We start from the raw sequence: 1,153,433 nt of genomic DNA, 5'->3' as shown, positions 1-1,153,433 counted from the left end.
TACATGTCTACTTATATGACATCTGAGGACATGAATGAAGGTGGTACTCACCCTTAAACGATTCTCTGCACTCAATATCCAGTGGGTTCTGTAAAGTGTATGAGGAACATTGACATTAAAAAGGTATTCTTTCATTTTTTCAAGTTTTTACCCTAACTGTAGATGGATCAAAACTGATAGATTGGTAGAGTTTGACCACTGGGATGCCCACTGATCCTGCAAATGGGGTCCTATTTGTCCTGTTCTTCTCACTGCAGCCCCCACAGTGAGGAGAAGATTGAATGGAGAGGCAATCATCCATGCGCAGGGCTGCTCTATTCATTTTCAGTGGGACTGCAAGAGATAGCAGAATACAAAGGGGTTGGCCATGCATGTGCAGCTCGCGCGTCATTCAATGATGTCACTGTTGCTGGCAGGAGCCACCTCAGGCCGCTTTTACTTGACCGAGACAATCGAACCCCATTCTTTGAATGGGTCATATACATGAACGGCATGTTCTACTTTTGGGCATTCCCTCGGAACTCATTGGCCATTGTTTTCCATGGGGCCAGAAAACAAATCACATGGTGTGCGATGTGAAGTTTTCCCATTGCTTTCAGCCTTGCTGGAGGTTCATAACTGGACGGAAGTGATGGGAGGCATTTTGACACAAAAACGCCTTGCATCTGCGTGGACATCACACGTGCATGAGCGTGATATCAGGCCACGTTTCACAGCCTAATATCATGCTTGGCTGTGTGAAACTAGTCTGAAAGTGAGAAACAATGGGGAAATGGGACCTCCTGGTCTTGGGATAGTTGGGGATCACAGTGGTTAGACCCCCAGCAATCTATCAGTTTTGACCCATCCAGTGAGTGGGTGAAAACTTTAAAAATATCCAGTCTCCAGTATATCCCTTTAATTCTTGTTCTTTCACTGGAATCTACCATTTACAGTCAAGTTTTGTCATATATGAGGAACCAAAAGCTCATCATCCATCTTCAGGTGCCAACAAATGTCATCTCAAGCCAAGACCTTTGACTTCCAATGTAAATTTTCCATTGGCAGCCAGGAATAGGTTTGTTCAATAGCAATGGAAAGGTCAAATTGCATAGAAGCTTGTCATTCACTGTACTTTTTTCTGATGTATATATGAAAAAGAACAAAAATACAAAAAATATTAAAAACTGCAGAAACAAGGAGGAGATTGAGGAAAGTTGAGGATAATGACTGTCCAGACCTTTGATATAGGACACGCTTAGTCAGCTACAAGACCAAATGACATCTGACCCCATAAATTCAGTAAATTGAAACTGTCTGACATAGGTAGGATCAATCCATATGAAATGCTTGTCACCGAATCTATCATTGGTATCTACAGTAGCTCTCAACAAGATGGAAAATCAGCTCTTCTCGTGCAGTTTATAACCCAGGACATGGGATGAAGAAGTTGAGCGTGACTGTAATTGTAGGGTGACGGATGAGGAGCTCATCCTGACTAAAGTGTAAAACACACAGGCACTGGCGTATATCAGAGACACCATAAAAGAGTTCTACACAATCATTTCCCTACAGAGGCCAACAAAGGAAGTGTAGCATTACATGGCAACCACTGAAATTAATATCCATCCATGTAATGTATAGACATAATAAGTCCCTCAAAGTGGGAATCATTCTTTTATTCTAGCTCATAAATGTAGAAACCAAGAGGGACTGATGATTGCTTTTCTTGCCTTTAAATTTGGGCACCGTCAGCACCCAGCAAACCTGGGTGAGTCCAAGGGTCCACTGAGCCTGGGGGAACGACCACTGAAGGGTGGGATCAATTCAGTCCTCATTCTTTGAAATAAACTATATCCATGTCTTTTAGACATGGATACAATTGACTATGACAGCTTTGCTCTACTCCCAATGATCAAGAGCTGCTTACTCCATTGCTAACAGCTGATTACTGGGAGTACAACAAAGCCGGACGAAATTATGATTGGCTGCTGGACGCACTAGCCACTTTTAAAAAATAAGTTGTCTTCAGGAGAGATTCCTTTAACCCTTTGCAATCCAATTTTGGATTCAGGGTTTCCTTTGGGGCTTTCTCTTTCAGCCATTTTACAATGGCACCATCTGCTGGCTAGAGCCAGTACCGCAGTATGTGACATGCCGGAGAGGTCCCCGACAGCAGAGCAGCCAGTAATATACAGTAAGAATACCCTGCCGGACGTCTTCTGACATCGGAGCTCTACAGCCTTCAATTTAGAATGTTGGAAGAAGTCAGACAGTGGATTGGAAAGGGTTAAAGGAATGGTCAAGCTCTGAATGATTGATGACCTATCCTCAGGATAGTTCATCAATAGCTGATTGGTAGGCGTCTGGTGCCCAGGACCTCTGCCAATCAGCTGTTTGCCAGACTGTTGTATTAACGTATTGAGCGGAAAGCACGCAGCTTACATACACACTGCAATGGTCTGGCATGGTATTGCAGGCACAGTTCCAATGGAAGTGAATGGGAATTATGCTTGCAATACCATTCCAGGCTGTTGTAGTGTATGCATAGCTGTGTGCTTCCCGCACACCAGGCCCCAGCAAACAGCTAATTAGCAGACAGCCAAGTCTAATACATATAGTCTCTGAATCGCTGTCACACTGTCCCCATCTCCACCATCATTCACACTGTGTATGCTCATCTCTGCATACATTACATTGAGCTGCAAAGACTCGTTTAGACATGCATCCTAATTAATTAATTATTCCAGAGTAAAAATGTTCCCATTTCTAATCAACTCAATGTGACGAGGATTTATCATGGAAATGTTAATGAATTCTCCCTATTCATTGAAGTGGGTCTACAAAACCATATACAGTGCTAAAGAAGGAAGGTTATAACTAATGCAGACCGTCGTTTCAATTAAATAAAGTGTCCTAATCAAGAAGGTTTCAAGAAAAGACCAAGAGACCAAAAAGTGATTAAAGAAACTATTCAACGGACCAAAATTCTTCATGTCTACATAATTTTAGTAGAAATTGATCTAGTGGTTAAAAATAACATCTTTCCTGGTTTCCTTAACGAAATGGCTGTCACTACTGCCCTCTATGTAAAAGAACATAACTACATATACCGCAATACTATGTACAAGAACACGGGGTTATTGCAAATGATCTTACTGATTTGAAACGCTCACAACTCATGTTTAATGACCTTCAGATACATACATTTTACATCAATGGACACAGAAACTCAAAATGTTTTGTTGCACAGCATCAAAAATGTTTTGCACATCACAGGTGTTCAATTTGACCACCCTTCGTCACACCTCAAGATCCTGCCATACACGCTATAATGTATCACGATTGCCATGGCTTCCATGATTCATCCTAACAGATCATGTATTGGGGTGGCAATGGTGGCATGTAGACTCTAATACTCCCCCAGAGAAATAAATCACAAGGTGTGAAGTCCGGGGAACGTGGAGGGCAAGTAGGAAGTTCACCATCATCACAACCTGCTCAGCCAATCCACCTCTTTGGTGGTCGCCTATTGAATGGACTTCTGACTTCATTGTGAAAATGGGGGTTGGAAGATCAAATCTGAGATTTCTTGTTCTAGCTGCAGCAGAAGCCATACATGTAGGCTGGGCTCACACAGGGCGGATTTGTTGTGGTTTTGCTGCGTTTTTTCCATTGCGGTTTTGCCGCAGAAGAACTGCTTCTGCGGCAAAACCGCTTCAAAGGTTATTTTTGTCTTGCGGAAAAATCCACAAGCGTTTTTTTCCGCAGAGCTTTTCAACTTTTGCAGCAGATTTTGGTGCGGATTTTGCTGCGTCCATAGAGGTCTATGGACAAAAAAGCACTGCGGAAAAGACAAAAGAATTGACATGCTGCGTCTTCAAAAACCGCACCGCAGCTGCATTTCCGCACTGTAGCAATGCGGAGAAAATCGTCCTGTGAGAACAGCTTTTTGCCTAAACACATTTGTACTGCATTGCACTGCAAACGCAGCGGTTTTGCCGCAGTGCGGATATGCAACGGCAAACCGCGGCAGAACCGCAGCAAATCCGCCCTGTGTGAACCCAGGCGTAACGTTTCCTGATGCAAACCCCCTGTGATTATTTTCTCATGGAAAAAGAAGGGGCCATATACTATCTTACAGGATAGTGGGTTTCCCGCCCCCACGTTTGATAACTATGTGATAACACTAAAGATTTCACCAAACTATTGCTTTCCACCAGAGTTTGCATACTCTCGCAGAAAAAAAGGTCACCTCTCTTCAGGCCACGGTCACACAGGGCGGATTCCCGAAGGAAATGTCGCGGTTTGGTTGCAGCGGAAAAACTGCAACATTTCCGCCGGGAGAACCGCTGCTTCAAAATCTGCAGTGGTTTTGAAGTGGCCCGGCAGCTCGCTCTTCCGCTGCGGCCGGCGTTCCCATAGAGGAGAGAGCGTCCGCAGCGGAAAAAAAAAACATGAACATGCTGCGGTTAGCAAATCCGGGCCGCAGCGGCGGTTTCTGCCGGATAAGCCGCAGCAGATTTGCCGTCCCGTGTGGATGAGATTTCTGAGAAATCTCGTCCACATGGCTGGCTAATCCCGGGATTAGTGGCCGCATGTGGATTTGCCGCGGCGACATTCCGCACGGAATTTATGGTTACTAGGTCATGTGTGCGGGATGTAGCCACTCTCTCCTTCCTATATAATGGTGATTGTTTTAAACCTTGATATTATTTCTCTCTTTACTGTCCTATATTTCAGTCCTACATCAGTTTTTCCCTGGCGTCTATATATTACGGCTTGGGTCCGGTTGGATATGGGGCGGCTCTTCTTGCCCGCTCTCTTCTCTCTGTTGTATTGGCTTCTGGTTTATTTTTATCTGCAGACTGTTGTTCTATAAGGTTCTGGCACATTTCTTTGTCGGAGTTAAGTGGAATGGATGAATGGTATCCTGAAATAAATGTTTTAGACTCAACAAGTCTCACGTCTGAGAATTTACTGAGGCTCAAACCTTTCTTTCCTTTATTTCTGTTCTTGTCAGGAAAGAAAAAAGTCAATGTCCAGTTTAAAGATTTTGTGCTTGGGAGGGAACAGGATATTTTTACTCACAACCAGAGCTGAAAGTAACAGGTCTGTCCATACACTTATGGCACGGCTATGCTCAATAGCCGTAGCATAACTACACTGACTATTGGAATCTGAGATAATCAGGAGTCAAATATTTTTCTCCCCCCCCCCTGCATGCTTTATACTGCAGTTTTGCTTTATGATTTCCAATAGACTAAATTATTATACATGACAAGTAACTTCAGTAAGAATAGGAAGATTAAGACATACATAACAACATATGTATGCAATCCCATTGACATTAATAAGCAATTTCAGTCCATAGCACATACTGCAATTTTTTTCACACACTTAAAATACAAGCATGAAAAACCCATATCTGAATACCCTAATGGAGAGCAAATACACCAGTATGAATGAGCCCTTTATAAAAGGCCCTTTGAAGGTGACCAGAATGCTGATGTTACCCTCTGAGAAAATGAGTTGGACACCTCTACCTCACAGTATTCTGTTGTAATATTGTAAAAGCAAACTGAGGACAGATCCTCGTGGGAGGGACATCTCCAGGGTCTATTGTTCCTTCAGAAATCAACATCTAATCATTACATAGACCCGTGTTTCCCAACTCCAGTCCTCATGGACCCCCAACAGGTCATATTTTCAGGATTTCCTCACTGTTGCAGAGGTGATGCATTTATTGTCAGTGCCTCAGACATTGCCACAGGTGTTCTTACTATAGGATATCCTAAAATCATGACCTGTGGGAGTCCCTGAGGACTGGAGTTAAGAAACACTGACATAGACAACCCAATAATCTCGGATATGCAACAGGAAGGGTAAACACTTTTGTGCGCATAATACGCAGAAAATAGAACTAATTTTTCTCAATAGTTTTGTTCACAAGTGCATATTTTTCATGCGCGATTACATTGTCCAAAAACAGCAACATCCTCTATTTTCCTGCGCATTTGTGCACGAAAAGAACACATCTTGAGCTCATTAAACTCATTGGCCATTACAATGGCTGAGAGCATTCTTTCGACCAAGGACATCCACCACAATACACTTGTAGACCTAATTAACAGATACACTGAAGTGTCATCTAAGGGTTTAATATCAGGAGTCAGATAGGTACAGGGAGATCTGCTCTGCGACACGTTTCGGGAGGGTAACAGCAATAAAAAAACCCTTGATCAAGGATGCAGACATTTATAAATAAAAATAATTGCAATTAATTCCAATAATTACCCTAATTGACGGCAGTGGTAGGTAACGCTAAAGATTCGTAGAGTGTGCCAAAAAAACCTGACGCATTCACTGGAAGTATACGCTGGACTAGAAGTCACAATGTGAATTTACCGGTCTGCAGTCCACAGTCCAGGAATGATGGGTATGCGTTGGTCCAGAAGTCACAGAGCCATTCTGAAATGTGTTGCAGAACGCCAGGCAAGTTTGTTCCACATTATCTATCTTTCTGGGAGGTCTGTCCTTTTATGATACTTGATATTTGTTTAGTTAGACTTGGGTCTCCCCACGCCATTCAACGCTTTAGATGACAAAATATTGCCATCATTGGCGATCAAAGGCAGCAGTTTCAGCATCATCCCATGAAATGTCCTCTAAGATGTACATCGCTTCCCATTTTTTTGGATTCCAACAGCCAACACTTTTAACGGACACATTGTAGAACCATAACGACTGATAAAAGGGTGTAAGTGATACATATTTAGAGATTAGATACTGATATAAACTCATCGCCAGCATTTACTGTGACTTGGCAAGTGATGGTCTAGATTTGAAAAGAAAATTCTGCTGACCTAAGTATTTTTGCTGATTTTACCCAAATGAAAGGTGCTGATTCCACATATGAAGGTCAGATTTTACGATACGTCAATTTTTTCACAAACAGCAACTGTTTGATTAGAGGTTATAGAGGCAGATATCAGGGATAATAGGAAGTTCTGCAGAAGCGATGACACGTAATATATACAATTTAAGCAAAAAACGAGGCTGTCGTCTAACCAAGAGAACAATAGTTGTGTAAATTTTAACTGTTATGGGAAAATTTTCTCTTTTTGGATGCTCTGGAATAGTTATGTCCAGGATTGTCACGCTGTAAACACCAGCAGTAGTCTGCCATCATGTTTGTGCTCCATGGTTTGGTGTCTTAGTGAAAGCCTTCTCCTTGTTCCTCACTCATAGATCCAAGATTTGAGGGGAAGTAGCTCAGGTGGCTATGAAGGTGCTAGGAAATGCAATTTTACACTGGTGTTTGCTCCCAGTCTTTGAAAAGCAATCAACAAATGTTGAACTATACGGCTATAATTTTTGGCCCTAAAGTTGCCAAGGAAATCTGTAACCACATCATAAAAAAGCAGACCAAGCATCCTTTTCTATGGTTTTCATGGTATTAGGGAATTCCCTGTCTGATTAGAAGCCTTGTTTGAGGGACATCAAATATGCCAGTTTTTAACTTCTCATGTGAAAGAGCAAAAAATCTGGTACAGATGTACTTGAAGCCCTCACCATCTTGATCCAAAGCCCTAACGAACTGTTTCATAAGTCCCAATTATATATGCATCCCTTATGAGGATTAACAGGTGGTTCATTCGTGATATTCTTTTCACCAATTGTAAAATTTTCTCTAGCTGGCCATTCTGTCCTTGTATAATGTTCTGCCTTTGCTCGGCTATCCCAAAGACACAAGAAGCAAGGAAATTTTGTGTATCCACTTGGCTGTCCTAGAAGAATCGACAACTTTCAGGTCTCCACATAAAATCCAGCAATGATCATTTTATTTGATTCTTTGGAGAATGGTTCTCATGGATTCATAAGTTTCTCTCATATTTACCGAGTGAGCAATAGGAATGGAAGTTAATATATTGCTATTGTGAAGCAACATACACTTTAGACTTCTCTTTGAACTGTCAATAAAAAGCTTCCATTCTGCAGGTAGATAACTATCACATCCCATTGACTCAATAAGGCCTTTAACGTCCATGTAGTATATAAGCTCCTCGTCCAAATGGAAATATTTCAGAAGAGCTTTCTCTCTGGTACAATACATAAATGTGACAACGGGAGCCAACAGGTTCTTCTCCTTTAGGCTTTAGTCAGACGGGCGTTTTTTCGCGCGATTTGCGGATCGCATGACTGATGCGCATCCGCAAATCGCGTGACCGGTGCCCGAAAATCGCCCGAAAATCTGCTCCTAGCCGCGTTTCATTAGAAACGGGCCAGAGCTGTCCAGCGCATTGCATTCAATGGAGCCGGCAATACAGCCGGCTCCATTGAAAGCAATGCGCTGCGGGCGAGTGTGGGATGAATTGTCAGGAAGGGCTTAAATATATAAGCCCTTCCCTGCAATTCATCCAGAAAAGTGTTAAAATAAAAAAAATATATATACTTACCTTGTCCCGGCAGCCGGAGTTCAGCGCGGCCGGCCTGCAGTGGGTGTGAAGGGGGTGTGAGTCAGACCTGCCCCCTGATTGGCTCAGCCTGAGCCAATCAGAGGCAGGACTCACTCACACCCATTCATGAATCCATTGAGCGCATATAGAGAAGAGAAAAGGGATCGCAGATCGCAGATAGGTGCGATCTGCGATTTCTGTTCTCTAATTTATCGGACGAGCGCATAAAAAGCGCTCATGTGTCCGATACCATTGCAAAGCAATTGTTTTAAAAAATCGCCAGACGCATGCGCATGCGCAAATCGCGCAAAAAAACGCCCGTCTGACTAAGGCTTTAGCCTTGAACCAAGTAACTCTGCTGATGACTTTGGCAGATCAAGATCTCTTCCCAGGTCATTCAACTCAGCTTGAATGAATGGCTGGCACATTCTGCCATCAGCTTCTAAGGCCACAAAATCTTCGTCATCAATGACTTTAGAAATTGGAATGACAAAATTCATGTTCGTCGGAAATTTCCAAAGTAGTGTAGATAGTAACAGGAACTTCGTCACAGTGAGCAACCGGTCTTAGAACTGAGGAGAGATTTAGGTAGTGGATGGAAGACTTTGTCTTTGTGTTCATGCCTGTAATTAGAGATGAGCGAGCACTAGAGATGAGCGAACACCAAAATGTTCGGGTGTTCGTTATTCGAAACGAACTTCCCGCGATGTTCGAGGGTTCGTTTCGAATAACGAACCCCATTGAAGTCAATGGGCGACCAGAACATTTTTGTATTTCGCCGATGCTCGCTAAGGTTTTCATGTGTGAAAATCTTCGCAATTCAAGAAAGTGATGGGAACGACACAGCAACGGATAGGGCAGGCGAGGGGCTACATGTTGGGCTGCATCTCAAGTTCACAGGTCCCACTATTAAGCCAGAATACCGGCAAGAGTGGGCCCCCCCCCCCTCCCAACAACTTTTACTTCTGAAAAGTTATCAGTAGCATGGCATACCTTTGCTAAGCACCACACTACCTCCAACAAAGCACAATCACCGCCTGCATGACACTCCACTGCCACTTCTACTGGGTTACATGCTGCCCAACCGCCCCCCCCTCCCCCCACAGCGCACACCAAAGTGTCCCTGCGCAGCCTTCAGCTGCCCTCATGCCACACCACCCTCATGTCTATTTAGAAGTGCGTCTGCCATGACGAGGGACCGCAGGCACACACTGCACAGGGTTGGCACCGCTAGGCAGCGACCCTCTTTAAAAGGGGCGGGGCGATAGCCCACAATGCTGTACAGAAGCAATGAGAAATAGAATCCTGTGCCACCGCCATCAGGAGCTGCACACGTGGGCATAGCAATGGGGAACCTATGTGCCACACACTATTCATTCTGTCAAGGTGTCTGCATGCCCCAGTTAGACCGGGCTTTTTAATTCATAGACACAGGCAGGTACAACTCCCTATTGTGAAGTCCCTGTCGACCGACAGCATGGGTGGCTCCCTGGAACCCACCGGCGGTACACAAAAATATCCCATTGCATTGCCCAACACAGCTGAGGTAGTAATGTCGTGCTTAATGCAGGTGGGCTTCGGCCCACACTGCATGCCCCAGTCAGACTGGGGTTCTTTACAAGTGGAAACAGATGCATTTATAATTCCCTGTGGACCCACTGCCTGGGTGGGTGCCAGGAAGACACCGGCGGCACATAGAAATATCCCATTGCATTGCCCAACACAGCTGAGGTAGTAATGTCGTGCGTAATACAGGTGGGCTTCGGCCCACACTGCATGCCCCAGTCTGACTGGGGTTCTTTAGAAGTGGACACATGTAGGGTACACTCCGTGTGCACCTACAGCATGGGTGGCTCCCTGGAACCCACCGGCGGTACACAAAAATATCCCATTGCATTGCCCAACACAGCTGAGGTAGTAATGTCGTGCGTAATACAGGTGGGCTTCGGCCCACACTGCATGCCCCAGTCTGACTGGGGTTCTTTACAAGTGGAAACAGATGCATTTATAATTCCCTGTGGACCCACTGCCTGGGTGGGTGCCAGGAAGCCACCGGCGGTACATAGAAATATCCCATTGCATTGCCCAACACAGCTGAGATAGTAATGTCGTGCGTAATACAGGTGGGCTTCGGCCCACACTGCATGCCCCAGTCTGACTGGGGTTCTTTAGAAGTGGACACATGTAGGTTAAACTCCCTGTGGACCCACTGCCTGGGTGGGTGCCAGGAAGCCACCGGCGGTACATAGAAATATCCCATTGCATTGCCCAACACAGCTGAGGTAGTAATGTCGTGCGTAATACAGGTGGGCTTCGGCCCACACTGCATGCCCCAGTCAGACTGGGGTTCTTTACAAGTGGACACATGTAGGTTACACTCCGTGTGCACCTACAGCATGGGTGGCTCCCTGGAACCCACCGGCGGTACACAAAAATATCCCATTGCATTGCCCAACACAGCTGAGGTAGTAATGTCGTGCGTAATACAGGTGGGCTTCGGCCCACACTGCATGCCCCAGTCTGACTGGGGTTCTTTAGAAGTGGACACATGTAGGTTAAACTCCCTGTGGACCCACTGCCTGGGTGGGTGCCAGGAAGCCACCGGCGGTACATAGAAATATCCCATTGCATTGCCCAACACAGCTGAGGTAACGTCAGCTGGAATGCAGGTGGGCTAAAAATTAATTTGATTACACTGTAGGCGAGGGCCCACAAAAATTGCTGTATCAACAGTACTAATGTACATCCCAAAAATTGGCCATGGCCAGCCAAGAGGGCAGGTGAAACCCATTAATCGCTTTGGTTAATGTGGCTTAAGTGGTAACTAGGCCTGGAGGCAGCCCAGTGTAACGAAAAATTGGTTCAAGTTACAGTTCCAACGCTTTTAAGCGCATTGAAACTTATAAAAATTGTTCAGAAAAATTATTTGAGTGAGCCTTGTGGCCCTAAGAAAAATTGCCCATTCAGCGTGATTACGTGAGGTTTCAGGAGGAGGAGCAGGAGGAGGAGGAGGAATATTAGACACAGATTGATGAAGCAGAAATGTCCCCGTTTTGGATGGTGAGAGAGAACGTAGCTTCCATCCGCGGGTGCAGCCTACGTATTGCTTACGTATCGCTGCTGTCCGCTGGTGGAGAACAGAAGTCTGGGGAAATCCAGCCTTTGTTCATCTTGATGAGTGTTAGCCTGTCGGCACTGTCGGTTGACAAGCGGCTACGCTTATCTGTGATGATTCCCCCAGCCGCACTAAACACCCTCTCCGACAAGACGCTAGCCGCAGGACAAGCAAGCACCTCCAGGGCATACAGCGCTAGTTCAGGCCATATGTCCAGCTTCGACACCCAGTAGTTGTAGGGGGCAGAGGCGTCACCGAGGATGGTCGTGCGATCGGCTACGTACTCCCTCACCATCCTTTTACAGTGCTCCCGCCGACTCAGCCTTGACTGGGGAGCGGTGACACAGTCTTGGTGGGGAGCCATAAAGCTGGCCAGGCCCTTAAAGACTGTTGCACTGCCTGGGATGTACATGCTGCTCGATCTCCGCACCTCCCCTGCTACCTTGCCCTCGGTACTGCGCCTTCTGCCACTAGCGCTGTCGGCTGGGAATTTTACCATCAGCTTGTCCGCAAGGGTCCTGTGGTATAGCAACACTCTCGAACCCCTTTCCTCTTCGGGAATGAGAGTGGGCAGGTTCTCCTTATAGCGTGGGTCGAGCAGTGTGTACACCCAGTAATCCGTTGTGGCCAGAATGCGTGCAACGCGAGGGTCACGAGAAAGGCATCCTAACATGAAGTCAGCCATGTGTGCCAGGGTACCAGTACGCAACACATGGCTGTCTTCACTAGGAAGATCACTTTCAGGATCCTCTTCCTCCTCCTCCTCCTCCTCCTCAGGCCATACACGCTGAAAGGATGACAGGCAATCAGCCGGTGTACCGTCAGCAGCGGGCCAAGCTGTCTCTTCCCCCTCCTCCTCATCCTCCTCATGCTCCTCCTCCTGTACGCGCTGAGAAATAGACAGGAGGGTGCCCTGACTATCCAGCGGCATACTGTCTTCCCCCGCCCCCGTTTCCGAGCGCAAAGCAGCTGCCTTTATGGTTTGCAGGGAATTTCTCAAGATGCATAGCAGAGGAATGGTGACGCTAATGATTGTAGCATCGCTGCTCACCACCTGGGTAGACTCCTCAAAATTACCATGGACATGGCAGATGTCTGCCAACCAGGCCCACTCTTCTGAAAGGAATTGAGGAGGCTGACTCCCACTGCGCCGCCCATGTTGGAGTTGGTATTCGACTATAGCTCTACATTGTTCATAGAGCCTGGCCAACATGTGGAGCGTAGAGTTCCACCGTGTGGGCACGTCGCACAGCAGTCGGTGCACTGGCAGCTTAAAGTGATGTTGCAGGGTGCGCAGGGTGGCAGCGTCTGTGTGGGACTTGCGGAAATGTGCGCAGAGCCGGCGCGCCTTTACGAGCAGGTCTGACAAGCGTGGGTAGCTTTTCAGAAAGCGCTGAACCACCAAATTAAAGACGTGGGCCAGGCATGGCACGTGCGTGAGGCTGCCGAGCTGCAGAGCCGCCACCAGGTTACGGCCGTTGTCACACACGACCATGCCCGGTTGGAGGCTCAGCGGCGCAAGCCAGCGGTCGGTCTGCTGTGTCAGACCCTGTAGCAGTTCGTGGGCCGTGTGCCTCTTATCGCCTAAGCTGAGTAGTTTCAGCACGGCCTGCTGACGTTTGCCCACCGCTGTGCTGCCGCACCGCGCGACACCGACTGCTGGCGACATGCTGCTGCTAACACATCTTGATTGCGAGACAGAGGAGGAGGAGGAGGGTGCTTTAGTGGAGGAAGCATACACCTCCGCAGATACCACCACCGAGCTGGGGCCCGCAATTCTGGGGGTGGGTAGGACGTGAGCGGTCCCAGGCTCTGACTCTGTCCCAGCCTCCACTAAATTCACCCAATGTGCCGTCAGGGAGATGTAGTGGCCCTGCCCGCCTGTGCTTGTCCACGTGTCCGTTGTTAAGTGGACCGTGGCAGTAACCGCGTTGGTGAGGGCGCGTACAATGTTGCGGGAGACGTGGTCGTGCAGGGCTGGGACGGCACATCGGGAAAAGTAGTGGCGACTGGGAACTGAGTAGCGCGGGGCCGCCGCCTCCATGATACTTTTGAAGGACTCCGTTTCCACAACCCTATACGGCAGCATCTCAAGGCTGATGAATTTTGCTATGCGGACGGTTAACGTTTGAGCGTGCGGGTGCGTGGCGGCGTACTTGCGCTCCAACAGTTGCGCAAGCGACGGCTGGACGGTGCGCTGAACTACACTGCTGGATGGGGCCAAGGACAGCGGAGATGAGGGTGTGGGTGCAGGCCATGAGGCGGTAGTGCCTGTGTCCTCAGAGCGGGGTTGGATCTCAGTGGCAGGTTGGGGCACAGGGGGAGAGGCAGCGGTGCAAACCGGAGGCGGTGAACGGCCTTCGTCCCACCTTGTGGGGTGCTTGGCCATCATATGTCTGCGCATGCTGGTGGTGGTGAGGCTGGTGCTGGTGGCTCCCCGGCTGATCTTGGCGCGACAAAGGTTGCACACCACTGTTCGTCGGTCGTCTGCACTCTCAGTGAAAAACTGCCAGACCTTTGAGCACCTCGGCCTCTGCAGGGTGGCATGGCGCGAGGGGGCGCTTTGGGAAACAGTTGGTGGATTATTCGGTCTGGCCCTGCCTCTACCCCTGGACACCGCACTGCCTCTTCCAACCTGCCCTGCTGCTGCCCTTGCCTCCCCCTCTGAAGACCTGTCCTCAGTAGGCGTAGCAAACCAGGTGGGGTCAGTCACCTCATTGTCCTGCTGCTCTTCCTCTGAATCCTCTGTGCGCTCCTCCCTCGGACTTACTGCCCTTACCACTACCTCACCGATAGACAACTGTGTCTCATCGTCATCGGCCTCCTCACCCACTGAAAGGTCTTGAGACAGTTGCCAGAAGTCCCCAGCCTCATCCCCCGGACCCCGGGAACTTTCCAATGGTTGGGCATCAGTCACGATAAACTCCTCTGGTGGGAGAGGAACCACTGCTGCCCAATCTGAGCAGGGGCCCGAGAACAGTTCCTGGGAGTCTGCCCGCTCCTCAGAATGTCTCATTTTCATGGAGTGAGGAGGCTGGGAGGAAGGAGGAGCAGCAGCCACAGGATTCTGAGTTGCAGCAGTGGACGGCGCAGAACTCTGGGTGGACGATAGGTTGCTGGAAGCACTTTCTGCCATCCACGACAGGACCTGCTCACACTGCTCATTTTCTAATAAAGGTCTACCGCGTGGACCCATTAAATGTGCGATGAATGTGGGGACGCCGGAAACGTGCCTCTCTCCTAATCCCGCAGCAGTCGGCTGCGATACACCCGGATCAGGAGCTCGGCCTGTGCCCACACCCGGACTAGGGCCTCCGCGTCCTCGGCCGCGCCCACGTCCTCTAGGTCTACCCCTACCCCTCAGCATGCTGTATTACCAGTAATGCAGAAACAGAACGCTGTAATTAAATGTGCCGCTTATTGGCCTGTGGTTGGAGGCTGACTTCGCTTACGGAACGCCAGGAAATTATTTGGCGCAAGCCTGCTGTAACACTTAGCTGGCTGCATATGATTTTGTAGAACTACTACACCCAGCACACACAGACCCAGAACACTGAGCACAGTGACAGGCAGGCCAAATAGATTTTTTGCCCAATATTTTTTAGAAAAGGCCCACTGCCTATATTCAATCAATAATATGTCTTCTGTCCCTGCCCCCACACTTCTGTCCCTGGACTATGTCACAGAACTGCAGAGTGTTGCACTGTTAACTGCAACACAGCGGTGATTTCAGAGCCCAGACAGAGCCAGGAAATTATTTGGCGCAAGCCTGCTGTAACACTTAGCTCGCTGCGTATGATTTTGTAGAACTACTGCACCCAGCACACACAGACCCAGAACAGTGAGCACAGTGACAGGCAGGCCAAATAGATTTTTTGCCCAATATTTTTTAGAAAAGGCCCACTGCCTATATTCAATCAATAGTATGTCTTCTGTCCCTGCCTCCACACTTCTGTCCCTGGAGTATTACTGCAGGGCGCAATGCTCTGCACGGCCGATATACCAAAAAAAAAAAAAATGTGCAACACTGCAAAAAGCAGCCTCCACAGTACTGCACACGGTTAGATGTGGCCCTAAGAAGGACCGTTGGGGTTCTTGAAGCCTACAATAACTCCTAACACTCTCCCTATAGCAGCTCCAACACGATACCACTGTCCCTCAGCTATCTCACAATGCATCTGTGGCGGGCCGTGGGAGGGGCCGATTTTTATACTCGGGTGACACCTGATCTCGCCAGCCACTCACTGCAGGGGGGTGGTATAGGGCTTGAACGTCACAGGGGGAAGTTGTAATGCATTCCCTGTCTTTCAATTGGCCAGAAAAGCACGCTAACGTCTCAGAGAGGAAACTGAAAGTAACCCGAACATCTCGTGGTACTCGTTACGAGTAACGAGCATCTCGAACACGCTAATACTCGAACGAGTATCAAGCTCGGACGAGTACGTTCGCTCATCTCTACCTGTAATATTTACCATGCAGAAGTAGCAGTCATCAACATGGTTTTGCGATTCTCGCCACACCATTGGAACTCCAAAGCTTATTCTTTTTCTCTGACCCTTAGTCCACTGTCTCAGATTTACAATTCATGTCCTGCACACTTTATGTGGTGCCCGAGGCTTTTCCTGATCACCCAGTTTAACCCGAAATATGCGTGATAAGCTTTACGCACAAAGACAGATATATATTGTCCTCTGTTTTGGTGTTGTAAAACAACCACAAATGTAACAGAATTAGAGATGAGCGAGTATACTCTCTAAGGCACATTACTCGAGCGAGTAGTGCTTTAGCCGAGTATCTCCCCGCTCGTCTCTAAAGATTCGGGGGCCTGCAGGGGGCGGGGAGAGCGGGGAGGAACGGAGGGGAGATCTCTCTCTCCCTCTCTCCCCCCCGACCCCTCCCCCCCCCTCCGCAACTCACCTGTCACCCGCGCCGACCCCCAAATCTTTAGAGGCGAGCGGGGAGATACTCGGCTAGGGCACTACTCGCTCGAGTATAGCGAGTATACTCGCTCATCTCTAAACAGAATATATCAGGATCATTTCTGCACCGTCCATGAACTGTTCGAGTGTTGGATGACATATTCAACATATATAATGTTACTGATAGTGCTAAAGCTAGCCTTTTACAACATATATTCTGTTGATCAGATTATTTGAATAATGAATGAACCAGTTCAGCTTATGAAACACACAACAGCCTATGCAGTTCCAAAAAAAGCGTTTCTATCAATTCAGACAGTTCTATAGTATTTTGAACAAAAGGGGTTGGAACATCTTGCATATTATAATTTCATTGATTACCGAATTTTTGTGGGCAGGAACCTCTTTCTAGCCAGCACATTTTAGTCATGGTGTAACATGTGCTCTTGAAGGACATCCCATATACATTCCAGAGACCACATATGTACCAATACAACAATAAATTATAATTTCGCTCACATTATGTTTTTACTGTAACAGTTTATTAGTAAACAGCTTTTTGCGGAAAAAACAGACATGACTGGAGGAAATTATTGTGATTTTTGGATTCAGCACACCAAAATACATAAAGATCACATGTTATCTTGTAGTCAGCAAAATTGATATAAACCACTGTGATGATAATTGCACATGTACCACCAGTCTCAGAATATTCATGGACGTGTCTATTTTATTTTTCATGGACACTGATAAATGTGCCCTATTTTTACAAATTGTCCAGGAACTCCTGGATGGTTGCCAACCTTCATTCAAGGTCATGGATGGCCTTTTGTATGAAACTTCAGTGGGTAGCAGAGAATCCTTAACCAATGTGGAAATCCACCATGGAGAGCACCAGTTGCAGTCATCTGATCCAGTCCATTGGTCCGCAATAGCAGATAGAGTAGATAAACGCAAAAAGAAGGCTGAAGGACAATCCTCCATAGAATAGAACAATCTGTAGGTGAAAAGACTAAAAGATGGTTGACTTACTGCACCAGAGAGGTGCATAGGCCCGTGGGGAACTCCGTCAACTCCCTGCATCCAGAACCACAGTCATCCAAGTGAGGTGGTTTGAAGAAACAGGACCCGACACTTCAAGAGGTGAAGTACTAACATTGTGTTTATTGGAGGTTAGGACCAATAAAAACACAATCAAATCATAAAACACGGATTTAAAAATGATATAAAATAAAAAAATATTAAATATTAAAATAATCTATATATATAAAATTGAATGTATGCGTGTGTGTCTGTGTGTCTGTCTGTTTGTCCTTTATGCGCTACTACACCATTCATCCGCTCGCCATGAAACCTTGGGAAGTTGTTGAGTACACTCCTGGGAAGATTACTGCCATAGTACATCTATCCTATGATAAATGGCGTGCCTGCGAGCGTCGGCGACAGTTACGCCCCCCACGTAGATCGTTCGATTTCCAACATTGCCACTAATTCTCTCACTTCCCGATGTCGTAGAAACATGAAATTTGGCACGGGCATTGACTATGTCATAAATAGGAAAAGTTAATGGGTCCCAACTCGATTATTCAATTCTAAGCGCAAAAGAATTAGCATCCAAATTTTACGTACGGAATCTAATTCTCTCACTTACTGATGTCATCTATATATATATATATATAAATGAATGTCTGTCTGTCTGTCCTTTATGCATTACTACACCATTCATCCAATCGCCATAAAACTTTGGGAAGTTGTTAAGTACACTCCTGGGAAGATTACTGGCATAGTACATCTATCCTACGATAGGTGGCGTGCATGCGAGCATCGTCGACAGTTATGCCCTCCAGACAAAGATCGTTTGATTTCCATCTCAAGCACGAAAGCAGAAGGCATTACGAGCAACGGGATGAGTGTTCAACTACAAAATGATGCATCCGCCGAACGTTTCGCTTGACAATTGCTGGATATTCAGAATGCTGAGGTAAAATGAAAGCTGTGATGTGATTGGTTGTTATATATTATACTGCTGAGGCAACATGAAAGCTGTGCTGTGATTGGTTGCTACTTCTTATACTACTGAGGTTATATGAAAGCTGTGCTGTGATTGGTTGCTATATATTATACCGCTGAGGTAAAATGAATGCTGCGCTGTGATTGGTTGCTATTTTTTATATTGCTGAGGCAGAATAAAAGTTGCGCTGTGATTGGTTGTTATTTCTCTTACTGCTGAGGTAACATGAAAGCTGCGCTGTGATTGGTTGCTATATATTATACTGCTGAGGTAACATGAAAGCTGCTCTGTGATTGGTTGTTATATATTATACCACTGAGGTAACATGAAAGCTGCGCTGTAATTGTTTGTTATCTAGATATATAAAAACTAATGTATGTATGTCTGTCTGTCTGTCTTCGCATGACGCGCGATGGGTAAGCTAGTCATAAAATAAAATACAAATAAATAAATAAAAAGGGTAGATTAAAATCAAGGGGAATTGTGCAACGCGTTTCAGAGGTTAAAGCTAAGCCAGTGCTTAGGAGGGATACTTTAGCTTTAAAACGTGTAGCAGAATTCTCTTTGTTTTCATGTTACCCTTTTCATTAATTTATATATATTTCTTGATTATTTAATTTTTTTTACATTTTTTCATAATGTATCTGTCAGTATTTTATTATTTTATTGTGTTTTTATTGGTCCTAACCTCCAATAACCACGTTGTTACTTCACAGGGCTATGCACCTCCCTGTAAAGGTAAGTAACCCATCTTTTAGTCTTTCACCTACTGATCGTTCTATTCCATGAAGGATTGTCCTTGAGTGCTGTATGCATCTTTTTTTTGCTTATCTACTCCATACTGATGTAGCAGTGCTAACACATAATGCATTAGCTCGCAACTGAGAAAATGAGTCATGCTGAGCCACGATTCTGCATGGCTACGTTAATTATATAGTATGGCTACCGTTCAAAGTGAATGGCAGCGGTCGCACTATGCAATTAGCATAGCGTGACTTAAAGATGCTGGGCGGTCTGTGCTTCAGATGCAGCGGGCAATCCTTCAAGACTGTTACATCTGTATGGGGACACTTTAGATATCTTGGGGCTGTCACTGCTATGGGGCCACCACAGCTCTTACTGTTATGGGGGCACTGTGACAGTTATGGGATCTTCTGGTAGAACGTTTCCTCCCCTTGCCCATAAATTTATCAGGTCTCTTGTATGTCTTACCCACCTTGTATACAGGACGTTATCCTCTGATGCACTGTTCTCGCAGGAGAGAGCAGCACATGCAACAATGAGTACAATCAGACCTAGCATTGTGTTTGTCTCTGTGAGAGCCATCGCTCCCGTCTCCCGGTGCTTCCATCCCTTCCCGTATCAGGCTTGTCACACTCCCCATGTCCTGTCTTCTTCATGACAGATGTTATTATACCTATAATGGTTCCTTTCATATCTGCTGCCACTGTGACATGTGTCACTGTCCACAACGCAGATCGTCCTTATCAGTCACCAGCAGAGAGACTGGAGTGTGAGCAGCCGCTGATTGTCATCTGTCACTTACTAGTCTCATATACCGCACCAGAGCTGCCAGTGTCTATGCCAAGACATATTACACTTCAAAGACGGTCTGTACATCTACACAAGCTCATGCACCGCCACAAGATCACCATAGGGAAGGCAGGTCCTAGAGCCCTGTGTACAAGTGTTGACCAATATATAAAAGGAAGAGATATAGCAGACCATGACAGATTCTCCTTAGACATTAAGATGTATTGGAGGGCTGCAGGAATATGCTGTGTGTTTGCTTGTCCATGCAACTTCATGTAGCCTTCGTGAAGTCTATAAATGTGCTGCATATATTGAAGAAGATGCAAAGATCATTTCAGCATCATAAGGGCTTCGTCACATGAGTGTTTTATCGTGGCTATTTTGCCGCGGTAAAACGCCGTCCAAAAATCCTGACCATTTAAAGCATTGGATTCCAATGCATTTGTTCAGATGGGCGATTTTCTTGGTGCGTAAAATTGGCCAGTTGGAAAACAGCGAATGGGAGCCTATGAGAGCTGTCGGAAAATGGAAGTGAGAGGGAATTTAGCAGTGGCTCTCTTTGTTAAATTCCCTCCCCACCACCCCACCCACTTGCCAGCAGCTCCCATAGGCTGGGGAGTGAGAGCTTTGCAAAGTAGCTCTGCTAAGTTTCCACCCCATCCCGCCTCGTTCCGCCCCTCCCCCTGCCGGCAAGGGGCGGAGAGAGAGAGGAAAGGAAGAGGGAGTTTAGCAGAGCTGAACTCTCTCCCCCTGGTGTTCTGTATATATACGCCGCGGCCCGGCCATCTGAATGAGTGTGAAAACGACTTGGTCACAGCTGCCTCCCGTTCATGCGATTTTCGGTTGCGATGCGAGCGTCCGAAAAAACCCAGCGCCTGTGTGAAGGAGCTCTAAGGTTGGCAGCCACAGTACCGAGATACCAGGGACAGCTGCAGTCAACTGAAGACTGACTACTAAGATTTTTACTAGTCAAGGAATGAGGGAGTGGCCATACTCACTGGAGTGTTTCGGACTCATTATTCCTTTAAGACACACTTCTTCTATAATCTAGCAGATATATCGAAGAAAACTAATAGATGGGCAATTACAGAGCCACACTGCAAGTCTATGTCACTAAAGTAATATTCCCTAAGACCGCTAAAAACTCCCAAGGTCAAAATGTCCTTTAGGCCTCATGTCCACGGGGAAAATCAGATCCTGTAGAATCTGCAGCGGGTCCCTCCTGCCCCGCGGACATGAGCGCTGAAAATAGCAATTTAAAAGCATTTACCTATCCGTAGCGGGCGGCGAAGCTCTGCTCTTCCTCACGGCCGGATCTTCATTTTCGGCCGGCGGATGAATTCCTGACGCCGGCGGCACGTCGCCGGCACGTCGTCGACGTGCTGCGCGCATGCGCCGGGCACATCCGCCGAGCCGAAGCAAGGGAGATGCGGCCGTGAGGAAGAGCAGAGCTTCGCGGCCCGCTGCGGGTGAGTAAATGCTTTAAATTCCTATTTTAGGTCTCCCGCGGATCCGGACGGCTTCCATAGGCTGCAATAGAAGCCCGCGGGAGCCGTCCCCGCGGGAGACCCGCATGAAAATGGAGCATGGTCCAGATTTTTTCATGCTCCATTTTTTTTTAAATCACTTTTATTGACGATCCGCGGGTATTTATCTACCCGCGGGTGGTCAATGCATCCCTATGGGGTGCGGATCCGCGCGCGGGAGATCCGCTGCGGATTTTAAATCTCATTTTGCCCGTGGACATGAGCCCTTAAAGATGGACTTTTGAAAAGCTTTTGACATTTCAGAGTGACATGTCAAAGATTTGATGAGTGAGGGGTTCACATGCTGAGACCGCTAGTAATTGCTGAAATAAAGGGGCTACAGCGTTCATGCATAGATATCTATAGAAGTACATGCGTCTGTCTTAGGTGCCAAGAGGAGCCAACAAACAATGATAACAGAAGAAGGGGACAGCACTTGGGTGAGAGCTGCCGTGCCTTCACTTCAGCAATTAGCAGGAGTCTCAGCACTCGGACTCCAGCTGATCAAAACTTTTGACATGTCAAAAGTTTTTTTAAAGTGCAGTTACTCTTTGACAAGGATGAGCTCTACAACTTAGTAAATGCAGAGAATAATAGGGACCACCAAGGAGCAAACCTATGAAAAGAAACAACGGGCCTTTCATAAAGCCTTGCTCTAAGGAATGGTACAGATGTAGCAAATATTGACTAGACATTTAATGTATTATGGTGGCTTAATACAATGTTCTTCAATTCTGTAAATCTATATATATAAAGATGAAAGCCCTCACTGACTGACTCACTGGCTCACTGGCTGACTCACTGACTGGCTCGCCACTAATTCTCCAACTTCCCAATGTTGTAGAAACATGAAATTTGGCACAAGCATAGGTTATGTCCAAAATAGGAGAAGTAAAGGGGTCCCAACTCGATTATTCAATTCTAGCGCAAAAGAATTAGCGTCCAAATTTTACGTACATAATCTAATTTTCTCACTTCCTGATGTCATAGAAACTTGAAATTTGGCATGAGCATTGATTATGTCCAAAATAGAAAAAGTAAAGAGGCCCCAACTCGATTATTCAATTCTAAGCGCAAAATAATTAGTGTCCAAATTTTACATACGTAATCTAATTCTCTCACTTCCTGATGTCATTTTATATAAAGGAAACGTCGCAGGGTTACCTCCACGTGGTGTTTTCTGGGTAACGCAAAGAACCATGCAAAATGGCGAACATATTTTTTTCCTTGGTATCTCTAAAGTAACCACGACTTCATAAGATTTTCCGTGTGAACAACAGATAAACATCAGTACCAAATTAACTCGAGCGAAGCCGGGTATATCAGCTAGTAGACTTATAAAGTTAATAATTGCTACATCTGTACTTAGAACAGTACCGCTGTGCTCACTGGTATATGGCAGGTTTGACTGGCTCTACTCTCCTACAAGAACATCTTACTATGGAACAGAAGTGCCTATGAAATGTATCATTTAAATAAATTATCCAAAACCCGCTTCCTTAAAAGTAACAACTCAGTGGTGTGCTGAGTGCTTGGAATCGTTGGAGGAGAGTCTTGTTCCCGTGTTTGAGCCACCAATTTCCGGTCTAAGTATAATCTAGCCACTGCCGATTGTGTACATTCTGAAGAGGTCAAATCTTCCACATACCAGAGAATACATACATAAGGTATTAAAGGGACACTTTTTGATTTTTTTCATTTGATATTTTTCTAATATGTGTGATATAATACGATGATAAAATACCTGCAGATAATATAACAGAACGCTTCACCAGCAGTGAAGCAATTACATATAATATAAAGACCTGGAGTGTCTTACTGGGTATCAGCAATATATTTGTTTCATAGAATCCTCATCTCTGGCTGCAATCTATCTGAATTACATCACATTACTCTCACATGTATATCAATATCGCGCCTTTCTCTAGATAATGAAGTCACTCCCCAGACACCAGTGATGATCTCCCGCTTGCAACCACCATGAGCTCAGCATTTGTCATTATGTGCCGAGCAGAGGGCGCAAAGTGAAAGTACTATTGGATAATATGGTGTCTGGGAATAAACATCTATCGACCCAGAGAGCGGCAGAAAACATGAGGAGTTGAGCAGATACAATGTATCATTACTGGAATCAATTCATATTGGATTAGGTACATGACATCATTCACAAGCTGACTCACCGGCAGATCCACCTTAAGAACATATCCTTAAAGGGGTATTCTGGTTAGGGTGCATTTGCACGGGCGAGTGCAATATCAGTTAGAGAAACTGGAATCAATATCATACTGGCAAGTACATAATGGTTATGCGAGTGCAATGTATTTTGTGAGAATTCTGCATAGCTGAACATGTGATTTTCACACGTGTGAAAATCGCATTTTTTTCAATAGGAAATCATTGAAAATTGCAGCACATTCGCATGAAACGCGCATGTACATACAAGCGCGATGTGATTTTTTTTTTTTCTCACTCATTTGAAATAATGGGCAAGTTTTCTGCATTCTCGAAGAAAAATAGGACATGCTGCCTTTTTTTCCATCTCACTGCATCGCTGCAAGAGGAAAGTCACACAGGTAAAAAGACTTGGTCACGGCTGCCTCTCATGCATGCGACTTTCGGCCCCACTGCGGGCCGACCGAAAATTGCAGCGCCCATGTGAAGGAGCCCTCATGCCAAGCTGCTGTTAAATGAATGCTGATCAGATGTTATTGAAATCTGCAATGTGGTTCTGCTTTGGATTTTGTCTCTGTAGATCTTGAAAGCATCACCTTCTCCACCCAAACACCTTTTATATTTGGAATTTTTGGAATTTCACTTAAAAAATGGAATACCCCTTTAATATCATCACTGATGGCGAAAAATATAATCATTATTAGCATAGCCATCAGCAATTTTTTTTTTGTTCGTTTTAACGCCATCAATTCAGAAATATATAGCACCTTAGGGCTCTTTCACACAAGCATATATTAGCCCGCCGTTTGCACGGTCGGCCGATATACGGTATGATCTGATGCATTGGATTCCAATGCATCAGATCACATGGCTGTAAAAGCCAATATAGCGCAGGGCGCTTTTACGTCGGGCTCAAAAGATAGTCCTAGAACAATCTTTGGGGCCGGAATATGTCAGCCGCTGCATGGGCTCCAATGGGAGCCAATGACAATGGCTGTAGAAGGGAGGTGGGAGGGAGTTTAGCAGCATTACTGCTAAACTCCCTCCCTCTTCTCTCTTCCCCTCCGGCTGATTGCAATTGGTGGGGCGCCCCGTCCTGCCTCCTTCCTTTGCTGGCTGTGGACAAGAGGTGGGAGGGGGTGGGAGGTAAGCTCCGCCACCACCCCCTCCCATTGCAAACAGCCAGAGAGGAGGGGAGAGGAGGTGAGCTGGCAAGGCGGAGGGAAGGGGCAATGGCATTGTGGCCTCGGCATATATGCTCCGGGGCCCATGCCATCTAAACAGGTGCACAAATGTTAGATTTGTGCGTCCGTTCAAGAGTTTTTACGCCTTGGATGGTAGCGTATATCAGCCAGCCATGAAAACGGTGGCCAATATATGCTCATGTGAAAGAGCCCTTAAGGTGGCGTTACACGGGACAACTATCATCCAAATAGTCGCTTGACTAAGCAAATATAAGTGATGGTAGTTCCATGTAAACATGGCCACCAACCAGGTGATTAGTGATTAGCCACCCTCGCAGTGCCCAAATAATGCCAACATACCATGTCCAACTAACAACTCCATAATCTAATCAGTTCTAACTATGTCTGTGAACCTCTCTTACACAAGGGCTACACCACCAATGCTCATCCTGGTGAGGGCGCATCCTAGCAATCCAGCTCTGCTCCTCCGTTTAGTCCTAGTGGTGCTCAGCTTCTGCTTTCTGGTTGAGTCACCTTGCCATGAATCTCAGGAGTCCCCACCATCATTCTGCAATCACGTTTGACTATGGTGATGAAAAGGTTAAATGGCTGGTAATCCCAACAGCTGGGGCAGAACCCGAACTGTGGCAATGTCTGTGGCATTGACAATAATGACATCACCCGTGCAATCCTGAAAACATGACCTATGGATCATGAGGACTGTAGATTGGGAAACACCGCTGTAAAACACGATCCCTTAACGGGCACCATAAAAAAGGTGTATTGTCAGTTATTAAGGGGTTAAATGTCCTTATGTTAGAGGAATCATAAATGTTGCGACCCAGATGAATAGTAAATGATTACTATGTCAATGTCTATCAGCAAAATTTAAAAGCATCATTCCATTTTACCTCCCTCCCACCCTCCGCTGTGGTTCGCACTTCCTGCTGCTTGTTGCGTGTTCAAATCCAAATTCTGATTTATGTTACTGAGCTGTATACTCATTTTGCAACGTAATTACCGCGACGCTGTGCTGGAAGTTACCACTCGATGCTTAGAATTGTTATCTGTAAAGAATATTACCGATTTCCTTTGCAGGTAGATTCATCACTGGGGAGCACTTTCTGGTTTTATGTCTGGAAAAGCCGAACGGAGCTGAGGAAAAGTGTTAGTAATTTAGCACATTGTGGGGGTCATACTCTTTGGTTCCTCTGCTGCATAATGTGCATTATATAGGACCCCTGAAACCTCACAATGGCTGGATTTATGATTAAATGTCTTTACTACTTCAATGTGTTAGTTTTCATATTTTTTATCCTTTTTGGTATTTAGTTTTATTCTGTTTTTTGTCTGTTCTGAGATTGACTGCATATGTTATAGTTTTTGCTACAGCAGGGTGAGGCGCTCACCCCTAGGTCTACAGACATGAACAGGCTTTGACCTCCGCCCCTGATCACATGATTTTGATGTCATAACAGGTCCTTCACTTTAATAAAAACCTGTTGTCAAAGCTGTGCGTGAGACAGAGGAGTAGGGCCATGCATATGTGAGACAGAGGAGCAAAGCCATGTGTGCATCAGACGGAGCAGCAGAGCCGTGCATGCGTGAGACAGAGAAGCAGGGACGTGCATACGAGAGACAGAGGAGAGAAGCCATGCGTGCGAGAAACAGAGGAGCAGAGACGTGCGTGTGAGAGACGGAGGAGTGGAGCCATGCATGTGTGAGACGGAGGAACATGTGATCAGTCGCCTGTGTGGGGAGAGTCCAGGGAGTGATCAGTGTGTGCAGGACTCTGCTGTATCAGTTGTGCTCTCTGTAGTATAAGATGAAGAATTTATGTAGCAGAGCTCTGTGTGTGACATGCATGTAGCAGAGCTGTGTGTGACACATGCATATAGCAGAGCTGTGTGTGTGACACGCGCATGTAGTAGAGTTGTGTGTGTGATGTACACATAGCAGAGAGGTGTGTGTGTGACACATTCATATAGCAGTACTGTGTGTGACATACATAGAGCAGAACTGTGTGTGACATTCATGTAGCAGAGCTGTGTGACAGTGTGTGACATGTGTGTAGCAGAACTCTGTGTGTGACATGCATGTAGCAGAGCTGTGTGTGTGTGATGTGCATGCAGCAGAGCTGTGTGTGTGTGACGTGCAAGTAGCAGAGCTGTGTGTGTCATGTGTGTAGCAGAACTGTGTGTGGTTATGATGTGCATGTAGCAGAGCTGTGTTCGACATGCATGTAGCAGAGCTGTATGTGACGTACATGTAGCAGAGCTGTGTGTGTGACATGCATGTAACAAAGCTGTGTGTGTATGTGACATGCACGTGGGAAAGCTGTGTGTGTGTTATGCAAGAAACAAAGCTGTGTGTGTGACGTGAATGTAGCAGAGCTGTTTAGTGCATTGCACCACCAGAAACACTGGTACTATAATTTCCTAATAATTACTAATATTTCCAAACAGTTGTGGTCATTGAGAGTTGCCACCTACCAATGTTTGTGCACATTGCTATGTACCACGAGTACTTCAGATCCTGACTGCCAAAGTGAGGAGAATAGGTATCCAAAGCTGGATCATAGATTTATCTGCATTTATTTATTAATGGTTCATTATAGATGGGGCCGGATTTAAACCAGGAGAGATTTATAATGATGATGCACCAGAGGGCAGAAAAGTCTTCAGAATTGTCAGTGTAGCATATATATACTTATCACCCCTATCTCATAGGGTGATAAGTTCTTGAGAGTAATTAAAGATAATTATCTGAACCAACTAGTGCAGGAACCAACAAGAGGGAGGGCCATTCTGGACCTAGTACTAACTAACAAACTGGACCGAATAAAGGGGGTGCAGGTTGAGGGGCACTCGGGGAACAGTGACCACAATATAATCAACTTCCAGCTGTCATTCAATAGAAAGCCTTATCAGGGAGCAACAAAACTCAACTTTAGTAAAGCAAAATTTGATCAGCTCAGAGCTGCTATCGGCAAGATTAATTGGGACAACACCCTCAAAAATATCAGTACAGAGGACAAATGGGAAAAGTTTAAAAGGATCCTAATCACCTCATGTGAGCAGTTCATTCCTTTTAAAAATAAAATAATCTCAACTAAAAGGAAACCAATGTGGCTGGACAAGACAGTAAGGGAGGCAATAAATGAAAAAAAGAAAGCGTTCAAACTACTAAAGCAAGAAGGCAGCGAAGAAGCGCTAAAATCGTACAGGGAAAAAAACAAAATATGCAAAGATACGATCAAAATTGCCAAGGAGGAGGCGGAAAGACTGATCGCCAAAGAGAGCAAAAACAACACGAAACTATTTTTCAACTATATTAACAGCAAAAGGATTTGCAGGGAGAGCACTGGCCCTTTAACAACTGATGCAGGAGAAGTCATTGAAGATGATGGAGGGAAGGCAAATCTATTAAACAGTTTCTTTTCAAGTGTATTCACAAACGAAAAGGAAATGCCACATGAGATGCAGGGGAATAAAATGAAGCCCTCACAAAATATGTCATACTTAACACAAGAGGAAGTGCGGAAGCGATTAAAGAAGACTAAAATCGACAAATCACCAGGCCCAGATGGAATACACCCAATGATACTAAGGGAACGAAGTGACGAGATAGCAAGGCCGCTATATCTAATATTTCTAGACACTATCAATACCGGGGTTGTACCATTGGATTGGCGCATTGCCAACGTGGTTCCAATTTACAAAAAGGGGAGCAAAAGTGAGCCTGGTAACTACAGGCCAGTAAGTCTCACTTCCATAACGGGAAAACTTTTCGAGGGGATTCTGAGAGACGCCATCGATGAGTACCTCAAGGAGAACAAGGGAATAACTCCTCACCAGCATGGATTCATGAAGGGTCGCTCATGTCAGACAAATCTGATCCGTTTCTACGATGAAGTAAGCTCTAAGCTGGACCTGGGAGAATCTATTGATCTCGTATATCTGGACTTCTCTAAAGCCTTTGACACCGTGCCACATAATAGGCTAATATACAAAATGAGGCAGCTCGGATTGCGTGAAAACGTGTGTAATTGGGTAAAGAATTGGCTCAGTGATAGAAAGCAGAGGGTGGTAATAAATGGTTCGTACTCTGATTGGACCACAGTCACTAGTGGGGTGCCACAGGGTTCCGTATTAGGCCCCATTCTGTTCAATATATTTATCAAAAACCTGATAGAGGGGCTGCACAGCAAAATATCAATATTTGCAGATGACACAAAATTATACAATATAATTAATGCAACGGAGGACAATGTGCGGCTACAAACGGACCTGGATAAGCTGGGGGCTTGGGCAGAAAAATGGCAAATGAAGTTCAATATTGAAAAATGTACGATTATGCACATGGGCATCACCAATATACACTTAATGGGGTACCGCTAGGGAAAAGTGATATGGAAAAGGACCTGGGGGTATTAGTGGATAGTAGACTAAACTGGAGTAACCAATACCAGTCAGCTGCTGCAAAGGCAAATAAAGTATTGGGGTGTATTAAAAGAGGTATAGGGGTGAGGGATGAGAACATTATCCTTCCATTATATAAGGCACTTGTCAGGCCTCACATGGAATACTGCGCACAGTTCTGGTCCCCGGTGCGCAAGAAAGATGCTACAGTACTGGAAGGGGTTCAAAGAAGAGCAACTAAACTGATACATGAAAGGACGGGACTGGAATACCCAGAGAGGCTATCCAAATTGGGATTATTTACTCTAGAAAAAAGATGGCTAAGGGGTGATCAAATAACTATGTATAAGTACATTAGGGGACGATACAAGAATCTCCCCCATGATCTGTTTACACCCAGGACTACGACAGTAACAAGAGGGCATCCGCTACGTCTAGAGGAAAGCAGGTTTCATCACTAACATAGAAAAGACATGGAATGACGGGACTGGAATACCCAGAGAGGCTATCCAAATTGGGACTACTCTAGAAAAAAAAAAGGCTAAGGGGCGACCAAATAACTATATATAAATACATGAGGGGACAATACAAGGATCTCTCCCATGATCTGTTTATACCCAGGACTACGACGGTAACAAGAGGGCATCCGCTACGTTTAGAGGAAAGCAGGTTTCATCACCAACATAGAAAGGGATTCTTTACTGTAAGAGCAGTTAGACTGTGGAACTCTCTGCCGGAGGAAGTGGTGATGGCAAAATCAATAGAGGAGTTTAAAAGGGGACTTGATGTCTTTCTGGAGAGGAAGGATATTATAGATTATAAATCTTAGGTTACTTGTTAATCCGGGTATACAGGCAGGTAGGAACTATTAGAGGTTGATCCAGGGAACAGTCTGATTGCCATTAGGGAGTCGGGAAGGAATTTTTTCCTCCTTGCTTCTAGCCTTCTAGCTTGTTAGCTTTTTCCTCTCTTGTCTTGCTTCTAGTTCAGTTCTACGCACCGTTGTTGTTTTTTTTTTTTGCTTCTGGGTCCAAATGCCCTCTTGTGGTTTCCCAAGGACGATGTTTCAGACAAGGGTGCCATTAGGGATATCATAAGGTTAGTCAGGGACAGAGGTGGCTGGTGTTAGGGTCACCATCATAAACAGATTAGGAGAAGAATGAGGAAGAGCTAACATTACCACTACGTTTGTCAGAGTGTTTTCATTTACCTTTAGCTCCATTATATGTCGTCATCATCATCAGACAATTACCATGACCAATCTCTATCTCTCAATGAGTTTACAATCTTGCATTTCTGTTTCTGCTAAAAAGGTAACTGCTATAGATGAAGTCAAATTCTATCCTTTATTGTCCAGCCGGCATTGTTGCAGTACTTTAAATCTGTCGTGATTATTACTACCTGAAAGTTGAATCATAGTGACGTTACTGCTCTGTTCTGGGATTGGTCATCACAGTCACCTGAAGTGTGCGGACGTGATGTTACCATGATATAATGAAGTTTTACAAGAAATGTTGAAGAAGTAGCTGGAGATGTACAATAGCTTTGACTTGTTCTTTCACTATATGTCATTCTTAACTACAAGTGACTCATTTTTGCTGCCCTTTTAACATTAGACATTAATTAAGAAATCTAGTATTGACAGTCTCACTTGTTTCTGTCTTAAGCTTCTTTCTGCTATAAAGGGTCAGTAAAGTCACTAAGATGATGTTGAATGCCTATTAGGAGTAGAAAAATATTCAAAATACATTACATGATGTACTAGGGGCACTTTCTTTGTCACTGATAGACACTAAACACAGAAATGTGAATACCTTTTCATGGCCCTAGTGGTGAGTACTGATAACTGTGTGTATATGTTATCAGTTGTGTAATATTTTGGGTTTTGGGTAACATAAAATATGTTACATTTATGTTTTGTAACCAAAATTCTAATAGCTGCATTAAATTTTCCTATCACTAGATGGGGCTAAAGTATATCATCATGCACTTTCTGAAATGGAAGTGCATTGATATCCCTGCTGCTTGTCTGTATAACCTCCTTAACAGCAAACCTTGTGGCCAGGCAAGGTATTACAATAAATCGTTTCGTTAAATCACAGACAGAATATCTTAAAGGTGTTTTCCAGTACTACTACTATTCGGGAGCCCCAATGATCAGCTGATTGGAAAGGCAGCTGCGTTTTGGTGAGCATTGTGGCCTCTATGCAGGCATGTGAGGTCGTGTTCATCAGTCACATGGCCTGAAAGCAGCTCAGTTCTATTTAAGTGAATAGGACTGAGCTGCAATACCAGGCACAGCCACTATATGATGTACGGCTCTGTGCCTGGTACGGACTGCAGTGAAGCAGCAATCACCTGAGGGTTTCTGTCACTTCCATCAGCTGATCGGTGGGGATTCTGAGCAGCAGCAGAGAATAGATAGGTCATCAATATTGTAGTACCGGAAAACCTTTTGATTGAAATTCATAGAACAAAGACTGGAGAATAATAAATTGTTTGTATTATGCATCTAAATTCTATCATTCAGTTAAGCCTGTATTTACTGTATTATGAATCCTTACTCATACTTAAAAACTTTTTTAGTTTCCAATAAAACATGGATACGTCCTAAAATAAAAGTTTGTGCTCTATAAAAAAAACTGCAGGCAGTTTCACAACTTTCTTACATAATTTCTGGTATATTTACATACTGCTTAAAGGGAAACTGTCAGCAGTTTTTTTTTTTCATATGAACTAATAACAGCATTATAAATATGAAGCATCCTTCTTTCCAACTGTGTGTTATGACCGTGACCAAAAGCATAGCTGAGTTTTGAAACTTTGAAAACTCTCACGTCATGTAAATAATGCAAAGTAGTGCGTTGGGCGGGCCGATTTGTCTCTGCTAGCTCCATGTTAAGCTGGAAATCCCACCCCGCTAGCTCCTCAGGCATGGATGACGCCTAATACGTCATCCACTCATGTCTCCGAAATACCACACATGCGCCCTGAGATCAGCACATGCGCAGAAACACTCTGCTATTCTGCCCACAGAAGGTGTTTCTGAGCTCAGGGCAACGGCGCAGGATTTCGGAGAGATGTGTGGAAGATGTATTAGACATCATTCACATCTGAGGAGGTTGGCTGGGTGGGATTTCCGACTCTACATGGAGCTAGCAGAGATGGTTCGGCCTGCCCACTGGACCGCACTGCATCATTTACTCAGCTGAGTTACTCATTAACTCAGGTATACTTTTGTCCATGGTCATAACACATACAGTATTGGAAAGAGGGATGCTTCATACTTGGAATGCTGTTATTAGTTTATATGCAAAATTTGTGACCAGGATCAAATTTAGGGAAAGTTAGACTGGGACAGAAAGTTAAAGGGGTTCTGTCATTAAAAAAAAAATTCTATACTCACCTGTTCTTCCCCCATCAGTCTACTTACCAGATCTTCTCATCACTGATCTTCTCCTGTCTTCTGCAGTACTGGTGGGTCACCTCACCTCTAGCTGGCTGATTCTTCTGCTTCCTGTGAAGTTACTTACATTCACAGGCAGTCTCCTTCCTGCCCGGGAATGTATGATACGTCACTAGTTCACAGCCTAGCAGGGAGTGCTGAGCTATTGCAGAGACTGATCATGCCCGCTGTCTCAGCAATAGATCAGCATTCCTTCCTAGCCAGTGAGCGCTACATCACTGGGATGTGATCTTCACTGACCTGCCGGAAGGAGAATATGAGGAATGCAGGCTTCATAACAAGGAGAAGAGAATCCAGGCGCCTTGCGGTGAGCTGACCCAGGGGACTGGTTAAGATCAGTGAGGAGAGGATGTGCTAAGGAGTGTGCCAGTGAAGGAATAGGTGAGTATAGAATTTTTTTTAATGACAAAATCCCTTTAAGGAGAGCCCTCTAGCTGCCATATTTATACATTGTATCTTGTCATTCAAAAAGATATTGTATCTAAAAAACACACACATATACAATATATATATAATACACCTACACTGAGTCCTCATAATGTTACCATGAACAGCCCACATAATAACATCATACAATAGCAAAATAATGCTGCCATACAGTACCAACATAATTTCATCATATAGTGAATAAATACAGCTATAATTTCTAAATAATGCTCTTATATTGTGTTCTCATAATACTCCTGTACCATGTGGAGCCCACAATATACCATTAAATAAAAGCAAAATAATACTGCCATACAATGCCAAAATACCAGACAGCACAATATAGCATCCGAATTGTATGCATAATACAAATAATACTTCCAACTAACATGTAAAAGTAATTGTCTTATACAGCTACTCAAAGGTAGATGGATCTTTCCTTTAAGGACCCCTTTAAGAAGGACTTCTGCAAGAAAAGTACGTGTCATCTCCAGGTCCAGCCGTCCATTCAGTTTCAGGATGAGAGTATTTCAGGATATATTGCATCTTGTAACTTGCATAAAGCTTAAGCATCACACTGGGTAATCAATTGTGGGATATAACGCTCCAGGCTATTACAGCCTTAGACATATTGAAGGGGAACTTTGCAGCGTTTTGCTTCACCTAATCAACAATGTGTCTGCTGATGCGCCACTAAACTGTGATTAGATTACATGCAGGCAGCAGGATCACCGCTCGGCCTCTGTCAATATTTCACACTCAGCATCTAGGAGTCTCGGAAGTGGAGCCTGCCCTGCCAATTGTGCCTGCCCGCTTAAATATTCCAGGCACGTCCACCCTAATAGCACCTCACTATGCCCACAACGGTACCATTAGGAATCGTTCGGTCACTCGTGTGACATTTACACCGGAAATGTAACAGAAAATACTGCATGTTTCTCATAAGTCATTCCTTCACATTACCCTGCATATGGTGCCTCAGTGATGCCTCCGATTCATAGTGACTACTAGTGAGAAGTTCAGTTCACTGAGTGGAGGGGAAATTACATAAAAAGGATATGTTCAAATGTAGCGCAAATACTGCAGATTTTTCGTAGCGGAATTGGCTACAGAAAACTGTGGCGTTTTTCAGTACTAGCAATGCGGATGAGATTTTGAAGAAATGGAAATGGAAATGGAAAATATCTGCCGTGTCAATTGACCTGCAGTGTGGATTTTGAATCTGAAGAATGTTAATTAATGTTACATCCATATCATTTATGTGAATCTGCAGTGGATTTTTTGCAGCCGAATCTCTTCCACATGTGAATATAGCCTAAGGCCTCATGTCCACTGGGCACGCAGAAAAAAAACCAAAAAAACATTATACTCACCTGCCCAGACGTTGCAGAGCTCTCCTCTGTCACAGCCAAGTCTTCTTTCTCCTGCACAGAGTCCTGCTACAGAGGCAGAAACATCAACAATCTCCGTTAGGGCTAACACCCACTGGCGATACGACTTCTGCCTCTGATTGGCTGAACGCTCAGCCAATCATAGGAGCACTCAACTGTCATTCAATGACTCAGTACGAACTATACTTAAAGGGGTTAGGCCATTAAAAAAAAAATTAAATTCTATACTTATTCTTCCCCAAGCAATTTTCTTACCGCATCTTCACCTCACCTATCTTCTTCTGGCTCTTCCAGTCCCCCATGTCACGTCACCTCCTGACGGCTGGATTCTCTTCTTTCTGTTTTGGAGCGTGCATTAGCTGCAGTTCACTTCCTAACAGGGAATGCTAAATCCTCAGCAGCCTGCTTTAGCTCGCATGCGCGATATTTCACCACTAGTGTTTCATATGGTATATGAAACACTAGCAGCGAGACATTGTGTATGTGTGGTTGCACTAAAGCAGGCTGGCGAGGATTCAACATTCTCTGCTAGGCAGTGAACACTACGTCACTAGTGACATAGCATACATTGCCCTGCAGGAATCAGAATGCAGGATCCAGCCGGCTGGAGGTGATGTGACCCCGGGGACTGGAGGAGCCAGAAGAAGATGTAAGAAGACTGCCTGGGGAGGAATAAGTAAGTATAGAATATATATATATTTTTTTTTATTTTTTTTAATGGCCTAACCCCTTAAGTATAGTTCATACTGAGTAGAGGGCTAATAAAATGTGTACCTCTATTACTTTCTATGACTTCTAGTACATTATACACTATATAGACAAAAGTATTTGGACACTGCAGAAAATCAGTAAATATTCAAATACTGAGTCTGCCGAACGGTATGCTGGGAGGGGCATAGGTAAAATAAAAAGCCGCTCATTTTGTAATAGCTATGCATTCATCCGATCGAGCACTAGTGGGAAGAACTGGAGCGTCGGGTACGACACCGCCACCCACGTCCACCTTCACAAAAATCTCTTCTCACAGCACAAGGAATGGCAAGCAATTTCTGCCCAGACTTAGAGAGAACTTGTGGAAAGTATGCCTCGACGTGTTGCCGCTGTAATACAAGCAAAAGGAGGGCCGACACATTACTAAATAAAATAATAAAGCACTTTCCTTGAAAAACATGCAGTGTCCAAATACTTGTATCCATATAGTGTATGTACAAATTACTTCTTTCAACAGTTTCTTGCCCGTAGTCATGGCGTTGGCATTTAACCTGAGAAACCAAAACAAATCCCAAACACCTAGCTTAAGTAGCTGTAAGTAGTCAATCTGCAGTTGCTGGAAATGGTATTGGAGTAATTGTAAAGAGGTACTTTAACAACTTTTCCTGGGTTTGTCAGGTGCAAGCTATGCATCCCTGTACAAACCTTGTTGCAGAACTGTTGACCCCTTGAGCAATCCAAGCAGAATACACTCTGTGGCACAAATGGGACATCATGGAGTAGAGCATTTGAGGGAGACACAGGTGTTTACCTTTCCTCCAGACTCCATTTAATCTGACTCCACACTCTTCCAGTCCCACTCCTCCTTTTCAACTCTAGGGGCTGGTTCCTGTAAAAGGGACCACAAAGAGATATCCACATGTGATTCAGTTGCAATCAGATGAATACTTGACATGTCCAGTGGAAGTTTTGCGCCTTGGCTGCTGCATCCGTCCTACGATTGCCTATGGCCTTTGAAGTCATTTCTTTGGTATGAGCCTGGACCTTGATAATGGCTACCTGTTTGGGAAGAACTAAAACCTGATTTCCAAAGCATACCTCAAGTCTGTGTAGATATTAGTAGTATTACTTTCAGCTAGTTTACATGCTTTAGCGAGTGCCATCAGCTCGGCCTCCTGAGCAGACTTCCCATGAGGGAGTGGTTTTTGCACAATTACTTCACTGTTGGTTACCACTGTATAACCTGTTTTGCTTGTCCATTTTCATAGTACCTGGAACCATCTATGACATATTCAAAATCTGCATTAGCAATGTGAGTTTCAACAACTTTTACAAGACCCTTGGTCTTGTTTTTCTTTAGCTCTACACAATCATACATTTGCTTTTGATGTTCCACATTTTCTCCCCCTGTTTTTTGAATTTAGTAGTGGGCTCCCTCTTCTAGGGGTACATTGAAGAAGTGTTTGCGAGATCCACCACTGTGGAGAAGATGGAGATGGCCAGTACTTGTAACAACAACATATAAGGATTTGGCACCAATTATGACAGTATTAACTGCTTGTAAATTGTGGACTAGTTTAATGTTGCCCTTCGCTGGAAATAATGAAGTGTTGTAAGGGGAATGACATTCTTTATAATTCCATCAGGAACCAACCACTCTAAGAAGAAGCCCTTCTAATTGAGCCATCCAGCCTGTGGACACTTTCCCTGCATAACTCTCAGCCTTGTTCTTTGATCCCAGTTATCTAGTCCCTGCCTCCTGGTTCTGACCCCACCTCTATCCTTGATTGTACTTCTTATAAAGCCTGGCCTTACCTCTCCCTCAGTGCATGATTATTCTGCTCCACAGCATTTGATCCAGCTTCTCTTCTGCCTGCTATTGCTACAAGACTTCTCGATACCGACTTCTGGCTTCCCTCCTGACTATGTTACCTGCCTCATCCCTCTGCACTGCAAACAGAGACTTCCTGATACCAACTACTGGCTTCCCTCCTGACTACGTTACCCTCCTCTTCCATCTACACTGCGACCCGATACTTCTTGATAATGACTCCTGGCTATTCTGACTACTAATCAGTGACCTGCACAGCTACTACAACTGCAGCTACTATCCAGAACGAGAAAGCCTCTCCATTCCCTTTCCAAGATAGGCCTGTAACTGCTCATCAATACTGTATTCCTGAGCAGCACTGCCTGATGTTTGAATTTAACATCCACCGGAGTGACAGGCAGTCATCTAACATGCATTATGTCTTTGGTCCATAGTATCTCTGGTACCATTGCAAAGGCTTGTCACATGTAGAGAGATACATTTTCCTGAGAATCTGTAACAATAAGTACAGCCCAAATGGTAGTTAACTGTTGGTCACTTAGGAGCTGGCAACCTTAATACCATTTGGGGTATACGCAATTGTTGCTTGTATCGCTGTAATCATGTCTGTCTCTAATAAGTTTACTGGGCAGGTCTCTGACACCAAAAATCTATCCATAGTGTAAACCTAATACACTTTAAGTAAACCCTTATTCCCTTATTATTTATTTGATTCTGTTTGCAATGTACTTATCAGGCTCATTAAGTACACGCATCAAATAAATATATATATATATATATATATATATATATATATATATATATATTTATATTCCAGACTTAAATGGAGATACTCTTCTTTTCTGCTAGGTTGGCCTGTGTTAAATCAGTGAATTCTGGCTTATTTTCCCTCCTTTCCCTTACATCACCTAACTGCACCCCTTGTGGTCTGGCTAAATGTTGAGGCACGTTTCTTTGTCTGTGTTCAGCCATCCAATGATATATTCATCATGTAACTTATACAGGTAAGACACAAATACATATATATGGGCTCATGCTATCAGTATCCTCATTGGACTACATATGCGGGACACTACAGATATATACTCACACATTTCAGACCTTAGACCGTTCCACATGTCTGCATTTTCCACCAACTTGTTGAAGTTATAACCTAATTTAGGTGATACTCAAGAGGTATCATAGCCTTATCAAATCAGATATGCCTAATTATTATCTAATGCATTGAAGAAGAAAACAATGAGAAACACTCAAGTGATGTTTCCAAGCTCTACTGTTTTATTGTTTCAATGCAAAAGGTTGCATAGTGTGGCATCCTCACAAAATCAACATTTCAAAGTCTACAACATGTGTGATATTTCTCTCTTAGTAAAACATTACTAAGGTTAATTATGGCAAAGATGCATGCTCAGCATCACAGATCCTGTTAGTAAACATTTCAGTACAATGCCCATCTTTTGCACACATACGTTTTGCTATGCAGACAGCACAAATATTATGCACACAACACTGCTGCATAAAATGTAATTCAAAACTTTCACAATAATTTTTGAAATAAAAGAAAAAGTGAGTGAAGTGACCTACAAAGTCTATCAGCCAGGTAAACAGAAATCAGATGATATTTACCACATGAATCTGATAAAACCCTGGAAAGACTGGTTTGTTCTGTCTGCAGAACTGGCTCCCCCTATCCCTATCCTGGAGGTGAAGATAGCCAAGCCTTTGCCTGACATACAAAAGAAAGAGGCTAAACAGTTAGTTATTTGTAACAAAGAGTTCTTTTCTGAGAAATCGGGGTAGACAATGCCCATAAAGCATGACTTTATAATGGACCCTGGGGTAAAAGGTGCATGTCAAACCCAATAGGATTCCTGGGGCCCAATGAGAGGCCATCTAAAAAGAAATAAAAGTTATGTTGGAATTGAGTGTGATCGGAGAGTCTCATAGTGAATGGTCAAGCCCTATTGTCTTAATCCCAAAACCAAATCATATGATAAGGTTTTGCAATGACTTTAGAAAGTTAAATTCAGTGCCTAAGTTTGAGACATATATGATGCCATGAGTTGACAAACCGATAGAAAGACTTGGAGCTACTCGTTACATTAAGATGTTAAATTTGACCGAGGTATACTGGCAGATACCCCTTACTGATTCTGCTAAAGAGAAGACAACAACATTTTCCACACTAGAAGATTTATTCCAATATGTGAACATGCCATTTGGACTAGATAGGGCCCCTGCAACTTTCCAAAGACTAAGGGACAAAGTCTTAAGACTACACTGACAATACACTTCTGCCTACCTGAATGACAAAGTGATATTTAGTTCGGATTGGGGACACACAAGCAGTGATTGACGATCTGAGGACAGCAGGGTTGTCGCTAACCCCAAGAAATATCACATGGGGTTAGAGAAAGTTAAATATCTGGGTTGCATAGTCGGGAAAGACAGCGAGTCAAGCCTCAAATTGACAAGATAAAAGCAATCCAAAAATGGTCACCAACCATAAAAAACAAGTGAGAACATTTTTAGAAATCATTGGCTACTATAGATGATTTCACCCCAATTTTGCAAATAAAGTGGTCCCCTCACTGAAGGAAAGGAGTGAGTTATGATAAAATGTAGTCCAGAATCTGAGAAAGTGTTCCAAATATTGAACTGAGCTTTTTGTTCTTAACTGGTGTTAGTAACCCCATGACTTTAAAAAAAAGAGGAATGGCAGCATCCAGGGAGTGGTATAATATAATAATTTATTCCTCCAAAGTCCTGCTACGTTTCGACCCTCTTGGGGTCTTTGTCAAGATATGTGCCCTTTAACTCAAGTAAAGTTGATGCCAAACTAATCGCCTCACAGTAAATAAGTAGAAATGAGTATGATCTATCTATCTATCTGGACAAAGTTTACAAATGGTTAAAGAGCTCCTATTGTTTTCCATCGTAGAAGAACATTAACATAGCATATATTCACACGGAGCTCATTGATACTCATTTTATTGCCTTCTCCTGGTCTGATGAGCAAGGTTTGTGGTCACCCTGCACTCCACATACTATCGATCAGAGCTGTGCTCTTGACACCTACTGTGCATTGCTAGATGCAATTTGTTCTAGAACCTTTTACTTTAAGTATAGATAAAAGCAGGGCAGAAACCACAAGGAAGTTGTATTATCTTGTGGTAAATGTCACAAAGAATCACACAAATAATCCCAGGACTGCAGAAGAGCCAAGAAGCTGCAGGAGCGCTCATTGTGTCTAAGCACAAAGTATGAACTCTGGGATTCCGACATTGTAGAGCCCTTTCTGTGCTGGAGCAGCAGACCTTCCATGTGACTATATTTACAAAGAGGCATGGAGACTAAAGAATCTCCTGGACTTTATCATTAACTCCCACTAAGAATTTTGCTTCAATTTAATTCTTGTGTCGGATGATGTTTCCTGTGCAGTTGCTCTAGGAGTCTAATAAAAGTCATAATAAAAGTGCTACATAAACGTTAATATGGACATACAGTGACCGAATAACAGCTCCATATAGTGAGGGATCTAATAATAGTGCTACAAAATAAGCATTTACTTCTATATGGTGCTTAAATAATACCAATATACAGCAATCAAAAAGGAGCTCTATACAAAAAGAAGTCTAATGAAAAATCTGCCTAAAAGCTTAGGAAATACTACTGTACAGTGCTCAAATACTTCTATACAGTGACCAAATAATACCACTATGTAGTGACCAAATTACGCTACCTTACAGTGTTCAAATAATCCCACCATACAGTGAGGGCCAGCTCCTGGTTCCTGTGGGCCCTCAGGTTATAAATAGAGATGAGCGAGCACCAAAATGCTCGGGTGCTCGTTACTCGGGACGAACTTTTCGCGATGCTCGAGGGTTCGTTTTGAGTAACGAACCCCATTGAAGTCAATGGGCGACCCGAGCATTTTTGTATTTCGCCGATGCTCGCTAAGGTTTTCATGTGTGAAAATCTGGGGAATTCAAGAAAGTGATGGGAACGACACAGCAACGGATAGGGCAGGCGAGGGGCTACATGTTGGGCTGCATCTCAAGTTCACAGGTCCCACTATTAAGCCACAATAGCGGCAAGAGTGGGCCCCCCCCCTCCCAAAAACTTTTACTTCTGAAAAGCCCTCATTAGCATGGCATACCTTTGCTAAGCACCACACTACCTCCAACAAAGCACAATCACTGCCTGCATGACACTCCGCTGCCACTTCTCCTGGGTTACATGCTGCCCAACCGCCCCCCCTCCCCCCACAGCGCACACCATAGTAACATAGTAACATAGTATGTAAGGCCGAATGAAGACATTGTCCATCTAGTCCAGCCTGCCTATCCTACTGTGTTGATCCAGAGGAAGGCAAAAAACCCCAAGGCCAGAAGCCAATTAGCCCTTTTGGGGGAAAAATTCCTTCCCGACTCCCTAATGGCAATCAGACTGTTCCCTGGATCAACCCCTAATAGTTCCTACCTGCGTATATACCAGGATTGACACCAAAGTGTCCCTGCGCAGCCTTCAGCTGCCCTCATGCCACACCACCCTCATGTCTATTTAGAAGTGCGTCTGCCATGACGAGGAACCGCAGGCACACACTGCAGAGGGTTGGCACGGCTAGGCAGCGACCCTCTTTAAAAAGGGGCGGGGCGATAGCCCACAATGCTGTACAGAAGCAATGAGAAATAGAATCCTGTGCCACCGCCATCAGGAGCTGCACACGTGGGCATAGCAATGGGGAACCTATGTGCCACACACTATTCATTCTGTTAAGGTGTCTGCACGCCCCAGTCAGACCGCGTTTTTTTAATTCATAGACACAGGCAGGTACAACTCCCTATTGTGAAGTCCCTGTCGACCGACAGCATGGGTGGCTCCCTGGAACCCACCGGCGATACACAAAAATATCCCATTGCATTGCCCAACACAGCTGAGGTAGTAATGTCGTGCTTAATGCAGGTGGGCTTCGGCCCACACTGCATGCCCCAGTCTGACTGGGGTTCTTTACAAGTGGACACATGTAGGTTAAACTCCGTGTGCACCTACAGCATGGGTGGCTCCCTGGAACCCACCGGCGATACACAAAAATATCCCATTGCATTGCCCAACACAGCTGAGGTAGTAATGTCGTGCTTAATGCAGGTGGGCTTCGGCCCACACTGCATGCCCCAGTCAGACTGGGGTTCTTTACAAGTGGAAACAGATGCATTTATAATTCCCTGTGGACCCACAGCATGGGTGGGTGCCAGGAAGCCACCGGCGGTACATAGAAATATCCCACTGCATTGCCCAACACAGCTGAGGTAGTAATGTTGTGCTTAATGCAGGTGGGCTTCGGCCCACACTGCATGCGCCAGTCTGACTGGGGTTCTTTACAAGTGGACAGATGTAGGTTAAACTCTGTGTGCACATACAGCATGGGTGGCTCCCTGGAACCCACCGGCGGTACATAAAAATATCCCATTGCATTGCCCAACACAGCTGAGGTAGTAATGTCGTGCTTAATGCAGGTGGGCTTCGGCCCACACTGCATGCCCCAGTCTGACTGGGGTTCTTTACAAGTGGAATCAGATGCATTTATAATTCCCTGTGGACCCACAGCATGGGTGGGTGCCAGGAAGCCACCGGCGGTACACAGAAATATCACATTGCATTGCCCAACACAGCGGATGTAACGTCAGCTGTAATGCAGGTGGGCTAAAAATTCATTTGATTACACTGTAGGCGAGGGCCTCAAAAAATTGCTGTATCAACAGTACTAATGTACATCAAAAAAATTGGCCATGGCCAACCAAGAGGGCAGGTGAAACCCATTAATCGCTTTGGTTAATGTGGCTTAAGTGGTAACTAGGCCTGGAGGCAGCCCAGTTTAACTAAAAATTGGTTCAAGTTAAAGTTTCAACGCTTTTAAGAGCATTGAAACATATAAAAATTGTTTAGAAAAATTATGAGTGAGCCTTGTGGCCCTAAGAAAAATTGCCCGTTCAGCGTGATTACGTGAGGTTTCAGGAGGAGGAGCAGGAGGAGGAGGAGGAATATTAGACACAGATTGATGAAGCAGAAATGTCCCCGTTTTGGATGGTGAGAGAGAACGTAGCTTCCATCCGCGGGTGCAGCCTACGTATTGCTTACGTATCGCTGCTGTCCGCTGGTGGAAAAGAGAAGTCTGGGGAAATCCAGGCTTTGTTCATCTTGATGAGTGTTAGCCTGTCGGCACTGTCGGTTGACAGGCGGGTACGCTTATCTGTGATGATTCCCCCAGCCGCACTAAACACCCTTTCCGACAAGACGCTAGCCGCAGGACAAGCAAGCACCTCCAGGGCATACAGCGCTAGTTCAGGCCACGTGTCCAGCTTCGACACCCAGTAGTTGTAGGGGGCAGAGGCGTCACCGAGGATGGTTGTGCGATCGGCTATGTACTCCCTCACCATCCTTTTACAGTGCTCCCGCCGACTCAGCCTTGACTGGGGAACGGTGACACAGTCTTGCTGGGGAGCCATAAAGCTGGCCAGGCCCTTAAAGACTGTTGCACTGCCTGGGCTGTACATGCTGCTCAATCTCCGCACCTCCCCTGCTACCTGGCCCTCGGAACTGCGCCTTCTGCCACTACCGCTGTCGGATGGGAATTTTACCATCAGCTTGTCCGCCAGGGTCCTGTGGTATAGCAACACTCTCGAACCCCTTTCCTCTTCGGGAATGAGAGTGGGAAGGTTCTCCTTATAGCGTGGGTCGAGCAGTGTGTACACCCAGTAATCCATAGTGGCCAGAATGCGTTGAATGCGAGGGTAACGAGAAAGGCATCCTAACATGAAGTCAGCCATGTGTGCCAGGGTACCTGTACGCAACACATGGCTGTCCGCACTAGGAAGATCACTTTCAGGATCCTCCTCCTCCTCCTCCTCCTCCTCAGGCCATACACGCTGAAATGATGACAGGCAAGCAGCATGGGTACCGTCAGCAGTGGGCCAAGCTGTCTCTTCCCCCTCCTCCTCATCCTCCTCATGCTCCTCCTCCTCCTCCTGAACGCGCTGAGATATAGACAGGAGGGTGCTCTGACTATCCAGCGACATACTGTCTTCCCCCGGCTCTGTTTCCGAGCGCAAAGCGGCTGCCTTTATGGTTTGCAGGGAACTTCTCAAGATGCATATTAGAGGAATGGTGACGCTAATGATTGCAGCATCGCCGCTCACCACCTGGGTAGACTGCTCAAAGTTTCGAAGGACCTGGCAGATGTCTGCCAACCAGGCCCACTCTTCTGAAAAGAATTGAGGAGGCTGACTCCCACTGCGCCGCCCATGTTGGAGTTGGTATTCCACTATAGCTCTACGCTGCTCATAGAGCCTAGCCAACATGTGGAGCGTAGAGTTCCACCATGTGGGCACGTCACACAGCAGTCGGTGCACTGGCAGATTAAACCGATGTTGCAGGGTGCGCAGGGTGGCAGCGTCCGTGTGGGACTTGCGGAAATGTGCGCAGAGCCGGTGCACCTTTACGAGCAGGTCTGACAAGTGTGGGTAGCTTTTCAGAAAGCGCTGAACCACCAAATTAAAGACGTGGGCCAGGCATGGCACGTGCGTGAGGCTGCCAAGCTGCAGAGCCGCCACCAGGTTACGGCCGTTGTCACACACGACCATGCCCGGTTGGAGGCTCAGTGGCGCAAGCCAACGGTCGGTCTGCTCTGTCAGACCCTGCAGCAGTTCGTGGGCCGTGTGCCTCCTATCTCCTAAGCTGAGTAGTTTCAGCACGGCCTGCTGACGCTTGCCCACCGCTGTGCTGCCACGCCGCGCGACACCGACTGCTGGCGACGTCCTGCTGCTGCTGACACATCTAGATTGCGAGACAGAGGTTGAGGAGGAGGAGGAGGAGGAGGGTGCTTTAGTGGAAGAAGCATACACCGCCGAACATACCACCACCGAGCTGGGGCCCGCAATTCTGGGGGTGGGTAGGACGTGAGCGGTCCCAGGCTCTGACTCTGTCCCAGCCTCCACTAAATTCACCCAATGTGCCGTCAGGGAGATGTAGTGGCCCTGCCCGCCTGTGCTTGTCCACGTGTCCGTAGTTAAGTGGACCTTGCCACTAACCGCATTGGTGAGGGCGCGTACAATGTTGCGGGAGACGTGGTCGTGCAGGGCTGGGACGGCACATCGGGAAAAGTAGTGGCGACTGGGAACTGAGTAGCGCGGGGCCGCCGCCGCCATCATAGCTTTGAAGGACTCCATTTCCACAACCCTATACGGCAGCATCTCAAGGCTGATAAATTTGGCTATGTGGACGGTTAACGATTGAGCGTGCGGGTGCGTGGTGGCGTACTTGCGCTTGCGCTCCAACAGTTGCGCTAGCGACGGCTGGACTGTGCGGTGCGAGACATTGGTGGATGGGGCCGAGGACAGCGGAGGTGAGGGTGTGGGTGCAGGCCATGAGACGGTCATGCCTGTGTCCTGAGAGGGGGGTTGGATCTCAGTGGCAGGTTGGGGCACAGGGGGAGAGGCAGCGGTGCAAACCGGAGGCGGTGAACGGCCTTCGTCCCACCTTGTGGGGTGCTTGGCCATCATATGTCTGCGCATGCTGGTGGTGGTCAGGCTGTTGGTGGTGGCTCCCCGGCTGATCTTGGCGCGACAAAGGTTGCACACCACTGTTCGTCGGTCGTCAGGCGTCTCGGTGAAAAACTGCCAGACCTTAGAGCACCTCGGCCTCTGCAGGGTGGCATGGCGCGAGGGGGCGCTTTGGGAAACACTTGGTGGATTATTCGGTCTGGCCTTGCCTCTACCCCTGGCCACCGCACTGCCTCTTGCAACCTGCCCTGCTGCTGCCCGTGCCTCCCCCTCTGAAGACCTGTCCTGTGTAGGCGTTGCACACCAGGTGGGGTCAGTCACCTCATCGTCCTGCTGCTCTTCCTCATAATCCTCTGTGCGCTGCTCCCTCGGACTTACTGCCCTACTACTACCTCACTGCAAGACAACTGTGTCTCATCGTCATCGTCCTCCTCACCCACTGAAAGGTCTTGAGACAGTTGCTGGAAGTCCCCATCCTCATCCCCCGGACCCCGGGAACTTTCCAATGGTTGGGCATCAGTGACGATAAACTCCTCTGGTGGTAGAGGAACCACTGCTGCCCAATCTGAGCAGGGGCCCGAGAAAAGTTCCTGGGAGTGTTCCCGCTCCTGAGCATGTGTCATTGTAGTGGAGTGAGGAGGCTGGGAGGAAGGAGGAGCAGCAGACAGAGGATTCGGATTTGCAGCAGTGGACGGCGCAGAACTGTGGCTGGACGATAGGTTGCTCGAAGCACTTTCTGCCATCCAGGACAGGACCTGCTCACACTGCTCATTTTCTAATAAAGGTCTCCCGCGTGGACCCATTAATTGGGCGATGAATGTGGGGACGCCAGAAACGTGCCTCTCTCCTAATCGCGCAGCAGTCGGCTGCGACACACCTGGATCAGGAGCTCGGCCTGTGCCCACACCCTCACTTGGCCCTCCGCGTCCTCGGCCGCGTCCACGTCCTCTAGGCCTACCCCTACCCCTCAGCATGCTGTATTACCAGTGATTTGATTTCCCAGGCAGGAAATAAATTGGCGCAAGCCTGCAGGTCAAATATAATTTTTTCGCTTTTTTGCAAAGGGAAGGCCCCACTGCGTATATTCAATGAACAATACGTTTAATAACTGTGGTGTGGCCCTGAAAAAGTGTCACACAACTTTAGTGTAGCAGAGTTATTAACTCTGGCAGAGCAGGTATTTGCCAGTCAGGAAAGACAATGGCGCAAGCCTGCAGTAAACCGTAGCTGGTTGCGTCTGATTTTTGTACGTTCTCCACGCAGCACACACGTACACGGAGACCTTAGGACTGACACAGGCAGGCCAAATATAATTTTTTCGCTTTTTTGCAAAGGGAAGGCCCCACTGCGTATATTCAATGAACAATACGTTTAATAACTGTGGTGTGGCCCTGAAAAAGTGTCACACAACTTTAGTGTAGCAGAGTTATTAACTCTGGCAGAGCAGGTATTTGCCAGTCAGGAAAGACAATGGCGCAAGCCTGCAGTAAACCGTAGCTGGTTGTGTCTGATTTTTGTACGTTCTCCACGCAGCACACACGTACACGGAGACCTTAGGACTGACACAGGCAGGCCAAATATAATTTTTTCGCTTTTTTGCAAAGGGAAGGCCCCACTGCGTATATTCAATGAACAATAACTGTGTTGTGGCCCTGCCTACACAATTCTGTCCCTGTAGTATCAATGGAGGGTGCAATGCTCTGCACAGACGATTTTTAGAAGAAAAAAAAAATGCAACACTGCTAACAGCAGCCTGCACAGTACTCCACACAGTTAAATGTGGCCCTAGAAAGGACCGTTGAGGTTCTTGAAGGCTACACTCACTCCTAACACTCTCCCTGCCTAAGCACCACTTCTGTCCCTAATGCCGGGTGCAATGCTCTGCACTGCCGATTTTGAGGGAAAAAAAACACTGCTAGCAGCAGCCTGCACACAGGTAGATGTGGCCCTAAGAAGGACCTTTGGGGTTCTTGAAGCCTACACTAACTCCTAACGCTCTCCCTACAGCAGCTCAGGCACCAGCAGCACTGTCCCTCACTAACTCACAAGACATCTGAGGCGAGCCGCGGGAGGGGCCGACTTTTATACTCGGGTGACATCTGATCGCCCCAGCCACTCACAGCAGGGGGGTGGTATAGGGCTTGAACGTCACAGGGGGAAGTTGTAATGCCTTCCCTGTCTTTCAATTGGCCAGAAAAGCGCGCTAACGTCTCAGAGAGGAAACTGAAAGTAACCAGAACACCGCGTGGTACTCGTTACGAGTAACAAGCATCCCGAACACCCTAATATTCGCACGAATATCAAGCTCGGACGAGTACGTGCGCTCATCTCTAGTTATAAAGTCTCTGTGGGCCCATGTGTGGTATGCCATAACAAGAGGCAGTAGAGCAGCACCAGTGTTTTTAATTATCTTTATTAATGTCATTTACATCAGTACCATGCCCGTACCCAACTTGATTGGTATCTTCAATTAGGTAATATAAATATTTACATATGCCATCTTTTGTCCACCTTTTAGATATGCCACATTTTTCCCCTTTTTAGATGTAACGGAGGAGGGAATTGGTGGGAAACTGAACAAATTTGCCGATGACGCAAAGCTAGGGGGGATAACTAACACTAGGCAAGAGAGAGGGTATTCAAAAAGATCTAGAAAACCTTGAACAGTGTGCAGCGACTTAAAGAATGGTATTCAACAAAGAGAAATGCAAAGTCCTACATCTGGGCAAGAAAAAATTTAAAAGCACATACAGAATTGGAGGAATTGAGCTAAGCAGCAGCACATGTGAAAAAGACTTGGGTATACTAATAGATCATAGACTGAACATGAGTCAACAATGTGATGGAACAGCCCAAAAGGCAAACACAATGCTGGAATGTATTAGGAGAAGCATAGAGTCTAGATCACGTGAGGTAATTATCCCCCCTACTCTTCCTTAGTCAGACCTCATCTGGAATATTGTGTCCAGTTCTGGGCAATCATCTTTAAAAAGATTTAGACAAACTGGAGCAAGTTCAGAGAAGAGTTACCAAGATGGTGAGCATTCTGCAAATCATGTCCTATGAGGAACGGTTAAAGGATCTGGGAATGTTTAGCTTGTAAAAAAGAAGGCGGAGAGGAGACTTAATAGCTGTCTACAAATATGTGAAGGGCTGTCACAGTGCAGGGATCAGGCCTATTCTCATTCGTACATGGAAAGACCAGAAACAATGGGATGAAACTGAAAGGGAGGAGACACAGATTAGATTGGAAAAAACTTTCTGTCAGTGAGGGTGATCAATGAGTGGAACAGGTTACCACAGGAGGTGGTGAGTTCTCCTTCAATGAAAGTATTCAAACAAAGTCTGGACAAATATCTGTCTGGGATGATTTACTGATCCTGCATTTAGCATGGGGTTGGACCAGATGACTCTGGAGGTCCCTTCCAACTGATCCTATGAAATTCCCCCTCCCTGTGCTGCGTCACATGATCTTATGTGGCATCACAGGCCCTGTTTTGCTAAACACAGGGAGTCTTTCCCCAGGTCTTCGAACAATTATTTTACAGTGAAATGACCAAGCTACATTAACTATTTAGTTCCCTATCCTGACTCCATCTTCTTATTAAACAAAATCCAGCATAACCACCCTTTACTAAATGTGCTGTAGTTAGGACAGTTGCTTTTGACTTGCAAATAAGTTCTTTTATACTGTAGTGCCAGGACTTCAAGGCACTATAATAAAAAAGTGAAATTGTGGCCATGGTTTCTTAGGAAAATTAAAACTGTAGTGATAAGTGTGGCTGGAAGCTGAAGACAGACTCACCGGATAGGCTAGGGTTTGCCAGATTGGCATGCAGCACAATAATAAGATGGTTTGGTAATTGTACAGCTTTAATGAAATTGTACTAGTCATGGTTGATGCTTCAAGGGGTCAAACAGAGTTGTTCAACATTAAATAAGTAAAGCCTCACTTTGCTCAAACAGTTTTTAACAGGAGACAAACTGGAATAGTTGTATATTTGTATTGACTGTCTAGGTAAAACAGTGGACTGGGTTTACTGGCTCCGCTCCTGTTTGGCACTTACTCTGGTTGTCTCACTTGGCATTTACTGTCTCAGCGCCTTTACTCCCTTGGTATACAACATTTCTAGTGGACATGGGTGGCTCTAGGTAATGGTTGGCACTCTTAAGTGGGTATTCCAGAGATTGGATGTTTTTTTCAAGTTTTCACCCAGTCACTGGATGGTTGAAAACTGATAGATCAGTATGAGGCCCAACCACTGGGACCCCCATCAATCCTAAGAACTGGGATCCCATTTGTCGTAAATGAATTGAGTGCTGCCCATGCATGCGTAGCCACTAGAGATGAGCGTACGTGCTCGTTTAGGACAATTACTCGATCGAGCATCGCTTTTTTCGAGTAACTGCCTACTCGGGCAAAAAGATTCGGAGGGCGCCGGGGGGGTGGCGGGTGAAGCGAGGGGTAGCAGGGGGGAGCTCTCTCACTCTCTCTTCCCCCTCCCCCCACCCCCCTCGCAAACCCCCACTCACCCCCAGCGCCCCCCGAATCTTTTCACCCGATTAGGCAGTTACTCGAAAAAAGCGATGTTCGATCGAGTAATTCCTCTAAACGAGCACGTTCCCTCATCTCTAGTAGCCACCACTCCATTCGTTTCAACGGGCCTGAGAGAAATAGCTGAGCCTTTTGTATTCGACTATCTCCCATTGAAAATTAATAGAGCGGCACTAGTCATGCACAACCGCTGCTCCATTTAATATTCTCCTCAATGTGAGCCCACAGAGGCGAAAAAAGGGAAATGCAATCCCATATGGCGTGGGAAGTTTTAAAACAGTACTTCTGCAGTTATGCAATTTTCAATAGAAAAAAAAAACAAAGTAAGTTCTGGTAGCCAATGTATATCAGTATTCTGTCGCTTAATAGGCTGGAAATTGATGACAAGTTCCCTTTAAGGGGATCCACATTTTGTACCTTGTCAACTAGTTGGTGCAGGTTCTGATGATCTGAACTACTCAGACCCAGGATTCCCATAGGCCACATCACATGATGTAAAAAAGTATAAACCCTTTCTATCTAGAACATTTTAACCCTTGCCTTTCTGAATTCCAGCATGCAACATTCCTGCAAAAAGCATCAGTGTCAGAAGCAGAAGCACAATGTCATGGTGGGGGATCCACACCAGAACCTGTAAATCCATTCATGATGTCTGGCAGCTGGTAGAGGTCCATGAATCACCATGTGATGTTGTATCCCAGCATGTGTTGGAAGAAACATTTAGCCATTTTGATGACTGACCCCGGGCCACCATGAATCTGCTCCCAGATAGCATCAGGCTGTAACGTTATTTAGTGTGACTCGCATGGGACTTCGCAATATTTATACCCATCATTAATCAGATGGTTAGGGCAATGGCTTCTGATCTGTCAGATAAGATCTGCGTTGTGTCCAGGCGTTTGCTAAAATTTATCAATCCCCTGAGCCTCATAAAAGAGCAATTAACTAACTGCTCTGTTACAGGAAAACTGTAGTGAAGAACCAGGCGTCCTGACTGCTGGTGCCACATCTGTGGAACTGAAAAGGGGCTTCTAATATAGTTCTCACAAATGTTTGTCATCCAGCTTTCCCAGAGCTCTGAGAGACATGTCTGCAGCAGTATGGGAACTGGGTTTGTAATCACTGTGTACAGTACTGTGCAAAACGTTTAGGCAGGTTTGGTAAAAATGCTGTAAAGTAAGAATGCTTGCAAAAATAAAAGTGTTAATAGTTTATTTTTGTCAATTAACAAAATGCAAAGTCACTGAACAAAAGAGAAATCTATTTCACATCAATTTTTGGTGTGACCGCCCTTTGCCTTCAAAACAGCATCAATTCTTCTAGGTACACTTGCACACAGTTTTTGAACTTGGCAGGGAGTTTTTTTTCCAAACATCTTGAAGAACTTGTATGGGGATAGCACTGCTGCACCTAGGAAATCACTGAGGAGGGAGAGGGGTGACAGCGGGACAGTGCATGCAGGAGTGCCGGGCATCACAGTTAGGGCACCAGGAGGAAGCTCTGACCCTTTCTATTACTGCAACAGTGACCCGGCAAGTGATAGAGATGAATAGGGACTGTTGGCTTTGGCTTCCTTTCAGAATGAGCGTGAATGTCTTGAAGGGGCACAAAAGGAGGATTACTGTGCCACAGCCTGGGAGTGTGTGACATGTAGAACAGGAGCTGGGTGCTGTAGGAGCAGCTCAAAGGTCACAAGCAGGACAAAGACTGCGGTGCAGGGGAGCCATAGTAATGTGCAGAGCTTAAGAAGATGCCAGCAATCCAGCTGGTGTTGCTGTTTGTGTAAAGGGGTAATACTACAGCCGCTGTCAGCACGTTCAACAGTCTCTAGTTCAAATTCCGCCCCCTCTGGTCTGGGACCTGGCCAGGAGGGGAACAGGGAGCAGACAGTACTGCCAGCGCAGGTCTACCTAGTGCTTTAGCAGCGGTTCCCCTATACCGGCCAGAGCCATAGCCAGGGAGGGCAAGCAGAAGAAGTGCAAGTGCCATGTTGTAGCATGCTGGGTGGCGCCATTTATGTGTGCATGAGGCTGAAGAGAGAAGGCTCCACCCCTGCTTTGAAATCTCGGCCCCCAAGATAAGGAAATGAACGACACTGAGCCTGCACATCTTCCAAAGCCCCAGAAAATGTTTTGGCACCCTACAGGAACACCATAGAAACAAGAGAAGCTGCGTCACAGCTCCAAGGAGATGCAGCAGGCTCAGCCGAGCTGGGGAAACATTGTAATCCTTTAGGGCAGACCTGGGCAAAGCACTGCCCGCGGGCCACATCCGGCCCGCTGAATAGCTCGGACCGGCCCGCAAAGAGTGTCCTGAATGAACTTAAGGGTGCATTCACACGAACGTATATCGGCTCGGTTTTCACGCCGAGCCGATATACGTTGTCCTCGTGTGCAGAGGGGGGAGGATGGAAGAGCCAAGTGCAGGAACTGAGCTCCCGGCCCCCTCTCTGCCTCCTCTCCGCCCCTCTGCACTATTTGCAATGGGGAGAGGCGGGACAGGGGCGGGGCTAATTCCCGGACCTTAGCCCCGCCCCTGAGCTGCCTCCTCTCATTGCAAATAGTGCAGAGGGGCGGAGAGGAGGCAGAGAGGGGGCGGAAGCTCAGTTCCTGGCCCTGGCTCTTCCATCCTCCCCCCTCTGTACACGAGGACAACGTATATCGGCTCGGCGTGAAAACCGAGCCGATATACGTTCGTGTGAATGCACCCTAAGGGCTCATGCACACTGCTGTAGTTTCGCCCGGCCCGTAACCCAGGCGAAACTACGGCGTGCTGCTGCGGAGAGGAGATAGGAGTGCTCCTTACCGCTCCCCTCTCCATTGGCAGACACGGGGGCCGCGCCGTGAAACGGGGTGAAACACCGGGTGTTCACCGCGCCGTATTACAGCGCCATTCATTTTCAATGGCGGCCGTATTCTGGCCGCAAATCGGGCGGCTGGAATACGGCCCCATTAACCCTTTCCAATCCATTTATTTTTTCTCACCCATTCTCCCCAGCTCCAAATAAATTGGAGCTGGGGAGAATGGGTGAGAAAAAATACATTTTCTCTGCACCCTCCTGATCTGAAAGTGTTCAGGAGGGTGCAGGTGCTCACTGCACCATGGGGGGTCCTGCTTACTTGTCCGGCGTCTTCCGTATTCTCCTTCTGCCTCCCAGCTCGGCGATCATGTGACCACTGGGGTCAGGTGACACCTGGAGGTCACATGATCGCCGGGCCGGGAGACAGAAGGAGAATGCACAAGACGCCGGTCAGGTAAGCAGGTCCTTCCACGGTGCAGGCTCCCGGCTCGGCGTTCATGTGACTGCCGGGAGTCAAGTAACACCGGCGGTCACATGATCGCCGGCCGGAATCACTGCATTACATAGCGCTAATTGAGCGCTATGTAATGTGTAAAGGAGAAGGCAGAAAGGGTTAAAAACCCTTTCTGCCTTCTCCTCGGGGGTCCTCGATGAGGACCAGTGCAGGAGTGCATCTGCACCCGATGTGCCTGACGATCGGGTGCAGATCCACTCCTGCACTGCAGTGTCGGGCCTGCCCCGACATCGGAGCTGTGGAGGGAAATTATGATGTCGGGGCAGGCCCGACATTGGACTGGAAAGGGTTAAGGCAATGTGCATGGAGCCTTCTTATGTTGGTCTGGCCCTCTAAAACCATTCCAATTTCTCATGTGGCCCCATGGGAAAATTAATTGCCAACCCCTGCTTTAGGGTATACTCTTCAGGAGACTTCACACATGGGAGCGTACCAACGGGACAGCTGAAAGGGAAACAGGAGTACTCCTGCATGGGTGCAGTAAGTGAGGGAGGCTTTGTAAAACACCAAACCATACACGCACTGAAAGCAGCATTGTATAGACTTAACAGTCCTACTAATAGAGACTCAGGACTGGTGCTTTGACTACAGGAATTGTACCACTCTCTACCATGCTTCACTGCTACCTGCAGACACTCATTATTGTACCACTCTCCACCATGCTTCACTGCTGTCTGCAGACACTCATTATTATACCGCTCTACAACAAGTTTCACTGCTACCTGCAGACACTCATTATTGTACTGCTCTCCACCATGCTTCACTGCTGCCTTGCAGACACTCATTATTGTACCACTCTCCACCATGCTTCACTGCTGCCTGCAGACACTCATTATTGTACCGCTCTACACCAAGCTTCACTGCTACCTGCAGACACTCATTATTGTACAGCTCTCCACCATGCTTCACTGCTGCCTGCAGACACTCATTATTGTACCGCTCTACACCAAGCTTCACTGCTACCTGCAGACACTCATTATTGTACTGCTCTCCACCATGCTTCACTGCTGCCTGCAGACACTCATTATTGTACTGCTCTCCACCATGCTTCACTGCTGCCTGCAGACACTCATTATTGTACCGCTCTCCACCATGCTTCACTGCTACCTGCAGACACTTATTATCCCATGCTTTACTTCTGCCTGCTGACACTCATTATTGTACCGCTCTCCAGCCTGTCAACAAACAGTCTTCTATAACAGTGAAATGCTCTGTCCAGAGCACCTGCTTCCATTTTTCTGCACCCCAGTATCGGTTTTTGTTCATAGATGAGTCGCTTGGCCTTGTTTCTAAATTGAAGGTAAGTTTTGTGGGGTTTTTGCTACAATTCTTCCATGAAGACCACTTCTGGCCAGACTTCTCTGAACAGTAAGTGGGTGTATGTGAGTCCCACTGGTTTCTGCGAGTTCTGAGCTGATGGCACTGCTGGATATCTTCCAATTTGTAAGGGGAGTAAGCATGATTTGTCTTTCATCTGCTGCACTGTGTTTTGGCCCACCACTGCATCTACAGTCCTCAAAGTTGCCCATTGCTTTGTGCTTTATCAAAAGATCTTGAACAGCACATCTTGAAATCCTGGTCTGCTTAGAAAGCTTTGAAGATGAAAGAAAAGGTTGGAGCAAATCCAAAAGGTCCTAGGCATTAGCTCAGGACCCAAAAATCATCATTTCAGGGAATGGCAGGGACACAGTTTTATCTGTGCGCACATCATATAAATGGAGACACAGAGGCAGTAGAGTACAGTGCATCATTTATAAGGACACAGGGATACAGTATTATATTTGATGTACCTACATCATTTATAAAGAGAGAGGGTAGCAGTACTATATGTAACTAGTGTACAGAGAGAGAGAGACAGGGAGGTAATACTATCAGTGCTTACATCATTAACAGGGAGAGACAGGAAGGAAGTAGTACAATATGATGTATTATTACAGGTAAACTGTATAAACTCACCTACACTATGATTCTTTATATTGTATACAATTACAGAAATGAACAGCAAGCAGAGATCTTAAAAATGGAGATGAACTGAAGTACACATATATTAACAGGATCCACCAAAGGAACACCACAACACCGTATCTAACTCTGCTACATCTATACATGAGTACTAAGCAAGCTGAGGCTCTTCAACTCTTCAGGGAAGCTACAGGCCATGGTAGCAGGATCTATACCACCAGCTATGGGGTTTAGAGGTAGCAGTCACACCTGGGCTCTGGTGCCAAAGAAGACCCAAAAGGTCCCTCTGTCCCATGTGAGGACACCAGTATTATAAATGGTACAGAGATTTTGCATTAGGGATCAGGAGCTGTGAGTTACACCTCTATGGACAATTGCCCACTAAAGACCCCCATTGCTCTTTGCAGTCTGTATGGCCTTGTTTGCATGGTGTGGGCTTACAATAGCCTCTTAGGATTGACGTGTAATAAGTCTGGGAGGTTGAAAGGCTGCTGTCAGCAGTACACACACCAGAGAAGAGTGCATATGTTTTCTATCATGTGGAAGCTTCAAATTTTGTTTTCCAGTAAACAGTGAGTCATGCCGAGCAGTTTCTGCCTTGCAATGATTCATGGGTTCACAATTGACAATATTCCCAGCAAATCTCGCTTTATTCCAGGTGGAACTGTCAGAAAACAAAAGCATCTTCTGTGAAGGCAACAGAAATGTCACCCAAGATGCTTCAGAGGGGGCTGAGACACAGAGCGCAAGAAACAATGGAAAATCATCATACGAGAAGACAGAGCCCCGTCCACCGCCACCTTCGACCTGCCACCTCTAACACTGTGTAATGTACCTCTTCCTGCACCCCTCAGGAGCACGACCTTAACTCCAACATTAACCCTTTTAACACAGTGATCCACAATAGGAGGGGATGTCCAATGATGCCGGGTTTTTTTGCCAACACTGATTAACTTCTTACCCCCTTGGACCACAGCCAGTATGGAGCTGTTCGTTTTTGTTTTTGCATCCCTGACTTCAGAGAGAGATAAAGTTTTTATTTTTTCATCGAGGTGGCCATATGAGGACTTGTTTTATGTAGCATATAGCAGTTAGATTTTTCAATTGCACAATAATGTTATACCTACCCTGTTTCCCTAAAAATAAGACATACCCTGAAAATAAGACATAGCATGTCTTTTCAGAATTTTTGAGGATGCAAAATGATTTTTCCGGCTTTTTGAGGATGCTTGAAATATAAGCCCTGCTCCAAAATTAAGCCCTGCTAACAGTTAATTAAAAAAGTCAATTTAAATAGTGTCCAGACAGCTATGCATGTAAAAAAGTTAAACCTTTTTGAACAAAAATTAATATAAGACACTGTCTTATTTTTGGGGAAACACGGTATAAGTGCAGCAGGGAGGACATCGTCGTTGGGGTCAGAGCAGGACATGTAATCAACGGCTTAGCTCTCATCGATTTCAAGTGTGACATGCAGTGATGGTATTTTGTGGGAACGTCTTTCCGCTGATGGCATACATGTACATCAAATATCAGGAAAGGGTTCAAATATATTTCTAGTGGAGTGGAGTTCTGTTTATCTGACAGAGCATTAAATTGCCTGCACAGACCTAGCAATATGCTATCGCTTCCTGTGAATCCATACTGGAGCTTCACTTTAATAATTAGCAACAAATGTTTCTAGATTTCCCTTTCCTGCAGCACACAATGGATACAATTTTCTACAACTGTTTTGTAAAGAATAGAATAGTCAAAATATTTTCGGTTCCTCGCTCTTCAGCATTTGCCCTGTTAAGCCTTATACCTTAAACACCTTATTAATCCATTTCGTAAATACCAGGCAGCGTATCACCGCGAAGACCTCCATTGCACTTCTGAGAGGATGTTTACAAAACAACAGCCTGCGATGTTCTCATCCCCATAGAAGACAAGAGACGGGGGCGTAAAACAGCAAATACCAGAACAAATTTTAATTAGATTTGTATTCCATAGGGAAAGACTGGGAGACAATGAAGGATTTAATGGAGTCACATGATCGCACAGAGCGCGAGTGTCTTATGAGAGGAAGCGTCTCATGTTTACAGCAAAGTTACTGATTCACAATCCGATTTCTAGACTATAGAGGGTAATATGGAGGTGAGAGGATACTAACACAGGATTCACTGGCACGTGGGATTTTTTAATCAGCATTCCGTAGCTTCTTCCAATGCATCCTGTAGGCTACAGGAATGGGGAAAACTCTAAACAGACAGAACTGAATCCCTAAAAAGTGTGTTACCATTGCATACAGTGAGGAAATAATGTAGGGTCCCATTAAATTTCAAAATGGGCCCTTCTCTTGAGGTGACGGTCATAGTGGCTATTATTGCAATGTAGATTCAGGATACAATGCAGATGAAGGAGTTACAAAATTAAGCAATATTTATTTACGAACAAAGGAAAATCAGAAGATAATGTGCTAATGGCCAATAAATGAATAAAGAATTACTGTAAAAACACCACCTTCTAATTAAGGTTAACAGGCTCTAAGAATTACAATCATTTTAGTCACATTATGAAATAACAGCAATCACCAGAAAACTAATTTAAAAATGTTCCTTTTGACACGCTTAGAACTCTATTAGCTTCAAAACGTAACAACCATACTACTTCAATACTACATCACACAATCAACTCTGCCATTTAGTATAGTAGTTTTATTCTTCTACATGGGGGGCAGTATTATAGTAGTTATATTCTTGTACATTGGGGCAGTGTTATAGTAGTTATATTCTTGTATATAGGGGGCAGTATTATAGTACTTATATTCTTGTACATTGGGGCAGTGTTATAGTAGTTATATTCTTGTATATAGGGGGCAGTATTATAGTAGTTATATTCTTGTACATAGGGGGCAGTATTATAGTAGTTATATTCTTGTACATAGGGGACAGTATTATAGTAGTTATATTCTTGTACATAGGGGGCAGTATTATAGTAGTTATATTCTTGTAAATAGGAGCAGTATTATAGTAGTTATATTCTTGTACATAGGAGGCAGTATTATAGTAGTTATATTCTTGTACATAGGAGGCAGTATTATAGTAGGTATATTCCTGTAAATAGGAGCAGTATTACAGTAGTTATATTCTTGTACATAGGAGGCAGTATTATAGTAGTTATATTCTTGTACATAGGAGGCAGTATTATAGTAGGTATATTCTTGTAAATAGGAGCAGTATTATAGTAGTTATATTCTTCTACATAGGGGGCAGTATTAAAGTAGTTATATTCTTGTACATAGGATACAGTATTATAGTAGTTATATTCTTGTACATAGGGGCAGTATTATAGTAGTTATATTCTTGTACATAAGAGCAGTATTATAGTAGTTATATTCTTGTACATAGGGGGCAGTATTATAGCAGTTATATTCTTGTACATAGGAGGCAGTATTATAGTAGGTATATTCTTGTAAATAAGAGCAGTATTATAGTAGTTATATTCTTGTACATAGGGGGCAGTATTATAGTAGTTATATTCTTGTACATAGGATACAGTATTATAGTAGTTATATTCTTGTACATACGGGCAGTATTATAGTAGTTATATTCTTGTATATAGGGGCAGTATTATAGTAGTTATAATCTTGTACATAGGATGCAGTATTATAGTAGTTATATTCTTGTACATAGGAGGCAGTATTATAGTAGTTATATTCTTGTACATAGGGGCAGTATTATACTAGTTATATTCTTGAACATAGGAGGCAGTATTATAGTAGTTATATTCTTGCACATAGAGGGCAGTATTATAGTAGTTATATTCTTGTACATAGGGGACAGTATTAAAGTAGTTATATTCTTCTACATAGGGGCAGTATTATAGTAGTTATATTCTTGTACATAGGGGCAGTATTATAGTAGTTATATTATTGTATATAGGATGCAGTATTATGGTAGTTATATTCTTGTACATAGGAGGCAGTATTATAGTAGTTATATTCTTGTACATAGGGGCAGTATTATAGTAGCTATATTCTTGTACATAGGAGCAGTATTATAGTAGCTATATTCTTGTACATAGGAGCAGTATTATAGTAGTTATATTCTTGTACATAGGAGGCAGTATTATAGTAGTTATATTCTTGTACATAGGATGCAGTATTATAGTAGTTATATTCTTGTACATAGGAGGCAGTATTATAGTAGTTATATTCTTGTACATAGGGGCAGTATTATAGTAGTTATATTCTTGTACATAGGAGACAGTATTATAGTAGTTATATTCTTGTGCATAGGCAGCAGTATTATAGTAGAGATATTCTTGTACATAGAGGTGGTATTATAGTAGTTATGTTCTTGTACACATTGGGCAGTATTATAGTAGTTATATTCTTATATATAGGAGGCAGTATTATAGTAATTATATTCTCGTACATAGAGGGCAGTATTATAGTAGTTATATTCTTGTACATAGAGGGCAGTATTATAGTAGTTATATTCTTGTACATAGGGGGCAGTATTATTGTAGTTATATTCTTGTTAATAGGGCGACAGTATTATAGTAGTTGTATTCTTGTACATAGGAGGCAGTATTATAGTAGTTGTATTCTTGTACATAGGGGCAGTATTATAGTAGTTATATTCTTGTACACTGGGGACAGTATTATAGTAGTTATATTCTTGTACATAGAGGGCAGTATTATAGTAGTTATATTCTTGTACATAGAGGGCAGTATTATAGTAGTTATATTCTTGTACACAAGGGGCAGTATTATAGTAGTTATATTCTTGTACACAAGGGGCAGTATTATACTAGAAATATTCTTGTACATAGGGGACAGTATTATAGTAGTTGTATTCTTGTACATAGCAGGCAGTATTATAGTAGTTGTGTTCTTGTACATAGGGGCAGTATTATAGTAGTTGTGTTCTTGTACATAGGGGGCAGTATTATTGTAGTTACATTCTTGTAAATAGGAGCAGTATTATAGTAGTTACATTCTTGTATATAGGGGGCAGTATTATAGTAGCTACATTCTTGTACATAGGAGCAGTATTATAGTAGTTATATTCTTGTACATAGGGGGCAGTATTATAGTAATTATATTCTTGTACATAGGGGGCAGTATTATAGCAGATGTGTTCTTGTATATAGGGGGCAGTATTATAGTAGTTATATTCTTGTACATAGGGGCAGGATTATAGTAGTTATATTCTTGTACATAGGGGCAGTATTATAGTAGCTATATTCTTGTACATAGGAGCAGTATTATAGTAGTTATATTCTTGTACATAGGAGACAGTATTATAGTAGTTATATTCTTGTACACAGGGGCAGTATTATAGTAGTTGTGTTCTTGTACACAGGGGGCAGTATTATAGTAGTTATATTCTTGAACATAGAAGACAGTATTATAGTAGTTATATTCTTCTACATAATGGGCAGTATTATAGTAGTTCTATTCTTGTACATAGAGGTGATATTATAGTAGTTATATTCTTGTACACATTGGGCACTATTATAGTAGTTATATTCTTATATATAGGAGGCAGTATTATAGTAGTTATATTCTCGTACATAGAGGACAGTATTATAGTGGTTATACTCTTCTACATAGGGGCAGTATTATAGTAGTTATATTCTTGTACATTGGGGACAGTATTGTAGTTGTTGTATTCTTGTACATAGGGGACAGTATTATAGTAGTTGTATTCTTGTACATAGCAGGCAGTATTATAGTAGTTGTATTAATGTTCATAGGGGCAGTATTATACTAGTTATATTCTTATACATAGGGGACAGTATTATAGTAGTTATATTCTTGTACATAGGGGGCAGTATTATAGTAGTTGTGTTCTTGTACATAGGGGCAATATTATAGTAGTTATATTCTTGTACATAGGGGGCAGTATTATTGTCGTTACATACTTGTAAATAGGAGCAGTATTATAGTAGTTACATTCTTGTACATAGGGGGCAGTATTATAGTAGTTGTGTTCTTGTAAATAGGGGGCAGTATTATAGTAGTTACATTCTTGCACATAGGAGCAGTATTATATTAGTTATATTCTTGTACATAGGGGGCAGTATTATAGTAATTATATTCTTGTACATAGGGGGCAGTATTATAGTAGATGTGTTCTTGTATATAGGGGGCATTATTATAGTAGTTATATTCTTGTACATAGGGGCAGTATTATAGTAGTTATATTCTTGTACATAGGGGCAGTATTATAGTAGCTATATTATTGTACATAGGAGCAGAATTATAGTAGTTATATTCTTGTACATAGGAGACAGTATTATAGTAGTTATATTCTTGTACACAGGGGCAGTATTAGAGTAGTTGTGTTCTTGTATATAGGGGGCAGTTTTATAGTAGTTGTGTTCTTGAACATAGAAGACAGTATTATAGTAGTTATATTCTTGTACATAATGGGCAGTATTATAGTATTTATATTCTTGTACATAGAGGTGGTATTATAGTAGTTATATTCTTGTACACATTGGGCAGTATTATAGTAGTTATATTCTTATATATAGGAGGCAGTATTATAGTAGTTATTTTCTCGTACATAGAGGGCAGTATTATAGTAGTTATATTCTTGTACATAGGGGCAGTATTATAGTAGTTATATTCTTGTACATTGGGGCAGTATTATAATAGTTATATTCTTGTACACAGGGGGCAGTATTATAGTAGTTATCTTCTTGAACATAGAAGTCAGTATTATAGTAGTTATATTCTTGTACATAGTGGGCAGTATTATAGTAGTTATATTCTTGTACACATTGGGCAGTATTATAGTAGTTATATTCCTATATATAGGAGGCAGTATTATAGTAGTTATATTCTCATACATAGAGGGCAGTATTATAGTAAATATTTTCTTGTACATAGAGGGCAGTATTATAGTAGTTATATTCTTGTACACAGGGGGCAGTATTATAGTGGTTATATTCTTGTACACAGGGGGCAGTATTATAGTAGTTATATTCTTGTACACAGGGGGCAGTATTATAGTAGTTATATTCTTGTAAATAGGGGACAGTATTATAGTAGTTATATTCTTGTACATAGGAGGCAGTATTATAGTAATTGTATTCTTGTACATAGGGGCAGTATTATAGTAGCTATATTCTTGTACACGGGGGACAGTATTATAGTAGTTATATTCTTGTACATAGGGGGCAGTATTATTATAGTTACATTCTTGTAAATCGGAGCAGTATTATAGTAGTTAAATTCTTGTACATAGGGGGCAGTATTATAATAGTTGTGTTCTTGTATATAGGGGGCAGTATTATAGTAGTTATATTCTTGTACATAGGGGGCAGTATTATATTAGTTATATTCTAATACATAGGAGCAGAATTATAGTAGTCACATTCTTGTACACATGGGGCAGTATTATAGTAGTTATATTCTTGTATATAGGAGGCAGTACTATAGTGGTTATATTCTTGTACATAGAGGGCAGTATTATAGTAGTTATATTCTTGTACACGGGGCAGTATTATAGTAGTTATATTCTTGTACATAGGGGACAGTATTATAGTAGTTGTATTCTTGTACATAGCAGGCAGTATTATAGTAGTATTCTTGTACAAAGGGGCAGTATTATACTAGAAATATTCTTGTACATAGGGGCAGTATTATAGTAGTTATATTCTTGTACATAGGGGGCAGTATTATTGTAGTTACATTCTTGTAAATAGGAGCAGTATTATAGTAGTTACATTCTTGTACATAGGGGGCAGTATTATAGTAGTTGTGTACTTGTATATAGGGGGCAGTATTATAGTAGTTACATTCTTGTACATAGGAGCAGTATTATAGTAGTTATATTCTTGTACATAGGGGGCAGTATTATAGTAATTATATTCTTGTACATAGGGGGCAGTATTATAGTAGTTGTGTTCTTGTATATAGGGGGCAGTATTATAGTCGTTATATTCTTGTACGTAGTGGCAGTATTATAGTAGTGATATTCTTGTACATAGGGGACAGTATTATAGTAGTTGTATTCTTGTACATAGGAGGCAGTATTATAGTAGTTGTATTCTTGTACATAAGGGCAGTATTATAGTAGTTATTTTCTTGTATATAGGGGACCGTATTATAGTAGTTATATTCTTGTACATAGGGGGCAGTATTATAGTAGTTGTGTACTTGTACATAGGTGGCAGTATTATAGTAGTTATATTCTTGTACATAGGGGGCAGTATTATTGTAGTTACATTCTTGTACATAGGAGCAGTATTATAGTAGTTATATTCTTGTACATAGGAGGTAGTATTATAGTAGTTATATTCTTGGACATAGAGCGCAGTATTATAGTAGTTATATTCTTGTACATATAGGGCAGTATTATAGTAGTTATATTCTTGTATATAGGGGCAGTATTATAGTAGTTATATTCTTGGACATAGGGTGCAGTATTAGGCCTTAGTCACACGGGCGTTTTTTCACGCGATTTGCGGATAGCATGACGGATGCGAATCCGCAAATCGCGTGACCGCTGCGCGCAAGACGCCCGCAAATCGCCCGAAAATCTGCTCCTAGCCGCGTTTCATTAGAAACGGGCCGGAGCTGTCCAGCGCATTGCATTCAATGGAGACGGCAATAGAGCCGGCTCCATTTAAAGCAATGCGCTGCGGGCGAGCCCGGGATGAATTGTCAGGAAGGGCTTAAATATATAAGCCCTTCCCTGCAATTCATCCTAAAATGTGTAAAAATAAAAAATATATATATACTCACCTTCTCCCGGCAGCCGGAGCTCCATGCGGCCTTCCTGCAGTGGGTGTGAAGGGGGTGTGAGTCAGACCTGCCCCCTGATTGGCTCAGCGCTGAGCCAATCAGAGGCATGTCTCACTCACACCCATTCATGAATTCATGAATGGATGTGAGTCAGACCTGCCCCTGATTGGCTCAGCGCTGAGAGGCAGCAGTCACTCTCCCATTCATGAATTCATGAATGGGTGTGTGAGTGAAACCTGCCTCTGATTGGTCAGGGCTGTGACCAATCAGAGGCAGATCATTCAGCAGGCGGGGATTTTAAAGCCCCGCCGGCTGAATAGTGCCGAGAAGCTGTTCAGGAGAACTGACAGCGGCCGCGGCTGGACTCCGGCTGCAGCGGAAACGTGAGTATACAATTTTTTTTTATTTTAACACATTTTAGGATGAATTGCAGGGAAGGGCTTATATATTTAAGCCCTTCCCGACAATTCAGCCCGCGCACGCCGGCAGCCCATTGCTTTCAATGGAGCGGCTGTATTGCCGGCTCCATTGAATTCAATGGGCAAACATCGTTCTTCTCTGTCACAGCTGTTACAGCTGTGGCAGAGAAGAATGATTTGTCTTCTATATGTTCTCAATGGGGTCGGCGCTGCTGCCGCCGGCCCCATTGAGCGCATATAGAGAAGAGAACAGGAATCGCAGATCGCAGATAGGTGCGATCTGCGATTTCTGTTCTATAATTTATCGGACGAATGCATTAAAAGTGCCCATGTGTCCGATACCATTGCAAAGCAATGGTTTTATAAAATCGCCGGACACATGCGCATGCGCAAATCGCGGCTAAAAACGCCCGTCTGACTAAGGCCTTATAGTAGTTACATTCTTGTACATAGCAGCTGTATTATAGTAGTTATATTCTTGTACATAGGGGGCAGTATTATAGTAATTATATTCTTGTACATAGGGGGCAGTATTATAGTAATTATATTCTTGTACATAGGGGGCAGTATTATAGTAGCTGTATTCTTGTACATAGGGGCAGTATTATAGTAGTTATATTCTTGTACATAGGGGGCAGTATTATAGTAGTTATATTCTTGTACATAGGAGGTAGTATTATAGTAGTTATATTCTTGGACATATAGGGCAGTATTATAGTAGTTATATTCTTGTACATAGGGGGCAGTATTATAGTAGTTATACTCTTGTACATAGAGGGCAGTATTATAGTAGTTACATTCTTGTACATAGGAGCAGTATTATAGTAGTTATTTTCTTGTACATAGGGGGCATTATTATAGTAGTTACATTCTTGTAAATAGGAGCAGTATTATAGTAGTTATATTCTTGTACATAGAAGGCAGTATTATAGTAGTTTATTTCTTGTACATAGGGGGCAGTATTATAGTAGTTATATTCTTGTTCATAGGGGGCAGTATTATAGTAGTTACATTCTTGTAAATAGGAGCAGTATTATAGTAATTATATTCTTGTATATTGGGTGCAGTATTATAGTAATTATATTCTTGTACATAGGAGGCAGTATTATAGTAGTTATATTCTTGTACATAGGGGGCAGTATTATAGTAGTTATATTCTTGTACATAGGGCGCAGTATTATAGTTGTTATATTCTTGTACATAGGAAGCAGTATTATAGTAGTTTATGTTCTTGTACATAGTGGACAGTATTATAGTAGTTATATTCTTGTACATAGGAGGCAGTATTATAGTAGTTATATTCTTGTACATAGAGGATAGTATTATACTAGTTATATTTTTGTACATAGGGGGCAGCTTTATAGTAGTTATATTCTTGTACATTGCGGGCAGTATTATAGTAGTTATATTCTTGTACATAGGGTGCAGTATTATAGTAGTTATATTCTTGTACATAGGAGGCAGTATTATAGTAGTTATATTCTTGTATATAGAGGATAGTATTATACTAGTTATATTCTTGTACATAGGGGGCAGCATTATAGTAGTTATATTATTGTACATAGGGGGCAGTATTATAGTAGTTATATTCTTGTACAGAGAGGTAGTATTATAGTAGTTATATTCTTGTATATTGTGCGCAGTATTAATAGTTTTTACAGTATATTCTTGTAAATAAGCAACAGAAAAAGTTAATTCTGATACATTGTCTTTAGAGACTCATTCACACAACCATATGCAATTTTGGTCTGTGAAAAAATGCTGCCCTTTTATTGCGTGGGTATGTGCATTCTTGTTGTGTATTTGATACATTTTGGATGCATATGCGGCTTTTTTTACATCCATGTTCCATCTGTGTTCTTATGTTTTTTTTTCGCATGTAAAAAAAAGCAGTGAAGTCCCTGGCAACATCTGTAAAAAAAATACAGTGAATATGCATGCAAGATCCATTATCACTGGAGGGTTTTTTTACACTCTCATAGACTTTCATGCAACCGAATGGAATGCGAAAGTCACTAGTCAGACATTGGAGCCTGCAATCTAATGGCAACTGCTCACTTTCAAACTTTCACGTACAATCATTGATTTGCTTAGACTTACATTCTATGGAGAAATTTGCAGAACATTATAATTGTTTTTGCCATGAGTACTTTTTCTTCTCTAAAGTCTTTTTTGATGACTCACGCTGAGTCCTGGCTTTCTGTATAGTCGAGGTGAGCAGGGTTTCGATCACCTGTCGTCATCCACTTCTCCCTCCTACGGTTTCCCGTGTCCACCCCCTCCTTCCTCTCCATCTCTTTCTTTACTCCACCCCCACTAATTGTGTGTGCATGAATGTCAGTGCGTGGGTGGTCATGTCTATCGCTGAGGGTCGTGGTCGAAAAGGACTAAGTCACAAAACACTTTGTCCTTTTTTGCAATAAATTATTCTGATCCTTTAAGTCAAGAGCAAATGAGAAGATGTGATACATAATATCCCTGTCTGACTCATCATGCCTCGAGGATTGCGCCCTTTTTCTCTTGTGTTCCTCTCGTTTTGTGTACACAGTCACATCAGCAGATCCAGATAAAATGTAACAGCCTTGAAACAGCTCAGTCATCGCAACAAAGCAGGCAGCTCGTAAAATGATACTATATGATACATTTTTCCTCTTCCTCCAAAAGGCTTGGATGCGGTTGCCATGGTTTCGCTACCTATGAGTCAGGACCATTAAGAGTCACTATGGCAACAAGTGCCTTACTCACCACTTACAGAAAGTAGCACGGAGTTTAATCAACGATGCTTGTAACATAAAGTAACGGGGTGTGTACAGTGAGGCGCGCCATTTTCCCACCAGTCTGAGTGATTTTTGCAGGATCTAACAGGATTAACCCTACGAGGCCAGCCTGAAGATCAATATATATTTATATCAATGCAAACCATACAATACAATGCAATGTTTTACACAACAGAGATACTAATTCTGGGTGCGATACAATAAATCGAGGTTGCATACACTACAAGCTTTAACACACGCTCTGCCGCACAATGGATAGCCAAAAAAAAGGTGATGAGCGTGCAAAAGCCTCAATAAAAAGAACTTTTACATTTTATTGAATGTATCCAAAAAAGGAAGGCATTAAAGGGGTTGTCTCACGCCGAAACGGGTTTTTTTTTTATTCAATAGGCCCCCCGTTCGGCGCGAGACAAACCCGATGCATGTGTTAAAAAAAAAAAAACGGGTAGTACTTACCCGAATCCCCGCGCTGCGGCGACTTCTTCCTTCTTCTTACTTACATTAGTAAGATGGCCGCCGGGATCTTCACTGTGCAGTCCATTGCCGATTCCAGCCTCCTGATTGGCTGGAATCGGCACACATGATGGGGCGGAGCTACGAGGAGCCGCTCTCCGGCACGAGCGGCCCCATTCAGAAGACAGAAGACCGCACAGCGCAAGCGCGTCTAAAATCGCCAGAAGAGGCGATTTTAGACGGATCCATGGAGACGAGGACGCTAGCAACGGAGCAGGTAAGTGAATAACTTCTGTATGGCTCATAATTAATGCACAATGTATATTACAAAGTGCATTAATATGGCCATACAGAAGTATATAACCCCACATGCTTTCATGAGACAACCCCTTTAAGCATGTCCTGTACATAAAGACATGGATACGCAATGAATATCCAGTGCTACCCTCATGTTTACAATCATGACAATTCTAAATGCTACATATTCAATAATAAGTGCATGAAGCCATCAATAGTGCCAACCTTATAACCTGCGCCCCCACGCGCGTTTCGCTCCAGATTCCTCAGAGGGTGTGGCTTGTCTCTGTAATATGATGTTTTCATATTTATTTATTCAAGAAAATGGAAAAGTTCTTGTTTTTGAGGCTTTTTTCGTTCTGACCTCTTCTTTTTTTGTCTAATTCTGGGTGTGGTAAAGTATGGCTCTACAGGTCCTGAATGTAAAATATATGATTTCCTGATTCCAAGAAAGCATTAAACCAAATTTCAGATGCAGAATTAACCCATTTAGTGATAAACCACCAGAGAATTTTACAAAAAAATGTTTTTCTCTTCCCTAGGCCACCAGGGATTTTGGAATTAAAGGGGTTGCTCGAAAATCGACTTTTATCATCTATGCATAAGGATAAAAGTCTGATTGGTGGAGATCTCATTGCTGAGACCCCCATCAAACCTGAGAATAGGGCGTCCGGTATCCCCCTCTCCTTTTCACTGTGAGCACACTGCACCCCCTGTAGCGAAGAGAAGACTGAAGGGAGCGGCGGTCATGCATTGATTTTTTAATGGGACTGCTGGTGATAGTGAGTTTAACCACTTGGCTATGTCCATCAGCCCCATTGAAATGAGTGAAGCAGTAGCCGTACATTCATGACCATCGCCAGAGGATGCGGTTGCACCCGTGCCCAGGAGCTTTAGGGGGCCCGTCCGGCCTCTCTTCTCCATATAGGGGGCCCAGTACTATGAATAAGGCATTCTAATTGAGAGGCCCTGTTACAGATTTTGCACTGGGGCCCAGGACTTTCAAGTTACACCTCTGGTCATTGCCACATTCGAGCTGACATCGCTGAGGGTGGGAGAAGCATCCCCATAGTGAGAAGAAGGAGGGGTCACAGGACCCACATTCTCAGGATTGGTGGGGCTGTCAGTGGTGAGATCTCTCGGTCAGACTTTTCGCACTTATCCTATGAACAGGTGATAAAGGTAAATTATGATACAACTCCTTTAAGGTCTTATTCACACGGGCATATGCAATTGTGATCTGTGAACAATGCTCCACTATTATTGCGCGGGTATGTGCCTTTTTGGTGCCTATGTTTTTTTTTTTACATCCACATTGCATTCTTATTCACTTCATTTTTCACGTGCAAAAAAAAAACGTAGGAAAGTCCACTTGATGTCACTTTTTTTCTATTGTCTCCTGGCAACATGTTTAAAAAACACAGTGAATACGCATACAACATCCATTTTCACTTTATACTCCCATAGACTTTCATAGGGGTGATACAACCAAAATAGAAAATACTACGATTTTTTTTATGCGTGTATCCCAGTCATTGTTACAAGGCTTGTATAAAGAATCTAACTTTGACTTAAAGGAATGCTGCCTTCCAATAGGTGGCACTGTGGAGGTATTATTGCATCTGCCTTATTTGCGTATTACGCAGAGGGGCATGACTGGCCTTTTAAGTCTCCTCCCTCACCGTCTAGGTGCTCTCCCTAAGGAGAAAAGATAGCGTTTCTGATATGCATCAAAGGCCCAAGATATTGCTAGCGCTCCATGCTAATAGGTTGCTATTTTACCTCCCTAAGCAAAACTAATGAATTAAAGTTCTTCGATATAATATATGTACCCCAAAATGTTGTAATTTAAAATACAACTGTTCCTACAAAAAAAAGCGTCATACGGCAGCATTAACACGAAACTTTAAAAGTTATGGCTCTCATTACGCAGTTCTGAAAAAAAATTGCTGTGTCCTTAAGGGGTTAATTATAGCCGCTAGTATAAAATTTGTAGGCTAATTCAGTTAAAATGTTCCAGATCAACAAATAATATCACTTTAACCTTCATTATATCACAAAGTGTTCAATAAAAACCATCAGGTAATAAATATTGAACTCTCCTGAAAGTGCCAACTCAGGCAACAAAACCCGACCCCTCATTAAAGTGCGTCTGCAATAATTTCCCTGAGGATGAACCGTCAAACGAAACTCCAGGTATGAGATGAATTAGAAACTGGAAGAACATAATATAAAGATCAGACGCAATAATGGATTACAAATGGGGTTGTGTGAGAAGAAAAAGACTGCTTGTTTCCCAAAACCAGCGCCATTCTTGTTCCAATCGCTGCCCAGTCTCTTTATGGGCACCACAGTGATAGGAGATGGCACTGGGACAGTATCAGGGTTCTGTAGAGAATCATGCCCGTTTTTAGAGGCAGCTGTAATTCACCCAATTACCAGTACATTGCCTATTTTGCATACAGGTTGCCAAAACAAATGGCATCTATAACAGACAAGTGGCATAGCAGAAAATGCATTAGATTTAAGGCTAAATGCTAAAATTCTGCAATCTGAGTGACTTCCCACAAAGCCTGCTCATCCGTGCTAGACTGGCTAGGATTTCATACACCGCCAACCTTGTGGGGTTTTCTCATGCAGAGTATATATGAGAGTATACTGAGAATGGTGTGATCAAGGAAATACGTCCAGCGAAAGGGAATCCTGTGGATGTAAAGAATGAAAGGGGTCATAGGAGGATGTCAAAAATCATTCTGACAAACAGGTGGTGCACAGTCCGAGCAAATTTCAGCCAAATACAATGCTGGTGCTCCAACAAACACAACTTGTCATTCCTTAGCACAGATGGGATATGCACGTAACAGCAGATGACCAGCCCTGGTACCACTGCTATCTAAGGCCTTATTCACACAATTAGATTTCATTGAGGCAATTAAGCTGCGATAAAACGTCAGCTAAAAATCGCAACCATCTGAAGAATTGAATTCCAATGCATTCATTCAGATGGGCGATTTTCGGGCGCGTAAAATCGGCCGAACGGAAAAGATAGCACATACGCTGCGGATTCCGGCTGGCCGCTTTTACGCGCGGCCGGAAAAGATAGGTCTTGCCCTGTCTTGTGGCTGAGATCAGCCAGCAGCTTCCAAAGGAGCTGCCGGCAAAAGGAGGGGGAGGGACTTTAGCAGCGGCTCACGCTAAACTCCCTCTCACCTACCTCCCCCTTCCTTTGCCGGCAGCTCCCATAGGCTTCTACGTGACCTTCTATTGCTGCGATCGGCCAGCAAAGGGAGGTAGAGACAGTGGGAGAGATTTTAGCATCCAGCAGTGTATATACGCCACACCCAGCCGCGTGAATGAGCGAGAAAACACGAGATTTAGCTGTGACTTGATCATGGCTTTCTATCATTCATGCGATTTTCTGCCACAATGCGGGCAGCTGAAAATCACAATGCCTGTGTGAATAGGCCTTACGAGAAATAGAAAGACAAGCCTCCAGGGGGCAAAAGAACACATATTTGGATCTCTAAACTGTGGAAAAATATCATCTGGTCATATTGATGAGCCTTTCCTGTCAGTTTTTCAGACCATGTCAGTACCTCCATCTAATTTTCAGCACCTGCAAGAAAGGAGTCAGAGGAGGATGTCAAGAATTGTTCTGATTAAACAGGCAATCCACAATGCAGCAAATTGGAGCGGAATACAATGCTGTTGCTCCAACTAATGTGTCCGAATGTACAACTCATCAGTCTTTAGCATGGATGGACTCAATGTTGGACTTGGGTGCTAGGGCTAGTGAAAATCCTTCTGGCGACCCACTGTACAGCTGCATGCAAATCTGATCCCCGTTTGCAAATACTCTGCCACCGCACCCTCCATACACATCAGTGGAAAGGTGACTATGTTTCTGTGTGGCTCAGTTTCCACTAAAGTATAAGGAGAACAGGGAAGGTAAGAATTAGCGGAACTCCAATCAACCTGCTGGTGAGGATTCCAAAGGTGGCATTCATGGCACATCTTGTAAAAGGTGGGATCACACGTAACCACCACATCATGGCAGAAAAATGCACCAACATGCAGTTTTATTGCAAAACAGAAGTTTCCAAGCTGACTTAATGTCTACCTACAAAACTATGTGGCCATTAACAACCAATTTGAAAAGCTTGCCGGCAATTGTACGCACAGGTACAATTATTGCTGGGACAACCTGTCGGGCATCCAAACCTGATAGCTTGTACCATGTAAAGGAACCCTAAGGGCTGTTCACACGAGCATAAAAATTACACACATTCTAGCTGCGCAAAAAAAATGCATCTAGCGCTATAGAAAAGCGTCTGAACGGACGATTTTTTGCAGCGCTAATTGCGAGCACACAGCCAAGCCTGGCCAAAAAGATAGGCTGCTGGAGAAAGAGATGGAGGGAGTCCCCAGGGGAACCCCCTTCATGTCCATGGTGGGGCTTCCCTTCATCTCTCTCTCCAGTGAAGAGAAGCCCCACTGTGGAGATGAAGGTGGTTCCCCCAGGGCTTCCCTTCATCGCCGGAGGCTCTCAGCACGGATGCGGGGGTTCCCCTGCAGGGGAAATGGAGGGATTCCCCCCCCCTGCTGGGGAATCCCTTAATCTCCCTTTGCCTACGGCCTCACGTAGTCAAATTATTTTGTTTGAATGATTCCATAGGAAGCCATTGGTTCTAATAGTCGCAGTTTTTTTGTGCGTGTAAGTTATCTGTGCAAATTCCACCATGTGAATAAGCCCTAATGTACGAAGGAGGTGATGTAAGAAAAATGTGCACTACCTCTAACCCTGGATAACCCCTTTTTAATTACAGGTGTTTGTAAAGTGCAAACACACATGCTAGAATTGTGCTATTGACTTTATGTGTAAATTAGACCTCATTATCCCGGCTGTGTTCACCAGTCAATCCTCCGAAGACCTCACCCAGCCTTATGAGATGACCCCAACTCTAAAGATCTCTCATCATCCGCTGCCTCCAGATCCTACAACCCAGACAGGAATGATTGCCTCCTGTATCTTCCCGTTCTGCTGCATCGTTATCACCCCCTCATTAATTAGAGGAACAATTATCTCCTTCAGCCACCCACGTGTCTCCCAATGCAGAAGATGACTGGCGCTGGTTCCAGGAATCCGCCAGTTGACAACTTCGGCAGCGATGAAATACAGACAGCAGATCAGATCTGCTGTATCTTCCCTAGCAAATATCACAGAACCTAATGATTTGACCCGTAGCCTGACAGGTGTCTTCTGCTTCTGTGGAGTGTGACTGAGATCTCTGAGCAGAGGCTGTATGTACATTGCACACACGTCGCACCCCTCCCTTCTACCTCTGTGTCTATAGATTGATGACTTTATTCGGAGTACAGGTGCCCCCGACAGCTTGTTAGAAATCCCTATTAACCTTGCAATGTTTCAAAGTTTGCAATCAATTCGCAGATCAAGTCCCGGGAGAAGCTTCCTTCCTAAACATGGTGGGATTTCATTTCTTGGTGGAGGCGTAAAATAAAATGTTACGAACACAATGTTAAGGTCATTCTCAGAGGGAATAACGCATCTCCGCATCTGTGGTTCTTCTCTAGCAAAGCGGAGCGGAGCGCTCTCTTAATTGCTGACAGCGCCCCTTGTGAAGAAGAGAACCTAAAATTCTGGAAACATCGGTGATGCTGTTGCATCAGGGCAAACTTTTAATGCAGATGTAGCAGAGCCAAAGTACACGTAGTATAGCAGAATTTGTCTTGCCCTCCGTAGGGTTGCACGGTTAGTGCCTTTTGATGGATATTTCAGTTAAAATAATGCATAACTTGAAGCTTCTGGGCCCCGATGCAAAATCTGTAACAGTTCCCCCAACTATAATGCTTTTTTCATAGTACTGGGTTCCCTATATGGAGAAGAGAGGCCTTAGGGGCCCCCTAAGGCTCCTGGGCCCGGGTGCAACCGCATCTCCTGCACCCCCTATAGTTACGCCCCTGCAATAGGCTTATAAGCAGTACTGAGTACAGAAGTAGGCAGAGTAGACAACTGCCTAGGGTGGCATTTAGGAGGGGTTGGGCAATGTATAGTTTAAAAATAAAAATCCTATATATATATATATTGGATTCCAATGCATCAGATCACACAGGCGTATTTCCGCGCCATAAAAGCACCCGGCCAGGCGCTTTTACGCCGGGCAGGAAAAATAGTCCCGAACTATCTTCCTGGCTGGACTACGGCCGCTGCCATAGAGTCCTATGGGAGCCAATGACAGCCACCGGAGAAGGGAAGTGGGACAGAGTTTAGCAGCGTGACTGCTTAACTCCCTCCCCTTCTCTCCTCCCCTCCCATTGCGGGCAAGGGGCGGGGAGGAGAGCTTAGCTCTTCACCTGTCCCGTCCCTTCCCATTGCAAACAGCCGGAGCGAAGGAGAGAGGGGGAGCCGGTGAGGGGGAGTAAAAAAGGAGACAGTTTAGCAGAGCTAAGCTGTCTCTCCTCTGCTGACAGCATATATGCCGAGCCCGTGCATCAGATAATAGCGTATATACGCTCCTGTGAATAAGCCCTAAAATAGGACATGCTGCTTCATTTTTCTTTATTGGACTGTTCGTCGGAGTAAAATAAAGCCCATGTGAATATTCAGACTCAGAAGAACAGGAGCTCGGCTGCAGGTTTCATCTGCCACATACAAGCACTGTTTCTTGTGGTTTAAAGGAAAACGGCAACACTTGAGTTTGCTGAGTTTGAATCCATTGTGGCAGTGAGCACATAGAATAAGTAATATTGTCACAACTGCTATTGCTTTCTGTTATCAGCCATTTCTGCTATTCGTAAATGTTTCTATGCACATAGGATGTAGCTACTGCATACTAACTTACCTTATTAACTACTTTTCCTCTTATGTAGAATGTAACTAACTTAAAATGTTTTCTTCTAAAAATACGATATACTAACATTAGACTGTATCTAACTGACACTATTGTAATCTGCACCTAATTTACATTCTCCCCCCCTGTCTCTCTATTGAAAGTGGAAGTAGGTTTTCTCTTCCTGGTCTTTGTTTAAAGTGTTAACCAATAGTTATGAAGCTGTGAATAAGCCAGCCTACTTGGTATAAAGCTGTGGGAATGTCTTTGTTTAGTGACTCAGAGATTTGGACTGAAGTCTCTCAGGGTCTGTGCGCACACAAATAAACGTACCCACTTCTTAAAGAGAGATCCTGGTGTCAGTCTAATCTAGTACTACAGCAGGAAATGCAACTTACTGGTGCAGCGAGCAGGAGTTGGTAGGCTTAGTTTGAGTGGGTGCGCCAGCTCTGGCCTAGTCACACTGGTGCCTAAAATGGTAGCCCGTGCGGCAGGTGGGATTGCAAAGGGGTTCTTGGCGATAGCCTTTGGTATGTAGTACATGACAGGACATGCCGCAATTTGATTCCTGCATCGCGCTGCCATATAGGAAAAAATTGCTCATGTGTATGACCACATTCAAAAGAATGGAGTACATATCTGTGCGTCTCGCACTGCACAAATCTTGCGCAATTTGCTCGCCTGTGTGAAGCCTAAATGTAATGGTGGTCTTATTACTTGTCACCCAGCTTTCCAAGAGTCCTAAATGCCATGTTTGACTAGTTATAGCAATGTATGGGGTATAAATGCTTCTATAACTGTGCAGTTGTCAGGATCCTGGGAAAGCTGAATGACAATGTAATGGTGGCTATATTAACTGTCACCCAACTTTCCAGGAACCCTGTGGGCACATCTTATTATAGTGAGGGATGAAGTGTGCCTTTCCAAGCTTATATAATAAAAAGGAGTAAGCTGATTGGTGTAGGCGGGCGAGCAGTTGATGTTCCCACTGGCGCTCACCAACAATCAGAGGTACGTACGGGCGGCAGTGCAGAGGAGAAAGAGAACTGCTTTCCTCCCCTACTATGGAACGGGCCCAGCTAGCAGCTGTGTGATAAGGACGTGCAATCCTCTTCACATAGTTGCTACCCAGGTTCAAATTTCGGCACATTGCTTTATAAGATGCACTGACTATCCCCCCCTCCCCCCACTTTGGTGGGAAAAAACGTGCGTCTTATAGAGGGAAAAATACTGTATATATTCTATGACTGACTAAAATTGAGATATTCTAGTCTGGTATTGCAGTTTTGAGCAGGAAAACTTCAGAATTTGGCTCCTATACATAAAAGCGAAGAATATAGAATTATTTTATAGACTCTTAAGTGGACAATCATATTACCCCATAGGGACACATTAGCCACTCGTCCTGCCAAGATATCAATCAGTCGTCTCACCTATTTTGCATTTACGAAGCCAAACTGATTAGACCTCCAGAATGTGCATTTCTCTGCATGAAACAAGAATTTTTAGTGATTTTTAATGTATATTTATTGGAGAGAAAGAGTTGGGCTGTAATTATCTCCCCACTCCTCGGTCCTTGAGAGTCCTGTGACTGACAGATAATTGGAAAGTGGGAACACGTAGTTAAGGGCTCGGGCCATGACGAAGTGTTGAAAGTATCCATTTAATAAACTGAACTCCCTCGGTGTGCTCCATACAATGCTGAGGGGCCATTAAATCTTACATATGAGCTCGAATACATCTGACATTAAAGCACACATAGGAATAATAGCCGGGCTGCCCATGGACTTTTGTTCCTTCTTTTCCTTTATGCATTTGCCTGCACTCAGCTGACCCCAGGATCTCCAACACAAAGTCTCTGAACTCATTCGTACCTGTTCGACATACAAAGAGGAAGATCCAGATCCGAACCAAGATCATGCACAGAGCTGGATGGCTAATAGGGCAGATAAGGGCCACTTTCAGAGGTCTTAGGGTCCATAGCAGAGGCACATCTATCAGGAGGGAAGCTGCTAGGATATGTGCCCTGGGTGCCAGTGGTGGTGCCACTCTGCTTGACTAGGATTTTTAAGTACAGGCCTAGGGTAGATAACTGGATCGTTTTCTCCAGGTCCCCTGCTTTCCTTTGCACAGCGATAAACTTGTATGCAGAAACTCTGGTTGCCTAAAGTCATCACTAGGGGGAGCTCAATGTATATGGATGTATACAACTCCCATTGGGAAATCATGCAGTAAGTTTCTTGTTCTGGCATTAGCCAGTAACTAGAATTTTATTTCTTTTAGGAACCATTCACATGAACATAAATACGGAGAGAATAGAGCCCATGGTTTTCAATGGGTTTGTTCACATCTGCATATTATGCACGCATTATGTCCTATTTTGGTGCACATTATGCAGCAAAATAACCCTTTGAAATCAATGGGCTTGCATAAATATGCAGGAAACGTGTATTCGCTACGTATTTTTGCAAAAAATCCATTGAATTCATTGTGTTTTTTACGTGTCAAAACGCTGCGTATTTATGTGCTTAAAAAAATGCTAATAGACAGAAATATGCTGGGAATCTGCATAATTCGGTCTGTTAATACACTTTGTATTTAGTGACAGAAATACCCAATATACCTGATTGAATGAGCTCTTGGGCTGCCTGCACACGGCTGGGTCGGATTCTAAATGCGAGATCCAGCAGCAGAATCCAACCCTGCACCCGGCCGGTGACCCCAGCGTACCTGTCTGCCGTCTTCATATCTGTGCTGCAGAAGTGCCAGCCGGTGTGCCAGCACACAAATGCAGTACAGAATATGCTGCGCCAATTGCAGAAGGGTCGCGGGACGGACAGCTTTCATTGACTTTATTGGAAGCGGCCCACACGGACACTGCAGAGAATCGAAGCATGCTGTGATTTCTCTCCGCGAGTGGAAAATCGCAATTGATTTCCGCTCATGTAGAGGAAAACGCGTTTTGCCATAGCATGCTATAGGCAGCATTTGCTGCGGAATTCGGAATTTGCTCCAGATTCCACAATGCAAATCCGTGTGCAGGCGGCCTACTCTGACTGTGAGCCTGCTTCTTTTGACGCTGTGGCAGAGGATAGCGGGGCCGTTTTGCTGAAAACGCTGCTAGGTGCAGATTTTTCAGCGAATCGTCGGCCCCGGTCACGCGATTTGCGGATGTGCATCCGTTATGCGATCCGCAAATCGCGCGAAAAAACGCCCGTGTGACTGAGGCCTTACTATGTGTGCAGTCTATGGAGACATAATAGCAGCTAGTCTACACCCACCAGCTCAGGGAAGACTTGGAATTAGAGATACAATCTGCAGATGGAGAAACTGGTGATAAATATAGGATACAAGTCATATAATGGCCAGATATAGTTTTTTTCCCTACACACACATACCTGGCAGCTTATTCTGAAATGTCACCAGAAAATGTGGGTATGTTTTAAATACAAGTTCTCTCGATCCCTGGCCATCAAAGGTTGGGTATGTGACAGGTGTAAAGTTATTAAAGTGAATTTGCCTTGGTTGGAAATTGCTTTACTCCCATATTCCATTGTAGTCTTGTCTAAGACGGCCATCATTCTAGGCAGCTTACTGATCGCTTCTCCACTGATCACTTATCTACTTTCCATTGTCTCTATTATCCATCATCTGAATTTTTAATAAAATGTGATTGATTAACATTTAGATGTGAACGCAAAAGCCTCATCGATCGGCACTTACTGTGATCGATGTCTTCTACGAATCCCCAGTAACTCTCTCTCAACTCCTGGAGAACAATCCTGATGGGTCAGCGAGGTCTCCTCCAGCGTTGTAGACAGATTCATCTCAGTATAACTTCACCACTTGTTTCAGCCTTCCAGCTGTTTCCAGAAGACCTGTATAAACTTCACTGCAAACAACTTTTAAGAAGAGTATAATAAAAGTAATTATAGGCATCTAGCATATGGCACTCGCACAAGTAGCACATCTTCTGCCCACCTGATTGTTTAGGGGATGGAGCCCCATTCACATTAACGGAGCAGAGCTGCAATACCATGCACAACCTGTGGGCAGGTGTGGCGCTGTTTCTGGAACAAAGTAGACTAGGTTTTCTAATCCTGCACAATTGCTTTGAAGTAATACTGAAGGCAAATCTTATACACTGTGTTATGCCACATGCAGAGCCTAATGGGGTGGAGCATGGACAAAAGGATTTAAAGGGGTGGTATCAAGGTTACAAGTTCTGCTACCCACTAGATAGGGTGTAACTTATTGATTGATCGGGGTTTCAGCACTTAAACCTCCACCGATTTCGAGAAGAGGACTACCCCTATAGTGACAACAGAATGAATGGAGCATGCATGATCAGCTCTCCATTCATTTCAATGGGGCTGATAGAAATACCTGAGCGTGCGCAACTCTGCCATCACCGCAGTCCCACATTCCTGTTTGTACCTAAAGGCTGAAAACCTGTTCATGTAGGGCAAATATCATCAGCTGAGTGTTTGCCACAATTACCTCCCTTCTAGACAATCCTTCCTATCTGACCTATACAGACTACTTATTCTATCTGCATTGAAACATTGTAACAAACTATCAGGACAGAAGAGAGATTTGTGCTGCTGATGTATTAAACTCACAATGGATTGCCTAGACCTGATAAAATTGTAACAAACCCTCAGCTATTAGAAGTATTATGTAACTTTTTCAGCCCCAGGATATAAACAGGGATGATTCCATTCATTGAAAGCAATCAGAGATCGGAAAAATGGCAAGGAACTGAAAAACAAAGTACCGGGTGCCTCAAAAATGTGGAAACGCCCATATGGAAGGAAAATAGTTTGGCAGACCCTGTTGTACACTAGCCATCATAGAAGATTTCAATCAACGCCACCCAACCAGACCTCCCATTACCCACAGTGCAGTGGCCAAACGTCTTTTGCTGATGAACCAAAGTCTGGAAGACCAAAAACCATTAATGATAAAGTATCAGCAACCGCTGTTCTGGCCTCATTTAGTGGGTGCTGGTTTATCAGCGACAGAACCTGTTTCTCAGAATTTGGAAAGACGTTTGGCCACAGCACTATGGGTAACGGGATGTCTGGCTGGTCGACATTGATTAAAGTCTGCAGTGAATAGAAACCATTGATTTTAATGGGTACGTTCACATCTGCATATTTTCTGCGCACATTTTCAGCTATGCAAAAAAAGACATAGAATATGTTCTCTTTCTGCGCACCAAAGTTCCCCATAGACGCCAATGGAGGGTGCACACTGCGTAATTCTCCTTTGAAAAGAAGACATCTGGAACTAATTAGTGATGTCAGCTGGTGCATTTGTTTGTCACGTGCAAATGAACATGCCCTGCAGCAGAAAAAGTACAGTTAAATAAGCGCAAAAAAACCTCATTTGCAACACAAAAAAGTTGTGCTAAGGCTTGAGCAATTACACTTATGCCCATGTAAAGCCGTCTTTAACATGAGAATGAATAGAGTTAGGTTAAAATGAACTACAACATTGTTTTTCTGGTGAAATTCTCAGCCAGTCTGATATATCACACACCTACCTTCCTACTGAAACAATTAGAGTTGAATCCAAGATGGCGGCCTTCAAAATGGCCGTCATGTTGGTGACAAAGCCTAACAGGTTTCCCCATTCCCCTGCAGTTCATATGCAACATTGGATCACTATCTGCCAAACCGTTTTCACTCTATATGGATGTTTCCACACTTTTCAGGCACGCTATATAATAAAGTTCATTATAGGAGGATTGTGCCTTATTTACATAAAAGCAGGTAACCCAGTTAACAAATGCAGGCATGACATGCTGAAACTTTTAATTCTTCCACCACTGGTGAGAAGCAAGCTGGAAGAACTCCAAGTAGAAGATTTCCTAAAAGACTTCTTCAGCTTGCCCCATGCTCCTGGAGGGGATGAAGACATTGGACTTGCTGAAGCAATGCATTATGATATACTTCCATGTGACTTGTGATTTCCCTCCATACCTCCGCCGGTCCGTGGTCTCAGCATTTAGCACAGGACATTTCAGGGCATCTGCTGGTAACTATATGTCTGCGCTGACAATGGAGAGTCCTGGCCGCCCGCCAGCTGGCACTCAGTGCAGATGATAATCAAACATTCCTTGTTCTTTGGACCCCGGGGCAGCATCTGACACCCTTGGAGAAACAGCAGAGCTTACAGTCAGCAGTACAAGTAATGTAATTCCCAGTGCCGGCTGTGATGAAGGAGAAGTGATGGATAATGGGATCATTTATTTACCAGTCATCCATATTTAATGACACATTTATATAATAATATAAAGGGGAGGAGTCCTGCGCATTAATAATCACCGCATACTGCGCTCATGTACAGGTCCCAGCCACAGCTTCACACCATAAGTCAGCAGTGAATTATTAAAAGGGTTGTGTCAAGATGGCATCCCTGTTCATACGTCCTATTAGAGCGTATAAACATCACAGAGAGGCATCCCCGACTGAAGGCCCCCTTTATAGCCCAGGCCCAACCTCTTTCAGGGCTCCTTCACACGAGCGTTTTATTGCGGCTATTTTGCCACCAGCCGAAAATCGCCACCATCTGAAGCATTGGATTCTAAAACACTTGTTCAGATGGGCAATTTTTTGGGTGCATAAAAAAGGAAAAGATAGCACACATGGTGCGCCTTCTGGACGGCCACTTTTGCGCTGACTGGAAAAGATAGGAGATATCTTTTGCCAGAATATGCTGACCGGTTCCATAGACTTCAATGGTAGCCTATGTGAGCTACCGGAAAAGGGAGGTGGGAGGGAGTTTAGCAGCAGCTCCACTAAACTCCCCTTCCCCTCTCCGCCCCTTGCCGGCAAAGGGATGGGGCGGGACATTAGCACACTAGCCCTGCTAAGCTCATGCCCCATCCCGCTCCCTCCCTTTGCCACGGTCGGCAAGGGGCAGAGAGAGGGAGGGAAGGGAGAGGGAGTTTAGCAGACCTAAACTTTCTCCCCCCACCCGATGGTATTACGGGCTGTGACATACACACACCGCAGCCTGCACGTCTGAATGGGGGTTAAAACAAGAGAAACAGCGGCGACTTGTTCATGGCTGCCTCTCATCCATGTGATTTTCGGCCGCAATGCAACTGCGACGCAGGTGGCCATAAATCGCAGCGTCCGTGTGAAGGAGCACTAAGGCAGCATTTAGATGTATGATGAAAATATTATAGTCATTTGGGTCTATAAGGCGCTGCTTGTGTTGCTCATGTCAGAGATTCAAGACTTTTGTGATTTTTATCGTTCTGCTCCTCTGACGAAGCGTAACAATGAAAATAACGCAGATGTGAATGCAGCCTTACAGATGATGTTCTACACTGATAGAAATAACGTATCAAGTCAGAACAGGTTTTCAGACTTCTGGATATAAACATTTTCTCAGCAGAGATCTTGAAAATAGTGAATTTAAACACAAATGGGTACAAGTCCTGTGCTTCATACCCTGGTCGTAGATCAGTGCCGCTGGAGTAAGATACAATCAATGATTTAAGGGCTCTTTCACACACTGGAATATTCCACGAAATGCTGCAGAATATTCCGTTGTCAAAATCTGCATGTTTAAATGAAATAAGTGAAATCTGCTGCAGATCTGCATTAAAATCCTCCTTAAAAAAAAATACAGATTTCAGTGCGGATCTGCACTAAAATGTGCTGCACAGCGTCTGCTATGTGTGAACATACCCTTCAGGGGGGCATGTTCAGAGTTAGTGCGTAATACAGCATGAGGTGTAAATAAAGTTCAGCAGATATGAGATGATAGATAGATGGATACCATGTTTCCCTTAAAATAAGACCTATCCCAAAAATAAGCCCTAGATTGATTTTTCTGGCTTTTCGAGGAGACTTGAAATATAAGCCCTACCCCGAAAATAAGCCCATGTAATTAAAAAAAGGAATACATTATCTAGCAGGCTTGGTACAGGTACCTCCTGCTGCTCTCCTGAGCTCCGCATGGTTCCCGCAGTGCTCGGCCACCCACACAATTTTCCTTCTTGGTTACAGGATTCATAAATCCCACCTCAAGGAAGCAAAGGCTGTGATTGGTTCCTCAACTGCTGCTCAGCCAATCAATGCAGTGCTGGATGAACCAATATGTTGGCAATGATTAATTCATGGAGCGCTTCATTAATTGGCTAAGCAACGCTTGAAGAACCAATCACAGCCATCGCTTTCTGGAGACGGGATTTATGAATCCTGTAACCAGGAAGTGATGTTGTATGAGCGGCCGAGGACTGCAAGAACCGCGCTGGAACTCTGGAAAACAGAGGGAGGGACCTGGCCCGAGCCTGCTAGGTAGGTAAAATAATATATTCCCCGAAAATAAGGTCTAGCGCCTCTTTTGGGGCAAAAATTAATATAAGACTGGGAAAACATGATATGATATATGATATGATATGATATGATATGATATGATAAGAGATAGATAGGAGATAGATGGATAGATAGCAACATTTTTTAAATCCATTGATAACAAAGCAGAAAAAAACTAAAATATATATTTCTGTTTTAATTTTTTTTCTGCTATAAAAATGGACCTATTAGACAGAATTCTAACTGATAGCCCTAACAGAAGTGTTAATGCACCCTCCATTGTTATTTACTTGTATCTTCTTCAGGCCTTAGTCACACGGGCGTTTTTTCACGCGATTTGCGCATCGCATGACGGATGCGCATGCGCAAATCGCGTGACCGGCGCCGAAAAATCGGCCCAAAAATCGCCCGAAAATCTGCTCCTAGCCGCGTTTCATTAGAAACGGGCCGGAGCTGTCCAGCGAATTGCATTCGATGGAGCCGGCAATACAGCGGCTCCATTGAATGCAAGCGCTGCGGGCGTGCGCGGGGTTAATTGTCGGGAAGGGGTTAAATATATAACCCCTTACCTGCAATGCATCCTTAAATGTGAAAAAATAAAAAAAAAGGATGTTCTCACCTGCTCCCGGCAGCTGGAGATCCCGGCGGTCGGCCTGCAGTGGGTGTGAAGGAGGTGTGACTCAGGCTTGCCCCTGATTGGCTCAGCGCTGAGCCAATCAGAAGCAAGTCTCAGTCACACCCATTCATGAATTCATGAATGGGTGTGACTGAGCTCAGCCTCTGATTGGCTCAGGCTGAGCCAATCAGGGGCAAGCCTGAGTCACACCTCCTTCACACCCACTGCAGGCCGACCGCCGGGATCTCCAGCTGCCGGGAGCAGGTGAGAACATCCTTTTTTTTTATTTTTTCACATTTAAGGATGCATTGCAGGTAAGGGGTTATATATTTAACCCCTTCCCGACAATTAACCCCGCGCACGCCGGCAGCCCATTGCTTTCAATGGAGCGGCTGTATTGCCGCTCCATTGAATTCAATGGGCAAACATCGTTCTTCTCTGCCACAGCTGTTCCAGCTGTGGCAGAGAAGAATGATTTGTCTTCTATATGTTCTCAATGGGGTCGGCGCTGCTGCCGCCGGCCCCGTTGAGCGCATATAGAGAAGAGAACAGGAATCGCAGATCGCAGATAGGTGCGATCTGCGATTTCTGTTCTCTAATTTATCGGACGAGCGCATAAAAAGCGCTCATGTGTCCGATACCATTGCAAAGCAATGGTTTTAAAAAGTCGCCGGACGCATGCGCATGCGCAAATCGCGGCAATAAACGCCCGTGTGACTAAGCCCTCAATCTGCTAATGGGTTTGTTACAATGTATTCTCTGAGAATCAACAACAGCAGTAAAAACGTCTCTCCTGGACTCCCAGCTAATAGCTCTTTCCAATACTGATACTTTATAACAAACCCTTCAGTTGTGAGCAGGACTCATTTTCAGGCCCTTAATGTAAATATTAATGTTCACTTTCACTAACAGGAAACAGATCTGGAAAATGGGAAAGAATTTAAAAACAAAGTATATTAGAAATTTGCAATGATTATATAATCATCTGATTATGCTTTATTTCCAGCAGATTAGATGATCCGTCAAGCTACTATTCTGGTCCTATGGCACAGGCAATTTGACATATGGGACTGAATCACCCGAATACTGAATATCGTGCCCATACTGTACCGCTGTTTGCCAATATTAGTCAGTAGAAGGTCCAAATACAGTGAACCTCCTGGTGATTTTCTATAGGGGTGGTCATCACAAGAAGTGGTCAAATTGAGAAGTTTCGTTGTACTCTAAAGTTTCTTTAATTCAGTGCTTGATAGTTTGGAAATTCCAGTAGTTTGGCACCTGAGGACACCTCTGTAATACAGCATGCAATGAAGTATACCACAACTTTTGTGGATCTTGCATAAGAAAAAAACATACAAAACCAGAGGTACCTAGGGGTAGAGTATAGGCCTACTGTAGTCTATAGGTGCTGTAGAACACACACTTTTAATATGGCTGTGTTAAGGACCGTTACACATGACCGGTCACATTAACCTTTCAAGCCTTGGGTTCCAAATTAGTTCATACCTGGATGCATCAGAGAGGCCGAAAACTATATGATTTATAGTAATTAGCTCTCACAGATATGTAGAGATGAGCCGCGGCAAGTATTCAGCCCACTCTGCTTAAGGCGCGTACACTCAATCTTTATTGACTGACTATAGTTCTAATACAGGAAAAGAATACGTCATTAGTCACGAGGTTAATCTTATTGGGTTAGAAAAACATCAAGAATTGTGCTTTGTTGAACAATCAGCGCAGTGAGAATAAATATGTGAAATGTCCTTCAAATGATTATTCTCTCTTGTGAGTTTGGATGATCGCAGCGTCTTATCAGCACAATTTGCTCTTTTCCCAAAGCTCAGGACATGGGGGAGTCTTTTCTGATAGCGGCTGTACCAGGCAAATGTTCTCGGAGGAATAGAAAGAAAAAAAAACAAAAAACAAATCATTAGACATTGCACCGAATACCCTGCTGTAAAGTTATTTCTGCTTTAATTATTGTTTCACTACGCACAAGCTTATTTACATCTTATAATGCTGCATTTTGTATCTAGTGGCCATTTTGAGACAGATTCTTCCATTTTATGGACCTGTACTTTCTCAAATCCCCCTAGAAACTGTCTCAAAATAAACAATACCTTATAACTTCTACTGGGCGGGGTAAGGTTTGCTTTCCCTATCTCTAGTTTATTATCTATGCCCTACCTATCATTGTTGGTCAGCTGTCCAAGGGCTAATCCCTTCCCCGACAACTAATCCTAACTAACTAAACACGAAGACCTAGTAGACACAGAAGGGATCTACAACACACATGCTACTCTAGTCTAATGGCTGGGAGACTAGAGTGGTCACCCCTGCTTCTGCTGAGACAGATCCATAAGGGGACAAATCGCTCTGTTGTATCATAGGCATATAGCCATTGCCTGGGGTCTCTACATCTACGTATATGGGGGCGACAGCTACCATCTGGTCTGTAAGCTTAGCACAGGAGCGTCTTATGCAGGGTACAATACAGACAGAAAGTAGCAGGAGTATGATAAGAGTAACCAGAATCCCTATTCCTATCTGCATCAAGAATTGTTTCCATTGTCCGGTCCATACAAACCACTCATCCCAGGGGTTAGTTATCCCAGAATTACGCTTCAGCTCTTCTGACAATGTGGCCAATTTCTTTATTGCGATAGTCACTTTACCTGACGGCCCTGTGTTATCTGGAATATATGTACAGCAAGTTTTCACCAATCATTTTACAAACACCACCTTTCTCGGCTAGCATCATATCCAGAGCCACTCGGTTCCGGAAAGCCATGGTGGCCGTGGGGCCCAACTGATCAGCAAGCCCCTAAAGTGCATCTCTTGTATATCTCACGAACCCCTGCTGGTTGTAATATATATACAAACATTCTTATTGATGGTTACTATTCCAAACAGGGACTCAAATCCGGCCTTAACTTGATCACTGGCTTTAAACTCATCTGGCACCCCCCCTTGGCACTCTGATTGCATCTATATATATACACATGTGGATCAAACCTGCCACCTGGTTTCAGATTGTGACGCTCGTCTGTAGGACCTGAGAGAGAAGCAGAGACCACAGAATGCGTTATTGACAATTCCTTGGAGAGACCTATGACAAAATTAACAAGAGAATCATTTCCCAAACTTGGCTACTGTGGCATGTATCCTCCGGAGAAAAAGAAAAACTAATGGAAGACACTCAATTCAAGATTTACCCGTTTCCTTCATTGCCCATGGATCTACTTTCCCACTACTCCGTAGACGGTAGGGTGTGTGAAAAGCCTGGAATATACCCAAAGCAGACATAATGTATTGCATTATTTCACCTGTGACATTTGTACCTTTGTTTGACTCAATCACTTCCGGTACCCCATATCTGCGGATTATCTCATTCATGAGCTTCTGTATGGTTACCTGCTTATTTACTTTGGTAACAGGGTAGGTCTCCAACCTGAAAAGAAATCAACAACAAGCACATATTCATACTTCCCAACAAGTGGGAGCTGAATGTAGCCAATTTGCAATCCCTGAAATGGGTAGAGTGGTCTAGGCAAGCGTTATGTGGCAAATTTACTTCTGCCCTGTTGCTTACGGCAAAGGTCATGCAAAATTGGACAAATGATGCAGCAGCTACAGAAAACCCAGGAGCCACCCGTCCTTGTTCAAGCGCCGAAATCATTGCTGCTTTGAACGGGGTGTTGGATGAGGCGAGCATCGCCACCATGCTGAAGGAGGTGCTGGAAGGCCTGGAGTACCTGCATAAGAACGGCCAGATCCACAGGGATGTTAAGGCTGGAAACATCCCCCTGGGTGAAGACGGCTCAGTGCAGATCGCAGATTTTGGCGTCAGCGCGTTTCTAGCCACAGGAGGCGACATCACCAGGAATAAAGTCAGAAAGACCTTTGTGGGCACGCCATGTCGGACGGCACCGGAGGCGACGGAGCAGGCCAGAGGACACGACCTCAAGGCGGACATCTAGACCCCCGGTAGGTGTGTCTTTCCGTGTATCAGCTGGGCCATCATGGGGCACAGGGACCGTGGTAGGCAAGTTCTGTTGACTGTCCGCCATACGCCGTCCCATTTCTGCTGCTCCCATATTTAGTCCATTTGTCTTTTTCTTGCTTGCTGGCTTGTAACTGTAAAGTCTTTAGCATATCAAAGTCCAAAGTTTGTATCAAAGTCCAAGTTCATATCAAAGTAGTCAAAGTCCAAGGTTTATATCAAAGTCCAAAGTTATTGTCAAAGTCCAAAGTTATTGTCAAATTCTTCTTTTCTTCTTTTCTTCCACGGCTTCAGGGCCACTGCCTTCGCTGTGTGGTTTGTGATGGCGTTGCCTCTTGCTTCTCCGGTGTAGGAATTGGTGTGAGCTTTCCACTTTGTCAGGTAGCAGTAGGGCTTCCATGAGACTTTGCACCGCTGCACCATTCTTAATTGGCTGTCCTGCTGAGGTAACAAGCTGTCTGGCCTTCCATGTTGGGCCGTAGTCATGAGCTATGCCAAATGCATACCGGGAGTCAGTGTTAAAGGTTGCCATCTTACCTTCTACCACTCTACACGCCCCAGTGAGGGCCTTCAGTACCGCTTCTTGTCCTGAAACATGCGGAGGCAGAGCTTCTGCTTTTTAGGACATCTTGTTGTGTGACCACTGCATATCCAGTGTGGAGTCGTCCATCACCTTGGTACCATCTATAAAAAACAACTCAAAATATGCATTGTTAACAGGGGCTTCAGTAACCTCTTAAAACTTACATTTTCTTGTTGCATCACTGCTAGACAATCATGCTGATATTCTATTTCAAATAGATCAGAACCTTGTTGCAAACAATTTAAAAATAGCTGATCTGCAATACCTAGATCACCTATGCCTTCTCCCCCTGTGAACCAGGATACTCAATTAAAAGAAGAGTAGCCAGGTTCAAAAGAGCACATTGTAGCCGGATCTGACAGGCCAGAGATAAGTGCTTGGGTTGCACTTGCGTGAGTATGGTCCGAATGACATGAGGGGTGAGGACCACTAAGGAATGGGGGGGCGGGGGGGGGGGGGTGTAGTCCAATACCAACTCAGAAGGTTTGTCAATTATTGCCTGTACTGCTGCCACCGCACAAACACATGAGGGAGCTCCTCGAGCCACTGGATCCACCCTCATTGAGTAGTATCCAAGTGGCCGTGGTTGTCCTCCGTGCTTTTGTGTCAACACTGCCGTCACATGGCTAGAAAGTTCAGTACAGAAAAGAGTAAAGGGTAAAGAGTAGTTGGGAATACCCAAGACTAGAGAGCTGCTTCAGAGGTGAGAGAGAAAAGAATAATTGAAAGACAGTCATAGAGTGGTTGCATAAGAGAGGAAACCGAGTGGATTCATGGGCAGCAGTATGAAACAAGGCCCAGAAAGGTGCGGAGTTTGGCAACACATATAGGTACAGGTATGGCCTGGAGAACAGCCTTTTGTTCCTCTGTCAGATGTCCAGTTCCTTGGCCTAAACAATGACCCAGGAGAACAACCTTTATTTTGCAGGACTGGAGTTTGTCATTTCTGCAAGAAAAATTAACAGTGAAATTGTGGCCTGTTGGCAGGCTTCCAAATTATCAGCACACAGCACCGACATGCCGTAGGTGTCTGACTGACACCTCATCAGCACAGAGTGCCTACATCACACAGCGCCGACAGCACACAGCGCCTACATGTGGTAGGCGCCTGGCCGACCCTTCAGCGTTTTTTCTGGACTGGAAAAAAGAGGGGTGTTTGTTGGAGCAGTTAGTTTACAAGACTCTTCTGAACTGGCACCTGAGGTCTCAACCCGTACCGATCTATCCGGTGGGAATTTGGTGGATGCAGATAAGGCCTGTAAGATATCAGTACCAATAACAGAGACATGAATTACATTAGGGTAGAATATTCTACAAACATCTATCCACATTGAAAATTTACAGTCTGCATATGCAGGGGGGAGGAGGGGAAATTGTATCCCCAGTCAATATCTGCATCGTCTGAACACGGGTCATTAACTCTCATCCATCCATGCGGTCAAGTCTGTCTCTCTCATTCAAATGCCTATGATTCACCACACACACAATGTTTGTGCCGTTACAGAGTTCAGGAAATTGTGGATACATTGCACTAGGATGCACACCGTTCACACCAGGAGATAACGCGTATGATGCAACTGTCCTCATCTTGCAAACAAATGCATTCAATCACTACCACCTCTCCCTGGAAACAGTCAAACTTTAACTGTCTGTAATACTAGAGATGTACAACAGATTCCACAACACTAATATTTCCCATAAAAGGAACACACATCTAGCAATTATGCACACGTCCGACCAGTTACAGAACTGACATTTACACAAAGAACTGCAAAAACAGTAAGATTCACTGGATTCATTACGGGTTCTATTCTAGTCAAGCAAACTTCTCTAATCTTTGGCCTTGAGAGTTAGATGAAGAAAACCAAAGGGAAGGGGGGGAGATTGGAGACAAGGGGGAGGACCTGCTCCGAACTAGCTGCGGCTTCTAATAGATCAAGCATTAACCCTCTATGTACTCCTATATATATATATACTGTATATATATATTATCACATATTGACCCCCCCCTTCCGACCTTTCTTCTCAGCAGTATCTGACTTATGAGGAATGGACAACATGTACAGCAATGACACAATGTTATGACATTAAAACATACAGGACAGACAGCACGGTGGTTAATTGTCACATAATTGTCTGCAGACTCTGCATGAACTTGCTTCATGTCATAGGGGGACACAGACTAGAGGATTCCCTTTCTCCTCCATTTTTCCCCCTTGAAAAGTAGAAAAGATTTTTCCAGCAACAACTACATTCATGGGCAATTTTAAGCACAAACCTACTTGGGATGGGGGTGCTAAACACAGACTGCAGAACAGATAATCGGGAGGAGGCTATTTGCAGGCGGGATGAGGGGACTTGAATGTTTCTATGCAAAATTCAGAAAAGGCACTCGTCATTGCAGTTCAAAGAATTGGTATGCCGGGTAAAAACATACATAGATGGGAGATGAGAAGCCAGCTCATTTCTGCTGCGGAGCTAAGATGACGTCTGAGCGGCAGCTGAAGGTATTGTTGCAACAGATGCTAAAATGGCCGCTGGGCCATGGCTGGCACTGAAATGGCCACCGAAGGCGTGGCCTAACTGCGCGATGGTGACGGGAGGGTCCAGGAATACTACATACTAGACACGTATCAAGATATATCGACTGGTATTGGCCCCAATAACAACACGGCCATCTAGGGGCAGGACAAAAGGGAGAAAAACATCGTCCATGACACGGCCGGGGCGGTGCCCTCAGATGGTGAAGAAGGACTGCCTTCCTTTGTCTTCAACTCAAAGCATATGAATAATCGCCATCTTGAATCTGCAACTTTCTTACTTCAACTTTACGTTACTTACTGAAACATCTTTCTCTGCAAACTTGAGCAATCGTCTATTAACTACAATTCCTTCATTATCATCTAACACACTTTTCAACCCTTTTCCGACAGCCCCCACCTTTGTAAAACAGCTGTCCGCTCTCTGTGAATAAGAACTATTCCCTGCATTTAGACTCATAAATAACACATATGCTGGCACCTTCTGATAACGCCGCATGTTCTGCATTTTTCAACTCCTCTCTATATACTACCAACTGGACAGGATCCAAAAGACCATAACAATTTAAACATCGTATATCACAACGGCCTAATTATAAGTATATATAACTGCCTGAGACCCTGGTATGCCTGTAGCCTTATGCTCAATCATGTAATGTAAGAACTCTAACGTCTGACACCCTTTCACATAACTTCTTAACTTTTTGCCTGCTCTACATGACACCAAGTGGACAGAATCCAGGAGACTCTGATCAGTAGTCTTCTTAAAGAACTTCAACATGTTATTACGTACGATACAACAAGACGTAGTGTTCAAAGACTTCCACGCCAAATGCCCTGTCCTCGATGACGTAGTGTTCACAGACTTCTACGTTCGATACAGTTAAACAGCCCAAATGCCCGATACAGTTAAACAGCCAAAACGCCCTGCACCGTTAAACAGCCAGTCCTAATGGACCCACAAAATGCCATGTACAGTTAAACAGCCAAAACGCCCTGTACAATTAAACAGCCAGTCCTACTGGACCCACAATGAAAACACATATATATGCATATAGTCAAATTACAGATTCTGTCCCTCGGTGTCACTTAAGAGTACCCAAGACCTGAGGTAACAACATCTATTGATGACAGCTTAACAATTGTACATTGAAATAACGACTGACCGCAGGACAGACTACAATCAAACGTGCCAAAACAGACCATGGTAGACATCATATATATGTATATATGTGACTTACCGCGCTGTATGGGGTTGATCAGTCCCCGGCCTTTGGCACGGCCGATATCATCAATCCAGGTCTGTGTCGCAGTCCAATGGTTATCATCAGCGTCAATCAATAAATCCTCCTGCCGACTATGCCAGTTGTTAAGGACCGTTACACATGACCGGTCACATTAACCTTTCAAGCCTTGGGTTCCAAATTAGTTCATACCTGGATGCATCAGAGAGGCCGAAAACTATATGATTTATAGTAATTAGCTCTCACAGATATGTAGAGATGAGCCGCGGCAAGTATTCAGCCCACTCTGCTTAAGGCGCGTACACTCAATCTTTATTGACTGACTATAGTTCTAATACAGGAAAAGAATACGTCATTAGTCACGAGGTTAATCTTATTGGGTTAGAAAAACATCAAGAATTGTGCTTTGTTGAACAATCAGCGCAGTGAGAATAAATATGTGAAATGTCCTTCAAATGATTATTCTCTCTTGTGAGTTTGGATGATCGCAGCATCTTATCAGCACGATTTGCTCTTTTCCCAAAGCTCAGGACATGGGGGAGTCTTTTCTGATAGCGGCTGTACCAGGCAAATGTTCTCGGATGAATAGAAAGAAAAAAAAACAAAAAACAAATCATTAGACATTGCACCGAATACCCTGCTGTAAAGTTATTTCTGCTTTAATTATTGTTTCACTACGCACAAGCTTATTTACATCTTATAATGCTGCATTTTGTATCTAGCGGCCATTTTGAGACAGATTCTTCCATTTTATGGACCTGTACTTTCTCAGCTGTGTGCATGATGCCCTTCCAAGCAAGTAGTAGTCCAGCAATCTGGAACATGTGATCATCTGCCACCCATCAAGTCCAATCATCCACCCATGCAGTCCCTTTGCCATTCTGCTTGGCTTGTGTATCAGTTTTACTACAATTCTAGCATTCTATTCATGAACTAGGAAGAGCTGGGATGAATATGATTTTAGTGGCCATTTAAGTTATTTTGCTGTGCCTTCCATCATGTCATGTTCATTATGAGCTGATATGTATCAGTCATGAATCTTGCTGCATCTTTCAGGAGCCTCATTACCTGTTGTGTCTCTTCTTCGCTCAACCTCCCATCTGGATGGGCCACACATTAGTGCCACCGCGCGGCAGCTAAACACTTTCTTTCCTTTGAAAGGCTGGGTCTTAATCAAATTTACAGCATGATAAAAGGCATTTGGCTCATCAGATAATTAAAGGTTGTGGCACGGGGTCACCTCACTCCTTGTTGTAATGGGAAGCTCCACAGAGCAGATGCAGCATCAGATTAATCGCTGTCTGCCCTCCGCCACCAGCTTTCTACCTGAATAGGCATCTCTTTCCATCTCGTTAGCCTGATTGGACGAGCATCATTTTAATGGAGGCGTCCAACGGTGTCTGACAAACGTTACATTCTAGAGACAATCATCTTAAGGAAAAGACAAGACGGCTTTGTTATCTTTAGAGTCCTGAATGACATCCTTTACATTTTTCAAAACAAAAGTATTTCTACAAATATTCCCATCCTGCCCAAAAAATGCATTTGTCCGTCTCTAGAAAAGCTGGGTGACAACTATCATAACCACCTTTACAACCGCCATATATTGGATGTCAGTCAACTTTCTCAGGCTTCTGAAAGGCAAATCTGCACTTTTTTGAGTTCTATATCCATAGCTCCTAAATCTTGTTTTAAAGGGGTTGTCGGGATTTAAAGGATAGATCATCAATACTTGATCATTGGGGGTCTACCACTAGGAATCCCCACCATTCAGTTGTCCACTAGGCTTACTGTCATAGGGGACAGAGATGGAAGCAAACAGCTCTGTCCGTAGTGCAGCAGCCCGATTGGTATTGAAGGCGCAGCTCCCATTGAATGGGTGTGATCAAGGAAAAACAATAAAAGGGGATCCTGTTGATGTAAAAAAAATCATTAACAAAAGGGATCATGGGAGGCTGTCAAGATAAGTGCTGACGAACAGGCGGTGCACAGTCAAGCAAACTGCAGCCAAATACAACACTGCAGCTCCAAATAACATGTCCAAATGCACACCTCGCCATTGCTTAGTATGGATGTGCTAGAATAGAAGACAACCAGTTTGAGGACAGGAAGGCGATACTCCAGTGGAGTTTATGTCTTGGAATGCCATGGCCTCTGTAAACCTGAAACGGTGCCTGGAAACAAAGTCCTAATAGAATGGAGGCCTCAAAATACACAAGGTGCTTCTTCACTTCTAAGGCCTGCGATTAAGTCATGTTGCACACTGTGGAATATTTCTAAAAACTGCAGATTCAGGATAATAAATATTGAGTTATGTTTATCTGCTAACTCCTGCTGTTTTTACAGAAAAAAATTATAAAAATCAATAATCTGCAAAAAAAAACTTTCAACTTTCTCCTCTACTTTGCTTTAATTCTTGTGAAACACTTGAAGAGTTAACAGAATTTGTAAATGCTGGTCTGAAAACTTTGAGGGTTGCCGTTTTTAAAACGGGGGGGGGGGGGGGATATGTGTTGGTTTTCTGATACATAGGCTCCTCAAACCCATGGCAGAACAGAAATGGTTCCTAAAAAAACTGATTTCTGGAGAGGTTCTTCAAAATTTGAAAAATTGCTGCTATACTATACTTATCGGTTTTATAAGGATCTGGAAAAAAAACTAATTTTCAAAAAAAATAAACATAAACATAAAGTAGACATATGGCAAATGTAATCTATCAACTATTTTGTATGTTATCCCTATTTGTCTTAAAGGGGTTGTCCCGCGGCAGCAAGTGGGTCTATACACTTCTGTATGGCCATATTAATGCACTTTGTAATGTACATTGTGCATTAATTATGAGCCATACAGAAGTTATCAAAAGTTATTCACTTACCTGCTCCGTTGCTGGCGTCCTCGTCTCCATGGTTGCCGTCTAATTTTCGCCGTCTAATGCCAAATTAGACGCGCTTGCGCAGTCCGGGTCTTCTGCTTTTCTCAATGGGGCTCCGTGTAGCTCCGTGTAGCTCCGCCCCGTCACGTGCCGATTCCAGCCAATCAGGAGGCTGGAATCGGCAATGGACCGCACAGAAGCCCTGCGGTCCACCGAGGGAGAAGATGCCGGCGGCCATCTTCAGCAGGTAAGTAAGAAGTCACCGGAGCGCGGGGATTCAGGTAAGCGCTGTCCGGTGATCTTTTTTAACCCCTGCATCGGGGTTGTCTCGCGCCGAACGGGGGGGGGGGGGGGGTTGAAAAAAAAAAAAAAAACGTTTCGGCGCGGGACAACCCCTATAAGACCCTTTTACATGGGACCATTCCGAGAGATCATTCCGGCCCGCCCACCTCCATTCACGGTAAACAGGCAGTCTTGTATAGATAAACGACCTCCTGTTTACACAGGCAGATGCAGTAGCAGACCAAGGACAATTTGTTGCTGATCATTCTTTCACTGCATGTGTTTGCACTGCACAATTATTGTGCAAGCTGCTCGATCTAACAAGCGATTTGCGCGGTAATTGCGTTGTATAAAGGAGGTTTTACAAGCACAAATTTTCAACTCTTAAAAAATGCAAATTTTGGGAATTTTTTTTAATGAATAAAACAAAAAAACACATTGACCAAAATGTAGCACAAACATAAAGTACAATGTGTCATGATAAAGAACAAGCTCAGAATGACTTTGCGTAAAAGCATTCCAAAGTTATTGCCGAATGAAGTCACATATTTCAGAATTGAAAAATTGTAAAAAGGCAAAAAGCGCGGCATGGGGCAGATACACGTAGGGGTGTTATTACTACAAGCTACAGCGGGTTGTCTCTTGCCCGATTGTGGTGTTGTGCAAGCGGCATGATACACTAACATCTGACAGCTGCAGCCCTCTCCTGGATGGGTCACAGGTAGGTAGATCCATAGGAATCCACACTGGGAGAAACGGATAGAAGGTGATTGGTGCTGCTGTTCATCCAAGTGAGGGACCAAGGTCCTTGGTTTGAATAAGGTCAACACTTGTTGGCAATGTGTTTCTGATTTGGACTGGCTTCTTCTTCAGGCCTGGCATGGTCCAAAGAAGACGCTGATCTGGCTCAGAAGTGCGTTGCAAATAAAGTGTTAGCCTTAATCAGCCCAGGAACCTTAGTCCCTTGTTTGGATGAACAGCAGCAGCAATCACCTTCTATTTGTTTCTCCCAGTTACGATTAAAAAATTGGGCTGTGTCCACAAGGCTACTGGCTGCAATTCCAAGGGGTTAAATAATACCACAGCAAACACTTTGATTTACATTTAGACCATTTGCCTATGCCCTAATCTGGTCCAGCTTGTGTGATTGCTAATGACTTCCCTGGCTCTGGATAAACTCAGTGCATATAATATCTATAGGATTACAGGTTAGTATGGTACTACTAGTAATTATTAGGAAATTATAGTTCCAGTGTTTCTGGTGGTGCAACGCGCCACACAGCTCTGCTACATGGTACATCCATTATGATCCCCACAGATCACACACACAGCTCTACTACATCCATCCTTACCCAACACATTACATACACAGCTCTACTACATCCATCTTGATTCCCACACATTACACACACAGCTCTACTACGTGCATGCTGACCCAACACATCACACACACAGCACATGATACAAACAGCTCTGCTACATCCTAATTCACACACATCACAGACACATACCTCTGCTATTCCACACATCACCAGACTCCTGGATACAGTGATCACCCCATGTCATGTGATTCCTGGCTCCACCCACACAGGTGATCACATGACGGTGACATCATCACAAGTCCTGGTAGTAGCCGCTGTCGGTTTATCCAGTATACACTACTTTCTCCTAAACTGCACACTGGCCCCTCCAAAAGCAGTGACATCACCGCAGGTCCTTCAACCCACTAGATCTCTTTTACCAAACTGCAGAATGGCTCCTCTCACAGCAGGGACATCACCGCAGGTCATTTAGCCCAGCGGATTTCTGTGGTGGCGGTAGGTCAGTGTCTCCTGTCAGGACTGCTGAGTTGTGTCTGAGATAATAACGGCTTAGTTGTATTCTCATTTTGTTATTTTTGCCCTCCCCTTTTCAAGAGCCCTAACTGTGTTGTTCTTCTGTCGGTCAGGTTCTGTGTTTTATATATGTTGTAGGATATTTGATGACGTGACCAGGGGGTGGCGCAATGACATCACCAGGGGTGGGGCATAAGAAGCACTCACATACTAACTGACAAGTGGTCGTTAGTAGTTTGGTAATGTAACACATCACTGCATTAGCAGCATGTTGTGCAGATATTGCATATGGAAAGGATTCAGCTCCAGCACCATGGACAGGGATATCTCATCATGAGCTGTAACAGCGGAGCTGCAGCCTGTTCAATGGGTATAAGTTTGCTTTATGTCTGTGTCCCAGAATATGGTGCATTGATCCTGTGTGTGTAGAGGGGGGGGGGGGGCACAGACTAAGGCCCAATGACCACATGTGGAATTGAATTGCGGAATCCCACGCAGATGATCTGCAGTTCAAGCCGCCCATAGGGAGACATGGGCGTCCGCAGCTTAATTTAGGCATGCGGATTTGATTTGCAGACCTTTTGGCTTGGAAGACAAATTGCAGCATGCTCCATTTTGCTGCGGGTCTCTCACGGATGGCTTCCATTGAAGTCAATGCAAGCCGTCCGATCCGCGGCCCGCTCGCAGCTGACACTGCAGACGGGCTGCAGATCCTGTGGGAAAACAGGAGATTTAAAAAATAATGTCCTGTACATGCGTGCGGCGCGACCACACGCATCCACCGTGCAGAAGAAAGAAGATCCAGCCAGGATGGAGAAGACCTGCAGGGGACCCAGGCAGGTAGGAAAATGTCCATGGCCGCGGGCAGGGTCGGATCCTGCTGTATTCTCCTGCGGGCGGAATTCGAACCGACCCATGGACATGAGGCCTAAGAATTATATTTTGGAAGTAGTTGAGCCCCAGCAGCACAGAGTATTTCAGAAGAGGAGTGTGCTGATCTTGCATTTGACTTGCATAGGCAGGAGCATTTCCATTAGTCAGCTAGTCACAACCGTTGTCTTTTTAGATACATTTTATAACCCTGATCACAGTTGGTTAGACATAGCATTCTGGCCGCCTCTAGAACTCGTCAGGGTTAAACTTTTGTCGTTTTCCTCCTATTGTTTAGAATAATAATAAGCCAATTTTTCATGCCATAATGTGCCGTTCTATTAAACCATTAGTACCGCACCCCGCTGTGCCCACTGAAAGGTAATTGGCCACGGGTACAGAGCACCCCGCCTAATCACATTGTGAGAGCTCGGCACTGAGCCCCAGCATCCAATATAGGAAAATAATAATTCGCTGGTCCGATAAACTGTAAAACAATGGATGTCACCGCCGCGTCCTCTATATTGTCCAGGAGATTCTCCTGCAATGTACATTTCTGTTTGATATATCCAAAGTACATTGTCTAGTATCTCCTATAAATCCATGTACTTTGATGATCATCAACTACATTCATCCTCACACACCCGGGGTGCAGTAAAGGAATAGCATTTCAAGAATTTACAGAAACCAGATTCCCCATGTACACATATTGTACTCTACTAACCGCTCCCTCAAAAAGCCAGAATGATGCTATGTACTACAGTCAGGGCTGCAGGGCTTTAAATTCCTCATCACTGCCCTGTGAATAGGAAAAGGGGGAAAGCAAACAGCTCTCTGGAGACCCCTGAACTTGTGTGTCAATATTCAGTATGTAGACAGCGCACAATACCACTTCCCCTATCCTGTATACTGGGTGTAAGGGCGGGCTAATACGAGTGCATTGTAATACGCTGCATAGAAATCGCTGCATTTTACCTGCTTAGGGAATTACGTATTCCTGCGCATTGTCGCATATGTGTGCATTATTAACCGCATATGCTGCGTATGTAAAACTTATTTTATGCACCCAAAAACAAAAGAAAGCAGGGAATGATGTCATAAAGTTGCCCAACCCCCTGGAAATACCCTTCTAGCGCTCATGCGACTGCGCAAACATAATTTTCTGGTGCTTTGGTGTATTGGTGAGCTTTATTAGCTGTGCTCTGAGAACCATGTTTTCACAAGAGGATGATTTTTCCCTTGGCTGCTTCTTATCACTTTTGTGCAGCCACGTCCAATGCTGGAGGAAGAGCCTAGATGAAAGAAGCGGAGGTTCTGGGTTCACCCTCTGGTGTCGCAGCGAGCCTGTAAGGGCAACTTCACCAGCCTTTAGGATGACTTGAGATGGCACCTGGAGAAGTTTACTGCCTTCTGCCGTATCATCATTTGACAAGCTGCTGGCAGGACTGCGTTCCGGATTGAGCTACGCTGACACAAACATGCGCCAGTGTATCTTCCCTGAAGAGCGTCTGCTGGTCACCCTGAACCAATAACAAGCAGGTTTGAGATTTTTTTCCCCTAGATTGTATTTCATTTTTAGTTTTAATATTTGTATCTCTCTTATCTTTTTAGATTCATTGCCACTGGGGCTTATTTGCATAATTGGATTTTGAGTTCCTATTGGGCCCCTCCACCATCCGTGGGATCATCAGGAGGACCTGCAATGTGATTTGGGAGCAGCTGAAGCCATCAGTGATGTTACCCCCCTTTCTGCAAACCTGACTGGACATTGCAGAAGATCTTCAAGCTGCTGCACAGTTTTTGAACTGCATCGGAGCCGCAGAAGGCAAGCACATTCACGTAAAGAAGCTGACGCACTCAGGGTCCCGATATTACAGTTATAAACAGTACTTTTCGGCTGTAGCTGATAGTAACTACTGGTTTATACTTGCTGATATCCTATGGAAGCACTGCAGATGCACGCATTTTCAGGGCTTCCTGAATGGGGCAACGGCTTCTTTCCAACCAGTTGGCCCTGCCAGAGCCACGGCTGCTACCTAGTTCTTCAGGTCCTCCAGCTCCATTCAATATTGTGGTGGATAAGGGCTTTGGCCTGACAATCCACACTCTGTGACCATTTCCTCGCAGAGTGTTGGACATCAGAAGATGGGTTTTGTCGAATGTGCATTTCGGATTCTGATCAGTAAGTGGTGGGTTTTCCTGGGCACCATTTAGATGGAACCCAAAAAGGTGTGTGCGGTAATTCAAGCCACTGTGGTCCTGCACAATTTTTGCAGGACTCACAAGAGAATGAAGACCCTTGACGTGGGTAGTGAGTTGATGGGGCCTAATTATTCAAAGCTTTTCTTAATAATTCTCATTAAAATGGTATTATTTTAATTATTTTTCCCTTTGGTCAAATTATAATCTAATATCTCATTACCTGGGACTGGATCATGTTGCATATGATGCTGTGCACTTTGAGGATTGCAGTACCCCATCATATGGTGTTCAGGGTACCCATGTGTGAATCTGGGGCCATAAATTAGAGTACTTTGGGGGAGGGTGGTGTTGGTGGGGCCTGGGGTGCTGCTTGTTGGTGGCGAGCATGTCGTCACGGGTCAATTAGGGCATGCAAGTCCTCTGTGGATGCTGGTGGTACTGAGGCCTCTGCAATACACATCAAGTATGTTTGTGTTTAGACCTGCTTGTCCTCAGGGACACACTGTAGGAAGGAGGCTATTGTGCGCCCAAAAACATCAGCCTAGTCCTCTGACCGCCTTAGTTTCAGCAAGTGCACCACTCTTCACTGCAGAAGAGAATTGGCTCGTGCTGCTTCATCAATGGCAGTGCACCATGCAACAAGCAGGTAGAGGAATGCACTCTCTAAGCAGTTTTTTAAGAGGTGGCTGAGGAGCTGTGTCACGGTGTAGATGAGTGTAGCGTGCTCTATGTAATCTTGTGCACAGATGAAGGTGAACAGCAGAATATAGATGACTAATAGAAGTAGGTGACCGTGACGCGAGTGCCTGGTTTGATAGCTCTTGGTAGCGAAATAAGTTAACACACGTATGTAAGTAAACTGCAGGCACATCATTTATTTATTGAACGTGGCAGTCTGCAAACATCTTAGACAGTAAAACTTGTGCTAAAACAGTACTCACTCATTAGGTCTTATGGAGATTCTCTGCTGTCTGCAGCATGTAGATCAGTGACTTCTCTTGCTGTTCGTTGCAAGCATAGAGGAAAGGTATGGCTTGCAAAGGTTTCTGATATTTCCTCTCAGCATCCTGGATGATTGATTAGCAACTGCACACTGGGTTGCTTGACAGTTGGAAGTGAACTTCTCCAGTTACAGTGCAGGTAGGGGGAAGCCTGGCTGTGGACATTATTCCCCCTGCGTGTCCGTCTCTCTCCACTCTGACTGAACTGCTCTGATCATGTGACTTCTTCCTTCTGCTGGGTCATGTGATCTATGACATGATCCCAGGTTCTTCAGCAACTGCATTACAGTAAAAATACTAAGTTACATTAACTATTTAGTTCCCTATCCTGACTCCATCTTCTTATTAAGCGAAATACAGCATCACTATCCTCTGCTATCTAAGCTATAGCTAGGACAGTTGCTCCTACTTTTATTCTGTCACACCAGGTCACTACAGCAGCAGAGATCTGAGAAGCTGTCCTCTGCCTGTTCTCCTGGGTAATGGCTGGCCTTGTTCCTCAGCACCCTCTTTGCTGGCATGGCTGCAGCTTGGGCCTTCTTCTGTTACCACTAAAGTGTTTTCAGCCACATGTGAAGGAGAACTTTCCACTGCTGGCCCACCATGTAAGCCTCCTTCTGTTCCTCCTATAGAGTCTCCATGTTGTCTCTAGTTCTGTGTGCAATGAGAAAAAATCTGTGTTTAAATTTTGCACACTCAACACTATCTGCATGGCAAACTGCTGACCTGTACTATAGTCCTGACAAAAGTTTTAAACAGTGGTGGTACCAATGTTGAGAAACACGCTGTTCACTACAAGACATCGGCAGCAACACGGACCCAAGCAATGTTCCCCCACAACCATCTTTTAGCTGGTGATCAGCTTATTTTCTCCACTGGTCCCACCCTATGATAACATGTTTTGAACCATCAACCACTGATGCAAGCATCTTGAAAAGCCAAGGGATGGACATTATTGTATTGCACTGCAGAACCCTCACTGCTTTTGAACATGTCTGTATTGAAGACGTACATTTTTTTGAAACTGCAGTTAGACATTACTGGCATGTTTTTATTTATGTTAAAAAATCATACTTATGGATGAAGTGCAACGTGCGACAAGCGAGAAGATTCTAAGCGAGAAGATTCTAAGATGTGGCTGAGAAGCCGTGTCACAGTGGCAATGAGTGTAGCACGCTCTTTGTAATCTTGCGCAGCATTTAAGGTATACAACAGGATCTGGACGACTAATAGAATTAGGTGATCGTGATGCCAGTGCCTGGATTAAAAGTGCTTGATGAAAAATAAGACTAACACACGTATGTAAGTAAACGATAGGCACAGCATTTAATTTCAGGCACGTAGCTGTCTGCATTAATGTTAAGCACCAGAAATTGTATATACAACTTGCATATACACAGTTTAACACTTTATACATGGATAAACAAGCTCTGAGGAGGCAGCATCTGAGCTAAGGGGGAGGTATAGAGAGACTGACAAAATCTAAACATTAACCTCTTATCAGCCCCACTAACAATTCTGCCAACCTGAAACACTAGCTAATATATCTTCAGTACTCACGACATTCCTATAAAGATTCTCTACTGCTTGTCCGAAGCTTGTGTCTGTGTTGCTGTCTAATAGAAAGCAGAGCTGGCTTGAATGGATTTCAGGTTTGGAAAAATGTGATTGTTCTCAGTTAGAGAAACCAAGTAATCTTCTAGATATGATGCCTTTTAATGGCTAACAAAAATACACGATCTTTTTGCAAGCTTTCGAATCCTCTCAGAATCCTTCCTCAGGTTAAATGAAACAGATTTGGATAAGGCATACATAAATACAAATGTACACTCATGAAAAAGCACAGAAATCTTAGACTAATTTGTACCAGACAAAATGATCAGAGGAGTAAACACTTAATCAATCCACGGGCAAGGAATGTGACAGTTTAATGATCTCTACATTGGTGCTAGAAGTTTACGAGTCTGTTTGGAAAACAAACAGTTCCTCTCAGCATCAGAGTGATTTATAAGCATCTGTACACAGGAATCCCTGAAAGTTTACATAACACGTCTCTAATTACAGCAGGACAGAGGAGAGGGCAGCAAGGTGGTGGCCATTCTTACCCCCTGCTTCTTGCTCTGTCTCTCTACTTTGACTGCCCTCTTCACTGGAAACCCCCTCCTTTTTCCTCACTCTAGGGGCTTATCACAGCTCAGCAGCTGCATGATTTATGTAGATGAATTGCCTAAACAACCTTAACTTTTTAGTTCCCTATTCTGACTTCCTCTTCTTATTAAATGAAGTCCAGCAGAACTAACCTTTGTTAATGAAGCTAGTAGTTAGAACAGTTGCTTTTAACTTGCAGCTGAAGTACCTTTATACTGTAGTCAGGTCACTACAGAAGGTCCATGCTTGGCGCTAAAAACATGAGCTGCTGCAGATAAACATAGGGCCTTTTGCCTTCCTTTGCATGTTTCCTAGCAACATGCATAAAAAACGTAGCAAGTATGCTAATAATTTTGTATGTACAGCATTTTGCACTCACCCATAAAGAACAATAAGGCTCCTTTGGCACAATATGTACTTAAAAAAATGCTGCAATCTTTTTTACACGCGTAATATACACAATGAATATATGCAAGTGTGATATAAGTGTGAGCAGCACAGCGAAAATCAATATATTTGAATTGCCGTGATGTACCGCATATTATACGCATGTAACATTCAATTTAAAGCCTCTCAGGTGAGCCAGACCTAATTCTTAGTATCTGCTCTAAGGGCTCTCACACATGAGCATGGCAGAGCGCCGCTATTTAAATTGTGGCTTTCTGCCGCGCTTTTACTTTTGCTTTAGCACACCCCATCATTGATGAGGTGCACAAAATAGAACAGACAGCGCTTGAAAATGGCAGCGCTGGAAAGTGCTGTCCAGCGCCGCGATCGAGCGCATGTCTGAGAGGCCCCTTTGAAAACAATGGGAGCCTCTGACAGCGCGTGACTGTGTTAAACACTTAAAAAGAATGGCTGTGTGAGAGGGGCCTGTATATATACGCTGCAACTCTTATTATAAAAGCAGAAAATATAACAAAATCATCAAAACTGTAAAAAAATAACAATAATGTCATAACTAACGATGAGCGATTATACTCGCTGAGGCACTACTCGTTCGAGTAATGTGCTTTAGACGAGTATCTCTCTGCTCGTTCTTAAAGATTCGGGGACCGCTGCGGAGCGGGGAGCTGCGGGGGAGAGCGGGGAGGAACGGAGGGGAGATCTCTCTGTCCCTCTCTCCCGCCCGCTCTCCCCTGCTCCCCGCCGCAACTCACCTGTCAGCCGCAGCGGTCCCTGAATCTTTATGGACGAGCAGAGAGATACTCAGCTAAAGCACATTACTCGGACGAGTAGTGCTTTAGCGAGTATACTAGCTCATCCTTAGTCATAACCAAACACAGCCAAATAAGGCCCTAAATCCCCGAGCCATGATCCACACACAAAAGTATTTTATAAAATCAGTTCATGTCCAGATTATTTTCATATTACCATATACACAAACATGTAACACAATAAACCTAAAGAAAATAACGATAAAAACTAAAGTTTACAGATCCAGTCGCATCTTACTGAAACCACACAGATCAAGTTAAACCACAGCATAAATGCCAACATAAATGAATACACAAATGGGAGCATACATACTAAGGCCACTCTCACACAGCATCAGGTTACCGCGTTTGACAGCGTTTTTTAACGCACCCAATCATTCTGATGAGTGATGAGACGTGTTGAAAAGCACGAAAACGTGCCAAAATAGAGCAGACAGTGACCAAAAATCATGAGGTTGAAAAATGCTGTGTTCAAACGCAGGTCTGCGGGGCCTCATGGAACTGCATTAGACCGCAATTAGTGCGGCATTCAAAATGCGGCAGTAATCGCAGTAAAAAGCTTGTCTGGGGGTGGCCCAAGTCAAACAGTAAACAATAAAACTACCTAAAAATGTTCTTTTGTTTGGTTTCCCTAGTGCAGCCTGGGGGTCATGCCTGCTCCACAAGTCTGTGCCCAGAGGTCAATGTTCAGAATATGCCACGCCACACCAGGGTTTTTTTTAATTTTATTTCTTTTTTTAAAAAACTACACTTTGCCTACCACAGCCTGGGGTCCACACCTGCTCCACTAGTCCATACCCAGAGTTCAGTGTTCAGGACGTGCCAGGTTACAGCTCAAGGCATGAATACCACTCCTCGCAACTCCCTACCCAACCTACTGTTACATTCAAGTGGTCAAGTGAGCACCGGGCCCAAACACACTTCACCAAGGATAGAGAACACTAGGTGAAACAACCACCGAACAACACCTTTCCTTATCTTCTACAAAGGAAAATGACCAAGGACCTACCTGAGCGGGGACATCGTCCCAATAAAGGGCGGCCAGCGGTCTTCAGATCTGGGCCCTTGCTGCCCCTAGGAATGCACACACCCAGGCTAGGACACATACACATGCCACTACCGACAGGGACAACTGGATAGGATAAGACGACACACAGAGCCATTATAACACCATACAGCAGCCTATACACAAACATTAGTAGCAGATATTAATGCTATAAATGGCAGGTATTAGTTAACATTTTGGCCAAAATATGGAAGCTAGCGGGCCACGTCACAGCTCCTGGCTATGCCGCTAGTCCCTACACTAACCAGGAGTCCAGCGACATAACTAAACAAAACACAAACCTTTCTTGCAGCCACCACACATAGAACCTGCTCACACAACACAGAGAGAAAATGAGAAAAGAGAAAGCTGACGACACCCACACCTGGGAAGACAGCTCTTATGTGTACTGACCTGGAGTGATTGGCTGACTGGAGACACACACACGTCCAGCCAGCACAATCCCCCACACCTGAACAGGAGAACTCCAGAGCACCTGTAGTACCACAGGTCTCAGGAGACAGACATGACCCCCCCCCCCCTGTCCTTTAAAAAAGGGGCCTCTGGACCCTTAAGACATAAATAACAAAATGTGTGCAATTCTCCCAAACCACGCACATGTACGGAATTTATCAAAAAAGGCCCTGACACCAAGGCAAAGATGAAAAATAGGAAGGAGTAACAAATTGTTTACCCCCAACTAGTACCTCTGTACCTTAAATAACCTGCCTCAGTCACAGAAGCCTGCAAAAAATGTGCACAGCCCAGAGGGGAAAAGATGGAAATTCCTATTGCTGACATAGTGTGCACAGGACTTATCTGTACAAGTCTAGTGTGAATGCTAGGCAGTCAGCAGGAGAAGGGAATACTAATACTGATAGGGTCATACTCAGGAGAACATCAGTACAACATAAAGACAACATAGTGCATAAGATATGAACACCACTCAGAAGTCATGCATGCCACCAATACAACAGAGGCTGTATGGAGCCACCACACGCGCCGTACAATAGAAAGGAGTGCCAGGCATCACCCAGCTGGCATGCAAGGAACACCATGGCCAGCATCACAAACCTGCACCACTAACAAGAAGATCCGATGTTTGAAAGCTGCACCTGCCAAGGAATAAGGAGGAACCTGCGGATGTATGCACCTGTGCAGTCACCGTACCACACACTACTCGATGCATGCACAACAGAATGCAAGGAAGGGAGGTATCCAAACTATCTTCAGGGAAGACAGGGGAATACGCTCCAACAAATGTATGCAAAGGCACCACATTCCGAGCAAACACCAGAAACAAATGCAACAGTTATGATACTAGCAGACACCCCTGACCACCCGAAACAGACGTGTCACTGACACAATGCCCTTTTTTAAAAGAGGGAAATTATGTTACATTCATTTGGGCAAGTGAGCAATTTGGGCCCACACAAACATCACCAAACATAGGGAACACCAGGTGAAACAACCACCACCTAACACCTCTACCTATCCTATACAAAGGAAGATGACCAAGGACCTACCTGAGCGGGAACATCACCCCAATAAGGGACGGCCCAGAGGTCTTTGGATCTGGCCCTTTGCTGCCCCTAGGAACCTACGCATCCCGGCTAGGATGCATACACATGCCACCACCGACAGGGATAACTGGACAGGATAAGGAGACACACCGAGCCATAATCACACCATACAGCAGTCAATACGCAAACACGAGTAGCAGATGTTAATGCTATAAATGCCAGGTATTTTTTGACATTTTGGACAAAATATGGAAGCAAGCAGGCCACATCACAGCTCCTGGCTATACTGCTAGTCCCTACACTAACCAGGAGTCCAGCGACATAACCAAACAAAACACAGCCACCACACATAGAAACTGCTCACACAACACAGAGAGAGAAATGAGAACAGAGAAACAATGACCACACCCACAAAGCTGACCACACCCACACCTGGGAAGACAGCTTTATGTGTACTGACCTACAATGATTGGCTGACTGGAGACACACTCACCCAGCCGACACAATTCCCCACACCTGAGCAAGAGAGCTCCAGAGCACCTGTAGAACCACAGGTCTCAGGAGACAGATGTGACACCTACCTATCACCCAAAACATGAATACAGACATATGAATACATAAACTCCAATAAACCAACATATGTATCATACATTATATACTATTCACTGTAACCCAAAGGCTTACAGTTGGTTCACTCGCAGCCCTATTTCTTTCCATTTTGCCCAAACCAAAACAAAAATCTTCATGGTGCACTCGCAGCACTCCCCCGCCCCCGCCCCCCCGGATTGGAAATGATAAGCTGGGCACAAACATGACAATGTACTCTGTCTCTCTTTTGAAAGGTCTACCTGATCTTTTCCTAATTTGCCCTAGACTGTTTTTAATTTGCCCCTTCATAGAAACTGCCCTTATTCTCTCCCACCTCTATCTATCCTGTCCCTACTCTATCCCTACTCTGACCCTAGAAATATAAGAAAAGACTCTCCCTAACGAAAAACAAACCCTCTACGTGGGAGAGAAACCTTAGATGTGCCCAGACTCTCAAACGTCAAAGAGCGCACCTGCACCAGGTCACCCAAAATGTTCCACCATACCTTACCCGTGGCAAGGATTTTCTGCTCCATCAAGAGTAAGCACTATGCACTCCAGACGTGGAACCTAACCACTAGGATACCTAGAAATAAAGTACAGCAGTTCCTGCCACCAAGAGCTCTGAAGGCTCCATAAGCCCATTCCACATAGGAGATGTTTTCTAGACGAGGCCAACCGATGGAAACCCCTGCCCATTGGCATACCTCTGTATTAAGAGGGTAGTGAAGCAGGAAATTCTCCATGCTTTCCAACACGTTGCTGCATTCTTGACAGGTGCAAATCCTATCAATGGGAAGGTTGTACTTCAGATCACCACTTACATACAGTCTCTCATGAAAGCAGCGCCAAGCAAAGTCCCAAAACTTCAAGGGAACTCAGGTTGAATTCAGTAAATGTAACTCCCCTTCCAGGAATACCAGGGTCTTCTGGAAATAGGTCAACAGGACTCTTTTATCAATGAGCCTCCTTGTCGCAGTCCTGATCTCACACATCCCCAGACCTGACCGGCGTCTGGGGATGTAGGAGAAAGAACTGCGTTCAAAGGTCCTTCACTCCCCCTCCTGTTTCCTATTGTGGGAGGAAGGGCCAAAACCATCTCTAGAGGAGAATGCCAAGGGAGTAATATAGTATGTAGGGCTGAAAAAAGGCATATGCCCATCCATTTCGGACTCACCCCCACTCCAATGCTGATCCAGAGGAAGGCAAAAAAACTGTGAGGTAGAAGACAATTTTCCCATTAAAGGGAAAAAAATCCTTTCTGACTCCAATCTAGCAATCAGAATAATCCCTGGGTCAACAACCCTTCTGAATTCATTAGTGATTATAACATATAATAATGTATCACTCAAGAAAGGTGTTCAGACCCCTCTTGAACTCTAAGTAAGTTCGCCATCACCATGTCCTCAGCCAGAGAGTGCCATAGTCTTACTGCTCTTACAGTAAAGAATCCCCTTCTATATCGGTTTAAAAATCTTCTTTCCTTCTATACGTAGAGGGCGCCCCCTTGTTATAGTCTTTGGTATAAACAGATCATGGGAAAGATCTCTGTATTGTGGCCTGATGTATCCATTCAGAGTAATTAGATCGCCCCTCAGTCATCTTTTTTCAAAACTGAGTAACATAGTATGTTACCTCAAGCACAGAGGGGAATAATACCTCTAGAGTCTAATAGAGCCATCCGGCTCCATTTTACTTTTTTCATCAGCCCTTATTTTAATTTTAGATAATTTAATAAAAGTCATGAGGCTGCCAGCATGAAGTTTGAAAATAAGTTTATAAAGTATATCCCGTCCATTTCTTTGCATGAACATTGTATCATTTACAACACGATCACTTTTTTTTTAACGTTTCATGATCTGCTTCTATATGTTTATGGCCGGGACGTATTTACACCTCATGCTGTCCTAGGTACTAACCTTGAACACACACCCCATTAAGGGTATGTGGTTTTAGTGCAGTTCCACACTTAAATCCAATTCTGTACCTTGGTGATGAGGATTGTGATGCAGATCCGCAGCAGATTTCACCCTTTCAATTGAAGGTGTGAAGTCTGTTGTGGACCCATGTCAAAATCCGTGTCTAAATATGGCTGCGTCAGTACTGTCCTGCTATTAGTGGCACAAAACTAGTGGGCAGAGGTCCCCCCCCCCCCCCCCCCCACCTACAGACCGGGGTCCAGAAGGGTAAGGGGACCCAAAAATGTAAAAAAAAATGTTTACTGCCCCCGGGGTTGTCCCCCTGCCCCCTTCCTAGACACCCTAGTCACTGAACCCACAGTGCCTAGTTGCAAATACCGGCCTGTTTATGGCTGAAGTAGGCACTTTGGCTTTCCCCAGGATAATTCCTATCACGTCCTGCAATGTCTCCTGGTAGAAAAGGCATCACTGCCACACCCAGTAATCATCTCCACAATGGAGGATCCTCTCTGACCATCCTGCTATGAGCACTTATATAATATACCTTGTGGTCACTTATACATAATTCTCTCAATCATTCTCGGTGGAAACTACAGTTGATGAAGTGGCTTTAAATCTATGTGATCAGCACAAGGAGATTATAAGGTGTAGACATCTTCCATAGAAAAACCTAAGGAGATGACCAAAGTGAGTAGCAGGCTCCCCCTTCTGGCCAGAGGGTGTTATACAGCAGCCTTTATATGAAATGACATGGAGTCCACACCCAATCTTAGTGCTAATCCTACAAGCAACACCTTAAGGACCAACCACACCGTCTTCTGATGCATCCGTTTTATCTACAGACTTCAGAAGTGTGTCCTGGTCTGACCGATGGGCCTCAAGGCCCGAACTTGGAGCATCATACTTGGAACATTTGCAGCAAAGATGCTTTGCTGCACTTGCTATTTTCACACAAAGCATTTACAGGAAAGCGAAATCCCGGGCGCAAGTATGAAACTGTCCTTTGGGCTCTCTCTCAGGAGATTTGCGCGCTTAATATACGGTAATAAACTTGCAACGGTGCCTCTCGCAAACAGCGTGCAGAATCCGAGAGCAAAAAGAAAGCAACATACTCTATCTTGGCGCATATCACGCACGCATATATGCAAAGATAGTGTATGGGGATTTGTCGTCATGCAGCAGTATGCAATGCATTAGATCCTCGCGGAAGATACGCCTGCGGCGTAAACGAGAAAACCTCCCGTGTGAGAGAGCCCTTACTGTGATGACTGTCAGGGAAGACAAAGAAAGGGAAATCAGGTCCTCTCTGTGTCTGGGTGACAAGAAAATCAGCTCCATGACAGCCAATAGGACTGAAAATAGCTTATTTTATCGTCCACCCCCCCCCCCCCCCCCCAAGACAACAATGTTTCTTTAGCGCTCATGCCCACGGAATACCGCATCAGAGTCCGTCACGGTGCCCCTCCAAAGTCCCCATACTCACCTCTGGGTCCGCGGCGTACCTCACACATGATGCGCAGTACAGTGCATGACGCGCTAGCAGCGTCATATGATGCGGCCGGTGATGGGCGGGGCGGGCATTCACGCTATACTTCCGCTGTGCTACAGCAGAAGTACAGCGTGACGGGCAGCTTGCATTGACTACAATGGAAGCCGTCCGCGCGTATTCCCGCGGCAAATAGGACATGCTGTGGGTAATTTCGCAATGCGGAATTCCGCGGTGGAATTCTGCAGCATGAACATTGAGCTATTAGGTTCAATAGAAACAAATAGCCGCGGTGAAACGCCACGGATTTCCAACCGTAGGCATTAGCCCTTAGTAGAAGAGCTGCTTGGTGGATTTCCTTTAAGGGAGTTTCCATGATTCAAAAACTTAATTTGCTTTCTTTATCAGAAACAGCACCAATCTTGTCCAATGGCCGTGTCTTGTATTGCAGCTATTCTTATTGAAATGAATAGTATTTAAGGAATTTTGCCGGAATTTACTATTGAAGACCTATCCTCAGCATATCAATACTTGAGTGGCGGGGGCCATCGCTTGGGATGGCTGCCAATCAGCTAATCCTGAGGCCTGCTGTCCGTGTAGCTGAGCCAAGGTCCGCATTGGGATTGAAGCAGGAAGTGTAACAGAAGGCATCACCTCCACTGAAATTAATGAGGGTGATGCCTTCTATTGCACTTCCGGATCCAAAGCCACTGTGAACATCCGACTCCGTTGCACAGACAGGGAGCTCGAGGATCAGCTGACCAGCAGGAACCTAGGGATTGGTCATCAATACTAAATTCCTGGAAAACCCTTTAAGCTGCAACACCAGACAAAGCTTATGGACGACAGTGTCTCTGTTTCTGAAAAAACACATTCCTCTTTCTAATCGTGGAGAACCCCGTAAGGACGAGAAGTATCCAGTGAGAGGGATCATTTTCATGTAATAATTGAATGACCTTCCCCTGTGGCATACTGCAAAGAAGAACTATGAACAACGGCATCGCCAGAAATAAGAGATAAAGGGTGAAAACCTCAATCCTTCCTCACACATCGCCAGCTTCTGATGTGAGTGTGACCTATAACTTACCTACCACACACAGAGACATATGACTCTTCATGACACAGTTATCTGCTCATCAGTGCTGAGCTCCTACATTGCATCCCTTCTACTGATCTGTGGAGAAACATTGATCCTCAGACTATAAGAAACTTCTGCTACATCAGTAACAACGGGAAACTGCAAACCTGCACTACCTCACCAGAGCCGTATACTCATCAGTACAGTATAAGTATTATACAGAAAAAAACGTACTAGAGCTACATTCTTGTACGTAGAAGGCAGTATTATAGTAGTTATATTCTCGTACATAGTAGCAGTATTATAGTAGTTATATTCTTGTACATAGAGGTAGTATTATAGTAGCTATATTCTTGTACATAGTAGCAGTATTATAGTAGTTATATTCTTGTACATAGGAGGCAGTATTATAGTAGTTATATTCTTGTACATAGAAGGCAGTATTATAGTACTTATATTCTTGTAGCTAGGAGGCAGTATTATAGTAGTTATATTCTTGTACATAGGGGGCAGTATTATAGTAGTTATATTCTTGTACTTAGGAGCAGTAGTATAGTAGTTATATTCTTCTACATAGGGGCAGTATTATAGTAGTTATATTCTTGTACATAGGAGGCAGTATTATAGTAGTTATATTCTTGTACATAGGAGGCAGTATTATAGTAGTTATATTCTTGTACATAGGGGACAGTATTATAGTAGTTATATTCTTGTACATAGGGGGCAGTATTATAGTAGTTATATTCATGTATATAGGGGGCAGTATTATAGTAGTTATATTCTTGTACATAGGAAGCAGTATTATAGTAGTTATATTCTTGTACATAGGAGCAGTATTATAGTAGATATATTCTTGTACATAGGAGCAGTATTATAGTAGTTATATTCTTGTACATTGGGGTACAGTATTATAGTGGTTATATTCTTGTACATAGGAGGCAGTATTATAGTAGTTATATTCTTGTACATTGGGGTAAAGTATTATAGCAGTTATATTCTTGTACATAGGAGGCAGTATTATAGTAGTTATATTCTTGTACATAGGGGCAGTATTATAGTTGTTATATTCTTGTACATAGGAGGCAGTATTATAGTAGTTATATTCTTGTACATAGGAGGCAGTATTATAGTAGTTATATTCTTGTACATAGGAGCAGTATTATACTAGTTATATTCTTGTACATTGGGGTAAAGTATTATAGTAGTTATATTCTTGTACATAGAGGGCAGTATTATAGTAGTTATATTCTTGTACATAGGAAGCAGTATTATAGTAGTTATATTCTTGTACATAGGGAGCAGTATTATAGTAGTTACATTCTTGTACATAGGGGGCAGTATTATAGTAGTTATATTCTTGTACATAGGGAGCAGTATTATAGTAGTTACATTCTTGTACATAGGGAGCAGTATTATAGTAGTTACATTCTTGTACATATGAGGCAGTATTATAGTAGTTATATTCTTGTACATAGGGAGCAGTATTATAGTAGTTACATTCTTGTACATAGGGGGCAGTATTATAGTAGTTATATTCTTGTACATATGGGGCAGTATTACAGTAGTTATATTCTTGTACATAGGGGGCAGTATTATAGTAGTTATATTCTCGTACATAGGGGGCAGTATTATAGTGGTTATATTCTTGTACGTAGGAGGCAGTATTATAGTAGTTATATTCTTGTACATAAGGGCAGTATTATAGTAGTTGTAGTCTTGTACATAGGACGCAGTATTATAGTAGCTATATTCTTGTACATGGGGGTAGTATTATAGTAGTTATATTCTTGTACATTTGGGGTAGTATTATAGTAGTTATATTCTTGCACATAGGGGCCAGTATTATAATAGTTATATTCTCATACATAGGGGGCAGTATTATAGTAGTTATATTCTTGTACGTAGGAGGGCAGTATTATAGTAGTTATATTCTTGTACATAGGGGGCAGTATTATACTAGCTATATTCTCGTCCATAGGGGGGCAGTATTACAGTAGTTATATTCTTGTACATAGGGGGCAGCATTAGAAGTAGTTATATTCTTGTACATTGAAGGTAGTATTATAGTAGTTATATTCTAGTACATAGAAGCAGTATTATAGTAGTTATATTCTTGTACATAGGGGGCAGTATTATAGTAGTTATATTCTTGTACATATGAGGCAGTATTATAGTAGTTATATTCTTGTACATAGGGGGCAGTTTTATAGTAGCTATATTCTTGTACATGGGGGGCAGTATTATAGTAGCTATATTCTTGTACATAGGAGACGTATTATAGTAGTTATATTCTTCTACATAGCGGGCAGTTTTATAGTAGCTATATTCTTGTACATAGGGGGCAGTATTATAGTAGCTATATTCTTGTACATAGGAGGAAGTATTATAGTAGTTATATTCTTCTACATAGGGGGCAGTATTATAGTAGTTATATTCTTGTACATAGAAGCAGTATTATAGTAGTTATATTCTTGTACATAGGGGGCAGTATTATAGTAGTTATATTCTTGTACATAGAAGCAGTATTATAGTAGGTATATTCTTGTACATAGGAGTCGGTATTATAGTAGTTATATTCTTGTACATAGGGGGCAGTATTATAGTAGTTATATTCTTGTACATAGGGGGCAGTATTATAGTAGTTATATTCTTGTACATAGGGGGCAGTATTATAGTAGTTATATTCTTGTACATAGGGGGCAGTATTATAGTAGTTATATTCTTGTACATAGGAGGCAGTATTGTAATAGTTATATTCTTGTTCATAGGTGCAGTATTGTAGTAGTTATTTTCTTGTAGATAGGGGCAGTATTATAGCAATTATATTTTTCACATAAGAAAAATAATCTTTATTCATATAGCTCCAACATATTCCACAGCGCTTACAATACAGGAAAATTTAAAAAAGACAACAGTTCCATGAAGTAATGAATTGATGGAAACAGTAGGGGTGAGGGTCCTGCTTCAATGAGCTTACATACTACAGATAATGGGGTAATACAGAAGATAAAGGGGCTGGAGATGTGCACGGTATGGTGAGGTGGAGAGTGAGGGATGCTATACACACAGACAATGCTCAGGCCATAAAGTGGCAGGATCAGGATGACTGCAGGTGCCGGATGATTACGGTTAGCAGGGATTGTAGTCTGTGGGACAGGTAGCATGTTATCAGGCGGAGTACAGAGGGGTTTGGTTTAGGGGATATGGTATGCCTCCCTGAAGAGGTGTGATTTTAGATCACGCCTGAAGTTTAGCGTGTCAGTGATTGTCTGGATATTTTTTGGCAGCATGTTCCAGAGTACAGGTGCTGCTCTTGAGAAGTCTTGGAGGCAGGAATGAGAGGTTTGAATTAAAGAGGCACTCAGTCTAATTTCAATAGCAGAGCGGAGGGCGCTGGCTGGGTGGTGAATTGAGATGAGGGAAGCAGTGTAGGGCGGGACAGTGCTGTGGAGGGCTTTGTGTTAAAACATTCAAACCCCACTAAATTTCTAGACACTTTTTTTAAAGGAATGAAAGGTGGAACATCTGTTATTTATGGCACAAATCAATAGTAAGTTTATTTGCACCAAAACATGTGCAACTTACTCCAGAACTCTAGTGGAACACAAGTAATTAATATGTCCCTATCTGTACACTGTAAGCACTAAATGACAGTGCTTGGAATGCTCTTGAAATATGTGCACTATTTATCTGGGTAGTGTACAGCACTATTTTTGAAAAAGTGGCATGCTTTTTTGCATGTCTTTTAACATACACACCGTAACTTTGTAAGAGACAAGAAATAAATATCATCGACAGCTCAGATGGTAGCGTATGTCGGCTGGCCGTGAAAAAACAGCGGCCAATATACGCTCCTGTGAATAAGCCCGAAGACACATCTTAACCTAATTTTGCTCATACAGTTGATGACCTTGTTACAATGTGCCAGTGCAAGGCTGAAATTACACTTGTAGTTTTTTTGTGCAGCTATTTTGAGCCAAAGGGTACATTCACACTGGCGAGAAAATGGCACGATCCAAGAGTGTGAGAAAATGCAGAATTATGAAACCCATGCTTTTCAATGACTTAATTCCCCTCCGATTTATTGCATCTCAATGCATGAACTTGCGATGTTTGTGCGATATGATGCAATTTTAGAAATTCCTATTATCGACTATCATGTGAGAAAATCACAAGCGGCAGCGATACGAGATTATTTTCCAGAGAAAAGCATCGCTGACACTCAGACATTGCATGTGCACATATGCGATATTGCGGCGATATCGCGCTAGCCAGTGTGAAGCAGCCCTAACAGAGAAGTTGATACAAAACAGAGGCAACATACATATATTTTTCTTTATTAATTTATTTCCTAATAGAGCCACTCCTTCCTTTGGCTCAGAAAAACTGCACCAAAAGCTGCATTGTGAGTTCAGCCTAAAGTCCAGATTTGCATCCTTGTTATTTTCTGGAGTGACTTGAAACATGCAAAACTATCTTTCTCAATAACTCTTATGTCTCTCTAATACATAATATCTATTATCTACCCTTCTTTGTTTCTCAGATCTGTGTCAAGCCTCTGAATTGGAGGAATATCCGTGATGGGATGTGGTACTGTGGTAGACAAGTTTGAGTACACAGTGTAAGTACAGTTGCAACCACTAGGTGTCACTCTTTGCAAAGTTACTGCATTACCATGCAGTATTAATTCTTACACATAGTATCTATCTATCTATCTATCTATCTATCTATCTATCTATCTATCTATCACATATCTATCTATCTATCTTTCTATCTCTCTATCTATCTATCTATCTATCTATCTATCTATCTATCTATCTATCTATCTATCTTTCTTTCTATCTATCTATCTATCTATCTATCTATCTATCACATATCTATCTATCTATCTCCTATCTATCTATCTATCTATCTATCTATCTATCTATCTATCTATCTATCTATCTATCTATCACATATCTATCTATCTATCTATTTCACATCTGCGTTGGAATCTTTGGTTGGAGGTTCTGTCACAGATCTGGCTCAAAATACTGAAAGAAAAAGTGCAGCAATTTTTCCTCTTTCTAAAGGCTGGTCAGCTGAGCGGAAACTGAATGGACACCATTATAGTCAATGCAGTTCGCTTAGTGATCTTCGGTTGCATCCTGAGACGGAGCCTTTCGATGATCATCTCTGAACGAAGCAGAAGTGGAATTCCGGGCGCAGGTGTGAAACCACCGACTGTCTGCCTGTTTGTCCATTCAGCTATCTATCTACTAATGTAATCTATTTATCTGCAAAGACAGATCACTGAGGGTTCCTGTGTACAAACAGCGTGTGGGTCATAGCAATATGATACATAACACAAAGTACTTAGCCAAATGTACAAGCTTTCAGCTGTTTGCAATAAAACAAACAAATTAAATAATTCAACACAACTAATATAATAAGTGGCTCCTCCAAATTCAACACAAAATATCACTTTTACTGACTCCATAACAAGCATCTTTAGTACTTAGTAAAGCTTTTGCTGCTATGACTTGCTTAAAACGTGATGTATAGCCAGATACCAGCTTCTGACAGCGTTCCGGAGGGATCTTAGCCCATTCGTCATGGGCAATGGCCTCCAGTTCATGAATATTCTTGGGTCTCTGTGCTGCAAACAGCTTCTTCAAATCCCACCACAGATCTTCTATGGGGTTCAAGTCAGGTGACTGGGACAGCCACTCGAGAATCTTCTAAGACTTCTGAAACTAAGCCTTGGTGGACTTTGAGGTGTGCTTGGGATTGAATGTCCTGTTGGAAGGTCCAATGACTCCCAAGTTTCATCTTCCTCACAGAAGGCATGATGTTTCCTCCTAAGATTCCCTAATACTTGACTGAATCCATCTTGTCCTCTACATACTGCAGGTTTCCGGTTTCAAAGGTAGCAAATCTGCCCCAGAGCATCACCAAGCCACTGCCATGCTTCACTACAGGCAAGGTTTTCAGTGTATGCTTCATTCTTCCTCCTCCAGACATATTGCTGATCCATAGACCTAAAAACTTCCAGGTTTGTTTTATTGCTCCACAGAAAAGAATCCCAAAACTTCTGTGGTTTATTTATATAGTTAAGACTATGTTGGAGTTCACTTTTCTTGTGCTTTTGGGTCAATAGAAGTGTGCGTCTTGGACTTCTGACATGAAGAACTTCAGCGTTTAGTATGAGTCTTAAGGCCTCATGCCCACGGCCGTGGCGGACTCCACTAGCAGAATATCGCAGTGAAGTCCGCCACGGCACCCCCCAAAACCCTCATACTCCCCTCCCGGATTCGCCACACTGTTCTACAGCGGAAATATAGCGTGAGATCCAGCCGTGGGCATTAGCCCCTACTGTACAAATAGAAACCTCAGTGCCCGCTGCCACCAAATCTTGCTGCAGGTCTTTTGCAGTCACTATAGGGTTTTGACAACCTTCCTCCTCAGAAATCTGATGGCAGACGGTGATAGCTTCCTCTTTCTGCCATATGCAGGTAGTGCAGCCACTGTTCCTTTAACTTTGAACTTGCAAACTGCTTCCAACTGTATCTCTAGAAACATTCAGAGTCTTCGCTATATTTTTGCATCCTTTTCCTTGTTTGTTCAAGGCAATGATTGCTACTCTTAACTTTTTGGACCACTTTCCTGACTTAGAGTGCTTTCACACATGCAGTTTTTCTTCACTTTTTTATGTAGTTTTTGAAGCCAAAACAAGGAGTGAATAAAAAAAAAAAAAAAGCAGCAGTTTCATCCTTTATTCTTTCTCTGCATTTATGATTCTCAACTTGTTTTGGTTTCAAAAACCACAAAAAAAACCCTGAATAAAACCTGTACATGTGAACGCCTTAGGCCGGCTTTACACGTTCGTGACGGGCTCCGCAAGCGGAATACAGCAGCAGGGCCCGTCACGGCGCCCCCCCCAGAGACCCTATACTTACCTCTGGATCCGCCGCCCGACGTCCGGCATGACGCTTCAGTGCGCATGCGCAATAGAGCGCGTGACGCGCCGGCAGCGTCATATGACACGCCCACAGTGTCACATGACGCGTCAGCCGTGTCATATTGCGCGGCTGGCGGGGAAGCGGTTTGATGCTATCTTCCGCTGTGCTACAGCGGATAATAGCGTGACGGACGGCTTCCGTTGACTGCAATGTAAGCCGTCCGCACGTACACCCGCGGCAAATAGAGCAAGCCACGGGTGAGGACAGGTGATTTTACGGTGTGGAATTCCGCGGTCGAATTCCGCACCGTGAGCCCTGAGCTATTAGGTTCAATAGAACCTAATAGCTGCGGGCAACGCGGCGGATTTCTAACATACAAACGTCGCATGCAACAAAGCTCTAGCCAGGTCAGGTATTTCATGTGTTTTATGTCAAGCACACCTGATGAAACTAATGAAGCCCTTGATTAGTTGTATCAGGTGTGCTTGAGACAATACCTGATTTGCAAAAGTGTGCTCTTACGGCTCCCACACACTTGCGATTGCGTTTTTTGTTAACGCGATTGTCAATGGGACTTTCTAATGTTAAAAACGCAACACAATGCACCAAAAACGCAGTTGCATTGCGTTGCATTGCGTTTTTTCCATTAGAAAGTCCCATTGACAATCGCGTTAACAAAAAACACAAACGCAAGTGTGTGGGAGCCCTTATGAGGGATTCTATTCAGGGGGTTGAATAATTCTGAGTCTGCAGTAGTCATTAAAAGTGGCTTTTTTTATTTTGTTTTTTCGTTGCCAATAACACAAAGTTTGTAAATTTAGCAAATAAACCTAATTTGCAATTAGGGTTAAATAAGTTTGATTTCATTTGTATGTGCATCCCTCACTCCCAAGTCTTATGTCAGTCAATTAAACAAAGAAGTGAGTGCAGAAGACCACAGCTTCAAAAATACAGGCACTTAACTTGTTTCTAAACCCAACATATCCGAGCTCTAGGGCGAGAGGTATTAATCAAACATGAAAAAGTACATTTTATATTTGAAAGATGCCTCAACAGATGCCCTCTGTCAGCCACCCATCACCCATAGACTTCATTTGCAAAAAAAACCTATATATGAGGTTGCATTGAATTGGTATTATGACAAATTTTAAAACGTAACGCAACTAGAGATGAGCGAGCATACTTGCTAAGGACAATTACTTGATCGAGCATTGTCCTTAGCGAGTATCTCCCCGCTCGGAAGAAAAGGTTCGGCTGCCGGCGCGGGTGACAGGTGAGTTGCGGCCATGAGCAGGGGTGAGCGGAGGGGAGAGAGAGATCTCCCCTCCGTTCCTCTCCGCTCTCCCCCGCCGCTCCCAGCCCGCCGCCGGCAGCCGAATCTTTGCTCCCGAGCGGGCAGGTACTCGCTAAGGGCAATGCTCGATCGAGCAATTGCCCTTAGCGAGTATGCTCGCTCATCTCTAAGCGCAACTCAAAGAAAAGGTTTAGGGTGGACAGATCTGAAGATACAAACTTTTTAATTAATGTAGAAAGGCTGATTTGTAACACAGTTTGGGACCTGGTGGATCTTTGCTCCATTGTGATTGTCTACTCTGCGTCATAAAGCGCATTGCTGCAGATCAAATGTTTGTGGTGTTTTAAGGATATCTCTTGGGTGGCATGAGTTTTTCCAAATCCCCCTTCTCCAGTGCTTCCCCAAAAGTCACAGTATCCTCATAAATTTATCATAGTTTCATAGTATGTAAGGCCAAAAAAAGACATATATCCATCTAGTTCAGCCTATTAACCCCCAATGTTGATCCAGAGGAAGGCAAAAAAAATAAATCAGGTAGAAGACAATTTTCCCCATTTAAGAGAAAAAAATTTTTTTCCTGGTTCCAATCTGGCAATCGGAATAATCCCCGGATCACCGACCCTTCTGAAGTTATTAATGATTATAACATATAATATTGTATCGCCCAAGACAGGCACCTCTTGAACTCTTTTATCAAATTTGCCATCACCACATCCTCAGAAAGAAAGTTTCATAGTCTCACTGCTCTTATAGTAAAGAACCCCCTTCTATGTCGGTGTAGGAACCTTCTTTCCTCTATATGTAGAGGATGCCCTCTTATTAGTCTCATTCCTGGGCATAAACAGATCATGGGAGAGATCTCTGTATTGTCCCCTGGAGGCCAGAATTCTGGCATCCAAAAGTTGTAATTTTGGTGCACGTCCTAAAACTGCGACTTTTCAGGCTTTTACACCGTGCCCCAACATGTTTTGAAAACATAGATGGCTCGAGCCCAGCTTAAGGGGCAGGGCTACACACAGCCAATCACATGTACTAAAATATACTCCAGAAACGGACATAGATTATAGCAAAAACCTACCCCAACTCGAAGCTGGCATAGGATTTCATTTTATGCACGGAGGTACCTCCAGAAGTGGCAAATGTATTACAAGGCTGTGCCACTTAATACATTTGTCACTTGCAGTCAGTGCAGAGTTTACTTAAGGTAGCTTCATATGGGATGACTATTGGGCACATAAGTGCCCAACAGCCATCCTACGGACTACCACCCAACCATCATTGCTTCAGCGCTTCACACAAGAGTGATAGTTGTTGGAGTGAATGGAGGAGGAGCAGCGGGGATCGTTCCAAGCCTCCCGCCTCCATTCACAGAAAATAGGAGTTCCTCAAAGATTGAGCGACTTCTGTATAAATGGCCCAACAGCTCTACTAAAAACCAAGCAACTCCAATAGGTGAGCGATTTCTCGCTCAGTGCCCTGCCGGCAATCTCGTGTCCACGGGCCGATTATCCTTCATATTTGCTGTTTCCAGCAATAATTCAGGTGATAATCGCCCCATGTTAAGGTACCTTTAGATCAATGTGTGGAACACCAGCCTAAGTACATAGGCCACAGAGTCCCTATATGTATCAGCCATAATGTCTCTATAAGTGCCGGACCGTGTCAGATTGTAGCACTGATAATTATAGTAATTTCTATGCAAAACCATTTTTTTTGCCTTGTTTCCAACTACAAACCAGCAGAAAAAAACATAATTAACCATGTTTGCAAATCAGTTCATTCTTATTCCTAACAACATGCATTGAAAATAAAGTACAACACATAAAGGGCACGGCAAGAAGCCAGCAGGTAGGTATAAGGCATAAAAGCGACCCGTCACAGAAATCTAAATTCACCTCTATAACTCTATGCAAAGCAGATGCTGCTGCTCCATGAATAAATAAAGCGCGCATTACTTTATTAAAGCGACTCAGGCCCGTAATTAAATGTATATTCCCTTCTCCACCAAGCCTTTTTTATTACGTCCACTTTCCTGCCAACTATTATCATCGATCCATTATTTTACATAAATGTATAATAATAAAGGCCCAGGGCCCCAGTGTCAGACTATATTATAGAGCACAGAGAAAAGTGTAGTCTGGATCCTTGTACAGGGGTTGTCTGCTTTTTACAAACCCTTCCAGATTTGGGGTCCCAGTGGTCCTAAACTGATAGTGAGTGGGGGATGGTATCTTGCTGTTGGGATACTATATATTGTATAATGGCATTGTCTATTTTTCCTGTGGCTATAAACATAACGAGGCACTCAATGGGTATCCATGCAGTTCATTTTACCAATTGGACACCTGAGAAGAAACAAAAGTAGCATTTATTTCAATATGTTAATAATTAGTGGGGCTCCTTTGGCCCTAATGATATTGGATATTCTCCGTGGCATACTTTCTACTAACGCCTGATACACTTCAGCTGGTATTTCCCTCCATTCATCCTGCAAATGTCTGGTAAATTCTCTTTGGACCCTGTTTATATTTCCTGATCCAACCCAAAGATATTAAGTTGGGTTTAAGTCAGGACTCCGTGTAGGCTGGTCCAATTGTCGAACATTTTCAAACCAATTGGATTTTGTGACAGGGTACATCGTCTTTTTGAAAGTTCGGCTGACCATTCGCAGAGTATTGTCAGATTGTCAGCAGTACATTATTATGTAGCATGTCAAGGTACGTCTCCGGGTTCATGGTTCTTGCCACTACAACAAATGGGCCAAGAACCAGATGTATAAAACATCTCCAGACCATAACTCTCCATACTTAACAGTTGGCACAACACACTCAGGTAAAACGTGTTCCTTAGGCATCTTCCTCACCTGGGTACATCCATCTGATGTGAAGATGAAGTAGTGTGATTCGTCACTCCGTATATGTAATAACATGCAGTTCTTGTCACAAACAATGGCTGACACCTCTAAGGGTCTGCATCTTATGTAGCATGGTTTAGGACACATGACATGCTAATAGGACATCCTCCATTCTAGTCATAGGGGTTTCCAAATACTTTTAATAACATTGTGTACTCTGTGACCCTGCAGTACCTCAGTACCCACAGTCACACCAAACATGGCTCTGTATTTTAGAAAGCAGAAAGGTTTTCTAGTAAGTACAAGACATCCTCTATGACTTAAATAGTAACATAGGATGTAAGGCTGAAAAACGACATATGTCCAGCCATTTCAGCCTGTTACACCCTAATGTTGACCCAGAAGAAGGCAAAAAAAAACCAATGGGGTAGAAAACAATTTTCCCCATTTAAGAGAAAAAATTCCTTCTAGACTTTAGTCTGGTAATCAGAATAATCCCCGGATCACTGACCCTTCTGAAGCTATTAATGACTATAACATATAATATTGTATTACTCAGGAAAAGTGTCCATGGCCCTTTTGAACTCTTTGAATTTTCCATCACCACATCCTCAGGCGGAAGAATTCCATAGTCTCGCTACTCTTACAGTAAAGAACCCCCTTCTATGTTGGTGTAGAAACCTTTTTTTCTCTAGACGTAGAGGGTGCCCCCTTGTTACAGTCACAATATTGGGTATAAATAGATGATGGGAGAGATCTCTGTATTGTCCCCTAATACATTTTTACATAGTTATTAGGTCCCCCTTCAACCAACTTTTTCCTAAACTAAATAATCCCAATTTTGATAGCCTCTCTGGGTATTGTAGTCTGCCCATTCCATTTATTACTTTAGTTGCCCGCCTTTGCACCCGCTCAAGCTCTGATATGTCCTTTTTGAGTACCGATGCCCAAAACTGTTCACAATATTCCATTTATGATCCAACCAATGACTTGTAAAGAGGAAGAACAATGTTCTCATCATGTGCTTCTAGATGTTTGATGCACTCCATGATCCTATTTGCCTTGGCAGTAGCTACCTGACACTGGTTGCTCCAGTTAAGCTTACAGTTAACTAAAGTCCTCAAGTATTTTTTTAAGTCAGTTTTTTCCAGTGGTTTCCCATTTAGTGTGTAATGGTGACATGTATTTCCTCTGCCCATGTGCAGAACCTTACATTTATTAGTGTTAAACCTCATTTGCCACTTTTCTGCCCCCAACTTATCCAGATCCATTTCCTCGCATCCTCTCTTGTGTTAATTTCTTTACATAGTTTTGTGTCAACTGCAAATATTTATATTTTACTGTACAATCCTTCTACCAGGTCATTAATAAATATATAAAAAAGAATAGGGCCCAATATTGCCCCCTGTGGTACCCCACTAGTAATGTTGGCCCAATCAGAATATGTACCATTTATAACCCCCCTCTGCTTTCTATCACTGAGCCAGTTACTTACCTACTTACACACATTCTAACCCAGACCAAGCATTCTCATTTTATATGCCAACCTTCCAAGTGCTTTGGAAAAGTCCAGATACACAAGATCCAGTGACTCTCTACGGTCAGTCTAGAACTTACCTCTACGTAGAAGCTGATCAGATTGGGTTGACAGGAGTTACCCCTCATAAACCCATGCTGATATAGAGGTATACAGCTATCTTCCTTGAGGTACTCCAGGATAGCATCTCCTAGAAACCCCTCAAATATTTTTCCAAATATTGAAGTGAGACTTACCGGCTTGTAGTTACCAGGCTCTCTTCTTGACCCCTTTTTGAATATTGGCACCACATTGGCTATGTGCCAATCCAGTGGAACAGACTCCATCACTATAGAATCCTTAAATATAAGAAACAAGGGTCTGTGTATCCCATTTCTTAATTGCCTTAAAACCTGGGGGTGTATGCCATCGGGACATGGTGATTTGTCTATTTTAATCTTTTTAAGACTGCTGTGCACTTCTTCCTGGGTTAGACTAGTGACATTTAGTGGAGAGTTTACTTTATCACTCTGCATCTCATCTGACATTTCATTTTCCTTTGTGAATAAACTGGAGAAAAAACTATTTAATAGATTTGCGTTCTCCTCATCAGCCTTTACAATTTCTCCTACATTATTTATTAAAGGGCCAACACTTTCAGTATTAATCTTTTTACTTCAAAATGTTTTTATTAACTTTATCGTAAATAGGGTAGCGTATAGATGCATGTTATACAGTAACATAGGTACAATAGAATATTAGAATCTTAGGAGTCATTTTTAAGTATTATGGTGCATACTCCTGGTTCTGAGGATTCAATCTTAGTTTACAACAGATGAATATAACATATTGTCCCATTTTAATAAAAGAAAGGTCTTTAGTGAAAGATGGAAGAGAGGGCAGGGAGGAGAAGGAAAGAAAAAAAGGGGGGAGGGGTGGTAAGGGGTGGGGGGTGAGGTCTTGTAACTAAACCCCTATAACAAATACAAACTGAACAGCAAACTTTGTTGGCTTCTTAAGTGCTTTGAAGTTAGTTTTTCAGGATCTCTCTCCTCCTGTATGGCACCACCAGGGTCCACACAGCGTTTGGAAGTTTTGTGCAGCAGCAGTGCACGCAGCGTCCCCTGCAGCCCCAGAATCACGTCAACTACAATTCTATCATGGGGGCTCCTCCCATGATTTTCTCTTTGTACCAAGGTATTAGTTTAAAGGATTCGTTAATAGTCTCCTTCACCCGGCGGAGCAATATGTTAATAAAGCTTTCCCAGCTTTCGAAAAATCTCTGTACCCGGATTTCTTTTGCTGATGAGGCCTCCAACCAGTTCATCTGCATGAGAAAAGTGAGTTTCTCTAAAAAAAAAATTTAAAGGGAGGTGGGTTTGTGTCAATCCATGTCTGCAGGATTGTTTTGACCCCGGCCATGGCTACCATATGTAGGAGTTTTTGACTTCCTGGTGTACATATGTATTGCCCATACTGTGAGGGAAACTGGAAGTCTCTGAAATACCCACAACCCCTGTCCCTTCCTACTTGCCCCCCTGGGCTAGGCCCTAGGGCGATAACTAGGCGACAGTCCCTAGCCTCGCTAGGGATGAGGGGCAGAAGTCAGACTTACAGACAAAGCAAGGTACACACAAACACAAAGGCAAGTTGGGCAATCCGGGTCGGCAACTGGAGAATACGCAGAACAAAATGGGGTCAGGCAAGGCAAAGTCAGGTCCGAAGCAAGAGTGTCAAAAGTCGGGAATACAATCCAAATATGTGGGTGTAGCTGGAGATAAACATACACTAGCAACCACTGATAGGAACAGAGAGGTTTAAATGCTGTCAGAATTCCCACCCCAGCAGCTGATTGGGTCAGGAGCCTGACAGCCGCAGGAGCTAGTCAAGAGCGCAAGAAAACCCGCCTCCAGCACTAACTGGCTGGGCGGAGATAGAGGACGCGTGCCCGGCTTCCATGACAACAGAGACGTGGCACCGGGCGGCGCCCGACGCATCCCTAGCAACCCGGCGGAAAAAAGGGCTACGGCGGCCAGGGGAGGTCACCAGCACGGCCACACCCCAGCCACCCGGTAGATAGGACCAGCGTTGCGGGCACGGAGGCCCCGGGAACCGATGGTCCTGACACATACATGATTGAGGAAGCCAGCCGAGGTCAGATGTGTGGTGGTGAACCTGAACTACAGAAATTCTGAACTACATGGCAGTCCCACAGACAATGGAGAAGACCCGCCCCCAACTCTGGGGATATTTATCATTTGTGTATATTCCCATTTTGAATGCTCTTTGAGGGGTGATGTATGCCCTATGGTTGAGTTGTAGAGTCATTTCAACATAGCGACTCAGCGGAAGGAAGCGCCAACTGTATTTTAGGGCCTTCAGTAGGTGCAGGATGGTTAGCTCGGGAATATTAGTGGTCTATTTCACGAGAACTGTTCGGGACATAGCACAGTCTAGTGGAGTATGTAGATGTTGGTAGGCTCTAGTTGTATGACCTCGCATACTAGGGGGTGTGTCATGAATGCGTGGTTGAGTTTTGATCATTCATGTGGGGACATGTTGACCAAGGCTCTGTCTATGTAAAGTATTAATCTTTTTACTATTTATATAGTTAAAGAACAGTTTAGGGTTAGTTTTACTCTCTTTGGCAATAAGTCTCTCTCTCCATCTTTACTGTTTTTATCTGATTTTTACATAATTTATTTGTTTCCTTATAGGTTTTTAGTGCATCTTTGCTGCTTTCTTGTTTTAGTAGTTTAAACTCTGTTGTTTATTGCCCACTTTACATCTTTATTAAGCTACATTGGTTTTCTCCTATTTTATTACTATAAGGTATGAACCTCTCACAGTAAGTAGTTATGATGTTTTTAAATGTTTCCCATCTATTGCTTTTACTCTTATTTTTGAGGACGTTGTCCCAGTCAATAAGGTTAAGGGCATCTCAGTGCTGATCAAATTTTGCTTCTAAAGTTTTGTATTTTTGTAGCTTCCCTATAAACATCTCTCTTGAAGGACAAGTTGAAATGCATTATATTATGGTCACTATTTCCCAGGTGCCCCCCAACCTGCACTCTTGTTATTTTGTCAGGTCTATTGGTTAGTATTAAGTCCAAAATGGCCATCCCCTTAGTCAGGTGCTGTACAAGTTGGGTTAGGTAATTGACAGAAAGTTTTTACATTTATGAGATCCACAGGTTTCGTCTTCCCAGTTTATATCCGGATAGTTAAAGTTCCCCCTAAAAATTACTTCATTGTGATTTGCTGCTTCATCTATTTCCTTCAATAATACATTTTCCATAGTTTCTGTTATTTTTGGTGGTCTACAGAAAACCCCTATGAGAATTTTATTGTTTTTCCCTCCATGTATTTCCACCCATGGAGACTCCACATGTTCATCTCCATCCCATATATATTCCCATAATGTGGCCTTTAAGCAGGATTTCACATAAAGACAACCCCCCTTTTCGTTTTTTACAATCCCTTCTGAATTGACTGTAACCCTGTAAATTCGCCACCCAGTCACAGCTTTCATCCAACCAGGTCTCTGTGATTCCCACTATGTTGTAGTTTTCCTCAGATATTATTACTTCTAATAGTATACGCCTTTGCGCACTGTAAATGTATGCCATGCAAATGATGCCAAATGTTTGCAGAACTGAATCTAATATACTTTCTTAATGTACTCATATGATTGTCAAGGACTCTCATAGTAGAGAGACCCTAGTATTATAAATCTCACATGATGATTGGGGGGGGGGTGCTTTTGGTGACAGGATCTTTAAACTACTGCTTAGTCTTGGCATATTCTGATCATGACGAGTTATGACCAAAATACCATACTGTATACAGTAGTTGAGAACAAAAGAACACGTTTTGACAATCCCCTTCATTGAAGGTCTACTGTACCTATTGGAACATGGTCTTGGGATGAAGGCTAATGTTACTCACTTGGATTAGTTACAAAGCCGCATCCCAGAGAGCGGCCATGGCTTCTGCCTGCTTGGCAACTGGACACTTCTTCCTCTGATGCTCCGGCTCCTATCTTCTACATTAGATCTGCTGGATGGGACCGCAGTTCCCCTGTTGCATGGTAGCACTGGGTTGCTAAGGCAATGGGTGCCCAAAATTGACATCAAACGTATCAGCCTATTTAATGTGGAATCATCCTGCCAGGGCATTGCCTGTTCATTGTGATTCATTCCTGGCCTCTGTTCCTGTGCTATTTGATCATAATAATAACTCCTGTTTGACTAATCCTAATCTTGTCCTTCATTTCCGCCTCGTTCCTGAGATTGTTCACCTGGTAGTTGTTGTCCTGCTTTTGGCTCTGACCATTGGCTATGTGTCTGACTTTTCTCCCGTCTTATCCTTTGGCCTGTCGTATCCCGGCTGCTCCTCTGGCTACAATATTTAGCTACATGCATGCATCTTCAATGGGGCTAATGAAGAGAGCTGAATGCTTGAACTCTACTATTTCCAATAGCCCAATTGAAATGAATGGATTGGCACTGTGCATGCTCGGCCGCCGCTCTATTCAATTTCCTCCCCACTGCAGGGGTTGCAGAAAGCTCACAGTAAGGAGAGGGGCACTCAAAACTCATGTTTTTGGAATTGGTGGAGGTCTCAGTGATGAGACCCCCACTAATCAAACTTTTGTCACTTACTCTATGGATGAGTGATAAAAGTCAATTTTAGGAATACCCTTTAAGGGTGCAGACTAAGAGCTTCCTTAGACTCCATATCTCACTCTATCAAGCACCAAACATTTTGCAGATTAATTAAAGGACCCACATCTCTGGTACATGACCATAACATTGAACTCTGCAGGGTGTCAATAAATTACTTACAGCCTGAGGATGCAAGCACAACAAGACTTTTCTTATTGCCAATGTCAAGAGCGGAACTTGACTTAACTCTTGGATTAAGCCCTATATGTTGAAATGATCCATAGCTTGCAACCTGCAACTCCCAGCAAAGTCACTGTCAGGATATGGTGGGAGTTTTAGCTTTCTCCAAAACTGAGAGTCAATATGGGAAAAAAATGAAGCATGAACTATCCAAAATTTCTTGCATTTTGGACAATCCATAGTTTGTGATTCCATCGACTTATAGTCACACTTTCATCCATGTACGAAAATCTCCATTCTGCTGCAGCACTGAAATTCTTGTCTGTTGGGTCATCTGCTTTTAGTTGGCAGAACTTAGAGGTATTGTCTAATTCAGCTTACTCTTGGCATCTTCTAATCATTACCAGGCCTGCCCACAACAATCTATAGAGAAGGAAATGAGCATATGGTACACAGGCCAGGGCTGCCATGTCTGGATACTTCACTGTCATGTGTTAGCTTTTATATACAATGTATCTGGAAAAATATCATTTTGTATCAAGGTATGTGTAACGTGCACCATCCTGACCTCCAGAAAAATCACCATCACCCGCTCTTGTCAGACGCTTCATTATTTCGAAAACCCTAAATGCCCTTGGAAAACAAGCACAACATAAGTCGTCTAATTAAATTATCTGGATGGGAGCTCTTGGTATGTATTACAGAATTGTTGCTTGTTGGTTGGCAGTGGAACTCAAATTGTGTGTTCTACCTTCTGTCACAAATCTCTTCACATCCAAGAACGACACTGTACATTATTGGCTCAACATATGGTAGAATTGCACTGGCAACGGTAAATCCAAATCAATTAAACATAAAAGTATTGTATATGTAATAAACACCTCGGATACGTACCGCTTTACTTGTAGCCATAAATTAATAGGCGGTGACCTCCATACTGAGAAGAGGTGACGAGGATACGGCGGGCTCTTATATCAGCGCCACTTGCAGCTTTTAAGCAGCTGTTCGTGTATAGAGATATGTAAAAGAAACAGAGGGCGGGTAGCAGATGGCACAAGCAGCAATAAAATTAGAGAAAATCTGCATATAGATACAACATAGTATATACATATATCATTAAAGGAATTCAATATATATATATTTTTAAATACTAGGCATTAAGATATCCGTGCGACTTGTTTGATATTCATAATGTCACTAATCCAAAAACTGAAAACAGAATTTGATTTGTTACTAAAACTAATATTACTGTAGGCCTATAAAGATAGATAGATAGATAGATAGATAGATAGATAGATAGATAGATAGATAGATAGATAGATAGATAGATAGTGGGGTATGGGGTTTAGATCTGTCAAAATAAACAAAAATATTGTCACCAGGGGCATATGTGGCGCTGTTGAAGTTTAAGATAAAGGGGCACACCACAATTAAGAGTTATCCAGTTGTAAACTACTGATGGCCAATCCTCAGGATAGGTCACTAATGGTAGATTAGTGAGGGTTTGCTCAGGACCCCCACCAATTAACTGTTCACCAGGCTGGTGTGCTCGGGCACTGAGCTGATTTTTGCAGGAAGCAGACTGCTCTGTTCCCACTGCAGTGGGCAGACTTGGTTTTGCAGGCCAAGTTTCCATTCATTTTAATGGGAAATTTGCCTCCAATATCAAGTCGGGCCACTGCAGTCAGAACAGAGCTGTCCAATGAGGCCTGGATATCAGTGCTAGACTAGCTGGGGCCAGAATTTTATGCACTTGTGGGGTTTCTTGTATAACAGTATGGAGAGTATACCAAGAATGATGTGACTGAGGAAAAACATCCAGTGAAGAAGGTCCTTTAAGTAAATAATATTAATCTTTATTTGTATAGCGCCAATTTATTCCGCAGCGCTTTCAAGCTTGGGATAAATGCAAAACAATACAACAATTACAATGTGAGGTACATTCGGTTTGAAACAAATGGGTTGGGGGTGGTACAGGCGGTGCAAGGTGGGGGGGCGAGGCAGGGGAAACACAAGCAGTAACGGATTTTATGTGAAAATCACTTATTAGTAAGCAAACGGGGTGGAGTGGTAAGGAGGTGCAGGGCGAAAGGTGTGAGGAGCCATAGGGAGGGGCGGGGCACTAGGTCAGGAGATTTGGTATGCTTCCCTGAAGAGGTATGTTTTTAAGGCACGTCTGAAATTTCGTGCATCGGGAATTATCCGGATGCCTTGGGGTAGATGACTTGGAAAGCAAACAGTAAGGAAAGGGTCAGAGGAGGATGTTAAGAATCATTCTGATGAACAGGCGTTGCACAGACAAACATAGTGAGACATCAACAGGCTAAAAAGCGCAAACATTGGGTTAGTGAGTATAAAGAGGATCATCCTTATGATCCTCCTTACAGTGAAGAGCAGCATACAGCCGATGTCAGAGCAAGTCATAAAGTTAGGGATCACCGTGTGGAGGTACTCTTATTCAAGTTTGTCTTAATGCCTGCACTTAGAACATTGTTTATTCTGCTTTGCATTGTTGAAGTTTTATTCAAATACATTTTTGCCAGGCCCTGAGCTTCCCAGGGACTCGAGGTACGTTATTTATGCCTACGGCTCATTTATTCTCCGCTGAAAGTCATTCCGATGTGTAGCAGAATGGTGGCATCACCCATGACAACTACTATCCCTGTTCTACCGTTTATTGGGCATCCCTCTCCTAGGGGTGTCCGGAAGAGGCCCAGCACTGCCCTGGCTGAGGCTACGTGCATCTCTCTGGGAGGGAGAGTGGTAAGTGCTGTTGTGACAAGCCAGCATCTTACCATCCCCGCTCCTCAATGTATTCCCTGTGTCCGAGATCACCCTACAAGACGCTGCAGGACCCTACTTCTCCTTGGCGTCACGAACAGGATAGAATCCTCTGTGCCACATTATCCTGCTTGCGTTACCGCAGAAGTACCATCCAAGAGAAGGAGAACAGATCATGGGCCAATATTCTTTCAAAATGATTTTATTACCTAGTAAAATAGATATCAAGATGACTTGCTGTGGTTTTGGTTCGGAAGGCCATAGGAGGCGCAACCCACTACTAGTTGGGTGTCTCCAGTAAAGTGGCTATTCAATGTGGAAAGACTGAAAGATCGATATGAGATACCATATTTTCCTGAAAATAAGACCCTGTCTTATATTAATTTTTGCCCCAAAAGAGGCACTAGGTTTTATTTTAGGGGAATGTCTTATTTTACTTACCTAGCCGACGCAGTCTGGGTCCCTCCCTCTGGTTTTCAGGGTTCTGTAGCTCCACCATGTGTCCTGCATTCTTCGCCTGCCGACAGAACGTCACTTTCTGGTTGCGAGATTCATAAATTTCGCCTCCAGGAAGCAATGACTCTGATTGGTTCAGCAAGCCAATCACAGCTATCATGTTGGTTCAGTGAGCGAGCCGACCAGCGGGAGAGACCCAGACCACGAATGCTAGGTAATGTATTCATTTTTTTTATTATGTAGTATAGCTAGGGCTTATTTTCGGGGTAGGGCTTATATTTCACGCCTCCCCGAAAATAGCCCAAATCAGGGAAGGGAAACACAGTGGATAGATAAATAGATATGAGATAGATGAATGATAATCCTTTGCATATTTCACTTTCCTATAAGCACTTATGCATATCTCCAGGGTAGAGGACATGTTTAGTGGAAGACAATCACTGCACTAAATATCAGGAGAACCTGAGCGGGATACAAAGTGTTCTAAAGCAGCATCTTACGTAAGCAGAGGACATTCTGTCCTGAACTCCACCTGTTTATTTGTGAATTATATCCAGTTGTACTTAGTGATTACAAATATTCTCCTCATCTTTGTTTAATTAATATATTCACAGCAGGGGCTAAGAGAAAGGAAACCTAAAAAATATGAATTGATGTTTTTGGTCTGCATATGGTTACGAGGACAATATGTGTAATTCTATCCAAACTTAATATATTCTGTTCGGCTCATTTATTCTTCATTTCTCTAATGTTCAACATGAAAAAATGATTTACCAAGGATATATCTAGTTTGTACAGGAGCGCAATGATCATCTTTCCAAAAATTTAAGATATTGTGTCTATCTCAAGGTGGACAATAAAACTGCTACATGTGCTATACATCCTAGACCTTACCTTTACTTTCCTGCTTGGATGACACAACAGCTAGATTGATTTCTAATAAAACCTATAGGGGTATTCCATGCATTTACTATTGATGGCCTATCCTGCCACTCGGCATCCACACCAATCAGCTAATCCTCCAGCCCGCTGTCAGTGCAGCAGGGCCATACCTCCACATTGGTGGTCATGGCCAGAAGTGTATTAGAAGACTTCACTCCTACTGAATAATGGGAGTGATACCTTCTATTACACTTCAGGCTTTTACCACAATGAGGAGCTGGAAGTGTAATAAAAGGCATCACTCCCATTGTAGTGGAGCTACCCATTACACTTCTGTCTCTGACCACCGATGCAGACATCCAGGCCTGCTGCACTGAGAGGCCCGTAGGATCAGCTCATCAGCGAGGACCCCAAGCTGTGGATCCCCACAGATCAACTATTGATGACCTATACTGAGCATTGGTCATCAATAGCAAATGGCCGGAATACCCATTTAAGCAGAAGTTAGCTACTTCCTCTATCACTGTGATTGGCTTTGAGGGAGAGCCGAGAGAGAGTGCCGGAAAAAGTAGCCTAATTAGAACAACAGAACACTATATAGAAAGATGTATAAGTTATACATCTCCCTGTATTTATGATATGGACCATGCTGGTATAACCTGGGCATCTTCTGTATATAACTATATATTCACAGCTGGTATAAGTTATACATCTCTGGTATATAGTGATATGGCTCATGCTGGTATAACCTGGGCATCTTCTTTGTACAATTATATGCAAACCCCAAATTCCCAAAAAGTTGGGACACGTGTAAAATGTAAATAAATGTAAAGAAAAAAAAGAATGCAATCATTTGAAAATCTCATATAGCCATATTCTATTCACAATAGAACATAGAATACATATCTGAAGTTGAAAGTGAGACATTTATCATTTACATTTCATTTAAAAACATTAACTCGTTCAGAAATTGATGGCAGCAACACATCTCACAATAGTAGGGCCAGCACCATGTCTACCATTAAGCAGCATCCCCTCGTCTTTTTACAACAGTCTGTAAATGTCTGGGAAGTGAGGAGACCAATTGCTGGAGCTTTGGGAGAGGAATGTTGGCCCCTTCTTGTCCAATGTAGGATTCTAGCTGCTCCACAATCCGGGTTCGTCTTGGCCAGATTTTTCATTTCATAATGGGCCAAATGTTTCCTACCGGTGGAAGGCCTGGACTGCAGGCGGCTGGTTCAGCCCCCGGACTCTTCTTCTGGGAAGCCATGCTGTTGTGATGGATGCAGTATGTGGTTTAGCATTGTCTTGCTGAAATATACAAGGTCTTCCCTGAGAGAGATGCTGTCTGGATGGAGCCTATGTTGTTCTAAAACCTCAATATACTGCTCAGCAGTGATAGTGCCTTTCATGATGTGTACGCTGCCCATGACATAGGCACTAATAGAACCCCATACCATCAGAGATGAAGGCTGTTGAACTGTGCGCTGATAACAAGTTGGATGGTTCCTCTCTTCTCGAGTCCGCAGGACTCGGTTTCCGTGGTTTCCAAAAAGAATATCAAATTTTGTTCATCTGACCACAGAACAGTTTACCATTTTGCCTCAGTCCATATTAAATGAGTTTTGGCCCAGAGAAGATGTTGGCGTTTCTGGATTGTGTTGATATTTGGATACTTCTTTGCATGATATAGATTTAACTTGCGTTTGGGGATTGCACAGCAGTAGTCCACATGTCAAATGCAGTGCAGTGTTCCATACTGGCTATGATAGGTGTCTGGAAGTCTCACGGGCGCATGCGCGAAGTTCCGTAACTCTTATGGAGTCCTATACCTCATACTAGGCATCGCCGTAATCACATCCTTACTGCGCATGCGCAAGACCATTTGTCATCTCGCAAGATCACGCTGCTGCCCTTTGAGGAACGTCATTGTCAAGGCAACCTATGGAGGCATCTAACTCTCTCTGAAAACAACGGCATTCAGTAACTGGCCGCGCATAGGCGGAAATCTCTGTCGCGCGAAACCAACAAACGGAATAGTAACAAGAATAGTAGGAGCGCAATCTGAATGGCACCCTGGTAACTCCAATTGTCAAATCAGACACTGTAGAGACAAAAATCAACAACAAAGAATAAACTTACCCCCGAAGGGGTTGCAGGTATATCAAATACCATCTATCTAGTACATCTATAAGATAATTCCATAAGATAACCCTAGGCCTAATGCCCACGGCCGTGACAGGCTCCGCAAGCGGAATACCGCAGCGGAGCCCGTCACGGCGCCCCCCCAGAGACCCCATACTTACCTCCGGACCCGCTGCCCGACGTCCCGTATGACGCTCCGGCACGCATGCGCAGTAGAGCGCATGACGTGCCAGCAGTGTCATGTGATGCGGCCAGCAGTAGGCGGAGAAGTGTTTTCAGCGGACGATAGCGTGATGGACGGCTTTCATCGACTGCAATGGAATTTGCCGCGTATACGCCCGTGGCAAATAGAACATGCCGCGGGTGGAATTCCGCACCGTAAGTGTTGCGCTTTTAGGTTCAATAGAACCTAATAGCTGCGGGGCAACGCCGTGGATTTCCGCCGCGTATCACGCCCGTGGGAGTTACTTGTATGGAACACGGTTAATAGTATGCAACACTGCACTGCATTTAACATGTGGACTTTGGTCCTGATTTTTCACCGCCATGATAGCATCGAGCGCAGGTGGGATTAATCATGGGGGACTACTTTGGGGTTTGTCACCAATACTCTGCTGTGTCCTTCCTTCTATACAATCACTATAAAGGTATACATGTTGATTTTAGTGTTTATACTTGACAAAGACTCACAGAGCCGAAACGTTGTATGTATTGATCTGTCATTTGGGAGGAATAAAAGGAACTTCTTACCTGCATCACGTATGCTGTCACACCTACTCTCTTTAGTACCTGAAATAGGCTCATAATATAAATACAGCCCCAGAACCGAGTGCATAACGTAAATGTGGCACCAGAACCAAGAACTATATTCTTTCGCTATATGACCAGTTGAGTGTCCCAGCCTGACTACAAGTCTACTAACCCAAACTCATAGCTTCATAGGGAGTGAGTGTGCTGAGAGTAGAAGTAAGGATGTAGCTGAAGCTCCCCTCATAATATTATATATATATATATATATATATATATATATATATATATATATATATATATATATATATTACACAGCTCTTATAAGATAACAGAAGCTCAACTATAGTATACCTCTTTATAATGCCATCGCCACATAATGGTCAGATACCAGTTCTTCACAGTACTAGCGATTACAGTACAATTACCTCGGGTAATGTGATGTCTCCTCTGATTGATGATGTCTGATTTTGTATTTCTTCTCTATATGGACCCAGACTGCCATAACAACTTCTCCATACAAGTCATTGGCACATTCTCTGCATTCTGCTTGCTGCAACCCCTAATGAACCTTTCAATGACCCCCATAGTAATAGGTATCCCACAAAGTAATAGTGTCAATGCTCTAGGGCTCCACTAAATATAAATGGCCCCACTAGGACCCTTCTGTGGCCTTATTATATAATAATGACCCCTCTGTAGCTCTACTTTGTAAATGTGCCCTCTCCATGACTCCACTTTGTAATAGTGATCCTTCTGTGCCCTAGTTAGTAGTAAGACCCTCTCTGGGCTGTCTGTATGCTATATCTGTGTGTGCCCAAGCTTTCTGTAACAAAGTATGCTTGCTGGGTGTTAGCTGACAGTATGGGTACGTGAGGAACGTGTGGGGGGGGGGCGGTAATTTCTGTGCAAGATAAAGACCCCCACAGCTGTTACATTGTAGCAGTACAGATAGGTAAGTGGAATGTTTTCGGTTGCTTTTTACCATTATTGAATGTTGCACTTCATCATCCTGTCAGTAGATGGAGCACTATCCCTACCCATAGTGTGAATATAGCTGAATCTACAAGCTTCCTTGGACTGTCTGGGACTTCTGACATTAATTGAAATCTGCACCTGTGTTCACTGAACTTTTCATTCCACAACTTCTCAACCTTCCATAAATTAATGTCACAGCGATTTATAGGTAATAAACATAAAATTGTCTAATTGTATTGTTTGCATTGCTTCCAGTAATGTATAAGGGACCACTAGAGCTAGCATTCTAAAGTGCTGCAAGGGCAGACAGAAATAGCATGCTACCTTGTGGACCACTAGCGACACTTCCTCCAAAACTAAAATTTCACAGAGAAGCTAGAAACAGCATTCTTCCTCTTCCAAAAAAGACTCTCCCTACTATTGTCAGTGGTGTTACCCTGCCTGTCTAGTTTTCAGCAGTACAACACTATAGATGTGTCTTTCAGTCACTATGACCCTGCTCTCTAGTGACAATACTTTGTGGTTCTAGGATAGGTCATCAATAGTTGGTCGGCTGGGGCCCGCCGCTCAGGACCCCGACTGATCAGCGGATCAGGCATCCGCTGACAGCGCCACAATACATAGGGGTTGGAGTGGAAACTGCTGCCCCCATACCTGTGTAGTGGCCGGCACTTGTAACTGCAGCTGAGGTGATGATTAAAATTAATGAGTGTTGGGCTTGGAATTATAAGTGCCGCATACTACACAGGGGTCAAAGCAGCGGCATCTGCTCCAACCCCAGTGTATGCCAGAGCGGTCAGCTAATCCTACGTATAAACATAGAGTCAGCCTAGCATTTTTTCGGCAGATCCTATTTTACAAAAAACAGAACTGTACAAAGCGGAAGTGAAAGAGAAATGAAATAAAAGCATTCTTCCATTTTTTTAGAGGGGATCCATCAAACTGATCCTTAAAAAAACTGGAAGTAAGCTTTCCATTCATTTCCGATTCACTTCCTTTTTTCACTATTTCAAACATCCGTTTTTTTGTAGTGCTTGGCTTGTTTAGCTTCCACTCCTCTCCCATTATTCCTGCCCCTGTGCATGCTCAGAAAGTACAAAAATACAAAAAGATACAAAACTGGAAAGGAAAAACGGATGAAAATAGATTGCTTTCCATTTTTTGCAGTCTCTCGTTGACTACAATATAAAAAAGTATCAGTTTTGTTCTGTTTCTTGAACTGGAAAAATGGAGCGGAGACGCAAAACTGATAAACTGATTTAAACTTAATTTCAATGCATTTCTATGGGAATTTCTGAACATTTTCTTTTTGTTGTTCCCACAATGGAACAGCTAGATGGAAACTAAAAATCCTAGTATGGAAGGGCCCTCAGGTTGTATTCACACGGACGTGTGTGATTTTGGTCAGTGAAAAACTGACCATTTTCTATGTGATTTTTATGCTATTTTTATACATTTTTTGCTGCTCTGCACTTTCTAGTTCTTCAGCTCTCTTTTGTCCTGACCTAAATATCTAATACTCTTATCTTATCTCCTCCCTATTTCTAGTTGGGAGAGTCAGGTCAGGTTCCAATGTGGGGTTGCCCTTTTCAGGGCTGTTACTCTGCTTATTCTTCTAAATATTATAGTTTTGGGCCTTAGGCCTTAGTCACACGGGCGTTTTTTCACGCGATTTGCGCATCGCATAACGGATGCGCATGTGCAAATCGCGTGACCGGCGCCGAAAAATCGCCCGAAAATCTGCTCCTAGCCGCGTTTCATTAGAAATGGGCCGGAGCTGTCCAGCGCATTGCATTCAATGGAGCCGGCAATACAGCCGGCTCCATTGAAAGCAATGCGCTGCGGGGCGACCCCCGGGATGAATTGTCGGGAAGGGCTTAAAGGGGTTGTCCCGCGGCAGCAAGTGGGTCTATACACTTCTGTATGGCCATATTAATGCACTTTGTAATATACATTGTGCATTAATTATGAGCCATACAGAAGTTATCAAAAGTTTTATACTTACCTGCTCCGTTGCTGGCGTCCTCGTCTCCATGGTGCCGACTAATTTTCGGCCTCCGATGGCCAAATTAGCCGCGCTTGCGCAGTCCGGGTCTTCTGCTTTCTTCAATGAAGCCTCTCGTGCAGGATGCCGGCTCCGTGTAGCTCCGCCCCGTCACGTGCCGATTCCAGCCAATCAGGAGGCTGGATTCGGCAATGGACCGCACAGAAGAGCTGCGGTCCACGAAGGAAGAAGATCCCGGCGGCCATCTTCACCGGTAAGTATAGAAGTCACCGGAGCGCGGGGATTCAGGTAAGCGCTGTGCTGTTTTTTTTTTAAGTCCCTGCATCGGGGTTGTCTCGCGCCGAACGGGGGGGGGGTTGAAAAAAAAAAAAAACCCGTTTCGGCGCGGGACAACCCCTTTAAATATATAAGCCCTTACCTGCAATTCATCCTAAAATGTGTTAAAATAAAAAAAAATTTGTATACTCACCTTTCCGCTGCAGCCGGAGTTCTGCTGCGGCCGCTGTCAGTTCTCCTGAACTGCTTCTCGGCACTATTCAGCCGGCGGGGCTTTAAAATCCCCGCCTGCTGAATGATCTGCCTCTGATTGGTCACAGCCTGACCAATCAGAGGCAGGGCTCACTCACACACCCATTCATGAATTCATGAATGGGTGAGTGACTGCTGCCTCTCATTGGCTCAGCGGGAGCTGCTGGTTCCGCTGAGCCAATGAGAGGCAGCAGTCACTCACCCATTCATGAATTCATGAATGGGTGTGTGAGTGAGCCCTGCCTCTGATTGGTCAGGCTGTGACCAATCAGAGGCAGATCATTCAGCAGGCGGGGATTTTAAAGCCCCGCTGGCTGAATAGTGCCGAGAAGCAGTTCAGGAGAACTGACAGCAGCCGCGGCTGGACTCCGGCTGCAGCGGAAAGGTGAGTATACAATTTTTTTTTATTTTAACACATTTTAGGATGAATTGCAGGGAAGGGCTTATATATTTAAGCCCTTCCCGACAATTCATCCCGCGCACGCCGGCAGCCCATTGCCTTCAATGGAGTCGGTTGTATTGCCGGCTCCATTGAATTCAATGGGCAAACATCGTTCTTCTCTGTCACAGCTGTTACAGCTGTGGCAGAGAAGAATGATTTGTCTTCTATATGTTCTCAATGGGGTCGGCGCTGCTGCCGCCGGTCCCATTGAGCGCATATACAGAAGAGAACAGGAATCGCAGATCGCAGATAGGTGCGATCTGCGATTTCTGTTCTATAATTTATCGGACGAGCGCATAAAAAGCGCTCATGTGTCCGATACCATTGCAAAGCAATGGTTTTATAAAATCGCCGGACGCATGCGCATGCGCAAATCGCGGCTAAAAACGCCCGTGTGACTAAGGCCTTATATTGTACATTCAGGATTTTTTATATAATCTGATTACTGATAAAATTGAAATTTTAATCAAAGGATGCAGTACACTTTTCTGTGAATTTCTAAAAACTATATATTTTGGCCTATGGGGTGCATTTATTCCTGATATTCTGTGAACTATCTTCAAATCAGACAGAACTCAGGCAGGAAATCACCTGTGAGATTTCCTATCTACATAATTGGTAAACCTTAAAACGGTTTTCCAATTATGTTTAAGAAAGGGGATAAATGTGTGATCACTGGGGGTTGACCACTGGGAATCCCAGCAATCAAGAGACTGCTGCATCCAAATGCTCCATTAAAATGAAGCAACGGTATACATGCTCAACCACTACTCCATTCATTTCAATGGACAGGCAAAGACCGCACTATAGAAATTAATAGAAATGTGGTCAAGCATGCGCACCGCCGATCCATTCACAGACAGCATTCAGGTGCACCGGTCCCGGGATCACTTGGGATCTCTGTGGTCTGACTCCCCCAGCCATCAGAGATTTATACACTATCCTGTATATAGGGTATAAATGTCTTTAGTGGTAAAAACACTTTAATTGAGAAAAATCTAGCTACCTGCAGCCATTGCTTGAGGGAAATTAGGAACTTATTATATACTGTGTTATTATTAAGTGCAATGTATACTCCATATGCAGTGACCTCCTTAACTCCCCCAAATGGTGCTTAAAAGCAGACAGATATAAATCAGCAGAGAATGTATTACGTTGGAGCCACATGCCAAAACACCTCTTCCAGACCAGAAAAAATGGCAAAGGGAAAGCTCACCCTATCATACTAGTATGGGAAGACCCTGCCTAACAGGGGAGTGATCGCCCTGACAAATGCAGCGCCACATCTGGGAAGTGGGGGCTACCTAGACTATCCCTAGGTGGTCAGAGAAGGTAAAAAGTTTCAGATGTTAATAACAATAGTCACAGCAACACTTCAGGCCCATTTATACGGAGCGATGATCGGTCAAAAATCACTCAAGCGACAGTTTTGAGCGATCATTGCATAAACTATTAAGTAGCTACTCAGCTACTTAATAGCTTATTAGCATGCAAATGAAGCCTTTAGCTGAATGCAGTTAATAGCCTGAGGGCTCTTATCTCCATTCAGCTCCTTTGTTCTCCGGCAGGTTAAATAGCTGAAACAATGCTATCAGCACTATCCACGGAAAACTCAGCATGCAGTCCTGTTAAGACCGCACAAAGATTTTTAGGCTGGCTTGAATTTAACGATAAGCTTGCAGTTCACGAAAAGTGCACGATGGCCGTGCGTTTAGACGCAACGATTATCGTTCAAACAATCGCTTTTTAGTGATTTTTGAGCGATCATCACTCCGTGTAAATGGGCCTTAAGAAGCAGATGTATAAATATTAAGAAATCAGTATAAAGACCAAGAACTTATCTGACAAAGAGGAGCAAGTGGATCTACAACTCCATCATGCAGAGGAATGAACAGCTCCCTCTGAGAGGAGGGGCCAGAGTATATATACACTTCAATGACAGATTGGGAGCCTAGCTAACCACCTCCTTCCTAACTAATCAAACCCCACGCCAGCAGATGGCTGTTCACTCATCTACGTCCAGCTTCAAATGACAGGGCAAAGACGCTGACACCGCAGTCACTTGGTCCGAACTGACCTTGTGACAGAATGATGGCCCTAAAAACTACATAGTATTAAATGATGCCCTAAAAATGACATAGGCTGGTTTAGATACAACGATTATCGCTCAAATGATGTCTTTTGAGCGATTTTTGAGCAATAATCGTTGTGTGCCTTTTAAGCGCAAGTTGAGCGATCACTTTGCTCTCCGAGCGGAGGATACAGAAGACAAGCAGGGCTGCTTGTCTTCTGCATCCAGCTGTTCTCTGCTCAGAGTGCCCGGCTGTTATACAGCTGAGCGCTCCGAGCAGGGTATATAGAAGACAAGTGGGCGCTTGTCTTCTGCATCTAGCTGTTCTCTGCTTAGAGTGCCCGGCTGTTATACAGCTGAGCGCTCCGAGCAGGGTATATAGAAGACAAGTGGGCGCTTGTCTTCTGCATCCAGCTGTTCTCTGCTCGGAGCGCCCGGCTGTTATACAACCGAGCGCTCCGAGCGGGGTATGAAAAACACAGCTGGATCACTGTGTTCTTCATACCCCATCTGTTCACAGAGGGCTCAGCTAGTATACAGCTGTGCACTTCATGTGGACTATGAAGAACACATCTGGACCGCTATGTTCTTCATTCCCCGCCTGTGTTCAGGGTGCGGGATACAGCTGAAACAATAGTATAAGCTGTATCCCGCTGTGAACTCCTGATAAGGCTGATCATTGTCTTACACCATGCTAAAAAACCACAATCAGCGACTGCTTAACGAAAACTGCACGATGTCAGTGCAGTCACACACAACGATTATTGCTCAAAAGATGGCTTTTGAGCGAATTTTGAGCAATAATCATTGTGTCTAAATGGGCCTTAAGAAGGTGGAAATTCGCCTCTTTTATCTCCATCCACAATGTGTTTCTTTCCATTTACATTGTATCTACATTTTTCTTCATGGTCACGTTGAATGCGCCACGAGATTCAAGGCTGTTAAAGCTTGTTTCTTGATGGCTTGTTGTTACTAAACAATGGCTGCTAACATATTTCTTTGTGCGGCTGTTATATAAATATTATGCTATGCAAACAAGAAGCACACTGTATGCAAAGTGTATACAACAAGCTACATAAACCTTAAAGGGCGGTATTAACATAGTATTAGTGATCTGGTCTGACCGACTTTAAATCTACACCTTAATTAAGAGAGTCTTCAGCTAATCCGCCCCAGTATATTTAGATTATTTCTTTATATACTGTATAAATACCCCAGGTATTAGTGACAGAGGAACAGGGCGTGTGCGGGACAATAAAATCTTCGTCTTTGTATTCATGAACATGAGTTAATTTCGTTCCTCCTCAAACCGTTTTCAGGTTAAATCTCTCTTGTAAACATTAGCAAGCTGCTTTGTGAAAATACATCCTACACAAAACACGTTCCTCCTCTATATGCAGAAGCACATAGAATCGGAGAGCGCTCACCTCTGGCTGCACTCCAAGGTTTTATGAGATTTAAAGAGGAATAAACTTTATTTAAAGTGTATTTATCGCTATAACTTTTTTGCATGCATGAATATTAGTACATGAAATATATGTTATGAGTACAGTGTAGAGATGAGTGAGCACTGTCCTTAGCGAGTACCTGCCCGCTCGGAAGAAAAGGTTCGGGTGGCGGTGTGGGTGAGCGGTGAGTTGTGGGGGAGAGCGAGGGGAGAGAGGGAGAGAGAGATCTCCCCTCCGTTCCCCCCTGCTCTCCCCCGCCGCTCCCCGCCCCCCGCCGGCACCCGAACCTTTTCTTCTGAGCCGGCAGGTACTCGCTAAGGACAATGCTCACTCGAGCAATTGTCCTTAGCGAGTATGCTCGCTCATCTCTAGTACAGTGTCATATTTTTCACCTTCTAACAGCTTGTAGTTGTATTGTGATGGCCTCTAGGCTTTCCATAAATGTACAGAAATGTCCAACCAGTGTAAACATTGTAAATATCAGACAGGTTAGACAGGGAGAAGGAAGATACATCTGCAACTTCTCTCTCTGTGCTGCATATTGTTGGAGAGAACAGAAGAGGAGAGACAACTTAGAGCACATCATAGCTGTGACATCACACAAGAAAGAGACAGCGACCCCCCCTTCAAAAAAAAAATTACATTGCAACATTTGTAGTATAAATATATGGCCTTGGCCGCCTGCAGACGGCCGGATCGGATCCTGCTTCGGGATGCGGACCCGTTGCCCTGCAGAGACCTGCGGCTCACCAGCTCCCGGCGTCTTCCGTCTCTGCTATGCACCGACCAACCGGTGCATGCGCAGGGAGGAGCCGGCCCGTTACTACTGACATTTCTGTGCGGGCATCTGCAAATCGCGGCTGTGTGCATAGCATTGCATTTTGTAATGGAATCCTATGCAGGCGGACACGGGCGGAAATTCTGCAAGAAATCCCGCCGCGGATTTTCTGCCGTGTACAGGGGGCCATACAGTTGCATACATTTGAACTTTATGTTCAGTATATGCAGCGGACGATTTTCACAAAATACAGATGTGGCAAAGTTTAACTTAACTATGATATCGTTGTCTGCCAAGTTAACTCAGGCCATTGCAAAGCTATCTTTTATCTCAGCACAAATAAAAGCCATTGAGAAGCTATTGAAATGACAAATAAACTGTAGCACAGGACATTTTCTTAATGTGTTAAAAGGGCTGTTTCAGATGTACAAGTGATATTAGTGTATCTTGACACCACCGGAAGCTAGGGGTTTGGCTTGCCCTTGGTTCCCTGGCTTCTGAGCTGCTGTGAGTGGTGAGCTAGTACTTCCTGACCCCAACTTGCAGTGCTCACCCGCGGCCCGCCGGCAGCTCCTCTCCCTGTTGCTCAGCACCGTGACTGATGGGGTCTGCTGTCCCTCTGGCTGAGCCGCCGCCTCTGCCGGCGCTGCAGCTCCCACATGTTTGCAGCCATCTCTGCCGGCAGTGGCTGTGCTCCTGCTGCCATGTCCCTACGCCACTTGAGGGATTGTAGAGGGCGGCGCTGTGAGGGTTGTCGCTTTCCTCCGGCACCTGTGCCAGCGTCACTGCGCTCCTGCGGTGTGGCCTCCCTGCTGCCGACCCCACTCTGTGCTTTAGCACTGACGGGGGGGTGCCTTCCGCCGGTAATGAAGCCCCTTGCACCTGCAGCTGCAGCGGGGGCTGCTCTTTCCTATAGAAATCCATGGAGTTGTAGCCTAACCTTAGTGGGCTGCCAGGACCTGCAACCCAGCCACCTCTCCAGCCTATCACGTTCAGGGGGCGTCACCACCTGTCAATCTTGACTCCACCAGCACTTGCTGCTGAACAGTGGGGGTCTCACTGATGAGACCCTCACTGATCCCAAGAATGGGAATCCCACACTCTCCATTCTCTTCACTGCAGGCTTATTTCAGGAAGGAATTTTTTTCCCCCAAATGGGCTAATTGGCTTCTACCTCATTGTTGTTTTTTTTTGCCTTCCTCTGGATCAACAAGGAGGGGTGGGGATGGGGGTTGAAACAGGCTGAACTAGATGGACATTGTCTTCATTCAGCCTAATATACTATGTTACTGCACCCCCCACTGTGAGGAAGAGACTAATGGCCCTTTTACATGGGCCGACAGTTGTTTAAACAACTGCATGAGCGCTGATGTCACCGCTAACGTCACCAACACTCCTGCAGAGCATTTACACAGCAAGATTTCACTGCTGGACCGCAGGCTTCTCACTCAGCGCTTCACCTCCTATATGAGGCACTGAGCGGGGACCATTTACACAGGACAAGAAGCCAATTTTGAGTGATAACTGTTACGTGTAAATGGGCCATTATTGAAACACTAGTCGTACAAGCATTCTAACGCTTCACTCACTTTCAATAAGACTGCGGAGATAGCTGAGCAAGCATTTGGGTATTTCCTTCAGCCCTATTGAAATCAAAGGAGCGTCAGCCTCGCATACTCGGCTAGCGTACCATTCATTCTGACATCACTGTGGGAGTAGAAGTGACCCCGCAATGACATGCAGATGGGAATATGGGACCTCCGTCCTCAAGATCAGTGGGTGTCGCAGTGGTTAGTGGGGGTCTCAAAATGCCCCACATGTGGTGAGACTAAAGCCTGTTACAAACAGGGAGATGAATTGAACCTAATAAAAAATGAATACTAAATACTATACCAAACCGCTAAATTAACTTAGACCCTCGCCCCAAACCTGACCTCTAGATCAACCAGTCCCCAGACTAAATCCCCAAAATGGAGCCCCAGACCAAAATAGTTTTATGATTTCTCACCAAAACCCAAAATTAATTAAGAGACAAGAAAAAAATCTTTGCATCTATCAGGCCCTTAACTTAAACCCCAAAATTAATCCAACCACAGATTGCATATATCTATATTACACTCAAGTTCGGCACTATGGAGCAATTCCAGAAATCTCATTGGTTCTGAGTCACAATTCCAGCAATCTCATTGGTTGTTTGGCTTGTCTGATTCAACCTCATTGGTTGTTTGGGTTCCCTGATTCAACCTGATTGGTTGTTAGTGCCGAACTTCAGTGTAATATAGATATATGCCCCCCAGATCAGCTGAGAAAACAGCAGGTATTTATTCACCTTTCCTCACTCCCGGCTCCTCTCGTCATCAAGCTTCTCCACACAAATCCTAATACCAGCCAGTGTCAGGACATTGTATGCAATGCAGCACATAGCATCCTCATGTTGTTTAGTGTTGAGATCTTGAATTTCAGCGCTGAACACAACATCCCAATGCTAGCCATTATCGGGACCGTGTATGCTGGGATCTCAAGGGCCTAATGTAGTTATTCCACTACCTAATGCCTAACCATAGCAACATCTATGTGGAGTTTCTACCCATGTGGTTTCTCTAAATTCAACAGTGTCCCACACAATTGGGACATAGGCCAGGTGTTAGGGCTTGAGAGTTGGAGATTAGATTGCTAGTCCCAGTGGAACAAGAGGCACTGTGGATTTCTGTACAGTGCCATGTAAAGAATAACAAGAAATAAATATTAAAAGTAGAAATTTATTTAGATTTAAAGCATATTCCCCTTTGTTATAGTTTTACTTATTGCATATTCTCAAGAGAAAACTTCCAAAAACTTTATATACTGTAAGAGCTGCTTTATTACAGTGTTAAAGCAGATACTTCAATCATTCAAGGAGCCTGATGCACTCAGCTGCTTGGCTCCAGTGTCCCCATGACAACACTTCCTTTCAGAGACATCAATGTTAATATCTTAAGAGATAGACAGATAGATAGATAGATAGATAGATAGATAGATAGATAGATAGATATGAGATAGATAGATAGGAGATAGATAGATAGGAGATAGATAGAAAGATAGATAGATAGATAGATAGATAGATAGATATGAGATAGATAGAGATGTGGGATAGATAGATAGATAGATAGATAGATAGATAGATAGATAGATAGATAGATAGGAGATAGATAGATATGAGATAGATAGGTAGATAGATAGATAGATAGAATAGTGATTTAAATTTGTGTATGTTTGCCTGTCTTCCTGGCCTCATGTACACAATTCTTAAAGGGTCAAGACTCATTTTTCTCTAATTTCCTGCCAACTAACTGCACCTTGATTGGAAAAGCTATTTATTGCTGTTTTCTATTTCAATATTTGCCAAAGTAAAGTTTACTCCATCGTTTCTTATTTGTTCTGCTTCTTTTCTTGTTAATGACCTCAGCCTGTTTGATTTGAAGTTTGGTCCTACAGTACATTATGTTTTTCCACTGCCGAAGGGGCAAAATTGGAGGATATGACCTGGGAATTTTCTTGGTGTCTGTCCCATACCTCTATCTGGAGTTAAGATTGAAGACTAGAGACAAACTGATTACACTAAGAATATTAGTGTAACTCTAAATACGTACAATTACTCCCATCGAACAGTCCGTCCAATAGGCCACACTAGGGCCTGAATAAAAAACACTTGTGTAAAAGATCATGTAATGTGGGGGAGACTTAGTGTGCCCGTATACTTGAGATGGCAATTGGATGAAAAGTCAATCACATCAGTTATTTTTTCTGAATTTCCCATAGACATGCTTAGCTTTTGAATGTGTTTTCAATGGGGAGAGGGGAACAATTCACAGTTAGATACCTCCAGTAGCAGTTGATTTGCTGAAGAAATAGAAGATTGGCCATGCCCAAACCTTTTTTCTTTGATATCTGCCAATGGGGAAGAATCACATGAACCCCATGCATAGTAGATAGTTGGTTGCTCCAAATGGCCAGGTCCACATTTGGCATAAACAGCATGAAACCATATCCCATGAGTGTATCATAAGGGTTCAACAGGCCAATGGTGGCAGTGTCATGGTCTGGGGTATAATTTCCTGGCCTAGGACCGTTGGTCATCATATCACAATCCTTGAATGGTGAATGCTACGGTGACCTGTTAGCTGACCATCAGCACCTATATCTTCAGGATGTCCCCCACAAGCACAGTTCAATCTTTCAAAAGAACAACACTCTGTGTCATTGAGTTCAGATCACTAGAGAGTGGTTGGAGGAACATGACAATGAATTCTCTGCACTACCTTGGCCACCAAACTCACTGGACTGTAACCCCATTGAACATGTTTGGGATGTCCTGGATAGAGCTGTGAGATCTGCTTCCACTTATCTGTAAAATGTACATCAATTGACAGAGCTGCTGCAACAGGTATGTGTTGAGCTGAGTATGAACAATGTTCCCTACCTTTATCAATCAGTTCCTTGATGTCTGAAAGCTATGATCAGCCAAAAAGATGGACCAACCCATTATCAATATGTGCTCGAAATACAGTGATCATTCGGTGTAAATTAACCCAAGGGCGGAGCGATAGTCCTACTTTGAAGAGCCCATGTGGAGAAGAGCATGGGGGCTGGTAAGACAACATGGTTGCACACCAGGAGCAACGTTTTGGAGGGACTTACTTGTTCTTTAGGCTGCTTGAGCAAAGAGGAAGTCCAATCTCCAAGCTTCTCTGCATGCGGTCTATTAATCAGCATTTTGGTGAATATATCCAATAAAATGTTGTCATTATGCAAATGATCTATTGGGAGGAATTGGGCTAAGAAGAAGCACATGTGAAAAATACTTGGGTATACTAATAGACAATAGACTGAACATGAGTCAACAATGTGATGCAGCAGCCACAAAGGCAAACACAATTCTGGGATGTATTAAGAGAAGCATAGAGTCTAGATCACATGAGGTCATTATCCCCCTCTACCCTTCCTTCGTCAGACCTCATCTGGAATACTATGTCCAGTTCTGGGCACCCCACTTTCAAAAAAGACATAGACAAACTGGAGCAAGTTCAGAGAAGAGTTACCAAGATGGTGAGCGGTCTGCAAATCATGTCCTATGAGGAATGGTTACAGGATCTGGGAATGTTTAGCTTGCAAAAAAGAAGGCTGAGAGGACACTTAATAGCTGTCTACAAATATCTGAAGGGCTGTCACAATGCAGAGGGATCAGCCCTATTCTCATTTGCACAAGGGAAGACTAGAAGCAATGGGATGAAACTGAAAGGGAGGAGACACAGATTAGATATTAGACAGTGAGGGGGATCAATGAGTGGAACAGGTTACCACGGGAGGTGGTGAGTTCTCCTTCAAAGGAAGTCTTCAAACAAAGGCTGGACAGACATCTGTCTGGGATGATTTAGTAATTCTTGCATTGAGCAGAGGATTGGACCGATGACCCTGGAGGTCCCTTCCAGCCCTACCATTCTAGGATTCTATACAAAAAAAAGCTATCTGAAAAACTATTAAAGCTTATTGCACATGCATTTTTTCTGACAATAATCAATCATTCCCCTACAGCAGATAATCTGCCTGTGCGAACAGTATGAACGACCACTGACTGCCATGCTTATTGCCATTCTGCCCATATAAAAGTGCCCCTAAAATGCACCAAGTTCCCTAAAAACATCCACCCTTTTTCTTTTTTTCAGCAGTCATGAAGTGGCTTTCAAACATTGTCTCACTGCGATACAAAGAGGTACTAACAAACAGCTGCTCTCACTCCGGCGGACTGACTCCTACAATAATTTAGATGATAGAAATTAAATATTACGTTAGACTTGTAGTGATCACTGTAAGAAAAATGTATGACCAGTCGCTGCATCCCCCAGTAATATCAACTCTTCATTAGAGGTTTAAAAAACAATAATCCTCAGTGTTTAGAAATGTGTAAAACGTTTTAGAGTTATTTCCAATATTCTCTAGACAGTTTCACAAAACTTATTACAATGTAAGAGACATAAAATAGCAACAAAAAAAAAGAAATAGTCAAGAAAATAAAACCCATCTTCCAATGTCTTCTGTTTAGCCCAAGCTCTCTGTAATATTTCCTATCTACAAAGTTTTATATCTAATGTAACATTTTAGTAAGTTACAATAATGATACAACATTTCAGATCGGATCATCTCTACATGACAAGCCAGATATGTATGTTAGTGCAGATCCAGAAAAGTCCTAGTTGAATTAGAAAAACATCCATGACCATATTAACAGAAGTGTAAAAATTATCCAACTTTGCCGCCACAACTATAACAGGTGGCGGTTTTCATTATTTTCTTCTTTTTACTTGTTTACATTCTTTTTTTTTTTCTACATTTTTGATATTTCCTGGCACACTAATGATACGTATGCACTTAAATCAAAATGATATCATGATCATCACTGGGTGTTTGTACTCAAGTTTTATTTACACCTTATGTACGAAGCCTATTTTTCCCACAGACAAGTCTCTATATCATAGCTTGCGTATATCCTACTGACAGTGAAAAGGCTGTAGGCGGATTCATTCGACACATCTGCTTGTTGTGTGTAGAAGCGTCTCTTAAGTGTAAACTGTAAAGGGGTTTTGAGTGCGTGGGTGTTCTATATATTTTCTGCAATGTATGCCTCGAGAATTTACTGGCAAGAAGAGTATTTTGCAGCACAAGACTTTGTTCATTTAGTGCAGACACATTTCATTCTATACTCTGAAATTTCTTTAACTCTGTATCAATTTGACTACACATGGGCCCACATACTTTGATCAAAATATGTGCTAAGAACCTTACATTTTTATGCAGCGAGTATAAACAATAGTTGTGCAATTTTATTCAGATATGGAATAATAAGTGCTGAAGCGTGTGTTTCTGTTACTGTAATTGTCGCAGCCATTGTTAAGTGCACCTTCACATTTAATTTAATTGTTGGAAGTGCTAAATTCAGTTTTTTGTATGCATAACAGACAGTCCAATGGGATGCCAGAAAAATCAGGAATACAGGAAGTAAAGACAAATGTTGTAGGTTTAAATAGTCCAGCAATCAGCATGATTCACCACAGAGCTGGTGAAATCATTGACCAATTACCGGATGCAGGAAACACAAGGCTCAGCAAAACCAGAGTGGTCAAAAATATAAAACATGACAGGTAAGTCAAGAGTTCAAATCCAAATGAACACAGTTCATAACATAGAAATTCTCTTTACTTCTCATTGTTTTTATTATTTTTTTATATCAAAAGATAATAGATAGATTATAATAACCCAAATAATGCAGAAGTTGTTTCTATGATAGATAGATAGATAGACAGACAGACACTTGGATAGATATGAGACAGATAGATAGATAGATAGATAGATAGATAGATAGATATGAGACAGACAGATAGATAGATACTTAGATAGATAGATAGATAGATAGATAGATAGATATGAGACAGATAGATAGATAGATAGATAGATAGATAGATAGATAGATAGATAGATATTAGATAGATAGATATTAGATAGATAGATATGAGACAGATAGATAGATTGATAGATATGAGACAGATAGATAGATAGATATTAGATAGATAGATAGATAGATAGATATTAGATAGATAGATATGAGACAGATAGATAGATATGGAGATATGAGATAGAAGATAGATATGAGATAGATAGATAGATAGATAGATATGAGATAGATAGATAGATAGATAGGAGATGGATAGATATGAGATAGATAGATAGATATGAGATAGATAGATAGATAGATAGATATGAGACAGATAGATACTTAGATAGATAGATAGATAGATAGATATGAGACAGATAGATAGATATGAGACAGATAGATAGATAGATAGATAGATAGATAGATAGATAGATAGATATTAGATAGATAGATATTAGATAGATAGATATGAGACAGATAGATAGATTGATAGATATGAGACAGATAGATATTAGATAGATAGATAGATAGATATTAGATAGATAGATATGAGACAGATAGATAGATATGGAGATATGAGATAGATAGATAGATATGAGATAGATAGATAGATAGGAGATGGATAGATATGAGATAGATAGATAGATAGATAGATAGATAGATAGGAGATAGATAGATAGATAGATAGATATGAGATAGATAGATAGATAGATAGATAGATAGATATGAGATAGATAGATAGATATGAGATAGATAGATAGATAGATAGATAGATATGAGATAGATAGATAGATATGAGATGGATAGATATGAGATAGATAGATAGATATGAGATAGATAGATATGAGATAGATAGATAGATATGAGATAGATAGATAGATATGAGACAGATAGATAGATAGATATGAGATAGATAGATAGATATGAGATAGATAGATAGATATGAGACAGACAGATAGATAGATAGATATGGGATACATAGATAGATATGAGATAGATAGATAGATAGATAGATAAATGATAGATAATATATAGATTATAATGGAGCAGAAATTGTATCAAAACCAATTATCTTGGCTGAAATAGGCCGCCTGCACTCGGGCAAATGTGCATTGCGGAATCTGGGGCGGACGTCCGCCCCCGGATTCCACAGCAAATACCACCCTCAGCATGGCAAAACGCGATTTCCTCTACACGAACAGAAATCGATTGCGACTTTCCACTCACGGAAGAGAAATTTACTGGCAAGAAGAGTATTTTGCAGCACAAGACTTTGTTCATTTAGTGCAGACACATTTCATTCTATACTCTGAAATTTCTTTAACTCTGTATCAATTTGACTACACATGGGCCCACATACTTTGATCAAAATATGTGCTAAGAACCTTACATTTTTATGCAGCGAGTATAAACAATAGTTGTGCAATTTTATTCAGATATGGAATAATAAGTGCTGAAGCGTGTGTTTCTGTTACTGTAATTGTCGCAGCCATTGTTAAGTGCACCTTCACATTTAATTTAATTGTTGGAAGTGCTAAATTCAGTTTTTTGTATGCATAACAGACAGTCCAATGGGATGCCAGAAAAATCAGGAATACAGGAAGTAAAGACAAATGTTGTAGGTTTAAATAGTCCAGCAATCAGCATGATTCACCACAGAGCTGGTGAAATCATTGACCAATTACCGGATGCAGGAAACACAAGGCTCAGCAAAACCAGAGTGGTCAAAAATATAAAACATGACAGGTAAGTCAAGAGTTCAAATCCAAATGAACACAGTTCATAACATAGAAATTCTCTTTACTTCTCATTGTTTTTATTATTTTTTTATATCAAAAGATAATAGATAGATTATAATAACCCAAATAATGCAGAAGTTGTTTCTATGATAGATAGATAGATAGACAGACAGACACTTGGATAGATATGAGACAGATAGATAGATAGATAGATAGATAGATAGATAGATAGATAGATAGATATGAGACAGACAGATAGATAGATACTTAGATAGATAGATAGATAGATAGATAGATAGATAGATAGATAGATAGATAGATATGAGACAGATAGATAGATAGATAGATAGATAGATAGATAGATAGATAGATAGATAGATATTAGATAGATAGATATTAGATAGATAGATATGAGACAGATAGATAGATTGATAGATATGAGACAGATAGATAGATAGATATTAGATAGATAGATAGATAGATAGATATTAGATAGATAGATATGAGACAGATAGATAGATATGGAGATATGAGATAGAAGATAGATATGAGATAGATAGATAGATAGATAGATAGATAGATAGATATGAGATAGATAGATAGATAGATAGGAGATGGATAGATATGAGATAGATAGATAGATATGAGATAGATAGATAGATAGATAGATAGATATGAGACAGATAGATACTTAGATAGATAGATAGATAGATAGATATGAGACAGATAGATAGATATGAGACAGATAGATAGATAGATAGATAGATATTAGATAGATATTAGATAGATAGATATGAGACAGATAGATAGATTGATAGATATGAGACAGATAGATATTAGATAGATAGATAGATAGATATTAGATAGATAGATATGAGACAGATAGATAGATATGGAGATATGAGATAGATAGATAGATAGATATGAGATAGATAGATAGATAGGAGATGGATAGATATGAGATAGATAGATAGATAGATAGATAGATAGGAGATAGATAGATAGATAGATAGATAGATAGATAGATAGATAGATAGATATGAGATAGATAGATAGATAGATAGATAGATAGATAGATAGATAGATAGATATGAGATAGATAGATAGATAGATATGAGATAGATAGATAGATAGATAGATATGAGATAGATAGATAGATATGAGATGGATAGATATGAGATAGATAGATAGATATGAGATAGATAGATATGAGATAGATAGATAGATAGATAGATATGAGACAGATAGATAGATAGATATGAGATAGATAGATAGATATGAGATAGATAGATAGATATGAGACAGACAGATAGATAGATAGATATGGGATACATAGATAGATATGAGATAGATAGATAGATAGATAGATAGATAAATGATAGATAATATATAGATTATAATGGAGCAGAAATTGTATCAAAACCAATTATCTTGGCTGAAATAGGCCGCCTGCACTCGGGCAAATGTGCATTGCGGAATCTGGGGCGGACGTCCGCCCCCGGATTCCACAGCAAATACCACCCTCAGCATGGCAAAACGCGATTTCCTCTACACGAACAGAAATCGATTGCGACTTTCCACTCACGGAAGAGAAATCGCAGCGCGCTGCGATTCTGCGCGGACTCCGCACTGACAGCTTCCATTGAAGTCAATAGGAGCCATCCAACCCACGGCCCTACCGCAACCATCATTACGGGAAGGTTGCAGGATCAGCGTCATCGCTTATCGACAGTGCGACATAATTCATTCCGCGCATGTGCGCCAGCACGCTGACCAGGACATTCACAGCAAGGATTATGAAGACTGTGGACAAGTACATGGGGGGTCACTGGCCAGGCACAGTGTCGGGATCCTGCATGCGGAATCCGACCCGGCCATGTGAAGGCGGCCATAATGGAGTAGAAATAGTTTGTACTCCAGCCTAGCAATAGATCATGTATCAGGATGCAGTATAACATTATCTATAATTTTTATCTTGTGTGGATTTAATGTCAGAATATTCAACTTACATAGTACAGATCGGCCTTAGTTAGCCTTTAGATCTTATGTGTCATCCAGTATTATTTGTCTATGTAGCAATTGCACAGTTCCTATGAAAGCATGATTGCATTGCAGTCATTAATGGACACAATTTGTCCCACTGGTGCATAATATAAATGTCATATACAGCAATAGTATATAATGCACCAACAATATGTCTACACAATGCTTCACCTATCGATATGAGACACTGTAGCACACATTTCTCCAAGTATTAAAGGTTCAATATCTTGTACTGTATAGCGTATATAGCTTTTATAGACACTGATGTGCACCAAGTTGATGCAGCTGATGCGCCAAGGCTACTCTATGACTACACATCTGTAGTCTGATCCTGCTTGCATGTATTACTTCCCTGCTTCTTATGGGTGAATGCACACGGGCGAGATTTCCCGCAGAATTTCCGCCTGTGAACGCTGCCATAGGATTGCATTGGTTTATGCAATCCTATGCAGATAGCCGCGATTTGACCGCGTGAAAGCACGCGCGGTAAACAAATTACAGCATGTCACAGAGGCCCGCACAGTAACTTCACCGCCGACGCGCCGGCTCTGGTCTGCGGGTCACTGCAGGAGCATAGGTTGCATGCCGCTGCAAGAATTCTCGCAGCGGGATCCGACCCGGCCGTCTGCATTCACCCTTGAAGGTGATCAATATTTACAGTTTTGTTTGATGCAATATTGTTTTTGTTGCTTGAAGTTTTCTAACTTTAGGTGCTGGGGAGCAGATACCAGTGATTCACAGCGGAGGTCTCGCAAGAGTTAGACCTAATATATTGAGCAGCCAAAGATTGATTGTCCGTAGAGAGGACTCCTAACCTGCTGAAATCTTCTATCAGGCCTTAATTATGGAGAGCCTGAAGGTTTGTTGCCAGACTCTTGTTATCAGAATGTGCTTTGGCAACTGCAGCCCTGGCCGCGTACACGCAAGAAGATACGATGTCTGAAAAGGTTGAATCCTATCAAACACCATTGCTAGTATCCCCAATATCAGACAGCTATACCTAAGTGCTGGAGAAGGACTTGTTAAGTCTAATAAAGATGTTCAAAGCAAGGAACTTAGTTGCCATCCAGGATGTATTGCCAGGAAGTTTACTCTGGGTCATGTGACTAGGTCCATTTCGTAAATCAGAGAGGGCATCCAACGTGACTGCTATCAGATGCCAATGAGGAGGTGAGCAGTAACCACTATACGGTCAATCGGTTGACCCCCTGCACCCATTCCTGAACCTTGGTTTCCCCCTCCTGACATCCCTGGGTACTATAGTACTAACTGCCTCTTAAGAACTGTAAAAATATCTGGTCACAGCGGCTTAATATTATATATCAAGGACATTTTTATACATCAATGGCAACATGTAAAGCCATGTCAATGCGTGAGAGGGAGGGAGGAGGAGGCACAGGAAGACAGGCTAGACTCTACCATGGCTACAGCGATGAGACAAGGAAGGAAGGGGCAGAGGGAGCATGCTTCACAGGGTATGCCCACTATGCGTCAGAGCTTGCACCACTATGAGCAGACATGCCAGAGAAAGCAGGTGTTGAAAATAAAAGAAGCAATATGAAAATGGGTCCGGCACATACAGTATCTAAACCTCTGTAGATACATTATTTTTGAAAATACCCTTTAATATGATCCCTCGAGACTCCTACAATAATTTACTATGAATTTTCTAAATGTTCGGTTGCTCTTGTATAAAGTCAAGAAATATTCTATTCAACTATTTCCGAGTTTTTTTAGGTAAGAGATCCCAAGCGGCATCTACTAATGGATGCCAACACAGTGCCCATAGAGAACTACATAATCTAAGAACTACATAATCTGAATCTAATGATTACATATTCTATTTGCTTCTGCATGCCTACCGTGCGGTTTGTATAAATGTTAGTCTTCTTCACAGTATTTCTAAATTCTAAGCTCTTGTAAGCAGGGCCGTGACTAGTCATGTCTAGATTGTGTATTAGTTTGCCACTATGTAATGTCTCGTTTTGTCTGTACATGTAACCTTTGAGTTGTGAAGTGCAGTGCAATATGTTAGGTTATATGAATAAAGATTATTATTGTTTTTAATAGGGTGCATTCACACGAGCGTGTGCGTACCAAAACCGTGCACCCACATACGTGCACAAATACGTGTGAATGCAGGTCCGTGCCCATTGCCTTCAATAGGGCCGCAGTTGCTGCCAGCAGCACCTGCAGGGATTTTTGGGGAAGGGCTTTAAATATAAGCCCTTTCCTGAAAATCATCCCTAGAATGTGTTAAAAATAAAAAAATATATACTCACCTCTCCGCAGATGCCGGGGCTTAGCCGCGTCTTCTCCCTGCACTGCTCTGAATCTCTTTCAGCAGTCGGGGATTTAAAATCCCTGCCTGCTGAAAGGGCTGTATTGAATTCAATGAATGGCTGAACACTGCCTGTGATTGTCTGAGCACTGTGACCAATCACAGGCAGCACTCAGCAGTCATTCAATGAATGGCTGAGTGTTGCCTGTGATTGGCTGAGCTCTCAGCCAATCAGATACAGCCCTTGCAGCAGGCAGGGATTTTAAATCCTTGTCTGCTGAAAGAGATTCAGAACAATGCAGGGAGAAAACTCGGCTGGACACTCCTGAGCCCCGACAGCTGCAGAGAGGTGAGTATTAGAGATGAGCGAGTATACTCGCTAAGGCACTACTCGCTCGAGTAGTTAGCCTTAGCGAGTATACTCGCTCATCTCTAAGGCTAACTACTCGAGCGAGTAGTGCCTTAGCCAAGTATCCTCCCGCTCGTCTGTAAAGATTCGGCTGCTGGCGCGGGTGACAGGTGAGTTGCGGTGAGCAGGGGGGAGCAGGGGGAGAGAGGGCGAGAGAGATCTCCCCTCCGTTCCTCCCCGCTCTCCCCTGTCGCTCCCCGCCCCCCACCGGCCCCCGAATCTTTACAGACGAGCAGGAGGATACCCGGCTAAGGCACTACTCGCTTGAGTATTAAGCATTAGCGAGTATACTCGCTCATCTCTAGTGAGTATACATTTTTTTTATTTTTAACACATTCTAGGGATGATTATTTTTCCTGAAGGGCTTGCCGGCAGCCCATTGCTTTCAATGGGGCTGCAGAAGCGCCAGTCCCATTGAAACCAATGGGAATAGATCATGATCCTCTGCCACAGCTGTTACACAGCTGTTCAGTGATGAGGGGACTCCCCGCGGAGATGAAGAAATCCTCAGCCACACCTTTGGCAGGGGAGTCCCCTTGTCACTGGACACTGTGACAGTGCTGTGAGTGTTCAGTGACAAGTAAACTTCCTGCTGGAGAATATTTACACGCAGCACAGACCTATGGTGCATGCATGTCCTATGTATTGCAGATACGTGCGTTTGCATGCCTGAAAAACACGAACATGTGAACACACCATAGGGAACCAATGGTGGTTTTGTGTGCATTTATGTACGCACACGCTCGTCTGAATGCACCCTTAATGATAGGTCTATTTTAGATCCTAATGACCAATCAATTTTCAATTTTTTTCATCATAGCATTCCTAGAGTAATCATTTTTTAAGCTATAATAGTGCTTGTTTTTTGCAGTACAGGTTGTATTTTTAAGGCATCATGTTGGGGTTATACATAACTTTTTTTGGGGGGGGGAGGTGGGATAGGAGAAAAAAGAAATTCCAACATTATTTTTGTATTTCAATTTTATAGCATTAAGTGTGCGAAATAAGAATAAATACTGTGCTAACATTATTCTGGGGGTCAGCATGATTCTGGCAATGCCAAGTTTATACATTCTTTTTATATTTTGCTATTTTTGTATACTAAAAAGCTTTGCTTTTGTGTTACTGCATTCCAAGAGCTAGAACATTTTGTTTTTACATTGATGGAGCTCTCTCATCACTTGTTTTTCGCAGAATAAGCCCTAGTCTTCATTGATCCCATTTTTGACAACATATAACATTTTGTTAATTTTTATTCCATATTTTTCTAGAGGCAAGATCAGCAATCTGCAATAATGGCATTGCTTTTCCTTTTTTATGGCGTATAAAAAGCATGTTAAACCAAGGGCTCATTTACACAGCCGTAAGTGTTTTTACGTGCGCCAACCCGCTCCATAAAAATGTGTGAACGGGCACACAAATCTAACATTTGTGCGCCCAACAGCTCTGCTAAGCTGTTCTTCCCCTTACCTCCCCCTCATCGGCTCTCTGCAAGGAGAGAGGTGGGACGGGGGTGGAGCTAGTGTACTAAGCTCCCACCCCTTGTCGGCAGCCAGCAATGGGAGGGGCCACCTCCCATTGCAAACAACGGAGAGGTGGAGAGAGGAGGAGTGAAGGGGGTGGGAGTTTAGCAGTCACGCTGCTAAACTCCCTCCCACCTGCCTTCTCCGGCAGCTTTCATAGGCTCCTATAGGAGTCTATGCAGCCACTGGCAGCGTAAAAGCGCTTGGCCAAAATGCACTATCTTGGCCGGCCAGGGGCTTTTACGCCATGGAAATACGCCCCTTTGTAAACCAATGCATCAGAGGGGCAGTGTATATCGGCCGGGCGTGAAAACATGGCCGATATACACTCGTGTGAATCCAGCCTAAGGGCTCCCACCCACTGGCGATTTTTTTTCCTTTGCGTTTTGCGTTTTTTCTCAAGAGCAATTAGAATTGAATGTGTTCCTGTCCACTTGCGTTTTTTTTTTCAGTCCGTTGCAATTTTTAACATAGGAACTGTCAGTTGCATATGTGTCCTTATTTTTCTCTTAATGCACCCATGAATGTCAATGGAAATTAACGGAAAAGGCGCGAAAAAGCCGCGAAAAACGCGCGGAAAACGCTGCGTTTTTCACGCACGAAAATCGCAAACGCCAGTTGGTGGGCGCCCTAATACTGCATGTCAGTACTAGTATGTTGATAATAAATTTATATAGTTTTTTTAATGCTATTGTAAACCTTTTTTTTGTGTGAGGGTTCATTTTTTTGCAGGACAAGTTGCACATTTTGATGCTACTGTTTCACGATTCATACAGTATGGTAAAAGATATGCAAAATTAGTCACTTGTCCATGTTTTTTCTGTGTTTTTTTCAGTGTACACTGTGAAGGTTATATGGTTACATAATGTGCTAAGTTTTTTACGTCTGTTTTTGCAAATGCAGCAATACCAATTATATAGTAAGAGAGGAAGGCTTTTGAATTTTGAATTTTTATATATTTTTACTATTTTTTTATAAATTTTAATAAAACCTAGTTTTTGTCCTACTAGGGGACTTGAATGTGATTAGGAACAATTGTTCATATAATACACTGTAATACTTCAGCATTGCAGTTTATTATATTGGCCTATAAGACTGTGCCTCTGGATGTACCTTATGGGCCACCATAAATGGTAGACTGGAAAGGCCATTGTCAAGCCTCCAGGTGCCATAGCAACCCACTGGCATCCCGAGATCACATCATGCTGATCCAATAGGTAACAGAGGGAGCCTTCTCCCTTTGTCAGCCTTGTACATGCTGCGGTTGCATTGACTGCTACATGTATGGGGTTAAATGGCTGGAAATGGAAGTTTCTCTGCTCCTAACTGCTAGAGTTGGAGCATCACACAGCCTAGCCCCTACTCCACCTGGCACTGGAAACCTGTGCCGGCCTTTGTCTAATGTGCCATAAAAGGCCTTTTAGTGACCTCCATAAAAAGGCATATCGGCAAACAGTCACTAAGGGTGGCTTCACACGAGCATGTGTCAGTGAGTACATATGTGCGCACCCCTGTAAGCGCAAAAAGACGCGTGTATGGAGGTGTGCATTGCCTTCAATGGAGCCTCGGGTGCTGCTGGCGGCTCCATTGAAGGCAATGGTCTGCCGGCACCCCGTAATTGTTTTTCAGGTAAGGGCTTTAAATATAAACCCGTCCCTGAAAAACTAGCCAAAAAAGTGGAAAAAAAACCCATACTCACCTTTCTTCAGCTGCCGGGGCTCAGCCGCATCCTGTCTGTGCTGTGCCCGACTCTGCAGTGAAGTTCTTTCAGCAGCCAGGAAAATAAAATCCCCGCCTGCTAAAAGAGCTGCTTCTAATTGGCTGAGGCGCTCAGCCAATCACAGGCAGCTCTCACCTGTCATTCATTCAACGAGAGCTGCCTGTGATTGGCTGAGCGCCTCAGCCAATCAGAAGCAGCTCTTTTAGCAGGCAGGGATTCTAATTCCCCGGCTGCTCAAAGAACTGCATTGCAGAGTCGGGGACAGTGGAGACAGGACGCAGCTGAGCCCCGGCAGCTGAAGAAAGGTGAGTATGTGTTGTTTTTTTTAACACTAGCTTGCCTTGTTTTTTAGGGAAGGTCTTATATTTAAAGCTCTTCCCTAAAAAACAATTCAGGGGTGCCAGCAGACCATTGTCTTCAATAGAGCCACTGGCAGCAGCCGTGGCTCTATTGAAGGCAATGCTTGCATTCCCTATGGTGCATGCATGTCCTATCTTTACAGGCGCACGCCTGTAAAACACAGACATGTGAACACACCATAGGAAATGCATTGGTCGTAATAGACGCGTGTTTTTGTGCGCGCCTATGCAGGCACAAAAACACGATCGTGGGAAGCCACCCTAACCGGTTGATGAGCCACAAAGCTGTACCTACCTAGATAGGAGAGTGTTAAAAATATGGTACTTTTAATAAAACATGTAATCATCAATAAGCAATGTGAAATGTGGTTACTAAATGACACTTTATGCATCAATCAATATATAACCTTTTATGTTTAAGCACAGGTTAGTAGGGGTATTTGGCTGGTATAATAGTCCTCCTTAATCCACATTGTTTGGCTTTTTTCTACAGACTTCAGAAGCCGAGAAAAACGACTCCGAATCTTCTCCCCACAAGATAAATTTACAATAGTCAAGATAACAAATGAAGGCTACTTTCTTCTGCCCTGCAGGGTTCATGAGACCAAGATCTAAATAGATTTGTAAGAGACAGAAATCAGCATAGGACAACAATTTTGTGATTCTATTTTGGCAGAGAGCGATGACATAGATTTGTTAGAACCGGTGGTAATCAGAGCACTGCTCAGATACGGCCTGTCGGATGGAGCGACATGGGCGATCTTTGGTATTTCACACAATGGACCTTACTTAAAAAACACTGTGGACACTATATAGGATTGATCTGTCTTATGGCAACCTCATATTTGAGTAGGGGTTTATAGAACCTTACCAAATGACAGCAAGACTCTGTGGTTAGCAGTGTTCTATAGGAGTGGGGCTCCTGGGTTCAAGGTGACATTAGCATACCACTTGGCATATCTTACCTAGGTAAACACAGGAACCATTGAATAGAATTTTACAAGACGTTACACTTTGTGTTTAGCCTGTAATTGCATGGGCTTCCTCCAGATTTTCATCACACCGGAAACATAAATGGTTTTCTGAGCGTAGTTCTCCAGTACAGGCAGGTCCTAATAGTGTAGGCTAGTGCAGAATATATTAGAAAGAGAACAAAATGAGTGCATACTGATGCAGCAAAGCTTAACTTGACACTTAAAGGGGTTGTACCGAGAGTAGATGTTATCCTTATTTACAGGATAGGAGATAACTTGTTGATCGGTTGCGGTCTAATTTCCAAGACCCCCACTGATCTCCAGAATGGAGATCCCGCTCTGCCTGTCACTGTGGGGTTGCTTCACAGTGAGGTTAGAATGAATGGAGCACTTGCCAAGCATGTGTGCTCAGCACTCCATTTTTTTCAATGGGGCTCACGGAAATACCCCAGCGGGTCCATTTGGCCATATCCACAGTCCCATTAAAAGTGAATACAGCACTACATTCAGTCTCCTCCTTACTGCAGGGGAGCAGTAACCCCGCAGTGAAGAGGGCACAGTTGTTTGACCTCAGGGGCCTCCACGGTGACACCATCAATCATCAAGTTATTCTTTTTCCTATGGACAGGGGATAGCTTCTAATCTTGATAAAACTTCTTTAAAGGCATTGTGCCAAGTTATAAAGTTATCCCCTATTCATGGGATAAGGGATAACTTTATGATCAGTGGGGCCCGACCAGTGGGACCCCCAGTGAATCTGAGAACAGAGGTCTAGTCGATCCTGGTGTGGACGGAATAGAGATGACACAGGCTTGCCGCTGCTCTATTCACTTGAATGACAGTTGGCTTCAGCAATCTCAACCTATGTCATTCAAGTGAATGGAGCAGCAGTGTGCCTGTGCGACCTTTACGTCCTTCAATGGAGGACTGACCTTACCATTCTCAGGATCGTGGTTCACATCCTTGTGTTTTTTATTGTCATACTTATTGGAATATGAGTTAATATTAAATATTGTATCATTATGATCTTAGGCTGTGTTCTTATGCCAGTTGTGTAAGGACAGTTTTTAATGCACATAGCATTTTGCCATCCAGCACAGTGAGACATCTGGCATGACAACTGATTCCCCAGACAAAACTTTTGACCAGCTTTATATGGTGAAAAGTTAGAGAGGTTTGTCCAGTTGGGAGCGGGGTAGGTAAAATGCGTGATCATTGCTCCATGGTTGTATGTTTGTTATTATAGTAAACTGGACTCTGAGCGGGAAGTGGCCCGTAGTGGTGGTGTGTGGTGCAGAAAAGAGGAGTCTTTCTTGATTTGGACTTCAGGCGTTGCAATACTTGTCCTATGGACAGACTCTCCTTCGGGGAATGAAAAAAGAGGAAAACTGGACAGTGGACTTGGAGTCAACTGTTCTTCTGCTCCCATCTTTCCAACCATGTTAGCTTATCTCCGTTGCAGTTAAAACCAATAACTTGGTATTGACGTTTTGCTATACCACTACTAACACAGATCTTCCAGGACTGTGCCAATTCTTGTACTTGAGTGACTGAGTTATTCCGATGATCGGGATCCAGGTTCTATTTTATTAAAGTTACCGTTTAGTGCAGCAATAATGTATCCAGAGTTCTACATAAGTCACCCACAAAGCCTCCACGCAGCGGCTGCTAACAGAGCCTATTTTAAGACCCAGCCCTCTCTCAAACCAGTATGGCCATGAATTTCTAATGTCCCCTCTGCCCACAGGATAAGGGGACCATGACTTCCCTCTAGCAGCTAGGTGTAGCGCTCCTAGTCACAAAGTCAGTTGTTACCTGTCAGGCCAACACCCAGCACAAGGCCTGTGGAAGCCCTAACCCTGATGACGCCCTAACCCTGAGGAAGCCCTAACCCTGCCTCCCAGGCCCTCTCACACAGGAATAGAAAAAAAGGCTCTTCAGTTTTTCCAGAAACAGCACCCAGTCTGTCTATGGGCTACATCTTGTATTGTATCTCAATACCATTCAAGCAAATGAAGCTACTGTAAACTGCAATACCAAACACACCCCCAAAGCCAGATGTGGCGCTGCTGTCTTTGAAAAAACAGCAGAATCTTTTTCTAGTTCTGGACCAACCCCTTCAATTATTTTATAACTATTTTCCCAACTTTTAATTACACTTCATGTTTTAATTCTTCACACCTTTTAAAGATCTATGCTTATAGACAATTAACCCTTTCCAATCCACTGTCTGACGTCTCCAGACATTCTGATTGAAGGCTGTACAGCTCCGATGTCAGAGAACGTCCAGCAGGGTATTCTTACTGTACATTACTGGCCGCTCTGTTGTCGTGGGGCTCTCCGGCATGTCACACACAGCAGTACTGGCTCTAGCCAGCAGACGGCGCCATTGTATAATGGCAGAAAGAGAAAGCACCCTAGGGAACCCTGAATCCAAAATTGGATTTTAAAGGGTTAATGTATATATTTTTGAATAGTCCTAGAGGCTGAAAAACCATACTGATCATACAGGTGCATGCTTTATACAAGACATAGCACTAATACACTTATACAAGATAAGTAATAAATGTTGAATCACTGGGGCTTTCCCACAGGATCATTATTGCAAGCATGGCAAGGTATTAATATGGAGCAGCAGTTGGACATATAACTCTATGGTAGTTACAGAAACAGCCAAGTCCTATTCAGAAAGTTCTTTGCAACCTTTTCCTTGACGCATTACTTTTTAACAAGAGTCTACACAAATAGAGTTCTGCAGCTGAATCAGATCCATTGACATTATCTAATTATACATGGCGTAAAGTCTATGCCAAATCTCTCTGGGTCTTCAAGCTTCTCAATAACATGTTCATAATTTCTTTGTCTTCATTTATCATATGGCTCCTCATCTTGTTTCCTACATCTCTTCTAAACAAAGTTGATAGTTGCAATGCTTTGGCTTGTCATAGTTCAGCTACTGGCAAGAATCGCGAAAGGCAAAAGCTCACCTGCCGACATACATTTATAGAGGACTTCCATACTGTTGACCTGCTGCCTTGGATTGCCAACTTTTATGGCCCGATATGCCAAAAGGCATGGGAGGACCTAATTCTAAGTCTAGGTAAGTATGTCCATAAAAATCGATCCTATGAAACTGCATTCGCTAATACAGTGTACAATTTCTTACTGCTAGAGGTACACTAGAACCTCAATAATCAAAACATAGTTGTCAACAAAACAGCCAAACTAAATTGTAACAATAGCAGTAAGGGAAAACAGACATATAGGAGGGATGAGCTGATAAGTATTGAGCCTTAGCAAGAAAAAATTGAGTTAGAAAGCTGAAACTGCCCCACTATTCTACATATCCCTCCAAGATGTCAATGCACATGTTACATCTCTCCTGCATCTTTCTAAGTCCCTGCAAATAGAATTCTTCCGACTGCTGGTCAAACCACTCATTTGCAGCATTAGTTGCCTCCTAAACATTCCCAAACCATTTTCCCTTTAGGTGCTTTTTGAGATTGGGGAATAAATGGTAGTCAGACGGAACCAGGTCGTGTGAATAGGGTGGATGGGGCATCGGTTGAGAACCTAAGGAGGTCATTTTTGGCATACTAGGAAAAGAATTATATATTGTATCCGCACTCAAAAAAGGAGGTTTTTACCGAATATAAATGTCGCATATGGGGTGATTTATTATTGTTAAATAGTGCAAACGATATGCAATATGGACTCACCTGGTATGGAGCCTGTCTAAATAGGCATGACTCCACACCTATGGTCCCATGATGGCAGTATGTAATCCTCGTGAATAATCCCGCTTAGATGCTGTACTTCGGGAGAGCAGCAGCCGCTGCAGTCAGTGTATGTACTGCATATGTATATGTACTGCTATACACTGTTGAATAAATCTGTTGGACCAAGATCCGTGACAAGACCCTCTTTTTCTATTTCCTGGCGAACCTGGATCTGAGGAGGGGTTGGCTGTAGTCCAAAGCCCCTCAGTGAAGTAAGTTCCAATACAGCTTTCTTCTCTGTATGTGACTTTCCTATGTATCAATAATGCAAGGATAGCTTTTGTTCTGGTCTTTCTTTTTTTGACCCCTACTATATTTTTGCAATACTCGCAACTGCAGTGTGTGACGGGGCATTGTCACGCAACAGGATGCCACCTTTGGAGGACTTTTCTTGACATTTTTCCTTAATATTTTGCCTCAGCTTTCTCGATGGTTGACCCCTTTGGGAGGTCCGCAAGCAGGACTCCCTTCTTATCCCAAAAAATGGTTGCCATTTGCTTCTATGCTGACCTGTGCACACAGAACTTCTTTGGCCCGGGGGAACCACTGCGCCTCCATTCTTCAAACTGTTCCTTTGTCTCTGGATCATAGCAGTGGATCCAAGTCTCATCACCAGTTACAAGTTTGTCCAGGAAACCTGACTCTGGTCTTGCAAAATGCTCCAAAACCCCCACCGATGTCTCCACACGTCTCCTCTTCTGTTCAGTTGTCAAATGTTTCGGGATCCACTTGGCTATAAGCTCTCTCATTCCCAAGTTGTTGTGGATAATGGCACCAACTCGCTCACATGATATCCCCTGATATGTAGCAATACTTTTGGCTGATATTCGGCGGTCCGCCATGATTATGCCATGGATGGCTTTCACATTTGCAGGCAAGGAGACGGAGACAGGCCTTCCACTGGGTTTCTCACTTTCAACATCGAAATGGCCTGTTTTAAAATTTACAACCCAACATTAAACTCTTGCATATGAAGGGCCGCTGTCACCCAAAGCTTGTGATATTTCATCATGGATCTACTTTGCACATTTTCCTTGGAGAAACAGGAACTTGATTATGGTCCTATGCTCTTCCACACTGAATGATTTTGGAGATGCTGCCATGTTCACTTTGGAATAGAAAAAAAAAGTTTAAATCATTGGTAGCTGATATTTGCATCAATAAATATAGACAAATATAGACAAATAGACAAGTACAGCTTCCTAGGTCAATTTTGTTCTGGGTAAGTCTCAATACTTATCAGCACCTCATTCGTATATATTGTATGTGATACCATGCACTCAAAGCTCAAGGAAGGTGTCCCTGGAACGATCAAGGAAGACATTTTTCCTACCCTGCCCCTCATAGCACTCCCACCCTTAAAAGGGTGATCCTCTAGAATCATACTCCATTGATCCTTGAAACACTACCTTAAAGGGCACCTGTAACATCCACACAGCATCATAAATTAAATTATGGTGCTGTTAGGGGACGTGACAAGGAGCCAGGAGATGTATTTTTATACTCGCCTGCTCTTGAGATCCAACAGTGTTCTCTCTGAAGTTGCGCACAGTAGGAAAATCGGACTCTTCTTAGAGTTATGTTTGTGGGCTTTCAGATAGACTTGAATAGGAGAGTGAGTGCTCGGGACTCTGAGAAGAGTCAGATTTTTGTGCCATGCATTGGCTTCAGAGGGGACACCGTTGAATCGTTGGAGCATATAAAAAATAACTCTCTTGGCTGTGTGTCACATTCCTTAACAGCACCATAACTTAGTTTATGGTGATGTGGGAATATGACTGATTCCCTTTAAGTTTTATTCCAAACGTGTTTCAACCATTGAGCATGTCAGCATCAACAGTGAGTTCAATTAGAAAACGTTATAAATAAAAATAAATCTGGTCACTAGAATGGCTAGGTAGCCAGGTGTCACGTACTGAATGGTGACCCAAGGAGTAGTGGTAGGTTTAATAACCTGTGTGATCTAACCTCCTAACCTCGAATACACAGTACCAATTGGAAAACATAAAAGGTAGGGGAGGGATAAACATAAGGTTAGGTGTGCTAATCAAAAGTAGGTGGACCCATAAGGCAACCACTGAGGTTTACACCAGTATATTCTGGCTAAATTTATGTGTCAGTAATTCGGACATGTGTCCTGGTCCAAACGCCGTGCATCACAGGAGTCAGGCCAGGACATATATCCATATTACGGATGCAGGATACGCTGGTGTTTCACCAGCAAACGGGATTTTCTGGTAAAGGATATTCACAACATCCAAAGTTGATTTCAGTGGTTTCTCTCAAGATGCTTTAATGTGCCTCACACTTGGGAAGGTTGTTGGAGGCGAAGTTTCTACAGAACTCATTTAAGATATTCTTCTTGTGAAGTCAACGCTCTCTAAGCTGAGATGCTTTAGTCTGTAAGAAACATGGAAACCCATTGACTGACACAGATTCTACAGATACTCATTGAGCATTTGGAAGAACCAGCTTGAATTGGTCAAGGATCCACTTGTTTGTTTTCTCTTCCGTTCTTGAGGTTCTCAAAAATCTTTGCCAACGCCAAAGTTCAAAGACTTGTACTTTTTATTGTCCAGACCTTACAAACCATAGCCAGAACTTATTGTAATCTTTTGTTTTTAGAGACACATCATTACATCTGAAGGTCTTGTACTGGTTTTTGATCTCACCAGTGCTGTATTCTGGAGATAACTGCCTCTTCTGCCAATTCATGAGCCTGGTCCGAGACATGTGCGAAATTCAATCTTTTTTCACTTTGAAGCCTTACAAATACGTGACATGTAAGCTGTACATGATATTTTATACCAGCCACTTAAAACGCAACGACTAACAGTTCCCATCGTTCTAAGCGATGTTTTGTGTCAAGTCCTTGTTTCAATAAACATATTTGTTTGTTTTATTTAATACAAGCGTCTTTTGTTATTGTACTTTGATGTCAGAGCCCATTTCTGGCTTGGCTTATAAGTGGTTTGGCATTTTTGCTGCATCTGGACCTAGATTTTGGTGTTTATGTATTGTGAATTGCAAAAAAAAAAAAAAAAGCGGGCAAACATTTCAACTTCCTCAGAGCCATTCGATTCTAATGCTAGATGTTGTGTTTTTAATTAGATCTAGAAGAGAAATCTGAAAAATTAAATTGTATTTGGTCAAAAGATCAAACGGTACAGTAAATGCTGCTAGAAAAAAAGGGGAAAAAGTTATTAATTATGGCAGCTACTAAATACTACTGGTAATATCGAATTATCTCCCCTTAAAGGGGTTTACCCATACAGTAACGGCACATTACTAGACAAGCCATCACTTAAAAGAACAACCTATCAGTGGGGTCTGATCTCTTGGACTTCCATCAGCCCTGAGAAACAAGGGGGCAAAGCACTGGTGTAGTGCTGCATACCCTTTACAGCAGCACTCCTGACCACCAAGCTATGCAAGGAAGTGCAGTACAATCTCACTCAAGTGAATGGAAGATCAGTGGCCACTTAAAAGGGGTTGACCCACTTCTAGCTGTTCTGCTGCAGGAAGCAGATGGCTCCGTACACTGTGCACTGGCCCAGGTTGGTACTGCAGGCTGAGTCCTATTCACTTTAATAGGACTCAGCCTACAGTATCAACTCGGGCCATGCACAATTATAGAAGCCTCCTATGCAGCCTTTTGATTTCATATGTTACAATTACAATTTTGCAACTGTTCTGATCTCTGCACTTTCGTGAAAAGTGGGCAGGTCTTGTTGAGAGGGGGCATGCTCGTCTCAGACCAACAGATTTAGGCATAATTTGCACCAAAAACTGGCATAAATTATACCAGACATCTATGTCAGCTGGCATAGATTTCTGTGTGGCTGCACAGAGGAGTGAAGATCGACTTAATATATGCTCCTCTTCATATAGTAGGTGCATCATGCGCTGAGGGAAATTATACTAAGTCCGGTGCTGGAAATGCAGATCTTGGTAAATTTATCACAGGCTGACATATGCAAACTTGGACTTTCACCCGTCTTCCTTTGACCAGTACCACGCATCGAACAGAAATGGGTCGAAGAATGTATATATATACAGTATATATATTGTAGAATCATTCATACTACTGTAAACTCTCTGAAACATGAAAAGAAATGGAAAACTATACCGTAAAAGCGTATTTTATTATAGCAACTGCCCCTGTAATTACTGAGACAGGACCGTCCAGCTCTGAGGCGGCAGTGAGCGTTTAAAGCCCACTTGGTATAGAGGCCCGGCTACACAATAGCTATGCCACTGCCTCTATATAATGCATAGCTTCTAGATTTCAAAGTATGGACACGTTTAGTCAATTTTTTTTATTTTTCTTTCTTGAATGAGTGAAGCTGCACTTTCTATAACTCAAAGACTGTCGTTACGAGTGTGACCTGCTGCAGGAAGTCACAGAGAAACCCTTTTTCATCTGAAGAACACCAATTAGACCAATATCCTTACTGAGGCTCAAAGAACATCCCTTCTCTTTCTTTCTGACACACAATTATCTCTCAAATGTATGATTATCTTCTGATAGAAAACCCAGAAATCCTCCAGATGAAGACTCAGACTGGCTAACCGAACTGCTTAAAAGTTTAAAGGTCCTTTTCTAAGAAAAAAAAAACTGCATAAAGCAACAGCATAGAATACAAATCTGAAAAGATTTCTAATGAAGGAAAAACCTGGATGAAAAAAAAAAAAAGGACTGAAGTGAATCGCCGTACATTTAGATTTCACTAGAATGCAGTAAAGAGTGAACAAAGAAATAAAAAATAATAATGTACGCTTCGGCTTTGGAAAGTTTTGACTGAAGGATATAAACAAAAGTCTATTGACTGGGTATATCAGGATGCTGTAACCAATATGTTTTTGACTGTCACTTACACACAATGTGGATTGTTTTACTCGTCTTAATGATGAGGCATTTGTTTTTCTTTTTTACATTATGTTCCAAGAGCCATAGCATTTTTATTTTTCCGTCGACAACGCCTGATGAGAACTTGTTTTTCGCGCGATGAATTGTATCTTCTAATGGTTCCACTTCGGGGGACATAGAATGTATTGTGTTACTTTTTTTTTGGAGAAGATGGAACCCTCCCCCCTCAGAAATTCCATAATTTGTTTTTAGGTTTTCTTTGACATGGTTCGCTATTAGAGATGAGCGAACGTACTCGTCCGAGCTTGATGCTCGTTCGAGTATTAGCGTGTTCGAGATGCTCGTTACTCATGACGAGTACCACGCGATGTTCGGGTTACTTTCACTTTCATCTCTGAGACGTTAGCGCGCTTTTCTGGCCAATAGAAAGACAGGGAAGGCATTACAACTTTCCCCTGCGACGTTCAAGCCCTATACCACCCCCCTGCAGTGAGTGGCTGGCGAGATCAGGTGTCACCCGAGTATATAAATCGGCCCCTCCCGCGGCTCGCCACAGATGCGTTCTGACAGAGATCAGGGAAAGTGCTGTCTTGCTGGAGTTGCTATAGGGAGAGTGTTAGGAGTATTTTAGGCTTCAAGAACCCCAACGGTCCTTCTTAGGGCCACATCTAACCGTGTGCAGTAGTGTTGAGGCTGCTTTTTGCAGTGTTGCACTTTTTTTTTTTTTGTATATCGGCCGTGCAGAGCATTGCGCCCTGCAGTAATTCTACATAGCCCAGGGCCAGTAGTGGTGGTGAGGCAGGGACAGAAGACATATCTTGTGAGGCAGGGACAGAAGACATACATTGTGAGGCAGGGACAGAAGACATATATTTATTGAATATAGGCAGTGGGCCTTTCCAAAAACATTTGGGAAAAAAAATCTATTTGGGCTGCCTGTGACTGTCCTCAGTGTACTGGGTCTGTGCTGGGGATAGTTGTCCTAATTCATACGCAGCCAGCTAAGTGTTACAGCAGGCTTGCGCAAAATTAATTCCTGGCTCTGCTGTGCGTTCCGTAAGCGAAGTCCACCTCCAACCACAGGCCAATAAGTGGCACATTTAATTACAGCGTTCTGTTTCTGCACTACTGGTAATACAGCATGCTGAGGGGTAGGGGTAGGCCTAGAGGACGTGGACGCGGGCGAGGACACGGAGGCCCAAGTCAGGATGTGGGCACAGGCCGAGCCAGTGCGGTGGCCAGGGGTAGAGGCAGGGCCAGACCGAATAATCCACCAACTGTTTCCCAAAGCGCCCCCTCGCGCCATGCCACCCTGCAGAGGTCAAGGTGCTCTACGGTGTGGCAGTTTTTCACAGAGACGCCTGACGACCGACGAACAGTGGTGTGCAACCTTTGTCGTGCCAAGTTCAGCTGGGGAGCCACCACCACCAGCATGCGCAGCATATGATGGCCAAGCACCCCACAAGGTGGGACGAAGGCCGTTCACCGCCTCCGGTTTGCACCACTGCCTCTCCCCCTGTGCCCCAACCTGCCACTGAGATCCAACCCCCCTCTGAGGACACAGGCACTACCGTCTCCTGGCCTGCACCCACACCCTCACCTCCGCTGTCCTCGGCCCCATCCAGCAATGTCTCTCAGCGCAGCGTCCAGGCGTCACTAGCGCCACTGTTTGAGCACAAGCGCAAGTACGCCGCCACGCACCCGCACGCTCAAGCGTTAAACGTGCACATTGCCAAATTGATCAGCCTGGAGATGCTGCCGTATAGGCTTGTGGAAACGGAGGCTTTCAAAAGCATGATGGCGGCGGTGGCCCTGCGCTACTCGGTTCCCAGTTGCCACTACTTTTCCCGATGTGCCGTCCCAGCCCTGCATGACCACGTCTCCCGCAACATTGTACGCGCCCTCACCAACGCGGTTACTGCCAAGGTCCACTTAACAACGGACACGTGGACAAGCACAGGCGGGCAGGGCCACTATATCTCCCTGACGGCACATTGGGTGAATTTAGTGGAGGCTGGGACAGAGTCAGAGCCTGGGACCGCTCACGTCCTACCCACCCCCAGAATTGCGGGCCCCAGCTCGGTGCTGGTATCTGCGCGGTGTATGCTTCCTCCACTAAACCACCCTCCTCCAACGCAACCTCTGTCTCGCAATCAAGATGTGTCAGCAGCAGCACGTCGCCAGCAGTCGGTGTCGCGCGGTGTGGCAGCACAGCGGTGGGCAAGCGTCAGCAGGCCGTGCTGAAACTACTCAGCTTAGGAGAGAAGAGGCACACGGCCCACGAACTGCTGCAGAGTCTGACAGAGCAGACCGACCGCTGGCTTGCGCCGCTGAGCCTCCAACCGGGCATGGTCGTGTGTGACAACGGCCGTAACCTGGTGGAGGCTCTGCAGCTCGGCAGCCTCACGCACGTGCCATGCCTGGCCCATGTCTTTAATTTGGTGGTTCAGCGCTTTCTGAAAAGCTACCCACACTTGTCATACCTGCTCGGAAAGGTGCGCCGGGTCAGCGCACATTTCCGCAACTCCAAGACGGACGCTGCCACCCTACGGACCCTGCAACATCGGTTTAATCTGCCAGTGCACCGACTGCTGTGCGACGTGCCCACACGGTGGAACTCTACGCTCCACATGTTGGCCAGGCTCTATGAGCAGCGTAGAGCTATAGTGGAATACCAACTTCAACATGGGCGGTGCAGTGGGAGTCAGCCTCCTCAATTCTTTACAGAAGAGTGGGCCTGGTTGGCAGACATCTGCCAGGTCCTTGGAAACTTTGAGGAGTCTACCCAGATGGTGAGCGGGGATGCTGCAATCATTAGCGTCACCATTCCTCTGCTATGCCTCTTGAGAAGTTCCCTGCAAAGCATAAAGGCAGACGCTTTGCACTCGGAAACGGAGGCGTGGGAAGACAGTATGTCGCTGGATAGTCAGAGCACCCTCATGTCTATATCTCAGCGCGTTGAGGAGGAGGAGGAGGGGGAGGAGCATGAGGAGGAGGGGGAAGAGACAGCTTGGCCCACTGCTGAGGGTACCCATGCTGCTTGCCTGTCATCCTTTCAGCGTGTATGGCCGGAGGAGGAGGAGGAGGAGGATCCTGAAAGTGATCTTCCTAGTGAGGACAGCCATGTGTTGCGTAGAGGTACCCTGGCACACATGGCTGACTTCATGTTAGGATGCCTTTCTCGAGACCCTTGCGTTACATGCATTCTGGCCACTACGGATTACTGGGTGTACACACTGCTCGACCCACGGTATAAGAAGAACCTTTCCACTCTCATTCCCGAAGAGGAAAGGGGTTCGAGAATGATGCTATACCACAGGGCGCTGGTGGACAAACTGATGGTAAACTTCCCATCCGACAGCGCTAGTGGCAGAAGGCGCAGTTCCGAGGGCCAGGTAGCAGGGGAGGCGCAGAGATCAGGCAGCATGTACAGCGCAGGCAGGGGAACATTCTCCAAGGCCTTTGACAGCTTTATGGCTCCCCAGCAAGACTGTGTCACCGCTCCCCAGTCAAGGCTGAGTTGGCGGGAGCACTGTAAAAGGATGGTGAGGGAGTACGTAGCCGATCGCACGACCGTCCTCGGTGACGCCTCTGCCCCCTACAACTACTGGGTGTCGAAGCTGGACACGTGGCCTGAACTCGCGCTGTATGCCCTGGAGGTGCTTGCTTGTCCTGCGGCTAGCGTCTTGTCGGAAAGGGTGTTTAGTGCAGCTGGGGGAATCATCACAGATAAGCGTACCCGCCTGTCAACCGACAGTGCCGACAGGCTTACACTCATCAAGATGAACGAAGCCTGGATTTCCCCAGACTTCTCTTCTCCACCAGCGGACAGCAGCGATACCTAAGCAATACGTAGGCTGCACCCACGGATGGAAGCATCGTTCTCTATCACCATCAAAAACGGGGACATTTTTGCTTCATCAATCTGTGTATAATATTCCTCCTCCTCCTCTTCCTGCTCCTCCTCCTGAAACCTCACGTAATCACGCCGAACGGGCAATTTTTCTTAGGCCCACAAGGCTCAGTCATATAATTTTTCTAAACAATTTTTATACGTTTCAATGCTCATTAAAGCGTTGAAACTTTCACCTGAACCAATTTTTATTTTAACTGGGCTGCCTCCAGGCCTAGTTACCAATTAAGCCACATTAACCAAAGCGATTAATGGGTTTCACCTGCCCTCTTGGTTGGGCATGGGCAATTTTTCTGAGGTACATTAGTACTGTTGGTACACCAATTTTTTGGGGCCCTTGCCTACAGTGTAATCCAATTAATTTTTTGCCCACCTGCATTACAGCTGACGTTACATCAGCTGTGCTGGGCACTGCAATGGGATATATTTATGTACCACCGGTGGGTTCCAGGGAGCCACCCATGCTGTCGGTCCACATGGAGTTGTAACTACATGTGCCCACTTCTAAAGAACCCCAGTCTGACTGGGGCATGCAGTGTGGGCCGAAGCCCACCTGCATTAAACATGACATTATTACCTCAGCTGTGATGGGCAATGCAATGGGATATTTTTATGTGCCGCCGGTGGCTTCCTGGCACCCACCCATGCTGTCGGTCCACAGGGACTTCACAATAGGGAGTTGTACCTGCCTGTGTCTATGAATTAAAAAGCCCGGTCAGGTTGGGGCATGCAGTGTGGGCCGAAGCCCACCTGCATTTAATCGGACATTACCTCAGCTGTGATGGGCACTGCAATGGGATACATTTATGTACAGCCGGTGGGTTCCAGGGAGCCACCCATGCTGTGGGTGCACACGGAATTCCCATTGCGGAGTTGTACCTGCCTGTGACTATTTATAAAAAAAACGTGGTCTGACTGGGGCATGCAGACACCTTGACAGAATGAATAGTGTGTGGCACATAGGTTCCCCATTGCTATGCCCACGTGTGCAGCTCCTGATGGCGGTGGCACAGGATTATATTTCTCATTGCTTCTGTACAGCATTGTGGGCTATCGCCCCGCCCCTTTTAAAGAGGGTCGCTGCCTAGCCGTGCCAACCCTCTGCAGTGTGTGCCTGCGGTTCCTCCTCATGGCAGACGCACTTATAAATAGACATGAGTGTGGCGTGGCATGAGGGCAGCTGAAGGCTGCGCAGGGACAATTTGGTGTGCGCTGTGGACACTGGGTCATGCAGGGGGGGGGGGTTGGGCAGCATGTAACCCAGGAGAAGTGGCAGCGGAGTGTCATGCAGGCAGTGATTGTGCTTTGTTGGAGGTAGTGTGGTGCTTAGCTAAGGTATGCATTGCTAATGAGGGCTTTTCAGAAGTAAAAATTGTTGGGAGGGGGGCCCACTCTTGCCGCTATTGTGGCTTAATAGTGGGACCTGTGAACTTGAGATGCAGCCCAACATGTAGCCCCTCGCCTGCCCTATCTGTTGCTGTGTCGTTTCCATCACTTTCTTGAATTGTCCCGATTTTCACAAATGAAAACCTTAGCGAGCATCGGCGATATACAAAAATGCTTGGGTCGCCCATTGACTTCAATGGGGTTCGTTACTCGAAACGAACCCTCGAGCATCGCGAAAATTTCGTCCCGAGTAACGAGCACCCGAGCATTTTGGTGCTCGCTCATCTCTATTCGCTATATTGTAAGAGTGAGATGTTACTTTTACTGTTCCGTGGATCCACACGATTATATCAGTACCAAATTTATATGGCTTTTTGTATGTTACTATTTTTCTACACTAAAAAAAGCTTTGAAAAAAAAAATTGGTTTTATTCCAAAATCTGTAACATTTTTAATTTTCCACCAATGGAGCTATGTGAGGTATTGATTTTTGCAAGGGGAATTGTGGTTTTTATTAGTACCATTTTTGGGGTAACTGACTTGTTGATCAGTTTTTATTGTATTTTTTTTTTTGCAAGACACACAGATGGGTAACAAAAAAGCAATTTCGGATTTTTTTCAATTGTGTGCTATAAATAATACGCTAACTTTATTTTTGGGGTTAATACTATTCTGGAAATACCCCTTTATATATATATATTTTTTTTTTTTTACATTTTGGCAGAATAAAGGCCTGTTTTTAAAAAAATTAATAATTGTATTTGCATCGCCATTTTCCACAACCCATAACATTTTTATTGTTTTACTAAATAAGCGGTCGGTGGGGGGGGGGGGGCTGTCTTTTTTAGACGTGCTGTAGTTTCCTTTCGTACCATTTTGGGGTACATGTGACTTTTAGATCAGCTTTTATTGTATATTTTGGAGATGGATGCATGAAAAATATCAGTTTTGCACTTTTTTTACCGTTTACTGTGTGGGATAACGGACATAAAGTTTTATATTACTGATTATTACGAATGCGGCGGTATGTGATATGCTTATTTTTTTTAATCTTTTTTTTTTATTACACACATTTTTTGTCTGTGAAAAGGGACTTAAAGATGCGATCAAAGGATTGCTGGAGCACTTCACTGCTCTGCTTAAGTAATACAGAATAGTGTGCTTTTCATCGGCAGCAGCGGCGGCCCCATTGAAAGCAATGAGGGAACATCACGATGCTCTGCCACAGCTGTCACAGCCGTGGCAGGGGATTCTTTACTGTCACAGTGTTCAGTGACAAGGGGACTCCCTGCAGGGAAAATTGACGTGCACCACGGACCTATGGTGCACGCATGTCCTCTGTTTTGCAGGTAGGCACGTTTGCCTGCGAGTAAAACACGGACATGTGAACACACCATAGGAAAACAACCGTTCTAAATAGACGCTCAGTTTTTTTGCGCACGTAAACACGCTCGTCTAAATGAGGCCTAATAATGCATCTCTCTTGGGACTAAGCCTACAAATAAAACCAGGGAGCGTAGGATACCATTTATATGGTCCAATAGGAGGGACAGAAGGTAAATGGGCGTCTGGGTACCCGCGTCATCGCTATGCTGCAGCGCAGGTAATGTAAACAGAAAAGAGGTGTACTGCGCATGACCGCCCGTGTGAGCACACAGTTAGGCGCAGTACATTACGCAGCTGTACGCAGGGCCATGGCTGGGTTCACAGCTCGGATCTGTGCGGGTCTCAACAAGCGGATTCCATGTACGGCCACGTGAGCCCGGCGTTATTCAGATCGCCACCTGTAATGCGTAATTTACAAAGAGTTTCCGGGAACGCTACTGCAGTTCCAGGAGCAGCTTGTTGAGCGTCTTCTGTGTGAGACCGCCGCACCTCAGCGAGCTTACGAAGCCTCACAGAGCGCCACTTTTTACACCCCATCCCCGCCACTGAGGTCAAAAAATACCGCCAAATAGTGTTGGGTTTGCAGCAAGCATGGGAGGAGGAGGAGGGATACCCGGTTTTATTTCCCCATGTGCCCATCCCAACCAGGTCTTCGTAATTACCGGTTTTCAGACGTACCACACAGTTTATATTATTACTTTTATCTAAGATTTAGGAAACGCCAAAAAGGGCGTGGAGGGGGGGGGGATTATTTTTAGGGAGTGAATTTTTTTTCTGCATGAGTGAACAATGGGGCCTGGAATTTATTCAGTTGTGCCCTGAAATCCGACGGGTGTTCCCTTCGTTATAGGCCTAGCCATGGGTCCTGTAAGCAGATTGGGGCTACAATGGGTATGTCTCTGAACACGGGACAAACAGGGGGATCCATTTAGGGGTAAAGGTCTTCATTCTTATGTGTGCTGTACAAAAAAACAACAGTTTTTTAAATGACACATTTGCCAAAAAAATGAAAATCTTTAATTTTTTCCTTCTGCTTTGCTTAAATTCATTAAAAAACTGTGGAGTCAAAATACGCAGCACACCCCTAGAGGAATTCGTTAAGGGTCCCTTTGTGGGGGTTTTCTGTCGTTTCGGTGGCTCAAGGACTCTACAAGTGGGCAATGGGTCCTAAATCACCTTCAAGCAAAATGTCTGTTCTGGAAGCCACCGGCTGCTCCTTTCGGTTTGGGCCCTGTTGTGCAGCCAGACATAAGATTAGGGCCACAAGGGGTATGCTTCTGAACACAGGACAAACAAGGGTTTTGGGGTACAACTCCTCATTTTCATGTGCACTATAGAAAAGAAAAACTTTAAAATGACATATTTACCAAAATATGAAATTTTATTTTTTCTCCTCGAAATTGCATTAGCTCCTGGAAAAAAAACTGTGGGGTCAAAATACTAATGACGCCCTTAGTGAATATATTAAGGGGTGTAGTTTTTAAAATGGGGTCATTTGCTGGGGTATCTATCATTCTGGCGCCTATGAGCCTTTGCAATCTTGGCTTGGTGCAGGAAAACAAAGTGTTCTTCAAAATGATAACAATTAGAGATGAGCGAGCATACTCGCTAAGGGCAATTACTCAAGTGAGTATTGCCCTTAGCGAGTATCTTCCCGCTCGGAAGAAAAGATTCGGGTGCCGGCGCGGGTGAGCGGTGAGTTGCGGGAGTCAGCGGGGGGGGGGGGGGGGGGGGGGAGAGGGAGAGAGAGATCTCCCCTCGATTGCCCCCTGCTCTCCCCCGCTGCTCCCTGCTCCCTGCTCCCTGCTGGCACCCGAATCTTTTCTTCCGAGCGGGCAGGTACTCGCTAAGGGCAATGCTCACTCATCTCTATTAATAATTAATGTTAAATTTGTACATCCCCTAAATGGTTAAAAAAAACTAAAGTTTTTACAATGTGGGGCCACAATAAAGTAAACAGATGGAAATATAAATCTTATCAAAACTTGGTAAAGTGTTTGCACATATTTAAGATATTGCAGTTGAAAATGTGGAAAAGAGGACTTTTAAAAAAAAATTTCCCAATTTTGGCGCTTTTAATAAATTTACACAAATTCCATTGGTCTCTTTTTACTGGCTAAATGAAGTACAACATCTGGTGAAAAAACAATGTCAGAATCACTTGGATAAGCAAACACGTTTACGGAGTTATTCTATGTTAATGTGACACGTCAGATTTCCAGAATTTGGCTCCGTCACTAAGGGGTTAAATTGTATTTAGTGTTTCATCACATACTATATATATAATGTATGCTGGTCAGTCAGGGTGTGATGCCTGTAAAAGCGCGGGAAATCCTATACTGTACTGTGTGACTATTACAGCGCTTAGCCTGTGTCCTCCCAGCCCGGACAGTAGGGGGAGCTGTCCTCTGTTTCTCTCATCTCAGCTCTCCTGACCTCATCCACCTGCCGCGAATCCCGGCGCCAGACGGCCTCTCCCACCTCCCCGCTGCTCCTGTCAGTCGTCCTTTCCCATAGGCTGACCTACTGCGTTACGTCACTGCCATCCTAGACCCCCCATTGGTCAGATCAGCTGCCAGTCACCTCCAGGGGTCATTTAAGTTTACGAGCAAGAAATAAATAAATAAGTCGCCGAAAATTAGAAATGCGTAGAGCAAAATAAAAAAAAACACAGGAGCAGTCTGAGACACACTAACTTGCTAGCTACGTAAAGAGGGCGGGCTTTAGGATGACTGACGTGTAAATAAACCAATGAAGAAGCAGAAAGCGTTAAAGCCGGCTCGTGACGCAGTTCGGAGACACGGGTCTGGCCACGTGATGTCGCTGTATGTAAATGAGCCATTAGCGGGACCTCTGTCACACGAACAACAAAAAAAAGGAAGTGTCACTCCCAACCAATCCAGAAGAGACGCTTCAGGTCCCGCCCATTCAAGACTTAGCGGCGTCCTCACTAACCAATCACAGCATTTCCTAAACATAAACGTGCTGTGAGACAACCAATGAGGAAGGAGGATTTTACACAAAGAGGCGTGGCTCCGGTGAGGAGTACTCGATTTGTTTTTGGGCGTCTCCTGGACGCGCGTGTCGCTCGGCGCCACTCCCTGATTGCCAAGCCCCGCGACCAATGGCGGCGTGAGGTAACGGCTGAGCGACCAATGGACGGCAGGAGCGGGCCGGCGGTGGGCGGGACTGGCCGAGGGAATTTCGGGTGACAGTTGACAGAGGAATGGAGGATTTGGTGAGCGGGGCAGAGGAGGAGGACACTGCGGGAGCCGAGCGCAGGTAATTACCTCACAAGTAGCCGTATGACGAGAGGTGTGAGGGGAGCGCGGGAAGGAAGCGCTGAGGGGAGGGGAGTGCAGCCTGCAGACCCCTCCTCTCCGTCCTCCCCTCCTCCCGAGCCCACTCCCCCCGTGTCCCTACATGACTCCACTGCCCTCAGCCCCGTCACATCCCTGTACGGCGGCCGCCAGCTGGGGCTGCTCTATGGGAGCTGTGGGTTACCTGCACATCGTCACTAATGCTGGTATCTGCAGGGCACAATATTATTACATTACCCTGTGCAGGTTATTAGTACACTCATATAATATCCAGTGCACAATATTATTACATTACCCTGTGCATGTTACTAGTACACTCATATAACCCTGTGCATATTATTAGTACACTCATATAACCCTGTGCATATTATTAGTACACTCATATAATATCCAGTGCACAATATTATTACATTACCCTGTGCATATTATTAGTACACTCATATAATATCCAGTGCACAATATTATTACATTACCCTGTGCATCTTACTAGTACACTCATATTAACCTGTGCATATTATTAGTACACTCATATAATATCCAGTGCACAATATTATTACATTACCCTGTGCAGGTTATTAGTACACTCATATAATATCCAGTGCACAATATTATTACATTACCCTGTGCATGTTACTAGTACACTCATATTAACCTGTGCATATTATTAGTACACTCATATAATATCCAGTGCACAATATTATTACATTACCCTGTGCATATTATTAGTACACTCATATAATATCCAATGCTCATTATCACTAATACTGGTATCTGCAGGACACAATATTATTACATTACCCTGTGCAGGTTATTAGTACACTCCTATAACCCTGTGCATGATATTATTACACTCATATAATATCTAATGCACAATATTATTACATTACCCTGTGCATCTTACTAGTACACTCATATTACCCTGTGCATATTATTAGTACACTCATATAATATCCAGTGCACAATATTATTACATTATCCTGTGTATATTATTAGTACACTCATATAATATCCACTACACAATATTATTACATTACCCTCTGCATGTTATTAGTACACTCATATAATATCCAGTGCACATTATCACTAATACTGGTATCTGCAGGACACAATATTATTACATTACCCTGTGCATATTATTAGTACACTCTTATTACCTTGTGCATGTTATTTGTACACTCTTATTACCCTATGCATATTATTAGTATACTGCTATATCCAGTGCACAATATTATTACATCACCTTGTGCATATTATTACTACTCATATAATATCTAGTGCACATTATCACTAATGCTGGTATCTACAGGTCGCAACATTATTATATTACCCCGTACATATTATTAGTACACTCTTAACATTTCCAATGCACAATATTATACCGTTATTATATTACCCTGTGTACATTATTACACTCATATTATCCAATGCACAATATTATACCATTATTACATTACCCTGTGCATGTCATTACACTCTTATTACCCTGTGCATGTCATTAGTATACTCTTACAATATCCACTGCACATTATCACTAATACTATTATCTCCAATGCACAATATTATATTACCCTGTGCATATTATTAGTACACTCTTATAATATCGAATGCGCAATATTATTTCATTCTTATATTACCATGTTCATGTTATTACACTTCTATTACCCTGTGCATGTTATTAGTGCACTCTTATAATATCCACTGCACTATATTATACTATTATTACATTACCCAGTGCATATTATTACTCATATTATGCAATTCACAATATTATACCATTATTACATTACCCTGTGCATGTTATTACACTCCTATTACCCTGTGCATGTTATTAGTATACTCTTATAATATCTACTGCACATAATCACTAATACTATTATCTGCAATGTCCAAGATTATTATTATATTACCCTGTGCATGTTATTAGTACACTCGTATAATGTCCAATGCATATTATTACACCTTTATATTCTCCAGTGAAATAACAGTATTGTATTCCCTCTACTGTTATAATCACTGGTGCACATTATTGCACTTATATTCTCCATATTATCCAGTGCACATTGTTAGTAGACTGTTATAATCTCCAATACATTTTACTATACTGTTATAATCATCTGTGCACATTATTACTCTTCTATTATCCAGTACATATTATTATTACACTATTATAATCTCTGGTGCATGTTATTACACTTATATTATCCAGTTCACATTTTCAGTACACTGCTGTAATTTCCAGTGCACATTATTACAGTGTTTTAATCTGCAGTGCATATTATTACACTTATATTATCCAGTGCACATTTTTAGTATATTCTCCAGTGCATACTATTACACTCTTATAATCTCCAGAGAATGCTACTGTACCGTTATCATTACCGGTCTAAGTTATTACACTTATATTATTTAGTACACGTTATTAGTACACTGTTACAATCTCCAGTGCGTATTATTACACTGTTATAATCTCTAATGCACAATATTATAATCTCCGGTGCATATTATTACATGTGTATTATCAAGTACACATTATTAGTACACTGGGGGTTATATTAATCTGATAATGTGCAATGAAAACTACAGTATAATACCGTAATAATGTATGCTGAGTAATATAACATTAGTACATTATTGTTACACTACAATAAACTGCGCTGTGCATTATTACACTAATTTACTCTCCACTGCACATACTGCACTACTGTAGTATTATCCACTGCCATACTCTCCAGTGCACATTTACACTATTCTTACATTATCCAGCACACATTATAATCTCCAGTGCACATTATTATTACACTATTATTAAATTATCTAGTGCGCATTAATGGTACACTATTATAATCTCCAATGCACATTATTATTGCGCTAGTGTCATACTATTCAGTGCTCATTATTATTACACTACTAAAATCTGAGATTCACATTATAAGGCTCTGTTCTCTTGGGCGAGTGCGATGAAGGTTAGTGAAAATCTGATCGACATCGCCCTGCTTTACCAGCTATTTTTGTGCGATTTTTAAGGCATGTACGATGGATACGTGCGATACGTAAAACATGGGATTGGCATTGATTTACAAGCGTTTTTCACACGCGTGAAAGAAATCCTATGTGGTTCCCGTAGTTGAATTGTTAAACATATTGCGCTCACATGCAAATCACATTGGCACGTGAGTGTGATGTTTTTCTTTTTTATTGCCATAGCAAATAATCGACGATTCCTAAACAAGAATTGCCCAAAAATAGGACATGCTGCGATTTTTTTTTTTTTTTTTAAATTGTGGATTATTACTCCAAGAGAAAAATCACGTGTGTGTATTAACCCATTGCATTGCATGGCTTCTCTTCATATACAAGTTCTGTTCTCCTAGTCGGACAGATCGCCTATGTGAATACTCCCTTAGGGTGCGGGCAGACGAGCGTAGGCGTATTTACGTTCGCACGAGCGCAACGTATAATCGCCCGAGCGATCGTTTTTCACCGATCACGACCAGAGCTAGAAAGCGTATTTTCGTTTGTTCCTACTTTGCAAACGGTCTTTTCGGCGATCGAATATGCGTTGGCGCGTATTTCGGTCGCATATGTTCCGTTTTTTTTCGAATTTCCGTTTTTACGCGCCGTAAAATCGCCCATGTGAACGAATACATTCGAAACCATTGCCTCAGATGGTCACGTATATACGTTTGGTCGCAAAAACGCGCCGTTTATGCGCTCGTCTGCCCGCACCCTTACACTGATATTCTCTCCAGTACACATTATTATAACACTAATGCTATATTATCCAGTACACATTATTATAACACTAATGTTATTCTATCCAGTGCACATTGTTATTACACTTATGCTATATTATCCAGCGCACATTATTATTTCACTATTATACTTTCCAGCGCGCCTTATTATTAGACTTCTAGTCTGCAGTGCACAATACTATTAGACTATTATTATATTATCCAGTGCACAGTACTATAATCTCCACTGCACATTATTATGTTGTCAGTACACATGACTATTCTCCCATGTACTACGGTATATAACCTACACAGACCATTATTACTACATTATTCCGTATATTATTATTACACTATTAGTTTCTAGCCAATACAGGATCTCCAGTATTCTCCAATGTACTATAATCTACACGGCACATTGTTATTACACTATTATTATAATATCCTATGCCTATTATTAGTTGAATATTCTTATTCATGCACATTATTTACATGATTATGTGATTATTAGTTATAGTATTATCATTTATCACGTTCAGTCCGTGCATAGAGTTATTGTTTTATCATTGTTAGTCGGCTCTTCGACACACATTTTATTATTATCGTTATTATCGGTGTAAGGTAAGTTTCACAGAAGCGTATTTGTAGATGTCCGAAATACGGGCGTATTCTGAAACAAGATGCATCGGTACTTGCACTCGTATTTCAATTCAATGGTATTACTGGATTAGTCTTCTGCGCAATAGACGATGATACCAACGAATGCAAATACTGATGGACTGCATCTGTGTTTTAATCACTTTCCATAGACTTCAGTGGGAGAATGACATGAGTAATACACAGATTAAAGGCTGCTTCACACCAACATATGGGTTCTTACGGTCGTCCGCATGTGCCGTAAAATCGCGTGAATGAAGAAAAGATGCGATCAAGGCCCGAGCTTAATTAGCATTTTCTCATCCATTCACACGACCGGTTGTGACTAGTGATGAGCGAGCATACTCACTAAGGGTAATTGCTCGAGCGAGCATTGCCCTTAGCGAGTACCTGCCCGCTCGAGAGAAAAGGTTCGGGTAGCGGCGGCGGTGGGCAGGGAGCTGCATGGGAGAGCGGGAAGGAACAGGGGGGAGATCTCTCTTTCCCTCTCTCCCCCCGCTGACTGCCGCAACTTACCGCTCCATCGCACTGGCACTCGAACCTTTCCTCTCGAGCGTGCAGGTACTCGCTAAGGGTAATGCTCGCTCAAGCGATTGCCCTTAGTGAGTATGCTCGCTCATCTCTAGTTGTGACGTATTAATGAGAAAATACGCCGCAGCCCGGAAATCCCTCGCTCGGCATGAATCCTGGGAATGACTTCTAATGCCTAAATAAAGGCACCTGTAAGCTTTCCCTGCGCTGCCCGCTGCTAAGCTCCCTTCCCCTCCCTGTTTTTCCAGCTCCTATAGGTGTCTATGGGAACCGCCAGCGTATATCGGTCAAAAGATGGGGCAAGACCTATAGTTTTCAGCAGCACATAATTTCGCTCGCCGATTTCGGTCACGTATGTCCTGTTTTTTTTTCCTGGCACTACACTTTTATGCGACTAAAAACCGCTCATCTGAACGAATACATTGGAAGCCAATGCCGCTGATAGTCGCAGTTTTTGGTTCGACGTAAAAATGCAGCTAAATAGGCAAGTAAAAACGCTCGTGTGAATGCACTAAACTAGTTCTGCCTTTTTAAAAGTCGTGCGTGTTTTATGCGCAAATGTAAATAGATTATCCTTACGGGCATAAAAACACGGATGGACTACTGACGACAGATCTGCGCGGCCAAGTCGCTTGCGTTGGTCATTTTACATGGGATTCCTCTAGATTTTATTATTGTTGTGCTGCCTTTTATCAGGTCTTGTTCACACTCGGGCTGAAGGATTCATTCAGAGTCGCCAATTCTGGCAGATTTGATGGGAGGGGTAACACAACATGCAGCGCTATTCTTGCGGCCACAACCCCAACCGACCCCCTTTATAAGTCAGCGGGGTCTGTTTGGTTCCGATAGAGAGAAACCATATATGAAGAGAGTGTAAGTTTATCCCAAAGTTTGCGGTTCTTCTTCGGATTGTACCGTAGGTGTACATTCTCCTCATTAGTGATATGACGCCCCGCGTACGGTATAATTACTATTATCATCATGCAGCGCGGTGACTGTCAGCGGGTGAAGCCCAGTATATGGTCGCTGACCCCACTACCTCGTATCATTGTTTATTATTAATGGATTAATAAAGCGCAGTGATCTGATCATTACGCTAATAACACCCTGCGGAAGGAAGGACACCATGCTGCCTGACGATAATAGTAATTATAATGTAGACGGGAGGACCCGCAGGATAATAATGATGATATTAGGATGATCAGCGCGGCCTCCAATGCACATTACTCAGATCGCTTACATGGACACGTATTATCCTGCGTGATCACGTCCCCGACCCAGATACACTTTATTATTGCTATGACCATGCTATACGGGCCCCCGTACAGGATTGCTACTATTATTATTTAATGCATGGCTCTTCGGGACAATTAGTATTCTGGACCATCAAGTCATTGATCCCGCATCACTATTATTAGCACTAAGCATGCCGCACATCCTTCACTTCATATTCTGATTCTTCTATTATTATTATTATGCCCATTGCGTGTCATGTATACTTGTGTCCGGCATATGCCTGTATATCTTTTGCCTCAGCTATGCTTTTTAATAAAACTATATGAAAAAAAATGTATTGTGGACATGTCTGTTTTTTTAAATTTTTTTTTTATTTTTTAATACGTGCTAGTCAGGGGTTCACATATATAAATGTGTAGGCATATGTAGCAAGTATCTGCGCTTTTAACACACGTAGCTTTGCGCATGAGTCTAAATCAAATCCTCAAGTCACTTACAAGGACACTTAGTATTCTGTACGATGAAGTCATTGACTCCATCATTGTTATTATTATTATCCATTATGGCTTTTATTATAATTAAAGGGCCATTTCACTGATTTTTTTTTTTAAATTCGTTCATTATGTAGCTTGCTTAGTTCTTTTATTTGAATCCCCAACCTTTTTCCTCAGATGGTTATGCGATCTCAGTTTTGACCAGCTGAGATCTATTTGGGGTTATGGATTCGTGTTCTAGTCAGGGTAACTGTTCTAGCTGTTATATGGAGCTACCACAGAAGCTCTTTAGAGGGACGGAAAGGCACTCCCATCACTGTTTCTGATGATGATCACACCACTCCTGTCACACAGTTATAATAAAGGAGATCACAGCTCATCCTCCTGACTTTATACTTATGGTCTGTAGACTATTTGGGTCAATATAGAAGCTAATGATAATTGAACAGTACCCAGCTGTCAGCAAAAATGGTATAACCTTAGCTAATACAGCGCTAATGCATCATGGGATTGTTTGAAAGTGAAAGTAAAAAAAGTTATCGAAGCCTGAAGATGGTGCTGGACAGGGAGGCTGCACGGCAGGGAAGTGTCTGGAATACACAGAGGAGACCTCCAGAGTGTGACAGGCAATCTGGTGACGGGGATGGAAAAATGTGTGGCCCTTTGACATTGTGTAGCGCATTGAGGACTCTTCCCTGCACCATGTATCTTCTTCTTCTGACCACTATTATTCTATGGTCCCTGTCTCCATGCTGCTTTCTGCTTTGGAGACTCCTCTTTATGTATGTAATAAACACTTTTGTGTCTTAAAGGGGTTTTCCAGGACTAAAAAAGAGACTAATACACGAGCGATATAATAAAATAGAAAAACAAGGCATATTCACCTCCCTAAATGGCCCCAAAGTGCAGAAGCCCCAGCCCTGGCTGCTCTGATCCGCAGGGGTTATGTGCCATTCGTTGTGGATGCGACCACAACAAAAGATGCTGCATGTGGTTTTGGTTCACTTCTGCGCACCTGCGGTCATGCACCAACATGTAGGCTGATACTGCCTGCAGTTCTTCAACAGCGATGCTGAGGATAGTGCTTGTGATGCTTTCCTTGAGTTCATCCGTGGTTTGTGGATTGTTGGAGTACACGTTCTGACTTAACTTTCTCCACAGATAAAAATTGCATGTGGACAAGTCCGGGCAACGTGGTGGCCGAAACCCCTTATTCATGCTTTCTGAAACAGTGCACCAACCTGTGCCAGTGATGCCCAGGAGGTGCGGCATGTTGCCCCATTTTATTGGAAAAAGTAATACTTTCTTTCATCTGGTGTTAGTTGGTGTAAACTGTTCCAACGTGTCCAGATAAACCACTGTATTCATAATCGATTCATTGAGGATTGGGCCCGCTATTCATCTTCATGACACTGCGCACCAAACGCCCATTTTCTGGTCGTGCAGTTGTGTTTCGTGAGTCAGATGGGGATTTTCAGTCGTCCAGTACCTCGTATTCTGTTAATTCACGTGACCTGATAAATGAAACCAAACTTCGTCCGTCATAGAGTTCAGCAGCGGGTCCAATCCTAGTCAGCCACCACGTACAATAAGCTACGTTCTTAACTTTGTCGCGCTCTTTCAGTTCTTGCACACCTTGTTCGGCATCTTTCCGGTTCAGAGATTTCGGCACTCGCCAACTCGTCGTTCATGATGCACCATCTTGCTGGGACGGTCTCCGAGTTTATTTTTGAAGGCTACTTGCAATCCGCAGCTGAATGTCACAAACTACTTCAGATTGACGGAGGTCTTGTTTCTTAATGTTTGCGACAGACGCGGTTTGGCTCTATTTCTAAACCAGGCTCTGAATACAACGTTTAGCGGGCGCTTGATGGTGAAGTCATTATTTGCTTAATTAATCCAATTTGCGCATAGACTTCACCATAACCATTCACAGTTGCAGGAGGACCATTTTCTGACAAGACGGGAAGGACTAAATAGCAGGGTAAAATAAAGAAGGCACCCGGGACAACACGACTGCACCATGCAGGATGCAAGCGGTACGGCCTCGTGTGTTGCTGGGATCGGAAGTGGGCTACTTTTCCATGGCCCACCCTGTAGTTTGAAGCATAGGAGCACAATCCATTGACCGGGGTAAATGATGGCACCCAACTGTTTATTTATAAATTTCCAGGAAGAGTAACAGAGGAACAGCACAACACACAGTTATAAGTAAAGATGCTCCCAGAATTGCATTCTCATGAGAAATCCAAGTATTTGGTAAAGTGCAGCAGCTGAGGAGTAGTGACAGCTCCTTCACGTCTCCTCCCCATCGTGTGTATTGATAGAGTTCAGTGCCATACATTCACACACTACGCTAATGGCGAGAAGTGCCAGGTTAATGAATGATAATTGTCCCTGTAATAAGCCTCTTCTCGTCAGCTCACATTATACATCATCTATATTTATATCAGCGGTTGCACGTGGTGGAAGGAGGGAAGGTTTCTTCTACTAACACTTTGCTGTTTTGGTAACTGCTGCTCTCCGTTTACTGTTCCGATCGCTGCTGCTTATTACTGTTTTCTCCCACAATTGTTGGGTTTTCGGTCATCCTCCCATCTGAGCCGCTGGATTAAGAAATGACGGTTTACTGTAAATCACTCGCGCTTCTTGGAAACCACGGGAACAGTAAAGCATCAGTACGTATCTCGTTCGCGCGTCTTATAGTATTTTCCAGCGTATAGCAGAGTAAACGGATTTTGAACCAGATTTTTCAGATGGCGTCATTATACAGGGATTTTCTGTACATTCCCTCATCTGAAAGGTTTTGGGGATTCTACTGCGATGTACAGATGAATAATCCCAGAGTTGGTATAGAGTAGCTACTGTATGCCGCATTTCTCACCCTGACCGGGCAGGGAATTTGGACTAGAACTGTTACTAATACTGCAATTCATTTCTGAAAACATGCATGTGATTTTTTTTTTTTTTTTTTTTTTTCCAGAATGTTCTGCACTCTCGGGCTAGTTTCACACAAGCTTTTTATCAAGGCTATTTTGCCGCCATAAAATGAGGCCCATTGGATTCCAATGCATCCGTTCAGATGGGCGATTTTCCGACTTGTCCTATCTTTTGCGGGAATAGCCCGGCTGTTCCTATAGACTCTTATGGGAGCCTATGACAGACGTCCGAAAAGGGAAGGGGAATGAAGTTTAGCAGCAGCTTTCCTTGTTAAAGTCCCTCCCCCTCTTTTTACCGGCAGTTCCCATAGGCTGGGGCGGAGAGGGAGTTTAGCTCACTAGCTCTGCTAAGTATCCGCCCCCTCTCTTTGCCAGCAGCCAGCAAGGGGTGGAGAGGAGAGGGAGTTTAGCAGAGCTGAGCTCTCCTCCCTGGCCGACGGTATGCTGGGCTGCGGCATATATGCGCCATCTGAATGGGCGAGAAAACGGAAGATACAGCTACAACCTGGTCGAGGCTGCCTCTTGTTCATGCGATTTTTTTTTTTTTTTTTTTTCTCCCGGCCCTGATGCAGGCGGCTGAAAATTGCTGCAGCCATGTGAAAAGCCCGGAGGCTGCCTTCACATGTAGAGTATTTTGGTGCAGATCTGTACCAAAGTCCACTTTAAAATCTGCACCATTTGATGCGGTTTGTGACCCGAATCTGCTGCAGATTTCAACCTTTCAATTGAAGGGGTGATACTTGATCCACATTAAAATCCGCACCAATGATGCATTTTTTGGTGGGGATTTTCTGCTGTGGCTGATCAGCAGTAATTCCTCAACATGTGACCGTACCCTAAGAATGCCTTCATACGGGCGGGATTTGTGCATCGCGAGACGCACAAATATGAGCTCCACTCCTTTTGAATGGGATCATATACCTGAGCGATGGTTTTTCTGCAGGGCACCGCAATGTGATGCAGGAAACAAATTGCGCCATGTTCTATCTTGCATCGCAGCGCCCATTGTTTTCAATAGGGCTGGTGGCAGCATCACACCACGTGCTAGGTGCACATGATGCGAGGTCTCACATTGAAAATAAGAGGAGAAATTCCAAAATCCTCTGCGGCGGAGAATCGCTACATCCTCAAAGTGATGCAAAGCTGTTTTTACATGAAAACGCCTCGCATTCCCTGGGGAGCACGATATGGGGGCGGGATTCACAGCCCCATATAGTGCTCGCCAGTGTGAGGGTAGCCTAAGGCTGTAGTAACTTGGGTGATTCCTCACATAAGTTCTGTTCAAGATGCCCTAATTCTTGTCCATAATACTGACAAGAATAGGACATGCAATGAATTAACACAGACCGCACATGGACCTAAATACGCCTGTGTGCCAGAGGCCTTATACTTCCGAAAAAGGATTCTAGGACAAGACATGTAACTTGCATCCAATGTATGTACATATGGGCCCTGCAGGTGAACATACGTATTCCACATACAGATGTAGGAAACGTTAACCGGACATTGAACACATTATGATGACCTGACTACCCTGTGCTACGGTGCTGTAAACTGAGTTATTACAATGGACCAGTCATGTTAACGGTGGCTACATCTGTCACCCATGCACCTATTTGTGGTATTTAGGATGTCTCAGTCCTGAGATTGGCTTTCGCCACCCATTATAGCAGCTACGAACAACTAGAGCCATTTTGGCAGATTCGGAGAAATGCGAGGAGGTTACACAATGCAAGCTGTTCACAGCTCTCAATATGTGATTATTTGCAGAAATTTGGGAGGATCAAATATAAAAGGATCACATGTTGTCTTTCAACTATTTTTCTTCTCTCTTATATGTGTTCTTTATGAACCTCCTCGGCACCATCCAGAGCGTTCAGGCCGCACGCTACGTGGCAGAAATTCTAGCTGTACTGAACCCATTTTTAAGGCCGTATTTACATGGCTGATAGCAGGTTGGCCTGATATTGTCCCCGTCCGTGCGGTATGCTGGACGCTGCACAAAAATGGGACATGCTGCGGGAGAAAAATCCCCATGTAAATAGACCCATTGCAAATTTATAATATCTTCATATCCGTTTTGTACATCAAGCAATTCACAACATTTTCTGGATACAATTGGCCTAATGGCTACATTGTCATATTGGCAAGTTACAATTGTTACATTGTTTTATTAGTAACAGTAATATTTATGAATGCTACTAAAGGCCACACTGGCGGTTTTACTTTCCGTCTAGCTGTTCCATCGTAGGAGGAGAAAAGGTTTTCCTTCCCATAGAAATGTATTGAAACAGAAGATGAAATAATGCTTTTCGTTCATTTCATTTCCGTTTTGTGCATTCCTTTTTTTTTTCCAGAAAAAACCGCTGGTGTGAATGCAGTCTAGGGGCTCATTCACACAGGCGTATGCTATTTCGGTTAATGAAATAGGCAGTGTTTTTACAGTGCGTATATATGAATATTTTGCTGCCCATGCGATTTCTTTACACGTGTTCACTGCAAATATTTTATTGGGGTGTAACATGGACCACAAATACACCATGTGACTGAGCCGTAAGACAGTATGACTTACATACATATTGTGAAATGTCATTTCAGTGATAAGGTTTTACACCGCAGGGAGCAGGAGGTGAGGGGAAATACTTGTAACCTCCCATTAAGAGCAGACGATAGGGCCTACTGTGTTTCCCCCAAAATAAGACACTGTCTTATATTAATTTTTGCCCCAAAAGAGGCACTAGGACTTATTTTCAGGGAATGTCTTATTTTACTTCCCTAGCAGGCTCGGTCCAGATCCCTCCCGCTGCTCTCCAGAGCCCTGACGAGGTTCCTCGGCCGGTCACGCAGGATCATTCCCTGGTTACGTGGCTTAGCCAATACATAAATCCCGCATCCTCAAAGCAATGGCTCTGATTGGCTGAACAGCGCTCAAAGAACCAATCACAGCCATCGCTTTGTGGAGACGGGATTTATGACTCCTGTAACCAGGAAGTGATCTTGTGTACGCGGCCGAGGAGGAAACAGGGTAGTTACTATCCAATATACAGCAGTTTTCTGGTGCAAAGCACACCAGCAAACTGTTTTTCTGACTTGTCCAAAAAAGGGGCGTGACCTAAGTTGTGCTAAAACTTCTGCGCAATTTTTGACTTTTACTAAGCCAATTAATAGGTGGCCTAAGCTTTGAATGATGAATCTGTTACATTTTAAGACTTCCTGTTCTGATTTTTACACTGTCCTCAGTGCCTTCACATTTGCGATCGTGATGTCGCTGTGCATTTTTTAACGCAAATGTCAATAAGACTTTCTAATGTTACAAACGCATCACACAAAAATCGTAAAGCACAAACTTGCTATTTTTGTGCGATGCGTTTTTAACAATAGAAAGTCCTATTGACATTTTGCGGGGAAAAGAAATGCAGCGATTGCAAGTGTGAAGGCTCTCTAACGTTTAGACAGTATTAGTAAATACGAGGTGTATCCAACCTTTTATTCATAAAGAATATTTGCATTCAGATGCAACAATCTTCCACTAATCTCCTTCAGTCCCCTTGGGCAGCCACACACTTCTCCCAAGGCTTCTGACACTGTCGGAAGAAATGCGGAAACGCCTCTTTTGAGACGGCCCACAGCTGGTCCGCCGCATTCTGCAGGATGTCTTCTCTGGACTGAAATCTGGTTCCTTTCAGGGGTATTTTCAGCTTGGGGAAAAGCTTGAAGTCACATGGAGCCACCGAGAGAGTAGGGATCCTGACTCTCCACTGATGCGGGTGTCTTTGAAGCGGTTGTACCACCCCGTTATCTGTGTGGTGCCCATTGCTTCGTCCCTGAAGGCCTTTTGAATCTTTTGGATCGTTTCCACTTGGGAATCGCCAAGGTTTACACAAAATTTAATGCAGTAGAGTTCACGTTTTTCTGTCATTCCGTCAAAAAAGAAAATCAGACGGCGCTCACTTACACTTCCTCACGGATTGGCTGTCTGCCGGCGACTGGCAGCTTCTGCAGGCAGGAAAAAATCCAAGCATGTACATTAGGGTCGCCTTAATATGTGCACCAAACCACGCCACCTTAGCTTAGTTTCTTTATACACAAAAAATTAAGGTTGGATACTTTTTGAACACTCGGTAAGCCCCGGTGTATGCTGCAATGTTCTACAGAAATGAACTTTTATGAGTGGAATACAGTTCCCATGGTGGGTCTATAGTACTGAATAGTGATTGCTTCTATTTGTCTTCACCTCCATGGAGTGATTTATTTAGGTTTCAGTTGTCATTGTAATTTACTGTGATTTTTCACCGTAACGGATACCTCACGTTGTGGCACAAACTATGTGTCTCATCTGAAGTTTCAAAGTATGAGAAGGGGATCTGGTTGCCCAGACTTCCATATGATGCCAAAATCCTGTCCTGCAAAGGAGCTTTACAAGGGAGGCTGAAACAACAATTATGGAACTTTGTAATATATTTACTAAAAGTAGCTGCCCTCCCCTTCACCTTCCAGCTGCCTGTAGTTCACTTTTCTTTGCCGCCAGGATGCTTGTAAATGTTTAGAAACCTCTTCGGCTACCAAAAGATCAATCTAGAAGGAGGGGGGGGGGGGGGGGGGAATCCGCTGCAGGATTTGTCCTTTATTTTGTTTGTTTATATATAAGGATTCTTTAACACGGGACGCTTGTTGCACGTTGTGGCTTCTGATAGTCATCGCAGCGATAATCACTCAGTAATTGAGGCAGAGCGGGCCGTAGATCGCTCTGCCCGCTCACCCCCATTCACAGTAAACAGGCAGTTGCTCATGGATGAATGACTGCCTGTTTTCGCACAGCGCTCATCGATGGATTTTTATGCCTGGAGAAACTGAATGATGAACAAATTATCGTTTATCAGACAGTCTCTGCTGCCATGTATACTGAACGATTATCGTTCAGTGTGAACGGGCCCTAAGGTAGAAGATAAAGTGGAGGGGAGTGGGGCATCTACCGTAATGGGCTTCACAGCTGTGATATCACATAAAGTGGAGAGGAGTGGGGCATCTAATGGGCTTCACAGCTGTGATATCACACCAAGAAGAGTCTTCAGCAAACATGGAGAGAGCAGGTGTACATCTACAGAAGCCAGCAAAGTAAAGGAGAAAGTGCAGCCATAAATGTGGGATCTGCAAAGTTTGGGACAAAGTCTTATACATACTGCAACTTTGAAGCACATTGCCAAGTAAGATTACCCGGGTGCTATACAATATAGTCAGTAACCTCAGCACCCTTGGTTATTTGGATGGGACCGCCTAAAGCTATTACTGACCTTCGATTATAGCAAAGGATACTGAGGTTGTAGCTATCCAAAGCCTTAGGGCTCATTCAGACCAGTGTTACATTGCCATTGCGTATTTCCGTTTTTGGACAGAGAAAATTGAGTTAAAATGGAGTTAAGCAATTTCATTGGGTTCCAGTTTTTTTAAATGGAACAAATGGCGCAGTCTGCAGTGCCTTAAAAAATGAAAACCAGATGGAACGGAAGCAAATAGAAACCTTTCCGTTTTTTGAAATCCTGTTGAACGGAATGGGGAAAAAAATCGTAAATGTTTAATTCCTTACATGGGTTATTGTTAACAATTGATACGGATGTGTTCCAAAGCAGCGTTTATTTCATATCTCATGAGTTGCACAGTCAAGAACTGGACCAACTCCGAATGTCAGGTAGCAATTTGTATAAAATGTATACATAAAATTACAGGAGCTACATTGTAGCGGCCATGTCTGTTGATGGATTCAATTTTGCCTAAATGTTCAGAAGGCACTTAGATCAAAGAACTGATCAGTAATTGACTTGTTCAGCTGTAATATAGTGTTTGTATAATGCTGATGACTCGCTGAGTTATCCTAATACCACACAAGCCACTGAAAAGCTATTGAAAAGGCATGAAAAAGTTCTGTGCTGTTATTTAATGTGTCAAGGCTCTGTTCCCATCAGTGTTTGTGGCTCCATTCGTTGCTGAATTCCGTTTAGATCCCTAATGAAATATCGCAGCAAGTTGCGCTACTTAGTGCAGGGAAATGCTGATAGCATGATGGAAACTGAATGAATCCCTTGTAGTCAATGAGATCAGTTCAGTTCCATCATAAAGCAAATGAATTCGGAGAATGGATTCTGTTTTCCTTTTTCCATTAGGCTACTTGCACACTGATGCTGTCCGAAAATCAGACAGCAATAGGACCCATTCATTTCAATGGGTATATACACATAGGGTTTGTTTTTCTCTACTCCGATTGATAGTTCAAGTAAAATAAATTGCAGCCAGCCCAATTCTTGTCCGATTTTTGACAAAATAGCATGTCAATGTGCGGTGTTCAGTACATCAGACCGCACACGGAAATGGATGTTGGAATGCTGTCTGATGCGAGTTGCGCACAAGAATTTCAGGTGCAGCTTTTAAATCACCCCTTTGCAAGTAGCCTAACGGAGCAGAAGCACAGAAAGCACAGTAATGTAAATTTAGCCATTTAGTGCCATGGTAAAGTTTGCTACATCTGTACATATATTATCACTTGTTTCTATTTTTAATTATTTTACCTTTATTTTAAAAGCTATTTATTAATGTCCTACATTACATTATTTTCAGCCCAATTAACCTATTAGCTGTACAGTATGTGACTTTGGTGCAAGCACTGTATATTGCAGCAGCACACTAGAAACTAAGAAACTGCACAGAATTTTGCAAAATTAATAAAATATTAGTTCCAAGACTTTGCTTTTCTACAAACTCATGTATTATGTACGTCCGGTCAGATTTAGTTTAGGTAGCCCATATATGGAGCCCTCATTCTCGTACCATTATATTTTACATTTAATCAGTAGAAGTAGAAAACTTTTTATTGAGGAGTAATTCTACATTCCTTCTCCAATAATGGTCTTTATTTCATTAAGCCTAAACTAGATCCGCCCTCTATGGCTTCGCCACCAAGAACACATCTCCCAGGCTTGGATTAGGATTATGCATCAACCATCCTCATTGTAAAAACCTCCTTTGCATCATTTAACAAGTTCAAGTCATCGTTGTGTCTGTGCGGATCATTTACTGTGACGGCCCGCTGACCGCTCTTTATATTTCAGGTACTGGTGATTTTTATTTCATTTATTTTAGTTTTATTTGCTGTATATTAGTAAAGCATTTTAATGTTACATTTGCATGAATTGTTTTAATAAAGGGGAAATCCATTCGCAATGAACTTCTGATAGATCCATGTGCGGAGATGACATTGTTACTGCTGAGAGATTTCTGTTACTGGAATTTTATGAGCAGTGCCCAACAAGGTCGAACTTTCCATGGAGACCATTTATCCCAATAGTCACAGGCTTCACAAATGACATTCTCATGTTCATCTTTGAGATATCAGAAAGTCATTCTGAATCTTTTCCCTCTTTATATGTGGTTATCTCAATGTTTGAACTTCCCCCATCCTCAAGGTCCCCCCCCCCCCCCCCCTTCCAATATGAATGGAGCAGCGGTTGAGCATGTGCTTTGCTGGTAATTCTATAGACAAAGGAATGAATTAAGCGGCAGTGCACATGCTCAATCGCTGTTCCATTCATATGGGGTACAGATACCACTGTTCTCAAAATCAGAGCTCCGCAAGCAGTTGAACCACAGGCGTAACTATGGGGGATGCAGTTGCACCCAGAGCCTTAGGGGGCCATAAGGCCTCCTCCATATAGGGAGCCTAGTGAAAAAAGCATTATAAATGGAGGCCCTGTTACAGGTTTTGTATTTGAGCGCAGGAGCTTCAAGTTACGCCTCTGCGTTAAGGGAAGTTGGGGGGGCCCCAAGATAAACTTTTGCACCCGGGCCTATGAGACTTTAGCTACACCCCTGATAGTTGAAGCTTCATCAATCCGACACCTAAAGGGGGTGTCTGGTTACCAGACAACCACACTTAAATAGCAGTGCACTAAAACATTAAACTGAAGTATACATACCACCCCGTGGCCACTGGGATCCAGCTCTGCAGCCCACTGTGGTCCTGGTGATTGTTGTGACATATGATGTCACAGGAAATCAGGTGACCGCTGCAGCCTCTCATTGTCACATTCCTGGACTCCTTTCATCATGGTGCTCAGGATGTGAGCAACGATGCTAAGAGGACGGTCACCTGATTACCTATAACATCATATCATAACAGTCATCGGGACTGCAGCGGGCTGCATTGCTGGATCCCAGTGGCTCCTGAGTGGTACGTATACTTCAGTTTATTGCTTTAATGCAGGAGGTGCTATTAAAGCAGGGTCGGCCAGTAATCGGACAACCTCTTTAGCCCCTATCTTGTTCATACGGAATAAGTTCATATCTTGGGATAACTCCTTTACACTCCATCACATTGGCTTCAACTCCTGGTGAAGATTGTTTTCCAGAATGTCCAATTTTCAGGTTTTTTTAGGCTTTTCAATGTCTTGATGAATTCTGTGATTGTTTCTATTTACTTTGTTGGTAGCCATCCTGCTCCTCTCTTCCACTCAACTCTTTCATGAATAATCGTCTTTTCCAATGAATTTATTGTTTTTGATAATGTACAGTAAATAAGATAAATCTTCAGCCTCTCAAGTGTAAGATTAGGTGGGTCCGGTGAAGTATCCACTTGAAGTCTGTTCTTGGACTGTAATATACTCTGGTGTTTAAAGAAGATAAAAAGTGAAAGTCCTCAGCTTTTGATGCCACTTAATGGCTAACTGAAAAGATGATGCAAACTTCAAGCTTTGTAGCCTAATGCAGAGTCACAAGTAATAAGTAGTATATTATAATCTATATAACTTTTAACTACTTTTTCACATTTTGAAACCCAACTGCAAACCTTTACAGTGTACAAAATATGAGGAACGAGACCTATTTTGTATCCGGTTTGATATCACCATAGAAGTTTTCATTGAACGACATCCTACTATTGGGACCTTCAGCGGTCTCAAGAAGGAGTAGATTGCTATATCTGTATTCACCATGCATTTCAGTTGGGTGAATGCACAAGTTTAAGAACAAGAAATCAAAACCACTTATTCTTGGAGCCGTATAGCATTAAACTTCCTTAATAGAGATGAGCGAGTATACTCGCTAAGGCACATTACTCGAGCGAGTAGTGCCTTAGCCGAGTATCTCTCCGATCGTCTCTAAAGATTCGGGGGGCGGGGAGCGGCGGGGGAGAGCGGGGAGGAACGGAGGGGAGATCTCTCTCTCCCTCTCTCCCCCCCGCTCCCCACCGCAACTCACCTGTCACCCGCGCCGGCCCCCGAATCTTTAGAGACGAGCGGGGAGATACTCGGCTAAGGCACTGCTCACTCGAGTAATGTGCCTTAGCGAGTATACTCGCTCATCTCTATTCCTTAACCCCTTAGTATCAAAGCCTGTTTCCGCATTAATGACCAAATCATTTTTTACAGTTTTTTTTTTTTTTCATTGTTGCATACCCAGAGCCATAACGTTTTGATTTTTCCATTGACAAGTTGCATTCTTTTAATGCTATCATTTTGTGGTACATATAATGTATTGCATGGCTTTATTTTATTTTTGGGGGGAAGAGGGGAGAGGTTAGGGTAAAACAAAAGAAATTCCGCCATTGTTTTTGGATTTCAGCATTCGACATGCAGAATGGATAAAAGTGATGACGTTATTCTCTGGATCCGCAGGATTATGGCGATACAACATTTATACTTTTTACTTATGTTTTGCTATTTTTGTACACTAACAACACTTTTTTTTCTAAGGCCAGGCTCACACAAGTGTATTTGAATTGCGTCTTACACTCCCAATAGCGTTTTTTCATTGTATATAATGCACGAGTAAAAAGGAACGCAACGTATTCTATTTTACCGCGTATTACGAGGCCTAAGAGAATTATAAAAATGAGATTTCAGTGGGGAAAAGACTGAGTAGTGGAAAACTATTCCCAGGTCTCTATTACACCATGCTGAGGAGTGTCGACGTTTTAGTCTGATGGAGGTGGAGTCATGGTGCGGGGAATGTTTTGATACCCATGGATGAATGATTGAACAGTATGGCTTACCTTATATTGCTTGGCAATTAAGTACAGTTATTTCTCTATGGCAGAAGGATACTTTTGACAGGGTCGTATGGTCTAAGGACACAGGAGGTGTAACACATTACTAGATGGGTGTCTCCCTTTAAAGTGATCATCCTGAATATGTCAGATTCAGCAAGACAGCCAGCTTACGTGAACTACTTGGCTCCACTATTGTCCACAGGCTGTGTCCGGTATAGCAGCTCTGCCAAATTCGCTTGAGTTGACAAGAGTGACATCTTGCTCATCTTCTTTTTTTCTCATAGACCTTTATGCTGTCCTCACTGAGGGCAGCATGAAGTAGTGACAGGCATGTTGATTTCATCAGTGGTTCCCTTATGAGGAAATATTCAGTGGTTTTTAAGAACTTACAGCATGCCCCTTCAGCTCCCAGCAAGGGATGAGTCCAGTTTATTTATGAGGTGCTGCAAGCTTCAGCCACCCACTTAACCTGATTGGCAATCGGGGTAGGTAAGTGGGGCTAGCAGCAGCTCATGAATAAACTGGACTCCTCTTTTGCTGGGAGTTGCAGAAACATGCTAGAAGTTCTTAAAAAAACACTTTGCATTATCCCATAAGCGAATGACTGCTGAAATCAACATGTGTTTAACTACTTTATGCCGCCCTCAGTGAGGATACAATAAAGGAGAAGATGGGTTCCTTTTAAAGGGTTTTATAAGAATAGAAAAAAAGATACCGTAAATCAACTCTTATCTGGGAGCTGCAGGAACAAGCTGTAAGTTCTTAAAAATCACCTCGCCCATTATTACTCTATGGCCGCCTGCAGACGAGCGGAAATCCCGCCGCGGGATTTCCCGCGGGATTTCCGCCGCTGAAAGTCTGCATAGGAGTGCATTACAATACGCACTCCTATGCAGACGGCCGCGGTTTGGCCGCGCGAAATCTCGCGCGGCAAACAAACCGCGGCATGTTCTAATTTTGTGCGGAGCACGCACTCACCTGGCCGCCGGCTCCGGTCTGCGCATGCGCCGGCTGCGCGGCAGCCGGCACATCAAAGAGCCGGGGCCGCCAGGCGCGGGTGAGTACGCGCTCGCCCCTGCAGGCTCTGGGGTCGGATCGCGCGGCGAGATTTCTCGCTGCCGGATCCGACCCGCTCGTCTGCAGGCGGCCTATAAGTGGCAGGCTGCTGAAATCATCATGTCCCACACTAGTCTATGCTGCTCTCCGTAAGGACAGTATAGAGGACAAAACAGGTTTCATTTAAAGAGCTTGTCACACATTGTAACATCTCGGGACAACCCCTTTCTTGTGCACTAACATAAAATCTCACTATATCTTGCACCAGCGCTTGGTCCCCTGCAATACTGGATCGATTGCTGAATTCTGTTATTGGCGGTAGTGCCTGTAACATTCGGTAAGGACTGCAGCGGTAAACACAGACAAGGGTAGGGGACTGAGCAGCAACGCGGGGCACAGCAGGAGAGGTAAGTATATCACTAGTTGTTGTGTAAGTACACAGGAAAGGGGTTGTCCCAAGATGTTACACCTTGGACAACACCTTTAGGCCTCATGTCTACGGGGAAAATCAGGCCCGCTACGGATTCTTCATGTAGAATCCGTAGCGGGTCCCTCCTGTCCCGCGGACATGAGGCCTAAAAATCAGAATTAACTCACCTGCTCCGGATGATGCGGATCTTCCTTCCTTCGCGGCTGGATCTTCTTTCTGCAGCCCGGCGGATGTGCTCGGCACGCCGGCAGCGTGCCGCGTGCATGCGCTGGGCACATCCACCGGGCCGAAGAAAGAAAATCCGTCCGTGAAGGAAGGAAGATCCGCATCGTCCGGAGCAGGTGAGTTTAATTCTGTTACGGGTCTCCCGCGGATCCGGACGGCTTCCATAGGCTTCAATAGAAGCCTGCGGGAGCCGTCCCCGCGGGAGACCCGCACGAAAATGGAGCATGTCCATTTTTTTTTCCCCTCACGCGGATCTGCGCCTGATGGGGAAAAATGACATCCGCAGGTATTTAACTACGTGCGGGTGTACAATGCATCCCTATGGCGTGCGGATCTGCATGCGGGAGAAACACTGCAGATTTAAAGCCCATGGACATGAGGCCTTAAGAATGCGACATTGCAGACATAGGATAGAATCCAACCCGGTCTACATCTGTATGGAGTTGGAGTCTTCTTCACCGTGTCCATGAGGGTTTATTTTGGGTGTTCTGCGTCCTTTCTACACGTTTTTCGAGTCTTCTATTTAAATGAATTTTACTGCTTCTGTAACAGTAGAGACAGAGGAAGATGGAGAGATGATTCGCTGGAAGTGCAAAAGGAAGTTAAGGACACAGTCAGCATTTGGAGTGAAGACTCAACAAGAAAACTTTACCGGAGGGAAAGTTTCAGAGTAATTTATAAATAGGCAAAAGGTCAGCGATAGAATCACAAACGGCAGGAAGTTGAGAACAAGATGAAACATATTTCACAATGTCCAGTGAAGAACATTATATAGCTAGTGTATACTCTGTTGCCAACTGATTCAATACTGTTTGAGTCATAAGCAGCCAATATGCACACATATAAGCAGATGAAGCCTGAAGGGCTTTTACATGTTCAGCATATGCTTTGTGACATAGGGGAAATGCACTTATTCTTGGAAGTGATCTACTCTGCACATCAGACAAGGTCTTTTCATCGTCTATATGCAAATGAAGGCATTGTAGAGGTCCTGTAGGGAACTTGTCATCCGGTATCCCTTTTCTAAACTATTTGTAGAACAATATCAATCATGATGAAAGTCTTCTAAACGTGTCTGTATGTCTGCCTGTTACCACTTAACACATGCACAAATGCAATTCTTCAAACTCCTTCGCCATATGCTAATTGCATCCAAACAGTCTGGTAGGCATATCCAGACCGTTCAAGCCACCCAGAGTCTTCTGTGCAACCCAGCCCTTTTCTTCTACATCATCCACAGGCCAGTTAGGGTACTTCGAAATCAGAATGCGTGTAAGGGGGTACCCTAAAGGGTTAAAATGTTGCCATGTTGATGAGCAGACAAAGGCATCAAAAATGTCACGAAAATTACCTCGTACAAGAAGGATCACCAGGGAATGTGATTGAGGAGTGTTCCTGACACCGAAATAGTCTGGGTCAGGTAAAGTGAGTATTCCTATGCAACATATTGTAAGTGAGGCCAGCCTTAAATGAACTGTAGGTGTGCACACAGTCAGGGATAACAATACTTAATTAGCAGGGCTACTATTTAGGAATTAACAGGACTACTATATAGGATTGGAACCATTCAACCGCTTGACTCTACAAACTGTGGCAGGGCCATGAGTACATGAGCCACTACACTAGTAAAACCTAGGCTGAGGTTCAGACGCTGTGGACTGTGTTGCTAGTAATAGCGCGTCAGCCCCTTAACGTACGGACTGTTTGTGTGATCTGCATTGTTAGTTAACAAGACTGATTTAATTGCAGAAATATTGATACAGTTTCCCTTTTACTTTCATTTCGTATTGTGCATAAAGAATGAATCCTAAGAATTAGTTAACTGTAACCACTGCCAGGTGACTCTACAGCGAAGATGAACCTGCTGACTCCTTATAAAATGACTTGTTTGCATTATTCTGTTGTAAAATAAATATTGCAAATTTTTGTTTGCTACATCGTATCCTGAATCTGCATCGCAATACCCGTGACACAGGCCTGGCGAACGTGTAGAGGAGCCTGACGTCTTGTGGACACACGCATCGGGCTCCTCTGCACATGCTCAGCCCTGCGCTGACCTTCCGGGATCAGTAGAAGTTGGTTCTGTTGTATAAAGCTTCTACTATTGCTACATTGTTTAAAAGCCTCAGGAGCGACCAGTTGTTACAATAAATGTGCATCGTTTTTTTCTTGCAACTTCTTGCAACATTTTCTCTGTTTGGCCCTTGCAATAAGCAGGCCTTGTATACAGCAATACATTACTCTGAGGCCTATTTTGGGATATTGGAACAGAGTCTAAGCCCAGAATAAATTTACGGCCTACCGAGCCGCTAACCTCTACAAGGTAAATAAAGAAAGTGGCCGATTTTTCTACAACTGCCATAGGATTGAATCAACACATCACACCAAGCATTACTTCAACTCGGAAATGTTTATCCGAGACAAGTAAAAAAATGTTCCCGTCAGCATGCAGATTATTTCCAGCCTCGCCGTTTTGTCGTACCCCTGCCTCGCTAGGTAAAATACTTCATTAAAACTGAATTACGGTTTACTTTCGGAGGAGACACATGGTAAATATTTCAGGATATTGAGCATCAAACCACTGTTAATCTTTAAGCAATGCATTTACTTAGCTGACATTTAACCTCCGATGGGACATCCAGTCCCATCACATGCCGATCCGAGAACCGTACGAAGACCGGGTTGTACTATATACAATGCCTCTACAGGACATTCGGCTCTCTGGCTGGCGGTGCCAGGGTTAAAGTCCTTTGACGTGTGTATGTGTGTGTGTGTGCGCTTCAGAAAATCCTCTCAGATAAGTGAATCTTTGTTAATGTATGTATTTCCTCTGGTAATTCAGGTCAGCGTTTTAGAGTCCTCATGTAACCTTTTAAGTGCCTTACGTACATACAGCAAAGCACTTCACTTCAGAAGCATGCGGAGATCTCACATATATTGTTTCTGACGCTTCCCTGTCAATTGCCGCTTCGCTCACGAGCCGTTCGTATAATGGAGTCATCCCTTAAACAGTCAAGATGATTGTTTTAAAAGCAGTAGAGAGAGGGATTGTTTTAGCCCCTGATCTGCATAGGAGAGAACGATTCAACACTTTCCTCTTGTAAAAACGGTGTTTAAAGGTATTCTGCGGATGGGCGAGATGATTGCACCTGTATTAGGACTACACGGGTGAGACCTTGGGGTAGTGAAAGGCGGTTTCGCGCACGTGGAAGATTTTTTTATTTATTTTTCTGCCAGTTGTCCTTGACCGCGTTAGCAGGTTCCCGGGAGGAAACTTTAAGGGGATATTCACACAAATTATTTTTCTGATTGATTTTCTGTCCGTAAAAATCGGACGGAAATTAAGCATATTATTTTAAATGATTATATTCACACGGGCAATTAAAAAAAACAAAAAACATGTCTCGTTTTATTTCAAACTCCGAAGAAAATCGCCTCTTTCAGTTTATGCTTAAAAAAAGGATGGAACTCTTTCGAAAAAATATCGATCCGCTTTTATCGCATGTAACCATGGTAACCGGGGGAAAAAAAGTTTGTAGTAGCAAGTAAGTGTGCAGAATACATCATGCATTTTTTGTTGCATAGGGTGCGATTTTAAGAATGATTTTCCGTCGGAAAATCAGTTGGAAATGGAACCCATTCATTTGAATGGATGTATTCACCTAGGTTTTTTTTTTTACTAGGACGAATAGTCCCAGGGGAAAGAAGTGTCCTATTCTTGTCTGATTCCCGCAATGCCAGTTACGACGAAGAATCTCAGGTGCAACATTTAAATCGTCCGCACACCTGTAGCCTAAAGTAGTACATAGTGATAATGAAAATAGGTGCAAGTGTTTTAAGAGGACAGTAATACTGTAAACATGCTCTACATTCTCACACAAGCATGTGCTGGTGTGTACATAGGTGCGCACAAAACCGTTGCGCCCATGTACATGCACAGACACACGTGAATGCAGGTCTATGCTGCATTGCTTTCAATGGGGCCGCGGCTGCTGCTGGCAGCCCCGTTGAAACAATGGTCTGCTGGCAACCCCAGCAGTGATTTTTCAGGGAAGGGCTTTAAATATAAGCCTTTCCCTGAAAAATCAATCCTATATTGTGTAAAAAATCAAAAAATATATATACTCGCCTCTCCAGCTCAGGTGCATCTAGCTGCTTGAGTCCCATCACGGTAATGAAGTTCTTTCAGTAGACGGGGATCTAAAATCCCCGCCTGCTGAAAGGGCCACGTCTGATTGGCTGAGCGCTCAGCCATTCACAGGCCGCACTCGGCCATTCATTGAATTCCATGCCTGCTGAAATAACTTAATTACAGTGCAGAGAAGCCAAGCAGCTGGACGCGCCTGAGTCCCAGCAGCAGCGGAGAGGTGGGTATATATATTTTTCATACCAAATAGGAATGATTTTCAGGGAAGGGCTTATATTTAAAGCCCTTCCCCGAAAATCACTGCTGGGGTGCCAGCAGCGGCTGCCACATTGAAATTAATCGAAGAGCTTCGCGATTCTCTGCCACAGCTGTGGCAGGGAATTCTTTACTCCCCGCGGGGTGTCCCCTTATCATTGAACACTGTGACAGTGCTGTCACAGTATTCAGTGATAAGGGGACTCCCTGCGGGGAATATTGACACGCACCACGGACCTATGGTGCACGCATGTCCCATCTATTACAGGTGCACACGTTTGCACGCCTGTAAAACACGGACGCGTAAACACACCATAGGGAATCAATGGTTCTAATAGATGCGTTGTTATGTGCGCACGTATGTACGCACATAAACACGTTCGTCTGAATGCACCCTTAGGCCTTAGTCAGACGGGCGTTTTTTCACGCGATTTGTGGATCGCATGACGGATGCGCATCCGCAAATCGCGTGACCGGTGCGCGCAAGTCGCCCGCAAATCGCCCGAAAATCTGCTTCTAGCCGCGTTTCATTAGAAACGGGCCGGAGCTGTCCAGCGCATTGCATTCAATGGAGACAGCAATAGAGCCGCCTCCATTTAAAGCAATGCGCTGCCGGCGAGCCCGGGATGAATTGTCGGTAAGGGCTTAAATATATAAGCCCTTCCCTGCAATTCATCCCAAAATGTGTTAAAATAAAAAAAAATTGTATACTCACCTTCTCCCGGCAGCCGGAGCTCCGCGCGGCCGTCCTGCAGTGGGTGTGAAGGGGGTGTGAGTCAGACCTGCCCCCTAATTGGCTCAGCGCTGAGCCAATCAGAGGCATGCCTCACTCACACCCATTCATGAATTCATGAATGGATGTGAGTCAGACCTGCCCCTGATTGGCTCAGCGCTGAGAGGCAGCAGTCACTCACCCATTCATGAATTCATGAATGGGTGTGTGAGTGAAACCTGCCTCTGATTGGTCAGGGCTGTGACCAATCAGAGGCAGATCATTCAGCAGGCGGGGATTTTAAAGCCCCGCCGGCTGATAGTGCCGAGAAGCAGTTCAGGAGAACTGACAGCGGCCACGGCTGGACTCCGGCTGCAGCGGAAAGGTGAGTATACAATTTTTTTTTATTTTAACACATTTTAGGATGAATTGCAGGGAAGGGCTTATATATTTAAGCCCTTCCCGACAATTAACCCCGCGCACGCCGGCAGCCCATTGCTTTCAATGGAGCGGCTGTATTGTCGGCTCCATTGAATTCAATGGGCAAACATCGTTCTTCTCTGTCACAGCTGTTACAGCTGTGGCAGAGAAGAATGATTTGTCTTCTATATGTTCTCAATGGGGTCGGCGCTGCTGCCGCTGGCCCCATTGAGCGCATATAGAGAAGAGAACAGGAATCGCAGATAGGTGCGATCTGCGATTTTTTGTTCTATAATTTATCGGACGAGCGCATAAAAAGTGCTCATGTGTCCGATACCATTGCAAAGCAATGGTTTTATAAAATCGCCGGACGCATGCGCAAATCGCGGCTAAAAACGCCCGTCTGAATGCACCCTTACTGTATTTACCCTCTTATGGCAGGGCTCATATATTTTAGATTTAAACCATTCTTCTTTTTTTCTATTGGATGATATAAATTAGAGGGAAAGAGTTGAACTTGTTGGACCCTCCAAATTAATATATTTCCGGGTTAGAATTTGTCCTTAAATACCTCTGAGCAGGAATCTGTCCATATACAGAGAAGAAGCAGCCTACATACAGTCCATATCTGTCCATATACAGAGAAGAAGCAGCCTATATACAGTCCATATCTGTCCATATACAGAGAAGAAGCAGCTTATATACAGTCCATATCTGTCCATATACAGAGAAGAAGCAGCCTATATACAGTCCATATCTGTCCATATACAGAGAAGAAGCAGCCTATATACAGTCCATATCTGTCCATATACAGAGAAGAAGCAGCCTATATACAGTCCATATCTGTCCATATACAGAGAAGAAGTAGCCTATATTTGCAGGTCAGTATGATTTGACTACACATATACAGGCAGTACTGTATATACCTTCAGTATATAATGCTGTTCTTCAGGACACCATAGCTGAACGGTCACTTTATTAGAGACATCAGCCCTTTCATGATTGGAATTTCCCTATATGGAAATTTAGACAGGTGATCCTGGAGTGCAGAATAACATGAAGTCACAAGTTTTCCGTGGATCAATTCCAGTGTGAATCCACATTGGATGTGAAAATCCAGAGATCTGAGAGACTTCCTTCAAGGCCGGGTCATCGGTGCTAGACTAGCCGGGGCATCCTTGGTATGATCAAGGAAAAACAACCAGCGAACACTTCCTGCTGCACAATCTCGCTGGATTGACTAAATACCCTCTGCTGCAGCGAGTGTTCATTTGAAGACCATCGGGACTGTTTGGCCAAGGATCACTCGCACGTATTTATGTGTTTCCGGGAACCAACGAGCATTAAACAGCGGGGGGCAAAATGTTCAAAAAAGGCGGTAGCCCGTCAGCGTTTGGCAAGAGGCGCACGCCGAACAAGCACACACCTCCCTGCAAAATTGTTGGTTAGTCGTTGAAAACCAATCAGTGCCCATTTACATCAGATGAGAACTAATCAGCCGATGACTATTTTATTGTTGGATGAGCTAAAACAAATCAACTAGTGAATGAATTCTCGCTGTTCGCCCCTCTCAGAGCCCCGTATAGCGGTATAGTCACAGTGCCAGTTTGGGTACAGAAATTTATGCAAGAGAAAATCGGATCCATTCATCTGAATTATGGTTGTTTTCGGGGGAAGCACATGGATTTCCACAAGCACTATTTCAATAAATGGAAATTTCTGCAACAAATCTGGCGTGCGTGAATAAACCCTGATACACCGGAGGTGTCACGGGGCAGACAATGGGGTATCTCCGTAAATACCTGCAGTTCTTATTATCAGGTGTTTTTTGTCTACTTCTCCAAGCCTGTCCTAAGTTGAGAATTGATGGGCCCTCCATAACTGATTTTTGTAAGAGCCTCCTTTTTCTATATTAAATTTCCATAATTTAATTTGTTTTGCTGGGATTAACATGCCTTCAAAATATTTGTCAAAACATTCTGTGTATGTTTCATACATCAAGCCTCGTCTGACTCACAAGCACGCAGCTTTTAAACCCAAATGAGATTTCCAATGCTCTGACTGAGTTTAGAGAGCAAGTAAATTATACACATCTGCTGTTATTTGTTTCTGATGTCGAAGACCAGCAAAATAAACATTCAACAAGCCTTAATCATCTTCATCGGAACGTGCAGATCTGGCCCTGGCAACGCTAGGGTTAAAGTGGAACCCTGCTCGCCGAAGAGACCTTTTTAACAGATCGTATTATTTCACAAGTGGCAACCACCTGTCAGCCATCCATTTAACTTGCGTATTATGCAAATAGAAAAGCCATCTCTGAGATTCCGAGTCTTCATACTGATAGTTTCTGATGTGCATTGTTGGGTTAGGGCTTAACAGCTGATTGTGCCTCAACACCGCATGTTGGGGGCAGTAGTGAGCTCTGTTGCAGCACTGAGGTCCTGGGTTCAAATCGAACCTAAACCAACATCTGCACAGAGTTTGTAATTTCCTCCCACCATCTAAATTAGTATTGGTATGTTAGGAATTTTTAAATGTGAGCCCCAATCGGCATTGGCACCCATGCAAGGGATGACGATCTCTGTACAGTGTTGCGAAATATGGGTGCAGTCCCATGATGGGGCAAACCACATGTGGCTGGAACTCCAATCATCCACTATGCCAATGGCCACAGATTTTGCTGTTAAGAGTGCCCTTTTTTTCGGCAAACTCTTCCAGCTATTGGCCACCGCTGCATAGGGTTTACCACATTGTGGGGCGGTACTCTGAAAATTAGTAAAATAAATACGGTAGCGTGTCATGCCCATTGGCTCCAATATCGTGGGATTGTCGCAGGAAAGGTCGCACTCAGGAGCGTTTCTTTCCAGCTGCGTATCGTATTGTGAGACTCAATACTTTTTTAGCATCATGTGTTTAATAGATGGAGTAAAAATTGAGGTAAGACGTGGCATGCTTTTTTTAAGCTGATGGGTCATATGGAATAAGCTAACTTTTTTGTACACCGTATGGTATAGAGCAGAAGCTGAGCAGATTGATATGGAGTTTTGAGTATAAATATTTAGTTGAAGGCCACTCTCACACAGGCGTTTTTTCACAGCTTTTAGCGGGCATTTGTAACACCCACTGAAAACGCTGTACTGAGCCTCCATTCATTTTAATGGGGCTTCTCAGACAAGCATTTCTAATCCACATTAAAACGAACGCTATATGTTCTATTTTTGTGAATTCAGCGTGTTTTTTGACGCACTACCTTAACCATTGCAATGATGGGGTGTGTTAAAAATGCTGTCAAATACACCATTCTAAAATGCTGAAAAACGTGGCGCTTTTACAAATCCCTTTGTGGGAGTGGCTTAATTTGTAATCTGTTGCAGTAAATTATAACGCACTCTGAGCTAGGAGTCTAGAGGGTGGAGTCACTCTGTGATTGACAGCCCAAAATGAGCATTGATTTATATCAATAAACTACTGAGCTACTCTTTAAAAACATATGAAACGGCCCCAAAGAACTTACTGTAGCACGTACGGCCGAAGGCCTAGTTTTGTCACAAGGATGCCAATACTCAAACTTGACCCTCGGGATCGTATGCCCAAGAAATAACAGAGTCGAGTCCAGCAATAGTTTAGAAATCTGGGAGTGTACAGATTTACTAACTTTGATATTTGAAATACAAATAGAATTCACAGTTCTCTGTAAAAGTATTTGCAATAGGTACACGAAGATGCAGCACTAAGCAGGCAATGGAACACGATGAGAAATACAGTGATATTAATTTGATTAAGACCTGACTTCAATGCTCTCTCTTTTCTTTTCCTGTAAGACGATTTCCACACTAGCTACTATAGATGAAGGATTGATTTAGATTTTAGTGAAGTATATATGAAGTAGAGGGACAAGTGGTTAGAAGGCTAATCCTGGCTATGAATTCACTGGGTAGCTATGATTCACTATTTGTAGAAGGCCAACCTCTGAAAGGTTCTTCTCTCCTCCTCCTCCTGTGGGGTGCCAAGGGAACAGGTTTACACCACGTTCTACCTTGGAAGAAGACGTGCTGTACCGCTGGCTTGCTCTCGTACGGGTACTTCCTCCTCTCCGACACGACTCAGCTGCTCCTATCTCCACCTCCTCTGATTATTCTTTCCTCTAACTGCTCACTGCCTCTTGCTTATATAAACTCTCCCAGTTCTCGCACTTTCTGGACTCCTCCTCCTCCTGCATAGGGACTAGTGAAGCTGCTTCCCCACTCTTGGGCTATGCACCAGTAAAATTTGAACCTGACGGTCAGCCAATGGGAGGCCAGCTGACATCAATGTTAAGCTCTAGGCTTAGAGAAGAAGGGGAGACACAAGGTCTCTCCTACAGACCACACCTTCTATACCCATGGACTGCATATAGACAGGTGTGACAGGACAAGTGTGCTGTGAGTGTTCTGTAGGACCCGCAGGGCCACTACACATAGATTACCCCAGCAGTCGGGTTCAACAGTGTTCTGGTCAAAGGCAAGTCCAAAGTTTATTATTTTTCAGTATAGTGGGCCTTCAAAGAGTTATCTAATTTTTTGAAAACCCAATTAGAGAAAACCACTTTCATAATGTGGACACGGCTTCATACAGATGATTTTTTCCAGGGACACGCAGGCAAATGTAGTATTACATAGTGGCCATTTAGATGAATGCTTCTCCTCGTAATACTGTACAAGCACGGCTCGAGTCCACGAAGACGGAACCACCTGTTGATAGTGGCTCAAGGAGTCCTGAACGGGCATATGGACAACCCTTTTAATGACTGTTTTTCAATTAATTTTGACTGAGAAGATGGCAGACCAGATCATTACCAGCTACCCGTCAGGCTATATTCACACGGGCACGAGTTTTGTGCGTTGCGAGATGCAAAGAGCTCACGCAAATATGAACTTTATTGGAATAAATGGAAAGCACTTGCCGATCCTCCGACTCATAATTCCGTCTCTCTGTTCCATTTTTGCTTTTTCTGCAATTTGTTTGACTTCCTCTAACTCGTACAGCTGCTTGTTGTTTAGCTTTTATCGCAGAATAAGTTTAATTAGGAGTCTAAATAAACTGTAAACTCAATCAAGGTCCGGTGAAATATGTTTACATTCATGATCAGGCTTCTCAACAGATAACCACTAACAAGTTATGCACTAACAAGCTGGAAAATTATTTTTTTGACACTTCTATTTGACTGCGCTGTAAGTAAGTCCACATTTTTATGGAAATTTTAGAAACTGTGAAAAGAAGTCTTATGAAAGAAAATCTAGAAAAAAACAAAACTTTTCCCAGTTTTGAGCCGTACTAGTTAAAAATACAGTAGAGGTTCCATAAATATTATAGGGGGAGATTTATGAAGCTAAATGTGTCAGCATTCTGGCTCAATTTGCACCAAAAAAAAACTGGCTTACATGCCTTGCACCAGATGTATTATAAGTTTTAGACACTTTCTGGGCCTGATTTGATGAAGAGCAAAAGCAGTGTGGCGTCAAGAGAGTGGACATGGCCTAAATGTGACACAATGTACTGAAATTGTGCCCAAATTTTGACGAAAACTAAGCCAACCAATAGGTGGTGTAAACTTTGAGGGACAGCCTAAAGATGCACCATATTTATCATTCAGCATGAGCCATTGTATTTCATTTGGGGCACCTTTTGACTGCCTGCTCTGCGTTTACACTGTGTATCTATTATGCAGGTTTAGTAAATCTTCTCTTGTGTTTTTTTTCTTCTTTTCTTGTTTTCTGGAGTAATTGCATTGAACAGAATTGCATCATATTTATCATGCACCTTGCACTTAGAATCATAGAGGTGGAAGGGACCTCCAGAGTTATCGGGCCAACCCCTTGCTCAATGCAGGATCACTAAATCATCCCAGACTGATGTCTGTAAGGCCTCTGTTTGAACACTTCCATTGAAGGAGAACTCACCACCTCCCGTGGCAACCTGTTCCACTCATTGATCACCCTCATTGTCAGAAAGGTTTTTTCTAATATCTAATCTGTGTCTCCTCCCTTTCAGTTTCATCCCATTGCTTCTAGTCTTTCCTTGTGCAGATGAGAATAGGGCTGATCCCTCTGTAGTGTGACAGCCCTTCAAATATTTGTAGACAGCTATTAAGTCTCCTCTCAGCCTTCTTTTTTCAAGCTAAACATTCCCAGATCCTTTAATTGTTCCTCATAGGACATAATTTGTAGACCGCTCACCATCTTGGTAACTCTTTCCTGAACTTGCTCCAGTTTGTCTGTTTTTTTTTTGTTTTTTTTTTAATTGTGGTGTCCAATCCACACTCAGTGGAATAGAACCATGGCATGATTGGCCAGAATCTTCCCTCAACTCGGACAAATGCTGGAGATGTGACGGCGACTTTGGCACTTTTATACATATTTGGTGGTCATGTCCATTGATTTCAGACTTTTTGGGAGGAGGTGAACGTCCTATATAATGAGGTCAGTAGGAACATGATCCAGTTCTTTCCGGAGATGGCACTCTTTTCAGTGATGCCAGTCTCAACTTCCAAGACAAAGCATTCCCTCTTAAACTTTTTCCTAATAGCTATGAGACAAATTATCCCCAGAAAGTGGAGACCTCCCACACCCCCCACAAGGTTGATGTGGTTGAAGACTATAGATAATCTTAAATATATGGAAGAGCTATGTGCTAGCGACGACAAGAAATTCTCAAAGCACCACAGTATTTGGTCAACCTGGATCCAGTTTCGCTCTTCCACCTAAGGTGGAGTGCTGGCTTCACAGAGGTGTTGTATCTTCATAGCTGGCGGTCTTGGATTCAAAGTATCATTTAAGATTGAAGTTTGATGACAGGTTCACACTGGGTATTCCCCTCCCCCTCCTTCCCTCCCTCCCTCCCTTACACCTTGGAGTAACTATCCTCTTTCTAACCTTTGAGTTTTCTTTCTCTTTCCTAATAACCTCCTACCACTTGGTAGGTCTTTTACTTTATTTGGTCCTTGTCCGCCTTGGCGAGAGACAAGGCTCAAAATTAATGTGCCACTTTGTTTATACGTTATTGACTAGGATAAGACTGGATTTTTTGGGGGGTAATATTTGGCACTCTGCCTTAGGCCTCCTGCAGACGGGCGGAAATTCCGCGGCAGGATACCCTGCAGAATTTTCGCCCGTACACGTCTGCATAGGATTGCATTACAATACGTAATCCTATGCAGACGGCCGCGGTTTGTCTGCGCGAAATCACGTGCAGAAAACAAACCGCAGCACGCTCTATTTCATGAAAGAGCCGGAGCTGCGGGAGCGGGTGAGTTCCGCGCTGCTCTCTGTAGGCGCTCGAGTCGGGTCCCGCTGCGAGAATTCTCGCAGCCAGATCTGACACGGCCATCTGCAGGCGGCCTTATGGTGATGTTTATTGTAACATTCTAGTACAATATGGGCACAACAGTTTATGATTGTTCCAGTGCACTATGGCATTTGTAATAATCTAATAACAAAATAAAATATTTTTGAACCATAAATTGGGGTGTCCAGATCTGTACATAATATTCCAGATGAGGTCTGACCAAGGAAGAGTAGAGGGGGATAATGACCTCACGTGATCTTGACTCTATGCTTCTCTTAATACATCCCGGAATTGTGTTTGCCTTTTTTGCTGCTGCATCACATTGTTGACTCATGTTCAGTCTATGATCTATTAGTATACCCAAGTCTTTTTCAATTGTGCCGCTGCTTAGCCTAATTCCTCCCATTCTGTATGTGCTTTTTTCATTTTTCTTGCCCAGATGTAGGACTTTGCATTTCTTGGTAAATACGATTCTGTTAGTTGCCGCGTACTCTTCAAGCTTTTCTCGCGGCAACATTATGATCTTGTGTACATTAGTACTCTTAAATATCCCTCAATGTATTCTTGACATTTTTTTGTTCATTTATTTACTTATTAATTTGCCAAATTGACTCCAAGAGTTGAAATGTTGGCTTCCAATGTCTACATGATAAATATGTTGAACTCTAAGTTATTCTTGAATTTAGAATTGTTGTAGTTTATCATTACTCATAGGACAGATTTCCTGCTTCTGGTTGTAAATACTGCTTTTCCATTTACTGACAGCAATTGGAGACCTTGAAAACTGGAAGGCATTCGCACAGGATATATTACAACTTTTTATACTGATTCCGTTACATAGCACTAAAAAATTCCCTTTAATTTCTTCCTGTAATTATTTTCAAAGGTATCCATGGTTAGGCTTTAGAGTATAGGGCGGCTTCAGACAACTGTATTTGCGCACAAAAGAGAATAGAATCCATTGTTTCAATGTGTTCATTCACACTTTTACGCACCTAATCCCCAAGAAATTGCGCAACGAACTGTGCCATTTTGCAGTGAAATCGATAACACCGGGGACTAATTGGGCTGTTATTAGTCCAATCACAGAGCGGGCATGTCCCGCGCCAATGTGAACAGTCCCCAGCAGCGCAGAAAGTACAGTAAAATGTGCTAAATCGCACTAAATATATATATATCGTAGCATGTCCCATTGTGGTCCAATTCTCAGATGAAACATGAAGGCATGGACTAAAATCGGTCCTTTTCTCACAAACCAAAATCGTACTTGCTCACGTGAATAAGGCCGTAGGCAACCTGTGCGTTAGGAGCTGATTTATATTACAGCACGGGCATAATGATTATAAAGTGCAGATTATAAACCACCAGGAAGAAAAAGATGATTATCAGGCCATTGCCTCACGTACACTGAGTGCAATGCGTCTTAGACAGGGGAGCCTGGAGGGTTGCTTTAAGCCAAATCGGTAAGACAAGTAGGAAGTGCCTATATTCTGGGAAAAGGGACATAAATGTGTCCACATGTTCTTGTAAAAGGTTCAGCCACCTTGCCACATAGCAGCAATTATATTGCCTTATTACAAGTGTCACTCACAGTGTCCTCTTAACAAAAGGCAGTCTGCCACAGTAGTTCCCTCTTAAGCTGGGTTCACACAGGATGGAATTGCCGCGGAAATTCTGTGCGGCAAATCCGCCCGCAGCTCCTACCCCCGAGATTAGCCAGTCATGCGGACGAGATTTTGCAAAAATCTCATCCACACGGGGCGGCCAATCCGTCACAGCAAAGCCAGGCGGAATCTGCTATGCGGCATGGAATTGACAGCCGCAGCATATCAATTCTTTTTTTTTTCCATTGCGGCCTCACTCCTCTCTATGGGGAGAGAAAGCCGCAAGAGAAAGCTGGTGGCCGAACCGCACCAAAATCTCCGGCGAATTGCCGCGGGTTTTAAAGCTGCAGCTCTCCTGCAGTTCTCGATGTGGCCAAGCCACGTGATTTCCACGAGATTTCCTTCCCGTCGGACCCAGCCTTAAGGGTCCGTTCACACGTTGCTGGTTTGCTGCTGAATTTGTTGGTGGAGATCAACACCCGATTTCATCTTTTTACATTGAATTCAATTTGAAAGGGGAAAATTTACTGCAGATCGGTGAAGTATGAAGGCATGGCATAACTGTGGCCCATGGATTAGTCTGCAGCGAATGCGCTAATGTGTTAAAATGCATATTTTGATCTGGATCTGCTGCAGACTTGCTGCGGATTCCATACTTTGGAATGCAAAGCGCAAAATCGGCACCAAGTCTGCAGCTAAATCTATATCAAAATTTACGTGTAGCACATGCGGATCTTGTGATTGATTTGCTGTGTGTAGATCCGTGAATCTAGCCTAACAGAGGCAGTCTGTCAATAGTGTCTTCTTATGACACTAAAAGCTGGTTTACACGGGCCAATGATCGCTCAAATGACCGTTTGAGTGACAGCTTTGAGCGATCATTTTGCATAAACTATTAAGTAGCTACTCAGCTACTTAAGAACAATTAAGTGTGCAAATGAAGCCTTAGCTGAAAGCCGTTAATAGGCCAGAGGGCTCTTATCTGCATTCAGATTCTTTGTTCTGCATTGGTAAACAATGCTCTCAGCACTCCCCATGGAAAACTGCTGATAAGGCTGAAGGACGATTTTTAGGTTGGACTGAACTTAACGATCAGCTAACAGTGCCCGAAAAGTGCACGATGGTCGCATATTTAGACGCAACGATTATCGCTAAAACGATCACCTTTTAGCAACCATGGCAGGAGGAGTCAGCGTTAGTACCCCCAGGACCTGTAGGGCGTGCCGCCTAGGTTATCGTACAAACCAAGAAACTAAGGTGGAGAGCTTTTCTGGTAGTATACAGCATGTGCCAAAAATAAAGCACAATCAAAGACATGTAAAGACGTAGAAATGTACAATAAATCACATGCAAAAACATACCTGAAAGTCCTTTAAATCCAGTGCAGGACTTTAAATTCTTAAAAAATATATTTGTGGAAAACCTCAGAATTAATAAATACATATATTAGAGAGCCACACTAGGCGTCACGTCTTATGTCTTATATTAGAGAGCCACATGAGGCTCCACGTCTTATATCTTATATTAGAGAGCCACACGAGGCTCCACGTCTTATGTCTTATATTAGAGAGCCACACGAGGCTCCACGTCTTATGTCTTATATTAGAGAGCCACACGAGGCTCCACGTCTTATGTCTTATATTAGAGAGCTACACGAGGCTCCACGTCTTATGTCTTATATTAGAGAGCCACACAAGGCTCCACATCTTATGTCTTATATTAGAGAGCTACACGAGGCTCCACGTCTTATGTCTTATATTAGAGAGCCACACAAGGCTCCACGTCTTATGTCTTATATTAGAGAGCCACAGGAGGCTCCACGTCTTATGTCTTATATTAGAGAGCCACACGAGGGTCCACGTCTTATGTCTTATATTAGAGAGCCACAGGAGGCTCCACGTCTTATGTCTTATATTAGAGAGCCACACGAGGCTCCACGTCTTATGTCTTTTATATTAGAGAGCCACACGAGGCTCCACGTGTTATGTCTTATATTAGAGAGCCACACGAGGCTCCACGTCTTATGTCTTATATTAGAGAGCTACACGAGGCTCCACGTCTTATGTCTTATATAAGAGAGCCACAGGAGGCTCCACGTCTTATGTCTTATATTAGAAAGCCACACGAGGCTCCACGTCTTATGTCTTATATTAGAGAGCCACACGAGGCTCCACGTCTTATGTCTTATATTAGAGAGCCACACGAGGCTCCACGTCTTATGTCTTATATTAGAGAGCCACACGAGGCTCCTCGTCTTATGTCTTATATTAGAGAGCCACACGAGGCTCCACGTCTTATGTCTTATATTAGAGAGCCACACGAGGCTCCACGTCTTATGTCTTATATTAGAGAGCCACACGAGGCTCCACGTCTTATGTCTTATATTAGAGAGCCACACGAGGCTCCACGTCTTATGTCTTATATTAGAGAGCCACACGAGGCTCCACGTCTTATGTCTTATATTAGAGAGCCACACGAGGCTCCACGTCTTATGTCTTATATTAGAGAGCCACACGAGGCTCCACGTCTTATGTCTTATATTAGAGAGCCACACGAGGCTCCACGTCTTATGTCTTATATTAGAGAGCCACACGAGGCTCCACGTCTTATGTCTTATATTAGAGAGCCACACGAGGCTCCACGTCTTATGTCTTCTGGGGAATTTATTTCCATTTCTTTGGATCCGGAATATTTAAGAGAAAAAGTTAAATGTTATTACAACGAGAAAGGTAAATCAACGCTATAAAAAGTTGTGTTTACCCTCCCTTGTCCCCGCTCACTAAACAAGTTGTCACCAGATATCATAATAGAAAGGGAATACAAAAAAATGGAAGTGTGAAAAGCACCTCGCTTTAAGAGAGAGTTTCATGGAAATCCGGAGAAATGCTGTTTTTCTATTGGCTGCCTTCACTCGTGGACAGATTGCTTTGTCAAGGCAGACACTAAATCCTCTCTTCTCTCTTTTTTTTCTTTTTTTTACCTCCCCCCCCCCCCCATCCTCTTTGTTTTTGTGCCATGATATTAATGTACAAAAGTTTGAAAATTTGGAAAGGTTCCACCTATCCAAGAATACGCAGTGACAGCTATAAAAACACAAACCCCGCTCTACGTCAGTTAACCGGTCAACTTTGGAATAACGCATTTCGGCATAGTTGACATTTTAGCAAAAGCAAATGTATTTCCATCTGTCTTACAGAAAACATAACAGAATACATTGATCGTTTCCTTCTATCACATATCGGGAGTGAAGATTTGAGGAGGGGGGGAGAGGAAAAAAAAAAAAGAGGAAAAAAAAAAAAGTTTACAAAGCCGAGCAGTCTTAAAGTGCCTCACCCGTACCTTCCCAGGCAACAGATGGCATTGCAGATGGAATACCAAGTTGGAAAGCTAACAGATATTTATTTGGCTTTGTGTGGACATCTGTAATTGATATTGTATGTAACACTGAATGGATATACACTTTAATACATATTCAATTGGAAGTTTGGCTATTTTATATACACTGGCAGTCTTCTACCCTGCCACTGAATCCCAACGCAGCGTTTGAAACAGATATACATTATTTTAAAGGATAATAAGTTCTGCTTTATTTGGAAGCCGCCTCAGCCATCTGCTGCGCACCAATTGTGCCGACTTCTCTTATTCCATATGCATTTAGGGAAAAAAAGTTCTGTCTTCAAGGGGGGAAGCTACTCTCCACTGCTTTCTTGAACAATGGTGCCCGGAGCTTGCCCCACACATTGTACAGCACATGACCGCGCCATGCTTTAGAACAAAAATGTCATAGACCGCTGCCTGCCTTTATTATTTTGCAGGTGAATATTAGCACCTATTTGATTTTTTTTTTTTTTTTTTGTAATTGCAGTGAAACAACTCCATGAAATACAAGACTTTCTTTGTTGTATCAGCAGCCGTGGCAATATAATTATTTTTGCTAAATGCACAGGCTTGGATGTAATCATCTTCTAGATGCAGAAATGCTAAACACTCCCCAGCATGGTACGCTAGCAAATTAGCCCGATGATAAATAAGTGATTGTGGTCTACGTACAGAATAAGGAAGAATACGGGTGGAGATCTCCACAATGTAAGGCCATACAGTATGTTAAAGAAATGTATGCGACTTATCAACCCCATTCATCTGAATGGCATCTAGCAAGGACATGGATTTCATTCATTCAAATGGGACAGTCGTAGAAATTTCTGTAACCGAGCTGCCAAGTGTGAATATAGACTAATACAACGGCATATCGGGAGCGTGCAGACTGCAGCGTGGGTTGCTGGAATAGTTATTGCTATCAAGCAAGAGAGGACATAAGCAGACCATGTGGGTTTTGGGATCCTCTGGGTAATGCACACACAAAAAAAACATGCACTGTGTTTATAAAGGTTTGCTTACCGTAAGTGCAGATGGGATATCAATTAGATATGATCAACCCTAGAGGTTTACACAGAAGCTTAGAACAGAAGTAACGCGGCCATCTGTAGAGCACCGCGGTCCCACAACAGCTCCACTCGGAAACTGATGCTGTGGCGGAAGCACTTGATTCGAGCTGTGTGGTGATTTGGGTCCAGAACTTGTACCGTCTCGGAGGTGCCACGCTCCTCTTGTTGTTCTTGTTTTAGGGATGTGTTGGAGATTCCAGTGGTTGGACCTTCACCAGTTGGACACTGAAGCTAATCTCTTTAAAGGCCATCTGTCATCAACTTTGAGTCTTTTAAAATACGTTATAAGGCTCAAACGTGAGGGAACGGGGAGTCTAGGGAGGTATGTTTCATACTCACCTGGTGTCCCGTTCCTATGCTCTGCCCTAACGAAGTTGGTCCTTGCCATAGAGATAATTGAGAGAGCATGCGCACAGTCATGTAAAAGAGTTACCCTGAGAGTGCCAGCTTCGTGGGGACACCGCACAGGAACAAGGCACCCAGTGAGTATAAAACAAAGCTCCCGGACACCCTGTTTCCTCACCTTTGAGCCCCATCTTTAGGATAGATTATCCATATCGGATAGGTAGGGGGCCAAATCCCAGCGTCGCCAGGAAAAAGTTCCCATTCACTTGTGTCAGGGACAACAGACATAGGTCTACCAAACCACTGACTGATTTGGCTTTGGGCCAAATGCTTAGGTGACACTTGAGGTGCCCCGATCTTCACCCTTTAACCCTACCAGTCAGGATGTGGGCTTCGCTGTGGGGTCCCTGATCGTTACTCAGGGAGTGGTCCCATTCCTGTGGCAGCTAACGCTACTTTTAGCCTAGACACAATATCTGAGGGAGTGAACAGACCCATAGTCAGACTGTCGGTCGGAGCAGGCGGTAGACATCAGCACAGAGAGCAAGACAGAGTCGCAGGCAGCAGTTTCAGCACTTTAGATCAAGCCAAACGTCAGGGCCGGCAGCAGACAAGTCATAAAACCAGAGAATCAGAATAAATTTGCTAGCCCCTTGAGCAGACCGGAATGACCACAATACTCCGGCATCTTGGAGGGGAGGATGTCTGTTATATCCATGGGTGACAGGCTATATTGTAGGGAAAGTGCAGGCTGCATTCACTGCTGAAACAGACGCTGGACCGTGCGTCTTAGAAGGAGAGGAGTCTGTGTGCCGCAGCCGCAAGGAGGGCTGAGTTGGCGGCAACAACCACAGATTGTAACAACTTGAATGGGACTCAGTTGCACATAAGACATGACCAATGGATGTGGGGGACATCACAGACCATTGCAGAAGCGCTCAGGCAAGTGTCCCAGCCCTTTCAAACAGCTGACTGAAGAGGTTGCTGGACATCAGTCCGCATCAATCTCATACTGATGACCTATCCTAGTTGTAAGTTATCAATATCTAAGTCCTGGGAAATCCCTTTAAAATTGATGGCTTATTCTTGGCTATCCCATCAAGATTAGATTGGGGGGTCCAATTCTCAGCACCTCTGTTGTTTAGCGGTGGCATGGGTCTTTGCGAGCGTCTTGTTGCCTTCTTTAGTTACACAGTTGTGTATTTTTGTAGGAGCTGTACCTGGTATTAAAGCTCAGTTGTATTTGTTTGAATGGGACGAAGCTCTAGTAAACTGTGATACCAGGACAGCCGCTACCAAAACAGACAATATGAAGACAATATGGAGCTTGCATGAGTGCTGGGGCCCCTTAAAACGGCTGTTCGATGGGGGTCCTGAGAGTCCGACTCAGGATAACCTCTTTACTATGTGAAGCAATCCAAAAATATTAAGACCAGCATTTTAAATACCAGCCTTAATAGGATTTCCCCAGTGCAGAACACGCCAAATACATGAAGGCACCTAAGTGCCCCTACACTATAATGTATGCCAGGTCTGCTATAATTTATGCCAGTTTCTGGAGTATACTACACATACATGTGTCGGTTCAGGGCACCTCTTCCAATTTTTGTTTGTACAATTGTGGGAAGTGTTGACCTGAAAAGTCTAAAATGTTTGCGCAAATCCCTACTTATAAGAATATCCCCCTATGTTCCTTGCTGGAATTTGTTAGGCCGCTTTTAGATTAGTGTATTTTAGCTCTATATATGGTCCCTGTTTGGGGGATCATAATACGATGCTAATGTAAATCTATGTATCCAATCACATGGCCCTATTTATCATGGCCATCTCTTTGCCTCCATGTTGGTATTTCTTTCTATTGGGGCGAATACAGATCAGTATATGCCCAGCAGAAAATAAAATACACAGAAGCAAAAACGGATGTGTGTTACGGACGTGTTACAATACGCTCGGCTGACTGGCCTTATCCTGTGAGAACCGGGACCACCCTAGGCGTCCTACGTGGGCCTGTACGGGGAGGCACAGTGATCTAGGGATTCATCGACATGCAGTTTGGGCATGCCGTCTTTAAGACTCCTATAGATAGATCTGGTGTGCCTACCGAGTTCAAGTGTTTCCTGTGTAACATTGTACAGATGCAAGTAAGATGCTGAGGTAGACGGGGCGTGATTAAGGTATAAAGAAAAAAAAAAGTGATGTAGTTGGGCAGACAGATTGGAGTCTAGGTTGCATACACCAGCTGTGCCGTATAGGGCAGGTGGTGTTTTTCTTGGCAGTGTCACAGCTTATTTTATAACAGGACAGAAACCCTGGTAACCTTCACAAAGACTTTCCTGACGACATCTCCTCAGCCGCGGTATATCAGCATATAACATGTGCTCTCCTTTGGATCACACAGGTTAACAGTTTAGAGAAGTTGAGCATTGCAAACGGCTTTTCCATTATTACCGCTATGATTATACGTAACATTTCATGTGAGGCTTTATGTATGTATTTCTTATAAACATGCTGGATATGATGTATTATCGCACCATGCAGTCATTTTTTATTTTATTTTTTACTTGTTCTATTTGGTGCCCATCCAATATAAAGTATTCTAAGCCATTATGTAAATAAATACCAATATAATATTTATTCTTCACCAGCGATTATTGTGTATACATACCCGGGACGCTCTTCTAACTCTGGTGCGTCTTCATCCTTCTGTTAATTTTTGGATCGGTTGGGTTTGTAGCTTGTCACATGGGCGCTACTTTTTCTTTCAGGCGTTTATATAGTCAATCAAACAGTGGATATAATGGCGAAGGTAGAGTTCAGCGGCATTAAATGGCTAAGATGTAAACAGAGGCAAGAGTCAAGAGCATTATAAAGAAGCTGTAGTCATTTAGCACAGAATATATCCTACTATTCACAGTATGTTTGGTAGATTTTATATATATATAGCTTGCAATGCCTCGACCAGCTACATGTGCAAACCAGTATGAGTTATAATGTCATCTACTATACATATACAGTCTTTAGTCACTATGTTATGATTAGTGCTGCATGCAATGTCTACCATGTTGGTTATTGGCACAGTATATATTCTTTCTCACATATTTAGTGGCCAATGAAATACAATTATCTCAGTGGAAACGTTAACTATATCGATTCCTGATGGTCAACGGTTGCAGTCAGTACATGATGATCAGTAGAACATTCAGCATCTAGATCTTGTTGAACATTTGTGTGGATGATGGTCAGTAGATGGTTCATTAGCTGGTGGTCAGGAATACATTCTTCAGCATAGTCCCTGGTGGTCTAGAGGAAGATAGCAAGTGAATCTTCCATGTTTGTGCATGTCCACTTACTGAGCTCAGTGCTGATAGACACATATATTCAGTCCCCTCTGAGGCACAACAGTCAACCCACTGGTGTCCCTGTAACACTGTCACTTAATTCTGCTACCGTAATTATGTTATAGGCTTGGTTTGGGGACTGTATGTATGTTCCAGAGGAAACCAGTTTAAAATAGGGGTTAAAAACCCTTTAAAACATTTTCTATGAATTTATTTCATGGGCAAGCCAGAAATAATTGTTAACCGTGGTACAGTTGATTAAGAACATTCTGGGGGAATCTACATTGCATAAGAAAGACATTACCGCACAAGGTTTACCTTTTCAGTGCCTTCTTTTAGAGTCTTTAAAATTGCAGCTGCTTTTCTCAGCCCGTAGGAGGGTCAGCTTGTTTATATAACTATATCTAATGCTCTCCATAGAACCCTGTACAAGCTGTCATCTAACCATGGACAGGGTGTCCTTGATTACATACTGTCACTGGGCTGCCACTTGGGCTACAAGTTAAGTGAAGGTAGATGTGCTATATCTATAATGGCTGAATAAGGATGTTACTGGGGTAGGAAGGAGGAGGAACCTGCAGCACCTTTAGCTGACATATCACTCATACCGAATTATGGAGGAGGGACCTGCAGCATCTGTAGCTGACATATCACTCATGCCAAATTAGGATTGGCTGAGTCGGCATAAATCACCATAGCTTGTGGTGACATTTCTTCCATGGTGATGCCAAAAAGCATTCCTAAAACTTATTCTGTATGTTACTGAGCCAGGCTGCAGGTATTAACCTGTTAATAATTAGACACACAGCCCAATCACAGCAGGACACCTTTGTGCACTGGATATACTAAACATACACAAAACAAAAATTACAGATCCATTAGCAGCAGCTTGATGACAGCTTTCTGGTAGCAGGAGGAGTTTGGGCTTTGTTTTTAATTTGTTTAGCAAAAATAATGAAAAAGGTCATGATGATTACAGAGATACTGTAGATAATCTGATAAACCAGTCAGTACAGTAAGGAACCAAAACCTTACAGGCGAGGGTGTGGACTCAGTAAACCGGACTTTGACTCCAACTCCTATATTTTCTACACTCCGACTCCAGATTCAACTTGGACTCCTTCATAAATGTCACATGTATAATAAGTAGTAATAAAACATTTAATGCAGGTTTAAAGGGGGTTATGCAACTTCTATGAATAATTAACCTATCCTTTGATTAAGTCACAAATAGCTGATCGGCAAGAAATCACCTGGGATCCTTGCCGAGCAGCTCATTGCCGGGGCTGGTGTACAGATGTATGGAGCCGTGTGTTTGCCGGAAGCAGGCGGCTCCGTACATTGCGCAGTTGACCAGAGTGGTACTATAGTCTTAGTCCCATTGAAGTGAATGGGGCTGAGCCTGTACTGCCACATCGGGCAATTGTGTAATCTATGGAACTGTCTGCTTCTGGCAACATAGTAGCTCGGTATATTAGAACATCAATCCCAGCAATTAGCTAATTGCTAATCAGCTACTGATGAGCTATCCTGAGGATCAATCTTAGAAGTGGGGCCACCCCTTAAATATATTATATAATTTACGTATAATATTATATTTTGAACTTGGAGTTGAAGTTGGTACATCTTCACTGGTTTAGTCTCTACCCAAAATTGACTCTGATTCTCTGTCTCCGCTTCCTGCTTACAGGATACACTTTTTAAAGGGGAGAATTCACAGGATAGGAGATAAATGTCTGACTGCTGGAACCCCAGCAATCCCGAAAACAGCACATCCCAAATGCCCCATGTGATGGGAGCGATGGTGCACATTTGGGACCACTGCATCATTCACTTCTATGGAATGGAAGTAAATCGAAATGCTCAGCTACTTGCTTCCGCTCATGGAAGTAAATGAAGCAGTAGTCTCATTGAGCATGTATACCGCCACTCCATTCAGGATGTGCCTTCCTTGGGATCGCTTGGGGTCCCAGCAGTCAGATACCTAGCAATCATTTATTCCCTGTCCTGTGGAAAGGGGGAAAATATTTTCGATGGGAAACCCCCTTTAACAACTGTACAATAACCTGTAACTTGTTTGGGTCATTTTTTCCCTTTAATTCTTTAACTGATAACACTACCCCAACCCTCAGATGATCAATATCACACGGTGTTTGGAGCTTATCCAAGTGCTTCATAGAGTTCTTACTGTGACAAGAAACTTGTTGCTCCAGAACGTTGTCCCCACTTCAAAGAGCGAGCAGCATCCTCTGTGGACACTTTTCCCATGAGAACTCTAAAGTCTGATTCTGACGCTCCATTATGAGGACCCCGTCCTCATAACATGGAAATAATGTCCAATTGTATCCTACAACGGTTCAGTAATATTAGTGAACGTACATCTTTGGCGGTTCAGTAATATTAGTGTTTTTAAGTCTTTTCTTTGACATTTAGACTCTTTGGTAACCGGCGTGGAGCCTTCCAAGGTCCTGTATAATGTTACTGGATAGATAAGAGAAGAAAGGGCAAAGTGATTGGCTTTACAGAAGACAAAAATCACACATTTTTGTAACTATACATAAAATGTAATACTTTTTAAAAAATTCTTTGGATATAATTAACTTTTATTTTTTTTGAGATTATCGTCTCTTTTTGTTTTTCGTTTGGTGATTGCTCGCAATAATTATCATTCAGACGAACAAATGTGAGCGATAATCGTTCAGGGTGAATGTGAAATAAATCGCTTTCCTGTCGTTCACAGTTTCTTAAGCTGACTTTTCAGTCAGTTTAAAAAACATCGTTGGATCGCAGGCCTCACATCCTGTGTAAACGCTCCCTGCTCAGCACTTCCCATAGGAGGTGCAGCGCTGAACCAGACGCGGACGAGAAGCCAGAGATCCTGCGGAAAATGGTGACATCAGCGCTCGTACAGTCGTTTAAAATACTCTCGGCCCAAGCATATACGGTTGATGTCATATAACCATAAGACTTGACAATTTTGTGCAGGTCTAGCTTTATAAACCCCCAGCAATAACAACTTATCACCCTGAAACAGCTGTCTGTGCATGGTTATTCTAGCTTTGGCTCACAATTCCCAGTCATAGTTAGAAGGCTTGTTTAAAAAGTCTGACATTGACTTGCAGGAATGCTGCCTTCCAATAGGTGGTGCTGCAGAGGTATTGTTCCATCTTCCCATTTCAAGAGGAAAACGGAAATGGCACAAGATAGAGTACTTAGAGAAAATGATCCAGTAGTAATGCTGGCTGGACACTAAAGAGCAGAAGTTGACTGAACCTTTAGCAGTCACCTTTCCTGGGTATAACCGTGTCTAACAGTACTCGGATACCCTCAGGAATTATAGTAGAAGCGAATGGTTTAAGAACCTGACAGTCACAAGAATAATAGATATGAATCATATACACAATAAAAAACACAACATAAAACTAGGGACTCTTTATTAGATGAAAACTGCAAAAGGTAGTGGTCAGCAGATGATGAAACTGACAGTAGAGACTAGAACAAGTGGTATGGAAAAGAAATAACAACTATAGAAATCCTTTCCCTAAACATGGCTCTGTCCATCCATCCTTTCCTAATGTCTTACTGACCCTAACATCAGACACCACTGTCCATAAATAGCCCTCAGTTATCCCTACTTTGTATCCTGTCTGAAATTCTGTCCTTGAGAATAGGAGGGCGCTAAGACAAAAAACCAAGCAAGCTGAATAATGAACCAAGGCTAGGAAGGTACAAACAAGGAATGAGCAGACAAAACCAGAGCCTAAGAAACAAGACTAGACAAATTATAATAATAGTACTGGACCGCTTTGGCAAGAACTAACTAGACTAGAACAAGTTAGTAGAACTTAAACAAGGAATACTGGATTAAATGTACATTGTTACTGCTATCACCAGCAACCACACTGCAGAAAGCAGGGATACTTAAAGGGAGGCTAACCAAGCAGTGAAGTCAGCTCATCCACTCCAAAGGATTAGCATAGTGACTGCTCCAATAGCAGGTTAGAAGGCAGGAGATTATGATCCATTGGAATGGTCGCCCATGTATTGTATAGATTGATTGAGTCCATTAGATGGAGTCTTGAGTTGGGGACCCACTTTAAATTTCCCTGTAAATTTATTTTGTATTATATCTTAAAGTTCTTTCATTTTTGGCAAAAGTTTTCTTTAAATGTACTTACCCCTCACCTGTAAGACTGCATTCACATGGGTGAGCGCATTATCAGTCCGAGAAACTCTGACCGATTGCCGCGCTTGTAAAATGGCAACACTGGATGCAAGCATGATGCATCTTTGCTTAAAAAAAGCAAACCCCCTGCACCTATGTACTTGCAATTTTCATGTGTGTGAAAAAATCACAAGCGTTTCCAATAGATGTTAATGTTAAAAATTGTACACTCGAATGCAAATCGCATGGCATGCGAGTACGATTTTTTTTTTTTTTTTTAAAGATCCCATAAGAAGTTATAGGTGATTCCTTAAGAGGAATTACCCCAAAAATAAGACATGCAGCAATTTTTTCAATCTCGCAGCATCGCCACGAGTGAAAAATTGCTCATGTGAATAAACACATTTAAATCAGTGTGTTATTACCCCCCGCGAGTTCCATCTGCTTCGCTATTGGATGGAAGTCGCTCATGAAACACGCCCGAGTGATGGCTCCCTAAATATGACAGTATTGGCACCAGCTCTGGCTGTACATCCATGACGTTGTATCCGGGAGGATGTTGGTCTAAATGACTACTGGATGTTTCAGTTGTACTTCCTGATTTCTTTCGACAGGTTCTTCTGCGCGCCGCCACCTTATTGTAACTTCTTCTTTAGACTGGGAAGTGTTTGATGTAGTAAACGTTTTGAACATTTGTATCTGGTGGTTTGTATTTCTGGTAATGTTAGGAATTCCTTTGTTCTTTTGTCGATCTCATCAATCCCTGATGTTTATATGTCGGATTGTGTTCCCCCTATAGTTGGATCTGTTCATCTCTGCCCCCCCGGCTGCCAGATATCGACTGGTGGTTGGGAGTTCCTCACTCACTGTCATCGTTCACTTCTAGGTGGACGTGTTAAGTGTTGGTATCGCTTCCTTCACCACCAGTCAGTAGCATGCTTGCTCCTTGCCTTCTTCACTTGCTCTATTGAATCTTCCTTTAAGGCCTCCTTCACACACACACTTTTTTTCAGTGTTTTAAAACATATATGTTTAAAAAAATAAAAAGGCAAGTATTTCATGCGTTTTAATTTAATTTTACGCATGGTCGAACTTTTTTAACATTTTATAGGGTGATTTGAAGTCCATCAGAGGCCTATGGAGAACGAGCATCTGACCCAAAGCATGTTGTATTTTGAAAGAAAAATGCACTGACAACAAAAATAAAATAATGTTATGTCTGTAACATCTGGCCGCAACGTGGAAAAAAAACAACCAGCTTTGAAAAACTACAATGAATACGCATTAAAATGCTGTGCGTGAATCCTGCCTAAGGCCAGCTCACACGAGCGTAAGCTTACTGCGTATTACATGTGCGATGTACGTACGTGTGATACTCTGTAATTCGTGAGCAATCAAATATATTCTGGTTCGCTCGCATTTGCGTGTAAAAATTGCGTAATACACTAGCGAAAAAAATAACACAAAATGTTCTATTTTGCCACGTAGTACGTGCGAGAGAGCCCATTGTTCTCTTTGGGCGCGTAATTAATGCCGCCCAAGCACAATTACATTGCACATGGGTGGCGTCTATATGCGCCGTTGCGAAGCAACAGCGTGGGAAATTTAAAAAAAGTCTAACTGGAAGACTGTCGTGTGCAGTATAATTTCGCGTCCATACGCGGTGATAGACCGGCTCCCCACCAGCTCCACCGCAGATCCCCAGGTTACATTATGCATAAATGGGAGAACACTTTCCATGTTTGGTGATATCATCCTGGTTCTACTGCTCGGTTCCAGATAGAAGTATAGAGAATGGGCAGGGATCAATGGAGATGGACACAAGGGAGGAGCTTGTGGTGACACCTGCCTGTAGAATCGGGAAAAAAGCAGGCAGTGGATAAAACTAAAAGCTATAAAACATTGCTTGGTAGTAAGTAATTGTAAAAAAAAATGAATAAATAATAGATTTAAAAAAAAAACAACTTTTTATCCAATAACATTTTGCAAAAAGTGAACTGAACGTCAGCCCTAACCTGTAGAGGACCTTCCTCGGGTGGTCTGATGACTTGTTGACCTCGAAGCTCACAGGAGTAACTTGAAGCTTCTAAGTGGCAATGCAAAATCTATAAGAGGGTCCCTACCTACTATTTGCCAATTGGGCCAACGTAGATACCAGTGTCTGGCTGTGACTGCTACCTCCTCACCCACTATAGCTACACCCCAGTCTAAGCTGCCACACATGGAGGAATCTTCTGTCGTCCCACAGTATAAAATAATCCCAAATATTTTTCTTTTTCCCCTTTGCTATAATACTAGTACCGGTGTGCGCTGTGGTTGATCCGCTGTAATCTCATGTGGAACATCCTTGATTACCGGGCTGCTCCTGGATTTCCAATCTTAGTGTAGGTACAACCAAGAAATTAGCGAGGATCCACATGTAGTTACAGCTGATCACTGCAGCATGTACGAGCGCCCTAAGGGTGCTGTCACATGAGCGGAACATTTCCGCAACCGCACCTAAAGACGCAGCCTAATCTGCTATGCCAATTTTCTCCCCATAACTCGCATGTACACTCGCCGATTTTGGTGCCGAATTTTCTGCGCCTTTTCATGCAGATTGCAGAAATATTCCACTTGTGTGAAAGCACTCTAAAGGCATATTAGAAAATGATTACTAGGGCTGTAGTGTACTACCACATCACAAAGTGCTTCCGGGGGATATATATATATATATATTTTTTTTACTTTTTGAACTTTTCCTTATATTCCTCTATATGAAATACTAATAACACAGGTGACCGGTCAGATTACATTTTGTATTTTATATAACTGCTGTTGGAAGAGCGGAATCATCCGCAGCTTCCTGTCATTGTAGCGAATTTATCATCTAGGAAAAAAAAAACCATGTCAGTAAAGAAAAAGTAGGTTTTGCTAATGCATTGATGAAAATAAATAGCAGCATGCAGTAATTAAGCATAACTCAATTTTGATTGCTGTGATTTAGTGCAATGCCTCTTTAATAAATATGTCTAAGGTATAATTTGCCAGGCTGCAAGATGAGAGAAGCGTTGGCACCTTGTAAGTCATTTCAGTCTTGCTCATTTTCCAAAGGAGTCGGCACATACGATGCTTTCATCTATGCAGAGTATAAGTTTTTCTTGCTTATGCACACAAAGAGTTGCCTTGTTTTTGCCACCTGTTGGAACAATAGGGCGATGCCATCAGCGGTGCCCTGCGGTTGGGGCAGCATCTCTTGCCATATTGTATATTGCATAATAAACCTTGTTTTCATACATCATGTTCTGACGCCGCTGCGTTGGATCTACTAGGATGCAGCTACACTTCTATGCATACTTTTTGTGTTGAGCTTATCATAAAGTTGTATATAGGCGAAGGGAACGTATATCCTTTAGCATCGGATACAGGCGGAGAGAGCGTATGTCTTTTACCGTTGATGTTTTTGTGATTAACCCCTTCCAATTCAATCATAACACACCGGTATGTGCAGCCAGGTTCATATCATACGGCTTGGATTTTAAGCAAAAAAAACTTTCCCTTAAAGTTTTAGCACCTTCGGCAAGGCTGGATTTAATTTATCTATTTTTGGAATTTTTTTTTATTTTTCTTTTCGCCGGCAAGGATGTTATTTTATGCACGAAATGCGCGAGTTGCTTCCATTTAAAATAACCTTGGCCCGAGTTTTAATTGGGCGAAGGTTCTGTGTGTATCGTTTATTTCTGTCCTGGTAACACTATGTACTATATGCATTGCACCTGTTCAGACATAAGTACTGCATATTATTATAACTGTAAGAGCAGGCACTCCTTCTCCCCTCCGGGTGCTGGCATGGACCAGGGTAAAAGATTACATGCTTTTTTTATTATTATTATATAAATCTATATATTTCAGTACTTTACCAAAAAAAAAAAAAAAGAGAGTTTTCTGGTTGCCTTGCAGTGGACGGCGAGCTTTGTGCCTGTGTATTCTGTGCAGCCCACATGATTGTGCAGCTTAAAAAAAAAATTATAATATTAGGAAAGCAATTATGCATGTCACCATTTTTTGTGACTGAATAGGCTGTACAAGCAGTGACAAAACGAGTGACATTAATATATAATCAGTGCTGAAAAACAATGCTGGAGCAGCGGAGGGAAGGTGGGGCTGCTCCTTCCTAACTGTCTGTGTCCCTGGTCCTTTTGGCTGCTATCTCTCCCAGTGTGTTAGTCAAGCAGTGTTGAACCTGTTGCTGCAGTAGGCGAGTGAGTATTTTGCTTGCTAGATAGAGGAAGGAGGGCTGTCTGCTGTCTGGTAGGAGGGCATTGTCTGTGTCTTTCTCCCTCTATCACACACACACATACTCTTGCTCGCTCTTTCTCTCTCTCTCCCTCTCTCTCTCTTTCTCTTTTCCACTCTCTCTCGTCTCTGTGGTTTGTAAGGTAGGTTGCAGTGTGTGTATATACACAACATCAAGCGCAGGAAAATGGACTCATTAGACAGGCAGGCAGTCATTACCACTCACACTGTAGTTCCAGGGAGACTCCGATTATAAGAAGACAAACTCAGCTCTGGGGGACAAGGTAGGCCAGTCAACTTTAAAAGAAAAAAAAATGTATCCAATTCTTTTTTTTTTTGTTTCTTTTCTGTTTCTTTTTTTTTTTTTTTTTTTACAGCTCTGTTCACATTTTGTTATTATGTGTTTCTTTTCCCAAAATGAATCGAGCAAGTTTAACAGTTCTCCTGCCAGCCTGAATTGCTGAACATGTTACATGGGCCTACTACCCAAAAGCTATTTTATTTTAATCCTTCTTCAACAGTTATTTGTGTATTTATGGGTGTGACTGCTCAGAGACTCGGCGTTTACTTTTTTTTTTTTGGTCAAATTTTACCAAGCTCTCCAAAAATATATATCTTTTTTTTATTTCCTCTGTTTTGAGCTTTCCTCCTCAAATCAATATCAGTCACTCGTTTAAGAACTCCCCCCTGTATCTTTTCAGTCTTTCTGTATGTTTATGTAGCTCAGGATGCCGACTCCTATATTCTATGCATCTTTCAGTTTGTGTCGAGATGTCTTGGATGATATTTACTAGCTGTTTTGCAGCTTTTTAGAATGTTAACTCCGACACCTACTTGCTTGTTTTTATCCTTCCTGCATTATTAAAAGTTGGCAAAAATAAAAGAAGGGAGAAAAAAAAAAAAAAGCAGTAGGTTGTTGTACGTTAAACTTTGGACTGAATTTTATGCTCTTTTTTTCTTATTTATTTTGGACTGCAGCTGGGATTGCACGTCTCCCTCCCTTTTTTTTTTAGATTTTTTTTTTCTTTTAAGATCTTGTTTATTTTTGAAAACTGATGGGAGAATAAAAAGGGTCGAGTGTTTGTGTGTCTCAAGTTTTCAAGTTTTGGAAGCTAACGTTCCTTATTGTGAATATAAAACTTTGGAACAGGTAGTCTTGGAAAGAGAAGTGCCTGCTGTTAGGTGTGTCTGCCTAGGAGAGGGGCGGGTGTCATTGTCCCTGCTCGAGACATTTCTTATCATGTAGAGCCATTTTGTATTTGGGGGGGGGAAAAAGTAAAATAATGCATATTGTAAAATGAAGAATTGTAAATCCCACAGAATATCCGGCTTGTTTTCCTGGGTCTTCGGCCATTGTTTGGAAGGCTTTTCGGCAGTTGTTTCAGTTTTGCAGCATGGGGAAGGAGATCTGCTAGAAATGAGCTTTTTGTGTTGTGAGTGTGTATGTGTGCCTAATCTGCCTCTTCTCATCTCAGATCTTTTTTTTTTTCTTCTTCTTCCACGAGTAAAACTGTTGCTTTGCTTCTTATAGACATGAGCACGGGCAGCGAGAGCCCCTGTTACAGAAAGAGTTCACAAGAATCACTAAGCTGCTCTTTATTTTCATTTTTTTTTCAGGGGGGGGGGGGGGGAGATTGTCATTAGAAATTAGGATGATGACTCCCTTGTTGGAAGCAATTGTTTATGGCTCAGTTAATGTCACTGTTGTGTTTTTATGTTTTTGTGTATTTTTTTTTGTCTTTTTGGGGGGTCTCTAGGCCTTTTGCTTTCGAGAGTGGGCTCTTAAAGTAGTGCAATATCAGTTGTACCTTAATTACTCATTATGATCATCGCTTGCTTGTTGCTGCCCACTTTTTAGTGACTGCAAAGGACTTTTTGTGTATCTCCAACAGGTATAACATGTCCAGTATCTTGTTCACTATGATATTACACTGTTGCACCTGGGTACTGTGACACCCGTCTTGGTATGACCACGTATATACCCGTCACATATTTTGCATATCCATGCGTATTTTTTTTTTCCCTCAAAAAAGTATATTATTTCTTAAACTGCACTCCAAAGTATTTCAAGGGTTTATATGTGTGTGCAATATGTGTGTATATATATATATATATATATATATATATATACACACACGCACACACACATACACACACGTATATGTTTGCGTATGTATATGTGTGTATATATATATATATATTTTTTTGCTTGCTTCTCTTGATCCACAAACTGTGCTGTTAACTGTTCAGGCGTAGGATACATTATGTAAATAGAGACTGGACAAATGAGAGCAATGGAAAACTACAGCCTTTGGCAATTTTGATCACAAGCAAAACAACAACAACTGGATTTTCAGTTTAGAGGGAAATGTAACTTGACTATCTGATGCAGCATGTATGCACTGTGAATTATGTATGGAAATAGATGGCCATAGAAAAGGGCACTCTGCAGTACTTGTAAGGGTTACAGTAACTTATTCCGCACTTTGCATTTCTTTTGGCTAAGATTTGCATTTTTATGTCTTAAAAAAAAACAAACTTGGGCACCAGCTACCCCGTCTGTTTAATCTCCTGATAAAATGCAATCATTAACACTTTTGATTCTAGAAAAAAATTAAGTACATGTGATTTGAGCTTTATATAAATAGCTGATTTGGAAAACTATTTGGTTACTATGAAAAAAAAAAATTAAAAATTAACTACCTGCATCCCATATTCTGTTTTAGAGTGTGGCCTCTACTATCCAGAGAAACCGGCCTTAGTAGTGGCGTCTGCTTACGATACTATTGGCCATAATAACATTATAACGCAGTGATTAATAGACTTCAGTTTACTTTTTTGAGCCTCGGTGACTTTTAACTCTACATCCATATATTATATCACCCATAGAGCATATTGTTATGTGAGGGTGGATGTTGAGTGTTGACCATTATAGATGTCAATCAGAAATAATGCTAACTACTATTTTGCATATTTAAAGACAGAGGCCAATTTTGGACCCCCGCCCATTACTTGTGTCTAACTTAGTAGAGTGTTTAGTATAACCCCCATTCCCAATTGTAATTAACACACCCATGTTTTTCCACCCTATGGACAGTGCAATCAATCAATTAAGAGGACAGGGAATTAACAGGTATTCATATTATTTATATCTTTCCTCCCTGATTTTTTTTTTATTATTACGTGCATTTTTTGTTTTATGCATTCAGTGTTATTTTTCTTTTTTTTTTTTAAACTTTATTGAAACTTTGGGAGTTTTGGGCCTGCATGCTTTTACCAAATGTATATCCTTTATGTGCCTGATAGAAGGCCTTAACATTTAACCTTAAAATAAATTGGCTATAGATGTGAACACTTTGGGTCATTGGAAAGTAACTGTGTGTGTGGGGGGGGGGGGTGGGGGGGGAGGGGGTCCCTGAAATGAAGTTGGCACTGGACCCATAGAGGCATAATAATAAATCCATTTACTATATTACGAAAGCCTGTATAAAGGGATTTCGTGAACTAAAAGTTCATTTGTAGATAACGCAGATGGATGTTTAAAAAAAAAAATATCTAAATTTGCTTTAACTGTCGCTTTTCCTGACCTTTCCGTACCATAAACGGGTTACACTTGTCCATGGTTGATTTAGATGATGTATTCAAATTGGCAGAGATATATCAAAGAATGTGACTGGCATCATGTATTCACATGACTGTATGAAAAGTTATATATTAGCAGCACAGCATACAAGGATTATTTTATCTCGCTTTTATTGTTTATCTCAAAGTTCTTGGGCCGAAATGAATGAATTACGTGCCAAGATTGAACTGGTTTTCTGCAGCTCACTAGCTCGTCTGTACCTTTTTATATAAGACTGTTTTTAAAAAAAACACATTTTTTTCTTGATTCTGCTTAGATTAAGATATTTGAAACCGCTACATCTGAATCTCGAAGACGTTCCGTTTTTTTATTGATGTTTTTAAACTTTTGGTGCTTGAATTAAATTTTTAATTTTTATTTTTTAATTCCGTATGATTCCCTTGTGCGATGAGATCACACGTGCTCCTTCAGTCCTCGCTCGGTGCTTGCTTTACACTTAATATCCCAAATTGAAAGGAACAGATTTTTAACTCTTTTTGCCTTTTACAGTTGCAGGCTACATATTATACCGTAATTGTCACGCATCGAGAAAAGTGGGATTTAATGTGTTTTTAAAGTCTTATGACATAGCATATAAAAAAAAAAAGAACAAAAAAAGACATGCATTTTTTTTCTAGCTCCTTGACGTTGGTTTTAGCATTTTTTGGGAAATGTTGGGTCCGTGTACCCATCTTGAAACGGGCATTATGTAGAAACATGTTTACTGTATTTCCTTATTAAATTGGCTCCCCTCATTAACAGGTACATTCAAGTCAGCGGATTTACTAAAGCCCATCCTCCTATACATAATGATAAGAAGGACAATAATAACCATTGTATTTTGAAAAAATGATCAAGTTCGCACCGAAATCTGGACACGGTGTAGATTGACTTAAACCGTGCCTATTTTTTCATTCTATTATCTATAAATATAGTATAGTGTCTATTTATGTTCCTACTTTAGCCCCTAGTATCTATCTATCTATCTATCTATCTATCTATCTATCTATCTATCTATCTATCTATCTCATATCTATCTATCTATCTCATATCTATCTATCTCACATCTATCTATCCATCTCATATCTATCTATCTATCCATCTCATATCTATCTATCTATCTCCTATCTATCTATCTATCTATCTATCTATCTATCTATCTATCTATCTATCTATCTATCTATCTATCTATCTATCTATCTATCTCATATCTCTCTATCTATCTATTTCATATCTATTATCTATCTCACTCATATATCTATATTGAACAATGATCTCTTGGTTAAAAATTTATTTCTGCCCAAAGTAACCTGACATTTTGTGTCCACGCTGATATTGGGTCCCTGTATGTTTACTGGTTTTACAAGAAACCGTAATACATAAGCTATACAGGTCTGAGACCCTACAGTACCTCCGTATGTCTACAATTTTCTTTGAGGCACATAGAGCTTTATTTGTTGGATTCCTACGAAGGCCCTTCACATCAAATGCACATGACAGAGGTTTAAGGAATCGTTGCTTTTTGGAAAAAATAGTTCTGTAGAATTTGGATGTACGGTGACACCATATTGTGCACTCAAAGTGCCTTACCGCTTTTGGACTGCCACCTTACAGGCTCCATGCCAGCCTTTTGCTGTCATCATAAAGTGTTTTGAATGGGCCATCGGGTTTACCGTATATCATGGCATTATAATTTCTAATGAGTATTTTCAGTAATATCATTTCATACCAATGAAATGCATCGTTTCTTATAGGACTAGTGGTATATGGTATAATATATTCACTGCCCGTGTCCGTAATCACCATGCTTTTAGAAGCACGTAAGATGGAACATTTTATCAATAGGTTCAATAAATACATCTTATGGAAAGTCTTGTCTGTTCTAAATGCCATCAATGCTCCAATTCGAGCGGTTACCCCAAATGGATCCGTTACGTTGATGTACAAAGTAGGTAATGTAATTGTAGCCTTTTAACTTTTATTATCGTCGCTCTGCTGAGCTAGGGTGGAATTCACTGATTAGCGCTTATTTGGGGAGATGATTGAGTATAAGTGACAAACTTACATAATCCTATATACAAATGGCTTACCTTCAGGTGTAGTCAAACAGGCAGGCTAGTGATCAATACTAGAACATCACCCACTTGTACCTAGGATAAGATATTCAGTCCAATGGCAATATGAACACATTTTTGTAGCTCCTCCTCTTTCATCTGCTTCCTCTTATAAGATGGAAGAGAATAACACATGACTGCCGGGCCTGACGGCACACGGATTGTGGAGACACATACGTGTATAAATAAATAAATTATATATATAATTGAATTGATGAAGACTTGTGTAATAATAGTGCTCTAGCTGTGATAGAATAATGCAACTACTGTATTCTTTTTCCTTCATCTTGGTCATTTCTAATTTTTTTCCTACTGACCCATCTCCATAACAAGATGATGGGCATTTTGCTTTGTGTCATGTAGCAGAAACGATAAAGAAGAATATAAGTAATTTGCATCGTCAATAAGACAATATACGATTGTCGCAATATCACAATACTCTGGTGGTTTTAGTCTTAACCCTTTGCAATCCAATTTTGGATTTAGGGTTTCCTAAGGGGCTTTCACTTTCTGCCATTATACAACGCCGCCATGTGTTGGCTAGAGCCAGTACTGCGGTATGTGACATGCTGGAGAGGCCTCCCACAACAGAGCGGCCAGTAATCTACAGTAAGACTACCCTGCCGGACGTCTTCCGACGTCGGAGCTGTACAGCCTTCAATCAGAATGTCTTTAGACATCAGACAGTGGATTGGAAAGGGCTAAGCTCATGATGCCAAGCTGATACTCTATCATTGGTATTCCTATTTCTTCCCCAAAAGTCGTTTGGATACCGCCAGTATTCCAGCCCGCTCAATTCAGAAGGTCAACATTACAGAAAGTTACGTGATGTCATTGGATATGAGACTTTTGACCCATGAGCCTATAGGATAAGCTGAGATTGTAGTTGCTCAATTTATAACAGTTGATTTCCAATCTACTGTAATGATGCAAGACTATGGCCTGATAATATGTGGTTAATGTTACAGGACTCCTTAAAGGGGTTTTCCAAATTAAAATTAGTGGTGGCAGTGGGAAGACAAATTATGTGAAAATAGGCATACATACCTGCCGCTGCCGTGCTGCTCCCCCACCACCACTTCGGTTTTCTGTTTACTTCAGCGGCAGCAGTCACATGGCTTGTTTACCCACGTGACCAATTCGGCCAATAGGAGGAGGCCTGACAGTGACATTATCTGTGACAACCTGTAAGCCTACTGGAGGCTCTACATTAAAAGCCAAGGTGCCATGTTTACAGGATGTCAACAGGTCTTCTGGCCCAGTGATGACACCTGTCAGATGGCATGGCACCGGAGCGCTGAAGCGGAGTATATTGATTTTATATTGTTTGGCACATAAAGGAAGGGGAGGCAAAACTACATAAAAAATTAACTTGGAAAGCCTCTTCAGTGATCATATTACTACAGGTGACATCTATATTAAAGGAATTGTCTGAGATTACAAATATAGATTCTATTTCTCCAAAAACAGTACCGCTCATATCTTTGGGCTGTGTCTGGTATTGCAACAGAATATTTTTTTTCTAATCTCGGACAACCCCTTTAAGGTGAGGTCCATATTGTTTGGATGACACTGCTGCAATATTCTGAAAATGCATACATTTTAATGTTGAGCCCACAATCTTGCATTGTAATGGCATTTTTTTCTAATTTGCCTTTGGCAGTTGGAAGAATAGTTACATCGATATCGGTGTTGTCGTCCTTAGCAACCGCTCACCATCTAATGCCGTTAATGAATCAAAATGTTTGAGCATCAACTTCAGGAACCTTTTCTTCACGGTTGTCTTTATGAACGGCCTTCATTAAATCATAGAACGCTTGGGCCGCTTTCCATATATCTTTTGCAAACAATTTCATGTTTTTTTCCAATGCATTACATGAAATAATTGATTGGAAAGGCAAGAGCTGCTATGAGGCCTAAAAGATGTAAAGAATGGGATTCTATTAACTATTCTTTTGGTAAATGTCACATAATAAAGCATAAAAAGTGATGCCAGCGCGATCCATGATACTTACTGATAATTTCATGAAATGCGTACAATATCTAATCACTGAAGGTTCTCCTTCATACTATTGTTGGCATGTATAATATATATTTTTTGTAACTGTCATATTATGTTTATTTTAGCTGAAAATTAATAAATTAAAAAGATATATTTTTTCATATATTCTTTAGCCCATCTAATATAGGATTAGATGTGACGCTGCGTTCGCACCACGTTTTTTACATACAGTTGGCGTTATATGTTTGGAACCGGGAAAAAAAAACATTATCCAGATGTATATGGTACAGTCCTTAGACTAATATGGGGCATATATAGTACAGTCATGTATCCAGTTGGCATACAGTGTATCTAGACGTTAACATCTCGATACATTTTTTCAGCTACATGGGAAAATGGACTGTAGAACTTTTCAAGACACCGACAAAAAAAATATACATTATTGTATAATGGCAGTCAAACGTATACCGTAGGTATTAGGGTATGGGTTTGTTCTGTTGAATGGATGTAAACTTTATGGAAAGTTTTTTTTTTTGTTTTTTTTTGTTCCTTATTGCCAAACAAAGAAGTGTTAAACTGCACAACTTTATTGAAAAAGACTTAACGGTGAAATACGTAATATGTCATTTTTATGTAAGAACGGACACAAACCTAATGAAGCATGTGGCTTTATGTTTACCATATACACTAAAAAAAAGTGGGCCTTGTCTTAAAATTGTATACAATGTTTCATGTGCATTTGATGTATATGCTAATCATACACGAAGGACAGCCCCTTACATGATCAAATATACTGCTCCCGAATATTCACAAGATTGGGGGGGCCCATGTCCGGCTTTCCTACTCACTGCTCTCCCATAATATTCATCTTCTCCTTGGCACTCCTATAGAGCCGAATGGAGGAAAGGGGGGACACGGAATTCCCATTCTGATGAATAGCGGGGGTCGCAGCAGTCAGACATTCATCACCATCCATGAAGCAGTCGTCTAATTTTATAGATGTCGGCACAGTCTAAGTGAATGTAATGGAGGGGTACAGCTGGTGACGGTATTCATCATCAGCCCATCAACTTCATTCTGCAGCTAATGAAGACAGCTTATATGGGAACCAATAATGACCGTCCAAGCAGGTGACCGGGCTGTTGCTTCGGGGTGGTTTCACGCATGTTTTATTGGAAAAGGCCCAATTTTTTGTGGCAAACTTTGTCACCACTAGTGTTGGGCTGTAGGTCAATAAAAAGCTATGAAACACATCACACAGATTTTACTTTTGTGGCATTTTATCTCACTTTGGGTGTGGTGGGTGTTTTTTTTGTTTTAACTGCAATATGCCTTAAGTATGGCATTTTATTTTCCAGGCATTTTTCCATAGACTTCGCATATAGGGGGGAAAAAAATCCTTAAAAATACACGTGTGTGTATATAAGAAAAAAAAAACAACAAAAAGTGCTAACAAAATTTCAGATAATTACGTTTAATAATAGCCATAAAAAAAACGCAAAAAAACTTTCTAAAGAAGATTTAAAGTGGTTGACCAAAAATGTTTTTTAGTTTAAAAAATGCTGGGAATACTTTCAAAAAAATAAAAGAAATAATGCTGACTTTCCCTTTTCTCCACCTCTCCTGTTCCAGCACTTGCTGGTCTCTATACCCCGGTCCCTCTCTACATGTAAGGCTGTAGTCAGTCACTGGCCTTCATGGTGACCTGCTGCAGCCAGCATCTCCTTGTTGAGATCAAATGTCCAGTGGGAAGCCGAGCAATATTAGAATAGGAGCTGAAGAAGATCGGCGAGGTATTGCCATATTGCTGTTTTTAATTTTTTTTTAGCATTTTTCACCTTTTTTTTATGCAAATGGCCCTTTAATTAGTATTAAGTGTCTTTGCAAAATTTGTGTTCAGATATACTTGCAGCTCCACCCACTGGGGATGTTTATTCAGAAACCTGCATGCAAAATACACCCAGTATAAACCTGGACCTCATTTATATGGCTATATGGAAAGTGTGCACCACACGGCACTCTGTATGGGCGCAAGAACTGCAAAGTTCTGTATGGTATGGTATTTTTTCTGTTTTTACGGTGCACTGTACAGTCCCCATATGAGTTTGAATTTACCATATATACTCGAGTATAAGCCTAGTTTTTCAGCACATTTTTTGTGTGCTTAAAAAGCCCCCCTTGGCTTATACTCGAGTCAGGAAAGGGTTAATTAAAGAAAAATCCTCCATGCTCACCTCCTAGCCGGCATCTGTGTCCCCGGCGGTGGTGCCGCAAGCTGCTTGAATTCCTGCGTTCCCGGAAGTGGTGCGGCAAGCTGCTTGAATTCTCCCAGCTGTCCACCCACCTCTGTCTTCTCTGCTCGGCTCTTCCATCCTCCGCCATCAATGCTGTGATTGGATCGAGCGCCAGCCAATCACAGCCAGGCTCGATCATTAACAGCCAATCAGTGAATGACTGGCGCTCGATCCAATCACAGCGCTTACTTACACAGAACTGATGGCAGGGGGTTTGAAAACCGAGCAGGGAGATGACAGCGGGGAGAATTCTAAAGCAGCTTGCCTCACAGACACAGACGCCGACTGGGAGGTGAGTATGGAGGGCTTTTTTTTTACCTAGTATATACTCGAGTATAGCTCGGCTTATACTCGAGTCAATAAGTTTTTTACCAATTTTTTGTGGTAAAACTTATTGACTCGGCTTATACTCGGGTCGGCTAATACTCCACTATATACGGTACTTATTATACAATATGGATATATGGGTATGGAAACCACCATAGAATAACCTTACTACTATGTATTACAGCACTTTACAGCTCGGAATTTGCCCAGAATTGTAATGTGTTTGTGTGCATTAGCTTTTAGTGTATTCTACAGGGTGAGAGCTACTTGGCAACCACTTATGACCTACAGTACGTGACTACCATATGAGCATGTATAGTAGCTACCAAAGCTATAGTTGTTCTATCTGCCATAGAGGGGTTGTGCTAAATTCTAGAGTTATCCCATATCCACAGGATTGGGAAAACTTTATGGTTAATGGAGGTCTGACTCCTGAAAACTTTACCAATCCCAAGAATGGGGGCATTTATATCAATGGGAGTGTCAGAAATTGCAGAGTAAAAACGCTTGACAATCTCTGTTTCACTCATGGAAATGAATGGAGTGGCAACTTGCATACGCAACGCCCACTCCATTCATGCGGGCACCTTCTGACCATTGTTCTCAGGATCAGTAGGGGCCCCAGTGGTCAGACCCCCCCCTAATCATAGTTACCTATTATCCTGTTGATAGGGGATAACTTTGTAACTTGGAACAACCCCTTTAAAGGCCTGTGATCTAGAAGTATGTATTAGACGTAATAGTAAGTTATTGCCATTATTTGCAATTTTGCTGAATAGTTCCAACACCTATGAATAAGAAAACATCAGAAAAAGGTACAAAATAGCAATACCGATTCATGTTGGCTCATTGCTTTCGCATATGAGCTGCACGTGTTTTACGAACTTCAGCAGCTCGCTGAGGAGACATGTTGGCTCGTTGCCTTCGCATATGAGCTGCATGTGATTTACGAACTACACAGTGACTCCACCAGCAGAATAGTGAGTGCAGCTCTGGAGTATCATACTCAGAATCAGTGTTAAAAAAAGAAGCTCAGCACACTTGCGCTACTCGAACACCCAAGAGTACAGGTTTAGAAGGAGTCTGCAATACCCCATACTCCTTCCAGTGCTGCTCTCCTGATATGATTGGGAATATACACTTGACAGATACAAGCTGAAGTGGACCCTTTGGTGTGGAGTTTGGTCTTATGAAATTTTTCTGGATTTCCACTTTTGATATAGCTGCATTGCCATCTGTAGATTTATGCTATTCTCCATCTCTGGAGCGCAGATACACCATCTTAAGGTTGTTTGTCTTCAGAATAAGTATAGGATAATTAATGTATGAACACAGTGGCTCCACTATAAGAATAGTGAGTGCAGCTCTGGAGTATAATACAGGATGTACCTTGGGATCAGTACAGGATAAGTAATGTAATGTATGTACACAGTGACTGCACCAGCAGAATAGTGAGCGCAGCTCTGGAGTATAATACAGGCTATAACTCAGTACATGATAGGTAATGACTTGCATCTACACATTGATTCAAACTTTTGTATAGATTAATTCAATATACAAGCTATAAACTGATGTTCAGGCATTGATTTGCTTTATGTTTTAAGCTTTATGCCGCACGCGGTTTACTTAAATGTATATTTCATCACAATGTGTTTCTCAGAATACCCGTAAAAGATGTCATTAATATACGGTTATAACACCTATTTGCTTCATTTGCATTCTTGTTTTCGGAGACTGTTTACTGTATGTAACTGTACTAACCCAACTAACCTTAAAACATCGAATCAACTTGCCTAAAACAACAAATGCTTAATTCAAGTGTCAGAAATATGCCAATGGGCACGGATTGCAATGTATGCAAAAGCTAGCCAGGATCTTATGGTTCACATGTGACTTTTTAAAAGTCAGTAGCGCCAGGAGGTACACCAAGCAGGCCCATCGCTGAGACACAGCTCAAACTATCAGCAGTTAACCCTTTCCAATCCACTGTCTGACGTCTGAAGACATTATGATTTAGAGCTGTACAGCTCCGATGTTGGAAGACGTCCGTCGGGGTTCTCTTACTGTATATTGCCAGCCCCTCTGCTGTCGGAGCCTATCCAGCGTGTCACCTCATGCAGTACTGGCTTCAGCCAGCATATAGCGCTGTTGTACAATGACAGAAAAAGAGTAAGCCCCCTAGGAAAACCAGAATAGAAATTGGATTGGAAAGGGTTAATATGGGAATCTTAATAGCAGTCGTCTCAAAATGTAGCTTTCCAATTGCTGTGAAACTACAACACACTACTCCCAAAAGGCTGGTGACCCACAACAGCTAATTACTTATGTATGTAATTATTTTTTTACCATCTATGTCCTCCATGATGTTCTATAAGACCTCTGGGGGTCAGTCACATGTTTTTTTTTTTTTTTTATTTGACACTTTTCCACTGTAGCTGGGGCATCTTTAGGAGCCCCAGTTACAGAAGAAAACATCCCCTGTAGTGACAATAGTCATGGCAGAGCTGATCAGGATCTACAAAGTTATACTTCCACTTTCACTTTTTAGTACATAGCGCTCATTGAGCGCTGTGTACTCAGGAAAGGAGAAGGCAGAAAGGATTAAAACCCCCTCCTGCCTCCTCCTCCTGGTTATCAGCTGTGACTAACAGCTGACAACCGGACATGCTCCTGCTTGATTGCAGAAGCAGGGGGTTTAAACCTATGCCGTACTTTTACAATCGGCTGGGTTTAAATCCCAGGACCAAGTGCCGTCAATTTACAGTGCTTGGTCCTAAATGGGCTACTTAAATCTGCCCCAATAGGTGTGTTTGTACGCATACATTTTTTCTGCACTTTTGACATTAATCTTTGTATAAAGTTAAACTTTTAATAAGACCAAATCTTAGATCCAAGCACTGATATATACTGAAATTCATAATAATAAAGAAGAATTGTTTCTTTATGTTTGCCTTGAACTGAAAATTCAATCTATTCCCTTTAAGCAGGATAGAGTTTTATTTTTGGAAGGTTGTATATTAACTTTCTGAAGTCTCAAGTTGCATGCCAGCGCACTGAGCGTCCAAGTAATGTCCTAAGTAATTTACAAAGTCTCAAAATGAGAGTTAGAGGGTGACTGAGTGGTCAAGATGAAATTGTTAAGACAATGAGCACCACCAGGCTTCCTTTTAATTCAGCTCAGCGGGGTACACACTTACATGCTCCACTAATTGTTGACTAATAATAATTTGTAATAAACTAGCAAAATATTCTCCATTGCCACACTTAGCCTCTACTTCTTCACACAAGAGCTGAGGTGATATGTTATGGCTGGTAAATGAAGATGCTCTTATTATTCTCAGTATGTTAGATCATATTAAATATGCTGCTTTTGGCGACCGTTTCTGTTTGCTAGTTCTTCTATATGTTGATATTAGGAACCGTCTTTCCATCATAACGAAGCAATGGTAAATATGCTGTAATACTGTATTTTTCCCATTATTAGACACAAACCACTTCAGATAACTGAGAGTAAGGAAAATAATTGACTCATACGTCCCTGGTAGAGATGAGCGAGCATACTCGATAAGGCAAACTACTCGAGCGAGTAGTGCCTTATTCGAGTACCTGCCCGCTCGTCTCTAAAGATCCGGCTGCCGGCGCGGGTGACAGGTGAGTTGCGGCGGTGACCAGGGGGGAGCGGGGGAGAGACAGAGGGAGAGAGAGATCTCCCCTCCTCTATTCCTCCCCGCTCCCCCCCCCCCCCCCGCCGGCACCTGAATCTTTAGAGACGAGCGGGCAGGTACTCGAATAAGGCACTACTCGCTCGAGTAGTTTGCCTTATCAAGTATGCTCGCTCATCTCTAGTCCCTGGTAATCTAGGTAGTGGAGATGGTTACCTATGCTTGTGGTGTAGAGCAGGGAAAGGATCATTTTTGCTTAGTAGGTGATCTTAGGTAAGTGAAATGTTAAAGGGGTTGTTCTAAAAAAAACTACTTATATCACCTCTTCACAGGATAGGTGATAAAAGTCTGATCGATGGTGGTCTCCCAACCAATCCCAAGAACAGAGGTCCCATGTCCCCTCTGCAAATGTTTGGCTATCTCTGGTAATCCCATTGAAGTGAATGGAGCGACTCCCTGCATGCTCGACCGTTGCTCCATTCAATCTAACGTTACTGTGGGTGAATGCAGTGGTAAGATGAGAGGACACAGAATCCCCGATCTCGGAATTGGTGGGGGTCTCAGTCACTGATCCGAGACTTTTAGCACCTATCCCGTGGAGAGGTGATAAGTCGTTTTTATACAACCCCTTAAATATCTCTTTTTCCACCAGTCTTGGGTAGAGAATAGGATAAAATAATATTCCCTCGTGGTCTAGGGGAATGGAACAGTCAATGTTTTCTTCCTTGGTGGTGTAGGGTATAAGAGGGGTTTTACCTGGTTGTCTACTGGTTTACTCTTGTTCCCTGGGTCTGGCGAGGAGTACTGCTTTGTTTAGGAGGCTGAATACCCAGTGATCATAGCATTCAGTGCTCCTGATCATACAAATTAATGCAGGACAGACACAAAGGACTGTGAGAGGACGATGTGCCTGCTGTATGGGGCATCTGTGAGCAATGCTTCTTGGGGGAATACATAAGTAATAACGCATGCCGACTCTGTCTATCTCCATTTACAACTGGAGGCACATGGAGATACAACACAGGCCAATAACAAGCTGTGTGCAGCATATTAGAGATCCATAGAAAACAGCCATATGCATGTGCATTGTAGTGAGTGCCCGTCATGTCATTCTTAAGTCAAATATTTTGCTTTGATTTATCTCTTATTATATCTCTATGGTAACTGGGGTTCCTTTTTTTCTGATATAAAGCTAAACATCCCCTGCATAAACATAAATATTAAAGATAACATGCCGCTTATAACATGATCTTAGTGTATATTGTGTTATTATTGAGTTTAAAGGGGTTCTGTCACTAAAACCGAAAAATGCTATACTTATCTATTCCTCCCCCATCAGTCTACTTACCACATCTTCACCTCCCTTATGTTCTCCTGTCTCCTGCAGTCCAGGGGGTCACTTCACCTCCAGCTGCCTGATTCTTCGCCTTCCTGTGAGGTTACGTACATGTTGTTGGCAGTCTTCCAATGTACATTACGTCACAGCTCACAGGCCAGCAGGAGGACTGCCTATCTTCTTCAGAGATTGCTCATGCGAGCTGTCTCTGAAATAGATTACAATTCCTTTCTAGGCAGTGAAGCTACAGCACAGGGATGTGACCTTCACTGACCCAGCCGGAAGGTATTTGTGATAAGCAGCCCTCATAACAAGCGGGGCCCAGCCTGCAGTGAGCTGACCTGGGGCACTGGAGAAGCTCAACCAGGAGGAGATGTGATAAGGAGACAGACAGGGAAGGAATAGGTAAGTTTATATAATTTTTTTTTTATGACAAAACCTCTTTAATGTATAATCAGTATACAGTGAGCTCCCTCTAGTGGCGGCTGCAGTAAGATAGAATGCTATTATTTAAGTTTGTCTATGCAGGGGATTTGGAATGATGAAGACTAGAGCTCCAACTGCAGTAGGGATATATTATATATGCTTTGCATACAGACATAGAAATATATAAAAGCCAATACCTCAAGGTTCATTGCGACGTTCTAGCAAGGCGTGCCATAGGACAGGACTCGAGCACCTATTACAATAGTCCTCCCTCCCTGCAGATTTCTGTAGTAGCAGCTGTCTGCCCGAGCGTATGTTCACACAAGGCAGATTTTCTGCAGAAATTTCTACAACTGAAAATCTGTTGCGGACATCTGAGTGGGTTATTTTCTGCAGCGTACACATGGATTCCTACAAGCCCTATTCACATGAATGGGGCAGTCATGGAAATTTCATAACAAATCTGCTGCGTGTGAATAATCCCTGACAGTGAGAAATGTGCTTTTTCCTGGAGAAAGTTCTCTAAGTACCTGGAAAGCCTTTTTCCCGTTCTTCTCTGTACACAAGATATGAAGTCCTGAACACTGACGCTTGCGTTTATAGTAGGTCTTCCTAGCACTTCATAGCAGAATCATCGTCGGCACGTATCTTATAAGTGTCGTTGTCACCGTGACGGGATCCTACTGCTATGTCATGGAAAGCTATATTCATACATGGCAGATTTGTTGTATATTTGTTCTCCAATGGGGTTTGCAGAAATCCACGCGCCTGCTGCAGAAACAACTCTATTCATGTGGATGAAATATACATTTAAGTAAACCGTGTGCGGCGTAAAGCATAAAAGCATAAAACATAAAGCAAATCAATGCCTAAACATCGGTTTATAACTTGTATATTGAATTAATCTATATAAAAGTTTGAATCAATGTATAGATGCCAGTCATTACCTATCCTGTACTGATCCTGAGTTATAGCCTGTATTATACTCCAGAGCTGCATTCACCGTTCTGCTGGTGGAGTGACTGTGTACATACATTACATTACTTATCCTGTACTGAGCCTGAGTTACATCCTGTATTATACTCCAGAGCTGCACTCACTATTCTGCTGGTGGAGTCACTGTGTACATACATTACATTACTTATCCTGTACTAATCCTGAGTTACATCCTGTATTATACTCCAGAGCTGCACTCACTATTCTGCTGGTGGAGTCACTGTGTACATACATTACTTATCCTGTACTGATCCGGAGTTACATCCTGTATTATACTCCAGAGCTGCACTCACTATTCTGCTGGTGGAGTTACTGTGTACATATATTACTTATCCTGTACTGACCCTGAGTTACATCCTGTATTATACTCCAGAGCTGCACTCACTATTCTGCTGGTGGAGTTACTGTGTACATACATTACATTACTTATCCTGCACTGATCCTGAGTTGAATCCTGTATTATACTCCAGAGCTGCACTCAAAAAAAGCAGCTTGTGCTGCGTGCTAAGGTACAAAAACGCTCATTCTTGCCCATGGGTGTGTTTTTAAAAAGCACACAGTATATACGGATGTTACTTGCGTATTTATTGTGTTTTTTTACTCATTAAGTCAGCAGACAGTGTAAAAAAAAATCACATAATTTGGTCATTATTGCATATTTTTTGCGCACAGTCAATGCGCTTGCAAAAAGCACATATACACGTGGGGAAAACAGTGCGATTTTCACACACCGAAACGGCAAACACCGGTGTGAATGAGCCCAAATAGTGACTATATAGAGGTGAAACCCTTACCGTGGGCAGGTAGAGAGCGCCAGGTGAGGGGCGGTCTGTCATTTTGGGCGGCATGTTTCTGGTGTTTACGGTACTGCTGTATTCATCCAGTCTATCCACTACCTCAATGACTAGAAGTGTAACCTCATCGAGTCATATGACACCTGCTTTGCATCGCATCCAGGGGAGATGATATTTCTGCGCATTGCTGTTTTTACTAAGCAGTATCTTTATGATTAATATAATGTGTGCTTTGTGCGCCGGCAGCTTTCAGGGTGCATAGGTTCAGGCATGTAAATGGGACTAAATTGTCTGCTCTTGGTTTTCTTCGCGCGTCGGAGCTGATTTATGAATTTATAGTGGCATTATATTATATCCAGTGACCACGCCGGTGTGCGGGAGCCGAGAGCAAGGTGCCTCTTCAGCGTTTAACTCCGTGATGTAAATATCAGTCTAGATGGCTTCATCTCCGGAGACATTGCTAAAGTGAATGTAAAGTGTCCTCTAGGAACATCTCCCCCTCAGACCGCCTACCCTCTCCGTCGTCAGCAGAACACTTTATAGGGACGGAAGCCTGGCTGGAGCCATGGAGGCCAACGTGTCCACCTTGGTCTCCTTTTCACTACATTTCCGTTCCTTTCGGTCTTTTTAGCTAGTGAAACTTAGACCAAAGTGGTCATCCGCCGCGTTAAACCTTGAGGCTTTGTCCAGGTTTTGGACCCTATGTCATCCTATGCAAAGCAGCTGGAACCCCAAGATGGATAGGGTGGCAGAGGCGAAGGCAAGATCTGAAAGGGGCCTAAAGTGGGCTGATTATATGATTGTCCAAATTAAAAAAAAAAAGCCAGAAAAGTCACTTTTTGTATGATGCCTTTTTCTTACTGGTGGTTTATTTTGCGCCTTATTTTTAGTCACACATGTATTTTCTCTTTTGCGTTTTTTTTTCCCCCCTGCATGGAAACCTGTGGGAAGACGCCAGAAAAAAATGCAGCCGCGGAGCATGCTGGGATTTTGAATAAAAAAAACATGAATCTAAGCAAACACAGCAAAAGTGAGAATAGAAAGGCCACATAAAAAATTGCAATGTTTGTAGGGCATTTCATATTTCACTGTTGACCAACAGCAAACATCTGGACACAGTGGGGTTATTTTTATAATAAGACGCAATAGTGCCAAAACCCACAAAAGCATGTTTTTTGGGGGGTTTTTTTGCAAAAGAAATCGGTGAAACCAAACTAACCCCGGGAACTTCAGCTGTGAGCGGAGTTACAGAAGTTGGAGTTCCTAAAACTCACCATAATAGGTCCATAATATTGTTTGTCCAACGACAAGTTGTGTAAGATGGCTTATGGGTAACGCTGGAGAAGTTGCTGGTTTACATTATATTCTGGGTGACGCATAAAGTCATCTCTGGTAGTTTGCAGTAGTTATCGCTTGGTAATTAAAGTCTGTTTGATGGGTCTGTAAGAGCCGCTGAGATCTTTGCACATTATTACAATGAGTGGGGTTGGAACCCGTCCGAGCCTGTTGGACCGCGGGACTGGCGGCCATTATTGCTCCACCCCGTTTTCTTCTTTGTTAAGGGACTTTTAGTTTTGTGAAGTAAATGGTATTCTTTGTAAAATGAAAGGTGGTAGAATTTACCGATGCCGTACCTCTCATCAGTTCTTCTGTAAAATCTGCAATCTACCGTCCCTATTGATGCTGCGGATGCCTTGGAGTAGAATGAAGATGGCTACCAGTTTGTACAATAGTCCAGCTGAAAAATTATTAGAGCCTGGGTTAGTGTTTTAGCAAAATCCATAATGGAGTAAAGACATAATTGGTCATTTAACCCCCTAAGGACCAGACACTTTTAGTGAATTTATACTTGATTGGTTTTATGGCTCTATTTTTTGGTTTTTCTTTAGCTAACAAAATTATTTTTGCAGTTTTTTTCCCCCCTGTGACATAGTTATTTTAATCTCTTTTTTTCACTGAATGTTTTCTCATTTTTTTTTAATTAGTGGTAATGTGTACAATTAGCTAAAAAATATATTTTTTAAGTTTATAGTTATTTTCGATATTCGTATGTTAAAATAAAGTCCAGGAATGAGTTCTCCATTTTCTTTCGAACATTTTAATATATAGTCTTGGATTACAGGGCGTATATAGCGACAGTTTAGGTTGGCGTCGGTGGTGGGTTGTTTTCTTTTTTTTCATACATATTTTTATTTTGTTCTGTAATTTTTAAACTTATTTTTGTATCTATTTTTTAATATGTCCCCCGTGATGTCATCTAGAAGACGTACACAATGTCATTTTTTTTAATGTCACACTTTTCCACTATAACTGGAACGTCTATAGGAGCCCCATCCATAGGAGCAACGTCCATAGTAACACCAGTTACAGGAGAAATCATACTCCTATGGTGACAGCAGTCACTGGCAGAGCTGATTTGACTCTAGGTATTATTGTACCTTGACGCCACGGGAAGCTAGGGGTTTAACAGCAGGAACGCCCCTCTCACACCCCTATCTCCCGATTGGCTGCATTCGTCAAGATGCTGGAAGGTCCTTTACGAGCGTGTAGATACAGTCCAGCTTCCCAGTCAGCAGCCCTCTGCCTCCACTCCCTCAAAGCTACTTGCAGCTCCCCTGCCAGCGGCCCTCTGCCTTTGCTACCTCACAGCTCCCTCCTCACCTCTACCCAAAGGTAGTGCGGACAAGATGATCGTGAGAGGGGAAATGTGTACAGCACATGGGAGCCCACATGCCAGTACTGTGGCGACCGCACAGTTGAAGCAGCGGGGACCGGGGAGTCCCGACAGCCGCACTTAGCTGAACTCTGCGGACGGGAGTCCAGGGTCTCGTCACATCCGACAGGCGCACAGGGCACAACTGCAGGGAACGGTCAGTTAAAGCAGCGGGGTCCGACTCCACCCCACAGCCAAACATGTGACAACAGCGAGCACTGGAGACTTCCATTGATGCCCTCCAGGGACAAAGGGGTGGAGATCCCCAATCCTGAGAGTACAGTCGGCTGACAGCAAAGTCCTGCCATGTAGCAGTGAGCGAGCAGAGGCAGAGGGCTGCTGCCAGGGGACCTGCAAGGCGGACTGTATCCAGATGCTGGTAAAGGACCTTCCAGCACCATGAGGAATGTAGCCAATCGGGAGCTAGGGGTGTGACAGGCGCGTTCCTGCATCCATGCCCTGTCAAACTCCTAGCTTCCTGGTGGCGTCAAGGTACAATAATACCTTGGGTCTACTAGGACGCAGGAGCTCTGCCAAGCCAGAGGGCACCCAGCGATCACTTTCTCTATATAGCACTCATTGAGCGCTATGTAGCCTGTAAAAGAGAAGTTAGAACTGGTTAAAAACGTCCTCCGTCTCCTGCTGGATTGCAGGAGCTTTAATTCCACTTCATATTTTACACATAGTGTAAGATTAAATTCCAGGACCAAATGCCCCCCACCAATCAGCAAACTAAAGGGTTGTGATGCTACTACACTGTGTTCCCCGTCATTGTTTATCCAGGCACAGTGCTGCACAGATGGTTGTGGCTGTGTGTGGTACTGCATTCACACACATATATGATGCTGTGCCTCAGAAATAAATGAGGGGACCGTCGAAGCCCCTTTATTCTGTTTATCGCTGGGGGTGCAGACAAAGTCTTGAAAAGCCCCTCTAGCAGTGTCTTGTTTTAGATTTATATTGTAGGATAAGGCTGACTAGTGATTTTTAATATCACATGTAATGATTTTTGTAGATGATGAAACGTGATTGCATTTGATCAGTATTTAGCTTGCCCATAACATTCCCATACATAGCGTGAGCCGTGATCCTACACATATAAGTGTTCACAAACCCCACTGATATGTGTGTGTTCAATCAGTGAAGAACAGAACCGTTCTCTGACCATTTAGTTCTTTCTACAGCCGCTCCACCATTGTGAATTAATAGATCGATGTTCTTATAGTTAAGTCTTAGTCCGGACCTGCCGACACTTGTGATTAGAAATCATCTTGTATTGGTGAATACGGTGACAATATATTCCCCAAACCCACGCAGCACTCCTTGCCCAGCGCGGCAATGACAGATCATGGAGCGTTATACATGCAGTATCAAAGAAAAATCAATTTCCATTTCTCAAAAATGAGACACATACAGTACTTTTCCAGATCGTTGCCAAAATGTAGAAAACAACCCCATTATTCTATATTCCTTTTTGCTGTAATTGGCTATTTCTGCTTTTCTTTTCATAATAAATTGTGATTTTATTCCAGCGCTCTTCATCCATGCCTCCATATCTGCATGATGGGCGAAGGTCTAGAACAGTGTCTCCCAAACTCCGGTCCTCATGACCCGACAGCAGGTTATGGTTTAAGGAGATCACTTGTGACCATGTCTGAGGCACTAACAATAGTTACATCGCCTGTGTAATACTAGCCTGAAAACCTGACCTGTTGGGGGTCATGAGGACTGGAGTTTGGGAAACACTGGTCTAGAGGGAGGCAAAGCCCTTAAAGGGGTTGTCTTGTCTCATTTTAACTGATGACATATCCTCTGATGCATTTCCGGCACAGGACAGGATGTTTGTAACAGGAGTAGGAAGTGCAAGAACAGCGCTGATCTCTCATTGATTTCAATGGGATTAAAGCCGGCGCCCGCACTTCATACCCTGGCTGTTGATGACCACTCCCAACCCACTGTGCTGGACAGCGAGCCGGACGATCAGCTGATGGATGGGAGTCCTATGTGGCAGACCTATGTCCATCAACTACCGGTGACCTATTCAATAGATAAATTGAAACAAGCCCAGAACACCCCTTTAAGTGGCACTTAGCAGGGGCGCACCATTCATTCATCCATACAACATGGCAAGGACTTTCCCTTCCAGAAATGAAGGAAGGGGGCGGCTGCATTTTAGTAGGTATACAGTCCTTCCATACTAATTCCTATCTCTCAATTAAACTCCGCCCTTCTTCCATCCTCCGTTTTTGGCTAGGGCAACAACAACGTTTTAGAGTACGCCTAAAACTTAGAGTGGAACTCTTGGATATAGTTGCCGTCAAGTATAGGAGGCATCTGAACACAGCCCCCTTTTATTTAGGATCACGGTGCCGTGTTATAGCACCAAAATGCCAAAAATGCTTGTTAACGCAGAGCAACCACTTCACCTTATCTGCATATATCAGTCTTTCAGCTGCTCCCTCCGGATCTCCGGATCTCCTCCAAGGCAACAGCTATAATTATTGGGACACATAATCATGTGCCAGTGCTATCGTCTCTTCTTAATCAAGGATATACAGAAGTAATATAAAGAAACAGAACAATATATTATCTCACCAGTCATGTGATGACGCTCTGCACCATACAGGCTTCCTGCAAAACCTCTCCATCTTTTCTGAGCACCCTTGTAACTAGCGCAGCGGATGCATTTTCTACTTGCTACTGTACTACAAGGATGTCGGAATCTTAAAGGGGTTCTTTCATCGGGAACAACCCCTTTCAGGTTAAAGCCACAGCAGCGATTAGCCGATCTCTGTGTATTCAACTTCCGACACCCTCGGCAAACAGCTATTCATGCTGCAAGAAACTGTAGACCACTCGACATATTACCTCTGTGCAATATTACATGGTGGCCGTGCCGATGCTAGACTGTGGTTCTCAATACTGGTTGCTAGAAGGAGGTACTGAGAGGTGGAACCCCACTATGACTTTCATATACCCTAAAAAGGGCATATGCGAAGGGGTTCTCTTCATGACTCAGCCCTTTTTAAAGGCGTACCTATAAGGACAACCGCTTTTCATATACCTCATAGTGGTTTCTGTTCTGGGAAACTCAGAGGTCTCATCTGAATCTAATAGTACATTAGCACTGTAGAGGCCACTATTTAGGAAAATCATGTGTCTGGTGACTGTCCTTGGCTTCCCTCAGAAATCGGTTGATCACCGGCTTTAGAAAAGGAAACCGTATACATGGCCACAATGCAAGGTATACCGCCATCTAAAGCCTTCTACCTTACAGTAGAAATCCCGGTACACCATTGTTGTAGAGCTCAAGGCCTAGTTGTATCATTATTAGGTTAAGTGTGTATATGAGCAATTCTAAGCTGATCTCCAAAAGTTTGCCCCATGGTCACACATTGACTGCACAGAACAAGGGTACGCCATGACCGTTCTGTCTGATGTGTGAAGTAGATGAAGGTGAGAAGTGGGATCGTCCTACAATCTATGCCAGGGATTAACCCTTTCCAATCTAATTTGTATCCTGGTTTTCCTAGGGGGCTTACTCTTTTTCTGCTGTTATATTATACAACGGCGCTATATGCTGGTTAAAGCCAGTACTGCATGAGATGACACATTGGATAGGCTCCGACAGCAAAGAGGCTGGCAATATACAGTAAGAGAACCCTGTCTTCCAACATCGGAGCTGTACAGCCTTAAATCATAATGTCGTCAGAGGTCAGACAGTGGATTGGAAAGGGTTAAACCGCCCTAAGTGGGCCGCATCTTTCAGCAGAACGCTTTTTTACCTCACTGCTGTTTATTTGTAACATATTGTATTTTTTACTTTAAGTAGCAGTAAAAGGCGCAATATTAGGCAGCGTAACTCGAAATACTCATAATGATCTTAGCTGCAAGTGGTGCCGTATCCGATCACGAAGACACTTTAATGAGCCATATGCGTTGTAACTAGCGCTAGCTTCCTGTGTGCAGGTACAAATCCACTCCAAGACCTTTCGTTTTATTATTTTTTCACGTACAGGAAAGAACTGTGATTAGTTAAAATTGTTGCTTTTACCACTTATTTTTCCAGTCTAATTGCTTTGTTATATTTAAGATTATATGTAACTGGTACCATACTGCTTAATTTCTAGGGAAATGCCTCTACTTTATACTTTACTAATGCTTCCTGTCAGTTCCGCTTTTTTATATTGTAAAATACCGAGATGTAGCGCTGAATGGTGCATATTTTTTCCTTCATGTTGGTAACATTAGTGTAAACAGTGTTTTTGAACACCCGTTGGCTTTTCCTCAGACTTTCAGCCCGCGCTCCGCGTCTTTTGTAAGAGCCGTGGCGAAGGTAACAGTGGAGCGGTGAAATCAATGTCACAGACCCATCAACATGACCTCTTCTACCCAGTGCAAAATGCTTTTTCCAGCGCGCATTTCCCTATTAATTTCCTACAGCTGCTACCTGCATAGAATTCATTACCTGCAGTTTTATAAACATCCTTGTCGTCCAGATCAAGTGCCAGGTACAATAACTAACAACAGTGTTATTTTACTGGAAAAACTAGTAGGTGTCTGGAGAAAGGTCCTCCGAAAACAACAGCGGAGAAAAACAACACTACGGCCGTGATCAGACGACAGGGTCAGTCCTGAAACGCGTTGCGCATGCAGAGGAAAGATAATCATTTCGTTTCAAGTCTTGTAGGGGCTCCAAAAAGGCCCAGTTTCTTGCAAAAATAATAAAGGTTTCTTTATAGCAATGAAAGAAGTGGCGTAGCTACGGGTGACACAGGAGTTGCCACCAGGACCCATCTGTCAACAGACTATGTACTAACTGGAGCTATATAGTTTCTATTAGGTGAAACTTTAGTCCGTCTGTTCCCCCCACTCTTGAGTTGTGTCCTGTATAGTGATTGGCAGCTTGCAGGTTCTCTTACTAATTGCCTACTGTATACAGTGCAACATCATATCCATAATCTACAAAGCCTTGTCAATTATACCCACTGTCACCTGTCAGAGGTGTCCAATGCCTTCGTGTCTGACCTATTAGTGAGTGAGCGTTTTAAAGTGACTGTCTCCCTTTTAACAAAATATATAGTTTTTAAAGAGGACCTATCGCTTCTCCTGACCGTTTTAGTAAATACTTGTATTCCTATCAAGGTACAGAACTAGTATAGTTTTACTTGACGCTTAATGCATTAACCCTTTGCAATCCAATTTTGGATTCAGGGGTTCCTAGGTGGCTTTCTCTTTCTGCCATTTTACAATGGCGCCATCTGCTGGCTAGAGCCAGTACTGTGGTATGGGACATGCTGGAGAGGCCCCCGACAATAGAGCGGCCAGTAATATACAGTAAGAATACCCTGCCGGACGTCTTCCAACATCGGAGCTGTACAGCCTTCAATCAGAATGTCTTCAGACGTCAGACAGTGGATTTGAAAAGGTTAAATTAACTGTGATACATAACCTTTTCTTGCCTTTTCAATTTGTAGCTCATGTTGGGTGGAAGGGGTTGTCCAGTTGTAAACTATTGATGGCATTTCCTTAGGATACGCCATCAATAGAAAACCAGTGAGGGTCTGGTGCCAAGGAGCCTTGCAGATCAGCTGTTTGATGGGCCAATATTGATGTGCTCATGCACTGAGCTGATTTCTGCAAGAAGCAGACAGCTCCGTTTCCTTTACAGTGGCTCAGATTGACATCACAGGCAAAGTTCCAATTCACTTTAATGGCAACTGTGCCTGTATTCCCAAGACAGGCCACTGAAGTAGGAACAGAGCTGTCTATTTCCTGCAGAAATTTGCTCAGAGCACAAACACATCAGCCCAGTGTACAGCTGATCGTCAGGGCTCCCGGACAGCGGACTGTACTACTAATGGCATATCCTAAGGAAAGGTCATCTGGAGTTGACAAATAGACAACCCCTTTAAGATAAAATAGCTTGTTGGAGAAAATTATCAGCGTTGGATTAAACTTTCATACATTTAAACAATTCTGGAACAAGCATTCTTAGAACTTTGTGCCGTTACTCTGTTATTCCTCCTGAATATTTAGGAATAGATTGACAATTGGGTGTTACTATTCCCCTTACCAGAGAGGGGTGTCCTTACGTAGTCTGATAATATCTGATTGAGCAATCAATGTCAGAGTGTGGAGACAACCATTGCCCCCAAACTGATAACAACCAGTTGTAAAATTTTCATCAATTTCTAGGAGGAATAACAGAGGAATGGCACAATGCAGAGTTCTAAGATAAGATGCTTCAGAATTGTTACTTCATCGAGAATGCAAATATCTTTTAAAACAGACATGTGAGAAGAGATGACTGGTCCTCTTAAAGTGCTGAGCGCTTTATTTCAGAATATATCTTTACAGATTTCCGATTTCCTCATGCAGACCTCCAAAATTCCTGTACAGCTAAATTCTCAAATTCTGTCCGCTTGCAGCCACCACTAGATGGAGCTAACTGTTTATTGCAGGATAGATGACTGATAGACACGGGACCAATCTCTTGGACCCTCACCAAAATAGAGGACCTCAGCCCCATCCTGACTCCCTTTCCCAGCCTCCAGTTGGCCAGGGTTATGGAAAGGGCTGAACTGACTCTTGTACACATTTTCTATGAGTCGAGCAGAAGTGAATATGCATTACCAAAACCGCATAGCTCAACTAGTTTGTCTGTTTCCGTAACCTCCAGTAACTGCGACATTAGGATGGTTAATCTCATCTCAACCATGATTAGCGGAGAAGAGAATGCTCTCGTAAGCGGAGAAAACTTTATTTCTCTCTGATACATTATAATAGCTCTTTTATTTACTTGTGTTATTTATTTATGCAGTTTATTGAAATAATACTATCTAGGATATTTAGGTGAAAATATTTAGAAAAATCTAAATGCTGAACGTCTGTCGCTTCAACCCTCCGTGCGGAGTAGCTGACAGGGTTCACAGACTGGAGGTGCATTTGCAGCAAACAACTCTTCAAATGGAACTCCCTAAACTAATTAGTTAGTACACCTTCAGTCTTCTGCAACTGCATCATTCAGTACTCATCAGCTTTTACAGTGGCACTCTTCATTTTTTTTGCAACCGCGCCCTCTGGTTTTTGCAACATCACCAGCACTCTCCAGTTTTTGCATCGATCTCCAGTTTTTGCAACTGCACCCTTCAGTTCAATGCAGTCTAATCAGAGGGGCTTGTCCTTGCTGAGTGGAAACCACACCACCTCTACTGTTACTTTAGTACGTCGCCAACCATTGCAAAGCTCTACGCTTCCTTTCCCACAATGCATCCTAAAATCTTTTTGTTCTCACACAGTCATCTTCTGTATTTTTGAGGCCCACTCGGCTGTTTTACTGTACTGACACTTGTTCCTCTGGCCGTTGCTGCTGTAAATAAATGCTGTGGCAGGGAACCTTTCTAATTTAATATTGAACCCCTTTGGCAGTATTAAGGGCACGTCTTTGATAGTGATTTAAATCAATCCGTTTGGATTAGGAAAAAAAACCCAGGCAGGCTTTTATCCCAATACTCCGTTCACCTTTAGAGTCGCTGAATCTCTACAGTTTACAACAGATTTAAAAATAGTTCATTGAGTAAAAAAAAAAAAAAAAAAACCTCAACATTCAAAGACCAAAACTGCCTGTAGGCGATGTAATTTCCCCCACTGTGAACGTCACAATAGACACGATCCAGAATTATAGGGATTGCCGTCCTCTCTTTCAGGTTTGCCTATCCCCCAAATTTGCATCCTTCACAAGAAGCAGAGCAAATAGGTTCTACATTTAATAAATGCTGTTCCTCTCAGTTGGCGCACAGAAAAACATGTCTCATGTAACCTCTAAGCTGATTTTCTAGTCTGTTTTAAAGTGAAACCGTGGAGATAAAAGACACTTTGTGAAAATCACACTGTCTGCCGCTCCATGCCTTCCTCTCATACAGAGACAAACATATACCAGCAGGCCACAGTCCTGTTTATTAAATGCACCATTGAAACGGGTATATAAAATAGCATATTATTGTTACTAATGACAATAGGAAAAAAAAGTTTACAATTCTTTCAAAATTATGTCAGCGCAACAGATGCTAAAATATCTATTAGCACGGATGCACCGTGTTCAGGGGGCAATCAAAAAATGCATCAAAGGAGATTTTGCAATCCTCGATTTGCATATAAAGTAGAAGGGATGTGACTTATCCATCTTGCAACCTGGTGTGCCCGCTACCCTTGTAAAGCATCATTCTGCTTAATTCCACCCCAGCCACTTATCTCACGCATGGCAATAAACGTGTATGCTCAGCCGATCCTCACGAGGGAATCCGGTTAGGCTTCATGCACATTTGCATTGGAGGTTCCATTCGGAAACTCTATGGAAGATTTCCTTTAAAGTACAAGACGAAATATAGTCGTGTGCTGCGCTCTTTTGTCCTGCGAAATGCTGGAGGGCACCATGAAAGCCGAACGGACCCAATTAAAGCCAATGGGGTACTTTATAGGATGGATCCATTTGGACAGGAATTCCAGTTTTTTACTGTTGCCATGATGGCATAGGAAAATGGAATCCATGGCACAGATGTGAACAAGCCCTTAGACTGCTATTTGGTTAACAGTTAGTGTACATTATATATATGGCTGGCTATAGACCTTGCTGTGAGCAGAGAACATGCAACAGGGTCAGCCGGGCTGAAAATATAGCGCACACCTATACAAGAAATATTAGCAAAAAAATCATTAACAATACCAAGACAGAATAATAAAAAACACTAAAAACCCCAAAAATACATGGAAGGCCGGAAATGTCTGGACCAACCTACCACAGTGCTCCTTAGGTCAATCTGGCGGCTCAAGTGATGCACCTTTGTATAATATGTAATAAGATAATAACAATCCTAATACAAATTAATTTAGAGGCTCAATTCTGGTATTAGGAATATAGTCTGAAAAATGCCATAAGGTGCAATAATAGTATATAGAAAAAATAATAACGGCACAAGTGAAGAAAGCGAAATTATGGAAAATCGGTAATCTCATCTGAAGATATTAGCTGAAAAATGGCAGTGCCAGAATCGAAAACTATCTGCATAATTATATGAGATCCAGCCTCGGACAGGGAGAAGGTATATAATCCGCAGCACAAATAACACCAACGGGGCGCTGTCACTCAGCCAAAATATTGCAAATAATTGCTGTGGAAGACGACAACTAACCCCCTCCCCTCCACCCTCAGTTCAGCAGGGCCGCGGCTACTAAGCTATGCAGCCAGCCACACCGCCCCAAGGCCACGATGAGTCCTCCTTAAAGGGACATGGTCATCCCGAATTTGAAAACTGCCAAGTAACAATATTCTCCCCGTCCTCCTTCCTGCCTGCTGATCGTTTCTAAGGAGATTTAGAGATATGTGACATTTTTGTAATAAATTGACCCGTGACATTCGATCATTACCTATGAAATAGCAGAAGATCGTCCGTCAGTTCAGGCGTTATTTTCCCCATAAATACAATCTTGCGCAATGTTTCCAGCGAGCGTATGCAAGTAACCTCTGAAATAGTTCTCGTCTCCCAGGACAGGTCCTCACTGTTCAGCAGCAAATACATTTCCTCCCCACACAAATCTGTATGCAAGTTATGGTAATTTCATTATGATTAATTACATGCAAAACAGTTTTAATCATTGAATATAGAAATGCCTTTAATTTTGCATTAATGCTAAACGGCAGGACTACTAGGAAGCAGAGCTAATCTTAGTTTATGCAACCTATGTGAACCACAAGATCTTTCCATAAGTCACTACATAAGGTCGGGCTCACACGACCGTATTTCGCAGTCTGTGAGAGATACGTGCGCGGTACGAAGCAAGTACATGATGATATTGCATACTGGCTGTGTGCCGTCCGTTGCCATGTATTATCTAGGGGTGCCTACGTGCCAAAATAGAGCGTGCTACGATTTTTATTGCGCGTCTATATCACGCAAGTCGTGTGAGTGGCAACATGGCTGCCTATTAGAGATGAGCGAGCGTACTCATTAAGGACAAATACTCGAGCGAGGATCGTCCTTTTCAAGTATCTGCCTGCTTGTCTGCAAAGATTCGGGGGGGGGGGGGGTCTCTCTTGGGCGCTGGCGTGCATTTAGACGGAACAGTTATCATTAAAAAAAATCGTTCAAACAAGCGAAGGTAAACGATAATCGTTCAGTCTAAACGCAGTCAACACCCCAATGTCGAACAATATCGTTCACTTTTCGTTCGTCATTCATTTTATGCAGGTAGAATAATCATCGTGGGCTCATTCACTTATCATTCAGTGTAAATACAGATCGGTCAGTCGTTCTCATTCTCTTATATATGGTGAATGTGAACGACTAAACGATTCCTCGTTATAACGAGCCAACAATGTATCTGCCTACATAAACAGGCTGCAAGAACGAACGTGCGAACATGACATCATTAACTCATCGAACAATAATGGTTTGGCGTAAATGGACTCTAGCGGAGGCACTGTAGTTATAACTATGCTGCTGGCAGTACGATTTATATATATTTTTTGGAGGGGAACTTTGACTCTATTTTGGAGACATTGTGACACTTCAAAAATTGCAGCGTTATTTACAACAGGCAGTGTTTATAAGTCTCATCTCCAGAAGTTGGGGATTTGGCCTAGTCCCTTTCCACACTCCATTGCTGGACCAAACACATGAGCTGTTAGCCAATGTGTCTTGTTGTCTTCTGTAGTCTAGGAAGTTCCTACTACTCGGTCACTAAATGCCTGAAGGGGTATTCCTATCATCTAACATTATGATAGATCCTAATTATACACATGTAACATAATAATCAGTGGATACTACCGATCCAGGGAACAAAGGAACGGGTCCTTTAGACAGTTCTCTTGCGTGTTGGCTCTCTTACTGAATGATGTGGTTTTCCTCGAACACCATATGACTGTCAGTGTAGTTGCATAAGGAAAATCACTGACAGAGCCATAGTTCTTAAACAGGCACTGCATTTTCAAGAAATGTATGCTCATGTGGTAGCCAGTGTGATTGCTAGCAAAAGTATAAATCACTTTATTTACCTAAAATGACATTTTTGTCCTGAAAAATCGCTCTAACGTGCTGCCACCAGGGGTCTAACTTTCTCCTAACTTTCTGTCAACTGCTTGCTATCACATGAACCAAGGTGGATTACAGCAAGTTGGTCTTTGCTTGCTGCTGTCTCATTCTGCTCATAGACTAAAGCAGAGAGACTCACACAGAGATGCTGCTGCAAGGAACAGTAAGTGTTTGCTGCCTCATTGCTACTAAACTCAAACCTACACTGCTCATTACTGCTGTATAATGTCATCCATACTGCTGCCGATTCTGAGAGTGTTTTACAGAGAGATAGTGGAGCAGGATGGGAGATGTCATAGCAACTAGTCACTACCCTGTAGCTCAGAGAAAACTGAGAATTAGAGATACAACCTGCAAAGTGGGAACACTGGGCACCTTATTCCAAAAGCTCACCTGAAACGTGGGTGCACTGCTCTGCCTTCAGTCTAATGGATATGTAGGGTCTCAGCAGTTGTCACCCTCAGCGACTACTAAGTGATAGTATACAATGTCTTATTGACGATGTGCCATCACTTCCATCAGTGGGAATACCCCTTTATTATAGCCTTGGGAGTATATGGGACAAATGTTTTGACTACGGCAGTAATCTTCTAACTTGGTCTCTCCCGCTGTGCGATCATACCCTTAAAGCTCCCGCTGCGGGATCATGTTGGAAGTTGTAGTTTTGTGAGGGTTGGGGGGGGGGGGGCACATTTGGAGATTAGTACGCTAGGCTGTAAGAAGTTGGGTGTTCGTTGCTCACCAATGTTGAGATAAAATGTCTTGCATGGTGAGAAGATGACAAAGCTTGTTCCCTGTAAATGTATCTTTCTCCTGCTTTTTCATGAATTGCCAGATATTGATTGTTTTCCCCGTATCGCGCTACGGAAGAAATTGCTTTGCCGCATAAACCTAAAATAGTGTTGTGCCATTTTGTATTAATTGAATGGCTCCTTTCCAGATTTACACACGACCTGTTGGTCTTTTCTGCTGTTTATCCCAGCAATGTTTGCATCGTCGCCTCACCTGTATGCAGTACCTATGATTTTGTTTTCCGCATTTCATGTGATTTCTCACTTCCTTCTGTCTACAACGTGAGGCATGAGACACATGTAGCAGATATCTACGGAGTGTAAAGAGAGCTGATCGTTTTTTCCTCTTTAGTTTGGCATGGTAACAATTCAAAAAGACTTTTCTAGATCCTTCTTTACCCGGAGACCTTGAAGAGCTATTATGCAAAAATTGTAAATGCAGTGAAACTTCTTTGTGATGACCACTCAAAACGGCATTGAAAGGTGGTCTTCTATAGGTAGGAAGGAAGATGATTAGTATGCCTATAATATGATGGAACTGAAAGCCAGTCATTGGAAATCTGGTCTGCATAAAGGGATTATCTTCTCAAAGAGGTGGTTTTATGGAGATTTTTGTGTAAATACATCATTACCTTATAAAGTAAATAGCACAAGAGAGGACAGTATACGGTTACAAATTGGTACGGATAAGCTGGAGGCTTGGGCAGAAAAGTGGCAAATAAGGTCTAACACTGATAAACGTAAGGTTCTACACATGATCCAGTGAGTTACTCTGACTACCAGATTTGAGGTCGGGAAGGAATTTTTTTCCCCTAAAATGAGGAAAATTGACTTCTACCTCATATCATGATCATATAATTACAGTCATGCCAAAGTTAGTAATGTTTAGCCAGGTCCTTATCAATGGTGGAAGAATATCAGTGCTTCAAGCCACCTCTATTATATTGACATTGTTTTTGGCTGACTATCTTATTGGAGCTACTGTAGTTTTCTCCTGTGGCCTCTGTTGCTCTATTTATGGCTGCACTGTTGTAGGTTGGCTCTATTAGAAGACCCTTGTTACAGAGGTTTATAAAACAAGAAGGCAGCAAAGAAGGACTAAAAAGAATCAGGAAATTATGTAAGGAAAAGATCAAAACTGCCAAGGAGGAGGCAGATAGACTGATTGCTAAAGAGAGCACAAATAACCCTAAACTATTCTTCAGTTATATAAATGGTAAAAAGGATTTGTACTGAAAGCATTGGCCCCTTAAGAAATAATGCAGGAGAACCATAGAAGACGATGGGGGGAAGGCAAATTAATTAAATAGCTTTTTCTCAATTATATTAACGAATAAAAAAGAAATGCCACATGAGATGCAGGGGAATAAAATGAACCCCCTGCTAAGTATTGCATGCCTAACACAGGAGGAAGTGCAGAGCCGGTTAAGAAGGATTCAGATTGATAAATCGCCGGGTCCAGGTGGAATACACCCAAGGGTTCTAAGGGAACTAAGTTCCGTAATAGATGGACCGCTATTTCTTATATTTAGGGACACCATTCAGACCAGGTTGCACCACTAGTTTGGCGCATTGCCAGTGTGGTCCCAATATACAAAAAGGGGTCTAAAAGAGAACCTGGTAACTACAGGCCGGTCAGTCTTACTTCAATAATTGGAGAAATATTCTAGGGATTTCTGAAAGACGCCATACTAGAATACCTTAGGGAAAACAACAGTATAACTCCTCATCAGCATGAGTTCATGAGGGGTCGATTATGTCAGACCAATTTGATCAGCTTCTACAATGAAGTAAGATTTAGGCTGGACCTGGGAGAGTCTATTGATCTTGTGTATCTGAATTTTCTAAAGCATTTAACACTGTTCCACATAATAGACTGATATATAAAATGAGGCAGCTCGGACTTGCCGAAAACGTGTGTAACTGGGTAAAGAACTGGCTCAGAGATAGAAAGCAGAGGGTGGTAATAAATGGTTCATACTCTGATTGGACCACTGTTGCTAGTGGGGTACCACAGGGTTTCAGTATTAGGCCCCGTTCTGTTCAATATATTTATCAATGACCTGATAGAGGAACTGCATAGTAAAATATCAATATTTGCAGATGATACGAAATTACACAAGGTAATTAATACAAAGGAGGACAATATGCGGACCTAGATAAGTTGGGGGTTTGAGTTGAAAAATGGCAAATGAAGTTCAATATTGATTAATGTAAGGTTATGCACATGGGCAGGAGAAACGGATGTCACCAATATACACTAAATGGGGTACTGCTGGGGAAAAGTGAGATGGAAAAGGACCTGGGGGTACTAGTTGACTGTAGACTTAATTGGAGCAACCAATGCCAGTCAGCTGCTGCAAAAGCAAATAAAGTCTTGGGGTGCATTAAAAGAGGTATAGGGGCGAGGGGTGAGAACATTATCCTCCCACTATATAAAGGACTTGTTAGGTTCCACATGGAATACTGCGCACAGTTCTGGTCACCGGTGCTCAGGAAAGATGTTACAGTGCTGGAGGGGATTCAAAGAAGGGCAACTAAATTAATAAATGGAATGGGAGGACTGAAATACCCAAAGTGGCCATCAAAATTAGGATTGTTCACCCTGAAAATAAAGACAGTTAAGGGGCGATCAAATAACTATGTATAAATACATGAGGGGACAATACAAGGAATTCCCCCACGATCTGTTTATACCAAGGACTGCAACTATAACAAGAGGGCATCCGCTACATCTAGAGGAAATCAGGTTTCATCACCAACATAGAAGAGGGTTCTTTACCATAAAGTCAGTGAGACTGTGAAAATCTCTGCCTGAGGACGTGGCCCTGGCCAAATAGGGAGAGGAGTTTAAGAGGGGACGTCTTTTAAGAGCGCTATGATATTACAGGATTTAGACATTAGGTGACCAGTGGGGTTGTTGATCCGGGTCTTGGAGTTAGGTTGAACTCAAACGTTGATCCAAGGATTATTTTGACTGCCATTGGGTTTTTTTTTTGCCTTCCTGTGGATCAACAAGGGAAGGAGGAGGGGGGGGGGGTGTTGAAACAGGCTGAACTAGATGGACATTGCCTTCATTCAGGGGTATTATGGGGCCTTCTTTTTCTCTTGATTATGTTATGGGGGCACCAAACTGAGGTTCACATGACCAGACCAATGGTTTTCTTACTCTGGACATATTATGAGAAGACTCTGGTCATTGGAGAAGATAACTTTTAGGAATCAGAAATAGAACATCAAGAAGCCTGAAGACCTAACAAAAAATTCTGGAGAAGCATTTGTGTTCTGGTCATCAGAAGATGAGTGTTTTTGACAATACGTAATAATATGTTACTATAATAATACATATACAGAGGAAAGCTATGAAAACGTTAATACATTCAAAGACCATTTATACGTGCAAGGGATTTTTGTTTTTACTTAAACATTTTTTTCCAAAGGCGTGCATGACGGGATACACGCCTGCCTTAGATAATCAAAACTGATGTGATGTTTATTGTAAAGAAGAGCAAAAATGGCAACGAGTTTTGCTTATTAAAAAAATGGGGGTTATTTTGCTAAATTGTGTATTATAAAAACTTTGATGCAGATTTCCTAATCCCTTTTAATCCCCAACAGTCACATTAAAATTGAAAAAGCCCTCCCAAATATGTTACTTTTTGTATTGTAGATTTTGAATTTATGTCTCATGTAAATATACTTGAAGCAGAACTTGGGATTCCTGCAAAACATTCTTAACCCCTTAGTGACGCAACTAATTGTAGCCTTAAGAGCCAGTAAATCGTTTCCCCTTTTGTGTTCTAGCTGTCGTAACGTTTTTATTGGTTTGTCGCTGTAGCTATATGACCAGTTCGGGTACATATGATGTATTGGATATCTGTTATTAGTTTTACTTTGCTGGGGTCATTGGAAAAAAAAAGCTATTTCACTAGTGTTCTTTGCTATTTATTTTTATGGCATTCACATTGTGGTATAAATATGATGTTTCCTTTATTCTATGAGTCATTCTGAGTATGACACCAAATTAATAGAGATTTTATAATCAGCGCAAGCACATACATTCACATTATTTATTTATATATTATACACCCAGCACTGTTGCATGCACATTGTATGTGCGCACAACACACACATACACAACACACACATAGCTCCGCAGCATACACAGGGGACTGCTCCTGCTCTGCACTGATCGGGCAGGGAGAGGGAGGACTGTGCAGCCGGCTGTATGTACGGCTGCAAAACTCTCCTGATGATCGGGCAGCGTGCTCTATCAGTGCACTGCCAAATCATTAAGGAAGTGGTCAGGGGGCTCTGGATCTATCAGACCCCCTTGTCTCTGAATGATAGGGTGCAGACGCTTTTCAGCAAGATTTTATCCTGCAGAAAACTACATATTATAGTCAGAAAATACAGTATATATGATTTTTTTTTAATTATTTTTTATTCCTGTTTAAAGGAAGTGAGATGATCAGAAAACGACTATTTTTGGATTTTTCTTTTTTTAAACTTAATAGAATTTTCCGTGCGTGATAAAAAATATAATATTTCACAGTATGGATTGCATGGATGTGGCCATACCAATTATATTTAGCCATTTTTTATTCTTTTTATTCTTTCCCTATTTAAAGCCTTGTGTAAGAGGAAAAAAAGTTTAATTTTTTTTTTCTGTAAAAGCATTTAGATGCCAAGGTCAGCAATGACTGCATCATCTACGGGATAAAACAGTGTAGAGGAGTGATTAAATGAGCAAATCCTAAACATTTCACTCTTTTGCTGGGAAAAACCCCATATGTGACAATCAGTGAGCAAATATTTTGTCTGATTGATGGGGCGGTGATAACAGGAATGGGAAATCATGTCACTCCTCCCCTGGGATGGGGGATCCACAGTAGAATTTTAGCATTCCCGACTCCAGTTCAAACAGTTGTACCCCCCGTTGTGTATGGGCTATGAACATGTCTTTGGTGACATTTTAAAGCCAAAAATCTTAACTTTAAACTGACACCAAAACCGTATTGGAGCCACAGCTGTGTAAATAGAATGAGCCCTCTTTGTCCAATGTCCTTTCCCTTAGAACTGTTTGGGGATTATTACAGGCTGTGTAACGCTCTGGAGGCCTAGAAAAAACACCTATGACCAAAACATGTTAATGATATTTAGTAAAATCATGCCCTAGCCACTGAAAATTAGGACCCCTCATAACACGTGCTGGAAGTGTCTTCCGTTTGTGGTCAAGCACGCCCGACGCTCCGTATGGCTGAGCATTGTGGTAAGCTTGGCCATCGTTACTACAGCAATTTCCTGTGTAATGTTCCTTTTTAAGTCCTGAACAGCTTCTGGTTTATTCCAGTAAACTTTACCCTCCAGGGGGCAGCACAGGTTCCATTGACTACACAACTGAAGCAAAACGTGGTTGCCGGGGTGGTATCTCGCCCAGGCTAGTCGTCAGACTCCTTTGCCGGTGACTGCCACAGTGTGGACAGTGACAGTCATGTAAAGGTCTGCTCAACAAACGTTATGAGGGGTCCTTGGTTCCTATAAAGTAAGGTATGCTTTGACTAAATTTCATTAAAACGTGTTCATTAGTTTTGGAGTTAAAGATGATTTTTCCGGGCCTCCAGCCTGCGTAAACTTAATTCGGGCAGTCTGAAGATGTGCCAAGTGTATCATACTGGTTCACAGTGTAGGATGAACTCCTCGCATCTTGCTAGGCACGTAGACCCTTTCTTGTTTAACCATACACTACCTAATAGCTGGCTTGCATATCATAGAATGAAGCCGCTTTCAGACTACCGTGTGCTAATATAAATCTATAGAGCTAATCACAAGGCTGTATTCTTTGCGGCCATTTTTTCAAAAATGCCACAGTCTTTATCTTTTGCGTATTTGCCTCCATATTGGTATTCTTTTCTGTTGGGAAAACACAGATCAGTATTTGCCCAATAATATACGGAAGCAAATATGGATTCAAAATCCCTGAATTACGGATGCAATGTCTTTTAAAACACATTCGTTGCATGGATCCGTATTACGGACATGTTTTTATACCCTCTTTGAAGCTAATCTAAAGGGACAAATGTATTAAAAAACCACAGAGAACGGCCATACTTACTGATACAGAGAAGCAGCGATACCCAGCAGCATGCAGGGCAGGCAAAATACTATATAGGGAGGGGCACAGGTACAGCATAATGGAAAGGAACGGCCACTCACGCGCCTACCATACAACGGGGGCTGCTTAGTACTGTACTTGCACATACATAAGGCTTGCATTAAAAAACATCTGCAAAAACAGTACAAGTCAACACGAGGGTGCACAGAGCCTGATGTAACCGCCGGCCCCGTTACTGTGCCATCCTTGTCTTACCATACGCACATTATGAAGCAGGAGGCGAGACTTCATCATCCTCTTGTTATTTAGCCCTGGATCCTGTACTTTCCGTTCTTGCTATCAGCAGACAGAGCTATTGTCTTGCAGGATGTGGAGAACGAGTCTGGTGACTGTTTGTATTTGTTTCTTATTAGCTTCTGCAATCAGTTTATTATTTTCCGTATGCGAGATTAGTTAATTTGTGTTGCCAGCAATGTTTTCACATGTTTTCTAAGCAAAACGCAAGGATATAATAACGTAGCTACTCTCCAGCAGCACAGCCGCATCAGCACGCATGTCTGTCACTGCTCATGCATAGATGCTCCAAAGTAATTAATGCTAATAACATCTTAATGTGCTCATGAGATCGTAATGAGCAGAAATGAAGGCTCTGATTACAGATAGGAAGCTCTGTGTATGTTTTGGCTTCCAACAATTTTTCAGTTTTTACAGACAACAGTTTTAGAACTTGCCTGTGATTACATCAGACGCTTCGCTTTCGTCGAGGTTGGGTGTTTTTTTCCTATACGGTTAAACCATTCTGTTACTTTCTATCTCGTTTTCCCCGGTTGCCGTCTCTGCAGCTTTTTTTGCTACCAGATACTTATATTTTTTTTTAACTTAGAAGTGAAATCTTTCTTGACTCGATAGAAAATTTAGGAAAAAAACTGTAAGAAAGAAAGTCGAGGCGTCACCGATGTATCCGGGAGCTTCTCGATGTTTCATTGTCTGGCTTATAAAATGCATGCAGCGATGCAGAACTAGAAGTAACAAAAACATTTTAATTAGTTATCTTCAATACCTCCCAATTTAGTCTTTTTCTTCTCCCAGAAGATAAATAATGGCTAGTTGTTGCGCTAGTTTACGAGCCATTTCAAGGCCAAGTGTTGGCGTTTCCATCTTGGTGATTGAGTTGGTTGGTGTTTATTAAGGGTACGTCCACACGGATCGCAACTTGCTGCATAAGGTCCGCAGCAGATATTCTGCAGCAGATCTGAAGCAGAAGGTCCGTATTTGCTACAGATTTTGACACAATTCCTGACATGGCATTTGCTGCTGAATTCTCCCCTTCATTTGAAGAACCTGAATCCGCATTGAAATTCCAGTGCTAGAACCGACGCGATGCAGATTTACATTCCGCACCGTGTGTCAACTTCCGCAGTGGATTTTTTTTTCCCGCAACGTGTAGATGAGACTTTGATAATATCATCCACTTTGCTGCTATTGTACATGCTGCACGGATAGTCCACATGGTAGATACGCCCCATGGCGACATACCCTAAGGGTGAAACCGCAGTATGTGTATTTCTGCAATTAAAAATGCAGCAAAACCCGTACCATTTGGGTCTGAATTTGGCCACCTTGGATTTCCGATGGAATTGCTGTGGGTTTTCCGTTGCAGAATGCCCACATGGCCGATTCTGCCATGTGAGAAGGCGGCCTAAATCAAATCCATGTATACTACTTATGCTCTTTCTTTAATCCACTCCGGGTTTTGGTTTCAAGAACTGATTCAAAAAACCTGAACAAAACCTGCACTTGTGAGCGCACCCTAATAGTCGGAGGAATTGTCAAATATACCGACACTGGTATAGATAAAAGAGTTGGCAGCTGTGCTATGGCTATGTGTCCTTGCTCTATTCTGCTCCTCCATTAGTGGTTTGTTCGTTGAAAGTAGTGTATACTAGCTCAGCAGCTCCCGTACGGCATATATATACTGGCTGCCTGCTTGTTGAGGAATGTGGCGTTTATGCCTGCCCTCAGTAAGTATATGGACGCTTTCTGTGATTTTTTTTTTTCCCCTCACATCTATCACTTTACTTAGGCTGCCTTCACACTGGCGCAAAAATCTCGCACAATATGCGATGCGCCAGATCCAGTGAAAGCAACGGGAGAACTCCGCAATCATCTGCCGCAGGCGTGCAAACCGCGACGGGGATTCCTTTCATCCCCGAAGTGATGCAAAGCTGTTTTCACATGAAAACGCCTCGTATCCATAGGGCTTTCACATGTTGGCAAGTGCGATATCGGGCCGTGATTCAAGGAGAATAGTGAGTACAGCTCTGGAGTATAATATAGGATGTAACTCAGCTTCAGTACAGGATAAGTAATGTAATGTATGTACACAGTGACTCCACCAGCAAAATAGTGAGTGCAGCTCCGGAGTATAATACAGGATATAACTCAGGATCAGTACAGGATAAGTAATGTAATGTATGTACACAGGGACTCCACCAGCAGAATAGTGAGTGCAGCTCCGGAGTATAGTACGGGATATAACTCAGGATCAGTACAGGATAAGTAATGTAATGTATGTACACAGTGACTCCACCAGCAGAATAGTGAGTACAGCTCTGGAGTATAATACAGGATGTAACACAGGACCAGTGCAGGATGAGTAATGTAATGTATGTACACAGGGACTCCACCAGCAGAATAGTGAGTGCAGCTCTGGAGTATAATACAGGATGTAACTCAGGATCAGTACAGGATAAGTAATGTAATGTATGCACACAGTGACTCCACCAGCAGAATAGTGAGTGCAGCTCCGGAGTATAATACAAGATGTAACTCAGCATCAGTACAGGATAAGTAATGTAATGTATGTACACAGTGACTCCACCAGCAGAATAGTGAGTGCAGCTCTGGAGTATAATACAGGATGTAACTCAGGATCAGTACAGGATAAGTAATGTAATGTATGCACACAGTGACTCCACCAGCAGAATAGTGAGTGCAGCTCCGGAGTATAATACAAGATGTAACTCAGCATCAGTACAGGATAAGTAATGTAATGTATGTACACAGGGACTCCACCAGCAGAATAGTGAGTGCAGCTCCGGAGTATAGTACAGGATATAACTCAGGATCAGTACAAGATAAGTAATGTAATGTATGTACACAGTGACTCCACCAGCAGAATAGTGAGTGCAGCTCTGGAGTATAATACAGGATGTAACTCAGGATCAGTACAGGATAAGTAATGTAATGTATGTACACAGTGACTCCACCAGCAGAATAGTGAGTACAGCTCTGGAGTATAATACAGGATGTAACACAGGACCAGTGCAGGATGAGTAATGTAATGTATGTACACAGGGACTCCACCAGCAGAATAGTGAGTGCAGCTCTGGAGTATAATACAGGATGTAACTCAGGATCAGTACAGGATAAGTAATGTAATGTATGCACACAGTGACTCCACCAGCAGAATAGTGAGTGCAGCTCCGGAGTATAATACAAGATGTAACTCAGCATCAGTACAGGATAAGTAATGTAATGTATGTACACAGTGACTCCACCAGCAGAATAGTGAGTACAGCTCTGGAGTATAATACAGGATGTAACTCAGGATCATTATGCAATAAGTTTTGTGATATATGTACAACGGAACGGCTTATGTAGATTTATTCCATATATAAACTGGAAAATTATGTGCAAACCTGAAACTACACTGTAACTGACCAACCTAGACCCAGGCCTGGCCAGTTTGTATAGTCCATCCTGAGGCCAAGCTTTTCCTCTCCATCCATCGATATTGCTGAGGAGTGATGAACATTTTCTGGGGCAGTCTTCTGTTGAAAAGTTTATTTGGAAATTTCCAACTGTCCGTTTCCTGTAATGTTTTTACTGCAGGTACCGAAATTTTAGGAGCTCTTTTTACGGATGATAATTCATGCATCTCTCCAATTCCTAAAAATATTCACGTTGGCGCTTAGATTTGGTTGACTGGCTCTTGCATTATACATGACCTTTCTCCACCCTTCAGGTGCCAGTTTATTCATTCAAAACGAGGGCTGCACTTTACTGACCAGATGTATTCTGACATTTTTATAGTACGCCCTTCCGGACAGATGCGGTTTAAATTGCGGTTTTGGGTCTTCTATTAATGGTGTTTTGATATATATACCTGATTTTTAAACATTTGGAAAAGTAAAAACCACATTAAGTTGTAAAAATACAGTATTTGCTTCTTCATATGTAAAGCATAAGTACTTAAATTATGCCAGTGCCACATATGTGTAACCGGACGATGAGTTGAGGATGTTATAGGAACATGTTTGCACAGTTTGTAGCTGCCGTAGGTGAGGCCTGTGTCAATTGTTTTTTTCTTTCTATAATGTATGGCCATTTTGTGGCTTTGGGTATCATTACACGTCCTTTTACAATTGCTGTATTGATGCTGCTTGATCACTAAATGGCATAACTTGTTTCTACCCATAATACTCGCCTTTCCTGGGTGTTAAAAAGTGTCTCCCAATACTCAGATATCCCCAGGTCTTAATATTTTAAGAGTCATAAGAATTGATATGAAACCCACAATAGGAAACACTATATAAATTAGGGACTCGCCATTACATGACAGGGGTGAAGATGATGATGATGATGATGATGATGATGAAACTGACAGTTGTGACTAGATCAAATGGTGTGAAACAGAATCCTATACCTAATGCTAGCTTTCCCTACGTCTTTCTTTAAGTTGTCCCTGACACTGACCCTAACACCAACCACCTCTGTCCCTATGTAATCCGCTGTTATCCCTATTGCCAACCCAATCCTGAAATATTGTTCCTAGGAGCAAGAGAACAATAGGACTCACAGAAAAACTAGTATGCTAAATAATGAATCAAAGCAAGGCAGATACAAACAAGGAATGAGCAGAGAAAAATAAGAGGCTTAAAAGCAAGACTGGACTATAAAACAAGACCTCACTGACAGGAACAAATTAGATTAGAATAAGGTACTGGAACCTGAGCAAGGAGTTCAAGAGCGTGAGAGGCAGCAGTGGTCACCTGATTTCCTGTGACATCATTTGTCATAACAATCACCTGGACCACAGCGGGCCCCAGCCCTGGATCCCAGCTGCCGCAGTGGATAAATATATTTCAATCTTTTATGTTCCCTCTACAACTCTATTAACCCCTTCAGTGGCAGGTTTATTATTACCATGTCAGCGCAGCAAGCCCAGAGATTTTCCTGAGATAATTCGAAGTGACAAACATGTACAGTGGCACAATAACTGTGTGTCATAGCCAGCATTTCAGCACTAGAGCTGTCCACGAAAATCTTCCGGGGTTTAACTGCATGGTCAGTGCAGCAAGCCCCAAAGATTTTCCGGGCGTGCCACTGAAGAGGTTAAAGCATGGTTATGTTGTAACTAGTTTTGACAACTTTCCTTCTAAATCATTGATGCCCCTTTTTTTTTTTGGTTGCCTTTCCTTAAACTCTCTCCAGCTGTCTCTTCCTTTTTATGAACTGGTTTCCAAAACTGCATTATATACGTACAATTCAACTGCATAATACATCCTTTTCTGGAAGCCGTGGTCTTTCTAGTACAATACAATATTTTTTTTACCTTTTGACGCAGCAGCTTGACATTGAGTGCTATCATTTAGTTATGATCAGTAAATTAGGTAGACAGTGGTCATCCATTCAGGGAATGAATAACCTTGACCATTGAACCTCATTTGCTGCCACTTAACCCAGTTTATCCAGGTCCCTAATGTAGGGATCGAGTGTTCTGTATGCATTTACAGCAGCACAGAGCTTTGCGTCACCGGCAGACTTTTTATACAATAATAGGGCTCTGATTTTATTTCCACATCTTATCTGGCTGATTACGAAAACAATTATGCACAGGATGTTATATACGCGACCTGCACCAGGGATGTTCTAGAAACTATTGTTTATGATATGAAATCGCAGTTTTTCCAGTATTTATTAGAACGCCGGCTCCTCTTTTATTTAGTGTATTTACATTTCCTTCTTATGGTGGAACTTAGAGAAGTAACATCACAATAATAATAATACTAATTTTCTTTCTTCTTCAGCTATAGAACTGATTATGTGTTCGCACGTCTATCAAGCAGCGAGGTTATTACACTGAGATATTGTTCTGTTTGTTAGTAATGGCGAATCTTTAGCGTAATGACAATTACTAATGAATCTTTCCATTTTTTAATAATCATTAAAAATGCAAGCTCGTTTTATGGCCTGAATTCTTAATTGCTCAAAAGTGAAAATTGACAAAGTGCATCACTTCATGGGCTCCATGGCAAGGCATTGTTTGTTTGAAGGCTTTTTTTTTTTTTTATCCTTCTTTCGAAATGACAAGAACATTCAGTCATATCATAGGGTCCTGGTCTAGACGAAGATTGTGTAAAAAGTCAGATTTCGTATCACTTAATTGAGTTCGCTGATCTAGTAGATGTTGGGAAAAATTAACTTTAATTTTAGTATCATTAAATAAATGAAAATTTCCAGGGAAAAAAATAATGAGGGGGATTTAGTAAGCTAAATGTTCAGGATCTCAGGCTCTTGTTTTCACCCAAACTGACAGGAATGCCTTGTGCCACATTTATTACTTGTTTTATGCATACTTTGTGCTTTTGTCAATAAGTGGGTGTGGCTTAGCAGGAAAGGGTGTGGCTCACAATACAACAATTTGTGCCTAAATTTTGATACTAAATACGGGTGCAAAGTAAGCCAAACCAGTAGGTGGTATGAAGTTGGACAAAATTCTCTGCAACGTATCAGATTTATTATGCATCATGATCCACTGTGATAAATATGTGCATCTTTAGACTGCCTGGTTAAAGCCCCATTTACATGCAACAGTTATCACTCAAAATTCGCAATAATCATTGCATGTAAATGCTTCCATCTTTCACTCTTCGGCTGAACTATGATTTTTAGGTGAGCTTAAAATCCATTGTTCAGCCGGAGAGAGATAGCAGGGACAGCAAGCTGTGTTCTTTACAGGAGCAGCTGACTAGATTGTATTCAGCTGACAGCCTGTGAAAGACAATGCAGCTGAGTGGAAAGTACAGACCATATGTTGGGATTTGCAAACAGCTGCTGGAGGTTCGTTTACATGGAAATGAAGGTAATAAACTGCTAATGGACATTAGTGTTCATTAGCATGATCGCTAGAACTGTCAATCTTTCAGTCACTTTAAAGATTGTCTTTGCGTGTAAATGAGCCTTTAGTCTGCACTGTCTAACTAGACAGGATTAGTAAAGCTGTGTTTTTATTAATTTTTGTTTTTTATTTATCAACGTTGAAGCTATTGATTTTGTGTCTTTAAAAACTTCTTTAAAAATTTTTCAAGTAATTCCGTTTGGTACCGTGATAGCCAGTAGAACAAAATGTTATTTCTATTAGTAATAGTAATCTTGTAGATAAGATACCTCTTAATGGCTAACAAAAATACATGATGTTACAATAAACTTTTGTAATGACTTAGGTTACTTCACCAGGCTCGCTCCCAGCAGCTTATATCCTTTTAGAAGCCTGATGAAGATACCTGAGTAGTTTCGGAAGCTAGCTGTAACTTCCAATCTTTTTGTTAGCCATTGAAAGGTATCAAATCTACAAGATTATTTAGTTTATCCTACTGAGAGCAATAACATTCTGACATAAAATATCAGGAGGTGATGGACTACAGAGAGCGGCAGGAGATGATGGCAGGTGAGGGTGGGCGCTGCTCATATGGTGGTGGGGAGGCAGCAGGGTTACTGTAGTTTGCAGACTTATCTGAAAAGGTGGGTTTTCGGGGACGATTTGAAGGTTGGGGATCGTTCAGGGTAGTGAGTTCCAAAGGATGAGGGATGAACGGGAGACATCTTGGAGATGGTTGTTGAGATGCAGAGAAAAGGAGAACGGCGGAGGAGGTCGTGTGGGAAAGTATCGGGATATTAAATTAGATATACATGGCAAGACAATTTGTAGGCCGGAGATTATGTGCAGGGAGATATTGGGATATTAGGTCAGAGATGTACAATATGAAGGGGACAGGTTGTGGACTGGATGTTGCATGTGGGGAGGTATCTGGATATTAGGACAATGATGAATGGAATGGACAAGTTGTGTATAGGAGATTATGTGTGTGGATGTATCGGGATATCAGGACAGAGATGTATGGAGGCAACAGGGTGGGGGCTGGGTATTAAGTATAGGGAGGTATCAGTATAGAGATGTATGGAGGCAACAGGTTTGGGACTAGATATTACGTATAGGGAGGTATCAGTATAGAGATGTATGGAGGCAACAGGTTTGGGACTAGATATTACGTATAGGGAGGTATCAGTATAGAGATGTATGGAGGCAACAGGTTTGGGACTAGATATTACGTATAGGGAGGTATCAGGACAGACATGTATGGAGGCAACAGGTTGGTGGCTAAATATTACATGTAGGGAGGTATCTGGATAGATATGTATGGAGGCAACAGGTTGGGGGCTAGATATTACATGTAGGGAGGTATCAGGATAGATATGTATGGAGGCAACAGGTTGGTGGCTAGATATTACATGTAGGGAGGTATCTGGATAGATATGTATGGAGGCAACAGGTTGGTGGCTTGATATTACATGTAGGGAGGTATCAGGATATCAGGACAGAGCTGTATAGAGGGGACAGGTTGTATACAGGAGATTACGTGTGTAGATGTATCAGGATATCATAACATGGCTCTATGGAGGCGACAGGTTGCTGGCGGTCTTTCTTTGTCATTGACAATATTTTGAACTGATTTCCCTGGACAATGAGCGGCCAGTCAAGGGATTGGCGGAGGGAGATTTCTATTCCATAATTACTTGTTGATATTCCATGATGGTATGGTTTATGAGCGATTGTAGATTATAGGTTTTTAGAGTCATTTGCACACATTGTTGAGGGTCTTTTTTTTCGTCGTACCTTTTTGTTCTTGAATTCCAGCACATCGCTCTCGTCTGTTCTCCGTCGCCGTGCTCTTATGTATGCCATTATATTTGCTTTACTATGAAAATGATCAACCTCCCGAGCTCTGTCTAAATCATATTGCTGCTATTAGGTGTTTTCTTTCAGAGCATAGAAAAAGCATGATCACATGATAGTGATTGTGCTCATAGCCTTCTATTCAGTCGCTTAAATGCTGGAGCAGTGATGCAAGCTGTCTTTGTATACATATATACATTCTTTTGTTTCATTCAGACACCTGGAACATAATCACATTTCTTGTTGATGTTCATAATATCAAAGCTGCTGGGGAAGCACTCTCAAGGAGTTTATTATATATATATCACAGATCTCATTTAGAAACTAGCACTGCTTCAGAAGTCGGAGGACTCAAGATACTCGGGGCCTCATTGTCTCTATAGGCGGCATGCTATAGGCAAGGTTAAGGAGTTCTCTTATGAAACTATGACTAAGCATGATGTTAAAGGGATTAGGGTGGTCTCACATCTGCATCGGACCCTCCAGCCAGAGGTTTCATCACAGATGCGGCTGAAAATCCAACGCTTTTTCTTCTCTCCAAATGCCAGAAAATGGACAAACCGCATTTTAGTCAATGGGCTCCGCCCGGCCGGGGGCTGTTCCATTCTTTTCAGAGACTGTTCTGTCCTGCCTCGGGGATTCCCCCTTTCCTGCTCCCCGGACGGAGCAGAAAAGCGGAATCCCCAGCGCACATGTGAAACCACCCGTATCCAGTTTTGGGAAATTAATTACCTATCTTTGGGATAGGCCATCAATATCTAATTGTTTGGGCTCTGACATTCAGGACCCTGTCAATAAGCTAAATGAATGGGACAAGCCTGTAGTACTCAGAATGGCCGCTATTAATAATATAGCATTTGTAGTACTAACAGGACCGTGCTCTGATGCAAACATTGAAGAGGCCGCCGCACTTGCAAGAGTGCCGCAGCCCCTTTAGTCGGAGGATTGGAAGGGGGTACTGAGAGGTAGACCTCCACCAATCAGATATTAATTGTCTAGAATGAGGACAAGCCGTCTATATTTAAAAGCCAATACCCCCTTTAAAGGGTTTGTCTATCAGAGCATATGTATAGAGGGGGTCCACCACATTGGACCTTCCTCTATGGGACAGAGAGGAGAGCAGCTAAAGTGCAATTGCTCTGACTTCTGAAAACAAGGTCTGTCTATGTATTACATGGTTGTCATTCATTTGAATGGTAGCCTGTAAAAATGTCCCCTGCATCGTCCACCACAGGAAGAATGGTCAACCACAGTTCTCCTTTTTTGAGCCAGAACAAAGTGTTGGTCCGTATGACCGGCTACCCCTCTGGCTGCCCAGCCTGGCAGCTGCAAGTGGAATGAGTGACTAGATTCCTGTAGTGATAACAGCGGATTGCTGTGACTTACAGATGTTCAGTTTTAATAGGGGGTTGTCTTGTGAAACAACCCCTTTACCTGTTGGCTGCTTCTTTTCCTTCATATTTGCTCATCACAGCCTATTGTTGTGTGAGACCTGTCTCTAGTAATGGAAATAAGAAGACTGATAACAGGAGTTGTATGTGGGGGTAGAGGGGGTATGACTCATTTTGCCAAAATACATCTATGGAGAAGGTGAAAGGAGAGAGCTTCATACACGCTGCAGCAGCTAGCTGGTAAAATTGCACTGCATCTAACAGCTGCTGAAATCACATCCACACTGCTCAGTAGTGCTGTATAGTTTTCTGCATGATACTTTTTATTACGAGGGCGCGCTGCAGAAAAAGTGAGAAGATATCCTGCTTTTCTATGTCCCTAGAATCTGGAGACATCATAGCAGCTAGTCCCCACCCACCAACTCAGAGATAACTGAGAATTAGAGATACAGGCTGCAGAGAGAAAAGCTGGTGAAGAATGCAGGATACAAGTCATACAATGGCCAGAAATGGTTCAATGCATCATGTACACACACAGCTTATTCTGAAAATTCACCTGAAAAGTTAGGCACGCTTTCGCTTTTCCTAATTTGTGAAGCTAGGAAATTACTTATGCAGATTCCCTGGTGGTCTTCTAACAGACACAGTATGTTTTACATCAGCCTCAGTCTGCTGCACCATAGACAACATACCAGCAGCTGACAGACTCTGTGGGCAATATGATTTGGCCTCCTTTGGCCTTTTGTGATATTCTATTATTCCTAATTATAAATAGAATGATTCCGGATTCTGTATAATAGTATGTTAGGGAATGGCCCTATGTGCAACCAGCTAATACGTATATAGGTGTATACTGCAGCTTCACCTACACATGACCGTAGGGATCAGTTAGCTGGAATGCACAGAAGACTTTCATACGGGAACAAATTCCTGTTGGTGTTTACTGTACCTTCCAAAAACTGCGACGTGAGGAGGAACAGGAATAATGCAGGCCGAGCAGCTGAAATTGCTTTTATCCTGTGCTACAAAAGACAAATTCAATAAGTTGCTAAGCAGATAAACAAGAACGCTTTCAGGGCAATCCTGACATGTAACGTACTGCACAAACCTCCTGCCAAAATTTCACATGGGCACACTATCACATCTCTGGCACTGCCAGATGCAAACTCTAACTACTCCACTGCTGCAAGACTAGTTCATAAAATGCTGTTATGGCATAAAAAGAGATATATGTCCAAGCAGAAGGCCTGTATACAGGACCTCAAGTCAGTATATCCCGAACCCTGTAGCCCATAGGTTGTGGATTACATAAAATGCACTGTCCATTATTTTCCCCTTTTAGTTGTGAAAACACCATCTGTTATCATATAATATTTTACATGTTGTTCCATAGATTCTGCCATGATTCCAAGAACTTAATGCTCAGATTAGCAATGCGTGCCACAGAAAACGTTCCATATCCTCCTTCCCTTGTTTATGTCTCACGTTGTAAGAAATAGACAGATGCACTGAGTATTCCATTAACACAATGTTCTCCTCTCCGTAGAAAAAACATGCTGCGCTGTGCTGCTCAGTTTGATAGAGGTTGCTCTCAGTCAGCCGGAGATATGACATTAAGGCTATGTTCACACTCTTGTAGCAGCCGGTATAACTTGGCGTCCTGCTGAAAAAAATTACCTGAAGCTCCTATGAAAAGATAAGAGACAATACTAACATCAACACAGTGGTGAAGACAATGGCCCAACTTTCTTCAACTAATTCAGCCAGCTTGTTCCATTGTCTGACGTTCTCCCCCAAGTTCCCTCTGTCACTTTGCTTACGTCGCTGGTGATCAGTGTCAAGATACGACGCAGCAGAAGGAGTTACAAAATTATGCAATGTTTATTTAATAACAGAGTAAAGTAGGTGAATAATGGTGTAACAACCAGGAAGCAATTTAACTTTTACCGTAGATTTCCATAACACTAAGGCCGGGCTCACATAGCCATAAGCGGAATCCGCTTGCGAAAGCCCGCAGCTTATTCCAGCTGTTCGCGTGGCCGTGACCCTCTTACAGACGCGAAATTCTACTGCACATAACCGCGTACTGACACAGTCGGTCCTGCGCAGTAATTGCATATGGGCTGTCGGTGTATCCATGACCATAGAGAACAATGAGCTCTATGTCGTTTATGTCCGTGGTAAAATAGAATATGCTGCACTTTATTTCCGCTAGCGGATTACGCAATTCCAACCCACTAATGTGAGTGGAAGTGTGTAATTCAATGCATTTGATTGATCCGCATATTACCACGGGTTATGCTTGCGGAATCCAGAGTTCAAATACAGTCGTGTGAGACCGGCCTGACTGTGGCTAACTAGATCCTAGGATTAGTAATAATACTTTGGGTACACAAAGAAAGAATACAGGCAAAACATTTTCAATAATGTAGTTCAAAGATCAGTCCTGTAGATGAGAAAGACAAGTCACATAGCGTCAGACGGGCAGGTTGGGGCAGATGCCCTACGGGCCGTTCCCCTCTGCTGGCGTTGCAGCATAAGTCAGAAAGCCTGGTGACCCTACTACCTACAGGCGCACATAGACTAACACAGGGACTTACAGCGTCTAGCGTCCCGATGCAGTCAGCGCGATGACATCACTTAATCGCGCCACCTGTGTCGGGCCAGGAGGAGACTCTGTGCTGCATAGTTAGGTAAGCACAGCTTTACTTATTTATTTTTGCATTTAGGGTACTATCAATAAATAATATTTAGAGGGGGCAAACTTACTGGGGGCATTTAGGGGCCACCGTTACTACTGAGGGTCCACTTGGGGGCACAACTACTACAAGAGGGGCACTTGAAGGCACAGTTGCTACTAAGGGGGTACTATTAGTATTAAAAAGACACTTGGGGCACTTTTACTATTAAAGGGCACTATGACTATTAAGGGGGAACTTGCAGGCACTATTAAAAGGGTATTCCAGTAAGAGGGCCATTTTTCAGGTTTTAGATTTGTAGGGGTCTGACTGCTGGGACCACCACCAATCATGAGGACAGAAGTCCCGTTTGCCACAATTCCTATCACTTCTGCATTGCAATTCTGACTGGAGTGAAGTCACTTGGAATGGAGCGAATGTGCGATGCCACTCCACTCATTTCAATGAGGCTAATGGAAATAGCCAGGCATTCATAGCTCAGCTATTTCGGTCAGCCCCATTGAAATGGATGTAGCAGCAGTGTGCATGTGCAGCCAGCACCCCATTCCAAGTGACGTCGCATCAGCCAGAGCTGCGATGCAGAACCGACCAGAAGTGGGGGACCCAGCGGTCAGGCCCCTACCGAACAGCTAGTTATCCCTATCCTGTGGATAGGGGATAACTTCTGGTTACTTGAATACCACTTTAATGTTAAGAGGACACTATTACTTTGTAGGGGTCATTATTACTGCGAGTGAGAACAAAGGAGGAAATATTACTGTATGGGGCACTAAGTAAAGCACTATTACAGTTTGGACTACACAATGTGGCACTTTTATAGTGTGGTGCACTATTACCATCTGAGGGATGATATAATATGATATGGGGCACTATCTATGTGGCACTATTTTTCTGGGATGCTGTCTATGTGGCACTATTATTGGGCGTAATTATGACACTATTATTTCTGAAGTACAGCATTTGCAGGCACTATGCCACACAGCAGGTACATTAATCATGCATATAAGGTAGCAGCAGGCACATAAGTGGACTACCAGCAGAGTTCCTGTAGGTCAAGAAAGGGTTATTGGGCTGTTGGAAAAGAGAGGACTCAAAGATGTCTGTTATAAAATTTACAGAGACAAGTCCCGACTGGAAGAAATCTTTATGGAGGTCTGGGCCAAATAGAAAAGTGAATGACTTCGGAGAGGATGTTATCTGTGAGTCAATAGATACTGTATATGTACTGTAATCGTTTATGCAGATGTCTACAGAATTCCTGTGTAGAACTGGTATCTATCAATATATGGACACTGTATGGTAGTAATATTGGTCTTTGTATAACTACTCTATTTAGGATGTGCCTCTTTTATGCTGTGACATCAGGGCAGTAGACCCACTGTCAGTCCGGGAAACAAAAATGCTCCTGTAATACACTTAGTTCAAGTGTGATATGTATGTTATGGGCTTGGTTCTCTGGTTGTGTATATAAATTCTGAACTTGATTCTGGTACTATTTTTATGATATGAGCTTGCTTCTGGTGCTGTATTTATGTACTGAGCTTGGTTCTAGTACTACATGTATATTATGGGTTTGGTTCTGTCACCATACATATGTTAAATAGGTTAAGGGTCTGTTCACATAGGGTGGCAAAAAGTCTGTGGCACATTCTGCAACATTTCCGCATAAAAACCTGCATCAAAATCTGCACCTACAGAGCGTATTTTGACTAGGAATCCGTAGCATTGCTCCTCCTCACCTTGGAATATATGGCGTTGTCAGCCATGGCAGCCTTTAGTTAGAGCCAAGCTGCTGGCCAGGGGATGTGGAAGTGGAATCTCCTGACCAACAGCTTGGCGCTCAATAGAGGCTGGCAGGGGGCCTGTGCCAGGGTGTGCTATGTATTCCAAGGTGAGGGGAGCGATGTAGCTACTAAAACCAGCTACAAATACGCAGGTGATTCCTGATCAAATTCCGCACCCATGGTGTGGATTTTGATGTGGGTTTATTTGCAGAAATGCCGTGAAATTTGCCTGGGCATTTTCTGGAGCAGACCCTCCGCAGCCTTTCCACCCTTTGTGAACATACCTTTTTGGTAGAACCAAGCAGCTGGCTGGCTGTGCGCTGCCAAATTTCATCCATCTTTGGTGGTGATTGGCTGCACAATATTGGCGATAATTAGCGTGACCATTGGCCGCAGTGAGAGGAAATGGCTTTGTGCAGCCATTCGCACTGTGGGTCTCTGCTCATGGGCCAGTGCTTTGTGCCTGCCTTTCCAGCTAAAATTTCCCAGCCAGCAAACTAAACATAGTTTGTCTATCAAGGATTGGCATTTCACTTTTTGCGATCAATACCCCACTCAGTCTCTTAGGAAAGCGGGTTCCCCTATAGTTGTGAGATGTTCTTTTAAATAACACAGTCCTTAAACTGGATTCAAGCACCTGAAACTTACATAAAGATCACTGTCCTAAACGTTAACCCTACTTCTTGGGCTGCTAATTGACAGACTGAGTGTCGCACTCTTCTGCTGTGCACACCTATCTCTTGGAGGCCAGCCCTACTTACAGTTCAGTTGTGAAGGAGTCACCTCTTCCACTGACTCAAACTGCCTTAGGTCAGGTGTATGACTCCACCGCATCGCTCCTGTTGTTCCTAGTCCAGATACCCCCAGTAGTTCAGGGCTGTTGAGCAGACTCTCTCTCTCCCTCTTTGTGGCTTCAGACAGCAGGCAGACTCAGTTTCCCCTGTGCATCAGACGTTGGTCTCTCTCCAGCCGCTCAGCTGTAGACTGTTGCACTTTTCTTGTCAACTCCTAATCAGCACCTCTGCTCACTTCCACAGTCCCTGCGCTCTCCTGATGGTGCCGCAGAAATTATTCCATTTATTTGGGGAGGCTCAGCCAATCTGTAAAGGTCCACTAGGGAGGCTCGCTTTTTGGCACAATTTTTGGCGCATCTCACAGTTCATTACCATATCAAAGTTTTAAACCCTTCAGGGCAGCTCCTTACACCTACACCTCAATTAACAGGTTGGTATCCATCAACCTGGAAAGCTGAAAAATAATCCATCATATTTGGCTCACATAGACTTGTAAGATCCATCAAGTTTTTTTTTTGTTGTTTTTTTTAAACATTAATTTTTATTGAGAAATGTTCAATTTACAAGGAATATGTCAACAGAAAAAGTTGTACAAGCATATCTTAGTTAAGTGATCACAAAACTAATTCTGTTTAGGTATTATACAAAGTACATTAGTAAGAATTTCTCGTTTTTTGCTAAGATCCATCAAGTTTGCATAAGATTTCTAGTGTTTTTGACGGTAACAATACTTCTATACGCTTCTCAATTTTTGATATCAAAAACAAGGTTACCTGTAAGCCCCTCCTTCTATTATATTTTGGTAAAAGGGGGCCTCGAGAAAAAAGGGCAAAATTATGTACTAGGCCTTTACTTACCACATAAGGATACAAGGGGGAAAGAGCCGCCCTGCCATTACAACGACCTTCTATCTACAAGGGATGAGAAAGAGCAATTAGTAAGCTCTGAGAGCAGGGGGTAAGGAGCTGATATTAGGATCAGATAGTCATTTGTGTCAACTGTTCCTTTTTTGTCTATTAGCATCACCTTTTAATGCCTCTTCCGACTTTGGTATATGCGAAACCGATTGGTTTTAATTGGTGTATAAGTTCGTTTTACATCTGCATTTGTGTGTCCGTTTTTCTTCCACGTGACATCTGTGTCATTCATTTCTCCCCCTTCTGGGAATAGATCTATTCTATGATGGAACCGAATGGCACTGGATGGACCCTATTGACTATAATACAGTCTGTCTGGCTTTCACCATACTCTTCAGCATTTTCCCATACAAAATAACGCAGCATGTTATGCTATTTCAGATGGAGTTTTGTGGACAGATCTACTTTGGAGGCCCTGACATACATGTGAACAGAGCCCTATATTGGCTCTAGCTATGAAGCCTCAATTCCTTTTCTGCAACCCTTATATATACACTGACATGTCAAAAGTCATGGGACAGGAAGAAATATTGTGTAGGACCCCTTCTACCCAAGTGAAATGCAGCAACTTGACCTGTGGAATTGATTTCATAAGTGGACAGAAGATGTCTGGAGGGATGTTCAGCCATGCCATCTGGATAAGCACCTAGAGCTCCGTGCTATTCATAGTTGGTGGCTCTCAGCTGCAAATGAACCTCTCCACCACATCCCATAAATGCTTGATTGTACTCATGTCGTGCAAACCATTTCCACCATTCATGGAAATCTCCAAAATGCTCCTCGAACCAATTCTGTACAAATTGGTCCCAATGGCTCGGTGCATTGTCCTGCTGGTATATCCCATTTTTGTTGGGAGGCTCATAAAGTCAACGAAGGGATGCAAATGATCACCAAGCAGTGAAACGTAATGTAATCAATTTACATACTGCTATCCCATGACTTTTGGCATGTTAGTATGCAAAGAGCTGACCATCATCCAGCATGGCCTGGGTAATGAAATCTCAAACAGTTGAGATTGGTTGTTTTTGGATACCGTCGCATAGACCTTGCATCTAAAAAAAAAAAAAATATAGCCATCTTTGTCTGTCCGTGGCACTTGGAGAATTGTTATTGGCTAAACAGTCAAGTACAGGCAGTATATATAGATCATTTCACATAGAAGAAACATACTGCAGGAGCTGGTAAATGTCCCAGAATCTTTTTTACTTGTCCACAGAGTCTATATATAGACGGACAGAGAATCCTTGACATCTCGGTTCTGGAGCAGCAAACTTTTATTTTCGGAATGAACCCTATGGAAATGACTTCAAAGGACTTTTCAACTATTTACCAGGAAGCACATTGCCGACTTAAGAGGCTTAGTTTACTTTTTGATTCACTGCTCGCTCATCAATAGCTGGTATAGGACTCTTTTGTTGTGGTTAGCCAAAGTATGGAGACTGCATGACTCACGTGGAATGTAGATTTTCTCTCGGAAGAGTTAAAGCCATGGTCTACAGAACGCAAACAGAAACATGCCATGTACTTTCTCTGGCATCCACCTTGGTACAATGTCTTCAAACCAAAGCTAAACTTTTCTGCAGCAGTCGGTTAGAATTAAATAAAATATCGTAGACTATTTTTGATTGTTGATTCTGGCCTTTTATTAAAAGCTGCTGAAAAATGGATAGTAGCCTTTGGTTTGGGAAATTTTGAAGCGATGCCCTGTTTTTGCAGCTGCTAAAGCGAACGTCACATAGTCAGATCAATGGCAGCATTGTGGCAGTCTGTCCTCGTTCCTGCGTCTGTTTCGGAGATGTACATGGTCATGTGAATTTCATTAGATTTATCGAGGGCAGTAATCCAAGCTATGTAAATAACTCCCTGTCTACTTCTACACAATCAGATGTCCTGCATGACATGTGTGGGAAGAAGAGAAAAGGTGAGAGGAGGTCAATATGGTACATTACAACAATATACAGAGTTTGGGTCATGAAGGCAATCTATTGGTTTTAAAGCTAAAAAATAATGTCTTCTCTGACGATCAAACCCCAAGACTGTGGATATTTGGTTTTGATTTATGAATAGGTGGCGCTTAGTTGTATGCCTATTATCACTGTTTATAATATAATTTTGGAACTTTAGTGAACTTTATCATTTTGGTTTGGTGAATTAATCTTGATTAATGGGTTCTGCCAGTTCAGCCACACCAATTGCTAAAGGTACATACTGTAGAGTCCAGTACCACCCCTACAGTCCCCATAGCCAAAATGTGGTTCTTCTGCATCCCCCAATATGGCACTGTCATAGAAAAGTTGGCTCGTAGCATTCCTGCTATGTTGAGGCTGTCTAAGTCACCTGTTTGAGATGTTATTGTGATCTTGATCCAGTAAGATCACCACAATTAAGTAATGTTTTTCCCTTTTCAGGGCAGTTTGGTACATGTTTTAATTGCCCTCCTCTGGATCATTAGGGAGAATTAGGGTCTAAGATTTGCCCCTTCCCTGCTACCTCTATTCACATCCTCTTCCCTTCCTTCAACTTGATGGACACATGTCTTAGTTGAACAATATTAAGTATGTAATAACATTTATGACAATTGGCTAATAAAGAGCACAGTCCTTAGAAATTGTCTGGCTTTGGTTGCAATACAGTTTTACATTTTCTCTGTATACAACATCAAAAATGTTCATCCAGATCTTCATGGATTTGGGTTTCCATAGCTGAGCAGCCACTCATAAACCTGAGACTCCAAGCATTATCTGTTGTATGATGAACCATGTACGATGCCCAGTGAGGGCTGGGGTGGTGCAGTCACAAACATTGGTTTCTCTAGTAGTGTTGAGAGAACCAAAGAAGTAGAACCCTGTTTTGGGTCAAACTTTGCTGAAAATTTGGCCCAGCAATAACCTGAACCTTAGACGGTTTGTGTCTTCCAAACCAAAAATTCATAAAAAACCCTAAAACTAGTACTGACTCACACTGTCTAAGAGCCCTGAAACTGGTGGTGGATGACCTTCAATGGATGTGGCTCAGTGGATAGCACTGCTGCCTTGCAGCGCTGTGGTGCTGTATGTTCACATCTCACCAAACACAACAGCTGCATGAAGTTTTACAAACTCCATGCAGATGTTGCCCTTGGTCAGATTTGAACCTAGGATCCCAGCACTGTAAGTCAGCAGTGCTAACCACGGAAGATCCACCTCTCCACCACTTCAGGGCTCTCAGGGTTCAATACTAGTTTTAATGAGCTTCCGGCTCAGTTGGAACTAATTCTAACCAAACTGTTTGAAGAAATTTGGCAAACTGACTGAATTTAACTTTTTAAGAGTCCACTCATCTCTACTCTATAAAAAACTTAAATCGCTTCTCTCCCCTGGACATGTGAATACTCTAAGCTGCGATCGCTTTAGCGCTGGCTAGGCAGGTATGTGGCGCCTGGGGAGTCGCATTCTTCACCCTTAAAACTCGGTAAAGCTGCTTTCACAGTGTGTTTTGTAGTGTCTGTTGGAGGTATACGTTGAGATCATTTCCCAATGTTCATCTCCATTGGATGCCATTGTATAGGCTCCAGTGTTAAAGTGTATACCGAGCAGAATACATTATTTTACTGTCTGCCTGTGTATGGAGCAACATAGTAGACGGCTACTATTTGCACAGCATAAAATGTAGACCAGCTTGCAGTATACAGAGCACACGTTTGTCATCTGTCAGGTACATGAGGATCTATGGATATGTTTGCCAGGGTCACATACTGCAGACGGACAATGTGGGGCAGAATGTGAAAGGAGCCGAAGGAGCTTTGGCTTTTGCCAGTTGGATTACTGGTAGCTGTCCCCAGAATAAGCACGCTGAGAGCAACAGTAGCGTAGATTAGGATCGGAGATCAGGGTTGGTACCCGGAGAGTAGTCAGGATGCAACAAAGCAGAGGACAAGGCAAGGATGTAGCCAGTAAATGGTCCAAGAGTCAGAACCAGAAGTAGGACAACCGGGCCAATCCAAAGGGTGAGATAGGAGTAAAATTCAGTAACAAAGCCAAGATCAGCGTCAGGATTGGAAGTGAGAATAGTAGCACGACAAGCATGTACCTCAATCTGCAGACAACATTGTATGGCCGGAGACCCTTAAAATAGACCGTCCAAAATGTCATGATCATAGAGTGCTGATTGTCTCAGGGAGGGGTAACCCTTTGTGAAGGGACCGACCACAATTCACTTTCTGGCAGTCCGGTGGACACATCTAGTGGATGTTAGAACATTTACTATCCAGGGTTTCATGAAGTTGTGGTGGAAGAGCAGTAACGGTCTGGGGTCGCCTGTCATGGTTCTAGATGGCATCAAGCTAGGAGCTATGTGCAAATAATATTCAGCCCCTGACATTTTGATGGAGAAATCCTGTATAGTTTTGCCTCTGTTAGTACTTTAAATAAATGCAAAAAGTAATTTAATTGTTTTCAATCTGTATTGATCACCAAATTGCATGCGGTGCAGCGGTGTCCAGCACTCTGCTGTAAGGCGCAGGTTTTCCCACCTCTCTGCTAGTTTGTAACATTTCTAGATTTTTAATCTCTCTCTGGTGATTTTGCTAGTTTGTAATAAATATCAGTTCGGCATACAGTATACATCTCCGTATTGTGTGGGGACTGCATTATATTATAGTGAGGGTATACAATGAATGGGTGCTGGAATACTATTACCTTCATTTTGTATAGCTTATTCACATATCATGCCGGCGTGCCGCGACGACCTTGGGCACAATATCAGCATACGTCTTTTCATGTTTTGAAGCCATTAACAAGCAGGAACATAACAATCTGTGAACTGGCATATCACATTTTGTAATTTATGCTCTTACCTCCAGTGGACACGCATGAAGATGTAAACAAAACCACACGTCATCCCGTGACCCGGGGGTCTTGTCTGTGTTTATTGTCCTTCGCTCATATCTGACACTTCACACCGTTTCCCCCTGCGCCGTCATACAGGAGAGTACTCAATGCTTATACTCTTCCGTTAACGAGCATCATTCGGTTCTATTATGTGTGAATCCCTCCAACGATGTGCTCTCCGCTGCTATATAGATATAGTATTAATAGCCGAGACTAAAGGTCCTGTAAATGGCTCATTTTGAACCGTGTAACTAGCGCCAAACAACACAATCTGCACTCATTTACACAGACTGATTCGCTCTAGGTTGCGGACGAGTGATCGTTAATACGATCGTTCATCCTAATATAGTATTATCATTGTCGTTGGCACAGCCTCCATTCACGGGGGGAGATGTGCTGCGGATAGCGATTAATTTTCATCAGACATGATGTGATTAACCGATGAACAAGTAGTTCTCGTTCATTAGTCGATCAGATGCAGCTTCACACAATCCGAAGAGCAAGCAAATCAACATTGTTACACTCATTCTTGCCCAAGCATGTAAGTGGGCCTTAGGGCTCGTTCAGACGAGCGTGGTGTTAGCGCAGTACAGGCGCGTGAAAAGATCGCGGCTATTCTGCACATAAAATAGCGTGAACGGATGATTTCCAGCTATTAAGTATCAAGATTAATTGGCTGTGAAATTGCCCATGCAGGAGCTGCGTGTTGCAGGTTATTCCGCTCCCATAGGAGTCTATGGAAATTCCCACACACCACAGGTAGGTCAGGTCCTATCTTTTCTGGCACCACGGACCTCAGATGCGTGAATTGTAGTCGCATGTTATATCTTTATTAGGTGCCAGCTTTTTGCACGTCTAAAATTCCTTCATCTGAACGGTTTTATAAGAAACCACTGGTTCTAAAAGACGCAATCTTTTCACGCGCCTATAATGGCTAAAACCACGTTCATGTGAATGAGGCCTTAAAGACAGCCATACATATCCAGTGATCCTGGAGTCGGACTGATATATATTTACTTATATATATCTCACAGGGTTTGATAGATCTCTCTCTCTTCCCCCCCGCTCCACTCCCCCCCCCCCCCCCCGCTCCCCCACGCAGCCCACTCAAGCCTGCTCGGATCACTAAGCAGTTACTCGAGAAGAGCGATGCTCGCTCGAGTAACTGTCTTACCGAGTATGCTCGCTCATCTCTAATTATAACCCTAACATGCAAATGCTCTGAATATTTTCTCTAACCCGCCCTCAATTCACTGTAACTCCAAGACCATTGTACATTACATTTCTCGAACTATCCCCTCTATGTAATTATCTGGCTCTTTCTACAAACATTAAGTTATTCATCTGATGCTCCCAAGACTGCAGCGCACCTTGTGGTCTCGGGTTTAGCAAGGGTTTAATATTTTATTCCTTGGTGGTTTACATTAAAATAGCAGGTCAATTCCTGGTGTTCTGCTGGGTTTTATGTTTGCTTTCCACAATAAAGTAAATATTAAGGAGCGTTGGTGTTTTAACCCATTTAGCACCAAGAGGCATAAAAATATGACACTTGGTCCTGGACTTTAATCCCAAACTGTATTTTTTACAATTGGATTAAAGTTCCTGCTCCTGCAATTTAGCAGGACCCAGAAGAGAAGATGGAAGCAGTTTTTAACTGCTTCTGCTTTCACTTTTGCAGGCTATATAGCGCTTGCTATACAGAGAATAGAGGAAGTAGGCGTGCCTTTTCCTCTATTGGTCCTGTTGTGATTGCAGGGTGCCGCCTGGCATGGCAGAGCTGTTGGGTGTTAGCAGATTCAGATCAGCCCTAGTAGTGACTACCTTCACTATAAAGGGATATCTCCCCTGTAACTTTGTCCTCCTATGGATGCTTCTCCTATGAATGCCCTAGTTACAGTGGAAAACTACAAAATGAAAAAGAAAAAAAATGTAAAAAAAACTTACAGAAATATATATAAAGAAAACGGCCCACCTCCCACACCAGTCTACAATGTTGTAATTGCCGCCCCGTAATCCTCGACTATAACAATTATATATCAGAACGTCCAAAGCAAAGTGGGGAGCCCATCCCTGTACTTCATTTTAGCATTAATATACACATTTAAAAAAACAAAAAAAAACGATACATTTTTAAAAATTATGTTTTTTAAATTTTCTGTCAACGTTATCCCTAATTAAAAAGAAAAAAGGAAAAAGATTCCAGTAAGAGAGGTATTAAAAATAGCCCCATGTGTCACAAAAAAGCAGCAAAAGTAATTTTGGCAGCCCAAGAAAAAAAAATAGGGCTATAAAACCACCACATGCCTAAAACCGCTAAAAAGTGTCTGGACCTTTAGGTCCGAAACACTGGTCCTTAACGGATTAGGATTTGCATAGTATTCCTTTACAGCACGGCTTCCTATCCTTAAAGATTGTTCCAGTCATTTTTGATACTTTGGGTTTTTGTAGCCACATGTCGTTCTGCTGTGAGATATCTGCAAAAATCTGTCCTACAATCCGTGGAGCAGCAATGTAGGTAGAAGCCTCCTCAGGATAAGAGGGGTATTACTATAGCAAACGGCATGTCAGCAGCCTGCAGGCGATCAGCAGACGCATGTGATTAAATCATAGTATCCCACTCAGTGAAAGAGGTGGAGGAGCCAAGACAATAATCCCAGGAGGCCTGGCAGATGGCACAGACCCTTTTTATTGACCAAGTGCTGCTAAAGGGCAGGATTTACACTTCTGCAAAATGTGAGTTTTGTGTAAGTTTCAATGTAGAAGCACCCTAGGCGCATATTAAGGACAGTACGAATGTAAAGAGAACTTGCCACCATGTTTTTTTTCCCTTAATGCAATGTACAGGTCCTACAGACATTATCTATGATGCCTATTGATGAGCACTTTTAGATACGTTTCCCCTAAAATGAATGAAAATGCGTGCTCCGTGATCTATCATCAAATGTGTGTTGTGCAGTCGTTACCATGACTGCCGCAACATGATGATCCGATTTGCAGCATTATAGTACATTGCAATAAAGGGCATATTCATCATTGCACTCTGAGTATGCTCGGAGCGTGGAAAACAAGAAAACCAGGAATGTAGAAAGGCAGAATAGATCCAGACAGGAGCGGCAGGGAGAGAGCTGACAGCAATCACTGTCGGGTACTACAGTCCTGGTTTTTATGCTTTCCACACTCAGAGCATGCTCGATGATGAATATGCCCTGAAGGGGTTTTCTCACTAAGGACATTTATCCTCTATTCACAAGATAATTGTCTGATCGCTGGGAATCTGACCGCTGGGACCCTCAGTGATCCCGACAACCGTGCACACTGAATACCCCATGTGAATGGAGCAGTGGTGCACATGCTGACCACCATTCTATTTACTTCTATGGGATTGAGGAAGATTGCTGAGCGCATCAATCTCCCTCCATCCAAAAGAAGTGAATGGAGCAGTGGTTATGCATGCACATTGTTGCTCTGTTCATTTGGGGTATACAGGGTTGTCAGGATCACTGGGAGTCCCAGTGGTCAGGCCCCCAAGTGATCAGACATATATCCCCTATTTTGTTGACAGGGAATACATTTCATTAGTGTGAAAACACCAGGAAAGGGGTTGTCCAGTTGAAAAACTATTGATGGCCTATCAGCAGGATACACCATCAATAATAGATCGCTGGGGTTCTGTCACTTCGGTTGTTTGCTGGGTCGATGTATTCATACAATGTGATGACTTCTGCAGGAAACAGACAGCTCTGTTCCCACTCCAGTGGCCAGGTTTGGTATTGCCGGCCACATTCCCATTCACTTAAATATGGGTCTGCAATACTAAGCTTGGCCACTGCAGTGGGAACAGAGCGGCCTGCTTCCTTCAGAAATCTGCTTACTGCATAAGCACACAGGCCCAGCAAACAACTGCTGGGCGGGCGTCCCAGGTGGCAGACCCCACCGATCTGATATTGATGGTATATCCTGCTAATAGGCGATCAATAGCTTAAAACTGGACAACTCCTTTAAGTTATCATAATGGTTTAAATATCAAGTTGACATTTGCTACATCTGCATAGAAGAGTTCAGCTATAGGTGTATCAGTCGCCAAATGACTGTTTGGCACAATACATTGGTTTGTTTGTCATGCTATTTGCTTAGCCTATTGTAGCCTAATGAGTGAGGAGCTATACAAATAGTGTAGGCACACTAGGATATCTCCACAGTGTGCCGTGCTAGTCAAGCTGGTGCTTATACATCTGCGGTATATAGTAGGTACGGAGATGGAAAACAAGCAGAATGTACATAATCTGAATCTATATTATACACTGCGTCAGTGGCTGCAGTCTGAGAGAATCTTCATATCTGACCGCATCTCTCAATGTACTTTTATTGCTCATTTTAGTTCTCAAAAAAAGTATCTTCTGCAGAAGTGAGTTTACTGTCCAGCACTGAAGCCCAGAAAATGCAGAGGAAGGAAGTCTGTTACTTTACCACCTCCCAAGACAATGCAAGAACATTCTTTTAACTAGAGGAGAATGGATGGAATCACGTCACCTTCTTGGTTCACTATTGAAACAAGTAGAAATGCACTTCTTCTCCAAAACCCGTCATAAATATAAATTAAAGGAACATCACCATCAAAATGTAGATGATGTGACTATAACGAGTCTGATGAGCTTTTATTATATGGCTGTATATTCTAGAAGGAGTATACACTTTACCACGCTGTCGTCGTAGCAAACGCCTCTGGCTGTAACTTGTCATCCAAGTCTCGTAAATTCATGTTTGTCTTGTGCTGCAAAAAGAAGGTAGACGTATTATTGCTAAATGGCTATTTTATAGTTCTAGCTTTGTCTGGCATATAGCACATCTTATATATCCTAAACCCACTGCTTGTGGTAATCTACACAGGCAAAATCAGCGCATAACTCTAGATATCTGTATAGGACTCTTAAAGTGCTACTCCTGGAACTACAGCTAAAGCATTGCTTCAGGAAAATGCCAACAGAATGTGTCCTCTGTATTGTAATCCACCTCTTCCCCAGGTACCTAAGGAGTGTTTTGTACTTTTATACACTTAAATTGGCTAGCGGACATTATATACTTTGGTAACAGCAGGGCGACCGCCATCTCTTTGCCAAGGATTTACTACTTTGGATAAATGGATTAGAATATTGTTTTCTTTATGGAATGAGCCAAGATAGTACTGCCTCCTAGTCTCTCCCTGCAAGGCTGTATTCTAGGGCACAGCTTGCCCTGGACGGCAGATGGACACCCCACATGTGTTATGTCTGATCTACAAGATACTGCATGTTTGCATGTCCTAGTCTTGGACTATCAGTCGAAGTGAAAAATCGCAAGTGTGAATGAATATAGTATGTAAGGCCGAAAAAAAACATATGCCCATCCAGTTCAGCCTGTTACCCCCAATCCCACATCCAATGTTGATCCAAATGAATGGTTCTTCTTCTGTGCGAGTACTGGCCATATGGGACAGAGTTTTCACAGGAAAACTTGCTCTTGTGAATACAGCCTAAAGGCCCATTTACACCGGTAGATGATCGCTCAAAGAACGCTCGAGTGACAGCTTTGAGCAATCATTTTGCATAAACTATTAAGTAGCTACTCAGCTACATAAGTACCACTTAAGTCTGCAAATAAAGCCTTCACTGAATGCAGTTAATAGCCCAAGGGCTATTATCTGCGCTCAGATCCTTTGTTCCCCAATGCTATCAGCACTCCCCGTGGAGAACGACTGATAAAAGTGATAGATGATTTTTAGGTTAGACTGAATTTAACGATCAGCTAGCAGTGCCCGAAAAGCACACAATGGACGCACGTTTAGACGTGCCGATGATCGCTAAAGCGATTATTTATTTTTTTTAGCGATCATCGGCTTGTGTAAATGGGGCTTTAGTGAGGATAAAGCAGAATTATGGAAAAAAAACAAGACCTCGCTCCACAAGGTATATAGCAAGTCCAAATGATGTGGAGACAACTCAGTCTGAATACATGGACTCCAGCCACCACACCTGTATAGCATAGAGAGCGCTCAGGGGGTCATAATACAGCCAAAATATTACGGTGAAATAAGATCATGTAGCAGACGTGCCATCTAATTACCCCTGAAAGGTTATCAAAGCTCTCACACATGGATGAGTGACACAACCAATATCCTTTGAGGCTCTCCAGGAAGGGAGTAATTAGATGGCATGCCTGCTACCCCTTTTAGTGAAGTAAGTTGGCATCTACATGATTTTATTTCTACCTGTAAATAATGTAGGCACAGATAGTACTGCCTCCCTGTAAATGAACTAGGCACAAAAAGTACTGCCTACCTGTAGATGTTGTCGCAGATGGTATGGTACTGCCCCCTTGTCACTTTGTGCAAATGATATAGGCAGAGATAATACTGCCTCATTGTAAGTGATGTAGGTAAAGATGGTACAGTACCTCTATAAATGCTGGAGGCACAGATAGTACTGCTTCCTTGCAAATGATGTAGGCATAGATAGTACTGACTCTCGGTAAATAAATTAGGAACAAATGGTAATGTCTACCTGTAGATGTTGTTGCAGATAGTATGGTACTGCCTCCTTGTCACTTTGTGTAAACACTGTAGGCAGAAATAGTACTGTCTCATTGTAAATGGTGTAGGCAAAGATGGTACTGTTGTCCTGTAAATGATTTAGGCACATGCAGTACTGCCTGCTTGTAAATGATGTAGGCACAGATAGTACTGCCTGCTTGTAAATAATGTAGGCACGGTTAGTACTGTCTCCTGTAAATGATGTAGGCACAGATTGTACTGCCTGCTTGCAAATAATGTAGGCACAGTTAGTACTGTCTCCTGTAAATGATGTAGGCACAGATTGTACTGCCTGCTTGTAAATGATTTAGGCACATACAGTACTGTCTGCATGTAAATGATTTAGGCACATACAGTACTGCCTGCTTGTAAATGATGTAGGCACAGATAGTACTGCCTGCTTGTAAATGATATAGGCACAGATAGTAGTGCCTGCTTGTAAATAATGTAGGCACAGTTAGTACTGTCTCCTGTAAATGATGTAGGCATAGATTGTACTGCCTGCTTGTAAATGATTTAGGCACAGATTGTACTGCCTGCTTGTAAATGATGTACGCACAGATAGTATTGCCTCCCTATAAATGATGTAGGCACATATAGTACTGCCTGCTTGTAAATGATATAGGCACAGATAGTAGTGTCTCCTTGTAAATGTTGTAGGCACAGATAGTACTGTCTCCTTTAAATGATGTAGGCATAGATAGTATTGCCTCATTGTACATGATGTAGGCACAGCTAGTACAGTCTCTTGTAAATGATGTAGGCACAGATAGTAGTGCCTTCCTGTTTTTTGGTTGGAGGGATATGTTTCATTCCCTCTCATTCATTTACGCAGCTCTATGCATTTAATGCAGGATAAGTAAGACCAGGAGATTATGCTAATTGACAAAATGATGGATTTTTATATTTCCCCTTACCATTCTTTGATCCCAGCAGCCACAACAATTCTATCAAGCTTCACTCAGTGATGTCACCAGTGATGTCATCAATCACCCCTCTCTGCTCTGGAAGCCCCTCTCCCTTTCCTCCTTCAGTCTGTTCTCCTGACTCTCCAGCATTACTGGTTGTATCTCCACCCTGACTTCTGCTCTGTCACTTTATTTCTGATTCATCCCTTTATATTTTATTTTCGCTGGTGGCTCTACCACCTGATTATGTGACTCCGTTGGTACCTGCAGCCCTTACACTTGGTTATGACCTCAGCTACGATCCACAACGACTGCACTTATTGACTTCTACTGTCTGTCTCCAGAATATCCTGTGGTGAGAACCTCCCCAAAACTCCATCCTCTGGTTTAGCCCGTCAGTGACACCAGATTCAGGTTATACAATACAGCTTTATGTAGTAGCGAAATATACTGCTGTAAATCAGGAACATCCTGGAGTCTTTTAATAAAATGTTACAAATTCTACTACTACCGTGACAATTGTTACACTGGCAGAGCAATGTAACAGAGGGAGGCGGGATGTATCCAAATCAGTAGGCTGGGTAGAAGCCCTTATGGGGCAGTAATGGTGGCTATTGACACCTATTTGAAAGTCAGCATCTGTTAAGCCAAGATCTGAATGGAATAGTCAGCGGACTACAGAGGAGAGGACAGAACGTGTGCAGCTTTAAGCTGGTTTATGTAAAGAGAGGTCTGTCAGTTGTGATGCCAAATGCTTTAGGTAAAGAGGAATAGGTGAAAGGTTTGGCATCATATTCTGCACCTGCCGCCGAGCGGGCTAGAACAACCTCATCTGTGGCAGAATCCAAAGTGATTCTTATCTATTCTCGCTAGATTGATTCACGCAGGTTCGGAATCATCTTGTAAGGAACTTGTTTTTTCAAGTTACAGCCCTAAGATGCTAGTCAGAAGAACAAGGACGTATAAACCTGCAGCAAGAGTCTGTGTAAATAGAAAGCATGCCTGTTATGATGTCATCCATAGACATGATGTCAGAGAAGAGGCATCGGGAATGACACGAGGAAGAGTGTGGGTTTCAGGCTGTCAGGGCTCAGTCACAAGGGCGAGGATCTCGCACGAGTATTGGAAGTTGAGACACAAATATGAACTCCATTCTTTTGAAGGGACTTATTCATGAGTCTGATTATTGCAATTTCACAAACGTGATGCAAGACATTTTTGAATACACAACGCCTCACATCGGTGTGAAACACGTACGTTTGTAAGCACAAGATCAGACCCAGAAACTCAGCCCGATATCGCGCTCGCCCACGGGAATGTAGCCTTAGGCTATATTCACACAGCTGAGTGCGATGTAGGCCAGTGGGAAACTGACAGCTTTACCTGCAATTTCACAGCGATTTTCATGCACGTAAGATGCATTTTTGTGATAAAAAGACGCAATTTGCATCAGATTTACATAGAAGAAATTGCATGTGCTTCCAATAGAAAAATGCTTTAAAACAGATCGCACCCGTATGCAACTTACATGGCATTTGATCCGTTTTTGGGACACTCCCATAGAAAATAATTGTCGATTCTTGAACAAGAATCGCCACAAAATTGGACATTCAGCGATTTTTCAAACTCTTGGTCCAAGTCAAAAATCGTTTGTATGAATGAACCAATTGAAATGATTGGGTTCTTTCACCATGCAAGTTCTGTTCATCTTGGAATCGGACGGAACGCGCATGGGAACATCCGCTGTGAATACACCATTAATATTTTGTAAGCTCTTGCTGTCCCAAAAGATAAACAAGTGGATGGGGCTACTACGAAGGCAGATGTGGCTGTTCTGGAGACCTCTGTGGGCGGTGCACTTACGGACGATCTGTGGATGACACGCTGTTGTATGGGGCATTTGTGGATGACACATTGTTAGACCGAAGGCACACGTGCATATAAGCACTTGTTCGTAATGCATCCACAGAAAACGGAAGGTTTTTGTCTAAGTGCGGTCTCATTTGCAGTCCGTGTGACCATTTTTCTGCTTTAATATGTCATCGTTTTTTCATGTCTGCAAAAAAAACCCAAAAAACTAACCCCTGAAAAAGACCCGTTCTTTCTGAAATTCTGATATGGACAGAGCATGCCTTTCATCCAGCTGCTGTCTGTTTTTTTGCATTCCCCATTGGCTTGACTAGGTGAGTCTCATCGGATCAGAATAGTTCTTGCTGTGCTTTTTTTTCGCATGATCTCTGTGCCCGTGTGAAAAATCTGTTTGGCACGTTGACCACTATGGGTCTGTGTGGTGTCCGAGTCTAGTCTTGACAGACTTGGCGTAATTTCCCCAGCGCATGGTGTGCTGAACACATTAAGAGGCGCTTGCTCCGTGCGCCTTCACAGAAATGTACATCTGGTCCTGACGAGGCGTACATTTCTGGCATAAATTATACATAAATCTGTTGGTCCAAGATGGCCATGCCCCTAAGAAAGCCCTGCCCACTGGGGCCGGCGCAAAAGGATAAAAAAAAAGCACAAGTGGCCCTTGCTCAAAATTTTGTGTCTTTTCTATTCCAGAAAACTGGCTTAAGGCCTTCTTAAATGTCTCCCATGGACTGAAAATACATTTGTGTGCCTTTAACCTTACGTGGACATGTGTGAATAATGCAGTGTTATGAGGGGTCTGTGAAGGAGACACTGTTATGGGGGGATCTGTGGATGACATATGGTTATGGGGATATCCAACCTCAGAATATAATCAATAAATGTTTATGTTCACTGACAGAAAGCAGAGGACTTGTATGGATGATGCTCTGTTGTATGGACATTTGTGGATAACACACTATTATGGGGGTCTGTGGATAACACACTGTTATGGGGATCTGTGGATAACACACTGTTATGGGGATCTGTGGATAACACACTGTTATGGGGATCTGGGGATAACACACTGTTATGGGGATCTGTGGATAACACACTGTTATGGGGATCTGTGGATAACACACTGTTATGGGGATCTGTGGATAACACACTGTTATGGGGATCTGTGGATAACACACTGTTATGGGGATCTGTGGATAACACACTGTTATGGGGATCTGTGGATAACACACTGTTATGGGGATCTGGGGATAACACACTATTATGGGGGTCTGTGGATAACACATTGTTATGGGGATCTGTGGATAACACACTGTTATGGGGATCTGGGGATAACACACTGTTATGGGGATCTGGGGATAACACACTGTTATGGGGATCTGGGGATAACACACTGTTATGGGGATCTGGGGATAACACACTGTTATGGGGATCTGGGGATAACACACTATTATGGGGGTCTGTGGATAACACATTGTTATGGGGATCTGGGGATAACACACTGTTATGGGGATCTGGGGATAACACACTGTTATGGGGATCTGTAGATAACACACTGTTATGGGGATCTGTGGATAACACACTGTTATGGGGATCTGTGGATAACACACTGTTATGGGGATCTGTGGATAACACACTGTTATGGGGATCTGTGGATAACACACTGTTATGGGGATCTGTGGATAACACACTGTTATGGGGATCTGTGGATAACACACTGTTATGGGGATCTGTGGATAACACACTGTTATGGGGATCTGTGGATAACACACTGTTATGGGGATCTGGGGATAACACACTATTATGGGGGTCTGTGGATAACACATTGTTATGGGGATCTGTGGATAACACACTGTTATGGGGATCTGGGGATAACACACTGTTATGGGGATCTGTGGATAACACTCTATTATGGGGATAACACACTGTTATGGGGATCTGTGCATAACACACTATTATGGGGATCTGGGGATAACACATTGTTATGGGGATCTGGGGATAACACATTGTTATGGGTATCTGGGGATAACACACTGTTATGGGTATCTGGGGATAACACACTGTTATGGGTATCTGGGGATAACACACTGTTATGGGTATCTGGGGATAACACACTGTTATGGGGATCTGGGGATACCACACTGTTATGGGGATCTGGGGATAACACACTGTTATGGGGATCTGTAGATAACACACTGTTATGGGGATCTGTAGATAACACACTGTTATGGGGATCTGTGGATAACACACTGCTATGGGGATCTGTGGAGGGGATCTGGGGATAACACACTGTTATGGGGATCTGTGGATAACACACTGTTATGGGGATCTGGGGATAACACATTGTTATGGGTATCTGGGGATAACACACTGTTATGGGTATCTGGGGATAACACACTGTTATGGGGATCTGGGGATAACACACTGTTATGGGGATCTGGGGATAACACACTGTTATAGGGATCTGGGGATAACACACTGTTATGGGGATCTGTAGATAACACACTGTTATGGGGATCTGTGGATAACACACTGTTATGGGGATCTGTGGATAACACACTGTTATGGGGATCTGTGGATAACACACTGTTATAGGGATCTGGGGATAACACACTGTTATGGGGATCTGTAGATAACACACTGTTATGGGGATCTGTGGATAACACACTGTTATGGGGATCTGTGGATAACACACTGTTATGGGGATCTGTGGATAACACACTGTTATGGGGATCTGGGGATAACACACTGTTATGGGGATCTGTAGATAACACACTGTTATGGGGATCTGGGGATAACACACTGTTATGGGGATCTGGGGATAACACATTGTTATGGGGATCTGTGGATAGCACACTGTTATGGAGATCTGTGGATAACACACTGTTATGGGGATCTGTGGATAACACACTGTTATGGGGATCTGGGGATGACACAAATATAGAGAATATATAAGAATGACAAATTATTATGGGGGATCTGGGGATAATACAGTGTTAGGGTACATATGTGAATGACATGCTGTAATGGCACATCTGTGGATGGCACATTGTTATGGGGGATCTGTAGATGGTGTACTGTTATGGGGGATCTGTATAATAAGTCAATATAACAGAATTGCTGTTGGTTTGATGTTCTTACTGCAGAATGCCGGATTTGCATTACATTAGACATTATGAGAAACATTTACTAGTGTAATTACTAATGCAGTCTGGCATTATTGCCAGGAAAAGCCAACAATCTATTTTCTCATATGGTTCAGTAGTGCGCCCTGTATATATATATATATATTCGCACACCGATGGATACAGCTCACATGACTGCAAATACTGATGGCTTATCTGACAGCCAGAGCCCCAACCAGGACCTACGGACAGCATCATTCATGGTCATTTTCAGCCAGCTTCGCCAACTCCTTTGTTAGCGCTCTTACCCGTCGCTGGCACCAGGGTTGTTTTGGATACAAACCTATAGTCATATCAGGTCCAATGCCCAAGAGATCTGTGCAATTATTTCCGATTGCATATCCATCATCATTCATATACTGTACTCTTGTTGTACTCTGGCTGGGAGTCTTCATAATGGGATCAGAGATTTATCCGTTCCTCACTTACTGAGGCAACACACATTTCAGAATGAAGTAGGAAAAACGTGCACCTAATCCTAATCACTTTTGCCCTTGTGTTCGCTCTTCTTAAAAATGCATTTTCTTTCTGAAGTTGCAAACCTTGTTCCAGTACCGTGTTCTTAAGATTTCACTACCGACTTCGCTGCTCTCAAGATCAGGCAAGAGCATTGCTGAGATTTTAGCAGAAAGTAAGTACTTCGATTGGAGAAAAAAAAACGTGGAGTCGACGGTGTCACGGAAAGGGAACTTGTCCTGATTGCAAGACTCACATGTGCAGTATGTGTTATCCTGTCAGATGACTGCCTGTTAGCCGGGCTCACATGACCGTACGGTAATATGCTGCGTAGAAATCGCAGCGTTTTACTGGCGCAGGACATTGCGTTTCCCTGGGTATTGTTGTATTTTGCCTGCGCATGAAGAGCGTATTTTACATACTGGCCGTCTGGTGTCTTCTTTTTTCTTTTTTTTACTTTATTCTCATGTTGCCTAGCAACATGTGTAAAAACGCCGAAAATGCGCGATGTAATTGCGTATGTGCTGCGTTCCGAGCACACCCATAGAGAACAACAGGGCTGTGCGAGCGTAATACATGGCAAAATAGAACATACCGCGTTCTTTTTTACTTGCCTAATATACGCAATAAATATCCGCAAGTGTGAATGGAACAGTGAAAATCAATGTACTTTCATTGAAGCCATTCACCGCGGATCATGCACGCGTAATACGCTATTCAAGTACGTTAGTGTGACAAAGCACAGGCTTTTTTACCCTCTTTTGCCCCATAAATTTTTTTGGCCCTCATACACCCAGACAACTGTAAGATGACATTTTAGTCTGTTCCTACTCATAATTGATGCAGGTGGAGCTCGCCTTAGAGCGATTACACTTTTTTGCCACAAATTTGTGAAAATTGTTGCAAAAGAAGCATCAAAACCCAGACATATGAATATACCATTAAAAGTCATTGGGCTTTGTTTTGGAGACTATAAGTGATACCTTAAGTGACCACTCCAGCAAAAACACATATTCCCTCCTTCAATCACTTCTGTGCACTGCAGCCTTCTGTCTGATACTTATCAGGCACCATCTGGATGGTGAGATTTCTCTCTGCCCATTTTCTCTGTGCTCTAACACTCTCATTATGCATCAGCACAGCATCACATGACCAGCTAGAGCCTGTACCATCTCTGCCTGTTGGGAGGACACTGCCATTATCTTCTGTATTCTACATTCACCTAGCTGTGACCTCCTCTATTACAGCTGCATGATATCTAATCATCAGCAGTATCAGATAGAAAGGAATCACTAAACTAAGTAATATTAGCTGACTTTTATATACTGAGGGGCTAGCTACATCATGAATGCAAAACAATGTCACTGGAGTCGCCCTGTAAAAACATTACCTCATCAGTAACCACTGCTTCCAGATAGGAGCTGCCACAGGAACAGGCTGGTGTCTGTGGGTCTGGCTCTTGGCACCCCTGGCAAACAGTTGATTTTGTGGAGAGAAGCCGCAGGCAGCCAGAGATGTGGTATTCCATGGCAGCCATTCAGATGAACGACAGTCCATGTAATACACAAAGGTTCTAATCCGTCAGAGCAGAAGTTACTCTTACAGAGTGGCTCGCTGTTCTGGCTCACAGAGGTGGGGTGGTCCTGGGGGCAGGAACCCCTCTATAACATCCAAATGCCCTAATAAGGATCGGCAGTGGGATCCATTCAATGCCGTTTGGGTCCTGAATGTGCTGGATCTTGTGATTCATTGTCATTGTTCACATTCAGGCACGGAGTCGGACAATGTAAATAGACCGGAAAGATGGGTGCAGGCATGACCTTGTCCTGAGATAACTTATTATCATCATTAGCTTAAATTTAGCTAAATCTGTGAATTTATTCATAGATTTCCAGGAGGGACAACCGAGGAACAACAAACAGTTCCATTAATAGAGGCCTTCGAATTGTTATTTTATGTGATTTACATGTCAGGGGAGCTAACAGATCTTTTTTTAAGGCATAATACCTATTTCATTGGTGGTTCACAGTTTTTGACCATTTTGCCCTTCATGCCTATAGTCAGCCTGAAGAGTTGGAAGCGTAGCCCCAGACACAAACCATGCATCACGTTCCTTTTGTATGTTGTGCTGTGACAGAACTCCTCATAAAGTATATTTCTTCGCTCTTTTGCATCTACATATATAGTCCTTTTTGGAAGAAATTGGCAGCTGAATTAAACATGTTGACATTTGAATTTATGATTTGAGAAGGATTCCAGGATTTCTGAAAATTCAAAGGAACACGTTTGAGAACCTTCTGTTCCTTGTAATCTGACCGTCCGCGTTTCAGGTTTTTTCTCTTTTATGTATTTTGGCGTTTACAACAAGAGTTAACATTCTATAAAGTTTCAGTTGTTTTGTTATTCTTGAGAAGATATGAAATAGTGTAGCGGTCAGGGTTCACGGTGGAGGGGACACTGAAGGAGCAGCATTGCACAAGTCTCGGGGACGGTGCTGCAAGGGCTGAACTTGGCAAACCATTCTGATTCTAGAGGTACATTGCCATGATGGCATAATACAGGGTTCAAGGGCTTGGCCATACTGGACACTGACCGACTCAGTGAGCGAATGGATCATATATATTCTATTCTTGTGTGTATTGTTACAGTATTAGGATGCACAGAATGGCCGCTTTATTAGAGACCCCCATCTCGTAGCACATTGTTGGGCCTCCTTTGCCCTTTAGAACTGCAGCAATTCATTGTTGAATAGATTCCAGAAGGTGTTGTAATCATTTTGTAGGAATATTGAGCCATACAGATAGGAAGCTTCTTATAGTTGCTGCAAATTAGGTAGAGGGGCTGAAATGCTCTGAAGAGCTGACAGGAAGGGGTCATCGATTCATGCTGCTTGTGCTGCATTCTGACACTCTATCAGCATAGTGCAACAGAAATCTGGATCTCTCTGACCAGGTGATGTTTTTGCACGGCTCGGTGATCCAATTTGTGCACTTTTTTGCCTGCTGGATTTCGTCTTTCCATTTCTCTTAGGCTGGGTTCTCACACGCCGGATTCCCGGCAGAAATCTTGCGGTTTGGCCGCAGCGAAAAACCACGAGATTTCCGCCGGGAGAAGCGCCGCAGGATTTGAAGTGGCCTGGCCGCTCGCTCTTCCGTTGCGGCGGCGCTCCCATAGAGGAGAGCGCGGCCGCAGCGGAAAAAGAAAAAAAATGAGCATGCTGCGGCCGGCAAATCTGAGAAATCTCGCCCACATGGCGGGCTAATCCTGGGATTAGCGTCCGCAGGCGGATCTGCCGCGGCGAAATTCCGGACCCAATTTCCGCGGCAAATCCGCCCCGTGTGAACCCAGCATTAGGGTCCAGTCATATGTAGCGGAACTGATGCAGATTTTCAGCAGCTGAAAATCCGCACCAAACTTCAACCCTCAATTAAAAGTGTGACGTGTGCTGCGGATCCACGTCAAAATCCACACCAGATCTGCTTTGAAATCCACAGCGCAGAATATATACTGCGAATTTTGACACTGAATCCGTTATGTGTGAACATACCGCATGGCTGGATTGACACAGGCAAGCGTGATATCGGTCCAAGAAACTCAGACCAATATCATGTTTGTAAGAATGCATTTTTTTTCTATGGGTGTGATTCGCATCACTTAATATGTGATTTTCACATGAAACTCGCATGTCTTTCAGTAGAATAATCTAAAAAATTGCTTTGCACTTGTGTGATACTCATATGTACGTACGAGTGCAATGTTATTTTTTTAACTCGCCCCTAGCAAATAATGGGCAACTTTTCTGCAATCTCACAGAAAAATAGGACATGCTGCACTTTTTCCGTCTCGCAGCATCGTCCCAAGAGAAAAAACGCACATGTCAATACACCCAGTAAAAACAATGGGTTATTTCCGTGCTACTTTTGTGTGTCTCGCAGTGCAGAAAACTCGAACGGGAAACTTGCAAGTCTTAGACAGCAACTATACTCAGATTGGTTGTCTGCTGTTATAGCCCATCAGTCCTCAGGAACAATGACTTGTGCGTTCGGCACAGTAGTTGGATCACTAGCATTGTATTCGGCTGCTATTTTGTGGACTGTGCACTGCCTGTTCGTCGGAACAATTCTTGACATCCTCCCCTGACCCATTGTGTTGCCAAGTTGTTTACATCCGCAGGATCCACTTTTTCTAGATGCTTTTTCCTCAATCACACCATTCTCTTCACCTCAATGTATGAAGTACAGGGCCGGCTAGTCTATCACCGATGAACGGGCCTTGTTGAAAGTTGCTCACATTGCCGGATTTTCCCATCCTTGTGGAAATTCACACTAAAACTGATCCTCGGAAAACTTATCACTTGGTTTTATTCTGCACTCCTGTCTAATTTCTGCGCAAGGAGCCTCCAATCGTGAAAGGGCAGCTGTCTGATTAATTGGGCATCCAGTGTAAACACTGATACGTTCTTATGTCATCACCATTTATTTAATATATGAGGTTCGCTGCATATGATACGAAGTGCGATCCAAAATGGCTGTTAAGAAAATAAAGAAAGACGCGAGTCCATAGCTAATTAAAGTCATCAGCCATTATAAGTGAAACATGAGGTAATAACTGTAATCACTTGGATGGAGGGATGTGTTCTTTCTATTTGGCGTTCGTAACAGTACCTGGTTCGGAAATGTTTAAGTCATCGGATCAGCTTTGGCCACAATATATGGGAGGTTTTAACAAATGCAGTTTCTGAAAAGAAAAACTAAATTGGGAATCAGAGTTTTGGGAAAAGTTTACTAGACTTGTTGTTACAAGGACTCGGGCAGGACTTGCCTCCGTGATGTCCACATGTTGTGCATAAGGGCTCTTCAGGGGGCGCCACGGATGGGCGGGCACCCAAGACTTCCAACCACCATACACAATTGTATGTACGTTAAAAGCTCTGTGTATAAGGGGCTTTACACCGTGAGGCACTGCTACACTATGCTACCAAAAGTAATTACGATGCCTGAGCAAGAATCAAAAATAGCATTTATTTCTATATGTTAAAGGGGTTTGCCAGTGAAATGCTACTGATGATGTATTCTCAAGATAGGTCATCAATAGCCGATTGGCCGGGGTTCATTGCTCAGCTGAGATGATCGCATTGATTTCAATGAGAACCATGCCTGCAGTTACAAGCACCAGCCACTACACAGTCTGTGTTTGTGCGACAGACCCCGGCCGATGAACTATTGATGACCTATCCTATAGCAGAATGACACCCTTACACTGGGTCATGGCAACGATACACTGACACTTGGGGTACAGGACAATGCCACTGACACTTGGGATACAGGATAATGCCACTAACATTTAGGGGGCAGGACAATGACATACTGACACGTGGAGTACAGGACAATAACATATTGACATTGGGGTACAGGACAATGCCACTGACACTTGGGATACAGGATAATGCCACTAACATTTAGGGGGCAGGACAATGACATACTGACACGTGGAGAACAGGACAATAACATATTGACATTGGGGTACAGGACAATAACATATTGACATTAGGGGGCAGGACAATGACATACTGACACGTGGAGTACAGGACAATAACATATTGACATTGGGGTACAGGACAATAACATATTGACATTAGGGGGCTGGACAATGACATACTGACACATGGAGAACAGGACAATAACATATTGACATTGGGGTACAGGACAATAACATATTGACATTAGGGGGCAGGACAATGACATACTGACACGTGGAGTACAGGACAATAACATATTGACATTGGGGTACAGGACAATGCCACTGACACTTGGGATACAGGGTAATGCCACTAACATTTAGGGGGCAGGACAATGACATACTGACACGTGGAGTACAGGACAATAACATATTGACATTAGGGGGCTGGACAATGACATACTGACACATGGAGAACAGGACAATAACATATTGACATTGGGGTACAGGACAATAACATATTGACATTAGGGGGCTGGACAATGACATACTGACACTTGGGGGGACAGGATAATGACATACTGACACTTTGAGTACAAGACAATGCCACTGACACCCGGGGTACAGGACAATGACATACTGACACGTGGAGTACAGGACAATAACATATTGACATTGGGGTACAGGACAATGCCACTGACACTTGGGATACAGGATAATGCCACTAACATTTAGGGGGCAGGACAATGACATACTGACACTTGTGTACGGGACAATGACACTGATACTTGGGTACAGGACAATGACCTACTGACGCTTAGGTACAGGACAATGACACCAACACTTAGGGTACAGGACAATGACCTATTGACTCTTAGGTACAGGACAATGACACCGATACTTGGGGTAAAGCTCAATGACATTGACACTTGGAGTACAGGACAATGACAATTGGTGTACAGAACAATCACCATTTGGGTACAGGACAATGACACTGACACTTGGGTACAGGACAATGACACTGACACTTGGGTACGGGACAATGACACTAATACTTGGGTACAGACAATGACATATTGACACTCGGGTACAGGACAATGACACTGATACTTGGGGTACAGGACAATGACCTATTGACGCTTAGGTACAGGAGAATGACACTGACACTTGGGGTACAGGTCAATGACATTGACACTTGGAGTACTGGACAATGATAATTGGTGTACAGGACAATGACACTGACACTTGGGGTACAAGAATATGACCCTGACACTTGGCTACAGGACAATGACAATTGCAGTACAGGACAATGAAACTGACACCTAGAGTACAGGACAATGACACCTAGAGTGCAGGACAATGACACTGACACCAGAGGAAGGGAAGCTGCCTTTGTATTGCTTGTTATCTATAGTTTGTTACACTCCACCCGCTTCTCCTGCACTGGGCGAATTCACTATCTCCGTTTTACCTGAAGTCTTCCTGTAAGTTTACACAAATACATTATACCGAATAATAAAATGTTAAGCTGAGGATCCGCGTGACCTTTTTACGTCACATAGAGCCATCTTTCATGCTGGAGACCTATAAGCTACTGAGCCTTTTCTTACATTCCCTGCATGACCCAGTTCTTGTTATCAGTTTGCTATGACTACATCTCACATTGCTTTAGGCTATTGGCAATGAAAGAAAAAAAATGTTGTATCCCATGGCAACGAGTAAACTACATGGGGAGTATGCGGGTGACTGTTGTGTTGCCTTTAGTTACATCTTGTTCCAAATAGGGATATCAATTGTTCGATCCCTATTTGGAAAAGTGCGTTGGATAAATCCCATAAAATGTAGAACAGCATTTGCAACAGTAGAAACAATGATGGATTGATGCTGAAATTAGGCTAGTGGCCGTAGGTGAACCTTCCCAGCAGGACAATAATCCCTCGGAAATGTCCTCAGCCTCACTGGTTATTGCTTAATTAGTTCACACACTTTAAAGAGTCTTCGTGTAGTCTAAAATCTGATTATGCTCGTGTTGATCTGAACATTGGCGAGATTCTATAAGTGCTCCATCACAGGAATGTAATGAACAACCCTGCCTATCACCACAGCCTTCTCAAAACGTCTTCACATCTCCTTAAAGGTAGGCCTCACATAACCTCCAATATAGTACAAATACTTCTTGTTGGTCCCCTATGTCATTCAATGGTAAACCCAGCAAAGTGAACAGGGACATCTTCAGATGTGATATAAATGGACACTAAGTTTTAACACAACTACTGCTCATCTAACAGCCTCTGTGTGTATCATCAGTCTTGTAATATGCTTGCATTCGATAATTTTATTGTTTTACAACTGAAAATCAAATGAAGTGGCTGCCACTAGGGGTCTTCCTTCCAGCAGGTTTGCAATCCACTGCCTGTCATTAGGTACTCAGCTTCTCTAGTAACAGGGACCTGTGGACACTGCTAGTTACTACATGCAATAGAGGGGGGGACATTCAGATGCATAGTCCTGCTACAGTCAGCTGCAAGGCAGCATGGGAAGGATGGGAGAGAAAGTCTCCGCCAGTACAGTGCTGGCAGAATGGCTGCTGAGGACATCCCCTATCTGTAAGTGGTTTTCAAACAGAAGGGCAGCAGAAAAATAAAAAAACCTACATGGAAAACTGGTTTGATAGAGCTCAAATTGGGTGTAAACAGCAGCAAAGCAGCGGACAGGGATGTCCTGGGATGCTTTTGATCATTTTTTTGGAAAACTTAGATATGCTTTAACAACAATTTTGATATGAAGACCCTTGTAGGTTGGGGTATCATTAGATTTTGAACAACCCCTCATTACCAAGTAGCCGGCTGATAGAAGAGTATGTCATCATTGGGATCAGAAGAACTGCTTGGAAAGCGTAGCATACACAGCTTCCATCAAAATCAATGGGTGTTTTAAGTAATGTGGGTGGGATGCCCTTGGTGCTACACGCTTGGGAGACGCTTTTGTGCTCGGTGTGTACCTGGATATGGAAATCGCCTCAATTCCCTCCATGTGCCCCAATAGGCACCGTCCAAACGAGGCTTCCATGAAACGGCAGTCATAAGAGCTGATGAAGATACTGAAAGACAAAGAGAATTGATTACTTTTCTGTAAGTCTCCTATTGCCTCGCAGTGCGGTCGGCACATGAAGGTGCCCTGTGTAACACGTTTCTATTGAACATGCTATCTTCTGGCTGCAGATATTCAGCGTTCCCACAGCATTTTTCACTGTGCTGTGGGATTCCATCTGGCGGTTACGTCGCAGGTACCCAAAGCAGCATTGTGAACCCCAGACGGAAGGGAACTGAACCATTCACCGTCGTTATGAAACCACTTTGGGATGACAAGGGTTTTTCTCTCGTTATGTTTTGGAGTATAGAATATCCATGTTTGTCAAAAAAAATCAAGCCCCTTGAAATTGTCATTTTGCTGTAAAACTCGGCATGCAGTTCCATCTCAGGCAGATATGCAATTGATGAGAGTTGTGGTGTGATTAGAGGAACGGTCTTGCCACCCGAGGCCCTAAAAACAGTGGCTACTAGATGCCTCTATGACACAAGCACTGCCTGTGATTGGTCACAGTGCTCAGCCAATCACAGGCAGAGCTCAGCCATTCATTGAATTCAATTCTATGTGAGGGCAATCAGCAGATGCATTTGTACCCTCCAGATTTCTGTTGGGCCTTGTAAAGGGGCTGTATCAAGATAAACACTATGGCCATAAGGCTAGGATATTCCACTAATGTCTGATGTGTTAGGCATCACAGTGGTGAGGCCACCAATATACAGACATTGGCGACATATCGTAGTAGGTTGCCACCAATATCTATCCTGAGACGACCCCTTTAATAATGTGGTATATTCATATTAAACCCTCAGCAGCACATGGGGCACCCTAAGGGTTAACTCAGAAAGTTTTTTTCTCTAGAAAACCTGAACCTCATATTTATGTAAATGTGTTTTTTTCCAGTTAAGTGAGAAAATTAAGATGATTTGCGTGAATTCATGGGTGCACAGCTGTAGTGTATTGTTTTCTTTTTCACGTGTGGTCTCACACCAATTTCACACTTATAAATACAAGTAGATTTCAGATGCGCCGTAAATATATCTGTTTATGTCGAGCGGGATGGAGCAGACTGTGCTGTCACATAACAACCTGCTTCAGACGGGTTCACATCTGCGTTGGAGGCTCCGGTCAGAGGTCCAGCTCAAAATACTGAAGATAAAGCCTTCTATGCAGCACTTTTTCTACCATCCATAAGATGGGCAGCTGAGCGGAAACCAAACGGTCCCATTATAATCAATGGGGTGAGTTCGGAGATGGAACCGAACAGTGCCGAATCAGGAAAGTGGAACCCCGGGAGCAAGTGTGACACATCTAGTGCTTTATATTACATCGCGACAATTGAGGGGGGCTTCCATATCCTCTTGATAGTGTTTCCTTAACCATATACACTGCATGGTCAGTTTATTAGATCCCCCCATCTAGTAGCGCGTTGGACCTCTTTTTGCATTCAGAACCGCAGCAGTTTAGCATGGTATAGATACCACTGGGTGTTGAAATCGTTCTGGAGGAATATTGGCCCATGTGGACAGGAAGGGGTCAGCATTTCCTGCTGCTTCCACCAAATTCTAACGCCCCATCAGCACGGTGCAACAGAAATCAGGATTCATTTGACCAGGGGATGTTCTCCACTGCTCAGTAATATAATACTTGTGCTCTTTTGCCCACTGGTGTCTCCTTTTTTGTTTCTCTTAGTTCGGTTTACATGGCCGAGAAACTCGCACATTGCGAGACACATAAATCTCGCACGAATCCGAATCCCATTCTTTGGATTGGAGTCCAGTTGAATGGAGTCAGAAAAATCACTGCTTGTCTTATCTTTTCACGGTCCTCGGAGGACAGTAAAACACATCACACGGCGTGCGATGCGAGGTTGAAAACCATGGGAAACACTTGTCAATCCTCTAACACAGCTAAAAGCCGCGTCGGGGATTGGTACTTCACAGAAGTGATGGGAGGCATTTCTGCCTGAAAAACCCCTTCCATCACCGTGGAAACACATGTTGGCAAGCGCAATATTGGACAACGTTTCTCAGTCTAATTTCCGCAGCATTTTCCTTATAAAGTAATGGCGCTGGAACTGGTCACCTGCTGTTATAACACATCCGTGATAAGGAACAACGAGTTGTACATTCAAACACAGTAGTTGAAAAACCAGCCTTGTTCTTAGCTACAACTTGCTTGACTGCTCATCGCCTATTCACCAGAAGAATTCTTGACATCCCCTTTCATCAATGAGTCTATGTCCACAAGATCCCCAAACCTACCACTGGGACCCTTACTGATCCTCAGATATTGTCCCTGACATGTCCAGAGGTTTTGACAGCAGTGGCTGTGTATATGCACCACCGCGGCTTTCACTTCAGTGGGAATGCCGGAGAAAGCCCAGTTCAAGTGATCAGCAGTCTCCGGCGGTCACACTAAAATGAATGGAGCTGTGGTGCACACGTACAGTCACAGCTGTTAAAACTTTAGGACTTACTGGGGTTAATATCTTAGGATCGGTGTGATGCCCAACACTCAGACCCCGACCAACCAGCAGTTTGGTACCTATTCAATGTTGCAGGAATTTTGTGTCTTGAGTTTTTGTTACCATGCACTTAAAATGCCTTATATCTGCTCCACTGAGATTTGTGGCTGGGAAGCAAATTCCGCAGCATTTGCGCATCCAAAACCATTGGTGCGGATTTTGACTCGAAACAAGCTACATATTCTCCGACCTCTGAAGTCATCGCTCCACGGCACCCTGTACCTGGTGTCCTGCAGTAAACACAGTACCGCTCGTCAGGCGCTGCCGCTTCACCTGACCAGCAGCGCTGCGCTCACGCAAGGGAGCGCTGACAGCGTGAAGACTTCAGAGGTGAGCACCGTATCTTCTGAACCCAACTACCGATACGCAGCTGATTTTGAGTCAAAATCCACAACAATGTTTTGAATGCGGCGGTAATTTCACAGCATTTGATAGCAATTGTAATGAAGTTTGACCCCTCACTTCAGAGTGCCGTACGGTAATAACAAGGTCCCTTCGCACAGGACTAGTTTTGGAACACAAATGTGCCCTGCCGCTGTGTACCCCGACACACAGATTGAGGGTTGTATGCGATTTGTTGCGGAGTCATCCAGGCTGATTCCTCGTGAGACTTGGTGAGGAGGCAGCTTCATAGAAACCAGGATGCATTGTGATAGAGAATTGAGTAATGCGAGCGCTCCATTCAGTCTGCGGCAAAGATTTCCACGGAATGTACTTCATTGTTACAAGTAGCTTGTACAACACAAATCATCCTCTTGATGTACAGAACCTGCCGGGACCCCATACTGTAATTAGCACTAAGTCAGGTTCTGACTGGTGCAGCAGGGATCCCAGTCGCTCCGGTAGGGGGGGCTCTTCCTAATATTCTAGAAGTATCACTTGCAGGAAGGAATGAGCGTGGTTCTATTTCCTCATGGACCGACTGCTAGACGGTTCTATGGGTTTATTCATTGCTTGCACTTCATAAAAAAAAATCTGCTTCTTTTATACGCCTGTTTAGGGTGCGTGTTTCTATTTACTTTACCTTCATCCTCACATCGCAGAACGCAGAGACGCTGATAACCCGATGCTTGTTTCCAACACAAAAAGGCAATATTTTTTTCTCTCTCCGAGCACCTTCAGTATGAGGTCCAATGAGAAGAATGTAAAGGAATACTCCAGAAAAAAACATCCGTACGGGGATAAGTTTACTGAGACGTTTGTTTGATTCGCCGCTCTAAGTGAAGCTTGTGCAGGGATGGAGAGTGACATGTATTAAGGCACCATCAAGTTCCTGGGCTTGTAGGACAGAGGCCATGGAGTTCAGGGGTGTGCCTTTTTACATTTACGTGGCTGCCCGTTCCCTCGTTGTCAGGCCTGGAAATCACTGGACGGTCCATGCATTGGACTCCTCTCATTGTACGCACGCAGGCACACTGTTCTCTATGGGCTGACAGCAAGGGGACAGGGAGCCATCCATGGACTCCTCCACCAATGTTCTAGAAGCCCATAAACTTACGGTAATTTATGGTGCTTTATAGGTGATGCCAGGTTCCCATTAAGAGGCACAATCCTCTTAATACATTTGATGCATCTTTGGGCCGTCCGTGTGCTAAATCTAAAATCTACGCCAACTGAGAGCTAGCATAGATTTTTAGCTATAATTTACATCACTTTCTGGGGTAAATTATAATACTACGCCGCTCCTCCTTATATTGTAGATTTTCTGCTCACAAATCTGCTAAGTGTGAACATGCCCTGATTCTGCTTTTTGGGGGATCTGATTTTTTTAAAAATCCTCAGAAACTAGTAAAAAATAGAAAATTTCATACAAGTTAAAAAACTTTTATAAAGGACCTTCTGTGTTTTTCTTCTCCCCTCGCTGCTGATTCCCCTCAGTCTCCCTTGCTGCTAAGTGTTTCTTAGGCCTCAGTGATGTTGACTCATTAAACATATAATTTATCTGGGGTCTGTCACAAATAGATCACCATAGTCAGATGAAGCATCATCATGGACAGTAAACACATGGGAAGACAGGGCCTGAATAAAACTAGCATCGAGGAGCAGAAAAAATCAGCCAGCAGGTAAAGGTATGCGGCTGCCTTTACATAGATCAGTTTGCAGGTCATTTAGTTCATGTTTATTGTTCCTGTTCTTCATGTGTAATCTGCTTGAAGGGGTTTTCAGGGAACGTTACTATTGATGACCTATCCTCAGGATACACAATGAATGAATTGTGCTTTTCTTTGTCACCTCAGCTGGAAGAAAAAATGTAATAAAAAACTATCAAAAAGTCAAAACCGTACCCATGAAAGCTACAGCTCACCCTGTAAAAAACAAGCCCTCACCCAGCCCTTTTAAAAAGGGGGAAAAATAAAATGTTTGTGGGGGTCAGAAGTTGGAAAAAGAAAGTAGTTTATTTTTTTATGAAATTTTTTTAAAATAGTGCAGTGAACATAAAACTATAAATGTAATATCACTAGGATCATACTGGTCCGCAGCATACAGTTAACACGGAATTTTTTACCGCATCATTTACACGGTAAAAATAACATCCCCCCCAAAATGGCGAAATTGCATTTTTTTCCATTTCACCCCACTTAGATTTTTTTAAAATGTTTTTCAACGTATTATACGGTAGATTAAATGGTGCCATTAAAAATACGGCTCTTCTTACAAAAAACAAGCCCTCCTGTGGCCAAATCAGCAAAAAATAGAGTAGGATTTTGTTCAAAGAGGGGAGGAAAAAAATATCTGGTCCTAAAAGGATTAAAATAGATAATTTTACTTTTTTTTTTTTATTAAAAGGCCATGACCGGACAACCCCATTAAAAGGGTTGTCCGGCTGTAAGCTATTGGTGGTCTATCCTTTGTATAGGCCATCAATAGTAGATCACAGGAGTCTGCTGCTAGAGACTCAACTGATTGGCGGTTGATGCGCTCATATGTTGAGCTGATTTCTGCAGAAAGTAGATAACACCGTTCCCACTGCAGTGGCCAAGCTTAGTATTACAGGAAAAGTTTTCATTAAAGTAAATGGGAACCTTGTGTAATAGCAAGCCTGGCCACCACAGTGGGAAAAGAGCTGTCTGCGTCCTGTTGAAATCAGGTATATGCATAAGCACACCAGTCCAGAGAACAGTTAATTAGCTGGAAGACCCCCAACAGATCTACTATTGATGACCTATTGTAAGGATAGGCCCTTTAAGGCTCCATGCAATGTACATGAACCAAATGAACGTACTACTTAAAAGAGGTATCTGAGATTAGATAATGGGGTCTACCCTGTTTTTTTTTTTCAGAAGCAGTGCCACTTTTGTCCATGGACAGTGCCTGTTATTGCAGCTCATTCCCTTTAAATTAATGGGGTGGAGCTTTTGCAGCCGCCAAACTTTTCATATTTGGACCAACATTTACTAAATGCTCTATGCAATTGTAAGTGTTCTCCCAACACCTTCGTCATGCGTGTCTTATGAAGACATCCCAAATTAGAACAAATTCTACCGCTATCAACAAGGTTTAGAACATATTTTTTCTTTGTGTTTAAAGCAAAACATCCTCATATTAAAGTGTCCGTGTTTTCGGTTTCTTTCCTGCTTGTCATTTTCAAAAGGGCTTTACTGAGTTTGGCAAACAACATGCTAAATATTATTTAACCAGCTGTTCTTTGGGGAAAAAAAGAACATTTTTGTACAATGAGTGTAAACACATCCTAGGTGTGCGGGGGGGGGGGGGGGGGCGGACTTATTTCCACTTTATTTACAATAATGAACATTTTCCTCACCATTCTGAACTTTCATCACCCTTTTATCGTTCGCTGCGGAGATGTTCTGTTTATCTACATTTCTATGTTAAAGAAATGTTTCTTTTGTAAATGTTGGATTTTTCTCCTCATTCCTTTGCGCTTTAATGTTTGGTCCAACTCTGCAATCTCCGTGTTATTGTGAAAGCAGGTTTATGTTCCCATACTTCTAAATTGTTAGTGTGTGACAAACACTATTCCACCATAAATATCGTTCCCCCAGGACGGTGTAATGCTTTCATTGCATTACAGTAAAAGGCATAGACACCAGGGCAGCGTGCTTTAATAGCAATCTGGCTGGAACCCTAATACATAATGTTCTTTTAATAGTTTATGGGTGACTGCAGTAAATTGGTAGCAAATGTTTTTCATATTTTGGCTCTTCCTATCAGTTCTGGTGGAGAAGAACATTTTGTACTTTAGATTCTTCCATATACAGTTGAGCTCCACTGTAAGTCCTTAATCACTTTTCTGTACATATGCTGAAGCGCTTAGTTCCTGCTCTGTGGATTCACTTCTGGTCTCGCCTGCACATTACATTAAGGGTCCTGTTTTTGGTACTGTATATGCAGCACGTGTTCCCCGCCTTCAGAAATACAGGCAAACTATTTCCGTATTCCTCGGTGTTTCCCTCCTCTTTCTTTCTCTATTTTTCTATTTCTTTCATTTATTTCTCTTTCTTTTTCTTCCTTTCTCTTTTTTTCTTATATCTATCCATCTTTCTGTAATTACATTTTTCTTTCCTTTTTCTCTCTTTTTCTTTCTTTGTTTTCTTCCTTCTCTCTCTCTCTCTCTCTCTCTCTTTCTTTCTTTCTTTACATTTTTCTTTCCTTTTTTCTCTTTCCTTTTTCTCTCTTTTTCTTTCTTTGTTTTCTTCCTTCTCTCTCTCTCTTTCTTTCTTTTTCTCTTTCTTTCCTTCTTTTTCTATCTTTTTCTTTCTGTTCTTTCTTTCTCTCTCTTTCCTTCTTTCTCCCTTTTTCTTTCTTTTTCCTTTTCTCTCTGCCTCTCTCTTTCCTACTTTCTCTCTCCTTCGTTCTTTCTTCCTTTCTCTCTATTTCCCTCTTTCCTCCCTTCTCTCTCTTTTCTTCTTTCTTCTCTTCTCTCTCTCCTTCTTTCTCTCTTTCCTTCTTTCTTCCCTTCTCTCTTTCTTCCATTTTCTTTCTTTTTCTCTCCCTCTTTCTCTTTTATTAAAGTTTCTACCTTCTGTAACCTTGTATTAAGGTCTCATGAACTTGTTACATTGTGTTACTGTTTTTCATACATTTGTTTTCAATAAATACTGAGTTTGGACACGAAGCAGAGATCTTGCATAAAGCTTTCAGTGATGCTTCCCTTCTCAGGATCCATCTAAACTACAATGTAGTTTTACATTATCCTGTGCCACTTACACCTCCACAAATTAACATCACTATTTATGGCCGCTCATTTTGGGTTTGGACCTCTTCTTGCCTATGCTTGGTGGAAGGAGGCAGTTGCCAAATACATGAGATTTTTCCTTTAGTAATTGAGTCTGCAGTGATAACTGGTGACTCCATGTAAATTCATGGAGTTGGTGCCCGGCACAGGATGATACTCGCAGCCCTCGTACTGAGTCAGAGCTGACTGGGATCGGCCAGTAAGAAGACAAATTACCTTCCTACTTTCCATTCGCCTCCATTCATAAAACTTTTTTCAGACTATATTCCTAGTAGGATAGGGTAAATAGGTGCCAGCTCTGTACGAAGTCATACAATGCAAATGTGCAGCGGGCCAGAAGAAGCTAATAAAGTGTAATTTATGGCAACCACAGGAGGACGGTGTCCATAGCAGGACACAAAAACTACATGCAACTTTATTCTGTCGAAACAGGAAGGTATCCAACATCAAAACGGATGCAACCGGATGCCACGAACTGTCCGAATGAAAAATATGGGATCAGTTCTAGCATTGATTTCTTTGCAGCATTTCACTATTATGCTGGAAGGAAAGAACAAGCTGAAGGTTGCACAGATGGGAGCCCGGCCTTAGTCTGCATCTGACCCGAACTATGAGGACCATAGTAATGTATGATGCTTGGAGTTCAGGTCAGTAAACTCGCAGTCAGACCAGGATGCACTTATGTATTAAGGCTCATGTCAACGGGCGTATGCATAAAATACAGCGTATTAAAGCTGGCGTATCCCTTTCGTATTCCCCTGCTTCTGAGTGCGTATTCAGGGTTTCTATACGCGCAAGAAAAAAATTGCAGTCTGGGAAATAAGCATGTACAGTGATTAATTAGCATTTCGCTAGGTAACGAGCATGGCTTACGCAATGTGCATGAACACACATCTATAGAGTTCAATGGGGGACTATATGCACATATTACATGGTAAAATGGAGCATGGCACAATTTTTTTTCATGCGTGTATCGACACACAGTGTCCACAAGCTTGGAAGAATAAAATTCCATTGCCTCTATTCACTGCGTATCACGCGTGCGTAATACGCAGAGACAAAAACACCCGTGGACGTTCGCCCTTACGGAACGCCAAACGGTGGCCGACATACGGGAGTGTGTCACTGGCCTTACAGTACTACACTCCATAGCCATGATTGGGGGTTGGGCACCTGTTTACATGCAGAACGTATAGCCATGTGTATAGAGACGTCTTCCCCTCCCTTTCTGTAAATGATTTTTTTTTTGTCTTGAGAAGCAAAGCTTCTGCTTTTTTTTGAATTATGGTTTCTAAGGCTTTCATATCAAACACACATCACTGTTTTGAGGAAATTGGGTTACATGACGGCTTTGTTTTTCTGATTGATGCACACAATTTAAAACTCCAACACCACATCAGGCGCATTCATTGAACATAACGCGCCGCTTCTGAAATGTTTATAGAAACACGCTTAAATTAATGCCAAATGTTTGTAAACAAGAGAGATAATTAAAATAACCATTTAAAGTTTATATATTGTTATCGCCACTATAATGCGCGCGCTTATTTTCCCGTGCCGAAGCCAGCTGATTGAATGGCGGTTGCTGTGTTGTGTATAACCAAGGTTGTCATTCCAAGCAGCAGAGAACCCGCTTTTTTTGTATGCTATGATTTTAGAAATCTCACTAAAATGTGCCACAAAATCTGCAACAAGAAATGCCAGGATTTTGCCACGAATTTACTGCAGATTTTGGGTGCTTTACTTGTAATAGATGACTAATACTGATTATCCACATATGTATGTTGCTGCCATGATCGAGGCTGATCCTTCCCAGCTATCTCGACTTTAAACAGTTATTTCCACCTCAGCCAATAAGGGCTAAGATGAGAGAAGCGGTCTACATGCCACGACCACCGGCGGCCAGGATTATGGAAGCAGCCAAGCTTAAAAGTGAGTGAGAATCACATACACAGCCCAGCGATCATACATACGGGAATACAGACGGGTATTGGCATTTTAACCAAGAATGGCAGAGAAGAGAGTACATACCCCTGCAAGGCCTGCTTCACACACATCATTCTTCATGGAGTTCTTATTGTCGGCTTTTAACAGCTAGGACAAAAATGTTGCAAGCAGATGTCACTTTTGTAAATTACACTCCTCAACATTTAAATTGCAACACCAAGAAGGACAATCTGTAAGGTTATGCAAATCGGGGAAGTAGAAGGTGTTGCTAAGGCTGCTTTCACACTTGCGCTGGGGATTCCGCCTTCCTGCTCCATTCGGGAAGCATGAAGGGGAATCTCCACAGTTGAACGGATCCGTCTCTGGACAGAACCGAACTGTACCGGGTGGATCCCATGGACTATAATGGAGTCCACCCACTTTCTGCCCAGCTGTCCAGTTTTGGAACGGAAGAAAAATTCCTGTCTCCTCATGCCACCGCTCTCACGATGCAGAACAAGATAGCAGTGGAGGTCTAGCTTCTTGAGTGATGACCTTTTGTCTCAGATACAGTGACAGCTGGACTTTGGTCTGTAGACCACGTGGGCAACGCTATGAAAAGGTCACCCTTGAGATTATAGTGTCATAATGCATGGACCCCTCTGGTCTTCATTCCAGGTACATTAAGAGCTTAGCGTTGCATTGATTTGGTTGTGGAACCAGTGCCACGGCCATTTCTTCAAAGTGCTTTAGGAGCCGTTTTGCAACATAACAGCACCAGGCCACATATTGCTCATGCAACTGTGAGCAGCCTGCGTGGCCTAAGTGTGATATTATGGCCTTCAGCGTCTGCAGACTTGTGTCCCGTCAAGCACAACTGGGACATCCGTGGTTGGAAATAGCAAAGGGAGCTGCCTGCAGCGCATTGTGATGACTTGCATGCCCAATAACATTCAGCGTGGCAGAACCTTCCCCAGACAACCCTTAATAAGCTCACTGATAGCATGCCAAAGTGTGTAAGGCTGCCTTCACACGAGCGTGTGTGTATTTGAGTGTGCCTGAGCGCTGTATTTTTGCAGAATAAACTATGTTTTTTTGCCTACGCATTAGCGTATTTTACTGTACTTTTTGCACCCATAAGGTATGTTCCTTTGCTCATGCCAAACAAAGACACTGATTGAAATGGCTAATTAGTCTTAATTAGTTCCAGATGTGTTCTTTTTCCAGCAGAATTACGAAGTGTTTCACGCATTTTCTTTCATATTGCATGCGCATGAGCAAAATGCGTGTGACCGAAGGTCCGCGCATATGCTCCGTGGAGCAGCTGTGCTTGTAGAAGCAGCTCATTGTTTTCAAGGGGCCAGCTGCAGCGCCGGTCCCATTGAAAGCAACGCAGTAGCATTATGGTCCTCTGCGACAGCTGTTGACAGCTGTGGCAGGGGTTTCTTTAACCCCTTCGGGGTGTCCCCTCATCACTCAACACTGTGACGCATATTTTGCGCCTGTAAAACATGGACATCTGACCAGTGCCATAGGGAACCAATGATTCTAATAGACGCACTTTTTTTGCGCAAATAAGTGCTCGCTAAAAAATGCTCATCTGACTGAGCCCTAAAGGCCGATTTAGACAAAACGATTATCGTTCAAAAAATGTCTTTTGAGCGATTTTTGAGCGATAATCGTTGTGTCATTTACATCGCAAGATGATCACTCAAACGTTGAGCCATAACCTTGCGCTCAGAAAGATGTAGAGAACAAGTGGGGGGGGGGGGGGGGCGCTTGTTTTTTGCATCCAGCTGTTCCCCGCTGGTAGCGCCCGGCTGTCATACAGCCGAGCGCTCAAAGTGGAGGATGCAGAAGACAAGCATAGTGTCCCTGCTTACCTTCTGCATCCAGCTGTTTCCCGCTTGTAGCGCCCAGCTGCTATACAGCCGAGCGCTCTGAGTGGAGGATGCAGAAGACAAGCGGGGTGTTCCTGCTTGTCTTGTGCACCCAGCTGTTTTCTGCATGGAGCGCCCGGCTGCTATACAGCGGAGCGCTCCACGCGCAGTATGGAGAACAGAGCTGGACCGCTGTGTTCTTCATACCCAGCCTGTCATCAGGGAGCGGGATACAGCTGAAACAATAGTATCAGCTGTATCCTGCTGTGAATGCCTGATAAGGCTCATTGTCGTCTTTCAAACGATGAGCGACGGCTTAACGAAAACTCCAGGATGTCCGTGCAGTTACACACAATGATTATTGCTTAAAAGATGGTTTTAAGCTATTTTTTTAGCGATAATCGTTGTGTCTAAATGGGCCTTAAGCAAGTGTATTTCTGTGTGTGGCGCTCATACCAGATACTGTTTTTAATATTTTGTTTCAATTTTTTTTATCATTTGCATATCATTAACACGTCTATTGATCCTGTGATTTCTACAATTTTTCCTTCTTGGTGTTGCAATATCAGTGTTAAGGAAAGTATTTATAAGTCTGCATGCACACAACTTTTGTTTGTAGCATTTTTTTGTAGTTTGTGGCATTTATTTTTCTAAATTGCAGCATGCTGTTTATGGAATTATTTTTCAGGCATTTTTTTCACATAGGCTTCTCTATAAGACATGAAATACACTTGTAAAAATGTAAAGTTTCAAATGTTACAAAATTACAAATTGCCACTAAAATAATGCTTGTAAAACGCAATGAAAAATGCTTGGAACACTTATGTTTTCTTTACAAATGTTTTAAAAAGTTGGCCAGTTCACTACGGATCCGTTACTGGCCGGTTCACTACGGATCCGTTACTGGCCGGTTCACTACGGATGCGTTACTGGCCAGTTCACTACGGATGCGTTACTGGCCAGTTCACTGCCGATCCGTTACTGGCCAGTTCACTGCCGATCCGTTACTGGCCAGTTCACTACGGATCCGTTACTGGCCAGTTCACTACGGATGCGTTACTGGCCAGTTCACTACGGATCCGTTACTGGCCAGTTCACTACGGATGCGTTACTGGCCAGTTCACTACCGATTCGTTACTGGCCAGTTCACTACGGATCCGTTACTGGCCAGTTCACTACGGATGCGTTACTGGCCAGTTCACTACGGATCCGTTACTGGCCAGTTCACTGCCGATCCGTTACTGGCCAGTTCACTACGGATCCGTTACTGGCCAGTTCACTACGGATGCGTTACTGGCCAGTTCACTACGGATCCGTTACTGGCCAGTTCACTACGGATGCGTTACTGGCCAGTTCACTACCGATTCGTTACTGGCCAGTTCACTACGGATCCGTTACTGGCCAGTTCACTACGGATGCGTTACTGGCCAGTTCACTACGGATCCGTTACTGGCCAGTTCACTACGGATGCGTTACTGGCCAGTTCACTACCGATTCGTTACTGGCCAGTTCACTACCGATTCGTTACTGGCCAGTTCACTACCGATCCGTTACTGGCCAGTTCACTACCGATCCGTTACTGGCCAGTTCACTACCGATCCGTTACTGGCCAGTTCACTACGGATCCGTTACTGGCCGGTTCACTACCGATCTGTTACTGGCCGGTTCACTACCGATCTGTTACTGGCCGGTTTACTACCGATCCGTTACTGGCCGGTTCACTACCGATCCGTTACTGGCCGGTTCACTACCGATCCGTTACTGGCCGGTTCACTACCGATCCGTTACTGGCCGGTTCACTACCGATCCGTTACTGGCCGGTTCACTACCGATCCGTTACTGGCCGGTTCACTACCGGTCCGTTACTGGCCGGTTCACTACCGATCCGTTACTGGCCGGTTCACTACCGATCCGTTACTGGCCGGTTCACTACCGATCCGTTACTGGCCGGTTCACTATCGATCCGTTACCGGCCGGTTCACTACCGATCTCTTTCCGGCCAGTTCACTACCGATCTTTCCACTCCAATCCAGATATCAGGCTTTGGAAAAGCATGAAATTGTAGATATTGAGCTAGTGATGTCGTGTGAATAATAACTTCCATCTAGTGTAGAGTTACTGAGAGACTCATACTTATAATTAATCTATTTTTATATATTGCCGTGTGAGGATCCCTGTTTATAAGGTGCCGTCCCTCGGCTCCAGGCAGCAGATGTGTTGCTATACATTAACTGTCAGTATAACATTCAGGGCGTTCTAAGATCTTGATGGAAATCTTCACTTTTGAACAACGTTTTACAGGTAAAATCTACTATATAAATATGTTCTTTTACTCATCTTGTGCTGATTTTGGGCGTAACTAGAAAGATCTCCGTACAATAAAGTGACCGCAGGCTGGCCTATTATCGGGACCCCCATCAATCAGATTTAGTCTGAGGGGGAACCTGGCAGCAAGTATTCACATTCACTGCACTCCCACCATAGGAGAAATGAGATATTTACATTGTTCTCATTGATATCAATGGACTGTCCCTGTAATCTATGGATGTGCTGGGTCCTCCAATGATAGGCAGAGCTGCTCTTTGCACTCGCTCTCCCCTCTATAGGTCAGGGTCCCCAATATACTCCTTTCTGTCTTTTAAGAGCACAGTTAATAAATCTCTGACATTGCAATGGTTAGAGGTATCCATTAGAATTTGGTATGTAGCTTCCTATCTGCACAGGTGATAAAGTATCACCTGATTAAAAAGCTGGACAAGAGAAATAAGGCAAACTTTTTGCAAATATGGCATGTGTATTTTAACTTTACGTGATTGTCCCCAGCAAGAGAAACCAAGTAATCTTGTAGATATGATACCTTTTAACTATATTTTAACTTTGGAATTATGCCTGTCAAGTAAAAGTAGAATATACCTTTCAGTATATCATGCGCATGGTTCAAGTAGTACACAGCAATGCATACTTGAAGGAGTATTTCCATCTGGGACTTTTATGTCCTATCCATAGGCCATAAAAGTCCAAAAAGATGTGGGTCCCACCTCTGGAACCTGCACCTATCTGAAGTTTGTGCTCCCACCACCCCCATCTGGTGGAATTTGTTGGCTGGGAGTAGTTGAGACTTTGGAAACAGCTGAGGGGTTTCATGATGCTCTTTCCATAACTCCTATAGAAGTCAATGGGAGTCGTGCAAACATCATAGGGCAGTATTGAGCTACGCTGTTCCCGCAGCTCCTGAGTTATGGTGGCAGCGTAGTTTGCTATGCCCCATTTTCTGCGTACTCCCATTGACTTTTATAGGAGTTACACAAACAACATCGCAACCCCCGCTTAGCTGTTTCTGTAAATCCCGGCTGGGGGTGGTGAGGGCCTGAACTCAAGGTACTCGTGCGACCCACATCTATCAGACTTTGTATGGCATATCCTGTGTATGTGCCATTAAAGACCCAGTTGGGGTAAGAAAAAAAACGTTACTCAAAATCCCAAGAGACAATGTATATTGTTTAACGGGAACTGCTTTTCCACCAACATGCCATTCATCTAAATAGCCTTGTATTCTAATAAGTGATGTTGTATATTATTATATGTTGGGTTGTGATATAGGTGCTGGAGCACATGATCTCAGGGGGGGGGGGGGGGGCACGCATGTATGCAAGGATCCCCGACCATTATTTATGGTACATACTGTAGGAGGTCTGGGGCCCCACAGATACCAACCTTTGAACCCCAATAATTGCAGCATTGGACACCATAATATACCTTCCAAGATGGTTATGTCTGGTTCTAGAGTCCTTTAGAATTTGGGCTCTTATCGTTTTACAGGTGATACCAATATTCTAATTCCTTCGCAGGACAAAGCAATGAGCTTTCTGCTTTATTCATAAGAATTGAAGTTGTGAGAAATGTTTTCTTTTCTTCCTCTTAAGGTAATTAAGACAACAGTAATGCATGCGCAGCACTTAAGAAGCTCTTGTGCAAAAACGCTGCCTGTTTGAAATGTCTTTATAATTCCCCAAATCATGTTGCGGAATGTGAATTTCCGAGTAAATTAAGCATGTGTGTTTTATGGCATTATCCTTAATGTTCAGGAATAACCACAATGGAACAGTAATGGGCTGTTTAGGAGACCAGGAGAATGACATCCACCATGCAAACAAGACTTGCAGAATTCCAGGGTTTAGAGTTACTTCAAGACTCGTTAGAAGAGAACAAACCTATCTGTGTACATGCAAGGGGGTGCTACCATATAGGCAACTGCTATGGGACCCTATAAGAAGGGGGGCACTAGCTCCAGTTAGACTTCTCCTCCTGAACTATGGCCATACACAGGGCTCCACAGGCCCTGAAATGTTATCAAGATGGAGCACTCCATTTTTTTTCTGCTTCCTCTCCACATTTCTAAGGGAAGGGGGGAGGAAGTGCTGATGGGAATATGGGGGTGATGATGTAAACGTGCAGCCCATTTTGATTATTGACCCCAATTATTAGTGTACTATTACTTTATTGTGTTTTACTGTCCCTCTGTAAGGTCTTACCGACACTGGATTGGAGCCCACGTGTAGTAACCGAGCCGGACTGGAGAGGTAGTCAGGAGGAAGCCGCGTCGTTAGCAGGTGGTCACAGTTGCAGTACAGAGGATGAGGCAGGAAGCGTAGTCAAGTGGAAGCTAGGTTGTTAGCAGGTGGTCACGGTTGCAGTAGCAGAGAAGCAGGCAGCAGTGAAGCTTCATTACAGGCTTGGAGCTCAATAATCACGCACTGAAGGACTAGCAGGGCTAGGCTTATATAGGAAGTATAGTCAGGAACAGGGGGGGTCAGGACCAGGAGGCAGGAACTAGGTAACTGGGAAGTACAGAACAAGGATAGATTTTAAGCAAGGGAACTGTCCAAGTCCTGAATAGCCTAGCGGAGAGAGCTGCCAACTGCAATGCAAGAGGTTATGGGTTCAAGTTATGCCACCCTCATTCCAACATACACTTGTTTCCTAATCATATTCTTTCTTTGAGAGAATACCTACATTTTACGGTATCTGTCGATACTTAGCATTTTTTTCTCTTGAATTTGTAGTAAATCTAACAGCAATTCAAGACACAAGAAGGTACAGTAACACCCTTTGCAAGTCTTTGGGCTCATAACTATGGCTCTTTTCAACTTGGATGTTGTACAGAGCTGTAATGGCAGTTTCACAAGGCCATACTGCAAGTTGCGCCCTAGAAACTTGGGCACGGCTCACATAGAATAGCTTGCGGAGACCCATTCATGTGCCGTCTGATCTGCACAAACACTATACATTGCATGTCCTGTTCTCTGTCATGACAACATATGAATATAGGCCATGCAGCGACTTTTTTGACATTAACCATCTGTGTGAAAAAATTGCTGGTGTGAATAGTCTCATAGGCTATAATGGGGCCGTATGCTGTCTGTGGAATATATGGAAGGAAGATGGCCTGAAACTACGGTTGTGTGAATTGGCCCTAATACAGACTTTATGAGACTCCTTGCTCTTGTCCTTGTATACAATATGATAGGCTGTATAAATGAACTCGGCTAGTTGAAGTAACAGATGCAGCAGTAATTCAATGTGAAGCAAACAATGCTTAAAGCTAAGCTGCAGACTCCATTTACTTTACCTGTATGTCCTAGTTACCGTACCTGAAAATACTATTTTTCTCACCGGTGGTTAGGGTGCTTTTAAAATCATTCCATTATTGCTATGATGGAAATTAACTTTTTTGCTGAGCTTATGCTTCTACAGAGAAGCTACGCAGTGAAGGATACTCTAGTAACAGAGCTAACAAGATGAAAAATGGGAAGTTGGGGAGAGTGTTGGCTCACGCTACCTATTTAAGTCTATGGAGGGGAGGAGGAGGCGGAAGACAGAAGTAGAGAGGCTAAAGGCCCTCTTTCAAGGGATAGCTTGTTGGGTCAGATGTCTCACAGGTCATCCCAGTGATAATCGCTCAATGAGTAGAGGCGGACCGGGTTGGGGATCATTCCAGCCCACCCGTTTCCATTCACAGTAAGCAGCAAGTCCTTCAAATGCCTGTTTAGACAGGCCGATCTGTTGTTTAGTTTTCTGAGTGCAGAAACTGAGCAACAAATGAGAAGCAAAAAAATTCTCGTTTGTCGTTCACTTGGGATATGCATTTACACTGAACAAGTTATCGGCCCCTGTGAAAGGGCCCTAAAACAGATGTAGTGCTGTAGCTACTAGAAATCATATCTGCACTGCTCAGTACTGCTGTACACTGTCCTTCATGATGCTGTTATTTACAGTATGTGTGTGTTATAGCACATTAGGGAGCAGAATCTGCCGTTTCCTCCATGAACACTATATGGAAGACGACATAGCAGTAGTCTCCGCCCAACAGCTCAGAGGTAACTGAGAATTACAGATACAGCCCACAGAGGAGAAAAATGGTGGTAAATACCATATACACGTTATATAATGGCGAAACATAGAGTCAATCCTTATGTGCACACATGGAAGCTTATTCTGAAACGTCAGGTATGCTTTAAATAAAATATTTGAGACCCCAAATGACATCTAAGGATCTTGGAGAAAATGGCGTAATGACCTGCGAGCATTAAACATTACGTTTTATAAAAATATTTGTCCAATATTTCGGGATGAGAGGTGGTATTCACGGTTGGCTTTATATCTGTCACAGTCGGCAGTTCTGCTTTGTTTATTTGTGCCTATCTCTCGGTAGAAGGGAACCGCGTACAATATCCCCGCTGCTTGTGAAGACAGGAGTTGAGCCTCTTAAAATTACTTTCTTACGTACCCTGAAGTATTTTCAGGGAGGGCTGAGATTTGGTGATAATATGCTACAATATTTCCAATAAAAGGTCCGCAGAGAAACAAATCCACCCGAAAATGGAAACTCGCATAAACTGCGAGAAACGTAAAATGAATAATGACAAGTGTGAAAAATTAACTTTAATAAGAATGATCACAAAATTATATGTTAGATGAAATCTGAGGTTTTTGTAATTAAATGTAAAATGAGTGCAGCCTTGACAATGAAATGAAACAACAAGGATACGGTAAGAAGAAAAATGTTATGTTCAATGAAAATTCAGATTTCATCTGACTAGACTCAATTTTTATTTTTATTTTTTTTAATTTTTAACCTTATTACGAATGCAAATTTTATATTAATTCTTAGGATTGATGTGGTAAAAAAAGGAAAAATTAGCAAGCGTGAGGATGTGAGCTACCTTGACAAGGGTAAAATGGTGATAGGTAGACAACTGGGTCAGAGTATGCCTAAAATGACTGGGTGTTCTCAGTATGTATAGGTTAATATCTACCAAAAGTGGTCCAAGGCATCCAGTGAACCACGGATGGGTCATGAGCGCCCAAGGCTCATTGATCTGTCTGGTTTATCTGATCCTATTCCATAGAAGAGCTGCGGTACTGCAAACTGCTGAAAAATGTTTTTAAGGGTTAGATAACAAGGTGGCATACAGTGCATCACGGTGCGCTGTGTATGGGGCTGCCTAGCCACGTTGTATACAAGTATTATGCAAATAACGGAGATGGAATAATACCTCCGTAGCACCACCTATTGGAAGGCAGGATTCCTTCAAGCCAAAGTTAGACTCTTTGTACAAGCCTTGTAACAATGACTGGGAATTGCTTTTAATTCCCTGTGATTGTTACAAGGCTTGTATAAAGAGTCTAACTTTGGCTTGAAGGAGTCCTGCCTTCCAATAGGTGGCACTGTGGAGGTATTATTCCATCTCCCTTATTTGCATATTACCCAGAGAAGCATAAATGGCCTTTTGAGTCTCCTCACTCACCGTCTAGATAGAAGTATTAGGCACATAGTTTTTTAATGTTGTTGCTGATCAGTGTATATTTGCATGCACTTTCATTGTGCTATTGTGGATAAATAGTGCTGTACAAATTAATAGTGCCTACAGAGGTCCATGCAGCACTCATTTACTGCATATAGTGCAGAAATAGGTATTGTACATTGTATTTCTAGTTAGTGTCTTACATAATTTGCCCGCATAATAGCATCAAACAGTGCATTTGTCGGCTTTGAAGAGGTTAAGCATGCTTTAGAAACACAATGTACAGAGTTACTAATAGTAAGAGTATTTATTTAGGGACCTGTCTTATTGCCAGTGGGGAGTCAAATTGCTCTTTAATAGTAATTTGTTTTTCTTATTCTGGATCAACTAGAGTTTTACATAGCAGAGCAGGATCTTTTTCTCATTCTCCCTAAGGCACAACCTTAGAAATAAAAAAATATCATGGAGAATATTGCACAGCAGTACTGAGCAGTGTAGATGTGACATCAGTAGGAGTAAGACATAAAATACCAGTCAGCTGTGTCTGCTGCAGCATTTGTGTGAGTCTTTTTGTCTTTCTCTCCCTCCTCCTTTTCCTCTTTACTCTGGACTTCTGTGGGCAACATGAAACAACATCCTCCACTTCCTGTGATCCATCTCAGTGGCTCTTATATTAGGGACAGAGTTTGCTTGGCAACAGACTGTTGACAGGAAATTAGAAGGAAGGGAGCCCCCTAGTGGCCAGCACTTTAGAGTGATATTGTAATCCTTGAGAGTCTTCTGATCTCCAAGCTAATGTTCTCTGGCATATAAATCAGTGGGACACGCACATGTAGATATATAAATATAATAAAATGTGTGCCTACACCAGTGTGTTTAGAAATGCAACATCATGCAGTTCTCTAGCATAGTTTGCAGAGTTCCTCCAAGTTGGAGCATCACTTTGAGAACTAAACATGTGCGGCACACACTCACTACAGACCAGCTTGCCATAATCCCTACCCCAACTTCTGCTCCTCTAATCTGCACCCCATATAAGGTCTCCATACTCAGTTAGCCATAGTTCAGAGGATACGATTGTACTGCCTCCATGGACCGTCGCCCGGCACTTACTGCTCCTCACCCATCTCCACTGATAGATCAGCCAATATTTCCATTCAGGAACAGCTCCAGCTTTTGGACTTACTATTGTTGGGTTTTGTTTTCATCGAGAACATCTGCGGCTCTTGAGGGACAGGATATGTCCTGCAAATAATTTCCCTCAGGAAAATGTTCGTCTGCAGTCATTTATATTCACGTTGCTAGATCCATGTAGACCTCCACAAGGTTCTGCATGCTTCTCCTTGGTGTGTTTCACAAATCCCTCGCCACCCTCTAAGTAATTATTCTGCATCTGTCATCTCCCTTGAAAAGTTCTACCTTGGACAATTAGCATATTTTATTAATTTAGTATTGATGTTTTATCTAGCTCCACATATATTTAAATACCATATTTAAAACTTAACATGTTGAATACATGATGTAGAACTAGTCAAACATCCTTGGGTTCGGCTAACGCCTGAACAGTATCAAATGTAGATCTATCCTCTAACTTGATACAACACAATGTATCGGTATTTTACTATTTTCTCAATGGGAGGATGGGTATTTTATAATCACCTGTTCTGGATTATGGGACTGCCATAAACATAAATTCCTACAGTAATTGGCCCTGTATGATCCATCTTCTGCTTCTGGTCATCCAGATTATTTTATGGAGTTCTGCTCTGGAAGAAAGTTCTAAAACACTAAATTACTGGATGGCAGATTGAGGGTGCATCCACACTTCGCTGATTTGTCGCAGGTTTTGGTGCGGATCTGCAGCAAATCAGCAACATATGAACACACCCTGAAGGAACTTCACTGTATCCCTCGTTAAATGGGTTGTCCAGTTACAATTAACTTTTCAAAATTAGAGCCAAATGGATTAAAACAATAGAGCAAAAGGTATTCATAGCCTTAGCGATCCAGCGCCGCAGCACCGCGAATCATCCACTCTCTGCCGACAATGGAAGTCAGGTGACCACTGGCTGCCAATCAGAGGCCACAGCGTCACTGCCCATTCTCCTGGCATCAGCGCTCACATCCTGGGTGTCATATGCCAGGAGTTCAGTACAGTGAGGCTACGGTCTCTAATTTTGAAAAGTTAATTCACTATATAACCGGACAACCTCTTTTCCATGACATCAATGTGTCCTCATCCAATTTATGGAATAACACAAAACACCCCAACAGCCCATTCAGACTGGCAAATTTTCCATGAACAGCACATGGACCCTCAATAGCCTATGAGACAATACAAATGAGCGATTGTTCACACGGACTGATGGTCCATGGGAAAAAGAAACGCTGCTTGTCCTTCTCTCATTCGTTTTCACAGGCGAGAACAGGACATGCAATGGCGGGGTCACGGAGATTAGACAGTCCGTCTGCTGTCGGATGCGTCTTGCACTTGAATTTCTCAGACACAACACACATATGACCATCGGAATAAGCCCTTAGTGGGGAAGGAACCAGATCTAAACCATACTGGGGTTTATCATGTGCGTTTTTTAAGGCAGTTTTGCTGGAGGCGGAGTTGCAGTTTGTTATAGAGTTATCGAAAGATGCAGGACGTATGACAAATGTGTCGCTACTAATATCAGTTTAGGTTGCTGGGTAGAGTGGAGTCGTTATTTTATATCACTCGTCCCTTGATTGAAATTGCCCTATGTTAAATCTGTCTAAAAATGTCACATCCTACTAAAAACGCGCCCCTTTACTACACCTTTCCTGGTGCCTAGTGAGACGTAATATCTGGTATTTTTGGTGCAAATCTGTAGTAAATTTGTCCAAAAAGAAGGCAACCTAGTCCAGAATTCTGGCACATTAACAGTAAATGTGACCCATGGAGTTCTATTGTTAATCTGTAGACATATGCATTTATTTCAAGGTCTTTTCCACTTTGACAATTAGAGCATATCGTGTCAATAAAGTTGCTACAAAGAGCAGCTCCTGCTCTGGAAGACCCCGCACGTCTGCGGCTTCAATGAGCATTATGTAATGCATTGTTTTAATGGAAATGAATAGTGAGCTTCACCCAGTGATAGCCGCTAATCCACACTCCCCTCAATCAGCTCAGTGTCAGGGAAGTAGACAGTGAACATAGCTTACCTCCAGTAGACCACCCCTTCAGTTGTGTACAGCAGGCCATATACAGCTCACCTTTTAAACCCAAGTCATTAAGAGGATCAAGGATCTGGCTTGTATTTATCAGAAGCTTTTGGTTTCAATCAAGAATCAAAATGTACCGTGCACCCAATGCCAAGGATGCAGTGGGGGGTCTAAGATGAGCGAATGTCTCACTGGTCTTAGATTGCCATCTTGACATTTCACTGGTCTCTCCCACTTTTGCTTTCTTGACCTGAGACCGCCAACAGTTACTAATTATGTCATGATTTCTGTGATGGCAGTGGGCGGGGCCGTGACTACCTCTAAGGCAACTCTCATGCAAAAATGGAGCATGCTGTGCTTCTTCATCTGCAAGCAAAACTGCAATCGGTTTCCGCCCGTGTGCATGAAGAATCACTTTTCCATAGCATGCTACGGGTGGTATTTGCTACGAAATCTGGAGGCAGACGCCCGCTGCGGATTCTGCAATTCAAATCCGCCTTTCTGCAGGCGGCCTACAGTTGTATTCGCACAGGCGACTGCAATCCGTATAAAATTGCCCAATTTTTCATGCAATTTTCTTGTGATTTTGATGCGTTTTTGCAATTTTCATGTGTGATTTCAATCCGTTTTGCATATGTTATTACTGCTGTCAACTTTTTAATGGTCCCCATGGTTACACATGTTAAAAACAGATTGCACACGCAATCACGCAGGAGGATTTCTACTTCCCCGAAGTGATGCGAGATGTTTTAGATACAAAACCGCCTCACATCCGCAGGAAAATCGCATGTTGGCGAGTACAGTGTCGTGTCTCATGGCCCAATATCGCACTCCCCCATGTGAAGTTAGCCTAAGGGCTCCCACATACTTGCGTTTTTTTAACGCCGCATTAACGCAGCGTTTTTTTTAAAGTGATTGTCAATGGGACTTTCTAATGTTAAAAACGCATCGCAGGTTTGTGCTTCTGCGATTTTTGTGCGATGCGGTTTTAACATTAGAAAGTCCTATTGACATTCGCGTTAAAACAAAAAACGCAGCGATATCGCATTCGCTAATGTGCATGAGCCCTGAGAGCGATTTCACACATAATGGAATTTTTGCTGAATTTCAGCTGCAGAAGGTGAACATTTCCGCTATGTGCGCTCTTACCCCCAGCTTACCCCACGAAAATAATGCAGGCCGTCACCATGTATAAATTGGATAATTTGTCATTGCACTCCGAAAGTTTGGTAACATTTTCCTATAACTGAGCGGGTAACAGCAGAAACCACAGAAATGACGTAATAAACGTCACTTTTAATGCGCCCCAGTGAAGTATGTGCATCGCCCTACGCCGTTCTACCGTTCCCGTCAGCACCATGATACCGCGTGAGATACAAGCTCCCGTATTTCACTGCATGGTAGGCTTTTGACAAGCAGCTGCACTGATTGGTTTCTAGCCTCCACCAAGCTGTGCACTGTATCATTTAGAGCAAATTGTCTAAAATTAATAGAATAGCTGCAAAATTGTAATGTTTATTGGGAAAGTCATTGTAATAAAGCTACATTTAGGGTGTTCCAATTGCCAGCTCATTAAGATGAATATTTTATGTAAAGAGGCTGACAGATGCAAGCCGCTCTCTGTGAAATCACTGTAGGATTCTCCACAGTGTCGTACTATCATCAATGGGTCAATCTTGCCGTTATAATGTAGTATAGAGCAAGCCTTCTGTTTTCCTTTCAGAACTGTTATCCACTTGTAGGATAAAACAGATTGGAAATAAAAATGCTACAAAAAAGTCTGTTCCATTTCAGGCAGTCAGAGGGGGAAAGAAAGGAAAAGTCTTATTGTCCAATTAACAAGATTGCATGCAAAGTAACTCATTGGCTCCCAGCTAGCCAGAGGAAGTGGGAAACATCTTGGAGAACTTCTCCATTTTGTCTTTAGTATTTATTAAGAAGTTTAGGTAAAGTCCTAAAAAGAGTGACGGAGAAAATTAATCTTATTCTTGTTCTCACAGGAAATAAGGTATAGATCCAGTAGAGCTGTGCTCGTCAATGTGGAACAGATGTTTGTCCTTTGGCATAACTTATCATGATATCAGAACATTTCTTGATTGTAGTTTTCATAGGACTATAGGTAAACATCCTGGGTCCCTGCAATCCATTGTTATCACCTAGTTGAGAAGGATGCTCAACTGCATAGCTAGAGGTATAACCAGTGGAAAGAGGGAGATTGTGATCCCGCTGTATAGAGCTCTGGTGAGACCGCATATGGAATACTGTGTTCAGCTCTGCAGACCTCATCTACAGAAAGACATTGAAAGAAATAGAACATATCCAAAGACGAGATACAAAAATGGTGGAAGGTCTCAAGAACAAAACTTATCAGGAAAGACTTAACTTAATTTGTGTAGCCTGGAAGAAAGAAGAAAGGGAACATGATGGAAACCTTTATATATGTTACAGGAGGAGAGAAGGGAGAGGCGACATGATGGAAACCTTTACATATGTTACAGGAGAAGAGAAGGGAGAGGAGGACATGATGGAAACCTTTATATATGTTACAGGAGAGAAGGGAGAGGAGGACATGAAGGAAACCTTTATATATGTTACAGGAGAGAAGGGAGAGGAGGACATGAAGGAAACCTTTATATATGTTACAGGAGAGAAGGGAGAGGAGGACATGATGGAAACCTTTATATATGTTACAGGAGAGAAGGGAGAGGAGGACATGATGGAAACCTTTATATGTGTTACAGGAGGAGAGAAGGGAGAGGGGGACATGATGGAAACCTTTATATATGTTAAATAAGGAGAGAAGGGAGAGGAGGGACATGATGGAAACCTTTATATATGTTACAGGAGGAGAGAAGGGAGAGGGAGACATGATGGAAACCTTTATATATGTTACAGGAGGAGAGAAGGGAGAGGAGAGACATGATGGAAACCTTTATACAGTTATAGGAGGGAAGAAGAGAGAGGAGGACATGATGGAAACCTCTATATATGTTACAGGAGGAGAGAAGGGAGAGGGGGACAGGATAGAAACCTTTATATATGTTACAGGAGGAGAGAAAGGAGAGGAGGAACATGATGGAAACCTTTATATATGTTACAGGAGGAGAGGAGGGACAGGATAGAAACCTTTATATATGTTACAGGAGGAGAGAAGGGAGAGGGGGACATGATGGAAACCTTTATATATGTTACAGGAGGAGAGAAGGGAGAGGGGAGACATGATGGAAACCTTTATATATGTTACAGGAGGAGAGAAGGGAGAGGTGGACATGATGGAAACCTTTATATATGTTACAGGAGGAGAGAAGGGAGAGGGGGACATGATGGAAACCTTTATATATGTTACAGGAGGAGAGAAGGGAGAGGTGGACATGATGGAAACCATTATATATGTTACAGGAGGAGAGAAGGGAGAGGGGGACATGATGGAAACCTTTATATATGTTACAGGAGGGAAGTACGAAGAGGGGGGACATGATGGAAACCTTTATATATGTTACAGGAGGAGAGAAAGTAGAGGGGGACATAATGGAAACCTTTATATATATTACAGGAGGGAGAAGGGGGCATGATGGAAAACTTTATATATGTTATAGTTATAAATAATGTATAGGAGGGAAGTATTTTAGGAAGCTAAACAATAGTACAAGGGGGGGGGGGGCAGTCTGAGGTTAGTTGGTGGGAAGACCAGAAGTAATGTCAGAAAATATTTTTTACTGAAAGAGTAGTAGATGCTTGGAACAAACTTCCAGCTGACATGGTTGGAAAATCAACAATAAATGAATTCAAGCTGCCTGGGAGAAGTATATATCTATCCTAAAGATAAAAATAAAAAGGAAATAATAGAAGGGCTGACTAGATGGACCGGGAGTCCTTTTACGTTGGCAATTTTCTGTGTTTCTATAAACCATTACATTTGCCCTACTGAGGTCATTGGGCGCCTTTTTTAATGCATGGCTAAAAGAAGTAGTCAAGGGGTCTTTTGCTGTCCATTGTGTCTATGGCCCATGAGTTATGCTGTAAAGCACCTCTATAAATGCTTCTAACTGCAGCTCAAGTAAGATGGCCGTCTCCATAGTCTCATACAGGCAAGATAAAAAAAATCTACAATCAGAAAATAAAAGCAGAATGGAAAAATGGAAAATGTTTTACTATATAATTTTAATTAGTAAAAAATAGGCCATATATTGTCTTAATATTAGAGGGGTTGTCTGGGTTCATTTCAACTGATAACCTATTCGCTAGATACGTCATCAGTAGTTGATGGATAGGGGTCATATCAGTGCAGCAGGTCGGACATTGTCATCAGCGGACAGGGGAGGAAGTGCGGGCCCCGGCTTCACTCCCATTGAAATCAATGCGAGAGTCGCGCTGCTACTCCACTGTCTAATCTTGCTATGGACATCCTGTCCCCGGCAGGAAATGCAGCAGTAGCGCAGCTCTCCCACTGATTGCAATGGGAGTGAAGCCGGCGCCCGCACTACCGTCCCTGTCCACTGATGACAACGTCCAGCCTGCTGCACTAAAATGTGGGCCATATGATCAGCTGATGGACGGATGTCCCGAGTGGCGCACCCTCGTCCGTCCACTACTGATGACCTTTCCAGAAGATAGTTTATCAGTTGAAACAAGCCCAGGCAATCCCCGCTCTTCAGATCAGCGGTGGTCTCAGCGGCGAGATCCCCAGAGATCAACAAGTTATCCCCCATCCTGTGAATAGGGGATAACTTGAAAATTCTGGTACAACCCCTTTAAACACTGGTGCATGGGTAAGCCCAAGGGCATTCTGGCGCCATTTACAGATTTTTTACATCAGTACAAGAAACTCCAAAATGGTGATAGTGCGGTGTGGGTGGGAGAGAAACCCATCGCATCCTGGAAGCTGCCTGTTATTACCGAGCACGCCCCATGTCATTGAGTAGCGGCACATAGGAGGTGGCGCAGTAACGACCTGAGAAGGCGGCACCCGGCCTGAGATGCTTTGATTGCCGTCAGTAGAGCAGTGTTGTTCTAAACTACTGAACCCCTTTCATTACACATCTCTGTTCTCAAATTCTTTTTGCCTCTTTCCACCAGAAGTCTGTCTTTCATGTCTGCAGCCAGTAATGGCATAATAGGCTGTACAAATTGTTATATTGATTCCTAAAGCAGGTAGCAGCAGCGGGATTTCATATTTTATTGGGGAGAAAGTTCAGCCAAGTTGTTATCCGCTCTGATCAGTTTTTATATTTTATGATATGAACAGCTGAAATATTAAGTGTGTTTCTTATTAATATTTTATACAAAAAAAGGGAGTTATAAAATAACCAGCACATCCCATAAGTCCATGGGGCCCTGCCATTACGTCTATAGAACAATGTTCTCAATTGATTCGGCCCCCTGAAGGCTTTACGGAGGAAAATGCACTCAACTCCTCTGCTCTACGGAGCCCCTCGCATCTCGGTTTCTGCCCTAATTACATGTTTTTAATCATCTGTCAACACGTTTAAAAGGGGTGTCCCTCCAAGTTAAGGGGGGCTTTGCATAGGACAATTACTGACTGGATAGTCTCCCGATAGAGCAAACCTAACCGACAGTTGCCCCATGTAATCATGGCCACCAGACGGGTGACGAGGTATGACTTCTTCACTAGTCACTTCACCTGGTTGATTAAACCCTTTTAATGACAGGCCCGTTTCGGCTTTAATAACCAACCAATTCTTCCATTTTTTTTTCGCCGTTGCATTCCCAGAGCCATACCTTTTTACATTTCCCGTGACGTAGCCGTATGAGTCTTTTTTTGCAGGACGTTGTATTTTTTTAATGGCGATATATTTTTCAGTCCATGCAATATATACTGGAAGTTTCATCAATTTACAGTTAGGGGATTGGGGAAAAAATAAATTCCACCGTTATTTTTTAACATTTTATTTTTGTGGCGATCAACACGCAGAATAAGTATTGTGACGACATTATTCTCCGGATCAGCACGGTTCTGGCGGCACCAAGTTTATGCAGCTTTTTGTTTATGATGCTATTTTTCTACACTGGAAACAGTTTTTTTTACTGTTGCATGTACAGGGTTAAATGTCGGGGATCAGCAGTTTCTCTAGCCCTCGCTGCTGTTAGAGCTGGAGCCTGGCTGTCCTCCTATTGGCATGGGAGACTCATAGCTGTATTCTGATGCAGTGCCCTAAAAACTGTTTTAAAAGGGTGTATGGGCAGTTGTCGAGGGGCTAATTATTGTCTGGTGGAAGCAGGTAATCGTTTATTGACCATTTCAAGCAACTATTTAGATGATAGTTGCCCAGTTTAAAGCTATCCTTCGTTATCCCCTATCATTAGGACAGGTAATAAGTATGTGAACATACTGGGTCTGACCGCTGGAACCTCCACTGATCATGGGAGTCACAAGTGTCCCTTAATGAATCTACTATTCATCCATTCATTTCTATAGGACGGTTGGGGATAGCTGGGCACTTGTATCCATGTATCTCAGGCAGTCTCATAGACATTAATGGAGTGTTAGTGCGCACACATAGCCACTGCTTCATTCTTTCAGGGACACTCAGGACACCCTACATTCTGTAATTGGTGAGAGTGCCAGTGGATGAACCCCCATTGATCAGATACATACCACCTATTATGTGCATAACCGCTTTAAAGGCAAGCTCTTCTCTCTGTCTCAGGCAGTGTTGTTTCTAGTCTTCGTGCCTCCCCATCACAGATTATAGGCGGTGAAGATGCACAGATGAACTTAAAGGTGGTGTCCTACTTGTAGTTGTTTTGCTGCAGGAAGCACACAGCTCCGTGTATTGCCCAGTGGCCCAGATTGGTATTGCAGACTAAGTCTCATTCACTTTAATATGACTCAGCCTGCAGAATCAATACGGACCACTATGCAGTGTACTAAGCTGTCTGCTTTCTGCAGCGAAACAGATAGAAGTGGGACGACTTCTTTAATATTTGACAAAATGTTGCACTCAAGCAATCAGGGGAGGATGCTGCCCAAGGCACTTGGAACCATGGAGGGTGCATCCCAGAGAAGCCACTAAAGAAATTCTGACTCACAGATTTGGAATCGGGAAGGAATTTTTTCACTACAATGAGGAAATTTGACGTCTACTTCATTTCGGGTTTTTTTTTGCCTTCCTCTGGATCAACATTTCGGGATAATGGGCTGAACTGGATGGACATGTGTCTTTATTCAGCCTTATACTATGGGGGAATTTACTAAGCCCCGCATGTTCTTCTTTTAACAGTGCACTGGATACATTTCTGGTATAATTCACGGCAGTTTCTGGCGTAAATAATACATAAATTTGACAGCCCACAGTGGCCATGCCCCCTCCGGCTAGCCCCACCCACTTTGTGAAAAATTGCTTGGGACTGGTGGAAAAAAATAGCAAATTTTGCGCAACTACACATTTGTGCAAAAAGAATTTGACCTTTCTTATGACAAAAACTGGTGTTAACCCTTTCCAAAATGTGTCCCAATGTTATGAAGTATGTTCACAAATGTGTAACACTGGATTCAAATGGAGAAACCCGATTGCAACGTGCGTTAGACATCACATGGACAGCCGTCTCTGCGCTATCTGATCTCCGCGGACCCTGCACATTGTAGGTCGTATTCTCATCCATGAAAACAGACAAGAATAGAACATGCTACGAGTTCTTGGGGGTATGTGAATGGTCTGACAGGCTATTATGGGGCCGTGTGCTGTCCACGAACAACACCCAACCCGAATATATGAGCAAACGTGTTTCAGATCTGATTTGGATTTGCAGTTTCTCAAATGAAAGCAACCTGATCGTGTGAACTTAGACTGCGATCAGATCGTGTTTCAAACCCCATTCAGAAGTTCCAACCATAGGACTCCGTCTGGATAGCTGAAAATGGCAACCATGGGCTGCAACTAGGGGGCCAAAGCTGCAAACTCTGGTCTCTATTCTTGCAGGTTTCTCTTCGATCCCATCCTTTTGGTCGGACAGAATAGCACTTTTTTATTTGCACTTAATAGTAGACAAAAGTACATGTTTTGAACCAGTATCTCATATAATCTTATAATGGTAGAGTTGGAAGGGACCTCCAGGGTCATCGGGTCCAACCGCCTGCTCAGTGCAGGATCACTAAGTCATCCCAAACAGCCGCTGCCTAGCTTCGGTTCATTATTTAGCATACTTGTTCAGTTTCTTTTCTGAGTCTTATTGCTCTCTTCTTCCTAAGGACAATATTTCAAGAACTTGACCCTTCCTCAGGTATTTAGTGAAAACTTACCAGTGGATCATGTGGTCCAAAACGCGTTGTTCTGTTGTCCTCTAGTTTACTGAGGGTGAATAAAGATCTAACCTGATGGAAAGCGCAGCTTGCAGAGATGGTTTTCACGAGTTGGATACTGTACACACCTGAGGGCACTTACTGTCAGGATTGGATCCACCAAGGCCCCCCCCCGCTACATCTGAGTTGTGTGTGACACAAGTCACTAAGTAGTACAGCGGCCCCCAAGTTTTATCGAAGGTGACTTCACATCATCCCCTTCATTGTGTGTACAAAGTTAAGGGATCTTCATTTCTTCAGAGTTCAGTTAAAGGCTTAATTGCCTGGATTTGATCCCCGGTTTGATGGCGCTGGTGTTCTACCCTTCCGTATTCTATATAACGGTTGTAATCATGGATTAGTGTGATGTATTATTATTGTTGATGGAATAGATTTCCCAACAAAGTAATATACCAAGTGATAAAGCTGATTCTAAATTGCAATAATGTTTACAAGCAGCAGCTACCCTCTACTTTAATCATCAAGAGCTCGGAACATAAAATAAGTCATTTTCATATGAGGTGATATTTCTTCTTAAAGCAGATCTGCAGGCTCTTACCCCCACAATTGCAGCTCATTTCACTTCAGTCTGTATGCGGTGGGCGGTTAGGGGGTAATCTTGGTTTTCTCACTTTAGTTTCTTTTCTTGCTCCATTGGAAATCTGTTTTCCATATACTGACTTCCTGCTGAGCTTATGGATATATACAGCAGCCAATCTGAGCTAGCAGTGTAAAGTATGGCGAAGGGATGGGAGACGGCGGGATTCAAACTATATGTATACAACAATGAAACACTTACCTACTGTCCTTGGTTTTTGAGTCTTGCATGCAGCACTTCAAGATGTAGCCAAGTTTAACTTGGTTGTGTAACTTTCCGCATCTTATGTAAAGCCATTAAAATCTATTATTATCCTAACATGACAAAGGCCATTATAAAGCTATTGGAAGGGCAAATAAACTGCAGCAAAGAAAGTTATATTAACATGTTAAGAGTCAAGTTGCCTTTTGCTACTGTCTGTTGCTGCACTCTTACTGTGTAGCCTGGAGCGCACCCTAGAGGAGCAATCTGGCTGGGTAGTATAGAGGTCCCCTATAACAGCAGTCTGGATATACAGTCTGGAGGTCCCCCTATAGCAATAGTCTGGTTGTGCAGTATGGAGTACCCCCTATAGCAACAGTCTGGAGGTCCCCCTAAGTCAGCAGTCTAGTTGCGTAGCATGGAGTAGGAAAGGGCAGGGACTTGTTATTTGTATAGCACCAACTTATTCTGCAGCTCTTTCAAGTAATTTCATTTATTATCCCTCCCCCCCCCTAGCAAGCTGGGTACTCCATTTACCGACCTCGGAAGGATGAAAGGCTGAGTCAACCTTGAGCCGGCTACCTGAACCAAGCAGAGATTGAATTCACAACCTTCAGGTCGTGAGCGAGAGCTTAGAACTGCATTCTGCTGCCTTAAGTCTCTGCACCACATGAGGACCCTATAGCAGCCGTCTGGAGGTCCCCCTATAGCAGCCGTCTGGAGGTCCCCCTATAGCAGCAGTCTGGAGGTCCCCCTATAGCAGCAGTCTGGAGCTCCCCCTATAGCAGCAGTCTGGAGGTCCCCCTATAGCAGCAGTCTGGAGCTCCCCCTATGGCAGCAGTCTGGAGCTCCCCCTATGGCAGCAGTCTGGAGGTCCCCCTATAGCAGCAGTCTGGTTGCGTAGTATGAAGTACCCCCCTATAGCAGCAGTCTGGAGCTCCCCCTATGGCAGCAGTCTGGAGCTCCCCCTATGGCAGCAGTCTGGTTGCGTAGTATGAAGTACCCCCCTATAGCAGCAGTCTGGATATACAGTCTGGACTACCAACAGTTTGTGTTTTCTGAGTTTTATAGTCTTGGAATACTGTGAAGCAGATAGAAATCCCCACTATGTGTGACTATGTAGTTGGACTGAAGTGATATCGCTGAGACCACATGGTGTGTCCCCTCCAATCTTCACATTACGGGACGCGCTGCCGCTGTTGTACGTGATGTTACACAACACACACAGTGGGATTTCGGCTTAGTGTTTGCAATATACAGCCGCGCACGCAGCACATGAGGTGAGGACCGCACAGATTTGTTGGGACTACACACAACAATAATGCAGTACTCTAAAAAGCTCAGCACGCCATTATCATCGATAGTTGTCAGTTTTAGTGCCATCTTGTGTAAATGCTTTTCTAAACTATATATGTAAAATTCGATAATCAAAACATGTCTCATTAACAGCTTATGTTCAATTTTCAGCACTCTTTACCATTTACATTAAGCATAAATTTACATACAATTTTGTCAGTTTGTGAATACATTACATTACTTATCTTGTACTAATACTGAGTTACATTCTTTATTATACTCCAGAGCTGCACTCACTATTCTGGTGGAGTCACTGTGTACATATATGACATTACTTATCCGGTATTGCACTCACTATTCTGTTGGTGGAGTCACTGTGTACATTACATTACTTATCCTGTACTAATCCTGAGTTACATCCTGTATTATACTCCAGAGCTGCACTCACTATTCTGCTGGTGGAGTCACTATGTACATACATTACATTACTTATTCTGTACTAATCCTGAGTTACATCCTGTATTATACTCCAGAGCTGCACTCACTATTCTGCTGGTGGAGTCACTGTATACATACATTACTTATCCTGTACTGTTCCTGAGTTACATCCTGTATTATACTCCAGAGCTGCACTCACTATTCTGCTGGTGGAGTCGCCGTGTACATACATTACATTACTTATCCTGTACTGATCCTGAGTTACATCCTGTATTATACTCCAGAGCTGCACTCACTATTCTGCTGGTGGAGTCACTATGTACATACATTACATTACTTATTCTGTACTAATCCTGAGTTACATCCTGTATTATACTCCAGAGCTGCACTCACTATTCTGCTGGTGGAGTCACTGTGTACATACATTACTTATCCTGTACTGATCCTGAGTTACATCCTGTGTTATACTCCTGAGCTGCACTCACTATTCTGCTGGTGGAGTCACTGTATACAGACATTACATTACTTATCCTGTACTGATCCTGAGTTACAGCCTGTATTATACTGCAGAGCTGCACTCACTATTCTGCTGGTGGAGTCACTGTGGACATACATTACATTACTTATTCTTTACTAATCCTGAGTTACATCCTGTATTATACTCCAGAGCTGCACTCACTATTCTGCTGGTGGAGTCACTGTGTACATACATTACTTATCCTGTACTGATCCTGAGTTACATCCTGTATTATATCCCAGTATATATTGTATGTTGTATTATAGGATGGGTTACAGGTTTTAGTGCTCTACGTATGGAGTATATTAGAAGTGTACTATAGTCGCCTCCAGTGGTTGGTCTGCTGGGGGTTGTAGTGCTCTATGTATAGCGTACAGTAGACGTGTATTGGGTTATGGCCACGTGGGAGTGTAGTATTCTCTCTGTAGAGTATAATAGACTAGTGTTACAGTCAGCTCAGCGGTCGGTCTGCTGGGGGTTGTAGTGCTCTGTGTACAGACTATAATGCAGCAGTATTGTACTATAGCCATGTCCGATGGTTGAATTATGTTGGGGGTTGTAGTGCTCTGTGTACAGACTATAATGCAGCAGTATCGTACTATAGTCATGTCCGATGGTTGAATTATGTTGGGGGTTGTAGTGCTCGGTGTCTAGTCTATAACTGAATTGCATTATTATGTGGTAAGAAGTTGATCAGAATTCTACAAGTACTATTTATAACTTGTCAGGACTTTACAAGAACCTAAAATAAAGTTCTAAACGAAACTTCTGAAGTAGTCTTGAGAAAAGGAGCCGAGATTTCTGTTTGAATAAGTTACAGTGGTTTTTCCCAATGTGGACAGGAATGAATGCGCTGACCGGAGTCGCCGGCTATTTCAGGATGCAGCGAGCTTTTGTTCTCCTCTCGGTGCTCACTCGGAGGCATAGAATGGGTTCTTAGCTCTCCCCTGTTGAAGTACAGTACAAAGAGCCAGCGCTCAGTGTGCGCCCGAGCCATTGTACTTCTCCTCCTTTGCAGTTCGTACAATAATAATGTGACAGTAACACGGGCTCACGGACTTCAGGGCATTCTCCAACGTTCTCATATATAGTTTAATATAAATATTACATGCACTGTCTGTGTCACTTTACAGCTTTAATTGAAAAATGGAAGATTGATGTAAGAGATTTTGTCTTGTTTTATCACAGGTTAGCTGGAATTCTGCCTGCAGTGCTGTAGGGTTTCTATTGTCTCTTTCCTTTTATTCCAAGACCTGCTTTTCACATTTTTTTGTGGCATACCCAGAAACTTGGCACAAAGTTGACAGCCGAGATGAATAATCATGAGTGCGGACAAACGGACACAGGCGGACTGAGCGGCATGTATTCTGAGAGGCTTTTCAAACTTATTCTTCCTTTAAAATCACTTTGTAATTCATGTATGCTGACATCATGTGCACAACTCCACAGAAAGTAATTAGACAACCCCTGCCGTTTTCCTCGGCTGATGAAGCCTGTGGTTTGTGTTATTAAAAAAAAAAAAACTGCTCGGCTTTTTGCAAGAATTTCTTTCACCCCAAGTTCAGAATCCTAATGTTTTATTATATATATATATACTTTTTCAGTCTAATATAATGTGGACCGCTGTAGTCACTGGACAGGTCTCAGTGTAGAGTGTACAGAAGGACAGGGATTCTGCGTGAGCTTCAGTAACCTTTGGAGTTGGACATATAGGTTACAGAGATGACAATGAACTGGTCAGCTGTCAGGTATTCTGGTATACAGAACTGTTACTATTGTGCTTTATGGTATTGATTTCAACTTCTTGCAACCGAAGGGTTATGTTTCTCCAGAACGTCCCGTCTTCCATTTGGTCTTCAGGTTTCTCATTGATATGTTACACATTTTGGATGAGTGTCACCCTTAATCTTGTTGTGGGTTGTTCTCTTCCTTAACCTTTTCCCAGCAGCGATACGACTATTTATTAACCTAAGGGTGCATTCACACGAGCATGTTGCGTGCGTCGTACATTGGTGCGCACAAAACCGTGCACCCACGTACGTGCACAAACACGCGTGAATGCAGGTCTGTGCAGCATTGCTTTCAAGAATTCTATGAATGGCCAAGCGCTGCCTGTGATTGGCTGAGTGCTGTGACCAATCACAGGCTGCACTAAACTGTCATTCAGTGAGTGGCTGAGGGCTGCCTGTGATTGGCTGAGCGCTCAGCCAATCAGATACAGCCCTTTCAGCAGGCGGGGATTTTAAATCCTCGCCTGCTGAAACAGAGTCAGAGCAGTGCAGACAGGCTGAGGATAGGTGAGTATATATATTTTTTATTTTTAACACATTCTAGGGATGGTTTTCAGGGAAGGGCTTATATTTAAAGTCCTTCCCCAAAAATCCCTGCAGGGGTTGCTGGCAGGCCGTTGCTTTTAATGGGACTACAGTAGCGCCGGTCCCATTGAAAGCAGTGGGAGAACATCGCGGTCCTCTGTCACAGCTGTGGCAGGGGGTTCTTTACTCCCCGCGCACATAAACACGTTCGTCTGAATCTACCCTAACTGTACATACCGCATGCAGTTAGGGCGTATATAGACACCTGTAGCATATGCTGTGTTTGTAGCGGGCTCAGGAGACAAGCCACCCACCTGCAACAGCCACAATTGGAAATAACTCAGACTACGGCTGTTAACCCTTTAAATGCTGCTGTAAAATGTCCCAAACAGCAATTGATATCCAGGTGACATTGCAGCCTGGGGCCTTCTGAAGGCCCCCAGGGCTGCCATGATTGTTTGCTTATTAAAACATGCCTATGACATGTCTTTATTAGGCAGCCTGTTAAAATACAGTATAATGCAATACCATAGCATTGCATTAGACTGCATAAGCGATCAAACGATTGCAAGTTCAAGTCTCCTAAGGGAGCTATAAAAAAAATAAAGCAAAAATAAGCAAAATAAAAAATTTTTTAGGTATTACAAAACAGTAAAAAAAATTAAACGTTTAAAAAGTTCTTTTCCCAGTAGTTGCAAATCTTAAAATTGGTAGTGCTGCATCCATAAAGGTTCAATGTCACATTATTAATCTTGCACAGAGAACGCCATCAGGAAAAAAATGCAACCCATAACAACTACAGTTCCCCCCCTGTAATATAAAGAAGTCCTCACACACAGCCCTATAGACGGAAAAATAAGAAAGTGGGAATGCCAGAACTGCAGAATGTGATCTGGACACAGGAGCGTCAATACACGAAGGGTTAAAGCGGACCTGTTATCTCCTTGAGCCAGCAGGGCCAGTCACATAGCTCTTCAGCCACGGGTCCACACCAACTCTGTCACAGCTTTTATATTTTCTCTTCACCCCGTGTTTCCCTGCACCATGTCCCATTAGATTCGGCTCTTAGCGCTTTGAATCTGTCAAGTGTTAATCTCCTCTAATGTCAGCAGATGCTGTCAGATATGATTGACGGCTGCGGAGACCGCCCACTTGTCATATTCAAAGCTCTAGGAGCGAAAGCTAATGGGGACTCTGTATGGTGTGATGGGAGGTGGAGTAGATAGAAAAGAAAAAATGCAATAGAGTCAGCAAGGCCATGGCTGCAGAGCCACACAGCAGACCTGAGAACGTGACCGGTCCTCTTTAGAGGTGCCCGTACACCTTCAGTAGCTGCCAGTTGACAGCTACCCTTCCTGCCTCCGTTATAATAGTGCACAGTCTGGTCACTGCATGTGTTTAGAATTAGACGCGAGGAGTAAGTCGCTGCCTAACTGCTCTGGTGGAGGCCTATCTTCTAAATGATCGGGCATGTTGAAATCTGACATGCCCAATCCTGCTTTTCCCTGGCTTCTGCCATCAATGGAGAGTTGGAAAACAGCCATACATGTGAGATGGTCGGCCAGACCCGATGAAAACTGTGTTTGGCTCGTTGTCTTTTCCTAGTGACCCCATACTATCTACAAGTCAATATAAAGATTCAGGTGGAAGATTTGGCTTGCTTTGCTTCAGGACCTAAAATCTTTGTAGATTTCATGCTCTCTGGTTTTGGCTGAGTTTGTGGGGGGGGTTTTCAATAGGGAGAGCAAAAAACGTTGCTGCTTGACTCACTTTATCTACCATGGAAACTATGGAATGGGAATAAAATCCCACATGCCGAATCCTTCATTTCCTGGCATCTGCCCTTTCCCTAAAAAAAAAAAAAAAAAAAAAAAAAAGAAAAAGTCATCCAGTCACACCAAAATCGATGGGACTGTCATTTAATGTATAGGGAGAGCTTAAGACCCGTTTCCAATAATAAACTGTATCCACTAATCGTTATTGGCGCATACAGTTTATTATTGGAGATGCGTCTTAAGCATGAAGTCTGTTGAGGTATCTGTGACAAGATGAATCTTTTTTTTAACCCCAAATATATGTTTGATACAATCAAACATATATTTCTGTTTGAAAAAGATTCATCTTGTTACAGATACCTCAACTGACTTCACTTTTGTTACAAAATCCAATAGGTGGCGCTGCAGAGGTATTGTTCCTTCTTACTTATTTGCATATATTTCCCAGAGGAGCATGAATGGCCTTATAAGTCTCCTCACTCACCTACTAGGTGCTCTCCTTAAGGAGTGATGATACTCCTCCCGACCCATGTCACAGGCCTCTCACCAGCTGAGCCAGGATCCTACTGCACACTGATGAGGGGCAAAAACCCTAAAACAGCTGTCTGTGTATGGCTTTCTGACTCTGTTTCCCAATCATTTGTTATTAAGACTTGTGTAAAGGGTCCAACATTGGTTTGCAGAAATGCTGCCATCCTATAGGTGGCGCTGCAGAAGTTTTGTTCCATCTTCCTTATTTGCATAAAAACATGCTAAAATACCTATGGTAGTACAAAGGCTGTACTCTGCATCCTGGTTGTGATCAGCTGATGTGTGTCTTACAGGGGTCTTCCTTGGGAACTGGGCTGTCTTGCCTCAGATTTACTTCATTCTTAAAAACAAAATAACTGGCTGCAATACATTGCTGGGCAAGAGAACGAAGAGAAGATCTGAGACATGCCAACACCATTCCTAGTCACTGTAAGTAAGCCAATGTTGCCGTCATTGAGGGTTTCTAGCAGAAGTCCGCTAACAAGAGGGTTTCCTGTTTAAATGTGTCTAAAATAAAAAAAACGTACAAATTGTATTCATTATTATTTTTTATTTCTCTGTGATCTCTGATGACCATATGAATGACTAGTAATTATTAGGAAATGATAGTAGCAGTGTTTCTGATGGCGCAATGTGCCACACAGCTGTGCTGGATGCACGTCACACACACAGCTCTGCTACATACATTGTTCATCCCATACAACAGGGATCAGAAGCAGCACAGCACTGGTGATGAAGGACCTGTGATTACATCATCATCATGCTCCGCCCCTGATCACATGACGGTGACGCTCATCCCGGCGGCCTCAGTTGCAATGGAATAGTAACGAACACCAAGCCGGACAGCAGCTAAATGCGTACAGGACCTGTGATGATGTCACAGTTATGCGATCAGGGGCGGGGCATGTAAGTCACTCACAAACCCACTCACTCACGCACGGACGGACAGGTCGACGTCAGTAGTTTGATGATGCTCCAGGAAATCATCTGGTCTCAATGTTTTGCTCTTCCTCATTCCTTTTTACCTCTTCAAAATTAACTTTTTCCTTTGTCCCGGGACTTTAAGGAGAAGCTTTACAGTAGGTTGATTTGGTCAAGGATCCAAGTTTGACTGAGTCAAACTTTACTAACAGCATGACGGCTGACGGAGAAGGAAAAGATGCCATTAGTTTCGCAAAAGACTCATCTTTCGACAGACACCTCAAAATATTTAATAGGTATCAAATACTGCCATGATGAAACATGATGGGTGCGAATATAAATTGGGTATCATGAAAGATATACTCAAAATCCTAGCTGTGATCAGTGATGTAGAACCTTGATGTCCAACAGTACCTTCTCTTTAGGTCCAAGCCTCTCAATGTTCTTCTCATGATTTCTTTTGTTGTCGCTTTCCATCTTCTTGGCATTATCCTCTTTTGCTTATTACCTTCGTCAAATCTAAGCATAATGGTCTTTTTTAAGAGGTCTCTTCATTAACCACCTCCACTACACTAGTGCAGCGCAAGCAGGAGTCCTCAGACAACTTACATTGTACTATTCCAGTGCTCTGATCATATGGACACCGCCACTGCACCCCGGCGATGAGGACCGCGGCTGTAATACACAGCAGTACCTCTGCTCTAATGGCAGAACCTCTCATCTCCATCATTTCATGCTTTGTGTGCTGCAGTCAACTAGATCGAGGTTGTGTATCCCTATAGATACATAGCCCAGGGTCCATTGAAAGACTTTATGACTGTCTGTTCCGGATGCCTGTTTTTAGGGCATATTTCAGTATGCATGCCCTAAAACAGTCTGAGTTTCTTGCATGTACCTGCGTATATGTTTAGATACAAGTACATTATTGTGTGAAATTAGAGAGAGTGAATTGAAAAAATTAAAACTTTTTTATGAAAAAAGAATAGAAATAGACCCAAATGCTATTTTTACATTTAACTTATTTTATCTCATATATATACATCTCACTCCTTCACACGACCGTATGCGTTTTTACTTTCACCACATTGTCGCCAAAAATAACGTGAAAAAAAAAACGCGATCAGGTCCCGATCTAAATTAGCGTTTTTTTTGTCCATTCACACGGGCAACTGCAGCGTAACGGCAAAAATATACGCTGCAGCGTGGAAATCCCTTGGTCGGCAGAAATCCTCGGAATGGCTTGTAATGGTTAAATAGAGGCAGCTATAATCATTTCCTAGCATTGGATGCCGTAAAACTCCCTTCCCTCCTTTTTTAGAAGCCTATGGGTGCGTCCAGCGTATCTAGGGAAAAGATAGGGCAAGACCTAAAAAAGACATGAAATTGGCCGCTGTTTTCGGTCGCAGGTGCCCTATTATTATTATAGACGGTTGAGAGTTTTTGACAAGGCTACATTACAGTGTATATACGCTCTTGTGAATACGGCCTTAGCCTGGTGGGGTGCGGTTTGTTATCAGAACAGCTCATGTGCGTGCAGTACGGACCCCCTGCCGTGACGCACACTCATCATCACCTTAGCATCTACTAAAAACTTCTTGCCTCACATCATCCACACGAGCTGCGAGACTGTCTATCTCTATCAGGGCTTAAATGGGCGACCGTGATTTTGTCCCATTTTATGGTCATGAAAATGATGCTTACAAAATGAAACCATTGACTTCACGGCTGTTTTTCGCATTCATGTTTTATACATGTGCGAAAAGATCGGTCCTGTGCTATTTTTCGGATTTTCTCTTTACTCACACGCCATAGCGCGCTGTTTGAAAAGTAAAAAAAGACTGTTGCATGCGCAGAAGGTATCTGAGCCTGCACCCTTGTCTTTAAACCCTCCGGCACACGAGCCTACGTTGTAAAATGTATACCTTTACATCAGCCATCTGCTGAGGGTTCATAAAGTGGCAAAATCTTCATTTAACAAATTCCTAACATAAGTTGTGTGAAATCCTGCTACGTCCGGGGATATATATTATAGCAGGAGGAGCGGCGCAGGCAGAGGGAATGAGGCAACTAGAGGACCTCCACATTGGTTAGCCTACATTGTGTATTTGAAATAGCGGACGCCTTTGCATTATAAAGATTATTCCTAATTCCACTGAATAATTTTCCTGAGCGTGGATATTTACATATATATATATATTGTAGACGCCGTCCCGGGACGGGCTTTCTAATGACATATTTATACCCAGGTCTGTAAGGGGATAGAACTTCAGCCTGGTTGTTATTTCTGTCTTCAGCAATATCAGCTGAAAACCAACTAAACCTTCCACCTCTTATGATGTAATATCCACTGAGAGCAGAAAATACCCTAAACGGAGCCATACTGATCTCTATGGACACATTACATTTTGAGATCTTCCAGTCTTGTCCTTCTAAGTTCCTGTCTGTCTTGTGTATCTTGACTGCTACATTGTATCTAATACTACATTGTATCCAATACTTAAAGAAAAAAGGCTCTAATAACTTCTACATTTTCAACCTAACCTCAAACATTTCCCTCACCAGTCTACATCCCATTGAGTACAAGTCTACTGCATCAATTGCTTCATTACAGTAAATGTAAATTATTTTCTCACCTAATTAGCCTGGACTCACACAACGTATGCGCTAAAACACACGTTAGTGCAAAGTATTTGCGCTGTAATCAATTCTTCTTTGCGTGCAATTTTGCGTATATTACTGTACTTTTTGCGCTGGCTGGGACCTTTCACATTGGTGCGGGACAAAGCCGCGCCCCAATTAAAAAGGCTACTTAGCCTAATTAGTTCACGATGTGTTCATTTTGTCATGAAATTGTGCAGCCTATTTCACAATCCTGCGGGTATTCGGTCCGCATTTTGCACACCTCCTGTAGACTTCTATGGGGCCTTTAGCGCGCATAAAATATATTAATAAACCCATTGAAATCAATGGGCTCTGTCCTTGATAGCTCCATGCTTTGGTTTATATTGGATGTATAGACGATATTTGCAAGGTCAACCCATCCGCTGCTTCTGTTGTGTGTCCGTTAGTACATATGAGAATATAATAGGGAGCCTGCGTATTAGTAGCGGGATCCACTGTAGAGAAATATGCAAAACACATACAGTACTGCTGGAAACATAACAATGAAATTCTTATAAAAATAGTTGTTTTTTTCATTGCTTCCTATTTTTTTTATTTTTACCACATCTGCCGTCACTCCCCACCCCCTCTGAGTTTTGCATAATCATTGCGTTAGCAAGGCCTAAGAAACCGAAGTGATAAAACATGCAGGAGCAGAAGCATTAATTTGTCAAATCATTTATGTCAGGGAAAATTTGGAATTAAAGTGATAACCTTTATTGGTTAATTGAGCAGATTTCAGCAGCAGACCTCGGAGATTTCACTGGTGTCTGTTAGGCGAAGACCTGAGAAGTCTCTAAAGCTTTCACATGAAATCCGCTTAGTTAACCTAAAAAATTGACCACTAATTCTTGGGCTTTTTTTTTTCTTGCACGCTCCTCAGTGATGGACAAGACGCAATCTCTGCTGCAGGAGTCACTTGTGGAAATGATAGCACTGATAGAAGCCTAGTTCGTCAGACAGTGAAATATCTGTCGTGTGCGTATGTTACATCAGAGGCGTTACTGCTGTAATCCTGTGTGGCAGAGGGGTGTTTGGACCTCGTTAGGCGAAACTGCAACCCCTATGGTATCTGTCCGAAATTCAGAAGGACAGGAACATGAACCAAAAGTGTGGGTACAAGACCTTAACATGGCATGTGGGTGAATGAAAATCCACTTCAGACTATCTAGAATGTGTTTTTACTGACTGGCCACTTTATTAGAGGCACTGGCCCTTCTATAATTGGAAATTCCCTCTATGGAAATTAGACTTGGGATCCCAGGGTGCAGCATAAGTTTTCCATGGGTCATTTTCCATACAAATGCACTTTAGATGGGAAAATCCAGCGATCTGAGTGACTTCCAACAAGGCCTGATCATCGGTGCTTGACTAGCCGGGGTCAGGATTTCATACACGGCCAACCTTGTGGGGTTTTCTCAAGCAGCAGTTTGGAGAGTATACTGAGAATGGTGAGATCGAAGAAAGCATCCAGTGAAAGGGGATCCTGTGAAAGAAAACATCTAGTCAATGAAAGGGGTCGGAGGAAGATATCAAGAATCGTTCTGACGAACAGCTGCTGCATAGTCAAGCAAATTTATAGAATACTGGTGCTCCAATTCACATGTCGGAACGCACAACTCGCCGTTCTATAACAGCGGAAAACCAGTTCTAGCACTATTGTGTCTATAAAAAAACTGAAAAGCAAGACTCAAGTGGGCAACAAAGTACAGTAATTGGATCACTGACCAGTGCAAAAACCTTGCCTGGTCAGATGAATCCAGAATTCTGTTAGACCATACTGATATAGGGTAAAACTTTGGCGCAGGAAGCATAAATCAATGATCTTTTCCTGCCAGTTGTTCAGAGCAGGTCAGCAGCCTCAGCCTAAAATAATTCACTAGGAAATTGCTTAAATAGCAGCTACCTAATAACAGTTGCATTCACTCCCTTTAGGCATGAACTACATACAGCTAATGTCAGGCGACAACAGCCGATGACTTGCATCTGACTTAACTTGTCCTTTATGTCCTGTCACCCACCATCCACACGTACACATCAGCATGCCATCTAAATGCTTCTGCACATTTCCCCAATCTGAAATCTCTGCCAGCTTATTACTGGCATAGATTTCCGCTATAATTTACATCAGCTTCTTGTGCAAATGATAGTAAATCAGTCCGGCATGGGCAGCTATGACAATCGCGTTAACAAAAAACGCAAACGCAAGTGTGTGGGAGCCCAAACTTCTCTAAAGCCCCTTCCTCTCCCAGCTGAGAGAGTACATGCATGTTATCTGCCGCCTGAGGTGAAGTTCTGCCTCTGCCTCATGGAGGGCACACCAGGAAAGCCTGTCTGCTCTGCAGCCATAGTCCAAGTAACAGGTCAGGGAAACCTCAGCTTCAGCAATGTGCCTTCATTGTCTCTTATGTGAAGGTGAACATTATCTTTTTCGCTTCTGTAAAACAATGTTAGGGAGCGTCAAGTAGATCTCCAGCCTCCTGTACCGGCCCCCGCTGCGTTCTCTCTGATGTACCGGGGACTTTTTTCTTTAGTTACAGTTAAATTGCGTGCAGTGTAATTACATTGTAGCAAATTATTATCTAAATAACAGATCAGAATATGTCATTATTTACCCCATAGTTACTAATATATTCCACTCCGAGGCAGAATTAGAAGCTGATCGTCTCTAGTGCAAAATCTGTACCAGGCCTCCATGTGCCATTTACAATGCTGGATTGGAGTGCCTGGGGCCCACCTGTAAAATTAGATCCCACTTTACAACGATATGTAAATATTACCTGAAATTTCAGGCCGCTGCGCTCTTTGTACATTTCAGTAGAAAGGTCGCTAGGTTTGCTTGTATCCTTGTCTCTAGTGAAGTACGGTATATGGAGAATGTGGTGAGCAGCAATTGGTGGACCCCCATTAACCCAATAGGTGCAGATCCCAGCCCAAAACTGCAGCAACATACAGTTTCATTACAAAACAGCGGATTTTTCTAATTTATTTTTAATGGCTGCATGCTTCTAGAGGCAAACAGTAGTCAATGCCAATTTGCATTAAAACCGAATATTAGCATGGTTTTTGTGTGACTTCACCCTTAAGAAGGTTCACAGCAATGTGGGAAAACTACATCTTCTAGCAGGTCCTAAAAGTATGCAGGTATCGGGGAATGTAGTAACCCTGTCAGTAGCCTGCTAGCTGGCTCTTGCCTTGGAGTATTCACCCTCTCAACTTTGTGAGCCGGGCATACATGCTCATATAATGCAGGCATCAGTAAGGAGCTGCCAAACGATTGGTGATGGGGGTCCTGCAGCAACATCAAGAAGATGGGCTGCTGCAGAGAAAGGAGACACTAACTAGCCTGTCAATGCAGTACTTGTGCAAGGGGTCCAATTCAGGGCCAGGGCTGGTTGGAAAATTTTAGTCTAGGAGGCAGGCACAAAGCAGTAGCCCATGATTAGCAGCCCAACCTAAGAGCACAGTTACACGTGTTGACTGTCAGGCGTAGATACTCCCTACCGTCGTCCCAGCAATAACGACTCCTGTGCTTTTACACAGGAGCAATGATCGCTCAGTGAATGGAGGTGGAGATCATCCCAGCCCACCTATCTCTATTCACAGTCAACAGGCAGTTTTTCATGGATGACCGACTGCCTGATCACACAGGCCAATCATCGTCCAGTTTTCATGCATGCACAAACTAAATGACGAATGATAAGTGAAGGAATTATCGTTCGTCATCCAGTCAGTGATGTATTTACACTGAACGATAATCGTTGAGATTTCCCTGATTCAACGAGGATCTGAACAAAAGGGCACTGAGGATGAAAAGTGAAAATTGAAAATGAAAATGAAGCTCATAACATAAATTTATCAGAACCAAGCTCATGACATTAATACAGCGCCAGAACCAAGCTCATAACATTAATACAGTGCCAGAACCAAGCTCATAACATAACTATGGCACCAGAACTAAACTCAGTACATAAATACAGCTGAACTAAGCTCAGCATATAAATCCGCATGATAGGTCATCAAGAGATGATCAGCAAGGGTTTGCCGCTTAGACTTCCTGCCAATCAGTTGGTTCCCAGCACTGCTGTCAGCATGGGCAGTGCAGCAAGTGGATCATGCCACCCATATCGCAGCGGTCTTCAGCTCTTACTAAAATCAATGGGAGCTGCTTCTGCACTACCAACCCAGCCAGCAGCAGTACAGAGAGCATTATCGGCTTCTTGCGCTGTCCGTATTGATAGCGATGCCAGGAATCACCTGATTGGCCGGAATCCTAGGCCACCGAATTATTCCCCCACTTATCATCTATTGATGACCTATTCTGAGATAGGTCATCAGTAGACACATATCATGGCCAGGGAGGGTGGGGTCATGCTTTAACAATTTTTAAAATTGCAATAACACATTTAGACTCATGATGACTGAAAGAAGCTCTCCACCTTCTACCCCCAAGTCTGTCCGGCTGCTGCCTTATGACCCCACGCTGTTAGCATCTAGCTATCTATGCTCGCCCTGCTTTTGATGCTTTCATGGGTTCTTCTGCAACCGGACAGCCTCACAGAGTCAGATACAGGGGTAGGGAAAGCGGACGAAGGTTCAAATCGGCCAGCCGGCACAAAACAATTGCTGGGGGACTGGCCCACCAGGAAATTCACCGATTCCCCTATGGGCCAGTCCAAGCCCTGCCATTTATAATACTGGTATCTTATTATGTGATAGAGGGGCCTTTGGACCCTCTAAGGCTCCAAAGCCCGGTTCTGGCTGCCACCTCGCCACCTCTTATGGCTACCCGATTCTACAGTCCTTCTATTCTATATGCATCTAGTAGTTTGGAATTGTGCCTCCTGTGGTCATAAGCACGCTGGATTACCAGAACTTTACCATGGATGCACCCTTGCTTGCTCACATTATATTCTGCCCTTCCCTTCCGCACTAATATTCCTTCCCAGTTTCTCAATTTCCATTCTGCGTTGCATATATCTTTAGATTTGGGTCTGTGCTGCATTAATAACGTGTCCTTGTAGTCGGGGCTGTGATCTCGCTGCTGTGTGAAGGCTTCGCTTAGACACCTGGACACATCTCTCACACTCTCGCCTTGCTAAAAGATTTAATAGTGGCACATAATAAATGATAAGTCTCCTGGAGATCACAGCCGTCTCCTCCTCCAGTCTGTACATGCAGACTCCCCATACCTCCAGCATTAGCCGGCCACATTTGGTGTTGACATCACCTGTTCTGCGCTTTTGTTTGGACTGTGGCTGCCAGATGAATATATGTTGATATGTATACATAAGAGTCTATTCCCACACCCAAATCCATATCTAGTCATTGAAGTGTTATGAAAACTCAGCGTGCCCTGTGCAAAGACACTAAATGTACGTCTCCTCTCTTCTTTATAGCAAGAATAAGGAGCGATAGAAACTTCTGCTGCTGCTTCAGACCCTCTGCAAACCACCAGGTAAGTCCTTTCCTCCTTCACCTACCGATAACCATATCTATATACTGTATATAAGACTTACAACAGCGTGGAATATTGTTTGCTTATGTTGCAAGTTAATGTAGTGAGGCTTATTTACTAACACTGTCTAATAGTGCAAACGTAGACTTAAAACGCACTAGTTTATTGCAGTAGCTCATACTGGAAGATATGTCATATTTAAAGGGGTATTCATGTCTCAGGAATCCTATTTCAGTGTTTTCGAAACTGAAAAACAATAGGTTCACCCATAAGATGTCTATTTCAAAAATGCTCCGTTCTCCAGATATGGCAGAGATTGATTCCTCTGTCCTCTGATTGTTTCCTGGTTGTTGCCAGCGAAACTGACCACGCCTTCTATGGAAAGAAATAGCAGAGCACAATGGTAGCTAGTAGGCAGGCCAAAAGCTTCTGCGCATGCGTTCCTGAGATCCTGGCCACCAGATTTTGATGAAAGAAGCGCATAAACGACGACCTCCTCTGCTGTTTCTTTCCATAGAAGAGGTGTTCTGTTTTCCTGGCAACGAGCAGTAAACAACCAGAGGAATCAATATCTGGAGAACGGAGCATTTTGGAAATAAACATCTTATGCTTGAATGCTTTGTGTTGCCATTTCATTCACATTAAAGTAGGAATTACGAGAGTGGAATACCACTTTAAGACTGTCTAGTCTAACTTGATATCACCATTTAGTTGGCTTTAGAGATGATCGAGTATACTCGCTAAGGCACATTACTCGAGGGAGTAGTGCCTTAGCCGAGTATCTGCCCGCTCGACTCTAAAGATTCAGGGGCCGGCGGGGGAGAGCGGGGAGGAACGGAGGGGAGATCTCTCTCCCTCTCTCCCCCCCCCCCCCCCCCGCTCCCCGCCGCAACTCACCTGTCACCCGCGCCGGCCCCCGAATCTTTAGAGACGAGCAGGGAGATACTCGGCTAAGGCACTACTCCCTCATCTCTAGTTGGCTTAATTTCCAACAAAAATTGTGCTTATTTTTTGGTACAATTTTTGGCGCACTGTGCCCCATTTAGGCCACGCCCCTTTTTCTACAAAGGACTGCTTTTATGTCGGACACAGAAAAAAGTGTTTGAAAGTATCTAAAATACATAGCAAATGCGATGCAAAGTATGTTGACAGTTTCTGGCGCCATTTGTGCCGAAAACAGTTGAATATTCAATAAAATTAAGCTCCAGTTTTTATTTTCACATTTCTTTATTTTATTCCTAATGTATATTTTTGTATCTACATCTATAAGTACCCGGGGCTGTTCCTTATAAAGGTAGACATCCACAGTACTTGATTATAAGAACAACCAGACGTCATTTTGTAGCAGGTAGTGAAAATGGAAGTTTTCTGGTTATTTTGTGGTGTATCTCCGTGTCTTCTGTAGTAAAGCTGGCCTGCTAACTGGGGCCTAGAGGGGTTATATCTGTAGAATAGGTCATCGATATCAGATCTGTGGGGGTCTGCAGCTTGGCACCATCTCCGATCAGCTGTTTGAAGAGGCCACGGAGCTTAGGTGAGAGTCACGGCTTCTTTTCAGGCCAGTGATGTCACATTCATTCATCCTGTGGCCTGAGTTCAGCTTGGTCCCATTCCAGTGAATGGCACTGAGCTGCTATACCAGGCACAGCTACTATGAAATGTGCGACACTGCCTGGTATGCAGTGAAGAGGGTGAACACCTGCTGATTGGATATTGATGACCTATCCTAAGGGGAGGTCATCAATATTGAGGTTCCTTAATAACCCTTTTAATACTTACCTTGTTATCTAGTTTGTAGCTCTGCACCGTTATTTTACATCTGTGGTCAGTGACTCCACCTTACCTGCGAATTCTGTTGTCTGAACTCGGACTTCTATCTTAACAGAGGCCTGAATTGTTGCTACGCTTCACCTCCATGTTTTAAGGCTCTTTCACACGAGCGCATATGTGCAGCGATTAGAGCTCATTGATTTCAACGGGTTCATCCACAGCTGTGTATTTTCCATGCGAATTTTGGTCACGGGAAAAAAAAACAAAATAGCATATTTTAGCCCTTGGATACGCTGCGTATTTACGGACCGAAATACACGTACACCCATATGAATGCACCCTCATACCATTGTGCTGCAGCTCTGCTTGGTCACACATTCTTCTTAGCACAAGTTCAGCAGGAAGTCTTTGCATGGAGAACAGAGTTACAGCAGGTCAGAGGAGTCAGGGTGGTCAGGGGGGTCAGAGGGGTCAGGGGGGTCAGGGTGGAGCCTGGAAGTCTCCTTGAAGCTACAGTACACCTGTATGCACAGCTTCATTCCCTAGCAATGCACCAAGATGTACAGTGTCTCACGTTTGCAGTAACGTTTGTGGCAACATCTATCATATGCTTTATTAGAACACATGGTGCTCATAAAGGAGGTCCTTCTGCTATTCTGGAGAATTCAGCCGAACTCCTGTATGATATGGTCACCAATTTGCTCTATGGAAGCCTATGTGTGACCAGCCACAACGTCGCAATATCTGCTGACCACCGTGGATTCCAGAAATGGGACCTGCGGCAATCAGCTGATCGCTTGGACAGCTTTGTGTTTAGAAGAAGATCTCTTGTTGAGACCTTCAGTGGAGCTGGAGATCGGGTAAATCATGATTGGATGCGTGTGATGTCCACATTATACTCCTGGTTTGAGGCGTGTTTACCATTCACCTCGCTTGGCCTGAACGCTGCCATCTTCCAGCATACGGTCATGGTGTAATGTACGGGTCTGGTCACATTGGACTTCTGCCGAAAATCGTAAGTCTGAAGGCTACAGTGTAAAATAACCATAAGTAGCAGAGCGGAGGGCGTCACTTCAGCAAGGTCTATTCAATGTCTTCTGTGTGGAGATGAATATTCCCCTTTCTTCACTCCTTAAAACAATGTTACAGAGCTGTAGAAAACATTTCAAGCCTCCTGCATCGCATCCCCGCTGTGTTCTCTGTGTGCAACGGGGGATTTTTTTTGTTGCAGTTAAAATGTGAGGAATGTCATTATACTGAAACAAATTATTAACATATCAGAATTATCTATCTACCTCTCATATCATGCCTCTATCTATCTATCTATCTATCTATCTATCTATCTATCTATCTATCTATCTATCTATCTATCTATCTCATATCTATCTATCTATCTATCTCATATCTATCTATCTATCTTATATCTATCTATCTCATATCTATCTCATATCTATCTATCTATCACATATCTATCTATCTATCTATCTATCTATCTATCTATCTATCTCATATCTATCACATATCTATCTATCACATATCTATCTATCTATCTATCTATCTATCTATCTATCTATCTATCTATCTATCTATCACATATCTATCTATCTATCACATATCTATCTATCTATCTCATATCTATCTATGACATATCTATCTCATTATCTATCTATCTATCTATCTATCGCCTATCTATCTATCTCCTATCTATCTTCTATCTATCTATCTCATTTCTATCTATCTATCTATCTATCTATCTCATATCTATCTATCTATCTCATATCTATCACATATCTATCTATCACATATCTATCTATCTATCTATCTATCACATATCTATCTATCTATCACATATCTATCTATCTATCTATCTCATATCTATCTATGACATATCTATCTCATTATCTATCTATCTATCTATCTATCTATCTATCTATCTATCTATCTATCGCCTATCTATCTATCTCCTATCTATCTTCTATCTATCTATCTATCTCATTTCTATCTATCTATCTATCTATCTATCTCATATCTATCTATCTATCTCATATCTATCACATATCTATCTATCTCATATCTATCTATCACATATCTATCTATCTATCTCATATCTATCACATATCTATCTATCTATCTATCTATCTATCTATCTATCACATATCTATCTATCTATCACATATCTATCTATCTATCTATCTATCTATCTATCTATCTATCTCATATCTATCTATGACATATCTATCTCATTATCTATCTATCTATCTATCTATCTATCTATCTATCTATCGCCTATCTATCTTCTATCTATCTATCTCATTTCTATCTATCTATCTATCTATCTATCTCATATCTATCTATCTATCTCATATCTATCACATATCTATCTATCACATATCTATCTATCTATCTATCTATCTATCTATCTATCTATCTATCTATCTATCTATCTATCACATATCTATCTATCTATCACATATCTATCTATCTATCTATCTCATATCTATCTATGACATATCTATCTCATTATCTATCTATCTATCTATCTATCTATCTATCGCCTATCTATCTATCTCCTATCTATCTTCTATCTATCTATCTATCTATCTCATTTCTATCTATCTATCTATCTATCTATCTATCTATCTCATATCTATCTATCTATCTCATATCTATCACATATCTATCTATCTCATATCTATCTATCACATATCTATCTATCTATCTATCTATCTATCTATCTATCTCATATCTATCTATCTATCTATCTATCTATCTATCTATCTATCACATATCTATCTATCTATCACATATCTATCTATCTATCTATCTATCTATCTCATATCTATCTATGACATATCTATCTCATTATCTATCTATCTATCTATCTATCTATCTATCTATCTATCTATCTATCTATCTATCGCCTATCTATCTTCTATCTATCTATCTCATTTCTATCTATCTATCTATCTATCTATCTATCTATCTATCTATCTATCTATCTATCTATCTATCTATCTATCTCATATCTATCTATCTATCTCATATCTATCTATGACATATCTATCTCATTATCTATCTATCTATCTATCTATCTATCTATCTATCTATCGCCTATCTATCTTCTATCTATCTATCTCATTTCTATCTATCTATCTATCTATCTATCTATCTATCTATCTATCTATCTATCTATCTATCTCATATCTATCTATCTATCTATCACATATCTATCTATCTATCTATCTATCACATATCTATCTATCTCATATCTATGTATCACATATCTATCTATCTATTATTGATCTATCTATTATCTATCACATATCTATTTATTATCTATCACATTATCTTTCTATCTATCTATCTATCTATCTATCTAATCATTCAATCAGATCTTTAACTGGTTGTAGGTGTCTATTAGAATATAACAGAGAAAGAATCGACAGAGAATAAATTAATAAAGTAGATAGACTCTGTCAGTCATCTATCTTTCTCTCTTATCTTACTATCCATTATCGATCTGTCAATCTCTCTTGTCTATCTACATATCTATCTCAGGGGTGCACAACATGCCCCCCACAATGCCATTCTGTGCGGCCCTAATAATTTAAAGCCATAAATATTGGTGAAGCATGTCTCCACCAGAAGTATGGGTTGCCCGGCTGACCTACAGGTCACGCCCACAGCTGCCAAAACCTTCCAAGTGGAGACATACTACACTATTTCCCCCCCTTCTGTATTCTGGGTTTGTCATCTTCTCTCCTTTTCTAGGCACCCAAACATGTAATAAAGCGGAAAATAAAGCCGCAGATGGTGCAGAGAGATGCTTTCCTCTTGTGCTATTTTTTTGCTGCTGCTAAAATGCCAGCAGCACTCACCTGCTTGGCTGCTGTCCCTTCACCACCAGGGCCTCACTTCCCTTCAGGAAGTCCAGGGTCACCTCGTAGCTGGGACTCCTTATAGACTGCATAGAGCAGAGCACTGAGGAGGGACAGCGGCTGCACAGCATGGAGCAGAGTACTGCTGGGGAACAGTGGCTGCACAGGCAGACAGCATGGAGCAGAGTACTGGGGGGGACGGCGGTTGCACAGGCGGACAGCACAGAGCAGAGCATTGGGGGGGACGATGGCTGCATGGGCAGACCGCACAGAGCAAAGCACTGGTTGAGACGGCGGATGCACGGGCAGACAGCATGAAGCAAAGCACTGTAGGGGACGGCGAATGCACGGGCAGACAGCATGAAGCAGAGCACTAGGGGGGATGGCGGATGCATGGGCGGACAGCAAAGAGCAGAGCATTGGGGGGGGGACAGCGGCTGCACGGACGGACAGCACAGAGCAGAGCACTGGGAGGGACAGCGGCTGCAAGGGTGGACAGCACTGAGCAGGGCACTGCGGGCGGACGGCAGGTGCTGCATGGGCTCCATGTGGGCATGTCAGCTCATGGAATCTGGGAGGGTGTGTGTGTGCGGGAGCCAATCGAGAGCTTTTGAGCGTGACCTGGGCGTTACCTGTAGCTCAGCCTGGTCAACCAATTCTTCCGGTGGAGACATACTGCACTAATACCCACATGCAGTTTCCATGTCAGGGTGAAGAGGAGTGCCACATAGCAGAGCAACAGAAACGGACAAGTACTAAGGGTGCCCTGTGTAGCCAAGTCTGAGTCTTTGTATATTAGGACTAGTACTAAGGGTGCACTGTGTAGTCATGTATGGGTCCCCTATATATTAGGACAAGTACTAAGGGTGCATTGTGTAGCCATGTCTGGGTCCCCTATATAGTAAGATAAATACTAATGGTGCACTGCGTAGCCATGTCTGGATGCCTGTATATTAGGACAAGTACTAAGGGTTCAGTGTATCCATGTATGGGCCCCCTGTATATTAGGACAAGTACGAAGGATGCCCTGTTTAGCCATGTCTGGGTCCCCCTTTATATTAGGACAAGTACTAAGGGTGCACTGTGTAGCCATGTCTGGGTCACTATGTATACTAGGGGAATAAAGTATTTTGACCAATTTGGCACTCCAGAAATGACTATGCGAGTGAGAGGCATTGTATCTGCATGCAGCTCTGTACATTATATTTTATAGGATTTGTGAAGTGCACGGCCGTTACCTCGACATCTACAATGGAAAGAACCAAGTGCATTGTCTCCTCCTCTCTAGAGTGCTGATTAGGGTAACGGGGAAAGTGATCCCCATTCTTCCAATCCCTGGAAGTAAAACTTATTATGGCATATACTTAGGATATACCATAAATGTCTCAGATGGGAATACTCTTATGGCCCTTGGAAGTGGTTCAGTATGGCAATGCGGTCCCAATCTATCGCTTTCATACTATTTCTATCTGTCTGTCTCCATCCACTGTGGTAGATCTCCATAGCTCAGACTATAGTAACATAATACTTCTTCAGCATGCACACGTGCTATAGATGTCTCTTTGGGACATACGCCTCGTAACAGGGTTTGTAAATCATCCATGTTTGGGTGCCTCATAGAGATCTGCGGCCCCCTGTCTTGGATGTTGGTGGGTCCCAGCTGACATCCCCATACCTGAAGCTTGCAGTCCCCGTTCCCTTCCCGGCAGCGGCTCCACATTACGGTTTTCCCTGAGTGTTGGGTCCTTTCTGGCTGTTCTGACTTCTCATCCAGAAAGAACATAACATGTAGGCGGTTTCCATTCTTGATTTGTGTTTTTTTCTCTCTCTCTCTCTCTCGACCTCTTGTGATAATAAGACAATGAAATATTTGAGGGCCATTCAGGACAATTGTCGGCCGTCGCAGCCCGGCCCGGTTAGGTTCTACGTCTCTGGACACGTTTGTTGAGATCTCAGACAATAATCCTTTTCCTTGAAGAGAAGACTGGTGAAATAATTTATTTGCACTTGGTGTATTTTGAATGCATACATTAATATTAATATATTTTAGAAGGAGACAGGTTGTACTTTACTTTGGTTGGAATCCGTAATATAAACATTGTCAGCTACAAGAGGGTGTTAGGAGTGATAACATTAACCCCTCGCGCTCTTACAGCGTGACTGCGGCCGCACATTGTCTCTGTGTGCCTTACACAGATTTGGCTTGGCAGACTGGTCTTGTCGGTGGGGTGGTGGCGTTGGGTATGGAGGGGGGGGGGGTCCTACGTCTGCCTGCATTGCTAATTTGTCCCTGGATATTACAATGCACAGAAATGATTCTGTTTGGAGATTGGCCTGATTACCTATTAGTATAACCTATAATTGTAAGATGAATATATCTCGTAACAGATTTTCAAATTAAAATGAGCATGCTCCTTGCGTCCCTCGAGGCATTTAATCACGGGGAAAGTGCAGTAAACGGACAAGATTCATTATCTATTCAGGGCATGATTATTATTAGCTATTTTACATTCACGCAAAGCAGAAAGAGCGCATCATTTTCATTGCACCTTGCTGGTGCCTTTTAAGGATGCACCGGAGTTTGGCAAGCGGGATTATGTTTAGTCTCTGGAAAATGTAGATTGTATTTAATAGACAGCGCTCAGATCCTCTCCCAAACTTAATATGCCATTAAAGCCACGTTACAGAGGGGCAGGAGGGGGGTCCCTTGGCAGCCGTATCGGCCTTTTATCTAAATTGATGGGTGAAATGAAGCAGCGCATCTAGTTTTATACACAGGGATGCAGTTGTTGGCAATGCCAAGCGAATAGTCCCTAAATCAGTCAGTTTGCTCCCCCATGCAGTTGATGGTTTTAGTGCCCCCCTTATGTAATGCTCTTCAATATATAGGGGCTGGAAGATCAGTGCTTGCTTTGTTCCATACTGCACCATCTCCATCGCGGTTTCCATCGTACGTTTCACGCGGTGCTGATTTGCTGCAGATTTTGTCTCGGATGTTGGTGCCGATCTGCAGCGGATTTCATCCCTCCAGTTTGAATGGAATCGCAAGGGTGAAATCTGATGCAAATCTGCACCAAAATCACCAAATGTGAATGCACGAAAAATATGAAGTAACAGACAACGTGATGGGAAAGTGATAGACCCCAATGTATTAAATGGGGTACGCTGAGCACCAATAGTGTCCTCATTGCCGTCAACCCCATGATGGAACAGGAAAACAGAAATGTCGATGCAGATCTGAACCTACACATATTAGTAGATCTGAAAGTATTGATGATGATGATAATATATTAGTCATACCATAATAATGGCACTCTACTCAGGGCCACAGACGTCTATGTGAATAGACATCTCTCAAAGGCAGCAGGCATACAATGATGGAGCCTGATCGCCCAGCCGTATTTTAGGGCTGTGTATTATCTATATATTCCACGGACTGCGCACGAACCCATAATAGCTAATTAGGCCATTCACAGCCATTTGTGCTGATCGTCCTTGTGAAGAAAAGAAATCACCGCATTTACTATTCTTTATCCATGTTCACAGACGAGAGCAGAGCATGCGGTGTATGGGCCTGCGGAAATATAGTATAGCATACAGGCGCTATCTGCGTGCCGTCCGGTTTTATTATTTTGCATCCAGATTCTCGAACAAATATAACAATGGCCGTTTAAATACGCCCTTAAGATGCAGGCATTTATTCCTGGGCGATATGACTTAAAGGGAACCTGTCATCACATTGGAGCCCCATAAACTAGATTATGGGGTTCAAAAGATGAGGGAAAGTGGAGTCTGGGGACCCTGTTCCTGTGTTGTGTCCCCGTGAAGTTGTTGTACACTTGTCTCTTTTCAGACAGCTCTTTGCACGCTCTCCCATTCATCTCTATTGTAAACCCTTAGAGCTGTCTGACAAGAGTCACGCTGTGTGCGCCAACTATGTGCCAACTACACATGGCAGGAACGGGGCACCCAGGTGAGCATTAAACATAGTTTCCCCTTTTTTCCCTCATAAAGTTTATGGGGCTCAAAAGTGATGACAGGTTGGTTCCCTTTAAATCTCACTTTTTGCTCCATGATGGTCCGTCTCTCATGTAGCGTTCCCTCTTCCTTTGTTACATGAGGTGTTCAGCGCTCCTACCTCTTGAAGACTCATATTTGAAGATCTAATGAAAGACCTTTCGTAGTTTTTAAAATTCATCAATTAATTTGCTTCCATTACGTCTCATTTCCTCCAGATGCAGCGCTGACATTACAAGCAGACATCTTCTTTATAGTTACCGGTAGTTTCTTTTACTTGGCCAGCCAGTTTCTTGCCCCCATTGCCATCCTGAGCATCGGTTGTGTTTTCTCCCCCTCCATCAATCAGGTGGAGCGATTACCCACAGCCTCATTACTGGTGACCACACGGTAAATACCGCAGTGGAGGTTTAAATCTGTACTTTTGTCTTAGTCTGTTTCCTCTACCCTCCAGAATGTCAAGTTTACACAGAACTAGTATTTCTATTTCAGTAGTTTTTGCAGAAGGTGATAATTAGCGGCTTTTCTTTCTCAAGGATTAACAGTTCTCCAACAGGTCTTGACAGGAAGGAGGAGAAGATGCGAGTAACATCCTTACTGTGAATATTGCTCATTGCAATGTACAGCACATAACAATGGGGACGGCATGTAAACACGACAAGTGACACGCTAACAAGAGAGATCTCTGTTCTTATAGCCACATCTGGAGAGGAGCTTTTATTTTGGGATGGAGTCTCACTTTCATGTAGTCAAGTGCAGGTTAATCAGGCATCTTTCTAGCTAACGAGGCTCATTAACCGTTTTACTGCAGCCGCCGCTGACAGAGATGAGCTACGGCGAAGCTCTGACGTTATGCACAAACATAGCCGAGCTTAACATGTCATTAATATTCAGAGGTGCTTGAAGAAGAAATTGCGCCGTGGCCTCCATTCACAACCTCACATACACCTATACTGTAATACTGCTCCTTCATGGACCAGGCTCGAAGTGGAACTGCGGCTGCACCCTCTATACACCCCTGGCTGCAGCATTTGGGGGTTGGACTGTTGACTCGAAGCACTGGGAGTCACATCTACATGGCGTTATATGTAAAGCCAAGTTTTCCCATAAGTTTCTTCCTGGTACTCCAGTATCTGCTCACACTCTGAGAGACCCTTAGCTGAAAATGTCCACAGTGTATGCGATATTAAGAGCCATACAGAGGACAGGCCCCGTAATGGGTACAGCGCTGCACAATGTGTTGACACTATAAATATAATGGGGAGTAATGTTGTTAGTGTACTCATACAGTCATTTGTAAAGTTCATCCCTTTTCAAGCAACGTGTGCTTATGTGAGAGCCAGTGCGATGACCAGCAAAAGTGCTATTTACTTTATTTACCCAAAATTATGTTTTCCTGCTGAAAAATCCCTCTAAAGAGCTAGCCACTAGGGGTCTCCCTTCCTTCTAACTTGCTGTCATTTCCACTGCATGTTGTCAAGTGTTTTGTTTTACTCTGTTACCTTAGTCGGATGGACAGAGAAAAAGAAGGGTAGGAGGGGAATGAGTCATTCTCATTAAAGTTTATAAGCGTAAAGGGAAGGGGGGAGAATTAACAGATGTTAGAGCTAATCTTGAGCAATTCACTGCTATTCATTCACATCTACACTGCTCAGCACTGCTGTACACTGTGCTACATTCTAATGTTACGTCTCTGTTACAGAGAATAGGATCTCCAGTTTTCTCTGTGCACAGTCTATAGTACGCAGCGCAGCAGCCAGGCTCCTCCCACTAGTTCCGAGACAACCGAGAATCAGATGTATCCCCTGCAAAGGGTAAATGAGGAAAAATACAGGATATAAGTCATATAATGGCCACGTATAGTGTTATTCCTCATGTGTGTACACTGCAACTCATTGTAAAAAGTCATCTGTAAAGTTAGGCATGTTTTAGTAGCTCTTCAGACACATTAGGTGAGAGGTTTTATGTCTGTGACCTACTTTACATTGGCACTGTTTAGTATATATATTTAAATTCTGAAAATCCTTAACTTTATTCTAATCTTTCAATTAAAAGGCCACCATATTGTATTATGGGTCAACTTAATGCCAAATGTATTCATGCAAGATTACATTACTGCTAGACTGGGTAGGACAGTCAGATGTGACCTGAGACCATTCTCAGCTGGCCATGGTGACATCACCAGTATGTTGACATCATATAATGGGAAATGTCCCATTGCTCATAGTATATGGCAGGGATTCCTTACAAGGCCTCACTAACTGCAGGGAGCAAAGTTATCGGTCTTTTAGTCATAGTCCACTAACAAGACAGTAAGAGACAGAAACCTTGTGAATTGGAGACTAAAGGGGTTTTGTTTTATAATTTAAGGCCTATGATCTCATCCATGTTTCAATCTCAATGCTGTTTGCATAATTTGAGACTGAGCCCCAAGATGAAAAGTGGGGCTGAGGGAAAGGTAAAATGTGAACTGAGCCTTAGGGCGCCCACCCACTGGCGATTTTTTTTCCTTTGCGTTTTGCGTTTTTTCTCAAGAGCAATTAGTTTTGAATGTGTTCCTGTCCACTGGCGTTTTTTTTTTCAGTCCGTTGCAATTTTTAACATAGGAACTGTCAGTTGCATATGTGTCCTTATTTTTCTCTTAATGCACCCATGAATGTCAATGTAAATTAACGGAAAAAGCCGCGAAAATGCCACGAAAAACGCGCGGAAAACGCGCCAAAAACGCACCGAAAACGCTGCGTTTTTCACGCATGAAAATCGCAAACGCCAGTGGGTGGGCGCCCTTATGCAGTAAGTTCTATTCTCATGTCAAAATCTTGCCAATATCTTAAAGGAGCTGATACAGTGCCCCACATTTATTAGTAATGTCATAGTTTGCCCCAATGAATTTAAAATGGGTACTTGGCGAACATTACACCTAGTTTATTAAAGGGGTTTTCCAGGAAAATACTATTGAGGGCGTATCCTTTGGAAAGGTCATCAATAGCTGATCGTCTGTGGTCCGTCGCTCGGGGCCCCAACCGATTAGTTGATCGTGTGCCCGCTGTCAGCACCGCTGTATATAGTGGTATGGAGCAGAAGCTGCTGCTTCGACCCCTATCCCCTGTGCAGTGGCCGCTGCTTGTAACTGCAGGCGCAGGTCTCAATGGGAGCTGCATCTACAGTTAAAAGTGCTACTACACAGAGGTCGAAGCATCAGCTTCTGCTCCATACCCCTGTCAGTAGTTGGGCTGACAGTGGGCACCTGATCACTGGGAACCCAAGTGGCAGACACCAGCCAATCAATTATTGATTGTGAGTATACAAATGTTGCACAATTCTGGCACAATCTTATCCGCGAATCTTCTAACTTTTGCAATTTCCACCAAGATCAGATGTAAACTGAATACTAAGAGCTTCAGCAGACAAGTGCATGCACAAATACGCTTGCCGCTATGGAGCGAAATTGCACATGAAAAGTCCAAAGTTCTTTTTTTCAAACTATTGCATGCGGGAGAAAAAGGCCAAAAGATGGAGCAGGAGCTATTTCTTCTCGCATGTATAAAACATACGTTCGAGAAAGATAGGGCAGGGACGAACTTTTCTTGCACATAGGAATATCACGCTTGTGAAAACAGAACCATTGGAATCAATGGCTTTGCTTCGTCACATTTTGCAAAACGTTCCAAAAACACGTCTTTCAAAGCCCTCAGTGCAAGTCCTAAACAGTAGGTGCAGAACACTGGGATTTTGTCTGTTTTTCTTTGAAGCCCTGTGTCATGCCACTTGGCAAAAGTATTACACATTGGTTAATTTTTGCATGGTGCGTTCTTTTAAACATTTTTACTTCTATAATCAAAAATAATTCATTCAACTCCAAGATTAAAGTAGTTGTCCCACCTGTAGCTGTTTGGCTGCAGGAAACTAACAGCTCTGTACATTGCACAGTGGCTCGGATTAGTACTGCAGCCTGAGTCTCATTCACTTCAATAGGACTCAGCCTGCAGTACCAATGTGGGCCAATTTATACTGTACGGCACTGTCTTATAGGAGTATAAGGAATTTGTGCTGTATCTCAATGCAAGATCCCAGAATCTCATCCCATGGTCCAAAAATAAGAGAAAAAGTTGTACCAGCAGCACTAATAATTACCCCACACTGGGTCAGGCCAAAGAGTGCAATACCCAGAGAGGGAGTTCAAACCAAAAACTCCAAGATGAAATCCATAGGAGAATAGGGAAACTGGCAGCTTATTAGGATGCAGTAAAAAATACTTTTATTGCCCCATCACCATCAGAAGCAACGCTTTGGCTCCGTGGCTCATCTGTAGGAATCATAGGAAAAGTACATAACCCATGCAGAGGGAATCTGGGAAGCCCAACGCATATTTCAACACACGGTAGCCTTCATCTGGGGATTACTCAGACTTTTGGAGAAGTTGGTGTCCTTTTCCCAAACTTGTCTGTTCTACCGGACTACTAAGGACATTATACCCACCTTTCATCACCATTTTCAGTAGTATGTTTGGAGCATAAAACTGTCGTATGAAAGAATCGTGTGAGCCCATCCTTATGCACTAAAGCTGCTTTCACAGTTCGGCTGATCTTAAGCTCTCTACAAGCGCTTCTTGTTTAGCGTCTGCACAGAACATGTTTGTCTCCTGCAGTCATTTGCTAGTCTGTTCCTTCAACCTCCTCTTCTGCTGTCTGTAAGTAGGAGGACAGATTGATGCAAGTTAGGGACAAACGCAGCATGTTTGCTGTTTAGGTGTTCAAACAGTCTTACAGAATGTATGTCCAGAAGTATCCCGCTGTACGCTTAAAAAAGTTGCATAATCTGCCATTGGCTGCAATTAATATACAATTGTATTAAAAAGTTCAATTGACTAAGCTTTTCAATATGGTTGGAGCTGTGGGTTCCTGGCACATACAGCCAAACACATTCCAAAAGTCTGTGGGTATGTTGGCGCAGGATGGGAGATACATCGACGATTACAACATAAACATGTTGTGAATTTATCCTAAAACTTACAGAGACACTACGGTTCTGGGACTATAGGGGAGAGGTAACATCATTTGGCAATTCTCCTTTGTACCATTGTCCCCTGGGTCTGCCGGTTCTCGTGGCCTCTCGTTTGTTCACCAACTTGGCTGCCCCGCTGCTGTTACTACTCAGTGCACACTGTGCATTGGGAGTGTCAGGCACTTCATGCTGTTCTGATTGGCCAGCAGCACTGGCCAATCCGCAGGGTGTAGTGTCTCAGACTACCAACGCACCAGTGCTCCGTGTGTATGTGGCAGCCTAAGAGGTGCGGCAGCCATCTTGGCAGACAGAGGGAGGGGCCAGGGGAACTAAAAGAGCGCCAGGTATCATTAATCCCCCTAGCAGTTGTAGGGCAAATTTTATCCAAGCTGTGGAGGGTAACTTTAACTGCAAGCTCAAACTTTACAGGGTTTGTTTTTCAGACTTTTGTAGAAGCTACAGTATATAGTAGAAATAGTGTTTTTTTTTTAAATTTAATTAATACTGTTTGCAAACTTACTTTATTTTTCATTTTAGATTAATTAGAGCAAATTAAAAATCAGTTGAAAAAATACACAAATCCTTTAAAGCATTGTGAAAAAGAAAAATACATAGAAAAAAACAGAAGCAAATAACACCAATGCTGGATTGGCCAAAACTCAGTAAGCCGATGCACCTAAAGATTGGCTACCAGTAGATTACTGGTGCACAGGTAGTCAGAGAAGCGATGCCGCCATCTTTGTTTCTCCAGGATCGAAGGGTCGCTTCAGTGTTTATGGAAGTGCCACTAAAACTCTGCCTCTTTAAGTGGTCTCCAGGACCATCCTTGTTTTCCTGCTCACCTGGGTGCATCATGGAAGTGGGATCAAACACTCCAAGGGCAGGGCCAGCGTTCCTGGATCATATCATGCGTGTGGTGGTATGAATCCTATACATTCAGCAAGAAGTAGGTCCCTTTGCAAACATATAAGGAGATGTTATTTGACCAGAATTTGCTTTATTATGGAGGTTGAGCTCTCGAGCAGTAAGTCTCTGAGTTTTCTCTATGGTATTACTTTTTCATGTTCAATGGATGTGTTGCAACCTCAGTGTCACGAAACGGCTCACCAGTGTTTCCTTTCTAGAGGACAAAACACTTAGAAAAAGAGACACAAGGCTCCTGCTGTGCTTTATAATGCTAATATATTTGCATGTAAGCATCACAGAACACCATGGCTTCAAGCTTTTCTTCCTCTTGATGTGTCAGGCACACTGTGCTTACATCCCTGTAATACTTGCTAACTGTTGGTTTCAATCACAACATTTCTTGGAGGATGAAATTTGGAATCAGAACAAATGGTTCAAACTAGAAAATCTGCTCCTGGCTACCGGTACATGGAGAGAGACTTCAACGAGAGCCGCTTTCCAGAATCTTTAACATTCTATATCTCTTCAATTTAGTGAAAAAAAACCCAACTATTCAATGTTCGTGGGAAAACTTCTAAATATGAGACATATAGTATATAACCCCCCACCACCACCACATATCACACTGGGAGGTGGTCCCGAAACACATCCAATGACCCAATACGGCCAAGTCCTTTGGATGTGCCAGAAGTGTCAGAAGTGAGAATGCCCTTTTATTACTTGGAATTCAGAAACAATAGAAGACGGACACATTTTGGAATTGTTGCTGACCTCTCCATGCCACGAGTCACACAGCATGCCATTACAGACTGAACTTAAAGTGACTCTGTCGCCATCTCGTTGCACCTCTCTCAGAGGGCCGCACAAGTGACAGGCTGGTTACAGTTATATGACTGCAGTGTATATCTATATAGTAGTTTTAGAGAAAATTACATTTTATCGGTAGCAGCACATGCATAGAAGACTACAGGAAGTAGTCCTGGATATTCATGAGCTGCAGCTAGCCACACCCACCCCACCCTCCAGCACTGATTGACTGCTGCCCGCCTATTACTGTACATAGAGTGGCAGCTGTCAATCTTTGGCTTGAGCGCGAGGTGGGCATTGCTAGCTGCAGCTGATAACTATAGAGCACTAGTCCATAAAATGTACGTTTATGCCAAACTACTGCACAGGTGCACACAGCAGACGTATCCCTGCAGTGAGGAATGTAAAAAGATGGTGACACATTCCCTTTAAGCCCCAATAGAAGCAAGATGGATCTAAGCTTAGGTAGAGTTTGTGGAAATCAAATCCCATCAGTTCCTTGCAGCCTTTTAACAGGTTGCAGACTGTTTTAGACATCTCATATACATGCTATACACCATTGTAAATTGGGATCTATAGTTTTGAGGGGCTGTGAAAAAAAACCCTGCCTGTGTTGGATAGTAGAAGGGTTAATGTATACATACCTACTGATCTAGAGCAGTAAAAGGGGTTGATGGTAAATGCTAAGGTCCATGGTGGTCTAGAGCAGTGAATGGGTCCATGCTAAACTCCATGGTGGTCTAGAGCAGTGAATGGGTCCATGCTAAACTCCATGGTGGTCTAGAGCAGTGAATGGGTCCATGCTAAACTCCATGGTGGTCTAGAGCAGTGAATGGGTCCATGCTAAACTCCATGGTGGTCTAGAGCAGTGAATGGGTCCATGCTAAACTCCCTGCTGGTCTAGAGCAGTGAATGGGTCCATGCTAAACTCCCTGCTGGTCTAGAGCAGTGAATGGGTCCATGCTAAACTCCATGGTGGTCTAGAGCAGGGAATCGGTCCATGCTAAACTCCCTGCTGGTCTAGAGCAGTGAATGGGTCCATGCTAAACTCCCTGCTGGTCTAGAGCAGTGAATGGGTCCATGCTAAACTCCCTGCTGGTCTAGAGCAGTGAATGGGTCCATGCTAAACTCCCTGCTGGTCTAGAGCAGTGAATGGGTCCATGCTAAACTCCCTGCTGGTCTACAGCAGTGAATGGGTCCATGCTAAACTCCCTGCTGGTCTAGAGCAGTGAATTGGTCCATGATAAAGTCCCTGTTGGTCTGCAGCAGTAAAGTGGTTAGCTGTTGCTCAGGAGTCTCCAGACTCCGGCTAATCACCTTTAGCTCCCCCTTCCTCGCCTCCACTTATTATGGGTGCAGAGCAGAGGACAGAGAGGACCTCACAGCCGCACCGTTCTCTTGATTGCTCAATTTTCTATTTGACGACTACCTTCTCAGGTTGCACCTGATGTCTCATCCCCAGAGGCCACTAGGAAATGGGAGCTCTTAGAAATTGCCCAGTTTGCTAACCACATAAACCCGGCCTTGAGTGCAACCGTGGGCAATTTTTTTTATATCTCCTTTTTTTCTTGAATGCGGCAGGAATAATTCCATTAATGAACGTATATCGCAGGGGCTTGCTCATTGTGTAGTCCTCTCGTCCCGGCACCTGCAGATCAGAGGTCCTCTTGATTGATGACTCCTACAGACACGTGGGACTGGTATTTAGCCATGGCATTCAGACAGCATAGTGTGACATCGTGGCCTGAACTCACGGCTCCTGCCGGCCCTTCATATGTTACTTTATTCTTGCTGAAATAAAACCCTTGCTCCTCATTTATTAATCATATAAGGAGAAGTTTTGTTCTTTGTTACCTGCTATGAAATCCAATCCCATTATCATTGTTAGCTCGACTTCCTGTGGCCCCACGCAAGGAAATTATAGGATTCCTCTCCAGTGTCCTGGAATGAACTCGGAGCCCCGGCAGCAGGGTGAGGGTGGTAATGTCCCGGGAGAATTTGCATGGCATACCTTTATTTTATTTATTTATTTGAAGACGTAAATCACATTTGTGCAACATTTCTATCAGGAGGAGAAGTGAATCACCTTCCTTCTCCCCTCCGTTCCATAAAGTATAATGTGCTCTGCTTTTGACGGATATTTTTATTATAGCTTGGCACAGCATTAACTCTCATCTATTTTTGTTTGTTCTGTCCATATGTTGTAACATTGAGAGGGGCAGATACTTTCCCAGAACATGTTCTCTGATAAGAAGACACCACTTGGCAGCCCTGACTATGTGGGTTGCTGTAGACCACACCTCTCAGCATTGATTCTTGCCCGCCAGCATGGCATTGACTGCATCAATATAGTGAGTCATTCTAGATAGGTAGTATCAGTAACACGGCTATGTATAGCAGGATAAATAGCGATAAAGTGTTTGTAAACATCGTATAAACTTAATGCAAGGACAGATCTCTGTAGGACCAGCCAAGTTATCACTTAGAGGGAACATGCCAAGCATATCTACATCTGAGGCTGTTTGTGCCAGGCGGGGTAAGCTACCACCTCCTTTTCATCTATAAACCTCAGGTTACTGGCACGTTAGGCATTAAATCCTATGGCTTTATGCATTGTGAAGTAGGGACTTTTGGAATAGACAAAGACTAGATGTGCGTTATCGGGGGAATTTAATAAGGACTGTTTGAACATGAAAAGCGTTAAACAGCAGTGTGCCGTAGAACGATGCGATGAGTCTATTAAAGGAAGTCTATCGCCAGCGTTTTACCACGTCAAGTAATCAGAGGTGGGCAATACGAATAAGAGCATCAACATACTTAAAGGGGTTGTCCCGCACCGAAACGTTTTTTGTTTTTTTTCAATAGCCCCCCCGTTCGGCGCGAGACAAACCCGATGCAGGGATAAAAAAAAAAACGGGTAGTACTTACCCGAATCCCCGCACTCCGGTGACTTCTTACTTACCTTGTGAAGATGGCCGCCGGGATCTTCACCCTCGGTGGACCGCAGGGCTTCTGTGCGGTCCATTGCCGATTCTAGCCTCCTGATTGGCTGGAATCGGCACACATGACGGGGCGGAGCTACGAGGAGCCGCTCTCTGGCACGAGCGGCCCCATTCAGAAGGGAGAAGACCGGACTGCGCAAGCGCGTCTAATCGGGCGATTAGACGCTGAAGATTAGACGGCACCATGGAGACGAGGACGCCAGCAACGGAACAGGTAAGTGAATAACTTCTGTATGGCTCATAATTAATGCACGATGTACATTACAAAGTGCATTAATATGGCCATACAGAAGTATATACCCCAACTTTGTTTCGCGGGACAACCCCTTTAGCTCCGAACTGGAGATACCGTGTGTTCCACAAACCGGACCAGGCACATGCGTGGGCCATCACTACGGCCAGGGTCCCCCCCCGAGGCTTGTCAATGCACATGCGGTTAGCCTGGGTTGTGTGGGTGATCTCCGTGGAACATGTAGAGTCTCTCCAGCTCGGAGCTGGAGACTAGTCTTCAGACAAGAGGTCAGGTTTGTGCGCAGGGTGGGGGGGAAGCTTGGATTAGTCCCAGGGAGTGGACCGACTATCGGATGGCTTGTTGCTTGGTTGCATAGATTGTGCACTACTGAAAACCTGTGATTTTGTGGTCATGCTACTAAAGTCAAAAAAGAAAGAGGGGCATTATGTTGCTGTTTCTATTCATATCGCCCATCTGTGGTTATGGATTAGTTTACATGGTAAAATCCGGGTGACATGTTTCCTTCAATCGGCTCCCTCCTTATGGTAAGTTCGGCACTTTGGCTTTCCATGCATCAGACCGTTTAACACAGCCGAGAAACTCGAGCTAGATTTGTGCGTTGCGAGACGTACAAATCTCGCGCGAATTTGAACCCCATACTTTTGAATCGAGCCACACACATGATCGATGTATTCCTGCATGGCGGTGTGGGAAAAAATGGCTGCATGTTCTATCTTTTCGCGTTCCTCAGAACGCACCGCCCATTGCTTTTAATGGGACAGCAAAACACATTGCGCGGCGTATGATCTGCACACGGATGTGATGCAAGTTTACCCAGTGAAAATAATGGGAGACACCTGCTGCTCCTCTAACACGACTGAAAGCTGCGCCAGAGGGTCGCAACTTCACAGAAGTGATGTCAGAAAAACGCCTCGCTTCGCCAAGAAAACGCAAGCATGATATCTGGCTGAGAAACTCTGAGGTAGAATCAGAAATTCAAATCTATGCCAGCTACTTTAGGAAAAATTCTCCTCCTACTAAATCGCACCCATGGCCCTTTTGGAAAAGTGTCATGAAAAGTGCAAAAATTTGCAACGCATTGTTCAAATTTGTTTATACTACAGTTGTGGTCTCCAGCTCTTGGCAAATCCCCCTGTGTATCTTGAAGGCAAGGGGGGCATTAATGTTGGCACTGAACCCAAAAATGATGTTATGTGCAGTTTAGAGAGTATATTACTTAAAGGGGAATTCTACTTTGAAGAGAAGGTGTCACTTCTAGCTGTTTTGCTGCAGGAAGCAGACAGCTCTGTATATTGCACAGTGGCCCAGGCCAGTACTGCAGGCTGAGTCCTATTGAAGTGAATAGGACTCAGCATGCAATACAAACCTGAGCCACTGTGCAATGTACAGAGCTGTCTGTTCGTGCAGCACAGCAGCTAGAAGTGGGGCAACCCATTTAAGTTAGACGATCAGATATGGTCTGTAATGGCCAGAGGAATCTTGCTAATTAGCTTTCCTGCAGAAGGTAGAATACTATCTTTGTACGTGAGTGTCTACTGAAGAAGAGCAAAAACTCTAAATTGGTGCTGTCTACGGGTGGGCTGCTCTAGTTTGGCTGATATCACAAGTCATGTATGGAAACTATTCTCTCTTTACGGATGTGATACCTTCACTGGCTAACCAGAAAAAACGATATGCAAGCGGATAGGCTGCTCGGCCTCTTCGTCAGGCTGTGTAACAACATTTATCTGAAGAAGTGCATATTCACTCATTGTCAAAATCCCCCAATCCACTTAAAGAAGTTGTCAGAAGTGGATGAAACTTTCTATGTGATTGTAACGCTTATAGAAGTAAGTGATTATAATATAAGAGCAAAAGGATAATTGATTGTGGACACGTGAACGCTCTAGTACCCTCTTGGGCCGCCTCTAGTTTGGAAGCCGTGAAAAAAGATATTTCTTCTGAAACGCATAGTTTATTGGTCTTCAGGTTTTTTTGTTTTTTTTTTAGCGCATGCATGTTTTTTACACATATGGAATTAAGATGGACATTTTAGTAAAGCTTATGGCGATGTTGGATCCTCGTGTGTTAATTGCTTGAGAACTGAATGTGTGCCCAGATTGTCATCCGGGCATACATTTGACTTTAAGGTGATGAGCGCTTCAGTGTTTAAATTGCCTGTAACGCTAGCGCCACCTGTCTCTGAATGGCGGACAACAAAAAAGTTGGAGCTGCTTGTGCTTGTCAGACTGTCAGATGATCCTCTCTATTGGTGGTCAGTTGAAGGCGTCCTTGTGTGCCCTCACACACCCACTGGTCCCAACACCTTCTAACAGTCCGGTCAGAACGGCCCGGTCGCGGATAATTCATTGATACGACCATCCAGCTTCTCCCATCCCAATAATGCGCCCCTCTCAGACTCTGGTAACGGGTGAAATCTCTTCTCTGCGTTGTAGAGGCGCCTAGTGGCCAACAAGCTCTACACAAGCGGAAGAAGAGGTCAATACACACAAAGAGCCTCCGAGAGCCTCTTATAGGCAAAGGGGGCCACCACTTTTAGGGCCTCCGGTGACAAGACCGTTCATCTAATCACCACAACTCTCATCATTTGTATATCTGCCTGAGATGGAGCTGCAGGACGAGTTTTGCAGCAAAACGGTAACTTCTTCTACTGGTGGGATTTTTTTTCCCAACAAAGAGTGCATATATATATATGTGTGTGTGTGTGTGTGTATATATATATATATATATATATATATATATATATATATATATATATATATATTTCTTCAGATATATGTTGTTACACCAGCCTGATGAAGAGCCCCAGTACCCTCAAAAGCTTGCAATCTAATTTTTCTGGTTAGCCAATAAAGGTATTACCTCCATAATACTTTTGTCTTTTGTATACAAGAGTATTTACCATTACATAGACTTTTCTGGCTAACATGGTACCACACTATTTTTGCTCTTATTACAAAGACTACTGTTGTTTTCACCCTCTTACTTTGTACTGCAGCTCTGATTTTTCAGACTGGCTTCTCGCTGTAGGCAGCAGCTCATCTATAAGTCAATACATGAAGAGCTTTCCATTAAAAGGATAGAAGGTAAACCAGCAGTGAGAAAAATATTACCAAAAAATATTGTACATACTGTAGAATGTCCCCGACAGGTAGGGAGGCCTATCCGAAAGCAATATTTGTGGGGGTCCATGATCAAGAGATTCCGCCAACTTCTGAACACATGGGCCATAGTGCTCTGTAGCGGTGATTGGAGAATGCTATGACTGTGAACCGCTGACACAGCCCTTCTGATTGGCAGTGAAGTCATTTGGCAAGTGCAGAACAGAATTCTAGATGGAATTCCCCTTTAAAGAGCAATTTGCTCCTATAACGTTGTTATCAGAATTGCTTCCTTTTGCCGCAGGAAAGATCTGAATCTACTGATGTGGCTGCAGAGGAAATTCATATTCCCCATGGTCTGAGCTTGGATGATGGCTCCGTCTCCCCTGTGCATACAATATATTCCCACTGTACATTTCATTACAAAGTTGTCAGTCAAAGTCTGTCTGCCGCCTTAGACAAGAAGCCCCCCCCCCCCCACCGCCACCAACCGACCTGACAAGCTTCTGTAAATCAGTGAGGAAGGAGGAAATAACTATTAATATTCTGACACAATGTTATGTTCCATACATAATTTTGGTTGCATATCTTAAATTTATGGGATTCTCGACTCTGGGACCCCCAACTATGGCTAAAACGAAAGGGCAGCATTGTTTTCCCAACTGTGGGTAGTGAAAAGGGGCATAACTACTGACACAAAGTGGGGGAGGTAAAAAAGTTTTAAATGGTTATCCCATAAGGCTGTGCGGCTCCCAGGACAATGGATGGTGGGGTTTTGTTTGAAAAATGAACTGTTTCCTGTAGGGGGCAATATATAAAAGTCACTTCGGGACCTCTGATATGGTTTAGCCAGTCATCTCTTATGTTTGACCCCAGAAGTGCCAAGCAGAACACCCTTATAAAGGCCCATTGGGGCTGGCACTCATAGGAACACTGTTACAGATATTTGTGTGAAACTGACTGGCATTTTTGGAGATAGTACCCCCACCAGAATGAAGGGGCTTGCTAACACACCATAACCTGTTCTCTGCAGTAAGTGACATCACACCATTTTCATCCATGGGGTTGTTACTGCGGACCCAATCTAGTGTGCAGTTCCTGGCACAGCCACAAGGGAGACGGCAGCATTTTCTCAGCCAATTGCACTGCAGATGCTGCAACTCTAACAAACACCATAGCTGACTTTATCTGCTTACTAGTGCCCCCCACAGGCCGTGTTCACATGTAGCGCCTTTAACACCGTTTTTTCTATTACGGTTTGATGTCTTGCAGAATGCATGCATCGTGATGTTTTCTACTATAGCTGTGATTTTTCAAAATGCCCTTTCCCACGTATTTTCAGTGCGGCTTATTTGATGTTTTATCTCATTGGCATGAACACTTAAAACTGCATCTGCATTGGAAACCACATTGCATTTATTGCACAATCTTTAACTATTTTTCTTTGTGACTTCACAAGGCCTTGGATTGGAAAGCGGTTATGACATACTGAAAATCACAATGAAAACGCAACCAAATATCGCATACAATCACATGCTGCAATTAAAAACGTAGAGTGAGATTGCTGTTTTTTAATCTATTCCACTATGCATACATTGTCGATTATTTTTCTATCACCATGTGTTCTCGCACCCTTAGGATGGGTCTTCAGTATTGTATCCAGAATAAACCCCCCTTTAACATAAACAGACTTGTTTGTACAGTCAAAGCCTGGATATTCATCAAACTCTACTTTTCCTCTTACTAAGGTGTATGCATTGATTATACTTGCTAATCTGTTTTCCTGTAGTCCTAACAGCAGCACAATGATGGGGTATTCTGCACCTGTGAACTGACAGCACTGGTGGAATTGGTAATTACATAAATAAATAATACTAATGGTAGGCCCTGCTTCCCACTGTTCTATATGGGAGCGGTACCCCCTCTAACTATCTAGTGATATCATAAGGCCTCCTGTCCACAGGCTAATTTTCACCGCGTTCCCCGGAGCAATAATACGGCCATGGAGAACGCAGTGAACGCATTCCATAGACTTAATATGGAAAGCGCAGCCCCACTGTCCACGAGCAGAGAATCATAGCGATTTTCCGCTCGCGGGATTTAAATCGCAGCATGCTGCAAATTACCGCGATTCTCTGCGGTGAGCCTATCTGACAGATAGGCTTAGCGCAGAGATCCGTCAGCTCTCCCCTGCTCCCCGGCAGTGGCGGCTCCCGCGGCAGAGATCTGCCACAGGATTTTGCTACGCCCGTAGACAGGAGCCCTCAAGCAAAAATAATAAGAGAGAGGGTAGAAAACCTGTGCTGCTGTTTGGACTAAGGGAAAACAAGGATAATCAATACTTCCCTTACGTCCACCAGCAGTACAATGAGGGTGATCTAGCAAGTAATAACCCCATGGGAGAGTCCTGCGGCTGAACTGCATTTAAAATTGAGCACCCGAAGGCTAGCTGCTCCATCTGAAAAATGATTTTCAATCTATAAAGATTAACAAAAGTGTAATGTGACCTCCAGGTCACTGCCGCACAAATGTCCGCTAAAGGAACTAAGCTCCTTTCTGTACACAATGTTGATACTGCACACACAGAGTCCATTAGATAAATGTAGTGGGTTCTAGGCCTTGCGCCTGGTAGGTCACCAGGATGGTCTCTTTGATCCATCTACTCAGAATTGGCTTTGATGCCTTGTGACTCTTCTTCTTAGTGAGGAACAGAATCAAAAGATTCTCATCCAGCCTAAAACTCATGAGATCTTTTCACGTAAAGCCCAAGGTTTCTGTGACATCTAGACTGTGAAGTCTCCCCTCTTCCTCAGAAGAGGAATTCGGGTAGAAGACTGGGAGTGTTACAACCTGGTTTGTATTTAGAAAGGAAGGTACTTTAGGCATGAAAGTAGGTAAAAGTCTTTGAAGGGCCTTGTCCAGTAAAAAAAGTAGTATAGGGTTTAGAAGCACCAGAGGCCTCTAATTTCCCTATCCTCTTAGCTGAAATCATCACCAGTACGAAGTGGGTACATAACCTCTTTAGGACCACCTGTAGATCCCAATGGAGAATAGGTCTGAGGACCACTGGTCTGTGTCTTGCTGCCCTTGTGAAGAATCTTTTTTCCAATGGCCCTTGCAAGATTTGTCTGCCCAAGAAAGCCATCATTGCAGAAACTTGAATCTTTAAAGTAGATACACTGAGCCCCTTGTCAAGTCGACATGTTATTGATAGAGAGATCCTCAGGGAAGATGCCTAATATTACTTATTTATGTCATAAAAAAATTCCATCTGTCCTGTCAGTTCACAGGGGCAGAATACCCCATCGTTGTGCTGCTGGGGGACGTAAGGGAATCTCTTGCTCTGATCAAAAATCTGACAGTTGGAGCGCATTTCCAATAGTCTGTTAACATCAGGGGCTTAACCATAAGGCCTCTCTTCTACATATAGGAAGCCCAGTACCATGAATAATGCATTATAGTGGGGGGGGCCTCATATAGATTTTGCCTTGGGGCCCAGGAGCTTCAAGTTGCACCTCTGATTCACATCATTGTTTGGGATTTCCATCATAGGGACAAAAACGGTGAAAAATGTTTGTTTAATTTTCCATTGATTTCAGTGGGGTTTTTAGGGCTCTCAGCTCATGTTCTGCCAGGTTTCCTTTCTTTCCACGGAAACAATAGGGTAGTCTGCTGAGCTGTTTTCTCCATCCACCCCCTCCCCCACCCCTACCCCTCCCCCCTCCAGACACCTGACTGAAAGTGTCCCTGAATTGTTTTTCTTTTTGATTGTTGTCAACAGAGGATAGATGCCAACGGAAAGCCTTCCATTTATGTCCATCATATATGTTATGTTTCACATTTGTTTTTTTTCTGTGCATACTTAGATTGCAGGCAGATCTATTAAAAACGGAAACCAGAAGGCTGGTGTGAACGGCGCCTCAATTACAATTTATTATTTTAGACAACTTTTGAACAATGAAAAGAGGGACAGACTTTCATATTTTTTTATTTGTACCATTTTTACACTAAGCCACACCCTTTCTACCCCTTCACAGTAATAGTGACCCCATGCAGTAACAGTACCTCTCAGAGCCCCCACACAGTAAATGCCCCTTATTGGCCCCTCTCACATTGCTAGCATACCTCTAAATAATAGGTAGACACCAGTTCTACACTGTGATAGTGATTACAGTGCAGTCATCAGCAGCGATCACAGGTGACGTCTCCTCCGATTGGTGATGTCCGTTTTTCTTCTTTATCTGGGCCCAGACCTTCATGGGCAGCCATGATTCTTCATACTCTCCCCATTCTGCTTCTTCCTCCAATGCACTAAAGTAAATATGTCACAGTGAGGCTGGGGGTAGAAGTAAATGGGGAACATGCCTCATGGGATGGCGTCATAGTTGCCAAAATTCAGAACTGTCCCACCACATCCGGGATGGATGGGATGCATGCTATAGGTGTTATTAATCATAACATAGTCCCAATCTTCATGATGATCTTGACATTTATGACCACCCGATGGGACGCCTTGGACCTTCTACAGTTAGAGCCAGGCAGACACAGAGGTAGGGCACCTTAGGTTCTTGCAAAGTCTTAAAGATGGGGGACTCTACACCACTGCCTTTTTTTCTGACATAGAGACCATTGCTAAATATTTACAGAAGACCAACAACATAGAGAGACCATCAGTGATCCGGTGTATTCTGTATAATTTTTGATTCGAAAGTTGAAAGGACCATCTTAGTCGTTCACACCGCCGTTGGGGTCAGTCAGTCAACTATTTCCGTTTCTCTATTCCGTTTGAGGAGCAGAGAAACGGGGGGAAAAAACGGAATTTAACGTTTCCATTTTTATTCCTCATTGATTTAATTAAAAATGGAAATATTTGAGGTCATTGTCATTTAATTCCATTTCTTTTCATTTCCTTTTTTCAAGCTGACTGCACTATTTGTTCCGGTTGAAAAACGGTAATGGAATTAAACGGAATTAAACAGGAAAAAAAGGAAATATTTCAGGTTTTAATGAAAGCCCATTCAAATCACTAGGTAATGAAACGGAGACATTTAATTCCGTTTTTATTTCAGTTTTTCTGTTCCTCAAGCGGAACAGAGAGACTGAACTAGTTAACCTGCCAGCCGTGTGAGCGGGCTCTTACTGGGTCGCCTTAGTCAGAGGTGACCGCTCTTACGCTTAAATGTAACTTTTTGTTGCAGGGGAAGATGTTTTGTAAAGGTAAAAGCATTTTTGAAATGAATTCTGTATAATACGTTCTTGATGAAAGTGGGGTTTCAGACGCCGTCCTTTCAGCTCGCCCCTGCATTACCATGAGTCATCCACATTTTAAAAAACAAAGAAATACAAAATCAGCCATTATCTTTGGTTTATCCGATAGCGACCTGTAGATTTCCCTTCCTTACTCCCAGCTTTTTTCAGTTCCAGGAGCCATGGCCCTGGGTTCTGCCTTCATTCAGTGGTTGGACATAGAGTTCCACAGAACACACTGGAGATACAAAAGCCCGGAGAGGACTGTAGGTTTATCATCTGGTCTGGAGTCTGAATATTTCTGTATAATCTGGTTCTGGTCTGAAAATTTATATAGGGGTCTGGTGTAGGGTCTGAATTTATTCAGGGGGTCCGGGATCTGAAATTAAAATAACACTCCGGTTTAGGGGCAAAGCTTTGTCCTGGGATATTACCTGCAGTTGTTCTTCTCTGTCCAGCCCTTCGATCCATTGGTTTTGGGTCCTGTTTTAGGCTGTCAAAGATGACTGATTCAATTTTTAGACTTCTTAATCCTCACAATGCATTGGTAGTGTTAGACTAGTAATGCACTATATCTGCTCTCTGGTTGGCCAGAACTGCTCATGTGTTCAGAACTGGCCAATCAGTGTATAGTGTGCAGGACAAAACTGGAGGGTTGCTTTAATTTAGGTGTCTGGTTTGAGTTCTGATATTTAAGTAGGGGTCTGGTCTAGGGCCTAATAGAGGGAATCTGAATATGTATTAGGGAGTCTGGTCTGGGATTCAAAATTAATTTAGGGATCTGATCTGGGGTCTGATAATTAATATATAGGCGTCTGAATATATCTAGCAACATTCTTTTATGTAAGCCCTTGGAAAGACCATTCTGTGAAGGTCCGCCCCAGGCTGACATTTTTGCTGACACTTTTAGAAAATGCAGCTTTGCTGTTGTCACTTGCAGTACTTCTTTTCACCACTTTTGGCAGTATACACTCTGCCTGCACAATGGGACATAGAGGGAGTTATCATTTGGAGAGTAAAAAATAATATTGCAACTACTGGAGAGTTTTGAATAGTGACATTCTGATTGGCAGAAATGGTTCTACACTGGGTCTTTCTAGTTACCTTAGGCTGGGGTCACAAAAATCTTGTGGTTTTGGCGCACCAAAAAACGCGGGATTTCTGCCCGGAAAGTGCTGTTTCAAAACCCACGGCTAAAAGCTTGTCCGCTGCGGCCGGCACTCCCATAGAGAACAGCGCAGCTGTAACGGGTAAAAAAAAAAAGAATAGACATGCTGCAGCTGGGGAATCCGCGCCGCAACACCTGCTTTGCCGTGACGGATTCGCCGTCCCGCGTGGACGAGATTTCTCGTCCGCATGGCCGGCGAAGCCCGGGATTAGCGGCCGCAGGCGGATTTGCCATTGCGAAATTCCGGACGGAATTTGCGCCGCAAATCCGCCCTGTGTGAACCCAGCCTTAGAAGACCAGCTGTACTGCCTCTTTAAGCTATTCTAATTAATTAATATAAAATTACAAGGATATTTTGTATTAATGCAATTGAAATGCTAAAGTTCAGAGTCGATGCAATTATTTCTCATCAGAAATTAAACTTTTTCTAAATGTAAATTTATACAGTAAATCAGAGGACGACATTTTGCTGCAGACGTTAGGAGTCAGTTAGAGCCTTCCAGGGTCTCGTCGAATTAGCGGCCAAGCAAAATGGACTTCTATAGATGTCAATAGAAAATAACACCAAATCTTTGTCTGTAGCAGGAAATATCAGGCGCATTATCTTATCTACCCGTCACTACATAGGATTTATCCAGCCCCGCAATAAATGCCCTTAGATTCAGCTCCAGAAGCTGGCAGGTTATTACTATTGCACCCCTTGCACCCCAGAGGTGGCGCGCCAGCTGTTGCTATTCTTAACTGCACCACCTGAACCCGATGGAGGGCCGTCAGTAGCCATGAAACGCGTTATATGAGACTGCAAATAACCTACACCATCGTACCATCCATTATTCGGTGACTTTACGCACCTCCTGTGTTTTGAACTCTGGAGTCCTGCTGACTGGCTTCCTTGTCAGTATGATTAAGGGAGCGGCCATCCTACATGAGCTGCTCTGAGCTCCAAATAGGAATTCGGATATTTGCTTTACAGCAGCCACCTGAACCTAAGAAACCTCAGTCAGAAAACAGTGCATTGACTTCTATGGGAGAGAGTTGTGGGCAAGCTGCGTGACCTGTGAAGGGGGATTTGTATAACCGGACTGATCTTCAAGTAACTCAAAGCTAGATTCCCTAATTACACTCATGGATTCGAAAATAAATGTTTTACTAAAACTGGCATGCTGCATTTCCTTTTTTAATATGGAAAAACACCTGTGCATGACCGCGCGTAGGAAATGCTCGGATGTTTTGGGGGGGGGGGGGGGGGGGGGATACGTCTTATGCAATTTTTGATTTTTTCCATAAAGGGAAAAAAATGTAACAAAACACTAAATATTTATTGTTTAAAAAAATGACTGGATGCTCTAAAATTGCCAAAAAAACAGACTTTGTAAAAAAGAACAGCACAGCAGCAATTCATGCCAAATGTATTTCATGTTTTATTCATTGTAAATGGTCAGGCGATAAAGTGATATAATCCAGACCTTGAGTTTGATACAAGAATATCAATAAAACAGCAGCAACGTTTTGTACGTTTACATGTCCTTCATCAGCAGCCACAGGAAAACATGCTCAAGCCCAGACAAGAACCATTGTACCATCTCCAATCTGCATACTAAATTTCCCAGAGGAGCATGCACGACCTTATAAGTCTCCTCATAGCTTCTAGATGCTCTCTACAAGGAGAAACTGTACCCTTCCCAGTCCATGTCATAGGCCTCTCACCCAGCAACCTAATGTACACTGATGAGGAACAAAACCCAGAAACAGCTGTCTGTGCATGGTGATCTTTTCCTTATGGAGAAGACTCTGGTTTTGACTTATATTTCCAGTCTTGTTACAAGGCCTGCTACATGGTCTGACTTATAGGAAAGCTGCCTTCCAATTGGTGGCACTGCAAAGGCATTGTACTATCTCCCATTAGCAAGTCCAGACTAGGATGCATATACGAGTCAGGAGGTGAGGCAGGCTCCAATGCATACTGGAAAGGGGTTGCACTTATAGTTTTCTTCTCTCCTTTGACGTTTGGGCTCCTTTAAGGCCTTATTCACACGGGCTACAAAATTGCACGACTTTGTAGTGCTACAAAAACGCATGTATGTGAAGCCCATGGTTTCCAATGGGTTCTTTTAGGCTATAAAACATCTCTCCTGTGAAAGAAGCCATTGGAGACCATGGGTTACTCATACATGCGTTTTATAGCAGAGATTTTGGTAGCCCGTGTGAAAGAGGCCTAAAACCTATAAAAAGTGGTATGTGCTCAACATTGCAGAAGCCAACTTCTTTAGAACCTCATACCCTAGCATGCTCTGCGGTCAACTTCACTATGAGCACTACTGCTGTAGAGATAAGCGCTCTGCATTGTGTATATAATGAGTCCAGCTCCTGTGGATCTCTAAAGCCAAGTTCACATGTGGCAAACTTGTACGAATTTTCAATGCAGACCCTCCGCAAGGAAATCCACAGCATTTACAGACGCAGCAAAGTAGATGAGATTTTCAAAATCTTGTCCACACGCTGCGGAAAACAACCGCACAAAACCTATGTGGAAATTGACATGCAGTAATCCGCAGTATGTCAATTATAGCACGAGTTACACCACGGAGCCGACCTCTTCTTAATGATGGGGCGAACTCTACACCAAAATCTACCTTAAAATTTGGTGTAAAATCATCACCAAACGGTAGTTTTTTTATGTGGCTTTAATGCTGCAGATGTGCAGCGCAATGTGTGTTGCGTACGATCAGCAGAAAATCCATCCCATGTGGATATAGCCTAATGGTTGTAGATCAACATGTCCCTATATGCCCTGAAACCTGGTGGCCTCCCACAAAGACCGCTGTGTAGAAATGGAGAGTCATGGTCCAACTATTGTGTGTACGATGGCTGCTGTTCACTCTGTAATGTAATTGCTGTTCCTTCCCAGAACCCCAAAATACAAGTAAAAAAGTGTATATCAGCAGGGGAGGGACATTTTGATGCTATGTCCCTCCCCTGCTTAGTGCCAGTACTGCCTGGCAGATTGTCATGTTCTAATGCTTCCTTATGTCAGTAGGCTGTAGAAAGCTCCAACCTTTGAGCAATTGTATTGTGTATATCAGGGAATTGTATAATCAGTGATTTAACTGGGATTGCCCCAATTGGATGCGATTTGGTAACAACTTTACAGGGCTGATGGGGCATTACATGGTACTCTGGAGACTGCCACACACCAAGGGCATATCTATAGTAGGCACAGAGGGTGCAGTCGCACCCAGGCATTGCAACTCTCGGAGTCCTATAAGGTCTCTCTTATCAGGAGACCAGTACTTTAAATGAAGCATCATAGCTAGGGGGCACTATTACAAATTTTCATTGGGGTCCAGCAGCGTCACATAGCGGCTCTGCCACATGTAGAATATAGGCATTGCCAGATAATATAATATGTATAACTACTACGTCAGCCATTCCGATGGTTGAGAGAGGATGCATTTCAGAAGAGCAGTGGTTAAGACGTGGCTCTTTAAATAGATTGTTTCTTCCATTTTGCCTTTGATAATCTCTTTTGTTTTTGTAGCTCCACATTGTTCATATTGTCTTGAGTTGCGCTTTGATTCTCAGCTAATTAGTCATTCCTTATTAATTATGGTACAGTGGAAATTTCTGGTATGCACGGTCCCGTAGTCCAGAAGAATGCTATAAGCAAGGACATCACGTTCTGGGCTTATGTTACGTTTACATGGAAAATGCTGCATGTTTTTTGCCAAAAAGGCAATGTTAGATCGAAACACAAAGCAGACATAAATCCAGTCAGTGTGCGAGAAGCCAAAAGTGACCTTAAGGCAGTAATTCATGGACTGTTTATCCCACATGTACTTTGCACTGGCTCAGTTATATCTACTCTTTTTATGTTACCGTGTAACAACCTGTTACATCCTTATGGTGTAAGTTGTCAGGTGACAGAGCTGTGTCCCCCTGCCCAACCGTATGTCCCGATGCAAGATCTATAGACCCACAGCTAGATTGCCATCTCCAAGGTCTACACTTACCATTGCACTGCCGATAGCATTATTTAATAGATAGATAGACAGACAGACAGACAGACAGAGATAGATAGATAGATAGATAGATAGATATGAGATAGATAGATGTGAGATAGATATGAAATAGATAGATAGATGATAGATAGATAAATAGATAGATATGAGATAGATAGATAGATAGATAGAAAGATATGAGATAGATAGAGAGATAGATGATAGATAGATAGATAGATAGAAAGATATGAGATAGATAGAGAGATAGATGATAGATAGATAGATAGATAGAAAGATATGAGATAGATAGATATGAGATAGATAGATATGAGATAGATAGATAGATATGAGATATATAGATATGAGATATATAGATATGAGATATATAGATATGAGATGGATAGATAGATATGAGATATATAGATAGGAGATAGATAGATAGATATGAGATATATAGATAGGAGATAGATAGATAGATAGATAGGAGATATATAGATATGAGATAGATAGGAGATAGATAGATAGATAGGAGATAGATAGATAGATAGATAGATATGAGATAGATAGATATGAGATAGATAGGAGATAGATAGGAGATAGATAGATAGATAGATAGATAGATAGATAGATAGGAGATAGATAGATAGATAGATAGATAGATAGATAGATAGGAGATAGATAGATGGATAGAGCAGGGTGATTCAAAAATAATGCTACAAATCTAAAGCTTATTTATTCATACATGAATTGACATACAACAGCCAGAATGACATAAAAAAACAGAGGAACTCTTCAAGTTTTTATTGCACCTTTTATAAATATTGCACGTGGGTGACATGGCAGATAGTCCAGTTATGCCTAGACGTGTCCCAGCATATCTTCCTATTGATTTCACTGCAGCAGAGGTACGTTGTTTTACGTTGTTTAGCGTCACCAAAGGCGCACACATCCAGCGTCTGTAAAGTGCAATAAAAACCTGAAGAGTTCTCCTACCTTTTCATGTCTTTTTGGATGTTGTATTCAATTCATGAGCGAAGGAATCAGTTTCATTTTTTCCCCATTTTGAATCACCCTGCATCATTACCAGAGTATTACAAGCATTGATATTTTGGGACTCCTATGTACTCATCACATTACTTTAACACTGTACGGTGTTATTATATGGTCGCTGTATGACGACATTAGTAAAACACTGTTAAGTGGTAACCATGTGGATGCTATTGTGTGGGCACTGTATGCAACATTTTTATGCATCGTATGGCACTATTTAAACTTTCACTATATGGCACTATACAGATACTATATGGCACTTTACAGATACTATATAGAGTAGCGGTATTACAGTAAAAGTGTTATTTAGCACAGTATGATTGCGTTATCTAGGCACCACGTGGCACTGGTATGTGGTCTTATTATGTGGCACTACTAGTCTGAAGTAGTCTCCTTCCAAAAGAAGTAGGACATTGATGCTAATGCTTTGGCTTAATAAGTAATGCTGAGTAACTTTGCTTCCATTCATTTTCCTTGCACTGATCTTGAGTTTCTCCAGTTATATTCTGAGCACCATTTACAGTTTTGCTGTTTTTTGTAGCTCTCGGGCTGCAGGATCTTTCACGTCTCTGCTGCCCGATGGCAGTCCAGCGTCTGCATAGAAGTTTTCTTTCACAATTGCAGCTGTCAGGACATGCTGGGAGTTGTAGTTTTCAACAGCAGACAAGCCACATATTGAAGATCACCGGTATAGCGCGTACTTTGTTGTAGTGTCATCTGTAGGATGAAGTATTTCTATCAGGAACCTTATGAAATGAGCAAGCAGGAGATTTCTCCCTGCAGCTCTGGATGTGACTAGAGTAGTGATTCCCTTTATTATCTTGGAGGCCTCTGGTTGGGCCGCTCACTCCTTTACCGGTAACTCTATTGTGAAAAAGATAAAAATCAGACGATCACTAGCCTAAGGCACCGTTTACACGGAGCAAAAAGTCATTCGCACGAGTGAGCAATGACTGATTTCGCTTGTTCGCTCGTGCAGACTGTTTATACGGGCAGAAAGGTTGTTCGCAATTACATTCGCATTCACGGTACCAGTGATTGCAAACGACTAACCGATCGCTGTTCACATGCAACGATGCACAAATAATTTTTATGCCTGAATAAACTGAACGACAGACAACAAGCGAACAAATTCTCGTTTAATCGTTGGCCGTGCTTATACTAAACGATTAGCATTCAAATTTACGCAATCCAACGATTTTTTTGAATTATAATCATTCCGTGTAAAAGGGCCCTTGGTGTTCAAATGACCGTCTCAAACTGTGTAGCCCTCTACCGATAGCAATACTTCATTTGCATACAGTACATCCCATGATTGAGACACATATTATATGGAAATAGTGATACACTTCTGTATGCTGAATGCTTTATCTCGCTGCCCGCACATACTGAGAACTGCTCTTACATTGCATACGTGAGCGGTGAGGGTCCGGGGGCTTGGCGTGGAGCTGTAGGACACGGTATGTTTATGATTGTGGGCTGTTTGCATTCTCAGATCAGAATGTTCATTTTGCTCTCTTGGAAGCCGGATGAGTTTGGTCTTCCAGTTCTACATTTTTCTGCTCCAGGCCTCAAAGTCATTACTGTGTATACTGAGTGTGGGAGGTGATTCTGTCATACAGCTGACCATGTAACACATCATTTACTTCTAAATCCTGTGCAGACCCCAAGATAATTGTCTCCTGAATTGTTCAGTACATATAGATAAACTAGATGGATGGATAGATTAGAGAGCTCGGAGATAGAGGGATATGTAGGCTCGGACTGGCCCACAGGGGAACAGGTGAATCCTATGGTGGGCCTTGAGCCAGTAGTGGGCCCACAACCTCGCCCATGAACAGCACACAACGCTGTATACCCACTGCAGTACATACTGATAGGCAGAGTACAGCATCTTACATCAGGAATAGTTGGATGTAACTAATTTTACTGGGGTGGGGTTAGGGGGGAGCGGACATGATGGAAACCTTTATATATGTTACAAGAGGCAAGGGAAAGTGTGTATATTATGGAAACCCCCTATATATGTTACATGAGGAAAGAAGGGAGAGGGGGACATGATATAAACCTTTATATATGTTACCGGAGGAGTACAGGAGAAGGAAGACATGATGGAGACCATAATATATGTTACCGGAGGAGTACAGGAGAAGGAAGACATGATGGAAACCTTTATATATGTTAAGGGAGGGGAGAAGAGAAAGGTAGGACATGATTGAAAAACCTTTATATATGTTACAGAAGGAGGGAAGGGAGAGGGACAACATGATGGAAACCTTTATATATGATACCGGAGGAATAGGGAACATGATGAAACATCACAGGTATAAATGTAGCAAGAACATGGGGGCACAGTCTGAGATTGTTTGGGGAAAAGATCAGAAACAACATTAGGAAATATTTTTTGACTGAAAGAGTAGTACCGTAGATGCTTGAAACAAACTTCCAGCCGACATACGGTAGTTGGAGAATAACCAGTAAATACTTTCAAGCTGCCTGCAAGAAGTATATATCTATCCTCAGGGTGACTACCCACTAGCGTTTTTTTTTTCCGCTGTGAATTCGCTGCGTTTTTTTCCAATTGTCAATGGGACTTTATAATGTTAAAAATGCAACGCAACACAACTTGCGGTTTTGGTGCGAATTTGCAGCGAAAAAAAAATGCTAGTGGGTAGTCACCCTAAGAGAGAAATTACAAGGAAATTAATTAAGGTCTGATTACATGGACCGGGGGTGGAGGGGGGGGGGGGGTTCTGCCATCAGTTTTCTATGTCTCTATGAGATGATTTACTGTTGATGGATTTGAGATGAAAGTTAGACATTGAGGCAAGTAAATAGTGAACTATTAGAGTTTTGCCCCTTTACAACGGCCTCGTCTATGCCGTGTAATAATACTAATGGGACCTTTCCTCCGTCGCGGCACAAGTTCTTCTCTCCCATCTGTGCCGATCTCCAGTCGTCGGGCCTGTCTCCCCTGTAAGTCCATCAAGAGTAAAGGAGTAAAATCATTTATCTATCATAGTTTTTTGGTGATTAACCAAAGCATCATTTTGCTGCCAGTGAAACGATGTGTAATTTGCTGGTAATTTGAATGAATTTTCATATATTTCAGGCCTGCATACACTACAATGTTTAATTTATGAGACTAACCCTTCCAGACGGTACCTTTATTGTGAAAGATAGTAATTAATGTCCCAATTCACTTGGTTAATGCTCTTCTGCGTACACTGCAGGGAAGTTGAAGGTAAGAAACAGTTTACAGTCGCTATTAGGTTTAATTACGCTTAATGACAGTTCGAGCCTCTGTTCACTAACGGCTCGCAGTCATTCCACTCCTAGCTGCGTTTTCCCAGGCTCCTCGTTCTCTACCCTTGATGGTGCCACTGTGTCCCATCCTCGTGTTTGTTTCACTCTACAAAGTCATTGCTGCAAGGCAGCACTAATGAGACACCTGTTTCCGTGGAGATATAAGAACCGCGCAGGTCCTCGTCTGCACCAAAGTAATAGGTCGGCAATGGAAACCATTAACCCTTTAAGGGCTCCATCTATCAAAGGCTGTTCCAGGCATCCATCACATCGTGTGATGCTCGAAATTTCACCGCAAGTCGTTTATGAAGCAGGAGGACAAGTAGCAAGCTTCATATTCAATATTTAAAGGCAAAATGAAATCCGCCTTAAAAGGTTAATACTGTAATCGCCGGGAAGGTTGTCTACCAATTTTCAACTTTTAGGGAAAGGTTGTCGGGAAATAGACAGGGGCTTGATAAATGGGAAGAAAAAAAGAAAAAGTAGGTTCAATGTTGGGGATTGACTTTAAAGTTTATGTCTGGCTTTGAAAATCCATTTGCAATTCAGGTATAGAATTAAAAGGTTATTCCACTGTTACTAAGTGTTAGCGAGACAAGTCGTATTGTTAGTATATACAGCAAATCAAGCATATGTCATCCCTTGCTAATGTGTGGGGGTCCTTTAGCAGCGGGCACCTGTACGTCTGAAGAGTACGATTTCCCAATCACTCACACTGATATGCTGTCTCTTGCCATGGGCAGAAAACACTTTAAGAATTTAAGTACATTGTACCTTACTTTACTTATCTTGTACTGATCTGTTTTATACTTCAGAGCTGTACTCATTATTCTGCTTGTGGAGTCATTGTATACATACATTACTTTACTTATCCTGTACTGATCCTGAGTTACATCCTGTATTATACTCCAGAGCTGCACTCACTATTCTGCTGGTGGAGTCACTGTGTACATATATTACTTATCCTGTACTAATCCTGAGTGACATCCTGTATTATACTTCAGAGCTGCACTCACTATTCTGCTGGTGGAGTCACAATGTACATACATTACATTACTTATCCTGTACTGATCCTGAGTTACATCCTGTAGATCTTTTATTATAAAAGTATGAAACATAACAATAAAAGCAAACTGTAACAATAGTAAATAATAATAATACAACCGTATACAGAGATAAGGCCCTTCACCTAGAGTCCATGGTCCACAAACAAAAGAAACCCCATGTCTGGACTCCCCTCCCCCCTGCCGTACACTCGCACACACACTCAAAGCAAAACACAATATACCTAAAAGAAGAGCATCCAGCTATCCAGAAGATAAAACTAAAACTAAAACTACAGGTCCAGCCGTACCGCACTGAAACCCCATCATAAACAAAATTAGGCAATAACGTAAACATAACATATATATATACCAATAATTAACTAAATATGAAAATAAAGACCAAGCCAACCGGCATACAAAAATAACTAAAGAAATTTTTTTTTATTTTTTTTTTTGGGTCCCCAGTGCAGCTCGGGGGCCATGCCTGCTCCACCAGTCCGTGCCCAGAGTTCTAAAGTTCAGGACGTGCCAAGCCACACCAGGGTTTTTTTTTTTTTTTTATATATATAAACTGTACAACACTCTGCCTGCCGCAGCCTGGGGGCCATGCCCGCTCCACCAGTCCGTGCCCAGAGTTCAATGTTCGGGACGTGCCAGGCTACGGCTCAAGGCGTGAAACCACTCCCCCCCAACCCCCCACCCAACCTAACTACCACCCAGAACGTGAATATATACATATAAAACATACAATAACCAATATACATGACATACACGATATATTAACATAACCCGAAAGCCTAAGGTCGGCTCACCTGCAGCCCTACTTCACTCCATTTTGCCCAAATCAAAACAAAAAGCTTTATGGTGCACTCACAGCCCGCCACCGGGATTGGAGGTGATAAGCCGGGCACAGATATCTTAATGTACTATCCCTTGCATTTTCTCCCTATTCTTTCCCTAATTTGCCCTAGACTGTCCTTAGTCTGCCCCTCAGTCTGACCCTTCATGGAAAACTGTCCCTGCCCTATCCCTCCTCTCTCCCTATCCTGTCCCTCCTCTCTCCCTACTCTGCCCCTAGAAAATTAAGAAAAACAAACTGTCCCTAACGAAATACAAGCCCTCTCCATAGGAGAGAAGCTTTAGATGTGCCCAGCTTCTCATACTCCAAAGAACGCACCTTCACCAGGTCACCCAGGATGTTCCTACAGACCGTATCCACGGGGAGGACTTTCAGTTCCGTCGAGATTAAACACCGTGCACTCCAGATGTGGAACCTGACCACTAGGCTAACTAGAAATAAAGTGCAGCGGTCCCTGCCACCAAGGCCTCTGAACGCTCCATAAGCCCACTCCGCATAGGAGAGGTGTGCCAGCTGAGGCCAGCCTATGGAGACCCCTACCCGTTGGTATACCTCTGTATTAAAGGGGCACTGAAGCAGGAAATGCTCCATGCTTTCCAGCACGTCGCTGCACTCCTGACGGGGGCAACCCCTGTCAATCAGAGGCCTGCTCTTCAAGTTACCCCTTACATACAGTCTCCCGTGAAAGCAGCGCCAAGCCAAGTCCCAAAACTTCAAGGGGACCCGGGTTGAATTCAGTAAACGTAACCCTCCCTCCAGGTCCCGACTTGGGCAGTCCTTGAGCGCCAGGGGCTTCTGGAAATGGGTCAACAGGACTCTTTCGTCGAGGAGCCTCCTCGTCAGAGTCCTGATCTCCCACATCCCCAGACCCCACCGGCGTATCACCTTCAGAACCAAGGTAGCGTAAGCCGGGAGATGTCCGTGCTGCGTGCGAAGGTCCTTCACTCGCCCTCCTGTCTCCCATTCCTGGAAGAAGGGCCGAAACCATCCCCTGCAGGAGTAGACCCACGGAGGAGCCCTCTCTTGCCAGAGGTTGCCTATGTTGATCTTAAAAAAAGTGTTTACAAGAAACACCACGGGGTTGACCATAGACAACCCCCCTAGTCTCCTCGTGCGGTATGTAACATCTCTCCTGATCAGGTTCAACCTGTTCCCCCACAACATTAGGAAGAACAGGTTGTAGACCCGAGTCCAGAGAGGTTCTGGCAAAATGCATACGCTGCCCAGGTAGATGAATAACGGGAGCAGGTATGTTTTGATCAGGCTAATTCTTTCCCGAAGGGTCAAAGACCAACCCTTCCACTGGTTTACCTTGTGAGTTGCACCATCCAGCCTGTCCACCCAATTTTGCATGGGGTAATCCCCCTGGCCGAATTTGATGCCAAGTACTTTTTTTTTTTTTTTTGTAAATCAATTTTTATTCAGGTTTTTAACAATAAATGAACATACACACAATAGAAGCCATATGATTACATCGAGAAAAATGTCTAACAATCGTTAGCCTCTGGGTCTGTGTCAACAACTTTGTTAGAATATAGCCAAGATCGCTAACTATGGTGCTGAGAGAACCTAGTTATTTCACTGAGAGTGCACACAAGATCTCAAGAATGTGCAGCTTTCTACACCTCAGAAAGACCTAGGTCTTAATCCATAGCTCATTCAACGGCAAGATGTGCTAAAGAGCAAGTACAAGGGGGGGGGGGGGTTAGGGATAGGCAGGAGCACATGAGGAAAGTGGGTGAGGGAAGTAGTGGTGGGGGGGGGGGGAGGGGGGGAGGGTTTGTGAGTGTCACAAAAGTCGCATAGTTAATCGTTGTCAGGCAACGAAGGTGCCAAAAGGAGAGATAAACGAAGAACAGAGAAACCAGAGAAAGTAGCATATGTAGAAGTCACTTACCGGCCGGGTGCGAGGATGGGGGGGGGGCCTCCGCTCACCGGGTCCATATGTCAGAGTCGCTAATGGCCCTCCATGGGAACCATATCTGTAAGAATTTGTCATATGTGTTTCTGGTCCAGCTGTGCATTTCCTCCAGATTATAGAGGAGGTCCACCCTCTCCTTCCACTGTCTTAATGTAGGTGGTGTGTTTTGTTGCCATAGGGGGGGAATTAAGGCCTTGGCTGAATCTATTAGTGACGCTAGGAGCTTGTTCTTCAGTGGGTGAAAGGAGCTAGAGGGTCTCCACAAAAAGATAATGTCCGGGGAAAGAATGAATGTGGGGGAAAGTCTCCGCAGGGTCTCCTCCACCCCCCTCCAAAAGATGCCAAGTACTTTTGCTGAAGTTTGGGGCACTGGAAGGGTGTCCGGGAGATCAAACGTAGGATCCCCCCTTCCTAACCAGAGACTTTCACACTTATCCCAGTTGACCATAGACCCGGAAGCTTCCGAGTAGCGGTCCACCTCCGACACCACAAACTCCGCCTCCTCTCTCGAGGACACGAAGAGCGTGACATCATCGGCGTATGCCACTGCCCTCAGGGTAGCCTCCGGCACCGCCCGGTCCATCCCGACCCCTGCTATAGGTCCACAATCAACCCTCCTAAGGAAGGGATCTATCGCAAACGCATACAACAGGGGACTTAGAGGACAGCCCTGGCGGACGCCGGACCCCACCTCAAAAGGGCGGCCGGGCCAACCGTTCACCAGCGGGAAAGTCTCAGCCCCTGCATACAAAGTTCGCAGCCAATCAACAAACCCCACTGGCAGGCCGTATCTCAGAAGGACGGACCAGAGGTACTCGTGATTAACCCGATCAAACGCTTTGGCCTGATCCAAGGACAGCAGGTACCCCTCCCAGTGACCAGCCCTACCCTGCTCCACTGCCTCCCGGACACCGAGAACAGCGCTAAAGGTGCTACGGCCTGGAACAGAGCAATGCTGCGCCCCCGAGAGGAGCCGGGGTGCAAACTTGACCAGCCGATTAAACAGCACTTTTGCCAGAACCTTCCTGTCCGTATTGAGAAGCGCTATGGGACGCCAGTTCTCAATACGGCTCGAGTCTTTACCTTTTGACAGAATGATCAAGGCCGACCTCCTCATTGACTTTGGCAGAGTGCCCGAGGAAAGACACTCATTTAATACCTCCGTCAAGAGGGGACTCAAGAGGTCCTTGAAGGTCTTATAATACTCAGATGTTAATCCATCCGGACCTGGCGACTTTTTGGGCCGGAGCCCATCAATCGCCAGTCTAACTTCCTCTTCTCTGATCTCTTCTGTCAAAACGCCAAGAGAGGTGTCCACCCCTGGCCCAGGGACAGTTTCAGCCAGGAAAGCCGACATCACTTCCGAATCTAGATCCCTCTTTCCCAAGAGTTGCGAGTAGTAGGATCTGACGACCTCCAGAATCCCTGATCTGGATCGATTCAGGGACCCCGTACTGTCAATCAGTCCAGTGACCACTTTACTATTCACTGACATCCTACAGTTTTTGTAAGGGTCGGGCGAGCGGTACTTCCCGAAATCCCTCTCAAAAACCAAGGATGCGTGTCTGTCATACTGGGACGTCTTGAGTAAAGATTTCACTCTGGAGATCTCCTCGCGGCTACCTCCAGTCGAAACGAGATGTTCGAGTTTCCTCCTCAGGCCATTGTACAGGCGGTACCTGTCCAGGCATCTGAGGTTGGAGAGCTCACGGAAGAACCTCGCCGCCCTCCTCTTGAACATCTCCCACCACTCTGACTTACTGCTACAGAGATCCAGTAATGGTACCTGGCTCTGCAGAAAATCCTCAAAGGACTGTCTTATCTCTGCTTCCTCCAGGAGTGATGAATTCAGTCTCCACAAACCTCTACCCATCCGGGGGGTCTCTGCAACATTCAGAGAAAACAAAATCAGACAGTGGTCGGAGAATTCCACCTCAACAACGGACACTGGTGAAGAGATGGCTTCCTCCTTCAAATAAAACCTGTCTATTCTAGACCTGCTCTGACCTCTATAATAGGTGAACCCCTCGTGGCCTGGGGTGTGCCGGATGTGGACATCCACCAGGCGAGCCTCGCTAGCTACACTATTAAGTGCGACGCCATCAAAAGTCAACCGCCTGTCTCCAGAGCCTCCCCTATCGCGGGCTCTTGTGACTGTATTAAAGTCACCTCCAAAGACAACTTGGCGGCTGGTAAAAAGGTAGGGCTTGATCCTCATAAAGAGACTCTTCCTGTCCTTTTTTGACTGGGGACCATAGATGTTTACAAGTCTCAATTCTTGTCCCTTCATGAGGACATCTAAGATCAGGCACCTTCCCATTTCTAATTCAATTACTCGTCGGCATTCGACCGCTGCGGTAAAAAGGACCGCCACTCCGCTATACGGCTCGGCCGCAAGAGACCAGTAGGAAGGGCCTGACCTCCACTCCCTTTTTGCCTTATGTATGGCTGCCAAATCAGACAGCCTGGTCTCCTGCAAAAATAAAATGTCGGCTTCAACGCGGCCGAGAAAATCAAAGGCCGCAAATCTAGCCGTATCTGACTTAATGCTGGCAACGTTAATTGATGCCAGAGTCAGCGGAGTGGGTGCCGCCATCATGAGTGATTAAATTAGATGGCTTTCTTCCTCACACCCGCTTCTTCGGGGTCGGAGGAAAGCCCCTTGCTTCTTTTTTTGGACACAGATGTGTCCATAGCAGGGGATCCCCCGACCCCATCGTCCTTGTTTCCAGGCTCCAGAGTAGCCCCCTCCCCGGAAGGAACTAGGCCTCCACGAGGAGGAGACTCAGTGCCCCCTGTTGACCCTTTCTTTGCCCCAGGCACCTTGCCCTTCGCTTCCCCCTCAGAGGAGGAAGAGATGTCTTGAAGGGCCCGGTACCTATTGGAGAGTCCAACTGGAGGCGAGCAGGCTTCTCCTTCCAGTACTTGGCCAGGGGTGGGAGAAGATCTTGAATCCCCCCTTCGCTTTCTCCTAGTGGCACCTAGCTTACGCCGTTTCTCTAACCACCTCTTTCCTTCCTCATCCACACTCTCATAGTGGGAGGAATCTGAAGAGTTGGTCTTTCCCTCCTCCCTCTGGATCCTCCTGTCCTCTTCATCCACTTCGCTGTCCCTCAAAGCCTCAGCCGCGAGATTTGCTTCAGGAACAGGGGCCACCATTGATCCACCTGCTGTGGGCGCTCCTGTCAGCTCCCTGCTCCGTCTGCGCTTGTCCTGACGCCTCTGCTCAGCAGGCGTCTTTTGCCGGTTCTTCCCTGGCTCCTGAGCTCCTCCACCTCTGCTAGTCCCCTCACCCCCAGAGGCCGCACCGTGGCCCCCATCCGTAGGTGCTGAGACCGCATTGGCAAAGGAGCGTGGACAGCGACTGAATGGGTGACCAAGGTCACCACACAGGTTACACCTAATCTCTGCACAGGAGGCGGCTAGATGACCCACACCCCCACACAGAGCGCACTTCAAGGTCTTACAAGCGGCGCTCAAGTGTGAGGGGTCGCCGCACCTGTGGCAGAGCTTCGGCTGCCCCTGGTAAAAGGCCAAGATACGATCCCTGCCGAGGAAGGCTGCAGAAGGTATGTGTGCCACTGAGTTTCCTGAACGCTTCAGCTTGACCATGAATGTCCAGGCCCCGGACCAGATGCCGTGCTCATCCCGGTTCTTTCTGGGCATGTCTGTCACCTCTCCGTATCGACCGAGCCACGTCATAATATCAAAACAAGAAAGCGACTCGTTACGAGTCAAAACGGTCACCTTCTTGACTTCGTTCTGGCGAGACACCACCTGGACGGCAAAGTCTCGCCAGCCGGGCTCGCTTTTCATCAGCTCGTAATTCCCCCAGAAGAGTTCTAGCCCCTCTGGGCGAACGAAGCTGATGTCAAACTCAGACGTGCCGAAGGGATGGATCAGGGCAAAGATGTCAACCGCCCTGAAGCCCATCTTCAGTAGAAGCTCCACTACTCTCGCCCTCGGGGGGCATGTATCATTGCCCCTCCAACGAAGACGGACCACATTCCTACGACCTGCGTCCTGCCCGGGTGTTGGTAGGGACCATACGGTCTCCCCCCTTTGCTCTCGGAAGGCTCCTAAGCCGTGTCTCTCTGTCCAAAGAGATAGGTTCACCTCTCTTCCTCCAACTGTGATTGAACTCTCCCCCTTCCGTAGAGCCCCCAGGAGGCGCTGTTGCAATACGCCCTCTCTAGAGCCTGGAGACAAGGAGGACCCCTCCCCTCCAGCGGCGACACTGGCATAACTCCTACCAGCTGTGGTCGCCACCGGAGGGGCGACTGGAACCTGTGATGTGCCCTGACCATCCCTAGAACCTGTGCCTATATTTACAGTAGGTGCCCCTGTGCCGGGAACAGTAGCTGCAGCCCGTGCCTCCGAGTGCGTCGGAGCATCAGACACACGGGCCGCACCAGACATATCCACACCTTTCATACCAAGACCTTTCATACCAAGACCCTCTGGACCAGACTTTGGGTTGGAAGCAGCTTTTTTATTTTGGGCCTTGGTAGACCTTGGGGGTGGCACTGCTGCCCCATCTTGCGCAGCTGCAACCACTGTAATGACCCCCCCATGGTCAGCACTCTGCATTCCAGCACTTTTAGTATTTTTATTTTTGCTTTTTTCCTTACTTTTGCCAGCAGCCTCCGCATCACTGGGTGCCTGGGACCTAGACTGGGACCTAGACTGAGGGACCCCTGCAGACCGACCTGTCGCACGGGGGACCCCCGATCCCGACCCCGCAGCACCCTCCGCATCACTGGCCTTACTGGTGCTGGCAGTTCCGCCACTGCCAAATTCTTTTGCCACCTTGCCTTGTCCTGTGCTGGCCGCCCTGCTGGCTGTTTCTGTCACTGCACTAACTGAAACAGGGACAGAGGACCCGGCCAGTTTAACTCCTTTATCCCTGTTCCCATGTTCAAAACCCACTGCAGAGTCAGAAACCGGGGTTCTCAGGGTGGGGGTGCCCTGATCCGACTTTGCAGCCAAACCAGCGCCCCCCGTCACATACACAAATTTCTCCTGCACCAAATTCTTTTTTTTTCCTTTTTTTGTCTTGATTTTCACATCCTCTTCTGGTAAATCATCACCAAACTGAAGGCCGCTCATATTAGGGGGGGATTCCAACAGCCTTATCTGCTGCATTATTAAAGCGCCCCCATCGCTTTTATCTTCTTCTGGATCAGAATCCCCGGAGGTTAGAGGCAGCGCAACCTGCTCCGGCCGGAGGCTGCTGGTGGTTGTAGTGCCACTCTGGGTCTGCTCTCCTGAGCAGACAGGCTGTTCCCTCAGGCTATCCTCAAAGGCATCCTCGTCAGTACAGTCACCACCGCTGTCTCCATCGCTGGAGTGATCAGCCTTCTTGTGACCACTGTATCCTGATGCCATTTTGGAAAATCTATCACCGTTAAGTAACTTTTCCCTAAAGGGACCACTTTGCTCTAGAATCCTGTCCCTCTCTTCCTTGCAGCTCTGTATGCAATCTTTACAGTCCTGTATAGTCTTGCTTATTACATCTTTCTTGCCTTTAGCAGCGGTCTGGTCCTTTAGCGACCTGGCCGACCGCAGCTTCTCCTTCTGCAGGAGGATTTCTCTCCCCGCACGCTCATAGTCCGCCATGCTGGTGGCCAGACGGGAGGCCAGCTCTACCACCGACTCCCCTTTCCTGCGATCACTCCACTGCGGCTTACCTCCTTTGCTGAGCGTTTGGCTGCGAGTTTGACTGCGGGTCATCATTTCGCTTCCGGCGCTGTCAGATGCAGCTGCACCAACCTGCTGGGCCATGTCACTGCGCCTGCGACCCGGACCCTCTCTCTTCGCAGCTTTACTAGCTGCTCCGGCTTTCCTGGTTGTTGCTGCTGAAACCACGTATGCCGCCAGCGCCGCTGATGGTGTTGTCGCTGCCTTCTCAGCATTCCCCCCCTCCGACCGAAGCCGGGGGGGGGGAATTGCGTGGCTCCATAGAACAAGAAGCCCAGATGAGTGCACTGATCCTGGGATCCAAAACAGGCTTCCAGCTGGGACTGCAGCCACACCCTGGTTCTCTGAGGAGCTCCAACAAACCACACCTTACTCCAGAGCTGCACTCACTATTCTGCTGGTGGAGTTACTGTATACATACATTACATTACTTATCCTGTACTGATCCTGAGTTACATCCTGTATTATACTCCAGAGCTGCACTCACTATTCTGCTGGTGGAGTCACTGTGTACATACATTACCTTACTTATCCTGTACTGATCCTGGGTTACATCCTGTATTATACTCCAGAGCCGTACTCACTATTCTGCTGGTGGAGTTACTGTATACATCCATTACATTACTTATCCTGTACTGATCCTGAGTTACATCCTGTATTATACTCCAGAGCTGTACTCACTATTCTGCTGGTGGAGTCACTGTGTACATACATTACCTTACTTATCCTGTACTGATCCTGGGTTACATCCTGTATTATACTCCAGAGCTGCACTCACTATTCTGCTGGTGGAGTCACTGTGTACATACATTACATTACTTATCCTGTACTGATCCTAGCTTATAGTCATTATTATTCTCCAGAGCTGCATTCCCAGTACTGCAGCTTCATAATTCCTCAGTCTCATAAACCTCCCTACGGTACTTACTTCTTTAATGTTTGCATGCAGCTTGCACTGGTGATTTGTATTCTAGGAAGTGTCATCTTTGCACCGTATACTGTCCAGGAATCTGATATAGTAAAATATCAGTGAGAGGCTTGCTGACTGTTTCCAATAACAACCAGCAGAATTCCACATGCTGCTTTAGGGTATAATTAGATGATATATAGGGGCAGCGTGCGGTTTATACAATACAGGTACAGTAATTGGTCATACCATTGCAGGGGCTGCACTCACGAGGGCTTCTCTGTATCTAGTCTTAGTCCACCTACAAACTGGAGCCCTTCAGCTGTGCTCCATCAGCAATGCAGGTATCTCCCTGACTAATGGCACTTACTGGCCTGAGACGTGTGAGTTATACTTACGCTTTGGAAGTTCTAACAATAAACAAGACTTTTATGATATTGGGTGTGCTGGCTCTTGTTATGTGGAGGAGCTCCGCGCCGGCCGTGCCGGGAACACCTTAGCATCATTACAACAACCAAGCATTTTTATCACCACTATAACATTTTGCAGTATTTTTTTTGTTTGCTGCTGTAGGGTACCCAAATACAATAAGACTACACCTCTGAGGGGCACTAAAGGTCTGTATCTACCAGTGTAAACATATTGCCTGTTGCATCCTCTAGATCGTACTCGATGCTGGGACACTAGTGAGCATGGAAGCACAAATGCATCGTGCCATCGGTTTATAACTCATTAATGGAGTCTACAAACTTTATAATGAAATGCAGGCGGTATTTCTTCACGGTACTGTAGGATTCGCCATTTCAGGTGGGCCATATCATGTGTTTTTTCTGCATACAGAAATGACCCCAGAGATACAAGTCCAATGGCGTTAACTTCAGCGACCTTGGCTTTCATTCTACTAGACCACTACCAGTGCCCAGCCATCTGCGTACAGCCAAAGCAAAGTGCAGAGGTTTGCCAATCCTGTCGAAAGTAACGCTGGAACTCACTGTTCTCATTAAGCACAGATGGGAATATGGTATCCTATAACATCTGGAGGTACTTCGTGCCGCTAAGTAATCCGTCAATTAAAAAAAGACCCTGAATGTCAAACACAATTTACCAACTTCGCCCTCGTCTAACTCCTAAAAAAAGTGATGATGGGGAAAAACTGACACTTCTAGTGTGTTTCTGAGTAAATTCTAGACTGATGACCCCCTTTCCTTTTGAAAAACTTAAGCTGAATTCAATATGGAGGAGTTCAAAATGGCCACCAAAAACCTTTCTTCCACCAAAATTTAATTCTTTCACACATTGGAAATCAATTTTTTTCATTTTTACACTAGTGAAACAGGTGTGTCCAGACTTCTGCCTCACCCTGTATATGTGACTTTCATGCCTGCAACAAAATCTCATATATAAAGTTAAAGTTGTGTTAGGTGGCATAACAGTTACTAATGCCAATTGTGTAAATTGCATATATGGAGCCATTACCCAAACCATTGGTGTAGACCCAGCCTTAGGTCTTTTTATAGTGCAGTTCCACACTAGTAGTTCATAGGATTACATGCGTACCCAATATGTTCGAAAGTAAAACATGCAAGGAATTTACTAGGACCCTCTTACTGGGGTCAGGCAGGGTGCAATCTTCTACCTCGCTGGCCCTGGGCACTTCCTAGACCGCAGGAGGTACATGTAGTATGGCTTTCTGCATGTTCTGCCTTTTATGGAGCCGTGATGCTACGGTATCGTAATCCTATGGAGGTCTCTATACCCTACATTCTTCCTAATGTTCACCAACTAAAACCAAAAATCATATCCGGTTTAATCTGGTAGCGTACGGGAGTCAAGTTTCTGGCAGTACCCAAATCATCCAAAACTCCATTTGGGACTGAAGTGGAACGACACGGAGCAGCAGAAATCCGGTAGTCCGCAGATCCTCACAGTTGCAGTCCAGGACATGTTCTTGCACAGATCCCCACTCCCCAAAATCCCTGTGATCTATGAGGCAAGTTCAGTACAATCCTCCCCCAGCTTTTGAACACCATGGTATATTTGAAAAGCCCTTTGAAAAAGCTGCTCCATGTAAAATCAAAAGCGTACATGAAAGTCGAGCGGTCACGGAGGGTTTAAGCCATGTGGCCACCCTGTCCGATTAGCAGAATTGTGAGCTCTGTGCCTCAGCCCCGTTCCGCTGCTGCGGAGAATGCATATCAGAGGGAGACATTTCTTTTTCTGTAGTCGCTTTTCTTAGAACTCTGCACTCTAGTACCTTTAAGCTCCCTCCTGCTTCTCATGTATTTTGCCTATTATGTGGTGTTCAGAGAATCTCAGGACTGCTTAAGGCTGTGAAAATGAGCACTTTGCCTCTTCTCTGTATCCCTGTTCTTAGACTTCAGAGCCGGCTCAGCTGACTTTCCTAGTTATAACTGAGCGTTCTACCCTCTCATTTACCGCACAGTGGAAAGGGATTGTTAAAGCCCAGGCTTTTGCTCTCTTTGCTCTTCACATCATCAGTCAGCTGGTAATTGACTGATAATGTCATGTGCAGAAAATAGCACAGCGTGAGCCTCAGAAGCTGCTCTCTGTGCACTAGTAGGATCTGTTCAGAAACTTTAAGCAGCCTGTCAAGCGCTGGGACTGATAGCTAAAAGTGTTTAGTGTCCTCTTAACCCCTGTCCTACCAGAAAGCAAACTATTACTGTCACACCTTGACGATATCGCCGCTATTACTGTCACACATTGGCAATATCGCCCTATAGACACAAGTAGCAAGTCACAGCGTTGTACGCCTCAACTCAAAGGCGGAACTTGAAATCTTCGGACCCCAATGTAAAATCTTCGCCAAGGACTTCCAATCATCGCGTGCCATTTATGCTCATTTTTGGATACGTCTAAAGGAGTGTTCCTTGATGTATACCTTCAACGTGTTTATAGGCCTTTATGCACCCAACGATTGCCAAGAATGACCCTTTAGCATAGGTTGGGCCAATATACATCACCCTTTTTTTGGCCACTATCGAGGAAAGTGCAGTCAATGGCTGACTTATTCTACGGTATGTCTCCTCTATAGAGTGGCATAGGTTGGAGGCTTCCTTCGAAGGTATAAGACACTGGATGTATACATCCAGCGTAACCAGACACGGAGCCTAATAATACTGGTGACTTCTTATGTAGCACAGAGGCCATTAAGCCCATCAGACACCATGGCATCCTATAAAGTGATGCCCCCTCTTCAGCTGTTTTATTCTTGTTCTATTAGTGGTCATTACAGGAGCTTGTACCCTAAAGGAATTTAAGACAAAACTCCCTACCAACCAGTTTCTTCTTTCGGGACTGTTTGGAAATATGAGTCTTAATAGGTATGGGATTGATGCAAATGCACACAAAAGTTGGTATGTATAGGAGCATTCATGGGAGTTTGTGAGCAGATCGAGAGTTAAAATCTCCCTCCTGTGGGGACTCCTATGTTGGGTGGTATTCAAAGATAATGGGGGATTTTACTAAGCTAAATGCACCAGAATTCTGGCTCGAAAAATATAACATTCATGTCTTGCACTAAATTCATTATGTATTTTACACACTTTTTGCATGCACTTGTTAGAAAAGTGGGCGTGGCTTATCAAGAAAGGGGTGTGTCTCATCAAGGAAGGAGCTTTGCTTGAAAGTGACAAAATGCAACAATATTTTGGCCCAAAGTACTATAATAAATTAAACATGTCTAAAGATGGGCCACACTGTCATTCACTATAAGCCACTGTGATAAACTTGGCGCATTTTTAGACTGCCTGGTGCAAGTCTAGACTGTCTAAATATTACGTAGGATTAGTAAATCTGCCCCAATGTGTTCATTTTTTTGATCCTGCTACTAATCAAAGACTCCAGGAACTTTTTAGTACTTTTGTATTTTTGCTGATCCCAGAGTGCCGGCACAAGAGTATCTAATAAAGGTCCTAGATCATGTGGATTGTTAAAGCCAGCCATAGAGATGTCAATTTGATCCTTTCTAAATGGGTTTTCTGGTTGGATCTAAAATAGGTTTAACAGCTCCATATTGAAAAGTTCTGTGAGCGCAAAGCTTGTTGTAAAACAGAATTTGTTGTAATTGATACTTCAGCAATTTCAGATTTGCTGCTTCTGCCAAGGGATTATGAACCTATATGGCAGCACATCGTGCATGAGCCTTCTGCTGTACCTCCGCATGCCTCTGTTTGCATACGAAGGCATACGAAATCCAACAGAAAAAGATTGTGCCGGACTCTATGATGGTGCATGAGTCCTAATAATATATAACTTTTTTTCCAGACTTGAGGATAAGTCATCAATAGTTGATCAACAGGGGTCTTCTGTTCGGGACCCCAGCTGATCAGCTGTTTGTGAGGCCGATGACAGTTTGTATGGAGCAAGAAGCAGACAGCCCTGTACACACTGGAATTCAATGGGAACAGTGCCTGCATTGCCAACCCTGGGCACTGCAATGTGTATGGAGCTGTCTGCTCCCTGGTCCATACGCACTGTCAGTGGCCTGTCGAAATGGGAGTCCTAAGCAGCTGATCCTCGACGATCAGCTATTGATGAGCAGTGATCATAGGTCTTCAGTGGTTAAGAGCTGGACAACCCCTTTATGTGTGTTTGTACACTTGCAATGCAGTGTAAACAGCTGTATCACATTTGCAGAGTATTGCCTAGACTGGATACATTGTAACAATTTGGTTTAATACATATATTAAACCTCTGGATGTAAACAAGAATCACTAGCAAAAAGCACAATGAGAGCTTCTTGAAAGTTGCAGAATTTTTCATTATATGCTACATATTTCCGGAAAACACTTTTGAATTGTCTTGAGTTCTTCCTTGTGGAAACATATCGAGCAGAAATGTACATGCGAAACCACAATGACATTTTAATAAACAGGCAGAGGGAAAGCAAGCACATTTGTCACTGATCATCATACATATCTTTCCACTGTCTAAATTTGCCAATCCCAATCCCACACGCTCACGAGCATTCAAATAACAAGAGGCCAATTAACTTGTCAGCATCTTTTTTGGCTGCCAATCGGTAGAGTTTTCATTCCATGCAATCTTAGAATATCATTAGAATCTTGTGAAGTCTCAGACACTGAGGTAAGAATGGCAATGGGTCCAGAGCTGAAGCGTTTATGGATTCCCCCTTTTATGTCTATCCTGCCGACTACGCCACAATGTCAAGAGAGATTAACAGAATTTGTCTCTGTGTTTGAACACGCATTGACTTTTGTATTCAGTTGCTTTCTCCTCATTCACTTTCTCCCATGCCGCAGCAATCAAGATGTTTCACTTGCTCAGAAAAAAAGTGGCTTTTGAATATATGGTGTGAAAATTTGTTGATCTCCTGTATGAATACAGATTTTATATAAAACAAAAGAAAAAGTGTTTTGTGCGGGTACTTCAATTTATAATGTACATGAGAGCCTGTGTATAATTCATAAACAGACTGAGTCAGACAAGAAGAACACCGTCTGCATGAAAGACCTTTACAGATGTAGCAGTGCTGAGTTTCTCACATATAGATCGCCCAGGTAAACCCGGTGGATCATTTCAATGAGCATAAAACCAATTATTCCTATTCTAGTGCGACAGTGTTTTCTTGTGCGTACCGACAGCGACGCGAAGTTCTTTGTCACCCTCCTTTAAGTCTGAGCGAAAGTAAAATAAAATCTGGTAGGTGGCGCAACTTCCAGTTGAAGAAATGCTCTGAGAACAGGACAACTAAATCTGACTTGTTCTTTATTGATTACTGACCCAGTAATATAGACACATTTTAAGGCATAAAAGCCCCTTCTTCAATTGTTCTGGGTGGGCACACAGGCTCTAGAGGAGAAAAGGCGTTTACCTATCTCCCCATGGGAAGAAGTGCAGCTCTTCTTCCCATGGGGACACAATCTAGCACTTTTTCTCCTCTACGTGCCCTACAGTTGGGTCATTAATCAATAAAAAGATAAGCTGGCTTAATTGTCCTCTTCTCTGAGCATATCTTCAATTGGAAGTTGTTCCACCTATCAATTTTCTTTTTACCTCCACTTACAGTAAGTGCCCCCTCCTTCACATGTGTGGCACACCTCTGGATTGGCAGCACTCCCATAGATACTGTTACAGCCATTCTCCATCTTGACAGTACCGCTTTGCATGTCTGGTTTTAAGTGTAGCCCCTCCAACTAGCTTTTTGCAGCACTCCTGTTCAGTCTAACACTTCTCATTGTATCACCTAGTGTTATGAGCAAAAGGCTAAATTGGGGCTTAACTGAAGGTAATTCAAGTTCAGCGACTCCTATTCCCAGACTTAATCAGCATGGGATCTACCCAGGATCAGGCAGATGTAGTGAGAGAGCGATGCCGCTGCAATCTGTTGCATGCTCGTATTTCAGATGCCACAATCATAAAGGTAAATAGACTGTTTCTATACGTTCCATGGAGTGGCCTCCGCGTCGTACAAAGCGAGTGGGCTGATAGGGGGGTCCACTGTTCTACCGATTGTTGGGGTTCCCAGTGTACAGACGTCCCTAGTACAATATAATATATAGACTATATAGTTCTGTATAAAGTCTGCATAGTATTCAGTGAATATAAGTGGCTACTATTAGTAGTTGTCAAGACACAAATATAATAAACATCTAACTATCCTCTCTGTACATAAACCTGCCCTCCCAGAGAACGCACCAGGTCACTTGCAATTTTATTCTTTGTCACAAGCCAATGCAGTCATGTAATGTCACAGTGGTCCCAGGATTTTAGCACAGCTCATATGTGAATGCAGCCTGCCTTGTCTTCATGCCTAAATAGTACAGCTACCACAATGGTAGCCCTTTAAACCAAACTTTGAGGTGCTCCGCCCCCCTCCCCAGTTCTTGGTGAGGTGCAGCCGGGGAGTCAGTTTTGACAGAAGTGATCAAATGTTGCACAGGGCTTTCTTTGGCTGCTGAAATCACTGATTTTGCATCATAACAGACTGTTTTGTGCTTATCTAAATGTATTTATGGGTCTGAGCGACAAAATAGCATGGACTACTATTAGTGGTGAGGCTTCAGTAGAAAACGATTGAGAAGCTGTACTCGAAACAGACGGAAACCCTGGCCAATGCTTTACAGCTAGTGCTCTGCGGCATGGTGGCTAGTGCTCTACGGTGTGGTGGCCAGTGGTCAACGACATGGCGGCCAGTGCTTTACGGCATGGTGGCCAGTGCTCTGTGGCGTGGTGGCCAGTGCTCTACAGTGTGGCGGCCATTGCTCTACGGCATCGAGGCGACTGCTCTACGGCATGGCGGCCATTGCTCTGTGGCATGGCTGCCAGTGCTTTGTGGCGTGGCGGCCATTGCTCTTTGGCGTGGCAGCCATTGCTTCGTGGCGTGGCTGCCAGTGCTCTGTGGCGTAGTGGCCAGTGCTGTAAGGTGTGGCGGCCAGTGCTCTGTGGCGTGGTGGCCAGTGCTCTGTGGCGTGGTGGCCAGTGCTGTAAGGCGTGGCGGCCAGGGCTCTGTGGCGTGGTGGCCAGTGCTATAAGGCGTGGCGGCCAGTGCTCTGTGGCGTGGTGGCCAGTGCTGTAAGGTGTGGCGGCCAGTGCTCTGTGGCATGGTGGCCAGTGCTATAAAACGTGGCGGCCAGTGCTCTGTGGCGTGGTGGCCAGTGCTGTAAGGTGTGGCGGCCAGTGCTCTGTGGCGTGGGCTGTAAGTTGCACTAAACATGCAGCATTACCGGGATTTCAACATGATAACACTTTTTCCAATAGGAGAAAGCAACTTTGCAACTATTGCAAGAAAGCCGATCATGTGAAAAGGTTACTTAGAACTCTTTTTTTTCCAAAGGGAAACATTAAAATTGTAGTGTAGTGATATTGTTAGTGCGACCAGCAGGCAGAGGAAGGAGTTTTTGGCCTGTTGTTTGCCAAGCGTGGTCACGTGTCTTAGAAATCCAGAATATTTTACGAAGTGCAACAACCGAGCACAAGCCTAGTCTGCTAAGATACATAAAAGGAAAGTATACGCTCGCCTTTATCATAATGAAATGACAGGGACAATAAGAAACTTAACATTTCCATACAGTATGTCTGCCTCTATTATACCGCAGTTTATTTTTGCCATCTCTAGCCTTATTATGTGTGTCTGAGGGACGTGGTAACAGAACAATGAAACACTGTCACAATGCTGAAATCTATATGGCATGTGGGAAATGTATTCTGGTGCACGCAGAATAGATTAAAGTGGGAAAGAGCGCAGAACTGAGAGATGGATGAATTTTGACTGCATATTAACTGTAGCCTTAAACCAAGGTGACACCACCTGATAGGCATCTCCCCGGATTATATCACACATGGGCGGCACAGAAAATTCCTCAACATCTCCCGGCTGTGGAGTCACAAATTATTTTTCCATTTCTCTCACCATCATCCCTTGAATCTTAAGCAGCAGGTCAGTCGGTACCCCACATAGTCGTTGTGCCAGGGATTACAGGCATCCTCCCCATCAGCCGATATTGTTGACTTCATCCACCAGTTGGTTGAAACTTTCCCAAGGTGGCTACCCAATAAATTAATGGATCATAGGTGGAATTAGCATGGGTTTGTGGACTAGTGACCATCTTGTCTGGTGAACTTGTTGATGTGAGGACCTTAGGTTAATTTCAGATGTGACTATGTTCTTAGGACATGACAAAGTCTATGACAATACTTTGAAAATACTCTTAGGTCATATTGTTTGTGGAGTGGAGTCGTCTCTTCTAAATGAGCAACTCAGCTTGCCATGAAAAAATGGTCTTCTAGAGGGGTGGTCTTTGGAAAGAAGAAACCAACGTGCGTACAGTATAAGGCCGGGCTCACACCAGCGTGTTGGTATACGAGGGGCTGCTAAGTCTTTGGCTTTACCCAGAAAGAAACAAGATAGGAAGATGAAACTTTACATTTCATCCATATCCTCCCCACTGATGCCAACACACTTCTTACATCGGTATTCCAAGTTCTGTAAGCCTTGCAAAAAGAAGGATTTCGGTTGTGCCTCAGACCAGTCATCCATAGCATCAGAAATGGTGCGAAACTTGGTACCTTGAGGTGTTTCTTCAGGTTTGGAAACAGATGATAGTCAGAGAGAGCTAAATCTGGTGAATAAGGTGGGTGGTCAACCATCTGGAAGCCTAGCTCCACCAGTTTTGCCGCGGTCGCTTGTGCAGTGTGAGCGGAGGCGTTGTCTTGCAGGAACAAGATTCCTTTGGACAGCTTGCCGTGCCTTTTGGCCTTCAGAGCTGCCTTTAATTGGTCCAAAAGTTCAAAGTAATACCTTGCATTGATGGTGGGACCATTGTGAAGGTAGTCCACTAGCAGTATGCCCTCCTTATCCCAGAACACAGACGCCATCACCTTAGTGGCTGAACTTCTTTGGGCGAGGAGAACCACTGGGCCTCCACACTTTTGACTATTCCTTGGTTTCAGGGTCATACAAATAAATCCAGGTCTCATCCATAGTGACCAGTCGATCCAGGAAGTTCTTATCAGTCCGGAAACGCTGACAAATGGACCGGGAAGTTTTCACTCGATGCTTTTCTGATCTGTTGTCAAACATTTGGGGCCCCCCTTTGCAGATAGCTTCTTCATGTCCAAATGTTCATGGATAATGACACAAACACGTTCACCAGAAATCCCCATGATGTCTGCTATTCCTTTAGCTGAAATATGCTGATTCTCCAGTATGAGGTTGTGCATAGCATCGACGATCTCCGGAACAACAACCTCTCTTGGTCGTCCAGGACGTTCCTCATCATTGGTGCTGAAGTGGCCCATTTTAAATTTGGCAACCCAGTTCTCAACTGTAAAATATGAAGGGCATTGATCCCCCAATGTCTGCGGCATATCACCATGAATATCCTTTGCGGACTTTCCTTGCAGAAACAAGAATTTTATTACTCCGCTGCTCTCATTTCCTGTGAATATCGCCTTAGACTCCGCCATTTTATTTTCCCGCGTGCCTCGATCACTTTTGCCATGAGCTATAAAAAACACAGAATTTCAAAAACATATATAAGACACACAAGACTTTTATGTGATGTAACATTCGTTACCATAGAAACAAAAAAGAACACAAAGCCAAAGACTTATCAGCAGCCCCTTGTATAGTGTCTTCCACACATGCATTACGCACACGGAACACTCTGTACCAATCTCCCATAGGCAGCAATGTTAACACTCCCACCAATTGTGTGAAATCCACTAGCCAGAATAATCGCAGCATGTTCTATAGTGGCACGTATTATGCAAGTATACATGCCAAGATAGTACATGGCGATTGGCGTACTTACCGCGAGCCGCGTGCATAGATCCCGCAGCCGTCACGCTGCAAGATACACTCGTATGAGCTCAGCCTCTGCTAAATGAAAATTTGTCATATAAAAGTCAGGTCTTCTCATAGAGGTTTCACTGTAGCTTCCTGATTATTGCATAGGCGGAAGGGTCCCATAGCCCCCTACCTACATGATCCAACATATGGGACCTGCTCTTCTGTCCCTGAGTCAGACTTATGTCACGGCAGGCTGTTTGACATAAGTGTTTGATCCTTCATATTCCACCAATCGTAATATTGACAGTTTTTTTTTTTGCAGAAAGTCAGTATTTATTATCCAAATATCTCGCCTTCATACGGTAGCAAGGGAATTAATTTCCATACGCATAATGTAATTCTCGCCTGCGCCGTGGCATTCATAGCCATAATCAATTAAAACGACGGCAGCATCGCACATACCTTGTGGTCATCCTCACCATAGGAGGGGAGGGGGAAGTGTCAGCCCTTCTATCCCTTAAATTGGGACAGATGTTTGACAAGCATGAATAGGTGTAAAGTAAGATGTGATTAATCCACTCACTTAAAGGGAACGGCACCAAGGAAAGGAAGCCCTTCTGTGCCAGTTCTCTCTTACTAATTAGATTCACAGCGCAGGAGAAAGTAACCCTCTCCGAGTCAGGACTGTGATTAAGTAGTTTACACTTTGCTAGCGAGATCAGCCATACAACTTTGCCTGCTGCAATGTCTCATTTCCAATTTACATCTCAAAGAGGTGCGACCTTAACTGTATTCCCGCTTCTCTAGTTTGTCTCCAAGCCCTTTTTTTAGTTTTTAGTTTTGTACGTGACAGACAACACTCGTTCCATATGCTAAGGATTGCTAAACACATTCAGGTGTCTCTTAAATTTGATAAGGGCGCCCAGCAAAAATACATATTTATGGACTTTTTCCGCAGCCGACTCGGCTTCCGGACTTTGTTATTATTTTTTTGTGATTTTTTTTTTTTTTTTTTCATGTTTTTTTAAAACAATCACACTTTTTGAATATGCAACTTTTAGTTCTAATGACGCAGCTGTCACCTTTATGTAGAGCGGGGGAAAGTCTCACCTCGTCTTAATTTTGGAATTTGACAACACAAAGAGCTCCTATAATTTTCTTCCCTTTTTTTTTTCTCCTTGTAACCAACAAGCACTTTCTCAGATGACACGATGTTTTGAAGGCCGCAGAAGGTGGCATATTGATGATTTGTGATCTCACTGGAGGAAGAAACCGCTTAAAGGAAACCACCTGGGAAAAAATATAAAAAATATTGGCTGAATAAATGTGAAATTGAAATGATGACATTCACTAATATTCCCCTTGTTTTACTTTCCTCTCCTTATCTTCTAAGATAAGCAGTAATACAGGAGTTGTGCTTGCTCTGGAGTTGCTATGGTATCATCAACAGATTAGTAGTACTCCATGGACATCCTGTCATGTGACCATAACTCAAGAGCATGTTTATAAAGTCTCGGTGGCGTGACCAGTTTAAATCACATGATGAAGGAATCAGGCAACACATTAGTGCTTTTTTGATACATGTATCGAACGTTACGGCATACGGACCCGCGTTATTTAATCAGGTAGCACACACTACCAAGTTTTTTTCATGCATGTCCTAATCTTTCCTGTACCACGAACAAGAATTAGGACAGGTGAACGTGCGGGCCGTCCATGTATCAGACAGCACATGTATAGGTGCTGACGAGTTGCACCCAGAAAGTGTGTTGGTAGCCTTCGTCTGTTGGTTTTACTATGGCAACCTCACAGCAAGCAGAACATTTACTTTAACCATTAAAGGGATTTTTGGGCTATTTTTATTTACGACCCATATCAGAATAGGTCATCAGTAGCTGACCGACTGGGGTCCGCCGTTTGGAACTCCGTTGTTTGGTGCCCGCTGTCATCGTTCAAACACAGGGCGCAGAGCGGAGGCAGATTGCTCTGACCCCTCTGTAGGGACCACCGCAGATAATTGCAGCCGCCGCTCCCATTAAATTGTGGTTGACTATGATCTAACAAATGATCAAAAGTACCCAATTATTCTTCAATGTAAATGCATGTCCAGCGACCGATATACGATCATTACGTCACCGCTGGTTGTACACTCTTTCCAATTTATCTTGCCATGTAAAAGGTCCCTTATTTTCTGCGGGCATACAACTGGCAGTAACCTGCATGCCACAGCCAATTACAGACAGCTTTGCATTATAAGTCTATAGAAACATAAACTCACTTGTTTGCCCTTCCACCCCATGTGCCTTAGTGCTGGGGCAATAATGTAATTATACCAAAACTATCTCATTGTAGAAAACAATCTCTTTTATAATGTATGGAGGTTCTATATAATCTACTGTACTGAGATGTGCTGTAGCAGCAGGTAAAGTGGCATTGAATGACTGTTGCGCCAAGAACCCGGACATTCGAGCAACTCCTCTTGTAGAGAGTAGCTGGCATCGTAACTAAAGGGAACGTTAGACACAGCGGGCCCCCATCATTTTGCATCCAGCATGTAACAGTTAGTAAAGGAAGACACAACACAAGAGTATCAGTAGTAATGAAGAGTGAGGAGAAGATCCACCACCCGTGTGTCCATCACCATGCCACATTATAAGAGACTCCAGGGCAGGCGGGAAGTCATTGCAGAGGAATGTCCACTTCACAACTTCAAGCATCTGACAAGATGAGACCGAGAGACATCAGCTTGCATGAAAGAAAGAATTCCCCCTGTTATTTTCACATCTTTAATAGTTTTAGCTTGGTGAATCCTGATCCCGGGGCGAGGGCATCTCTATGTGAGCCCAAACCCGAGATCTTGTTGTTAAATGGAATGTCTCATTTGTTTGCAACCTAATGTGCATGGAAGACCCTCCTTGAATTCCTCCTCCACGGCTCTCCATCACAATAATGTCAGCGAGAGCAATCGAGAAGAGACTTGACTTTAAATTGCACTTGAGTGGAATATGATATATGTTTATGTTTTTGCTATTTTTTGTTGCACTGCTCTTACGCAGTCAGAGGATCTGGTCACTCCCTCCTCCGGCACACTTGCCACAGTTGTCACATGCTTGCCGTTGACCTTCCATCCTACTTGACGTTGCTTTATAAATCTACATAAAGCGGAATTATTTTTAGGAGTGAACACATGACCACATCTTTCTTTAAAACTGCTGTGCAATTTACATAGTTTAATGCATTTTTAACATTCCTGAGTCTTTCAACATATTTGCACACATAGTCTCATGAAGAAGGAATCCGGAGTCTTTCTGACCTTAAAGCACCGTCGGGATGCATTCAGCTTGCACAATACTTAGGCTGAGATCATCATCAAGTGCAACATGAGTGACTTTTTGTTTCAGATCAGGTATCTTCTTCTCCTCTTTAATGGATACATATGATTTTTGTAGCAAACCTTAAGGCTGCTCTCACACAGGCAGCTGTAAAAACGCCGGGGGGTTTTACAGCGTTTTCAAATGGCATTTTCAAACGCGTTCAATAGCGTTTTTTTAACGCACTCTATCATTGCAATGGGTGAGGAGGTGCGATAAAAATTGCTGAAACGCACTAAAATAAAGCAGACAGAGTGGGAAAATTGCGGCATTAGAAACGCCACACTCAAACGCTTGTCAGAGAAGACCCATTGAAATCAATGGAGGTGTTTTTACAGCGCTTAGCCTGGCGTTTGAAACGCCGCGCTAAACACTGTAATAAACGGACCGTGTGAGAGCGGCCTAAGGGCTTATTCACACTAATTTGCATGCGCATTACGCAGTGAATAGATCCCATTGATTTCATTTCTGTGACAAAATACACAGAATGCTCAATTTTCCTGTGCGTTTGTGCAGGAAAACCGCACATATTGAACTAATGACACTAATTGCCCTTTGCAATCCATGGGTGCATGATTTTTTTGTGCAGGCAAAAAATACAGTAAAACACGCTGAGGCGCGCGCAAAAACGCAACACCCATCGTGCAAATGCGAGTGTAATTGTGCTTACGCCCGTGTGACGCCGGCTAAAGATTAAGAAAAGTTGCAGAAATAGAAAGTACTGAATGCGAAAATCAACAGAGAAAAATGCCTTTAATTATTTAGGTGCTGTTTACATTAGTGTTGCTTTCCGTCCCCTCAGGCTCCAGGTGTTTTTTATGGCACAGTCAGCAGCGCTATTCCTGCCTTCCAAAATACCGCACTTCTGATGGAAACTTGATGAGTAACATGATAAATCAATAGGGTAAATCGGGATTTTTGAACGTATCCTTCTGTCAGACAGGCAGATGTGGATCCACCTTGCCACACACCAGTTTGGCTTTGGGCTATCTGAGGTAGCAGCACCAGTTTTCATGCTTGGCCCCTCCCTCCAGATGGGTTTCCGGCTTTGCAGCGGGTTCCCTAAGCCATTGCACAAACAGTAATGTGATTGCTGATGCTTCCCTAGGGGCCGAGGTGCGGTACTTGAAGGTCTGAACAGCGAAGTAGTGGGGACACAGGCTGGAGTCACAGGTAACAAGGTTCAGGCCGGAAGTCAGGGCAGGCGATAACAAAGTCCCGAGAGCCGAGATCAGGGAGAACAGAAGTCAGAATAGTCAAAGTCGGGCAAAGAACAGAACCAGAATAAATACAAACTACGGCTTTGCCACAAGTGGCAGTATGAGAACAATTGCTTAGGCATCCACCCTTGGGTGTGGATGCCTAATATAGATGGTGTAAGAACAGGATTGGAGAAGGAGTAGTGGGAGTGCACACCGGCCCTTTAAGAGACTGGGTGGGAACGTGTAGGAGCCCCACAGGTAGAACTCAGGGAACGAGCAGAGGAAGTACATTAGCATGGTGGCAACCCCTCGTTGCTGCAGGAGTAGGTGAGCCGTGATGAACATGCAGTGGGACACTATCATACCAGTTGATCCGGACTTCATGAAGCACAAGTTATGATCGTATTGTGAGCAGAGTCTAAAAGATAATTTTACAGTAAATTGCCTCTAGGATAGCCCGCTACTAGTGATGGCTATAGACATTAGGCAGTTGTGTATGGTTTTGTAACAATCTGGTAGTGGGTGAGACGATCTAGAATCTATATGGATTTAGAAAGCAAGCATATTCACCAGTCCAGGTTTGCTACACAGATAAGCAACAGCAGATTGTAGCATGAGCAGGGACCTTGCAACAAGCTAGAGGACAGGTAGGAAGCACAAAGCCCTAGCAAGGAGGAAATGCTATTACCAGGTTTGTATAGGATGTCAGTGGGGGGCTAATTAGGTAATCAAGGCAAGAAACTAGGTCAATAGGATCTACAAAGGAGCTGTCCAGGATCACCAGTTGCTCATTTAGGAGAGTTACTGCCGGGGACACGGGAGTTTCTAGGCTCCAATACTGACAGATGTACTATATATGCCCAAAAGCTCACTGGCATGCCTCTTCAGAAGTTGGGCTTGGTCTAATCCTCAGCTTACATATAGATTAGCAGGGCCTCAGTGTGTAACCGCTATGTATCTCCCTTCAGCAATACTAGTAAAATTCACATTCAGCCAAGAATAATGGATGTGAAAAAGGGGACTTGGAAAAGTTAGCCACTTGGCCTCATGCTTATGTCTACAGCCAACTTTTTATTTTGCTCCATTTATCCAATACTATCTTTACTATTTAAACTCCCTTATTTCCTTGTAGATGATGGTACCCAGGGCAGAGTTATACAGATAGCTGTACCATCCAGTAGGCAATGCAGGGAACCAACCACTCAAGTTAAAATACCTTATAGGCATATTCCAGAGACTGAACGTCTTCTTCATCCACCAAATAAGTATAAAGTGATAGATTGGGTGGGGTCCAACCGCTGGGATCCGCACAGATCCCAGGAATGGCGGTCTGGTTTATCTCCAAGGGAATAGAGCAGAGATCACACAGATTATAGCTTCATTCATGTCAGTGAGACCGCCGGAGATTGCAGAATGCTTTGCTTGCTGCTTTTCACTGCAATCTTCTGCACTCTCATCAAAATAATAGAACGATGGCAGTATTCCCTTGGAGACAAACTGGACCTCTATTCTTGGGATCGACGGGGGTCCCAGCAGTCAGCCCCCCACTGATCTATCAGTTTTCACTCATCCAGTGGATGGGTGAAAACCTGAAAAAAAATAACTTTGGTCTCCGGAATACTCCTTATATTACAATAACTTGTTTCCACATGTCTATTATCTAGAGGAGATTGGGAAGACTTGGAGAAGAATTACGAAAAGCTTGACTCGAATAACGAGCATTCAAGCATTTTGGTACTCGCCCATCTTTAGCTCTTCGTATTTCTTCATCATTCTTCAGGGTCAATTGCATTCAGATTGAACTGTTCTTTTGTTTTGTAATAGACATTCACATATAGGGAGCCTATAGAAGTGCGAGAATATTGGTACAGAAAGGTTGGTGAGAATTTAAGGGTGCTATAGTGGAGGATTTATCAACAAGGGACCTCAGAAAAGAACCATTATGGACCACCATATGGTCATGCTGTGGAATATGGACAAACAATAAATAGATTGTACTGTAGCTTAATTGAAACTGAAGAATACCTGTAAGTTTTACTTGTAAAATAAGCACTGGTTTAGTGACTACAAAAAAAGCTCAAAGGAAATTGACCAAAAATGGGACATATGAAAGTCACTGACTTGTTTTCCTTCGGAAGTTGCTACAGTGAACACTTTAGCTTTGTGTAGAATGTAGAAAAAAAGCCAATACGAGCCTTAGAAATCTACTGCAAACTTACATGAAAAATGTATAAAATTTGCCAGGAAATACTCTAGTGTACATGAAATATGTATGGAAAAGTCATCACATCTACTGGAAAATGGAGTGTGTTATGTAAATAAGCTTTAATGAGGGGATAAATAAGATATATGATATAATGTCAGCTTGCCCTCATCTATCCTTTATACAATTAATCAATCAATAAATCAGTCAAAATCTTCATTTCAGAATTAGATTTTACTTCTTCACCTGAAGTATGCTAACCTCTCAAGAGTATTCTACTTAAAATGGAAAAAAAAGTGATAAAGACTAGCAATCCTTCAGCAGCAAAACTGCTATATTAAGGCCCTGGTACCATGCGGCAGTTGCTGGTCCTCCCGGGGCAGCGGTGTGCGGGGTCCCGCAGTCGGGGCGCGTCCACCTGGCTTGTTGTCTGTCTGCCGGGGGCGCGGGTGCCTGGCCGGCATGGGCGGCATGGTGCTGGTGGCGAGCGGCGCAGTGCGCACGCACCGGTGAGTGCAGCTGCCATGCATAAGCTCCCTTTAGTTGTGTTCTGTTGGGAGTTGGCTGCCTCCCTCTCTCTGCCCCTGGGTGGAGGCTTTTGTATAAAGGTCGGGCAGAGACTTGCAATCGCTGCCAGTTATTGGTTTCCCTCAGTGTGTTAGGTAGTCTGCCTCTGTTGGTCTCCTGCCTCTGTCATCTGGTCTGCTATATTTTGCTATTATCCGCCAGGTTTTTCCATCTGCCACAATTCTGCTTAGTATTGTTCGTGTTGGTTATTTACATCTGCTTTCTCTGTTGGTATTCTACCCTTTCCATCCAGGTATGCCAGTGTCCCTTTTCGGTCCCTAGTGATAGTAGGGTCCGCCACCCAGTTGCCCGCCTGGGGATAACCAAGAGTGGAGGCAAGCAGGCAGGGACAGGAGTTGTGGGTGAGATCTAGGGCACCCATGCTGGCGTATGAAGGGTAGTATACCGTAACAGGCCCCCTGTGTACAAGTATATAACCACTATAATACTGCCCCTAAGAACAAGAATATAACTGCTATAATACTGCCCCCTATGTACAAGAATATAACTACTATAATACTGCCTCTATGTACAAGAATATAATTACTCTAATACTGCCTCTATGTACAAGAATATAAGTACTATAATACTATCTTCTATGTGCAAGAATATAACTACTATAATACTGTCCCCTATGTACAAGAATATAACTACTATAATATTGCCTCCTATGTACAACAATATAACTACTATAATACTGCTTCCTATGTACAACAATATAACTACTAGAATACCACCCTCTATGTACAAAAATATAATACTGTCCCTATGTACAAGAATATAGCATATAATACTGCCCCTATGTACAAGAATATAGCTACTATAATACTGCCTCCTAAGTACAAGAATATAACTACTATAATACCGCCCCTATGTACAAGAATATAACTACTATAATCCTGCCCCCTATGTACAAGAATATAACTACTATAATCCTGCCCCCTATGTACAAGAATATAACTACTATAATACTGCCTCCTATGTTCAAGAATATAACTACTATAATCCTGCCCCCCATGTACAAGAATATAACTACTATAATACTGCTCCCTATGTACAAGAATATAACTACTAAAATATTGCCCCATATGCACAAGAATATAACTACTATAATACTGCCTCCCATGTACAAGAATATAACTACTATAATACCGCTTCCTATGTACAAGAATATAAATACTATAATACTGCCTCTATGTACAAGAATATAACTACTATAATACTGCCCCCTATGTACAAGAATATAACTACTCTAATACTGCCTCCTATGTACAAGAATACAACTACTATAATACTGCCTCCTATGTACAAGAATATAACTACTATAATACTGCCTCTATGTACAAGAATATAACTACTATAATCCTGCCCCCTATGTACAAGAATATAACTACTATAATACTGCCTCTATGTACAAGAATATAACTACTATAATCCTGCCCCCTATGTACAAGAATATAACTACTATAAAACTGCTCCCTATGTACAAGAATATAACTACTATAATACTGCTCCCTGTGTACAAGAATATAACTACTATAATACTGCCCCATATGTACAAGAATATAACTACTATAATACTGCCTCCTATGTACAATAATATAACTACTATAATACTGCCTCCTATGTACAAGAATATAACTACTATAATACTGCTCCCTATGTACAAGAATATAACTACTATAATACTGCCCCCTATGTACAAGAATATAACTACTATAATACTGCCCCCTATGTACAAGAATATAACTACTATAATACTGCCCCTTATGTACAAGAATATAACTACTATAATACTGCCTCCCATGTCCAAGAATATAACTACTCTAATACTGCCTTCTATGTGCAAGAATACAACTACTATAATACTGCCCCCTATGTACAAGAATATAAATACTATAATACTGCCCCCTATGTGCAAGAATACAACTACTATAATACTGCCCCCTATGTACAAGAATATAACTACTATAATACTGCCCCCTATGTATAAGAATATAACTACTATAATACTGCCTCCTATGTACAAGAATATAACTACTATAATACTGCCTCCTATGTACAAGAATATAACTACTATAATACTGCCTCCTATGTACAAGAATATAACTACTATAATACTGCCCCCTATGTATAAGAATATAACTACTATAATACTGCCTCCTATGTACAAGAATATAACTACTATAATACTGCCTCCTATGTACAAGAATATAACTACTATAATACTGCCCCCTATGTACAAGAATATAACTACTATAATACTGCCCCCTATGTACAAGAATATAACTACTATAATACTGCCCCCCATGTACAAGAATATAACTACTATAATACTACCTCCTATGTACAAGAATATAACTATTATAATACTGCCTCCTATGTACAAGAATATAACTACTATAATACTGCCTCCTATGTACAAGAATATAACTACTATAATACTGCCCCCTATGTAGAAGAATATAACTACTATAATACTGCCTCCTATGTACAAGAATATAACTACTATAATACTGCCTCCTATGTACACGAATATAACTACTATAATACTGCCTCCTATGTACAAGAATATAACTACTATAATACTGCCCCCTATGTACAAGAATATAACTACTATAATACTGCCCCCTATGTACAAGAATACAACTACTATAATACTGCCCCCATGTACAAGAATATAACTACTATAATACTGCCCCCTATGTACAAGAATATAACTACTATAATACTGCCCCCATGTACAAGAATATAACTACTATAATACTGCCTCCTATGTACAAGAATATAACTACTATAATACTGCCCCCTATGTACAAGAATATAACTACTATAATACTGCCCCCCATGTACAAGAATATAACTACTATAATACTGCCTCCTATGTACAAGAATATAACTACTCTAATACTGCCTCCTATGTACAAGAATATAACTACTATAATACTGCCCCCTATGTACAAGAATAGAACTACCTAAATACTGCCCCCCATGTACAAGAATATAACTACTATAATACTCCCTCCTATGTACAAGAATATAACTACTATAATACTGCCCCCCATGTACAAGAATATAACTACTATAATACTGCCCCTATGTACAAGAATATAACTACTATAATACTGCCCCCCATGTACAAGAATATAACTACTATAATACTCCCTCCTATGTACAAGAATATAACTACTATAATACTGCCCCCCGTGTACAAGAATATAACTACTATCATACTGCCCCCTATGTATAAGAATATAACTACTCTAATACTGCCTCCTATGTACAAGAATATAACTACTATAATACTGCCCCCTATGTACAAGAATAGAACTACTATAATACTGCCCCCCATGTACAAGAATGTAACTACTATAATACTCCCTCCTATGTACAAGAATATAACTACTATAATACTGCCCCTCGTGTACAAGAATATAACTACTATAATACTGCCCCCTATGTACAAGAATATAACTACTATAATACTGCCCCCCATGTACAAGAATATAACTACTATAATACTGCCCCCTATGTACAAGAATATAACTACTATAATACTGCCCCCCGTGTACAAGAATATAACTACTATAATACTGCCCCCCGTGTACAAGAATATAACTACTATAATACTGCCCCCTATGTACAAGAATATAACTACTATAATACTGCCCCCCATGTACAAGAATATAACTACTATAATACTGCCTCCTATGTACAAGAATATAACTACTATAATACTGCCCCCTATGTACAAGAATATAACAACTATAATACTGCCCCCTATGTACAAGAATATAACTACTATAATACTGCCCCCTATGTACAAGAATATAACTACTATAATTCTGCCCCCTATGTACAAGAATATAACTACTATAATACTGCCCCCTATGTACAAGAATATAACTACTATAATACTGCCCCCTATGTACAAGAATATAACTACTATAATACTGCCCCCTATGTACAAGAATATAACTACTATAATACTGCCCCCTATGTACAAGAATATAACTACTATAATACTGCCTTCTGTGTACAAGAATATAACTACTATAATAATGCCCTCTATGTACAAGAATATAACTACTATAATACTGCCCCCTATGTACAAGAATATAACTACTATAATACTGCCCCCTATGTACAAGAATATAACTACTATAATACTGCCCCCTATATACAAGAATATAACTACTATAATACTGCCCCCTATGTACAAGAATATAACTACTATAATACTGCCCCCATGTACAAGAATATAACTACTATAATTCTGCCCCCTATGTACAAGAATATAACTACTATAATACTGCCCCCCGTGTACAAGAATATAACTACTATAATACTGCCCCCCGTGTACAAGAATATAACTACTATAATACTGCCCCCTATGTACAAGAATATAACTACTATAATACTGCCCCCTATGTACAAGAATATAACTACTATAATACTGCCCCCTATGTACAAGAATATAACTACTATAATACTGCCCCCTATGTACAAGAATATAACTACTATAATACTGCCCCCTATGTACAAGAATATAACTACTATAATACTGCCTTCTGTGTACAAGAATATAACTACTATAATAATGCCCTCTATGTACAAGAATATAACTACTATAATACTGCCCCCTATGTACAAGAATATAACTACTATAATACTGCCCCCTATGTACAAGAATATAACTACTATAATACTGCCCCCTATGTACAAGAATATAACTACTATAATACTGCCCCCTATGTACAAGAATATAACTACTATAATACTGCCCCCCATGTACAAGAATATAACTACTATAATACTACCTCCTATGTACAAGAATATAACTATTATAATACTGCCTCCTATGTACAAGAATATAACTACTATAATACTGCCTCCTATGTACAAGAATATAACTACTATAATACTGCCCCCTATGTATAAGAATATAACTACTATAATACTGCCTCCTATGTACAAGAATATAACTACTATAATACTGCCTCCTATGTACAAGAATATAACTACTATAATACTGCCTCCTATGTACAAGAATATAACTACTATAATACTGCCCCCTATGTACAAGAATATAACTACTATAATACTGCCCCCATGTACAAGAATATAACTACTATAATACTGCCTCCTATGTACAAGAATATAACTACTATAATACTGCCCCCTATGTACAAGAATATAACTACTATAATACTGCCCCCATGTACAAGAATATAACTACTATAATACTGCCTCCTATGTACAAGAATATAACTACTATAATACTGCCCCCTATGTACAAGAATATAACTACTATAATACTGCCCCCCATGTACAAGAATATAACTACTATAATACTGCCTCCTATGTACAAGAATATAACTACTCTAATACTGCCTCCTATGTACAAGAATATAACTACTATAATACTGCCCCCTATGTACAATAATAGAACTACCTAAATACTGCCCCCCATGTACAAGAATATAACTACTATAATACTCCCTCCTATGTACAAGAATATAACTACTATAATACTGCCCCCCGTGTACAAGAATATAACTACTATAATACTGCCCCTATGTACAAGAATATAACTACTATAATACTGCCCCCCATGTACAAGAATATAACTACTATAATACTCCCTCCTATGTACAAGAATATAACTACTATAATACTGCCCCCCGTGTACAAGAATATAACTACTATAATACTGCCCCCTATGTATAAGAATATAACTACTCTAATACTGCCTCCTATGTACAAGAATATAACTACTATAATACTGCCCCCTATGTACAAGAATAGAACTACTCTAATACTGCCCCCCATGTACAAGAATGTAACTACTATAATACTCCCTCCTATGTAGAAGAATATAACTACTATAATACTGCCCCCCATGTACAAGAATATAACTACTATAATACTCCCTCCTATGTACAAGAATATAACTACTATAATACTGCCCCCCGTGTACAAGAATATAACTACTATAATACTGCCCCTATGTACAAGAATATAACTACTATAATACTGCCCCCCATGTACAAGAATATAACTACTATAATACTCCCTCCTATGTACAAGAATATAACTACTATAATACTGCCCCCCGTGTACAAGAATGTAACTACTATAATACTGCCCCCTATGTACAAGAATATAACTACTATAATACTGCCCCCTATGTACAAGAATATAACTACTATAATACTGCCCCCTATGTACAAGAATATAACTACTATAATAATGCCCTCTATGTACAAGAATATAACTACTATAATTCTGCCCCCTATGTACAAGAATATAACTACTATAATACTGCCCCCTATGTACAAGAATATAACTACTATAACACTGCCCCCTATATACAAGAATATAACTACTATAATACTGCCCCCTATGTACAAGAATATAACTACTATAATACTGCCCCCTATGTACAAGAATATAACTACTATAATACTGCCCCTATGTACAAGAATATAACTACTATAATACTGCCCCCTATGTACAAGAATATAACTACTATAGTACTGCCCCCTATGTACAAGAATATAACTACTATAATACTGCCTCCTATGTACAAGAATATAACTACTATAATACTGCCCCCTATGTACAAGAATATAACTACTATAATACTGCCCCCTATGTACAAGAATACAACTACTATAATACTGTTCCTATGTACAAGAATATAACTACTATAATACTGCCCCCTATGTACAAGAATATAACTACTATAATACTGCCCCCTATGTACAAGAATACAACTACTATAATACTGTTCCTATGTACAAGAATATAACTACTATAATACTGCCCCCTATGTACAAGAATATAACTACTATAATACTGCCCCCTATGTACAAGAATATAACTACTATAATACTGCCCCCTATGTACAAGAATATAACTACTATAATACTGCCCCCTATGTACAAGAATATAACTACTATAATACTGCCCCCCATGTATAAGAATATAACTACTATAATACTGCCCCCTATGTACAAGAATATAACTACTATAATACTGCCCCCTATGTACAAGAATATAACTACTATAATACTGCCCCCTATGTACAAGAATATAACTACTATAATACTGCCCCCTATGTACAAGAATATAACTACTATAATACTGCCCCCTATGTACAAGAATACAACTACTATAATACTGTTCCTATGTACAAGAATATAACTACTATAATACTGCCCCCTATGTACAAGAATATAACTACTATAATACTGCCCCCTATGTACAAGAATACAACTACTATAATACTGTTCCTATGTACAAGAATATAACTACTATAATACTGCCCTCTATGTACAATAATATAACTACTATAATACTGTCCCCTATTTACAAGAATATAACTACTATAATACTGTTCCTATGTACAAGAATATAACTACTATAATACTGCCCCCTATGTACAAGAATATAACTACTATAATACTGCCCCCTATGTACAAGAATATAACTACTATAATACTGCCCCCCATGTATAAGAATATAACTACTATAATACTGCCCCCTATGTACAAGAATATAACTACTATAATACTGCCCCCTATGTACAAGAATATAACTACTATAATACTGCCCCCTATGTACAAGAATATAACTACTATAATACTGCCCCCTATGTACAAGAATATAACTACTATAATACTGCCCCCTATGTACAAGAATACAACTACTATAATACTGTTCCTATGTACAAGAATATAACTACTATAATACTGCCCCCTATGTACAAGAATATAACTACTATAATACTGCCCCCTATGTACAAGAATACAACTACTATAATACTGTTCCTATGTACAAGAATATAACTACTATAATACTGCCCTCTATGTACAATAATATAACTACTATAATACTGTCCCCTATTTACAAGAATATAACTACTATAATACTGTTCCTATGTACAAGAATATAACTACTATAATACTGCCCCCTATGTACAAGAATATAACTACTATAATACTGCCCCCTATGTACAAGAATATAACTATTATCATATTGTCCCCCCTATGTACAAGAATAGAATAGTAAAAATGCTATAATACAATAATCTTTAGGTACTATTCTTTACAGCGTTAATGCATATTTTTTCATATATTGAAACTCTCCAAACGCTATAATTTCCTGAATCTTAATAAATCTTATCCAGGAGTGATGTTATCATGGAATGATTGAATAGGTTACATATTGCTTGGAAGAAGTAGGTTCCCTCCATGGTGACCTGATCTGACTCTTCTGATACATTCCCGTCAATAGTAAATAAAGAAGAACTAGACCGTAAAATGCTAATTCACATGCTCCAGAAGAACTTTCTATAGCAGAATATTTATACCTACTCTTCCTATAAACAGTCTGCTAGAGATAGGAGTCAGGAAATTAAATGTTTGGCTACAAGGGACGGCCATATCTATTCAGGGACTGGAAATCCCCGGTAAATGAATGGAGTGTCTGCCGTCTGCAATCACTGTACATTATCTGACTCATTACACCTTTCCCATACATGTTATATTGGATCTGAAATTTCCCGAGAACTTGTGACAAAGTAATAATCGATTGGCACATTTTTTATTTAGCTTTCTCTCTGCCATCTACCGAGGACCATAAAGAGCTTTCCAGCGAGAACCTGTTTATTTACTTGTTATCCTTTTTTTTATTGCTCTCAGCTCGCTCACGTTTTATCATGTCCGCTGTATCTCTATGAAAAACATGGCAGCATCGTCTGGGCGAGTAGCGGGACAGACCTGCCATATTTTATACTCCGCATTGTTTGCAATCGCCACTCATGTTTGTTTCTATGTGCCGCACTAGAGATGATTGTAATGTTTTATTTAGTGCTAGCGTTCGGTCCACACATTATAATTGGAGATGAGCGAACTTACTCGTTTACGGCGTTTTTGCACTCGAGCACCGCTTTTTCTGAGTAACCAACTACTCGGGCGAAAAGATTCGGGGGATGTCGGGGGAGACAGGGGGTTGCACAGGGGAGTGCGGGAGGGGGGGGGGGGGAGAGCTCCCACCTGTTCCCCACTGCTACCCCCCGCTCCACCACGCCGCCCCCCGAATCTTTTCGTCCGAGTAGTCAGTTACTCGGAAAAAGCGGTGCTCGAGTGCAAAAACGCCCTAAATGAGTAAGTTCGCTCACCTCTAATTATAATCATAGGTTATAATCTGGTGGGGTCAAGGAACCCCTAATTGTAGGGCTATTACACCTGGTGAATGGCACGATGAGCCGTATGCTTTAAAGAAAATCTGTAATAAATAAAACAGCGCTCCAATATGCAAGAAGCCCTGCATGTTGGCAATAAAGGTGTATGCTCACCTATTGGCGTTGCGCTCGGTGCACATCCACCCTTGGCACTCTCAATCACGGCTGCAGCCTTCCCCAGGTAAGTGCCGGCAAAGGGGACTCATATGTAGTAGGGAGAGCAAATTGGCACTGCCGTGAAAAGATCACTCTGGACGCTGGATATTGCTAAGTGACTTTACCCTTGGGGCTTGACAAAGGAGAACTGCAACGCGGAAATGTGTTGCCAGTAAAGTTACTTCTAAATATCCAGCACCCAGAGTGATCTTGCCACGGTAGCACCAATTAGCTCTCCCTTCTTTTGTTCCCTTGACTAAAAGGGAATATGTCATCAGCTCTCACAGCCCTCTGTCAGAGAAGCATAAGGTAGTAACAGACACTCTGATTACCATGATATGTCAGCTATATGAATCTGACCAGTAGTTTGGGAAAAGACCTGAAGTAGTCATTGGTATTCATGAGCTGCAGGCTAGCCCCGCCCACCCCTCCAATCACTGATTGACTGCTCCTTGCTTATTACTGCACATAGAGATATAGATGTCAGTCAGTGACTGGAGGGAAGGCTTGGTGGGGCTATCCTGCATCTCATGAATATTGAGAACTACTTCCTATAGGCATCTGTGTGTGGCTACCACTAATAAAATGCAAGTTTCTCCCAAACTAATGCAACGATGCATGCAGCAGACATATAATAATAATGAATCATGAAATTGAGTATTAAACACAAGGCAAGAGCTCACAGAAGATAAGGAAGTATACACTTATAGTACTATACATAGACTCACAAAGCTTTTTGTATGTATATATTACCAGTCATGTTTGTGAATAAGCAGATAAGAGGTGCAGTGGGGTGTGTAGGGAACACAGTGGGAAGAAGGGAATTGGGTTTCCAAGAGTTAATGTAAAAGTAAGGTAGATGAAGAAGAGTTTGAATTAGGGAATATGATAGGCCTCCCTTAAAGCTGTGGGCAGTCGGAATTTATCTGATTGTCTAACATAGTGCATTCCAGAAAACTGGTGCAGCTTGTAATAAATCTTAGAGACAGGAGTGGAAGGTCTGGATTTGAGAGAAATTTAGGCTAAAGTCATTAGCACAGTGAAGACGTTGGTTAGGGTGGTATATGGAGATGAGGGAGGAAATTTAGGGAGGTGCAGCACTGTGGAGAGCTCAATGGATGGAAATGAGGTGTTTATATATTTGACGGGCAGCCAGTGCAGTGACTGCCACAGAGTGGAGCCATTGGTGCAGTGACTGGCACAGGGTGGTGGCATCATTGTCATTGCTTGACAAGATCAGCCTGGCTGCTGCACTCAAGATGGATTGCAGAGAGGAGGGTTTGGAGAGGGGAAGCCTGATCAGTAGCGAATTGCACTAATCAAGCCAAGAGTGGATAAGGGTGACAGAGTTTTTGATGTCTCCATAGTGATTAAAGGGTGGATTTGGGAAATGTTTTTGAGGTGCAGGTAACATGACCAAGCAAGTGACTGAATATGGGCAGTAAAGGAAAGGTCGGAAACAAATATGACCCCAAGGCAGTGGGTGTGCCGCCGAGGACTTATGGTGATACCGCAAACTGAAATAGAGATATCAGGATTATGTTGTTCAGTAGATGGCAAAAACACAAGAAGTTCAGTTTTTGAGAGTATAAGTTTTAGATAGAAAGATGACAAAGTGTTAGAGACATCAGACAGTCTGTTGTTTTGTAGTAGCGAGGGTGATGGAAGAAGAATATAATTGGGTGTCATCAGCGTAGAGATGATAGTCAAACGAAATCTACTGATAGTTTGTTCAATGGGGGCCGTGTAGATGGAAAAGAGAAGAGGGCCAAGGACCAAACCCTGGGGAATCTCAACCGGAAGAGAGAGGGAAGAAGCAGAGCTGGCAAAGAGTTTGGAGATGAAGAGGAGATTAGAGATGGGTTGGTAGTTGGCAGCATAAGACGAGTCAAGATACCAGAAGAAAGAGACAGATTGAATATAGTTATGAGGTGATCGATGACAGTCGGGAAAAACACTTAATGAGGTGAGAGGAAATAGGGTCACTAATGCAGGTTGTGGGGCGAAAAGAAGAGCGGAGCCTGAAGACGTCTTCTGTTGGGTCAAATGCTGACAGTGAACTAGAGGAGGTGCAGCAGAGAAGACGATCAAACCTAGTCGAGGACTGTGAAGTTATCGCATGCCGGACATTGTCAATTTTCTCTTTGAAAGGCCGCCAGAACTTTAGCCCCGAGATCCATCATAGGGGGCTGTATTTTAGGGCTGAGCCGCGAGTGAAAAGTGTCATACAGTCTTTTTGGGTTGTTGGATAATGCGGAGATGAGAGAGGTGAAGAAGGCTTGTTTGGCATGGTGAAGGGTAAATCTGAGCATGAATTTGTAGTGGAGGAAGCTGCAGACATTTGTGATTTTCTCCACATGCAGTCGACATAACTAGAGCGCCGCCAAAGGAAATGCATTTGAGGTGTAAGTCGGGGTTGCCACGGTCTGCATCGGGAGGGTTGGATTATGGGGGGCACCACTTGTTCCTGTAAAATTTTAAGAGTTTTATTGTACTGCTCAGCAGCCGTATCGGGACGAGAGAGAGAAGAGATCGGGGATGGCAATGACTATAATTAGTCTGAGAATTGCTGGGTGTAAACGGCCTGAAGATTTCTGAGTGTGTAGTAGGTAGGAGTGTCCTTAGAATGACAAGAATACTTGACAGTAAAGGAACATATAACTGTAATCAGCGTGCCTGTCATTACCTTGTGCCGCTCTCAGAGAAAAGATGGTGACAGGTTCCCTTTAAAATTGTGGTCTGAGCAGACTTTAGGGTGCTGCAGCTGTGAGGGTGCCGCAGCGCTGGCTGATGCTTGTCCTATAGAACAGCTAATAGATACTGAGGACATATCACAAGTACGTTGAAGGACCGGGAATGTGTCCTCCGTTGGGTAAATTACCTCTTCATTGATTTAGATGTGGGATGAACAAGACCCGGATACTGAATGGCTTTATAGAAAATCCATCAAACCAGCTGGCAAGTCTGGATAGCAGCAGCCATCTTTCCTTGTGTACAACTGATCACACGTCCTGTAGAAGGTAGCGTTGAGTCCTATAGGCAATGACACTATCCAACGATATGTGGTATGAATTGTTAGTCAATGGGCCTTATTGAGGGCTACGATGGAGAAAGACCCTGCTCCTACTCTGTTGCACAACACCAGGAGAATAATCTTGTTTTGGGTTTTGCTCTTCCTCTCCATATGCCGTATAGCAATTAGTCATATTGATCCCAGTTGATATACAAAGTTTGGGTCAAAATTCTGGTCAGTTGGAGAAGCTATCGGCTTTCGATGTAAAGCAAAATAAAAGGATTCTCATTGAGGATTATCGGATTATTATTACTGATATTTTATCATTAGGATAGGCCATCAATAGCAGATCAACACGGGTCTACCGCTTAGGATCCCCACCAATAAGCTGTTAGCCAGGCTAGAGTACTTGTGTACTGAGCTGATTTCTGCAGGAAGCAGACAGCTCTGTTCCCACTGCAGTGGCTAGACTTGGTATTACAGACAAAATTCCCTTTGAGGTGAATGAGAGCTTCGCCTGTAGTACCAAGCAAGACCACTGAAGTGGGAACAGAGTTGTCTGCTTCCTGCAGAAATTAGCTGCGTGAGGACCCTTTACGGCGGACCTCTGCCAATCCACTATTGATGGCCTATTCTATGCATAGGCCATCAATAGTTTACAAGTATACGACACCTTTAATTCAACACCTAAAACACTGATACTTTCTTAACCCTGGGGATCAAATAAAGTGCTCCTGCTCTCTATTTTTAGGAGAAAATCTGTAAACCGACACTTTTCTGTATAGTGAGACCACCGCCTTTCATTAGTAAGAAGGAGCAATCAGCGAGAACTTTCCCCTTCATCTCCTGGCCTCCAAACAGGAGACTTGAAATGCACATGCAGGTTAAATCCGGAGGATCCCTTTAATCAAAACTCCAAGATACATCCTGTGAACATACTGATGGGATCTTCGTGACTTACATGGAGGGATATTTTGTCGACAGTCCAGATCCTACACTTACTTTTTTGCCGGTGACCCACTTTAAGTAACATTTCCTTGCCTAACCAGTGTCCTCAGTGATACTGACTTGTTTTCCACCCGCTGTCTGTCTAGCCTGCTTTAAATTTTTATATATGTACTTCTAAAAAATTGATTAGCTGGCTGGCTGCCTGCACTTCTGCTCTGTATAATAAGGATTTAATATACGAAAAACTCCTCTGACTTCTTTCTGGTGCTGTTAAACTGACCCAAATTCTGGAGCGCCATGCACACAGGTTGGGTATATGGCGTGTGATATTCCGCAGAGCTGACCCCAATACATGTGTCATCGCATTGAGCACCCTGTGCTATATTTGTGTCTTATATAATATGGAATGACTGTCACAATCTCACATACAGAAAATACAGAATATTGTCATGTATCCAACCCTGCCTTCAATCTGGACAAATTGTATGGAATTGACGGTAATGAATCAAATTATATTCTGAATACAAATCATTCATTTCATTCCAATTATAATGGCTATAAATAATCTGTTTCATTCAATGCTATCTCCATGGTATTGTCCATTTTGGAGATCTAGCGAAACCCCAGTTTTAGTCTTCCACTAAGCTTAACGGGTCATCACTTGGGGATCCTCAATCGAAGATACATCTATGTAACTTCTGATGCATTGTGAATGATTACATCACTTGTGCAGTATACAATTCTAAAAAGGTGAACTATTGGGGTACAGAACAGGAACTGGAAAGCACTGGTATAGACCCTGTCTTCATCGGACCGTATTTCTTTCTTTATTCTGCTCTGTTTTTTGTCTATTCTTCTTCTATTCCAGTTTTCTTCCTCTGGAGGAGAGGTAATTTGCATAGTGCATGTTTCCCAGGGAGCATTGCCAGTAAGACTCCCTACACCAGGTGAATCTCCACAAGGAGAACCAATATCATCTAAAAAGTTGCATCCAAGGCAGCTCATCCAGCCACCTAGAACACTGCTCTGTAGTGCCAAGGAGCAAAAACTCCAATAGAATGCCATCTGCAGATTGGTGCCACCGGTTTGTCTGATATCTCTTGTCTTGTTCAAGGTTTTTTATTGAGATAACGAGCGTACAGGTTACTTTCGGCATAAGACACATTGCTGATACAACTTGTACAAATAGCTTGAATGTAACTTACAATAGAAAAAATGTACAATTTTTTATCACGGTGTGGGGAGAAGGAGAGTAGGAGAGGAAAAAGGAAGGGGGGTAAGGTAAGAAGAAAGTGAGAGGTATGAAAGTTCATGAAGTTTGACTCTGAGCTGAGCCCCGAGTCATGGAGGCGGGCCATTTCTCCCTGCCTGCATCTTGCAAACTGACAGCTTTCTTCCCTTTTCTGTATAGGGACAGAGCTGTCATTCTGCATGTTGTGGGCAGCGAGAGGCCAGCATGGTCCACCTCCATGACATTGGCCTATGTATAGGTGGCGCTACAGAAAGAGCTAATTTACTAACCTACTACCTACCGCAGTTGGATCTCTGCAAGGAGAATCAGCGCCTTTCAAAAACTCCATTCCTCATTCACATTTCATATCTAAAAGACTGTGCCCACATTTTGCTATTGTAACTTTTTTCTTAAAGGCCATGTGAAGCAGTTTTTCCTTCTTAGGGTATGGTCATACGGTGGATTTCACAGCGGAATTTTCAGTGTGAATTTCAGCTCTAAAAACCGTGTCAAATTCTGCGGGTTTTTTTTAATGCAAATTCGCACATGGATTTAGCCCTGTCGGTGGGGAAGATCCACATGCGAAACTTTGACGCAAAAAAAATTGCGTTTCCACGTCAAGAAGTGACATGTTATTTCTTCATGCGGTAACACGTTTTTCTGTGTCAGAATTCCGCAAGTGGATTTCGCCCATTAAGAGGTTGAAATCCGTGCAGATTCACGGCAGATACATATTTTGCGTCGGTTTTCAGAGGCGGAATTCACTGCAGAAAATTCTGCAGTGAATTCTGCCATGTGACTATACCAGTATGACTATACCAATTTAGCATAGTGAAGCAACAGCCTTGTGTATACAGCTCCTGTGCAGACCAATGCCAATCAGAGTGATGTAGCCACTGCTCCACTATGACAGATTGGTAACAGTCTCATCTTGCAGTCTTAGGCTGGCTTCACACGACTGGATTCCTAATGTGGAATCTGCGCCTGAACTCTGCGCGGAGGATCCGCAGTAAATGACACGCATTGAAAGATATGTACATTTGTTATATCCTTCACACTCGCAGACATGAATTGCGTGTTCCGCGAACAGAGAAAAAAATCGCAGCATGCTCTATTTTGCTGCGGACTCTGCATGGACGGCCTCCATTGAAGTCAATGGATGCCGTCTGACCCGAAGCCCATATGCAATTGACATTGCGGATGGGCTGCAGGTACCCGTGTCATCGCCTAGCGACGGCACAGATATAAAAAAAAAATCTGTACTGCGCATGACCGCCTACAAGACTCCGCGGTCATTTGCATTACAGATTTTGAGGATATGTAGGATTGCTGGACAGGGTCACAGACGGATTCCGGACATGTACACCCACGTTAAGGTACTTTTACACAAGGATATCAGGGATTGGTGCGTTAGCCCCAATTTGGTGGTAGTTTTGTTTACAGAGAAGTAGCATTTTTCTATTTGGTTTATAGAGTGTCTCGTTCTTCATGTTTTTGTGGTGTAGTCTTAAGGGCTTATTTAGACGACCGTATATCGGCTCGGTTTTCACGTCGAGCCGATATACGGTGTCCTTGTCTGCAGGGGGGGGGGGGATGGAAGAGCCAGGAGCAGGAACTGAGCCCCCACCCTTCCCCGGCCTCCTGCAGACACGGACACCGTATATCGGCTCGGCGTGAAAACCGAGCCGATATATGATCGTCTAAATAAGCCCTAATTGTTGGAAAATTAATCCCCCCAAATGATCGCACTGCTTCTTTGAAATAAAAATAAAAATATTGCATATGAAAGCTCTGTGTGATAAGACGTATTCACACCATGCGGGCAAGATATGACTTTTGCTGCTCTTTTCCCCCCCCCAAAAATCAGTGTTTTCACATGATTTAGAAAAAAATGTGACGAAATGGCAATGTGACCGCACTATGTAATCAATGGGTCCTCCTGGAATACTTGTTTAAGGTTCTGTTTTACCCTGCAGCATATAGCACTTCAATACAAATCCATATTTTCCCCACATCACACAACCCTTTATATTTCCCTTTAATTGCCAGTGTCTTGTCTGTCATCTTCTACGTTGCCTGCAATGCCTTGTGTTCTTCGCTGTACTCTCAGCCGCAGCTGATCCTTGCAATCATCTCATTTTTTGCTTTTTTTATCATTCTTTGATGCAACCAGGGAAGTAAATGTCTTAAAAGAAACTATTATTGTGTCCTCCCTAATTCTCTGCAGCAGTATCATTGACCGAAATGTGAGGATCTTACCCTAAAACACCATTGCATGCAATAAATGATAACCTGTCGCTTCTCGCAGAGCACGCTCTTCACTGTACGGTAATCAGAATATTCCAGCTATCGCTTTAGAATGAAAAAAATGTATCTTTATCCCCAGCTCCTGCCGAGCGAGGTCTCTCCGTCTCATTGATTCAATTGGCACACATGGAAAAGTATTCAGTGAACCTCTAATACCCGTTAAAGTGCATTACACGTGCGATAAAGTACCTCCCGCTGTACATTATAAAAATATTACCAGCAACAAGTTCCATCTTCCATATAAATGCTCAGCGCGGCAGCCTGAACACTTTCTACCAACGTGAAATTGTAGCAGACCTCTTACTGCTGAAGTACTGATGATATACACGTAGATTTTTTTTCCATTTATGTGCAGACTTCCTAGAGGTCAGACCTACAAGACTAGATTGCTTGCATACGTGGTTACCTTGCAGCTGGCAAGCTATAGACTACAGCTATTGCCACTGAATAGACATTTTTACATTCCCAGTGGTTTTTGATTAGGTGAATAAATGCCAGCCCTCTGCCAGTCATAGGACTGTTTGATGATATCATTTTATTGCTGCTTCATATAGAAGGGATAACTAATGCAGAGAGGTTTTCTGCAGCTTCAGATGTATAGAAAAACAAGGGTTTGATTATATACAGCTGAATGGATGGACGTAATGAATCTGCTAACTGATGCTGAGACTTCCTGCTGGGAGAGGGGAGAAAGAGCTGCATTATTCAGTCTAGATACAGAACTAAAGTTGTTGCAGTGGATTTGTTTTTCCATTAAACAACACTCTATCCTATATTTTATATCATATTACCAGATCTATCTCTGAATTGAATCTGCTAATGATCAATAGGGCACCAAGCGGATGTCAACAAGAGTAAAGTTAAAAAAAAATCTCCTCGTTTCTGAGGGCGATTGACTAGCTATTAAAAGATACTAGGTACTTTATTTTTACACCTCTGCATGAGAAATTCATTTATGTGGGTTTGAGTCCACTTCTGTTTGTACCCTGCAGTATCAAGATGTGAAAGCAGTCTGAAAGGAAGATTTATTCCATTAAAAGGACACTAACTTTTCAAACATAGAAAATCACTCTATAAAAAGACCATTTGGGCTATCTAGTTTGTGCCTATGTTATTTCCTTTTTATCTCTCTCTTAGAAGAGAGATTACCATTTCCCTGAAACTAAGTCCGGACACAAAAATAAGCTCCAGCATGATTTTTCAGGATTTTTGAGGATGCTTGAAATATAAACCCTACTCCAAAATAAGCCCTGGTTACAGTTAATAAAAAAAGTCAATTGAAATCATGTCCAGGTAGCTATACATGTAAAAAAGTAAAATCTTTTGGAGCAAAAATTAATATAAGACCCTGTCTTATTTTTGAGGAAAGAGACAGCTTTAATTCATTTATTGTTAATTTTTCAACCACGTCTGCAGGAAATGTATTTCGAGTATCCACTACTCTTTCAGTAAAATAATATTTTCTGTCATTACTTATGGTCTTTTCCCCAAACAATCTCAAATTGTGCCCCCTTGTTCTAGTGTTTAGCTTCCTAATAAGAACACTTCCCTCCTGAACCTTATTTATACCTGTAACATATATAAAGGTTTCCATTATGTCTCCCCTCTCCCTTCTTCCTCACATAACCTATATAAAGTTTTTTTTCATCATGTCCCCCTCTCACTTCTCTCCTCCTGTAAAATATATAATGGTTTCCATCATGTCCCCCCTCTCCCTTCTTTCCTCCTGTAACATATATAAAGGTTTCCATCATGTCCCCCCTCCCCCTTCTCTCCTCCTGTAACATATAAAAGTCTCAATCATGTCCCCCTCTCCCTACTTCCCTGCTGTAACATATATAAAGGTTTCCATCATGTCCCCCTCTCCCTTCTCTCCTCCTGTAACATATATAAAGGTTTCCATCATGTCCCCCTCTCCCTTCTCTCCTCCTGTAACATGTATAAAGGTTTCCATCATGTCCCCCTCTCCCTTCTCTCTTCCTATAACACATATAAAGGTTTCCATCATGTCTCCCCTCTCTCTTCTTCCTCAAATAACCTGTATGAAGGTTTTTTCATCATGTCCCCCTCTACCTTCTCTCCTCCTCTAACATATATAAAGGTTTCCATCATGTCCCCCTCTCCCTTCTCTCTTCCTGTAACATATATAAAGGTTCCCACCATGTCCTCCCTCTGCCTCCATCCTCATGTGTACACATATAAAGGTTTCCATCATGTCCACCTCTCCCTTCTCTCCTCCTGTAACATATATAAAGGTTTCCATCAAGTCCCTCCTCTCCCTTCTCTCCTCCTGTAACATATGTAATGGTTTCCATTATGTCCCCCTCTCCCTTCCCTCCTTCTGTAACATATATAAAGGTTTTTCAATCATGTCCCCCCTATCCCTTGTCCCCTCCTGTAACACATATAAAGGTTTCCATCATGTCTCCCCTCTCTCTTCTTCCTCAAATAACCTGTATGAAGGTTTTTTCATCATGTCCCCCTCTCCCTTCTCTCCTCCTGTAAAATATATAAAGGTCTCCATTATGTCCCTCATCTCCCTTTCTTACCTCCTGTAACATATATAAAGGTTTTCATCATGTCCTCCTCTACCTCCTCTCCTCCTGTAACTTATATAAAGGTTTCCATCATGTCCCCCCTCTCCCTACTTCCCTCCTGTAACATATATAATAGTTTCCATCATTTCCTCCTCTCCCTTCTCTCCTCCTGTAACATGTATAAAGGTTTCCATCATGTCCTTCTCTCCTCCTGTAACATATATAAAGGTTTCCATCATGTCCCCCTCTCCCTTCTCTCCTCCTGTAACATATATAAAGGTTTCCATCATGTCCCTCCTCTCCCTTCTTCCCCCTGTAACATATATAAAGGTTTCCATCATGTCCCTCCTCTCCTTTCTCTCTTCCTATAACATATATAAAGGTTTCCATCATGTCCCCCTCTCCCTTCTCTCCTCCTGTAACATATATAAAGGTTTCCATCATGTCCTCCTCTCCCTACTTCCCTCCTGTAACATATATAAAGGTTTCCATCATGTCCCTCCTCTCCCTTCTCTCTTCCTATAACATATATAAAGGTTTCTATCATGTCCTCCTCTCCCTTCTTCCTCCTGTAACCTTCTTTCCTTCAGGCTATACAATTTAAATTCTTTAAAGGGGTGAAATACTATAGATGACCTATCATTAGGATAGGTCATCAATAGTTGATTGGCTGGCGTCTCCCACTCGGGACCCCGACTGATCAGCACCACAAATAAACGAATAGTGGCAGGCGCTTGTAACTGCAGGTGCGGCTCCCATCGATATGAATGAGAGCCGTTGCTGCAATTACAAGTGTCAGTCACTACACAGAGGTCAGCGCAAAGGCTTCCACGCCGACCTCTGTGTATTTGTGGCTGCGCCTGTTTAGCTGATTGGTTGAGAGACTGACCCCAGCCGATCAACTATTGATGACCTATCCTGATGATAGGTCATCAATAGTATTTCACTGGAAAACCCCTTTACGTCTTTCCTGATAAGTTTTGTTCCCTGAGAACTTCCAATATTTTTGTAGCTCATCTTTGGACTCGTTCTCTTTGTATGTCTTTCTGCCACCAGAACTAAGTGCAGTATTCCAGATATGGTCTCTGATAAAATCTCATCAATCTCATTCACTGCTACTGTAAATTCTGCTGATTTGCCACATAGCTTTGGAAGATCTGCAGCATTTACACCCCAGGGGGCTGTACCCTTAGGATCTGAGCAGCTTCAACAAGGGCCAAATTATTATGTGTAGAAGACTGTATTAAAGCATCTGCAAAATGGCAGGTCTTGTGGGATGTTTCTGGCACGTAGTGGTTAGTAGTTACCAAATGTAGTCAAGGAAGGATAACTGGTGAACCGACAACAGAGTAATGGGCACCCAAGGCCCATTGATATTTGTGGGGGGTGAAGGCTATCCCACTGGGTCCATTTATCCAGGAGAGCTACAAACTAAAGAAAGATGTCATATCACAGGGTGCATAGCAGCAGGCCAGAGTGCCCACACAGACTCCTGTTCACCATCAAAAGGACCTACAATGGGCATTAGAACATCAGAGCTGAATCTTTGAGCAGTGGAAGAAGGTGGCCTCGTCTGAATCCCATTTTACATCATATGGATGGCCAGGTGTGTGTGCGTCACGTGGGGAAAAGATGGCACCAGCATGCATGAGGGGAAGAATACAAGCTGGTGGAGGTACTGTGATGCTCTGGGCATTGTTCTGATCAAAACCTTGGGTCCTGACATTGAAGTGGATGTACCACCTTCCTCCTGCCTAGCAGTGTAATGCCCCCTGCTACACTCCAAAAATAGTTCAGGAATGGATGAGTAACCTAACAAAAAGTGCATTTGTGATAACTTGGCCTATAAATTCCCCAAATTCTCAATCCGATCGAGTATCTATGAGATGTGTTGGAAGAGAAATCCAATCCATGTAGGCTGTACTGAGATACCTGAAGGACTTAAAGGATCTGCTGCTAATTTCTTGTGCCAGATACCACGGGGCACCTTCAGAGGTCGTGTGGAGTCCACAGAGGACCTACACAATATTATGCAGGTGATTTCAATGTTATAGCTGACGGGTATATTTTACAATATATGATATATATATATATTTTCCATATGCAGAATCCCAGATGAGCCAGTCTCCTTTTATCAGGCATACATACACACACACACACACACACACACACACACACACACACACACACATACATATATATATATATATATATATATATATATATATATATATATATATATATATATATATATATATATATATATATAGACTAGGAAGGTCTTGAAAATGGTAAATGGCGCCTTTCACCCTACATAATAGAACCTGTACATGTTAATTTAATATGAACTGATTTGATGATTGCCCGTCGCCTAGGGGTTGAATAAATAAGATTACAAGTCGATACAATAATTGGGCAGTATAATCACCATTTCTCTCTCTGACCCCTGTAGTTTCCTCATGTTATGTTAATGTCCCAGGCGCAGCACCCCTCCTTTTGTACGTTGCATGAATGCAGCCTCTCATTGCCCTCTCTAATAGTCTACCATGTACCCTGTTGTCATTGACGGGCCCCATAGCCGAAACCGGCCAGAAAACAAGATTTCGCTTGGAGTTCTGCTGCAGTATTGTGTTATTCAATAGCAATGATCTCTAATGGGTTGGTAGCGTATCAGGATACACAGCTCTGGTATTCTGATTGAAATGACACAAACTTGTGAGATAGATCGTTTTTCACAATGTGATGAAGTCATCTGTCTTGCTCCTTAAGTGATGTGTGGAGGGAAAAAAAATCTGATATTTGTGAGACAAAGAGGCAGCCAGTTATCTGCCTCATACCTATCTACTGCCAGCATTGTCCTTTCCTTCGCCTTTGTTCTCAAATACTAGCAGTTAAATTGTATGTAAATGTATGCAAATGAGATGCCGTCTAATAAAGGGAATCATTAGATGGAAGAAATATTTAGTGTAGAAGAATAAGCAGGTGGCTTTTTCCTAGAGCAAAATCCAGCAAAATAAAAAAAAAAAGGTTCAACATTACACCACAAATGTTGCAACCTAATCTAACATGAAATAATACCTAATGGCACTTAAACATAAGATAGGCTATCCAGTCATAGATTGGTAGGGGTCTGCCACCTGGCATCCCCTGCCGATCATCTGATCTCTGGGTTGGTGCAAAGGTTTCTACTGTAATTACCAGATTTGGTGCTACAGGTGAAGCTCCTGCTAAAGTGAATGGCCTGTAATACTAAGCCTGTCCACTGCAGTGGGAACGGAGCTGTCTGCTACCTGCGGAGATCAACTCAGTGCACAAAGTACAACGGCCCAGTGAACAGCTGATCAGCGGGAATCTTGTGTTAGAGACCCCTGACAGTTTACTATTGATTGCCCATCCTGTGGATAGACTATCAATAGTTTACAACTGTACAACCCTTTTAATAATAAAATGTCTTGTGATTCAGATAGTGGCAAACTATTGCAACAGGTTGTCGTGTCCAGTATCCTTAGTAAAGTTTATTTCACTACCCTCATTGATTATACCGAAGACTGAAGACCCAATAGCTCCATACTTCCAGAGTGATCACTGTGTGACTCTCTAGGCCTTGGATCCAACAAGTCCCGAGGATTCCTAGCAGTATGCAGAACATCCTACATACACCTGTGCTGATAAGAGAAATCACTTATTGATCGCTTCTGCCTAGTTGATCTCTCCTGTGCTGACCTGGAAATTATAGTTTTGTTCATGTGGCTGCCGATTGGCTGCTCGAATCTAATTTCCTGTTAGTGTACAATAGAGCAGTGCAAGACGATGGAAGAGATCTATATGTTGTACGGATGGGCATTGTGCTTGGTGGGTTTATATTGGTATTGCTGCACTTTGAGCACTACTATGGGATTATTTCATGGCCCAATCTTTATGGTGGGTAGAATGGGCTATTCTTTTTGGATCTCAGTACCATGCAAGCAGTACTTTTTGTCCTACACCACTGAAATAGGAGTGAAGTATGGACTATCAGCAAGGGGTATCGCTGTGTAGGTGCTTTGTGGCCTTAGGTTTGGACCTGCGTAGAACACAGTTTTTGTCTTGAGATTACAAATGTACTGTACATATGATTGTTTGTCTGCCGTACGGTTTCATAAATTGTCAGCAGCACGTTCCCCATTCACACAATCCGAGTTGAGAAATGAGCGCTTGCTCCTTCGTCGGCTTAGTGGGTGCAATGTCTCCTGGCCTGATGATGGGGTGAAGTGAAGGTTCTTGCCCGTAAGGTCCTTAAGATGGTTCACACAATTAAACACTGGTTGCCGTGGGAAGAGAGGAAGATGTGTAGCTAAATGGAGTCAGTATGGAGCACTGGGGCAAAGAGAATGCAACCTCCGTTGCCGTAATACCTAGATATTCCACTCTTCCGATGGCAATCAGTGTTTGATGAAGGGCCTCCAGTCTAAAACGTCACATCTGTGGATTACCGTAAATAAATCACAACACTTGGGCCACATCCCCTTTTCACAACGTCATGCTTCTTTGTTGAATGAGTCCCAAAAAGTGTCTGAAGGTCAATGATAAATGTGGTGCTAAACATATAAGGCAATTTGCACCAGAAAACTGGTGACTGTTCAATAGTAAATCTACCCCAGTGGATCCTCCAGTGTTAGAGAAACCCTTTGTTGGGGCTTTTAACTCTACCTAATAGAAGAAATCGCAGTCCCATTCTCTAAATTATACAGTGCTCCCTCATGGAACAACCAGTATACGTTGAAAATGTTGTATGTTGAAATTATAAATCTATTCAAAACTGGTAGTTTTTCCTGAAGCCCCCAAAATATCAACCAAAAGTAATGGAAAATGAAGATGAGATCAAATTAAGCAGATAATTAATAATTAAAGTAAAACCTTACATAAAGTAGTCCGTAAGGCTGTAAATCACTTTCTATGGTGAGGACAGGAGCTTCCTTAGTCTAGTACAGTATACATAGGGAAATAATAGGAGCTGCCCGCATCTCAAGTCCAATGGAACATCTCATCCTGGCACAATTCAGGGGCTTCTGGACAGCCAATCAGTGCATACACTTCAATTATACAGGTGTTTACCAGTGAAATGCCAATGCTGATTGGCTCTACTAGCAAATTGTACATGTCACAGATCTGAACTGTCTGTGCCATTGTATGCTGAATTTGAGGTCAAGTGACAAGTGTCCCAGGAAAGAGCATTGGATGTTGAAAATATCGTATTCTAAATATCTTGTAACTAAGAGCCGTTTTATGAGTATCGCTTGCTGACTGGAGGTAGAACGTAGCGGAGATCTCTACAGGCCGACCACCTCCATTCATAGAATCATAGAATGGTAGAGTTGGAAGGGACCTCCAGGGTCATCGGGTCCAACCCCCTGCTCAGTGCAGGATCACTAAATCATCCCAGACAGATAGTTGTCCAGCCTTTGTTTGAACACTTCCATTGAAGGAGAACTCACCACCCCCCATGGCAACCTGCTCCACACACGAACGACTGCCTGTTCAAATTGGACAATATTTGGTTTTTATGCCTGCATAGACTGAACGATGAACGATAACTGAATGAATTAGTTTTTGTCATTCAGTTGCCAGGCGTATTTACACATGCATTAGCCTTCAGTTTCCCACGATCCACCGATTAACTGAATGATATTCATTCTGTATAAGAGGGCCTTTAAGGAATCACTATACTATAAACAGGATAACGGCTTTAAATCTCTAAAACATCGACCTACCTTCATTTTATTTTATTTCAAGCTCTTTTGTTGACCAGAAGTTTTTTGGTGTTTTTTTGAAGTTTGTATCATGCAAGAGAAAATCATACTATAGAAACTAGGAAATTCATTTTTCATCAACCAAACCTCAAGCGCTTTTGTAGGTACACCTGAAATGCTGAAAGGTAAATGCTGAGCTGGGACCGGTATCAGCGGCCCCTCCCTAACACAGGATTAGGTGCCTCTTAAATGTTTAGGGGTTTTCACAGGGCTGTGTTCTGACCTGTCCCATCACAATACACGCTGTAGGACCACATCCAGCGTGACCTCCCTCCTACCAGTAGCGCCATTCCTACCACCGCATGTTTTATTTTGCTTTGCAAAGTATTTTATTTACATTATTGATTAATAATATGCAAAATCTGTTTCTAGTATTTAATTTGGCTGGTAGATTTTCTTGAAGTGCACATACTCCGCAGTAGGTTGACTGAAGTGGGTTGAGCATGGTTAAGTTTACTTTAAAAACCTGAATTTAGATTTGAGAGTCTTGCAGAAGATTTCACTTTAGCTTCACAGCTGCATGCATTTGAGATTATCAACATTTTTTCATATTCTATACTTTTGGCACGGGTGAAGACCTTTGACCTGACCATAGATGGGGAAAAACAAGAAAATTCTTGACCAGAGATTACAGTCTGCTTAAAGCACAAATGACCAATCTGAAGATACCTAATATGTTCTTATGGATCTATTGTGAGAAGACCCAGATTGTTGGAGCTAAGGAGCAAAAAGTGGAACAAGTAAGAACAAGATGGATGAGAACGTTGACCAAAATTGAAATGGCTTAAAATCCAAGCAGAAGATAGGACGAACTAGGAGATAAGAGAAATATTTTGGTCACCGGGTTGTTAGATTATCTCTAAGGCATGTAATAATGCGATCTACATAAGGAAAATCCTGGCCATCTACACCAAAGATAAGCAGATTTAGGTTGCTTAGGAGCTGCTTTTCATTCCCTGCTTCATTAGCTTCCTATGATCACCTCCGTTATTGAGCCTAGCATCCCATCAGCCCAGAGCACTCAAAATATATTCGAGATCATCATTAACATTACCAAAAAATTAATCATCGCATCAATAAACAATCAAACAAGTCTTGCATGATGTAGAATTAGCCAATAGACAGTTTGCATATTTAACCTACGTATCACAGCAATTAGAGGACATGCACTTGCCAACACATGTCTACTATTATGGTTAAAGGGCACAGATGGGACACATTTTACCTTGGTTGTGATAGCAGGGCACAGAAAGTTATCACATCTTGACCATTAATAAGCTATTATCATTGTAAAGTCATTCAAAATGTAAATAAACCATCCTGGTAATACGGCACACCGTTATATCATATCGCGTTAGGCATCAAGCTAAAGAAAGACCCATCTCTATGTACACATTTGCAGTATTTTTTTAAAAGGGGTCATCCCACCAAAAACATTATGTACAGAAGACATGATAAATGTTTGATCATGGGTGTCCGACTGCAGAGAGACCCAGGGATCATGAGTAGGGCCCACTTCAAGTGCCTCAACTGCTCCATTCACTGTCTATTCGCATAGCCAAGCATTGGGAGTCTCATAAAAGTAATCAAAGCAGTTCACCATTCTCTGGAGGGACTTGGGGTGTACCATTCTCATGATCCCTGAGCCTAAGTATATCAGAGCACACTCAGGTATGCCCTAGCTGCGGCCCTAGCATTACTGCACTCCCTAGGTTCTGAGTTCAATCCCCGCCTGGTTCAGGTAGCTGACTCGAGGTTGACTCAGCCTTCCATCCTTTCGAGGTCAGTAAAATGAGCACCCAGCTTGGTGGGGGGTAATAGATAAATTACTTGAAAGCGCTGCAGAATAAGTTGGCACTATACAAAAAAATAGCATTTTTTTAAAGTTACTTAATTCTATTTTATTTGTGATGTATTAGAGCAGTGAAAAATGGTGGCGGAAGTTTACCTACCCATGAAGTGCTCTGTGCTTCTCCAGGATGTCCTGTGTTGACTTTGGGTCTTTGGGCTTCTCAATATCGTGTTCATAGATCCTACAATTATCCCCAGCCATATTGCTGCTGTTCATTCTCTTCCCCTTTTCAGGTTTGCTGCTGCAAGCCACAGCCATACTGCAGAACTGTGCCCACATAGCATTGTTATAAAGCAATATTGGCTGATTGTATTCATATAGAGACTCTCACAATTGGCTTTGTTAGATCGGTTCCTTTTCAACAGTTATTTTATATGTTGTCTCCGCAACCATTATACCAGACACAATGCGGAGAAAGTATTATGTAGCCACTACCAATGCTTTTTGTAAGACCTAAAATCTCATAATATGCAATCTGCAGCATACATGAGAGGATTCTATTATTCGGCCCTATGTGTGTAGGTGTTCATATATTTAATGGATTACAAATAATATCAAATAGTCATATTTGTTATTTAAAGGAACACTCCATGCAAAAGTGATCTATGGTATCATGCCGAGTGCAAGGCGGGAGGGAGGTGGAGATTCTTTCTGCTATGCTCCACCCTCTCACTTCCTTTACTGCATATAACATAGTTGTTGCGGTGTACCAGCCACAATCATAAAGTGGCGCTGGGGTGGTGTCAAGACATCAGCCCTGGAACCACGTGATCGCCGCTGTTATTTGGCGTTCAGCACCGATGGGAGCCTCTTTCCTGTCATTGCAATAGTTGCCTTAGGAATCATCTGTCGGTTATCCCCGGGTATTTCCTGCCCTGCAAAATTTCCCTTATATGTTGTCTGTCGGGAATCCCTCAGTGTTTAATGCCCCCTTCTTCTCTTCCCTGCTAGAATATCTCTTGTGATGTATGGAATGATTGGCCAACAGGAAGGTCCTTTCCCTAGTTGGCCAATCAGCCATAGTAGAAGTGTATTTATTCTGGGCCCGACTCTACATGGGTGCTGGTTATTTTCCTGCCTAAGGTGTCTGGTGTGGCAGTGGTTGTCTGCAGCTATGTACCAGGGGTGTTACGTTTGCTGTAGGGTTTATTCATCATTGCCTAGCAATGATATAAATATATATTTAACATTTCCACCTGCTATATATCCTTCCCTATCTTCAATCTAGGGACATGCTAGGTCCCCTAGATTCAAGACACGGGGCCGTCCCTATCGGGACGATCACTCTGCTTTTAGGCAGGGCCTGCCAAGCTGGAGTTGGTTAGGGAGAATGTTCCCATTCCTATACATGTTGATGGCTTAATTCATGTATATGTTGATCCATTGCAGAAAATAATCCCAAGTTTTCACGTGTTGGTGACATCAGTGAAGGGCGCTGTACTTGCACCCCGTATGAGTGTTTCCTATTTCTATTCCAGAACTTGGAGGATCTGGCTGAACAGAGCAATGCATCCGTGCCAGGTTGGGGAAATTTCTATAGTTACCTCCTGGAATACCCAAGGGAGTTTAATACTTGTATGTACCCATTTACACATTTACACCATCTTCCAGCCTAGTCCATGTATTATACATAGGGTAGAGCAGCAGAGTCTAGCAGGTTAACGTACTTATAGCCTAGTGCATTTATTATACATAAGGGAGTCTAGCACTTATATTGCACTCAGGGGAGTCTAGATCATTTATTACGCTCGTCTCTGCGTCTGTCTATATCCCCGTCTTTCAGTCGGCGTTGTATATACGGCGGCCGGGATCTTTCTCTTCTTCTGGTGCTCCGATTATTGAGGCCTTTTTTTCCTCCATGAAAGGAATAATGTGCCTTATGTTAAACTAGCCCTGGCAGAGGCCAAAAGGGATTTTGGAACTAGCGGCTTTTGATATTACCTAGTGCTGCTTATTGTTGTTGTTATTATTTCTTTTTAATTATGCAAAGTGCTAATCAGTTTGATTATGCACAGTGCTAATCAGGTTAATTATGCAAAGTGCTAATCAGTTCTTCTCGAGCCACAGGAGGAGAGCAGAGGTGCTGGCGGTGAATAGCATCGCTGGATGCAAGCAGTCACGGCAGTCATCGCTTATTAAGACAGGAGTCTCAAGAAGAGACAGTGGAGCAGGGGGAGATGTATTCATCTCGGAGGAAAAGGAAGAGCTTGGATGCTTCAGAAAAGCAATATCCAGTCTCAGTGTGAGAAAATGTCTTTTCTGTATTGGTTGGCTCGATGCAAATCTCTTTGTGGTAAGAGCACTGACTCAGATCCAAGGAGAGAGACAGAGGGGGGGAAAAAAAGAAGCCAGCGAGAGGAAGAGAAGGAGTGACTAAGCTAGATAAGTTAGCGGAACAACTTGCGCTGGTTTTTAGATGTGGATTCCTGGGAGTATTGGGGTATTGTTAGCTCATCATGGAAGGAGAAAGAATATCTTATCAAACGCTTGACTGCATCAAGGACTTTCTACCTGATGAGAACAATGGAGGCCACTGTATTTGAATTCCAGGCATGTAGGTAGCATTGAGGCTGAGTCCTGGTATTAGGCCCCTCTCAACACTCAGGTTAAAGGCCAACTCCAGTTACACTTGGAATTAACATCAATGATACAGCAAATATTTTGGAGTTCAATTTAAATATGTCCTACAAAACTAGAGTTAGAGAAATACAGTTATCGCTTAAGCTTTCTCGCCAGACCATTGTCATCCACATGATGATTAATTTATTTTGCCTGAGCAGCCAGCACTAGTGGAGGAAGGGAAGTGACAACTGCTCGGAGCACAGAAATGCTTGTAAAATATAGTTGTCACTTTCCAAGTGGAATCAGCCCTTGTTTTAACCTCTTAGTGACTGCCAATACGCCTTTTTATGGTGGGTACTAGTGGGGTTTAAACCTGCACATACATCATTTTATGGAAAAGGCTTCGTTAACAATTGACAGCCAGGCTCCTGCTCTAACCACCAGGAAAGGAAAAAGTTTAGATCCTGGCAGTTTAACTACTTGCATGCCACAGTCTATAGCAACTGCAGCATGATAGCAGATGACAGGGTGAGGGCACTGTTTTTGTCACCCATTGGCATTCCGCAATACAAGCGGGAGGCCTGACAAAGAACTCCATGTCTGCCGTGTAACTCAGCCCATTAGACCCTGAGGGCAGAGTCTAATTGGCTGATATCATAGACATTGTAAAACTCTATATAAGTAATGCAGTGTACTTTTGTAGCGATCGAATGATCACACCTTCGAATCCTCTTGAGGAACTAAAAAATAATGTACAGTTCATTAAAGTTTAATTTTTCTTAAGATCCAGTTTTTAAAAAATACATGTTTTCCCCACAAAACCATTTTAAATGGTTCAAATACCAAAATACTAAATGTACAAGAATATAACTACTATAATACTGCCCTCTATATTCAAGAATATAACTACTATAATACTGCCCCCTATGTACAAGAATATAACTACTATAATACTGCCCCTATGTACAAGAATAGAACTACTATAATACTGCCCCCTATATACAAGAATATAACTACTATAATACTGCTCCCTATGTACAGGAATATAACTACTATAATACCGCACCCTATGTACAAGAATATAACTACTATAATACTGCCCCCTATGTACAAGAATATAACTACTATAATACTACCTCCTATGTACAAGAATATAACGACTATAATACTGCCTCCTATGTACAAGAATATAACTTCTATAATACCGCACCCTATGTACAAGAATATAACTACTATAATACTGCACCCTATGTACAAGAATATAACTACTATAATACTGCTCCTATGTACAAGAATATAACTACTATAATACTACCTCCTATGTACAAGAATATAACTACTATAATACTGCCTCCCATGTACAAGAATATAAGTACTATAATACTGCTCCCTTTGTACAAGAATATAACTACTATAATACTGCTCCCTATGTACAGGAATATAACTACTATAATACTACCTCCTATGTACAAGAATATAACTACTATAAAACTGTCTCTTACGTACAAGAATACAACTACTATAATACTGCCCCTATGTACAAGAATATAACTACTATAATATTGCCCCCTGTGTACAAGAATATAACTACTATAACACTGCCCCCTATGTACAAGAATATAACTACTATAATACTGTCCCCTATGTACAAGAATATAACTACTATAATACTGTACCCCAATGTACAAGAATATAACTACTATAATACTGCTCCCTATGTACAAGAATATAACTACTATAATACTGCCTCCTATGTACAAGAATATAACTACTATAATACCATCCTCTATGTACAAGAATATAACTACTATAATACTGCTCCTATGTACAAGAATATAACTACTATAATACTGCCCCCTATGTACAAGAATATAACTACTATATTACTGCCCCCTGTGTACAAGAATATAACTACTATAACACTGCCCCCTATGTACAAGAATATAACTACTATAATACTGTCCCCTATGTACAAGAATATAACTACTATAATACTGTACCCCAATGTACAAGAATATAACTACTATAATACTGCCCCCTATGTACAAGAATATAACTACTATAATACTGCCCCCTATGTACAAGAATATAACTACTATAATACTGCTTCCTATGTACAAGAATATAACTACTATAATACTGCCCCCTATGTACAGGAAATATAACTACTGTAATACTGCCCTATGAAAAATGATTTTCCTAAAACCAAAATCTTTGACTGAAATTGATAAAACTCCATATTCCGGAACCCTGTGTAGCATTCCTGAGGGCATTACCACAGCAACTAATTATATATGCTTAGTCCCAGCAGTAAATGGGTATATACAATTATGGTAATATATAAGGCTCACTGATGCTAGATCCACCAGCTAGTATCACGGGCGTCTTTTTCTAAGGTCTTATAGTAGATGGTCCGACCATCTGAAGTGGGTCTTATGTGCAACACTTTGGGATATAGTTCAAGGATTTTTTTTTGGAACACCTTTATAGGGAACTTGTCACCACCAAATAGCGCCATAATCTAACGTATGGTGCTGTCCGGGCAGATGAGGGAGTCGGCAGATGTATTTTTATTCTCACCTGCTCCCCTGTTCCTGCCTTGTCCGCCAATGAAATTCGCTCGTAGTCTGGAAAACTGATTATTTTCAGACTGCTGTTAATGCTTCATGGTGCTGGGCTGTGAGCACAGGGCCTCATGCCACCCTCTTGGAGTCTATTTTTGATAGTTTGGGCAGGAACCTGCAGACCAGTAGACTGCTGGAAGTCATTTTGTAGAGCTCTGGTGACTCTCCTTTTTCTTCTTGCACAATGGAGAAAATACAGTCTCTGATGCCGGGTTGATGCCCTTCTACTGACGTGTCCAGCTCTCCTCATGTGACGGCCCGTGTCCTAGTATCCGCTGCATGCTAGTGAGGCTGGGCTGACATAGCAAATCTTCTTGCAATGGTACGTATGGATGTGCCATCCTGGAGGAGCAGGACTACCAGTACAGCCTGATGGGCTGCAGGTAGAGAAGAATCAGTCAGGAAGGAGAGAAGAATTGTCTCCAGTCCCTTTTTTTTGGGGGGGGGTCTTGCTGTTACCCCTCCAGTATACCTGTTGTCACTTTCATTTGCAGCAAAGTGTGTGAAATTGATTCACAATTGGCTATGCTTCCTAAGGAAATTAAAATGAACCCATTGAAATTAATGGCTTCTATTCTCTGCGTATTGTGTGCGCAAATAGGCACACAAATACGTCCGTGTGAAGCCGCGCTAATCTGCGTTCATGCTCTGTGTTTTTTGGTGCATTTCTGAAGTGCAGCAAAAACTGCTTGAAGTTTTTAACATTATATGCATTATTTGCTGAAGTTCAAAAATGCAAACTGTGAACAGATTGTGAGGCCTTATGGGAAGAGGGTCCAATGTGAGTGATTACAATCCAATAATATAATGGATACTCCTGCGCCCACGGGTCACTTGACTTTTAATGGGGTCTTCTGGGTTTCCGGCTTGGTGTTCGTTGATTTGAGGGTAAAAGTAGATTTTTCGTGTGAAATATGACTGAACCAAAAATCGGAGCCTCATCATATCGTCCGTACACTGCCGCTGCCGTGAATCTCGCCCTTTGTTCCTCTACACTATTTACATTATAAATAATAATATTTTGTAATTGATTGCCAAAAGTAATCCAGATAGCGATCCCCACGCCGGAGCGTTCAGGCCGCAGACCGGTGTTATCCACTAACATTCAGTTCCCAGCACTGGACCAAACCTCGGTCATCCAACTTCTCAAGGGTTGGCACGGCGGATGGAGAATTTGGGGAAGGGAGCAGCTGCTAGGAAGCAAGGATTTTTATGTATGTGTGTTGATGGTAAACAAGCTTAAGTCCTCATCTGAAGAGAACCAGGATTACGTGTGTAAACTTTCATTTGGTGCATTTCATAGCCTGCAACAGACTGTGCAAACTCAAGAGAGGAGCTCTCCACTTCCCATCCCGGGTCGGGGCGAGGGAATACCTGATTATCTGTGAATGACAAAGGCTGGGGGGATTATTTAGACTGGGAGCCCACTAACTCAGAGGCTTTTTGGGAATACTGTACATACTGCTCGCTGCAGAGTCAGAGCCCAACCCCAGTCTTCACATTGATGAAATCAAGTCTCAGAAGTCTTCCCATGCTCAGCCTCCTGGGAGATGGTGCTGGCCGTCCTCCAGTGCTCTAGATGAGCCTTTGGGACTTCTCAGCCTACTTGATGCTGTGAGGAATTATTCTTCTTCTTCTTAAGTGGAGCGGCTTCTATTGAGACTATAGGATATAAATCAGCATGTCTTTCTGTCAATAGCAGCAGCTTATTTACCATCCTCCCCCTCCAGTAGGGGGCGTACTATCAGAAATAATACCAATGCAATATTTTTGATCAACTATAGTAACAATGCAAGTATTTGCCCCGCTCTTCATTGTGCTGCATGTTTATAAGCTCAATGGAAAGGATTTGTAGCTTCTATTTTAGAATCCAATTTATTAGAATGGCCACAAATTAATATCATAAGGTCTGGGAAGCAGGAAACGTGCCCTGGCCATTAATATAACCCCCTTTTGGGGTTGTCATCCAAATTTTTGCTAAGCCTGAATAGAATGGAATGGGGTTTTAAAGGTGTACCTCCTGCGTCCTACAGATATATAGGTAACTGGACTACAAGTACACTTTAAGAAGTTGACAGAAGAAGTTGGTTCAAAAGTTACTTAAAAGGGTTGTCCAGTTACAAAACAAGTTTTTAAAAATGGGTTCAACACTGTTAAAATAATAAAAGCTGAGGTTATTATTTGCTCTCAGACCCCGCAATCCAGCGCTACTGGCTCACCATCTTCCTGGTCTTTTTTGAGAAATGAACCCCACGTGACCACTGCAGCCAATCAGAGGCCACAGCGTCACTGACTGTTCTCCTGCTATCAAAGCTCACATCCTCTGTGCCACAATGCTAGGAGTTCAGAATGGCCTCTGATTGGCTGTGACAGTCATGTGGCGTCCTTTTCACAACAAACACCGGGAGGACTGCAGGGCTGCAGCGCTGGATCGCCAGGTCTGAGGACAGGTAAGTACTTCTGCTTATATTATTTTAATAGCATTGCGCCCATTTTTAAAAACTTGTTTACCAACAAAGACATTTATCCCCTATCCACAAGATAGGGGATAAATATGTGCGCACTAGGGGTCCGGTAGCTGGGACCCCCTGCAATCCTGAGAATAGCCATCCGATTGCCCCATATGAATGGGAGTGGTGGGGCACATGTGTGATCACCATTCCATTCACTTCGACAGGTCATCAATCTCTGCCTGTCCCAAAGAAGTGAATGGAGCGGTGGTCATCCATATGTACCGGCGCTCCATCACATGGGGCAGTCAGTGGCACATTTCTCAGGATCGCTGGGGGTCCGACTCCTGGGAATAAATGCCTTTGTAAACCCCTTTAGGAATGGTGTCATACACGTTTTTGGGACAGTTTTTCATGCAGTCTTTTGAGCCACAGCTACAGTTGGACTTCTACTTCTCCTTCCTGCTAGATCTACCACTAGATCAAAACTGCCAGTACAACCTGTATGTCAAACCGCCGTACCTGCCCCCCATAATAGTATTAATGTGCAAATCAGATTATTGTGTTTTTATCTTTTCTCATCACAGTATCTTAATTACTGTGATTTGTTGGTGCGTTTTATTACCCAGTGAAGTCAGTCACAAAAGTCAAAAAACGCTAAAAATGAGGCAGCATGACCCAAAAGCCAGTTTTTTTCACCTTAACTTTAAAAGCCCAGTCACTTTACTAGCTATTTTATTCTTTAATTTTGACTCTAACTATATACTTGAGAACCACAATTTTTTCTGCTTTCTCTACAGCTATCATTTACTGTAAATATATTTGTTAGTGAAACAGCTTCTTCATGTTCTATACAAGGAGGTTGTGAAGCTTTTGAATAGTTCAAGGGTCCCAGGCCCAATACTGGCTACTCTGTCTAAGGCACAACTTGCATTGGACAGCATACTTGCATCTGTACATATGTTGTCGGATGTCCACAAACCCTAAACATTGTGTGTCCTATTCTTGTCTGTGAAAATGGACAATAGAACCATCGTTTGTGTGACTAGCCTCATAGGCTATTAGGGGCCTTTGTGCTGTCCATAGGTTAAATAAGCAGTGCACAGCCCAAAAATACTGCTGTGTGAATGGGCTCTAAGGCCTGCGGAGATTTGAAATTGATAGTCCAAACTATAAATAAGCCATCAATTTTAAAGATTCGGGTAACCCCAAAAAGAGGTTGTTTGAGATTTAAAAAAAACAGGAATAGTGGGTGGTGACTAACAGAATGGTATTTACAAAGGAGAAATGCAAAGTCCTACATCTGGGCAAGAAAAATGAAAAAAGCACATACAGAATGGGAGGAATTGGGCTAAGCAGTGAAAAACACTTGGGTATGTTTATAGATCATAGACTGAACATGAGTCAACAATGTGATGCAGCGGCCAAAAAGGCAAACAGAATTCTGGGATGTGTTAAGAGAAGCATAGAGTCTAGATCACGTGAGGTAATTATCCCCCTCTACTCTTCCTTAGTCAGACCTCATCTGGAATACTGTGTCCAGTTCTGGGCACCCCACTTTAAAAAAGACATTGACAAACTGGAGCAAGTTCAGAGAAGAGTTACCAAGATGGTAAGCGGTCTGCAAATCATGTCCTATGAGGAACGATTAGAGGATCTGGGAAGGTTTAGCTTGCAAAAAAGAAGGCTGAGAGGAGACTTAATAGCGTCTACAAATATCTGAAGGGCTGTCACAGTGCAGAGGGATCAGCCCTATTCTCATCTGCACAAGGAAAGACTAGAAGCAATGGGATGAAACTGAAAGGGTGGAGATACAGATTAGATATTAGACAGTGAGGGTGATCAATGAGTGTAACAGGTTACCACGGGAGGTGGTGAGTTCTCCTTCAATGGAAGTGTTCAAACAGAGGCTGGACAGACATCTCTCTGGGATGATTTAGTGATCCTGCACTGAGCAGGGGGTTGGACCCGATGACCCTGGAGGTCCCTTCCAACTCTGCGATTCTATGGTAACAAGCGTATTATGCACCAAAATAGGACACACTGCCCACCTTTCTGTTGATCTGGTAAAACATTTCCACACTGCACTGAAATCTAGATTTCTGGCCCTTGGAAATGGCTCCATTCATAAGAGTCTGTCCTATTCTTCAGTCCGTCTATACACACAAGCCTGCACATCTGTTAATTGGAGCTAATGACCAACACCTTACAAGTATGATGTAAGATAATGGTCATTCATAAAAAGTTCTAGTGGTTTGAATTTCCAGACCAAGGCTTGTATCAGCCATCACTACCAATGTGGAAATTATCTCCTTGTAACCATTGAGCACACTCAAGAACGTGGAGTGAAGAGAGTTGGCTTCATTGCCAATGAACCTAAATCGGGTTCCTATTCCCTATAGAAAAGGCAATGCTACCAAGCAACAGATAGAAGGAAGCTGGCATAATGGACACACCAGCGCTGGAAAGGGCAAGAAAGCAAGGAGCACAGAGGTCCCGAATTCATCTTTCTGGCGGAATTTGTCACTGGGTGTCCTAAGGGGAACACCATTTAGTTTTTGCTCTTGGACAAGTCTCCTCAGTAAACCCTTTTTGTTGACAGTTGTCACCCTTCCGTAGGATACCGGTCTCTAATGGTGGGGAACTCTTCACCGTAAGCTTCTGGCCATGTTCTCTTGACCTTCTTTAAGGATGTTCTCACCTGCAGCTCCTTTAATGCAGACAGATTGGCTTCTTTAAATCCTTCCTGTATTTTCTTCCTGAGTATAACAGAACGAGTCCAACAAATATAAACACATGCAAATCTCATTATAGATGACATTGTTGGAAGAAACCCCCGTGCATGTAAGCTAATGCAAGACGACAGAGTGTTTGGAAGATTTCTCTGGATGTCCCAGTCCATTGATGGTATACGGCTGATATTCTGTAAATAAAGCGGCTGTGGGTGGCACGCCACGTCATGGTGTTTATACATTCCCCGGCAATGTTTGTATTGCTGGTTGTTGACTGTAAACAGCTGGCCTGTATATGTATTTGTAATGTATACATCAGCAGGGATCGGCTGCGGGCACAGATCCTGTCCAGTGAGTAGAACCAGATTAATATTTCTCCCGGTGTGTGACCAGAGTTTTCCATGCACAAGGGCAGGTTGTTCCCGGCTCGGTACATTCACTTACAAAGGTCTCGCTCGGTGCCTGAGCCTCGGATGCACGTCACAGTAATCACACAACATACGCACGTTGTCTACATGCTAATTATTGTCTTTGCTGTTCATCAAATGCACCCAAAATAGTTTCACAATGATACACAGGAACACAAGGAGACTCTTCATTATCAGCTTAGCCCTTTCCTCGTAATGACCACTTAAAATCACAGTTTTATCGCCAAGTTCATGGATATTTCATGTGGCTTGTGTGAATCCGGAGGCAGAAATGCACATTTCAAAGATGATTCTTGCCAATGCCAAAATGTTTTATGGGTGGAAATGGACAGACTCTCCTCCACAAGTAGTGTGTACCTGACTATCTGCATGTCCATATCCAGGAGCCGGGGTGCATCGTGCGACTTTCACCATCGGTTCTGTCCCTGGTTCCATCTTCTATGCCGAAAACGGCATTGGGATTCATAATGGTTTATATGCGAGACGGAGAGCTTTGTGGTCTCCGTTTCACATGGTTTCCGTCCCTGTCATTCTTGCGCTCTCTCTACACAGGCGAGCGTGATATCGCACTTGTGAACATGCGATTTACCCGCAGATACGAGGCGATTCTCAGGCCAAACCATCTGTGAAATGCCAATCTTCTTGCACAAGTTTCATGGGTGATAAAGGATAGGAAGTGTTTCCTAGTGATTTCAATGGTACATGGCACGGCATGCGAGCGCCATGTGATGCATTACAGGTCCCATTGAAATCAATGGGCTATGCATGCCAAGGAGTGTGAAAAGATAGGACATGCAATGATACACTTTGCTCATGTATATGGCTCCAATTAAGAGAATAGGGTTCATATTTGCATGAGATTCGTGCGTCTCGCAAGGCACAGATCTTGCATGACTTTAACGGCCAGGTGAAAGTAGCCTTTGCTGGATAGAAAAACGCTGAAGGCTGACAGAAAGAGAAATCATGTGAAACGGAGACCAAAACCACTGGGGTTCTATCCAGAAGATGAAGACCTGAAAGGCCTTTGTGATGTCATAGCCAACCGTTAGGGAAAATCACAACTATAGGAGAAGTATAAACTCTAATGTGTTCACATGGGGCGCAAAATCTGCAGTGTGTTACAATATAACTAATCCCATGTGTATTACAGTACCTGCTAAGTGAATGAGACCCAATTAAATCTCATCCATACTCCTAAATGTAAACATCCACCCTCTAGATTGACCTGCGGGGGTAATTACATCTACAGCACGTTCATTTATGATGTAAGGTTTCACCATGGATTTTGCTCCTTTCGATGAGTTGGGTGAAATACTTGGGGAATTTGCAACAAAATCCACAATAGATTTTTTTCCCTTACATTTCCGAAGTCTGCGGATGAAACCCCCGAAGTGGAACGTCACCCGGCCATATTATCCTATTCACTCTTCCTACAAAAGGCACCTATGTAAAGATTTATAAGTAATGAGACAATCAAGCTCTGCTTCTATGCCGCAGGCTACAGACCATCACCGTCCATAATCTGCACTCTATAGGTATGACATAATGTCCTGAGAGCCGTGTCCCTCCACATATGACGATACTTTACACGGAGCGAATGCCACCGGTATATAGATGCTTCTTGTGTAGGTTACAATGCATACACCGTGTCTTGCAGATCTGATTAAGGGCCGTGCGATTAATAATACATAGAATGCATCAAATTAATATCATCCAGCGGGGAGGCTGTGACGCAGGGAAGGGACATTTGTTTATAACATTGTGATTTAGATGATAGGACGGTAAATCATGACGATCTGTACAGTCTCAGGCCTGGCAGGCTTATTTTCAGCAAAGAATTAAGTCTTTGTATTGCCATTGCCAGGTAGGATTCACAAAACAGATTAAGGCAGTCTTATTGTATTTGGGGGAGAGGGTGCTAGAAGAGTTACAATATACTGTGCAAGGTAACAGGTCTGCCATGTCACCGGCCAATGCATCCACCCATTGTGTCCTTCGTCATCTGAATAACAGCACCCCGCGTTCTGTCCGCTATCCGCACGCTTTACCGTACTAGGGACAAGAAAGATGTGCCAAGCTGGTTAGACAGCAGATGCAATCCTTGTAGTGTGAGATTGCAGTGTTTCATAATGAAAACAACATGGAAATAAAGCAAATCCATGATAAAGGCAGGATGATATGACTTGGATGGCTGCACGGGATCCATGATCTTATTGCACATCGGCCCAGATTACTCTTGCTGCCCCAGTAGTACATGGCTTACTTCATAGAGGGATCTAGTCACATGTTTTAGAGAAGGTAACATTGGTGGGGTCCATTAGCTTAGACCCATTTTCCTTCTGCTTCCTCCTACTTGGAGCATAAGATTTTCCAATCCTTAAACTTGGGCTGGGAGATTTCCCCTCCCCTGCCTTCCACCCAAACTGGAAGATTTCTTAGATTTAAACTTTGGGTCTAAAATTTTCCTTCTGCTTCCTTCCGTTCCGACTATAATATCTTCCTACCATCTGGGCTCTCAGAATGCCCTTTCCCTTCTCTGTCTTTCTTAATGCTTTAGCTTTGAGATCTGCTTTCACATTCACTTTTGCATGGGGGGGGGGGGGGGGGGGAAGAAGCCAACTTACAAGGTGCCTACACATTGCACCCCATACAGTTGCTATTGTTCTTGAGGTTGCTGGTCACAGCGGTTTAGGAGACGGATGTTATAGGACAGCTGTAATTGTTTCATGTTTGGCTTCACCTTTATTGTTTGGAAACGGTGTGGCTTGGAAAGAATTACTTTATTGCTCAGGGACATTATTGAAACGGTAGGCCAGTATAGTGGAAGGCCACTATCTTTTGAGTCACATGCAGTAAAAAGCTGACAAGTAATGCAGAGCCAAATTATGCAGGGTCTGAAACATACATCACGTGTACACACATCTACAGTATAGCTGCGCTGCGGAATAAGTTGGCGCTATACAAATAAATATTATTATTACAGTATATGGACAAAAGTATTTGGGCATTGCATGATTTAAAAAAAAAAGTACTTTATGGCCTGACGGTTATGTCTCTGGACAAAGCCGAACAGCGCCGGGCAGACCCCATTAACTATAAAGGAATCCTCCTCCTTTCCATCCAGAAGACTAGCTTTTAGACGCAGGAAAAAAGTGCTGCATGCAAGCTGATCAGTGCTGGGAATGCTTCTGAGCCAGAAACTTGAATGTAGGAAAGTTTGCAAACCGAGTATGAGGCTTTCTAAATGCATGAAAAGGAAAACTCAATGCACCACCAGATAGCTGCGTTGTTGTTTCTGCAAGCACTTAGTAATATATGTGTGTATTGATTTTTCATGTTTCCATAGCCTTTAAAATGTCATGAGCACCTAGTGATATCTGCTGATGAATGGGCAAGTGGGCCGAGAACCACATGGCCATAAGGTTACACAGGTGGGATATAGTAGGTGCACCCACCATCACTATGGCCTGTTTATGGTCCCAGTCTGTAAAATGAGTGCTTAACTGAAATACAACATTTAAAAAAATATATACTGCCGCTTTGTATGGAAAACTCATCCTTCGATCCTTTTGAAAAAAGTGCTCCAAATAATGGGCTGCTGCATTGTCCTTGCTGTTGTTCCTTTAAATATACACCTCTTATCAATGAGTCATTACATACAGCTTTTCTTATGTGATATGCTATGGTCCACACCCCAAACATTCACCATATAGTATCCCGAGGTGTGTAGACCGTCTGCACCTGCTGCGCTCTACGGAAACTTTATGGCGCAGCCAGCATAGAACATATTCAGCGTTTCTGTGGACTGTTGGCTTTGATAGGTGAGAATATAAGTCTGTTTGCACGAAACCCGTTGCTGTATTTTTATTGAGTGAAGTGATGAATCATCGTATTATTATTATGGTTCGTATCAGTGTGGGCTCTTCACATATTAGTGAACGTAAATCTGTGATGCCGGATGAAAATATAAGGACCTGATTATATGAATAATATCGTGGTCCTCGATCAGGCCACTATTTGGAACCAATCCTTTGCTCAGCTAAGATATATATTTTTTTTCATTTACTCTTTTCATAGAAGGAAAGTTCTGGAGATGCTGCAGCATGGCATTTGGTATGGCAGTGCAGTAAACTATCAGGCCTACCTCTGGAGCACCAAATCAGGGTCTGTGGACACACATGGGCAAAACTGTCTAAAATAACGCCACTGTACAAAAGTAACAGCACCATACAATACATGCATACTAGTGCCAGCATTCTTTACATCATGTTGCTGATGTTTAATGCTTAAAGGGCCGCTGTCATTACCTGTGAGTGCCATAAACTACATTACGAGCCTCAAAGGCGAGGGGAGTTTACACATTGCAGGCAGTCCCAGCGATTAGTGCTCTTGTGCCTTTGCACAGGAGTAGAGATGAGCGAGCACCAAAATGCTCGGGTGCTCGTTACTCGGGACGAAATTATCGCGATGCTCGAGGGTTCGTTTCGAGTAACGAACCCCATTGAAGTCAATGGGCGACCCGAGCATTTTTGTATATCGCCGATGCTCGCTAAGGTTTTCATTTGTGAAAATCGGGGCAATTCAAGAAAGTGATGGGAACGACACAGCAACGGATAGGGCAGGCGAGGGGCTACATGTTGGGCTGCATCTCAAGTTCCCAGGTCCCACTATTAAGCCACAATAGCGGCAAGAGTGCCCCCCCCCCCCCCTCCCAACAACTTTTACTTCTGAAAAGCCCTCATTAGCAATGCATACCTTAGCTAAGCACCACACTACCTCCAACAAAGCACAATCACTGCCTGCATGACACTCCGCTGCCACTTCTCCTGGGTTACATGCTGCCCAACCCCCCCCCCCCTCGCACGATGCAGTGTCCACAGCGCACACCAAAGTGTCCCTGCGCAGCCTTCAGCTGCACTCATGCCACACCACCCTCATGTCTATTTATAAGTGCGTCTGCCATGAGGAGGAACCGCAGGCACACACTGCAGAGGGTTGGTACGGCTAGGCAGCGACCCTCTTTAAAAGGGGCAGAGCGATAGCCCACAATGCTGTACAGAAGCAATGAGAAATATAATCCTGTACCACCGCCATCAGGAGCTGCACACGTGGGCATAGCAATGGGGAACCTATGTGCCACACACTATTCATTCTGTCAAGGTGTCTGTATGCCCCAGTCAGACCGCAGTTTTTTATAAATAGTCACAGGCAGGTACAACTCGGCAATGGGAATTCCGTGTGCACCCACAGCATGGGTGGCTCCCTGGAACCCACCGGCTGTACATAAATGTATCCCATTGCAGTGCCCATCACAGCTGAGGTAACGTCCGATTAAATGCAGGTGGGCTTCGGCCCACACTGCATGCCCCAGTCAGACTGGGGTTCTTTAGAAGTGTACACATGGAGTTACAACTCCGTGTGGACCGACAGCATGGGTGGGTGCCAGGAAGCCACCGGCGGTACATAAATATATCCCATTGCATTGCCCATCACAGCTGAGGTAATGTCATGTTTAATGCAGGTGGGCTTAGGCCCACACTGCATGCCCCAGTCAGACTGGGGTTCTTTAGAAGTGGACACATGCAGTTACAACTCCCTGTGGACCGACAGCATGGGTGGGTGCCAGGAAGCCACCGGCGGTACATAAATATATCCCATTGCATTGCCCATCACAGCTGATGTAATGTCAGCTTTAATGCAGGTGGGCAAAAAATTAATTGGATTACACTGTAGGCGAGGGCCCCAAAAAATTGGTGTACCAACAGTACTAATGTACCTCAAAAAAATTGCCCATGCCCAACCAAGAGGGCAGGTGAAACCCATTAATCGCTTTGGTTAATGTGGCTTAATTGGTAACTAGGCCTGGAGGCAGCCCAGTTAAAATAAAAATTGGTTTAGGTGAAAGTTTCAACGCTTTAATGAGCATTGAAACGTCTAAAAATTGTTTAGAAAAATTATATGAGTGAGCCTTGTGGGCCTAAGAAAAATTGCCCGTTCGGCGTGATTACCTTAGGTTTCAGGAGGAGGAGCAGGAGGAGGAGGATGAATATTATACACAGATTGATGAAGCTAAAAGGTCCACGTTTTTGATGGTGATAGAGAACAATGCTTCCATCCGCGGGTGCAGCCTACGTATTGTTTAGGTATCGCTGCTGTCTGCTGGTGGAGAAGAGAAGTCTGGGGAAATCCAGGCTTTGTTCATCTTGATGAGTGTAAGCCTGTCGGCACTGTCGGTTGACAGGCGGGTACACTTATCTGTGATGATTCCCCCAGCCGCACTAAACACACTCTCTGACAAGACGCTAGCCGCAGGACAAGCAAGCACCTCCAGGGCATACAGCGCGAGTTCAGGCCACGTGTCCAGCTTCGACACCCAGTAGTTGTAGGGGGCAGAGGCGTCACGGAGGACGGTCGTGCGATCGGCTACGTACTCCCTCACCATCCTTTTACAGTGCTCCCGCCGACTCAGCCGTGACTGGGGAGCGGTGACACAGTCTTGCTGGGGAGCCATAAAGCTGGCAAAGGCCTTGGAGAATGTTCCCCTGCCTGCGCTGTACATGCTGCCTGATCTCAGCGCCTCCCCTGCTACCTGGCCCTCGGAACTGCGCCTCCTGCCACTAGCGCTGTCGGATGGGAAGTTTACCATCAGTTTGTCCACCAGCGCCCTGTGGTATAGCAACACTCTCGAACCCCTTTCCTCTTCGGGAATGAGAGTGGGAAGGTTCTCCTTATAGCGTGGGTCGAGCAGTGTGTACACCCAGTAATCCGTAGTGGCCAGAATGCGTGTAACGCGAGGGTCACGAGAAAGGCATCCTAAAATGAAGTCAGCTATGTGTGCCGGGGTACCTGTACGCAACACATGGCTGTCTTCACTAGGAATGACACTTTCAGGATCCTCCTCCTCCTCCTCTTCCTCCTCCTCAGGCCATACACGCTGAAAGGATGACAGCCCAGCAGCATGTGTACCCTCACCAGTGGGCCAAGCTGTCTCTTCCCCCTCCTCCTCATCCTCCTCATGCTCCTCCTCCTCCTCCTCAACGCGCTGAGATATAGACAGGAGAGTGCTCTGACTATCCAGCGACATACTGTCTTCCCCCGCCTCTGTTTCCGAGCGTCTGCCTTTATGCTTTGCAGGGAACTTCTCAAGAGGCATAGCAGAGGAATGGTGACGCTAATGATTGCAGCATCGCCGCTCACCATCTGGGTAGACTCCTCAAAGTTTCCAAGGACCTGGCAGATGTCTGCCAACCAGGCCCACTCTTCTGTAAAGAATTGAGAAGGCTGACTCCCACTGCGCCGCCCATGTTGGAGTTGGTATTCCACTATAGCTCTACGCTGCTCATAGAGCCTGGCCAACATGTGGAGCGTAGAGTTCCACCGTGTGGGCACGTCGCACAGCAGTCGGTGCACTGGCAGATGAAACCGATGTTGCAGGGTGCGCAGGGTGGCAGCGTCCGTGTGGGACTTGCGGAAATATGCGCAGAGCCGGCGCACCTTTCCGAGCAGGTCTGACAAGCGTGGGTAGCTTTTCAGAAAGCGCTGAACCACCAAATTAAAGACGTGGGCCAGGCATGGCACGTGCGTGAGGCTGCCGAGCTGCAGAGCCGCCACCAGGTTACGGCCGTTGTCACACACGACCATGCCCGGTTGGAGGCTCAGCGGCGCAAGCCAGCGGTCGGTCTGCTCTGTCAGACCCTGCAGCAGTTCGTGTGCCGTGTGCCTCCTGTCTCCTAAGCTGAGTAGTTTCAGCACGGCCTGCTGACGCTTGCCCACCGCTGTGCTGCCGTGCCACGCGACACCGACTGCTGGTGACGTGCTGCTGCTGACACATCTTGATTGCGAGACAGAGGTTGCGTAGGAGGAGGAGGGTGGTTTAGTGGAGGAAGCATACACCGCCGCAGATACCAGCACCGAGCTGGGGCCCGCAATTCTGGGGGTGGGTAGGACGTGAGCGGTCCCAGGCTCTGACTCTGTCCCAGCCTCCACTAAATTCACCCAATGTGCCGTCAGGGAGATATAGTTGCCCTGCCCGCCTGTGCTTGTCCACGTGTCCGTTGTTAAGTGGACCTTGGCAGTAACCGCGTTGGGGAGGGCGCGTACAATGTTGCGGGAGACGTGGTCGTGCAGAACTGGGACGGCACATCGGGAAAAGTAGTGGCGATTGGGAACTGAGTAGCGCGGGGCCGCCGCCGCTATCATACTTTTGAAAGCCTCCGTTTCCACAACCCTATACGGCAGCATCTCCAGGCTGATAAATTTGGCTCTATGCACGTTTAACGCTTAAGCGTGCGGGTGCGTGGCGGTGTACTTGCGCTTGCGACGGCTTGACGGTGCGCTGACAGACATTGGTGGATGGGGCCGAGGACACCGGAGGTGAGAGTGTGGGTGCAGGCCAGGAGACGGTAGTGCCTGTGCCCTGAGAGGGGGGTTGGATCTCAGTGGCAGGTTGGGGCACAGGGGGAGAGGCAGCGGTGCAAACCGGAGGCGGTGAACGGCCTTCGTCCCACCTTGTGGGGTGCTTGGCCATCATATGTCTGCGCATGCTGGTGGTGGTGAGGCTGGTGGTGGTCGCTCCCCGGCTGATCTTGGCGCGACAATGGTTGCACACCACTGTTTGTCGGTCGTCTGCACTCTCAGTGAAAAACTGCCAGACCTTTAAGCACCTCGGCCTCTGCAGGGTGGCATGGCGCGAGGGGGCGCTTTGGGAAACAGTTGGTGGATTATTCGGTCTGGCCCTGCCTCTACCCCTGGACACCGCACTGCCTCTTGCAACCTGCCCTGCTGCTGCCCTTGCCTCCCCCTCTGAAGACCTGTCCTCAGTAGGCGTAGCAAACCAGGTGGGGTCAGTCACCTCATCGTCCTGCTGCTCTTCCTTGAATCCTCTGTACGCTCCTCCCTCGGACTTACTGCCCTTACTACTACCTCACTGATAGACAACTGTGTCTCATCGTCATCGTCCTCCTCACCCACTGAAAGGTCTTGAGACAGTTGCCGGAAGTCCCCAGCCTCATCCCCCGGACCCCGGGAACTTTCCAAAGGTTGGGCATCGGTCACGACAAACTCCTCCAGTGGGAGAGGATTCGGAACCCTTGCTGCCCATTCTGGGCAGGGGCCCGGGAACAGTTCCTGGGAGTCTGCCTGCTCCTCAGAATGTGTCATTGTAATGGAGTGAGGAGGCTGGGAGGAAGGAGGAGCAGCAGCCAGAGGATTCAGAGTTGCAGCCGTGGACGGCGCAGAACTCTGGGTGTTCGATAGATTGCTGGATGCACTTTCTGCCATCCACGACAGGACCTGCTCACACTGCTCATTTTCTAATAAAGGTCTACCGCGTGGACCCATTAATTGTGAGATGAATGTGGGGATGCCAGAAACGTGCCTCTCTCCTAATCCCGCAGCAGTCGGCTGCGATACACCTGGATCAGGAGCTCGGCCTGTGCCCACACCCTGACTTGAGCCTCCGCGTCCTCGCCTGCGTCCACGTCCTCTAGGCCAACCCCTACCCCTCAGCATGGTGTATTACCAGTAGTGCAGAAACAGAACGCTGTAATTAAATGTGCCGCTTATTGGCCTGTGGTTGGAGGCTGACTTCGCTTACGGAACGCCAGGAAATAATTTTGCGCAAGCCTGCTGTAACACTTAGCTGGCTGCGTATGAATTAGGAGGACAACTACACCTAGCACAGACCCAGTACACTGAGGACAGTCACAGGCAGCCCAAATAGATTTTTTTTCCCAAATGTTTTTGGAAAGGCCCACTGCCTATATTCAATAAATATATGTCTTCTGTCCCTGCCTCACCACCACTACTGGCCCTGGAGTATGTATAATTACTGCAGGGTGCAATGCTCTGCACGGCTGATATACAAAAAAAAAAAAAATGTGTAACACTGCAAAAAGCAGCCTCCACACTACTGCACACGGTTAGATGTGGCCCTAAGAAGGACCGTTGGGGTTCTTGAAGCCTAAAATACTCCTAACACTCTCCCTATAGCAGCTCCGGCACCAACAGCACTTTCCCTCCTCTATGTCAGAATAAGTCTGTGGCGAGCCACGGGAGGGGCCGATTTTTATACTCGGGTGACACCTGATCTCGCCAGCCACTCACTGCAGGGGGGTGGTATAGGGCTTGAACGTCGCAGGGGGAAGTTGTAATGCCTTCCCTGTCTTTCTATTGGCCAGAAAAGCGCGCTAACGTCTCAGAGATGAAAGTGAAAGTAACTCGAACATTGCGTGGTGCTCGTTAAGAGTAACGAGCATCTCGAACACCCTAATACTCGAACGAGTATCAAGCTTGGACGAGTACGTTCGCTCATCTCTACACAGGAGTGATAAATTCTCACTGAATGGAGGCGAAGCGCACCAGAGATCTCCTCCAGCCACCGGCTCCATTCAGAGTACATCGGTAGTCGTTCATAGATGATCTGCCTGTTTAAAAAGGGCTGATAGTCACTTGATTTTTAGGTGAGCTGAAAACCAAGAGACTCCGACAATTGAGTGGTTCTCGCTCTGTCGGGTCGCACATTTACACAGGACGACAGTCGCCCGTAATTGCTCTTTTGAGTGATCACTTGGGCAAATATCAGCCCGTGTGGAAGTATCCTTACACATTTTAGTCTATATTAGTCATCAGTGTTGTTGAAACTAGTCCTACATGTCCCATGACACCCAGCGAAGGACGAACAAACTTTCTGGGAATATCTTTCATCCGACTTATCTGACAAGAAATTCTAACGCAGCCAATTTCCTTCCCGACGATTATGCTCGGCCATCGGTTGACAAAAAGGATCCTTCATTGTTTTATTTCACCCGATGAAAAATCCTTTTTGGGTAAAATCATCCATTCTCACCAACTTTATACTGATACATACTAATAACATACTTTACTTCATATAGCTACAGATACAAAAAACATACATAAAAAGGAGAAATCGTGTCTATTCAATCCGTATACATGGGTACAGGTGTCTGTAGTCACAACAGATACAACTATCATAAATGGTACATAGTGACAGCACGCACCTGCACCCATGTGTAGCTGATTGAATGGACACTGTTGCTTCTTTTTTATGCATGTTTTTTCTATCTGTGTGTTTGTAACTATATGAAATAAAGTATGTTTGTATATATCTTACTGTCCTCTACATAGTAGGTGTGTTGTTGTATAGTGGCACACGGGTCATTATATGGTTTATAGGACCTTCAATTGAAAAAAAAACCATGGAAACGCCATTAGAGGGTTTCTCCAGGATCAAAAAAAACATGTCTGCTTTTTCCAATCCCTGCATCACACCTGTCCGCAGGTCGCATCAGATATTATCAATCCACTTGAGCGTTTGATGCCTGATGTTAATCGTACAATGTGGAGCCCGATAGGTTCACTTTCGCTCGTTTTCCTTACGAATGTCTCCACCGCATCTCCAACCGTGAGGTCAGCAATCTTCCATGACACAGCGTGGTGCTAACGTGCGACCCAGCAGGGGAGGGCACGATAAAGCCAGATTTATGAATTCATGGTCAGGAGAGGTCACAGCATCCGAGGTATGATTTTATTTGGATGGAGTCACCATATTACCTTACTAATCCCAGCGAAGCAGTGGCACCCACCCCGCAGCAGGGTCTTTTATATCCATTGTGCCATACAGGGAGCAGCAGAAAAGCTCCAGAAACAGATGGTAAGAAGGGACTGGTCTTTTTTTTTTTTTTTTTTTATTTCTTTGCAACTGTCTGTAATTTCCTAATTTTGTCCCCCTCCCCGCACCCTCCTTGAATGTACTTGTTTTCAGATCAAACCTTTTGTCCTTTCCAAACTTATCCCCACGGGGGCCAGGCGCAGAGTTACTTCAGGTAATCTCTCAGACAAAGCCGGCAGCTGAGAGACTGTGGGAAAGGTTACCTATGTCCTCCATCTGATGGTAGGGAGCACACACTACAAAGCACCACAGAGGGGACGGGGAGCGCTTTGTAAGACCCTGCGAGCTGGCTGCGCTCCAGGAAGCGAGAGGGAGAGAGAGGAGCTCACAACCCTCACCGAGCACCATGTCATTTTATGGTATTAGTGAGAAGCTGGGACATTCGGGCAACAGGGGTGCCTTCTCAGGATGCAGATGAACATCGGACTAAGTGGCAACATTTCCACAAACCATTAAATACGGGTTTTATCATGTATAGTTTCATTTGGTGAATAAGAACGAGGGGGAAAAACAGCCAAAAATAGAGGAAATGCTCTCCCTGTTTATCCAAAAATTGCACTTTTTGCCCAAATATGAATATGCCTTGTTTCACAGGGACCTGGCTACAGTCTGCCTACGTCCTAATGAGACTATATACTTGGTTGGTGAAATGCATTGGGTGGGGCTTTTGTAAGGGTTGGTAAGGCTTACTTCCAGTATGGGGGCATCTAGCTGTCCAATCTACTTCTAGGTATAGTTTGGCAGGCACAGCTCCAACAATCAGCTCATGTTTTGCTGATTTTCTGCTCTTTAGTCCGGTACAAGCGATTTCTCCTCAGCTGCTGCCCCTCTGAACGCTCTCATTACTTTTTATGTAATTATTAGGTTTTACTGTAAATCAATAGAAGTCAAATATGTTTTTGCATTAGTGTCTAATCTAAGGATCTCCAGCTGTGGTGAAACTAGAGCTGTAGATGCACAGGTTGGAGACTGCTGATATAATAGAGGACAGACTCAGCCTTTATGGGCATTGGGACTTGGCTGACTAATCTGCTTGCTTTCATGCAATAAGGACATATAAGCCTTAGAGAGAGATATTTTGGTTCCTCCGTGGCCATTTAATCATCAACAGGGCATCTTATAGAAGTAAAGGAAGGTGCTTTGTATCCCCTTCTGTACTGTGTCCAATAATATATCAATCACTCTGTATCTTTTTAATAATGACTTGACTAGCAGAATAGTGAGTGCAGCTCTAAAGTATAATACAGGATGTAACTCAGGATCAGTACAGGATAAGTAATGTAATGTATGTACACAGTGACTCCACCAGCAGAATAGTGAGTGCAGCTCTAGAGTATAATACAGGATGTAACTCCGGATCAGTACAGGATAAGTAATGTAATGTATGTACACGGTGACTCCCCCAGCAGAATAGTGAGTGCAGCCCTGGAGTATAATACAGGATGTAACTTAGGATCAGTACAGGATAAGTAATGTATGTACACAGTGACTCCACCAGCAGAATAGTGAGTGCAGCTCTGGAGTATAATACAGGATGTAACTCAGAATCAGTACAGGATAAGTAATGTAATGTATGTACACAGTGACTCCACCAGCAGAATAGTGAGTGCAGCTCTGGAGTATAATGCAGGATGTAACTCAGGATGAGTACAGGATAAGTAATGTAATGTATGTACACAGTGACTCCACCAGCAGAATAGTGAGTGCAGCTCTGAAGCATAATACAGGATGTAACTCAGGATCAGTACAGGATAAGTAATGTAACATATGTACACAGTGACTCCACCAGCAGCAGGGGCATAACTATAGAGAATGCAGGGAATGCGGTTGCACCTGGGCCCAGGAGCCTTAGGGGGCCCATAAGGCCTCTCTTCTCCATATAGGGAACCCAGTACTATAAGTAAAGCATTATAGTTGGGGGCCCTGTTACAAGTTTTGCATCGGGGCCCGGGAGCTTCAAGTTACGCCTCTGATCAGCAGAGTAGTGAGTGCAGCTCTGGAATATAATACAGGATGTAACTCAGGATCAGTACAGGATAAGTAATGTATGTACACAGTGACTTCACCAGCAGAATAGTGAGTGCAGCTCTGGAATATAATACAGGATGTAGCTCAGGATCAGTACAGGATAAGTAATGTAATGTACACAGTGACTCCACCAGCAGAATGGTGAGTGCAGCTCTGGAATATAATACAGGATGTAACTCAGGATCAGTACAGGATAAGTAATGTAATGTATGTACACAGTGACTCCACCTGCAGAATAGTGAGTGCAGCTCTGGAGTATAATACAGGATGTAGCTCAGGATCAGTACAGGATAAGTAATGTAATATATGTACACAGTGACTGCATCAGCAGAGTAGTGAGTGCAGCTCTGGAGTATAATACAGGATGTAACTCAGGATCAGTACAGGATAAGTAATGTAATATATGTACACAGTGACTCTACCAGCAGAGTAGTGAGTGCAGCTCTGCAGTATAATACAGGATAAGTAATGTAATGTACACAGTGACTTTTTCATAGATTAATTCTGTTTGTAAGCTGTATTACAATGTATGCTATAAAGCAATATATGATGGACTTCCCGTTTTCACAGACAAAAATATTCTTTATTCATGTCCAAATTTACAAAGATGGTGAGCTTTGGGTTTGTAAAGAATTGCCTTCGCTTTGCAATCGCCACGTTACAATTTAAGGGTTGTGTTGAGATCCTTTATAAAGTGGGGGACACACCGGCTGTAGATAAAGGGGTTACCCCCTCCTTACTGAGGAATGACGGCATTCGGAGCTGACTCAGTAATGAAATTGCAGTAATACACGGAGTGTATATATTTCTGTCACTTTGTCTCAAATTAAACACGAACCTTCTCCCCTGACAAGATGATAGAAAAGTTAATTGCTCGCCCTGGCTTCAAATTGGAATTTGAATTTGCAAAATGCTAAAGGTTTATGAGAGCTAAATCACGAGAAGCTTAAATTACATTCCTGTGATAAAATATTAATAAATCAATTAAAACATAAGCCGAGTATAATATTACTTTTTTTTTCTGCGAGAACTGTGCACATCAATGATTCATTAGGGTGTACATCAGTTATTGTATCTTTTACTTGTTTTCTTTTCAATTGCCGAAATTACCGCGTCTCTCTATAGGTACGTGTTGTGTGACTCTGGGTAAGTATTCACAGCCAGGGGCATTTGTGTATTTGTTTAAGGGCACGGATGAAATTGGCGCACATGTGACGTGCATGGCATTTCATACTCTGTGGTGAACACTAGTTCCTACCCGGCATGCATTGTCGAGGAGTTTCTCTTAAAGGTGCAATTGCAGAATTTTGCTGGGCTTGTCAGGTTTGTTACAAACATTTCTTCATCTGTTGAATATGTCTGAATGGGGTTTGTAAGAATCCACATAAATGTGACAGAAAAATGTTGGGAACAGATTTGCAGTCACAGCAATCTGCCACGTGTGCCTCTATCCCAGTAAGATTACTTGGTATATCCCAGTAGTAATGGTAAACTAATTCATTGATGTTGGCACGTGGGTAGGTAAAGCAAGCAACAAATAGGGCATACATAATGCTTTATCCATCTCTTTATGATGGTCCTTGTAAGAATAGGATTAAGGCAGCCATACACATTAGATAGAAGTAGATTAATGGTTTAATGAACAATTGCCTGGTGAACGATTGTGTTGCAGACACAGTCTTACACATTTTAGAATCATAGAATGATAGAGTTGGAGGGGACCTCCAGGGTCATCAGGTCCAACCCCCTGCTCTGTGCAGGATCACTAAATCATCCCAGACAGATATTTGTCCAGCCTTTGTTTGAACACTTCCATAGAAGGAGAACTCACCACCTCCAGGGACAACCTGCTCCACTCATTGATCACCCTCACTGTCAGAAAGTTTTTTCTAATATCTAATGTGTGTCTTCTCCCTTTCAGTTTCATTCCATTGCTTCTAGTCTTTCCTTGTACAAATGAGAATAGGGCTGATCCCTCTGCACTGTGACAGCCCTTCAGATATTTGTAGACAGCTATTAAGTCTCCTCTCCGCCTTCTTTATTGCAAGCTAAATATTCCCAGATCCTTTAACCGTTCCTCATAGGACATGATTTGTAGACCGCTCATCATCTTGGTAACTCTTCTCTGAACTTGCTCCAGTTTGTCTATGTCTTTTTTAAAGTGGGGTGCCCAGAACTGGACACAGTATTCCAGATGAGGTCTGACTAAGGAAGAGTAAAAGGGAATAATGACCTCACATGATCTAGACTCTATGCTTCTCCTCCTAACACATCCCAGAATTGTGTTTGGCTTTTTGGCTACTGCATCACATTGTTGACTCATGTTCAGTCTATGATCTATTAGTATACCCAAGTCTTTTCACATGTGCTGCTGCTTAGCCCAATTCCTCCCATTCTGTATGTGGTTTTTTTTTTTTCATTTTTCTTGCCCAGTTGTAGGACTTAGTCTTGCCAGATGTAAGTGTGGTATGAGATACTTTGTCAAATGCTTTTACTAAAGTCAAGATATACTATATCTACCGCATTTCCATGATCAACCCAGTCGGGGATTCTGTCATAGAAGGAAATTAGATTAGTCTGGCATGATTTGTTTGTTACAAACCCATGCTGGCTCTGGTTTATTACTCCATTCTTATCCAAGTACTTGCATACATGCTGTTTAATAATTTGTTCAAAGATATTTCCCACTATAGAAGTCAGGCTCACAGGCCTGGAGTTTCCTGGGTCCACCTTTCCCCCTTTTTTCACTAAAAACGATTGTGTTGCAGATGCAGTCATACACATTTTAGAATCATAGAATGGTAGAGTATTAGAGTAGCCCATACTGGCCATCAGAGTTGTGCAGACTGGCCCCTACATGTTCATTGACACCCAACGTGGATGAACAATCTTTCTGGAAATGTTCTTTCAAAGAAATATCTTTCGTTCAACAGTCTGACAAAGACAGTCTTCCTTCCACATGATGACAGTCCATCATCGGTTAGCTAAAATTATCATTCATTAAGCGCTGCGTAATAAGTTGACGCTATACAAATAAAAATTAAAATAGTGAAGTCATCAGGTGTGCATTGGCATCCATTCTTAAGGGTTCTTTAGATTCCAGGGCCATGTATGCAAGAACCAATGCTTTATAAAGACTAATCATGATTCAGCTGCGAATCCAGAAATGTATTTTTAATTTTCTTTTTTTGTATATCAAGTATAGATGCCATTCGAAACTGCATATTTGAGGTCAAAATAAGCTTGATAGTGTACCCAGATCAAACATTTGTACCAGGTCCCAACCTATACCTCTACCAGTCTTGAATTAGTGTTTTATTTTTGGGTGTATTTTTAGGGGTTTTTTTTCTTAAATAATTTTATTTTATTATTTTTTTTTAGTATTTAGAAGAGCAAAATAAAAAAAAGTTCTGATTCAAATTGAACCTGCTAACATTCTGACTGACAAAATCCCTGTGAATCAGTACAGGATAAGTAATGTAATTTATGTAGACAGTGACTCCACCAGCAGAATAGTGAGTGCAGCTCTGGAGTATAATACTGGATGTAACTCAGGAACAGTACAGGATAAGTAATGTAATATATGTAGACAGTGACTCCACCAGCAGAATAGTGAGTGCAGCTCTGAAGTATAATACAGGATGTAACTCAGGTCAGTACAGGATAAGTAATGTAATGTATGTATACAGTGACTCCACCAGCAGAATAGTGAGTGCAGCTCTGGAGTATAATACTGGATGTAACTCAGGAACAGTACAGGATAAGTAATGTAATATATGTAGACAGTGACTCCACCAGCAGAATAGTGAGTGCAGCTCTGAAGTATAATACAGGATGTAACTCAGGTCAGTACAGGATAAGTAATGTAATGTATGTATACAGTGACTCCACCAGCAGAATAGTGAGTGCAGCTCTGGAGTATAATACAGGATGTAACTCAGGAGCAGTACAGGATAAGTAATGTAATGTTTGTACACAGTGACTCCACCAGCAGAATAGTGAGTGCAGCTCTAAAGTATAGTATAGGATGTAACTCAGGATCAGTGCAGGATAAGTAATGTAATATATGTACACAGTGACTCCACCAGCAGAATAGTGAGTGCAGCTCTGAAGTATAATACAGGATTTAACTCAGGATCAGTGCAGGATAAGTAATGTAATGTATGTACACAGTGACTCCACCAGCAGAATAGTGAGTGCAGCTCTGGAGTATAATACAGGATGTAACTCAGGATCAGTTGAGGATAAGTAATGTAATGTATGTACACAGTGACTCAATCAGCAGAATAGTGAGTGCAGCTCTGGAGTATAATACAGGATGTAACTCAGGATCAGTACAGGATAAGTAATGTAATGTTTGTACACAGTGACTCCACCAGCAGAATAGTGAGTGCAGCTCTGAAGTATAGTATAGGATGTAACTCAGGATCAGTGCAGGATAAGTAATGTAATATATGTACACAGTGACTCCACCAGTAGAATAGTGAGTGCAGCTCTGAAGTATAATACAGGATGTAACTCAGGATCAGTGCAGGATAAGTAATGTAATGTATGTACACAGTGACTCCACCAGCAGAATAGTGAGTGCAGCTCTGGAGTATAATACAGGATGTAACTCAGGATCAGTTGAGGATAAGTAATGTAATGTATGTACACAGTGACTCAATCAGCAGAATAGTGAGTGCAGCTCTGGAGTATAATACAGGATGTAACTCAGGATCAGTACAGGATAAGTAATGTAATGTATGTACACAGTGACTCCACCAGCAGAATAGTGAATGCAGCTCTGGAGTATAATACAGGATGTAACTCAGGATCAGGACAGAATAAGTAATGTAATGTATGTACACAGTGACTCCACCAGCAGAATAGTGAGTGCAGCTCTGGAGTATAATACAGGATGTAACTCAGGATCTGTGCAGGATAAGTAATGTAATGTTTGTACACAGTGACTCAAATTTTTAAATAGATTAATTCTATATGACAGTGTATGCTATAAAGGGATATATGATGGACTTTGTGTTTTCGCACTGTATTTCCCAATTTCTGTAAGTAAATTCCTTGTTTGCCTCCCACGTTGGGCCCATTCAGTATTGGGTATGTAGCCTATGCATTTATTTGTACTCTGTAGAAGCAGTGCATTGATCAGGAGGAGAGCCATAATATCCTGCTCACTGTATGCACGGCTCTTTGTATTTAACCAGTCTCATGAGTTATAGAGCTTTTTGAAGCTTCTCCTTTATGGCAGAGCTGTGACTGTACATCTATAATTCACTGCAATGTATATTGATTGTCTCCAAACAATGAAGAGGTTTTTAAGACTTTAGTCTCGACAGGCAGTGAGTAAGCCATCCAATGCATGATGCCCGTCACCGGACCTTCATCTTTACTCCTGTTGGGGGGAGTAAAAGAAATAGATTAATCAATCAGTGGTTAAATGTAGACATCATCTTAAAGATACAAAGCACCTTTTACTTGGTACAGCGCTTAAATGAAAACCCCACCGCAAATGCATTATCACGCCAGTCTCCGTACGGTACAGAAGAACTCTTGGTCAGTAAAGTCAGGTCACATTCAGATGGCATTTTCAGCTGTGTTTGGGGATTGCATCCCAAGGCTTCGTCTGGATGGCCAAAAGTGGCTCCAGACAGCTCCATAGGCGGCTATTACCATGTTTCCCCGAAAATAAGACAGTGTCTTATATTAATTTTTGTTCAAAAAGGTTTAACTTTTTTACATGCATAGCTGCCTGGACACTATTTAAATTGACTTTTTTAATTAACTGTTAGCAGGGCTTAATTTTGGAGCAGGGCTTATATTTTCAAAAATTCTGAAAAATCATGCTATGTCTTATTTTCAGCGTACGTCTTATTTTCAGGGAAACAGGGTAGTGAAGCTTGTACCTTCGTTTCTGCTTTAGTAGGTTTCCAGTCATTTCCAGCATTTTTGTCGGACAGAGTAGAGTACTTGATTATGCTGTTCTGGCCAAAGTGCAAAAGATGAATGGAGACCTGCTGAAACAGAGATCAAGGCTTGCAGTTTTGGTCACTGTTTTACGGATAGCAGCCTAAGGTTTCGTCCAGAGTTCGGTCTGGACTCAGTTTTTGGCCATCCTGTCTGAGTCCTGGGACAAAATTCTCAAACAGAGCGTAAAAACTGTCTTAATGTAGCTTTAACATGGTGGTGTCATTGCCCACCCCCAACCCTTTTAGCAATAGTCAGTTACACTCTTTGTCAAAAAAAAATCAAGCCCCTAAAGAAATTTTCGTTTTGCTGCCAACTTCGGCATGCAGCTCCATCTCAGGCAGGGATGCAAATGATTAGAGTTGTGGGGTGATTAGATGAACGGTCTTGCCCTCTAGGCCTAAAAGTAGTTCCAACCCTGCTAAATAAAAAGGCTTTCAGAGGAACCTCACTACTGTGTGTGTGTTTTAGCTTATCAGTGACCTGCCCTTGCCTTAAATGGTTTTTACCTGGGAAATACCATTGATGATCTATCCTCCTGATAGATCATCCATAGTTAATTGGTGGGGATCTGCCGCTTGGAAACCCGGCCAATGACCTGATCGGGCTCCCACTGTCTTTGCAAATACACACAGGTATCAAAGTGGATGCTGCTGCTCCGACCCCTGCGTAGTGGCCATGGCTTGTAACTGCAGACGTAGCTCCAATTGATTTTAATGAGACCTCAGCCTGCAATTACAAGCACCAACCACTATGCATGGGTCAGAGCAGCAGCTTTCGCTCCGACCCATTTGTGTAGTAGCAGTGATAGCAAGAGCTCGATCAGCTGATCGGCCTGGGTCCGTAGCGGTGGACCACTGCCAATCAACTGAGGATAAGTCATCAATAGTATTTCCCTAGAAGACTCCTATAAATTCATTATATATAGCACCTGTATCGTATAATTAGCAGTGCTTGATGCTATTACACCTGATGGTGTGTCCCTCTCCACAGGGACTCCAGTGGGCCCCGATACAGATTGCGCACTGGGACCCAGCAGCTTCAAGCTATGCCCCTGGCAATCAGAAACTTGTGTCCACTTGGGCACTACCTGGGCATTGTCTTCGAGCCATATAGTGACGCTATACGCTAACATCATTGTCATTCTGTACATTGTTTCATAGACGCGCAAACCTCCTGCCTGTTCATTATAAACAAGAGCTCGAAATCACACGAAAAAGAGAACAGGTGGAGAAATGATGAAAATGGCTACCGTGCGACCCGGGCACAATAACACGTCTCACATTACACGTCTATTAATATTAAATCGAGAAGTCATCCAGCCGTCATCTTCTCGGCTCCGGCGGAGTGTACAATTAGCATGTTTCTCCGACTTCATACATGTATCATATAAATAGTGCGATAAAACATTGGCCCCATGCCTCCCGTCAGCCTTGGGAGCATTACAGAACTCGCACCACCAGCACAACCCAAAATTATCTGCCAAACGTAAATTTTCAAGGAAGAATTGTATACTTATGTAAATGATTTAACAATCGAAACGCGTCCAAAAAAGCGTTCCGTGCATCCAGCGCTCGCTCGCTCTCTCTCTCTCCATTTGGCTTTCACGTATCATTTGTATAGAGCCGTTCTCGGTAGGAACAAGAGATCAAATCCCTGCTAATGAGATGAAGTTGTAATCAAAACTCATTTTCAACAAGGTCGTCTCCTTTGGTGGTAGCAAGTAACGACGACGACGCTCGGTCTGGCGAGAGAGATGTAATCCTGCACATATGCCCTAGTGGAGCCCAGGGCATGATGGCAAATTGTCCTTCGTACTACGCTCTCTCCTAGGCAGCCAGTTGGCCGCTCGTTACCAGGCTATAGGAAGAGTCGATTTGCTACGGCTAATGAGGTAGACCGTGGGTTGAGATGTGTAGGATGAAGACCTGTTCGATGCGGAGAAGGATGGAGGGGGGGGGGGGGGTGTAATAATCGCTCATCTCCATCTGTAGAGTTTAATTGTGCACAAACTGAAATGACTTTACACCTCGCTCTCTCGCTCCATTTTTTTTTTCTTTCCATTGAATTTTTCATGCGCTTCTTTGGCCAAGAACTGTTGTACCTTAGGAATTTGTCCATCTGATGGGGCTATTTAGGTTCTCACAGACTATGGTAAACATGATTTGGCTCATAAGCTCTTAACATCAGGCTTACTTGCACTAAGACAGAGATTGCTCTATTGCAGTGCCAGGACTCCAGCAGTACCAACTGTTAAATAATAAAGCATTCCCTGTTTGTTGGCAGACTCCCTTCTGCCAACACAGAGCAGCCATTTTCTGGGTTTACCTACAGCTTCCCTGCTCATATTGTAAAACTCAGAACAGTATGTGAGTTGTACGTCGGTAGAAGTGGTACCAAAGCATCGCTCTTAGTCTAATCTGCTTAGTTTATTATTCTCCTCGGACCTTTTTGAGATCCAGCAAGCATGCAGAGCCTTGGCAGCTCAAACAATGGCTGTGCTGTCATTCTGGATAACATTACGGACTTTTGCCTTGCGTTTGGGCTAATTGTTTTGCTGTGTGCATTTTTCCTTTCTTCCTTGGCAGGTTGTTGCCTAATCAGCTCAGCTTTGCTTTTGTTTTCCTGTCTTTCGCAAAAAAGAAAAAAAAAAAAAATTAGAAAAAGAAAGGAAAGCCGCTCTATTGTTGTCCCATGCAAATCCATAGTCGCGCCATGTATATACATTGGCGTACGGTATATGTGGCATTATTTGGTGATGGGCAGTCCTCTATCGTTTCTTGTGTTGTATATTGTAAGGGTCATTGGGGGCAATCATCTGTAACAAGGACCAGCATGGTTGGTTGGTGCTCTGTGCAGATCCTTTTATGGGCGCCCCCTTCCGTATACCCTATAGTGCCAAAATAACATTATCAAGTCAATAACTAAGGGATCAGTAGTGACATCCTGTATGGTTGTCTTTCCATGGGATTGGGCACCAAAAAAGGTGCAAAATTTGGCCACTCAAACCATTGACAGGTGATACACTTTTAGGCGTATCATTAAAGGGTTTGCCCAGTTTTAAACTATTAAAGGCCTGTCCTTAAGAACGGTCATTAAAAGTAGATTGGTGAGGGTCCATTGCCATATGAGCTGTTCTCTAGGACAGTGTGCTTAGCACTAAGCTGATTTCTGTAGGAAGCAAACAGCTCCATTCCCACTACAGTGGCAAGGCTTGGTATTACAGGCAAAATTACTATTTATTTGAATGGGAACTTGGCTTGCAATACCAAGCCTGACCACTGCAGTGCGAACTGAGCTGTCTGTTTCCTGCAAGAATCAGCTCTGTGAATGAGCACACAGGCCCAGAGAACAGCTGACCGGCAGGGAGCCCAGGCAGCTGACCCTTGGCAGTCTACTATTGATGACTTTTCCCAAGGATAGACCATCAAGAATTTCTGACGTGACAACCCTTTTAAACCAATCTGGTTATCAACTGAATTTCAACTTTATTCAACTAAATCCATGTCCTAGCGTGAGTCAGTCAGTGACCCAATAATGCATACTTGCGTACCAGTATTTTATCATTAGCTGCACTGATTACAATGTACTAGTGGCCCTAAATGTTACTCTTCGGGTTGTAAAGAGGAGGACTATCGCCATAAGTCCAATGTCATAGAGTATACCGACCAACAGTAAAGAGAAGCTTACAAAGCCAAGAGAAGTTAAGAGTAAACTAGCCTACATGATAGGATCTATTCATCATAAGCACAGCATTACTGTGAATGGTACATGAGCACTTCCATTGGATAGTAGGTTGTGACTTATTGAGTTTTGAGGGAAGATCTTGACTTTTCCAACAACTCTCACAGCCCACCACCTTCTCCATTATTTGCTCACCAGCAGGCATTTCATTTGTAGAAAGCCGGCTCATCATAACTACAATACCCAGGATAGGTAGGTTGACTATTAATGGCAGGAGTAGGGTGCATGGCCCGGATACAAGAATGTTTATTCCAAGGTGGTGACAGCTTGTAGGGATATGCTGACGGAAAAGTCTTCAATTCACGTCTTTTCCTGGTCGTACAAAGTAATATAAAGGTTAAATACCCGTAATGGAAACACAGATAGGCATAATGTTCTTGTTATGGTTGGACTTGTACAAATCTTCTTGCTCTGCAGCCAGGATGTCGTAAACAGACCCTCAGCATGCAGTTCCCGAAAAAAAATGCACTTCAGGCCAAAACTTTTGCATTTCTTTGTTCAGAATGTGACTTTGTGGGTGGCATCAAATCTGGGAGATTTCTGTGAGCGCCCCCTCCTGATTGGGGTCCAATATTTATCAGATATTGATTGGAATTCTCATTTGTTTGATCACAAAACACTGGCTTACCAGGGACTGGAGAAATGTATAAAAAATACCCAATTGATGTTTTTTTGTTTTCACTGTCACCTGACCACATGTGTAAAAAGCGCAGCGCACACTCCTCTAACATGCATGTTCATTCCATATATATTACACTCCCATAGACTTTCATAGATGATTTGGGTACAGATATTCTGCAATGTTTTTTACAAGCAACATCCATCCGCATACAAAAGGCATATCTGAATACACCAATTTGTTTTAATGGGTCCGTGTGCTGCCCGTATTTAGACGGTAAAAAATACGTACGGCGCACGGACAGAAAATATGCCATGTGAATGGGCACTTAGGGTGGGATTGGGGCCGTACATACTCTGAAGGATGGTAAATACTCTTTAAGGCCTCCCCTATAGATATATTAGTGTAGAGACCTGTTGAAGTAGACCTTTACAGTGCATTCTCGTCCCTGTAACATATGACTAAATCCCTCATGTGTGAATGAGTGCAGCAAGGTACAAAAACAATAAAAGAGTGTCAAAAATGAGTACATTAAAATCTGAAGTGTCCCGGCCCGATGCTGCAGCGATGGCGTCTCCAAGCAACCAGAATGGCTCTCGTTGCACAGGATCCCTGCCTCATCTGTACGGCTTATTGCCTCCTCTGACATGGCACGTTGTAAGTGAGCCCATCATGCTTTACTGTACAAGTGGGAGTTGTGACGGGCAATGGTGGCGGTGGGGGGGACAAGGTACATTATACTGTAACTTACACAAGCAGCGCCCATGTAACCTTGATGTTTGTCCTTTAGGAAAGAGCTGTACATTGATTGGAATAGGGCTGCATTTGTACTTGCTAAATTACTGGCACCATTTCAGCGCTTTTGTTACAGAACAGAAAGGATCAAAACCTGTGCCGCTCAGTCAGACACTATGCCCATTGTTACACTCCTGAATTACCACGTTTTACCATCAGGCGGGAGAAATATGCAAAGCTGTAACCAAAACACTTGGCTCAGCTTTCCAATGAGAAGATTAAATAGTTCTAAAAACTTTCTGTCATCGCTCTTAACTCCTGCCAGCCTGGACTTTTTATTTATATTGTAAATAAAGTGCAATTCCAGCCATTTTTCTTATTTACACTTAAGGCTGTGTGCAGTGGTGATCCTTTGCTACCTAAAGAGGTTCTGCAATGCTTGTTCAGCATGTTCAACTGCAAATGGACCTAGAGGACAAGAGCCATTATCACTAGAATAGCTTCCTATTAGGTTATGGGTATGTCTAAGACACTTACAAAGGAAAGCATAGCTTGGTAGATTCACTGCTCCACAGAAAGCATGCTTGCTAGACTTCCTCCTCCATAGATAACACGCTCACTAGATTCCCTCCTTGATAGAGGGCATGCTCACTAGATTCCCTCCTTGATAGAGAGCATGCTCACTAGATTCCCTCCTCCATACAGAGCATGTTCGCTAGATTCCCTCCTCCACAGAAAGCATGCTTGCTAGATTTCTTACTCTATAGAGAGCATGATTGCTAGATTCACTACTTCACGGAAAGCATGCTTGCTAGACTTCCTCCTCCATAGATAACATGCTCACTAGTATCCCTCCTTGATACAGAGCATGCTCACTAGAATCCCTTCTTGATACAGAGCATACTCACTAGATACCCTCCTCCATAGAGAACACGCTCATTAGATTCCCTCCTCCATAGAGAGCATGCTCACTAGATTCCCTCCTCCATAGAGAATATGCTCATTAGATTCCCTCCTTGATAGACAGCATGCTCACTAGATTCCCTCCTCCATAGAGAGCATGCTCACCAGATTCCCTCCTCCATAGAGAGCATGCTCACCAGATTCCCTCCTCCATAGAGAGCATGCTCACCAGATTCCCTCCTCCATAGAGAGCATGTTTACTAGATTCCCTCCTCCATAGAGAGCATGCTCACTAGATTCCCTCCTTCATAGAGAGCATGCCCACTAAATTTTCTCCTCCATAGAGAGCATGCCCACTAGATTCCCTCCTCCCTAGAGAGCATGCTCACTAGATTCCCTCCACCATAGAGAACATGCCCACTAGATTCCCTCCTCCATAGACAGCATGCTCACTAGATTCCCTCCTCCATAGAGAGCATTCTCACTAGATTCCCTCCTCCATAGACAGCATGCTCACTAGATTCCCTCCTCCATAGAGAGCATGCTCACTAGATTCCCTCCTCCATAGAGAGCTTTCTCACTAGATTCCCTCCTCCATAGAGAGCATGCTCACTAGATTCCCTCCTCCATAGAGAGCATGCTCACCAGATTCCCTCCTCCATAGAGAGCATGCTCACCAGATTCCCTCCTCCATAGAGAGCATGTTTACTAGATTCCCTCCTCCATAGAGAGCATGTTTACTAGATTCCCTCCTCCATAGAGAGCATGCTCACTAGATTCCCTCCTTCATAGAGAGCATGCCCACTAAATTCTCTCCTCCATAGAGAGCATGTCCACTAGATTCCCTCCTCCCTAGAGAGCATGCTCACTAGATTTCCTCCTCCCTAGAGAGCATGCTCACTAGATTTCCTCCTCCCTAGAGAGCATACTCACTAGATTCCCTCCTCCATAGAGAACATGCCCACTAGATTCCCTCTTCCATAGACAGCATGCTCACTAGATTCCCTCCGCCATAGACAGCATTCTCACTAGATTCCCTCCTCCATAGAGAGCATGCGCACTAGATTCCCTCCTCCATAGAGAGCATGCTCACTAGATTCCCTCCTCCATAGAGAGCTTTCTCACTAGATTCCCTCCTCCATAGGGAGCATGCTCACCAGATTCCCTCCTCCATAGAGAGCATGTTTATTAGATTCCCTCCTCCATAGAGAGCATGCTCACTAGATTCCCTCCTTCATAGAGAGCATGCCCACTAAATTCTCTCCTCCATAGAGAGCATGCCCACTAGATTCCCTCCTCCCTAGAGAGCATGCTCACTAGATTCCCTCCTCCCTAGAGAGCATGCTCACTAGATTCCCTCCTCCCTAGAGAGCATACTCACTAGATTCCCTCCTCCCTAGAGAGCATACTCACTAGATTCCCTCCTCCATAGAGAGCATACTCACTAGATTCCCTCCTCCATAGAGAACATGCCCACTAGATTCCCTCCTCCATAGAGAGCATGCTCACCAGATTCCCTCCTCCATAGAGAGCATGCTCACCAGATTCCCTCCTCCATAGAGAGCATGTTTACTAGATTCCCTCCTCCATAGAGAGCATGCTCACTAGATTCCCTCCTCCATAGAGAGCATGCCCACTAAATTCTCTCCTCCATAGAGAGCATGCCCACTAGATTCCCTCCTCCCTAGAGAGCATGCTCACTAGATTCCCTCCTCCCTAGAGAGCATACTCACTAGATTCCCTCCTCCATAGAGTACATGCCCGCTAGATTCCCTCCTCCATAGACAGCATGCTCACTAGATTCCCTCCTCCATAGAGAGCATTCTCACTAGATTCCCTCCTCCATAGAGAGCATGCTCACTAGATTCCCTCCTTCATAGAGAGCATGCTCACTAGATTCCCTCCTCCATAGAGAGTTTTCTCACTAGATTCCCTCCTCCATAGAGAGCTTTTTCACTAGATTCCCTCCTCCATAGAGAGCATGCTCACTAGATTCCCTCCTCCATAGAGAGCATGCTCACTAGATTCCCTCCTCCATAAAGACCATGCCCACTGAATTCTCTCCTCTATAGGGGGCATATTTGCTAGATTCCCTTTCCCATGTACTATATGTTCACTTGTTCTGTATGACTCCATGAAAATGCAACCAATTTAAAGTTCCTCTTTCCCCACTAGTCTCCTAATGTAGCACATATCCAAATTTTCAATATGACATATCAGACTTTGAAGAGGAGGATCCTCTCTTACCTGCATGAGTCAAGACAATTCCACAAGAGAGTCATGTACTTGTAGAAGTCAACTGTGGTTTTTAAAGGTTTTGTAAATATGCCAGTTTATACAGAGGCATGAATGCAGCAAAAATGTCAATACGTAACTCAGACCCTGAATTATATCACCCCAACACTTATTTAGCCCTCACTGTCTTCACGTTTTTTATACAAGAGAGGAGCTGCATGATCTTGTCTGTAGAGGCGAAGACTTGTGTAGGCCGTCCTCACCCGCTGTGGTCAATGTGGAGCTTCCGTAGTATGGGCACCACTGAGCACATATACTGTAGATCTGTCTCTGCCCCCCAAACATCGAAGGAACTTATCCCAGGCTTTCTACATGGTCTACTGGAGGTGTAATTCCTTCTGACCTTTTTTAACTTTTTATGTGATATTTCAAAGTTTACCATTACTCTACGGAGGAAAGGAATTGCTTGTCCATCCAATTCCAGCAAGCAGTGGTTGGGAAATGGAGGTAGGGGTTGTCATTGTATCAAAGTCCAGCAATCAGTGATGTGGCAACGATGGGAGGGGGTGCCTGGTGAGTGCCACGGTCATAGGGATTTTCAGCCAAGTCATAAAACGTCGATGTGCATCCCCAACCTACTAAGGACCAGTGATTCCCACCGAAAATGGATGGTATGGAAGGAGTGCATTCAGGAGCCGTCACCTGAAATGACAGAGAGCATTAGGATGCACTGTATAGAGGGAAGAAAACAGGTGCATTACAGAGTCAGTACATGTTACAGATGATGAGCATGACATCAATTACAAACTGTCATTCTATTCTCCGATACGCTGCAAATGAATCATTCCGTAATATTTACTTTAGTGATACCTGCAGGCGGTCAACCCTTACAGAACAATGCGCTGCGCCGCTAATTGCAGAAATAGCATAGACTGTAATTAAAAAGGGCAATCTTTATAGTTAATATATAGTAAACCTCAATTATGTCTCGTTTCTACATGAAAATCTCAATTATTAACATTTCACTTATTGACTTTTCCTGCCAGCAGCAGCAGCTTGGTAGAGTGGGTGATACCATCATTACGGAAATGTGCACTATATGGCAGCCTCAAGGCACCCTTCCTCCCCAATTCCTGACCAATTAAAGCTTCCTTCAGACATCGTCTTTATCGAACATTTCTGTACTTAAAAAAAAAAAAAGCCAGAAAAATTGCATCCAGTTTTTTGATGATGCCTTCATTTCTTACAGGCATTTTTTTGATGGCCCTTTTTGGTCATACATATGTTTTTAGAGACGTGTATGGGAAAGCACCTGAAACCTCGCCGGAGCGTACTGTAGGGCTTTACAGATCCTACTTTTGATCCACAGTATCGCTAACATCTGGATGCAGCCGTTTTTGCCAGAGAATAACACAACAAAAATCGAGTTTTTGTGTTTTTGCTGAAAAGACTATGTTGGACACTAGTCTAGGAAAACTTTTTTATCCTTAGGCAGTAGAAAGTTGCATTACAATGCTGGACAAGTCCCAGGACTTTCTCCTGTCTGGAGTTGAGAGTCAGATTGACTCTTAAAATTTCCTTATTGCCTCTTAAAGTCTCAATATGTTTGCAATTCATTAACATATGTTACATCAGCTATTTGCACTGTAATGACGGTCACATACTTGACAGGAGAACCCTCCATTGGGTATCACCTATGAGCGCCTTTAATTAGGTTCTTAGGAGTCCGGGGATGTGGTTTTTGCACTCACCTGTCCGCTGTCACCTGTGGAAGTCGATGCCTGCTAAGTCATCTCACATGTACTCCCATAGAGAATAGGGTGTGTGCATACCTGCAAAGGTTAGTCCCCTGGCACAACTTCCACAGGTACCCTGTTTCCCTGAAAATAAGACCTACCCTGAAAATAATCCCTAGCATGATTTTTAAATAGTGTCCAGGCAGCTATACATGTAAAAAACAAATATTTTGGACCAAAAATGAAAATAAGACCCTGTCTAATTTTGTGGGAAACACGGTAATAGCTCAGGAAAAGTGAGCCAAGTGGGAACTCCTGGTAGTCATAGATTCTCTTTAATGGGCCCCAGCCAAAATAAGGCCCATTAGATTCTGCCAGTTTATTATGCGGATATACACTTGTATATTTGGATGGTGGATCCCTGGTCCACCTCCTGAAGGTAGTCCAGTCTGACCCTGTTTGCATACATCTTGTTTGGTTTAATAAGAGATGTGCAACAAGGTGACCGAGTGCCCCAACAAAATCTGTAGAGGTGTGACCGGTGCGGGCCGTCTTGTTGCCACCGCTGGGAGAATGGGGGTGTTGCACAGATGACGCCATTGATTCATGAGGTTCTGTATGTCGCCTCTGCTTCTGCTCTTGCAAATAATTTTTCTATATTGGGGGCTATAATATAATAAACCGTTTCCCAGCCTTGGCGCCTATTATACGACAGCTGTGCTCACATGGAAGGGTTACTCGCCTTCCTCCTCTCAGAAGGGGTCCTGTCCTCTGTGTCACCCTTGTCACTCTGACCTGTCACTCAGCCGCTCTCTCAGATTACACCTCCTGGCTGCCATACTGAAAGCCGCCTCTACTAATTCAGCCATGCAAGAAACTCGCCCTCCCTCTTCACTGCTAAATATATCACCGCTACAATATCATATTGTTGTCTTATTCCTCTACAATTGGGAAAATGCCTGTAGTCTGCGCTTAGGGACACAGTGCTTTACGGCATCGCCTTGGTGCCCAGAGTCCCAGCCTGTGATGCATTGTATTTATACATGTGTATATATATATACACATATATACACGTATATATACATATATTGATATACTGAATGGTCACTTTATTAAAGACACCTGCCCTTTCATGATTGAACTTCCCTCTATGGAAATTAGACCCGTGACTCGAGAGGTGCAGCCGTGAATCACATCCCCATATCGCACTTCCCAGCCATGTGATATCCCCACGGATGCGAGGCGTTTTCATGGCAAAACCACCTCGCATCACTTCAGGGAAGCAGCAATCCTCGCCGTGACTGTCAGCCATAGCAGAGGTTTATGGAGTTTCTCCATGTTTTCAATGGGAGACCTCACAACACGTGCACCTAGAACGTGGTAAGATGCTGCCGCCAGCCCCATTGAATACATTGGTCTGTGCCATGAGAGCTCACGCACCAAGATAGACCATGCTGCGATTTGTTTCCCGCATAACATCACTTCGCAGTGCCATGTGGGAAAACATTGCTCATGTGTATGACCCCATTCAAAAGAATGGGGTTCATATTCGTGTGAGATTTGTGCATCTCGCAGCACACAAATCTCGCTCAATTTTGTCACCTGTGCTGTCGGTCTAAGCGTGAATGTACATTACATGGGAAAATCCAGTTATCTGAGTTATCTCCTATAAGGCCCGGTCATCAGTGATAGACTAACCATGGCCAGAATTTCATATACTGCCAGATATGTGGGGTTAAATGGTGTGATTAAAGAAAAACATTAAGCAAAAGGGATCCTGTAGACCTAAACAACTTGTCAACACAAGGGGGTCAGAGGAGGATGTCAAGAACCATACTGACAGACAGGTGGTGCACAGTCAAGCAGGTGCAGACATATGCAACTCTGGTGTGCCAGCTAACATGTCTAGATGCACAGCTTGTCGTTCCTTAGCATTGATGGGGTATAACACCAGATAAGCAGTTCTAGCAATTTAAAATCCCTGCCTCCTGAAAGAGTTGTGTCTGATTGGCTGAGCGCTCAGCCAATCAGAGGCAGCACTCAGTCATTCATTGAAGTGCCTAGACGTCCCGAACCCCGACAACGGCGGAGAGGTGAGTGTATATATTTTTTATTTTTTTACACATGCTAGGGATGATTTTCAGGGAAGAGCTTATATTTAAAGCCATTCCCCGAAAATTATGGCAGGGGTTGTCTTCAAAACTGAACACCGACAGTGCTGTTCAGTGATAAGGGGACTCCCCTCTGGGAATATTTACGGGCAGCATGGACCTATGCAATGCACGCATGTCCTATTTTTTGCAGGTGAGCGAATTTGCACACCTGTAATTTAAACACAAACTTGGGGACACCCCATAGGTAAACAATGGTTCTAATAGACGCATGGTTTTGTGCGCACATACGGGTGCACAAATACACGCTCGTGTGATGGAGGCCTTACCAATAGTGAGACTCCCGTGGGTAAAAGAACCCAAAAATTGTATCACTGAGCAGTCCAAAAACATCACCTGGTCAGATTAATACATATATCCGTAGCACCGTGCTGATAGAGGGTCAGAGTTTGGCGCAAGTAGTATGAATAGATTAACTTTTCCTGTCAGCTGTTTAGAGTATGACCGGGCTCACACGACCGTACAACGATGCGCGTATCATACAGCGTTTTACCAGCAGGGAGCCGGCCTGTCTTTACGTATGGCAGCGATTTTGAACTGCGGATGTCTGTAACTCCACCTAATTTGCGCAACTGCAAGAATCTTCCTGTCCACATGGACTCCCAGTGGAGTCTATATCACAACAAGTTGGTGCAGTTCTGAAAGTCAAAGGAGGTGAAACACGTGTATATTTACTGTATTATGAGATGCTGGACTAATTATTTATGTTATTGATATATTATATATACATTATAAGTTGGTAGATCAATAATACATATGATTAAAACATTGCAGTATATCATCACACTATCCATGATTAATTGTATGTACGTCATGAGGCAGATCAGCATTAATACGTGTGATTGATATGTTGTACTAGATATACATCAGAAGATGGGGATCATATATATTATTAAAGCATTCTATATCCTGTACAGCATTAGACAGTTCACTTTACTATGTTGTATATAGATCGTGAGACAATGTAGCACTAATATGTGATTGATACATTGTATATAGATCAAAGGACTGTAGAATAATGGGTGTTACTGATACATTGTGTATACCTCATAAGAAAGTGGATTAGTAATGTATGTGATTGCTGCACTCTAAACACATGGTGAGGTGTGAGCGACTGATACATTGTAAGACAGGACTGTGTTAATATGTATCAGTATTGTACAGTGGAGAAATATGTGCGACGCATACATTGTATATACATCGTATTGCGGTCGACTGTGTGGGACTGTTAGACTTTCTACATGCAGGACTTATCATGTGTACATATATACCACAAACAATGAGAACAGTCTTGTTTTACTCCTGAGCCTCCAACATGGCAGGGGGGTAAAGTGCTCGGTCCTTACGAGTTTTGGCAGACAGTGGCAGCTGAGTACATTGATACCATCATCTCCTCAATTATTCATTTCATTGAACAATCACGTCACACAAAGCCACAATCTCTCTGTATATGAACCATATTCTGTCACCAGAGTACAACCTGTATATATCACCGAGCTGATAAAGGTAGGTTACATATTTTGAAGGGATGATTCCTGTCTGTTTAGCGACCGTTAGATTTCATACTACTGTATACTTTTGGAACACAGGTCCTGCTCATGTGTCACAATAAAAGGAAGGGCTTCATTCCGTTATCAAGCAGTGAATTAAAGTCTGGGTTCAGTCTCAATGAAATGTGTTGCATTTTCTTCCTGTCAGTTGCTCACCACTTGCTCCTTAGCCTCAGAATGCTGACAAAGCAGAAGTTTGCACTCTTTTGCTGAGGAGCGATGCAGCTAATAGAATGGAGCAAATTTTGGTAAGACTGGACCTTTAAAGACAGATAGAATGTGCTATGTCTGGTGCCTGAGGGGCCGGGGCATGTGTCGAATCATGCACTGTCCCCTCAATCCCTATACACGATATATAACAGTATGTCGGCTTTATCTGGACTGTTCCTTTTAATGAGCTGAACACTCCAGTAATTGGTGCACAAAGCAGTGAACACAGGGGTTGTAAAACTTTTAATGAGCAGACTAATTTTTACATTATATGCCATGGGTTGGTTAGTTTAAACTTTTTATTTTGGCATGGGGCTATATTTTTGTAGCATTTTATACTCTCAAGTCATCGTCTTTAGACTGTTGTATGATCTATTATGATCTGAGGTATATAATCACCTTAAACAAGCAGGAGATGGAGCAGAGCCCCTTTTTACATTACAATATAAAGTGCTCAGGAAACAAGTGCAAAAAATAACCGACTAGAAGTATTTGATTTTCCTGCAGATCCACCATAGGAAAAATAAAGTATTACACTGTTCCCATAAAATCAATGAGTAACGCGTGTAATGAATGAATGTGACGTTCTGGATCCTGCAAAGTGAGATGCTCTTGGTAGCGGTTGTTACGCCCAAGCTAGCTGCCCAAACACCTCATCCGATCGGACGTAATAGTTGTTCAAAAGGATGGATATGCGTACTATTAGAAAACGCGGAGAACAAAACTATTAAAACTATTAATAACATAAGTAAAGAACACGAAAAGGAAAATCTCAGCATACTAATATAGGAAAACCCTGCCTAAACGTTGGGCAATCGCCTTGTTGAGGATGGCTCAACATCCGGAACCTGGGGCAATCTAGACTGTACCTAGGTGGTTAAAGGAGTGGCAAGTGACAAAAGTAAATACCAAGAGCCACAACAGTACTAGGCAGCAGATGTTACAACCCTCAAATAATAAGTATAAACAACAGGAACATATCTGACAGTGAGAAAGCACTAGGAGGCTGCGGACCAGAGCAGAACTCCAACATGCAGAGGAATAACCAGAGCCCTTTAAGAGGAGGAGTCAGAATAAATGCACTACAAACATAGTTGATTGGCTAGCTGGGGGAACCACCCTCCCACCGGCCAATCACACCCCACATTAGTAGATAGATGTTCACACATCAGTGCCCAGCGCCAAATGACAGAGCATATGCACAGTTGCTGCGATCACATGGATCGTGGCTGACGTCATGACGTCACTCTGGTTCCGTCTCCGGATCGCAGCCAGTGCACTGCAACAGCTTTTCTCCCCTCCAGCTCATAGATCAGTCCCGCTCCCCTCTATTCACTCAAAATTTCTTAATAGAGTGTTGGAAGATACGTTTTTATATATTAGACATCCCCTTTCTTGTAAGTAAATCTTAATTATTTATAATGAAAGTTCTGCAATTCTCTAAGGGATCTTTTACATGGCTTGATATGATCCGCGTGACGAGTGCCGATCAATCATTTACCTGACCTTCACACAGGCCAATTTAGAATGTATGGGAGATGAATGATCATAAATACGATCGTTCATCCTCCATGTAAAGTTTTGTTGTTGCCAGCAGCATAACCCAGTTCCCACAGGAAGATGAGCTGCCAGCAGTGATGGGTGTTTGGCTGTACTAAAGATATGTGAGCTCGGTCATCGGCTGACTGGGTGCAGATTCACATGGCTCGAAGTTTGGGCTAAGCGATATTCCTATGATTTTTCTGGCTTGGTCATCAGGCCGTGTAAAAGGCCCTTAATATATTTTGTTTTAAGATCTCTCTTGTCTTACAATTTTTTTAAGGGGTTTTCTCATAACCTAAAATTAATTCACAGCCACTCTGTATTTCCTGGTTGCTGCTGACCACACATGTGACTGCTGCAGCCAATCATTGACCACAGCTGTGACCCTTTATTGCCAGCGATTGGTTGCAGCAGTCACATGTCCCGTTCAGCAGCAATCAGGAAATACAGAGTGGTTATGAAGCAATTTTAGGTTATGAGAAAACCCTTTAAAGAAACTGTGAGCAACTAGGAAGGGTAGCAATTTTAGGTATTGGAAAACCCCTTTAATAAATGTTTTCTCAGTCCTGATAGTTTGCAATAATATGTCTGTGCAGTTATATAATGTATCAGCCTGCAGTCCAGAATCTATAGTATAGGCATGGTTACAATCCAACTCTTCCGATGCTTTTTACCACAACTGGAGACACTCGGGGACAGCCAGGCTGTGCTCTAATGTACACATGAGTTTATATATATATCAGTAGGATATGCCGACAAGCGTCTGATGTGGCCACCTTATCCCAGGCAGCCTCCTTATATAAGATCTCTACATTTCCACAGCAGCAGCATCTTCCAGAGAGAGTTGTTTGTTGACAGTGTTGCGGATACGACAACACATCTGCTCATACGTTTTTCCAGGTCAAAGATCTTCACTCATCTGCCGTTGTATCCAAGGACAACAAACATAAAGCAACCTGACGGAATGAGAAATTTATGAGTGTTTCTGTGAAGTGTTTTCAGTTTTGCCGTCTTTTATGCCTCTATATCACCCGTCTCTCATACAGTGAAGCAACATCGAAGAACCGATCAGGGCTGGTCGCTCTCTAAGACTGGTCATAGACATTAATTAGTCTTACCAGAACTATGCTCTCATTTAGGCATAATATAGATACATGTTTATAGTGAGCAAGAGGGATCAACATTTACCAAACATTTCTAGGGTTAATCCAACCTCATCAAATTATCCCCTCAACCCCTTATAGAAGATATTCTACAGACTCAGAGTGTAACTCTAAGAACATCAAACCCAGAAAATGTGCAAACAATAGAAAAGTATCCCCACTCTTCCTCCTATAATTTCCTCCTTTCCTTTGATAGAAGAGATTAGAAATGTCCCCTTCTTGCTCCTCATTGGCTGTAAGGTAAGTGTCTGCAGCAGGTGGCTCCCCCCTCTGCCCTGTCTGCAGTAGGACAGGATGATGATTAAGGCTTGCCCATTATAGTATGCCCTTTCTCACCAAATATAATCAGCTGCATGTTCTATAAACAGCAATAAATAAGCTAACTGATGTTTTCCACATCTTTGACGAGAAATAAAGGCCTATTTAGACACAACAATTATCGCTCAAAATATGTCTTTTGAGTGATAATTGTTATGTCATTTACAGAGCAAGATGATTGCTCAAACATTGAGCAATCACCTTGCGCTCTGAGCGGAGGATGCAGAAGACAAGCAGGGCCGCTTGTTTTCTGCATCCAGCTGTTCCTCACTTGTTATACAGCCGAGCACTCTGAGCAGAAAATGCAGAAGACAAGCGAGGTGTCCCCGCTTGTCTTCTGCATCCAGCTGTTCTCTGCTCAGGGTACCCAGCTGTTATACAGCCGAGCGCTCCAAGCGGGGTATGGAGAACACAGCTGGACCGCTCTATTCTTCATACCCAGTCTGTCATTAGGGAGCGGGATACAGCTGAAACAATAGTATCAGCTGTATCCCGCTGTCAATTCCTGATAACTGTTCTTTCAGCATGCTGGAAGACAACGATGAGCTATGGCTTAACAAAAACTGCACAATGTCAGTGCAGTTAGACACAACTATTATCTCTCAAAAGACGGCTTTTGAGCGATAATCGTGGTGTCCAAATGGGCATTAAGACCATCTGAGGTGGCTGCAATAAATGAGGATTTCTGGACCAGAGGATTTTTCACTGTATGGATTTGATCATGCTGTGGAGCGTACCTTGAAGCTTAGTGTATTGTCTCCAGGTTTCCTAATTATAGCTCTTAAGTTGCTATAGTGAAGACTGGATAATGTCCCATTTAGTATTCCTTTTGTAGCCAAAATGAATGGCAGCCATGCTGCTTAACCCCATAGTGGATGGGATAGATAGACTTTTGTGTCTCGTTATTTAATTATTTTTTTGAAGTATGTAAACTTTCATGTAACCACAAGTAGTAGGCGACTATCGGGAAAGGTAAAGTAGGGCTGCTGCTTAGTGTGACCCCATCCCATTTCAAGGGTCCCGATCCACAGGTTCCCCAACATTGTTAAACACGGAAATGCACAACAAACCTTCTTTGTCTCCTACAAGAAATGTAAACATGAGGTGGCATCAGACCCTCCTTCCTGAAGTAGGAGGTCAGAGAGATGTAAATCAAAACCAGGAAGGATGGCTGTTTTATTTTTGATACCATATAGACCTTGCCTAACCGAAGTACAACCATATCCCTAGTTTTGTTAATGATTCTTTAGATAACTTAGAAACATTTACTGATCGGTCATCAAGCTCGGAGTTACAGTAGGATGGTGAATTTCATCTTGGGGTGGGGTGAAGTTAAACTTTGTCAAGGAGGTACCGTATAGTACCGTTCATGTAAGGATTATTCAAGCAACACGTACTCTACTCTAAGCGATTGGAATCATGAGAAGATAACTGTACGTCAAGGCCGCACGGTACAATCCCGCCCCGGGGCTGAGAGACAGATCTCTGGGTTTAATCTTAGTTTCATGAGAGTCGAGACATTTACTTCTTTTGGAGCTGTCCTCCGGAGAAGCGAACACAAGAGGAATATTGTGAAATGTTTAGCACAGGCCCAGTGGAAACAAATGCCGTTGGTAATATAAATGTTGTTTATTGCATTTTTATATAAAATTGTTTAACTTAAAATCTCTTAGCACGAGTGGGAATGTAAATTTGGAGCGAAGAGTCTGAGTCACCAGCAGACGGTTATTATTATCCTAGCTAACAGCCGAATTCCAGGCTTCTCTGTGTGTTTTCAAAATGCGTAGTTGTATATTCTATAGAGAAAGCAAGGATAGATCAAGATGGGACACTTCTCTAGATTCCTTGTCCTCAGAGCCGAGTTCACCCTTGTTTACAAAAGAAGCAGCCTCGAACCGTTCAACCTTGTAAGATCTGCTTGTAGAAACAGAAATGAGGCCATGACACATCCCAGAGATTACGCTCTACCTAGAGTTTATTTTCTGTAGGACAGGACTTACATGTCTTCCTCTACATGGTCCAAAACATAAACAAATACCTCAGTTTATTTTTGTGGTGGAGTTTAATTTCAGAGTCTTTAATAGCGGAATAGTACATAGAGTAGAGGAGGCCTCCATCATGGCGCTGGTTCATCACACCATTGATGGATAGCCAGTGGCACCTCTATTAATCCATTGTAAAGACCTCAAAGCCAATTCTTCTCATTCTTGTTTCCTAACAGATTAGTATATTGGCCTCAGGATACAATATTTGCAACATATAATAATGATCTTTCCTAGATCATAGTAACTTGAAACCAAATTCAGCAAACAATGTCACAAACGTTCTGGATCTGCAGCACCTTGCTGGAAAATCCAGAGAATCGCCATTGGCATTTCAGTGCTAAAACAGCTTTATTCCTGCAGTGCATCCACTGATTGGCTATCTAGTAATACCTCGTTACAGTGTGGTACTACATGTTCTGCACGGGCATTTACTTGTGCCAAGATGAGCGACTCTTTTGAGCGTCAGGTGAGGAAGGCTACATGTTATATTTCTGATATACCTTAAATTGTACAGGACCCTGAAGAAGCTTCTGTCCTCACCATAGAAAGTGATTTACAGCCTCCAGCAGCTGTCTCTGACTGCTGTATGTAGAATGGTAGAGTTGGAAGGGACCTCCAGGGTCATCAGGTCCAACCCCCTGCTCAGTGCAGGATCATTAAATCATCCCAGACAGATATTTGTCCAGCCTTTGTTTGAACACTACCATTAAAGGAGAACTTACCACATCCCATGGTAACCTGTTCCACTCATTGATTACCCTCACTGTCAGAAAGCTTTTTCTAATACCTAATCTGTGTCTTCTCCCTTTCAGTTTCATCCCATTGCTTCTAGTCTTTCCTTGTGCAGATGAGAATAGGGCTGATCCCTCTTCACTGTGACAGCCCTTCACATATTTGTAGACAGCTATTAAGTCTCCTCTCAGCCTTCTTTTTTGCAAGCTAAACATTCCCAGATCCTTTAACCAATCCTCATAGCACATGATTTGCAGACCGCTCACCATCTTGGTAACTCTTCTCTGAACTTGCTCCAGTTTGTCAATGTCTTTTTTAAAGTGGGGTGCCCAGAACTGGACACTGTACTCCAGATGAGGTCTGACTAAGGAAGAGTAGAGGAGGAATGACCTCACGTGATCTAGAATCTATGCTTCTCTTAACACATCCCAGTATTGAATTTGCCTTTTTATCTGCTGCATCACATTGTTGACTCATGTTCTGAGCATGATCTATTATACCAAGTCTTTTCCACATATGCTGCTTAGCCCAATACCTCCCATTCTATATGTGCTTTTTTCATTTTTCTTGCTCAGATGCAGAACTTTGCATTTCTCCTTGTTAAATACCATTCTGTTAGTCGCTGCCCACTGTTCAAGCTTGTTTAGATCTTTTTGAATACTCTCTCTTCCCTAGTGTTAGCTTTACCTGCATTAGATATCTGCTTCATTTTCTTTCATTTTGTATTACTTTTGGTTGAAACTTTTGCACTTTAGAACCAATTACCAGTTTTCCATAGAGTTATGGTCTCAACATATGGTATTTCCAACATACAATAGTCATCATAGAACCAATTACTATTGTATGCTACAGGAGCACTGTATAGCCTGCCTATGGGGAAGCCTAGTTGGAACTAACCTCAGGTGGCCCTTCTCTCCTTGGGCCCATAGCCAAAGAGGAGGAGAACAAGGAGAAAGATACAGGCTAATAGGAAGAGATATGAAGATGGACCTGAGGGATGAGCTGGATTATTTTAGTCCATGTGGGATAGAAGAGCTTCGGGATGTCTCATATAAAAGTTTTATCGATAACAACCACGTTCCCTATTGTGGGGTAACGGTATTGTTGCCCCTTTACCAAAATTCCTAAACTGGTGACTCTTGGTTACTCAGCGTAGATGTCTAAATTTGCACCAAGAAGCAATTGCATACTGTAGAGGCAACCTAATCAACCGCTGTGGAACCCAACTCACGTTGGCCCTATCCTCTCTTGGTATCGGTAAGCGACACAGAGGTTCCTATGCCACTGATATGTGGGTTACATTTTTTATCAAAAGGCCGCACAAAATTCCCTGTGATAATTTCCTTGTCACCACCACCTTCAGCCTGTCCCCGAGGCGACAGAACGCAATGAATAAATAATCACACGGTAAATAATGATATCAGCCATGTGCCTTAGGCAACATATAGGTCGCTCTCCGATAGCTTAATAAAATGCTGCAGAAAATAGCGACGGCTGTGCCGGGTATTATGTTCTCAGTTCATTCGAGTCTAAGTCGTTAGATATTTTCTCAGTATCAAGTACGGCGTGCAGGTCTCCAGCTTTCAGCGGCGCTCAGGAGTGGGCCAGTTATATAAAGTTTAAAAAGGAAAATGATTGGTAAAATGTTCACTGCAAGTATTTCTGCATAAACATGACACTGAGAACGTTTCATTAGCATTAAAGACATAATATGAAAAGAGTGAACATAATGGGCTAATGTGCTCGAGAGGTATTTCTGGATCCCTACTTAACACAGTGGGATTTTCTGTAGCATGCAGAGTTAAGAAACAGCTTAGTACATAAGTACTGTTTGTGTCCAACGCCGCTTCCTGCCACCGTCAACATGCACAAAACATCAAAGACGAATGCAGATTCCTGATTCCAGCCTGTGAATATAACATATCAAGTAGATTTCTTGTCAAAGCAATGAACAGGCTCCAGCATTCCCTAAACTGGAGCACAGGGCTCTGCTAAACGCCGCTGCTCGTCTCCCCTCATACATAAACCGGGATGGCGGCAGAACAATACATGAATAGTATTAAAGACTCAGCGCACGCTAGAAGTAGTTTTGTTTAGCATTGGTTGGTTGTGAACGTTGTTTTAGAGTCTCCTATACTCTATTGGACATCAGGGTGCTTTTTTTATTAAAGTCTTATGTTAATGTTATTTGATTCGGACACTGTAACTTTAAGAGGGGATGGGAATGGAGAACAGGAGGAGAACAGGAAGTAGGGGAGGGCTGATGAGGAGAGAAGCGGATGTAGTGGCAGGAGCAACTCCTGAAACGTTGTGTTAGTGAAACAGCAGTTGTCCTCCGGACTCCGTCCCTCTGATACTTTGGCCCTCCTGGTAACAAGCCCTCGAAAGGAAACCATTTAATTCCCAACAATAAAAGGAACACAAATATAAAGTAGTCTCTTGGCCCATTAGTGCGGATAACTTAGTCTTTTACCCCGTTATAATGGGGCAGCTGCATTGAGGTAAGGAATGGAGGAACCGGTATTTAGCTTAGCTATGCACTTACCTGTCCGGTCTTACCAGCAGAGAGAGATGTCACCATCAGTCATATCTTTTTCCGCCTGGTAAGACTGGATTGGAAAGTGCATAGTCAAGCTAAATACCGCTTCCTCTGTTCTTTAGTTCAATGCAACTATTCCATTCCAAAGACTAAGTTATCACGTACTATCGGGCCTAGAGACTAGTTTAGATTTTTGTTCCATTTATTTGGAATAAAACCCATTATTGTTCCACTGCAATGGCCGTCCTTCCTGGTTTCTTGCCCTATCTACGGACCCTCCGATGTCCGCTGAGCAATCTGGCCCATTTCCATACATGGCCCTGGTTGAAACCTAGACATAAACTGCTAATGGTTACTTTGCCAGTGAAAGAAGATAAGGGGACCATGACCTATTTGGTAGAGCGTAACCTTCCAGCCTTTGACTCCCTCAGCCATTTACACTGGACTTCTCCTCCCTGTATAACGTATTGGAAATGACGGGCTAATAGAGAGTGAATCACTGCAATAGCAAAGTCCAAGCACCGCCTCGAGCACAACTCTCTGCTTCAAAGGACCAAACACAGGTTCCAATGACTTTAGCATATGGGATGGACACCAATACTTAATCATCTCAAAATGACTGAACTCCATGATTATGGTAAAACAATTCCTCAATCTAATAGCATATTTAAACATTCACAGAGCACCATTCAGTTAGATGCAGTTTCAAAAAGTTTTTATTTTATAGAAGTACAAGCATTATTTGTAATCCGTCACCCGTGGATTCATGGGAACTTCATAGGAACTTGGGCATCCAGATTAGCGAATATTCGCGTTAAATATTTGCATTATCAGACAGGTCCTGAGTGCGGTCTGTCACAGACCGAAACAATGTATTTACTAACCTGGATGTTAGTTACTATAAACTTCCTATGAATGCACTTGTGGATGTATGAATAATGCTTGTACTTCTATAAAATAACAAAAATGTAAAACTGCATCTAATTGAAAGGCGTGCCGTGAATTTTCTACTGCTACTCAAGCTGACTCAGTAGGGACCCCGATCTCTAGTAGCGAAACACTAGTGTAATAAGTAATCTTGATTTTGAAGCCTATACCCATCATTGGACACCAATTTACATACAGTAGATAAAAGGCTAGTACTTTTGTAACTATATAACTTTATTTATTTTGTACTGAGTTACAGCCTGTATGAAACTCTGCAATAATAATTCTGCTGTAGGACTATAATTTGCTGAAAATCCTTTCTTGTTCAGTGTCTGCACAGAGCTTGTTCTACTGGAGTGCATTCAAGGAAGTGTACCAAACGGGTAAGGCTGTGTCTATCAGTGAGCTTGTTGATTGTGTCCAAAAACAATCAGCAGAATAGTGAGTGCAGCTCTGGGGTATAATACAAGATATAACTCAGGATTAGTACAGGATAAGTAATGTATGTACACAGTGACTCCTCCAGCAGAATAGTGAGTGCAGCTCTGGGGTATAATACAAGATATAACTCAGGATTAGTACAGGATAAGTAATGTACGTATACAGTGACCCCTTCAGCAGAATAGTGAGTGCAGCTCTGGAGTATAATACTTTTTATGTACATTAATTCTAAACTTAAGCTCATTACATCACTTGTAACCAATATACATGTAATTATAGTACTAAAGGCATGGAAGTAGTGTGCAGTACCTGAGCTTCTGGAGAATATAAAATTCCATGTGAGGCACTTGTCAGGCCCCACATGGAATACTGTGTACAGTACTGGTCACCGGTGCTCAGGAAAGATGTTGCAGTGCTTGAGGAGGTTCAAAGAAGGGCAACTAAACTAATACATGGAATGACGGGACTGGAATACCCAGAGAGGCATCAAAATTGGGATTATTCACTCTGGAAAAAAGACAGCTAAGGGGCAACCAAATAACCATGTATAAGTACATGAAGGGACGATACAAGGATCTCTTCCATGATCTGTTTATACCCAGGACTGCAATGGTAACAAGAGGGCATCCGCTACATCTAGAAGAACGAAGGTTTCATCACCGACATATAAGGGGGTTCTTTACTGTAAGAGCAGTGAGACTGTGGAACTCTCCGCCTGAGGAAGTGGTGATGGAAAAATCAATAGAGGAGTTTAAGAGGGGACTACGGTAAATGCCTTTCTAGAGCGTTATGATATTACAGGATATAGACATTAAATAACCAGCGGGATTGTTGATCCGGGTCTTGGAGTCAGGTGGGAACTTTCAAACGTTGATCCAGGGATTATTCCGACTGCCATTATGAAGTCGGGAAGGATTTTTTCCCCCTAAAAGGGGAAAAAGAGCTAATTGGCTTCTGCCTCATTGGGAATTTTTTGCCTTCCTCTGGATCAACAAGGCAGAATGGAAACAGGCTGAACTAGATGGACATTGTCCCCCTTCAACCTAACATACTATATTACTATGACTAAGAAAGTAGATGATTAGTTGTTAGGTATCTGCCAAATTCAGTCACTTGCTGGCCTGAAATATCTGTGCTTTCATAGTTAACTGATTATAATCAGGCTGTGGGACTCCCTCACTAGAACTACAATTCAGAACTTTGGGGACAATCAGAGTTTCCCTTTAAGAACGGTACTTTGTGTCAATCCGCAGCGCCCTGTAACTTACTGTAGAGTACAGTGCAAGAACTAAATGCAAGGCTTCACTGAAGATGTGGTTTATAGTCCCATCATATACAGTAGTTTCATCCTGATGGTTTTGCAGTCGCAGTATGCGAACCTCAGCACTATTCTTCCTCCGTCAGCGCAGCAGCATTTATTACAGAGTCATTTCTTGTAAATTTTCACTTTTAGAATGCAAATCACTTTCTACGTGGCGGAATGCTGCAGTAGGTAGCCGGGACCTAACATATGTATACCCTGCTTATCAGTGGGACACACAGCCTCTCCCGCCCTCACAATAATCCTATTAGAATCGCAGGTAGAAGAGAGAGGGGCGCAGAACATTTTATCATAAGGGAATGTTCAGTGCGATATTTATTTCTGCTGAGTGCACTTCATTTCAGACTTCCGTCGGAGTGACATATTTGGATTATTTCTCGACATACCTCATGCATAAACCTCTGACGTATGCCACTCTATAAGCATACCGTTTAGGACACCCTGTAGGTGAACGTTGGGTCAACGGGGCCCTATGGATACATGAGATGAAATCAGTTATATGAGCAACAGCTCTAGTCGCAATGAATACGAACCGCAATTATCGGCTACACATTAGCTCTAGAACTCTTCCAGACATAATTGTCTTCTCTAATGAACTGGGTCTCTCATAATATGTCCATGAGGAGACAAAGCTGTAGTCGGGTCATTTGCTCTTTAAGGATTCGTTCACGTGTAGCTGACATGAAGCGCATTTTCTGCAGCGTAAAATTTGTGTCAAAATCTGCATAGTTGATGTGGATTTTGGTGTGGATCTGTAGCAGAATTCACCCCATCTATTGAAAGGGTGAAATCTGTTATGGATCTGCATAAAAAAAAACACCAAAATCCAGACCAAATGGTGCAGATATTGATGCATTTTTTTTTGGTTCGGATCAGCACATAAAATATAGTGCGAGTTTTGATGCGAATCCACACCAGAATCTGCAATAAGGGAACATACTCTAAAGGGGTTTTCCCACAATTTAAAATTGCTTGACAACCATTCTATCCTTCCTGGTTGCTGCTGACCGGGACATGTGACTACTGCAGCCAATCACTGGCCACAGCAGTGACCTTCTATAGTCAGTGATTGGCTGCAGTAGTCACATGTCCTGGTCAGCAGCAACCAGGAAGGACAAAGCGGTTGTCAAGTAATTTTAAATTGTGGGAAAACCCCTTTAAATGGATTGTATCACAAATGCAAGTTATTCCCTTGAGGATTGAGGATAACTTGCTGATTGGTGGGTGGATGGGGGTGTCACCACTGAGACCCCTGCCGACCCAAAGAATGGGATTCCCATGTCCCACTTTTCTGTTGCTTTGGGGGTCACTTCTCCCCACAGTGACATCACTGTGAATGGAGTGCTGGCTGAGCATGCGCAGTCAGTGCTCTATTCATTTTATTAGGGCTGATGGTATGCTTTTCCCACAGTCCCACTGAAAGTGAATGGAGCTCCAGTGCGCATGCTCAGCCAGCTTTCTATTCTATTCTAGTTCTATTCTATTCTAGTAACCCAGAGTGAGCAAGCTGGGGAACATGGGACCCCTGTTATTGAGATCAGCAGGGATAGGGGATAACCTACAATTGTAGTTCAACCCCTTAAAGGGAAAGAAGGGTCATCTGGTTCAACCCCCTGCTCAGTGCAGGATCACTAAATCATCCCCGACAGATATTTGTCCAGCCTTTGTTTGAAGACTTCCATTGAAAGAGACTCACCACCTCCCGTGGCAACCTGTTCCACTCATTGATCCCCCTCACTGTCAGGAAGTCTTTTCTAATATCTAATCTGTGTCTCCTCCCTTTCCGTTTCATCCCATTGCTTCCAGTCTTTTCTAATACCTAACCTATTACCAAATGTTCAGTACATTTCTAGTTGCAGTTTTCACAAGTTCTCTGCCTTCTCTGTCCTGCAATGAACACCTCAACCCCCATCATCCACTAGTTCTCCTTTCCCATGTAGTAAAGTGGATGGGAGTCAGAATATTTAGCCACCGTGAACCTGAGCTGACACATCCCAACTCCCGCTGGCTACAGAATCAGCACCAGCAGAGGCCCCATTTTGAGCTTAGATATTAGACCATCTCTGCTTCAAGGAGAACATATTAATTCTGACATGGTTCAGAAATACTTGTATTTTTAATGAAATAATGATTCTGGAGCCTCTTTTTTTTTAGAACTCTATATTGTTCCTCTCTTGCTCCTCCCAGAGATGTATGAATAAATTGACAACAGGGTGATACTAGTTGGGGGTGTATCCCTACACAGTCTGACACTGTCCAATCAGTGTTGAGAATGTTACACCCTGTATGGACACACCCATTTTTCAAGGGAATAATAACACCCAGATGTCATTTTTTTCCATAAGTATTGAAGAGGACAACAGGGTAACAGCAAAGCAGAGTTCTGAGAAAAAGAGGCTCCAGAAGTGTTATTGCATGTGGAATACAAGTATGTAGTAAATAGACATGTCAGGAAAGGCGACGGGTCCTCTTTGTGTACACACAGATTATTATATTGAGTGTTATCTGCCCCGAGCCGATGTTTCTGTTGGATGTAAGAACTTTATTTATGCTTCTCATTTTACTCCAGCAAGAAAATATATTCTACAATTAACTTCTATGTAATGAATGAGTTTTGCTTTCATTAAGCCAAGAGTAAGTGAAGTGTTATGAGACAAGAGGGGGGAGGTTGTGCGATGTGGTGTTTCACCTTTGTTTAGAAGCCTAAAGCTAACAATTACCTGCAGGAAAAAATGCACTTAATTTATGAGCCGTTCTTACTATATAATCTTATAAAGTAATTATAGCATTATATTGTCACATCACAAATTACTGCAGACCTACAGCACCGGCACATGGATACTGTACATTATATATGTGACATTCAGGGGAGAGCTGTGCATTGTAGTAGAGGTGGGGCATGACAGGTGAGTCCCGGGGCAGGATATATTGCTGGATCCTCTGCAGTGTATAACTTATACCAGTGGTGCAAATGTAATTATATACATAGATGATGCCCAGGTTATACCAGCATGGTCCATATCACTATATACAAGAAGATGTATAACTTATACCAGTGGTACCAATGTAATTATATACATAGATGATGCCGTGGTTATACCAGCATGGTCCATATCAGTATATACAAGAAGATGTATAACTTATACCAGTGGTACCAATGTAATTATATACATAGATGGTGCCGTGGTTATACCAGCATGGTCCATATCAGTATATACAAGAAGATGTATAACTTATACCAGTGGTACAAATGTAATTATATACATAGATGATGCCCAGGTTATACCAGCATGGTCCATATCACTATATACAAGAAGATGTATAACTTATACCAGAGGTACCAATGTAATTATATACATAGATGATGCCCAGGTTATACCAGCATGGTCCATATCACTATATACAAGAAGATGTATAACTTATACCAGTGGTACCAATGTAATTATATACATAGATGATGCCCAGGTTATACCAGAATGGTCCATATCACTATATACAAGAAGATGTATAACTTATACCAAGGTACCAATGTAATTATATACATAGATGATGCCCAGGTTATACCAGAATGGTCCATTACACTATATACAAGAAGATGTATAACTTATACCAGCTGTACATATATAATTATACAAGCCCAGTTCCCAGAAAGCTGAGACGTTGTGTAAAATGTAAGTAAATGTCAAGAAAAAAACAATGCGATGATTTGGAAATCTGCTATAACCATATCTTGTTCACAATACAACATAGAACACATCAGAAGGTAACAGGGGGGCATTTTTGCATTTCATTAAAAAAAAAAATGCTAATTTAGAAATTGTTGGCAGCAACACATCTCAAAAAAGTAGGGCCAGGGCCATGTCTATTACTGTGTAGCATCCACTCTTCTTTTTACAGTGGCTGGAGTTGGCCCATTCTTGTCTGATGTAGGATTCTAGCTGCTCCACAGTCCGGGGTCTTTCTTGCCAGAGTCTTCGTTTCATAATGTGCCAGATGTTTCTGTTGGTGAGAGTATGTGGTTTAGCATTGTCTTGATGAAATATGCAAGGCCTTCCCTAAAAGAGACGTCTGGATGGGAGTGTGTGGTGTTCTAATACCTCTATATACTGCTCAGCATTTATAGTGCCTTTCATGATGTGTAAGCTGCCCATGCCATAAGCACTAATGCCACCCCATACCATCAGAGATGCCGGCTGTTGAACTGTGTGCTGATAACAAGCTGGATGGTCCCTCTCCTCTCGAGTCCGCAGGACATGGCGTCCGTGGTTTCCAAAAAGGGTTTCAAGTTCTGATTCATCTGACCACAGAACAGTTTTCCATTTTGCCTCAGTCCATATTAAATGAGCGTTGGCCCAGAGATGTCATCATAGTTTCTGGATTGTGTTGACATATGGCTTCTTAGTGGTATAATACACTTTTTACTTGCATTTGTATCTTGCACAGTGAACAGTGTTCATAATGACTTCTGGAAGTATTCCTGAGCCCATGCAGTAGTTTGCAGTACAGAATTATGGCTGTTTTTAATGCAGTGACTGATGCTAGAGGTTCAGTAGATCTCGAGCATCCAATACTGACTGTTAGTCTTGGCACTTGTGCACATGAATTTCTCCAGATTCTCTAAATCTTTTGATGACATTATGTACTGTAGATGGTGGGATATTAAAAATCTTCACAATTTTACATTGAGGAACATTTTTGTGAAAGTGTTCTACAAATTTTACATGCAGTGTTTCACAGATTGGTAAACCTCTGACCATCTTTGCTTTTGAGAGACTCTGCCTCTCTAACATGCTGTTTTTATACATAGTCATGTGACTTAGTAGAAAATTGACTCTGCAGCAGTTTTTCATTAGCATCACTTACTTTTACAAACTTTCGCTAACTCTGTCCCAACTTTTGTGAGATGTGTGGCTGCCATTTTTTAAAATGAAATGGAAAAGTGTCTTACTTCCACCTTCTGAAATGTGGACTGTTATCAATAAAATGTGGTTAGATGAGATTTGCAAATCATTGCTTTCTATTTTTCTTTACATTTATTTAGATTTTACACAGCGTCCCAACTTTTTTGGAATTGGGGTTGTATACAGAAGATGGCCAGGTTATACCAGGATGCTCCACATCACTTTATTCAGGACGTATAACATATAGCAGCTGTACATATATAATTATATACAGAAGATGCCCAGGTTATACCAGGATGGTACATATCACTATGTACATATATAATTATATGCAGAAGATGCCCAGGTTATACCAGGATGGTACATATCACTATGTACATATATAATTATATACAGAAGATGCCCAGGTTATACCAGGATGGTACATATCACTATGTACATATATAATTATATACAGAAGATGCCCAGGTTATACCAGGGTGGTACATATCACTATGTACATATATAATTATATACAGAAGATGCCCAGGTTATACCAGGATGGTACATACCACTATGTACATATATAATTATATACAGAAGATGCCCAGGTCATACCAGGATGGTACATATCACTATGTACATATATAATTATATACAAAAGATGCCCAGGTTATACCAGGATGGTACGTACCACTATGTACATATATAATTATATACAGAAGATGCCCAGGTTATACCAGGATGGTACATATCACTATGTACATATATAATTATATACAGAAGATGCCCAGGTTATACCAGGATGGTACATACCACTATGTACATATATAATTATATACAGAAGATGCCCAGGTTATACCAGGATGGTACATATCACTATGTACATATATAATTATATACAGAAGATGCCAAGGTCATACCAGGATGGTACATATCACTATGTACATATATAATTATATACAAAAGATGCCCAGGTTATACCAGGATGGTACATACCACTATGTACATATATAATTATATACAGAAGATGCCCAGGTTATACCAGGATGGTACATATCACTATGTACATATATAATTATATGCAGAAGATGCCCAGGTTATACCAGGATGGTACATACCACTATGTACATATATAATTATATACAGAAGATGCCCAGGTTATACCAGGATGGTACATATCACTATGTACATATATAATTATATACAGAAGATGCCCAGGTTATACCAGGATGGTAATATCACTATGTACATATATAATTATATACAGAAGATGCCCAGGTTATACCAGGATGGTACATATCACTATGTACATTTATAATTATATACAGAAGATGCCCAGGTTATACCAGAATGGTACATATCACTATGTACATATATAATTATATACAGAAGATGCCCAGGTTATACCAGGATGGTACATATCACTATGTACATATATAATTATATACAGAAGATGCCCAGGTTATACCAGGATGGTACATACCACTATGTACATATATAATTATATACAGAAGATGCCCAGGTTATACCAGGATGGTACATATCACTATGTACATATATAATTATATACAGAAGATGCCCAGGTTATACCAGGATGGTACATATCACTATGTACATATATAATTATATGCAGAAGATGCCCAGGTTATACCAGGATGGTACATACCACTATGTACATATATAATTATATACAGAAGATGCCCAGGTTATACCAGGATGGTACATATCACTATGTACATATATAATTATATACAGAAGATGCCCAGGTTATACCAGGATGGTAATATCACTATGTACATATATAATTATATGCAGAAGATGCCCAGGTTATACCAGGATGGTACATATCACTATGTACATTTATAATTATATACAGAAGATGCCCAGGTTATACCAGAATGGTACATATCACTATGTACATATATAATTATATACAGAAGATGCCCAGGTTATACCAGGATGGTACATATCACTATGTACATATATAATTATATACAGAAGATGCCCAGGTTATACCAGGATGGTACATATCACTATATAGTACAATTTAGTGTTAAATTCCGATGATATTATATCTTGACTTTACAGGTATTGAGTAACTGACTGTGGGTGTGAATTCTCGAGTATTGACATTGCTGTGTTCACATTTCCTCATCTGCACTCTGTGTACTTTTTTGTTTATGTATGACCATTGTGTTCTGAATGGGGAAGTGTGAAACAGTTACAGTGAGGGTGTCAGGGTGTCATGTGTAGTAAATGCTCCATCCTTCCCAATATGTCATCACCTTATAAACACTAGCTGCTTAAACTGAAATGATTTGTATAAATAAATATAGAGCGTCCATCGAGAGTACTTACCCCCCCCCCCCCCTCCCCCACCCCGGACACTGCATGAGCAGCGGGGAAATCATCTGCATGTGCAAAGTGCAATTTTTTTTTACAGATGTTCTTGTATATAATTACAATTGGGGGGTGGGGGGTTGAATGTTTATGAATTCAGTGTTTAATAGTTTTCTTATTGTTTGTTATTTTCAGAAATTTGTTTTCACTTCGACTTTTTCTGTTTAAAAAAGCCAAATGAACTCCTCCGAAATATGAATAAAGTTCAAGTGCGTGAATACTTTTATAGACATTGTAAGCATAAATTATAGTGAAGCAAGAACGTAGCAACCAATGAGATTGCAGCTTTTATTTCCTATCCTGTCCTGAACAACAAAAAGCTGTTTGCACGTTGAGATGATTGTGCGGCCGTGTGCCGGGGTCCGAACAGCCGATGAATGAGCGCTTGCTTATTCGTCAGCTGATATTCACATGGCCTGATGAGCGGGCAAATGATCGTTTTTACGAACATTTGTGCTCAATCATCAGGCTAAGGCCTTAGTCAGACGGGCGTTTTTTTTCGCGCAATTTGCGCATGCGCATCTGTCCGGCGATTCTTTTAAAACCATTGCTTTGCAATGGTATCGGACACATGAGCGCTTTTTATGCGCTCGTCCGATAAATTATAGAACAGAAATCGCAGATTGCACCTATCTGCGATCTGCGATTCCTGTTCTCTTCTCTATATGCGCTCAATGGGCCCGGCGGCAGCAGCGCCGACCCCATTGAGAACATATAGAAGACAAATCATTCTTCTCTGCCACAGCTGTAACAGCTGTGGCAGAGAAGAATGATGTTTGCCCATTGAATTCAATGAAGCCGGCAATACAGTCGGCTCCATTGAAAGCAATGGGCTGCCGGCGATCACGGGATGAATTGTCGGGAAGGGCTTAAATATATAAGCCCTTCCCTGCAATTCATCCAGAAATGTGTAAAAATAAAAAAATATATATATACTCACCTTGTCCCGGCAGACGGAGTTCAGCGCGGCCGGCCTGCAGTGGGTGTGAGTGGGTGTGAGTGAGAGGTGCCCCTGATTGGCTCAGCGCTGAGCCAATCAGAGGCAGCTCTCACTCACACCCATTCATGAATTCATGAATGGGTGTGAGTGAGTGCTGCCTCTGATTGGCTCAGCGCAGGGACCAATCAGGGGCAGCTCTCACTCACACCCACTGCAAGCCGGCCGCGCTGAACTCCGTCTGCCGGGACAAGGTGAGTATATATATTTTTTTTATTTTTACACTTCTGGATGAATTGCAGGGAAGGGCTTATATATTTAAGCCCTTCCCGACAATTCATCCCGCGATCGCCCGCAGCGCATTGCTTTCAATGGAGCCGGCTGTATTGCCAGCTCCATTGAATTCAATGCGCTGGACAGCTCCGGCTCGTTTCTATTGAAACGCGGCTAGGAGCAGTTTTTCCGGTGATTTTTCGCCTCCGGTCACGCGTTTTGCGCATGCGCATCCGTCATGCGATGCGCAAATCGCGCGACAAAACGCCCGTCTGACTAAGGCCTTATGGTGTATTTACACGTAACAATTATCACTCAAAATACTTTCAAACAAATGAATTTGAGCCAAATAATATTTCAGTCCGTGAAAAAACGATCGCTGGCTTCTCGGTGCCTATAAACACTTAGCACTTCACATAGAAGATGAGGCTCTGAGCAAGAAGCCAGCAATGTCTTTTAGTCTAAATGCTCTGCGCGAGTGCTGACGATATTAGCGGTGACATCAGCGCTTGTGCAGTTATTTAAACGACTGTCAGCCCGTGTAAAAGGGCTATTAGTCAAAGGACTTTAAGGGCTCCTGCCCACGAATGGATATTTGCTGCAAAATAGCGCCCATAGCAAGCGGAGGAAAAATCGCAGCATGCTCCATTTTTTCGCGGATTCCATGTGGACGGTTTCTATTGAAGTCAATGCAATGGAATGGAAGCCGACCGATCCGCGGCTCTTTCACAATCACATTGTGGAAGGGTTGCGGATTCCACGGCAGTAGTTTAAAAAAAAAAATCCGTACTGCGCCTGCCTGCTGCTGGCAGAGCCGAATTCTGCATGTGGAATCCGATTGTGCAGGGGGCCTAACTCAATTATCTCATGTTCTAGAAATACTACTGGCTTGTGTGGGATACAGTGAGCCTAAGTTGTTGTAATTCTGCCCCGAACAATGGCATTTATACCTATACTATATTTGCAGGTTGAGATTTTTTTCTTTTTATATCATCCTGACATTTTGGTTATTTTGTGACATTATGGATAAACGGTTTTGCAGCGGTATCAAGTGCACAAATTGCTGTCAATTTCCTGTGCAACATATTCCTTCCACATGCCGAGACATTTTTATGCGTAAGGCGTCATCCACATATCGGGAGCTTGTATAGAGGCACACAGAGGCCCTAGTGCTCTGTATTATGGCAGTGGGCACCCCCTGTGCCACCATCTAGTGCCCCTATACATTGCCGTATTGCAGAGAGCAATACGGCAATGTATAGCCACGCAAAGCAATGGTATGAATACCCCTGTCATACGGCATCCACGTCCCATTCAGCATGCCAGAATCGCTATACTGTCAGATTCCATATCCTGTCTATGGATTTGCCGGTATACAAAGATAAAGTATGTCCCCATAGATTGCTATGGGTGCTTTATTATAGCTCTGTACAATTGAACCAGGTATTTGAGCACAAGGTTGCACGTCTGAGGGGGCCAAAGGATATTTTCTGTATCTGACAGCACTTGTCCCCCCGGTATGAATATGAAGATACAAGCCATAAATAGCAGGAGCGGATACTAAGGATCCTTCACTTAGGTTCATCCTGCTGCACTTCACAGAGGCTCATAAAAGGATCTGTGTAACCCAACCAAGAAATAATAGCGACACAGGAGGAGACATAGAGGTCGTAAACAGGTTGACATGGAGCACAGTGACGAACAATGGGACTTTGTCATATCTGGAGTCCAGATGCATAATTAATATCGCTGCTTGTGTTGTGTGTACGCCATCTACACGGCTTGATTTACACACGCAGACAGGTCGCAGCTCCATTGTCAGGCAGATAAGATTGGTTCAGGCTATTATTAGAACATGGGGACCCGTCTAGACAGATACTATGCGGATATACAGCACCTTGCGGGATATGTACTGACGGAGCGGCCTTCACAGGGTGGACAGCAGTGGTGCTCAATGGAAAGCTGAGCAGCTCCTCGTTCTATCCACATAGAAAAGGATTTCCCAGTTTTACAAAAATACAACATAATCATTATTACATTGTCTAATATGTTGAAGCTCTCTATTTGCAGTCAGTGTATGGGAACATTTCTGCTTACAACTGGAAATTGGAAATTGTTAGGCTGCTTTCACACCTGCTTTTGGGTCAGTTTAGGGTTTCTGTTTCTCTGCTCCATTTTTATAGGTGAGAAACTGATATAAAATGGAAAAAAAAGATTCGTTCCCCCCCCCCCCCATAGATGTCAATGTGGTTATAAAAAAACAGAAAGCAAACGGAAAGGCTTGCATGTGCTTCCATTCTGTCAGGTTTCTGTTTTGTGGACGTAGAAATAAATAACGCTGCAGGCTGCACTATTTTTACATCCTCCAAAAACCCTGAAACCTGATGGAATAGCAGCAAACAGAAGCCTTTCCCTGTGTTTTCTGTTGTTTTGAAACCCCATTGAAATCAATACGGAAAATAACGGATCTGGTTTTTACAGTGTTATTTTAGTTCCTCTTCTCCAAAAATGGACCAGAGAGACAGAAACCCCGAACTGACCCTAACGCAGCCTTACATAACTAACAATTTTCACAATTGAGAGTTTGCTGCAATTGTATCTAGACTATCCTCTGTGAGATAAGCAGGATGGACTGAAGACTGATACATTGTAACTATGAAGAGATTTGAGCTGCTGAGATATTTGGTGACATGTTTACATCTCTAGTAAATATTGTTGTTGTTTGGCCATGTAATATAGGCCTCCTGCACACGGGCGGAAATTCTGCGGCGGGATTTGCCGCTGAATTTGCGCCCCTGCCCGTCTGCATAAGATTACAAAACGCAATCCTATGCAGACGGAGGCGATTTATCCACGTGAAAATACACGGGGAAAACAAATCATGGTATGCTCTATTTCTGTGCGGGTCTCGCAGAGGCCAGCACAGAAATGTCTCTCCCGGCTCCCCGGCTCTACTCTGCGCATACGCCAGCTGGCCAGCAGCCGACACATCACAGAGCCGGAGTCGCGGGGGAAGGTGAGAGCCGCACTGGTTCCTGCAGGGGCGCAGGTTGGGTCCCTTTGCAAGATTTCTCGCAGGCAATCCAACCCGGCCGTCTGCAGGCGGCCACAGTATGTAAGGCCAAAAAAAGACATATGTCCATCCAGTTTAGCCCATTACACCCCAATGTTGATCCAGAGGAAGGCAAAAAACCCCAATGAGATAGAAAATAATTTTTCCCATTTAAGGGGGAAAAAAATCCTTCCTGACTCCAAATGTGGCAGTTGGAATAATCCCCGCATCACCGACCCTACTGAAGTTATTAATGGTTATAACATAGAATATTGTATCGCTCAAGAAAGGTGTCTATACCCCTCTTTAACTCTTTTATTGAGTTTGCCATCACCACGTCCTCAGCCAGAGAGTTTCATAGACTCACTGCTCTTACAGTAAAGAACCCCCTTCTGTGTCGGTGTGGAAGCTTTCTTTCCTCTAGATGTAGAGGGCGCCCCCTTGTCACAGTTCTGGGTATAAATAGATGACAGGAGAGATTTCTGTATTGTCACGTTATATTATACATAGTTATTAGGTCGTCCCTCATATATCTATATCCTGTGAATAGGGGATAACGTGTAATCTTAGTACAACCCCTTTTATAGTAACTACATCTCCATTTGCTTGATTGTTTTGAACAAATTATATTTTTAGGAGACAAGTCCCCCAGCCACTAGTTAGTCAGTAACTCCCTGCAGAGATCTCCGCTACGACTAATGCTGGTTCACACGGGGCGGATTTGCCGTGGAAATTCTGTGTGCAATTTTGCTGCGGCAAGTCCGCCTGCGGCCGCTAATCCCGGGATTAGCCGGCCATGTGGACAAGATTTGTCAAAAGACCGATGTCTTACTGGTCAAAACATTGCATGCATTTTATGGAGGAAGAATAAAGTTCTTCAATTTAACTTACTAACATGATGCCGGATTGAGTTCCTGAGTGCTGCCCCCCTATAAGTATCTTGGTCTGCATATTGAGGGCTGAGGAGTCTAAAGCCCTATACTACGGAGCAAGCACCTCTGATGATTACTTCACTACAAAATGGACTTATTTGGCGTGCCGCTGATAACAGCTATGCCTCTTGTCAAAAATTTTGTCCACACGGAACGGCCAATCTGCTGTGGCAAAACCGGCATTAGCCGGCGCTGCGGCGCGGATTCCCCGGCCATAGCATGTCTATTTTTTTTCTGTTGCAGCCGTGCTCCTCTCTATGGAAGTGCCGGCTGCAATAGTAAAGCATGCGGCCAAGCCTCTCCAAAACCCGTGCCTATGTGCGGTGGGTTTCGAAGCTACGCTTTCCCGGCGGAAATCTCTCATTTTTTCGCTGCTGCACAGCAGCGAGATTTTCGGTGGGTTCTGCCCTGTGTGAACCCAGCCTGAAGCTTTATTCACACCAGCGTTAGTATCTCCTTTCGGTGCGCCCATCTCTGATTTTAATGAAAACCTCTGACAAGAGATGGACTGTTAATGGGGTCTGTTCTGTGCCGTTCAGTTCTGTTATAAGATAGAGGCATTTGGCCAGTGGATTTCATTTTCCTGCTTCCATAACGGAAACCACAACTCCGGTGTGAAAGATGCCTAAGGCTGGATTCACATGGATGAGTTGCAAGTTGTTCCTGAGAAACTCGGACGCAGCTCGCATCAGACGGCACATGGACACCCATCTGTGTGCAGTCCCATGTGCGCGGACCCTGGACATTGCATGTACTATTCTCATCTGTGAAATCAGACAAGAATAGGACATACAGCAATTCTTCACATCTTCGTTCATGTAAAAAAAAACAAAAAAAAACGCCTGTGTGTGTATATATATAACTTCATAGACCATAATCGGGTTGTGTAATGTCCGTAGAATACACGGACAGCACACGGCCCGAAAATATGGCGAATTAGCCCTAGTAGATTGGCCTCCATTCAGTGACTCCCTTCTGATTATGTGCATGCACAGTGGTTAGCCAGATGATACATAGATATGGACAGGTATGTAAGGCTGTCCAGGGGATATGACATCCCACCATACACATCACACAACTAGTGGGATCTATCTTTGTTTAGCTTATATTGGTGGCTATACAAATTGCTCTTCAATCTGAACGATTGACATGAATCTTACCTACAGTGATACACTGTAACAAACACTCATCTGTGTGAGCACAACTACGGGAGTCATAGGTTTTCAGTCTCCCATCTATTGTGGTTATTCACTAACAGCAAGTGAAAATGAAAGACAAAGGATGTTTTAGAAAGTTGCCAAACTTCTCATCGATTCTTCTCCATTGCCGTACAATCTTCATGGACCTGCGGTGACATTCAGTATGTAAATGTGAGCAGCCAGACTTTATCTCATTGCACTTTCACTACTGACAGAGAAACCATCAAGTTTTACGTGTCACTCGGCGCCCTATCAGAGGTGAAGCTGATTAGACACAAATCCCCCCTGAACTGTAAAACTTTAATTAAAGTTTCAGGCAGGATATCAGCCGAATACTTTGTGTCACCAGCGGCTGCTCCACCTGTGGGAGGACAAGACGGTAAACAAAGCGCCATCATTTTACTTTACTTCTACATTAATGGCCTGCGTGAAACCTTTATTATTGAAACGTGACAGCACCTCTCCTGCAGGGGAGGCAGATCGAAATATAAAGACTGCACTTAATGCCAAAGACAATTAGACAATGTACATGGGGTGTCCTCAGGCTTGACATAACCCTAAACTACACATTTAAGGATAGGCTCTCATTAAAGGGATTGTTTCACCCCTTCAGAATGCAGCTAATAGCTTATACGATTGATCGCTTTAGGTCTAGCTCCCATCACCCCCGGTGATTCGACCAGTGGAAAGCTGAAGCCAGCAAGGCATTTTGAAGGGAAAATGTATTATTACATGATGGCTATTGAGATTAATGACTGTCCATATAATACAAGGATGGCTTGAGTGTGCCAGAGCAGGAGCCACAGATTCATGGTGCCTCTCCATTCTGGCTTATAGCAGGTGACCGCCCGCCATGATGTCCATATGCCCTAATAGAACATATAGACAGCGGTTGTCTTCATAAGAACAGTGAAAGATCGTCTACTTAAAGGAGTCTCTTCTGAGATTAACTCTTTTAGACTTTGGATGATCACTGTAAGTCTGGATCTTGCTAAGCCTTATTCGCCTGTCATGGGCGGTGGTAGCGCGGCACAGGATTCTGGATACGATGCAGCAGATGGAGTAACCAAGGTTTACAGTATTTATTGAGATACAAATAAGTAGAAATGCACAATGGTAACGATAACTATTTAGCAATTTGACTTTTACCTTTAAATAGTTTGACGGTGGGTACGGCTGACTAAAGGTCCTTTATACACGGGACGATTATCGTTCAGAGTTGTTCAAATACCCGCGCATGGTTTTGAACGATAGTCGTCCCGTGTAATTGCATGCAGAGACTGAACGACTAGCCATTCAGTGTAAGCAGCAACCGGTCAGTTCTGAAGGGCTGCTTGCTTACAATGAATAGAGTGAATGGGTGGCACTCCCCGCCACCCATCGTCCATGCTGCCAGCGCTTTCAGTGATGCCAGTGATACTCGCTCCTGTGTAACAGCAGAGGAGTGAGCGTCACTGGGACCCGCTGTTGGGCATCGTTTACCCAACAGTTCATCCCGTGTAAAAGGGCCTTAAATCCTGGGATATCACTGTGTACAATACAAAATAATAGCAATGCTGGAAGAACACTGTCAATGACACTTTGTAAAGATCGGTCTCGTTGCCCAGCAATACAAATCACGTCATATAACATACAATCCCACTTTGAAGGGCTAACACTCTACTACTATCAACACAGTCTATAGGAAACACAACCTATAAAACCCACTCAAAGTGCGTCTGTTACTTACAGGGGTTCTCTGATTTATTGATTTTATATGGTTTGGGGCTCCCCGTGCCCCTAAGACACACAAAACAATCCCAGTCCTTCCATGTAGCACTGTCTTCTGCAACCGGCCTGTTGTTTAACTAATTAGGTCGCTAGCAGTGTGCACGCTTAGTCCCTTGATTGAAGCCGGTCTTACATACAGTTTATGGTATGGGGATCACGGCTGCTACTGACCCAGACTGGTCCGAGGTCAGGAGCACAACCGTACCACAATTCCCCTTGATCCTTGTCCCAGTTCAACAGGCCCTACCAAGTTGGGGCAGTGGTATGGCTGCTCTCCCTCCTTCTTGTGGCTCCCGCTATGGGCAGTCTCTGCTTCCACCAAACAGCAGTCTCTTCCCAGCAGCTCCTTCCATCACAGTCTCTGCACTGCAGCAGCTCCTCATTGTACTGGGCCGCTCCGCAGGCAGCAGCTCCTCATTGTACTGAGCCGCTCCGCAGGCAGCAGCTCCTCATTGTACTCCGCAGGCAGCAGCTCCTCATTGTACTCCGCAGGCAGCAGCTCCTCTCACTCAGACGTAGTTCCTGCACTCCTGTTGTGCAGCAAAATTTGTCCTTTTTAAGTCAGAGCCTCATCCAGTCACTTCATTCCCAGTGAGCATGCTCAGTACTATTGTGCCATAATTTGGCATATGCAACAATTTTGGCAGATTCGCACAGTCTATCTTCATATCAACTTAACCCTTTAGAGTGAATCCCTTACACTCCCATGAAATTTCCCGTCACTGACATCCATATACCCTTAAGGGCCAGGTAAACAGGGGATGGTAATGGTGATTATGTGGGCTCCATTGTAAATACTTTGTACCCCCTACAGTCACTGTTGCAGTATGGATTCTATATTGCTGCAACCTACAATTAATATCTCACTGACATCCATTTTCACACACTAGGAAATAGGTGTCAGAGTCCAGCACTCCCCAAAGAGTGAAGCCTCCATGGAGGTAAGCTACTACTTCTAGGCTTAGTCTCCTACAGAGTGGTCGTCATTGGAACAGTATTTGAGGACGGGCGGTTTTCTTTTAATCACCAGCATTGCCCTATAATTCTAATACCCCATTACCCATCTCGGGGGGTGATGAATATGTTTAAGCACAGCAGGTTTCATTTGGTTCCTCAGAGACTCTTGCAGCAAATAGCGGCTCAGCCATCTTTTTACCTAGGCGGATTGTAGGTGCGATTTCTTTCATAGCTTCAGGGCTTAACATCTGCCGAAAATGTGATGAATTTTTATGGTTGAGGAAAATTTATAATTCAGTGAAAAGAAATATCTGTACACCTTGTGCGCACATCGACGTAGGTGAGCCTGCATCCATTCACAAGAATGTGTCTAACATTACCTGAACGCTGACTCAGGTCTAGATAGTAGAATAATCGAGACTTGTGCATCTTGTTACATCATGTTTTATACTCCAGTCACGGTCAGTATTGCTTTCCCCATCCCTTCTTCCAGTAACCCCCTACTTGTTCAGTGTCTGCTCAGAGAATGCTCTGCACATTAACTGTACGTATATACTTCTGACCCGGCAAAGTACGGTAAGCTGCCATACTGCAGTGTGTCTTAGAGCATAGCATTATGACACTATGTGACAAGGCAGTGATACATTGTATCATCATGTGCAGATTGTATCTAGACTGGAGCTGATGTTCATACAGACCTAGCGCCGCTCAGTTTGTGAATGCAGCAAGGCTTTGTTCAGATGAACATGTCCGCAAAGACATGTCGATCGTAATCTGCGCATAGTTTTGAGTCATCTGTATACATTGCATGTTCCTTTTTTTTTCTTCTTACGTCCATGTGTCTTCCGTTTTTTCCTCGCACAAAAAAAAAGGAAGTAGAATTTGCTTCTAGTGTTGCTCAGGAGCCATCCATGACATTCAGAGCACACACCAATGTCCGTTTGTGGTTGCTCCGTTTTTTTGCACACATTGAGTTAAAGGGATCTGTCACCAGGTTCCGGCTACCTGAGCCATGGACAGCTTGAACCTGGGACAGGGATGCCTGTTGCCCTCCTGGGTGTTTTATTCTGAAAGGCTGGGGCGTTTCAGAATAAATACACTTTGAAGTTTGACTTGGAGCTGAGCTCAGAGTCACGGAGGTGGGCCGCACCGGCCTCTCCCCACTCACATGATGCTGACTGACAGATCTCTGCCTATATACAGGAGGGGAGATAGCTGTCACTCTGCATGCAGCGGACAGGGAGAGGCCGGTGCGGCCCATCCCCGGGACTCGGAGACTAACTTCAAAGCATATTTATTCCGAAACACCTCATCATTTCAGAATTAAACACCCAAGGGGGCAATGGGCATACCTGTCCGTGGTTTGGGCAGCATTAACCTGATGACAGAATCCCTTTAAATGGGAGACAGTTGTCCAAGAAATCAGACCAGAATAGAACGTGCTTGATTTTTCTTTTTTACACAGACCTTTCGGCTCATGTAAAAAGCTGAATGTCTGAAAATACCCATTATACGCCGTATTCACACGGGCGAGTGCAGCAGCTTTAGTGTGACTTTAGTCAGTGAGAAACTGAACTATTACCTGCGAGTGTATGTGTGTTTTACATCATTTTACATATGTTTTTGTTAAGTGTTTTCATTTTAACATGCGAGCGTAATGTGAGTTTCATCAGTTTTTCACACACATGAAAAAAACCGGAAGGCGGCTTAATCAATGTAATTTAATACTCCCATTGAAATCAATGGGTGCGTGAAAAAAAAAAAGGAACACACTCGCATGCCATGCGGGTGCATTTCAATTTTTCATGCAACCAATAACTTGAATGGGGGGTTCTGATTCGGGAATTGCACCAGAATAAGACATGCTGGGATTCAAAACAAAAAATTGCACATGAGAACGCAGAAATTAACTTTAATGGGTCCAAGTTGTGTCCGTTTCTAACTCAGACAGAACTTGAATGTTAAACTCGCCCATGTGAATAAGCCTAACGGGTCAGCTCCACACGCATACAGCACATGGATGAGAATTTGGCCCGTGTGCACCAGCCCTAATGCTGAGTTTGTCATTTGGTACAAGCTCATAGCGATATAACAGTGTGATATGTGGTTTTCTCTAAGACTACAAGCAAACCTAATGCCTCTCAATGCACAGAATAAGTACAAACACATAGAAAAAACTCTCAGCGCTCGAGTAACATCCGAAAGGTTGATATGTATATAGAGAAGGTAATGGATAATAAAAGCTGGTTAATAGCTTACTTCACGGAGGCGCCTCCCAATCCAGGTGAGTGTATCAAAGAAACCGGCAGCGGCACCGGCAGCAAAGGTTCCACAATTTAATTGGTACAACGCGTTTCGGCCGTTAGACAATCGGCCTTCCTCAAGTACATTAACAGACATAACATTACACAAGTACATTGAGAAAGGCCGATTGTCTAACGGCCGAAACGCGTTGTACCAATTAAATTGTGGAACCTTTGCTGCCGGTGCCGCTGCCGGTTTCTTTGATACACTCACCTGGATTGGGAGGCGCCTCCATGAAGTAAGCTATTAACCAGCTTTTATTATCCATTACCTTCTCTATATACATATCAACCTTTCGGATATTACTCGAGCGCTGAGAGTTTTTTCTATGGGTTTGTACCCATTCTTTTCTCCACCATACCTTATGACTGGAGTCTTCTCAAACTGCACATCCATACTGCATGGGATGCCCCATTGACTTCTGGCGTATCTGCCACCTCCTCGCTTGATAATTCCTAATCAAGAGAACCCCACCATATCTGTTCCATTCTTGGGCTATCTAACCAGCGAGCGCCATCCGCTATCTATGCACTCAATGCACAGAATAAAACAAATTCAGCTCTGCTACATACATAGGTGTATTTAGAAAAGAAATGGCACAAATGTTGAATGCTGTGAGCGTCCATTTTCACCTGGCAAATATTGTCCTGTAGGATCTGAATTGCAGTCATCTTCCTTAAAGCCCTCCTTAGTAGGCATCTTTCATCTAGGATGCAGTCAGTGATGGAATAGTCTCCAAATCTGTTCACACTGCGCCTTTAAGCTTTAAGAAATGAAATATATTTCACCTTCATGGAGTCTGAAACTCACAGAGGTGAGATTGTAAGTTTTCCCCATATTTTTACCACCTCTTGTCTTTCTTTATTGGCACTGAGCAATGAATCCCTCGCCGGCTCTGTAACTGCTTACAATGGCAATATAGCCGCCTTAAACACAGCGCTATTAAACACATATTAAATTATAGAGCGACTGTTAGAATGGCGCAGAAGGTGTTACACTGTGGCTAATTTTCTGTTTATTGCACTTCTAGAAGACGCTGCTGGCTGGGGCCGGAGCCGCAGATAGAATGTTGCCTGTGTCGATGTAACGAGATTCTGCTCCTTAATGGTTCCATAATGTTGTTTGCTGGATAGAATTTGAGCTGTGAGAGATGACACCAGGCTCGGGGCAGCCAGGGAGGCGAAATGAACATTTCAGCATTACAGCCCCTGATCAGTATCTTCCATGAGAACTTGGAGCAGGCCTGGCAGAGACGACATATGCTGTATCGATTTATATCCCCCAATGGCAATTACAGGTCACATTGCACGATTCAGAAAAATATCAAAGAATCCTCTCTGGCTCTGAGTTACTCTCATCATGCGTTTAGTAATCTAGGGGGGATATTAGGTTGGGATTTATATCCTTTTTTTTTTTTATTTTGGTAATGGAAGTACAGTATGGTCCGCAATGGAGACGGCAGGGATAGGATGACGGCACTGATGTTCTTCGTCCGGCATATGCAGTTGTATTTAGTACATCGGATCAGTGCGTTGCACCTATCTACGCGTCATGGGATTGTACAATGTTAAAGTTATTGCCCATATGTCACATACTGATAATCATCACTTCTGATGTTCTCAATGAGATCACACTTTCTACTTTCATGGGATGATGTTATGGTTTTTGTCATCCGTTTTTATGGTAAGCAAGAATTAGTGGAACTATAACAAGGGTACATTACAGAGGGAGAACTTCATAGCGAAACTCACAATGCCGACTGGACACTAGACTATAGTAGTTATCTTTCCTGGGTACCAGCCATCCCTGTGCTGAGACGCCCCTTGGGACTTAAAGTAGAGGCAAATAGTGTTACAACTGGACAGTCGGAAGAACAAATATATGAACCACGTGTAAGCACAAATGGGTAACACAAATGCAAGGCTAGGAACTCACCAATAGACTACAGGAACACAATGGTGATGGTAAATGGATGATCATGATAACAGTCAGCTCTTTCTTATAATGTATATCCCTAACATCAGACACCACTGTCCCTAAGAAATGCTCACCTGTCTCTTTCCCAATCTGAAACTCTGGCCCAGTGAAATTATTGACAGGGAACTAGGACCCAGATACAAGAAAACCAAATTAAATTAAAAGCACAGGGAAGATGTAAACAAATTGCAAGGCTAGATACAAGGGTTGTATGAGAAACAACCACGGGGATAAACTATACTGCCAGGAATGCAAGGCCATGTACAGCAAACTAGAAGCATACGAGGAATGGTGATTTAAAAATGCACATAGCAACACTATTACCAGCACTACACTGCAGAAGCCAAGTAACTTGAAAGAGAGGCTAGCCTTCAGACACTCATCTCCAAACGAGGCAAGGCTGCTCAGTGTTGTCAGCTGACCGACTAATGACTCAGCTGTGGGGCAATTGCATAGCAGCAACAAACTTAGAAGACAGGAGATGATAAAACAGCAAAAGAATCCCTACTGATTTTAACAACCTCCCACTAGTTTGCAACCTCTGGTGCTGATCCCAGGCTTCTTACCAATTTCCCTTGTGCTCCAACTTTCTTTATTCCCCCTCACACTATTTCTCACTTCCACCCCACAACACTTATCATCTTAACATGTTGTAGCTTAATGATCTCCTTCAATTACCATCATGCATTAGCAAGCACCCTGAGCCTCACATTCCTGTAGTGTGCATCAGAAATCGGCTAACACTAAGTCCCGCGACCCATCTATCTACTGCCAAGATGTAGGATGATGCCTAGCCTGCAGAGTGTTGCAGATCCTCAAGCTGGGTCATATTGAATTCAGTATCTGGCTTCCAAGTAATCTTCTACAGTATAGTAGATAAGTCACTGACTGTGAAAGTTGGGAGGACCCCATTGGTCCATGGTCATCCAAAGAGAGAACGTTACAGAATGTTTGAGTCTTCATTCAAGCTTGTGCCCACTCCTTCCTTAATTGCTATGGTAGCACTGAGGTGCCTGTGAAGAGGTGAAGTCTGACACCGGGTAATACCCTTCACATAGAAAAGAATAGGGCCAACCGGTGTTGTCCAGGGGCCCCATAGCAGGTGTGCCATTTTGGTACTATATGTCCATTTATCTAACTTGTTCATGCTACGAAGGGAACGAGTCCTCATTCAGCCCCTTCTTTTTTGGATGATACGGTCTATGTGCGAATGTTTATTGTAGAAAATCGAAACTGCACATGTTTTTTGGGTGGATAATATTTAGCAATCAGTGTTTAAGCGTTTTCTAGCCAAGCCCCGCTGCTTGTTTGTTTACTGTTCCAGGACACTTGAGGGGAGCTCTGTATGTCTCCTCACTCCTCTCTGGTAAGTATATGAATGCCACGTCTTTTCTACTGAACTCACCAGAGACATTGTGCTGAAAGCTGACAGACGTTCTACAGAGAGATTCTCCGGAGCACAGTGACAATGCTGCTGTCAGTATATGGGACGACTGTGCTGAAAACACCATCATGTGTGTAATAGCTAGAGTATCTGCTTTATAGATGACAGTTAGCTTCTCAGTTCAGACATTACACCTGTTCTTTAGCATTCAGTTTGCAAAAGGGTCTTTTCAAGGAACATTCACAGCACATATTACAAGGTTCTGAAGTGAATGGAAATGATAGAGCGATACCTGTCGCATGTGATATTATTAAACCGATTGTAATGATAGCTACTATAATACTGTTCTGTGTATACATGAATATATCTGCTATAATACTGTGACCTATGTACAAGAATATAACTACTATAATACTGCCCCCTATGTACAAGAATATAACTACTATAATACTGCTCCCTATGTACAGGAATATAACTACTATAATACTGCTCCCTATGTACAGGAATATAACTACTATAATACTGCCCCCTATGTACAAGGTTGTAACTACTATAATACTGCCTCCTATGTACAAGAATATAACTGCTATAATACTGCCTCCTATGTACAAGAATATAACTACTATAATACTGCCTTCTATGTACAAGAATATAACTACTATAATACTGCCTCCTATGTACAAGAATATAACTACTATAATACTGCCCCCTGTGTACAAGAATATAACTACTATAATACTGCCCCTATGTACAAGAATATAACTACTATAATACTGCCCCTATGTACAAGAATATAACTACTATAATACTGCCCCTATATACAAGAATATAACTACTATAATACTACTTTCTATGTACAAGAATATAACTACTATAATACTACTTTCTATGTACAAGAATATAACTACTATAATACTGCCCCCTATGTACAAGAATATAACTACTATAATACTACTTTCTATGTACAAGAATATAACTACTATAATACTGCCCCCTATGTACAAGAATATAACTACTATAATACCGCCCCCTATATACAAGAATATAACTACTATAATACTACCTCCTATGTACAAGACTATAACTACTATAATACTGCCCCCTATGTACAAGAATATAACTACTATAATACCGCCTCCTATTTACAAGAATATAACTACAATAATACTGCTCCTATGTACAAGAATATAACTACTATAATACTGCCCGCTATGTACAAGAATATAACTACTATAATACTGCCTCCTATGTACAAGAATATAACTACTATAATACTGCCCCCTATGTACAAGAATATAACTACTATAATACTGCCCCCTATGTACAAGAATATAACTACTATAATACTGCTCCCTATGTACAAGAATATAACTACTATAATACTGCCTCCTATGTACAAGAATATAACTACTATAATACTGCCCCCCTATATACAAGAATATAACTACTATAATACTGCCCCCTATGTACAAGAATATAACTACTATAATACTGCCCCCTATGTACAAGAATATAACTACTATAATACTGCTCCCTATGTACAAGAATATAACTACTATAATACTGCCTCCTATGTACAAGAATATAACTACTATAATACTGCCCCCCTATATACAAGAATATAACTACTATAATACTGCCCGCTATGTACAAGAATATAACTACTATAATACTGCCCCCTATGTACAAGAATATAACTACTATAATACTGCCTCCTATGTACAAGAATATAACTACTATAATACTGCCTCCTATGTACAAGAATATAACTACTATAATGCTGCCCCCTATGTACAAGAATATAACTACTATAACACTGACCCCTATGTACAGGAATATAACTACTATAATGCTGCCCCCTATGTACAAGAATATAACTACTATAATACTGCCTCCTATGTACAAGAATATAACTACTATAATACTGCCTCCTATGTACAAGAATATAACTACTATAATACTGCCCCCTATGTACAAGAATATAACTACTATAATACTGCCTCCTATGTACAAGAATATAACTACTATAATACTGCCCCCTGTGTACAAGAATATAACTACTATAATACTGCCCCCTATGTACAAGAATATAACTACTATAATACTGCCCCCTATGTACAAGAATATAACTACTATAATACCGCCTCCTACTGAATATTTAACTGAATGAATCAGAGAATAGTACAAAACATTGTAAAGTTCTATTAGTGAGGGGTGTACTCCTTCACCACGCACACAATGTATGTGACATACAAGTCATAGCTGCTCTTCCCCCTATTTTACAGCCTCCTCTGCCATTTATCACTTTAGATTGTTATTCAGGGCAAAAAAATAAAATTATCTACGTCTTTTTTCTTTGTTTCTTTTTTTCCCGCAGTCTTTCTTTGCGTCCTTTTGTATCTTCTCTGCCGCCTCCCACCTCTTTCATTATAAAATATATTCTACAAAGAGCTTATTTTTTTGTCACCAAAAAAGTCACGCTTGACTGATAGTGCATTGCTTTGGATGGTGAAACATTATGAAAGTTTAATTTTTAATTAAATCTGAAATACCAATTATAACGGAGAGATATTTTAACCTGTTTCTTTTCAGACTGCCTGGAGTTACATTTGGATAGTGAAATCACAGCACCTTAACAAAACAGAGAGATAAAGCAGCTCGGCAGTCTGGTAAGTACCCGCGACCTTACCTTTGTTCTTCTCAACATCGTTATTAGTGTGCATGAAACAAAGAATTTAGTAATTGGACGTAGGTGAAGAAAAAATGACCTTGTGTTGTTACATGAGCAAACAGAAATTCCTACAATTTTTCTAAATTATTTGACTCTGTTGAGAAAGCTCCATCCTTTGTTTTGCTGTTTGTGCAGCTTTCTGTCTGTTTGTACATAGAGCGTACAGCCATTTGCACCATCCATTCTCTGTGTTGTATTGCCACCATGACTTGCACCATTACTCTCTCACAACCCAGTTGAGCCTTATAGGGGCCGGTTGCATCACCAGATAATTGGGCAAGAACGTTTCCCTGAACAATCCTTTACCAAATTGTTGGATCGTGTAAAAGTGTAAATGATCAGCCAAGGAACGAGGAAACACCTGTAGGTAGGGAGATGTGCAGCCAACCAATGACAGCTCTGTGGGGATGGACTGTCATCGTAACGATCGTTCGTCCCCTAATAGGGCCTGGATCAGGCTTTGTAAGGGCCTAGTAGACAGGTGCCAATCTCATTTAACGGCACTTGGCTTCTGGAGCTGATTACTCCCAAGTCCTCTGCAGTCTCACTTCTTAAAGGGAACATGTGTTCAGGAATGGTCTTAATGTGCCCATACACCTTAGAAAGCTGCTGACCTAACGAGTCTCCCATACACATACGCCCAATCTTTCTTTCCTTCTGACATCTGCCATGTGGGGGGAGGTTGGAACATCTCAATACACTTTAGATAGTTGTCCGGTCCTGCTGAAATTGGTGGCTTCGGCTGAGCTGCATCTATAGTGTATGGCCACCTTTAGGTTTAATCATGCCCCATTAGCACCCCTTCTTTGTGGTTTTCCATATAGCACCCGAGTAATGCAGTTATACAATGCTGTCAGAAAGCACTCAAATGACATTGCCAAACAGGTGTCTAAAAACACTTTCTGATAGCATTTCCAAACCTTTTGGCACAAAGTGTAGGCTCTGCATGCCCAGGCCACCGGTCTCAGTAGCATCCCTTTCATCTGTGACCTGATAGCGCAAAACTTAAAAAATATCCATCCATTTGTCTTCATACGAGTATTTATTAAATTGCGTAATGGACCTGGAAACGTCTCCTAACTTGTGTGGGTCTTCTGGTAGTTGTCTTCTTTTTGGCATAAGAGTTGTAAGTCATGGCTCTGCGTTCCTATTAGATCTTGGCATTTTAATATCTCAGTGAACTGTTGATAATTACCTTCTTATTCAGTTTTGAATCATGACATCCCCTCGATCGCCATGCACCTGGTTGTTAAATTTGGAGAATCTCGGACAAATGACATTTGACATTACAGGCACTGCCTGTAATACAAACTGACAGGAAGGGTTCATCATTTCATGCTGTGCAAAATTCTGATTCTCCCAGCAGCGTGGTGCAACAGAGATGCATGTGACCAGGTGATGCTTTTGCACTGTTCAGTGGTCCAAGTTTGCACTCTTTTGCCCGCTGGAGTCTCATCTTTCTGTTTCTCATAGACAGCGATGTCACTGGAACTGGCCATCCACTATTATAGCCCTTCCAGTAGTAAGGAACAATTAGTTGTGCATGTGGGCATGTTGGTTGGAGCACCACCGTTGTATCCAACTGCAGTTTGCTTGACTTTGCACCACCTATTTATCAGAACGGTTCTAGGTTTTCCCCTCCGACCCCTTTCATTGATAAGCGGTTTCCATCCACAGGACCCACTTTCTCTGGGTGTTTTCACACCATTCTCTGTATACTCTCCACACCGTGGCACGAGAAAGCCCCATAAGGTTGTCATGAATCCTAGCCTAGCACCTAGCCCAATCCTCATTTGCAATCACTCAGATCGCTGGATTTTCCCATTTCAATCTGAATTCACATGGAAAATGATTCACGGCAAACTTATCACTTGATTGTATGCTGCGTTTCGGGGGTCGCGGGTCTAATTTCCTTGCAGGTAAGCTCCAACTATGAAAGGGACGGAGTCTCTAATAAGGTGGCCCTTCAGTGTAGATTACCCATTGTTATAGCTGAGTAATATGGTTGTCAGGTGGAGATTGGTCCCTTCCCTTTCTTACTCCATGCACACTGCTAAAATGTATCACCTAGTAATGATATTTCGGTGGGGATGACTCTGCACCCCATAATAGGCTCGTACCTCCGTTACACTGCCGCATACTGAAAAAAGCACTCGGTACCTTGAATGATTACCAGCCTCTCATCCTATCACCTTTTGTTTTCCTCTCCAAGGATAAAGCAGGACAATAGCGGAAGATGTTATCGTTATTTGGGCGTACAATGGAATGAGTCAGCGGCTTCCAAAAACAGCAGTGTGGATGCAGAGTGACTGTGAATAGGCGCACGCCTCCCCTCCCTGGGTTTTATTATCTGGTGGTCAAGTAATTTTTGGAAATATGGTGTTAAAATTCTACCGGAGCCCACTCTATTGCCATTGAATTTCCGAGCGGCAGGTGTGGGTGGGGGGGGATTTATCCTCATCAGAAGCTTGACCTTCACAGCTTTCAGAATGCACTTAATATTGCGATGCATCAAGCCCACACAATGCATTTGTTGTTATGTACATTTGTCAAATCTCACTTTTTTTTTGCCAGAAACAATTTATAAATCCTTCACTCGCCGACACGTCCTTTCATTGGATAGTTCAGCTTCTCTGCGGCTGATCCATTCAGAAAATACCGAGTAGCTGTGGTAGGCGTTCATTGATTCCTAAAGGGCAGTTCCACTTTTCTTCGTCTTTGGACATGCCTTCAGGGCTCGGAAAATAACTTCAGATGAATCCATGAGAAGGAACCTTCAGCATTCCTTAGAACGAAGGACTTTTAACACGCCTGACACTCAGTTTGTGTAAATCTATGACACATCATTATTTGGAGGCTCCATGTATTTCGGTGGCACCGTGCAGTCGCTGCGTTCAGTCTCTATCTTCTTGTGTGCCATCTCTTCATGCCGCGCAGTCAGTTTGTGCCCTCTCTTCTGTGTAGTCGCTTGATGCAGTCGTGTCCTCCTTTGCATTAGAAGGAACTTGTCACCAGGTTCCTATTGTCCGAACTACAGGCACCATGATCCAAGGACAGGTATACACAGGGTCCCTGTCTAGGTTTTATTCTGAAACTCTGCGGTGTGTCAAAAAAACACACTTGGAAGTTTGACTATCAAGTTAAGAAGGTTGGCCATGCTGGGCATTCCCCGCCCACAGCGTTTCAGAATAAAACATACATGGGCCTACTGTGTATACCTGTGCCGGGTGCATGCTACTGACAACCTATTTTCCGAAAAGAGCATGAATAAATGATCGTCTGGAGTACAGCGCTCTGGACCCCGGCACATCAGCTGATGAGTGTGACCGCTGTTAGCACCACAACACACAGTGGTTCGGAGCGGAAGCTGCTGCTCCGACCCCTGTGTAGTGGCTGGCGCTGGTTAATGCAGGCTCAGCTGTCCTTAAAATCATTGAGAGCTTTGCCTGCAATTATGAGCGCTGGCCACTACATAGGTCAGAGCATTTGCTTCCGCTCTGTACCCCTGTGTGTTGTGGCACTAACTGCAGGCATCCAATCAACTGATCGGCCAGGGTCCTAAGGGGTGGACTCCAGCCAATCCTGAGGATGGGTCAGCAGTAGCATTTGCCCCCCCAAAAAAGCATAGTCGCTGCGTACAGTCTCTTACTCCTGTGCAGTCACTGCACTGCAGTCTCTTCCTCCAGTGCAGTCGCTGCACTGCAATTTCTTCCTGCTGTGGTCGGCGTTCTAATGTACATTTCTGCTTTGTTGCTGCGAGTAGAGATTTCTGTACATTACGCAGTCGTCCAGGTTCGTAATATAGTGACTTCAATGGGACTTAGCCTGCAGTACCACGCCAGGCCACTACACATTGTATGGAGCTGTTAGCTTCTGGCAGAAAAGCAGCTCCGTGTATTAGAACCCCATCCTAATTAGCTGATTGCAGGCAGCGAACTCCTGACGATCAGCTAATTATGACTTATCCTAACCCCCTTTAAATCTATGTCTGGAGAGTGGAAAACTGATCTTCATGACTAAGCGACCCTTAGAGATATGTCAGATGGCCTAGCAGCTTCACTTGCATTTTAAAAATTAGTTTAGTGGTGACAGGGCCGGCTCCAGGTTTAAATGAGCCCTTTTGTAATTTATAGATCCCGTTGTTCCCTCTTAGTTATGTATAGACCCTGCTGTGCCCCTGTAGTACTTCATAGGTCTTGTTCTGCCCCCTTAGTAATTTAAAGGTCCTGCTTTGCCCTCTAAGTAGTTTATAGGCCCCACTATGTTCTGGGTCATTTATAGGCTCCACTTTGCCCTCTAAAAAGTTAATAATACCTCACTGTACCCTGGCAATCAAATGATAAACTCACCTTCACTACGTCCTGCGGTGACCTCCATCTTTTGCTTCGGCGTCTTCTGGCCAGGATTATGCAAAATGTTATAGTAGCACAATTTACCGCATATGTGAGTGGAAGTGCTTCTCGCAGTGCCTCAAAGAAGCAGACACACATGATTTCAAAGAATCAAATCAATCCCACCTCTGAGTCAGTGGGCCCCCCAAGGACAGTGTGCCCGGGCTCCTGCCCATTTGACAGGTGCTGATGGCAGCCCAGAATGGCAACGTCTCCTAGAGAGGAAGTAGCTAACTTCTCCAAATTTGCTTCCCATAGAGAATGGCGTAGCTGCAGCCTGGAGCTCAACCGTACGGACAGAAAAGTAAGACCAATCAAATGTAGAGGATTTGCTCCATTTTCTCAACATTTACCTTAATTTAGTGACCTGCGTGCGTCCGAGTGCTGAGCCCTCCCCACCTCTATTCCCCGCTGAAACAAGGAGATGGAACCGCTCAGCTGAGTGCTGGGTTCGGCTCTGCTCCGACGATACTACACAGATCTGCAGGTCATACATTTGGCGGAAGGTGCGGAGCCCCAACAAATGAGGCGTTTTTATGAAAATAGGGTGAATGTTACTATTACAGATGAAAATGTTACAGATAAATTACAACGAGCCTATAGGTTAAACCAGCAGCTTCTAATCAATGTACAAAGCTTTACCGTCCAATCAAAGCGGCTGATCTCACAACCGCTAAAACAATCCATATCCGCGCAAGTAAAGTTCAGCTAATGGTCTTTTCACTTTTCAGCGTCCAGCTGCTCCTGGGGGCTTTAACTCATTTTAATTGAACTGCAGACAAGTGGATTAAAGATATACGTTTTTTTTTTTATTCCTCGGCTATATAAAAGGAGGACAGGCACCTTCCACGCGTCACGTTATCATTAGCCGCCTTCTTTAAGGCTTCTCACAAATGATGTTTGTATTTTCTAAGATTTTGGTAAATGAGGATCTAATTATGCCGGCACTTTCATTTTTTCTTCACATCTTCTGTGAATGTCCGTCTCTAGGGCAGCAATATATTAAATTATTAGCTCCATCACTCAATGATCAAAAAAAGCAGAATTCACATATTCTGTACATCCTAACAACAAAGAAGTTCAACTGAAGGTGAAACCCTATGGGGGTCATGTATTAATTTGCTACAGAGACGGATGAAAAGCAGACGAAGCCGTCACGCGTGTTTAGCCAGAAGTTCAGAGAGAAGACTGAATTAGCGTATATCACAGCAATATTGTACAGATTTAAATATATGACACCTTCATAACCCTATAACATACGGCACAGCACAGCGCACAATACAGCGCTGTGATCCAGCGCTCCGGATAGGGCTGGACCATCAAGGCTTATTACTAGGCAATTCCGATCAGATAGAAACAGAGATATGGGGTCTTACAGAAAATGTAATGAAAGCCGATCTTCACATCTGTCGTGGAAATACTCGCTCGGTAGGAACATCCAGTAGGAAGCAGAAGGGGTTGGAGGAGAACAGATTGAAAGGAAACGCCGATGTATTTGTACCCCAAAATAAAAAGCAAGATAACAAGGAATGCAGACAACTATATCCTCGTTTAAAAAATTAATGATTGTTGAAATACAAAAGGACAAAAACAAAAAAATAACAAAATAAAAAATAAAAAAAAAATCTATTGCTTAAAGTGAACATATCACTTATACTTCTTCCAGTTAAAAGTGTTATCCAGGTGTAAAAACAATTCATGCTCTATCCGTAGGCTATCTGTACATGAGCAGGGAGCCCCACCAATCAGATGTTCTCTGGGTTGATTTCTATAGGAAGCAGATAGCTCTATTCTCTCTGCAGTGGCCAAGCTTGGTATTACAGGCTAAGTTCCCATTGCAGAGGAAACAGAGCTGTCTGCTTTCTGTAGAAATCAGTGCACTGATTAGTTAAACAGCGGTGTCCAGGGTGATGGATTCCTGACGTTCTGCTATTGATGGTCTGTCCTAAAGAAAGGCCATCAATAATTTGCAATTAGACAACAATTTGGAGGGGATAGATCATCAGAAAATGATCTATTGTATAAATCAAGTTTTTTTGATTTTTTTTTTATTATTTGCAATGTCACAATAGAGATTTAAAGAAAAAAAATTAAAAAATCCTAAAATCCTGCAGTTTTCACACTGACCACTAAGTTTAATAATAGTCTGACACTTCCTGTTCTTTAGAGAAAACTTTTCAGCAATCATTACCAGGATTACAATGAAAGATGACAAGTATGTATAGATAACAGAGGATTCACTAGAGTTGAGCGAACGTACTCTTCCGACCTAGATGCTCGTTCGAGTATTAGCGTACTCGATGGTGCTCGCTACTCGAGCATCAGTTTTTTGCCCCTCCCCGCTGTGACGTGTCAGTTTTGGCCCCTCCACGCTGCGATGCTGCGCACGTCAACAGCAATTTTTTGGGCTGGCTGGCTGGGGAGGAGAGAGAGAGAACGAGAACACACAAACAAAAACAAAAAAAAGCTCGGCACCCGGCGGGCCCCATACAAAAATGCTCGAGTCTCCCATTGTAGTCAATGGGATTCGTTACTCGAGTAGAGCTCTCGAATTTTACGAAAAGCTCGACTCGAATAACGAGGATCCGAGCATTTGGGTGCTCGCTCATCTCAAGGTTCCACCATTTGCAATAGGCATACAGAGCATGCCCACAACACTGTCCTTTAGGAGTCAATGAGTCTCTCCTGACCATTGTGTCTATGGTCCATGAAGCTGCTGTTAACTGTAGCTTCGAGAAGATGCCCCCCCCCTCCCCCACACACACACATAGTCGTGTATAGACAAAAGAATAAATAGAAAACTTAAAAGATAAAACGGTGCAGAGAGACAGAATTCTTACTGGCAGCCCTAACGGAAGTGGGAAGGGAGGTTAGAGGGAAGTCGTGTTCAGTTTCAGTATAGATCTGTAGGAGGTACAACTACACATAACACTCCCTTCACATACATTCTATCACATAGGGTGGCTTGACACCTGCACTGGGGATTCCACGTTCCTGCTCTGTTCAGGGAGCATGAAAGGGGAATCCACCGGCCAAATGGTTCAGTCTCTGGGCGGAACCAAACAGAATCGGGTAAACCCCATTGACTATAATGGGGTCTGCCCGCTTTCCGCTCGGCTGCCTGTTTTGGGACGGAAGACAAAGCGCCGCATGGTCTTCCGGTATTTGCAGCCGATCGGTAAAGGAACCTCCGGAGATGTGAAACCTCCCTTATCTTTTACAGTATGACTGTGCCACAACAAGAGTCTGAAACGTTTTAAGAGAAAAGCCTTGAAATGGATCACAAACATTTGCACAATGCTGCGTGTAGTTCCATCCAAATATTTAATTTCATCCTAGAGTCAAAGCATTCTTTATGACTAATGGAAGAACTTTGAACCATGCGTAAACAATTATTAGATGTGCGTTATGTAAAACAAACACTGAAGCCTCATCCAAGGAAGGAAGGTAGGCAGCCGATGCCACTCCAGACGTTCCTGGGCCACAAGCTTCTGTCTGTCCTGCCAGTCTGTGCAAAAAAAATGTAAAAATTAACTATTTTGCCATTATGGTGACCGTGTAATAATGGAATTTTATCAGTGGTTTATAGCGGTCAGTCACAGGAGCCAACAACTATCTTTCCTGACTTACCCAGAGTTGCACATTCAGCTCATAGTAACATAGTAACATAGTTCGTAAAGCTGAATGAAGACAATGTCCATCCAGTCCAGCCTGTCTACCCTCCTGTTTTGTTGATCCAGAGGAAGGCAAAAAACCCCAAGAGCAGAAGCCAATTAGCCCTTTTGGGGAAAAGATTCCTTCCCGACTCCCTAATGGCAATCAGACTGTTCCCTGGATCAACCTCTAATAGTTCCTACCTTCCTATATACCCGGATTAACAAATAATCTTAGATTTATAACCTATAATATCCTTCCTCTCCAGAAAGACATCAAGTCCCCTTTTAAACTCCTCTAAGGATTTTGCCATCACTACGTCCTCAGGCAGAGAGTTCCACAGTCTAGCTGCTCTAACAGTAAAGAATCCCTTTCTATGTTGGTGATGAAACCTGCTTTCCTCTAAACGTAGCGGATGTACTCTTGTTACTGTTACAGTCCTGGGTATAAACAGATCCTGGGAGAGATCCTTGTATTGTCCCCTCATGTACTTATACATGGTTATTTGGTCGCCTCTTAACCTTCTTTTTTCTAGAGTGAATAGTCCCAATTTTGATGCCTCTCTGGGTATTCCAGTCCTGTCATTCCATGTACTAGCTTAGTAGCTCTTCTTTGAACCCCCTCCAATACCGTAACATCTTTCCTGGGCACCGGTGACCAGAACTGTATGCAGTATTCCATGTTGGGCCTGATAAGTGCCTTATATAGTGGGAGGATAATGTTCTCGTCCCTCGCCCCTATACCTCTTTTAATGCATCCCAAAACTTTATTTGCCTTTGCAGCAGCTGATTAGCATTGGTTACTCCAGTTTAGTCTACAATCCACTAGTACCCCCAGGTCTTTTTCCATATCACTTTTCTCTAGCAGTACCCCATTTAGTGTATATTGGTAACATCCGTTTTTGCTGCCCATGTGCATAACCTTACATTTATCAACATTGAACTTCATTTGCCATTTTTCTTCCCAAGCCCCCAGCTTATCTAGGTCCGTTTGTAGCTGCACATTGTCCTCCATTGCATTAATTATATTGTATAATTTTGTATCATCTGCAAATATTGATATTTTGCTGTGCAGCCCCTCTTTCAGGTCGTTGATAAATATATTGAATAGAATGGGGCCCAATACTGAACCCTGTGGCACCCCACTAGTTACTGTGGCCCAATCAGAGTATGAGCCATTTATTACCACCCTCTGCTTTCTATCATTGAGCCAATTTTTTACCCACTTACACACGTTTTCGCCCAGTCCGAGCTGCCTCATTTTGTGTATTAGCCTATTATGTGGCACGGTGTCAAACGCTTTAGAGAAGTCCAGATATACGAGATCAATAGATTCTCCCAGGTCCAGCTTAGAGCTTACTTCATCGTAGAAACTGATCAGATTTGTCTGACATGAGCGACCCTTCATGAATCCATGCTGGTGAGGAGTTATTCCCTTGTTCTCCTTGAGGTGCTCATCGATGGAGTCTCTCAGAATCCCCTCGAAAATTTTTCCCGTTACTGAAGTGAGACTTACCGGCCTGTAGTTACCAGGCTCACTTTTGGTTCCCTTTTTATAGATTAGAACCACGTTGGCAATGTGCCAATCCAATGGTACAACTCCGGTCTTGATAGTGTCTAGAAATATTAGGTATAGCGGCCTAGCTAACTCATCACTTAGTTCCCTTAGTATCCTTGGGTGTATTCCATCTGGGCCTGGCGATTTATCGATTTTAATCTTCTTTAACCTGTTCCGCATTTCCTCCTGCGTTAGGTATGACATATTTTGCGGGGGGTTTATTTTATTCCCCTGTATCTCGTGTGGCATTTCCTTTGAAAACAAACTATTTAATAGATTTGCCTTCCCTCCATCATCTTCAATGATTTCCCCTGCATTATTTGTTAAAGGGCCAGTGCTCTCCCTGCAAATCCTTTTGCTCTTAATATAGTTGAAAAATAGTTTTGGGTTGTTTTTGCTCTCTTTGGCGATCAGCTCATCTGATCAAACCTGTTATTTTAATAGAAGATATGTGGCTGCCAGACAGGTTACTGTTAGACTGCCCCCAAATGGCCAGTGTGCAAAGTATGGCACTCTGATTAAGAGCATCCTGCCGGATTGATGTAAACGTTGCATGACCACCACAACCACTTAAATCAGCTGATTGGCGCGGGTCTGGGATGGCTATTCATGGCTTATCCTGAGTATAGGCCATCAATTTTTGAAAGCTGGATAACTCTCTTAAAAGCGTTTCCTGGGAAAATACTATTAATGTAATAATTGATTGTCAGGAGTCCCCGGATGATCAGGTGATCGGGCGCTCCCTATCATTGAAACAACTCGCAGGGTACAGAGTGGAACCGGTTGGCTCCGACCCCTTGCCTAGTGGCCGGAGCTGTAATTGCAGTTGCTGCTGTCATTGATTTTTAACGAGAACTTCACTTGCAATTACCAAATCTGGCCACTACAGAGGAGTTGGAGCCATCTACGCTCCCTACCTTGTGTGTTGTGGCAGGCACCTGATCAGCTGATCGGCAGCCCTCAACTGATCTACTATTGACGTAATGGCCCAGAAAACCCCTTTAAGGCTGGTTACCTGCTTAAATTCCCACAGCCTTGTCTGACCTATTTCTAGAAGGCATTTCGACACAAGGCTCTCCAAATCGGACAACCCTTGCATGGTGTCTAGATCCTGTGTCAGATAGTAAAATCTTCGTTCTTTTCAGCACCCCACCATGGTCTGTGCAGGCAATGTCTCCAAAATGCTGACCACCAGCGGAAACAGGTCACACTCGGTGGATTCCATATAGAAATAGTTGATATTAGACTAATATCCAGGAGTAACAAGAACCGCATCAACGCCCAAGAACCTCTGAGCAGGAAGACGGGTGCGGGTCTCTGCAGTCCGAGGACTGAGGTTCTCCAGCAGAACAAGGTGCAGGAACAACCGTCCCACTAACAGGAGCCAAGAGCTTAGATGGTGGAATCTGCGGATCCTCAATGGTCCCAGTGTGCACAGCTGCTCCTTGGCAGAGGAGGTGACAGTTGTACTTTTTTATGTACGGAAAGTTTTACCGGTTCAATATCAAGTTTAGATGGGAATAAATCTGAATAAAGCGGCATGGAAAAGCATTCAGACAGTTCAGTAAATATTGAATGTGCTGGGTGTTTTTTTTTTTTTTTTCATCTGTCAGTTCTATCCCCCATTCCTCTCATTACACTGACTGTTCTTGTTGTTCACAGATGGTCCCCCCGTTCTAGCACCGCTCTTTTTTTTCATGCTGTAATATAACTGCCGGGGAACAAAATAAACGCCACAACCATTTACAGTTCATTTACTATATGAGCTCTCAAAAACATGTTTTTCTTACACAGTCAGTGGAATCTGGAAGTTATTAGTCTATACATTCATATAAGGGCTGAGATTTGCCTTTTTCACAATATGACATATTTATGCAAAAAAAATAAAGTAAGATTGATTCAATGCTTGTAATATACCCAATAGCAACCCAAAGATTACAGCTACCTGCCTAATGCGGTGTAGTCCTCACTCGCCCATCACAAGTCTGATCCATCAAGGCCTGGAATCCACACAACCTCTGAAGGTGTCCGGTGCGATCTGGTGCAAGAGGTTAGTTAAAGTGACCCTCTGGTCACCACTTCTCTGCACCCTATCACCCTATACAATTAGTATATATCATAAGTCAAGTACTCTACCCATTGCTTTGATTGCCCAGTGCTGCCCATGTGAACACAATGGCTAGTCAGAGCGGTGTGTATGTCATAGATGCCCTGCAAGTTGCGATCAGACTCTTCCAGCATGTCCAGCAGATGCTTGATAGGATTAAGAACTGGGAAGTTAGAGAACAAGTCATCACAAGCAAACTGTTTGTTATGTTCCTCATCCATTCCTGGGCATTATCTGCGATGTGGCAGAGGACTCCGACCCCAGAGTATACCGGTGTTGTGCCCGACCAGCTGATCCCCCGGGGTTGATTAATAGAGGTCTGCCACTTATAGATGTAGTAAACTTTAAAGTGCAGCCCACAGCATGGACGTACGGTCACTTTACACTATAATTGCTTTTCTAAATGATTGTATTAGGGATTTTTGCTGTTAACTGGCAGTGCGAAGTCTTGCAATATATCATTCTTGTATTCTTGTACTTGGCTATATCCAGCAGGTCCATTGAAATGAATGTTGTGGGATCCCAGCGATCAGAACCCACTGATCAGACACTTATCCCCTGGCTTACGGTCCTGTTGATAGGCACACGGGAGAGCGCAATATGATCCCGGGAATCCCACCCCCATATCGCGCTCCCCACCATGTGAAAGCCCCAGTGATGTGAGCCGTTTTCATGTGCAAACCGCCTTGCATTATTTCGGGGATGCAGGGATCCTCCAGCACGGCTGTCACAGCTGCGGCAGAGGATCGCGGCGTTCTTCCATTGCTTTCAATGGGGCAGCGGTGCTCTCGCCGGCCCCATTGAAAACAATGCGTCTGTGAAGTGATATCACGCAGCCAGATAGAACATACCACGATTTGTTTCCCGCATAGCATCGCATCTCGGTGCCATGCGGGAAAACATTAAATTAATGGGTTCATATTTGTGCGTCTCAAAACGCACAAGTCTCGCACAGTTTTATCGTCCGTGTGAAGCCGTCCTCAGTGTAAAAATGTGGCAATCAAATTTGCAAACCAATAAAGAAATAAGTTTAAAAAAACAACAACAGAGCTCTGATTGGCCCCCGCGCTGACCAATCCTGAGCCTCCTTCTAGCTCCACTATTCAGTAAGGATACCATGTATTTATAATTCTATTGCCCAGATTCTCCCTGTCCCTCCATGAAATACTTAGCTATGCAGAAGAGCAAACCCCATTAAAGGCATTATTTTGTGTGTAATACTTCAGATTTACACGTGTAATCATGTTCCAAATAGCAGTAGCTTGTCCCCTGCAGCAACGCGCAAGATAAGGATCAGCTTTCATCATAATTGATGGGTTCATACGCAGAGTATGTGACGTGACTACTTTACATGGTGGAAACATTTGCCTCTTTCCCTGCAGTGGATTGGTCGACCCCTTACATTTAAGGTCCCCTGGTCACTGGCAAATTGCAGTGGGAGTCCTGTAGCTGAGATGCTGCAATCAGCGGTGTCAATTGAAATCAATAGGTGTCTGAATAATGCTCTAGCCTGAGCGCCTCTCCTAAATTATATCTTACGTAGGCACTACCAGCCCTTTCCTGGTGTAGCTACAATAGAATATAAAAAAAAAAAAAACACTACACAGATTTTATATTCTATGGGCAGGTCTTGGCTGAAAATAGCAAAAAATAAAGTATTCTAACATCATTATGTGCCCCAAGCCCAGTCTCTGCCACTCTGCCCCCTGAAGAAGTTGTCGTCCATTGTGCATGTGACTGCTCAGCCAATCAGTCTTCAGCAGACAAATGCTGTTCATGGCATTTTCAACCCTGAAGCCTGTGATTGGCTGAGTAGTCATGTGCACAGTGAATGTCATGTGACCAGTTAAGTTTCTTCTAGGATCGAAGTGGTAGGGACCAAGGCTCCTGCGCTGGACCAGAGGGGCCACATAAGAGATGAGAACGCCTAATTTTTCTATTTCCAACCACCCCCGTCCATAGAATTTTTTTTCTCCGCTCCCAGAAATCCCCTTAACCGTTTTCTATTGTTTTGTGCATACAGTTTATATGCAGATCAGTGTGTATCCATGGTAACAAACAAATCTCGTGTAGTATGGGCCGTACTCCTTTTGATCTGTCACTGTCTACTGTAACCTACAGACTATAAGATAGGGGACTGGGGACAATGAGTAAGACTGCACACACTTCTAGATCCTATTGGCTGACATGTGAAGGTTGTAGAAAATTATATTCTTGTTTATGGAGGAGGATTTCTGTAGGTGTTCTTGAAGCTGGAGGATGATGGGAATTGTTAATGGAGGTGAGAATGTGTCAAAGAGGGAAGAGGACAGGAGGTGGAGGTTGAATTTGCAGCGCTATATAGAGATTAGTGCTAACAATTACCTTTAACTTGTAATGCACTCATTGACAACAGTAATGCACCAAGAGGGAGTCGACAGAATCGAATAACACGTTATAAGTGTGAATATAATAATGATATATGTAATGATTACTATGTTAGAGCAAAAGGATACGTTTATTGGGGAAAACGGTACAATTCACAGAGGCTCTAGTACCCTGTTGTACCGCCTCTAGCCTGCATATAAGATGTGATACAGGCGGGCATGGAGGCTCTATCACCTTGTTGTACCGCCTCTAGCCTGGATATAAGATGTGATACGGGCGGGCATGGAGGCTATAGCACCCTGTTGTACCGCCTCTAGCCTGGATATAAGATGTGATACAGGTGGGCATGGATGCTCTAGTACCCTGTTGTATTGCCTCTAGCCTGCATATAAGATGTGATATGGGCGGGCATGGAGGCTCTAGTACTCTGTTGTACCGCCTCTAGCCTGCATATAAGATGTGATATGGGCGGGCATGGAGGCTCTAGTACCCTGTTGTATCGCCTCTAGCCTGCATATAAGATGTGATATGGGCGGGCATTAGAGATGAGCGAACGTACTCGTAATGAGTACTTACGCACCCGAGTACCGCCATTTTCGAGTACTTCAGTACTTGCGCGTAAAGATTCGGGGGGCGCCGGGGGGCGGGGAGAGGCGCGGCGGTGCGGGGGGGAGCAGCGGGGAACAGGGGGGAGCCCTCTCTCTCTCCCTCTCCCCCCCACTCCCCGCTGCAACCCCCCGCGCTGCCACGGCGCCCCCCGGATTTTTTCGTCCGAGTACGGAAGTACTCGAAAATCGCGGTATTCGGGCGAAAAAGGGGCGGGGCCGAGCACGTTCGCTCATCTCTAGCGGGCATGGAGGCTCTAGTACTCTGTTGTACCGCATCTAGCCTGCATATAAGATGTGATACAGGCGGGCATGGAGGCTCTAGTACCCTGTTGTATCGCCTCTAGCCTGGATATAAGATGTGATACAGGCGGGCATGGAGGCTCTAGTACCCTGTTGTATCGCCTCCAGCCTGCATATAAGATGTGATATGGGCGGGCATGGAGGCTCTAGTACCCTGTTGTACCGCCTCTAGCTTGGATACAAGATGTGATACAGGTGGGCATGAAGGCTCTAATACCCTGTTGTACCGCCTCTAGCTTGGATATAAGCTGTGATACAGGCAGGCATGGAGGCTCTAGTACCCTGTTGTACCGCCTCTAGCTTGGATACGTGATGAGATACAGTCAGTCATGGAGGCTCTAGTACCCTGCGGGGCTGCCTCTAGCTTGGATACATTTGCCCACAGATTTTGCAAGTGAGCCTTTAGATCCTGCACACTCATTGGCTGCAAAAGTTAATGTCCTAGCAATCTCATAAATGTTTGGTTTGCAATAAATGCGCCAACTGGACAGTCGAGAAAGTGTGGTAACCTGGCAGAGGCATTCCTGAGAAACACTTGCTGTGTGCGGGCGAGCATTATCCTCCCTGAACATGTCTGTTGGAAGCCTGGCCATGAGAGACAACACATGTGGTTGCAGGACGTTTGGCACATATCGTTCAGTTGTTAGTGTCCCTCGATCACTTAGGGGCGACTGACTGTTCTGTACAATGGCTCCTCAGACCATCACACCAGTAGTGGGGTCAGTGAGTTGCTCCACTGCAAAGGCAGAATTGAAGCGCTCACCACAAGATCCCCATAAAAGAACACGACCGCCATCGTCTCACAGACGGAATCTAAAGTCTTTGCAAAAGATGATATGGTCCCAGTCTGTAGCAGTCCAGGTTTCTCGTTCACAACACCGCTGCAAATAAAGGCAACGGTTTTGGGGTGTTAATGGCAGGACATGTAATGGGCGCCGTGAGACCAAATTTCCTGGAAATGATCTGGGCAGAGACCGGGTTCTGTAATGATGGCGCCACCTGTCTCTGGATGGTGGACAATGAAACTGTTGAATCTCCTCTTGCTTGTCGACAGATGAAACAATCCTCTCTACTGGTGGTCTATCAGGGCCATCCGTAACGTGTTCAACTTGTGTGCCCCCATGTAACCGCTGATCCCAACACCCTCTAACAGCTTGGTCAGAACGAGCTTATATGAGAATCTTATATTGAACTTTTTGAGTAATTGTTAGAGAAGAGAAGCCAGGAGATCGGATCAAGATGTATCTGCATAATATGACCCGACCATTGATCAAAACCCTCTGACGTAGAATCTACAGTCTGCTCCTCGTTAGAGACAGTGACAGTGGCTTTGTGGTGATGGTTAATATTTATCATCTTGCTGAAAAGGAAGTCGCCACCACAGAACGATCACTTCCTTTTTTGTCCTTTGCTCTGGCAGGCATTATATTGGGTGAACATTGCTTGTCAAACGGAAGTACCGTCTGGTTTCCATTTCATCTGGTTGGCTTCCCATAATGTCTATAGAACCTTTTGGATACGGAGGTTTGTACATAGGCAAGACAGAGGTGTAAAGCTTGATCTATAAGGATAAGCTGATAAGAGTGTTGGTCATGTCTGTGTTGGGCTGTAACGATTGCGGTTAGCATGGTAGCCTGGTGGTTGGCATCTTTCTACCACTAGCTGGAGCTTTTGAGGATTGCATCACATGTGTCTCAATTAAAGTGCCTTTTTTTTTTGTGGTGCTCATGGTTATATTTCCTCTTAATAGCACTCCATGTGGTTAGGAGCGGTACTGCAACTAATAATAGTTTTTCATGTAAAACACAACATGAGGGGAAGTAACAATGTATATGAACCGCACAAAGTGACAGCAAGTGTTAAAAGAAATTTTGACACATGCGACATCTGTAGATCATTTCCTGTATAAGTCTACCCTCATTTCCAGCTATTTTGTATTCTCACTTGCTGCTTTTTAGGTTTATAAAAATAGATATTACAAAGCCAGAGCTATAATTGTGCTCGCATGTTTCCACCATATGACCAGAATTATGTAATGTAGGAAGACTGGATGACTCAGACCTTTCTTTCTTCTTCCTCTCTTTTTGGAACGGCCCAGAGTGGAGGAGCAGAGCTTTCTATGGCCCCAGGACCACGACATTTTTACATAATAGTTATTAAAAATGTAAAGCATATGTACAGAAAACGTATCAAGATTTACTGTACATGCATATCACTCACCTCACCCAATTCCAGCCCCGTCGCATCCTGATAACTGGCTTTGTTCCTCTACTGCTCCGACTCTTGCCTTCTGCCAAGGCCTTCTGGATCAGGCTGTGACTCTGGCTACATCATGGCATCGTGTTGCTATGACAACCAGCAACTAAAGATGACATCAGGTCTGGTGTCCTATTTAAAGGATAATTCACTTGCCTTTCCTACCTATCAAGGTCTTGGATCTCATTGCTTGTGCTATTGGTTCTAGTTTTGACTTCTGATTTTGACTTGTTTCTGGATACCCATTCTGCCTCTCCCTTATTGCTTGTCTGGTAGCTGATATTCGACTATTCCTGGCTCTGACTCTGTTCCTGACTACTTTTCTGTTTCATACTCTAACCTGCTCTGACCACTCTCCTAGTGATGACCCTTATCTCCATTCCAGGCGATGTTATTTTGCACATGCACTTTTGTCGCCAATCCATGATTATTTTGGGGACTGTGACCTGGGGAACACCTTGCATACTTCCTACCATGAGGGTTAAAAGGGTGGTCCCACTTCTAGTTGTTTTGCTGCAGGAAGCAGAAAGCTCTGTACATTGCGCAGTGGCCCAGGTTGGTACTGCAGGCTGACTCCGATTCACTTCAATAGGACTCAGCCTGCAGTACTAACCCAGGCCACTGTACAACGTACAGAGTTGTCTGCTTCCCATAGCCAAACAGCTAAATGTGGGACAACCCTTTAAGGCTGAACAGCAGGGACCTCTTAGCCTTCATAGCCTAGCTTAGACAAAGCTAAACAGGTTACTGCTTAGAGAATCCGCATCTCCGGTAGGTGACCGTAACAATGCCCAGGTGCAATATGGTTGTGACCGTTGTGAATACGCCAGGAAGCTGGCAGTCCAACTGTTGTGGCATTACTTTATAGTAGATGACAGCTTATTACAGAACACCAGCAAAACAGACTGAAGTGTATTCACTGGGATTCTCTAAGAACCTCATATCTTCCAACCTTCCCACCGTTGATGGATGTTATTACCAGCTCCCTTTTGTAAGCTTGAATCCTCCTTGTTCTATGAAAGGCCCGCATAGTCATGGTTGAGCCACGGACAACAGCCATATGCCATTCACCTTAAGATGCAGGGATAGGGGCATTGTCCTGGCATTGTTCATCTTGGCACGTCGCACGATGGCAGTTTGTGGTACATATGTATAGAACAACGCCTTCTCGTCACCACCTTTTCTGTTTGTATAGTTTACAGCACAAACAAGACTTCCCCGTTCCACACCAAGTCGGTGTCGCCTAGCAAACGGACAATAAACGATTGTAATGTGGCTTTCTGTACAAACACGTTGCATGCCAGCTTGAATTTGGCAGGGAGTGTGCAGACTGGCAGAAAGAAGCAGCGCATTATGGAGCAGAGTTGGTGAAGTGTCAGGCTGCAATAATGAAGACTGAACGTGTAACATATGCATCTCCTCCATCCTTCTCTGTATGTGCCTCAGTCTGCACTAGGCAAGTACCTTAGTCTTTAGGTCATGTCTTTTTCTCCTCTTTGCACCACAGACCATTGCCCATCTCCTCTCCCTGGTTGTCCTGGTCTGACGCTGGCCATACAAACGATCCCACTAGCAACATTGTACATGAAAATGGCTTTTTAGGAAGTCATTTAAAAAAGCCGCCTCTTTGTGGCTTGAGCAATGTGCCATACAGTTGCAATTTTAAATGCCGTCATCCGAAATTTTCCAACAGGACGGATCACAACCTTGGCATGCCATAGTGTGCAATCATGTTCATTTTGCAGCCAATAATGTCAAGAAATGGCCAAAATCAGCCATTTTGGGCAACTTTTCTCTCCAGGCATAGGCCACCAGTGCGTTTACAGTCTACGAGCAGGCAGGAATTAGGTAAATTGCAGCAACACATTAGGATATAGCATGTGCAGACCATCAAGCACATAGATGTGAAGCTGAGGCCGATAACACAACACACCTTTCCTCCATATGGCATGGGACGAGTACATGCTACATTCGCATACTCCAGAACAGTATCCCACAGCATTCCTACTGGTAATGCTAGTCACAAAGACCCAATAGCAATGCCAGATCGGTGCCCACAAAGTAACGCCATCCATATTTCTCAGACAGATAATCTACCCCTGCAATGCATGGAACAGGTACATACTACATGCCCCACAGTAGTGCCAGTCATAGTGCCAGGTTACTGCCCCCACATCCGCTATCCAGCCAATCTACTGTTCCTCTTCCTTGCTACCATGACTATTGTCTGGAAGGGCATCTTAATCTCAGTTTGGACAACTTATTGAGCCGTCTGAACACCTCAAGCTAATAAGATGATGCTAGTTCACATTTCCACATCTTCTTTACACTTCGATGGAAGCCCACCATTTGCTAGTCCTGTCGTCTACAACTTGTAGGTATAAAGCGGGTGTGATCCCCATATCTTCTAAGCTAATTTCTGAATAGGTTCATATTAGGTTCATGTCAGGGCCAATCTGATCTGGGCCTACTTTCCTCTCCATAGACTCAATAGCAGCTACATGGTCTCCATCTATGGCATAGTATAGACACCAGTAAGACTTTGTTATCATCTTTAGACTTTGTGCCTAGACTTTCATTCCAACTTCTAATGGAACATTGCTGCCTCAAGGGTCATATTGTTTCCACTGTATACGGTAAATGCAAATATTCATATTGGAAAATAATAGTTAGACATAATCACCCTATTTCATGACATTTTTCTACATCCAGTTAAGTTTTTCTCAGTTGTCTTGATCTGCCTCCAATGGCCCCCATTATAGTATATGTGGGAGTTGTCACCTGGCTTACAAATAACCTTAAAGTGGTATTCCAATAATACAATCATTGTTGGTAGTGGGGGAGGTGAACTATGTAGTAAAACATACATACTCACCTCTGCAGTGCTCCCCGCCGCCGCTCTGGTCTTCTGCCTGCTTCGGCTGCAGCGATCACGCGGGTTGTTTACAGACATGACTGCTGCAGCCTCAACAGGAGGCCCAATAGGGATGTCATCAGTGATGCCTCGAAAACCTGGTGGGGGATTCTACATTACAAACCCATGTAACAGGTTTATGGGATGTCACTGGGCCACAAGACTCAGTAACATCACCTTTCAGATGCCAAACTTAGGCTCCAAGACCAAGGTGAGTGTACTGCTCTTGTACAGTTTTGGACTTTATAAAGACCCAAAACTATATAAAAAGATTGTGGGACAACCCCCATAAAGGCATAAAAAGCCACACAAACACAAATAGCCTTGAATACTTACTGCTTGAGTTTCTCACTAGGGATGACTGAGTCTTAGCAGGCTATATTCTTATAGGAAGACTGATCTAGGGTCAGCATGGATTGTTTTCACTTCTAGGGCAAATTGGACCATGTTCATGTGACACTTATTATGTGGACACAAGGAAAACCAAAGCCACAACCGGAGGAAAACCACAAACAGGTCAGAATAGGGATAAGAGCACAACCTAAATCAGTTTATAGTTCAACACAAGGGAAATGCATTTACCGAGGCCAAGGATTGTCATAAATTAGCCATTATAATGATCTAAGGAGGGCTGTCGGTGGGGCTAGTGATGTCATGTAATGGAAAGTAAGAGTTTCACATGGAGTCCATTCTTGGCTTCCTTGACTTCAATGGCAGGTACATGGGGTCCAACCAAAAGTGACATTTAAAGGCACGTAAATAAAGGACTCCTCTTTCTGTAGTGCAGCCTTCTGTTACCCAGACTAGAAAAATAATAAGCCCACTTCTACAGGTGCCCTTACATCTTCAACAACTGAACGGGCAAACCATCGTTCATCCGACAGCTATTTCCACCGGCTCCCCATACACATGAAGGTTCAGCTAACGTATGTGTGTTCAAGGAGTAAAGCAGCAGACAGACATCTCTGGTACTGGCTTATCTCCCAGAACAAGAGCATCGAACAGTGAAATTCGACATCCCCAATCATCTGTCGGGGGGAAGTGGAGCCACCCCAATAACAACTAGAGAGTCATTTAGCTCTGGCATTATAGGCAGGTTTGGATGAGTAGATTCTAGTGTGTGTGGAGGCCTTTAGTCAGGTACATGACGTTTTTGTGTTCTGTAATACAGTATATATAATATTAACAGCATGTATTCATTATTTCTCGATATTCCCCTTACTTTTTATATTCCATTATGCTATATTACTTTACAGCTGTTACAATATTCTACAATATGGATAGTTGTATATTATGATTGAAAACTGCATTATTAATCAACTTCAAGTCATTGAAAACTCCGAACATCCCTGGGCTTGAGTAGATAACGATTCATGACCGTCCGCCTACATTTCATTAGCATGTACAGTAGGTAAAGGTAGCCTAATGTATCAGCCAATATACGTTCTGACAGTCTGTGAGAATTCTCTTCGCGAGCCTGGAAGCCTCATGTCCAGGTAATGTGATCTGGAGAAGAGGACTTATTAACTTAATATCCGCACATTTGATTTAATCACCGGAGTATTTACCTGGGTCGTCTTCACAGGTGATTATTGTGTTCTCGTATCTGAGGCGGAGTCTCATCAGCGGGGATGGCAAGCGGGCTGCAGACTTTCATGTTCAAAAAATGGGTAGAAAATTAACTATTAATATGTACCTGCCATACTGGCATATAACACGGGAATATAGATGAAACTGTAAGGTACATTCATATCGGAAAGGATGGCAGCAATACTCTGTTCTTGCTGAACCATTGGGCCTGCATGATGGACACCAATGATGCCCCTCAGACCCCAGTGACTTATAATGGGGTCCGTTGGGCTTATATCCTTATAGCCGTCATTTTGATGGGAAAAACATTGTTGCAAGCCAATGATCTCAAGATGAAACTGACGACAGAGTCTCTGAACGGAAGCTCGCTCTGATGGTAGTGTGAACACAGCCTTAGGCCTTGCTCACAAGGGCGAGTGCAATTTTGGTCAGACCAAACTGACCCATTTTACAGCATTTTACATCAGTTTTTGTTCAGTTTTTTGCGTTTTTAATGTTCCAGTGTCATCCGAGTGCAATCCGCTTTTCACATGCACGAAAAAGATAGTAAGTGGCCCTATTGATGTAATTTACAACTCCCATTGTGTCAATGGGTGTGTGAAAAAAAAATGGAACACAATTGCATGCCATTTTCACTCACCCATTTTTTATGATGGTTTGTTAGACCTGCGCAGTACAGTTTTTTTTGTTTTTTTTTAACCCTTTCCAATCCACTGTCTGACGTCTGAAGACATTCTGATTAAAGGTTGTACAGCTCCGATGTCGGAAGATGTCCGGCAGGGTATTCTTACTGTATATTGCCGGTCGGGGGCCTCTCCAGCATGTCCCATAGTACAGTACTGGCTCAAGCCAGCAGATGGTGCCATTGTATAATGGCAGAAAGAGAAAGCCCCCTAGGAAACCCTGAATCCAAAATTGGATTACAAAGGGTTAAATCCCACCTTTTCCTGCGACCTTACCACAGTGTCATTGCGGAAGGGCCGCAGCTCGGACATCTTCTATTGACTTCAATGGAATCCGTACGGAAATAGAGCATGCTACGTTTCTACCTCCACAAGCAGAAAATCGCAGTTCATTTCCACTTCTGTAGAGGAAAAACCGTTTCACATCCTCAGCATGTCAATTTATGTTGAGGATTTCACAGAAGATTTCACTCCAGTAAGTTAGCGGGTGAAATCCTTGGAAATGTGCACCAAAATTCGTGTAAAAAATCTGCAGCGTTTGAGTCGTATTCTCTGCTGTGGATTCAGTGCTAATTTTATGCTGCAAAAAATCCATATAAAATCCGAAATATGCGAACATATTCTAGAAGGAACAACAAAACTAAACATGAATGAGAAGGAAAGCGACAGCAGCAATAAAATAGCTGTTGGCCATTGAGCAGGAGCCAGAAGGAAAAAGACTCCTAGAAATCAAGTAGTGAAAAAGGAACTTCCACACTCCAGTTTTTCCATGTTTCGGCTGGGGTGTCGGGAGCCGTGGGACTTAGCTTAGATCGTTGTGTAGGGCAGGTTTCCACTGCTTACCTTCTAGACAGAAAGAGGCCCGAGCGCCACCGCCTACTGCAAAGGGGTATTATATATACCTCCAGAGAATTATCGGAGCATATCAATGATTTTTTAACCCTTTGCATTGCAATAAATAATAGGATCACAGACGGTATAATTGCCACCATATAGAGACCTCACTACTGATGTCCAGCAAGCACAGTCTGCAAACATATACATGTGGACCATGGCCTACCGATAAAGCCCAACAGGGGACTTCTGAGGCTGAAGACCAGGGCAAAGCTATAAAGAGGGCAGAGATAGTAGTTGCACTCAGGTCCTGATTAGAGATGAGCGAAACTACTCGGCCACGCCCCTTTTTCGTCCGAGCGCCGCGATTTTCGAGTACTTCCGTACTCGGGCGAAAAGATTCGGGGGGCGCCGTGGGTGAGTGGGGGGTTGCAGCGGGGAATGGGGGGGGAGAGGGAGAGAGAGAGGGCTTCCCCCTGTTCCCCGCTGCTACCCCCGCTCCGCCACGCCGCTCCCCAGCGCCCCCCAAATCTTTTCACCCGAGTACGGAAGTACTCGAAAATCGCGGCGCTCGATTGAGTAATTACTCCAAACGAGTATGTTCGCTCATCTCTAGTCCTGATACTTGAGGGTGCCCAAAGACCCCTCTGCCTCATTAGAAGACTCCAGTATTATATATGGAACATGGTGGGGGGGGGGTGCGGTATCGTTAGTTGTTGCAGTTGGGTCCTGGAGATTCAAGTTACGACTTTTGCTATAGGGGGTAGTTGCAAAGGCCCTCTAGCAAACAAGAAGTATTATAAATGGCATATAGTAGGTGGGGGCCTTTCATAGATTTCGGATTGAGTCCCCCGCTGATGGCTTTGCTAAGGATGCCTTGTATCTATCAGCATATCTAGCTTATTTAACACCTGGTCACATCCTATTGCTAAAAGCAGAATCATTTTTCTTTGCACTTCATTTTCGGACAAACTGTTGATGCACTTGCTGACTCTGAGCATGTAAGTCACATATTACACCCGGCGCATGGTATCATGGTTGTCAGGCAGACACTGGCGCTCAGAACAATCCAATAATAATAATAGATTTGTCTGCAGATCCCTCGGTGGTTATTGCAGTTCTCTCATCAGGCTAAATAAGAGAGGACGTCTAGAACCAGGCCGGTTAAATGTCACATTTGTTATTGCTGGAGTCGTGCTCGTTTCTGAACAGTCTGGACTGCTGCTATAGATACTGGGACCTCATATGATGTAGCATAACTACGTGCCGTCAGGTAATTACTGCATGCAACATGTCAAGGGGGACACACAAAAAAATCTATGAAGATTCCTACTACTTTACCTCCCATCACGGGGCAAGAACCATACCCTTGCAGAAGAAAAAGGGCCATGTATAAGGTCAGCCCTGCACATTTCACAAGGAGGTGCCCTCTTTACATTTCCCATAGCGGTTACAAGGCCGACCTCTATAGTACTGTAAGAACACCTACAGTATACTGTGAATGCATTGCTATGCAAGGTTATTGCATATTGAAGTAGTAGAATCCAGTGGGGTAGCCGTGTGGGTGCAGAGGTTGCCATGGCACTTGGGCTTTGGCGCCTCATATAAGAGATGTGATGGCATGTCCCGATCACCATAGGACAGCTCTGGAGTCATTGCATTTGCTCAGACAGTGGGCTCTAGGTACACATATTACATCAGGGCTCAGGAAACAAAGGTGATACAGCCATGAATAACCCTGCTGTCTGATGATGTCATGCCCCTGGCTTACTACATACTCAGCTCTGCAGGCCAGGAAGGAGGAGATAGACTGAGCTTCTTGCTAACCCAGGATCAGGTACACTTGTGTGAAGACTTATGTTTTCAAGTGCCAAAACAACATTCCTGACATGATTGCTTGAAGGGACTGCTTTGTTCTCTGAAGCCAAGAGCCACATGGGGATGTCGCTGGGAGAGATGAACTTGTAAGAATATACACCTGGTCAATACTGCAGGAAAGGTGCAGAAACCCTCGTATACCTGTATAAGAGGGAGGAGGAAGAATATTTGTATAGATTTAGAATAGAATTGCTGACTTCTCTCTATCTATCTATCTATTTCATATCTAATATCTATCTATCTATCTATCTATCTATCTATCTATCTATCTATCTATTTCATATCTAATATCTATCTATCTATCTATCTCATATCTATCTATCTATCTATCTATCTATTTCATATCTAATATCTATCTATCTATCTATCTCATATCTATCTATCTATCTATCTATCTATCTATCTATCTATCTATCTATTTCATATCTAATATCTATCTATCTCTCCATCTATCTATCTACCTATCTAATATCTATCTATCTCATATCTAATATCTATCTCATATATATCTATAATTTACATATTAAATATTTTCAGTATCTTTCCTTCCTCATTCTTTCTCTCTCACTGTCTTTGGCCGCTTTCACATTTGTGCTGGAAGCTGCAGAGCTTTTTCGTCCAGTAAAATGCCAGACAGCTGAGCGGAATACAAATGGACCCCTTTATAGTCAATAGTGTCCATTTGGCACTGTTCAGTTCCGTCATAAGACTGATCCCGTTCGACTGGGGATTCCCCCTTCCTGCTTCCCGAATGGGGAGGGGAAGCGGAACCCCTAACACAGATATGAAAGCAGTCTTTCTTTCTTAAATTTTTTCCTTCCTTCCATTCTTCCCTCCTTCCTTCCTTTTCCTCTCTTCCTTCTTTCCTTCCTTTGCATCACTTCCCTCCTTCCTTCCTTCCTTCTTTTCCCTCGCTTCCTTCCTTCCTTCCTTTCTCTCCCTTCCTTCCTTTTCCTTCCTTTCTTCCTTCCTTTCCCTCCCTTCCTTCCTTCCTCCCTTTTCCTCCCTTCCTTCCTTCCTTCCTTCCTTTCCCTCCCTTCCTTCCTTCCTTCCTTCCTTCCTTTTCCTCCCTTTTCCTTCCTTCCTTCCTTCCTTCCTTTCCCTCCCTCCCTTCCTTCCTTCCTTCCTTCCTTTCCCTCCCTTCCTTCCTTCCTTTTCCTCCCTTCCTTCCTTTTCCTTCCTTCCTTTCCCTCCCTTCCTTCCTTCCTTTCCCTCCCTTCCTTCCTTTCCATCCCTCCCCTTTTCTTTTCCTTTATTGGATATAGCGACCTCACAGTGCTGTGTGCATTATACATAATGCCTGCATGTCCGCATTAGTTGCACTGCTTGTGAAGGCAGCGGGGACATGTTGGAAGGACTGGGTAGCGATCTTACTCCAGGTCTTGGATCCTCTGACAGTGCCACATCTGGGGAAATAAAGAAGCCTTGCAACTGTGTAATATGGCTTATAAATGACCTGTGCTGTATGAAGATGTCTCTGATCCTGACATCAAAGCTGGCTATCTAAAACCGCCCAGGAATACAGTACAGCACTGATCTCCAACTTGTGGCCCTTCAACTCCTGCAAAACTCCCACTCCAAGGGTGATTGCTAAGGGTTGGAACAGCTGGGAAGTCGCACTTCGTGGGCCATTTTTGTGCAGCATAGAGCAACTTCAGAGAACATGTCATCCCTACCACTCAGGGAAATAGTTAATGAAGTTGCCATTGATTAATCAGGCCTCCTCCCTATCAGCTCCTTTTATCTCTCACACACAAATAAACCAGAGGAAACCGGCTTAACCCGAGTACAAATCACCCACCCGTTATCTCCAGGCAGCATTTATAGTGTATATGATATAGATCGTTAATGAGAACCAACAGCAGGGCAAGTGAGGACAGAGCAGACGGTCACATTTACATCCGTTTACACTATGGGAAGCGTCCTGCTCCTGGTACAGGCTGCACGTGACTGCAAGCAAATAGCATTTCTGGCAGAACACTTGGTATTGTCACAGATGTATGGAACGCTGGCGGTGACCTACTCATGTCCTGCGTATGGTACACTATGTTATCGGCGCTGTATTCTGTGTCCGTCTCCAGTAGGCACACACTAAGAAAGCACTCTTTGCTTAATCCTATATGATCAGTTGTAGTAATAATTTGCAGTAATAAGCTACAAAAAGAGGTATCTTGTAAGACATCTATAGTGGGCTCAGCTACCTGAACCCCAATAGCTGGCGGTGCTAATGGGCAATGATGCTTCTTTGCAGGAACATACGTACCAGAAACCCTATTAACCTCCTCCCTGTCCTAACGATCCCAACTTAGGGCATATACATTTGATAGCAAAAATAAGTGAATTAGCTGCAGCTTTACCTGGTGACCCTATGAGCTCGAGATGTCAGGTGTATATGGTGGGGTGAGGGCTTATTAGGATTCTTGGCCTTGACTTTCACATGTGTGGGTCCCCATAATTTGTGCCAGGCTAGCGATTCTTCTTCACATACCGTCTCTGAGTCCAATACCGGTTCTGTTTTGGGTTTCCGCCTTTTAAGCCAAGAACAGCATGGAGACAGAAATCTGGACTGACCCAGCATGGAATATAGTGTTCTGTATGTGAGGCGGAGACCTCTTTGGTCTCATTTCCACAAGGTTTCCACCCTGTCTGTTTTTTTTTTAGCTAGATAGAAAAGCGCCATCCTTGGCATAAAAACCGTAAATCCGAGATTAAATCAGCACTGGATTCAACAGCACTCTATGAAAGCAGTTTAAGGCCGAGCGCTAGAGGCTTTTAGCGCTTGTGTTTTCCCAACAATTGCTGGGCTGAACCTTCCAAGCGCAGGTGTGGCCTGACAGCACTATTACATGAGCATCAACAACGCTGGTGTAATATCAGCCTAAGGGCTTATCACACGAACGATATTCTTGGGTGAGTTTTATGCGATGCGCACAAAACTCGCATGCATATGTCCTTGGGTGCTCCCTTTGAGCACCTCGCCCATTGTTGCCAATGGGACCTTAAGAGACATCGCCTGGCACTTGCAATCCATAGAAGCCATGCAGTGTGATGTATAAGCAAAAGCACTTTGCACCACCGTGAAAATTGCACGTTGGCAGGTGTGATATCGGGCCACGTTCCTCGGGCTGATATTGCGCTCGCCTGTGTGAATGTAGCCTAACTCCGTCTTGTGTTATACTATATTGTTACCTACGCAGCTGTCTGCAGTCCACCTGTTACCATCTGGCCCCCAAATACCCCACCGCACCGCCGCTTTACTGCATTAAACATAGAAAAGCAATAGATTTGGAGCCCAATTGAAATGTTTCAGTATGTGGCCTGTAGAAACCCTGCCAATTATCGAATGATGGGGGGAGCACAGCGCGCCTTGCGTCTTATAGCCTCAGTGGTGCCTCATGCTTTTTTTAGTTTTATAACTTGTTAATCTTCACTTAATGGCATATAAAAGCTGAAATAAAACAGAATGTTCCTATGCTGTTTTACAGCTCCCTCGGAAAAACTTTCATAGTATATACATGATAAGCTAACAGATGTTGCAGTTGTTTACAGTGCTCCGCTCTATCTAGAAGTATGCTGAGGCTTTCCAAAGGGGTTTGGACACCGGAGCAGAGAGAGCGAGAACATGTCAGGTCAGGAATCGGCAACCTGTGCTCTCCGGCTGGTAGGGAACCACAAGTCCCAGCACAGGCAGGAGGTGCTGCACAGATAGAAATGGGAAAAAAAATACATTCACATTCCCCCTTCTTCTGCGGTCGTGTGGACGAGGAGCAAGGGCGGACTTGGGAGCCCTGTGGTAGTGATCATTGGGGTTCCTAATGGTCTGGTCTCATGTGATCATACACTTCTCTTATGCTGCAGCTACGATGACATCCACAGATTTAGGGTTGGAGGGACACATAGAAATGATATGCAACAATGTGTGTGGAAGTACTTGTCTACACAAAAGCCTGACTACCCTCAATGTAACACTAAGGGCCCCTTCACACGGGCGTATTTGCACATGAAAAATTTTCGTGTAATACGCAGAAAATAGAACCCATTCATTTCAATGGGTCCGTTTACAGGCGGGTATTTCGGTGTATGCTCTACTTTCCTGCATGTTTGTGCAAGAAAAGAACAAGTGACACTTATTAAAGAATTTGGCCATTTCAATGTCTGGGAGCATCGGTGCGTATTTTTTTGGCGTGCACAATTGTGCATGTCTTGTATGTGCAAAAACTACAATACAGTTACACGCAGAAATACGTAACTTTTATTCTTCCGAAACGCACGCAAATACGCTTACGCTTGTGTGAAGGGGCCCTTAATGAGGCCCTTATCCTCCAACAACAATGCCTGCCTTCACTAATTATCTTCTAGTCAAATGAGCATGAATCCGGGCAGCCAAGTTTCCCTAGATCTAGTAGAAAGCCTTCCTAGAAGAGTGGGCACCATTATAGCTGAAAAAGAGCTAAAAAATGAGAAATATTCCGCCAGCACATATGGATATCATGCTCCACGATGGGATGGGGGTGGTCACTTTGAGCTATGTATTATATGCATGTCTCAAAAAAGTTAAGGGAACACTTAAATCACACGGCCTATTTCATTCACTCCATCTTCTTCAGACTCTTTCACATCTGTACCATGTGCTTAGTATGAACCTGCTCTTATCTGTGAGGAGAACAGGGCACCAATGGTGGACCTGTCATTTCTGGTGTTCTTTGGCAACTGAGCTGTACATTGCTGGGCTGTGAGCACTGGTCCCACTACTGGACGTCGGGACTGAAACCACCCTTATAGTGTCTGTGTATGACAGTTTGGTCAGAGACATGCAGACCAGTAGACCGCTGGAGGTCATTCTGTAGGGCTCTGGCAGCGTTCCTCCTCTTCCTCCGGTCCTGATGCCGGGTTGATGCCCTTCTACTGCCCTGTCCAGCTCTCCTCACTTGATGGCTCGTGTCCTGGTATCTCATGCATGCTAGTAAGGCTGTTATAATGGTATGTATAGATATGCCATCCTGGAGGAGCAGGACTACCAGTACAACCTGATGGGCTGCAGGGAGCGCCTCATGTACCAGTAGTGATGAGGACACCAGGAAAAAGCAGAACTAGAGAAGAATCAGTCAGGAAGGCGAAGGGAAGTGGAGTGGCCGCAACCTGCAAAATCATTCCGTTTTTGAGGGTTGTCCGGCTGGTGCCTCTCTAGTGCACGTGTTGTCACTTTGGTTTACACTAAAGCAAGTGAAATGGATTCACAATTGCTTCTGCTTTCTAGGGGTGCTGTTACACGAGTGCCTTTAATGCTTATGTAATAGCGCTAATTGCTGAGTCAGCCCGGCAATTCCTAGCAAACCACAAGCACTACAGCTCGTACAATCGTACATTAAGGGGCTAATACACAAGTGTTTCTCCTTGCAATATACAGGCGAAACTACGCAAAACGAGGCCGGCACCTGGACTTGTCAGTCCATTCACTATGATGAGTCTAGGTGCTGACCACAACTATCTGTGATTTGTAGGAGAGAAATGCTGCCACGCAATGGCACGCCAAATCTGCTATTACAGTAGCACTAGCGGCCATCATTAACACTTGCAGTTTCCTAATAATTGCTTGGTTGAACCTTCAAGTCCAGGGGCAGCCCAGCAATTAGCACTATTGCATGAGCATTAACGGTACTTGGGTTATATCCCCATGACTGAACACATTGATGGCCCTTAAATTTAAGTGACTTGCTGTTACAATGTGATGCTTAAAGGTCCATTTAGACACAACAATGATCGCTCAAAAATCGCTCACACAACAGTTTGAGTGACAGATTTGAGCGATCATTTTGCATAAACTACTAAGTAGCTACTCAGCTACTTAGTAGCTTATTAGTATGCAAATGAAGCCTTTTGCTGAATGCAGATAACAGCTGGATGTCTGTTATCTGCATTCAGCTCCATTGTTCTCCAATGGGTCTGCAGCTGAAGGAATGCTATCAGCGCTCTCCGCTGAGAACTCAGCGTGTGGTCCTGATAAGCAAGAATGACCATTTCCAAGCTGGTTTGAAGCCAGCAATGAATGGGTAGTGCACGAAAAGTGCACAATGGGCACGCGTTTAGATGCAGCGATTATCGCTCAAAAGGTGGCCTTAAGTGTCCCCCCCTCTTTTGTTTTTTAGCAATTCACATCAATGTCAGCTAATTAAAGCCTCGATAAGAACCATCCAGGGCCTTCTTGCCATCGTTCGTAAGGAAATAAGTACTGTACGCATTCGTGTTCTCTCTTTTTCTGATGTCATTCTATTGAGATGTATTATATAAATTCACGGCGATGGCTCCACTTTAAGGCCCTCAGCCTCCCTGAAATGAGCGCGCACAATAAATCATGTCTTTTGTCAGTAGCTTGATAGGAAACAGCATCCTGAAAATGTAAAGAATACGAAACAGGAAACATTGTAACATTTACAATCCATTGTCATCTCCTGCCTCCATATCCTATCCCATGCATCAGATACTCAGAGTTATTTCCAGGCCTGGAGTCAGTGGGAAAAATTCCTGTGCAAGTTCAAACCAGGACAAGCCGGGCCCCGGCCGCACACCTCATATTTTTTAAACGTTAATCTCTCCAGAATCAATCATTAGAAACTGCAGAAAACGGATGCAAAGTGATTAGAATTAATCTACTATGCGCATAACAATATCTTCCCAGTAAATACCCTCATATATTTAAATTGCCGAGCCATTAATTGCACTGGTAATTGTGAGCTCTTCTAATCCCGTCCTCCTACAACCCACCATATTTATCCCACACAAAGCTCTGACATGGCTTTATTATTCCCAGGCATGTACTGTATGGGACGTCATGTGAGATTATGCAGAGTCGCTGCCGCTACTTTGCATTGCCGACCATTAACTCCCATCAGAAGGTATGATATGTGTCACACCCACACAGTCACATGTGGCATATCTTGGCATAATCATATTTACATGGAGACGCAGCTTTAAGACAAGCGCAGTAACTTACATCTCACTGTTGATGGCAATTTACATATAATTATGACTGTTCTTTTCTTCTATTCAATTAACCCCTGTGTAGTTTCCCAAATCAGTGCAAGGGGGGTGAGTCCCCAGTATGCGCACCTCTTGTTGGACACTATTTCTAGAGATAGACGATGTTCTGGGAACAGTCAATGATTTAAAGGCAGCTGTGTGCATTGACAGAGGTGGACTAGGTAGCTGGCATTGTATAGGGCCACATTGGCCCCCTCACACGTCGTTTAGGGCCCAGAAGTGGACCCCCTGCTGGTAGGGATTTGCCGTTTTATGTAAATAACCAAATAATCAAAATTTCTTCTACTATATATTTTGTTTCAATTTCTAACCATTTTCAAGATCTTTGTTTGTTGTCAGTGAGTAGAAATATATTTATTAACATCCAGGGGCTGAAAACCCATACTGAGCTGATACTTCTCACAGCTGAGGGTTTGTTACCTTTGTATGCAGTCCAATACATCAGCAGCACAAATCTCTCTCGTGTCCTGACAGTGTGTTACAACGTACCAGTGCAGGTTCAAGGGGTTTTACCAGGATCACAACATAGGATATAGGTTGACTTCTAATCAGTGCGGGTCCCACCGCTGAGATCCCCAACAATCTCAAGAATGGGGGACCCGTGTGCCCCTCTGCCTGTCACTGTGGGGTCTCTTCTCACCTTGTATCAGAATAAATAAAGCAGTAACCGAGCAGGCACGGTCCGAGCTTCATTCATTTCAATGGGGCCGACGGAAATACCCGAATGCATGTACTTGGCTACGTCGCATTGAAAATGAATGGAGTGGCAGCACACTTGTATGATCAGCACTCCATTCAGTCTCCTCCTCACTGTAGAGGATACAGTGATCCCACAGCGAGGACGGGGGATCCAGGACCCCTATTCCTGGGATTGGTGGGGGTCTCAGTGGTGAGCCACTGGCAAGTTATCTCCTATCCTGTTGAGAGTTAACCCTTTCAATCCAATTTGTATTCTGGTTTTCCTAGGGGGCTTACTCTTTTTCTGCTGTTATACAACGGCGTTATATGCTGGCTAAAACCAGTACTGCATGAGGTGACACGTTGGATAGGCTGCGATAGCAGAGAGGCTGGCAATATACAGTAAGAGAACCCCGACGGACGTCCTCCAACATCGGAGCTGTACAGCCTTAAATCATAATGTCTTTAGACGTCAGACAGTGGATTGGAAAGGGTTAATAAACCTTCATTTAGGGGTTGTACCAGAATTGAATCAGTCTGGAGCTCACAGAGGATAGAATTGTAGCAATTAGTGCATTACAAGTGAATTAGGTTTTCGGCTCATTCACATCAGTGTTACGGTTTCCGTTCTCCTGCTCCGTCATGAAGGCAGGAGAGGCATTTCCCCGGCTGAATGAATCGTGTTATGACGGAAGTGAACAGTACATAACGAACCTCATTGACTACAATAAGGTCCATTCGGTTTTTGTTAGGGTTTTAGGCCTTTTCTAGGACCAAATAGGGCTGCATGCAGACTTATTTCATCTGTGACGGAGACTCTGAAGGGAACCTCTGATGCCGATGTGAACAAGACCATAGACTGTTTTCCATTATCTTTATGTCCTCCATTGGTCTGATGCCGCTGACAAATGCCATATAGTAGCATCTATCACCCATAGGGTTCAATATATACATTTAGGCCTCCTTCCCACGAGCGTGACGGGCTCCGCAGCGTAATATTCCGCTGTGAAGCCCGTCACGGCGCCCCCCAGAGCCCCTATACTTACCTGCGGGAGATAGCGTGAAATCGCTTCCCCGCCCACCGCCGCGCGTCACCGCCCGTCACCGCCCACCGCCCTCGCGTCACCAGCCGTGTCACGTGCACGGCCGGCCGTGTCACGTGACGCGGCCGGACCGCGTCATTTGGCGTCATATGACGCTCGGCGGTGGGCGGGAAAGCGTTTTTTCACGCTATCTCCCGCTGGTTACAGCGGGAGATAGCGTGAATGGACGGCTTCCATTGACTGCAATGGAAGCCGTCAGTGCGTACAGCCCGTCCTCACCCGCAGAAAATAGAGCATGCTGCGGGTGAGGACGGGAGAAATCGCGGTGCGTAATTCCGCGGTGGAATTACGCATCGTGAGCATTGTGCTATTAGGTTCAATAGAACCTAATAGCTGCGGGCAACGCAGCGGATTTTCGCCGCGAATTACGCGGCGGAAATCCGTTCGTGGGAAGGAGGCCTTAAAGGGAGTGTTCACACATAGCCGAATTGGTACAAATTTTCCACAAGGGAAAATCTGCATCAAATTCTGCGCAAAAAACTGCATCAGAATCCGCACCCGCAGCGCACACCCCTTCAATTAACAGGGGCTGTTCCGCAGCGAAAACCGTGTCAAATTTTGGTCTGAATGGTGCACATTTTGATGCGGCTCTGCACTAAAATCCACAAGCTGTGAACATAGCCAAGGGAGTTTACCACTGTCACTTTCACTTCAATGGGAGCTCTGCCTGCAGTCCCATGCCAGGGGACTCTACAATGTACAGAGCCACCCGTTTCCTTCTTCATACAGTGACAGCGGTCTGACGAACAGCGGATTTACAGGGGTCCCAGCCAAAAGACCCCACTGATCAACTGTTAATGACCTACCTTGAAGGTAGGTCATCAGTTTCTTAGAGCCTGAAAACCCATTTTAATACACGCTTTTTAACAGGACACCGTTGTATGGAATACTGTGGTCTACTACATCATTTAATCCTTTTTGGTGTTTCTAGCACATACTGATTTATACTAGCCAGACAGAGGCCAAAAGGACACTTTTTTGGCTTCTATCAGCTTAATGTAACCCCATGGATGCCTTTAGCACGTACACCATAAACGTTCACTAACATGATGTGAACATACAGTAGACTAATAAACCTCCTACAGTCACTCAGAAATCATTGGCGCAGATTTTAGGGCGTGTTGTGGGTTTTTTATGCCCTAGTATACATATGTTGTACATATGTTGCTAATTTCTTTACAGCATTTTTCATCAGTTGCAATGCAGCGGGTGGAATCTATGGCAGAATCTTTGGTGAAGTCTGCTTGTAACACCTGCGCAGTTTGCAATGGTATGATTTGCTAAGTGGATATTTCTGTATGTTTCTCCTCTTGCAAACCCTCATTTGGCACTTCCCTTTCCACTTTTGATGTAGGGTAACATGTAAGTAATGGGAATAAAGCAGCTATGTACAATATATGTTGCAACAATGTAACAGCGCAGCTACACAGTTATTATTGGCTTATGAAGTAGTGTTACAATACGATGATAAATGTGAATATCATTCCAGGTTCCATATTTTCCGACATTTATGCACCGCTTTCCACCTGATCTGTAGAAGTTGGTCGAGTTCCCATATTACAAGTATAGCTAACATGCAGAAGAATAGGGTATAGTTCATTCCTTTACTTACCATATGACATTAGATTTATGTTTTTTCCTTCCTGCACGTCCAGAGGTTGTGGTTTATATTCGACATATCATACTAAAAAGGCATCTAAAAGCCTATATGGCAAAGAACACGCTGTATCGCCGATTACAAACACAACTCACATTTACTGCAATGACAAACGAAGCCTGTATAAAGGGGATAGGGGCCACGTTCAGAGGGATCACTAGAATGTTCTGTACTATTACTATGTATTATTATTATTATAGACACATAATACAAGGAGTAGAGTCTCAGTTTAGATCCCTACTAATAATGGAGCTATGGCACATCTACACGATATGCCATCACTTTATAAGTCGAGAAAAGCTCTGTATCTTAGGTGCACTTTGATCTCTAGGTTAAAGGGGTATTCACAGCTCTTGAAGACTTGGGACATCCATGTATTTCATGGACAGCCATTTATCTGAAAGGCCACCCTGTAATGCTACATTATAGAGCAAGGCAATGGCAACGTTCCAGTACTAAATAAGTTATTTTTTGCGTGGTCTTTATGGTAATCAGAACTTCATTTTTGGGATACAGCTCTTCAAATCCTCTATATAGACATACAGTAGAGTTAGATGATAACGTTGTGGCTATTGGCAGCCGCCACTAGAGGGAGCCTACAGCATACTTGTGGACATAGAAAGCACTACGGTAATAAAACATTAAAGTGTGAGCTCTTGAGCTCCCTCTTGTGATACCTGCAGCCACACAGAACATCATCCTGTAATTAGGGATTTGTATTACAAAAATGTAGCTCCAGCTGCTATACAGATGTATTATGGGGTCAGTCAGGGCAGAATTTTTGTACTACTTAATTAAAGAAAAGGGTTTTGGAGGGTGTCCGTTTGCGGTAAGGGGTTGCATCAGTTCTTCTATATCAGTGGGAGTCCCAGTGTTTTGACCTCCACCAATTAGACAGTGATGGATTGATATATCATCATTATCTATGAGGAGAAAACTGTCAATTTACCTGCACAGATAAAGCATTCTTATGACAGAATGAGCTATAGTAAATTACCAACTCGGCTCTGCTAATTCATATACTGCTAACATGTAGATCATCTTCTGCCTGCTCGCCTGTTACTGTAATTTACATAGACGCACAAACGCTTTTTTTTCCTACTCTTTCTGTTTGGATGTGTCTCCGACGCATCCACTGAATTTAGGTCAGCCAAAAATGTTTAAGCCATATCATTAGGAGGACAGCAAAGTGACTTCAAAGCAGTATAGATTTAGTATTCTCCTTGCAGCCAGTGTCCAGCCACAGCGGCTCTGAAATCAATATGTTTGAAATGATTCTTGTCACAAGGCAGCTTATTGCTCAGAATACACTACCACTTATCGGCGCGGCAGCACGCACGGGCATATCAGGATTTTCATTGCACATCATTTTCATTTCTTGTATTTTTTAAGCTTTTTCATAGTAGCAAAATACATCTTCCTATTTACACCTGTGATAAAACGTTGGAGAACACTGGTGGAGGAATGACACATTGTTGCAATAGCAGACTTTATATCTTAAAACTCTATGGAATGGAGCAGATGTGCTTTCAGGACATCCGTTTAATTCAGCATTTTACAGGGCTCTTAGTACATCTCGTTCTCATATGGAAGCCAGGAAACTACGAGGCAGGAAAATACATGTAAATAAAAAGGGCAAGAGGCCTCCAGCTCACATTGGCAAATCCGTTAGGTCTCTGTAATAAGGATTTTGATAAGCATATTATATACATACATGGAATAGTCTTTGGAGGCTGTTTGGAATTCATGGAAAAAGACTGTCATAATAAAGGAGTGAGAGATAACATACTCTATCACTGGTGCACTGAAAGTGCTGAATGCATGTTTAGGGGTTGTGTTTGTTCCCATCGCTGTTCCACTTAACCACACACTGTTATAAGTGAATGCATGCACTGATCTGTCCTAAAAGACAAAACTAATGCAAGTTGGTGGGAAGGAATTATTAGGACAAGTCTCTGTGGAGTTGTGTCACACACTCCTTGTAATTTTATGGTTAGTTTGATGCACTTTAAGGAACAGTTACTGTTGCCATCACAGTTTCAGATCATTTTAATGTGGTTATGCAGGAGTGTAACAGATATGAAAGATGTGTACCAGGCAGGGGCCCAACAGGGAGAGAGGGCCCTCTTTGCCATAGAATGGATAGAAGCTAGAGGGATGTGGCTTACTGTTCATTCACACAACCGTATGCGTAAAACACTGCGTGGGTCATGCAGCGTCTTGCTGGTCTGTGTGAGGGCTCATGAGCCGGCTGTCGCCGTGTATGGCAGCGAGTGCACTGACAGCGTATCTCACGCATTCTGCCATGTGCAATGGGACTTTTGTCTTTATTTTTTTAATTCACCACTCTCTCATAGCGGGGTTGCGCATGTATCATTGCCCATACACAATGTATTGTATGTGGACAGCATTGTATATGCTGCCCATAGAAAAGAGTAGGGCTCCTGCTGCGTGATACGCGGTGAAGTAGAGCATATCTATGCGAAGTGTTTACACCCTAATGTGAATGGATCATTTATAGTCCATGTACTTTCATTGACTCCATTCACCACGGCCGTGCATAGCTTGCATAATACGCAACAAAATCACGGTTGTGTGAATGAGCCCTTATGGTAACCCTGTGGTTTACTGTTTAGCAATACTTTCTGCTCATGGGTTATGTCTCGCGCCTGGTAATTGATCAGTTTGTTGTATGAGTGGCACATGCATGGCATGTATCCAGCATGAATGGTGCGTGGGCAGCATGACTCAAGTGTGTGACTGGCTCATTAAGTGGGCACACATACACTTGCAACTCGGAGGTCTTTTTTGCCTTCTTGTTTTGGAGTAGTATTTATTCTCTTTGTGTGTGGATTAGAATGTGAGTGAAGCTACTGTACTTCGATAGATAGATATTAGAAGCATAGATAAATTGATCAATCTCACCCATAAAGCTCTCCATAGTGCTACACCACATTATATCTCCTCTATTCTCTCTGTCTACCACCCTTCTTGTGCTCTGCGTTCTGGTAATGCTCTCCCACTCTTGTCTCCAAGACTTTTCTGGAGCTGCACTAGTTCTCTGGAATGCACTACCCCAGGCAGTGCAGTTACTTCCTGATATCCACAATTTTAAGCATATTCTTAAAATACATCTTTTCGGAGGCCTATCAGATTCTTTAATCTAACTGTACTGTGTTTCCTCCTCTTCTACATTTTTCCTTAGAACCCAGCCCTCTTATTCCATCCAACTGTGTATTCACACAGCCAAGAGCAAGTTGCACCTGAGATTCTCAGCCGCAACTCACATCGCACAACACATGGACACCCCATCCATGTGCTGTCCGATGTGCACCGCCTTAATCTTGTCTGATACTCGGACTAGAATAGACCATGCAGCATTTTTCAAACTAAGTGTAGCTTTTTCTTCCATGCAAGTTGCATCCATCTGAGATGGCAGAATTCACACGGAAATCTCACCCATGTGAATGTAGCCTAAGGACTGATTTACACGGGTGTAAGCGTTTTTTCTTGCGATCGAACAAAAAATATGTTCAAGTGAACGATTCCAATGAAATCAATGAATTCTATTCACTGCATATTACATGGCCAAACATTGTGCGCATTATACGCAGCACATAGACGCCAATGTGAAGGCACCCTTAGGGTGCACACCCCAAGGCCCTGACCTCATGTGCCTTCAGTAATAAAAAATGGAAAAGAGGCAGCAAATATATGATGATAGAAATAGTGAGTCTTTCATCCACCAAGGCTCACTCTTTTCTATCATGTATTCGGACTGCTGCCTCTTTTCTGTTTGATAGATAAATAGATGGCTTAGATTAGATACATATCAGATAGGTTATGAGATAGATTAGACATGGATGCTTAATGAGTGAGCAGTTAGTACATATTGGGACTGGTTAGGAGTCTGACAGGCACTGATATTCTACCATTCAGGCTCTTCTTCATAGGTTGCTAAAATTGCAAATGGAACAACCAAAAATGGGCATACCAGAAGAGCAAACGATAAGGTAATAAGCGCAGCTCGCTGGCTGAGCACATGCAGACGAACTGGTGCTTAGCTAGGATATCAATTAAGGGATGAAAACGGAACTGCATTTTAAGAAGAATTTATTTTCTATTACCTTTAAATATATTTTCCATTTTATTCCTTCTGGAGCTTATGTTGTAATCCTATTCACTCTCGAGTGCAGGGGACCATTTTAATCTGTTTAGAGCTAAAACATAAGTGTATTGCATATGGGATATTAAATGGGCCAACAAAAAAAAAGAATATGTACAAAATACAAGCATTAGTGAAGAATGAGAGAGCCGAATAATGGAGGCATTGGCTTCTGAGGCAGGCTTTAGCATTCATTTTATATGTAGGAACAATAGTGACAAAATCCCGAACTCATCAGTGCAGGGGGAAGGGGGGAACGGAGGGCAGCGTGCAGAGGGGAGCAGCCGTGCAGGACGGGGAGCAGGCAGCGTTACAGATAGGTGACAACTGCTTCACTGAGACTGAAATCTGCTCTTAGTGGTTGTTACTTTCCTTATCCCATACAGCATGGAAGGATGTTCTCCCTGTCTGGTGTCACTGGACTGAATCCATGTATTCTAGTTATGCTACCATATACATGTTTTACAGCTAGAGACGCTACAGTTTATATGTATATGGCTACTACAGTATATCTGTTTTATAGCTCTAAATGCTCTATTTTTTATATTCTGTGTGTTAATGAAATTGACCAGTTTAGGAAACCCTGTTAGGTATTTTTGAGTTAACAGAGAAGGGTCCTCTTTTCAGAATCCTCATCTTTTGGCCAAAGTGGAGAGCGGCAATAAAGAGCGTCTTTTGCTCTGGAGGACCTGTCCTGTATTACACAGACAACTCACTGATGTGAATAGACACTGTAATACTTTGTTTCTCCTGTGGTAGTGCTGTAGGAAAATGAAACACCAAGGGACGTTTTACACAAAAATATTGTCGGGCACCTAAAGGGGTTGTCCGAGTTGTAACATCTGTGGACAACCCCTTCCCTATGCAGTAAAATAACAAATGGGGATATACTCACCTCTCTCTGCTCTGGGCCAGACTGCCGCTGTCAATAGAGGCCAGAGCGGAAGACCGAGCACCAAGGAGGGACACAACAGGAGGATGGGGGGGGGGAGTATATCACCATTTGTTAGTTTACAGCATGGGGAAAGGGTTGTCCAAAGGTGCCACAGCTCAGACAACCCCTTTAAGCATGAAACAATCATCCCAACAATTAGATTCTGTGCTTTCATACAATAAGGGTGAAAACACATGGGCGGATTTGAGTTGCGGAATACGGAGCAGGCGACCGCCTCTGGATTCCGCAGCAAATGCCACCCATAGCATGCAGTGAAAAAGTGATTCTTCATGCACACAAGTGGAAACCAATTGCTGTTTCCGCTCGCGGATGAAATATCACAGCATGCTCCATTTTTCTGCGGATTCCGCACAGACAGCTGCCATTGAAGCTTATGGAAGCCGTCTGACCCATGTAGATTCCATGGGAAAAGCAAGAGTTTGAAAAATAAAATCTGTACTGCGCATGTCTGACGACGAGCCGTGCGGACCATCCGTGGTGCAGATGAAGAAAAAAAAAGCAGGTACGGGCAGACCCCGCTGCTGCCAGAGCTGGATTCCGCATGCAGAATATGGGTGAAGGAATGGTGGAGAGAGAGAGTGAATGTGAAGGGAAAGAGGGAAGAGATTGTTTTAATCTGCCAATGAAGAGAAGGAAAGGCATAGGATAAAGTAAAGGCTATTTCCTGAGCCCGGTGCCTCTGATGGTGGTCATAACAGACTGGGGCTCCATTTCATGTTTTGTTATGGGACCCCATGGATACTTACTACACCCACTTTACAGACACCCAGCTGCGTATGTCACCCATGTGCGCACCACTCAATCTTATCACTCCTATCATGAAGATGAATGAATACAGCAATCTGCATTCAATGTGTTAGACATGAGGTGCCAATCATGTGAGATGATGACTAATTTGCTGTAAATAATTACTGAGAGTGAAGAGAACCTGCTCTTTACAATGAGTTCTGAGGCTGAGGGGGGTATCCTATACACTATATAACCCAGCAGCGGTTGAGTAAGAGCGAAGTTCACCGCTATGTACACTCCCTTCCTGGGAACGCGGCCCAGGGGTCACATGTGAGTAATTGGGATGCATGCTATATACACTGCTTGCATCGGAATGTGCATAATAAAACCAAGAGTATCAAGAGCAGATTAGGGGGAAAAGTTATGTTTAAAGCTGTAAATCTGGCTACTTGCGTCATCATAGTCCGCCCCCGTCCCTTCAGAGTGGAGTGAGTGTGGTGAAGAGTGCAAATTCTAATTCATAACCAAGAACATAAACTACTGATCTGCACAGCGAGATAGTAGGGCAGCATTCCTGAAGTCACATATCCAGACTGAATGCAACCATGAGGCCAGGAACATTGTGGTCCCGGTCACTTCCACAGTGTCACGGGTAACACCTGAGAGCTAAAGGAAAAGTCATTCAGTAGCCTCTCCATCGTCCTATTTTATACTGCAGTCACATCTGAAGCTACTGACACAAGTAGAGATGAGCGAACGTGCTCGGCCCCGCCCCTTTTTCGCCCGAGTACCGCGATTTTCGAGTACTTCCGTACTCGGGCGAAAAAATTCGGGGGGCGCCGTGGCGGCGCGGGGGGTTGCAGCGGGGAGTGGGGGGGAGAGGGAGAGAGAGAGGGCTCCCCCCTGTTCCCCGCTGCTACCCCCCACACCGCCGCGCCTCTCCCCGCCCCCCGGCGCCCCCCGAATCCTTACGCGCGAGTACTAAAGTACTCGAAAATAGCGGTACTCGGGTGCGTAAGTACTCATTACGAGTACGTTCGCTCATCTCTAGACACAAGGTAGCTTTGTAGTCTATTGAATCTCATAGGACAATTACTCATTTCTAAAAGGAATGAGCAGAATTGAAAGTAGCTCTGAATGTGGCAGGAGAATAAGACACGACAAGGCCCATTTACACGAAGAGATTATCGTTCAGTTTATCACTGGATCGTGCAAAACTGAATGATAATCGTTCAGTGTAAAGACTACCAGCGAATAAACGGCGAATGATAATTTGTTCGCTTATTGTTTGGTTTATGGAGGCATATGAATGAAATGATGATCGGTTAGCCTAAACAGGCAGGGGTTCGTCTGTAAACAACTGCCTGTTTACTCTGAATGGAAGAAGATTTCCAGAAGCAACCACCAGCCCGCTCCACCTCCATTCACAGAGCGATCATTGATAATTGCTTAAGTGCCTGACAATCATCCTCTGTAGAAGGACCCTTTCCCACAATTTAAAGAGTATTCCCATGACGCTGTTGTACACCAGCAGTACTACCCTTTTATGCTCGGAACCTATAGGGCAGAAGCGATCATCAAGTGATGGTGTAAGCTAGTTAACATACATTTAACTTCAATTTATAAGATGGAAATAACCCTTTAACCTTATGTTAGATCAAGAGAATATGCCATAAGTGATTAACCACCGGGACCCCTACCAGTTGTTAAAATAAATGTCCCATAGTGTTCTACCAAACTGTTAAGGCCCATTTAGACTCAAAGATTCTCGCTAAAATTTGCTCAAAGCCATCTTTTGAGCAATAACCGTTGCGTCTAAATGCACGAGTAGTTCCTCGCTCAATTTTAGTTTTCTTCAATTAAGTGATGAACTCTTATCAGCTGTGCAGGCTGTTATCACAGCCAGCAGTGCTGATAAGATTCTTATAGCCTTTGTCCCACTGGTAGTTCACAGCGGGTCGCGAGCTGTAATCGCAGAGAACAATACAGCTGTTTGCTAATGCAGAACAGCTGTATTTTTCTCCGAGCGATAGCGGCGGTGTCTCGCTCCGCCTGCATAGCTCTTAAATAGCTACTTGGCTACTATAGACTATGCAGAGTTGATCGCTCAAAACTGTCACTCAAACTATTGTTTGAGCGACTTTTGAGTGATCATCTGTCAGTGTAAATGGCCATTAAGGCCCGTTCGGGCAGTTTTATTTTATTTTTTTCAGTAGATCCCAGTTTAGTCCATAAAGCAAATCATGTCCCCTTAACAATTGGAGGTGCAGCCAATGAGCCAGAAGAACACAGCAGTGCCATCATTTTAAGGCTCTGTTGGGTCCCAACAACTGTAACCTTCACACCATTCCAACATTTTCCATGCGGCAATGTGTCAGCGCTGAAATTTCAGTAAAAAATGGAGTTTCCTACTGTAACTATTTATTCCAAGTCCTTCTTGGAAGAACATTGTCAGACTAAAGTTCCTGGGGCCTATAGAGGAAATTATTCTCTAGGTTCTAAATTGTAAGGCTTTGCTCATATAATGACATTTGGTATATGCATGGGGAAAGCTCCACACACAGAGCCTATCTATAGGCTCGGACAGAGGCTAGAGTGTCTTTATGGCATCTGCTTGGATCGCTGACGACCGGACGGGCTTCTTGTCCTGTGTAAACGCTCCCTGCTTAACGTTTCCCATACTAGGTGTAGCACTGAGTGAGAAACAGACGAGAAGCCTGCAATCCAGCAGCATGTCTTTTTGTGTGAACACTCTGCACGAGCGCTGACGACCTTAGCAGTGACATCGGCATACATGCAATCGTTTGAAAGACTGTCAGCCCATGTAAAAGGGCCTTTACACAGATATGGCTGCTAGAATTAATGGTAAGTGATTTATGGTCCCACAGCTACCTGAATCACGTTTACACTATTTGGTTATTTGGTATGATGTCCTCTGTGATGTGTGTTACAGAGAGTTAAGAAGCAGGATCTGCCGTTTTCTCCTTGCGCTGTGTACAGAAGACATCATAACTGGAGTCTCCACCCACCACTTCAGAGATAACTGAAAATTAGATATACAGCCTGCAGAGGGGAAAAGCGGTGATAAACGCCATGTACAATATAACAGGCAAATATAGTGTTATTCCTCATGTATAGACACACATCAGCTTGTTCTGAAGGTCACCTGAAAAGTTAGGTACATTTTCATTTTCAAAGGTAGCACTTAGGGATAAATTTCCTTCTGAATCTCCGCATTATATTTCAGGATATAAAAGGGACATAGTCAAGATTCATCATCAGTGGATAGCCGGAGAGCTCGTTATAGAAGACTAATGTAAATCCTGTGACAATTTACGAAGCTCCCTGGATCCCCGGACAAAGATTCCACTTTTGCTCCGGTTAGAATGCAATCACCTCCGTTATCACTCCATTAAAAGCAGCGCGCCGAGCGTCTCTGACTGTCCCCCTCCAGGGAATTTTACCTGGGAACTAGATTAGACTTGGAGTCACAACTATTCAGACCCTTGAATTTTATTATATGTAGACGCTGTAACTTGTACATTACACGACTGAAAACCTGTAACTATCTCAGCAGCTTTAAATAGTAGATAATTGTAGCTATTGAGATCTAAGACTTGTGCCTTTCTGGAAGTCAGGTCGAAAGAAACAACTTGATAATAATAATGCAGTGCGTACTGTATACTTACTTTAACACATCGTGACGTGACACAGGCATAGTTAACCATTGCAGCGCTGGCGTCTGCTTGGTTTCTCCTCTCTCCAAGAACTCAATAAATGTATGAGAAGGGGAGGCTGTCTAAATGGCAAACCATAGATATCTCAGGAGCTAAGCACTGAGGGATTATTTTCAACATACAGTATTATTGGAAGATGCAGTTCAATGGGAATTATAGTGCGGCTGAGAAGAGAAAAAAGTGAAGAAGACAATCAAGGTGGATGGTGAGATCTTCCAAAACAGCATGGTGAGCTTTCGGGTTGTCAAAAAGGTTTGCTAAACAACTTGCATCCAAGTGGATGGATAAAGATGTTCCCTCTACTTGAAGCACAAACGACTAACTTGAAGGTTAATCTTATTCTGGACATAAGACTCAGCCCATGGGAAACATTAATTCTGCTCCAAGGAGATGATGACCAGAGGACTTCTTCATTGAGAAGTTTGAAGACATTTTTGGAGAAACCCTGTTAACGTGGTCATCTTATTTAAAAAAGCCCATATCCTGTCCTATGAAATGAGAATTAATAGAGGGGGCTGCCACGTTGAGGACCTTCGTATATCAACTACAGCTGTAAGTGGCTGCAAGAAAACGACTCTCCTTTTGGAGGACCTAGAATCTTCATGTATTACACAGACAGTCTATTGATTTTATTGAGAACCATGTAGTGTTTGGTTTATGGAAGGCTCCTCCAAAGATTACAGTTAAAATCCAATTTACTGTCAGAATAACCTTCTTTACTACCCCTTCAAAACAGTTACAAGTAGTCTATAGTTGGCTATAAGCTATGGAGATCTTAGATGGCCGAAAGGTCACACTTTAACCATTTTTTGACGAGCACCATCACTTTTACGTGCCATGAACGAGAGTTCCAGATTCTAACCAAAGGCAGATATCTGACAATTAGTCAATCTGTTGTGTTGGATTTTTTCGGCAACTGGGTTCTGTTGAATAGTTGTTCATATTTCATGCAAGAAAGCAATCAGTGATTTGCCTTTGTAATTTATGACATTTTCGTCCAAAGCAACAGCCTTAACATAGGAATATAGTGTGGAAGGCTGAAAAAAAGACATATGTCCATCTAGTTTAGTCTATTACCCCCCCCCCCCCCCCGCACCAACCCCCACGCACACACAATGTTGATCCAGAGGAAGGAAAAAAATCAGATGAGGTAGAAGCCAATTTACCCTGATTTTAAGGGATAAAAATCCTTTCAAACTCCGAGATGGCAATCAGAATAATCCCCGGATAAACAAGCCTTCTGTACTAATTAGTGACTATAACATGTAATATCATTGCACTCCAGAAAGGCATCCGGGCCCCACTTGTATTCTTTTAGTGAGTTTTCCATCACCACGTCCTCAGGCAGAGAGTTCCATAGTCTCACTGCTCTTACAGTAAAAAAAAAAAAAACCTTCTATGTCAGTGTAGAAACCTCCTCTCTTCTTGATGGAAAGAATACTAGTGATTAGCGAGCATTGCCCTTAGCGAGTACCTGCCCGCTCGAGAAAAAATGTTTGGCGGCGGGGGAGAGCGGGGAGGAACGGCGGGGAGATCTCTCTCTCCCTTCTCCCCCCCGCTCCCCCTGCTCACTGTCGTAACTCACCTGTCACCCGCGCCGGCAGCCGAACCTTTTCTCTTGAGCGGGCAGGTACTCGCTAAGGGCAATGCTCGCTCAAGCAATTGCCCTTAGCGAGTATGCTTGCTCATCTCTAAAGAATACCCCTTGTTACAGTCACAGCCCTTGGTATAAACAGATGATAGGAGAGATATTTGTATTGTCCTCTGCTTATATATATATATATATATATATATATATAATGTGTGTGTGTGTGTGTTATTAGGTCACCCATCAGCCATCTTTTTTTTCTACACTAAATAGGCCCAATTGTGACAACCTTGATAGACCAGCCATGAAAGAAATGGCCTAAAATCCTTAAAAGGGGTTGCCCCCTTTAATGTCCACTGTGCTAAAGAAAGAGCAGTACTAACCTATTTCATACCACTGCAACGCAGCACTGTACCCCGTTCCGGACACAGCATTTGTTGTGACATATGATGTTTACGGAAGTCAGGTGAACACTGCGGCCAATCAGAGGCTGCAGCCTCATCGCTTGTTCTCCTGACGATTTATGGTCCTGGCATCAGCGCTCACATCCTAAGTGCCATGATGCTAGGAGTTTGGGAACGTGATGGCCTTTGACTGGCTGCAGTGGCCACCTGACTTCCGGTGACAGCAGTAGCAGCAACAGACACAAGGACCACGGTGGTGCTGCAGTGCTGGATTGTGGTGGCAAGGAACAGGTAAGTACTGCTCTTTTTTTACATTAGCACAGGGTGCATTAAAGTGGGCATGTTACTCCATAACTTGATAACCCCTTCAATGCACAACAAGCTTGAGGTAACTTGATGAATTTCACTTTTGATTGTAATTACTGGAACAAAATAGCCAGATAGCCAGATAAAATGCAAGGTTAGCATTCAGCTTGGTGGGATGTGATTTATGAAGAGTAGGAAGTAAATAAAATGTGATGTAAATATCAATATTTCATTCACTAATAAAACATTAAAGCATACCTGCACTTTCAAGTGACTTTATAGAATAAGTTAGCATACGTGTGTACATTAGGAATAACACTATTTCTGGTTATTGTGTGACTTTTATTCTCTATTTTTCGCCAGTTTTCCTCTATGGAGGCTTTATTTCTAATTGTTGGTGTTCCCTGAGCTGGTGGGTTCCGACTAGCTGCTATGATGTCTCCCAAACAGTGCATACTAAGAAGATGAGATCCTGCTCCTATATCACTATCCTATACAGTGAAGCAGCAACCGCATCTAGGACATTGCACGGAAGTGCTGAGCAGTGTAGATGTGATTCCAGTAGCTGTAAGACAGTAAAACACTTACTATTAGCTTCAGACAAATTTATGTGTGTTTCTCTCTGCTTATCTCTCATTTGACTCCTCCTGCCCTTCCTCTCCATATGGGCAGCATGTAATCTGATTGATCTGTCAGTGAGCTGTTACTCCATCTTGTTTGCCAAGATGGATTTTAGCAGTTTTTCAGAGTGAGTGAACAGTTTAGATGGGGGAGGGGGAGGAAAGGAGCCGAGGAGGAAAGGAGCCTGATAAGTAGAGAAAAAAAAAAGATATTCATCTGCACAGAATTTGGACTTAGGAAACATGCTATTAAAGGGAACCTGTTATCGGCTATGAGCACCATAAAATAAGTTATGGTGCTCATAGGGCAGGTTCCCTGGAGCCCGAGGAGGTAATTTTTATACTTGTCAACCTCTCAGTGCCTGCGCTGTACCCCTGAAAGTTGGTGCAGGCCTGGCATTAGACGCCATTCATCTCTATGGGAGTGTGTGTGCATAGCCTGGAGCTTTGAGTCCACTGCATGGTCCACACACCACCTCTCGGGATTGACTGTGTGGGAGTCAACAGTTCTCTTATCTGTACCGGTAGCAAATGAAAAAATGTACAGTAGATCTGTCCTTCTGTCAGTCTGCTGCTGCGTCGTCACTGTGAGTATGTAATCAAGTGTGGTGTAATTTGAAGACCTTTTATACAGTCGGGCATCGGGGATTCCTACCCCGAATGCAGGAGCTCCAGTTTATCAATTAATATTCTCCATTGTGTATTGACTTAATTTGCACCTCTAGTAGCTGCACGCAGTTTGAGTATTTTTGGTAGAGCGCACGGTTAACACGCTGATCACAGTTAGCAGAGCAGTCTGTATTCCTCTGCAGTCTATGAGAGATTAGATTCAGACCATAGCACAGTGTGGAAATTGATTCGGAAAGCCCGCAGGAGGCAGGACAGGGTTCCTGACATAAGACGGCAGTTGAAGAATAGGACGTATTGTCAGGGTGAAGTGCCTTGGGTTTCCATAGGCCATTCTGATGACATCTGAAAAATATGCCTGTTTAGCAAGAGAATTGGGCTCTTTCTATGCCATGCTCTCGCTATGCCAATTTACAATCAGTGAGACCAGTTCAGTTCAGACCAGTTTTTTTTCATCTACAATGCTCAAGTATCCTCACACGGCCTCAACTGATGTAATCAGACCAAGAGGCTAATCACAATGGGCCAGGGCTCGTTAGAGCTCTCATCCAATGCTCTGGTTACTTGTGATATATTATTTCCTCTCAATGCATTTGCCTTTTAACTGTATTGAACATCGTTTCTCTTCCATATGGTTAATTTATGTTTCATCACCCAACAGTACTGGGTATTGCTGTGGTGGTGATTCTCTGCGGATGGTGAAGCCAGTTGGATAGTAGGATGTTTTTTTAATAACATCTACATAATCGGTTGTCACGTCTGGGACAACGTGTTTGCAAAAGCAGAAATGAAATCTATAGGATACAAAGATGGTGGAGAAGCGGTGACTGGTGAAATGGCTTCTCTTAAACTAAATAAGAATAGTAGAACTGAATGTAGCTAGGTATGGAGGGCTGCATGAACACAATTACCAGAACCTCCCAAACCTGACTGGTCTCTCAAGTGGAGCATCCGCCCTGAAAAGGGTGACCCCACTACAGGAGAGAGACCGGAAGCAGATCCAAGAGAAACTGGCGATGAGAATACTAAACCCTAGTTGACAAATACTAAGTAAATCCTAAGAACAAGGCTGACCAGGAAACTTTAATAGAACCCTAAATTCTCTGAACTTTAGTAGAAATATCTCTGACACAGTGTGGCAAGTATACAAACAGTATAATTGGCAACTTTAACACTAAGGGGCGGGTTTATATTATAATTACAACTAATAGGCTGACTGGGTTAAAAAGCTACCCAGCCAGCTATCAGTGCTGACACTAGAGGGAAAAGTTACAGTTCATCATCCAGTGCATCACATGGTCTGGGGGTGATACCCCAAACCCCCCCATTTGAGAATCAGGAAGTTGGCACCATGATATTGGTGGATAAAAGAATTCCCCTTGAGCTATATTTTCATACATCTTTGAAAGGGAAGCGAACCATGACACTTCTAAGTACTTGAACTCTGACTTGTGTTGGAAATCTCTAGCCAATGCTGAGGGGTTTGGCACAGTCATTGTCCCCTCTTTCTTGGACTTAGTAGCGACCCCATATTATAGCCCTCATCTATATTATCTTTCAACAAGTCAAACTGAGAATTAAAGTGCAATTTACCTTAGCAAGGAAGGACCTTTGACCCTGACCTGATGCCTTTGTGTGATAACAGGACTCATTAATGGCTTGTTATATTCTTATAATATTTGAATTCCCTTATTAGAGAGTTAATAGGAGGTGGGTCCACTGTACAGGATCCTCATATAATAGCCAAGGTAGAGATTTGTTACAAGAAGCATATTTGTTCCCTTTTGAGGACCCAACACATTACATGGACAGCTCACATTTATAATTGGGAACTGTGCAATGCTCAAGTTCACCTGTGGGGGTGCTGTAGGAAAATTGAAAACTTGTTGCCTGATTCCTATTACAACTGATCGTTGGGGCTCAAAGCACTGGGACTACCTGTGATCATCTTATTATTGGGGGGAATCTTTGGATTGTCTTAAAGTGACATAATGACTGCACTATTCCCATTTCCATTTATGGGGCTTTTCTCAAACATCATTTGGCTTTGGATTTCTCATTTTATATAGACATCCCCGGTGGTTTGTGATACATTTTGTAATATCTCAGTACATTTAGGAATCGTCCATGTGACGGAAGGAAAGCTTCTAAATCTGTTGGTAATATCCTGTTAATGATTGTAGCTATCGCCATTGTAGTCATCTTCGTACATTGATTTCAGATGGAAACAAGCAAATTGGGGCCAGAGTTCACCATTTGTGTATCTTGGCAGCTCAGACGCTGTGAGAAAGATGTCAAATGCCAGCTGGCTTTGGCAAGACATACGTTTTGCTGTCTCAGCAGAAATAAAGGAAGAGCAGAATGACAAAAACCCACAAGATTCATCATCCAGCACCAGGCGGTGCCACCTTATCCAGCCCTTATCCAGGCGGTGCCACCTTATCCAGTAGACCAGACCAGGGCCGTTGTGAGGACTGGGACCTTGATATCACTAACAGCCCTGGAGCATGCATGGGATAACCACTCAACATGTATTTATCCTGTATCCTCATTAAAGAGTAATTCCTCCCTCTGTGAAGAGGATACAATGCAGAAAAGCAGGTATGTGGTCAATCACAAGAAAGGCCACGCTGTACTAATAATATACCTGAAGAGCAGCTCATCTGTAAGGCCGGGGTAACACGGGACGGAATTCCAGCGGACTTCTCGCAGAATGGCCGCACTGAAAAATCATGAGAATTCCACTGGAAAAGCGCAGCTTCAAAACCTGCTGTTTTTAGAGTGGTTTCGCCATCGGCATTCCTCTGCGGCTTTCTCTCCCTACAGAGAGGAGAGAGGTCGCTGCGGAAACAAGGAAAGAATTGACATGCTGCGGAATTGAATTCCGTGCCACATGTTAGTTTTCGTGCGGCTTGGCCGCAGCGTGTGGACGAGATTTCTGCAAAATCTTATCCATTTTGTTGGCTAATCCCGGGATGAGGAGCCGCGGGCAGAATTGCCATGCGGACGTTCTGCACGGAAATTCCACGGCAATTCCGCCCCGTGTTACCCCGCCTATGCATTGTATAACAAGATATTCTGCAACATTGAGCTTTAATTCAATTCCGTTTTAAAATCACTGCTTTCTGTCAATGAGTGGAGTGATTTGTATCCCAAGGCTGAAAACCTGTCCTGACCAAATCCTGCATCAGTTCGCTCTATCAGTCCAGGCAACCAGCATGGCGTGTACATTAGGAGTTGTATGTCTGCTGCTATTGTGTTAAAGCGCTCAGAGTTTTGTTTAGGGTACTTTTACACGGAGCGAGAAATTGTTCGCCCCAGCAAACAAGCAAGCGATGACACAGTCTGGTCGTTACTTGGCCTGTCACTTTAAATACAAGGTTTTGGTTTTTTTTTTAAACCGAACGATTAGCGAACGAGCCGGCGATGATTTTCATGCTCCCATAAAATGAGCGGTGAAGATAAGGGAACTAATTATTATTCTTTGTCCGGTCATTGGCCGTATTTACATTAAATGTATCCTTCAAATTCGAATGATCCAGCAATATTTTGAACAATAATCATTCCATGTGAAACCAACTTTACACTGATACATTGTGACGAACGCATCAGCTGTGTGAACAGTCTCTCTCTTTTCCTTGTCTTTCGGCTGATAGTTCTCACCTGCGATGATACATTTCTAGAATACTAACTGTTGTGAGTGACAGTTTTTCGGACTGATATAAACAAGAATGTCCCTATTGTTGACAGCAAGCAGAGATCCTGGAAATGCTTTGAAGAATATTAGCTGGAGAACTTTGCATTATACAGAGATTAAAGGATTTTTTCACCATTAGAAGTGATGGCATATTGCTGGGTTTACTGTCGTTTCCTGATCAGTGGTGGTCCGACTGCTTGGAACCCCCCCCCTCCCCAAATCCTCAGAATGAAGAGCTTCTTCACTGCGACACTCCAGCACACTCACTTTGCAGAGAACTACAAAACAGCACCCATCCACTTAAAGGGGCTGTACAAAGCTTAACCAGGTGATGGATGATAAAAGTCTGATCGGGAGGGGGGGGGGGGCTCACCACTGAGAACTCCACCGGTCCTGAGAACGGGGGTCCTGTGTCCCCTTCTTCTCATCACTGCAGGCTTGCTGCACCCACCCTCAATGATGTCACACTGAATGGATCAGTGGTCAGCCACACATGGATGCATTCCTTTCAACTGGGCTGATGGAGATAGACCAGTACAAGCGCTTGACTATCTCCGGCAGTCCCACTGAAAATGAATTGAGCGGCTAGTGCAAGGAGTCCATAGTGAGGAGAAGAGCAGAACACAAGAGATTGGTGGCGGTCTTACCTATAGGTAATAAAAGTCTATTTTGGTACAACCCCTTTAAATAGAGCCCCGTTGCAGTTTCTGGCACAGTAGGCAGATGGAAGTGCAGGAAAAAAAGTACTGGTCTGGCCCCGTTGTTCTTGGAGTTGGTGGGTACCAGAGGTTGGACCCCCACAATCATAGTTTTATAGCACAGCCTAAAACTTATGCCATAACATTACAAGGTGGAGGAATATTCCTTTAAGTATTATTGATAAACCGGACCACCCCTTTAACGTGACGTGACCTACAAGCATCTGTATCTGTTACTGGTACAAGCAGACTTCCAACACACTTTTATATCTCCCTAGTTAAAGGTTCTGGCGTCTCGCTGCGCCCCGCTGCGTTGCTTTGCAGAGTTTCTCTGTTGTGTGGTATATAGTTATGGTTGTGATTACCGTAGCGTGACTTTCCATTGAAAAAGTCAAAATTTTCTCAAGAAATAGATCATCAAACCTCCTTAAAGCCTCTCGTCTCTTTGGAAGTGATTCAAACGCTTCAGACCTCAGACCGTCCATACCAACTGAGCCTTTTTTGTGTAGGATTGTCAGACATTAATGGCACTTAAAAAACAGCTTTGAAAATGTTCTACCTGGAAGGCACGAATCTCCAGTGTCCTGAACACATCAAAACCTCCCTCACAAGATCAGCATTGATGTTGTACTAAAATAACGTTCAGATCTTGCAATCAGAAGCTATTTTATTCTGAATAGCCCATTGCACAGACTCTATGAACACTTCTACGCCGCTCCTCTAATATTCCCGTAGACTCTCTAATAGGTTGTTGTTGTGTTATATCCTCGTATCACCTTGTAATCAGACAATAATTAGCAATGATCAATAAAGCCTGCTTGGATATATTTCCATATCTCCCATGGAAGTGAGTGGAGAGAGTCGCACGTACGTGGTTGGCTTACAGCTCAGCAGGCGGCATGATATCCAGATCGCAGTGTCGCTAAGCTAAGTCACAACTAATGGTAGTCAATGTGGTCGTGTTCAAATCCAGGAGGTGTTAAATTGTATGTCATTAGTTGAGATTTGGCATTGCCGCATTGCAATGTTGCCTGGCCAAAGTCACCATATAGCCCTAGCCTAAATTTGAGACTCCTTGCAAACACCTGAGTTTAATGGAGGAAGGTTCAACCAGCTATGTAGTATTATATGGCGGTCATTCTGATTAATATCCCTCCATGTAACGCATAGACGACATCTATATATCCTAATATTGACATATGGATGGGGGGGGGGTTATTATTTTGGTCAGTGGTAACAAATCATGTTCTTCAAGCAGAGATTTAACCCACTTATGATTTTATTATTTATTTTTGCTCATTTCTATTGCCAATACATATCCCACAGCGCTGTTGGGTACTGTCACCATGAGGGTCTTACTCTATATTCACCTAATAGTATGTTTTTGGAGTGTAAAAGACAACCGGAGTATCTGGAGGTAACCCAGTCAAACACAGAGAACATACAAACTCAGAGGTTGCCCATAGTTGCATTTGAACCAAGGATCCCAGTGCTGCAGTGTAATAGTGCCACCATGCACGGTCCTAGTTGGGTATGGAGTGGGTCAAGAAGCCAAGACTGTTACAGTTGTAGTCATTTAACCACTTAAATGTCATGGTAAATGCTGATCATAGCATTTAAGCCGTTAGAGGTGGGGCCCCTTCATAGCCTGAGCCCCCCTGCAATGCGATAACCGCATGGTGCAGATGGGTTGACATATCAGCCCAGAGTCTAGTGAAAGGAAAGTGGAGGTTGCTCTCCCTAGAAGTAAATGTGTTGAGCCAAAAAGACCCAGCGACACAAGACGTGTTTCAGGGTAAATCCCAATTAAGAACTGCACTTTGCGTCTTGCTTCAAGCGAGGAGTTTGCTCTGTGACCAGCACTATTTCACCTCCACTATCAGAGCCCAGTGAAGGCTGCCAGGGTACTGAAGTCTGTTAAGGGCTTGATAGACTAATGTTTAAAAGTACAATATACTGCAAAACGATTAAAAAAAAAGAGAATACCGGTTTGTAATAAAATACTTAACTTGGAGTTTTTCTTAAATATATAAAAAAAAAATTATTTTCCAATTTTTCACATTAAAAAATCTTAACACAGAAAAACATAATTGGTGCCGCCAGGTCTGTAAAAGTCCAACATATTAAAATAGGGCATTATTTATTCTATATACACAATGCCAGGATTGGGGGGTTTGGGCGTCTGCTAAAAAAATATATAAATGCAAATAAATAAATAAAAAGTGATAAAATCGTATGTGCACCAACATAGAGAATGTAGACAAGCTGTTGCACAGTCATTGATAGAAAAACAAAAACGTAATGGTCTCAGAATGTGGCGGCAAAAAACTATGTTCTAAAGAAAAATGTTTATGTTTTAAGAGTTGTAAATTATAAGAAAAAACCCTATAAACTGCTGTAATTACGGCTGTAATCCGCTGGTTTACAGAATAAATTGAACATGCCATTTTTACCACACCCTGAACGCCAAAAAAACAAAAAACCCAAAATAATAGCATTGTTTTTTGTTTTTTTTTTTGGGGGGGGGGGAGTTGCATTTCACCACATTTTAACATTTTTTAATACATTATATGGCACATTAAATGGTACCATTAAAAATACAACTCGTGCCACAAAAACAACAAGCCCACATAGGGCTCTGCCTGGGGGAAGGTACGGTTATTTGGACTTCTGCAGCGACAAATATGGCTTTTAGGTAGCCATAAAAAGAGCTGACGGCAGCATTTGGTGTAGAGCTGGACAGATGTGCTCCTCCTGTTCTCTTTGTCCCCCTGTCGAACCCTCTGACCAGGGAACAGCAAATTCTCTCCTGAATCTCAGCACTAATCTCAGTGATGAAAAACAGCTCTGTACCAACTCATTAATCCAACGGCGGACTTTAAAGCGAGAAGAAGCAGCAGTTTAATTACTGAAAACAAATCCACTTTGGCTGATCTGTCGGCCTACACATTTTAATCATGGCCGGATCCTGTCTATGCCGTGGCCGAGTCTCATTTTGGGAGAATTAACTTGTCTGTCCCTCCCTCTTTATTATTGTGATTGCTGAGTGGGCAATGAAAGAGCAACGATAGAGACATAGAGACAATATTATGTGAATCTGCAATGAGACGGAGCGGCTCAGTCCTTGTACCCGCCGCGCTCCCTCCAAGCCGCCGGTACAGAACACTTGTGCCCATGTTATATGCATTTATTTTTAGGCAGTGTAATGTATGAGGACGTGAAAAGCTGTTCTTTGGCAGCCTCCAAAATCTCCCGTTGGAGTATATATTTATACTCTATAAAATCAACCTCACACAGCAATCTCACATATTTATAGTTTGTTAAGATTTTCTGCTAGTACTAATAGTTACAGAGCCAAGAAACGGAAAATGCACATAACTAAAGAAGCCACTGTCCAATGTTATATGGAGGGAGTACAACCAGGGAAAATGTTACCAGCCATGAACTCAGTCGAGGGAGTGGGACACCTCCCTAAAACTGGCTTAAAGGGGCTAGGTAGAATAGGTCCTCGGACATAAGCTGGTCACAGGATATCCTGCTCCTGGGACCACCAACGGTCAGCTGTAAGGGGAAACCTAGTAGTACAATCCGTCTACAGCAAAGCTTGACAAGGTGCGATCACCCAAGGAAAATGCCAGGACCTTCACACGCCAGGATATAATATATCCAATTTATTATTAAGGAAAGCCCATAGAGAGGCATAGGTGTGTCTATGATTAAGGAAGGGGCTTTCTGCTCCAAAACGCCTTGCGACGTCCTCCGCGTCTATTCACTGAAGGACTCTCGCTCCTGTGTGCAAGTACCCTAACACCACTCATGTGTAGTTGTGGGGTGATTACCTCGACTAGGGAAAAACAAATAGGTTGTGCCATCAGATACAGCCCATTCAGATTGTGATGCCTGGGTCAAACAGCTGATCACCCCGGGTTCTGCTACTGACAATTCCGTCAAAGTTTTTAATGTGTCATGGGAGCCGCAGCAAGCCAGAGATTGCCCTCGCAACGTACGCTGGAGGGGAAATGTACTATTACAGGATGGCCATTCAGATGAATGGTCATTCTGTAATACAAGGGGCACAAAGTCTGCCAAAATGGGATCCGGCTCTCCGTTCCAGGTCACAGAGCGAGTCACGAGCAAGGGACCCTGCTTTTTGATGTTCATATGTTCCAATAGGCCGACTTATCAGGGATTACCTTTTTGTCATAACCCCTTTAAAGCTCTTGTGAAAAGCCCAACAGCATATCATGGAGGGGGGGTTACAGATCTGGATCTTTTCGTACCTTCCAAAGGGGTCTGGCTGTGTATTACACAACACTTCTGGATAAATTGAAGGAGGCAATAAAGTCAAAACAGAACGGAAACTTGACCCAAGGTGTTGTGCTCTTGCATGACAATGCCTCGTCCTTCACTGTGGCCATCACACAGAGCAACTGGCTGACCTGGGTTGAGGTGCTGCATCATCCTCCTTATTCGTTTGATCTGGCACCCTCGGAGTACCATCTGTGGTCTAACTTGAAGAAACACCTCAAGCGAACCAAGTTTGCTGGCATTTTTGATGCAATTGCTGCAGCTGATGCCCGGTTTGCCCCCCAATCAAAGGAATTCTATCTGGATGGGTTGAAGAAGTTGCAATACCTCAGTCAGGAATGCATCCAAGGGGACTACATAGAATAACATAGCCCTATGTCAATTTTTTGTAGTCAAAATCAACGACTTATCAGCACCCTCTCATATGAACCAGAGAAGAGACCCTCCCATCCGTACAATGCATTAGGCTGGGTTCACACAGGGCAGATTTGCAGCGGAATTTTGCTGCGGCCGCTAATCCTGGGATTAGCCAGCCATGTGGATGAGATTTGTCAAAAATCTCATCCACACGGGATGGACAATCTGTCGCAGCAAAGCCGGCATTAGCCGGTGCTGTGGCCGAGCATGTCCATTCTTTTTTTTTTCCCATTGCGGCCTCGCTCCTCTCTATGGGAGCGCTGGCCACAACGGAAAGGCATGCGGCGAAGCCGCTCCAAAACCCGTGGATAAATGCCGTGGGTTTTGGAGCTGCGCTCATCCCCTGGAGATCTTGCAGTTTTTTGCTGTGGCAAAACCACAAGATTACCGCTGGGAAAGTATCCCGTGGGAACCCAGCCTTACATCGTTAGCTATTCAATTAATGGCTGGCATGCAAAATTATGTTTGTCCTGCAGCAATTGTATGCCTAAATGCCTAAAAGAAGCTTTCTGGGACAAAACCCAATTAGTTCTCCTCAGGGAATTAGAAAAATAGTTAAAGTTTTTACATTTTGGTTGTAAAATTTCTTTAAGCTACGATATTTCACCAAGGCAAGTATCAAGCACATTCATATCCTAATGGGCTCCCTTCCTAAGCAGCCCTGTGCCTTTAAGAAGAACATATTTGCAGACACGCCGACTTCTCCTTGTGACTTCGCTTTCTGTTCTATTGTTTAAGTTTAGCTACATAACTGGTGGGGATCTTAGCAGCTCCGTTCCAGAATCGAGTCCTGTGAACTTCAGCAGATGTTCCTTCTGTTTTTACGCCAATAGCAACTAGATGCATAATATTTTCCATTCACGCAAGTGATGTGGCTCCAAGTTCTATGAAAGTAAAGCAGGATATTTTAAAATAAGATGTGAATTATTTTCTAAGCCTGTGGATTCATTCAGCTCTTGCATATTGAGTTGTATTGTCTCTACCCTACATACAATGAGCAGAGATTCGGAGACCTTGTGCTCCTTGTACCTCTTGTAATGGATGGACTCACAACTTCATAGACCCATCTACTATACGTTTATTACTGTACTGCTCGACTAGTGGTCTGTGGACCAGTTAAAGCCTCCATAAGCTGTTTATTACCATTATCCACTTTGAAAACCAACAAGATTTCCTCTCTTCATATCACATGTACTTCGTATGAACAACCCCACCAGCTGCAGTAGAAATTAAGTGGTTTTGTGAGATGGTGTAAGATAAAGAAATAAGCTATTCTTACCTCTTAGGTGTTCCCCCATCCAGTACAGGAGCCCAGTCACCGCCGCTCTGAACCCAGAACAAACTGATAACTGTCGATCAGCACTGGCCAATCAGAGATCAGGTATAGCGCATCGGTAGGCTAACACTACCAATGCACTGTGAGAGTTAGGTGGGCCGAAAATTATATCTGCCATCTTGTATTGCCGAAAATGGGACCTGAAACTGGCAGCTCAGATGGATGGCAGGGAGCAAGTGCAGGTAATATACCCCCTGACCCGACGGTCCCCGGACAGAAATCTGTCCTGAAATCAGAGGGACGCTTTAACCCCTTCCAATCCAATTTCTATCCTGGTTTTTCTAGGGGGCTTACTCTTTTTCTGCTGCCAAAGGTCGCTCAAAATGGCCAAAGTCGACCATTTAAGGCGACTTATTTCCCAAGTGTATGGCCATCTTTAAGTTGCCTGTGTATATTTGCAAAAAGGTGGCCAACACCTCTAATTTATATGGGGTGTGCTAAGAAAAGTCGCCATGTTGGATATCAACATATTACCACAGGAGATAAACGCCTACCAAAGGTGTCTGGAGAGGACATAGGGGTATGACAGCGCCCCATCGAGAAGATACCTACACCTGGTCCAGCCTTGCATGCATTTGTATGGGACAGTCAGGAAGAATGTCTGACGAACAAGTATTCGGCCTGCAGGTATTGAGGGTGAATGACCACCTTCAGGGCGGATGGAAGAATTCTGGTACACTGACTCTTGTTGGTAACCGGCTCCCTCATGATCCTAATTACATCAAGACCAACCTGTTATCTCAATGCTATATTGACCCTGAGAAAACAAGACCAAAACTCCTTTGAGATAGAAAGAAATGGGCTATCGTGTAAAAGAAAATACCGATACATTCCGGGAGTCTTTTTTTTATAGTTTTGAACAATTTAGAGCTTTATGATGTTCCCCACAGTTATTCTTTCCAGTTCCTTCAGTTATGACTTGTCTTTGCTGCTCAGGCCGGCCAGTATCTGTGCTTACGGTTCAACACTCTTTGGTGGATTTTCTTGGATGTTCTGGAGCTACGAAGGGTTAAAATCTTATTTATATAAACAGATGCTTTCTTTACCAGTTACTGCAATGGGAAAAAGATTTAGGCCAAATTAGTGAAGATAAACGGGCCGCGGTGTTGTGTGATCCCAATGATATCTCTATGTGAGAGTCAGCGAGTATCGCAGTGGTATGTAGTGCATAGAGTTTATCGGACTCCATTAAAGCTGTTTAATATGGGCATTAGATTAGACTCAGACTCTCTGAACTGTTATATGGATGGTTCACATTTAATGCATATGGTCTGGGATTGTGTAAGATTGTGTGAAATTTGGCATGGGGTACTGGAGATAATTTAAAAAATCTATCTTGTCGATATTGGTCTTAATCCCAGAACTTTGTATATTGGCTATTGTAGATGGGCATACTCTTCTGGGAATTCAGAGAGCATTGTATCAGGCGCGGAAGCAGATTACTGCCCGTTGGGTGCAGCCCCCCCCCCCCCCCCCCCCCCGATAGGAGGAAAATTGTCACAAGAATAGGAAAGATTATATCTTTGGAAAGAGGCTGTTTGACTAAGTTTAAGGAAATTTGGAGACAATGGTCTGATACATATAGTGGATAATTCACATGGAGTGCTGGTTGCATTTGGAGGGAGTGAGGGAGAGAGGTGACAAGGTGGAGAAGACTTAGTGTTTTTCTTTTTTTGGGGGGGTGATTAGAATTTGCCTAAATATAGTGATACATTTGATTGTTTGCCTGGGATAATGATATGTTCTATGTACATGATTCTTATGCGTGTATAAAGGTCTTGTAATGTAGGGGTAATTGTATTCAAAAATATAATTCCAATAAAAATGATTTGATTAATAAAAGAAAATGAACCCTTCTTGAATTGAAATATATCTTTATATCAGTCACCAATAACAAAAGCTATCTGTGTGGCATGTTCCCCATGTGCCCCAGATGGATGCTTTGGAGCGATCGGAGGTGGGAGAGAAATATGTATCCCTCGAGAGAGGCTGAAATGGGCCCACCTCATTGCCCTTTGCTCTGGCCTGTGTCAACCTACATATGTCTTTCCCAATCAATAATCATAGAAACTTAAGCAAACAAGTCAGGGTGGAGGGGGAGGAACCTATTTTAGATAAAGCACTATCAGCCCCACAGGTATCATATTATTAGCAAACAAATGGGAACATCTGTGGTAGGACCTGAAATAAGAGGTTCATGTTTAAGAACCTATCAAAGTACTAGATTAAAACTCGTCAATATCAAATAACACGAAGCCTTTGGTGATAATTATTGTTAGATTTGCCTGAATATGCCATTGCTCTCTGATTGGTAGGAGTTTGACCTCTGAGATCCTGAGAATCCTGAGAATGAAGGAGTCAAAGTGCTTGTTTAGAGCCGTGTCCCTGTCATTGGCATTCCCTGCATGATGGGACCTGGACCATCAGCTATTCGTGGAACCATGGCCTCATTCAAATAAATGGGATGGCCAGGATTGTCGCTATACAGGAACATTTAGAAAGAGCCATATTGGTAAATCACTCCATTGTAGTTCATTCTCAGAGTCGTTAGGGGTCCTAAGGGTCGGATCCTCACTGATCATAAAGTGATGACATATACTAGCAATATGCAATTACTTCATAAGATGGGGATACCCCTTTAAATATATGCAGTAATAATCTGGAAACTGTTTCACATTGTTTATATCCCTCTATATATCTCTTCTACAGCTCGGGGTGTATAAGGCTTGCCGTAGACATTAGATTTGTCTCAGCAGATCCCAATAAGATGTAATGTGTGAGGCTGGGCAGACTCTTGATGGAAGCCACAGTCAGTAAGAACCTAGGTACGTCACAGAGGACTTTTCCTGGTTGATCCTTTTGTATACCACAAAAGAAGCGGCATCAGAGTATCTGCCATCCACTTATCCCCAACTGCACAAGGGCCCACTCACACCTGCATGAGGGCTTTCCATCAGAATTTCATTTATCTGTTCTGTTTTTGGACCAGTAAAATGGAATTAAAGCGACCCACCAGTTTCGAGCTCGCTTTTTCGGCTGTCCAACATGTCTGCAGCAGTTTTCTATCTAATGCACACTGTGCACAGCTTTCTGATTGGCCAGCTCTGATCACATGAGCAGCTCTGGCTAATCAGAGAGCACTTAAAGCGCATTGGAAGTCTAACCCTACAAATACACTGTGGGGATTAGGTAGTCTGAAGATTGCATCGACCATTTTGGATGACCTGAAACAGGATCTGTAACCGACTGATCGGAAGTGTGGCAGAGAAGAACACCTGCAGGTGACATACTCTCCCCCTACCGGTCCTGGGACAGAATTTTGTCTCAAAACCAGAGAGTAGCTTTAAATGTTTCCTTACTTGTTCCTAATTAATTTCAACGGGTTATCCAAAAACAGAGTGCTTTCAGTTTGCTTTCATTATTTTATGTTTTTGCTTTTTTAATGGAGCAAATAGCGCATTCTAAGCGGAAACATAAGAAATGGAAGCATTACGTTTTTTTGAAAACACATTGAAATCAATGGGGGAAAAAACAGAAACGTTCAATTCCATTTTAATAAAATTTTTCTGATCCAAAAACAGTAAGATCTAATATAGATGTGAACAAGCCCTAAGATGAACATGTAGCAGGGGAATCAGGACTAATGTCTGTCGGGCTCCATTCACACTAGTGTCTCCGTTTCTGTATAGTTGTTCCATTGTAGGAGCAGCTAAATGGAAAGAAAACGGAAATGAAAAATGGAAGCAGCTAAATGGAAAGAAAACGGAAATGAAAAATGGAAGCAGCTAAATGGAAAGAAAACGGAAATGAAAAATGGAAGCAAACATATAGCTTTGCATTCCCATTCACAGCAATGCTAAGAAAAACGGATCCATTGAAATCCACTTTGGTTCTGTTTTTTGAACTGGAAACTAAAGCACAAGGAGTCAGGACTTCCACTCCAGTGTGAAAAGTGGAATAGCGACAGACAATACAGAAACGGACTGAAACTGAAGTTCTACATTTCTGTGGACTGGAAAACTGAAACGTTTTCTTTCCATTTTGCTGCTCCGACGGAAAACAAAAAAGCTAATGTGAAACGGCCCGTAAGGACACCTATCTTATACCTATGGTCCGCTCATACTTACTAATACGTACTTTTCTCATTTAGCTCATGAACCAGGACTATCAGGATGAACAGAATACTAGACGGATATAACCGATTTGATGTTGAAATAAATATGAATTGACTTTTCCGATACGCTCAGATTATTATTATGGCCAACCGCAAGAGAACCCCATCCTTGGGTCATGTATCCGTCCTAGCCGTTAACCTTCCTCTTGATCAAATACAAGAGAGACGGCATTGTTTTGTCTGGGCGAGGTGAACTGAAGAATCACTTGAAAGGATTTAAGATGAATATATTAGGGGGGGAAAAAAAAAGGAAACACCTGATGTTGCCATGGTGACGGTGCAGAATTTGGAGGGATTATTCCAAACATTTGCGAAGTCTCTAAGACAATGAGCGCGGATTGCGAGGTTGTCTGGGCTTTTAGCTGAGGATGTTAGCATCTGTTTGTTAGGGGGACGCGTCTGTGACAATCTGCCCATCCTTTGTTCTGTATTTGCGGTGTGCTATCATTTTGGGCCAGGGGGGATAGAGGACACAAGTGCTGCTTAGCGAGGGCCTTTGGAGACTGAATATGATTGTGTTTCTGGCGCTATTGATTTTTGCAGCAGCTGATATTTCAATCTGGGTGCAGTATGACTGAGAGTCTACGCACACTGTCAAGAAGAAATATGATAGTGTCTTAAAAGATTAATAATACTGCCGGTCCTCTGGAGGCTTATCTTAATTCACTGGCCTGTTCCCTGGCATGTTCTGTAATTTATCTAGTCTGATTTGAATAGCAAATGGCAATCGGCTGCCATTAGGGAAATGGGCATCATTTTTATTGATCCAGCATGAGCTGGATTTTATTTAAGGAGAGCAGCAAAAGACTATTAACAGTCGGCAGCCGAGGAGCACAAAAAGAGAGGATGCATCTTCCAAGGCAGTGTATTTTAGGAAGATTTGTATTTTGATTTTTTTTTTTCTTCTCTCCCTTGTGCAGCGGATTATTAAAAGCAATTGTTGCTGCTGCACCGACGCGTTTTCATAGGATGAGCAGCGACAATGTTATTCTGGATTTTGTCACTTTCATACAGAGTTGCTCCGTAGACTTATCTGTCAGAGGCTGTTGGTGTGTCTCCAGTACAAATTGGTTAATTGGCAAGATTTATGTAACAATAAACCATGTTTTCTTGTTAAACAAAACCCATTCTTCTGAACTAGTCAGTGCTGCAGGGGACCCCAGTCCTTCCATTACTCGGTGATCTTCCACTTGTATCTATTCCCTTCCTCTGCCCGTGATACACGCAGCCGTGTCTACACTAATGTCATCAGATGAGTGGACAGGTCACTATCCCCTAATATTAGTACATGTCTATGCTGAAATACTGTACTCTTTTATGATGGAGGACTCTGCTTCTTCCACTATGTAATGCTCAGTCTTGTGCCTCCACCTTCTCTCCATTTCAGAGATAGATAGATAGATAGATAGATAGATAGATAGATAGATAGATAGATAGATAGATAGACAAACAGATATAGGTAGATGGATAGATGGATGGATATGGTATAGATAACTATTAGATATGAGATAGATAGATAGATGGATATGGGATATAGATAGATTAGATATATATTAGATAATACATGTGAGATAGATAGATAGATAGATATGGGATATGATATATTAGATAATATATATGAGATAGATAGATAGATAGATAGACAGATAGAAAAACAGATATGGGCTAGGTAGATGGATATTAGCTAGATAGATGGGTGGATAGATATGGGATAGATAGATGGATGGATATAGGATAGATGGATGGATATATGATAGATATTAGATAATAGATAGATAGGAGATGGATAGATAGATATGAGATAGATAGATAGGAGATAGATAGATAGATATATATGAGATAGATAGATATGAGATAGATAGATAGATAGATATGAGATAGATAGATCGATATGGGATAGATATAGATAGATCAGATATATATTAGATTGATAGATAGATGAATATATAGAAGGATATGAGATATGATATATTAAATAGACAGATGGATTTGGGATAGATAGATATGAGATATGATCTATTAGATAGCTAAATATTAGATAATAGATAGATAGATGAATGGATGGATATGGGATGGATGGATGGTTGGATGGATATGGTATAGATGGATAGATAGATATGGGATATATAGATGATTAATAGTCTTATAGTAATTTCTGCCCCAAAAGAGGTACTCGGTCTTATTTTCGGGAGATGTCTTATTAAACTTACCTAGCAGGCTCTGTCCACATCTCTGAGCTGCAGCATTGATTGGCTAATTCATAAATCCCACCTCCACAATGCGATGGCTGTGATTGGTTCTCAAGCACCGCTCAGCCAACCAATGCAGCACTTGAATGAACCAATGTGATGGCTGTGATTGGTTCATCCAGTGCTGCATTGATTGGCTGACCAGTGCTCGAGAACCAATCAGAGCCATTGCTTGCTGGAGGCAGGATTCATGAATCCTGTAACCAGAAAGCGATCTTAGGAGGCGGCCAAGGTCTGCAGGAAGCCTGCCGGAGCTCCGATGAGCAGTGGGCGGGACCCAGACCGAGCCTGCTAGGTAATGTATTGCTTTTTTTTAAAATGTAATGCAGCTAGGGATTATTTTCAGGGTAGGGCTTATATTTCAAGCCTCCGTGAATAACGGGATAGATGAATCTATAAGTCCTGGACTTTGGACCGGATGTGTGATAGCATTTTGAACACAGATATGCCTTATGCATCTCTCTGTGATTGAAGAGTCTGTAATGATAGATAGATAGATAGATAGATAGATAGATAGATAGATATGAGATAGATAGATAGATAGATAGATATGAGATAGATAGATAGATAGATAGATATGAGATAGATAGATAGATATGAGATAGATAGATAGATAGATATGAGATAGATAGATATGAGATAGATAGATATGAGATAGATAGATAGATAGATAGATAGATAGATAGATATGAGATAGATAGATATGAGATAGATAGATAGATAGATAGATATGGGATAGATAGATGGATATGAGATAGATAGATAGATATGAGATAGATAGATAGATAGATAGATAGATATGAGATAGATAGATATGAGATAGATAGATAGATAGATAGATAGATATGGGATAGATAGATGGATATGGGATAGATAGATGGATATGAGATAGATAGATAGATATGAGATAGATAGATAGATAGATAGATAGATAGATATGAGATAGATAGATATGAGATAGACAGATAAATAGATACTAATTCTGTCTAAAAATTAGACAGTACAAGCTGAGACACACGGTGTTAAAATATGCCAGATTCATCATAGCAGATAGTAAATCTGTTGAATTGTAAGACTGTTTAGACTGCACCCCTTTTTCAGACAAGTGGACAATAAGGGTTCGAAAGACCTTAAAAGCGCATCTTAAATGTGGTGCAAAGCATGAAAGACAGTTTTGTACCAGAAGCAGTCATATTGTGACCAGTAAGTCTTCCCATTGTGCCATCACTGTGCCGCATGTACGTTGGCTGTAGTAGTATGGCGGACTTGTTGCACTCTGTGGAGATGTCTCTGGTAACTCTACACTAACACACTGTAATAAGTGGTATAATAAATGGGGATTATGTGTCCAGGAATACGCTCGTGTGAAGTGTAAAGCAGCGTTTAACATTTGCTGCTCATTTAGTGTGAACCCAAGATCTGCAGATAGAAGTAGCGTCTGATGTGCTGCCAGCTGCAGTAACAAGACGTCTATGTGAATCTGCCTCCAGTGCTTCTTATTCCTTTGACGTGTATCCATTGGGGATGTACGTCTATGGGGCTGATGCAATGTCTTATCTAGACCACAGCAGATTGGCTTCTGGTGGGCGTTGCGCTGTGGTTTTCCTATACGTCTTTGGTATACTTCTCTCTTTTTTTCTGGATCACATTGCATGCATGGTACAACACCGAGTACATCTTACATGGTGGTAAATATCAAATATGACCATGAGATATTTGCCATGGCCATATTCCCAATCCAAGACATGTTGCTTGCTAGGGCAGCATGCCTTTTTCGGAGATGCAGTACTTACGGTTCATGATCTGCATCTTCCAAGGAAGATCCACAGTGCTGCACTGATAAGTCTACTACTTCGTCGTCTTCTACCGAGGATTCCATGTCTAGCATTGTTCTCCTACTTGCTGTTTACTGGATGCCGCGATGATTTTGTCAAGCCACAGTCCATAAAGATCAGTGGACATATACATTGACTTCTATGGGGATCTATGGGAATGCAATTCTTTTGAAAGTTACATATAGTCAATCAAGTAGCCATGATTAGTCACATTACCTAGCACTTAACATGTTATTAAAGGGGTTTTCCAGGATTATACTATTGGTGACCTATTTTAAGGATAAGACATCACTAGTTGATCGTTAAGGTCCACTGCTTGAGATCCCTGCTGATCAACTGATGGAAGAGGCCTCTTCTCAGGCCACTGACATTATGTTCATTGGTCACATGGCCTGTGAGCAGCTCAGACTCATTCAAAAGAATGGGACTAAGCTGTAATACCAGACACAGCCACTATAGAATGTACAGCGCTGTGCCTGATATGGACTGCAATGACAGAGGCGCTCACCCAAGTGACGCTGTCAATCCAATCAGCTGATCAGTAGAGATACCGAGCAGTGGATCCCCATCAGCCCACTATTGATGACCAGTACTGAGGATGGGTTATCAATAGTATAGTGCTTGAAAACCCCTTTAAGAATATTGCATGCAAAAGTGAACATACTACACAACAGGTTCCTTTTCTGTAAATGTTTGCAGGTCTCACCCTTTCCAAAGTACCTTATATAGATAGATATGAGATAGATAAATAGATTTGAGATAAATATCTACCATGTTTCCCTGAAAATAAGATGCAGTCTTACATAAATTTTTGCCCCAAAAGAGGCACTGGGTCTTATTTTCGGGGAAGGTTTTATTATACGTTCCTAGCAGGCTCAGTCCTGGTCCCTCTCGCTGTTCTCCACAACTCCGACATCAATGCAACACTGGATGTACCAGTGCAATGGCCGTGATTGGTTTATCCAGTGTTGCATTGATTGGCTAAGCAGCGATGGAAGAACCAATCAGCAGCCATTGCGTTGTAGAGGCAGGATTTATGAATTGGCTGAGCCGTGGCCAATCACAGCCATTGCAATGGTTCATCAAGTACTGCATTAATTGGCTGAGCAGCGGTCAAAGAACCAGTCACAGCCATCGCTTCCTGGAGGTGGGATTTATGAATCCTGTAACCAGAAAGTGATGTTGTAGAAGCTGCTGAGGACTGTGGGAACCATGCCGAACCTCTAGAGAGCAGCAGGAGGGACCTGAACCGAGCCTGCTAGGTAAGGTATTCTTTTTAATGTAGTGTAAATAGGACTCATTTTTAGGGTAGGGCTTCTATTTCAAGCCTCCCTGAAAATTAGACTAGGACTTATTTTCAGGGTAGGTCTTCTTTTCAAGGAAACTGGGTATGCGATAGATATGAAATTATTATGAGATAGATGGATCATGCAGTGACATTTTTTGTAGATTTTTTGTGGACCGGGTCTGCTATGGAATCTCCAGGGCCGATGTGAACAGAGCCTTCTACATCTCTCTATGACTGAAGAGCCTGCAATACAAGATAGCTAGATTAGATAATGGAGGCAAGAACTGCCCAAGGATCACCTGTGATGAGAAAGTAAACCAACAATTGCCAGACTGTGGGGCTGTAAGGAGGGGGTCCTACTATTTTGATTTTTCTTTGTCCCCCTCTTGCATACACCTCTCAAGGCATTAATTCATTACTTATTGTACGTCTGAAATCTTTTTAGGCCCATTAGTTAGAAAATGAGCGGTTGTGCTTGTAATGTGTCTGCCTCTATAGACTGCGCTTTGTATTGGATGCATTGTCCTGCAGTCTACTGTATATATTATTCCTCGGGGCAGTCATTCTCATGGTGCTGGTGATGGTAATGCGCCTCTTGTATTATCCTGTGCCACCACAGAGCTGCCATAGAGATGTCATTACACCGCTCAGCCAGGACAGCTGTAAAAACTTTACATCCAGTCATCTGTTATATAGAAATTACAGGTATAAATGTAATTGGGCCTCTGTCGTCTATCTCCCCCCTTTCCCCGCCAGCCCGCTTTCTTTCACCCAGATAATGGGAATGTGGGATTTCTCCTATTCCCAGCCATGCCGGAGGGCGCGTTGTATGGGTCTGAAGCAGTTAACAAGTACATGCTTTAGTGGTTGTCTCTCACATCCAGTCCCGGCCTCAGCTGCTCCCAGTAGGGTCCCTGTGAATAATGGGACAGGAGCGCTGACTCTGTGGGAGGTAATGGCTAATTTGGCAGCAGCCTTTCTTAGCCCCATTTGTACATGAAATGTTAAGGAGGTCAGACCCATAGTGACTGCTGCACCAGACACAATCCTTCTTCATTATCGCTCAAGTCTTGTAAAAAAAAAAATAAAAATAAAAAAAATTGGAAAAAATTACCGTGGGACATGGCTGGGAATAAAAGCGCTAAAATCAATTGAGAACTGACTCCCTTTTAAAGGTTCTAATTTCTCCACTGTAAATTGTGATATTTGCATAACTATTTGGCTAATGTGCATCAGAAGGCTCCGTGATAGCGGTTATTATTTTCACTGTTAAAGCAGTTTAATGTCGTCTTCTGTCCCGGCTGAGCCCGCCCGATTAAGACACCCCCCCCCTCCCTCCAGCGCCGCCTGCGAGGAGAGTTTGTACAGAGGTGTGTAAGCTGAAAAGGCCAATTGTCCAATCTCATTAAATGGCCTGTTTAACCCACCGAGGAAGCCGCATTACACAGCAACCACTGGTTTGTCGCTGACATGCTGGAACGTGCAGTTCACTCCTTCCAGAATTACGTTCTGCACCTTTTTATGTAAGTTAGCCTTGATTGTTACAGAAGGAAAAGTTCAGTAACTTTCTGATGCAATACACTATGGAGCTTATTTACTAAAGCTAGTGCTATAGGGTGACCTGGACTGTCGCACTGTGACGTCGCATCTAATGATTGCCAATAGTGCCACGTTGTATGTAGCAACCTAACGTGACTGTGACACAACGGTCGCAAAAAATCCAAATTGGTTGCACTTTGGTCACAGATTGCAAGTTGCATCCAACTTTTTTACCATTGACATCAATGTCAGTCGCATGTGACTGTGACCTGCCTGCAATCTGTCTGTAATTTGGCTGTTATAGTAAACATATATGTATATATTGTAAATTCAGCAGACTGTGCTCTTGATCCTTCTACCAAGTATGGGTGGTATAGAAAAGCCAAAAAGTTTCAAATTTTTGCACACATACAGTTTGTACCAACATTTGCAATCTCTTTTAATTTGGAGCACGAGCCCTTTAAAATTCCCGTCTTTTGCATTGCGATTCCTCACCAATATCAGAAATACTGCCATGAAGAAACTGAAGACCAGTATAAATCTAAGGGGGGTTTCTTATCTGTCCTCGGAGTTCCGCTTTCCTACTCCTTTTGGGGAGCAGGAAAGGGGAATCCCTGCGGCCGAACGGCTCTGTCTAAGGACGCAACTGAAGAGCGCTGAACGGACCCCACTGACTATAATGGGGTCCATTCACTTTCCGCCTCGCCTTCTTGTCGGCAGCACAAATCCATCTCCTGTCCTGATACTTTTCTACAATGTAGCGGCGCAGGTAACATGTATCAGTCTGGGGTCCAGGATCTTTAGCTCACAGGGGATTGCCTAGACTGGATACAATTGTAACAGCCCCTTGGGGGGGGGGGGGGGGGAATTAAAAATAGTCAGTGAATGGACACCTGTTCACAGCCAGAGGATGAAGACTTGTCCTGATCACATCCAACTGACTGGTCTAAGGCATAATGTCATATCACAGGCTGGTGTTGGGCTGTAATCACAGTGAAAAACTGACCATTTTCCATGCAATTTTCATGTATTTGCAATTCATTTTTGCAATTTTCATTTGCGATTTGCATCCATCTTGCAACCATTTTTCGCACGTTTTTCCTTGCTTTGTTTTTCTTGATTTTCTATGTGGACCCCATAGTAACATGAGCTAAAAATCCATCACATTCGCATACAATTGCGATCCATTTTTTTCAACCCCCAAAGAAATTAATGGACGGTTCTTGAACAAGAATCGCACAGAATTAGGACATGCAACGATTTTTCAAATTCAGATTATTGGTCCGAGTGAATAATCACATGTGTGAATTAATCCATTCAAATGAATGGGTTCTTTTTCCGCGCCGGTTCTGTCCATCTCAGACTTGGACAGAGTTCGCACTTGAAAATCGCCCATGTGAATACAGCCTTGCACAGATGAGCAGTGTGTCCCCTATAGCCATTTGTACTGTACCCCATATGAGTCCTAATATTCCATGTGAATCGGCCCCCAAAAATGTGCCATGCTCCAATAGATATCATTAGCATTGCTTCTAGGGGAGAATAATCCTACAATATGTCAGTGTATGGAGCACCATAGTCTATAGTACGGAGCCACAGGGCCTCCATGTGTCCATGTACAACCTCCTGGAGCTCTGATACACTGTAACAAACCCAGCACCCGGTTTGGTTGGACATTATCATATGTAAAAAAGGAAGTTTCCATTCAGTAACTGGAAGCAGATATGGCGATCTCCGCATCCAGGGCCTCTAATGCATTACATGTATACCTGTTGGCTTCAGCGGGCACTGATGATGCTACATGTCCCTGCAGAATGGCTATTATGTGATCACTTCCAACAGGCAGCGATTCCAATAATGACACTGTATGTAGTTCCCATAATGGCTTCATTTTAGGAGACCAGAGGAGTATCTGAGAGATTGGCTAACACGCAGGTGCCGCTTCAGATATAGATATATATTATTAGTTTTGTATTTGTTTCCACTCTCTCTCTGCAGACTGGAAGAACTTGTGATAGCAGGGATGCTGGATTATTGCTTTCTGTAGCCGGCAGTAGCGTTCTCAGGGTGGTCTGTGACAGAGAAGTAAATATGGATGGGACTTGCTCTCTGCTGTTTCCACCTGCGTCTGCTGCCAGGCTCTGAAATGCCACAGACGAGCAGCAATCTTCATTATATCGATCATCTATTATTCATTTTATTAGAGAGTACAGTCTTCCAGTGTGATGGTGATTACTGCTCCTATATCGCCCTGCTCAGTCTATAGCGCCAGGCGCACTGACTCTGCAAGCACATTTAGTGATACAATAGTCATTTATTCTTTTAGACTTTTTCTAAATTCATACATTATTTATAACCAAAACCAGATGAAAGAGGGTCTCCGCTTTGGACAATCACTACTTCACAATAAGCTGATCACAGAATATCCCTACTGGGATAATCCAAGGATCAGCTGTAATCTGTGGGGAAACATGGCAGTAAGTGTTCATTTACACTGCAGCACCATCATATGAGAAATTAAAGGGGTTGTCCATTTGTAAATTAATGATAGCTTATCATCTGGATAAGTCATCAATAGTAGATTGGCAGGGGTCCGCCACATGGGATCTTAGCCAATCAGTTGTTTTGGGGCTGGAGCACTGAGCTAATTTCTGCAGGAAGCAGACAGCTCTGTTCTCACTGCAGTGGACAGGCTTGGTATTGCAGCAAAGATTCCATTCATTTCAATGCCTATAGTACCAAGCCTGGACACTACAGTGGGAGTTGTCTGCTTCCTGCAGAAATCAGTTTAGTTCATGAGTGCACCATCCCTACAAACAGCTAATCATTGGGGGTCCCTGGCGACTGACCCCCACTGATCTACTATTGATGACCTATCCTGAGGACAGACCATTAATAATGTACAAGTTGACAACCCCTTTAAGCATTACACAGTGTCCATTCACATGAATAAGTTGTCTGTGTAATGCAGGACAGAACAGGTTCTCCAAAGCAAAAGACGTTATTTAGTCCAGCAAGAAATGAGAATCCTGAACAGAGGACTCTTCTCTGTTTACTCAGAGTTCTCTAATTACCCCAGCGATCAGCTAGAATCTGTGGGGAGGCCTTGCAGTAAGTGTTCATTTTCCCTGCAGCGCCACCACAGGAGAAATGAAGCATTACACAGTGATATCAGTTGGTTGTCTGTGTAATGCAGGACAGAGCAGGTCCTCCAGAGCAAGAGACACTCTTTGAAAGCTCTCTGGCCAAGAGATGAGGATCCTGTACATAGGACTGACTAATAGGGTTATATAAATTGGTTTTATAAACTGGACAAGCCCTTTAAAAATGTATGGGGTTCCCTGGGCAAAACATATATGATAAAGGCTTTCAAAAAATATCTGCCATGGATCTATACTTGAAGCCGATGGGTGTTAAGGATGCATGATGGTGGAGCTGGTCCCTAGCCCCCGAATAGCTGCTGCTGCCTCTCCCTGTCTACTACAGCTTCTTTAAATTCCCAGAATGATTTATCTACCTAAATTCATTGTTTTGCATAACAACTCGAAAATGAAGAAATGTCATTATTTTACAGGGCGGAATGTTGTCATTTGCATAATGCCTGCCATTAATTATTGGAATCCTAATGTAATTGTTGATATTTTTAGGTCTGGTTAATACAGATTGTACCTTGTATAAAAGAATTTGTAAAACAGCAATAGTTTATAGGTGCCAGCACAGCTGAAATGGAAGGGGGCACAGAAGAAATGTTCACATAGAAGGGAGGGGGGGGGGGGGGGTGAAGAGGCTCACGCTTCCTTTCCACAATTAATACCACTGTGAACGCCATATTATATCAATAGCCGCTTTCTTAATTGGTGGTCTCCAACCTGTGACTCTCCACCTTTAGAGATACTACATCTCCCCCTGACTTGAGGGACAAGATCTATTAAGAACATGTCCTAGCCATTTCATTTTTGGGTTTGAATTGATCAGATGGAGAGATGGGGCACGTCTTGTCTTTTCGGTTGACCTGATCTTATATGTTATAGGATAGAAAAAAGTTTCGGATTGTGTTAGCCATTAAAACAAAATGTGATTGTTCTCAGTAAGAGAAACAAAGTAATCTTGTAGCTATGATGATACCTTTTAATGGTGAACAAAAAGAGAAGCTACTTCAGTTTCACCTGATGAAAAAAGCGAGGTAGTATCGAAAGCTAGCTGTAACATCATGTCTTTCTGTGCGCCATTAAAGGGCATCTTGTCTACAAGATTACTTTGTTTCTCTTACTGAGAACTATCATATTATGGAATACAAACCGTTGAAGAACATGACATCCGTGTCCTCCAGCCTTACACCATACAGTTGGTATGGAGGAAACAAACGTTGTACCATATTCCAATTTCTGCCTATGGGGCGCCTTTTTTTGAAAGTGTAGGACCTCATTAAATGAATCCGATTATGACCCACGGTGTCCTACAGATGTTTTCTTTATACTATCCAAAATTCCTATTGACCAATCCTAGATTCACTCCACCTCTGTCGCTTCTCGGCTCAGGACTATAAGGGTGGCTTCATACATAGTGTTTTTATTTTATGAAAACCGCAGTGTTTTTGCTTTTTTTTTTTCTATCAAAACCGCCACGGGCAGATGTTATCTGGGAGTCAGTAGGGGAGGATATTAAGCATACTGCAAGCAGTGCGATTTGCTGCGGTGTTTTTCATTTCTTGTCGGGCTTTTTTTGGGTCATTGGCTTTTTATCTGCAGTCTCGGCAGGCAGCAGGTGTAGCGTTTTTTTCTCACATTTTTGCATGGTCGTCTTCATAGGATATAATAAACACATGACAATAATGTGTGAATCGGAAGAGGTCACCCAAGAATCGCTTGTAAAAACACTATTAAAAAACCGCCACAAAAAGACTGCGTGAAAGAAGCCCAACTTTTTTTCTTTTTTTTTTTTTCCAACCCAACCTGTTGTTTTTCATTCGAGATATCAGAAGACTTCGCTTAGTTGGAGATTTATTCCTGTTCTGCGATTGATACAAAGGGCTATAAACTTGTCTCACACCTGGAACGTGGAGCGTATTGCCTGAATGCTGAGCGCAGAGTCATGAGCGGAATACTCAACAAGGTGTCGCTAATCATACTTCAGGTCGGACATTTGTATTTACATATGCTGGAATCGTAGAACAGGTTCATTCCACTTAGTAAATATCCCGTCGTCTAACCCGATCAGATCTGCTAGATGAGGTCCCCCGTGCTTTGTGTGTCAGGGTTCAAATTTGCTTTTCATAACAATTTTTTTCTAGGGTTTTTTTGCATAGACTTTATTTTTGTGTCTTGTTGTTATAGGAAAACAATATTTGGTCTTGTAAGCGCTATTTATCATCATGGGGACGTTCTGCAGGTAGCCAACCACTTGGGCAATGCTGGTGCTCTCAAGGCCAAGGAGAGCCCGTTGCTCCATAGTCAAATGCAGCACTAGTTGAATCTTAAAGGGCTATGCCAGGACTTTGAACACTGATGACCTATCAGACCTCGATGATCAGCTGATCGTTTGGCCCGCTGCTATCACTGGTTAGCGCTGGAAGTGTAATGGATGGCTTCACTCCCACTGAAATTAATGGGAGCATAATTACTCATTTGGCTCCTCATTGCAGTAAGGACCGGACATCCGACACGGATTGCAATGCGTAGGTGGAAGTGTAATATGAGGGAAGCCTGCCTATTACATACTTCCTCCCCTGACCACCGATGATGATGTCTGGCTTGCTGCACTGATCCGCAGAGATCCCGAGTAGTGGACCTGCGTTGATCAACTACTGATGACCTATCCGGAGGATAGGTCATCGTGTACTTAAAGACCCAGAATACTTCTTTAATATGGCTGTTTTCTTCAAGAAGCAGTGCCACGCCTGCCCATGAATTGTGTCCTGTACTGAAGCTCAGCTCCTTTGAAGTGAGTGGGGCTAACCTACAACCTGTGGACAGGTGTGGTGCCTTTTTTGGAAGAAAGAATTTTTTTTTTCTTCTTGTAAATCCTGTACAACTACTTTAATTACAAAGTTTGCAATCTATTAACTTGATTAAAGTGTATTTTTCTCGACTTGGAGGCCTTGACCAACACACTGTACTTGCCCACAATCCTGATTTTGGTTGGGCAGTCCAGTGAACTAACTGAAGGGGCGGAGTTTATTCTAACCTGTACTTTAAAGGGGAGGTGCTGTTGCATTTGGGGTGTTCTTGATTGAAATGTGGGAGGAGCAAAAATGTCCTGAGCTTTGTGTTTCACAGGTTGGTATATGCTGGGAGTCTGGTTCTCCTTTCAGAGGTGATGAATATCCTTCATGACCATCAAACTATTATTTTAATCTGTTACCCAGTAGTCTGGCATATTCCAGTAGTCTGACGCTCTGAAACCACCTGACTATTCTGATTCTCATAAGAAAAGCTGCCAGAGACCCAATTGTGCTATGATTAAGGGTAAACGGTCTACAACTTTTCATCAATTCGATGATAATGCTCTAAGTGCCATATTTCTTTTTTCATGCGTTAATACCTTTTTGCAGAACTGGTTAATTAGGTCAACTGATCAGTCAGTGCCGATTGGTGTAATGCCTCTGACTGGCAGTAAGGGCTGGCACTCCTACTTGCCAACAGTCCTAAATGTACTTTGGACCTCAAAAGGGTAGCATTTGTGCTAATAAAAAGTTGTGTTTTTAGCCAGTTCTGGCGGCATGTCGTTGTGGAACAGGGCTGGCAGTTATAATGTCTGCCAATTTAGGACTCAAGTGTCGTTAAGCGTACGTAGTGCATGACCCGCCGCGGTTCGAGTATTATGGACATAACACTATATGTCTATATATTATGTATAGGTATATAATGCATGTCAGTGCACTGAGCTCCTTACAGGAGTCAATTAGCTTTTCCGGATGCTCTGGTTGGGTGTCCGCTGGCTGTGTAGCTTGCGCTTGTTTCCAGTAACCAGCTCTTTATACATAGTGTGAAGTATTCATGTTACCGACTCCTCGGGGACCAGTGAATTGTATACATCCATTGTCAGCCATTGTCAGCCTCGCACTTGTTAATGGCTAGTTATGAGGAGAGCGTTTAATAACAGCGGCTATGTAATTGATTTCACATAAATACAAACACAAACGATAGGAAGGTCTTGAGACGTCACCAGGCGCTCTTTAATAGTTCTGAAGGTCTAACTTACTCTTCAGGGTCAACCTCAGCCCTAGCAAGTGTCTACGAAAATACATTTTCCCTTAAAGAAAAATTAGCATAAGACAATGGAGATTCTCCTTTCACTTTCACATCTGTTCTCGTGGTAAAGCACAATCTGATGGTCATCATCACCCAGCCTCTGAGATCTCCTAAATGAGGAGGCGTCTGTTTTCTATGTAACGACTCGTCTTATCTTGGAATGTTCTCTTGGGAAGCTCACACCTGTTCTTTTGTCTTCCACCAGTATTTGTGAGTTAAGACGCCCATACACCTTATATTTCTGTCTGCCGAACTCTATACTCCTCATATACTTGGCTTAGCCAAACGTGCATGTGTTTTCAGTGAGGAGATGTCCTGCATGAACAAATGGTCAGGCATGTTGAATTTCAACATGCCTGACCATGTCTGATCCTTCTTTGCCTTGACATCTGTTGTTGGAGGGGAGTCAAGACTTCACCATAAACATAAGATAGTCGGACGGTCACATCAAAATACAGTGTGCTCGGTTGACTTACTTGTAATATATATGTGCATCTTTATTCTCCATAACCAGTGATCTTCCAGAAGGTCCTGTCTTGTGTTTGAGTCTTCAAGATTCTCAACAGTATGAATGTGCTTTTCTGTTTCTTACGGCTTGGTCATCCGCTTTTTCTTCTCTCTCCAACTTCTTGAGCCTAAAAAGTCTGATCCAAAGATGTGAATCTTCTCATACAATGTCCAGAATTAGATAAAACTAAAACTTTAGTCTAGTCATTTGTACTTCAAATGAAAGGTCCAGCTTGGTCAGGTCTCTGTTTTAATTATTGTATATCATTAAGTTGGATTAGACTCCGTATCAATAATGTTTTTCCAGAATGTCTTGTGGTCTCATCTTCTGTTTGGGTCTTTGTTGAATTCTTCATTTTTAAGATTGACTTCATTTCCTTACTTGCCCTCTTCTTGTCTCTTCAACATCATAAATATCTTCTCCACTGAGTCTGGTCTTAGCATAAAGTTACAGCTGGAAAGTCAACTTGTTTGAGGACTGTTGCCTTTCTTTGGCGTTTTCAAAAGTATTCTTCAATACCAAGGTTCAAAGGCATGATTACTTTTCCATCCCTCTGCTTCATTTTTTCACATCTTTAAAGTAGACCTTCAGTTTCAGGACAAAATTCTGTCCCGGCAGTTGAAGGGGAACAGGGTATGTTATCTGCAGTTGAGTTTCTCTGAGGTCCCTCTAATTTGTCAGTTCTGAGATCCATTTTTGGGTATCCAAGATGGCCATCTGCATCTTCTAACTACCTAATGCACGCTGTGCACTGCTCTCTGATTGGCTAGCACTGGTCATACGAGCAGTCTTGGTCAATTAAAGAGTAGGTATAGTGGATTGGTAGTCTTAACACTACTAATGAACTGTGGAATTTAGGCAGGCTGAAGATTGCATCGGCTATTCTGGACAGCCAAAAATGGGACCCAGAAGTAGCAAATCAGAGGGCTGGCAGAGAAGCGCAACTACAGCCAATATATTCCCTCAAGTACCGGAACAGAATTTGGTCCTGAAACTGGAGGATTGTTTAAAAGATCTTGTGAAGAACCTGAACAGTTCTCAGCTATTACTGCCACATTCTTATGGTTACTATGAAAAGAACATATATTTTTTTTCCCCTCACCCTGAAGTTGGATAATTATTTTTTAGATCCTAGAAGAAAGTTTTGGGCTTCAAAGTTACCTCCAAATAGGAATATCTCCTTCTGAACCTTTGGGACTCATATAGGGTCAGTGTTGGGGCCAATCCAAGACCTATGGTAACTATGATGCTCCTCATATTATCTCGGACCTTATGAGGCAGCAGGTCCATCAGACCAACGATGATCATCACCCTTGTGAAGTCACCCTACCAGACAGGCCCTATCCACACAGCCTTTCATTGGAACAAGCTCCTCTTCCCTGTATGAAGTTTTACAGATGTTTCTCATTCGCTCCGCACTGCATCGCACACTTGATGTATCTGAGATGACGGTAATTTTGTCTGCGATGATTTATGCTCACATCCCGGAGATCTATAGCTTTCCATGCATCAGTCCAACGCCAATGAAAGCACATCAGCCTAGATACGGGAGTTCTCCTGCGTGGGCGGGTGTATTTATATATAAACACTGTATGTGTGTGTGCATATAAGAGTAAATGTATATGACTGTGTTTGAGAAACAGAAGCAGACAGATACATGTAAACGAGGCTCAATACAGCGACGTAGACACCACAAACAGGGAAGGAGCGCGGCTGAGCGCTGTCTCATTGTGACTGGGAATTGTGTGTGTCAGAAAATAATTGAAAAACAGTAAGTGACATTGAAATTACTGGCTGAATGACAGCGTCGGACTGCAGAAGGCATACGCAAGGTGATAATATAACCTCAGCAGACAGCTCCCGCAGCAATTAGTGCGGGATCGCTAAACTATGTGTTTCATAATAACGTCCTACAGTGACATATGCCGATACTATTGAAAATATATAATTTAATCATTTACAAGAATAGACCATTGATGCTACCCAAACGTACGCTACACAATGTCAGCGCTCATAGAGAAACATCAGGAGGCCGGTAAATTACAGCATTTACACCGAGGCCCTGCCAATCACCCTCTTATCATATATACTGCCGTAATATACCTACAATAAACCGCTCTTCAATCACCAGCAGCCTGAAATGAAATCACATTTTCGCCTTAAATACCCATACGGTGTAATGTAGTCATTGTGCAGAAATCATAGAAAGTATTTAGTAAAAGTATGGCAGCGCTAAAAAATTAGCCCTTAATATCAGTCATGGCTATGAAAAAACAGGATGACAGCCTCAGTGAAGGCAATTACTCTCATATACGTTGACTCCCACGTTTCTAGACTCCTAAATGCCTTAATTGCTTGGATGCTTTGTAGCAGGAGTACGCAGCGAGGTTTCGAAGAGGTCCACTTAGGATAGGCCATCAATAGTAAATCAGCAGGGGTCTGCCACCAGCGACCCTTGCTTATCAGCTGTTTGCTAGGCCACTGTGCTTATTTCTACAGGAAGCAGACAGCTCTATTCCCAATGCGGTGGCCAAGCTTGGAATTACAGGTGAAGTACCAATGCACTTCAATGGGAACTTGGACTGTAATGCCAAGCCGGGCCACTGCAGTGAGAATGGGGCTGTCTACTTCCTGCAGAAATCAGCTCGATGCATGAGCACACACCAGTCTTGTGAACCGCTGATCGCCAGGGATTATTGGCAGCAGACCGCTGTTGATCTACTATCGATGGCTTATCCTGCACATAGGCTGTCAATAGTTTACAACTGGACAATCCCTTTAAGGTCCCATTGAGACTACTATATTTTCGGTCCATGTTATCTGTTTAGTCCACAACAGCACATAAACTCATAATAGCCTATGAGGTTATTCAGATGGTCCATTGTGAAAACAAATTGCTGCACTTCCTATTCTTGACTGTTTTCATTGATGAGTAGGGCATGTGGTCTGTGGAGTCTGTAAACATTGCACGGCACATTACACCTTTTTTCTGCTTTTTGCACCTGTTTTCTACAGGTTCAACTCACATACACCAGTGTGGATGCGGCCTTATGTTTCAGAAACTTTGCAGAACTATTTACAGAACAATGGTTCCCAACTGTATCAATTCCCCAATGAATTATAGCCATACAGAATGGGTGAGCATATGAAGTCATTATAACTTAGCATTTATTAAGATCAATAAAAATAAGAGAGATTGATTACACTGTAAAATCAAATCATCTTATCACCAATGCATAGCATGAAGGAATTAGGCACACAAACGAAAACTAACGTAACAAAATTAAACGTTGTTACTGCTTCCAATGTTAGAAATTGCACATCAGCTTGCTTGATGTTGCCACCATATAAAATTTACTGGACCCAATAAAAGGAGGTGCAGTATGAGCAAGACCGGGGCTGGATAAATAAACTGGCCCTGTCAGTCCATAAATAACTGGTCTAGACCCCCTAAGTAAGGCGGGACGATCACCCTGATAAGGGCAGAGCCACCGTTATCCTAATATTATAGAGCCCTGTTAAGGTCGTAATCTCTGGTCCCTGGCGTCCTCACCTTAGCTTTGTGACAACATTGAACGAGCTGATGTTTTAATGATCTGATATGCTCACCCATTCCTTAGGGCAGAACTATTTACATACATATTTATGAAGATTTGTTAAGGGGAAAACTAGTCCCAAAAATTAAGACTCTTAATCCCTAAAATCATTCAGATCCCAGATCAGACCCCTAAACACATTCGGACTCCAGACCAGACCCCTAAAATTAAATATTTCCCTTTTCAGACCGTTGAATTGATTCAGACCCCAGAGCAGATTCCTAAAATGTATTAATCTGCAAATCAAGACTCCTAAAATTAATTTATACCCCAGAGCAGACAAAGAAAAGCTAAATGTATACTTGACACTCCCAGGTCCTGTTCCCTTCCAGGCGCTACTGCATACAGCGTCCTGACCCTGACCCGCCCAATGAATGTTCTAGGAAATACATTGAGGGAAACCTTGCCTTCCTCCAATGCATCTATGATGGCAGGTTGGCAAGTGCGGCATCTGGACAAGTCATGATGCGGACCACAGTAGGGTAGTTTAGTACCCCTGGTATATAGCGATATGTGCATCTTTTTGTATAACAGAATAATTACTTTAATTTGCTGTTCAGTGCTTTGGAAAAGCTGGATGATAACCCTTATAGTCTTCTTTCATCACGTAATAAAGAAAATACAAATATACAGGTACAACGCAGATGAGATTTTTGAATAGTTGGCATGGAACATTCATTCATTTTACATATTCCATGTGTTGATACTTGGGGTCCCTTCCCCCATCTAGATATGACTGCCAGATACAGTCATTATATCCTCTCCTTCCATTCATTAGATGTTACATTGTACAACATAAAGCATAAACAAAAGTTTAGGAAATTCATCCAGCATACAGGACAATGGATGTAGGACAGTAAGAATAGGCAGGTCAGGGACGAGTTCTCACAACCATACACTGCCTTATGAAACCATGGCGAGGAGCCAAGGATGCATTCATCAGACAACTGCATACATTGTTTACAACCAATAAATCTCTTTCAATACATTCATACATAGTATATAGTACACACGCTCCATTACACTGTCAGAGCTAAGCGTGTTGGTACCACCTACACAGCCTCAGTATACAAGTAGCTTCACCCCATGAGCTCAGATTTGTGCTTTGTAGGAATCATCTCCATCCTATCACCAGCGTAATCTTTGCAGAATATTAATACTTTTATACTTCACCAGAACTGTAAAAAACAACTTTCACGAGTTCTGGCTGTGGTGCCATCCAGTGGCGGAACCACGTGACTTTGTAAAAAAAAGAGTCCAAGGTAAGCGAAATATATGAAGTAGCTTCCGGATATTGGTTCATATCATTACATCTCCCCAAAGTTTAGTGAGTTTAAAGGGGTTGTCCAGTTGTGAAATATAACATTTATGTAAGATAGATCATCAGTAGTTTACAACTTGTGAGGGATTAGCGTTTAGGATCGGTAGCAACCTGGGCATAAGCAGTCAGAGACAGTGACACATAGGATAAAGTCTTTAGTCCAGGCTTTGCCTGGGTTTATTTCCAAGCAAACAAAAGCAAAATACAGGCCTTAACATCAGGCAAACCTAACGTAAATCCTGCTCGTCTGAGCACTTACTATACATGGAGCGTCTCTGTCTACACACTGGTAACACAAATGGCTCCTGCACACAGCCAGCCAGGACTCTCAGACCTGCAGAGGTCTCAGCTCTCCACTAGGCCCTGTAGGCCCAGGCTTTATAAGGCCTGGTACCAGCCTCACCTGGTACGTGGGAGTGACCATCCCACCCTTCACTTTGGTCACTCCAGGAAAAGCCGGCCCGGATTATGCGGCTTGGAGCCACCTACTTGCTACAACGTGTTAGTAGCTTAATGCTACTAACACTATACTGCCGGCTTCCTCCACCGAGCCCAGGCTGCTCGGTGGCACGTATCTGCCCAAGCGCTCCCCAAAGCAGCATAGGAGAGCATCCTAGGCGACACATACCTGCCCTCCAGCACCTTGCCGGTCACCGTCTCACAAACTGGACAACCCCGTTAAGCTCCTTGTCACCTTGTAGGATAGGAGAGTGACAAGCCTCTTGGGTTAGAACTTCATTGATGGTGAGCTGTTGGGCATCAAGGAAGGGCATAAAATATGGTTCCCATAGCTAAAATTGGGTTATGTCAGACCCTTTCTAGATGACATCAATACTGTCAGGGTGGTGAGCCCAAATGAGAAAGTAGAAGAGTGGGCATTTCGGCCATCCTGATATTGTTTCATATATTACAGCACCAAATCTGGTACATTTCAGCTTCCCCTCATTTGTTGTAGAAGAAGAGGACGATGAGTTCCTTAGGTCATGAGGTGGTAATTCTAGGTTAGGAACTAATGAGATTGCCACCCAAAGCAAAAATGAAAAACCTGTCCCCATTCTTGAGTTGTTTCATGGCATTATCGTTCCCCATGAAGAGAGGAGGACTAGTGTTTATAAGCTCACCCTCACCTTTTTCAGTAGAGGATACCCAGATAATGACATATCAGTGGTGGCAAAGTTATGGCCTCGGGTGAGAGAAGTACATAGAGTGGTGTCCTGTAGCAAAACGCTGAATTTGGCTTATCCTTATATTGGTTCATATTGGTTTGTTCCCCCAAGCATGGTATTTCAACCTTACCCATCATTAGCTGAGAGTGGCAAGCCTCATTGGTAGTAAAGTGATGCGATGATCCCAGATCAGAGAAGTTTATAGAGTAGATGGCCCTGGTAGCAAAAATCATAATTGGACCCAAAGTTAAGTTGGTTTGTCATGGGTGATGGTAACGCGATGCAGCAGATGGACTAACAACGATATACAGTATTTATTTACCCCCTTAGTGACGGCCCTATTGCCTTTTTACATCCAGGCTTTAATCCCCAGGGACGTAAAAACTTGCTTCCTCTGAAGATTAAAGCCCCATGGGTTGAGGACGTGACAGCTCCATGCTGTCTGTTCCCAGAGGTAACCATCAACCTGGAGCTGTCATGGGGGGTTGTGGGAAGATAGTGCCGATCGCAATAAAGTAAGTAAAAAGTGAAAAAAAAAAGTTATAGTTTCAGCTCCCTTCACAGATCGCATCCATGAGGGGCCTGAAAGTACTCACCTCTGTCCTGCGCAATGTCCTGAGACGATCTGGTCAGAAAAGGACCTTGGGCCATCTTTTACGCATGCGCGCCAAAAGAAAAATGGTGATGAATGCGCAGAAGACCGGATCGTTGTGGGACATTTGAAATCTCCTGCTGCCCGACTCCTGGCCTCCGATCGTTGGTATCCAATGGATACTGGCGATCACGGGAAGAACAAAACTTAAATAAAGTTAAAGTTTCACCTCCCCTCGTGGATCGGATCCATGAGGGGAGGTGAAAATACTCACCTGCGTCCTCCGCAATGTCCCGCGGTGATATGGTCCTTCCAGGACCTTATGTCGCCTTCTGCGTTTCCGTCGGCTGTGTGCTAAAAAGGGCTTGCGCCCCGGGAGATTTGAAATCCCTCTGCTCAGCATGTGCAGCCTGGAGCAAAGAGATGTCACCCGGGACCGCTGTATGGAGTTCTTGGTCACATGATCACTGTTATCCAATGGACACGGGACAAACAGGGGGATACATTTTGGGGTGAAAGTCTTCATTCATATGTGTGCTCTACAAAAAAAAGGTTTTTAAAAAATCATACTTTTTTTCCTTCTACTTTGCTAAAATTCATTCAAAAACTGTGGGGTCAAAATACGCAGTACACCCCTAGAGGAATTCGTTAAGGGGTCTAGTTTTCAAAATGGGGTCATTTGTGGAGCTTTTTCATTTTGGCCACTCAGGGGCTCTACAAGTGGGCAATGGGGCCTAAAAGGCCTTCAAGCAAAATGTCTGTTCTGAAAGCCACCGGCTGCTTCTTTCTGTTTGGGCCCCATTGTGCCTACAGACATAAGATTAGGGCCACAATGGATATGTTTCTGAACACAGGACAAACGGGGGTATCCATTTTGGGGTGTAAATCCTCACTTTCATATGCACTATAGAAAAAAAATATGTCTTTAAAATGACATATTTGCAAAAATATGAAATTTTATTTTTAAATTGCATTAAAGGGGTTCTGACATCAAAAAAAAAAAATTGTACTCACCTTGCCTGGCCTTGCCCGATCGCCAGGCATGTCCCCTCCAGCCGGCATCTTCTTCTGTGCCTTTAAAGCAGAGCAGGAGCCGTTAAAAAGACCGCTTCCTGCTCTGGTCCGTCCGTCAGGCACTTCCGAGGTGAACGGACGGACCGCCCACAGCAAGCACGTCACAAGCAGTGCTTACTGTGGGTGGCCCGTCCGTCCTGCTGAACTCCGGAGTGCTGCGCATGCGCAGTGGAGACGCAGCCCGTCCTGACTCCTGTCAGAGGGCACCTCTCCACTGCGCATGCGCGCGATCCCGGAGCGGCGCGGCTCGTGCAGACAGAAGAGGAGGAACAGCGCCTGCCGGGAGATGACCCCCCCGATGTCAACAACAACAGAAGAACAGGTAAGTATTATCTTTTTATGCTTTAGCAGCCATTAAACCATGGGTTCCCTGGGTCCATTAGGCAGACCAGGGAACAATGGCTGCTAAAGCATAAAAAAATTATTTGTGTCAGAACCCCTTTAATTCCTGTAAAAATGTGGGGTCAAAATACTCCTGACCCCTCAGTGAATACATTAAGGGGTGTAGTTTTTAAAATGGGGTCATTTGCGGGCGTGTCTATCATTCTGACACTTATGAGCCTTTGCAATCTTGACTTGGTGCAGGAAAATCAAAATGTTCCTCAAAATGTTGATAAGTGATGTTAAAATTGTACGTCTCCTAAATGGTTAAAAAATGTGCGCCCAGAATAAAGTAAACAGATAGAAATATATATCTTAGCAAAAATGTTGTACAGTGTGGTTGCACATATTTGAGATTTTACAGTTGAAAATGTGAAAAAATAACATTTTTCCCCAAATTTTCCCAATTTTGGCACTTTTAATAATTTACACATTCTTTTTTTAAAAATTCTTTATTTATACGTTTTTCATATAAAACTGCAATTCAACATTTACCGAGTACAAAAACAAAATATATGTGTACATACATCTTTAACATTCCAAAATATCAGTCACAATACGGAACCAGGTAGGTCCTGACAATATGTACCTTAACTTGCAAATTTACACAAATTCTATCCATCTATTTTTACCACCTAAGTGAAGTACAACATGTGGCGAAAACACAATGTCAGAATCACTTGGATATGCAAAACCTTTACGGAGTTATGCTATGTTAAAGTGACACGTCAGATTTCCAAAATTTGGCTCCATCACAAAGGGGTTAAAAACAAAGAACTAAATATGAACAATTTAATTATAATGATTAACCTGGCACTAGCTATGGCTAAAATACTTTATGCACAATACAAAATAACAGTGATGCCTTGTGAGCAGTCTCAAACACAATCAGACAATATTAGTATTGTTTCAGAGATATATAGAATTTGAACTATAATGTTCAGTCCCTTTAAGGGTTAACATTCCAATACTGTATACCTTCGCAATGTCTCTTTAAATAACACAGTCCATGAGCCACGTTTGAGCACCCGACTCCCTTTACAAAATCCAATGATATTAGCTGTAACTCCTATAGCAGGCCTGCTATATAACAAACCGGGTCCCGTTCTGGAGTGCACACCCAGTGTTTGTGTTGAGGTCACCTTTACTTACAGTTTAGTGGGGTGGAAGCTTTTACTACTACCGGCCTCCATGCTTTTTGTTGGAGACCAATAGGTTCAATCAGGTTGAGGCTGGAGCGTGGCCAGTCAGCTTCAGGCAGCAGGCAGTCTCCGATAAAGGGCAGAAATTTCTCTTGGTATAGCCAGAAAGTTCCCAGTGAGCATGCTCAGTTCAATTTGCAGCGGCCATCTTGGTGCTCCATTGTGAAGCCCAGTACACCCTAGGCATTTCCACACAGTCATTTCAGAGGAAGCATTAACCCCTTAGGGGTGAGTCTCTTACAGGTTCATGTCATCACCTCTCCCATCCTTTGAGAAGAGGGGCTGGTGCTTGTAAGTTCACCCTCACCTGTCGTAGAAGGGGATGATTACATACTCCTTAGGTCATGACATCATCGGTAGGAAGGTGGTGAGCTCAGATCAGCGAAGTACATAGAATAGTGTTCCAAGAATTTGGGTCAGTTTTGTATTGTTTCAGATTAGTACCCTCATCTTAGAAAAGGAGGGCCCGATGCTGTGCCGCCCTCGTCTTCAACAGCAGGTAGAGTGAAGTTATAAGCACCAGACTCTCTTCTTGGGACCAGTTTTCTTTCCCTAGCTAGTTCTGCAATGCCCATGGAGATGGCAGGCAGTAAAGGCCAATCTGGCCTGGGGTTGCCCCTTCCTATGAGTGCTCCTGGTCTAAGCGCAGGTCTTGCACCAGGAGCCTATGACATATTATCCCTTGTTAGTTTTGTACTTGCATTACTGTGTTGCTCATTACTTACCTCAAAAACCTATTTCCCGAATTTCACAGCCATCTCGTAACCACGTGATAAAAAGTGGCCAAGATTTATATAAATGCAAATGACATCCAGTTAGAGGAGATGAAAGGTAATTAATGACATCACCGAACCGCCAGAGAGGAGCAATCCACACAGTGATTATCTCTCCAGGCCTGGCCGCAGCAGAGATATTGTGCCCGGACCGATTGGTTTACATTAGAGCCATATTGTACAGACTCCTTCCCGGGAAATGGTGCTCTCACCGGCTTTGTTACAACACCCAGACCACCACCGCTCAATCCTGCGGTTTATGATCTCACACAATCCATCAATTAATGATTCCAGTAATACGCAGCAGCCATAATGATGCTGGATAATCTAATTTAGTCCTATATTACCCGTTCCCCTGCTACATCTTAATAATGAGGCCAGGCTCTTTACTGAAAGCCGGAGACAAGGCTTCACACAGAGGATTTGTCCATAATATGTTATGTACAAGGAGTTGGGTGTAGACGGCATCTTGGGATTCTCTTTGTATCTGCTTCCTCCGCACAACTTTAGTTAGATGTGTTTACAATCTGTGAAGAAGGACTCGGGTCGGCTGCACAGCGGCGGGTCGGATTCCGGATGCGGGATCCCGCAGCGGAGTCCGACCCTGCGCCCGGCTGGTGACGCCCAATTACCTGTCTTCTTTCTTCCTTATCCATGCTGCGTATGGCCTGGACGGCTCGCCGTTAGACATGCACAGTATAGATTTTCTCACACTGTCGCTGGCCGATGACGTGGAATCCGCGACCTGTCCACAATGTTAATTGCAGGCAGGCCTCAGGTCGGATGGCTTCCATTGCATTCAATGGAAGCCGTCCGTGTGGACACCGCACTGAAATAGAGCACGCTGTGATCTTTTCCCCGCGAGCGGAAAATCGCAGTTGATTTCCGCTGGTGTGCAGGAAAAAGCGCTTTTCCATAGCATACTATTGGTGGTATTTGCTGCAAAATCCGGAGGTAGACACCCGCTCCGTATTCCGCAGTGCAAATCCGGTCAGGTGCAGCCGTCCTTATCCAATATGTATATCAGCACTGTTCAGCAATATGTATCCCACAACGTAAGGGCTGATGCACACGGGGGTCATTTCTGTCTGCATAACGTCTATATTTTTTATATATATGACCGTCACCAGAGAGATTCTAAAGCGCAGCTGTCAGTAAAGTGTGTGCAGCTCTGGATGTGATTGGAGCACGAGGCATGATGGTTTGTAAGGTAGTAAAATAACCACCATTTCACTGCACTTGTGACTCCAGTGCTGCGGGCAGCTTTACATTACAGGCGTCTATATTGCTGGGTGATACATGATATAGATTGTGTGATAACTGCCCTAAAAACAATATCCGTTTACACTTCTCTTGTGGTTTTCTATAAATTCTTTCATTGCTCCTGGTATATTAACAGACATTTTTTTCAATGTCAGGATCAATACAGGATTAGTAATATATAGCAGAATAGTGAGTGCAGCTCTGGAGTATATTATAGGATGTAACTCAGGATCAGTACAGGATAAGTAATGTAATGAATGTACACAGCGACTCCACCAGCAGAATAGAGAGTGCAGCTCTGGAGTATAATACAGGATGTAACTCAGGATCAGTACAGGATAAGTAATGTAATGTATGTATACAGTGACTCCACCAGCAGAATAGTGAGTGCAGCTCTGGAGTATAATACAGGATGTAACTCAGAATCAGTACAGGATAAGTAATGTAATGTATGTATACAGTGACTCCACCAGCAGAATAGTGAATGCAGCTCTGGAGTATAATACAGGATGTAACTCAGGATCAGTACAGGATAAGTAATGTAATGTATGTACATAGTGAATGCACCAGCAGTATAGTGAGTGCAGCTCTGGAGTATAATACAGGATGTAACTCAGGATAAGTACAGGATAGGTAATGTAATGTATGTACACAGTGACTCCACCAGCAGAATAGTGAGTACAGCTCTGGGTATAATACAGGATGTAACTCAGGATCAGTACAGGATAAGTAATGTAATGTATGTACACAGTGACTCCACCAGCAGAATAGTGAGTACAGCTCTGGGTATAATACAGGCTGTAACTCAGGATCAGTACAGGATAAGTAATGTAATGTATGTACACAGTGACTCCACCAGCAGAATAGTGAATACAGCTCTAGAAAAATAATACAAACTGTAACTTGGGATCAGTATGACACTTAGGCCCCCTTCACACAGGCGCTTTTTACCACGATTAGCGCTGTGCTGTCAGCACCATGCTAATCGCGGTACCATGTTCCCATTGTTTTCGATAGGACTGCTCAGACATCCGCTCGATTGCGCAGAATAAGCGGTACAGTAGAACATGCCACATACTTTTTTTTATGTGTGTATTTCATGCAAAAGTGTGAATGGTTCAATGAAAATCAATGTACTTTCATTGACAACCTTCACAGCCTAATATGCTATTACATTGCGCTCGTGTGAGCCTGCCCTAAATGTAATGTATACTGGTTTCTGGGGTCTTTATGCCGTTACATGTGAGGATTCTTCAAGGCTATGAGGCCTGATGACTATGGCCCCTCCACAGGCTGAGAACACAACTCTGCAGAAAGTTAGATGCAAGAGATGATGATTTCTCCTCTTGCTCCTCTATTCATCTCAGTGTAATTGGCCATTAAAACTGCAATATTTGTAATCCGGCTCCCACCTCCTCGCTACTTAGGAGGCAGGTTACACGAAGCTCATATTCTACCCAAGTGGCAGCAGCCTCAACTCCTGGCAGTGCAATTGTTGCATGCTGCATCCCCACAAGGAGCCATGGAAATATGAATTCTTATTATCATTTCTCATCAAAAGACACCCTGATGCACATGAATTGCCATTATAATTATCTTAAGCTGCATCATCAAGATGTAAATGATCTCTTCTACGACGAGGAGAGCTGCTGTATGGTCCAACAGGGATGGCTCTTGAGATGTGTTCTTCCAGCCGCGGCTTCTTCAGCACAATACCATCCGTAATCATAAGTAGGCGATATAGACGGGGGTTGAGCCGACCCTTCCTCATAGATTACGTATAATCATTATAAGGAAGTCATATATATAAAAGAATTTATACAGTAATACAGGCTTGTGCAAGCTATGACCCCTGAATGCTGGATTCCTCTTCCTGGACCCCAGACCATGGTACAGTGTAGTAATTCAGCTACTCCTGGTTCATGTGGGTCACCCTACTACTTGGAGGAGATCATGGTGGGTCACCCTACGTCATCTGCCTAATATGTGATTTCTACTGCGTATTACACATGCAAAAAAACTGCACAGGTGATACGCAATGAGCATACAGCCGTGTGAGTCCAGCCTCAGTGCGTATCACTTTGTAGACCTACTATAAGCGTCATTGCATTACAGTTGTACCCATTCTATACAATACCCTGAGGGCTAAACGGCACTGTCCCCAGACTGATACATTTTACCTGCACTGATACATTGTAACAAACTATCAAGCAGGGGCTGATGAGCTATTTTGGTGCTCTATGAACATAAGGAAAATGCCTCCCCCCATTACTCTTAAAATAAATCCAAAATGACCTCAATAAAAGAGATGTAAACCCATTTTAGAAGTTGATGTAATTTGGAAAAATAATAAATTAAGATGATTAATATAATACACCATCCATGCCACCACTTGTCCCTTCTCCGCAAATGTTCCCCTCTCTTCCACCTTGTCCCTCCCTTTGACAATATTCACCTTGGGGTATCCCAATTTTACCCCATCTCCCCTGTGCCCCCACGTGTCCCCTCTCCCCATCCCTTTGCTTCTCTTTCCATGTCTCCATCTTCCCCTGTGCCATCTCTTCTGTCCCTGTGCCACCATTTGTCTTTCCTATTCCCCCCTGTGCTACAATGTATCCACCTTTTGCCCGAACTCCCCTGTCACTGCCTATGCCGCCTTTTCCTGCGCCGCCACTCATGTTCCCTTCTCCCCTCCTGTACTGCCCCACGCCCTGTATGACCATTTGTCTCCCCATGCCCCTTTCTCTCCCTGTGCCCCTCTCACCTTGTGAGAAATTTGCATATTTATGCTGTGTCCTAACTTCTACGGTAAATTATAATAATCTGTTAGATTTCCCATCTGACCCCACCCACTTTTCTCTTAAAGAGAGAAAAACTTTAGCGCAAAAAGGGCCTGACTACATTTTTTTTTACTTATTTTCGCCACAAAAGTGATGCAAAGCTATTTGTAAATTCCTCCTTAAGTCTATTAGGAGGTTACAGAATTATTCATTATACAACGATTAAGCCTCATTTACATAAAGCCAGAAGTTTCCTGGACCGGTCGGACTTTTATCATACGGTAATTAAAACGCTATAACAAGTCACATTATTTCATTATTCAGTATAATCGACCTCCTAGTCATAAATGCCCTACGGGAAATTACAAAGCAATCCGATAATGACGGACATTGTCACTTAGGAGCCGCGCTCTGATATTTTCAATCACGGCGAGAATCATCAGGTGTCTGTGCGGCCGGCGGCCCGGTGGTAATGAGCGCGGTTGCACGGTAATAAAACGAGGTTTAGCAGAGATTAGGCGATGACATCACGCTGTACGGTCCTCGGCTCTGCAGGAAGTGCGTCGTAATGCCGAGCAAGTGTTCCCCGTCCTCATTTTACCCGCGCTTCATGTTATACGCTGCACTTCCCTGGTAATCCTTAGCATTTACTCATTCATTCATCCCCGCAGTAGCACACATGTTTCCGATTTCCCGTCTATACATAGTAGCTCAACTTATAGAGTATTTGCATACAAGGCTGAAAACATCCAGAGCCACATTCCTGCCTCACTGCCGGAGTGTCGTGACCTCAGAAAACTTGTGTCATCTATTTAAAGCATTCATACACCAACACAAGTCACTGGGGAAGCAGATCTGTGGGCCGGAGGAGGTGGGAAAGACTCATTGTAGGCCTGCATGCTACCATTACTGCACAGTGTTACCAGGCCGAACCAATGGGAACGCAAAGTTCGGTTGTTTAAGGCTGGGTCCACACGGGGCGGATTCCCAACGGAAATCTCACGGTTTGGCCGCAGCGAAAAACCGTGAGATTTCCGCCAGGAGAACCGCTGCTTCAAAACCCGCGGCGGTTTTGAAGTGGCCCGGCCGCTCGCTCTTCCGCTGTCGCCGGCGCTCCCATAGAGGAGAGCGCGGCCGCAGTGGGAAAAAAAAATGAACATGCTGCGGTGGGCTTAGCCACAGCGGATTTGCCGTCCCGTGTGGACGAGATTTCTGAGAAATCTCGTTCACATGGCTGGCTAATCCCGGGATTAGCGGCGAAATGCCGCACGGAATTTCCGCGGCAAATCCACCCCGTGTGAACCCAGCCTTAGGGTACGTCTGCTTGTCGCTGATTTGCTGCAGATTTTGATGCGGATCTGCAACACAATCCGCAGCAAATCAGCGATATGCCGAGCCATTTAATGTCTTCTAGGATGAGATCTGATGGGTTTATGGTATAGTCCCACAGCCTGAGGCTGAACTACTGAGGGGTTCTGATGAGAACATGATTCCCTGTTAGCTACACTGTTCTCTTAGGCTAACTTCACACAGGCGAGCATGATATTGGGCTGTGAATCATGGCCGATTTCGCATTCGCCCACATGTGAATTCCCGCTAAGACCCCATCGATCCCAAGGACTGGGGTCTCGTTTCCTCCAGTCACTTCACGGCACGCTATCTGCACCCCCTGCAACGAGGGGGAGACTGAATTAGGTGATGGCCGCATGAGTCACTGCCGCTCCATTCATTTACTAGACTGCTGGAGGTAGCCAAGTATAAGTGCTCAGCTATGTCCGTCAGCCCCATTGGGATGATCGGAGCGGTGGCTGCGCATGTGCAGGTATTGCTTCATTTAGTGTGATGTCACTGCGGATGGCAGAAGCATCCTACAGTGACGGGAAGAGGAGGCCATAGGTCCCCGATCTCAGGATTGGTGGGGGTCTCAGCAGTGAAGCCTCCATTGATCAGACACTTATCACCTGTCCTGTGGATAGGTGAAAAAAAATAATTCTGGTAGCACCCCTTTAATACTAGAAGGCTTCCCCAATATCCCAGACTCATGGTCACCTGCTATCAATAGATTTGCTCTTTAGTAGTCCAGGAAAACTGGGTGACGCCTCCTGCTGGCGCTGTAATGGCGGCCATATTAGTTATTACCCAGCATTCCCAGAAATAGCTATTACTAAAAGCTGGAAAATAGATGGGTAGTTTATGTTAACGCACAATAAAAATCAAACGTAATATTATTTTCTTGTCATGAGATAATTCTTCCTGGAATGTGGGGTCCATCAGGTCACAACAGGCAAGAAGGATGCCAGGAAGGAGCTGATAAAGCGATTAGACAGGGCAGGAGTCACCATGACAGCGGACATTCAGGTTAATCGGTGGGCATACCCTCACGGTGCCCCCCTCTCCAGAGCAGGCGGAGGCACGCAGCAAAGGCTGGCACATCACACATGTCTGTAGCCCATCATCTCCACATAAGAGGGACACACGTGTGGCTTTCATACCTTTCTAGTATCGGCACAGACGCATTTCAATCCCCCTCTTGTTTTGACTCCTGAATAAGATTGCGTTGCTTTCATACGACGATGTCACATTTGTCAGAACACATTTTTGGCAACGAGTTCCAAACAGGGCAGCTGTGATCTCTACAAATGGCCTTAAAAGCATCGCTTCTCCTGGAACGAACCCGTCCCAGACTCTTTAGGTTGAGTTTCAAGGCTGCTTCCCCCTCTCTTTGTATAAACGCGCAGGTGCGGATACTTGACTGTGTCATTCCCACCATATAACAAAGCCCTGAGGATCCACACCGCGTATGAGAACACATGGGGTGCGGAGATAGCAGCAAAAAGCGGCCCTGCAATTCCGAACTCTCAGTAAAGCCAATAGTTAGTTGCAGATACCATAGAAGGTACTACGGTGCCCATGGATTAGGGGGCTGCAGCTCTGGTTGGCCATAACCTCACCCCAGATCTGTAGTGCTGAAAGTCTTTCAAAGTAGTCATCAGTAGTAAGCAAGGTGGAAGAGAAGTCCAGGGGAACCCTGACACATGCCATTGTATCCGGTGGAGTCTTTGTATCCATTGTATGACAGATCCAGCATAGCAGCATTACTTCTGTTAGGAACGGAAGCCGTGGCATTGATGTGGACAGAGCCCTATAGAATACGTACATTACGGACATACATGTGTGTGACCCTACCGATGACATGAGGCGGATCATCCCTGGCATCTGACCGCAGTCCACAGTCTCTGTTCATCCCTAATTACAGTTGATGACATCTTCTATCTATTAACAGGTGGTCAGTATACAGTATTACTGTCTGAAATAAACTCTCTGGCTGGGGAGATGCAGGATACAGATGGAGCGGAGTTTATTGTACACAGTCAGGACCAATAAACATGCTAACCTCCACCTGCTGTCTTTAGTCGTCCTCTTCGGTGGCGTTCCGTTCTGCTGTGTTCTAGCTGCAGCCTGAGGATGCAGGTTTACAGATAGTAACAATCGCTGTTACCAGTTAGCTTCCTCATAGGGTAACATCTATGTGCCATGTTATCATATCATATGTTCTTTACAAGGGACCGGAGCAGGGAGGCTCTGGGGCATATTTATGTAGTCTTGTGTTCTGGTACACAAAAGTTGCAAATTGTGACTTCTGGCATTCTTACTCAAGCCTCCGGCATTTTTCGAATAGTAGGCAGGGTTAGGCAAAAGGGGGCTCAGCCTCACAGACCCGTCAGATTAACTAGAATTTATGATAGAAATTGGCGTCAATTTTAGCTGGAATGTATGCCACCTCCTAGCTGGCACTGATTTCAGTCGTTTACACGGAGGTTCCACCAGATGCAACACATGTATTAATGTAGTAGCGCCTCTTAATACATTTGTCCTACTTACGTCGGCGCAATCTTTACGTCGACCGAATCGGGGGCCTAAGTATATACGCCCCCTTGTTCCCATTTTGGCCTTAGATATAACTAATCTATCTAGTCAATGCTGCTTTACATGCAGAATACAACAATGTAAATCATGTGGGTGGAAATGTATTAAGGCAAGTATGTCAAACGCCAGTCTTAATAATCTTTCCTCCGATGCACAATGCACCTAATACGTGAGGAGGCGCACAGCTCTTCATGTATTAGGCACATCTCCGCACCTCCATGAGCCATCACAGAAACATACTTCAGGTCTGCCCCGACATTAATGTTTGCCATAATTTACTGCAATTTCTGGTTAAATTACATATAAATGTGTCAGCCCAGGATGGCCACGCCCCTACCTGACGAGCCCTGCCCAGTTTATAGAAAAGTGGTAAGGGCAGTGTAAAAAAAACAGCTTGTCCAAAAAGTGACCAAAAAAGGCTTTGTGAAAGACCCCCCATAGTGTTTGCCATTGCGTCTGCCCCACCTGTGATTTGCAATGTGTGCACGGTATCTTCCTCTATAGGTGGTCAAACAAGGACATAGGGAGACCCCCACTCTCATTATAGGAAAGCCCCAGAGGAGTCCCCCCCCCACACACACACAAACACACCTATCATACATTTTTGACATATTCTGCCCGTATGCCATAAATGTCTCAGATAGGAATACCCCTTACGTTTTATCATGGCCATTGAGAGTGTTACAATATGACACCATGACCCTCAGACCAGGAAAAGTTGTGCAGCCCCGCTATAGATGGTGAACTTCAAATTCAGTAGCTCTATATGTTTGTCTGTCTGTCCATCTGTAATTATTGGATTATCTATTTATTTGGCTTGCAGTCTCTTCAATCGTACAGAGAATTAGGCCCAATGCCTACGGGCTAATCTGTAGTACAGAATCTGTGCGGAGCACCCGTGTGGACGGTCGGCAAATCAAGCTGCCCATAGGGAGACATGGGCGTCCATAGCTTAATTAAAGCATGCGGATTTGTTTTGCGGACCTTCTAGTATGCTCAATTTTACTGCAGTTTCCGTACAGATGGCTTCCATTGAAGTCGATGAAAACCGTCTGATCCGCAGCCCTTCCGCTATTGAATTGCAGATAGGTCACGGATTCCGCGGGAAGGCAGCAGATAAAAAAAAATATATAAAAAATCTCTACTGTGTATATGTGGCAGGGTGGCAGACGACGCTTCCACACATCTGCAGTGAAGACCCGAACGGGTAAGCACAGTCCTCAGCCATGGGCAGGGTCGGATTCCGCTACGGGCTCCTGCATGCAGAATCCGACCCGCCCATGGACATGAGGCCTTAGGGGCCCATTCAGACGCTCCTGAGATTCTCTGCCCCAGCTACCATCGGACAGCCCACGGATGCCCGTCCATGTACTGTCCCAATGGCAGGCGCAGCAGAGATTGGATGTCACACAGACCAGAATAGGAAATGCAGTGATTCTTTTTCACGCGGACCATGGGTGAACAAGCGCTCATATGAATAGCCTAACTGGCCATAATGGGTCTGTGTGCTGTACATGAAACACACGGACAGGATTTACACCCATCTGCATGGTCCCATACAGCACAAGGCTTTACTCACATCCGCACTGGAGTATTTGTTACAAAGTCCAAGTCAATATAGCACAATAAAAGCCCAGGAGGCGAAACCTAGTGAATTGGGCGCTGTCTGCAATGTGCTGGATCCAGCATCTCCATGACTGTCGCTATAGAGCTGCCACGACAGAGCGATGTAAAGTAAGCCTAACACTGCTCATCCTGAGCTACCTGATTCATGGGACAGAGTTAAGAAATGGAGACGGGTGCAGCAGGTTATCATACCATTCACGGACTGGGTCACAGCCCCTCTTGCGCAGTTTCATGGCGGCTCCTTGTAGCAGTCGCGTTCGGTACATTTCCAGACGCCTCTGTATATTCTAGCAGGGATTGCCCTTTAATATGCTTTAAACGCTCATTTACTTTACAGCCGAGTTCAGCTGGAAGTTTCCTATTTGCGAAGCATTTCATCACCCTTCTCCTGTAGCGGCGCGCAGCGTTCTCGGGGCTCCTCTCTGTAGTTACAGGCGTTCTCTAATTCCCAATGTAGCCGTTCCTAGTGATGTCTTTCTATGACACCTGGAGCCCCGATTGATAAGGACTCGTCTCTCTCAACCTCTCGGCTTTTCTCACCACGCAGCCCGCGGCGCTTGTCACTAGCAGTCAAATAAGGACAGTTTTTACCAGTCACTCCTGCTGTTCCATTTTTTCCCCTCAATGCCAGTACATGTATTTGTTATTCTTTATAACTCTCTTTGAAGTCAGGAATCCGAGGGGAATCTGAAAACGACCAGATGTTTCTCTTGTGGAGTCAGAGGAGCAGCAAGGATTACATCTAATACAAAACCATAATACTCCCCGGCCCTTCATCAGCCATATATGTTTCTCCACAGCCCATAAAAGACAGCACTTCACATCACTTGACCTAGACGAGCGTAATGTAAATGTCTTTAATGCATTCTACACATACAGTATGCTCCCATTCACAGAGATATACAATCCTTCCCAACCCCCAAGCCAACCGGCTCCGAGGATTCGAGGACATTTCCTTTATTATGCAAAAGGAAATTATTCACAAGAGTAACACGACACTCAATATGTATTTTATTCTTTCACAGGGAATAAAAACAGAGAGAAATGGAACCTGTTTCCCTCCTGCCTAAACGACAAGCGGCATTACGCGTTACTTCCATAATAATATTTACCCTTCTTAATGCCGTTTTTTTTTAAACTCAGATGCCAGCGTCAGTATATAACCATATTCAAATAACATGCAAAATGTATCTAGTATAGATAATGGCATTCATTTATGCAGAACTCACGCTCGTATGATAGACGCCACTTGATGGTTTTTGTTGATTTTCTCTATATAAAGGTGACATTTTTCTAGCAAACTGCTTCACTTGATTCAATATCAACATTTATGTTTGTAGCACTTACGAGAGTATTATATAATTAGTGCAATAATACTAGCGCACTGCAGTATGGAATGAATACCTCTCCATAGCAAGGCCTGTAGAGTGCGGCTTTCCTTTAGAAAGTGATTGCGGAGGCCTTCCAGAAGATGCTAGATGGAGAACCTTCAAAACAATGGTTGGTCTTTCAGCTCTAGCTACAGAAGGATTCTACAAGATGAGATGGAACCCCTCCCAACAAGATGCTAGATGCCGATCCTTTAAGACACTAGTTGGAAGTCTGCTTTATCAGCTTGAAGGCTTGTAGAAGATGAGATAGAAGCCCCCCTAACAAGGGTGTAATGTTCTAGATGTCTTGAATATGTCCGAATAAGGTTCTAATGTTCTGGATAGCTGAATACTTCAGGTAAGAAGATGAAGAGATAGGGTTCTAAATTCTGTAGTTTTCACAAAAGTGTATTTGAATTCCATTTCTGAGCAGGGTTTGAAGTGTGCCCCTTCCCGTAGAAAATTATTATGATGGTTTTAACAAGTTCCTGAGTTAAGGAGCTCCATAACAAAAATTGGAAGTATGACCTTTGAGCAAGCTATAGTTGCTGAAACTTTTAGAAGTTTACTGAAGGCTTTTAGAAGATGATTGGGATTATACATTTCCTCATAGGTTTCTTCTATGTACTTCATAGCCTTTTAGATATATATTTAAATACCCTTACAGAGTGGTTAAAGAGCTTATCCAGTTGTAATATACTGATAGCCTGTCAGCACTATAAGCCATCAATAATAGCTCAGCAAGGGTCTGCCACCATGGATCCCCAGTTGGTATTGCAGGCCAAGTTCCAATGCATTTCAGTGAGAACTTTGCCTGCAATACCAAGCCTGGTTACTACAGTGAGAATGGAGCTGTCTGCTTCATGCAGAAATCAGCTAAGTGCACAAGTACACATGTCCAGCAAACTGCTGATTGGCAGAGCTACGTAACAACGGATCCATGTCGATCTACCTTTGATGACCTATCCTGTTGATAGGCCATCAATGGTTTAAAACTGGACAACCTCTTTAAGGAGCTCTTCCAGAAGATGCTGATTTGACAACCTCCAAGACAACGATTGGAACTCTTGCCTTTGAGAAAGCTCCCATTATGAAAGACATCCAGAAGATGAATGAGACTGAGTGTTTGTTTATAAAGGTCTTATAATACATATAGACTTCTTGATGTATTTGAATGCCCCTCCATAGCACATTCTCACAGTGATTAAGGAGAGCTTTCATAAGATGCTGGATTGAAAATGTTTAAGGCCATGATTGGAAGTCTGATCTTTGAACAAGCTTTGATTATGGAAGACTTGAATGAATAAGGTTGTAACATTCTATATGACTGACCTTGTAAAGGATAATATTCTATGGGAAAGACGCTGGAAATGTACATTTCCACATACTGTAGCCTTATAAGATACATTTGAATACCCTTCCAGACCTTTGAGAACCCTCAAGACAATGGTTGGAAGTCTAGCTGCTGTGCAGACTTTGGTTACAGGCGACTTCCAGTTAAATGAGGTTTTACCTTTCCTAATAGGTTGTAAAGAATAGTAAAAATTTTCCAGGTTCTGTATTTTTTTATTTATTTCTAGTTGTTTATTTAGCAAAACCATATTCCACAGCGCTGTACGGAGACTGCCATCACTGAGACCATTTCCTAATGGGCCTCACAATCTAATTTCCCTATCTCATACACACATGCAAGGGCTACTTTCAAGAAAGTCTATTGACCTATCGATATGCTTTTGACTTTGGGAGGAAACCTAACTACCCTGAGGAATCCCACACAGACAAGACGGGAATGTTGTCCTGGGTCGCATTCAAACCTCGGACCCCAGTGATACAAAACTACAATGCTAACCACTGATACTATAGTCCTATAGACCGTGCTTTGGGATGTAGGCTCATTAGATGTGGTTTGGAGAGCAACCCATGGAAGATAATTTGTAGAGTATGCTCCTGGAACATGGTTTAGAGTCTGGAATGATTGGCTGAGAATTGTGGCTTACCAGATAATTGACTGGTGCTAAAAAGTCTTCAGTGTCGGTCTAGTTTCACAATGGCCATTTAGGAGAAAGGAAGAAATACAGTTTTTACAAATAATGGTTGAAGGCTTAGTCCTTTATCAAGTAGTTGAGATAATACTTCTACAAGACTATTGGGATTGAGTCCTTCAGGAACATATCTAAAAACTGGTTGGGAATTTGTCTCTCTAGAATATAATGGGCCAACAAGCTTGTTCCCTCCATAGGCAGAAAAAAGCCTGATGACCAGTGATGGGTGGGAAATAAGGATTCTTTTCATTGTTAGTTTGTACAATTAGTATAGGTCCTAGCAGGTCAGACAATGAACACCATCACCTGTCATTAGGTATTTGTAGTTAAGTATTAACCCTTTGCAATCCACTGTCTGACGTCTTCAGACATTCTGATGGAAGGCTGTACTTCTCCGATGTCGGAAGATGTCCGGCAGGGTATTCTTACCGTATATTACTGGCTGCTATGTTGTCGGGGGCCTCTCCAGCGTGTCACATACCACAGTATTGTCTGTAGCCAGCAGATGGCGCCATTGTATAATGGCAGAAAGAGAAAGGCCCCCTAGGAAACCCTGAATCCAAAATTGGATTGCAAAGGGTTAAGGCTAATATTCTAAAGTTGTTCTCTTGGCTTCTGTTTTTTCATACACAACCTTTATTGCTCTCGGTAGCATCAACCTTTTTTGCATTTTGTTTGTTGGTTGTCATGATATGTGAACCTAACCTATGGGCACTGACCAAGAGGAGAGCCTAATGTACCTCCTCCCAGAGCATGGCACTTGACTCATTGAAAGCAGTCGTGCTCATTGAATTTACTTGGAAGCCCTGATAGAACATGCCAAGCGTTCACCACATGCTCCACTGCCTTTACACCCTTTTGAAGTAAGACAGTCACATTCTTTGTGACCCATCCTGCACCACCCTAATTAAGCCTTAATCCTTGGCATGAAAAAAAGAAATTATTGGACAGATCGGTGGTGTCTCCTCACATATCCTGAATTCTGCGCTCAGGCTCCAGTCCATTTACACTGGTAATACCCGATGCCTGACACCAGGAGTACTTAGTTGCATTGTCAGAAACAAAATCATATAGAGGTAATTGTGGATGAGGACCCTATTACGATGAGTAATGGCGTACAAGAGACTTTCCTATAGAACTATCCACCCCTCTAGGTTTTTTTCACCTGTTATTAATGTGATGGCTGCTAGGTCGTATAATGTGTCTGTATAGAATTTTGGATATGACTATTAATTGCACTTTTTGTATTTTCTCATCATTTATTTGTTGTTCTTTTGTTTCAGCTCGGATCTTTGTCCGCAGAATACAAGACGAGGAGCTACATGCGGGGCATCTAAGGTGCCAATTGGGTAAGTAAAGCTGCTGGTTGCCATACAATGCTGTGTAGTAATCACAATGCCAATGGTTCCTGTTGGAGCAAGAAATGAGCGGTATAAAGGAAGAGAGCTATTATATTCCTGCTATGGGTATATATTCCACAGATGGAGTGGACCTTGGTGTAGTGCAAGTTATGTCACATCAAAGCTAAATGTTTTGTTGAGTGTTATATGCTGCTCATCTCCAAGTGTGATGTATTGGTCTTAACTATATCTGGAAAGAAGTAGCACAGCTGAGTTCATCAATTTATGATAGGATTGCAAGGAAATCCACTTGGGTGAGCATAGAGACTTCTTCAACATTTTTTGCAAGTTGATTTTGACTTACTCGAAAAATTGACTGGTCATGGCGATGTAACAATGTGAGTGTATGAAGAGTGCACTCTTGCAGGCTTTGGACAGTGATGGATGTAATAGGCTGACCATTGAGTACTCACTACGGTTCTTCACAAGGGCTTATAGAGTATACCGAGTTCTGTCATTTACTTACTAGAGCACCAGTTCAGAAAAGCCAATGTACACTGAACCCTATCTCACCCATTATCTGGTTCTGTCGTGACCTAAATTTCCACTTAGCTTTCAATAAGATGTTGTTCCATGGGGCTATAAAAACACTGAACTTCAGGAAGATGACATTAGATCAGCTTAGAAATGCCCTTAACCTCATTTTGTGTGACAATGTCCTCAAAAATAGGAATACGTATAATAAATGGCATGTTAAAAAGTAACTGCACTTTCAGCTAACTTTTGGCATGTCATAGAGAGATGTAAAAAGTATTAATCAGTGGGGGTCCCACTGCTGAGCCCCCAGCTGATTGCTAGAACAAGGGGGCTGCAGCGCTTACCTAAGTGCTGTGCCCCACTGGCTGTCTTCGATGCTTTTCAGCTCCTTCTGGCAGCTGAAGACGGCTCATAGAGGTCTGTAGAAAGCGCTATAGAACTGTTTGAGGCTGTCTTAAGCAGCAGTGAAGACAGTTGAGGGGGCACATCGCTCAGGTGGACGCTGCAGTCCCCTCGTTTTAGTGTTCAGCCGGGGGCTTAGCAGTGGGACCCACACTGATCAATACTTTTGACATGTCTCTATGAAAATGTAGTTACTCTTTAAGCGTTTTATACGTTAATTGTGAGGGATATATACCTTATGGAAATAAAAGAGTTAGAAACAAGAGAAAAGCAATGCAAATAATAAATGTAAAGCCAACAAAGATTAATAAAAATAAGGGCTTCGGACTTCTGAAATGGAAAGGCAGTGAAAGAGCACTAAAAAGCTATAAGGAAAAAATAAATCTGGTGAAAAGCAGATAGAAGCACCATAGGTGAAGACAGAGAGACTCATTGCCAGCAAGACTAAATCTAACCCCAAACTGTTCTTCATTTAAATAAATAGTAAACAAAATGAAAACTGGAGGTGTTAGCCCTTTAAAAAGTCATAAAGTGTAGAATGACAAGCAAAAGACCATTTATTAAACAATTTTTCTCCAATGTTTTCATAGAGGAAAATGAAATATTAGGTGAAATGTAGAGTGATAAAGTAAACTCTCCATTAAATGTCTGCTTTCTGATCCATGTAGAAGTGCAGCACCACCATAAAAAGATTAAAATGGAGAAAGCACACGGTCCAGATCGTATACGCTCCTACGTTGTAAGGGAATTAAGTACTGTGATAGACAGATCCTTATTTCTAATATATAAATACTCTATGGTAACCGGGTCTGTTCCATGGCATAACAAATATGGTGCCAATATTCAAAAAGGGATCTTCAAGTGAACCCAAAACTACAGGCCGGTACGTTTAACCTATATTGTGGGTAAAATGTTTGAAGGATTTCTAAGAGATGTTATCCTAGAGTGTCTCAATAACAATAAGTATATAACTTGCTGTGAGCATGGGGTCATCAGGGGTCGGTCCTGTTAAACTAATCTAAATAGCTTCTACAAGGAGGTAAGTTCTAGACTGACTGGGGAGAGTGGTTGGATATCATACATTATAACTTGATTTTTCCACATACTGGGCCACATAGGAGGTTGGTAATACAAAATGAGAATGGTTGGTCAGGGTGAACATGTATGTTGAGTGGGTAAATACCGCCCTCCAGGCTCCATGATATGAAATAGGGAGTGATTACTAACGGTACATCCTTAAATTGGGTCACCATTACTAGTGGGGTACCACAGATATCAGCATTAGGCCCTGTTCTCTTTAATATATTCATTAACAACCTCGTAGAGGTATTGTAGAGTAAAGTGTAAGTTTTTGCAGATGGTATGAATTTGTGTAAAATAGTTAACACCGCAATGAGGAGCCGTTAGTGTAATAGGATGCAGTACTTCCATTGATATCAAAAGGAGTGAAGTCGGCTATTACGCTTCCTTTTCTGACCACCCATAGTGGCATATAGCCAGCTGCTCTGATAGAGGGTGAATGATCAGCTGATGAGGGGGGATCCTGAGTGGCGGACCCCCATCAATCAACTATTGATGATGACCTATCCCAAGGATAGGTCATCAGTGGTAATCTCCCAGAATATCCCTTTAATCTGATCACTACTGGTAAAGCTGGAGTGTTACTGTATCTTTTCTGTGGTTTGTTCATCCTGGTGGTGCAGTATATTATCAGCTTTATATTCAGTAATTCTGTTTGGGGTATATTATTAGATGTTGAAGATAAATCTATATTCCTATTAATTATCTGCAACTAGTTAATTTTGTAAAACAAAAAGTTCCTGTAGACACAAACTGCAGCTTTCTGCATGAAATTAGATTTATTCTTTGACAAATTAATTCCACAACATGAGAGCCTAATTCCCATTTCCTGATGATTTTTCTTTTTCTATGATAAATAAAGCTAATTAAAAAATACTAATTTCTGATTTCGTAAAACACAAATTTTTTTACCTCCTATTTTGAGACATTTGTTCCCTAATACAGAAGTGTATGCCGGGCAATAACTGGGGGACAGCTTAAAGGAAAAGTCCATCCAATAATATGAATCACTTATCGTGCTGCGCACTTACCTACTGTACCGCCTGCCGTCACTGTAGCAGTATAACGCCTACATTGTAGCAGCTTGTGGCTATCATCGCTATGTTCCAAGTAAAGAGATGTCAGACTCCATTCCTTTATGTTCTTTCCCTATTTATCAAGTGCATACATTCATGTGATGACTAACCTCCGCTGAGATGAGAAAAACTTAGGAAACCGCTGTAGATAGGCTGTATCACAGGGCATAATGCAAGTTAAAAAAAAACTATGGGGCAGATTTACAATTGACAATTGTGCCAGAAAACTGTCTGATGTGCTTTGCACAAGATTTATGATATGCTAAACACTTTTAGACACTTGTTGCTAAATTTAAAAAAGGGTCATGACTTTGTGAGAACGGGGAAATGCCTAAATGTGACTTCGTGCAACAAAATTGTGCCAATATTTTGGCAGAAAACTTTCCCAAAGCTCAGCTAACCGATAGGTGATATAAACTTAGATTAGACAATTATCACAAACGTCTGTTGTGATAATTATCGATGGCAAAACGTCCATCATGATTACTCAACAGGAGTACTGGTGCATGCGCCCTCTCATTTGGTGCCGAGCATTGACCAGGTCACATCATTTGGTGGTATGTGGTCTGATTAGTCAGCAGGGACATGTTGTCCTCAGCTGGCCAGTCAGCCACTATTATAGTATATATAACGGCTCCTCCTCTCAGAGGGACTAGTTACTCCTGGTCCGGCCTCACAGTAAGATAAGTCCCTGGAGTTTAATCTGCTTCCTTACACTGTGGTATTATTGTCATGAACATCCAACATATTTTTACAACCCTTCTTCCATCTGAGGGACAGCTTAGGTAGCCCCCAGGTTCAGGCAGTGTTTTTTCCCTAATTTGCAGTTAGGGTGAGTTTCCCTTTCCCCATTCGGAGGTTCCATCGCAGATCTGGCACAAAATACCGGTACAAAAAGTGCTGCATGCAGCGCTTTTTGTTTCGGTAAAATGCCGGGCAGCTGAGTGGAACCCGAACAAACCCATTATAGTCAATGGGGTATATTGAGCTCTGTTCAGTCTCATCACAAGATGGACCTGTTTGGCCAGGGGATTCCACTTTGCTGCTCTCTGAATAGAGAAGGAAAATGGAACCCCCAATCAAGTTTTAATTCTAAACATATTATACATTTTTATATATATTTATCTATATCAAACAATCCTGAAATATTAGTTTCCAAACTGTTCACTGGAGCCTACACAATATTGTGTAATGTCTTGCTTTGCTGTACTCTTGCTGTGTAGACATGCCTATAGTCAGTAGAGTTATTTCATTATCATTAGAAGATGGGTTCAGCAGAGTCATCTCAGTATGACTATAGGGCGGGGTCCGAAGAGTCATCACATTACCATTAGAAGAGTTATCTCATTATCATAAGAGGGTGGAGTTTACAGATTTATCTCATCATTAGGGGGCGGGGTCAGAGGAGTCATCTCATTATGATTAGATGGTGGGTTCAGCAGTCATCTCATTATCATTAGAGGGTGGGGTCAGAAAAGTCATCTGATTATCATTAGATGGTGGAGTCTACAGATGTATCTCATCATTAGAGGGCGGGGTCAGAAGAGCCATCTCATTATCATTAGATGGTGGGTTCAGCAGAGTCATCTCATTATCATTAGAGGGTGGAGTCTGCAGATTCATCTCATTATCGTTAGAGGGTGGGGTCAACAGTCATCTCATTATCATTAGAGGGTGGGGTCAGCAGAGTCATCTCATTATCATTAGAGGGTGGGTTCAGATGGTCATCTCATTATCATTAGATGGTGGGGTCATTAGAGTCATCTTATTATCATTAGAGGCCGGGGTTAGCAGAGTCATCATTTTCATTAGAGGGTGGAGTCTGCAGATCCATCCCATTATCGTTAGAGGGTGGGGTCAACAGTCATCTCATTATCATTAGAGGGTGGGGTCAGCAGAGTCATCTCATCATTAGAGAGCGGGGTAAACAGTCATCCCATTATCATTAGAGGGTGGGGTCAGCAGAGTCATCTCATCATTAGGGGGTGGGGTCTGTAGCGTCATCTCATTAATATTAGAGGGTGGGGTCTGTAGAGTCATCTCATTAGCATTAGAGAGCGGGGTCACCAGAATAGACATAGAAAAGGCGAGGTAGCAGCTTTATACACCATGCTGCTCCCTGGTCTCAGGCGGAGGGGAACTACTCTATAGTTTCTTGGAGACTGTATTAGTTTATGGATATTATTCTGACCATTAACTCCCATTCATTGCAGCTGCTATAAAGTGTATATACCTGGCTGCACGGGCAATGGAGGCAATACAAGAAGGAAGTGTATATACCCAATGTAGAAATAATAAACATATTGGAGTAATTTCTCTAGCGACCTACAACACCTTTCTATTGAAAATTCTGGTGCGCACCGCATCTGTGCAAAACTTACATTTTGCGTTTTTATGTTTTTAGTATTTGCACCATGTTTGCCAAATGTGTAATAAGTGGGCAGAGCTTAGCAAAAGGGGACATGCCCTCCATGACCAAAGAGATTTGCCGTAATTTACCCCGTTCTGAGTAAATTTCCCCCATTGTTTCTCTGCTTCAGACTTACATGTAATGAAATAAACTAATGCTAAGTACTTGAACTTCCCCTTTAATGTAAGCTATGTGGCTACTGGGAGGATAGTATATACCAATCCCCTCTGACACCTGCTATATGTATTTGTGAGCTGTATGTGACATGGGGCATCCAGCAGCCGATCTGAGCAGAGCTGGACTGGTGCCGTGCCCAAGGAAGGAGGGAGAGACAGGAAGAATAGCAAACGCTTGCTAAGAATGCAGCCAGGGCTCGCTGATATGAGGAGACGCCTGACACACTGGGACTTTGGCCAGACGTCTCCTCGCCTTTTCACGATAGAGAGCCCAGGAGGCATTGCAGGTCTGTGCCCGCAGTCAGGGAGCACCAGGTGCTGGCACTTGTAGGAATTACTCAGGAAGAAGAGATCAGCGGCCATGCACAGTAATTTCCGGCACCACGTGGCACAGGCTGCCCTCTCATTGTCAGTAGGTTATGGTTGGTGGGGATGTCTTCTGCTACCTGGGCTTCTTAACCATTTCAAAGCCCAGTGACCACATGTCAAGTAGCATTTCATAGTTGCTAAATTGATAAGGCTCTTACCATATCAATACATGGAAGGACACCAGCTGCCCTCCGCTAGTCGTCTCATGTGCCTTGCATACAGCTTTTTTCAACACTGGTCTTGCAATATGTCTATGGTATCTTCCTCTGTGCATGGTCAAACAGGAACACAGGGAGACCCCAATTCTCAGTATAGGAAAGCCCCAGTGAAGAATCCGCCCCCACACACCTATCATACATTTTTGACATATACTGCCCATGTACCATAAATGTCTCAAATAGAAATACCCCATAAGTTTTATCGTGGCCATTGAGAGTGTTACAATCTGATATTGTGGCTCTCAGACCAGGAAAAGTTGTGCAGCCCTGCTACAGATGGTGAACTTCAGGTTCAATATCTATCTATCGATCGATCGAAATGTAGCAATGCTGTCTGTACTGCAAGCTTCTATGTAGTGCCTAGTATATTACAATATATACTATCATTATCATTTGGAGCAACTGTTATGGTCTGCCTTTTGCCCTGAGTATCTTCAGCCAAGTCAATGTCACTTGAGGTTCATAATTAGCAGCACACCCTGCGTACAAACAATATAGACCTCGGCGCCCCCATCACATGACATTAGCACCGCTCGCCCATATGTAGACGCCCCCATTCACATCATCCCATAATATTGCATTCGTCGCCCTACATCCACTCCTGGGGGGTTGTCCCGCCCAGCCCCACATCCGGACACATAGCAGCACATGGCATCCTGCTTTTTCCAGGTTTCGAAGGAGCTTTGACCAATTCCGAGCTCTCTGAAACCGCGATGTATTGTGCTAAATGTAGAAAGGAAAAACAATAGGCGCACTTATTACTGGGATGAATTATTGACAAGAATGTTTATTCTTATCAATAATTAAAGCCGCTTTCCCTGCTTATTACCCTGATCATCTATTTTGCAGCTCAGATATTCTGTAACCTCAAGCAGATGATTATGTATGTTTACATACTTTTGTTGCAGCAATAGGGCAATTAAACATCCACGTCGCTTTAGATAAGCAATCAGAAACACTTAGGTGTTCCTGCCGAGGGCACTTATCCGATATATCTCTTCCAAAAAGGACTTTGTGTTCAGCTACATCTGTAGGAGACCGAGAGCAAGGGCTTGTTAAACATGGGAAGAGGCTGCTCGGCACCAGGGCTTCAGTATATAGTTCTGCATGCAAAAAATCCCGTCATCAGGCATCCCTTAGGCAGGCTGGATTAGCCAAGATTATCTATGGAATTATACCGCATTTTTAGAGTAACAACCATTGCAAAGCGTAGAAAACATTTTTTGTTTGTGTCTTGAACTGGTTAATTTCAGTGCAAATGATGGCACTCAGCAATGATCTTGTGTTCTTGCATGGAGGTCCAGTTGTACCGTGGTGCAAGGTGTCTATAATCCTAACCCATGAACCAATGATATGGTCTTCAGTCTGTCTTCTCTTCACTTTCCACCATAACTCTTTATGGGACTCACCGTGGTACTTAGCTACATGTCCCCGGATCGTGGTGTAGATGCAGGATTTGTCCTCTAATGACCCCATTTCCCCATTAGAAGTCTTAATAGGTACAGCATGCTTCAGGTTTGTTTGCGCCTAGAAGATCACATAGGATCAAAGGCGGAAAACTCAGAGGAGACATAAAAGCCAAGGAAAAATAAAAAGAATCTCTGTAGCCTTTTTACAAATACCAGTCGCAGAGCTAACGTTCCTCGGCTCCTCTTTTACTGATTTCTCTGTTAGATTTTAAAGGCCAGGCCTGGAGATAAAATATATTGGCGCCAAACTGCAACTTCACATTGCAAGCAACGACACTTAAGGCTTTGTTCACATTATGTCACATATTTATTATCACATAATTATCACATAATTATTATTAGTGCGCTCCACTTATTTCCCCATGGGAGAAGTCCTTGGGCACTTGCATTATTTTTGGTCAAACCTGTCATAGGACTGTATACAGAGGCAACACTTTAAGATTCTGAAGCCAATGCAAAATCTATAACGGGGACCCTTACCCACCACGTGCCATTTAATTTTAGTTTTGTATGTGGCAGATGGCATAGTGGACTCCTCAGGCACCAGGGCTTGGGTGCAACTGCAATCTCTACACCCCCTATAACTATGCCCGTAACCAGGGTATAGCCATCGTACCCAGACCCTGGTGCCTGAGGGAGCCCAGAGATAGCAGTACTATACATGGCACATTTATAGTTACACATCTAAGGCCACTAAACCTAGTAGGCAGGTAGGTAAAAGATGTTCTATGGGAAAACAGAAGATCACCAATAATTGTTCGTTGATATTTGGGTGTTGCACCATTATGCTATGTCCATGAAGTCTATTTTCTTTATGGTAGATGGGGAACATCTAACACTTTTTTCTCTGGGGCACCAGACCTTCAGGTTACACTTCTGAGGCCACTAAACCTAAAGTTCGGCATTATAAGCCATAGTGACCTATGTAGAGGATCTCTGCTACATAAGAGTGCTTGTGGGAGTTTTTCTGGACTTCCCATAGTCATCTCATTGAAGAACACTACAATGCACCTCTCGTTGGCATGAAGTGGCTGATGACAGAGAAGAACAGATCGCATTGTTATGTATTACCCTCTACAAGGACACCAAATGCTTTGAAGACCAGAGTCCTATACATTGTATCAGGGGTGTCTCCTCATTACCGATAGGTTTCCAGGTGCTCACGGGAAACACTCTGAACTCAGGAGATGTTCCTTTCCCCATTTTTCGATAGTAAATAAAAGGAAGCACATGTCACGGCGAGTGAACACGCTCAAGAAGAGCTTGACTTTCTCTTCTCTGACTGAGGCAGGTAGCAACAATAGAGCCAGACAAGTCTGAACGTTGCATGAAAGACAAATTGCACCTCAGCCTGCAGAAGTGTCACCTCCGGGAATGCTCATGAAGCACAGATTCTGTTCTCCTCCTTGACATACACTTCTTTTAATGCACTTGTCAAACCAATGTACAAAGCAACTTGTTTCTAGTGGCATCATTGAGTCTCACTCAGACATTTGTTTCATATCCTTGTTCTTAATGCATTTAATGTGACATACCAAGACAAAACGCAAACAAACTTGTAGCAATGTTCAGGTTTTAACGGTGACACTTTGTATAGGGAAATGGGTTCAGATGATTTAATGAGATGTTCAGTCGTCTGCGGCTCCAGCGCCGTCTATAATATCCGTAAGACGCTGTAAAGTCTGCAGATTGCACAATCTACAATGTACAGGGCAGGCCAGATCTGCAGATCAGATGACGGTGTCCGAGATTTACACTAGTGAGATACCAACAGTAATGCATCTTGTGCCGGACAGAAGGTGGCACCGTGCCCAACAAAGTATAAAATACATTAAAAACCTATTCGTATCAAAGGAGACATTCATAGCAAGCTGTTCCCACAGCTTGCTGTATATCGTGGGTAGGAATCTATAAATCATGGAATTCTGATAGCTCATAATATAGAAAAGATAGAAATGAAGAAAGTGCACAAGACGTGGGAGTTCAAAGTCACTTTTTGTGGGATGCAAAACGGGAAGTCTCCGTGGATGATGACTGATCTTTTTTCCTTTGGTACTTAATCAGTAATTGTCCAAGAGAAGCCAAGCCGAGCGTGCATGTGTGTATGGCGGGCTTGGAAGAAATAGCCGAGGAAGGTTTGGCTGACAGATATCTATTGTGCATGGTGATACTTTGTTAGCGGGTCGGTTGGGGAAGGAGGGGGGGGGGGGTGATGAGAGAGAACCAGTAGTCTAGTAGGCATTTCATAGATTGGATGTCCAAAAAAACTCTTAGTGTTCTGGACATGTAGGTCACCAAGGAATGTTCAAGTGTTTTCTAGAAGGCAGGTAGGTAAGGGATGTTCTATGGGAAAACAGAAGATCAACAATAATTGTTCTTTGATGTTCTTTGGGCACTGTGCCATTATGGTATGTCCATGAAATGTATTTTCTGTATAGGAGAAGTTTGGGGTCACTTGAGATAGTTCTAGAATTAAAAAGAGATCATGTTGCACGGGGATAATGTGAAAGAATAGTTGGTCACAGCTATTCTTCTCCCGCGGCTCCATGTTCTTGGTATCCAGGAGACTCCCTTACTAGATGTCATGTATCTATGGGACACAGCTGTCGAATTCGGTCTAGTCCCCGGCCAATCCCAACAGATCTTGGACTATTTAAGATCTTGGACTGCTGGAACTAGAGGGTGCCTAAACTATTAGTCTCCTAGTGTGCAAAGACATTACACAGATGTGGAAAAATTTGACTTGACTGTGAGAATTTTCTGCGGCACGTTATCTTATCTTTAAAGGGGTTTTCCAGGGAGAATACTGTTGATCACCTATCCTCAGGATAGGTCATCAATAGTTGATGGGCTGGGGTCCGTCACTCAGAACCACAACCGATCAACTGATTGTGTGCCCACTGACAGTGGCAAAATTACACAAGGGTTGGAGCGGAAGTGTCTGCTCTGACCTCTGTGAAGTGACGGGCGCTTGAACTGCTGTCATGGCTCCCATTGATTTCAATGAGAGCTGCACTTGCCTTTACAAGCACTGGCCACTTCACAGAGGTTGGATCAGAGCCTCCACTCTGACCTCTGTGTAATTTCGGCACTGTCAAGGAGCGCACAACGAGTAATGGACCCCAACCGATCAGCTATTGATGACCTAGCCTGAGAATAACTCATCAATAGTATTCTTCCTGTGAAAACCTTTTTAAGCTGTTGTAAAGCGATTTTTTTTATCTAAACACAGCAGCCATTGAAAAGTGATTGAGATGTCAAAGAAACTGTGGGAAAGAGCATTTTCTTACTGAGCCAAGTGTCAAGTTAAACTTTGCTATATCTGTAATCTTCTGTCTGCTCTCCTTGTTTTAACCAGTGTCTGTTCCACTCAGCTTTCCTGTCATCTCCTCTCCTGACCTCAGCTTGTTTATTGACCATGGTTGTCTGTTGCCTGCCCTAACTCTTGGCCTGCTTCTTGGTTACGCAAGAATTCCACCTGTCCTCACCTTGGCTCTGTTCCAAAACCGTGTCTCTTTCTACACCCTCTGATCAAGTAGCATCAGCTGTTTATTAACTAAGACTATCTCAAGGGTAGTGGTCTTGGATTCTCTGCAACGAAGACCAGATCCTGATTGTTGGGGTCAAAGGATGAATACCGGGGATGGTGCAGGCCTCAGATCTAGTCGAATTGGTTTAAAGGCACAGTGGATCCACATCTGCTGCCCAGACACTAGAAAAGATGTAATCCAGCAGGGAAGGTTCTGGTGGTAAGACTTCGGGGAAGGGGGGTGGGTACATCAGTTCAAGGGGGAAAAAAGTAAGAAATTACCTGGAGCGCAGCAGGAACATTCAGGAGTAAGGCCAGAGGCCTAGAATGGTTGCCCCTCACTAACGACACCGTGGACATGTTGTGAGGGGAATATTGACTGTTCTCTTGCTCTCGAAAGTTGAGAGTATGAGAATTCATAGATCGTATGAATCCGTTGTCCAATTATCTGAGACCTTAAGAACATTCAAGGCTCCCTTTGGTCATTCTTGGACTGTCGTTCTCATGAGTCGGGCAAGGGGACACCCGACCCTCCAATTCTAAACAGGGAAAATGGATTTTCATGCTTATTTGGCAGCTTTCGCTTGCTTATTATATATCCTGGAGCAGACCATATAGAATATAATGCAAGGCAATCAGTGGAGAAGAGACTAAGGGCACAGGATATTCACTGATCATGGGGACATAGTCCACTAATTGCCATTGTACGGACTCATTATGCGCCTATGACATTTTTTTGTTTACTAACACATAATTACTGCAAATTATCACCATATGTGGAAAGAGGAAATTAAAAAATGACAGCGGCAGATACTGATAGGGAAGGTCCTATGTAATTTTGGTTACATTTCACAATACATTTTTTAGAGATTACTACATTTCCCTAAATGAATGGATTTGGCAACGACACGGAGTGAATTTAAAACAAAGAGAGAAATTATAGTCAGTGAATCATCTTTTTCTTGTTTTTGAGGTACCTGTGCCTCCTACCAGGTAGTCGTTGCTGAGTGACAACTTCAGTACAGTGCTATAGACATAGCCACTCATCCCTGACAATCCTGAATATAGCATTGATTTGAAGGAATGCTGCCATCCAATAGGTGGCGCTGCAGAGGTATTGTTCAGTTTTCCTAATTTGCATATTACCCAGAGGAGCATGGATGGACGTATAAGTCTCCTCACTCCTCTTCTTGGTGCTCTCCCTAAGGAGAGATGATACCCCTCCTGACAATGCTGAATATAGCATTGATTTAAAGGAATGTTGCCATCCAATAGGTGGCGCTGCAGAGGTATTGTTCAGTTTTCCTTATTTGCATATTACCTAGAGGAGCATGGATGGATTTATAAGTCTCCTCACTCCTCTTCTTGGTTCTCTCCCTATGGAGAGATGATACCCCTCCTGACAATCCTGAAACACACTAGAATTACCTTAAATGCCCACTGCCTCCCTCCTGCTTTCTCTGTCAGTCTTCACTGTACTGCAGAATTATATTCATGATCAGGAAATATGGTATAAATACACCCTATCCAGATATTAATTAAAACAACGATGTTGATCTATAGTTATATAGAACATTAATAGGAGCGAGGGAGCAAAATCTGATCGCTCGGAACGGTTTTGGTTAAAATATTAAACCCCCAGCAGGAAGCTCCATAGTCTGCCTTCAGCTATATCATCCGAGATCTTTAACCCATGACACAAATAAAGGTGAATTGTATTCAATGCATCTTTCGGATGAGATTTACAGTCCTGAGTGAGTCACACGTCTGCACGACACATCGCCAATATATAGTTTGAAGACAGAGTGAAGGTCAAGGCCGAGTGAGGTAAGACAGACGTACAGAAGAAAATACATCAAACAAGGGTCCCCCAGAGCCGATCGGCAGAACGATTAATAATTCATGTTTATTGGGAAGAACAGTCAGAACGGTTTCCAGGGTGACACCTTCTTATACACACAGACGTCTACAGCCGGGGAAGGGGGGTCCTCATGTAGCAGCAATACCCCAGTGCAATGCAGCGACCTCCTCTGTGTGCAGGCAGCACGTTCAGCCAGCGATGAGACAGTGACCCAGCATAGTTCATTCATAAAAATGTGAACTCCTGAGTCATACGTGACTCATGCGGCCTCGCCCTTCCATCCACACACATCCACCTCTGTGCTAAACCGCCCGGCACAATCTTAGCCTCCAGACTCGTTTTAACCACAACACTCTCGACTGCAGCAGGAAATTATTTGTATTATGTTCTTTTTGTTATTACTATATTTTGTTTTGCTTTTAATTATCTTTAGATTTTCTTGTATTTATAGTATGTACACATAATCAGTTTTATATCTTACTTGGCATATACTTTATAGCACATATTGAGTTTAGATCGTTTTTTGTTTTCTATTAAATATTTATTTTATATGATATATTTTACCTAGAATTGTATCATTATTTAAATGTTCTTGCGATTAGACATTTATCAGAATGTAGTTTTTTTAATAGCAGAACCAAACATGACGGAGAGATACTGGAGCCTCTTTTAAGAATTATTCATTATTATTATGATCAGAATAATTTATTTTGCATTGATTCTTCTCAACAAAACAGAAGCTGAAAAGATTTTTGGCCCTTTACATTTTTTTAAACATTGTCTAATATTAAAGTTTTTTAATCCTATATAAATGATGCTGATATATTGATTAGCCCCCCCCCCCCACACACACACACCCTTTTCAATATATGCAATAAGTGCATCATAGCAAAATTGTGAATTAATATAATGAAATTCTTGTTATCCGGACATAATGAAATCTATCTATCTATCTATCTCCTATCTATCTATCTATCTATCTATCTATCTCATATCTATCTATCTCCTATCTATTTATCTCCTATCTATCTATCTATCTATCTATCTATCTATCTATCTATCTATCTATCTATCTATCTATCTATCTCCTATCTATCTATCTATCTATCATTTTTTTAGCCTCAGTAAATGATACCAATATACCCCGTTTCCCTGAAAATAAGACCTACCCTGCAAATAAGACCTATCATGATTTTTCAGGATTTTTGAAAATGCATAAAATATAAGCCCTGCTCCAAAATTAAGCCCTAGTTACAGTTAATAAAAAAAGGCCATTAAAAATGTTTAAATAGTGTCCAGGCAGCTTTACATGTAAAAAAGTGAAATCTTTTGGCGTAAAAATTAATATAAGACGCTGTCTTATTTTGGGGGAAATAGCGTATGTACTAGGACTCCTCCATTACAAGCATTGTTTGCTTCAACGTAGATTCAGTTTCTCAATCCTTTACATTCAAGTACCGCACAATAACTTTTTCAAATGGTATTTTTATTATATTGTATTTTAGTTCTCTTCTTCGCCTCCCATTTCTTAGTAGATTTTGTGTTGGATTCTTCTATGACGGACGCAGTTACTCTATAATGACTATAGTATAACATTCTGCCTCAGTTTCATCCACTAGAACCGAGGACAGTTCCTACAGATACAAGTCTACAGCTGAAAGGGTTAATCCTTTTTGTTTTGTTTGGCCCGTGCGTTCTGCCTGAGCGCGCTTCTTCGTCTGCAGTTAGCGGTGGCCGTGTTCTGTGCTACATGTGACATGGATGAATGCTTTGCCTCCTTTTCACAGACTATGTGATTTCCTTCGGCTACCTTGTATCATATTCTAGATCAAATTCTGTTCTGTTTGTACAGTGCTATTCGGCACTGGGGACGGGAGATTTAACATGAAGCACAACCTTTGTACTACTTATCTCTCACTGATCCAGAGCTGCACTCACTATTCTGCTGGTAGAGTCACTGTGTACATACATTACTTATCCTGTACTGATCCTGAGTAACATCCTATATTATACTCCAGAGCTGCACTCACTATTCTGCTGGTGGAGTCACTGTGTACATACATTACATTACTTATCCTGTACTTATACTGAGTCACATACTGTATTATACTCCAGAGCTGTATTCACTATTCTGCTGGTAGAGTCACTGTGTGCATACATTATTTATCCGAGTTACATAATGTATTATACTCCAGAGCTGTACTCAGTATTCTGCTGGTGGAGTCACTGTGTACATACATTACATTACTTATCCTGTACTGATCCTGAGTTACATCTTGTATTATACCCCAGAGCTGTACTCACTATTCTGCTGGTGGAGTCACTGTGTACATACATTACATTACTTATCCTGTACTGATCCTGAGTTACATCTTGTATTATACCCCAGAGCTGTACTCACTATTCTGCTGGTGCAGTCACTGTGTACATACATTACGTTACTAATCCTATACTGATACTGAGTTACATCCTGTATTATACTCCAGAGCTGCGCTCACTATTCTGCTGGTTCAGTCACTGTGTAGATACATTGTATTACTTATCCTGTACTGATCCTGAGATACATCTTGTATTATACCCCAGAGCTGCACTCACTATTCTGCTGGTGGAGTCACTGTATACATACATTACTTATCCTTTGCCGATCCTGAGTTACATCCTGTATTATACCCCAGAGCTGCACTCACTATTCTGCTGGTTCAGTCACTGTGTAGATACATTGTATTACTTATCCTGTACTGATCCTGAGTTACATCCTGTATTATACCCCAGAGCTGCACTCACTATTCTGCTGGTGGAGTCACTGTGTACATACATTGTATTACTTCTCCTGTACTGATCCTAAATTACATCCCACATCATATTTCAGAGCTGCGCTCACATTGCCTGTTGTTCAGTGTTTGCACAAAGTTTACCGACCCTTCAGCTCCTCCTCATGTAGCGTCTGTATTTACAGCTCTGCCCAATGTGAAGAGAAGCAAGTATCAGGCTTGGATCTAGGCCCTTTGTGTCATACATGATGTACTCACACATGGCCTTGGCAGCTAATGCCTGACCATAGCTCTGGTAACTCTATGGTGGGCCATACCCCCACAGTGGCCTAGTAAACAATCCCTAGTTCAGGGCTGCTGAACAGTTTTATGCGCCAGAGGAAGGTTTCAAATGTCTCATAGATGACGGGCAGTTGGTCCAATATTCACATGGATTGGAGGAACTGCAACATAGAGGCCAGCTGCACACAGACGGCTCGGATTCTGAATGCAGGATCCCACCCTGTGCCCGGCGGGTGATCTCACGTGCCTGTCCTCTTTCCTGTACTGCGGATGGTCCGGATGGCTTGCCGTCGGACATGCCGTCGGACTGACACCAATATCAGTAATACAGGTAAAGGAGCAATCCTATAGAACAGAAGGATAACCTATGTAATGTGATGCACAGCTCATATAGAAATGAAGAACACATCACTTCTCGAAATATCATAATTCAGAAATGCAATTCAGATAATTTCTCATAACAATGTATCTGGGATTGCTAACTTGACTTAAATATCACTGCCTTAATCCACTTCCAAGTACTCCAGCCCAGAACTTGTAGCAGCCTATTCCAATAACAAGTGTCTGACCACTCACCGCAGTCTCTGTCACTGATTGCTGCAGGCCTGCTGATTACCTATTTAATCCCAAGCGATGTACACATCTAGTGACTTTTCTGAGGCTGGCCTCACTTACAACCAAACATCAGTGAATTCCTTGATATCCTGATCTGTGTGTACTGTAGTGCAGTTCCTCATGAACTCTGTCTCCAGTAGGTGGCAGTAGCTAGGCTCCAGGCTTGCAACAAAGTCCCTACTGTCCTCCAAGCACTCTCAGTCTCTGGGATCCCAGCTCCAATGGTACTTCTCTCTCCTCAGCATCTTAGCAGCACCTCCGCACCTTACAACTGTCCCTCTGCTCTCTCTTGTGGTAAAGCAAGAATTACCATTTTATACCAAGGAATGGGTCTTCAGGCATTCTCAATCCTACATGGCCAAAATCTGGGACAATTTCTGTTTCAACCCCCCTCCTCCTTGTTGAGGAAGGCAAAAAAGGATCCCCAACACATGACTATGCACATCCCAACCAATGCCATTTTCTGTATCACTAAGGGGCTTTAACTATTACAATAAAAGGAATGTATCATAGGTCAACAGGTTTCATCTTGGCTTCCTATATGTCCCACCATTGTGTCGTTATCGTCTTAGGGGAGAAAGAGTGCTTGTCGGAGTTGGCCTGCACCCCCCTCCCCAATCTTCAACACAACCTCAGGCACCTCGCCTGACAAGATGAAGATGTCACCCTGTGTGTAAATAGAGAGATCATCACCCACTTGCCTGGGATTTTATAAGATGCCCCCCACACAGGGCAGGAATGTGAATGTCTGTGGGTATGGCGGAGCGCACTTGTCTGGGGTGTAGAATTTGTTTATCACAGTGCTTTGCATTTGTCCCTGCTGTCAGCTCCAGTGAGAGCCAGCTTTCTTTGGAAAGTGGTAAAGCATCGCAGCCACCTGTTCCCTTTAAAATAACACCATCCTTGTCGTTTTGGCTCATCCCATCCTTCCAGGCGTCTCCTTTCACTTGGATCTGACAGGTCCATCTAATATATGGAAATAAAGCATTAGCATGAAGACATAAGCTGCATGGAAATACTGAGAAAGAGGTAAAAAAAAAAACAACAACCCGTTGCTGACTTCTTATATGGAGCGTATTGTCTTACAAGGCGTCTTCCCTGGACATCCCTCTCTCTACTTGTAAAACTTCCCACTGAGGCCTGATCTTACAAACTTTATAATAAGCTTATAAAATAAGAAAAACAACTCTCCTCACCTTATCTTGGGCCAATAGGAGTGCTGTGTGTTTAATTATTAGCCCCTCACAAGCCAAGCCAGAAACCTACTGCACACTGATGAGCGGCACTCGCTGTCTGTGGATGGTTTCTGGCTTTGGCTCACAATTCCCACTCATTGTTACAAGACTTGTTTAAAAAGTCTAACATTGACTTGTAGTAATGCTGCCTTCCAATAGGTGGCGCTGCAGAGGTATTGTTCCATCTTCCCATTTGCATTCTCCTCTAAAGACATTGATATGCAAATGGTCGATGGTATAGTGCCTCTGCAGCGCCACCTATTGGAAGGTAGCTTCCCAGTAAGTCAGTATCTGACTTTCTAACCTTTCTAGCAGAAATAACGTGAAGCCGCCGCCCCGTCTTCCAGTAGGTGGCACCGTAGAGGCATTTCACCATCTCCCATTTTCTGACCAAATTCCTGCGAGAAGCATTGCATGGCCTATAAGTCTTATGCCCGCTTGGCACTATCCACAAGGAGATATAGTACCCGCCCGACCAAAGACATTGATGGCACATAGCTAAGATGTGCACTAATTGTCCAATAGTTGGGAGCTTCATGCAGCTGGATTGCAGTACTAGGAAAGCACTGTGCCCCTCCGGCATCATTTGACTTTTTCAGAGGCTTCATAATTAACCCTCGACAGTCAACGGCCGAGCTTGATTCACATTCATAAGGTCCATCAGACTAAAATAAAGTTTCACAACCTTTTAATAGATGTAACCGGGTTGTCCGAGACTCAGCGCTGCCATTTATTCCACTCTTTATGTTACACGGGTTACTTTGCAATTTACTCATTTTTGCAAAGTGTCCCATTTTTCCAATTGGAACTACGGTTATGTCATCCCACTGTGAAAACCAAGCCAGATCAGGCTGACCTTATATGTGCCTTTATGGCTTTGTGCATGGGACTGTCAGCGATTACGGGGCCATCCTCTCATGCACATGTGCTGTTCAATGTAAGGCCTCCGGCCATGTATGCGGCGTATGCAAGTCTGGTCAGTGAAAAACTAACCCTCATCCGCTAAAATAACGGACGTAGTTCCGTCAGCTAATATGCCCGTGTGCGCGAGGCCGTACATGTAGAGTGGAATAAAGGGCGGTTTGGGGTCTTAGGCAATGCCTTTAATTTCTTACCCTTTTTCAAAATGCTTGCTGTCAGCAATCAAAAATATTGTTTTGGGTGAAAACGCCGTCCGACCCCCCTGTATGACCTCAGACTTCTCAGATGTTTTGTACTACAGTTAGACAATCCCCCTGCTACATTTTACCTGCACCGACACAGGGTAGCAAACTGTAAAGGTAAAGAGATGGTGTTTCTGATGGGCATCTCACATAAGATATTGCATCTCCTAGATGTGTGTATATGGACCATATACTGCAGCACATGGAGTCCCTAGACGTATGTGTTACAGACCCGTGAGTACTCTGTGAGACGCCATATTCTGCTCTAGAGGCTTCTAGGTTAGGCCTCCATAATATGGCATGTAATGGAGGATACTTCTTCCGTATGGAGATACATGACAATGCCATAGAAGTCTATGGTGCCGTACTACGGTGTGCATGAGCCCTAGAACCTTTAAGAATCTGACTATGAGAATACTCGGAGCTCGGATCATGCAGATCTTTTGCTTTGCGCTTACAAAACTGCCTGCAATGACATCAGAGGGAAGCATAGACATAAGAGGAGCGGGAAGGGGGGCCACGGCCGGGCCTGGAGAGGTACCATGACTTTATAAGACAGATGAACATGTTTAGATTTTAGCAGAAGAAAGAAAAAAATCAGGAATTACACTGAGTAATTATGTCAAGCCGCGGCGTGCAGACAATGCTGTCAGTTTTTCCAGTTTGCTGTGTACAGCTGGGTGTTTGGAGCCAATGGGAAGAAAGTCCAAGGTGGCCCGGAGCCCAGGGCATCGGGCACAAAGTGTCCCCGTATGTGGTGGAGGGGGTAATGACACACGGCGTCTGGCAGCTCACCTCCCAGCTCTCTGCCTACTTCCTCTAACTGACCCCAAGAGGAGGATAGCAGGATGGGCATCTGCCAGGCCTCCAGCACGACGGTGTGAAGCAGGTTGGTCGGAAGTCTGGCTCTGCCATGTTTTCCACATTGTTGCATTGATATCGTCTCCAGAACCGCCCGCCATACGGTTCGATTCACGGGTGACGCTGCCAGCGTACACAGTCTGCACATTGCGTACGTGATGTAGCTTGTGAATGAGCCCACAGCTCCATACATATTAATACATGGGACGTGGAGACGTGTTCTTTGCTCGTCCCAGGCTGTGCGAGGGTTTCTTGTTCCTGGGAGGGGCGCCGGCCGAGGGCTGCATACTGATTCCTGTCTCTGATCCATGCGTAATATAATTCCGTTACTCAATGTACTCTTTCTGATGCTGTTTACCAGCTCTTGGCATGCTCCGGCTATATATAATTGAGGCAGTTCCGGGACTGAGAGCTAAATAAAAATGAACATATTTAGATGGAAGATAAGGAGCTTTGTCTACGATTCCATCAATGCACAATGTTCCCTGAACTTTCTGCTGGGTCCACAATCCGAACAATAGTTTAGATGAGAGCAGCCTCGTGAATGCCTATACAGCACCGTGTAGAATGCTTCAATAGGATTAGATAAGATCGCTTCCCTTTCTTCTTCAGGAGACAGCAGTGATTATTTTGGCACTTCTAGAAGGAGAGTTATAGAAAGTGACGCACAGACCTGAGACCACTTGTTAACCTCTATGGTATATGGACAGGGTGTAGCCCACACCGACAGACTCGCTCTTCTCCTTCTTAGGGCTTTCAAACTGGGATATTTTCCTTCCTTCCGGAAATACTTCTTTCTAAATAGCAGCTAGAGACATATCTGAATTCAGCTCACATACACATTTTTATCCTGTAGGTGGCGCTGTCAATTACACAAATCTTTGATCAACACCCAAGGGGTTTGGGGACTTGGCTGAGTGCTGCGAGGTCTTTGTTCCCAGGTGAAGGGGGGATTGGAATATTATTTATGGAGTTGTTAGGAGACTGCTGTTTGGGGATGCATGCTTCTTAACCCATTAGTGACCACCCCATAGTGTTTTTACGTCCTGGTTTGCTGGGCTTTAATCCGCAGGGACATGAAAACATGCTCCCTGGGAGGATTAAAACCCTGAAAGCAGTGGACGTGACAGCTCCATGCTGTTGGTTATCAGCACCGGACACCCGACGCCAGCGATCGCATTAAAGTCAAGGAGGAGTAAAAAAAAAAGCTAAAGTTTCGGCTCCCCTTACGGATCAGATTCGTAAGGAAAGCTAAGAATACTTACCCCTGTCCTCCGCGATGCTCTGCGGCGTTCTCCTTCTCCAGGACCTGACGCCGGTGTCTGCGCATGCGCGCCAAACATCATTACGTTACTCACATGAGCAGAGGCCCGGGAAATGTAAAAACTCCCTGCTCCCGGCTAGTATGAGTATCCAAGAGCACGGACCCCCCACCAGGATAATGGTCCAATGGACAACAGTGATCATGGAAAAGTTAAAAAAAGTAGAAAAAGAAAAAGAAGTTTACAGTTCATCTCTCCAACAGATCATATCCGTGAGGGAAGATGAAATGTCATATCTAAGGACCCCGTATATATCTGCGGACCTTACCCCGGCTTCTGCGAACGCACCCGCCGACAAAATGGCAGACACATCTGCAAAAGCCACGGATTGCCAGAGTGATTTCAAAATCTTCCCGCTCCTGGCTACCAAACATGGCCGAGAGTCTGGAGATTTCACAGGGGGCCGCGGTACACGGTCCTTGGTCATGTGATCGCCATTATCCAAAGGCTAACTTCGATCATGTAAAAGTAAAAAAAAGTTGAAGTTTCACCTCCCGTCACGGATCTGATCCATGAGGGGAGGTGAAATTACTTACCTAAGGCCTGCGGCGTTGTCCCCCAATGGAATCCTTATCCACGGAGCTTTTCCCAGCTTCAGCGCATACGCCCATTGCCAAAATGGTGGACGCAAGCACAGAAGCTGGGGAGGTCCCGGCAAATTTAAAATCTCCTTGCTTCAGGCTACTAAATGTAGCCCAGAGCCTGGAGCAGTGACCGCTGGCTGCAGTGAGCGGTCCGCAGTCACATGATCGCCGTTATCCAATGGATAATGGCGACCACGTAAAAGTTAAGACAGTTAAAATTTGATGCTCCATTTGGGTTGGGCCCCATTGTGCATACAGACAGAAGATTAGGGCCACAATGGGTATGTCTTTGAACACAGGACAAATAGAGGGATCCATTTTGGGATGAAAGTCTTAATTCATATATCTGTTGTTCAAAAAAAACGTTTTTAAAAATGACACAAAAAGCGAAAATCTTAATTTTTTTCCTCCTGCTTTACTTAGATTCATTCAACTGTGGGGTCAAAATATGCCGTATACCCCTAGATGAATTCGTTAAGGGGTCTAGTTTTCAAAATGGGGTAATTTGTGGGGGTTCTCTATTGTTTCGGCGGCTGAAGGGCTCTACAAGTGGGCAACGGGGCCTAAAACACCTTCATGCAAAATGTCTGTTCTGAAAACAACTGGCTGCTCCTTTTGGTTTGGGCCCCGTTGTGCAGCCAGACATAAGATTAGGGTCACAATGGGTATGTTTCTGAACACGGGACAAACAGGGGTATCCATTTTGGGGTGTAAATCCTCATTTTCATGTGCACTATAGAAAAAAAAATATGTCTTTAAAAGTATATATTTGCAAAAATATGAAATTTTATTTTTTCTCCTGTAAATTGCATTAATAGAAACTGTGGGGTAAAAATACTCCTGACCCCCTCAGTGAATACATAAAAATGTGTAGTTTTTAAAATAGGGTCATTTGTGGGGGTATCCATCATTCTGACACCTATGAGCCTTTGCAATCTTGGTTTGGTGGAGGAAAACAAAGTGTTTCTCAAAATGTTAATAATTAATGTTAAATTTGTACGTCTACTAAATGCTTTTTTAAAAACACGAAAGTTTTTCAAATGTGCATTAAGAATAAAGTATAGTTTCAGGTGTAGTTTCAATCAAGCACTAAGACTGGCTGCCAGGAAGAACTAATAGAGGGTGCAGGACGCCTTCGTTGACCAGATGACAGAGCAATTAGACCTAAGTAAGTTAATATGGCTGATAGTATTAAATGTCAGGTAGCTACATCCTATAAGAAATGGGACTTGAGTCGATCCCATCAACTAAAGGAACAGCAAGGGTGTAAGGCAGAGACTGGGTCGTTGGCATTCTTTTATATAGTGGCTGATGACGCCAGTATTATAAATGACACATGGTAGGTGGGGGACAGTTACACTGGGGCCCAGGAGCCTCACGTTACACCTCTGGGCAGCAATACATTTTAAAACTTAGGACTTTATTTCCCCTTTAAATTAGCAGTTGGCTCTGGAAGTTTTTTGTTTGGCCGTTCCCTACTTCAGCAATAATACAAGTGAGAGCAGGTGTCACGCCAGCACTAGTGCCATGTGGGGTCATTTATATGGAAACTGTCAGCGCGCCTCTGATAAATGGTGTGTATGTTACAGTTCAGCATTTTTACAGTTTCCTGTGTACTCCGCTGTACGCAGACTACTCTCTAGTGATAAGGTAACGGCACGGCATCCACGGCACAGTCCATGCATCAGGCCTTGAAGAAGCATTTTATACCTATGTCAGTCACCTATAGATTTACTAACTCCATACAAGTGTGAGAAGTATTAGGTCTGTGCAGGTTTCACACTTGGGGTATATAGAAGAATGTTTCCATTTACAAACAGAAATGGTGAAAAATTGGAGTGGAAAATGCATTAGAAAGCTGTAGAGAGCGGTCACGAAGAGCGTCTCTCTCTACAGGACCTGTTCTGTTCCCCGTTACACTCATTGAAATAGGCACTGTGTAATACTTCATTTCGCCTGTGAGGGCACTGTAGGGAAATTGAACACTTTCTACCAGATTTTCCCATAGATTATAGCTCATCGCTAGGGGTCTTGGCATTGGGACACCTCTAATAAATAAGCATTGTCCATAGTGGAGAACCGCTTTAACTTTAACTCACAACTGCAGTATAATGTGCAAATTTACAAGACGAGTGGAAGATGGAGCCGAGAGATCCAATGAGTACATTTGTCTACTTATGGGATCCATAGGATAGGTGATAAAAGTGTGATCAGTGGGGATCTCACTGCTGTGACCCCCTCCGATCCCGTGAATGGGGACCCCATGTCACCCACCCACAGTGACATGGAGATCTGCTGGAGCGGCAGTCGCACATGTGCAGCGCCACTCAATTCATTTCAGTGGGGCTGATGCAAATAGCGCTCTGCTATCTCCGGCAGTCCCATTGAAAATACATGAAGTGGCATCGTACATGTGCGACGGCCACTCCATTCAATCTCCTTATTACGGTTGAGTGCAGCGAGCCTGCAGTGATGAGAAGAGGGGGATACGGTGATAAGAAGTGCGGTAAGACCCCCACCCCACCTATGGATAGGTGATACGTCTATTGTGATGCAATCCCTTTAAGACTAGGGTTACACGGTGACAAGTGGCATCACTTATGAGGCACGGTTTTCCTGTGGGGTAAAAAGTAACCAAGTCACCATCGCTAGAAAGTCATGGCAAACATTTGTATTAGTCGAAGAGCAACTTTTTACAGGATTTAATCGCGATCGCAACATTTTATCGTCATGTAGCAGATTTTGTGGCAACAATGTATTTTGGGCTCCGGAGGGCTTTCTCCCCAGTAAATATTCTTATATGCAGTTCCAATTATCAAGACTATCTGATGGGAAAGGAGAGGCTCATCAGATTGGGCGGCTGCTTTGACTGATATACTAGGGATCTGCTGTATCTGCATGGCCCTAATATAAGTGGATATTCCATAGCAGACCTATTCCATAGCGCAGTACATGCCCGACTGTCGACATAGGAGAGAGTTACACCAGGGACCCTCCACCAGGGAAAATATTTAATATTTCCTAATAGCGCTGCCTCAAATTATTACCGGCATAATGCTCTCCTCTTTACAAGATGAATGCTAACACTTTTCACCTGTGGCAAAGCGCTATGGGAAATAATTGGCTGCTCCAGGGAGCTGCTGGAAATTGTTCTGATTAATTGTCTGGACACAAGTTCAGGAGTCCAGGGGACTCTTAATTTGGCGTTAGTGGAAGTTCTGGAATTGCTGCTAGGGTGTCAGACGGGGTCAGGGAGAGCTAGCGAGAAGAAACGACATCAATTTAAATAGCAGAAATTCACTTCCTTAGGTAATCCAGCGTAAAGCAACAGTTCAGAGAGGGGGCATTAGCAATAAGATAACAGTGCTTCTAATTTTACCTTCTGCCATGCATGCCACTCACTAATTCACATATTATTAGTAAGCGTATGTTTAATGGGCACAACGCTAGGGACAACCATAATATATGTGGTGGCAGGGGGCCCCAGTACTAGACCTGAGATATGGCCGCTGGTTGATGGCATCCGACATAACATTGTGTAATACAAGGGCCAGGAGCTTCTTCATCCTTGTTCTTTTCCATCCATTATGACCCCCTAGGCAAGTTTTCTCCCTTTTTTTGCTAATGGTTCAATACCTGTGTAGTGGCTGAGCAGTCTGTAGGAGCACATCTTCATATAGAGTTGGCAACGGACTAGAGGACTACAGAGAATCTACACAGGGATGTAACTATAGGGGGTACAGAGGTAGCAGTCAGATCTGGAACCTGGTCTCAAAAGCCCCTATACCACACGTCAAACACAAGGCCCGTGGGCCGAATCTGGCCCGTCACCTCATTTTATGTGGCCCGCAACTCAACGGGCACTCCACTCACTCAGTCTGCAGCTCTAGGCCTGCGGCAGTGCAGAGTCTGTGACTGTTGACCTCTTCTTCTCCGATGTCTGCATGCGCCGTCCTGTACGCAGACGACGAGGGGCAGAGATCAGCGGTCACTGGCCCAGAAGTGACTGCCGCAGGACCGGAACTACAGACTGAGTGAGTGGAATACTGTCTGATCCTAGGCCAATATGGGGGTCGCTATTACTACCGGGACTACTGTGGGGGTCACTATTACTGCTGGGGCCAATATAGGGGACACTATTACTACTGGAGCCACTATGGAGGTCACTATTACTACTAGGGACACTATGGAGGTCATTGTTATTATACAATCTTACAATTACAATTGGCCCTTTGAAGGCAATCCTAAGGCTGATGTGGCCCTCATGAAAATGTGTTTGGCACCCCTGTCCTATGCCATGTAAGAAGACACCAATATTGTGAATATCACATGCCAAGGTACTACAGGGCTAGACATGGTGGATGCTACCAAACATAACATCATAGGATGCAGAGTCCAAGAGCTTCTTCATCCTTTTTCCTTTCCAAGTAAATGGGACTCAGGATGCAATACCAGCCGTCACCACTGAGCAATGTATGGAGATGTCTGCTTTTGACAGAAAAACAGCTCTGTACACAGGCACCAGCTCGGGGGAACGGCTGATTGCAGGGAAGGGGTCCCTGGTAGCAGACTCTTTCTCATCTGCTGTTGATAGGTCATCAATAGCTAGATGTGGGAGAACCTCTTTACAGGCTCATCTGCTACATAAGAAAACATCAGTATGATAAATGGCACATGGTAGATGATACAGATTTTGCATTGGGGCCGTAGAGCTTCAAGTTACCCCTCTAGTTCTGCAGAATGGCCTCCATTAAGCCGAGTTCCAGAACTTTGACCCAGAAGCTGAATTTTCAGTTGGAATTAGAAGTTTAAAGAGTCACCCACCCATGAAGTGCTACGGACTGAGGTGAGAGTCTGCTTCAGGATTTGCAGTAATGAGCATTGGCTTGTACATTTGATATAAATCATACATGGCAAAAATGGGCATTACTGCATTTTGTTGCCAGAAGATCATTAATTACTTGGTTTGTGTCCCGAAATGTCTCAAAAAGTTGTGCCATAGAAATACCTTATTAGAGCACAGTGAGAACTGACCTAATTTTCCTCCTAGTTAGTATTGGAATGGGGTAGAATATAATTCTGTGGACCCTTCTACTCAGGTGTATATCTGTAATGTACTTCTGCCATCGGACAGACTGAGGTCTTAGTGATAGGTTGATGGTGGTTATTGTGTCTTCCTCATCGGGGTTGTCCGCTGCTTGGCCCGTTATGACTCGGCTTCAGTGTCGCATCATTCAGTTGGATCTTGCACCCCGTAATGCCAAATCTGATGGGATTCTAAAGTCTTTCAATCTACACAACGTTAATGATCATTGTGGAAGAACACTTCTAAGATACCCCATCATCCTCGCAGCCACTACCCACTCCTTGCTCTGTCATTCGACTTAGAATGTGCTGTATACAGCTGCCTGGCATTGATGCATCATATTATAACCTTTGCATTGTGGGCTTCTTAAGGGCGGCTTCACGTGCAAACATTAGCGGAACGTATTTGCGCTGTGAACCTTATGCTTTTTGCGAATTTTGCAGTATTTCTGCGCTGACAGGGACATTTTACAAGGCCAATTCAGAAGGCTATTTAGCCTAATTTGGTCCAGATATGTTATTTTTCCCGCAAAATTGCACAGTGTAATGCACAATTACGCGGGTTTGGAGTGCGCATTTGCGAACACCAGAAAGAACTCTATGGGGCCTTAGGTGCGTAAATACACACAAGAATAGAGCATTCTGCGTTTTGTTTCGCACACGCAAAAATGAAAGTGAGAATAGACCGACTGAAATCCCTGAGTTCTGTTCTCTGTGTATTCCATACATATGAAGCAGCCCTCAGACTGTGTTCGGCCACCTTCACACATGGCGTATTCACTGCAGGCTTTCCACAGTGGAAAACGCACACAGATGCATACCAAATATACAGAGGCTAAATACACATCTAAGTGGTGCGGATTTAGCTGCGTTTCAAGGGTTGAAATCCACAGGATTCATGTACATGCCGCAGAGTTTTTCAGAAAAACTGTGGATTTTCTTGTGAAAAACTTCCGCAACCCTGAAAAGGAGGTTCCTACAATCTTTCCACACGGCTTACACTGTAAATGCTGTGCAATTTCCACAGCAAAATCCACTGCAGAAATTCCGCAGCAGTTGTGGCCCGTACAGAGGGGCCCTTAGGCTGCCTTCACACGGGCCGGAAATGCTGCAGAATTTCCGCTGCGAGAATCGTAGCATTAAAATACGCAGCATTTCTGTAATTAAAACCGTGGCCAAAATCCACCCTACTTAGCTATGGAATTGGCCGCTGCAGATTTTCTGCTGGGGAAAGCCTTCATCAGATACTCGCTGTGTGAAGGTGTCCGCACCAGTCAGTTTTATTCACATCTATCGGAAATTTGTTCAGTCTTTAACTTGCTTTTGATGAGGATTTTACAACGCCGAAATCCTGCACCTCTCCACCACATGTGAACGTACCCGTGCGGGGTAAAACTTTTCTGATTGTTTCGAATATAGAAATGAGGTAACGGAAAACTATTTAGAAGTTTCACCAAGCTCTACAATATTCAGCCAGCGGTCTTATGGACCTCGGATTCCTATGATGCCCTTATAACAGTGATCTCGTATAACATCTATAACATCTCGGTGGTCTACTATTGGGGTAGCTTGCGTTGGACATAAGCACATCTTCAATAGGTGGTGGATGATTGCTGCCATCACTTCCCATCTGTGGATCAGCTTGCATTGCTGTGCGTTATGGAGGAGCTCTTCACCACGGTGCCCGGGACACAGACACAAGGCACACAGTGGAAATGCGTTGTTTGACATGTGCCAGCTGATGATTTGCATGTGTTTAACCAACAGTCTGTTTTGACTGAAACAATGTTTACTGTGGATCTAACAGTTTATTGTCCCGGGCTGAGCCCACCTCTTCTTCACAGGTTGTCCCCACACAACCCCCTCCGCAGTTTGCTTTGGATGTATAGTAATTGTATAGATAGGTATACATAGATAAATGTGTGTGTATGTATCTATATCTATCTATCTATCTATCTATCTATCTATCTATCTATCTATCTATCTATCTCATATCTATCTATCTATCTATCTCATATCTATCTATCTATCTCATATCTATCTATCTATCTATCTCATATCTATCTATCTATCTCATATCTATCTATCTATCTATCTATCTCATATCTATCTATCTATCTATCTCATATCTATCTATCTCATATCTATCTATCTATCTATCTCATATCTATCTATCTATGTCATATCTATCTATCTATCTATCTATCTCATATCTATCTATCTCATATCTATCTATCTCATATCTATCTATCTATGTCATATCTATCTATCTATCTATCTATCTATCTATCTATCTATCTATCTATCTATCTATCTATCTATCTATCTCCTATCTATCTCTCTCTCATATCTATCTATCTATCTATCTATCTATCTATCTATCTATCTATCTATCTATCTATCTATCTATCTATCTATCATTATATACATTTTTCACAGACTTTCCTGATGTTCTTCTTCGTGCTTCTATTGTATTGTTCTTAGTGTAGTTATCGTGTTTCGGTGATGTGTCTGGTTCCTTGTGGATTGTGTTTTTCTTGATGTCTCCTGTTTTCGGGGAATCAATAGACTACATTATCTGTTGTCTATAATACCCTCTCGTTTTCTAGGGTATGTTCAGACAGCTGAATTCGACGCAGATTTTTCTGCATGGATTCTGCCTCTAAAAGCGGCTTTGGAAATACACATTTCTCTATTGCAAATTCTGTACGGCAGCAATGCAAAATCCACATCAAGAACGGACATGTCACTTTTCTTTTTAACTCAGCCTGCGAAAACAGCCATATACACTACTGCCCGGATTCCCATTGACATTAAAGGGACGCTGATTTTCCACGGAATTTGACGCAGAATCGGCACGGATTCCACTTCAAATTCTGCTGCAAAATTCTGTTGTGTGACCATTCCCTAATAAGCCATGTATCACATGGCCAGGACAAATATCCAACTGACCTGTAATTACAGTCTATAAACCCATATAAAAGGCATAGCGCACTTTATACACTACCGTTGAGGACTAGAATTGCTTATACCATTGTGCTGCAGAGAACTTAGGGCTGGATGCCGGCGCCTCACACCCCACTCCTCCTTGCCTCTCAAATCAACACTTCCACATGCAGGCCTGGAAGCCACCTAGCTCCACAATAACAATGACACCTTTTTTTCGTCTCCTACTCACCTAGCGCAGCAGCAGCGATTCATTTACACACGGTGACATAACGATTTATTTTAACATTTTACAATAATATTCAATGTTTGTCCTGAGAACCTCCGCAGTGAAGATGTTCCCCTAATTGGTCTATAAGGGAGAATGCAAAATTTGGAAACGTGACAGACTGGCTTGAATTTAGAAAATAGTAATTTAGAGGGTGATAGACTCGGAAGCAACGTGAGAAAATTCATTTTTTTTATTTTGGTGGAGGGGAGAACTCTGTAAACCATTATATCATGGTTAATCCTCTGGCAGCATTGTGGTGCGTTCAGCGCCGGAGAGTAGAGACAATAGGGCGGCCGTCACAGCAAGACTCTTCCCCGTCCTCGCAATGCCGGATCGCAGCCGAGGACACACTCAGTCAGATATCGGTCCGTACAGGAAGATTGTAATGTACAGTATTAGTATGATGTGCAGTATAGACTCATGTATATTATAATGCAACCCCCATACAAGTCTATGAGGCCCTAGCTTTCCTCTGTATACCAGCAATTTCATGCCGAGGTAAACAGAGGTTCTTCTGTCTGATTCCGTATGTCTTGTTCCATCAGACACCGACTTACAGAAGAATTCTCCCCTAGAAGTGTTGCATGCAGAGCAGAAAACGTCCCTAATTGTTTACTGACCAAAATTGCCCATTTTAGTCTACGGTATCGTGTAAAAAAAACCGCAGCAAATACTCAGTTGCATGCGTATTCACTGCAGTTTGTTTAATACATGTTGCAAGAGACAGTGGAAAAATAAGTGTCATCATTTGGGCCTCCTTGTTTTTTTTTGTTTGCGGGCATGAAAACACAATGAGTACGAATATGACGCAGATGTAAAAAAAAAAAGTGCACGCGCATCAAAAACGCATGCGGAATGCACATGTATATGCAGTGAAAACAGCTCATTTTTCATTGACCAAAATCACATGCGCCCGTGTGATTAGAGTCCAGGGTTGTTAAGAGGGGTCATGTCTGTCCGCCTGGTTGCTAGGGGTGAACTGCTTAACAACCACCGTTTTTTATGTCATTGTACTTAGCAACCAGTTTATCATGTACCGTATTAGTCCAGTTGATGGTGGCATCAAGAAAGGGGAAGATACAAGAAGCAGTCGTACCGAAACCTGCAATTTCCTGAACATAAATAACACCGCCTATGGAGCTTATTGGGGCAGAATGAACACGTGCAAAAGAAGAAGGCTGAGAGGAGACTTAATGTCTGTCTTTAAGGGCTGTCACAGTGCAGAGGGATCAGTCTTATTCACTTTTACACGAGGAGAGACTAGAAGCAATGGGATGAATCTGAAAAGGAGTAGACAGATTTAAACTTCCTGACAGTGAGGGTGGTCAAGAAATGGCACAGGTTGCCACTGGAGGTGGTGAGTTCTTCTTTAAACAGAGGCTGGACAGACATCTGTCAGGGATGAGTTAGTGGTCCTGGTCACTAAATCATCCCAGGGGTTGGACCCGATTACCCTGGAGGTCCCTTCCAACTCTCCCATTCTATGATTCTATGACCGATTCCTTAGCTGGAATATTGCACTAATGTTTAGGTTATTGGAAATGAGTCAGCGCCCAACCCTTCAGTCTTTGGCTTGACCTTGACAATCTGCGACTTCCATAGCATCACAATTATAATGTGCACCAGCTTTGGAATGTCTTTGGCGATAAGGATATGGAACAATGCCTCTTCTTTACAGCTGAGTCACACAATTAACAGTTTCCTGGCCCTAAGCACCCAGTGACGGGACAGCGGGGTGTTCAGAGCCATTCACCCGAGCACGTCTCATAGTCAACTTGTTGCTAGCTGCTCGAAGAAAGGAGTTAAGGAAATCATGACTGCAGCTGCGTCCAAGAGCCCTGGAATGTGCTGAGTAAAAGCAGAACTGGCTGTTCCTGTTCCTCAAGGCCTGGAGGAGCCAGCGAGTTAGTTACCATTTTGAAATCTAGTTTTAGGAAGCGTTGCCAACTTTCTCTGGATGACAGATATGTAGCACTGCGGGCTATGCTCTATTACTTCCCACGTTATCCGTACGACCGGTTGGATCAGGGAATCGGAATCATTCTAATTTGTAGTTGCAGGATCTGTCTAATCATACCTCCGGAGGACTCTCATCCCAACATCTTCCTGTAGTCACCTGTCCAACGCTCGTAAACACACTGTTACTGTAATCCTGAGCAGGTGCATCGTGGGGAAGGACGAGTCTGCCAAGTTACAGTACATACAACGAGCTGGCATGTAGCACTGCATTGCCAGGCTGCCTGGGAAAGCTGGGTGACACCCCTGCAGCCATACTGGTGCTCACCCACTACTAAAACTGGAATAGGGTTAACAAAAAAACCAAAGCACCTTAAGGGTTAATATTTACTGCAGATTTTTTTTATTTAAGGGGGAAGTGACTGGAATAAACACAGCAAATTACTATATATTTCTGCATTTGAATATATCTTCCAACACCCAGGTAGATCGGCGGAGGGGGTGAAAATGTAATATCATTTTCATATCTTGATGCAAATTGAATGTTTCTAATTTTCCCATTTGTTCATATTCCCTTCATCTGCATATATGGTACATTTTCTACTTTACATATGTAAATAAGCACAGACACAAGATATCTATTCTATGCAGTGAGGACTATGTTCAAACAGGATCAGGAAATCTAGTTATAGCTTGTATAATGGCATATTTGCAGTTTATGGATGTAGGTATCGGACAAGTTGCCCCTGGGGTTGGCATGGGTGGGTGGGGGGGGTTGGGTGAGTATAGATTAGGTCCCCTCACCTCTTTTCCACATGGACTGAATAAACCTCCACTATGTCCCCCATACTTTACATCAGCAAGCAAGAATGGAGAGGAGTTATCTGGCCCCAGGGTCAAATCGTCCCACTGTCCGACAAGGGATGGACGTTGAATTCTGCTTTGGGACCCTGTGTCTCAGCTCAGCATTTAGTTCTGCTGAATGTACAGTAATGTCTAAAGTGTCCTTATTCAGTGCTGGCCTTAGCTTAGATGGCATCCTGTGTAGAATGTTTTCTTAGCGCCCCACCAAGTCATAAGAAAAAAACATAACAAATAAAGAACCAGAACCAAGCTCGTAACATACATACAGTAGCAGAACTAAGCAATTGTATTGTCAGCCAATAGGCTGACTGCCGCACCTCAGAAAATCAAAGGGGAGGAGACTGAGCCAGGAGGAAGATGATTCATGTGGCTCCACAACACACAGACACATTAAATCATCTGGCTAGATGGACCTAAGCGGGACAATCGCCCTTCGCCTATATCTGCTGATACCCCCACTACAAGCTGATGGCTGTTGCTGAGTGCTACCCCAGAAATGGCCATCCATATGTATGATGATGTGGGCTGCATTAAGACAGATGTTGTTCTCACACATCAGGTTAATAGGCCCCCAAACCACACAGTCCGATCTCCACTTCCTGTGCAGCTGAATATCCTTGTCCTCTGTTATCAGATAATTCAGGCTGCAAAAACTACTTGCTGTTCTGGGGGTATTGCATCATAAGTGCAGGAAAGTTTGTTTCTGCCCCTCCAAACACTGTCTGCTTCTCTCCAGCCCTGAGTACCTCTGGTATCCCTTCTGTTTCTACTTGTGAGCCACTGCTCCTTTAAGTGCACAGTGCTATACTCCGGTATAACTTCTCCCTCCCTGCAGTCGTGTCTTAGTTCCTTTTGTTTTCCCTCCTATTTCTTATTCTCTCTGCTCCTCACCAGGCTCGGCTTCTGTTCCTTTTTCTGTGTCGCAGCGTTTACCTTCCTCTGTAGTCTTGATAGATCTTAATTTACAGCATCATTATAAGGTAAAGTATATTGAGTGCTGTAATTGCCTGTGTCAGTCCGGAGGAGCGCTGAGAACTTGTATCTCTGGGGTAAATCTGTTTTGGATATGCCTCTATGTAGCTGTTGTTACATGTAATACAAGGCTGAGAACGGCCCAGGCCCCATGTAAGGATGTCCCTACTCACCATAGTAGCATGAAACGTTTTACACCTTTCGGATAGATTCTGCAACGCACTTCCTCACTGTTTTCAAGATCTCTGCTTACTGTCAGTCAAGAGAAGCTTTCCTACCTACATACATAGATTGAAAAACCTGTCCTGGCATGATATTCTTCCCAGCTGAAGGTTTGTTACAATTGTATACAGTGTAGGCAACCCTAAAATGTTACTACTTTTTATTAAGGAAAAAGTGCTGCCGCCCATCCCCAAAACAGAGTCATGAGAGGCACTCTCAAAAATTGGTATTTTTTTTAATTTAAGCTCCACCCCTGAATATCTTGGTCACACTTTGAAACCCACCCCTGCTTATAACTACAAACAATGCTTTATCTCTGAATAGCAGCAATATTATACAGAAGACTGTACCCAGAGTACAGCCACATACTGCCCATACATTGATGCCAGATAGACCACCAGGGGGCACTAGTTTATAACGTCTTCTTCATGTGCTCTAATTAAAGATGAAGAAGGATGGCTGTATGTCAGAGGAACACTGGCTGGTTATTCTTAACCCTATCTGGGTTAGAAAATCCATTTTTAACTAACTAATGGGATTTAATAATAGAGTTAATATAAGGGGGTCATTATATGATAATCATTTCCATTAAGCAGAGCAAATCTAAAGAGGTCATGGCACACACAGGTATTATGTAGACTGTCCACCAATTTTAGGGGTTGTCCCACAACAAGAAGTTATCTAATGGGTGTGTTTCTGACAACTGGGACCCTCACTACTGATGAAAACAGAAGTTCCCAAGGTTTCCGAATAAATGGAGCAATGGTCATGCATGCACAGTACTGCTTGCTTCATTTTAATGGGACTGGAGCACAACCACTTGGCTTTTTCTGGCAGTCCCTTTGAAATGAATGGTGTGTTAGTGCGCACGCATGACCACCAGTCCATTCACTTGAGGATTGTGGATAGGAATAACTTCTTTAAATGGTAACTGGGTAATACTTAATTTGTCTTGTGATGGCGCTGCATTCTCTGCCAGGTTCTCCCACCTGCTAAAATGCCCACCCTAAGGGCACTACTTTACATCAGGTACTTGCCTGTATGTCAAAAAATCCCACAGTTCAGCCCTAGGTGCCCAGAATATGACTGATCAAAGTAATGTAATATATTATTGTGGGACTGTTGCACTAGAACCTTGTGGTCGGCGACTGGAACCTATAACCAATGGCGGGTATTGTCCGGAGTGGTTTGAACTGCAGCCCTGATCCTGTTACGTCCTTGATAATAAACCACATCTTACATACTGTTAGTAATACAGACATTTCCTGCACTGCTCCTCTAAAATACAGGACTGAGTAAAGCCGGATATGTGTCTCATCTTGCCTGGCAGCTGGAGGGTTAAGCTAATTGGCAGCAGATGGTGCAGCTGTGGACGGCGGTGGCTGAAAGGAGATGTTATGGGCTGGGTCCTGGCATCAGCTACTGTTCCCTCTTTTCCAGAAAGGATGTGGATTCTGTCATCTTCCTTTCTTTGGTGGCAAATTCAAATCATGTTTTGGAAAAGAAATTTGATGTGAAGTGCTAACGCTGCTCCCCGACAAGTACCGGCTCCCCACGTGTCATTATATACAGGGACACTGACCGTATATCTGTGTATAGAAAGACGCTGAATATTTATACTTCTATATAAAGAACACTGACCTCATGCCAATTTATAGAGGTTACAGACCTATCATTACATGGAGGACCCAGACCTATATATCATTACATGGAGGACCCAGTCCTATATATCATTACATGGAGGATCCAGACGTATATATCATTACATGGAGGACCCAGACCTATATATCATTACATGGAGGACCCAGACCTATATATCATTACATGGAGGACCCAGACCTATATATCATTACATGGAGGACCCAGACCTATATATCATTACATGGAGGACCCAGACCTATATATCATTATATGGAGGACCCAGACCTATATATAATTACATGGAGGACCCAGACCTATATATCATTACATGGAGGACCCAGACCTATATATCATTATATGGAGGACCCAGACCTATATATCATTACGTGGATAACCTAGACCTATATATCATTACATGGAGGACCCGGACCTATATATAATTACATGGAGAACCTGGACCTATATATAATTACATGGAGGACCCAGTCCTATATATCATTACATGGAGGACCCAGACCTATATATCATTACGTGGAAGACCCAGACCTATATATCATTACATGGAGAATCGAGACCTATATCAAAATACGACCACCTGTCTGTAAGTGAGTAAGTTACTGTGTGAGTTATGTCATGTGATCAGTCACTAGGGCTCTGAGCTCTGCCCCTGATCACATGACAGTGACATCATCACAGGTCCTAAAACATGCAGAGCCTGACACTGTATGTGTGTGACATGTATGTAGCAGAGCTGCATGTGTGTGTGTGTCACATGCATGTTGCAGAGCTGCATGTGACGTGCATGTAGCAGAGCTGCATGCGTGTGTGTCTCGTGCATGTAGCAGAGCTGTGTATATGTGTGTGTCACGTGCATGTAGCAGAGCTGTGTATATGAGTGTGAGACATGCATGTAGCAGAGCTGTGTGTGTGTAACGTATGTAGCAGAGCTGTATGTGTGTGCGATGTGCATGTAGCAGAACTGTGTGTGTGTGACATGCGTGTAGCAAAGCTGTGTGTTTGGGACGTGCTTGTAGCAGAGCTATCTATTATCTATCAAATAGCCTAGAGGCGCAATGACGGTGACGTCATCTCAGGTCCTAAACCAGCAGAGCCGGACAGCAGCCGTGTGCTTACAACTCCAATCTCTTTCACTAAATTATATTAGTAAGTGGCAGTTTCCCCACACCTCCCAACTTTTGAACAATTAACAATTCTTGTGGCATATATTTTTGCATTAGGCCACCTCCCTTTTTTGCTACTCCATGCCCTTTGTGTCATTTTACAGTAATAGTGCCAATCAGGGACCCAGCGGCAATCATGTACTCCCGCTACCTGAAAGTCAGTGAGGGTACTGTATCTGCATCCCTTGTGCGGGATATTTCTCCTACCTCCCCCAACAGTGGGATGGACCCCAAAACCTGGGACAGTCCAGCCAAATCCAAGATGGTTAGGGAACAAACTTTATCTATTAACCAGAGACACGGACTTACAAAGGAACTAATCATTCTAAAATTGGTGTTAAAAAAGTTGCTATATTTGGCGCAAGTCTTCTACAAAAATATTATGGCTTCTTAAAATTGAAGAAACTTGAGTCTTTTTACAGCAGAGGGGTGTGGCTTATCGGAGGGGGCGTGACTGCCTGTCCCATCAGAATAAAGTATAATTAATGACAGAAACTGGGGTAAATTATGCCGTAAATGTACTCTAGCATCGCCTGACCATCGCCTGATTGTGTGACCCCCCATAACCACGTGGGGGTAGAGGGTAAACGGAAGCACACAGCCTTATTTGTGATACGGACATGAATCCAAGACTCCGGTCATACCCTCTGCAGCAGTTACATTATATTGAGAAGACTCCCTCCCACGCTTCCACCATCCATCCCACTTCGGGGTCAGAAGATATGCAGAGGCGGAGATCTTCTTTATGTTTTTTTGAACTATGTAAAGGGTTAAATAAGAGCTGGGCTCCGTGACATGACCCTCCTGCTCTGGGTGGGACAGTGAGGCAGAGCACCGCGGCTCGGCCACTTTACATATCGTATACATTCATATTTATTTCTCAATAACCAAAAATAACAGTTCATCTCTTCAAGGGCCGAGTGGGAAATTCCATTATGGCCAGAAGCCCATGGCAGGTAGAGTGGAATCTAATGAAGGAAACTGCTGTGTTTTTGTGTCTTTCTGTATGTTTTTCCTTTAAAACCTAGAGCTGGGCAAGCTTCCCACTCGACCTGAAGTGACCCAGCATACTGCTTCTTATAGAAAAACAAGCATGAGAGCCACAGAATGCAGCCAGTGTGCTATACGCTTACTGCGGAGACCACAGCTCACACGGCAAGTCCCCCTGAGACCACCCCAACCCCTACCCCACCTAAACTGCAGCCTAGAACCCCATGTCACACCTCAGTGATAGATATTGTAGTCTCTTGTCCTTGTGATGTCTGTCATCTCCTTACTAATTATCTGCCTATCTCTGACTCTCTCTCTCGGTCTGTCTTTCATATATATATATATGATGACCTCTTTGAGAAGACCACCCCTTACCCAGACCAAATGTTCTGTGATAGATTTTCACTTTCATCATACATGCAGACCATCTTCTTTGAGAAGACCACTTTTCAATGCAATTTTGGGTCATCCCTAAGAGATTTTCACTGTATGTCTTTGACTCTAGCACTGCCTATCTGATGTCTATCGCATGTAGCTTTCTCTTACATCTGTGTATGTAGCTCATATCGCTCTGCGGTAGCTTATTCAGATCTATCTGTTTATCTATCATGATCTGTTAATCTACTATCTATCTACTATATGAGATATCTATCTATAATATGAGACAGTTAAGCTACTCTCCCAACTATCTCACATATATTTGTCTGCAGTATCTTATATCTGTTATTTTGTATTCTATCTAATCTATCTTTCATATCTAGCAATATATCTATTATGATCTGGTAAATGAACAGCTCTCTCTTAGTCTCTCTCATCTTTCTATTTCATATATATCTCTACATCTCTGTTATTATATAATTTATCTGTCTATATCTATTTCATATCTATCTATCTATCTATCTATCTATCTATCTATCTATCCATCCACCCACCCACCCACCCACCTATCTATCTATCTATCTATCTATCTATCTATCTATCTATCTATCTATCTATCTATCTATCTATCTATCTATCTATCTATCTATCTATCTATCTATCTATCTATCTAATATCTATCTATCTATCTCATATCTATCTATCTATCTCATATCTATCTATCTCATATCTATCTATCTAATATCTATCTATCTATCTTATATCTCATCTCTTTATCTCATATCTGTCTATCTATCTAGTATCTGTCTATCTATCTAATATCTATCTATCTATCTAATATCTATCTATCTATCTAATATCTATCTATCTCATATCTATTTATCTATCTCATATCTATCTATCTATCTATCTATCTATCTATCTATCTATCTATCTATCTATCTATCTATCTATCTATCTAATATCTATCTATCTATCTCATATCTATCTATCTATCTCATATCTATCTATCTCATATCTATCTATCTAATATCTATCTATCTATCTTATATCTCATCTCTTTATTCGGATATTCCTCTGTGACTGTGTATCCGCTCTCTGATGTTGGATATGGGTGTGTTAGTGATGCCTGGCACAGGTCACAGACCCGCTTTTGTGTGTGCATTTGCCTATTCCCCATATTGACTACATATAGAGGAGGTCTCATAAAGTTATTTGTATTGTGATAAGCTGCGTGTTTGTGCGATAACAACAATACGACACATTGTAACAGCGCCGGCTGCTTCCTCCTGTCCCTGCTCCATGATGGGCACATACGACACATGGAGCCCCTGACATGTTCTGTGTGTTACACAAGTCTCTTCTCCTAGAAACTTCCCAATGAGACGCCACGATTGTACGTCCCCGCAGGATACAAAGACGTATATGTATTCCCAGTGAGTGTCCCTAAGAGAGGGGGGCAGGGAGGGGACGTGTAAGAAGGATGTGTGTTCTGTACATAAAAATATCTCTGCAGCTGTGTACATAACATCCAAATAGCCCATTAACCCCTTCACTGCTGGACTCCCTGCACTACGCCTCTCAGCTTGGCCGCCACTCCTCCACGGGTTACAGGGGTGGTTTGAGGTTAGCCCAAGCTCTGTCAGCCGTGTCTTCTATGTGACCAGGGTGGTTTATGTCACCTGCTCCTCCATGACACCGTAGAGCCAGTGCAGGAGGACACTGCTGTGACAGTGACACCTAGTGTGCACCCGGGGATCCACAGCTTTCATTTGTAGTCTTCACTTATTCCTTGACGCAACGATCCATTTCCTGTTTTTGCAATCGCCAAAGCCATCATTCAGGCTCTCGGCTCAGCCGTGATGTTGCCACCACCGCCTACTTCTTGTCCCTTAAAGGGGTTTTCCGATTTTTTTTAGAAATAAAGCTTCATCGTTGTATAATCAAAAGTTCTTCAACTGTCTATTATACTTTGTTTCAATTCTTCACCGTTTTCAAAATCTCTGCTTGTTGCCAGTGAATAAGAATGTATTTATTTCCATCCTGCAGCTAAGGACTCATCACCAGGTAATACTACTCACAGCTGTAGGAATGTACAATTGTATCCACTCTAAAATACTGTATTCTCCTTTAGCTAAACAGCCCGGACTCCAGACTGATACACTGTAACAAACAGGGCAGGAGAGAGATTTTTTTTCAGTTTGGACCGCACATGTCAAACACGAGGCCCATGGGCCAAATCCTGCCGGCTGCCTCATTTTATATGGCCCGCTGGCTGTGCATCAAACCTTAACCAGGAGTTATCCAGGCAGCACCCGCTGACAGTGCCAGCATACACCGGGGTTGGAGCTCAAGCGCTACTCCGTTCACTGTGTAGTGGGCTGCACTTGTAATTGCAGGCGCAGCTCTCATTGCAATCAGTGAGAACCCAGCCTGCACTACAAAAGGGTCAGAGCACCGCATCTGCTCTGACTCCGGTGTATGCCAGCAGGCGCTGCTTAACCTACCTTTTAAAAAAATTCTACTCACCCTGTCTGAAGCTCCAGTCCGGTGGCACAGCACCAAGTCTGTGGCCGCTGACCTCTGTGCCAAGGTGAGAGGTCAGCAGTCAGTGGACTCAGCAGCGGCTGCCGCCACCGGGCCGGAGCTTCAGGCGGGTGAGTGTCAAGCCTGTAGGGATGCTGCCTGGCAAGAGGCCAATAGGGGGGGTTTGCTTTTTGTCTCTAACCTGGAAGCGTCCCTGGGACTACCATATTCCCCCCAATAATTTTTTGCTCCAAAAGAGGTGCTAGGTCTTATTTATGTTTTACTTACCTGGCAGGTTCAGTCCACATCCTCCCGCTGTTCTCTGGAGCTCTGCCAGGCATCCTGCAGTCGTCGTTTGCCCAAAGAAAATGACTTCCTGGTTACGGGATTCATAAATCCCGCCTCCAGGAAGCGATAGCTCTGATTGGTTCTCGAGCGCTGCTTAGCCAATCAATACAGTGCTCGATGAGCCAGTGTGATGGCTGTGATTGGCTGAGCAGCAGTCAAAGAACCAATCACAGCCGTTGCATTGTGGAGGTGGGATTTATGAATTGACCAATCAATGCCACGGCTCAGCCAATTCATAAATCCTACCTGCACAACACGATGGCTGTGATTTGTTCATCCAGCGCTGCATTGATTAGATGAGCATTGCTCGGTAGCGAGGCTCCAGCAAGCAGCGAGTGGACGCGGACCGAGCCTGCTAGGTAATGTATTCCTTTTTTAATGTAATGCAGCTAGGGCTTATTTTCGGGGTAGGGTTTATACTTCAAGCCTCCCCAAAAATCCAGAAAAATAAAGGTAGGGCTTATTTTCGGGATATGTCTTATTTTCAGGGAAACGGGGTACTATAAGGGACATAATAATACTGGGGCCAATATGGGGGTCACTATAGCGGTTAAAAAAAATATTGGCATCAATCGATGGTTCTTGTGTTTTTTTTCCACACATGAAAAACGTAGTTAAATACAGATGCAACCCGCACGTAATATGAACGCATACGCTCCAAAACCCACTAAATATGCACCTACTCACAATGAAAACTGCGTGATTTTCACACACCAAGATTGCGTACGCCCGTGGGCTCATTCATATCTACATTACAGAATTCCATTTGAATTCCATCAGGTTTTTTTGGAACAGAATGAAGTTTTTCATATTTTTTCTCGCTGGGTTTTCACAGGAAGAAACTAAATGGTTTCGGTTTGATTCCATTACGATGCAACAGAGCAAATAACAGCACGGTCTGCAGCGCTGCTTGGTCCGTAAAAAACACAACTGCAATGAATTAAACTGAAAGCATTCCTTTTCTTTTTTTTTTTGAAAACCCATTGAAATCAGTGGGTAAAAATGGGATCTTAAAGCGGTTATTCAGGAATTTAAATTTCTCTCCAGAACACGCAGAGTCGGATCCGTGACTTTCAGTTGGACACGGACACGGTGGGTCCAACTTCGCACGTTCTGGTAAGACATTTTAATTGCTGGATAAGTCCTTTAATTCTGTTTTAATTCAGATGTGAACAAGCCCAAAATTGGGATTTCTGAGAGTTCGGCTATAAACATGAGTGATTCCATTCATGGACAGCAAGCAGAGATCTGGAAAATGGTGAGGAATTCAATCACAAAATTTACTAGAAAGTTGTAGAACTTTTCATTATACGGTGGGGGTTATGCTGCTATTTTCTTTTTTTTCAGGCAAGGGGGAGAAGACCCTACTCTGGACTATTCCTCATACGGCCAAATCCCTGTCACTGTCGTTGTGTTTGCCCATTGGCACTACTGTTTGATTATTGGGCAGTAGGGTGGCACAGTATGTGTGTGGCAAGGGCCATTACATACAGGATAGCAACCTGTTTTGACATATGTGGCTGTCATAGACTTGTGGGCTTACATTGGCACCACTCCCCACAGGCACAGTGAACAGGACTGGGGTATGTGGTGGCATTACCCAGGACCAGCAGGGAAGCACATTTTTTATTTTTCGGATTGGGCCCCATTTCCTTACATGTGAATTAACAGGAGTGCTATAAACGAAAGCAACAAGAAATCATGCAGAAAATACTGAAGTAGTGGAGCTGTGCTTGTCATGTAGCACAACCCATGGTGATACAATATTGGGACAGCTGAGTTTTTCAGAGCAATTTCAAGTAACTTTACTGTATTTTGTAATGGATGTAGCAGAGCTGAGCTTGTAACTTGCCCTATTACAGTGAGTTAGCTGTAGTTGTACACCGCCCTGCAAATAATAAATGTACTAACTTACAGATGTAGCAGAGCTGAAATAGTACTTTGGGACAACTCATAATGATATATCATGTTACATTTGGTTCTGCGTGGGGCGGCAGATTACCCTATTACAGACGTTGTAGGGCTAAGCTAGTTGCACAGCGCAGTTCTTGGTGTTACAGTACCTGTGATTTCCGGAAGCAGTCCAGTTTTGGGACAAAATTCTGTCACTGTAGGGCGCAAGGGAGTTTATTAGCTGTTCTTCTCCTCTGTCCCCCCGGTTTCAGGTCCCGTTTTTGGTTGTCCAAGATGGTTGCATCAATTTTCTATCTACCTAAGACCGGTTTCACACGGTCGAGAAACTCACGTGGGATTCGTGCGTTGCGACACTCACAAATCTTGCGTGAATATGAAGCCTATTCTTTTGAATGAAGTCATATACAATCGCTGCCTGTCCTATCTTTTCACGTTTCTCGGAACGCACCGCCCATTGTTTTCAATGGGACGGTAAAACACATCACACTGGGACCGATGTGCGTGCGACGGTTCTCATTGAAAACAATGGGAAACACTTGTTGATTCTCCAAGGAGTCTGAACGCCGCGGAGGAGTGATGGAAGGCGTTTTTGCCAGAATAACGCCTCTCATCGGCGTGAAGATCGCACTCACCTATGTGTAGGTACTCTAATGGATACTGTGCATTGATTTCTGATCACATGAGCAGCACTGGCCAATCAGAGAGCAGGTATAGTGTATTAGTAGTCTAACAGTACCAATGCACTGTGGAGATAGGCAGTCTGAAGATTGCATCTTGGACAGCCTAAAACAGGAGCCGAAACCGACGGATCGGAGGGATGGCAGAGATGAACGACTGCAGTACCCCCCTCTCCTGCGCCCTCCGGGCCCGGGACAGAATTTTGTCCCAAAACTGGAGGGTCACTTTAAATTTTTTTTTACATTACCTCTCAGATTTAGCCGGGCCGGATATGCCTTTTGGTAGAACTCCTAATTATATCAATATGTGTTATCCGTGAGTTGCACAAGGCTGACGGTCAGCTTATTTCACCACTGTACTTGTGTAGCAGAGCTGCATTTGCTGAATGTTTAATTAGCGATATACACACACATTCTGTGGCACTATGTAGACTTCCAATAAGATGTAGCAGAGCAGTGTTTGTCATTTGTCGCAGCTTGTGTAACCTGTTGTGTTGCATAGGACTGCAGGTAAGCGTTCTGCACGCTCAGAGAGGATGGCAAGTAATGACGGCCGTGGGGGTTTCTGTAGATTCTTCTTCTGACCCCAGCAAATCCGAGCTATAAAAGTGTGTGCGCCGTCCAGCCGGGGGCGTGTGGAAACTTACAGGACAGAAAACCGCATAGCTGTGGGTATATAAATGGCGTCAATGTATATAGTGCCAGGTGACGGACTGTATATAAAAATAATGTGCCTATTTATAAAGGCGAGCTGAAGACATGATGTTCCCGGGCGGCTCTCCCTCCCTTCCTGCATACAGCGAGCCGTGCCGGGGAGAGAGTAGGCCAGGACAGCGGGGTGTGCCGGAGATATTGTGTTCACATGTGTGACCTGGCAACGAGTGCACGGACACATACATGGATGAAAAACACAAAGCACAAGTATGCGCGGGAAGGGGGGCGCTATTTATAACGGTGCCACAGGGCAGCCGCGTCCAGCTATAGGCGAAAAACATCAGATAGTCCAGAAATCCGGATCATCCGGCACAGATGAGATGAGAACGCTTCACTTTGTGCAGCATCTCCTGTATATAGTGAAATTCCCTTAATCTGGAATCAATATCAAATATTCTGGATTATCGGACATTCATAGAAATGAGGAGTAGAGTGGGGGAGCACCGAGACGTTGTGGAAGAATAGCTCTGACCTCCAGGAACCCAATGCGGAACCTGTGCCCCTCCTCCTCATCGCGCACTGCGTGGAATCCGTATGTATATATAATATACACTCCGTGACAAACGCACCCAGATAGAAATGTCACATTGTTGCAAAACCTGCCTGCAGTTATGACTACAGTTGGGGCTGATTAGACACGGGGTCCCATGGCCATAAAAGTGCTCCCCCCAATGCCCTATAAACACTTTTGGAGCTACTTTCATGTAGTGGACCTCTTGTTGAGGGACCGTTGACCACTAGACGCCCCCACGACGCATGTGAAGATATGTTGCCCAGTTAACAGTCTCGGAGAGGCGTATCATTGGAATGTGAGAAGCTGGAAAGACCGTACCGTAACGATTCCAGGTTGTGTCTGTGAGCCGACAACGGTCGTGTTCGTGTCTGGAGACCTCGGGGTGAGCGCCTCAATCCTGCCTTTGCTGGTTTGATGATCTGGGGGACCATCGCATACGACAGGGCTGTTCCGCCCTAGTAGTGGTATGAGGGACAATGACAGCTGAGCGATATGTTCGGGACATCCTGCAGCCACATGTGTTCCTCTCATGGCGGCTTCCAGGAGGTATTTTCCAGCAGGATAATGCTCGGCCGCACACACAAGGGGGTCACAGGAAGCCCCCACAGCATTGTCACATTTCTTTGACATGCACGGTTGTCAGATTTATCGCCGATCGAGTACTTCGCACGTACATTCCACATATTCAACTGATTTAACTTAATTGACCATTGAAATCAATGGGAGCAAGCGTGCATATTTTTTTGTGCATGCAAATACGTAGGGCACGCAAATTCAAAAAATACAGTAAAGCATGCAGGCATATGCAAAAACGCAATGCCCATCGTGCAAATATGCAGTGCAGATGTGTGCTTAAAGGTGCTTGGGCACGTGTGAAGCTGGGCTTCGTGAGTTCTCTATCACCACGTCTTTAGGCAGAGAGTTCTATAATCTCACTGCTCTTACAGTAAAGAACCCCCTTCTATGTTGGTGTAGAAACCTTCTTTCCTCTAGACATAGAGGGCGCCCCCTTGTTACAGTCCTGGGTATAAATAGATGATGGGAGAGATCTCTGTATTATTCCCCAGTATATTTATACATAGTTATTAGGTCTTCCCATCTTTTTTCTAAACGAAGTAATGCCAAGTTTGATAACCTCTCTGGGTGTTGTAGTCCGCCCATTCCATTTATTACTTTATCGGCTAAGGCCCTGATCTGTCCTTTTTGTGTACCAGTGCCCAAAACTGTCCACAATATTCCATGTATGATCTGACCAGTGATTTGTAAAGAGAAAAGAACAATATTCTGGTTGTGCTCCTAGACCTTTTTTGATGCACCCCATGATCCTATTTGGCTTGGCAGCAGCTGCCTGACACTGGTTGCTCCAGTTAATCAGCTAAAATCCCCAATGTCAGTGTAACATCCCCAATGACCCCAATGGTATGTAAGGTGGAGAAAAGACATATGTCCATCCAGTTCAGCCTTTTACCAAGCATTCTCATTTTATATACCAACCTTGTATGCAGCACAGTATCAAACGCTTTGGAAAAGTCCCGATACAGCGATTTCCCGTTGAGTATATAATGGTGACATGCAGACTCGGACTGGCCCACATGGGAACAAGTGAATCCCTTGGTGTGTCCTCATCCAGGAGTAGGCCCCCAGCTCCCCATAGACGTGGTGCACAGTAATACTGACTCTCAGTCGGCCTATATGTCCATATAATAATCTGGCTAGTTTATCTATTTATATAGGGCTGACTGGCTAACATCTAGGTGAATTGGGAGGTCTGCAAGTATCCTTCCTTTATGTGCTCCACCTTCTCTTCTCATTGACGTGTGTGGAGAATGCAGCCGCCGGGAAATTGCAAATGTGGATCAGGTAATATTTCCATGTAACTGTACAGTAGGCCCCCAGAATGTATTATACTGGGGGGCCCTAAGTTCCCCAGTCCATCGCTAGTGGCTTGTATGTCCCCCCCCCCCCATGTGCAACAAAATTAAAACTGATCCGTAGGCTCTTCACCATTTAGGAGATTCCTCCCTTCCAGAGACCGTTCAATATATTCCTACAGGCCATCAATATCTAATCAGTGGGTATCCACCGCCCGGGACACTGCAGGACGGCTGATTGAAGAGGCTGCGGACCCTTCAGTGTCTGTATGTCCGTACCATCCTGTCCATAGTATGCCATACTTGTCATAGCTGCTATTCTAACTACTGCAGCCTTAGCCTATTGAACTGCATCAAAAAATACTGCAAAAGCGCAAACGTTTTTCCCAGTTCGTTTTTTGACGCGGTTTCAAATGTACCTCAATCACACCATCGGAGTACAGCTTACACTTGGCCATTTTACTGCATCCAATACATGGATTTCAACAACTGACTGTTCACTTGCTGCTTAATCCTACCACTTCACTGGTACCATCGTCCTAATATAATCACTGTTACTTAATTCTTTGGCTGATTGGTGTGTATGAAAATACATTAATTGCAGTAGTATTAATGAAAGGTCAGAGGTGTAATTGAAAAATCCTGAGCGCCAAAGTAACATCTATATCCGCACGGCTGGCCTTAAGTTAGATCGTATCCTATGGAGATTTTTTTTTTGGCGTCACCTCCCAGTTGTAAAACAAAATATAAATATATTGCACTGATGAGCAGTCTGTCTGTGCTTCTGGTGCAGAAAGACAGTAGTATACCCATAGCAGAACAACTCTGTGAATACATATACTAGAAGAAAATAAATATGGTAACTGAAACAAGCTCAGTGAATACATAAAGAAATGGTAACCCCATAAGGTAATAGTGCCCCCTTGTGCCCTGTAAAATAATAGGGCTCTCTTTGTGCCCCCAAAATTTAATAGCACCCTGTGTGCATTCCAGTAAGGTAAAAGTGCCCCCTGTAAGTTAATAATGCCCTCTTTGTGCCCTCATAAGATAATAGTGCCCCATAAAGTAATAGTGTCCTCTTTTTGCACCTATAAGTTAATAGTGCCCCCTGTGTATTCCAGTAAGGTCACAGTGCCCCCATAGGGTAATAATGCAGGCTTTGTGTCCCCGTAAGTTAAATAATGCCGCCAAAGGTAATAGTAACTCCTTTGTACACCCTTAAGGTGATAGTGCCCTCTCTGTGCTGTTATAAGTTAATAGCACCTCTGAATATTCCAATAGTGCCCTCTTCCTGCCCTCAGAAGGTATTAGTGCCTCCTTTGTGCCCCCACAAGGGAGCAGTGCCCCTTATAAGTTACTTGTGTCACAATCTTCTTCCTCCACGTAGCGTCCGGCCACACTTGTGCGTCTAGATGAATACTCTCCCCTGGAGCCTCAGAACATCAAAGGGGTGGAGAGTCAAGGGGATTCTGAGGAAGAAGATCGTGACACAAGTAAATTGCAGTTAGCCGTACTAGTTTCTAGCTGGACAGACCTAGGGGTTTGGTGGTTGCCCCCATTGCCCTAACCCCCCAAATCTGCTAGTGCTAGCCCTGGTGACCATGGTCTGCTGAAGACCGAAACGCGTCCTTCTGGTGATCTCTGCTGTGACACTTCTTAAATAAAGGCTTCGTTTACTCACACACAAGCGGAGGCTCATCTTTTTTGGATATATAGTGCTAGCCTACTCCTACAAGCGTGTGGCAGCACCCTGTGCGACTGCAGAGGTAGCTCATAGCTAAAGTCGGCCATGTATGCCAGCACCCCACCACCTGCTAAGCCCCGTGTATAATACAGGTGTCCTCTTATGTGGCAGGGGGTCTTTGTGCACTCGCTGACACTGGGCCAGGAGCTACGGCTGCCTTTCCCCCTCTACAGCTACACCCCTGTGTAACATGCATGCTTTGGATGTTATTCTATCCATCCGTAACCTTCCATACCTGCTTAGTTTCCACCAATGTCATGCAAAGGCCACACTAAATTGTTCCAGGTTGCTGAGAGGAAGCCATAGCCATAATAATATACCACCACCACCCCCCTCCCTACAGCTGCCCGTCATACCAGTCACATGACCAACGGGCAGAGATCTTTCTCTCTGTGCCCCTTAAGCTGGTTTTCCTGTGTAAGTTTTAGCCTCGTGCCCACAGCGAGGGTGAGGGTGGGGGAGCTGCACACATGCTGGCAGAGCACAAGTATAAGCTGTGACTGTCTCACAACCTGCTGCCGATAATGTCCCCTACTGGCAGCAGAATCAAATGTAGGAATTAATGCATAATGTATTATAAACTGGGAGTGGCCGAGTTTATGGAAATCTTAGTGAGTCCAGAGTTCGGAGCGAGGCCGTTTTCACATCAGGTACGTTGTTACTGCCAATTTTTTTCTTATATATATATATTTTTTTTCCAATTAAGCAACAATTGCGTGGAGGCCAATACCCCGCGGATGCATTGAGTTAATGGAGTATCGTGTGCCCAGGCTGCCGGGTACAGCTCACTTTTCTTACTAAAGTCACTTCTTTCGTTTTACTTGTTCATGACTCAACCTCCCTCTTGTGGGCACCGGGAAAAGGAGAGAAGGGGGGGGGAGATTTTTTTTTTCTTGTTGCACAACAATACTGTCCATTGTACACCGGTGCCAGCCAGAGAAACAGCAGGAAGCAACCAGCTGTGCCAAATCAGCAACCACTTCATTCCAGAAATGTTTGAGATGTTTGGAGTTACTACTCAGATAGAGCAGAACTCCCATCAGTGGACATGGGCGACCTAGGAGTGGTCAGTCGTAGGTACGTAGTTCATACATTGCAGAAAGCTCCGTCGTTTCTATTTGTATCTCCTCACACCGACACGAGTTACTACTTGGAAGACGCTCAACTTGGTCAGTCACATGTGGTGGTGAAGTTGTGATTGTATCTGCTCCGGGGCTGGTAATGACGTACGCACCCTCTCACTATAAATATAACCTTGTAAGATTACTTTTGAACCTGTTCCATAACCCACCCCCATCTAGAACCTTAGGTATTACCAAACATATACAAGTCATATGCTGAGGCTGAAGCAACAGGGGCCGCAGATGTGGAAGTTACCACCAGGCCCACAGAGCTATGAGCGGTCAGTGCTGAGGGTCCAAGATGACATCTCCTATGTGACACTGTATATTGATCCTATACAGCATCAATATTATATAGGATTCTATACGACATGATAGCATCATATAGGCAAAATAGCATCTTCATATAGGATCCTATTCAGTATTATGTCTATATAGAGGCTCTTATATAGCATATTACCACATAGGATCTTATCCATCATCATAAAGGATCCTATGTAGCATGCTGATATGCGTAATGTGAGCATAAAGGATGAGTAATATAATGTATAAAATTCTATACGGTATGATATCCTCATATAGGCAATGTATTATCATAGCATAGAACTGTATATTGCATATTCCTTCCATACGCAGCACAGTGGATAACGGTGTGCCCTTGCAGCGCTAAGGTCATGGGGTCAAATCCCACCTAGGACAACATCTGCATGGAGGTTGTAGGTTTTTCCCATAGGTTTCCCCCCCACTCTCCAAAAACATACTAATAAGTGAATGTAGACTGTGAGCCCCAATGGGGACTTCCAAGTGAGGTACAGCGCTGAGGAATACAGCGCTATATAAATGTGTTAAATAAATAATATCCTATACCTCATTATATCACCATTTAGGATTGTATACTGCATGGTATCTTCATATAGGATCCTATACATCACGATATTATCATACAGACAATATGGTGTAATAATATTAGATCTTATACAACATGACTTGATTATATAGAATCCAATACGGCATGATGCCATTATACATGATTATGCACAGCATGGAGTCATCATATAGGATCATATACAGCGTGATAATCATATAGGATAATATTCAGTATGATGTCATTTAAGATCCTATACATCATTCTATTATCATATAGGACCATAAGCAGCATGATATCTTATAGCATCCTATATAGCATGGTATTATCATATAGGATCCCATACAGCATGCTATTATCATATAGGATCTTATGTAGCATGGTATTATCATATAGGATCGTATACAGCATGACATTATGATATAGGATCCTATACAGCATGATATCATACAGGTATTATAATATGGTGCTTCATGATATTAACATATAGGATCCTATACAGCATGTTTTTATCATATAGGATCTTATACACTATGATATCCTATAGAATCCTATATAGCATGTTATTATCATATGGGCTACTATACAGCATGGGATTATCATATAGGGTCGTGTACAGCATGATATCCTATAGGATCTTATACACTATGATATTATCCTATAGGTTCCTACATAGCATGTAGTTATATAGGATCGATCCTATGCAGCATGGTATTATCGCATAGGATCTTATACAGCATGGTATTAACATGTACAGCATGATATCATATAGGATCCTATACACTATTTTATCATATAGGATCCTATACAGCATGGAATTGTCACATAGGATCTTATACAGTATGGTATTAACATATAGGGTGTTGTACAGCATAATATCATATAGGATCCTATACACTATATTATCACATAGGATCTTATACAGCATGATATTAGCATATAGGACCTTAAACAGTATGGTCTGATCGCATGCAGGAACACGTGACGTCCTTGGCAGTGAAGTGCTGGGCTCAGATTTGTACTTTGCACCAGAGTCCAAGATCATCTAGTTATGTCTGATCCCCATACTCAGCGGCAATCACCAAGGCTCAGGCCTGGTAGTTGTTTCATCGAGAACCATATGAAAGGACAGCCACTGTAGCCAGAGCCCCCGAGCACCTAAGTGACCTGCGGGCGCACCGCTGGTTCCTGGCTGGTGGACAGTATTTGGGAGACAATGCCATTGTTCAGGGAGATGAGTTTCACCTCTCGCTCCACTTCCCCATAGTGTAATCTTGGGCGGCTGACGCCTAGCGAGCTGTGTACATACCATGCATGTGCATCTTTGTAGACCTTTGCCCGATGACTACATCGCTGCCAAATCAAATAGGAAAGGATCTAAATAAAAAATACCTTATCTCTATCAAATAAATCATTAACTTTTAGGGGCACAGAATAACCGTATTATTGCAGAACGTCCCAGGGCCACAGACCAGGCGGAAGAATGGATAAATAATCATAATGTAAAAGACTAACTTACCATCAGAGGAGATAGCGGAACCTCTTGGGTTCCTTTTGCCACGTTAATGGGCTAGCTTGGAAATGGACCATTTGGAGAGGAAAGGTCTTTAAGGACCCTAAGCATAGGACTATGTATATACAGCATCAGGAGATGCGCAGAAAGCAACACCAATGGCCATAACATCAGGGGCATTGGACTTCTATAGACTCACCTTCTGTATGTCACCAGTGTAGCATCTATGGTCATCATACATTCATATTGACTGATGAACCGTTATACATTTCCATGTGGTTTTTCTATTTCAAGCTCATAGATTCCACTTTTATGCAATTTTGCATACATTTTCTAGTCTCCATTCATGCTGGGGAACATGTGCTTCAAAGATGAGTTGTTTCTTCCTCACAGTAGCTGGTACTAAACTGTAGTACCAGTAATGGCCACAGGGGGCTGTGTAATCGTAACTCTGCACCTGTGCCCTCTCCACAAGTTCATAGTTCGTTTTACAGGTGTGTACTCTTACAGGTATATGGTGTTCAGTTCTCCACATCGGGCCACAGACTCTGCTTGTCCTGCACCGCTCCATCTGTCTACAGTAGCAGCTCACATATTCCATGTATCTCGCGGTGTCGTACTGCATAGTCTTATGTATTACTTGAGCGTCAGCACATATTACACATAGTACATATATTCTACATACTCATATTGTGCACCTTGTAAATTGCTCTACAACTGTGCTATATACACAATATCAGGGATACTCAACTAGTTTTAGTAAAGGTTCACTTACCTAGGTCTCTGGTGAGGTGAAGGTCCGAGCTGAAAAAGAACAGTAAGGACCTCGTCATGTTAATGTTTTGCCAACTTTACAGAATTAGTTACATCAAGATTTATTATTTGTTAGTGAAAAAAACAAAACAGAGCAGACCCCTAAATTAGGAACCCCAGACCCCTAAACTCATTTAGACTCCAGACCAGAACCCTAAAATTGAGACCCAAGATCAGATCCTATGTTTACACCTATACAGACCCTAGACCAGACACAAAATAAGACCATTATATACTTACTGTTTCCAGGTCCTCATCATATCCTGGCGCTTCAACACACAGTCTGGACCTTGTGTGCTGGGCTTTGTGGTGCTCCCAGCCCGTAGATGCATGTCCGGAATCTGCTCTCGCCGGTCTGTATTCGGCCTGCAGTCTTCCAGTTAGCGACGGCGGCACTACACTCAGGTTATGATGCGCTTTGTCTTCAGCTCCACACGTGTTTTACATACATTCAGGATATTAGACTATATGTCTACCCCTCCTTGGTTGTATTCCTACATCTGTTCTTCGTATAGTCAGGATATAATGCTCCCCATCTTCATATGTAGAAGCATTCAGGATATTATAGTGTATGTCTACTGCTCCTCGCCTGTCTGCCTACAGTACATGTGCTTCACACACATTCACAGCATTGGGGGATTTACTTAGGCCAGCGTTTTATACTCCATTGTAAGTAGAGGGTGTCCGGAGTGAAGTGCGCACAAGCGTATTTTCAGTCCGTATTGTATCTGTATTTTTTACGGGCGTAATATGGACGGCATACAACACCATTGATTTGCATCAGTGTATTCAGATTTGTCTTTTTTTCGCAGATGCATAGTTTGTGTCCATCTAAAGGGACTTTGGCATTGACACAGACCCCTTCAACCTCTTCCTGACAAATAAGTCAGATGCCATAGGGTTTCCGCTCCATATGCAACAGGTGCTGGCAGTGTTATATAAGTGACACCAGTCTGCAAAGGCTGGGATTGGAGATAACTCAGATCTTGGCCATTTAACCCCACAGATGCTATGGTCAATAGTCACTGCAGCATCTAAGTAGTTAGACAGGGGAACTCCCTCCGTCACAGTTTTTATTTAAAAAGATCTGTAGTTGATTTCACCCTTTTAATTAATATTTGGTATGTCCTGTTTTTGTTTGTATTTAGGGACTGAAATCGCCCATTATGAATATATATGAGCTCTAGGGCATAAATATTAGTAAATCTGACAGCTATGGAAAGCCACAACCCTTTTGTTAAGCCCAGTCCAGTTTTAGATATAAATAGCTTCTTAAGCAAAATATATAGTGCCATATAGTGCATAAATAATGTATGCTGCTCACATAAGTGACATACAGTAATTGTACCAGTCACATTAGTGGCTGTTTACTAGTTCCAATTCTAGTGGCCATATAATAATGGCAATCATAGTACATATATAATAGCAAGATCAGTAGCGTGCATATAATGATACCATCCATAGTGACTACATAGAGCCAGGCAAATCTAATCCCAATCTATAGTGCCTATATAATATCAGCTATTGGGGCAAATGAATGAAAACCATATAAGGACAGCCAGGATACCTGTAAAATAACGGGTTCATTCAATGACCTTTCTGCCGATGGTCCAAGATCCGTGAGAGAGTGCTATCAAACTTGGTGCCCTTCCAGCAGCGCCACTTACAGACATGGATATACCATACTTATAGGGCAATCCCATCATATAACATGATCTTGTATAACACCAAGGGCAAAGAGATTGTCATGTGGCCTAATCCATTTATAATATAGTAGCATAGAATAATCTAATACACAGTCCAGTAAAGCGTCGTTCTAATAGCCCAAGGACGGGCCAGTGTCCTACCAGCACGATTCTCTCTCCTCCCATCAGTAAGTGGTAGAACCAGTGTTTTACGCATTTTCCTATCTAGGAAGGAATAATGTCACTGAACTATAAATTCTGGGAACTTCTGCACCTCTGCGGCCGGACACTTGTTCTCCAGAATGATACGTGATACAGAGTCATCAGGTGTTGGGTCTCTTATGTTTTGAGTAAACTTTGCATGTGGTCAGATAGTTTTACATGCATGATCTAGAACATTGCTCAGCCTTAAAGGGAATCTATCACCTATATATCATTTTTTTCACTAAATACAGCCAGATACAGATAACATGCTTTCATTTCTAATCTATTTTAATTTCATTCATTCCCACCAAAATCCACATCAAAGCGGTGTCAAAATCTGCACTATTGGTACGGGTATTGACCTGGATCTGCAGAAGACTACAACACTTCAATTGGAAGGATGAAACAAACTGAGCATCTGTGTCAAAAACTGCAATGGAGCGAGCCTCCCTGTCTAACCGCTTAGATACTGCAGTGGCTATTGACCATAGCATCTAAGTGGTTAAACGGCCAGGATCTGAGTTATCTCCGATCTCAGCCTTTTCAGGCAACTGTTGCTTATTGAGCAGACACCCTACACTACCCTGCAACATCTGACCTATATGTCAGAAAGAGGTCATCTTGTGTTTGGCATGTTACTGAGGAGAGAGGGGCAAATTTGAGGGGTGCGGTGTCCAACATGGTGGTCATATTGAAAGTTGCCATCTTGTAAGTCGATATTTTCAAATGGAAACGGGTGCATGTGGCCTATGTGTCTGATAGAGAATTTGATGAGGAATCCGTGCTTAAATGTCATGTAACTTGCCGAAGTTCTTAACAATTTTTCCGTAATATGGTACACAATTACAATCCATTACAGGATATGCTCCCTGTTTTTTTTTTAATCGTTAAGGCTATCCTCTTCACCCATTCACAATGGACTGGGAGCGTCACCATGGCAGAAATGCTTGCACAGGCGTCCAGAAATCGCTGTCACAAGTGCGCCACCTCTGGATTTTCACTGCGTAAACCCTGGACTTGACATCACCCCATAGGTAAAAGTCCAAGGGGGGTAAGATCTAGTGAACGCGGGGGCCACTCCACCAAACTATGATGCCCAATCCACTTCCACAGAAACTGCTGAACCAAACCTTTGTGGATATCATGTCCATAATGTGGGAACACCATCATGCGCGAAGAACACTGGGAGTGGACCACCTTTGTTGCACAGTGACGCGAACACCTTGTCACATAATGACTGTAGATACTTGGCAGCAGTAAGGTTACTGTCCATGAAGAATGGGCCTACTATCTTCCTGCACCCCCTATGACTTTCTGTGTGCCAACCAACTTGGAGGGATGTGGCCAGTGTGGGGTTGTGTCAAACCAGTAACGAGGGTTTTGCTTGTTCATCGTCCCATTCAAGTAGAAGTTTGCTTCATTTCTGAACAGAACCGTCTCTGTGAAATGTGGGTCCCATTACAATTGCTATGGCACCCAACACAGCCACCGGGTTCGTCTTCGTTCAGATGATGCTGCTACTGGATCTTGTATGGGTGCCATTTGTGTGTAGTCAGTATCCGCCCGATGGTGGTTCAGCTCACCCCGCTCTCATGTGACAGATGCCGGGGGCTACGATGTGGGCTCTTGCAGAAGGATACCAAGACAGCCATTATTGCTTCTGAATCTGTAGAAGTTTTATTATGTCCACTTTTTGGCATATCCAACACAGAATCTGTTTCGCAAAATTTGGCAAGTAATTTGCCAACTTTGCCATGGCGGATGGCCGGCCTGTTAGGGTGCCGTCCTTTGAAATCTGCGGCAATGACTCCAGTACTGCACTCCCTGGAAATCAGCACAATTTGTTTCCTCTCCTTACATATTAATCTCACAGTCATATAAAATGAGATTGCTTGGTCTGGGTGAGAATGTGGAAGTCAGTAAGTAACTGGTCAGTGATAGAAAGCAGAGGAGGGTTATAGATGGTACATATTCTGATTGGGTCACCGTTACAAATGGGGTAGCACAGGGGGAAGTATTAGATTGGTCACCATTACTAGTAGGGTACCACAGGGGGCAGTATTGGAGGGGTCACCATTACAAGTAGGGTACCACAGGGGGCAGTAATGTAAGGGGTCATCATTACTAGTGGGGTACCACAGGGGGCAGTATTGGAGGGGTCACCATTACTAGTAGGGTACCACGGGCGCAGTATTGGTCCCTATTCTTCTTAATGTATTTATTAATTACCTGGTAGAAGGATTTGCAGTAAAATATTAATATTTGCAGATGATACAAAACTATGTAAAGTAACAAAAGAGAGGACAGAATGTGGTTGCAAATGGATCTAGATAAGTTTAGGGCTTGGGTAGAAAAGTGGCAAATGAGGTTGAGCATTGAGATACATGTCACCATTACCAGTAGTAAATCAAAGGTGGGAAAGGCCCTAACGGTTTACACAACTTGCCCCCCTCCCGCACACACAACGCTTCGTCGCACCTTTGCCCCAATAGAATTTTAGCTTTCCCAGAAGCTCCCTGTATTGTTCATGGACTATTATATTGTTCACATGACTGCTGCAGCCAATCACTGGCCTCAGCGATAATGTCTGCATGAATGGCACATGACCGCAGGAGTTAATTATTGCCTTCAGCAATCATATCAACGATGAACCAGCCCGTGAATGCTGCAGGAGCTTCTGGGACCAAAGCGGCAGCAAAGGGCTAGAGAGACATTAAAACAGAAGTATAGTTTTTTCTTTATTATATACTGTTAGGGTGCGCTCACACATGGCAGATTTTTGTATTTTAATGTGGCCCTGCAGCAAATTTCACCCCTTCAATTGAAGATTCAGCGAATCCGCATCAAAATCCACACTGAAAAAACACAATAATTAGCCCCTATACAGTGACCATATAGCAGTAGATAACTGCTCTACACAGATGCTCTGCAGACTGTGTGATTACAGTATCATTATATCCAGTGATCACAAATAACTTCCTTTCTCACTGGAGTTGTTCACTTTCCCTTTGCTTCTCCATCCAGCCCAGATCACCATGAGAACGTCCCCTGATCACAACTTGCCTCTTCAGAATTTGACTCAGACATCTTTGACTTCTCAATTTCCAGCTTTGTTTTCCAAACTTCTACATCATCTTACAATCCATAATGCCCAACGTAATAATGCCACCCGTGACTAAAAAGAGAGTAAAAATAAGTGAAATTTTCTTTTTTTTACAATTGTAAAAAAAAAGGATATTAAAAGTTAAAGAAATCTTTCCCTGTATCGTGTAATATAAAGTCAAAATAATAAAAACCAAAGCATATTTGGTATTGCCATGTCCGTAAAAGTCCGATCTAGCGACGTAATACATTATTTATCCCACCTGGTGAATATTATCAGAGAAAAATGCACAGTCCCAGAATTGCACTTTTTTGGTCAACCTGTCTTCAAGAAAAAAATATGCTAACAGCTATCAAAAAGTCATATGCACGCCAAAATCATACCAAAAATCATACAGGTCATCCCTCCAAAAATGAGCCTTTATACAACAAAATAAAAAATGATCAGAAGATGTTTTTGTAAAGATAATTTTTTTAAAGTAATACAGCAAAAATAAAAGTAACTATATAAGCTTGGTCTATCCGTTATCATGCTGACCCATAAAATAAAGTCATCTTGTTATTCTTGCTGCAGTATGTACACCATAAGGACAAGATTCCCGCCAAAGAGGCAAAATTGAGGGGGGTTTTTTTCGTTTTACTGTACTTAGAAATATTATTCTAAGTACATTATATGGTACATTAAACAGTATCATTGAAAAACGTAACTTGTCCTTCAAAAAAACTATTTAGTAGTAATTCCCTGTTTTAAAGAGGTTTTCTGGGACTTAAAAAAAGAGAAGTTTCTATTGGTGACTGACAGGTTGGCGGGGATCTGCGGCTAGGATCCACAACTTTCAGCTGATTCCTGAGGCCACGGTCACTGCAGGAATCAATAAGCGCTGACCATAGCACAGCAGCTCGGGTTGGTAATGCTGTAGTGAGTTCAGTAGGAGCTGTGCTGCAGTACCAACTTGGGCTGCTGTGCTGGCCACGGTGACAGCGGCCCCGGCAATTAGCTGATTGGAGCGAATCCCAAGTGGTGGGTCCCCACGATCATTTATTGATAATCTGTCTGTCATCAATGGAAAAAAAAAATTAAGAGTTCAGGAATACCCCGTTAATAATGATGCCCCATTGCCCCTCATGGCTCTTCTTTCATAATAATGCTATGTTTTTTGTAATAATGCTCCACTGCCTTCATGGCTTCCTTTCATAAAAATGCCCATTGCAACCACTAAAATAAATAATCAGCTATACTCACTTACCTGCGTCACTCCTCCTGGCATCTGCCATCCACACGGCTGGTCCCCTGCTAACTTCTGGGTCTCATGAACGCCTCAGCCAATACCCTGCCTTAGCATTGGTGAGGGCGTGGACTGGTCGTAGCGGTCACATGACCAGCACATGATCAGTCTACCCAAAAGCAAGCTGGTGGCGCATTAATAATTGGGAAAATTTGGACGGCCGTGGGCCCCCTCTGGAGCCTCAGGACCAAGGTAGGCGCCCCTATCTCCCCTATTATAATCTGCCATTGACCATTATACAGTAAAATGGGAAACTGCTGGGTAAAACTAACATTGAAAAGGACTTCTAGATTTTAGGTAACTATAAACTTAATGGGAGCAACCAGTGTCAGACAGCTGCTGCCAAAGCAAATAGGATCATGGGGTGCAAAAAAGGGGTCTAGGGGGAACATGACGAGAACATTGTTCTTCCAGTTTTACAAGTCACTGGTCAGACCACACATGGAATTTTGTGGACAGTTTTGGGCACCGGTACTCAAGAAGGACATATCATAGCTTGAGTGGGTACAAAGGCAGGCAACTAAAGTAATAAATGGAATGGGCGGACTACAATACCAGAGAGGCTATCAAAATTGGGGTTATTTAGTTGAAAAAAAAAAGACGATTGACGGGCGACCTAATAACTATGTATAAATATATCAGGGACAATACAGAGATCTCTCCCATCATCTATTTATACCCAGGACTGTGACAGTAACAAGGGGGCGCCCTCTACATCTAGAGGAAAGAAGGTTCCTACACCAACACAGAAGGGGGTTCTTTACTGTAAGAGCAGTGAGTCTATGGAACTCTCTGCCTGAGGACGTGGTGATGGTGAACTTAATAAAAGAGTTTAGGAGGGGCCCGGATGCCTTTCTTGGGTGTAATAATATTACATGTTATAGCCACTGATTACTTCAGATGGGTCGCTGATCCGGGGATTATTCTGATTGTCAGACTTGGAGTCACAAAGGAATTTTTTAACCTAAAATTAGGAAAATTGTCCTCCACCTCATTGTTTTTTTTTGCCTTCCTCTGGATCAATATTGGGGGGGGGGGGGCTGTAACAGGCTGAACTGGATGGACACAAGTCTTTTTTTTCATCCTAAAATACTGTGTTACTATGTTACAAATGGCACTTTTAACCTGAGAACGGCAGGGATTTTAGAAACAAGTCAAAACAGAGCAGGAATACTGTAATCAGGGGAGCGTGTGGCAGAGACAAGGTATAATAAGTGAGCGCTCATTTCTTTACAGCTTGTAGGGCTGCCGGCATGCTATATTTAGAGCCCTTCAGGGGAAGGAGTGCAGGCAGGAAGGGGTTAAGCTTTAATATACACCAAATCCTCTTTTAATATACTGTAAAGATTAACCGTGTTATTTCCGGATATGACGTGGTCACCGCCGGGTCAGAACATTGTGTGATTCCTCAGCCATTCTTAGTAAATTTATGAGGTGTATAGTATGCAGCGAGTGCTGGTTTTTCGTTAACCATTGTATATGATAAACAAAGAGCTCATAAAGTTGTATGAACAGCGCCCTGCGGATGCCAACACAACTGGCACTAAGTAAATGCCTCCCTTTTAATAGATGTTTAACTCACTCCTGGCTGCCCTCTCTTCTGAGCATGAACTTATGTAATACAGATGGAGCCATCCTCAACTCTGGCAAAGCTGGGTAGCAGACACTATGCAGGAGGTTGTAGGGCATTGTACCCTGCGCCAACACACCACACCGAGGCAATGAATTTTAGGTGAAGGGAAGCCTTGCTTATGTATAACCTCGGTGGGGTTCTTTCCCAGTTTTCCAAGCCTACGGAATGCACAACTGTCTACTTGTATTGTCTTTTACTTCCCGATGCCAAAAGTAGGGAGATTTGTCATGCAGGAGTCTGGGAAAGCTGGGTGACTGTTCATTCTATTGCATAAATGGCAGCCTTATTGGATGTCATTCTGCTTTCCCTGAAGGGGATTAAGCTGTAAAATGTCTAGACAAGGCTGGTATTTACTGGCGAAGTGCTCTTCTGCCTTTGTTTCCTGGGAACTGTGTGGCTACAGTGTAATATCATGGAGTAAAGTGGAGTCTGTACCAGAAAGGTGTAAATAGGTGTTTCTTGCCCCGGGCAGTACAGTCCTCAGACAATGCACAGCCTAAGACTCTTCCTTGTCAACTCACAAAACATCCTTCTTCTTCTTACCGACAGTTTCTTAAAGCAAACATGTATAAGATTCTACCCATTGCTATACTACCTAGTGCCATTGTATCCAGTATAGTTCTACCCAGTGCAATTTATACCCAGTGCTACTTATACCCAGTGTGATTTATACCCAGTGCTACATATACCCAGTGCTACTTATACCCAGTGAGATTTATACCCAGTGCGATTTATACCCAGTGCGATTTATACCCAGTGCTACTTATACCCAGTGAGATTTATACCCAGTGTGATTTATACCCAGTGCGATTTATACCCAGTGCTACTTATACCCAGTGCTACTTATACCCAGTGCTACTTATACCCAGTGCTACATATACGCAGTGGTACATATACCCAGTGCTACTTATACCCAGTGGGATTTATACCCAGTGCTACTTATATCCAGTGGGATTTATACCCAGTGCTACTTATATCCAGTGTGATTTATACCCAGTGCTACTTATATCCAGTGTGATTTATACCCAGTGCTACTTATACCCAGGGGGATTTATACCCAGTGCTACTATATCCAGTGTGATTTATACCCAGTGCTACTTATATCCAGTGTGATTTATACCCAGTGCTGATTATACTCAGTGCAATTTATACCCAGTGCGATTTATACCCAGTGCTACTTATACTCAGTGCTACTTATACCCAGTGTGATTTATACCCAGTGCTGCTTATACCCAGTGTGATTTAAACCCAGTGCTACTTATACCCAGTGCAATTTATACTTAGTGCTGCTTATACCCAGTGCAGATATTCCCTGTTGAATTCCACCCAGTCCAAACATATGACATTATATAATAAGACACTGCTGCTCATAGACTGGAGGGGAGAGTTCCCAACAAGGGGGAGGAGCTCATATATATTAATTTTTCATTATTTCTATTACATCTCTACTTAAATTCTACAAGGTGTAACCTGAACCTTCTGAAGTCCAATGCAAAATTTACACCAGCCCCCCCAACTGTCACAGTCCATGGAAGGTTGTATGAGACGTGGGGCCTCATCAGGTGCCAGTGCTCCGGTGTTACTGCAACTCCTGCAATCTTCATACAGTATTTAAAGGGGTTGTCTGAGTGCCATTTGGCCCTTTTAGAAACTCGATCCAAATATGCTAAAACAATAAAATCTGTATTCATTCTCCATCTTCACTATTCAATAATTTCACACTCACCCCCGTTGATCCAGCACTGCAGGCCCGCGGTCCTCCTCTTTGTTCTCTTGTTTGCGGAAGAGCTGCCACATGACTGCTTCAGCCAATCAGAGGCCACAGCGGTCAGCTGTCGTACTCCTGGTATAGCTGCTTAGATGCTGGGAATCATGATGCCAAGAGAATGACATAAAACTACTGCAGCCTCTGATTGGCTGCAGCGGTCATGTGGTAGCCATTCCAAAAGAAAGATCAGAAGGACTGTGGGGCTGCAGCGCTGGCTCGCCGGGGGTAAGTATGGGTAAGTACTGCTGTTTTTTTTGTTTTAACAGATTTGGATCTAATTAAAAACAAATCATTTGGCACCCGGAGAACCCCATTAAATCCTTTATCATCCAGATAGTAGACTGGGACAGGTACATAGCACAGCAGCTCATATACGGGCCAAGAACTGGCCACGCTGAGATGTACAAAGTAATGGATATTCCAAGATGCCACCGGCCAGGGCTGATATGGGGTTAGCCTGATGTCACCATCTCTACTGCTTACATCAGATTCCCTAATTCTCTTTCCAAAACATCCATCCAATCACCATCTGATTGATACAAATCTAAAAAGTAGCGCACTTCCATGTAATTCATCTCTCAGGCTACTTTCCACTACCAAGAAATCATAACTGGAGAGAGGGGTTAATCCCCCAGGAAGACAGAAGCTAATTAGCTCTAATTAATTACCATAAGACAGTAGTATAAAGGGGGAGAACGGCCAGCGTGGTATTATGCAGCGTGAGACGTCTGTGCAGCCGTCAGTGGGAGGGGCGTCGCACAAACAAGCCAGGGCCCTAACTGGGAGTCTCCGAGGGGACTGAGCCAGAACACAAAGTACACGCAGAGAAGATGCCGTCATACCGAGCTGATTACTTTCAGTTAATTAGATATGAGCAAACCCAAGTCTAAGGCTGCAGGAACAAATCCCAAGACCAGCGTGTAAACAATGTTAGGAGGGAGTCCTCAGTGGCCCTCACTGTGGAAGGCAGATGAAATATTAACAGCAGCAACAGGAGAGGACGGATCCGGAATCAGCCTTCATTAGCTTCTCATACCGTGGAGCTGACATGCAATAGCCGGGGACATGGGGGACAGGACTGAGCAGGTGCCGGGAGGCAAACGTGTCTTCTGCTGCGTCTTCTCGCTGTCAAGTTTCCATTCTTTGCTTGGAATTTTGGAATATTCTAATACGATAAAAGCGTTACAAAGAGACGTGGCGCCGGTGGAGCACACCTTGGTGCTGCACTCAGCTCACCTCCATAAGTAGACATGTTGTCGGATTGTATTAATGCATGAAGACAAACCTTGACAGGCACACTCAAGTCTGCTTCATCTGCGAAGTTTTATTATCACGAGGATTTCCTGCACGTATGAGGAGGTATTTAGCAAAACACCTCTGCGTGTTTTAATTAGGCCTAGGATTTGGTGGCAGTGTCATTATACATCACTTCTTGGTTGAGGGACAATGCCTTTGGTTGATAGAAATGGTGCCCACAATTGTTGTCCGTTGTTACTTCTAGAGTCAGAACAGACTTTTTTTTATAAAGAGTACCTGATGCCCTTAAAAAAGTTGTTAGTGGGGGTGTCCACTACATGGTCGTCCGATTGGGGGTAGCAAGGAGCAGCTCATCAAGCCCTCTCACTAAGCACATGCATCAAGAGAGCAGTTGTGGTTAAAACTTCCATCTCTGTAAACTCAATCAAACCTTTGAATTGTGTGCAGGGAGACCATGAGCTTTGCCATCATGAACATTTCCTGCAAGTACACTACCCCATCAAAAGTAATTGAGCATCTGAGCAAAAATTAAAAATTTGTACTTGTTTACATGTGTTAATACTTAGCAGGGCTTCCTTTGGATTTAATTACATTTGATATTCTCTATGGAATACCTTCTACTAACATCTGATACATTTCAGCTGATATTTCCCTCCATTCATCCTGCAAACGTCTGGTGAGTTCTCTCAAAGAAGATGTATCAGTCCATCTACACTGCTGCAAGGAGCATCATCACTGGACAGTTGAGCAATCGAAGAACGTTCTATGGAGTGACGAATCACATTACTTCATCTTGTAATCAGATGCACGTACCTGGGTGTGGAGGATGAGGGGGAACACCTTTTGCCTGAGTGTATTGTGCCAGCAGATAAGTACGGTGGAGGTTATGGTGTGGGGATGTAGTAATTGGCATGGTCTTAATCTGTTAGTTGTAGTGACAAGACTCATGAACACAGAAGTGACCCTGACATTCTAGACAATAATGTACTGCTGACAATGTGGGAATACTCTGGGAATGGTCAGAAATACTTGCAACAAGACAACGCGCCTCGTCACAAATCCAACGCTGGTTTACGTTGGTTTGAAGATATGGATGTTCTACAATTGGACCGGCTGCCCAGAGTCCCGACCTGAACCTATTGAACATTTTTGGAACGAAGTGGAATGTCGAGTCAGGAAATATGAACAGTGTCCATCTCCTTTGCGAGAACTTGCCTGACATTTGCAGGATGAATGGAGGCAAATTCCAGCTGAAGTGTATGATATGTTAGTAGAAAATATGCAATGGAAAGTATCCAATATCATTAAGGCCAAAGGATCCCCACTAAGTACTAACGTAAGAAATAAATACTACTTCTGATTCTTGCTCAGGTGTTCAAGAGAAGCGACAAAATGGTGCTCACAGTTGTTATCGCTGTTTACTTCTTGGAGTCAGAAGGAGCCCATGGGAACTCATATGGACATTTTTTAAAGGATACATTGATGCGCTTAAAAAAAACATTAGTAGATGCATCCACGACATGGCCATCCAATGACAGACCAAGCCGATGCATCAAGAGGGCAACTTCCATCTATGCAAAATCAATCACATTTTTTAACTGTTCTTCCCCTGATTAGATGATGGGTGGGGGACTTGTTTAGTCTTTTCTAACGACTTACCGCCATATATACATTTACCCCATCAGTCTTTGTGCCACAGTTACCTTGTCATTTAGTTACATGCAGCTAATAATTCATTCGGTCCTGTAATGGTAATCAGTACGCCATGCATTGGCTCCCTACTGAGCCTGCGCTACTACACAGCAGCCAATCAGAACAAACCGAGCGGTAGTACAACGCAATATAAGTCCCTGATGGGGCAGATCTCAAGGAAATAATGGAAGATGAAACCTCAATGTAAAGTCTTGTGGGTGAGAGGCAGTGGGAATACAGAGTCTCATTATGAACTGTGTTTTCAGCACTGGGAGTCCTGGACAGTTCTTGAAGACCCCTTTACGTCAGTGGGATCTCGTGACATCTGTTTCTTAGCATCTTTTGGTTAGATGTATGGAAACTGAGGAAACAAACTCAGTGAAAAGAACCTTATTTGGGACTACCAGCCCCCGTATTTTCTGCAAGATGGTCCCAGTTCTAAATCCTAATACTACATTTAGCCAAATCATCTCCCTGATTTTGACAGAATAGAGGATCGTTCCCCAACATTTGCCATCAGGAGAGAAGGGATCTAAAAGGTTGAATGTTTCCCCTCAAAGATAAGCAATGCCGTATATTTTAGATAATTTTTTAGAGCCCAGGCAAATGGGAGTATTTACAGTCTATGTCCTGTCTGTGTATTTCGCGGACAGGACATGGACCCATTACAGCCTACGAGGCTATGCGCACAAGCAATTTTTCACACAGACCAGTGGAAAAAAAATCCCTGCACATCGTATACTTGTCTGCTTTCACAGCCTACAATAGGGCATCTATCGTGCCCGATCCACGCAGACTGGACAGCGCACGGACAGGTGCCTATGTGCTGGTCGATGCACGTTTATCAGGCCAACACACGTGCGCCCATCTGAATAAGTTCTTAGCCTATGTTCATATGTTCGTCCGATTCGCCATACATAAATGTGTCATAAACTTGTCAAAGAAGCTGTGGCAAAAACTCGAGGCTGAAACTTGGATTAACGCTGCGGATGTGCCAACGGATCTGCAAGTAGATTAGCCCCATTGTAATTAATTAGGGCTAGTCCAGGGCTTTCCATGAGGAATCTATGCAAATAGTGTAAATCCTCTGGAATTTAATTTCCACGCTGTCTTCAGTATTCTGTGCAGATTTTTTTACGCCGCATGAGAAGGGCTAAAAAAATATCCCATTCACTTGTATTAATGCAGAATAGCAGCAGTTTCTGTAGTGATTTAGGAAATATGGATCAGAGACCCTCAGGTCCCTGCGGCAAAATGTATCCAGAACTAGAGAGGGGGACTTTATGTTACCTACTGCCCTTTTTTTTCCCCCATTTTACCACCCATCCGCTTCTTCCTTTGCCCTCTGCTTTCTTGGGTTGATCGCTTTTCCTTCATCATTCATTTTATGCAGGCACTGTTGGCTCATTCACTTACCACTCAGTTTAAATATCGCTTTTTTTTTAGTCATTCACATTCACTTAGGTCCAATCCCCTCGGGCGGAAATTCAGCGGCGAGATTCCGCCGTTGCACGCTGCCATAGGATTGCATTAGTTTATGCAGTCCTATGCTGACAGCTGCGATTTGACTGAGTGAAAACTCACGGGGTATTAAAATCGCGGCATGTCCTATTTCTGTGCGGGCCTCACAGAGGCTCACACAGAAACGTCACCGCTGATGCGCCGGCTCTGCTCTGCGCATGCTGGCACATCGCAGAGCAGAGAGAGAAGACGCTGGACAGGTAAGCATCAATGCCGGCGCACGGGTCGCATCCTGGTAGGTGTATCTTACAGTCGGAATCCGACCCAGCCGTGGGCATGAGGCCTTATACAGTGAACTCTGACATTGTTCTCTTGTTCAAACGACAAATTGGCAGGTCTAAACGGACCCTTAGTAAACCCAATGTAATGTGCAGACACATGTGCATTAACAGCAGGAGAGGCAATTATTGTGGAGACTGTTTACACAGTGTCTGCAGATCTGTCAGCCTGTGAAGATAGCCCCTACAGCTAAAAAAACGTCTCAGTAACTACAGAAGCTTAATATCTAACAACAGACAGTGGATTTCAGAGGGATTGGAAGGAAGACCTATAGTGGCAGCCACTTCAAAATTGATTTACAGTGGTAAAACAACATTTTTAACGAAAACATATTACAAGATTGATGAGATACATGGGCTATTAGATGAGCTTAGGTTGTCTGAAAAGTTAGTGCCCCATTCAATATTGCTTTAATAATATGGCCATAAAATGTAATGCGATAGAGCAAACTCATTCCATGTCACAGAGCCCAAATCGCGGTACCAGTGCTGTTATCCAGTAGGTGCCAGGATCAGATACAAAGTGAGCAGTTAGATGTAGTCAGATAAACTAGAGAGCATCAGTGTGAGGACACCGAGTATCAGAGGCAATAACTGTGAGTCACCGCGCCGGCATCCGCACCACGCATTACTCATTACCAGCCGAGATTTCCACAACATCCATCCATCCCACTGCAAGATCATAAACATTCAGCACCTGTCTGTTTGCCACTCTATACATTATTGTCATTCTCGTCTTCATTATCACCATCATCATTCCTATTTCAGTTTTCTTCAAAGTCTTGGTCTTCGTTTTTATCTTTCTCATCTTCCTCATTCTTAATATAATTCTCATCATCCCCATTCTCACCTTCATCTCTTAAATTATTCTTAATCTTCTCTTCATTCTCATCTTCATCCTTTTCATCACTCTTACCATCTTGATTTTTATAGTCATCCTCATTATCATTGTTATCTTCACCTTTCTCATCACCCACATTGTCATGTTCATCATCCTTATCATTCCCATCCTTATCATCATTCTTATCCTGATTTTCCTAGCAATATTCTCCTAATTATCATCCCCAATCTCATCTTCATCTTTTTAGTCATCATTCCCACCCTCATCATTCCTATCCTGATTTTGTTATCCTCATTCTAATTATCGTCCTCATTCTAATCCTTCATAACGCTCATCATTCACATCATGATAATTTCTATCCTGTTTTTCTTATTATTAACCTTCTTCTAATTATCATCCTCAATTTCATCACTCTTTTTTATCATGCTCATCATCCAAATCTCTCTCACATCTTTCTGTTCATCATTCCCATCCTCGTCATAATCATTCTTATCCAGCTTTTCTCCATCATTGTCTTCATTCTCGTTTCATCATTCTCATTTTCATGGTTCCAATAATTCTCATTCTTATCATTCTCATTTTCATCATCTTATTCTCATTTCATCATTTGCATTGTCATACTTGCCATCTGCATGGTTTCTATCATCTTGATTTCTAGCATCATCATTCTTAGAGTGATCTTCATTCTAATCATCCTCATCCTTATTCTCATCTTCATCATTCTTATCATCTTTAACATTGTCATCATCACTGTCTTCATTATCATCCTCATTCTCTGCATCTTTTTTATCCTTATTAATCTCCTCATCATCCTTATTCTTATCCCTGTCACCCCCATAATAACCCTCTCATCCCCATCATCCCTATCAGCATCCACATCATCCACGGCCTTTTCATTCTCATCAACACCTTTATCCGCTCTGCGTTGTTACAGTATTAAAACATGTACATAGCATAATAAAGCTGCAATCTGTGTAGAGATCATACAGTCTACTGTAACAGTATGTTTTATACCGTACACATAGGAAATGTTTCGTGGGATCAGGACAACATATGGGGGGCATTAGGGCTACAGTCAGCTGATTAAGACCACTACATAGAGATTGACGCCATTTTCATTGTGCATCCTCTCATTGAGTTATCATCTTTCAATAGACTCCGAGGCGTAGGGGTGTTATAATGTTTCCCTGGCCTCGGATGAAGGATCCTACTAGTCATATGTCACCGTGTCCTTTAATGTGCATTTGTCATCACATACTATAGATAACACGGCTGACATTTTAATTTCATTTTCTCCTTTGCGTTCATTACCCAGACACGTGATATATTGTTGTTTGTCTCCCCCCTCTTAATGATCATGCCATTATTAATGGTTAATGCATTTATAGGCTGGACTCCGAGCTATCATTCATCACCCCTTGACTTTACCGCCTGCATTACAGTATATAACTGTCATATACCGGTAGACTATACATATATACTATGCAACTTTGTAAATGTTTTACTTATCTTCGATGGATTCTGAATTACAACCTGTCTTTTACAATTCTAACTCTGAGCTCACATCTCTGAGGATCCCCTGCATGTTCAGTGTCTGCATAGAGTAGACATTTAAGAATTATTTTTGACCTTTCAGAGGAGGGGGGCGAGCGATGGCTGTAGTTTTTGAAATCTAGGGTAGTTATGGGTTGATGATGTAGGAAAATGGGGAGGTTTGTGCCTGCTTCTCCAGTGAACTAGAGGATTGAGGAGCTCAATGATAAAATCTCTGGTTATCTAAATTAGAGAATGGGATTATGGCAACATCCCTGGAGTCCATGGTAATGAAAGGGTCAATGACAACACCCTTGGTGGTCTAGAGAGCAGAAAGGTATAATGGGAAAGTTTATGGACTCTAGGGCAGTGAAACACTAGTGCCAACACTCCTGGTAATTTAGGGTAGAGAAGGAGATAATGATAACATCCCTGTGGTTTAGGGTAGTAGGAGGGTGGATGCCAACATTTCTGGTGATTCACAGAAAATAAATGGTTTAATGACAGCACCTCAGGTGGTCTAGAGTTTTGAAGGGGTATGTGGTAATATATCTGATGGTGTAAGAATTTACAAAGGTGTAATACTGAAGAGTTTACTATTAACATCCCAGATGGTCTCGGGCAAGAATGCAGTTAATGTTTCATACCTATTTAAAAGGCTACTTACCTCTCCACACATCAGCATTGCCCCATGACAGAAAAGAGCCACGCAGTTACCCATATGATTAGTTAGAGTGCTTCATGGACACTAGAGGGAGCTCTGAGAGATTGTGCAGGCAGATATTAATGCTTACAACTTAAAATGGTCAGTGACCTAGACTTACAGACATCATCAGTGTAATAAACCATCATGTTTCCTTGGCGGCCTCTACCCTGTATTGGTTTTTATTTTAAATGATGGTAATGTCATGTAAGTAACAGTATTACCGATTCAGAGATAACGACCCATCCTCTTCTAGGATCTGTTTTAGACATTCTTAAACCCAATATTCTAATGATGAAATTTAAAATTGCCCCTTGATCGATGATTGCACCCAGTATATATAGTCAGATGTGTGTAATAAAGAGCTTTATAGTAACATAACCATGACATTTATCCCCACAAGATAAGGACTATATAGGTCCAACCATTGGGACCTCAAATGATTCTGAGACCGGCACGCCCTGAATGCCCCCTGTGAATGAAGTGGCGGTATGTGTGTGCGTGACCACCGCTCCATTCACTTCTATGAGACTGTTACAGAGCGCTGCACTCAGCAATCATCACAGTAGTCGGTGTATTGTTCATTCTGTGTCTTTATTCGGGCGTTTTACATAATCTACATTATAGGTATTGATCCTGTGATGGTGTTTTTTTATGTAACGTAATACAGATATTTGTAGTTCTGTGCAGACGTTTCAGGCAGGTGTGAAAAAATGCTGCAAAGTAAGAATGCTTTCAAAAATAGAAGTGTTACAAGTTTGTTTTTTAGGGAAATAACAAAATGCAAAGTGAATGCACAAAAGAGAAATCTAAATCTCAATATTAGGTGTTCCCACCCTTTTGCCTTTACAATAGCATCAATTCTTCTAGGTACACTTGAACACAATTTTTGAAGGAACTCAGCAGGGAGGTTGTTCCAAGCATTTGGAGAAATGAGTACAGAACTCTGTGGATGTCAGCTTGCTCAAATCCTCCTGTCTCTTCATGTAACCGCAGGCAAACTGGATGATGTTCAGGTTGGGGCTCTTTGGGGCCGTATCATCACTTCCAGGACTTCTTGTTTTTTACACTGAAGATAGTTTTTAATGACGTTGACTGGATGTTTAGGGTTGTTGTCCTCCCCCAGAATGGCTGGATGTTCAGGGTTGTTGTCCTCCTCCATAATGGCTGGATGTTTAAGGTTGTTGTCCTCCTCCAGAATGGCTGGATGTTTAAGGTTGTTGTCCTCCTCCAGAATGGCTGGATGTTCAGGGTTGTTGTCCTCCTCCAGAATGGCTGGATGTTTTGGTTGTTGTCCTCCTCCAGAATGGCTGGATGTTCAGGGTTGTTGTCCTCCTCCAGAATGGCTGGATGTTTAAGGTTGTTGTCCTCCTCCAGAATGGCTGGATGTTTAGGGTTGTTGTCCTCCTCCAGAATGGCTGGATGTTCAGGGTTGTTGTCCTCCTCCAGAATGGCTGGATGTTTAAGGTTGTTGTCCTCCTCCAGAATGGCTGGATGTTTAGGGTTGTTGTCCTCCTCCAGAATGGCTGGATGTTCAGGGTTGTTGTCCTCCTCCAGAATGGCTGGATGTTTAAGGTTGTTGTCCTCCTCCAGAATGGCTGGATGTTTAAGGTTGTTGTCCTCCTCCAGAATGGCTGGATGTTTAGGGTTGTTGTCCTCCTCCAGAATGGCTGGATGTTTAGGGTGGTTGTCGTCCTCCAGAATGGCTGGATATTTAGGGTGGTTGTCGTCCTCCAGAATGGCTGGATGTTTAGGGTTGTTGTCCTCCTCCAGAATGGCTGGATGTTTAGGGTTGTTGTCTTCCTCCAGAATGGCTGGATGTTTAGGGTTGTTGCCCTCCTCCAGAATACATTTGGAGCCAATCAGATGCCCTCCATATTTGAAAGCATTCTTACTTTCAGGAATTCTTTTCCCCCACCCGCCTGAAACTTTTAGGGTATATTCACACAGCGGAATTCACAGCGAAATTTCCGTTGCAAATTTCTCCTGAAAAACCACATAAAATCCATGTTTTTAGCACATATCTATATGTGCCCCGTCAATAGGGGAAAATCCTTGTGCAGAATTCCAACGCGGAAAATCACTTTTCTTTGCATTTCCGCACCAATACGTGGCATGTTGCTTCTTGAGGCGTAAATGCAATTTTCTGCATTGGAAATACCGAGATTTTTCTCACTGATAGGGCAAATTTCACATGCGGACTTGTGGCAAAAATCTGTGGATTTTGCTGCATTTTTTTTCAGTCGGAATTCGGCCATGTGAACGTATCCTTCCACAGTACTGTATATATGATTTTGCACTACTTAATAATAAATCTCTCTTCTATAAGCTCCTGCCAGAATCTTGTAAACAGCACCGAACAAGAGTAAATTCTCTTTTGAAATTTGCTTTAAGAATAGGTTATGGAATTCCTTCAGAACTTACATTTACCTTTCTGAAATCGTTCTGCTAGTTTCATCTCGATGCATTTTACAGCATGTTAAGAACGAAGCAACTTTAATAACTACTAGCTGAGTTGTGACTGAAGTCCTGCGGTAGCATGCAGGCCGTAACGGAGTTCTCCTTCAATGGAAGCCTTCAGAGGCGGGACGATGATTTAGTGATCCTGCATTGAGCGGACTGGAGGGCTGGGCATTTTCGGCCACCATGCCATGCACTCTAGACAGGCCATCCGCATGAGGGCTTTTACCCACTAGTGTTTTTTTAATGCTACGATTTTGCTGTGTTTTTTTTCAATGGGACTTTCTAATGTTAAAATCGCATTGCACAAAAATCGCAAGTTTGTGCTTCCACGGGCGAATTTTCACTAATAATCTAGCCACAGGGAACGCAGTGAACGCTTTCGATAGCGTTGCTATAGAAAGCGCAGCCCCCTGTCCACGAGCGTTGAATCATAGCTATTCTCCGCTCGCAGCCGTCAAATCACAGCATATTGCGAATTGACGTAATTCTCCGCGGTCAGCCTATCTGTCAGATAGGCCCACCGTGGAGATGCGTCAGCTGGCTCCTGCCCCCGGGCGGCAGCTTCCATGGTGGATCTCGCCGTGGACAGGCAGCCTTAAAAAAACACTAGTGGGTAAAAGCCCTTACCCTGGGATTTCACTGGTCTATGTTTAATGGTAAAATCAACATTTTGTACTGACAGGACCCACCTTGTCACCCTTGCATGTTTCTCTTGTTTAGCTTCAGCCACGTAAGGGGTGTATACTTCTGCTGCAAGATTCGGCATGCGGAGTCCGGCTCTGCCGGGTGCAGACGGCCTTAACCTTCTGTTCAGCAGATAATATTTCAGTGACTCCAGTGCCCACTTATCTGCTAAATATTCATCTTCTGCAATCGTCTAGCTTCTTTCTATAGGAGAAAATTCCCAGGTACAACACTGGGTGTTCTTCACCATTTATTGTTTTGGACCTACCTCGCCCAAACTCGCATCGGTAACATCCATTTGCATCAGACCTTCCTTTGTGAAATCAGTGGTAATTAGTGCTCGCTATTGGGAAAAAAGCAGATTTTAGGCTCTGAAAAACCTTGTCTGCCTCTGCGGTCCATGTCACCATTACTGACTAACAACCTCTTGTCAGGTAAGTCAGTGGTGTTGCTATTGAGTCAAAATTTGACAAATCAATTCTTTCAAAAGGTTCCTCAATAATAGGGAAGCGATAGGCTGTGAACATGTGTCACAGGGGCGGATATCTGACACATGGGGCAAGATTCACATTAATCCTTTATTTCTTTGTAAACACCCGGCCAGAACCACCTTTGGAGGATCTGTCCTGTATCTCATCAGTCCCCAAGTGTCCCCCAAGAACATGATTTTAAGCCATATCAAAAACTATACACTTGTAAGACTTATGAACCAGCGTCTGCTCAATAATTTCCCACGTATTTTTGGTTAATCTATACAAGGTATTATTATTCATGGCAAAATGTGGGAACTGTTGTATCTTTTCTGGTCCTTGTGGTACGCTATTTATTTAACAGAGGAGCATCATCTTCTCCAGCTAAGACCTACAACAGACAGTTATCACATAATTCACTTTTTTCTACATTTTTAGCACTTTTAGGGGAGGCACCTTGTCTCCAGGGGTTACAACACATTTTTTATGAGTTTGGTTTTTCCCCATAACTCCCAAAATAAAAGGAAGTCACACCTCAATATGACATTGTGCATTAGATTTGTCACCACACCCACTTCATATGACAGCTCCATGAGCTGTCTCTATTGTAGCTAGGGCTAAAAGGTAAACCTTATTGTCACCATGGATGCAGGTAACAAGACTACCAGAGTCCAACCAGGCCTTAACAGTAAAGTCATTCACGATTATATTGCATACCTGTGGCTCAGTCTCTAGCCCTGATGTTGCAACACAAACTGGTTTTGCAAAGAATGATTAAAGCTAGCTAATGTCATACTCTCAGTCTTTGAGCTTAATGGGCAACTTACTGCTACATGACCCAAGTTCTGCTGCCTCCAACACCAAACCAGTCCTGGTCTTCTTAGGAGTCTCTACAAGGGCCCCATGAAACCACCAAAACTCTTGTCCCTCTCTGCAGCTTTCCACACTTCCCCAACAGACAGAAGTCTCTTACTTGTGTCTTGGTGCTCTAAGGGGAATACTATGCAGTGGGGATGCCACAGAGATAAATCTCTGTCTCAATGAAGCTTTCCATGAGGTCGACCAATTGGTTGGCATTTTTTGGATCTCGATGAGCTCAACAAGAGGAGCACATATGTAGCAATTAACTACAACCCTTTCCACAATCTGTACAGGTGTCTGGTTCCAGTAACTTTCTGACCAGGTGGGTAAGGCCAAACATTTGTGACCTGGCAAGTTTGTTGATATTGTAACTCCAGTAGTGTACCCTCCTGGCATGGATAGCAGATGAGGACAAAGTATCTCAGCTTTCATCTTGGCATAGTCTTTGACATCCTGCTTGCTGAGGTCATGATAGGCTTTTTAGGGTTCAAGAGTAAGGCATTGTGCAAGAACCTCCATCCCACTCCTTGGAGTTTGTCTCTCTCCATAGTCCTCTCAAATACAATAAGATACGCTTTTACATAATCCTCCATTGTCTCTCAGAGGGCACCACAACTGCCTCTCTCAGCAGAACAATTTGCTTCATCGTCAACCGGTTGGTTTCCTGTTGGACCTCTGATGTTGCTGCTCTAATGCTTGTGTAGTGGGCCAGAGTTAACAGGGCCCTTCCATAAATTTGAATGTTTGTCTTGTGTCTTTCTGTTGTCAGTGTCTTCTGTTTTGCATGATACGTTTGGGACAACTGTAGCACTTCAGGGACATCCACAGATCCCTTAGGGTTTTCAAGAAGCTGTATTTATCAGCAAGGGTCAGATCTCGACCCACCGTACAAATCCAAAAGCAGATAAACCAGGAAGCATCAGATGTTTCTTAAATATTCAGCTTTTTATTCCTGCATAAAAGACTGGCGACGTTTCGACCCCAATTGGGGTCTTTATCAAGCTTGATAAAGACCCCAATTGGGGTCGAAACGTCCCCAGTCTTCTGTGTTGCATGAATCTGATGTGTATTGCACCTCTGCAGCACTGAATGAGTTACTGTCTGGGTTATGTCTGGAAAATGTAGCTTGTTGTGTGTCATGTGACTATGTTATATGTGATTGCACCCACCACTCCAATAAAATCCATATCATACATTAAAATAAAAGGCTCGGCAAACTAAGCCTGCTGAGCAAAACCCAAGTGTTCTGTATTTTTTTAATCTCATCCAGCTTTACCATCTGAATGAATTGTGAAATCCATCCAGCACATTCCCTGTTGAGGGCTTACAGTGGTTTTGGACACAATATGGTGCTATGTAAGCACATTGTAGCCAAAGTATGGCACTATGTTCATACTCCTTGTCTATATGGGCATTATGTAACACAAAGTGAGGAAAATGTTGTATACCTTATGTACTCGGCACTACGTGACTCTCTTTGAACAATGGCGACTTTTACTAAGCTACATGCGCTAGAGTTCTGACTCAGTTTGCACCAAAAAAACTAATGTGTGTGTCTTAAATCACACTTATTATGTATTTTAGACACTTTTTGAAACTTATTCGGCAGGTGGAAGTGGTATTATGTTCATACTCTTTGTCTATATGGGCATTATGTTAAGTAAATCTACCCCATTGATCAGTATTTATGTTGTTGTAACAGTATATTACTAGGATGAAACCAAAGTTTTGAACATTGACTGATTCTCTTTCCTCTTGAGAAATTCGTCCCCCACAAACAATATATTTGGTGGCACTCATATGGGGGCAGCGTTGTCACTGTCACTTTTTTTGTGGCCATATTATGATATAGACCCTCCAGTTTCAGTAACTTGCCTGTACTTTATTGTCTCTTTCTGGCCCTTAGTTCTCCTGGTTTTGGTAGCATTTTCAGGTGGCCAAGATGGCCGTTGTTGTCTTAAGACCATGAGAGCATCTATAGTGCATCGGTAGTGTTAAGACTACCAATGCATCGTAGGTGCCCTGTGATTGGCCAGCAATGCTCACCAATAGTTAGAATATAGCAGCAACCATACTGGAATCCGGTGGAATGGAGAGGTCAGGAAGAGAAGCTCAAGTGCAGGTAAAATGTCTCTCCACCCTCCAGTCCTTGGACTCAATTGTGTCCCAGAACCAGAGGGTCGGTGAAGGCACTCATTGTGATAATTGTGTATTTTTGTACTTCTCTGGGTTCATCTTTTTGCATGCATGTTGGAATACTGTTTTCCTTGACAACACCCCACGTATATCCCTTGTTGGAATCACTGTATAGCCACCTGATAGCTGGCAGATAACCCAAGGAGATTGAGAACTCCCCAAGAGGTCCCGGAGGCCATTCCAGCAGTAACTTTCCATTTTTGAATTGCTATTTAAGCAGTTCCCCTCTTACTGCCATGATGTTCTTTAGAAGTGAGTCCACACTTTAAGATGTCCCCAGAGCCCTGGGCTCTCCGGGTGGAGCAGGATTCACCCCTCTCTCTCCGTGAAGTGAATGTGATCAGTTGCCCAGCAGAATCTTGACAACGGGACAATCTGTTGAATTTGGACCGTTCAGCGACTCGGCTCAGAGACAACGTACGAAAATAAATATTCACTCAGGAAAGAAAAAAAAAAAGTCAGCTTTTCTCTTCTCGTACCAGAGAGACGACTGCTGGCTGCATTTCTGCTGTGTAAAGTTTCCTATCAGGACACAATGATACAAATTCCTCTGGCAAGACGAGACGGACCCGTTATGTATAGATGTCATTTTTTTTTCTTTCTCTCTCGTCTTGTTGTTGTTGGTTGTTTGTTTAATAAGACATTTCCTCTTGGTTAGTGGAAGTTGAATCGTAAGAGGCTCCAGTAATTTTCCTCCTCCTCCCCTCCCAGCTCTGCACTCTGGAACACTGTGAACTAAAAAAAAAATCAGTGAGTTAAAGCGTGAAGCTATTATCAGAATCCTAGCCGGCCGCTCTTGGGAGGCTGTGAGTGTGGCTAGCAGCGTCATCGCCGGATGGAAAGCGGAGCAACCGCCACCACGTCGGTGAGTGGTGGGAATCCATGGCTTTCAGGTGTCAAGGATGCAGGGTGTTACTGCCCCTCCCCGGGGAGATATTCGGCAACAGGAGAGAGAGAGAGAGAGGTTTCAGCAGCGTTTAGTGCTGAGCTAGCAGTTTGCCACTCGCTACACTCACATTGGCTTTAGTGTAACATGTGCCCAGAGTTGGGCGAGATATCCTGATGCCGCCTGCGAGTGTTGGATTTGGCATGGCAATCAAGGTGCTGGTACAGAGAGTGGGAAAATATGTGGATCCATCACTTGGAGTTTTTAACTGGCAGCCGTTCACGTCTCTCTCCGTTCCAAGCATTTGCATTCTGCCGATTGCCCGGCCAAGAGAGAGGGAGAGAAAAAAAAAATCTGCAGGGAAAGTATAGTTAATAGGAAAAGGCCATACTTAACGGGTTACAAGGAGTGATCCGGGCCCGTACCCCACCCCCCACCAGCTCCCTCATGGTCCCACCTCCACACCCCCCACCCCCTCCAACTGTCGTCCTACTTTTACTTTTTTTTTTATTTTCCTTTGCTTCTTAAGGCTTTTTACATTGACCGTCACTATATTATTCTTTTTTTTTTGTCTCATCCGTGTCCCATCCAGGCCCTGGCGTTGCCAAGTGTCGATCAATCCCAGCAGGGCCCGAGTTACAGTAAGCCTCATTCTATTGCTTTATTGTGGATGTCGTCCCATGTGAAGTTTGTGTTGGTTTGTCTCACCCCATGCCAGCTGCAGTCCTGCGGGAAATGCTAGGAAAATCACTGAGAATTTTATTAAATTCAGTGCGTTTTGGCGACAGGCAATCCCTCAACCCCCCCCCCTCACCCTCAACCCGGTCCAGTACTGGTCAGTGAATGTTACCAGGCCTACAAAGTGTTGTTGTGTTCCAGTTCGGCCGATGCAAGTATTTGTTTTTTGCTTTTTTACGATTATACTTTTACATTCATGCTTCATAGCAATAATCCTGCCCTGAAATGTTTCTCTTTGTTACATCGAATAAAAGCGGGAAAATTGATGAGTTAGGAAAACACTTAAGTAAGAATAACCAAACCTCTCGTTATTAAATTAATTTTTGTGTTTTTTTAACTTCTTTCATTCATTGAGATGCAGATAACAACACTCGGCCCTGGCAAAGAAAAATCTAAAACGTTCCTCCGACATTAACGTCCCTGTTTGGCATGTTGCACATTTTGAGCTGTGTATTTTACGAAGCGCTCTACAATGGCACACGTGTGTTCTTGATGTCTACGCTCTCACATTCTCGCCGTCATCTCGTTCACTGTGTATAATGAACATCACGCTGTATCAATAAAATAAACAATCAGTAGAAAACTGAGGTTCACCCCAGAGTCCCCCTCCAACATGGGCCCAAGAAAAGCTTAAAAAGTTTGAGATGCACCTCCTGCAACTCAATGAGGCACGGCCCAGTGATGGGATATTTTAGCTGATAACTTGGGAAATTGGCGGAATTAATGGCTGAACACGTCATTAAACTAATGTGTCTGCCCAGCATAATGAAATAATTTTTTTTTTTTTCTAACGGGGTTCATCTTATGTGTGATAGTTAATATTTCAAAAATATCTAAAATAAAATGTATACGGTATGTAAAAAATATATATATTTATTTTTGAGTGAACTAAGATATACAGTATATGCACACACATGTATATATATGTGTGTAAATATTTTTATATAACACACTCATGCACATATATATATATATATTTTTTTTTTTACTTATTTACACACATATATATATATATATGTAAAAATATATATATGTATAGATATAAAATGAGAGATATAACAAAATCTATAAATATTTAAACTCATATAAACTACTTTTAAAAAATAGTAATAAGGAATAGAAAATACAACTTAATATACCAGAGATAACATAAGACAAAGCAGGATTAATAATAGATAACATACGCTAATATATCTTACAATTATTATATTTTACACAATGGAAAGAATATTACACAAGAGATAAACTAATTAATGAATGGTGATGTAGTTAAGTATCTTGAATATATATTTCAGAATGCTAAAATATACAACAAAATGATAGATAGCAGCATAGCTAATAAAATATAAGGGTAAAGGAATATAATATTTTAGTTGTAACATTACAATTTACCATAATGGGATATATAATGTACTCCAATAACGTTTTGCAACTAATATAATAACATTCAGGATAATGTCATATATTTTTAAATTATACTCTTCCAAAATACACAGGCTCACAGAGAAAAGCACGATTAACAAAACGCCACCCCAGACACTAAAGGGGAAAAATACTTACATAGATAGATAGACAGACTGATAGATGATGTAATATTGGATATCAAATAATATGGTGCAGAATTAAATATAGTATACTAATAAAAGTTAGTATTAAATATTACATAAGAGATAGTATCATGTAGAATAATGTAATATTAGATATAGTATAATTCTCTAATCTGGTATTGTATATCTCGTATAACACCATAATGTAGTATTACATGCTATATTGTACTTGTATACTCTAAACCGAAGCAGAATCTAAAACCATTCAGTGTCCCACAGACACCTGCTGAGGCCCTTGGCTAATGAAGTACAGAACATGGGGGCACATTCCACTGTGATCTTAATGTCCTTCTGCCAAGAAAACAAGGAAAAAAAATCTGTAAAACTGTGTGAATCTTATATCGAGTTTCGGCGTTGGCTGATGGAGCCGTTGAGGCTCCAGATCTCAGGAATTTCACCTGTTAGTGGCCTCTATGGAGTATCGGGGAATCAGCGCACCCTTCTCTCTGTAGGATGATGGTCACCAGTGGACCAGCTCTCATCATTATATCGGTAGGAAGAGAAGGGGCCATGATCCCTATCTCCATGATCAGTTTTGTAAATGCTGGCAAGTAAAATGGCCCAAATGGGGAGGTCAGTTACTTTCAAAAGCTGGAAGACCATTAAGGACAGGGAATCACATGACTGGGTCAGGACAGGATGTATTGACTCAGCATATAGAAATTCCCTAATCCTAAAATCCATGACTCATAGACTCCAAGGAGAGGTGCATCAGCATTACTGACCTCAGGGATTTGGGAAGGGTAGTGTTGTATTCAATGAACTTTACACAAGGCCTCCCTGAGAATTTTGAAGATATGCTCTAGAATTAGTATTATGGGATGCCCAGTCATGCAGTAGGCAGTGCCAAATGAGCAGCGTTATACTGAAAATCCATAAGGCACCACAGCATAACATTTACTATTTTACATATATCAGACCATTGACTAGCAGGAAAAGGCATTGAACAAGCAGGGGGTGACATTGAGATATGAACTTATGCACTCTGCATGGTAACAGCCAGCATTGTTCAGATGTGGGAAGTTGTACTTCATGCTGGAATTTCTAAAATTGTAACCCTGCAAACAGGATTATGAGGACCCAGTCCTGTCATATGAAGAAGCAATCGTGCAGCTTTATACTGGGCGGACTGGTCTCTTAAACTGCTCGCAAAATGTACCACAGCAAAGGACGTGTGCTGCAATTGTAAGAGACTGAACCAGCAAGGGGTGTTACGGAGCCAGAAAGAGATGACAGTCAGATGTGAGCTTATGCAGCCTGAGCGCTAACAGTCAACATTATTTGGATTAGGCATATGGGTCTTTTAAACACGTTTGGCATGAGCACTGCATCTTCCAAAAGGCAGCACAGCAAATCATAGACACTGAACCAGCAGGAAATGACAGTCAAATGTGAGCTGATGCAGTCTCAGGGCAGGCTCACACGAGCGTATGAGTAAAATGCTGTGTGTGTAATGCAGTGTCTTACCACTGTGTGAGCCGGCATTTCGATGCGTAAGGCAGCGACGTTCTATTACGCATGACAGCGTATCTCACGCACAATGTCATGCATAGTCTTCCTGGTTTCTTTTTTTCTTACGTTTCCTGCTCTGTCACTGAGCGACGGTGCGTATAAATGCCACACATATGCAATTTAATTGCGTATGTACAGAGTTTATTACGCACCCATAGCGAACAACATGCGTTATTTTTTACGTGTGTATTATACGCAATGTATATACGCAAATGTGAATGAATTAATGAAAATCAATGTATTTTCACTGGATCCATTCACCACACATTATGTTCACATACATCGCGCGAGTAATATGCGATTAAATTACGCACATGTGATTCCGGCCTTAGAGCTAACAGGCATAATTAATTGGGTCCTTTTTCATTCCTGGGAGTTTTAGAACTAAATCTCTGAGAACCGTATGATTAGATTCCCCCAGTTCTGGAGTATGAAAATGCAAAAAGTGCATCATTATACTGGCTTGTTGGATTCTTAAAGGGCCACTACAGTGATTTTTTTTTTTTTATTCTTTATGCAGCTAGCTCCCCCCAGTATATATTAGTCGGCTGGTATTACCTTGGTTAGTCATTCCTTTTTATATCTGATACTGCTGGTCTCTTTCTCCTGAGTGGGTCATGTGACCTCAATTCTGACCTGCTTGGATTTACTTAGGTTTATGTGTTCAGTTTCTAGTCAGTTTCTCAGTCAGTATAATATCTGTGTGATGCTACTACATAGACCCTACCATAAAAACTGCTTAGAGGGGGACACAGACACTCCTATCACAGATACTGATTATGATCTCACAGTTATAATAGAGGAGATCATAGCTCATCATCCTGACTGTATACTTATGGCCAGTAGCTTATTTAGGTAAACACAAAATGTAAAGGCAATGTCTTCCCTGCAACAGAGATGGTACAGTTTCTAGCTGCTCAAGTGATGTTGTGCTAATGTGTGCTGATGCGTTATGGGATTGAGCAAAAATCTCAGCATAAAGATGGAGCCTGATGAGCATCAGACAGAAGGCTGCACTGCATAGAAGTGATTGTAATACACAGAGGAGACCTCCAATGTGGCAGGCAATTATGTGAGGCGGGGAGGGGGGGGGGGGGGCAGGGATAGAAAAATGTTTTTTCACTGGAGTAGCCCTTTAAGCACATTTAGTGTCATCATTACATATCTCAAGATGTACCACAGCAAAGCATGTATTTTACAGATGACTGTCGCTGAACCAGCAGGGTGTGACACTGAACCAGCAGGGGTTCACAGAAATGTGAGCTCAGGCAACCTGAAAACGGACAGGAAAACTGCAAAAGTATTAACGCAGCTTGAAATATGAATGCAGTAACTCATAAGTGTATGATGCCCTATAATAGCAGACTCAAGCTTTAATTGCTTTTTTGTTTTTAAGCTTTATGGATATTTTTGGGTGATGCGGATGTGCAGCCGGTGCAGCAGCCGATATGACTGAAACATCTTCCACGGAAGGTGAATAAGAACTGAACTTTGTGATTTTTTTTTTCCTGCTGCTCCCTCTCCCCGCACATACTGTTGTGGATGCAGAAGGCCCTTCATCAGCAGCATTTGCTCTGTATGTGCTATCTAGTGGTGTGGTACTGATTTTTCTTGACAGCTTGGAGGAAGATTTCTTGCGTCTTCAGGAATCTTTTTTCTATTAAGGATTGTTTAAATAATTTTGTTGATTCTTCAAGTTTAGCGGATGATACGAGTCCCTCCTCCCTGTCCTACTTGTAATAAGAGATACTACAACCTCGCTCTATGTATGTATTAGAGAAATCTGATTAATACTGCAGGCTGACACGATGGCCGCCAAGCTACTTCCCCCTTCTCTGCCAGCACTATGTCATCAGGCACTTAGACACCAGTCTGTCTTCAGCTATAGTAATTATCATCACGGAGTTGAGAAAAAAGTGTGGGAAGGGAGGCCTGGCACCTGAACCATGATCGTCTGTGTCTCTTATTACCATATAAATCAGATTTTTGGAAATGTAAGTTTAAAGAGAGGATTAAGAAGCGAACACTAGTCATTTCCACCATTGTTTAGTCGAGTTTTTGATTTACTTGTTGATGGGGTATTTCTGTTAGCATACATGCATAAAGGTATATAGAAATGATAAGTGATCTATACAGTGGAAGCGGCCTGAAGAACTGCTGTCCATATAGCATATGATTTATTGTCATTAGAGATGAGCGAACGTGTCCGTAACGGACACATCCGCACCCGGACACCGGCTTTAGCGAACACTGGAGTGTTCGCGCGTAAGTGTCCGGGTGCCGCCGGGGGGCGGGGAGATGCGCGGCGGCGCGGGCGGCAGTAGCGGGGAACAGGGGGGAGCCCTCTCTCTCTCCCTCTCCCCCCCGCTCCCCGCCGCACCCCCCCGCGCTGCCACGGCGGCCCCCGAACTTTTTCGCCCGAACACCGAGGTGTTCGCAAAGTTCGGTGTTCGGGCGAAAAAGGGGCGGGGCCGAACGTGTTCGCTCATCTCTAATTGTCATCCATCTAATTTTGTTGAAGTCTTACCAATAGGTTGGAGACACGGCCATTATCCTTGACTGTAGACCAAATATATTGTATGACAATGTTGGAATACTTCTAACTGTATGCTTTTAATATGGTGAAAAAGTTAATAAAAAAGAGTTAAAAAAAAAAAGCGAGACCCAGGGAATTACGACTTTAATTATATAAGTGTTGGAGATCTGGGGCGTCAGGCAATATGACTGTTCTTTATGCCGTAAAGATTTGTCAAAGACTTTCTGGATTGAGACATTTTGGGTTATATATAATGGGGCAGATTTACTAATAATGTCTAATAGAGAGTGCAAACTTGGACCAAACAGTCTTAAAAGTGACTCATACTAGATATTAAATCTGGCCCATGTTTATATAACTTTGTCTAACTTTACACCAGCTATTAGTGAGAGTTATGTAATATGCTGATCAGATGAGAAAGGCTATCAAGCTCCTCACACCAGTGTGATATGGGCCTCCAGTATATACCCTTTTCTTCTTTCATTGAATTCATATATTTACATTTTTGTAATTCTGAATTATTTTCAATTTTCAACAAACTGCAGTAAAGTGAAGAAAAACTGATGAAAATGAAAAATTCCACTTTTAACTGCATAACTATTTTGACACAGTGTAGTACCACCTTATAGCCTGTAGGTGTCACTAAGAGAATTAACTTGTATTTCCTTACAAATTGACACCTAGAGTCTACACTCTGGCATTACAGGAAGGGAAGTAACATAAATTCAAAAAATAATCACCAGATAAGATAGTTGTGATGATAGAAAACTTCTTAAATGGCAAAATAACTGATACATAAGTGTCACATTGTTTAGAAATGACTGGATGGCGTCTAGGCCGGGATATCCAGCTCTCTCTCTTTTAAAGAAAAAAAAAGGAAATCTCTCTCAGGAGCTGAAATGATTTGGAGTCGACATTATGGAAACTTCTCATTAAGCAAATAAACACTTAGTATTTTATAAAAATAGTGTTTTTTTAATATAAAGTTCGTGGATTCCCTCCAGGGCTAAGGCATTACACCATCAGAAGACTTCCTCTTAAAGGACAATTCTTTTTTTTTTTTGTAAAACGGCTGCCCTGACAATAAGGTGATCACAGGGTGCCCCGAGGATCAAATGTAATGCAAGAGGGAACCTGGTAGTAACTGTTCAATTTTTCTGCAGTGCCCCCACAGGAGAAAGGAAGTATTACACTATTCTTATTGAAATCATTGGGCTTTTCATATATACATGCAGGTTCCGGGTTCTCCAAAGGAAAAGATACTCTTTGCAGCCACTCTCTGCTCTAATAGATGAGGAAACTGAACTGTAGATCCCCAGTAAGTTTTTGACAATGCGTCTTCTAAAAAGCAATGGCCGCTTTAAGATGAGGTCCAGACAGCGATTGATTACTACTGTCTTAAATGTAGACAGCTTAGAGCTAGATTAAATGCTCCAAGCTTATCATAGTGGCTCATGCTATGTGATATATTAGATGTGTCTGTAGACACTTTTGTCTAACTTTGGGCCACTTCTTGGTGACATAGATCAATTTCTTGCATATTTTAAGGCACCCCACTTTACATCAAGCTGCACCCCTTTCCTCTACGTCACACATCTCCCTTTTCTAAAAAAAAAGCTCCAAAAATTGCCTAAACCACAAAATAAATTTGGTATAAGCCAGGCATGCCAGTATTTTTAAGGCAAGTTGAGACAGATTTCTGACACGTTTAGCTTAGTAAATCTCCCCAGATGTTTCAGAATCCTTCCGTCCTGTACTTTTACCAGGTGTATTATAATATAATATCCAGGCCTGTACTCCGGCTGCTGCTCTCCTCACCGATCTCCAGTATCGGGCTCATCTTTCTGTTTTTTCTTCCTCCTGAATTTCCTTATCAGTCATGTGTCAATAGAGCAAATTACATTTGTTCTGGTTAAAAATTAATAGTTGTTGATACGGTGTCAGAAGTCGGATGAGAAATTATAACTGTTTTCCCAGCGGTGCTTGGGGTAATGTGTAGAAACATGAAACCTGCTCCTCACCCACGTCCTCCATCCACAGGAGACTCCAGAGAACCTGACAATTTTTAATAGGAGAAAGCTCAGGATAGACATCACAAATACTCTCGGTGTCAAACCTGAGATTGTTCTCTTCCCCTTGGTGGCCCTTGAGTCAGGAATATTCCACCTGCCACACTTATAATACCCTTGCATGTGTGGTAATTACCAGTACCAGAGTAATAACCTCCTTCTCATGTTGTATAGAATTTAAGTTTAGTTTATCACACATTGCATACTTTGCTCCCTACAGAAAAAATATGTGCGTAGTATACTCCAGAGCTGCACTCACTATTCTGCTGTTGCAGTCACTGTGTACATACATTACTTATCCTATACTGATCCTGAGTTACAGCTTGCATGATGCTACAGAACTGTAGTCACAACTCAGCGAGTAGTCACTGCATAAAGAATATACTTTGCATTACATTACTTATTCTGTACAGATCCTAAGTTATTCCTGTATTATACTCCAGAGCTGCACTCACTATTCTGCTGGTGGAGTCACTGTGTACATACATTACATTACTTATTCTGTACTGATCCTGAGTTACATCCTGTATTATACTCCAGAGCTGCACTCACTATTCTGCTGGCGGAGTCACTGTGTACATACATTACATTACTTATCCTGTACTGATCTTGAGTTACATCCTGTATTATACTCCAGAGCTGCACTCACTATTCTGCTGTTGCAGTCACTGTGTACATACATTACTTATCCTATACTAATCCTGAGTTGCATCCTGTATTATATTCCAGAGCTGCACTCACTATTCTGCTGGTGGAGTCACTGTGTACATACATTACATTACTTATCCTGTACTGATCCTGAGCTACATCCTGTATTATACTCCAGAGCTGCACTCACTATTCTGCTGGTGGAGTCACTGTGTACATACATTATTTAGCCTGTACTGATCCTGAGTTACATCCTGTATTATACCCCAGAGCTGCACTCACTATTCTGCTGGTGGAGTCATTGTGTGTATACATTACTGATCCTGAGTTACATCCTGTATTATACTCCAGAGCTGCACTCACTATTCTGCTGGTGGACAGACATTCTTATCTGCTTAGCTGAGCTCCTATAATGCTGGTGGGATGGTTAGTGTTTTCTACATTAGAGGACTATATAGTGCTTGATCTGAACATGACACTTCTCAGTAAGCAAACAGCAATAGCTAGCTTTGTACAGACACTGCTCAAGCAGGGAATGCTGGAAGACTTCGTCCCAAAGCCTGCAGAATATTGAATGCAGCTCTTGTTGTTAGGAGGTGTTATGTAAATATCGTAGGAATGTCATATCCTTGGTATAGCAGGACAGAGAATGACATAGAGTTCTAAATAAATGCATAATCTCCTCATATTGGTATATACTCTCCCCATATTGATACAAGGTCACTTCTCTTCATATTGATTCATGTTCTCTTCATGTTGTATGTGTGGCCTCCTGATATTGATACATGGACAATAATATTCACACTTGGTCTTTTCACGATAACGCGTTGTTGATACATGGTGGTCTTTTGATTAAACATAGTTTTGTCACAGCGCGATGGCTGCAACACAGGAATGGGTGACATCATGGCGTCATCCCAGGCCATGTGACCACGGTGTCGGTATATGTGCCCTGCTATTCAGCCAATATGTAAATGCATTCTGCCAGTGTGAGGTGTTATTGGTCGGCGGGGAGGGGGTTTACCCATCTGGCCAGTCAACCATCATTGAAGTATATATTTTCCAGCCTCTCCTTTCAGAGGGCACCAGTTATTCCTCTGTATGGTGGAGTTCTGGTCTGGTCGTTGTCCTCTTGGTTTCCTCCCAGTCTGATAAGTCCCTCTTGTTCTTACGTTTTACTTGCTGTTGTACATCTACTACCTAGTACTGTTGTGGTTATTGTTACTACATCTGTCGATTTTCACTCCTTTTTCCATCCAGGGATAGTCTAGTTAGCCCCTAGGTACCGGGCGTAGGACCACACTCGCCAGGTCAATCACCCTGCTTCTCGTATTCGTATGATAGGGTGAGATTTCCCTTTCCCTCGTTGTTTAGTTTGTTAGTTTCTGAGGTTTCAAATAGAGTGAATATCTATTCTTTCGGACAACTTTTACATCCAATCTGGACAAGATGTTTTCTCCTCATGGTGCATTGTCTCCTTATGTTGCAGCATGGTCTCCTCATGATAAGTGTTCCCTTCATGTGGACGCATGGTCTCTTTATGATGGTTTTTGACCATTTTATAATGATGCATGCTCTCATGCTTTGACTCCTCATGCCAAATGCTTTGACTCCTCATGTTAATGAATGGTGATCTCATAATAATGCATGGCCACCTCATTTTGATGCATGGTCTTATGATGATACCTGATGATGACACATGTTCTTCTTGTTATGATGTAAGATCTTCTTGTGCATGGTCTCCTCATGATTATGCATGGTCTCCTCGTGATGATGAGTGCAGTAGTATCTTGATGTTGATGCATGTTCTTCTCATGGTAAGGTAATGTCTCGTCATGTTCCTGAAAAAGCGTAGTTTGATCATGATGATGCATCATATCAGGTTGACACAATTCCCTTGATGATATTTGGCCTTTTTATGATGATGCATGATCTTCTTATGAGTATACATGGTCTCTTCAAGATGATGTTTGTTGTTTTTATGGTGCATGGTCTTTTCATGATGATACATTGTTTCTTTGTGATGACACGTGGCATCCTGATGATGCTTACTCTCAATCTCAGCTTGTTGATGCATTCTTATGGATGGTCTACTCATGGTCATGTACTGTATAGTCTTGCATTGTCATCTTAGGTTGATGCATGCTTTTCTCATGATCATACATACATCATAGTTTCCTCATGATGATGCCTTTGCACATCATGATGATGCATGGTCTCCTCATGTTGATGTCTGTTACTTTCATGTGGCATGGTCTGCTTATGTTGATGTATGATATCTTCTTGATTATGCATGGTCTAATCATGCTATGCATGACCTTGTCATAATGATGCATGGCCTCTTCGTAATCATGCTTGGTCTCCTTCAATAATGCTTTGTCTTCTCATGTTGTTGCATGACCTTCTCGTGATGGCACATGGTCTCATGATGATGAATGCTCTCCTCATGTTTATGCATGGTCTTATAGTTTTCTCATAGTGATACGCCTCTTCTTGAGATGATACGTTGTCTAAGCATGATGTTGAACAGTTGTAATTGTATTGGTGTATGGCTTCTTCCTGGTACATGGCCTTTTTCTGATGGTGCATGCTTTGTTCATGTTGAAGCATGGTCTGCTTGAGATAATGAATGGTCTCCTCATTTCATGCATGGTATACTTAAGATGAGGCTTGGTTTCTTCAGGATCACGCATGTCCTCCTCATGATGATGTATGGTCTCCTCAGGATGATGTGTGATCTTTTCATGTTGATGCTTGGTCTTCTAAGAATGATGTGTGTCATTTTCTGAGGTTTATTCATGGTCTCCCGAGGATCATGGTCTCTTCATTTGAAGTGTGGTATCCTAAAGAAGATGTGTGGTCTCCTCAGGATGGTGAGTATCTTATTGTGTTGATACATGGGCTCCTTAGGTTGATGCGTGGTGTCTTCTTCATGTTCATACATGGTCTTTTTATGTACATACACGATTTCTTTATGTCGATGCATGTCTCAGGATGATGCATGGACTTTTCATCTTGGTGCATGATCTCCTCCAGTAGTGTCTATACAGTAGCATTATATTTGAAATCCATTGATCCAAAATCTTCATGGTCTGCAATGTTTCACCCAAACTCAAACTATCCAGATTTTTATCCAAACTTCTGTTGGATCTCTAGAAGTCTGGGTCCTGACTGAAGCGCCATTTTTCTTCATTCTATAGAAGTCTACGGGTCTAAACAATAAATCCAGTTAGTCATTGCAAATGGTGGGTGACTTTTACTGTTTCCGGTTACATTTTGATGATAAGTTGGGGTTGGTAAGAATGATATTTTGCTCTTTGTTACTGTTGCCTTGGTGATAAATAAGTGTTTCTGTTGGAGCGGAATGGTTCAGAGTCCTGGTGCCGTGTGTACGTTAAGGCTGAGGGGGCATCAGTTCTTGTCTCTGGCGTTATGTTCAGTGAATAACTTTGCAAACACTTTGTACCTTATGTGTAAAAGTGACTGGCACGTGCCTGCTCGCAGATCACACGGCTCCATCTTTAACCCTCACTTCCTATGTTCTCAACTAAGGAAGAACATAAAACACGCAAGCTTGCAAATGTAAAAACACATTCCATGTACAGAAACATAGCAATGGAAAATCCATGGAAAGGTAACATCGCTCCACTCACTGCAGAAAAATTCCAATCATCTTCCCAGACCCAGAAAGCTTCATTTTTTTGCATTCTGGATTTTCTGATGTCTCCAGATTATTGGACTGATATTTATTAACCTCTGAAAGAAAACAAAAAAATTCCAACTTCCTGATATTATACTCTCTATTTTTCCTATATGGCTAACCATTGTAGGTAGAAACCCTTCTTAAAGGAGTCAGACAGATTCTACACTGATCCTAAAATGGCCAACTGCTGGGACCCCCAATGATCAGCTGTAATCTGTGGGGAAGCCATGTTCAGTTTCCCGGCGGCTCCACCACAGAAACATAAAGTATAACACAGTGCCCATTCACATCCATAGGTTATCTATGTAATACACGACAGGTCCTCCAGAGACGATACAGGACAGATACTCTTTATAACTGCTCTCCACTCAAAAGATGAGGATCCTGAACAGAAGACCCCGTCTATTAACTCAGAATTAGTTAACAGTGTTAATGAAAATAGATTTTCTAAACGGAATAAACTTTTTAAAACACATGTTTATCCCTAAATATCAGTATTTTTTTATCCATATGGGTCCAAAAGTATGCACTAATCATCTTTGAATATGTTTTTATAGGAGTCCAAGCTCTATTTTCTGATATATAGCTACAGATCCCCTGCAAACAATTAATTGATAAATTCTTTGTACCTGTTGTTCTCACTAGGGGGAGCTTAGGAGCTCACTGTATACTGTTTATACATGGAATTGAATAATAAGCTACTATGCAGTAAGCTCCCCCTAGTGGTGGCTGCAGGCGGTCAAAATTTTATCAGGTATTGCTTTGTCTATACAGAGGATTTGGAGCTGTGGATTACAAAAACAGAGTTCTGATTAGTGAAAGTATATATCAAGAAACTAATCAGCACAGTATGTTGTACATAAAAAAACACATAATAAAAGGCGGAGAGTCACTTTAATCCACTTGACCAGTGGGGTGAAGTCTGAATTAAAGTTGACTTTTGACTTGTGGATGATGGACAATCAAGGTCTTGAACGTATAAGGGGTAGGGAGGGGGCAGGGAATCAGACTACCTGAATAAAATTACCTGCAGATTTTACTAGTCAGGCAAAAAGTTTTACAGATCCGATTTAAAACCGATTCAACACCACCGTGCTTTAAATGAGTTGTCCAGAATTAGACATACGTGGTTACTTTATTCAAGAAACAGCGCCACACCTCTCCACATACTGTGTGTGGTATTGCAGCTTAATCTTATTTCACTTCTGTGCAGCAATATCTGACTTCTCTGTCTTCAGGAACGTATTTCCATGCTCTCCTAGTTCCACCTGACGTATGTTCCCAGCAAATACTGATGAAGGGGTGTCTACCACCTCGAAACGCATCTAACCACTCGTATCAACTAATAGAACGGAGACGTTGAGCTAAACTTACTGCGTATTTGTATGTTTCTCAGGGTGCGCCCTACTCCCAAAATTTTTGACCACCTTATGAAGATATTGAAGACAATAGTAATTATTGAAACTACAGCTGTAGCAAAGTTTAGCTTGACACTTGCCATGTGGCAGCAGACTTTACGTTGGCATTTAACACAACAAAATCCATTGAAAAGGTCATGTTAAAGTTTGCTGCAATGTGTATTCGATCTGTTAAGTTACACTTTACTATCTGTATGAGCCGATTCGGTGTTATGTGTCTTTATAAAGATTGAAAAATGCATAAATTCCCCTTAATTTGGGATTCCTAGCTTACATCATTGCCTTGTGAACAGTACTGCAATTTTTTTATATACTTTGCGATTTGCTATTTTTAAGATCTCTGTTTGCTGTCAATGAGTGGAGACATTTATTTCAAGATGCCGTGAAGCCAAACTTCTCACAGATGTGAGTTTGCAACAATTGTCTCCAGTTTAGAAAATCTATTGGGAGGTGAATACATCAGCAGCACAAATCGTTTGTTACAATGTATCAGCCTGAAGTACGGGCTGCTTATATCACAGAAGTTGTAGCAATCCCTCAGCTGTAAGGGGTATTGGGTCTGCGTACAAAAATGTTCCCTTTTTTCCAGCAAGCAGATATATTGAAAATGGTGAAATAGTGAAACGCAAAGTTTATTAGAAATTACGAAACTTTTGAATATTCAGTGATTAAACTTTATGTACATTAAACTGGATGAGCCTCCTCACATCCGTCTACGGAGTTACGGTTATCCAGGATTTCACTTCACCTCTCCATAGCATTGTGTTTTGCTGCTGCTTCTCCTTTAAGCAGAGCAGCGTCTGTACATAGCGGCGCTCTATTAGCACATATCACTTACAGATTGTATATCATTTGTTGCAGCGTATAATTACATTATTGCGGGCTGTACGTGCAGAGCTCGCTGCATTGTCAGAGTGTTGCGAGGCTCCGCCGCTGCGTTAGGTGTTATCCCCTCAGCACTTAGATGTGTTACACCGAGATCGACAACATAATCATATCTTACAGGAACATTCCTACCATAAACTGTGATAAGGGAAACGTATACACACAGAGCAATTTTCACTGGCCGGGTGTTCAGTGGAGAATAAAGGATATCCCGCTGCTGACTATTGCAAGGCTGTCATTTTCGTAAGGGACTGTGCCGAGGTTGTGCGCTACGGCTGCTACATACTACTGACTATTTAAGTCTTAAGGGTTATTCTTTGTGAGCTTTCACCACGTGCAAGGGGCGTCCGCGAGAACCAGCCCAGGGGAGGCTCATATGCAAAGCTATATCGTATATTCCATGATAGAAAACCGCCATCTCTGTGCCACATCACCTTTTTTTCGCACTGCTTTTCCCACACCCGTTGAGTATAGATCTACACCGTATAGCAAGCAGGAGCATATATACACAGGGGCTTATTCACACGGACGTATGCAATTTTGGTCCGTGAAAAATGGACCAATTTCATTGCAGGTGTACATGCGTGTTGCATGCATTAGTGACCATGTGCTTTTCACATGTGCAAAAAATAATGCAAGAAGGCCCAATGAAGCCGGTTTCAGACGGGCAACAATGCTACAAATCGCATGTATGTGAAGCCCATGCTGTCCAACATTGTGAAAGAAAAATTGTGGGTTGCTAAATATTACCGCGCTTTGTGATGATTTGTAGCCCATGTTTTTCTATGGACCCTTCCTATGCGTTGCATCGGTTTTCATGCGGTGCGATGCAACTTTTACAGTAGGAAATCCTACTGTAAAAGCCCTAAAATAAGTGCTGGCTGTATTAAAAAAAACAAAACAAAAAACAAATACATCACCTAAGAAGCGCTGTCAGCTCCGCAGGGTCTTCACTCAGGTACCCCGCACTTGTCTTCAGACATCTCTTCCTGATCAGGGATTTGAAAATCCCCGCCTCCAGGAAGCGCTGCCTCTTATTTTGTACGGGGTGGGTGCGGGAGTGAAATATAAGCCCTGTCTCAAAAATAAGTCCTAGCTGCATTAAAAAAAACAGAAACATCACCTAAGAAGCGCTGTCAGCACTGCCACATCTTCTCTCAGGTACCCGGTACTTCTCTTCAGGCGTCTCTTCCTGGTCAGGGATTTGTAAATCCCCACCCCCAGGAAGCGTTGCCTCTGATTGGCTGAGCCGCAGCGCTTGAGAGCCAATCAGAGTCATCTATCGATGAACCAATCACAGCTATTCATTAAATGGCTAATGCAGATACATCACTGTCTCACTGAAACGAGAAGTCATTCACATTCGCTGTATTAGTGAATGAGAACGACTGAACAATCCTTTTTTTTTATAGCAAACGATAAGTGGACGAGCCAACAGTGAGATTTATGCCTGGACAAAAATGAATGATTGTGAAAGTGAACGATTTATTGATGGCCGTCGGCTGCGTTTATCGTTCACTTTCGCTCGTTTGAATGAGTTTTTGAACGATAATCATTCTTTGTAAAAGGGCCTTTAGTGTCGACTGATTCTCGTAGCAACCACCAGAATTCTGCAGCTGCCAGATAACATACAGACCGCAGCTTGGGAGTTGTATTCTGCAAGATACATTATCAACTGGTGTTCAATGTGATAACGGTTACTAAATGGAATTGGTTTTTAACCCCTTGAAGACCTGCCATTATTCAGTTTTTCAGTTTGTTTTTTATTCACACCTTTCAGGATGTCTAGTTTTTTCTTTCTTTCAGTTGACATAGCCATATGAGGTCTAGTTGCTTTGTGGAACAAATTCAATGCAGTGGTACCATTAAGTGTGCAACAAAATGTATTGTATAACTTTTAGACATTTTTAAGTAGGCTGAAGGAGAAAAAAAACTTATCTCTCTCATTGTTTTGGGGGGTTTATTTTTGCTTAATAAAATATTTATTGGTTTTATGATGTTCCAAAATATATCGATCAGGAATGACAACATTACAGTCATGTATAAAGTCCAACGGCAAGTAGATTGGACAGATAAATCGGGAGTTACATTGCCAGATATCATTTCTAATAAACATACAAAGTGCCAATTTTCACTTCTTCAATTACTGCAACTCCTAATCAGAATAAATATTAGAGAACCATAAATGAGAGTAATGAGTGGGGGAACACAAGAGGAACACATAAGGGAAAACCGAAAGGGAAAAAAGGGATGAGGCTGTAATATGGTTTATCATGTGGGTGAGCCTGAAAAGGAAAAATAAAACTGAATCTATTCTATTGACCTGGCTGAACCATGCTCCTCAGAAATCTGTTGGGGGAGTAGATGAAATGCTTGAAGGTAAACTAGACTGCCCTGGAAGGGTCAAAGCTCTGGCTGTTGGGTTCTATAGGCGCATAGTCTGCGAATAATGGTACCAGGATGACCAAGTTTTTTCATACAACCCTTCCCGATCGATAAGGATAGTTGCCAGCTACCTATTGACAATGATCCAAGATTGTGAAAACTTAACTAAGTCAATACTAACTGAGGTTTTCCACCAGGAGCGGGCAATTGTGGAGCGTGCAGCTAGGAAACAATAGGATATCCATTTTTGGGGTTTATTTTTATAGAATTAATTGTGCAGTAAGGGCGCCTGCACACGAGCGGAAATTCTGCGGCGGGATTTCCAGCAGAATTTCCGCCCCTGTAAGCTGCCATTGGATTGCGTTAACAAACGCACTCCTATGCAGACGGCCGTGATTTGGCCGCGCAAAATATCGCGCGGGAAATAAAACCGCGGCACGCTCTATTTCTGTGCGGGGCTTGCAGAGCCCCGCACAGAAACGTCACTCACCGGCCGCCAGCCCCGTCGCCTGGTGTTCCCCCGCTCCCATTCCAGGCTCCCAGCTCGACGGCCTATATTCAAGGCTAGCCCATGTTAACGGTATATAGAAGGTCACTGGGCCAGGATGGGGCATGATGTCACATGTCATGTGATGCGCTGCTCTACAGGAGATATGGGGGGGAGGTGTAAGTAATAGCATAAGTTTCTGTGGGGAGCACACTAGGCCAAGAAAAATACAAGTTGGACAACCCCTTTAATCTCTGTACTGTGAAAAGTTCTGTAACTTTCTCATATATAGAATTTTCAAGATCTGCCTGCTACCAGAAAATAAAAGCAGTTGTTTACAATCAGACGCTGAAAAGCCATACACGGTGTATTAACATTGATCCAGTTCTCTCCTGTCTAGATCGTTTGCTACATTATATCAGTTGAGGTAAAATGTATCCGTCTGGTGTCCACACAATGTTCCCGATATAGAATTGTCTAGACTGGATGCAATCATAACAGATCCTCATCTGCAAGAAGTAGAGAGGTTTTACATTTGGATACAAACAGAAATGTTTCCATCCACTGTAAGCAAGCAGAGATTTTATAAATGAAGTATGTATTATAGGAGGTTCATTGTATAGTATTGCAACATTCGCACTGCCCTGGCATTGGTCCTGTAATGACATCACACCTCTGGGAGTTCATGTGTTAATCTGGCAACTAGTCAAAAATGACATCACAGCCAGTGTTTCAGTACGGCGCGTGATGTCATGAGAAACTCTACCCATCCCACGCAGTCTCTAAAGTCACGCCACCTAATTGCAAACAAGTATATCCGCGTCTTATCCTATAATGATCTTCGTGGCTAAGTGTTTTAGCGCGGTGGATAGACGCGGCGCACGTCGGGTCACACGGCTATTTCCTTAGGCTAGAGGTGAAAGATGGAAGTGATCTGCAGGTGTCCCTGGACACAGACAGCTCTGCTACACCATAACCTTTAGCAAAAAGAGCAAATCTCTCCCGTGAAATGCATCTCAGTGTTGTGCTGCAGCCTGTACGATCTCTAATATTGTCACTATCTCATACAAGTGTAACAGATGGCAGTGGCTTCTAAGACAGAGATAATAATCAGGGTTAACACTTTCCTCATCTGTACTGTGTGTAATGGAGAGGAACCAGCACAACAATGTATAGGATGAGATGGGAGGAAAAAATATATATTTCTTATACACCATATACGAAGGGGGCAGTATTATAGTAGTTACTGTATATTCTTGTACATAGGGGGCAGTATTATAGTAATTATATTCTTGTGCATAGGAGGTAGTATTATAGAAGTTATATTCTTGTACATAGGAGGCAGTATTATAGTAGTTCTATTCTTGTACATAGGGGGCTGTATTATAGTAGTTATATTTTTGTACATAGGAGCAGTATTATAGTAGTTATATTTTTGTACATAGGGGGAAGTATTATAGTAGTTATATTCTTGTACATAGAGGGCAGTATTATAGTAGTTATATTCTTGTACATAGGGGCAGTATTATAGTAGTTATATTCTTGTACATAGGGGGCAGTATTATACTAGTTATATTCTTGTACATAGAGGGACAGTATTATAGTAGTTATATTCTTGTACATAGGAGGCAGTATTATAGTAGTTATATTCTTGTACATAGGAGGCAGTATTATAGTAGTTATATTCTTGTACATAGGGGGCAGTATTATAGTAGTTATATTCTTGTACATAGGGGGCAGTATTATAGTAGTTATATTTTTGTACATAGGGGGAAGTATTATAGTAGTTATATTCTTGTACATAGAGGGCAGTATTATAGTAGTTATATTCTTGTACATAGGGGCAGTATTATAGTAGTTATATTCTTGTACATAGGGGGCAGTATTATACTAGTTATATTCTTGTACATAGAGGGACAGTATTATAGTAGTTATATTCTTGTACATAGGAGGCAGTATTATAGTAGTTATATTCTTGTACATAGGAGGCAGTATTATAGTAGTTATATTCTTGTACATAGGGGGCAGTATTATAGTAGTTATATTCTTGTACATAGGGGGCAGTATTATAGTAGTTATATTCTTGTACATAGGGGGCAGTATTATAGTAATTGTATTCTTGTACATAGAGGGCAGTATTATAGTAGTTATATTTTTCCCCAGAGGGTGCAGCATTATAGTAGTTATATTCTTGTACATAGGGAGCAGTATTATAGTAGTTATATTCTTATACATAGGGGGCAGTATTATAGTAGTTATATTCTTGTACATAGAGCGCAGTATTATAGTAGTTATATTTTTGTACATAGGGGGAAGTATTATAGTAGTTATATTCTTGTACATAGGGGGCAGTATTATAGTAGTTATATTCTTGTACATAGGGGCAGTATTATAGTAGTTATATTCTTGTACATAGGGGGCAGTATTATACTAGTTATATTCTTGTACATAGGGGGCAGTATTATAGTAGTTGTATTCTTATACATAGGGGGCAGTATTATAGTGGTTATATTCTTGTACATAGGAGGCAGTATTATAGTAGTTATATTTTTCCCCAGAGGGGGCAGCATTATAGTAGTCATATTCTTGTACATAGGGGGCAGTATTATAGTAGTTATATTCTTGTACATAGGAGGCAGTATTATAGTAGTTATATTCTTGTACATGGGGGGCAGTATTATAGTAGTTATATTCTTGTATATAGGAGGCAGTATTATAGTAGATATAGTATTGTACTGTACATTGGGGGCAGTATTATAGTAGTTATATTCTTGTACATAGGGGGCAGTATTATAGTAGTTATATTCTTGTACATAGGGGGCAGTATTATAGTAGTTATATTCTTGTACATAGGGGGCAGTATTATAGTAGTTATATTCTTGTACATCGGGGGCTGTATTATAGTAGTTATATTCTTGTACATAGGGGGTAGTATTACAGTAGTTATATTCTTGTACATAGGAGGCAGTATTATAGTAGTTATATTCTTGTACATAGGAGCAGTTTTATAGTAGTTATATTCTTGTACATAGGGGGCAGTATTATAGTAGTTATATTCTTGTACATAGGGAGCAGTATTATAGTAGTTATATTCTTGTACATAGGAGGCAGTATTATAGTAGTTATATTCTTGTACATAGGGGGCAGTATTATAGTAGTTATATTCTTGTACATAGGGAGCAGTATTATAGTAGTTATATTCTTGTACATAGGGGGTAGTATTATAGTAGTTATATTCTTGTACATAGGAGGCAGTATTACAGTAGTTATATTCTTGGACATAGGGGCAGTATTATAGTAGTTATATTCTTGTACATAGAAGGCAGTATTATAGTAGTTATATTCTTGTACATAGGAGGCGGTATTATAGTAGTTCTATTTTTCTCCAGAGGGTGCAGTATTATAATAGTTATATTCTTGTACATAGAGAGCAGTATTATAGTAGTCCCACACCTTTACTTAGGGGCAATATTATAGTAGTTATATTCTTGTACATAGGAGGCAATATTATAGTAGTTATATTCTTGTACATAGGGGGTAGTATTATAGTAGTTATATTCTTGTACATAGGGGGCAGCATTATAATAGTTATAATATTTTAGTATTTATTTATATTATTTTACTTAACAATCAGTATACATTAGTTGTTATCAAAGAGTAGCTATTGCTACTAAATTACTGGTTAATTTAATGCACAATGATCTTTAGTTCACAACATATAATTCTTCTTCCTGGCATAATCTGCTCATCTCTGGTGGTTCCAGCATATGGATCTCCAGTGATCATCTAACTGTTGGCGGACCTTTCAGGTGGTTGTCTTAGGTGGACAACGTGTTTTAATGCTGAGAGTAATTGCTCTTGAACCGTCTCTGCTTCTTCCCAAGCAGTAATTGGTCATGGATCGGGATGGATCTCTGACAGCTGTTGGGTTTTGTCGACAATCTTAGTATTCCTACAAACCTTGGTGCATAAAAGAGTTAACAGAATCATGGCAGTCAATGACTATGAGGTTTATGTACAAAGCTGTGTCACATAAAAAGTGTCCTCCACTCCGCTACTAAGGTTACAAAGTTCCAGACTCTGGGCTCCATTTCTCCTGATTTCCATTCAGCCGCACCGTATGTGAAAGCATGGAAATATGAATTATTGTTTCCTGTGGTTCCCTTCTCGCTTTTGCTTTGTTGCGAACATTGCCATATGTTTTTTGTGACCAATATGCTCTGTTTTCTTGTGTTTTCTGTCAGAGTCCATGCATTTTTAATTAATTTGCAATAGCGGCGCTTCCTTTGTCTGCTCAGCAAAAAGATTCTGGGAGAAAAGATCTGCTCAGAAGGTTATTTAATGTACTTGGTCATCCGTATTTGCCATAGTTATTAGTAATGTAACATACAAGAGTTCTTACAGGATTGCACTAAAGTAGACCTGTCACCTGCTTTTCAATATGGTAAGGAAAGAAAAGTATCTCTAAGCCTTCGCACACTCATGAGCAGTTGCCGACACATTGGGGAAAGTGACATCCCAAAAATGGCTTCTCTCAATCAACTGTAATAAGGCATATGGAGAGGACATAGAGGACAGCCATCTAAAACAAAGATAGAGTTTAGCAGAACTTGGTACAAGTTGCTTAGGTGTTCACATTTCTCTGGAGATCCAGACATTCCACCTACTCTGTGATCCCATCACCCCTAGCCCCCAACTGCTGATAGTGCTTCCTCTAAATTTACCCCACATGACTCAAGCTGGTTTAGATAACTTTGGCCATAATAAACAGTTTTAGGTAAAACTACATGAACCAAGTCCAGTGCCCCATAGTTTCCTAATGCAATGGGTTAGAAAGATTGATTTTTTTGGCCAAATACCATCATTCCACCAAGAACAAAATTGAGCAATTGTCTGAACGGTCATGGTGGCCAACTATGGTCTAATAAACCAATGGAGACCAATGAAAAAAAACTTTCTTTATTTTATCAGGAAGGGCTCATTCAGCCAGGAATATTCTCCAACATGTGATTGAGACTTTTCAGAAGATGTTATTGGTGGGGTTTAAGACCCACAGCAGTCTCAAGAACAAAGGGCTGTGTCCATCTAGCAAGCACTTTGCTCTGTCAGCTTCCACTGAAAATAATGAGGATTCATTGATTTCAATGGGGTTTCCCAATTTTTACTTAGAACCACGAAAATCACCATGTGAAGTCGTCCGAGGCCGGAGGTGTCCACTGATTGCTTGTCAAACACTGTTATTATTTATTTTTAAAGTGCCATGAATTCCAGGATGGTGTAGATATGAAAATGGGAGTTTAGGTACATAACAAACAAGTGCAATAAACATGAACTAAACAAGTTCATGAGAGGAGCCTTCACACAGGGGCTCGCATTATAAAAGAGAAGGGAAGGGGACAACAGGGGAGGGTAGAAGCTGCTCATAAGGTGTTGTGGGAGTAGTAGGGTTTATTGTAGGCTGTTGTCTTTTCTGAAGAGTTGGGTTTTCAGGTTGGTTTTGTAGGTAGAGGAGAGCCTGATGTGTTGACATAGTAATTTCTAGAGTATGGGGGACCCTCTGGAGAAATTTTGGATATGGTTTTCTGAGGACCAGAGATTACGTGTGGGGAACTATTTGGAGATTAGGTCAGAGATGTATGGCGCGAACAGGTTATGGATGGCTTGCATGTCATTGATAACATTTTGAACTGTATTCGCTGGCCAATAAGTAGCCAATGAAGAGATTAGCAGAGGGGAGAAGCGAAGGAGTACTGAGGGAAGGGGTGGATTAGCTGGGCAATGGAGTTGAGGATGGATTAAAGGGGTGCAAGAGTGTTGGATGGAAGGCGACAAAGAGCAATTGTTCTAGTATTCAAGGCAGGAGATGATGAGGGCGTGAACTACCATTCTTGGTAATGGATAGACATCCCATTTAGGTACCCCAAGCTACTTTTTATGAATGATTTTCATCCTTTCCTTACAGAAGAGTTAATTTAAGAACTGTTCTTAAGAGAGTCCTACATCGCTACGGACTTAATGTAGTAGAAATGGACCTGTGAAATACGATCTGATGGCTGTCAGCTCCAGTCACTCACTGCAAGAAGTCATGTTTCTGATGTAGCAGCCCCCGGCCTCTATTATTATTACAGAACTTGTCTCTGCTCTCACAGGGTAAAGTATTCACGCCCCGCCCGACCGGCAGCTGATGGGAGCTGTTATGTAACCTCTAACCGAAATTATATAATACACAGGTTTAAATATATAATGCCAAACATTCTCGCTCTAGAAGTCAAAGTTCTTATATTTAGAGCTATTTTCGGCTAATTGCGCACTGGATTATATTTGCGCCATGCCAGATTAGTAGGGTTTTCGGACTATCAGGTTCCAGATTAATAGAACATAACTTTATAAATAACATTTTTGGAAATTTTGGATTTTTTTTAAGAATATTAATCTGGATGCAGTTGCAGATTATCCATAAAAGTCCTATATGGTAACGGTTATTTTTTACCCTGTCATTGAATGTAGACACTGCATAGGGCAGAGGCTTCTATCATCGTGTATCCTCAACAGTAGTACATTGCATTGGGTGTTGCTGTCCATTGCTGGGTGACAAGAGCCGTCCTGCCTGATAGCGTTCGCTGTGCATCCGGTAATTGTGAAGAGCGATGCATGGACGTTGTCGCCTCCACGAGCCGCAGACAGATGCCTGACTCCCAGCTGGGAACAAATGGGAAAGTAGAACCTAGAATTAATCTGATTACATGGTAGATGGCTACACGTGGGGCTTCACAAATGGACCAGTGATAAAGGCAGGAGGTGCAGGCTGTGATTAAAGTGACAAGTTTGGGGAGGATCTCAATGATGCTGCACATCCGTGTAATAAAGTTAACGGGTGACATTCTCGCACTAATCACCGGACTGGAGCTACGAGGACAATGACAAGATGCTTCATGCGTGATCCAGGTCACACCAGGGCATGCAGAGTATATCACATTGAGGAGGGGGAAATAAAGGTTTCCGCTGGGGTGCAGTAATATAGCACATTTCTGTGCTTTATAAGTGACTGTGTTTATTAAAGGGGCTGTCCTCTTAAAGGGATTGTCCACTGTTCTCTATGACAGCCTATATTTGGAGGGAGCAAAGGACCTAGAACTGATCGGTAGTAGCAGAGACCTGGTCTGGGACAGAACTTTTACTATGGCGCAAGTTAAGAAATAGATTTAATGCAGCTCTCAGAATATAATCTACATTGTGTCACATCATGGCTGACGTACATGCAAATTAAGAGTATGAGCTATAACATGGTTCTAGTTCTTTATAAATGGGGCGTGATCGGTTCATTGTGTAGGGATAATGCTGAAAAAGACACAGGGGTGTAAGGATGACATATCGTAATTCTTAAAGTGTCGCATCACCCAAGGACAGCAGTTTACACATAGAATTAATCTAGATACATTGAAGACACCTTGTAAATACATTGAATTGCTTTTCTTCTGCTGATCATCATTTTTATGCTCCAGAGCTGCATTCACAATTCTATAGCATTCAGAGATGAAATCTCACAGCATTTCCTGCTTGTTCAGTTTCTGCACAGCATTTGCCTTAGTGATTTGCATTCTTGAAAGTGTCATCTTTACATCAGGCACTGTACACTCATCAGATATAGGAAAAACTTGTTGCCTCTGCAGTACACAAGCTCAGCTAAGGCAGTGTCTAAAGATAGCCTACTATCTCGTGTGACAAACAACAGAATTGTGAGTGCAGCTCTGGAGTATAATACAGGATGAAACTCAGATTCTGTACAGGATAAGTAATGTATGTACACAGAGGTGTCCACAAGCAGAATAGTGAGTGCAGCTCTGGAGTATAATACAGGATGAAACTCAGATTCTGTACAGGATAAGTAATGTAATGTATGTACACAGTGGTGTCCACAAGCAGAATAGTGAGTGCAGCTCTGGAGTATAATACAGGATGAAACTCAGATTCTGTACAGGATAAGTAATGTAATGTTTGTACACAGTGGTGTCCACAAGCAGAATAGTGAGTGCAGCTCTGGAGTATAATACAGGATGAAACTCAGATTCTGTACAGGATAAGTAATGTAATGTATGTACACAGTGGTGTCCACAAGCAGAATAGTGAGTGCAGCTCTGGAGTATAATACAGGATGAAACTCAGATTCTGTACAGGATAAGTAATGTAATGTATGTACACAGTGGTGTCCACAAGCACAATAGTGAGTGCAGCTCTGGAGTATAATACAGGATGAAACTCAGATTCTGTACAGGATAAGTAATGTAATGTATGTACACAGTAGTGTCCACAAGCAGAATAGTGAGTGCAGCTCTGGGGTATAATACAGGATGTAACTCAGGATCAGTACAGGATACGTAATGTAATGTATGTACACAGTGACTCCACCAGCAGAATAGTGAGTGTAGCTCTGAAGTATAATACAGGATGTAACTCAGGAGCAGTACGGGATAAGTAATGTAATGTATGTATACAGTGACTACACCAGCAGAATTGTGAGTGCAGCTCTGAGGTACAGCATAGGATGTAACTCAATCTGTACAGCATAAGTATGTACCCAGTGACTTCATCAACAGAATAGTGAGTGCAGCTCTGGAGTGTAATACAGGATGTAACTCCAGAAATATATTTATCTTATATGTAAATTATAAGATATTGGCCACTTCTGGGTATATTGTATGTAACTGGTGATGGATATGTTGCATAATACTGATAGATATATATATGTAACCATGGAATTTTATCGGAATTGTTGGCGATCTATTTTTGGGCCTGTTGATAAGAGCTTTGTGAGTCCCACTGGTGACTGTCTTACCCTTGTTAGTTTCATGTAATTATGTGCCCACTTCTTTCCTTCACCCGCATGGCATTCTTGCTGTCGTTCTAATTGCATCTCCAGCCACAGTTAATCCATCTTCCTAACCCCGGATCATGGCTACTGATGAGGCATTAAAGATTTACATAGAGCAGGATATATTCTCCATTCCTTACACAGCGCCATCCATGATGACCCTATGGTAAACAGCAATCTGATTTACACCAAGGTACAATAAATAAGTGTGGTTCATTGCATCTGTGTCTATGGTAGTAGTGCAATCTTCATGCAGATGAAGTTATTAAGCTCAGGGGTCCATAAAAGCCTCAGGGATGGTGCCAAGCCAGATGCCCATGTTTCTTCCAATCTCTGTCCTTCCTTCACCAAGCGCAGTTATAGATCAGACAGGTAGCTTGCAGCTTTTGGATCTTGATGGATCTACACCGTATCCCCTCTTTTGGCCATCATGCCATCTAGTACTTCCTGAAGGCCAACTTGTACATCACTTGTTGATACTATCAAGGTTTACCTTCACTGAGTCAGTGTTGTACTCTCACCCTAATAAATTCAAGCACCTCTAATATATCCATCGCTCTTGCCGATCAAGGTCTGTGATGGGCCCTTGATAAAAGCTTCGTTTGATGGCACCATTCCCATTGACTTGACACTTCCACCCACATGACTTGAATAGAGGAAGCTAGGAGGTGGATTTTTCTCAGATCCACAGAGTACAACTATAACACTGATGTACTAGAAGACAGATCCAGCTACAAAACACTTCAAGAAGCATCGCAGCCTACTTAGTGTTCAACTCATGAAGCACGGGGTTGGATGTTGGTCTGCTGGCCCGTGAAGACCTGAAGCACTGCATGCAGGAAACCCAGAGACCCCTAAGTGGTGGAGACGCCAGGTCATTAATCTTAATCCAACTGTCTATTTTCAGTCGTAATGAAAAGACTGACAGGTCTGCCATTAAAGTTTAACCCTTCCTGCTGCTTGGGGCTGTAGCAATGCGAAGACCCTATGCGATGTTTGCCATCAGATAAGTCCCAGCTCCATGGGGTCATGAATCAAACTCTCTGCCATGTCTACACCAATGTAATATCGATTACGAGACAGAGCACTCAAGCTTGTCATTTTGGGAGCTCTGAGAGCCCCCCCTGTCTCCTGAGATTCTCCTCCAGGAGCCCATAGGCCGCCTGGCCCTCCTTTGGCTAATGTCTCTGCGGCATGTGATCCCTTTGCTTTGTATTGTGTGGACACCACATACTCCGCTGTCGGCTGCTGTGGAGACAATCTTTTTGATCATGTTTTTTTTTTTTCCCTCGTCTCACTGTTTCATGAAAATTCATTAATCTGTGACATTTAAACACTGTGTCTGAGAGGTGTCTGCTGCTGGGGCCGGCTGCCCACATCAATACTTTACTTGCTTCCTGGCATCTTGTCAATATTTCGGGGACCCCAGCAACTGCACTTGGATGCAGCGCCCCAGGAGTCATCACGCACTCACCGCAGCTCCTTAACGAGCTGGAGCTAACGGATATTAGAGCGTCAGATCCTTTCACAGCTTCATAACACGTAGCAAAGCGTTTTACCCTCTCCTCCTCCTCCCCACGTTCAGCTCTTGTTTATCTGATGTCATTCACAGAGCCATAAATATGGAACAGAGACGCCTTTATCAAACCTGAGGCGCAGGGCATCGTGGTGAAATCTGGTTATGTGTCTCCAGAAAAATAACACATCAAGTCTTCCTCTCGCTTAATACAGTCAGCGCCATTTTTTGTCTTGTCGCGCAATGACCAAGAAACAATGTCACACTGGAAATAAAGCCACGGAGGAGAAGCATTGCATCAATATCAGAGGAGGATAAACATCTTTTTCTAAGACGTGTCACAGGACTTACTGATATCATACTGCCAGAGTGGACTTCAATCTTAGAGTGATCTTAAAGTGGCCCCTGCATAACACCTGCACCCCTAAAAGAAGTTTTGGACTTTAAGGTGCTGCTCATTATTAGGTCATCTATAGTTGATCAGTGTATACAGAGCAGGTGCTGCAAGCATTGGGGTGGCAATCAGGATTCAGGATATGATGCAGCAAATGGAGTAACCAAAGTCTACATTATGTATTTAGAACACAGAAAAAAAAATGAACATTACAATAATAATAAGGCAATTAAACTTATACCTTTCAATACCTGAGCTCTAACTACTGTGAATAATCCATACTAAAGCCTGGTTTAGACACAACGATTCTAAACGAGCGATAATCGTTGTGTGCCTTTAAGCGCAAGGTGATCGCTCAAAGGTTAAGCGATCACTTTGTGCTCCGAGCGGGGAGTGCAGAAGACAAGAAGGGCTGCTTGTTTTCTGCATCTAGCTGTTCTCTGCTCGGAGCGCCCGGCTGTTATAGAGTTGAGCGCTCCGAACGGGGCCGCTTGTCTTCTGCATCCAGCTGTTCTCTGCTCGGAGTGCCCGACTGGGAACCGTTCTCCAGTTCTGGTGCAGCACAGCCAGCAGATTGTCACTTTTTGCTCTAGCACTCCCGCAGCTCACAACGCAGAAGAAATTCTCCCTTTTTATGTCAGGGCACTCTCCAATCAGCAAGTGGCCACGTAAGCATGCTTAGTTCAGCTGTGCCAAAGTTTTTTGCAAATTTTGGTGCACGCAGCAATTCTGGCACATCTTCCCAGTACACCTCAATGACATCATTAATACTTTAGGGTGAGTGCCTTATGCAGGAATCAGATAGCTCTGTACACATTGTAGTGGCCAGCAGTAGTAATGAAGACTCAGGTCCCATGGCATACACATTGTAGCACTAGTAATTGAATTCAACAAGTGTTGTGTCTGCATTACCAGCACTGGCCACCACAATGTATACAGAGTTATCTGCTTGCTGCTCTGTATACACCGTCAGCAGGTGAGACAACAGCTGACAAGCTGTGATCCCAAATATCAGACCCCCGTTGATCAACTGTTGATGACTTATCTTGAGGATAGAGCATCTATAGTCCAGTGGTGAAAACCGCTTTAACCTTTTCCAATTCAATTTTGGATTCAGGGTTTCCTAAAAGGTTTTCTCTTTTTGCTGTTATGCAATGGTGCCATCTGCTGGCTAAAGCCAGTGTGTGCGCACCAGAGAGGCTCCGATAGCGGAGTGATTGGCAATAGACGGTAAGAATACCCTGTCAGACGTCTTCTGACATTGGAGCTGTACAAGCTTTAATCAGAATGTAGGAAGACATCAGACAGTGGATTGGAAGGGGTTAAAAAGACTCTGTCACCATCTTTTTCCACCCCTCATGGCACCATAATGTGGTGACAGCCACGCTGATTACAGTGATATGTCTGCTATGTGTGTCCGTACAGTAGTTTTAGAGAAATTTGCCTGTTATCAGTAGCAGCAAATGCATAGAGGACTACGGAAAGTAGTCCTGGATATCCATCAGCTGCAGACTAGCTGCATCCAGCATGCTCTCCAGCCAATGACTGACTGCTCACTACTTATTACTGTCCATAGAGATAACTGTCAATCATTGGCTGGAGGGCGAGGTAGGTGTGACTAGCCTGCAGCTCATGAATTTGCAGGACTACTTCTACGTCTGGCTGCTTCTCCAAAACTACTACAGATAGCAGACATGTCATTGTAATCAGTGTGGCAGGCACTACTGCGTGGTGCTGTCAGTGAGGGCTGTAAAAAGCGTCTCTTTAAAGAGTATGAGCATCTTAGCAACTGATATGTTACTGCTCCAATTCTACATTAAAGAAAAAGTCCTCATTACAAAATCTCCTTCATATATGTAGTTCCTATGTGTCTCCATGGTTACAGACTACAAACAAACTCTACGCAGTCTGGCTCTGCAGCCATGTGTTACTCCTCTGCCTCCTTTCTTAACAACCTACAGACAGTAGAAGATGGAAGGACTTTGTCATCATGTTGACACAGAGGTGTGTATAGAAGCTGTAGACACAAAACAGGAACATTACTTTATCAAGAATCTTTCCAGAAAAGCTTTGTTTTTTATGACAAGAAAAAAAAGATTGCAAAAGTATACATCCCCTTTAAAGGAAATTGCACTTAGAATCCTCCTTAGCATTGGGGAAGGATTCTCCTCAGTAAAAGCAATACAAGCATTGTGGATCTTTCCTTGTCTGTATAATGACAGTAGAAGAAAAGAATTCTAAGAAGCGGGAAGGATTCTTTTCAGTAACAGCAGTGTCGATCGTAAAATCATATCTCAAGAGTAGGAGCTCGAAATACTCTTGCTGCCTGCAGTCACCACTAGGGGGAGCTTTGGAGCTAAGTTCATACTGTACATTGACGTTATACAGTTATAAGGTCGTACGCAGTGAGCTCCCGTGCAGCCAGTGTCTTGGCATGTAATTCTAAGTCTGTCTGGGGGATTTGGAGCTCTGACTAAAAAATGAAAGGGATTATTCCACATATTGGATCAATGACCTATCATCAGGATAGGTTATCAGTAGCTCATAGCTAGGGTTGGTGTTCTTATATACAGAGATGCTTTATTGTTGGAAGCAGAAAGAGCTCCATACATTACACAGTGGCTCAGCATGGAACTGCAGGCTGAGTTCCATTGAAGTGAATGGGATGCCGGCTGCAGTACAATGCCACTGCACAATGTACAGAGCTGTTTGCTTCTCTCAACGAAGTAGCTCTATGCATTATAACACTGACCCCAGCGATCAGCTGGTCGTGGGGGTCCCAGGTGACAGACCCCTGCCAATCAGCTATTGATGACATATCCTGATGATCATTTTGTACAATCCACTCCTTGGTGAGGTCCGTGACTGGGAGAGTGAATGGATAGAGTTGATTATCTGCATTCAGTTGAGTAATGATCCCAGTGCTCTGCAATCTGCACCTGGTACAAGGGCATCTTAGGGTCCCCTTGAGCACTGCAGGGTCTGAGTAACAAGGAACGTCCACCTACTTTACTCACTGCTTATAGCATACTGTATACTGGTGTGGGGAGAGTTACTCTCAACCTCCCTACTAGGATCTAATATTGTAATGTGATGAGCTGTAGGAGGAGCTACGACAACTAATGAATATGAAGCATCCCTTTAATAGGATGTGATCTCTCTGTCTCTCACCCACATTCGGTCCAATGTGCGTTAATGTGGCGTGCCCGGATACTAGGCTGCAAAGCGGGCGAGCAGTGTGAAATGACCGCCTTGTGAATATTTGATGGCTTCTATACTCCCCGCTCACAGCCAGGCAATGATTGTCTGCAGCCAGAAGAGTCTGCTTAATATTTCACAAGGATAATACAGATTCAGTGTTCCCGGCTGATCTTAGAATTAAGGGGGTTAAATGATGTCACCCGTGCACCGCAGCGTCATCTGTTTACATGTCTGACATGTTTCACTTCCGTATTTACCCCTCTAGTGACTCTCTTCATTACGGTGTGATCTCTGCCCCAGCATCAGTGGCAAGAAAGAGAGCTCATCATGTATGTATGGTGGATGCATGTAATAATGATGTGTGTGTATGTATGATGGATGATATGTATACGTATGTATGGCTGGTGGATGTATGTGTTAATGATGTCTGTATGTACAATGGACGATATGTATATGGATGGTGGATGTATGTGTTAATGATGTCTGTATGTATGATGCATGATATATATGTATGGATGGTGGATGTATGTGCTAATGATGTGTGTATGTTTGATGGATGAAATGTATATGTATGGCTGGTGGATGTATGTGTTAGTGATGTGTGTATGTTTGATGGATGAAATGTATATGTATGTATGGATGGTGGATATATGTGCTAATGATGTGTGTATGTATGAGGGATGATGTGTGTATGTATATATGGCTGGTGGATGTATATGCTAATGATGTGTGTATGTTTGATGGATGAAATGTATATGTCTGTATGAATGGTGGATATATGTACTAATGATGTGTGTATGTTTGATGGATGAAATGTATATGTATGTATGGATGGTGGATATATGTGCTAATGATGTGTGTATGTATGAGGGATGATGTGTGTATGTATGTATGGCTGGTGGATGTATGTGCTAATGATGTGTGTATGTTTGATGGATGGAATGTATATGCTTGTATAGATGGTGGATATATGTGCTAATGATGTGTGTATGTTTGATGGCTGGAATGTATATGCTTGTATAGATGGTGGGTATATGTGCTAATAATGTGTGTATGTTTGTTGTAGGGATGATAGATGGATGTAAGGAGGACGTATGTGTTAATGATGTGTGTTTATAATTATTTAATATAAATTTCATGTGTGTGTATGTATGATGCATGTATGCGGGGCCAGGATGAGCGGTGCGCAGCCATCCAGGACATCAATGAGGTTGCATGCAGTTTATGATTTAGCATGTATATAATGTTTAGGACATGGAGAATGGAATTGGCAGAGGAGCTGGAGAACCCTAAAACACATGGGAATGTGACGGGGCACGTGGAGGTAAAAGTATAGCTATGGGTGTGTTCACACCACATTCAGCCCTACGTTCCTGGCTTCCATCCTTGGGTTTTGTCTGGGTTGCCAAAAAATAGCATCAAGATGGAACCCTGCGCGGAGCCGGAGGCTTTTATTGGTCAAACGGAGACGATTGTTTGAGCAGATTTCTGTTCCTTTCTGGCATTTTTTTCAGAATAGCATAGTCTGCCTATCACAAGCTGCAGCAGTTCATGGTAAACTACACGCACTTTGTATACACGCAATATGTATGTATACATATTAATAATGTGTTTATGTGTCAGGTATGTACAGATGTGTCCACCGGTAATACAAGCTAGGTTTAATTATAGACTTTGTGATGAGCCTAACTCGATACAATATTGCACCACTCAGTGACAAGAGGCATCCTATGGGCGAGGGACGCGTCTGTCGAGGCATCCGCTGAATGTATACATATTTTCCCACTTGTTTAGGTTACATTTACACATCCGCACTATGGCAGCCTCTAGTGAGCGCCGAGCCGCTGGTCAGCTGATGCCAATTCAAAATCACATGACCAGCGTCTCAGGGCTCACCAGAAGCCACCGGGTGCCATCTGACGGAGTGCAATGTATTGCAAGCTGAGGGGGGAGTGATGTAGCTGCTGCAATCACCTGCAGATACGCCGCTAATTCCTGGTCAAACTGCACTAATGGTTTGTATGCGGAAATACTGTGGAATACTGCTGTATTTCCGCTACATGTGAACGTACCCTTAAACTGGTTATCCGGGACTTAAATAAAATGTTAGTGGCTCAGAAATGTACAAAATAAAGAAAAACCACAGACTCATGTGCTGCCGTGGCGCCCCGTCCAGCGCCGCTCATGACTACCCGCCTGCTTCTGAATTCCCAGCAGCGTTTTTTCTGTATTTTATAAATTTCTGAGCCACTGAATTTTTTTTTTTTTAACTCCCGGAAAACCAGTTAACCCCTTAACATCTCATGCCATTCATCTCGGGTGTGTTGGTTTTACAGTCATCAGGGTTGGAGGTGTTAGCGTCATAGAGGGCTTCACTCCCACTGAAATCAATGGCAGCACTGCCTCCTATTACACTTCTGCGTCTGACCCCCTTGTCAGAGCTAGTAGTTCCGGAAGTTTAATAGGAGACTTCAGCTCCCATTGATTTTAGTAGGAATGAAGCCCTCTATGACGCTAACACCTCCGACCCAGATAACGACGTCTGTCCCGGTGCACTAACAGCTGGCCGGGCGATCAGCTGATCGCCGGGGATCCTGAGGATAGATCATCAATAGTATATGCCCAGAAAACCCCTTTAAGGAAAAACCCATCTGTGTTACGCTTTTACATGCTTCGGTTCTGAGACCTGATATTATCCACTGCTCTCTGATGCATCGCATTGTGGAAGATGTAGGTTTTATGTCAGCCCCCTGCAGATGACCTGGTGCAAATACTACATCTCTTATAAGGTATCCCTGCTCTGTACTGAACCGAACCTTCAGAGACCAACACATATCTGCATTATTGCATGGTTCCTACTGATTAAAGTGTCAGCTGTGCGGGTGAGAGGCGGCCTCTCTGGTTATGACATCATTTGAATAAATACAATTCTGTAAATATTTAAGTTTTTTTTTCTCCTTTCTTCCCATAGGTGACTGCTGGGTGAAACAATCGGGGTTCTGGGATATTGCCCATATTTATGAGATACTTCAGGAGAGTAGGAATGAACAGCGGCCGTAGACCCAGATGCCCAGACCTGCCACGTTAAAGAGGTACCTCACTCCTTAAGATATCACAAAGTACATAGAGAAAGCCGTTGTGACCATCATTAGTGTGACGCCTCATTGTGCCTTGTGTATATAGATGGTCAGGTCTCCACCATGAGCCGGTGAAGTGACACCTGATATTGTGCTCATTGGGAACATTTACAGTAAAATCACAATTCAAGGATGTGTCTTCCAATGCAGAAAAGAGGGTGTGATAACTTATGGAATTTATAGTATACTGTAAGTGCCACTGCCAATATTGCCTTGGGTCTCCTTCAATATGAGCACTTACAGTACTGAGAAACTATATAAATCCTTTGCTTTATTAAAGGCGTTTTCCAGTTGTAAACTATTTATGGCCTGTCCTTGGGATAAGGCATAAATAGTAGATCGGTGGGGATCTGATGCCAGGGAGTCCCACTGATCAGCTGTTTGTTGGTTCGGTATGCCCATGCACCAAGCTTATTTCTACAGGAGGCAGACAGCTCTGTTCTCACTGCAGCGGTCAGGTTTGGTATTGCAAGCAAAGTTCCCATTCACTTCAATGGCTGTAACACCAAGCCTGGCCACTGTATTCAGAACAGAGCTGTTTGCTTCCAGCAGAAATCCACTCCGTGCACTGGCTGGGTGGACAGCTGATCAGTAGGGATCCTGGGTGGCAGACTCTGCTGATATTCCATTGCTTGTCCATTCTGCGGATAGGCCATCTATGCTTTACGACTGGACAACCCCTCTAATGTTACTGACATTTACTTATCTTGAGTTACATCATGACTTATGCTCCAATCATCTCCAAAGCTGCAGAAATAATACACTAGCTGCCACCATGCTGACAAACTTGCCTGTAACAACCAGCTAGCAGCTTATTGTCTGTCAAACGTAATGCACTGCACCTGCTAAAATGCATCACAACAGTGTGCACACATGCTGAACCAGCAAGAGGCAGCAGTGAGATGCCACAGACCAAGAGCTAGCAGAAGATCAGCAGAACTGTGCTTGCAGCTCTGGTTGTGACTGGAGTAGAAGTATTTGCAAATATTAAATACTGTAGCTTGATACTGCAAAGCTCAAAGTCATTGATGCTTAAGGTTAATCTGGAAGCTCTGGGCCATCAATTATACACATTACGCAACTATAGTAAGCATAAAGTGATGTATCAGCAATAATTTATGCTCTTGATGCAGGCTGCAGTGACAGGTGCTCCTTAAAGGGGCCGTCAAAACATCTACAACTAACCAAGTACTGCATGTAGTTCATGAAGTGTAAGGATTGCAATCCAGAATTCTATAGACCTTCAAAGATATGAAGCTGCTGAGCTACTAAGTTGTTCCCCCTTTCTTTGCTCTGTCTGTATATGTGTCAGTTCGTACTGCTTTTTCGACATTCTGCTCATGAACCAGGAGCTCAGGATGATCATAGGAAACCGCCTATGAGATAAGTGCCTTGTATGTAATCTAACCTGTATGTGATGTGATTCTCATGTGATACGATGCAGCAGCTGATCCGTGTAGTGTGATTTGTGGCAAGTATCTAGGGGGTTAGTGTTGCTGCCATGTGTGCAAAGCGGGTGAGCGGTGTAGTTCATTGTGTTTCATGACCCGAGTAGATCCTGATTCATCTCCACTGAGAATATGGAGCAGGAGAAATCTTTACAGGCAGGTATCGTCCAGACACTGGCACAAGGCTTATATTGGTGAGCATAGCATGCCAGCAGACCTTATTCTAATTCTCAGTACCTGCTCTTATTCTGTATATAAGGACACTGCACAGTACCACTTCTCCTATCTTGAATGCTGGGTGTAATTCTCAGTACCTGCTCTTATTCTGTATATAAGGACACTGCACAGTACCACTTCACTTGTCCTTTATACTGGGTGTAATTCTCAGTACCTGCTCTTATTCTGTATATAAGGACACTGCACAGTACCACTTCTCTTGTCCTTTATACTGGGTGTAATTCTCAGTATCTGCTCTTATTCTGTATATAAGGAGACTGCAGAGTACCACTTCTCTTGTCCTGTATGCTGGGTGTAATCTCAGTATCTGCTCTTATTCTGTATATAAGGACACTGCACATTACCACTTCACTTGTCCTTTATACTGGGTGTAATTCTCAGTATCTGCTCTTATTCTGTATATAAGGACACTGCACAGTACCACTTCTCTTGTCCTGTATGATGGGTGTAATTCTCAGTATCTGCTCTTATTCTGTATATAAGGACACTGCACAGTACCACTTCTCTTGTCCTTTATACTGGGTGTAATTCTCAGTACCTGCTCTTATTCTGTATATAAGGGCACTGCAGAGTACCACTTCTCTTGTCCTGTATGCTGGGTGTAATCTCAGTATCTGCTCTTATTCTGTATATAAGGACACTGCACAGTACCACTTCACTTGTCCTTTATACTGGGTGTAATTCTCAGTACCTGCTCTTATTCTGTATATAAGGACACTGCACAGTACCACTTCTCTTGTCCTGTATGCTGGTGTAATTCTCAGTACCTGCTCTTATTCTGTATATAAGGACACTGCACAGTACCACTTCTCTTGTCCTGTATGCTGGTGTAATTCTCAGTACCTGCTCTTATTCTGTATATAAGGACACTGCACAGTACCACTTCACTTGTCCCTTATACTGGGTGTAATTCTCAGTATCTGCTCTTATTCTGTATATAAGGACACTGCACAGTACCACTTCTCTTGTCCTTTATACTGGGTGTAATTCTCAGTACCTGCTCTTATTCTGTATATAAGGACACTGCACATTACCACTTCTCTTGTCCTTTATACTGGGTGTAATCTCAGTATCTGCTCTTATTCTGTATATAAGGACACTGCACAGTACCACTTCTCTTGTCCTTTATACTGGGTGTAATCTCAGTATCTGCTCTTATTCTGTATATAAGGACACTGCACATTACCACTTCACTTGTCCCTTATACTGGGTGTAATTCTCAGTACCTGCTCTTATTCTGTATATAAGGACACTGCACAGTACCACTTCTCTTGTCCTTTATACTGGGTGTAATTCTCAGTACCTGCTCTTATTCTGTATATAAGGACACTGCACAGTACCACTTCACTTGTCCTTTATACTGGGTGTAATTCTCAGTACCTGCTCTTATTCTGTATATAAGGACACTGCACAGTACCACTTCTCTTGTCCTGTATGCTGGTGTAATTCTCAGTATCGGCTCTTATTCTGTATATAAGGACACTGCACAATACCACTTCTCTTGTCCTTTATACTGGGTGTAATTCTCAGTACCTGCTCTTATTCTGTATATAAGGACACTGCACAGTACCACTTCACTTGTCCTTTATACTGGGTGTAATTCTCAGTACCTGCTCTTATTCTGTATATAAGGACACTGCACAGTACCACTTCTCTTGTCCTGTATGCTGGTGTAATTCTCAGTATCGGCTCTTATTCTGTATATAAGGACACTGCACAGTACCACTTCTCTTGTCCTTTATACTGGGTGTAATTCTCAGTACCTGCACTTATTCTGTATATAAGGACACTGCACATTACCACTTCTCTTGTCCTTTATACTGTGTGTAATTCTCAGTACCTGCTCTTATTCTGTATATAAGGACACTGCACAGTACCACTTCACTTGTCCTTTATACTGGGTGTAATTCTCAGTATCTGCTCTTAGTCTGTATATAAGGACACTGCACAGTACCACTTCTCTTGTCCTGTATACTGGGTGTAATTCTCAGTACCTGCTCTTATTCTGTATATAAGGACACTGCACAGTACCACTTCTCTTGTCCTGTATGCTGGTGTAAATCTCAGTATCGGCTCTTATTCTGTATATACACACTGCAGAATTCCACTTCTCCTGATCTGTATACTGGTGTAATTCCCAGTATCTGCTCTTGATCTGTATATAAGGACACTGTATAGTACCATTTATTGTGTCCTGTATGCTAGGTATAAAGGAGTTCCCAGTATATGTTCATATATTTTGTTATGGTAACTTAGTGTAAATGGTTAGACTGTAAACCGATCGCATTGCATTCTGTTGACAGTGCCAAAGCCTCGTAGGGGCATGGAGACGGCGCTGTCATCTTCGGAGTGTTTATTAAAGACTCAGCATGGCTGTATATTGTGACGAGGAGTTTGAGTTTCGCTGCTTTCCTCACTCTTACCTTCAATGAGGTTTCACCTGTAGTGGGAAAAGGCACATAAACTTTGGGGCTGCACTACATAATACAACCATTTCTGAGACTTGTCAGGCCAAGGACAACTGCCAGCTACTAATACTGGCCTGTGCTATAGAAAGTTACTCCAGTAACTCCCATAGCATCAATATGCGCCCCTTATAGTCATAGCTCGGGGGTCTTACCTTCATGTAAGCTATTTTTACGTAGCAGAAAATAGGTGTTAGACTCCACACCATTATGTTACACAGCCATGTAACAAGCCCCAAGCAATGCATCCTGGGATATAGCTTAAACTTTTTAAAAGCGTTTTCTAGGACTAGAGTACTGATCATCTATCCTCAGTAAAAGTCATCAATATCCAATTGGTGGGGGTACGACACCCAAGGCCCCCTCCGATCAGCTGTTTGAAGAGGATGCAGTACCGCTGCCTCTCCCGAGGCCATTGACTTCCCATTTATGCATCACATGACCTTTCAGCAGCTCAGTCCCATTCAAGTCAATCGGATTGAGCTGCTATACCAGGCTCTATTGCTATAAAATATACGGCACTGTTCCTGGTAAGCAAGGAAATGGCTGCAGCAGTTCTCCAAGCACTGTGGGTTCTTCAAACAGCTGAAGGGCAGAGGTCCCACGTGGTAGACCCCCACCAATCAGATATTGATGGCCTTTCCTAAAGAAAACCCCTATCCTAGTCCTGAAAAAACCCTTTGAGTTGTTCTTCTGTTTTTGGAAAAGCTGGGTGACTACCAACGTGTCATCCCTTTCACCCAGTCTCCTGCAAGATAACTTTGCTCCTTTATGTAACAGCACAAGAATAGAGGATATGTCTCACACAACGAGGTAAATAGCCTGGGAAAGCTAAGTAACAACTTATAAGGCCACCCAAATGGCTCTCACACTTGTTGTCACTCTGCTTTCCCAGATTCCATAATGATAACTTTGACTGGTTGTGCAGCACATCCTCCATCCCTGTATAACCCAAATTATTCCATCTACCTATGTCAGTATATAAAAAACACTGGAGAAAGATGCCTCAAACTAATTAAGAGGCGGATGTCCTTTACAAAAGTTTGATGCATCTATTCCAGGCTGGGAAGTAATCCACTTATGGTGACAGGAGTTTCTAAGAACTGAGAGCATCTTTTTATATTGGTCACCAATCCTCTGTTCCCTGCTGGTCCTCCTCTGCTCTAGGTGCTGATGCTGCACTGGGCTCCAGCACTGCCCATGTCAGGACATTGTGTGCATCAGCATGAAGATGTGCTGCAGCGCCAGCAACAGAGGAGAACCCTGAGGGCTTGAGATGTTTCATCAGTAAACTCTGCAATCTTTGGGAGAAATCGTCAGGGCAGTCTGGGCTGAATGGAGAAGAAAAATAAAGTCACCAGATTAAATATTCATTCTGCCTGTATCTGTTTGTTTCTTTGAGGATATGTTTAAATCTCTTTCATTAGAGAGTAAAGTGTCTTTTAATTGATTCTATGGATCGTGGAGGGGGGTGAATTTCCTAATCTGCCTGGGGCACAGAATCAGCTTCTCCTGCATCCATTAGCAGTCTCTGTACCTGAATATCAAATCCATACCCGCTACGAAACTTTATGCCATAATTACACCAGTTTCTGTTGTAAATTATAGCAAATCTTTCAGGCTGCGAAAGGCCCCACCCAAATCGCTACACCCCACCTACATTTCAAAGTGATGATTATGATGTAAAATGAAAAAAAGTCACAACTTTTTGCTCAAAACAAACATGCACCAAAATTTGGATTATTTTTTTTTACATCAGAAAACTTGTGCAAGTGTTTTGATAAATTCCCCCATACTTCCTGAGAAAGAGGAATGCCAAGTACTATGGGACATCTCATGGAGGCCATATTGGTAGTCATCCAGCTTTTTCCATGTCACATTACAGTCCAGATTTGCCTTTTTGCAGCTTGAGAAAGATGAGTAGTAACCTCTCTAGGATGTATTTTGATTGTCACCCAACTTTCCCAGTCTCCACAATGGAAAATCAACTTAGTTTTGCTTTGTTACATCCGTCACTCCCATATTGTGTCGCAACCGCAGCGTGGGAAAGATGGATACGGCAACTGCTTTATAACGGCAGATCTGTGTGCTGTCACCCTTCTTTCCCAGAAACATATATAACTCAGTAGAGCTTTTACCAGCATGACAGACGAGGACGACTTGTCTTTACTGGAGATTTTAATGTAATAAAAACCTAATGGAATGTGCATCCGCCACGGCCGCAACGTATCGAGTGTCCGAGGCCTCCGATTGTTTACATTTATTTTGGATCCACTGTCTGTGAATTCTTTGTCCTCAGAGAACCTCTCCTCACCCCCCGCCCCCTCCCCTCCTCACCACCGGCTGACTGCGCACGGATCCTTTTACCGGGTGAGATCAGGTTCTGAAAAAAAAAGGTTGGTTTTGCACCAAAAAGCCTCTCAGTGAATATCAGAGGGAATTTAAGATAAGACTATCAGATGCAGGGAGGAGAAAACTCCCCGCCACCGCTGCTTTGCCAGCTCCAGGTAAACGATAGGCCAGGAAAGAAAAGATATAGACTACACCGACTGACCGGGTCCCACGCTGCCCAGCCTATAGATGGCGGTACAAATCCATTGTAGGGAGAGGGGTTCCAAGATGCTTACCTCAAACCGCCCGGCTCTCTCTAGCACTGCCAAAAATCCGGGGCAACGTGCCAGACACCCAGGCTGAGGGAGAGCATGGACCATAAGATTGTGACGATCGGCTAATTATGGTTTATGAATTTCAGCTTTAATCTGCAGTTCACTGAGTCCTGATTAAATATCAGTTAAACACAATTAAAGTTTGTGTTGTGTTTCCCTCTCTTGATCAGAATAATTAGAGACTACGCCGCTCATGTCACTAGTCACAGGCAGAATTTTTCTCCTTTCTCCCCCCCCCCCTCTCGTGAATGAATATGCTTCTTTAAAAGCAGTTTTATAGCACCAGCTGTTGGTATTATTCTGCATCTCACTGCTATTATTGCACAGATTATCTCTTGATAGCCCGAACCTTGCACCGTCGCTGCGGGCAGAATGCCGCTATAACTGGTATTGATGTAGGTGGAAGCTTCTGGATCCTGCTACCTAGCCACTCATCTTGCCCTTATAATTGACATATGCACCTGTATAGTGAGGAGGAGCAATTTTAACCTTTGTGTTGCCTAAGGTGGAATAGGATATTGCTCCCTCCCCTCTTTGGAGGAGAATATCAGCCGGCAATAGCAGTCCCAATAAAGTATATCACCGTTCCTGCACTCACTGTGAATTGGGCAATGGAAACTGATCATGCCCAAATAGGTTAAAAGGACAACATTGCCTTTTTTAATTAATAAAAGTACACTTTTCTAATCTACCTTTATTTTCTGATTGTAGATTTTTTTATTCTGTGCTCTATACATGACTATGGGGTTGGCCATCTTTCCTGAGCTACATTTAACAGCCTATAGAGATGTGCTTTACAGCAGCTTCATGGGCCATTCACACAATGGATAAGGGGGAACCCATTGACTTGTATGGGACACTGTTCTAGACATGCTCTGTGTAGAGGTCATTTTGCAGGGAGGGGTGTAGATAGTCACAGCTTATATCTATTGTGAATGGTGGATCCTGTGTTATCTACATATAGGTGTTACCTGTCAGTGTAATCCGGTCTGTGATGTTAGTGAGATGACGGCTGCATGCATCAGGAAGTATTAGGCTCTGTGGTCGGTGGGGAAAATGCAGGATTTTAGGATTGTTTTAAAGTTTAGATTGTGACCGAAAATTAACCAAAATATTAACAAAAATTCCTAAAACATAGCTTAACACATTAATGGGATTTATATAATGGGTAATATTCTGATAACGCATTCCCTTTAAAGGTGAGTTTACACATGGCGGGGTTGAAAAACCACATTTATGAGGCAAACATAAAAGATGAGATATTGGAGATGGGCCAGTCGTAGCCTCCTCATCATCTTTCAGAAAAGGCCGTATCAGAAGCCTCCTGACTAGAGATGAGCGAGCATACTCGCTAAGGGCAATTGCTCGATCGAGTATTGCCCTTAGCGAGTACCTGCCCGCTCGGGAGCAAAGATTCGGCTGCCGTCGGCGGGCGGGGGAGAGCGGGGAGGAACGGACGGGAGATCTGTCTCTCCCTCCCGCTCATGGCCGCAACTCACCTGTCACCCGCGCCGGCAGCCGAACCTTTTCTTCCGAGCTGGGAGATACTCGCTAAGGGCAATGCTTGATCGAGTAATTGTCCTTAGCAAGTATGCTCGCTCATCTCTACTCCTGACTGATAGTATACTACATAGCAACCCAGATGACCATGGCCAGAGCGGCCCCTGTCCAGCATCTCCACTTCTATGTTTGCCTCACAGATATGTGAGAAGTTCTGTCTCCAGATTAACACACAAAAAGTGCAAAAATCAAAAAGTCGAATGCACTCCAGTCATACTGTAGGTGACAACCCAGACCTCCTATCCAGGTACAGGCGGGAAGGTCAACTTGCTATGCCGTTTACTGAACTCCTATTCACTTGGAGTTGTGGGAACAGCATTAAACAGCCCACTTAGCGGTTTCTGTATTGTGATCTTGGGCATGATTGAGAGATGGGAATACCCCTCTGAGTGCTTACTAGCCTTGGAACAACCTTCGCATGAGGCTGTATTTACACTCTAATGTGAGTTGTGTCCAAGTTCTCATTCGATACTGGGGCATGGCATGCAGCAATTCTTCAATCTGGGAACATTGGGTTCAAGTAAAAAAAATCGCCCATTCAAATGAATGGGTTTATTTCCCGTGCAAGTTGTGTTTGTGTCAGACAGGACAGAACTCACATGAGTTACCTGCCATGTAAACACGGTCTGAAGCAAATACAAGAAACTCTGCAATATGTCATATCAGTGATGAACCCCTCACTTCTCTCTTCACTCACTCTGAAAAACTGCTCCATCTTTAGAGACTAGATGGACTAACCGCTCACTAACACATTAGATTTCATGCTGCCCGTAGAAATCTGTGGAGAGAGGAGGAGGGGGGAGAAGAGAGACTCACACAGAGACACTGGCGCAGTTAATAGTGAGTGATTTACTGTCTCACAGTGACTGAAATGACATCTACACTGTTCAGTGCTGCTTTATACTTCTTCACCATACTCCAGATCACTGCTTGCTCTCAGTGAATTCTTGTTACCATTCATAGGCAGTAAACTTTTTCTACTCTCAGCTGAGAAGGGGATACAGTTGTATCCAGTCTGGATCGTTCTCTGTGAACATCCTTGACTCCAGACTGATACATTGTAGCAGACTAGCAGAGAGATTTGTGCAGCTGCTGTTGATGTGTTTAGCCCGCAGAGCATTGTGTAGGCTGGATACAATTATTCTTTGTTCTGATTAGTAAACCCTCAGCAGGCAGTGAATAGCTTTAATAGGTGAGGTGTCTGTCCTGCTCCAACCTGGGATCACCCCCCACAGAATGTGGTCCACGGTGTCCTCATCCCACCCTAGATGATGTTCACGAGTCTTCTGGTGAAATGATGTGGATCCGGCGGGTGATTACTTTCAGCTTGCAGCGGTGACAGCGCTGATGAATGAGGCTACCTGGCACGAAGGATGTTCTGATGCTTAAACAGATTACATCCCTCCACCGAGAACAGTAAACAACAAGTCACAAATCAGCGCAGCGGCCTCTGTGGAGCTCCAGCCGTCCGTTATCCGAGCGGCTGGAAACATCTGCACAGTGTATTAATGAGGCCAGCCTGGTGCTAATCCACCATTTCTATATGCTGCCCAGTTATGACACCTCCATCCACTTCATCCTACCCTGCAGTAATCCCTCCCTATACTATACTACCCTATCATCATCACCGGGGAGAACGGGGTATATAAAGGGCTATACTAGCTACCCCATCTATAATGCCATCTTGTTGCATAGCGCTTGGGAAGAGGCCTTGCAGGACTTCAAGGAATTGTCCATGGTTGCTTTCTCCCAAGAACTGCTTACAGGTTGTATGTAGTATTGCAGCTAAGCCCCATTCAGTTCAGTGCTGCAATACCAGACACAACCTATGGACCACTGTGGTGCTATTTCTAGAAGAAAGCAGATGTGTTTTCTCATTCTGGACATGATCTTTAAATGGCAAGGAGGAGGGTAATAACCATGACATTTTTGCATATTTTGCCAATTAGAGTGAGTGAATTTTCAGATTCCCGCCCTTTAATTTGCTCTCAGTTGGAGCGCTCACCTTTGTAGACCAGCGGCAGCTTGGTAAGGGGACAGAGGGGTGACTGCGAGAAAGTCAAAGGGGTTTCCAGGCAGCGCCCATCAGAATACGCAAATATGTTGTGCGCCAAAATTTAGGATTTTATGCCAGAAAACCGGTGCAAGCAGTACAATAATTTCCTCCCCATGCATTTTAATTCATCAACTTTTTCAGGATCTCTTCTTGCTGTCAGTGAATGGGCTCATTCTAGTTCTGACTACGTCTTGTTCACACAGATGGGGTTCCCACAATGTATCCGTCTTGGCTGTGTTTACATCGGTGATTTTCTCACATGAGTTCTGTCCGATTGCGGGATGGACTGAACTCGCCTGGGAAAGTAACCCATTATTTTCAATGGGTTAATATACACAAGTGATTTTTCTCTTGGACTTAGAGTCCGATATCGAAAAATCTCAGTCCGTCCTGTTTTGGGCGATTCCTGTTTATTGCCCATTATTTTCTAAAAAAAATACATCGTACCCGCACGCTCTGTGATTTGCATGCGAGTGCAATAAATTTTTTACCATTTTAGCTATTGGAACGACATGCGATTTTTAAAAAAAAATTTTTCCACAAGCGAAAAAGCGCACGTATATCAATGCAAATCGCGCTTCTAACACCATAAAGCCTTGCACAAGCGCAAAAGTCGCAGAAAAAATGAGTGTAATGTTTGTCAGATTTCCAATTACCTGCATCGCACTCGCCTGTATGAATATGGCTTGAGTCAGCTAAATACATCAACACAAAAACGTATCTCCCACTTGCTCGTTAGGCCGCTTTCACACAGCAGGAAAACTTGTTCGAGATTTGTGCATTGCGAGACACACAAATCTGGCCGAATATGGACTTTTGAATGGAGTCCTACACATGAGTGACTTTTGTTTCCCGTACCGTAACGTGGTGCGAGAAAAAGACGCTGCATGTCCCATCTCGCATTACAGTGAAAACGCACGTTGGCGAGCGAAATATCACGACGCGTTTCTCAGCCCTATACCGCATTCGCCAGTGTGTAGGTAGCCCAACAGTCTATCAATGCAGATAAAATGTATCAGCCTGGACTCCAGACAATAGAGTCTGCTAGATTAGATCTAGTCGTAGCAAACCCCCAGCTCCCTGGGAACAGGTCTGCAGCCACTGGGGTTTAAGGCTGGGTTCACATGCAGTGGATTTGCCGCGGAAATTCTGTGCGGAATTTCGCAGAGGCAAATCCGCATGCGGCCGCTAATCCCGGAATTAGCCAGCCATGTGAGCAAATATATTGACTGACAGCAAGCAGAGATCTTGAAAATAGTATTGAAACACAAACTCTATTAGAAAGTGGCATAACTTTTCATCACTCAGTGATGGAGCTGGGGTGGTGGAGATAAGCCCGTGTACCCCACTCCCCATGATGCCTCACTACCCATATCTTGGTGATTGGGTATAATGAGAATGACCTTCGGGTCATTCTCATTATTGCATTTCGTGAATTGGCTCCGGTCAGATTTCAGTCACGGATTCGGAGAACTGGCAGCAGAACAAAGTTGTCCTAACAGTAACGGAGTGCTCCAATAGTTAATAGAGATATCACAATAACATATACGCTGAGCGCAGGAAATAAATATGTGCCCCTGCCAATGATTGTGTTACATAAGCCAGGAATAACATTCCTTGTGATCGGTCCCCAGACATGGAAGGATTCCGCCCAGCCCCAAGAAGACGCAGCTACTGGGAGGAAGCCGGATCATTCTCCTCTCTGCTATTTTCATTAAGGTATTTTCTGCCAAACTGACTACTGAGATGTGTCAGGCGAGGGCAGCGTGCGGCGACATAGACATAGCTCTCTAGCTAATTGTATTCTTCTCGTTGTGTGGCCAACAAAAATGGCGCCTTCTTAAAGGTGCACGCCATTACCGCAAGGGATATTCTGCTGATCAAGCTATTAGGTCTGGGTCCTGGGCAGTAAAGGTCATGAGCCTCTTGCCAACACATTTAGGCCTCCGGTACACTTCCCATGCGCACGAGTTGTGACCAAGAGGCTCGCGCACAACTCGCATGAGACAGAACACGGACACCTGTCCATCTGCCGTACACCAACAGGCATGATAGACCGCAATAGGACATGCAATAAGTTTTTTTCACATTATAATAACATCCGTGTTCACAGACTCATACGCTATAATGGGGCTGCTCATGGACAGTACGTGGGGATATTCATGGGGCCGCTCGCGGACAGCACGTGTGGATATTCATGGGGCCGCTCACGGACAGCACGTGGGGATATTCATGGGGCCGCTCACGGACAGCACGTGGGGATATTCATGGGGCCGCTCACGGACAGTACGTGGGGATATTCATGGGGCCGCTTACGGACAGCACGTGGGGATATTCATGGGGCCGCTCAGGGACAGCACGTGGGGATATTCATGGGGCCGCTCATGGACAGCACGTGGGGATATTCATGGGGCCGCTCACGGACAGCACGTGGGGATATTCATGGGGCCGCTCACGGACAGTACGTGGGGATATTCATGGGGCCGCTCGCGGACAGCACGTGGGGATATTCATGGGGCCGCTCATGGACAGCACGTGGGGATATTCATGGGGCCGCTCACGGACAGCACGTGGGGATATTCATGGGGCCGCTCATGGACAGCACGTGGGGATATTCATGGGGCCGCTCACGGACAGTACGTGGGGATATTCATGGGGCCGCTCATGGACAGCACGTGGGGATATTCATGGGGCCGCTCATGGACAGCACGTGGGGATATTCATGGGGCCGCTCATGGACAGCACGTGGGGATATTCATGGGGCCGCTCATGGACAGTACGTGGGGATATTCATGGGGCCGCTCGCGGACAGCACGTGGGGATATTCATGGGGCCGCTCACGGACAGCACGTGGGGATATTCATGGGGCCGCTCACGGACAGCACGTGGGGATATTCATGGGGGCGCTCACGGACAGCACGTGGGGATATTCATGGGGTGCTCACAGACAGCACGTGGGGATATTCATGGGGGCGCTCACGGACAGCACGTGGGGATATTCATGGGGCCGCTCACGGACAGCACGTGGGGATATTCATGGGGCCGCTCACGGACAGCACGTGGGGATATTCATGGGGCCGCTCACGGACAGTGTGTGGGGATATTCATGGGGCCGCTCATGGACAGCACGTGGGGATATTCATGGGGCTGCTCACGGACAGCACGTTGGGATATTCATGGGGCCGCTCACGGACAGCACGTGGGGATATTCATGGGGCCGCTCATGGATAGCACGTGGGGATATTCATGGGGGCACTCACGGACAGCACGTGGGGATATTCATGGGGGCGCTCACGGACAGCACGTGGGGATATTCATGGGGCCGCTTATGGACAGCACGTGGGGATATTCATGGGGCCGCTTATGGACAGCACGTGGGGATATTCATGGGGCCGCTCATGGACAGCACGTGGGGATATTCATGGGGCCGCTCATGGACAGCACGTGGGGATATTCATGGGGCCGCTCATGGACAGCACGTGGGGATATTCATGGGGGAGCTCACGGACAGCACGTGGAGATATTCATGGGGGAGCTCACGGACAGCACGTGGGGATATTCATGGGGGCGCTCACGGACAGCACGTGGGGATATTCATGGGGGCGCTCATGGACAGCACGTGGGGATATTCATGGGGGCGCTCACGGACAGCACGTGGGGATATTCATGGGGCCGCTCGCGGACCGCACGTGGGGATATTCATGGGGCCGCTCGCGGACCGCACGTGGGGATATTCATGGGGCCGCTCACGGACCGCACGTGGGGATATTCATGGGGCCGCTCACGGACAGCACGTGGAGATATTCATGAGGCCGCTCACGGACAGCACGTGGGGATATTCATGGGGCCGCTCACGGACAGCACGTGGGGATATTCATGGGGCCGCTCACGGACAGCACGTGGGGATATTCATGGGGCCGCTCATGGACAGCACGTGGGGATATTCATGGGGGCGCTCATGGACAGCACGTGGGGATATTCATGGGGGCGCTCACGGACAGCACGTGGGGATATTCATGGGGCCGCTCATGGACAGCACGTGGGGATATTCATGGGGGCGCTCACGGACAGCACGTGGGGATATTCATGGGGCCGCTCATGGACAGCACGTGGGGATATTCATGGGGCCGCTCACGGACAGCACGTGGGGATATTCATGGGGCGCTCTTGTTCTTAGACGGACAGTCCGTGTAAAAGAATCGGTCATTCAAGTCAAGGATGTGTTAAGAAATAACGGACTGCACTTTCATGATGCGAGTGCCATTTGTTTTTAACACAGGTAACCATGGGGATCATAAAAAAAATATTACGTAAACCAGGAAGCGCGGAGCCTGTGCATTTATGTCCTTTTAATGTATTTTACTTGTTTGAAAATCGCTTGCAAAATGGATGGAATAACATGAGAATATCGCAAAATTCATGAAGGTCATACAAAAAATTTGGATTTTTTTTATGGTCCTCAATTGCCTGTGTGACTACAGCCTTAAGGCCCATTTACATGCAACGATTATCGCTCAAAATTCATTCAAACGATGGCGTATGAGCGATAATCGTTGCGTGTAAACGCTATCCATCCTTCAGCGAAGTAAGATAACAGGGACCATGTGTTCTGCATGGGAGTCGGAGATTACATTGTATTCTGCCGACAGCCTGTATGAGAACAAATGAGCTGTGTGCAGAGCCCAGTTAACATGCTGGGATCTGCAAACAGCTCCCGGAGGCCCTTTTAAATGCAAATGAAGCTGATAAAGTGTTAATGGACATTAGTGTTCATTAACACTTTATGCAAAATTATCGCTAAAACTGTCAATCTTTCAATCGGTTGAAAGATTGTCTTTGTGTGTAAATGGGCCTTTAGGTTGGGTTAATAAAATTGTACTATAATGGAGAGTGCTGTTCATGTGCATGCTCACCAGATACCATTCCACAGCTTATTGGTGCATTTCCACTTCCCGCAGGTCCACAATATATAATTCGTTCGCACTGTTATTCAGTCCCCCCCCCCACCCCCACCCCCCCCCCCACACACAGACACCTTGATCCCTGTTTCCTATTGCCTTGCATGTGTGTCAGTTTAAACTGTAGCTTTGATGTTCTGTTCATGAATCAGGAGGTACAGGATGAACAGTGAAAAAAATTCCCTGCAAGCCCTGTAATAGGTGTAATATCCCATTTAGCTGTTTCTGAGCCGTTATCATACAGATACTGGGTGATGGCCAATAGTGGCCACAAGTATCCGCAAGTATTGTTATCCACTTTTCACTGACCCAAAATGTATAATTCTTAGGTTCTGTTTACAGCTACCTCTACTCTCTTTATACTACTGTGCTTCCTCTGTGTCAGTCCTTACTGCAGTTTCAGTGTTCTATTCCTCAGTCTAGGATGTATGCTGCCAGATAGGAGAGCGATTGGAATTGTGCATGGAAATGAGGAAGGTCAGTGCTCCATGTCCACAGAAGCCGTCTGACCACCGGCACGAGTATGCAGTGCGGACTGGAAGGACATTTGCGCTGCGGTTTCGCCTTCCCCTTAGTAAATAGAGCTCTTTATCTCCTCGCCATTTATGAAGTAATCTTTCCAGCAAATGAAACAAACAGTTTTCCATGTGAGACAACTGCTGCAATATGTTTAAATCGTCTTCGCTCCAAAATTCCCCACGTGCTTTAGAGAAACAGCTGTTCCGGTATTTGTCCTCGCAGATTGAGTTACAGTGAGAACAAAATGGCCGTTCTGTACGACGGGGGCTATTCAGTAAGCAGACCGGCTCTGTAACCTCTCACACTGCTAAACACAGCAGTCGCTTAAATAGCAACTCCTCAGTAGAAGTTATTACCCCTTGGAGGTGCCAGAGCCGTGCACAGAAACAGAGCCAGCTGCTGCAGAACCTCATCTCTGGAAACTGCAATGTAGTAGATGTAGTAGAATGTGGCATGACATAGTAGCACTGAGTGCTTCAGAGCCCCCGTCCCGCCATGACCCCCCTCTATGATGACCATATTGTATATAAGTAGGCACATGGACGGGCTATCCTGACTGTAGTCACGGAAGCCGCTGTGGGTTTGTTTATGCTGTATATCTTATTATTTGGGCACTGTATGGTGGTATTAATTGGGCACTGTATGGTGGTATTATTTAGAGTCTGTATAGTGGTATAATTTTGGCTATCTATATTGGCATTATTTGCACTACGTATGATATTACTGTAGTTAGGGTCTGTCTGATTGTATTATTTATGGTGTGTATGATGGTATTATTTGAGTACTGTGTAGTGGTATTATTTGGGTGCTGTATGATGGTATTTTGGCTCTGCATGGTGGTATTATTTTGGCTCTGCATGGTGGTATTATTTATGGTCTGTATGGTGGTATTATTTTGGGTCTGCATGGTGGTACTATTTATGGTCTGTATGATGGTATTATTTGAGTACTGTGTAGTGGTATTATTTGGGTGCTGTATGCTGGTATTTTGGCTGTGCATGGTGGTATTATTTTGGCTCTGCATGGTGGTATTATTTATGGTCTGTATGGTGGTATTATTTTGGCTCTGCATGGTGGTATTATTTATGGTCTGTGTAATGGTATTATTTGGACGCTGTATGGTGGTATTATTAATGTTCTGTATGGTGGTATTATTTTGGCTCTGCATGGTGGTATTATTTATGGTCTGTATGGTGGTATTATTTTGGCTCTGTATGGTGGTATTATGGTCTGTATGGTGGTATTATTTGGATGCTGTATGGTGGTATTATTAATGTTCTGTATGGTGGTATTACTTTGGCTTTGCATAGTGGTATTATTTATGGTCTGTATGATGGTATTATTTAAGGTCTGTGTAGTGGTATTATTTGGGCGCTGTATGGTGGTATTTCTTGCACGCTGTGTAAGTAGTACTGGTATTAGGAATTGCCTGACACTGTTATTTGGACAATATTACGGATATACTATATGACAGTATTAATGTCCAAGTCCCTCCATGGGACATATAGTATACCTCTGTACCTGGATCCCATCGTACTGAATACGGAATCATAGGGTTCACCCCAAGTGAGACCTACAGAGGCATATTTGAAGCTCTTAGCCCCAGTGCAGATTCTATAACACCCTGCCAATGATCACACATCATTTACAGTATTGGAGCCTGAGAGATCTCCCATACGAGCCCCCGACCTGGGACAGCACCACCCTTTGCACCCCATGTAGTTGTGCCCCTGGCAGGTATGTAAGTGTTCCTGTGTAAGGAGAGTAATGGTGCTCTGTTAGATTAAAGACACTGAACACTACAGATTTATTACGGAAATTAGGAAATGCTCCAAATCCTCTGTGCTGCTGGTTTCTGAGTGAAGAATTGTACCTACAGATGCACTTTAATGTCTGTCCAATAGACGTAGGCAGACAATGCTACAGGGCCAATAGCAGAAGATTGGCCCCATGTGCCTTCCCCATGGCTGATGTGAGTCTTCGTGGGACTCCTCCCATCCTTTTCTATGGCATGAATGAGGAGGCGAGTGGTGGCAGCAATCATCTCCCATGGGGGACCCCGCTTTGCCACGATGCCCGCTCTCCTCTGTGCATGATTCTGCTGGCTTGTTACAGCAGCAGTGCCAGTGCTTTATGAGCAAGAGAAGAGGAAATCGGTGCCCTTTCTGCATACCCCGGGGTATATGGCGCGGGCACGAGGGTCCCCTAACCTTTCCCTCTGTTGGTAATGCCTCCGCTGCCATCATCATTCAGCACAATGTCTGTTTGCTTTTCAAGCAGCGGGTTAATGAGCGCTGTGAATGCTCAGTGTGACAATTACCCCGGAGCTCGTCTCTCTGTGCTGCTGGCACCGTCATTCCGCCTCTGGATAGGAAAAGGAACATTTTGGTCCATGTACAATGGCTGATGTGAGAGGTACAACGTCCCCGCTGCCAATGTTTTCATTGTCACTCTATCTCTACACAAGGAACACTTTTCAAAAGCTTTTTTTTATTTGCCGGCGAGCGCTCCAGAGATGGAAATGAATGTGTCAAGCGCGTTTCCACCCCAAATGATACTGATTGGTTTCGTCATTTTTTAATTCAATGCAGATGGCAGAAGTGGGAGGGTTCCTGGCAGCCAGGTAATGAGTCTTGTTGTGGATAATGGTGATGGACGGGCTGTCTCAGCGGCTGACAGAGAGCTGTCTGGAACGGTGACCGACTGCTGCGCCCACCCACTATACCCCCAGACGTGCCATACCCATGTCATACCAGCCGATGAGATGCACCCCTTCCCCATTACTAGAGAGCGGCTCTACAAAAATACCGAGGCAAATGTCAAAAGTGAGAAATTCTTCCCCAAAATGTATGTGCCCCCCCTAAAACGCAAGCACTGGTACACCTCTATTATCTAATGTGCTGAGCACCATCTCATGCCTCTGCGTCTGGGTACTCGAGCAGGCGCAGCCCTTCATACCCCACAAAAAATAAAGTTTAGAACCTGCTGTGTGCCGCATTACCAGATATTCTGGATTACTGGACAGACATACAAATATAAGTTGCCTATAAGGCTGGTGTCACACGAGCGTAAGCACATTTGCGCCATGTATTTGCGCAGTGTGCATTGCATATTTGCATGTACAAGTTTTACTGCACTCTTGGCGCATGCAAATTGTGCGTATTTGAACACGCAAAAAACATGCAAATAGGCATTGAAATGGGCAAATAAGTTCATTAGCTCAATATGTGCGTTTTTGGTGCACAAATTCGCAGGTCTGAGATTATGGATTATTTTGCAGTTCAGTCAGAAAAACTGTCAAAGTATCAGGATTTCTGTATTATCAAATGCCGGAGTAGAAGAATCTCATCGTAATGTGCAGACTGGAAAAACCCCGATGGCCGTCACTGTTTTTGGGGCGCTGTCTTAAAGAAGTTGTCCGACTTGGGGTGCCCACCCACTAGCGTTTTTTTTCCGCTGCGAATCCGCTGCAATTTTCTTCCTAATTGTCAATGGGACTTTCTAATGCTAAAAACGCAACACAACTTGCGTTTTTGGTGCATTGCGTTTTTAACATTAGAAAGTCCCATTGACAATTAGAAAAAAAAAACGCTGCGAATTTGCAGCGGGAAAAAACCTCTAGTGGGTAGGCACCCTTAGGCTGGGTTCACACAGGGCGGATTCCCGTCGGAAATCTTGCGGTTTGGCCGCAGCAAAGACCGCGAGATTTCCGCCGGGAGAACCACCGCGGTTTAAGCCGCGTTGGCTTTGAAGCGGCCCGGCCGCTTGCTTTTCCGTTGCGGACGGCGCTCCCATAGAGGAGAGCGTGGCCGTGACATAAATAAACAAAAAAAAAAAGGTAAATAGACATGCTGCTTCTCTTGAAACCGCAGCTGCGGTTTCAGATGGATTTACTGCAGGGGATTAGCCGTCCCGTGTGGATGAGGTTTCTGAGAAATCTCGTCCACATGGCTGGCCAATCCCGAGATTAGCGGCCGCAGGCGGTTTTGCCGCGGGCGGATCTGCTGCGGCAAAACCGCGCCAAATCCACCCTGTGTGAACCCAGCCTTATAGAAAAAAAAACGTACTGAGGGCAGGAACTGGTTAAAATAATAAACTAAGCTCAGTCCCACGGGCAGATGACGTTTTGGTCCACAAAAAGCGCACCATTTTCACTACATTTCGTCTATGTTGCAACCGTGTGTCATCCGTTTTTTACGTGCGCAAAAAAGCAAGAATGTCAGTTTTGTCCCAAGCTACAGAAAATGGGGTATACAGAAAAAAACGCAGTGAACACAGAAAAGAATATGTTTTGCTTAGTTTTTCACGTTCCCATAGACTTTAATGGGCAATTTTGGTCCACGGATCCGCACCAAAATACGACAAGCTGCGCTTTTTGCTTTTTTACACACATCAGTCGGCATAATAAAATGCAATGTGAATACTCTGATTTATATCACCGGCCCCGTGTGCGATCTGTATGATATGGACTGAATGCAGGCAGAATATACACCCGTGTGATAGGCCTTAGCGCTTATTACATAGGTGTATGCAACTTTGTTCTGTGGAAAAAACCACTATTTTCACTATATTTGCGGTTTTGATGCTTATGTGTGTTTTTAATGGCCAAATAATAACTGATGTAATTTTTTCCACCGCCTCCTGACAATATGCATAATAAAGCACAGTAAATACACGTGTATCCGTTTTTTTATGCACACATAGACTTTCATGGGCAATTTGGGTCTGTGAATATGGAGTGTTTTTTACGCCCCACAGCCTTCCACGTAACAAAACGCATGTCTGAATGCGCCAATTAAATTCAGCTGGCCCATGTGCTGTCCGTATTCAGTCACTAAAAAATGCGGACAGACAAAAAAAGATGTGTGAACTGGGGCCTTAGTCATACTGACTGCTCTGATCCCCGCTTCTGTTTGCATACAGGACCACTGCAGCCAATCACTGGCTTCAGCAGGCTGATAGGGAGCACTATGACTGTCACTGTTACGGGGGGCACTGTAGCTGTCAATGGCTCCACACAAGCTGCAGGTGTACCGATGCATATCCAAGCCTTGGGTGTTCATAGCCATATCAGTCTTGTGAACCCCCATAGATATCTATGAGGTGCAGCAGCTATGTCCGGCCTGTGGGGTCTTTTGTGTGACCGTCCTATGGAGCGAAGCATTGCAGCGAGCAGGATAAGTCTCCCTCCGGATGGAGGCAGTGCGGGATGTCTACACAGCCTCCCTCACATACACAATGACTGACGGCCACAGGGACAGTTTGCCAAATTATCCATGAAAGCCATCATCCTCGTCAGAACACAAATAAGGGAGATGGAACAATACCTCTGCAGCGCCACCTATTGGAAGGCTGAATTCCTGCAAGTCAATGTTTGACTCTTTATGCAAGCCTTGTAACAATGACTGGTAATTGAAAGCCAAACCGGAATCCATGCACAGACAGCTGTTTTGGGGTGTTTGCCCCTCATTAGTGTGCAGTAGGTTTCTGGCTTGGCTAGTGAGAGACCTGTAACGTGGGCCAGGAACACTATCTCTTCTCCTTAGGGAGAGCACCTAGACGGTAAGTGAGTGAGGAGACTTATAAGGCCGTCCATGCTCCTCTGGGTAATATGCAAATGGGTAGGTGGAACAATACCTCATCATAATGACACGTTGTAGAGGTACAAATCACTGTCTAGTCTACTTCTAATGAATGAATCCAGAGAAACCGATGGACCAGTTGGGTGCAAAGTAAGAGGTTCAGCGAGACCCCAGGAACATGTCCCCCATTGTTAGAGAGGAAAGAGGGACACAATTTTTAGATTTTAGTCCCACCTTAGTAACCTCAATATCTATCTATACATTTACTGCTATATAGTCCCTGGATAAATAGTACCACAAAGTGCCGGAGACTGCTATGCAGTACCCAGGCTGCACATATTTAGGGTATACAGTGCTTCCACAGTGACGTACATTGGCCCATATAGTGTCTCACAGCGCCCTCATACTACCATACTTTGCCTGCATGAAGTTACAGTGCCCAGAGAGTGCCGCAGTTTGCCCATATAGAAACATGGCAATTTTAGAGTGTCCTGAATGTGGTTTTTATGGTGATCTGGGGGATTTGTATCTCACATCAGCTTTACTTAGCAGGGGGCAATATTGAGCACACTGATAAGCTTCATCCATGGTATGAAACTCAACATTATCCTGAGACATGATGGGGTGACAATCTCAATTTTAAAAAGTATTTTGGAAAATGGTGCTTTTTACGTAACATAATATGTCATTTATGAACAATTTCTATAGAAATCTATAGGTAACATTTACAACCGTATGACAAATAGTAGCATACAATATGTCTGGACTAGAGATAGATGCAGCGAATATAGTGAAAACAGCCTGCTCCAAAATTGTCTTGTCTGCAGCCACCACTAGATGGAGCTCAGTGAATACACCGTATGGCCACTATATTAGAGACACCGGCCCTTTCATGATTTCATCCTCCCTGTATGGAAATTAGACCCATGACCCTGAGGTGCAGCATTAAAACAAGTTACAAGTTTTCTATGGATCAATTATAGCATGAATCCACATTGGAATGGAAATATCGAGCGGTGTGAGCGACTTCCAACGAGGTCTGGTCATCCAGTGAAAGAGGATCCTGTGGACAGAAACAAACAGTTGATGAAAAGGGTCAGAGGAGGATGTCAAGAATCATTATAATGAACAGGGGGTGTACAGTCGAGCAAATTGCAGTTGAATACAATACTGGTGCTCCTACTAACATGTCTGAAGGCACAACTTACTGTTGCTTCCTACGGATGGAATATAACAGCAGGCGACCAGTTCCAGCGCCATTGTGTCTAAGAGAAACAGAAAGGCGGGACTCCATAAAATCAGATCACTGAGCAGGAAAAAACATTGCCTGGTCAGATGAATCCAGATTTCTGTTGTATCATGGTGATAATAATAATCTTAACTTATATAGCGCCAACATATTCAGCAGCGCTTACAAGACAGGGGGAACAAAAACAAAACCACGGTTACATAGTAATCAGTTGATGGGAACAATAGGGGTGAGGGTCCTGCTGCAACGAGCTTACATACTACAAATAATGGGGTGATACAAAGGTAAAGGGGCTGGAGACGTGTACGGTATGGGGAGGTGGAGAGTGAGGGGTGCTATACACAGACAATGGTCAGGCCGTACAGTGGCTGAATCGGTATGACTGCAGGTGTCGATTGATTACGGCTAGCAGGGATTGTAGTCAGTAGGTCAGGGAGCATGTTATTAGGTGGAGTACAGAGGGGTTTGGTTTAGGGGGTGTGGTATGCCTCCCTGAAGAGGTGCGTTTTTAGAGCACGCCTGAAGTTTAGTATGTCAAGGAATACCTGGATAGTTTTGGGTAGCGCGTTCCAGAGGACGGGTGCTGCTCTGGAGAAGTCTTGGAGGCAGAAATGAGAGGTTCGAGTTAGAGGGCTGTTTAATCTGATTTTGTTAGCGGAGCGGAGGGTGCAGGCTGGGAGGTGGATTGATATGAGGGAAGCAATGTAGGGCGGCGCGGTGGAGGGCTTTATGGATGAATGTAGTGAGTTTAAATTGAATTCTGTATTTGATGATGGGAGGGATAGAATTTGGCGCAAGCAGCATGAATCAATGAACCCTTCCTGTCAGCTGGTCATAACATGTCAGTACTTCCAACTAATTTGCAGCAACTTCAAGAGGCTTCCTAACCACAGGGGCCGATATTCTCATTGAACGATTTCATCACCTAGTGGGATCCATACTACAACGGATTACTGCAGTTCTGAAAGCGAAAGGTGGTCAAACACGTTACTAGACGGTGGTCTATATATAGGGGCTATGTAGTGGATGTTGCACTCAACAATATGCAGTGAACTCTTAAGCTCCCCCTAGTGGTGGCTGCGATTAGCCAGAGGTTTATCATATAACTATGACCATGCAGGGCATTCGGAGCTCTGTATCAGAAAACACTGTATCAGAGTTACAAGCACTTTAAATCTACAGCAAATTAAGAAATTAATTAGCATTAATGGACCTAAAAATGACATGATGATAAAGGATGAAGGGTCACTATGCTGTGATAAGTCTGCAAACCATGATATTGGGGGTCCTTGATTTGGAAAGATTGGGGTTACATAGGAGTATATACTAGAAAATGTTGCTGTGTTAGTAAGTTTTACATATATACATGGCAGATTGATAGGTTCCATATAGTCAGCCTTAACCCGTTGGATAGCACTAGTGAAATAAGAAGGGGTTAATTAGTTTTAGTATAATTGAAGCTCTCTCACTAATGAATTTCCCATTTAAATTCTGTGACTGCGGAGATAAATAATTGTAATTGAGGCGAATGAGAGGAGGATTACATACTGTACAGCAACATACAGATTACGGCTAAATGAGATGGAGGATTTTACCCAGAATTAATTGTTTTTGCTCTTTTTTTTCAGAAATTCTAGGGCAATGTAATATACTTACTGGGTAATAACGGGCATGTGAGCGCAGATCATGATCTCTATCACAAACGTAATGATAGTGCCAGGGTGCACGTGCTCGCATCCTACATGACGAGGCCACGCTCCCTGCACTGAGACCTGACTCTCCTGCCCTCTGCTGGTGGGAACATGTCACTGCAGGCCAGGCTACCTGTCATCGCTGCCTGTGCTTACAGTATTAATACCAACCTTTATTTTTGTTGTCAGCACTTCCAGCCACATAAGCCAATATCACTGAAAATCTAAAGCACTTAGACAAAAAATTGCGAGCCATGGCCCCGAAACGTCTCCCCTCTCTCTCTGCACATCTAGGGTGTATATTCCATCCATCAGTTGTGCAGATTGTCGGGTATTGCTGGGGCTTGTAGTTCACAATAGCTGGAGAGCCATAGGCTGTGGACAACTGGTGTTGGAAATAATCTTGGGGTACTTATAGACAAGGCAGCTGTTGGTTGCCTAAGTGCCCTACAGCCGCCCCAACGACTATGGCGCCTGTGCTTTCATACAGGAGGGACAGTCGTTCAACGAATGAAGGCAGAGCACACTGGCGATCATTTAGTGTGAACAGGCAGTGATGAACGGCTGTTTATACTGAGGGAGAAGTTGCTCATTAGTTGCTTAGTTTCATTGAACTGAAGCAAAGCATCTAGCGACTAATGAGCGTTTACACGGAGCAACTATTGATCAAAATCACTCATTTGAGCAATTTTTTGGCCAATAGTTAGCAAGTGTAACAGTACTCTTCCACGGCTCTTCCGTTTTATGCAGATGAGGCTTAATCCTTGTATAAGGAAAACTTATAGATTTTGTGTTCCAATTCTTCACCATTTTTAAAATCTGTGCTTTCTGTCAGTAATTTGGACATTCTTCTTTACACCCGGGGCTGAATTACTGTACATGCCTGATATTTCTCATAGCTGAGGGTGCTGATAGTTTGTTACAATGTATCAGTGCAAGTAAAATGTATCAGTCTGGAGTTCAGGCTGTTTAGCTCATAGAGGATTGTCTAGGCAGGATACAATTGTAACAAGCCCTCAGATGTGAGAAGTATCAGGTCAGGACAGGGTTCACAACAGCAGTAAAATGGTAAGAAAAACTAACTGCTGTCCTACTCTGGTGATCCCCTTCTCTTACTGCAGGGGACAGCATTTTAGAAGATATGAAGTCCATCTATGCCATACCCCTATCACCACTTAGAATAGAGGATGTAGCAAATCGGTACTAAATCCCCTTGCACTATAGAAGCCCATGTAAGTATTAATGGGTGTGTCTGTCAACGGAATTACTGACAGTTTCCAATAACAACCAACAAAACCCTAACTGAAATTTCTAGCTGGTTTGAAGTGATCAGAAAAGCCAAAGTCAAGTATGATATTCTTAAAGGGGCTGTCTGGGACTTTTCTTATTGATGACCTATCCTCTGGTGACTTACACTTCAAAAAGAGGTTCTGCAGCAGCCGAGGAACAATAAGAAAACGAATACCGCGCTTTCTACTATAAATGACATGTTTGGGACTTTTACTATTTATGATCGATCCTCAGGTTAGGTCATCAGTAAGTGATCGGCGTGGGTCCAGCGCTCGGGATCCCCAGTGATCAGCTGATTCCCAGGCCCGCTGTCAGCTTGTACAGCAGATAGACAGTCAACATTACAGCAGCCTGGTTTGGTACGACAGGCACAATTCCAATGAATTTAGTAGGAGCTGTGCATGCAGTAGCAACCTGGGCCACTGCAATACAGACAGCGCTATCTGTCTGCAAGGATCCGAAATGGCGTACCTCTGCTGATCCACTATGAGCCCTTAGATGGCACCGAGCTGCTCTTTAACGCACCCTAGGTCTGGCTTTGTCAGCTGCTGTGGAGTTGACTTTCTCACATAGGATGGGGCTGAGTTTTGTACTTTGCACAACTTGTGATGATTTCACTTTGCTCTATCTGTAGTTTTCCATAGAATTCCATTAGCTTAGAAACGCAGCAGAAATAGTTTTTTGAGACGTGGCAAGATGCAGTTTGACATTTGCCCCAGCTCATGGTGGGATCGCACACAGTGCCCAAAATAAAGCATTCATGAACGCACTTCGCTCTGCTACATCTGTGAGTCGCATCCACAGAATAACACTTTACTACTTAGTGTGCCATGCTGGGGGCCTGAGCAGGCGTCAGTTTAAGGTGGGCAAGGGTTACTAGAAGAGTCCAGGTAGGGGCGCCCCAGTATATGTCCAGCTGGCATCAGGTGTCCGCACCTCTGCCGGCGTCTGTTCATCTTTAAATGTGAGAGATGCGCCTGCCACGTCCCATGGAGACAGCGCTCTCTGCCAGCTGATAATTTAGAAGTATTAATTATTTAAGAAGATATTAAAATATTAAAATTTTTAGCAGCTCAGCCGCACAATGGCAGAATGTAGCCGCGCCGCTCATCCGGCCGCACTTGTACCACTTAATCCTGGAATTCATTTACAATTCTAACCAGTTTTCAAAGGAAATAGTTTTACCTTTTGAACTGTTTAAAGCTTTTTCTCCTTCCAAATAACTGGGGGAGCCTTGGTTTAACCTGTGGACGCTGCTCATTGCTGTCAGCGGAGAGGTTAATCCTTTCACGGTCAGACAAAGATCCCTGGAACTAAACATGCAAAATTCTCTCCTCCAATTCTATTCAAGGCCTCTCCTGTAGCCAGGTCGGCCTTCAGTCCTGCCGTGCTCGCTCTGGCGTGACCCTGGGACGGGCAGCGCAGGTGATTACATCGGATGATTCATATTCATGCACCACGCGTTTTATATGTAGTGCTGACGCATGCTGCAGAGCTGGGCCCGAATCCAGTGGCGCCCCCTATTTCTTATCACATACACCCTCAGGGCTAAATTCATAATAAAGCTTAATTTTTGTATAATAACCAGTTCTGCAACTTTCTAATATATCTTGTGTTTCAATTCCTCACTAGAGATGAGAGAACGTACTCGGATAGGCACTACTCGTCCGAGTAATGTGCCTTATCCGAGTACCGCTGTGCTCGTGCTCAAAGATTCGGGACGCGCTGCGGAGCAGGGAGCTACAGGGGAGAGCGGGGAGGAACGGAGGGGAGATCTATCTTTCTCTCCTCTCCCGCCCGCTCTGCCCCGCTCCCCGCTGCGACTCACCTGTCAGCAGCGGAGCGCCCCGAATCTTTGAGCACGAACACAGCGGTACTCGGATAAGGCACATTACTCGGACGAGTAGTGCCTATCCGAGTACGTTCGCTCATCTCTATTCCTCACCAATTTCAAGATCTCTGTTTGCTGTCATGAATGAGGCTGGTGAGCCCTCCAGGCCTATCACTTCTCACAGCTGATTGGTTTCTACAATTGTATCCAATCTAGACAATCCTCTGTGAGCTAAACAGTGTGGGCTCCAGACTGATGCATGCCACCTGCACTGATACATTGTAACAAACTCCCAGGACAGAAGAAAGGTTTGTGCTGCTGATGTGTTTTCTTCACAGAGGATTGTCTAGACTGCACACAATTGTAACAGACTTTCAGCTGTGAGAAGGATTAGGTTTTCACCCGCAGATGAAAGAAGTAAAAGGTCTGGCGCACAGCGCAACTTTCCAAGCGAAGATGTTTTGACAATGAATGGAAGATCAGATTTTCTTTTATTGGAAAGTTGTAAGCAAAATAAAACCAGCATAAAATGCGTTTCGAGGCGAATAGCCTCTTCTTCAGTCAAACTGCATTAAGGCATACCTGTGAGGCTAGCAGTACCTCCACACAGAGGATCAACTCAGTGTTATTGCCTCGCCATAGCCTTCACTTTCAGGCACCACCTTAGGTCAGGGTCAAACAGGGCAGATTTCCCCGCTAATTTCTGTGTGGACCCTCCACTTAGAACTTCTGCTGCATTAACAGTAGCAGCAAAGTGGACGAGATTTGGAAATGTTCGCTGCAGTTATTTTGCTTGAAATCAGCCCCATGTGAGCGCCTCCTTAGGGTGGTTCCACCCATCCTCTTCTTTTGATACTAGTCTTCAGCCTCTTGATGTCAGTGTATGAGAAGATTATTGGTTACATCCTGTGGCTTAAAGCGTATCTAACTTTTTAGCCAACTTCTGCTCATCTAATAGCTTGTTTGTGTCTCGTCAGTCCTGTAATGTATGATTCATTTTTTTTTTGTTTTACCACTGTACATCAAGGCTGCAGCCCCTCTACAATCCAATGCTTGTTGTTAGGCAAGTCTGTTTCTGTAGTAACTGGAACCTTAGAATGTTTTCTTACCTGTGGGGGAGGAACTGTCTTCACAGGCTCAGCTTGCCTACACACACAGCTCTCAAATCTGCAGTCAGTGTGTACACAATCTCTGCCTCTTCTGGTCTTACATTTAACTAAGCTTCTATGTGCATTTAGTTTAATGTTGTAGCCATTATATGTGTCCCCAGTTTTCTGGGGGCAGGAGACTTATAATGCCTACAGCATAAAGATAAGTGCCCATAGCAAGTTAGGGACATGTAACATCAGGAGAGGTAGAGATTGTGTACACACTGACTGCAGATCTGAGAGCAGTGAGTGCAGATGAGCGGAGCCTGTGAAGACAGTCCCTCCTCCAGCCAAGAAAATGTCCTAATGTCCTAGTTGCTAGAGAAGCTGAATGCCTAACAGGCAGTGGGTTGCAGAGGAGCTGCACTTCAGCCTTGATTTACAATGGTGTAAAAAAAAAAACATTAAATGAACATATAATAGTAGATTGTTATACACATACAAGCTATTAGATGAGCAGAAGTATGCTTTAGAACCTTTACTGACCTAATACTTCTCACAGCTGAGCGTTTGTTACAACTGTATCATCCAGTCTAGACAGTCCTCAGGAGCACAAATCTCTCTCCAACCTGATAGTTTGTTACAATGTATCAGTACAGGTAACAGGTATCGATCTGGAGATCAGACTATTTAGCTCACAAAGGATTATCTAGATAGAATACGATTGTAACCACCTGCCAGGGTGCATTCACATGGGCGATTTTCACGCATGATTTCTGTGCATTGTGAGATATATAGAAGTCGCACCTGGAAAGAAACCCTTATTTTAAATGGGTTAATTGACATGGGTGATTTTTGCTGTGAGATAGGAAGATCGCAGCTTGTCCTATTTTTATGGGAGATTCTGTTCAAGAATCATCCATTCTTCCCTATGAGAGATGAAAAATCGCATCGCATTCGCATGTCAATGCGAATATCATACAAGATGCTGTTTTCTTTTTGTTTACCATTGGAACAACATGTGATTTTTATTTCCGTGTGCTTCGCGCTCACATAAAAAATCGCTGGTTTGCCAAGTGGGATTTCAGTCCCAGTTTTTCGGACCGATATCGCACTTGCCCTGTGAATGCACCCTCGGCTGTGAGATGTTTTATAGTAAGTGACTATGGGCTGTCAGCCTCCACAAGTGAACAAGAATGTTCTCATTCGCTAATAGTAAGCAGAGAGATTGAAAATCATGATGAACTGAAGTAAGGAAGTTTCAGAACTTTTTATTACACAAGGTTATTGCAAATGTTCTTCCCAATTTGTAACACTCATAACTCACCTTTAATGACACTCCGGTACTTACATTTGATTTCAATGGAAACAGAATCTCAAGAAGTTTCATTTAGCAAAACTGTCCACCAGTTGCCCACAGCAACCAATCACAGCACAGCTTTCATTTCTCAAGCTGTTGAGGTAAGATGAAAACTGCGCTGTGATTGGTTACTTTAGGCAATAAGGACCATCTTATGGTAGACAGTTTTGCCAAATGAACCTTTTTAACTGTCTGTTTTAATTAATATCAACTTTTTGTATTGGAGCGTCATTAAACATAGACGTCATTAAATCCCCACATCTGTGTGTGCCATATTACCTAGTGCCCAACTTTCCCAGAAATGATTTTTTTAATATGATAGCAACTATACTTCTCTTCAGGTCTCCTCCACATCCAGAATCTCGCTGACTGAAGCTTTCTGAAAGTTAGCAGCTCATTATTTAGATTGGGTTTCCTGGCAAGGTTGAGCAGTGAGCCCCCTGGTTCCCTGGCACAGCCCCCCCCCCCCCCCAACTCTCCGGCTGCATTAGTTTACAGTATGTACGGCGCCGCTCTCATCCTAATAAGATGTTCAGCGCTCGGCATTGAATGGGAAACGAGAGGGAAAATCACAAGAGGACGCATAACATATTCTCCAACAGCAGGATTGATAGAAGCGCTCGGAAAAATTACAAATCCCAGCTGCCAGATGTCCTCACAGGCAAGAATTGGGGGGGGGGGGGGGGTCGAGCAAGACAGACCCCTGAGGTCCATCATGTCAGTGGTAGCAGCCCCTGTGAAGTGGTACTCAGGGAGACCTCAGGCAAGTGTTAGAAGTAGAAGACGGGCTACCGTGTAAGTGAGCGGAGCGCTGGTCTGCAGCGGCCTCGGGAAACCCCTGAGGCTACAGAGATCCGTCTTATCTGCTACATTGCAGCAGCTCAAAGGGAAAACCTCACATCACCTTGTAGTCTATTACAGAGCGGGGCAGCCAGAGGAGCCCCAGCTGCTGGTGCATGCAGCGATCTATCTATCTATCTATCTATCTATCTATCTATCTATCTATCTATCTATCTATCTATCTATCTATCTATCTATCTATCATAGATGCGGAATGACAACCACTAGTGGGTGACAGCCACTCAGCTTTCCACGGATCCTGGATGGCGCTTAAAGTTTCCTGGGCAGACACTATCAGGATAGGTCATCAATAATTGATTAGCTCGGGTCCACTGTTCAGGACCCCGGGAAATCAGCTGATCGAGCACCAACTGTCACAAAAAATGGGTATGGAGCAGAAGCAGATCGCTCCGACACCTGTGTAGTAGTTGGCGCTGGTAATTTCAGGCGCAGCTCTTATTGATTTTAATGAGAGCTGCGCCTGCAGTTACCAGCTCCAGCCGCAGGGGTCTGAGCGTCAGTTTCTGCTCCGTACCCTGTGTGTTGTGGGGCTGACAGCAGGCACCAGAACAGCTGATCGGACAGGGATCCTGAACGCTGGACCCCAGCCAATCAACTATTGATGACCAGGATCCCTTTCACATGGGGGACGTAACTCACACACTTATTTACTCATGTACTTCCTCACTTATTTTTCTTCTTTTCCTGTGGACTTGTCAGTCTTGACTATAATTCTGGCATTCTATTCATGAAGCAAGAGGTTCAGACTGAACAGAGCTAGTGGGAATTGGTGGTGGTCATGGAATTTACATGAAGTGAAAATGGATTTGGTAGCAGAGAGCCGCTCGCTCTGGAGGACCACTGGTGTCCGAACATTACATGAATACCCATTGATTTCAGTGGTGATTGAGTGGGGGGATTGTAATCGCATTGAAGTGCCCTATACAGATTCTTCAAGAGCTCTTCAGCGGACAGTCTGGGACCTTATTTCAGAAGTCCTTTGTTTAAATGGTTCATCCAGGATGAGAAGATGAGGGTTGTTTTGTGCTATAGATGGTACCACCCCTGTCTGCAGGTTGTAGGTGGGCATACGCTTTAATAGGGCTGAACTGCAGTACAAGACACAACGTGTGGACAGGTGTGATGACGCTGTTTCTGGAAGAAAGCCACCCCTTTAAAGGAGTGCTCCGAGTTGTAGCTTCTCAGTAAAACCCCTTCTCCATGCAGTAACGTAACAAATAGGCTTCTATTCCCCGATCCCCGCTGCGGTGCTGCTTCGGGGTTTGTTTATAGACTGCAGTCCTGCTTCGGTTAACGGGATGTCACAGGCGCTGTCATCAATAACTGATTGTCAGGGTTCGTTGGTTGGGCTCCCTGCCAATCAGATGACTGAAGAGGCCATGGTGCTCGGGTGAGACATGCAATGTCATGTTCATCGGTCACATGGCCTTAGAACAGCTCAGTCCCATTCAAGTGAATGGGATTGAGCTGAAGTACCAGGCTTAGCGCAACGGTGTTCCCTAGTTCTCACTGAAGTGAATGGAAGCAGTGTAGCACAGCGTACAGCACTGTTTCCATTACTCGGGAAGTTACGGAAACAGCGTTGCAAGCTGTGCTACACTGCTTCTATAGCTGCCATTCATTTCAATGAGAACTGCAGAGACTAAGCACTCACCTCTCTCCAGGTAGCTGGAAGCCATAGCAGCGGTTTCCCATCTCACCGTTGAATAGATAAAATGCCAATACCCCTTTAAAGTTATAGACTACTAAGAGAAGAACTCTGCCAACACCCCTATGACAACACTTCCTGTAGTAATGTTCTAGCAGCTTAGTGTTGGGGAAGGGGGGGGGGGGGGTAATTCAGTGAAGATGGGGTCTCATATTCCTCCAGGCTCTTGGTGGAGCCCATTCCCACTCCGCTTATAATATAAGCTCCCTTGCCGTCTGTTCTGTACTATTTGGGGGTCCCGCACCTCAGCGGATCTGCTACTTGTCCCCCACATCTGCTGGTTTTGAGTCATTGTGCATTGCACACACAGGCAGAGATTCTCTACTGGATCTGAGTTATTACAGTCATTATCCAGATCTGGTGGAGAAGCGGCTCTTCTGGATTATTACATTTTCTGTACACTGTCTGGATCATTTATCACGGCTTCTGGATTATCATGCAGACGCTGTAACCGTCCGGAGCTGCGGGGAATCTGTCGCTGCTCCTCAGAAAACAAAAGCACCGGATGGAACGGAGACCTTTACTGGTTCCCAGAATGAAGGAGAGGGCCCGCACCCAGTGCCATGTCCCAACCGCTCCTCTCCAGAGGGCTGTGCTGAGGTTGACCGTAGGGGGCCCAAAGTAGAGCCCTCCTGCTATCACTCCTATTCCCAGGTGAAGCAGGCGTTTACTGTGTATTGCTGTCCATGTAACACAAATGGGTGGATAGCATTGCAGGTATGGGATTAGGTACGAGGCTCAGCAGACGGTAATACACATGATCAGTTTAGATACAGCAGCTCAGAAGCCAGTATCGTATATGCTAAGTTTAAATAGAGCACTCAGTAGACAGTATCACACATAACAGGCTTAGATACACTGGTTAGCAGAAAGTATCACACATCATAGGCTCAGATTAAGCCGCTGAGCAGACAGTAGCACATATAGGCTTAGATATGGCTTCTCAGTAGAGACTATCACACATCATAGGCTAAGATGAAGAGCTCAGTAGCCAATGTCACACATGATAGGATTAGATACACAGCAGAGCAGAGAGTATCATACACACATTGTCAAAACAATCCCTCCCCTAGAAGGAGTTGTCCAAATGGAATGAAACTTTCTCAGTGTGATTATGAAGATGATATCAGTGAGTGATTATAATATCAGAGCAGAAGGAGAAAACTGAACACTTGCATGAAAACCCTAGTTCCCTGTTGTACCGCCTCTAGCTTGGATACAAGATGTGAAATGGGTGGGCATGGAGGCTCTAGTACCCTATTGTACCGCCTCTAGTCTGGATACAAGATGTGATACAGGCAGGCATGGAGGCTCTAGTACCCTGTTATACCACCTCTAGCTTGGATAGAAGATGTTATATGGGCTGGCATGGAGGCTCTAGTACCCTGCTGTACCGCCTCTTGCTTGGCTGCAAGATGTGATACAGGCAGGCATGGAGGCTCTAGTACCCTGTTGTACCACTTCTAGCTTGGATACAAGATGTGATACGGGTGGGCATGGAGGCTCTACTACCCAGTTTTACCACCTCCAGCTTGGAAAGAAGATGTGATATGGGTGGGCATGGATCTCCACTACCCTGTTGTATTGCCTCTAGCTTCTATACAAGATGTAATATGGATGAGCGTGGAGGTTATAGTACCCTGTTGTACCCCCTCTAGCTCGTATACAAAATGTGATATGGGTGGGCATGAAGACTGTAGTACACTGTTGTTCCACCTCTAGCTTGGATAAAAGATCTGACATTGGCAGGCATGGAGGCTCTAGTACCCTGTTGTACCACCGCTAGCTTGGATACAAGATTTGATACGGGAGGGCATGGAGATGCTAGTACCCTGTTGTACCACCTCTAGCTTGGATACAAGATGTGATATGGGTGGGCATGGAGGCTCTAGTACCCTGTTGTACCACCTCTAGCTTGGATACAAGATGTGATACGGGCGGGCATGGAGATGCTAGTACCCTGTTGTACCACCTCTAGCTTGGATACAAGATGTGATACGGGTGGGCATGCAGGCTCTAGTACCCTGTTGTACCACCTCTAGCTTGGATACAAGATGTAATACGGGCGGGCATGGAGATGCTAGTACCCTGTTGTACCACCTCTAGCTTGGATACAAGATGTGATACGGGCAGGCATGGAGGCTCTAGTACCCTATTGTAACATCTCTAGCTTGGATACAAGATGTGGTACGGGTGGGCATGGAGTCTCTGGTACCTTGTACAGTCTCTAGTTTGGAAAGATGTGATATGCGTGGGCATGGAGGCTGTAGTACCCTGTTGAGCTGCCTCTAGCTTTGCCGCTAGATGTGATACAGGCTGGCATGGAGGATCTAGTTCCCTGTTGTACGGCCTCTAGCTTGGATACAAGATGTGATACGGGCGGGCATGGAGGCTATAGAGTGGAACTGCTTTTATGTCCTCCGGTGGTAAGACCATTCATTTAATCACACCACAACTCTAATCATTTGCATATCTGTCTGAGATGTAACTTCAGGCCACGTTTTGCAGCAAAAGGACAACTTGTTCTAGGGGCTTGATATTTCTTTTACAAAGCATGCACAGGATTAGATACCTAGCTCAGCAGACAGTAAGAAACATGATAAGCTTAGATACACAGTTCAGTAGACAGTGTCACATATGATAGAATCATATTCATAGCGCAGCACACAGTATCACATACAATAGGATTAGATACACAGCTCAGCAGACATTATAAATGATAGGATTAGATACAGTGGCTTAGCAGACAGTATCACTCATGATAGGCTTAGATACACAGCTCAGCAGACATTATCATAAATGATAGGATTAGATACAGTGGCTTAGCAGACAGTATCACTCATGATAGGCTTAGATACAGCGGCTCAGCAGACAGTATCACATATGATAGGCTTAGATACACAGCTCAGCAGACAATATCGCATATGATAGGCTTAGATACACAGCTCAGCAGACATTATCACATATGATAGGATTAGATACACGGCTCAGCAGACAGTATCACTCATGATAGGCTTAGATACACAGCTCAACAGACAGTATCACATATGATAGGCTTAGATACACAGCTCAGCAGTTATTTGTATAGCGCCAACATACTCTGGATCTCTGTGCAGGGTACACAGGTTCCCAGGAAGCAGCAGCTGTACATGAGCAGTAGAGAAAGTGTCCCTCAGCAGCAGATTATCCATGTGTAAAAGGCTGAACTATATCCTACATACCCTGCATATATACCCTGTATATCCTATGTGCCCATAATCCTAGTGGTCGGTCTGTCTCCTCAGAAATAAGAGTTTTTGGGACTTTTCTCGTGTTTTATGATTATTACCATTAGGTGAATTAAAAGGGAACTTCGGTATGAACTCCAATATATTTACTAGAGAATTCTTCAAACTCCACTACAGATAATATATATGGCACTAGTATTAATACAAATGTAATAATCTGATATCTGGTTGAGTGGTGTTCTACCATACGGTATACACTATATACTTGCCTTATTTTGATGTGCAGAGCTTTAGCAGGCTTTTATAGCAAGTGTTTTCTAAAAGAAGGAACATTATATCCCCCGACCCCATCTCCCTCCACACCTACGACAGACTCAGACCTAATCTCCAACTCTGCCATCTCATACACCCTTCTTTTCTATAGCTGAATTGCCATTCAGGAACCCAGAAAGGTTGGGTGTTCACTGTGGAGGCTCTCAGCCGGTATTCACACGGGCGATTGTGATCTGTAAAACACGGTCCTTTTTTGTGCAATTCTTTTTACGATTTTCATTCATTTTTGCAATTCTCACATGTAATTTCCATCCGTTTTCCATCTGTTTTTCATGCACTTCAAAAATATTGCAAGGTGGCCCAAATTTACAGATTTCCCACTTTCTATTTCTCTAAATGTTTTTAATCGTCCCCATGGTCACATGCGTTAAAAATGGATCACACTTGCATCATGCGAGTGCAATCAGTTTTTTTTTTAACACACCCACAAGCTTGAATGGGCGATTCTCATCCAAAAACTGGACCAAAATTGAACATGCTGTGTACTTTTATTCTGGCTGTGCCACTGTGTAAAAACAAAAATGCCCGCAGGAATATCCCCATTCAAATCAATGTGTTCTAATTCTGTGTGATTTCAGTCCAAAAGTTTTGGTCCGAAAATTGCATGGAAAAATCGAAAAATGTGATTACAGCCTTACGATGTCTATATTCATCATCAATCAGCTTTCTGACAACTGATAGAACTAAGAAGCAGTTGACATGATGGCATCAAAATGGATTGTTTTTGTTATTTAAAGAGATATGCACCTGAATAAATATTGTGGTATTGAGGTTTTTGCTCTGCACTGGGGGACATGGCCGACTTGCATGCAGGGCTCCCGGCCTGGTCGCTGTATTTCTGCTGTGATGATGATGGTGGTGCTCGGCAGGGCACAATGGTCTATACACTAAGAGGTGGGGGCGTTGCAGCCTGCGGGGGCCCTTCTGTCGCATTGTTGAGTCTTCTGGGAGTGAACAGGTCACACACAAGTTGATTATGCTGCATAAATATATAACTAGTGCTGAAAAGTGAACAATCGGGGGCTTGTTGGTGCAGGGATATAAAGCTGGGTTGATAGATGCCTCGTCCTGGCAGGCGCACATTCTTTTTCATCTTGCACAGAGCGGAAATGCTGAGGAACAGTAATCCCACAGTTATTTTTCTCCGTATAAAGGGACGATTCTGCTGCAGCGGATCAGCGTAACATATCATTTCCAAACCTGCTGCAAGAAATCTTCTTATGTTATCTGGTCCTTTCTCCTTCACACCATCATCCAGACCAACTCAACCACAGCCACTTATAGTTTCACCCCAGGTTTGCACTATTTATAACTGTTTACCTTTCCGGTCCCTTACTTCCAGAGCTGCATTCACAATTCTACTGCTCTCCTGTTTCCTTTTCTAAGTCTGCAGAATATAAAAGCGGGTTCTAGTCATATGTAAATAAAGCTTAATCCTTGTAGACTGGAAAGTTTTTCAGCTTTAAAACATACTTTGTATTTCAATGCCTTCCGAAGAACTCTGCTTTTTGTCAGTCAATCTGAACATTATTGTATCCAGAGGCTAAAAGCCATCACAACCCTTATAGTTCTGTCAGTGTTACACCTGTAAACAGTCTAGACAATCCACTGTGAGCGACACCGCCTGGACCGCAGACTGATACATTCTACCTGCGCTGATACATTGTAACAACCTATCAGGGCAAGAAAGACATTTGTGCTGCTGATGTATTTATCTCACAGAGGATTGTCTAGACTGGATACAGTTATCGTGTGGATTAGGTTCAGGACCAGCCGCTGGCTACACTGTAACAAATGATAGTCAGAAATTAATATAAACTGATAAGCTAAAACGCAAAATATAGAAGAAATAGGATTTATGAACAGAACACTGGAAACCATGAAAAGTTCTTGTAGCCTATGAGCAGAAAGCCAGCATGCATAGACAGACAGATAGATATTACATACAGTAGACAGACATATTAGAAAGACAGAGATATTATATATGGTAGATAAGAGATAGATACACTGTAGATAGAAGGATTAATAGATATACATGATAGATAATAAGCATGACAAATGTTTTAAGAGACACAAGCCTCATAATTACACACCCGTAATGTTAGGTCCTGCACACTTTTTTTCAAAAAATTACCAAGCCCTGGGGTAACACCCCTCCAAACATTTCAATTTGTGACTTTTTCATGCCAGAATTCTGGTGCAAAATATGTAATAGATATGTTCCATAGTAGTGCTATATTTTCACCAAATTTGGCAGATAGATAATTAGATATTATCATTTAGATGATAGAAAAATAATTATATAGGCTTTAGATAATGAGCTAGATTATGGTATAGTTGGTACCTCAATAATGATAGATATGAGATAGATAATAGAGATATGAGATAGATAAATAGATATGTGATACTGAATAGAGAGATATTAGATACAGTAAATATTAGACAGACATATTAGAAAGACAGAAATAGTATATACAGCAGATATGAGATAGACACTGTTGATATGAGTTACATTATTATGTAGAAGATAGATATATTAGATATGAAAAATATAGATATGAGAGAGATTATGAATTAGATTATTATATAGAAGATAAAGAGAGATAGGTAAAAGATAGAGATATTAGATATGAGATAGATCGATAAGATACAGCAGATAGATTATGAAATACAATATTATATAGAAGACAGAGAGATATGAGATAGATAATAGAGATATTAGATATATATAACAGAGATGAATATATATATATACATATATGTGTGTGTATGTAATATATATATATATATAATAGATACTGTAGATAGGTTAGGAAGTAGATTATTATATAGAATATAGGGAGTGAGAGAGATAATTGGATATTATTATTATATTATTTATATGAGAAAGCAGTATATAGACATTAGATAATAAGTTACAGTATTAAATGGCTAATATAGATATGGTGGATAGAGAGTGCTGATTGATTGGGTTTTTATATAAATGACAGATGAATAATTAGATGGGTGCACATAGGATACAGTACCTTTAAAACATTTGGAAACACCCCATGTTTGAAACAGCAGATCACTAGTCTGAAACATCTCTTGGAGGTTCTCCATCAGAAATGCAAATATATAACAACTGAAAAACGTAAAAGTTGATCCACCGCAGGCTGACAACATGCAAACCTGTTATATAGGCAAAGGATGGATATTTTGAGGAGTCCAAAACTTGACATTATTTCCAGATTCCAAGAGTCATTTGGAAGACTACGCTGTTTCTTTTTTTTTTTTAAGTTTAATAAAAAAAAAAAACATCTGAAAGCGTCATGATTTTTACTGATTCTTCCAAATTTTACATTTTAAAGTAGTTTTTCCAAATTCTTGGAGTGTACAGTGGATAGATTAAATGGATACTGTAGATACATTATTATATAGATAAGAGAGATATTTATATACATAGACAATTATATAAATATACAGTATAGATAAGTAGAATATATACATAATGGCTAATGAGATACTATGTATATGATAGATCAATAAACAGGCAGATGGATAGACAGATACGTTATTATATAGACAACAGATAAACAATTATATAGATAGGCACTGAGAATGATAGATACTCTATTTATTGTTTGTTCTCAAAACAAGCACAAACAACACACACAACAGCGGTAGCAGCAGGAAGTGATGAGATCTAAAGCAATCACACAGATTTAGGACCTGGAGCGCCCCTTTAAGGCAAGAAAACTGAGGTTCAGGTGATAATACGTTTAATGGTCATCTGTGCTGCCAGTCACTCATCAGCTATTGATATGAGTAATATTTATAGATCCAGTACTGATGTGTGATATCTATAGATCAGATACTGATATAATAAAGATGACGAGTAATATTTAGAGATCAGATATTGATGCAATAAAGATGGCGAATAATATCAATAGATTAGATTCTAACTTGATAAAGTGGATCTATGTTATCTATATATCAGATACTGATATGAAAAAGCTGATATTAGATTCTGATATAATATCAATAGCTCAAATAAAGCTGCTGAGTGATATTCGTTCACCAGATACTGATATGATGTCTATAGGTAAACTAAACAAGTGTTGAGGTACATTAGGGACCTTTTACATGGGATAGAACAGGTCGCATGACACACCTCAAGCCGTAGTAAATTCTGTACCAAAATCCACAGGCTACCTGCAGATTTTGATGAGGAATTGAAAATGGCTTAAAACCTGCCTGCAATTCCCCGTCAAAATCCGAAGTTAGACCTGCAGATTTTGGTGTGCAATTTTGCAGCTGCGGATTTGGCTGCGGTGTAATTCTCTCCCATGTGAAAGGTCCCTTAATCAGCTGATACAAGGTAATTTTACGATTCTAGTCATTCCCATTTCAATAGTATTTTCAGAACAAACAAGAGACCTTTCATACACTAGCTTACCTCCTTTACTCTTCATGTCATCTATCTGTCTGTCTATCTATCTTAACTCATATCTATCTGTCTATCTCATATCTATCTATTTATCTATCTAACTCATATCTATCTATCTATCTATCTATCTATCTATCTATCTATCTATCTATCTATCTGTCTCTCTCATATCTATCTATCTCATATCTATCTATCTATCTCCTATCTATCTATCTCCTATCTATCTATCTCATATCTATCTATCTATCTATCTATCTATCTATCTATCTATCTATCTATCTGTCTATCTCCTATCTATCTCATATCTATCTATCTATCTATCTATCTGTCTATCTCATATCTATCTATCTATCTCATATCTATCTATCTATCTATCTATCTATCTATCTATCTATCTATCTATCTATCTCATATCTATCTATCTCCTATCTATCTATCTATCTATCTATCTATCTCCTATCTATCTATCTCATATCTATCTATCTATCTATCTATCTATCTCATATCTATCTATCTATCTATCTCCTATCTATCTATCTATCTATCTATCTATCTATCCCATATCTATCTATCTCCTATCTATCTATCTATCTATCTATCTATCTCATATCTATCTATCTATCTATCTATCTCTTCTGCACAGCAAATCTACATTAGTAGTTGGATGCCTTGCATGATGAAGGGAATGTAGATTGCATTTTACGTTATCCCTTGCCATACCCAGGACTGTCAGTGGCCCTTTCTAATTTTATAATGGGTGGACTACGTAGCAGCGCTGCTCAATGCACTGCAGTGGGGGGTTCCAGTGCTCACACCAGGGGAACAACAGGGGAAGTAAGTATAACACATCCTTGGACTCAGCGGGTCACCTATTATCAGCCTATAAGCTTAGCATATAGGGCTAAAAGTAGATCACAAAGTCTCTTTTAGTGCTTCCGTATACAGTGAGTGTAGAGGTAACCCATCTGTTCCCCTCCTTGGAGTCATTACACTTCAACTGTTTTTGGGTGGTTGTAAGTTTCTTCTATATGTGGGTACTATAGATCCTCCATGACTGTCATCAGTACTGCTGCTTTATCACAAGATCCCACCAGCCTTTATTTGTATAATTTCTGCAGATCGATCGCTCTGTTTGTCCATATCTAGTCATCTATCTATTTATCTATCTCATATCCATCTATCTATCTATTTCATATCTATCCATCTATCCATCTATCTATCTATTTCATATCTATCTATCATTTTCATAACTATTGATTTCATATCTATCTAAAGTCGCAAATTTGGCACAAGTGCCAAATTTGCAACTTTTTGGGGGTTTACACCAAACCTTGGCCCTTTTTTGAAAACTGGTGAGGGCCTAATGTTAAGATCGTGCTATAATGAGGCATGTATCTTCTAATACAATTGTTGCTCTATCTATCTATCTATCTCTTAAAATGACTGATTTCATATCTATCTATCCCACCATCCATCCTGAAATGAACAAGCAGCAAAAAAAAGCAAAGCAAATGGCCTAAGCACTTTCCCTGTTTCCCCAAGTGACCCCCCCCCCCCCTTCCCCGTCACTGTGTTGTCCTATGGCCCCGTTCCTCCACACTGTGTATAGTGAGTATGGAGTTAACCATTTTCTTCCCTTGGGGTTTTTATGTGTTTACTTTTTTTTTTTTTTTGGTGGAGTAGTAAGTTTCTCGTGTGTGTAGGATACATTTGGAGGGTATTCCAGTGCGAATGCCACCACCATCACTACCGCCGCTGCTTTATCACAAGACACCACCAGGCTTTTTTGTGATATTGGCGTTTCCCCTTTGGTACAGTGCAGCCGCTGACAGATCATTCAAATTCAATTGTTTTATGTCTAAGCTGAACAGCTAATTAAAGTAGGGATGATTAACCTGACTGGCAGTGTCTGTGCCTCTCTCTCTGGCTTTCCTTCCCTCTCCCTCCCTCCTGTTTCAATCAGTCTTTTTCTCACTCTCTCTCTCCCTCTCTGTGTCTCTTGCTCTGTTTTTATTCCTCCTCTCTCCCTAAACGTGGTCTGCTTGCTGATGGCAGAATGGCACTCGGAGATTTGTGCATTGTGTCTGGTTTCCTACGGGCAGGCTGACCCAGCGCCTCTAGGGACTTATCAATAGACCACTCAGAAGAGGCAGAGACAGGAGAGAGGAGGAGGGAGGGGGGAAACAGACACACAATCAATATCCTCACTACAAGCAGCATCGAAGCCATATTTTTTTTAATTTTTTTTTTCTAAAAAAGAAGTCTCAGGACTTGGGTGACAAAGAAGGATTTTTTTTTCTTTTTCGCCGTTTTCCTTTTTTTTTTTTTTTTTTATTAACAAAGAGGCAGTTGGAGGAGGTTCTAATAAATTTGGAAGGAAACAGTTCCCCTGTCTTGAGGAAAAAAAGGAGAACTCCTGGCTGATTAGCATTCACAGCAGGTAGGAGACGTTCCGTAGCCCATCTCACTCTGTCGCCAATGATCTACAAACGGCGAGTGTGTGTAGGGGGAGTTTGAAGGCGCACGGCGCTGCTGACAGCTCGGATGTGTGCTGCTGGCTTTACACCGTTTTTTGGGTTCTATTACTTTGGGGTGTGCACTTTGTAAAAAAAAAAATGGGGGTGTTGGAAAATTTTTGGAAATTTTAAAATTTTGTAATTTTTTTCTTTTTTTTGTTGTTTCGTGGACGGGGAAGATGAAGAGTCCTGACAAATTCTATGTGTGTGTCGGTGTTGTTCCAGTCTTTGTACACCCCGCAGGGGGTGGGAGAGAGAGAAGAGGAATTAAGGGGGGAGCCTTCTTACACACAAGTTCATATTTAGCAGGTGGATTGGCACTGGAGTTTCTTAACGCTTGACCGCCAGTTTTAAAAAGAAGGGGGAAAAAAAAAGAAAGAAGGAAGGAAAGAAGCTGCCTCCTCTATACGTGAAAGGAGCAGCATATTCCCGGCTCTCTCCAGCAGACAGCAGGAGGGTTCCTGGCTCCCAGCCCAAAAGCCTCCAAGTGGTTTGCACTTGTTTCAGGGAGACGCTGCCCAGGGGGATTTTCATTTTTTAGCATTTTACAGTGCCAAACTCTTCTCTTTTTCTCTTTTTACTTTTTCTATTTTTTTCTTCTTTTTATGTGTGTGTGTTATGGAGGAGGACAGGTGTGGTGGGGGGCTGGAGGTTGTGTCCTTGGAGGGGGAAATACGGGGTATTCTGGCTACAGAACAAGGGGAGAGGAAGAGGCCGGGGCACCCTCTATGGGCAAAAAGTCATTAAAGCCTAAAGTGGTGTAATAACAAATGTGTGAGGGGTGGGGGGTGGCTTGACACAACTTTTTTTTGTGTCTCACAATTATCACATATTTTCCATTGTATAAATCTGAATTAAGAGACTTTTGGATGAGGCAATAAATTGTTCTCCTGCTATTTGTTGTGACTTTTCTATGAGGTGTATTTGTGTTGTTTACAGCCTGTGTGCCATGTATATAAGTGTGCGCACAGATATATGTGTCATTACTGCTATTGTGCGTTACGTGTATTATATTAACTAATATCATTATTGATATCCTTTGTATCATTATATTAATGAGTCGTACCGGATTCTGTGTTTGGAGGTTATCACTGCTTCGTGGATTCATCAGATGGTTTCAATGTCTTTTGGACGTCACTCGCTCGGAAAATGTGACATTCCAGATTAAGAAATAATAATTTTAGTCATAATTGAATGAGAACATGCAGATTTTTAGTTCTCTTTTCTCTTCTCTGTACGCTGGCCACATTGTATTGATCACTACTGTCAGCTATTGTGGATACAGGACAGATATATCTATGTGCTACATGGTTACAAGCAGGTTTGGGCGGGGGGGGGGGGGGGGGGAGCAACCTTTGGCATGTTTTTTATGTAGCAGATTTGAGTTTATTAAGCAGCTTGTGAATTTGTGAAATTCCTGGTGATTTGAGGCGTTCTCTGTTTTTTATATTACCCTACTATATTTTCTTACAGATGTAGCAGAGCTAAGTTTGTGTCATATTTGCCATTGAACACAATCCCTCATAATATCACGATGTGTTATCTGTGGCTTTGCATAGGACTGCAGGTAAATTGAATTTATCATCTGACTTAGGATGAATTATGGCCATGGTGCATATAAGAAATAGGCGCACCGCACGTTCAGCTCTGCTACCTCCGAACTTGTAGAATTATACAGGTTAGGGATATGGATTTCATGAGAAGCATCAGCAAGTCCTTCTGTGGCCTCTCCAGAGACGTCTCATACACCGTTCTGCTCTGCGGGGTTGTGTTATGGGGGAACTCCACACTTCTCCGAGAATTCCCACCGTTTAGTAAGTGAGAATACAATGAAACACTGAGACGAGAGACATCCCAGTGGAGACGGCGGAGTCTTTGCATCCCTTAGGGGGGCGCAGTCTGGAGGCTGTGGAGCAGCGAGAGGCAGGAGATAGGGGTGTGCCCACTGGGGTGTTTTAAGGTTCTCATCATACGCTGGGCGTGGAAGGCATCACCCTGATGTTGCCCGCTGCTGGCTATGGGAAGGTGATGCTGATTGGTGTCTCAGGTTAATGACACTGTGGGATGGCTGCTCTGTGTCTTTATGAATATGGATGTTTACTCCCTTTGTTAGAATAAAAAGAGACCCCTGCACAGGGTGTGCACAGGCTCCGCGCTACATGGGCATTTATTAGCCTGCCAGCTCCTGTCCTGGGGTACAGACACTGTGGAGTTGAGTGGAGTGTACCCGTACCTGTAGCTCTGCTCACTAGACCTGGCTGGTTTATTCTGCTGTGTGTTTGTCACGTCCCGCAGCCGGGGGAGCACAGACCTGTGCTATGTGCAGCCAGCCTTAATGGTGCCATCCATCAATGTCCAATGCCAGCCTTGTTATTAGGGGAACGGGACTGGGCATCATGTGTTTCCATCTGAAATACAATTAATCCCTTTACATTATTGCCACCTCCTGGGGCCCACACAATAATGCACATTCTGTGCTCAAGAGTCCTCTGGATGGTAAAGATGAAATCTATCTATCTATCTATCTCCTATCTATCTATCTATCTATCTATCTATCTATCTATCTATCTCATATCTACTATCTATCTATCTCATATCTATCTATCTATCTATCTATCTCATATCTATCTATCTTTCTATCTATCTATCTATCTATCTATCTATCTATCTATCTATCTCCTATCTATCTATCTATCTATCTATCTATCTCATATCTACTATCTATCTATCTCATATCTATCTATCTATCTATCTCATATCTATCTATCTTTCTATCTATCTATCTATCTCATATCTACTAATCTATCTCATATCTACTAATCTATCTCATATCTACTAATCTATCTATCTATCTATCTATCTATCTATCTATCTATCTCATATCTATCTGCTATCTATCTATCTATCTATCTATCTATCTCATATCTATCTCATATCTATCTCATATCTATCTATCTATCTATCTATCTATCTATCTATCTATCTATCTCTCTCTCTCTCTCTCTCTCTCTCTCTCTCTCTCTCTCTCTCTCTCTCTCTCTCTCTCTCTATCTCTCTCTCTATCTCATATCTATCTATCTTTCTCATATCTATCACAGACACCTATATACCTCCTGGCCACTGATGGACACATATACATTTGCTGTATATATGACAAGGCTGTGGGCAGACGGTCCTCCCTCCACCTGCAAGCAGTGATGACGAGGTCTCGTGTCCTGATGTGCTGTCACAGATTAGCGCACGCTGACAGTACAGCCTGTGACGAGACGGCGTCACTAATCCCCTGAGTCACAGCTGCTCAGATAGCCATCCATGGCCCGATGCTGCCCCTCTTGTGTATGATGGAGGTCCCAACCTCTGACCAACTCTATGAACTGCACTGTACTGTCCCAGAATTGTCACACTGTAATAGTAAACTAGAATCTACACAACGCAGCTCAGTCAGGGCTGTGACGGGTGACATATGTAAGGTACTAGCTGCTTAGAAACTTATTACATTGTCTGTAATGAGGGAAAGAAGACAGATAAGTCTTCTCTTGAAATGTATCTTCAAATCTTAAAGGGCCACTTCGGTTTAAAACACATTTTTCCATCCCTGCACCTCTCACCTCATTCTTAATCATGATCCAAATATCTCCTATGTGTATTGCATTCACTTTCATACAGTGCAGCCTCCTGTTTGATGCTTAGCAGGCACCCTCTTGATGTTAAGATGTCTCCCTGCTTTTTTCACTATGATGCATCAGCACAACATCACCAGATCAGTTACAGCCTATACCATCTCTGCCTGTAGGGAGGACAGTGCCATTACCTTCTGTATTCTATATTCACCTAACTAAACCTAAATACCATAAGTATATAGTCAGGGAGGATGAGCCATCATCCCATTCATTATAACTGTGTGATGTGAGCCTCTAATATCAGCAGTAACAGTGATAAAAGTTTCTGTGCCCCCCTTACAGAGGTGGTGTGGTAGATTCCATCATGCAGGAATTATGCCAACAAAAAATATTGACTCCTTGAGAGAACATAAAGCCAAGTAATTCTCAGGTGGTCAGAATGAGATCACATGACCCCACCCAAGTAGAAGAACTCTTGGAATTTTCCGATAGAAAGGAATAACTAAGCAAGCTAATACTAGCCGACTAAAAAGTACTGAAGGCCTAGTTACATAATTAATGAAAAACAAGATTTATAGGAGAGGCTCTTTAAAGTGACAGTCCAGTCATGACCCCCAAAATGATGCATCAATTAGTATCTACAGGGGGGATTACCTGCTATTTATTTTCCTCATATCTTGCTGCTTGGCTGCTTTTTCACTCATCTCCATTAGAGCAGAGCTGTGATCTGTGACTACAATTCATCTACAATGCCTACAGGGAGCCTGTAGTAGACTGAGATACACCTTCTGTCTCATCATTGGTCCAGACTGCTGCTTTATTCCTCCCCCTGCAGCTCTGCCTCCTCTGATTGGCTGCTGTCTATAAACACAAGTCTCACATGCTCACCAGGATGTCAGTGCATGGAGAGCTGAATTCTATTACAGCAATGGCAGAATGATTATAAAGTACAGATTATAAACTACCGAAGAGAAAAATATAATTATCAGGTAATTGCTGCACATATGCTGAGGGGTAATTGCTGCATATGCTAAGTAAGAGGGAGTCTGGAGGGTCGCTCTAAAGAATGATCAACAAGAACTTCTCCTTCCTTGGAACATCACTTTGAATTCCACAGAACAACTTCTCCTCCTCCTCCTTGTAGTATTTACTGAATGTGATTGTTTTAGCAGTTAAAATAATATGAGAATTCAGCTGAACTGGTGAGTGAGTATTTAGGCTGGACCACACAAGCCATGTGCCGGGGAGCCGGGGAATTACACATGGATCCTACACATTCACCCAAAATGAAACAAATTGTGATATTAAAGAATTCTACCTTCTCTTTGACTTGGTCATGCTGGGAGTTGTAGAACACGAGCTTGTATGCATAGGGCGCAAATGATGTCATATATGATGTTCATACATAGGGCGGCATATGATGTCATTATGATGTTCATACATAGGGCGGCATATGATGTTATATATGATGTTCATACATAGAGTAGCATATGATGTCTTATATGATGTTCATACATAGGGCAGCATATGATTTCATATATGATGTTCATACATAGGGCGCAAATGATTTCATATATGATGTTCCTACATAGGGCTACATATGTCATATATGATATTCATACATAGGGCGGCATATGATTTCATATATGATGTTCATACATAGGGCGGCATATGATGTCATATATGATGTTCATACATAGGGCGGCATATGATTTTATATATGATGTTCATACATAGGGCGGCATATGATGTCTTATATGATGTTCATACATAGAGCAGCATATGATATCATATATGATGTTCATACATAGGGCAGCATATGATGTCATATATGATGTTCAGACATGGGGCAGCATATGATGTCATATATGATTATACATAGGGCAGCATATGATGTCTTATATGATATTCATACATAGGGCGGCATATGATGTCATATATGATATTCATACATAGGGCGGCATATGATGTCATATATGATATTCATACATAGGGCAGCATATGATGTCTTATATGATGCTCAGACATAGGGCAGCATATGATGTCTTATATGATATTCATACATAGGGCAGCATATGATGTCATATATGATATTCATACATAGGGCGGCATATGATGTTCATACATAGGGCGCAAATGATTTCATATATGATATTCCTACATAGGGCGGCATATGATGTTTTATATGATGCTCAGACATAGGGCGGCATATGATGTCATATATGATATTCATACATAGGGCGGCATATGATGCTCAGACATAGGGCAGCATATGATGTCTTATATGATATTCATACATAGGGCGGCATATGATGTCATATATGATATTCCTACATAGGGCGGCATATGATGTCTTATATGATGCTCAGACATAGGGCAGCAAATTATGTCTTATATGATGTTCATACATAGGGCGGCATATGATGTCTTATATGATGTTCAGACATAGGGCGGCATATGATGTCTTATATGATGTTCATACATAGGGCAGCATATGATGTCTTATATGATGCTCAGACATAGGGCAGCATATGATATCATATATGATGTTCATACATAGGGCAGCATATGATGTCTTATATGATGTTCATACATAGGGCAGCATATGATATTATATATGATGTTCATACATAGGGCGGCATATGATGTCTTATATGATGTTCATACATAGGGCAGCATATGATATCATATATGATGTTCAGACATAGGGCGGCATATGATGTCTTATATGATGTTCATACATAGGGCAGCATATGATGTCTTATATGATGCTCAGACATAGGGCAGCATATGATATTATATATGATGTTCATACATAGGGCGGCATATGATGTCTTATATGATGTTCATACATAGGGCAGCATATGATATCATATATGATGTTCATACATAGGGCAGCATATGATGTCTTATATGATGCTCAGACATAGGGCAGCATATGATATTATATATGATGTTCATACATAGGGCGGCATATGATGTCTTATATGATGTTCATACATAGGGCAGCATATGATATCATATATGATGTTCATACATAGGGCGGCATATGATGTCTTATATGATGTTCATACATAGGGCAGCATATGATGTCTTATATGATGTTCATACATAGGGCAGCATATGATGTCTTATATGATGTTCATACATAGGGCAGCATATGATATCATATATGATGTTCATACATAGGGCGGCATATGATGTCTTATATGATGTTCATACATAGGGCAGCATATGATGTCCGAGCAGTTCTACACTACAAGGATTAAAACTGACACAGCCTGTCTCAGCACAGTCGTCTGTCACAGACTGGGGGCATATACTCTAAAAGAGGAGGAGGATAGATATGAAGCAAATCTAATATGAAATTATGGAATTGCAGTGTAAGCTGTTCCCCGACATATACTTTGTCTATGAGAGAATTAGGATGAGCAATTGTAGTAATAAGGAGAAAACCTCGCCTACAGTCAGCAGAATATGGAGTGACTGAGGTCCTAGGTGTAGCTTGGGCAATTGCTCATAGTACAATTTACTTGTCAGCTCACAAAAGGTGAGTCTACGCATATGTGTCCCCATAATTTATAAGACATCTGATAATTCAGCACTTGTTTACAGCACAAAACTCCAACAATGCTGTGGTAACGTTTGATTCTGGACTCCCTTCACTACCTTTGTTAAATGCGCAGCTCTATGGCTATCCACTCCTTGGGACCGTCTGATAATCTGGCTGCTATTTGGGCATGTTGATGTCAGATTAAAGGAATGTTAGAGCTCACTCAGACTGGCGTATGTTGCCCCTGTAGTACGGGCGTTTTTCATACAGTGAAAATACACAGTGCACAGCAAATACGCCTGTAACAAGCGGATTTGCCGCATAAGTTAAATTCCCATAGCATATATTGGTGCGTATTACCCGCGGAATATGCATCAAAATAGTACATGCTGCATTTTTTTTTCACACACATAAAAAAAAAACATGGGTATGAGTGGCCCAATAGAATTCAATGGGCGTTTAGCACCTCTTATTACGCAGGTTATATGTGGATGACATACACCTGTGTAAGCGAGTCCTTACTGTGTGGATGGATAGATAGATAGATAGATAGATAGATAGATAGATAGATAGATAGATAGGGAATAGATAAATAGGAAATAGATAAGTAGATATGAGATATCTATCTATCTATCTATCTATCTATCTATCTATCTATCTGATAGATAGATATCTCATATCTACTTATCTATTTCCTATTTATCTATTCCCTATCTATCTATCTATCTATCTATCTATCTATCTATCTATCTATCTATCTATCTATCTCATATCTACTTATCTATCTATCTATCTATCTATCTATCTATATATCTCATATATCTATCTATCTTGCTTTATTTAAAGGGTTCTGTTGGATGTCCTCATTCTGATTACCATAGCCATGTTTATAGTACATCCAGTCCTTTCTGTAGCCTTTAGTAGCTATACTAATATATAATAATGTGCCCCGAAAATAAGCCCTACCCTGATAATAAGCCCTACTTTGATTTTTAGGGAGGCTTGAAATGTAAGCCCTACCCCAAAAATAAGCCCTAGCTGCACTACATTAAAAAAGGGAATAACTAGCTTGTTTTCACCTTTCATACGCTACATGCTGCCTGGCTGCCCAGATGTGGATCACTAAACTGATTTGGCTTAGGGCTAGATCCGGAGCTGCACCTGGGGACCCCTGGTTTTCACGCTTTAAACTCACTAATCAGGATCTGGTCTTTGCTATTGGGGATCCCAGACTGTCACCCTAGAAGTAGTCTTGGTCAAGAAGCAGCTAGCGAAAACTCGTCAGGCTACCCTAATGCGGTATCAGAGTATGTAGACAAAGACAAGCGCATGTAACAGACCCGAGGTCAGGACAGGTGGAAATGAAGTAACCGTGGTCAAGAGAAGATGGGAAAGCTGAGTGGAACAGGCACAGGTCAAAACCTGCAAAAACTATTGAAACAGTTGGCATCCAATGGAGACTGATTGCTCAGGCATCCTCTAGTTGGAGATGGAAACTTAAATAGACCGAACCTATCTGGATTGTCCGAGGACTGGAAAGCTGAGTGCTTGGCCTTCCACTTACAGGGCGGCAGTAAGAGATGACCTGTGACAGAGGAGGATGCAGCATCTGCCGTTAGCAACAGAAGCAGATGGACAGGGACCGTAATCGCCGGCTGGAGTAGGTGAAGGAAGTCAGTGGCTGCAGTCCCAATACATGACAGTATCAGACTATTTGTAGGATCATCAGGAGACTACAGAGAAAACTAACACTGAATATAGTTGTCAGATACTTTCATTTTTTTAAGGGAAACTCTAGGTTACAGCTACATTTTGGTATACAGTACATGATGGAATTGGTTAAGTAGCAATTGTTCAGTATCAGAGAATTATCATATCGACTATCAACTCAACTGGCGTTCATCTACAGATACAGTTCTTCAATAGTTTAAGACCATTCTAGGATGTCTCTTTTATGTTCAAAGGTTTTTACTGATCATCGTATTCCTATAGCTTTGTAGAGATCAGAGCTCCATTTTTCAGAAATAGAGCTCCAAATTCCCAGCATAGACATAGTTACATGATAAAATTATTTATGACAGCAGTCACCACTAGAGGGAGCCTGGGTGCACACTGCATACAGCAGAATCACTGAATGTGATGTATACACTGTATGCTGTAAACTCCTAAACTCCTAGTGGTGGCTGCAGGCAGACAGAATTTTATCATCCAACACCAGGAGGAGTTGGACCTCTATCAGAAAAATTGAGTCTAGCTGACCACTATAAAGATATATGGCTATATTAAAGTTTTGGACCTGTTAAAGAAAAATCATTTCTTGTCTCTCCATCTTATCCTTATTCAATATGCCAAGTTTTGTTTAGGTGCAGTCGTATCGAACACCATTACAATTCATAACTTCGTCTATACATATCACCACTCACAAGTGACGCCGCAGTCACTTTGGGTCGTTAACAGATCAGGGCTGTCGGCTGCCAGTGTCCTGAAAGACGATCACTGTCTCCCTGGAATCCTTCACGGAACTGACCCAGGAGTTACATATTCACAGAAGACGAGAAAGGAGCCCAGAGAAGAAAAGGCCTTTGAGCAGTCAGACACAGGCCCTTTCTTGCTTCAGGCAATGTGCCCTGCTCCTTGGCTGTGTGTCCTGCACTATCACATATCATATAGCTCCTTTTAAGAGAAGTGGGCCTGCTCTACCTGCATCTCGTTACAGTCTCTTCACCTTTGCCTTGTTCACTTTTTGACATGATCTTTTCATTCCCATGGCTTTGTCCAGGAGCAGAGATGCCCCCTCACATATTAACTACTCACTGTCTGATTGCACCAGCACAGATGTGTTATGTTTTGCACATTGTAGCTTTTTTTAATAATAGTATTACACTTTTTTGTCTTTACTTTTTATTAAATACATAGTTTTTATTCTTATTTTCTGGTTGTGCTATTATGATTATTTTGCTGACTATTTACGATTGTTCTTAATATTTGAAATTTGTTACTTTATTTCCATAACTTTTAGCATTAACATAATGTTGTTGTTGTTTTATTAGTAGTATTTTTATATTTTATTACTACATCTTAATAGCTACCCTTCCCCTGAAAATAGGACCTACCTCTAAAAAAAAGCCCTAGCATGATTTTTTTCAGGCTATTTGAGGATCCAGAATGATTTTTCAGAATTTTTGAGGATACTTGAAATATAAGCCCTGCTCCAAAATTAAGCCCTAATTACAATTTTAAAAAGGCAATTTAAATAGTGTCCGGGCAGCTATAAATGTAAAAACACTGTCTTATTTTCGAGAAAACAGGGTATTATATTTATTAATACAATTTGTAGTGTTATATTTTTATTATTAATATGTGTTCTCTTTAATATCATTGTCATGTAATAATACTCGTATTTCTGTTCATAGTATTATTATTTTGTTTTAACAACCATTATATTGTCTTTTTATGCATCCTTCATACATATATTTTTAAATTAGTATTATCTTTTAATATGATTGATCATTATTTCATATAAACTTTTTCCCCTTTTTATTTATGTTTGCCTTTAAGTATAATTACTATATTTTCTTTTTTAATATTGTTTATTTTAATAATTATTACTAGATTTGTATTTTGTATTAGTGATTTGTATAATTGACATTTTATTATTGTTGCAATTAATAATAATTACAATTTTAATCATATTACAATTAGTTATCTGTTATTATTTGCGGACAAGGTAGGTTAAGGTACCTTACGGCCTCCCTCACACACATTGTTTTTGATAGCCATACGCTGTCAGAGGTTCCCATTGTTTTCAATGGAGCATCTCATACAGCCGCAGACAGCCGCTCGAACGCTTTTCGCGATTTTTGAGTTGTGTCTGTCCTATTTCTGAGTGTTTAGCGCTCCTCATCAATGATGAGGAATGCCAAATGCCGGCGTCAAAAGTAAAACTCGTCGCTTTCCGCAACGCACGTGTGAGGGAGGCCTTCAGTGAATGGAGGTGGAGTGTGCTGGAGGGCTCTTCCGCTGCCCGCCTCCGTTCACAGTGAACAGGCAGTCATTCAAAGATTAAACGACTCCTGTTTGCACTGAGCGACAAGTTGCTTGCTAGTTTTATTTCTTTTTAATGAGCTAAAATGAAGTGAGCAGCGACTACCGAGTGATTTCTTGCGGAGTCCTGTCGTTGGTTATGTGTACACGGGACAACGATCTCCCCGTGTAAAGGCGCCCGTACCTGATCTAATACAGCTGCAGATAAAACACAGGTGAAGCTTCTCATTTAGGCCAGTATCACACAAGTGTATTACAGGTTCATGTATGTATCAGTAATACGGACGAGTATCCCGGCCCGATCGATGATTTTCTGGGTTCAGATCAATGGACCCACAATTGGACTGGGACATTCATCCGTATTGCAGATCCATAAATTCGTCTGTTTTAAACTCGTGTGAAACATCTTAAAGGGCCATTGAAGAATTTTTTCTTTCATTCATTATGTAACTAGTCCCCAGTTTATATAAATCGGCTAGTATTACCTTGTTTAGTTATTCCCTTCTATCAGAATATTCCTAGAGTTCTTCTGCTCATTTGGGTCATGTGACCACCTGGGATTTGAAGCTGTAAAATAGTTTTATTGTGACACAAACAATAATTGAGACAAAAAAACAGAACTTTAATGTGAGTTTTCACCCCCCGGAAGTCAATATAGTCAATATATTTTGTTGGTTGTGTTGGTGTACTAACAGCTGATAACCCGGTCCTGCCTCTGATTGGTTACAGAGACAGGAGCCTTAAAGTGCCCCCATAATTTTACTATCGGCGGTGCTTTAAGCCCAGGACCAAGCACCGTAAATTTACTGTGCCAGGTCCTTAATGGGTTAAACTGTTCCAAGACATTCCCATGTTTCCTCTTAGACCCCTCTAGTGTGGCTTTAGCACAATGTTGAGGGTTATTGTTCTGCTAGAAGGTGAACTGCCGTCCCAGTCTCATATCTCTGGTAGACTGAAACAGGTTTTCCTTGAGAATTGCCCTGTATTTACTGCCATCCATCATTCCTTCATTCCTGACCAGTTTTCCAGTCTGATAAAAAGCCTTTCCACGGCATGATGCCACCATCGGGCTTCACTGTGCAGATAATGTCCTTGGGGTGATGGGAAGTGTTGGGTTTGCACCACACGTAGCATTTTCCATGACCGTAAAAAAGTTCAGTATCAGTCTCATCTGGCCAGAGAACCTTCTTCTACTTCTTCCATGTGTCGGGGAGTCGGCCAATTCCAAACCTGTGTTCTTCTATTTTTCTTCCTTTTCTGGTCACTCTTCCATAAAACTCACGTTGTAGAGTGTACAGCTTATATGCTCATATGGGCAGATGCTTCCATCTTCACTATGGAGTGCATAGTGGGCAGATACATCCATCTCTGCTGTGGATCTTTGGCGCTTCTTCAGAGTTAACGTTGCTGTCTTTGTTGCATCTCTAATTAAAGCTCTGTTGCCCGATCTGTGAGTTTTGATGGGTGGCCTTTAGTGATGAGCGAGCATACTCACTAAGGGCAATTGCTTGAGCGAGCATTGCCCTTAGCGAGTACCTGCCCGCTCGAGAGAAAAGGTTCGGGTGCCGGCGCGGGTGACAGGTGAGTTGTGGCAGTGAGCAGGAGGGAGCGGGGGGAGAGAGGGAGAGAGAGATCTCCCCTCCGTTCCTTCCTGCTCTCCCCCGCAGCTCCCTACCTGCCGCTGGCAGCCGAACCTTTTCGCTTGAGTGGGCAGGCACTCGCTAAGGGCAATGCTCGCTCGAGCAATTGCCCTTAGCGAGTATGCTCGCTCATCACTAGTGGCCTTCTCTTGTCACATGTGTATTTAGGCCATATTCTTTCCTTTGTTTTATAATGCATCTAATGGTTCTCCGCGGGATGTTCAAAGTTTGGGATATTTTCTATAACCAAACCCTGATCTATGCTTCTCTTCATGTTTCTTGCTTAGTGGTGTCCCAGAATCAGAGGCCTTTAAGAACAGGTGTATATATACTGACAACATCTGCCACGTTAATGGAAAAAAAGGGGAGTGTATCAAACTAAATTTATTGTTCAGGTCGTTACGGATTCGGCGATACCAAATCTATTTTGTTCTTATTCATCTTGTTTGCACAAAAAGGAAAAATACACAAAAAGGGGGATATTATTCTTTTTACTTGGATGTTTCTTGTGACAATATCTTTTTTACCTTCCTTTGTTTTTAGCATTCCTGTAGGGACTTGAACCTGTGATCTTATTATCTGCCACCTAATTCACTGCAGCACTTTTGTGTGTGTGTGTGTGTGTGTGTGTGTGTGTGTGTATATATATATATATATATATATATATATATATATATATATATATACACACTAACACTAAAAAACGGAGGAAGGTAAAAAAGATATATATAAATAATACATACATATACACACACATATAGATAATTCTTAGATTTAACACCACCTCATCTGCCATTTCTCATTGAGGCCTGCATTGACATACAGTATATGGAGTCATGAACGATGGCAGAGTCCTAGATTTTTCTCCAGTATTCCTAACTTATAATTCCATGTGTTCCCGGAATGGTCAAATCTCCCTTATGGGCTGTGCCAACTGGTACCATCTCACCCCTCTCTCACTTTAGTATGAGCAAACATGGGAAAGGGGAACTGAATGGCCCTTCTCTCACACAAGGCACTGCCAAGTGGGTTTGATAAGCACCGGATCCCTCAGACGAGAGAAGTGTGATATGGTCTACTAGGAGGACTGTAGCTGATTCTTGCTATGGGGTCCCCTCTCTGGAGCATTGTGCATTATTTTCATCCTTTTATTAGCATTCTCAATATTCTGCATGATGTAAAACGACTTTGATAATCTCTGGATAGTTTCAGGATCTCCTCCTATGAGCTTGTTAGAGTGAAAGTGTCCTTAAAATGATTGGCTCAAAGCAACAATAAAAGCAGATTCAAACTGGAGAGGAAGTTTGTAGAACTTTTTGCAGTTGTCCCAGGCTGTTCTATCAGGTTTTTTTTGTAACCACGTATAAATGTATACAGGGAGATTTCTGAAACTGCTTAAAAGAAAAACTGTCTTTGTTGCCCATAGCAACCAATTACATCATAGCTTTAATTTCTTAAAGTGTTCTTTTAAAAGGAAAGCTGCTCTGTGATTGGTTGCTAAGAGCAACAAAGATAGTTTTCAATGTAGACAGTTTAAAAACATTTTTTTCATTATGTCTTATAGTTGCTCTTATGATGATGAATTTGGCCAGCGCAATAGCACCAGGGATCTCTGATAGGACTATGCACTGATGCCCAGTGACAGGTTTTCTGGGTAAGCCAGGTATATTGGGTTATGCCTGGTTTTGTGCCGGACGGGGTAGAGCATAATTCTCTGATATCCTATCATGCTTGCATGTATCTGGTAATCTAATCATACACACAAAAATATAGCTGTTGAAGGAGTTGTGCGAGTTCTAGCTCCTCTGTAAAATCTGGTCCCCAGGCACTAACATAAAAAATGGGCATATACTCCCCTCCCTACATTCCCTGCAGTGTCCTGCAGCGTTGCTCGGCCCTCCGCTCCTTGTTTGTTTACTGCCTGCAGTAACGCCTGCTCTACAGGATGTCACAGGCGCTGCAGCCAATGACAAACCTCAGGGATCAGTCACTGAGCCCCATCATTTGCTTCAGCATCTGTAATGTCTCGTAAACAGGCTGGGGCAGCCTGTAAACGTGACATCAGAGGAGAGACCAGATGCATGGGACACAGTGGAGAGAGGTGAGTATGTGCCTATGTATTATGTTAGTGCATAGAGAACAGCTTTTACAGAGGAGCTACAAGTAGGACAACCCCTTTACGGGATTAAAGTCACAAATGAATTTGTGAAAGGCAAAAACATAGAAGAAATGCAAGTAGCTTGTCTATAGATGAAAAAAAATAGATTTAATTAAGTTATATAGGGAACCTAGAATATATGATCAGCCTTACAGAACCTAGAACAGACCTGGAACATGTCTGATCACATACTGTACAGGGCATATTACATGTCAGATCAAAGTATTAACAAACCCTACAACAGACCTTCTGTTACGTTCGTGTGGGCAAAAAAAAAACTTGACCACACAAACGTGACCCAGAAGGGGGTTAGGGACCACCGAGAATAGAGTCAGGAAACGGACTTACCACACCCACTGTACAAGGCAACCTGAGACGGACTTCAGACTGGACGTGCTGACAGAAACACCAACTGGACAGAGAACTGCATATTGCGGACTGGACTGACGGACAGATATAACATAGGGACTGACAAATGACCAAAACACTCGCCATGTATACCTGCACACATAAGCAGACGTAATAGCTATAGAAGTACTAGGCAGTAGACAATAAATTAGGAAAAAACCCCCGTGCTCCAGTGATCGGATAGGCGAAATGAGAAGGCAGAAGGAACTTACTTAGCAGGGGTGTCAGTGCAAATGACACCCCTGAAAATCCAGGTCAGCTCGTAGAAATAAGGCTTGTCCAGGTTATGACGTTTATAAAGGTTCTTTATTCACAGGGTGCAACGCGTTTCGGCTGAAACATCAGCCTTTATCAAGCATACAGGGTGGTAAAACATGGTTACATTTATAGTGAACATGACTGAATGAGTGGAGGCAGCGTCTGCTAGTTACCATCCCTTTTGGGTCACGTGTGTGGTCACGTGGCTCGGGGGGTGGGAGGGGGGGGGGAGGAGGATGATATAGGATGGTGAAAAGAAACTTATAGAAGTACTAGGGATTAGTTTGTACATTGGCCAATAAACTTAAGCTGCAAGGCCACGACAAGGCTCTGCATGTTTTGTGGTCCCTACTCTAGCAAGACAACTTGTACCAGAGCACCCTAAGGGCCGCCCTAGCCCAGATATGGCAAACAAACCCAGCAGGACAAAGCAGGGACAAACTGACATAAAACTGACAGAAAATAAACATAAGAACGGACATGAACCAACAAGACACCAAACACACAGCAAGCTGCCATAGACAAGGATACATGACTGCTCACCGTGGACACCAAACAAACACTGACAGGAGCTGTATATATATGTGAGCAAAGACCCAGGGGATTGGCTAGCAGGAGAACTCCACGCCCAGCCAGCTCAATTTATCCCTGTAGAACAACAGATCCCAGCAGCACAACCTGACACCTTCTCATACAGAGTCCAAAATATATGTGGACATATATCATGAAGAACCTAGAACATATAGAAGCTAGAATATATATGACCACATGTATTAGAGAAGCTAGAACATATATGACCACTACCTTAAAGAAGCTAGAACATATATGACCACTACCTTAGAGAAGCTAGAACATATATGACCACATACATTAGAGAAGCTAGAACATATATGACCACTACCTTAGAGAAGCTAAAACATATATGACCACATACATTAGAGAAGCTAGAACATATATGACCACTACCTTAGAGAAGCTAAAACATATATGACCACGTACCTTATAGAATTCTAAAAATATCTGATGATGTCCCTTACAGATAACCAGCAAACTAACACCTTGAACAGCGGTGAACATGCATTTAGAAGAATATCAGCTTTGATTGCCAGATTATAGAATTTAGAACAAATGCCAGTGTTGACAGGTCATGAAGACGAGTGCAGAGTAAAGTCACAAAGGTCATTAGAAACCCCATCTAGAACCTAGACCACACATAAGGGTGGACTCACATGTGATATCATTTTCTGTCGCCAAAAGAATCCACCTTAAAATCTGCGTGTCTTACATGTGGATTATGAGGTGGATTTGCCACTGCAGAGTTCATGCTAATTTGCCAAGGGTGGGCAAGACTTACAGATTTTTCAGCAGATTTTAGTGGTGTGTAAAATTATAGCTGGTGTGATTCCACCCTAACTTGCTGATTGATTAATATATACAGGAACAGCAGATATAACACATGGGATCATACGGTATTCCGTCCATAACTATTAACAAATGTGATCACTTAGCAGATCAAGAACAACTATAGAGAAGTTGTGTCTAAAGACAACACAGAAATAAAAGGTTCATTCTCAAGTATAAAAATTATGCACAAAATGGGGTGATCACTTATTGACCTTACTGTTCACTGCATGATGATATCACCAGCGCACAGAGCCTAGAACAAATGTGATCACCTGCTTAGGGGACCTAGAACAAATGTGATCACCTGCTTAGGGGACCTAGAACAAATGTGATCACCTGCTTAGGGGACCTAGAACAAATGTGAGCACCTTCTTAGGGGACCTAGAACAAATGTAAACACCTTCTTAGGGGACCTAGAACAAATGTGAGCACCTTCTTAGGGGACCTAGAACAAATGTGAGCACCTTCTTAGGGAACCTAGAACAAATGTGAGCACCTTCTTAGGGGACCTAGAACAAATGTGAGCACCTTCTTAGGGAACCTAGAACAAATGTGAGCACCTTCTTAGGGGACCTAGAACAAATGTGAGCACCTTCTTAGGGGACCTAGAACAAATGTGAGCACCTTCTTAGGGGACCTAGAACAAATGTGAACACCTTCTTAGGGAACCTAGAACAAATGTAAACACCTTCTTAGGGGACCTAGAACAAATGTGAGCACCTTCTTAGGGAACCTAGAACAAATGTAAACACCTTCTTAGGGGACCTAGATCAATTTTGATCAACTTTCGTTTGAACCTTAAAATATTAAAGAACCAGGAACACCTCCTATACAGAACCTAGAGCCGCTTCCATCACCCACTGGGTAAAATCTAGAACCAGAAAGAACAATCTACAGCATGGATTCCGGGCTTAGTAACACGTAGAATAAAATGGCCTAACTGTACAGAACCACTTTAGTGACCATTTTCATTAATAGTAATGCGCCCCAGCAAAGGGCACACAAGTCGTATCCTATGGAGAACCAGTCATACATTGATGACCTAGATCAGGAGAACCATGACAGACGTCTGTAGATCTTTGATTACTGAAGGAACGGATCTAGAGCTTCCTATGACGACTTATCCTAGTAGTCTGGTTTCTGCATTATCTACGCTGCTGTTGTTTTTGCGTATTTGCTCCTTTCTTTTCTGCCTTTTACGGTTATATTCACAGTTACAAGACTTTCTGCTTTCCATGACCTCAGATTTGTACGTCCTCCATGTTGTATTAAAACAATCACGCTCGTTCTTGACAGAATAGTCCTTGCAAATTGTACTGAGCCGTTCTAGAGACTCTTGTAGCATAATTGTTTAGTATTAGCGCATCTTTTGGAAATAATTGCTGATTATATATTTATTGTGACTATTGATCACAGTTGGCCGATTAAATACCGTGTAAAAGACAAAGCCTGGATGGTTTATTATGGAGAGAACCCAACGCTGCCCCCTCACTCCCCACGTTATACATTGTATATTTGTTAATTAGATTTCATTTGCAATTTCCTCATTCTCTGCCAAGAAAAAAGATGTTTGCGGCTAAAAAGTTATTTTATTTCATGGGGAAGACAGGCTGAAGGCAGACTAAGCAGCCTTCCATCAAGGGGAATAGAAGTGTGTTGAACTAAGTAGTTCAATTAGATGACAACTTTAGGGTTTCACCGAGATCTAAATGGTCTGCATGAATGTTCTATGTTCCCCCGAGGCTTACATTGAAGAGGGTGGGGCACATAGTACAAGAGGGTCAGGGCCACCGTCTCTTATGACTCTTCTCCCAGTCCGCCTGTTCACACTCATTGTCCACTACACATGATTTCCCCCCAAAGGATCAACAGCAATAGGTAGTTGTGAGGCTTGGAACGTGAGGCTCATGAGAAGGACAATGGCCTACAGGCCATTTAGGAATGGGGAATACACTCCTTTAAAGAGCCTGGTTTCTGTAGGTTGACAATATAATATACATTCTGGGACCTTTACAAAGGCCTTACACCAGAATACTGGTGCAGAAAAGTTGCAAAATTTGGCACACATTTGCAACTTTTCTGTCCTCTGCGCCGGCCTTGCCACTTTTGAGGAAAGTGGGCGTGGCTAGTCAGGAGGTGGCATGGCCACCAGGACCAACAGATTTATGTATAATTTACGCTAGAAATTTAGTGTTAATTATGTCAGAAATGTCTGCCAGGTCAGACCGGGTCAGACAGGTGTACTATACATTTCTGCGCTGGTGCACGGAGGATGCGGCTAATACATGAAGGGTCCTGTCTAGAGATGATTGAGTATACTCGCTAAGGGCAATTGCTCGAGTGAGCATTACGCTTAGCGAGTACCTGCCCGCTCGGGAGCAAAGATTCGGCTGCCGGCGGCGGGCGGGGAGCTGCGGGGGAGAGCGGGGAGGAACGGAGGGGAGATCTCTGCCAAGCGGGGAAATACTCGCTACGGACAATGCTCGATCGAGCAATTGTCCTTAGCGAGTATACTCTCTCATCTCTAGTCCTGTCACATGGGAGGAATTTTTTTCTACATTCTGCACTGCAAACTCCAATTCAAAATCTGCAGTTAATTTCAAATTGTGATGCGGAATTGCAGGTAAAACCAAGCCATTTTCAATCAAAATGGAGCCGTCCGGATTTTGGTGCGGAAATTACTGCAATGCAATGTAGAGTGAGGAAACATGCCACCCCGAATAGTTGTGTACCTCTCCATGTATTAGGTGCATGCGGCGCTGGAGGAAATTATACCAAGACCAACCTTGGAAAGGCTGGTTTTAGTAAATCCCCCCCCCCCATTGTACGTTCATAGTGTAATATACATTTTGTATAGTCATATTATAATAGTGTCTGTAGGGTCATAGTATAATATACATTGTACCTGCAAGTTAGAATATACATTGTAATGTTATTATTATATATAATGTACATTATAGGATCATCTTTTATAATGTACATTGTATATTCCTATTATAACGCACATTATATGTTCTATAATGTACATTGTAGACCCAAGTCCAATGTAGATCCATGTTATCATGTGCATTATAGACCATCTTTTATGATATAGGATACATTGTAGTTTCATGCTCCACTATATATTGTATGGCTGGGGGAGCTGACCGTGGTACTGTCCTCTATATCATGACCAATGCGGACGGCATTTAAGCTACAGCAAACATTGCTGAGTGATTGCTAGGTATATAGCAGGGCTGTACTCATCCATTAAACCCTGCTCCCTCCCCATATTACTCTGTATGCCGGCCACCTGGTAATCTTCTTTTTCTTACAATTAGCTAAGTTGCTTGGAGTTAATAATCGATATCATCTCTTCATGTACTAACCTCCTGCTGAGCTTTTACATATACGAACAGTATGAAGTAAGTTGAGCTGCAGTGTAAAGTATCAGGGAGGAATAAAGCGACCTCAATCTATGATGAGACAGGAAGTGGATTTCAGACTCCAACAGACAAGGCAGCTGAACTGGAGCCATTGCTCACAGCTGTAGGACTGTAATGTTGGAGGTGGTTATATTGAGAAAAATGTAAAAACTCTCCCCAAAACCTGTTTTGCGTCATGTTAGGAAGATGGAACAAGACATGATGTATAAAAAGTGTACAGATGTAGCAGAACTGAATTGGTTTTTACTTTCTCTAAGGCTACACATAGGCATTTGCCAATAGCTGTCTCTAGGGGGAGCCGTTCCAATAGGGTCTCTTCTGGAATTGTTATACATGCTATTCCCTGATAGCGGCGCTGACCCCGCCGCTCTTGTATAATCCTCCAGGAACGTGTTATGAGACCTTTGGCTGGAGCCTCTTGTGGGACCTGTAGTTCTTTTGTGTTTCTGTAGAAGAGGCTGACTTCATCTCCCGCCGGACTCTGGATTTGTCAGATCACTTATTTTCTTTCTCTTAAATGCTTGGAGAGAACAAATGTCGTCCAGGCGTCTTATGGGAGCTTTTAAAGTACTTGGATCATCCTTTAACTGAGTAAGAAAACAATAAATATGAGATAAGCGGCCCAGAAAACTGACCAAGACAAGGAACCCCGCACCCTACAAGCCTAATAGGGCCCTATTACCTGTGTGGTGTAGGGTGCTACTGATGTATGATAAACAGCATCTCTGTGCTGATTGGCTGAGAGGGTTCACATGACTATCTTCACAACACTTTTATGCTAATGAAGTCATGCAGCCAATCACATGGTCTCTCTTGACCAATCGGCTAAGAGGTATACAACATGCGCCCTCTTACGGCTCCACGTAAGGGGCCATACAGTTGGTTGCACTAGTATATAAGCTCCCAAAGTGCACTGTAATAACAGGAATCCAAGGGATTACGAGCGCAGCTCTCGAGATATTATGTAGCAGCAGAATTATGAATACAGCTCCAGGAGTGAGTGAAGCGTATGACATGGTTCAACAGCAGAATTGTGGATGCAGCTCTATGTGTGGCTGAAGTGCAAGCAGTAAAGCAAAATATATTACATTATGTTACAAGTTGCTCAAAATTAAGATTCGGGACCGTGCGGGACGCTACACACACAGACGCAGCTGCCATGTGTTATTCCGAGGAACTCCCCAGGTGATATATGCACTGACTGAGACCAGTCATCCAAAGACACATATGTATAAAAGATCTCTAGTATAGTTAGAGTAGGAATGCTTTAAAAATTACTGTTAATGGTTCATCTTTGTCAATTAACAACATGCATGAATTGAATGAACAAAAGAGAAACCTAAATTAAATCAATATTTGGAGTGACCGCCCTTTACCTTCAAGACAGCATCAAGTCTTCTCGGTACACTTACACAAAGTCGGGGATGTAAGATTACAGTCAGGTGAATGATTAGAGGGGCACTTTTTTATTCATTCATTATGTAGCTATCCCCCAGTATATATAAGTCAGCTAGTGTTACCTAGGTTAGTCATTTCTTTCTACCTGAAACTCCTGGCCTTTTTTCCCTCAAATGGTCATGTGATCTCAATTCTGACCAGCTCAGATTTACTTGGGGGCTATGGATTCATCTCATAGTCAATTTCTGTGTGTGTGATGCTATTACATAATCCCTACCAGAAATTGTCTAGAGGGCACATATACTCACAGAAACTGATGATGATCACACAGTTATAATAGAGGAGATCACAGCTCATCCTCCTGCCCGTATGCAAGGTCTCTCCCAGGCAAAGATTTCAAAGCAGACTAGGGTTGCAAGATATGCTGTTCAAGTACTTTTGAAGAAGCACAAGGAAATGGGCATGGTAGAGGACTGTAGACGCAAAGATCGGCCAAGGAAACAGATGCAGCAGATTCAAGACACATCATGTTTGCAGCCCTTTCATATCAGCTCAGAACTGGTACAAATCAGTGGGATTTAAATACACCCACCTACTGTTCAGAGAAGTCTGGCCAGAATTGGTTTTTATGGAGGAATTGCAGTGAAAACACCATACGTTTGATGTAGAAGCAAGGCCAAGCGACTCAACTATGCCCCAAACCATAGGAGCTGGGGTGCAGAAAAACGGCAGCGGGTGCACTGACCGATGAGTCAAAATGTGAAATACAACCCCAATTGCAAAAAAGTTGGGATACTGTGTAAAATGTAAATAAATGTTGATAAAAAAGAATATGATGATTTTGAAGTCTCATTATTTACAATGCAACACATAGCAAAAGTTGGAAGACATTTTTCCATTTCATTTAAAATTTAACTCATTTAAAAATTGATGGCAGCAACACATCTCAGAACAGTTTGGGCAGAGTCAATAAAAGTCTGGGAAAGTTAGTGATAGTAATGAAAAACAGCTGGAGGTTCAATTTTTTACTAAGTCACATGACTACAAAAACAGCATGTTAGAGAGGCAGAGTCTCTCAGAAGCAAAGATGGTCAGAGGTTCACCAATCTGTGAAACACTGCGTGTAAAAAAATTGTGGAACAATTTCAGAAAAATGTTCCTCAATGTAAAATGGCGAAGACTTGGAATATCCCATCATCTAAAGTATATAATATCATCAACGGATTCAGAAAATCTATAGAAATTCATGTGCACAAGGGATAAGGCTGACGGTGAATATTGGATGCTTGAGATCTGCGGGCCCTGAGGCGTCACTGCATTAAATACAGGCATGATTCTGTAATGCAAATCCCTGCACGGGCTCAGGAATACTTCCGGATATCATTGTCTGTGAACACAGTTTTCTGTGCAATCGGCAAATGCGAGTTAAAGCTGTATCATGTAAAGAAGAAGCCAAACATCAACACAATCCAGAAACGCCAACATCTTCGCTGGGCCAAAGCGCATTTGAAATGGACTGAGGCAAAATAGAAAAATGTTCTGTGGTCAGACGAACCAAAATTTGAAATTCTTTTTGGAAACCGTGGATGCCAAGTCCTGCAGACTCAAGAGGAGAGGAACCATGTAGCCTATCAAGCCATGCCATAAACACGACTTGATAGGCACTCTGCATAGGCAGCCCTGGGGTCTTATAGAAGGCCCCGGCTGCCGTGGCAATCGCATGTAGTTTATCGGAACTGTTGCGGACGGGAGTCAGCTGTAAGAAACAGCCGACACCAGCATTGTATTGAGCGGAATCGACCCGCGATCTCCCTCCATATAAACATTTGTTCGGACATACAAACAAATGGACTTACGAACAGCTTCCTGGAATGGAACCTGTTCATAAGTAGGGAACTATCTGTATAGAGGCTTTAGAACAATATATGCTACCAACCACACAACATCTCTTTCAGGGAAAACCTTGCATATTTCATCAATACAACCACATACTGTATCCATCACAACAGCACATGGACGAGGAGGAAAAAAGAGAGAGGGGTGGGGCAAAACCCATATGTTAATTGGGAAGGATGAATCTACATATGAGGTGAAAAGAGTAGAATGGTATCTTCAATGGTGGAGGTAAAGAGTGGATACTACACAATGGTAGACATGGCCCTGGCCCTACTTTTTTGAGATGTGTTGCTTCCATCAATTTCTAAAAGAGTTATATTTTTTAAAGGAAATGTAAAAATCTTTGACTTTCAACGTCGGATGTGATCTGTATTCTATTGTGAGTAAAATATGGTTAGATGAGATTTCCAAATCATTGCATTCTTTTTTTATATACATTTAATTATATTTAACACAGTATTTGGCTGTAACAGAAGGCAGTTTGTTCGCTGTAGGGCTGCAGAGCGGTACAATAATGAGTGTCTGCAAGTAACAGTGAAGCATGGTGGAGAGCGGTACAATAATGAGTGTCTGCAAGTAACAGTGAAGCATGGTGGAGAGCGGTACAATAATGAGTGTCTGCAAGTAACAGTGAAGCATGGTGGAGAGCGGTACAATAATGGGTGTCTGCAAGTAACAGTGAAGCATGGTGGAGAGCGGTACAATAATGAGTGTCTACAAGTAACAGTGAAGCATGGTGGAGAGCGGTACAATAATGGGTGTCTGCAAGTAACAGTGAAGCATGGTGGAGAGCGGTACAATAATGGGTGTCTGCAAGTAACAGTGAAGCATGGTGGAGAGCGGTACAATAATGAGTGTCTACAAGTAACAGTGAAGCATGGTGGAGAGCAGTATAATAATGAGTGTCTGCAAGTAACAGTGAAGCATGGTGGAGAGCGGTACAATAATGAGTGTCTGCAAGTAACAGTGAAGCATGGTGGAGAGCGGTACAATAATGGGTGTCTGCAAGTAACAGTGAAGCATGGTGGAGAGCGGTACAATAATGGGTGTCTGCAAGTAACAGTGAAGCATGGTGGAGAGCGGTACAATAATGGGTGTCTGCAAGTAACAGTGAAGCATGGTGGAGAGCGGTACAATAATGAGTGTCTGCAAGTAACAGTGAAGCATGGTGGAGAGCGGTACAATAATGAGTGTCTGCAAGTAACAGTGAAGCATGGTGGAGAGCGGTACAATAATGAGTGTCTGCAAGTAACAGTGAAGCACGGTGGAGGCTCCTTGCAAGTTTCAGGCTGCATTTCAGCAAATGGAGTTGGCAATTTGGTCAGGATTAACGGAGTCCTCAATGCTGAGAAATACAGGCAAATGCTTATCCATCATACAACAATATCAGGGAGCCGTCTGATTGGCTTCAAATTTATATATTTATACATTAGCACACTTACTAAATCTCACATATGATCAAGTAGTTTATGCATTAATAGCCTATAGCTGCCAAAATGAAAACTTCCAAGTCTCTATACTGGCGGCTACAGAGAACGGATATATGGAGCCAGAGACGTGGTGAGGGTGTTTTTAGTTTGTTTTACGACTGGACAACTTTCTAATTATTCTACAATTTAGTTTAGATCCCACTTTCCCGATCTGCCCCAAAGCCACCACCTCGATTCTGGTGTCATTGCTTTCCCTGCACCCCTATGTAGTTTATATATATAATACATGTATGTATAATAAAGTTTACAGTCATCAGCCATTAATTACATCTATCAGTTTTATACTTTCTTATTGTTGTCATTTTGCTTGAATGAATCCAAATTCTTCAAGAAACGGTGAAAAATGCTTAAAACATAATTATCATGTTATTTTCATGGAACAATTAACACAGGCTCCATTATAAAGGGCTCAATCCAGCACATGGCATATTACAACCAGTACAAAAGGAAAGATGGAGCCATTACCCATAGCAACTGGAGTACGACATTGTTCTGTTCAGGTTAGAGAACCCACAACAATCAGCCTTCATTAACAATGACAGTTCTGTTTTATCGTCATCATCATCAGTGGCAGACTTCATATAAATGTAAATGGTTTAAACCAGATAAACAGGAAAACACTGAAAATTACACGATGTGGAAACTGCAGAGTAGAGGAACAGGAAAATGAGGGCAATATTATGGAAGTTATATTCTTGTACATAGGGGGCAGTATTATAGTAATTATATTCTTGTACATAGAGGGCAGTATTATAGTAGTTATGTTCTTGTACATAGGGGGCAGTATTATAGTAGTTATATTCTTGTACATAGGGGGTAGTATTATAGTAATTATATTCTTGTACATAGGGGGCAGTATTATAGTAGTTATATTCTTGTACATAGAGGGCAGTATTATAGTAGTTATGTTCTTGTACATAGGGGCAGTATTATAGTAGTTATATTATTGTACATAGGGGACAGTATTATAGTAGTTATATTCTTGTACATAGGGGCAGTATTATAGTAGTTATATTCTTGTACATAGGGGGGTAGTATTATAGTAATTATATTCTTGTACATAGAGGGCAGTATTATAGTAGTTATATTCTTGTACATAGGGGGCAGTATTATAGTAGTTATATTCTTGTACATAGGGGGCAGTATTATAGTAGTTATATTCTTGTACAAAGGGGGCAGTATTATAGTAGTTATATTATTGTACATAGGGGACAGTATTATAGTAGTTATATTCTTGTACATAGGGGCAGTATTATAGTAGTTATATTCTTGTACATAGGAGCAGTATTATAGTAGTTATATTCTTGTACATAGGAGGCAGTATTATAGTAGCTATATTCTTGTACATAGGGGGCAGTATTCTAGTAGTTATATTCTTGTACATAGGAGCAGTATTATAGTAGTTATATTCTTGTACATAGGAGCAGTATTATAGTAGTTATATTCTTGTACATAGGAGGCAGTATTATAGTAGTTATATTCTTGTACATAGGGGACGGTATTATAGTATTTATATTCTTGTACATAGGGGGCAGTATTATAGTAGTTATATTCTTGTACATAGGGGACAGTATTATAGTAGTTATATTCTTGTACATAGGAGGCTGTATTATAGTAGTTATATTATTGTACATAGGGAGCAGTATTATAGTAGTTATATTCTTGTACATAGCGGACAGTATTATAGTAGTTATATTCTTGTACATAGAGGGCAGTATTATAGTAGTCATATTCTTGTAAATAGGGGGCAGTATTATAGTAGTTATATTCTTGTACATAGGGGGCAGTATTATAGTAGTTATATTCTCGTACATAGGGGCAGTATTATAGTAGTTCTATCCTTGTACATAGGGGCCAGTATTACAGTAGTTATAGTCTTGTACATAGGGGGCAGTATTATAGTAGTTATATTCTTGTACATAGGGGCCAGAATTATAGTAGTTATATTCTTGTACATAGGAGGCAGTATTATAGTAGTTCTATTCTTGTACATAGGAGGCAGTATTATAGTAGTTATAGTCTTGTACATAGGGGGCAGAATTATAGTAGTTATATTCTTGTACATAGGAGGCAGTATTATAGTAGTTATATTCTTGTACATAGGAGGCAGTATTATAGTAGTTCTATTCTTGTACATAGGAGGCAGTATTATAGTAGTTATATTCTTGTACATAGGGGCAGTATTATAGTAGTTATAGTCTTGTACATAGGGGGCAGTATATTATAATAGTTATATTCTTGTACATAGGGGACAGTATAATAGTAGTTATATTCTTGTACATAGGAGTCAGTAGTTATATTATTGTACATAGGGGGCAGTATTATAGTAGTTATATTCTTGTACATAGGGGGCAGTATTATAGTAGTTATATTCTTGTACATAGGAGGCAGTATTATAGTAGTTCTATTCTTGTACATAGGAGGCAGTATTATAGTAGTTATATTCTTGTACATAGGGGGCAGTATTATAGTAGTTATATTCTTGTGCATAGGGGTCAGCATTATAACATATTCTTGTACATAGGTGGCCCAATTATCTATTGTATTTTTAAAATCAAGGGCAGTTTCATGGTGGTTTTGGGTTAGTCTTACTTTATATTACCTTAAGAGAATTTAGAATGATTGATGACACTCTCTAGTGGCCAGCTGTGAAATTGCACTCTACTGACTTTAAATTTAGCTGCAGGGACTTTCTACTCGTACTTACAGATGGGCGTGAATGTTTTCTGACTTTTGCTGTGTGCACACATGCAGCCGTTCGATCTGGTGGGTGGCTGAATCATCCCAATGGCATTCAAAAGGAACCAGCTGCTGAGAATATTAAAATGCAAGCATTTATTCCTCCAGAGAGACAGGAGCATCTGCAAACTTTTCCTATCTTGATAGAACAGATAATCCCAGAGAGGGTGATTTATCTGCTAGATTTAACTCTCCAGTTATCTATTCTGTGTGCGCTCTCTGTTTCCTCTGCAGCGTGATCCAAAAATCAATTTCTGATAGTCTGCAAGTGAAAAGCTGTGGAATTGCCAAGGCTGGAAGCATTGTTAACATTTAATGGGCTCTATGTAAAAGGCTTGAATTATCTACAGTTGTTGTATGGTAAACATGAGTTCTAGTTTTCTCCACTAGGTGTCAGCATTTTTTCTGCTCACTCATAATAATGGTCCATCTTGTCCCATGTTGTCAGTGAAATACTAGAATAAATGCTGTTTGTTGTATTTTTCGATCAGAACTTGCTGAATAATGTGTCCTTATTCTTAATATTTTTTACCCCATTCCTTGTCTAACTTTTATCTTTATTCCCTTAAAATGAAGTAATGACTATACTATATTGCAGTGCGGTATGTGTATTATGTTTTGTATATCGCAAAAGCACCTAAATTTTGACTTTTTGAATTTTTACATGGGGCTCCGACACTTTTGCAAAAAGTAGGTGGGGCTTATCATTAGAGGTACGGCCACAATCAGCTTGCAAGATTTACTCTAATTTTTTCCAGAAGCTGGCATAAATTATGGCTGAAAGCTATTCTTGCTCATAGCTGGCATAGGGTTGAATACGGCACACAAAGGTGCCACTAGATGCAACAAATCAACATTTGTCTCACTTACCCCAGCGCAAACTTTATTTAGACCATCATATGAAACACTATTCTAAGTAAATATGCACCATTATCATTTCAATCGGTTACATTTGTTTAATGTTGGATCTTTAGCCGTTCGAAAACTACAACTCCCAGCATGTCTGGGCAGCTTGTGATCAGGAGATGATGGGAGTTGCAGGTTTACAACAGAAGACCCACAGGCTGATGATCCTTGATCTAATGAAATACTTTTGATTTGCGGTTAATATAGTATGATTGAAATGCCCTAGCTTTAGGAGATAAACCAATAGAAGTTCCACACAGATACTTATGGCACGTATGGAAGCTGTGCCTACTGAGCCCTTTATTGTGTAGAGCAAGCTAAAACTGGGGAGAGGGTAATCTAAATATTGCCTAATATTATAGAATCCACTGCATAACAGTTATTTTTCATAATATCCATTCCGAAAGAATCATAGCAACGCAAGTCTTTGGATTCCTACAGGTGACTTACTGCATATAATTGAAATTCTGATGGTACTTCCTGCTGTGAGAGGGGAGAGATAGCTGCTTCATTCACAGTCATAGCTGAGAAAGTAGGATTGTAGCATATTATCTACATCGTATACAATTATACTTTTTCGTTTATCTCTTTTATGTAAGATTAACAAATGCGAATGAATGATGAATTTGGGATGATCCTCCACAGTGCCACCTACTAGAACAATAGCTACCTATGAGTCAATATCTGACCTTTTAACAAGCCTGGAAATACGTATGACTAGGGATGTGAATTAAACCAAAATATCCATGTGCAGGCAGCTGTTTTGGCGGTTGTTGCTCCTTATCAGTGTACAGTAGGATTGTGGTTGCCTAGGCAAGAGACCACCAACACGAGTCCAGGGCGAGGGGTAATGTTTCTCATTGTGGAAAGCACCTCACCAGAAAAAAAAAACGGAATCCGACTGTGCACTGATGAAGGGCAATAACCCTGAGAAAGGTATGTATATTCTGGTTTGACTCAAACCCCTAGTTATATTTTAGAGGGAACCGATCAGTACTTTGAGTCCCATAAACTATGTTATGAGGCTCAGATGTGAGTGGACGGGGACTCTGGCGAGCTGCATTTTATACTCACTGTTCTAGAGTTGTGCCTCCTGAGAACTTGGCATATGTACTCAACATGACTTTTTTCAGAAGGCTGTGAGCATGCCTCTATCACTGATTTCTATGGGAGTGCTGTAACCATCTGAAAAGAGTGCTGCTGAGTGCGCAAGCTGATTCCTCATGGACACAGCGCTAGAAGGGGTTGGGATCCAGTAAGCAGAAGAAGAAGCTCCCTGGACCCTCCATTCCCTCACCTTTGAGCCTCATGATATAGTTTATGGGGCTCAAAGATGCTGACAGGTTCCCTTTAAGGTCTGTTAATTGACTCATAGGATAGCTACCTTCCAATAGATGGTGCTGTAGAAGATTATTCATTACTCATTTGCATAGCTCTTTCCCAGAGAGCATTGCATGGCCTATTGAAGACTTCCTATACCCTTGTGTTGCTCTCCACAAGGAAAAATATTACACCCCGGAATAATATTAACACAGACGTTTTATCTACGCAGTGTGCTAACATATTGGTAAAGTTCTGGGTCTCCTGAGTGTAGAGTGATAGGCACTAGTATGCAGTACGTGTCAGTATTAGGGTTTGTAACACACGGCTATAGCTTGTGCTGGACTTGTATGTATATTGTATAGTTCACTGATAGTTCTTATAGGCACTAATGATAACAGAAAGCCAAACATAGTGGGTCAGTTCACATCAGTGATGGAGGGTCTGTGCGGACCATCCGTAGCTGAATTCCGTTAAAATACAGGACGAAATAGCGCTAGGTTCATTACTTATTTATCATGCAAAATTCTGGACGGAAACCAAATAGACTGCATGATAGTCAATAGGGCACGTCTGACACCTTTCATTTCCCTGGTAAGTCGGATCTATTCGGCCAGTGTGCGCCATTTTCCTGCTCTGTTAGGGAAGCCAGAAAACGGAACCCCTTAGCGCCGACACACAGGAGCTCTCAGCAGTCTGTCACGACCAGCAACCCTATATTTTTCAGAAGACTTTGGTCATTAAAGCTCAACCATTAATACAAATGTCCACTTTTAGGAACTTTGCGGTTTAGCAATGTTCATATAACGATTATTATTCTTGCATTATGAGTAAAACATTTTGGGCTGTACGGATACCTTGAAAAATACCCGACTGTCCTGATTTTCAGTATATAGCAGCGGTTCTTGGAGGGGGGAACACTGAAGAGCTCAGGGTAACAGTAATGTATGTTCAGTCAGATTCTCTGCAGGTAGCATATTTGTTGTTTTCTTTGTCATTTGTGACACCTGAAAAAGTCATTCAGTAAACAATGGAAAATAAATTTCTGCCTTCAGCAAAAAAGCTCTTACATAGTTGCATACACGCATTGTCAAAAACCATCCCTCCCCTAGAAGGAGTTGTCAGAATCAAATGAAACTTTCTGTCTGATTGTCACGTTGATAGAAGTAAGTGATTCCAATATCAGAGCAAAAGGAGAATTTATTGTAGAAAACTACAATTACGAGGAGGCTCTAGTACCCTGTTGTACCGCCTCTAGCTTGGATACAAGATGTGATACGGGCGGGCATGGAGGCTCTACTACCCTGTTGTACTGCCTCTAGCTTGGCTGCAAGATGTGATACAGGCAGGCATGGACGCTCTAGTACCCTGTTATACTGCCTCTAGCTTGGCTGCAAGATGTGATACAGGCAGGCATGGAGGCTCTAGTACCCTGTTGTACCGCCTCTAGCTTGGATACAAGATGTGATACAGGCAGGCATGGAGGCTCTAGTATCCTGTTGTACTGCCTCTAGCTTGGCTGCAAGATGTGATACAGGCAGGCATGGAGGCTCTAGTACTCTGTTGTACTGCCTCTAGATTGGATACAAGATGTGATACAGGCAGGCATGGAGGCTCTAGTACCCTGTTGTACCGCGTCTAGCTTGGCTGCAAGATGTGATACAGGCAGGCATGGAGGCTCTAGTACCCTGTTATACTGCCTCTAGCTTGGATACAAGATGTGATACGGGCAGGCATGGAGGCTCTAGTGCCCTGTTGTACCGCGTCTAGCTTGGCTGCAAGATGTGATACAGGCAGGCATGGAGGCTCTAGTACCCTGTTATACTGCCTCTAGCTTGGATACAAGATGTGATACGGGCAGGCATGGAGGCTCTAGTGCCCTGTTGTACCGCGTCTAGCTTGGCTGCAAGATGTGATACAGGCAGGCATGGAGGCTCTAGTACTCTGTTGTACTGCCTCTAGATTGGATACAACATGTGATACGGGCCCGCATGGAGACTCTAGTACCCTGTTGTACCACCTCTAGCTTGGCTGCAAGATGTGATACAGGCGGGCATGGAGGCTCTAGTACCTTGTTGTACCACCTCTAGCTTGGCTGCAAGATGTGATACAGGTGGGCATGGAGGCTCTAGTACCCTGTTGTACCGCCTCTAGATTGGATACAACATGTGATACGGGCCCGCATGGAAGCTCTAGTACCCTGTTGTACCACCTCTAGCTTGGCTGCAAGATGTGATATGGGGGGCATGGAGGCTCTAGTACCCTGTTGTACCGCCTCTAGATTGGATACAACATGTGATACAGGCGAGCATGGAGGCTCTAGTACCCTGTTGTACCGCCTCTAGATTGGATACAACATGTGATACAGGCGAGCATGGAGGCTCTAGTACCCTGTTGTACCGCCTCTAGCTTGGATGCAAGATGTGATACGGCATGGAGGCTCTAGTATGCTGTTGTACCTCCTCTAGCATAGGTAGAAGATGTGATACGGGTGGGTATGGAGGCTCTAGTACCTTGTTGTACTGCCTCAAGCTTGGATACAAGATATGATACGAGTGGGCATAGAAGCATAGAGGTTCCATATGGTATCCTGCGGCATATCGGTCCACATTTGCTTTAACTGAGCCTCTACATTGTGCGAACTCATAGGCTGTTGAAGTTGGTGTTTCAGATGGTCCTATACATGTTCTATAGGCGATAAATCTGGCGACTGGGCAGCCAGAGAAGTGTGACAATGTTGTGGGGGCTCCTGTGACCCCCTTGTGTGTGCGGCCGGGCATTATTCTGCTGGAAGCCACAATGAGAGGAACACATGTGGCTGCAGGATGTCCTGAACATATCGCTGTGCTGTCATTCTCCGTCGTACAACTACTAGGGGTGACCGGCTGTCGTATGTGATGGTCCCCCAGACCATCACACCAGCACGGGGCAGTGTGCCGCTCCACAATAAAGGCAGGACTAAGCGCTCACCCAAGGGTTCCAGACATGAAAGCGGGTGTTGTTATCTCCCAAACTAAACCTGGATTCGTTCTTGAAGACAACCTCGTTCTACTCCGTAGCGTCCAGTTTTTTTCTCATTCACAGCACCACTGCAAACGGAGGCAACGGTGGGTGTCAAAATGGTTCTGACAGACACCGGGGTGTAACGATGGCGCCTCCTGTCTCTGGATGGCAGACAATGAGACAGTTGGAGCTGCCCGTGCTTGTCAGATGATCAGACGATTCTCTCCACTGGTGGTCTGTCGGGGCGTCCTGAGCCCGATCACCTTGTGCCTCCACACATCCACTGGTCCCAACACCCCCTAACGGTCTGGTAAGAATGGCGCAGTGGTGGCAATTTGTCGATACGACCATCCGGCTTCTTGCATTCCTATAATGCGCCCCTCTCAGACTTTGGTAATGGGGTGAAATGTCTTTGATTTGCGTCGTAGAGGCATCTAGTGATCAACAAGCTCTACCCAGGTGGAAGAAGAGGTCCACTACACACAAGGAGCCTCTGAGAGCCTTTTATAGGCCCAGGGGGGAACCACTTTTAGGACCTCAGGTGACAAGACCGTTCATCTAATCACCACAACTCAAATCATTTGCATATCTGCTGAGATGGAACTGCATGCCGAGTTTTGCAGCAAAACGACAACTTCTTCTAGGAGCTTGATTTTTTATTTTATTTTTACAGAGTGTGTACATATATATAATCTATCTTCCTGCTTACAATTTGTATCATTAGTGAAGTGGATGAATGTAGGTGAAGTAAATGTACGTGTATGTTACTGACAATGTGTGAAACGAGTCATTGTATAGAATGCCTAGGTAATCTATAGAATGACAAAAAATGGGACGTCAGAGTATGAAATGATGAATATTTGACATATTTCCTAGGTATTCTATGCAATACAAAAAGCAAACCGGTAAATTATAAAATACTCCCCCCAGCAGTGGACTGCCCTCCACGCCCCCCCCCCCCCCCCCACACACACCTGGCACCCCCGAAGCCCTACACCAAAAGATATTATTCTATCCTTCACACTATCAACCAGAGCCGGCCCATGCCCCTGCTGTCTCGCTGCGCCAATTTACTGCGAATGGAGGCAGGCGGTCTGGAATGATCCCCCTCCCACTCCTTCCTCATTTACTTAGGTGATGATTGGTCCGGTGTAAAAGCACAGGAACGATCATCTCTGGGACGACCCGTCGGGCATCTGTGTAAGAGGGCCCATAGTCAGAGAGAGAAAGTGGAGGGCACATTCACCGCCATGGGCCTGGACTCAGAGATGCAGGCATGTTGTGTCGGTACTGTAGGCCGATAATACTCTTTTTCTCTTGTCCTTTTTAGAGTAAGAAAGTCCTAATTTTGTATTTCTTGTTGCCTTGTCATATACATTTTTTCAATAAAGCGTTTTCATGACTCTTTTGCCTAAAATAGTACTTGTTGTTCTGTATGACGCTTAGGTATTCTATACAAGGTTAAGCATATAGTGTCTTCAAATAAAACACACATTTTGTACTTTGCCTAAAAACCTAATGCATTCTATAGATTGCCTAGCCTATACCATGCCAGCTTCCACACATTGCCTGTAACATATGTTAAAGGGACAGTTACAGTATTACCTGTAGAACGGGCTAGAAATGGTAAAAAAAAAAAAAGTTAAAGCTTTTACAGATTTACTAATTTCCCTTATTTTTGAGATTTAAAATATAATAATAATAATAATAATCGTGGTATTTGTATAGCGCCAACTTATTACGCAGCGCTTTCAGGTAATTATTACTTAATTACCCCCCACCAAGCTGGGTTCTCATTTTACCGACCTCAGAAGGATGGAAGGCTGAGTCAACCTTGAGCCGGCTACCTGACGCATGTGGGGATCGAACTTGCAACCTCCATAAAATATTCTGGAAAGTGTAAAACCACAATTACCTGTCGTAGTCCCATAATGCACTCCGGTCACAATTCTTCTGAAACCGGAATCTGTCACAATGATGCCGGCAAACGCACCCCTTAAGCCGGATTCACACCTACACATTTGTGCATGAAACGTGTGTGTGCAATATGCAGAGGATAGAAGCCATAGAATTCAAGGGGTCCGTTCACATGCGCATATTTTGTCACACAAAAACATACAACGCATGCTCTGTTTTGTGAAGGAAAACATATTAAACTAATTACACTAATTAGCCATTGCAATGGCTGACAGCATCATTGCATTTTTTTTTGCATGTGTGAGGGCTCCTGCTCACTTGCGTTTTTCTTGCGCGTTTTTTCACGCGATTGTTAAAAAACGCGTCGCAAGTTGGTGCTTTGCAATTTTTGTGCGATGCGTTTAACATTAGAAAGTCCTGTTGACAATCGTGTGAAAAAAACGCAGCGATATCGCGTGAAAAAAATGCTCAAGAAAATGCAAGTGTGCAGGAGCCCTAAAAATTGTACTTATATATACAACACCCAATCCGCAAAAATATAGCGCAAATGCATGTGTGAATCTGGCCTCAGGGCTCAGCTCATATCCTGTATGTACTGGCGTTAGTTCTGCATCAGACTACCATCCAGCGCACATATAGTCTGGATCTCATGGCCTACAGAATCACAGTAATTCATCCTGGTGTTCGTCCACAGCTAGCAGAGGGCACGGGTATGCCAAGTAAAAACATCCCCAGCACTATTCCTCAACCAGCCTGAACTTTTGACACCTGACACGAAGGGTTCATCAATTCATGCTGCTTGCGCAAAATTCTGACCCTCCCATCAGAGTCTCGCCTTTGTTTCTCTTAAGGTGATTTCAAAGTTTTTGAGCCCAACTTGCTTTGGAGAGCACTGGGTCATCCCGTATGTGTGCTGTCCGATGTGCTGAACACCTTGACACGGGCTGTTCTCGTCCGAGAATCGGCCTGGAATAGGACACACCGTGATTTTTTTTTTAACTTGGACTATTTCCATCTGATTTTCTTTTTTAATCAAATATTTTTATTGCTATTTTAATAAATACACCAAATCATGTAATCTAGAATACAAGTTAACCTGCCTGAACCCAACCTCCCCCTTCCTCCCTCTCAGCCTCCCGTGTTCCCCCATCCTATTCTACATAATATGTAAGTACTGTATATATATATCTATTCTCCATTTAACAGTAGTATAAAAAAATTAATTACCTAGACATTTATTATTTTTACTTCTAGTTTTACCGCTGGAGGGGCAATATTGTGTTTCAAATTAACGCAGTAGAGACCAACCCAGAGTTGCCCATGGATGCGGACCAAAGACCTTCTCTAAAGCTCCCTTTTCGCTATATCTGCCGTTCTGTCTACAAGCCAATTGACTTTATTTATAAATTCTCTGTTTGTTGGAGGAGAGTCTTGTTTCCGTTTTTCAGCCACCAATTTCCGGTCTAAGTATAATCTAGCCACTGCCGATTGTGTACATTCTGAAGAGGGTAAATCTTCCACATACAGGACTATACATACATAAGGTATTAAAGGGACACTTATATACAGAATCTATTACTCCCTTCCAGAATCTTGTTACCTAGGGCATGTCCACCTCATGTGTAGGAGATCCGCAGAAGGGGCATTACAACAACTGCAGGTTCTCTGAGACCAATCTTATATAGGAAGAGTGGGGCTCTGTATACTCGATGTATCAGATAAAAGTGTGAGATCCTATGAGCCTCACTAAGCGAGCGCTGAGGGATTCTTTCCAGTATCGCTAAACATTGCCCATCTTCCAATAGTCCTTTTTCCCATTTTGCTGTTACCCCCAAAGGTACCGGATCATGAAACCCAGACAGCAAGTATTGGCATTATCCTGATAGAAGACCCTTCGACCTCTCTGCCTCTCCCACCATAGTTATAGCTTGGTAATTGGTCTCTGACAAAGATCCCTCAGCATTAAGCTTCCTCCGATTTTTCAGTCCAAAAATTGTACAGAAAATTAGCCCGTGAGCATGTATGTTCCCTTGGACAGTAATGGCTCTTGAACTGGTCATCAGCTGATGTTTTAACCCATCCATGCTAAGGAACAATGAGTTGTGCATTCGGACATGTTAGTTGGAGCACCACGTTGAATTTGGCTCCAGTTTACTTGATTATGCTTTGCCTTTCTAGCAGAACGATTCTTGACATCCTCCTCTGACCCTTTTAGTTGATGAGTTGTTTACATTTACAGGGTCCCCTGTCGCTGGATGTTTTTCCTCTGTCACACCATTCTTGGTACGCTCCTAGCACTTCCCGGCTAGTCTAGCACCGATGACCAAGCCTTGTTGCTCATATGGTTGGATTTTTTCATTCTTGCACAAATATGAAATCCATGCTTCTGAATAGACTTATTCACAGCAATGCTGCAAGGAGAAAAAGTGCAGAATGTTCCATTTTTGGCCGAGCCCGTTGTTTTCAATGGGACCTTAAAAGACTTTGCATGGCACTCGCATCCGTGTGAAGTGATGTTTCCTATTGAAATCAATGGGAAACGCTTGCAATCCATTGACGCACATGAAACGCCCCTGAGGATTATTAGTTCACAGAAGTGATACGAGGTGTTTTTGAATAAAAAAAACTCCTTGCATTGGCGCAAAAAAACGCACGTTGGCAAGCATGATATCGTGCTCAGCTGTGTGAATGTATCCCAATGTGGATTCAACTGAAACTGATCCACGGAAAACCTGTGGTATGATTTTCTGCTGCACTCACGGGTCTAGTTTCCATACAGAGAAGCTTCGATCATGAAAGGGAAGGGGGTCATTGAATGCAGTCGGTGTATGTCACACACTGTGTTCTGTAAAGACTGAATTAATAGGGGGCAGCAGTAGAGTTCTGCAGCTGAGGATCTAGCAGGAAACCTGCAGAATTTAGAGTACAGCTCTGGATGTAACTGGAATCTAAGATATGATGTAACCAGGTGAGTAACTATAGAGGCTGCTGGGGATGCGGTTGCACCCGGGCCCAGGAGCCTTAGGGGACCCATAAGGCCTCTCTTCTCCATATAGGGAGCCCAGTACTATGAATAAAGCATTATAGTTGGGGGCCCTGTTACAGGTTTTGCATTGGGTCCCAGAAGCTTCAAGTTATGCCTCTGTGCAGCATGGTTTGGGTATGGGTACGGGTACAGATACAGATAGAGGGGAGGGGGGCCCAGCTCACCTTTTGCATCAGGGCCCCTGAGCCTTTAGTTACGCCCCTGGATGTAACTATGTAACTAAGGATCTGTAAATGATAACTATTGTCAAAGTGACAAAATATTCAATGTAGATTATAGATTGACCTGTAAAATAATGGCCAGAAAATTGCAGCTCAGACTGAGGTGCTGTTTGTACATCGCAGCTGAACTTGTGGGCTGTCATCCTGGAAGGCGTCTTGTGCTTGCTGTTCATTTGTTCCATCAGTTCTAGAATACCGGAATTATTATTCCTACTGCAGAAACACTTAGAGACATAAAGATCTATGCGCCGTCTTGCGGAGCGGAGCAGCCCACCGGTGTCTGTCTTATGGCCCCAAGCAACGTTTCGGTCTGTGAACAACTTATTGCTTTCTACTATGTAATTAGATTTCCTGAAATATTTAGATTCGCAAATATTTTTATGTCTCTAAATCCGGATTAATATTTAACAAAACTATTATTATTTATGTAAAATGATTCACACCGCACCGCTCACCGCCCGCCACTCCAGTATTGGCCAGGTTAGTATACAACACCTTAAAAGATGGTTTATTTTACTTTTTAATTGCTTTTTTTATTTGAAGGATATTACACAATTCACACTGAAAGCTGCAGACCTAGGGGCCGATTTAGGAAACAGTCCGAAAGAAAAACTGTCTTAGCTGCCCATAGCAACCAATCAGAGATCAGCTTTCATTTACCAGAGCAGAATACAAAATGAAAGCCTTGCTGTGATTGGTTGCTATGGGCAGCTAAGAAAGTTTTTCTTTTAGACAGTTTCCTAAATCTCATCAGTGCCTCGGGTTGTTATGTCTCTCCCCCATGCTTTATAGTGCAACTTTTCTTGTTCGGATTGGCTGCCGTTTAGAAGTTCACGAAGAAGTGATTTCAGTTACATAAAGGATGTAATGATTTTCGTTCAAAAAGTTTTTATTAGGGCAGGATGAACAGCATCTGTAAAGCAAACCAATCCGGTTTTCAACAAATACAAGCTTGTGCACATTAGAGCGTTAACATTCTCCATCCTTAAACGCACCCTCTGACAGTCTACTTCTTAGTACTCTCTGTCCTAGAGTTTCACTTAAATATAAAACTGGCTAACCAGAAATAAAACCAAAGTCAAAGATAGAGAGAAGAACAGGAGAGAGAAAGAGGGAGCGGTAAGGGGTGGGCCATTGGTATGCCTTGAAAAAGGGACTTACGTCCATAAAAGTTGAGACTTTGAGTGCTAGACCGTCGAAACTGAGGGGTCCACTCCATAGCACCCAAGAGCCCAACAGCCACACGTTTCCCCAATACCTGAGCCGAAAAGGACGGACAAGATGCCTATGGCAAAGTTAACCCTCGGGCCGCCAACTCTGTGGCTCTGGGTGATGCCCTGAAATCCAGCGGATGTAATGATTTTAAAGTAAAGTGCAAGTAACCAAGAAAAATACTCAAGAAAGTGCCGCATAAAGAATGAGGGGAGGAGCCCCAGTAAGAAGGCGCCAGTAGATCTACTTTAAAGTGCACTCATTTTTCCAAATTAAAAAAAAAAAGTGGCCATCAGTCCTAAGGCAATGGTAGATTTTGTGCTTCTCTGTATTGTTTCATCATTCTGCATCCGCAAAAAATGCATAATCGGATGTTTTCTGCCTGCTGAGTGGGTGGGATTTTTTGGTGCCATGTTAGTATTGTAAGCAGAACTGTGAGGCAATCTTTCGATTTCTGCTGCACCTTCACATCATAGCATGCTATCTCACAAACAGAGAGAAGCTGCAGCACCAGCCGTGCAGATCTTGACTCGAAATTAGCTGCGCAGCTGATTTCAGAAGATTCCACGCGCCCGCCTCAGCACCAAAGTCTTTGCGCTCTCAGTGCTCCCTTCACCCGGCAGCATTTAGTGTGCGCAGTACCGCTAGTGACTTCTGCATCACCTGAGCAACGGCAATGCGCTGACTAGAGGCTGCCAAGTGCCTGATGAAGGAAGCCCAGAGAGCACAAAAACTTCGGGAGCACGGTATAGTCTGAAATCAGCTGTGGATGCGCAACTGATTTTGAGTCAAAATCCACACAGATGGTGTGGATTTTGGTGATGTTTTAAATCTGAAAATTTTCTGCAGCATTTCCTCTACGTGTAATCCTTACGGGGATCCTGCAGATCTCCTGGGAAACTACAGGCTGATGAAAGGAAAGACATGTTGCTTTAATAAGAAAGTATGATGTATTTTCATGTACTACTGATTTATACAGAGAAGCTTATATCAATAGGTAAAAGATGACTCCTCCTGAAAGTGTTCAGAAAGTATACAGTCGGTGAATAGTGTTAGCTCCCAGGTGATTTACTGGAGCTCAGTGATGTTTGGCCAATCAGATACTCTTTTTACAAATTTTGTTATACCCAGATTCTGTTGTGTACAAATACTGCCATACAATGCTGAAATAATACTGCCCCACAATGACTAAATGATACCGCCATACAGTTTCAAATAATACTGTCATATACTGCATATGTTGGCAGTGCAGCCACTATAATAATGAGTTCAGGCCGCTAGAGGGTGATAGGATAGAAAAAAATGCCAATAGAGAAGGGTTCTTTGATATGGAGTAGCCTCATTATGCTCCACCTGAGAGACCCTGTAAAAAAGAGGTGGGAGGGTGCCAGAAGTAACTTTCTGAGTCCCTGGCTCCACTATGGCAGTAGAAAGGGTCTGTACACAGCTAACCACAAGGCACGACAGGGGATGAGACGCCCTCTGTGCTGGTAGATGATTTCTAGTTCTGCTATATGATTGAAGTTTGGAGGCACTAGGCCTGTTAGAAAGGACAGTGTCGATGTGTAGTTAGAGGCCGTATGGTCAGAATTTGTTTTGTTCTAGTGCAAGTGCTGTATAAAACTGCTATGTTGGAATAAACCTGGCATAAGCCAGTTTGAAGAAAGTTTTTAGTCGTGGACTGAGTCCCTGAGTGTGACCTGTCTTGTGAAAAAAGATTGTAGACCCAAATGAGTGACGATTATCCCTAAGATCACTTCTGAACAAGCCCTTAATAAAACTGCTACTCGGAGCTTAAATAATACCGCCATACAATGCACAAAGAATTAACAGATAACGCTAAAGTCCCTGGCAGTGAAGGTTTACATGCTTCACTCTCGGGTAACTTCTGAGGGTACAATCCTTGGGGGCCCGCTAGGAAATGAGGACCTTCAGCAGTTTCCCAGTTTGCCACTCCCTGCATTTAGGACAAGTTATTCCTGCATATAGGGATATTATTCTGGAGAAATGAGAGGTTTCGGAGCTCCTATCACCCAGACCCCCTGCGTGTAGTGAGTGACGGCGCCGTACGTTCTTGGTTGAAGTGGCTGTGTGGGTATATACACTGTGCTGCGAGTGTGAATTCTAGTGCTTTAGTCATGTTCTATGAGTCATCTCACAGATATAATTCATCCCCTTAGAAGAAAGAAAGGAGCTAAAAGAAGCCTTGAAAGACGTGATAAAATAACAGACGGAGTCAGAATGATCGCTTCCAGGAGCCGCCTCCATTTTACTAAACACTTGCACATTGCTCCCGGCAGCCGTGAAGCTGTTTGCAGCTTCATATTAAGCAGAAAGTTCAAATCAATTATTGTCCATTAGAGAAAGGTATAGAACTGATGAGATCTCCCCAGAGGAGCGCCGCAAATGTATCTCCGTGTCCTCGCCAGAAAAGCAATTCCTGACAGTTCGCCTCTTCTCCGGCTTTTACTACCACAGATCGTCCCAAGGTGGGGGAGAGGCGGCTCTGATTTATTCTTCGCCTTTGTCATTGTTTCTTCCCAACGCTGAAGTTTATTTACCAGAGTCTCCAGGGTGGAATGAACTGAGCAGAAGAACGAGTCCTCAGTACTCCTACTGATCTCACCACTTTCCAGGTTGTATATAAGATATCACCTGACCTGATATTTTAGAACATGGGAAAAGTGAAACATTAAAAGATATAAAAAAAATAATAAATAATTTTTGTTTTTCTCAAGAAATGGGTTGCCTGGTAATAAACTGACATTTTATAATTAGATCCCAATGAGTTAAAACAATAAAACAAATGGTTATTACTAGAGATGAGCGAACATACTCGTCCGAGCTTGATGCTCGTTCGAGTATTAGGGTGCTCGAGATGCTCGTTACTCGAGACGAGCACCACGCGATACTCCTCTCGATTAAACGAGCACTGACCATTGAATTCAATGGAGCCGGCAATACAGCCGGCTCTATTGAAAGCAATGGGCTGCCGGTACGCGGGATGAATTGTCGGGAAGAGCTTAAATATATAAGCCCTTCCCTGCAATTCATCTAGAAATGTGTAAAAATAAAATATATATATATACTCACCTGGTCCCGGCAGAACGATGTTAGCCCATTGAATTTAATGGAGCCGGCAATACAGCCGACTCCATTGAAAGCAATGGGCTGCCGGCGATCGCGGGATGAATTGTCGGGAAGGGGTTAAATATGTAAGCCCTTTCTCACTCTTGCCGCTATTGTGGCTTAATAGTGGGACCTGGGAACTTGAGATACAGCCCAAAATGTAGCTCCTCGCCTGCCCTATTCGTTTCTGTGTCGTTTCCATCACTTTCTTGTGTTTTGCAGATTTTCACAAATGAAAACCTTAGCGAGCATCGGCGATATACAAAAATGCTCGAGTCACCCATTGACTTCAATGGGGTTCGTTACTCGAAACGAACTCTCGAGCATCACTGAAAGTTCGACTCGAGTAACGAGCACCCGAGCATTTTGGTGCTCGCTCATCTCTAGTTATTACCCATCCTTAGCCCCACGACCCTTCCAGTCTGGGTTGACAGCGGAAGTCAGGTGACCACCGCCTGCCAATCAGAGGCCACAGCATTGCCATTCCAAATTCCAGGCTTCGTGGCGCCATGGATGTGAGCACAGATTTGAGGAGAATGAGCGGTGATGCTGCAGCCTCTGATTGGCAGGCAGTAGTCACCTGACTTCCGCTATCAACACAGACTGGTAGGATGGTAGAGCTGCAGCAATTGATTGTTGAGGACGGGTAAGTACTGTTTGTTTTATTGTTTTAACTCATTTGTATCTTATTTCAAAAAGTCAGTTTGTAACTGGACAACCCCTTTAATTTGGCTCTAATATTGGGGGTCACAGTCTTCATATACTCTATATACACATGGGATGTGGATAGGACTATTTACTGACATATCAGTGCTCCTGATTACCAGGTCAAGCATAGGGTTTCTGGAGACATATCACCATATTAGCATGACAGGGTATAGCGGTATTACTAGCATACAACTAGGGGGGCATATAGTGGTGGCTTGAAATATGGTGGCTAACTGCAGAGCTGGAATGGTAATGCCAGGGCCAGAAAGAAAAAAAAACTGGTATCATATATCATACCCCAGAGTCATCGTTGCAGGATTCAAAAACTAGATGGAAATGTACAAGGGTATTTTATATTTATGGGCATACACAGGATGTTGAGGATGGGGGGGGGGTAGGTTGATCAGAATGGGCCCACCCCATCTTTCTGATGTTATTCTCTCCTGGGCCCTCTTATGGTGCTGAAAATCCTAGCAGAGTCAAATAGACCACCTTCCAAGCTGTGATTGGTTTGGAGCCATCATTTCCCTCCCCACAACTTCATGTGGTCTATACATTCAGGTATTGGCAACATATATATTACCTGCAGTTGTTCTTCTCTGCTGTCCCTCCGATCCCGCAGTTCCAGGTCCTGTTTTATCCATCCAAAATGGCTAATATAATCTTCAAACTAACTAATGCCCACGGTGCTTTGGTAGTGTTAGACTACCATTGCACTACACCTGCTCTCTGATTGGCCTGAGCTGCTCACCTGATCAATACTGCCCAATCAGAGAGCAGGGCACATTGAGCATTAGATAGTTAGAAAATTGCTGAGGCTATTTTTTGCAGCTGAAAACGGAGCCTGGAACCAGCAGATTGGAGGGGCAGCAGAGAAGAACAACTGCAAGTAATATAACGCCCTCCTTTCACAGGACGGAATTTTGTCCCAAAACCAGAGGGTCACTTTAATACTTTTGCAATTTACGTAAAAATGTTGTAGCCCTGGAACAACTCTATTTTGTGAGTTCCTTTGTTGATAAGCGGTTGATATTGCTTGTTGCGCTGCATTGGTCTTTGGTTACTATGGATTACTTTACCCTCGTACAAGGTTGTTACGGGCTATTCTTTCCATGCCTTTGGTTGCTATCGATTATTGTACCCTCATGCAGGGTTGTTACGGGTTATTCTTTCCATGCCTTTGGTTGCTATGGATTATTGTACCCTCGTACAGGGTTGTTACGGGTTATTCTTTCCATGCCTTTGGTTGCTATGGATTATTGTACCCTCGTATAGGGTTGTTACGGGTTATTCTTTCCATGCCTTTGGTTGCTATGGATTATTGTACCCTCGTACAGGGTTGTTACAGGTTATTCTTTCCATGCCTTTGGTTGCTTTGGGTTATTGTACCCTCGTACAGGGTTGTTACGGGTTATTCTTTCCATGCCTTTGGTTGCTATGGATTATTGTACAGTTGCCTGTGGACTGTCGGGTTTACCTTTCTGTGATTTTTATGGATTATTCCCTTTCTTGTGATTGCTGTGGATTGTTTTACACTTTTCTGTGATTGCCATGAATTATTCTTTCCTATGGTTGCTATAGAACTGTTAGTATTTGTTGCTACGGCTTCTGACTTGCATGGTTGCTGTAGGTAACAACAGATTTCCTCAGCGTTTCTCTGGGTACTGCAGCTTTATGCCTTCTTTTGAGCAGGAAGCCTCTCCTCCTGATCAGACGTGATGTGGACTGCGCAGTTTTTTACTTTCTGGCGGGTTTCAGGCTGGAATTTTCCTTTATTTGTTGCTTAAATAGTTTCTACTTTTGAAAAGGAAAAATAAAATGCAGAGAAAACTTTGCGGCGTCCAGAAACACATCCCCGTCCAGCGACCACATGTTACATTCCTGCTGTTTCCTCGGCTTTGATTCTCACTATAATTCTACTTTGTATTGTTGGGATAAGAGGCTATAACTCATGACTTACAGCCAGTGGCCCCCCTCCCCACCACTATAGAACTACAAATCTCAGCATGCCCACCCGGGGTCCTCAAAGGGTTATGGCACCACAGGTCCCCAGTGGCCGTACCAGCATTTGGCAGCTAAACAGGGTCTGCCAGCCAAGAGGCAAGCAGCTGTAGATTCCCAGAATAGATGAGCAGAGCCGCCTTATGTAACCTGCCTGTTTGGAGGATCTGTACATTGTAGACTTACTGTATAATGCTTCCAGATGGAGATTCATCCTCTGATGTGCAATATAAAATGGCTGGTAACAGGGAGTAGTAGCATATTCTTCAGAGCTTTTAAAGGCATTTCCAGTTGCTGGACAAATATATAATTGCAAATGTATTGAAATAACAAAAGCAGACATTCTTATCCGACCTTTTAGTTCTGGCGATCCAGCGCTGCCGCCCCATGGTCCTCCCGGTCTTTGTTTCAGGACAGATACCACTTGACCACTGCAGCCAATCAGAGACCACAGTGGTCAGGTGCCGTTCTCCTGGCATTAACACTCAGATGCTGGGAGCCATGATGGCAGGGGAATGGCCCCTGACCAGTGCGGTCTGTGATTGGCTGCAGCAGGTGGTGTCCATTCCCAAACAAAAACCAGGAGGACTGTGAGGCTGCAGTACAGAGGACAGGTAAGTACCCTTGTTTTTGTTGTTTTAACACATTTGTAGCTTTACGTAGAAAATCATCCTTTAAAGGGACTGTCCAGTCTGAATAGGAAAGATTTAAAGGGGGTCCCCACTTTGCACAATCTCTTTTAGTTACAAGGGTGTTAGGTTGTGCTGCTGGAGTTCCAGGAGCACACCTGCACACCGGCTGTGTGTGGTTGTTCAGGTCAGCCAATCCCCTGGGTCTGGGTATAGATATATACTGCTGCAATGAGGAAACTGTATTTCCTCAGTCTTGTCTGCTGTGTTAGTAGTGTCAGGTCAGCTTGCAGCTTGCTGGATGTTCGGTTTCCTGTGCTGCCTATTTAGTGTCTTGCTAGAGTCGGGACTGCAACACACGAGGAGCCTTGTCGCAGCCTTGCAGCTGAAATTCATTGGCCAATGCACAAACTAATCCCTTGCTTTTATGTTCAGCTTTACCATCTGCTTTAGTGTGCGAGGTTGTGTGATAAGTGAGTTTGTGCATTTAATGTGTCAGTTTCGCCTGGTTGCGAGTATCACCCTTTCAGGGAGAGCAGGGCCAAGGTTCCAGCTTGAGGCTGCCTTTATAGAGGCAATCACCCTGCATGTAGGTAGGGCCAAGTCATCTTCCCTGCAGCACAGGGTCAGTTTTCCCAATTCCCGGTCCTTTTGATCACGTTCATGTGGGCCTGGTGCTTGTTTGCCCACACGAACGTAGCAAAAGGTCTCCCAACAATAAGCTTATCACACTACTGGGAATCGCGGTGATCAGTTAGAATCCATGCAAGAACCTGGTAACAAGTGTGCAGCTTCACTGCAGTGCCACCACAGGTGGAACAAAGTATTACACAGTTCTTAAACGGGTAGTCTGGGCTCTTTCCAACTGATGACTTATCCTCTGGAAAGACCTGCATCCATCAGCTGATCAACCAGCCTCCTGTCCAGGTAAGTGGAATGGATGTTGTCATCAGCGAATGGGGAGGATCAGTGGAAGCGCTGCGCTTTTATTCCATTTTCTGCTGAAGACAGGATGCCAGTAACAGGAGCAGGAAGTGGAATAGCAGTGCGGCACTCTCACTTCCTCCCTTGTCTGCTGATGACAACGTCTGGTCCGCTACACTGGACAGCAGGCTGGATGATCAGTTTACAGAAGGGGGTCCATCAACTACTGATGACCTATCTAGAGGATGGGTCATTCATTGAAAAAGAGCCCAGACAACCTAGACTGGCCATATTAGTCCTCCTTATTAGTCTTCCAGACCAAGAGCGGTTACCTGCACTGACACATTGTAACAAGCCTATCAGCCGTGTAGAATATGTTTTGTTGTCTTCTATTGAAGATGGAAAGAAATACAGCTCACTGCAACTTTGTTCCTGACTTTTACATAATTGTCCAGTTTTTTCACACACTGAAGAATTGGAGAAGAGGGGACCGAATAATTATCTGCTATTATTCTGCTCTTTTTAGTTAAAACAAAAAAAAGGAAACCATAATCGACAATGAAAGTGGAATTGTGGGTAATTAGAATACAGATTGGAAAACTAGACCCCGACGGATGATGAATTTATACAGATTTGTCAGAACATATGAACACCTATGTAAACACACAATTATGTATGAATAGATCGTCACCTATGAATGTAGACTTATCAGTGTATGCATCTATATGAACACCTATGAATAGAGGATAATGTATGAACATAGATGGACACCTATGAATAGAGGATAATGTATGAACATAGATGGACACCTGTGAATAGAGGATAATGTATGAACATAGATGGACACCTATGAATAGAGGATAATGTATGAACATAGATGAACACCTATGAATAGAGCATAATGTATGAACATAGATGGACACCTATGAATAGAGGATAATGTATGAACATAGATGGACACCTATGAATAGAGGATAATGTATGAACATAGATGGACACCTATGAATAGAGGATAATGTATGAACATAGATGGACACCTATGAATAGAGGATAATGTATGAACATAGATGGACACCTATGAATAGAGGATAATGTATGAACATAGATGGACACCTATGAATAGAGGATAATGTATGAACATAGATGGACACCTATGAATAGAGGATAATGTATGAACATAGATGAACACCTATGAATAGAGGATAATGTATGAACATAGATGGACACCTATGAATAGAGGATAATGTATGAACATAGATGAACACCTATGAATAGAGGATAATGTATGAACATAGATGGACACCTATGAATAGAGGATAATGTATGAACATAGATGGACACCTATGAATAGAGGATAATGTATGAACATAGATGGACACCTATGAATAGAGGATAATGTATGAACATAGATGGACACCTATGAATAGAGGATAATGTATGAACATAGATGAACACCTATGAATAGAGGATAATGTATGAACATAGATGGACACCTATGAATAGAGGATAATGTATGAACATAGATGGACACCTATGAATAGAGGATAATGTATGAACATAGATGGACACCTATGAATAGAGGATAATGTATGAACATAGATGGACACCTATGAATAGAGGATAATGTATGAACATAGATGGACACCTATGAATAGAGGATAATGTATGAACATAGATGGACACCTATGAATAGAGGATAATGTATGAACATAGATGGACACCTATGAATAGAGGATAATGTATGAACATAGATGGACACCTATGCATGTCTGCACACTTACAATATATTCAGGTATGAGCAGGTATGACCACCTATGCATATACAAATACTTATGACAATATGAATAGATATGGACCTGTGTTAAAGTATGAGCACCTATATAAGGCATATCATTTTCATTCATTTTATCACCTAGCAAAAATGTCTAAATCCCGCTGAGTGCCCCCCAGAGCACTTACCCATCCACTGACCCCAGAGGAAACATTCGGTTTATAGTTGCAGTTTGATGGCAGTGAACAAGTTAACCCTGATGTTTTATTCTTTGAAATCCATAGAGGGTTTGGCCAAAACGTTCCATTGAATTGCTAGGTGCTTGGTGCGGACAATGAGCGTCTCTCAGTAATTCACGGGGTAAGGGCTTTCAACCCAACAATATTAGGAAGGGGGCTGCTCGCTCATTGCAAGTCCTAATCTGCCAGCAGCATTTGCCATTATGTGCAAGCATGTTGTAAATCTGCTCCTGCCTGGCCTTGATAACACGAAAAGACACCGTGCCACAAAATAACTCCTATGTCATTCTCCGGTGACTCATCCCTCACTAATATTTACCCATCAGCCCCCATTGTTAACTGTTAGATAATAAGACACTAAACCAAGATTGTATCTGCGGACACCTGCGAGAAGCCTCCTCTGGACTAAACGCATTAAATGGCGGTTATCGCTTATGAACATCGTCACTCCTAACGGCGGGTGACATGTCTGTAGGATTCCACCGAAGAAAAGAGGAAGACAAGAAATCTCCAGTCCATAGTTATATCAATGGTGAATATTCATCCATGAAGGATGCCTTGTGCCGGTACAAGATCGGGGGAGTCTAGGACCACTTATTACGGGGGACTCTTGAAGGTTTTCTCTGACACTGTAGCTATTGCTTATTCTCATTCACTGTAGATGTCTCCTTTCAAGGACACACAGTAGCTAGAGAGAAGGGCTTGGCATGACTTGGGCCCCAGGCGCCCAGTATCGGGAGGGAGCCAACAAGCCACTCTGACCTAGCATGGCATTTAGACACAAGGCTAAGACTGCAAACTGATTTTTTTCTCTCCATGTGGAAGAAGCCTAGGTATAATTCTGCCCCCCCCTACTTCAACATGGAAAATGTCCCCCAATATTCTGCATGGAAAATACCCCCCTACACTACGCTTCATCTTGTCATATTTCTCTTCTCATTTTCCTACATGTCAAATGACTACACTGTCTTCTGCAGAAAATTACTGACTTATCCCCCTTAATTCAGATGTTATATGCCTGCCAGTAATGCCGGTCTTAGTTCAGATGGTACCCTTGGTGCCACCACCCCACCATTAGAAGAAAAATGATAGAAGGTCTGCTTGCACATAAAGCAGCAAGATAACAGCATACCCACACCAAACAGCTCAGTGAATAAATACTGTTTAAAAACCAAGCTCATAATATAAATACAGCATCAGAACCAAACTCATAATATAAATACAGTACCAGAGCCAAACTCATAATATAAATACAATACCAGAGCCAAACTCATAATATAAATACAGCACCAGAACCAAAGTCATAATATAAATACAGTACCAGAGCCAAACTCATAATATAAATACAGCACCAGAACCAAACTCATAATATAATACAGCACAAGAACCAAGCTCAGTACATAAATACAGCACCAGAACCAAGCTCATACTATAAATACAGTACCAGAATCAAACTCATAATATAAATACAGCATCAGAACCAAACTCATAATATAAAAAGCACAAGAACCAAGCTCAGTACATAAATACCGCAAAGACCAACCTCAGCACACAGATACACTACCAGAACCAAGCTCATAACATAAATACACTACCAGAACCAATCTCATAACATAAATACAGCACTAGAACCAAACTCATGATATAAATACAGCACCAGAACCAAACTCATAATATAAATACAGCACGATAACCAAGTTCAGTACATAAATACAGCAAAGACCAAACTCAGTACACAGATGCGGTACCAGAGCCAAGCTAATAACAAATACAGCACCAGAATACATAAATACAGCATTAGAACCAAACTCATATTATAGATAGAATACCAGAATCAAGCTCAGTAAATAAATACAGCATCAGAACCAAGTTCAGTACATAGACACGATACCTGAATCAAGCTCATACCATAAATATAGTAGCAGAACTAAGTGATTGTGTTGTGAGAGCACCAATGTGCTGATGCCAGCAGCTCAGAAGGGATGAAATAAAGCCAGGAGGAGAATGATTCATGTAGCTCCAAAAGCTTTTCCACAGAGGAACAAGATCATTTGACCAGGCAGACCTAAAAGAGGCTATCATCCCCAGCCTACATCCATCTTGCTCTCCTACTACAAGCTGGAGACCAGCGCCCTGTGCAACCGCATTAGTCCCATGTAGCTACCCTGTTTCTCCCGAAAATAATTTTTGCTCCCAAAGCTGTGCTAGGTCTTATTTTCAGGGGATGTCTTATTTTTCCATGAAGAATAATTCACATTTATTGTTGAACAAAAAAAATGAGCATTTATTATATACTGTACAGTGGTTGTCATCACAAACCAGCATAACCAGACAAACTGTGAATCCTATCAAGAATTTCTTGTTATTACCATTATTTCCATGTACATACTGTCTGGAGACTGTAATGATCACCCCCAAAATAATCAAAGTGACACACTGGTTGCCTGACTCACACAGAGGGCCACAAAAAATAAGGGCTGTAAAGTACCTGGCTCCCACACACTGTCTGGAGACTATAGCGATCACCCACAGCATTTCCTGGACCACTTGTACAGCAGGGACGGTATTGCAGCTTCCGGCCACCAAGGGGAGCTCATCACAGCAGACTCACACAGCAGGGACAAAGCTAGGTCCTACTTTTGGGGGAGGCCTTATATTTATTACATCAGCGAAACCTTTACTAGGTCTTATTTTCAGGGGATTCCTTATTTTCGGGGAAACGCGGTAAGGCCGGCCATGCCTAGCAGCCGACTCTGCTGATTACATCTTATGTTTTTGGACACCATCGGAGAACCCAGAGCAACTGATCTTGGGTAGTTAGTACTTAGGATATTTTCTAGTCAATCGGAAAAGAATAAGCCCTACCAGCGCTGCCTGTCTGTCTTCCTCGCTCCCAGCTGCACACTGTGACACATCATAATGGTTTTTGCATTGTGTTGGCTCGGATTATTTTGCGATTGACGTCAATAGGAGAATCAACAAAAAACTTTATCAAGGCCCTATTTGCTCACATATTGGACCATGACAATGGTTTTTCCACCATTTCAGAAGGTCTTACACGGCCATAACTGGTCAGTGAGGACATCGTTATTGGCTTGTTTAGTTCAGTCGGTCCACCATAATCCCTCTAATAAATCCCATCACAATTGTGGCAGCTGAGAATTCGTCTAACTCTGCGAATGGTTTATGTCGCATATTTCATTTTTTTTTTTTCATGCCAAACCTGTTAATATGTCTGATCACAGTAAAAACAACAAACGGGCGGCTGATAAATACTGATCAAACAGCCTCTCCTCAATTACAAGCCTCTCAATTAGGTACGTGCTGCAGAGAGCTGCAATATGTGGACCTTTTAATTGTATTGAAAGGTACAAGCGATCATCAAAAGCTCATATTAAAAGCAAGAATCATTAGAGCCGCTGTCTCTTTTACACATGACGAGAAGAAAACGCCGAGGCAGACTTGGTCTATAGCATCGATCGGCAACCAACAAAGGATTCATCTGCTGATGAAACACTAATCGATGGGAGCAGTCTGAGAGAGCGCACGCTGAGATGTCAGCGGAGGAATCAATTGTCGAGCAGTCACTTGGGAAAAACATGGCCTGTCTGGACAGCCGAACCACACAAAGGTCAACGACTGAGAATGGGCTCTGTGCAGACTCCACTCGTCCTGGCCGTCGCCTTTCATAAATAGAGCAATGCTGTGGCCTCCTTAACTGTGAATACACTACTAAGTCCTATAGCACTAAGCTGGCTTTTATAGGATTCCTCTTATATGGATGTATAATGTGTTCTGGAGGGTGGAAAATTAATAGATTACAAAGGAACACACGTTTAAAGGGATCCTCCATCTAAGGCTCTTTTCACGGCCGTGTCTAGCAATCTCCATACAATACTGCTAGCACAGACAGAGTTATCTGGTCGTTAACAGACGGTGTTGCTGGTATAGAGGGCATTTACAGTAGGATCTAATTGTGGATTAATGCCCCATTTACACGCATAATTGCACAAAAATAAGGGTGGCAGTCGCACAGGTACGTGTAGTGCACCACGCAGGCTTACAGACTATTACTGACACCCATTCTATTAGACCAGATGAGCTTGCATTATTGAAGTACAACACACAGGGCAGTGACACCCCGGGCTTTCCCAGCATCTCAGGGCCAAACTGCTACTGAAATAAATGTGAGGAATGACATATGTACAGAGTCTGAATTCATATCAACTGAATCTCAAGACCTCATCTAGATGTGGGGCGGGGGGTGGGGAAGTAAAGCTCCAGCAAGGAGGCAAAATGGGTGCCAGTCTCCTTCCTGCTCATCTTCTAAACTGCATTCATGAAAAACAGGAAAAATTACCCAGAGTTCAATATTACTAAAGTTTAGTTGTTCTCTCTGTGATCAGGATCCAGAATTTCTGCTTCGCCGTCCTTTGATAGGTAAAAAGACCTTTGGTCGCCCCTAAGGCTCTAACTCCATCCTCTGCACCCCTTAGAGCTACACCTCTGCATTTACCATTATAATTGTAAAGTAGAACGCCGAAGGGTTAAAGTGTCCTTCATATTAAACAGGTCACTGCGACGACACAGGGCGATTATGCTTTGTAAGATGTTCTTGAGGTTTACCACCCATCCTGGAAATTTTTAGCTTTGCTGCTTCCTGTATTTTTAGAGCAAAACCTCGTTTTTAGCCAAAACGGTGGCTTTGTCCATATTTACCAAAGAAAGAGAAACTGAGTGTTTGTCTGCCGACCTGGCATGTCCACCATCAGATCCTGAACTCCCTCCCACCACCATTACCACCAGCACCAGGGCTGCTAACTCTATGTAACCCAGCAAGTATGTGCTGGATATCTTGTGTCTGTCATCCTTCATATCTATAGACAAACGGGCCTCGGGCTGCAGGCAAAAGGGTCTATGATGTGAAGCAATGGGGATCTGCCGTGTCTCGGGGCTTGTTAAAACTTTAAATAGGCTCCAGGGTCAACATTTGCTTCCTGTTAAAGTTTCCTATATAGAGTCCAGCCTTTCCCCCCTTATTATTATTGTTTGTTAGTTTCTGGTTCCAGGTTCGGTTTTCTGCCTTAATTATACTATGCTTACAAACTTGTCCAAAGGCCTTGGGCTTCATCGGCTTAGATCTAATGACATCTGGGTATTTCTGCTGCTATGATCTAAGCCGGTCTCGAAAAAAATCAAAGTGTCTGCTCTGTGACTGATATATTGTCCTTGTCGTCTGGAGCGCCACAGTTTCCATGTCATCAATTGCCTTAGTTCATTTTTTTTTTTTGTTCTCTTTTCATTCAAGTAGCCAAGAACCCCGGGCCGGGATGATTTTTGTTTTCTTTTTGTAATTTTTTTGGCATGCTTGCTTTTCCAGGCAAAAAATTTTCTTGTCCCCAGATGGTAGAGAACAGTCAATTACATGTTGTATTTTCCAGCTGCATTGAGGTTTTAAGCCCACTCGTTACATGTTGCTTTAAAAAGACATCTTGGAAGCTGAGAAGAAAAAAAAAACACAACAATAGCTTTCTCATCAAATTAATATTTCCACTTAAATTTTCCAAACCTAAAACAGCTGAGTTTCTAACGCCGTGAGGACATGACATTGCAATTTGGTCTGAAACCTGTTTGCCAAAAATGGACGCTGCACTTCTGGCAGAAATGTATCTCAAGTTTAAAGCACTCATCCAAGATTAAAACACTCCAATAGATGTGATCATCCAACTTTCCTAGAGCCTTGAATGTTACATGTTCTCATAGAGCAACACACGGATCATCCCTACTTAGGGAAGGCCATCAATGCCTGCTTCATGGGGCTCTGATCCCTGTGGTCACCATTAATTAGGTGAATAGGTCATGGCTGCAGTACCAGTGAGTGCAGCTCTGGAGTATAATACAGAATGTAACTCAGGATCAGTACAGGATAAGTAATGTAATGTATGTACACAGTGACTCCACCAGCAGAATAGTGAGTGCAGCTCTGGAGTATAATACAGGATGTAACTCAGGATCAGTACGGGATAAGTAATGTAATGTATGTACACAGGGACTCCACCAGCAGAATAGTGAGTGCAGCTCTGGAGTATAATACAGGATGTAACTCAGAATCAGTGCAGGATAAGTAACGTAATGTATGTACACAGTGACTCCACCACAGAATAGTGAGTGCAGCTCTGGAGTATAATACAGGATGTAACTCAGGATCAGTACAGGATAAGTAATGTAATGTATGTACACAGTGACTCCACCAGCAGAACAGTGAGTGCAGCTCTGAAGTATAATACAGGATGTAACTCAGGATCACTACAGGATAAGTAATGTAATGTATGTACACAGTGACTCCACCAGCAGAATAGTGAGTGCAGCTCTGGAGTATAATACAGCATGTAATTCAGGATCAGTACAGGATAAGTAATGTAATGTATGTACACAGTGACTCCACCAGCAGAATAGTGAGTGCAGCTCTGAAGTATAATACATGATGTAGCTCAGGATCAGTACAGGATAAGTATTGTAATGTGTGTACACAGTGACTCCACCAGCAGAATAGTGAGTGCAGCTCTGGAGTATAATACAGGATGTAACTCAGGATCAGTAGAGGATAAGTAATGTAATGTATGTACACAGTGACTTCACCAGCAGAATAGTGAGTGCAGCTCTGAAGTATAATACAGGATGTAACTCAGGATCACTACAGGATAAGTAATGTAATGTATGTACACAGTGACTCCACCAGCAGAATAGTGAGTGCAACTCTGGAGTATAATACAGGATGTAACTCAGGATCAGTACAGGATAAGTAATGTAATGTATGTACACAGTGACTCCACCAGCAGAACAGTGAGTGCAGCTCTGGAGTATTATAAAGGATGTAACTCAGGATCCCTACAGGATAAGTAATGTAATGTATGTAATGTATGTACACAGTGACTCCACCAGCAGCTAAGTGGAAAGAAAACGCAAATGAAAAATGGAAGCCAATGGATAGCTTTCCATTTACTTCTGTCTCCCATGGACTACCGCGTTTAAAAAAAAATAGAAACCTAGCATTGCATTTTGGTTCCATTACTCGAACTGCAAGCAAAAGCCTCGCACTCCGCACTTTTGCTTCAGTTTAAAAAATAGAATTGAGACGGAAAATTGAAAGGTGGATTAAAACTGAAGGTCTTCAATGCATGTCTATAGGCAGAAGAACGGAAGCGTTTTCTTTCCGTTTAGCTGCTCCCAAAAACACAGCAGCTGGATGTAAACAAAAAATACTCGTGTGACCCGGCCCTAAACTGGTCCGTTCCTATACAGCAACACAGTTGTTCATGTTCCTGTTTAGAGCGGATAAATAACTTTTACCGTGTTTATTTTTCATATTTTACCATTTGTAATTTGTGAAACTTGATTAATTTGTAAATTCTAAATGCCATAATGAAGTGATACCACCCCCTCCTCCAACTCATATACTTGGCACCTGTTTCACTTTGCCTGTTCCCTTCTTCCTTCCCTGAAAACCCCAAATCATCCTTTCCATCCTTAATCAGTCATTGTGTCCGGCCGGCCCTGTGCCTCTTCATATCATTGTCTCATGTTCTAGAACATCTAAATAAGTCATTTGTTCCGAACAAACAACAACCGCTCCTCGGAATTGGGGACAGTTGGTTCTCAGATCTAATTAAAACCAATTATCTACATAGAAATCTGCTCTAATGTTGAAATGATCACAATTTCCTCTTACCGGTCGCACTCGTAGGTTTAAAGATGCATCGCCTGTGAGGTCACGTAACACAGAAAACGTGTTCAGTCCTTCGGAAAAATATGGCGCTGGGAACGGATTGCGCCATTGTATTTCTTATTTAAGTAGCAACAGCCCTGATAGGCTGAGGTCACATCGGCATTGTGGCATTCTGTGTCCTTGTTCTGTCATGGGCACAGAAAAATGGAATGCCAGCTAGGGGACTGATCTGTCCCTCGACTCAAGCAAACGCCTGGTGGACGCCGTTGACTATAGTGGGGTCTGTAAGGATGCCGTCCAGAGCATCTAGCGCAGTCTAATGTGAACAGAACCTTAGTTGATTTTGAAGGCTATGGCTCAATGATCGGAATATGGCAACTTCTATTGCTGGTCATTTGTGCAAAAACTTTGATACATTAGATCTGCCATGAAGAATTACGTTGGCACATTCCTCTGTGGCATTACGAAGAATCTTGTTGGACATGATTATACCCGCCCTTCCACAGCGACCACACACTTTTTATGTACTTTACCATAACATGAACCCTGGTTGGCAGCACATATTATGATCCTGCCCTAAGCTTAGAGAAGTACAGCCTGAGTCTACACAAGCTATGGGCAATATATTATGGATGTGTAATACAGCCGTGTGTGTGAGGCTTAATAGCTGACGCCTGCGACACTACAGGCACGTTTCCTAAGCTGGCTACATGTGACATCATTGGCATTGTGTGTGCATGTATATATGTCTACACCGGTCTGGGAGCGAGACAGATTCCCTACCTGAAAATGACTTCCTATTATTACCAGGGCTTATGTAAGACAATTGCACCTCTGTTTGCGAACAGAGACATGATTCATGATACTTGTAGTAACTGTGAGCACCTCCGAACGAGACAGAAACTAAACTCAGACAAAGGCCAGGGAAATCAATGCTGTCTGAGCAGACGTCCCCTGATACTGACTGGCTTCTGCCTGCTTGCCGGTTGTGAGGATCTGCAGTTTCCTCCCAAACTCATGGCCCTTGGCAGTCATTGATACTAGGAGCATCATTTTATTATCAAATACATTTAAAGGGATTGTCCAGGATGGTGTCTTCAATGAATGAAGTTGAGCTGCAATACCATATACAGCCTGTTGAACAGGTGTGGTGCTGTTATTGGAGGAAAGCAGACACTTTTCCTAATCCAAAATTTGAAGTCAATCAGGTGCCGCAATTTACTGCATAGTACACTGCTCGTGTGGACTGATTGTTGATCATTTGTCTCAGTATTAAACCATACTCTTTCATTGCAGCCAGGTTTTCAAATGTAATCAACTTTATACAGCATAAGGCCTCGGTCACACAGGCTTTTTTTCTCACGATTTGCGGATCGCATGACGGATGCGCATCCTCAAATTGCGTGACTGGGGCCGAAAAATTGCCCGAAAAATCTGCTCATAGCCACGTTTCATTAGAAACGGGCCGGAGCAGTGCAGAGCTGTCCAGCGCATTGAATTCAATGGAGCCGGCAATACAGCCGGCTCCATTGAAAGCAATGGGCTGCGGGCGATCTCACGATGAATTTTTGGGAAGGGCTTAAAAATATAAGCCCTTCCCTGAAATTCATCCAGAAATGTGTAAAAAAAAAAAAAAAATACTCACCTTGTCCCGGCAGACCGAGTTCAGCCGTGGCCGGCCGGCAGTTCTCCTGAACTGCTATGAGTAGTATTCAGCAGGCGGGGATTTAAAATCCCCGCCTGCTGAATGAGCTGCCTCTGATTGGTCACAGTCCTCACCAATCAGAGGCAGCTCTCACTCACCCATTCATGAATTCATGAATGGGTAAGTGAGTGCTGCCTCTGATTGGCTCAGCACAGGGACCAATCAGGGGCAGCTCTCAGCTGTCATTCAGCTGAGAGCTGCCCCTGATTGGTCCCTACGCTGAGCCAATCAGAGGCAGCACTCACCCATTCATGAATTCATGAATGGGTGAGTGAGAGCTGCCTCTGATTGGTGAGGGCTGTGACCAATCAGAGGCAGCTCATTCAGCAGGCGGGGATTTTAAATCCCCGGCTGCTGAATACTACTCATAGCAGTTCAGGAGAACTGCCGGCCGGCCGCGGCTGAACTCCGTCTGCCGGGACAAGGTGAGTATATTTTTTTTTTTACCTTTTACACATTTCTGGATGAATTTCAGGGAAGGGCTTATATTTTTAAGCCCTTCCCGAAAATTCATCGTGCGATCGCCGGCAGCCCATTGCTTTCAATGGAGCCGGCTGTATTGCCGGTTCCATTGAATTCAATGGGAAAACATCATTCTTCTCTGCCACAGCTGTTACAGCTGTAGCAGAGGAGAATGATTTGTCCAGTATATGTTCTCCATGGGGTCGGCGCTGCTGCCGCCGGCCCCATTGAGCGCATATAGAGAAGAGAACAGCAATCGCAGATCGCAGATAGGTGCGATCTGCGATTTCTGTTCTATAATTTATCGGACGAGTGCATAAAAAGCGCTCATGTGTCCGATACCATTGCAAAGCAATGGTTCTATAAAATCGCACATCGCATGTGCAGATCGCACGGACAATCGCCCGTGTGACCGAGGCCTAAGATTGAGGCTTCATCCCCAACAGGTTCTACAAGAGGCACAGGAGGTGTTTTGCATTCGTTGACCTCCATTTCTATCTGGTCATTGTGGATCATGTACTGGGTTGGTCCGTTAGGACAATGATTGTTTGCCTGACAATATGGGAGGTCTATGGCAATTTTCATTGGTTATCAAAAGGATATGTCATCAATAGATAATCGGTGGTGGTCAATCGCTTGGGATCCCCATCGATCAGCTGATTTTTAGTACCCCTGACAGTGTGGTCAGCACTGGACAGCACTTACAACATTCGAGCGACCAGGTTTGGTAGTGCAGACAAAGCTCCCGTTTAATTCAGTGGGAACTGCGCCATCAATTCCAACCTGGGCTGCTACACTACAGACAGCGCAATGTACTTCTCGTGCTGACAGCGGCACCAGAAATCAGCTGATCGTCAGTGATCCCCAATGTATTATGGCTTATTACATGTTTATAATATTGTATTTTCTACTGTTTATTGTGCTTTATGATGAGTGGAGGTAAAAGCTCATACAATAAAGTGACTTATAATCATGAGATGTGTTGAGTTTCACTGAGGTGTCCATCATGTTGGCTACAAAAATGGTGCTGCGTGCTATGCTTTCTTAGAAGTGAAATGTGCCATAACCTGATAATTGTGAACAGAGATTAAAATAATAATGGCTGCTTCACCGTAGATCTCACCACTATGTTTTTCCTTGTCTCTCCAGCCTCTATGCTGCCTCTATCCCTTCCATTCCCAAATGATTATCTGCACTAAACCAGAGACCTGGAGTGAGCTACCCGAGGAGTGACACAATTCTCTTCTTACTGTAAGTCTTATAACTTCGACCAACCATCTTTAGAATGTGCCGTGACCTGTAATACATCGGTGACCTATAACTCTCAATGAAGTCTATGTCATTAGAAGCCAATAGCCGACCGCCATGTTATAGGACAGTGGGACAAAATTGAAGAATCTTGGAAGAAAGTTTAAAAACTTAGGGAGAGCAGAGAAAGATTCTACTTCTGGTCAGACCCAACCCAGAATCCCAGTGCCATAGACTCATCAATCTGATAATTGTATATAAAGCTTAAGGGGGTTGTACCAGAATTAACTTTTATCATCTATCCATAGGATGTGCTAAAAGTCTGATCATTGGGGGTCTCACCACTGAGATCCCTATCAATCATGAGAACGGGGGTCCCGTGTCCCTCCCTCCTTTGCATTGCAGTATCATTGTACCCATCGCAGTGAAGAGGAGAGTAAATGGAGCTGTGGATTCACCTGCATAGTACCACTCCATTCATTTTCAATGTGACTGCTGGAGATAACTGAACGCTTGTACTCGCTTGTGAAATGAATGGAGTAGCGCCGCACATGTGCAACCATTGTTCCTGTAATCTGATGTCACTGTGGGCGGGTGCACCGAGCTGAAAGTCAGCGATTAAGAAATAATAAACTATTTTTTTGCATTTATACTGGACGATTATCACTCAAATTCATTCATTTGGGCAAATTTTGAGCGATAATCTTCCTTGGTAAATGGCCCTTTACTCAGTCTACTAGGCGCCGCCTCCATCAGAGTCTAATAGGCTGATGTCATGTAGAATGTACTACATAAGTAATACAATGTACTATCCTAACGATCACATCTTCAAGTCTTCTCAAGAGACTAAAAAATAAAGTAACATTTTAAAAAATGCAGTTTTTACAAAAATGCACGTTTTTCCATACAAAGACTCAAATTTTTTTATTTTTTTTTAAGGCAACGCATCATAAGTATTACTACATTCATAACGACCCAGACAATGAAATATTTCAGTCATTTCTTTTGCATGCTGAGCACCATAAAAAATAATTTTAAAAAGTAATGACAGAATTGCTATTTTTATTATTTGCCTTCCCAAAAACACAATAAAATTCCATCCAAAAGTCACATGTACCTCACACTGATACCAATAAAAACTACATCTCTAACCACAAAAAACAAGACCTCACGTAGAGTTGTGGGAAAAATATAACTATTATGGCTATGCAGATGCATTTGTTTTTCTTTACAAACTGGGCTGTTTTTGTGTTAAAGTAGTAAAAAAAAAATCTACATAAACTTGGTATGGCAGTAATGGTGCTGATCCAGATAAGAAAGTTAGCATGGTATTATTACCGAATAATAATGAACGCCATGAAAACAAAACCCCAAAACAATGACACCATTTTTAGAGGGTTTTCCATTTCCTCTCCAAAAAATGTATTACAAATTCTACAACACATTTATATGTACCCAGAGTGGTGCCATTAAAAAAATATAACTCCTCCCATAAAAAAACAAGCCCTCATACGGCTATGTCAATGAGCTATGTCTCTTGCAATGCGACAATGAAAGTCGCCGGGTTCTTAAGGCACAAAATAAGGCTGGTCACTAAGGGGTTAAAATGTATTAGTATAAGCAAATGTGCTAAGAGCTAAATACAACAGCACAAATCTGTCGTGCCCCGGTGTCCAGGCTCTTAGGGTAGATCGACCAGTGACTATTTTTAGGTGAGCTGAAAAGAAACAACTAGCAACTATTGATCAAATTATCACTTGTTACCCTGTTGGTGGCCGTGTTTACATGGAATGACTGTCGTTCGCATTCGCTCTTTTGAGTTGTCCCGTGTAAAGCCACCCTCTGGGCCTTTTCACACTAGCATTTTCATTTTCGTTGTGCCGTTCTGTTGTGGGAAGAGCAAACTAGAAAGAAAACCTGTCCATTTTACAGCCCATAGTAATGTATCGAAGAGGAAAGTCTTCAGTTTCAATCTGTTTCTGTATTTTCCGTCTCCATTCCGTTTTTTACACGGGATCAAAACTGCGGACCGCTGCACTTTTGTTGCTAGTTTCGAAAACAGATGGATCTTTTTTTTATTGGATTGTAGTTAATGGAAAACGGATGGAAGTTGAAGACAATCAGTTATTTGTTTCCAGTTTTGTCTGCTTTCTGCATGGTGGTGGCTCTTCAATGAATGTGGCTCAGTGAATCTAGAACCCCAGCGCAGCAAGACAACAGTGGTAAGGACTAAGGCTGCCTGTCCACGGGCATAGCAATATCCTGCGGCAGAGAACTGCCGCAAGAGCCGCTGCCCAGGAGCAGGTGAGAGCTGACAGTTCTCCGCACTGAGCCTATCTGACAGATAGGCTCACCGCGGAGAATCGTGGCATGCCTTCGGGAGAAGGAAGAAGAAAGAAGCTTGATGGCTCAGTGGCTGGCACTATTACCTTATAACATCGGGGTTCTAGGTTCACATCTGACTCTGGACAACAACTGCATGGAGGTTGTATGTTCTCATTGTGTTTATTCTTCTCAAGCATGGTGGCTCAGTCATTAGCACTGCTGGAGTTGTAGGTTCAAATCTAACCAAGATTGATGGCTGTATGGAGTTTTTAACCTACCACCACCACTTTTTTTCAAATGTTAAAAATGGATGTAAGCAGAAAACTTACAGATCCTTTCCATTTCACTTAGTTTTCTGATTTCCGTTTTTAATAAAACTGGATCAGTTGAAAAAATGCTGGTGTGAACATAGCCTTACCTGTAGGGATACGTACATTGTAACAGTATTATTGTATCTTGATGCCACCAGGAAGTTCTGGTGGAGTCAAGATTGACAGGGGGGTGACGCCCCCTGTCCGTGATTGGCTGGACAGTTGGCTGAGCTGCAGGTCCTGGCAGCCCAGTAACATACAGCATACTGCAGAATTTGTTTTACATTGAGCCAGCGGCCCCGGCTATATTGCTGCATCCGCCGCTGCAACCACACTCCCCGCCACCGATACCCCCCCCCCCCCTCTGTGTTTACGCGCAGGGCGGGGTCGGCAGCAGGGAGGGCAGACTGGCATGAAGCGCCTTTCCTGGCGGCGGCTGACAAGCGCGCCCCTCCCACCCCTTCCCCGCCAACACATGTAAGGGAGAAATCGCCGGCGGCAGCATGGGGGGAGAGACAGTCCTAGCCGCCGGACCCAGACTGCAGACTGTGACTGCGGGGAAAGCACAGTGGCATGGGACAGTCGCTGACATGGCTCCCCCGCACACAGCTGTAGCACACCTGGGAGCCAAGTGCGGCAGGGGACTGTCATTATAGGCAGTGGGCACAGACGACAGCAGGGAGGGGGGAGGACAGGCGGATACCTGCAGTCACAGAGCTGGAGCTGAGCGTCAGCCACTTCTGGAAGAAAAGCACAGTAGCAGGACCTTCAGCTCTTGAGCCAATCAGAAGCTAGGGATGTGACAGGGGGTGTTCCTCATCGAAGCCCTGTCAAACTCCTAGCTTCTGGTGGTGTCAAGATACAAGAATACCTATTGTAACAATACTAGCAGCTCTGTGAGCAGAACTTCCTGAGGTCTCGTTTACAACTTCTAGATGTCAACAATGATATTTCTGTTTACCAACAGCAGTGAGTAATTGAAACAAAAAGTATGTTTTTAATACAACCCTCTGGTTTTCTCGAACATTTGACACAATTCCTTAATTGGTCAAACAAATTTGAAAGTGACTCTGGCTCCTGACTCTGTAGCATGACAGACTTATCATAAATGTGATAAAGTTGCATCCAAACATTGCGGAATCATAATATAGTGCAGTTAAATACAGCATGTACCTGCGACCCACCATCCCACCCCATCCTAAGAAAAGTGTCAAGTCCTTGAGAAATGAGGACAGTCTCTGCTGCTGTGCGTCTCCCTGATAAACATCACTTACATTACAGAACAATCAGCAATGTATGGGCTAATTAGATTTTTATTTTAGGACACCCTTATCTGCTCTCAGAACTGTATCTAAATGAGCTCCAAGTTTCCTTGAGTTTTATCTGTGCCCTGGTTACATTGCACAGCACCACAATCCCTGTGTTTTATAGGAAAGATTCTGCCATGTTCCACTGTTTATAGGGATTATTAACAAATAACTGAGGAAATATATATTTATCATGTAAGATTTAAAAAAAACTACTATAATACTGACATCTATATACAGAAATGTAACAACTATAATACTGCCCCCTATGTAGAAGAATATAAGTACTGTAATACTACCCTCTATGTAGAATAATATAAGTACTGTAATACAGCCCCCTATGTACAAGAATATAACTACTATAATACTGCCTCCTATATACAAGAATATAACTGCTATAATACTGCCCCTATGTACAAGAATATAACTACTATAATACTGCCCCCTATGTACAAGAATATAACTACTATAATACTGCTCTCTATGTACAAGAATATAAGTACTATAATACTTCCCCCTATGTACAAGAATATAACTACTATATTACTGCTCCTATGTACAAGAATATAACTACTATAATACTGCTCTCTATGTACAAGAATATAAATACTATAATACTGCCCCCTATGTACAAGAATATAACTACTATAATACTGCCTCCTATGTACAAGAATATAACTACTATAATACTGCCTCCTATGTACAAGCATATAACTACTATAATACTGCCCCCTTTGTACAAGAATATAAGTACTGTAATACTGCCCCCTTATGTACAAAAATATAACTACTATAATACTGCCCCCTATATACAATAATATAACTACTATAATACTGCCCCCTATGTACAAGTATATACCTACTATAATACTGCTCCCTATGTACAAGAATATAACTACTATAATACTGCCCCCTCTGTACAAGAATATAACTACTATAATACTGCCTCCTATGTACAAGAATATAACTACTATAATACTGCCCCTATGTACAAGAATATAACTACTATAATACTGCCTCCTATGTACAAGAATATAACTACTATAATACTGCTCCCTATGTACAAGAATATAACTACTATAATACTGCCCCCTATGTACAAGAATATAACTACTATAATACTGCCTCCTATGTACAAGAATATAACTACTATAATACTGCCCCCTATGTACAAGAATATAACTACTATAATACTGCCCTCTGTGTACAAGAATATAACTACTATAATACTGTCCACTATGTACAAGAATATAACTACTATAATACTGCCCCCTATGTACAAGAATACAACTACTATAATACTGCCCCCTATGTACAAGAATATAACTACTATAATACTGCCTCCTATGTACAAGAATATAACTACTATAATACTGCCTCCTATGTACAAGCATATAACTACTATAATACTGCCCCCTTTGTACAAGAATATAAGTACTGTAATACTGCCCCCTTATGTACAAGAATATAACTACTATAATACTGCCCCCTATATACAATAATATAACTACTATAATACTGCCCCCTATGTACAAGTATATACCTACTATAATACTGCTCCCTATGTACAAGAATATAACTACTATAATACTTCCCCTATGTACAAGAATATAACTACTATAATACTGCCCCCTATGTACAAGAATATAACTACTATAATACTGCCCTCTGTGTACAAGAATATAACTACTATAATACTGCCTGCTATGTACAAGAATATAACTACTATAATACTGCCCCCTATGTACAAGAGTATAACTACTATAATACTGCCCCCTATGTACAAGAATATAACTACTATAATACTGCCCTCTGTGTACAAGAATACAACTACTATAATACTGCCCCCTATGTACAAGAATATAACTACTATAATACTGCTCCCTATGTACAAGTATATACCTACTATAATACTGCCCCCTATGTACAAGTATCTACCTACTATAATACTGCCTGTTAAGGACACAGTTGTGTTGTGATTTATTGATCGCACAGTTTGTGGTGTTGATTCCATTATCAGTATTCCTGAATATTAGGTTTTTTTTCTGTCTGTTATATATTAGTTTCCAGCTAATGGATAAGTGTCATGAAATGGAGAAGTAATCGGTGATCAAAATGATTGGCGCTGTGTGATCACTAATTGGTGACTTCAGTGCAAGACATCACTCATAGCTCTTTATCAGCTCTAATAGCTGCACAGATCCGCCACCCTCAGAGCTGCAGTTCTTCAGCTGGAATTAATCCTTGAGAAATGTACTTTATCTGTTACGTTTGGTCATAGAGGAGAGAAATCACTGAGTGACAGGCGGCTACATAAGCAAAGGAACATGGATTTTTCTCCTTATGTTCACTTTTGGAGGATGGAAATGTTAAGTTGGTAGAAACGAAACACACGATCTTCAGAAACAAGACCTCTTGTTGGAACATTGTCAGAAAATGTATCCAATGAACAATATGGGAAAGTAGTTACACAACCGCTAGTCCAGATAACCAGATGTAGGTAGATTGCAAGGGGCATGAGCATGTATATAAGGAACCTCTAACATCAGTGTGGTGGGCACAGAAAGACTGACAATGGATTGGACCCAGGCTACAGGGCTGATGTGGGTTACTGCGGAAGGACTCCATACATGGACTAGTGACGTCTACTGTGGTGGTTTTGTAGGGTTGAACTATGAGCATGCCATGCAGAAGAGTTCCTAAGTGATTAGAATGGGGCTAGCTGTGTGGGATATGATGTTCTTTGTTAGTAGTTCCTAACTTTCTTGCTACGGAGGAACCAAAAACCTCTACAAAAAATTTCTTGAAGTTGAGGTATGCAAGGCACATCCTAATTCTCAACCAGCGCTGTTCTAGCTAAGGCCTGTTCCCATACCAGTCAATCGGTATACCATCTTCAGTTGTAAAATAGTGACAGGATGACCGAACACCAGGGCTATGAAACAGAGGAATGAGTGGCATTACAAATGGCCAAGCCCATCAATTATAATGGGGTTCATATACTTTTTGTTATGTGGTTGATAACATTTCTGAGGCAAATGAAATGTAATTCTCAGCCTTAAAGACTAAGGATTCTAAACATTTAGAGGGAAATCTATTAAGACTGGCATTTCAAACCCGTCTAAATATTATTTCCCTCTTCATGATGTGCCTAATATATGAAGATGTGCACACCTCCTCATATATTGGGCGCATCACGGCACCCCCATGCGCCTAAACAATAATTTACACTAGGTGCGACCTGGCATACAATTATGGTATAATTTATTCCAGTTTCCGGTGTTAATTCTTCCTAAATGTGTCGGTATGGGTCATCCACGCCCCTCATGACCATCCATGCCCACTTTCTGGGAAAGTGGTACCGGACACCAAAAATTGAAGAATCTTGCTACTTTTTAACACCAGAAACTGTTGTAAAGAGTTTCATGGACGTCCCCCCCTTATGCAGTAAATCTTTTTTTAAGATGAGTTTTCTGACTTGGTCACTTGCAGTACCTCTTTTCACCACTGTATTGGTGGCACATGCCTTCCATAGATAAGAATGCTGTAGTGCCACCAGCAGCACATTTGTTATAATCTAGAAGACCTAACACAAAGGTTTGCTTTATAGAACATATATGGTGTCAGTGGGAACCGTTACCTGATGTTTGCAGATATATCTTCTGTTATGTGATAGGATGAAACCGATCCTCTGGTTTTGGAACATAATTCTGTCGCAGGACCGGATGGGCGGGAGGTAGGGCTGCCAACATGAATTTTTCTTTCTTCTGGTCAGCTTATCCAAAAATCACGGACAGTCAGCATTTTTTACGGAAATATTGGAAAACCATAATGAATGATAAAGCTTATAATTAATACATGTTTTTAGGTCGGATACTGATATGTTCAAGAATCGGCCATTATTTTCTGCAGGAGCGTGAAAAATGCATCGCACTTGTATGCCATGCGATTTTCATGCGAGTGCAATGCGTTAATGAAGGTTACTATGGGGAACACATGATAAAACTTGGAAGTTCACAGAGAAAAATGCACAATAAAACCGCGTCTTTCTCATACGTGTTAAAATCTCATCGAAATAGCAAGAAAATCACATGAAAATCCGTTTTTCACTGACTAATATTGCACTCACCCATGTAAATACAACCTTAGACTACCAATGCACTATACCTGCTCTCTGATTGGCAGAGTTCCACACATGATCCGCACTGGCCAATCAAAGAGCAGTCCACAGCATGCATCAGGTTGTTGGGAAATGATTGCATATTTTAGACAGCCGAAAATAGGGTCTAGAATTGGTGGATTGGAGGGCGGCAAAGAACTACTGCAGGTAATATACCATCGCCCGCTTTGACCCTGAAACCAGAGGGTCAGCTCAGTGTTCTCCATTTGCTCTATGTCTCCGCATCATGTACATTCTTCAGGACCCCAAGTTATTTACATGACAATCTTATCCCCATATCGAGAGCTCAAGACTCTTGAAAAACAAAGCAAGCCTGCAAGGCTTCCTGGAGAGGATGCATATATTACTGGGTACAACGGGCCGTCAGCTTTCAGGATATCCACCTCCCAGTGAATCTATAGAAGGCAATGTTCTGCTCCTCGTATTCAGCACAGTATTAAGGAAATGAATTCTTTTTACCGAAAGGTCAGTGAAAATTGTCAGCTCCTCCGAGCGTAAAGGGACTTATCAGCTGTGCGGGCTCATTGATTGAAGGAGATTGAAAAAGCTTGACTGCCAAGAGTCAAATCCTCAAGGAGAGTGGTCTGCACAAAAGTTGTGTGCCCCTATGGGAGGTGTTGTCCATCCCACGGTGGAGATTTATAGCCCGACTCATCTGCTGCCATAGCATCTTACATATAGATCAGTCATCGTGTAAAGACATCCGAAGTTAGAGAAAAAAGGTAGTCCGAGTCACTGGACTAAATCTTCAAGATCTCTCAAAAAATGGCTCAAAAATGAGACTTCGTCTATCACTTGGCGCTGTATCCCTTCTCAATGTTTAATCCAAAAATCCATATTAAAGGGATTTATTTCAATATTCTATGGACAGTAAGCCGTATTCATCATCATTAGAACATAATGAAGGGCTCGTACACACATTTCCAGTCTGCATTCCCTTCTTTACTTTGCTTATGGCAGAGGATGGTTTTAGGGGACAAGATCTCCATGGAGAAATTAAAACCACCCAGTAATTAGTGGTACATATGATGGTATTATTGGAGAATTTAATTGCAGGAAGTATTAGTTGACTGTTGCATTTTATTTTGGTCCTTCCCACATTGTAGCATTGACAAAGGCCCAATTGGGGTCCAAAACGTTGCCTTTTTCTGTTGATGCTATGGGAGAATAAAGTACATTTTGTAAATTCTTCCCATCCATGGATGCTGCCACATTCTTTAATTTTAGCTCTTTCTATTCTGAGCGACCGGGCACTTCTCCGTGTGGTGTTTGCCCTTACTTTGGTATATTTTCTTGTTGCCCACGTCACATGTATATATGACTCTGAACCAATCGGGGCTTCTGCTCCTCCACTCTTTCCACATCACGGAGGTTCACAGAAACACAAAGAAAGAAACTGCAGCTGCATCCCCCTCCTCTCCTCACTCTTTACCTTTTTATGGTGGTTGAGGTTTCTGAAGATTTGCAATGAACCTGCAAGTAGGGAAAGGAAAACTACAGGCAGCTGGATGATGAGGAAGATGAGCGTTAAGGTACCCTTACGAGGATGGATAATCGCTCAAGTGATCGCTCAAAATGATTATGGGCGACTCTCGTATTGTGTAAACACGGGACCCAACATAGCTGGTGAGCGAGAATCACTCACTTGTTGGAGTCGCTCACCTGAAAACCAAGCGACTATATTGGCCTGTGCAAACATAGTCATTCATCCTTGAACGACTGCCTGTTTACTCCGAACCTCCGGCATGCTTTGCCTCCATTCAGTGAGCGATTGTTGCTCCTGTGTAAAAGCAAAATGGCGACAGTCATTCCATGTAAAAGTACCCTTCTGTTGCTTTGTATTTTTGTAAAGCTCACACCATCGTGGCAGAGATGTAATAGAATTAGTATAAGCATTCATATAACTTCTGATATAAAGGATGGCACAGTGGTTGGCACTGCCTTCTTCTATCTCTGCACTTCAAAATCCAACCAGAGTAACATCTCCATGGAGTTTGTACCCGTTCCCCAGAATCGCTATACCCCTGGTTTACCTCCCACACCGGCAGCATCTTTTCTAATTAGCTTCCTATGCCATTCTCTGTCTGCACATGTCGGATAGACAAATTTGATTGCAAGCTTTGCTGACAACATGAACCAGTATTGGTGCAGCATACAATAGTGGCATATATATATATATATATATATATATATACACACACACAATAAATAGTAACCTACAGTATATCACATCATTACCTATCCATCCTCTAGCTCTCGCCATGAGCTGGCTGCACTGCTCCTGTCTCATGTCAATTAGCTAATTAACAGCATTGTGTGTCAGTCTTCCACCCCGTCGACGAATAATTGCACACCTTATCATAAGACTAATTATTAGAACAATGGGCAGTGCTTTTTATAGTAAGATCCCGGACCGGCGGAGGCTTAGCATCAGCCGCACTCATGATTTTCAGGGTGTAAAATTCAGCCTTGGTGAGACCTTTATCTGTTCTCGGTGCACAATAGATAGTTCTCTGTCTAATGGCAGAAGAAGCCGAGGTTATCTGTAACATATTCTAAAAATTCCTTTTCCCAAACATTGAGTCCGTTCCCCTCAAAGGGTCCTTTGTCTCTTCACAGGAAGAAACGCAGGACAGCTGAAAACCAGAAGGCGTCTGTGGAGAATGAGATTACTCAGCCGAGGGAAGGCAGCGCCAAGCTGGGCCAGCCCTGCCAGAACTTTGTAGCTGTTCTGTTGCGGTGCCCAGCCATATCCACTCAACACATACAGACATCAAGCACCCAATCAGCACGTGTGCACACACAAACAGAGTCGTCTGATTGTGAGTACTTACAGCGGGCTGCGGCAGCGAGCCAAGGCCCTTATATAATGAGCCATCCTCTTCTGTTCCCTGTAGGTCATTCCAGGCAACGGAGCATGCCAACAGTCCTATAGCTCAGGTCTATACACCCCCACAAAGTGCCACAAAGTTTGAGCTTGGCACAAGTGTTACAGGTGCCCTTTCTTAGGCAGTCATCAACAGGGGCAGTATATATTTCACAGATTGACAATCAGCATCGTTACCATCATGGGCTGCTTTCACCATTAAATACATTTCATGAAGTTCGTGGAAATTTGATACATTTGTAGCAAAAAAACAAAAAAACCTTCAGCCGATAATACATGCCTGTTACAAGAAAACCTGGAAGACAACCAATATGGCAACCATTAGTTGTCACCCCAAGTAAATGCGTCATTTCAGAGTCCGGTGCAGCTGGCTAACAGTACAACTGTATTGGCTCTCACCCAGACTTCGCTGAAACAGATGTGACTTGAGGAACAACTTGACCGAAGAAGACGACTCAAGGAGTTTTAATTATAAAGACTTTCTTTGCCTTTTTGGAAATAAAAGGGCAAGGAGCCATTATATGCTAAGACCCAAGAGTGGAGGCTCCTCCGGAGAGCTACTGTTACCAGCATTACAGGTCTTTACATTATAGGGTTATTTCTACATATAGGGGGCGCTCACACGTCGCCGATTTGATGCAGATTTCACTCTTTTAGTTTGAATTCAGTTGAAAGGGTGACGCTTGCTGCTGATCAGCACCAAAATCTGCAGCAAATCAGTGACCTGAAGGCACCTATAGAAGTATCATACAGGAGCCCACTAAGTCTAACTGACTGGCCTTGTAATGGGCATATAATGGGTGGCCTACTTCATTGGACTCATTCCTTTTATTAGGGTCATTTACTCCTTACAACAGTTGTCCCTCTAAAAGGATATCTGTCCTCAAGGCGTTTATCCATTGCCTACTGCTAGGTAGATCGCTTCCAGTCGCCCGCCTCCATTCACAGTAAACAGGCAGTCATTCATAGATGAGCGGCTGCCTGTTCACACGGGCTGTTTATCATTAGGTTTTCATGCCAGCAGGAACTGAGCAACAAACTATAAGTGAACAAATCATCGTTCGCCGCTCAGTCGCTGGCAGCGTTTACACTCAACATATGTTCAGTTTCGTATGATCCAGCAATTGACTGAATGATAATCGTTTCGTGTAAAAGGGCCCTCAGGGTGCGATTTATACGGAACGATTATCGTTCAAAACAATCGCTGGATTGATCGAATTTGAACGATAATCATTCCGTATAAACACGGCCAACGTTCGAACGATGAATGATAATTCATTCGCTCATCGTCTATTTCATGAAAGCGTGAAAATCATCGTTGGCTGGATCGCTAATTTTCCGGTTTAAATACCAATGGGTCAGTCGCTATTATTCATTGGTACAGTGAATGTGAACTACTGAACAACTTGCGAATGAGCAAGCAATTTATCTGCCTGTATAAACAGGCTGCACAAATGAACCCTGACATCTTTCTCTTGTTCGCTAGTGTGAAAGATAGATGATTCCGTGTAAAAGCACCTTAAACTGATATGCAGATTAATTGTGCACTTTCATCTTCCATTGTCATCCCTAGGGCTCATGTCAAAGGGCCACCCTGCGTACCTGTCCGGGTCTGTACTGTTAATGACCTCTGCGTTGACCTCAATGGAAGCCGTCCATGTGGGAACCGCACTAAAATGGAACGTGCTGCGATTTGTTTTCCGCATGCGGAATCTGCAAAACAAATCTGCATGTCAAAATTCAAGTGCGGACGCGCATGGTTCCCTATGGGCGGCTTGAACTGCGCATCTTCTGCAATTTAACTTCGTCTGTGGACATTGGGCCTTAAGATAGGTGTCCATCATAATTACTGGTAACCGGAGACGTTGTATCTCTTGTTTCATCCTCATGGCTGACATTCCTACCATCCTCAAGTTAGTTTTCCGTGGTCACATTCATGGCTGGCGTCCAGTCTCGCCTTCCGGTTGGATTTCCAGTCTCGCCCCATTGATAGGTGTCCAATATATCACATTCCATATAGCAACATGCTTTCATCGGTACGGTTGTACAAAGAGCTCATAATCTAAAGTCATGTTGAATCTCTGGGTGTAGGGTAGACAAAAGCTAAGCAGCGGATGGTGAGCCATGCAGACGGTCATAGAGTATGTGGCCACAGGGCAGCAGTCTTACTAAATGGTGGGGGATGTAGACCGGGTTGCCAACTGTTTAGAAATTCTGGGACAGTCCATAAAAATCCGGGACCTTCTTCCAGCGTCTGTGGAAAGCATTAGATGCGTTGAGCATTTTGTTGAGGCTGGTGGTACTTGAGCAGGCTATTTATTACTGTAATTATCATCATTTTACGGTGATGAGTTCATATCAGTATCTGACCCATAGACATGTATCACTTAGAATCTGCATCATTCATTATGGCTTTCCGATGTGTCCGTAAAAAATGTTTGCGGTTTATGATTTTTGGATAAGTTGTTCAGGAGAACAAACAATTCTGGCTAGCATCCCTGGATGAAGAGGATAGGCAGGACACTGTGTGGGCTCCCTAGGTGGGTTATTTGGGGGGTCAGTGCCAGGATGCCTACCAGTAGTAATAAGCTGGACAGACTCTGTACCCAGGGTCTTGTTGATGACCTCTGGAATAGGCAGGACACTATGTGGGCTCCATAGGTGGGTTATTTGGGGGGTCAGTGCCAGGATGCCTACCAGTAGTAATAAGCTGGACACACTCTGTACCCAGGGTCTTGTTGATGACCTCTGGGATAGGCAGGACACTGTGTGGGCTCCATAGGTGGGTTATTTTGGGGGTCAGTGCCAGGATGCCTACTAGTAGTAATAAGCTGGACACACTCTGTACCCAGGGTCTTGTTGATGACCTCTGGAATAGGCAGGACACTATGTGGGCTCCATAGGTGGGTTATTTGGGGGGTCAGTGCCAGGATGCCTACCAGTAGTAATAAGCTGGACAGACTCTGTACCCAGGGTCTTGTTGATGACCTCTGGAATAGGCAGGACACTATGTGGGCTCCATAGGTGGGTTATTTGGGGGGTCAGTGCCAGGATGCCCACCAGTAGTAATAAGCTGGACACACTCCGCACGCAGGGTCTTGTTGATGACCTCCGCGTGAGCGCTCAGACTTGAGCTGTAAACAGATTTCACACACCTCCTCTGGTGTAGAATGACTGCTAATGTGGTGATAATTTAATGCATCATAATTATGTAGATGAGAAAGAGTGTGCTGCGAATTTAGCATATTTATTAATTGAACCTTTTTTTAAAATGAGGAACATTGCTCTAGATCTATTCGTGTTAATGTGTTTAGGAAGTTATTTGTGTCTTTTTCCATTCACTCCAGGTTGTGCATCTCCTGAATTGCAAAAAAAATCTTGGTCAAAAAATTGAAAAACTACTCTGCTGCCCCCTAGTGGCAAATTTTAGAACTGTGTTGCTGGTGTAATATCGTCAAACCCTGAGTTGGGTAATTGTTTAATTCCACCTCCTCCTCCCCTTCTCCATTTTCCAATTATGTACTAGAGCATGCCTAGGTTATACCAGCATGCTTCATATCACTATATACAGGGATATGTATAACTTATACCAGCTGTACATATATAATTAAATACAGAAGATACCCAGGTTATACCAGCATGGTTTATATCCCTATGTACAGGAAATGTATAACTTATACCAGCTGTACATATATAATTATACTGTATACATAAGATGCTCAGGTTATACCAGCATGCTTCATATTACTATATACAGGGAGATGTATAACGTATACCAGCTGTACATATATAATTAAATACAGAAGATACCAAGGTTTTACCAGCATGGTTTATATCCCTATGTACAGGAGATGTATAACTTATACCAGCTATAAATATATATTTATATAGAGGAGATACCCAGGTTATACCAGCATGTTCCATATCACTATTTACAGGAGATGTATAACATATACCAGCTGTACATATATAATTAAATACAGAAGATACCAAGGTTATACCAGCATGGTTTATATCCCTATGTACAGGAGATGTATAACTTATACCAGCTATAAATATATATTTATATAGAGGAGATACCCAGGTTATACCAGCATGTTCCATATCACTATTTACAGGAGATGTATAACATATACCAGCTGTACATATATAATTATATACAGGAGATACCCAGGTTATAGCAACATGCTCTATATCACTATTTACAGGAGATGTATAACATATACCAGCTGTACATATATAATTATATACAGGATATACCCAGGTTATACCAGCATGGTACATATCACTATATACAGGGAGATGTATAACTTATACCAACTGTACATATATAATTATACTGTATACATAAGATGCCAGGCTATACCTGCATGCTTATACTAGCTGTACATATATAATAAAATACAGAAGATACCTAGGTTAAACCACCATGGTCTATATCACTATATTCAGGAGATGTATAACTTATACCAGTTGTACATATACAATTATATACAGGAGATACCTAAGTTATACCAGCATGCTCTGTATCACTATATAGAGGAGATGTATAACTGGTAACGGCTGTACAAATATAATTATGTACTGAAGGTGTCCAAAGTATACCAGCATGGTCCATATCACTGTATACAAGAAGATATAACTTATACCAGCTATTCATAGATAATTATATAAAGAAGATATCCAGGTTATACCAGCATGCTCCATATCACTGTATACAGGATACATAACTTATACCAGCTGTACATATATAATTATATACAGGAGATACCCAGGTTATACCAACTTTGTCCATATCACTATATACAGGATGTATAACTTAGATCCTGGATATCTCCTGTATATAATTATATATGTACAGCTGGTATACCAGCATGGTCCATATCACTATATACAGGATGTATGTCTTTTACTAGCTGTACATATATAATTATACTGTATACAAAAGATGCTCTGGTTATACCAGCATGGTCCATATCACTATATACAGGATGTATGTCTTTTACTAGCTGTACATATATAATTATACTGTATACAAAAGATGCTCTGGTTATACCAGCATGGTCCATATTACTGTATACATGATTTATAACTTATACCAGGTGTACATATATAATTATATACAGGAGATACACAGGTTATACTAGTATGGTCCATATCACTATACTCAAGAAGCTATATAACTTATTCCAGTTAGACATATATACTTACGTAAGAAGATGTCCAGCTTATACCAGCTATATACTGAATGGCCAATTTATTAGTCACCTATCCAGTAGCGCTCTTTACCTCCTTTGTCCTGCAGAACACAGCAATCTTTTGTGCCATCCACAGGACACAGGCTATACCAATCTATGCCCTCACCATTTTCAACCTCTACCAACCTGAACTGTTGACACCTGACAGGAAGGGGTTATCGATTAATGCTGCTTTTGCCAAATTCTGACCCTCCCATCAGCATTATATTGTATTTGGCTGCAATTCACTTGACTGCGCAGCACTTGTTCATCAGAAGGACTCTCGACATCCCTCTCATTGACGAGTTGTTTACTTTCACAGGATCCCCTTTCACTGGATGTTTTTCCTCGACCCACCATTCTCTGTATACTCTCCACACCATTGTACGAGAAAACCCCACAAGATTGGCAGTATATGAAATCCTGGCTCTGGCTAGTCTAGCCCCGATGACCCGGCCTCTTTGGAAGTTACTCACATCACTCAATTTTCCCGTTCTCATGTCAACACCGATCCATGCAGAATCCCCGTGATTTATTTTTTCACTCTGGGGTCATGGGTCTACAGGGAAGGTGCAATAGTTAAATAGCAGGTTTCTCTAATAAAGTGTCCATTCAGTGTATAAGGCTGCTATTCCATGCTGGCATTGTAAAACGCTGATTGCAGCCGGCATTTCGGCTCATCAATTCAATCACGGCGATGCGTTTAGGTGCCGGAAGCAGTCAGCAGAGAACCGCCTGCGTTTTGCAACATATAGACGGAGCTTCTGATATCAGCCTAATGATATACCAGAAGAGGGCCAGATTGTTGCAGAATGTGCTTTATTAATGTCAGATGTCCTTAGTCAGGGCCGCTGCCAGGTTTTAAGACTGGAATGTATTTGCAGTAGGACACGCTGAATGCTTATATAACTGATGATTGCTTTTTGTTGTCTTGCTCATAGGTAACATCAGTTGCAAGGGGATGACAGAGCGCATTCATAGTATCAACCTTCACAACTTCAGCAATTCTGTGCTCGAGACGCTCAACGAGCAGCGCAACCGTGGCCACTTTTGTGACGTGACGGTGCGAATCCACGGAAGCATGCTGCGGGCCCACCGCTGCGTGCTGGCCGCTGGCAGCCCATTCTTCCAGGACAAACTGCTGCTAGGGTATAGTGACATCGAAATCCCCTCAGTGGTGTCTGTCCATGCAGTGCAGAAGCTGATTGACTTCATGTACAGCGGGGTACTACGGGTCTCCCAGTCTGAGGCTCTTCAAATCCTGACAGCTGCAAGCATCCTACAGATAAAAACCGTCATTGACGAATGCACGAGAATTGTCTCACAAAATGTAGGTGGTGGGGTATACCCTCTAATACAGGACTCTGGCCAAGAGACACCCAGGGGAACTCCAGAATCGGGTACCTCTGGGCAGAGCAGCGACACAGAATCTGGCTTCCTGCGGAGTCATCGTCAGCACAGTGTAGACAGGATCTACTCTACCTTATACACATGTTCCATGCAGAATGGCAGTGGTGAACGTTCCTTTTATAGCGGAGCTCTGGTGAGCCACCACGAGACTGCCTTAGGGATGCCTAGACAACATCACATGGAGGAGCCTAGCTGGATCACACGCATACATCAGCGATCTCAGCGGATGGAGAGGTTTCTAACCACCACACCAGAAACCACCCACTGCCGTAAGCAGCCACGTCCTGTGCGTATTCAGACAATGATGGGAAATATACACATAAAACAAGAGGTGGAAGATGACTATGACTACTATGGACAACAGAGGTCACAGGCCCTGGAGCGCAACGAGTCAGAAGAGTGCACTGAAGATACCGATCAAGCCGAAGGCACAGAAAGTGAACCCAAAGGGGAAAGTTTTGACTCTGGAGTAAGTTCATCAATCGGCACAGAGCCGGACTCTGCAGAGCAACAGTATATGCCTAGTCTCGTAAGAGAAGGGCAGCAAGATCCTTCGCATGCAGAGTCTAATAATTTGTCCACTGAAAACATAGAAAACCAGAACCAACAGCACTTAGAAACCAGCTCTTCCTCCCCTGAGAGGAACAATACCGTTGACATGGACAGCACAGTACTCAGTGTTAGCAATAGCACCGAAAAGGGGGTCTTACAGACTTCTGTTTCCCAGTCAATTGCGCAAGCTTTGCCAACCACTCAACTCTACTTACGTCAGACAGAAACACTCACCAGCAACCTGAGAATGCCACTAACTCTGACCAGTAATACCCAGGTCATTGGAACAGCTGGCAATACCTATCTTCCGACCCTCTTCACTACGCAGGCAGCGGGGACCGGTCCAAAGCCTTTCCTCTTTAGTCTGCCCCAACCTTTGGCTACTCAGCAAACTCAGTTTGTGACGGTTCCCCAAGCTGGATTGTCTCCATTTTCTTCCCAAATTCAAAATCAACAATCCCAAGGTGGACACAGCACAGGCAGCAGCCAGGGAGAAAAAAAGCCTTACGAGTGCACCCTCTGCAACAAAACGTTCACCGCCAAACAGAATTACGTGAAGCACATGTTTGTACATACAGGTATGTAGACAGAGTTGCTCTCCCCCCCAGTATGCTGTATTGACTGTTGTTGTTTTTGCTGTTTTATATAATTACTAATCCCTGGCTGTTTCTATTGCCATTGAATGTATAGTCAAATCCATCCACCCTTCAGTCAACAAGCCCCTAAACCTCCCTCATTTCAATGTGTTGAATTAACTACTTCACCATTATATGAAGTGGGCCACTTCAATGTCATCTGTCATTCCATCCATAACTTCCACTTTACCAAATTTAATTACCCCTACAAAGCCCAACCCTTCACTCACCCATCATACTGGCCTTCTTTTGAATCGATTATCCTTAATTAAACCAAAGAGGGTAACCATACCGTGTTTTCATTTCACTCAAGAGTTACAACATATGAAATTGTGACGCAAACCCCTCAATACTTCAACAACACCCACTTGCCTAAATCATACTCCAGAAGGCCGTCATTCTCCATCTGGAGACATTAAACCCTCATTATCCCAATAGCCATCTGAAGAGTCTCAGCACTTACTCACTTAATGACATCAATCTTTCATTGCTTCCTGTAGGCCTACTCACCAATAAAGCCCATCCCTTCAATTTATAATTTCCCAAGCAAGGTCAACCTTTGACTATCTTATCAAAAACAATTGGACACCTGAGCAACAATCAAAAGTAATATTTATTGACATATGTTAATACTTAGTGGGGCCTTCTTTGGACCTAATGACATTGGATACTCTCAGTGCCATAATTTCTGCTAATGTCTCATTACGCTGAAAACAGGGCCATCTTACATTCAACCACCATTTCATCAAAAAGTCCCTTCTGCTAATACTTACTATGCCACAAAATCTTAACCTCCATCCTTCATTTTGAAATCATGGTCAAATCTGCCCAGTCTCATTCGTTCATCAAACTCCATCTCATCAACTTTGTGTCCCAACCAACAAAGAGGGCCACTTCATTCTCAGTTTTTAGAAAAGGTCCAACCCTCCCTGTCCCAATGTGGCTGACTCTACAACCTATTATGGAACCAGTAAAGCCCACCAGTTTCACCCTCATTGACTTGCAAAAAGACCCTTCTGTCCATCACCACTTAAGATATTATATAAGGTCTGACTATTTCGGATGATGACAATTTATTTTCAGCCGTGTTATCTGCAACGTTCCGACCGTCTTGTAACTCCCAGTGTGGCCATAAATGTCTAATTAAACAGGAAATCCCAGTGTTTGGCATTGATAATATGTTGTTGTTGTTGTTGTTGAGGTTTTTCTTTTAGAATATAAAATAAATTTCTGCTTTCGGAAGTCACCCACCTTACAGCAACATTCCTGATATCTCCCTCGTGTGCCATTATTAAGGAGTGGTCTATATCCAGAATGTTAAATATTTCAACATCTGTGCTCACATCACATACACATAGTCATCTGGTTGTGAGTAGTTTTTACTGATCGTGTGTTTTCTTTCTTTTTGTTTTCCCCCCTTTATGGACTTTCTACAAAAGGAGAGAAACCGCACCAGTGTAGCATCTGCTGGAGATCTTTTTCTTTAAAGGATTACCTAATCAAACACATGGTGACGCACACAGGAGTGAGGGCGTACCAGTGCAGCATCTGCAACAAGCGCTTCACCCAAAAGAGCTCCCTCAATGTGCACATGCGCTTGCACCGCGGAGAGAAATCTTACGAGTGCTACATTTGCAAAAAGAAGTTTTCTCACAAGACGCTGCTAGAAAGGCATGTGGCCCTTCACAGCGCCACCAACGGCACTGCCAGCATCCCAGTACCCGTTCCACCTTCAAACTCAGTTCCAGGATCAGTTCAAGCTCCTGCCACCACCCCAGGACAAGGGTTGCCTCCAGCTCCCAGCATGCCTCCAGCATCGGTCTTGCCTCCTACTCCGGTCTTGGCATCTGCTCCAGTTTTGGCTCCAACTCCAGCCTTAGTTCCAGCTCCAATTTTGGTCTCTGCCTTAGCACCGACACCATCACTGGCTGCACCCCCTACCGCTGCTCCAACACCTAGTCCAGTTCTAGTCCCTCGCCCTGTGCCCACTAACGGTGGAGCCACAGTATGCTCTGAGGGCACAACGTACGTTTGCTCAGTGTGCCCTGCTAAGTTTGACCAAATCGAGCAATTTAACGACCACATGAGAATGCACGTTTCAGACGGATAAATACCATCCATTCTTACGAACAAAAAAAAAAACAAACAACAAAAGCTATGGCACTAGAATTTAAGAGTTTTGTTTTTATTTTTAGGGGTTTTTTTCTTTTTGACATTTTGTACTACATGAAGAACTTTATTGCCTGCTGGTACATTACATTTCCGGAGAGTGGGTGAATATATATATCTATATATATCAAGATATATAACCTGCATATATATTTTATCCAGTCTCCCTCAGATGGTGGCCTTAAGGCCTGGTAGATATACCTGAATTCTACTGGTTGGAATTCTAACTACTGGCCTCTAAATACAACCCTTCTTTAAAAAAATAAAAAAAATACAAAAAGACACATGAAAAAAAATAAAAATTCATGAAAAAGACAAAAATAAAAACTCAACCCTTTTTCCACTTGTGTAGAGCACTACAAAAAAAATAATAATATAACAAGATATACAGAAAGGCCTACTGTCTCTTAATATGCCGCCTACAGTGTTTTTGTTTTTTTTTCCATTGCTTTTTACTTTCTGATGGACATTTTTCTGCATTTAACCGCTCAGACTTCACAGTATCTGATGGATAAAAACTGCGCACTTATTTTATTATCTTTTTGTCCCCCCATTGCGGCATTAAATGTCTTTCTTTTTTTTTGTTGTGGGGGAGGAACGGGCAGTTAAGAGGCTGGTAAGAGAGGACCAGAATTAAAGCAGCCTCCCAGGGGGTTATGGTCTGGTTCATGCTGCCACCTGGTTCTGCCTGAATACCCACAATCCCCCTCTCATCATTTCTACCCGTCCATGAATTTCATCTGCAGCTGAAGAAAATAAGAACTGAGAGAGCGACGTAAAACACATAAGGGCAAAATATGTGGCTGTGCTAAATTCTTTTTTTTTTTGTAACTTTTTGGGTTTTCTTTTTCTTTTTGGATTTTCAAGCAAAAGAATCTGCAATGACAGAAGCAACATGTATTCAATATCCGCATCATTATCCGAGTTCCTGATGCAGTACAGGACAAGGGCACCAATGTGTTGTGCCTACGGAACCAATGTCAAAGACTAACATCTGAGGTATAGAAAACATATATGTAAAAAAAAAAAAATCTGTTCTAATTTTCGGTACCTTCAGTCACAGATCGGAGGTGAAATCCGGCACCATTCTGATGGTGCGCTCTGTACTATGTATGATGAGAGAGAATTTTCCATTTTTGAGGGATGGGGAGGGGATGGGGTTGATAACATTTCTTTGTGTTGGGTTCATCTTCGTAATGTTATTGAAGGCAGACTGTTTCTTCTTGCATCTCGTGTAGATTATAACATTGCATTTTTGTGTAACGTTTCCAAGCACTTATGTTTTAGGGTCCAGTCTACTTGGAGCCCTGATTCAGCCTTATATTTATCTTAAAACTGCGCAGGTAAAAGGAACAGTCTGCTTTTTATCCATTGAACGGTTGCAAAATATTGTATGCAATGGAAGAGCCAAATTTTGGGATTTTGTGGGATTAATCTGTTATAGGATTTGCCAAACCCATCCAGAACAGTTTCCAGCGGCACAACATGTAGATTTATTAGTTCAGGACCACAATAGTCGAAAAAGGAGCCAAACTACAAATTTCATCAATTTTAAAGTAAATTACCGCAGAATGAAAACATTGAGTCGTTATTTGTATTTCATTTTTCTAAATTTCATTTTTCAAAAATTCCAAATTGTAATTCGTGAAAAATAATCTGTATCAGAATACCCCAGTAGTAATCAGACAGTTTATTGCCATACACACAATCTTTGTTTTTGCGTTACCTTTTTTTTGTAACCCCTGCAAATTTATTGCCAAAGATTTGTAAAATAAGTGATTCTTCATCACACAGCACTTACAATTAATGACAAAGAATTTAGTAATTTTGTATTTTTTTATCTTTTTTTTTTTAGCATCGCTTTACGTCTTTAAAATGTATATTTTTAAGCATATTTTTAAATTAGAGCTTCAAAAGTTGCATTTCAGCCAGAGAACACATATCAGGTCACCAGGTTAACTCTATTTGGTAATTTACCAGAAGATTGTGTTTTTGGAATTTCAATTTTCCTGCAGCCTCATATGACTGACTAATGGTGAGGTCGTGGTACAGTACAAAACAGAAGTGATTGTTCTATTGCAGGCGACCACAAAATTAAAATTTTGGTAATTTGCAATATATGTATAGAATTATTATTGGACAATGTCACAATTCAATGGATTCATCTAAAGAAGTTTTAATATTTCTTGGGGGTTGGAGGATTAGCTTCTATAAATTAAAAAATAAAATAAAATTATCTATATTTATATATATCTTAAGAAAAATTGGAATTTTCTGTTACATTTCAACATTTTCAGCTTTATGATTTTCCATTTAGTTCACAATTATTTTATATGAAATGTTTCAAAATTTGCCTCAAATCTTGTTTCATGGATATTACAATTTTTAAAAAACTTTTCAAGGTGACCGTAGAACTAAACTGTTTCCGTGGGTTTGGCAAATTCTGCAATTGTGATTTCCATAGTGGAAATTTAGTCATATTTACCTTGAAGAATGTTGTCTGATTATGTAAAGTAATGGTGCAGGAAGTGTTCCTTTAGACTGATGAACCTGAGTTAAGTGAACCGTGATTTTTTTTATTTTTTTGTAATTTTTAGGAATAAGATATTTAGTGCAAGGAACAAAGCAGGGCGTACACTGAATGGTACAATCTGGATTGGCGTATGAGGGGAATGGTAGCAGATCCGTGTTGTGTCATGCCCCACCCCCTAGGAAGGCAAGAAAAAAAAAGCAAGTGAATGAAAATCAGACGTAACCCTTCTATCTAAATCCATATGCTGCTTTCTACTGTTTTTCGTGTAGCGTCTGTTCGCTGGTAGGAATTTTAACTCCTTATCTGCCACACGATTTGTGGCGGTACAATGCAATCAACGAGCGGAGTCTCTGGGAGGTTCCTTACATCTCCACCGCTCTTCTTGATCTTGTGTGTCCGAGTGGGCCTTTAACAATCCTTCTGACCTCACAATGATACTAAGGTCACAGAGGATTCCTGTCCATTAGGGAAACCGTATTCAGTCAGAGGAAAATATTGCCGATTACCCAAATCATGCAGGTCGCCCTCCAACACGGGAAAGACAAAATATCAATACAAAAGGGCACATTTATTATTGTATTTGCACCTGTTTTGGCACAGTTTGCGCTATACTTTTGTCTTTTTTCACATGTGCGCATTTATTATTCATTTGTGCCACTTTTTCTTTCATTTGTACCTTTTACACCAGTTTTTGATTCTTTTTTAAATGGGCGTGGTTAGGGATATATCATATGTTTTTATCGTATTTATTATTAAACCTTTCTAAAAAGTGACGCATTTTTGCGCAAAAATCACTCCACTTGGGGGTGGCTTAAAAATGACCCTCGAATTCCTCAATTGCAATTTATGGCCAATTTAACAAAGGATGTGCAACCTTTTGACACACAAAAAAGCCATACAGAAGACAAGCAAAAAAGTAGTAGATAGAATAAAGAATGGAAGTGTGCAAAAGAAATTGCATCACATGCCCACTACATGCAAGGAACATGCTCCAGTCAGTGTTCGATGCTAACAACAGTAATTACGCAGTGTGAAACCCCTGTGAACGGCTGTAAATGGTTTTTTTAAATAAATAATTTTTTTTAAAAATTTTATTATTTTTTTACAACAGTTCACGGAGGTTTTATGCACGTTAATGACTGTTTCCAGTATGAAACACGGAATGGAGCACACCCCTGTATTATTACTAATTTTGGTCCAAAGAGTCTAGAGTACTACACAATATCCTGAAAATATTAGTTATTATCTCAGATCCATGACTTCAATGGGTTGTCCAAGTTATAGAAAAATTGGAAAGAGGGCAGGAAATGAAAAACATGGCAAAATAAGTTATCCTCGCTGGTCCGATCCCTCTCTGGTGATCCGGTCTTCTCCATCAGGCTGTTTGGATGACTGACTGCTACACATAAGTCTCAGTGGTGTTCAACGCGAACTCGCTGATGCCAGTGATTGGTTGCAGTGCTCCGGTGTGTCACCACCGCAGCATGTAGCCAAAGCCAAGCGGAATGCGATGACGTTGAACCGGCAGGGAATTGCAGTCAGTGAGTATAACTTTGTTAGTTTTTGATCATTTCCTGCCCTTTCTCCAATTCTTCATATCTCAGAGCAATGACTTATTATCTCAGAATACAGATTTATTATCTAAGAGCACTGAGTTATTATCGCACAGTGCTAACTTATTATCGCACAACCCTGCATTATTATTTCCAACAGGGACTTATCTCATAGAGGTGATCTAGTATCTCTGAGCACTAACTCAAGTTCTGAGAGCTCTAACTTCTTTATGTCAGAGCACTGACTTATGATCGGATGGCTCTGACTTATTTCATGGCTCTGGGTTTATTATCTCAGGGCTCTGACGTCTTATCTAAGTGCTGTAATTTATTATCCCAGAGTGTTAAACTATTATTTCACAGCTCTGGGTAATCTCATAACTCTTAGTGCACTGGGCTATTATGTCAGAGTTCGGATTTATTATCTCAAAACATCAACTTTTAATTATTTTTCCAGGATTCCCACACACTTGCATAAATAACATTTGTAAACTGTATGCAGGAACTGTTAAAGAGTTGTCCCACTTGTAGCTGTTTTGCTGCAGGAAGCAGATCGCTCCATATGTTTTGCAGTGGCCCGGGTTGGTACTGCAGGCTGAGTCCTATTGAATTGAATGGGACTTGGGCTGCAATACCAACCTGGGCCACTGTGCAATGTCAGAGAGATGTCTGCTTCCTGAAGCAAAACAGCTAGAAGTGGGGCAACTCCTTTAAAGTAATGTTTTGTTCACATCACCATTGGGGTTTCCGATTTCCTGCTTTATTTATGGAAACAGAAAAATTGAATCTTCTGTCTGAATACATACATGTTATGGCAGGATTGAACAACGCCAAACAAATCCCATTGACCCTAATGGGGTCTATTTGGTTTCCTTTATGGTGTCTTGAATAATCCCAGACAAAATAGCTCAGCATGTTGTGCTATTTTAATCTGCATTTAACAAGATTCGCTCTCTAATGGACGCTCTGAACGGAGCCTCGAGTGGGGATGTGAACAAGCCCTAAATCCACCACCCACTTGGAGCAGAGATAGCCCATTGTATCACTAGGAAATCCTTCACTCCTCAATAAAGGCTGCATTCTAATGAATACTAGTCAAGCCTGCACAATGACTGCCTGGACATTAGAACATTGCCGCTTTACCTGACTGTAGGCCAACCCTAACAATAATACATCCCTAATAATATGTCTGTGCATTAGAGTATATTCCCATCGTCTAATACCCAGATGCTGCTACTGTGTGGAATCATTTAGTACTTAGAACCTACCGGCTAATCTGTCTCTTGGCTGGAGACTCTTCAGTTTTTAGACATAAAATATGGGATTAATAACACTTTAAGGGTTTTTCCTACTATTTAAACTTTCTTCAAAACCCCTCTGTCCTTTCTGGTTGCTGCTGACCAGGACATGTGACTACTGCAGCCAATCAATAGCTATAATAGGTCCCTGCTGTGGTCAGTGATTGGCTGCAGTAGTCACATGTCCTGGTCAGCAGCAACCAGGAAGGACAGAGGGGTTGTGAAGCAATTTTAAGTTGTGGGAAAACTCCTTGCAGATTATCACTATTTTTGCATAATCTCATTGAAAGGAAAATGTTAAGATACATAATTTACTTGCAGTACAGGAAAGTCTATGAGGAGCCAACATGTGCACTATAGTCTACATATGGGACACAGTGGTAGCTGAAGTCTCAGCACATAATAGATAAACCTCTCTATAGCTCCCCCTGGAGGTCACTTATTAAGAGGAATGATCCGAGCCAAGCGTCTGCCATAGAACAACACGTATCAGTTTACTTGCAAGAACAATCCCTTGCATTCTTATTTTTGTACACTAGATGTCACTAGCTTTCTAAAGCCTTATCCCCATAGAAAAAACAAAACAAAAACATTCTAAGGTCCAAAGTGATTGCATCTACGGGACAACTATCATCTGAATAGTCACTAAAGTGTACGAACAACTGTTACTTGTGTGCTTTGACGCAATACAATTGTTGTTCATTTATTGTTCAAGCCAATACTGCAAAGTGTATTGGCTAGCTATGGAAAGACAAAAGATTAATGGATAATAATTAATAAACCAGCAACTATTTTTAGGAGCACTGAAATTAAGCGACTAGTGAACAAATTCTTCTTCGTCGCCCAGTTGGTGGCCGTGTTTAGACAGAAAAAAATATTGCTTATATTCACGCTGTCAAGCGACTATTCAAATGATAGTTGTGCCGCGTAAAGCACCATAAATTCTGCTGCTGTTTCTATTGAGGGGGTCCCTGGAGGTTAGTCATGAGCTGTCATGTATTTCTGTAAGCGTGAATCGTGTTAAAGTGAATATTCATCCTTGAATACTATGTTGCTTTTTTTCAACATAGTTTCAAAAATTCAATGCTGATTAGTTTTTGCATATACCTGCACAGTGGTGAGAGCTCAGCTTTTCTGTTACAAAGTTCCAAATTCCCTGTATAAAGGTGGAGATAAAGGATTCAATTCATCCAGCCTGCAGCCACCACTAGGGGGAGCTCAAGAGCATACTGCATACTGTTTATACATTCAAATCAACCATGACATAGTATGCAGTAATCAGGGGATTTAGAGCTCTGTATCCTAAAAACAGCTCTGATCACTATAAAGATCTATTTAAAAAATGAGACAGACTTAGAAATAGAGCGTGTCTCAACATTTTAAGACTCTCCGCCATGAACTGAACAACAAATGATAATTCGGTCGTTTATCGTTCAGTTTATGCAGGCATAAAAATCAGACGACAATCGGCCCGTGTAAACAGGCAGTCGTTCATCTATGAAGGACCCCCCACTGACCGTGAATGGAGGTGGGCGGCTGGAAGTGATCTCCGGTGAGCTGGGCCTCTATTCACTGCCCGACTATCCCTCCTGTGTGAAAGCACAGTACTGATAATGGGAATTCTACAATCGTCCTATGTAAAAGGTCCCTAAATTTGCTGGATTTACATTGCCTTTATGACACAATTGCAGACAATGGCAGGCAGTGTTCTGTGGGTGATACAAAAGATTCATGAGAATGCAGCCTATCCATTTACCATAGAAGTCATGGAGGCAAGAGGCCCTTAGAACCTCATGTCTCCAGTCCCAGAGAATTGATTATTGATGCCTTTGCTGTGTTCAGAGGACAGACCTACACTATAGCATAATCTATACTATGCTGACTATGCCAAGCGCACGTCCTACGTAGAACAGTATGGAGTATACAGCAGCCGCGAACGACACTAGAGCGCAAACCTGTGCATATACATAGAGCTACTCGTAATGACTGACACTAGTGAGCCACAGAAGTTTCGCCCATATATATATAGGATTTAGAAGCAGGTTGGATAAGATCACCCTTCTATGTGTGCGAGTCTTCCACCGAGGAGAGCTTCTGTAGAGCGGTTAAACGCTGTATTGTGACACCTTCATTCTAGAATGGATGATTTCATTGTATGAGGAGTGGGGGAGTCATCATCTGAACACTACGCTGCAATAGCCTCCCACACAGATGTCATCTCTCTGCAGAGTTCTTGTCTGGTTGTTCATCCCTATGGTGATAGAGCAATACATGCCATAGACTCCCTCCTCTGCAGTGTCTCCTTAAAGGGAACCTGCCACCAGGATGCCCTATCAAAGTTAAAGTAATGCTGGCAATTGCCTCTGCTAAATAGACTTTGGAGTGCCCATCAGGCGGTTAGATGTGAGCCCCACACCTCGACTCCTTAGATTCTTCAAGGGATGCTGGGAGGGGAGTAATGTTACCCCTTTTGCTCCGTTGAAAGGCTACGAAAGGAATCATAAGCCTCCTGGATGATTTTTTGGGGGAGGCTGTTTTTGGGCTTTTTATACCTACTACTAGACCATCATTATAAGGGCATCGGTAAAGTGCCCAAAAGTCAAGGGATTCGTTCCATCAACAGGTTTCCTCTAAGAATTGGTTTGCACTAACTTCAAAGTACACAACTTGTGGTTACCCTTTCTGCACAGAGGGTGTCATATTCTGAGCTTGCCTCTATGGTCACTGCATATCCCAAAATGTATTTCCATATGTTACCCGACATAAAGCACTTAAAGTTGGAGGAGAGCAGAACCTAATGAAGACATAACTCACCCCAACTCTACCTTAGTGACGTTTTCCTTGCCTTGTAGCAATAGCATAGGAGCGTGTCTAGCCAGTCCTGCCTTCAGACAAAAATGGCTTCCCATCTATGTGACCTTGTGTGCATCTTGTGGTTAACACCCGGCCACATACAACCCTAGTGATCACTGTCTCCCGGGCAATCTGTAAATCTGCGGGGAAACATTCTCTTGGTGTTGGTGGGGATTTCGCCTGCTCTTTTAGTTTTGTTATGTTTTTGGCCAATCTTCTTCCGTCAGTACTCTCTGGTTTGTGAGTTTGCTCGTTGTTTTGCGTTGATTATTATTGCACTAAGTTTGACTGCACTGCACTGCACTACTGACAAGTCATTGCACAGGCCGAGAGGTAGAGAGCAGAAAGGAGTTGTTGTTGATGATGTGATGGTTTAAAAAGTAGCTACAAAGCTGAAATGGGTTGAGCCCACTTAAAGTATAAACTGATCTTCCTAGCTGTAACCACAACTTATTGCCTTCCTTTCCTGTAACAATATACACACATATTTTCAGTATAGGTGAAAGGAAAAACTCTCTTCAGTACTGAAAGCAGAATGGTCATAAACAAACCTTCAGTTTGGCTATGGACATTAGAGGACAGTTTACCATAACATACAATTTTGATCGATTTAGCCAACTGGTGGATGATTCAAAGTTTTTGAGACATTGGTCTTGGACTTGTTAACTTTTTGATGATAGTAAGCCTTGTATGGTGGGCACCATAGGCCTACCTCAACATACTCGGTTCTATCAGCTGATCAACCATTTGTCCATGAGTAATGTTGATTAAATCGAATCAGCAGAACCATGCTTTGGGTTAAACTTTGCTAAAAGATCGGTTCGGCACAAACCTGAACCGAGCTTTTAGCAATGTTGTAGCCTAAACAGAGTTCTGCTGATTCATTTTGCTCAACACTAGTCCTGAACACTGGTGCATATCTCTAGTGTGTTATACAGGGCTTTTATGGCTCTTAGTGTTAAACACCAGTTTTGGGGGATTTGGTGAACTTCTATTCAGCTCAAACTAATTCAGACCGAAAAGTTGTTTTTGCAAAAAATTAGTGAACCAGCCGCTGGTTCACTAATGAACAACCAGTGCTTCCTCTAATATCCGTGGCCAACTTTAGGTTCTGGGGTGTTTGATGAGAGGTCAACATATTTGACATCCTTAGCATAAACCCCCATGTTGCTTTACCTATAATACAAGTATACTAACCCGTCAAGATGCCATCTGATTCTTAAGATGTTGTGTTTTTACGATACAAAAGTTGCATTCGTGCTTCCTGAAACAGATGAGAAAGTGCTCCTCACCAGGATGGGAACCGGTGCCTATGTTAGTGACTGAGATGGTGGTGGGGTTGTGGGGAGACGAGAACAGCAAAACGATCTGTGAGCCAGTATTAAATCTTCTTGGAGGAATACCCCCTCTTGATTGCTGTGCACTGTGGACCTCACAGACCTGTTACGATGTATTTCAGAATGATGGTGGCTGTATTTACTGATCTGTGACGCATTCTACGTGACAAAGTTACGTTATCGAGAAAGACGTTCAATTCTAATCATAGAGACCACCATTCAATTCAAGAGATCTCTACCAGAATTCTCCACCAGTGTCCCGTATCATCTGGAAAGTAGGACATTGGTCCATTTTGAAACAACAGCCATAATATCATCGTAGGCACACTTGTCCAGATTAGCCAATCAGACTTAAAGTGAGACAAAAATGAGGCTTGTACTGCAAGTATTAAGAATATGTTTAGTAGAGGTCTCAGCCTTATGCTTTCCTTGAGACATTAAGCTCGTATATTACAATGGCTGCTTGCTGCAATATCCTACTGAAATCAGGCGGAAAGTCACTCGCCTGGAGAGGTGGGATCCCACGCCCGCAATGCTGTGATTAGATTTGCACTAGACTCAAATACTCTTCACCTGGAGCTACAGAAGGATTCACCTACACTCACTATGTGGATGGTGCGGCTTGGAGGAACAGACTGATGGCCTATTCTTGGGTTGTCATCTGTGCATTAGTAACCTTGTGTTAGGTCGTAATTTTTTTTTCCACTCGCCCACTATTCATCTATCATTCATCTATTGTCGTTTCACTTTTTATTTTTTACGACAGGCCAGTATCTGGATAAAACTTTGGATTCTCACAATATACATATATATAACACATACGCCAATTAGGCTCCAGTCCACTGCTTGCTGTCGTTTACATTCTCTTTGTCTCAGCTGAGGAGGGGGGGGGGGGAGAGGTCTTCTTTTGATGTGAGTTATTATCGGCTTGTTGGCGTCTGCTTTTTTATTTTTTTCATATTGAGAGGGTTTAATTGTGTGCAAATAATGAAGCATTGCACTTTTTCCCCTTGTAAATAAATTAAAACCTAAAAAAAACAAAAAATTACAGGGGGAATAATCTATAGTTGTTCGTTTCTTGCAATGAGTTGTAAAAAAAAAAATTTTCAAAAAATTTCAAGTAAAAAAACAAAAATTGTGGAGTTTTTGGAAGTTGACCAAACCGTGACTCTAAATATTTTGGCAACTAAATAAGTCTGGTGCTGATGTTGAGGGGGAAGTGTCACTCACTCGTCGTATGTTTACCCCAGGCAGTGTCTATATAGCAGATGTATTTATTTGTTGTTTCTCTGGAAGGGGGATTCCGCTTACTTCATGAACTTCGTAGACGTTTACCAAGGAGGAAACCACCTTACTGCCTTGTTGTATTAGTCACAACACCTTGTAAATCCACAGGCTGGACTGCGCCACAGCGGTTGAGCCAAAGAAAAAAAAAAGACCAAAATCCTTCCTGGTCTCAGTTTTTGTTTCTAGTTCTATATATATTGTACTTTTTTTTTTAATATAATATATTTTGGCTAGATGTAAAGCGACGTGAGCTACGACACCCCTCCCTCCTCCTGTCAATCACTGTCCGTACAGCATCACTAATCTCACTAAAGCGCTAGTTATTGGATAGATCAGATTTTATTTTAGTTTTTTTTTTTAATAACTTTTTTTTATTACTAACACCGTTCCTCGTATTTAATCTTTACAAGCAGTATCAACCGTTCATGTGAAAAGCGATCACTTAAAAAAGAAAAAAATGCGTAATTTTTTTTTAGTATATTTTTAGATTTTATTTTGGTCTTTTTTTTTTTATTTTTCATATTATTGATATGTAATTCTACTGTAGACCAAATATTAGAGTGGAGGCTGAATTTCAGGCAAGAGGCAGATAACCTATTAAGATGCAACGCGCAAACGTGCTACAAGTATCCTTACGAAGCCTTATTGATTTGTTTTATTTTTTTTCTTACAGTGGGCTGCTAGTCGGGGGTCTTGCCCACTTGGCAGCCAGGAGGCGCTTACCAGTTCTAGGGGGATTTTTCAGTACAACACTAGTTCATTTTTTTTTTGTAATCATATAATCATTTTATTATATTATGGTAATTTCCTTCAGTAACGAGGCAGAAGCGCATTGCAGGTTTTGACGACTATCGGGGTGGGGGGGTTGACAATAGAGGAAGGCCTTTGTGTTTAGACAATGCTTTGAGTTTGTTTATTTTATTGTACATATACAGCATATATCTTTTAGCTTTTTTATATCATTTAATAGGAAGATGTTATATTTGTCAGATGACGATGCACTAGAGAGTGTGTTTGGTACCGTGCTGCGGTTATGTCTTGGAGACTGCGTCTGATGTCGTGATGGCTTGAGGGGTTGTAGAGGGCACGGCCATGGTCATGTCTATTGGCACCTTATGGTTTTGCAAAAATTTCCTACAGTGCATGATATCACTTCCAGGCTATGAAAAAAGATTTCACGATGGACGATAATAAAATTGGCTTGGAAGATTCTCCATCGAAATGTTTTTGTCTCGAGAACAATGGCAGTTGTATAGATAAGCTCTGTTCATGTTCTTCTGAATTTAGATATATGGACCACCATAGTGACCTCACAGTGAGAAGGCAGCGGGAGACTGCCATCTTCGAGAAGATACTGCCCCCACCTCCCAAAATGCAGGCAGAGGAGATGCAGCATCTTCTCGGGCTTAACTATATAACTATGCTACAAATTCGACTGGAGAATCTCTTTAAACCTCTAAATGTTCTTATGAAGCTCAAGTCAAATGTGATTGTAAAAAAAAAAAATTAATTAAAAATTATCTCCCACCTCTAGTAATTATTCATCTCTTGGTGCTGACTCATCGAATCTAAAATTTCACTTTTACCGTTTCGATTATTTTAGCACTTCAGTATTAACGTTTCTCAATCCATGGTGCTAAATGTTTTTTAAATCAGATTGAAGAATAATGGTGCAGTCATTTTAAAACATATTCCAATCCCTGGAACTGCAGTGAAAGTTTGTGAACCCCTGGTTACTAAAGAAAAAAATGTCCAAACCAAATTGTGACCCAGGAGGTTCCAAATAAGAACAGGTGGATTGGAAAATTTTTGCAGGTCCATTTTTTTGATAATTTAGCAAAAACATTAAAAAAAGGTTTCTGTAATTGATCTTCTTTTTCATTGCCTGGTCACAGTTTGAGTGGGGTGTTTGACAGCGTCCATGCAAACCGTAAGCCCCAATCCCTGGGCTGGGAGCCTGCAATGCGAAAATAGGGTCACTTTACCACACATCAACAAAAATATATATATGTATTCATACAGTGCGCCCTTGACTGAAATTGTCGTGAACTGAGAACTGACAGAATTTTTTTTTAAGGAAGGAATCCTATTTTTTGTGTAATATTTTCTATTTTGAATGCATTTTATTGGTATAAGACTGTTTTGTTTTGTTTGTTATAATTCTCTTTGGTGAAGGCATTAATAAAAAACAAAAAATCTAATAAAAAATTTAAAATTAAAGGAGAGAGACAATTTGAAACAATCTATGTTTGCCCTTATGGATATGCTGCATATCTGAGATATTAAAGCTGATTTGTCAATGAGTGTTAAAGATGGGGTAAGAATTTTTTCTTTTTTGTACGTGTTAAGATAATATTTGTATCCACTGCTGTTAATTTTGTGTTGAAAAGGAACGTAGAAAAGGGATTGTTGTGTTTTCAAGTTTAATTTTTTTTATTAAGAAGAATATTATTTATGAGATGTCAAACACTGGACTTTCAGTTTAAAGCGTTAAGAAAAAAAAAAGATTTCCATTTTAATATCGAGCATCGGTGTCCCTGCCAAATCTCCCTTAGCTTCTGATCATTTCTATTTTATAAACATCAAATGGAAAAAAAAATCTTCTCTCTTTTTGTCACCATGAGAGGATGTTTTTGAAATTGGTATAGAAGTTTGGAAATTTAACAAGGAGAGAAAGGAGGGGACATCATGACATTCAAACACAAAAATTTCCATATATAGAGGAGTTGAGCAGCGGAAACCCACGTACCATAGTTCCTTCTCCATCTCGACCTATCACCACAACCAAATTCAAAGTCATTTGGATATGAAACCGTAGGCTTCACCCTTCATTACTAGATCACAGAGCACAAAAATAGCACTTGACGTGCATATTAGTTTCGAGGTTTACTTCCTTCTTTATATACAAAATCCCTCACCATGCATACGATTTCTAGTATATGTGCCTTTGTTTCTGCTTTTATAAAGTATCCAGACTGGGGCGTCATTGCCCCTTCTCTCTGTTATAGCTACCGTCTTTCTTCTCGAAGCAGTTAACACAATGCTACTGCATTCAAGCCTTGGAACACAATTTTGCTTGGTAAGGATGAGGCCTGAATGTCCCTTAAGCCCTTGCCTAGAAGATAAGGGACCTTGCCACTACCTTGAAAGTCCATTAGTTCCCATCATGATATATTTATTTTTGTATTATAGACATAGAGTGTGGCCTTAAACTCATTCCCTCACCTCAACAGCTCATCTCTAATTGATGTTCAATTCACCTTAATTTCCATGCATCGATATCGGACCCAGGGTGTAAAAGGATTTAATAGACAGCAGGATAGTTTTATGTTCCGTATAGTTGATAAGTGCTTCCTACTACAGGTGTGGGCCCCAAGCAGCCCCAAAAATATTACCCAAGTTTTTAAGACTTACAAGACTTCATCACTGCCAGAATGATGTTTTATCTTTCTTCACTGTGAATACTGCCTCCTTCAAGACTTGAATATATACTCTCCGCTCACTTCAGTTTTACTCGTCCATTTTTTCTAACCTTAGTTTCATTCCAAATGACTTTGTGATCGATTCAAAACCAAATTCGTGATGGAGAAGCTTTTCTAGTGATCATAGCCCTTGGTCTGTGTGCCCTAAGTAATAGTCCTCCCCTTGACCTTTCTGATATAAAGTTACACAAAATTATCCAAAAAGATAAATAATATTCATAGACCTTTCTAATATTTATTAATATTTATACTAGAAGTCAATTGCCAAGAGCCGAGTCCTGCGTAGAGCTTGGCACAAGAGGCACCGCCATGGGTACTTTACACACCCCACAATAAGCTTCTGAAACTGGGACCCACAATATGATATCTGCTTTTCACAAATATACGATTAACTCATATACATCGTTCATGAATTTTTCAATTAGAAAATAACCAAATGAGGACTGATGACTATTCACCAGGCCAGAGTGGGATTCCCTGCTTTCTCAACTCCTCTCCAAAGCTATTTATCTAAACCCAAACATTACAGATTCCTTCACGAATAGTCCAGAATGAGGTAACAACCTCCAATACCGGATCACACACTCAGAAAAAAAAAAACTAAAGCATTTGCACCATAACTAAGCAACAAGCAGCACTATCTACTCACTAGTCATCCACTTGCAGTCCATAGCTGCCATCTTCACACGTTGTGTTAATATTTCAGTACAGAGAACAATGTTAGGAAGAAAACAAGGAACTGTGTGTTTCTAAGGAGAAAAAAAAGATATACAAAAATCAAATAAAATGGTCGGAGCATTACAAGACAAGACAGCCGCATCTATTCAATAACTGTTTCTTTTGGTACTGTTCAATTCACTTCCTCTTTACAAGTGGTGTTTAGGCAGCATATATGTATATGTACCAGTGTATACATATATACTGTGTGTATGTCTTTCTATATACATTTCTGTATTCTGTGTGAGTTGACATGTATATATTTGTATTTAAAAGAGAAAAAAAAAGAATTGGTTAAAAATAAGCAGAACATTTGAAGGTAATTTATCCATTGGTAACAGCACGCTATCCGTGGTTTCATTGGTTGATACAAAGCTTACCAGTAACTCTTGGCCTGCCTTAAAAAAAAAAAAAATGAAAAAAACTTGTTTTTGGTTCTATAACGAGGGTGTGGTGGGTGATGCGTGAAAGTGGTTGTGAAATTAATAAGAAAACCTTCTCAAAGCACCTTATTACGGCACGGAACGTGTCATCGTTTCTTATGTTACGCACCTTATACACGTGAAAGTGCTGGAGTGTCGCACTCATGTTATGTATACTTCTCCTGTCTGGTTTCAATTTTTTCTTCAAAAATCACAGTCATTCCAGATTTTTTTTCAAATTTTGTGATTTTACCATCGGCCATTTGATAGTGGGATACCAACGTTCTTGTAGCACCCTGCCTATACATGACCCTGTGAGGGCTGAAGGATTTTGTGTCATCAGGCAGATGTGTTCTATCTACAGGCCACATGGGCCGGAATTTAGTTGCAAAATTCAGTAATTGCAGGTTTTGCTACATCAGCGGCCTGAATATAACAACCAGTTAGGTTAGGAAATGAAAAATACGAAGGACTATATAACAGCATCTATTACAAGAGAGCTCTGGGCGACATAAGAAGGAACTGAGCTATTACCTCGGGTGTCTGATATAAAATGTCAAGGCTCTGAGATTGTATTCGAGTTGTACAAAGGCAGAGTTTTAAAATGTTCAGGTTTCACAGATTAAAAATCAGGAAATATTATCTCACCGTTGTCCAAAAAAATAGCTGAGCTTTGAAATGTTGGGCTTGGAGATTTAAAAATTCTGACCCTGAGATGGAAAATCAGAGCTGTGAGATAAAAGGTCCTAACTTTGGGATAAAAATCAAGACCCTTGTATAAAAAAGGACCATTATATAAAAAGTCGGAACTCTGAAATGCAAATTCAAGACCCTGAGAGAAAAAGTCAGAGCTTTGAATTAATATCTCAGACCCTTTTTATGAATTCCTTTAAGGGGCGTCCAGTGCTCTTGCTCATTTTATGCGATGCTTAGAGGAGATTTTACTTCATTTAAGAAGCACTTACTACTCACAAGAGTGAAATTTAATTCCCCCCCTTCAAAAAAAAAAAAAAAAAGGGGCAAGTCCATCCATTATAATAACATCAGCCATCAACCTATTGGGATGGACGGCCCTCTATTTGCTTGTGTGTGAGGTCTGGTAATGCACCACCCCCAACCCAAACACCCCGCTATGTTATTACATCTTTGTCAAAAGGCAGGCCAAGAGTCCTGAGTCGAGAATGAAACTTTTTCATTTTCTATGTTTTACTTCTCTTGTAATTGTTTTTGCAATTTTTTTCAGTAACATTTGTCAATGGTGGAGAGAAAAAAATATGCGAACAGAATAAATATAAACTTTTAAGATTAAAAAGAAAAAATAATAAAAAATAAGAAATGCATACGCCTTTTTATCAAGTGCTTTAAACTATAGAATTACTACACACATCCTGACAGCTTTTTATTTCCACAGTGGCAGAACCCTTAAGGCCATCTACTATTAGCCTCTTATCTTTCTCACCTATATTTACCTGTGATTTGTATTTGTTATTTAAACAGGACAAAAAAAATATAAAAAAAAGACAACAAAAAAAGAACATAATTGTAGCGCTTCAATATTCTATTATATTACTATTGTGACATTTTTTGAATACTGTGAAAGTTTATCTCTTGCATATACTTTATACAGAAGTATTACGCCTTAAATACGAAAAAAAAAAACTTTTACAAGTTTTCTGTTCTGTGTGGAAGAAGTTATCGATGTTGCTAAAGAATGATGTTTTTTTTGTTTATTTTTTTTTAAATGTTACCAGCACTTTTTGTAAGTTTCACTTTCTGAGGTATTGTAAATTCACACTGTTTGTGAAGTTTGAATATGAAGGAAGAATAAAACAAAAATGAAAACAATTTACGTCTCTCTGTAATCTGTATAATATGAAAAATATGGACCATATAGAAAATATTGTTGGTTGCCTGATAACAAGGCTTGGGGGTCGGGTGGGAGGAAGGTTATCCTAAGGCTTTTACTTTCAGAGGTTTCAGGATGATTTTCACCTCCGGCAGACTGATAAAATGACACCCAGCACATTACTATCGTTGACACCTCTCATCATGTCTACAAAAACATATGATCACATAGCATCATTGCCAGAACTGAAGAGACCAAAAATCTTCATGTTCCAGATACCAGTAAACATACGTAAAATGGCCTGATTAGGTGCAGGGGTGATTATATACCTGTCTTCTAAACACTTAGGGACATCTCACAACTTTATGGTGGTTTCACATCTGCGTTGCAACCTCCGTCTGGAGGTTCCGTCACAGATGTGACTGAAAATGGCAGAAGAAAAAATGCTGCATGCAGTGCTTTTTTTCCCGTCATGTAGCACCTTTTTTCCATCCAAAAGCTGGCCAGCTCAGCTATAATAGATAAACCCTATTATAGTCAATGGGGTTCGCCCGGCGTTGTTTGGTTTTGTCTAGAGACAGAACCATTCACCCACGGGGATCCCCCTTTCCTGCTCCTCGATTGGAACAGGAAAGCGGAATTCCCAGTACGGATGGGAAAGCAGCCTTAGTGAATGAAGAGAGGGGCACCTTAGTCCAGTGACACATGAATATATTGCTTTGATGGTTAATCTGTTTTTATTGAAGATTTTGTTACATACAGCGATAAAAGGAAAAATACAAGGCACCCAGGTGTTAGGAAATCCTTTACATAAATCCAAATACTTACAGACAGGATTAACAAAAACAAAAAACCAAAGGCATAAAAATCAAACAAGAAAAGACAATAACAATGCAGGTATTTGAGTCTAGCATAAATCAACCTAAAACCAAGAAACGATACCATCACTCTAGGTAACAGAAATTAACCCAGCTGTGTTTATAGAAAAACTACTAAATCAGGACAAGAACACAAAACTGAAACACAACATACGAGGGGCTGCTGATAAGTCTTTGGCTTTACCCAAAAAGAAACGAGATAGGAAGATGAAACTTTACATTTATTCCACATCCTCTCCACTGATGCCAACACACTTCTTACATCGGTATTCCAAGTTCTGTAAGCCTTGCAAAAAGAAGGATTTGGGTTGTGCCTCAAACCAGTCATCCGTAGCAGCCATGGCATCAGACATGGTGTGAAATTTGGTACCCTTGAGGTGTTTCTTTAAGTTTGGAAACAGATGATAGTCTGAGGGAGCTAGATCTGGTGAATAAGGTGGGTGGTCAACCATCTGGAAGCCTAGCTCCACCAGTTTTGCCGTGGTCGCTTGTGCAGTGTGAGCAGAGGCATTGTCTTGCGGAAACAAGATTCCTTTGGACAGCTTACCGCACCTTTTGGCCTTCAAAGCTGCCTTCAATTGGTCCAAAGTTCAATGTAATACCTTGCATTGATGGTGGAACCATTTTGAAGGTAGTCCACTAGCAGCATGCCCTCCTTATCCCAGAACACAGAAGCCATCACCTTAGTGGTTGATTTTTGCACCCTGAACTTCTTTGGGCGAGGAGAACCACTCTTTTGACTGCTGCTTGGTTTCAGGGTCATACAAATAAATCCAGGTCTCATCCATAGTGACCAGTCGATCCAGGAAGTTCTTATCAGTCCGGAAACGCTAACAAATGGACCGGAAAGTTTTCACTCGATGCTTTTCTGATCTGTTATCAAACATTTGGGGACCCACTGTGCAGATAGCTTCTTCATGTTTAAATGTTCATGGATAATGACACAAACACGTTCACCAGAAATCCCCATGATGTCTGCTATTCCTGCAGCTGGAATTGGCCGATTCTCCAGTATAAGGTTGTGTGCAGCATCGACGATCTCCGGAACAAAAACCTCTCTCGGGCGTCCAGGACATTCCTCACCATTGGTGCTGAAGTGGCCCGTTTTAAATTTGGCAACCCAGTTCTTAACTGTAGAATATGAAGGGCATTGATCCCCCAATGTCTGCGACATATCACCATGAATATCCTTCGCCGACTTTCCTTGTAGAATCAAGAATTGTATCGCTCCTCTTCTCTCATTTGCTGTGAATATCACCTTAGACTCTGCCAATTTGTTTTCTCGCGTGCCTAGATCACTGTTGCCATAAGCTACAAACACAAAATTTTGAAAACCTATATTAGACACATAAGGCTTTCATGTGATGTAACATCCGTTACCATAGAAACGAAGAAAGAACACAAAGCCAAAGACTTATCAGCAGTCCTTTGTACAAGACAGATGGGAAGAAGAAAAAGAAAGGGGGAGAGAGAGAAGAGAAATGAAACGAGGAAAAGAAAAAAAGAGGGGGGAATTTGTGATATTAATATTTATTTCAGTATTTATTCCCTAAAAAATAACTGATAATCTGAGGTCTGCTGGAATGCAATCTAAGGTTGCCATGTATTGTAGAAAACCGAGGGATCCTCTAAGTCATCAGCAATTAGTTCCTTCATGCTCATAATAGTATTCAGTTCACAAACCCACTCAACAATTGAAGGGGCTTGATTTGTCCTCCAGTGTCTGGGGATGTCCGCTCAAGCCGTGGTTAAGAAATGTCGGATCACATCTTTCTTAATAGATGCAAATGAGCCAGGTAGGATAGAGAGCAAAGCAGTATGAGATAGAGGATCTATCACTCGCCCGCTTACCTTATTAATAAGATGAAAGATCTGATCCAGAAGGGTTTGAGATGACGTTGCAGAGGTGAGGAGTTCAGAAAGAGTTTTTCGAAAGACATTAGAGGACCTGTGCGGAGGGAGTCTCCACGCAATGTCTGGTAGTAGGATGAAAGTTGGGGATAAGACATCATGGGAGATGAGTCTCCAGATTAGCAGACTTCAGTTTTGAATGAAATAAGAGAGGATTCTTACAGTGTGATAAATCCGGGTATCATGCGAGGCCTTCCAAAAGAGAAAGGATGCTGCATTTAGGCCAGAAGGGAACACACAATTGCGAAAAATAGGAGTAAGGGGACCTCTCCATTTCACAAGAGTGCCCATATTTACTACTTTATTTCATAAATCAAGGAATATAGTGTAGAGAAAAAAAATTTGCAATTTCCCTGCCACCCCAAACAAATCTACAAGCTGAGTGTAGACTTAAAAGAAAAAACGGACTGGTAGCCTGAACCAAAAAATTAGCATTGGAACTCACCTGGTGTGGTGGTCTCGCTGCGGGTATAGGGCGGTCCACCATACCTGTAAACCGGGTGCGCTTGTAGTATAATTTCTGTTTGGTAGAGAGGGTCCCCATCTGTTCCAGGACATCCAATGAGAATGGAGGTTGCAGATGTGAAACACTCGGACCCAGTGGAAGAAGTAGTGGAATGAGGATAAAAAACACACGGTGTTCAAGGACAAGCAAAGCAAAAAGGGATGTAAGATTTACTTACAGGAAGCTCGTCAGAAACAGAGTTCCCCGCTGAGCTCTGTAAATCCAAGTTTACTTGTAGAAAAGTAATGGCAGGCAGTCATGACTTGAGGTTTTCTATAGGGGATATTAATTCATAAAACAGCCAAAGTACAGCAATAGGGATAAAACTGCACTGTGTTTTGGGAGTCAAAATAGCTTTTTCCCCTTTCTCAAACAGATGTACTGTATTACAGTAACATATATTTGCACAGTCAAATGAAGCAGAAAGGCCCAGGACGCCTCCTGGCGACTTACAAATACCTGATCTTTATTGGGGAGATATCAATTACCAATCGCAAGAATGGTGTTGTTCAATCGTAGCTTTAGAAAATGGAACCTGCCCTCTGAGTCTATCAGAGTGCCCAATACCTCGTAACTTAATGATCTATTGATGGTGATTGGTACGTCTTTGGATATGGAGTCCAGATTGGTACTATGGAACCAGTAAGTGTAATATCTGTCTCGTATGGTGGGAACATGTCTAGTTCTGAAATAGGTTTCCTGAAAAAGAGCAACATGTACCTTCTGTTTATGCCCTTGATATAAAACTTGATGGAGCTTTTGAGGAACGTTCAGCCCTTAAGAGAGTTAAAAGAGCAAAAATGAATTGGGGCCACAATGAGGGAAGGGGAAACGAAGAAAGGAAAGAATAAAGAGGCAAGAAAAGAAAAAGAAGGGAAAGACTAATGAGAAAGGTAAGGGTAAAAAAGTATTGAAAAATCCAGGTAAGTTACAAAAGGTGGGGGAAGACACATAACAGGTAAGTAACACTCCAGGGAACTAATCCTAAAGGGAGGTCAAAGATGACCAATAATAATAGACAAATCGGCAAAATAGAACCCCTATAAGTGGGGACAGATGGACAGATAAACATCCATTGTAGAAAACACAACTACCCTAAGACTGTTGTAAAGAAATACATTATAATGCAGAGATAATCTGCATCTAGTAAACAGATATAACAGTAGAGTTGAGCGAACATACTCTGCCAAGCTTGATGCTCGTTCAAGTATTAGCATACTCGATGGTGCTCGTTACTCGAACGAGCATCAAGCCGTGTTTGACCCCGCCCCAGTTTTTGGCTCCTCCCCGCTGTAAAGTGCCTGTTTTGGCCCCTCCACGACACAGCACGCGTCACTGGCAAATTTTTTGTCAGGCAGGCAGGAGAGGGAGAGAGAGAGAACCAAGAGAAAAAAAACCTTGGCACCCGCCGTCCCACATACAAAAATGCTCGTGTCTCCCATTGTAGCCAATGGAGTTCATTACTCGAGTAGAGCTCTCGAATTTTACGAAAAGCTTGACTCGAATAACACGGACCTGAGCATTTGGGTGCTCGCTCATCTCTATTAACCAGCATTACATAAAACGTCCAAGAACTAGGAATTCTGGACACTAGAGAATACATCGAGAGCCAAAAAAGAAAGATTATCACATGTGAGATGAAACATAAGGATGCATGCTATGCACTCTTCTTGTCGGGCTTCTTTAAGGAAGTGGCGGAGTGAACGGCCAATCTGGGATAGAGATATCGGGGTGTTCCAGAGCTGACAGAAAAGATGGAGTATCCTCTGGAGAACAAAGGATAAGCTAACCACCTTTATAACAGACCTGCAGTCTTAAAGGGGAAACCCCATGAAAATGAGACATGGTGCTGATGATGTACATCTAGAATAGGTTTAAACGCTTTAAGGGTCATCAAAGTAGCTCTGGATGGATCTGTGAGGACCTGTAAAGCGATGGTCAGGAATAGAGATGAGCGAACACCAAAATGTTCGGGTGTTCGTTATTCGAAACGAACTTCCCGCGATGTTAGAGGGTTCGTTTCGAATAACGAACCCCATCGAAGTCAATGGGCGACCAGAGCATTTTTGTATTTCGCCGATGCTCGCTAAGGTTTTCATGTGTGAAAATCTGGGCAATTCAACAAAGTGATGGGAACGACACAGAAACGGATAGGGCAGGCGAGGGGCTACGTGTTGGGCTGCATCTCAAGTTCACAGGTCCCACTATTAAGCCACAATAGCGGCAAGAGTGGGGCCCCCCCCCCTCCCAAAAACTTTTACTTCTGAAAAGCCCTCATTAGCATGGCATACCTTTGCTAAGCACCACACTAGCTACAACAAAGCACAATCACTGCCTGGATGACACTCCGCTGCCACTTCTCCTGGGTTACATGCTGACCAACCGCCCCCCTCCCCCCCACAGCGCACACCAAAGTGTCCCTGCGCAGCCTTCAGCTGCCCTCATGCCACACCACGCTCATGTCTATTTAGAAGTGCGTCTGCCATGAGGAGGAACCGCAGGCACACACTGCAGAGGGTTGGCACGGCTAGGCAGCGACCCTCTTTAAAAGGGGCGGGGCGATAGCCCACAATGCTGTACAGAAGCAATGAGAAATAGAATCCTGTGCCACCGCCATCAGGAGCTGCACACGTGGGCATAGCAATGGGGAACCTATGTGCCACACACTATTCATTCTGTCAAGGTGTCTGCATGCCCCAATCAGACTGGTAATATGTACCTTAACAGTAACCGCGTTGGTGGTAATGTGGTGGTGACTGCGGACCTAGTAGCGCGGTTTTATTTTGTTGGTTTTCGGAATGTGGCCAGGATTAAGTGGGCCGTGGCGGGGGGATGGTGGGGGGGCTCTCTTGTAGTGTCGGTAAAGGTGAAATTCTTGGACTGCCACCAGACGAACCAATGCAAAGGCATTTGCCAAGAATGTTTTCCCTGTTGGAGGAGGAGGGGGATGTTTTTGAGGCACTACGTGTCCTCTCCACGTGTCCGTGGTTATATGCACCTTAACAGTAACCGCGTTGGTGGGAAATGGCCTCGCCGCCATCATGTCTTTGGGAAGCCTCTGTTTCCACACCCCAGAGACATACCATTAGCAGCGGTATAGGCAGAGCCCATAATTCGTAACATTTCAGCCGTAGCATTAGGACAGGCCCCACTAACATATCACTAGCAGCATTATAGGAGGAGCGCAGTCTTCGTTCCATGTCAGCAATAGTAGCACTCAAGACAGGCCCCAGTAACAATTCCGAAGCAGCAGTATAGCGGGAGCGCAGTCTTCGTTCCATGTCAGCAATAGTAGCACTCAAGACAGGCCCCAGTAACAATTCCGAAGCAGCAGTATAGCGGGAGCGCAGTCTTCGTTCCATGTCAGCAATAGTAGCACTCAAGACAGGCCCCAGTAACAATTCCGAAGCAGCAGTATAGCGGGAGCGCAGTCTTCGTTCCATGTCAGCAATAGTAGCACTCAAGACAGGCCCCAGTAACAATTCCGAAGCAGCAGTATAGCGGGAGCGCAGTCTTCGTTCCATGTCAGCAATAGTAGCACTCAAGACAGGCCCCAGTAACAATTCTGAAGCAGCAGTATAGCGGGAGCGCAGTCTTCGTTCCATGTCAGCAATAGTAGCACTCAAGACAGGCCCCAGTAACAATTCTGAAGCAGCAGTATAGTGGGAGCGCAGTCTTAGTTCCATTTCAGTAGCCTTAGTATAGCCAAGGCCCAAGTTACATTTATGTAGCTAAAGTGTAGGCCAACCCCACACACACTTCTGTACCATGAGTGCAGGCGAAGAACATACAAATTGCTATGATTACACTGTAGGTGAGGGCCCCAAAAAATTGGTGTACCAACAGTACTAATGTACCTCAGTAAACATTGGCCATGCCCAACCAAGATGGCAGGTGAAACCCATTAATCGCTTTGGTTAATGTGGCTTAAGTGGTAACTAGGCCTGGAGGCAGCCCAGTTTAACGAAAAATTGGTTCAAGTTAAAGTTTCAACACTTTTAAGAGCATTGAAACATATAAAAATTGTTTCGAAAAATTATTTGAGTGAGCCTTGTGGCCCTAAGAAAAATTGCCCGTTCAGCGTGATTACGTGAGGTTTCAGGAGGAGTAGCAGGAGGAGGAGGAGGAGGAATATTAGACACAGATTGATGAAGCAGAAATGTCCCCGTTTTGGATGGTGAGAGAGAACATAGCTTCCATCCGCGGGTGCAGCCTACGTATTGCTTACCTATCGCTGCTGTCCGCTGGTGGAGAAGAGAAGTCTGGCGAAATCCAGCCTTTGTTCATCTTGATGAGTGTTAGCCTGTCGGCACTGTCGGTTGACAGGCGGGTACGCTTATCTGTGATGATTCCCCCAGCCGCACTAAACACCCTCTCCGACAAGACGCTAGCCGCAGGACAAGCAAGCACCTCCAGGGCATACAGCGCTAGTTCAGGCCATGTGTCCAGCTTCGACACCCAGTAGTTGTAGGTGGCAGAGGCGTCACGGAGGACGGTCGTGCGATCGGCTACGTACTCCCTCACCATCCTTTTACAGTGCTCCCACCGACTCAGCCTTGACTGGGGAGCGGTGACACAGTCTTGGTGGGGAGCCATAAAGCTGTCCAGGCCCTTAAAGACTGTTGCACTGCCTGGGATGTACATGCTGCTCGATCTCCGCACCTCCCCTGCTACCTTGCCCTCGGTACTGCGCCTTCTGCCACTAGCGCTGTCGGCTGGGAATTTTACCATCAGCTTGTCCGCAAGGGTCCTGTGGTATAGCAACACTCTCGAACCCCTTTCCTCTTCAGGAATGAGAATGGGCAGGTTCTCCTTATAGCGTGGGTCGAGCAGTGTGTACACCCAGTAATCCGTTGTGGCCAGAATGCGTGCAACGCGAGGGTCACGAGAAAGGCATCCTAACATGAAGTCAGCCATGTGTGCCAGGGTACCAGTACGCAACACATGGCTGTCTTCACTAGGAAGATCACTTTCAGGATCCTCCTCCTCCTCCTCCTCAGGCCATACACGCTGAAAGGATGACAGGCAATCAGCCGGTGTACCGTCAGCAGCGGGCCAAGCTGTCTCTTCCCCCTCCTCCTCATCCTCCTCATGCTCCTCCTCCTCCTCCTGTACGCGCTGAGAAATAGACAGGAGGGTGCCCTGACTATCCAGCGGCATACTGTCTTCCCCCGCCCCTGTTTCCGAGCGCAAAGCAGCTGCCTTTATGCTTTGCAGGGAATTTCTCAAGATGCATAGCAGAGGAATGATGACGCTAATGATTGTAGCATCGCCGCTCACCACCTGGGTAGACTCCTCAAAATTACCAAGGACATGGCAGATGTCTGCCAACCAGGCCCACTCTTCTGAAAGGAATTGAGGAGGCTGACTCCCACTGCGCCGCCCATGTTGGAGTTGGTATTCCACTATAGCTCTACGCTGTTCATAGAGCCTGGCCAACATGTGGAGCGTAGAGTTCCACCGTGTGGGCACGTCGCACAGCAGTCGGTGCACTGGCAGCTTAAAGTGATGTTGCAGGGTGCGCAGGGTGGCAGCGTCCGTGTGGGACTTGCGGAAATGTGCGCAGAGCCGGCGCGCCTTTACGAGCAGGTCTGACAAGCGTGGGTAGCTTTTCAGAAAGCGCTGAACCACCAAATTAAAGACGTGGGCCAGGCATGGCACGTGCGTGAGGCTGCCGAGCTGCAGAGCCGCCACCAGGTTACGGCCGTTGTCACACACGACCATGCCCGGTTGGAGGCTCAGCGGCGCAAGCCAGCGGTCGGTCTGCTGTGTCAGACCCTGCAGCAGTTTGTGGGCCGTGTGCCTCTTATCGCCTAAGCTGAGTAGTTTCAGCACGGCCTGCTGACGCTTGCCCACCGCTGTGCTGCCACACCGCGCGACACCGACTGCTGGCGACATGCTGCTGCTAACACATCTTGATTGCGAGACAAAGGGGGAGGAGGAGGAGGAGGGTGCTTTAGTGGAGGAAGCATACACCTCCGCAGATACCACCACCGAGCTGGGGCCCGCAATTCTGGGGGTGGGTAGGACGTGAGCGGTCCCAGGCTCTGACTCTGTCCCAGCCTCCACTAAATTCACCCAATGTGCCGTCAGGGAGATGTAGTGGCCCTGCCCGCCTGTGCTTGTCCACGTGTCCGTTGTTAAGTGGACCGTGGCAGTAACCGCGTTGGTGAGGGCGCGTACAATGTTGCGGGAGACGTGGTCGTGCAGGGCTGGGACGGCACATCGGGAAAAGTAGTGGCGACTGGGAACTGAGTAGCGCGGGGCCGCCGCCTCCATGATACTTTTGAAGGACTCAGTTTCCACAACCCTATACGGCAGCATCTCAAGGCTGATGAATTTTGCTATGCGGACGGTTAACGCTTGAGCGTGCGGGTGCGTGGCGGCGTACTTGCGCTTGCGCTCCAACAGTTGCGCAAGCGACAGCTGGACGGTGCACTGAACTACACTGCTGGATGGGGCCGAGGACAGCGGAGATGAGGGTGTGGGTGCAGGCCATGAGGCGGTAGTGCCTGTGTCCTGAGAGGGGGGTTGCATCTCAGTGGCAGGTTGGGGCACAGGGGGAGAGGCAGGGGTGCAAACCGGAGGCGCTGAACGGCCTTCGTCCCACCTTGTGGGGTGCTTGGCCATCATATGTCTGCGCATGGTGGTGGTGGTGAGGCTGTTGGTGTTGGCTCCCCGGCTGAGCTTTGCGCGACAAAGGTTGCACACCACTGTTCGTCGGTCGTCAGGCGTCTCTGTGAAAAACTGCCAGACCTTAGAGCACCTCGGCCTCTGCAGGGTGGCATGGCGCGAGGGGGCGCTTTGGGAAACAGTTGGTGGATTATTCGGTCTGGCCCTGCCTCTACCCCTGGCCACCGCACTGCCTCTTGCAACCTGCCCTGCTGATGCCCTTGACTCCCCCTCTGAAGACCTGTCCTCCTGAGTAAGCGTTGCACACCAGGTGGGGTCAGTCACCTCATCGTCCTGCTGCTCTTCCTCCGAATCCTCTGTGCGCTGCTCCCTCGGACTTACTGCCCTTACTACTACCTCACTGCAAGACAACTGTGTCTGATCGTCATCGTCCTCCTCACCCACAGAAAGTTGTTGAGACAGTTGGCGGAAGTCCCCAGCCTCTTCCCCCGGACCCCGGGAACTTTCGAATGGTTGGGCATCAGTGACGATAAACTCCTCTGGTGGGAGAGGAACCGCTGCTGCCCAATCTAAGCAGGGGCCCGAGAACAGTTCCTGGGAGTGTTCCCGCTCCTGAGCAGGTGTCATTGTAGTGGAGTGAGGAGGCTGGGAGGAAGGAGGAGCAGCAGACAGAGGATTCGGATTTGCAGCAGTGGACGGCGCAGAACTGCGTGTTGACGATAGGTTGCTCGAAGCACTTTCTGCCATCCAGGACAGGACCTGCTCACACTGCTCATTTTCTAATAACCGTCTCCCGCGTGGACCCATTAATTGGGCGATGAATGTGGGGACGCCAGAAACGTGCCTCTCTCCTAATCGCGCAGCAGTCGGCTGCGACACACCTGGATCAGGAGCTCGGCCTGTGCCCACACCCTGACTTGGCCCTCCGCGTCCTCGGCCGCGTCCACGTCCTCTAGGCCTACCCCTACCCCTCAGCATGCTGTATTACCAGTGATTTGATTTCACAGGCAGGAAATAAATTGGCGCAAGACCAATTTGCAGGCCAAATATAATTTTTTCCCTTTTTTGAAAACGAAAGGCCCCACTGCCTCTAGTGAATGAATAATCTAAGTTTAATAACTGTGCTCTGGCCCTGCTAATGTGGCACAGAACTTGAGAGTAGCAGAGTTATTAACTCTGGCAGAGCAGGTATTTTTTTTCCCAATTAAGGAAAGCAAATGGCGAAGCCAGCAGTAAACCGTAGCTGGGTGCGTCTGATTTTTAAACGTTGCACACGCAGCCGACACGTGTCCACAGCCCTTAGGACGGACAGAGGCAGGACAAATACAATTTTTTTCAGTTTTTTTCAATGAACATGAGAAGTTTAATAACTGTGCTGTGGCCCTGCTAATGTGGCACAGAACTTGAGGGTAGCAGAGTTATTATAACTCTGGCAGAGCAGGTATTTTTTTTCCAAATTAAGGAAAGCAAATGGCGAAGCCAGGAGTAAAACGTAGCTGGGTGCGTCTGATTTTTAAACGTTGCACACGCAGCCGACACGTGTCCACCGCCCTTAGGACGGACAGAGGCAGGACAAATACAATTTTTTTCAGTTTTTTCCCACCAAAAGGCAGCACTGCGTATATTCAATGAACATGAGAAGTTTAATAACTGTGCTGTGGCCCTGCTAATGTGGCACAGAACTTGAGGGTAGCAGAGTTATTATAACTCTGGCAGAGCAGGTATTTTTTTTCCAAATTAAGGAAAGCAAATGGCGAAGCCAGGAGTAAAACGTAGCTGGGTGCGTCTGATTTTTAAACGTTGCACACGCAGCCGACACGTGTCCACAGCCCTTAGGACGGACAGAGGCAGGTCAAATAGAATTTTTTTCACTTGTTTTACAAGCAAAAGGCCGCACTGCGTATATTCAATGAATAATAACTGTGTTGTGGCCCTGCCTACACAATTCTGTCCCTGTAGTATCAATGGAGGGTGCAATGCTCTGCAGAGGCGATTTTGAGAAGAAAAAAAATATGCAGCACAGCTAACAGCAGCCAGCACAGTACTGCACACGGTTAAATATGGCCCTAGAAAGGACCGTTGAGGTTCTTGAAGGCTACACTCACTCCTAACACTCTCCCTGCCTATGCAGCACTTCTGTCCCTAATGCCGGGTGCAACGCTCTGCAGAGCCGATTTTGAGAAGAAAAAAAATTGCCACTGCTAACAGCAGCCAACACACAGCTATCAGTGGCCCTAATAAGGACCTTTGGGGGTCTTGAAGCCTACACTAACTACAAATTCTTTCCCTACAGCAGCTCCGGTACAAACAGCACTGTCCCTCATCTAACTCACAAGGCATCTGAGGCGAGCCGCGGGAGGGGCCGACTTTTATACTCGGGTGACACCTGATCTCGCCAGCCACTCACAGCAGGGGGGTGGTATAGGGCTGGAACAACACAGGAGGAAGTTGTAATGCCTTCCCTGTCTTTCAATTGGCCAGAAAAGCGCGCTAACGTCTCAGGGAAGGAAGTGAAAGTAACCCGAATACCGCATGGTGTTCGTTACGAATAACGAACATCCCGAACACCCTAATATCCGCACGGATATCAAGTTCGGACGAACACGTTCGCTCATCTCTAGTCAGGAACAGCGCTGAGCCAATCAGGGGGCAGGTCTGACTCACACCCCCTTCACACCCACTGCAGGCCGGCCGGAACTCCGGCTGCCGGGAGCAGGTGAGTATATATATATTTTTTATTTTAACACTTTTCTGGATGAATTGCAGGGAAGGGCTTATATATTTAAGCCCTTCCCGACAATTCATCCCACACTCGCCCGCAGCGCATTGCTTTCAATGGAGTCGGCTGTATTGCCGGCTCCATTGAATGCAATGCGCTGGACAGCTCCAGCCCGTTTCTAATGAAACGCGGCTAGGAGCAGATTTTCGGGCGATTTTCGGGCATCGGTCACGCGATTTGCGGATGCGCATCCGTCATACGATCCGCAAATCGCGCGAAAAAACGCCCGTCTGACTAAGGCCTAAGAGGATGAGTCAGACCAGACTCTTAGTGAAATTAGCGAACTTGGTCTGTTTCATTGGAGTTAAATGGCTAGCCAAATCTTAATCTACCCAAATCATAGTTTCTCTAACATCACCAGTGGTGGTCTGCTGAGCTGAGGTCACCTGAGAAGAAGGTGAAGCAGACATCGGGGGAGAAGGAACAGCCATTGTAGAGGATGTGATCACTGTCTGAGATGCAGGCGAAGCGCTTCTGGTGCAGCGGGAGTCTGCTCCCCTTTGCTGTCTGGAGATTCTGCCGATTAATGGTCTTGAAAGTGTTGTTGAAACTCTCGTTGCTAATGCTGGTTTGGAGTTTTTCATAGGCTCCAGGTACCATAAAAATAGGCAAGCGAAACAAGCTATGCAGTGGTAGCTCTTAGTGAAATCAGTGGATACAAATGTAACTGTTGATGTTGTTATCACTGCTCCCAAATCCACAAGAGTGAACTCTCTCTATGACCTGACATCACATAGTAAACTGCATGCCTTCAGTTTACTGGCATCCAATTGGACGGGTCTCATTATTTAATTACCATAAGTAAGGTTTTTCTCATATAAAGATATTGGCATCACATATAGATATCAGCCAGCAGTCAAAACACGAACTACACAGAGACTCTTACCAACCGCCTGCTGTGCGAGTGGCCATATCTGTCAGAGTAGGTGCCACTGTGACCAAGTGTAAACTAACACTACCCCCTCGAGCTACCTATGGCTCGCTGCAGGCATATGAATGAGAACTGAGGGAATGTTGAGTTCTAGCTTTTGGCTTCCTAACTTTTCAGTCTCACATCTTACACCTGAGTGGGTTGAGGCTGCTCGCACTGTTACTAACTAGTTGCAAAGTGTGTAGTTGGGACAAAACTTTCACATGTTGTGGCTGTCTAGCACAGACTGTGTACGTGTCCCACAGCTGTGTTTAGGTAAGTGGTCTCATGCATTCCTTATATGTCAATAGTCACTACAGCACCACAGTGCATTAACCTTTGTGTTATAATATATATATATATATATAATCTCATAAGTGCGATTTTATATGTCTTGCAGTAGATGTCACAGTAGCATTCACATATACTGGGATCCAGATTTTTTTATCTGGAGATATTTACGGACCTTGCCAATCGTTAACGCTTTTCAGAGAGACTTAGAAGTTGTGAATGGCATTGTAGGAATTATCATTTTAGGATATCCCATTGTATACGAGGTGTTCCTTTAATCCAAGGGTACTATTATAGAGGAAACAAGTTATTCGTTGATATCCCTTGTCCTGCCATAACTCACCCACATGCATTAGGCAGGGATTGGAAATATATAGTAGATACAAAGTGATACATGCCTTAGTGGGTAACTAATATCGAATGTCCAGATTAAGAGGCTCACTAAGACAAGGATTCAAGAATAGACACTTAAGTAACTGAAGTATACATGTTCATTATTTTATCTGTAATTGTAGCAGTTGCTCCATCCTTGATCATCTCTCTGTGGCTCTTATATATATATATATATATATATATATATTGTGGCAAGGTAGTTCACAGAAGATTCTGTGTGCCAATAAGCAGGGACAGCTGTACGGATGTGTCTTGAGGAGTTAAAACCTCCAGACACATTGAGTTTCCTGCTGAAAGCAAGAGAGAGAGAAGCTGTAGAGGCAGAATCAGGAACTGAGAGCCTGAGGTCTGGCGCTGACCAGACGGAGCCCATCATGCATCTGACAGGTGTTGACCCCCATAGATGCCATTGCTGGGTGCAGTGAAGGCTGCACAGTGTGCATTAACGTCTAATGAAAACAGTTGAAAAATGTATTGATAAAAATGTGTTGCAGAAAAAGTTTTCTATTGACACAGAAACCTCATGTGAGAAGGATTGTTTTAGGGATCAAACCTGGGACGTCCTGCCCTCTAGTCGGTGGACAGTTCCCTTGCATAACTTTAGCCTTGTTCTATGTTTCTTGCTAGTCTAGTTCCTGCCTCCTTGTGCTGGCCCGCCCCTTATTGGGACTCCTATAAAAGCCTGTCCCTGACACTCCTCCAGTGCACGATTATTGTGTTCCAAGCCTTGAACTAGCTCCACTTCTGCCTGCTCCTCTGCAATTCTGCTGAGACCTTCCAATATTGACCCTTGGCTTCCCTTCTGACTACACTACCCGCCTCATCCATCTGTACTGCAAACTAAGACCTCCAGTTGCTGATCCCTGGCTTCCCTGACGACTGAGGTATTGCCAGTGTAGTTTGTGATGAAACTGAGGTAGTTGCTTGTAGCAACCAAATGCCTGCTGTGACTACAGATAGTAAAGTTTCAAGGAAAAAGATTTCTTCTCATATAACAGTAGACATAGTCAGTGCAGACCCTGTGGTCCAAAGTGAGAAGGAAAAGGAACAGTTGCTCATAGTTCAGGAGGAACTTGTACAGATGTAAGCTTGCACAAATATATTCTGGAGGACAAGATGTGTGCAGATGAAGTTACTCTAGCTGCGAATAGAAGATATGATGAGCAATTGGGAAAGGAAATCTCCAAGTAGACACAAGTTGGCAAAGAGGCCAAGAGGCAAAGGCTATTGGTAGAAGAAGAAACAGAGAAACTCCAGAGGGAAAGAGGAGTATGCTCTTAAAGAAGCCACCCAGTTGAAAACAGAAAGTACGATTGTCTTAAAGGAGAATGAGTGCCTCAGAAGATTAGCTAAAGCTGACTCTGATCACAGGTTGTTGTGGGAAGAGCAAACTGCTCAGTGTGAACAAGACTTGGAAGATTTTAGAGGTGAGAAAAAGAAATATGAAGGATATCTTTCAAAAAGCCCATGAAGAGATACAAGACCTCAGAATGTAGCCAAAGATGAAGGTGGTCGCAGATTGTGTCTGGAAGCGCAAGCTGCATAGTGTGAACAGGACTTTGAAAAAATGCAAATGAGAGAGCAAGAGTTAGAGATGACACATTGCAAGTTAGAAGGAGATCCTACAGATTTGCATAATCAAATAGCAGAGTTAAAAATAGAGTTAGCCAAAAAAAATGGTGAATTGGAGTCTCAGATAAGTGAACTCAAAGAAAGCCTGGAACTGGAAAAAACTGCTGCCGCCAGGCTGAGAAAAAGGGGGTCTTGGAAGATATGCTGGACATCAAAGAAGCCCAAGAAGCACTCTGTGAGTTAGAGATGATTCCATTGAAAAAACGATTAGTTGACAAAGCTGAAGTACATGACGCTCAAATCCAGAAGCTTAAACAGAATCATGCTTTAGTTATGGATAAGGGAGATGGAATAAATCCTCCACAGCGCCACCTATTGAAAGGCAGCATTCCTTCGAGTCAAAGTGGGACTTTTTATACAAGTCTTGTTACAATGACTGGGAATCAAAAGCAAAGCCAGACTCCATGTACATACAGCTGTTTCCGGGTTATTGTCCATCATCAGTGTACAGTAGGAGTCTGGCTTTTGCTAGTGAGAGGCCTGGGACAGGGGTCAGAAACGCTCTTTTCTCCTTAGGGAGAGCAACTATATACTATAAACTAAGTGAGGAGACTCAAATGGCCACGCACGCTTCTCTGGGTAATATGCAAATAAGGGAGATGGAATAAATCCTCCACAGTGCCACCTATTGGAGCAAACTAAACAGGCTCTGGAAAGGGAGCATAATGAGTTGAACAGTGAGATAAAGGTACTTCTGCAAGACAAGAGGAAAAAGGTAGTGATGCACCTTCAAGAGCTACAAATAAAAGTCGCAGAAGGCGATAGGTAACAGACAGAGCTGTTTGAGAAGGCCAATAGACTGCAAATGGTAATGGAATCGCAGATCGAAGAGTCTCAAAAATTGTTGCAAGAAGAAATTAATCAGAAGCTTGACCTTGGTACACACTTCAAGAGAATGGAAGATGATATAAATGTGGTCCTCAAGCACTTAGAGGGAGATGCAGAAATAAAGAAAAACCTTTTTAAAGCAGATTTCAAAACTTCAGAATCTGGCTGTAGAGCAAGAGAGCGAAATCCTAGAAGAATTGAAAACTAGAAATCAACGGTATGAAGAAAAAGCAGCTGCCTATGGTAAATTAGAGAAGCTTAAAACGAGTCTTTAGCAGTAATTAGAAGATATTAGTGTGAAGCTTCGCCACTAGAGATGAGTGAGCACCAAAATGCTCAGGTGCTCGTTACTCGGGACGAAATTTTCGCGATACTCGAGGGTTCGTTTCGAGTAACGAACCCCATTGAAGTCAATGGGCGACCCGAGCATTTTTGTATATCGCCGATGCTCGCTAAGGTTTCCATTTGTGAAAATCTAGGCAATTCAAGAAAGTGATGGGAACAACACAGCAACGGATAGGGCAGGCGAGGGGCTACATGTTGGGCTGCATCTCAAGTTCCCAGGTCCCACTATTAAGCCACAATAGCGGCAAGAGTGGGCCCCCCCCCCCTCCCAACAACTTTTACTTCTGAGAAGCCCTCATTAGCAATGCATACCTTAGCTAAGCACCACACTACCTCCAACAAAGCACAATCACTGCCTGCATGACACTCCGCTGCCACTTCTCCTGGGTTACATGCTGCCCAACCCCCCCCCCCCCGCCCCCCGCACGACCCAGTGTCCACAGCGCACACCAAAGTGTCCCTGCGCAGCCTTCAGCTGCCCTCATGCCACACCACCCTCATGTCTATTTATAAGTGCGTCTGCCATGAGGAGGAACCGCAGGCGCACACTGCAGAGGGTTGGCACGGCTAGGCAGCGACCCTCCTTAAAAGGGGCGGGGCGATAGCCCACAATGCTGTACAGAAGCAATGAGAAATATAATCCTGTGCCACCGCCATCAGGAGCTGCACACGTGGGCATAGCAATGGGGAACCCATGTGCCACACACTATTCATTCTCTCAAGGTGTCTGCATGCCCCAGTCAGACCGCGGTTTTTTGTAAATAGTCACAGGCAGGTACAACTCCGCAATGGGAATTCCGTGTGCACCCACAGCATGGGTGGCTCCCTGGAACCCACCGGCTGTACATAAATGTATCCCATTGCAGTGCCCTGGGCAGCAGAGCTAACGTCAGATTAAATGCAGGTGGGCTTCGGCCCATACTGCATGCCCCAACCTGACCGGGGTTTTTAATTCATAGACACAGGCAGGTACAACTCCCTATTGTGAAGTCCGTGTGGACCGACAGCATGGGAGGGTCCCAGGAAGCCACAGGCGGTACATAAATAAATCCCATTGCATTGCCCATCACAGCTGAGGTAATGTCATGTTTAATGCAGGTGGGCTTCGGCCCACACTGCATGCCCCAGTCAGACTGGGGTTCTTTAGAAGTGGACACATGCAGTTACAACTCCGTGTGGACCGACAGCATGGGTGGGTGCCAGGAAGCCACCGGCGGTACATAAATATATCCCATTGCAGTGCCCAGCACAGCTGATGTAACGTCAGCTTTAATGCAGGTGGGCAAAAAATTAATTGGATTACACTGTAGGCGAGGGCTCCAAAAAGTTGGTGTACCAACAGTGCTAATGTACCTCAGAAAAATTGCCCATGCCCAACCAAGAGGGCAGGTGAAACCCATTAATCGCTTTGGTTAATGTGGCTTAATTTGTAACTAGGTCTGGAGGCAGCCCAGTTAAAATAAAAATTGGTTCAGGTGCAAGTTTCAACGCTTTAATGAGCATTGAAACGTATAAAAATTGTTTACAAAAATTATATGACTGAGCCTTGTGGGCCTAAGAAAAATTGCCCGTTCGGCGTGATTACGTCAGGTTTCAGGAGGAGGAGCAGGAGGAGGAGGATGAATATTATACACAGATTGATGAAGTTAAAAGGTCCATGTTTTTGATGGTGATAGAGAACAATGCTTCCATCCACGGGTGCAGCCTACGTATTGTTTAGGTATCGCTGCTGTCCGCTGGTGGAGAAGAGAAGTCTGGGGAAATCCAGGCTTTGTTCATCTTGATGAGTGTAAGCCTGTCAGCACTGTCGGTTGACAGGCGAGTACGCTTATCTGTGATGATTCCCCCAGCCGCACTAAACACCCTCTCTGACAAGACGCTAGCCGCAGGACAAGCAAGCACCTCCAGGGCATACAGCGCTAGTTCAGGCCACGTGTCCCGCTTCGACACCCAGTAGTTGTAGGGGGCAGAGGCGTCACGGAGGACGGTCGTGCGATCGGCTACGTACTCCCTCACCATCCTTTTACAGTGCTCCCACCGACTCAGCCTTGACTGGGGAGCGGTGACACAGTTTTGCTGGGGAGCCAGAAAGCTGTCAAAGGCCTTAGAGAGTGTTCCCCTGCCTGTGCTGTACATGCTGCCTGATCTCCGCACCTCCCCTGCTACCTGGCCCTCGGAACTTCGGCCACTAGCGCTGTCGGATGGGAATTTTACCATCAGTTTGTCCGCCAGGGTCCTGTGGTATAGCATCACTCTCGAACCCCTTTCCTCTTCAGGTATGAGAGTGGAAAGGTTCTCCTTATACCGTGGGTCGAGCAGTGTGTACACCCAGTAATCCGGGACTTGCGGAAATATGCGCAGAGCCGGCGCACCTTTCCGAGCAGGTCTGACAAGCGTCGGTAGCTTTTCAGAAAGCGCTGAACCACCAAATTAAAGACGTGGGCCAGGCATAGCACGTGCGTGAGGCTGCCGAGCTGCAGAGCCGCCACCAGGTTACGGCCGTTGTCACACACGACCATGCCCGGTTGGAGGCTCAGCGGCGCAAGCCCGCGGTCGGTCTGCTCTGTCAGACCCTACAGCAGTTTGTGGGCCGTGTGCCTCTTCTCTCCTAAGCTGAGTAGTTTCAGCACGGCCTGCTGACGCTTGCCCACCGCTGTGCTGCCGTGCCGCGCGACACCGACTGCTGGCGACGTGCTGCTGCTGACACATCTTGATTGCGAGACAAAGGTTGCGTAGGAGGAGGAGGAGGGTGGTTTAGTGGAGGAAGCATACACAGCCGCAGATACCACCACCGAGCTGGGGCCCACAATTCTGGGGGTGGGTAGGACGTGAGCGGTCCCAGGCTCTGACTCTGTCCCAGCCTCCACTAAATTCACCCAATGTGCCGTCAGGGAGATATAGTGGCCCTGCCCGCCTGTGCTTGTCCACGTGTCCATTGTTAAGTGGACCTTGGCAGTAACCGCGTTGGTGAGGGCGCGTACAATGTTGCGGGAGACGTGGTCGTGCAGGGCTGGGACGGCACATCGGGAAAAATAGTGGCGACTGGGAACTGAGTAGCGCGGGGCCACCGCCACCATCATACCTTAGAAAGCCTCCGTTTCCACAACCCTATACGGCAGCATCTCCAGGCTGATAAATTTGGCTATGTGCACGTTTAACGCTTGAGCATGCGGGTGCGTGGCGGCGTACTTGAGCTTGCGCTCCAACACTTGCGCTAGCGACGGCTGGACGGTGCGCTGAGAGACATTGGTGGATGGGGCCGATGACAGCGGAGGTGAGGGTGTGGGTGCAGGCCAGGAGACGGTAGTGCCTGTGTCCTGAGAGGGGGGTTGGATCTCAGTGGCAGGTTGGGGCACAGGGGGAGAGGCAGTGGTGCAAACCGGAGGCGGTGAACGGCCTTCGTCCCACCTTGTGGGGTGCTTGGCCATCATATGTCTGCGCATGGTGGTGGTGGTGAGGCTGTTGGTGTTGGCTCCCCGGCTGATCTTGGCACGACAAAGGTTGCACACCACTGTTCGTCGGTCGTCTGCACTCTCAGTGAAAAACTGCCAGACCTTTGAGCACCTTGGCCTCTGCAGGGTGGCATGGCACGAGGGGGCACTTTGGGAAACAGTTGGTGGATTATTCGGTCTGGCCCTGCCTCTACCCCTGGCCACCGCACTGCCTCTTGCAACCTGCCCTGCTGCTGCACTTGCCTCCCCCTCTGAAGACCTGTCCTCAGTAGGCGTAGCAAACCAGGTGGGGTCAGTCACCTCATCGTCCTGCTGCTCTTCCTCCGAATCCTCTGTGCGCTCCTCCCTCGGACTTACTCCAATTACTACTACCTGAGTGATAGACAACTGTGTCTCATCGTCATCGTCCTCCTCACCCACTGAAAGCTCTTGAGACAGTTGCCGGAAGTCCACAGCCTCATCCCCCGGACCCCGGGAACTTTCCAAAGGTTGGGCATCGGTCACGACAAACTCCTCCAGTGGGAGAGGATTCGGAACCATTGCTGCCCATTCTGGGCAGGGGCCCGAGAACAGTTCCTGGGAGTCTGCCTGCTCCTCAGAATGTGTCATTGTAATGGAGTGAGGAGGCTGGGAGGAAGGAGGAGCAGCAGCCAGAGGATTCAGAGTTGCAGCAGTGGACGGCGCAGAATTCTGGGTGGTCGATAGATTGCTGGATGCACTTTCTGCCATCCACGACAGGACCTGCTCACACTGCTCATTTTCTAATAAAGGTCTACCGCGTGGACCCATTAATTGTGAGATGAATGTGGGGACGCCAGAAACGTGCCTCTCTCCTAATCCCGCAGCAGTCGGCTGCGATACACCTGGATCAGGAGCTCAGCCTGTGCCCACACCCTGACTTGGGCCTCTGTGTCCTCGCCCGCGTCCACGTCCTCTAGGCCTACCCCTACCCCTCAGCATGCTGTATTACCAGTAATGCAGAAACAGAACGCTGTAATTAAATGTGCCGCTTATTGGCCTGTGGTTGGAGGCTGACTTCGCTTACGGAACGCACAGCAGAGGCAGGAAAGAATTTTGCGCAAGCCTGCTGTAACACTTAGCTGGCTGCGTATGAATTAGGACAACTACCCCCAGCAGAGACGCAGTACAGTCAGGACGGTCACAGGCAGCCCAAATAGATTTTATTTCCCAAATTTTTTGGGAAAAGCCCACTGCCTATATAGACTGGATATGTCTTTCACTGTCCCTGCCTCACCACCACTACTGGCCCTGGACTATGTAAAATTACTGCAGACTGTTTCACTCTGGACAGGATGACAGTGGTGATGTAAGAGGCAACGCAGAGCCAGGAAAGAATTTTGCGCAAGCCTGCTGTAACACTTAGCTGGCTGCTTATGAATTAGGACAACTACCCCCAGCAGAGACGCAGTACAGTCAGGACGGTCACAGGCAGCCCAAATAGATTTTTTTTCCCAAATTTTTTTGGAAAAGCCCACTGCCTATATAGACTGGATATGTCTTTCACTGTCCCTGCCTCACCACCACTACTGGCCCTGGACTATGTAAAATTACTGCTGGATGCAATGCTCTGCACGGCCGATAGACAAAAAAAAAAAAAAAGTGCAACACTGCAAAAAGCAGCCTCAACAGTACTGCACACGGTCAGATGTGGCCCTAAGAAGGACCGTTGGGGTTCTTGAAGCCTAAAATCAATCCTAACACTCTCCCTATAGCAGCTCCGGCATCAGCAGCACTTTCCCTGATCTCTGTCAGAATGCATCTGTGGTGAGCCGCGGGAGGGGCCGATTTATATACTCGGGTGACACCTGATCTCTCCAGCCACTCACTGCAGGGGGGTGGTATAGGGCTTGAACGTCACAGGGGGAAGTTGTAATGCCTTCCCTGTCTTTCTATTGGCCAGAAAAGCGCGCTAACGTCTCAGAGATGAAAGTGAAAGTAACTCGAACATCGCGTGGTGCTCGCCTCGAGTAACGAGCATCTCGAACACGCTAATACTCGAACGAGTATCAAGCTCGGACGCGTACGTTCGCTCATCTCTATTCGCCACCAATGTCAGATGTGTCCAACTGGGAGAAGAAAGAGAAGATGTGTGAATCGTGGCTTGTTGAGAAGAAAACATGTCTGTGAGATATGCAATTGAGCGGGCTGAAGAAAGGGCTCAGGAGGAAGAAGTCAAAGCACTCTCCTTGGTACACCCTGGAAGAGGCCCCTAAAAGGAAGTCTGAGGCACAACAGCTTAACAAGCAGGTGCGCACGGAAATACAAGACTGGATTAGCAACAAGACGGATGCTGAAAAGAGAACTCTAGTACAGAGTGTGTTCCAACAACCGGTAGAAGAAATGAAGACCCTGTTGGAGAATTATAAAAATAAGATATAAGCAGTAAAGCTTGAAAAATTATGCTTAGAATGTGACCTGTGTGTTACAGGTGAAAGATTTGTGAAAAAGAAGAGTCTTTAGGGAAGAAATCGCCTTTGTAAATGATAGTAAAGAGAAGGCAAAAGGCGAGGCTCCTAAAACTGAGAAGGCCACTAAAAGTCCGCTCTATCAAAGTAGTGCATTATTTACCCCGCACGGTGAACGTCGTCCGAAAAAAAAATAAAGAACGCCAGAAATGAACTTTTTAAGTTACCCTGTCTCCCAGAAAAAATGCAATAAAAAGCGATCAAAAAGTCATATGTATTCCAAATTAGTACTAACTGAAACTTCAGGACATCCCGGAAAAAATGAGCCCTTGCTCAACTACGTTGACGGAAAAATAAAAAAGTTATTGTGCGCACAGAAGATGACCACAGAAAATAATTGAAAAAAATTAAATGTCTTTGAAAAAAAAAGAGTAGCATAGTAAAAAAAAAACCTATACAAGTTTGGTATCGTAGCAATCGTAGAGACCCATAGAATCAAGTTATCATGTCATTTTTGTTGCAGTTTGTGCGCCGTAGAAACAAGACACACCAAAACATGGCGGAATGTACTTTTTTTTTTTTCATTTTACTCCACTTGGAATTTTTTTAACGTTTTTCAGTACATTATATGGTACATTAAATAGCACCATTAAAAACTACAACCCGTCCTGCAAGAAACAAGCCCTCATACAGCGACGTTGATGGATAAATAAAGGAGTTATGGTTTTTTTTAAAGGGGGGAGGAAAAAACGAAAATGGAAAAAAAAAGGGGCCGCGTCATGAAAGAGTTAATAATTTGTTCAAAGATGTTCTCGGTATAGAAGTCAGGCTCACAGGACTGTCATTTCCTGGATCCACCTTCTTCCCTTTTTTGAAGATAGGGACAACATTTGCCCTTCTCCAGTCTTCTGGAACTTCGGTTCTCCAGAACTTATTGCGGTGAGTGGTTCAGCAATTACCTCTGCTGCTTCCTATGATGTAATTCATCTGGACCTTGAGACTTGAAGTCATGTAAGTTAGCTAAGTGTTCCTTCACCCTCTCCCTGTTTATAGATAGCCTGCATTCTTTTATTCCTTCAATGGCACAGGGAAGATCAACTATTGTTACATCTAATTTTTGGGAGAAAACAGATACAAAATAGACCTTTTTTCCTGGTCTCTTTAAATGCTTCCCATTCTTCCTTCTTTTAGGGATTGTTAATGATTGTGCTTTAAGAATCTCATTATGTAATATTTTTCAACCTTCTTGGACATTTCTGTCCTTAAGAACATCCAGCCATCAGATTCTTCCTATCTTCTTTCTGAGTTCATTGAAATCTGCCTTTCTGAAATCCAACCTTGTGGTCTGAGTCTTCTCAGGCCTTCCTCTCCCTCTTATCTAAAATTCAAGGATTGGATGATCACTGCCTCCTAGGCCTTATTCACACAAACGTTTTTACATGACTATTTAGCCGCAATAAAACGTCAGCTGAAAATCGTGAGTCCGATGCAGTCATTCATACAGACAATTTTCAGGCTTATGAAAAAAATCGTACTGTTAAAATGTCAAATTGGCAACCATTTTCGGTTGCTGATTTTTCATGCTGTGTGAAAAGATGGATCTTGACTAGAGATGAGCGAGCACCAAAATGCTCGGGTGCTCGTTACTCGAGTCGAACTTTCAGTGATGCTCGAGAGTTCGTTTCGAGTAACGAACCCCATTGAAGTCAATGGGTGACTCGAGCATTTTTGTATATTTTCATTTGTGCAAATCTTAACAAATCACCAGTCATGTAAAAAACACAGAAATGGATAGGGCAGGCGAGAAGCAACATGCAGGGCTGCATTTCGGGCTCCGAGGTCTCACTTTTAAGCCACAATAGTGGCAAGAGTGAGACCCCCCCCCCCCCCCCCGCACTGTCAGCATAACGATCGTTCTCCTCTGCCACAGCTGTAACAGCTGTGGCAGAGAAGAACGATGTTAGCCCATTGAATTCAATGGAGCCGGCAATACAGCCGGCTCCATTGAAAGCTATGGGCTGCCGGCGAGCGCGGGATGAATTTTCGGGAAGGGCTTAAAAATATAAGCCCTTACCTGAAAAAGAAAGGTTTTAGTGTAAAAAAAGAATAAAAATGCAGGCATTCTCTTCAATGGAGCCGCTGCTGCTGCCGGAGACTCCATTGAAGACAATGGTCCGCTGGCACACCTGAATTCTTTTTCAGGGAATGACTTTACATATAAGCCATTCCCTGGAAATGAATTAAAAGTGATTTAAAAACCAAAAAAAATAGATACTCACCTCCCTTCAGCTGCCGGGGCACAGCCACGTGTTCTCCTGCTGTCCCCTGCACTGTGGTGCTGAACTGCTATCATTCAGCTGAGAGCTGCGCTGAGCCAATCAGAGGCAACACTCACTCACCCATTCATGAATTCATGAATGGGTGTGAGTGAGATCTGCCTCTGATTGGCTCAGCGCTGAGCCAATCAGGGGCATGCCTGACTCACACCCCCTTCACACCCACTGCAGGCCAGCCGCGCTGAACTCCGTCTGCCGGGACAAGGTGAGTATATATATATATTTTTTATTTTTACACATTTCTGGATGAATTGCAGGGAAGGGCTTATATATTTAAGCCCTTCCCGACAATTCATCCCGCGATCGCCGGCAGCCCATTGCTTTCAATGGAGCCGGCTGTATTGCCGGCTCCATTGAATTCAATGGTCAGTGCTCGTTTAATCGAGACGAGTACCGCGTGGTGCTCGTCTCGAGTAACGAGCATCTCGAACACCCTAATACTCGAACGAGCATCAAGCTCGGACGAGTATGCTCGCTCATCTCTAATCTTGACCTATCTTTTGATGAAAATCACTGGACGCTTCCATAGATTCCTGTGGGAGTGGAAAAAAAGGGAGAAGGGAGGGGGAATGTATTTGCATCCAGCACTCGGGAACCAAGACCGTTGGCTCTATTTAAATATTAGAAGTCATTCCGAGGATTACTACCGACCGACGGAATTTTGTGCTGCAGCGTATTTTTCACATATTACATCCACGTGAATGTATGAGAAAATGCTTATTAATCTCAGGATTCGATCGCGGGTATACCTCATTGATGCAAGTTTTGGCCGCGGGGCGGCCGGCGTAGGATTGCATTACCCATGTGAATGAGGCCATAAGGTCCCAGCCACCCTTACTTCCTCAACCTTTTCCGCCCTGTTGGTAAGAATTAGGTCCAAGATAGCAGATCCCCTTGTTTTCTCTTCTACCTTTTGGAAGATAAAGTTGTCAGCAAGAGCGGATAAGAATTGATTGGATCCATTACTTTCACCTGAGAGAGATTCCCAACAAATGTCTGGATAGTTAAAATCTCCCATAATCACTATGTTGTGCTTTTTTGAGAGCTTGGCCATCTGATGTAGAAAGAGTTCATCCATATCTTCTGCTGGTCCAGGTGGCCTATAGTAAATGCCTACAATCAAAATTATGATGCCACTTGGAGTGATCTGGCATCCCTTTGTACTATAGCTGCAGGTGCACCAGTTGTGGCAACAATTCAAAATGTACGCAGATAAGCAATTAATAATCTGCCAAATAATAAGAAAACAGTTGAGTCCGGTGGGGCATTTATGAAACATCTCCAAGAGTTAACTAGACAATTTGCTAATGAACTTACCTGAAGCTTTCCAGGATGCTGATGAAGTGGTAGATAAATATCATGCTAGATGTGCTGAACATATTTGCAGGTCAGGAATATGATATTTACACAGCCACAAGTAAAGATGCAGGGCTGTTCAGAGGCTGCTTTGTTACTGGATTACGGGAAGAAATAAAGTCAGAACAAGGTTTACCCTAAGTGTATGTAAACCCCATTAGAACAGTCATTAATGGGGGCAAGAAGTATAGAGAAACAGTTTAATAAGAGAAAGCAAAAGAAAGCCCAGAAGTAGTCCCCTGTGACTGTGTAAGATGGTGAAACAGTCCTCCTGCTGTGAATGTCCCTGTTTCTGTTGTAACTGTCATTTTGTTTTTGACCACAAGAGGTCACTGTGTTCTGGACTGGGACAGAGAAAAAAGAAGTACATCATGACCAGAGAGAGGAGCAGAGAGAAAGGAGAAGAGGTGCGTGCGAGCGAGCTGAGATGGGCTGGTGAGGACTGCAGTTAGCGAGAGGGACACTGCGATCCACCGGGAAAAGGACCCCAACGAGGACCGGAGCTACCATGAGGGGAGCTACATTAGAGACCGTTCCAGAGTTTGTGAGACTACCATCTTAACGAAGAAGGTGGTCATTACAGACCGGGCTCAGAAGTAGCGGCGTCAGTGAGTTCATATGGTTCTTGGATGAAATCCTATTCCTGCGTTCCGGACAAAGTCTAAAGGTACCCACCAGACCCGGGTCAGCCAGAGAACTAAGGCCTCTGGTGTAACCGTGCACGCACCGCCAAACTAATTGAGACTAATAACAAGGCCTGTAGTTAGCTAGTTTAGTTAGGCATACTGATGGCCGCCGGCCGCACTGCTGGGGACCGAGCTGTCCGACATAGTCCTAACACACAGAGAACTCTATACTCGTAGAGCTGTCTAAGGATATCTACAAGTCGCACGTTACGCAACTGTACTTTGCCTTGACTGGTGAGCTATATATTGTTATATCTGTTGAGTGGTGTTGTGTAAGGGGAGAATACGGGTGTGTTGATAAGATTGTAAGCTCTTGTGCTGTGCCGCCGGTGCCTCCCTAGCATCCACACTGATTGTTCCTGCTTCCAGGGTGATAGAAGGTAATAGCGGCTGGTTAGAGACGGCCTGCGGCTAGGCAAAAGCTTGGAGGATATTGAGGGCGCACATTATAGAGCACAGCGCTGCATGGCACAAGAGTCTCAGCTTCCCCGCTGAGCGTATGTAACTTTCTGGGGGAGTTTCGGGTTGGTTAAGGGTTCTGCCAAATTAAGTAAAATCTCATTGCTACGGATTGGTTTCGAGTCGCGTCTTTTGTTCAGGACTTCGCTGTATTCTGGAAAGCCCACCCCGGTCGGCGGCTTACACTTGGCGTAGTCGGCAGGATACAGCGATCGTCATGGACGGAGACGTGGCGGGAAACATTCCCCTAGCGCCAGCGGCCCAGGGTGCCCCTGCGCAACAAGAATTCCTAGCCCCAGTACCTGTCACGCCAGCCCAAGTAGGGTACTTATCGGCTGGAGCACTAATGCAGCACTTGCCAAAGTTTAACGGTAAAAATATGGGGTTGCAGGACTGGACCGAAAGGGTACAAAGTATAGTTAAATTGAGTAATTTGATACCTGCGCTGCGTGCAGAGATAGCATTGGGGGCCCTGGAAGGCGACGCTAGACGGACCGTGATGGCACGGCCCGAGTCAGAAAGAGACACTTTGGAGAAAATATTCTCCCTGCTGGAGGGGGCACAGGGAGGGCGAACCAGGGTAGCGCAGTTGCGCAGCAGCTTCTTCAACCGGTCCCAGCGAGAGGGTGAAACGTTAATACAATACTCTAACGCCCTACAGGAAGTGTTGAATGAAGTGCAACGACGGGATTCAGGGGCCATGGGAGCTTTCAAGGAAGTGGACCGGCTACTACGAGACCAATTTATTCTAGGACTATCCAATAGATTTTTACAGGATAAACTGCAAGAGATGACCCGGGCAGATGCTGACCTGACATTTTATAATGTTTACCGGGCTGCTGTAGAGAGAGAAGAAGAGCCCATGGCTGTGAGTGTGAAGGCAGTGAGTAGCACCCAAGTGACAGGGGCCCGGGGAGGTCTTGAAGACTCCGAGTCCTTGAAGGATGTGGTCCAGGCCCTACGAGCAGAAATGAGAGAACTCCGCCTGGAAGTGTCCCAGATGAAGGCGGACTCATCCAGGGCCCCGGGATTGACCCCATCGTCCTGCCCACCTCCACAGAGAGTGTTCCGGGGGCGAGGATCCATTAATCCAGATCCATCCGGGGTGCGGGGATCAAGGGGACCTCTTTGCTGGAGCTGCCGACGGTATGGCCATATCGCTCGAGAGTGCCACCAACAGACGGAACCTGAGCTGGCTTTAAACTTCCGACTGCCGCAGTAACAGGGCATCCTGCGGCAGTTCCCTCAGAGCTAAGCCCACTACGCAATGAACGCGATCTCTATGCTAGCAGTCCCATTATGGAAGCTGAGCTGGAGGGCCAAAAGGTACACTGCCTAGTGGATACCGGATCGGAATGCACCCTGATGCCGTTGGAGTTTTTCGAGAGACACTTCGGGCATATGATGGAACCGGAAGATGGAAGTGTCATCCGGTTGACCGCTGCCAATAATGGTGCAATGGATGTACAAGGGATCGTCTGGATGCGAGTCCGGCTGTTTGGGCAGGACATTGGCAAAAAGGGGGCAGTGCTGGTAGATCATCCGTCCCGAAAGGGACTCGATGTAACGCTGGGCATGAACGTGCTGAGAGACCTCGATCATCACCTCTATGCCAAGGAAGGGCCTAAATACTGGCAGCGGACCACCACGCACCGGCCAACTCAAAAGGTCCTACAGCAGATGGTGAGGAGCTGCAGTTTACAGAAGAGCCTCATGTCAGGGTGTCCTATTGGGCATGTGAGAGTACCGCTGAGAGCTCCAGTGAAGATTCCACCACGACAGGAGAAACTTTTGATGCTTTCAGTGGGAGCTGGGCGGCCACTGAATGGACTGGAGATCCTGATCGAGCCTGCTCCACGGGGAGAAATGCAGAACCACCCGCTGGTAGCCCGAGCACTCGTCACTGTGAAAGATGGGTGCGTGCCTATACGCTGCCTCAATGTCTGGGACAGTGAGTCGATCGTTCCTGGGAATACCCTGCTGGCTGAAGTTCATGTGCCCGAGGGCGGTGTCATTCACCGGAGGAGCTTCACGCTACAGCCAGATGGGAGGTCGGCTTGGACCTTTGCTGTGAAGGTCCAGCAAGAACAGGCCCCAACAGCTGAGTGGAACGGTCGAGTGATCATGTCTCTGATGGGAGTGGACCCCCGCTCTCTGACCCCGGGGCAACAAAAGCTTCTGGAAGACACGCTATGGGAGTACCAGGAAGCGTTCTCAAGGCATGATGAAGACTTCGGGTGTGCCACCGCTATCGAGCATGAAATCCCTACCCGCGACGCTGTGCCAGTTCGAGAACGGTACAGGCAAATCCCACCCAAGATGTATCAAGAGGTGAAAAATATGGTGGCCAGCATGCTGGAAAACCGGGTGATACAGGAAAGTAAAAGCCCGTGGGCTGCTCCTGTGGTCCTGGTGCGAAAGAAAGACGGAAGTCTTCGGTTCTGTGTAGATTATCGGAAATTGAATGCCCGAACCATCCGGGATGCTTATCCTCTTCCACGGATCGAAGAGTCACTATCCTCCTTGGGTCGAGCTAAGTACTTTTCCACGCTCGACCTGGCTAGTGGATATTGGCAAGTGCCAGTAGCTGAAAAAGACAAGGCAAAGACAGCCTTTATCTTGCCCATGGGACTATATGAGTTCAATAGGATGCCGTTCGGACTGACCAACGCTCCAGGGACGTTTCAGCGGTTGATGGAGCACTGTCTGGGTGACCTAAACTTTGAATCAGTATTGATATATCTGGATGACATTGTGGTGTTTGGGACTTCATTCGAAGATCATCTTAAAAAACTGCGGCAGGTCCTGGGACGACTACAAGATCATGGTCTGAAAATCAAGCCCAAAAAGTGTCAACTGCTTCAACAGCGCATAGAGTTCCTGGGACATGTGGTCACTCCAGAAGGGGTACAACCGGCCCCTAGCAAGGTGGAGGCCGTGCAAAAGTGGCCCCAGCCAAGAACCCTACGGGAAGTACAAGCGTTTCTAGGCCTGGCCGGTTATTACAGGAGATTTATACCCAAGTTCTCTCATCTGGCCGGTCCACTAAACGAGCTGCTGAGAGGCACAACTGGAGGGCCCAGGAATCGCCCCATTGAGTGGGGGCCACGACAGCAAGAAGCCTTTGAGGCATTGAAAAGAACTCTGACCAGCGCCCCAATCCTGGCCTATGCACAGTTTGATAGCCCGTTCTTGCTGTACACGGATGGAAGTTTACATGGTCTTGGAGCTGTGTTATCTCAAGTTCAAGACGGGCGTGAGAGGGTCATTGCCTATGGCAGTAGGTCGTTAAGGGAGTCGGAGCGCAACCCTGACAACTATAGCTCCTTTAGGTTGGAGCTTTTGGCGCTGGTCTGGGCCATGACTGAGAAGTTTGCAGAGTATCTGACGGGTGCAGAAGTGACTGTGATGACGGACAATAACCCGCTAGCGCACTTGGAGAACGCTAAGCTAGGCGCCCTTGAGCAGCGATGGATGGCCCGCCTTTCCAAGTATCAATACTGCATCCAGTTCCGGTCAGGGAGGGAGAACGGTAACGCCGATGCCCTCTCCTGAGTTCCGGTGGGGTCGCCGACCAAGAGGGGAGAAGAGGATTTAGAAGACACTGAAATTCCACACCTCGGCAGAGTACCACCATTCCAGAATCTGACACATTCAAGTGGGGTGGCTTCAGGGATGCCGATGGTGTTGGGGAAGACGTTGGGAGATTGGGAACGAGTCCAAAGTAGCTGCTCGGACCTATGGAAAGTGAGAGAGTGGGTCCGAACTAAGGTTTGGCCTCGCCCGGACGAGCGGGCCAGTCTGACGCAGGAAGGTCAGAAGTTGCTGAGACAATGGGATAAGCTGAGTATTAACCAGGGGCTCCTGTGCCGGACCATATACGTACAGTCAGAGCTGCAGCACCGGCAACAGGTTGTCATCCCTATGTCACTGGGACCAGCTGCCGCTCAAGAAGCCCATGAGAGGGGGGCTCATTTCGGGAGCACGAAGACGTACCAATGGCTCCAGCGCTTCGTATATTGCCCGGATTTGGGAGAAATGGTGACCGAGGCATGTCTGAAATGTCGGTCCTGCGGGCTGAGTAAAAGCCCCGAGCAACGGGCCCCTGTACAAACTATCCGGACTTCCGCCCCCCTGGAAATCTTATTGATTGATTATGTACAGATCGGGTACTCTACCTCAGGACACCCCTACTGTTTGGTCATGACGGATCACTTTACAAAATATGCAGTGGCCGCGCCCACCAGAGATCAGACGGCTGAATCGGCTGCTGAGGCAGTCTGTAAACACTTTATACAAGTGTTTGGGTGTCCGCGGAGAATTCATTCAGATCAGGGGGCATGTTTCCAGGGTGCTTTGATGAGGGAGCTGTATCAGCTCTATGGTATCGAACGTTCCCGCACGACTCCGTACCATCCACAAGGGAATGGGGCGTGTGAGCGGTTCAACCGCACCTTGATACAGATGCTGCGGACTCTAGAGGAAAGTCAAAAAGCCCAGTGGCCAGAGTACTTACCTGAGCTGATGTGGGCCTACAACAATAGGGTTCACAATACCACTGGTTACTCTCCACACATGCTTATGTTTGGGAGAGCAGGCCAGGAGATCGAGGATCTCCACATGCCGGATCCGAGGCAGCCTCCGCCGAGGAGCACCACCGCCTGGGTGCAAGACCATCGTCGCCGACTGAGAGCAATACATAAGGTTGTGGGTGAGCGCCTGAGACAAGTGGTGCACCCCAACCTGGGGCCAGTGCAGATGGACGAGTATGCTCCAGGTGATCGTGTGATAGTCAGAGCCAAGAGGCCAACCGGAAAATTGGATGGGCGGTGGGAGGCGGTTCCATACATAGTGAAGCAGAAGGTAGATCCTGATATCCCCGTGTATGAGGTTGAGCCCGAGGGGACTGGGGGACCCTCAAGGAACCTCCACCGTAACATGTTGAGACACTGTCACTTTCAGCAACCTGCGGCTGATAAGGAGATGCTTATCCCTACCCCTAGTATTGGGGAACCCCTGGTAGATGATGAATGGTGGGTAGTTCCTGTCCCGGCCATGTCGGAGTCCCCGGTCGTGACAAGCTCGCCACCCAGGGAGAGAGATGCCCAGCCAGCAGAACCACATCCATCGAGTGTGCCAACTGTCCCTGGTCCTATGACTCTGCGCAGGACGGCCAGGTCCACCGCTGGTGTACCACCACAGCGCTACGCGCAGGATGAGTTTGAGTGGGGGAGGTTGCCAGGGACGGCAACATCTAGGGGGGTGGCATGTAAGATGGTGAAACAGTCCTCCTGCTGTGAATGTCCCTGTTTCTGTTGTAACTGTCATTTTGTTTTTGACCACAAGAGGTCACTGTGTTCTGGACTGGGACAGAGAAAAAAGAAGTACATCATGACCAGAGAGAGGAGCAGAGAGAAAGGAGAAGAGGTGCGTGCGAGCGAGCTGAGATGGGCTGGTGAGGACTGCAGTTAGCAAGAGGGACACTGCGATCCACCGGGAAAAGGACCCCAACGAGGACCGGAGCTACCGTGAGGGGAGCTACATTAGAGACGGTTCCAGAGTTTGTGAGACTACCATCTTAACGAAGAAGGTGGTCATTACAGACCGGGCTCAGAAGTAGCGGCGTCAGTGAGTTCATATGGTTCTTGGATGAAATCCTATTCTTGCTTTCCGGACAAAGTCTAAAGGTACCCACCAGACCCGGGTCAGCCAGAGAACTAAGGCCTCTGGTGTAACCGTGCACGCACCGCCAAACTAATTGAGACTAATAACAAGGCCTGTAGTTAGCTAGTTTAGTTAGGCATACTGATGGCCGCCGGCCGCACTGCTGGGGACCGAGCTGTCCGACATAGTCCTAACACACAGAGAACTCTATACTCGTAGAGCTGTCTAAGGATATCTACAAGTCGCACGTTACGCAACTGTACTTTGCCTTGACTGGTGAGCTATATATTGTTATATCTGTTGAGTGGTGTTGTGTAAGGGGAGAATACGGGTGTGTTGATAAGATTGTAAGCTCTTGTGCTGTGCCGCCGGTGCCTCCCTAGCATCCACACTGATTGTTCCTGCTTCCAGGGTGATAGAAGGTAATAGCGGCTGGTTAGAGACGGCCTGCGGCTAGGCAACAGCTTGGAGGATATTGAGGGCGCACATTATAGAGCACAGCGCTGCATGGCACAAGAGTCTCAGCTTCCCCGCTGAGCGTATGTAACTTTCTGGGGGAGTTTCGGGTTGGTTAAGGGTTCTGCCAAATTAAGTAAAATCTCATTGCTACGGATTGGTTTCGAGTCGCGTCTTTTGTTCAGGACTTCGCTGTATTCTGGAAAGCCCACACCGGTCGGCGGCTTACAACTGCTCCTCCTGGTGTGACTCTCCTGCTACTACCTTAGTGCTAAACAATGGGAATATAGCAGGTAGACAAAAAACAGGTAAAGTTAATAGAGAAGAGTATTGCAGAACGGAATTATGTTATGGGTGTGATGGAAGGGGTCACATGAAGAAGGATTGCCCCTCAAAGGGAAAGATTAAAGTACATGGACTGACAGAAATGCAGATGGTCGACACACATATACAACCAGACTAAGACTAGTGGCAGCTCTCAGTGTAGTCCTGTAATTGTAACGCCTCCTGAGGCAGGTCCAAAAGCAATAATTCAATGACCTATTTTATGCCGTAAGAACCAAGTAATTTTCATCATCACATTGCAAGAGCCATAACTCATTGACATAGCCGTATGAGGGCTTGTTTTATAGTGAGACGAGTTGTTTTTTTTAATGGCACCACTCTGGGGTACATGTAATGTGTTGTATAGCTTCTATTACATTTTTTTCTGGGGTGGGAGGTGGGGAGATGGAAAAAGTGGGCAGAAATTCCGCCATTGTTTTGAGGTTTTGTTTTTACAGCATTCACCATTCGGTAAATACAACATGATAACTTTCTTATCTGGATCAACACAATTACTGCGATACCAAGTTTATATAGATTTTTCTTTTTACTGTTTTTGCACAATGAAAATGCTTTTTTTCAAACAAAAACAATAGAATCTGCCACACCGAATTCTAAGACCCATAACATTTTTATTTTTACAGTAACGGAGCTTACATGAGGACTTGTTTCTTGAGGGAAGAGTTGTAGATTTTGTTGGTACCAGTTTGAGGTACATGTGACTTGTAGGCTAATTTCACACAGGCGAATGCGATATCAGGCTGTGAAACTCGTCCCGATATCGCGCTCACCAACGTGCGATTTACCCATGGATGCAAGGCTTTTTTTTTTTGTTAAAAATGCCTCGCATCACTACAGGGAAGTAGCGATCCTTCGCCGTGGCTAAAAGTGGAGTGTTTCCCATTGTTTTCAATGTAAAAACCTTGCGACGCACTCGTGTGCAGCTCTCACGACATGCGATGCTGTGCCAGCCCCATTGAAAACAATGAGCGATACACCCAAAGATAGGGCATACCGCAATTTTTTTCCTGCAATGCGATGCTGGGGAAAATAAATGCTCATGTGTCTGACTACTATAGAGGTACTAAACACAACTGCAATGAAACTCCATCATACCCTACACAAGGATGACCGTCTGAGAACCATAAAGCATATTCCCAGACCCTCCGCTTCTGTGTTACAGGCAACCCCCAAATCTGAGGAACTTTATCATCAGGAGTGCATTGCCCTCCGACACACAAAAAGGAACTTATTCCTGCAATGTAAGGAGCTGTAAGACCTGCTCACATGTACGGACCTCGGACAGGATACAAATCCCCGACATACAGCAGGACTATAAGATCCCCGGGACATTCACATGTTCCATGTCTGATGTTGTCTACCTGATCCTGTGCAGTAAATGTCCTGTTGGAGGGCTTTATGTTGAAGAAAGAGGACAAAAACTGAAAGCGAGGATGAGATCTTGTTGCCACACAATTAAAGAAAGAAAGACAGAATTACCTGTAGCCGAGCACTTCTCTAGTCAGGGACACAACATAGAACATATAAAGGTTACTATATGAAACCTTTCACATCCTTATCAGTGAACTAATTAAGTATTTACTCCTCTACTCACATGAAATTTGGCACAACCATTCTTTAAGTCGCAAACAGGAAAAGTAAAGACATTGCAACTTCAATATTCAATTCTAAGCCAAATAAACTGCAAAAATCTGTGATACATAAGATAGTTCTTTTCTCAGAAACCATAAAGCCTAGGGAAATAATTTCTATACTGAGCAGAATCTACTTTACCTCTGTGTATATACTGAAGAGAATAAAACTAACCTCTGTATGTATATACTAAGGAGAATCTACTTTACCTCTGTGTATATACTGAAGAGAATAAAACTAACCTCTGTATGTATATACTAAGGAGAATCTACCTCACCTCTCTGTGTATATATTGAGGAGAATCTAACTGACCTCTATGTGTATATACTGAGGAGAATCTACCTCACCTCTATGTGTATATACTGAGGAGAATCTACCTCACCTCTATGTGTATATACTGAGGAGAATCTACCTCACCTCTATGTGTATATACTGAGGAGAATCTACCTCACCTCTCTGTGTAAATACTGTGGAGAATCTAACTGACCTCTGTGTGTATATACTGAGGAGAATCTACCTCACCTCTGTGTGTATTTACCAAAGAGAATCGACCTCACCTCTATGTGTATATACTAAAGGAGAATCTACCTCACCTCTATATGTATATACTGAGGAGAATCTACCTCACCTCTGTGTGTATATACTGAGGAGAACCTACCTCACCTCTGTGTGTATTTACCAAAGAGAATCGACCTCACCTCTATGTGTATATACTAAAGGAGAATCTACCTCCCCTGTTTGTGTATATACTGAAGAGAATCTACCTTACCTCTTTCTGTATATACTAAAGAGAATATAACTGACCTCTGTGTGTATATACTAAGGAGAATCTACCTCACCTCTATGTGTATATTCTGAAGAGACTCTCCCTAACCTCTCTGTATATATACTGAGGAGAATCTACCTCATCTGTAATTGTATATACTGAGGAGAATCTACCTCTCTTCTACGTGTATATACTGAAGAGAATCTAACGCTCCTCTATGTGTATATACTGAGGAGAATCTACCTCACCTCTACCTGTATATACTGAGGAGAATATAACTGACCTCTGTGTGTATATACTAAGTATATCTCCCCTCTATGTGTATATACTGTGAAGAATGTACCCCCCAACTATGTGTATATACTGAGGAGAATCTACCTCACCTCTATGTGTATATACAGAGGAGAATCCACCTCACCTCTATGTGTATATACAGAGGAGAATCTACCTCACCTCTATGTGTATATACTGATGAGAATCTATCCCACCTCTATGTGTATATACTAAGGAGAATCTAACACTCCTCTATGTGCATATATGGAGGAGAATCTAACTTATATCTGTATGCATATACTGAAAGGCTGTAATATAAGCAAGCAGCCATGGACTGCAGGGATGGAGCATGCCTTTAAGGGTAAGAAGGGTCTGCAACCTCCAGTCTGGGTGTAAATTTGAATTAAAAGGGCTGTTACCTTTAATGGTAAAAAGTGAGGAGAATGGGAGAGGTGGCACATTCTGCAGAGGGACATCAGTACCTGCAGCCTAAGGAGAACCTAACATTCCTCTATGTGTAGACATATTTTATTCCTCGGTTCCTCTGAAATAACCATGACTAGAGATGAGCGAACGTGTTCTTCCGAGCTTGATATTCGTGCGAATATTAGGGTGTTCGGGATGTTCGTTATTCGTAACGAACACCATGCGGTGTTCTGGTTACTTTCACTTCCTTCCCTGAGACGTTAGCGCGCTTTTCTGGCCAATTGAAAGACAGGGAAGGCATTACAACTTCCCCCTGTGACATTCAAGCCCTATACCACCCCCCTGCTGTGAGTGGCTGGGAAGATCAGGTGTCACCCGAACACAAAAGTCGGCCCCTCCCGCGGTTCGCCTCAGATGCCGTGTGAGTTAGATGAGGGACAGTGCTGTTTGTACCGGAGCTGCTGTAGGGAAAGAATTGGTAGTTAGTGTAGGCTTCAAGACCCCCCAAAGGTCCTTATTAGGGCCACTGATAGCTGTGTGTTGGCTGCTGTTAGCAGTGGCAATTTTTTTTCTTCTCAAAATCGGCTCTGCAGAGCGTTGCACCTGGCATTAGGGACAGAAGTGCTGCATAGGCAGGGAGAGTGTTAGGAGTGAGTGTAGCCTTCAAGAACCTCAACGGTCCTTTCTAGGGCCATATTTAACCGTGTGCAGTACTGTCCAGGCTGCTGTTAGCTGTGCTGCATTTTTTTTTGCTTCTCAAAATCGCCTCTGCAGACCATTGCACCCTCCATTGATACTGCAGGGAAAGAATTGTATAGGCAGGGCCACAACACAGTTATTATTCATAGAATATACGCAGTGCTGCCTTTTGCTTGTAAAACAAGTGAAAATAATTCTATTTGTCCTGCCTCTGTCCGTCCTAAGGGCGGTGAACACGTGTCGGCTGCGTGTGCAACCTGTAAAAATCAGACGCACCCAGCTACGTTTTACTCCTGGCTTCGCCATTTGCTTTCCTTAATTGGGAAAAAAAATACCTGCTCTGCCACAGTTAATAACTCTGCTACCCTCACGTTCTGTGACACATTAGCAGGAAAACAGCACAGTTATTAAACTTCTCATGTTCATAGAATATACGCAGTGCTGCCTTTTGGTGCAAAAAAACGGAAAATAATTCTATTTGTCCTGCCTCTGTCCGTCCTAAGGGCGGTGGACACGTGTCGGCTGCGTGTGCAACCTGTAAAAATCAGACGCACCCAGCTACGTTTTACTCCTGGCTTCGACATTTGCTTTCCTTAATTGGGAAAAAAAATACCTGCTCTGCCACAGTTAATAACTCTGCTACCCTCACGTTCTGTGACACATTAGCAGGAAAACAGCACAGTTATTAAACTTCTCATGTTCATAGAATATACGCAGTGCTGCCTTTTGGTGCAAAAAAACGGAAAATAATTCTATTTGTCCTGCCTCTGTCCGTCCTAAGGGCGGTGGACACGTGTCGGCTGCGTGTGCAACCTGTAAAAATCAGACGCACCCAGCTACGTTTTACTCCTGGCTTCGCCATTTGCTTTCCTTAATTGGGAAAAAAAATACCTGCTCTGCCACAGTTAATAACTCTGCTACCCTCACGTTCTGTGACACATTAGCAGGAAAACAGCACAGTTATTAAACTTAGATTATTCATTCACTAGAGGCAGTGGGGCCTTTCGTTTTCAAAAAAGGGAAAAAATTATATTTGGCCTGCAGTCTTGCGCCAATTTATTAGCTGCCTGTGAAATCAAATCACTGGTAATACAGCATGCTGAGGGGTAGGGGTAGGCCTAGAGGACGTGGACGCGGCCGTGGACGCGGAGGGCCAAGTCAGGGTGTGGGCACAGGCCAAGCTCCTGATCCAGGTGTGTCGCAGCCGACTGCTGCGCGATTAGGAGAGAGGCACGTTTCTGGTGTCCCCACATTCATCGCCCAATTAATGGGCCCACGCGGGAGACGGTTATTAGAAAATGAGCAGTGTGAGCAGGTCCTGTCCTGGATGGCAGAAAGTGCTTCGAGCAACCTATCGTCTACCCGCAGTTCTGCGCCGTCCACTGCTGCCAATCCGAATCCTCTGTCTGCTGCTCCTCCTTCCTCCCAGCCTCCTCACTCCACTACAATAACACCTGCTCAGGAGCGGGAACACTCCCAGGAACTGTTCTCGGGCCCCTGCTTAGATTGGGCAGCAGCGGTTCCTCTCCCACCAGAGGAGTTTATCGTCACTGATGCCCAACCATTCGAAAGTTCCCGGGGTCCGGGGGAAGAGGCTGGGGACTTCCGCCAACTGTCTCAACAACTTTCTGTGGGTGAGGAGGACGATGACGATCAGACACAGTTGTCTTGCAGTGAGGTAGTAGTAAGGGCAGTAAGTCCGAGGGAGCAGCGCACAGAGGATTCGGAGGAAGAGCAGCAGGACGATGAGGTGACTGACCCCACCTGGTGTGCAACGCTTACTCAGGAGGACAGGTCTTCAGAGGGGGAGTCAAGGGCATCAGCAGGGCAGGTTGCAAGAGGCAGTGCGGTGGCCAGGGGTAGAGGCAGGGCCAGACCGAATAATCCACCAAGTGTTTCCCAAAGCGCCCCCTCGCGCCATGCCACCCTGCAGAGGCCGAGGTGCTCTAAGGTCTGGCAGTTTTTCACAGAGACGCCTGACGACCGACGAACAGTGGTGTGCAACCTTTGTCGCGCAAAGCTCAGCCGGGGAGCCAACACCAACAGCCTCACCACCACCACCATGCGCAGACATATGATGGCCAAGCACCCCGCAAGGTGGGACGAAGGCCGTTCAGCGCCTCCGGTTTGCACCCCTGCCTCTCCCCCTGTGCCCCAACCTGCCACTGAGATGCAACCCCCCTCTCAGGACACAGGCACTACCGTCTCCTGGCCTGCACCCACACCCTCACCTCCGCTGTCCTCGGCCCCATCCAGCAGTGTAGTTCAGCGCACCGTCCAGCCGTCGCTTGCGCAACTGTTGGAGCGCAAGCGCAAGTACGCCGCCACGCACCCGCACGCTCAAACGTTAACCGTCCGCATAGCAAAATTCATCAGCCTTGAGATGCTGCCGTATAGGGTTGTGGAAACGGAGTCCTTCAAAAGTATCATGGAGGCGGCGGCCCCGCGCTACTCAGTTCCCAGTCGCCACTACTTTTCCCGATGTGCAGTCCCAGCCCTGCACGACCACGTCTCCCGCAACATTGTACGCGCCCTCACCAACGCGGTTACTGCCACGGTCCACTTAACTACGGACACGTGGACAAGCACAGGCGGGCAGGGCCGCTACATCTCCCTGACGGCACATTGGGTGAATTTAGTGGAGGCTGGGACAGAGTCAGAGCCTGGGACCGCTCATGTCCTACCTACCCCCAGAATTGCGGGCCCCAGCTCGGTGGTGGTATCTGCGGAGGTGTATGCTTCCTCCACTAAAGCACCCTCCTCCTCCTCCTCCTCCTCCTCTGTCTCGCAATCAAGATGTGTTAGCAGCAGCATGTCGCCAGCAGTCGGTGTCGCACGGTGTGGCAGCACAGCGGTGGGCAAGCGTCAGCAGGCCGTGCTGAAACTACTCAGCTTAGGCGATAAGAGGCACACGGCCCACGAACTGCTGCAGGGTCTGACACAGCAGACCGACCGCTGGCTTGCGCCGCTGAGCCTCCAACCGGGCATGGTCGTGTGTGACAACGGCCGTAACCTGGTGGCGGCTCTGCAGCTCGGCAGCCTCACGCACGTGCCATGCCTGGCCCACGTCTTTAATTTGGTGGTTCAGCGCTTTCTGAAAAGCTACCCACGCTTGTCAGACCTGCTCGTAAAGGCGCGCCGGCTCTGCGCACATTTTCGCAAGTCCCACACGGACGCTGCCACCCTGCGCACCCTGCAACATCACTTTAAGCTGCCAGTGCACCAACTGCTGTGCGACGTGCCCACACGGTGGAACTCTACGCTCCACATGTTGGCCAGGCTCTATGAACAACGTAGAGCTATAGTCGAATACCAACTCCAACATGGGCGGCGCAGTGGGAGTCAGCCTCCTCAATTCCTTTCAGAAGAGTGGGCCTGGTTGGCAGACATCTGCCATGTCCTTGGTAATTTTGAGGAGTCTACCCAGGTGGTGAGCGGCGATGCTACAATCATTAGCGTCACCATTCCTCTGCTATGCATCTTGAGAAATTCCCTGCAAACCATAAAGGCAGCTGCTTTGCGCTTGGAAACGGGGGCGGGGGAAGACAGTATGCCGCTGGATAGTCAGGGCACCCTCCTGTCTATTTCTCAGCGCGTACAGGAGGAGGAGGAGGAGCATGAGGAGGATGAGGAGGAGGGGGAAGAGACAGCTTGGGCCGCTGCTGACGGTACACCGGCTGATTGCCTGTCATCCTTTCAGCGTGTATGGCCTGAGGAGGAGGAGGAGGAGGAGGAGGAGGAGGATCCTGAAAGTGATCTTCCTAGTGAAGACAGCCATGTGTTGCGTACAGGTACCCTGGCACACATGGCTGACTTCATGTTAGGATGCCTTTCTCGTGACCCTCGCGTTGCACGCATTCTGGCCACGACGGATTACTGGGTGTACACACTGCTCGATCCACGGTATAAGGAGAACCTGCCCACTCTGATTCCCGAAGAGGAAAGGGGTTCGAGAGTGTTGCTATACCACAGGACCCTTGCGGACAAGCTGATGGTAAAATTCCCAGCCGACAGCGCTAGTGGCAGAAGGCGCAGTACCGAGGGCAAGGTAGCAGGGGATGTGCGTAGATCGAGCAGCATGTACATCCCAGGCAGTGCAACAGTCTTTAAGGGCCTGGCCAGCTTTATGGCTCCCCACCAAGACTGTGTCACCGCTCCCCAGTCACGGCTGAGTCGGCGGGAGCACTGTAAAAGGATGGTGAGGGAGTACGTAGCGGATCGCACGACCATCCTTGGTGACGCCTCTGCCCCCTACAACTACTGGGTGTCGAAGCTGGACATGTGGCCTGAACTAGCGCTGTATGCCCTGGAGGTGCTTGCTTGTCCTGCGGCTAGCGTCTTGTCGGAGAGGGTGTTTAGTGCGGCTGGGGGAATCATCACAGATAAGCGTAGCCGCTTGTCAACCGACAGTGCCGACAGGCTAACACTCATCAAGATGAACAAAGGCTGGATTTCGCCAGACTTCTGTTCTCCACCAGCGGACAGCAGCGATACGTAAGCAATACGTAGGCTGCACCCGCGGATGGAAGCTACGTTCTCTCTCACCATCCAAAACGGGGACATTTCTGCTTCATCAATCTGTGTCTAATATTCCTCCTCCTCCTCCTGCTCCTCCTCCTGAAACCTCACGTAATCACGCTGAACGGGCAATTTTTCTTAGGGCCACAAGGCTCACTCAAATAATTTTTCTGAACAATTTTTATAAGTTTCAATGCGCTTAAAAGCGTTGGAACTTTAACTTGAACCAATTTTTCGTTACACTGGGCTGCCTCCAGGCCTAGTTACCACTTAAGCCACATTAACCAAAGCGATTAATGGGTTTCACCTGCCCTCTTGGCTGGCCATGGCCAATTTTTGGGATGTACATTAGTACTGTTGATACAGCAATTTTTGTGGGCCCTCGCCTACAGTGTAAGCAAATTAATTTTTAGCCCACCTGCATTACAGCTGACGTTACCTCAGCTGTGTTGGGCAATGCAATGGGATATTTTTATGTACCGCCGGTGGGTTCCAGGGAGCCACCCATGCTGTAGGTGCACACAGAGTTTAACCTACATGTGTCCACTTGTAAAGAACCCCAGTCTGACTGGGGCATGCAGTGTGGGCCGAAGCCCACCTGTATTACGCACGACATTACTACCTCAGCTGTGTTGGGCAATGCAATGGGATATTTCTATGTACCGCCGGTGGCTTCCTGGCACCCACCCAGGCAGTGGGTCCACAGGGAGTTTAACCTACATGTGTCCACTTGTAAAGAACCCCAGTCTGACTGGGGCATGCAGTGTGGGCCGAAGCCCACCTGTATTACGCACGACATTACTACCTCAGCTGTGTTGGGCAATGCAATGGGATATTTCTATGTACCGCCGGTGGCTTCCTGGCACCCACCCATGCTGTGGGTCCACAGGGAATTATAAATGCATCTGTTTCCACTTATAAAGAAACCCAGTCTGACTGGGGCATGCAGTGTGGGCCGAAACCCACCTGCATTAACCCTTTCCAGTCCACTGTGTGACCTGTGAAGATATTAGGGTTTAAGGCTGTACAGCTCCGTTGTTGGTAGACGTCCGTCGGGGTTCTCTTACTGTATATTGCCAGCCTCTCTGCTGTCGGAGCCTATCCTACGTGTCGGCTCATGCAGTACTGGCTTTAGCCAGCATATAGCGCCGTTGTATAACGGCAGAAAAAGAGTAAGCCCCCTAGGAAAACCATATACAAATTGGATTGGAAAGGGTTAAGCACAACATTACTACCTCAGCTGTGTTGGGCAATGCAATGGGATATTTCTATGTACCGCCGGTGGCTTCCTGGCACCCACCCATGCTGTAGGTGCACACAGAGTTTTTACTACATCTGTACACTTATAAAGAACCCCAGTCAGACTGGGGCATGCAGTGTAGGCCGAAGCCCACCTGCATTAAGCACGACATTACTACCTCAGCTGTGTTGGGCAATGCAATGGGATATTTCTGTGTACCGCCGGTGGGTTCCAGGGAGCCACCCATGCTGTGGGTCGACAGGGACTTCACAATAGGGAGTTGTACCTGCCTGTGTCTATGAATTAAAAAGCCCGGTCTGACTGGGGCATGCAGACACCTTGACAGAATGAATAGTGTGTGGCACATAGGTTCCCCATTGCTATGCCCACGTGTGCAGCTCCTGATGGCGGTGGCACAGGATTCTATTTCTCATTGCTTCTGTACAGCATTGTGGGCTATCGCTCCGCCACTTTTAAAGAGGGTCGCTGCCTAGCCGTGCCAACCTCTGCAGTGTGTGCCTGCGGTCCCTCGTCATGGCAGACGCAATTCTAAATAGACATGAGCGTGGTGTGGCATGAGGGCAGCTGAAGGCTGCCCAGGGACACTTTGGTGTGCGCTGTGGGGGGGAGGGGGGGGCGGTTGGGCAGCATGTAACCCAGGAGAAGTGTCAGTGGAGTGTCATGCAGGCAGTGATTGTGCTTTGTTGGAGGTAGTGTGGTGCTTAGCAAAGGTATGCCATGCTAATGAGGGCTTTTCAGAAGTAAAAGTTGTTGGGAGGGGGGGGGGGCCCACTCTTGCCGCTATTGTGGCTTAATAGTGGGACCTGTGAACTTGAGATGCAGCCCAACATGTAGCCCCTCGCCTGCCCTATCCGTTGCTGTGTCGTTCCCATCACTTTCTTGAATTGCCCAGATTTTCACACATGAAAACCTTAGCGAGCATCGGCGAAATACAAAAATGCTCTGGTCGCCCATTGACTTCAATGGGGTTCGTTGTTCGAAACGAACCCTCGAACATCGCGGGAAGTTCGTTCCGAATAACGAACACCCGAACATTTTGGTGTTCGCTCATCTCTAACCATGACTTCAAAAAATTTTCTGTGCGAACAACAGGTAAACACCTGGACCAAATTACCTCGGGCGAAGCGAGGTACATCAGCTAGTATATATATATATATATATATATATATATACACTTTGTATCTATTCCTCTAAGTCTGAGGAAGAACCCTAAGTAGGTATGAAAGTTTGCTATAACATCACGTATTTTTGTTAGCCATTAGAAGGCATCATGTCTACAAGATTACTTGGTTTCTCTTGCTGAGAACAATCACTCTACTGGCTAACTAACACGGTACCAAACCTTTTTCTTTTTTCAAGGAATTCATAACGCACTTTCCCACCCAAAATAAATAAGAGCTGGGGAGTGTGCGGGTGGCAGAGAAATTGGATTGGAAAGACTTAAAGTATCCCCTGAGCAAGGAACAATTATATAAGTCAGAAGCGGCGCTCCAATGGTATGTATAAAAAGAAAGGACTGGTGTGTTAGGGGACTCACCGCAACTGAACCAGTCCTCGGAATTAGGCACCGGTCAGTTCGTTAATCCACGGAAGCCTCTTATACCAGAATCTGGTTACTGATTGATCAACGGTCTCAAAACATCCCAGAGGGAGAGCGGCAAAAGATAACTCCAAACATGTGCGTTTAAGGAGGAAAAGAATATGCAATCAAGAAAAGGAAAAATACTTCAGCGCTCAGTTGAACTGTATCAATGAATATCAAGATCTTACTTGTTTAGGGGTGCCCGCCCTCCTGACACCCCTCATATCCAGGATAGTAGGAAACTCAGTGTAGAAAAGCGTGTTCTTTTATGGATCAAATGTAATATATTTAAAATAAAATACAATGTGACGCATTTCGGCTTATTCTAAGCCTTCCTCAAGCATGTACAACATAACACCACCCACCTCTATTTATAGTAGGCATACAAATGGAAGCAAGCAGTCTCATTCTGTCCCGCCCCTAGTGGGTGTTGTCTTCCAAACATTAACATGATAAGGGACATATGTAGCTTTCATAGTACCTTACCCCTAGAGCATTGGCATCCTCTCGTGTGGGGCGGGCGCTGGCCATACGTCACATAGTGGCACGCCGGCAGTCCTCTGGGAATGCATGATGACAGGTGGAGTCGCACCGGGGGGCGTCCGCGTGATGATGCGGCGCCGTTAGTGGGAGTCGCTCCTAATGACGTCAGTGTGGTCACGTGGCGCCACAGAGGATGTGATGACGTCCAAGCTGGAGGCGCGATGTCACATGACAGCATGACGGGGATCACAAGGGAAAGGGAGGGCGGGTGTTAAGTCTCCACTATATTAAATGCTATATAAAGAGCCGGCGCTGTATCACGTGACCGCGCGACAGTGGCTCAAGGGGGACAAACATGCCTAAGATATCCCAAACGCTGGAAAATGATGTCTAAAGGGGCCAATGTGATATCACATTAACAAGGCTGTGGTAATAGGGATTAATATCACATGGCATACCCACATGATATAGCCACGTTATTGGTATGCCCAATGTTAAGAGGGATATGGTTTCTTGTGACAATAAGAACAATGAGTTGCAATCAGCACAGGTTGAAGAATAGCTAAAAATGGGTGTTTTGGGGGAATACCGATCCTCGTATAATACACCTCTTTTTGCAGTAAAGTATACCTGGCCAATCGCATGGTACATGATCTGCAAGAAATGAACAAACTAATGATCATAGATACCAAACCCACACACATCATTGAATCACATTCCCCCAAGCGTCTTCTATTTCACAATGATAGACTTGGCCAATGCTTATTGTTCAGTGTAAATTGAAATTGAGGCTGCCTGCAGACGGGCGTAAATTCCGTGGCGTGATTTCCCACGGAATTTCCGCCCCTGGAAGCTGCCATAGGATTGCGTTAACAAATGCAATTCTATGCAGACGGTCGTGATTTGGCCGCGCGAAATCTCGTGCGGCAAACAAATCGCGGCATGCTCTTTTTCTGTGCGGGGCTGACTCACCAGCCGCCAGCTCCACTCTGCACATGCGCCGGCTGCATGGCAGCTGGCACATCAAAGAGCCGGGGCCGCGGGAGCAGGTGAGTGTCACGCTGCTCTCTGCAGACGCTCGGGTCGGGTCCCGCTGCGAGAATTCTCGCAGCCAGATCCGACCCGGCCGTCTGCAGGCGGCCAGAGAGTCAGGGCTGCCACAAGGAGGAGCTACCTCTCCATCAGCCTTTTCTGAAGCATTAGCTCATGTACTAACAACTTAGCATCCACAAAATGATCAGACACAAAGGATGTAAAGTCTCTTAAGAGAAATTACAGATTGCAAAGACAGAAGTAGTGTTAGGACAATGCATTTCAGTACAGATCAAACTTATCACCGATGACAGAAAGGCAGCAATTGCACCAACAGCAGCAGAACACTGAGAACCTTTCTTGGGTTAGTCAGTCATTGCAGGGAATGGCATGCATCCTCATCATCTTTCATGCAGACATTGTTTGATGTTTCAATTGCCAGAAGCAAAAGAAGGATTCAGAAAGCTAAAAGATCCAATTTTGTCGGCTCCAGAATTGGGGATCTCCAATTATGATCTCCACTTTAGCTTATTCTGTCACAAAGCAGAAGAGCATGCTAAAGGTGTGCTCACACGGAAACATTAGGGGAAGCAATGGCCTTTAGGATATTATTCCTCTAGGCTTGATGTAGTAATTAAAGAAGTTTGGGCATGTGCCAGAGCCAATGCAAAAACGGTGGCTAGGAAAATGTTGTCAGAAGTAGTCTGCAGGTATGGAGTGCCAAAACTAATTGAGAGCGATAGAGGTACTTATGTCTCTTCAGATGTATTCCAAGAAGTTATGTAGGCATTAGGAATAGATCAAGCACTTCACACTCCTTATCACCCACAAAGCAGTGGTAACATAGAAAGGCTAAATGGTAAACTGGAATTAAAAATTCAAAAAGCTGTACCAGAAACACACAAGCCGTGGCAACAACTACAGATGCTTCACTCAGACCTCTGTGTAGGAGCTTCACAGAAAATGTTACTGCAAATTCACAAACATGTCTTTAGTTCTATTCCAGATCCATCATGACTACAAGTACACACAACCTGTAGCCAGGAGACTGGGCTATAATTCGGAAACACGTGCGGAGGACCTTGGAACCACAATTTGAGGGTCCTTATCAATTACTCCAACCTCTGTGAAAGTGGAAGGAAAGCCAACATGGATACACACTTCCCATTTCAAAAACATGACACATCTCAGGAAATATAGATAAAGGGAAGCATCTTTCCGCATTGTTTTGAATTATATGTGTATCTATTCCACTGGCAGGTGGAGGTACAGATGAAGTGGAACAGGGATGCAGTAATAAGTTCATTAAGTATCATGGGAGTGTATCACACATGTATAACTTATCCAACTCTTGGATATGGTCACATTCTCCACAATGCCATTCTTTACAGCTCCATCGTCAAAAGAATTATTCACATACATATTGGAATTTAGCACCTTTATCCTTAGATGAGGAACCAAGTAGGACCGCAGTAGCATTGCCCGTAACAGGATGGACAAAACACCCTTAGTGGCAAGTGAATTTAACAACAAAAGTAGATAAGTTCTTTGAACTAAAATATGAGGATTGAAGATGGTATAATACACCGCTTAGCCTGTTAGGACTGGGAGAAATTTCTACTCAAAAGTTGACGATTAGCTTTTCTGTTTAGTATGAGATAGAAGCTGAAAACTCCGAGGTAAAAAAGGTTCCTCCTACTTTTAAGAGAGATGCAGAATTCTACTTGGCCATATATAGCTAAGTGTCCTTTAGGCAATAGAGCACAGTGCAAAGACATTGGTGGATATTTTATAGATGATGAGGAATTGAAAGAGCCGCAGAATAAGAGATAGAACAACTTCACATAGGGAAGTTAGGTCTGATCCTCAAGCCCTTGAAAAATACTTAATACTCTTAGAAGAGAATTAAAAAGGCATTTATAATATCAAAGCACCTTTCACTGACCTACATCCTAGATCAAAAATTACTTCCCCTTCTCACAATTTGGGAACATCGAAGCCTTTCATAAAATGGTATCAAATAAAATTATGAAAATTCGACCTAGGAAAAACAAGTCATTCTAATCTTCCCCCTAAAGAGTGCCTAGTAGAGATGAGCGAGTATACGCGCTAAGGCACATTACTCGAGCAAGTAGTGCCTTAGCCGAGTATCTCCCCGCTCGTCTCTAAAGTTTTAGGGGCCGGCACGGGTGACAGGTGAGTTGCGGAGGAGAGAGAGGGAGAGAGAGATCTCCCCTCCGTTCCTCCCCGCTGTCCCCCGCCGCTCCCTGCCCCCCGCTGGCCCCCGAATCTTTAGAGAGGAGCGGGGAGATACTCGGCTAAGGCACTACTCACTCGAGTAATGTGCCTTAGCGAGTATACTCGCTCATCTCTAGTGACTAGCACTAAAAGAAGTTGAATCCAACAAGGACGTTGGTTTACAACCATCTGATAAAGGGGTAAACATTGTTGAGGTGGATGTCTTTGATTACTGTATCATGGTAGAAAGAATTTTGGGTAATAGGAACACATCTAAAATTCTCTGCCAAAACCCCACAACAGTATTTGTGAAGGAATTACTCTCCAGTGAAGAATTTGCTTTTATCTTTAATCCAGTCCCTACAACAGCTGCCTTCTATGCACTTCCACAAACTCCATAAAAAACATTACCCCTGCCGGGTCGCCCAATTGTGTCTGGAAACAATAACTTGGGAGACAATATGTTGACCAAATATTACTCTCATTTGTAGAGGCCCTGCCCTCTTATTTACAAGACACCAGAGATACAATAAGACCATACATGGCATTGTTATTATTGATAAGATCCTATTGGCTGCCATAGACGTTGAGAGCTTATACAGCAACATCCACCATGATTTAGAACTTTGAGCCACTGATTATTGTCTTAAAACACGAGGTGCCCACTTTTATGCACATAATGTTTTCCTTTTGAAATTATTGTCATTTAATTTGTATCACAATTTTTTTAAATTGACAATACCTTTTATTTACAGCAAATTCAGACTGCAATGGGCACAGCATGTGTTCCCACCTATGCAAACCTTTTTATGGGGTGGTGAGAGGCCACAATGGTATTCACGGAAGAAATTGAAAAATGCAAGAGCTAGATACTACTCTGGGCAGGATATATAGATGACATTCTGGTGGGTCCCTCCTTTGATCCCAGGGTGATGGCCCCTCCGATTGTTTCATGGCAACTCAACAAGAATAACATCAGTATAAAATTCTCCTACGAATATAATGAATCATCTGTCCAATTTCTGGATTTGAACATCTGATTAGGTATGGAGGTAAAATACAAACTAAAATTTATCGTAAGGAAGCATCGACTAATAACTTCTTACATTGGAATAGCCGGCACCCAGAAGCACTTAAAAGAGGCATACCAATGGGCCAATATCTTAGAGCGAGAGGAAACTGCTCTGATATATATACCTTTGAGTCTGAATAGGTGACCCTACACCAAAGATTTAGCCAACGCGGCTCTTCCCCAAAAAAACTGAACAAGGCACTTTATTGTTTCCAAAAATTTCAAAAGACACACAAAACGTCAAAACCATCAGATGCATTGAGACATATGAGGGGGTACACAAATCAAATTTACAAGATATTAAACAAATACTGGCCAATGCTGAAATCTGATCCTCATCTAGGCAAAGTTATTATAAAAATCGCTCAAATATCTCATTTAGATCAGGTCAGAATCTTAAGGGCATTTTAGTCTATAGTCATTTTACTTGGCCCACGATAAACAGTCTCCCTAGCTCATCTACTTCTCCTTTAGGCCTTAGTCAGACGGGCGTTTTTTCGCGCGATTTGCGGATCGCATGACGGATGCGCATCCACAAATCGCGTGACCGGTGCCCGAAAATCGCCCAAAAATCTGCTCCTAGCCGCGTTTCATTAGAAACGGGCCGGAGCTGTCCAGCGCATTGCATTCAATGGAGACGGCAATACAGCCCGCTCCATTGAAAGCAATGCGCTGCGGGCGAGTGTGGGATGAATTGTCGGGAAGGGCTTAAATATATAAGCCCTTCCCTGCAATTCATCCACAAAAGTGTTAAAATAAAAAATATATATATACTCACCTTCTGCCGGCAGCCGGAGTTCCGTGCGGCCGTACTGCAGTGGGTGTGAAGGGGGTGTGACGAGCGCATAAAAAGCGCTCATGTGTCCGATACCATTGCAAAGCAATGGTTTTATAAAATCGCCGGACGCATGCGCATGCGCAAATCGCGGCAAGAAACGCCCGTCTGACTAAGGCCTTAGGCTGCCATCCATGTGTACATTTTGCTCAGTAGTTATGAATGTCTCCCATTTCTTGAACCCCCTTGATTATAAAATCTATGAGATCAGGAAATGTATCATCTGTGGGACTAGGGCAGTAATATAGGTGGCGGTCTGTCCTTGCCCCAAAGTTTGTGGGCAAAATGATTCAAGAATTTAGAAAAGGATTAGGTACCAGAGTACTATTTGCACTAATGCAGATACACCCATTGCCAGATGTGAGTACCATCCATGGAGGTAAAATTGCTTACATTTTGGGGGCTGACACTTCTCTCGCTTGGCCCAAGTCAAGGGAATTTGGATGCTAAACTGTTAAAGGAAGAGTCAAGGTGGATTTTCCATCTAAAAATAAAGCACCCTAAAAATAAAGCACCAGAGGGATTAAATGGGGGCTTTTCATTTGCAGCCTTTCCGCAAATAATACCTATAGTAAGTTTAATTTCTGCAAAAAAGGGGTAGGTCATTATTATTATATTTAATTTTATTTATACTTCACACGTTTCTATTTTCTACTACTGGTTGCCTGAGGTCACTTCCTTTTGATTATATATGATCCTTTTCTGACAATTTTAAATTATCTACAAAATAACATAAGAAATAAATTGTACTGTACTGCGTGTGTGCAAATCCATGTTTTACTTCCTTTCTTTCCCACCATGCATGCGAGTGGCGTCCCTGGCGGGGTTTGAACCAGAGACCTCAGTGCTGTTGAGCCACTGTGCTGCTCACTAACCTCTTGACTCTTTTCAAGAAGAGTTAGAATAGCAGACTTTTCCCCACATCAACATTAGTTAGGCCTGCACCTCCATTAAGAGTCCATGTGATCCATGTAAGATTGAAACATAAAAGGTGAAAAATCAGGAAGAAATCCTTTTTCATATTTATTTTTTATGGTTGCAATCACATTATGAACTTGGACGACATCATCAAACGGGGGAGACATGAGTAAGAACCCATCATACAATGAGAGGTTTGTCTGCATATGACAAACTATTGGGTTATTGATGTGTGATGACATGTTGCCTTCACCGAGAGGATTGGTAGTTACTCCTTTCAATCATAGACTAGGTCTGTCAGGGTTGGTTACAAGGATCATGCAGGGACCACCCTTTTGTATTATATGAGTTGTCAGTTTGTCTATAACCCCGTTGTTACCCCTGAGGACGCCAGTCTGTCTGGCAAAACATACCGGGGAGGTGGAAGGGGGTTATCTTTTAAACTCATATCCATCACTGCAGTTCAGCTTAGCACAGTGTCTTATTAAACTGCTTACTTACTATGTTAGGGGATAATCCATATCTCCCACTCACTGAGCAACTGAAATTGTAGACACTTGGCTACTTTCATGTGTCCACAATAGGGACTTATTGGTGACGTGGGTCACTATAAGTTAACTAAGTCGGGAGTGTCAGCGTCCTGCTTTGTCCGCCACTGACCAGAGAGTTTTCACCAATGGGCCTGACTAATTATATGCAGCCTTGTACTTTATAGGGAGGACAGTTTTGGTTCCTTACACTTGTCCTTATTTATTTGTGGACAAATGCAGGCGAATGTTTGTCACACCTCACCCATACTGTCAACAGTGGTTGATATGGAATTTTAAAATGTATATATTGTGATCGTTTTTGGTATATAATAATAAAATGTATATTTTGAGGAGCCCCTTTAGCGTTTATTGCCTCTGGCATATGGTATCATACTGGTTAAAGTTTAACCAAAGTGGGTCTTCAGCCCGCTAATGTTAAGTTGTGAACATGCTGTATGTCCGCAGACCCAAGTAGATGTAAGCCTTTACATCCATGAGATCCTTCAAAGTATTCTGAAACAAATACTACTGACACTGAGAACTCCTGGTCTATCTTTTATGACACCAGACTTAATTTCTGTAGTAAAGGCTTTCATCCATGAGAAATAGTTTAAACTACCTGAAGAAATCTATGTGTGCGGAAACAAAGCTTATAGGTGGACACCAGAGGATGTAGGAGGAACATGTACATTAGTGACGTTAGAACCAGCCACATGGGCATGGGAAGATGACGATTTCCCATATCAAAATATGTGTTATATAAACAGGAGTCAGAGAAGAAAAGAGTACAGTTTTTGCACACACACTGGGCATGGAAAACAGGGATGGCACTGGGTGGGCCGCTTGGATGGGTTTGTTTAACTCAATTAGGAACACTCAGCTCATAGAAGCACTAGGAGATGCTTTTGATAATACTGCAGTTTTTGTGTTTGATGCTATTGGCATACAGAGTACATACACTAAACAATTAATATTGGTAACTAATCAGCCCAATGCAATACTGGATTATATTACAGTATCACAAGGTGTTCTTTGCCAAATTGTAGGCTGATCATGTTATCATTATAGTATAGTATAGTAGATCACCCACAGCACCACTCTTCTCCACATCAGTGGCAGGACCTTCTGGTTGCAACAGCCGCTGGGAATCTGAGCATATTCACCGAGTGAAGTCCAGAAATAAAGAAAAGCGGCAGCATCCAGGTTTGCAAAGTAGAATATATCCTTTATTCTCCCATGACAGTAAAACAGACAGCAACGTTTCGAACTGGTGAGCTTTGTCAAGCTATGATGTTATCATTACCATGTTATCATGTAACCATGTTATCATTATACTGACCCTTCAAGAATGTTACAAGTTACCCATGACATACAACAGGCTGGAAAAGTGAAAGAACAGTACGGTAAAAGGAATTCCAAATTAGATTCAGCATGGCCAGAATGGCTGTCCTTTTTGAATCCCCTTAATTGGTTTAAAGGTTTGGGTGGAATGAGATCAGCAATTTTTCATATTTTCCTACAACTTGTCCTTCTGATCTTTGTGTAGTGATCAAGATTTTGCTTGTGATCTTTAAAAGAATTCTACAATCAAACTGCAAATGCTTTTCAGGAAAAGCCTCCATTGAACGAACCTACATCACAGTCAGAATCTGAAACTCATACTATGACAATCACCACTTCATCCAAACAGCAATCAATGTACATTGTGTGGGGAAGAATCCCCTGAAGACATCTTAAACATTTACATATAATGAACTATTACTTTTTCTGTATTAACACTACTGATATATGTTAAAAGAATTTATGTAATACTATGTAATTGTACTGTTGCTATATACTATTTTAGTATAGCACATTTATAATAGGAATAGCAAGGCCTGAACCGGGAAGATATTCTGAGCAGATCCAGTGCTTGGATCTTGTAATCTACAATGGATAGCCTTGTACTTCACAATGTGGGTTTATCTTGGTGGCAGACCTTGGGATAAGCAGGGAGAGAGCAGGCATCCTCCTTGGCCGTGGAGAAGCTCAAGCTCCTAGGTTTCAGAGATGATGAAAAGAAGGGAAATAATAGTGGAGACAAGTTGTCTTTAAAATACATAATATATATAATAAATATATATAATAATATTGACTTGGTTCTCCATAACCTTTACTCTACTTTGAGCTTTGTTTGACTAGAATTAGGTAACATTTATAGGAAAAGAAGAGAGGTTTTATACTTGGCTTATCATCTCAATTGCAGCTATCTTCTCTATTGGGGATGGTCCTTATATGCTGCTGGATGCTAAGAAGAGCCTCAGAGCCTATAGCACCCTGTGCAGCAGGAGAAGAGTGAGACTATAACACTGAGATGTAGATCAGTGGTTCTCAACCTTTTTCAGCCCAGCACTCCCTTTTGGTATTGGGATGGTGGCCAGGACCCCCCAAGCCTTACTAGTTTAAACCCAGTCAACGTTTATCTTATTTACAGTTAAAAGTACCAATTAAAATACCAAATACTTCTTTTGGAAAGTTTGATAGTGTTTAACAGGTTAGCATTAATTGTGAAAACATGTCTCTAAAAATTACCAAGAAAGTATTTTAGTCAGCTAAATGTAGGTGCTAAATAATTAAAAATAGGTTAATTGTGGATACAATAATAAATAGGTTTTATTACAAAAGATAATTTTTGGGGGGAAGCAAGCAATAATACCATCTTTAATTATCATTCCATAGAAACGTACAAAGTATAAAGAAAATGCAAGATACACCTTACTTCTTAATGGTCAGAAGTCTAATTAAAATGCAAGAACAATGAAATTTGACTAATAATAATAATGTTTGACACAATCAATCTGTGTTAATAATGGCTGCCTTGGGTCTGATGAGCCGACGTCAATTTCCTGATATCTGGTTCTATCTTCGTCAACTGCAGTCTCAAGTTGCCCCTTACACATATCTGAAGTTTGTTTCTCACTTTTGTCAGGAGCTGCTGAACCACGCTGAAGCCCCTCTCCACTAAGTACGTAGATGGAAAAGCTAACACGAGCAACTTACCCTCCTGCCACAGGATAGTATAGGAATTTTTCACTTTCACCCAAAAAACATTCATAGCCACACTGTTGGAAAAGTGCTTGGGCTTCACTATTGTGTTTCTAGTCGATCAACTGCTCTTGTAATCTGGGATGAAATTCTCCTGCGTCTGCTGAAAATGGATTAAGGACCCACCTTGGTATTTAAGGAAACATAGATCATGATACCTAGTTTGCGTGTCTTCTTTGGCTTGTTTGAGGTGTGAGCAAAAACGTCTAAGTCTGCATCTTGAAGTTTGTCTTCATCTTCACGTGCAATTTCTTGAAGACTCGGAAACTGACAAAGCATGCGTTGATTCAGGTTATTGGTATGAAGGTCCAGTTTGGCAATGAAGGAAGAGATTATACCTTGAGCCTTAATGAAACTCATTTTGTCACCTTGTAGCTTTCTGTTGACCTCATTGAGTTTGTCAAATATGTCTGCGAGATAGGCAATGTCAAGACATTGTAGTTTGATTGCATCACAAGGGCTTGGGTCAATTGGCCGAAGAAACTCGACTACTATGTCAAGAAGTTTTTAGAAGCATCATAAGCACTTTCCTCTGACAGCCACCTCACTTAGGTGTGTAAGAGTAGACTTCGAATTCTTCGTCATGGTCTTGACAGAGCTTGTGGAAAAGACACTCATTCAAAGAGTGCGCTTTTATCTTGTTAACAGCATTCATTACATAGCAGAGAATCATGCAATCTCTCACATAAATGTTTAGTAACAAGGTGCTGCCGATGGATCACACAGTGGTCTGCCAATATGCCAAGTATAGCAGATTTTAAATGGGCTATACATCCGCGATATCGACCAATTATGGATGCAGCTCTGTCGGTATCACAAGCAAGTACATTTGTTAAAGGGATGGAAAAATTATTCCACTCTTTTTATATAGTGGAGCCTTTCGTATCGGTGGTAAATTTCTGGTAAACAACAGTTCCCCCACTACCTCTTCATTCCGATTAATGAAATGAACGTAAGCTAGCAGCAATGCTTCATTGTCTCTAACCATTGACTCGTAAATTTGCATTACAAATTCTGTGTTTTTTAACATGTCCAAAAGCATTTCTTCCACATCAGCAGCCCTCTCTTAAATTCTTTTGGAAACTATGTCATTACTCAAAGAAATCAATTTTATCATGGCACACGCATCAGGCCCCAACATAGTACTGACAATCTCTTTAACTGTGGGTAACACAAATGTTTCCCCAATAGTATGTGATTTGCCACATTACGCTAATAATAGAGAGACTTTATGGGAAGCAAGGAGGTCTTTGTCAGCATTGAGAAAAGATTTTCAAAATAGCTTGCCTACGGTGCTGCGGTTCTCAAACTTTGACTTTAAACCTTGGAAAAATTAAATAGGCTTATCCTCTTTGTCTGAATGCATTTTTGCAAGGTGATCACTCAGTCTCAAAGACTTCATAGCTTCATTCGAAAATGCCTTTTCACAAACGAGGCACAAGGGAAGCTGTCCATTTGTACGAGATGGGATGAATCCATATTTCAAGTATTCATTTGAATATTGATGTCATTTCTTCCTCTCAGCCATTCCTATAAAGTATGCTTCAAGAATGCACTGCTTATGTTGCTCTATCATATAATGAAATATGACTTTTATAACTCCATGACTCCTCTAGAGATCAATCACACTGGATAACCTAAAGAACAACCTAACCCACTGTATTCCATAATGCCGCTGATTGGCTGGAACTTTCAATTGTGTGAGTCTCTGGGAGTTGTAGTTTATATCAGTGTTCTGAAAAGACACTTGAAGAATTTGGGAACATACATTTATAACAGCTTTTGACACTTTCAATAGAGGGTTAAATTCTTCACAAGAATTTATGTGTGAATGTGAAGTACTATAGCACAGATAACACTGCTGGCCTGGTGAACCCTCCCCCCTCCACCAGTAATTCAGGGACCATAAAACCTTCACTCCCTTATCAGCGTCTATTTACAGATGCTTGTATTTCTTGTAGTATTTTTTTAAGTGAAAATTAATCACATCCATGTCTGTGCCTTGTCATAAGTATGTGTGTATATATATGCATGCCTCTTCGGATTTATTTATTTTAGCCTGAAGAAGAGCCTTGCGTTGGTTCAGAAGCCCACATTAACATTGCGTATTTTTGTTCGCCATTAAAAGGTATCATATCTACAAGATTACTTGGTTTCTCTTGCTGGTAACAATTATATTTTGCTAACATGGTATCATATTTTTTCATTACACTTTATTTGGAACAGTGGAACTAGCGCTAACACCACTGACTCCAGCACAATGGCTTATCCACATGGAGCCATAGAAACCAATATAACCATCTAGACTAGTGCATAGATAACACTACTCATTGACTGGTATCAGTGGTGCTAATGTACTGAAAGCTCCACAATCAGTAGTGAGGAGATAAATGCCTACAGCATAAATGTGAAGCTAAAAACATAGCACTGGAGTTCCCCCAACATGTTTCGCCATGTCCTAAAAGGTACATGGAGCTATAGAGAAGAATTTGTTTTATTATTTGTTACATCCGGGTAACACCAGGTTAACAAGCCTCAGCGCAGATGCGAGACACATTCACACAAACGTCATAAGCACACACAAAATGCATGCTGAACACCAAAAGGACAGTGAACTGTGTACTGGTCTCACTAGTAGACATAAAATATCCCTACTCTAACGGGGCAACCACCACATGAAAACCAGCCTGCAAGCAGGGCGATCGTCCTGATAAGGACGACCCTGCACTGGAACCTAGGGACCTATCTATCCCTGGATGGTGAATGATCCACAGCAAGACAGGATGCAGCTCACACCAACTCACAGAACAGGACTGTTTACACTTGGTGTCTGAAAACCTACACAGACACTGAACACCCCAGGGGCTTGAACGCAAGATAGAACAGGACTGTTCATACCCCTTGTCTGGCACCTGCACAGACCCAATGAACACAACACTGTTCGCACAAATGTCTGGCCACCTACACAGAAACACACCACTCATCATGCATAAAAGCAAAACCCTAAGGTGACACAGAAACCCCACTCAGAGCTCACATGCATACAGATAAACCATTGCTAGTGCAAGTGTTCTCACACCAAGGGGAAAGAGTCAAACAAGATACTGACATACAGGAAACAGTGTTACACATCACCAGTGGTGGTCTGCTGAGATGAGGTTGCTTGAGAAGAAGGTGAAGCAGACATTGGGGGAGAAGGAACAGTCATTGTGGAGGATGTAATCACAGTCCGCGATGCAGGTGAAGCGCTTCTGGTGCAGCCAGGGTCTGCTGCCCATTGCAGTCTGGAGATACTGCAAATTAGTGGTCTTGAAAATGTTGTGGAAACTCTCATTGCTAATTTAGATTAAGAGTTTTTCATAGATGGCTCCAGGTACCAAGAAAATGGGCAAGCAAAACTGGCTATGCAGTGGTAACCACTAGAGATGAGCGAACGTGCTCGGCCACGCCCCTTTTTCGCCCGAATACCGCGATTTCCGAGTACTTCCGTACTCGGGCGAAAAAATTCGGGGGGCGCCGTGGTGGCACGGGGGGTAGCAGTGGGGAGTGGGGGGGAGAGGGAGAGAGAGAGGGCTCCCCCCTGTTCCCCGCTGCTACCCCCGCACCGCCACACCTCTCCCCGCCCCCCGGCGCCCCCCGAATCTTTTCACCCGAGTACTGAAGTACTCGAAAATGGCGGTACTCGGGTGCGTAAGTACTCGAAACGAGTACGTTCGCTCATCTCTAGTAACCACGAATGAGGTAATTTAATTAAATCATTCCCTCTTGGGAAGTCTGCTCAGAAGGCCGAGCTGATATCACTTGCCGAAGTGTGTGAACTGGCTGAAGGTAAGACTATTAATGTCTACATCAACTCAAGGTACGCCTTTGGAATAATGTTCGATCTTGCACCTTTGTGGTGCAGTAGAAATTTTTTTGGATCATCAGATAAACCACTCTGGAACACAGAAGCAGTGTCTCTATTGTAAAAGGATTTAGCTCTTTCCAAACAGGTAGCCATCCTCAAGGTCCAGGCTCATCACTAAAGAAACGATTCCTGAGGCCCTAGCGAACCAAAGAGCAGATGCAGCAGCCCGACTCCCCCCTGAATAAGGTAATGGTCATTATTGAATCTGAACCAGGAATGGATATTTCTTTGCAGGACCAAGCCTCCTAAGGAAGAAAAGAAGGAGTGTAAAAGGAAGAGGGCAGAACCAAATGATAAGAGATTCAGGGTAAAAAAAGTGAACACCTGTGCCTCCCCCGCATGCTCTATTCTATGTTGCCACATTTGAGCAATGGACCAATACATCAGTCAAAGAAGGTAATATGTGGTGTAGTGTCTTCTGCTTGGATTGCCCCAGGGTTCAACAAAGCTATGACCAGGTTTGTGCAGGAAAGCATGACATGACACAACCCAGGCAAATTTGCCAAAGTATCTCCTTGCTGTACTCCAAGGCCAGACTACTACTACTAGTGATTGCAGATTGACTACATACAACTGCCTAAGGTAAGTGTGGAAGTTTGTGTTGGTTTGCATAGACCTCTTCTCTGGTTTAGAGGCGTGCCCGGTGAAAAATGCCAGCGTCAAGACTATAGCTAAGAAATTGCTCAACAAAGTAATTTGTAGATATGATGTGCCAGAAGCTGTAGAAATTAATAGAGGTACACATTTTTATTAGCCCTCTACTCAGTAAAAGCCATACCTAATAGAAATACTAAGCTACCCTTATAAAAAGTAATGTTTGGTAGGCCACCTGTGACAGGCCTATATTTTCCCCAACAACTCCAGGCCGAGCATGGGGACCTTACTTCTTGTGTAAGTGCTCTACACCAGAAATTGTCTGCCAGTCATAAAATGTGTATTTTCCCCAATTCCAGATACAGACTCAAAAGAGTCGCATCATTTGCTTCCAGGAGACTAGGTTGTCCACAAAAGATTTGTCAGAAAAACTTACGATTTGATCATCCATAACAAATCCAGTTGACAACTGACACTTCCGTCAAATTGGAAGGAGAGAAGACCTCAATGCAAGCTAGTCATTGCAAAAAGGTTTTGGCTCCAGAGCCTGAGGAACGCTTGGAAGGCTGCTTCTACTGTCCGGATGGTATAGGAACGCTTGGTGGGTCTTTAACCAACTGTTATCAACCAAGTAAGATAGAAATGTGTATTCGCACTTCAGCCCTTAGAAAATGACCACAGAGACATGCTTTCCCTCCGGGATAAATTGCTTTTGTGCCCAGATCACACGCAGCAGTGCAGTAGACACATTGTTTCCGGACATTTGTCGGGGAAACTCATCACACAGCACCCGGTGTTATAGTGTCAGGGTAAAATTCTAAGTACAACACCAATCAGGCCCACCCCACTTGCCCCGTTGCCGGCGGTAAAGGAGAAAACACCACACGGAGGTCTGGTATCGTTCCTCACACGGGGACATAACAGCGCTTTTTTTAATTACAGATTACATGAGATCTTATACCCTTTTGTCTCATCACCAGGAATGGGTGATGGGCTCATTGGCTAAAATTCACAGCATAACCATATATGGGAAGTCCGGATTTCCGGCCTGAGACAGTGAAAGTTCAGATGCATAGTTGAACGGTCGTTATCTTGCTACGGCGCCTCTGGAAAAACAGCCAAGTACGCGTCCTTGTGTCTGGTTCTTCCTTTGCTGGGTTTTAAGATACATTTTGTCTTTGTCTCGCAAGGCCTTTGGAATATCTGATGTAAGGCGACAGATTAAGTTTTTTTCTCATTTGGAATTGAATAGAACTTGCATATAGGTATAAAGCATAAAAAACATATGGCAATATATACATATATCCTCACAAACCCCCCTAAAAAACTTAATATGGAGATCAAGTACCAGACCTTGCACTCTTCCTCGGTCGCCTCTCCCTTGCATCAGGGTTTCTCCACTGCCCGTAAGTCCCTACTCCTAGGAGGGGGGATCCCTACCTCACCTCAGAAGGAGGCCATGGATTCCCTGGGCTCATTTCCGGGCATCCATACCCTCTATCTGTACAAGTTAACACCCCACAGGGTGTGCCCTCGCCGGAACCTAAGGTCTTCTGCACTATCCCTAGGCAAATGGGAATTCCACTGACAATCCATCTTAGAAGATCGGGGAAGGCATAGTACTAGTACATTTCTCCATTCTTCTGGTAACGTACGTGGTTGGCATTATCGGCACTGGCTCTTCATCTTTTTCAAACAAGGGAAATGTTGGTGTCACATTGTCCAGTCCCTTACTCATACTCTTTTTGATCAAAGGGATAATACACAAACAGGAAATTACATACCCCACCTCTTTCTGCTAAAATCATATCCAGGGCCACTCTATTTTAGAACGCCATGGATGCAGTGGGCCCTTACTGGTCCGCTAACCCTTATAAAGCATCCCTGATGTAGTTTACAAACCTCTGCTGATTGTAATAGATATAATTTATCCAATCTACATTATTATTAACAGTGACAATAGCAAATAAGGACTCAAAACCTGCTTTAACCTGATCTCTAGAATTAAATTCATCTCGCACCCCCCTTGGCACTCCTATTGCATCTATGTATACATGTGGGTCAAAGTTACCCTCAGTGTAGTCTTCATATTGCACATTTGATTGTATTAATTTGTTCTGATCCCTGAAACAAGGGGCTAGTGTATAGTAGTCAAAGGTGTGTGTTAGAGGAATTGTACCACATTATAGCATGTAAAAGATATGCAGGATCATTAGTTTTTTCAGTGCGAAGTGTGGATCCAAGTGGGCTTTCCTTCGAGCTTGACTGCAGTTGGGGTGGTGAGCAACATCTGGTAGGGACATTCAAACCGGGTTTCTCTCTCAAACTTTTTCACATAGACCCTGTCACCTGGTTTCAGATTGTGACACTCATCTGTAGGACCTGGGAGAAAAGCAGAGACTGCAGAATGGATTACTAACAATTCCTTAGAGAGGCCTATGACAAACTTAACAAGAGAATCATTCCCCAAACTCTGATACTGTGGCATGTACCCTCCGGAGAAAAAGAAAAACTAATGGACACTCAATTCAAAATTTGCCCATTTTCTTTATTGTCTTTTGGATCTACTTTCCCACAACTCCGCGGATGGTAGGGTGTGTGAAAAGCTTGGAATATACCCAAAACAGACATGATGTGTTGCATTATTATACCTGTGAAGTGTGTACCTTTGTTTGACTCAATCACTTCCGGTACCCCATATCTGCAGATTACCTCATTCATGAGCTTCTGTGCGGTTACCTGCTTATTTACTTTGGTAACAGAGTAGGTCTTTCCAACCTGAAAAGAAATCAACAACAACAAGCACATATTCATACTTCCCAACAAGTGGGAGCTGAGTGTAGGCAATTTGCAATCTCTGAAATGGGTAGAGTGGCCCAGGCAAGTGTGATGTGGCAAATTTACTTCTGCCCTGTTGCTTACGGCAAAGATCATGCAAAATTGGACAAATGATGCAGCAGCTACAGAAAACCCAGGAGCCACCCGTCCTCGTTCAAGCGTCGACATCATTGCTGCTTTGAGAGGTGCGTCTTTCCATGCGTCAGCTGGGCCATCATGGGGCACAGGGATCGTGGTGGGCAAGTGCTGTTGACTGTTCACCATATGCCGTCTCTTTTTAGTCCATTTGTCTTTTTCTTCCTTGCTGGCTTGTAACTGTAAAGTCTTTAGCATATCAAAGTCCAAATTCATATCAAAGTCCAAGTTCATATCGAAGTCCAAGTTTTTATCAAAGTCCAAGTTTATATCAAAGTCCAAGGTTTAGTCAAAGTCCAAAGTTATTGTTAAATTCTTCTTTTCTTCTTTCTTCCACGGCTTGAGGGCCGCTGCCTTTGCTGTGTAGTCTGTGATGGCGTTGCCTCTTGCTTCTCCGCTGTAGGAATTGGTGTGAGCTCTCTACTTTGTCAGGTAGAAGTAGAGCCTCCGTGAGGCTCTGCACCGCTGCATCATTCTTAATTGGCTGTCCTGCTGAGGTAAAAAACTGTCTGGCCTTCCATGTTGGGCCGTAATCATGAGCTATGCCAAATGCATACCGGGAGTCAGTGTAAATGTTTGCCGTCTTACCTTCCTCCACTCTACACGCCTCAGTGAGGGCCTTTTTAGTTCCGCTTCTTGTGCTGCGACATGCGGAGGCATTCTGCTTTTAGGACATCTTGTTGTGCGACCACTGTATATCCAGTTTGGAGTCGTCAATCACCCCTGGTACCATCTATAAAAAACAACTCAAAATATGCATTGTTAACAAGGGCTTTCAGTAACTTTTTTAAAACTTAAATTTTCTTGTTGCATCAATGCTAGACAATCAGGCTGATATTCTATTTGAAAAAGATCAGAATCTTGTTGCAAAAAATTAAAAAATTTAAAAATGGCTTGCAAAAAATTTAAAAATGGCTGACTTGCAATACCTAGATCACCTATGCCTTCTCCTCCCCCCCTTTGAACCAGGGTACTCAATTGGAAGAAATAGTAGCTGGGTTCAAGTTAGTACAACATTGTAAAAAGATTTGATGGATGCAGATAAGGCCTGTAAAATGTTAGCACCAATAACAGAGACATGAGTTACATCAGGGCAGAATAATCTACAAACATCTATTAATATTTGAAATGTGATATGTTTTAAGCAAATTCATTATTAGTCTGATCCTGCCTGCAACGTCTTATCAAATTTGAAACAGGAGAAAAAACAAAACAAAAACTTTTACTAGCTGCTCAAGATTCTCACCCCCTCCCTTGTGGACAAGAGGGATGAAACACATTACGTAATTTTACATCATCTAGCTCCACCCCTTTGATACTGGCTGCGTGCGTCTTTTTTCAAACCTTCATTTCAGCGTAACAGTCTACACGTCCACATCTCAACCAAGCAAAGTCCCATGCATGGGGGGGACTTTTATCCCCAGTCATTACCTGCATCACACACTCACCACAGCCTGAACACGGGTCACTAACTCTCATCCATCCATGCTCTCAAGTCTGCTCCGTCACCCCCCATTGAAGGTGTCCCAGTACATGCAGATGCACAGACAAAAAAAGTTTGACAAACAAACATACATCAGTTGAAAAACATTGAGGTGAGTGCTATAATGTTATAAAGTACATGATTCTATTGAGATGAGATTGTGAATGAGCGCTATCTTTGACAAATTATGTGAAAAAATCTGCTGAGTGACTGAGACATTCTATTTTTCTTATTTACTGAAACTATTATATGCTGTATTAAACGCTGAAGTATTTTAGAATGCGTGACCCTGAGCTTAGAGTGAATCTGAAAGCCCCCACCTTTGTAAAACCAACTGTTATCTCTCTACGAATATGAAACACAGACTGAATAAGTTGTTTTAGTTTAACTATTCCCTGCATTTGAACTCATAAATAACACATATCCTGGGACCTTGCAACATTCATTTTCAACCCCAGTATAAGTAAGAATATATCTTAGAAATTGCTATATTTCCTGCCTACTAAGACAGTATAATTAATTAAATTCATTTCAAGCCTCCATTCCATTTAAGCAAGCAAAGATATTATCCAGGGTCAGTATTTCATTTTCTCTGCTTTGTTATCGCTTGACCTAGAAAACTAAACACAAGCTCTACAGCTTCATGTAAACAATCTTTCTCATCTAAAAGCAAGCTCAGTTAACTATTTTCACATACAGTATATACATCTATACACACATATATATCTATCTATATCTATCTAGTATTATACACCTTTAAACAATTATACACCTTTAGGGCGCCCACCCACTGGCGATTTTTTTTCCCTGCGAAATTCACAGCATTTTTTTCTCTGCAGGGGTCTATGGGACTTGTAATGTTAAAATCGCGATCGCGCAAAATCGCAATTTGCCGCGAAATCGCGATTTTGCGCGATCGCGATTTTAACATTACAAGTCCCATAGACCCCTGCAGAGAAAAAAATGCTGCGAATTTCGCAGGGAAAAAAAATCGCCAGTGGGTGGGCGCCCTTAAACAAATAATGTGTACATACTTAACTTTCTCTGACTATCTCTCTGCTTCTCACTCCAGCACTTTCTAGCAAACCTTGATCTTTTAAGGAACGCTTCTTGGTCCTAAAGACCTCCTAGTCACCATACTGTAATCTACCGTGCGGGTCCTTGTTACACATTTTCATAAGTTTTCTTACATTCTACAAATTGTGACCCTTGTCTCTCCGCCATCAATTGATCCGCACGGCGGCAGCCCTTGAGGCGCTCTGTCTTCTTTAATAAGGTCTTACGCATATTAGAACATCAACAACAATAATAATAATAACACGCTCCATAGAGTGCATCCTTCTGACCCGAATTGTCAGCCCCTTATATATGGCAAAACAACTGAAGGCATCTTCTTCTATGGAACCAGTCACAAAGAGTGCATCCCTCTCCACCATCAACAACTTAACTAAACTAAAACCGAGGGTCTCTTCTTCTATGAGACCTAACTCATAGAGTGTATCCCTCTCTGCTAAGCCATTAACAACTAAAAAAACCGAGGGTTCCTTCTTCTATGGGACCTGTCTCACAGGGTGCATCCCTCTCCTTAGCTAAACCATTAACAACTAAAACAACCGAGGGTTCCTTCTTCTGTGAGACCAAATGAAAAGTAAGAGAAAAAAAAAATAAAAAATTCTGCAGATACAACAAACAACCTCCACTATTGCTAAAACGCTACGGACTTCAACAACAAATAGACTACAGACTAGTTTCTGGGTGAGCGATTGGTGCGCATATCACGGTCAGTGGTCCATAACGGCAAACCCGAAGCCCACACGAGTTACCGTGTAGAACTCTTAACCCAACCCGTCCGGTCACAAAACACAGATAGTCCCTCCTGCTGCAAGACTCGCAGTGTAAAACACAACATAAATATATGCTGGTCTTACCTGGAGTTCTGTGAGTTGATCAGGCTCGGTTTGCAGCAGGACGGCTTCTCTGTGGGGTGGATCCGGGTGGAATGCGTTGTACGGCTCCGGTTTTGTCACCCCAGTTGGTTGCGCCAAAATGTCAGGGTAAAATTCTAAGTACAACACCAATCAGGCCCACCCCACTTGCCCCGTTGCCGGCGGTAAAGGAGAAAACACCACACGGAGGTCTGGTATCGTTCCTCACACAGGGACATAACAGCGCTTTTTTTATTACAGATTGCATGAGATCTTATACCCTTTTGTCTCATCACCAGGAATGGGTGATGGGCTCATTGGCTAAAATTCACAGCATAACCATATATGGGAAGTCCGGATTTCCGGCCTGAGACAGTGAAAGTTCAGATGCATAGTTGAACGGTCGTTATCTTGCTACGGCGCCTCTGGAAAAACAGCCAAGTACGCGTCCTTGTGTCTGGTTCTTCCTTTGCTGGGTTTTAAGATACATTTTGTCTTTGTCTCGCAAGGCCTTTGGAATATCTGATGTAAGGCGACAGATTAAGTTTTTTTCTCATTTGGAATTGAATAGAACTTGCATATAGGTATAAAGCATAAAAAAACATATGGCAATATATACATATATCCTCACAATAGGAGAACCATAATTACAAGCGATTACACTTGTAATTACTGTAGGTCGGTGAATCTGTCGTGTAGTCATTACAATGACATCCAAATAATATGACAGTAGATATGCGTTGGCCCAGTAGTTAGCTGTTGTCTTCAACCATGCTGTCCTAGAACTTATCTACATTGTGTACGATCATGAGGCCTATGAAGAGCTTCCGTTGAACATGACTGGGTTATGTACCATTGCTTGGCGTACACCTGCCACCTTTGTACTTCTACATGATGGTCTCTCCTATATGAGTATCCCTAAACACACAGCAGAGAAAGTCCCAAGGCCCAGTGGTAAGCCAATGAGATGTTTAGTTCTTTCTTCTATCCCATGCAAATGTGAGAGAAGCTGTTAGTGACCACTGCTTATCTAGATGACCAAATATGCGCAGCATTGGAACTAGTAAATCAAAACGCAGACTATATTCCAAATATTGCTGCTGTGTTTAGCTCTCTATGTTGTTTTCAAATTGCTTAAATGCTGCATGCCATATCTATTTAAGCCCGATTAACATGGACGTATTTGCGCACTCAATAAGCAGATAATAGAACCAATTGATTTTAGCAGGGTCAGTCACATGCACATATTTAGTGTCATGATTAAAAAAAACACAGCATGCTCTATTTTCCTGCACCTTTGTGAGGGAAGAGAACACATCTTGAACTCATTAAACTAATTGGCCATTTCAATGGCTGAGAGCATTGGTGCATCTTTTTTGGAGAAGCAATTGCACATGACTGGTGCGCAAAAAAGTACAGTAAAAACCACTGTTGTGCATGCAAATACGCAACGCCCGATGTGCAAAGACACAGCGCAAATGCACGCTCAAATATGTATTCGCGAATCCAGTCTAAGGCGTGCAAAAAAGCAACTAAGACAGTTACCAGGGTATTAAACTTTAAACAACGCCCCTATCAGCAATGTTTATCCAATGACAATTTGCAACGCTGTACCACACGATTATGAGAGCTGTCCTCAACCCTGATGGACACTGGATTGGGGAATGGGGTGAAGACAAGTCCAGGTCAGGGAATAGCCATTGCTCGGTGAAGGTGAAAGCCCTTTTCTTGGAATTAGCCTTATGGATATGCCTGATTGAGGAAAGATGTGTGGAAATAAAAGGGGAAAACGTAAGACCGTAAGGCCTCCCTCACACAGGGCGTTTGCAAAACGCTGCCTTTTCAGACGAGTTTTCAGCCGAGCTTTCAGCTGAGCTTTCAGCTGCCTTTTCAGCCCAGCTGAAGAGGCTGCCCATTCATTTCAATGGGAGACTCAGCTGAAAACGCCCAAGAATAGAACATGCAGCGTTTTCAAAACGCAGCGTTTTTCAAAGCAGCATTTTCAGCCCTGTGTGAACAGCCCCATTGAAATGAATGGGAGTGTTGTACAGCGTTTAGCACAGGGCTGAAAACGCTGCTGAAAACGCCCTGTGTGAGGGAGGCCTAACTCTGCTTAACATCGGGACATAAGGCTTCCTGGGACAGAGCCCACAATCTGGAATTTTTTCTGCTGGCTCCCGAGGGCTGGGAGTTACCCTGTAGTAGAAAAAAGACCCCCTAAAAGTGACAGTTCAAGGCCACATATTCCCTATAATTGGTAATAGGGGTGATAACATGAAGAAAAGTTCCCCCTGGAGTCACTGGAGGCCGTACAAGGGAGAGAGGATAGGCTGAGAGCTATCATTTTTTTCTCACTTGCAGCTCTCTCTCCCCTACTCAGACACAGAACCTGGGAGAAAACCTTTCTACTCCCTGACTTGAAATATGTGCTGCACCCCAAATATTGTACCTTATATCATTGATATCAGGTTGATTCTAAACTTTAATATGATGTCAAGATCTTATCAGTTTATCCTCACAATGACAAGCATTTAAAGTCATAACGTATTACATACATTTTTCACAGAAAAAAGTTAAAGGGAAACGGCTCAAAACTAAGTCATCCATCCCTCCCCAGACAACACATTTTGCACCGTAGTCCAAATATTCAGTTTTGTGGGCGCTCCAGACGGATTGGGGTGCAGCTTCACATGTCTCATCACTGAGAATTGAGATGTTCGGAGTTCGGCTTTTTATGCCCTACTAAGGAGTTTCAGGTCTCCTTCTATTACCTGTTTTGTTTAGTTTTTTTGCTTCCATCATATGGCGGCAATTGCTGTCTGAATCTGAATTTGCTGACCAGATTCTCTCCATAAGGATTAAGACTAGAGATGAGCGAGCATACTTGCTAAGGGCAATTACTCGAGCGAGCATTGTCCTTAACGAGTACCTGCCGGCTCGGAAAAAAAGATTTGGGTGCCGGCGGGGAACGGGGATCGGGGGGGAACGGAGGGGAGATCCTTCTTTCCCCCCCGCTCACCCCTGCTCACTCCCGCAACTCACCGCTCACCTGCGCCGCCACCCGAATCTTTTCTCCCGAGCGGGCAGGTACTCACTAAGGACAATACTCGCTCGAGCAATTACCCTTAGCGAGTATGCTCGCTCATCTCTAATTAGGACCCATTCACACGTGTGTATCTTCTGTCCATGTGCTGTCTGTATATAGGACAGCACATGGGCCCATTAAAGTAACTTGATGCACTCAGATGTGTGTGTGGGGGGAGGTTTATGCAGACCGATTTTGTCCGTATGCAAAGACTAAATTCACCTATGAAAGTCTATGGGAGCATAAAAACTTCAGCGAACACGGATGTTACATGCTTGTACGCTGCATTTTGTTTGCATGTTGCTTGGAGGCAGAAAAAAAAAATGACATCTATCAGGCCTTCTTGTGTTTTTCTTTACGCACGTGAAAAACAGCACATCGATGTATAAAAAACTGCACATACACAACAAAAACGCATCCAACACGCACAAATACACACAGTCGAATATGGACTAAAATTGTATGCTCCTGAGTGAATGAGCCCTAATCCTGAGTCACCTCTACAAGAGCAGAACTTTTTAAATGTTTTCCAGTACATTATATGGTACATTAAATAGCATTATTGAAAAATACAACTTGTCCCGCAAAAAACAAGCCTTAATACAGCTACGTCAATGGATAAATAAAGGAGTTACGATTTTTTTAAAGGGGGAGGAAAAAACGAAAATGGGGGTAAAAAAGGGCCGGGTCATTAGGAGGTTAATATGTAACTAAAAAAACTGCCTGGTTTCCTACATCAACAAATCAGAGTTCAGCTTTCAAATCCTAAACTGCTGAAGGAAAATGAAATCTGCACTGTGATTGGTCGCTGTCGGCCTTTGGGCGGGTTCTGTGATGCTGAATGGATGGGATTGCGAACACAATTAACATTCATATTACAAACAGGTGGTGAAAACTTCGGCTCCTTAAGGCTGGGTTCACACAGGGCGGATTTGCTGTGCAAATTCTGTGCGGAATTTCGCTGTGGCAGATCCACCTGCAGCCGCTAATCCCTCGATTAACCAGCCATGTGGTCGAGATTTGTCAAAAATCTTGTCCACATGGGATGGCCAATCCGTTGCGGCAAATCCGGCATTAGCCAGCGCTGCTGCGTGGATTCCCCCGCCGCAGCATGTCTATTCTTTTTTTTTTTCCCATTGAGGCTGCGCTCCTCCCTATGGAGGAGTCGGCTGCAAAAGAAAAGCATGCGGCTAACCTGCTCCAAAACCCATGGCTAAATGCAGCGGCTTTTGAAACTGCGCTTTCCCGGAGGAAATCTCGTGGTTCTTCGATGTGGCAAAACTACAAGATTTCCGCAGGGAATACGTCCCGTGTGACCTCAGCTTAAGGGTGAACACACACTTGCGTTTTTTTAATGCTGTGATATCGCTGTGTTTTTTTAACGCGACTGTCAATGGGACTTTCTAATGTTAAAAACGCATTGCACAAAAATTGTAAAGCACAGACTTGCGATGCATTTTTAATATTAGAAAGTCCCATTGACAATCGCATTAAAAAAACGCAGTAATATCGCAGCATTAAAAAACGGTTGTTCACCCTAAAGGAATCTTCTTTACTCAAACTTCAATAAAAGGCATTAAAAAGTGACAGTTGAGTTTCCTAGTTGGGACTACAGCCCTCAGCATCTCCCGCATGTAACTACTGCTCTGCATGTTTTTCTCACTCGGCTTTGTCCATTTTTACCATAAACGCGGACATTCGGAAACTTGAGTTTTTTTCACTTCTGCACAAGAAAACTGGAAGTGTTTGCAAAGCAGCGTTTTCCTTCATCATGAAAAACCTTCCCAGCCGTTCCAGTTGTAGTGTCCCGCTACAGAAGTCAATGTAGTGGTTTTACTAAAATATCTGTGTACTACTTTAAAAGTGTTAAATGTTTATGCTTCATGCCTAATCTGTCTAGTAGCTCACACTGTACCCTATTGGCTAGTTAGATGGCAGGAGATAGCTGTTCTGTGATAGGAGAATAACCCCTCCTCACTGATTGGTTGAGAGAATAGAGGAAGTGGAAGTTGAGAGTTAGAGAAAAGCTAGTGAACTGAGCAGAATCGAAGACCAGAGCTAATGCTGGTTACCGTGCGGTGAGAGGCAGACGTGTGAGTACCAAAAAGCAAAGTTTGCATGGAAGAGACAGAGAGAAAAAGTTTATACAGGCAGGAACAGAAAGAAGAAAAACCCAATTTTGAAATAGTCTGCATAGCAGGAGACAGGGAAGAGAAAGAGAGTTTTGTATGCAGAAAGAAATCCAGTAAAGAGAGTAAAAGATAGCAAGAAGAAGAAATACAGAGCAAAGAAATAGAAGTAAAGCGCAGGGTGCAGAAGAGCTACCTGGACTTCACACTATGAAAAATCCAAATGTGCCATTGTGGTTTGTGGACTAGTTTCTCTGAGCGTACAGACGTAACCGCTGTGCCTGTCGGATCACTCCATCTCAGGAAACAGGACAAGGCCCTTTGTATTATGTTCTGCTATTGAAGTTTCTTCTCACAAAAAGAGAGTTTACTTGTGTCACGGTTATCCTGACTGCTGGAGTCCCTTCTCCTCATGTCACCATCTGCACACAGGTACCACACTACTCTCCAGGGGGAAGGACTGCCACCCCTATTTTTTTATTTTCATTTAACCATTTCTCTTTTTGTTTTTGGCTTGAGCAGATTTCGATCCGTGTTCAGGCTGGCGTTTTATTTTCCCCATTTTATTTACTTGTGAGTTGCCGCCGCGGTCGGGAGGGGAGCATTGGATTCATTACTACCGCTGACCTGGTCACCAATTCCTCTGTGGGTTTTCTTAAAAAATCGTAGGAAGTTGAGTCCGCCACAGAGGATTCCTGCAGCTTCTTCACAATCTTTTCTTCAATCCCCACCAAAAAGACAGGAAACGAGGTGCAGTGAGAACCCGCCATGAAGAAGACGCTACCGCTCAGGAGCCCGAGCACTGATGGAAATAAAGTGCCAAAAATGAACGGAACTGCTAATCAAGAAGCTCCGTTTGCCAGGCTGGTGAGAGAAGTCTGTATGGATTTTACCCGTGGTGTACCATTTCTCTGGCAGAGCAAGAGGCGGCTGAGGACTTCCTCGTGCGGCTCTTTGGAGATGCCCAACTCTGCGGTTGACATGCCAAGAGGGTCACTCACTTTGCAAAGGACATATAGCTAGCACGGAGAATCTGCGGCATCCAGGAAGGACTGGGATAGTGTTATCCCTTTATCCGCTTTATCCCTCAGGATCAGAGGCTAATTTTCTATCAACGAGGACAATTGTTTTGTGGAATGTAAGCGTTTTATAAATTTCATTATCACGCTTAGGGCTCATGTCCACGGGGAAAATAGGATTTAGGATCCGCCGCGGATTTCCTGCATGCGGATCCGCACCCCATAGGGATGCATTGACCACCCGCGGGTACATAAATACCCGCGGATCGTCAATAAAAGTGATTTAAAAAAAAATGGAGCATGAAAAAATCTGGACCATGCTCCATTTTCATGCGGGTCTCCCGCGGGGACGGCTCCCGCGGGCTTCTATTGAAGCCTATGGAAGCCGTCCGGATCCGCGGGACACAAAAATCATATTTTACTTACCCGCTCCGTTTCTTCTCTTCGGCGCCGCACCATCTTCTCTCAGCCGCGGCCGGATAATTTTGCTTCGGACCGGCGCATGCGCGGGGCACGTCACCGACGTCATCGTGCACATCCGCCGGGCCGAAGAATGAAGATCCGGCCGCGACGAGAGAAGATGACGCCGCCGCGAAGAGCAGAAACGGAGCGGATCGGAGGTAAGTTTATTCTCATTTATTCTCCTTTTCGGCGCTCATGTCCGCGGGGCAGGAGGGACCCGCTGCAGATTCTCCATGGAGAATCCGTAGCGGGCCCGATTTTCCCCGTGGACATGAGGCCTAAGGGTTCCTTCCCACGGACGGATTTCCGCCATGTAATATGCGGCGAAAATCCGCCCCGTTGCCCGCAGCTATTAGGTTCTATTGAACCTAATAGCACAGTGCTCACGGTGCAGAATTCCATCACGGAATGAGTTGGCCTCGCAGCCGGTCCGTGCATTGGGGAGGCTTCAGATGGTTACGACAAACACAACTTATCTGGGGAGAAGTTTTTCTTCCTTTTTGCACGTTGTAATATTAACCCCTTAGTGACCAGTCTATTTTGTGCCATAAGAATCCAGCGATTTACATTGTAAGAGTCATAACTCATTGGCATAGCCATATGAGGGCTTGTTGTTTTGGGAGGAGTTGCATATTTTAATAGCACCAATCTGGGGTACATATAATGTGTTGTAGAACTTTTATTAGATGTTTTTTGAGGGAGATAGAAAAATGTCCAGAAATTCCACTACTATCTTCGGGTTTCAGCGTTCACCATTCAGTAAGAATAACATTATAAGAGCTCATGTCCCCGGGTGGGCTTGAATTCCGGAATCCACGTGGGACACCGGCACGGATGATCCAGAGTTCAAGCCACCCATAGACAATCATGGGCGTCCGCAGCTTAATTAAAGCATGCGGATTTGTTTTCCGGACCTTGCGGTCCAGAAAACAAATCGCAGCATGCTACGTTTTTCTGCAGATCCCACAGGGACGGCTTCCATTGAAGTCAATGGAAGCTGTCTGATCTACGGCACACCTGGAACTGTCACTCCGGGTGCTGCTGCCCACAGAACCCTTACCTCCCCTCCAACCCCTCATCCCCCGTGGACATGAGGCCTTACTGTCTTATCTGGATCAGCACAATTATTGTGATACAAAGTTTATAGTGTTTTGGGGTTTTTTTGTACTACTTTAGCATTTTAAAAACACGTTTTTAAAGAAAAACCATTGACTCTGCAGTGTGGTATTCTAAGGTCTATAACATTTATATTTTTGAGGGGAGGCAGACAAAAGAAAAATGGTAATCCTGGCATTATTTTAAAAAATTATTTTTATGGCATTCACCATGCGACATAATTACACAAAATATTTTCATTGTTTGTCTCGGTACAAACACAGTAATGCCAATTGTTAACTGCTTTAAAAAAATTTTTTTTATCCTTTTAAAATGAGTTTCTGTGAGGAAAAATGAACATTTTTAACTGGACTATTTTTCTTTAAATCAAACTTTATTTACACTATTTTTTAGTCCCTGAAGAAGACCTTATGATACAATTTGTTCGATCACTAGGCTAGTACACTGCATTACTTATGTAGTGCATTCTACTATGCCTATGACAGCAGTCTATTATACTCATTGAGGCCTTGTCAGGTCTCCGGCTGCTTTGGATTGCAGGTTTAGGTCCCCTTGGGGGACAAAGAAAAGGTTTTTAAAAAAAAGAATAGTAAAAAACAATCCAAAAAAATAAATACGTTTGGTATCGCCACATCCATAACAGCCTGTACAATACATTGAACAGATTTTTTGCTCTGCATGCAAAGCACAAAAAAAAGACGAAAAAGCAAAGTCAAACAGCTTTTTTTGATCATACCACCTCAGAAAAGTCACAGTAAAGGGCTACCAGGCGAGTGCTGTATCGGGCCGAGAAACTCGGCAAAATATTGCACTTGCCGACGTGTGTTTTCATGCTCATGCAAAGCGGTTTTTTGGCAAAAACGCCTCCCCTTACGTCTCTTTAGCAGCGCTCCTCCAGTGCGGCTTTCTGGCGCATTAGAGGATTGACAATTGTTTTCAATGGGAAGCCTCTCATCGCACCTGCATGCACATCGCTAACAGTGTGATGTGTTTTACTGTCCCACTACAACCAATAGGTGATGCGGTCCGAGGAACACGAAAACATAGGACAAGCAGCGATTTGAATAGGACTCCATTCAACATATTGGGGTTCACATAAGCGTGAGATTTGTGAAGTCTCGCAACGCACAAAGCTTGTGTGAGTTTCTCCAAAGTGCTTAAAAAAAACATAGATACCCCAAATACCCCAATGTCAATAGGACTTTCTAATGTTTAGAACGCATCGCACAAAAATTGCAAAACACAAACTTGCGATTTTTGTGTGATGCATTTTTAAGATCAAAAACTCCTATTGACATTCGCGTTAAAAAAACTCAGCGATGACCTTACGTACAACCTGGAAGAGCACGCCAGCTGGAGGAATGCATGAGAAGTTCATACACATCTGGGACTGCTGGAAATCGGGATGGGGGGGGGGGGGGAGAGAGATCTCTCACTCCCCCCCCGCCGCCCCCCCGGATGCTGCTCGGGCGAGTACACAGTTACTCGGTACACAGTTACTCGGTACACAGTTACTCGATAAGACTGCTACTCGATTGAGTAGCAGCCTTAAATGAGTGTGCTCGCTCATCCCTAGTTCCTATACAAAATCTCCAATAAAAAGATGATTTAAAAAATAAATAAATAGAAAAACGCAGCGATATCGGGATCGCCAGAGTGCAGGAGCCCTTATAGTTATGCCACACTGCGGTATACTTTAAGCTACGGCCCCCCGTCTGTCCAAGGATCTCACAAAAACACCCACTTTGGGGAATCGTATATATAAAATGCAAAATCATTTTGTTTGTGTCGTATACACATCCACAGTTCTGGTCCGATTTGAGTGAAATTTAGCATGAGTGTTCTTCAGCACCCGGCAACGAGTACTGGCGTAATTAAAAAAACTCACTGACTTTCCCTGTAATTTTTGTTGCTAATAGCAACCACTTACAGCTCAGCTTTAATTTCTTCTACTGCTGAGGTAAAATAAAAGCTGCGCTGTGATTGGTTGCTATGGGCAACACAGATTTTCTTTGCGACAGCTTTCATAAGAGTGGGTGCTGGGGGTGCCCGGCTCATGTTTGTGGCCCACATTGTATATCTCAGGGTCTATCATACCCTGTTGCTAGGCAGACTTCCTTACTCATCAGGGCACTGCTTTAACCCCTTCCTGGACCTGGGGTAACGCCCAAACTACCTCAGTTTTTCATAGAGACTTGTCGTACCCTCTGGGTCTCTACACTTGTAGTCACACGGAGCGCTGGCTAGTAGGAAGCTTGCTTGTAGAGCTCCAGAATTATGTGACTACCCCAATGCACATAGTGCCAAAGTCAGTCAGCAGTAGTCACTGACCGCAGGAAGCAACATCCTAGGAGCAGAGATGCCCTTCAAATCACACTGCACACAATTCTGGAACACGAGTTTGTAACGCTAAGGGGGGGGGGGGGTCACATCTGTGATGGGGATTCTGCTTGCCTCATCCATTTGGGGAGCAGAAAAGGGGAATCCCCGTGGCTGAATGGTTCCATCACAGGACAGAACCGAACAGTGCTGTACGGACCCCATTGACTATAATGGGGTCCGCCGCTTTCCACCCAGCTGGCTGGCTTTTGGACAGGAGAGAGAGTGCTACATGCAGCGCTTTTCCTTCCGGTATTTTCAGCTGCATCCACTGGCTTAACTATAGGGGAAGCAGGGGATGCGGTTGCACCCGGGCCCAGGAGCCTTAGCGGGCCGTAAGGCCTCTCTTCTCCATATAGGGAGCCCAGTACTATGAATAAAGCACTATAGTTGGGGGCCCTGTTACAGGTTTTGCATTGGGGCCCAGGAGCTTCACGTTACGCCTCTGGCTGGATCTGTGACAGAACCTCCATCTGGAAGGTCCGACGCAGATGTAAAACCACCCTAATTTAATACTGTACTCATGAAACATGAAAAATCATGAAACGTTTATTATTTTGGAATTAACATATTTTAAGTACAACACCCAAGCAGCCTCCTGACACTGAGATGCAAAGGGTTCTTCTCCCATCCAGCATCTTACACGCCCTTCCGGAAGATATAAAAGTATTCGCTGTCTTCCTCCTTTTTGTCTTCACTTGTTGATATGATCAGGGCTGAATCCGCTGTATGTGATCCTACGGGTTTTGCTCCTGATGTTTTTGGATGGATGTTGCTGTAGAACGCCTGGGATTTCCTCTTCTAAAAAGAAAAAAATACATAAAAAATTAAATCTAGGCCTGTAGCAGATTCCAGCCGGTGACCTGATTAAACTGTATTGCGAATGACCGCAGCGGCTTGCAGGCGGTCATGTGCAGTACAGTTTTTTTTCTCTATGTTTGTATTTTCCGCACCGTCACTTAGCGATGAGGCAGGTACCCGCAGCCCATAACATTAACATTGGTAAGGCTGCGAGTCAGACGCCTCCATTGACTTCAATGAAGGCCATCCGCGCGGCAAAATATAGCATACTGCGATTTTTCTTCTGCTCGCGGAATACGCAATTCATACCCATGAATGTGAAGGAAAAATCAAAACTACTTTTAATGTTTAAGTTTTGCCGCAGAAAGTCCGCGCGGATGGCCATCACTGATTCCGTAATTGGAATCCGTTTGTGTGAGACCGCCCTTATTCCGAGCCAGGGCTAGCCTGAGTCTTTGCAGTCTTTGGATTTATGTAGATCGCTAGGATCCTATTGAATAAAGGTATATTTGCACCCGCCTACGTGCATGTATTCCCGCCGACGGCCCAACATGTCGCTGTGTATGCATCACTATGATCATCATGCTTTACCTTGTAATAGAAACTCCCAGCGACTACAACAGCGAACACAATGAGAATCCCCAGTCCAAGCCAGATCCAGAAATAATCTCCATGCGTCCAAGTGGCCTTAGCTGGTGAAGGAGAAAACAGCATAAAACATACAGCAGAATGCAAACTACGTACCACTCCATCTAACCCTAAGGGCCAATGTCCACGGGCCGGGCGGATTCCGCTGCATATCTTCTTTTTTCTATACTGCTGATGTGTGCAGAAGCGCCGGCCGGAGTACAGTATGTTTTTTTAAAACTCCTGCTTCCTCGCGGAATCCGTGCATCAGACGGCTCCCATTGACATTAACGGAAGCCGTCCTTACGGAATCCGCAATAAAATGGAGCATGCTTCAATTTGTTTTGCGCATGCATAATCCAGAAAACAAATCCGCATGTGTAAATTGAAGTGCGGGCGCCCATGCTTCCCTATGAGCAAATCATATTGGGCCTAAGGCCTCCTGCTCACGGGCTGATATTTGCTGTGGAATCCACGTCAGGCACCGCGGATCTGCAGCAAATTCTACCTATAGCATGCTATGGGAAATCGATTCTTCCTCCACACTTGCGGAAACCAATTGCGGCTTCCACAAGCAGAGGAAAAATCGCAGTATGCTCCTTTTTTGTGCGGATGCCACGCGTACGGCTTTCATTGAAGTCAATGGAAGCTGTCCGATCTGCTTCCCTTATGCAATTGACATTGTGGAAAAGTTGCGGATTCCGCGTCATTTCTAGGTGATGACGCAGAAAAAGCAGGTGTTTAAAAAAAAAAATCTGTACTGCGCAGCCCAGCGACAAGCCATGTGGACCCCCCTCAGTATAAATGAAAATGAAAGTAACCTGGTACGTGCGTACGCCGCTGCTCCCAGGGCCAGATTCCTTGTAGTTGCAGAGGGTTGATGGGATGCCATGACAACAGGATGCCAGATACTGGCATAGCCGACTTGCCATTGCCTATGATCGCTATTGTAAGAGATAAAGCACTGCAGGACAGAAGTCCTGCAATGCATTATCATAGCTGTTATAAATCACAGGAAAGGGAAAAATCTAGCACTGTCCCTGTGCTACAGGGACATAAAAAATATAAGAACAAAAACCTTTTTTGCACACTTTCCTCTATTTGTATAAAAGAAAAATTTAATTTAAAAAAAACCCACATTTTTATCCGTAATAACCCGTACAATAAGTTGAGCACACTACTTATCCTGTATGGCAAAAACTGTAAAAAAAATAAAAACACCCTAAAGAACGGAGGCAAAATGCTTCTTTTGTTCGTTTTACCCACCCAAAAAAATCCCATATGTACACCAAAATGGCACCAATAAGGCTGGGTTCACACGGGGTGGATTTGCTATGGTTTTGCTGCAGTTTGCCATTGTATATCCGCAGCTGCGAAAAACCGCAGCATTTACAGTACAAGGCAAAGTCAATGTGTTTGGAAAAATGCTGTTCTTACAGGACAGAATTTTTCCGCACTGCTACAGTACAGAAATGCTGCTGAGCGCGGTTTTTGAAGACGCAGCATGTCAATTCTTTGTACTTTTTCGCAGTGCTTTTTTGTCCGTAGATCTCCATGGACGCAGCAGCCCCGCACTAAAATACGAAAAAGCAAAAAGTAAAAAGCGCTGTGGAAAAAAACGCTTGCCTTAAAACTACAGCTCATCATGCTAAAAAAACAAGCTCACGGAGCTCCGTCTATGGAAAAAAAGAAAGCTTGATTTGAATACAGCAAAGAAAAAATAATTTCGAAAAACCAGTTTTCACTGTGCAAAAACCAAAACATATAATAATTTTGTTTTCATCTGAATCATAGGGCAAAGTTTCCATTCACTTTAATGTGAGCTGGGCCTGCAATACCATAATTAGTCACTGCAGTGAGAACGGAGCCGTCTGCTTCCTGCAGAAATTCAACTCAGTGCACTAGCAAACAGGTCCAGAAAACAGCTAATTGATGAGGGTCCCTGACAATGGACCCCTGTCAATCTTCTATGGATGATCTATGCTGCTGATAGGCCATCCATATTTTACAACTGATTACCCCTTAATAGATGAAAATCTCATAATACATTTATCTCGTCTGCCAGCACTGTGAGCCGGAGCTGTACTACAATCTACGCCACTTTCTGGTGTAGATTATAGTAAATGTGACAGGCTGTGTGCCTGCTGAGCTGCTGTATCTAATCCTATTAAGTGAGATACTGTCACTGAGCTGTGTATCTAAGCCCATCATGAGTGCTACTTACATAAAACCTGTAGGAAAATCTTCCCAGTAAACTTGCCATATGGGAAGGTGATGAAGATGCAGCAGTATTGCCCGGTATCATTTCTGTTGACCCCTGTTATTGTAATCCCATAATCCTTTGCCAAGGACACACGGTCTGAGAACTCCTTCACCACCGTTCCTTTTGTGTCGCTGTAATTCACATGAAACGCGATGTACATGTTGTTGCAGAAGTCCCAGTTGACCTGAGTGACTTTGGTGTCCTGTTTGAGTAGCTGACACCTCAGGGTAACCGTGTCGCCATCTGTTGCTGTAATATTCTCAGCTCGGAGGAAGGTTTCTGCCACAGCCCCTAGACAGATAACAAGAGACATTCATTGACTTCTATCATGAACGTAGAATATTCCAGAATGACGTGCAAAACACCTCAGCCGGATCGGACGTAATTTGTTGCCCTAAAATGAACAGTACCAGTGTATCTGGTGGTGCAACGTGGCACTTAGTAATATAAAATAGTGAGTACTGCTGTATCCATAGCAACCGAGCCCGTGGGGGTTTGTAGGTAATGTAGTCCACCCATAATCCCTCATTCGGTGCACTGGGATGAAGGACCTGTGATAACGTCACCGTCATGTGATCGGGGCAGAGCTCATAGCCCCGGTGATGGATCACATGACAGTAACTCACATAGTCACTCAGTCAATCATCACTCACAGACAGGTGGTCGTTAGTATTTTTGACTGATATACATACAACTGCGGAATAAGTTGGCGCTATACAAATAAAGATTATTATTATTATTATTATTAATGCAGAGAGCGTAAAATATTTACAACAAAACAAAAAGTAGAGGAAAGGGAAATCTGATTGTAACCTACTAATGCAAAGAGACCTTACTGAAAAGCGGAGCACTTGCCCTGATGAGGGCGACCCCATCTCAGGAACCCAGGGCGACCCTGACTCTCCTTAGTTGGAAAACAGGGATATTTGCTATAATAAACAACATATACTGAGTAGATCTTAAAGAAGCACACAATGAAGCAGGTGAATTACAAATGCAGGAATAGCAATAAGTGAGGAGATAGATGTTACTATGCCCTAAATATCCTTAACACAAAACAGATTTATCTGACAGTGGAACACAATAGAAGCCGTTGACTTGACCAAAAACCCCCTTGGACTAGAAGTATAACGGCGTCCTCCATGAGGAGGAGCCAGAGTAACTATATACAGACAGGCACTGATTGGCCAGCTGGGATACACGCCTCCTAGCCAACCAATCCATCCACATGAAGTGCTCATGTCATCGTCCAATGCCAGAAGGACGCTGAGCATGCACTGGCATATGGATCATGTGGGCCAGGGCTGATGCCATGACGTCACCCCGATCCTGTTCCGACATGGCTGGTAAGCCATGACAGCACACCCTGTCCTTCCCTGTCCTTTCACCAACAGAATTGCACCCTACTGTTTAATTAAATGAAGTGAAGCCAACACACAACTTCCAGTCTGGATGACCATCAACTCCAGATACAGAAGCATCCACAGGACATTCTAGCTGCTGCACTACGGACTGCCTCCCTGTAATGCACAGACTTGTCATAAGCCTCCAGCATCTACAGCCAGGACGAGGCTCCACTGCCTTGGGAACATAGTCAACCTCTACCAGGGTCTAGTCCATCAAATCACCACCAGATCAACATCAGCTTTATAATTACTAACGGACCCAACCTGATTTCCGCATTTTTGACTGAACTGGAAACTTTCAGTGATATTTCTAACTTCAACATAAATATGTGAAAATCAGAGATGTTCATTTTTAACACTCAATTTAGGGCACAAATTGGTCAAATTACACCCTTTCAAACCAACAAACACATTTTACATACTGTAACCTGGAGACAAAATATGCAAAGCCCATAAAAAACAATTTGCGTTTATTTTCCTCCCACTCTAACAAAAATCATAAAGGACTCCAAAACTGAATTATTCCAATCAAAGATTCCCTAAGCGTCCCTAGATGTAATACGGAGGAGAAGGAATGTGTGAGGACGACGCGAGACAGAATATACGAGTAAACAAACCAAGGACAGACTACAAGAGGGACAATAGTTTGTTCTAGAGAGAGAAGCAGATAGTCGTAGTCTGAAGTCCATGAATGGAAGGCACAAAGCAACACTCAGAAGCACAAGGCTAACACAGCTAACGACTAGCAGGGTCCAGTGCCATCCGCTGCAAGGAGAAGCTGGAATCAATACCCTAAGGCCCCCTTCATACGGGTGTATTTGCCCACGCAAAATACACAGAGAATAGAACCCACTGATTTTTCCTGCTCATTTCGGTTGTGCAAAAAAAAAAATGGTGCATGCTTTATTTTTCTGTGCATTTCTACACCAAAAGTCCCCATAGAAGTCAAATGCGTGTGCAATACGCTAGGAGATGCGTGAAATGCTGCATAATTGCGCAGGGAAAAGAACACACCTGTAACTCAGACTAATTAGCCATTTAAATGGGTGCGTTTATTTGGTGCGCACAAATAAACAGGCATTGGGGGTGCAAAAAAAACTGTTCAGTCTGCAAATATGCTGCGCTCAGGCACGTGTAAATATGCATACTCTTCTGTGAAAGATATTGATAGGCTGACTGAGACAATGGACAACTCAGCCAGCCTGTCAGCGTTACAAAAGAAGGAAGACGTTTCTCCCTTGGTCTCCAGTGCCAAATGACATTACACATGTGCCAGGAAGCGCACCACATGGCCCAGCACTGACACTGTGTCATCATCACGGACTCACATACATGCCTGGCTCCTGGTGGCACCATGACGATATAGAATTAAACCCAAACCCCCGATCCGTCAAAAAAAGAAAGGAGAAAGAAGGAGACATTAACTATTTTCTAAATAGTAGAGAAGCCCCTCTCGTAACTATAACTGCAGCCAGGCCATTCGAAAGAGAGGGGAGGCCCAAACCAACTATTACTACAAGTTCTCTCACAACTTGGCATCAACTAGGACTTGACTCCTGCTTCCCTGGCTCACTCATAGGGAAAGTCTGCGAGTTCTGCTTCCTCCTCCGACTCATAGGGAAATCTTGTAAGTCTCTGTTCCCTTTCCTTGATATCACAACATGAAATCACACATTTGAAGGGAGGCATATAGAGGATTTCAGTGCATTCTGCATGTCCTGCAGTGAATTATCGTCAGGTTGACCCATTTCAGAAGTTGTGTCACAATTCTGAAGACTTTGGTTTATTGCATCAGATTATCTCAGTGCAGGGGGGATCCCCCAAATCCCCCTTCCTACAAGGGTTTGAGGACTTTTGTTAATCACTGGATCATTTCATTTGCTTGCCTGTATGAATATAGTACAAGTGTTTCTTTTGATGTTTGCTGCCTCCTAGTGGACTGTATAAAACTTCACATGGCTGTGTTTGCGCGCACATTACGTGGCGAATAGAACCCATAAATTTAAATGCGTTTATTCTCATGTCTTTTTTGTATGTGGTCAAAACAATAGGACCAGCTCTAGAACCCCATAGAGGTCTATGGGGGGTATGCAAATGCAAACATATGCATATGCAAATATGCGCAATAGACTGCACAAACCCACTCACACCGGCACCTCCTTTGGCTTACTAGCCATTAAAATCAGGGCAGGGAACTAGCGGTGCCTGAAGCGGTCCTGAGTGACTGATCACTTTTGCTTCTTGAACATTAAAGTTCCTGTTTCTCAGCATACAAACATGTCTGCTTTCCTGGACCGACCTGGCCACCGCCAAAGTGACCGAGAGCATTATGGGCAATACTCGATGATGGCAGGGCCTTACAGCACCAGCACAGTGTCTGCCTCCAGCCCACCAGTAGACCCCAAGCCCTCTCCCAGCCCCTCATCCTTGAACCCATCTGAGTCCCCTCGCAACCTCCCACTGGAGATTTCTTTGTAGATTCGGCTAAAAACACTGGGAGAAAAAGCGTGGCAAGCGCCTGCCAGCTGGGTGGAAAGCTGGTGGACCCCTGTTCGTTTCTGTCCAGAGATAGAACGGTTACGCTACGGGGATTCCCCTTTGCTGCTCCCCACATTGAGCAGCATCCCCAGCGCAGATGTGAAACCCCCCTTACATCAGTATTACAGACACAATTATTATTGTTCGCAGGTTGTAACAGATGTTGGTTGTGTTTTACAAATGTGGGTGCATAATGACCAATCGTTAACCTAAGGTAGAGAAAATAATCTCAGTCGCCTCCAATATTCCAGAATGCACATAGAAGGAAAGGTTTCATTGTCCAGTTTAATGTATATAAGTTCAGTCCTGGTATACAGAAGCATTCTGCAATGTCTTAACATACTTGGCTTTACTTCAGCATTTATAGGATCTCTGCTTACTGAAAGTGACTAGAAACATTTATCCAGATGTTAAAAACCACTAACCTCTCACAGTTTAGGGTTTGTTACAATTGTATCCAGTCTAGGCAATGTTTTTTTCAGGCAAACTCAGCAGCACAAGTCTCTCTAATGTGCTTTTACTTTGTTACAATGTATCAGTGCAGGTAACGAACGTATCAGTCAGGAGTCCAGGAGCTTACAGAGATTTGTCTAGGCTTGATACAATTGTAACAAACCCTCAGCTGTGAGAACCATTAGGTCTGTAGAGATTTTCAGCCTCTGAATAAAAGGCTTTATTCACATGGGTGTTTTATCGTAGCGATTTTGCCACGTCTGATACATTGGATTCCAATGCATTTGTTCAGATGGGCGATTTTTGGGACGTAAAGTTGGCCAGCCGTAAAAGATAGCGCTCATGGTGCGCATTCCGGCCAGGCTGATTTTTTTTTTCTTTTATGCCGGCTGGAAAAAAATAGGTCTGGTCCTATCTTTTGGCCGGAATACGTTGGGAGCTGCCGGAAAAAGGAGGTGGAAGGGAGTTTAGCAGCAGCTCTGCAACACTCTTTCTCCCTTCACTCCCCCTCTCCGCCTCTTGCCGGCTGCCATTCCACCCCATCTCCTACCGGCAGCCGGCAAGGGGCGATGAGGGGGTGGGAGTTTAACATCCTAGCTCCCGCCCCCTCCGTCTGCTGGTTGCCGGCAAAGGGAGAAGAGGGGAAAAAAGTTTAGCAGAGAGGTATTCGGGGCTGCGGCGTATATACTCCGCACCTGGCCCATGTGAACGGCGTTTAAACAGGAGATGCAGCTGTGACTTGGTCGTGGCTGCCTCCTGTTCATGCGACTTTTGACCGTGTTGCGACCTTGACGCATGTGGCCAGAAATTGCATCGTCCGTGTGAAGGAGCCCTAAAGAACATTAATTTTCGGCAAACAGAGAACTGGAAAACAAGAAGTAATTCAAAAACAAAGTATAAGAAAAGTTGTAGAAAGTTTCATTAGACAATGAATAAGCTCTATATAGATAAATCACCTTTAACCCCTTCTCAATGTGCAGCATACATGTAAGGCGTCGCTGTATGGTGCGGACTCAGGAGCCAAGCCCGCTCCATACATGACAGAGGTCGGCCATCTTTGACTGCAGTCTCGCACCTGCAACAGCTGAGATTGGAGATACCTCAGATTGTGGCTGTTAACCCCTTTTGGGCCCTTTCTCGCGGGCTGAATTTTTTGCATTTGGCACCGCAAGTCATGGTAAGTACCACATCAAAATCCACACGGCTCTGTGGGGATTTTAATGTGGAATGAAAATGGCTTAAATTAGCCAAAATGTACATTTACGCATCAAAATTCGCATATCTCCACCCATAGGTGTCATAGAAGCCTGGGGCAATTCTGAAAGCTCCCAGGGCAGCCATGACTGGTTGCCCATTACGATGTGCCTGTGGCCAGGCCAGTGCAAATTCAATATAATGCAATATTATGGTACTGTATAAGCAATCAAACTATTGCACTTCAGCTTGCCAATGGAGACTAAAAAGAATGTAAAAATAAGTAGAATAATAATTTTAATTATTAGAAAAAATGAGAAATATTAAGATACAAAAAAAAACTTTTCCAAGTTGTGACCGCAAAATAAAATTAAAAATTAGTATTGCTGCATCCGTCCAATTTTTTTAAATGTCAAATTATTAATTCCACACTGCAAATGTCGTCAGAAAAAAACCGCAATGCCAGAATTGTGCTTTTTTGATCACCTAGTCTCCTAAAAAAAACAATGAAAAAGTTATATATACCCCAAAATGGTACTAATAAAATCTACGGGTCAAAAGATGGAGACAGTATGAAAAATTCTATTAAAATGATTTTTTTTTTAAGTAGCACAGCATAGAAAAAAACATACATTTGGTATTCCCGCTATCATACTGACCCACAGAATAAAGATAACGTCATTTTTACTGCTCTGGGAACACCGTGAAAATACCCCACCCCACCAAAAAAAAGCACAATCATGTTTTTTTTCGATTTTGTCACAATTAGAAATCTTTTAAAGTTTTTCAATACATTATAAGGTAAATTAAAAAGTACAAATTGTCTTGCAAAAAACAAGCCCTCATGTAGCTATGTCATCAGAATAATGAAAAAGTGTGGATTTTTTTAAAGTGGAAAGATAAAAATGAAAAAGAAAAAGGGCTGGAGTGAAAGGGGTTAATATTGGGACTCACCTGTGATGGGGAGCAGGAAAAAAATCATCGGCATGGTCAAGTGCCTTGGATTAGGAGTCATTGTGGCATAGTGCAGGCGCTGGGGGTCCGCACTAACACCTCAAGATAAATAGAACTGTGCTGGAGAAGTAACTGTGTCCATCACATGAAGAAGAGGAAACACAGGAACCACACGAAGCTCTGTGGGGGAAGATGATGACGCCGGTCTGCACAGGGTGTGAATAATAACACAATGCATAGTGAGGCTTCCAATGTGTTAGAGATGTATATCTCAGCGGTATTATGGGTCAAGATACAATAATACCACCAGCTCTTATACATAGAGGATGGAACTGGCAAAACCAAGGTACAGACCTATCAGGGATGTCCACCCCCACAGGTCACAGGACAAGTACTGATTGCTGTAAACGATGGGGTCAGAGTTAAAGGAGGTTCAAAGTTAGTAACAAGCAAGGATGGGTTCATCGTCAATACGTATGCACCAAGGACCGGAGGATAAAGAGCTGGACCTTGGAATGTAAAAGCTGGAATGTAAAAGCTCAGGCAGATCTATCAAGGGTGGTTACCCTTAAATTAGTTTGGCGATAGCGGTGGCTCTGGTGGGAGATAGGGTATAAGAACAATCGGGCATCTGTGATGATCAGGAATGGGGACAATATTTCAGGCGGCTGACTTCTGGCTCCATGGTGGCCGACTATAGTGTAGGCTAGTCGGTCACACGGTGGTCTAGTTGTGCCCTGGCAAGTTGTTGGTGCCATGTGAACTCTAATGCATAAATACCCAGAGAACAGGGAGGCAGGTGAACTCATGGTTTCAGAAGCTGCTGAGCCCTAATGTAAAATCTATAATGCTTCATTTATACCATAGTACTGGTCCCTTTATGTGGGGAAGAAAGACCTTATGGACTCACTATGGTCCCAGGGCCTGAGTGTGGTCGCACCTTCTGCACTAACGTGTCATAAAAGCTTGGTGTTACAACATCCAAAAGTTGGAGGCACAATCCTTGAACAATGGTTGCAAACAGTTTTAGTCGCTGCTGCTGGCTGTTTCCTGTAAACTGGCTTGCCCTCTGTCTGTGGGTAAGTGTCCTCACTGCCATGGAGTCACCAGCTTCTTTTAGGGACCCTTACACCAGTGAAACCCCTCTTAATATCTTCTGCACCCCAACGTGTGTGGATTACAGGTATTGAGAATCAGGATTGTAAGCCTTTATGTTCTCCCACTCAGAAGTTGGCCTGGAGAACAGGAGAATGACATCTTCATCAATGCGCCTCCATCGGCCTCCCCCACTGTACTACAGGCGGATGTCCTATATACTCGTATAACGTTGTCACTGCCCCAGCCTATTCTCTGAGCTGTATGTCAAACTGTAAAGCTAAGCTGTTTAACCCTCTAGTCGCTGCAGGGTACTAACTGCGTAATCAGCTACCACCTGTAACACAATATATAGTATTCAAGCAGAAATAAGCAGTTTTGCATTAACGTTTCACATATCAGCAGGTTTGCACAAATTCGGTGGACATGCTTGCTTCCAGGTATCACACATTGACATTTATAGAGATCTAAGACTGGTTGTTGAGGAGCGTGGAGAGCGGTCATCTCCAAATCCACCTGTATTACAGTTCTCATGGTTTGAGCTTCAGTAGACATGACGTCTTCTCCCCAGTTTTGTGAGGTGTACATGACTTGCCCCTGCTAATATTTGCCCTTCTCTTTGGTGGCTCAATTGTCGCCCTTGCATTGCTACAGTCTTCATTAATTTGTGAGATAATTTAACATACCCTGCACACCAGATATCTGCTGTAAGAAAATTGTACATTTTTTCGCAAGATCACTTGTGCAAAAATATGTGGCTTTTGGGCCTTTTTTTCACCACCTTCACCAAATTTGTCGATTTTTACTCTGGCGGGTATATTACTAAGACCAGTGTGTGAAATACCAGTCTTATGAAATGTATCCCTAAGATCTATTTGACCAAAGAAAGTTGGCCATATCTTCCATATGTGGATGAGGTGGTGGAAGTGAGAGGAGAAGATGGAATGGACTACCCTGAGCTACCCCTCCCCACACACAGTGTTCACTCAGGGCACTAATCTTTCTAGCAGTTGGAGCTTAACTTTTCCAAATACCTAAGAAAAACATGGACAAAGGTGACAAAATCCAAACTGCTGTTCTTGTTGAAACCATTGCAAGCTGTATAACTTTGTATGCAATGAGCTCCCTCTAGTGGTGGCTTCAGGTTACACGAATTTTATCATTTGTCCATGTGAATCAAGGGAAGCAACTTGAGTAGGTCACAGCATGCGCCACAGTGTTGGGTCTGTCCTGGCATATGTGATATATTACACATTGTGACTCTTCCAGAGCTCTTGCACACTTTTGCTCAGATGTAATGGTTGGCTGCACAGTTACTTCCCAATGGAAGAGATTGAGACCCAGAAATGTGGAGGAGGTAAGTGTGTGGGAACTGCGTATGTCACTTTTCAAAGAACACTTTAATATATCGTTGCTGTTTTTCTCTTACTGCTGTCACTTTTCATTTTCAGTTTTCCATTGCTGTCAATTTTCCACTGCTACATGGAAACCATCAGCATGATGCTGTTGACAGGTTCGTTATTTTTACTATATGCCTCAATTTACTGTATGTATAATAGTTTCCTACCGTGAATGGACCAGATGGATTGTTTTATTTTCAACTTAAATGACTACCTTACACATATTCCCTGTTATTGTACACATCCCTTTTAGAGGTGGGGAAGTTACCAGCTCAAGGAAGGGGAGGTGCTACATGAACTCTATGTAATTATTAGCGGCTCATATGCTAATGAGAAATTAAAAATCCCCAGTTATTACAAGAGGGTCTATCTGTCCCAGAGGGTTCATGTAAAACCAAGTAAGATAAGCCAACAGCTGTTATCCTGCTTACTGACAGTTTCCAATTAGCATAATACATTACACAGAGATTGTAAAACTAACATATACCCTTCTTCTCTGAGTCGTAAACACCTGAACCAGAACACTGACGTGTTTTATCAGATCCCCTGTAATCACATTGCTACAGCGGATCGTCCGGGGACTATTGCCGTGACATCATCCTCTTCTGTATTCTGTCCACCACTTCCCATATTCGATATACAGGGGCCATTTTCAGTTTCTCATCATTGTAGCAGGATTTATAAAGCCAAGAAAAAGAAGTGAAATTGTATCTGATAAAAGAGATATATAATTATAACTTATAGTGTGATGATTATAGCAGAGTCAGTGGGGTCTCCCCTCTATGGGAGGACCACACATCATAGTCAGCAGTAGTCAGGACAAGGGTTTGGAATACAGGGGCATATACAGACACGTGTACATAGAAATATATATGCAGGCACATATATAGACACATATTCACAGACTATTGGACACAACTGCTCCGTATATCCAGCACCTTGGACAGATCAGCACTTGTTGGCCTCTATGGACGGACGAGGGTTGGGTGGCAGCATATAGGGAGGGGCTGTACTGAAGTCTTGGTCTTACATGATGTTGTGATGTCGGTAACCTTCCTGACCAAAGCAGTAACATCTGCAGCCCTTCCGCACATTACACCCGTCATTCATATATCCCAATTATAAACCCCCCAATATAAGGATCATTTGTATACCCGCTCTGCCTAGGACTGCCAGAAGCACACATTTTAGTGCACATTTGCTTAAACCCTTCAGGGACCTTTCACACCGGAAGAAATTAGTCCGTGCAGACATTTCTGTGTCACAATATTATTCCTATGAGGCTTGAATTCCGCACCTTAGGGCTAATGCCCATGGATGGATTTCTGCCGCGTTTCACACGTGGCGGAAATCCGCGCCATTATCTCGCAGCTATTAGGTTCTATTGAACCTAATAGCTCAATGTTCACACTGCGGAATTTTGCAGCATGAAAGAAATCGCGGCATGTTCTAATTGCCGCTGAAAAACTCTCGGCCATCTTCCATTGTAGTCACCACCGCCGCATCATGCGCTGTACTGCGCATGTGCGCCGGTGCGTCAGACAGGACTCGCACTGCGGATCTGGAGAGGTGCGTAGGTGCGATATTTCGCTGGCGGAGTCCGACACGGCTGTGGGCATGAGGCCTTAAAGATGAAACTTTTGTTTTTCTTTCCATTTTTGGTTTTTCTTCCCCTCTTTTAAAAAATAATAACTTTCATTTAACCATCAACGTAGATGTCTGAGGGCTTGTTGTTGTTTTTGGAGGGACAAGTTGTGTTTTTCAATGGTACCATATAATGTATTGAAAAACTCTTTAAAAATTCTAAGTGCCGTGAAATGGAAAAAAGAAATAAATCCACAATCTTTCAGTGCGTCTTGTTTCTACGGCGTACGCACTGCAACAAAAAGGACATGATAACTTTATTCTATGGGTAAACACAATTACTACAATACCAAACTTAGGGTGCGTTCACACGAGCGTGTTTTTGTGCGTACTTAGGTGCGTAAAACACGCGTGAACACAGCTACGTGCTTGTTATCAATGGAGCCGCGGCTGCTGCCAGCAGCTCCATTGAAAACAATGCTATGCTGGCCCCCTGCATTCTTTTTCAGGGAAGGGCTTTACATATAAGCCCTTCCCTGAAAAAGAAACATTTTAGTGCAGAAAAAAACCAAAAACGTAGCTCTCTGCCGCTGCCGTGACCCGCGCAGGCATGAAGCACACATCTGCCGCTGAGCCCTGGCAGCTGTCAATGGCTTTTCAGGGAAGGGCTTTATAAGCCCTTCCCTGAAAAACCTTTCAAGACAGTGTGAAAAACAACAAAAAAAATCATGCTTACCTGCTGCGGCTTCTTCAGCTGTCCCTGGCTCTGTAGCTCTCCGCTATCAGCAGGCGGGGGATTTAAAATCCCCGCCTGCTGGTAGCTCTAATTGTGATTGGCTGAGCGCTTTAGCCATTGTAAATCCCCAGCTGCTGATAGCTCAGCAGTGCTACAGAGCCAGGGACAGCAACAGAAGTCACCGCTGAGCCCTGGCAGCTGTCTACGGCTTTTCATTAAAGGGCATCATAAGCCCTTCCCCGAAAAGCCTTTTAAAATAGTGTACAAAAAAAAAATTGAATACTCACCTGCCGGGGCTCAGCTGCTGGCTCTGTAGTTCTGAGCTATCAGCAGCCAGGGCTTTAAAATCCCCGCCTGCTGGTAGCTCTGATTGTGATTGGCTGAAGCACTTCATAAGCCCGTCCCTGAGAAGCCAATTAAAAGTAGTGTAAAAAAAAATTTACTTGTCGGCCGCTGCTGTGTCCCCAACGGGAATGAAGAACACATCTGCCACATGCGGCAGATGTTTCCTTCATCCCCGCTAGTTAAAGGAATTCCCTGCTACTACACCTGCCACATCTGTGGCAGATGCAGCAGAGGAATTCTTCAATTCTCTACCGCAGCTGTCACACGTCAGCTGCGGTAGAAGATTCTGCTGCGGCAATTGATTTCAGTGAAGGGCTTTGAATATAAGCCCTTCCCTGAAAATCAAGTAAAAGTGTTTTAAAAAACAAAAAAAAATAGATACTCACCTCCCTTCGGCAGATGTGTTCTTCATCCCCGCGGGGGTCATGGTAGTGGCGGAGGGGTAAGTATATATATATTTTTTTTAACAGTAATTTTTTTCTTTTTCAGGGAAGAGCTTATATGTAAAGCCCTTCCCTGAAAAAGAATGCAGGGGTGCCGGCAGACCATTGTTTTCAATGGTGGAAACAATGCGTGCATTCCCTATGGTGCACGTATGTCCTATCTTTGCAGGCACGAACCTGCAATGTACGGACATGTGAACACACCATAGGGAATGCATTGTTGCAAATAGAAGCGTGTTTTTGTGTGTACGCTCGTGGGAACGCACCCTTATATAGTTTGGGTTTTTTTTTTGCTGGACTACTTTTATTTTTTTTCCAAAGGTATTAAATTTTTTAAAATTATTTTCTACCGCCATCCTCTGACAGCTATAACCTTTTTATTTTTTGTTGACATAGTTGTGCTCTGGCTCATTTTTTGCGGGACATACTGTAGTTTCTATTGGTACCATACTGGATTAAATATGACTTTTTTATTGCTTTTTATTAAGTGTTTTCCTGGAGTCGGGGTGACCAAAAAAGCGCAATTCTGGCATTGTTTATTTTTTTTCTGACGACGTTCACCGTGCGGGGTAAATAATACCAAATAGGTTTTTTTGTTTTATTATTTAGATTCTTGTATTATAAATATGGCAAAAGGTTTCTTTTTTTTACTTGAATTACATTTTATTTTTTTTAATAATTAATAAAACTTTTTAAAGCTAGTTTTTAGTTGTTTTTTTTAGTCCCCAGAGAAGACAGGAACTTGCAATGGTTTGATTGCTCCTGCAGTATGATATAACAACATTATACCATGATCATGGCTTGATAGGCAATCTGCAATGGCATGGCAACCACACAGCAACCCGTGATCTTATAGCAGTAGGCAATGCGGGACCCCCAAACATCAATTGGGGCATTTTAATGCCGCTATCAGAATTGACAGCAGCATTAAAAGAGTTAACAGCTCCAATCAGTGGTGTTGCTGATCAGAGCTGTTGCAGGCAGGTGTCAACTGTAAGAAAAAGCTGGCACCCACATTTTATGGCGTGGGGTCGACACCTTAACCCCCCCCCCCCCCCTCCATACATACCCGGAAGCTGCATGATGTAACTGTACGTCCAGTAGCGTTAAGGGGTTAAAATCCGCACGTCTTTACTTCAAAACCACAATGATTGAATTCTGCAACCGAGTTTAGGACATCTTGTGGAATTGTTGTTGCGGATATCAAGCACACAGGAGATCTAATTCTGCCATTAAAGTCTGCATAAAAAAGCGAAAAAGTTAAAAGCGCATTAAAATCCACATTAATTGTCAAAATCCACATCAGTGCTGCGTCCTGCGAATAATTCCATCCCGTGTGGAAGGTCCCTCAGGTTTGTAGGTTTCTAATAATACGCACGATGCAGTGTTACTGGTTGCACTCTGCTACATCCTCCACTCGGTCTTCCCCAGACTGTAACTTGGTACATAAGACAAATCATTCTATCAGCGCCGCCTTCAGTTTGGCAACAATTCCAGTTAGTGAAATCATTGGAGTTGCAGAACAGAATATACGTGAGAGACGCTGCCTGATAATTGCCGCTCTCAGACACAAGATCTCCGGGGGCCTGCGGGGTAACCTCAACAAGCGGCGCTCCCTGCCAGGAATGCCGCTTCTCCACTAGTCAACATTATTATGATCACAGCTGAGAGGCAATATTAATCCAGCTGCAGCCAGATAGCATCAATTACCACGGAACTCATCGTTATCTAATTACTCTATAAACCTCGGCGGTGGACGCTGCGATCTACGATACACCGGGAATTCCAGTAGCCCCCCCCCCCCCCCCATCCATCCAAAATCAGAAAGACGCTCAGTTACAATGAACAAGCCTGCCATGATGGGAGAGGCGTATCTGTGGGACATCTAGGTTCTCTCCAGGACTAAACATTAATATAACTGCCCCCCGCTTATTGAACCAAAAAGGAAACCTTAAATTGTGGACGTTGCAAATATTTAAAGGGCACCTGTCACCAGGTTCAAACATATTAAAGTGACCCTCCAGTCCCGTACAAACAAAGATGGCGGTGCCAGTTCTCTGACACCCTGTGCATTATTATACATCGATGGACTAAGACTCTACATGCTGCTCTGGCTGGTCAGCACTGGTCAATCACAGCAGATTGTTGTGTATTAGACCAAGGATGCATACTAATATACAGGGCGCTTCACGTAGTCAGAGAAGAAGTTCAGCCAACTTTGTCTGTCCATGACCGATGAATCACTTGAAACTGCCGCCATCAACAGAATAGTGAAATATTGCAGTTTCCAAAATGTATTTTGCTATAACTACTATAGGAAAGAAGGTTTTTACACTGACTTAGAAGGGGTTCTTTACGGTAAGAGCAGTGAAACTATGGAACTCTCTGTCTGAGGATGTGGTGATGGTGAATTCAATAAGAGTACAAGAGGGGCCTGGACACCTTTCTTACGCATTACATTATATGTTAGAATCATTAATAACTTCAGAAGGGTCGGTGATCCGGGATTATTCCAATTGTCAGCACCTGCGGCGGCCTGTAGTTCCCCCGACACCAGCCCCTCTAATGTGGTCTGTACCACCATTTATTACACCCTCCAGGGGGAGCTCGGTGTAATCAATTATTCCTTATGGCCCAAGTTAAACTTAACCCCTTGAGTGGCACGCCCGGAAATTTTCCGGGACGAGCTCCACTGCTCATAGCGACATAGCCCGGAAGATTTCCGGGCTATGTATCACTATGGGAGCTGCAGAGCACAATGCCACAAGCTGTGACAGTGTGCTCTGCCTGCACCTACCCACAAAGAACAAAGCAAGGGCTTTGAAAAACCAGCAGAAGATATTGCCGGCATATCGGCAATGTCCTGCTTTGTTTACAGGTTGCCATAGAGACCATCGGCTTGTCAGAAGCTAGCCGATGGTCTCTGTGGCAGGGAGAGCTGGTGCTTGGCTATCAGAGGACAGCTAGGTACCTGCTCTTAAAGCAGAGATCAGAGAAAACCTCCGATCTCTGCTGTGTTAACCCTTTACATGCTGCAGTCTATGTGACTGCAGCATGTAAAGGGTTGTCACTGCAGCATGTAAAGGGCTGTCACCATCGGACCCCCGGAATGTGATCAGGGGTCCTGATGGGTCCCTGTGGAAGTCCCCTAAAGGGACAAAAAAAAAAAAAAAGTTTAAAAAAAAAAAAAAAAAAAAAAAAAGTTAAAAAATTATTAAAAAAAAAAATTATAAAAACACTTGTCTCCCTTTACTTTGTAAAAAATCAAAAATACAATCACACATGTGGTATCCGTGCGTCGTAATGACCCAGAGAAGGAAGTTAATGCATTATTTAACCCCTTAATGACATGGCCCCTTTTTTTCTTTTTTCCCCATTTCTTTTTTTCCTCCCTCCTGTTTAAAAAATCACAACTTGTCCCGCAAAAAACAAGCCCTTATATGGCCATGTCAATGGAAAAATGAAAAAGTTATGGCTCTTGAGACGCAACTGCAAAACTAGTTGAAATTCAATGATTAGACCATTTTAAAAAACCTGCCCTGGTGGGCACGACAGGGTGGTAGGAAACCCGCCACTCAAGGGGTTAAAGGGGTATCCTGGAACTTTTACTATGGATGCCCTATTCTCAGCATACGTTATGGCCGGAAGTAAAATAGATGGCCTCACTCCCGTTGACAGCGGGCTAGATGCTTCTATTTCAAGGGTTGAATTCCGCAGCATAGACAGACATGTTGTGGACTTAGGATCTGCAGTGTTTTTCAAAAACGCTGTGCATATCTTGCGGAAATTTTTGAAATCTCCTCCACATGGGTTGTGCAGGAGATTTCATAGCCTTGTATGGCACAGAGTGTTAAAGGAGATGTCCCGCGCCGAAACGGGTTTTTTTTTTTTTAAACCCCCCCCCGTTCGGCGCGAGACAACCCCGATGCAGGGGTTAAAAAAACCACCCGCACAGCGCTTACCTGAATCCCGGCGGTCCGGTGACTTCAATACTTACCGCTGAAGATGGCCGCCGGGATCTTCTACCTTCGTGGACCGCAGCTCTTCTGTGCGGTCCACTGCCGATTCCAGCCTCCTGATTGGCTGGAATCGGCACGTGACGGGGCGGAGCTACACGGAGCCGCTCTCTGGCACGAGCGGCTCCATAGAAGAAAGCAGAAGACCCGGACTGCGCAAGCGCGGCTAATTTGGCCATCGGAGGGCGAAAATTAGTCGGCACCATGGAGACGAGGACGCTAGCAACGGAGCAGGTAAGTATAAAACTTTTTATAACTTCTGTATGGCTCATAATTAATGCACAATGTACATTACAAAGTGCATTATTATGGCCATACAGAAGTGTATAGACCCACTTGCTGCCGCGGGACATCTCCTTTAAGGCTGCAGAAATGCAGTCCAAAGCTCTCGCTCATGACCTGAAGGTTGTGAGTTCAATCCCCACGTGGTTCAGGTAGTTGACTCAACGTTCCATCCTTCCAAGGCTGGTAAAATGAGTACCCAGCTTGCTGGGGGGGGTAATAAATAAATTACCTGAAAGCGCTGCAGAATAAGTCGGCGCTATACAAATAACAAGATTTTTTATTATTATTTTGTCCTGTAATTGCTGCAGAATTTCCACAGGGATTCAGGCAGCGGAAATTCTGCATCATTCATGCCATGTGTGAAAGCGGCCTCAAGCTTTATTCAGATGGCTTTATATCCCATCCGTGTATTTGTCGGACAGCAGTCAGTCTGTCTACATCCAGTTCCAATGCTGTGCTGCCCAGAAATAATACTATGGGATAGCAAAGCGTTGGCATTCAGTGTGGCTCTGCCATGATGGGCTGCTGCCGGGACCAGAGCTTTACTTCTTTAATAGAGGAGCAGTAACTATGTGCCCCCCATCCCCACCACCAGAGTGCTTTTTTAATGGTTCTCAGAAGCACGTCCCGTGTACACACAACGACGGGCCGCAGAGGATATCGATGATTTTAGCATCATAAAAGACCCAACCAACCGCTGAACAAGCATTGACTCCTAAATCGGCTGATCGTGTGCAGCCCGACAATAGTGCAAGCGAGGCCAAAAACTTCCCATTACTTCATAATAGGGTGCAAGTAAAAAAATACCCATAAACTATAAGTCGTGGAGTTGAAGTCGCAGAGGCAGTTAGTCTAATTCTTAGATGAAAGCCCTTCACAGAGTCCTAAAAGATGAGACGTAACATTTTATTCTTGATTCGATTAACACCCATGGGGCACACTCAACTAGCCAAGAGGGGCTGAGCAGCAGGTCCAACGCCTTAGGAGAGTGAAGGCAAACGCTATATACAGACAAATATACCAAAAACTGGCCCAATACCCTACGCCCATCTGAAGCATTTGAATGGTACGACTCTGTATTGTGGCCTCAGAGGGTCTGGTCCGGGAATTGATTGTCTGTGCATTAAATCCTTCCTTAGACTTTCTAGCCTCCAAAATAGTGGAGATGCAGTTAGAGGAACCTATCTGATACCGGATACTGTGTGTGACAAAGTACTGTGAATTCTCACACTATGAAGCGTATATGACACCTGAATAATGACAGTTAAGGTGCCAAATTTTCAAGCTACTATGATAAGATCTTCGACGCGTTTCTCCGTGAATATCGCGGGTCATCAGAAAGTTTGCGAGCCTGATGATGAATATACAAAAGGTGTTATAAGAGTTAATCCCCCGAGGCACGCACTTGTTATCTGACGTAAAGTGCGTTTATGCTCGTATTATAAAAACAAATTGTCGGCCTGACAAAAATGCGTTGGTCGTATACTTGTTTCCCGAATAGAATAGGGAGGTGAAGCAGACAGCTAGGGCTCACTACTGAGAGGCCTATGAAGCTACCTCCCTTATACAGGAGTTGTATAGCCTCAGTAATAGCTCAGTCTCTTGTTATTTTCACTACTGTTGTAGTAATGCTCCAAGGATTGTAAAGGAGCCTTAATATAGGGTTACAGGACTAGGGGAGACTTATTTACACCTTACAACCGAGTGGATGAAGTCCTACTTGGTGTCTGGTGCATTAGATCCATAAACATAGATGGTAATAACTGGGTTAGGTATCCCTATTTACTGGCTGGAGTTCTTGCTTGTCTACCTATACTAACTACAGGAGTCAATGATAAGGCATTATTGCCATTTCCAGCAGAGTATCCCCCCTGAGACAAAGTATAAGCAATACCAAAGAAATAAATGGTGGCGTTAGTCCATGGTCTTGATGGTAGACCCGAGTATATCAACTGTAGGTTTTATCTTTTAGTCTACTCTGTGAAGGGCATCAATCCAGGAGTCATTCCCTTTTGTAACGTTATCCACACAGCCAACAGATGGGGGTAACAAGTACTATTAGAGGGGTCACTAAGTTTTCCATACACCTTGAAGGAAACATCATTGCACCATTAGCTTTTGCTCTGCTTAAGTCTCAACATTCTCTGCACTTTTGTATTTCTATTCTTGAACCAGGAAGATCCGGATGGACAGAACTACAGTAAATTGGGGAATGCTGCAGTGCATGGAATAGAAATGGCAATACCTACAAACCTGGGAAAAGCAAACAGTCCTCATTTTAAAGACACGGAAATTGCATAAATATTCACACTCCAGGGCCAGCATTTACAAAATCTCTTCTTCCAGTCAGTTTTATTATATTTGTATAGCAGCAGAATAAAAGGGGGGGTGAAATCTCAGGACGCCTGTCTCCTGATCATGTCCTTCAGGTCGGAGAGCTTTCCGGCACGGATCGCCTCACGCACGGATCGGAAGAAGCTGAAGTACTGTTGGAAGTTGTGTGTCATGAGGAGGATCCCGGCCAGCAACTCTTTGGAGGTCAGGAGGTGATGGACGTAGGCGCGGCTGTGGTGGCGACAGCAGTAACACGTACAGCCCTGAAGCAGCGGCCTGAAGTCTTCGCGAAACCTGCGTGATGAAGAAAGGGTTAAAATTATGCAGAGTCTTTCTATGTCTGTGTTACTGTGACGGCTCGTTAATGTTAATTTCATCCAAGTTCTACAAATTTTGCATAGAATTGGGATACAATTCCTTCTGGTTTTCAAGACATCTGCTTGCTGTCAGTGAATAGCATCGGCCTGGTTTACATCCAGAGGGCCCTGCCCTGTCCTGGCCTTATACTGCTCACAGCTGAAGGTCTGTTATAATTGTATCCAGTCTAGACAATCCTGTGTGAGGCAAATACATCAGCAGCACAAGTCTCCCCCTTGTCCTGATTATTTGCTGGACACCTTTCTTACGGCATCGACAGAATAGTGAAATATTGCAGTTTCCAAAATGTATTTTGCTATAACTACTATAGGAAAGAAGGTTTTTACACTGACTTAGAAGGGGTTCTTTACGGTAAGAGCAGTGAAACTATGGAACTCTCTGTCTGAGGATGTGGTGATGGTGAATTCGATAAGAGTACAAGAGGGGCCTGGACACCTTTCTTACGCATTACATTATATGTTAGAATCATTAATAACTTCAGAAGGGTCGGTGATACGGGGATTATTCCAATTGTCAGCACCTGCGGCGGCCTGTAGTTCCCCCGACACCAGCCCCTCTAATGTGGTCTGTACCACCATTTATTACACCCTCCAGGGGGAGCTCGGTGTAATCAATTATTCCTTATGGCCCAGGTTAAACTTAAAGGGGTATCCTGGAACTTTTACTATGGATGCCCTATTCTCAGCATATGTTATAGCCGGTAGTAAAATAGATGGCCTCACTCCCGTTGACAGCGGGCTAGATGCTTCTATTTCAAGGGTTGAATTCCGCAGCATAGACAGACATGTTGTGGACTTAGGATCTGCAGTGTTTTTCAAAAACGCTGTGCAGATCTTGCGGAAATTTTTGAAATCTCAAAAATTTCATAGCCTTGTATGGCACAGAGTGTTAAGGCTGCAGCAATGCAGCCCTAAGCTCTCGCTCATGACCTGAAGGTTGTGAGTTCAATCCCCACGTGGTTCAGGTAGTTGACACAACGTTCCATCCTTCCAAGGCTGGTAAAATGAGTACCCAGCTTGCTGGGGGGTAATAAATAAATTACCTGAAACCGCTGCAGAATAAGTCAGCGCTATACAAATAACAAGATTTTTATTTTATTTTGTCCTGTAATTGCTGCAGAATTTCCACAGGGATTCGGGCAGCGGAACTTCTGCATCATTTATGCCATGTGTGAAAGCGGCCTCAAGCTTTATTCAGATGGCTTTATATCCCATCCGTGTATTTGTCGGACAGCAGTCAGTCTGTCTACATCCAGTTCCAATGCTGTGCTGCCCAGAAATAATACTATGGGATAGCAGAGCGTTGGCATTCAGTGTGGCTGTGCCATGATGGGCCGGCGCCGGGACCAGAGCTTTTCTTCTTTAATAGAGGAGCCCCCATCCCCACCACCAGAGTGCTTTTTTAATGGTTCTTAGAAGCACGTACCCTGTGTACACACAACGACGGGCCGCAGAGAATAATGATTTTCGTGTCATAAAAGACCCAACCAACCACTGAACAAGCATTGACTCCTAAATCGGCTGATCGTGTGCAGCCCGACAATAGTGCAAGCGAGGCCAAAAACTTCCCATTACTTCATAATAGGGTGCAAGTAAAAAATTACCCATAAACTATAAGTCCTGGAGTTGAAGTCGCAGAGGCAGTTAGTCTAATTCTTAGATGAAAGCCCTTCACAGAGTCCTAAAAGAGAAGACGTAACATTTTATTCTTGATTCGATTAACACACATAGGGGCACACTCAACTAGCCAAGAGGGGCTGAGCAGCAGGTCCAACGCCTTAGGAGAGCGAAGGCAAACGCTATATACAGACAAATATACCAAAAAGTGGCGCCAGTACCTTACGCCCATCTGAAGCATTTGAATGGTACGACTCTGTATTGTGGCCTCAGAGGGTCTGGTCTGTGAATTGATCGTCTGTGGATTAAATCCTTCCTCAGACTTTCTGCAGTTAGAGGCCCCTATCTGATATTGGATACTGTGTGTGACAAAGTACTGTGAAGTCTCGCACTATGAAGCCTATATGACACCTGAATAATGACAGTTAAGGTGCCAAATTTTCAAGCTCATATGATAAGATCTTCAACGCATTTCTCTGAATATCGCGGGTCATCAGGTTTGCGAGCCTGATGTTAAATATACAAAGGTGTTATTTTATTAAGAGTTAATCCCCCGAGGCACGCACTTGTTATCTGACGTAAAGTGCGTTTATGCTCGTATTATAAAAACAAATTGTCGGCCTGACAAAAACGCGTTGGTTGTATACTTGTTTCTCTAATAGAATAGGGAGGTGAAGCAGACAGCTAGGGCTCACTACTGAGAGGCCTACCTTACTTATAAGAGATAGCTCTATCATGAGCCCTTATGCAGGTGTTGGATAGCCTGTGTGATAGATCAGTCTCATTATTTTCACTACTGTTGTAGTAATGCTCCAAGGATTGCAAAGGAGCCTTAACCCCTTGAGTGGCACGCCCGGAAATTTTCCGGGACGAGCTCCACTGCTCATAGTGACATAGCCCGGAAGATTTCCGGGCTATGTATCACTATGGGAGCTGCAGAGCACAATGCCACAAGCTGTGACAGTGTGCTCTGCCTGCACAGACCCACAGAGAACAAAGCAAGGGCTTTGAAAAACCAGCAGAAGATATTGCCGGCATATCGGCAATCTCCTGCTTTGTTTACAGGTTGCCATAGAGACCATCGGCTTGTCAGAAGCAAGCCGATGGTCTCTGTGACAGGGAGAGCTTGGTGCTTGGCTGTGAGAGGACAGCTAGGTACCAGCTCTTAAAGCAGAGATCAGAGAAAACCTCCGATCTCTGCTGTGTTAACCCTTTACATGCTGCAGTCTATGTGACTGCAGCATGTAAAGGGCTGTCACTGCAGCATGTAAAGGGCTGTCACCATCGGACCCCCAGAATGTGATCAGGGGGTCCTGATGGGTCCCTGTGGAAGTCCCCTAAAGGGACAAAAAAAAAAAAAAAAAAAAAAAAAAGTTTAAAAAAAAAGTTAAAAAATTATTTAAAAAAAATTATAAAAACACTTGTCTCCCTTTACTTTGTAAAAAAATCAAAAATACAATCACACATGTGGTATCCGTGTGCGTCGTAATGACCCAGAGAAGGAAGTTAATACATTATTTAACCCCTTAATGACATGGCCCCTTTTTTTCTTTTTTCCCTATTTCTTTTTTTCCTCCCTCCTGTTTAAAAAATCACAACTTGTCCCGCAAAAAACAAGCCCTTATATGGCCATGTCAATGGAAAAATGAAAAAGTTATGGCTCTTAAGACGCAACTGCAAAATTAGTTGAAATTCAATGATTAGACCATTTTAAAAAACCTGCCCTGGTGGGCACGACAGGGTGGTAGGAAACCCGCCACTCAAGGGGTTAATATAGGGTTACGGGACTAGGTGAGACTTATTTACTCTACCTAGCATGCACCTTACAACCGAGTGGATGAAGTCCTACTTGGTGTCTGGTGCATTAGATCCATAAACATAGATGGTAATAACTGGGTTAGGTATCCCTATTTACTCGCTAGAGTTCTTGCTTGTCTACCTATACTAACTACAGGAGTCAATGATAAGGCATTATTGCCATTTCCAGCAGAGTATCCCCCCTGAGACAAAGTATAAGCAATACCAAAGAAATAAATGGTGGAGTTAGTCCATGGTCTTGATGGTAGACCCGAGTATATCAACTGTAGGTTTTATCTTTTAGTCTACTCTGTGAAGGGCATCAATCCTGGAGTCATTCCCTTTTGTAACGTTATCCGCACAGGCAACAGATGGGGGTAACAAGTACTATTAGAGGGGTCACTAAGCCTTCCATACACCTTGAAGGAAACATCATTGCACCATTAGCTTTTGCTCTGCTTAAGTCTCAACATTCTCTGCACTTTTGTATTTCTATTCTTGAACCAGGAAGATCCGGATGGGCAGAACTACAGTAAATTGGGGAATGCTGCAGTGCATGGAATAGAAATGGCAATACCTACAAACCTGGGAACCGCAAACAGTCCTCATTTTAAAGACACGGAAATTGCATAAATATTCACACTCCAGGGCCAGCATTTACAAAATCTCTTCTTCCAGTCAGTTTTATTATATTTGTATAGCAGCAGAATAAAAGGGGGGATGAAATCTCAGGCCGCCTGTCTCCTGATCATGTCCTTCAGGTCGGAGAGCTTTCCGGCACGGATCGCCTCACGCACGGATCGGAAGAAGCTGAAGTACTGTTGGAAGTTGTGTGTCATGAGGAGGATCCCGGCCAGTAACTCTTTGGAGGTCAGGAGGTGATGGACGTAGGCGCGGCTGTGGTGGCGACAGCAGTAACACGTACAGCCCTGAAGCAGCGGCCTGAAGTCTTCGCGAAACCTGCGTGATGAAGAAAGGGTTAAAATTATGCAGAGTCTTTCTATGTCTGTGTTACTGTGACGGCTCGTTAATGTTAATTTCATCCAAGTTCTACAAATTTTGAATAGAATTGGGATACAATTCCTTCTGGTTTTCAAGACCTCTGCTTGCTGTCAGTAAATAGCATCGGCCTGGTATACATCCAGAGGGCCCTGCCCTGTCCTGGCCTTATACTGCTCACAGCTGAAGGTCTGTTATAATTGTATCCAGTCTAGACAATCCTGTGTGAGGCAAATACATCAGCAGCACAAGTCTCTGCCTTGTCCTGATTATTTGCTACAATGTATCAGTGCAGGTGACATGTATCAGTCTGACCGTTCAGCTCATAGATGGATGTCTACACTAAATACAATTGTAACAAGGACTCATCTTTGAGCAGGACTAGATCGGGACAGGTTTTCAGCCTTTGAATGTGAAGAATGTTCCCATTTACTGACAGCAAGCAGAGATTTTGAACTGTGTAAGAAAAATGTAGTGGAAAATTGCAGAGCAGATAATCACAGCAATATAGAGTGTAAACAAAAAGCCGGATCCAGCGCTATCCCTCTATACTGGTGTCCGATACTGAAGTAACAATAGTGTACTTGAATAGGAAGTCATGGATGTGCTACACAATGGTATGAGGCACACGGCCCCTGGGGCCCCGGAACACGGATCTTAATTTTGTGATGTGGCCACTGTAAGAGATTTAGAGAGTAAAACCCAATTGCAAAGTTGAGGAGCAGCATGTGAGAAGTCTGGTGGGAACGCTGCTATGACCAATGTAAGGAAAGCGTACTGGAAGTGGGCGCCTCCTGCTACAAAGTCATCCATGGTCGTCTGCAGACTCTGATACCGATCCACGTTGAGTCACTGGAATGAACACTGGTCCAGTGATGGCTCCACATATGTATCGTAGCAGAAGGAGGCCACTTCCAGCACGCTTTCCTTTTTTTTTAATCAGATCATCATTATTTAAAAAAAAATTATATGTATATATTTATTATCTATGCATTAATATATACAGAAGGCAATTAAACAGATCCTCCCCTCCCCCAACAAAACTTACTTAAACAGAAAAAAACAAAACCTGACATTATAGACCAACTCTTGTCCACCTTCTTGCCTCTCCCCCTAGCCCCCCTCCAGATCCCATAAACTTTAGTACGGTACCGCTATACAACCAGCATTCAATATTAACTATCCACTTCTATAGCCGACCATTGTCTCCAAATTTCCTCAAACTTGGTCAAACAGCCTCCTTTCCAAAGATATAACCTTTTCTATTCTTGTGACAATTCCCCTACTATCGGAGAAATACTACCCCATGGCAAAATTCACACAAACTTACACAATCCCAGACCGTATGCATTAAATGTGAACCATCCATATAACAGTTCAGAAAGGCTGAGTCTAATCTAATGCCCATATTAAACAGCTTTAATGGAGTCCGATAAACTCTATGCACTACATACCACTGCGATACTCGCTGACTCTCACATAGAGATATCATTGGGATCACACAACAACGCGGCCCGTTTATCTTCACTAATTTAGCCAACATCTTTTTCCCTTTGCAGTAACTGGTAAAGAAAGCATCTGTCTATATAAATAAGATTTTAACCCTTCGTAGCTCCAGAACACCCAAGAAAATCCACCAAAGAGTGTTGAGCCGTAAGCACAGATACTGGCCGGCCTGAGCAGCAAACGCAAGTCATAACTGAAGGAACTGGAAAGAATAACGGTGGGGAACATCATAAAGCTCTAAATTGTTCAAAACTACAAAAAAATACTTCCAGAATTAACCTGTTCCAAAAAAATTAATTAATTAATTAAAAAATAATTTAAAAAAAAAAAAATCACCCCTCTCTTCTCCCATGGTAAAAATCCCTCAAAATTAAAAACATCTGGCAATTTAGGTTTCCTCCAGAGGGGTTGTATATACCGTGTTTCCACAAAAATAAGACAGTGTCTTATATTAATTTTTGTTCAAAATGGTTTAACTTTTTTACATGTATAGCTGCCTGGATTCTATTTAAATTGACTTTTTAAAATTAACTGTTGTTAGCAGGGCTTAATTTTGGAGTAGGGCTTATATTTCAAGCATCCTCAAAAAGCCTGAAAAATCATTTTGCATCCTCAAAAATTCTGGAAAATCATGCTATGTCTTATTTTCAGAGTATGTCTTTTTTCAGGGAAACAGGGTAGTAAATCCATCTAGCTGTAAAATCTGCTAAAATTTATTCCACAATTTAGTTATTCAAATTACTGTCAGATAAGAATCACCTTTTTTCTCCTTTCACCCCTCTTTCGTATACCATTATAGGGGGGCTACAACCTGTCATTTCAGAAACCAATCTACAATTCAACCCCACCCCATTTCTTTCCCCCCATCCCTTCAACTGTTGCAATCAAGATGCAGAAAAATCCATTTGGAATTGCCAGCCCTCCAGACCGTTTATCCCTTTGAAGGGTCTCCAATTTAATTCCAGCTGTTATATAATATCATATGGAGTCTAAAAAAATATTGTGATGGAACCCAAACTGGAGAGTTTGTAAGTATATAAAGGAGTTGTGGCATCAAAACCATTTTGATAAGATTTCCCTTGCCAATAAATCGACAATGGGGGACGATTCCAAACCTTAAAGGGGTTAACCGGGGACATAATGTTACACAAAAGCTTGCAGCAGTAAAAATTACAGACTACATACTCGCCCTTCCGCACTCCCTGGCCGCTGTAGTCTTGCCGGTCCCCACTAAACTTCACTTCCGGGAAGGGAGTAATCATAACCTAACACTGAGTCACATAAGCGCTGCAGCTATTCACCGGCTGAAGGGAACCAGTGATTGGCTGCAGCGGTCACATGGCTCTTTTGTCAGGGACTCCCTGCTGCCCGTAGTGAAAACCAGCGAGACGACAGCGAGCTCGGAAGGGCGAGTATGTATTCTGTGACTTTACTGCTGCAAGCTTTTGTGTAACATGATGTTCCTGGATAACCCCTTCAGGGTGGCTACCCACTAGCGTTTGCGAATTTGCTGCGGTTTTTTTTCACGAGTCTATCCGGCTTTCTAATGTTAAAAACGCATTGCGGCAAAATCGCAATTTACCACGATGCAATTTTAACATTAAAAAGTCCCATAGACCCCTGGAGTAAAAAAACGCTGCGAATTTCGCAGTGAAAAAGAACTGTAGTGGGTAGTCACCCTTACCCTTATCTTAAAATGTTTGTATCAATGGAAGCAAATTGGCAGAAATGAAGTCTTGAGGCTTAGAAGATACCACAACTCCCAAATATTTGAATTCCCTCACTATTTGAAGTTATGTATGTTCCAAAGAAAAATCCCAAACCTCCTCCAATTAACAGTAAGACCCAACATGTTACCAAATCTATCAAAATTAGACCTAATAGGACACATCGATTTACTCAAAACCGCCGTGTACAACAACAGCTCATGATATAATGAGACATATTCCTAAGTTTCTCCTTACTGCCAAACAACTATATCAGGCGATTGCATTATTAAACCAGCCAAGGCCTTAATTGCCAAAGCAAAGGGAAGAGCAGACAGAACACCCCTGCCGTGTTTCCCTCTCTAACCCAATCCGTCCGGAAATACAACCATTTACCCTCACTCTTGCATCGGCTTTGAATAAAAAGCAGTTTAACCTATGCCAAAAATTTCTCACCAGAGCCCATCCTACGAAGAGCAGCCCATTAATAATCCCGCTCGACGCTGTCAAAAGCCTTGGCAGAATCAAATTAAAAAAATAGCCCTGCTCCCTACTGACTCGATGGTCCGCCTGCAGATTCAACTACAGCCTCTTTCAGTTTATAACGGTTGATGAGTTTGGCATAAATCCGGGTTGATCCTCATGTACTAAATGAGTCACAACTAGAGATGAGCGAGTATACTCGGTAAAGACAATTGCTCGAGCGAGCATTGCCTTTATCGAGTACCTGCCCGCTCGAGATGAAACGTTCGGGTGCCGGCGTGGGGAAGCGGTGAGTAGCGGCTGTCAGCAGGAGGGAGCGGGGGAGAGAGAGATCTCCCCTCAGTTCCGCCCCGCTCTCCCCCGCAGCTCCCTGCCCGCCATCGGCCCCCGAACGTTTCATCTTGAGTGGGCAGGTACTCGATAAAGGCAATGCTCGCTCGAGCAATTGCCTTTACCGAGTATACTCGCTCATCTCTAGTCACAACCAAAACTAGTCTGCTTGCGAGTACCTTCACCAGTATTTTCACATCAGTGGTCAACTGAGCTTTTTGTCGATAAGAATCAGGACAAATCCTTTCTTGCTTTAGGAATTCAGACAATTACATCATCTCTCGCGGACGGCGGAGTATACCTTCATGCAAGGATTCATTAAAAAGCGTTCGTAAGGTGGTAGAAACATATCCTGACGGAGTTTAAAAAATTCATTTGGAAGGCCATCAAACCCAGGTGGACCTTCATTAGGGAGCGCTGCTACTGCAGCCTTGATTTCATTCAATGTCGAAGGAGCCTCTAACATCACTCTTTGATCATCAGACAAAATTGGTAATTGCACCCGAGCTAAATATTCATAAAGATCTTAACGATCCACGCTTAGCTTACAGGCATAGGAATGTTTAAAATAGAGGAGAAACATCTCCAAAATTTCAAACTCCCCTATAAGCAAAGAATTATTGGGCCTTCTTAATACTGCTACATGAGATGATGATCCCTGTGCCCTAAGAGAGGCCAAAAAGTGACCCCTAGCTTCCCCCTCCTCAAAGATCTTCCGCTTCATAAAAAAGACGCCTACCTTTTGCAATACCTCTCACATCATCAACTGCGCCCCTTACCGATTTATTTCCGCCTGATTAGTGGGGGAATGTACATACACTTGCTCTGCTTTTATGAGTCATTGTTGAAGAGCCCTAATAGCATCCTGAGATTTAGGCTTATGTAAACTAATCTTCTGTATATAATGACCCCATATAAATGCCTTCACAGCATCCCACACTGCAGACACCGAGGAAGACCCAATATTATACCAAAAGGACTCTAATAAAGCCCCTTCTGTTCTGGCACTGCCATCAAGCAAACTTAACCAGAAGGGATTTAACTTCCAAATTCTTTCCAAACCCAATCCCCTATTATTAATTGTCAACAAAGACAAAGTGGAGAGTGATCAGACAGTTTACTCTACAAACATGGGAAAGCATAGATGGAGTGCCAATCGGGAGATATATTCTAGAAAGGGTGCTATGTGAACTGGAATAACAAGAGAATTGTGAACTTCTGGGTTTCTCAGCCTCCACAAATCATATAAACGTAGTTCCATTAAAAGCAGTTAGGGAAGGAGAAGCCACTATGGGGCTTTTATTAAATCCGTTCAAATAGGGAGAGAAGAAATTACTGAGATCGCCCACCATCAATGTGCCAACAGCAGGAGATATAGCCATAAATGCTGTCCCCTTTTTAAATCTATTCGCTGGAATACAGGATGGGGGGGGGGAAGGATATAGATTGTCACTAAAAAATAATTCTCCTGAGCAATAGTACATCTAAGGCAAGTAAATCTCCCCTTTGAATCTGTAAAGGATGAGTCACATCTGAAAGGGATGTTTTTATGAATTGGTACACTTACTCCCCACGAGTAGCTCTAGTACATAGAGTGAAAAGAGTGTGCCCATAAGGAATGATGGAGCGAGTGAACAGTATCAATTGTTTAAGGAGTTTCCAATAGACAATAGCTGGTTGGATGAAAAAACAGTGTAACTTAGTTTCTTCCCACACATTCCATGCAATTATATTAACCTTTTGAGCCATAGAAAATAATACTTAATATTAAATCACACAAATATTCATATAGTTTGTGATTCTATCATGCAATGCATGATAAACGTGGAGGAGGAGAGAGCAAAGAGAACAAAAAAAAAAAACAACACTAAGGATGAGCGAGTATACTCGCTAAGGCACTACTCGTCCGAGTAATGTGCCTTAGACGAGTATCTCCCTGCTCGTCCTTAAAGATTCGAGGGCTGCCGCGGAGCGAGGAGCTGCGGGGAGGAACGGAGGGGAGATCTCTCCCGACCGCTCTCCCCCACTCCGACTCACATTTCAGCCGCAGCGGTCCCCGAATCTTTAAGGACGAGCAGGGAGATACTCGTCTAAGGCACATTACTCGGACGAGTAGTGCCTTAGCGAGTATACTCGCTCATCCCTAAACAACACCCCATTCAACCTCATACATATATAGCCCATATCCCCCAGGACTCCTAGGTGTAGTGATAATGGTCAAGAAGAAAACCCCAAATCACAGTAAGAGAACTATAAACTAAGAACCTCCCACCTATCCAACAAATAATCTCATTTCAAGCGGTTGAATACTCCACCAGTAAGCCCCCAAAAAAAGTAAATATTCCTATTACATAAACATTGTTCATGTTTATCAATCTAGGAGGCATCGTCTAAATTATCAAAGAAAAAAAAAGTCTCCCCCTGCATTACAACTCTCAGCCGTGAAACTGCATCTGTTTCTTTGTATGCCCACTGAATAATCTGGAAAGACCGCTATACGATGACCCCTCCCTCCCCCCATAGTTATCCCTTCCATTTTTCTTGCTCTCTTTAAAGTAATGTCCTAATCTTTATAATGGAAGACTTTCAGCAAAACCGTTCTCGGCGCGGCACCAGGTGGAGGTGGTGTAGCAGGAAGTCTCTTTGCTATGGAAAAGGCCCATAAAGATGACAAAGTATCTTCCCCAATTACTGATTTCAGCCTCCCCTCAAAAGATTCTCCTGGATCCAATCCTTCCACCTTTTCTGGAACCCCAACCTGTCACAAATTATTTCTCCTGAGTCCGTTTTCTACTTTATATTGCACAGTCCGGATAGACTGCTCGCATTCACTAGTTGTATCCTCCAAGGTTTCCTCCATTTCATTAATACAAGTCTCTGCTTTAGACAATCTACTGTAACTTTCTGCAAATTGTGTCTTACGAATCCAACATCCTCTTTCAGGCTACCAACCTCAGCAGAAAGGGAGGCCAAGACAGCATTACTTTTAGTCACAGCTAGAATAGCATCACACAGAGAAGATTCATTTTGCACTAGCTCGTGCTGAGGTAGCAGGCATAATAGTATTCGGTGAAGCAGATGAAGCATATAAAAGGTTCTTTTCAATTAAGGACTACAATAATGAATTAAAAGTTCCATTAGAGGAGGCAAATACAGCTGTAGTTACTTTGTGAGCATTTCTCACCAGGGTTGAAGGAACAGGTGAGCGAGCAAACTCCACTAACTGCTTTATGGCATTTCTTGGTAAAGTAATCAGAACGTTCTGTACATTCCACACGTTCACCCCCCTTAATACTCATTTTGCTCCAATTGTGACATATGCATCTCCTGGTGCAAAGCATTTGCTGTAGTGTTTACAGATGCCTTCGCTTGAGCGCCATCTTGAAGCGCATATGCAGCAAACCAGCCTTCACAGCAGGAACCGCGATCCAACACAACCAGTGCCCCGAAACCAGCAAGGCAAACAGCACAGCAGAAATAGAAACACGGCCCCAAAAGAGAGCCAAACTTGTATGACCAGCGGGAGTCCTGCTGGCGTGCGTCCACTGCTCAAATCGCGCTTTAGGCCACACCCTATATGGCAGGCAAATACGGTTTCCTTACTTCAGTCATAGCAGCGGTCCCACCAGATACTGAGATAGAGCGCTGGATCAGACTTTTTGGCTACACCCTGTATAGTGATTACAGAGAGAATCTTTATATCTACAGTTGCAGTGATGTCATGTGTAGGAGGAGCTTGTTATAAGCATACGAACCGTTTCTCCTTCAGGCAGATCTCGTAAGGCGTGATGTTGGAGCGGTCGATCTCTGCATCCTCAGTCCCCTCCTCGTTATTCTCCCCATTACTCAACTCCTCTTTATGTAGAACTAAAGTAAACGCAGGTTGTGGTCATACAGCTAGCAACAGCAGAGATATAAATCATCGGAATACTGTTATAATGCTATAATGATGCGGTCGAGACCTTTATGTAAAGTGAAGGGATATAAAGACTGAGCACATTTACCAGGACGCTGGGGTTCACCTGCAGTCTCGGGGTCCGGCTGGTATTGGTAGGTGAAGCACAGGGCGCAGCCTCTCTCTGTTACTTCATACGGGAAAGTGCTGTCAAACAGATCCACGCCACGCTCAACGCACTCCAAAACCTCATCCGGCCGACCAATGCCATGGATCAACCTGCAGGAGGAGATGAGGGTTAATGTTTGATCACCGGCAACAATTACCACCTTAGATGAGGCCAAAAGCTGGAAGTGTTACTGCTCCGGGTAATAAGCAAGTGTAGCAGAAAATGTATAAGAAGCTTTATATCCCCCTTTATACTCCAGTCACATCCATCAACTGCTACATGGTATCCACTGGGATGACACAAACCCCATACTTAGCAGAAATCCCAGAATACGCTGTGCTCTGCTGCATTCATCTCTTTAGTAAATGCCTATAGAGGTCAGAACCAAACGGACATAGAAATTTACTTGGACTGCTGTTTTATATGCCGGAGGTGAAAAGGGCCAAATTTATTCAGAGATGCATATTAAAGGGATTGTCTGGGACTTTTTTGATTTTTTTCTATTGATAACCTGAGATTGTATTGAATTCAATGGGAGCTGCACCTGGAATACCAATCCTGGCCACTGCATGCTTCCTGCACTTTCCATAGTGACAGCAGCGCCGGTAATCAGCTGATCGATAGGGATCTGAGTGGCAGACCAAGATAAAAAAAAAAAATGTTAAAAGTTCCAGAAAACGCCTTTTAATAAATTTGGTGCATTTTTGACCAGTCCGTGTGCCAGAAAATGCAATCCACACTCGCTATGAGCCGAGGCAGATTTGCAATACAATTTGTGCCAGTTTCTGACAAATTATAGTAACCCTTCAAGTCCATAGACTTGTTAAGCTCCACCCACTTTTTTTTTTACTTCACAAAAGTGGTGAGAGGTAAAAAAAAAAAAAAAATTGTTTCAATTTTTGGTGCATATACAGCATCCATCAAAAATGTGCAGGTTTTTTCCAGGATGTATAGGCAGTTAAATACAATTTTCATATAGAGTTATAAGATAAAATTCTAGCTGCCTGAAGTCACCACTAGGAGGAGCTCAGGAGCTTACTGCATACTGACGTCACAGCGAGCTGTACAAACTGAATACACAGACATCTCCGCTTGCTTTCAGGGAATGTTATTTACATCCAAAGCCAGAAAACACAAAGAGCTCATACACAGCTGAGGATTTGCTACTGCTGTATGAAGTCTAGCAGTGATATTCTGTGTTTAGAAGATGATAGGAGGCCAAGTGCTCACCGTGGCTTCTCCTCTGGTAACTCTGTAGTGACCGCTGAGATGAGGCTCAGTTTGGCCTCCGGGCTCACACTGCCCCCTGGGAATCCATCCAGCAGGAAGCCACTTACGGGTCTCTTGGCCGTCTCTCTCGCTGATCTCAGCCTCTCTTCTTGGAGGTCTCCTCCCTCGATGGCTCCAATCACAACCTTCTGCTTCAGAGCCTGAACATGGAGGAACAAGAAGAGGGACAGCTGCTGGGGACATCTACAAAGCCAAGTGCCGCTCGCCCACTTCACAGTCAATGGATATCGTGCTATAGCCACTCCCCAAAAATACTGGGGCTTAGATTAGAAAATAAGCCCCACTATCTCTTACACAAAAAAAAAAAAGAAAAAAAGCCCCCCTTTTGAGTTGATCAACCCTGTGTTCCCCTGAGTCCATCCTCGTTATTCAGCGCCTCCCTTTGCACTCACCTCATTCTCCGACATAAGCTTGAGACATTCATCAAGAAATGCCAGAGAGCGGTCGACTGACTTCCGCGCCCTCTTTCTGGAGCAGCCCTCAGCCATCACCTCCCCATCACACAGGCACTGGATCCAGTCTGCCTTCAGGGCTCTCTGCAGGGAGACAAACTTCTGGGGAGTCAGTTCTAATCGCCCCCCTGAACTCCAGATTGACACGGTCTATGGAGAAGGAGAGAAGACACTGGGGGTCATCACAGGGAAGATATCAAGGACCGAGCGCATATACAATGAATGACGGAACATCAGCAAAGACACCGCAGCCGAGAACTTCTTTAAGATCGCGAGCACACGATCGTATTTCGTCCGCGTTTCTGCATCCGTGATATGAACATGCGTCCCAGCCTGACTGTGGACCTCCTGGCCCAAACTCTGACCATCATAGGAATCTATGATGTTTGGAGTTCAGGTCCGGTGGAAACGCATGCTACAATATTATATATGTACACAGCTAGTGAGCGGGAGCATTGTCATTTAGAGACTAAAATCTCGTACAAATCTAATACTTCTCACAGCTGATGTGTTGTGACAATTGTATCCAGTCTAGGCAATGCTCTGTGATATAAACAGTGTGGACTCAGACTGATACATTGTATCAGTGCAGGTAACGTGCAACAAACCGTCAGGACAGGAATGATTTTGTGCTGCTGCTGATTTTATGGACTGGATACAACAGTAACAAACCCTCATCTGTGAGACGTATTAGGCCAAGATGGGATTTCAGCCTTTTCCGTGTTCATAGTTTACCTTATTGGTGTTGAATCCGGGTGGGTTTGGGGAAACGGGGTCATTTACTGAGCAATAGAGCAAAGTGTCAGATAATCCTGCAAGAGACAAACACTGTTATTGGGGTCACTTCCTCTTTCACAGGCCACAAGTCAGAGAAACGTCATCTTTGTGCCCACACAGGATGTAAACCTGCCGCTCATCGCACATACGAGGGGGACACCAAATGGGGGATGGAAACAAAAACCATAAAAGCCAAATGTCATCACTACAATATATCTGCACCGATCAGCCAGAACAATATTGTGTGGGTCACCTTTGTGCCACCAAAGCAGCTCTGACCCACGGAGGCCTGGACCCCCCCCCCCCCCCAAGACCTCTGAAGGTGCCCTGTTGTATCTGGTACAGGACGTTATCGGCAGATCCCGCAAGTTGCGAGGTCGCCTCCATGGATCAGACTTGTTTTTTCAGCAGATCTCCCAGATGTTTGATCGGATTGAGATCTGGGGATCTCAAAGAACAAGTCACAAGTCATCACCTGGATCTCTTTTAGGTTCCTCATCTATTCCTGGAGTTTCTGCAGTGTGGCAGGGGGCATTATACTGCAGAGGGCACTGCCATTGGGGAATACTGTGGTCATGAAGGGTACTTGTCTGTACAATGTTAGGTAGGTGCTACGTGTCTTACCCACATGATGCCAGGACCCAAGTACCCAGCAGAACATTATGCAGAGCATCACAGTTCCTCTGCCAGCTTGTCTCCTTCCCATACTTCCATGTAAGTGACACGCACGCACCTGGCTGCCCACATGATGTAAAGGAAGACGTGTTTCATCAGACCAGGCCACCTGCTTTCTTTACTCCTTGGGCCAGTTCTGAAGATCACACAATAATTGTAGGCACTTTCATCAGTGCACTGGGGTCGGTTTGGGCCCTCTGACCGGTCTGGCTACACATCACTGTACACTGGAAGTTGCAATGCCTGGTGTGATCTGACATCTTTCTATTAGTACTTTGCACTACAGTAGTAGCTCTCCTGAGGGATCAAACCAGATGGGCTAGCCTTCACTTCTTACATGCATTAATGAGCCTAGGGCGGCCATGCCTTGTCACCAGTTCACTGCTTGTGGTTCCTCGGACCAGTTTTGGTAGATGCCAATAACCACTACATACCACGAACGCCCCACAAGACCTGGAGACGCTCCGACACAGTCGTCTACACATTACAATTTGACCGTTGCCACTCAGCAACTTACACTTTCACATTTTTCCGACACATCAACTTCAAGAACTGACTGACAACTTGCCGCCTAATACACCCCGCCGCTGCACAATGCCATTGTCACCTGTCAGTGGCTTTAATGTCATGGCTGATTGGTGCACATCACATAGCAATAGAAAATACATAACCCCCTCTGTGTACTCACCAGCGAACTTCCCAATCCCCTCTTTATACTCCTCCAGGACTTCATGGTGTTCTGCCCTGGGAAGAGATCATTGGCTGATTACATTACCGCTGTATTATCTGTCCTGCCTGCCTGTGTCCTTCTCCCACAAGAGCAGCACATCACTCTCCTGCATTCATACTGCCACTGCTATTATCTAGTCTTTCACCTCCCACAAAGATCAACACACTCATGTCCTGTAATACTCTGTGCTGCTGTGTAGTATGCTCCATCCACCATGCTTTTCCATTTTGTCTGCATTCCAGCCTTTTTTTAGGCAGTTCTTACAGTGTGGACAGGGTGACGTGGGTGACTGGAGGGACACCAGCGATGCTCTGCAGGGTATCATGGGTGAGGTGGGGAGGAGATGCCGTCCGTGTATACAGCAGGCAGCCAGGAATCTCCATAGTCCTCTCTCCAGTCTGAGCCAAACTGCTAATAACCCCGAGTCGGGCTGCGCCGGCGACTTTAGTTATTGTCAGCTTCATCATGATCCGTTGGCGCTCCTGTCAGGAGACAAAACACAGTGTGACCTGAGGGTCCAATCAGCATAAACCAAGCGTAAGGCTAGGGGCACACTGGCAGTAAGTGCAAGGTGCATCTGGTAGACATGGGTGCAACTTGCATTGGACAGTCTGTTCGCTGTCTAACATACAAGGACACAGCACATTTACAGTCATTGTCACATCCATAGAAACGGACAGGAATGGGACATGCCACGAGTTTTTTCACGTGGACTGTGGGTGTAAAATTACATGGACAGCATATGGCACAAAAATACGCTAGTGTGCAGCTAGCCTAAATATGGACAGCACAATCCAGAATGCTGAGCGGGAGACATGGGTTACGTTGGGGGAGGGGCGGTGTCCTATGTACTTTGTGACCGTAAAGGAGTTAAAGGGGTTGTCTCGAGAAAGCAGTGAAATTTTTTTTTTGCCCAGTCCCCCTTATTAAGCATACATTACTAAGCCCCCCTGTAAATGACTTTTCTAGCTGGTTTGTACTTACAGTTCCAGCGTTTCAGCAACTTATAAAAAGTTTCCCCAAGATGGCCGCCGGCTCTTTTCCCGTCGCTTGCTGTAGCCCGACGTGCGCGCTCCCGAGACGCTACCAGCTGTGTCTCCCTGACAACCAGACGCCCCGCAGCCGCCGACCGGACCCCGGGATTGAACGCGGCCGACCAGTCACCCACCGCCAGGCAGCAGGTAACCGGCGCTAGGCCCCAGCTCCCCCGCGCTAGCCCCCGGCTTTCCCGCGGTAGGCCCCGGGGCCACAGCGGTAGGCTCCGGGGCCACAGCGGTAGTCCGTCACGCGTCACCCCCGTCAGTCCGTCACCCATCACTTACCTGGGCGGCTGAGCGGGCTCTGCTGGGCAGCTGGGCGGCTCTGCACCTTCCTCTAAGAGAGGATGGTAGCAGAATGGCTGCTCCAGCGCGCTCCCGTGAGGATACAGCTCGTCTGCGCATGCGCAGAAGAGCTGTAGCAGCGAGCACACTGAAGCGGCTCGTGCTCAGAGCAGAAGAGCAGACTGCGCAAGCGCGTCTAAAAAAGCAAGCCGCCAGCGAATTTAGACGGAACCATGGAGACAAGGACGCTAGCAACGGAACAGGTAAGTGAATAACTTCTGTATGGCTCATATTTAATGCACGATGTATATTACAAAGTGCATTAATATGGCCATACAGAAGTGTATACCCCACTTGGTTTCGCGAGACAACCCCTTTAAGTAAGATAAAACTTGCTGTTCTAGGATAATTGGTCAATCAGGAAGCACCAATCAGGACATGCGACTCACCGGAAAAAAAAATTCAGAGAATTTCCCCCTGATTTCCAGGGTCGACGAATTTTAGTGATGGGATATATACACTATCCTACTAAAAGTAATTGGATACCTAGCAACAATCACAAATAGTGTTTATTTACATATGATAACACTTAGTGGGGCTCCTTTGACCTTAATGACATTGGATCCTCTCCGTAGCATACGTTCTACTAACATCTGATACACTTCATTTGGTATTTCCCTCCATGCATCCTGCAAACAACTGGCAAGTTCTCTCAAAGAAGATGCGTCTGTCAGTCTACAGTACAGCAGAGAGCATCATCATGGGACAGTTGAGTAATGGGAGAATGTTATATGCCGTGATGAATCACATTACTCCATCTTCACGTCAGATGGACGTACCTGGGTGTGGGGGAGCCTGAGGAACGTCTTTTACCTGAGTGCGTTGTGCCAACAGTTAAGTACGGTGGAGGTTCTGTTATACTCCGAGGATGTTCAACATGGCATGGCCTCGGTCCGTTGGTTGTAATGGTAAGAACCATGAACACAGAGGTGGACCTGACATTCTAGACAATAACGTGCTGCTAACAATGTAGTAATACTCTGGGAATGGTCGGCCATACTTCCAACAGGACAACGATATGGATGTTCCACGATTGGACCAGCTGCACAGAGTCCCAACCTGAACAAACTGTACACCTCTCTGGGACAAACTGTAACGTTGGGTCAGGATATATAAACAGCATCCACGTTGTTTGAGAGAACTCACCAGATGTTTGCAGGATGAATGGAGGGAAATGCCATCTGAAGTGTATCAGATGTTAGTAGAGAGTATCCAGCGTCATTGAGGCTAAAGCAGCCCCACTAAGTATTAGCATATGGAAATAAATACTACTTTTAATTCTTGCACAAATTTCCAACTATTTCTGGTAGGCTATACAAATATATATAGGATTGGTAACAACATCTAGCAGCCCGGATCCCTCTACATGGGCCGTGTACTGGGTGCTGGCAGCAGCTCAGCCGTCTGAGAAGCCTCCAGCACACAGGCCGGCTGATGTCCCCATCATAAACACGTAAGCAGCTTCTGCACAACATGAATTATCAGTGCATAATCCCAGTACTTACATGTGCAGGAAGGAAGACGCTTATTTTCTACATCACTCCTAGCCGTCCAATCAGCACTCTACTCGTCATCACTCATCGCCTCTCTTGACAGTCATGTGACACTTTTTGCGTTCCTAAACGTACTGTAACTATGGAAACCGGAAGACGCTTCCGCTGATTCTGGAGCATGTCGGGATTTGTAGTTCACTCGTGTTTTCGCTTTTGGCTGAAGGAAGGAAAAAAACTACTCTGCAGAACTACAATTCCCGACACCGCTCGGGGTTTCTGTACCTCTGCCGGCAGGTGAGCCCGGTGCTGGACAGGAGGCTGCTGACGGCAGGCGGAGGCGCCATGAGCGCCGGGAACCACAAGCCTGAGCTGTACCGCTGGAGAAGGCAAGCCACGAGAGCGAAGCCTAAGGTTAGAGCTTCTCACTAATGCTCATTACTGCCCCCAGCTGTTCGCATGATGAGAAGTTTATTGCAGATAGGATTAGATACAGGGGCTCAGCGGACAGTATCACACATGATAGGATTAGATACAGAGGTTTAGCGGACGGTATCACACATGAAATGATTAGATACACAGCTCAGCAGACAGTATCACACATCATAGGATTAGATACACAGCTCAGCAGACAGTATCACACGACATAGGATTAGATACAGCAGCTCAGCAGACAGTATCACACGACATAGGATTAGATACACAGCTCAGCAGACAGTATCACACGACATAGGATTAGATACACAGCTCAGCAGACAGTATCACACATCATAGGATTAGATACACAGCTCAGCAGACAGTATCACACATCATAGGATTAGATACACAGCTCAGCAGACAGTATCACACATCATAGGATTAGATACACAGCTCAGCAGACAGTATCACACATCATAGGATTAGATACGCAGCTCAGCAGACAGTATCACACATAATGGGATTAGATACACAGCTCAGCAGACAGTATCACACATAATGGGATTAGATACACAGCTCAGCAGACAGTATCACACATCATAGGATTAGATACACAGCTCAGCAGACAGTATCACACGACATAGGATTAGATACAGCAGCTCAGCAGACAGTATCACACGACATAGGATTAGATACACAGCTCAGCAGACAGTATCACACGACATAGGATTAGATACACAGCTCAGCAGACAGTATCACACATCATAGGATTAGATACACAGCTCAGCAGACAGTATCACACATCATAGGATTAGATACACAGCTCAGCAGACAGTATCACACATCATAGGATTAGATACACAGCTCAGCAGACAGTATCACACATCATAGGATTAGATACGCAGCTCAGCAGACAGTATCACACATAATGGGATTAGATACACAGCTCAGCAGACAGTATCACACATAATGGGATTAGATACACAGCTCAGCAGACAGTATCACACATAATGGGATTAGATACAGCGGCTCAGCAGACAGTATCACACATGATAGGCTTAGATACACAGCTCAGCAGACAGTATCGCACATGATAGGCTTAGATACACAGCTCAGCAGACAGTATCGCACATGATGGGCTGTATGTATATAACACATTATATTCAGTGGGTTCGGCTCACATGAAGGAATTTTCTCTCGTACTGAAAATACAAGCTCAAAAAAAATCACAGAATGTCCTCTATGGGAGCATGAAGAATTGCATCGCACTCACCTGCCAAGTGATTTGCATACAAATGCAATGTGAACCGTATCACACATGCTATAACATTACAGGTCAGCGTAAATATGGTTTTAGATACACAGCTCAGCAGACCATATCACACATCATAGAATTAGATACACAGCTCAGCAGACAGTATCACACATTATTGGCTCAGCAGACCATATCACACATCATAGAATTAGTTACACAGCTCAGCAGACAGTATCACACATGATAGGATTAGATACAGCAGCTCAGCAGACAGTATCACACGACATAGGATTAGATACACAGCTCAGCAGACAGTATCACACGACATAGGATTAGATACACAGCTCAGCAGACAGTATCACACGACATAGGATTAGATACACAGCTCAGCAGACAGTATCACACGACATAGGATTAGATACACAGCTCAGCAGACAGTATCGCACATTATTGGCTCAGCAGACCATATTGCACATGATGGGATTAGATACATCAGCTCAGCAGGCCGTAGCATGCATGATAGGCTTAGATACACTGTCCCTGGATTTCTTGTTATTTCCATCTCATCCGTCATATTATAATATATTTGTGATCTACTGTATCTCCACAGCCGGCCTTAGACTACGACAATGTGGAGCACTGGATTAAGGTACGAGTACCACTGGCTTGGATACACTCTGTATAGTGCCGTCGGCTATATTGCGCTGCTGTGGACCTCTAATCCGCGTTCTAGAATATGTCAGCACTCTTGTGATAAATACATAATGGGGGTCACACAGCACCGGGCGATACAGACGTTTATTTGCGTGCTAGTGGCCATGCCCCGGGGTCATGTGACCTGCCTTATGAACTATGGCGCGACTGCAGGACACGACGCTGCCATATTTTATATACAAGGCTCGATAAAGGCTGTATAACGCGGAGTGATACGGCTGTTGCTGTATTGTCCGCGGCTCTTCTGCTGCCGGATTCCAGCAGCTATATATGATTTATAAATCAAAATGGCCAAATATTTACCTCCCACATGAGGGTCACGAGAAAAACATATAACGGGGGGGGGGGGGGGGACTTTGTTATTGCTGGGCTGATCCTAAACATCCTGCTGATACAATGTTGTATCCACCAATCAGCTGACAGCAGCACTAGATATGTACAGGGTGCTGCCTCTAAATGTAAATAAGTGTTCTCATTCACTGACAGCAAACAGGGGTCTTGAGAACGTTGAGGTATTGAAACGCAAAGTAAATCCGAAAGTTGTAGAACTTTTTATTCTTGCAAAGATGAAGCTTCATAAAAATCCAGCAAATGCTCTATAGAAACTGACAGGAAGAAAGAGAAGGGAGTGGAGAGGAGCGCCACCTGGTGGCCATATGGGCGCACTGCCACAACACTCACACTGAAGTTATAGAGTAAACTTCCGATGGTTCGGCATGTAATTACTGAGTAATCCGGAATCTCATAAAAGAAGGAGATTGAGCAGAAAGAACCATTAATTCTTGTGCCCTCAGATCTGTGTGTTTCTGTCCTGTCACTCATCCCGTGCTGCATTTATAAGTGCCCCCTCAGTTCCCTGTGTTTCATTTATTAAGGCTCTCTCTGTGTTGCATTTACTAATTTCCCTTCGGTTCCTTGTGTGTTGCTTTTATTAGTGCCCCCTCAGCTTCCTGCATGTTTCTGTCCTTAATGACCCCCGGTTTCTTCTGTGTTGCATTTCTTAGCGCCCCTCCGGCTCCCCACATGTTGCAGTTCTTAGTCCCCCTCCGGCTTCCCCGTGTGTTGCATTTCTTAGCGCCCCTCCGGCTCCCACGCGGGTTGCATTTCTTAGCGCCCCTCCGGCTCCCACGCGGGTTGCATTTCTTAGCGCCCCTCCGGCTCCCACGCGGGTTGCATTTCTTAGCGCCCCTCCGGCTCCCACGCGGGTTGCATTTCTTAGCGCCCCTCCGGCTCCCACGCGTGTTGCATTTCTTAGCGCCCCTCCGGCTCCCACGCGTGTTGCATTTCTTAGCGCCCCTCCGGCTCCCCGCATGTTGCAGTTCTCCGGCTCCCCGCATGTTGCATTGCTTAGCGCCCCTCCAGCTCCCACGCGTGTTGCATTTCTTAGCGCCCCTCCGGCTCCCCGCATGTTGCATTTCTTAGCGCCCCTCCGGCTCCCCTGCATGTTGCAGTTCTTAGCGCCCCTCCGGCTCCCCCGCATGTTGCATTTCTTAGCGCCCCTCCGGCTCCCCACATGTTGCAGTTCTTAGTCCCCCTCCGGCTTCCCCGTGTGTTGCATTTCTTAGCGCCCCTCCGGCTCCCACGCGGGTTGCATTTCTTAGCGCCCCTCCGGCTCCCACGCGTGTTGCATTTCTTAGCGCCCCTCCGGCTCCCACGCGGGTTGCATTTCTTAGCGCCCCTCCGGCTCCCCGCATGTTGCAGTTCTTCGGCCCCTCCGGCTCCCCGCATGTTGCATTTCTTAGCGCCCCTCCGGCTCCCACGCGTGTTGCATTTCTTAGCGCCCCTCCGGCTCCCCGCATGTTGCATTTCTTAGCGCCCCTCCGGCTCCCCCGCGTGTTACATTTCTTAGCGCCCCTTCGGCTCCCCCGCGTGTTGCATTTCTTAGCGCCCCTTCGGCTCCCCCGCGTGTTGCATTTCTTAGCGCCACTCCGGCTCCCCCGCGTGTTGCATTTCTTAGCGCCCCTCCGGCTCCCCCGCGTGTTGCATTTCTTAGCGCCCCTCCGGCTCCCCCGCGTGTTGCATTTCTTAGCGCCCCTCCGGCTCCCCCGCGTGTTGCATTTCTTAGCGCCCCTCCGGCTCCCCCGCGTGTTGCATTTCTTAGCGCCCCTCCGGCTCCCCCGCGTGTTGCATTTCTTAGCGCCCCTCCGGCTCCCCCGCGTGTTGCATTTCTTAGCGCCCCTCCGGCTCCCCCGCGTGTTGCATTTCTTAGCGCCCCTCCGGCTCCCCCGCGTGTTGCATTTCTTAGCGCCCCTCCGACTCCCCCGCGTGTTGCATTTCTTAGCGCCCCTCCGGCTCCCCCGCATATTGCATTTCTTAGCGCCCCTTTGCCTACCCGTGTGTTTCATTTTTAGCGCCCCTTTGCCTCCCCGCATGTTGCATTTGTTAGCACCCCCCCTTAACTTTCCGCGCTTTGCTTTTTTAGCGCCCCCAATTTCTTCGCGTGTTTGCTTTCCTAAGTGCCCCTTTGGCTCCCCGCGTGTTGCATTTATTGGTTCCCTCATCTATGATCTTGGGGACTCTGGTTTTGGAGGTAGATGCTCTTTAACCCCTATCACCCATGTAATAGGACATGGAAAGGGCATTCCCCCATCTTCTCATTCCCTGTCTGATGATCTGAGCATCACTAATGATTGTCCCTTCTATACAGCGGGTGGAGCAAGCCTCAGAATTTGCTGTATCTGAAGTGTTTTCACCTAAGAGGCCGGCTGCCCAGAGGCCCGCACACCAGGCGTTATACCTGCAGTCAGCGGATCAGCTGCACGACCATGACGACGCTTACACTGAAGGTAACATCCCTGGGAGGAGGCCGAAGGACTCCGCTGTATCAGCAGGACAGTATGCTGCTTGCTTTTATCTTACTTGGAAACTGTCAACAAGTTGCTGTTGATGGAGCTTTTTGGCTTTATTCTAATGAGTGGAACAATAATTAGAATAATTACACACCTATGAAATCCGCCAGCACCAGCTTACTGGAGGTTTCTTAGCAGGAACACATTGTATTCAGCACTGCACAAGGAGGAATAAGCTTGTGTAGTAATGGACGAGGCAGATGTCATTTGGTGACATTAACCTTTTGTCTCTTCAGCCCAAGATCTGCTGAGTGAGTGGTTGAATAATAAGCTGAAAGTGGAGCTTCTGAGTGACGATGACAATGAGCCTGAAGTGGAAAATATGGAGCCAGCAAAACCTTCCCCTCCAGAGTTCATCAAGTACAACAGGTTTGATGGTAGGTCTCTATGGTGAGAGCAGTGCTGCACACTGGGCACCGTAAAGGGATCTAACCTCACCCCTCGACTGATGTCTCCCATGTATGCAGCATTTATGTCTATTTCTCTGTGTAAGGCTGCTAAGGGTTGTAATATGGCAGCACACAAAAGCCATCCCCATGCAGTGTCACTGCTTGCTTCCTTGATTTGGCTAGCTACACAGATTATCCCTTTCCAATCCATTTATTTTTTCTCACCCATTCTCCCCAGCTCCAAATAAATTGGAGCTGGGGAGAATGGATGAGAAAAAATACATTTTCCCTGCACCCTCCTGATCTGACAGAGTTCAGGAGGGTGCAGGTGCTCACTACACAGTGGGGGGAATGCGGAAGAAATACTTCCGCATTCTACCTTCAGCCTCCCGGCTTGGCGGTCAGGTGACACCAGCGGTCACATGATCGCCGGGTGGAATCTCCATGCATTACATAGCGCTAATTGAGCACTCTGTAATGTGTAAAGGAGAAAGCAGAAAGGAGAAAAGATTCGGCTGCCTGCGCGGGTGACAGGTGAGTTGCGGCGGTCAGCGGGGGGGGGGGGGGGGAGAGATCTCCCCGCCGGCAGCCAAATCTTTGCTCCCGAGCGGGCAGGTACTCGCTAAGGGCAATGCTCAATCGAGCAATTGCCCTTAGCAAGTATACTCGCTCATCTCTATTAAAAACCCTTTCTGCCCTCTGCTCGGGGATCCTCGATGAGGACCAGTGTAGGAGTGCATCTGCACCCGATGTGTCTGACGATCGGGTGCAGATGCACTCCTGCACTGAAGTGTCGGGCCTGTCCCAACATCAGAGCTGTGGAGGAAAATGATGATGTCGGGGCAGGCCCGACATTGTATTGGAAAGGGTTAATGCAGTATATTGGGGAACTGTAAGGGGATCTAACATCACCCCTCGACTGATGTCTTTCATGTCTGCAGCATCAAAGCCCTTTTTCTGTGTGGGACAGTTCAGGGGCAGAACATGACATATAAACCATACACAGAGCAGTGCCGTCCTCTATTTTGTGTAGCTGATGTGGCCTGAAATCTGCGGCACTCTCATGTAGCACAGAAATCACTTGCTGTGTCTTGCAGATCTCTACAATTATCTGGAGAAGGAAACTGAGAGCTCAAACACTCAAGACTTCCTGCAGCAACTTCTACAGAAGGAAGTGGTGGATTCTGGGATACTGGAAAGTCTCAGGAGTGAAAAAAGTACCAAAATCCCCAAACAGAGGGACCCAAGAGTCACCATGGAAGTGCGACACCAACAGGTGGGGTAAAGAATCATTGTAGTCATAGGGGGAGGGGGTCACCTATAAGTCCCAAAAAAGAGGAACTTTGCTCTGCCCTCTTTATGGAATGGATAGAAAGATACTCTATGTTCTTGGGTTCTACCCTAGTAATTGGACCGTTCAGACATTGATGTGCAGCCGGATGTAATCTGAAATCAACCTCTTGTCTTCTTAGAGGTTACGGCAGATGCTCTGTCACTCACCCATACTTTACATTGCAGCTTAGCTTTATAAGGGCACAGCAATGATTTGTGACTCTAGCTTAGCTGATTGTCTGTTTGGAGTCTGAAATCCGCCTCTGCTCTCCATAGGTTATATAGCTGCTAGTCTGACCTTTCCCTATACTTTATACTGCAGCATTTCTATGCTCAGGGAATCCTGGATTGTAGTGCGGGTATTTGGAGAATACAGATGTCACATCTATTGAACTAATGAGGGAGGGGGGAGGAGCCCAGCGTCATTGGCTGGAGTATCATCTGCATCACTCCCCCCACCGCCATTGCCCTCATGTAAATTGTCAGCTCTTATAAACCATAATGCTGAATATTGTTCCATTCTTTATAGACATTTATTAACCTTGAAATAGCGGATTTTGATAAGATGTCACATTATTGGCGCAGGTCAAGGAAAACCGTATGCGGCGGCAGAAGGAGGTGGAGAAGCGAAGACAGGAACTCGCTCTGAAGAAATCTGCTCTGACGGAGGCGCAGATGCTGCTCCAGGAAGAGGGCAAACACAAGATGCTGAAGGCCAAGAAGGAAGAGGAGGAGATCCAAAGAGAGATGGTGAAACTGCGCAAAGAGATGAGCGAACGCAAGAAAGTGATGGAAGAGGCGAGGAGAGCGTAAGGGCTCGTTCACACTGGCGTGTTTGTGTGCGTAATAAGCAGTGAATAGAACCTATTGATTTCAATTGGTCCATTCACACGAGCGGATATCTCCACATGATCTGCGGTGGGGCGCGAGCAGAGAAGAGATCTGTGAGTCTCCTGTCCCCGGGAATGGTGGTTTCATACGGACCAATAGTCAATCAGTGAATGGATGCAGAGCCGTCGGGGATCTCTTCCAGCTACCCGCCGCCATTCATTGCAAACAGGCAGCATAGATGAACGACTGCCTGTTTACACTGAGCGAGAAGTCGCCCAATAGTCGTTCCGTTTCAGTCAGCTGCAGCTGAAAGACTAGTGACTTCTGCGCAACTTCTCACTGAGTACCGTTGGTCGCTGTGGTTACACAGGCCGGCGATCTCCCGCATTCGCTCGTTTGAGCTATTATTCGAGCGACTATCTGCCTGTTGAATAACCTAAGATGGACTTTTCTTCGTGTTATCACTCCCTCCTGATCAATTAGAAAAAACTACTTGCCACATTTTTTTTTTCATCCCAGAAAATGAATGAGCGGCTCATCTAATCGCTCCTCTGCGGTTTAACCCCTCAGATGCCACAGTAACTGCTGACCACAGCATTTAAATATTTTTTTACAAAAAAAAATTAAATTAAAAAGCTTTTTTCTCGTTACACAATGCTTTAAATATTAAAAAGGAACAGAAAAATCCCTAGGCATAGTTGGCACTGCCACATCCAGAACGACCCGGGCAATAAAGGATTACAGTATTTATCCAGCACACTAAAAAGCATTACAAAAAATAGTGAAAAGGAAAATGCCAAAATAGCAGTTTTCATCTCGCTTCTCCAAATCAGCAACAAAAAGAAAACAAAAAGTCTTTCGGCTAACCTCACATGGGCAGCACGATATCCACCGCCTGATTCTGCGCTCGCCAACGTGCATTTTCTTTACACACGCAAGACGTTTTTCTCTCAAAACCGCCTCGAATCACTTCGGGGAAGTCGTGATCCTCCCATGCAGCGGTCAGCCATGGTGGAGGATCGTGGAGTTTCTCACATTGTTTTCAATGGGGAGACCTCACATCGGATCGTGTGCATGTAGCACATGGTGCAGTGCTGCTGCCGGTCCCATTGAAAACGATGGGAGATGCGAGAAGGTGCACAAAGATAGGACATGCTGCTATTTGTTTCCCGCATCACATCGCTCATCTGTATGACCACGTTCAAAGGAGTAGGGTTCATATTCATGCCACATTTGTGGGTCTCGCAACACAAATCTCGCGCAATTTTCTCACCCGTGTGAAGCCGGCCTTATGTACCCCAGAATGGTACCAATGAAAACTACAAGTCACCCTGCAAAAGATAAGCCCTCATACAGCTCTGTCCTTGGAAGAATAAAAATGCACCAGTCTTGGAATATGGTGACACGAAAAAAAAGGTTTTTTGATATATTAAAAAAATAAATAAAAAGAAAAGTTTACACGAGCAAAAGTAGTCAAAATCATTTAACCCCTAAATGTGCTGTTCTTGTAATCGTAGTGAACCTTTTAAGGTAACATAATACTTTTTTATGGTGAACGCCATAAAAATAAAAAATTGATGGAATTGCTTTTTTCTATTGTCCACCAGCAAAGAAATGAGTTATTGAGTACATTATTATCTCGTACAGCCGCGCCGACGCAAGAATTAAACATTATGGTTGCTGGAACACAAAAGGGGGAAACTGTTTACTGGCTCTTAAGATTAAAGTTAGTTATGTCACTAAGGGGTTAAAAATGCATTTTAGGCGTCCTGATTTGTGCGCCAAATATTTTTACAAAAACATAAATTCGTAATCTACAATACAAAAGCGACTTTTTCTGGCGTTAATACTTGAGGTTTGTTTTAATATAAAACAGCAGCATAAACTACTAAGCATCTCGCCAGAAGAGCAGGACCGCGACTATAGACGTTGTGATCCAGCTTTCCCAGACTTCTGAATGGCAAACGGTAATGCAGCAATGTAATGTGGTAATGTGGATTCAGATGCGATTCCTTTTGTAGTTAGGCAGAATCCCCTTTTAGGAGTTTGGAAAAGTTGTGAAGGCGGCCATATTGGTTGTCACTCGGCCTTCCCGGAAACTAAGAACAGCAGAATGGGGCTTTTAGCGACAGAAGAGGAGGAGGTCAGGTTCTTGTTATTGTCTTCCAGTTCTGTTCTCCTCACTCCTAGAGATTTTGTTTCTAGAGAGCGGAGGCGACGGGAGCTGGAGAAGAAGAAGGAGATTGTAGGGGCAGAAGGAGAACTGCAGAAACATGAGCAGGAGAGAAGACGACTTGAGAAGCAAGCCAAGATCCAGGAGCTGCTCCACCAGGTCTATGCCGAAAACCACAGGGTGAGAGACCACCATGACTAATGCTGGAACAAAATCTATTACTCCCTGTTATCAGCTCCTATAGGCTTGGGAGGAGCTGCTTGTAAAATACAAACTATTGTTCCCTGTTGTCAGTAATCCCGTTCTTCAATTCCCAAGTGGGATTCTTGAGGGTTTCACTAGAGCGAAGCTTAGAAACAAAGCTTGTAATGATTGTAACAATTCCGGGCAGTTCTATCTGGACCCTGGTGCCCCCTAAACATGTCAGGGGGGGAAAGTTGTCATTTGTAATGGGTTTCCAGGCCTGAACGTTCCTCCAAAAGGCTATTCACCCAACAATTGGGCCATATAAAAGGGCCAACGAATGAGCGAATGCTCATTCACCGACTGATCATTCAGTTTCAGTGAGCCTGATCAGCTCCACATCTGTATGAATGGGCTGTACAGCCGGCCTACAGGATGAATGATCGTAATTCGTTATTCATCCCTATAAGTGGATTCTTGGCCGTATGAAGGAAAACAAAACAAGTGCAGATCACCATGCGCTTCGATAGGCTCAACAAGGTCCTCTTAGACTAGCCAAGTTCTCCATCCTTTCTGAGGGCCAATCGTATCATTTCCTTCTTACGGGCTAAGAATAGGTTTATAGGGATGAATGATCGTAACTACAATCGTTCGTCCCTATAGGCGGGATGTGCAGTCGATTGAGGGGGGATTTTTATGCTTGCACTAATGATTAGTGGATGAATGAGCATTCGCTCGTACATCAGCTGATTGCTGGTCCTTTAACACAGCGAGATTGTCGGGCAAACGAACATTCGGCTCCAATAATTGGTCTGTGTAAAAGGACCAAGGCTGAACTTGGCCGGCCTAGAAGGACCTTTATATGCAAAAGTGTGTCTGCTGTGGAGTCGTTCCTGATGAGGATTATAGACCGCACAGGCATCATTCGAGCGTGCGGCCTTTATCACAGTATTTCGTGTCTTCTAGGGCTTACTGGTTGGAATTTTCCCCAAACTAATTTGATCCTTGTAATCTCGCCCATGTCTTGTCAGTGCCTTCAGAAGCACTTCTCCATGTGGTACAAGCTGGTCCTGGAGCGCAGAGTTAAGATGGGGAAGGCCCGGGCTCTGGGGGACTGGAAGCTTCAGCTGAGGACATTCCGGGCCTGGAGGGACCATGCATGGTCAGGGAAGATGGAGCGGGAGGCCCAGCAAATGGAGAAGGAGCTGAGGGATCACAACAGGTAACCAGAGGCAGAAACCAGATCGCAGGTGCTGACTGCTGATTATGTGGAGCCGAGATCAAGCAGGGAGAGCAGCTTGTGATCAGCAGCTCCTCGATGCACTGAAAAAAAGCCAAAAACTTAATGTTTTTCTCCACTTTTTTTTGGTGTTTTAAAAATAGTTTTATGTCATTTTTAAGGAACCAAAAAATGCACCAAGAAGTTGGGCCTCACTAACTGATTGGGGCACATATATTCCCCAGTGCACTCGTTCTGATGTACGTCCACACAGGACTGCATTTGGGATGCCCCCTTTGTATATCTGTCACTCACTAACTACATATCCCCTCCAGGAAACAGCAGGTGGCGACAGAGTGCTACAACAAACGCCTCCTGCGGAGATGCCTGATAGAGTGGCAGCTCTGCTGCCAATGTGAGAAAGGCAAGCGGCAGCTGGAGGCTCAGAAAGAAGAGACTAAGAGAAAGATGGCGGCTCTCCTGGATGCAGCCTCATCAGTTGGAGGCCAGAAAGAGAGCAATGAAGATCAAAGGGTGGGGACTGTCAACAACCATGAGACTGTCGTGCCAAAGGTAATTCCTCCACTTACCGTAGTATCTGCAGTATAATTTGGTACATTTTTATGTAACGAGCCTGTCCTTTGTCATATGGGCATCATTGAAGGGGCGTATCTCGCTGAGGACCCTTCTTTAATAGCCGGAGTGGAAAACAGCTTTACCATTGATCGGCAGCGGTCCCGCGCTCAGGATTCCAGCTGATCAGCTATTGGGTGCCCAACGTTCGTGCTGCCATACACAGGGGTTGGAGCGGAAGCTGCTCCTCCGACTCCTATGTAGTGGCCGGCGCTTGTAACTGCAGCCGTATCGCACATTAAAATCAGTGGAATCTGTGCCTGCAATTACAAGCGCCGCCACTACACAGGGGTCGGAGCAGCTGCTTCCGCTCTGACACTTGCGTTTTGTGGGTGCCCGATCAGCTAGGGCCCCAAGCAGCAGACCCTAACTGGTCAACTATTGCGGATGGGTCATCAATAGTTTTTGCCTGGAAACCCCCTTTTAAGTACTGACCATGTATTACACAGGTGTTCATATAATGCTGAAGGATATATTCTCACCATACAGCGGCCTCCTACTGATGAATACTAGGTAGCTCCACCAATATGAAATGGGCTATAACGGGGTTGTGGTTGTAATCGCCTGTCCTATCCTCAGCCTCTCCCTGGCATGAAGTGCCTGATAACAGTGAGCAATTAATTGTAGTGAGCTGTGAAGCAAATGGAGTAAAGCAAGTGTAGTATTTCCTACTTCCTGCAGGTGGCGCAGGAAGGGTGCATGTATAGGTTTCACCCGATTTCTTCTGCTTGTGAGTAATTGCTGCAGGGACTGCCCTCAGAGCTGAAATCTCTGACATTCTCTCCTGCTCGTTTGTAGGTAGAGGAGGACGGAAGCACAAAGGCTGAAGTTCTGGTCACATCCCAAAAAAAGGAGGCAGAGAAACTAACACCCAGTCCCAGGCACGCCTGGCAGGTGACCCTGCAGCATGCCCGCCTCACTCCTGCAGAGCTGGAGCAGCACAGTCTGCAGCCCCGCAGCAGCCCGCAGGGGTCCGGCCACAAGAAGTTATCCCCATATGGGGAGAACTTTGAGAGCCGTCATGCCTTCCAGCAGAAGCTGATCGAAGAGCAGAAACGGCAGCTGCAGGAGCAGAAAGAGATGATCTTGGGGCTAATGGAAAACCAGAGACTGATGATCGCCAAGCAAGAAGCCAAAACCGCCAGCGCTGTGACTGCAGAACTGTCTGGGCGCAACATTGCTGCCAGAGTCACCCACAGGACGGGTAGTAACCCTTCTACACCGGGCTTCCCCGCACAAGCCACACTACGCAGGTATGAAGACTCAGCCCCGTACATTAATCTCTTCACTGGCTTCATTAGTTACATCTGATCTTGGGAAAGCTGAGTGACATCTACTTCTGCTGTCACTGGCGATGTCGCCCATGATGAATGTGCCTAGTAATGGAGAGAACTCTCTGCTCCTGGATTTCATTCAGACTTCCCGGAGAGCTGGGTGACAACCTCTTCTGGAACTTTGCTTCTGACCGTTAGTTGTCACCAAAATATTATTGTTTTTATAGATTGCCGATTTCTTCTACACCATCAGAACACCTCAACACAAGCCCCGCCCACAGCGCTATATCCACATCCAAGAGAACTGGTGGATCCTCCACCCCTCACCCTGCAGTCACAGGTACAAGTCAGGGGCTGCGATAGATTCAGTAGGATAGTCATGAGACAAGCTGACCCACGGGAGTGTGCAGGCCGAGTGGATGCACAGCGTCGCAGTCGCTCTGAGGGAGGGAGGGCGCGCAGCGTCGCGGTCGCTCTGAGGGAGGGCGGGCGCGCAGCGTCGCGGTCGCCCTGAGGGAGGGCGGGCGCGGAGCGGTCGGCCGGAGGCCGGGGGGGGGGGGGGTAGCGTCGCGGTCGCCCGGAGGGAGGAAAATTTTTAATGTCACCGTAGCGCTGTATTTCACACACAGGAGGGCCAATTTGAGAACTCTTGGACGCTAGATTTGTGTCATCCAAATGTTTTGATGTACTCTTGTGGGCTGTATGCTGGTCCCTGGCACTTTTTCAAAAAGTGGGAGGAGCACAGCTTTAGGGGTGTGGCTGCACATGACCCATCACTTTTACTATTATTTACGCCAGAAACTGGTGTGGATTATAGCAAACACCCCTCCAGTAGTTTTGTTACACGAAGCTGCCGCCTGCGTACTTAAAGAAAAAATACCCCCGCGCTCGTGGGGTCCAGGAACAGTAAAGGACACAAGGTCCACGAGATAAATGTAAATTATTTCTTTCATCGGTTGCTACGCGTTTTGGCGGAGTAAAGCGCCCTCTTCAGGCATACAATAAACTGACATAGACTGCCGCTTGATGAAACAAACGTCCTTGGAGGCTTGTGCCTCTTAATACATTTGTTGTTCGTTGCCGAGAACAGGGATTATGGAGACTGGCGGGTGAACCGTTGTCTAAGTAAATAAGCCCCAGTGCTTCTTGTGTGTTTACCCCTTTGTACTTTCTTGTTGCAGCCATGGAGGAAAGAGCAGCGCAGCGAGCAGAAAGGAAGCGGATACTGGAGGAGATGAGGAGGAGGCGCGAGGAAGAGAAACTGGTGAGGAAGCTTACAATTACCGCTTACAATATATAAGTCGTCATGACTTCATGTCTCCACCGACTATTTGTAGGCCCAGCTACGAGCCGCAGAGGAACAGAAGCTGCAGATGGAGTTAGCCGAGAAGGAGGCGGAGCTAGAGAGGAAGAGGGAGGAGAAGAAGCTGCAGCGGCAGGTAAGATAACCCTGAGAACCTAGTCAACAACCATGGGTGTTAGGAGGATCCCAGTGATAATGGGTTCTAGTCTCTTGCTTCCACAGAAAGACGAGGAGAAGCAAAGGAGGCTGAGAAGAGAGCAGGAGATCCTGGAGAGAGCGAAGCAGCACAACGAGAGGAGGCTGCTGCGGTGCTGGGGCCTGGAGCCCTGGAAGAAGCTGCTGGCGCAGTGCAGGCAGAATGTAGAGGTAATGGCAAGGGGGACGGGTGCATCCGAAAAGGGCTTTAGCAATTGTTTTCCATTATTTGGATGCTGCAGCTTTGAAGGTGAAAATCCACCTAGAATCACATAAGCAGCATAATGTAACGGATTGGAGACAATGTGACAAACCCTCTGCTGTAATAACGCCTGTATTCTGCTGCTCTCCTGAATTGCTACTGGAATATAGGGAATATTAGAACATTTATAATACATTTCGCTAATCTATATAATGCAGCTCTAAAAGGTGGAATTGTACTTATCTTTTATGATCCCAAATTATACTTCAGAGCGACATTCACAATTCTGCAGGCTTCAGAGCTGCATTTTCCCAGTATCCCTTGTTTGATCAGTAGCTCTACATTCTTTGCACCGGTCATATGCATGCTAGGAATTTTATCTTTACACCAGGAAGAATTAGTGTAGGAAGAACTAACTGCCCCGTGAATTAGGAGCACATCCGTTTCCAATAACAACCAGCAGAACAGTAAATGCAGCTCTAGAGTATATATAATACAGGATGTAACTCAGGATCAGTACAGGATAAGTAATGTATGTACACAGTGACTCCACCAGCAGAATAGTGAGTGCAGCTCTGGGGTATAATACAGGATGTAACTCAGGATCAGTACAGGATAAGAAATGTAATGTATGTACACAGTGCCTCCACCAGTAGAATAGTGAGTGCAGCTCTGGAGTATAATACACGATGTAACTCAGAATCAGTACAGGATAAGTAATGTAACGTATGTACACAGTAACTCCACCAGCAGAATAGTGAGAGCAGCTCTGGAGTATAATACAGGATGTAACTCAGGTCAGTACAGGATAAGTAATGTAATGTATGTGCACAGTGACTCCACTGCAGAATAGTGAGTGCAGCTCTGGAGTATAATACAGGATGTAACTCAGAATCAGTACAGGATAAGTAATGTAATGTAATGTACACCGTGACTCCACCAGCAGAATAGTGAGTGCAGCTCTGGAGTATAATACAGAATGTAACTCAGGATCAGTACAGGATAAGTAATGTATGTACACAGTGACTCCACCAGCAGAATAGTGAATGCAGCTCTGGAGTATAATGCAGGATGTAACTCAGGATCAGTACAGGATAAGTAATGTAATGTATGTACACTGTGACTCCACCAGCAGAATAGTGAGTGCAGCTCTGGAGTATAATACAGAATGTAACTCAGGATCAGTACAGGATAAGTAATGTATGTACACAGTGACTCCACCAGCAGAATAGTGAATGCAGCTCTGGAGTATAATGCAGGATGTAACTCAGGATCAGTGCAGGATAAGTAATGTAATGTATGTACACATTGACTCCACCAGCAGAACAGTGAGTGCAGCTCTGGAGTATAATACAGGATGTAACTCAGGATTAGTAAAGGATAAGTAATGTAATGTACACAGTGACTCCACCAACAGAATAGATAGTGTAGCTCTGGAGTATAAGGCCGAATGCACACAACTGGATTTGCATTGCAGAATCCGGAGCGGGCGCCCACCTCTGGATTCCGCAGCAAATACCTGTCATGAGCATGCAATGTAAAAGTGGGTTTTCATGCCCATGAGTGGAAATCAATCGTGTGTGTGGAGGGAGGGGGGAAGGAAGGCTTCTGTGCGGAAGGCTTCCATTAAAGTCAATGGATGCCGTCAGACTTAACGGCCCTTCCGCAATAATTAGCATGCTGAATCCAACCCAGCCTAGTGCATTCGGCCTAATACAGGATGTAACTCAGGATTAGTACAGGAAAAGTAATGTAATGTATGTACACAGTGACTCCACCAGCAGAATAGTGAGTTCAGCTCTGGAGTATAATACAGGATGTAACTCAGGATTAGTACAGGATAAGTAATTCAATGTATGTACACAGTGACTTCACCAGCAGAATAGTGAGTGCAGCTCTGGAGTATATAATGCAGGATGTATCTCAGGATCAGTACAAAAGTAAAAGTAGATTAGGTCTATATGTTATTTGCTATTTACTAGGAAGATCTTTAAAAGTTCTCTGTAAATATCTGGAAGGACACTTTTTCCTAAAATGATAAAATCGCTTTTTACCTCATTGGGGTTTTTTGTTTGCCTTCCTTGGGCTCTACAGTGCAGGATTATAGGCTGGACATGTTTTTTTCAGCCTTTCATACTATGTTACTATCTCTAATGTAATAATCTGGCATCTCCATTTCCCTCTTCCACCTCCCCAGAGGGCAGAGTCTCATTACTGTCGTGTCCTCCTGAGTCGCAGCCTCCTGTGTTGGTCACAAGCGGTAAAGGAGGTTGTGTCTGAGAAGATCCAGCGGGCAGAACGGTTGTGTGCCACGATACTCTTAAGGAGAACCTTGCAGCAATGGCTCAAGGTGAGTTGTGTCCCATCCCTCACCAAATGGTGGCATGATCATCTCCAAGCAGCCCCAGCCTTGCTCAGTTAGGTAAAGGGGATGGGAGCAACTGTTTGGCACCAGATGCAACCGCGCATGTATAGCCATCAGCATTCTAGTAATACACGCTTCGTTAATGTGTTTTAGTATAAAGACTACCTGTCCATCCAAGAGGAAAGGGCAGTGCGGCGCCACAGGGCGAATCTTCGGAGAAAAACCTTCATGGCGTGGCTAAATGTGACTCAAGAGGAGAAGATAGCCATGTGGGAAAAGCAGAGGATGGCCGCGAAGCACAACCAACGGTTGGTGGACATTATACTAGCTGCACTTTGTACCCAGTCTGGGCGCACCAGGTATGGGGAGCATGCCATCATCGCGGTACCCTATTGTCTTCCAGGCGCATCCTCTCCAACACGCTCAGGACATGGAGACAGTTCCCAAAGGTGATGAGAGAGCTGAGATTACAGGAGGAGCGAAGAGAGATGCTGAGGAAAAGGGTGGCCGAAATCCTGCCAGACTTTAGAATCAGTCCCGACAATAGAGGGCTGTGAGATAAGGACAGAAGGATCATAACCTCCATCCACTGACACAGGAGCTCCACACTGAACCCAATGCACAGGGCACATTTAGGGTCCATTTACAAGGGGCGAGAATCAGCCTGCTGTAATGAGAACCAATCAACACAGCACTCATTCACTGCCATTCACACACGGCAGATGTCCGGCTTAATGGGGACGAACGATTGTTAATACCATGTTTCCATTGATATTGCCCCAAAAGAGGCACTAGGTCTTATTTTCAGGGGATGTCTTATTACAATTACCTAGCAGGCACAGTCCAGGCCCTCCTGCTGGTTTCCGGCACGCTTGCTTGCAGTCCTCAGATGCCGACAGAAGATCGCTTCCTGTTAACGGGGTTCGTAAACCCCACCTCCAAGAAGCGATGCCTCTGATTGGTTCTCAAGTGCCGCGGATCAACCAATCAATGCAGTACTCGAACCAATCACAGCCATTGCATTGGTTCATCGAGCGCTACAGAGATTGGCTCAGCCGCAATGCTCAAGAACCAATCGGAGCTATCGCTTCTTGGAGGCGGGGTTTACAAACCCAGTTACCAGGAAGCAATCTAATGTTGGCGGCTGAGGACGGTAAGCAAGCTTGCAGGAATTTCGGGGACCAGGTGGAGGAACGAGCCTTCTAGGGAATGTATTGTTTACATTTTTTTTTTTTTAAATGTAGTGTAGCCAGGGCTTATATTTCAAGCCCCACCGCCCTCCAAAGGGGGGACCACACGGTAGGGCTTATTATGGGGGAAACGGGGTACAATAATATATACCCATACATCTATCTCTAGTCGTCTGCACAGCTGTTTCCACCAAGATGCGCGGCCGACCAGCGAACATTTATATGCTGGAATAAAGAAGCGGATCAGCTGAAACACAAACATCTGTTCATTCGTCAGCTGATCATTTGCACATTCAGATGAGGAAACAAAGGTTTGCTCACTTTTGCACCCCTCCCCCCAACACTTGTGTTAAAATTGGAAAAATGTTCCTGAAAATGTCACTTTTTTATTGTAGATTTTGATTTGTTATGTGAATATATTTGGTGCCGAACTCATCACCGAAGTGCATATTTACCCCACAGGCTGGAAGCGCAATATGGGGCTATGAATCCCACCCCCATATCACGCTCCCCACCATGTGAAATCCCCAAGGATGCGAATTGTTTTCATGGCAAAGAAGCTTTGCCTTACTTTGGGGAAGAAGCAAGACAGCCACGGCGGGGGGTGGGGGGAGTTGTGTAGTTTTTCCCATTTTTTTTTTTTAATGGGTGATCTCGCATCGCATACACCTAGCATGTGATGCAATGCTGCAGCCGGCCCCATTGAAAACAATGGGCACTGGGATAGCACACACGAAGATAGAACATGCTGCGATTTGTTTCCGACATCGCATCGAGGTACCATGCAGGAAAATATCGCTCATGTGTATGACCCTATTCAAAAGTGTGATTGTTCTCAGTGAGAGAAACCAAGTGCCGTATATACCGGCGTATAAGGCGACGGGGCGTATAAGAGGACCCCCCAACTTTCACCTTATACGCCGGTAATATAGTGTAAAAAAAAAAAAAAAATCATTACTCACCTCCCCCGGCGTTCTGTCGCGCTCCAGCAGGATGTCGCTCGCTCCTCGTCCCCGGCGCAGCATTGCTTTCTGAATGCGGGGCTTGAAATCCCCGCCTCCAGAAAGCTAATACACACGCCGTCAGCCAGTTACAGCCATTCAATGACATCATTGAATGGGTGTGATTGCTAACACACGTGCGCCTTCAGCCAATCACAGCCATTCAATGCTGTCATTGAATAGCTGTACCGGCTGACGGCGTGTGTATTAGCTTTCTGGAAGCGGGGATTTCAAGCCCCGCATTCAGAAAGCAATGCTGCGCCGGGGACGAGGAGCGAGCGACATCCTGCCGGAGCGCGACAGAACGCCGGGGGAGGTGAGTAATGATTTTTTTTTTTTTACACTTTTTTTTTTTGTATTACCGGCGTATAAGACGACCCCCGACTGCAGAGCAGATTTTTCGGGGTTCAAAAGTCGTCTTATACGCCGGTATATACGGTAATCTTGTAGATCTGATACCTTCTAATGGCTACCAAAAATACATGATGTTACAGCGAGCTTTCGGGTTATCGACCCTTCGTCAGGCTAAATGAATTTCATAGCCTGATAAAAGATTAATATAACCAGAAAGCTCGCTATAACATCAGGTATTTTTGTTAGCCATTAGAAGGTATCGGATCCATAAGATTACTTGGTCTCTCTTGCTGAGAACAATCCCACTTTACTGGCTAACACCGGATCAAACCTATTTTTCATATTACACTTTTCAAAAGAATGGGGTCTATAGCGTCTCGCAATGCAAAGAACTCACACGATATTAGCACCTGTGTGAAGCCAGCCTTAGTCACATAATTTAAGGCTTACATTGCATCGCCTTAGGTGTTGCGGAGATTATTTTTGTCAATGTAGCTATATGGCATCTTGTATTGTGCAGGTTGAGTTCTAGTTTTTTTTTTTATAGAAACCAATTTTGGATACATATAATGTATTGAATAACTTCTTTTTTTTTTGGGGGGGGGGGGGAGCAATTTCACCACTGTTTGTTTTTATGTCGCCCCCATGTGGTACAAATATATTATGTTACCTTTATGCTACAGGTCATTACGATTATGACAACACTAAAGGTAGCCCTTATTCACAGTAGTTTATATATGCGGCTATTTAAATACGCTGGCCATAAGAAAGGATGCAGCATTACATGCAATACATTTGTTCAGATACTCGGGTACATGGCTGCATAGATGCGCTCCTGTGAATAAAGCCTCAGAGATTTTATTGTTTTACCGCTTTTGCACAACGTAAACTGTTTTACTTTTTTTTTTATGTGTGGCGCCACAGGCCAAGACCATAGAATTTTCATGTTGCAGTCGACAGATGTATCGAGCTGTTTTTTTTTGAGGGAGGTGTAGTTTTTGGTAGCATTTTGAGGTATATACAATGTTTTAATTTCTTTATTCCTGTTTTGGGGAAGCAAATTGACCAGAGAACTTTTTTGCCTTTTTTTTTTTTATTTTAGTGTGGGCTGTTGTGGATGTGGTGATACCAATTATAGGTCTTTTTTTTGCTATTTTTAATATGTTAAACCTTTATGTAAGGAGAAAAAAATGTTTAGATGCGACAGTCAGCAATAACTGCAGCACCTGCGGGGTTAAACTATTAGAGGCGTGATGAGATAAGTAGGTCCTTATTACTTCCCTTTTTTTCTTAAGTAAAACCCCATATGTGATAAGCAGAGAGCAAATATGCTCTTTGATTGATAGTGGGGTGATTATATGCACAAAAGCTTCATATCACGCCTCTGCTGGGACAGGGAGATATACAGGCACATCGGCTCGGCCTCCTGGCTCCACACACTCTAAGTGACAGCTGTAAATTCCGTATTCCCAACTCACCTTCGACCAGCTGCAACGCTGATCCTGAGGACAAATAAGACCAAGAATTGTAGCTTCAACGGATGCCAGAAGCTCAGCTGGAGCCCCGATAGAACCGGAGCTACGGCTGTTTAATGTAGAACGAGCCCTGTTTGTGAAAACTGTTATCTTACCCTCCCTCAGACCAATCAGGGCTCGTCCTAAACTGCGGAGGGGGGGGTTAAATCTTGTAGTTGGGTTTGTCTTAGTAGAAAGCAGTTTCCTTGCTCTTCTGCTGATGGTCTGTGACTATTGGAGGCTGTAGCCCAAGGAACGCAGCAGGTGTCACTGTGTACATACAGAACATATTGCGCTGCTCCTTTTTATACCTGGATTTCAGGAACAGGCCGTGTACAGGGTCCCCGGAGCGCATTATATATAGCAAGGAATCCACTTCCTTGCTTTGATATTGAGAAGCAGCTGCTTTCTTTCCGGAGTCTGGTAAAGTGATCTGCCCCGGTCTTTGGCACGTTTATTTACATCTCGAACACGGAAGTCACTGTATAATATATCAAGTGTTAGAGGTTTTCCCACTAACCACATTTATCCCCATCTAGCAGGTAGGGAATAAGTGTCTGGGTGCTGTAATGCCCACCAATCCCGAGATCTGTGCACCTTTAATCCTCCATAACAATGGCGCACTTATGTGACCAGCACCACTCTCGATCACTTCTGTGGGACATCGATGCGCTCGGCAATCTTCTCTGTCCCGTAGAAGTGAATGGAGCAGTGGTTACACATGTGCATCATCGCGCCATTCTCCTGGATGATGCGGAGTGCACAGATCTCAGGGTATCCTATCGGTCGGACCTCCGCCTATCAGACATTTATCCTCTACCTTGTAGATTGGTGATAAATGAAAACCCCTTTAACATTTTTGGTTATAACCAGGAGGTTGTTTGCACACTTAATACTTCTCACAGCAATTGTATCCAGTCTAGCCCCATAATCCTCTCTGCCTACAGCCCGGACTGCGGTCTGCTACAATGTATCCATGCAGGTAAATGCAACAAACCATCACAATGGAGAGAATTGTTCTGCTAATGTGTTTAGCTCACAGAGTATTGTTTAGACTGGAAATAACTAACAAACCCACTTGTGAGACGCAGGAAGCTTCAGAAACACTAAAGGCCCTTTTACACGGGACGGTTATCCTTCTGCTTGTTCAGGCTCCTGCGGGGTTTTGAAAGATAGTCGTCCCGTGTAAAAGCATGCAGAAACTGAATGACTGGACAAGAGCCATTTAGTTTTAAGCATAAAATCCCAAACGACCCTCATTCAGTGTAAACAGCAGCCGTTCAGCACTGAAGGACCGCAGCTTGCAGTGAATGGAGGGGGGCAGAGGAGAGAAAACTCTTCCAGCTGCCACGCCAGCTGAGTGCATTATTATACATATAAAACTTTTTTTTCGCGGTACTACTTTTAGTGGTTAATTATTTTCTGCCCCCATTTTCTAACAGCCATAACTTATTTATTTTTCAGTCGACATCGGTGGGCAAGGGCTCATTTTGGAATACATTCAACTATATAGATTTTTTTTTTTTCTTTCTTGGAAACAGGGTGACCAAAAAAAGCGCAATTCTGGCATTACATCATACCTCGATCTGACAGGGAATCAAGCCATGCCACGGGCATGGTTTGATAGGCAATTTGCAATGACAGCCCTGGGGCCTTTCAGAAGGCCCCAACTGCCATAACCCCCACACAGCTCCCTGCAATCTCATTGCGGGAGGCCGGACAGAACACCCGAATATCGTTCAGTGGGTTTAAATGCAGCTGTCAGAATTGACAGTGGCATTTAAAGGGCTTACAGCTCCAATGAGCAGCACTACTTATTGGAGCTGTTGCGGGGGAAGGGGGAGGAGGGGGTTAGAACAGCTTTTAAAAAAAAAAAAACCCACAGCCGACGCCTGCATTGTATAGAGCAAGAGTGCCCCATGATCACCCTTCATACATATCCCAGAGCTGCGAGATGTAACCATAGGCCCTGCAATGTTCAGTAGTTAAAAATGAACTTCCCCATAAACCCCACCCTGCGATTCTATCGTCTGCTTTCAATGCAAACAACTGATCAAGTGCATGCAATATCTTATGGTCCTCTTACACGGGCCGATCAAGCCCAAATGTTCATCCAAATGATCGTTTCCCTAAAATCAAGCCACGGAAAAGGACCAACAAACGGGGAGCTGTGCAGATAAACAATTGTAATTATTATTCGTCCCCACAAGCCAGTTCTCAGCAAGTGTGAATATATATATCAAACATGCATTTTGATCAGTGCCTGTTAGCTAACGCAATATTGGAGGAACCCAGGAACTGAAGACATGCCTGATAAATGCGCACCCCACTAAGCAGCCCCTTTGCAGGCTGTTGGCACCTACCCCTCTCCTTGAGTATTCCAATGTTGCACGGACGAGTGGGCAGCAATATTTACACAAATCACAGAGAGGGATGGAATAAATGCTACTTACAAGACCCTTTTATTACTTACCTGTTGCAAACCTCCGATCCTACGTGAACACTTTCTCTTTAAAGGGGACCCAGCCGCGCAGAGCAGCACCATTAGTTAAGTTCCGCTGCTCTTCCAGGAGGCGACAAAGAGCCAGGGGATGAAATTTTTATACTCACCAAAGCGCTAGTGTCTGCACGGCCCAAACAACCAACTCTTTTCAGATTGCCGTATGCATGCTCGCCCAGAGGCTTCTATGCAGTAGTGCACACAGCAATCTGAAAAGAAGTGGATGCTCTTGCCGAGAATGATCTTCACGGGGGACACATTGGGAACCAGGAGAGGATAAACATTGCATCCGACAGCTGCCCATTACATTCCAGTATATTTTCATTCATACATTCCAGTATATTCCCATTCATCATTGCCCACCCCCTCATATATCACTGGACACATGCAGGTATATATGTTTATTTAAAAGGCTTTGGAGAACATTAGCAGGCCCCTTCCTCACCGCTGTACTAACCCCACAGTTCAGAGACAGAGGACAGCGGTATGGGGGGAAAGGCTCTACTATTCATATATATAAATGGCAGTGTCATATCTATAGCTCAGACATTTGATTGTCTCACATCGGCACCACAAGTTCAGCTAATCCTACTGCACAAGATACAGATTACTAATATCAGACAGCAGCACCCCAAGTGTTGGGTTACAACATGGAGGGGGTTCTGGCGTAATGAAGTTCTGCAACTTCCTAACACCCTGTACCGTATGTCGCAAACACAGAAACACCCATAGCAGATGAAAACCATTTGGCAGACGATGATGCAATTGTCGTTGTCCTGACGATCTCGCCACGTTCTGCTTGAGACATCAGCGTTCTTCACATTGCAGAGAAATCACCTTAACATGAGAATGAATAAAGTAAGGCTAAAAAGAAATTCTGTCAGTCTGATCCATCACACACCTACCTTCCTGTTGGAACAATGAGCGTTGATTCCAAAACGGCAGTCACGTTGGTGACACGGCCTCACCGGTGTCCCCCTCGCCCCGCAACCTGTATGCAAAACTGCATCAGCGTCTGCCAAACGGTTTTCATTCTATATGGGAGTTTCCGCGCTCTTGAGATCCCGTACTTTGCTTCATTATTCACGGTTTACAAGATCGCTGCTTGTCAGTGTATAAGAACAACCTCGCTTACATCCCGAGGCTTAAAGCCCCTCCTGACCCAATACTTCTCAGAGCAGGGGGTTTGTTACTGTATCCAGTCTAGATAATACTCGGAGCTCGGTCACATCTGTGTTCGGGCTTTCTATCTTCTCGGTTTAATCTTTGGAGCAAAGAAATGTAATTAAAACTGAAACACAAGTGGTGCTGCATACGCAACGCCGTTATGAGACAGAGCGCGGAATTTAAAAAAGGGCACTAGTCAGACGGCGCAGAATCACTGCCATATGCGTTGCTGATCCAAGCAGCGTTTTACGCATTCGGCCGTGGGAATGAGCCCTAATGCAGATGTTAATGACACCTTACCTACACTGATACAAAGTATCAGTCTGAACCTCTGACTGTTTCTCTCTAGACTGGATGCAATTGCAGCAAACCCTCAGCTGTGAGAAGTATTATAGCGGTACAGACTTTCATCTTCTAGATGTAATCACAGATGTTCTCATTCTCTGAAAAGAGAGATCTTTATAAAAAAAAAGGAACTGAAATAATGTATGTTAGGGACTTGCAGATCTTTTCACTACTCCGCGATTAAGTTCTATATACATAAGACTGAATCGACCCTTTAAGGATATAGCGACCTGGAATGACATCAGATGTGTAGCATGATTGGACCATTGTTCCGGTGATGTCTGTAAGACCACTTGGAATAGAGGTAAGTAAGGTGTTCAGGTCGCTCCAGTCAATAAGGCACTGCTGATGAGGCGCGGCAGTGTCACACAATGTCCGACGGGTCCTGCTCCGTCCCCTCACTGCCCACGGACAGGAAGTGGAGCCAGTTCTGGAAAAATCCCTGGTTGAAGGTTCCTGCGTCCACAACCAGACCCCCAAGGATGCAGCGGCCGGTCTTCTCCCGCAGGGCAATCCTTGCCTCGCGCTCGGTGACGTTGTAGCTGATGTTCAGCAGCTGGATAAGCAGGAGGTAGCCCAATCCAGCTGTGACAATGGCGCAATACCACACACAGGTGAAGACAAATGACGTGCTGGGCAAAGACATAGGGAAGATAGCAGAGCTCAGCGCTTTATAGGGGAACGCTACAATACCAAGTCTCATCACACCGAATGTATGTACCACACAGAAGCTGCTTCTAGAAAATGTAATCAGACCTTTCCAATTATTAGTAGATTCTCCAACTCTCATCCATCTGCCCCCGAGAAACCTTACATCTCCAGAAACTGCATTACCTGTAGGTGGCGTAGACTCCCGGGCAGTAGAATAAGGCACTGAAGACACTGTGGCCCCGGCATATAGTTCTGAGCGTCAGTATTAACCCGTAGACAGAGGTGAATTGGAAAATCACAAGTAGCAAGATGAAGAATTTGTGGTTGTGAGCTCCAATACAGTTGTTAATCTGTATGAATGAGAATACATCTACTATAATACCGCCCGCCACGTACAAGAATACATCTACTATAATACCGCCCGCCACGTACAAGAATACAACTACTATAATACCGCCCGCCACGTACAAGAATACAACTACTATACCGCCCGCCACGTACAAGAATACAACTACTATAATACCGCCCGCCACGTACAAGAGTACAACTACTATAATACCGCCCGCCACGTGCAAGAGTACAACTACTATAATACTGCCCCCTATGCACAAGAACTACTATAATACTGCCCCCTATGCACAAGAACTACTATAATACTGCCCCCTATGCACAAGAACTACTATAATACTGCCCCCTATGCACAAGAACTACTATAATACTGCCCCCTATGCACAAGAACTACTATAATACTGCCCCCTATGCACAAGAACTACTATAATACTGCCCCCTATGCACAAGAACTACTATAACACTGCCCCCTATGCACAAGAACTACTATAACACTGCCCCCTATGCACAAGAACTACTATAACACTGCCCCCTATGCACAAGAACTACTATAACACTGCCCCCTATGCACAAGAACTACTATAACACTGCCCCCTATGCACAAGAACTACTATAACACTGCCCCCCTATGCACAAGAACTACTATAACACTGCCCCCTATGCACAAGAACTACTATAACACTGCCCCTATGCACAAGAACTACTATAACACTGCCCCCTATGCACAAGAACTACTATAACACTGCCCCCTATGCACAAGAACTACTATAATACTGCCCCCTATGTACAAGAACTACTATAATACTGCCCCCTACGTACAAGAACTACTATAATACTGCCCCTAGGCACAAGAATGTAACTACTATAATACTGCCCCCTAGGCACAAGAATGTAACTACTATAATACTGCCCCCTATGTACAAGAATGTAACTACTATAATACTGCCCCCTATGTACAAGAATGTAACTACTATAATACTGCCCCCTATGTACAAGAATATAACTACTATAATACTGCCCCCTGTGTACAAGAATATAACTACTATAATACTGCCCCCTGTGTACAAGAATATAACTACTATAATACTGCCCCTGTGTACAAGAATATAACTACTATAATACTGCCCCCTATGTACAAGAATATAACTACTATAATACTGCCCCCTATGTACAAGAATATAACTACTATAATACTGCCCCCTATGTACAAGAATATAACTACTATAATACTGCCCCCTATGTACAAGAATATAACTACTATATACTGCCCCCTATGTACAAGAATATAACTACTATAATACTGCCCCCTATGTACAAGAATATAACTACTATAATACTGCCCCCTATGTACAAGAATATAACTACTATAATACTGCCCCCTATGTACAAGAATATAACTACTATAATACTACCTCCTATGTACAAGAATATAACTACTATAATACTGCCCCCTATGTACAAGAATATAACTACTATAATACTGCCCCCTATGTATAAGAATATAACTACTATAATACTGCCCCCTATGTACAAGAATATAACTACTATAATACTGCCCACTATGTACAAGAATATAACTACTATAATACTGACCCCTATGTACAATATAACTACTATAATACTGCCTCCTATGTACAAGAATATAACTACTATAATACTGCCTCCTATGTACAAGAATATAACTACTATAATACTGCCCCCTATGTACAAGAATATAACTACTATAATACTACTTTCTATGTACAAGAATATAACTACTATAATACTGCCTCCTATGTACAAGAATATAACTACTATAATACTGCCTCCTATGTACAAGAATATAACTACTATAATACTGCCCCCTATGTACAAGAATATAACTACTATAATACTGCCTCCTATGTACAAGAATATAACTACTATAATACTGCATCCTATGTACAAGAATATAACTACTATAATACTGCCTCATATGCACAAGAATATAACTACTATAATACTGCCTCCTATGTACAAGAATATAACTACTATAATACTGCCTCCTATGTACAAGAATATAACTACTATGATACTGCCTCCTATGTACAAGAATATAACTACTATAATACTGCCCCCTATGTACAAGAATATAACTACTATAATACTACTTTCTATGTACAAGAATATAACTACTATAATACTGCCTCCTATGTACAAGAATATAACTACTATAATACTGCCCCCATGTACAAGAATACAACTACTATAATACTGCTCCTATGTACAAGAATATAACTACTATAATACTGCCCCCTATGTACAAGAATATAACTACTATAATACTGCTTCCTATGTACAAGAATATAACTACTATAATACTGCCCCTATGTACAAGAATATAACTACTATAATACTGCTCCTATGTACAAGAATATAACTACTATAATACTGCCCCCAATGTACAAGAATATAACTACTATAATACTGCTTCCTATGTACAAGAATATAACTACTATAATACTGCCCCCTATGTACAAGAATATAACTACTATAATACTACTCCTATGTACAAGAATATAACTACTATCATACTGCTCCTATGTACAAGAATATAACTACTATCATACTGCCTCCTATGTACAAGAATATAACTACTATAATACTGCTCTCTAGTCGTAAATACACTCTGCCATAATATATAATTATAGTGAAGCATTCCATGCGTAGAATGCCTTGGCCTGACATGGCAGCTTTTCCACTTACCACACACAGTGGTGGTCCAGCCGCTGGACACAGCTCCCACAGATCCTGCAGTGGCCGCTCCTTGGAGGTCTCAGCACTTCGCAGAGTTTACAGTAGTTCTTCTCGGGGATGAGTTTTCTGCTTTCCTCCTGGATACAAGGATGAGCCTCAGGTGAGATTTCCTCAGTTTTCCGGACTCCATTGGCAGGCTCCCTCTGTCCCCTGGCGGCCCCCCGGGGGCCGGATGTGCTTCTGTTGAGATAGCCCGGATCCTGCTTTGCTTTTACTAGGAACATAAGGATCAGCAGCAGGCCGCAGGTAACGGCTGAGAAGTGACCCCAGCCGATGTGACCTTTAAGAAGGACCTCCTGCACAAAATTATAATACATGTAACCCAGAGAGAAGAGGGCGAGGCTGAGGAAGAGGAGGGTCTTCCCCTTGCGTCGATGGGTCAGCTGATAATACCAGATTACCAGTATCGGCAGGGAAGTGAGGACCCCCACCCCCAAGAGCACATGAAAAGCCGCCACATGGAGTGAGATGGGCAGCAGAACCAGCGGGGGCAGAATGCTGAGGTCAACCTTTCTGGCACCCCGAATCCAGGGGACACGGAAGCGATCAGACGCCGTCTCTATCACCCTCGCCAAGACCTCCGGCTGCAGCGACTTACAGGTGATCCATCTGGAGAAGAACAGAGAATAAGATGAGCCGCAAGAACTGTACATGATACCCAAACGCATTATATCTGGGCTGTACTCCGGAGCTGCACTCACAATTCTGCTGGAAGCAAATAGAAACAGTCAACAAGCATGTGGATACTAAGGCTGCCAGCACATGGCGGGTCAGCTTCCGCATGTGGAATCCAGCAGCGGCGTCCGCATTCTTCCTGCATACGAGCGGTTCAAGGTTCCGCAATGCAAATCCGCCCGTGTGCAGACGGCCTTACCCCCCAAGCTGAGCTCCTTAAATACAGGGGAGCAGTTCCTATTTCCTACAAAACACACTTCCCAGAACAACAGGAGATGCTCAGAGATTTCAGCTCTAGAGTTGCAGAATAGTGAGTGCAGCTCTGGAGTATAATACAGAGAGTGAACATCTGTCAGCTACTTTTCAGAACAGAGTAGAGAAATCCTTAAAGGGGTATTCTGGGACTTTATAGATTGTTCCTATTGATGACGGGCAGGACATTAATAGACGACGGGGGGGGGGGGGGGGGGGGGGGGGGGCACGGGTGCCCCTTAAAATACCAACTCCGTTACACAATGTAATTCTGTTTCTTACACCTGTCGGCCCCCATACACAAGGCTTGTGGGGACACGCAGGTCATCGTGCTGGTGGGCAGAGTGCCCGGCGGGTACCCCTCACCTGTCACAGGCCTGGTCCAGGTCCTCGCAGTCACACAGACAGCCGGCCAGGTGACTCCTCTCGCCCTTCTGGTTGATATACTCACAGCAGCACAGAACATCATCAGCGTCTCGCCCGCCTCGGGGCGCCCTCTTCTTCCTGACTCCGTTCATAGCTGCTTCCTTCGTTATAGAGGCCAAACATAAGATGTCCTCGGGTGGGCACAACGGGCACCTGGCTGACACATCGTGAGGTAGGTCGCCTGCTGGGGAACTGTCAACACAGAAATCATCAGCGAGACCTGACATGGCTTATATGTGCTTCACCGAACCCCAAATCCCAGGGTCACCCACTCCAGCACCCCAAATCCCAGGGTCACCCACTCCAGCGCCCCAAATCCCAGGGTCACCCACTCCAACGCCCCAAATCCCCGGGTCACCCACTCCAACGCCCCAAATCCCCGGGTCACCCACTCCAGCGCCCCAAATCCCAGGGTCACCCACTCCAGCGCCCCAAATCCCCGGGTCACCCACTCCAGCGCCCCAAATCCCAGGGTCACCCACTCCAGCGCCCCAAATCCCAGGGTCACCCACTCCAACGCCCCAAATCCCAGGGTCACCCACTCCAACGCCCCAAATCCCAGGGTCACCCACTCCAGCGCCCCAAATCCCAGGGTCACCCATTCCAGCGCCCCAAATCCCAGGGTCACCCATTCCAGCATCCCAATTCTCAGAGTCCCCCCCAACACCCAAGCTACCCCTCAGAGAGCTCAGTCATCCCAAATCCCAGGGTCACCAGCCCAACACCCCAGCTACCCTCCCTAAGCACCAGAGAACCCACAATCACCCCATAACCCCAAAGTCACCCACTCCAACACCTCAAATCCCAGGGTAACCTCCCCAAATCCCAAAGTCACCCCAACAACCCAGATCCCCTCCTTCAACCCTAGAGAACCCATAGTCCCCCCATAACCCCAAATCTCAGGCTCACCCACTCCCAAAGTCACCCCAACACCCAGCTACCCTCCCTCAGCCCTAGAGACCACAGTCACCCCATAACCCCAAATCCTAGTGTTCTCCCTTCAATGTCTCACCCTAAATCCCAGGCACCCTCCCTCAGCCCCAGAGAACCCAGTCACCCGAAATGCTAGTGTTTCCCCTTCAACTCCCCACCCCACAGACGGGGTTAACCTCACCCTAATCCTATTTTGACTGCCCCTAAACCTCAGGGTCCCTCCGCTCCAGCCCGCTCACCCTCTCCGCCCGTCGCCCGGTTACAGAGTGTTCTCCTCGGTGTGACTGGAAGCAGCAGGTGGGCGGGGCCATGCCTCTCGCTCAGGTCCGCCCGGGTCACGTGACCCATAATGATTAACCCTCCGTCTCCCAGCAGCGCCAGAGATGCTGCCTCCGCCCGTCCTGTATCCGGCGCTGTATGTAACACCAGAGCGGAACTCTCGCTGCTCCCCGGCTCCAGGCCAGACGTGAAGCTGAGGAAACCCAGGCCAGCCGGGCAGAGCTGGAGCGGCGCAATAGAAGCCATTGATTTCACTGTTTGTTCGCATCTACTGTTTTTGCACGTGCAAAGAAGTAGGATCCGCGCTAATCTGCTGCGTTTAGCGCAGCGCAGGCCCCACAGAAGTCTATGGGAGGTGTGCAAATACACGAGGGGGTGCGTGAAACACTGCGCAAAGCACAAGAGCACATCTGGACCTCGTTAGGCTAATTAGCCTTTTATCCCACGGAAAGGGTGTGTCGCGTGTAAACTGGCCGCAGACGTAACGAGTTCAGTGATATGCGCCGTCATGCGTGCGAATGTACCGCAGCCTTCCCTGTTCATGCGCAAATGTGTTGTGGCAAGCATTTTTGCGCATACGCTTGTATGAAGCCGCCGTAATTCTTGTCCGCAGGGTTGTGTGATATTCCAGCTTCATTGATGCGATTGTGTACTGAGCTGTAATACCAGACACGACCCACAGACAAGGGTGGCGCTGTGCTTGGAAGAAAGCAGCCATGTTTTTATAACTATGGACAAACTCTTTAAAAAAAAAAAAAGGCCCATTCTGGGATGATCCGCAGCTCTAGCTGCCCATAGACCATCATGGGCGCCCGCAGCTTAATTAAAACATGCGGATTTGTTTTGCAGACCTTCTGGTCCGGAAAACAAATCCCGGCATGCTCTATTATGCCGCAGATCCTGCATGGACGGCTTCCATTGTATGTAACGTGTCCGTAATATGGAGCTGTTACAGATGATATTCCCACCGGTCGCCATCAGTGTTCGCCTTTGTTTTGGTTCTCTCTTTACTGGGCAAATACAGATCCGTCTTTACCCAATAAAAAAATGATACCAGTATGGAGGCAAAAACGGACAAAAATAGGAGGAGATGCGCTTAAAAAACAAAAACAGCAGCCATGTAAATCCGGCCACGTGACTGAGAGATTTATATGAGCCCCGTAGTGCGGTCTACAAAATATGGAGCTTAAAATACTGTCGTCTGAAGGGGGCCTGAAAGCCAGAGTCACGTGGCTGCATGCATGTGTGGCCATGACAAGGCCTAGGACAACGCGGCCCCCCGTTCACGTGCCGTCCGATCTCCATGGACCCTCCATCGTACGGACGAGAATAGCGGCGGTCAGTGAGAAAAATTGGCCATATGAATAACCTCATTGACTACTGAGTGGTAACCCGGCCCTGGAATATACAACGTGGGCCCCAAACATGAGGCTGGCACCGCACTCTAAGGCCGGGTTCACACAGGGCGTATTGGCCGCGGTTTGGTCGCAGCGAAAAAAAAACGCAAGATTTCCGCTGTGAAAGCACTGCTTCAAAAGCCGTGGCACTCAGACGCGGGGTTTGAAGCGGCTTGGCCGCACGCTTTTCCATCGTGGTCACTGCTACCATAGAGGAGAGCGCGGCCGCAGTGTAAAAAAAACAAAACGGACATGCTGTGGCTGGCGAATCTGTGCCCCAACAGTGCCTTATGCCGGTTCTGCCGCAACGGATTCGCCGTCCCGTGTGGATGAGATTTCTGAGAATTCTCGCCCACATGGCTGGCTAACCCCGTATTAGCAGCCGTGGCGAAATTCCGGACTGAATTTCCGCGGCAAATCTGCCCTGTGTGAACCCAGCCTTATGAAAGCTGTCCAAAAGGAAATCTGGGTTGCCCATAGCAACCAAACACAGGGCAGCTTTCATTTTACCTCAGCAGTATAAGAAATGAAAGCTGCGCTGTGATTGGTTGCTAGAGCTCAGCTTTCCTTTCTTATACCGCTGAGGTAAAATGAAAGCTGTGCTGTGATTGGTTGCTATATGTTATACTGCTGAGGTAAAATGAAAGCTGCCCTGTCATTGGCCCTGAAAAAATGGCCTAAGGGTCATTGTAGCAGAAAACCTCATATCGTCTGGTGTCAATCCTTCCAGCTGGTGAAGGGTTAATGCAGCATGGCTACATCACCCTGTAGATATCTTATATCAGCGTGATCCTAATGGTGGTCAATAGATGCTCATTCTCCTCCATTATCTGCGGGGGAGGGGAAGCATCGATCGCTTCATGATCGGGCGCCAAGTTTTCCGTATTCCATTGTGTGAAGGTTTCGCTATTGTTAATAATCCGCAGCGATCGGCCTCACGTTTACGGAAGGAGAACTCGTACCGTTACTTATATCACAAGACGCACACAAAAAACGTCTCCCATCACTGCTGGGAAATTGCGATCCTGTGGCGGTTGTTTCATGTGCGTCAGGGGATCGGCCCCATTGATTTCAATAGGAAACATCTCTTGTCACTTGCGTGCGCATCACGCGGCTTGCGATGTGTTTGACTGTCCCATTGAAAAAAATGGGCGACGCGTTCCGAGGGGCGCGGAAAATAATAGAACATGCAGGGATTTTTTTACCGTGCCACATCGCTTATGGGCATGACTCCGGTCAAAAGAATGGAGTTTATATTCGCGTGGGTTTTATGCGTCTCGCCACGCACCAGACTCGCATGAGCTTCGCGCTCGTGTGAATGTAGCCTGAGGCCGGGCTCACTCGGGCTGATTGAAATTGCGGAATTGACATCCGTGCGGAGGATCGGCATTGGAAGGCGCGTTACTTTTGCTTTTTTGCTCACACTCACGGATAGGAGTTCCGCTCTATTTTTCCTCAGAATCCGCGCAGACGGCCTCCATTGAAGTCAATGCAGGCCGTCCGAAGTATAGCCCATATACAATTAACATTGCATATGGCTGCGGTCCCCCCGTCATCGCTTAGCGACGGCGCAGGAAATACAAACATTAAAAAAAACTACTGCTCATGACCAACGGCGAGCCACCGTGGTCATCCGCGTTACAGAAATAGCAGATACGCAGTGTCGCTGCCCGGGCCCGCAGCTGGAACCTGCAGCAGCCCTCTCGCGTGCGGAAACGGTCTGCGCTGTAAGCGCAGGTCTGCATTCTGATCCGTGGCTGCTGCAAATGAAAATTCTAGTGCAGCTTTCCATTGAAGTCCACGCTGGATTGGGCCGTGTGAGCATACCCGTATACTCTAGTCACCTCCAGAGCTGCATTCACAGTGCGGCTGCTTTCCTGTTGGAGCTCAGGCTGCTTGAACTCTTATTTCCCTGCCCGGTTCTCTACATTGTCTGGCGGAGTCGTGAATGTAACTGAATGTGAGTGAGGTACGAAGGGCGGGATTTTATTTGTACTCCTACACAGAAATGTATGCCAGGTCTAACTTGGCGTATATTCCTGGCATAATTTAGAGTGAGTAGAGGCAATGTCCGCCGGGATATACTGGAGTCGCAGCGGAAGCACTGCTCCAGCCCTTGTGTAGTGGCCAGTGCTTGTAATTGCAGGTGCAGCTCTCATGGAAATCACTGGGACCCCAGCCTGCAAGTACAAGCACAGTTCCCACTGATTTCAATGGTAGTTGCACTTGGAATTATGAGCGCTGGCCGCTACACTGGGACCTCAGTATATCCCGGCGGACACTGCCTCTACTCGCTCCGTCTGCAGCCCCTGTCCAGCGGCACAGTGCAAAGTCTGAGACCGCTGTACCGAGGTGAGAGGTCAGTGGTCACAGACTCGGCAGCAGCTGCCACCACCGGACCGGAGCTGCTGGCGTGGTGAGTAGAGGCAGCGTAACACGCCGCACATATACGCCCCTGTGAAGGAGCCCTTACTATACAGTTACAATCGGGAATCATAAGGTTGATTTGGCCCTCGGTGAAAGTGAGTCTGACACCCCTGCCCTATATATATAAAGACCCCAGCCTCAGCAGAAGCATCCTGGTGTTGGAACATTATGTAAAGCTACAGCTAGGAGTGGCAGGTGACTGTTTAGTCAGGTTGTGACACCTGGAAGACTTGCTGGCCCTTCTGGACAGGTATGTGTCACCCCTATTTCTGGGAGCCCCCTGATTACAGGTGCAAGCAACAAAGGTTGCCGTTCACGGCTTCCACAGAGGTAATGGCACATGAAGTTGTTAACACCCCCACTCAGTGCTGCATATGTACGGTGTAGGTGGGAAGCAGTTACTGCGTGTACAGTACAAAGGAGCGGACCCCCAGCCGTGTGCCAGCTGTCACATACAATCACCCCATCCATCCCTCTCTGACGTCAAAAGTGTTTTCATTGTAAAATATAATAAAAGCTATATAAATGTGATATTGCTGTAATTCTGCTATTAATAATATACGACTCATTCCACAAGAATACTGTAGAAGGCCCCCTGAGGATCACGGATGTGCATGCGCAGCGCACAGAAATCACGCACGAAAATCAACCGTGTTAAAACAGCTTAGGCTGCCATCACATGGGCTCTAAAATCGCACAAGATTTTTGTGTTACGAGACACATATGCAGACGTTGATGTGCACGTGTGTTCTGGATGGTCTATGTAGTCTCGTGTTTCTGTGTTTTTCCACTCTCTTCTATGGGTATGAATATAATGTGTATTGCACCTTTGCAGTACTGAATGGGTTATGTCTGGGAAAGTATCCATTTGTATGTCATTTGACCTTGTTATATATATGTGGGTGCAAGGTGTGTGAGAGAGGTCTTTTTCTTTGGTTTTTGGCTGTTTCCTTGGAGAGAGAAAGAGAGCCTGGCCTATACTCAGATACCTTTAACCTGAGTACAAGAAAAGATGGAAGAGGCTGAGCGAATATCCCATTAATTCCGCGAACTCTTTCTTTTACTTCCCCATCTTCTGTGGAGTACAAGTGAAGTTTGCCCGCCATGCGGTGTGAGGTGAAAAGGTTGCAAAGATCCGTGAGAGGGGCCTGGTAGAGTGTTGGGGGAGTTTCTCAAGAGTCGGTGTCCGGGGCCAGGGAATCACAGTTAAAGGGGTTGTCCCGTGAAACAAAATGGGGTTATACACTTCTGTATGGCCATATTAATGCACTTTGTAATGTACATTGTGCATTAATTATGAGCCATACAGAAGTTATTCACTTACCTGTTCCGTTGCTGGCGTCCCCGTCTCCATGGTGCCGTCTAATCTTCAGCGTCTAATCGCCCGATTAGACGCGTTTGCGCAGTCCGGTCTTCTCCCTTCTGAATGGGGCCGCTCGTGCCAGAGAGCGGCTCCTCGTAGCTCCGCCCCGTCACGTGTGCCGATTCCAGCCAATCAGGAGACTGGAATTGGCAATGGACCGCACAGAAGACCTGCGGTCCACCGAGGGTGAAGATCCCGGCGGCCATCTTCACAAGGTAAGTAAGAAGTCACCGGAGCGCAGGGATTCGGGTAAGTACTACCCGTTTTGTTTTTTTTTTATCCCTGCATCGGGTTTGTCTCACGCCGAACGGGGGGCTATTGAAAAAAAAAAAAAACCTGTTTCGGTGCGGGACAACCCCTTTAACTAGGCCTGTGTAAGTCACCCTGTTTCTCCTCTTTTTCCTCCGTCGCTTCACGTGTCCTGAACCCTCACTATTTTGCCAGTGGATGTAAAGAGGACTGTTGTAAATGGTTTATTCAAGTTTCTCAGTACATGGCTTTACCAACCGCTCCCGGGTTTGGCCTTTTGAATTCTACCCAGTGTGTGGACTCTTATTTATTCTCCGGAGAGATCACCACAGAGGAAGGAATGGTGGTGTCACGAGTGACAAGTGCACTACTCTATCCCCGCTCCTCAGATGCTGCATGGAGGAGCTATATCTTGGTGCCACGAACAGGATAAGTTCCTTCTGTGCCTGTCCACACTTGGCTGGAGTGAAGACACCTCTGCCATTATCTTCTCGGAACAGAGAAAAATTTCTATGCCTGTATCTGAAGTGTCTAAACCTATAAATTTCCTGTCCGCTGAGCTTGCTGAAGTGTTACCAGGAGGACAAGACTGTGTTCCTGCGGAGAAGAAAAAGTAATGCAGAGTCAAGGGGATTCTTTTTCTACACCTGATATGTATGTTACCAGGATTTGCTATGCCCTGAGGCAAGGACTTGTAGAGTTACAGGACCCTGTAATATTGCCTGACCTACATGTTCTAACTGTTCAAGAAACTAAAGGAGTGGAGTTACTAAATGGCACTCAGCCTTCTTCACCAACAGCTGCAGAGCCCGCAAAAAGTTCCCGTCACAAATTTCCTGCCATGGCTGGAGGAAAAAAAAAAAGGCAGCGCAACAGTCTGCAGCAGGAGATCGCTTAGAGGAGTCATCGACTTCGGCGAGTGGAGCTACAAACATGTCTTTACAGAGTTACAGAAGCACAGGAGGAGATACCATGGTCTCCTATGATGCGCTGCGCTACAAAACAGCAGGCCTTCACCTCCGTCGGAGAACAGGCTAGAGAAACTACCCTGGACTCTGGTAAATGGGCGCATTTACCTAGCCCTCTTTGCTCCTCACCGGATATTAAACCGAGGAGGTTGCAATGATATTGGGCTCTGGAAGGCATGGTGTAGAGTCGTTACCCGCCATGCATCTTAATTCACTACCTTAACCAGGAAGTCAAAGGCTTGTTGCCGTTTATGAAAGTCTATGGTGAAAAGAATTTTTAATTCACGTTTGAGCAAGAGTCTGCCCATTCTCCAGCAAGGCCACCTCCGATGGTTCCAAATACCCCACCACCATACAGGCTTTGTCCTAGGCCTTGGAGAGTTCACGGCGGCCACGTCGCAGACCGGTCAGACAGCCTCCGACCAATCCCACCATACTGCCTCCACCGTATGTCATCCCAGCTAAGTGGTCCAAAGGTAGGAGCCCTGAGTGGACCTTGTTTAACTGGAAGCAGGTATATATTTGCGGTTCAGAACCCACTGCTAATCACTGTCTGACTTCATGGTGTTAAGAGACTCCTGTACAGAGAGCGCCTTTTGATGTTAGAACTGTATTTTGCTAAATTTATTTGAAAGAGACTCCAGTGGTTGTGAGAATTTCTTTGCACATTTCTGGACTTTGTTCTTTGCGTTATCGTAAAGTTATTTTATATGCCTATTACTGAAGTAAAAACATTTTGATTGCGCTTAGGAATGTGTATGCCTGCTTAAAGTACTTTGAAGTATGTGTGTCATCCACTCTAGACGCTACCCTACTAATTACCAGGCTCTCCAGCGTCAGGGCTTATTCACACAAGTGTACATTGGCCACCATTTTCACGACCGGCCGATATACACTACCAGCTGAGCTGTCTTTCTCTTCCCCCACAACCGACTGTTTGCAATGGGAGGGGACAGGGTAGAGCTCCCCTCCTTACCCCGTCTGTAGCCAGCAATGGGAGAGGTCGGAGCTTAGCTCTACTCGACCCCCTCCCATTGCAGCAGCCAGAAAAGAGGAGAGAGGAAGTGAGACGGCGAGGGGGAGGGAAAGGGAAGAGAGCTCATATGGTAGCGTATAGCGCCCGGCCGTGAAAACGGCAGTCGATATATGCTCGTGTGAATAAGCCCTCAGTCTGTGATTGCATCTGTCCCAGGAAAAAAACAGCCTTGTTAAAATTTTCTTTTCAGTCAAATTCTGCTAGGGGTATACACCTCAGGTTACCACCCGGAACAAGATCTCTGGGAAGTGACGGTCACTCCACTTACCTTTATTTTTCTAGCCTGCCAATCACCATTTCTATCTTATATGTGGTTGCAGTGATGTAAGCTCTCACTTTTGTCTTTGGGGAGAAGAGTTATGTAAGTGCCCCATAGCTTATGTTAGACTGGACAGAATCTAGGTTGCACTAGCAACTTTTCTTAAAACGGTATGACCATACCAATAATCCTTGCATCCGGTCATAGAATTACACTACATATAGAAAGTGACGTCTCAAGTAGTAAAAAGTACACTTAGATGGGTTAAGCTTTGTATAGTTACCAAAAGGGAGGAGACTGTGTTTAAGGTTCCGCCTTGCACACTCCATGTTGCGTGGTGACCCTCAAAGTGTTAACAGGTAGTACACTCAGGAATTTTCTCTCTGGAATATATGTTACACTTTAAAGAGTCGGCGCGGGTCAGCTTTTTCTTAAGTAGGGTGGAGCTGTAGTGTACAGAAATTGATGTGCACATGTGTTCTGGAAGTTTCTGGATGGTCTATGTAGTCTTGTGTTTCAGTATTTTTCCACTGTCTAGGTGTATGAATAGGATGTGTTTTGCACCTTTGCAGCACTGACTGGGTTACTGTCCAGTTTAATTATTCTCCGGAGAGATCATAGCGGAGGAAGGAACGGTGGCGTCACGAGTGACAAGTAAACTACTCTACCCCTGCTGTCTCCTAGGCTGGGGCCTCATCCTCGGATGCTGCACATAAGTCTTGCATGAATAAAAACCCCTACAGTGGGGCACTTAAAATATGTTTCTGAGCAGCAAGTTTTAAATGTCCCACTGTAAGCAGCGAAGAATTCCTCAAACCTCACTGCTGGGCAATTCCCCAGCAGCGAGGGGCAGTACGGGACTCCCTCCACCTCTTTCACCAGCATTGGGTCCCCCAAGTGATTTTTCAACTTGCTATGGGGGTTTTCCTGGGAGAAGCCCTATAGCCCTGCCCTCTCTCTATGCACTATAGAGATATCCCTTGGGTAAACACCAGAGCAGGGAGTTTTTAAGCAACACGTTTTGGTGAATGGGCAATTTTTATGTGTCTGAAGCTCTGGGCTTCTGCGTGTAAAAAATGGCCCGTTCACATGAATTTTTCTTGGAGTATAGCCGCAATCTTTTTGCGCGCCTATACTGCACTAAAATCACCCCTGTGGGCTGTGAATGGCTGCGATTGGCTCAATAAGCGCTGGCTCCGATTGGTTTTCGAGCACCGCGGCTCAGCTGATCACAGCCAGCGCTCCCTGGAAGTGGGAAATTTGAACCCCTGACCAAGAAGAGCTGAGAGAAAACTACAAGCACGTGCCAGGGACCTGCACAGAAGATGCGGCGGATTGAGCAGAAGCTGTTAGGTGATGTATCTGGTTTTTCTTATGCACCTAGGGCTTATTTTTAGGGGTAGGGCTTAGATTTCAAGAAACAGAGCACTACAAAGTTGTGCAACTTTATGGCAACAAAATCGCCACAAGAAAATGCCGCAATATCGCACAGACCACCAATGCGCTATCGCTGTGATATCGTGTCTACTGGGTGAAAGAGGCCTTATCAAGACTAACATGCAGCACGGTCTTGATGCCCACAGCAACCAGCACTCAGCTTCCATACTGCTCTGGAAAAAAAAAAAAAAAAAGCTGTGTTGTAATTTGTTGCAATTGACAAGGCTTGGGGGACCCACATATACATACGGGGGCTTATTTACTAAAACAGTCTAAAAGTTAGATAGTGCAAACTTAGAGTAGACCGTTTTAAGCTGCGTCAGATTAATCACTGAATGATAAATGTGTCACATTTTAAGACTCTGTTCTCTAAGTTTAAGCCACCTATTAGGCTTAGTTTCCGTCAAAAATTGTGCCAAAATTTTGGCATAATTTGCTGCAAAGAAAAAAAAAAAAATTGCTCAGGGGTTCATATTCATGAAACAGTTTAATGAGCTCAAAATGTTCTCTTGCACAGAAAGAGAATGCTGCGTATTTTTCGCGTGACCTCATTGCACACGCCAAATATGCACGTGATCAAAATGCATTGAAATCAGCATGTTTCATTTTCTACGTCAAGTTTTTCAGCGCAAATATGCTCGTCTGAATCCAGCCTAAGAAGAATATTGAATGCAGCTCTGGATGCGACTGCAAAATAAGAAGTGTAGCAGAATAATGAGCGCAGCTCTGGACGGACAAGGACAGTTTTGTTTTTAAGACAGTTTTAATACACAAGGCCTACTGTCTCATATGTATATTGGAGGGGACTTGAAGCAAGTCCTGAAAAACATCATGCACTGCCCTGGCTGAGTGAGGGCAGCAGATGACGTGTAGCCAGCCTCTTGCTAACGGTGGGAGTCATACGAGCGACAGATATCACCGCAAGGGTAAAAAAAATAAAATAAAATCACAACTGTGGAATACCATGACTTTGTAGCGCTTGATCTTTTGGTGTGTGTATGTGTAAGGGCTTGAAATATAATCCCTGAAAATAAACCCTGGCTACATTTTAAAAAAATTACCTAACAGGCGCTGTTCACTCTGCTGCACTTCTGAAGCTCCGGCATACTTGTGCAGTCTTCAGTCAACGCTTCCTGGTGAAGGGGTTAAAAAAAATCCCACCTCCAGGAAGCGCTGGCTCTGACTGGTTCTTGAGCACCGCAGCTCAGCCAGTCATTGCAGAGCTTGTAGAACCAATCACAGCCATTCAATGCAATGGCTGTGATTGGTTCATCAAGCACTGCACTAACTATTGGTCCATGTGCTGTGTTGGACACACAGACAGCACACAGACTTGGAATATGCTTGTAGAAAGAATCCCTTAGGGTAACTTCACACGGGACGAAAATCACTGCGGGCATTCCTCAACGGAAAACCAGCAACAATTCTGCTGGAAATCTACAGTGGGCAAATCCACACCTACATGATGCAGATTAAGCTGTGGAATTGTAACCCCAGTATTTCAGGGTTTGAGTTCTGCAGCATTAATAGACATACTGCGGGGACTTAGGCCGCCTGTCCACGGGCGTGATTCCGCTACTGTGGAAAGCGCTGGCCCCCTGTCCACAAGCGGAGAATCATTGCGATTCTCCGCTCGCAGCCAGCAATTCGCAGCATGCTGCAAATTGCACCGATTCTCCGTAGTCAGCCTATCTATTAGATTAGGCTCACCGGCAGAGATTAGTCTGCGGCTCCTGCTCCCGGGCGGCAGCTCCCACGGCAAGGCTTCGCCACTGGATACCGCATCACCCGTGGACAGAGGGCCTTAGAATCTGCAGTTTTTCAAAAAGATGCTGCAGATTAGGCATGGGAAATTTCCGTCCCGCGTGAAGGAGGTGTCTGAAGTCTCCTCCGCGTGCCTTGTAATGTAAGCGATGCAGAATTTCTGCAGCAATTCCAACAGGGAAAAATCGTCAGCAGTTACCGCCCGTGTGTTGGCAGCCTTACCTTTTTTGCAGTTTTGCATTCTGGGAGATGTAGGGGTAGATTTAGGAAACGGTCTAAAAGCAAAACTGTCTTAGTTGCCCATTCCAACCAATCACAGCTCAGCTTTCAGTTAGTAATCTGCTCTGGTAGAGTGAAAGCAGTGCTGTGATTGGTTGCTGTGGACAAACAGCATTTTTCTTTTAGCAGTTTTCATCTCCCACAGTGGACATTAATGACTCCTAAGTAGGTTAGACATCGTGCTGCACTTTAGTCCTGAGATATCAGCTATAGGTTCACTCAGATCTTTACTTGGTGTAGAAAAAATCTCCTTTAATTTAAATAAACGTAAAGTACAACATGTTATATACAGGCAGATAAAAAGGTTGTATACCGACAACGTACACAACGACACCCTCCCCCATCATCGCAGGGAGGACAGTCAGGACATTTCTAGTGTAATAAAATGAACGTTCAGACTAAAACCTGAGATTTTGTATTGTCAGAAATTGTACAAAAAAAAATAATAATTTAAATAAAAGTTTAAAGAAGTCTTCTCTTCCAGAAGTAGCGTCACACCTGGATGTCTAATATTGCAGCATTGAAGTGACTGGGGCTGAGCTGCAATACCCCACACAACCTGTGGACAAGTGTGGCGCCATTTCTGGAAGGGAGAAGCCATGTTATTCTGATTCTGGCCAATGCCTTCAAGGACGCGAAAACAACATCTAGCAGCTTCGTAGAAGAATCAAGACGACAACAGGCTGTAAACTGTAGATTGTTCCTCGCTGGGGTTTAATTTCAAGGGTCTCCAAGAGGAAGAGGATGGATATCCAGCAATCAGTGCCCCCTGCCAGCAGTCTTATTCCAGACCACTATATCCCAGAAGTCCCTTCTTCCTTGGACTTGTTGATGAGGTCGAAGCTTCTTTGGAGGACGAGGAGGGAGCTCTTGAGCTGAAGATTGAAGGAAGATGGTGGAGATTAGCTGTACTGCTGTGAAGAGACCTCCCCACCAGACCCCATGCCCACCAGAAGTCTACATATCTGCAGCCATCATCTCCGTGTAAGGGCCTATCTACATAGGCCGATAACTGTTCAGATTCTTGCTAGGTCGCAGTTATCCAAAACGATAATCATTCAGTGTAAAAGATTCCAACGACGAATGATAATTTGCTTGCTTAATCATCATTCTGTTTCTGCACGCAACAAAACTGAACGATGATCGGGCCGTGTAAACAGGCAGTCGTGTGTCTAGGAAGGACTGCCCGTTTATGGTGAATTGGGGCGGGCGACCAGATTGATCTCCGGCCCGCTCCGTCTCCATTCACTTAGTGAATCACAGTAGTATTTCAAATCTATATAGTAGAAAAATCGCGCTTCACAGATATAGATTAAAACTAATAACTTTTATTATAGACCAATATTAAAGGTAGGGCCACATACAATACAGAACAAACATGGACTAACAACATAAATCGTACTTAATTAACCCAGGTAGCTGGGTAGTGTGGGGGGTATCGATTCCCTCCAGATTAGGACCAGGTAACCAGTCTGGTTTAGCCCCTTAGCGATATTGGGTGACTGGGTCGCTAGTCTAAAACAGCACGTCACGCTTCATGGAGTAGTCTAAAATGTCAGACCTCCAACTGGCGGTATATTATATTAAGTTATATAGCTACTCGAATATTTCCATTCATGTTTCAACAATGGCAGCTATATGACTGTTAATGTAGCCGCTCGGATATTTTTATGCGTGTTGCAACATTAGAGATTGTATAGCTGCTCGACGCGTTTCTCCGTCCCTGTCTAGGACGGTTCCTCAGGAGCAGGGCTAACGATCGCCCAGAAGTGTGCGTGATTATCCCTATACGTCCTGATCACAGTAGTTAAGACTATTGTTGGTAGTCCTTTAAAAGATTGAACCTTGTCGTTGGTTCAATCAATGTCCTCCTATAGACACTTTTTTTCCTGCCTTGACCCAGAGCCTAGATGTAATAGACCTATATAGAGGATGAGTTGGCACAGGGTCTAACTCCACCATATAGGTAGTTCTAAGTCCAAGTTTATTGGAGTCCAAACACCGAGCGGCCCTAAGACACAGGTCAGTGTATTTGGTCTCTAAGCGGATCGGCGGGGGTTAATAACCCCAGTATCTAGTCACAGAGGGAGAGTCAAAATAGATAACTCCCCCATACGAAGCGTTCTGTATAATGCCCATGCATGACGAGAGACTATTCTAGGTGGACAGTGCGGCCCAAGTACAATAGCTCTCAGATAGTCTCCTGTCTTTAAATAAAGAGGAGGAAAATCTATAGAAAATGGTTTAGCCCTTGATCCATAAAAAAATCCCTATTGCGGATATGGATCAGGTACCCCAATACGCTTGTAAAAGATCCCACCAGTACGAAGACTGTGGATCAATAATGCGTTGCCCCTATGGCTAGAGAAAGTATAGTTCAGGTGGAGGATAGGAGGAGAGATCCGCTTAGAGACCAAACACACTGACCTGTGTCTGAGGGCAGCTCGGTGTTTGGACTCCAATAAACTTGGACTTAGAACTACCTATATGGTGGAGTTAGACCCTGTGCCAACTCATCCTCTATATAGGTCTATTACATCTAGGCTCTGGGTCAAGGCAGGAAAAAAAGTGTCTATAGGAGGACATTGATTGAACCAATGACAGGGTTCAATCTTTTAAAGGACTACCAACAATAGTCTTAAAGGGGTTGTCCCGCGAAACAAAGTGGGGTTCAGCACTTCTGTATGGCCATATTAATGCACTTTGTAATGTACATTGTGCATTAATTATGAGCCATACAGAAGTTATTCACTTACCTGCTCCGTTGCTGGCGTCCTCGTCTCCATGGTGCCGTCTAATTTTCAGCGTCTAATCGCCCGATTAGCCGCGCTTGCGCAGTCCGGTCTTCTCCCTTCTGAATGGGGCCGCTCGTGCTGCAGAGCGGCTCCTCGTAGCTCCAACCCGTCACGTGCCGATTCCAGCCAATCAGGAGGCTGGAATCGGCAATGGACCGCACAGAAGACCTGCGGTCCACTGAGGGTGAAGATCCCAAGGTAAGTAAGAAGTCACCGGAGCGCGGGGATTCAGGTAAGTACTATCCGTTTTTTTCTTTAAACCCCTGCATCGGGTTTGTCTCGCGCCGAACGGGGGGGGGGGGGGGGGGGGCTATTGAAAAAAAAAACAAACCCGTTTCGGCGCGGAACAACCCCTTTAACTACTGTGATCAGGATGTATAGGGACAATCACGCACACTTCTGGGCGATCGTTAGCCCTGCTCCTGAGGAACCGTCCTAGACAGGGACGGAGAAACACGTCGAGCAGCTATACAATCTCTAATGTTGAAACACGCATAAAAATATATGAGCGGCTACATTAACAGTCATATAGCTGCCATTGTTGAAACATGAATGGAAATATTCGAGTAGCTATATAACTTAATAGAATATACCGCCAGTTGGAGGTCTGACATTTTAGACTACTCCACGAAGCGCGACGTGCTGTTTTAGACTAGCGACCCAGTCACCCAATATCGCTAAGGGGCTAAACCAGACTGGTTACCTGGTCCTAATCTGGAGGGAATCGATACCCCCACACTACCCAGCTACCTGGGTTAATTAAGTACGATTTATGTTGTTAGTCCCTGTTTGTTTTGTATTGTATGTGGCCCTACTTTTAATATTGGTTTATAATAAAAGTTATTAGTTTTAATCTAGATCTGTGAAGGGCCATTCACTTAGTGATGATCACTCTTGTATTAAAGGACAGGAGTGATTCGGTGGGATCACTGGTGGGCGCTTATGCTCCCGACTATCATCCTGTGTAAACAGGGCTCCAACGTGCTCAGCAAATTTATTAAGCTGAATGCACAAATTCTTAACTTACTCCATTTTTACAGACTCCCTTGTGTTTCGTTCCTGACCAATTTTTCAGCATGCATTTCTTGCATTAGAGGTTTAACCCCTAAGTGATCAGCCCTACATATTTTTATGGTAGTCACTATGGGGCCTTAAGCTAGGCTGCCATAAAAATATAACCGCTTAGTCAAAAGGTAGACATGGGAGTGCCATGCTGTACATTAGATAAAAAGGGGGAAAAAACTAAAATAAAAAGTGGAATATCTGTTGTCCCCCCGTCCAAAAAGCAAAAGACACACACAAAGATGTAAAGATGGTGGGGGGGGGGGGGGGGGGGGGGAATGCCTGATTATCAAGGCTTGTTACATTGTATCCAAGCCATGTCTTCTGTTATCTTGTAGCAAACCCTGTAGCTGTGACCACACAATCCCTCGCTCATCTCCCCATGAAATATTTTGAAGAATGTTATTCTCTGAAGTCAAAAGAGTAGTAAATCTCATGCATTTTAGGCACATTCACATGAAGAGTTGGGCCATAACCCCTAATGATCATTACAACTCCGGCATTTATAGGTACAAGGGAATCATTGACAATAGTAGCAGTTTTATATTGTGACTTTCCAGTAATCACCACTCATACCTGTTCTAATGTAGTGATGGAGTCCTTCAATACGCCTTTCAGTCCTACTCCCAACACTTTCTTACTTGAGGCTTCTTCTTGGGGAGTTGCACTGTGATGTAACCTGGAGAACATCAGGTAATAGTGAGCAAAGCACTAACATGTGAAACAAGCCATATGCAGTACTGGACTGGCAGCGGCGACAGTACCGTGAGGCCCCCCCATATCACTTCCCACAGATAATGAGGTGCAGTGGTGGGCAGCCTCATAAGCTTAGAATTTATTGCATCTCTCCAGGCATTGCACCACCCTGGAATTCTAAACCAGGGCAATCTCTTCCCAATGGCATCCAGCTGCCTCACCCTCTGCTAAAGAGAGGATTCATATAGATGTCTGCGGGGGCAGACTGGAAGAAATATCAGTGGGCCGGTTGGGTCTTGGAGCCGGTCGCTAGGGAGCCCAGGCTGCAGGATCATCCACAACAGATTATAATTGTATTAAGAGTATTTATTAAATGAACTGACTACACTCGCCTTCATCACTCTCCAGTCACCGGAGTCTGCAGTTTCATTCAGGTTCCCCACTGACTTCTGGGTTGCGGCATCATACCACAAACACATTCCCTGGCTTCACCAATGCAGAGGACAGGACTGACTGAAGCAATCATGTGCGTTTGCCATGTGATTGCAGAAGTCAGCGGAGGACCCGACCAAAACGGCACTGACCTCAGCAGAAGGGGAACAGAAGCAAGAGAGAGTATAGTCAGTTTTTGTAATTTTATTATATATAAAGGGGACATTTCTTCTAAAAAGAGGCCACTATTACTGACTGGGGGCAAAAAGTTATTGATGAATAGGAACAAAAGGGACATTGAGTGGAGGCATAAAAAAGGCATTATTACTAAGGAAAGGCAATTTTACTGTGTGAGGTTCAATATAGTAGCACAGCGGGCACAAAAATGGGTAAACTACAACTGTGTGGGGCACCACAGGTGGCATTACTATTTCAGGCACTATAAAAAGGGGGATTATATAGAGGTGTGGATAACGTAGGTAGGGTGCTGGAAATGTGGAGCCAAAGATGTATGTATCAAATTCTGCAGACAAGTTCTGACTTGGAGAAATAGTCATGGCGGCCTGGACCAGTTGTATAAGCAAAAAGGTAAAGTGAATGACTGCCGTTAGAGAGGATGTTACCTGTGATTACTGGTATAACAGTCCTCTAATCACTTACACAATCTACAAAACACTTGTTTAGAGCTGGCATTTGCTACTATATGGGAGGAAGGGGGGGGGGGGGGGGTCGGTCTTTGTATAGTTGTTTGTTCTGCAACAGTATAGTAGTATTGTGTGATCACAGTCTGGGGGTATTGTTTGGCCCTCAGTGGCAATAGGTGGCACCTGCAGTCAAGTCACACTGCGTGTATTCACTCACCTGGCAGATCTCTCCTGCTGGATGTGGATGTGGTAGAAGGATTGGGCGGCCTGCTCGATCCTCGATAGCTTGATGAATAGTGTGATGTTGAGCAGGACCAGCAAAATCAGACTGCAGGGAGGAAAAACGACAACTTGTTAGCAATAATCCATAGCAGGACTGGAATTATACATGGAAGTCAGTAAAAAAACAAAAAAAAAACAAAAAACAAAAACACACACACGACTCTGCAAAGATGACAGAGAAAAATAAAATTCAATCACAATATCTGTAGAATGGCTGAAAAGTATGTGTCCCTATTTACATTTAAATCTATATAAAAAGCAGTGAAATTACATTACTTATCCTGTACTGATCCTGCGTTCCATCCTGTATTATACCCCAGAGCTGCACTTACTATTCTGCTGGTGGAGTCACTGTGTACATACATTACTTATCCTGTACTGATCCTGAGTTCTATCTTCTATTCTACTCCAGAGCTGCACTCACTATTCTGCTGGTGCATTCACTGTGTACATACATTACGTTACTTATCCTGAGTTACATCCTGTATTATACTCCAGAGCTGTACTCACTATTCTGCTGGTGGAGTCACTGTGTACATACATTACATTACTTATCCTGTACTGATCCTGAGTTACACCCTGTATTATACCCCAGAGCTGCACTCTCTGCTGCTGGTGGAGTGGCCATGCACATACATTACTTACTGTATTATACTTCAGAGCTGCACTCACTATTCCGCTACTCTAGAGCGGAAATCTCTGAGCATCTCCTGTTCTGGGACTGTACAGGCATCTTCTGTAGGAAATAGGAACTGCTCTCCTGTATTTAAGGAGCTCAGCTTGGGGGGGGGATAAGGGCGTCCGCACACGGTCGGATTTGCATTGCGGAATCCGGAGTGGGCGTCCGCTTCCAGATTCCACAGCAAATAACGCCCATACAATGCTATGGAAAAATGATTCTTCCTGCATACGAGCGGAAACCAATTGTGCATGCTCCCAAAAAGTCTCTGTGTGGCATACCGGTGTGTGAGAACGGTGGCGTCACGAGTGACAAGTATTACTACCCCCATCAACCCGTTTATTGGCATTCCCCATCATAGGGGTGTCAAAGCTGACCTATGATCCTGCTCTGGCCTTAGCTGCATGTCATCCCTCCAGAACCAGAGCCTGGTAAGTCCCGCCGTGACAAGCCAGCACTTATCCCTCCCAGCTCTTCACGTTAGCCAGTTGCCCTGGGTCTCCCCTCTAGGGTGTTGCAGTGGGTGCTACCTCGGCTTCCCCTATAGCTATACTGCAAGATACAGTATTACTTGAGAACAAATCCCAACATATTCCATCTTCCATGAGCTCGTTAGGCCTCATTATCAGAAGGGTACTGAAATTCAGAAGTTTGCATGGATAAAAGTAATGGTCACTTTTTTGTTTTCAACTGTTTCCATAAACTTCCATAGTCTATCGCAGCCCGATGTGGTCACAAATAGTGCACCCCCCGTGCCCAGCATCACACTTTATGGCACAAGTGAACGGTTTTGGTACTCACAAGATGCTCATTACAATGATGATGGACTTTCTCTGGATGCGGTCTCTTTTCCCTACAGATTAAAATAAACAAACATATATCAGCCGGTATACAGCATCCGGTGGTATATACAGCAGATGCCAGCCAGTCACCCCAGTGGCATATATAGTGACAGACCCCAGAGGTATATACCGAAATTAATCCCTAGTAGTACATACAGTGGCAGACCCCAGATAGTCATCCCACTAGTATATACAGCAGAAGCAAGTAAAGATTACAGCAGCACAGTATAGACAAAGTCACACAAACTGGGGGAGCCGTGAAGGTGCACACTCAAATGGAACCCAGACTTCCCAGATCCCCCAAAGCAAACTCCAAATCACAATGTAGAGCAGCACACAGGGATTTTTTTTACTACATTCAGCACCATAAGGCGCCTCCTTTATTATCTCCCCATAAAATCAGCGACGTTTCGTCCCAAACAAGGCCTTTGTCAAGCATACAGTGGCAGACCCCAGATAGTAATCCCAGTAGTATATACAGCATCAGACCCCCAGTGGTATATACAGCGATAGACCTCAGACAGTCATCCCAGCAATTTCCCCCAGTGTTATATACACCAATAGACCCCAGTGTCCTTCCTCTGACAATAAATAAGCATATACAATGGCACATCCAGGGGGGTATATAAAAGCAGTCATCCTCTCAAGTTCATGGCGTATATACACATGTAGCAGAGCCAACCCTGTCATTTGGCACAACTCCAATATCACCGGATGTTATGTGCTTTCCATCAGGCTTGCAGGACTTAAAGGGGTTGTCCCGCGAAAGCAAGTGGGGGTATACACTTCTGTATGGCCATATTAATGCACTTTGTAATGTACATCGTGCATTAATTATGAGCCATACAGAAGTTATTCACTTACCTGCTCTGTTGCTAGCGTCCCCGTCTCCATGGTGCCGTCTAATTTCAGCGTCTAATCTCCCGATTAGACGCGCTTGCGCAGTCCGGTCTTCTCCCTTCTGAATGGGGCCGCTCGTGCCGGAGAGCTGCTCCTCGTAGCTCCGCCCCGTCACGTGTGCCGATTCCAGCCAATCAGGAGGCTGGAATCGGCAATGGAACGCACAGAGCCCACGGTGCACCATGGGAGAAGACCTGCGGTCCACCGTGGGTGAAGATCCCGGCGGCCATCTTAGCAAGGTAAGCAAGAAGTTTTTTTTTTTTTTATCCCTGTATCGGGTTTGTCTCACGCCAAACCGGGGGGGGGGGGGGGGGGGAGGGCTATTGAAAAAAGAAAAAAAAAACCCGTTTCGATGCGGGACAACCCCTTTAACTATCTCTAGTTGCAATTATGAAACAGTTAAATGATTGGCTCTGCTACATCGGTAGAATGTCGGTTCCTGGAGAACCAAGAAATATGGCTACAAGGTGGGGTGTAGCAAGTACGTTACCTTTGTGTTCCTGCTTTGCATCAAATCCCATGTTACCGGAATCCAGCAGGGAGCCATGTTTGATCAGGTGATCTCCGGCGCTGCGGCTGTGCGTCCGTCTCCTCCTTCTAATACTAGTGGGTTTGTTGCTTTCAATTAACACACCGCCCAAAGATTCCTCCGTCACCAGATCCGACTCTGCAGGATGTATTTACATGGAAAGTTAACTGTGGCTCTACTACGTCTGTACTAGGTATGCATTACTGCTGAGTGTTCCATTAAAAGCATGTATTAATCTGTAGTGTTACATAAGGCTGCATGTAACATCTACTACATTGTTTGTGATATTACATAGGACATTCTCTAATATTATAACATCTCAGCACAGCAGCGGCAGGACTCACCTAACTGTTTGAAGTAATCCTCCAGGCCGCTCCAGCTGTTCCTCTCGATGAAAGTTTTAATGAGACCCCATGGCTGTTTCCGGTACTTTACATCTGTGCACACACTGGAGAAAAAGCGAGAATTATTCCAAGTACACGCCCCTGAGGAGCCATCAGGTCCAGCCCAGTATTATGCCATTGGCAGTATACAGGGTGTAGTCAAAAAGAATGGTCCAGTATTGTATCTCAGTACTGGTGTCCTATACTGAAACAATAGTGTACTTTAATAGGAATGCATGGATGTGCTACATGATAGTACGGTGCACGGGCCCCGGATTTCAATTTCACATTGTGGCCCCTGTAAGAGAGAGAGAGTAAAACCCAATTGCAAAGTTGAAGAGTAGCATAAGAGAAGAATAACTCTGCTTTCCGCATCTCTCCAGTCATAGCAGCGGTCCCACCGGACATGAAGTCAGGAAAGTGTAATCCAAGTGGCCTTCTCCTGCTACAATATGTGCAGGGCGTGGTTATTGGACCTATGTTCATTCCAGGGACTCAACACAGATCAGTGTCCGAATCTCTTACAGATGACGTTGGATGACTTCCTGGATGATCTGCCTGTATTGTAGCACAATTTAAATCCATGTTCCAGGGCCCATACTTTCATGTAGCGCCCGCATCCATGCCTTCCTATTCAAGCACGCCATTGTTATTTCAATACAGGACACAGATATTCAGATATGGCGCTAGATCGGTCTTTGATTACATCCTGCATATGGGACACTTACCGTAGTCTACACTTGTGTTTGGAGGTTCGGGATATACAGTACTTGTTCACAGTGTAGAAGTAGTCGTGGTACGGGACGTCGTGCGTGTAGACTTCTGTCTCTACACAGTAGTACTGGCCTTCCTGGCTTTCCTTATACAAGGTCTGAAATTTAATATTACACATACTAATAATCCAGCATTAGTTAGCCTGTTCCATCCGCTATGAAGTCTTCAGTCTGTTACCTCCCGTAAGATTAACATCCTCAATTCCTGAAATACCCTGTGCCGCTTTATTCTAAGGGACCAGCAACTTCAAATTAGCCTTGTCCAAACCAGACACCCTTTAATATTGGAAAGAACAATAATCTGAGGAGCAACCTACAGCTGAAGGCCTCATATACATCGTCGTATACCAGGCATGAAGTATGTGCATTAACTCTGGCATGCAGATTGCTTACCTTGACAATATCCATTTTATTGGAGGGAGGGGGGTAAGATAGTAAATATCTAGGACACTGTAGAGCAGATAGCTACATGTGGCTGGGAATGGGCATTTAATGTCCTAGTCTGCTTCTATAGAGGGAATCAGTGGCGCCAGCCTTCCATTTCCCATAATGATTAATATGCTGAGTATGAAGTAGGTTATATTGATCCCCTATTCAGCAGAGGATATAACACAGTTTATAAAGCACTTAAGTCACTGAGGACTCCATTACTACGTTATTACAGTGTTGATGATGAGGAGTCCTCAGCTTTATGTGTCTTGTGTTAGGTTTCAAGCATAGATCAGCAGACCAAATACATGGCTGGGTTTAAAAGGGACTTTCCTATCTTATATAAAATTCAATCAATAACTTCTTAAACTTTCTTAGGAAGTTTTCACACAGCATTATAGTGCAGATTGCATGACTGCTCAGTTTGGTACAATGTAGCCGTGGAGATAAAATGTATCAGTCTGGAGTCCTCAGATGCTTGTCTAGACTGGATACAACGAAGTATCACACCGCTCATCAGATGGGGTTGATATTGCCCAACTTTACCTGTTTGTCTGTAGCGGACGTGAACTTCCCAATCAGTGGGTTATTAATGGTGATCGTGTAAGTGAGTGTCCTCGTCTGATTGCCGCCGTTATCGGGTTGCCAGGAGGACGACTCCAAGTCTGAATGACAAACAAGATGGAATAAGAGATGGTTACAGGACCAGGCTGCATAAATCACCATATGTATCAAAAGTCTTCATCCAGCCCGAATGGCACTATGAATATAAGTGTGGACAATCCAAAGAACAAACCAGTAATTGCATAAGTTGCAGGTGACGGACGGAAGGTCCCACTACAGGTTTAGCATGAGGGTCAGTAACTCACCAAAGACCTTCCGAGACGTAAGGAATGTCTGCAAGAAGCGTGACGTCGTGAAGAGAAGTTGGAACATTCTCTCTGCACTGATGTGAAAGACCCGGTTGATGTACAATCGCCCTTCCACCTGCTCTTCTTGAAGACGATCATCTAGAGGGAAGGACGAAGAGACATAAAAGTCAAACTCAAAACCACCGAGGCCGGATATGGTAAACGACTGTCACACTTCTCCATAATAAAACTAATGATGCCGGTGTGATCTTACTCCCTGCTACAGGCAGTCACTCTTACACACAGTGGCGGTCACCGGTGGGCAAGCTCTGGAATGCAGTTTTACCTGGGCATACTATAGCATTCTAGCAGTATTTGGCACCATTTGGCTCTAAATGGGCACACTATGGCTGTGTGGCACAGAGTGCCAAGGCAGCAGAAATGCAGTCCTAAGCTCTGGCTCACGGCCTGAAGGTTGCGAGTTCAATCCCTCCATGAATCAGGTAGCTGGCTTAAGGTCGACTCAGCCTTCCATCCTTCAGAGGGCGAGAGGGCGATAAAATGAGTACCCAGCTTGGGGGGGGGGGGGGGTAAATAAATTTGAAAGTCCTGCAGAATAAATTGGCGCTATACAAATGATAAGCATGTGCAGTGAGACTACGAACTGTGTGCCAAGCTTTAGACAGATGCATAGAATAGAATATCTGCTATGACAAGCAGATCTGTGTGGGGAGAATTAAGCCAGTCGTTCCCACAATTGTGTGTAATATATATCTGTTGGAAATGCATTTCATCAAATGATAGCGACCATAAGAAAGGCATCATATGGCTCTACATAAACATGGTTTGGCTCCAGGTAGGTGTGATATGACCAATACATATAAGCGTTAGAGCCTTTATAACAGGACAGCTACTGTATGTTAACAATTCTGCAGGCATTCCTTGCTTTTTCAGCGTCTATACAGACCTTACTCTGACTATCTGCATTCTGGGAATTCTTTACACCAAACACTATACTTTTAGCTTTTGTAGGAAAAACTGCCTCTTTGCATTATTATTATTTGCTCAGCTTACTGGTGGGATTCCATCTGACAATAAGCTTGCCGAGGTTTTCAATAACCAGAAAAATAGTGAATGCAGCTCTGGAGTATAATACAGGATGTAACTGAGGATCAGTACAGGATAAGTAATGCATGTGCACAGTGACTCCACCAGCAGAATAGTGAGTGCAGCTCTGGGGTATAATACAGGATGTAACTCAGGATCAATACAGGATAAGTAATGTATGTACACAGTAACTCCACCAGCAGAATAGTGAGTACAGCTCTGGAGTATAATACAGGATGTAACTCAGGATCAGTACAGGATAAGTAATGTACTCTATGTACACAGTGACTCCACCAGCAGAATAGTAAGTGCAGCTCTGGAGTATAATACAGGATATGTAATGTAATGTATGTACACAGTGACTCCAACATATTATAACAGCAATTCAGTATACAAACGGTTAAAGAATAAAGTAGTAATCAACAGGAACACTGCTAGTCCAAAATTCAGGAGAGTATAATAAATGCCACATTCAATATACACAAGTATCCATTACAAAAATGCCACAGTAGCGTAAAAGCATAAAAAGGTGCCCCAAGCTAGTAAAATAAAAAGCAATTATAACAGAACTAAGGAGGAGAGGTGAAATGCAAAGCAATAGCATTAATATAGAATATCACTGAGAGACAATATATATTGATACTATTGCTTTCAATTTCACCTCTCCTCCTTAGCTCTGTTATAATTGCTTTTATTTTACTAGCTTGGGGCACCATTATAATGGATGTCTATGTATATTGAATGTGGCATTTATTACATTCTCCTAAGTTTTGGACGAGCAGCCGTGTCCCTGTTGATTATTTCTCGCCTCTTTCATCGTTTGCACATTGAATTGTTATAAAGATATCTTTTAAGTTCTGATTAGTTTTTCCCTTTTTCATGGCTAGGTAGAAGCCATTATTCAGCCACAGCACCAGGGTAATGGATGTCTTGGTGTGGATACCTTTAGCCTGGGTTCTCACACGCCGTAATCCTGGCGGAAATCTCGCGGTTTGGCCGCAGCGAAAAACCGCGAGATTTCCGCCGGGAGAAGTGCTGCTTCAAAACCCGCAGCACTTAGCCGCAGGTTTTGAAGCGGCTTGGCCGCTCGCTCTGCCGCTGCGGCCGGCGCTTCCATAGGAGGAGAGCATGGCCGCAGCGGGGAAAGAAAAAGAATCAGGCTTTGCCGCAGTGGATTTGCCGTCCCGTGTGGACGAGACTTCTGAGAAATTTCACCCACATGGCTTGCTAATCCCGGGATTAGCGGCCACAGGCCGATTTGCCGCGGCGAAATTCCGGACGGAATTTTTACGGCAAATCCGCCCCGTGTGAACCTGTGAACCCAGCCTTTAGGGTTATTTTATTTCTATAGATCTACAGTGTACTGATCCAATCCGTATATAACCTATAAAATATCGTTAGTCATTTATTTGAAAACTTTATATAAACAATTGAAGATTAGAATATGTTCAATGCACTGAATGGTCACTTTATTACAGACCCCAACCCCTTCACAATTGGAGCTTCCCTGTATGAGAATTAGAGCTGTGACCCCTAAGTGCAGCATAAAAATCAAAGGTTCAGTGCAAATCCACTTTATATGGGAAAATCCAGTAGTCTGAGCAACTTCCAATATAGTAACATAGTAACATCGTTTGTAAGGCTGAATGAAGACATTGTCCATCCAGTCCAGCCTGTCTATCCTACTTTGTTGATCCAGAGGAAGGCAAAAAACCCCAAGGCCAGAAACCAATGAGGCCTGATCATCGCTGCTAGACTAGCCAGGGCCAGGATTTCACTGCTGACCCGTTTTCGTACAGCAGAATGGAGAGAATACTGAGAATTATGTAAATGGAGGAAAACATGCAGCGAAAAGGGAATCCAGTGGATGGAAACAACATTGACGGAAGGGGTCAGAGAAGGATGTCAAGAATTGTTCTTATGAGGTGGAGAATGCGCATCGGCCAGTGTAAAATGTCTATTTGTTGCATAGCTATAGTGATTTGACATTGCAGAGACTCGTAACAGCATTTCTCATCATGACGACTGCTGGACAACAACATGAGAGATGTGGGTTGGATTGGCTGCTAAAGAGGAGTTCAGTAGTCCAAGATAATAAGGGAGTAGTCTTGCAGTGTCAGATCACCTATACATTCAGATAACTTAAAACACACGCTGACCTCACTCTGCCCCCCCCCCCCCCTCCTCTAGCAGCCAAAGACAAAAGGGGAAGCTTGTATTCAGATCACATGGCGAAAGGCCAAAGACCAGTCTACACATGGCATTACACAGATGCTGGGAGGTGGGAATGGGAGTAGGTTCTATATAGCCTAAACCTGTAATCATGAGTATAGACCATGTATCATATGTTATACGCCCATGAAGGGCAGGTATTATATGTTTACATAAAAGGAGCTTCATGCAGAATAAACTCCCAGAGCTCTCTAGTTTTCAAACTTGTCTCAGTCTGAATTCTTTTATGCATGCATATACCAGAGTTTGCAATCAGGAGGCTACAGAATACCCCAGATCCCGCTGGAAAATATTCTGATACAGAACACTCACAAACAGTATACAGGCAAGCAAAATCACAACTGAATACAACGCTGGTGCTCCAAATGTCTGAAGGCACATTTCACTATTCCTTAGCACAGATGGGCTAAAACAACAGAGGACCACTCCCAGCACCATTGCTGTCAAAGAGCAACAGAAAGTGAGACTGGTGAACAAAGCAGAACAAAAATTGTAGCATTGAGCAGTGAAAAAGAAGTCTGGTTAGAATACAGATTTCTGTTACACCATTTGTGATGGAATTCAGAATTTGGAACAAGCAGAATGAATCAATGAACCCTTCCTGTCAAATCTCAGTTTAGGCTAGTCGAAATGGAGCAATAGTGTGGGAAATGCTTACTTGGCACACCGAGTCCTCCAATACCTGTGAATGGACACCACAATGAATATATGCAGTTTTGAGGGCCAGAAGGGGTTCTCCAATGAAAGTGTCCATTCAGTGCACATTGCAAATACCGACCACAGTTCTATAAGTGAGAGTGCTAAATACTGCAGTGACATGGCCACTTCTTCCTGCCGAATGCGGGAGCACGAGGGTTGGTCCATTTGGTCACACTTATATTCTGGATGGGCATGTAGCAGCAGGAAATTGATAAAATATTACAACCTATTCTATAGTAGAATGTAAAACTAGTGAAGACAAGTGTAAGTCTGGCCTTGTTACATATCATTTGATTCCAATGACAGACCCATGGCCCATCCATGGCCCCCTACCTTCCCCTGAAGAGTCTGAGCCAGTACTATTGTCCACCTGCTGGTTTTCATTTCCATTTAGGTCTAGAGTCAGAGATGGCGTCCCGATGTGCGATCGGAGGCTGTTGTTTCTGATTGAGGCGAGGAGGGGGCTTCTCCCAACCACCTTTTCCCCCTGACCCTCTTCGGACGGGGTCTGGCTTGTTATCTAAAAAAAAAAAAAAACAACCCAAGAGGGGTAATCAACAGTGGAAAGTTCTACAGACTGCTGTCATCTGAAGCATAACTTACTGTACTAAAAGTTCAATTTACCTACTACTCTGACACCACTGTGCATTTTCTCCAATATGCCCCAGTTTTGGTAAACTGCACTCCTATGTGGCTTTTGTTTTACCCTTTCACCGACATAAATTTGGTGGTAGGCAATTCTGACTTTGCCGTGTGGATCCCAAATTCTAGAAAATCTCCTGATACAGTAGTAACGGCTTATAGCTATACACTATATAGGACACAGCAGTGAAAGCCTGAGCCAGTGCTGTACTGGGGATTTCATGTGCCCAAAACTGTATATAGGAGTGTGTATAGGTTGCGTATAGTATGCATGATGGCATCAGATTTTTATAACGTATAGGATATACCAGGGCCTCACTATACTCCCCTTCATATACCACTGTTCTCAGTTCCCAAAGGGAAACAGCAGCCCATCTGTCAAGAGCCCTACAGTCCCACCTGGCCTGGCACAGAATGCCAGTTTCTGCAACCCAACGTACACCAAGAGAGCACTGTGTTCTCGAACACCCTATGCCAAGGATCCACCTCCCTGTCAGGTACCCACAGAACATCTTACCATCTGCAGAAGGTTCAATGAATCAGTCTCTGTCTGGGATACAACATCTCTGGTAAGATATCCACCCTTGGGGGTCTTTTCAAACTTCTCAGTACAGTCTTCGGTGGCCGGCTTCCCTGAAGTCCTACACGGCAGAAGACGGAGTGATACAGACACGCAGCTGGTATATTTCTGGCTTAATTCATTATAATTATAGCTGTACGCCTAATTACACCTGTCTGATCCAGCCTCCCAAGCCTGGAAAGCACCCAGGTCATGACTCCACACATTTGGGAATGTAGATTACCTGCCAACAGTCATTCTTCAAGGGAATGTTCCTTGAATGAGAACAAGAGGCGGAGCCTATCTAGGCAGGGGTGTTACTGGGATGGGTATAACATGTCACATGGTTTCACATTTAAAAGGGAACCCGTCAACTCTGGACAGAACCATAAACTAAGTTAGCTATAGTCCTGTTTAGGAAAGTTATGGCGAGCATTGTTTTTTTTTTTTAACAATCCCCCGTTCTCTCTGGTGGCATGAAAATCTGACTTTTCAGTCCTCCCATGCATTCTACTCCTCTTCTTCCTCTATGGGAGAGCATGCACATGGCAGTCTGAAAAAAAATAGTCAGATTTTTAGACTACTTGTGAAATTCACTGGCACGCAGCGTGGAACTGGGGTGAATATATAATACATACACCATCATAGCCTATAGTATCTATCTACCTACCTACCATCTTGTTGGACTCAAGTCATCAAATCCATTGCAGTCCATATGAGGCGTCCACTTACCTGGGTGGTGCCGCGTCCTCTGGTGGCATGGTTAGATTTTCCATTTCCTCATTATTCAGACCCAGTTCAGTTCCATAGCTCTGCTGCAGCAGCTGCCAGAACTCCCTCTTAGTTAGGCTCTGTGACAACATAGATGTGGGTCATTCAGTTGGTCCTACTCCACAGAGATAAATATATTTTGCATCCAATATCCTCTGCCCAGATCAGGGCCAATTAGCAACAACTCTGCTATGAGGGTCCGTCTGCGATTTGCCCTTTATTACCACTAATTAGCAGAGGTCCATATCCTGCATAGTGATGGGAGGGATAGGAGGAATGTGGAAAGACCACTGGTGATAGGGGCATTCTAGCTCTATATGCGCTCACTGGGTATCATATTGGCAGATACAGCTAAAGCCTCCCGTTCTTAGCATTGAACAACAAGCAGAACCGGTTAGTCTGTAATAAACATATTGCGACAATTCCTTGGAAATGTAATTATCACGTTCTGTCATCAAGCATCAGGAATATTGTGACCACATTCCACCCAGCGTCATGCCTCATGTGGCATCTATAGATCATACTCGTCATACAGTGCAGCAGTAAAGAGCAATTAAGTAGTAATTATATAATATATATACACACACACAGGGCGATTATAAATGATCTTCTCAGTTTAAAGCCCTCATAACTCACATTTAATGACACTCAGATACATAAAATTCAGTATTAATGGAAACAAATGCAAAACATTTTGTTTCAAAAATGTCTTCCCCATCAGGAGTGATCCGTGTGACCCCCTTTGATTTTTCGGGGAAAGGGAAGAAAAAAATAAAAAAATAACACGCAACAGCCATGGAATCCTCATGATACACAAGGCCAATCCATCTGTTTGGTAGTCGCCCCACTGATCTCACTTCAGGACTTCATTGTGAAAGTGTGGGGCAGTTGCGCCTCCGCTCCACAAATTCTTACATTACATTTGTTAACTGCGGCCGAAGTAGAAGACCGCTTCATCATCTTACTGGTGGATGGTTTATAATTTGCAATTGCAAATATAGAATAGTGAAGAGGAGCGCCGAGCTGCACAAGCGAACAGCGGATGCCTTTACATTATAACGATTAGTCCCAATTCCACTGACTAGTTGTTCTGAGAGTGGATATTATAAATATATGAGAGGTTTGGCAGGAACATAGTTATACAGCTTATTAGCTTCATTTGCATGTCAATTAGCCTCCTGGCACTGTATGCAGAGAAAAGCAGGTGGTCTGTTATCTGCATACAGCCCCTTTGTTCTGCCTCGGGACTGTAGCTGAATACAATGTAATCAGCGCTCCCTTGGAGAATCACAGCTGTCCCTGTTATCAGCTCTCTGGCTGAACGATGGATTTTAAACGAAAAAACAAACAAAACACACAGTTCAGACCAAAAGCAAATGATGGTAGCATTTACACGCCACACAACGATCATCGCTCAAAGACTAAATTTGAGCAATAATCGTGTGTAAATGGAGCTTAAGTCTGCCAATTAATCAGGGAGCACCTGTGTGGGTGTATCTGGAGGAAATAAGGGTCAGCAAGGGTATCATTTCTCCTTAATGCCTTGTTCACACGGGCGACACGGCATCGCAGCAAGAAGGGTGGAAGAAAGAAAAAAATTATAATTTTTATATGAGATTATATATATAATCAGCGATATTGCATCACTGGTCAGTGCGATATCGCTGCGATTTCTAATGAGGATACCGTGACTTTGGCGGTTTTCAAGCAGAAGTTCAGCAGAAAACTGAAGGATGGGCACATTTTGACACAAAGATTGTTGTTCAAAAGACTGCTTTTGAGCGATAATTGTTCTGTCTACGTGGGGCTTAAATGTGCCCATCTTTCAGTTTTCTGACAAACAATGGTTTTCAGTTCTGCTTGAAAACAGTGGGTCAGCAGAACAGCTGATAAACAGGACTGCAGGGAGAGCGGATTACAGCTGATAACATTGTTACAGCTGTCCTCAGCCCTGCAGGCCGAACAGCTGACTGATAAGCAGGACCAGGCTGTGTCCACTGTACATGGTGCTGAAATCTCCATGGGGAGCCCATGGCTGAACAATGGCGCCAATTACGGACCTCCTGCTGACCTCCCAGCAGCTCATTTGCATGTAAATGAAGCTAATAAAGCACTAATAGCAATTAGTTCCAATTAGTACTCTATGCAAAACGATCGCCTATCTTTCAATCTTTTGAAAGGTGTGTGTAAATGAATATATTCAGTTATAAAAATCCTGCGGTCACAGGGCCCACCATTCATATGGAATAATAGAATTGGTAATACTTTCAAGTATATATAGTATTTACCTGCTTCCGCGATATCCAGAAGCAGGTAAATACTATATATACACTTGCAACTTGTATGTGTTATTATGGCTTGAGAAAGGTGCTTGTAGCACCAAAACACATTGAATAAAGAAGAGGTTTATCTAAACCCAGTGACCTGACGCCTAACTTCTGTTGAGACAACTAGGAACAGGAGGGGGCTTTGTGGACATCATATCCACCTCCTCCAAAGTCAGTCATTATTACTTGAAAGTACTACCAATTATATTATTCCATGTGAATAGTGGGCCCTGTGAGCACAGGATTTTAATAACTGAATATGTTCCTTTCTTTGTATGGCGGCACCCTCCATTCGGTGGACTCCTGTAATCCCTGCAGCTCTCCCCTGAATAAGTGGATGCCATCGGGCATAGGACCACACCAAAAATAATCTCCAGGTGAGATGGCTGGAACTCTAGGGCGCCAGCTGTTTATGCCAGGTGAGACTTTTTCAAATTTACCCTATATCTGGCGCTTCCCTGACGGCATATATTCTGTGTGTGCGTAAATGAGCCTTTACAAATAGCGATGTCTGCTGTCATACCCCCTGACATGAATGTGCCCCCATCCAAAGGGGTAAAATTTAAAGTCATGGCCTTTGTAATGTAAAGCCTTGACTGGATACAGGGATGCTGCAGTGGAAAGACAAAAAGGCCTGCCAACTTGCAACTGTCCTTTACTAGGTGTGAAAACAGAGATTAGCAGTGTCAAACGCAGCAAAACCATTACAGCTGGCACTATATTATAAGACATTCCGAGGATTTATGCCGACCAAGGGATTTCTGTGCTGCAGCGTATATTTTCGCCAATACGCTGCCCGTGAGAATGGACGAGAAAACGCAGCTGAAGCTCCGGACTTGATCACGGCTATTCTTCATTCACACGGTTTTCAGTGGTGATGCGGCCAGTGTGAAAGAGGCCCAGAAGGTAGTGTCATACATTACAGGGCTGGCAGCGATACTAGAAAGGTTGAAAATTGGGGATAAGGCACAACCTGGAAACATATTCCCAGCAAATACTGAGAAAGACTTGTAAAACCAGCATTTATAAGCATTTGGAGGCTTCCAACAGACAGAAGTTCAGCAAAAATGTATGTTGTGTATTCACATATATGTTCCCAAGTTGCACCTTATACCCAATTACCTTTACCTTTCTGATATCGGCTGCTCCTTAAGGTTGTGGCGGTCACTTGGGGCAGCCTGCACCGGTTATAGAGAGAATTTCTATTTGAAGCAGTCAGCCCACATACCACTACAGCACTGTTCAAGCTTTTTCTAGATTAGCAGCACTGGCATCTTCTCCGAGGACAGCGGCACACATGGGTACACGTGTCATGGTAGGGGCAGGCGATACAGGAATCGGGGTACAATGTAGACACAAGGCTTACCAAATAAAGGTTTGGGTTTTTTTTACTCAAACTTGAAGATTAGGTTGGCAGTAGAAGCTTCTGTTACTAGATAAGCAATATGTGGTAATTAAGAAGCATTAGACAACCTAACTGACGAATTAGAAGTATGCTTAACATCAATGTGAGTGGAGTAACAATCTGTCACAAATCACTCAGATCACAACACACTTCAGCTGCAGAACATGTGGTAGTACCACCCAACATTTCAACCTAGCAATGGCGATTGCCAGCACACAGTCCGAAAGTAATGCAAGGGTTGTCCAATAAGCGGATAAATATATGTTTTTCCTACGTGGGCTTAAGCTTGTGCATTTTAACTAGCTAGCCTGTATTTGGGTCACTACCCATGTGCACCCATCAGGCCTTTATCTGAGGGCCTACCTCACTTACACATTTCCAGCGTGTTCAGTACCATAATGTAGGAGACTCATCTTTGGACATCTGATGAGGGTACCCCGATTCACAGAGCTACAGGACCATGTGAATCCTTTCTAGCAGTCTCTCTAGCTGTAGCCACTGCAGCTTTGTTCTCTCAGCGACGTCCGTTCTGGCGTGTTTCGGAGCTGCGCTTCTCAAGACACCAGCTACCTTTCTTGTGTAACTGTCCCTCTAACAGGCATAGATTCTCCATGACATGTCCTTCATGGTTCCCCAAGCCAAATTCTCACTCTTTTGCCAGCTCTCTCTTCCATCAATGTAGTCTCTCTTAAAGGGGTTGTCCCGCGGCAGCAAGTGGGTCTATACACTTCTGTATGGCCATATTAATGCACTTTGTAATGTACATTGTGCATTAATTATGAGCCATACAGAAGTTATAAAAAGTTTTTTACTTACCTGCTCCGTTGCTGGCGTCCTCGTCTCCATGGTGCCGACTAATTTTCGCCCTCCGATGGCCAAATTAGCCGCGCTTGCGCAGTCCTGGTCTTCTGCTCTCTTCAACGGAGCCGCTCGTGCAGAATGCAGGCTCCGTGTAGCTCCGCCCCGTCACGTGCCGATTCCAGCCAATCAGGAGGCTGGAATCGGCAATGGACCGCACAGAAGAGCTGCGGTCCACGGAGGAAGAGGATTCCGGCGGCCATCTTCACAGGTAAGTATAGAAGTCACCGGAGCGCGGGACAACCCCTTTAAGGCCCAGTACACAACTGGAGTTGATCTCCAGGTTGCAGCTCTGTACGATCTCAAGTCCTCCAGATCTCCCACCTGACCTCTGCAGCCAATGGGAAGTTGCATACAACACCCCATAGAAAATACACAAACTGAAGTAATGTATGACGGCCAGTTATACCATCCATCCAAATTACATAACTATAGAAATCATAACAGATTATCACAAACTCAGACCTGGGCTCCCTTCTTACATGTCAGACTCACACCCTAGGGACGCCCTTATGCCACTCCATATCTGCTTGCACACTGGACTCTTGGGTACTTTCTGGAGCTTCTCCCAGGTGGGTATATGTCTCAGGTCTGGCACCTAATGCCCAGCCACAGACTACTTGACTCCACTGCACCACCCTCTCCGGACACTTACAGCAAGACTCAGCAATGTGTAACCAACGCTTCACCCCAACTCTGAGGGCAGAAACAAGACCCACTTTACCCATTTACCCGGCAGCACCTAAGCCATGTGACGTTCTTCCATCACTTCGCACTCTCGATTTCCCTGTACCTTGCAGAACTCCTATCCTGATCATGACAGCTGGGCAAAACTCATTCTACTGGATACCACCGCAGCTTACAGTATAGAATAATGTTACTTCAGCAGAGTAATAAACTCTTTAATGCACCTTTTGTATATAACAGCATCCCTATGCAGGTGCTGCTGCTCTGTATATTACACCACCCCCAATGGGAACTTCTGACATGAATCCATGACCTTTCTAGAGGTGATTTTTGGCCGCTCCTTCCCTTTAAATCTCTGCTGTTGGTCGTGATAATATAGTGCATATATTGTACTTCAGCATAGATCATTATAATTAGTGGAGGTTTAGGACGCCGTCATCATAATATACAGATGAATGTAACAGAACGCTCCATGGGGAGATGATGAATAATCCTACTAATGAGGATATGAATCAGACGCCATGACGAGTCAGCAGACTCCATCGCCTTCATCCTCAGTGGCAGGTTGCACCCACTGGCAGCACAAAGACATCATTTTGCAGGGGTGCCAAAAAGGCTAACAGAGATTACCCCTCAGGAAACACCACTCGGAATCGCTGCATTTTTACCGTGATTTTTGAACACGTCACGGCGTTTGATGGCGCTTTTTAAAAAACGTACACCATCATTGGGATGAGATGCATTAAAAAGCACAAGAATAAGCCAGCGCTAGAAAATCACGGCGTTACAAATGTCTGAGAGGCCTGTGTGAGAGTAGCCTAGGGGTGCATTTACACCGGGCAATTTAGTTGCGCAAAAAAAAAAACTGCAGCAAAACTACATGCAGTCTGCAGTATAAAAAAAAAAAAGAAGAACAGATATAAACCAACCACCCGCGGTTTTATAGATGTGGATTTTGGTACTGTTTTTTTTACTGCATCCTGACTTCCATGTGAGAATGCACCCTTACATACGTGACAAACTAATAAGTGACTTTTTACATAGTTTTGTCCAGTTAGCAGAGCTGCCCACTCACAAGGCATTGCTGTCCCAAGGGTAGCCACCAACGGACTGGCACATGACCAGACCTATCCATCAGTGGCCACATTTAAGACGGCAACACTATACAGAGGGACTTCTCACAGATACAAGGCAATGCTCTACAGACAGGATACCAGTAGTGACTTATTACATAGTTTCTAGCCCACCTATTGGAACGCGGGCATGGTGCACTTTTCGTTTGAACGATGCATTTTGGTTCACTTAAAATCCACCATTCAGTCACTGAAAGCCTGAGCAAATACATTCCATTGGAACACAACGATACCCTTAGCCATTAAGATGTATCAGATCTCCAAGGTTATCTGATGGTCTTACTGAGATCACATTTTGTTTCATACAGTGTTAGCACAGTTAACCGTTTCCAATCCAATTGGTATCCTGGTTTTCCTAGGGGGCTTACTCTGTTTCTGCCATTATACAACTGCGCTATCTAAAGCCAGTACTGCATGCGGTGACACGTTGGATAGGCTCCGACAGCAGAGAGGCTGGCAATATACAGTAAGAGAACCCTGACGGACGTTTTCCAAGATCGGAGCTGTACAGCCTTAAATCATAATGTCTTCAGACGTCAGACAGTGGATTGGAAAGGGTTAAAACTGTTCTTCACGTCTCTCCTGCTGGTACATCCTCGGTACTGCGCTTGCTCTGCTGGTGGAGCGTTGTGGTAGGTTAACAGGAAGTTAATAGTGTGAAATCAATGTTAACATGTAGAGTACTAATGATTACATGTTACAGAACACCTTTCTCAGGTGTCATCCAAGGAGTGCAGTCTTGAAAGTTTAGAACAAAGCAATGACTTACTCTTGATTTTACTGGAAGCAACAGCCTAGAACTGTCACTAAATATCTGTCACCAGCAGCAGATTTACATCTCAGCAGCCTGTAGACACAGAGGTAATCTACTCCTCAAATATTGACCTTTGTGCTTATACACAGCAGCCAATCAGAAGTAGAGCTACAGTGTAAAGCATGGGGGAAGGACAGGGAAACAGCTTGAGCTTCTAATGAGACAAACTGGATTTTAGCTCTAACAGAAAGTTCAGCCAAGTGCAGTGTGAACTTCATCAGGCGCCGGGCCATCCAGTCCCGCTCTCCTCCATGGCACCTTAAAGGGGTTGTCCCGCGGCAGCAAGTGGGTCTATACACTTCTGTATGGCCATATTAATGCACTTTGTAATGTACATCGTGCATTAATTATGAGCCATACAGAAGTTATAAAAAGTTTTATACTTACCTGCTCCGTTGCTAGCGTCCTCGTTCCCATGGAGCCGACTAATTTTCGCCCTCCGATGGCCAAATTAGCCGCGCTTGCGCAGTCCAGGTCTTCTCCTGTTCTCTATGGGGCTCCGTGTAGCTCCGCCCCGTCACGTGCCGATTCCAGCCAATCAGGAGGAACGGGGGGGGGGGGGGGGGGGTTGAAAAAAAAAAAAAACCCGTTTCGGCGCGGGACAACCCCTTTAAGCTCACAGCCCTTTTATACGGGCAGATAAATCGTTCACGTTCCTGTACCCAGCAAAATCTAAATGATTGTTCCCTTGTCATCCGACATTCAGTTTCTGCACACATAAAAACTGAAGGACTAATCGGCCAATGCAAACAGGTAGTCGTCATCATCTATGTAAGACTGCCTGTTTACTGTAAATAGAGGTAAGCAGGCCGAAAAAAAATACCCGGCCTGCTCCACCTCCATTTAAAGAGCAAGGATCGTTCCAGTGTAAAAGCACAGGAACAATCATTGCTGGGATGACCTGTTGGGCATCTGCACTCGACAGACCGACCTGTGTAAAAGGGTCCTTAGCCTGTACCTAAAGGGAGCCCAGAGGAGGGGGCAGAGACAATGCAGGGTGCAGCAGATTCTCTGTATGGAGACAATTCTCGGTGGTAAATTCTTGTCGCCATTTGCAAATTATTGGGACATTGGCAAGCATTTTGGTTGCCACTTGGAGCCCTGTATAGGCCACCAGTAAAATATAAAAAGCCCTACAAACATTGCAGGATTTGTGTAGCAGCGATCTTTCCTCACTTTTGCTAAGCTTTTGGGGTCCATGACTTTCCCCCCCAAAATCTCAGCGTGTGTGTGTGTGTGTGTTTTTATCCACGGATCTGTTTAAAGCTTGCACTGGCATGACATGCGTCAAACGTAAGGCTAAAGCTCCCCCCCCCCAAATCAGGTGTATGCGTCCCACGAATAACGCGCATATTTTTCATTGCTGCGTATGTTAAATCCCTATTGCCTATATTAGTGCATATTACACCAAAACAGAACATAATGCTTTTTTTCCCCACAAAGTTAAAAAAGACAAACACGTGCACACGTGAGTGCCCCTATATAAATCAATGGGCTTTTAGCACTGTATGAAAAATATGCCCATGTGAGTAAGCCTTTAACCCTTTGCAATCCAGTTTTGGATTCAGGGTTTCCTAGGGGTTTTTCTCTTTTTGCCATTATACAATGGCGCCATCTGCTGGCTAGAGCCAGTACTGCAGTATGTGACATTCCGGAGAGCCCCCCCCCCCCCCCCCCCCCCCCGACAACAGAGCGGCCAGTAATATACAGTAAGAATACCCTGCCGAACGTCTTCGGACATCAGAGCTGCACAGGCTTCAATCAGAATGTAGGAAGACATCAGACAGTGGATTGGATAGGGTTAATACATTTGACAATTTTTGGCCATCCCTACATGAAATATATAATCTATGTCACATAGATTGCTATCATTTCTGGTGTAAACTGTAGTAAATTTGACCCACCATGAGCAGAGCCCTGCCCACTTTTTAATAGAAAGCGCCAGGGTTGGTGAAAAGACGCATATTTTGGAGCACAACATGGTGTGCACAAAAACGTGAGAGATTTCTATGCCAGAAACCTGATGTAAACCGCTTATTAAATGTGTCCCTACATCTGACGGAAGTCTAAAAAATATCTGCAGTCAAAGAGAAAGCCTTTCTACCGGCTCCAGAATCACAGAAAGCTGCGCCTGCAATTACAAGCACCGGCCACTATACAGGAGAGGAGCCATCTGCTTCCGCTTCAAACCCTGTGTATTGTGGCACTGACAGCAGGTGCCCGATCCGCTGGGGTCCCGAGAGGCAGGCCACAGCCAATCAACTATTGATGACCCATCCTGAGGATATGTCATCGATAGTACATGTGTGCACAGTGACCGGGCCCGAGGCCAGCCATTGCACAATGTTTTCATGCTTTGGTAGAAGATAAAAACAGCTGCAAATGTTTGTAAATGAGAGGAATGCAGCCACCAGGTCCTGACACGACATGGGAGAGGACTCAATAGTCTGACACTTCCTGTTTTATGCAGAAAACTTCTCATTATTTTTATCACAGACTGGATTACAATGAATGAACACACACACACACACACCTCTCTGGACAGGCCACAGAGCACGCTCACAACACTCTCCTACAGAAGTCAAACTAGTCTATAGGCCCATGTAGCTGCTGCAAAGCATTCTCTTAATGCTGTTAGTAGTAGCTCAGGCTAGATGGCCGCCCACAGTCATGTACAGACATTAGAATTAAAAAGGGGGAAAAAAAATTCTACAATCAAAAAAGTAATAAATAAATAAACTAGGTAATACATTACTTTAAAGAGGTTGTACCACGATTAACTTAAAGGGGTTGTCCCGCGCCGAAACGGGTTTTTTTTTTTTCAACCCCCCCCCCCGTTCGGCGCGAGACAACCCCGATGCAGGGAGGTAAAGAAAGCTCACCGGAGCGCTTACCTGAATCCCCGCGCTCCGGTGACTTCTCTACTCACCGCTGAAGATGGCCTCTTCCTCCGTGGACCGCAGCTCTTCTGTGCGGTCCACTGCCGATTCCAGCCTCCTGATTGGCTGGAATCGGCACGTGACGGGGCGGAGCTACACGGAGCTACACGGAGCCCCATAGAAGACTGCAGAAGACCCGGACTGCGCAAGCGCGGCTAATTTGGCCATCGGAGGGCGAAAATTAGTCGGCACCATGGAGACGAGGACGCCAGCAACGGAACAGGTAAGTATAAAACTTTTTATAACTTCTGCATGGCTCATAATTAATGCACAATGTACATTACAAAGTGCATTATTATGGCCATGCAGAAGTGTACAGACCCACTTGCTGCCTCGGGACAACCCCTTTAAGGTCCATTTAGACAACGATTAGCGCTCAAAAGCCATCTTTTGAGAGATAATCGTTGTGTGTAACTGCACTGACATGGTGCAGTTTTCGTTATGCCGTCGCTCATCGTTCTCTTTCAGCTGAAGGGTATTTGGATTTTAAAAAATTCCAGATAAATCGCAGAGAAGGAAAAGTCGTGGCAGCACGCAAAGATGCAATAAAATATATCCTTTATTCTTCCTCCATTGTAAAAGCTGCATTTGAATTTTAATCGGACTGATCCAATAGCTGAGCGCTTCTCCTCAGCAGTTTCTGGCCGTGACTCCATTCAGTCTGCTCTTCACTGCAACGAGTGCAGGGAGTCTGGAGATGGGGGGACACAAAACCTGGTAGATGGAAGTCTCAGTAGTGATAGGTGATAAGCCACTTGTGGTACAACCCCTTTAAAACCTCATCTCTTCCCAAAAATATGACAACCAAGATCATCGAAGAAGACAGTTCAACTCAGGAGAGGAGAAAAGGAGAAAAACAACGAAATGGATGGTGGCAAAAGGGAGAAGCCGGAAGACCCAACAAGACGTCCTACAGAAACATTGGCTGTACAAGAAGCGGGAGGAGGAGCTGACAAGACGTTATAGGGGATTCCCATTCTATGTAAATACTGCTGTACATTATACAAGAGACTTCTGCAAGTTTATAAGACAGACTTTCAATTTTGGACCGTTTTCAGACTCCGGTCTGATACATTGTAACAAACTATCGGAATAGGAGAGCGATTTGTGCTGCTGTGTTCCATTAACACAAGATTGGCTACAATTAAATGAATCCCTTAGGCTAGCTATACACAGGAAAGCGCGATATCGGGCCGAGAAACTTGACTCAATATTACACTCGCCAATGTGGGATTTTATTTGAAAAACACCTCCCATCACATTATTAAAGTAGTGATACTCCGGCGCGGCTTTCAGACGTTTTAGAGGATCGGAAAGAGTTTCCCAACGTTCACATTCCATCAGGGTGGGTTTACAGCCTCCGACGGTATACAACTGAGGTCTTATTCATTGGCAGCATATAAAAATATTGAAAGTTGTTGAGTTTTTTCCTAATCATATCAGTTTTTCCCTCCTGTCCTCTTCTAAGTCTATGGCCGCCTGCAGACGGCTGGGTCGGACCCCGCTGCGAGAATTCTGGCAGCGGGATGCGGACCTGTGCCCCTGCAGAGGCCTGCGGCTTACCCACTACTGACATCTTTGTGACAGCCGATGCGTGCACAAAGAGGAGCTAGACCATCACCAGTGACGTTTCTGTGCGGGCCTCACACAGAAACAGAACATGCGGCGATTTGTTTTTAGCGTGTGTTTTCACCCGGACAAATCGCAGCAGTCTGCCTAGGCTTGCGGGTTTTTTTTAATGCAATCCTATGGCAGCTTCCACGTGCAGAAATTCTGCGGGAACTCCTGCAGCGGAACTTCCGCCCGTGTGCAGGGGGCCCATGTGAAACTGGGCCTAATATCGCGCTCGCGAATGTGCGATTAATCTGCGGATGTGCAGTGTTTTTCAGGCAAAACACATCATATCTGTGTCGTTCTGATCCTCTAGCACGAGTTTCACATGCGATAGAGGATTGGAAGGGTTTCAGTTGATTTCAATGCGAAACCTCACATCGCACTCATGTACATATCAAACGGGAGAGCCAGGAGAGGCATTAACAGCCCCACTGAAATCAATGGGCGATGTTTTCCAAGAAACGCGATAAGATAGGAGTAAAGGGGAAGAGGGAAATCGCTCACGTATATAACGTTATTTAAAAGAAAGGGGTTCGTATTCATGAGGGATTCTCATCTGTGTGAAACCGGCCTAAGTGGAGGAAGGAGTACATGAGGGTGCGTTCACACACAGCGGAACTGATGTGGCTTCTCTGCAGCAGAAAATACGCACCATAATATGCATAAAAAAACCAAAACACAATTGAAACAGTGAAAACTTATATAGAAACCCAGCAAAAAAACGCATCAAAATCTGTACCAAATAGAGCCAATTCGCACCAAAACGCACTACATGGTAAGGTGTCCTCAGTGTATGTTCACACAGGGAATTCCACCTCAGAAAAACCTCAATATCCACGACCGTCTACAGCGGTTTATGACGCGAATCTGTACGTGGAATCTGCCTGATCAGTGGACAAAAGCCACATGTGGAACTGTGACACAGGAAGTCGCATCTGCGTAAGTTTCCACATCAATACGCGACATGTCCCTTCTTGACAAATGCTTGTTTACATGTTGGAATTTCACACATGGATTCTGCCAGTTGACAAAGGACGTTCTGGGTGCGAATCTGCGCCAAAGACTGTGGCATGAGGCTGCAGATTTTGATGCCATTTCAGGCAGCGTTAACTGCGGTAATTTCTGCAGCGATTTCACCACATGAACCGACCCTCAGGGTGCCTTCACACCGGCGATACAAATCAGGCAATGCGAGAGCGAGTGAAAACATAGAATTATTAGACCCATGCTTTTCAATGGTTTCATTCACATCCACGATGTTGCGAGATTTGAAAAATCGCAGCAAGTCCTATCTTTCAACGTTTTACTTGTTATCGCCCATGTCTCCCGATGGAGCCTCTGTTCTATCGTATGAGCTTGCAATTTTCATGCAATACGTTTTTAACATTAGAAACTCCTACTGTCTTTTGCGCGATATTAAAAAAAAAAAAAAAAAAAAAAGACATATTACAATCTAAGGGTTTGTTCACACAGCTGAATTACTGTAGATTTTCTACAGGGGAAAAGAATCCACAAGAAATCCGCACAAAACCGCAATCCAAATACGAACAATTTTTCACGGATTGGCTATTGATTTCACCCAGTCAATTAAAGGGGTGAAATCTGCTGCAACTCAGCAACAAAACCCATCAGCTGCACGTGAGCGTAAATATATTTAGTCAATCAATGAAACTGAACATTTTTATGCAACGTAACCCTGTGCACTAAAATAGCACCCAGGACACCCAACAACTGGCAGAGCCTGTATCAAACCCGCAGTACAAGCCTTACAAGCTGGATGGGCAGGGGCACTCCCTCACACCCACAGTGACCCGCAGGTGTCACATGGTAGAGTCTCACCTCCAGGTGCAGAGTACTGACTGATAAACTGACGGAGAATAAAACTGTAATACAGTCAGCAACCTGTAACATAATACATGCAAAACCACCTACCTGGTCTGCAGAGCAGGAGGGTCCACAGAACTCCTAGGTGTGATCCTCAACCTGATCCTGGTCACTGCTTGGTTGAGGAACCCTTATGTTGTGATTTGACTTCCTAGTGCACAGGATACAAGAGGGCAGCACTGCCAAACCTGAGAGTGTGTTCCTGTAATCACACCCACAGAGCCTGCACAGGTGAGGTGTATCTTAAAGAGACAACCCACAGCCAATACCGCCCGATGCATAAACACCTGTACAACTCCATTTTTTATACACACACACACATTATATATATATATATATTCACACACGGTATGGGACATATTAAAATCCATGCTGCAAGCTATCGCTCCCTTCTCAATAACAAGAAAGTGTGTGCAGATTAACTATTATTAACTTCATAAGAATACAACTACTAAAATACCGTCCCACCAATGTACAAGAATATAACTACTATAATACTGCTCCTATGTACAAGAATATAACTACTATAATACTGCCTCCTATGTACAAGAATATAACTACTATAATACTGCCCCTATGTACAAGAATATAACTACTATAATACTGCCCCCTATGTACAAGAATATAACTACTATAATACTGCACCCTATGTACAAGAATATAACTACTATAATACTGCTCCTATGTACAAGAATATAACTAATATAATCCTGCTCCTATGTACAAGAATATAACTACTATAATACTGCCCCCTATGTACAAGAATATAACTACTATAATACTGTCCCCAATGTACAAGAATATAACTACTATAATACTGCCTCCTATGTACAAGAATATAACTACTATAATACTGCCCCCTACGTACAAGAATATACAGTAACTCCTATAATACTGCCCCCTATGTACAAGAATATAACTACTATAATACTGTCCCCAATGTACAAGAATATAACTACTATAATACTGCCACCTATGTACAAGAATATAACTACTATAATACTGTCCCCAATGTACAAGAATATAACTACTATAATACTGCCTCCTATGTACAAGAATATAACTACTATAATACTGCCCCCAATGTACAAGAATATAACTACTATAATACTGCTCGTATGTACAAGAATATAACTACTATAATACTGCCCCCTATATACAAGAATATAACTACTATAATACTGCCCCCTATGTACAGGAATATAACTACAATAATACTGCCCCCAATGTACAAGAATATAACTACTATAATACTGCCCCTATGTACAAGAATATAACTACTATAATACTGCCTCCTATGTACAAGAATATAACTGCTATAATACTGCCCCCTATGTAGAAGAATATAACTACTATAATACTGCCTCCTATGTACAAGAAGATAACTACTATAATATTGGCCCTATGTACAAGAATATAACTACTATAATACTGCCCCTATGTACAAGAATATAACTACTATAATACTGCCTCCTATGTTCAAGAATATAACTACTATAATACTGCCCCTATGTACAAGAATATAACTACTATAATACTACCACATATGTACAAGAATATAGCTACTATAATACTGCCCCCTATGTACAAGAATATAACTACTATAATACTGCCCCCTATGTACAAGAATATAACTACTATAATACTGCTCCCTATGTACAAGAATATAACTACTATAATACTGCTCGCTATGTACACTAATATAACTACTATAATGCTGCTCGTTTGTACAAGAATATAACTACTATAATACTGTTCCCCTATGTACAAGAATATAACTACTATAATACTGCTCCTATGTACAAGAATATAACTACTATAATACTGCCCCCAATGTACAAGAATATAACTACTATAATACTGCCCCCTATGTACAAGAATATAACTACTATAATACTGCTCCCTATGTACAAGAATATAACTACTATAATACTGCTCCCTATGTACACTAATATAACTACTATAATACTGCCCCCTATGTACAAGAATATAACTACTATAATACTGCCCCCAATGTACAAGAATATAACTACTATAATACTGCCCCCTGTGTACAAGAATATAACTACAGAGTGGCAGGATAGTAACCTCCATAATCTTTATCCACATACAGTGCCAGCATGGTGACAATGAAAAGTATCTTGTTGTTTTTACCACATGTCACCTCACGCTTTATTGTGCACCAAGAAGTAACCTCTGGCTGATTCTATAGAGCCTCGGTCTAAAACAGGCAGCTGACAACTGAAGACAATACTGGTAAAGAAAAACAGGTTCATCTTAGAGTTTTACGGGTTTATGCAGCTAAGATACAGGTTTCGTCAACAGAGATCTCACACGGCCTGCAGGGGAATGACGAGCAACGTTTTGGTTTTCAATAGATTGAACATTGTGAATATTGTTATAGCGGGCACAGCTTCTGGAAGATTTCTGATACAGGGATCTAAATGCCCTACATAGACCTAAGGTCCATTTAGACGGGATGAATGTCGAGCAAACCATGCCCGACACCCGTCCCCGCATACACTCGCTACTGTGCTGTTGCTGCACGGGAGCTAGTATTGCTGGCTCTCTCACAGAGCAGCCAGCAGGGGGGCAGGGAGGCTGCAGGAGAAACATGAGTGTCCATAGAAATCGCAGCATGCTCCGTTTTAGTGCGGATTCTGTGCGGACGACTTCCATTAAAGTCAATGGAAGTCGTTCGATCTGCGGCCCGTCTGCAATTGAATTGTGGACGGGCCGCAGATTCCGTGGCAAGGCAGGAAAAATAAACCAAAACTCTACTGCGCATATGCGTCAATGCACTGGCCGGCACTTCTGCACACATCCGCAGTAGGGAAGAATGAAGACCCGGACAGGTACGCAGGGTCACTGACTGTGGGCAGGGTCAGATTCCGCTGTGGGACAAGCGGTATTTGACCCGCCTATGGACATGAGGCCATACACATACGTGAAAATAAGATTCTTACTGCCTACAGCCACCACTAGAGGGAGCTCAGGAGCTGACTGAGTAGTGTTATACAACCTACTTAATGTATGCAGTAAGCACCAGGGCTCCTTATTGGTGGCGGCAGGCAGATAGAATTTTTTCATGTAACTATGTCTATATCAGAAAACTAGAGCTGAAGCGTCTGATATTTGTCCTGTGTAAAAAATAAACAAAACTAAAAATTGTGGCAGAAATTATTTTTTACAGCAAATTTTATGTTGTGCATAATGTTTTCTGGGGGGTCTGTTACCGATATGGACACTAATGGGGGTATTATTACAACTGGGGCCACTGAAGGGGGTCACTATTACTAATGGGGCCACTGGAATACATACATTGTGATAGGCCACGTCCTAGCCACACCCCCTTTTACTTTGGTTGGTATTTTTCAGTGACATATGTGACATCCCTAGCCATCATGTGTATGCATTATGTAACTACACTCACTCATCATCACCATAGCATCTACAGGAAGGCCCACGGAAAAGTACCCTACACAACACTCTAATGAAAGCTGTCCTCTTAAGAAAATCGGTCTTTGTTGTCCATCGCAACCAATCACAGCACAGCTTTCATTTCCTATACTGCAAAGGTAAAATGAAGGCTGCAGTGTGATCGTTTGCTAAGAGCAGTGAAGATTTTCTTTTAGACACTTTTCATAAAAGTGCAATGCTGGGCTAATTTTCCATGGCCGACCCTGTACAGCGAACTTCATGCTCCACATCATATAGATTGCAGTCGCCTCCTGGCTTTCTACCACTATCACATATTTAGCTGTGTGCATTCTTCATCAAGGACAGTGGAAAAGCCGGATAACACAAACAGGGCTGTAATTGCAGTAACATTGGGTGTCACCCAGCTTTCCTAGAGAAGAGTTGACAGGAAAAGCGCGACTCAAGCGCTTATATCCATTGGAGACTGCGCCATGTCAGAGGAAACAGTTCACGGTAATTCGCTGTACTACACCCCCAAATGTGAAGATAAAACCGAATACACAAAAGAATCCCAGATTTCATTACACAAAGAGTCAGCACTGGTGAAAAAAGCAATTTACATAGAGAGAGGACTGTACCCCAAGTGTCAGTGTGTCATTGTCCTGTACCCCAAGTGTCAGTGTGTCAATATTCTGTACCCCAAGTGTCAGTGTGTCATTGTCCTGTACCCCAAGTGTCAGTGTGTCATTGTCCTGTACCCCAAGTGTCAGTGTGTCAATATTCTGTACCCCAAGTGTCAGTGTGTTATTATTCTGTACCCCAAATATCATTGTGTCACTGCCCTGTACCCCAAGTGTCAGTGTGTCAATATTCTGTAGCCCAAATATCATTGTGTCATTGCCCTGTACCCCAAGTATCATCGTGTCACTGCCCTGTACCCCAAGTGTCAGTGTGTCAATATTCTGCACCTGAAGTGTCAGTGTGTCATTATTCTGTACCCCAAGTGTCAGTGTGTCAATATTCTGCACCCCAAGTGTCAGTGTGTTATTATTCTGTACCCCAAGTGTCAGTGTGTTATTATTCTGTACCCCAAATATCATTGTGTCACTGCCCTGTACCCCAAGTGTCAGTGTGTTATTATTCTGTACCCCAAATATCATTGTGTCACTGCCCTGTACCCCAAGTATCAGTGTGTTATTATTCTGTACCTCAAATATCATTGTCACTGCCCTGTACCCCAAGTGTCCGTGTGTCATTATTCTGTACCCCAAATATCATTCTGTCACTGCCCTGTACCACAAGTGTCAGTGTGTTATTATTCTATACCTCAAGTATCATCATGTCACTGCCCTGTACCCCAAGTGTCAGTGTGTCAATTTTCTGCACCCCAAGTGTCAGTGTGTCATTATTCTGTACCACTGGCGTAACTATAGAGGATGCAGGGGATGCGGTTGCACCCGGGCCCAGGAGCCTTAGGGGGCCCATAAGTCCTCTCTTCTCCATATAGATATCCCAGTACCATGAATAAAGCATTGTAGTTGGGGGCCCTGTTACAGGTTTTGCATTGGGGCCCAGGGGCTTCAAGTTACGTTCTGTACCCCAAGTATCATCGTGTCACTGCCCTGTACCCCAGTTGGCTATAGTTCTGTTACCCCGAGTATCACTGTGTGTTATGAAAAAATTCTATTCCTGTATCCGCCTCCAGTCTGTCATGGAAGTATGATACATTACTTTTGCTTATCCTGTGATGAAAGTCAGAGATTATCACATTTGCATATCCTGTCCAGCCAGTTCCTCTATATTCATTAGTTCATTGGTACATACTGAATAGAGGTCTTTGATCCCATCCTCCCTTTTTGTTAGGGTCCTTTTACATGGGACAACCTGTCGGGCGCAGATACCCAACAGGTCATTCCAGCGATGATCGTGCCTGTACTTTCACACAGCCAGGATCATCACTCAGTGAATGGAGGTGGAGCGGGCGGGGATCGTTGCATGCAGAAACTGAACGAATGAGAAGTGAACAAATTATTGTTCATCGTTCAGTCAGGGCATGCATTCACACTGAACGATAATCATAGAATGGTAGAGTTGGAAGGGACCTCCAGGGTCATCGGGTCCAACCCCCTCTTCAATGCAGGATCACCAAATCATCCCAGACAGATATTTGTTCAGCCTTTGTTTGAACACTTCCACTGAAGAAGAGCTCACCACCTCCCGTGGTAACCTGTTCCACTCATTGATCACGCTCACAGTCAGAAAGTTTCTTTCTAATATCTAATCTGTGCCTCCTCCCTTTCAGATTCATCCCATTGCTTCTAGTCTTTCCTTGTGCAAATGAGAATAGGGCTGATCCCTCTGCAGTGTGACGGCCCTTCAGATATTTGTGGACGGCTATTAAGTCTCCTCTCAGCCTTCTTTTTTGCAAGCTAGACATTCCCAGGTCCTTTAACCGGTCCTCATAGGACATGATTTGCAGACCGTACAGATTCTTGTTAGATGCAGAAATCTGGATGACTTACTGGCCCGTGTAAAAGGGCCCTTACAGTACTGGATACGTCATTAACATTGGTGTGGTCTCCTTGTCCCCTGCTAAGGACCTTACCAGTGGTCACAGGAGATTCTGATGGGTGGATTCCTGCTCATTGTCTAAAACCAGTTCTGTTGTTTTGGGGTAAACCAGCAGCCAGGATCCTGAAAAGAATTTTTAAAGTGACCCATGCCACTGCCATAGCTGGGGGGCAGCCTCCCTGGCTCCAATGTCAGCAAAGACATGAAGGCGTTTACAGTTCAAAGGAAATATTATAATTTAAGATTCTCCTGGAATAATCTATATTCTGGGTACCGTCAGTTATATGGTTGTGCTCAGGGAATCCAGACGCTTTTCAAACGGCTGAATCATTGAACACTGGAAACCCCCAAAACGCAATATCTTCTCAACCAATTATGATATGACACCCATGTTTGGTGTATATAGAACAAAAAAAGTTTGGTACGGTGTTAGTCAGGAGAACAAAGTGTGATTGTTCTCAGTAAGAGAAACCAAGTAATCTTGTAGATGTAATACCTTTTAATGGCTAACAAAAATACATGATGTAATAGCGAGCTTTCTAACCTACGCAGGCTTCTTCCTCAGGCTTATCCTAAAATCACACCTTCTGGTACCACCAGCGCTTTTGGGTTTATCCTGCAGCCCCAAGAGTGATGTCTTACTCAGCCTGACTGATGAAGGGGCTTACCCCTGGATAATTGTATGTCGAAAGTCTGTCGGAATTCATTGGAGAACAGTGCCTAAACACCAGTATTGTCTCTCCACTCACTCCCATTAACCACCAATTGGTGGATCTATCTGGTTGGCATCGCCTCCCTAGTAAAAAACTGTTTCATACACGTTCACACTTTTCTCTCTTCAGCTCTTTGAGGTTTCTGGACCCTGGGGATCTAACCCAGACTAGGTTTGCTGCACCCCTTTCCTACCTCCATGCATGTACTCAGGCTACCCTTATCACATTGTCAGGAGGAGGGTTATGGGTCTGGCTGAGACATAGCGAGAGGACACCACGGACCAAAGATAAATTGTCAGATTATCAGCGGGCTTTACGTGTATACAAGGAACCATCTATCCCCCAATGTCTCCTCTTGCAAACCAGCTTCGCACTGATCTACTCCGTAGGAACTGGTATTTGTATTTTTTATGTCTTTGAGTTTCATTATCCCTTGTACATACTTTATGTTCCTTCCTTTGCATATTACCTTGTTGTTTATACTTTTTGTAAGCACTGTTATTTTTTGTAATAAAGTCTTAACTAGAGATGAGCTCTCCGCTCTCCCCCGCCGGCACCTGAATCTTTAGAGACGAGCGGGCAGGTACTCGCATAAGGCACTACTCACTCGAGTAGTTTGCCTTAGCGAGTACACTCGCTCATCTCTAGTCTTAACCTTTATTAGTCAGTTCTGGCGCTCTATACAGACCCCATAGGGCCCGATAAGTGTGGACATTTTGGCTGCTGGAGAGCCGGGAGGGTCCATATCTAGCCAATAAGCAGAATCCAGGTAGCTGACTGGTCTCACAGTAAATCATTCAGAGGTGGCAATCAGTAATTTGGGGGCACATAGGACCTTGTTGGGGTATGGCCTATGTCCCATCAAGCACCAATGGCAGGATTCTGAGAGTGGAAATAAGCCAGCCCCCGTGGATCTCAGGTTCTGTAATAGATATGAGTCAGTACATGTCTCTCCTCCAAACAGCACCCCCAACCACTGATTCAGGGGTCTTCATTGATGTGGCTTTTTGGCTGCTGATTTAACCCTACACAGACATTTCACAGATGTCTCAGCAACAGACCACCCAGTCTGACCCTCCGTTTCCGCTATTGCTTGCAGCTAAGTGTTCTTGAATATGCAGCTTTACAGCATCAATTCCCGGAGGGTCTAATAGTTCAAATGATATTAGTGGTTGAGAGGTGCTGTTGTGCGGCTCGATTCAGTCAGTCAGAGTGACGTCTCCAGTTCTCAGGTTTACAGATTGGCTTTTTTTGCTGTGCTGATAACCTGTAGTAACATTCTCCACCGGGCCAAGGTTGTTCTGGAACTGAAGGGCAAAGTTTGTATGTCTCTGCATGTAATGTACTATGATCGGTAATATAAGCTCTTATTATATATGTGTAATATGGAGAACTTATTAAGGGTATGTTCACATTCCACGTTAATCCCGCCTCTAAAATCTGCATCGATGGGCAAAATCTGCATGCGTAATTTTGAAGGAGATGTGATGCGGAAACTAAAAAGAAGCGACATACCACTTCTTGATAGAAGAAGCGAACAGAGGGTTCCTGTTTCTAAATTCCGCACGCAGATTTTGACCATTGATAGGGCAAATTCCATATGCAGATCTACGCAAATACCTGCATCAAAAACATGCGGATCTTAGAGGTGGAATTTGCATGTGTTTTTTCCACTGTTAATTCTGCTGTGTAAACAAACACTTAAAGGGGTTGTCCCGCGGCAGCAAGTGGGTCTATACACTTCTGTATGGCCATAATAATGCACTTTGTAATGTACATTGTGCATTAATTATGAGCCATACAGAAGTTATAAAAAGTTTTTCACTTACCTGCTCCATTGCTGGCGTCCTCGTCTCCATGGTTGCCGTCTAATTTTCGCCGTCTAATGGCCAAATTAGACGCGCTTGCGCAGTCCGGGTCTTCTTCTCTTCTCAATGGGGCTCCGTGTAGCTCCGTGTAGCTCCGCCCCGTCACGTGCCGATTCCAGCCAATCAGGAGGCTGGAATCGGCAATGGACCGCACAGAAGAGCTGCGGTCCACGGAGGAAGAAGATCCCGGCGGCCATCTTCAACCGGTAAGTATAGAAGTCACCGGAGCGCGGGGATTCAGGTAAGCGCTGTGCTGTTTTTTTTTTTAAGTCCCTGCATCGGGGTTGTCTCGCGCCGAACGGGGGGGGGGGGGGGGGTTGAAAAAAAACAAAACCCGTTTCGGCGCGGGACAACCCCTTTAATAGTGTAACTGTTTGCGCACAGACATCACAGAGGCCTCATCATCATCTTCAGAAAAAACTGTGCAGCCTGTGAGTTCTTCTCCCATCCACCCATACAGAAAGCCTGTGAGCCCTGCTTCACCCACTCACGTATAAGGCCTAATGCCCATGGCCGGATTTCCGCCGCGTAAAACGCAGCGGAAATCGCGGCGTTTTACTGCAGCTATTAGGTTCTATTAAACCTAATAGCTCAATGTACATGCTGCAGAATTCCACCCCGGAATTCCGCAGCATGAAATTACTCAAAGCATGTCGTATTTGCCGCGGATATACGCACGGAGGGCTTCCATTGTAGTCAATAGAAGCCGCCGGTCACGCTATACTTCCTCTGTAGCACAGCGGAAGTATAGAGTGAATACGCGCCCCGCCCACTGCTGAGCGCGTCATATGACACTGCCGGCGCGTCATGCACTGTACTGGGCATGTGCACCGGAGTGTCATGCGGGACTTCGCGCTGCGGATCCGGAGGTAAGTATGGGGTCTTTGAGGAGGTGCCGTGACGGACTCTGCTGCTGCTGCGGTATTCCGCTTGCGGAGCCCGTCATGGCCGTGTGCATAAGGCCTTAGGAAAACCTGTGAGCCCTGCTTCACCCACTCACCTATAAGGAAACCTGTGAGCCCTGCTTCACCCACTCACCTATAAGGAAACCTGTGAGCCCTGCTTCACCCACTCACCTATAAGGAAAGCCTGTGAGCCCTGCTTCACCCACTCACCTATAAGGAAACCTGTGAGCCCTGCTTCACCCACTCACCTATAAGGAAAGCCTGTGAGCCCTGCTTCACCCACTCACCTATAAGGAAAGTCTGTGAGCCCTGCTTCACCCACTCACCTATAAGGAAAGCCTGTGAGCCCTGCTTCACCCACTCACCTATAAGGAAAGCCTGTGAGCCCTGCTTCACCCACTCACCTATAAGGAAAGCCTGTGAGCCCTGCTTCACCCACTCACCTATAAGGAAAGCCTGTGAGCCCTGCTTCACCCACTCACCTATAAGGAAAGCCTGTGAGCCCTGCTTCACCCACTCACCTATAAGGAAACCTGTGAGCCCTGCCTCCACTACCTGTAAAGGAGACCACGACAAGGACTTTTGGAGCACATAACCACCCCTTTCCAGCAGCCTATATTTTTTAAAGTAAAACTCCCAGTGCAGTAACTGCTGACTGATATCACATTATATTGTATCATGTTCTACTTTGTGTTACAGCGTGTTATCTGATGTTGCGCTGGTTATAGGAATGTATATGATAAATACACTCATTGTAAAAAGATCAAGCACCCAGAAGGAGTTGTTGGAATGGAATGAAACTTTCTCTGTGTGATTGTAAGATTAATTGAAGTAAGTGATTACAGTATCAGAGCAAAAGGATCATTTATTCTAGAAAAAAGGAGGCTCTAGTACCCTGTTGTACTGCCTCTACCTTGGATACAAGATGCGATACAGGTGGGCATGGAGGCTCTAGTACTCTGTTGTACCGCCTCTAGCTTGGATACAAGATGTGATACAGGTGGGCATGGAGGCTCTAGTACCCTGTTGTACCGCCTCTAGCTTGGATACAAGATGTGATACAGGTGGGCATGGAGGCTCTAGTACTCTGTTGTACCGCCCCTAGCTTGGATACAAGATGTGATACAGGTGGACATGGAGGCTCTAGTACCCTGTTGTATCGCCTCTAGCTTGGATACAAGATGTGATACAGGTGGGCATGGAGGCTCTAGTACCCTGGTGCACCGCCTCTAGCTTGGATACAAGATGTGATACAGGTGGGCATGGAGGCTCTAGTACCCTGGTGCACCGCCTCTAGCTTGCATACAAGATGTATATATTGTAGGGGTGCGCTACAGAGGATGGCCTGTAGGGGGCAACAGACAGTCAGTCTGTTGCCTGAGGCAAAGAGGAGAAACACTCACAGGTATGTAAGGAGGATAAAAACGTGTGTTCTTGCTGCAGTGGCAGAGAGTATTTGGCTGAGAGAGCCAGTGAGACAGCTCAGTGGAGCTGAGAGGGCTGCTAGCCCAGTGTCTGGCGCAGACCAAGAAGGTTGACAGGGTGACGCCCCTAACCTCAACACCCGAGAGGTGGATGTGTGTCTGGAAGGACACTTGGAGGGCTCTGGCCCTGGAATACTCCTGTTGTAAGCAGAGAGAGACGCTGTCCCAGCAGGACGCTTGGAGAAGCCTGCCCTTGGACTAGTGTCTGGAGAGAATACAGACTTAAGGACCAGCTGCGCTCTGGACATCCATAGGTCTGTGCAAACCAACGGACTTATTATTGTTTCCTCAGGCTGAGGATTTACTTGCTCCCCCTGTGGACTGTGAAGGGACTTTAAAAAGGACTTTGTTGTTGCAAACGTTTATTATTATTTCTCTGGAGACCCAGTCGTTTATGTTTCTGCTAAAGATTGTATGAATAAAGTAACCAAGAAGCGAAAGTGACCAGTTGGCGTGCTCTTTAACCCCCGTGTTGTCACAATATAACAATTTATATATACGCACACTATATATGTATATCTATATATAATAAATATATACACTATCTATCTATCTATCTATCTATCTATCTATCTATCTATCTATCTATCTATCTATCTATCTATCTATCTATCTACACACACACACACAAACACACCCAGGGGCCCAGACCACTTCTCAGTGTGATAGCAGCAGGACAGCCAGATGCAGCAGCCTCCATTCATCACAGTGCTCAACTCCTTGACGGCCTGTGTGGTTCCTTCCCTCCTCCTATGCACTGTGTCAGCTTCCTCTCAGGCTGGCTGCACTGCCTGCCGTGTGATTGGTGCAGACAGAGCGACCAGCTGTTAATGCACTGAATGTACATATGTATATTGTGGATATATATATAGTGAGACACTGAACAGATCAGCTAAAGTCAGAACCTTTTACCCGGTGACAGAGTGTTAGTATTGATGCCCACTGTAGAAAGCAAGTTTTTGGCTAAGTGGCAAGGTCCATACGAGGTAATTGAGCAGGTGGGAGAAGTCAATTACAAAGCGTACCAGCCTGGCTGGAGAAAGCCCAAGCAGATATACCATGTGAATCTACTCAAACCCTTGAAAGATAGAGAATCCCTGTCAGCTGCAAGTGTGCTGAGTCGTGATGTTTTGGTTAAACCTCTGAGATCTAGCCCTGGTGAGAAAGAACTAGGAGTGTGTATCTCAGAGACCCTGTCTAAGGTACAAAGGCAGGAATCAGAAGAGTTTGTGCACAGAAACTCTGATGTATTTTCAGAAGTACCGGGGCGTACTTCAATCATTAAGCATGACATTCTTACTAAGCCTCAGGTGAGGGTCCGTCAAAAACCATACAGGGTGCCCGAGGCTCGTAGACAGGCCATATCAGAAGAGGTTAAAAAGATGTTGGACCTTGGGGTTATTGAGGAATCAAAGAGTGATTGGTCAAGTCCCATTGTCCCAATTACAAAACCAGATGGCACACTAAGGTTCTGCAATGACTTCCGGAAGTTGAACGAGGTGTCAAAGTTTGACTCCTACCCGATGCTACGTGTTGACGAGCTGATAGAGAGACTGGGATGTGCTGGGTTTTTTACCATGTTAGATTTGACTAAAGGGTATTGGCAGGTGCCGCTCACTGACGAAGCCAAGGAGAAGACTGCTTTTGTTACCCCTGAGGGTCTGTTTCAATATGTCTGTCTCCCTTTTGAGATACATGGGGCACCTGCCACTTTCCAAAGGTTAATGGATGTGGTCTTAAAACCCCATCGTAGATATGCGTCCGCATACCTGGATGATATTATTATTTTCAGTGAGGATTGGAAAAGTCACTTGCCAAAAGTACAGGCTGTAATTAACTTCCTCAGGGCTGCAGGCCTGACCGCAAACCCTAAAAAGTGTGCGTTGTCATAGGCAGGGGTGTCATAAAGCCTTAGGTGAATAAAGTAGAGGCCATCCAGTGACCAAGAAGCAAGTGAGAGTGCTTCTGGATATTGTGGGATACTACCGCAGGGTCATCCCTAATTTTACCACTATTGCAGCGCCCCTGACAGATCTAACCAAGGGAGGTAGATCCGTCATGGTAAAGTGGGATGAAGAGGGCGAACAGGTGTTCCAAAAGCTGAAGTCAGTCCTTTGCAGAGAGCCAGTCCTAATTACTCCTGACTTCACCAAAGTGTTTGTAGTACAGACAGATACTTCCGATGTGGGTTTGGGAGCTGCTCTTTCCGAAGAGGTTGGAGGTGAAGAGCACCCAGTTACCTATCTGAGTAGGAAGCTTACACCCAAAGAGAAAAGCTACAGCATCATTGAACTTAAGTGTCTAGCAGTAGAGTGGGCTCTAGAGTCTCTGAGGTACTACCTGCTAGGTCTTCACTTCAGGTTAGTGATGGAGCACTCCTCTCTCACCTGAATGAGCCAGGCTAAGGACGAAACGTACAGGTGACAAGGTGGTTTCTCTCTCTACAGAACTACAAGTTTACCATAGAGCACAGAGCTGGCAAGCTAAAGGGGAAAGGCTTACGCGTTGTCCAGAACCCACTGTTTGGTGGCTAAAGGTGTTCATCCCCACAGGTTCAAACAGAGGGAGAGGGTATGTGAGACACTGAAGGGGTTAATAATAGACGGTCATGGGTTAATAATAGACGGAATGTTCCACCTTGATTCAGATGTTACGCACAGTGGATATGAAGGGAGTTCATGTCTCGCTATGTGAGACACAGGAAAAAACCAGGGGTGACGTGATTTGCAGCAAAGTTAGTTGCTGGAGATGTTTTTATAAAAACATGTTTGGGCCTGTTTTTTTTTTTTTTGAAATGGATGGCAGGCTTGGTAGTGGGGCTGTCCATTCCACCTCCTCCTCTCCAGGTCTTATTATGGGGGACTAGCTCCCCAGGTGTAGAGGCTGGGTAATTAACCCAGTCCATAAAGTCTGCAGCTATGCAGACTGGGAGGAGACTGGGTGCAGCTAGATGCTGGAAGCTCCTGGTCTCATGGGACGCTCTATCCCTGACCCAGGGAAGCAACTGGACTGTGTGGCTTTTCGTGCGGCTGCAGCAAGTCGTATGTATAGATAGGGAAGAACTCTGTATAGTAAGTGCTGGATAAACAGGATCTTTGTTTAAGCCTAAGGCTGTATTTAGTTTATTTTATGCTTTCTAATACACAGGCCAAGCCTGTATGGACTTTATCTGCTGTTGTGGTCTCGGACTGCCGCTCACACTGCAAGCCTGCGCTCTACCTGAGCTAACTATCCCACAAAAATTTATATATATATATATATATATATATATATATATATATATATATAGTCACAAAGTCCTCCAGGGGGTGGGACGGCAAAGACACTCTGGACTCCAAACGTGCAAAATCTTACTTCAGTTTTTATTATGCTCCAGGCAACAAAGGAAATGCAACACAAAAAAAACTCCATTCAGGAAACAAAATGCAATGCTGCACCACGCAGGGTGCTTAGGTAAATTCCTCCTCAGGCTGTTAGATTGCATGTCTCTCCTCAGGCTGTCAGGCAGTGACTCTGTGGGAGCTGCAGCCTTGTTTGCTACATTAATGGGGTCAGTGCCTACAGCTGAGCTACCTGGGAACTAGGGTGAAGTTGTGGACTGGACCGCCACCCTGTCAAGACTAAGAGCCTGGGAGGGAGATGTACTCCATCCACAACTTCACCCTTTAACTGCTTACAATATATATATATATATATATATATACATACAAAAAAGTATTGTTTGGAAAAAAAAAAAAAATTATATATATATATATATATACACACACCCCGGAGCCCAGGCCACTTCTCCGTGTGATAGCAGTAGGACAGCCAGACACAGCAGCCTCCGTTCATCACTGTGCTCAGCTCCCTGCCGGCCTGTGTGGGTCCTTCCCTCCTCCTTCTATGCACAGTGTCAGCTTCCTCTCAGGCTGGCTGCACTGCCTGCCATGTGATTGATGCAGACAGAGCGACCAGCTGTTAATGCACTGAATGTGCATATGTATATGGCGGAGGGCAGCCTCTGCGCCCCCTCAGCTTAGGCTCCACTGTGACCCCTGACGGTATGCCTATGGTTCAGACACACAGGGGCCTGTATCGATGCTGCCGCCTGTCTCTAGATGGTGGATAACTAAACTATTAGAACTGCTCGTACTTGTCGGATAATGTGATGATCCTCTCTACCGGTGGTCTGTCGGGGGGTCTTGAGCCCGGTCACCTTGTGTGCCCTCACACATCCACTGGTCCCAACACCTCCTAACAGTCTGGTCAGAACGTCCGGTGGGGGGCAATTCCCCGATACGACCATCCAGCTTCTCACATCCCAATAATGCGCCCCTCTCAGACTCTGGTAACGGGGGGAAATCTCTTCTCTGTGTCACAGAGGCGTCTTGTGGTCAACAAGATCCACACAAGCGGAAGAAGAGGTCACTGCACACAAGGAGCCTCCGAGAGCCTCTTATAGAGTCTCAGGTGTTAGGACCGTTCATCTAGTCATGCCACAACTCTAATCATTTGTTGATCTGCCTGAGATGGAACTGCACGTTTTTCCGCAAAGCGACATCTCATTCTAGGGGGTTTTTTTGTTTGTTTTTTTAACAAAGCATGTAATATGTATTTTATTATAGACACTGTACTATATATGTGAATTGCTGAATTTATGTGCATGTTTCTTTAAGTTGATAACACTGTGTAGTGGTGGGCACACAAGTTGGCTGGGGTCACTTGTGCAGTACATTCAGACACTACAGCGTTGGGTGACACAGCTTGCAGGTTATAAATAGAAGGAGCTCAGAGGGCCTCGTGGTCAGACGCTTCTAGGGCCGTGAGGAAGATCAGCGATTGGTGTTGGGACCCTGAGATCCAACAGAGCTACCTATGGCTATACCTGCTGTAATTGGGCTAGTTAGAACCTGTAGCGATTGGGCTTGGGAGCGAGTGCTGATATTAGAAAGCCCTGATACCTGCAAGTGGGTTCAGACCCCTCCCAGCACACAACCTGTGCTGACCATAGCAAGGGCGAGTAGAGAACCAGACACCCTGATTAAGTCTTCGCGACGGCCTAGGTCCAAATAGAGAAGAAAAGAAGATCATTTATTTCTATGGCACAATGTAGTATAATTTATTTCTGGTGGCTCAGTGTAAATTGCTATTCATTTTTGATGGCACAGTGTATTATAATTTATTTCTGGGGGCACAGTGTAGTATATAATTTAGACAGTAGTGGAGTATAAGTTATTTGGGGGGCACAATGTATTAGACTTCTGTGGGCACAGTGTGTATTATAATTTATCTCTGGGGCACAGCAAGCAGCAGTATTTTCGAGTTACACTTTGTGGTTATTTTCAGAGGAGCCAAAGACTCATAAGGGGCTGCAAACAGAGGCAAGAATTAGCTGGAAGAAGTCATGAAGGTCTGGAGCTGATAGAAAAGAAAAGGAGGGAGTCCAGAGAATGTCACATGTGAGTTACTCAGTGATATTGTGTATTCTGTCATCTACTTTGCTATGCTACACCCCTCAGCATGTCCTTACTATGTTATGGTCAGACTGGGAGTTGTAGATTCACATGGTAAAAACTTCTATAACACATGATGGGTTACCAATAATGTTTTGTTGTATTAAGTATATTAAAGCGTTATTAGTAACCTGGGAATGTAACATGACTTGACAGCACTGTCTTTTTGTTCTTTTGCTCTTCCCCTTCCTGTTAACACATTCGCTCCCCTTTTCTCCTGCTGGAGATTAGCCGTGCCTTCAAAGTTTACACTCATTACCCTGTGAAAGTATGTCCAAGGTTGACATCTCTGCAATCTCCAAGTCACAAAACTGTAAGGATAATAGGAAAAAATAATATACCAAACAATGAACTACCTTATCCAGGAGAACATTCTGCCACATCCGGAACATGTTCAGGAAACTTCTGTCTCTTGTGGCAAATGATGTGAAAAAAAACTGAGGAGGAAATTATAGTCATCAATATCTACTCCACATATGATATGTAATATACAATTTATAATATATGACTACTATAACACTGCTCCTATGTACAAGAAAATAGCAACTATATACTCCCCCTATGTATAAGAATATAACTACTATAATACAGCCTCCTATGTATAAGAATATCACTACTATAATACAGCCCTTTATGTACAAGAATATAACTACTATAATACTGCCCCCTATGTACAAGAATATAACTACTATAATACTGCCCCCTATGTACAATAATATAACTGCTATAATGCTGCTTCCTATGTACAAGAATATAACTACTATAATACTGCTCCTATGTACAAGAAAATAACAACTATATACTCCCCCTATGTATAAGAATATAACTACTATAATACTGCCCCTATGTACAAGAATATAACTACTATAATTCTGCCTCCTATGTACAAGAATATAACTACTATAATACTGCCCTCTATATACAAGAATATAGCTACTATAATACTGCCCCTTATGTACAAGAATATAACTACTATAATACTGCCCCCTATGTACAAGAATATAACTACTATAATACTGCCTCCTATGTACAAGAATATAACTACTATAATACTGCCCCCTATGTACAAGAATATAACTACTATAATACTGCCTCCTATGTACAAGAATATAACTACTATAATACTGCCCCCTATGTACAAGAATATAACTACTATAATACTGCCTCCTATGTACAAGAATATAACTACTATAATACAGCCTCCTCTGTACAAGAATATAACTACTATAATACTGCCCCCTATGTACAAGAATATATCTACTATAATACTGCCTCCTATGTACAAGAATATAACTACTATAATACTGCCTCCTATGTACAAGAATATAACTACTATAATACTGCCTCCTATGTACAAGAATATAACTACTATAATACTGCCTCCTATGTACAAGAATATAACTACTATAATACTGCCTCCTATGTACAAGAATATAACTACTATAATACTGCCCCCTATGTACAAGAATATAACTACTATAATACTACCTTCTATGTACAAGAATATAACTATTATTATATTGTCCCCTCTATGTACAAGAATATAACTACTGTAATACTACCTTCTATGTACAAGAATATAACTACTATAATACTGCCCCCTATGTACAAGAATATAACTACTATAATACTGCCCCCTATGTACAAGAATATAACTGCTATAATACTGCTCCCTATGTACAAGAATATAACTACTATAATACTGCCTCCTATGTACAAGAATATAACTACTATAATACAGCCTCCTATGTATAAGAATATCACTACTATAATACAGCCCTTTATGTACAAGAATATAACTACTATAATACTGCCCCCTATGTACAAGAATATAACTACTATAATACTGCCCCCTATGTACAATAATATAACTGCTATAATGCTGCCTCCTATGTACAAGAATATAACTACTATAATACTGCTCCTATGTACAAGAAAATAACAACTATATACTCCCCCTATGTATAAGAATATAACTACTATAATACTGCCCCCTATGTACAAGAATATAACTACTATAATACTGCCTCCTATGTACAAGAATATAACTACTATAATACTGCCCCCTATGTACAAGAATATATCTACTATAATACTGCCTCCTATGTACAAGAATATAACTACTATAATACTGCCTCCTATGTACAAGAATATAACTACTATAATACTGCCTCCTATGTACAAGAATATAACTACTATAATACTGCCCCCTATGTACAAGAATATAACTACTATAATACTACCTTCTATGTACAAGAATATAACTATTATTATATTGTCCCCTCTATGTACAAGAATATAACTACTGTAATACTACCTTCTATGTACAAGAATATAACTACTATAATACTGCCCCCTATGTACAAGAATATAACTACTATAATACTGCCCCCTATGTACAAGAATATAACTACTATAATACTGCCCCCTATGTACAAGAATATAACTACTATAATACTGCCCCCTATGTACAAGAATATAACTGCTATAATACTGCTCCCTATGTACAAGAATATAACTACTATAATGCTGCTCCCTATATACAAGAATATAACTACTATAATACTGCCCCTATGTACAAGAATATAACTACTATAATACTGCCCCCTATGTACAGGAATATAACTACTATAATACTGCCCCCTGTGTACAAGAATATAACTACTATAATACTGCTTCCTATGTACAAGAATATAACTATTACACTACCACCCCCTATATAGAATATAACTATTATAAAACTGCCCCCTTATCCCATGTACCTTACCTTCTCGTTCTCGTTGCTGATCTGGATAGCATTGGGGATGAGACGAGCTGTTTTCTCTTTGGTCATGGAGGTGACCTCTCTCAGGGATATACATATCTGCAAGGAGAGCATACTTATCAGTGAACTAACAGTAGATAAACAACAACTGCTGAAAGTTTTATCTAATTCAATTTATTAATCCACAGTGGACAGCAACTGAAGTCCCCCCCCCCCCCCCAATCTTCATGCTACCCCCTCTGTTCAAGTATTACCGTACTTCATGTCAGTCACCCAGCCCTGGTTTGTGCCACCTACGAGGAGCAGAACTCAGGGGTTTAAGATCCCTTGATTTGTGTTATGCTGCATCTTAATGGGCAGCCATATTAAAATGAATATTGATTAGACTCTGTAGCAATGAAAGTCGCTGTGCAGAATATTAACCCTTTAAGGATGCAGTAGATTCTGGCCTCAAAGGGTTAATTCCTTTTAAGGGTTAAGATCCTTTTTCTCAAACAGTCTCCTAACAATAGATTGATTACCTACTAACATGCCCAGTGATCAGCTGCAATCTATGGGGAACTGGGCAAAAAGTGATTGATACCCCTGTAGCACCTCTACTGGAAAAAGGATGTATTACACACTTCTCTTTGAAATCAATGGACTGTCCATGTAAAGTGCGGACATTCTGGGTCATCCACAGTAAGAGACACTCTTAGTTTGTAGATACTCTGGCTAACAGATGAGGGTCCTATTTGGGGGATCCCCATGACTCTTTCCCCATACCTTGGCTGTTCTATGGAAGCCTATGGTTTCAACCAGGCAGGTAAACCATTGGTCTGTCCGATATTTACAGTATATTGAAGGGCCGGTGCCAGTAAAGATACTTGACAGTAATAGCAAGTGCCAATATTTTTGCATAATAAAATAGCACGTGCCCAGTCAAATTACTTATCATTTGGAGTGGATATGCCTCCTTTGCCATGTTGCCCAGTGCCAGGAACGTCAGCCATGTCAGGATTAGGTGAAGTATGGGACTGGTGCTTTTAGGGAGCATGGTATCAGCGATCAGCTGGTATTGGGCTTGCTGTCAGTGTGCAATGGCCCAGGTTGGTATGGATTGAATTCAATGGAAGCTGAGCCTGCCTTACCAACTCGGGCCGCTGCAATGGGGACAGATCTGTTAGTTTCTGTCTACACTGACAGCGAGCCCGACAACAGCTGATCACCGAGCGGCAGACTTCCACCAGTCAACTATCGCTTATCTATCCTTAAGATAGGTCATCAATATATGACAACCCTACATGAGGCTCCTGTCAGATCCTCCCCAGACTCCTTCGCACCTACTAATAACTTTTCTTGTTTCGTGTGATTTAAATAACTATGAGGTACAGCTCTTAAAGTGACCCTGCGGTCCTGGACAAACAAAGATGGCCGCACCTCTTGACTATATGATGCACACTGTGCATTAGTACACATCATTAGTCTACAACACTACCCATTGCTTTGATTGGCCAGTGCTGCCCATATGAGTACCAATGGCCAGTCGGAGCAGCATATAGTGTCTTAGACTACCAATGCATACTAATGAACAGTGTGCATCAGGTAGTCAGAGAAGCCGTGTGGCCATCTTTGTTGGTCCCGGACAGGAGGGTCATTTTTTTTTTTTTATTCAAATCTTTTTCATTGAAAGAGATTCTTTTTCTGGCGTCCAAAGACACCTTCAACATACATACAATACAAACACAGAAAACCCCAAATACCCCTCCCCCCAAGAAACATAATCCAATAGTCTCTCTCGTACTATTTAAGTACACCGCTGCAGAGTCCTTTAATTGTCCATATTTGCAGAGAGATAAGGTGCAGTCCCTGTAATTTCGATGTTACCTGTAATGCAAAGGTTAGCGCAACTACTTCCTTCCCTCTCCACTCTCTTTCCCTTCCACAATATATGCATTCCGGTGGATATTAGCATTATCTTCTAAGTAAGTCATTCTCAAGTAAACCGAAGGTATGCAGCCATTTGAACCATATACCGTAATATTTCTGTAATGTCTTTCTTTTGCAATAAATACTTTTTTCCCAAATTAGAATTTAAGTGGCTTTCTTTTTAAAGGCGTTGTCCCGCACCTAAACCGTTTTTTTTTTTTTCAACCCCCCCCCCCCCGTTCGGCGCGAGACAACTCCGATGCAGGGGTTAAAAAAGAACACCGGACAGCGCTTACCTGAATCCCCGCGCTCCGGTGACTTCTTACTTACCTGCTGAAGATGGCCGCCAGGATCTTCTCCCTCGGTGGACCGCAGGGCTTCTGTGCGGTCCATTGCCGATTCCAGCCTCCTGATTGGCTGGAATCGGCACGTGACGGGGCAGAGCTACATGGAGCCGGCATCCTGCACGAGCAGCCCCATTGAGAAAAGAAGAAGACCCGGACTGCGCAAGCGCGTCTAATTTGGCCATTAGACGCCGAAAATTAGGCGGGCTCCATGGAAACGAGGACGCTAGCAACGGAGCAGGTAAGTGAAAAACTTCTTATAACTTCTGTATGGCTCATAATTAATGCACAATGTACATTACAAAGTGCATTAATATGGCCATACAGAAGTGTATAGACCCACTTGCTGCCGCGGGACAACCCCTTTAAGTTCAGCTAGATCGGGGGGACACTCATCCAACCAATGTTGTGCTATCAATTTTCTGGCTAAGTATAAAATCCTGGCCACTGCTATCTTTTCATTTTCGTCTAGGGGCACATCGTTCACATAGCCCAGAACACATACCGATGGAGTAAATTCCAATTCTGCTACTTAGGACAACGCCACATCATGTGTATAAGGTCCGCTGTATGAATCTTACATCTATTACATGAAGGGGTATCTCTCACACCAATATTGTACAGAAACGCAGGAGTGCGATATACCTTGTGTAACAGATATATTTGTGATATCCTATGAGACTCACTCAGAGACAATTTAGGTGTCATTTGTAACACTTCTGTCCACAGTGATTCCTCAATCGGGCCAATATCCTCCTCCCACTTACTTCTTGTTGCCAGAGGGTAGCGCAGGTTTATCTGACCCTGTATACAGGAGTATACCCAAGATATCTTCCCCCTGGTACTAGTAGAACTTCCTACCATTTCTGCTGGTAGCAATTTTCTGAATTCAAGATTCTCAAGGCAGCTCTCCGCCTGGAATGCATGTCGGAGCTGTAGATATTTGAAAAATTGAGTGTGCGGCAAACCATATTCATCCCTCAACTGCTCAAAAGATTTTATATTATTCCCTGATACTATCTGAGTTAGTCGTCTAATCTCCCTAGTCTTCCACCCTTGAAAACCCTCCAATTTCTCTAAGTCTTGTAGCCTTAGGTTTTCCCAGATAGGAGTATATTGTGTAAAACCCTTGATCCCCATAATGTCTCTAATCTTCCACCAAACCCTATGCATGAGGGTTAAAGTTGGGAAACTCTGGGGGCTACTGCGGAACTTAGAACTCTCCAGGGCTTCAAATAAGTGTGCATTATGGAAATGAGTTTTCAGGAGACGAAAGCTCCCATCCCGCGTGTCCTCGGTCTCCCATCCCCTAAAATGTTGCATTTGTGACGCTAGGAAAAATGATACCGGGTTAGGAGGGTCATTTTAATTGCAGAACACTGATTTGTCGTTGGATACTTTAGTTTACTCCATCAGTGATCGTACGGGCCCTGAAGCAAGCAGCAATATGCAGCCCTGCTCCTATTACAGCCCTTCCATCATGGCTTATTAGGCTTTGGCATTGCCCTTTATCCTTTCCCTGTGGGAAAGAACAGTAATGTGAACCATTTTGCCTTTCCTATGTTTGCAAATATGGTGACACCTCTGTAAATGAGGGAAGAGGAGATGAAAAGTGCTGATCTCAGGGCTGCCGCTGAGTGAATGTGGGCCCCTGGGCCACAAAAGGGCCCCCTGACTTGGACCTGCCCACTGAACCAGGGGTGGCCATGCTAGATTCTATACAGTGAGGGTGCACTATGCTTCCCCTTTGGGGTGCCCAGTTCTGCCCCATACATTATAGTTAAGAAAAGTTAATTGGATGTGGGTTTTACCGAAGTTTCCCATCTGAAGATGTTGCTATGGAAGCAGATCCAGTTCTCGGAGAGGTACAGGCGACCTTGAAGTAGGATGTCCTTTTGCAGGGCACAGGCGTAATCTGGAAGTAAATGTAGGCAGGTTATCTACACAGTGTGCTGATATGGAGGAAAATATTACATGTATTATCCGCACTCTGTGCCTAATGCCTCAGAAGTGGCCCTCATTTCTACTCTTCTTAAGTATCTGTATAGTGTTGCTATGGAGATGGAATGGGTAAGATGCACCAAAATTTGCACTAAAATTTGGCACGGAAGAGCTAAAAATGCTCCCTGCACTCTGATTGGATGATGCCCAGAGATAAAAAGGGGTGATTGTAGCTATGTAGTGAGCTGTGCTGGCACTGGAGGAGATGCTAACAGAGCTGTTGTCTGCAAGGCTAGAAGGTAGAAGAGAGAAAGGAGCTTCTATGGCCCTGGACCCAGCAGGGCCTATCAGCAATAGCCAGGAAACAGAGTGGAGAGTAGAGTGGCACTCCCATCCCTCGGCAACGCTGCAGAGGAGATTGGGTCAGTAGAAGCTGCGACTCCTGCACATCGAAATGTAAGTGAGGCTGGCCTCAGTAAAGACGCTAGGTGTGCATACCAATAAGGATAGGTACTAGTTAAACAGCAGGCCTCTTGTACCTGGAAATAATTGCATTAGAAAAGACACTTAACTGTAAGAGGCATTTGAAATCGCTCAAATGCTTGAGAGTTGTTCGTGCAGTTGGGGAGAGTAGAACATTCCTTATTTTGGGACTGAACTATACACCAAGGAGAAAAACCGCTTTATAAGTGAAGGAGTGTCCCCCCCCCCCCCCCACAGAGAAACTGTATGTGCGTAAACGCACATTACTGTTATTGCTCCATGTATCAAGTATCATGTTTCATGTTATTGCTATGTATCAAGACCTCTATCTGGATCATCATACATGTACACAAGTCTCTGGATCATCATACATTTACACAGGTCTCTGGATCATCATACATTTACACAAGTCTCTGGATCATCATACATGCACACAGGTCTCTGGATCATCATACATGCACACATATTTCTATCTTATAATCATACATGTACACAAGTTTCTGGATCATCATACATGTAACAAGACCTCTGTCTGGATCATCATACATGTACATAGGTCTCTGGATTCTCATATATGTACACACGTCTCTGGATCATTGCACATGTATACAGGTCTCTGGATTGTCATACATCTATATAAACTCTTATCTGAATCATCATACATGTAAACAGACCTTTCTGGATCATCATACATGTAAACAGACCTTTCTGGATCATCATACATGTGCACACACATGGCCTTGCATTTCTCACTTACCTACTATGAGTTTTTCACTTTCTGGTAAGTCCTTGAACAGTTTGCGAAACTCCTCGCTCCTCTGCTTGTAGGTAGAGCTGGAGACCTGGAGGAGATGGAGAGATTTACAGTCAGAGTTCTGCTGCTAATATCACCAGCAGTACGGCGGACCCCACACTATACACGAGATGACGGGGTGAAGGTTCTTTACCCTTATATGTTACTCTGAATATAAACAAGAATTTTCCATTCATTGACAACATACAGTGATCTTGAAAATGTAAGCAGTTTTTAATGCAACTCCACCCAACAATCAGCTGATTGTTGGAGGAAACTAAATGCCAGAAACCCATACAATACATGTCACATCAAATCCACCAAAGCAGGAAAAGCAATTTGCTGAAACTCTATGGTTCCCCCTCAATAGCTTTCAAGCACCCCGTAGGACATATGTTCAGGAACTGTCCTAGTCCGAGGACTGTAGAGCGAAGTGAGATTGCACAGCTCCACCTAGAGACAGATGTACATATTACAGCACAAAAAAATAATCATTGAAATAGCATCTTTTTTTATGAGCTTCTGTACTATTCAATCAGCAGGTAGAACAACTTATATCTGGTGATATGAATCCGCAGGGAATTGGCGCTGCTCAAAGGCAAGTCATAAAGGAAAAGCATCCTGCCATAGGCAATGGCTCCTAGGATATATGAAGTGTAAAGATACCTTTACACAGGGTGATTGTTGCCCAAGTGACTATTGGCCTGACTAAATAGGCAGTTGTTCATTTATGCAGTAAGTAGAGGTAAGCGAAGGGAAGAGATCTCCAGCGTGCTCCACCTCCATTCTCTGAACAACTATCGCCCCCTGTGCAAACTATTCCTACAGGTGTCTTAACTTTTGTAGACCACTTTCAAACCCTCTGATTTAATATAACCAGTGTTGGAACAGACTACATTACAACACACTCTATGGTAGAATTTGGACAGTTTTGCTCTTCAGGACATAAGACATTGCTATAAATAATGACTAGAAGAAGGCAATTAACCAAAGAGAAACTACCAAGAAAGCCAAGTTGGCTGTCAGTATAGTTTTCTATGCATCAAAAGGCACTTGGAAACTGGAAGAAATTGACAGAAAGAAGTCTGGCAGACTACAAAATCAGATGACAAGTTTTGGGAGCCAACAGTTTGCATGATCGGTGTACAAATTCGTTAAGCACAGCTTAATGCAGCGAAAAATTATACAAATTTCCATTTCAACTGTGAAGAGAAGACTTCTATGTGCATTTTGACAGGTAGAGTATCAGTAAGAAGGCCACCACTAAGATTACAAAATAGCACCTCCAGTGACCTACTGAAGAGTGGAAGAAGGTCTTATGGACTGATGAATCAAAATTTGAAATCTTTGATACATTACTCAGGGTTTTTGTACATCATCGAGTAGGTGAAAGGATTGTTCCTCAGGGTATGACACCAACTGTCAAACATGGAGGTGGAAGCGTGATGGTCTGGGGCTCTTTTGCGGGATCCAGAGTTGGCAACTTACACGGGGTGACTGGCACACTGGACGTAAAGGGCTATGACAGCATTTTGATATGCCATGCAATACCCTCTGGTGTACGCCTAGTTGGTCAGGGGTTCATATTACAGCAAGACAATGATCCAAAACATACTCTTAGATTATGTCAGAACTACTTAAGATGCACAGTCTTCAGACTTAATCCCTTAATGACGCGGCCCTTTTTTTCCATTTTCGCTTTTTCCTCCCCCCTTTAAAAAAATTATAACTCCTTTATTTATCCATCGATGTCACTGTATGAGGGCTTGTTTTTTGCAGGACGAGTTGTAGTTTTTAATGGTGCTATTTAAAGTACCATATAATGTAGTGAAAAACTTTTTAAAAAATTATAAGTGGAGTAAAATGAAAAAAAAAAAAAAAGACATTTCACCGTCTTTCAGTGCGTCTTGTTTCTACGGCGCATAAACTGTAACAAAAACGACATGATAACTTTATTCTATAGGTTAGTATGATTGCTACGATACCAAACTTGTATAGGTTTTTTTTTTACTATACTACTCTTTTTTCTTCAAAGACATTTAATTTTTTTCAATGATTTTCTGCCATCATCTTGTGCACATAATAACTTTTTTATTTTTCCGTCGACGTAGTTCAACGATGACTCATTTTTTGTGGGATGTTCTGTAGTTTCCGATAGTACCAATTCAGAAAACATACGACTTTTTGATTGCTTTTTATTGGGTTTTTTTCTGGAATACAGGTTAACTGAAAAAGTGCATTTCTAGCGTTCTTTTTTTTTTTTTCGGACGACTTTCACCGTGCAGGAAAAATAATGCACTACTTTGATAGATCAGACTTTTATGGATGCGGCGATACCAAATATGTATTTTTATTTTATGATTTAGATTTTTTTAAAATAGCTATGGCAAAAGGGGGGTGATTCAAACTTTTATAATTTTTTTTTTTTACAATTAATAAAACGTTATTGATTTTTTTTAACTTTTACTTTATGTCATACTGCCATTTGACAGGCAGTCTATCAAGCCACCCCATGGGGATGGCTTGATAGGCAGTCTGCTAAGGCAGCCCTGGAGCCTTTCAAAAGGCCCCCGCCTGCCATAACACCTGCACGGCTCCCCTGATCTCACCGCACGGCTCCCCCAATCTTAATTGACAGCGTAATTTAAAGGGTTAATAGCTGCGATCGGCTGATCGCGGCTATTGCCCGTGGGTGTCAGCTGTAATAACTTGTTTACTTGTTTTATGCTTTCATTTCAAAGTATATTTAAGACATTAAAGGAGATGTCCCGCGCCGAAACGGGTTTTTTTTTTTTTAAACCCCCCCCCCGTTCGGCGCGAGACAACCCCGATGCAGGGGTTAAAAAAACCACCCGCACAGCGCTTACCTGAATCCCGGCGGTCCGGCGTCTTCATACTCACCTGCTGAAGATGGCCGCCGGGATCCTCTATCTTCATGGACCGCAGGGCTTCTGTGCGGTCCATTGCCGATTCCAGCCTCCTGATTGGCTGGAATCGGCACGTGACGGGGCGGAGCTACACGGAGCCCCATAGAGAAGAGGAGAAGACCCGGACTGCGCAAGCGCGGCTAATTTGGCCATCGGAGGGCGAAAATTAGTCGGCACCATGGAGACGAGGACGCCAGCAACGGAGCAGGTAAGTATAAAACTTTTTATAACTTCTGTATGGCTCATAATTAATGCACAATGTACATTACAAAGTGCATTATTATGGCCATACAGAAGTGTATAACCCCACTTGCTGCCTCGGGACATCTCCTTTAAACTGTGTAAATGTCAATAAAAAACTGGGAAAAATTGAGGTGTTCTACAACCTCTGACCAGTAAGTAGTGTAATTAAAGTCAATGGTTCCTTTCACGGTTCTGTTCAAATACTGCTTTCCACTCTTCAAATAGAATCCCGGCATAGTATGGCTCAGTGTTCATGTACGCACTGTGTAAATGTAGCCTTTGGCATGTGCTTTTAATATTATGGCTAGTCGGTGACTCCCTACTATGGGAAACATGTTTTTACTGGAGTTCCCCTTTATCTGCAGTACTGGTATACCCAGAATATCAATCCAACAGGGTTACATAAGTGACAACTGCTTTGAGTGCAGTGAAAGGGTTAACCTGAATACGGAAATGTTGGTCTGGAAAGATCCGTAATTCCGGGCAGAACATTTGCTTCAGGCTTTTATTTGTAATCTATAGAGCAGAACAACCTATGACAAAGTCATAAAATGTGGAGGGGAACCACAAAGAGAGCCCTGTAAGGGGAGAGCGCCAGCTGGATTACATGTCCTATGAAATAATAATATGGGTAGAGGTGACGTACGGCCACAGGGAGTCCCGCCGCCACCAACACAGGTGCCACTAATGCCATTTCTTATTCTCCTGTTCCCTCAGCCTATGCCAGGCAGCCCATAGTACCCATCAAGATAGCATTGTGCACTGCAAGCAACCGAATTATAAGGAGTTCAATCACCCGTATCCAGCTGCAAGTCCATACAGTAAAACCGTCCGCAACGTCTATCAACAGTCCTGCAGAACGGAAGCATTGGCAGACTTGGTACTCAGCACTGTCAATGGGCTTTGTCGTAGTATTTAGCCATGATGGAATACTGTTATTTGTCACTGTAAGGTGGTATTATTTGGGCACCTTATGGTTATATTATTTAAATAATGTATGATGGTATAATTACAGAACTGTATGGAGGTATTATTTATACAGTGTATGGAGATATTACTTAGGGCCCTTTCATACAGAAGCGATCATCGTTCCGGCCCGCCTGCCTCCATTCACAGTAAACAGGCAGTTGTTCATAGATGGGTGACTGCCTGTTTACACGAGACGATCGTCATTAAGTTTTTATGCGTGTAGAAATTGAACGACGAATGATTAGCGACGGAATTATTGTTCGTCCTTCAGTCGCTGCATGTATTTACACTAAATGGAAAACCGATTCCTACGATCCAGCAAGAATCTGAACGATTATCGGCCTGTGTAAAAGGGCACCTAAGCGCTGTAGGGTTGTATTATTTATGCAATGTATGGCAGTATCATTTGGACTTCGCATGGTGGTGTAATTTGAGCACATATGACACTATTATTTGTGTCACTGTATGGTGGTACTACTCGCATTCTATCGCCTATTAGGATTGTTATTTGTAAACTGCAAGAAGGACTTTTGATATGATTGTGTGAGGAATCTTTTCACTGATGTTAGCAACAAGCATGGGGCTGTGACAACAAACGGTACACTATCCTACCCAACTAATTGGACGCCTGAGCAAGAATCAAACATAGTGTTTAAGTATTACCATCAGGAAATAAGTGCTACTTAATGAGGCCTTCTTTGTTCCTAATGGCCTATTTTCTACTAACATCTGATACACTTCAGCTGGTATTTCCCTCCATTCATCCTGCAAAACTCTGGCAAGTTTTCTCAAAGAAGTTGGACGGTGTTCACATTTCTTGACCCGACATTCCAGTTCCATGCCAAAGACGCTCAGTTGGGTTCAGGTGCGGCCAGTCCAATAATGGAGCCTCTATATCCTCAAACCAATGTAAAACAGCGTTGGATTTGTGACAAGGCGCGTTGTCTTGTTGGAAGTATTGCTGACCATTCCCAGAGTATTCCCACATTGTCAGCAGCACATTATTGTCTAGAATGTCAAGGTTTATGTTCATGGTTCTTGTCACTACAATCAGCGGACTGAGGCCACGCCACATAAAACATCTCCAGACCATAACAGAACCGCTCCTGTACTTAATTACTGTCACAACACACTCGGGCAAGAGGTGTTCCCCAGGATCCTCCACACATCCATCTGAGGTGAATATGGAGTAGCGTAATTCGTTACTCCATAGAACGTTCTTCCATTGCTCAACTGTTCAATGACTGCACTCTTTACATAATTGTAAATGGGCCGATGCAATGTGCTTTGTGATGGATGGCTTGTGTGCAGCGGCATAACCCGTATATCCAATAACATGCAGTTCCCGTCATAAACTATGGCTGACACCTTTAACCCTTTCCAATCCAATTTTGGATTCAGGGTTTCCTAAAAGGCTTTCTCTTTTTGCTGTTATACAACGGTGCCATCTGCTGGCTAAAGTTAGTGTGTGCGCCAGAGAGGTTCCAACAGCGGAGTGGCTGGCAATAGATGGTAAGAATACCCTGTCGGACGTCTTCGGACATTGGAGCTGTACAAGCTTCAATCAGAATGTAGGAAGAAGTCAGACACTGGATTGGAAAGGGTTAAGGGTCTACATGTTATGTAGCATGGTTTAGGACTAAGGATGAGCGAGTATACTCGCTAAGGCACTACTCGCTCGAGTAATGTGCCTTAGACGAGTATCTCCCTGCTCGTCCTTAAAGATTCGGGGACCGCTGCGGCTGACAGGTGAGTCGCGGCGGGGAGCAGGGGAGAGCGGGCGGGAGAGAGGGAGAGAGAGATCTCCCCTCCGTTCCTCCCCGCTCTCCCCTGCTCTCCCCATAAATAAGAAATGAGGAGATCTCCAAGGTGTCACCACAGCGTCTTCTCTGACGCATCTCAATGACGTATCAGAAGGTGATTAAAGGTGAATCCTCACTGTAAACCAAAGGGAGTCCAGCACAGCATCACATATTTTGGGTGGGGTGACTTGTATCCCTGATATATAACTGCTATGAATCATTTACATAATCCTCTCTAGGAATCTCATAAACCTTGTAATATCCCTGTGGATGCTCGGGTTGTAGGCTCCATTAACAGTCCTATCATTTATAGGCTGTATTCAACCTTTTGTAGTTTTGTTTTCTGTCATGTTCCTACATGTGGCGGAGCAATAGAATAGATAATAAACTCCATGTTAGGACTAAGGACTCCTTTATATGGGCCGATAAATCATTCAGAAATTCGCATTCAATGTAAATGCATGCCCCGACTGAACGATGAATGAGAATTCATTCGCTTCTCGTTCAGTTTCTACATGCAGACAGCTGAACGATGGATGGGCCCATGTAAACAGGCAGTTGGTAATCTATGAAAGACTGCCTCTTTACTGTGATGGAGGTGGGTTGGAATAATCCCCGGCGCGCTCCGCCCCCATACGTGTAATAGCACAGGAGCGATTATCGCTGCAACGACTGTTGGGCATCTGTGCCCGACAAGTCATCCCTTGTAGAATGCCCTAAGGTATAGCGTTCTGCCATGCAGAAGGAATGTTTATCCAAAACTGTATGTATACATTCCTCACCTATGCCTCAGACCTGAGAATTCACACTGCAGGACACCTACCCCCTCCCCATATATCAGCCACATACATAGAGGTAGCAGACATACCAGTGTCAGCGCAATGTAGCGCTATATGTATATATTTTTACTGTTCCAAATGAAGTGTTAATTAAGAGAATTGGAGAATCACAAGTCACACACACTGATTTGTGTAAATCGCAAATGATTCCGTTTATTTGTCAAACAGCCAAAGAACTTATAGTCCTTTTAGTCAAATTCATTAAAGTCAGGTGACCAAAAGTGACTTGATTTAACATATTCATAACTTGTTACGCCTCATAGCTTGTGCTGTCACGTTGGTCTTTTGGTCATGCGCTCTTTGCCAACTCTCCAAGGTCCTTAATTAGTAATCTATAAGCATTCCTGAGCTTACTTAAGATTTACATAGGTAAATATATGTACAGAAGAGCAAATAGAGTAAAACAGATGATAAAGAGTTCTATTTCTTAAAACACTTCTAAGACGAAGTCCATATTCAGTCAGTTGTCTGGCTACACTTTTGTGTCGGAAGGTCAGTTGCAGCTTTTGATCATTCTTTGGGCCTTAAACCTTCTGAACAAAATGCGTGTGACGTAAGAAGATTGAGGCGATGGTAGGGAAACAAGATGGTGTTCAACAGACACTATAGTTTCTCTCACACCAGGGCCTGGTACCTGAGGAGGCCCAAAGGCTCCACTACATGATACATGTTGGGTGGGGGCCCCGTTACAGAGCATACATTGGAGCCCGGGGGCATCAAGTTTCTCCTCTGGATATACAGCATCTAAATAATGTTGCTATACAATTATGAAGATTTGTAGTGATAATTAAACTCGGTAACTGTGGTCCCCTTTCAGTAGGAGCAGCAGATGCCTGCAGCGAACACTACAGAGGCTGCGTGTGTCTACGGCCACCCTGCACAGTGTAACTCTACCCAGTATGGTTTCACTATAGTTTGGCTTTAATTCAAGTTTACAGCAAATTAAGAGTGACAAACAACATTGTATCCCTGCCAACTCCATCATGTCTGTGAGGAGCAGCAAGCCCTCCACGGCCGCGCATAGCATACTACGGGAAATCGATTCTTCCTGCACACTTGCAGAAACCATTTTTTCCGCGGCCCTTCCGCAGTTGCATTGCCGAAAGGCTGTGGATTCCACGTCAGTAGTTTTAAAAAAAAACTATCCGTACTGCACGTGTCCAACGGCTCGCCATGTGGACCATCCGCAGCGCAGATGAAAACTGAAAGTACCAGGTATGCGCAGACGCCTCTGCTCCTGTGGAAACCGGCTCTGCCGTGTGCAGGGGGCCTAAGGCCGCATGTCCACCAGCGTGAGTCTGCCGGTGAATCACGCTGTCTGAAGCTTTCCATAGCGTTGCTGTGATTTGCCGCAATTCTCCGCGGTGAGCCTATCTGTCAGATAGGCTCAGTGCGGAGAACCGTCAGCTGTCTCCTGCTCCCCGGCAGCGGCTCCCGCGGCAGAGATCTGCTGCGGGATATCGCAACGCCTGTGGACAGGTAGCCTAAGACAGGGTGTTTCACTCAAAAAACAATCCTTTTGGCTTGCAATCTGTATAGAACTAATTTTCAGTAGTCTATTGGTTATTGATGACTCCCGTCCTGTCTCCACCATGGGTGTATTATTCGTTCTCATTTCCGGAGAAGTTGAGGCTCATTTATCAAAACCGCGTAACCACTTTTAACATCTTCTACACCAACTCTGAGCTCACCAAGAACCAAGGTAAGCGTCAGTATTCACTCTTGTGAGATATCATTGTCCCGCGCACAAAAATTGTGAGATTACTAGATTGCGCTTCAAGTGAAACACTGTATTCGCCCTCGCTGTGTAGACCCCTGGGGCCCGAGGGACATAATATGAATGCCTTCTATTACTTCTTGGCCAAACAAAATGAAGAGCAGTGTAATAAGAATGACATAATCTTTAAGGTGCAGAGAACAAGAAGGAGGTGGAGGCCAAGGGTCCTTTTACATGTATAGATGTGCTGGCAACGATGACTGCTGTTCAACATGATTGGCGCTCGTCTACTGGCCCTTCACACGGACCAGCTTCAGAGTTTATTAGGAGAGGAACAACAGTTCCTATGATCATTCGTCCCCATACAGCTTCATCTTTGTTGACGGCGTGTTCCCTGTTCTCATGGGGAGATGTAAAGCTCACAATGATCATTTCTTTTTGACAAACAAGCATTTGCTCATTCATCAGGTGATTGGCAGCACCGTCCAATAACCGGATGTGTGGGCAAAAGAATATTCCGTTCTTACCCAATCATTAGGCCATGCAAAAGGCCCTTAAAGGAAACCTGCCATCAACTGTAAGCACCATAGTCTAAGTTTATGGGCTTATAGGACAGGGGCTGCGGAGTCCAGGGATGAGCTTCTTATACTTACCTGGCTCCCTGTTCCCTTGCTGTTAGACCTGGACTCATCTCTGCAGTCAGTGCATGCGCACACCCATAGAGAGCATGCACTGACTGCAGAGAGATGAGTCTAATGCACGGATCGCCCGCGGACAGCAAGGCAACAGGGAGCCAGGTAAATATAAAATGTACATTCCAGGACTCGTTTGCCTGTTCTATAAGCCAATAAACTTAGTTAATGGTGATTATAGGTGTTGACAGGTTCCCTTTAAGAGCACCAAAGATGAAGGCTACACCTCTTCAGGATCTGGAGATGTATACAGATTTATGCAGTATCTAAAGCCTGGTTTAGACACAATGATTAGCGCTCAAAAGATGTCAAGCAGGGCCACTTGTCTTCTGCATCCAGCTGTTCTCTGGTACACAGCTGAGCGCTCTGAACGAGGTATGCAGAACATAGCTGGAGCGCTGTGTTCTTCATACCCCAGCTGTTCATGGAGCGCTCAGCTGGTATACAGCTGTGCGCTCCGTGTGGGGTATGCAGAACACAGCTGGACCGCTGTTTTCTTCATACCCCGGCTGTTCACGGAGCACGATACAGCTGAAACAACAGTATCAGCTGTATCCCGCTGTGAACTCCTGATAAGGCTGATCGTTCTCTTTCAGCATGCTGAAAGAGAATGATCAGCGACTGGTTAACAAAAACTGCACGATGTCAGTGCAGTTAGACACAACGATTGTCGCTCAAAATATGGCTTTGAGTGATTTTCGAGTGAGAATCGTGTCTAAATCAGCCTTAAGTACTACAATTATGTCCCAAGCTGTTGCTATATTTTTTTCTGTTCTAAGTAGGAGAAGTCTGAAGCACAAACAGCTGATCTTGCAAGGGAAAAAGACTGCAGAGAGGGGCAAGTTGTCATTAGGCTGGAGCAGGGGCGTAACTATAGAGGGTGCAGGGGATGCGGGTGCACCCGGGCCCAGGAGCCTTAGGGGGCCCATAAGGCCTCTCTTCTCTATATAGGGAGCCCAGTACTATGAATAAAGCATTATAGTTGGGGGCCCTGTTACAGGTTTTGCATTGGGGCCCAGGAGCTTCAAGTTACGCCTCTGGGCTGGAGGTACTGTATGCTTTACATGCTTCGGCACCGACAATTCATTAAGGTGACTAGTCAATAAGACTACTCCAAGACCAAATGCGAGATATGCGCATATGCAAGACAGGTGATTTCTCTTTATGTCCGTTGTTATGCATATTATATTGGAGATATCCGATGTCACATAGCCTGCCTGACGGCATTTTCGTTTATTCTGATTCTTATATGTCCAAAAAGTTGAAAAAAATTTGAAAAAAGAATAAGACTTTCCTCGAGATCAGCTGCTAAGATTGGTCCCCCAAACTGGATGGTGTAGTTAAGTATCATTTACAAGTGATCAAACGGTACACTATCCTACCATAATGTAAATGGATAAGTTAACACTTATTGGAGCCTCCTTTGGAACTTATTACATCGGATACTCTCTGTGGCATACTGGATGCTGTTCATATTTCCTGACCCGACGTTCCAGTTCGCCTCAAAGTTGTTCAGTAGGTTCAGGTCAGAACTCTGCTTTGTCTTGTTAGAAGTATGGTTGACCATTCCCAGAGTATTACCACAATTACAGCAGCACATTATTGTCTAGTTCTTTAAGGTATATCTCCGTGTTCATGGTTCTTGCCACTACAACCAACGGACAGAGACCATGCCATATAAAACACCCCCAGAGTATAACAGAACCTCCTCCCAACTGAACAGTTGGCACAATACACTCAGGTAAAAGACGTTCCTCAGGCTCCTCCACACCCAGGTACAGCCATCTGATTAGAAGATGGAGTAATGTGATTCATCACTCCTTATAACTGTCCAATGATGATGCTCCTTGCACCACTGTAAATAAACCGATCTATTTTCTTTGAGAGAACTCACCAGAAATTTGCAGGATGAATGGAGGGAAATGACAGCGAAAGTATCAGATATCAGTAGAAAGTATGCCACAGAGGTATCCAATGTCATTAGGGCCAAAGGAGCCCCACTAAGTATTACCAGATGGAAATAAATACTACTTTTGCTCAGGTCTAATTACTTTTGGCAGGATAGTGTATATATATATATCAATGCTCAGTTTACATCAATGCTCACTACCTGCTTGCACTGCTGAAGCCGGGGGATTAAAATAGATCAAATGTGACTGACTCTATCATAAATGATAACGGAGCAATTATTTAAAAATATCACAAAAGCAACAAGAAAGAACCAAAAAGTATAGGAAAAGATGAGTCTGAAGCAAGAGGCCCCAGCTGCCTGCTGACAACCCAGGAACGTCCGCTGGATTAGCAATAGCGATATGCAGAACTGATGACAGATCAGATGTCATGAAGTGTGGGGAACAGAGCAGGAGGTGGGTTACTTACACTGGCCTTCTGCTCCTCATCGTTCTCCCTGGGCTGTTCCAGAGAAACTCTCCTGAGCCTGGGACTGTCGTCCGCTGGTCCGTTGGCTAGTACTGGCCTAGGCACAGCTGCCATCTCACCCCAGTCTCTGGACCAGCCCCCCCTCTTCTTATCCCATCTATTTCACGAGACTGATGGGGGAAAAATAAAAACCGGTTATAGAATCCAGACATTAATTATAGGTGTTCTACTAGTCACCTGACATCACCTGCGTTTTCGAAGATGCTCAACCTGTTGCTAAAGTTTTCTATTCGGAGGGTGACGATCTGTCCTGGTCATGTGAGGGACACTCAGCTTTATGGTAACAAACCCTGCACTTGTGTGTCCATTACATGGCCAGGACAGACTGTCACCCTCAGACACCAAACAGAAAATGTCGCTGTTCAATGACTGCAAGCAGTGATCTTGTCAACCATGATAATTTTTCACACAAACTATCATTGTATTATACAATGATTCTTTGAAACCAGAATTCTCCTTTAGTCAATACTTCTGAGTGCAATTCCTCATTTTACCACTAAGTGTCACTATTACTACGGCTAGATGTGTTACTGTTTCTATGCAAGTCACACAATGCTGGCACCTCCAGGACCATGGTGGCAATGCAGGTGATTACAAATACTCAATAATGAACTTAAAGGGGTATTTTGTGTAGTTTTATTCTCAAATTAACAACCAATGGGTCATTAATAGATGATTGATGAGGACATGCTGCTCAGGATCCCCGCCGATCAACTGATTTCCAGGGCTGCTGTCACTTCAGCAGCAGAGGAAAAAGAAAGCGCTGATCATAGCACAGCGGTCCTGTCCAATTTTATATGGAGAGGTGGTAGAAGAACTTTATGTGGAGGTACCAAAGTTTCTCGGAGGACATTTATTTGACCGACTGTGAGCACCCTCGGCTTGGTTCAGTGATTTTGTTGGTCTTGACTGTCCTATAGACACAGAAAACAATGGTATTTGGTATATCCAGCTTGTTGCCCCAGCAGTATGCACAAGACCTTTAACCCCTTGAGTGGCAGGTTTCCATCCACCCTGTCGTGCCCACCAGGGCAGGTTTTTTAAAATGGTCTAATCATTGAATTTCAACTAGTTTTGCAGTTGCATCTCAAGAGCCATAACTTTTTCATTTTTCCATTGACATGGCCATATGAGGGCTTGTTTTTTGCGGGACAAGTTGTGATTTTTTAAACAGGGGGGAGGAAAAAAAGAAATGGGGAAAAAAGAAAAAAGGGGCCATGTCATTAAGGGGTTAAATAATGTATTAACTTCCTTCTCTGGGTCATTACGACGCACACAGATACCACATGTGTGATTGTATTTTTGATTTTTTACAAAGTAAGGGGAGACAAGTGTTTTTTTTTATTTTTTTAATAATTTTTTAACTTTTTTTTTTTTTTAATTTAAAAATTTTTTTTTTCTTTTTTGTCCCTTTAGGGGACTTCCACAGGGACCCATCAGGACCCCTGATCACATTCCGGGGGTCCGATGGTGACAGCCCTTTACATGCTGCAGTGACAACCCTTTACATGCTGCAGTCACATAGACTGCAGCATGTAAAGGGTTAACACAGCAGAGATCGGAGGTTTTCTCTGATCTCTGCTGTAAGAGCAGGTACCTAGCTGTCCTCTGACAGCTAACAGCCAGCTCTCCCTGCCACAGAGACCATCGGCTTGCTTCTGACAAGCCGATGGTCTCTATGGCAACCTGTAAACAAAGCAGGACATTGCCGACATGTCGGCAATATCTTCTGCTGGTTTTTCAAAGCCCTTGCTTTGTTCTCTGTGGGTCTGTGCAGGCAGAGCACACTGTCACAGCTTGTGGCATTGTGCTCTGCAGCTCCCATAGTGATACATAGCCCGGAAATCTTCCGGGCTATGTTGCTATGAGCAGTGGAGCTCGTCACGGAACTTTTCCGGGCGTGCCACTCAAGGGGTTAAATCCCCACACACTTGGCAACCGTGGTCTTCATATTTAAGTCTATGAAGAACCAATTCCAAATTCTCGTAGGTTTCCTTCAAGTGTACAGAATGACCTACAGGGATGGAAGCGTAAAAAACGCCGTTGTGGAGCAAAACTGCTTTGAGACTTCTTTTTGAAGAATCTATAAAAAGACGCCATTGCGTTAACTCATATTGGATTCTGAATTGACTCGTCAAACCTTCGACATCGATGCAATAAACCAACTTGTCTTCCTGGGCAAAGTAAGGAACGAACTCCTTTTCACTCTGTCTGAACCGTGAAAAAAACACTCCTGGCAATAATAGATTCCTGCTTTTGAGCCTTGCAACATGTTGCTGCTGGTTTCCATTAGCTCACTCTGGAAGTTCTTTTCATTGAAAGTTATGTTTTTTTGGCATTCTATATCTTAAATGCACTGAGGTGAATTAATTAATAGTAATTTTGACTTTAAATTTAGTTAAAAACGATAAGATTTTAAAAAAATACCAAATTTTTGGGAAAAATGTGTTAATTTAAAGAGAATTTTGCATTTTGTGGTAAATCCTGACATCTAGGATTTATTTCAAAATTTTTTTTTTTCGTTTTCAGCACACCAAAATACATGGAAATTAGTTTAAAATAATTAAACAGCCTTTTATTGCTTTGTTATCGCTGCGACGACCTGTTGGTGTAAAAGCACCTTTTAGTACAATCCGGGTGCCATGTATGACAAAAATAGCAGAGCTGCTCAGTAAATTCACCAGTGATCAGTGGGATCTCCCCCAAGATACAAATCACTTACAGTCCACAATGAGAGCGACATGTATAGGTAAAAACAGCACAAACGGGCATGAAGACAGAAACGGCTCACTTATCAGCTATTGTATTAGAACAAATACACAGACTAAGATTACTGTGTCCTTCATCCGTATGACCTATTAGGACAACTACATGCCTCCCAATTGTCCCATTTTTAGGAAATTGTCCCGTTAAAGGGTCCATAAAAGGTGATAGATGAATATTGAGGGCAAGGCTTAAAATGTTCCACAAATGGGGATTCAAATATTGAGAGCTACAGCATACAGACATCACAGAGGACGTCTCCGGGCCATATGGATATACCTTTACTGGAGATATAGGCCAGAACCAGGATTGTCCGAGAGACAGGGAGAATTTCCAAGTTGTCGGCCTTCCCAGAAACAGACAGTAATAAACAGTAAAGGTACCTTTACACGGGGTGATCTTCGCCTGAATAATCGCTCTACACAGTGACTTTGCGCAATAGTTGTGTACACACGGCCACCGACGGGCCACGGAGCGAGAGATTGCTCACTTGTCGGGATTCTCGTGCGTTAATACTATGTGCGAGAAAAGATAGGACAGGATCTATGCTTCCGCTTTTTTATTAAAGCTTGCGCGCAAAAGCGCAGAGTTTGAATAGTGTAAAAGAAAACAATCTGGTTAATGCGCTAATACACTTTGTAGCGATGAGCGTATTAGCGCATACACCCGTCTATTTAAGCCCCAACAGTCAGAAAAAACTGCTGGAAGCTGTAAATCACTTTCTATGGTGAGGACAGCAGCGTCTTCAGTCCTGTACAGTACACATAGGGAAATAATAGGCGCTGCCCGAATCTGGTGTCCAATGGAGCCGCTCTTCCTGGCACAGGTAGTTGTAGTACCGCACTGTACTGTAGAGAGGCGCTAACAGAGGCCGATCAGTGCATGCACTTCAGTAATCGAGTATTTTACCAGTGAATTGGTGCTACCTTCACGTGCCGCAGAATTCAGCTATTTGTGACATTGTATATTGAATCTGGTTCAGGTTACAATGTCCCAGGAAAGAGAAAATATTGTATCCTGAGGCCACTGGAGCTTGTAGAACTACGTATACAGCTGGAATAATACATGGCGGAGCGGGAGATACGCTGGAGGAGGAGACAAATGAGTAATAGAACTATTATTACTATGTGAAAAGATGGCAGGAAGGTAATAACTTAATACACAACACTAAAGTAATTCCGATTACTCAGGAGCGCAGAGAAAATGATTCCCCTAGTGATTATATATAGTTGTGCTGATATTACTATGACATGTGATAACTTAGAATATACAGCATTGTAGAGAACTTATCATAACCCGTAAAATGTATAATAACATTGTAATTCCTAGTACAATGGTTCTTCGTATTACAGATCGTCTCTCACCCGGTGATCCATAGCTATAGTGTAATCCCGGAGTTAAACGATCCCCGCTGTAATCTCAGCATCATCCTGCACATACAATATATCACCATATAGCTCAGTGTCAGGAGGACACCCACATACCGCAGTAATCCCGTCCCTGCTACACATCTCACTGCTAACAATGTGACGGGGTTTAGGCTGACAGAATATGACCTGAGGATGCAGGTTCACTAATTACTTAATAATGTGACAAGGCCGAGCAGTAGCAAATTATGTAAGTCACATGACGTAGAGAACGGAAAACGGAGAATGTAAAAACAACGTCCAACTCATGAAAACAACAAATGTATCATCACACCGTATGACCGCTCGCCAAATCCGCACCACGTGCCTCTGCATGATAACATACCATGAGCCAATAGGACTCCATTGTTATGGCACCCCACCATGTACACCAACCATCAGTGTCCTTGTCCTGTACCCCAAGTGTCAGTGTCATTGTCCTATACACCAAGTATCAGTATGTCATCCTGTACAGCAAGTGCCAGGGTGTCATTGTCCCTTTTCTCAAGTGTCAGTGTGCCATTATCGTGTACTCCAAGCATCATTGTCCTATACCCCTATTATCAGTGTGTCATCATTTGGCATCCCAAATGGCGGCAGGTCATTGTGTAATTGTCCTGTCCTCCCGAGTGTCAGTGTGTTGAGATTCTGCACTCCAAGTACCACTGTGCCATTGTCCTCAATCCCAAGTACCACTGTGCCATTGTCCTCTATCCCAAGTACCAGTGTGACATTGTCCTCTATCCCAAGTACCACTGTGCCATTGTTCTGTGCCCCAAGTATCATCATGTCTTTATTTATACTCCAAGTGTCTATATGTCATTATCCTGTACACACTGACAATCTAATAACCACATGATGTGGATATGCAGAGCTGCCCATATAGGATCTGATTGTATACATACAGAGGGTATCCCAATTGTGTGTTTGATTTTTTATGCAGTTTTTGCAATCTGCTAGAAAAGTCCCAATCACTGGACAGCCGGGAACAGGTGAGAATACAGCGCCCCACAAACACGTGGAGATGTGCAGGGTTTATAATGAGGCCTACGGTTCGGATGTGTTACACTGCAGATCAGGGTCTGGAGGCAGTAATTGCTCCCACACTATATCTCTGTGCCGCGATGAAGAGCAGCGCAGAGACTCCACGCAGACTGACATCAGCTATAACACAGAGCGCTCCAAAAGTCAGAGCGTGAAACAGCAGATTCAACCTACCAGTCATAATAACACATTTTTCAGTTCTGGGTCATTTAAGGACTTCTCCGCTTTGGACGATCCCTTTTTGTTAGAAGAACCCCACAAACATTTGGTTAGAAGGTCGGTGTATAAAATGAGAATGCTTGGTCTGGGCGAGAATGTGGAAGTTCGTAAGTAGCTGGTTAGTGATAGAGGGTGGTTATTAATGGTACATACTCTGATTGGGTCACCATTACTAGTGGGCTACCACAGGGGCCAGTACTGGAGGAGTTACCATTACTAGTGGGCTACCACAGGGGCCAGTACTGGAGGAGTTACCATTACTAGTAGGGTACCACAGGGGCCAGTACTGGAGGAGTTACCATTACTAGTAGGGTACCACAGGGGGCAGTACTGGGCCCTATTTTTTTATATATTTATTAATGACCTTGTAGAAGGATTTGCAGTAAAATATCAATATTTTCAGATGATGCAAAACTATATAAAGTAATTAACACAAGAGAGGACAGTATACGTTTGCAAGAGGATCTGGATAAGTTGGGGGCTTTGGCAGAAAAGTGGCAAATGAGGTTTATCACTGATGAAAGTAATGTTCTGCACATGGGCAGAGGAAATACATGTCACCATTACAGACTAAATGGGAAACACTGACATGGAGAAGGACTTAGGGGTTTTATTTAACTGTAAGCTTAACTGCAGTAACCAGCGTCAGACAGCTGCTACCAAGGCAAATAGGATCATGGGATGCATCTAAAGAAGTCTAGGGGCACATGATGAGAGCATTGTTCTTCCTCCTTACAAGTCACTGGTCAGGCCACACATGGAATATTGTGTACAGTTTTGGGCACCAGTACTAAAGAAGGACATATCAGAGCTTGAGCGGGTACAGAGATGGGCAACTAAAGTAATGAATGGAATGGGCGGACTACAATACCCAGAGAGGCTATCAAAATTGGGATATTTAGTTTAGAAAAAGGACAGCTGAGGGGCGACCAAATAACTATGTATCAATATATCAGGGGACAATACAGAGATCTCTCCCATCATCTATTTATACCCAGGACTGTAACAAGGGGGCGCCCTCTACATCTAGAGAAATAAAGGTTTCTATACCAACATAGAAGGGGTTCTTTACTGTAAGAGCAGTGAGTCTATGGAACTCTCTGGCTGAGGACGTGGTGATGACAAACTTGATAAAAGAGTTCAGGAGGGGCCCGGATGCCTTTTTGAGTGATACAATATATGTTATAATCATTAATAACTTCAGATGGGTCTGTGATCCAGGGATTATTCCGATTGTCAGATTGGAGTCAGGAAGGAATTTTTTTTGCCTTAAATGGAGAAAATTGTCTTCTACCTCATTGGGGTTTTTTTTCCTTCCTCTGGATCAACATTGGGGGGTAATAGGATAAACTATGTTACTATATTACTTGATCTTGATCCTGATAATCCCCAGTAAACCCGGCCTCAGGATAGGTCATAAGTTGTTAATTGCCAGGATCCCCAGCGATGAGCTGATCACCCAGCCCGCTGTCAGTGTAGCAGACATGCATCACAGGTAATGGAAGTGGAATTGTCCTAGTTCGCATTATACTTCCATTGGAATCAATTTGAGCTGAAGCGGCCATTACACTTCCATGTCCGTCCCCAGCGTTGAGGGTGGAAATATCAGAAGTGTAGTCGCCGGCTTCAGCTCCCATTTATTGCAATAGGAGTGAAGTCAGCTGGGGCGCTTCCACTCCCATCCCCTATGATGAACTGGCAGCCACATCATTGTAGCCGATCCTGAGTGGTGGATCCCGACGATTAACTATTGATGAACTATCGTGAAGATTGGTCATTAATAGTTTTTGCTCAGAAAACCCCTTTAAGTAATAGATACCAGTTAAAAGATCACAGCTGTAGAATATATTAACTTTGACCACTACTTACTTTCCAAGACAATGACATGCCAGAGTCCAACACACTAACACTAGAGCTGCAGTTGTGGAGCCCTGAAAGTCATGACAGTCCCACTTCTCTTAAGGTGGTCGGAGCTCATAGACTGCACTGATGTGATCTTATGACTCTATAATATGTCTGAAGATCATTTGTGATTGGACCCTCCCATCGACAGATAATCTCTAAAACAAGACAATACAACCAGACAGTATTAAAAGGGGAATATATTTGCCTGCAGGACCACTTTTCTATAATATATTTACAATACTTTGCAGCAAGCTGATGTGAACTTTTCATTCAGACCCCCATGTGTCCTGGGGCCTTTTTCTCCACAACCAACCGTAAGTATTGCCATTTTAAAAGGTTCTTCTGTGTATCTGCTAAGCTCAGCTGCATCATCCTGCACCTGCTCAGCTCTGCTGCATCAACCTGTACCTGCTCAGCTCAACTGCATCAGTCTTAACCTGCTCTGCTCAGCTCAGCTGCATCAATCTTTATCTGCTGCCAGCCACCTGGTGGTTGCGCCCTACTTGTCTCCATCACTGAAACTCCAACGGATCAGCCGTCAACTCATCGGTGAGGCTGTCAGGAGAACCCCTATGTCAGCACGCAGCACCCTCCCTGCTGGTATGCGTCGCCATCGGCCGCTCACCACGTTAGAGAATACCGGCAGGGGCCGCGGCTCCCCTGCCAGCATTCCCTCAGCTGTGCAGCTAGCGGCGCTGATCCCAGTGCACACTGTGACTTCAGTGTGCAGCCGGGATCCTCCTCCTCCCTCCTGATGTTCGGTATTCTTGTATTATGTCGCCACCGGAAGTTAGGGGTGGCGACATAATACAGGAATTTGACATGTACTCATGCCCCCAGCTTGTGATTGGCTTGGGGCATATGTGGCTTGAGGAGAGGAAGCGTCGGCGGCATCAGTGCATCCCGAGAGGCTAGAGCGGTGGCAGCAGCACATGCAGCGCCGTCGGGATGAGGACAGGGAGCAGCGGCGGCACCAAGACACTGAGCACCGGCGGCAGCACCACACCTGCTGGCAGCGGTCGCTGCAGGAGAGGTCAGCTTATGCATTTTAGTTTGCTTTTAATTTTACCTGGCCTGGAGGGTCATTTTACAGTGAAGCTTTCAAATAATGAGGGGCCGCTGTGGGGTGTCACTATTATACTGGGGGTCACTGTGGGGTGTCACTATTCTACCGTGGGGTGTCACTATTCTACCGGGGGCTGCCGTGGAGTGTCACTGTTCTACTGGGGGCTGCTGTGGGAAGGGGGTCACTGTTCCCCGGCGGCCGCCGTGGAAAGGGGGTCACTGTTCCACCGGGTCCGCCATGGAAAGGGGATCACTGTTCCACCGGGGGCCGCCGTGGAAAGGGGATCACAGTTCCACCGTGGGCTGCCGTGGGAAGGGGGTCACTGTTCCAACCGAGGGGCCGCTGTGGGAAGGGGGTCACTATCATCGCTGGTGTTTGTTTACATGTGGTGGAAATGGGCAGGGCTGCTTCAAAATAGACAGGGAGCAGATTTTGACTGCTTTTTAGATGCGGAAATGCTGCAGAATTTTCCACAGAAGTTTCCGCTGAGGACATTTTGCGGGATTTCCACATCTAAAAAGTAGTCAAAATCTGCATGCTGTCTATTTTGAAGTGGCCCTTTCCTTTTTAGAACGACGGTAAAATCGTACGTCGTGATAAGCCCCGCCCCCTGACGTGTTGGCACTTTGCCATAAATAAGCTGGTTTTGAGTTGCAGTTTGGGCCCTCGGTCTCTAAAAGGTTCGCCATCACTGGTCCAGTGGGTCCACAATCCTGTGTCCGTAACATTCTGATTTAGAAAAATAATATTCGAATTCTCTAGTAGGAAATTCTGAGTTAATTCTGAGGCTCCCCAATTAGGACCCCAATGACTGCAATGAGCAGAGGACCTGGCATGCTTCTGCATTACAAGAACAACCCAGGGACACTGTGCAATGCTTCAATTCCTCTATGTGGTGATGCACGGAGATTGAATATAGGGGCGTAGATATAGGGCTGCAGAAGTAGCAGTCACTACTGGACCCCGGAGCCTTAGGAGGCCAAGGGCCCCTCTATCACATAAGAAGACATTAGAATTATATATAAATGGTGTATGGTAGGTAGGGTTCCTGTTACAGATTTCGCATTAGGGCCCAAGAGCTTCTAGTTACGCCTCTTATTGAACAGATTACTGTGTTCTCTCACAGATTACAGCTGATCGCTGGGGATTTTAGCAGCAGGAGGACCTTTGGTGTAAAATTAGGTGAACCTTTAAGAATGCAGTGAAAACCGTCTGATTGCCGGACAACCTCTGTGACTGGGGCTGGCTTTACTGAAAGAGAAATACAGACCTACAAAAGTTTAAAGTTATGAGTTCTCTGTTTTGCTTTAACTAAGGAACCGTAATCCACTAGAAGGACATTCCAGGTATCACAGATGTCCCATAATTGATGGATGCTCTCCAAGAAACAATAAATAAAACATTTATGAATCAAGGTGTCATTATAGGATTGCATTCTTGTATGGAGACATTTCTGCATGCGTTATCAAAGTGTGTGAGCCCATGGTATGAAAAATAGACCCTGATGATTTATGTCAAGTATGTAGTTCATGTTAATTTGTTTTTATTTGGGGCTCCCCATATGAAATTTGCTACATAACATTTAAGGAAACTTTATCTATAATCATTCATTGTTTGAACGATATATAATTGAATGCCGCCGCTACATAGATGACATACTTTACATATGAAGAGCCTCAGACAAGAAGGTATGAGGACATACCACTGAGGTGGCTCCAGTGGTGTAGCTGGAGAGAAAGGATCAAGGCGAGGTTGTCTACACCTCCCATTTTAATAGGTAGGGAGAACCAATGCAGGGAACCTCTATCCACAGACCCTACAAACAAGAATTAGGGAAAGGAGAAGGAGGGGAAAAACAAGCATCAAGACCTCTTGTTTCCAGGTAGCTGGTTGTTGTGTGGTGGTGTTAACTCATCCCAAAAAGAGGCTGCATATTAATTGTTGAGGACCCCTTACCCTTATGTACCTCTTGTCCTGGTTTTACTATGCCTATTGGGTGGTGAGGACTTGTGCAGGACTCGCCTTTCTGGATGAACTATATTGTTAGCAAATAGGGTAAGGAATTAGACTAAGAGTCATGGAAAGCGGATGAAGACCAGACCTTCTGTCAGAAATCTGGCACCATAATAGGGGTCCTACTTTGCTCTTTGCTGTTGGGCCCTTAATTTTCAATGTAAGTCATCTGGTCTCAAATCAAATCTAGATGGCCTCTATATGTTCCTTTTTTCCTGATCAGTTTCTTAGATGTTGTTGGATTCACTTGATGTCCTTGGTATAATTCATTAGCCATAGTAGCCTGCTCCAATATGACAAGAATCCTTTAGCTCACAAGGGTAGAGCATATTTTCAAGGTCTTTACCAGTAATGAATAAATTTTTGGCACCTTCTAAGGAGCGAAGATATAGTACATTATATTCTCAGACGTCTTTCGTCATCTACTTCCTCTCGAGTCCGTGCAATCTCGTGCACCTTGAGACAACCAAATCTATACATGTAGAGACACATTTCTCCATGTTATGTAACCCTCTATACAGATCAGTGCTGCTCATACAGTCCGTACTATTAATATAATCATTAAGAAGGTAAACTCTCATGGCGGACACACCCAGCCGGAGAAGCCAGTTTTTCTGGAGCAGCGTGAAGGTGAGGAGTAAATTAGTAAGATGCTGCTGATCTTGTTATTATTTAAAGGAGATGTCCCGCGCCGAAACGGGTTTTTTTTTTTTTTTAAACCCCCCCCCCCGTTCGGCGCGAGACAACCCCGATGCAGGGGTTAAAAAACCCACCCGCACAGCGCTTACCTGAATCCCGGCGGTCCGGCGTCTTCATACTCACCTGCTGAAGATGGCCGCCGGGATCCTCTGTCTTCATGGACCGCAGGGCTTCTGTGCGGTCCATTGCCGATTCCAGCCTCCTGATTGGCTGGAATCGGCACGTGACGGGGCGGAGCTACACGGAGCTACACGGAGCCCCATAGAGAAGAGGAGAAGACCCGGACTGCGCAAGCGCGGCTAATTTGGCCATCGGAGGGCGAAAATTAGTCGGCACCATGGAGACGAGGACGCCAGCAACGGAGCAGGTAAGTATAAAACTTTTTATAACTTCTGTATGGCTCATAATTAATGCACAATGTACATTACAAAGTGCATTAATATGGCCATACAGAAGTGTATAGACCCACTTGCTGCCTCGGGACAACCCCTTTAATACAACTACTTCTGACAATGTTGTTATTCATAACAAGTCATGTGACCTGAGAGTTAGCGCAATGCTACAGAAGAAGGACACGCTCCGGTGGGTCCTTAAATCTTATACAGGATGTAGGCTGCCTTGCGTGTCGCCGACTGCATAAGACAAGCTGCCACATATACAGACAAACTTCTTACAAGTTACAGCGTTCACAAGTAACAGCAAAATCCACATCAAACTTTGCATTTTGTTACAGATTTTAGTGAGGATCTGCAGCAGATTTTAACCCTTCAAATAAATTGAAATTGAATGGATGAAATCTATTGTGGATTCACAGCAAAATCTTTAAGAATATCCACATCAAGTGGTGTAGATTTTGACATGGATTTGCTGCTGATTTTATTTGACTGCAGAAAACTTCACCCCGAATCTGCTACGTGTGAACCCACCCTTAGGCCATGTTCACATGGGCAGATTTGACGTAGATTTTGCCTTCGTATGGAAAATCCACAGCATTTACAGTACCAGCAAAGTGAATGAAAATTTAAATATTTTGGAATGTCCACTGCTGACATTCCGCAGCAAATTCCATCCCATGTGGACATAGCCTTACACTGACTATAGACCAGAGGTGCACAACTCCAGTCCTCAGGGAACCCAACAGGTCATGTTTTCAGGATATCCTATAGTAAGACCACCTGTGGCAATGTCTGAGGCACTGATCATTATTATATCACCTGTGCAATACTGAGGAAATCCTGAAAACATGACCTGTTGGGCTCCCTTGAGGCCTGGAGTTGTGCACCCCTGCTATAGACTATCAGATGCTCTAATCAAAATCAGCCTCTCTGCTTTCCTTGAAAGCCACAAAAAAGATAAGTGGCTCTAGGAGGAGACAAAGTTACTTGGTACTTTCCTTGCCCTTCTGTTACGTCATTGTTATGATCGATGGTAATCCCAGCAGTCGGACCCATTGATCCTAGCAGTATGCCTTCAGAAAAGGTCTGCTACTCCTAACCTCTGGACAGCTTAAAGGGGTTGTCCCGCGCCGAAACGGGTTTTTTTTTTTTCAACCCCCCCCCCCCCCGTTCGGCGCGAGACAACCCCGATGCAGGGACATAAAGAAAAAACCGCTCAGCGCTTACCTTAATCCCCGCGCTCCGGTGACTTCTATACTTACCGGCTGAAGATGGCCGCCGGGATCCTCTTCCTCCGTGGACCGCAGCTCTTCTGTGCGGTCCATTGCCGATTCCAGCCTCCTGATTGGCTGGAATCGGCACGTGACGGGGCGGAGCTACATGGAGCCGGCATTCTGCACGAGCGGCCCCATTGAAGACAGCAGAAGACCCGGACTGCGCAAGCGTGGCTAATTTGGCCATCGGAGGCCGAAAATTAGTCGGTACCATGGGAACGAGGACGCCAGCAACGGAGCAGGTAAGTATAAAACTTTTTATAACTTCTGTATGGCTCATAATTAATGCACAATGTACATTACAAAGTGCATTAATATGGCCATACAGAAGTGTATAGACCCACTTGCTGCCGCAGGACAACCCCTTTAAGTATCTTAAAGAGTACTTCTCCATTGTAGCTCATAGAGAGGGAATCCTGAGCCGGAGACCCCCCTCTACAATGTTGATGGGCACTAATAAGACTTATGGATAGCAGTTGTCTACATGAGAAGAACCTACAGAAGTACTTTTGTCTTACTGAGTGACTCTCCATTCTGGCTGATAGAAGGTGGTCCCAAGTGGGGATCCTCTATGAGGTCCGTATGACATATGGAATGGGGATGTCTTTGTGGGACAACCCCTTTAAAGGACTATTCCCAAGATTGACTTTAATCACCGATCCATAAGATAAGTGATAAAAGTCTGTTCGGTGGAGGTCTCATCACTAAGACACCTACTATGTCAGACTAATCTAATTTCCTTCTATGATAGAATCACCGACTGGGTTGATCAGGGAAATGCGGTGGATATAGAATATCTTGACTTTAGTAAAGCATTTGACAAAGTATCTCATACCATACTTACTGAAAAAATGACCAAATATGAGATTGACAAGGCAACTGTTAGGTGGATTCACAACTGGCTGAGTGATCGTACTCAAAGAGTGGTCATAAATGGCTGCACATCCAAGTGGAAGAATGTATCAAGTGGGGTACCACAAGGCTCTGTCCTAGGCCCAGTGTTGTTCAACATCTTTATAAATGATCTGGAGGAGGGAATTGATGGGAAACTGATCAAATTTGCTGATGACACAAAGCTAGGAGGGATAGCTAACACTAGAGAAGAGAGGGTATTCAAAAAGATCTAGAAAAGCTTGCACAGTAGGCGGCGACTAACAGAATGGTATTTAACAAGAAGAAATGCAAAGTCCTACATCTGGGCAAGAAAAATGAAAAAAGCACATACAGAATGGGTGGAATTGGGCTAAGCAGCAGCACATGTGAAAAAGACTTGGGTATACTAATAGATCATAGACTGAACATGAGTCAACAATGTGATGCAGCATCCAAAAAGGCAAACACAATTCTGGGATGTATTAAGAGAAGCATAGAGTCTAGATCACGTGAGGTAATTATCCCCCTCTACTCTTCCTTAGTCAGACCTCATCTAGAATACTGTATCCAGTTCTGGGGACCCCACTTTAAAAAAGACATAGACAAACTGGAGCAAGTTCAAAGAGTTACCAAGATGGTGAGCGGTCTGCAAATCATGCCCTATGAAGAACGGTTAAAGGATCTGGGAATGTTTAGCTTGCAAAAAAGAAGGCTGAGAGTAGACTTAATAGCTGTCTACAAATATCTGAAGGGCTGTCACAGAGGGATCAGCCCTATTCTGATTTGCACAAGGAAAGATTAGAAGCGACGGGATGAAACTGAAAGGGAGGAGACACAAATTAGATATTAGTAAAAGCTTTCTGACGGTGAGGGTGATCAATGAGTGGAACAGGTTGCCACAGGAGGTGGTGAGTTCTCCTTCAATGGAAGTGTTCAAACAAAGGCTGGACAAATATCTGTCTGGGATGATTTAGTAAATCCTGTACTGAGCAGGTGATTGGACCAGATGACCCTGGAGGTCCGTTCCAACTCTACCATTCTATGATTCTACTAGTCTCGAGAATGGGGTCCTTTGTTCCCCTCTTCCCAATCTCCGCAGTGACATAGAGACTGAACAGAGCAGCTGCTTCATTTATATCAATGGGGGTGATTCAAATAACCAAGTACAAGAACTCAACCATCTCCAGCAGTCCCATGTAAGGGGAATACAGCGGTATCTCCTTGTCACTGCAGGGGGTGCATTGAGGTGGAGAGGAGAGCATGGGATAAGTGATAAGTCAATCTTGGGAATATCCCTTTAATGAACTATTCCCTTCTCACTGCTGATAGTTTACTACAATTGGCTTCAGAATATACAATCTAAACACACTTTCAGCGGTGCGAGGCTTTCTTAGTTTGTTAGGGCAGCTTCACATAAGCATATTTCGCTGCATGCAGCCTGCATGAGAAAGTTGCGCAGCATGCAGCAAGTATGCAATGACATTATCTATCTTTGCGTGTATTCGTGTATATTTAAAGAACGTGCAATCTATATTGCGCACGTATTTTACGCAATATGTGTGAGTGGCAACATGGCGGTCTATGGCAGATTGGTACAGCGTATAACACACACAAAACTCGCAAGCGTTATATGCTGTAACCATACGTTCAGGTGGAGGATCCCTTACAATGTATCAGTGCAGATAACATGTATCAGTCACTGTTTATATCACAGACTGGATAGAACTGTGACGAACCCTCAGCTGTGAGAAGTATTAGAACGGAAGAGTTTTCAGCCTCTGGATGCAAATAATAAATGTTCTCCACTCACTAACAGAAAGCAGAGATCTTGAATCTATTATATGAACATGCTACGGATATGAAAATACTCATGTATCCACGCTGTATTTTTCCACTATGTACGGTGCAGTAAAACCCATCCCTATGTATTGTGTTGTAAACCGCCAATTCACACCGCAAACCCGTGGTAACTCTGATCGTGGCTTTGCATAATTTATGTAATGTCAATTATCTGTTCCTGGTGAAGCTTTCTCAATCGGAAGATCTTGAAGTCGAGCATTATCTGCTACCTAAGGTGTTACTTAATACGTGGTCACATGACTGCTGTTACAGCGGCTCAGTGGAGAATATGCAATGATGAATACAGTAATAACCTCTGGGAATTCCTGTCTTACATATTACACAGGTATCAGGGAACACATCGCAGGATCTGCCTGGTAGATGAGAATCAGTAGATATTTCACACCAGCGGCAAAAGTTATGTCCTAGAAAAAGTTTCACTTCCCTCTACCGACATAACGCCTGGATTACTGGGAAACGCCGGGCACAAGGCATCACTGGATCAGAACCATGACTTGTATAGCAACAGAATGGAGAATTATACACTGATGTGCCAAAAGTCATGGGACAGGAACTAATATTGTGTAGGACCCTTTCTAGTCTGCTGAAACTCAGTTACTTGACATTACATAGATTCCGTAAGTGGATGGAAGACGCCCGGATAGCCTAGCGCAGCTCTGTGGTATTTGTAGGTGCAGGATCTCAGGTGTGAATAGACCTCTCCACTATATCCCATAAATGCTTAATTAGGCTCATGCAGCCACAGCATTTGTAGGAACTCTCTGGCGCGCTCCTTAGACCATATCCCATCATTGTGGAGGTACAGGAAGTCAATGAAGGGCTGCAAATGGTCACAAAGCAGTGAAAAAAAGTGGGCACCAATCAATGGAAGAGTGGACCCAACCCATGCCATGAGAACAAACCTCACACCAGTATGGAACCACAACCAGCCTGCACAGTGCCTAGCTGACAACTGAGGTCCATGGCTTCATGGGGTCTGCTCCAAACACAACCCTACCATCAGCCCCAAATAATTTACCATAACTCATCGGACCACACCACATATTGCCAGTCTTCTAGGGTCTAGATAGCAACTTCATGAGCCCAGGTGAGATGCTGTGTCCAGTGTGGTGGTTTTAATAGAGGCTCTGGTGGGTCTTCGGTTCCCATATCCCATTGAAGCTAAGGAACGCTGCACTGTGGGATATGTGCAGGGTCTCCTGCATTGAATGTGGATGTGATTTCTGCCATTAGCTTGTATGTTCACATGGACAATTGTAGCCAGATACCGCCGTTCGTGATAATTATCTGTAGGCGGACACCGAGATGTCCACAGTGGGTGGTAATGCCTTGAAAATGGAATGTCCTGCCCATCTGGCACCACTATCGTGCCTTGGTCAAACTCCAATAAATGGTAATGGCACTTCATAATCAATTTACATACTGCAATCCCAAGACTTTTGGCCAAAAAGTGTTCATCAATTATGCTGTCCGTGGGTTATGGGGAAAACATTATACATGACATTGTATCAAGATGGGACACAAAACACAACATATTCAGGAGCCTGAGTACCAAGGCACCGCCAGCCCCTCCTACATCATCTGCAGAGGTTTCGTGGCATGCAGCCTTTAAAATCGGTCACAAGCTTCAACAGCCCAGTGCCAATGCCATCAAAATCTGGTTTGGAGTTAGATTCTGTCTGCAGCCACCACTAGGGGGAGCATAAGAGCCTACAGTAGACTGTACATAGGTTGCACTCAGTAACAGCACAGTACACAGTCAGCTGCTAAGCTTCCCCTAGTGGTGGCTACAGATAGAATACAGGAAATTTGGAGATCCATATCAGAAAACCAGAACTTCGAATCCCTATAAAGATATAAGACAGGAATCAGCTCAGAAGGTTAGATCTAAAAACTACATGATGTTAAAAGATGGAGGTTCACTTTATAGTAACACATGACAAGTAATGCGCCTTATAGGTAAACACTAGTAAAATTACACGACACGGACGACTTCACAATGAATGACCCCGGTTTTCCACTTCCTCATTTGATTTTACTTCCTTTCTCTTGTTAACCCCTCTAATAAAAATTGGCAACTGGGGTATCTGCGAATGGCATTTAGTGAGGAGGTTTTACACGAGACAACCAGCATCTCGATCATCACTGGAAATAGTTGCTAAAGTCTACAAACGACTTCTGTCTGTGAACTTTTATACGGAGCGATTGTTGTTCACTTGTTCAATTTTGTGATTATTATGCTAATTGTTGGGAGCGTTTATACGGGCTGAACTATCGTACATAGACTAGTTAGCGGCAGTGAGGTTCATAGGCGGGTATGTATTTGAAATGTCAACCCCTACCCAACTCACTCATTGTTGGCCAAGTCCACTGAACACATCTAAATACGTACGAGTGGCCGCACCGCTGAGAGTTCCATCGAAGGCCAAACCAGCTTGATACCGTAGCAGCGAGTGCTATTTTGAAGACCGATACAGACTATTCAGTTGAGAATCACTTGCATGTATTTTCGGGAACCAATGAGTATTAGTGGGGTGGAAAAATGTTGAAAAAAGGCAGAAGCCAATCAACATTTGTGGGAGACGTACAACGAATAAGTGCACACCTCCATGCAAAGTTTTTGGCTAGTTGTTTAATCGACTATTTTTAGGTGAGCTGAAACGAAGCAACTAGTAACTATCTATCGAGCGACTATTTGGACAATAGTTGTCCAGTGTAAAGTCACCTTAAGAGCTACAGATATCTAACACCGGTCTTAGCCATTCACTTACCATATGGAAGTGTCCATCTTGTATCTACTGTAACGGGCTATCCTAAAGAGTTAAAATGTTGCCATGATGATGAACACTATAATGCGCCAAAAACTGTGGCAAAATTTGCACCGAATTTTGGCACATTGGAACTAAACATGCACATTAGAAACTTTCTGGAGGAAATGCCCTGATATAAAAGGGGAGAATTTCTGCTGCATCAGTAGGAGAGCACAGGGACTAAGTGAGGTGGCAGGAACTGCTGGTAGCATGCCAAAGAACTGGGCTGTTCAAAGCTGCGGGCGCAGGACAGAGCGTTTAAGGAGCTGCCATGAGAGGATCTGGGACGCTGTGCTGAGACCAGAGGCTGCCTGATACCAGAGAGGACAGCTCTGTCACAGAGAGGGCCAACCAATACAGAGAGGAGACTGAGCAAAGAGAACCATGGTACCGTTACGCTCCTGACCTAGGACAAGCTCAGGTCAGTAGTGGCGTTGAATCCTGCACAATAGAACCGTAAGTGAGGCTAGCCTCAACACAAAGACTAGGTGAGTGCTCCATCAGGACACTATTAGGTAATCCACAGGCCTGTTAAAAAACCACATACTGCATTGAGAACATTAAACTGTTACACTCACTGCCACTTTTAAAGTGAGCTAATATACGGAGGCAGTGTGTGAGCCGGCGCTTAAAGAGACATTTTCGACTGAGCTTGAACCCCGTGTTTCAAATTAGACGGCTTTGATGAGAACAGAGTATTAACTCTTTAAAGATTAACTGCTGTGTGCTGTATTACATGATCTCTATTTCTGGACTGATCTTCACAAAGTACTATTGATATTGTTCTTCGGATATTATTGCCATCTTACATTGTGCCCAACGTGTTCGTACTTCTAGGACCAAGTTAGCCATAGCTGGTGCCAAGTCATTTAATGGCAAAAGTTTAATTGTCTAATTACCATTATTATTCAGTCGGCTTTCATTTCTTTCTTCTTGGATAAATACCGTACACCTTGGTTCCTCCATTTGTTGCATGGTATCCTGAATCCTATGTCGCTATACCATTGCCCACAACACTGGTATAGCCTGGCCCTCTGTGCTAGAGGAGTACATCAAAGATAGTTTTACCGGTCTAACTAAGCACCACAAAGACAAATGTTCTGGGCAATGGAAAAAACAGATGAGTAGAGGCCTGGCCATAGGGGGTGCAAAGATTGTAAGAACCTCCCGGCCCTGGAACTTGGATAACAAATGCCGGGACAATAAGGGTAATCCTGCCATCCAAAGATGGTCCCTGGTGGTCCAGTCAGTGTGTTTGCAGTTATTGTTCCCTTTAGTCCATACAAATGGGATATAATACAGCTGGTGGCAGAGATGATATGCACCATGGGTACCTATCAACACTTGTGGGTCACAAAGGTAATGACTGGGGGGGGGGGGGGATTGCCAACTAAAACACCCCTTTGAGGCCACCATTTGGATTCTCGCTTCATGAGACGTTTTCTTAGTGCAGGGCTGGGAGATGTCCTTATCCATTATGGTCCCATGAAGAAGTACTTTGGGGTGATGGAGCAAACAAAATACACGTATACATGGTACCTTATTACATCCATGTACTGGTTGGCACTGCCATTTAATACTACAACACAGTGATCTTATCTCTGATGACACTGATCGTGTTGCCTCTATATTTACATCAAACACTTGGCACAATCTGCAGTTACCTACAACTCTCAATTTCTATGTCGGTATTGTACCACACTGTACCCAGATGCCACCATATGGTACTCAGACAGTTCCAGGAAGGCTCCTCATGGTCTCTTTCCAGCCCGTACTGTCAGATCCTTAGATAAAGGGGATGACATAACATACGGTATACACACATCTATGATGTGTACAGGAGAATTCGCCAAAGGATTAACCCCTTCAGGCTCAAGGACAAGAACAAAACTACAAAGAAATGCAGCATATGGTGGGGGAGACACCAAACATGTCAGACATGAACACGTATGGAGAGTAACAGCAGGTAGGGGTCTTACCTGGACGCTCTGCAGATACCTGCTGTTACTGCACACTCCTGGAGACTGACCTGCAGCGCTCACATTCATCTGCTGTAACCTGACAGCTCACTGGGCGAGCAGGTCCCGATGACAGCTCAGGTGCGCACTCACCTGGAATAGACCATTGTGTTCCAGGGAAGGGGAGGAACACTTTACGTAAATTAATTCAGGACGAGTATGGACAATCCTGACGTGTGGTAAAACAGGGAGGCGTGAATCAGGCAGTGAGGAGAGTACACGACAACCATGGGAGAGTACCGCAGCCCATCACTCCTCACCTGAGACACCTGGAGTATGTCTGCTGAGGCTGCCAGGTAACGTCAGATAAAGGTGTACAAGCGGGGAAAATTCACTGATGTAAAAAGTCACATATGAAACACTGAGCCTTACAAACTCAAAATCCCAGCCTCCGGTACTCCTTATGTCAGTGTGTCATTGTCCTGTAGTCCAAGGGTCAGTTTAACATGGTCCTGTACCCCAAGTATCAATGTGTAATTGTTCTGCACCCCAAGTGTTAATGTATCATTGTCCTGTCCCTTGAGTGTCAGTGTCTAATTATTCTTCACTCCAAGTATCAGTATGTCATTGCTCTGTACCCCAAGTGTCAGTATGTCATTGTTCTGTGCCCCAAATATGTGTGTGATTGTTCTGTACCCCAAGTGTGTCATTGTTATGTACCCCAAGTGTGTGTCATTGTTCTGTACCCCAAGTATGTGTGTCATTGTCCTGTACCCCAAGTGGCAGAATGTCATTGTTCTGTACCCCAAATATGTGTGTCATTGTTCTGTACCCCAAGTATGTGTGTCATTGTCCTGTACCCCAAGTGGCAGAATGTCATTGTTCTGTACCCCAAGTATGTGTGTCATTGTTCTGCACCCGAAGTGTCAGTATATCATTGTTCTTCACTCCAAGTGTCAGTGTGTAATTATCCTGTACCCATGTGTTGATGCATCATTATCCTGTACCCAAAGTGTCAGTGTGTCATTGTCCTGTACCTCAAGTGCCGGTGTGTAGTTGTTCTTCACCACAAGTGTCAGTGTGTCATTGTTCTGTACCCCAAGTGTCAATATATCATTGTACTGTCCTCTGAGTGTCAGTGTGTCATTGTTCTTCACTGGAGTATCATTGCGTAATTATCCTGTATCCACATGTCAATGCATCATTGTCCTGTACCTCAAGTATCTGGGTGTCATTATCCTGCACCCCAAAAGTCAGCGTGTCATTATCCTGTACCCCAAGTGTCAATGTGTCATTGTTTTGCGACCACAGGAACAGCATGATAGTAAATTATAAGGTAAATCCCTTCCCCTCTTTGTATGTGGATTTTGGCTGCTGTCATGTATTACAAGATTTCGGGTGGATCCGCAAACACACTTGACACTGTATTTACTTATGGGCTTAGTTATTCCTACAATAAAATAGGTCAGGGAGCTGGAAAGCATCAAGACTCAACTGGTTCAGGGAGAACTGGTGGAATGAAGGATACGGAGACTAAAACCCCGATACCTGAACTGCTCCTGGTTCTGGCTCCTGACACTGCTGGAGATAACTCATCACAGGAGTAAAGGTGCATTTAGACGGAACGATTATCATTAAAAAAGAAAAATCTGGACTGTTCGAATTTGACCAATAATTGTTCAGTATAAACACGGCCAACAATCAAATGATGAACAACAGTTTTGTTTACTTATCATTCACTGTTCATTTGATGCAAGCATGAAAATTATCATTCAAAAGTAAAAGGACATTACAGTTTTGGATGAACAGAGCTTGTCCTACTTCAAAAGGCTGTACTGCATCTCCTGGCAGATCAGCTTGTCCATAGCAGCAGTAGGACCAGAACTACAGCTGAATTTCAAGCGCCGGCCACTACAAGCACCAGCTTCTGCTCCAAATACACAGAGGTCAGAGTAGAAGCCTCCGCGACGACCTCCGTATAGTGGCCGGCACTTGTAACTGCAGGAATGGCTATTTGTAGCACTGACAGCATGCGCCCACTCAACTGACTGATCGGGGTCCCAAGCTACGGACACCAGTTGATCAACTGTATTGTATTTCCCTGGAAAACCCCTTTAAGCTACTTTCTAAGTAGCCTTCATTAGTATATTACTACCATTTTGTTGTTGTCCTGCCTGTGTAACAAATTCACATAGCTGGCTGCTCTGTTGAATCTGACATCACACTACTCCAGTCTGGTTTCATTTTTTTCTGCTCTGCCCCTCCCTTCTTTCAGTGTTAAGGTCTATTCACACCAGCAAACCAGGATCGTGATCATAACAATTGGGCACCAAAAACATTGGAGAGCACACAAACATTGTCCATATGCTCTTCGATGTTCACGGGTGCCTAGCATTGCATGTGCTATTCTCATCAATGAAAATAGTCAAGATTGGGACATGCTGAAACTTTATTTTAGACGGACGGTCGGTTAGCATGAATAATTGCATGTGACTAAACTCATTGGCCCTTATGGGTCCGTGTGCTGCCTGTGGAACATATGGACCAGGGGCGTAACTATAGGGGGTGCAGGGGATGCGGTTGCACCCGGGCCCAGGAGCCTTAGGGGGCCCATAAGGCCTCTCTTCTCTATATAGGGAGCCCAGTACTATGAATAAAGCATTATAGTTGGGGGCCCTGTTACAGGTTTTGCATTGGGGCCCAGAAGCTTCAAGTTATGTCTCTGTGCAGCATGGTTTAGGTATGGGTACTGGTACAGATACAGATAGAGGGGGGGGGGGGCAGCTCACGTTTTGCATCAGGGCCCCTGAGCCTTTAGTTACGCCCCTGATATGGACAGATGTGAAAAGCGCCTGTGTGAATAAACTCTTAGCGATAGCAGCAAGGAGGGGGAGGAGGTTGTACATGGCAAATCAGAATGTGGAGAGAGAGAAAAGCATCCAGGTTATCAGGAAAGGCAGATCACACAGGCTGTACTCTAGATAGAGAGGAAGGCGCACACACAATAGTCAGCAGGGGAGATGGAGAGAACATGCAGGCTGTGTATTGTATAAGTATAGAGCGCCTCCGTCAGACCCTGCAGGGGGGAATCACACTTCTCTGCAGCAATGTCTGTCAGCACAAAAGAAATTTCTCATGGGCTGCAGTAGTTGAAATCAGTCCAAGAATGAAACTGTGCTGATACATAAGAGCTAGTGACACTAATACTTGGGGTACAGAATAATGACACACTGATACTTGGGCTACAGAACAATAATAAGCTGATACTTTGGGTGCAGAACAATGACATACTAATATTTGGGATACTAGCATTAAAGAAAAAAACCTTCCTGTCTTAGGTCCTGTAAGTGATGCTCTTCCTTTAGGGAGGGAGCGGATGGCACTGCCATCTGAGAACCAGGTCTCCATTATTAATCACCTGCTCAAGTAAGGTGATCTGTCTCTTTAATCTAGGACACCTGGAAAATGCATATAAATGGTTTTACCACTTCCTATGTACAAGATACTGGGATGCAAACATCCATCTCCTATGTTCTGACCCCTTGTATGCTGACGGGTGCTGTGTTACATTCTAACACATGTGGTAGAGGACAGTGATAACTTGCTGATCAGTGGGGGTCTCACTGCTGAGACCTCCGCCAATCATGAGATCAGGGGTCCCATGTCTTCTGTCCCCCCTGACTGTGGGGTTAGTGCACCCTCCGCAGTGAGGACACGACTAAATGGCGGCCTGGTCATGTAAGCGCACTCACTTTCAATAGGGCTGCGGAGATACCAGAGCGGCACCCACTCATTGAAATGAATGGAGCGCTGAATGCGCACACTCAGCCAGCACCCCCTTCATGCTGGCATCACTGTGGGGGAAGAAGTGACCCCCGCATTAACAGGACATGGGAGTCCCATTCTGGAGATCAGCAGTGCTCTCAGTGGTGAGACTTCCCCGATCAGCAAGTTATCCCGTATAATGGCGATACCGCACTCACCATGTGAAACTAGCCTTATGGTGGCTGCACCCAGGTCTGCTGCTTAACACTGCCTCAGCAGGTACCTTTTAGTGCTACCCACACTCTAAGTGAGGGCACCAAACTCTCCCGTACTTAAGGCCTACCATTGGTCCTTCCCTATGCAGCAAAGCCACAGTTCAATACACTGCGCCTTCACACTGGGTCCTCCTCCTGCAAGCCATTCACCTGGAAACCATGGGGGAAATTGAAGACCAGAATTTTAAAACTGGTCTTAATAATATTCCTGTTAGTGCATGATGTGCCTAATAAATACTTAAATAGTCTCACGGCTTAGGCCTATCTCAGCTAGCCCATCTCTGTGCGCCTGCGCAGAAACATATGCCAGATTTGGTCTGACAGTCCTTTCTGGTATAATTTATGCCAGTTTCTGGCGGAAATTATACATAATGTGTTGGTTTATGCGGCCATGTCCCTTTTAAAAAGTGATGGATTGCGACACAGACAGCAAAAAGTTGTAAATTTTTCTGCAAATCCCCTCTTGCGCAAAATATTATGACTTTTTTACTCCAAAAACTAGCATAAAAGTTTTATAAATGCTTCCCCCCCCCCCTTTTTGCGTATCTCCAGATGACCTGCAGCACTGTCAGAGTTTGATGGTGCTACCATGTACAGCGTCCCGCCAGACCTTTATACCTATGTTTACTTCAGATCGTTGAATGGTATGGATTCCAGAACCGACTTGTAAAGAGATATTGACTGACCTCTTATGTTATATTTTCCCATGTTATATTATGTAACCAAAACCTTATTCTGCTCTTTTTACTTTTTCAGTGGAAACTGTAATCATCAGAGTTAGAATGATTATAAATACACACCACAAAAAGTTTATATTTATGTAAAAAAAACTTTCAAAATTAAAACCAAATGTTTAAAAAAAACAAAAAAAGAGAGATATTATCGCGTCCCTGGAGGTCATGTGCCTATGATGACTGAGCAGCTGTTAAATAATCCTGTTCTCCTATGTTATTATAGTAATAACCCGCCATAGAATGAGTCAGAGAATGTATCAACTGTTACTGGTCCAAAACTCCGACTTCCAGGAATCAGACCTATGATTAATATATACTGGGGAAAACATGCGCCGTCCCTTTAATTACATTTTAATAAGGTGACTTTATTTACCATCCAATTGTTGGGTCACAGAACAGACCAGCAAGAAGCTAAACGACTGCAGGAGCGCTGATGTCACCACTAGGGTCGTTAGCGCTCGTACAGAGTATTCAGACAGGCAGAGATCACCGCTGGATCGCGGGTTCTCACTCAGCGCTTTGCATTGTATGTGAAGCGCTGAGCGGAGAGTATTTACACTTAACTTGAAGCCCGCTGACTGAGAGTAAATGATAACGAAAAGTGAACGGAGGATAAACGATTTTTTTGCACTGCGCCCTAAACCGTCCTGCAGGATGACAGGGCATAGTGAGTCTTGGAGTATTGCATACTGGAGAGTCACAGGTTGGGGACGTATGATAAAGGGTAGACTGTACATATGTGGAAAGTTAAATAAAAAGGGGTATTCCAGCCCCAAACATTTGTCAACTTATCCACTGCATAGGTGATAAATGTTAGATCACTAGTGCATGGCGCCAGTCCCTTCTCCAAGGTCAATGACTCCTGAAGAGTTTAAAGGGAGCAACAGCAGCACTTGACTGTTCTTGGACTAGTCGTCTGGCTGGAGGACGAAGCGAGACCGGGGTTCTTCATTCTAGTAGTTTTTACATTAATCAACTTATCCATCTGATAGATACTAAATATTTGTGGAGGAACACCCCTGATTTAGAGTGCCCACCCACTAGCGTTTTTTTACTGCGAAATTCGCAGCGTTTTTTTTTTCTGCAGGGGTCTTTGGGCTATGGGACATGCAAAGCTAAAATCGCGATCGCGCAAAATCGCGATATCGCGGTAAATCGCGATTTTGCGCGATCGCGATTTTTACATTACAAGTCCCATAGACCCCCTGCAGAAAAAAAAAACCTGCGAATTTCGCAGTGAAAAAAAACGCCAGTGGGTGGGCGCCCTTAGACAGATGTAATATGGCCACAGGTCTACCGGACTGAGGTTAGAAGGCTGCAGAACTTTGGTGGATGTATTCACTTTGACTTGTGGCCACAAAATATCTGAAATGTGGTGTGGAACCTCCTTAACACTATGTTGGAGAGCCCCTTTAACACAACCTGTTTACTACTATGATGAAGAGGCACTTTAATAAAAAGAAAGTGAGTACTTGTAACACTATGATGGAGAACCCCTTTAACACCCTGGTGGAAATCTACTATAGCACTATGATGGAGAATCCCTTTAACACCTTGGAGGAAACCCACTATAACACTATGATGGAGAACCCCTTTAACACCCTGGAGAAAATTCTCTATAACACTATGGTGGAGAACCCCTTTAACACCCTGGTAGAAATCCACTATAACACTATGATGGAGAACCCCTTAACACCATAGTGGAAATTCTGTTTAACATTATGGTAGAGAACCATTTAACACAATGAGAGAGAACCTGTTTAACACCTTGGAGGAAATCCACTATAACACTATGGTGGAAAACCCCTTTAACACCCTGGAGGAAATCCACTATAACACTATGATGGAGAACCCCTTTAACACCCTGGAGAAAATTCTCTATAACACTATGGTGGAGAACCCCTTTAACACCCTGGTAGAAATCCACTATAACACTATAGTGGAGAACCCCTTTAACACCCTGGTAGAAATCCACTATAACACTATGGTGGAGAACCCCTTTAACACCCTGGAGAAAATCCACTATAACACTATGGTGGAGAACAACTTTAACACCCTGGTAGAAATCCACTATAACACTATGATGGAGAACCCCTTTAACACCATAGTGAAAATTCTCTTTAACATTATAGTAGAGAATCCACTTAACACAACGAGGGAGAATCTGTTTAGCACTATGGTGGAAAACCCCTTTAACACCCTGGAGGAAATCCACTCTAACACTATGCTGGAAATCTGATAGAACCCCTTTAACACCCTGGAGGAAATCCACTATAACACTATGCTGGAAATCTGATAGAACCCCTTTAACACCCTGGAGGAAATCCACTATAACACTATGATGGAGAACCCCTTTAACACCCTGGAGAAAATCCTCTATAACACTATGGTGGAGAACCCCTGTAACACCCTGGTAGAAATCCACTATAACACTATGGTGGAGAACCCCTTTAACACCCTGGTAGAAATTCACTATAACACTATGGTGATAACAAGGCCACCCTAGCAAGACGCATACTAGATCTAACACAAAGGAACCCGCAAAAACGGTGGGTGACGATGGAGCAAGAGATAATACCATACAAGGGACAGGGACTACTATGGCTACCGGGACATTCAGGCTTTAGAAATATGGGACTGTCGCCATTTGCAGAAAATATCTTAGCGGCCTGGATAGGTCCGGCTTCGAAAGCAAAACTAATAGCGAGACCAGGCCCCATGACACCCTTGGTGGGCAACAAGGACATTCCATTATTTTTCAAAGGTTCATCTCTAACGGATTTAATGACAGCCACACACCCTACAGAGATCCCGAGGGTCAAGGATATGCTGGGGACAGAGGGCCTTAGGCCTTTGGGAGAGGTGACAGGAGAAGGGGGACCCCCGACTGGAACATGGTACCAATACCACCAATTGTGCCACTACATAAGATCCCTGGGAAAGCTTGAGGACATAAACACCCCATTGACACCATTTGAGAATCAATTCGTCTTTAATCAGACGAAGAACAAAAAAATCTCAGATCTATACAAATTCTTGCTAGATGAGGAAACAAAAGATAGGGGGAAGAACCTAGAAAGGAGATGGGAGCAAGAACTGGGCACCACACTCACAGAAGAGTCATGGAGGAAAGCATACATACTGACATTTAAAATAAACATGTCAAGCAAATTACAAGAACTGAATTATAAAGTCCTAACGAGATGGTACAGGACACCGGAGAGGTTGGCCAGATTCTGCCCCCAACATTCGGATGTCTGCTGGAGATGTAACTCAGAAAAAGGTACGCTTACCCATATATGGTGGTCATGTGCGCTGATAGGCCCTCTATGGCAGGAGGTGGGTACCCTATATGCTTGGGTCAGTGGCAACCAGATACACTTAACCCCGGAACTCACACTATTGTCTATGTTTCCTGGATCATTGGCGCAGGCCAAGAACTCATTATTAAGATTTTTCATCCTAGCAGTACGTCAGGTAATCCCCAGAAAATGGAAGTCCACATCCCCACCCTCCTGGAGGAGGGGGGATTCTATATGATCCGACAAATGAGAATCCTATATGTTACTGATGTAATCTGTTGCACGCCCATTAAAGGGCGGTTATCATGTGTTATAATAAAAAGCCTGAGCCTTTACACATTGTAGAGACTCTCCCGGTTTTAGACCAGCATTTGTGTCTGATCTGGTCGATGATGTGTGCACACTATACAATTCGGAAGCTACAAAATACCCCGAAACCTGCTGGAGAAAACCATAATCCAGCACAGAAGCCCTAGACAGCATAAGGCATCTAGAAGAACTATGTGCTAGAGACGAGCTGAGATATAATAAGTATCTATCAGTCTGGCTCGACTGGAACCAGCGCCGAGACTCACAGGAGGTGATCACATGGGTGGTGAATGGAACCACCCCGCCACCTCGGGCACGCCAACAACTGGTTGCCGCTGGCTCCCAAGAATAGGGGAGCCACCTATACACAAACAGAAGCTGACTAGGTCGGTCCCTCCCCCACCCCACCCCCTCTCTCTTTTTTCCCCAACTTTCTCTTACTCTTATCTCTGTTCCTTATTGAAACCTTTCTTAAAGTATATACTATTGAGCCAGTCTATATTTATATACAATTAGAGTGAGACCGTATGAAAAGCAGTTGTGCTACTTACATGTTCCCCCACCCTCCGGTTTTGAGAAATTGAGTGATTTCAGTATATAACCGCAGGCGATGGTTCTCACCCTGGTAATCGGGGAGAAGTTCACAGAAGATACACGGACACTCAAGGAGAATCAAAGACTAGAGCTCAACAACAGGGTTTGTTTGTTTTTTTTGTAACAATTTGGATTTATTTGATAAAAGAAGTTATTGTATACAAGATAAAACTAATAAAAATATTTTGAACCATAACACTATGGTGGAGAACCCCTTTAACACCCTGGTAGAAATCCACTATAACACTATGGTGGAGAACCCCTTTAACACCCTGGTAGAAATCCACTATAACACTATGGTGGAGAACCCCTTTAACACCCTGGTAGAAATCCACTATAACACTATAGTGGAGAACCCCTTTAACACCCTGGTAGAAATCCACTATAACACTATAGTGGAGAACCCCTTTAACACCCTGGTAGAAATCCACTATAACACTATGGTGGAGAACCCCTTTAACACCCTGGTAGAAATCCACTATAACACTATGGTGGAGAACCCCTTTAACACCCTGGTAGAAATCCACTATAACACTATGGTGGAGAACCCCTTTAACACCCTGGTGGAAATCCACTATAACGCTATGATGGAGAGCCCCTTTAACACCCTGGTAGAAATCCACTATAACACTATGATGGAGAACCCTTTTAACACCATAGTGGAAATTCTCTTTAACATTATAGTAGAGAATCCAAATAAACAAAAAGAGGGAGAATCTGTTTAGCACTATGGTGGAAAACCCCTTTAACACCCTGGAGGATATCCACTACAACGCTATGGTGGAGAACCCCTTTAACACCCTGGAGGAAATCCACGATAACACTATGGTGGAGAACCCCTTTAACACCCTGGAGGAAATCCACTATAACGCTATGGTGGAGAACCCCTTTAACACCCTGGTAGAAATCCACTATAACACTATGGTGGAGAACCCCTTTAACACCCTGGTAGAAATCCACTATAACACTATGGTGGAGAACCCCTTTAACACCCTGGTAGAAATCCACTATAACACTATGATGGAGAACCCCTTTAACACCATAGTGGAAATTCTCTTTAACATTATAGTAGAGAATCCACTTAACACAACGAGGGAGAATCTGTTTAGCACTATGGTGGAAAACCCCTTTAACACCCAGGAGGAAATCCACTATAACACTATGGTGGAGAACCCCTTTAACACCCTGGAGGAAATCCACTATAACACTATGGTGGAGAACCCCTTTAACACCCTGGTAGAAACCCACTATAACACTATGGTGGAGAACCCCTTTAACACCCTGGTAGAAATCCACTATAACACTATGATGGAGAACCCCTTTAACACCCTCGTAGAAATCCACTATAACACTATGGTGGAGAACCCCTTTAACAC

General features: G+C 43.6%; 6 protein-coding genes and 1 long non-coding RNA gene across 13 annotated transcripts; 2 read left to right on the top strand and 5 right to left on the bottom strand.

The window, feature by feature from the left end:
• Positions 1-234,849: 234,849 nt before the first annotated feature.
• ZBTB20 (zinc finger and BTB domain containing 20) lies at positions 234,850-877,503 on the top strand. 4 transcript variants are annotated; one of them, XM_066599339.1, is made up of 8 exons: positions 234,850-234,986; positions 363,456-363,514; positions 536,225-536,301; positions 638,805-638,870; positions 751,950-752,070; positions 855,291-855,392; positions 872,578-874,176; positions 875,673-877,503. In XM_066599339.1, exons 7-8 carry the CDS (start codon positions 872,598-872,600, stop codon positions 876,341-876,343), a joined length of 2,250 nt encoding a protein of 749 aa, XP_066455436.1. In that variant the 5' UTR covers positions 234,850-234,986; positions 363,456-363,514; positions 536,225-536,301; positions 638,805-638,870; positions 751,950-752,070; positions 855,291-855,392; positions 872,578-872,597; the 3' UTR covers positions 876,344-877,503. The 4 variants fall into 4 exon arrangements, 3 of the variants coding, with proteins under 3 accessions (XP_066455436.1, XP_066455437.1, XP_066455438.1); XM_066599340.1 differs by lacking the exon at positions 234,850-234,986 and adding an exon at positions 354,820-354,903; XR_010792529.1 differs by lacking the exons at positions 234,850-234,986; positions 363,456-363,514; positions 872,578-874,176; positions 875,673-877,503 and adding an exon at positions 866,132-866,235 and having other exon boundaries at positions 536,243-536,301.
• LOC136625272 (uncharacterized) lies at positions 390,271-438,602 on the bottom strand. Of its 2 annotated transcripts, none has more exons than XR_010792530.1 (3): positions 438,438-438,602; positions 422,841-423,020; positions 390,271-390,563 (listed from the first exon to the last, which is right to left on the bottom strand). It is a non-coding gene; the product is annotated as an uncharacterized lncRNA (long non-coding RNA). The 2 variants fall into 2 exon arrangements; XR_010792531.1 differs by lacking the exon at positions 390,271-390,563 and adding an exon at positions 417,373-421,443.
• A 93,469-nt stretch (positions 877,504-970,972) lies between the features above and the next one.
• Positions 970,973-980,924, bottom strand: TIGIT (T cell immunoreceptor with Ig and ITIM domains). The gene is made up of 4 exons (XM_066598549.1): positions 980,673-980,924; positions 974,089-974,418; positions 971,829-971,929; positions 970,973-971,237 (listed from the first exon to the last, which is right to left on the bottom strand). The coding sequence occupies exons 1-4, from the start codon at positions 980,731-980,733 to the stop codon at positions 971,076-971,078; spliced, it is 654 nt and encodes a 217-aa protein (XP_066454646.1). The 5' UTR covers positions 980,734-980,924; the 3' UTR covers positions 970,973-971,075.
• Positions 980,925-991,461: 10,537 nt separating this feature from the next.
• QTRT2 (queuine tRNA-ribosyltransferase accessory subunit 2) lies at positions 991,462-1,041,852 on the bottom strand. 2 transcript variants are annotated; one of them, XM_066599338.1, is made up of 10 exons: positions 1,041,714-1,041,852; positions 1,038,825-1,038,992; positions 1,009,978-1,010,195; positions 1,009,672-1,009,727; positions 1,008,267-1,008,343; positions 1,007,472-1,007,681; positions 1,007,020-1,007,219; positions 1,005,730-1,005,899; positions 1,005,481-1,005,592; positions 991,462-993,204 (listed from the first exon to the last, which is right to left on the bottom strand). In XM_066599338.1, the coding sequence occupies exons 2-10, from the start codon at positions 1,038,885-1,038,887 to the stop codon at positions 992,973-992,975; spliced, it is 1,338 nt and encodes a 445-aa protein (XP_066455435.1). In that variant the 5' UTR covers positions 1,038,888-1,038,992; positions 1,041,714-1,041,852; the 3' UTR covers positions 991,462-992,972. The 2 variants fall into 2 exon arrangements, with proteins under 2 accessions (XP_066455435.1, XP_066455434.1); XM_066599337.1 differs by lacking the exons at positions 991,462-993,204; positions 1,038,825-1,038,992; positions 1,041,714-1,041,852 and adding exons at positions 997,358-997,661; positions 1,012,601-1,012,672.
• On the top strand, positions 1,012,887-1,030,687 carry CCDC191 (coiled-coil domain containing 191). Its single transcript, XM_066599336.1, has 17 exons — positions 1,012,887-1,012,999; positions 1,014,868-1,014,906; positions 1,017,619-1,017,757; positions 1,018,057-1,018,197; positions 1,019,307-1,019,485; positions 1,020,127-1,020,350; positions 1,022,578-1,022,725; positions 1,023,760-1,023,950; positions 1,024,283-1,024,520; positions 1,025,379-1,025,833; positions 1,026,082-1,026,194; positions 1,027,036-1,027,118; positions 1,027,192-1,027,293; positions 1,027,380-1,027,523; positions 1,029,752-1,029,904; positions 1,030,073-1,030,227; positions 1,030,323-1,030,687. The coding sequence occupies exons 1-17, from the start codon at positions 1,012,931-1,012,933 to the stop codon at positions 1,030,474-1,030,476; spliced, it is 2,727 nt and encodes a 908-aa protein (XP_066455433.1). The 5' UTR covers positions 1,012,887-1,012,930; the 3' UTR covers positions 1,030,477-1,030,687.
• ZDHHC23 (zinc finger DHHC-type palmitoyltransferase 23) lies at positions 1,041,710-1,043,209 on the bottom strand. The gene is made up of 2 exons (XM_066601525.1): positions 1,043,058-1,043,209; positions 1,041,710-1,042,373 (listed from the first exon to the last, which is right to left on the bottom strand). The coding sequence occupies exons 1-2, from the start codon at positions 1,043,207-1,043,209 to the stop codon at positions 1,041,710-1,041,712; spliced, it is 816 nt and encodes a 271-aa protein (XP_066457622.1).
• A 12,525-nt stretch (positions 1,043,210-1,055,734) lies between these two features.
• On the bottom strand, positions 1,055,735-1,143,240 carry GRAMD1C (GRAM domain containing 1C). 2 transcript variants are annotated; one of them, XM_066599333.1, is made up of 18 exons: positions 1,143,100-1,143,240; positions 1,122,734-1,122,903; positions 1,111,130-1,111,214; positions 1,109,760-1,109,863; positions 1,105,700-1,105,795; positions 1,103,289-1,103,369; positions 1,072,777-1,072,895; positions 1,072,003-1,072,126; positions 1,071,177-1,071,363; positions 1,066,824-1,066,964; positions 1,066,501-1,066,619; positions 1,065,481-1,065,623; positions 1,064,714-1,064,817; positions 1,064,331-1,064,507; positions 1,062,900-1,062,951; positions 1,061,355-1,061,465; positions 1,059,942-1,060,044; positions 1,055,735-1,056,383 (listed from the first exon to the last, which is right to left on the bottom strand). In XM_066599333.1, the coding sequence occupies exons 2-18, from the start codon at positions 1,122,845-1,122,847 to the stop codon at positions 1,056,303-1,056,305; spliced, it is 1,941 nt and encodes a 646-aa protein (XP_066455430.1). In that variant the 5' UTR covers positions 1,122,848-1,122,903; positions 1,143,100-1,143,240; the 3' UTR covers positions 1,055,735-1,056,302. The 2 variants fall into 2 exon arrangements, with proteins under 2 accessions (XP_066455430.1, XP_066455431.1); XM_066599334.1 differs by lacking the exon at positions 1,122,734-1,122,903 and having other exon boundaries at positions 1,143,100-1,143,196.
• Positions 1,143,241-1,153,433: the final 10,193 nt, after the last annotated feature.

Source organism: Eleutherodactylus coqui, chromosome 4 (genome assembly GCF_035609145.1).
Source record: "Eleutherodactylus coqui strain aEleCoq1 chromosome 4, aEleCoq1.hap1, whole genome shotgun sequence".
Classification (NCBI taxonomy): Eukaryota; Metazoa; Chordata; class Amphibia; order Anura; family Eleutherodactylidae; genus Eleutherodactylus; species Eleutherodactylus coqui.
This window is presented reverse-complemented; position numbering and strand designations above follow the sequence as displayed.

Coding starts and splice junctions, on each gene's coding strand:
- ZBTB20 (XM_066599339.1), top strand. CDS start 872,598: ATGACAGAGCGCATTCATAGTATCAACCTTCACAACTTCAGCAATTCT. Junction 874,177..875,672: donor GCACATGTTTGTACATACAG/GTATGTAGACAG, acceptor TTTCTACAAAAG/GAGAGAAACCGCACCAGTGT.
- TIGIT (XM_066598549.1), bottom strand. CDS start 980,733: ATGACTCCTAATCCAAGGCACTTGACCATGCCGATGATTTTTTTCCTG. Junction 971,930..974,088: donor GATTTTCCTACAGGTTTTAT/GTAAGTAGCACT, acceptor CTCCTTCACCAG/CTAAGGCCACTTGGACGCAT. Junction 971,238..971,828: donor CTGGGAGTTTCTATTACAAG/GTAAAGCATGAT, acceptor TTTTCTTTTTAG/AAGAGGAAATCCCAGGCGTT.
- CCDC191 (XM_066599336.1), top strand. CDS start 1,012,931: ATGAGCGCCGGGAACCACAAGCCTGAGCTGTACCGCTGGAGAAGGCAA. Junction 1,019,486..1,020,126: donor TGGAAGTGCGACACCAACAG/GTGGGGTAAAGA, acceptor TTATTGGCGCAG/GTCAAGGAAAACCGTATGCG. Junction 1,025,834..1,026,081: donor GCACAAGCCACACTACGCAG/GTATGAAGACTC, acceptor TTGTTTTTATAG/ATTGCCGATTTCTTCTACAC.
- QTRT2 (XM_066599338.1), bottom strand. CDS start 1,038,887: ATGCCGGGGCCACAGTGTCTTCAGTGCCTTATTCTACTGCCCGGGAGT. Junction 1,010,196..1,038,824: donor GGAGTCTACGCCACCTACAG/GTAATGCAGTTT, acceptor GTCTCCTGACAG/GAGCGCCAACGGATCATGAT. Junction 1,008,344..1,009,671: donor GGGGATTGGGAAGTTCGCTG/GTGAGTACACAG, acceptor TGTCTCTTGCAG/GATTATCTGACACTTTGCTC.
- ZDHHC23 (XM_066601525.1), bottom strand. CDS start 1,043,209: ATGAACGGAGTCAGGAAGAAGAGGGCGCCCCGAGGCGGGCGAGACGCT. Junction 1,042,374..1,043,057: donor CTGGACCAGGCCTGTGACAG/GTGAGGGGTACC, acceptor GTTCTTCTCCAG/ATGGATCACCTGTAAGTCGC.
- GRAMD1C (XM_066599333.1), bottom strand. CDS start 1,122,847: ATGGCAGCTGTGCCTAGGCCAGTACTAGCCAACGGACCAGCGGACGAC. Junction 1,072,896..1,103,288: donor AGAATGTTCTCCTGGATAAG/GTAGTTCATTGT, acceptor ATGTTGTCACAG/AGCCTAACTAAGAGGGAGTT. Junction 1,062,952..1,064,330: donor TGCAAAGCAGGAACACAAAG/GTAACGTACTTG, acceptor TTTAATCTGTAG/GGAAAAGAGACCGCATCCAG.